Source organism: Hetaerina americana, unplaced genomic scaffold, assembly GCF_022747635.1.
Source record: "Hetaerina americana unplaced genomic scaffold, ioHetAmer1.1.p SCAF_4, whole genome shotgun sequence".
Classification (NCBI taxonomy): Eukaryota; Metazoa; Arthropoda; class Insecta; order Odonata; family Calopterygidae; genus Hetaerina; species Hetaerina americana.
In genome coordinates this window covers 35,546,320-36,595,678 of record NW_027286985.1, presented here as the reverse complement: position 1 = coordinate 36,595,678, position 1,049,359 = coordinate 35,546,320, and the positions used below count along the sequence as shown (strand labels likewise).

Sequence of the window (1,049,359 nt, the reverse complement as noted above, 5' to 3'; positions counted from 1 at the left end):
GAAGAACAGCTTATTGTAGTATGGGGTGTAAGGTTTTGTTTTTTAATAAAGGCTAAAAATATGTGTCCAGTCGTTGTCCATCGCCATCAACGGTGGTAAAGATAATAATAATAATAATAATACATATTAGACGTCCAGTGCTAGATCATTGATATGCTGCAACTGACGCCACTATTTAATGACCCAATTATTTAAATAATTGGAAATTGCTCTTTGTTTATTAAAACAATATTACTTACTATTTGAATTTTCCACCACCTCGAATCAATTTGTTGAAACCAATTAAACTATGGTGAGGTTATTAATTGCCTTTCATTCACATCTATTCCATTGACCAACGCGTATATACATACGTACTTAATATGTAATGTACAAGGAGGTATCAGGTATGCATACTGTATCGGTACTGGAATAGACCTATACATCCAATGGATATCGTGGGTAACTATTTGATAAACCTATATAGAATATAAGGTGAATGAAGTTGTGCTGTGTGAGTTACCACTAGCATTCGTCATATTTCCTAATTTATTACCAATGAAGTCATCAGTCGCCAGTCTCCGAGGCTTTCGCCGTTTTACACATGGCACGATGAATGCGAGGGGCTCGGGTCTCCCGTCGCCTGAGAAATGGATGCCCGTGCCCATTTCGGATGTGATCTTGACCGAGCCGAACGACCCCGTAATTATTTTCTCTTTATGCCCGTCTACTTAATTTTAGCTCGCCCCCGAACGACGCCCGTCCGTTTTAATTTCATCTCCTCGTGTCTTAATTAGGATACCGGAGCAGTATATCTCACTTTCTCTCGCACACACCCCCCTAAATGGACGCAAAGCCGAACTGCGCCGTGTGCTCTGCTGTCGGTGGATTCCGGTGGTGGTGGGGGAGTGGAGTAGGGAAAGGGAGGCACTCTTGCCTTCGCCGGGGAGGGCACGCCCCCTCGAACCGACCGTCGGGAAGGAAGGAGAAGAAGAGGGAGAGATGCCAAGGATGGATGGGTACGGGCTCCATTCATTCGGCCACCCGCCCGCCCCCGACCTCCCCCCGCCCCAACTCCCGCCGAATCCTCTCATCATCCTCGGCCATCCTCCTCTGACCCTCAACACCGATACCGTGCGATATTGCGGCGCTGGACCGTGACGAGCGATGCTCTTGCGATATCGAATTGAAGTAATTGCGTCCTGGGGAGCATCGACTCTACTTAGCAAATGTCGACACCTCTCGACCTCCACGGCCGATGACATCGAGGCTTAGCAACCGTTCAACGGAATCACAGACGAAGTCGGCCTCAGCGTGAAGGCACAAATATTCGTCCGACATCCGTTTTGTAACTTAAGGTTTGAAGACGATGGTTGGCTGGTTGGCTGGTTTTTTAGGATACCAATTGTGTGTGCATTCAATGGAATATTGTTTACCATGAGTAATGATTTGAAGACATAGGGAGAAAGACATGATTAGAAAGGTATATTGAAAAATAAAATTTTTCGTGTGAGCTCTCCTCGATTTTTGTCCACAATGATTAATGAAACACCTCTCTTCTTCATTCACATTCAAAAATTTGATGGATGGAGTAATTTTATTTGAACGGAGTAATTTACCCTTAGGTATTGCTTCAATATAAATATTTAAATCGGAAAACGCCGAAAATGCTGTTATCACTGCCACCTGAATCTCGCTAATACAAAAGCAAATGATGTGGGGTGGTTGGGCGTGCGCAGCACATTATCATGTGCTGTAAAACACTGTGGAGATGTCACTCCGTAATGTTTAGAGCCATCCCGCTAATTTACATTACGACGTCAGTGCACTACGACACTTCGTGGACGATATTCCATTTACATCGCACCGAAAATCCGAGCATCATACTGCCGTGCTCAAGCTCTCCCGCCCCTTCCTCTCACATTCTCACAGCCCCCCCCCCCCCGTTCCCCCTTTTATAGCGATGGTCTTCTCTCCTCCTTCTTTCCCTCCTTTATCACCCGACCTCCGCCTCACAACTACCTCTCACTGCCACCCCCCACTTCCGCTCGACCCCACCCCTCCGCCCCCCGTGCTCATAATTCACACTGGCGATCGAAGGCCGTGATTAGAGCCGCTATTCTCTCTCTCTCTCTCTTTCTCCTCTTGCCCATCCACCCTCGGAGGGTGAGGGCACACGGCCCCCGGGGGAAGGTTTAGGGGGAAGGGGGTGAAAGGAAGAAAAGGGAGAGAAAGAGCGAGGTGAGAGGTGGTGTTTTGTGTTGAGAGACGACGAGGGTTTCGCTCTCTTCACGCTGGCCGTCTTTTCTTCTTCTTCCCCTCGGTGATCATTCATCGACAGGCTTCGCTCGTTTCTTCCCTGACGACCACCCATCCATCCCCTTTCCACACACACAATCCCCCGCCCGATCCCCTTCACTTTCTCCCTCACACCGAGCCAATCCCCATCTCTGTATCTCTCCCCTCCGCCAGACGGGGATAAAACCACCCTTTAGTCGTTAATCCTCGCCTTTGCCCAAGGAGATCTTCACTACGTCACTTGCGGGGGTGGATGGGTAGGATAGGAAATGGGAGTGGGTGGGGAGAGAGACAAAAGGGAGAGGAAGGAAACCTTTCCCATTTCCTTAATACAGGCAGTCTGCGCCATTCGTCCGTCCGCTCTTACTTCTTTTTTCTTCTGCGCTCACATGAAAAGTTCCCCACAGAATGCGCCGTTGAATCCGCGCAGCTTCTCATTGTCCCACTGGCATAGCCCATCCCTTTGAAGCGCGATCAATTAAAACGTAATTGCAAACTGTCTCTCTATGGATAAAGGGAGGACTATTTAATGGTTATATTTTGCGATACGGTGATATTAGTTATTGTATACAGTCTATAATAATGCATCAGTAGTGTTGATAGATGAATATAAGTTGAATATTGATAGAGAATTGAAAAACTATCATCTTTTGTGGTAGTGAAACCGATGAATCCACCCAAAACCTTGTCTCTTCCTTTTCCCATTCTGTGTTATACAGTTTGAGATGCGCAGATGTTATCATCTCATTATTTTTTGTTTATATCCAAAAATAAATCACTGATATCAGAAAATTACGACCGAACAGTTCCATTTATAAGCCTACTTATATTTAATAACGTAGGCAATGCGAGACTTATGTATAATTTATGTAAGACATTGCAATTAGTACTAATTTATAGATTCGACAATAAGTTCTTATAAAATTGAAATACAAAAGGGGAGGGAAAACGTGCGAAATTAAATATGGAGGAAAGAATAATTTTTTTATATTTTAACCGCTTACTAATTTTTGTAGAATAATACTGTCGTGTACAGAAATTGTGAAATGTGGTGGACCTTAGTTTGCATTTTACTGCTTAATAATTTACAAATTAAAACACTGATACTTTCTGCTGTGTATATAATTTATCTCAATAAGAACAATGCTAGTTAATGTAATAATAAACTTGTCAATTATTTACAATGAGTTATATACACAAATGTTAAATTGTTATATACCCGGGAGCCGTGATATATTCTTATATGTATTTGCGCAAAGTGAATACCCTTGAGACTGGAAAGAACATCGAAACCATGATCAAACGTGGAACTGCAAAATTTGGAATATTTATCGGAAAAGTATAATTTCCCTTCAGGCAATCCAAATTCCTTTTGAATTATAATTAAAGGATCTCTGGGTGACAATAAATCATCTGGGTGCGTTCCAAGCTTGGATTTTGTTTTTGACAGTTATGACGATAAAACACGCAGACCTCGTTCATTTCCCGTCCTAAATAAAATATGGATTAAAAATAAATAAAAATGTATTCTATAAAAAAGAAGAAACAATAATATTCAGTATTATTGTACAGTTGTCAGTCAAATGAAGATTTTCGACTCATCAGCGGAGAACTCTGCTTTCTAATGACTGACAATATCGCTATGGTGTTAATACCAATTTGCGATTTCACGGAACTCTTGACTATAAAAAATGAAAGCATATTTTAACTATTAGTCAAAAGTGGAGGCTGTATGGTGACTAGCTATTCAGCGATGGAAGCTTAAGTAGCTATCACGAACTTATCAAAGTCACGAAATCAGCACTCTTTACCATACTCTTTTTGCCCCATTTTGCGTATATTTTTGTCAAAATTGAACATATACGACCTATTGTCCCCAGGTCATCATATCGCAACATCATCGCATAGGTGAGAAAAAGGTTTTAGAAAAATAGCGATATTATTTTAAATAGGTCAGAAAATGTTTACCTTAAGTAAGGAATATGTTGAGGACCGAACTTGATATGGAATTTCGGGTCTTCTGTAAGACGATCCATCAACGTATTAAAGCTCATAATTTGGCATTGTATCCCACTTTACGTAGGCTATCTATAATTACTTTGCCTGAACTACTTCAAAGTATTATTTCAAATACTTCCTAAAGGGGTAGTAAAAAGTAATTTTATTTGCATCGCACAGACGTATTTATTTGTATATTACTCTTGACTGTCGAGCGTTATATTTGATATTAAATATTAAGGAAGCGCTCATTTTTTGTCATTTTGAAAGCATAAAATTCCTCTGCATTCGAAATACAGGCGATGACGAGGTACCTGAATTAGGGTCCTGTACATGCCTTTCAGGAAGTATACCGTAACTGGCGGAGGCACTGGCATTTTTGTGTCGATACATAAGGGTGCTCTAGTAAAGAATTGTAGCAATTTTTACTTTGATCTGCGGTGAAATTTTTCTCCAGATTCATTCTTCTTATTTTTGGGACAGACTTTGCATGCGGCGGCGAAGGCAATTATTTGGTAAAGAGTCATGAATTAAAAAATCTGTCGATTACACCAACTGAGCTTGTATCTGGACTGCACGTTCTGATACACAACCCCCTCGGCTTAGTGCTCGGTAAATATTTCAAAGATGTATTAGTTGAAGAACGGAAATTTATAATTAATTCCGGAATGACCTTTCGGTTTGATTAAAAGAAACTTGTTTTACATTACCTCCTCGAGAATCAACCGACTCCGTGGGCAGCAACAACCATTACGCCATCAAAGGTCTTCGTTTCCGACTCAAGCGTGTCTCTCGTCGCCTAAGGCTTCGAGTATAATGAGAACAAATCCTCAGGCAATTAATAGAGAAAGGCCCACCGGCGCAGGTGGAATCAATGATGCGTCCGTTTGATCCCGCTGAGCTGGCCGTTAATGGCTTCGACTGTTAAACGGTGGCAATATTTCAACCATCCTTTGCCTCGGAGATGAGATGTGGGGGTTATTCCTTTGAGAGACGGGAAAGCTAGGGTCGTCTGAAAGCGAGTGTTTTGTATGTGTGTGTTTTGTGTGTGTTTTTGAGGGTGTGGGTAGGAGTAGGCCGAGATCTCCACAAATCCCCTTAGGGAGGAAAAAAAGGGTATCTCGCGAGGGACCCTAGTGCCTGCGCGGCCCCGCCCCTTAAGGGAAGTGAGCCACAACATATGATATATGTAGGTCATAAGCAGTGGTCCCGGTCATTTTTCCCTTGGCTCCAGCGACTACCTTGAGGCCATCCGAGTGGAATGCATAAATCGAGGCGAGCCAAAAGTGCGACGCACTTTTCTGCATATACTACCTTGATCAAAAGGTTCCCGGAATAACCACCGTGTGGCGCTCCCATCGTTCCGATTTGGGTTCTGTTTTTTTTGTTAAATTGGTACATCTGTTGTTGATATTCCCTTTAAATCTTAGTGTCATAACTTGACATTTGCAAAAGTTACGGTCGGTTTTCGGTATGTCCATCAGTGCTTCCTGCGATTTTTCCATTACTTCCTCTCGGCTGCTAAAACGCGTTCCCCGTAATGGTTTTTTAACTCGATTGAACAGAAAGAAGTCACAGGGAGCCAAATCAGGTGAATTCGGTGGCTGTTGGATGGTATTTGTTGCATTTTTCGTCAAAAAATTACGAATAATGATAGCACTGTGCGACGGTGCGTTATCATGGTGCAAAATCCACGAGTTTTCTGCCCACATTTCTGGTCTCTTTCGGCGAATTGCTTCACGCAAACGTCTCATAACGCCCAAATAATACTCTTTGTTTACTGTCTGGCCTTCTGGCAAAAATTCATGATGCACTACACCGTTGTAATCCATGAAAACCGTCAGCATTGCCTTCTTTTTTGACTGAAAACGACGTGGTTTTTTTGGTCTCGGCTCATTTGGTGAACGCCATTCACTTGCCTGATGTCTGGATTGCGTGTCGTACTCATAAACCCACGTCTCGTCTCCAGTAATGATCCTTTTGATGAATGTGGGATCGGATTCAGCCTCGCAAATCATGTCTTTTGCGACGTCAACACGGTCTCTTTTTTGCATGAAATTGAGGTCTTTCGGCACCAACTTTGCTGCTACACGACGGAAACCCAAATCATTAACCACAATGTCTTGGGCGGATCCATAGGCAATGTTCAAGTCCTCCGCTATTTCTCTGATGGTTAATTTGCGGTTATTGACCAACATTTCTTTTACTTTATCAATTTTTTCACCGACTTTCGATGTCGATGGTCTGCCACTGCGTTCATCATCTTCGATTGACTCACGACCACTTCTGAACCGCTCGTGCCACTGGTAAACGACCGTTTTTTTTAGAGAATCGTTGCCGAAACACTTTTCCAACATTTCCAACGTCCGTGCGCCACTAAATCCGTTTTTTACGCAAAATTTAATACAAGTTCGTTGTTGCAAATTTAAATCCATTTCTGAAATTGTAAAAAATCGCCAACACACACAGAGATAGATGTACTCTTGGCTACGTAACTTTTGCAAATGTCAAGTTATGACACTAAGATTTAAAGGGAATATCAACAACAGATGTACCAATTTAACAAAAAAAACAGAACTCAAATCGGAACGATGGGAGCGCCACACGGTGGTTATTCCGGGAACTTTTTGATCAAGGTAGTATTCCACGTGAGTAAAGCTCGAGAACGATGACAATTCGTAAGTCTCAAAAAGATTATTGCGCACTAGTGGTGTTCCTTATTAAATATTCAGGTTTTAAAATTCATTGCTCGTGTGGTACTAGTGGTTGATTCATTTATCTGCTCTTGAAATTGGTAAAAATGACTTGTAGTAAAGTGCTATTTCTTTACCATTACGGAAATTCAAATCGAGTTACTTTTTTTTTGAAAATATAATATTTATTCTAAAACATATATATGTACATATATATATATATATATATATATATATATATATATATATATATATATATATATATAGAAGAACTGTATAAAGAAGAACTATATATACGAGAACTGTATAGTAAAGAACTCAGACCAACAAAGTTAGACACTGAAAAAGAAAATGACGTAGAGGAAGACAGCTTAGGTCCAGGCATACTTGACAATGAGATAGAAAGGGCATTAATGACGATGAAACTAAATAAGGCCGTGGGAGTGGATAACATTCCCGTGGAACTTTTAAAATGCTTAGGAAAATGTGGGAGGGAGAGGCTATATGGGCTGATCCGTAGTATTTATGGAGAAGGAATCTGGCCGGAAGACTTTGTGAAATCAGTTTTAGTTCCTATTCCGAAAAAGGTAAAGGTCACGTCATGTGAGGACTATAGGACAATAAGTTTGATATCTCACGCGGCTAAAATTGTTCTCAGGATCATAAACAAAAGGATAGAGAGTAGGGCAAATGATTACTTAGGGGATCATCAGTTTGGGTTTAGGAAGGGGAGAGGTGCGCGTGATGACATTGCAGTAATGAGATTATTAATCGGGAGGAATGTAGAGCACAACCACGAGGTATTTGCCTGTTTCGTAGATTTCGGAAAAGCGTTTGATAGAGTGAATTGGGAAAAAATAATGAGTATATTGCAGAAGATAGGAATAGATTGGAGGGAAAGGAGGCTAATCCGCAACCTGTACATGTCTCAGACTGCTCAGGTGCGGGTGGGAAACGGGGAGTCAGGATGGGCAGTGTTAGGAAGGGGTGTAAGGCAGGGTTGCCCATTATCACCGTTGCTGTTCAACCTGTATGCAGAGGAAATGATCAAAGAGGCATGGGAAGAACTCGAGGTAGGAATGAAAGTGGGCGGGGAATTCGTAAAATCAGTTAGGTTTGCTGATGACCAAGCTTTAGTTTGTCAGTCAGCCAAGGGGCTGCAAGCATTGCTGAGTGAATTGGAAATTCAGTGCGACAGGTATGGGATGAGAATCAATATTAATAAAACAAAGTTTATGCGATTTTCTAGAAAGAAAAAGGCCAAGCTTAACATTAAAATAGGAGGGCAAAAACTAGAGCAGGTAGAACAGTTTACGTATCTCGGTAGTGTTTTGGATCAACACGGTCAAAGTAGTAGGGACGTAAGGAGAAGAATTGCACTAGGCAAAGAGGCTTACACAAGGAGGAGGGAGTTGATGACGGGGACGTTGAGTAAGGATGTTAAGAAAAGACTCGTGAAAACTTTGATATGGAGCATAGCTATGTACGGTGCGGAAACGTGATCATTGAAACAGGAGGATAGACGTTGATTGGAGGCTTTTGAAATGTGGGTGTGGAGAATAATGGAGAAGGTGAAATGGACAGAGAAGAAAACAAATGAGGAAATACTTGGTATGGTGGGCGAAGAGAGGGGTTTGTTGGGAGAAATCCTATGGGGGCAGGAAAAGTGGATGAAGGGGGTGTTGACCGGCAGTGGGATGTTGAAGACTGTGATAGAGGGTAGAATGTTGGGCAAAAGAGGAAAGGGAAGGAACAGCATAGGGATGTTGGACGGGATGAAGGGAGGAAGAAAGTACTCAGAGATGAAGAGGGACCTGATATAGAGTAGGATGATAGATTTTGTGTTTTGTTAGGAGTAATAAAATATTTGTTTGGTAGTTGTGTCCATCCAAAAACCTACCTTAATTGGTAGATTACCTTAAAAAAATAATATATATATATATATATATATATATATATATATATATATATATATATATATATATATATATATATATACATATATATATATATATGTACATGTAAATATATAACATTTGGACGGCATCATAGAACACAAAAATAAAACAAATAACACGTGAAAAGACAATCACATTTTAGAAAGTTTGAGCCTTCGGCTTTCTCTGAGGCCTTCTTCAGGTCAAATTGCAGTCTGACCTGAAGAAAGCCTAAAAAAAGACCGAAAGCTCAAAATTTGATTGTCTTTTAACGTGTTATCTATTTTATTCTTGTGTTCTATTGTCCCGTCTAAATGTTATATTGCTCTCGTGAGTACTTCTACATCATATAGTATTTATATACGTGGTCTGTGCAATAAAAGTGCTAACTAGTGCAATCTGACGGCCATGACGCGGACTATAGCCCCGCATACTAGTGGTACTAGTTAGTTGCCAGAGTCAATGAGCCGTCTGAGCTTGGCGGATCGTCGAGCTGTGCGTATGGCGCCAGTTAAGTTAGTTTCTGTTGTCCTTGTATTGTTCTGTTGTCCTTGGGCATGCCCTGAAGACGATGGACGACTCGGCCATCGAAACGTCGGCAAACCTACGAACGTGGACCCGGTGGGAGACCCGAATAATCTTGGAAAACACATGAAACAAGTCTGCATGATTGTAGTCTGGAGAGCTACTTCCAATCGATACTCAAATTGATGACCGGTGATAATGATAACCTTATACTAAATTTGGATTACCTTCTGTTAAGCTATACAATACAAATGCTTATGATATTGTGGCTCCACAATCCACAACCTAAGTCTCTACTATTAAAAATGTTTTTATTTTTTTGATTTAAAATCACGACAGTGAATTCGTTAAAGCTTGAAGGTTATCCATCAGTCTTGAAACCCGGGTGATATTGTATATATTCCCCATGTTGAAGTAAATTAGTTTTCGTGGCATCAAACTTATGAATCAATATAGTAGTTTGATGGCAAGCTCCCTGCTAGTGTTGCTGTCACTTGGCCATGGTTGGAGAACACTTTTTTCGGGTCCTTTGACATTAAATATAATGTTCCTCAGTTGTCAACGAGTCACTCTACCATCAGGTGAACGCTCTATTTTTGAACAAGCAAAAAACCTACGTCAAAAATATCATTCATTACTGCCATCTTATTCTCTTACGCCTTCTTTCCCTCTCATTTGCCAACCTCTTCCCTGAATCACCTCAAGATAACCCTCCTTTTCTCCTCCCAATTCCACCTTTTCTGAGTTATTCGGATTTCACTCCCTACTCTCTCCTCAATCAATTTGAACCCATCTTTTCTTGTCTTTATCTGCCCAACCCTATTTTTTCCCTTCCTACGAATCCAAATCTCCGCAAAGCTTCTAGAAAGAAGAGTTATTCCCCTTCCTTCACTTCCTTGGAGTCAACACTTTTTTTTGTTTACTTTTCACGTCAGTGTTGATTTCCTAAAATATTCTTTATTCGCTGCTCAGGACCCTTGATCAAACTCTTCTTTTCACAAATTGCATTTTTTGCATATTCCCTCACCATTTAAATAATTAATGGACATGGAAACATAAGAGAAAAATGTACACTCTACTACACTACTGGACTGTGTTCTCTATTCGAATTCATCTCTTCGATTACTTTGTAATGTAGTTCTTAACTGCTTCAACTCCTTTAGCATTTAAATTTATACCAGGGAGAGTTAAAATCGCTGAGCATTTCTCTTTTTAAGGGTGAACTTTTCGGGCGCCACTCTTTAGACTCATTCTAGTTTGAAAATCAAGATGACATTACTCAGTAAAATTTCCAGGTTGCGAATGAATCGCAACCTTTCGTTCGTGACCTGAAATCGCAAATCCGAACTCGCGAAAACTCATTGGTGTAATTAGAATGAGCAGACGCTCAACGATAAAACGCCATAATTTCGACACGGCCCACACTCGATGCCGGTATTGGGCGGCGTGTGCATGACCCGCGACGCCGAACCGAGAGCGCCTGCCTTATCTGGGGGATATAAAATACATGGGAATCCTTTAGCTTGCGGCCTCGGTCATTATTTCTTCTTCAAACGCCCTTCCCCTCGCTCCTCCTGGCAGACCGCCATGTGGATCCCTGTTCTCACCTACATCCCACCCCCCCCCCTTCCTTTTCCTTTTTTTTCCTTTTTTATCTCTTTCCCTCTCTTCCCCCACCTCGTCCATTCCGTCTCCTATCTTTACTTCGCGGGATCTCTTCCTTTTCACGCGTGTGGAACCTCCAGTACTCATGCGATACGCGCAATCGATACATAGGAAGACGACCCAAGTCCGTCCCCTTCTCCCCCCCCCTTCAAAATGTCTTCCATTTCCTTTCAGCTTCAAATGCACGCGCCACTCTTTCTCCAACCGGGGTCGACTCTCTCTCTATCTCTCCCCCTTTCCTTCTTCCCTTTCTACAGTACTTCTCCTCCGCCGCACCCGACCCACTCTCCTCTTCCTTCCCTTCCTTTCGTCTCCGTGGGCAGCACCACCACTGGCGGAGTCCCCACTGCCTCGCCCCGACCCCCCACCAGCCATTTCCCCCAAGTCTCCGCTCCGAATATTATGACAGCGGATGCGACGTGGAGGGAGGTGGAGACGAGAATTTATGTCCCCGCCCTTTATACTTGAGTCGTTCCGAAACACAGAGTTAGAGAGAGGGAGAGAAGGGTGCTCTCAGTCTTCTCTCCACCACGTCGGCTTCCCTCTTCCCCTCTCCCTTCCGCTTTACTTCGTACACTTATTTTTTTATCGTTAGGTATAATTTTTTAACTCAATTTTTTTTAGTTTCCTTTTGGAGATTGTTGCGCGCGTATATTCGGCTCACCGAAACCCGAGTCACCATTAAATCCATTATATTATTCCTATCAAACAAACGCTTTTAAGCCGGAGAAGAGTTTATTCCGAAGACTGGTCACGTCGGAACTAAGGCTCTGTCAACCAGGGTGCAATACATTTCAATATACCTTCGCAATTATTATTAATTCTTTCCGAGTTTAGCGCCTGAAAAATGCTTTGCCAAACTGAGGAACAGGAACGTCAGCGCACCATTATTCCTCACTCCGCACAAATTATTTTGCTCTTTCACGATACCTTCAGTTTAATTAGTACTAATTGATAAATTCGGTCGCAGTATGTAATGTGTTCTCATATTCTACTTATTCGCAAGTCATTTGAACTTCCCTCTCACGCTTTGGTTGTGAGCGCTCGATCCAAGCAATTAGTTTCAGAAATTCAGAGTTTTCCTTGATCTCCTATTCAATCTATGCATGTTTCTGATCCAAGAAATGCCAAATCTATACTCTGAGGATACGTCTTCACATCATTTGCAAACTGACAGTAGTAATTTTTCAATGAGCGTAATGGTGTAAAATGCAAGGCCCCAGTAAAAACCTACCCTAGTCCGGTAAATGACCGCTAATAATAGTAATTGACATGCAATACCGTGTATTATTGATATGATTAGACCGAACGACTGTGTTTTTTTATTCTTCACCATCTGTTTTGATCGTTTTAAAGAGTATTATTATGTGTGTTTTTCAGGAATTCAACATTGGTAGGTCCAGACTACAACATTATTGGAGTTGAGTCCTTATTTTCGGGCATAAATCACAATGAAGAGTAAGGCATAGAGACTTGTGGATATCCCATTGTATAATGGAGCAATGCTCCATGGCCCAGAGCAGCAGCTTTTATTGTGCAGGAAGAAACTTCTATAATAGCTCCGACATGATTTTCTGCACGCTGAATACCTACATTCCTAATGGGGGTGCGTTTTCCGTGGTTGTTTATTTTTTGCTATGATTCCATCACATGTATAGAAGGGGTTTACCTAATTCTGCTAAAATATGTCTTTTTCAACGGATCGGTTGAATTTAGAGATTTCCATATGAAATCTGAACTTCGTTTGCACCGCAGTCATTTGGTTTCGGGGTATGTGTTACCGAATAATAAGCCGAATGCTGAAATATTATCAAAACTGGAGTACGCGCCCTCTTCGCCCTAGTTTCCCGCATTTTTTGTGCGAATCCGAAGCGTCATTTTCCCCGTGAAATGTCATCGGGAAAGCTTTGTGCCTAATGGGGCGTAGGAAAAGGGTTCCTCAGATGGATAAGCATTCAGATCCTTTGCAGCGTTCTTTGACTGTGGACGTCATCCAACTTATTTGGAAGCGCCTTTGGGGATAACCGGAGTGGCAGATGAGGGGAGTTTGTTTGGAGGCTTCTTTGCGATGAATACATCCGGTTATCCCGGCCGAGATTAATCCCTCTCTGTGACTTCCCTTTTTGCTCGAGTGTGAATTCAAAAGAATTCCGGGTTGATGGAGGGTGAAGTGTGATGGTCCCTCGAAGCACTTCGGGCTTCTTAGTTCTGAGCGTGAGAAGCCCGAGAGATAGAAGAATTAAGGGTGAACCAAGGTTCCTTACTCTGCTTCCATCGAAGGAAATCAATTCGCTCTGAAAAATGGAGGTGTTCTATTAGACCTAGTTTCGCCTGCCAGCGATCAATGCTCGAGAGCACACGGTTCGTGGATGTGATTATTGATTACATTCCACATACAGAACGTAAGAGAAATCCTGATCCATGCAGTCAATGTCATGGTCAATATAATGCCCATTCAACAGATTGTCAGTGAAAATGGCTGATAATAATGAAAAAAATGATTAAGCTCAAACGGTGGTCTAACCCACTTATTTATAAAACCTAGACTGCTTCAAATCAATTTAAAACTATTCTATGGCGAGATGGTAGGCAATCACAGCATTTTAAAATTTATCGTTTGCAAAATGTAATCCGAAGTACAGCAGAGAAAAATAGATTTTCCGCAAATGATTTTAGATTCCCCATCGCAGCTCTTCCCATTGAATTTTGATGTGCGATGGGTTAGTTCATTCGTTTGCCAATTTTTTCAATTAGTCAAAGACGATTAGTTAACTCCGACCAGATGATTGGGGATTGAGGAAGAAATTCAGGAAGCAGGACTTAATGGCATTTATCTGGCAAAATATAGTAACTTGAGTTTAAGCAGCTTCTGCGATTGCTTAAATTCTCGTAAAAAATGAAGTCTTTTGTGGTTGTTAATATGAGATCGTCAATCGTAATTGAAATAATGGCAGAATTGGAATTTTTGGAATAATGACCTTTTTTTCTATTTTTATCACGTGTTTCAGTGCCTAAGTGTGTGGAAAATATTTCAAATTTTCCGTATATTAAATAAGTTGTGAATAAGTCTTTGATAGCGATATTTTTTTACTTGTCAAAAATATGAACTCATAAATGAAAAGTTTGTTCAATTAACTGTCGTATGATATACAAATCTGGTTTACCATATTTTGTAAATTATACCAAAGGACTTCGGTAAATTTTGTTTTTTCATTTTTTTTAATGGAGCACTCGAATGACCTCCCTCTCTTTTTGTTTGCCTATGCTCCTTTATTCACCTTTTTACAAACTCCTTTTTAAACTTAATGGTAATATAAATTATGCGATGGACAAGAACTTTTCACTAGTTGCGAAGAAATAACCTCCCATCAATCGTCAAACTTTATCATTGATAAATTAAATCCAGAAGGTTATAATTAAGTACTAAACTTTGAGTTTTGAAATGGAGTAACCCCATCAGGTTTTTCGGTGGTTATATCACGATATCTTAGAGGTAATTCATGCCTGGGTAGGCGACCGGATGCTGAGAACATTTGAGCTGTTTGAGATATGTAGTCCTTGCATGGATAAACAGGATGGAATGGAGTATGTTGTGTGCATTAGGCTACACTGAGCAAATTGAGGAGAGGGTCTCATTTAGCATTCCATCTAATGGGTGGATGGGTGGCTTGAGTACTCCCCGAACACGACGATATCAATCAAATATCCATTAATTACCTTTGGATTACGTTCTTCATTTTTGCCAGCACCATTCATAACTCATACTGATTCAGCCATAATTATCATCGATTCACAAACTCTTGTAATATGGACCATTAAACGGAAACTTTTGGAGCCTGAAATGTGTCAAATATTGTGCCCAACTAAAATAACCATTTGGTTATTCCTAAGGCTCAAAACGCAGTGCGCTTTTGTCGTGTTTTTGGCCTCTTTTTACCCGAAAGGAAAGAATATTTTATCTCTCTGATACCATATAACAAAAAAGATTTTCGCAGTCCATTGAATTCGCTAATTCTGCTTTTCACTTTTAAGGCTGTCCTGTTAGTTAACGAATGTTATTTTTAAGGGGTGCGGTATAATTTCTTCAAAGATATAACTGAATGTTAGCTAAAAATATCTGACTCGTCAGAATTTATTATTTAACTTTTCTAACGCCTTTTCTTGCTAACTCCTATTTTTGTTATGTACCCCAAGAACGAGCCGTTCAGCCATCAGCAGGGTTCCCCATGACCTACAGCATTTCCGGATAAGAAATCACCCAATCATTTTAGATCTCTCTCTTCCCATTTCCATCAGTTCCCTCCATTGGGATCCCTGAATTCGTTGGATCTCCATAAGGGCTCAATTGTGTTAAGGAAAGATTATCAGGTTCTGAATCTCCTTATACTCTCGTAAATGGTTGTTACGGATTTCATTGCGACCTATGTAAATTTGCTAGGCAAAACTTTAGGTAGTTTCGGAAGGGTTGGGAGTAAGGCAGCATCTATTTGCATCATTCTACTCGAAACAAATGGAGCGAAAGGGTCCGCAGTTAATCGCACCATCCAAAAGACGGAATACTACGCTTGTAGAGCTTTCCCGTTAACTTTCTAGGAAGATAATTTGATAGTTTGTTTATTTGACATGCGTCGCATGTAACACTGTCGTCCGCCCCTCACCAACCCATGGATCAATGATTACTCACCTTGGGTATCCAAATTGGTGAAATGGAAACAATAATAATTTTCTTCTCTCAAAAAAGGCAGTAATCTCAAAACATATGGCATTTAAATTTTAGATATTGACTTTGAATCACATGGCCACTGAAAAATTTGCCATTATTGAGATTCGATCCCTGTTATTGTAAAATTCGTGGTTGAAATATTGATTTTTTCATAAAGTTATTTCACCGTTCGTTACTACTTGCCCACAAATTCCGGAAAGAATACAGGAAATCAGGCATTTGTCCTTAATACACCCTCAGCGTGTGCAGTGGCATACTTTGCACTCCACACCAGTCTGACCACCTGTTCTAATTCTATATGTTATACATTAGGGGTTGCAATTTATAAGTGACTCACCACATAGAGTCAGATACTTAATGGGTGGGTGAGAAAAGCACTCCTTATAAAAAATTACAAAAAATTATATTTTCTTCCAGCTTTAAAATTTTTTCTTAATGACATCAGATATTGAATGCTCCACTTATTTCTTTGATTTACATTAGTCTTTAACGCCCAAGCGCTGACTTTACGTACAGGACAAATGAGCCTGGCTGTAAGGTTTTTTTGCTCTACACCTGAAGATTATGCTTTGGGGTTGAGTGAAATTTAATTATGTATAAGATAATGCTTGGTAGAATTAATGATCAATTAAGCTAACGACCTATTCTATCACGCCTCACCCTAGCAAGATTAAATTTATTTCACCCTAACTTCCCTCTTTCTTACAGATCCCATAAATTTTCACGACTTGAATTCATCTATGTTCGCGCCTTTTTAAGTATCTTCCCTGCTAAAATCTAAACTTTTAATCCGACTCTACTTTTCGCAAAATATGTCATTTTACATTTATTTTCTGCGGAGTTATTTATTTCATAAAAGTGGCAATTGCTTGAGCAGCCATTCACCCTTGTCAAATTACTCCATTATATTTTCTCTACCACGGCAGAACGTGAGGATTTGCTGTTGGATTTTTTTTTTAATTTTGGAGAAAGATAAAGAAAAATGTTTTAAAAATATAATCACGGGAGATCTTATTTTGGGGACACAACTACGAACAAAGAGTAACCGTCTTCCTACAAATATCGTGGGAAGAAATTTTTCATAAAAAACGAGTATTTTAAGTAAAAGAATTATTTTCTTTGACTAACTGTTTATTTTTAAACCAAAATTATACTTTTACATGTCCCTCCATTCTAGCATACCTTTTCCTAAGATGTGAGTAATATGACGAGACGTTATTCAGGTGATGGTGTTCACATAACCATCTTTTTCGACCCAATATTATGCACCAAATACGCCCATTAATACTCGCCTAACTAATTTGAACACATCCTAAAATACTGTCAAAATCTAAGTCAACTTGGAGAGGCAGGTGTCTTTTCTGTATATCCCTCCGCAGGCCTTCTTATCACTGCTGTACTCAAGGCTTAAAATTTACACTTTTCTATCAAGAACATCTAATAACCGTATTTATGGTGGTTAGGTACGTCGAAAAAGCAATCAAATCGCAATCTTATTACTACCAGCAAGATACGAGGATACTGTAAAACCGTCCAATCTTAGAAGAATCCGCGCTATCCTTGAGTCATTAAAAGTTTTCTATTTTGGACATTAATATTTTTCAATGTAAAATTAACACATGACATTTTGAACTAGATAAACTCTAGGTAGACGTGTTTTCGATGGTTAGTTATCGCGAAGTAGGGATAAACGAGGAGTGGGTTGAGGGAAAGGCAAGGATTAAAAAGGGACGTTGTAACTGACAGGTGTTTCATCGCTTCCTGGAGAACCCCTTGACGATGGGAACCTGTAGGAATAGGTAAATGCTGGTGACGATTACTTGTGGCATAACGAAAGGTAAGTCTAGATTGTGAGGGGCAAAGTTATTTAAGGAAGGGTCAAAGAAAAAGGGAAAGGAGAGAGAAAGAGTGGAAGTTGCAACGCCGTTTCGATGGCAAGGCCGTCTTCGTTAGGCACAGCATGGTTATGGATTATTAAATGGAACATTCGTATTTATTTAAATTCAATGATTTCTTTAAAAAAAAAATAAAATTAAGGAAGAGAAATAAGTATTTATTTTTAAATAAAGAGTCTCAAGATCGCAGAATATTAGAAAGTTTTCATTCCTTTTTGATGAGATTCTCGTGCAATTCATTTATAATAGATGTTCAGCGTTTAGCAATTCACCTCCGCGTCTCAGTTTTCGCCTTTCAGAGGACTTTACTTGAAAATGAAGTGATTTTTATGAATACATAATTTAAATAATATATTTTTTCAAAAGTTTACATCTTTGTTAAATTTCATAGCAATAAAAAGAATTTAATGTGTTTATTAAAAGGTTTACCTTAGTTTAGCGGCTAGTTTCACACTGTAGGGATTGTCGGGAATAACAGTTTTGAATAGAAAGAACATGGGTTTCGATTTTCACTGCTGGGAAATCTTAAAATTTTCACAATTTGCTACCCACTTGCACAATTGCAAGACCTGCTCCGATGATTTTCCACTTAGTTTACTGTCATTTCTCATTGACGGTTTCTCTGGGGGGCAGAAAAACCAAATAAAGTCCGCCTTTTTTAAATGTGCACCTTAGGGGAACGATGTGTCTAACTCTAGGGCCTAGGGTGGCGGTGACCCGATTGGTATCACTATCTGACCTTGTGTTTCCGACTCAGTTGGATCAAGCGGGATTCCCCGTCCAATTCCGTGCCCGGTCACCTCCGCAATTCATCCTATCGTTCGGCCTTCTCTCTCGTCCTGTTTCCTCCGACCCTAGGGATCGCTTTAGTCATTTTTCCTTTAGTCTCTTTGGATTTCCCCCACTCTGCCTAGGCTCGCACGCCTATAAATTTCTTCTTTGGATAAAAATCAATTTGCCTAGGCAATAAATACGAAGTGAAATAGAGCTCAGAAAAATGTTTGTTCTTTTCATTAATTTTTTAAGAAAAAAGTTAATCGATAGAATTAAAATTAATGTGAATAATATCAAATATTTTTTCTAAAATTTATTGTTTGAACAAAATAAATGGAAGGATTTCTTTATGCCATTTTTACATGCAGAAATTTCATCCAAGAATAACATACTGCTACAGAACCTCATAATTAAGGTTAATAGGAAAAAAATATTTTTACGCATTAGTAATTTCATGTATTATTCTGAAATTTCATTAACCATCGCCCAAAAAGCTTTAGTTTGTGTGCGTATTCCTAATCGTACTATTCGCTAATTTTCTCCCATACTGTTACTAAATAAGTTATTTTCTTTTTACTCAGTAAAAGTTTTGATTAGCGAAAATAATCTGATTTTAATGCCCATTTAACTAAAATAGCCGCGAGACAAAATATCCCTGTCGATAGTGCGGCGCACAAAAGAACCATCCCGATAAAACCATCACCAAAAGTCAACGTAAATACCTTAGTAAAAGGAATTCGATTATTTCGGTTAAAATGTTTTTTCCGACCAAAGACTGCCGTAACAAAATGCGATCATGAAATGTATTGCGAATAATATTGTACTTCATTGGTCGCTAGTGATAAATTAAACCAAAAATAATGAGTGATCTTTTATTACTGGCTTATTTAAAAGTACTTTACCTTCGTAAGCTCGTGTTCGTCAACTCAGTTATATTTTTTAAAATCGTTTTCAGACTCTAATTTATCCATAGGCATGAATATCGTCAAAGAGCATGATTTTGAAAGATACCTCATTCATGACATTAACCGAATCAAATTTACGAATCGAAAAACTATCATGTACGGCTTATTGAACACATTTAAACACCTGTATTCGATATTTAAGAAGAAAGGCGACAGCACTAAACTGCCTGCGATCTCTCACCTTTCGTAGTTGTTCCTCTTTACATGAGCGACTTTTGCTCTGTTTTCCTTTCTAATAAACAATGTAATAATATAATTACAGTTGGTTCTCTAAAAATGTAAGGGATGAACACGGAAGTGCTTGATGGTTCTCGCTGTAACCTGGGCTATTATAATACTCGCAGCCGCTGATCGTACTAAAGACCTTGTACATATATTTTTTGTCATTTTCAATCCGTCTCCGCAACTATAAAAGTCGGCAATTGCCCGTCCGTAACCACCTTTTTTGTTGTCATACGAGGAAAGGGTGAAACTGATCAGAGAAGTTTATATTTACGAGGAAAAACAACGGTTAGAGACAGATTAGGTTTTGAGCACGTTTACTTTGAGTGCTGCAAGGCGTGAGAAACCTATCATAGTTTTTTTCACCAACTCTGAAATGATTTTTCTGTGGTTTTATTTGAAGCATTAGCTTATCGATTAGATCCGGTAAAACACTTCGCGGGTCACTGCGGCTGTCGGCCCGTATGATGTAGCCGCCACGGCTCATTGGCCTGACTTGAATTTCGTAGAGCATTGATTCATTTATCCTCGAGCCCTTTTCTCACCCTCCAACCGAGAGACTCCATCAATCTCCCATTGCATCACAGGGTAATCCTTCAACTCGCCACCCTGAAAGAGACTGTGGGGAGGGAGACTTTGGATACTCTCTAGGTAGGTTTGACCTGATGCATTAGCGTACGCCATCGCACATCCCACCTCTCTTAGTTATCGCAATGAATTATTATCAGAGGACTCCCTTATGATTTCTGATGGCCCTTCTGGCACAGGATGTTTGTATGTAGTAAGATGACCCACAAACATGCTGTATACGCCACACCAAGTGCATTTATTTATATGTTTTCGAGGGGGGTTTGGTGGCTTTGTCACCAGGTGTCTCAAGGAACGCGAATAGTTTTTAATCCAATGATTTGATCCTGCTGGCCACTTCATATTCCTTTCAAGTTGGATCATGGTGAGTGCGGTGAATTAATCATTGATAACTATCTGGCACTTGCGCCATAAGTATGTACGTGTTGAAGGGCCTGTGCGAGTCACTTACATTTTTTCCCATGGCTTATCCTTATCTCCACTGCGTGAAAACCCACTCGCCGGTTTTTCAACCCTTTTGACCCTCTCTGCATACATGTGTGTAGTGTACATTATATTAGTAGAGGTAGTATACATTAAAGTAGTATAGAGTATAGTAAGTAAGAAGTGGCATGCATTTAAGGTATCAAAACCTCTCTACTCATCATTTAGAAGGCTTAGACTTAACAGGTGAGCCCTCATTAATAGCCCGGAAACTTTTCAGACCACCCTCGTATTTTGCTATGAGAATAATGTGTTATCATCTAGCGGAAATCCCATTGCAGAGTGCTATCGTTACAAGTGATTTGATAAACGCTAGATTACAAATCTCCTTTTATCTCAAAATGTCCTCATTTTTGCTCTCCCTTTAATTTTTCTCTGTGACTTGTGAATCATCAAATTAGAGCTCAGATGACCTACGTTTACAAGTACATGGTACCCCGCCTGCCACCGCTCTTTTGTATAGTCGGTAGTGGGTTTTACACCATAAATGCTATATTTAAGTTACATTATCATTAAGAGATTCGGCATACACTACGGAGATATGTAATTCAAGCGATAAATATAATCATGAAAACCACCTTCAAGTTCATATCAGTATCTAAGGAGCAAGTACCTCTCTGTGGGCAAGTATGTTAAAATTGACGGATGGTATGTTTGTGCGCCGGCTTAGGGATCAAAGATATCTTAGACGTACAATTAGCCAACATGATGACTTTACCAGTTTATTCACTTTCGTAAACTTTAATGGTTGACTAATGATAAAATTTTTCATCCCATTTTCCAAATATCTTTCTCATCAATTAAGCGCAAGCGAAGATATTGGCATCTTTAATGGCGAAGACTTAGAAATTCCCTCCTGTACGCATACTTTGCAAATTCCTCCACCTCAAACACAACCGACAGGCATTCTGGTCATTTAGAGGAGTATTTTATTTCGGCTTCGGGGAGCGCTCCCCATGAGAACTCTATCGGAGCCATTCATCTTCCGTCTGACTGGGACAGGGTGGAAGCAATTGAGTTTGGCGATGCATCAACATGCAGGACAAAACCTTTCCGAAAACTTGAATTTATATAGCTGCCGAAAAAACCTCGTGCAGCTACGCTGCAAAAGATTCCGGAACTTTGACTTCGGAACTTTCGAAATGGGGGAGGAAGGTAGTCTAGCATGGATTTGCCTGTTTGGGAAGCCCTCCTAGCTGCTGCCAAGTTAAGTGCTTCGAGAATTGGTGTGCACATAATTCATCCTTAACCGGAGGACGGTATTCAATAAACTGAATGATAAGGAGACTAATCCGCAAAAGTTAGCCAAAAATTACCAAGAATGTGCTGTAACTTCTACGCATCAGTATCATGCATGGTCTTCTTTTTTGCAAATTATTTTGATTTCCCTGTATTTCTTGTGTTTGGTAGCATGCCTAGTGAAATGATCCTTCCCTTTGGTTTTTTTTAAGGCTTCCTGCTATTCCAGTGACCACAAAGAGCGACTGATTTTTCTTTGCAGTCCGCAGATTGTGGCTTAGTGCTCTATAGAAGCGTGAAAGGACCTGGAATAATATATGTCCATTCCTTAAAATCTGTGCTCCCCTTTAATATCTCTGGGGAAATCTCCGACTTCCTCCGCTCTATTTCGATCGATTCTTATGCCGTTAGACCACATAACATATCTAAGATTTTTCGCTGTTTATAGCATTATTTCGTCATGTGTTACTGATATATTCGTCTGACTAACGATTAAATTTACTCAAATCGGATCTTCACGTAATTTCTTAATATTTTCACGCAATGTTTCAAAACTATCTCAAGTAACATGATATGCCATTCAAATAATAAACGAAGGAACGACCGATTTCATCCCTTGGAATATAATCCCATATTAACGAAACAGGATTTTTCTCTCCTACTTCTTATATTCTAAAACGTAACTTTTCCTATTTACAAAGTCTAAAAGGTGTCATGGATGCCTTAGCTATGTTGGTATCCATCAACAAAGAAATCTAGTGATAAATCGCGATATGATCCAGAGCAGTGTAATATCTAAGCGCTATTCTGCATTTACTACCATGGATAATAGGAAAGCATAAATGATTTATTTCTGCCAACCTCATTATAATCCGCTACCGATCATGATTTACGATTCTTACTGAAGATGAGGAAAGCAGGACTTCTATGATGTAGATTTTGAGAGCCACTTATTTCATTAACTCTAATACTCTCTTAGGGAGGAAATACAAAAACCAAAATTTTATGGGGTAAAATGAAGTTTTAAAATAAAAATAAGAGTACAAAAATAAATTAGAGCGCGGAGTAATTATGGGCCAACTGTGGTATTACTTTGTATTTCCCTTGGCAATCAATGTAGCGGTTTAGTTTTTTTTAATGATTATGTAAATGATTGGCTTTATTAATTATCACTTTCGTTATTGTTCTGTGAAAAATAATTTGCGATTCTAGGGATTTAAATGCCACCTAACGACTACATTCAGATATTTAATTAATAATAATAGAAAGTTAATGATCGAAAAATAGATAAATTAAAGAAATATCGTAAAGTAGCGGCTTCAGTTAAATAACTACGTTTTATACCTTATATCACTAATGTCAATTTCTAATAGCTTAGATGGAGTGCGTTGACATGGATGTGAAGTCAATGGTAGCGATTCTTTCAGAATCATATTCCCATGAGGTACGTTCTTTTCGATTTTTGACGCAAGCGAATGCGCCTTCGAACTCCTCCATTATATTTCATAACCTAACCATTTACTGCGGAAAAAGTGTTTCAGGCCAGATGATATCGCACTTGATGGTATCGCACCTTCCTTAAATTCCATAGGGCTCTCAATTAATATTGACGGTTGTGAACCTGGCCCGAATCAAAATAATTGAGTTAAATTCACGAAATTCGCGATCGCATCAATTTCCTACATTTAATAAGCTCACAAACCTACCAAGGAGATTTGGAAACAGTGACATGAGATTAACTTGTCTTGGAGAAGAGTTTTCACGAAGTGCTATCTTTTTTGCGAATATTTTAACGCGAATCGGTATCTTTTTCCTTACGCATACCCCGTCGCATTTGGAACCATATTCGCACTCCTGATCGACTTCCGATATATGTATGTACTCACCCGTGGACATGGCGGCGTCTCTCATAACCATTCTGCCACGCATGAGTGGTAGAATCTAGAGCCATTGATTAAATATCTTCATTGATGGCGTGAAATCGAAATTTAGTTCACCGGGGCGGGAAATCAAGGCCAGAGCCCTCATCTCATCTCCCGCGACACCCCCCGAGAACCTATTGTCTCGCGGGTCTCTTATTTTCCGAGAACGATCGGCGATGTGTATCACTTTCCCGTGCCGCCAACTCCGAGCGTATAAACCGTGGGTGAAGAATTTACTTGCCATGTTGGCGGGGTTACCTTCACGAAATAATCCTTCTTCCTCTATATCCGCGAGAACGGCATCCACCATCACTAACAGCGGGGACAGTCCAGTGTACTCTCTTGACAAACGACTCCTGGCTCCCACCCCCCCCGATCCCATTCAAGAAACTATCCGAAGGTTGGAGACGGAGTTGCCAAATTCCACAGATAGTCCTAGCTCATACTGCTTCCCTCGACTGCATCTCCGTCTCCCACTATTTTCCTGCGAGCCGCGCCTTAATTCACTTCAAAAGATTTACGTACTCTCCAATGCTCTCCATTTTCCTTTGGGTGCGGTTCACAATGCCTCATTTTAATCTAAAAAACCATAAAAAAGGAAGCGAGAGTTGGTTGGAATGCTACTCGAAAGGAGGTGAATTCATTAAATTCAGTGGCTCCTTCCTCCCCTTCTCTCTGCCTACCGGAACTTTGTGGACTAATTTCATCGGGATCGTGGCGTCTAGTTTGGAATGCTCTATAAATTCTCCGAAAAGGCCTTCTCGCGTTTTCCCCCACTCGCCTCAGCTGAAAATGATTTCCCACCGGAGCGTCACTTCTACTGCGCTTCCTGCCCCATAACCTGCGACGCTTCCGTCGATTCTTCTCGCCAATGCTGTTGTGTTCCCACCGTTCCATAACGAACGCTTGTGTTTCGCCGTCGTTTTTCCGTCATATTCGAGTCTCTTCTCAAACTAAGCCATAGGCGCGGATCTCTTGTGTCGGATCTATTTTAAAGTGTTGACTCATCTCGCGTCCGGAAGTAGGTCTCCCGTATAAGCGATCCATACGAGACCAACGTCACAAAGCCATGCTCTGCTACCGTCTGAACGACCAGAGCAGGCGTGGGCTAAAATAAAGAATTTTGCGCATGCATTGAAAGAAACTCCACATTAGTTTAGTATTTATCGTCTACGCTCCCCTTTTCTTTGGATTTCATAGGAGTAGCGATTGCTAGGGTAATAAGGTTGGTCAGGAATGATTGAGTGGACGGCTGCTGTTTGAGCTATCTCAAAGGATGTTGAAGACGTTCCCCTTCGTACTTTGCCGTTTCACATCCCGCAATTGCCCTCTACCTGGAGGATATGAAAATGAAAATTCCCCATACCCCTTCACTCCAAAGAATTCAAGTCTATCTATTTGAGAAGGATGTGCTGGGCGTGGGGAGATGAGAATGGTAGTGTCTACAGTAACGCCACCTACTTACCCTCTCTTACCGAGTATACGTTTTAATCACTAACCAAGGACCCTCACAAAGTAGTTTAGGGGGAAATAATTATCCTTGAAGACTTCCAGTTTCATATGATCTGTAGTAATGTGATTTGTATTGCTCATGGATTATTTCAACGTGTGATAATCTCTACCTTTTGAGCATATAAAATCAGCATGAACACTAAGAAATCGAGATATTTTGAAACCACGTATGAATTTTCACGACTGCGATGGGACACAGAGGTTCTGTGCCATTCATTTATTCGATATAACTATGCAATTATAATTATAATTGTTTAGCAAAATCATTACTCATCTATTAAACTCTTAACTCCTGTCATACAGTGCATGTTTTCCGCAAATACTACATAAAAATTAGCGTGGAAATTCCGCAAAAGATCACTTGCGTGCATGTCTGTGATCAATTTCTGGAAACATTCCGAGAGGGGCTTTAAAACAAACCAGAAACTTTAAAAAAAATAAGCCAAAGAGTGAAGTGGAAAGGGCGGTTGCGGCAGTATTTCAGTGCAACGTGACTTTAAAACGGAATGGAGCTCACACCGAAACAGTCGTAAAAAAGGGTTGAAAAAATATGAAAAATGACAACGCAGGACGTTGCACGAGATCCTTCTCAATTAATATTGCTCCCTCCCTTTTTCAGTCCGAATTTTTGCCCTATCTTCTTCGATCGATGGAAATTATAATTCGAGATGGAGCTTTTTGAGTCACTAGAGATTCGTCCCGCGAACTCTTTGCGAGAGGTGGGTACAGGAGCGGAACGCGACGCGGAGAATCGCAACGTCCTTCGAATAATTACGCGAAAGGAATTCCCCCACCGCGGCGTTGAAGTGACGCTAAGATTTACTGCCCCTTCCCCTAGCTATCTTCGACGAGGACGGTATCTTTGAGCACTTGCAATAATACCGCATGCTCTCTCTGTCTCTCCTTCTCCCTCCCTCTTCCCCTCCTCTCACCCACATTGCAACACAATCCCATAAGCTTCAATTTCTGAAGAACTATAAGTTAGGATTCAATAACTCGAACATATTAGGAAAGAGATTATTAATGCACCGAAGCCCAACCGAAGTTGCACGAATGGTGAAGCCGGAAAAAGTCCTCGGAGAAAGAAGTCAACTTCTCAATATAAGCTTCGGCTTGTATTGTCGCTCCAATTCGGCTCTCCAAAAGACTCAGTGGAAAAATTTCCATGGGGATCACGTCCTCTTGTTTTCCCAATTATGAAAGAAGAGCAGAATTTTGCGTGCCACATAGACTACTACTAAAAGTGGGACGTGCCGCGGAGAGCGCGGAGTATCGGAAATTTCAAGTTTTCGCTGGCGTCATCCGAGGCATTACGTGCAATCACTGCGCCGTAGGACATATGCGACCCTCATTTTTGTCGTCCTTTCATGCATACACAGCGAGAGGGGAAAGCAGTGCTCTCTTCACCAATTGAAAATGAATATAGAGCGGAAATTGGTCGATCTACTGAGTTCTGATTGGTGCGTCGACGATGTGAGTTTGCCATGTTTCTTCAATCACGCCCATTCTTTGGAGGTTATCAGTCTTGAAACGAATACACTCTATATGAATACACACGCTTCATCTTATATACAATTTCATCTAATTTCGTCGTTTTTTTCATGTTGTAATCATATTCTGGTATTAAAAAAATAGAACGATGCATCTAGTTGAGCTGTTTTCTGTGGTGAATGTGTCACTTAAGAATGAAAGTAAAATTTACGCGAAGTAAATAAATCCCATCCGTAACCAATGCACGAAAATTTTAAATGTAGAAAATGGTACATCAATTTTAAATGCTGCAAAATATTATAAAATTCACAAAAATATTTGGAAATTTTAAAATATTGAAATAATAGTAGGGCTAAATTATAAGTTATGCTCAAAATAGATCAAATAAAACCATTTAGAAAGCGCAACTTTTTGCGGTCACTGACATTCACACTTTACACTTTGAAATGACTCCGTTAAAAGTTACTGTTGCAGTATCTCCCGCAGTTTCTTTGGAATTTTTTTACACTTTGAACTCAGTCAGTAAGATATCACTCTATGGAATAATCAAAGATTGCTACGACAATGGACTTCGAGGAAAGTACGAGTATAATGATTGCAATACTGAAGAAACCGAAAACGGATAAATGCGAAGAACACAGAAAATTGAGAACTAGAAAACTAAAACCTTTTTGTGTGGAATAGAGGAGCTGAATGCAGATATCCCAATTCGAGGGGTGAAACTAGAGCAAGTGGAATCTTCATCTACCTGGGCAGCAGCATAACATGGATGCAAGAAGTTCGACCGACATTAAGCGAAGAATAGCCTAAGCTAAGAACGCGTTCATGAAGAAGAGACAATTGCTATGTTCAAAGAACTTAAGGCTGGAAACAAGGGAGCGATTCGTCTAGACTTTCGTGTGTAGCATGGCGCTCTATGGTTCCGAGGCCTGGAACATTGGTAAAGTGGACCAGCGAAGAATAGAAACCTTTGAAACATGGTGCTGGAGGATAATGCTGAAGATTAAATGGATAGACAAAGTAATGAACGTGGAAGTGTATAGAAGAGCAGAAGAGGATAGGACTCCTTGGAGAACTCCATGGGAAATAAGAAATAAATGGATTGGACGCATACTGAGGCATAATGGATTGATTAGGAATATAATAAAAGAAAACAAAGAAGGGAGGATTGCACGAAGATGACCAAGAAACATGTACTTACGAAAAATTTAGGACGTAAAACAGAGAAAGTATCAAAGATTGAGGGAATTGACATTAAATAGAGTAGAATGGAGGGCTGCAGTAAACTAATCCTAGGATTGAAATACTGATGATGATTATGCTTTATGAGTAATTTTTTTCCCTGAATAAAACCATGATTGACTCATGTTTTACTGGCGCAAATATCAATTTTTTTTCCAAAATTTACTTGTCTCTAAAAAAATTCCACTTTATGTAGCGTCACAATTTGCGAATTATGCCTTTGGCGATAAATATGGGAAACGTGTCCCCAGGGCTAAACGAGGGTTTATCGCGTTTGCTAAAGCGTTCGCGAAACTCATAGAGATTGTCTCCGGGCGCCATATGTTCAGGCCTATGCGTGACGCGCGTAACCGTGTCCTGATATCGCTCCCTGCGTTGATTGCCTGGGAGGAAGGAGCAAGTTTGTAGCACTTGGGGCTCGCGTGACGTAATTTTAATAATTATTTGGCTTTACTCCGAGTGAATTTCTTCGTCGTCCCCAGAGTGGGGAATTTGGCATGAACGCGTATGCGTAATGGAGAGGATCTCGATGATTCTACTGAGCAAGCGTCAAATTAACCGTGGTGGGGCACTTTCACTTGAGAGAGGGTATCTTCCTTTCAAATTACACTCATCAACGTTGGTATGCCGCTTCCCCAATTTCAGAGACACGCTCAAGCCGTTTTCCATTTATTTCATCATTCTTCCATTATATAAACATGCTGGGCTTTTAAAGGATAATGCGGCGGTAAATTCCTCAAAGATCATTGCGCGCAGATATGAGCACTGGTGCCATTTCATTCACTAGAAGTTGAAATAATTTGTCGTGAAAATGTCATTCGAAATGACCTGAATTGAAATTCCAAGTACGGAACATTTGACCCACACGTTTCACAAGAATGGGCTTCCATTTGTTGGCAAATTTGCTATCTCATTTCTCTTATCTCAAAAAGCAGAATTCACTTCTCAGTACCAGCCCAAAAATCATGATGATATCCAAAAAATGTCCCATCCAAAATACAACCGTCATTTAAGTGCAAACTGAAAAGTCTAATTTAAATAATCCTGGTTTAAAAAACACCGAAATCTTAACAATAGCAAAAAAACGCTAAAGGCTGTTCCCAATAAGTAGTAATGGTTCAGATATAAACACAAAATAATTTCATGGGCAGCCGGTGACAGTTTGCGTCAAAATGAATGCTCCTGTGTTTTTTAGTTTGGTTTGCTGATTAAAGATAACTCTTCAACTAATTTGAGCCTTAAATTACTTTTCAATTGCATGTAAAAGCACTCACACGCATCATACATACATTTTTTTCTTGTACCACTACCCTCTGTTCTTCCTGATAGGCTAAACAACGAGGAAATAAGTTCCTTAGTGCGCGGAACTAATTTTATAACCCAAATTGTGTTTAATCTGAATATTTTTGAGTCGAATTGGAATTCAATCGATTTGTAATGCATAATTCCTCATTTAGCAAACGTTTAATCTATCTCGTTCAATTCCATGGCTAATAGGGAGAAAAGGGAATTGAAACCAAAGGAGGGAACGGATCACGTGTTGCCGTCTCTCTAAAGTGTTTCAGTGCATGTAAACTCGAATTTCAATTTATGTTAAATGCAGAAAATGGTGCAATTAAAAAAAATAAATTTCAGATTGAGTAAAGAAGAAGAAAGTGGTATTCCTTCTGCTTTAATCAAGAGGTCAAACGTGTTTTGAATTCATTACATCGAATTAATACATCATAACTTTACTCCTTGTCACCGTAGTTGCTTATTCTGGAATAAAATTTGGATATTTTTTGTGTCTATAAAAAAGTTAACTACTTCAGAGATGTATGCCATTAATTTATGATGCAAAATGTACCTTATCGGAATAAATATTTGCACTTACTCGAATGAGAAACGTATCAAATCGATATAGCACCAGGTGGAATTGCCCAATAAAAAACAAATGTTAAAGTTGTTAATACATTTTCGAAGTTAATAATTGTATGAGGTTTTGATACAAGGAGCTTTGTTTCATATGCAATTAAAAACCTATGATCACACTCCCGTGTGCAGAATAAACAATTCTGATATTAGTGTCGTGTCGTCGGAATCGACGTTTCCTGGAAGTTTGCGAAGGATGAATTGATATTCATCGAAGTTTGCTCAAGCGTCACTTTCTACTAAGTTCATCTCTTTCACGGGAAAAACTTCGGAATTTGATGAAGGTGAAAATACAGAAGTAATGTATTACGCTAAGACAAGAGCTAGAGAATATGTTATACCGCAATTTCCATCATTAAAAAACACAAAAAACATCATTAAAATGTGAGAAAATGGATTAAAATAAACTGGAACTCTTCATACAGGCACGGGGGAAAATATATTCTTCTTCGGTGCGAGTGGATTAAATCAAATTATTTTTTCACTTTACTAATGATTTTCCCCGTGAATATAGTCATGGATGTGGTATGAGAGTGCGTTCGTACTTACAGGTTTAAATGTACCGTGCAAAAATCCTGATATTCATGTGTGTATTAGCCCAGGAGCGAAGAAGTAGGAGGAAGCTGAGAACGAGAATTGGGTCACTATAGGGAGAGCAAAAGGGATGAAGCATAAATCCACTCGGTTCCGAATGTTTGAAAAAAGAGTGATTAGAACCGAAATAGAGTAAAAAATAATCGCGTTTCAGAATATTGAAAGAAGAAAGAGTGGGGATCCGCACTGCAATTCGTTTCTTTGTGAAACAGAAAACAGTCGAACGAAGCCCTGTGTCAACGTGAGTTTCTAATGGAGGTTTTCGGTATTTGTTTTTCTCCTTTTGTTTTAAAGGGCGGTATTATTTGCTTGGGTCGTAATAATTTTTCAAATTCATATGCTTCTTTTTTTCCATTCTCATTGGGGAATGCTGCTTCGTTTCCCGAGGTTTGAGTTTATGACCTTATGTTTAAATTTTAGATGAGTCACTGAAGGCCAATGGAATTTTTTACAGTCGAATGACCGACTAGCATTCTTTGGTGTGTGGAAGACTATTTTATACGGAAATAATAAGGGCGTGTTCAAATTTTTTGAAAGACAATCTACCATGACTTGGAAATGTGAAAGAAGAATTGATGTTGACGATCGAAAAAAAAATAAAACTTTCGAGCTCGAAGACTTTCTGGTTTGAAAATGTTGGCTGACCTGATTGCTGGGACTGACTTTTTCTTATTTCTATATTGTAATATTCTATTTAGACACCTAACTTCGATGCACATCTACGAGGGTCATCCGGAAAGTAGTACCCGTTCGTGCCGCATGAAGTGCTGACGACGCGAGTAGCCGCTGGACGAGGTCAGATAGCTTCAGTGGCTTGTCTGCCTTCTCTGAGCCAAGTTGCGTGACGCTAGCATTGCCTGTGTTGTTTCTGTGATTGTTTACAATGTTTAAAAAAATTGAGAACGCCGCCAGTTGTGAAGTGAGGGCAGTGATTAAATTCCTCAATGCAAGAAACGTTCGCCCATGTGATATTCATCGCCAATTAAAGGAGGTGTATGGAGACAATGTAATGGACGAGTCGTCTGTTCGGCGGTGGTGTCGCAACTTCAACATGGGGAGGGGGAACACACACGACGATGAGCGTTCGGGGAGACCGTCTGTCATTACAGACCAACTGGTGAGCTCAGTTGACGAATTCGTGAGGAACGATCGGCGCGTCACAATTGATGACATCTGTGAGCATTTTCCCAATGTTTCTCGAACAATTGTTCATGAAATTGTTAAACACCATCTGCATTATGCAAAAATTTGTGCAAGATGGGTCCCTCGCGTATCTCAATGAGCTGGCGGCGAAGGACTATGCAGCAGGAATACAGAAACTTGTCACACTTTATGACAAATGCCTTAATTTGCTTGGAGATTATGTTGAGAAGTAGTTTAAAGTATCCTCTTTCAAATAAAATTTTTTATGTTTGTTAATATTTACTTTTGTGTCTTTATTTCACGAACGGGTACTACTTTCCGGATGACCCTCTTATATTTTCGCCGAAGACCCGGCTACGCGAAATCATTTACCAGTAAAGTGTATGTAAAAGATAGGGCACCATGTAAGGAGTGTCATCAATTGCGTTACGTTCTGAGTAAAATTTTTTATAATACTTGCGTCAACTCATTGAACGTACAACATCTGTTGGAATTCCATACTTACTTATGGAATTGTTTAATAGATGCGGTCTACAGAAAGGCTTACTACGCCGGCTTGCTTTATTCCGAGCCTCAACGCGGAAGGTGCCTGTAGTTCTTATCTCAGATTTTGAGTAGAAGTTGCTGAATACATCTGTGTTACACTAAATCAGATTCATTATGTTCCTGGTGATACATGATAAATATAGTACCTTTTTGTCAGGAGCACTCAGTCATTCATTTAACATAAGATCTGATTACACTATTCGCCCGGAATGTAGTTCTTCTCTTTTCAGGGAAATGGACGTGGCGAATGGGGCGAAGGGTGTGTAATCGCCGAGGAAGAATTATCATCGAATGCAATATTAATTTATTTGCTTTGAGTAGATTCAGCGCATTATCTCAACCCTACGAAAAAGAAATCAGCTGTCCGGAATTGTTTTTTAATACAAAAATTCAATCATATTATAATGCATTTCGGCACATAAACTACAACGAATGAGAGACGCAATTCTTAGAGTGTTGTCTTTTGCGACTCACTTTAAAGTTTACTCTTTTGCCAAAGCCCAGGAGAATTTAGTCCATCTGACTCGACCTCATTCCCGTTCGCTTCCAAATGCTTGTACTTTTAAGTGAGAGGATTCGCGGTGGTGAAATTTGTATTAAAAGCAGTAATAACAGGAGATGCGGACATATCAAACGTAAGTGATTGTAGGAATTCCTTGAAATTGTTTCGCAATCATTATAATGTTTTCTTTATTCCACATCGGATTCCATTTATTTGCAAAATGATATCTTGAATTGTTCTAAATCTGACATTTAAATTGGAAATTTTTTTTACGTCTTTGGGACGTTCTCCCATAAACTCCCCGCCCTCGTCGCGAGGTGTCACAACTTCTGCAAGACTATTTTAATCGAAAACGAGAACGCTGCTGGGAAATTATTCGAATACCTCCGACAGTTCACATTTCAGTGACAGTCGTGCGTGATGTATTGAAATCAGAACTGGCAGAACGTGCCGTGAACACTAAATATAAAGCGATCCGCAGATGGAACTGGGGGATGAATTTCCACGTTTCGGAGAAGTTGAACGCCGAGCGTCGAGAGCCATTGTCGAGGTGGGCGCGCAGCTGCACTCCTGCGTTCCCCGAGAAGTGGGAGTGCTCTTTAATCTTGTAGAAGGGCCCTTTAAAACTTTATGCGGTATTTCATACTCAAGGACTCGTGAGGGGAGGCGCAAAGGAAGAGCGAGAGAGAGAGAGAACTTCATCTTCTCGGTTATATTATTCCCCTTTGAGAAATGAAAAAAAAACTAATGACTTCCATTAAAGAATTCATTATATAGCATGAACTCGTTAGTGTTAACTGTGAGAAGCGGAAATATTCTTTTTCTTGTTTACCCAATTTTCTTAATAACATTACTTCACCCGATTTAGTTTGCGTTGCCAAATTTCATGCGCTGTTTAAATATAGAATTGAATGAGACACTGCGCGAAGTGTTTCATTCCTCAAGCGCCTTATTTTTCGTATGGAAGCGAAATTATCTCTTTTTCAAATGAAAATCAAGACAATAATCCCTCAGATTGCTATTCATGGTAAACGCGTAGCTCTGGTGGTAACCTACGGTATATGGCATGATCCAGGTTGCGTTTGCTGTTAGCCTTCCTAATAATTGGCTTTTTTAGATAAGATATACCTGTATCAGGACTTCAGCTAAGGCGAGATTGTTCTCGCCCTATGGTGATGACTTTTTCATTCCTATTAAACGAGTTTTTTTTGGGGTAATGACACAGAAACTTCGAACTTTTCGAAGTATTTCCAGATATTCAATTATGGCAGTTGTTTTAACACAATCATATATTTCGAAAATAATAACGTGATATGTGCTTAATTATTTATGATTTGATCGCTAATACCATTCATATTACACTTGCAGGAAAAGCTAAGCCCGAATATTAAAATTATATTTTATGACTCATAACTATGGCCAGTGAACAATGGCATGGCGGTGCATAAGTGGCACTCGAAAACTACTTCCCCTTCTCTCACCCAATTAATTGCTGTAACCTTCCTAGTCGTTTGTTTGCGTTAATGGGTGACGTTTTCACACCAGTGACCTGCGGTGACCACTGGTGAAATAGCACCCGGAATCGAGATGCGCGCGCGCGTGATCGATTCCCATTGGAGGAAGGAGTTGGAAGAGGACAGACGATACCTCCGACACAAGAGAACCGTAAGTGTTACGAACGTGTGGGGGTCCCCTATCCGCGTTCGACTCAGGGAATAGAGAGTGGGTGGCGGAGTCCCATTTCCCTTCCGATGTAGTCTGGGGTCGCGCTTGTGAAATGAGGATTTGTAGAGGAGAGGTCCAACTCTCCCCTCTCTATCTCCCCCTTTGCTCCAGTCTCTCTATCTCTCTTCCTCTGCCTCTCTTTCTGCAGATTGGTCCAATTTCGCACGTCTCTCGGATGAAGGGAAAGAGGGTGAGGAAAGAGGAGGAGTTCGCGACGCTCCCCTTTTAGTAAAAAGGCGACGACTACCACGACGCCGCCGAGACGTCGCTTCATTTTTTTTATCGCCCCTCGGGACCGTTAACGAGCGCACGGGCGAGTATCAGAGTGTGGGGCGTGCCCATCTCTCATTCCGCCCGCCTCTCCCTTTCTCTCTCTCTTTCTCACTCCCCTTTGTATTCAACTTCAGCTAGGAAAACGCCGGTGGCTGCCGACTCCTTACGTAACGCGCTTAGATACCAAGACTCAGGACCCACACATTCACCCGAGCGTCGGGCACTCACTTAAAGATATCCAGTTGAAAATGAAGTCGCGAGAGATAATTTTTGGAGGAAATTTTTTAAACGCATACGTTATGAGCTCTCCACGGCAGCACAAGATGCTGGAGAGATGAGAAGATATCCCCTCCCTCATGATCCTGCCTCCTCCGTGAAGGATCAAGTTCCTAGAGCCGAAAGAACCGTTGAAGCATTTCATTTTCTTTCACGGCATAAACCACTCCCGTCTTTTTCTAAGCCATGTTTTTCCAACTTTGCCGTTTTAGAATGACTATTTCCTCCACGAGGGTGGCGCGTGTGATCAAAACTCAAATTCTTCCCCCATAAATTATAAAGTTCAAGATTATCGCCTGAGACAATGGCGCAAATATGTAACGGCATGCTATTTACTATCAATACATTGTTTAACAAGTCTTTCCTGTAGTTTACATTACCACCAAATATTACAGTAATCAACTCGAAGGTTGGTTTTTACAGGGGAGACTCACCGCGAATCAAACCTTAAACCGTGCACATTGAAGATTTTTATTTTGTATCAGTCAGAATAGTTAAAGAAAATTGATTGTCTCTGCTGCGTTTGTTGACTTTGTTGATTTGTTGGCAAATAATCCCTGTAAATTTTCGTTTCTGCTCTAGTTGTTGAAAATGACCTCTGGTTCTGGCCAATATTTTTCCATGTAAAGTGAGCTCAAAGAAAAAGCCCTTTGGGTCAACTTTGACATTATAAATATTGACAATTGAAATCTCTTCAAAATAATATTCTCATTTCTTTAAAGTCATAGGCCCATTTCTAATGGCTTTTACGTCATCTGACTTTAACGAATTCCCTAAACTGCACAAACGGATTGCTAGCATCTCAGGAGATATACCTGTATGTTTTTTAAAGAATTGCCTCAGGTAATATCTTATCCCTAAGTTTATTGATAAAGCCCCCTTTGTAAAGAAATGCTCACCTGGTCTACACCGAACAGCTAAATGGAAATTAATATAAGCCCATGCAAATTTTCTTTTTTCCAAATGCATTACCCTTGAATTAGGAGCTTATCATGTCCACTTGAAACTTATTAATGCCCTGTCTAAGGTACGAAGAGTTTACCATATGGGTAGAGTAGAAACAGAAAGTCATTTTAGTCATTTCATAAAAAAACATTTGCCATTGAAATCCTTGCGAAATTAATATTCTGTTCGACTGTAATTAAATGTTTACATAACGAAAAAAAATAATTCAAAAATTATTATAAAAAATTCTAAATATTATATGCTGACATAAAATATCGCGAGTGATATTTGAAAACAAATATCTAACTTAATTTTTTTCGCATATAATTGTTTGGGGGAATCAATTCTTTAGTTCAAAACTTAAACCCTCTCCAATAAATGAAAGCATGGCGAACATTCATCTCACTGCGAGTGCAATCGTCTCCTCTAAGCTTTCAGCAGGTGTATTTTCTTTTTCCTTCACAGTTCCTGACGTTAACATCTTTGATTGTCAACTTCTCGAAATTCATCCACGAACTTCCTCTTTATTTTTTCTCCTCAGTGTGCTTCTTGAATCTTTCAGTAAACTATCGTGCCTCAGGATGTGGCCAATCACTTTAGCAAGACTCTTCCTCTTGCATCTTCAATAGGACTACACCCTTTCTTGGAAGTAGTTCTTTCTTTGTTTCCTTATGCAAAGGCAGAAGGTCATTCAGGCATACTGCATACATACTCAGACAGAGTGTAGACTCTTTCTCTTTTAACTTCAATAGTCTTCTTTCTCCCTTTCAGAAGCAGTACTAATCCTTTCTCTTTTTTTATCTTTACCTTGACGTTCTTCAATGCCTTCTTGCATTCTTGCTTACGAGTATTAAATGTCATATGGAATGACGAACAACCCTATTTTAGTCCTTTATTAATGTCTTCTTTCTCTCTTTGTTTTAAATTCTTCTAATATCGTCCGTTTGCTCTCGATTTAGAATTTTCATTAATCTATAGACACTGTTGTTCAATCACCATTATTTTAGGATGCGTGGTGATCCAGTCCACGTTATCAAAAGCTTTTTTCACATCCTTGAAAAAATAAAGGTCGTTCGGTATACTTTTAGATTCTTCACTACGCTAATTCTGGGCGTGCAAATAGCTCCTATGCCTTGAAGTTAAAGTTTTTCCTCATTTGAGAGCTATTTTGTTTTTCAAAAAATGATTAGCCAAGATTATACTTGTTATTGTTGGCTGTCAGCCAATTGAGTGACATTTTCATATTTCCTCTCATCATCTAATTTTGGTATTTGGTAGAGGTTGAGGACAGTTGCTTACTTCTTAGAGCCCATCGGCAACTTTCCACCTATTAGTTTGTTAAGTGGTGTCTTATTTCCTGATATTATTTCTTATGGACAAGGATAAATCATCGATTGATAGTGCATTTCTTGCATATAAACACTTCTTCGGATTTCCGAAACACCCTTTAAAAATCTGTTCCAGTCCGATCATAGTACCTTATTTTTCCACTAACTTTGTGCATAATGTCTTTTTGTAGAGAAATATGCTCCAGATAAACATGCGTTAGTAAAAAACATCTCCATGAATATGATTTTTTATTTTTGAACATTCCTATCGTCCACCTCTCTTAGACAGTCATGACAGGTGTTGTACTGTGGCTGCCGTTTTCAGCATTGGGTCGTATTTTTCGAGCTTCGATGTGCTGCGGAGTTTTTCTTGGCAAAAGGGAGCTTCGTACGAGAAGTTAGGGGTGGGATTCGGAATAGGAGATCGAAGAGGCAGGGCGGGAGGGTGGGGCATGGGTAAGACGGGAGAGTTGGGAAAAGGAAAATGGGGATGGAGAGGAGAAATTATGGTGGCAGGTTGTTGGGATAGTGAATAGCGTGAATACAATGGAAAACAGAGGAAAAGGAAGAAGAGGGTGGGAGAGTTGGCGCGCGAGAAAGAAGAAGGTGAGGATGATGGAAGCGCAGAATACATTTCGCTATCCCTTTGTCTCGGAATGAACAAGGGAAGCTGGGGAAAAGGTCTCAGCTATTCCAGAAGAAAGATTTGTTTCGTGAAGAAATACCCTCAACGTTCCGCCGTTGGCTCCAGTTACATCCTACTTGAAATACATTAAAGAAGCGCTTTATGTAGTCGCCATTCCTCCACCGTCTGGCTATTAACCCTCGTGACCTCGCTATCGTTTGTCTTTTTTCTCTCGGAGACATTTCATAAAATTAAATTTTTATCTATTCTACATTCACCTAATATTGATGAATGAGCCCTTATCCCTGCTATTCGCACTTACTACTCACAATTCATTGGTTCTATTAGTTTTTGGTCAAGTTTATTATTTAGCTATCTATGCAATTCATAAATATCCTCCCCATTTCGCTCTCAAGTTTCCTCCTGTTTATTCTGCCATTCATTTTAGTCGATGAGTAGGAAATGAGGAAATCGCCAGATAACGCCTGCTGATTTTCACTAATTACATACGTAAATGTTGGTGGAAAATTGATCAAATCCAACTTCACGGTATAATTTTGGTAGCACAACGAGATTATGAAAAACACGCGTAAGAACACCACGCACAACATGTAGAACGGAATCGGTATCAGTTCGTTTGCCGTAGAATATATATTTAATTCAATTATGGCAGAAATATATTTTTAACAGGTTCTCATTGATAAAATCATGTTATCTTTAATCTGATGTTATTAAATATTTAAGTAAAGACTCTAGAACAAGTCTTTATGAATTCCTCCATTTTTTATTCATATTCCTCTAGTTTTTATTTGCGTGTATGCGGCTCGGATTTTGATCTATTTAGCCATTTCCAAAGTTCAAGATGAGAGAAAATATTTACGGGACGGGATTTATTCACGGAAATAAATATTTACAGTGGATAGTGTTATTCTTAGCCTGTATTATGGAAATACTCCACAATGTGCTTCAGTTCTAGAAACTCCACGGTGCTCATGACTTAGTTCGTTTCACTAGGTATTTATTAAGCTTGTATTTGTGTAAAGTAATTTAAGTTAAACGCTTGAGTACATTGTTACCCACAGCCAGTGGTGACTTCAGTGTTAGAGGGAGTTAAGAAAGATGAGTTAAGGTAGTTACATTAGCTTTCAAATGCCAATTATATATGCAGTAGCGCACATAATGATACAATTATCTCTAGAACTTAAAATTAACCGGCAGTTTTCTTAACTTTTTATGGCATTCCCTATCTCTGAAACTGTTCCATATCCTTGGCATTGACCTTTCCACCACATTTCCTTTGTTCTATAAGGTTCTCGCCCAAGTTCACTATTCAACTCACGTTTGATTCTTTTGGTCATTCTTCTCCCCATTTCTTTGTCGCTTCCTTCCATTTTCTTCCTTCATTCATCCCTTAATAATCTCTCCCATGTTCCATGGCTTCTTAATTCTCTTATCCTCTACCATTACTATGCTACTATTTCTATCCCATTCTCAAGTTCTACCCACCATTCCCCAACCGTTTTCATTGCCCTTTCCCCATTCAAATTTTTATTTAGTTTTTTAACTTTATTTCCTTTTTACTACCGTTAACCTTCAAGTTTACCACTTTCCTACCCACCTTCCTAATTTGAATCTAAAATTGCACTTCACACCAACTAATTATGATATTGCCCCGCATCCGCTCCCGGGAAGCTATGTGAGTTGATGACGCTCTTCCTAAATCCACGTCTAACCCCTGTTATAAACTGAATAGTGTTTTTCTGTCTCTCGAGGGATTTCCATTAAGTGCCCACGTCTAGACGCTAATAGAGTTATTAGCAATGGTCCGATAACCGCGTACATGTGCATTGAGCAATCACAATAGCTGGTAAGTAACTAAGGTTGTTCACTTCCAATAATATTTATGAAGAATCATAACGAAGAGGGAAATATTCCTACAGTGGTAAGTTAATTCAGTTAGGATCAAGTGTCATGAGTGGAAGAAAAGAGATTAGTCTCGAGGTGATTGTGTTTCCAAATTTTAAATTTTACCACTATTATTACTACGATTATTAGAAGTCATTACAGGGTACACTAACTGCAAACGGTGAACTCATGGCTTCCGATTAACGGGGTTAACAGTGAAAATGCAAATATGGAAGAAAATACGAATTTAGGAATTATTGACTTTGTCATGAGCTATTCCTGAACTGTGCCACGGACGATTAATGGTTAATATCCCCACCCGATGGACCTAGGGCTCAACTTGGAATGCTCTTCTCATGTCCGGCATATATTTGAACTACCAGAAAAGTCCAGCTGCTTCCGTGAGTCAAGCCTGGATCCTCCCTACGTGGGAGCTCCGTACGTGAATGACTGGACCTATTTTACCTCATCTTATTTTTTTACTTGACTGAGTCGAGAGCAAACAAGTAGGATTGAGTAGGCCCTGCGTGAGTTGGAAATTCATGGAGTTATATAAGACCAGAAGGATTGGAGTACCTTGGTGAGGGCGGAATTGGAGGTGGGCATAGGGTGGGCAGGAATAGACTGGAGGCGGAGGATACGGTCGTGGGACTCGAAGTGTGGGCGGTTTGTTTATTCATCGGAGACTGGAGACCAAAGATTGGTCGGAGACAGGAGGGCGGATGGGGAGGGGAGAGGTTCCCGAGTCGGGTGCTCAGGCGGAGTCGGTTAGGGCGTGGGTAGTGATGACGGCGGCGGAGTTCGAGAGGGGTACCGAGGGTGGATGGGTGGGCTGTGAGCCCCCAACCTTCTCCTTTTCGCGCCAGGAGGGGATGAGTGGGGGAGGGGGTTCGATGGAGAGGGAAACGTGGTCGTAGAGGTGTGTTGGAATAAGGTGGCAGGGGATGGAGAGGTGACTGCGAGGCTGGAAAATCTGGAATAACCCGAAAAAATCAGGGAAATTACATTTTAATAAATGAACTGCCCCGGGAGAGGTATGGTTGAACTGGGGTATCGTGCTCATAAGAACCTTGTTAACTGTTCATGGTGAGGACTTGACTTTGGCGCCGTGTGCTTTGGTGCTATTGCGTCATTTTCATCAAAACATTCCTTATAAGAAAGGCGCTGAGGCGTCGAATCACGCTGCGCACGACTAAATTTTCAACCGTTTTGAACAATCGCAATGTTTTTATTTAACGACGAATAAAATATAATTCCGGTCGTAACTCTAAAAGATTGGGGAAATGGAGTGATTCTGGGAAGGAGGACCTCAAAATGGAAAACATCATCCCAATGCATTATTTGCTTCAGTAGTTAATTATTTCAGCAGCGTTCAGCCATGCATGATACGACACACGTCCGTGATTCGACTGAGCCGCAAACGTGCTAATGATTCTTTCCAATATGCTAATTAGGGCCTTTCAGCTTCCAAAATTTCCGCTCTATTTGAGCCGTCCTCATAGAAATTTATTTATGGAAAAATCGATTGTTTTTGTTCCCCGGAATCGTGGAAAAAGGTCGAGAAAACTTATGGACCTAGGGCTAAACTTCAGCGGCAAACCTGATAGAGGAGTCCAAGGGGCTTTTCCCTTCGACGTGCCGAGGTGGAGAGGGAAGAAATCCCCGGGTGGAAGAGAGAAAGCAGGGGGTTGCGGAGGAGTGGGAGCGGAGTGTGGGGAGTGGAGGAGCGAGTTTGGGATCCGAATTAGGTATTTGTCGAGTGGGCGGTTTTGGGTGCTCCGTTTCTGCTGCCTGTTGAATTAAAAGGGGCGGTTCGGTGGGTGGGTGGGAGAAGAGCGATGGGAGGGGCGTCGAGGGAGACTCTCTCAAGTTGGAGAGGGAGAAGAAGAAGCGGGGGGGGGGAGTTGCAGGAGGCGAAGACAGTGTGGCGGGAGGGTGTCTGCAGAACGTGGGTCCCACGTGGGGGATGGATTGGTGGTGCGAAGGGCAAGCAGGCAGTGATTGAAACGGAGGAGGGTGGAAGCAAGCAAAGGGTCGGGGTGAAAGAAGGAGAGAGGAGAAGGGACAGAGCGGGAGAGGAAGAGTGGCCCTGGTAGGGGTAAGGTTTCAGCTCCGTTCATTCACGATCCACGAGTAAAGCGATACGTCAGAGGGTGGGGAAGAGTTTTCGTCGTGAGGAGGAAGGGAGGGAGAGGACGGGGATGTTTGCTCTGCTTGAGTGAGTGGGGGCCCTCGGTAGGGGAGGAAGGAATGAGAAAAATAAAAGAGAGAGGAAGGAAGGAGGGGTTGAGTTCGACTTTGAAAGGGGAGATTCTAGAACAAAAGAGCGTCAGAGAGTAGGGAGAGCCGGGGAAGTGGCACAGTGTACAGATCCTCTATCTACGTATTACCATGCAAGCCATACAGGGGTATTGCGAAGAATGTACACCATTCAATAAGGGTAGAGGGAACTTACAAGAGCTGGGGGTCGTTTCTCAAAGCTGTAAGTCTATTTAGAGGGCCTCTGAAAAGTCTATTCTTAAATGAAATGTAAACCTTTCAAATTTGCATACCGTGTACTGCCGTCATTTAATAAGCTGCCGCATTTATATCCTTCAGAATACGCTGTGTGTGAAAATAAATCGACTTGTAAACTATCATTTAGCTTTCAGAATAGTCCTTGATCATGTAACTTAGAAGATAAGCAGTTGTCTGGGTAGCGAATAGTATTTCCCAAGGAGAAGATTTAACCAGTGTGTTCGATTGTCGAATATGGATTGATCATAGTAAAAGAATTCTTTAAAACTATTGGTTAAATATTAATCTGAGAGTGCTTTTTATATTATTTTTTCCTCTATATGCCCCCTCGCAAATATTTTAAGAACTAGAATCTTCAGCATAAAGCGTGGAGTAAGGTACTCGTATATTTACCACCCTGTTGTATGATAACCTTAGGAAAGGGTTGGCATTGGAGTAACCACGAACATGGTTCGGCCCAAAAAACTAGAATACACCTGAGAAAAAAGTTGATTGCAGATCAATGTACAAATTCTTAAAAATACCACCCTTGTGCATCGGTACACCGAAATCAGCGCCTCTGCCAGTCCCGGTACGCTTCCTGGATGGCGTCGACGACAACCTCGTTCAGGCGCCTCGTCACGGCCTCTTTGATGTTATCTAGCGTCCCAAAATGGTTTCCTTTCAAGCAACGTTTTATTCTTGGGAACAAAAAGAATTCCGGCAGTGCCGTATCGGGGATATAGAGCGGTCGTGGTGCAGCCTCCAGTTGAAAAAGATCACTCTGCTGACACGTGCTTTTTTTCCGCAGGTGTGGCGCTTTATGCCTAGGGCAACTTATTACCGATATTCGTTGACCACGAAATACCTAGATCTAGCAGGATATTCAAACTGACTAGCAAAACTTTTCGCTGAGATTCTTGTAGATTGTATTCATTTTCCTTGTCCCTTTTTGAGAATTTGCAGCTAACTGTCAGTACCATACTATGAAATCGAAGGTGTACTAAGGTATCAGAACCATGAATATCACGGGACGGACAGCATTCTTACTGTGTCCATTAGTCTCTATACATGACTGGGTATTTCTTGCACTGTTTTAATATCCAACATTAGAAACCAGGGTATGCCAAATTAGTCTTTCGTTTCGTGATAATCTGCAAGACAAATCACTTTTACTTCAACGATTTCCAAGTTTTACTTGCTTCTCTATGTTTTCCTTTTATCAAATGGAGAGTACATTTATCTAATTTAATTCAACCGTATTTCCCTCTCCGAAATGAGAACCTTACGAGAATTTCTTACTGCCTGTAGTTCGTTTAAGGTTTCCTTGTGAAACTTTAACACCTCCGCCCACTTATCTGAGCTCCAGGTTAATATCTCTCTTGGACCCTCCTGGTCACTCTCTTTTCAGTACCTACTATTATACAACACATAATTCACATTAAATACTATCAAATCTAATTGTCGGTGGAAAATAAGACCTAATGATGAGGTTCAACGTCGAAACCTGGGTCGTGTTTTAAATAAAGTATGTGAAATTACAAATTTAATAATTTCATTTCATTTCAATATCCTGTATATATTCCTTTAGACATAAGTTTCGGTTTTTATTTGCGTTTAAATTATTTTACCTAATATGGATTTACATAAACCGGAACTCTATATTTAAGAGGGCCCTCGTGCACATGTATAGTGTATACTAAAATCCCCTTTCAAGCTTAACTCCTTACAAAACATTAAGGACACCGCACCGGATTTTGGGTGTTATTTACTGTAGTTTTGCTAGGAGTTATTCTCAAAATAAGAGTATTTTACTTAAGGCCAAATTATATTGCAAAATGAACCGGCTATCTCGTTGCATAGGTTCTTGAATGCAAAGAACTAGTTCTTTATCGCTATTTTCTAAAAATGAGGAGAGTGAGAGAGAAAGTTCTAACTTGATGCTGGACGACTTGAACTTAAGGTTTCATTTGAGCATAATTATTTGATAGTTAAAGCTATTTTTGTGTGCGTAGGAAATATCAAACAGCAATAAAGTCGGTTGGATTATAATCATATGAAAAATGGGGTTGCTTAGTTAATGGCATGAAAGCTGTCAGCTCTTTTCCCTAGGAATCACGGTGTGAGATTTCTTTTACAAAAGTCATCTTAATTGCTGGGACTTTAATATGCTAATAATTCACTAACCTACATTTACCTCTTCCTTTCATTTATTTGAGCCTAGCAAATAGTATTTGTTTTCCTGAATGCACGACTCTCCTAGTTTTTGTGACCTCTCTGAAACTAAAAATCATCGAAAGTTTTCTTACCTACTATTTTCTTTCATTTTCATGGGGTGGAATACGGAGTAAATCCTATTCCCCACCGCAGGTGAGCCACCCTGCTATCAAGAGCCTCTACATGGGAGATGCTCCTTTTAGACGATATTCTTAAATTGCCTTTTTTGATGTCAATCCGTCGAATAATCAAAAACATTTGAAAAAAGCCGGTTTTCGTAAATTAACCTGAGACTCCGAAACAAACGAAAAAAACGATCACAAACTGTAGCTTTCAAATTAAACAACTCTTGAGTTTTCTTTAGACGACATTTTAATTAATTTTTGTTTATTCGGTATACGTTCAGTCCTTTCCATCATAATACTTCTATTTTTGTGTTTTCAGACTGCTAGAGCTATATCGTGCAGTATTCTTCTCATTTAGAAAGTACATGCAGAAGATTCTTTAATTCCATGCTACAAAACTCATTAATTAGCTCTGCACCTCCTACCTCCTTTAATTACATTCAGAATACCTATTATTTTCCTACCTTTGCCCTGCTTGTCCAACATTCTCCTTTCTACTATCACCTTTTGCATCTCATTGCCTCTCAATATCACCTGCAGTCCCCTTTTCTGCCTTTGAATGCCTCCCAACACTCGCTTCTCATTTCCTACGATTCCTATATATTGTTTTCTTTACTTTCCTTCCTTTTTATTTTTCCATTCTTCTCCACAGCCAAATCTCAAAGGCTTCTAATTCACGCTCATCTACCTGCCTCAACGACGAACTCTCCGGAACGTATCACACTACAATCTTAATTAAAGTTTTCATTAGTCTTTTCTTTACATCGCTACATAAAAAATGAATATGTATGAATACGAACCCTTAATTTTAATGCCCTTCCAAACTGATACGTAATGTGGGTGAACTCATGCTCCGTTCAATCTCTTGGGGTGGATGGGAGTGGCACCGTAAATGACTTTTGGAGTGCGTTATACCTGAGTGCCACCCAGAAAATCGACCTGGCATCAGTAAATTCCCAAAAAATACTAGACATTGCTGATAGATTTGTTACACTATTTTAACTCGAGTTTGTGTTTCTTTGGCATAGTTACATGCAGTAATGCAATTAGTTGCTCGTTCATTTTATAAAATGTGTGCATGTGTTTTTAGGGGTTTTAATCAAAAACAGTATTTATTCAATGTAACGTATTTTCAAATGTTTGCATTTTCCTCGTAAGTGGGCTGGATATTTTTAAGTGTCCCACATCACTTCGGTATGCACCTATGAAAAGGTCTTAAATATTTTGGGACGTCCCATCCCACCCATCTATGCGTGCAATGAACGTAAATATTTGTTTCCCAAATTTTAACCTTCACTCTAAATTTTCATTCCAACGGATGTTTAAGAAGCGCATTAAAACTTGTAAAATCTGGAACGTCCTTCTGCATATTGATATATTCTTCTGCTACTATAGAAGTGTTTATGGAATATCTGTTGGTATTCCCATGGCAAATTTTAAACTTGTTGATATTGATTGTTTTGAATGGTTTAATTAAGAAAATATTAATGTTTTAAAAGTGGAATCATGTCTCTAATTAGTCTTGAGAGCTGAAAGCAGAATACTGTTTTCATAATACTATTATACTTTGTTCTCCTCTTTTGTTTGGGAGAGGCCATGTATTTCCATTTAGCACATGCGTAGTTGTATATGATAATAGTTAGTACATTTTACAATTGTTGTATACTAAAAATGATATGTAATGGCAACATTTTTCATGCTTCTGCAAATTATGTTAACATTGCGTCAGAGAATTTTTCTTTAGTTGCACTTTACCGTCACATTGATGTGATACCATCATTATTGATGCTTTGTATTTCATGCAAAAAACCTTTCGATGAAACACTAACTTTAACTGAATTGTTAATTTATCACATACTCAATCGGAACAGGAGATCCAATTAGATTTTCAATACATCCTTTTAGTTTTCAATGTCTCTGGTATTATGATGATGTTATCATGGTGTTGTCTTGGGGGTTTTCAGAACAATAGTCAGCAAGGATCTCCAACGAGTGCATTCCTTCGCTTGGACTTCTATACAGAGCAATTATTTTTAACCATTTGCTACTTTCTGCGTCTCGTGTCCTTACACACATCATCTCACAGTTACTTTGTTGCCAATCTAAAAAGCTTATTATGTTGCTACAAACACAAATGAATACTCCTCCGCAATATTACAGTCTCAAATTCCCTAGATTTGTTGAGGATACTTCTACAGTTTACCTGGAGGATATTTAAGCCCTTACCTTCAATTTTACCGTCTATACCGTGCACACTCTCGGGTCTGCTTGTAGAGCTACTGGGCAACACTCTGCTCGCCACACATCCCGTCGTTCCTCGCCATTCCCCTTACTATACCCCTATATATATCAGCCATTCTTCTTAACAGTCATTTGCAACATCCTAGGATCAAGCATCCTAGCATCAACAACCGAAGATGCCTTATTTAATACATATTCGGTTGTTGATGCTAGGGAATTTCACTGTACGTATTTGCTTTATAATAATATGCCTCTCTCTTGTACAGTCGCTGTCAAAAAAGAGTTTTATTTCATCAGTTTGAATAGGTTCCGGATGAAATCGGTTAATACACTCGATCAACAATTGAGAGGATCTGAAGTTCGGTTCACAGTAAAACTAAAATATCTTTGGGAAAAATCCCCACAGTGGATTATTACCTCTATCTCGTGTGCCTCACTGCGTACTATGTTCTGTTGCAGCATTATAAGGAGTTGTATTGTATCAAATTTCGGTACTTCTTTTATGAATATATTAGTTAGCAATTATTTACAATGTTGTATGCATTGGATTGATGATGAAATAAACCCTACAGGAGTATGGATGACGTATAACCTACGCTAAGTATCATCAATCTTTGCTTTCTTCAAAGAAACCTAAAGCCGATTATAGGTGGGTATCACTTGGTTATATTCCCTGGAAACTTGGAGTGCTATGCACACACGGCGGCCATAGAAGGTCTCCGAAAAGAACGTTGTTCTTTGGAATCCATTTTCAGGGCAGAAGCGTAATCAATTCTAAAAATGTGAGCCGTGTAACGTGACGCATATTCTCCCCAATAAACTAAAGTGTGTGGGAAAAGCGGTCGCAATTCGTCTGTAAGCGCCTAAATGCTAAGTTATGCCTTTTAGTTTCACAGGAAACGAGGCCAGTATGCAAATTTGATGGGAATATTCAATATTGGATATTTAAATCAAATGAACTACCAAGTAGCATCGAGGTCTGAGTGTACAGCTGCATGCCATCCACACGAGAGTGGCAGGTGATGCAAGTGTCTATTCAAACGGGAGTGATGAATGATAAATGTATTTAGATGATTAGATTATCGCTGAAAAGCTTAATATTTCTACCCTCACACATAATATTTGCATCATTGCTGTTCAAATAAAAATAATTTCTTGATAAATTTAGTTTTTTCATAAAATCTCGATGCATATATTTATAGTCCGATCGTGAGGTGTCAGTGGGATTATAAATAAATCACTGTGCTTCAAATACGAACCCATCTGGCATAATATTTTCTTATATGAATTAATAATATTTTATTAATCATATACAATAGAACATTTCAGTACAAAATACATCCATAGACAATCTTCATCGTGTATAATAGTAGTATAAATTGAGAGAGGTACAAATTGATACTCATTCTCGTCCTGTTAAGCCAGTCAGCTCAGCTACCTTTTAGATAACCCTCACGTGTGTGTGTATGTAAATAAGTGTATATATACATACATATAATTCCTCAGAATTATGACACCCTTTACCTATAGAATGATACCCACCTATGTTAACCCCGTAATATAATATAAAAGTAATCCGGACAATATATATAATATATATATTTTTGAATATATATAAAAATTAAATATGTACTATATATATAATATGGAATGTATATACATTTTTGAAGGCTAAGTTAAATATAGAATTAGGAGGGAAAAAACTTGAGCAGGGGGGGACAGTTTACGTATCTCGGATGTGTTTTGGACCAAGGTAGTCAAAGTGGTAGGGACGTAAGGAGAAGAATTGCGTTAGAAAATAAGCTTTCACAAGGAGGAGGGAATTGATGACAGGGACTTTGAGTAAGGATGTTAAGAAAAGGCTCTTATAACTTTGATATGGAGTGCTCGTATTATGTACGGCGCAGAAATATGGTCATTGCAGGAGGATGATAGGCGTAGATTGGAGGCTTTTGAAATACGGGCGTGGAGAAGGATGCAGAAGGTGAAGTGGGCAGAGAGTAAAACAAATAAGGAAGTACTAGGTATTGTGGGGACGGAAAGGAGATTGATGGGAGAAATCGTGCATGTAAAGAAGCAGGAAAAATGGATGCAAACCATTTTGATTGGTTGCGGGATGTCTAAGACAAGAATATGATAGGGCAAGAATGTGATAAGGATATTGGACGGGATTAAGGGAGGAATGAAGTATATAAAAATGAAGAAAGGCTTTGTCGTAGAGTAGGATGTTGGGTTGTGTTTTGTTAAAAGAGTTAAGAGAATTATTTGGTAGTTTCTGCTCATCAGGAGACTACCATAACCGGTAGATTACCTATAATGATAAATGCATACATGTATATACTTACTTGTATGTATGTATCTTGTAAGAAAGTCTCACAGATGTGAATCACAATTTAAAGGAAGGAGCGAGATATCACTAGTCAACAAAAGTATAGAAAAACACATACAGATGACACTAATACGTATGCGAAATACGTATAGTTGAATATATATTAGAGGTGTTTTTGAGCGATGCGATTTGCGATTCCTTTTTGAGCTCGTTGCATATACGTGAGTAATAAAAATGCAATAATAAATCAAATTATATCAATAAATTTTCCGATCCGTCAAAACTCACCCTCTGAGTCGGATGTGAAGCCGCATTTCATTCCAGAGAACATGTCAGCGCGTCGTTAGTTTTCCGCCGCAAGTCAAAAAATGTTCACCCCATTCTATGCTGAAAGAAATCTTTCCATATTTCTGTAATGACAAGTAGAGACTGCTCCCGGGAGGGAAAGAGAGGCACCGGGGAAGTTTCGTTTTCAACCCGTGCGGTCTTTCCTGAACCGTCTCTCCAACTTGGTGCAGAAGTGATTTTGAAGTGGAAACGCAATGGGATAAGTCAATTAAGGAGTTTCGGAGCGCAGGGGATAAATTGGTTTTGATTGGGAGATACAGCAATCTCGTGAACCATTCTTGGAGGGGCGGACCACCTTGTCGAGTGAGCACGAAGCTTCGGGATGGGGCCCTCATAACTGAGTCGGGAGATCCGAACCAATGGATCCTCACTTTGCTCACCCGCGATTGCGCTTTGAAATCGTCCATTTTCCTCTCAGTCACTGTCGTGGAGTTTTTCTATGCATTTTGAACTTCAAAAGCTGTATTGGTTTTTCTTTGTCATCCTCCCATCCGTCATTTCTCGTTCAACGTATCTGACATGCCGTATGGTATGACAGCTGGGATAGGATTGGTTCGGTAGTTTGTGTTCTGGCTATCCATCTCGAGTGCACGAGTTCGAATCCAGACAGGGACAGAATTTTTCAGGAGTATCCAGAATCTTACTCGGGTATCATGTGGGGAGAAAATAGGATGGAGTAGGCCGTCCGTAGGATGGAACTTTAAAATTGTGTTACCTACCCCCCGGCATCTTACACTTGGCAAGCAGATTATTGCCGACGCTGACTTTCTCTCCACCCATCATTTCTGCTCATTCTACTTCTACCAAATAAACTCACTTATACCCAATGACGCAAATGGTTTGTTGTCGGTTGCCTCTCTAAATAATTGCCAATATCACTAACATTAAGGACTGAAATTTGTTCGCGTGGATGAAATGTTTTTGGTTGAACTCGTTCGTAGATCAAACTGCTCACTATCATACACGACCACATGAATTCTACCATTGATGTCTGTACACATTAGAAAGGATCACATAAAAGAGGGATATTAGAAGAAAACCATAAATACAGTAATCAACCCGAAGGTCGGTTTGGTATGTGATTGTAGAGTTCACTCAGTACTAAGGCCGATTGCGTGTAAAATTCACACATCAGGGTAGGGGGGCCAGTGCCTTTCCCTGCGCCGGGTATGGTTTCCCAGGAAGATCTGGTACCCGAAAAAATCAAAAAACTATTGTAGTCCCTTCCTCTATTTAACCCAACGTCAAATACATTCAATGAAAATATAATTGCATTTGAGTACTAAATAATATAAAAAAGAACTAGATAATGACAATCGATTTACAATGAATATGGATAAATACAAATAGTGTAGAAAGATATACAAAATTATGGGAAAAACCTAAGAAATAAGACTTTTACCCTTGACGAAAAAACCCACGGCAGTAAAATATCCATACATGGAAAGTGAAAAACCTGCGAAAACCTACAGATATATAATACTGTTGTAACATACTAAATTTAAGAAAAAAATAATAATAAATAAAAATAAATCAATGCATGATAAATGAGAGAAGAAACAAAAAGATAACTGATGTACGTACCTATATAAAAGGAATGGATGAAGGACAGTAGTAAATCAGTCTTCAGACTGCAATACTGTTTTATCTTTTACGTCTTGGTCACATTTAGGACGTCATCATGCCGGACGCGTTGACCATTATGCGAGAAATATTGAGACTATAAAATTAAAAGGAATATTCTCGTGGAAATTTTGACCAGACAGAGTAGGGAAGAAGGTGATTCTAACCCATCCCAATGACGATGACGTCAGGCTTGTCGGTCATTCACTCAAATAGATGTAATCACCTCCCTTCCCATATGAATTTCACCAACTTGCCACCAGCCATATTAATCTCTCTGCACCAGAGCTCGCTTCATTTACACCTTAATTACTGGATCATCTCCCGGCGCGGTGAAACATATTCATTCGCACGTTTTAATCACGATCGTTCTCACCGCTCATTTTGCAATTTGATGCGTCCAGATAGAAAGTTAAAAAAACTATGTTTTTCCGAAAATAATTCAAAAGTATTTCGGAGTTTAATTAGTAAGAGTTTGACTGTCACGCCATCCATATACCTTGGTATAATTGTTCTATGAAGCTTCTACTCTTTTCTTTTAGCATGGGAAAAACTTCCGCTTTATCAAAATATTTTCCTTGTGTCCTTAACGAAATTTAGTCCGTAAACGAAATAATATTTGCAATGGCAATGAAAGCAACACAACTCGCTTCGGTCATTTATTTACTTATTGAGACTCTGTGTATCCTTAAATAAAAAAGCGTTTTTCTTAGGATCATTGATACAATTTAACACATGTAAACAAATAGATATAGGAGATTAAGTAACATTTTTTAGGTTTAGCCATAAATTAAATTAGGACTGTTTGTACAAGCAATTTCCTTTTAACTTTTATAGTTGGCATTTTCTAATTAAATATTTATAATCAGAATAAATGCACAGCAGGGGACAGGTGGTTAATAGAAAAAAAGAGAAATTAGAAAGAAGAGAAACCTAGGGAAGTTTTTTTCACTGTCACAATCTTGAAAATGATATTATGGCTGTTGAAGCTTAAATTGTAAATATGTAAGTGTTACAATGGATCTTTTAAAATCGTAGAAATTAAAGATTTATTTAGGGAAGCAAGAGATGGAGTACCTGGATACTTTTCTTGGCGTTGTCAAGTGAATTTGATATTTATGTTATTCAAGGTATTTGCAGATAAAAATGTGAAAATAGCAGAGTATTAAACTGTGTTTGAAGAGTGAAATACATTTTAATGAATTTAGTAGTTGGAGTAGTAATGTGGTTTAACGTGTTTCACTAAATTGAAGCACTTGCCCATATTTGATGGAAACGAATAAGTACTCAAATTATTCATTTTTATACTTCTTTAAAATCACTTGCAAGGGCAGTTCATTTTTCCTGTATCCAGGTTTGTACGCCGTGATATGAATTTTTTTTTAATTGTTGATTCGTGAAATGTGTTTTTTTTAGTAATTTCGTGGTGTGAAATGCTTCAGGTGTTGAAATATATTGTCTATTCAAGTCTCACTGATGGCGTGCGCCTCAGATGTCGAACGGTTTCAACCGTGCGTGTCAACCGCATGCTTTGTTAATGGCTTTCGAAAATTCATTTGCTCGTCAAAAAGTGCAGAATTTTCTGACGCTCCGGAGATAGGAGGAATGAAGGAGAAGTCGATATAATGCCTCGATGTTTAATTGAAACGATGGTTTAATTAAACGCCTGAGAATGAAAAGGCCGACGCATGTGCACGGACGGCTATGAAAGAATTTTAATGGCGGAATCAGTGTTTCAATGTATCGGTGAGCGGGCGCTAATCCACATCTGCGGTGTACGAGCGTCGGACAAAAATCTAAACATTTTGGGGCGATTTTGGATGGATACTACGATCTTTTTTTATTTTTGGTGTGTTGGGTGGAACTCCACCCACCCTTCTCAGGCATTCAGTGGGTCCGGACAGGCGCGAATGTTTTATCAGCTGTATAACAGTGAGGTACGGATGTTGATTGGGATATCCGCACGTTATTTTCAATTGTTGATTCAAGATCTAGAGAACATTTTACTATCGGTGAATTAATGGTATATTATTCTGGGGAATGAGGCAGAAAAACAAAACGCGAATGTTATCCCAGGTGTATTACGTAACGTACGTACCAGGAAATAGAAATTGGAGTGTATCTTTGTTGCAATGAATATTAAATAATTTTATAACCTATGACTCACTGATAATCATACTTAATAAAATAACGCATCTTCCGCTTTGATCTTTAAGTCCATGAACATTTTTCTAAGATGAATTTTGTCAGGAATGATTTTATTGTGTCATTGATACTTACAAGTATCAAAAATTGTTCATATAATAATTTTTTTTTGAGGATAACCTTAGTCATTAATTTTTAACGTAATATATTTTCATTATCACCATAAATATGGACTAGGACCTAAAATAAGGAGAACACCTCTCAGAAAAATTTTATTTCATACTCAAACTGTTTGATTGTGGCTTATTTCCTGTATCCGAAGAATAAAAAATCAGTGTATATAATGGGTGGTGCTCTCGCTACGAAAATGTTTAAAACTTCTTTGATTTTACAGAATTTAAAATGTTTCAAGTCAAGCGGCCTTAAAGAGGTGTGTGAATAACCTACAATATCAGAGGCATAGATTAAATCTCTATCATTAATTATTCAGGTTGTGGCCCATGACCGAAGGTATTGAGTTACAATCTTTCGGCGGTTCTTAATTCAAAGTAATATTATCTTAGTTTCTGAAATTATAAGCGGGGCCATTTTATCAGAAATTATTTGCACCTACTATTTCATTATTTATTTTCTGTTAAGCTATCAACTATTAGGGTGTCGAAATATCGACTTACCATCAGCATAATATTTTAATGACTTTGCGACCTGTATGCACGCATTGTTTACTTCATTTACGAGAAATAGTTAAGAATGGACCACCATTTTATTATATTCCACCTATTCTCGTGAGAGGATATCCATTAATGATAAATTAATAAACATGAAACTTATTCAAATAAAAGTCGTATTATACAGGGTTCGTCCGGAAAATAAGTGTACTGACTCCTGGGCTGGGCGCGCCGCCCCAGGCGCGCCCAGCACCGCTCTGACGGGCTGCGATTGGAGGGGGGTATGTTGGCAAGCGACGCTGAAAAAGGCAGTCGGCTCTGAGCTGTGGTGTAGTGAGGAGCTCTGTTAACGCGAACCTCCACGCTCGACCCACGTCACGGAACGCGATGCCGAAGTTTTTGGAGCAGCGTTATTCCATCAAATTTGCGGTAAAGCTTGGGAAATCGTCTACCGAAACTGTCGGTATGATTAACCAGGCTTACGGGGAGTCAGCCATGTCCAGAAACATGATCTTTCGGTGGCACAAGATGTTCGTGGAGGGCAGAGAAGAGGTCGACGACGAGTATTCGAGAGGTTCCCGATGATGCCTTCGCAGGAGCGTTCCAGGAATGGGAACGCCGCTGGAACAAGTGTATCGACTCACAAGGGTCCTATTTTGAGGAATATTAGCTTAAGATATGTAAAAGTGTAATAATTTTTTTTTCCTGAGCTCAGTACACTTATTTTCCGGACGAACCCTTTAACTCTTAGCTGGTATTTTTCAAGTCAATAAAAGCATTTAATCACCCGTAAAAAATAAAATAATTGATACCTATAAAGAGAAATTAGATTCAATAGAATTGGAAGAGATTTCTACAAAATTTTCACCTTAAAACCAACCGTAAATTGTTGAAAACAAAATTTTACGACTGACAGAGAAATTGGCCAAATCGCATCATTTTAGAGTATAGGATTTTCTGGAACTATATTTGAAAACTATATTGTTTTATTTTACGTGTGTAGCTAACGCTATTATTTTTTATTCAATTTTTTAAATTTTCCGTGGGAATTCTCTAATCTTTTGTTCCTTCACAGTTAGATATTTAACTCGACTGGCCATTTATTTTTGTGCCAGCATGCCAATCCATATTAATTTTCTTAGCATCAATTGACATGACTTTATTCTATCTCACTTAAGAGAAGTAGAATCAGTTTGATGTCAATTCCTGAGGCAGCATTCATAGATGAGAGGCCTCCGAAGGATGAAAGCGGTGAAATAAAACTATTATCAAGAAAATATAAAATCAATTACGTGAATCTGTGACTTCAATGAACGCTTTCCACCTCTCGTAAGACTTAAACTCATGACAATTAAAGACGGTTCATATTAAGATTATGGCAGCAGTTCATAAATCTAGGCTACTCAGTTTAATGTTCATTAAATTACCCTCTCAATTTTATGCTCGAAGACCTGTTTTGTCACCTAGTTGCACGCTCATGAACTTACGGACTAAATTCTCAGTGTTTAATTCTGTTTTTAATGGCACTCTTAAGCAAAGTTTGGATTATATTTTATGCATCTATCATTTTTCCGTCGAAATTACAAGTCATTAAGAGAACACTTGTTGAATCACTTAGGTCGCTCCCTCATTTCTATTTCAAGACGCTTAGCTCTGTGATTATCCTTTTCAGACGGCTTGCATAACTTGAATGATCTTATCCACATCCTTGATCATCACGAAAGGGAATTAAGTTCCACACTGAACTTAACTCTCGCAATTTACTCCAAGCTACTGAACGTAGATGGATGTATACATAAAATATATCTGTGTACGTATAGACCCGCAGAAATTTTAAATATACATATACATATATATATATATATATATATATATATATATATATATATATATATATATATACAACCGACTGTTGGTCATAGCCGTAGACCCATGACTCATCTCCAGTTATGATCATCGTTTGCAGCTTGGAGCACGTCCCCTGCAACTGCAGCACGCAATTCTTTACGTTGATGAGATAATGGAGAATGCGACGAGACAGCTGATGGCCTTTCCAAAAAAAGACTTTGCCGATTGTTTTGAAAAGTATGTGGAGGAAACACTGGGATATGTGAGTGAGCTTCCAAGGGGAGTACCTCGAAGGCCTCATTGTTCTAGGTAGGTTATTTTTATCAAAATATTGCATGGCTGGATCCTAGAAGTAGTAGTATTTAGGGGAAGCGACCGATAGCTCCGGACAGACCTCTTATTTATTTGTATATAATATTGACGTGTGCGTGTGTGTTTATATGTAATAAAATAAAATAAAGGTGCGTGTATATATATATATATATATATATATATATATATATATATATATACACACACACACACACAAACAGAGCATAAATACGATTCACGTTTTCAAACTATATCGGTGGCCATCTTCGTCGGTGTGAGTCACTCCTATTTCACTAAAGTAAATGGTAGAGAAATATTTTTTAGAAGAGAATTTTTATTTTGGGACTCTTTTTTTGTGTCTAATTCGTTTGGTGCGCCCCATTATTGTGATGATGAACGTTCTGCACCGCCACATTGGAGAAATCCCATTGGAGAAATTTCTCCATTACAAATATGCATTATTTTATGCATTAGTAAAATGTTATTTCTATACCAACACACAAATACACACACATGTACATTCGCCGGGTATGGTACAGAGGGCTAAGAAATGAGCTCTAAAAGAAAAAGAATATACAGGTGTTCCGATGCCTAAAGGCCGTCTTTAACACTATAAGCCATCGTTATCGGCATGCATAAATAAATACACTATTCCCATTAGCTTTAAGTAATACACACGCACATACAAACCCACGCGGCAGGGTACTTGCCTCTAAAAAAGGGAAATACCTCTCGGCTCTTGAATGAGTAAATAGACATTTAAGGTATTGCCGCGTTAGCCCAAATGTGGGATTAAAACAGAAAAAAACCTGCTTCTCGGATAACGGAGGCCGTGAAGAGGGGCGGTTTCTTTCTTCTCTGGCGGTAACACGCACTCACCCACTTAAGAGAGGATGGGATGAGGGTCACCGCAGTCAAAGGGGGGAGTGTTCCTGCTGGCGACGGAGGTTGGAGAGGCTAATGCATGGCGGTGGTAAAAGAGCACGGTTGACGGGACTGCTAGCATAAGACCGCGAGGTCGGATTCGAAATAAAAGTATAACTTTGTAGCTTCGGGGAGAATGCGCAAAAATATATGCCAGCGACAAGAAAGGCGGAAGAACACTTGAGAATCATTTCCACTTTGAAAATACTTACATGATTCTGTCTTTAGTTGACGATGTATTTCCCTGTTTCTCCTGTATTCCTAAGTAAACACGCGTATATGATTTTCTTCTGATGGAACGAGAGACGATTGCGAAGGATTTTTCTCCTCCTGTTGACTATTTTCTTGGGGTCTTTGACGGTTCATGGGTTCGTTCTTAGTTACCATATGAAATTGCGTCAATTAGATCATAATTGAGAACAGCTCTTTTGCCCAGAAAGAAACATACGTACTCAAGAAACATTCGTACATTATTCCAGGCTAATTCATTCGACGACCTGGTTTTTCAGCTCTTAATTTCAGTCATAATGCTTGATTTGGAGCAATATATTTAATATGAAGAAGGAAATCTTTTGGGATAGATTTACTGCGCCACTTTTTAATATATAAGGAGTGATTTTCAGGGCCCTATGTTTCGGAATCCATTGCATTATCATTAGTTTCTATAATGTACTATCTGTATTAATGTCCGTCCATGTATATAATTTAATAATAATGTATGCAGATAAGGTACTCAAAATTATTATTTGGATTTCTCAATGGCTTCTCTAATTTTGCCTCTCTTCAAATTAGATGAGATAAAGAGAGTATAAGATTATTTGGATGAAAGTACAGATTCATTTGTTAGTAAATACAATGAAAATGGAAAATAGACATTCTCGTATTTATATACCTGTAGGAATATATATTTATATAAATATATACAGTGTGTTTATATACCTCCTCTCACAGGAGGAGCGCCACAGTTATTTATAGCGAGAAGGAATACAGGTAACCAAAAAAATACAATCAGAAGTAAGAGATCTTGGATATAGTTTCTACCGAAAACTAATAGGGTTCTTTTATACGAAAAGAAAAAACTCAAATGCTAGTATTTTGGCCAATACGTGGCCATCATCAGCAACAACGTCAATTTTAACAATTTACTTGTTTGTACGACTTTAAACATCAACTTGTACATCGTATAAAAAACATTTTTGATAAATATTAATTGATTAATTAATTAAGTAATTACCAAAATTTAGCTTTGAAATCTTTGCGTCATATTTACGAAAGGATTATTTTCAAAGTAAATTCTGTTTTCACCACACGCGAACAATTTGCATCACTACCGAAGATATTCACCTGTTGTAAAAAAAGCTAAATTTTTATTGTTTATTATAGCACATCTTATTAGATATGGGTTTTCTTCTTAGTTGGTAACGAGAAACAGAGCAGACAAGGATACCCCTCGTGACTCTGAAGTTGGTTCAGTAGTAAAACTGATGAGTGGAGTGCTCGTAACGAAGAGGTCAAGGGAAGAGGTGCTGGAGGATGGCGGGAGGAGATACGTTGTGGATAAGCAGCGGAGATTCTGGACTGCCTTGGGATTTTCAAGAGGCTCACCTTTTACGAGGGCTTAAGAAGCAAACGGCCCTCGTCGTTAGCCTCGATTGAAATTACGTGTGCGTTAACATTGAATGAGTACCGTAAGCAACAAAACTGTGTCCCAATATTGCTAGGCTTAGGCCCAGAGTGAGACGAGCTGTGAGGAGGCCTATAAATGGACATCGAGGCACCAGGGTGATGAAATCAAATCCATGTGATGAATTGAGTCTCCTGCTGCTCCTCTGCAGCCATCTATTGCTGTTTTCAAACGTATTTTATTCCGTGTGGCGCTAAATTTTAGGATATAAAATAGGAGTTTAGTAAAACGGATGAATTCAGAGTTTTTATTCAAGTATATTTTTCCTTCATATTTTGAATTATGAATTGAATTATGCAAGTTCATTGGGTTTACCTAATTCATTTAGTGGAAGGACAGTGTTTTATTAACCTTTTCATGATTTTTTATATGATGGCTTTTATTTAGAGCTATTCTTCGTTTTGTATTATATTAAGTGTAGCCTTCCACATATTTGAGAAATATTAGCCAAATAACTATTAATTAAAATCAGACCGCTATATTATCTTCGGCGGACTGTTTTAAGTAATTACAGGAGGAATTTTTTTACAGCATAGGAGAAGAAGTTTTGAATGAGATTTTTAAGATGATGCGAGCAAAAAGGGATTTTAATGAGGATTTCCTCCCAAGTGTGTCGCATCATTATCAATCGGCACGCCTAGCAATCATTTTCTTGAATTTTATTGCACTTAATTTTTTTCTAATTTATTTTTACTGGCAGGATTGCACGTGATACATCGTTTGCAACCATCCATTCGATCCACGTATCGAAAATGTACACAGTAGGCTCATAAGTCTAATTGGCTCGTGTAAGATCTGAAATCTGCAAAGTTAACGAATTGGATATGTAGAGCCAGAGACATGGAATCAAAAAAATCGTTTATATTTTCTCGGGGAAGTCGAAAGATACTAGCAGTAATTATAAAAATGATCTAACATTATAATGGCGTCGTTTCACAAGACGAAATACGAAAGAAATATCACACTTCATTCAAGCATAATGCTGCAGTTACATCAAATTAAAACATAATGCTACTGCGAAATCATCAGCAAGAGTAATCCCCACTTTGCTATATTAAATATTTTCATCTGGTAACAGAATAATAAGCGCGTATTAAGCCTGTGAATTATTATTCAATGTCATACACCTTAAAAATTTAATTAATTAGCGATTAAATTGTCAACGCTACTTCTGAAACGTCAACCAGTCCGTCGAGGGAGGAAATCCCGCCCGGCATCCTTTGCAATCGGTCCGCTCTTTCTCGCTTCGAATGGGTCGCTTTATCCTGGACGTTGTCTCTCGGTGAACACCATTTCCTCGCTGGGTTTGTCGCCGAAGAGAGTCGGTCGATTGATTGCTGTCACCGTCTGTGGCGGAAAAAAAAGGAGAACGAACAGGTACGGGCGTCGATGAACACGGGGTGAATGAGTAGATGCGGAAAAAATGATGACTCGATGGAGGATGAACTCAAAAGAAAAGTATTCAGGGAAGCGTCTGCCGAATGAAGTATTGATGGAAAACGTAGGTACGCTGCAATTACGGTATAAAAATGGGAGCCTTAAGTATGTGGGTGAATTGCAATATGAAATTTCGTTTCGGATTTCATGCTTGCAATTTTTGACCAAATTTTTTAATATACCTGATCCATCGGTACAGATGTTTTCGTTGTTCATTGTTTTAAACATGTCCGTATAAAGTCGGATTTTGAAAATCAAATGTTTAGCTGAAGATTACTGCTATTGTGCTACAAGTGCGAGCCAGACGTTGTACACTCCCTTATTTGTAGCGGACGGGTTCGCACAAGATCGTATCTGAAATCCATTCAGCCTCACGTAGAAGGCATTAGGCGAGTCCTAAAACGGTCCAAGCAGCTTATTATCACTCCCATATGCCGACATGTGGCTTACTGCTGCCTAAATGTTTTCCGTGTCGCAAAAAATATTATGTGTGTCAATACAGTGGGAAACATGCGGAGGGGATACCGCATTTACCACTCCCTGAGGCCATGGGAAGTCGATTTCCCGCGGAGGCGGAGATGAATGATGTAGCAGCCGGCCTCCATCCCTCGCTACGATAATGCTTGCGTCCTAAGGGGGAGATGGTGGCAATCAACAGGCAGCACTTATTCCGAGAGATTGATTGGAGTAGGGCGGGGGTGGGAGGGGAGTGCTCGTCATTCCGGAGAACGGGAGAGGAAAGAGGGCGAGGGAAGAAATGATTTGGAGGTTGGAGGAGGCAGTTTGGACCAGGGATCCCTCCCTTGGGAGTGATGCACACTCGGGGAAGAGGAGGAAGAACGCCTTGGATCACTTTGTCGCCATCGTAGGATTGTAAAGGGAGTGTGGATTGTGCGATGGGGCGTTAATGTACTAGAAGAGGTGAAGAGCGATTGGACGTCCCTTTGCTTTTTTTCGGTTTCTGACGATCCCATAGGGAAACTATTAATGGAGACGGCTTCGGCATTAGGATCGATGAGACACCTTTCTAGTAACCCAAATTTCATGGGTTCAAATCCCGATCGGGGGGAGAATGCTGCGTTTTCCCCGAGTATCAATCAATACAATATATTCTCATCACTGTGGTGTCTAAAAGTGACACCTAATACTACTACAGCAATTAAATGTCTCATAATACCAAGCTTCATGATGTGCAAAATTAACGCATCAGGGTGGAGTGGGCTCACTTCCTTTCCATGTACCGCCTGTGATTTTTCAGAAAGAAACTGTTATCCGAAAGATCACACAGGTTGAGTAAATCAACAACAGCAGGAACTGACAAATGAATCAAGCTAATTGTTATGCACGCATTATCTCTAATTATTATATTTACTTATTCCCGGCAACAGGCATTATAGAAGTAGAATTTCTGATCGTTTTGACCGATCAACTTTAGACTGATTACGCTCATTTCGGGCTGTTTTGCACGTGTAAACTGTAATTTAACTGCATGAATAATTCAAGGATACATTGGGATTTAATGCAATTATGCTCTCTTTATGCAATAAAATATACGAGGGATCATCTAGATAAGGATAAATTAGGCTAAAATATGTTCAATAAAATAAATTACATAATTCGCTTAAAATGGTAACATGAGATCTCATAGTTATTTTTTACGACAGACAGTTGCCTCACTAAACACAATCTGATTATATTTTATCCGACGACCGATGTATAGTGTGGCCAATTATACCTGAAAAATAAAATTGGAGTGTGCTAATTGGAAATTACTAATAAAAATATAGAAAAAAACATCAGGGAAATATGGAAATGTTTTATTCAAAAATTAATAGCAAGTTTCAAATTGTATTTGATAAATCATGCAGGATATTGTAGTGGATGGCGACACACGGAAAATTAGGAAACTCTTTCATCGTTTTGGTTATAGTTTAATACACTTTCCCCAACATTTGATGCCATAATATATATATATATATATATATATATATATATATATATATATATATATATATATATATATATATATATATATATAAGTCGTTACGTCACGTTTCTTATTTTTGTCGGCGAACTATGTTTGATAAGGTTGAAAAGCTTCAGTTCAAAAAATTAAAATTCAACTGAAGGAATAGTGGTCTTTTGAATTCCTCCTTTAATTTTTTACATCGCAATCAAAGACACTGCAAAAAATGTTCATGTTATTTTATTTGAGGATGCGTTTGGCATTTCAGAACATATGTTCTAACTTAATTTAAAACAGGGATATTGAAAAAAATATTGTATAGCTCGGTAGAGAAATTTTCGGATTGGAAAACATACCGTCCCTCTGCTCTCAACTTTGAATTAGGTATTTCAATCCCAATTAATTACATTGCATGTGCACTTGAGATAGTTTTGCACTTTTTTTACCCAGGCAATGTGTAATGTTTCCGACGTCGTAAAACCGTTAAAAAAATCAATTTAATTTCGGTCAAGTGAAATCTCTTATGAGTGTAAACTTGATGAAATTACCGTCCGTTGACAATTGAAGGAAGTTTATATGGGCATGTTCAGCGACGTATATTTCTCTTCGGAAATCAGCGGAGAAAAGGATAGTCACGAGAAAATTCGAGGAAAGGTTCAACTAAAGGATCCCCATTATAATTATTAGCAGGTACATAAGCCTAATATTTGAAGTTATGCTTTATGCTATTTTTATGCTCTCCCAAAATGTGTAAATGAAATAATTACAGCAATAATTTTCCATGATGAACGAATATTGAAATACAGTATTTTAACACGGTTATGTGCATTACCGAGCAGATGGATAGTTGTATCTGACTCTACAGTCCAGCAAGTATCCCACTTTAGATCACAATTCTGAAGTAACATCTGTTTGCACCTAGCGAATAATTTATTTTCACCTGCAATGTAGCGAAATAAGACATACAGTAACCGTTTTATGGCACCAAACATTCGTTTCTTGGAGACAATTATCAAATAATATACTAATCATTTGATTTTTAGAAGAAAATATCAGGAGACAAAAAATATTCTAAAGAATGGAGGAAATATTCTGCCCATACAGTTTGATCCTCCCTGAAATAGCTCCACGGTTCCGGTCAGATGATTCTTTGAAAAATTTCGAAACACTATTTATTCCCTGGGTGTTTTCTAACCACTCTCACATTAAGAAGTAACCATCCAAAATTTCATAGTTTTTTAATGTTTACGTGCTATGTGGAGTGTACCATGGAGTGCACTTTACCACACATGGCTAGAATTTGGGAGTGCTCTAGTTAAGCTATTCCTATTAGTTTTTGCTAATTGATCAACAACCTTTAGTTTAGTTCAAATTCTTTTAATAAAGAGTGAAAATTAGGTAACGAACTCCCCAGTCTATTGCGGCATCATCATTGTTCAATTCTGGTTCCCTCCGAGGTTCCGTCCCTGAAGCCTTTTGTAAACTTTTCATTTATTTTATTTCCGTTGGCCTGATTTAGATATTTTTTAATTACATTCTGTCGGTTATTTCCCTCTGGCCACCTTATTTCATACCAAATTTCAGAACCATAGCTCACCGGCGAGTGTCTCAAAATGGCAAGATTTTTGGACGGTCATTGATGAAAAATTTTCAAATTTAGATTAATATGCACCTCAAACACTGAACGATCATCATAGACAGAAGTCTAGCCGATGGCCATTAAAGAGTCCAAAGTAGGAAACACTATTAGATAAATTAGAAATATCTCATTCTGCAAATTATGAAAGATATATTGTCATTAGCTACTGGATTAAATCGGAAATAATTCATTCACTAATTACGTTCATTGAAGGAATTGATTTGATATAGCATTTTAAGGTTTAGAAATTAACTTCTTGTATCTAATGAAATGCGGTAATATATGTATATTTATTGAATTCCATGCGGTCGTTTTAGAATGAATTTAGGCAGCTTTGTGCTTTGTACTTTTTTAAAACTAGTTTTTAGAAAAACGCCACTTTAAAGCCAGTCACTGGTTTTCGATTATTTTCTAAGAAATTGTTCATTGTTTAACTCACACAAGTACAGTTGGCATTCAAATCCCCAACGACGGAATAATTAATGAAACTTTTTTGGGATAATATTCACCGGAAATAATGCTGCGACTCATTTGATTTCGACTTAATATCCCATGAAGGATATTCACTTACCCTATTTTCTTTCACGTTAAATTTAACCTTCGGCTCCACCCTAAACGCCTTAGAACGGGGCAGTAGAAGGTTTTTAATTGTTTCCATTTTTCTCATAAAAACTTTGGATGAATGGGGTCTTGTAGAGTGGTGAATACAATAGAATATTTGACGTCTGAACCACCGATGCATTTTTTCTGTACGTTTTAATGCAAGTCGCTGTGGAGTCGTTAAATGCGGCTCCTGCGTGCTTGCAATTGAACTTGTTATCGAGGGGGTGGAGAGAGAGAAGTTTTCCAAGGAGGGGGAAAAGAAAGAAGCGCACGAGGTGGGGTAGAAATCCCCCCTTGTGAAGGGGGAGCCATCCCTCTAAGGGTTACGAGGGACGAGACGGGGAGGAGAATTGAGGGAGTACAGGGGAGGTTTGGAAGGGGGTGAGTTGGGGCGGAGACGGACGGGAGCTGCCGCCATGCCCGTGAGTGGAGGGCGCGCCCAAAAGGGGTGGCGGCGGCCTATAAGAAGATCGCCTCGCCCCCTTCCGTGGACCCTCAAGACCCTGACTCCCTCCCACGCCCCCTTCCCACGGGCTCCCAGTCCCTCCTTCTTCTTCCTTCCCTCTCTCTGGATCATCTGCTGCGCTTCTCGCTGGCTGACGGGAGTCGACTCGAAAACCTCTCTCCTTGGTCCTCGCGGATACTCAACAGGTGAGGCCGATATTGCTTCTCTTTTAGGTGTTCCTCTCCTCCTGCTTCCTTCCTTCCTTCCTCTCGAGTGCTTCAGACGCGATGTTATGATCTTCATTAGCGCTCGTTTTTTTGTTGGCCCGGGGCAAGGGTTCTTTCTCTTTTCATCTCGGAACGTTTGCGGTTTTTATTTTAATTGGCCGCCCCGCGGCACCTTGGAGGCGTTTTCATACTTGGGTGCGCCGTTGCGTCCGGGAGAAGTTTTCGTTTCTTTGGGACCACGAGGAAAATATTTCGATGTACCTTTTTTTGGCACAGCGAAAAAGCAGGAATGTCCACCCTCAAAAGATTCTGCCCAACCTTTGGATTCGGCCAGAGTCAGTGTGTTGTCTATTTATATTTCCTCTCCCCGTTCAATTCAAGAATACCCAGTAAATCTCGTATTTTATCATAAAATATTGAGGAAATAAAATGATCTTATCTTTAAAATTCCGACTTTTTCCGTTGATATTCAAACTCATTGTAACTAATAAGAAAAGTCTAAATGTTATGCTCATTAGTTGAATCGGACACCATTGTGCATGCGTGTGCTTGCTGCCAGGGAACCTTTTTTCACTCTGACATTTGAGAGATGTTTTCAATGCGAGTTCTTTATTGGTGCCTGAGAGGTAATGCTAGTGTATCATATCAGTCGGAGAAAAGAAGCAAAGAAGTGCTTTACGGAGGTTTCTGTTTGAACGTATTGTTTAGAGACTCCATAAAACGTTATTTTTCATCCTATGTTTAAAATGTGTGCTTAACTTCTCAGTGCAGTTACTTAAGTAGTGAATCATATCTCATTTGACAGTGGATTCAATTCAAAAAGTGAAAAAACGGAATACTCTTAGTTTCAGGAAATTAGGTTTCAGTTGAGTGTCTTCCAAAAGCCTGACATTCCATCTATCGCTGTTCGTAAGCGCATTGCAAAAATAAAATTACTCCAAAAATGAAGAAAGAGGGTCATAAATGGCTGGGCTAGGCACGTATTGGTGATGGCATTATATAGATAGCATGATTGTAGGAAAATAGGGTTTTTCCCTTATTGCGTAAAGGACTTAAAACTTAGTACTGCTAAGAACATTTTAAAGCATTGAAATGTATTCCTTTCTTTATTTTACTTTTTTATTGACTTCAAATGAGATATAATGTAGCTATGGACGGGAAACTTTACCACTTTGCGATCTCCTAAAAGTAAAACTAAAATATAGAACACTTCATGCCCTAATCACCAGAAAATATTTGTATGAATGAATAATTTTCATCCTTGAAAAACAGGACAACGCATTGTAATACCTAATTCTTGATTTTTCTGAATTTTTGTAAATGTTGAAGTCCAAATGCGATTGATAGAAAAAATACCGTACTACTCTATCCTGTCATCAATTGGAGGGTTTAGCATGGCGCTGTAGAACTCCATGCAGCATTTTAAAAATTAGTAAGTGAAATATGGATGGTAGTTGAATAGGAACATAATGTGAATATTGAGTATCTCTAAACTTTAAAGATATTGTATCTAAAGAACACAAAAACGTGGTATCACTTTCAATTCGATAATCTTTCAAAATATTTATCCTAAGTTCTTTGACTTATTTGATACACTTTTTTAGATTGATCGAAATCTATGTCTGCTTCAGTCAATTTGAATCTCAGCTGCGGGCGTACTTTTGATTTAATTGCTGGTTAGTTTCGAAATTCCGAAGCTGATGAAAGCCACAAATGTAAGTGATATAAAGTAACATTGGACGATTTAAGTTTTTAAATAAATATATTTCTTTATACCTTAGCCTTTACTGGTGCCTAATACTATTTATAATACTAAAAAAAATCGTTTGGATCGAGGGAATTGTTAACTTTATTTTTTATCAATGCTCAATAAATAGCGATGAGAATCGTGGAATAATTTTATTAGAAGTTCAATTCATTAGTGTGCTCCAGTTGCGTTTAGGATAATTTTACTTAAGAGCTTAAGTAAGAATAAATAAGAAAATGGGAATTAATTTTAAATTACTGCGTTTTTAATGTGGCGAAAAATATGTGCGCGTTAAATTAAATCAGTTTTGATTTTATCAGGTAGATGAATTTTATTCAATTTGAGCTGTTTTCCGTTTTTTATTTTACACAAGTCTCTTCTCCATGAAGCGATAATTTAAACTTAATATTCCAGAACGGCTATATTTAATCATGCTCATATTTGTATTATCAAGATGTATTAAAGATTATATGGTCAACAGATCAAATACGCTTCTGAATGCAGGAAATTTAAGTTGTAGTGACATCACTCCAAAATTTTGTTTGAAGACACATCACATTTAGATGTAATCAGGTAATAGGTATTGCTTTGCCTACAGGAATTAGGAAGAAGGTGAATTTTCTCATCCTTGATTCATTTTATGATATCTTAAGGCATCATTTAGTGTTCCGTCGCGTTTTCAACATTCCAGAGGATAATTATTCGCCCAACAGGATTGTGTACTGTTATTTTTGAAATATTATTGTTTCATCAAATATGCATATACGTTGGATTTCCTACAATACGTGGGACTTAATTAAGTAAGTGTGTTTGCATTAACCATTAGATTTTCTTTATTAGATCGTGAAATTATTTCTTTCAAAACAAATTAAGTCACCTATTTTATTTTTTAAGGTTCTTAGTAAGTGATCGTTCTTAAGTCAATTTAAAAAATGGCAACGTCGCGATGAGTAATTTCATTCAGGATAAATTGAGTAAAAAATAGCTCGCGTTGTAATTTTGTTCTGAGTAAAGGACTGGGTTTTTTCAATTTGACCGGTTAATTGAAATTATTTTTTCTCCGGGTGGCGAAGTCTTCAGAAACAAACGTTCTCTAAAATACTTGCAGAGATGAATGTTTTGATCTGGTCGTTTATTTATAAAATTTTACCTTTATGTCTGAAGTGAGTGAATGGGACCTAAGGGCATTGGTTTTGAATAAATAATAGTGTGAAACAAGGATGCATAGTGCAATGGGCATTGAATTGCCAGCATTGGTAATTGGATGAGAGAAGGATCCATGAATACAGTAGTGTTGAGATTGGAGATGTGATTTCACGCGTTATTCCATGGGAAGATGATGCAATATTCCTGGCCGAGAGCCTAAAATATTCACATGCAGCACATGCAATAAACTGTGCTTGTTAAGAGCAAAGGAGAGATCGTAAATGAACAAGGGGATATTTTTGCTTTTCTTGGCAAACTATTTGCATAATATAGATAGATGAAGGAAGTAAAAAGCGTGCGAGTGCTGACAGAAAAAATTCTGGTGGTATGTGGCTTACATGAAAAACCCTTTACAAATGTTTTATGAAATTGTATCCGTCCCTACATCCGTGTATGGAACTGTGGATTGCGTATGCCAGGAATTGCAGTAATGCCAACTAAATGCAGTGATTATCTGAACTTAAAACATATGAGGGGTGTCCAATAAATAACGTGAATTTGAGTAATTTGGAAACGACTTTATTTGTACGTATATATCAATCCCCTTCGAATTATTCCCCATTAGATATTATACACGCTTATGCCAGCGCTTTTTCCAATCCTTAAAACATCTCTGAAGCTTGATATTTTTTATTACTTTTATCTCTCTCCGAAATTTGTTTTTAATCTCATTCATGCTTGTGAAACGACGGTCCTTTAAGGTTCTATTCATTTTTTGGGTACAGAAAAAATCACACGGGCCATTCCTGGCGAATATGGAGGCTGGGACGTCATAACAGTGCCCTTTATGGCTGAAAATTCAGGAATAAGTAGCGAAGTGAAGAGAAGAAGCATTATCATGGTGAAAAAGCCATGAATTGATTCACTACAAATACAGGCGTTTTTTCGTATTGCTTCTCGTAAACAGCGTAGAACTTTTAAGTAGTTCTCTTCTTTGATCGTTTGACCTTGTCACAAGAATACTCATGGTGCACTCTGCCCAATTCAAAATCACAAGTTTTGCGTACCTATTTAATCACACCTTGTATTTGTGGTAAAAAAAGAAGAGATCGAGTGAGAAATGAGTGGATTATAAATGCACGTGGAATGGAAGAAATGTTAACACTATATTAACAGCTCTTCTATTTCACATCCTTCAGCTACTCTGGCTTTATCATATTAAGAGCATAGATTAGAGTATAATCACTAAAATCAAATTAGTTCTGTTAGTAGCTATAGATTCAGTGGTTTACCTAAAATCTAGCTGTATTTGAATCCCAGTTGAACCACCACTTTCTCTCGCACAGAAAAGTGACTAAGCTGTTGCGTTAACGAGTTTATTTCAGGAATATATTCCATTCCACGAATTCTGTTCACCAAGAGTCAATTAGAAATCCTTCATAAATAGTTCGCAATATACTTATAAATTGGATTCATGATTAAGAAAAATGAGAGATTCGATTATTCCTCCCAGTTATTGTTTAAGACATATCAATTTATCCTACTCCTCTCCTTTTGAATCGACCCATCCAAAGAACTCTTGCACGGAAAATAAAACTTTCCACGGCCTTTGTGAATTTTAAATGGAAGAAAAAATAAGCAATGCACCACCCGATTCGTGCACAACGATTTTTTTACAAATGAAATCTGTTTGCGATGCTAGCCATGAAATCTTTCTTTTTCCAAAATAATACTTGGTTATTAAAATCTTGATGGGTAGTGCCAAAAACTCCCATTAAAGGTAATTTTTTCTTTAGTCCCGTTCATAACTTTAAATTTACTGTAGAATTTCCCACAGTTAAAGTTATGTTCGCTTTGCTATTGTTTCCTTCATTTCTACAATTTTTCATACTGCAGCGAAATGAAAAAAATATTTTTTTTTCTTTTTTTTCTATTATATTTTACCACAATTTTAACCATTGACTGCAGCAGTGTACTTCGTATTGATTGACATTCCATTGTCAATAGACCAATTGGCACGTACAATTTTATGTCTTAAATATCTCCCGTGTTTTTTCCAGAGTGATGTTCAGCGTTTATTTGTCCCGTGGAACGGTTCTCTGAATTGTCCGTAATGGTTTCGCGAAAAAGGCGATAGCTCCAGATGGGCCAGTTAATTGGAATTATAAATGAACTTTGAATTGGATTTTATGATGCCTCTTCCTGGTCTATGTCTCTTTTCTTTCTCTAGGGAAATCAAGTAGTGGCCGCCTAGTGAGGCTATTCAATAGCCGCACTCTCTATTCGCTATTGAAAAAGTGAAAAAATCGTATTAGGTTCGCATTTTCTGCCACAGAACCTTCTCATTGTACTGATGATATGTGTCACCGCGGAACTTCTGAAAGTAGACCCTGAAAATAATATTCTTCCTCATGGTAGTACCTGTCCTATTAAAGCTGTCTCAATGACTTGAAATTAAATGACTAATCCTACAGAACAAGTCTGAATAAATTTGTTTGGCCCTTGTATATTTCATGCAATACCTATGTTGGTAAGTACAAATAAATAGTAATGAAACCCCATTTTTATGTATAACTCGTGCATAGTGTACCTCCCAAAAGATGTGGTTTACTCTCCAAAATGCTACTTGTATTTCATAATTATAAACATTCCTGTTTCAATTTGTAGTACTAAGCTCAGGTCTAACAGTAAACCGGAGTTCCATCAGATATTTGAAGGGGATGAAAGATTTACTTGGGCGTTACAACTGATTTTGAATAACAATAGATTAACATGCATATAGACGCATTGGCTTGTTCATTAGTTGTTCCTGTGCAGTGGGTCTTGGTGACTTCGGCTACTACTACCATGGTTAAAAATTTAGTGTACCAACATTGCGATGTTAAGCATGCTATAAGGGTAGTTAAATAGCCTAATTTTCAGTTGGGTTTTGGATCAGTCCATTCTCTATGTTTATTCGGATTTGTTATTATTGACGCTAGATTTACTGTAAGAATGAGAACTGTAATTTCTGCCATAGGATCATAGTCATAGCATACATTGTAATGGTGACTCCACATTTTTCAAAGAGTTCCTCTGATTAAACTCTTATTGTGGAAAAATAAATACAATGCTTAAAAAACCCAAGATATTTAATCTACAACTTTGTCTATTTTTATCTTCTACAGCTTCCATCTATAATTGCTCCTACCTATGTCCTATTGATAGTGATTGGGACATAATTTGAGGTGGGTCCTACTCAGTCTTACTTAATTGTATATGTATATTAAAGCAAGCAAAATGTTCGCTATACCCAAGTGTTCAAATAATCTCATTTAGTTAACACTCTGAAACTGATTGTTCATATTTTTTTAGATACCTCAAGTCCTATACATTGAACTTCGCGATACAGAAGTTCATTTTATTCAATTAAATCATCAAAAGTGTTATTTTAAACCAAATAATCCTTCACAGGCGGAATCCTTGACGTGTTCATTATCAACTTTTGTGATAATTGAAGAACATTTTATAAAATTGATTGCTGTTATTTAGTTCATTTGTCAACCAAATATATAAGCGATCAACTTAAGTTCACTGAACAGCATTTTTAAGCGTCTAAAAGTTTATAGCCACTTACGCTGTATAATAAAATATGGGATTTGTGTAGAAATGAAGTATTGAATGTCTTGACACTACTGAAATGAAGGTCCCTCAAAATTCTGTTTATTCCAGGTTTCCTAACCCCTACTGTGGGAGTCTGTCAATTTTACTAATATCTTATCATTAAATTCTATAATTCAGCTTTCTTCAGAAACCTATATCTTTAGATTAAAACATGGTCTCATAGCTCAAATACGCTCAAATAGTGTACTTATTCTTAATTCTCATACACATGTCTATTGTACAAAAATTTCCACTAATGTACCTTTCAACACCTTACTCTCAGCAGGGTACGGCGTTAAAACCATTTGAAACCAGTTAATAAATACTTGTAATGTGTTTTATTAAATGAAGCGGTATATTTATCCTTTTTTCTTTCGTCATAACTTTGCATAAGCAAATTTTCTAAAATATTAGCTTATATTTTTTATCATAAACAGTTGGATTACTCTATTTGATCTTATAACTTACTCTATTCCTCTGTGAGCTGCAGCCTTCTTGAAAAATATGGTACAAAATATGATATATTATATATATATATATATATATATATATATATATATATTGTATTTTATCAAAGCGTATTATTGTATAAAACAAAAAAAGTACTTATAAAGAAATTCGGTGATAAATTATAAATATTAATTTTGCAAAGAAAGAAGGATGTCAAATATATTTTATCTCCCGTATGTAAGGAACATTAATCGTAATAGAGTCTTCAAAGATTCAGTCCGTCAAATACCAAACATTTGGTCCTTTCCAGAGAGTTGCACCTCCAGCCTGACATCCAGCGCCCACCAACATAATCCACGATGAGCGGTAAGGGTTTGATTGGCCTGTGGCTGTATCGCATGGGCGAGGAGTGGACGCTTAACGAAGGACTGACCACACCCGTGGCGACCGCGGCCACTTCCCACACGAGGCCCCCTGCGCTCGCCCAACTCGGGCATGCGGTGAGTTTCGCTTTTTCCTCCATCCAAAATGGGCGATGGCAAAACGATTATTTACAGTAAATCAATTAACTCCTTAGGACAAAGTACCACTATTTTTATTGATAATTATGTCGATCGTATCTTGTTGACTAATAACAGACATTACTATTAATAACCTCGAGAATAAATACCAGAACTCCCTATGATTACCATGTGTCAGCTATGCCAGCCGATATCACTTAAATGCAAATCCCTATTCATCGCATAATTTATTAATAACTCGAATTACGGTCTCTATCTCAGTTTATGATGAGTGGAAGGACATAGGATTTTGACATAAAGCATAATGACCTCTCAGAAGGAAACATCTGCTTGTGGAAATAGATAATATCTGTGCAGATTTCTATGAACATTCAATCGACCGCTCAACTTTCCTTGGGTCCGATGATATTTTCTTGCTATTAATCCACTGACTGAACTAATAGATATTTTTCCTGCTAGTAGCAAGTCGGTGACCTACCTAAACATTTTCTTTGAAAATCTGCCCATGAGCCCTTAGGACGCCCAGATACAATACCAGTATTCCCATTATTATTAGCGCGCATATTATTATTCCGAATACTCTAAGTTCTAAATATGAAATTGTTTGATAAATATATTAACTTGTATGCTTATTTACAATTTTTCTCATTCAATGGTGGAGAATGGTGACTTCGATCTACTTGTCATCGAGAAACAATACTAATATGTTTTTTTTGTTTTTATGCCGTCCGTATACTCATAATTGAAGTTTTCCGCTAGGCTTTAATTATAAAATAACATACTCGCATATTTCCCCGTGCAAATCCTGATGTAATATCATTGAATGTCTACGGTTTACATTTAAAAGTAGCATCATTAGTAATTAGGATAGCCAGGATATCATACGAGAAAAATAGCTCTCGGTATTTCTCCACTCCTTGTTCTCATATTGATTGGTCCGCAAAGAGGCATGAGGAATTTGTATTTTAACTGCTTGCCTTCGTCAAAACGATAAGACGATGAGTGTGCTAAATACTATATTTCCTGTTCTGATTTGGTTGATAGTATATCGTGAACGCGGCGAGAGGCACTGATATACCCGGTTTTCATCCTAAAGGTTAGGTATTCCGCGATACATTTTATCATGCAAATTGTCTACATTCGCGGCGTTACCTCTGTGCACTGGATTGAAAAAAGTCGAAATTCCAGTTCGATTTATGCATATGCCTTCAGTCGTTGACGGTGGATGTCACTTTTTATATGAAAAGGAATTCAGTCTGTTGTGGATGTAAGAGGATTAAAAAAATTTGATGGGCTTTGGTGCTCGGAGATTTAAGTAATTTTTATATTTTGTGCAGGATTTGGCGGATCAAATTAAAATAAAGACACCGTCTTCATTACCATGTCGGAGCTAAAATAAAAAATATTTATAGAAGTCGATCATTGATTTTTATCCATATTCTTAACCATTTTGGTGTCAAAAGTGCCTCATATTGAGAATTTACATTAGTATTTATTTATTTAAAATATTTCGGCATCCTGCTCAGCAAGTATTTCTCATAAATAGAAGCGCATTGCGGTGAGCGGTATACTGGCTCTCAAGATAATCCCCTCAGAAGTTATAATAACTTGTTTTGAAGAGTGAAAGCGGGGCTTTGGTACCAGTAAGGCTTTGGTTTCGCACGTGGATCAATTGAAAAAATATGCTAAAAATGACAGTGTCGTTCCCATTAGCACTGATTGCTGTCCGTAACAAGGGTACTGTGAAGGTTGATAACCATGCATCTACTACCTATGATCCTTTAATTATCAATGAAAAGTCTTGTGACATAAATGGACGGCTGAAATCATGTACGATCGGCCCAGCAAAAAGTGTCCCTGGAATAAGAGATATTTGCATGAAAAAGAACAAGAGTTGGTTAATGAAATTACTAAGGGAGGGTTGGATGTCTTGTGTGCATGTGAAATAGAGTGCGATAGACGTGATGAAGAAATTAATGGAAGCAGTGCAGAGAAGAGTATGAGAAGTAGTATAGGTATCATGGTCAGGAATTAATAACGGAATCCATGGTAGCCGAACTAGAGTCTTGATTTTATGGATAATGATATTTACAGTGCATGTAAAGGCATTCAAGTTCGCTTAGATGCACTGGATTAATGTAAAAGTTGGACACATTCGAAAAGTTGTGATTAAAGTTTGGCATAAACCAGCATTTGGAAACCTGATAGCGTGAAGAATGTATTCTGGGATAGAAACCTGGATGAAATTGAGAGAAATCTTCATGGGCCGCTGCATAGCTTCTCATTGTACTATAATGATGTAGACGTGTTGAGTTATGTGAGTATGAAGATTGAATACATGGTAAAAACGTAAACCTATCATTTGTGTACAAAAGTGGTTCTAATAGTATTTAATGATGTCTTATAATGCGACATAAAGATGTTTTGAGAAGGATACTAGGCTAGTGAGTAATTGTGAGTTGAACAGATCACTCTTTGGTGACATACAACCAGATCCGGGGAGAAAGTGAATGGTTAAACATGAAAACACAGTAATCAATCCGAAGGTCGGGTTAGTAGGTGATGGTAGAGTTCACCCAGTACTAAGCCCGACGGCTTGTGAAATTCACACTTCAGGGTAGTAGGGCCAGTTGCTTTCGTTCTGCTGGTTACGGTTTCCCAGGAAGATCTGTTACCCGAAAAATCAAACCCGATCCCTCCGGTCAGCAGTCAAAACCCGGGACTACTGCGACTAATATGGTTAAAAAAGTAGATAAAAATATATTGAAAAACATAGAAAGCACAGTAAAAATAAAAAGGCTGCAATTTATAAATTTAAGCATGCGAAATGAATTGTCATGCTCGAGGATATGTGTACTTTGATGAGACGGAACGGAACAAACAGATGGAAGTGTGTATGATGCTTGGGAAACTTTGAAAGAAGTGATTGCTGGAATTACTAATAGTAATTATGTGTAAAATTTGTGCTCGAGAATGATAGTTCGTGTCAAGTGGACTGGAAAAGCGGAATATTCTCGGGGCACAAAAGAAAGAATACATAGATGTAGTCGAAGACATATAAAAAAACTCAAAAAGCAGGAGTAGGAAACATCCTAAATGACTTTAAAAGAAAATGAAAATAGGTGTAGGTTGAATGGAAGAAAAAATTAGAGTTAGCTATCTTTCCTAGCTTCATTTCAGGCTTTTCTTGACTGCAACCAAAAGAGAACATCTTGCTTATTTTCGTTACACGCTTATACGCTTGATTATTAGCTTTTACATATATGAAAAGTATGCGAGTAAAAAATATTCATAAATAATATTCAAATTTTTCTCTCATCAAACGGAATTCTTGTCTTACTTTTTGCATGAAAAATATTCTTCACCGACCTAATATTTAATATACGTAATCTGTTTGTTTCGAAGCATTAGTGTATTTAAAATTGAGCGGTGGGGAAAATTTAACTAAATGATCAAATTTTTGTACCACGCCTTTTCCTCTATAAAAACTGTTTTAACCATATTTGGCTCTAACATATTTCATTAAAGTGAGTGGGTGGGCTATAATGTATTTCTCTTTTATGAGTCAATTTTGTTACGTGGGATATAACATTTTTTATTAGTATGAGTAAATTTTCTGAAAAAGGTGGCCTAATGTATGCGATTCCGAGTGACATTTGAAAGAACAGACGGTTAAATTATCATCATACCTCACTCTAAAAAACAAGAGAGTCATGTGCTTTCATAAATAATAAGGCTAGACTCTAGAAAGTAAATTATTCATACCCTACGAATATTTAACTCAGACGATCCGCATATATTTTGAGGATTACAAAATTGAATGTCAAATGTGAATTTCATTAAATTCTTCACCATTTTTTTATTGTGTGGCTTTAAACCTATGCTTCTGGATAAAATTTATCCGTAGGCTGCAATATATATTTGCCATTCCAACGTCATCGAAGAAAATTTGTCATCTATGTAAATGCACTTTGACAATCTCAATGTTTCATCCCATTTATATGCGGATAACAAGCATTTCGCAAAACTGGAGTGCACTGATATTGTGTAGAGTTTGTAATACTTTCCTTGATAACCGTTTTTGATGCCAAAATAAATCGGTCAATTTTGTTCAAAAGCAGCCACAATTTTCTTATCTCTTCTAACAAAATGCAACTTGATCCACCATTACAATAAGCTTAAGCGATTCAAGCTTGATCATTCGGAATAACATGAATAAAAATTGTGTTCTATGTTTCTTTCTGCGTGCATTAGTGACCTCATTACTACTGTGGTGCCACACGTACCTCTTCCATTCCCTACCTGAACCCAAACTGATCATCCGCTATTAATGATTGGTCCTCCTCTCTATCCTCTTATCCTCTAAGTACATCTTTATCTGCGTGAAAACAAACTTACTGTTCTGTAGTCCTTATATATGGCTGCCTTTCCTTTTTGGGTTGGAAGTAACACTGATCAGATGAAATCTTCCTGCAAAATGTATCCCTCAAAAATGGAAGCCTCCCTCCTTCCTAATACAAATTTATCAATAAAAACGCTTTCTTTCACATTTTCTTAATTCTTCAATTAATATCACTTGAATCTTATCCATCCCAATGTCTTTATTTAATTTCAATTCCCTTCATGCCTTTATAATTCGTCATTAGGTATGCTTCGACCTAAGCATTCCTTATGTACATCATGTTCTGTTAACATATCTCACTAAACATTCTGACCTAATATATTTACCACTTTTTCCTGCGTATTGTAACCATTTCTCTTGGATCTTTTGATAATCCGTTGTGCTAACCACTGAACACCAAAAGGTATTAATATTTTTGCTTGAAGTTTCCACCACGCTTCTTTTGCCCTATTATTTCCCCATCCTAGTTTCTAATTCAGCCCTTTGTACTTCTTTGTATTCAACCTTTGTCTTCTGTCTGACTCTGTATGTACATTCTCCCATTTCCTTCTCTCGTCTATCTTCCTAATCAACTGGTTTATAATCAATTACTCCATTGTCCTTTCCCGTGTATATAGTTCTTTTACATATTGAAGGATATGCGATGTAGATGTAGAAACATTTTGGAATGAGTGCAGGTAAATAAAAACATTTATTCGTTTTACATTCGTATAACGGTAGATTTTACAATTTTTTCACTTTAATCGAATGGAATTAACTTATGATGAAATCTCGGAACGTTGCAATCCTGAGTCGCATGTTGTTGAGACATATCCGAGTGTTAGGAAAACAACACGCAATTGAAACTGGCGAATCCATGTTTCATGTGCCTAACTGCTCTATCGTATTTATTTCTCTTTTTATTTTCTCGTTCTCGTTTTTATAAAAAGTCTTTAAGTATTTTCAGAAGGTTTTATCCCTATGCACAATCTCTCGATGAGTTCCTTCCATATTCATTCAATGTATTCGATGTAATTTATTCTTCTTTTCACAATGTAGTATGATATAGTATTTTTCATCCGTAATATGTTTTATTTTGGTTTTTCTCTCTCCGCATTGACTTGTTACTAGTTTCTTTGCTGCTTCATCATGTTTCTTCCTTATTTTCTAGTTGTCCCTCGAGTCATTCTTTCCTGAGCTTGGGCATTGAATGCCTTAACTCCATTAACTCATCTCTCTCCCCTCCATCACTCAAGTTCTTGTATGTGTTTAAATGTTATTTCATTAACTCTCCTTTTTGCTTCATTGTCCACCTACGCATAGCGACAGCTCTTTTACTTCTTGTAGTAGTTGCTCATCTACAACTTCTGCAATTACTTTTATCAGCTTAAATGTTCCGTCGATGATTTTCTTTCCACTTTATGGTCAATGGCATCAGCGAATCCGTGTTTGGTATTTCTTTCATGTGTGACTTCCTGTTCTTTCTTGAATCAAGCTTCACCATCTTTTGTCTTGTTGTTTCGTTTCGAGAAAGGGGTAGGAAAAGTATAGGCACATGGAACGAAATGAAGGGGGATGGAAGTATACGGACTTGAAGAGGTGTTAATTCTAGATGGGTGTATCAAGTTATCTCACGTTAAGTGAAGCCTAGCTATGCAGCGATGGCTGGTCTTTGTGTCCATCCAAACCGTTAGACTACCATCAATGATAAAATTCTTTCTTATGCATAAAGATTAAAGATTTTAATACGGAGCATAGTACTTCATTGATCTAAAACTTGGTCTTTGAGGCAAGATTGGAGGCTTTTGTGTCGCGGAGAATGGATGGAATAAGTTGCGTCGAGAGGATAGCTATCAACCGAAGTTTGGTGGGTGGGTGAAGAGAGGACGTTTCTGAGAGAATTAAAAAAGGCAAAGAAATTGGATGAAATAAATAGTGAAAGGTAGTGGTAAAGGCTTTGATAAAAGGGATGACTTTGAGTAAGCTTGGATACGATGGGAGATAGAGTGGGCTTTTTTAGACATGAAGGCAGACAGACGTTACGTAGAAATGCGGAAATAAATAGTGTCAAGAGGAAGTTCTCGTGAAACATAATAGTAAAAAGTCGTTAGGGGTCATTCTAAATTTATCTTTAAATAGGTCGAATACCTTGAATCTAATAAGTGTAAGGAGTACATATTTTACAGTGAAATATAATTAGCTGAATTCCTTATTCAATTCACAAAACAAATTAAACAATTGAGTGGCACAGTACCCTAAAAGATAGGACCCTTTTGAATTACAGAAAAAAGGCAGAGCGAGGGGACTTCGAATAACTGGGGAATTCATGTCGGGCACTCTTCGCGTGACTCAGTCAACCAGCTGGGTTTCGTGTTTCGCTAAGCGTGAGGGTTATTGCCTCTCAACCCCTGATTTTTGCATAGTTCTATAGCTTAAGATTTCAAAGAAGAATGATATTGTGAAGCGTTGATAAATTATGCTACCTTTTTCCTTCATACCAGGGCTCAGTATCTCAGTGATATATCATAAAACGCATCTCCATAGTGTCTATACCAGTGCTGTCTTTCGTCCGGAAGTGCAATGGTTTTGCCCTGAAGTCGTTGCTCATTAAAGTCAGTTTATGAAGAAGATTTTAGGTTAGGATTTATAGAGTGGTTACCTTGAAAGGGTGGCGATTGCGTTCCAAAATTACTGAAACCGAATTTTCTTCCTGTACATCTGTGAAGTGCGAGCGCGTTATATGTAAGTATCACGGGCAAAAAAATGACATTTGAGGGAGCATCTTTTCCAGCGATCCAACCACCTATATTAATGTTCTTTGAAATAACGGCCCCCTATTAGTATGTTTGATTCATTTCGTTACGTTAAATAAAAGATTTTTAAATGTAATTCTTCTGTTCTTGAATAAAAATCCAAAAAGAAAAAAAAAGTCAATCCAGGATAACTCTCAATATTTTATGCATTGATTTATTTTTAAATAAATAATTTACTATGCGTAAATAATCTTCATTTATTGATTTTTTCTGCAAATATTATAAAAAATTACATAATTGCATTGGAAAATGTTTAAAAATCATTAATTATTAAGCATGCAAAACTTTTGTGGTGGTCATAAAAAAATCTTTTCGTTTGAATTAGGGCCAGTCCTCACTCCAAGTCCTTACTCCAACTCTTCATGTCTATGTGAACAGAGGTCAAACAGTCTCGGTTTTGAAACTCAGCCCCGACCATATGACTAAACTTTAATCAATTATATTAAATGTAAATATGTGACGTCAATACATGTAAAATAAATACATAAATTAGCTCTCTTCGGCAACTATTTTTTCATTATTCTTGCATTACAAACAGTAGTGATTTAATTGTGATATTTGTTTATTAAATTTAATATTAATAAAATAACGAAATTTAAACTCCTCCGTCCTAATTATGTGCAACATGTCAATTTCTGATCAATATTCATATTACTCCTGTAACGTTTTGAATAGTACGTATCGTTATTTTTGTAGCGACAATTTCTTTGTACTATTTGCAACTGTCCTAGTTACCCATTGAAGTTTGATGAAAATCTTTTTAGCTGTTTATTATTGAGCCTTTTGAAAAATAAAAAAATTCACTATCATAATAATGGAACAAGAATTATGAGTTGGGAGATAATGGCATCTACGCGAAGCCTGTATGGACGGAATTGGCAATAAAATAAATAAGCGAGTTTTTTCCACGATCCATATTCTTTTTGCTTTCGAAAATATCGAGATAATATATACAGACGGTAGGGATTTGGATACAATATAAAAAGAAAAAAAACAAATAAACTGTGGGGTAGTAGTTTGTGTGGCTTAGTAATTATGAAGAGCTAAAAATATGGCGTAATGGATTCTCACTCACCTATACGCAATTATTACTATCCGTAGTCTACTGAGTTAGAGTAGGTTTTAGATGGACCAAGGTTTGACACACTACTACACTCCTAATTCCTGACAACTATGAGTCAGAATATCCATAAAACCCATAATAAATATGACAATAACTCGTTTTTTAGCGCTACATAATTTCTAACTCCCTTAATTCCATCCAAAATGTCTATTATTTCCCCCCCTCTACTTTACTTTCCCAGTATTCTTCCCCCTATATCAGTCTTCAGCTACATATTGCCTCCCAGTATTTCCTCAATCCACATGTCCTCCCGTCATCCCATAATATATATTTAAATTACAAGAAAAAAGCAAATACATTTGCAAAATTTTATTTCCATGGCCCAATTCCGCACTACTTAGATTTTCCTATTCTGCGCACTCTTAGGCTTTTCCAAATCCATCCAATTTACAGAAGCAAGCCATAAAAGTAAAACGTAAATAACTTCATTAATAATAGCCACTGAGGTATATCCTAGATTCTAATGTCGTTGAGGATCGTTCAAGTTATCTCTCACCCTGCCTGCTTAAACCACTGAAGACATTTTTAAAATTTAAAACAAAACAGAATCGCTGTAATTCGGGAAGAGTTTCTCTTTTTGACTCAACTCGCACCTGGAGCACGTCATGTAATGCGATGAGTGCCATGCTCCCTCCAAGTACGGCTGCTGCATTGGAGTTTCTGAAAACCTCAAAAATTTTTTTTTCAAATTTCCTCATGTTGTTTAGTTGAATTATCGTGGTTGCACTGCTTCTCGCGCGTCTTCCGTTTCATTCCAGAGAGTTGGAGGAAATGTAGTGGGGAAGGGTAGGCGGAGTCATCTCGGGGAATTGAAAACAACACGTAGCGTAAATCCAACGCGTCACGGGCTTAGAGAAACCTGCGACCGAACCAAAATCCCTCCCTTCTACCTCTCTCCCCCAATCCACCCATCTCCCCATCTCATTCAGCCATCTCCCCCCTCATTCACCCATCGTTGCTTCCCTCTCGTCAAAGTTGGCATGGTTGTGTTTTAAGCAACCGAGTAACCTCGAATGCCTTGGCCGGGCTTTTTATTCGGATCGCTGCTTCCACCCCCACAGCCCTCGGCTGAATAATTCATGCTTCCTCCTCTCTCTCCCTCCCTCCCCTTTCTCTTTCCTCTCCCTTACACTCTCCTACAACTGCGCCCCTCTCACCTTTCCTCCTACCCACCTCCACCCCCCCCCCCCTCGACGAGATGGGCCCAACCGAGGCTTTCTCTTAAATCGCAATCTGCCTTTTTTTCTCTAGCTCCCTATAACACCCCGCACCCGCCCCCTTTTCCAACCTATTTTTCTTCGTTTTCCTCTAGTCTGAGATTACAATAACGTTCATATAAAAACTCGGATCTATAAACTTCCCTTAATAAAATGTGCCTCAAAATCATCATGGTTTGAAATGCCTACTAAGCATTCTAGGCCACTCTATATTAATTCGCCCTCGTCCTCATATCCTCGAGACCGTACGAGTGTATTTATTTTTAATTTTTCCTTTTAAGAACAGGAATTTCCCAATGAACATTTGCTTCGCTAATGTGTGCTTCTTTTTTTTCAAGGTTTCACACCTCTTTCGCTTTTGGTTCTATTTTTCATGTGGGGCACGATTGTTGCCTTTATATCACTTATATTTCCAGATAAATTGTTTTTGCTCATAATGGTGTGTATTTTGGCGCGTTGGGCCAGTTTTTCAGCACCGTAATCATTAATGTATATGCACGCTTGGCAACTTAGCAAATTCAACGTCATATCAGAGCTCCAGCAAAGTTGGTGACATAGGGGGCTCAAATATGCAAAGGCATGATGCAGAAATTGGACGTAATGAGGTCGCGTAGCATTCTGTTCGAAAGGTTTTTCACGGATATTGGTGCATGCTAAATGAAAGTACCAATTTGTACTAATGTTTACTTTAGGAGACAAGCTGGACACCAATCTTCGGATTGATGCCTGTGATGATTTAATTAATTCACAATAAAATATTTTCTTTGTATCGATCGAAGGAAAATATGTATTTTTCTATTGGTCCAGTTTTTATTTTGTTTGATATACTACTTAGCCCCTGTTAAGTTATTCGGTGCACAATTATTATAAAAGCAAATTTAAAAGCCTACAAAGTATTTAATAGGAATAATGATTTTTCATACTAAGTTATCTTAATGTTGTTACACATTACATTGTTGACCAATAAGCGTCTAAATAAATGATCACCTTTACTGCAGGTGCGACACAAAACGGAATTTTCTATTAACCCTCCGACCTAAATTACGAATGTCTGCTTGCCTCGCGACCTATTTAGTACCGAAACTAGCCTAAGTGTCCCACATCTGTCTTCGTGACACGTCGAGAATTCCTCAAGGACCCGGACTACTAGAACGATGGGTTAGACGTAATGAGGGGCTAAAATTTCTCGTTACTGTTTCTTCAAACGCGCATTAGACATATAATGGAGCATATTCTTAGAGTTAGTAGTGATCCTGTTTTGAGCTAATACAAATAATTTCCAAGGGGAAAATATTTTACAAGATAAAATTTTTGAAGCCATGTTCTGAGGTACGTCATTTGAGAATGAAATTTTAGTTTCAGATAATGTTTAAAACACAGCCATACGTTTTAGTCCTAATAAATTTACTTCCACAGAGCCGCAGAATAGACAAAAAAATGACAACCATTTCATTCCTTTAAAACCATTGGGTCTTCATTAAATATTATAGCAATACCTAATTTGTCTTTAGAATTATACTCTAATCTATATATATAAAGGAGAGTGTTTGTTTGTATGTATGTAATTTGTTTACTTTTTTGCTGTCATAGAAACAGCATTTTTCCAACTATGCCAGCAGGATACTTTTGCAAGAACACTATTGTATTCAGAATTGCCGAGATATTATACGTGGAATACATCAAGGAAAGTCTTTTGTAGAAGAAAAATGGGCAACTTTGATCCTGAGAATAATATTTATTCATGTGACGCATTTGGCCGAGTCTACACAGTCCATCCTAACAACGCCGAATGTTATTTTTTAAGAATGCTTCTACATACCATTGGAGGACCTCGCTCATTTGCAGAATTAAGAACGGTAAACGGAGAAATATGTGAGAGATTCAGAGAAGCTTGCCAGAATTTAGGGTTGCTAGAAGGAGATCAACACTGGGATGACTCATTGCGAGAGGCCAGTTTGATTTCTCTTCCAGGACAAATCCGAATTTTGTTTGCCATCATAATAACCTCCTGTAATCCATCTAACCAAAAACAATATGGGAAAAATATAAATAATCAATGAGTGAGGATATACTGGCTAAAGTTCGAAGTGAAAATCCTACATTGGATATTACGTTTAACTCCGACATTTTTAATAAAACTTTGATTATTTTGGAGGAAAAGTGTATCACCATGGTTAACAAGACTTTAGTGGAACTCGGTCTTTTTGCACCTGTACAAGATCAACAGGGTGTATTTTATCCAGATTATATACGTGAAACTAGCTACAATGTCTTAGACTTAGAAGCATACATCGCGGATAAAAAGCAACTCCTTAATGAAGATCAGAAATTCGCGTACGAAACAATAATGGATCAAGTAGATAAACAAGAAGGAGGTATCATTTTTCTTGATGCTGCTGGTGGCACGGGAAAAACATTTTTAATTAAATTAGTTCTCGCTGAAATCAGGGTTCATGGAGAAATTGCTCTAGCCGTTGCATCTTCAGGTATTGCAGCGACATTAATGGAAGGAGGAAGAACAGCCCACTCTGCCCTTAAGTTGCCACTTAATATTTCCCGACAAGAAAATCCCACATGTCATATAAATAAAACAAGCGGCCAGGCACAAGTTCTTATAGAATGTAAATTGATAGTATGGGATGAGTGTACGATGGCTCATAAAAAATCTCTTGAGGCCCTCAACGCAACCCTTCAAGATCTTAGAGGAAACTGCAGTTTAATGGGAGGAGCTCTGGTACTCCTGTGTGGAGACTTCCGTCAAACTCTGCCTGTCATTCCAAAATCGACTCCAGCTGATGAAATTTATGCCTGTTTAAAACATTCTGTTCTATGGAATCATGTCCAAGAAATTAGCCTTAAACAAAACATGCGAATCCTCTTAAGAGATGGGAATGCTCAAAATTTTGCAAATAAACTTTTGGAGATTGGAGAAGATAGATTAGTCATTGAAGCATCTGGTATGATAAAATTGTCATCAGATGTATGTGTATCGGTGAAAATTGTCCGCGATATGATACAAGCAGTCTATCCCAACGTTAATCAAAATTATAAAAAATTGGAATGGTTGCGAGAAAGAGCCATTCTTGCTCCTAAGAACGATGATGTTAATGAAATTAACAAGGAGATACTAGCCATGCTGCCAGGAGACGTGATTGAATATAAATCGGTTGATACCGTAGTGGATGCTGACGAAGCCGTAAATTATCCAACGGAATTCCTAAATTCACTTGATCCAGCTGGATTGCCACAACATCGCCTTGTACTTAAAGTAGGATCTCCAATCATTTTATTACGAAATTTAGATCCACCAAAACTCTGCAACGGGACGCGATTGTGTGTGACAAAATTAATGAAAAATATAATCCAGGCAGTCATTTTAACGCGAAAAGGAAAAGGTGAAATAATTTTTATTCCACGGATACCTCTAATCCCAACTGATCTTCCCTTCAACTTTAAAAGATTACAGTTTCCAGTCCGGGTAGCTTTTTCAATTACCATTAATAAATCACAGGGACAGTCTTTAAAGTTTTGTGGTGTTGATCTAAGATCGCCAAGTTTTAGCCACGGGCAACTTTATGTTGCTTGCTCCAGAGTAGGTTCGCCTAAAAATTTATATGTTATTTCTCCTGGATATGAAACAAAAAATGTAGTTTATAAACAGGTGTTAAATAAAAAAGATTCTTAAATTTGTATGAAGTAGTGTATTATTGTACTTTATAATTTGTTTTATTTATTTATGTAGTATATTTATATTACTATTTCTCCCTAACCCGTGCAAAGCCGGGTATTCAGCTAGTATTATATAATATCTGACTTTTGATCTCTGTATAATTCTTCAATTAGAATCACCATCGGTCATTCTGGATTTTAAAAGTGACTCATTGGGAGGGATTTTTCGTTTTTGATCTTCAACCCTTTGAGTGCCATGCGTAATTGCTAATGCCGTGGAAAAATTGTCAGGATATTTGAAAGAGTTATATATATATATATATATATATATATATATATATATATATATATATATATATATATATATAATGAAAAATATCTGTAAAAACATTTTTATATATAAGAATATGCCAAACTTCAATAAAACTTATATGATGCGGTGCTAAAAAAGAGAAGGAAGAGTAATTTAAAAAATAATTCAATTGTTATTTACCTTAATATCCACCGAGAAAATAATCATATATGGCGACATTGGCCTTTTGGGAAAATTTGTTAGCATCGCTCACAGTGGCTTTGACACCTTAAGGGTTACCATTCCTCTTGTTGACATGGGATGTTACTCTTCTGCTAAGCATTTCCTCCCTCTTGGCACCATGTTTCACCGTATTCAATTATCTTTCCCCTCCGGTTGTAAAATACTAATGAACAAATAGTACACTTGGCGGTATCCATCTTTATTTTACATATTCAATCATTAAAAAAGGATGAAATCGGCTGTGTATGTATAATACCATACTAGAGTGAAGGTTAACTCAGTAAAATCGCAGGATTTTAGCACCTTAGCACTATTTAGCATCTCTTACTTAGATACTCGGTAACTCATGAGGGGACTAACCACGTGGAAACGCAATTCTTAATAGCTCTGATTTTAGACAGCCAATAAGGTAATGTGTATTCAATGTTTTCATCAAATACTTTCAAAGAACGAGCACTTGACCTGATTAAAATATAAGGGTGTTATTTACCTAAGTACTTTCTTAGTAATTTAACATACTGTTCATCACAGCTATGTTGACGTAAATGGTATCAAAGATGTAAACGTATCCGTGCATCGTAAAAGTTTTAGCGACGGTATTTTGTATTTATTTAATAAGTAGAAAATTTTCAGGTCTTTCGCATCAAAGAAATTTGCGCACGGATGCATTTTAATCAGCTTTCGCAAGCTTGATAGCTTTTGTAATGAATTTTTTATCAAAATGACATTATTTTGCGGTTAAACATCCGACACCTCACTGCTCTAGAATTTAAGAGGTCATAAAGCCGACACCTTAGGCAACGGAGAAACTAATCCACCCCAACTCACGACGCGGCCCTCTGAATCCAATCGTTCTCAAGTCCCTTTCTTATCTTCCTCTAACCCCCTCTTCAGCCCCATCTTCCACCCCCCGAACCTCTAAAACCCCCGAAACTCCCTTCCTTTGAAAGCGGCTATTTTCCCCAACGTGCGATATTACCATTTTCCACTGGCTTATTTGGCCTCTTCCAAGTTTAGTATTTATTACTCTCCCTCTTTGTCTACTGGCTTCCCATCTCCCTTCTTCTCCGCTTCACACACGTGTTTCCGCGTTATTCACTTCTCGCCTCTTCTCCCATTTCCCTTACGAGTGGCTCCCTATTTTTTTCCCCCTTTTCTGAAGTGGACACCTACCCCGCACATTTGCGTTTCCCACGAACTCATTATCTCCCGCCTGCCTCTTTTTATTTTGAGAATGTATTCCCTCTCTCACCTTTTGTTTTACCATTCCCCGCAAGTTTCATTCTACCTCGTTGATATCCATCTTGCCCCCGCATTCATTTTTTTTCCAGTTCACCCGCTCATCCTTCAACCCTCGAGTTTTTTTTTTAATTCGTCGCTGGCCATATTTTCTGGAAGGGTAAACGCACAGTGTATTTTTTCTAATCGTGATCCAAGAAGAATTTTATGTTTAGCTTGATTTGAAGTTGCGTCTCGCATCGCCCCATGATGCGGTGGGGATCCCTCGCATTTAGAACCGTTCCACTATGCGTTACATTTGTGCTTGTTGGTGGAAATATATGAACCGTTGATCGAATCTGTATCCGAAGGTCTAGGCACAAGTTGTTTCGATTGCAGAGTATCCATAAACTTACAAAGTTCGAATAGCATATGCTTTAAGCTTGAAAGCTTTCTTATACTTACAATACCTACAGGACGGTGACGTGCTACATGCAGTTTTGGCAATTTTATTCAAATTCTAGACACAAATATACGCAATTATCATTTAAATTATTCACAAAATAATTTATGAGCTCGTGATGTACGCACCGGAGAGCATTAAGCAATCCATCTGTTAGGGAAAAGTGTGGCAAAAGAACATTAAGTAACATACGTATGGTATTAGCAATCATATTATGGCTATAGGAAATGAAGCACAGAAGGAGGAATTATAATTTTAATTTGTAATCTGAATACGGATTTTGTAATATCATACGAATTCCGTGTTTAGCGGCTTCCTGAATCCCTTATTTATTTTAGTTTTACGCCTCTCTCCTTTCCTTACCCCTTTTTTTTATTTCGTCATTCCCCACCATCCATCTCATTATGCCGCGCCTGATTATTTATCCCTTCTACCTTCCAGCATTCTTGATCAAAATGTTAATTTTGCTTAATTTGTCGGCGTTCTCTCTCTCTCTACATTAACGCGCAAATATTTCACTCAGTTCTAGAAAAAATTTTCCGGGTAACTTGGGCTATAGAGTTTGTTAGTTCTTGCATTTCCAACTGTTAATCTTAACTAACCACCGTATTCACCTAAAAATAGTTTCTCCTCGTTCGACGAGAAATTGTTTGATCGAAAGAGAAATATTGATAAACGTTTTTTTAAGTTAACTATTGAGACGTTTTCATGCACTTGAAAGTTCATGGTAATCTAAATCAGTGGATGAAATGGGTAACAAATATATCTAAAAATATTCTAAGAGGACGAGATGATAATAGATAATTCCTGAATGTACTTGCGTCTTAAAAGGAAAAAATATAAGGTTCTAAGGCAGTGGCGTATCCAGAAATTGTACCGGATGAGGGTCATTCCTCTCGAGACGTTTTCATATCTAAAAGGGATTTCAAAGAGTATAATCTGCAACAATGGGCTAATCTTTCCATTCAAATTCATCTCCTCGTAATCTTCATTCACTTCATTCAAGTTATTAAAACTATTTGAAGCTATCTTTTGCACCGTTCCAAAGGACTTTTTAATTCTTAGTTTTGTGATAATATCCTCTTTATTCGCTCTAAATTATTTCTTTCTTCATTTCTTCGTAACTTTTGAATATTTTCATGGTGCCTACTCTTATGCTGCCTTATTTTACTTCCTCTGCGCCACTTAACCTACGTTCTTCCCTCTATCACGGCCTTTAGCATACCAGCACCTCAAAACATTTTCTCTACCCAATTGCACTGCATTTTCATAATTTCCCCCTGTACATTAATCTCGTCGCCCAATTTAAAACCTAGGCGTTTATCTTCATCTCTGCTCAACTTATTTCTCCATTCTCCGCCACGCCCTCATCTAAAAAGCCTCCAATCTACGCCTTTATTCTTGCTCCTAAGACCAGATTTCAAATCCGTAAAGCACTACACTCCATAGGAAAGGCTTTATAATTGTTTTCGCATCTTTAATCAATGTAGCCGTCATCAATTCTCTTTCCGTAAATGCCTCTTTTGCTAACACAATTTTCTCCTTATTCCAATACCACTATTGCCCTTTTCCTCTAAAATACTGCCCAAATTCATGACTGCTCCACCTTCTCTAGCTTATTCCTTTCTACTTCAATGATCAACTTAGCTTTCCTTCTTAAACAGAATCTTATTTCTTTTATTTTCCCTCGCAATCTTAATCAATCTATAATGTCCTCCCGGAAGGACAGGCTTATCAAATCAACGCAACGGGGTTAATTTTTGAGCTAATATTTACCCGTCGTTTGGACGCAATCGATAGAGGATATAATGAATTTAAACCTGCTGTAATTGGTCTGATGACCAAATATTCTTTTAGTCATATAACAGTGCTTTTTCAAAACTTTTTTTGGGCACCATCAAGGATAATACCTTTATTCATTGCAATATGCATAAGATAAATCAGTTGGATCTACATACGTTGATTCATCTGTAGAAAGTAAGTGGCTTATAGAGGTACAGAATGAGATGGGTGACCAGTTTTCTTGCCTACACCACTGAAATAAGGATATTTATTCACTCTTATTTTTCGCTCGGCATTCACTATATATTACTCTCATCAAACTATCTCTCTTAGCATCTTGTCAATTTTAACACATTGTATAAGAGTTTCTACGGTGAAAAGTGCTTGTGCAAATGTTCATTATTAGCTTATGTTGCAGTGCTGCTTCAGAAGTTAAAAATACATCATTTTCCGAGAAGGGCGGAGATGAGGAACCTAATACTTTTCAATTTTCATAAAAGATTTTGCTAAAATGTTAATCATACGCCTAGAGGCCAGAAATGTAGGCGCCGAAAAATATACTTTTCAATTTTCAGTAAAGGTTTTGCTAAATTTTTAATCCCAAGTGCGTAGAGAGGTCAAAAGTTTTAAGCGTCGCGCGAAGGGCATTGAAATCCTTTGCGTTCTTCTGCGACGATGGCGAGAACAAAAGTGGAGATTCATTCACCTGCACGTGTGTTGTCCGCGACAAGAGGTGGATTCCCATTCCGGCCCTCGGAAGTGCCTAATTGTCTGTTGTCGTTTCGCTCTCGAGTCTGCCACCGTTGACCTTCCTGGGCGCAAGAGGCCTCGGAGAGTAAATCGTTGACTCGATTATTTTTTGCAGTGAGATTCCGCCGTGACATTCCGCTCGCTTGCCTCGAACGACCTCGCAACTTTTCGAAGTGTGTACTTGCATTGTGCTCACGAGTCTGCACACTTCTGCTACGAATAACGCCTGAAAACGCCGAACTGCCCTGAAAAATCGGCATGTTTCATTTTTTCCGAAAAAATGGCTCTTTGTTCCGAGTCCTAATTTAGGATATTCGTAGAACTAATGCGAAGGTCGCAAAAACACAAATAGATTAACACTTTCCCCATTTATCAATGTTTTCCCTTCACATTTGAGTGAAAACATTTTTCATCCAGTTGACGTTGCCAGCCATCTGTAGGATTAAGCAAATTAACGAAGCTTTGAATGGCTGTTTGGATAATGATATGGAATTTTCGTAATTAACTTAGGAACCCAAGGAAATGTTTTGGGATTTTAGTAAAACTTTCAAATTTATTTCGTTTAATGATGTGAATCAGGGTGATTAACAATTCTCAAATGTTACTATAGCTATCCTCTATTTATTGTAATTTATTATTCAATAATGAATGCTGCTGAAATATTACTTCCTTTAAATTAATAAAAATGTATATCGCGCTCTTAAATTACTTAATTTTAGCTGCCTATATTTCATTGCCCTCATCAAGTCGATGTCCACTGAAATGTTTTCGTGAATTTTTGATATTTGATAGCGATTATTATTCCCAAGTCTCGATTAAAAAGTGAACAATTTTGTCTCGTAAATCTTTTTAGTTGAGTGTCACATAGATTGTATTTTTCGGATGTAATAGGCGCATTTAATGTAATTTTAATTATTGCATAGCTATCAGCTTGATGAATTCAACCTATTTTTTTTAACGCTTCTCAATATTTCATCTTTCTGATATATAATTCCAATATTCTTGGATTATTTATAAGGTAAGGCACAACATAGCACATAGCACAAAATATTTGTCAATAATGTCTTTTAATTTAATCTAACGGTTTCATTGGCTCTGAAAGGTGTGGAAGAGCTCCTATCTGTCAGCATTAAAGTAGAATAAATGCTGATGGGGTGCTTTACTCTCATATGTTTTGTAAACGCTGTAATTATATGGATTTTCACTTATCATTACAGCACACAGAAGGAGACAAATCCAGTAGCCGCACGTCAGTGATATTTTCTTTGAAGAACCAAGTTGGTGGTCTAGCGAGGGCATTGCAAGTATTCCAGGTAAATGTGAGAGTAATTAATATTAAATATCATGTTTTATGGAAGTTTTATGCCATTTTTGCTACCTTCAGCTCTTTATTCCTTGTCATCGACCAACCTTATCAATTCACTCCTTTTCAACGCGTGAGCTTCACTCATAAATATTCCCACTCTCGTTTTGTCTTCATTCATTTTCCACTATTTGAAATTCACAAGCTCATATTCCTCGTTTCCTTGTTACAATCCCATTCAATACTATGTCGCATTGATGACAGTAGAAATTTCCACTAGGGTTATGTTGCATTGATTTCCTGTTTGATAAAAGTGACTCTCTATGGTAAAAGCTCCTTCGAGATATTTCAGAGAAAAGAGTGAATTTTTGTGCCAGGATAAAAAAAAAGCAAAAGAGCCAAATTTTAAGTTTTTGCTCATCACAATTACAATTCTCTGTACGTTATAGAAGTATAGTATCATGTTTATGCAATAACGTAGTAAACATGCCTTTAAGAGAATACGCGTAAAACCACTATCTTGAGCGTACTGCCAAATGAATGCAAGCCCTCGCGTAAATACTGCCCTCTTCGCATATGTGTTATGGTTATCATAATTGCGTCTATAACAAGAAATTAACAATGTACAAAGGACTAATACGCTTCAATTTCCAGCTCAACGTCAATGATGAAATGGGCATTTGAGTCGACGGATGGGTTATTTTATCTCCCACTCCCGATGCCAAGTTTTATTATTATAATTAGTCGTAGATTATCTCGTAAAGATAGGTTGTTAGTCGGTACCTGAAAGATAATTGGCATTGGGGACTCTTGGCAGTATTTAGAACTCATGAAAACAGCATTTTCCTATTCACTTTTATCTACGAGAGATTTCTTGCTCAATTTATATTTCCTTCTTCAGGTACTCGTATTTTAAATTTCCATATCCTATATACCAAAAGTACTCATTTTTCATCCCTCCCTATTTATAGCTTACTCACAGATCCCCCTTTTTGCAGCATTCAATATCCCGCCACACCGCTATTTCCTTTCTATTTACTCTTTTTTCCCTTCTTCGTATTTCCCCGCGAAAGTTTTCTCTTCCTGCGCCATGTCCAGTTCATTTTCGTTTGACTTTCTTCTCTCCGATATAGTCTCCATTCTTCCTATACCCATATCTCGAAAGCCTCTCATGTATGCCCGTTGTTTGCCTTAAAAACAAGTTATTGATCCATACAAAGTTGTACATCCCATGGGAAAGTCTTGACTTATATTTTATTGAGTGTTTTTTTTCAGATTTTTTTCAAGTAGTAGTAGTAGTTTTCAGAAAATCTAATAAGGCCATGTGGGTAGACAACATTTCTGTGGAACTATTGAAATGTTTAGGAAAATGTGGGATGTAGAGGCTTTTTGGGCTGATTCGTAGTATCTATGAGGAAGTAATCTGGCCGGAAGACTTTGTGAGATCAGTTTTAGTTCCTATTCCGAAAAAGGTAAAGGCTATATCATGTTAGGACTACAGGACAATAAGTTTGATATCCCACGCAGATAAGGTTGTTCTCAGGATCATAAACAAAAGGATAGAGAGTAGGGCAAATGTTTACTTAGGGGATGATCAGTTTGGGTTTAGGAAGGGGAGAGGTACGCGTGATGCCATTGCAGTAATGAGATTATTAATCGAGAGGAATATAGAACACAACCAGGAGGTATTTGCCTGTTTCGTAGATTTCGAAAAAGCGTTTGATAGAGTAAATTGGGAAAAACTAATGAGTATATTGCAGAAAATAGGAATAGATTGGAGGGACAGGAGGCCTATCCGCAACCTGTACATGTCTCAGACTGCTCAGGGGAAACGGGGAGTCAGGATGGGCAGTTTTAGGAAGGGGTGGTGTAAAGCAGGGTTGACAATTATCACCGGTGCTGTTCAACGTATATGTGGAGGATGATTAAAGAGGCATGGGGAGAGTTGAATATAGGAATGAAAGTCGGTGGGGAATTCGTAAAATCAGTTAGGTTGGCAAATATTGGCTTGATGACCAAGCTCTAGTTTGTCAGTCAGCCAAGGGGTTGCAAGCATTGATGAGTGAATTGGCAATTCAATGTGATAGATATGGGATGAGAATCAATATTAATAAAACAAAGGTCGGTTTTCCTGTAGAGAAAGCCTAATCTTAACATTAAAATAGGAGGGCAAAAACTAGAGTAGGTGGAACAGTTTACGTATCTTGGAAGTGTTTCGGACCGAAATGGTCAAAGTAAAATGGCCGAAATGGTCAAAGGAAAATTGCACTGGGCAAAGAGGCTTTCAAAAGTAGAAGGGAATGCATCACAGGGACTTTGAGTCAGGAAGTTAAGAAAAGGCTTTCTAAAACTTTGATATGGAGTGTTTTCATGAATGGTGTGGAAACGTGATCACTGAAGCAGGATGATAGGCGTACATTGGAGGCTGCGGTGTATATGGAGATGGATTGAGACAGTGTAGTGGAGAGAAAGGCAAACAAACGAGGAGGTACTGGCTATTGTGGGGGAAGAGAGAGGATTATTAGGAGAAATTATAAGGAGACAGGAAAAATGGATGAAAAGCATATTTATCGTAGGGGGGTGTTGAAGACTCATAGAGGGGAGAGTAATAGGCAAACGAGGAAAGGGTAGGAATAGGATAGGGATGCTGGAAGGGTTGAAGGGAGAAAGGAAGTATACAGTGATAGAGAGTGGCTTGTTGTAGAGTATAATTTCGGGTTATCTTTTGTTAAGAGTAACTAAATATTAATTTAATAGTTGTGTCCATCCAAAACTGGTTAATTACGTAATAAATAAGTAGTAGTTTTAGCGGAGGCGACCGACAGCGAGATCATTTGTGCAATTAGGGATGGATGAGAAAGGAAGAAGTGTGGAGAGATACCCGGCGTCAAACCCAGGCCCTCTGTGTGGGATGCCAGTGAGTTAGCCACTGCACTATCCCGATCCCCTTTTTTTCAAAGTACTTCAAGGAGTGTAGAACATAGTCCTTTTATCCTGTCTTTCTAGCAAAGACACTAGGCACTGGGCTTTAATGTACTGAGGCGGCTAATGGCATAATGCACGGTAAACTCAACTCATTCAAATGCATTTAGCGGCATCCATTTGGAGGAGAGTTTCAAAACCCTCGGTTTGCGGGCTAATCGGTGGGCATTTAGCAACATATATGTGTATCTTACACTGCAAACCGGAAAATAAGTTTATTCTGGGGAAATTAGAACAAGTCTTTTACAGCTTTATTGCGCATGTTGTGAATTTGTTTCAAAATATTTTTGTAAAATGCATTAGCACTATATTACAAATGACTTGAAACTCATTTTATGTCGTTTGGCATGGAATGTTAAAAACGAGTATTATCTTCTGCCGGCGCAGAGCCTACTTCTTGTATTTTTCCTGTAATCTTATCTTCCGCCAGAGCGTGGGGTCTCATGTACGTCCATTGTGTCATAAGTTAACTCAAATTTATTGTAACTTTCAAAGTACTATTTCTGGTGCTCTCTTCACAAATGAAGAGTCATTTTCGTTTCTCTATATTTCCTGTTAACACTCATATTGCAATGAATGAATAAACCTGTGCTGTAAAATTTGTTTGCATAGGTTTTTTGCTTCGATGTTTTCCTTAAAAATTCTAGCAATTCAAATATATAAATACTGTCCTTTTAATTATCACTTTCCGCAATTGAAATAAAATATTTCATAGCATCCCCTATGGCTAATCTTAAATGACGCATCGCGAAACTTTTTTCATTATATCCCTTATCACTCGTGTAATTATATCAAGTAACGTTTTGATGGATTCATATGATTTTGAGGTTTTTTAGCATTTTAGTTTTAAGTATTGAGTATTCAATATTCAAACGTCAACATTAAAATTGGGTCCGCAGCTACAACTAATTCACTCGGGAGATATTGTGCTTACAATAAGACTCATGAGCTCTCACGATTAGACACAACAATAGCATTGCAGAGGACAAGCTTATGTTCTACTCGTTAATTAACTCTTGGCGTTGATTGATTATAAGGGGGGGGGGAGAAGAGCCTTCGAGAGATTCCCCGAGCACTAAGGCTACTTGGTCCATTGTGCCAACCAATGTTTAACCTGCCTGCTGCGTGCAGAGAGGGAACAAGAGCACCAAGGTAATGCTATGGAGGTCACCATCCAACCTCCGTCCGAGCCCAACATTGTTTACCTTCAGTGACATAACGGGCACCGGTGTGTCAATGTGGCTAGGCGCTTGCTCGCGTCGCGTCGCTCGCTCGAGGATAGTAGGGTTTTCATCGACAAGTGCTGTCTTCAGTTTTAGTGTGTACAAAGCCAACTCGCTCCCTATATTAACAGTTTCTCAATCCTCAACTCATAAACACGTATTCTGACCACCAAGTTGTCATCGTTACGAGGAACACTAGTCATTCACCTATTTATATACTTAATATAAAAACGTGAGTAGGCTGGTCTGAGAGAATACAAATAAGGTTCACCAAATTAAAGGGACATTCTCTAAGCTCATTGGATCTTGTGACCAAGGGACTGGGGTAAATATTATTGCTGCATATGTTGATAAAACAGATAATTAATTTCCATGATGTTTAGATTCAACTTATCAGAAATTCATAAAAAAGTAATCTTTAGAGATCAATCATTGTTATAATTAATCAATTAAATTAAAGCAAGACCAAATGGATCCCCTTTCAGTTATAATAATCCTATGATATACTTGAAAATAATTCCATAAAAATTATTACAGTTTTAAAAAATAAATGGCCAAATACACTTTACTGAAAATATTATTTATTTTGTTGACTTTTCATTCTTTCATAGCGTACTTGGGGATCTGGATAAAATTGAAAATGTAGGCTGGAAGACATTGGTTATTATCTAAAGGATATAGGAATGAGTGTAATAAAATCAGAAGAATTATTGACATTAGGAAAAAAAGCTGAGTTGGCTGTCATCAAAAATAGAACTAGCAGTCTATACAATCGACACTCTCGGACATCGACGCCCTTTTTTCCTCATATCAAGCAATACATTTTGACATATATTTCGTACAATATTACCAAAGAAATTTTAAAATAAGTCTCTAAATTAAAATATTTTTAAAAATATCACACATCTGAAACAAAGTCAATGTATAAGAAATGCCGAAACCTCCTTTTAGTATTTTAGCCACACTGTATAAGAAGATATGTGAATTAAACATCTCTTTTGTTCTGCCCAACCAAAGATACAGAAAAATACTGGATGTAACTGAATTTTAACTAATTTAAATCAGCAAGTATGGATGGTAAATGAAGTATGGATCATGTAGATGGAAAGAAAAACTCCTAGCAGAGCCAAATCCATAGTGAAATATAAATAAACAGGAAAATAAAATGCGAACGTATTAAAAACTGAAGGCTATATAGATCGAACTTCAAAGATGGGCATATTAAGACCAACTCATTAATCAGTACTGGTCTGATTTAATAACTTTCAGTTATTACAAAATGACTCGCGAAAAGGTGAAAAGTAGGCAAAGAAATGTTGACAATGAATCGCGAAATTACAGTAGATGATTTTCATTCGTTGAAAAATACACCCAACAACCTACCGAACCCAGCCAACAGTATAGGGTGCGGCAGCATAACTTTCTTTTTTCAAACGAAGAACGCATTCAAAAAAAGAAGTAATGTTACTGCACCTTGTATTTTATTTTGAAAACTCTAATAGCTGGTCAAAATTGGCATGAACCCATAATACAAGTCAGCCTTGAACTCTTTGAATCAAATTCAGCCTCAACTTGACTCCTCATTTTCCATTTTCTTTTCCTTCAACCCTTTCTTCATCCACCCTTTCCAGGAAAACTCATTTCCCATTACTTCATTAATTTCAGTGTCCTCACCAAAAAACCTCTCCCTGATTCAAATTACCTGCATTACCCCAGTTATTCCTCGCACGCGCGATGACTGCTTGGTTGTCGGAACACGTGCTTACGACTTGAGGGAAGGGAAAGTCCTGTTTTCGCACGTTTGTGTGTGTGGTGTGGCCGAACGTTGCAGGCAAGGCAAAAAAACGTTTTTATCTCCCAGTGGGAGAGAAGGCAATTGACCCCTCTGCGGCGCGGAGATTTTGTGTGATTATTAACGAGTTATATCCTGCCGCAATGAAAAATAAGCGTAGTTTTGTAAAGGTTGTGCATCGACGTATTAGCATTTGACCCACCTTCTTCCTCCTTGGGTTCCTCATGGAAGTATAGAGCTGAGACCGATTCCTTTAAGGTCCAGGTTGATAGTCCTTTCTCAACCCACGGGGTCTCTGAGGTTTTTCAAAATTTTCAATGTGATTTTTGGTGTGAGAGACTTGCCAATTGAAAAATTTCGATGCGGGAGACCTCCAATAGGCTCCCAGGGTTAGGAGACGCCTCTTAACGTGGGGGCAAGTGTACACTTTACATGTCTTGACCGAGTAGCTCAATTCAAAAGCGTCCATTTCATGTGCACGTGACCGAACCGGATGTCCTGGGTCAGGATCTCGGAGTGAACGTGATCCACATCGAGTCGCGCCCCGCCGTGTCCAACCGCCGCCGCGCTCCCCGGGACAACGGCAACGCCATAGTCGGAGGCGGCGGCGAAGGTGCCCAGTACGAGATCCTCGTGGACGTGGAATGCGAGGGACCGCAGATGGAGCGGCTTGTGAGCCGCCTCCGCCACGAGGTCGCTGCCATTAACCTGTCCGAGTTCCAGGAGAGCGGCGAGCTTCCGCCGCCCACACCTCTGTCCAGCTGCAGCAGCTTCGGTGAGTCCCTTTTCTCATTCCCCACAACTTCATCCTAGAGAACGATCCGGGATTACATTTGTCCGGATTCAATAGCCGGTTTTTTGACTAGCTTTAAGGATGCTTGTAATGCATTCGGCGAACCATTAGGCTCAATGCACTACATGGAATAGGGATGAAACAGCAATGCTCCTTTTTGGAACACTCTAAAGGTTATGGAAATCACTGAAGAAACAAGTGGCTGAAAACCTTTTTTTGTTAATTAACGGCAGAAATACGATTAAAGATGGTAATAAAAAATATTTCCGTGTTTTAGGTGAAGTTCATTCAAAGTCTTAAATCTGTAACCCTATCCGTATTATTTGTATACATTTGTATATCAGATCGTGCTAATGTTTAAATGTAGGACTAGCTGGAAAACCTGTCACTTTTATTTGCACAGTTTATTTCAAGAAACTAAAATTCTTACTTTTATTATTTTTTCAAAGTACATTGCCCTTAATTTTTTGCTTTGTAGTGGAAACAATATGCCAACTTCTCGTGTTATATCCTAATTTATCCATGAAAAACTATTCTTTATATTTATAGTACTCAACCTTGAAATAATCTAAACACTTAGCTTTTAAATTAGATAGTTATGTCAAATTTTGCGTGGTTACCTCCTATAAGCACCAAGTAATTCTTCACTCAAGGTCAAGATCTAGAGGACGTAGAACTGAATAAAGAACTAGCAGAAGAAAAACATTTGGTATTTCATCCGTAAAATAAGATCTTTCCCGTGATATTAAGTTAATATTTAGATATTTTATATCCAAACCAATAAAAATACGTTGCCTTCTGGGATTCTCCGTAGAATTTCTCATGCACCCTTTTGGGAATAATCTTTTCTTAGCCCCAGGGAACGTAAGACGTGGAATTCCACAGTGTCTCTGTCAAATTTGGCATAAAAGCTGTCAGTGCGCTAATTGTCAACTTCCTGGGTCTTCTATAAGTAGACTAAACATTTTTGGCTCACGTACATGAAAATGCTCGTCTTTAATTCATGGAAGGATAAACTACTCCTTGTGGCCACGGCGTCTTCTTCTTACCCGCCAAATATCCTAAGTAAAAACCTTCGTTTTATGTTCTGAACTTAAAAGCCGTCCGAACATTTAATGCGTTTGTAAAGCGTTTAATGGTTCAGACACCTGGTCTTCGATAAAGGAAAAGCAGCATAGTTTGGCGAATTTTTCGTGCTTGTATGAAGAGGGGTAGAAATAATATTCTGGACAGAGAAGGAGAAAATCAACTAAAAATTGTAAGATGGAGGGAAAGGTAGGAAAAGTTGGTTAAGTGGGCGGCGAAGATATTGTAAGGTTGCGAGATGATAAAGGTTGCGATATAAAGGAGAATGTCGGGTAAGCATTAAAGAGGGAAGAAGAGAACACGAATTTTAGATAGAATCAATGGCAGTTGAAAAGCGGCGAGCTAAATATAGAAATGGAGCAGGTAAAAAGTTGTATGTAATTTTTTACCAAGTTCACAAGTGTGTGGGGTGGTTTTTGAGAACAGCTTATTTAAAATTACTATTTAGCTAGAAAACTCACCTACAGAAGATATTAAACGTATGTCATAATCGTTACACCTTTGATATTTTCAATCAAGCTGGACTTTCCGGCGTAAGTTAAGCTTTTCGGATTCAATTGTTTTTTGTTACAAGTATTTCTGATTGAAGAGTTAAACCAATTGGTAACGTCGAAAGGCAGTCTAAAGTGCTAAGTTTGAAAGCGTTTCAAGAACTTCGTATTCGCGGTTAGCATTTTTATTCCTCGTTGGATCTATGGGTATAAATATTTAAAGGTACAAATAGTATATGTGCTATTTCTTTTCGAGACAAATATATATTTGGAAATTAGAATGTTCAAATTCGATTCCGGAGACTCGTTCATTCCAATGTGACAATCTTCACAGCGTGGTGGTAATCGATATTCGATGACGCGTGGTTTCAAGATTTTGCTGAACAGTTCGGTGAACCGTAAATATCATGATGGATCGTGGTGTGACAGGTTTCGGATGGAAATCTTGATTCCTGTTATGTTAATCTTGGCTAATTTTATCGTTATAAGTAACAGTAGATCCAGGTAGTGGAATAAGATACAGTGGAAGGCACACCTTTTGCTGAACAGTTCGGTGAACCGTAAATATCATGATGGATCGTGGTGTGACAGGTTTCGGATGGAAATCTTGATTCCTGTTATGTTAATCTTGGCTAATTTTATCGTTATAAGTAACAGTAGATCCAGGTAGTGGAATAAGATACAGTGGAAGGAAGGTCATCATGAAGAATGATAAGTTATCTGTAAATATGAGCGCATATAATTATAACTCCTCATTGACAACGAAAATTCTCTTTAAGCTAAATCATTCAAACCAACCGAAACCAACAAAAGTCTTCTCTCTGCGCAAATATGATTTATTATAATGGATTTTGTATGTTGCTCGATGTCCCACCGTAGAGGGAAATAATTTGTTTAAACTAATGCTTTTTGTTGTTCCGAAGGAGGTTTTATCCCAAGAGTGATTTTGGAAGACGATCACCTTGTGGAGTCGGTAGTGTTCTTTTATACCCGCTTTTTGTTTTACGACGTATATTTCACCGGTAAATGATTTTCAAACGATGTTTTTTCTTTCCGAGTTCCCTTATGTACTGTTATTTCCTGCCCCCACTAAAAAAGAAGCAAATAAACATAATTACGTAAAATGCATGAAGGAGTACAACAAATTATTTGGATAATTAGTAAATAACAAATTCATCTTCTTTATTTTTCTCATGTAAACTCGACCACCATTGTTGAATTATATGCATGCAGGTACGTTGCCATGTAATTTCATGAAATCGTCCAAATTGCAGCTCACGTGGTGATATAGGGAAAGGGGAAGGACGTGGTGTTTGAGTTTTCTCCAGTGTAACGTATTTCGAAATGGCCTTCTGCGTACCTTAATAATTATTGATATTCGTCCACTGCGTTATGCCGAAATTTCTGGAGTTATTGCATGAATGCGTTATCTCATGGAATCAATCCCAGCCACAGACTTTGTGATGAATGCATCCACTTGACAAATACATTTGCTCATTAGTCACGCAGGGGAATCCACTGCCCTCGAAATTTCTCCGAACGAATAATGCCGACGGTGTCATACCGCTTGAAGCCCTTTTTAAAAATGCAAGAATTGAAGTTTTCCTCGCGTAATGAGTGACTAGGAGAAAGCGGCGAAAAAATTTTAGATGTGTTTTCATTGAATCAGGTCTCGGGCCTGCGTTTTGGAATGTCAGTACGTTAAATCGTCCTTCTGCCCCATTCTTGGAATGTCGGTGATATTATGGCGAGTCTGGTTGAAAGAATTGCATCTTGTGATAACGCAAGCCTCAAACCATCAACCCAATACACTCCCCTCCCCAAACCAAACCGCCCAAAATGCCCTAATCTTATCACCACTTTCTTCCCCGGAACACACAAAATTAAACATCTAATCCGTGACCTCTTCCCAATTATCAATAACACTCAGTCCACATCACTTTTATTCCCACATTGTCCCTCTGTTTCGTTTAAACGTCCGTCGAACTTGCGAGACATCTTCAAGTCTACAAATCCAACTTCAAGCACCCCCGTCTCTCCCCCGCCCCTATCCGCACCATGCAACCGCCCACGCTGCAAATGCTGTCATCTTTTAAGACCCCCCCCCTCACTCAGTACCAACTCCCAACCAGTCGCCACCTGTACCTCAAAAAATATTATATATCGCCTCTCCTGCAACTTCTGCCCTGCCTTCTACGTGGGCGAATGCACGACCGCACTTTCCCTCCGCATGAATAACCACCGATATTCCACCAAATCTCCCACCTTTCTTAATTATCCCATCCCTACTCACACCGCTTCCCACAATCAATCTTTTGACGACTGCTTCTCCGTTTCGGTGATTGAAATCCTTCCCAAATCTGCGAGTATAATAGAGGTGAGAACCCGCGAGATGGCGCATATCTGGGTGGCCCAATCATTCAAACCGCCCGGGCTGAACCAAGCCCACTGAATGCATCAATTGGATGCATACATATCCTCCCCATCCCCTTGTTCATTTCCTATTGGTCCCTTTACCTCTCCTTCCCCCACCTCTCCCCCGCACATCCTCTCCGCTCTTCCCCGAGAACGCCATTCTGAAGACGACAGCCGTGCTGTCGAAACGTCAAATAACAAATTGTGAGTGTCCTTTCTTTGTGTCTCTATATTCTAAAAATCTACATCTGTGTTTTTGTTATATATATATATATATATATATATATATATATATATACACACACACACACACACACACACACACACACATACGAGGGTCATCCGGAAAGTAGTACCCGTTCGTGCCGCATGAAGTGCTGACGACGCGAGTAGCCGCTGGACGAGGTCAGATAGCTTCAGTGGCTTGTCTGCCTTCTCTGAGCCAAGTTGCGTGACGCTAGCATTGCCTGTGTTGTTTCTGTGATTGTTTACAATGTTTAAAAAAATTGAGAACGCCGCCAGTTGTGAAGTGAGGGCAGTGATTAAATTCCTCAATGCAAGAAACGTTCGCCCATGTGATATTCATCGCCAATTAAAGGAGGTGTATGGAGACAATGTAATGGACGAGTCGTCTGTTCGGCGGTGGTGTCGCAACTTCAACATGGGGAGGGGGAACACACACGACGATGAGCGTTCGGGGAGACCGTCTGTCATTACAGACCAACTGGTGAGCTCAGTTGACGAATTCGTGAGGAACGATCGGCGCGTCACAATTGATGACATCTGTGAGCATTTTCCCAATGTTTCTCGAACAATTGTTCATGAAATTGTTAAACACCATCTGCATTATGCAAAACTTTGTGCAAGATGGGTCCCTCGCGTATCTCAATGAGCTGGCGGCGAAGGACTATGCAGCAGGAATACAGAAACTTGTCACACGTTATGACAAATGCCTTAATTTGCTTGGAGATTATGTTGAGAAGTAGTTTAAAGTATCCTCTTTCAAATAAATTTTTTTATGTTTGTTAATATTTACTTTTGTGTCTTTATTTCACGAACGGGTACTACTTTCCGGATGACCCTCGTATATATATGCGTCAAAAACTACTTATGTGAGTGTCCTTTCTTTGTGTTTCTATGTTTTAAAAATCTACTTCTGTGTTTATATATATATAATTTTGGTATCTTGAGTAAAAAATGTTATTTGAAATGTGACAAAATACTCCATTTTCTTTAAAAAATTTAAGTAGATTATTGCTAATACTAGCAAGTTATCAAATTACTCGTCGCGACGGGGAAGATGGCACCTTGACTTAACTGTGTATAGTAACTTTATATGCATTTCTCACTTCATATTTAAAGTGATATTTTTTAAATTGATTTTCAAATAACCAATTTTTATATCATATAGATATGTAAGGTAAAATTTACAACTTTTACGACTAACTCTAAACCATTATATTACATTTCCAAGTAAATAAATGCCATTTATTAGTAGTTGTACCATTAGTACGCTTCGTCAATAATATTAAAAGAAACCATCTATTATTAATATTAGATTTCGTTAAAAGATTACTTGACTTTCATTTGTAACAAGAATTAATATTCCTTTCTGTGATGAACTAAACGCTTTACGTAGTAATGATTAGTCCAGTTTTGCAATGGACTATCATTTTGGAGGCATTTTATAAATTATGGTTTTACACTATTACTTATATATCAATGTAAAACTGTGCTTTCTCGTTTAAAATGGTTCGTAATTAAACTAAAGGAAGAAATTTAATTAAAGAGAAAGAAATGGAGGCATTTTTATGTGAGGCATTAACTGTTTTATGAAATTTAATAATTTTGTTATGGAGTTTGCATCCTCTGACAATATATCCCCAACATTTTATTTTTTATCTTCACGGGAACTATGTTAAAATAAACAATATTCAATCAAATGTTTAATCACCGCCTGATAATTATTTCATTACTGGTGACAGGTGAATTATGAGCATTTAAGGAGTTGTAAATTTGACACAATAAGCTGTATTACAGGATTCCAAAAGCTTTGGACGTGACCAATTCTGGCTGGGGAGGTTGAGAATGTTAGAAAATGACCCTCGTCACGACACGTGTCACCGCTGCCCTCTCTTAAGTGACAAGTTTTGATGGAGAGTCCAGGGATACACGAAGGGAGAATACAAAACGAATATCCCCGCGGTCGCAGAATTTCACGCGGGCGAAGGGGCTCGGCGTTAATTGCACCGGGATGTATCCTGTATGAGAGACATGCCACTGAAAAATCACACGGACATGTTAATTGACATTCGGGGAACACGGGATGTCATTAATGTGCTGTGAGTGATGTAAGGTTAGGTCGGTAGGCTTAGTCCATGAATTATACTGTCCAACTCCATTTTAAAGGAGAAGAGCGTCGTGGAAAGTTCAAAAGGACCAAATCCTCATAATTCAAGCCTAATCGCCCAGCCTCTTATCTTAGTGTTCAAGTGGGAGTTTTTTAATTTGTTTGCCTAAATTCTTTGTTCTTATTCTAATCTCACGGGTATACCCTTAGAAAGACTTTTATTTTCGGTGATTAAAGCCATATTTTGCCTTTGTATGTAAGTAAACCAGCCCCTCTACTAAATCTAACACTCGCTACTATCGATTATTCTCTGAAATAGATTGCTGAGATAGCTGCATCGTTGAGATCCATGCGACAGTTTTTGAGTTTTCAATAGATTCATCCTCTAAATTTGTTCCGCCTCGTGGCTCCGGATGAAAAGTATCCAGTCGTCGCTTCATCTCCGGCAGTATTTACATGTATATTTTGTTTTATCCTGAATTCTTTATATCTGGTGAAACTCATTCCGAATATTACCTTTTCATGCCAGAGAAATTTATCCCCTGGTGTACATCTTTAGTGCTCGCCCAAATGATATGGTAGGATCAATGACCGCACTGATAAAGATTTTACCATATTTACAACATTCAGATGAACCAGTACCGTATATTTTTGGAGTCGAAATGACGTCAGTATATGGCATTGCATTAGACTTGGCCTCAGTTATCTGGTACTGTGTAATGTTGGAAATGTATTATTACCCCCATCGTACTACGGTAGGACAGATCATATGGATAAAATTAGAGAGATTAAGTGTAAACCAGATAGATTTAAGATATAATTCTTCCCATGGACGATAAGGGATCAGAATAACATTTTCCAACCGCGAAAGGGTCGTATTCAGGTCAAAATTGGTCAGGTGTTATTCATTCCCTGCCATACATCCTAGCATTGACTCGCAGGATGCTAAAATATCTAAATCTAAGAATAAAAGAGTTATCGGAAATGTATTTTTGACTATTGTGTATTATGTCATTTTTATGTAATACATAAAAAAAGTTATTCGTACGATTAAAAATCAGTCTTCTTTATCAAAAATACTTGAGTGGTTTTAATTAATATTTCAAAGCGCTACTTACAACGTCAGCAAAATCCATTGCATTTAATAGCATAACGAGTTGATAACAGCTTCCAGTTGTTTATAATCGAAGTGATGTATAAGTTTTTATTGGACATCTATACAGAAAATATTTCAAATGGCCAGACTTGCTATGCTCAACCGGGAATAGGCAGTCTACGGCCCTCGAGCCGGCTCCGGCCGGGCCGCGGTCAAAATTGGGCGATACCCCTTATCGTGCAACGCCGTTGAACTTAGGAACTATCCCTCCAAGGCCTTGACCGACCGGTTGGAGTCTAAAAAAGTGATTATTCTCGGACGCACAAAAAGTGCCAGGTGGGTATGTTAAGATAACTTACAGCAGAAACGTTGTCTTCGTCAATTATTCATGCAGTTAATTTGAAAATTAAACATTGTCTCCCGTTGTATCAATGTCCACGGACTCAGAATTTTTCACCAATATACTGGAGACGTATTCATTAACTATGATGTCTGAAAAATCGCTGTCATTTTGTTTTACTGTTGATTATGATTCCTCTTGTACCACTGAATATACTTTATCCGATATGATTCAAAATAGTTGTACTGGAAAGTAACTACCAGGCTTATTTTACCATTTCATTTGTCCACCATTAATTACCCACAGACACCAGCGCGTCATCGCTCGGGATGAATAAATTTAAACACAGCTTCAAAGTTTTTTTGGCCGAGTTATTTAATCCAGGGCTCATTTCTTTGTTCTGTTCACTGAGTCAAAAGCAATTAGTGTGGGTGGGTGTTTTGGGAAATTCAGAAGAAAGGGGTGGAGAGGAAGGGCGAATGGAATTCCTGAGTCAGCGTATTGGAATCCATGTATTAGCCCAACGGACCGTATAGTCTAAAGAGAACTTTCCCCGCACTCGCATTTTGAGACTAAAATGCCATTGGAAAATCCCGACATCCGGAGAAATAAGGCCCGACCCCTTGGCGCGGGATGACGGTACGAGTATGCAAAACATATAAACTTTCTTTAACCTTTTGATAATCTCGTTTAAAATTTAAATCATTAGAACTGAGAAAATTGATCTCAGACACTCAATATTGGCCATATTGTTCAGAGCCCCACTCAACAAGCAGTAATAAAATACGTATAAGTTGTCCATTTTTATTCAATACTAACTTGAGAATATGGTTGAAAAGTTTGATAATTTTAAAATCAGGGTATTGGATTAAAATTGTTTGATACGTGTAAAACAACCGCCATACCCATGAGCAGATAAACAAGCAAACAAAATCCTTAAGGTCTTGTTCAAAAGCGATCTTCAGAAGGTCTGATTACCGTAATGTTCAAAAGCGCTTTAGTGAAATAGTTTTTTTTCCTTGTAGTCCTAGTTGACAGAGCCCCATTTTAAATAAAAAATATAAAGTTAATTTTTAAATTAATTGCATAGTAGTGTGCACAGAGGAAGGTGTCGCTGTTCCACAGAATGTTTCCCTTCACCTTCTCTTGAAGATGATACTCCCTATGTAAGTTATGGTCGCAAATTTAACTGTTTTCTTGGTAGAATATATTTTTTTCTAATTTTCAAGGTTAAATATTGCAAAATTTCTATTTTCTAATCATATAATTTTATTTGAAATTGTACAGAGTACATCAGGAGTAGTACAGAAAAACAAAGGTGGGTTGTAACATGCATGGTATATCCTTTAACCACGTCATTTATAATTCCCAGAGGAAATTAGAAAAATAATTATGAGCAAACAATTATTTTGTTAATAGCACAATTATATAATGGTTTTGCTGTCTATAGGCTAATGTTTCCCCCAATAGTACCTCAGACTGACTATGTGGCATTGCTTCAGTACTCAATGACGGTTCTTAGAGTACCTTGATGATTATCTCTAGAAGAGACATTTAATTTTAAGCTTAAATGTTTCCCTACGCTAACTTTTACTAGTCACTTCTGCTCGCCGACAATGTCTGAAAACACTGTGATAATTCTGCCTTTAAACGTTGTTGGTCGGCAGATCAGTAATTATAGCGCATACTACTTTTGATTGATCGGAAAACACTTGATATGTGCCATTCACTAAGCCACATAGTCGTTTTCCACTAGTTTTTCCTGGATATTGATGATCGGGCATATTCCTTTGCAGATTTCGGTGAAATGCCTTGGTTCCCGCGCAAGATTGATGACATCGATTTGGCCCAAAGAGTGCTTATGTACGGTTCTGATTTGGATGCAGACCATCCGGTGAGTAACTAAGCAAATTCAAATAAAATATAGTTCTGTGCATATGCTAATGGCTATTTTTGTTAGTAAAAAGGAGTATATTCATTCCATTATGTTTATTGGAAAGTTGAGGTGGTTACCTCATTCTGTAATTGTGAAAACTCAGATAAGTAGCTATTTATGTTCTCCCAATGCTTTTTTTATAATATGCTATAACCGTTGTCTAAATTTTTCCACATTTTTATCAGTAGCGTTTCTGGGTAGCCTTCGAGGTTACTCGATTTCTTGTTTCATTGCGTATGAGTTAGCTTGCATTGTAATTATTTAAGAAAATAATAATTACTTAGTACTGTAAGTTAATCTTATAATTGTTTTACAATAGTATATAACAATTATATAATATTTATATTATTTTTTTAGATACATTAGAAATAAGGGATAGCTTTCAATATTACCCCAATTGGAAATTCATTCTAAATACACAGACCCTATCCCATGCTTTGCTTTCCATGATAGTCAGACATCTACGAAAACCCTTTTGCTTTTCTACCCTTCAAAATTCCAGGTAGCTTTAGACGTTACATAAATTACCATGAAAATATTTTTTCCCTATACCCTTTTACTTGCTTTCTCTTTCTATTTAGTACATCGTTTTAATAAATTACTTCTCATACTCTTTCACAATACCATTCATTTCATTTATCACAGCGTGTTCCTATCGAGCCATGTGTTTTACTCAAATAATACCCATACTCCACGGACATTCATTTTTAGCATTAACATGTCGGTCATGACTGGTAGCTCTGAAGGTCACCCTTACCTCTGTTCGGAACTACTCCATTATGGTGATACATATCGTCATTTTTGTAAATGGATTCATTGAAAGTACTTCATGATAGTAGTTAAATATTATATTGGAGTAAATCTGCTGATTGACCCAGTTCATGAAATCCAGAGAGAAACGATTGTATCTTACGGTGAAAAATTTCTTACAATGTTTACAAGTTTTTTTTCGGGTGAAGAGACCCAGGTTAGATAAAAATTTAATGTATACATTTGACGTGTGTATATATGTATATATATACACACGTATATATGCATCAAATCCTATATATAAAAAATTTATATATAGGTTTTGTTTGTTAAAAAAATGGAACTAAGCAATCATCTCTGCTATTCTTCGTGAAAAATAATTATGTTTTCAATTTACTTGAGCATTCAACTTACTTTTAACTTCTCTCCATCCAATCCGTGATCACCATCTAGATAATTGTACAGGCCGAGCGGCATTTACAAAAACGGTGAAAATAAATCACTTATTAACCTTTGGTTACGTCACCCCTTCTGTAATATTCTAACAGTGCCCCTCGTACCTATAACCATACAGTATACTGGGCAGGTCACAGTTCATTCGTGGGGAACAATTTACTCGTAATACTATACGGAATTCTTAATTATTGGAATTCCTACAAAACTTTTGAGAGAAAATATTTCCACATTCCGTCATATCCTTCTAAGACTGTATTATTTCACCGTGAAATTTTTCGATATTGACGAAAAAAAGTTAATAATTTAGCCGTTGCACTCGTATAATTGGCTTGCGGAGATTTATTTGAGCAAATTCATTTGAAACCACCCTTACAGCGCTAAATCAAATCTAAAATTTGATTCAGTGCGGATAATGGGAAAGCAATGTTGGACATGGGTTTTGAAAACAGTTTCATTTTTGTACCCAATTAATAAACCTACAATTAGTGTTGATATATTCTATTCTTTAATACTATTTGCCATAAAAAATCTATTGGGGCCGGGGCTGTTTTATAGTTCTGCAAATATGACTTACAGAATGGAAGGGTTATTTTTTCTCCAGGGCTTCAAAGATCCTGTTTACAGAAAAAGAAGAGAACACTTCGCAGACATAGCTAACTCTTACAAATAGTAAGTAATCCTTTACATCTTTTGGTGTAATCTTTTTATGTAGATGCATGCAAAACTGACATGAAACTAGATATTTTTGCCTTATATCATAGAATGGCTAACTCCCTCTCTCTCTCTAAAACTCTCAGCCTTTTCTATAATAACCAAAATGCCGCTATTTTCATTACATTTTTTCCCTTTTGAGAACTAATTTGTTAAATAGTTCAGAATTTTCAGCTTTTTTGTCAGTTATCACTAACTCATGATTTTATAGAACCAACTCTTCGGTGTTTCTTATTATAATACGTGGAAGGGATATTTAAATTGAATACATTGAATTGAATGTGTTTAAGTAACATATTTCTGATACCCCCGATAATGTGCAATTTTTTTTAAATTCCAGGGAGATGCATAATGTTTATGAATGAGTATGGAAGTATTAAATTCAGATACTTCCAGATAGATACTAATATTTTGCCAAAAGGGCTTCTATCGCCTTGGTCATAATGAAGTGTTTGTGAGCGATTGTATCAAGTATTACTACTTTTAGTACTACTCTTTGTTAAAATCAAGACATAATTTCATTTGTTACTTTATTTTATGTGCATTTATGATCATTCACATGTCAGGAAAATTATTTCCCCACAAATGATTACAAATAGCTTCTTATATTTAATTTCGTCACCTGAAGGATAAGACCACCCTAGAGTTGAACCTTTAGTCGTACTTGATTTATAAATCATTGGTAAATTTCGGGCAAAAAATATGCCTCGCCTTAACTGGAAATATCTAGTATAAAAATATGTTCCATTATTTCATTTTACTCAGACTTGTTTTACGCTTTCGAGCTGATTTTGAAAAACTTGTGCGTTTAAAATCCCAAATATATCTCACGGCCGCTTAAGCCTGCTCAACACCCGCTATAGTACAATCTTGTTATATCCACGCATTGATGTCATTTAATGCGAAGGATAGCTCTACGGCCCCGTGGTTAATACAGGTATGCCCGCTTTTGTAGTCGCATGTGTGTTGTTCCATACCTTTTGAACGCAAACGTTGTTAACTGGTATTGTTCTCGACAGCGGGCAGGCCATCCCGAAAGTGCAGTACACCCCCGAGGAGATTCGCACTTGGTGAGTATACTTTCAAAGTTCCCTAAAAGCCATTCCATAATGGAGTGGTTTTTCATTTATGGGGTCAACATCGAGCTCCACAAAACTGAATTTCACGATACCATTAGTGGGCATCTTTGATTTTCCATTTGTGAATTTCTTTTTGAATTTGTAACTATAATAATTGAGTTGACGAATTTTATCATAGAAATCGTTCCTTTTGGTGAATGCTCATGGAGGTATCAGTATGGAAGTACCTTCCATACGACGGTACTTCGTTATTGTATTAATCATTCTTATACTCAATGTGTGCCCTCGAGATAAATCAAAGAATTCAATCGGTTCTCATTGAATAATCTTCAGTTTCTTTCAATTAATATTCTTCTCTTCTTTAGGATGATAAATTTTATATTTTTTTTAAATATTGCTGCTAATCTTTTTACTTACTTATTTTATTACTGTATTCTATAACTTGTACTTATATAACCATCTTGCCTACATTTTGTCCAAACGATATAACATGGTGTTTTCAATGTTTATTTTGTGGTCTTACAACACCGTGATGTGTTACGTGATTGGTTACTATTTTTATCCCCTTAAGTTATTCACACTGAGTGCTTCGTTATTCATGCTGCAGTAAAGAACAATCCTTCAAAAATTAAGGATATTCGCCTTTATGTAGCCACAATGTCTGTAACTTGGAGAGACTGAAATGGTCGAAAGAGTCCATCATTGAAATTCCCGATGCACCTATCCTTCAAAATGGCGCTGTCCTTTCAGATCAGCGGCGGTCGCAGGCTATGGACACAGAAGATATTTAGAACTTAAAGACTAGTCCCAATTTGTAGTATAGGCATGAAATTCATCTCACTGCAGTTAAAAATGACTTCTTGTCTCGTATGTAGCACTTTATATTTCTTCTAAAGATTAACCTTACGCGAAGAAATTACAAATTTGCACAGTTTTCAAGAAAAATGCATTTAAAATTGAAAAAGACAACTCATAACTTTTTAGACCATTAAGGCGGAGATATGTTCGGAGAGGAAAAACAAAGACTTCGAACATAAATTAGGAAACATTTTCTTCACACACAGTGCTCTACTGATTATATCTTTGATGAGGATCTCCCATGGTATTCAAGTCTCTTTAAAATAGAGGTGATAGGTTGTGACATGAATACTTAAATCAGATATGATGGTTGAGATGCGTTTAGTGACGTTTTTGAAAAAGGAAAAGGACCCAAACTCAACTTTAGGGAGAGATTGAATTGTAAATTTTACAGCAATTTGTGATTGGAGGTTAACTTTCCAAGTGAGATTGAAACTCTACCATGTGCCCCTTACCATATTTGAATGTGCAAGATTTTTAAATCCCATTTTATGCCAAAGTTTTTAAGCATGTATTATCCACAGTAGTGCAGTCATTCATTTGCCTCTGTTAAGATTAACCACTGCATTCGTACGCATCGGAACGCGGACACATTTCCCGTGTAAAACGCTGACAGTAATAATATTGATTCATCCCGCCTCCACATTTACATGAAGGGTGGAGTAATTCAAAGGGTACATATGTATGTATATGCTTATATAATTTTAAAAAAAGCGTGGCAAATTATTAAAAGCATTGATTGCTAATAAATAAACCTGCTTGAGAAATAACCTCTACGTTAGTCAACTGCCACAATTTGCACCTTCTGTCAAGAAACTTTCCGTATCTTTTTTCGACTCCAGACATGTGGCCTATCATTATGCATTGATGAACACATCACTATAGACATTTTAATGACGTAATCGATCTCTCGGGGCAAGTGCTTCATCTGAATGGCCGCCTTCCAGCCAGGTCAAGCACCGGGACGGGGCCGATTTTGTTTTCACGTGTGACGGAGGTTGGACCACTTTCAACTCCGACAATTTCCAGCCGCGACGCCAGCAAAACCAAATGAATTCTTTCCCATGACAAGTGGAACGCATCTCACCGTACTATCGTGAAAAATGCCTTTAAACCTCAGTCAACTACGAGAGAAAGGCTGTGCCTGCCAGCTGCTCAAAATGAATCTCTTACCCTGATTGACCGAGTTCCCTTCATGCCACAAACATACGTGAATAATTTTCTCATTTTCATATATTCTTATATTATATATATACATATATTTAAATATACACACACACACACACACACACACACATATATATATATATATATATATATATATATATATATATATATATATATATATATATATATATATATATAGTCGGCTTTAATTTCATATTCATATCTACGATTGCCACATGACGAAAAGTTTGACTTTAAGGATGGTAGCGTTTTATGTAAATTGTCATCAAGGTATCAAATGATTCTCTCAGTAAAAAAAATAGAGAGCGCTGGATCAAATTTATTTTATGCTTCACATAAATGCCTGCTTAAGCATGACCCCATTTCTCTCCTACCGAAAGCATCAACTGGGCACTAATGAAAAACGCATCACTATCTCTTTTCTTTTCAAATATTATTCAATACCGTAGTATCTGTATTGTTCAAATTGAGCCTCGGGGTTTTTCACGGCTTTGGTGAGTGGCAATAGTTTTCTGATTCCTCACCGTGATCATGTTCTAGTGCCTTCGTCAAAGTTGTGAGCGCGACAAAAAACTTGAGCTGAGAGCCATGCCTTCAAGTTGCGTTTATTTCATTTTTTCATCCCTTACTGTGACAATAATCGTTTTCTCTACGTTGGTCGCCAAATAACCCCCTAAAAATTCCAAAAGATGGTACTCATAGCACTGGAAAGGTTTGCTATTAGTAAGCCTCATCTCTAACTAGATTTCTGTTAAAGTTTCAGCTATATTCATCGTGCGGTTTCATTTTTATAATCGACAAAAGCAAAAAACGTTTGTGTATTTAGAGATATGGAGAAAAATAAGTTTCATGCAGTGATTAAACACTTCTACTTCAAAGGCCTAGCACCGAGAGAGATTAAAGCTAAGTCGGATGAATTCCATGGCACATCTGCTCCTGTATTTGCGGCTGCTTACAATTGGGTTAATGAGTGAGGTTAAACGTGCTCGTGCATCCACAAATGATGAACATCATTCGTGACGTTCAATGGAAGTGACTTCCTCCGAAATTATTGACAACTCCACGATGTGCTTATGAGTGATCGACTAATTTAAAGTTCGCGAAAGAAATGCCACAAATATATCTCAATGTACCTTCAGGCATACCACTAGATGTGTTTTATAGTTAAAATGAGAAATGTGATGTGAAAAGAATCTCGGGAAGAAGGGTGCTGTGTTTCCTCTCAGTAGAGAATAAAGGTAATCGTGTACAAGTCTTTTCGGAGGCTGGTTTGGCACTTTCTGATGCAATTCTGATGAGTTTCTGCTTCGATAAATAACTGTGGACAAAATAAGCATGTAATAAAACAAAAAATATGCATACAATGCTACACTTCAGAGACAAAGAAAAAGTCGTAACGGTAACAATTGGCTTCTAAATGTGATCCAGCTCTGAAGAAGGCGAACACGGTGAAATCTCCTGACAGTGTGGTGGCCATTTTTTTTTTAGAAGTAGGCGGAGTCATCTACATCGGCTACTTGCAAAAAGGACAAACGTTAAATGGAGAGTATTACGATTTATTTACTCGTATTTATTTACTCGTATTACTCGTATTTATGCGTCGTCATCGCACCACTGAAGCAAAGAAAAAAGTCCTCATTTGGCAAAGAAAAAATGATCTTCCATCAAAAAAATACACGGGTTTACACCGGTGGAGTTTCTGTGGCGAAAATTATAGAATATAAGTTCCAATTTTCATATCCACTGTATCCACCAGTGTTGCCCCCTCCTATTTTTTTGTATTTCCAAACTTGAAAAATGCCTCAGCAGAAAACAATTTACGTCGCACGAGGTGGACAAAACAAACACAAATGCCTATTTTGAGAACTTTCTGAAATCCTACTTTTTGGACAGCTTAAAAAGTTTGGAGAAATGCTGGGAAGTGTATCGAGTTAAAATGAAATTATGTTGAAAATAAAAATCTGCCGAAATAATGTATGTCTTACTTTTCCTCTGGACTTATTGAACGGCCCCCGTAAGACTCCAGGCATCATCATCCCCACTCGCCCATGCCGTCGGGCAGGGTCCCCGCCAAATACGGGCACATCCTGTGGACCCTATTGCCGGTATAGGAAAAGGGTACTAGGGTACATCGAGAGCCTCCACTGCCTCGCCCTTCTGCTAATTTGACGAAGAATACAAAAGAGCCAATGTAAATATTCATCAATCGTTCGTTTACACAATGTCGGGTCCTCTGTTCCAAGCTCAGTCGTTTTGAATTAAATTTTCCATCCTTCGGGGTAAAAAGGAAATATATCATCAGTGAATTGCTTGTCTTGATCCGACTATCTTATAAGATCGCTATGATGAAGGCAAGCAAATCTTCGTTGAATTAAGTATTCCACGGGAGAGTTGAAGCTGTCGACTAGGGATTTAGATGTATTCCAAAAAAATGTGTTATGCCATGTGAATTTATGTATTACATAGTTATCAAATAAATATCACATAAATATATTTTCTTTTAAAGTGTATTCCTGCTTTATTTCGCATGGTTACTTTCATATGCCTGCCTTAAAAATCTCCTCTTACTATTTGCTTAACGCACTGACAAACATATACACAGTGTAGGGAAAGGATTAGTACAAAAATTCATGAAAAACGTAATGTAAACTTTTAGCATTATTTCCTATGCGCATAGAGTAATGATAAACATAATCACTTACCCTCGGCACCAAGGCGGCTTTACTAGTTTCATTCGATGGTATGAATTTAACGAACATTACTAGAAATGTATGTTGCTTGTATCCAAGGGGCAACGACTGTCCGCGTTATATCCTTGGTCGATATGCTGAATAGGCAGTCTGCATAGCAGCAGTGGCTTTTTCAGAATACTCGGCACCTGAGCCGAGAAATTATATTTAAAATGTTATATTTAGAATATTTATTACTTAAATGCACGTCGATCGCAATATTGCGTTTGCGTTAAGTAAATCAAGAGAACGATTTCTAATGCCAAGTTCACTCAGAACCACTTTACGTGACATTCAAACTGTATTGTTAAAATAGAAAACTATTCAAGATTGAGGAAAATAGTTTGTTGCCTTCGCCTGAAATCTCAGGAGCAACTATTGTAATTTTCACAAAAACAAATAACTAAACATTTACCTGATTTCGTTGTGTAACTCTAAACCGACGAAAATAAAACCAAGTAATAATATGATATGTTAGGAAATAATGCAATACTCTCTTTGGGCAACGAAAAATTTGTAGCCTTTATAAACTCTTTTGGAAGTCCGAATGTACTTAAAGCCTTCGCCAATATAAGCGGAAACAGTATTAACAATTTCGTGTTATGTGCAATATTCCTTCAAAATAATCCCATAACAAGTGTGACGTGGCGTAATCTCTTAATCAGTTGCAGATTTATGGGAAGCAGGATTCAGAGGAGATGAAACAGGTGTAAAATTTTTTCTTTAGTTTGGTCTGCAGAACGAAATGCTGCTTTTATTTAGCAAAACTTCGCCTTTAACCATTTCATTTGCATAATTTCCCTCTTCGTTTCCATGACCATATTCCCCCTATAATTTAGTTTGTCGTGGCATGAAAAACCTTCAGGCAAGGTCATTTTCTTTTGGGTTATCCGTCGTACAACTCTTTTTCCTTTGCCTCTTTGGGATTTATAATGTTTGCTGTTGTGTTCCAGTCAGGAAATGAGTCACAGCAGTTGTACATCTGCAGCAATAAAAACTGGCATCACCCAACAACAACTTTCTTCGCTAACCTTGGGAATAAACTTATGATGCTAAATACAAAGGTTATCTCGTATACATACTCTCTTTTTTTATCTCTACATTATGGATAACATTTTAATGGAAGATGATTATCTCTTTTGCATGAAATAATGCTTATGCCATAAAATCACCCTAATTCGAACAGTGGCTCTTTCCTGCTGCTCTATCTCACCATACTGATCCAAATAAGCCATGGAAGGCATGATAGCTCATTAATGAGAAGCAATATTTATTCCATATCTCTTCTACTCTGCCAGAGCTGACATTGTAAATTTAATGTTTTTCATAAATTTGCCTGTGCCCTGCAATATAAGGCTTTATAACTAACTAATAAAATCTAGTCAACAAAGGTATGTGCTGAAAATATATCTTTGTATATCCTCTCAGTGCCTAACTGTATTGAGTGAGAACTTTTATTTCTCCTCTACATCCTTTATGTATAAGTAATGATAGAATATTATTGGTCTTATTAATTAAGGTAATATTATTTATTTTTATCACTAATGTTTTCCTGATGCACATGGGTTACCATTTAAAATATGAGGTTTGTGGTAGACTGCCTGCAAAATACCTACATTTTGAATGAATAATCCTCTGCGTTATCCAGTTTCTATTGATTGATAATAAAACTCTGGCAATATTTAAAATCCAAATCTTTTTACTATACGTCCCCACTTGCTCTTACAATTCTGTTAACAACAGTTTTGTTAGCACAAATGATAATCCCACAAGACTTCTACTTATTATCAAACACTTTCAATGTAAGTAGCAACAACAATGACATTTGAACTGGCAGATAATAGATAAAAATGAAAGATTACAAAAATGATCTGTATGTTCTATTTAATTTAGTAGAAGATGTAGTATTTAAAGAATTTATCTCTTATTGTGAGCTGATGTTTAGTGTGTTTTGAGAGGAAATATGACCTCAGTAGTGGCATAGAGTGAGTATGGATTCATTTGAGAAAAGTGAGTAGCACATTAATTTATATGTGTCACTGTAAGTTGGCAATCTAGCAATATGTGTACAACTTGATAATTAAAATAAGTAAAAGGTAAAAGAATAATATTCAGGGATTAAAAAATAATTTTCACATTGGATAAGGAGATTTCAGCAACTAGTGTTTACTACATTATTATACTTAAGTTTACACTTCAATAGGGATTCCTTTGAATCAAAGTAGTATGTCCCATTGGTAAATATTTTTTCTATTTAAGGGAAATATAGGTAAAGTTATTAATAGAACTAACTTTAACTAATGTCGCGTTGATTTTAGGATTTTGAGTGTCATTTTTTCTGAAGTTTGCATATTGAGTATGATGTACATGCATCTAGAAAAACTGTATCATTCCATCATTAATTTAGTGCCATTATCAGAGATTATAATATTTTCTAATGATCTCATCACAGGGGAACTGTGTTCCATGAACTTCAAAAACTGTATGCAGTCCATGCTTGTGAGGAATATTTGGAGAATTGGCCACAGCTTGTCAAGTACTGTGGGTACAGGTGTGTGTAAAAGCTAAGGAAAGATTTCTCAAAAATTAATAGAATTTTTCTGATTGTCTTTAATGAAAAATTTGTTCTTTCCAGGGTAGATAATATTCCCCAATTAGAAGATGTGAACACCTTTCTCAAAAGTAAGGAAATTCTAGATTAAATACTCATTTTAATTGTTTTTCTTGCTGAAAATTTTCAATTTACCTTGACATTAAATGAATTTAATCTATACTGTGATTATTTTGAATGTAATTTCAGGGAAGACAGGCTTTCAGCTGCGTCCAGTCGCCGGATATCTTTCACCCAGGGATTTTCTCTCGGGTCTAGCATTCAGAGTTTTCCATTGCACACAATACATAAGGCATTCTTCGGATCCATTTTACACCCCAGAACCGTATGTCTTATTATAATATTGAGCATTGTTTTCAAGAAGAGTTTTCAACCCACATATCAAAGTCATTCTGATAAATAAAACAGTTTCTGGCGTCACTTGGTGGAAAATCTTCATATTTAAATTGAAACTAAACAACTCGGCTTTTCCACTTAGAAATTTATTTTATTTACTACCTAAGTTTCGTTATGGTATAACATCATCAGGTAAAAATACAGGTCAAACACATTATATACCACTGAATGGAGGGGAAGAGGAGGAGGGAGAAAAGTAAGGATTGGTTGAGGTAGGAAGAGGGGGCGGAGGAGGAGGATTGGTAATTAATAAATTAGCCAGCTGGGAAGGGGGATTACTACAATGTTGAAAAAGGCTTGCTTGGCATCAGGTTAGTTGGCAGAGGAGTGGGGGAATGAGTAATGTGAACGGGGAGAATGGCATAGGGTAATTACTCAGGTGAATAAGTAGCAGGCTAGGAGGGGTTACTACAATATTGAAAAGGTTTGCTTGGTGTCATTTTAGTTGGCAGATGGGTGAGGAAAATACAATAATGGGGAACAAAAAGGGTAAAGAAAATCGTTGGTCAAAACATCTTCTCCAAAATCCATGTGCTGAAGGATTTCTAATTGCTCCAGCTCATCGAGGCGGTGGCCTTTCTTCTCAATGTGAAGGATTTCAGGGATGAAATCACTGCTGTGGCCCCAATCACTCAGGTGTTTGGTGAAGAGTGATGTGGAGATGTTGTTTCTAAAGCATGCTCGGTGCTCCTTTACTCTCCTTTCTAATCTCCTTCCTGTCTGGCCTATGTATATCCGGTTGCAGTCTTTTCAGAGGAGTTTGTACACCCCACTCTTGTGTAAGGGTTTAACTTGGTCCTTCGTGTGGCATAACAGATTGCTTAAATTTGCTTTATTGTAGAAGGCCGGCCTCACCTTTTCTTTTGGGAGAATTCTTTGCACTTTTAATGACAAGTGGCCAAGAAAAGCAAATCTCTGCCAATGTGGCTGGTTTTCTGCAGCCGTGGGAGAATTATACAAGACTAACTTGGCTAAACGGGATAGTATTGTGTTGTAAAGTTTATCAATTAACACTTCTATACATCCATTGTTCACTGCATTCTGTTTTATGATGCTGAGTTCTTTAAGAGTGCTCTCTTTAAACATGCTCTAGATAGCATGGCGTGGAAGGCCTATAATTTTTTATAGCATCAGTGCCAAGAATTATGGTTATCCCTCAACTTTCTAGACTTAACTATTACAATTAAAAATAATAGGTCTGATTTTTCCATTTTTAGGAAACAGTGTTACAGTGACCAAGTCATTCACCATAGTTCTAGGCACTACTTCTCTCAAAAATTATCGGCCTGGGTTTATAGGTTTGCAGGTAGTTCATGGTCTACAATATTACCTGTATAATAATTTGATTTTAGAAAAATGATATTCTAACTGAATGAATACTTTTACTATCGCAACATGTTAAGCACAGTAAATAAAGCAACATAAAATATTTTACAATCTCAATATTTGAAAAATATATCATTGAATAACAATTGGCATATAAAAGCTGACTGCATATCTCATAGATATGCTTTGGAAATGTCTTAATTTTTGCTTTTCAACCTCCATCATTGCCAAATATTCTCGAAGCAAATCATCAAAGGTACTTAGCAATATTTTAACTAATTTTTATTTAATCCATGGCATCCATTTGCTTTAAATGGGTGATGGGCATGAAAAGAGGACAGAATTAGGGGAGGGAGAGAAGAGAAGGGAAGATGGGGAGTTCTGGGGTTCAAGCAGAAGAAGTGGGAGTTGCAGGGAAGTGGGAGACACCCTTAGTGGGAAAGAAACAAGGCAAGGTCGGAGCACCCTCAGAGTGAGAGATTGAAATATAAAGAAGTGGCATGATACAAGACAAAAATTACATTTTGTCATGTCATAGAGGTTTTCACATTTACAGAATGATATGAAAGAATATATTTGCAGAATAACAAAAATATAGTATATTCAATGTTCATTTAATTGCATGGTGCTTAGTGACATAGCAGGGTCTATATAAAGCTTAAGGATGAGCATACAAACCTGAACTATAGTCTTCTAAATATGTAGCCATATTTTAATTAATTGTCATTATGCTGATTATTTAAATAGACTGGTTGACCATAGATTCATTGGCAAAAAGCAGAGGTGAGTAAGGAGCATGCTCTGAAAAATTGAAAGAGAGGAGTGAAGGCAAGAGAGAAAGAAAAGTTAAGGATAGTGTATATGTTAAATGGTGGATAGCAAAGGATCACATTGTATGGAAGGAATTTGGTATTGTGTTCTCAGCTTCCACAGTCAAAGCAGTGAGCATTTTGGAGAGCCAATTCCCCACCACTGAACTTAGTGATGAATTTGTTGTCTTAATATTTGAATTGCCCTTGTCACTTCCATGACCTAAGAACTAAGATCAAACAGATGAGATGTATGTGATGCTGTTCATTTTGTTGAGAAGATTTACTATTCCATTGTGCATTAACCTAAGCATGAATGTGCAAAATGTGATGTTTTTGCATTTTTTGGTGTTGACACATTTTTTCATGGAACATTGTACTAAAGACACTTAGTTTTGTGCAAATAATGCAAAAAAATTATCTCTGTAAGAAATATTGACATTTTGTTGTACTTTTGGAATCATATATTTGTGTGATTTTACACAATTTGAATACTTATGTTCATACTGAAAACTTTTCTCAGTAAATACTTTTTCAAATGTGCTCCTCTTGTACATCCTAACAGGAGGAGCTCAAAACTCTTCATCATGAAACACAATGAAAAATAAGCACAAGTAAATCTAGCATCACATGTGTGTTGAATAATCAGGTTTTCATTGAATATGCTTGAGAAAAGAAAAAGTAATGGTTACACTCAACTGCCAATTTGCGGCATTATAATGAGTTGAGATTTTGGCTTAATTATTTATGTACACATCTAAAACCAAAACAATATTTTCCAGCTTTTGAATGATTGCACTTCATATTTTTCAGGGATTGTTGTCATGAACTTCTTGGTCATATGCCTCTGTTAGCTAATCCAAGCTTTGCTCAGTTTTCCCAAGAACTTGGACTGGCAACTTTGGGAGCTTCTGATGAAGATGTTGAAAAACTGGCCACTGTAAGAAAATTTGAAATTTTTAAGCATATTCTTTCTTTATTTTGTTTTAAAAAAGGGAGTGTTCTTATCTTGCTGGGGAAACTTATAACAGGAAGGAATCTTTATGCTTTTGTCTTGTTTTCTTATCTATCAGGACCCATTTCCCCACTTTTTTTAGCATAGGTACCTGAGACATACTGACATTGGTTGCTATTTTTCAGTCATCAATGACCAAAATTATTTGATGAAATTTGTATATCAATTTAACTTAAATTTTTGTAGCAATATCAAAAGCAAATCCTGACACGATAAGGATACAAGCATCAGTGAGAACTAAATTGAATGTTGGTCATTGAAAAATCACAACTAAGAATGTATCATAATATTATTTATTATTGTTACATTCAGATTATATGTATAATTGGTATTTATGGAGGTGAATGTACTATTTCCTTGCATATTTCTTTATTACTTAATCTAATTAAAACATTTTAGCTCATTATACAAATTGAAATATCTTGGCCATAAAATGAATCTAGTTCAAAATATCTCAAGTTGAACTGTTGTAAGATTTCAAAGATACAATTACTTCGATGCAATACTTGTTAGTTGAAGACCAACATAAACCGTTAATGTTTAATATATTTTGAAGTATTCTCAAGGAGTGCCAATTATTCAAATCTCCATAATTAAATGGGCAGATCATCCATTGGTGACCATCAGAGGCATACCCATACCCATACCAAGCACATCTGCACTAATGAACAAGGGTAATTTGGAAAGTTCTTGGAATGGAATGGAAATAAATGATTTACTTCAGTGAAACTTTTAATTTTTCAATGCAGTCTCCCTATACATTAATGCACTTGGTCCAGTGATGTGCCAAAGTCTTGATCTCATCTCGGATATTAGATTCCTCCAGGCCTGCAAAATACCCATCGAATCTGACTGTTTGTTCTTTGTTTGAAGAGAATCTCCATCCATCACGGAAAATTTTGAGCTTGGGGAAGAGATGAAAATCTGATGGAGCCAAATCAGGCAAATAGGTTACGTGTGGCAACAATTCTTTTCTTACTTTATATATTTTTGTCATGGAAAAGACACTTGTGTGTGGTCATGCATTGTCTGGATGAAACATGACTTTATTCCCTCCCAAACCTGGCCTTTTTTTGTGTACCATTTGCTGCAGTTGGTCTAAGAGGTTGGCATAGTATTGTCCAATTATTGTTTGACCATTGGGAAGATAATCCAGCAGTAGAATCCCTTTCACATCCCAGAAAACTGAGGTCATCATCTTTCCGGGCTACCATATTGCCTTTGCTTTCATTGGGGGTGGTGAATCAACATGTTTCCGGTTCTTTTCCTACTGTTTTGTCTCTGGGGTATAATAGAGGACCCAAGTTTCATCTGTGGTCACAAACAGGTACAGAAATACTTGCTGGTTGCTCTTAAACCGGTCAAACATTGTCCAAAAATTTCCATTCTGACACATTTGTGATCCTGTGTCAAGAGTCACCGCCAATCTAGCATATAATTTTCTCATATCCAATTCCACTGTTAAAATATGATATGCCCATTCAGATGATATGGGTACAGCTACAGCAATTTCTTACACTTTCAGTCGGCGATCCTCTATGACCATTTGATGCACTATTGCAATAATTTCTGGAGTAATTGCACATTCTGGCCAACCACTATGCAGATCACCATCTAAGCTGCCCCAACCAAACTTAAACTTATTTTTCCCCTTGACAAACAAAAAAAGAGAGATGGCCGCTGCGCAGATATCTTCCCAGAGCACTGATGCGTTACCTGTTTACTCTTAAAGGGTTACCTATTACTAAGCGGGAAACTCATTTTGCTATTGCAGATCTTTGGTGTTGATTCCAAGAATCTTTCAAACTACTCTTGTATTTACTTTTAATTGATTTTAATCACAGTTCTCACAGAATGTATACCAATACGTATTCATATAGGATTCATAAAAATAATCTAGAAGAAATAATGCAATTGTTATTTACATAAATATTTTATACACTAATAATCTGAACATGAGTGCCACATGGAGACTGCATAATTCAGGACTACTCTAAATAAAGGGCAGATTCTCAATTTTTCTGAGCAAATATTAATGATGTCAAATTTTAATACTTCAGCTGTATTTCTTCACTGTGGAGTTTGGATTATGCAAACAGCAAGGGAAGATGAGAGTTTATGGAGCTGGCCTATTATCATCAGTTGCTGAGTTACGCCATGCTGTGTCACTTACACCATGCCCTGAAGATGGTACAACTGATAATGGAAATCCAAAAACAAAATTAAGAAGATTTGACCCAGAAATAACCTGTAAAGAAGAGTGTGTAATTACCGCTTTTCAAAATGCATATTATTACACAGATTCATTTGAAGAGGCCAAAGAAAAGATGAGGTTTGTAATTTTATTAACTTTAATGCATTCAGATTTTTTTCAGATAATGTGAAATTTTCAGAGAACTAGTTCAAGGATGTATTTTGAATCATAAAGCAGGTATCAATCAGAATAATACATTATACAAACCTATTACTTCTTGGGGAGTTATGCATTAATAAGTTGCAGTTTCGGCAAAAATTTAGGTTTTTTATAAGTCATTCACTATAGCACAGTTCCTAAATTTTTGTGTAACTTTTTGACTTAACTGTATGAGTTAAAAAATAAAATTTGACATCAGTCATTTAAATTCATGCAAAAAGATATTTCTAATTTGGAAAAGTACAAATTACTTGTGAAACTTCTAGGCATAGTCCCTGGAAATATCATTTTCTTGTAATTATGGTTCACTGCTCTTAGCCCTGAGATTATATCCATTAAAAGCAATGTATTCATTTCTCCCTAATATCATTTCTCACATTATGAGGAATCATTCAAAAAACTAATTCTTGCACTTTAATCTCCTCTCATAAATCATTTTCAAAAAAATATAGGCTCGATGATTGCTATCAGTTTTGGTACATTGGTGTTAATGTCCAAAGTTCTTTAGATTGTTTTTTGTGGACTTTCAGAATTTTCATAAGGGAATGATGAAATCCTGTAGTTGCTGAGTAACTTTCTCCATTCCTTGCTTACAATGGTAAATAAATTGCCTTTTCTCCACTAATATTAATTTTGGCATTACCTATATAAGTCCCCAAGATGACGGAGTTGAATAACAAATGCACACACTATTCATTACAATCTGGTGATAAATATCAGTTTTTGGAAATTAGTTAAAAATTTCCAAAAGTGTAAATTCTTAGGCAATGGTCCTAATTTTGTTTGTATGGCCAATCTATTATCCAACTTCTATTGTTGGGATCTCTCCCACCCATACCATGAATATATTGACTCAATTTATAAGTTTAAGGTGATAATAGTAACCTGACTGAAAACCCTCTTGGAATTCTTCACGTGGCCCAAGCAATGAAATAAGTTTGTATTTATGAAAGAATGACTGCACACTAAGAGGGAGAGAAGACAACCTCATTAGGGAGTAGATCTGACTAAAGTTTGAATAGTTATAGTAGCATATGTATGAGGGTGGTCCGAAAAGTTTCCAACCTAACAAAGATATAGGACATTTTTTCTAAAATTTTCTGATATTTTCTGAGGTCGGAAACTTTTCAGACCACCCTGGTATATGGGGATTTTATATTAACAAGATAGGGAAACAATGAGAAATGGTGCACTCAACATAAATGCACACTTCAAGGTGTTTATATTAGGTCTTGAGTAAATGAACAATAGATGTGAGAAAATAATTTAGAAAGAAATGATCAATTCAGGCTTTACTGTATTGGATTAGCTAATTAATTCACATATTCAATGCTAGTGAAGCAGTAAAAAGAAGTTTTTCGTCATTCAACTATTCTCACTTTTTTAATACACATACTCTTACGGCCAGTCCCAGAACAAGTAGGTATGCACATAAACAATGAGACCTTGGTATTCATTTTAACAATTCACCACAACTAATGATACTCCTACATCTCTTGACTCACAATGACAATATAGATACCATTTTTGTGTAGTATCTTAGAAGTACAAATATTTTAAATGGATATTTCCATTCCATCTTGGCAGCGATGCAATAATAATGTAGAGTATTAACTGCCAAGATTAACTAATGCATATGCCATTTTATTTAAAATCATAATTTTTATGAGGGCTAATATGCATTAAAATTTCAAAAAGTACAAGTCATTCGCCTTAACTGGGATCTGAACCCAGATCCCTCTATGACCCACTGTGTGCTTTCAACTGCATGTTCCACTGAGTGCCATTCACCACATTCGGTATGCTCGGCCGAGTGCTTTTGTCAGTCAAGCTACCAAGGTATCCCTCAGTGAAAAGGGATGCTTCAGTAGCTTAACTGGCTAGTGGCTAAAGCACTCAGTGGAACATTAAGGCATCAGGCAAATGATTTTGACACTTTGAATTTGAATGCATTTTAGCAGATAACTCTGTCAAAAGTTACAGTCACGGCATCTTCTGTAGTTCTTTGAATTGAGGAAGACATTTTAATAAGAAAGATCAGACATGCATTCATCACATACAATTTATTGATCAACATTTTAATTAAACGTTTTATTGTTACCTTAAATTGCAATACATATGTGGCCAAAGTTTAATATATTCGACTACAGTATTGTGTATTATGATAAATGTGAGCTATCAACTGCTTACGAGGGTGGTCCCATAAGTACCTTGCCTGATCTAGAGATGGCGGTAGTTGTTTGAAAAATATCACTGTATTAGAAAGTTTGCAATCTATAAAGCATATGTTTCAAGTTTGAACACACCACGTTGTTTAATATTTGTTTGGCAGCCATCAATAGTGATCATTTTCAGTGAATTTGTGAAAATGGAGAAAATTGGTCACCGTTATGTGATACAATACTTTTATTTGAAAGGACTCAGCCCAACCAATGTAAAAGCTGAACTGGATTCTACTTTGGGTGAGTCTGCACCTTTGTTTACAACAGTAAAATACTAGGTAGCATAGTTAAAACCAGGCCGCACAAGCGGTCAAGACAAACATCGCATTGGTCGACCAAATGAGATGACAACTCAAGAAACGGTGAAGAAAATCCACGAAGTGATACTGGATGATCATTGACTGAAAGTGCGTGAGCTAGCAGACATAGTAGGTATTTCAAAAAGTGTGGTACATCGCATATAAACTGAAAATTTGGACATGAGAAAGCTGTCTGCAAGATGGGTGCCGTGTTTGTTCACACTCGAGCAAAACCAGTGTCGTGAAGATGTTTCAATTGAGTGTTTAGCAAAGTTTCACAGCAACAAAGCAGAATTTTTGCACCATTTCATAACCATGGATGATACATGGGTTTCACACCCCACTCCACACCCGAAACAAAAGAACAATTAAATTAATGAATTCAAAAGGGAAAACTGGCTCAAAAGAAGATGAAGACCATTTCATCAGCAGGCAAGGTCATGGCATCAGTTTTTTGGGATACACGTGGGATAATTTTCATTGACTATCTTAAAAAGGAAAAACTATCAATGGTGAGTATTATGCAGACTTATTGCAATGTTTGAGCAAAGAAATCAAGGAATAGCATTTGGCTTAGAAGAAAGTGTTGTTTCATCAAGACAATGCACCAACTAACAAATCCATTATTGCAATGGCCAAAATTCATGAATTAAAGTTTTAATTGCTATCTCATACACTCTATTAATCCGATTAAGCCTCCTCTGATTATTTTCTGTTTGCAAACTTAAAAAAATGGCTCGGTGGTCAAATATTTTCCAACAGTGATGTTGGCAGTAATGGCTATTTTGAGGAGCAAGACAGTTTTTATTATAAGGGTATCAGATATATTGAACATCGCTGGAAAAAGTGTATAGAGCTGAAAGGAGGTTATGTTGAAAATTAAATACATTTTTTTCCAAAATATTTGGGTTTTCTTTGCTGGGTCAGATACTTCTGAGACCACCCTCATATGTACATAGGTTATTCAATAATTCCATTTGAAAACATAGCAAAACAAATTTTATGGTAATTTTTTTTCAACATAATTTCCTTTTTAACTCAATTCACTTTTCTCATTGTTTTTCTAACTTTTTTAAGCTATCCAAAAAGTAGGATTTAGAAAGGTCCTCAAAGTAGGAATTTGTGTTGCTGATGACCACCCTTAATCCAAACTGATCATTCCCTAAGTATTAGTCCACTCTTCTCTCCATTTTTTTAATGATCATCCTGGGTATCACCTCAGCTGCGTGCAAAATCAAACTTATTGCTGTATACAACTCACATAAGACTTCTTTTCCCTTTTTTGGATGGGGTCTACTGCTGATTTTTTGAAGTCTTATGGCCACATTCCTCCTGCATGTATTTTATGAACCAACCCGTAAAGACTCCTCTTTCTACTTCTTCTCAAGTCTTTAAGATGTTCTACAAGGAAGTCATCTATCCCCATAGCCTCATTTCATTTCCTTTATTGCCTTTTCTATCTCCCAATTTAATAATATTGAACCTGTACTATCCTCACAGGTATAGAACCTAAGTATAATATACATATTATGCGTTATTTTTTTAATTTCTAAAGTCAATAAAATAATCTAACTTATAAATAACAAGTTTCCAATAGAGGAAAAGCAAAAAGGCAAAGATACAATTAGTTCTGTACTTATTCCCAGGTCATCATTTTTAATGTCTGGTCGTGGTAATTGGATCTTTACATAATACAGTATTCCAAGAAATCTTTGTTTTGGCTCATATTTCCATTATTGATTTAAGTACATCATTAATGCCCTATATTTATTTGAAAATGTCTATTGGCCTCACTTGTTCATCCTATGTATTCTGTATATCTAATCCCCATAATAATTTTTTCTAGGGCATTTGCTTCAACAATAAAGAGGCCTTTTGGTGTACGCTACAATCCTTACACACAAAGTGTTGAAGTGCTAAGCAGTGCTCAGAAAGTAGCAGCTCTGGTATCTGAATTGAGAGGTGATCTTTGCATTGTAAGCAATGCATTGGCCAAGATAAGGGAACAAGATGAGACAGTCGACATTGACAAGCTGGCAACAATGCTTCACCAAGGAATTGCAATTGAGCCAGGGCCAAATCAAGACGATGAGAGGAAGGTGGAGGAAATGCTCCAGAATTGCAAATGAATTCAGTGGATTCAGATTCAATTCAGAACCTTACTTTCTTCTCAATGTACAAATTGCCAATCTTTGTCAATAGCTTTAATTAATTTTAGAAGGATGCTTCCATTAAATAGAACTAAGCACCTAACTACCCATGGAAATATATGCATTAATTTATATTATTAATTACTGATTGTGGAACTATGTACGTCAGGTGGCTGTACAATTACTGAAAATTAGGATCTGCTATACCAAACAAACAGAGTAGTTTTTCGTTGCAATAATCGACATGTTAGATAGTATCTTTTATATTATTCATACATTTCTCTATGCCTGCCATTCCTATGACCCTGCTTAAACTTAATCAGTATTATTTTCTTTTGTTGTAGTAGTCACTGTCAGTAAATGAAATAGGAATGGTTATGGAACTTGATGGAATATAAATCTCAAAATGTTTATTTCACCAACTGATGTAATCAATAAAATACACTGCATATAATTTCCCATGTCATATTCTTCCATAGATATACAACCCTGAAATCTATCCATATAGGAGAGATATGGATGATATGGCATGATTAAAGGCCTGGATTATTCAGATTTGGATTGTCTCATCAAATGTAATCTGAAGTCACCTAAGTTTTATCTTAAGTGACCCACGAATTACAAGTCCTTATAACTCGCACATATGAGACATTTTGATGGTAGCAAGTGGTCCAACACTTCTTACTAACTATATTACACTGTTGAAAGTTTTAAGAGTGCTTCCAGAGGGCTTCCCATGAATATAGGACACAGAGGCTTCAGTATCATTTTAGAGAATGTCTGATTTTGACACAAGTATTCCTGGAGGATATTTAAATAAAACCATCAACAACTGCCAAAAGTGGAGATGGATGAAAATACTTCGCTGGGTTTAAATCAAGATTTAGACAGCAAAAAGGTCAAGATGTCCATTGAGATAATACCAGAAAAACTCTAAATGAATACGGTCATCATCCAAAAATTAGTCTCAGCTGTCGAAAAATGTAATTATTGCCGCAAAACAGGGCACAGCTGTCATACCCAGGGTCAGCTGTGAAAATTCATGGTATCCAGTTATTTTTCCTGATACTCAAGAGCCCTCTGCCTTGATACAGCCATATGTCATGATACAGAAATATAAGTGCCACGTTATAGGAATCTGTGCATAATTAACGCCAAATTCAATCGGGAATTGGGCTCTGCAGGTGTCAGAGGTGTCCCCTTAATACGAACTCGAGCCCACCAATCAGTTGATCTTGAACCATTAACGCCACGCCACTGATTAGAATAAACCTCAGTCAACAAATATGTCTTGGGAATTTACGCAAAGGCTTAATTAACTTGTTATCGCAGCGTACTTGATCATGTATCCTCACAAATGACCATTCTATTGTGGATAATTTTATATTTTAAGCTTGGCATAACTTTTCATTGAGCCATCTACAGGTTTCATCAGGCTGCAACAACGTAAATACGACAGTCTACTGTTTTAGCACGTTATTGAAATTGGCTCCAAAGAAGTGTTATTTATGTCGTTAGTGAAACTTTTAAGAGTGTGTTTTTTGAAAGCAGTTTTGATGTGTGCTAAGAAGTGGACTCTGCATAGCTGTTAATAAATGGTATGGATGATGACTTTCATATTATTGTTTTTGAAAAAAGTAGGTGTGAAGGATCCAGAGGAGCAACAGGTCTTCACGATTTATTTAGGAAAGACATAGAAGGTGGGCAAAAAGAGTTAAAGCATTTTCATTTATTTGGCCTACACTCGGTCTAGTAATTCTCAGGAAGATTATTTACACTATGAGATATTTTAATCAATATTGTCGTGTTCGTTTAGTAAAATCAAATTACTGGGCTAGCTCTCCGTGGGCCAAGTTCAGATTAGTTTACTAATTGACAATTCTGTTCTGGCAAGGTTCAAATGACATTGTGGGCGAAATGTTATTGCTAACAGTTTTTTTAAATATATACTAACATCGTTAATTCAATAGATTTTAATGACTTCATATTATTTTGAAACACGATAACGTTGTGGTAAAATATTTTCTTGATAATTCACTGTCCTAGAACTAGGTTCACCCGATCCCGATTGGTTTTTCAAGGAACCAAATGATGTCTATTCAGTAATCACTGACAATGTGAAGAAAATTCCGAGATGTGATGAATTGTCGTCGCACAGCAGTTCAACGACTGACGAAGATGGTATCTCCTCATCCGTGAGAAATCTTATTAAGCTGATTAGTAAGAAGTCATCCGCTCATTCCTCCCGGAGGACCTCATGTGATGATGAGAATGGCTTTGAATCATCCAATGATGACGATAAAACATTTGAGGCTGATGAATCGTGGTCCAGTTCAATGGCAACGCCTTCGAAAAATCATTCCATATTGACCGAAGTTAATTATTCACCTGCTATTAATTTAAATCTAGAAACGAGTGAATTGCAGAATGTAAACACGAATTCTGAACGTGGCTCACCCGTTGGAAGATTACTATGTGATGACGAAGATGAAGAGAGCACTGAAACAGGATTTGTTTTCTATGGATTTCAGGATCCGGTGGCAGGTTCCCAAAGGAATTACCATAATTTAGAACAAGGTCAAAGTGTTTATTCCAGTAATCACGTATCATTCCCTAAATGTGTTGATGTGGATGAATCAGCATGTGTGCTTAACTTTCTAATAGCCACCATGAATGCATCAGCAGAGTTTAAACTTGACATGCCTGTTGGTGAACTTTCAGAAAGGCTATCCTTTGCGTTGCCTGCCTTTCTTAGTGATGATAGAGACGGAGGGCTTTCTAATTCAACAACAACTGAGTGTTCCAGTGATAAGAATATTGTGTCGTTAAATAGCAAGAAAATAGGAGTTTCCTGCTCAATAAAAGGCAAAGATTGTGTGAATGTATTACAGTTAAAAACTGAACAGTTAATTTCTCAGCCTAAATTCAGTGAACTGCCATCCGTGACGGAAAATATTGGAAATACGGATGAGACTAAAATAAGTGATACCTGTGCTGTAGTCAGTTCCGTCACATTGAAACAATCGGCAACTTGTACAACTTCATCGGGCATTGATATTCTCGGTGTAAACAAAATGGAAGGGTCTAAAGTAGTTGGTGATGCAATATTGAATGAAGATGAGTCCAGTGTTGTATTGCTTAGGCAATCAAAGAAGATTTCAGATGCTGAATGCAACTCTGCAAAAAGTACTGATGCTAGTGAGGATAAGTCAAATGCAGATTTTGATAGAACTAGAAAATGCAAGGAAGAGCCTGAATATGTGACTCAAATATTGAATCTGTTGTGCTCTCCGGTTAATTCATCTGATTCTAAGAGTAGAAAAAGAAAGAGGATAGATAATGAAGAATCAGAAGTTAATAAAATGTCTATGAAAAAAGAAGCTGAGTGTATAGTTGGAGAATTAATGGATGGACTGTGGGAAAAAATACAATGTAAGTTGGAAGAAATAGAAATTAACTCCTTAGTTTTGAGCAATATTGTTGTTGATGTAGATCAAGATGCTAAAGAATCCGTTAAATATTGTGTAAATAACCCCAATGATAGAGAATATCAAAATGTGATTAGTGCTTTTGTGGGGAAAAATTTAGAAGAAAGCAGTTGTTTAAGCTTGGATAAGAACTTAGTGGCAAATTCAAATGTAGACATTTATTTTCAGTCAGAAAAGGAACAGTTGGTTAATGTTTGCAGTAGTATTGAGCCTCTGGAAGAGAGATCACTCAGCCAACCACTCATGAATAGCAACTCTGATGAACAAACCACTGCCATGGGAGCTTCTGATGAAGTGATGTCTAATGCAGCAGTGTTGAGCTCCCAGAAACATACAGTGTCTCGAACTGATGCCACACCAGTTAGGATTAGTCTGTTAATATCTCCAGAGGGTGGAAACCCTGTGTTGGATTCATCATGCTCTAAACTTAAAGGGATATCATCTGATCCTCAGCCCCTTATTGGAAGAAGTGCTGAAATAAAAATAGAACCAGAAAACGAGATGGAGTCAGACCTTAACTACTTGGGGACTCAGGATTTTCTTTCATGCTCAATGCTTGAAGAAGTTTGTCAGGCATCAGAAGCATTGGCTTACATTGGAAAAGTGAAAAATGATTGCCTAATGGGTCAGGAGCATAAAAGTGAATTAAAATCTCCTGTTGGTTGTTCCATTGTGTCGGGGGAGAAAACTAAACAAGAAAATAGCTGTATGTCTACTGGATATAACATGGGAAGGAAAAATGTGAGCCAAGAAGAGGCGATTGTTAATGCCTGGACCAATGAGCCACCTATTCCAAGGAGCTCAATGTCACCTTATGATGAGGGGAAGGGCGATTTTGGCAGTCCAATTAAAATTGGACGGTTAAATCCAGATGCCAAGGGGTATCGTTCGCACGAGGAGGAGAATAGCTCTATAAAGTCAGTCAAAAAGAAAATTATGTTTTCAGTACCAGGATGCAGTGAGCTAAATGAAAATGAACTCGGCATTAGTGATGAGGTGTATAATGAAGTAGTGATGGAATCTTATGCACATTGTGAAAGCCTTCCATTGAAATCTTCAAGTTGTAAGCAGAAAAATATAGTGTCTATTAGTCATGAAGGTTTGAATCGATTTGTATATCCTAAACAGACAAGTCAAAAGAAAATCTTGATTCCAACAGGAGTTTTGCCTGAAGATTTAATGAGCATGGCTTCACAACTTGAGAAGCACAGCAGTTTAATTTCCAATAATGGTAAATCCAACCTAATGAAATTAAAGACAGGGTCCTTGATGAGTTTTAGCAGTCTGCAACCTACAGAATGTGATCTCCCTATTGGCATGGACAGTAAGACGAAAAGCATGTCTTCAGAAAGTCAGCCTTTCCTCAAAAACAAAAAACCTATGCAAGTGGTTCAAATTGACAAAACACATAGAGAGGTTGAAGATAATACTTTTGTATTCAATGACATAGAAAGAGATGCAGATATGGTACACATAGGTAAATCAACACAGCTGGAGAAGAATGTGGGACTTGTTCAAAGAGCCTTTACCTCTGAGATGATGGCAGAGCTGGACTCAATTGATGGAAATCTGTTGGAGGGCTGGGAACCATTAGCCAAAGTTGATGATTGTAAAAGAGGTGTTGAAAATCTGGAGTGTGAACAAAATGCAAACATTGGTTCAAGAGATAACATATGTACAAGCCCAATTCTGTTTAAAAAACTTAGGAGAAAAAAGCCATTTAGGAGGAGAAAGCCCAATACATTGACACCAATTGCAAAGAAAACATTGATAGAGGTAATAAAGGGTAAAACATCAAAAACAATGGGTGGAGAGAAAGACAGTTGTACACAGAGTGTAAAATTAAATACATGTGTAAATGATGAGAGTAACTCATGTAATGTAACTGCTGAAGATAAAAATGTAAATGATGCATCTGAACCAGGAAAAATAGTTGATGGTAACATTGGCTGTCTAAAAGAAACCTTAACAGATTTATTTGTTGATGTAGGTAATAGTGAAGATATTGAGCATATTAAGAAAAATCCTCATATAAAGGAAGTATTGATCATAAAAAACACTTCAAAATCAGGGGTTGATTCAGAGATATTACCTAGATGTGAAGAGGAGGTAGAAATATCACCTGGGCCAAACAGAAATGACAATTTGCCTTTATCTGACAAATCAACTCCTGTGACATCAGAGGGTGCTACATTTTCTACAGCCAGTGGTAGATTAGTGGCTATTTCAGAGGCTTCCTTGAATAAGGCAAAGAAACTATTTGCTGAAGATGGTGATTCATTGGGAGACGTTGGTGATTTAGGTATCTCAGCTGCTAGTGGTGAGACAGCAAATGATCCAGTGAAATCATATTTGAAGGGAATAGTGCCATCTTGTGAAGATGAAACACCTGGAAAGGGAGATTTCCCTGGATTTTCATCAGCCAGTGGTAAAAAGGTTTCCATTTCCGAAAAATCATTGGCTCGTGCAAAGAAATTGTTTGCTGAAGAAGACATGGTATTGGGAGAAAGTGGTGATCTCCATCTGCTGAAAACCAGTGGAAAGAACGCTGATGGCCTAGGAAAGCTTCTACCAAAATCCAAAATATCCCTTTCAAATGAAGCGACCCCGCTGAGGTCTAAAGGTTGTGGATTTGCGACAGCCAGTGGTAGAAAAGTGGCTGTTTCAGAGGCTTCCTTGAATAAGGCAAAGAAACTATTTGCTGAAGATGGTGATTCATTGGGAGACGTAGGTGATTTAGGTATTTCGGCTGCCAGTGGAGAAGCAGCAAATCATCCAGTAAAATCATATTTGAAGGGAGTTGTGCCATCTTGTGAAGATGAAACACCTGGAAAGGGAGATTTCCCTGGATTTGCATCAGCCAGTGGTAAAAAGGTTTCAATTTCCGAAAAATCATTGGCTCGTGCAAAGAAATTGTTTGCTGAAGAAGACAAGGTATTGGGAGAAATTGGTGATCTCCATCTACTGAAAACCAGTGGAAAGAAGGCTGATGGCTTAGGAAAGCTATTACCAAAATCCAAAATATCCCTTTCAAATGAATCGACCCCACTGAGGGCTGAAGGTTGTGGATTTGCGACAGCCAGTGGTAGAAAAGTGGCTGTTTCAGAGGCTTCCTTGAATAAGGCAAAGAAACTATTTGCTGAAGATGGTGATTCATTGGGAGACGTAGGTGATTTAGGTATTTCGGCTGCCAGTGGAGAAGCAGCAAATCATCCAGTAAAATCATATTTGAAGGGAGTTGTGCCATCTTGTGAAGATGAAACACCTGGAAAGGGAGATTTCCCTGGATTTGCATCAGCCAGTGGTAAAAAGGTTTCAATTTCCGAAAAATCATTGGCTCGTGCAAAGAAATTGTTTGCTGAAGAAGGCAAGGTATTGGGAGAAAGTGGTGATCTCCATCTGCTGAAAACCAGTGGAAAGAACGCTGATGGCTTAGGAAAGCTACTACCAAAATCCAAAATATCCCTTTCAAATGAATCGACCCCACTGAGGGCTGAAGGTTGTGGATTTGCGACAGCCAGTGGTAGTAAAGTGTCTGTTTCAGAGGCTTCCTTGAATAAGGCAAAGAAACTATTTGCTGAAGATGGTGATTCATTGGGAGACGTTGGTGAATTAGGTATTTCGGCTGCCAGTGGAGAAGCAGCAAATGATCCAGTAAAATCATATTTGAAGGGAATTGTGCCATCTTGTGAAGATGAAACACCTGGAAAGGGAGATTTCCCTGGATTTGCATCAGCCAGTGGTAAAAAGGTTTCAATTTCCGAAAAATCATTGGCTCGTGCAAAGAAATTGTTTGCTGAAGAAGGCAAGGTATTGGGAGAAAGTGGTGATCTCCATCTGCTGAAAACCAGTGGAAAGAACGCTGATGGCTTAGGAAAGCTACTACCAAAATCCAAAATATCCCTTTCAAATGAATCGACCCCACTGAGGGCTGAAGGTTGTGGATTTGCGACAGCCAGTGGTAGTAAAGTGTCTGTTTCAGAGGCTTCCTTGAATAAGGCAAAGAAACTATTTGCTGAAGATGGTGATTCATTGGGAGACGTTGGTGAATTAGGTATTTCGGCTGCCAGTGGAGAAGCAGCAAATGATCCAGTAAAATCATATTTGAAGGGAATTGTGCCATCTTGTGAAGATGAAACACCTGGAAAGGGAGATTTCCCTGGATTTGCATCAGCCAGTGGTAAAAAGGTTTCAATTTCCGAAAAATCATTGGCTCGTGCAAAGAAATTGTTTGCTGAAGAAGACAAGGTATTGGGAGAAATTGGTGATCTCCATCTACTGAAAACCAGTGGAAAGAAGGCTGATGGCTTAGGAAAGCTATTACCAAAATCCAAAATATCCCTTTCAAATGAATCGACCCCACTGAGGGCTGAAGGTTGTGGATTTGCGACAGCCAGTGGTAGAAAAGTGGCTGTTTCAGAGGCTTCCTTGAATAAGGCAAAGAAACTATTTGCTGAAGATGGTGATTCATTGGGAGACGTAGGTGATTTAGGTATTTCGGCTGCCAGTGGAGAAGCAGCAAATCATCCAGTAAAATCATATTTGAAGGGAGTTGTGCCATCTTGTGAAGATGAAACACCTGGAAAGGGAGATTTCCCTGGATTTGCATCAGCCAGTGGTAAAAAGGTTTCAATTTCCGAAAAATCATTGGCTCGTGCAAAGAAATTGTTTGCTGAAGAAGGCAAGGTATTGGGAGAAAGTGGTGATCTCCATCTGCTGAAAACCAGTGGAAAGAACGCTGATGGCTTAGGAAAGCTACTACCAAAATCCAAAATATCCCTTTCAAATGAATCGACCCCACTGAGGGCTGAAGGTTGTGGATTTGCGACAGCCAGTGGTAGAAAAGTGGCTGTTTCAGAGGCTTCCTTGAATAAGGCAAAGAAACTATTTGCTGAAGATGGTGATTCATTGGGAGACGTTGGTGAATTAGGTATTTCGGCTGCCAGTGGAGAAGCAGAAAATGATCCAGTAAAATCATATTTGAAGGGAATTGTGCCATCTTGTGAAGATGAAACACCTGAGAAGGGAGATTTCCCTGGATTTGCATCAGCCAGTGGTAAAAAGGTTTCAATTTCCGAAAAATCATTGGCTCGTGCAAAGAAATTGTTTGCTGAAGAAGACAAGGTATTGGGAGAAAGTGGTGATCTCCATCTGCTGAAAACCAGTGGAAAGAAGGCTGATGGCTTAGGAAAGCTACTACCAAAATCCAAAATATCCCTTTCAAATGAATCGACCCCACTGAGGTCTGAAGGATGTGGATTTGCGACAGCCAGTGGTAGTGAAGTGTCTGTTTCAGAGGCTTCCTTGAATAAGGCAAAGAAACTTTTTGCTGAAGATGGTGATTTGTTTCGAGACGCTTGTGATTTAGGTATCTCATCTGCCAGTGGAGAAGCAGCAAATGATCCAGTAAAATCACATTTGAAGGGAATGGTGCCATCTTGTGAAGAGGAAACACCTGGGAAGGGAGATTTCTCTGTATTCTCATCAGCCAGTAGTAAAAAGGTTTCCATGTCTGAGAAATCATTGATCCCTCTGAAGAAAGGCTTTTCTGAAGATTTAACAATAAATGAAAATACCTCCAGTGTTCATCCATTTGATTCTGCTGTGGAAATGAATCTAGTGTATCAATGCCCACTGCAAAAACCTGAGGAATCATATTTGCCCAACAATTTTGCGTATTGTGATTCGCCCAACCAGGTGGCCATTAATTCTCAATTATCATCAAATAATGGTTCTGGTACCCTACCAATAAATAAAATAGAAGTGGTTTCTTGCATTGGTCGTATGAACTATGTAGGATCCCCTGAGTCAAATCATTTTTGCAAAGATGAACAGGCCAGTGATCCTGGATCACAAGTTTCTCCTTGTAAGAGTGAACCTGTTTTGTTTATACCTAATGAACAGAATGTGAAGCTGGGCCATAGTAAACATGTTGAGGCCATCCAAGAAAGGTGCATTACTCCAAATCAGGATGTTTTCTTTGCTGAAAGCCAGGGTGATGACTACATTAAGGCAGTTGATGTGGCAGTATTAAATTCACCAAGTATTCCCTTAATGAATCAAAATCCACCAAGCCCAGTGTTCAAGACAATGAGGAAAAGAAGGTTAAAAATGAAAAGAACTGCCATGAAGAGGAAAGCCCCAGTTGTACTAGGGACTCAGAGAAAATTAGACTCCTGCGCAAGCCCTCAGGATGAATTGAGGAATCCTTTAATTGTTGATGGTGGTTTATCGAAATCCTCCCATTCCTCAAATCAGACCCCTGACCTTGGGTGTTGTGGCGAGGGAAAAGATTCAGACCTGTGGGGTGGAGATGTTGCAGATGAATCATGGTTGAGCAAACAGTTGGAGCTTGCAGAGGAGTCTAACTTTGAGGTGAAGCTGGGTGAAAATGTTGATCATTGGGCTGAAGGCAGGAAAGCTCAAGAAGAACTTATCTCTTCCAAAGCAAATGTCAGACCCTTAATTGGTCATTGTTTACAAGTAAGGAGAGAAATGGGACAGCAATGCAGAAGTTTGCGAGATTTTGTCAAGGGAAAGAGGCCAGGGCGATACACAAAAGACCAGGTGGGTTTTCACACTTTAAAATCTTTTATTTTAATGTGCTTATTTATTTTTTTAATTTCTAATTTGTGAAATATGATATGTCCCGAGACTTAAAAAAAAATTTTCCTTGGTCAATGGTAATCAAAAAGAATATTCTCAATCTCAGGTAATCATGTTCCAAATTCATATATGATATAATTTTCGAAAATTATTCAAAAGGACCTTCTGGAATCGACTTAATAAGGAACCTTCAAGTCATGGAAAAGCTGCTGGCAAAAGTGTATTGATGCTCAAGGGATGTACTTTGAGGAATTTTGAGGCATTGATGCAATATCTGTAATAATATGTTTTTTCCTAAACTTTTCCCGATACTTTTTATACAAACCTTGTGTGGTTATTTTCATTGTAAATATGTACTCACGTGTATTAATATCTTATGAAAATTGAATCAATTTTGCTAAATGGAAGTTTAACTAAAGATGGGACCTACTTATTCATTTTCTCACAATTCAAACAAAGGAAAGTATAGGGAAGATTGGTGGATTAAAGTCTTTTCATCACTCAAAATGATAGTTTTAAGAAATTAAATTAAATTATGAGATATTTGCTGCTTTAAATGTCTAAAAGATCTGTATCGCAAATTTTTATGGATAGGTGTTTAAATGTTTGTTTTGATATGTTTGAATGAAGATGAATGCCCATGCAAAGTTCCTGATTTGCCTTCCCATGCAGCATTTGCATGTTTTGTTGATTTTCTGTTGTAATATCAGAATATGACAATTCAGTTTAAGCAGTTGATTCTTCGAAATACAGGTGCTTAGAGCTCATTGGAGTTTTCTTTTTGCATCTGATAGATTTCTAATGAATGAATCCACTGTATATTTTCAAGATCTGATGGAACTGCTTTCTTTCCAAATTTCTCTTCGTAAATTTAATAATTTTAGGTCTTGAGATTCTAATTTTCGCTTTTTAAAATTATAAAAATTGAATTAAAATAAAGAAAAAATACATTTATTGGGATCAAGACATTTTTGAAGACATACACTGCATTGTCTCCTGATTCAGATTCATGTTTAATTGTACACCTGGAAATCTTGATAATTATCCAAAAAATCTGAAACCATAAGTAGTCTGTTAACAAAATGACTCAATGTTCCCAAAATATATTTGTTGATTATGTATACTTATGGGCATGATGTTGTAAAATTTCTTTTTGTGTGTTTCTACCTGTTATTTCTACTTAAAATATTGATGATTCTACTCATTAGTAGTATTTTTTTATGCTGAATAAAAAGTAATATCAACCTAGGGCTTCTGAAACACTTCATTACACACAAAACTCTGGTCTTACATACTTATATTCTTCTTATTCTCTTTTTGCTCCAAATACGTTCTAGGCTCTTAGCATTCCAATTAATGTCAGCTGGGTTAGCTTGGTTGCTGGGTGTTGACCAAACTCAAAAGACCATGGTTTTGAGTTCCACCTTGGGCATGCTTTTTTTATAAAATCATTATAAGCAGTTCAAAGTAAGAGAGAACCTCTTGGCCCTAATCTTGCCATTTATAAAAAAAGTCTATTATTCTTTGCATTTTCCAAAATTTATTGTTGTAATATCTACCCCATCTACTTTTTCTGCCTCTTCAGAATTTCTTCTTATTAGTTCCCTACTGTCATACCTCACATTCCTTAATTTTTCTTCTCTGCACTTAATTTTTTATCCATTTTTCTCCTTGAACACATCTCAGAAGTCCCTGTCCTGTTTTTCTTCTTTATTCTTCAACTATAGGATGCTGTGCTCCTTATGAAGTTCCCAACCAATTTTTCTCATGCATCTTTACTCAAGAGTCATAGTCATCAATTCCGTGTATAATTCTATATTCTTGATTTCTAATTCTCATGCTGGATTGCACCACATTTTATGATCTTTATTAATTATTTGATCTTCTTCATACTGTGATCTCATCTAAATGTTTTTTTGCCTTTCCCTTTTTATTAACCTACATATAGCTAAGGAAGTATGGCATTTTGGAAGAAACATTGAGTGTAACCTCAGAAAATGCAGTTAACTTCCAATTTAAACTTCAAGATTATTCTGAGTAAGTTGATAATATTTTTTTATTTGCTCAAAGATAAAAATAATAGCATGTGCAGTATGACTAAAATGTTTTGAATTTTCATAGACAAATAGTTAACAAACAATTTGCTTTGTTTTATGCAGTAGGATAGAAACTTAGTTTTTTGGAGAATGCAAAATGAACACTTACGGACATTTCAAGTTGTGTAGATAATCTGTTTAATATGGAAAATGTGTTCATTTTGCTATTCTTAACAAAATTATTGTATATCTTTCAAAAATATCCAAATTGTGTTCATAGTTTAATGATAATTTGATATAAAGGTCATGGGTATCAAGAATGTTGTGGGGGAATATTGGCCCGATTAACTTCATCTGTGAAATGAAATGAAATAAGGACAGTTTGCACTTTTCCACAGTTTATTTAACGTACGACGCGTTTCAACTCACAGAGTCATCATCAGGTACAAGACCCGATGACTGTGAGTTGAAACGCGTCGTACGTTAAATAAACTGTGGAAAAGTGCAAACTGTCCTTATTTCATTATGATGAACTTCCACGACCTCAAGCCTGAATCTGTTGAACTTATTCATCTGTGAAACAGTAAACTGTAGATAATGGAGTCTGCATAAATTAGTCTTAGTAATCAGTTATTGAATATGTGAGTTCAGAACCGCATTTTGTGTCACTATTTCGTACTAAATGATTGGATTAGGCTATGTCAATTGCCATATCAAATTTGTTGGAATGTAAAATTACTATGCATAGTAAACTCCTGAATAATGGGACGTTCATATGATCAGGTGATGTTAGAATTTATAATTTTAATGAGCTACTTGATTTTTGATTCATTATTTTTTATGTTTTTGGAACGGAGAAAGGTTGATCATTCATCTAAGAATTTACAATTTATCGAATGCACTTCATGTATGCCTTTCAGGGAGTTTAAAAGCACTGAGGGATTATTGGTGAAAGATGGATTTAGGCTGATACCCGACAAAAAGGGAATGTTTGGTGTACGTGAGGCACAATCAGCTTTGCTAGCAGGCCCAGGTGTGGATCCTAATTTATTACCAGTTGGTAACTGGTGTGACAACCATTATCGCTGGATTGTTTGGAAGTTAGCCTCATATGAGAAGTCTTTCCCCCAGGAATTTGGTGGCAGGTAAGAAAATCATTTGTATGTCCTCATCTTCTCCTACATTCAAGTAATAATTTGGGTTACCTGTTGCGGTAGAAGGTTAAAATGAGCCACTTCGTGAAACTTAAATCAGAAATAGTGAAATTACATTGTATGTTTTCTTCTTAACATCTAAGTCTTACTTTTTAACATCAAAGACAATTGTTATTTTATCGACACTGTAAGTGCAATGAGTGTGCAAGAAAATCAACAATGTTATGACTCATTTTGAAGCACTAAGATGCCACCCAGATTTGACAATGTAGTATTTATTTTCATTGGCATGACCTTGTACAGTTTTATTTTCATGTGTAAGTATTCCTCCCATAGACAATGGCCTTGACATGGTAGAAGGGCTGGTGCATTCCATACATGTATATCTCCAGAGCTGTACTGGTGGAGGCAGCAATAATTGCTCCTGGAAGGGTGACCCATTTCAGCTAGATTGGTGGGTTAGAGCTGGACGGAAGGCAGTCCATATAACATATTTTCCTCGGTGAAATGGCTGCAAAAGGCATCTGATTGCATTGGGGAGTGATGGGCATTTCAGTGATGACTTAATTAAAAAAAAAACAATTTGAGGAAGGAAATGGGAAACAATCTCAATCATCTTTCCTATGATAAATATGGATGAAAACAACGAAAGAATGAATCTTGGTAAATACAGAACTCAGCTTACTGGGCTGGGTGTCTTCTTCCAGCAGCAGGGCATCATCTGCATTCATCATCACATAAAACCCTTGCATGACCAAGCTAAAGGCAGAGGAAAAGAAGATCCAGAAGAAGATCACAACAGATAGATCATGATGATGAGGTCAGGGAACCCAGAATACAGTAAAAGAGGATTGTAGATAAAAGAGTATTAATATGTTAGTTTTGTGTGAGGTGAGATGGGGAGAGATTGGAGATAATCTGGAGTGATAGTTAAAGAGCACTATAGGGAGAAGAGTCCATGTGGTGTGGCCATAGTAGTGAATGGAAAACTGGAAAAGGGTAGTGTTAATATGGAGCAAGTGAGTAATGGAATTAGATGGTACGATGATAGAATGAGATGGTCGTATTGGTAGAGATAAAAGCTAACCCTACCAATATTGTAGTTTTCCTACTCTATATACTCTTGCCGGCCCACTGGCTACGGGGTAGCATCCTTATTTGCCAATCCAAGGGTCGTGGGTTCGATTTCTGCCTGGGTAGGTTTTCCTCCACTTCTGGCTTGGGTGTTTCTAATCCTCTCCATTGCTTTCACTGCAAGATCCGATGTAAAGCCAAAAAGTGCTGTTTTCAGACTAAGGCGAAATAAATAAAAAAATAAACTATGAGCTGACAAGTAGTCAGTGGGAGTAAGACAGGCAGTTTTAATGATCAATTAGAAACAATACTTGGGAATGTGCAAGAAATGGGGGACAGGAGTAGTGGAGTGGAGTAGCACAGAGGTATGTAAAGGGAGGGATGGGAGAAAGGTGGTGAAGTGCAGTTAAGGAATTAGAAGTGATTGTGGAGGGAAAGCAATAGAACTCTACAGAAGAAGGGGTTTGATAATAACTGACACCTGTTTCAAACAACATCACAAGTGTAAATAAACATGGAAGATGCTGGTAGAAACAGGATTACTTCATGGTCCTATTAGTAAAGAGCAGAAATTTCTAAATAATTGGAGTTTTAGGCTAAATTGACTACCAATGGTCGAATTCAGCCTACAATGGACTCCACCCTGCCAAGTTTTAGATATTATAATTTTGAATTTGCAATAAGTATCTGACCAGTTAAAATTTCAGAACTTGAAAGTTCAGTCAAAAACAGAGAAAGATTGCTGGCCTTCATATATGTCCATCAAAATTACAGTAACGACATTAGAATAGCAGCATGAGGATAACAGCATTAGGATGTTAGACTTATGCCATAGATTATTAAATATATTATTTTTCTGCTTTTAACTGTTGTGATAAGTTTTTTGTATTGGGGACAATAAATAATTTTCTTAATTACATAATTTAATGTCTAATTGTGTAAATTGCCATTGTACTGGGACCCAAATTCACTGGGACACCTAATGAAAATTTATTGTTAATTTATTTTAAGATTTTGTTTCTGCATTATACATGTTCTGTTATTGGCTATGAGGAGCAAACATAGATTGATTAATACTGCCCTCATTATAAAGGATAAAATATTGATTTAAAGTCACATAAAATACTGGATTGGGACCATAAAATTAGGTATAAGTTAGGGAGGCATGTTAGATCAATAGAAATGGTTTAATATAAAAATTTTAAAGGTAATGAAAAGTGCATTAAGTCAAGGAGTACAAAACTCAATCAAAGTTTCACTGTAAAAGCACTGGCCATTGAAATTTAAAACAACAATTTATGGTTTTTTCTGTATTTATTTATTGAAGTTCTTTGGAAATTATTAATTTTCTGTAGAACTCAACAAATATGTATAAGGGAAAGATAAATATAGCTTCTTACTGCCTCTTTTTAGACTGAGTATATTAAATAATATTTTCTTAAGCCTTAAATGGTTGAACCTTTTACGGCTTAAGGAAGAATATTTAAATATAATCAGTCTAAGTATGTATAAGTAAAAGCTACAATAATATGTATGTACAACATATACGTATAGGTAATCCTGAAGCCCTTTCTGCAGGAGGAAATATAAAACCCTTAAAGCCTCCATGTCTAAACTCTTTCCCCATGCAGTATGTGTATACATAATTTTCCGACCATCTTGAAATATGGTGACCAACCCTTTCCCATCAAATTTATACATTTATTTCATCTGTTGCCCATTTGAAGCATACTCCATGGAATCTAACCCTATGCCTAGATCCAAGTATGCCAATGCAATAGCCATACATACTCTCAGAAAATCTTCCATCGGTAAAGGAGACAGTTCAATAAGATATTTGCACCATTAAAATGAAATGAGCATTGATTTTTTTGATGCCCTTTTTTTTTAAATCTTCAGATGCTTGACTCCTGAAAATCTAATGTGCCAACTGAAGTATAGATGGGATAGAGAAATTGATCGAGGTGAACGATCAGCTATTCGAAAAATTTTGGAAAAAGATGATACAGCTTCAAAGAGAATGATCCTGTGTGTGTCTGATATTAAAAAACCAGCAATGCCTGCTTCCAGTAAAAAGATGGTATGTAATTTTATTGAGGACAGCATTCTGGTTGGACATAAGCATACCTTTAGATATTAGAGAATTGGGGTAAAAAAAAAGTAAAAATGGCCATCTGATGCCCCTGTGATAACTTTTGGGCTTACAGAAAAATTAACCAGGTTTCCTTTTATTCATGTATTATTACAAGATCATGGAGGAAACAAAATTCAGAAACTATGGGCTAATTTCATCTATCAAAATTTCATAAATGGTATAATTACGAATATGTAGTTACTTAAAAAGATAGCATATATTCACCAGAATTATATTTCACTCAGTAATGATACAGTTTTGCTATTTTATTCTCAAGGGTACAGTGTACATAGGTATTAAAAATATACAGGGTCCATACAATAAGTATCAGGACTGGTTCCAAAAATGAAAATTTATTGCAGTTATCATTAAAATTACTTAATAATCTTCAAAGTACATTCCTCCTGCATCGATACACTTAGTTCGGTGCATCTGCCACTCGTCAAAAGATTGCTCGAAGTTGGTTTCCGGAATACTGTTGAGAACCTTTGTCATCGCTGCTTGAACAGCCTCGATGTAGTCAAACTGATATCCTTTGAGCTCCTTTTGAGCTATCCTTTGAGGCAATAACATTGTCAAGAAAATCTACATCTTCCTGGATGCAGTCCAAAATTTCCACCCGCGACAGTTTTTGTTCCTCGCTGAAGACTTTTGGCACCAGCTTCGCACACACTTTCCTCATCGCAAGATCCTCTGTTACAATGGTGTGGACGGTTGCGACTGAAAGGCCGGTCTCCTCTCTGATAAGGGCGATGGTTGAACGCCTGTCAGAGTCCAAAACTTTTTTCACTTTGGCCACCTGAGCATCAGTTTGAGCGGTCGTCGGGCATCTGACGCAGTGCTCATCTTCGACGAGCTCCTGGACTTCCTTAAACATTTTGTGCCACTCAAAAACTCTTGTGCAGCTTAAGGCATCATCCTCATAAGCCTGTTCAATGAGTTCAAGGGTCTCGGACATGGATATCCTGAGTTAAACGCAAAACTTCACAGCGTGGCATTGCTCGACGGTGCACTCCATGCTGGTGCGATGACACCACAAACAATCATTCATCACAAAAATCAGCCTCCTGTGTCGACGCATGCCCGGAGGCAACTGAACTTAAGTGCGCCTGAGTGGGGGGGGAACCCTCTATCGGTCAGACCCCCCATCCACCACTCTGTTGAGGCTACAGCGAACCAGTCACGATACTTTTTGTATTGATCCTGTATGTATTTAATTGTGGGCTAATATTTATAAAGCCAGGATGTTAAGTCAAAATGTTAATGGATGAAAAGTTGAAATTAGTTTACCAGCCTAGTGTGATTCTATGTTGTGCAATGATTAGCACTAAGGTTTTTAGCCTGTGTCATGATTTTACCAACTGCAAGCTATCAAACAATTTTTCCGTTATGGTTGCTTTGGGCATTTTATTCATAATGTTTTTACTGATCTTTAATTTCATTAAATAGGATTAAAAGCATCATTTAGGTTATTGTCGGTATTTGTTTTATTATATGAGAATTAGTATATCCTCATCTGAATAATTTTGCTAATAAGTTTTTATTACCCCTCAGGAGCTTGATCTTATCGCAAGCTCTTCTGTGCTTGAGCTGACTGATGGATGGTACTGCATCAATGGAATGGTGGACTTTGAATTGGCACATTTAATACAAAGTGGGAGGTTAACCATAGGATCCAAAATTATTACCAGTGGAGGTGAACTGATAAACGGTCCTCCCAATGGATGCTCTCCACTTGAGGTAAAATTTGTATCTAATTTTATGAATCAAAAGGAATGAGTTTGGCACAAGTTTTGTATCGTCAGTGAGCTGAGTGACTTTTGAATAGCTGTTTCACTTAGTTTACTGGGTCATGTCTTTCTATATGCTTTATGGGCTAACTATTTCTATGAGTCTCCAGAAATGTCAGCATTAAGAAAAGTTAGTGTGATATTGAGACTATGAACATTGGAAGGACTGTCTTTCATATCTGAAATAAAAATTTAGTCAGATAAATCTTCAGATTATTCAATAAAATCAAAACCTGAAACTGCAATTTCAAATCCATACTAAAAAGAAAGACTCGTACTTTTCCACAGATTTTATTATACGGTACAACACGTTTCACCGACTTGCGGCATCATCAGGTACAAATTTGCAAAATAGACAGAGCAAGAATATATACCCTCAGGACAGAGTAGGGGCGGGGAGGGTTGGAAGGATCTGAGAGGGGTGGGGGCTCTCAGGTGCATTGATGGGTTGTTTTGACCATTTCCAGGCTAGTTTCTCAGAGAGGAGTGGGGAGGGGTATGGGAACAATTGCTCATTACAAAGTGTCGTGTTGGGGTTTACCAAGTGCCTTCTTATCTCTAATTGCTCGAGAGTGTCCATTTTTAATCCTTTTGGGAGTGTGTAATATCTCTTGGACAAAGTCACTGCTGTGGTTGAATTCTAGTAAATGCTTGGCGAAGAGAGAGTTGTTATTCTGATTTTTGTGACACCTTGTGTGTTCCTTGACTCGTAACTTGATATTCCTGCCGGTCTGACCGACATAAACGCTGTTGCAATCCTCGCATTTCAGTTTATAAATGCCTGATTTGAGAAGGCTATCCTGGGTGTCTTTTCCATTGGCTAGAAGTTTGGAGAGGGTTATGGGTGGGTAGAAGGCTGCTTTGAGTGAGGTGGGTAGGCAGTTGGAAATCCTATACGGAAGATCTCCCAGAAATGGGATCGAGCACCACTTAAAATCTTTAGATGCTGCAGGCTGTGATACTAAAATGCTTTTTATGGCCATTGCTTTTTGTTTTTTCTGTAGTAATGTGTCAACTAGTTTGGGGTTGTAAGCATTGTTGGTAGCTATATTAGTGATATTCATGAGTTCAATGTTGAAGTTTTTGGGGGAAAGGGGGATGTGTAGGAGGCGGTGGATCATGGAGTGGAGGGCTGCGTGTTTGTGAGAAAAGTGGTGTGCGGAATCATTAGAAATTATGTGGTCTGTATAAGTGGGTTTCCTATAAATTGCAAATTTGTGTCTATTATCCCTAATTGTGATTGTCAAGTCGAGGAAGTTGATGGTGCCGTTGACGTCTTTTTCCATGGAGAAGGGGATATTCCGATGAAGAGTGTTTAGGAAATTAAGGAAGGAGTCTAACTGTTGGTTGGATCCGGTCCATAGGCATAGTATATCGTCAACGTAACGAAACCAATAGCCCACGTTTTTGTTATGCTGATTGTCAGCATTAAAAAGATGTTCTTCTACAGAATTGAGGAAGACTTCGGCTAGGAAGGGGGACAGTGGGGAACCCATAGCTAACCCATCTGTTTGGCTGTAAAGAGTGGCTGCAATTTCAAAGCTAATTTTTTAAGGTTCTGTCATGAAGGTCAAGCTTCTGCACATTTCATGTGCAACTTTCTGAAGGCATCCATTTACATCATGCAACTCAGAAAAAAAATCCCGTACAGCAACTCAGAAGGCCTTATTCTAACTGTTCTTATATGATGGTAAGGGGAAAAGTTCTCGACCTGACAATGAAAGCCTGCAATTCTCAGGTAAAAATAATTTTATTTTTCTACATAATCTCCCACAACTTCAACACACTTGGTCCAGCGTTTCTCCAACATTAGTATTCCAACCGGTAGTGAGAGCCTGGATGGTTGAGAAAATATCTATGGCCTTCTCAACTTCCTCATTGGACGCAAAGCGCTTCCTGGAAATAAATTTCTTCAAGTTTGGGATCAGATGAAAGTATGAGGGTACTAAATCAGGAGAATAGGAGGGATGGCCGAGCAAATTGTTCCCCAAATCCTGTAGTTTTCCCATCGCCAATGCACCTTTATGAGCAGGGGGGTTGTCCTGGTGAAAGATGATATTTTCTTCTTCAAGCCAAGCCTCTTCTAGCAAATTTTGGCATCCAGCTGGCCAAGAAGGTTTGAGTAATATTTGTGTGTAATTTTTCTGCCTTATTCAAGTTAATTAATTAACAGATTCCCTTTTGCATCCCAAAACAGATGGGCCATGACCTTTCCAGCAGATGCAATCCTCTTCACTTTCTTTGGCACTAAACCACCAACTTCCACCCACTTCTTTGACTGCTGTTTCATTTCAGGCATATAATGGTGGACACATGTCTCATCCATGGTCAGAAATCATTGCACAAAATCAGTTGGTTCCCTCTTGAATCGATTCAATAATTGCTGTGAAAATCGTTTGTGCATATGCTGTTGAATGGATTCAGCACCCACCTTGCACAGAGCTTTTGCATCCCTAATTCTTTGTGCAAGATGTTTTGCACCCGTTTTCTGATATCCCCACAGCCTTAGCTATCTCACTCACCTTCACTTGCCAATTCTCCGACATGATATCTTGCACCTTTTCAATGGTTTCTGATGTGGTTGCAGTTTTTGGACATCCTTTACCCAGGTCATCTTCGAGGAATGTGTGACCCCTTTATAATTCAGATGCCCACTTATTAACAGTGAATATTGTAGAAGCTGTCCCCGTACACTTTTGTCAACTTGGGATGAATTTCTTAAGGGGTTAATCAATCCAAAACGAAGAATTTTATTACCACACAAAATTCAAGTTTTTTCATTAAAGAAAAAACACAAAAGACAACTTATGCCACAACACATGTAAAAAAACTACTCAAAAGAACAAATTGAAACGTGTCTTACAAACTAATGATGCCTGCACCCAGGCAGGAATCATAAATTTCCGCTGATTGGAATGCCATCCTTGTGTTAGGCAGAGAAATTTACACCTTACCATCGTATTTGCTGTTGTGAAGTTCAGGCTACTTTAATGGTCAGATGATGCACTGGCAATTCATCTGTTTTTTTTTCATGCACATTATCAACTGTTAGAAACATTTTATTCCCCACAGCTCTGCCAAAGCCTAGAAGTCAAAGGCAGCTAAGATATCAGAATAACTTAAATCATGCTAATGAGGAAAGCTTACTCGATTCTTTTCTGTTTAGACAACTGATTTCAGTGTTTCATTACCTTTTGGTTGATTTTTAAGAGAATATTTGGTCGTTATTTCTTAATTTTCAGCATTCAGACCAATCTCACAAGCATCCATGACTTGATATTTTTGATGAGATGGAAAGACTCTTGGCCTATCCAAATCAAGCAAATTCTCAGAGTGGCTGAGTGAACTTTCCCTGGTAAGAGTGAGGTCTCTTACTAATTTAATAATAGCAGGATTCTATATGATTCAACCAATCCAATTATCTGTGCTGGCTGATATGGTTCTAGTAATAATTCATAATATTGAGTTGAGTTTTTGTTTTTTATTCAGCCGCCAGCATCTACGGCACGGATTCGCCTGAGTGCAAATTCTACCAGACGAGCGAGATGGGATGCAAAGCTGGGATATTTTTGCCGCCATCCGGGTCCATTGCCTGTGTCATTGCACTCATTGCTTCCACAGGGAGGTGCAGTTGGCGCACTGAGTAATGTCCTTTTGGCTCGAGTTTACCCATTACTCAGCATAGAGAAAACGTTGGATGGAAGAAAGGGTGAGATTCCATTTTATAGCATTTTAATTGAATGAAAAAAGCAAAGCATGATCATTTATACTTCATGAATGATAGTAAAATGATTATGTTTTAGGGTTAATAAAATTGTTTATGTAGTTGGGTTAGGGATATGTACTCTTAGTTTAATTTAAATTTGAGTACTGAAAATCCTTTTTTTAATTCAATTATTGGAGTGATATTTATAGAGTAAAATACAGAATACAGTAGTAAGGAAGAGGGCCAGCGAGAAGCAGCAATTATGTTGAATAAAAAGGTTTGAAGAAGCATAGTAAGCATAGAGCGAATGACTTATAGAATATTATTAGTAGAAGTTTAGCTGTTCCAACGAACTTAGTCATAGTTAACTTATGCATACCATCAAGCAATCATAAAGAGGAATAAGTTGATTGTGTTACAATGAGTTAGAGGATATAATAAGGTGTGTTCTTGCGGGAAAACATTTGATAGTGATAGGGCATTGGAATGTGATGGTAGGCAAAGGAAGAGATGGTAATGAAGTTTGGGGTTATGGTTTAGGTACTAGGAAATGAGTTATGTAGGAGACCATTTAATCATCGCCAAGACTTGGTTTAGACACCACAAAAGGCATAGGTGTGCATAGAAAATGCTAAATCACTCAAGAAGGTATCAGTTAGACCATATTATGGTTAGACACAGATTTAGGAACACCATGATCAATTCCAACAGTTTCCCAGGATAGTGTGCGGACTCATCATAATTTATTAATTTTGAAGTTTACGGAGGAAGGGTAAAACTAGTGTGTAATACAAGAAGGTTAAAACAATATCAGGAAGTAAGAAGGGAAAATCTGTTTTGACAATTTGAGATGAATTGAGGAAATAACTAGTTGAACCGCCGGAGATCCAAGAGAGATGGAAGAAATGTATAGAAAAACTGTATGGTAAAGAGCATAGGCCAATAAGGTTAGACATAGAAAGAGAATATGACGTTGATGAAAGTAACTTAGATCCAGGCATAAGTGACCATGAGATAGAAAAAATACCAAGGGAAATGAAATTAAATTAGGCCATGGGGGTAGACAACATTCTTGCAGAAATATTTAAGGTTCAGGAAAAGGTGGGAGAAAGAGTTTTCATTACCTAATTTGTTGCATTTGTCAGTGAAGAATTTTGCCAGGAAACTTCATCATATTGATGTTAGTCCCTATTCCAAAAAAGGGAAAGGCAGCCATATGTGAGGACTACAGAAAAATTAGTTTGATTTCACATGCAGCTGAAGTGGTTCTCAGGATCATCAATGAGAGGGTGGAGAACAGGGCAAAAGATTATGTAGGGGGGATGTTTGGCTTCAGGAAGGGGAGAGGCAGATGTGATGACGTTGCAATAATGAGATAACTGCTTGAAAGGAACATAGAATACAATCAGGATATATTTATCTGTTTCAAAGATTTGAAAAAAGCATTTGTTGCAGTGATTTGGTGGAATTAATGGATTTATTGTGGAAAATAGGTGTAGAAGAGGGGTAAAAGTCTCAGACTGCTCAGGTGCAAGTGGCAGATGGAGAGCCTGGATGTGCAGTGTTAGGGAAAGCAATAAGACGGGGATATCCATCATCACTTGGGCTTTTCAACATATATGTATATGGTAGTAATGGCTAAAAAGGCATGGTAAAATTGGAGATAAGAATGAAAATCGATGGGGGTATTCATAAAATCAGTTAGATTTGTAGATTATGAAGCTCTAGTTTTTCAGTCATTCAAGAGGTGGCACAACAGTAGTCAGTACATTGGAAAGTCAATGCAGTAGGCATTGGTATAAGAATAAAAGTAATCAAAATAAAAATAAGTTTATGATATGGTGGGGGAGGGTAAGGCATTATTCAGAGAAATCCAAAGTAGGAAGGAAAAATGAATGCAAGGCTTGTTGATTGGCAATGGGACATTGAAGGCTGTTGGGAGAAATCATAAGGAGGCAGGAAAAATGGATAAAAAGCATATTGAACAGCGGTGGAATGTTGAATGGAAGAATGATGGGCAACCAAGGAAAGGGCAGGAATAGCGTAGGGATGTTGGAAGTGATGAAGGGAGGAAGGAAGTACTCAGAGATGAAGAGGGACCTGATGTAGATTAGGATGCTGGAATTTAGGTTTTGTTAGGAGTAATAAAATATTTATTTGGTAGTTGTGTCCATCCAAAAACCTGCCTTAACTGGTAGATGACCTAAAAAAATCGTGTCATATATTCCACACACTGTGAGTACTCTAAGAAAACCTAGTGAATGCATAAAAATATGTAGCTGGAATATTTTGGAATGCCATTGAGCAGGGTAATTGTATCACTGGCACTTGATGATGCTGCTCCATAAGGAAAATTTGACCTACTTAATTTAAATTGTGGATTTTTATTTGGGGTCAACTGGGTATGAGAAAAATGTCAACTAGCCAACATGAAGAAGAGGTTCATCACTGGCAGCTAAAGTTGATTCCATTTATAATAACTCTCACATCTACCTCAGGAATCACTTTTTTTGCTATACGGCAAATGCATCTATCTAATATGCATGTGCATCAGTTAGAAATGAATGCGTTTAAAGGATTGTCATGTTTGGATGGGAATATGTCTCCTTACTGCAGCTAATTAAATGGCATAACTTATGTTTGTACCATTTATATCACCCTGTCATCACCAGTGCGACAATATGTATACCTGCTTTGGTTTCATATTGGAGCTGTTATGTTGAATTGAGCGTTAGCATATATTGATTGAGTTATGGAATTTAACATTTGTATTGTTTTGATCTGTCAAAAAGGAGGCAATAAGATGGGCATGACATATAAACTCACCATTAATACCTGGAGAAAAAATGTCTATCTACTCATGCAGAATTGTGTCATTACCAAACAGTGATCCACACAGAACCTAAGTATGTATGCACCTTAACTAGTACAGAGTTTGTTTAACTGTTGGAATTGATGAAGAGGAAAATGCTGTTTAAGATAATAGAATCGCAAAAGATCAGAATATGACTCGCATAGATGACAAGGGAACCAAGAACTGTACAATTAGATCATGAAAAAGATCTCAGACACCATCAGAAAATCAGCTTTACTTTCTGGACATACCTACTAAAGGGACCAGTGAAACCAAATCAATGAAATATTGAAATCTTACAAAAGAAATACCAAGGTAAGCTGTTTCCATGAGGTGCAAAGAGATGTGCTGGAAATGGAAGTGTAGGAAATGGAGACATGCGATAGAAAAGCCTTCAAAATCCAGAATTGAGACCACAAAGGGTTTTAAAGACAGAATGAAATCCAGCACTTGAACCCCATGGACAGGAGATTAGGGACAGGGCAATTAGTGAGAGAATGAAGTGTAGTGGGACAAAGATCAAGGCTGGAAAACACTCATGCCAATTAATGTGGTTCATAGTAGGCTATGGCAAAAACAAGTGTTGTTTTGTGATATATTTTTACATTTCCCATTATTTTCAGTGGTTCGAGGTAAAAGGGCTGAAGCAAGAGCAGCGGCTAAGTATGAGTTTGAGAGGCAGGCTTGGCTTGAGTCAGTTTATGCCGAAGTAAGCGCTGAAATGCAGAGGGAACAGGAGGAAGACGCCAGGAGGCAGAAGGGAAAAAGATCTGCACCAGATGGTGGTGGTAATGTAAGGAGTTTCAAACGTCCCAAGAAGTCCCAGTCCCATTCAGAATATGTTGGCAGGGTTAAGGACAGCATCTTGTCTCACTGTGGACAAACAGTCGAGGTGGAAGAGCTCTCTAGGCTTGTTGATGAGTCAGGAGATCCATCAGAAGTACAGGTGAGAAGTTGCATCTCTGCATATATCCCTCCAACAGTTGATGTAACAATTTAATTGGGAAGAGGCAGCTATGCACTACTATTGCACTACAAAATTTGTTCACCTAGCTTTGAAATGATTATATAGCCCAAGATTTAGTGTACTATTTTTAAATTATTGTTAACATTTAAAGTGGATGGATTCACTACCAAAGTGATAACAGTTATTTGTCGCCACATATATGTATTGACCTTTCAGACCATAAATATAAATTAAGAATAATGAATAGTAAATCTAATCTTTCTTTTCCTTTCAGATCCCCATTCCTATTCATTCATGCTCAAGTTACCCTTATTAATGTGCTTTAGCCATAGATGTTTCTTGATACCATGCATAATCCATAATTTGTACTCAATTTTATTAATGCTTAATGTCTCATTAAGAGTAGAATTCTATTCATAATCAAAATGCAGTGTATATTTCTTCATTGCATTGCCACCAGCTCAAACAAGATCAAGAAGGCCTTACAAAATTCCAATTAAATTTTTCAGAAATTGCTGACGACTTCACAGGTAGACATGATTAGTGCTTATAGACAAGAGTCTCTTGAAAGATTTCAAAAAGAATTGGAGGATCGAGTCAGGCAGAGAATAAAACAAGAGGAAGAGAATCTGATGTCCTCTGATAAGAATAAGGACGCAGCATGTTCCTTGGCAGGCAGAAAAAATCGAGATGTTGTCACACTATTGAAGGTAGGTGTCATCATTCCTATTGGTTTTTCCATGTGTGTGAATTTTTTGAAAGCAAGTGTAGTGAAAGTACCTAATGAAAGTGTAACCTAAAGTGCCTTTAGGTTACACTCCTCAGTGTTAAAAATAAATCTTTGGTGAGCTGAATTTGTTTTTGAAGTTAGTTCGTTTATGAATTAGAGTCTTATTTTCAATCAAAGCGATGGAAGAGAGAGATCATTCAGGACACGATGAAACTTGTTGCCATTGATGATTAATGTGATTTTAGTTGGCCTGATTGAAAGTTTTTGTCATCCTGGAGAAAGAGGATTTATTTCATTAGGATTTTCTTTCACTGTTTTCAAAAATCATTTCTTTGCACCATTACCTGTCACTACATTTAAATCTACAAAATGGAATCTTATGGAGTAGTACTGGTGGCATATAGTTAATCCTTGCTAAATAGAGATTGACAGCCTGCAATAAGGTACCTGGTTATATTTGCTGAGAGTGTAATGTAAGAAATATACCCATATAGAAGGGAAGTTTAATTCTAATAAATTAGTGATTTAAGAGATTGACAATGTGGTTGTGGAGCACCAGTGGAAATGCTAGTAGGAGTGTTATCAGTATCATTTGAGTAATTTTCTTCTTAAGGTTTCACAGTATAAAAAGAAGGTTGCCTAATATATCATAATTTATGTTATCCATCCTTTTTGAGATCTCTGTTGGACTAATGGGATGAGAAATTGTTCACGAAACAAGGTAATTAGGCTTCCAAGAAATAGGAAGTTTAAGCCGAGCAATTTTGTTTACAAAGAGGAAAAAATTATAGGGCATGAACTAGAGCAGAGAGACATTTTTAATTATCTGGGAATTGTTTTGAACAAAGGTGGTCAAAGTAACTGCGACATAAGAAGAAGACTTGCATTAGGCAAAGAAGCTTTTACAAAGAGGGAGTTTATGATCAAGACCTTGAGGATTTTAAGAAAAGATTATTGGAAACTTTGATATGGAGCATATTCTAGGGATGTAAAAATTGGCTGTTTAGGCAAAATGATTGGTGTTAAATGGAAACTTTTGAGATTTGGGTTTTGGGTTCTTGCCCACAATAATCTGTCCCATTCAATGTTATCAAAAATCATCTAATGTCACTATAATCATCTGCAGTAGAAATTAACTGTTGAACATCTTTCCATCTTCTCATAAAACATCACCAACAAGAAATCCTTATCTGAATAACTTTGCCTGTGAGGAAATAAATGTAATTGCACTTAAGAAATATTTTATATAGCCTATCCACACCATTCACTCCTCTTAATTACTAAATTGAGGTGAAATTACGAATAACATTTGAATGGATGAAATTCTCAAATTGTTATTTAAATTTCTGAATTCTTTTCTCTATGCATATAGGGCCTGTATATATGAGTGATGTCTAGGAAGCAACCTCCATTATGCTATAAAAAAATACACTGGAATAGATACCAAAAGTTAATTATTTTCATTTCAAAACTACATATCACTACTATTTCATACATATTCACCATACAGATTTAAAGATTTGTCAAATCACTGAACTAATTTTCAAATTCCTTCAGCATAAAATTCTGCTGCCTGAAATCACAGCCAACCAATGACGGCATCTTGTAGTTCCTCATTGAGATGAGCATGAAGCATGTAGTTGCCTTACTTTTCAGTCACGTTTTCATGCAACAGAATTGTAGAAATTTGTGGAAAACTTTCCAAAGATTTCAGATATCGTAAAATGCCAGTTTTCATGCTCTTTTCATCAATTTTCAGGTGTAGTCCAGTGTTGACCACAATGAAACAACTGGGCCACCACTTCTGTCATCATCATGGACATTTATGTTCACTCTTAAACGAACTACAACACTGATGCACAACTCTTCTCATTCATCACATTTGGTCCATACAGGGCACAAATTTCTTGATGAATGTCAGCAGCTTTGAAGTTTTTTATCAGTAAAAATCTTATCATTGAACAAACTTCACATTTGACTGGTACTTCAATTGTATTGGTCATTTTGACTTGCTATGGTAAACAAACGACAAGGGATGCAATCCTCCAACCACTGCAGCTCAAAACTTATTGACCTACTGCGTACGTTATTACAGTGACGTCCACTAATTCTCGCTCTACACAAAAGCAGAGGTTTCTTTCTAGATAGCCTCATTTAAAATGTATGCTATTCAAAATTTTCCGGGAATGTAAATATGTTGCATTGGTTTTATAGGTGCGCCTAGTTGATGCTGATCAACCAGTAATTGCCAAATCTGCTGTCTTGACTGTTTGGCGGCCTTCAGAGGATGTCATCAGCTTGCTTGGCAAAGAAGGAACTATTTTAAATATTTATGGGCTGACTGCAAATGGAGTGAGGTATTGTAGCAAGGAAAAATTAGAAGGAATTAATAAATTCAATGTTGTGCATGATTTAATGTGTTCAAATTGAATTATTGTCTCTTAAAAAAGTTAATGTAAATAAATAATGAATTAATGCTAATTGCTAGACATGAAAACTATTTTTTTATCTTCAGAGACAGCCACTGAGTTTCTTTCTCATTGTGGATGGACATCTGGAATCTTTTTCACATTTGGTGATGAAAGCTGTCATATAGTGTGGACCTTAGCTTTGCAATATTAATGGGCTCCATGGGATCAATGCCATTGTAAAAATATCTCTCTGTGATCATAATAATCTTTTAATATCTTTTACTAAATTCATTATGAGGGATTTTAATTAGTAGTAAATGTATAATGCTTGTTGCATACATACAGGTATGAGCTGATGATTTGTTCTGATGAAAGTAAAATTTCAATGTAGAATTGCTTGTTACCTCCATGACATCTAAACTGAACATTATTCAACTTTCAATGACTTCCGCAGATTTAATACTGGAGTGAAATCAATGAGATGTATACCTTGAATATATTACACATTAGGCTTAAGCTGTTGTAAATTAATCTTAAGGATTCCCTGACATCTTTCTGATGGATGTTCCATGCTGCTTGTGAGAATTACTGTCATTCCCCACCCCCTCCTGCTCAGAACGTATATATGTGTATACCAAGTTGGCTTCTGTTAGGACCACCTAATAATGACGTTCAACATTGAAACCTGGGTTATGTTTTAAATAGTGTGTGGAATTTCAGTCCATTTCATTTCACTACTTGATTTTCTTTGGTTAAGGACAGCGTCCTGAAACTTAACATTATTAGATATATTTGTTGGAATATTATCAATTATAATTAGAATAAGATATACTAGGGTGGTGGGTCCAGGGGGTAGAGCATTGAACTACTGACCTGAGGGTCCCGGGTTCGATTCCCGGGTAAGGCACCCTGGGCAGCTGCAGCTCCTCTCAAGCTATGTGATTTTTCGGGTACCAGGTCTTCCTGGGAAACCATAACCGGCACAGGGAAAGGAACTGGCCCCCCTACCCTGATGTGTGAATTTCACACGCCATCGGGCTTAGTACTGGGTGAACTCTACCATCACCTACCAAACCGACCTTCGGGTTGATTATTGTGTTTGTGGTTTTTTTATACACGGGGGGTCTGAAAAGTTTCTGACCTAACAAAGATACAAGACATTTTTTCTGAAATTTTCTGTGAGGGAAACTTTTCAGACCACCCATGTATTTATAATTTAATTGCATTTGTGATGAATTAAGGCATACTTTGGGTAATCCAGGTCACTGGTGTTTTTGTAATAAATTCTATACATATTTGCATGCAATATTACATCATTTTGGTTAAATTAGAAAAAAGAATTTGCCTGATGAAATTTTTCTGTGGCTGAGGTAAAGATCAACATAAATTTTTTGGTAAATTTCTTAATCGGACTAATTGTCTAAATTTAGTGCCCCATTTAATCCTACAATATTGATAGAAAAGATTGGAATAGTTTTATTCTTGCACAGAAATATAATGCCACAATTTCAAAGTGTAAAAATCATTCACCTTAACCAGGAGTTGAACCTGGATCCCTCAATTTCCAGCCAGGTACTTTAGCCAGTTAGGCTACCAAGGTGTCCTTTTACACTCCGAAATATTGGCACATTAATGGATGACTCCATTTAAAGTTATTCTTTTGGCATTTCCTGCATTTTCTTTTAATTTGTCAAAGGTAAAACCCTTAAATTAGCATTCATGGGTTCCATGGATTCAGATATTACACTATAGTTGAATTGATACATTGCAATGTAATAGCATCGTAATTTCATTTCAGATCAAATTTTATCCAGCTGAGCAGTGGAAAGCACACAAGGTATAAATTGAAGAAATCTCAAGCATATACTGCTCATTTAATGGAGTCAACTTATTCAATTCTAAGAAGAGAAATCCTGAGTCAGGGATTTGAAGACTATAAGTTCAATTTAGGGCCAGGATCTAAAACTTCTCTCCCACCTTTTGGAGAAATAGATTTAGTTGCCATTGTGATAAAGGTGGGAGCAGAACCTGGTAAAGCTAAGGGTCAAGGCTTTCAGTATTTGTATGTGGCTGGATCAGACGCTAGTTTGCTCAGCATTGCTTTCTGGGGTGGAATTCAGGTAGGTGTTCACTTAATTATCAAGCTCCTATATAAATATATATATATATATATATTACACTCTTGGGTTATTCTGTATCCTTGTGGAATGATTTTTATATACCACTTACTTCATGTATTCTGTTGAAAGCTTAGATCATAAGAGAAATGCTGACAATAGTCATAGCCAATTTATGAAGTAGCATGAAAGTCTGAAAATGGATTAAATTGACAAAAATTTCAGCTACCATGCAAAACTGCACCTTGTTGGACCAGATTATGAAACTAGTCAACATTGCTTCTTACTGAAGCTACTCTTTGAAGGATTGAATATTAAGTTGTTTTTATGTCATCAATGTACCCAAAAATGTCCAAAACAATGAAGAAATCATAAATAGTGTATTATTCCATACTGTATTTCCTCAGTGATCAAAATGCTTCAAAAATATTTCTTTTGTTGCCTAAAGCCAAAACTGTTCATTGAAACTGGTTTAATTCTCTGCCAACATTAAGAGTCATGCTCATCAAAATTTGCTGCTGTAAGCCAGCAGTAAATGTTGAGCATTAAGTCATGTCCACAACTTAAGTCAGAATCGCAATGGATGTGATTGTAGTAATCTAAATCACAAGTGCTAAAGATTGGATATTTCAACTATAGCATTCATTACAATATCGTGAACATAGGCTGGTAGCACCAGATGGAATATTAAATCTGTTGTCATACTTTAAGTCCAGGTATTCCGATTTCTTGCCCTGTTGGGATATTTTTTGGACCTTACATCCCACAAATGGGAGTATTCTACATAAATAAACTGAGTCAAAATTTCACTGGAAAATGAAATGATGAGCTGCCAGATGTCACCCAAATTTATTTTAATTCCCATTTCCAGCTGAAACACAAGAACAGAGGATTGTGTATTACCTATTACATACTTGGTCACTATCAAACATTACTGTCCCCCAAAGTTTTGATTAACTATTGAAATCTTACGATTAATATTACTAATCTTATCATTGAAAATAATCACTGAAATACAGTCATTTTCTGCATCTGATACCCTTCTTGGCTCCAGGAATGTTTGTAACTCTAAGTTGAATTTATTCTTGTCCATCAGAAAATGTTTATACAAATTGAAGCGGATCGGGGTACAATGTATCAGAAATTTCGCATTGCCTTATATGGAGAGAGGTGTAAGAAAGTAGTTTTTGTAAATCCCTTTGCATAATATTTGATTGGTCCCTTTTTGAATAAAATTATGCTACATTTGAAAACTAATGTAAAAATAGAAATGGATGACTCTGAAAACATACCCTGATTTCATATTTGTAAATGCTCACATCACATCATGAGTTTTGTTTATAACATTATTCAGAAATGTTTTACTTTATTAATAATAATTCTGTGAGAGCATTATATTTTGATCCCTAATAATCCTACTTGGCAAAATAAAGTTGTGAAGGGTTTTTTAGAAACAAATTTTGTGGTTGATACTTAGTATTATACCTATGTATTTAAATAATATTTCATTTTTACATTTGCTATATAGGCCTGTCATCAGACTTTGTTAACTTTATTGTGCCAGGAAAGTAAAACATACATTTGATGACCTAATATTTGAAGAAAGATTTTATATGGAATGTTTGACTTCTTATAATTCCTTTTGGCAAACCTCCATGCCTCCTCTCGACAGCAGAACATTGAAATCCCATCCTAACATTTATAATCACATTAGCACTGTCCCATTAACAACAGTTTTTTAACAGAATGGATTATTGTAATTTAAAAATAATTGGCACATCAAGGGGAGTAATTGCGGAGAGACAGTCAGTCGACCATTAATCATTTGGTTCACACTGATATCTACATACAGGAAACTTTTCTCATGAAATTACAACTCAGTCATCTTTTTCAATATTGGAAAGGCATACATAAGAGTTTGGCTCAGTAAAGTTTTCAGCATGTTACAAAAGTGGAGCTTTCAGGAAAATTGAACTATATTTATTCAAAAATTTTTGACATACTGCTTTCTTAGATTTAGGATAGACAAATACTTGCCTCAAATTTATGCCCATGATAACAGAGTTCTGCTTGGCTGTATTTTAGATAGAACTTTGTTCGCTATAGCAATCAATGATGTGTTCATCCAAACAATGGTGATGTGTCCCTTGTTTGTAGATGACCTGGCAAATTTTCACCATTAGTCTAAACTCAGAAATTTACCTTGACAAATCCAGTTGACTTTGAGCAGTTTGGAAGAGTGGTCTAAATGCAATAGCTTTAAGTTCTCTGCTGAGAAAAGAAAACACATGAATTTTGACTGGGTGCAAAGAAATTCCCAGCTGTGTTACATCTGTGTCGTCAAAAGCTTCCCTTTGCAGAAAGTATTTGTTTCTTTCGATTGGTGCTAGACTACTAAATTCATTTTTTGACCATGCTCAGTTTTTAAGAGATAGGTGTTTTGAAACTTCAAATTATTTATGCTTCTTGAGCAATCCATTGTGAAGTTTGGCCCATGCGACAGTACTTACCCAGACACAACTCTCATATGTTTGAAATTCGACATTGGCTCATTAATTTCCTCATCTGACTAAGAATGAGCTATACCTGAAACTGTAAATGACAGTATAGAATGTGGATCTGTGGTTAATGATGGGAGCTTTTAGAACCAATCTGGTTCTGATCGTATATTTGGATTGGAGGCAACCACTCAGGAGCAAGCCCTTGAAGGAATATCTTCATATGCAACTGCATTACAAGATGTTATCAATGGCCCATGTTTTAATGTTATTTTCAATCTATTTAAAATATTTTTAACAGATTGGCAAAGGGGATGAGACCCCGTAGTACGAGGGTGGTCCCAGTAGTAACCGACCCAACAAAGAAAACAAAAATATTGGAAGAAAATGTATTTGTTTTTCAGCATAATCTCCTTTCAGCTCTATGCACTTTTCCCAGCGATGTTCAATGAGTTCAATACCCTTTTTATAGTAAGAACTGTCTTGCTCCTCAAAATAGCCATTAACTGTCGACATCACTTCTTCACGGTTGGAAAATCTTTGACCACTGAGCCATTTTTTCAAGCTGGCAAACAGAAAATAATTCAAGGGGGCAAAATCTGGTGAACAGGGTGCATGGGGTTGCAATTCAAACTTTAATTCTTGAATTTTGGCCATTGCAATCGCAGATTTGTGAGCTGGTGCATTGTCTTGATGAAACAACACTTTCTTCTTAGCCAAATGTGGCTGCTTTTTCTTGATTTTTCGCTCAAACGTTGCAATAAGTTTGCACAATACTCGCCATTGATAGTTTTTCCTTTTTCAAGAGAGTCAATGAAAATTATCCCATGTGCATCCCAAAAAACGGACGCCATGACCTTGCCTACAAATGAAATGAACTTCACCTTCTTCTGGAGCCGGTGCTCCCTTTTGAATCCATTGTTTGAATTGTTCTTTTGTCTCGGGTGTGAATTGAAGTGCGAAACCCATGTTTCATCCTTGGTTATGAAACGGCCCAAAAATTCTGCTTTGTTGCTGTGAAACTTTGCTAAACACTCCATTGAAACATCTTCACAACACTAGTTTTGCTTGAGTGTGAGCAAACACAGCAGCCATCTGGCACACGGCTTTCTCATGTCCAAACTTTTAGTTAATATGCAATGTACCGCACTTTTTGAAATGCCTACTATGTCTGCTAGCTTGGCCACTTTCAGTGGATGATCATCCAGTATCACTTTGTGGAGTTTCTTCACCATTTCTGGAGTCGTTACCTCATTTGTTCAACCAATGCGATGCTCGTCTTGACAGCTCGTACGGCCTCCTTTAAACTCAGCTACCCAATATTTTACTGTTGTAAACAAAGGAGCAGACTAGTCCAGAGTGGAATCCCATTCAGCTTTTATATTGGTTGGGCTGAGTCCTTTCAAATAAAAGTATTGTATCGCATTATAGTGACCAATTTTCTCCATTTTCACAAATTCATGGAAAACGTTCACTATTGATGGCTGCCAAACAAATATTAAACAACGAGGCGTGTTCAAATTTGAAACATATGCTTTATAGATGTATATATGGTGGGATACTCAGACTATCTCTCTCGGAAGATTTCACAGCAAGAGTGCCAGACTGCTGCAACCATGAAATCCTTTCCGTGAGTACTGGATGTAGTTCAGGGAAACTGAATTGCCATTTTAACTTCATCTACGGATGGCTCTAAGTAGGGTTGAGTCTGTACTGTGATATCCTCCCATCATGGACCATTAAGGTGAACCTCTATGCTGAGCTATTCACCATCAAGATAGCTCTCCATGGAATCAAGTGCATTAACCACCCTTTTCTAATGTGTTCTGACTTGATGAGTGTGCTGCAATGGATTTCCAGTTTTTCTCCATTTCACTTATTGCCCAGGAAAATCATTTATCCATCTTCACCAACCATCCATTCTTGTTTTGTTTGACTTAAAATAATGTTAATCATATCAACATCCATTATAATAGAAGATGATTTCTAATGAATGGAGAAAGAGTGGGATTTCGAAAAGGCACTTGAAAATGCTTAATACAGGTTTCTAACCTTACGGAGTTTTAAGAATGAATCTCATTTATATGCTTCACATATTGTTTCTTAAATATAAGTGTGGATGTCTCCACTAACGGAAGTAATATAGTTTTTTTGCTGAGGAGATTGCATATGTAGAGCGCATAGGCAATATGTATTCAGGTTTTTATTTGTCCTCCCTCTTCTCAAAACAAGCCATCTGAGCTGTGTGTAGTGCTCTCTTGCATCTAAAAACTCCTCATCATAGTAGTTCCAAGCATTATCATCCAAGCCTGTCACTTTTAAATAGGATTCATGATATGTGAACCCAATGTTTGAAAATGGAAATTGAATGTCTCCTTAATATTCTGGAAACAGGTCAATGACTCACAGAAGAAGAAATGAGATAGACAGCTTGAAGTGTCCTGCTGAAATGAGGAATGGACTCACGCTTACCAAGAATGGCCTCATTGAGAGAAAATTCATGACCATTTAATTTCATTCAGGAATTCATTTGTTATAGTTCATAACAAGAGACTAATTAAGGAGCCTATCCTGGCTCAAAATGTTGCAGAAATGATTCCTGATTTAAGGCTTAAAAAAGATTAAAGCTGTATTTCAAATATTGTAATGGATCTTGGTTCTATTTATCAATATATTAATGAGGAGAGTAACTCCAAGATGCATTTTTGTCAACAAAGTAAAAACTTTTTTGAACGAGAAAGAATCTGCAATCACTTTAGTGATAACCCAAAGAGATATGTACCTATGCCCTGAAAGCTCACCAGCTTGTAGCTCTATGCATGAAGTAAATTATATGCCTGTGTATTTCTTTTATTAAATAATTTGCATGTAGTTTTTTCAGAACATGATAGTATGCATGTTCGAAGTCATAAAAAATCTTTGTCAGAGTTAATAATAATAAGCTAAGATAGCAGGGTATGCCCTGATATAATGTAGTGTCAACTCGTTAGTTTGATTTTGCTCTAAATTTATAAAATTTTGGAGGCAAAAATGTTTCTTAAAGTATCAATCTGTTTCACTTTTGTATGTCTCTCAAAGGTGGATTAACTTCTTTGATTTTCCATCTCTAAGGGCATAATATTGGATACTTCGTACATATCAATCTTGCTGAACTTTGCAAATGAGGCTCCACTGTATTAGTGAACCTATTTCAGGTGTTTATAACCTTGGAAACTAAATAATTGCTCCATTATTTTACAGGAATTTGCTGTGGAAGATTTTCTTCATCCAGGCTCTGTGGTGGCAGTATTGAATTTACAGTGGCGACGTCTCCATGGTCTCCATAAAATTGCTACTCTGCAAGCTGTTGAAACATCTACTTTCACATTAAACCCAGTGGAGGAAAGATTGAAAAAGGTTATGAAGGATTTCATGATTGAAATTAAAACAGAAAAACAATTTCAGGTACACAATGATTTTTTTCCTGTCTTTATTTTATTTATTATGCATACATTATTTATTATATTTATATTCATTTTATGTCATTTTCAATAGAAGGATTCTATATCCCTTGCATCCTGAAATATCTATGGATAGAATGCTTTAACATTCTTCATACATTGCTGTACTCAAGAAGTATATGAAGGATAGTCCAATGAAAAGAGCAGAGCTCTCATAGAAGAGCATGATTTTGTCTGAATCAAGCAGCTCATCAAAGATTCAAGGGTTTCTTTTTGGCATTGTACTTTAATCATGTGTTTTCATTCTACTATTCACAAGAAGTGAAATAATTGGCTCATAAGATTTTTTCAATATAAATTTCCATGAAAAAGATTATAAGTTTATGCTGAAAATGTTAAACTTACAAATATTTTGGTTGAATTGAACTTATAAGGTTTAATTTTGCATTATGAGTGCATTAAAGACATCTCAGTTATGGTATAAATTAAAGTTGGTAGCATTGACAGATCCTCACACGGTCAACTCAATTTCATCCAGGAAGTCATTATTTAAGGTTATTTAAATGAACTATATGGCTGTTAAGATTCATCTTGTGATTGTTATTCAAACCTTGTATATCTGTAGAGAATTCCCATATAAGTGAACATTATAAGTTGCAGTCATTTTTAAATCAAAATATTTAATATGAGGAATGCTTCAAATTCAGAAATCAATTCTTAAAAAAGTATGTTTTTAACACTATTTGTACTTGTTTTACATGTAGTGATATGTATAACTAAAATGCCACCCAAGTTTGTGTGGTGTACTTTGATGTTAAGGTTTTTATATAGAATATAAAATTTGATGATTCATTGTGTGTTTGTCTCACCCTTTTCTTGTCTACTTTCAACAGTCAAATGTTGCTGAATTTATCAAATCCTGTGAACAGAAGTTGGATGCAGTTCTAGGGGCTGATTTCAAAGAAGTGAGCAGTTCTTCCAATAAAGGAAGTATGTCAGCAGAATCAAAACTTTCACCTGTCAGTACTCTATCAGTGGCTAATTCAGTGGAAAATATCAGCCCTATAACACCATCAGTGGCTGCCAGAATGAAGAAACTACAGATGTATGAAGGATTCATGGAAATTCCTCTTCCAACCTACCATCTAAGAAAGTCAGCTTCTGTTGAAAAGGCCTTCCATCCCCCTAAGAAGGGTCTAACACCATCTACAACTTCTAGTCATGAGATCAAGGTGGTTGAGACAGTACCTGAGAGGTGCCAGTCTCCTCGGTTATTTAATTCAAAAGAAAAAATTGTAAATTTTTCTCTTTCTGAAAATAAAAATGTTCAATCCTCTGATGCAGATAGTCCTCCGATGAGTCTTGATTCAGACCCTCAAGAGTAGCAGATATACCTGTACTATTTTAAATCATAATAATTTCACTGTTGAAATGCTATAGTTCATATGGAATAGAGTAACAACTGATTTCAATAGTATTTACTTCTGTATATAAGAATTATATTTTAGCTGTACATACTCTATAGCAAATTGACCCTGAGACCTGAATTATTTTAATGGGATTAATAAAGAAGTGTTTGAATTGAAATTGCCTATAACTCAGAAAAATATAATAAATCGTGGGTGTGTGCCATGGAAGACTAAGGAAGTGTGCCATTCCCATACTTAAGTGTGATTATATTGTTAAACTGCAGTTGGTGCTAGTTAAAAGTCTGTTATGCAATAAACTTCTGCCAGTGCATGGAGGCAGTTCAAGGAAAGTTTCTTGGTGTGTGTAGCCTTTGAAGTTATTATCTTTGATTAATTGGAAAGTGCATTAAACTGTAAGAATTAAAATATTTACATTTTAAAAGTGTTTGTCTAATTAAGACAATTATTTTTGTTATATATGTACATACTCAGATTTTGTATTGTCTTATAAGGTTAAGAATAAACTTGAAGAATATTTCATGCATTAAGATTTTTTTTCCTGGTCCATGCCAAATATCATTCATCAATTCATGTGATTTCCATATGTATTTGTATGCAATGCATGTGTATTCAAATTGCTAACTTACTATTATACACCTCAAATCAACTTGAAGCTTTGTTTCCCCTACTTAGTCTTTACTTATTATTATTATTACTTTTTATTTGCCCAGAGATCACAATACAAAAATACCAGGTGGGTGGTGTATGTACATGATATAAGGCACGTCAAAGAGGAGCAAAGACACAGGCTCAGTTAAGATACATAAAAGAAATGATGCTCATAGTGACATAAATGTTTGGTACAAACCCATGAACATTGGCTGTAACATGCACATGCAGTATCAAATTCAGAAAAATCATAAACATGAATCAGACCATGACCATTGCTAGAAACTAAAAGTATGAACTTACTGGTTGGGAATATTGTTGAAATATTCATCAACGGAGTAAAACATATTGCGCTGTAGATATCTTTTTAATTTATGCCTGAATGCAGCTGTTCCCTTTGTATCCTTGATACTTGTGGGTAGTTTGTTATATAATCTGATGCCCATTTCATTGGGTCCTAATTTCAATGCTTTAGTTCTTATATTCCCATAATGGAAGTCATTCCTGCCTCTGGTGTAATGATGATGACAGGCAGAGTTAAGAGAATAGTTGCCGATGTTATTTTTTATATATAGAATTAAAAACATAATGTAGATGCATGGGAGTGGTAGCAAATTTAATTCACGGGAAATAGGCCTTGATGGAGCATTGTGAGGTTTCCCGGTGATGATTCTAATAGCTTTCTTTTGCATATTAAAGATGGTTTGAGAAATAGCAGCTGATCCCCATAATTGTAGGCTATATTTGAATAAATTTCCCCATAGTACAAATTGAGTAGTACAGTTTTACTTGTAGTTTCATGCAGGTGTCTTAATAAGTAGCAAGTTGAACTGAGCTTGTGTTGAAGGGCTTTTACATGAGTATCCCAAGAAATATTTGCACATAGAGAAATAGCTAGAAATTTGCATTCTGTCACATGCTCAATTGATTGGTCATTGATTTTTACCAGCAGATCATCTGACACGTTCTTATTGCGTGTAAAGTATACTATTTTACTTTTCTTTTCATTTAAGTCTAGAAGGTTGTCTGCACACCACTTGTTTATTGCAAGTGTGACAGACTTAGATTTTTCCACATGGCTGGGATATGTTTGTGTTGATATTATAACACTAGTGTCGCCAGCGTACAACACTGGTATTATTCCATCATTATTTGGTAAGCAGTTAGGTAGGTCATTGATGTAAATCAGAAAGAGGAGTGGCCCAAGGGTTGAGCCTTGTGGAACACCTTTGTTAACTTGGTATGCTGCTGATGAATATTTTGACCCATCAACTGATAACACTACTCACTACTTCCTGAGTGTGATTATGAATATAGGACTTCATCCAGTTTTAAGGAATCCCTCTAATTCCTATTCTATTGAGTTTAATTAGTAGTCTATTTTGGTTTACATTATCAAAAGCCTTTGACAAGTCAAAAAATATTCCAAGAGTTTTGCGTTTAGCATCTAATGAATTAAGTATGCTGTCGATTGCCAGACATATGGCAGTTATGGTAGACTTTTCAGATCTAAATCCATGCTGAGAATTTGAAAGTAGGAAGTTTTTTTCGAGATAAGATGCTATTTGCATATACATGGCTTTTTTGAATATTTTAGCAAATGTATTTTGGACGGCTATTGGTCTGTAGTTGTTCAAATCATTTACACAGCCATGGTTTTTATAAATGGGCACTACTTTTGATTCTTTTAATTGGGATGGGAAAATCCCTTGTATCAAAGATTCATTAATTAAAAATAAATGCTAGAACATACTACAAATGTGGAATTCATTAATGAAGGTAGGGTGGCCAATTTATTTCCCTGTGCAGCTGACAGTTTTCCAGCAAGATCTGGTCCCTGGAAAGCTCTCAGCTTGGGTGAAGTTGAAGTTGATGAACTGGATTTGTACCCTGGCATCCTTATCAATAGCTGAGCTCTACCCACTTGGCTGATATTCTCCTTTTCCTCACTATGCTTCTGGACAGATTCAGTCAGTAATATTTGATGGCTTAAGTTGATAGTGAGCTGCAAGTTACACATATATATTAGTGTCATTCTACCTCTTCTGATAGATGCTGCTGAGAGAGATAATCAGTCCTGGTAATAAACTGCAGGTGTTGTTTTGAAATCTGATAGCATATAACAGTGAGTTTAATTGTGACAAAGCAAGTTGTGATTATAGGTATTGTTTATATGCTAGAGTCATAGATTTAAGAGGTAGTATGGGTTATTTTTTTGTGAGGGTGAGTGCAAGGATTATATATTTGGAAGCATCAGTAAACAGTGAGAGCATACAGGAAAGAGCACATTCATAAAGCACTGTGCTCCAAATTAAAGTCTCTTGATTATCTTTTCTTTGCATCTTTACTCAGTGTACCCATCATCAATGTTCTTGTAAATACCTCTTTTACTAATGCAAGTCTTCTCCTAATGTCCCTATTACCATGCCTCTTTCTGCTAAAATACTATACATAGGTAATATCCTCATGAAATTACTAGAGCTGGCAGGGGAATAAAATGAAGGAAATATTGAACTTAAATACAGTATTTTCAAGAAAGGAAAGTGATTAAAAGATTTCTTTGGTCAGTTTTGATCTAGATCCTGAAAAAGTCTACAGCAGCTGTATGTTAGGACTATACGATGATGAGTTCACATGTAGCAAAGGTAGTTCTAATAATCATAAACAGAAGGTTACAAAGTATTACTGACAACTACCTAGGTGAAGATCATCTTAGGTTTAGAATTGAAGAAATGTGATGCCTGAGATCATTAGTAGGAAAGAATCTAGAGATAATCAGGATATCTTTGAGTACTTGTTGGATTTTGGAAAGGCATTCAACTGTTTAGAGCAGACAAGGTCGATGGAGATATTGCAAAATATGAGAGTGGACTAGAGGGATGGGTGACTTATTTGAATTGATTGTTACTTTCTCTGAAAGCTGCAAGCCTAAGGTAGATTCTAAGACAATATCAATGATTTGAATCAATTTTGATTCATAATACAAAGCCAGTGAAATGTGTGCAGAATCCAGCATTTTTTAGAAAGATGTATTATTCGTTGGCAATCGTTTAGACATAATCATGAGTCCTGAGGGCAGTGATGGGAAAACTTTCAGAAAAAACTGAAGACAGCATAATGGTGACCAAAAAGAGTTTAAAAATATTAGTGCAGTTTTCCATGGTGGATAGTGAAAAGGTAGACTACCGCAGTCTCCAATCCAATGGGCTGGTGCCTGGGATCAGTATCCTAACTCTCCACATTGTATCTTTCTGATAAGGTACAAGACCTTGAAGTATTAACTTTAATAGAAAAACCGGTCGTAATTTCCTGTTATGAGTATTGGATAAGTGAACTGGATGTCACAACTCTTGGGTAATTGATAGGGGACTATTTTTGTTGTAAACTGAAATGCCATAGTGGAGTGGTGCTTTATGTAAAAAACACTATTGTGCATGAAAATCTGAAGATAAATGTGCAGTCCTTGAACATTGAACAGATATTTAAATGTTCAGTGGTAAAACTTATGGCCAATGAGCAAATTTTTGAAATGTATTTATCTTCCATAGGTTCCGTAAGTGACTTCGTAGAAAAATTGTACATATTGCCCCATAATCTAACAAATGATTCCAGGAGGCCTGCAATAACCCTTTCACTGATGGCAATAATCAAAGAGAATTGCTGTCTTAATTAGTCTCCTATGACATAAAACACCTGGTAAATAACCCCACAAATGTCACAGCTAGTTTGAAAAACCCTTTTGGACAGCATCTACACATTATCCAGGATTCCAAGTTAAAACTGTTGTTTTTGACCCAGCTCTGTCGGGTTCCCTGTGCAGTTCCATCTGTTTTCAATGTGTCTGAGAATAGCAAATATCCTGTGGCACCTACCTAAAATGGTAGGTGCACCACCTCTTTAAAATAAAAGGATCTCCAGTGACTATTTTACAAATGTGGTTTAATGGGCAGTAGAGGCAGGAGTGGTTGAGAACATATCTCGAAAATCATCAAAAAAGGGTAGCAGTACAGAAGAATGGGAATATCTTCCTCTCTTCATCATTAGGTATTGATAAAGGCACTCCCCAGGGATCAATGATGGGTCAAATCCTCTCTCATTAAAATAATCTACCTAGAAAATTACATGTAAATCCTCTCAGTAACTGTGTCTTTTTTATAGATGGTGTGAGCATTGTGCTGTATCAGAAATATTTTCAAGATCTGATGTCTTTGAAGGAAGCCATTATTCGTGACGTGGGCATGTGGTGCTATGGGAATGGCCTTATTCTTAATGAATATAAAACTCATGCCATGGTATTCTCCACAAAAACCTGTGATTTTGATAGAGTACTTCTCATCCTAAGACATGTAGCTTTATTAGCAGGGTAGAGTTATTAATGATGAACAATTTTTGAGAATACATTTGGATAAATACCAGAAATGGGACCTGAAGACCTTACATCTCAGTAAAAAATTAAATTATACGATCTTCTTTCAATTCTGAAGTGTAATGTTAGTACGTAAAAAACACTACTATGGTCTATTTTATTCTCATGAACCATATGGTGTCATAATCTGGAGAAGTGGGTCCTCAGCTAAGTTAACTGAAATACTTATTATTAAAAAGTAATCGCCTAAGTCCATGTGCAATAAACCCTACAGAACCCTCTGCAGGCCACTTTTAAAGCCTTGCCATGTTAACAGACCTCTATGTGTTTATTTATTCTTCAATAATTTTTATAAAAAAGAACATGGCTCTATTCCCATCAAATAATGGCACTCACAACTATGAGACTAGGATAGAAAATAATCTGTGTACATCTAGTATCTGCTGGAATGACATTTATGTCCAAGGGACCTCATTCTCTGTACATCGGAATGTACAACAACCTTCCCATAAATTCAAAAAATGAGAAACCATTCTCCATTTAAAAAAATAAATAGTTTATGTACTAAAATGAAAAATGCTTTATAGTGTGAAAGACTTCATCAATTCCGGGTAATTTTGAATTTTATATTGTGTACAAAATTGTGCACGGTGTAATTTAATATTTTTTTGCTAATAACTACTAAATGACTGTACTTTTTGAGGTACCTAATACAATAACATAATGAGTGATATTCTGTACCATACAATGTATTTGTCAATTAACGGAAATAAATTTTTATTATTTGAAACTTATACATATATAAATCTGATGTCCCAGGTAAGGATAGCAAAGGAAGATTAGGGAAGGATAATGATGTTCAAGAACCTGGTGGGTGGAAAATCCATGGCAATAATCTGTGTTCTAAACTGCACACTGTGATGTATACCATTCCCTTTCTGCATAACCAAGTGTCTCTAGAGGAATTAAAACTCTTGTATTATCTATTTTTCTCCAGGGAATAGTATTCTGGGGATCATCCATGTGCTTGTCGCATAAAGTTGTCTTAATTCAAAAAAGTTAAAAACCAGGTAGGCTGTTATTGAAAAGAATTAAATGCTCTTAATATTACATCTTGTATATATATGCCAAGTTAGTCTCCATCAAAAATAATATATATCCCTTTCACCCAAATAGTGATAGTCACTCTTATTCAACTAGAAATCATCGCAATATCCACACAAGTTACAAAAAATCAGCAATTTCATTTAAAAGCCCAAAGACAATGGGCGCAAGAATATTTGACAAATCGCCAAACTTATTGAAAATAAGTGACTTATTATGTCATTTCAAAATTGAAACTCCTTCTAATAAAGTGTTACTATTCAATAAATGAATTTTTGAATGAGAAGCAGTTGCATATGGTGTTTCTATTACCCACTTTAATGTATATGCTCTTTTCATCGTGTCAAAATGTACCTGTTCATAGTGTCAAAATGTACCAGTTCATAGTGCCAACATGTATCTGTATTTTGTGCTTTTCTTTGTATTTATGGGATCACCGTACATTTAAAATGGTTTGTTGCAGTCACATGTTTACAAATTGATAAAAAAATTATAATCGACTATTCAATTTTTACAACGAGTTATATTTTAAAACCATTTTGCACACAGGCTTTCGCTATTTTTCATTTGGCATACGCCAATGATCTATGTCCACGATTATTTTCATGTTCAAACAGCGTTCCGTCCACACAAATATTTAATTCCATGTAATTTCAGAGCAGCACCATTTATGATTGCACTATTGTCTAAGGTGTGGTATTCACACATTTTAAATCGATTTGCTTCGCACTGTACTTGGTATAACCATCAGTACCACCCAGTGATAACTCAACTTTCAATATTCTCCATTAACACATAAAACGGAATCGACAGCGCAACCAAAGAAATGTAGTTATTTACGAAATAATATTCTGTTAACAGAGAGGTCATAAAAACGAATTCAGTTGAGAAAATTGTATTTTAAACTACGTGGGGAGTAAGTTTGTTGATATACAATCTTAACTCAAGCCATGGCGGCGGCTTAAAGAGTAAGATGGAAATTATAGTGTTTGAAAGCCTCGTAAGAATTAGCGACTACGGGATTTAGGGTCAAATTTACTTTCATATTTTTAAAAATATCAAGCAAGTAGACATAACGCTTTCATTAGCTTAAATGCTACCGCGGAGTGATACTAGCGCTGTATATGGAATCTTACGAAACTTATACTTTGAGAGAAAAATGATTCTGATTGGCTGATTTTGAACTTGCCCGTTGAGAGCAAGGAGGCGGAATTCATGGTGGCGGGTTCCATGGAAGGTTTAGTGACAAGTTGTTATTGTTTAGGTGCCTAAGAAAGTTGTATTTAATGTGAGAACTTTGAAAGAATATGCTGGTTATATACTGGTGGAGGACGGAACCAGGCGTGTTTGTTAGTTGGATTTAGGAGTGCATTAATTATAATTTTATAGTGATAACCATAGCAACTTTTAATTGCTGCTATCTTATAACTTTTTGTTAACCACTGCGTAGTTATTGAGCATATACAATGGCCGAGGACGGTTTATCACTGGGAGCATTGTATGATGACATAACAAGACTTCAAGGGATTTTGGTTGATGGATGTGAACAAGGTAGGTATTCACGTTTGACGAGGAATTTAGGCTCTAATTTATTTTGGCATCTTGGGAGGCAGATGACTCACCTAAATTCATTTTTTATTGTATCGCCGTGAAAATATGTTGTGATGTACAAAATATGTGAATGAAACTAAATTTCAATGGTATCATTTTGGCTTCCAGAATTTATACGCTTTGCTCTCAACCAAGAGGAGTGCAGACTACAGTGGTTTTCAGCCGTTGAAGAATGTTCGCGGTTACAGGGAGCACTCGTCAACTCACAGAAGGAATTGTCTGTGTCAGAAAATAAACTTCAGTGTGCAAGAAAGATGTTAGATCAAGAAAGGAAACGAAGCAGGCGGATCGAGTTGGAGAGGCAGGCATCGGTATGGAAATCTTTCATAGATTTAGTTGAGTTGTTTTGGTTGAGTTGTCTCTAAGACCTTGAATTCTCTTTGCAGGAAAGGCAAATAGCATTGATTAGGGACTTGCTAGTTCCACAGCAGAGCAAACTAAACGACGAAACAAAGGAAAAGTTGGCGTTTTTGAATTCGACTTTAAGAAGTGGAAGAAACAGTCGCGTAGGCGTCGATGAAGACCGACTGAGAACTATCACTGAACTTGATAGTACGGGTAAGATGTAAATTTTGATTACTTTCCGTTTGCGGTTGATCTTTAGAAATTTAATATATTACCCCAACTATTGCAGAAGCACACCATCTTTTGACGTTAACTTTTTTCGTATGCGGGAATTGTTATTTCTTCTGATATTTTCTTTCAGGTCTTGTATCATAATCGGGCATTTAATATTGTAAATATTGGAGCTTTTAAACCGAAATCTGGCCACAGATTTAAGATCATTATGTATGTAATTTCTACCTCAGATTTTACTGATGAATGCTACTGTTATTCTCAAATTGCCATTGATGCCATTTTTAAGCGGTTTCAGTTATTCATTTGCATATTTTTACTTCTCCCAAGATGTCCAAATTATTGGATGGAAATTTAACTGATCCTCTTCTCAGAGTGTTCCCAAAATCACCACAGCTAAGTGGGTTTGTGTATGAAGTAGGTAATTGGTGAACTGACATTGACCACAATTCCACAAAGAAGACATTTGTAAATTCACGTGGTTATTTAAATAATACAGTGTGAAATCTACCTACAAGACTTGTGTGTGATTCCGTCATCTGAATTAAAAATCAATAGAGCCGAGTGGGATAATCAACAATTGATCTTTTCAATGGTAACGGTAGTTTAGGAAAATTGGCCATTTTGTTACTCTTCGACCAAAAGTTGCAATTTCTTCAGTTTCTGAAGGTCCTTCAATTCTTCAGGTATTAGACATTTTAGAAGCATTTGATCAGAGTTGCTTCAAGTGGAAAGTGACAATTTTTTAACGGTACATTATAATAACGTTTGTAATAAGCGTTGTGGATACTTAATGGTGCTGTTGAATTAATCATATGAATGATGAATAGCACCAGCATTGATAAGTTTTCATTTTATTACACACAATTTCCTTGAACATTTTGGAAAAAGTTGTAATTTGCAGGAGACCTGGCTTAGCATTTGGTGGATTATGGTCCTTAGTGAATGCAGTTGCAATCTTTATTCAGTAAAACATTTATCTACTGAAGATGTGTATTTCTTGCTAGTCATTCTCACATTCACTCAACACGTTCCATGTAATCCAAGCATGGAAGATCTGATATCTGAACTAAGACTCTATTGCAGTTAAAAATCCCCATTATTTCTCCGTATGCCCATTGAAGTGTGAATTCTGTTTAGGAAATTTCATCTTTTGTGTTGGAAGTTTTGGTAATTACTGCCTTGACTTTTGATAAAAGTGAATTTGAGAGAAGAAACTTAATGTGCTATTGTTATAAATTCCATTTAACTTGCCTTTTACTTCTTTCCTCCAGTATGTGTGGAATTTGTTGGAGTGAAATGAGATTGCATTTTGTGGTTACAGTTCTTATCAGTTTTAATAAACTGAGAAAACATTCTTTATTCTTCTGCATGTTTTTCTTGAAATATATACTCTCTGAACTGGGTGTATGTGCATGTGGAAATATAAATGTTGATGTTTTTGGAGGATAACTAGAGTGAAACTATTTTGCAGGTTCAATTCTATCCGACTTGAGCTTTTCACGATCCGAAGATGACCTTGACAACTCCTACTTGCGATCTGGGAAAAAATGGAAGGCTAGACCCTCACTTGATGGTGGCGATTCACAGGCTGCTAAGCGTAGAAAATCATCTAGCAACTCCAGCGTAAGTGCTTTTTGTTGTTATTAGCTTCAAAATTGTGATTGGGTCTGGAAAAATTGGAAAATGGAGAGCCTTCATCATTCTGAATTTGAGAATTTTCTGAGTTACAATGCTGATTTCATGCACCAAAAAATCTTTCATAGGTGTTACTATGACAAGTTATCCATTATCAACACTTTAATTGTAAGTACTTATAGCAATATTGATTTGCTGAATAAAACTTTAACAGTAATTAAATATAGCAACATTTATCAATTATTTAATAACAATCAGTACTGTTTGTAAATTAGTTTCCAATTGTAAGCTTGAAAACTTCAACCGAGGGAATGGCATTAAAAGGATAGTGGAAATCACTAATTCCTCTACCTTATTAATAAAATTAGAAATATTTTTATCTGCATAATTTGTCCTGGGATGTGTTGAAAATATTACTTTTTGCATGTTTTATGTCCAGGTCTGAAAATATTAGCAATGGTGAACCATGTGACATTAGAAATTGATTTTTGATTACACTAAAAAAATTGGCTATCTGGTGCTGTTTCTTCCTATACCACTTTCAATCATTAAATGCTGGATTCGGGATGATCATTTATCGCTGTGGTAAAAATACCATGTGTTTTTCCTCTAAATTTTTTATTTGGTACAACCAGTTTTGTTGCATTGGCATCATCCTCTGGTACCTGCAGATGATGCCAATGCGTGGAAACTAGTTGTACCAAATAAAAAATTTAGTGGAAAGATACATTGGTATATTTTACTTCAATGCTATTGGATTTCCACAAAGTTAAGCATGGAAACATTGAATTGATCAGTTATATTAATAGTTATAATTTATATTTTAATATAAAGTAATAATTTATAGTTTAATTTTATAAGTTATTATTAATTATTTGATTTCTGAGTGCAGGAATGTGGAAATCGTTGAGCTTCACTAACTGCTTTATAATTTTACTGACTAAATAGTGGACATAGGCTTTCGAATTTCCTTTTGTCATATTCTTTCCTACAAAGGGCCTCATTAAATAATTTTGTATTCCAGTTTCATTTTCCATGACAGTAATATAGAATTATAACAATAGTATGCATTAATTAAAATTGCTGAAAGCGGTGACATTCATTTAAACACCTAAGAAAAGAAATATTTGGTCCTTGAACATCAGGGAAAGAATCTGTAATCATGATTTACTTTGTCCTTGCCTAGTATGTACCAGATTATGCTTTCATCCCATCCTAAGTGACACATATTTTTACTAACTGTATAAATAATCAATGATGATTAGTTACTGAATTTAGATGCTTGTTGATTTATTTAACAAAAGAATGGTTCAAATTAATGTAGTGCATGGGAATGTAAAAGTGGTTTAGGGAAGAATACCTTCTGAAAAACAAAAAGCATTGGGGAAAAGTTTTTTTTTATTTGTACACAAATCAAGCCTACAATAAGTGAGCATCTTGCTGGCTGTCCTGTTTCTGTCCATCTCAGATTTCTGTAGGCAGACTACATGACTGCTCACTGCACTTTCTGTAATGAATAATTTTTCCAATCCATGTATATCCACCTGGTGCATATTCCTACTGCTGTTTCATGCTCAATAGTTCCATACCTAATGACATTCAAAAATTGAAAAGTGACTTTTCTCTGAAATTAAAAAAATATGAAAGTTGAATGAATTGTGATTTTTTCCTAATGCTCATGTTTTTTTAGATTAAACTTTTATGAAATCATTCTACTATAAATTTTAATGCTAAAAATGTATCCATCCATATTATCCATAAAATTACACATCATATGATATGCTTATAATCCAAATTATATAATTTGCATTAACTTTACAGAAGAGTCGCAAAATTGAAACTTCATCAGGGGATCACTTGATTGCAACCACAACAGTTCGTGTTTCAAGAGAAGGCCCTGTGAATGCCACTTGCAAAATTGAAACGGGGGGTAACAAAGAAAATGTGAGGGCAGTTCCTCTCCCACCAAACCCCCAGGTTCATAAGACACAGCCAACAGCTCCTTCATTGAATGGTAAGTGTGATGCTACATTTATTTTTGTTATTTGATTTTGCTATATGCATATAAAATCGAAAAATCCAGTATGGCTAACTGATTGCAAGGTTTTCAGTAATGATTGGAATTTTTCCTGATCCTGATAAATGAATTATTGATTTTAGGATCACTTGTATATTGAATCCTTGTGCAACCCTTCTTCTGCCATGAAGAAAGGAACTAATTTTATTTGATTTTTATCTTCTTGTTTTGTAATAAAAAATCAATTCTTCAAGGCATTGTAAAATGCTAATATGCTAAATTATGTGCATAGCTCTATTTATGGCTTTACAAGATTAGGCTTAAAGTATATGCCAAGAAATTTGAAGGACAGCGTTATGCATTGATTGTAAAATTTGAATGTAATTTACAGTGGTAAAATTTATTCAGGGCCTGCTAACTATAATTTTTCTACATCCAGTTGAGGATAAAAATGTATAATTAGTTATTTGCACTGTATTGTTCTTATGTTTAGCATACTCCTATTCTTCCTGGTATTAATTTAATACTGCTGTTAACTTGTATTTGCAATTCTCTTAAAGTGTGCACATGATTTCTTTGAGCATTCCATAACCTTTGTTATTTATTACATTTTGATCAGCTGAGCTGGCAGTAGTTCTACTGTATCTCTTCACGTTTGTTAATTTTGCCATCTTATATTGCCTGGTTTGTTTATTCTTTCTTATACTGAAAAAACTTTAGTTTTTTCGGGGGTATTAAATTTTTCTTCCCATTGAATGCTTGCCTTGTGCTATTGTTAGCTGTGGACTTCTATTTTCCATCATCAATTATCTTGCTTCCCTAAAATATACTCTGTAATCTCCTTACTTCCCCTTATGATTTCTCAAATTTATGTTTGTGTTGCTCTTTGTTTTTCTGACAGAGATCCTAATCTTAGTTTTCACACTCAGGGTAGATGATTCTATGAAATTAAAGAATGGCTTTTTCACTTTGTTGTTCGGTGACTATACTCCTGATTCCAAATTATTACATAAAATTGCAAGCTTGATTGGGATATACCTTGAGAGTCAACACTATCTATTAAGGGCAACAAATTATAGTATTTGGATGTTTTTTAATGCTAAAGGTAGGATCTTATGAATGGTATGTGTGGTGAATAGTATGATCTTATGAGGTTTGTGTGTTAAATAACCCCAACTAAGTGCAAATGTTACATCCAGAACCAGTGTTTACCATTTTGTGTTGGGTTTAGTCTCAAGAGCTGGTTGGAAGCAAAGAAATAAACCAATCCACAGCTATTATTAACAGAAAAGTTAAGGGGAAGCATTCCTGTTGTAAGTTAGGTGCATTGGAACCTCGCTTAATTACCACCTTGCCTAGCGAGTAGTTCACCTTATGAACTAAAGTGTTGGTCCTGAGAATCACTTGCCTAAGGAGTGAGTTTTTGCATAACAAGCCATGAGGGATGGGCAATTCGGAAAATCTTTGCCTTCCTGCTACTTCATTTTGTGTTAAGTGCTCATTCCACAAGTATCTTAGTGTCGCTAGTGATCTCAGATTTTTCCCAACTTGTGTTCAGGTTTAGTATTAGTGATTCTTTGATACAAAGTGAAATAATATTTTTTTCATAGTTTTAAAAATGACTAAAAGAAAAATATGTGAGAGGCAAGCCAAAAAACAATAAAAATAACTTTAAAAATGAAAAGTAATGCCTTTGAAGATTGGAAGCAAAGTTTGAGTGTGGCTGATCAAGTACGCACGTAAACAATTATTCAACATCAGCAATTTTCATTTCTTCATGAACAAGGTCAAAATTAAGGAGATAGATGCTTCAAAGAGAGTGACAAGAATATCTTCGTACGGTCATGTATTCTCAACGATGTTGCAAGGTTGCTTCTCGTATGGATGAAGGTAAAGCAATTGCAATTCCACACTATTGACAAAAATATCATTTGTGAGAAGGGGGAAGTGATATTGTTGACCTCGTTAATGTCAGGATCATCAATTGCTGTAGATTTTATTAGGGGAGCTGTGCTCGGTTTAAGAAGTCAACAGGAAGAACCGGCATCCACGGCAATATTTTGAGGAATGTTGAAGCAGCAAGCTCTTGGCAAAGGCAGCAGAGAGTCAAAGTCAAAGCGTCAGCAGAGAGTCAAAGTTGAAGCAGCAAGCAAGTCAAAGGCAGCAGAGAACTTCTTCGGTGACTGCCAGAAACACTTAGATTCTGAGGGTTAGCAGTTTGAAAATGTTTTTAATTGTGATGAGACTGTTCTCTTGTGGAAAAAGATGCCAAAGTGAACCTCTGTTTTACATGCAACATTAGAGGAGAATGCATTGCTTGTCCACAAGCCAAGTAAAGGATTTTGGATCTGCTATTTTGTGCAAATGCAAGTGGCAAATTGGAAACTAAACCACTGCTTGTTTACGATTCAGAAACTCCACGAGCCTTCTAAAAGTGTCCAAAGCAGCAAGTTAAATGTGATGAGGAGATCATGGGTATATTGGATCATGGGTACTGCATTGTACCATGCGTACAAGGGATTGCCCTAATAAGGCAGTGGCAATGCATGCCAGTAATTGATATAATGATTATTCCAAATAATTTTTTATAAAATTTTGAAGTGTTGGCCAAAATAAATGTCTCTAGACAGCTTTCTAGTAAAAAAAGTCATTAGGTACATATCATAAATAATAAACCCTTTATTTCGATTATTTTTTATTTTTAAAAATCGAGTCTTGCTTTTCCTGGTTGCTTCATTCCACTAAAGAAGGAAAGATGAACATGATCCATGATCCTAAACAATTTATGCATTTTGTAATTTTAATAAACCTTGCTCATAATTTATTTTTTTTGGCATGGAACAGATTTTTGTATTAATTAATGTGCAAAAAGTTGCTTCACTATACGAGTGTTCTGCTGTATGAGAAAGATCACAGAATGAATTATACTCATCGTGAGATTCTACTGTATATGAGATTTCCGCTATACCATCAGAACGAGGGCTTTTCTCTTTGGAATGTACAAAACAAAAATTTCTAATTTGCAATTTCTTAAAAACTCTTTTGTATTGGGACACAGTGGCTGAGATCTTGTAGTAACCATGCTCATGATAGATGAGTTTGACTAAACATATATTTCCCAAGTGTGTCATTTTTGCTGTTTTTCACCTTTTGACTTTAACATCTTTTCTTCTAACATTTTCTGGTCTGGACTACACATTTCATCTCACAAATGGAAGTTGCACTGTAATGAATTTTTCTCACTCATTAAAACTCACAAATGTTGTGCACCTTCTGACATAATCTCTTGTATTAGGTCTCTCTCTATGGTTTCTTCTGGGTGGTGTCAGTGTCATCATTCAATCTTACTCTGAGACTGGTGAAGTTGCTCAATGTTCATGTGTTTCTCCATTATTGTGTTTCCGTCGGTGGATATCCAGAGATCCTCTCTAAGGAGAACCAAAATGGCAGCACAGGCCATGCAATGCCTCCACCTCCAATAATGGTGCAGAGCTACCATCGACCCCCTCTTCCACCACACAATATCAATCAACATGGAAACACAGGTTTGCATCATATTGAGGTCTAATTTTGGAAGGTATTGGTTAAGGTATTTTTCACCTGCTAAAATTTTAGCATGTGTACCGAACTAACCACATAAAAACTTAAAAAATGCATTCTCAGCCTGCTAGTGCATGCATTCTCCTAAGTATGGATCCAGAAATTGTGTGAAATATATCATTTCAGATGTTGTCATTTAATGAGACAGGTATAATTTTATCCTGGAAACTACAGATTTTGACTACCATTTAGGTATGCTTATCAACATAAATCAGGATGTATTTGCCTGTTTCGTAGATTTCAAAAAGGCATTTGATAGAGTGAATTGGGAAAAACTAATGAATATATTGCAGAAAATAGGAATAGATTGGAGGGATAGGAGGCTAATCTGTAACCTGCACTTTTCTAACTTCTTGGGCGCGTGTGGGAGATTGAGAGTCCGTAATGGCAGTGCTAGGAAGAGTAAGGTAGGGTTGTCCATATAACCATTGCTGTTCAACATATATGTGAAGGAAATGATTAAAGAGGTATGGGAAGAACTGGAGATAGAAATGAAAGTCTGTGGGGAATATGTGAAATCAGTTAGGTTTGCTGATGATGAAGCTTAGTTTGTCAGTCTGCAAAGGGGTTGCAAACATTGCTGAGTAATTTGTAATTTAGTGGGATAAGTATGGGATGAGAAACAATATAAATAAAACAAAGGTCATGTGGTTTTCTAGAAAGAGAAAGCATAAGCTAAACATTAAAATAGGAGGTTAAAATCCGGAGCAGATAAAACAGTTTATATATCTCTGAAGGGTTTTGGACCAAAATGGTCAAAGTAGTAGGGACATAAGGAGAAGAATTGCACTAGACAAAGAAGCTTTCACAAGGAGAAAAGTGATGACAGACGTTGAGTAAGAATGTCAAGAAAGGGCTCATTAAACTTTGATATGCAAAGTAGTTACATATGGTTCCGAAGCATTGTTGTAGAAGCAAGATGATAGGTGTGGTTTGGTGGCTTTTGAAATGTGGGTGTGGAGAAGAATGGAGGAGGTGAAGCGGACAATATTGAAAGCAAATGTACTAGATATGATGCTGGAGGAATGGAGAATGCATAGAGAAATCCTGAGGAGACAGAAAAATGGATGCAAAGCATATTGATTGGCAATGGGATGTTCAAAAACAAGGAGGGGGCAGAAATAGAATGGATGTTGGATGGAATGGAGGGAGGAAGGAAATGTACAGAGATTAACATGGGCTTTTTTTAGAGCAGGAAGTTGGGTTGTTTTGTTTGGAGAGACTTAGGAGAGAGAGAGAGAGATTTATTTGGTAGTTGTGTCCATCCAAAACCTACCTTAGCCAGTAGATTACCTAATAAAAAATAATCAACCTAAAGTGTCACAGAGGAAAACATATACTAACTGATGCATGGCCTTGTTTTGTTAATTTTAACTGGGTCACAGGGAGAAAGGTATAACTACCTGATGATATCTAATAACATGCCTTGCAAGATGGGCTAGTTTTTGTTTACATGCTTACTTCCCTCCATAATTTTGTAAAGGTATAAGAGGATTCTTATAATGAAATTCTTTATTGGTTTTGCTTAATTTAACTCTTTCATATTATGTAATTTTTGTGATATACCTGTAATTTTAACTTTGTTGAGACGTCTTTATCAGTTACATATTTGATAATTTTTAGGTATGTTGATGTTCTAGGATATTGCTTTGACATTTTTTATTGGTTTTGACCGTCCTATGGTCGATTAACATCACTCGTTCAAAATTTTAAGTTCTATTTATAGCCGTGTAGTCGCGTTTTTGTTGATGAGAAATGCATGCGCAGTGTGTGAGGGTAAAAAATTAGCTTTGCGGAATTTGATGTGGTCACATGGAATGAAAAGTGTTTTTAACTAATTTCAAGTTAGAAATAAACAACAAAATGTTTGGTCAGCATATACTACATTCAAGTTTTTGACTTTACATGATTTTTTCAAGTAAGCTAAAGTTTTGGTAATACCATGCATGGCATTGAACGTGAACTATTGTTGTGCAATTAAGTTTGGAATGGGCATAGATGGGGTAAGCATTTGCCTTTAAATTTGGTTACCTGTGTACAGGAATTCAGTGAAATCCCATGACGAAGGAACTTGTTAATGTCTTTAGCCTGGGGTAGATTGATGAACTAGGTCTAATAAGGGAATTCATTTAAATTTCTATTTCAATATCCTTCAATACCGCAAAAGAGTGAAGTAACAGACAAAAATAAATCTTAGGAGGGTGCCCTCCAGAATTTTACTTTTTTATACCAATTCCTCTTTCAATCTACCTCGTCGGGTAGTCAAGGCAGTTTTGGATGTTTACTGTGCCTATTTTATACCCATGCCTATTCTACCCATCGAGTAGCTTGTAGAAGCTTGATGTGGTGAAAGGAATGCACATACTTTTTGGCATTCCTGGTTGGTTAATTCCACGATATAGGAACGGATGAAGGCTATAATGCTCTGTTGCATAGTGTATTGAGAAGCATTACCCTATTAAGACTGGCTATCCATGCTAAAAATTTAGGAAATGTCATGCTGTATTTTCAAAAAAATATTGTAGTCTGTAAAAACAAGTATTTCACGACAGGTTTCTCATAGAAATATCATAAATAATAGACAAATTATTTTGAATGCTTTTTGTATTCTAAGAATGGAATCCGTATTCCCAGTGGTTTCATTCCACGATTGAAGTAAAGGTGGACGTTAACCGCAATTCTAAATATTGTCTATATTTTTATGTTTGATTAAACCTTGCACAAAATGTATTTTTTTTTGGCATGGAGCGCATTATCATATTTTACATTACTTTAAATGGAAAAAAATGATTCACTTTATGAGAGTTTTGTTTTACAAGAAAGGTTGCTGAATGGATCATCCTCGTATTACAAGGTTCCACTCTATATACATTACAACTCTTAGAGCTCTAGATACAAGCTATTTCCTCCTCTTTGCTCAACATTATTTCCTTTTTCAGCCACTGTATTCTTTATTTCATGTTATCTAACTAGCCAATTCTCATCTGTATTCTGCTTCTCTAATATTCTCCATTCAATCATGATATTCAACATACCTCTACGTTTCAGCTTTTCCTCCACCTACATTTTCCGCTTTCTTTGTGTTTACTTAAGGATCTTCCTTTCCTCTCCCACCATTTAAAAAAATTCCTTATTTGTGTTCCATCCTGCATTTTTCTTATTACCCACATCTCGATACCTTCTAGACTCATCCTCTTGCCTCAAAGACAAAGTTTCAGATCTATACTCCATTTAAAATTCGTAACTGATATTTTCTTTACTTAGCATCTATATTTAAAAATCATCTACAATTTTACTATGGGAATTAATGTAAAGCTTGTTCTTTTGGTTGTACATTTTGATAATATTTAATGGTAATGGCAACTATTGTTAATTTTTTAACAGCATAGCATTTGGCTATTTCAGATAAGCATGAAAAAACAAGAAAATATCTGAATTGTGAAATAATTTCATTGCCTCATACTTTGATGTCTTCTAAAAAATTATGTAAAATATTTTTCTGTTAAGATTCAGATGAATGGTCTGGTAGTCAGAAAACAAGGGGAAGGCAGTCAGGTGGTGGTTGGCTTGCTCCAGATATTGGGATGGCTTTCGAAGCAGTGAAAAGAATAAACAGCAGACAACATTGTTTTGCAGAGAAGACTATTATTAAGTCAGAAGAATGCACTCCTTGTGGGAAAAGGTCAGTTTCACTCCTACTTTAAAAATTTTTCCAAAAACTCACAAATGTTATTTGACATTACTGGTGTATTTTTATAAATCGTTTATGTATGAAGGAGCATTTTATACCTTTGTGGTTACGGCAATTTTCCACCATTTGGCATTTCTTTTACAGTATTGTTTTATATGTAGTAACTTTTGCATGGAAATGATTATTTTGCTTTTTAAGAATCAATTGTGTTCTATATTTTCTTGAGTTCTTATAAGCTGGCCAATTCGTCAAAATATTCATAATGGAAAACTGTCACTGTATAGTTAAAGGATGTGGAACCTGAACTTGAGAAAAAATTGGGGAAAATGTGAGAATGGAAGTAAAATAATAGAATAAAGATTCACATGATTCATATAAGTAAATGGGCTCAACAAAAGTGAAATGGCGCAACATCAGAAAAATTTAAAATCAGGGTGTATGAAATTGAATATTTTGTATTTATGAAATAAGTATGTACTTGTTTCATATCATATGTTCAGCTCCAATGTTCTTCAGCCAATTTTGAAGTCTAGCCTTAAAATACAAGGTGTGTTCAAGTTTTAACATCTCCTTAATTTTCTGGCAATCAATTTTGGTAGAGATGGGATACCCCAAAGGATGAAAAAATGGAGTTATGTGTTGAGTTTCTGAAGGGAGCGATGTAATGATGGATGATGGTAATAAAGAAATGATTCAGTTGGTGGAGTAATTCTATAGTAGTTGCACAGGCGGTTAACCAGTTTGATGAAGAGTACTCTAGAATGGGGAGTACACAAGAGGATCATGAAAATCAGTGTGACAGTAAAGCAGACTTGACAATGGTCTACTTTACCACCATACTGATGGGACTATTTCCATTTGCAAAAGTGATTTGTTTTTATTGAGCTATCTGTCAAGTGTGAAAGCGACTGATTTGTGTAATGAAAAATTGACATTCTTCGTAATATGATTTCACCATCTTCCAGCCTTTTAAACCTAATCTATTTAGAGCTAATACTTAACTTTTATTTTCATCAGTTGCCTTAGCCTCTTTATTTTTTATAATTTATCATCTTGTTATTAGTCTTTGAATTTTCCATGGCCTTAGTTCTTGAGAAACAGCCAGTCCCTCTCAAATTTCCCAGCCTTTTCTCTTTTTACAGTGTTCCATTCTTACCTTCCAAGCACCTGGTTCGCTTAATTCCTATCCTCAGAATTGATGACAGAACAGGAAATTAGCATAATTACGTGCACATGTTCACCTTTTCCTTGTTATTCATGTATTCCGCCCTAATTTTTAGTGAGAAACTAATCAGAAACATACTACCTGTTGAAATGTTTTTTCTGCACAGTTTCTAAAATTTAAAGCTGGGCAGAATACTTATGTTTACCTTGAGGTTTAATGTGACTTTGGATCAGTCTAAGAACACAATTTCATCGAAGACAAGAATAAACAACTAAAATTGCAAGTTACGAGACTTTGGCCATTTGCAAACTTCGACTAAAATGTAAATACATACTTATATTATATTGCCTATATTTTGTATCAATAGTGGATCCGAAGAATAGGTTTTATGATTATTAATGGTCCTTGGAAAATTTTTGGAAAGCAATATTTTTTTATTGTGAATACTAATGGGCTTAAAAAATATTTGAAATGGAATCATGATTGTTAGCAATCTGTTTTGCCTAAATAAAGATGAATATCTTAAGTTAAATTGAACATACTCTTGAATTTGGGAAGTATTATGTTTAAATATCTGTTTTTTAAATGGTACTTTTTATAGTTTGTAGCCTGTAAAAAATTTGGGGTGTGAAAAAGTGTACCGGTATATTTATCACTAGTGATAATGAAATAGAAATCACTTTTTAACTAATTTTAGCTTACTTAATGGATTAAAATGATTTTATTGCGTTTATTTATTTTCTCCAAAGGATAGGTAGTGGGTACAACTTGATATGAGAGAATTTGGCCAAATAAATGATATTTGGATCAGTATTTTATATTTTGATTGGCATCATTAGCCTGGTTATTATTGAAATGAAGTTGCATTACAGTTGTAGATTAAGAATTAAGACATACAGACTTAACTAATGGTCCTGGTGAGCTCTTTGTAATATGACCAATTGCTAAACAGTGATATTTGTATTTTTATATTGTGTATGTGTCTTCTTGCAGAATTAATTTTGGAAAAATGGCATTGAAATGCAGTGATTGCAAAGTTGTCAGCCACCCTGAGTGCAAAGAAGAAGTGCCATTGCCTTGTGTTCCTAGTGGAAGCACTCCAACAATCAAAAAGGGTCAAAAGGTAAGTTTTTCTAGATTATTCTTATATCAGAATTTGGGTGCACTTTCCCCTTTGACTCTGATATTATCAGGGTGCCTTTGGTGTCAAGTAAATTTAGGAATATTTCCTGAAGTTGAACATTCTTTGAATATATCATGTATATTGAAGTTTATTCTTATGAACTCAAAATTAAGACTGAGAAAACATTTTCTTCTTTTGTGTTTTCATAATTAGGCTTCGATTGCTGATTATGCCCCAATGAGTGTTCCAATGGTGCCATCCATTGTTATCCACTGTATTAATGAGGTTGAATCCAGGGGTCTCAATGAAGTTGGAATATACAGAATACCAGGATCAGATAAAGAAGTTAAAAGTCTGAAGGTAAGATCAGTCAGAAAAAGAGTACTGCATCCATTTCATAGGTCATGCCATATGATCATAACCTACCTTCCAACAACATGGCATTTGCTTCCTAGATATCATAATAATTTTCTTGATTATGTTGCATATTTTCACACTATGCTCTTGTTTCATTATATTATTTTTTAAATAATTAATAACACTAAAGGGTATATATTGCACAACTTAGTGGTATTTGCTTTCCTCATGGGGCTACTTTAGCCCCTCTTGATTGCTTACCTGATGCCTTCTCCTTTATCCTTAGAATTTTCGTAAGCCTAGGGATATCTTTTAGGCATGCATATGCTGATGCTTCTATTAATTTCATCCATGGTCATTGGTAATTGATTATCAGTGGTCAATATATTTGATCATATCAAAATGGGAGCAGGTGATTGATGGTGATGTACCTGTACAAGTATAGATAAAAAAATCATCTCTTATATTGATGTTAAGTATAATAATTAGGAATTCACTGCATTTTCTGCTCATTCTGAACTTTAATCTGTTCGCTAGTTCCATCTTAGAGGGACAGCAAAATGGAACTATTCCTCTACACATTTGTGAAGGCTCAACATATTTGAACTTAATGTTGTAAATTTAGTGTTTAAAACCCTCATGTTTCATTCTCTTGTAAACAGGAGAAATTTCTACGTGGGAAAGGTGCCCCCAATCTCCATGGATATGATATTCATGTGGTGTGTGGCGTCTTGAAAGACTTCCTCCGCAACCTGAGTGAGCCCTTGATAACACGTGCCTTGTGGCATGACTTTGCTAGAGCGGCAGAAGTGAATGACCCTGGAGACTCAATTGCTTTGCTGTATCAGGCCATATCAGAGTTGCCAAAACCAAACCGGGATACTTTGGCATATCTCACTCTTCATTTACAGAAGTAAGTCTTGTAGAAGTTAGTGTTGGGTGTTGAGTTTCTTCTTTTTTATTGGATGGTTTTTGTGAGTTTTAAGGATAGAGTTTGACTTCCCTACATTGTGCCCACATAACAAGGAAATGTGGAAATTTAGGAAATCTTAGGGGGTTTCAAAACTCTTGAAAAGTAGGTGAGATCTCAGGGAAATTTGTGATAATCAGGGTATTCCATGGAAAAGACTCACGCCAGGAATTCTAGTAAAACAATATTTTTGTTTAAATCGCTGCCACATTTGGTAGAATGTTAAAGGTGCTTTATCTGTCAGTATTTTTTATTGAAGGCCATATAATTAGTATCAATACAATACTCTTATCTTTATGGATGTGCTAATGATGCTGAACATGGCAATGTCATGGGCATAGTTTAACTCATGACACTCGAATATATATTTAAATGGATCATTGCATGTTACAAACTATTGTTATGAAATAAAAGAATGTATTGCTTTTATTTTTTCAATTCACTCAATATAAGTGCTTTCATATTTTTTAGCTTTCTACCCATACTTATTATTCTTCAAAAGTACCTTTGCCTCGAAACTGAGCATAGTTTTAGAAAGTGTGAAAACAATAAAGAACTAATGGTACAAGCTGCAAATCCTCTGGGGAATAAAAAAAACCTAGAAAATAGAGAATCAAACTCCTCAGTTTCTATGACCACTATGTCATGGTCTTCAACTTTTTCAGACCTCTAAGCCGGTAGAGATAAAGCGGTAGATGGGTGAAGATTTTTCATTAATTGCATAAGGCATATTCCCTATCCCAGTGATCAAATGCACTTGCATTGTATTTTTATAATTTTTGCTCAACCTTCCATGTTTCATTGTCTAAAATTCTTTTAAGAATTACTTGTGTATTGGGTCTGCATGTCAACATGCATTTTTATTTTGATACAAAATATTTCTTCATGTGCAGGTGTCGTATAGAAAAAATGTGTATGTAAAGCTCACGGCCATGATGTGCTGTTCTATTTATGCATTAAGGCGCATATTCTTTTTTATTAATTTTAAATATTTAAATAAAAATTTTTGGTTGGTCACACTATGGAGTGATAATAGAATAACATATTTACTGCAGATTTCATAGTGTATGTAGTATATTATATGAAAACATCTTTGATTCTTACAAGGTCATCAAGACAATTCCTATCATCTTAATGATTACTTATTGTGCAGTATATACTACCTTGATCAAAAAGTTCCCGGAATAACCACCGTGTGGCGCTCCCATCGTTCCGATTTGAGTTCTGTTTTTTTTGTTAAATTGGTACATCTGTTGTTGATATTCCCTTTAAATCTTAGTGTCATAACTTGACATTTGCAAAAGTTACGTAGCCAAGAGTACATCTATCTCTGTGTGTGTTGGCGATTTTTTACAATTTCAGAAATGGATTTAAATTTGCAACAACGAACTTGTATTAAATTTTGCGTAAAAAATGGATTTAGTGGCGCACGGACGTTGGAAATGTTGGAGAAGTGTTTCGGCAACGATTCTCTAAAAAAAACGGTCGTTTACCAGTGGCACGAGCGGTTCAGAAGTGGTCGTGAGTCAATCGAAGATGATGAACGCAGTGGCAGACCATCGACATCGAAAGTCGGTGAAAAAATTGATAAAGTAAAAGAAATGTTGGTCAATAACCGCAAATTAACCATCAGAGAAATAGCGGAGGACTTGAACATTGCCTATGGATCCGCCCAAGACATTGTGGTTAATGATTTGGGTTTCCGTCGTGTAGCAGCAAAAAACCTCAATTTCATGCAAAAAAGAGACCGTGTTGACGTCGCAAAAGACATGATTTGCGAGGCTGAATCCGATCCCACATTCATCAAAAGGATCATTACTGGAGACGAGACGTGGGTTTATGAGTACGACACGCAATCCAGACATCAGGCAAGTGAATGGCGTTCACCAAATGAGCCGAGACCAAAAAAACCACGTCATTTTCAGTCAAAAAAGAAGGCAATGCTGACGGTTTTCATGGATTACAACGGTGTAGTGCATCATGAATTTTTGCCAGAAGGCCAGACAGTAAACAAAGAGTATTATTTGGGCGTTATGAGACGTTTGCGTGAAGCAATTCGCCGAAAGAGACCAGAAATGTGGGCAGAAAACTCGTGGATTTTGCACCATGATAACGCACCGTCGCACAGTGCTATCATTATTCGTAATTTTTTGACGAAAAATGCAACAAATACCATCCAACAGCCACCGAATTCACCTGATTTGGCTCCCTGTGACTTCTTTCTGTTCAATCGAGTTAAAAAACCATTACGGGGAACGCGTTTTAGCAGCCGAGAGGAAGTAATGGAAAAATCGCAGGAAGCACTGATGGACATACCGAAAACCGAATATAAAAAATGTTTCGAGGATTGGATCAAGCGCTGGCATAAGTGTGTTGCAGTCGATGGGGATTACTTTGAAGGGGACAATATAGATTTAGATGAATAAACTTGTATTTTTAATTTTCTGAATAAATTCCGGGAAATTTTTGATCAAGGTAGTATGCTATCAAATGGACTGGTCACCTAATAATAATGTCACAACCTTCTTCCCTTTTTATTTAATACTAATCTGGGAATTTGTTTTAGCATTTTACATGAATATTAACCTAAAATAATATTGTAGATTATAAACATGAAATAACAAGTACCAACACTGATACCCAAGCTATGTAAAGGGAAACTCACTTGCCAGGGATAGAAATCTGCACTCTGCAAATACTGTCAAACCCTTTTTTTATACTTTTAATATGTGCCTAGGGTAAAATGTGCATTTTGGTCTCAGTAAAGAAGTTAAATATTTTACCTATTCTTTTCAAGTAAGGGTGAAATAGGAACCGGGCTATCAGAGTAAATATAAAGAGCATAACAGAGTGCGGCAACATAATTTCCATTTTTCAAATGCAAAACGCTTAAAAAAAAAGAAGTAATGTTGCCGCACCCCATATGTTACTCTTTTACCTTATCTAGCACCTTAATGGAAATTCCTTTTTTTACCTTACTTTTGAATTGCAATGTGGAATCAATTTCATATACACAAGTCAATTAGGTTAATTTTCTTAATCCTTATACTGTCACTTATACTGTCAGTCCATTTCGGGTGGGATGTGTGAAGATTGCCCCGGCTATTTTGCAAGATTCCAGATTTTGAATTATTTCTATTACTAAATTTTATTTCATACATCTTTTTTTTACCCAATGCTGAAGATATTTTTGGGGCTTAGAGTCGTGGAAGAATTACAGGGGTTGACTTAAATTTTTGGAAAGGAAAGAATAAAAAAATTAATTACAAAAAAGCTGGAATATTGGAAATAAAGTTATGTACATACCAGATTTTACTTAAGAGGGTCATCCGGAAAGTAGTACCCGTTCGTGAAATAAAGACACAAAAGTAAATATTAACAAACATAAAAAATTTTATTTGAAAGAGGATACTTTAAACTACTTCTCAGCATAATCTCCAAGCAAATTAAGGCATTTGTCATAACGTGTGACAAGTTTCTGTATTCCTGCTGCATAGTCCTTCGCCGCCAGCTCATTGAGATACGCGAGGGACCCATCTTGCACAAATTTTTGCATAATGCAGATGGTGTTTAACAATTTCATGAACAATTGTTCGAGAAACATTGGGAAAATGCTCACAGATGTCATCAATTGTGACGCGCCGATCGTTCCTCACGAATTCGTCAACTGAGCTCACCAGTTGGTCTGTAATGACAGACGGTCTCCCCGAACGCTCATCGTCGTGTGTGTTCCCCCTCCCCATGTTGAAGTTGCGACACCACCGCCGAACAGACGACTCGTCCATTACCTTTCTCCATACACCTCCTTTAATTGGCGATGAATATCACATGGGCGAACGTTTCTTGCATTGAGGAATTTAATCACTGCCCTCACTTCACAACTGGCGGCGTTCTCAATTTTTTTAAACATTGTAAACAATCACAGAAACAACACAGGCAATGCTAGCATCACGCAACTTGGCTCAGAGAAGGCAGACAAGCCACTGAAGCTATCTGACCTCGTCCAGCGGCTACTCGCGTCGTCAGCACTTCATGCGGCACGAACGGGTACTACTTTCCGGATGACCCTCGTAGTTACCTGGGAAGTAGAGGCTGATTACATTCCCTTTATTTGTTTCGATTTGAGTGACTTTGGTGAACTGAAAGTCTTTTCTTGAAAGACTTTCCGGATGACCCTCGTATTTTGATATGCTATTTAATTTGATAGGTCCCATAAAAAAATTAAATAGCCAGAAAATGTAAAACCTGCAAATTGAAGTAAGGGATTTTACTAAATGAATATTTATTAATCTCCGAGTTGAGTCATTGCTTTGTTACCATACTTTCTAATAGAGGTTGTAAGTTTAATACTAGTAATGCTAACACTTGAGGCTGCACTACACTACATAATTATGCCAAAATCAGTTAAATAAGATTTGAATGTGGTATAATACAGGGTATGGCGCTTAAATCTGGGCAAATGAAACGTATTTGAAAGCAAATTTATTATAAAAAAAGAAACAAAAATGAAGATCCTTTTACATACAGGTAGTGAGTGGTATCTGTCAAGAGTAACATTACTCAATATAACCCCTTCAGATCCAATGACCGCCTCCAATCTTGTTCTGAATCGATCGCATGCACTCTTTAAAACAGTGCTGTTCATATTCGCGAATGCTGCTACGATAGCAATGTGTAAAGATACAACATTAAGGTGCCTCATCTTTTTGGTAACTCTTTTGACTAGGCAGCAAACATAATAGTCAAGGGGGTTCAAGTCCGGGCTCCTTAGACTTTTGTCAGGACTCCTTTGACTAGAATATGTTAATGTTATCTGAGAGCCAGTTTTGGACTAAATGACTCGTATGAGCTGGTGCACCATCCTGTTGAAAGATATTTGTCTCCCCGAGGCCACAGTCACCATCCATGGTTTCATGACATTCTTCAAAATTTGTAGATAGACTTATTTTGTGGTAGTTTGTCCCTTTTCAAAGAATTGTATTGGCATGATATCACCCTAACTTGACACAATAGCTAGGATGTGAACACTTGCTGGAAACTTTGTTCAAGCAACAATCAGAATGTCCTTGGGGTCATGGGCGAGCCAGCGATCATTTCCCCGGTTGATCTTCGCAGCAACGGTGAAAATCTTTTCATCAGAAAAGAATCTGATTCGCCCTGCAGCTTCATTTTTTATAGAACGCAATACCAGGTTGCAGCAAGCAATCCGCTTTGTTCTGGGAGCCTCAGACAGAATGTGTGGCACCTTTATTGTGTATGACTTGTATCATAGGTCCTCTGCCATCCGATGAATTGTTCACTCGCTAACATTCAATTCTGATAAATTCCAAAGAAACTGCGGGAGATGCCGCAACAGTAACTTTTAACGGAGTCATCCGCTAATGTGCATTTCAATGCAACAATTTCAGAGTGTAAAAATCATTCGCCTTGACTGGGATTCGAACCCAGATCCCTCAATATCCAGTCGAGTGCTTTAGCCACTTAAGCTACTGAAAATTGTTGCATTCAATTCTGATGCCAAGTTCCTCAGCGATTGCACTGGATCCTCAGAAATCAGCACCTGAGCCTTCTCAACAACTGCCACTGTTTGCGATACGCATTTCCTCGATTGAGGTTTCCTAGCTGGGTTAGCGAAACCTTCTCCAGACTTCTCTGAAGCATTATACTTAGCCATAATATCTTAGACAGTTGATCTGGGGTACCCAAAGAATTGAAATATTTCACTGGGCGAATACTTTCGATAATAGCGGCTCTTTGATTGTACTCAGCACTTGTACGCAACATCTCGGACATTTTGAGGTTATGACTGTTTACTAGATGCCTATACATTTCAAGAACGCCATCAAGAGCTCCAGTGGAGCTATGATATGGTTGGAAATTCAAATTGAAATTTGTCTGGAGATGACTGCCGCACCCTGTACATCTAGGCAGCAATATGGTCTTGATAATCTTCATATTAGTTTTGCGGTTTACCTCAAATCTTTTTCATGTTGTGCAATGATTGTGTGTCATGATACTATTTCTAGGGACTTATCACACCTGCACAAGTTCATGCCTCACCTACTAGTTTTGCCATCTTCATAATTTGTCACCTCATTACAAAGTGAAGCCACTCATAATTACATACTTTAAAAGTTTCCCTTTACAGACATCCCCCTGTGTTTTTTATAATCCTAACATCCTTTGCCACTATGTCCTGATGATGTATTTTGCTTTTTAGATGTAACCTATTGATACCCTATTGCCTAGTGTCTCAATCTAACTCATTGATCCCAGTGATCAGGGACATCTTTGTTAGTGACAAATTTTAATCACTATTCAAAACTATATTTACAGGGTTGCATCATGCCAGGATTGCAAGATGCCTGTGGCAAATATTGCCAAGGTGTTTGGACCTACTGTTTCTGGATACTCTTGCATTGATGTCTCTCCTGCAGCAATGTATAAGGAAACAAGGACGCAGCACCAGGTACATTTCCATTACGTTCATAAATATGTGTGGAAGATGAACAAGAATAATATTAAGTGTTTCAGAACAACACTTGTTGTTCTGAAACACTGGATATTATTCTTAAGGTCAGAGTGACATGATGCTGATTTGTGTAAAATATTGTAGATATTCTCATTATGAATAATATTGTAATATTTAATTTCTGGGAAAGACTTAAATCATATACTCATCTATTTGACATGAAATTTAACGTAATCAAGAAGCACATATTATATTCGATTTTTTTTTGTCTTAACATTGTGGAAATCCATTATCACCGAAGTAAAATACCCATGTGTCTTTCCACTCAAATTTATTCGGTACCTGAGGATGATGCTGATGCGTCAAAACTAGTACCAAATAAAATGGAGAGGAAAGATCCATTGGTATTTTACTTCAGTGAAACAAAGAGTAGTTTGTTAACATTTTCCATCTCCCATACATCCTGGCCTAATTGTAGATTTTATGAAAACTGGATGTGAAATGGAATTACAATGGTCAGCAAAGCATAAAAATGTAAATAATCATGAATGATTTATTGAAAGGTTTAATCCACTTACACAAACATATTGAATGTTGAATTCAATATGTTTTTGTAAGTGGATAAAACCTTTTTTTTTGTCAATAAGCATAAAAGTATATGTAGTATTATCTAATTTATCTGGACCAAGTCCCTGTTAAAATTTATAATAAATTGTGTTTTAGCTTTATTAATAGGTAATGTCCTTTTAGTCTTGCTTTAGTTTGAGGTATACATTTAAATTCTTCTTTGCTTGAGAAATTGGTATTGTTTCTTTTTTCAGATAATTGAGGCTCTTATGAGGATACCATCAGAGTATTGGTCATCCTTCATAAATCCAGAAGATGATGCTCTCTTCACACCTCAGTCAAAGGGCCTCATAGGGACTCCATCAACTGATAATCTAAGAACTCCTCTGACTGTAAAAGAAAACAAGACGCTAAACCGAGGGAGCTCACGAAGATTTTTCTCAGTAGCTAATACACCGAATGTTACTCCCCGTTCAAACAGGTATGTAATAAAGGTTTTGTCTTTTACTCTAATCTAACCTGGCTGATTTACTTGAGTATGCATTGTAAACTTGACTCTAATGATCAAATGCCATCATAAATTCAGGAATAAGTTGATATTAGCTTACATTATTCATTTTGACCAAAAAATGCTACCATTTGCTAATTTTCCTCATATTTATAATCTTTATCACATTTTTTGTAATTTCTTCAATGTAACAATAGCAGTTTAATGATAAAATGTAAAAAAAAATTATTACTTTTGTCTCTAAAAATCAAAATAATGTTGCAAACAAATATTTTCCAAATTCATATTGTAACTTTGAAATAAATATATACATTTTTCTGGTGATGCAATGCAACAGAGTGGTCATTAAACAATTCAATAAATATTTAATTAAAAAGACTATATCGGTATCTCAAACTATAACTGCAGAATATTATTCATCCTAAGATGATACATTTTACTAAAATACCTCCTAGTGCATTTATCACTTGTACCACTCGTGTAATTTGACTCCAAAAGGGTTAAGGGTAAGTTTTGCATATATTGTGATTTAGCAACAGGTGACCTCAATGTGTGAACTCACAATCTTTATTGGAGAGTGGAAAGAGAAAGCATTTTGCTCTTAGGATGGGAAAAGTCTTATGCCGAGCCTTCATTGGCATAGGGGTGTATCACATTGCCAGCATTTGACTAATGATGTGGCCTTTCAAGTGAATTTATACTTGAATAAGGATGAGAACTAACGTCATGTATACATTTTCTGCTAACAACACTGTTGAGTTATCAGTTTAAATTGTTTAATGAACTAGATAAATCTCAAATTTGTTTGGATTTGGGAGCAATGCATTGGGAAAAAGAAAGCTATAACCCATTAAATACAGGGTTCGTCCGGAAAATAAGTGTCCTGATTTTTTCCCGCCGCTCCAGGCGCGCCCAGCACCGCTCTGACGGGCTGCGATTGGAGGGGGGTATGTTGGCAAGCGACGCTGAAAAAGGCAGTCGGCTCTGAGCTGTGGTGTAGTGAGGAGCTCTGTTAACGCGAACCTCCACGCTCGACCCACGTCACGGAACGCGATGCCGAAGTTTTTGGAGCAGCGTTATTCCATCAAATTTGCGGTAAAGCTTGGGAAATCGTCTACCGAAACTGTCGGTATGATTAACCAGGCTTACGGGGAGTCAGCCATGTCCAGAAACATGACCTTTCGGTGGCACAAGATGTTCATGGAGGGCAGAGAAGAGGTCGACGACGAACCACGGCCTGGACGCCCATTAACGACACTCGCCGACGAAAATGTGCGAAAAGTTCGCGATGTACTGAACTCTGATCGTCGTCTTAGTGTTCGGATGATAGCAGAGCAGTGTAATGTGCCAAAAACAATAGTGCACGAGATTATTAGGGAGCAATTACAGATGCGAAAAATTTGTGCAAAGTTGGTGTCGAAAGTGCTCAGTGATGATCAAAGACTCAATCGTTTGGAAATCGCGACACAACTTGCGGATCACTGCAAAAATGATCCACATTTTTTAGAGAACGTTGTTTCGGGTGACGAGACGTGGATCTTTGAGTACGACCCGGAGTCGAAGAGACAAAGTGCGGAGTGGCACACCCCATCATCACCCCGTCAAAAGAAAGCTCGCATGAGCAAATCTCGGATCAAGGCGATGCTCATTGTCTTTTTTGACAAAAGGGGAGTCGTCCACTACGAATTTGTACCTGAACGACAAACTGTAAATGCTGCATTTTACGTCCCAGTGCTCGATAGGCTTCGAAAACGAGTCGCCCGCGTCCGGCCAGCGATCAAAAACATCTGGCGGCTGCATCACGACAATGCGCCGTCTCACACCGCGCTTGTCGTGTCGGACTTCTTGGCCAAGCCCGGCGTGGCAACAATGCCGCACCCGCCCTACAGCCCGGACTTGGCACCACCGGACTTCTTTCTGTTCCCGAAGATAAAGAGGAGCTTGAAAGGACCGCGATACGGGACTTTGGACGCCGTCAAAGAGGCCGTGACGACGTGTCTTCGAGAGGTTCCCGATGATGCCTTCGTGGGAGCGTTCCAGGAATGGGAACGCCGCTGGAACAAGTGTATCGACTCACAAGGGTCCTATTTTGAGGAATATTAGCTTAAGATATGTAAAAGTGTAATAATTTTTTTTTCCTGAGCTCAGTACACTTATTTTCCGGACGAACCCTGTATGTGTTTTATACTATTGTATTTGTGATACTTGCATACTGCGTTCCAATTTATCTTTTTACGTTTTGAAGATTATCTTCTGTGGTCTGTTTTAATACTTTTTGGGTTCATTCTACCATACTAAAGATTCAGCACAAAATACAGTTACCATAATAAATGGGACCCATGTATCTCACTTTTAAAGATGCTATTATATACATGTTAATCTTTTATCTTTTCAGGTGGAAAGGAAAGAAATTTTTCGACACACCGACATGAAGAAATGCGTCAATTTCAATTTCATTCCATTTCCCTTGTGTTCAAGGAAGTGCCTGATGTCTGGTGGTTTTTTATTATTAATATGTACTATATTTTGGCTTTTTATGTGAGTTTATATGCTTTTAATAAAATTTTTAGTATCCAATGAATTTGCTTCTTGGTTCAGGTTATGATTTTTATTTCATTTTCAATATCAAAATCTGGTTTAAGAGCAAAAGTGTATAATTGCTCTATTTTAACTTTTGATATTTGTAATTTATTGGCCATTTGTTTTTTTTTTTTGGCTGAGCATTTTGTATCTTTGAGTAAATTATTATAATTTCTTTTTTTTAGTATTTTTATGTACAAAATATATGATTATATTGGCATGATTAAGAATTTTGAATCTCGTTGAATTCTGTCATCAGTTTATGATAATTATTTGCATAAATATTAGTGTTTCTTTGACAAGATCAATGTAGAAGAGACTTCAAAATCAGCTGTGTGGTGATAATGTCATTGGTTTGACTCGGGTTCAAATCTTTCCAAAATAAAAAAATTCTTTTTTCAAAATATAAAAAGTAGATGTGATAAGTGCTGGAATATGGATATTTATATCTGAAGGTTCTGAATTAGTACATTATTTGGACTTGTAAATTGACTTGTAGGTTTGAGGAGCTTCATTTGGTGTCCAAAATTATTTGCCTAATTACTTGCCAATTTTAATCCCTTGATCCTGTATTCAGTGTAACTATTATTTGGTGGTGAAATGCCTAAGTAATTCAAATTCTTAAATGCAAATTTACTTTTACTATGGCATCCTCTCATCTCCCTTGTTTAATAATGTGTTAGCAATTTCCTTTAAGTACCTTCAGTGATGTTATAAAATTGTATTGAGCTGGTAAAACTTCATTAATAGGACATGGGTAACCTTAGTTATTGCAATTCAAACCATCGAGCTTTGAATAAATGTTTCAGCACTGAAAACTTCTCAGTAAATGCTCAAAACTGACTGCAAACAATATCAAAAAAGGAGTACTTCATTTAGAGCTCTGAATGAAAGGACAGCCTATTGAAAGCATCCAGTGAAAAGTTCTCGTGTCTAATGGTAGTCAAGTCCTCAAAGTGGGAAGCTCATAATGAGGATTTGTGCTCCTTTAGTGTAAAGTGAGTATATTTTGAGAAATATTGTAAAGTGACTTACTAATGCTGAAAATTGTGACTATTCTAATGTACAAGCTCTGGCTTCATTTTCTGGGGATCATCTCCTGGGTTTCAAAAAATATTTGTCAAGGAAGAAAGGTGTTAAGTATGTAAATATTTGACAAAAAGGCTGGTATGTGATTTTACTATCCATCTTTTAGCAGTTAAAATTTTGTACAACCTTTTGACATTTTATTTGTCTATATGTTAAAAGTAATTGGAACCAACTTAACAAAAATATTAAAATGTGTACTGTACAGTGTAGATGTACATTTTGTCATTTGACTGCTATATATAATGTTAATGGGTGCCTTTGCGCATCCATTAACTTTCTTAACAATTTGCCATCTATAATAAAAGTGCTCTTCAAAATAATGTTAAGCATTACTCATTAAGACAAATACTATTACTGCATTGATGACTTCACTGAAATCTTCTGAACAGTGATGTATGACTTGTTATATATTTTTATTGACTTGTTCTGTATTCAACAAATTATGCTATAGAGTCTGTTCCATATGCAAGAGTGGGTTTTAGATATCCTCTTATATTCATAAGTAAATTGACTATTTGGGTTCTTCTCATCATTACTTATTGCAGTTTACTTCAGAAATAGTTCCTGAGTGATATCATTTTCTAGTAGGCCCAAAAATGAAATGGTGAATGAGACAATCAGTCGTTAATGAAATGTACTGGGAAGTCTTAATCCTGGACTCCAGTCAGAGGAACTATCTTATTAAGAAAGTTGTCTTTTCAAAATCTGAGACCCTAAGGTATTAACAAAGAATGCTGGAAAAACTTAGAATACCTGCTCATGAGATATTACTTTTATGTACTTAACATTTCAGTATCATTCCCACACACATGTACCAGGCATTATGAGCACATTCTATGAATTGTCCCTTCTGGTAGCACTGCTTATTGGGGAGGGGGGGAGTCTACATAATTTTCCTTTTATGAGCAAACATTTTGGATATTTTTGGTATTTTTCCTTCCTCCTTTACACTAATGGGCACCTCTATTTCATAGGCCACAAGTGTCCTTGCATATACGTTTTGTGTCGGACTGCAAGAAACTATGAAATGAAGTAATATGTGCCAATAAAGCTATGATATTGTCCATTCACCCATAAGTTTACCTTTATTACACAAAAGGAGAAAGGAACCTCTTGTGAGGGGTGCAGCACATGCCCAACCCCAGCCCTGTTGGCACACCATTGTCTCCAGCTCGTGGAGATAAGATAAAATGGAATACTTGAAGATTAGCCCTCTTAAATGGAATTTGCATGTATAATGACAGAAACTCGGACAACTCCAGGGTGGGTTGCCCCTGGGGACGCATCCCTCATGGAGGTTTGAGCTTGCACTGACTGGCAGTAATATACCAAAAAATTCTCGAAATGCATGAAAACAGGAAGCTGGAACCCCTGAACATTTTTCTGCCAAAGATCTCGGATAAATTCTCTTGAAGGTGGCGGAATCAGAGGCGCACCTCGTAAGGAAGGTCACCGACATCCAAGTCTGCCTGTTAGACCGTCACAAGTGCCCTTGGGAGGGAAGGAGGGGGGTCGCCCGAAGGGGCGACCCCCTTCCTTCCCTCCCAAGAGGACCTGCTATCATCACTGCCCTCGTCACCTCCACATGTCATCTTCGCGGATTAGCGACCGCCTCTTAGCCACTCGCGAGCTACGTCACCGCTTCGCGAGTCAAGCTGTCACCGCTCTCCGTCATAGGTGAAAGGATGACGTCATGGATACATACCCAACGGCGTTGTCCACGCGATCCACTACACAGACCTATGGACGCACGTGAGCCTTTTTGGACAACACAGGGACGGTGGAAACTGCCGAGTGTAAGCCAATCCTACTCTGTCAGGTTAAGTTAATACCCATATTTCCAGTAAGTTTAAGTTAATTGCATACATTTCAAATCTAAGATACTAGCAAGAAAGATCAGTCAACAGACACATAAAATCTAGAGGCAGCCTGTTGGAAAACCAATTTGGAATCTTTAGAACAGAGATATGAGTGAGGCTATACTTATTCTGAAGGTTATTCGATAGGTTTTGTTACAGTTATTTCTTGTTTCAACAAACCGACATTTACCGTGATTACTCAGTGCTGTTGATTATTTTAATGAAAAGGGTTTAATTTTTTTTTTAGATATTTCTCTTGAACGTCGATCGTTCAAAACACTGGCAATGATTGTAATATTTCACTAAGCACAGGCTTTTAATATATGCTCCAATAAGTGCCCCGAATTTTTGGCCAAGAGATGGCGTTAGGGAGCTGTTTCACCTACCAAAGGAGAAATAGACAAGACACAAAGAGGAAAGATTAGTAGTAAAGGAATCATACAACATCATAAAGGATAAGAACAGTGCGTATCGTGGCACGCATAGCCAGAAGAAGAGACGAGCCACATTGGCCTAATACACATTCGAACACGAAATCCCGCCAATCGGCGAACAGATTTATATAGAAACAGATATAAGGAAAAGGGATAGGAACACACATAAAGGACGAACACAGGAGAGGTGGGGAAGGCGGAATCCAGCAGATCGCGAATGTAAAAATATTTCCTAGATGGTTGCATAAAGCATCGCAGATCTCAGTTTAAGTTATGTTTCCTGCACAGCTCAAGTGGTTAAGAGCCTCCGCCCGGCAAGAGGAAAGATCCGGAGTTCAAATCCCGGTCTAGGAAATATTTTTGTATTCGTGATCTGCTTGATTCCGCCTTCCCCACCTTTCCTGTGTTCGTCCTTTGCGTGTGTTCCTTTTCCTTATATATGTTTCTATATAAATGAGTATATATATGTATATATATATATATATATATATATATATATATATATATATATATATATATATATATCTTCTGAGAAATCTGGTATCGGGAATTATATATTTGTATAAATATTGGCTAGCAATTACAGTCCATGAAGCGATATAAATTTCGAAGATACTGATACACTACTCATATGTTATCGTTGTTATACGTATGATTTATATATAATAATTTCGCGGGTGTATTAATACTCTGCCTTATGACACAATGCTGGAAGCCTGCTTATCGATTTTTTCTAGTTTTGCTCTCCATTAAAAATTGCCGGAGGTAACCGTAGGAAGTAAACCTGACAATGGCAAAAAAAAACTCGGCTTAGAAAAGGAATAGGGTAAAATGTGGAGACGAGATCGCATATCAGAGATCCCCGATTCAGGGATTGAGGGTGCAGGGCGGGAGACGAAAAATTGTCTTCCGGAAACGGAAAGAGAAGGCAATCCACGTGATATGAATCGTGAGAGGGTCGAAAAAGGGTGTTGAGTTAAGGTGAGGGAGAAGAGAAGAGGCGAGGGTTAGATAAAGAGAAAGATGGGATCAGAAATGGAGAGAGGTTGAGCGAAAAGGATCGTCGCGTATTCCCAAAACCTTACCTTTGACCAAAGGCGGCCGTGGCGAGAGAACATTTTTGAAAGTACTCATGAGTCTTCTTCATGGTCCGTTGAATTGCATTTACAGAGGAACGAATCTCCTCAGCGTCATTTTAAGCAAGTTCATGGATTATTTTCCCTATATTATTAATAATATATCTCGCGCTCCGAGAGCTGTCAGCCGTTAATCTAGTTCATATCATGCAAGCATCCACGTGTCTAAAAAAGGAATACATCATTTAAAATTTTTCAATAATTTTAAAATATCTCTTTGCCTATTTCGTGCCACCGGGTTATTCACACAGTTTATTTTACTACAAAAAATATATTCAACGCGTTACATTTTCGCCGATGATATTAATAAAGCGACTCTCTGAGAGCATAATGAATAATTTACTTCTTTCTCTTTCTCTCAACTTTAATAACATGAAATTAAGAGTTGATGATGTATTATTGTCATTACTCGCGAAAAGTAATTACTCATTGGGAATTATATATGTAAATATATATAATATACATAATATATAATAATATATATAATTATATATATTATATATAAATATATATAATATGCAAAATATATAATTATATATATATATATATGTATATATTATAATTATCTTTATATAAATTTACCCCGATGATTCCTGTACCCATTTAAATTATTTAATCATAGAATAACCGCTTACGGGTGAGTTTCTGGCAAATACAAAATATCGTACTAATTCAAAACACTTTGCGAGGAATACCTTTTATTTTTACCCTATTTCCTTCTTCTGCTACTCATAATTTTGGCCACCACTCACACCGTCGAAAATGCTTTACTCCATCTTCTCCCCTTATCTAAGAATCCCAATTCGATGAGAGTTTTCAGCATCCCGTTATCCTTCAATGATACTTTCAACCACATTCTACCCTCTCTTGATTTCCCCTCGAACTTCATATGCCCATGCCTAACCCCATACTACTCAGTTTTTCTTTATTTCTGTCCGTCTTCCATCCTTACCCATTTTAAAAGCCTATAATTCTCGCTTATCCACAAAGATCAAGTTTCTGATTTGCTACATACCACGATGAAATATTTACATCTCTAAACGAAATTAAGATAATCAGATCTCTGTATATCATGCATGCTTTTTTAAATTGAAAATTACTTTTTAAAGGCGTATTATACGATTCCCTTTGCTAAAGGCGGCCAAAATATGTGAGGTGCTCAAAATGTTCTAATTTATGTCCTCTTCATTTATTTCTTAACTCTTGTCTTGATTCAGGATTATAACATTAATATGCACATATGCTAACTTGAATGCCCCTATGTTAACTTGAATAACACTCTTAAAATGTTGTTATAATCTTCAAGTGCCATTAACTATGATAAATTAAATAAGTTTGCAATTGTCTCCTCCAAATTAATGTTAAGACATAGAGAATTCATATTTGTGATATTTGAGACCTTGAAAACCACATTTTGGAAAAGTGCTATGCCATAAGAACAACTACTAACTTATTCTGTGGTGGCTACATAAGTTGAGCCCTTTATACCTTCTTCAGCGCATGCCTATTTTCTCGGTGGGTCTAACTGGGATGAATGAGATGCGAATGAAGGCTCTTTCTTCCTTCTTGTTCGTTTTGTAAATGAAAATATTCTATTCAATTTTTCCCGACGCAAATACCGTGGGGAAAATTTAAGTGTGCGACATCGCGGTGTCTCCAAATTTTTATTGGGATATACTTCTTCTCAGAAGAGATATTATTACCTTTACTCTTCTGATGAACTCTCTTCAGACTGTCGAGGAGTTAAGAAAGTTAGTCCTCTTCTCTGTGTTCCTTATTTGCTTTTATATAATTTTTGGTACCAGATCTTCCTGGGAAACTATGACCGGCACAGGGTAAGAAAATGGTCACCCTACCCTGATATATGAATTTCACTCGCTGTATAGGCTTAGTACTGGGTGAACTCTACAATCACCTACCAAACCGACCCTCGGGTTGATTTTTGTGTCTACGGTTTTTTATGTGTGTGTGTATGTGAGTGCGCATATGTGCGTGTGTGTGTATAAATAATATTATTATTGGTATTATGCCATGGTAGGTAGGCTTTTGATGAACACAGACCGAACAACGATACATTTTCTTCTAAAAAACATAGCATGACAATGGAAAATGCAATGAACTCTTTACTCCGCATAATCCCTTTCTCTCTTCTTTCCGTTCAACGTGCATGTTTCCCTTCCTCTCCTTCCGTACAGTTTACCCCTTCCTCTCTCATTTAACGTTCAACCACTCTACCATGGAAAAGTGTCTTCAACATACAATCGCCAATAAAAAGACTCGGCATCCATCAAACCTGCCTCCTTCCTCTGGATTTCTCCCAACAATTATCGCTCCTTCCCGACCATGGCTAGCATTTCCTCGATTGCTTCCCATTCTGTCCATTTCACCTTTTCCATCCCTCTCCACACCCACACATCAAAAGCACTAATCCATGCTCTTGCACTAAGCACTAGGCACGAATCTTGTTTCAACAACAGGGTATCCGCGCCGCGCAGTACCAAGCCCAATATCAAAGTTTAACAAGTCTTTCCTTTAAAATCCTAACTAAATATCACTGTCATGAATTATGTCCTTCTTGTAAAAGGTTCTTTGTCTAACGCATTTTTTCTTCAAATGCCCCAACTATTTTTACCAACTCGGTTCAAAACATTGCAAAACAGTAAACTATTCCACCTGCTCTTATTTTTGGTCTCCCTTTTTAATATTTAACTTGGCTTTCCTCTCTCTCGAAAACGGTTTAACATTTTTCCTGTCTACATGCAACCTAATCCCATATCTATCGCACTTACTTTCCAAAACGCTCAGCAACGTTTGCAAATCCTTGGCTGACTGGCAAATTAAATCTTAAAGATCATCTGAGGACTGATTTTATGAATTCTCCGAATCCGCCGAATACGTACTTTGGGTGACGAAAGATTTCAACCACAATTATTTACTGAATTTTGTTCAGAACGAATGCAGTTACTATCTAAAAAAATACCATAAAAAACTATAGATTTCGTCTTCATTTATCTCCAATAGTAGTCATGTCAGCATGGAACTAAAAGGGGCATCACCAATGCGTAAATTATCATATGATATTATGTCTTTGTCGAATAAGATTGCAGGAAAAATTGTTCATCTCGTCGAAATCGAGCACAATGAGTAGGGAACGAGGGCGAGTATCTCTTTGCGATTTCCATCGCTCGGGATTGCGTGCGTTTTGTAAAGGTGCGTTTATTTCCCTTGTTCTTTCTCTCCTTCGTGCAGGCGCGGTTGGTTGTGGCGCGCTAATTTTCCTGAAGGGGTAAATGGATCAGAATACGACCAGGGGAGAAATGGGACGTGCCTATCCAATCGGAGGATTTGTGGGAGTTTCTGATGCGCGCGGATGTGTCGTGTGTGTGTATGTGTATACGCGAGGAAGTGGGGTATGATTGGGAGTTACGGTAGGGTTGGAGTGGTCTGAGGGAGGAAGAGGGGAAGGGATTGGGAGTAGCGACTCGACTGGGCGTAATGACCTTCGCGAAATTACACCGGAAGCGGTTCCGCCGCCGTCGGGGGGCCGCTCTCCCTAATTTGAGGCAGATAGCGAAGTTTCCGTGCTCGGCCACATTTTGGGCGTGAACGGTGTGTTAATAAACGAGCGGCGGCAAGGGAATGGGGGGGAGAGGGGGGAGAATGAAGAGGAGTAGTGCAGGGACGGCCCGCACGCTTGCCCCGTTAAGTCTAGCCTAGAATACATTCATCCCCTCACCAAAAATTGACTACCATTTCACCCCCTCCTTAGCCCCCTTTGGCATCCAAGCGGATACACCTTCACGTGCATCATCGGTTTTTCGCAGGTCGTGATTCCTTCGGAGGTCAGGGGGCGGGGTGGAGGTTTGAGCTGGAAAGGACTGGGTCGGGGACGAGAGATTGGACGCATGGATTTTTGGGTAGGACGGAGGGAGGTTTTCGAGTGGGATGAGAGGGAGGGGGAGTTTCGGGAGCTGGATCGGGTAGTTGGGGTTGATTCATCGTGTTTGCCATCTCGAACGGCAAGCAAGCAGGAGCATACGCGCGGGCTCCAGAGTCTGATGTGTGCTTGCTCGTGTTTCATCCTCTCGGCTTAATTTGCATTCCCCATGGGAGTTTCTCCTTTCACAAACAGCTCAAACTGAACCCGCACCGATTTGGCACAAGGTAAAAAGTTGGGGAAAAAATCACCGTCATAAATAACTTCATGGACGTTGATTATCGTTAATCCCCCCTCGTTCAATACCCCTCCCCCCCGCGACGTCGACTTTTTCCACGTTTCTTTCTTTAATGCGTGGCACAAACCGACCTACGACACACCCCAAATCAAGAAGGTTGGTGAAGGTTCCGATATGTGCAGGGACGGTGCATTGGTTCATGTTCTATTTCTGTTACTAATGTGCACCTAGGGTTACTAATCTTCCTTCAGCGCATTTTAGGTGCTTTTTAGGCGTTTTCTCGCTTTTTTTAAGCCGACCCCGAAAGCAGTTTGTGGCAAATAATTGCAAAATTAGCTCCATTTCGGAGTTCAAAGACTTCGAAACACTTTATAGGATAATCCATGAGATGTCTGCCAGAGTTTGATGGTGTACACAGTTAAAAATTTGGACAAATATTTACAATTATTTGGATGGGGAAAAAATACAACAGTGGAAAGTTGCATTCGTACTAATCTTCATAACCGAAATGTAAGTGAAAAATTGAGGATTTAGGAAAGTTGGAGAAATAAGAGGGAAAGCAAGCACCATTGTAAACTGATTATCTTCACTATCCGAAGTGCTATTTGACGTCCTATTCAAGGATGTAATGAATTGCACGAATTTGAAGATTGGTATATGCTCCATGGCCCTCGTCATTATAAACAAGCTATTGTGTGATCAACGGGATGTGTAAAGATTTATTGCTGCCTTTTCTCATTATGAAATGCACCGATGACAACCGCCACTTTGGGGTAGCGTCATGGTGGGGTGAAAACACGCTTGATACAATTTACGGACAGCCGGGGTGAGGGAATGGCGTTTGGGTGCGGGCGAAGGTCACTAACAAGGAGGGAATGAGATGCCAACCCGCTTTCATCGCGAAAGATAAGCAGCGATTGCTGCTCGTGTTGGGTTTGCTGAGAGTATGCTTAAGAATAATCCCTCTTATGCAGAGTAATTGTTTTTAATCTTCATTTCTTACTAATAACTAGTATCAATGACTATATTGCGACATTAATTCAAGTTAATATTTTAACGGCAATCGATACCGACGACCGTTAATTGTTGACTTAAATTAATTTGTGGACTACAATCCTGGATTATTTCGAATTTAAACTTTTAATTCGCCTGTATGACGACCACATAAACTGGAAATACTATGGTTTTAGCACAAAACGAAAGTAATCAAAGAGTTGGAGAAACCTTGAAAGGCAAAAATCAGTTTCGCGTAATTTAAAGATTCTAATCATGCGAACTCGCGAACTGAGTACTAAGGTAGCATGCTAGCGTGAGAATAATGGAATGCACAATCATGATAGTTTTAGTTCAATTGTCCTTATTGAGGTCTGTAAATACTGATAATATTCTATTAAGTTCAAGAGAACATCCATCGAATTTAACCACCTGATTCATAAATGTCTCGAATCGGCTGAAGATCATGAGATGTATTTTTCATTCTGTAAATGAGGATTCAAATTTTATTTCTCTAAGTACACGGCTTGTTTTGTACCGAAACTTCATGAAAATGTTTCTTCGTATTGGGCCGTAGGTAACAGAAGTCGGTTCTACCGAGGCATGGAAATGCGGATTGTTTTACTCAAGTTTTCGTGGTTACGTAATTTCTCAAGAAAAAGCATACTTTTTCGGCATTTTTCAGCTTAAAGAGGGACGAGAAAGTGTGAGTCACAGATTTACGACAATATTACGCTCATCAATTGTAAGGAAATATAATAATGGTGTAATTTTATGAACCACTAATATTATTAGGACTCCACTGTTGAATGAGTTTTCATCGAATATGAACTCTGTATTTCCCACCCATACCTTTTGAAATTCATTTCCGTAGTGTATTTCATTTCAAAATCGTTTTTCAATAAAGGCGAGTGGGGAAACTTATAACCTGGTAAATAACAAGACTGTTTCCAGACGCTCATCACCACCGGATGCCCGGATGCTAGATGCTCGTTAGTTCAAATATTTATATTCGAATGTGTGACGAATTAGTCAGATTTTAGTACTAAGTGTCAAATTTGGAATTTGTGTTTAGAATGTACATGTAAATATGTATATATATATATACTATGTATATATATCTATGCACATATATACTATGTACATATAAATATTTGTATACATACATATATAGATATACATATATATATACACATATATAAATATATATTCATTCACATGGAAATAAAGGAAAAGGAATAGGAACACAAATGAAGGACAAACGTAGGAGAGTTGGGGAAGGCGGATTCGAGCTAATCACAAGCGCAAAAATATTTCCTTGACCGGGACACCGGATCTTTCCACTCCCGGGCCTATGCTCTAACAATTTAAGCTATCACACATCATTTACACAAATCTGCTGGGGGTTAATGCAATCAAGTGCCCCGTTTCTTTGGCGAGGAGAAGGCGCCAGGGAGGTGTTTCACCCACCAAAAGAGAAATGGACGACACAAGAGGAAAGCATAGTAGGTAAAGCAACCATGACCATCAGCCCAGGCATGAGCATGCCCAGAGAGGCTTGCCCGGGAATCAAACCTGGGCCCCTCCGGTCAGTAGTCCAATAATCAGTAATCCTGGACTACCGCGACCTCTGTTTCTATCCTATCTCTCTCTAAACATTTATATATATATATATGTATACATAAATATATGTATCAAATGTATATATATATGTATTTATGTATGTAAACATATATATATATATATATATATATATATATAGTAACCAACCCGAAGGTCGGTTTAGTAGGTGATGGTAGAGTTCACCCAATACTAAGCCCTATTCGGCGTGTGAAATTCACACATCAGGGTAGGGGGGCCAGTTCCTTTCCCTGTGCCGGTTATGGTTTCCCAGGAAGACCTGGTACCCGAAAAATCACTTAAGCCTGGGTGGAGCTGCAGGCGCCCAGAATGCCTTGCCCGGGAATCGAACCCGGGACCCTCCGGTCAGCAGTCCAACGCTCTACCCACTGGACTACCACGACCCACATATATATATATAATATATATATATATATATATATATATATATATATATATATTTACACACACACACATACACACATACATACACACCCACCAATGCGGCAAACTCACGGACGGTGGGCGTTTCCGGAAACGCCCATCGGCTTTGAATTTCACAAAAAAAATCTCTCTTTTAATTGTTTAAGCGTCTGTTTAACTAATACATAATATTTGAACGCATTATACATATTCAAAAACTAAAGCCACCAACGGGCGAAAACATTCATACAGATATAAGTATAGGGAAAAGAGATAGAGAGGACGTGGGGAAGGGCAGTGGGGGAAGGTTGAAGTTTGCGATTCCAGGCAGGAAAAAGTTTCCTTGACCAGAACCTGAACGATTTCCCTGGAATTGGGTTCAAATGGCTCCCTAGTGTCATCTCTTGCCCGAAGAATCGAGGATATTGGGAGAATGTATAAAATGGTTGTTTGAGGCGTGACTTTATGGAATAGATTTATTTTTATAATGAAAAAAGTGTTCCCTATGGGAGTGCTTCCCCGGATTTCTACCCTTCCCTTCAGTAGGCAATCCCTCACTGACCCACCTTCAAACGATGACTCCACCCTCCCTTCCATACCCAAGTTACCAACCTTTCCCCTACCAACTATAACAGATGGATGTCTGTAAAAGTTAGTACCTAAATATAGTATAGCGTTGGATGTCGAAACCCGGGTCGTGTCTAAGTAAAATTCTATGGAATTACAAATAATGCGTAAAGCATAGAAATTCCACTACTTTTTACTTATGCCCTGGATGAAAAAATGCACTAACCTTTTTTTAAATACTTTTAATAAACCTGAACGTGGGTTCCTGTCTTTTAAAAATCGTGGTGGAATACTATTAAGTTTGTTTTTTATCACTTATTAATGTTTGAAACCAAGCCACCAAGCCAACCGTAAACTTGAAGCTACTTTAATGATCGGGAATTGAGATAGAGGGCGTGCTTATGAACCTGATCTTAAAAAAGGAGGTTTCATAGAGGGGAGGGATGAGAGAGAAGTTAGATCGAAGAGCGATAGGTCACAGGATGAAATGGAGAGGGACCCTACAACTTTGTCGAGCTATATAAGAAAATAATTCACAGCATGAAATGGGTTTCATTTTTAAAAGCACTATCAGGTGTTTACGGCTGAATGCATTCATATCGCTTCCCGAATCTATCTTTTCTATTTATAGCACTGCCATGACTCTAGGTGTTGCTCCCAGAAACGCAGCACGTGCCGTGAAATTAGCGAATTAGAACCATCGAGAGTTTGAATAGAAATATGGATCTACATGAATGCGCTCATTTAGGCATCATTTAAGGTAAACAGATTCTTATGTGTCCGATAATTTGTTTTTCTACCCGTTACAATGTCGTAAATTTTCAATATATGCTATACTGCATTAATTCAGAAGATGTTGAAAGGTAGGAATGAACGTCAGAAGCGTAATTTGACTCCATAAGATGTAGATGTTGTCTTCCCCGAAAGGAAAATTTGAGATGTGGGTACATGACAAGTCCGCTGGACATATTTTTTTCAATTTGAGGTCCATTGCTAGAGAGTCCGGAGGTTAAATAACTGTGGACAATGACATACACAAATAGACTATTGCAGTTAGCTAATTATTAATTTAATTCAAGTAATGTAGGCATAAACACCTCCTAAAGGAAGCAAGTTATATAAATTGATTATTTCATTTAAATGCATATTTACTGAGCATGGGAAGTAAAATCTCTTATATTACTTTTGAAGGGCGTATTTTAAAATAAAAATATAAAAAATAATCATACAAGGTGCAATAAATGTAGTCCAAATTGTTTGATAACAAATTTGAGAACGCGAGTAAAATGCGAGAAATTTTACCTATTGGTAGTGTAAAAATGCTTTTCGAATCTTAGCGATACCTTTCGTTGCGATGTTATCTAAAACTCCCTCCGATAATGTAAGCGTACCAATTGAGGATTTCTTTACGTTTTTACATTTTATAAATGTTAAATCGAGTGTATTCGAACAGTTACACTTTATAAACCAAAGCAATGGGTGCACAACAATTCATTTAAGATAGAATTAATAATTTATACTAGAATACCGACGGGAAAACAGAGTTTATGCACAACATGGGGAGCGAGCTATTTCCCTCACGTAAACCTTGAATTGTACATTTACACAAACGATATCGTGGAAATATACCAGACGCACCGCACCGTTCATTTTCTATTTACTTTTTTCCAAGGGTTTCCATCAACGCTTTGTCTCACGCCCTCGCCGAACACGCCAACGGAATCAACCCGAAATCGCATTTGTTCTCGCTTCCTGACGCACCCCTGACGCCTCCAGGAGGACAGAACGGCATGGTACTCTTTTAATACGTTAGGAAGAGGGGGGCGGTGGGTCTAAAACCTCCCTTCGCACCGCAGACGAAGAGAGGAAGAGGAAAAGAAGGAAGCAGAACGACGGAAGGAGGATGGCATACGCAGAGGGAGAGAGAGAGATATGGGAGGCAAGCCCTTAAATGCAGCGTAAAGTCCGAATGGGGTTTCTGAAATATTTAGGGGCGCCGGGCGAACTCGGGAGCTCAGTAAGAGGTGGGGGAGCGGGAGAGTTGGTGGAGTGGGAGCGCATGAGAGAATGGGAGGAGTTTTGAAGGAAGATCGGAGGTACAATGGGAAGAGGGGTTCTACTTTTTATGGGAACGGCCAAGGACGTGTGGGGGCGGGGGAGGGGGAGTGGGGCAAAAGTAAGGCTACCGTCGTCGGAGTTGCTGGTGGAAAACCTTAGGTGGAGGGGAGGAAAGTGTGAGGTACCCTGTCCTCGTTGGAAGGAGGCGCCTCTCTTATGCCTCATCTTCGGACAAAGAGCGGACGTACACCCGCTTGGAATCCGGAATGCAGCCGCGGGACTCCTGACGAGGGATGACGGCGTGGATGATTAAGATTAAGGGGGTCGCGGAAACTTGTGTGGCCTCGTTATTCAAAAGACGTGGGGGGCGCATTAAGAAAACCCCGGGTGCGGGTGGTCTGCGGCGGAGTCGGTTAGCTGTTGCTTCCTCGGGGGCGAGGGATCCAGAGGTCGATTGATGGATTCGGCACGGAAATGGAGGAGAGTCAGGGTGTGTGGGTGAGTAGGGGGTGAGTCAGGCGATTAGCTTACCGCCCTCATTCCTGGGCACGCACGAGAGTTCTCTTCGGGGATTCCGCAGTCGTTAAGGAACATATTTTTCTTTCCCCGACCGGATAATCAGTGGAGTGGTGCACTTGTTCCGACTAACCCGACAAGGTTTATCGTGGGGTCGAATTCCATCCCGGGTACGAATGCTACTTCACCACGAAATGAATCTCTCTCTCTCTTCGGTTCGCTGTTAGCCACTACTTAAGAAACCTTTCTTAGAGAACTATCAAAAACTCAATTACCTGCTACTGTCTAGAGATATTTTCTGGGACCGGGAATGGAGTGTTCCACCTAGGTCGAGAGAAATTGTAACGGCTCGATCTGAGCGAATATCACGTAACAGCCGAGAATGGGATTGGTGGCTCGTTACTTCGCATACTGTGAACTTTTGCCCTGCGGTCGTTTCTAAGTAGCGTAATAAGACGGCTAGCTAGTATAGTTGACCTCACCTTCCGTGGGGTGCCTTTCTTGAAGATACACGTCGAATTATAAGTCCTCCGAAACCAACCATAAATCTAGCACAAAACTTCTTAACTCACATAATCTGAAATGCAGAAGAGATTGCTCTCGGATTCGCCGTGAGTAATCCACAAGGACTTACTAATTGAGTTTGTGACTATGAGAGGAGGGTGGATTGTGGGTTCTGAGGTTTGAAATGTCATTCAAAACGTTAATATTATGAGCAGTGGATTGAAAGTGAATAAGAATTAGTGGATGAAATATTTTGTATTTGTAAGAGTTACAAGAAGAAAAATATGACGCTAGGAGTTTTATAAAGCACCATCACTAATTAGCATTATTACCGGAGGTCAACTGCGATGACCTAAAATATTCATTTAAAGATAATTTCACCAAATTCATAACATAAAGCCTCCCTTAACTTCCATCGCTGACCGGTTTGTTTTATACTGCTGTCATGGAAGCTGTTTAATTTTAATTTCGCTCTGCAACCAAATGCCAAATGTTTCTATTGTTCTATATTTTTCGATGATTTCGTCATTGAACGGGGAGATTCATCAATATTTTAAATTACTTCTGTGACTTCCTTGTGGAATTAGAAATATAAATGTATTTTAATTCTCACCGGAATTAAATCAAATAATTTCATCATGATAAAAGATAGTGAGTTGTAAGTGATGGTGAAAGGAAATTTAAATTGACATTAGGAAATTAATTCCGATAGAATGCAGCAAATTTGACGGCTTGCCTATCGAAAGATACGGCAATGTATCTCTAACAAGACCATGTAACTGGCGAAATATGCTAATCCTTCAGGTAAAGATAGCTGACTATAAAATTGAACATTCACTTAAGAAAGAGAAAGACCTACCTACATCATGCCGCTTACTCGCAGACGTGAACTTAGGGTGGACTTGAAAAAGGTTTTGTGAAAAATTAAGACGCTTCTCGTATAAAATGTAAGGCTTTCTTAGATAAGGCAGATATGGATCAAAGGCTTGAAAGTTCTACCGTAGATATCCACAATCTTCCAAAGTAAAAGGAACCTTTTGCACTTTCAACTACGAGGTAAGGTTTCATTACTCGATTAGGAGTCCTAGTTTCAAAGTTCTGCGCGTTTATTTCCCGACTCCCTTAATTGGAGTGGAGAAATTATTGATACCGCAATAAAATATTGATTCTCAACGGAAACCATTAGAGATATCTTAGATCGCCCTTAGATTACTTATCAAAATTCTGATTGAATGTGATGATTAGCTAATAAATACGTAATAATACACGTAGTACCATGTGAATTGTATCATCTCAGAGAAAGAGATGGTACCATGAAAAAACACTATGCATTTGAGTAAAGGCGTAGTGAAATGATATCATATTATTTACTATTGATACACCATCAGGACTTCGTTTTGATTTTATGCGTCTTTTGATAATATACTTTTACATTAAGCCTTCATTTAGTCTAATTGTAGTTAATATTCAGAGTAACATGACAACTGACTCCTAATAATTTGAAGGTTTTTTCAATGCACGCAAATGTTGAAATATTTCTTCTTACCTGAGTTCCCTTTGCTCCCTTAGTCAATTGTAGTAAAATGCCATTGCCAAGTTGTAACTTAACCTTCCTCCACAATCAAAATCCTATCTCGTCATAATTATCTCCCCATCCTGATTGCCACGGATGACCATGGCTTTCGCGTGCTTCGCGTAGTGAATTACGTCACACCTGTGCATTGACGATCCCGTCCTACCTAAGATATCTAATATTTTTTGAGGAATTAATATAAATAATTGATTCAAAGCCATCTACATAACTAGTGGAGTGGATAAATAGCTCCAAGAGAGCTGTGAATTAAAAGGCAGTTTTTATTCGGTATTTATATTCTTCAATAATACCCCAGCCGTAAGTTTCCCCATGTGTTCAATGGCACTAGCTTTCGGCAGCTTATGTAACCGGTCCCACCCAGGCGCCTCGAATCAAATGTGCGAAAAAGCATTGGACCTGCGTGTTGATCCTTCCCATAGCAGTTCCCCCTGCCCATATTGAGTGAAGTCGTGAAAGAAATAAAAAAAACATGGGAGTGAAAGGCGCACTCACTACTACCACGTTGAGAAGGAAAGAGAGAGAGCACACAAAATAAATTTGTGTGCTCTTTTGCGAACTATTTAATCAAGGGAAGTCGACGGCCCGTCGGGTCGCCGATGGCCCTGTGTGCGGAAGCGGCTTTTGGGGGGAGGTAGGGAGGATGAGGGGAGTGGAGAGAGAGACAGAAAGAGAGAGGGGAACGGAAAACTCGCGAAAGAGGATCTTTTTCCTCGAAACACATACATATGTACATATAGAAAGATATATATTTCTTTTTTCTTCCCTCAGCTCGTGCCGACTTCGCAGCTCAAAAGGTCGTATCCCTTCTTCATCCATTTTCGAGACGATCCCTGTCTCTCTCCCCTCATCTTTTCCCACCTTCCCCCGTCTCCTCCCCTTCCCACACCCCCGTCGTCACTGACGCCACGTTGGATTCGCGACTCCTTCTCCTCTCCCCTCCCCTCCTAACCCTTCCCACCGCAACTCCCAACCGCCCCGCCTCATGACCCCGACTCCCCTTTTTAATATCAACTCTTGTGCCTCATATCCCCTGTCCCATTCTTTCCCTCTCCTCCAGGAATCCCTTTCACATCCTCGAGAAACTTGTGGACCCCGGAGTGGAAAGAGGACGGCCATCCACTCACACGGGCAGCACAACTTACACATATGCCCCTCCCCTCCCCAAGCACATCTCCCTTAAACCTTTCGCGAGAGTCGTAGTACACGTTTTCCCGTCTCCGCGCTCTCACGCCCTTTCTTAAAACGCATTCCGGTCTCCCCCCACTCTTCCTCCTCTTCGCCCTCTCCCCCCTTACCCTTTTCACCCTCGACGTTGACCCTTTCTCCATCTCTCTCCTCTATCTTTCCTTCCTTCCTTCCTGCTTCCCTTCTGGGAGCACTTCTCCTCGCTCACTTTTTTTAAAGCTCGGGAACCTTCTTATTTAATGGAAATGCCACCAACAACGCTGCCCTCCTATCGTGCTATGGTAAAAAGTTCTTTACCTGGCGGAGTTCACTTTCCGAGACATAGAACAATCGTTTCCTCTAAGTCTTCCGCCGCAGTGGCCCCACATCTTTGAAACTCCCTCTCCGCCTCTCCGGAAATGCATATCTTTAGCCAAATTTAATTAACGCTTTGACACTTCTTCACCATTTAGTTCATGGAAGTAGTATTTAGGGGAGGGGTGACCAACAGATAAGGTTATTTGCGTCATGAGGGATGCGCAGGAAAGGATGAAGGGTGAGCGAAAACCGACGTCGGCATTAGCCTACTGTTAACCAAAGGCGTCCGCAGCTCAATGTCCAATCCGATGTACTCGCTCAAAGTGCCCTCCAAAAAGCACCTCAAATCGGGATCGAGATACCACTAAAAAATATTCAACGCCGCCGGGTTCCGAACCCGGGCCACTACGATAGCCACTGCACCATCTCGATCCCCATCTAGTTCATTAACGGCCAAAATATTTCTGTGCCACTTGCAAGTGGAATGTTTTCTCTTTTCGGGTGCGATGTATACTTTTTTATGCTGCTGTCCATGTTGTCGTGTCCATTCATGGTGTGGTGGCCCATTCATAGAGATTGTGTAGATGAATAAATAAAGCAGCCGTTATTACTATGCTTTATGACTATAAGGTTTTGGCATAAAATTTCTGCTATTCATTTTATTTTTTTTTTGGAATTGACCCAAGGAAATTTTGATCCCCAGGCATAATTATCTATTCATTCATTTATTTTTAATCCACTTTCTCCCTTTCTTCCCACCTTTATCTTCTCTCTCTCTCTCTCCTTGCTCCCCATTCCAATTCCATTGCTACATACACCTCCGCCCCATCTCCTTCCCGCACGAACCCCATCCTCCTTCCTCCTCCCCAACCTCCGACGACGCCTCACCCACCAGCCCTCCCCCAACTTCCCTTTCCCTACGAGACCTTTCAATAGGGTTTTGATTTCCTACCGTCTCCTAAACCCCTTCTCCCAGAGAATCCCCCTATCTCTCCCCCTTTCGAGGCCGTGTGCGCCGGGACAGGGTTAGGGGGATAAAACCCTGCGTTTCGGTGCGAGGGTGGGAAGGGATATAAGGAGATATAGGGAGGGGAGGATAACTTCCACGAACTTCCTTACCAAAAGCGAGCACGAACACGAGCGCCAAATCGGGCGGACGCTGAGGTTCTTGGGAGAGTTAAAAGTAAAAAAAAATAAAAGAATGGAATTTTTTTTCTCCTCTCTCCTTTCCGATATATATATATATATATATATATATATATATATATATATATATATATATATATATATATATATATATATATATATATATATATATATATATATATATATATATATATATATCCGTCTCCATCTCTCTCTCACTTCGCTGAGGGATTCCATTTCTCCCATCACTCCTCGTCTTTCCTTCCTCACCCATCCCTCTCCTCCCAGGATGCCTTCTACCACCCTCCCACTTACTCTCCTTCCTCCCACATCTTCCCAATTTCCTTCCTGCGGGAAGAGGCTTACACGAAAGAGGTTCTGACACCGCCTGCTCCCGGATTACTGCGCACATCCGTGGACCGCACCGGCGCAGCGGTGGTCGGCGGACGGGAAAGAGGATGAGCACCACAGGGAGATGACTGCGCGAAAGGTTTTAAACTTTTGCCGGGCGGTTTTTTTTTTTAACTTATAATCCAGAATGACGTAATAAACCCACGTGTCCGGAATCATTCCTTTGGAGCGGGAAGAAGAAGGGGAGGAGGGAGAGATCATAGAGCCGTGGAATCAACTTAAGAATATCCGAGGTCCAGAATGGTACTTTATTTCCGGGGTGGATCTTGATAGAACAGCACTGAGAAAAATCCGGTAAATTCTGTTCCGGATTGACCTGAGTAAAAAAAATAGCAGAAAATGAGAAGAGAGAACGACTGCCCATCCTAGGAAGGATGTACGATTTTAATTGGTTAGTTAGGTTCGCATCGATAGTCTTCTCTAATCTCTGGGCGTACTTCAGTAATCTTCTGCATCAAAGTTTCCGCGTGAGATTTTGGCGAAAGATATACGTTTTAGTTGGAAAGCGAATAGTTAATAGGACCTATAAAAAGGCTAATTAAGTATATAGATAAATAGTTATAGGATATGATATTTCATTTGCAAATAAACTAGTTGCATGAAAATCATGGTAAGATTTTCCATGGAATAAAGCCTCGGGGCTGCAAAAATCATGGGTGGGCGACGTATAAGCGCGCGGTGAGCAAGATAACTTCTTACAGTACAGTACATCACACTGGTTCGCACTGATGAAAACCACCATTTCATTAGTAAAATGCAACGAGAAGGATTTTTATTCTCCGATTAACCTTTTTTTTATCAGAAAGAAAATGATACCACCGAAATTTAACACCAAATTGATGCAAATACAACCCTTTGTAAGAGGCACGATTTCTCCCTGGAGAATCATAATAGTGTGAAGGTTACGTTCCGCCCCCTAGTTACTTTGCGAATGTTGCATGGCATCTGAAATTCTCTTCGCTCCGTTGCATAAAAGTACTTTACGCGTCAATTCTACCCAATCATAAGCCGAAGGCTAGAGTCACCTGGAAGAAATAAAATACAACCATTTTTACTGTAAGCATTACACCAGTAATTAAAAGTTAAAACGTTGCGAACGAGCTCATCATCACTAGAAAATATTTCTGTGGGTTATTCATTATGTGAACTATAATCAGCAACATATACTACAAATCCAACTGTCCATATGTGTGAACTAAATAAGACAAGGCAAGGAGGTGGATATCCATGGATGCCGTTGAGGATTTCATTCTTCCCTCTTGTTAAAACGAAATTTGGAAATCATTGATGTAGTTACATACATTCACATTTCTCTCAGACTTCCTTTAAATAAATGTATTGATTGTAAAGTTACTTTGGTGCAAAATGGGAGCTATTAAGCATTACAAAAGTATCTCTGAAAGCTGAACATCAATTGAAGCCAATCCTAATGTGACCATCAATCTAATTAGCACAGTTTTTCATACAGATCACATAAGATGAGCGAACATTGGGTACATTTGATTTAAAACTAAGCTTCTAAGACAGAAAGATATTATATTCAGAATAATTTATTGTTCATGTCGACAGGTTGAAAGGAAATACATAAACACTATATAGTGAACAGTATATTCTTGGTAGACAAAGGTGTTCTCACAAAGATATATTCACGTGGTCCGATAATTCCACATGATTTAGATTGCGAGGCTGAGAACAAAATAGCATAACAACCCAAAGCATGAAGTTTTATTCACGCCAAAGCAATGATAATCACACGGGAGAGCGAAAGGCCCATCACATTTGGGGGAGGGGGAGGATGGTGGGGGGGGGGATTAAGCACTGCTATTTCAAGATGGCGTGACACGCTCCCGTGCAACAATGCCGCCACGCCCTGGGGGCTCACAGGGCGTGGCGAATGAGTGCCTCTGCGCTGCCTCGCCATCTTGGGGTCACTGCAAACACTGGAAGAAGCCGTGAAAGCGTCATGAATGTGCTTATTTTTTGGGAGTAGAGTTAAAAGGTGGTCCGTCCGATGGCGTTTATGGGAATATAGGTTTCATTTCCGGGAATTGAAAAAATACACCGATCAGAAGTAGTGTTTATCTGATGTTTACTGAAAAAAGACATGTTTTGAGGGGCAAAAGCAATGTAATATAGAGAAAAGATTTATTCGTATCCGTGTGCACTGTTACGGTGATTTCTTAATAAATAAAATAGAATATTTTCTGTAGTTAGGTTAAAAATTCAAGGGAGCTACATTCTTTGCATCACAATCATTGATTAGAGCTAAATACATTTCGGCTGCGAATATTTAATTTTTCCAAGCACCTCTGTTTTTGATGGACATTACATTTTGATGCATCTACTTTTACTGAAAGATATTAGTAAACAGTTCCCATTATTTAGGAAGTAAATTCAGGGTAGTTGAATAACCCGGTTTATAAAAGTTGTCATTTTAAATATTCAAATAACCACTGATACTTTGAAAAATGGAATGAAGAAAGGTGTCGCCGATTCCATATGGTGATTCATCCTAAGTGAGACTAATTACTTGATTTTACACAATTGCCTAGCCGTAGTCACAGTAAATAACACACCGATAATATGTTGACGCTAAAATTTAAAATCATAAACTTTTAGACATAAAAGAAGAAATCACTGGACAGGTTAGAGACCTAATGTCATATTTTGTTATTTCACTACACAACACGCCAGCTAATGTCTCCTCTCCATTTGGGATTAAAACCGTTTCTAAAATAAAGAGAGGTTAAACCGATTTAAAGTGAAATGAATGGATTAAATAGGTCTCAGTATTAATTCGTTGTTAACACTAAAAATATATGAGATAATGAGAAAACCCAGGATTATTTATGCTCTGACTGAATTGTAGATAACTAGCTATTTGTTTTTCAATGAGTGGCTGAGTTTAAGAGGGCCAATGTGGGATGAAACGACCAATCAGGAGCCGCCATCTTCTGGTACCAATTTCTCGTGGAAGGAAATCTTAAATATCACCGGAGAAGGAAGAGTCTTAACAGTCATTTGTTCTTCCAGTAAGGTTTATCTTTCACTCATCATGCACAAACAAATTATTCTTCTTTTATACTTTTTCCCAGACGCAATCCTACAAGAGACAGGATTACACACACACAAACACTAAAAACCGAGAGCAAGTTTACTATGTCTACTGCAAAACCAGTTTTCATAAGTATATACATATATATTTGGAATTATAAAATCCCACACGAATTCTGTATTAACAAATTACAGCATATTTTTACTTTGCAAACACGACAGATATATGATGATGCATTCACCAAAAGGTATTAACACTGCCATTGGTATTACAAGAAACAATCAAATGAAATATGAAAAAAACTACTCAAGATAGCTAAAAAAGTTACCAGAGTTTGATATTTCTTCAATAAAACACTTAGCTGTCGCTTTCTACGTTCTAAACCATCGACCATTGAATGCGAGTTAAAAAAACATCTGAAATTTAAAAAGTTCCATTCACACTGCTATGTCTCTGAATTTATCCATTCGGCAATCGAAGGCTTTCCAGGTTCAGTTTCAACATCTTATATCTTACTAAAAGTAAGTGTTGCTACTTTCCCATATGATAAAAGTTCTGTGAAACATTTGTTTGAATATTTTTCATTAAAAACATTATTACATAATTTTACATAATTACAATATTTTCTGCTTGTAAACATTGACCTATCTCCATCTCCATCCCTCTATCAGTATCATGAAAAACTCTCTTATCTTAAAATACACAAAACGTCGTGTTTGACCGCACGCGTTCCGGGAAGATCAATTGTTTCAAACCAGAAAATAACCCGTTTCGAAGTATTTGTTTAAACTCTTTATCAATCATGCAAGAGCTTTCGTTATATGCCGATTGAGTTCGACAAGGTAATGCATAGACTGTCTCAAATATACCCCCGCCTGTCGTGGCGTCCAGCGCCAAGGCGTTCCAAACGATTAAAATAAAAATAAAGAGAAAAGAAAGGAAGTTTGCGTTGAGAGTCGCAAAGATTGTCCTGGTCCGTCACCATCTTACTTTCCTCAGTTCCTGCCGCCGCGTGTTGTCGCCTCACGTGGCGCTACAATCAACTTCCGGTGGGCGACCACGTGCTATCCTAACGAAACGCGGCAGGCGGCGTCTCCTCGGCCTCCCCGCCGGCACCTCCTCCTCCGCCAAGGGACGGAGGGCCGCGCCGAAGGAGACCGCCGCTGCCGCCGCCGATCGTCACTGCAGGTACCTGACGCCGAAGTGCCTCCTCCGGACGCTCCTCCTCCCGCAGAGAATCCTCTTGAAGGCGTGCCGGAACTCCGGGCTGAAGATCGTGTATATGACGGGATTGAGGGTGGAATTGAAGTACCCCAGCCATAGGAAGAAGGACATCATGTATTGGTTAAAGTTGCACGTGCTACAGACTGGATACACGATCGCCAGGATGAAAAAGGGTAGCCAACAGAAGACGAAGGCCCCCGTGATGATAGCCAGCGTCTTGGCCGCCTTCCTCTCCCGTTTCGTATCAGCCGTGTCCTTGTTTCGCCTCGGCTTATGGTGGTGGTGATGTTGGTGGGAGCCTCTGACTTGCGGGGACACGTCGCCGAAGTCTGTCTGGGTCGGCGGGTCCGCCTGCAGCCCGTTGGCGAAAGACGTCTTCTCCGGGCTCGTGTTGGCTGACGATACGTTCGTGAAGGCCGTGGTCGTGGTGGTAGTCGTCGCCTCGGATATTGTGGGCAAAGGACGACCGACGACCACGAGGGCCGCCGCGGCCGCCGCCCCCGCTCCCACCCCAGCACTGGGGCCCATGGACATCCCCGCCACCAGTCCGCCGATGCCGGTTCCCATGCTGCCAGGGGGCCCGGGCCCCGTACCGACGGCCCCTCCCCCTTTGGGGTTGCCTCCGACCTTCCTCCTTTTCCGAATCCTCTTGCGAGCCGTCTGGAATATCCTCCAGTAGAGCAGGAGGATAACCAGGAGTGGGACATAGAAGGAGGAGCAGGTGGCGAATATCTGGTAGGCCACATCCTGACTGACGAGGCAGGTTTTGTCGTTGATGATCCTGGTCTCCCACTCCGGGTCCTTCCAGCCGAAGAAGGGGGCGATGCTGACCAAAAAGGCCGCGCTCCAAACGGTCAGGATCATCACCCCGATGCGCCGTGCCGTCCGCTGATGGATGTAGTCAATGTTAGTTACAGCCCAGTACCTGTGACGTGAGAGAGATTGAAGACAATGAAGTTGGAGGGAGACAGGGAGTCAAACTAAAAATTCAATAATAATTTAATTGGATAGATAACTTTAGCACTGTGCGTAGAAAACGTAAATAATCAATATTGATTATTAAATTACTGATTATTTAGCTATCGATTTTAAGTTTGTTGTGTGAAAAAATAACAAGTTTATTTATTTAGTAATTAATCTTGAGTTTCCACTTTTTCTTGTTCACTAAATTTGCACAAACATTCAGACACATTTTCTTTTTCACTGAAGCTTATAACTCATTAAATATTAGAATGCTTGAGCGTCCTGTCCTTTCAATCATGACGCTAATTGGATGCAATCTCACTAGAATCAATCGTATTATTTAGGATAAACAGTCGTCTGAGCCTTCCCAAATATTACTAGAGGTTTTCCTCGCACGGAAAAATTCCACAGTGAAACAAAAATTCCATTGCGATTGGACCGGATATGTTGTACATTCATGGGCCTTTAGATACACTTTTGATTGTAAATCGCCGTCAGTAAAACAATGAGAATATATTTATTCTGAAAAAAGGACTTGGCAATATTGTCCTTTATTATGAATGAGGGTTGAATACACATTTCACTCCATGCGAAGATAACACTGATATTATGCGAAATGAATTCGTTTTCACTTATTGGTTGACACAAAAGTATAAGAAAGTATTACACTGTTGTACTCTCGAAACATTTTAAATACTGTATAGTTATTAAATCAAGCAAGGAACATGTGAGTTCTTAAAAAATAGTAAAATATTGAACTTTTTGGATCAAGTCAATATGAATTACAATTATTCTACAGATACAGCTATTCTATACATGTGCAAGTATTCTGTAGGTATTACGGAGTGGTAAAAGTTCAGGAATTCTACTTTCGGAGTCACCACATCGCGGGCTGACTTTTGAAGAAAGCAATTTCGACAAATGTTTCTTATGTGAAACTGCTGTCACGAATATTAAACTCATAGTCCAATCTTGGACTAATGTTTTCCATTTTGTTGCAATGTAACTTTTCCTTCCCTATACATTTGTCTTTTCTGTTATCAAAGTTTTCTTTAGCACGATTTTTATGAAGTAAAATTTTGAATGCAATTTTGATGAATAAAGTTTACTCGCAGATGTAAGATTGAAATGCTATGGCCTTATGGGGATCAGAGGCATGGATCAATGAAAAAAGCCTGAGAAATGGGAGCTTTTAAAAGCTGGTGCTGTAGGCGAAAATCAAAGATAGAAAGGAAAGATTTAGTGAGACGCGAGGAAGTGTTTCACTCTATCTTGCAATTTTTGAGCACTATTAGAAAACGGATTGAATATGACTAGAGATGTGATAGATACATTAGGAATAAAGGGGAATACAGGTGGGCAGGCCCCATGCGTGTGGCCAAGGATAACTGACGTACAACACAAATATAGAGAAGATGCAAGAGCTATTGAAGAGCAAGGGAGTTGGGAAGGAGAGGGTGGAGGGCTACAAAAAGTCAACGTTCGGGCTTAAAAATTGATTTATCATTCAACTTCGTTATTTTTTACAGCAAAGTGGAGCAAATATGCGAACGATGCATGAATGCCTAACATAGGATGAGATCCACATTCTGCGAAATATTTTATTTCATCATTTATTTTTCTCGATAAATAAAAAATACCAAAACGAAAACAATAAAAAAGGAACTAAATGTTCACCGAGAATCAACGATGCTTGAATTTAAGAGTGACCGGATATTAGAGAGACTATCTCGAATTCATTAGGCCAATGGAATATCAATAAAATCCTCAATCTCTTGACGAAACATTTTAAGACTAATTGGGCTGTTTTAAGAATTTGGTTCGTATCTTGTTTTGTTTGAAGGAAATCAGTTTCGGCCCCGGAAAATTATTTTATATTGCAATAATTATTCAAAGGAATTCGCTTGTTACGAGGTCGTTATTGTGGTGTCTTTGGATAAAATGTGGGGAATATATATTCTTGAACGATTGGGCGATGTTGATGTGATCTTTGCAGCAAATTATTTAAAACATCTCTATTTACTAGCCAAAACTACAAAAAATTGAAATTTCTGAGACGTCGACCAGGTAATTAGGGCCGTCCTTAATTACACAAGATCATTTTAGGTTTTTTTACCTCCCTCACCCCTAATGAGGGTCTATAAGATATAAGCCCCGCTCCTTCTTGGATAATAATCAGTGGTTGTATTAGTTTCAAACAATTATCTTTTTCAAAAACAAAAAAAGAGTGCTTTAAGGTTGAATAATGGCGTTCTTCACTACCATTTTTATTGATCACTTCAATGTTTGACTGAAAAAATTCCCTGCAACGAACGACAACTTTTTAAATTTTAAGTGTATCAAATTACATGCAGTTAAGTCAAAGATAAAATTTGAAACTAATTTAACTGATTGATGAATGCTTAAATAATAATTATAATCACTTCAACATCGTATATATAAGTAATCCATACATTAATATGAGGTCTGTTAAAAAAGTATCGCGAATTTTGAATTTCCGCGGAATTCGTATATTTGATTTTCGATTTTTTTGTGGTGTTATGTTGGTACTTATGCCTCTCGCTTATCCCGAAAAGTTCGGCCATTTTGAATGTTCAATTAATTGTTGACAGCTGTTTTGCTTGGACGTGTTTTGGCTTGTCTTGTTTAGAAGCGTCGTTTATATTTCAAAATAAATAAATGTTTTAATTGAAGCAACCGTAGTTGAAATAAAAGAAGGAAGAAGTTTTCAAAATGGTTCTTTTAAAATTAGCTCTAATTATTCTTTTCCAGAAGGGAAAGTTTCATTAGTGAGCTTATGAACCAGTCCCTTTATCGATCAGGGAGAATTAAAACTGTTTCTTCTCTAACAATTGTTAAAATTATCCAATAAAAAACCTTTCGCAAAATATTCCACTTAAACCCTTCCTCATCTCCCGTAAGAAAATGTAATGAAATCGCACAATCCCTCCTCCTCCAAAAGCCGAACGCCAATTTGAGGACACCCTCTGAGAGGAAGTTTATTTTTAAAAACAACAGCAATGTAATTGGAAATTTAAGGCGACGAGATTCATAGTTACTATTCTTCTTATTTATATCATTTAATAGTGCATAATTTTTATCAATTAATTATTAATATCGAACAAGGAAACAAAGACATTATGGAGACATTCGGATTTCACTGTTGCAGTCGCATCTTTTCCCCTGAAAAATATTCAGAGATAAGGTATTAAATAAACACTAAAGAGTCATTAAAAATTAATTTCAATTGAATAACTTTGATTCAATTATAAAAATAAATGAACAAAACAGTAAAACAGTTTACAGATTACTAAAAACAGAAATATAATAAAAAAATAAAGAAGCAGACTGTTTAATGAATAGCTCATCGAATACCTATCTTTGCACAGTTTCAAATTTAATCATTCACAGTAAGGAGTTTAATTCCTTTATCTGTGAAATCTTCCATTTTATTGCTTTTGTCACGAAATATTTACGTATCACCAAGAGATTCACAAAGCTTTGAGGTTAGCTAGGCTCATAGCCGTGCACCTACGAGTATACTGCCAACTAGGCTATCACGACGCCACCCTTGTGAATCAGAAAATTTCTTATGAATATTATCCCAAAGAAAGTAAAACTAATCAACAGTTCAAAGTAACCCTTTTATTCTTTTCGTTAAAGTCGCCTAAGGTTTTCCTTTCACTCAATATAAATAACGCAGGGAAGAAAAGAAACAGTCCAGGATATAAAGATAAACGTATTGCGTTCCCCATATGCAGTTGGAGATGTTGGTTGTACCGACTGATGTAAATTGGCCGTTTCAAGGAACTTTAAAAAAAATTTATGACCGGAAATATTTCTTTGGAGCAAGCGTACAGTGTGCAGTATGGCGAATGTATGTTGAATAGGAATGCGTCATGAGCATAATCATCTTGCCCCTCACCCCTCGGACACTGTCAACTGTTGATCAGATCGACGGAACGCGCCTTAAAGACGATTGCGACTGCGAGAGAGGTACCGCGAAAAATGCCCTGTTAAAACGTCTCGCGGAGCGAAGAGAAAGTTGAAGTGAAGAACCAACTGGCCGTCGAGGTTGAGAGTTTCTTTTCCGATTCCCAAAGGAAAGATGTACGCAAAACCGCTCCATTAGTTATCGGGCGTTATTCAAACGTGTCCTTTGTAGAGGTTCAAAAGGAATCCCGCTGATCGAAGGGAGAGGAGAAAAAGTTTCCCTTCTTCCTGTACAATGCGTTTCCAGCTTGAGTTTTTTTTTCAATTCCACCAAATGGGTGCCTTTCAACTATTCCACCTCCCTTTGAGCTCTGAAAAACAGGATAAGGCGAGGGAGGCACCTTCCTCGGAAACGGCGCTTACAAGCGTCCACTTACTTCCATACCTTGCATCCCCTTTGTGAAATCTCATAGTTGTCTAGGGAAAGGCGGATGGCCCCTTTGACGATTACTACTTAAGGCTTAAACATACCATTCTCTTGCTCCCCGGCGAGAAACGTCATTTTTCTTTCTCTACCTGAGGTTCTCAGTTCTGCCTTCAAAAACAACTCTCGATTTTTGCAATAGAAAAACCCTATACGCGAACACATGTTAGCTAAAATTTTAAATCAGTCAATCCCTTGGACCATAGTTAAATGTCTTAAATATGCATGGACCCCCGGAAAAAATAGTTTTTTTAATGGCAAGTATTACATTTATATGTACTTGTACACATATAAATAATTACGAGATATATATGCATATAAACCATAAACCCAGTAATCAACCCGAAGGTCGGTTTGGTAGGCAATGGTAAAGTTCACCCAGTACTAAGCCCGACGGCGTGTGAAATTCACACATCAGGGTAGGGGGGCCAGTTTCTTTCCCTGTGCCGGTTATGGTTTCCCAGAAAGATCTGAAATCCGAAAAATAACATAGCTTGACTATATATATATATATACATATATATATATACATATATATACATATATATATATATATATATATATATATATATATATATATATATATATATATATATATATATATATATATATATATATATATATACTCTTTGATGCATCAAATAAATGCAAAGACCCCGAGAAGGAGAAGTAAGGCACATTTTAACTGGTGGCAATTCCCAAGGAATATATATATATATATATATATATATATATATATATATATATATATAGGTCTTGGCATTTATTTGATGCATCAAAGAGTTGACTTTCTGTCTCTTTTTCACACATATTGATCCCGAGGGCATGAAGTTTTCGACCCTCAGTCACGTCCGATTTATTTTGAGAGCGCCCCATGTCAAAAATGGAATTTCGTGTCCTTAGCCAGGAGGGGTATTATCTCTGCCGAAGAATTACAGTAAATAATGCTTTGTGCATACTCGGGGGCGTAGGGTGGGGGTGAGAGTTAAAATTTCCAAAACATTGAAAGGAGAAACACTCTCTCAATTTTACCCTCCTTGCGATCACCCCCCTTTTTTCGTATCTGCTATGTTGCACACATGAGGAAATTGTTGCAACCTTTCATAGTTTCTAATTATTAGGCGTTCTAGCAACTTAAAAATCTCACGAAACCAAAGCTAGGGATAAGGGTGCAAATAATCTGTGAGAGAAATTAGCATGGAGGAGAAATTGTTGCGTATGCCTTTGAATCCCCATCACATTCCCTTTAGTCTAAACTTAAATGGTGTGTTACTCATGAATAAAATGAGTTCTGCTTGCTTTTCGCTGACGTGTCGAGGAAATTTTGTCTCGATTGGAGAGCACAACTTCCAAATAAAGGTTGACCCCAAACGATTTTATAAGGGCTGGTTGATTTTTGAGAATTCTAATACATTCAGAATTTGCTGTTATCTCCTCATTATGCCCTGTTAAATACTTGAATGAAACAGACAACTGATTAGTAATTTAAATTAATTTACAACTGGAATTATGTTCTTCAACTAATCCTCCAAACACTGGTGGAATTAAAATGAAAACAAGTACCTAGGAGATTGAAGTATTTTTCTTGCGGATAATGGGTAAAATTAGTTTTAAGAATAGTTTGCAGTTACAAAGTGTTTCCAGTACCCAAGAAAGATGATTCTAAGGGCCATAAACTATATAAAGGAGAGGAAGGATAATGGATACTCAAGGTAATATCAACTTGGATTAGAACGGGGAGACGTCCTCGTGACACCATGATATAAATGGGGTACATGATGAAAAGGAATTTAGAATATGATCGGTATGCATTTAGTTTCCACGTGAATTTCGGGGAGAATATAAACAGAGTAGAAGAAACAAAGTAAATTAAGACATTGCGAAAAATAGAAATAATGGAAACATTGGAAGTTATTGCGGTTGTAAATGAAGTATATTTTAAAGTGGATAAAGTCGGGGCAAAGTGTCTCAAGTGAAGATATAAGGAAAATACTAGTAAAGATTCTGTACCTACATATGTCTTTTAAGCAAGGGGATAAGCATAGTTTGCAAGCTTTTGAGATATGGTTGTGTAGAAAAATTGGATAAATAAAATGTATTTATTTAAGAAGAATTACGTTGAAATTAGGCGATTTTCCTGGTGTCAACGGTCAAAATAAACTGGAAGAAAAACAGACAAGTGGATGCATGTGATTTTGGAAATAAAGCGTCTTTCAAAGGGGGGGTGATGTTGGGTAATCGAGGAAGAGATTAAAAACGGCACGAAGGAAGATATGATATATATGTTGCGCTCATTGTAATGTGGTGTCTTAATTAGTGTTGTGTTTGACAGAGCTCTGAAGCGTAACAGGGCTTAGCGCTCGAGTTCATCAAAAACCCACCTTCATCGGTTAACTAATGCTAATAAAATTCCTTTCATTACAGGTATTTTTCCTACAGGAGCTTTCACTACAAGTCATAATTATTAGAATTGTTGAGAGCTTATTGCCTATCCATCCTCTGTTTTATCTCATCAGGGCTAGATTAACTGGGCAAATTTTAAATCCTATCGTTCAAGTTTCGCGTCCCATCGAAGGCAATAGTGATGAGTATATGCAGTATTATACGATTAAAGGGAAAATAAAGCTTCACGCCTCTTTTTACGACCGTGGAATAATTATGAAATGCATGAATTCTCCCTTCCTAACCTCATTTTACGCATGAGCCATTGAGGAGAACATTTGGCATAAGCGAATGCCCAGCTATTGCACCAAGAATGAAAATTCTATTGTAATGAGGCAAACACTTATTTTTGAGGAACATGGCGATCATTTTGCAAAATCTTGGATTACCTACATGAAATATGTCTTTTTGGCATCATACAAATAATATTGACTAAAATTTGACAAAGTTGCATTAAATTTAAAAACTAAATTTACATTTGAGTTAATGGTCAAGTTAACGCTTCAGGAGCGGAACGAGTCGGACTTCAAATTCGATCACGATCAGTGAAAGTCCCGGATTCTATCGGTCCCGATTCATTTTCCTCCGCTCTTGGGTCTGTTGAAGTGTCCACCGAAGCGTTGAGACACCCTTCCACTGTTCAAATATTGCTCCTTCTCGCCGTTAAGCACCTTCCCTTCATCCAATAAGGACCAAGCAGATTGAAAACCACAAATTGATAGCTTTTGATCTGGTTTCTCCCCAATTTTTCACCCAGCGTCCTGGACCCTTCCATTCTCAATGGCCATCGATGCACGACCTCCCTACCTCTTCGTCGGCTCTTTAAATTCATTTCTTCTCTTCGTTTCCTCCGCAAATACTTTCACTTTTTTGTATCCCACACATATTAGGGTTACGTTTGAGGAGACAAATTGGGGTTTCATGCGGGGTCTTTTGCGTTTCCGGTATGTTCTCTCGAAACCCATTGCACTCCAGGGGATGGAAGGTGGAAGTATATCGATTGTGTCGAAATATTCGAATGCTCTCACTAGCAAAGTCGGAAAGGAGTTTTGCAATGCAGAACACCGGCGCGCATTGAATTGATACTCTATGGCAGCCATGTTTAACCTTTTTATCTCACGGCACACATAACCTTAAGTAGTTAGTTTCTACGCCACACACACATATACTTATCATATTTTTCTGTTTACCTGCCACGGGGTCGCGTTATTTATTTATTTTTATTTTATTTATTTTATTTTTATTTACACAATTACGTTGGAATTAGGCAAATTTCCTGGAGTCAACGGTCAAGTTAGGTCAAGATAACTCTTACAACGAAAATTACATACGAACATATAAAAACAGATAAGAGACAAAATATTTTTACATACAATGACACTTCCACATCACATACAAAATGCCGTCCTCATCACATACAAACAATATTTTCATAACTACAATGAAGTTTATTATTATTAAAAATACACATGTGCTGATAGACATTGTCAGGTGGCACACAAGTCCCAAATAATTACGTTGAATATGCTTATTATTTTTATTTACGTTGCAGATTTATATCAATTCTGTTGATCAGAGATATTGCGATGAAAGGAAGACTTTAATTATATTTGGATTAAAAAATCGTCCGACTCAACTGTGAACCCCTATTTGCACATTAATGTGCCATGGCATGTCGGTTGAAATTCGTGGCTTATAACTGGTAAAAATATAACACTCCGCCCGCATAGTATTTCTTTGATTTGTTTGACAGAATGTCCGGAGGCTCATTTCACTCTGGCAGAGAGATCATGAAGATCAATTATTACGATGGAATTGCATCATCGCCAGTCAGATAAGAACTAAATCAGAGGAGAAAACTGCCCAGGTTTTGAGCAGCTGTGAGGAAGATAGATAGGCTGTCGGATCCGAAAGCTATATTCCACGGTAATATATCTAGATTAAAAAACATTTCTTAAATTACTTTGAAACTAACGTTAAAACTTGATGATATATTTTATCCTCTTGGTGACACATTCCAAGCTCCTGATTGGTGAAATTATTGATGGAAGTGACCATTGAAAATCGTCCAAACAAGCTCAAATCCAGAAGAACTATTTACAGAATATACGAGTAGTAAATTATCCTGTCTTAAGTTGTAGATATATCACATAATGACTAGAAAATATTTGAAGGTGCCCTTTCACAACTTATTTATATGTCTCATTTCAATGCTATTTCCATGTAAAAATGGAATAATAATCTTTTCAGTAAATGAATGTTTAAGCATGTAGAGGCTGTTATGAATTACGAGGGGATATCGTTTTTAAGTAATTATTACTAGGAAATAACCGATATACCTGAATGTAATGTATCCTACATATTAATTGACCCCTATGTACATAATTTTGTAAATTACAGGTATCAACGTTGACTTTTTTTTGGTTAAGGAGGGCGTATATTGAGGTAACTTGAGGTATGTAAAAGACAAGAGCCTCGCATTGCGATATGTTCCTTCATTTGAAAGGTTAAAGCGCCCGGAAAATCCAAAATGAAATGATGTCTGTTTCATCATCATCTTCTAAAGGAACCTTGTCGTTCTAGCCATTACTCTCTCCATTGCCGTTATTTTCAGTTCCTTGTGTGTTGCTACTCTCATACTACTTTTTATATCATCGATAAAGTTCTTTTTTCGCCTTCCTCTTCCTTTTTTTTCCTATTATATTCCCCCATTATATTTTCCAAGAAGTTGTCATGTTTTAGAACATATCCAACAAATTAAATTTTCCTTTGCTCAATTTCTTTTATTAGACTCCTTTCCTCTTTAATTTCTCTCAATTCTTCAATGTTGCTTCCTTGCCTGCCCATATTTTCCTTGTTATCCATATCCAAATCCATATTTCCATTGCTTCCAACAGTCTATTCCCTCTTTCCCCAGTCCAAGTTTCACATCAAAATAATAATGTCTTCCAAATCAACGTTTTTGCAAAGGATTTTCTTATTTTCAATGCTATGTATTTGTTTCCTAAGAGATTCTATTTATTTTCATAGCCCTTTTTCGCCAAGGCTATACTTCTTTTCACTGCAGAGGTGCACTTGCTGTCTCTCATAGTTACACTATCAAGGTAATAGAGCTCCTCTGCTTGGCTATAATTAAATGTACTGGAAATCTGCTCTGTTTATAGAAACTACCATAGCTTTGGCTTTTTCTACATTTATTTTCAGTTTCTATTTGTCCAAAGCTGTATACATGGTTTTCAGAATTCTATTAATATCTTTGGCTGATTCTGGAAGGGTTACAATATCATCTGCAAACCGAATACTGTTGCCTTTCTTTCATTTATCTTTATACCATTTGTCATCTACTTCAATGCCACTATAGCCTCTTCAGTATATTCGTTAAAGAGATACGCCGAAAGTGGATACTTGTCTTACTCTTTTTAAAATATTTGGTTCTTTCTCACATCCCTTTACTTTAATAAAAGTGCTTTCGACATCGACAAAAATACCCTGCGATCCACCCAAAAGGTGTGTGGCAGGGGGTACAAGCACAATATGGGAAGGTTAAGTGATAATGGAAGATATGGGAGAGGAAGGGAAAAAGGAAAAATACTCAATAAAAACTATCAAATAGCATTCATGGATGCTGGTGGAGGACTAAATTCAAAACAAGGGTTAGTTCATCTAATAATTTAGTTATTTGTTATGCGAAAAAAAGGAATAAAAATGAGCCAAAACCATTTATACGACAGGCTTCCTTCGTATCAAGACAGGCCATGCGGAATTTAAAGGTGAGAAGGAGAAATTCTACTGTTACATGGGCATACAACTCATGGTCTCCACCCCTAAAGTCGCAGTTAGGGAATGTGACACACCGCCGTAAGTAGCGGACGGCAGGAGGCATCCCCCATAGAGAGAGACGAGGGATGGAAGGAGAAGCTTGAAAACAACAAGGCTGGGTAAGAATATTATTGAGAGAACTACATTCATTAAATGGCAGCCACAAATGGTCATGCCGGGAGAGACTTGAGAACAAAAGCACGAGATTAGTGAAAAGCATGCATTTGAGTAAAAACTAATAATTCCCAAGACGCTGTGTTTGTCGAGTGGGATTTTTGCTATCTCCAACCCTACATTTACTATCTCTTATTTTGTGGGAAGAAGGAGTCCTTGAGTCTGCTCTGGTTCTGGTAAGGCTGAAATATTAGCTCCCTGTCTTTAAAGTCTATTTATTTTGTCATCAGGATTTCAAACATTTCCAATCTACAGTATCGAAAGCTTTTCCCATTTCAGTGAAGGTAAGGAAAACTTTTCTGTTCATTTCTATGGCTGTTTATGGAAATAAAAGTTCTTCATATGGTACCACTGTGAAGTGGAAAAGGAATTTTCAAACTGGCCACAAATTTCTCACTGACGATCCAAGAAGTAGAAGACCATCACTCATGGACGATGCTGCCACAGCGAAGAAATTGCAGGACTTTATACTATTAGACCGAAGAGCAACCATCCAAATGAGCATGAATGAGACTTATCTTATTTAAGGAAGTGAGTGAAAAATTATTCACAAAAGACTGCACACATCAAAGGTTTCAGCGCGGTGGGTTCCACGACCACTGACTCCTTTCAGGAGCAAACACCTGCCATCACGATCACGACGCAATCAGCAATCAAAGCTATGTGCTATTAAAATTTTGCAACATTCGCCCTATGCTCCCGATCTTGCCTCGAAAGACTTTTTCATATTCCCAGAAATAAAAAAAAACAATGGTGAGGTTGGAGATTTGGCAACACATATGACGTCATTCAAGAGGTGGAACAATTGTTTACGACGCAACCTGCCGAGTTCTACAATAATGGCCTTCGAAGAGTTAAGAAACGCTGTGAGAAATGACTAAATCTTGATGGTGACTATCCAGTGAAGTCTTAAGAATAGGAAATAAAAATTAATTTTCCCTCTCGATAATCTTTTAGTGATATTTAAAAGTTAAAAGTTAGCGATACCTCCTCGTATTATTAACGAAAAGTGGCATACATGTTTTCTGTCATTACAAGTTAGACACGGCAAAGAGTATAATTCAGGGTCATTCCAATGGAATTCATTTGCCATGCAGTTCAGTTTAGTAGCCTTTGCCAGAGTTTGTCTTTTGCTCCTATAAACTATAAGCTATTTAGCTTCTGTTATCGAACCGAGGTCAATTTTATATGATCCTCTTGGAATCTCTGCTTCGTTAAATTTCTGTCCAAGTATACGCCGAGAACGGACAAATAAAATAGTCCGCCACGATCAGTAAAACTTCAGAGACACCCAAAACACAAAACCATTAGAAAGAATTTTTGCTCGGAAAATTCCACTAGCAACCCGGAATCCTTCCGACAAGAGCCCAAATTTCTCTGTGCGGTTGAAATGAAGTCGTGGACACACAAACTCACATACTAACACGCACAAACACACAGGAGCACACATCAGAAGGATATTACTCCGCTGCCGTCCATCACATTCGCCACCTGAGATACCCCCGACTCCCCCTCCCTACTCCCCACAGCCGCGATCGCTAATGGAGCTTTGTTTATTTTCGTGGGAGGGGAAAAGAGAGAGAGAAAAACGAGAGTGCACCATTAGTTGCGCGTGACGTCACCCAAGCCACTCACCTCGCATTGGGGTCACGTACGCACCACAACGACGCCTCTCGAATGGTTGTTATTTTACGCCGCTGCGGAACGTTTAAGGGAGGAGGTACAGCACGTCGGCGCGGAAGAGAGTGGTGGACGGGTGGGAGGAAAGACGAAGAAGGCGGGAGGCGAAGGACCGGGGAAGGTGGTCGGAAGGGTAGAGAAGGGAGTAACGATGGATGGCGACGGAAGAGGAGGAGTTTTGACGACTCGAGGTGAAGGGTCGCAGGGAGGAGAGAGGAAGGATGGGGAAGGAGGAGTGCGGGAAGGTTCCCAAAGAGGCGGACGACAGTAGAGGGGGAGGATGTGTGTGTGTGTGTGGTGGGGGGGAGGGGTCGGGGTGCTGAGAAAGAAGAAGTGTGCGGGCGGCTCGGGAAAGTGAGAGACGCTCACTCCTCCACGAGCGCGCCCAAATTCATAAACACTACCAACCGGCCTCTCCTCCCTCCCCCCTTGCCAGGCCGATCTCCGCCTGTCGCGGGTCTTGTATGCACGAGGGAGGAAGAGGATCCTCGCGGAGGAGATGCGAGTGTAGAGCGACGAGGATGGAGCCGAAACATGCTCCCACCATCGCCAGGCTCCCACCATGGCCGATTTGTCCCGAAGGAGGGGGGGAAGGGAGGAAAAGGAGGGGAGAAGGGGGAGGAGGACTCCATTCCCCCAAATCACCCGAGCCAACCCTTCTCTCCTTCGTCCCTTCTCTCTTACCTACACACATCCCTCCCTTTTACCACATCTCTTGTTCCAGTCGATGCCCTACTCCTCTCCCATCCTTGCGGCTTCTCTCTATTTCCCTCCTCACAAACCAACGACGCCACCGGCGTCTTTCGCTCCTCGCCGCTTCACACACACGCTTCAAATTCGAGAAAAAAATATCCACCCTAATACAGATAGAATGTGTGCGTGTATAGTACACGAGTGACATATATAGTGACACATATATAGCATATATAGCACATGAGTGATCTATATAGTGTCATATACATAGTATACGAGGTGTGGCTATTAAATAACGAGACTGAGGCTGCTACAGAAGTACGATTGCCCTAAACGTCAGTGACCGTCAGATGTTTAGCCTGAATCCTTCTCTTTGGAATGCAGTACCTCTTGTTTCTGTTAATAAATCCGTACAACTCGTATATGAGTGATTCATCGAACCCTGATGAAGGAGGGGCCAATTCGATTTCCTTTTCCTTGTATATATATATATATATATATATATATATATATATATATATATATATATATATATGTAATTATATATATGTATATATATACATGAGTGTGTGTGTATATATAAAAGAAAAAGGGATAGTAACACATACTTTTGGTGGGTTTTCGCGTTTGAATGCGTATTTGGCTAATATGGCTCGTTTACTTCTTCTGGTTATGCATGTCACGAAACGCACTGTTCCTATCTTTTATGACATCGTACCATTGCATTTCCGACTGTCCTTTCCTATTGTGTCCTCGTCCATGTCTCCTTTGGTGGGAGAAATGGCTTCCGAACGCCATCTCCTGGCCAAACAATCGGGACAGTTGGTAATTAACCTACTGCAGATTTTAGAGTAATTTACGTTTCTCCGATAACTCAAGTGGTTAAGAGCATCGGCCTCACAAGTTAAAAGATCCATGGTTAAAGTCCCGGTCAACGAAATTTTTTTTCGGTTATGACCTGCTCAATTCTACTTCCTCACTATTCCTGTGTTTGTAAACATAAAACGAACGTACCTACGGCCGTGAAACCATGAAAAACGAAATAGCCAAGGCCGCAAAGTTTACGGCCTTGGCTATTTCGTTTCTCCATCCTCCGGTGTTTGTCTTTTATATGTGTTCCTATCCCTATATCATTATCCATTTGTTTGAATATGTGTCCTTGGGGGAGGAGACCATTGTATGCTGCATGTCCATGTGTAATTTAACCTTATATATGTATATATATATATATATATATACATATATATATATATATATATATATATATATATATACATACACACAACACACACGCACGCACACACACACGCTGATAGACACAGATGAGCATATTTTTTTCAGTATCTGGTTGGGCGAGTCAATGTTTTACGGTCGATTAGTCGCTCAGAGATCAAATTGAAACTTTGGTGTGCTGATGTGCAAAAAAAGGATACCGACATTTGAGACTGCCTGAGTGGCTCGCGAGTGAGGTTGGATGAAAATTTTGCGTAGTTCTTTGTCCGTGTATGAATAATTATGGAATATTTGCGAATAATTTGTCACGAATTCGTATTGTTCAGTTTTTTATTTATTAATTCGACAATTACTGCAATTATAGTTGTGAAAAAATTGAGCGGCACTCACAAAATGTGTGTGAGCGATTCCGATGCTTTATTATGTGGTCGATGCTGATGTAGCCGTTCCTCCGCTGCACGACTTGCGCCTTCGCAATCTCTGTTTTTATTTCTTATACTAATAGCTTAATCCAAATGCTATTTTAATGGAAGCGGGACATTCTATTTGCCGGAAATAGACCACTAATAGTGCATTTTTTCAAACTTTTATCAATTTGATTGCTACGGATGTAACTCATGGTACTTTAATTGAAACTGTTTACTGAGAACGTGAGCAAATCAAGTCACAACGAGGAGTAAATTAAATATTTGGCTGATAGTTTGTGCTCGAGCATTGAAGGTAGTGTCGAATGTAGTTGAGTGAAGTACATTGTCTGCTGACTAGTACTGAAGATTATCACTAAATGCGCTGTAAATCTAAGGAACTATAGGTACATCTACACAATACCCTACAAGCCTCCGCAAGGGCGTGTGCTGGGGGTGTTAGGTCACCAACCGTAAAATAGAATAAAACCACATGCAAAACCAAATCATTTTATCTCTGCACCAATATTAGTTTATTTATACGCTCGACAAACCTTGATCATACGAAAGAAAGCACTCACATGCAAAAATATTCAATAATATGATACATACATTCAAATCATACTGTAGAACTATTTAAAAAATGGTTCCAATTAAATAAAAATAAAAACATGCAGGCTATCGACAAATATATAAAATACTAATTCTAACTATTTCCTACACGATAGCTGTGATACCTATTTTGACCTCTAATGGTACAGGAAAACACGACATTTTAAATCTATCTGTTCCACAATAAATCTCCCTGATTTTACGTTGGTGATCTGATCTACTATTGTACAGGTAAGTGTGGGCCTATATTATATCTTTAACATCCTCAGATATGTAACCTGCCTCAAATTTACGAAGTAAATTTAAACTATATTCAAGTCTACGGTCAGGTAGTGGCTCCCATGATAATTATTCCAATAGTGTCCTGACAATGCTACCTTGATCATAAAAACTTTTCAAGAAGTACTCCCTTTTTTACGCACAAATTAGTGAAAAAATAAAAAAAAATTAACCCAAACTAAAAATAGTTAGCAAATTGTTTTTTTGAAGACTTGTAACCTAAATTATGGTATTTAAAAGCAAGACTCAGGTATACCATATGTCTGTCTTGAAGTGATAATTTAGCCTTTGGAAAGCAAAAAAAATGACAGGATGGAGAATGAATCATAGGCAAGGTAATGAAAGGGTAATAGTGATCCAGGAATTCAGCCCGAATGATCTCCCCCCGATATGAGCAAGGTCCTACATTTTCGTTATCACATTAGATTGGAATAAATGCGGAAAAGGTCAACGTAGCACATGTGACAATATTGCGAAGCCTGCAGGAATCGAAATAATACCGGTATAACGCGTAATTATGCATTGGATTGGATGGAAACATCGCCAATAATTTGTCCACTGAAAATGTTGAATTGGGCTAATTGGATTGAATTGAGGAAATTGACAATTTTCCTCACACTTCATCGAGTATATATATATTTTATCGAGAACTATATTATATGGAAATATTTTATTTAGACCAATATACACGTATATGCATGTCTACCGAATTTCCACGAAAATTATGATTGAATTGTTTCCACGAAAACAACGACGTATACTATGACCCCTCACCCGCGTGATTTAATGATAATAAATTACGAATAAGCCATTTATATTTTATTACCTCATTATATATTTACACTTCCTCGCAGTTTTCGAGGATAGAAAAATAGGAATCGCTCTTTGCGAGAATGTTTTATCGAGTCCCTTGGAGACGGATCTAATGTCCGTGCCCTCTTGAGGCCTTGTGACGCAACTTTTCATAAGGGAGAGAGAAGATTCTTTTTTTTTAAACCCTCCGAAAAGGGCTTTCTAGCTAACGTTTTATTTTCGCCTTCCCTTTATTTTGTGCCCACGCAAGCATACATACGACCAAATGTTTTTCCTCTCCCTCGCTCTCTCTCTCTTCATCTCCCCCTCTCTCCCACGAGTGGATTATTTACAGGGTTGGCCACACTGAAGTCAGTCCCCTTACTATCCTCTTCATCCTCGTTACTCTAACCCACGCCCTCCTGCATTGTTAATTTTCTTTCCTCCTCAAATCGTTTACGTTATCCTGTGTCAAACTCCCTCCCCACCTCCCATCGTCCATTATTAACGACTCTTCAAAATGTGGAAGAGGGACGAACACGAGGTCTCAATTTCACCCCCGGAGCCAGAGGTGTGTAGTTTTTTTGCTTTTTCTTATTTCTCTTAAGGAGTCATTCCGCTTGGTTTGCTTGACTTTTCTTTTGCGTCTCATTGTTTCTGGACGCCGTTACCCTGTTTGATTTCGTGAAATTACCTTTACCCCCCCCCCTCTCTCTCTTTACGTTTTTTGATGCCGAAAAAGCCGCTGTGCGATATTGCGATGAGATCGTATGGGAGACAAATGAGATGCTTCGTTTTAGAAGTGGGCTGTACTAATTGCATCTCCATTTTCATTCTTCAATACAAAACATATCGAAGCCAAGAGATTATAAAACGGATTTATCGACGAAATTCCGTCTGATGCATAAATTTAGGCAATTGAATAGTCGGGAGGACTCGAATCTATGAACAAAATGTAAAACTATCGAAATATCGTAAAAAATTGAAACATACTACCTTGATCAAAAAGTTCCCGGAATAACCACCGTGTGGCGCTCCCATCGTTCCGATTTGAGTTCTGTTTTTTTTGTTAAATTGGTACATCTGTTGTTGATATTCCCTTTAAATCTTAGTGTCATAACTTGACATTTGCAAAAGTTACGTAGCCAAGAGTACATCTATCTCTGTGTGTGTTGGCGATTTTTTACAATTGCAGAAATGGATTTAAATTTGCGACAACGAACTTGTATTAAATTTTGCGTAAAAAACGGATTTAGTGGCGCACGGACGTTGGAAATGTTGGAAAAGTGTTTCGGCAACGATTCTCTAAAAAATACGGTCGTTTACCAGTGGCACGAGCGGTTCAGAAGTGGTCGTGAGTCAATCGAAGATGATGAACGCAGTGGCAGACCATCGACATCGAAAGTCGGTGAAAAAATTGATAAAGTAAAATAAATGTTGGTCAATAACCGCAAATTAACCATCAGAGAAATAGCGGAGGACTTGAACATTGCCTATGGATCCGCCCAAGACATTGTGGTTAATGATTTGGGTTTCCGTCGTGTAGCAGCAAAGTTGGTGCCAAAAGACCTCAATTTCATGCAAAAAAGAGACCGTGTTGACGTCGCAAAAGACATGATTTGCGTGGCTGAATCCGATCCCACATTCATCAAAAGGATCATTACTGGAGACGAGACGTGGGTTTATGAGTACGACACGCAATCCAGACATCAGGCAAGTGAATGGCGTTCACCAAATGAGCCGAGACCAAAAAAACCACGTCGTTTTCAGTCAAAAAAGAAGGCAATGCTGACGGTTCTCATGGATTACAACGGTGTAGTGCATCATGAATTTTTGCCAGAAGGCCAGACAGTAAACAAAGAGTATTATTTGGGCGTTATGAGACGTTTGCATGAAGCAATTCGCCGAAAGAGACCAGAAATGTGGGCAGAAAACTCGTGGATTTTGCACCATGATAACGCACCGTCGCACAGTGCTATCATTATTCGTAATTTTTTGACGAAAAATGCAACAAATACCATCCAACAGCCACCGAATTCACCTGATTTGGCTCCCTGTGACTTCTTTCTGTTCAATCGAGTTAAAAAACCATTACGGGGAACGCGTTTTAGCAGCCGAGAGGAAGTAATGGAAAAATCGCAGGAAGCACTGATGGACATACCGAAAACCGAATATAAAAAATGTTTCGAGGATTGGATCAAGCGCTGGCATAAGTGTGTTGCAGTCGATGGGGATTACTTTGAAGGGGACAATATAGATTTAGATGAATAAACTTGTATTTTTAATTTTCTGAATAAATTCCGGGAAATATTTGATCAAGGTAGTATATAATATCATTTGGACGTCAAGACCATGTTGCGACCAATGCAGGAATAAAGCATACTTATAAAGCATAAAGTTAAATAAATTACTGCTTTTTCACCAAACATTTCAAACAAATCACGGGCACTTTTGTGGCATTCGAGTTGCGTGGAACAGCGCCGTTCCTTTTTTATCAAAGTCCTATGCACTACGAGTACTTTTTTTGAGGGTTAACCGAGAACTCGATAGAATGGCTTTCCTCGTAATTCCGATGAACTCCATGCGCTTCCTCCCCTCAGGACTTAAGTTGACTTCCTGAATTTCACCGCGCAATTCGGTTTAATTAATTTTCTTAACGACGTTGCAATTCCGTTGCAGCTAAACCTCACGATTTTCTTCACCAATAGCACTGGCTGCTCGCTTACTTCTCCAACTTTCTTTGAAAAAGTAGAAAATCGGCGGTACTGGCACAAACGGCGATAGAAAATAGTGGTTAGGGATCATACAATAATACGAATTGGAAAGCACTGGTAATCAGGTATAGTTTCAATACGAATAATCACTTTGACATTTCAGAAGATGAAGATTTTATTTAGTTTCGGGTTGTCACATTTTATAAAGATGATATGGTGATTGTCCTAAGAAAAGCCAATCAAACCTGAGAGATCGACGAATGGTGGCCAGAGTATAGTTTATCTATCGAGAGATCGTTCCTTAGGGACCTTAGGGGACAAATGAAACATAGTAACACGTGAAATCACCATAATTATTTTTGCGGAAAACATGGCGAACGGAAACTATGGAACGAATATATTTGGGAAGAGTTCCAGAAGTGTTAAGGATTTAGGGTATTTTTCAGGGGGCGTTCAAAAGAGATTATTAAAAAGTTATTATCAAAGACATAGGATGCCTTTGATGATAATTTTTTAATGATTATTTAAATTATAATTTAATGAGTATCAGCTGAAGAACTGCATAATTGAAATATTGGAACATTAAGCTGGAATTTCCCTTCTGAGTTCATCACCTATTTGACCAAGGTCAAATTGGTTTGGTTTGTGTAAGGCAGGGGTGTAAGCAAGAGGTGTAAGGTAGGGTTGTCCGTTATCACCCGTGCTGCTCAATGTATATGTGGAGGAAATGATTAAAGAGGCATGAGAAGAATTGGAGGTAGGAATGAAAGTGGGGGGAATTCGTAAAATCAGTTAGGTTTGCTGATGACCAAGCTTTAGTTTGTCAGTCAGCCAAAGGGTTGCAAGCATTGCTGAGTGAATTGGAGATTCAGTGCGACAGGTATGGGATGAGAATCAATATTAATAAAACAAAGGTTATGCGATTTTCTAGAAAGAAAAAGGCTAAGATAAACATTAAAATGGGAGGGCAAAAACTAGAGCAGGTAGAACAGTTTACGTATCTCGGTAGTGTTTTGGACCAACACGGCCAAAGTAGTAGGGACGTAAGGAGAAGAATTGCGCTAGGCAAAGAGGCTTTCTCAAGGAGGGGGGAGTTGATGACAGGGACGTTGAGTAAGGACATTAAGAAAAGACTTGTAAAAACTTTGATATGGAGCGTAGCTATGTACGGCGCGGATACGTGGTCATTGAAGCAGGAGGATAGACGTAGACTGGAGGCTTTTGAAATGTGGGTGTGGAGAAGAATGGAGAATGTGAAATGGACAGAAAAGAAAACAAATGAGGAAGTACTTGGTATGGTGGGCGAAGAGAGGGGTTTGTTGGGAGAAATCCTATGGAGGCAGGAAAAGTGAATGAAGGGGGTATTGACCGGCAGTAGGATGTTAAAGACTGTAATAGAGGGGAGAATGTTAGGCAAATGAGGAAAGGGCCGAAACAAGGTTGGGATGTAGGACGGAATGAAGGGAGGAAGGAAGTATTCTGAGATGAAGAGGGACCTGATATAGAGTAGGATGATGGATTTTGTGTTTTGTTAGGAGTCACAAAATATTTATTTGATAATTATGCCCATCCAAAACCTACCTAAACTGGTAGATTACTTAAAAAAATCTCGAGAAATGATAGTGTATCATTCACTACGTCAGTGAAATTGTTAATTAACATCAAACATTTGTTAAAATATTCCAATACTCCATGCCTAATCCATGCAAACCATCTGCGACTTTCTGGGGCCATTTCAATTTCTTGATCACGGCGTAAAATTCTTGAAATAAATCTAGTTGTGGGAATCATAAATATCTGTTAAATATTTTCAAAGCTTCAGAGTGGATGCTAGGTTGTCAAATTAGAAAAATGCTGGCAGAATGCCGTCTTCTACTTGCACCTGACTTGCAACACGACAAAAGAAACTTCTTCGTTAATTTCATGCACTTCGCTGGTATGACCGAAAAAAGAACCCATTTATCGGATTCGACATGATCAAGCGAACCCTAAGGAGTCGACGGGAGAATACAAAATAAATGTTCACTAAACGAGAATTCTTGTGGGGTGGTTGAGAAACACTCAGCAAAGAATAAAATAATAGAATTTTCACTAAGTAGGCACTAGTGGCGTGAACGATGGGATATGTGATGTCGTGTCATAACGTTTTAATTGTGCTTAGTAAATGAAGTGTTTTCTCATTAACATATTTAAGGATATGCCTGCCACCGCAATCAACCTAATGACCGAAAGTTTCTGACTACCTCCCGTTTTTATGACCTCAGGGAACATAATCATTTTGAATGCCGGTCGATGAAACGGTAAAAGTTTAATACATTATTCTTTGACGTCCCTATAATGCCCGCGCATGCGCATAATGGTGCGACTCATCTTTAAGATCATAAATAATTTAAGTCATTAATAATGATCAAACCTAAGGAAATGCGAAAGTTAAACTAAGGTTAAACCATATATTTGTAAATTCTAACTTTAAAATATATTATTGGAAGTAACTAGTCTTCTTTAACAAAATTGGTGGTCATATCGGGAAAGAGAAGGAAAGGATACGCGTAATTAAAGTTGAAGTGGAGTAATAAAAGAGAAATCTTCAGTTCCCCTGCTGTTTTTTTTTGCATGTAATTCCATACTAAACTTGAGGCCTATATTTCTTACATGAAACATTTATCTTCTGGTAATTTAATCCCCTTTTTTGTGTCCACTGTGTTAACTTCTTCTTCCTCGCAGCCAAGCCTCTCATGTCACGTTTCGGGACGTAATCGGAATCTGTGCACATGACGTGAATGAAAATTTTTTGAGGTGAAATGTGATTCGTAGCCGAAAGGAAGACGTGTTCTTGGGGAGTGAGGAGAGGGGAAGAGAGGGTATTGTGCCTACGCTGTTGTATCCCATCCCTTCTCCCGTTACTCCACTCCATCTCATTCCTCATTATCCTTCTATTTCCACCTCAAAAACCACCCTGGATCCGCAGATCTCCCCTCCCATCTTTCCGCCCTCCTTTGCCGTCTCTCCTCATGCCTTACTCTCCCTTTCTCTCTTAACCACCATCTCAGTCCCCCCCTGCCTTAACCCTCCCGAGGGAGGAGCCCCCCTCTTCTTTCGGCCTCGACCCAAGTCTCCTTCCCCCTCCAACCATCCGCCTCCCCCCGCTCTATCCCCCAAGTTCGTTTCGGAACAATCGGCACAAAAGGGGCGCTGCAATCACGATGACGTCGCACCTTTAAGCTCTTCCACTCCGTCCCTCCCTCGCCGCCTCCTTTCTGCTCCGAAAAGGCCCTTCACTTCCTTCCTCTCCCTCCATCCCACCAGCGCACCATCCACGACCTTACCAGCACACATCACGACGTCACTCCCTTCCCGTCAACTCCTCCTTTCCCCTCCCATTTTATCATCCCCTTCCCACCACCGTCTTCCTCCTCCACCCCATTCACTCTCGTTCCGAATCGTAAAAGGCAATGATGCTCTAAATCCACCGCTTTGATGGCGAAGAGTTTGGGCGCCATTTTTGATTTCGCGAGATGAAAGAAAGGTCCTTATAGCAGTCGGGCGGTGGGTGAGAGGAGTGCTGGCCGGTCAACGAGTCCTCTATAGATGGGCATATATATTTTTTCCCTTCCAACGAAGAGATGATGAAAGTGAGTGAAAAGATAGGAGTATTGGGATATTAAGAGTGAAGTGACGAACTCTTTTGCAAAATACAAGGGGAGATTTGAGGAATCGAAATAACTGTAAATGATGAGGATGACATTAAAATTTAAAAATACAACAAATTTACTTCGCTTGTTCCCTTTGATGGCTCCTATTATGAATGAAGTCGGACTGAGGACATCCAAAATAAAAACAAAAGGATTATGAGGATATTCACATTGCCGTGTGACACCATTTCACTTTTTATCTTGTCGCTCTACCTGCACGGGAACTGGGCTCCGCGAACTCAAGTTTTGTGAGATGCGTCTAAGAGTATTAAAGCTCTGAGGTCTGCATTAAATGTGTACTTGGTTCTCCCGCTATTTTCACGAAAATTACACAGTCATGCATATGATATCAACGGAATTTATTGGCGTCAGACGTCACTATAAAATCAGTACTATGGTAATGTAATAATTATACACGCTGTTGGATTCGCCGCTCGGGACAGGATTGCATTAAAAGGACGTTTCATCTCACATTAAAGCCCAATAGTTTATTATAAATTGCCTGCAACGCATATTTTGTCGTTGTTGTTATAAATAGTGATATGTAATACAAGCTTCAAAACTAATCTATCAAACAAATGAGTAGATCACATCAGGAAATTTAATTGATTTTTCAAAGTTTCACAATCGGCTTCAAAAAGATTCAAAATGAGATATTATCGAAGAGAGCTATAAAAATATGTCACATTTATTGCAGTATATTAATATGTTTTGAATTGATGATATTAACCGTAGTCAAGAGGAAAAGGTAGATTTTTAATTAAAACAAGAAGAATGACCACCACTGCTACAATTCCAATCCACGCCTAGTACAAAAACAAACACCGTAACGCCCTTCACTACAGTGGAAAAATTCTTCAACTCTGTACTTTTGAACGATTATTTTCTTTTCAGGCTCCTGAGTTTCATATTCAGCACGTTTTTCGAATACTGGATGGGCTTCCACAAACGGAATTAAACACATGACGTGGAGATGTTTCCCGCCTCCATTCAATCTTTCCAACGTCCCTAATCTTTTCCTTCATCCACCTAGCTTACACACGAACATTTAAACAACCCTTAACGTGCATCGCTCTGCATTTTCCCCTTGAAACCTGCCTCTATATCATAATTTTTGTTTCACGATGAACCTAAATGTGAGGGAAAATCTATTGAAAAATCAAGTATTTTCTTTTCAGGCTCCTGAGTTTCATATTCAGCACGTTTTTCGAATACTGGATGTGCTTCCGCAAACGGAATTAAACACATGACGTGGAGATGATTCCCGCTGTCGGAAAAAAAGAGCGTACGAGGAGCAGATGAATGCGGCGGCCAGGCCATCGCAAAAAAGGCAGGCGAGATAAGAGGGATCCCCGGGAAATACGGCGAGAGGGAGGGTGGGTCGGCAAACCTAAGTAAGAGAGTGATGGTGCGGGACTGAGGAATGAGGGGCGGGAATGGAAGAAAGGGATGAGAGAGAGAGAGAAGGAATCGCCGCTTCGATGATCAGAGCGAGATTTCGGGCGAGGCCGTAAAAATGAGGCTGTGGGGGAGAGAGAGAGAGAGGATTTAGCGCGATGGTTCGGTCGGTCGGTGTCTGCCGGCAACTGATTCTTCTTTTTTTTTGCCGTTTCCCGCTCTTTGTTTTATTTAATCTTCTCAAGTGCGCAGCGCCCCACAATTTCACTTCGGCTAATTGATTGGCCATCGGAACTTGCCCAATCACCTCATGTAACTACAATCCTCACCGTTGCACTATGTAGTTACGTGCTCTTGAATAATCGAGCGACGTGAATGGGGACGAGTTCGTCTCCGGCCGATGGGATTCTCTGGGTCGGGAGGTGTCTGCCTCCCTTCACTCGCCGACGACCAAATAACTTCCCCAACGCGGTATTGCTCAATGGTTAAAGGGAAATTGCCTTAACTAGACCATAAGGCCTGTGGATAGGATGCGGCGCCAGCGATTAGATCGATCTAATTTGCAATTAGACGGCGACTCGAGACAAGCTGGAGACTATCGGACGACAACCGTGACCACTTTCAAACAGTCTGTGCCCCATGAGTCAAGATTTTTCAAGAATTTAAGATGACATCATTGCCTGTAGGTTTCAAACCACGTTTCTCAAATGTTTATCGAAAGATTGGTCTTATGATTATGTAAATTTTACGAGGACGGGATCGAAAATAATGGCTGATGGGTGGACATCGGCCATTATTTGTGTAGTTCTTAAGATATGTGTTTTATGAAAAGTTTGCATGGAAAAGGGAGAGTTTAGTGCAAAGGATGCCAAATTTCAAAGTGGACAGAACATCTAAAGAGAAATGTTTAATCTAAATAACATTGTGATTGTTAATTGCATGAATAAAAGAATTTTCAATTGAATTCTCTTACTAAATCTCGGTGGTCTGATTAGTTTCGCGTAATGTGATATTCCCTGCGGCATTAAACTCTTTTGCCATAAATGTTTTTAGAACTGTAATCAACTAAAGTTATGTTTCATAAACATGTAGTTTTATTGAAGTTGGAATAATAATTCAAATTTAGACCCCTAAATGTCTCGAAGCACTTTGCATTGTTGACAAGCGATGATAAAGCATTACATCACGATATCATTGCTTGAGGCGAGTATTAAAGTGACAGCCTCTGGGTTCATCGGTGAGCGCATTCCACAAAATTATTAACAATTCCTGAGTGAAATCTATGGCATTAAGTAAAAAATAGATGCAGTAGAGACAGGGGAAGTATGTTGCTCTCGGAATTGAGTCGGGGCAATGAGGAAATTTAATTATATTTTTTTCTCATTAGTTTCATATGATGCAGAATTCCTCCATTTTAATTTTTCAAATCGGTTCCAGAGTACAATTCCCATGGTGATGGGACGATATTGTAAATAAAGATAAACTAGGGTACTTCTCATTTTCCTATCTTGGGAATTTGTCTCTCAACGTTTAAAAATCATAATTTCATGAAAGAAAAATTTGAATTAATTAAAGGAAAGGAATTACGTTGAAATTAATGTAAGTAAACGATAAAATATGTTTTTTTCAGTAGGTATTTGTTAATAAAATTCAGTCATGTCAGATGTAAAAGGGACCATAGTGAATTCACTCAAAGCGTCAAAAATTCAAAGAGACCAATAGTGGAAACATTTTACCACTTATATTTAGCGCATGCCTTTATATTATCAAGTTTAAAAATGGTCAAGTTCAAAAAATATATCGTCATGGCCAAAAAAGGAAAGAAATGATGAAAGAAAGAATGAAAAATAATAGATTCGAGGAATGATAAAATACTGGTACCAATTTCATCTAGTTTGATAGATCAAGAGATTTCTTTTCTCTTCTTAAGCACTAAAAATTTGTTGGTGGTGAACTCATAAAAAGGACTACTTCCCAGCAAGACCAAGCAATGATTCTTCTTGAATGCAAATATTTGCGGAAAAAGAAACTCTTTCTCTTGATATTGTATTTTTGAGCTGGTTTTTCTTAATTTCAGGAAAGAAAAGTTTATTTCTACCGAAAAAATCAAGAAGGGAGTAGTTAAAGCTGACGAAAATAACTTTGCAGACTCCACCGTCAATACATCCTTATCATCATAAAAGAATTGGCCAAGGGGAATATCTACGATGCCAAGCATATTTTAATGGAAGTATTTTATCCAGTAAAATACCTAAACAACGTAAAATAGACGACAAATCTGTTTCCTCAGGATTGAATCGGTCTTTGTGTTGCATAGGTTTTTATTCACTTCAACAATGACCATCGGAGTAGCTTCATAGGTTTATTTTAAAATTTTATTATTATTTACACTTCAATATACTACCCAAGAAGCTTATTAAATGTACAGAGGCTTCCTAAGAAAATTTACATTGCTGACATCAAGAAATTAATTTTTAAAGGCAACGTTAGCTAACCTTATAATATATAGTTTGGCCTTCTAAGCTAAACTAAAAATGCGAAAGGCTTCTTATGGGATTCCTTTGCAGTACATTTCGCATGATATTGAAAATTAAAAAAATTGTTTTTATGATACATTATTTTTTACATTCATTTAAAAGTTGTCTCTTCATCAATCATCTTTTATCATAAACAAAATTTTTACCGTTAATTTGTTACAATTTTATACCCAGGATTTTCCTTCGGCTGCGGATAAAACTAGCTGGTTAACCTTCTTGCTTTAAGGATGGAGCCGTTGCCACACAAATTTTCCTTACAAATGGCCCAAATACGTTATTTCTTCTTATCATCATGAGATACAGTTGCGTAGACAGTTGTGAAATTTTGTTTAATTTTGTTATTATCTTCTCCAATACTAATTAAAATACAGGCTGCAGAAGCTCTTTACTCTCTTTACTTGTCAATGATTGAATTTTAATTCGTTATTCAACATCGGGAAAAAACACTCAGTGCTCGCAGGATTTAAGAATACTTTCTAAATTTTTGTGTAAAAGTGTAAAAAACAACAAAAAAGATCCTGACCATAAAAAATATACGTATACTAGTAGTGCTCATAACGCCAAGGAAGTATCCTATAGAAGAGAACATTGTACTCCATTGTGCTCAACGATTAGTTAAATTTGCAACTTGACAGCAAACTATTGTCCTTTATTGCTTCATATACCACACTGAAGAGGAGAGAGGATTGTCTGGAGAAATCTCAAGGAGACAGAAAAAATGGATGCCAAGCATATTGATTGGCAGTGGAATGTTGCGGACTGTGATAGAGGGGAGAGCATTAGGCAAGTGAGGATGGGCCTAAATATGAAAGGTATATTGGAAGACATGAAGGGAGGAAGGAATTATACGGAGATGATTAGGGACCTGTTGTAAAGTGAGATGTTGGGTTGTGTTTCATTAGGATAAACAAAATTTCATTCGGTTGTTTTGTCCATCCAAAACCTAACTTAACCGGTAGATTCCCTAATTAATCAATCTTACACTGAGCGAGTGTTTAAAGAGTATTTTTACCACCACTTGATTTTCTTCCCTTTCCATTAATAATTCTTTAGTATGTGATTTTCTGATTTTTACCTGCGCAAAATGTTTTTAAAAAATCGTAGCATACACATTACTACGTTGTGAAACAATGTTCTCCACTGGCAAATCAACCGGTACTAGAGTGTCCCAGAGATCAAAAGAGGACGTTCATATCTCCGCCTTTCACATCAATTTTATATTTGACGTTGTAAAAACAATCACAATTCTGTCAACGGATATGGAATAAATGAACCAATCCATCTCCTCCCGTCATGTCATTCTCCCTCGACGAAGTCGACACTTGGTATCTCGCAAAAGAGACCCTTTCCTCGGCTTGTCAGGGATATGGGTTCACTTTCCATCTATTGTTCTTGTGGCCCAGTTCTCGGAGACATTTCGTGTTGCTCATCAGAAGAGGGATTTAAATGCCTCTAAATACGCACACTCAAAAGCTAGAAGCACTCAGTCAAGGGAAGAGGACAAGGTGGAGCTCAAAAGAATTCGAATTGGAGGTGAGAGAGAGATGAAATCAGGCCACTCTAAAAGGCGTTAAAAACAATGGCAGGGACCTAGCGTACAAGAGATCATACAGCCCGGAACAATCGTTTCACCCTGATATTAACTTTCAAGGCAATTCCGGCAGTGTGGGCTTATGCGGGTACGATGAGCAAGCCAAATGCAACAGGTCCCTCAGGGGATTTTTTAGGTGCATTAGTTTCGAGCGTGCTGAAAAATTGGGACTTAAGCCCTTGGGTTATCATAAGGTGCTTGAAAGCCAAAAAAAATCTGTTTTAGAGAGGTAATTCACTATGAAAAGGTTTACAATGAAGAAATAAGATTATAAATAACGAGAAATGGGAGGTAAGAACAGTTTTCATGGCAGTTTCTCCGAGGCAAATACGCCAGGAGATAGAGGTGCAAGGTCTCTCTAACACAAAGTATACTTTATTTGAAATGCTCTACAATAGAGACCGAGTTGATGATAATGATAAAAATAATCCAACATCAACAATCAAACTCATTCCCTCCGAGTGATGAGATCACCACACTAAGCACTGTTAACACATTTTTACCATACTGATAATCGATTTTAAGATTTTTGCAGCGATTGCTTTACTTATAGTTGAAAAGTTATACTTATGATTTACAACAGCCAAACAGCCGAAAATGGTACGTTTTCTGAATATTTCGAATAGACAGTAGTGGATCCATAATTTCAGAACTGAAAGTATACCCTTCCACTAGATTGGGAGACGAATCGCAACCGTGTTGAAGCCTGTATGACGTGGCGGATTAAATGGAAGCACATTGAATTTTGATAGTAACGACCCACTTTTCTCCCGTGAAATCCGCCAATGCGGGGACTCAAAATTATTTAGCTCTTGGCCCGAGAACGATGTTCTTCGGCAGATACCCTGCAGTATCATGCAAAATTCACGAAAGTAGTTTTCTTCGGAGCTGAAGAAGCCCAATGAAAAATGTATAATGCATAGAATGCTCGCCTCCCGGATAGCCGCTGAATTTTAGGAGGGGCCAGAACTTCATGAAAGCCTGGAGGAAAAAGTAAGCTGAGAACGGTACCCTTTTTCTTTCCTGTCGAGAACTATTCTCGCCGTTCTTCTCTCTCATGGCACCATTCTTATATGCGCTCCGGGGACTTCAATTGTTTCCACGCCACTAGGCTCGACACACCTACGTTTATTCATGAGAAACGCTGTTTTACAATGTTAATGCTTCCTTCATGATGGCGCTGGAAGGGAGATCTTTCCAGCAGGGGATCTCAGGAGAAAGAGCTTTTTCCCGTAGCCTCTGGCCAGCAACAGAAATTTTCCCTTTTGCGTTAAATACAATCCTATTTCAGATGAATTTATTTTGAATTTAAAATCTGCATTTATCAGCCAAAATATATAAATTTTTATTTTAGCGAATGTCTTCTGACTGTATGTATTCCAGATGTCGTTGAACCCACTCAGCAGGGTGTTGTCGGAAAAATAATGGAAAAATTAGGAAAAAATCTTTAAAATGTTTTCCTTACGTTGGTTTATTTCGATACACTAAGTTCAAGGTAAACGATTTCCAAGTTCCATTGGAACCGTAATCTCTTGAATTCGCAACAAGCAAGGGAAGAACCAGTAGCCCTCGAAGGGATGCTTAATGAAGATGCTTAAAGAAAAGAATATCTGCTTCTTTTGCCAGGATTTATATTTGATTTCATTAAGACAATAACATAATAATGCTGTTGTCTTATTTTGTATGCACCACAGTCCAATGAGTGAATTTTAAAGGTACCTTAGTTTAATTCACTCAATATAATTACTAATTCGCCCATCTAATGCACCATTAATCCGCACACTGATATGTGATAAATGAGTCCTGCGTTCAACTTTGCATTTGATGATTTTTTCGATAAAAATCTAGGCACTTTAACTTATCCATATGAAATGTCTCCAAAAATTGCCCCAACAATTTCACCAAGCTGTTGATAATCTTTCGGAGGTCATATTGGAAATAAATTTACAAACGGATGAAAATGGGTGGATGCGTTTTATTCACAGAGAAAAATTTCACTATTACGGTTGAGGAAAAGATTGACTACTCCATCATGAAATGTTCCCCAGCGTTGTGGTCTCTGTACGATGATGTCCAATAGAATTTCATTCTGGTAATTTTATTTTTTTCAATTTTTAAAGGATTTCATTTCATATTGTATTTCCTTTTTCATTCGATGATGTTCAAACCAGTGACTGATCAAACGTTCAATGTCAGACAGGCATTAAGTTCGCCTCATTCCGCCACCATTCGCATACGCATTACTTGATTTGGATTTCACGTATTCATGACCCAAAAAGCTTATGTCATACGTTTGCCGGTTAAAAATTTCATCTCATGATGATGCTGAGAGGGAAGGCTTCGACATTTGGGATGAAATTGTCAAGATGAAACTGCAGAGTGAGTGAGAGAGAGAAAGAGATGTATGCCAAGCGATTGGTAACTCGTCACGTGCGGGATCATTCGTCAGCGTGGAAACGTTAAAGGCTTGCCGTGCTCTTTAATCGACTTCTGAACTAACCTGATAACATGGAAACGGTTCCTCCTTGGAGGCAGGGGATCGCTGGAGGAAACCTCATCTACCAAACGTCCTTAGCAAGTTTACACAGGCCGCGTGTGCGGTGCGATCTACCTAACTGCCTAGAGCGGAGTGATATCTAGCAACAAACGTAAACAGAGGACGTTTCGTGTTCATTGCATGCTTTTACCAATGATTTTGCGCGAGAATAAGAGTAATTCTCATGCGACTGTTTGAACGGCGAAACACGTTTAGTCGCAGTAACTACATAGTCTCAATATGTCGTTTTGCGCAGATCTCTTGTACGAAATTACAGAATGTAGTTGAAAGATACCAGATTCTGATGTTTGAGATAAAGGAAAAAAAGGATTAACGGAACATAGATGAATCGGAGAAGCTTTGGAAAGAAATATCACACACAATTCGAATCCAAAGAGAGCATAAGTAAGAATACTAAATTTCAGAACTTAGCGATTAAACAAACCACGAGTACTTTCTTAAACTACTCTCAGAGACACCAAAACTAAAAAAAGCGTTGCATAGATGTTAGGTATGCATTGTAATATAGAATGTTTTACACACACTGTCCTCGTAGTTTTGGTAGATCATTAGCTGTGGTTACGTTTGTGTGACTATATGAAAGTACTATACTTGAAAGTATGATTGCAGCAGTGATATTCCCATTGATATTTTACTTTTGACACATCATTTCAATAATGAATGAAATCACATTAAAGCTATATTAGAAAGGTGCTGAAAAATCGAGCACCAGTGAAAACTGAGTCCGGAGTTGCTACAAATCTTCCCGGTTTCCTTGAAAAGAAAAAAATGTTTAATTTCAGATGGTCAAATTAAGTCTAAAGAAATTAGTGGCAATTATTTCATCTCTCATGAAGAGGAAGTCGGTCGTTATGAGTCAGTGGGACGCTGGGACATCAAAGATCACATCCAAGACCACTGAAAAGGTACAGTCTCTTCCACATAGAAGCACTTCAATGAGAAAATGGAAGAGAGATGAGCAAATGGAACGAATGAAAGAAATTCATCATTCATTCATCCTCACTTTTATTTAATCATCCGATATTCTCCTTGAAGACGAAGGTAAAGGGGACAGATGGAAAGGTTTTCTTCAGACCAACTTTAAGAGGGAAAGAAAACCATGAGATCATTCTGGAAAAGGAAGATGCTGCAAATAATGATGAAGGGGGATGGAAAATTTTGAGGCGTGAATTGGAAGATCTACGGAAGAATATAGGAAGATGAAAAAGACGCTGGGGATCGATGACATCCTCAGAAACAATAAAAATATTGGAGAAAAAGTAAATTTTTCCCATGTGAAAAGTAATGTTTCCATGTGACGACTATTGAAAATGTCTACCATTATTCAATTGAAGATTATTACAGTAAAAAGCTCGCAGGGAATGGAGAGGAATGAGGAGGAGTATTTTAGCGAGGATTAATTCGGACTAAGATGAAGTGGAGGAAAAAGACAAGCCCTCTTGCTCTTAATCTCATTGAAGAGAAGAGGCTGGAACGAGGTTAACGACCTTTTTGCAATCGTTGATGTGGAGAAAGCTTTTGACTAAGTGGACAGGAATATGATATCAGATATTCTAAAAAAAAATGGAATAAACTTAAAAGATGGATACAAACTCAATAAAGATAGTTGTTATCAGGTATAACTATGTTGAAACAGAGACGCTAAGATGAAGTAAGAAGTAGGGGCAAAGGCAAGGTTTCTCACTATCATCCCTGATGTACAATGGTTATCTTGAAATACTCAATGGTACAAGTGGAAGAGTTTTTACACAGAAGTAGACAGGGAGATACTGGAAATAAAAAAACGAGGAAGCTTGAGATTGCAAGAGTGCAATTCATGTTCTTCAACCTCATCATCGAATGTTTCAAGCCTCAATTCAGCATTCTTTAGATTCTCTTCTTCAAAATTACTGGTCTTCTTTTAAATTGATGCATACGTTAAAAAACTCTGATTGCTATTTGCAATGCATTGCGTGTATTCAATCCATTCCTTTTGACATTTACATCTAACGAGTATTAGGACAATTAATTTAAAGAATCAACAAAATATTTACTGTTGATATTACCACCTTGCGTGGGTTAAATCGAAGCCAGGTCAGGTCACTCCAGTATCAATGGATACGCATTAATACGGACAATCACTTTGTTGGCAGTCATTTTCTTACCAACAATAAGTGCTTGTCATTGTTGACTATTTGTACATTTGGCGGTAGAGAAGAATTGATTATGTTCACATTATTTACGTTTTCGGTAATCACTGTGAATACGGATAATTATTTTCAGCTGACTTGCTCTCTTTACTTTACTTCATTATGGTATTAAGAAAAAAATCCCTGAGAAGTGTCCGGTGAATATTAAAAAAAATAATAATTTGGCCTGTCATTTTGTGACGCTTACACCTTAGTTGAGAATATAGATGCAACTACACAAAGGCAAAATAGAATGCATAGGAATACGAAATATATGCAATCGCGTGCCACGAGAACATTAGATTCTCCAAAAAAATTGAATATTATGTCCTTTTTAGGCTTCAAATTTCTAAATCCGTCGCTATATCCAGTTTTGTTTTACACTACTTTTGGACTGTCAAAGAAAATGATGTCTCACGTGGAGTGAAAAAGAGAAAAGCAAACCTCATGAATCTAAATGAATACATTAAAAGTTAAATAGCTTTTTTATTTCCAATTCAAAAACGTCACATTCTGGCGGTGCCACGACTCAAATGACAGTCGACACGCGATATTCTCTTAGCGCGATACTCACGTTAGTTAAGTGGCCGAGATAGAAATGAAATAAGGAAAAGCCTTTCATGACTCCATCCAACCAAATAAGCAGTTAATACGCTACTTATGAATTAGTAGCCCCATCGTGAGCAAAAAAATATTTTTTCGTATTCATTTTTATCAAGCCGACTCAAAAATTCCAGCCAAAGGGTTGAATTTAAATTTTTAATGTTTTAATTAGCGTCGACGTGAAAAGGGGAAGTGGAGAGATGGGGGTGGAGTGTGAACGAGGCCGGCATCGGGAGGGCCACCTCTACCTCCCGGGGCGAAGCCTCTCTACCCGGCCGACGTCGAACCCCTCACATTGGGACTCGAAAGGAGCTTGCCTCCAGAAATCCGAGGGGCACATAAACACTTTTAAATTAACCATAAGCGCTTTTTCACATCCGCTTAATCCAAAACTCTGAATACCATGAGAAACGCATCCTTTCCATGAGTTCCGTCGACAACCTTTTTATTTTCATAAAAAAATATTTCCGAACGAAATTGAAGGCTTAGAGGCACTAGGTAATTCTCTCTGGAGGATTCCCGAGCCTTCGGAGCGCTGGGGAGTGTGACCACCGTCCACGGGAAGAGGCATTGTGTACTTCTTCTATCTTTAAGGTTCACATTATTTAGGTCACGGAGTTATGCGTGCTCACGTACTCCGGTAGTAGGAGGGGTTAAGGGGGAAGGGCGTCGAATTTGCTTTCTGCCGGAAGCCCCGGAACTCCCTCTCCCCTGCCCAACGCTCTCCCTCCCTCGCTCTATTTAATGCAGATCCAAACGTCCGAGAAACGCCGTGGACGGAGACAGATAATCGCAGACCATAGTCTCATTCCCCCCCTCTCCATCTTCCACCAACCCCGATTATTTTGCATGCAAATTTCGTCGTTCAAGCTCGCAACGGATTTTTATCGAATTTCCGCAGGCCGTAGAGACTTTTATCGAGATCATGCAATGCGTGAGTAATTGATATACTCCTATCATTTTATAATCGGAAAAAATCTGTGCCTTTTCAACAGACCTCCGGAAACTTACAATAAAGCACTTAACCGTCAAATATTTCTCGACAGGAACAACAAAAGTGAAGATTTTTAATGACAATAATAGAATTCGTGAAAATGCGATTTTTTCGTTAAAACCAAGTTTTCAAACTTGAACAGTTTTGGGATTGAAGAGGAGTTAAAATAAAAATAAAAATGAATGTGTTATTTTACAGCAATGAAGCCATATTCCTCGAACGTATACTCGAAGCATTGCTTTATCGTCGATATATATATATATATATATATATATATATATATATATATATATATATATATATATATACATATATACATTCAAACACGAAATCCCGCCAAACGGCGAATATACATAAACATATACAGAAACAGATATAAGGAAAAGGGATAGGAACACATATAAAGGACGAACACAATAAAGGTGGGGAAGGCGGAATCGAACGGATCACAAGAGTAAAAATATTTCCCTGACCGGGACTCGAACCTCGGATCTTTCCACTTGCCGGGCGGATGCTCTTAACCCAACGCCATCTCTTGGCTAAAGAATCGGGGCGCTTGGCGACATATTAGACCCACGGATCTCAGGGTAAATTACGTTTCCTCGATAGCTGCCTTGACAGCAGGACGTGCCTGTGTTCACTGAGTGTCTAAAATCGCCGGCGTCCGAGGCTTCGGCCGCCGGGGTTTGGAGAGCGGCACTGCCGGACTCTCTCGGAAATCGAGGTTCCGATCGTGTTTTGTTTCGAGCGGCGGTTGACCGCCTAGTTCATCAAGAAGCGTGCAGTTTGACTCTCGACTTCTTCCGCCGGGAAGGCCGTACTTTTGTTTTGTTTAGTGGATCAAGACTGACCTTGACTCCTGGTGTAGAGCTTAGGCTCCTTTTGTTTGCTACCGCCGGGTGCGTGTGGCGGGGAGGGAGCGTTCGTGAGTGTTTTATTTCCCTTTAGAGTGCTCGTTTTTTTTGTTGCGCTTTCCTTCTTCATGCTAGTGTGCTGAATTTGATTTCGTCAAATGGCTGTGCGCCGCTTAAACACGCTCGCCTTGCAAGTTGACGAGAAGGCGAAGCCCCCTACCCCGTTGGAGGTCCACCTCTTCACGTTAGAGTCGCTGGGCCTCACACCCGAAGATAGTGGCGATCCAATTTGGATACAATCGCCATTTGATATTCCTGAAGTTGGCAACCGAAGGTACAATGACAAGGATTTTAGACAATAATCCGCGGAAACTACCGTTTCCGTCTTTAAGTGACCAGAGGACGACAATAACAATTGACGAGACTTCCGGCAGCCCGTGTAATGTCAGGGATCTTTGTCTCCCCGTGGAGACCCCATTGGAAGACATAACAGGCGAGCTCCAACGCTTTGGTAAAATCCATCGCTCGTGGGAGAACAGGTGGGAGGGAGACAAGATGGCGCGGGTGCTTACTGGCACCAGGGTTGTGCGGATGACGGTCGAGAGAAATATCCCCTCGTACCTCCACATCGGCGGCAACCGGGCCATCATCATCTATGAGGGTCAGCGCCGCACTTGCGCCCGCTGTAACCAAGAAGGCCACGAGCGCAAGACCTGCCCTCGGAACCAGGGAGGTAAGAGCTATGTGGAGGCAATGACGATGCCCTCCAACCCTAACGCCGCCGTGGAGATGGACGAGCCCGAAGTGGCTGTGGAGGAGAGAGCGCGGTCGCTTCTACTCATCGAGGGTGCGGCCCCGGCTGCTCCCGTCGGTCCCCCGCATCTCCCTTCAATTGGAGGGAAATGTCAGCGGGAGCGAAAATCGTCAACGGAGGAAAGGGAACCGAAAAAGAAGAGGACAGACAAACCCAAGCTCCTGGTCCCGAATACCGTTCTACAAATGGCTCACGTACCTACCACCTCGCCAAATATCACACGACCTCCAGCCCCCGTCTCCGTGAGCTCGTCAAATGAGGAGGGATGGTCTTTCGCCCCCCCTCCCCCCGCTCACGCCATCGACGCTCTCGCTACGCAATCCTTGCATCACGGGTCTCAAACACCCCGAGAACCTCTGGTGACAGGTGAGGAGGATGCATCTGATTGCGATGTTTTCCCGTCCCCAACAGCTCATCCCTCGACCCCTTTATCATTGACTGTAAAGGAAGCGTCACCGACCCCGGAAGTCGACCCGCATACAAGTTTCCCAAAGTCAAAAATCCCACATACCCCATCTTCTTTCCCCATTAAGGACAGCCAAGGTGTCGACGATCTTCCCAGCGCTTCTCAAGATACGGACCACAAGCAACTATCGCCCCTGATTTTTCCCGACCACAACCCTTCCGCAGATGAGCCCCAGCCTGCCACTCCGACCCTCCCCGAGGGTACCTCCTGCCCCTTGGCGGCCCCCAGCGGTGCTCCTTCGAAGAAGGCCCCTTGTGGAACGCTGCCGAGTTACCCGGTCTTCGTGGGGACCACGGCTGGCTCTTCCTCTTCGGACGAAGCCGGGGGGGAGGGATGTGGCGAAATGCCGCGTCCTCGCTCGTCGACCCGTTGGACGAGGCGTCCCGGGAAACGGCGAAGCACTCGTCGCCCGGGGTCGAGTCGCGACCGGAGCGACGCTAGCCACGATCAGAACTCTGGGAAGTGATGTCCGGTAGCCACCCGGTGCCGGACACATTTCGTCCATCGTTGAAGAGTTTTTTTTTTCTGAATGACTAATTGAATCGATAATTTCAACCCTGCCATTGATAATTTCTTACAATACATAATTTTCCATTGCTAGCTAAAATCTCCCTCCTAATATCTGTGGACCTTGTCTTCCTTTCTTTTTTCTTTCTAAATGTTAATGGTCAAATGTACGAGTATGCGTCTGTATGCATATGCTTATGTATGTGCGTGTGGATGTGCATGTGTGCGTATGTATGTACAAGTGGACATGTATGTGGGGTATATGTATCATGTATGTATCCATGTATCCACTTATACTAAAGAAAAACATGATGTACCCATAATCTGTGACCTGATATTATGCATAATGCTAACAAACTCTGTAATATTCTGAGCCGAATAAAATAATTTATATCATAGCTCAAGTGGTTAAGAGCATCCGCCCGGCAAGTGGAAAGATCCGAGGTTCGAGTCCCGGTCAAGGAAATATTTTTACTCTTGTGATCCGTTCGATTCCGCCTTCCCCACCTTTATTGTGTTCGTCCTTTATATGTGTTCCTATCCCTTTTCCTTATATCTGTTTCTGTATATATGAGTATATACATATATATATATATATATATAATAGACAATGTACACAAATATATATATATTTTTTTGTGTCTGTGTAATTAAAACCGTAGATGAAGTCAAACACCTAAACAGATTATGGTACGCAATTTTAATGACTAATTTTAAATGATACCAACTGATTGAATAAAAATAATAACTTTTCACTCTAGCTTCCATTTCTAGGACAGAATCATAAGCTCAAAGGCGATGAACAGTGATCGTAAAGGAATATAAAAGTAAGAAAGCGCGTGTACAGGCGTACATTAACTCGATTTCTCACTGTTTGCTCGATTTGTTATCACTCGATTCTCTGTTCGCAAAAACTTCTTTCTTTCCCTTGCTGTTGCAAATTCAAATTTCGGTGTTGACTGTGGCGAAATGCATTTCCCTTTTGGTTGGACCGTCGCCGTTTGGTCGCCTCGTCAAACTCACTTAAGGACCTAAATCAAATCGCCCTTGTCACGATGAAGGTCCAAGACACCTTTCAGCAGATTACACATCATACTCTGATTCATTTGCAATTCGGATATGTAGGTTGATCGAAGAGGAACCCTTCGACTTCATCCAAACTTGCATGCATAAACAAATCACAACACCGTAAATCCTCTTGCAAATAAAACGCCTGGACTGAGAGAATTAATGTCACGAAGTATGATGGCTCCATTAACGTTGTAACTTACCTCTATCGCCATAATGTTTTTTTAAGGAGTGATTTCAAAAAAAAGTCCCATTTTCAAATTTTTTGTTGTTCTTGAAACTATCAATATTGTATTGAAATCAACAGTTTATTGATTTACTAATTTAAAAAAAAACAGTAGTACGAGAAATAAAATAGTTGATCCTGAAAATATTTTGAATATTTATATTAATTTCGTTATTTCCTGAAGTTTTCAAAAGTTGATTTTAGAGTTTATATTGAAGAGCGCTAAACGTATTCTCTGGGTAAACGCAATGAATTTAAATCAATGCGCTGAGATTATACACTACGGGACGACGTGGCCCTGAATTGAATTTATTCAGTACGCTTAAGAATTGAATTAGAAAACTTTTAATTTTATATCCTGAGTATCCGACGTTTTGAAACAATATTTGAATAGGTCTATGCATAAACATTTGTGGTCACTATTTATTAAAAATATTGTTTTATTAAAACCTGTATTTGATAAAAAATTGTTTTAATTATTTGAAATTAAAAAAAAATAAAATGCACGTCGCATTCTATTGTCATCTCAACAACTATTTATAATACGTTTGTGAGCAACCCAAAGACATGATGTTGTCCTAGTGGTACACTAAATTTCTGTATTTCACTGTATTTCTGCTTCTAGAGCAATCTAGTTTCTCCTAACGAAATCGGCTAGTACGGATTCTCTCTCACTCTGAGAGGCCAGCCTTGTAACGCTCCATATAGACTGGATTCATTAAAGACCAGCAGATCAGCATCGATATTTGTAGGTATATCGTTATAAAACGATAGTGACTGCTGTCTGATAGTAATTATTGATACAAATCTCACACACATTTTCACCCATCGCATTGAAGACAATCAATCCTCCTTGCATGAGGGTCGGTAATGAGCTCAATGTTGAAATCAAGATACGTAAAGTATTACTGTGGAAAGCATATTATTCATTTTGACTCTGAAGATAGATTCAATTTTTAGTTATTAATGAAAATGGAATCAATACTCCATTTATTTTTTGCACTTGTATAAAAGTTATTAATTAGAGACAAGCTGTAACAGTATGAACAGTATTTTTCCTGCAGCGTTGGCTCACATTCCCTACCTGTGTCCTTGGGGAGTAGAGCGTTTTATGTTGCAAGTTCATGTGATGGTGGAGTTTCGCATTTTTGATTTTCATATTCTGGCTTGCGTGTTGTCGTCCATGATGCATCCTGGGGTGCGATTGTTTGTTGGATGATGGTGTACGTGTTTGCATGCGTGTTGGATGAAAGGATTTTTGCATGAGTGCTTGCGTCACTGTGGGTATAGTTTTGCATGTAGGAGTTGGTTTTGCAAGTGGGATTGTTCCTTTTTACGGGTGGTGACCTAACACCCCCCGCCACACGCTCTTGCGGCCGCTGCGGGGTATTATGTAGATGTATGAATAATATTGATAATTTGCCTTTAGTAAACTACGATCCGCTAATCGGTTAAATTGATTAAGTGATCTTTTTAATTTTACTAGTCACACCTACAAAAACTGTTGGCATCTATTTCATAATTACGTGTACATAAGAACGGTAGTAGTGTAGCATTTAAGCAATGATAAGGATGTTTAATATTTTTATGAAAAAAATCGATCAATTACAATACGCATTTAATCATGGTGAAAATAATGAAATATGCATTATTAAAATAATATAGACGCGTACGTACATACTAATCCTACGTCAATAACTATTTCATCGTTAATTTAATCGTAATTAAGCTAAGATCTCAAATCTACGTTTTTTAAGCGATGCTATATATTCATAAGGGTGTAACTATAATTTCAAAATGCCTACGCACATATTTGGCTTGGCCGTGATTCTATTGGTATTATCTTGTCAAGGAGTTCAAACCAACAAGGACAAAGTATGAAAACAGTTACGTTAAGATACAGCAGTAACGTGACTATATAATTTGGTCAAAGGAGCAATTTTCATTTGCCTGCTAAATTTATTTGCAGACAGCATTAGCAATTTTAAAGCAAAGTTAAGTAATAGAATGATAGTTGAAGAAAAACGAAGTACATACGAATAGAATAAGGTCAAGAAGCATTTTGGAGGATTAAGTCAGTCTTCAATAAAAGCGAAATATTTTATGATTCACTCCAAATTACTCCGTCATTTGAATGTGAGTTCATTAAGAAGTTAATTTCCGACTTGAAATTTCTTACCTTAGCGTTTGTTAACAAGTTTTACTTCCTGGAAAAAGAGTTTTATTTCCCCACGTGTGCCTTTCAAGCTCCTGTAATGTCTTTAGATGACAATTTCAACACATGATATGTGCTGTGTGGTGTTATTATTTAACGCAGAGGTGAATAAACTACGTGGTAGAACTAACTCATCTCCTGGGTGGGAATGGAATTCGATGCAAAATAATGAAGCTAAAACTCTTATGAATAAACACAAATGAAAGAGAAAACGCCGGAGTCATGCGTGGAAAATGTGGGAACGCTTTCTACCGGCCGTCTGACACCGCTACTTTGCTCTAAAGACTTTCATCGATCAACGTGGAGTTATAAATGGCGCTCAGTGCAGTTCAATAATGGGCTAACATTTCGATACTACCGATAAAATGTAATGCCCGAAGGATGCTGGAGAATAGTACGCCAAACCAAGAAGAAAAATCTACTTTCAGCACAAAAAATATCTAAAATAAAGACACCCGCTATTTAGAAACAGAAACGGTAAATAATGTTCGTTGGCAGTGATAAATGTATCCAGGTGGAAGGGAAGAAAGTATTTTAGAATGATAGAATGTAGAAAGATAAAAATAAAATGAAGCCTGTCGGCCAACCGAGCTCTACAGAGCAGTTCACTGTAAAGTGCAATCAATAGATTTCAGACCCGATGCATTGAAAAGGCAGAGAATGCGGAAAACTATGAACATAGAGACGTTGGCAATTAGGAGAGACGAGCAGAGGGCTACACCCAATCAATCCATGGGCTGATGAATATTGACAATGACGAATCAACAATAAAATCTTTTTCTCGTGAATGATCGGAATCGACTTTCACCCGACGATGAAATCCCTCAGAATTGAATAAGCTCTGGAATTGATCACGTTTGACATTATTTGCGATTCAAACTAAATTTATATCAGAAGAAACAGTAATAATTTGTAATTATAATGACTGGAATTCGTTGGTTCTATATTTGAGCTAATTCGAGTTTTAAAATGATATTTCGCAGAACGTAGACGCAACTTCGCGATTCTTGTTTCATGATTTGCACGTCAGGACATCATTAAAAATTGATTTCGTGAGGTGCGGGGAAAAACCAATTAGAGGAGCCAAATTAAAGAGTCCTTCCTATCCACTCTTAGTGAAAACAAGATAAGTCGAGCCTCTGGAAATCTGAGTTAGGAATAAAATTATTCCCTACCCCTCAGAAGGGAAATGCCGAAATGAACCATTAAAAATTCTTCCTCACACATATATCATTAGAATTTATAAAACGAGGGAGATGTAAGAAATTATGAAGATTACTCTCGACGGGGTGCTAATGACTGAATGGAACAAGAATAATTATGACAGTCATATCGCTCGAAATCCATAAGATCATCTTTAGTGGCAGCTGAAGTCGGTTCAGGCGCAGACAATGAAAGGCAACGAGGCCTCAAGTTAATTAGACCTGACGGCCAAGTTGATGTTCGACGCCAGCTTATCCTTTACCGTGACCCTCACGAGTATTGACACCACGCTGAGCTCACACGCCAGCGACAATTATCAACGGCTTCGATGTGCCTGATAATTAAAATGGCCGCTTAATACGCAATGTTTGCTCTGGAAAGTGTATGACGGGGCAATAACAGTGGTGCTTGAATTTTTGAAATGAATGGGTGCGAAAATTTAAGACGGGAAAAAACTTGTTAAAAACTTGTCATTCGTTGTTAAATTTAATTGCTGCGCCCCGCCGCTCACTTGCTAGGGGGAAACCGCATTCATTTACCCTCGCATGTACCCTCGTTTCTGGACTGATGGACCATGGAAAGCAAGAAATTCAATAAAACTACATGAATGTTGATGATTTCTTTTCCGTTTGCCATTCCACTATTATTACATAGCCATACTGTACTAATGCTTAAATTGATATTAATTCGCAAGGTTTTCTTGTCCATAATGTCAGATAGAATTGATTTATTATGCACATGCATACTACGCCATGCAGAAAATTCTCAGGACACTCTTAACTTTATCAAAAACCAAAAAAGTAAAACAAAAACAAAACAAAAAAAAATTCACTTTCATGCCATATTGTACGAGTATCGCAATTTTTTACGTAATAATGTTCATAAAAATGAGATTCAATCTAAAATGTGTGCTAAAATTGTATTTAATCCCAAATTTACTTGTGATTTGAATTCATTTTGGGCCAAAAGCCATTGAAAACATATCATTTTCGTTAGTAGTGTCCTAAAAATAAATATAAAAGAGAGTATCTCAGAATCCAATCATTGTATAGATATTAATTCTTTCTAATGAGTGCATACCACAAACAATTTCCCACTAAGCATAAAAAGGTATTTTTTATAATATCTTGAAATGAGGTATTAAGACAATGATATTGAAGCATTATGAATTCTCTTAACTACTACCTAATTATTTTTGTGCATGAACGCAGTTGCAAAAACCCAAACTAGGAAAAAAACAAATTTCGGAGCTTTTTTAAATGGCACAGTTGAGTGAAATAAAATCGTCTACACAGAAAAAGCACACCATTACGGAGAGAGTATCGCTATCTCAAAAATGAATCATTCCGGTAAGGATGAAATTAAAAGATTGAATAAATAGATAAATTTCAAAAGAAAAAATAATTGGTCGGAGAAAGATTTCTAAATTAGGGTCATAGGCGTCTGAGAGACCTTAGAGGTAAGGTTCACAGTCGACTTTCCCCGTGGAGATTTTCAGACTTTTTCCAAGGGGGTAAATATCGAAAAAAGGAATATTTGCTCTAAAGATCTAAGAATGTTTAAACTTACTTTCATAATTTATACTGCCCTATGTATCATTCACTGGAGCAAGATGAACATCCATCGTGTACGCGGTATAAATACAATCCACGCATGCCCATCGAAAGCATAAAATGGGAAAGAAAACATTTCCCCATCGCTACACTAATTTATTTCACTTCTCCACCAGTGTGAGTAGTACCGATTCCTCCACCCCATTCTCACTCTCCAAAAGTCGCGAGGTACATGGAGTGGGAGGAGGAAGGGTAGATGGAGGGGCGAAGATCATGGGACGGTTCTGATGAGGGGGGCACCCAGTGCTAAAGCAGCAGCTATCGATAACCATAACTAAACGAGTGGTTCTGCGTTAACTCGATCAATTTACGTAGCTGTATAAGTCATTATTTAGTGGATCAATTAACGTGTTTGGATAAGCTAGTACGGGGAAGCGGGTAGAGGGAGAGGGAGGATTGGGGGGAACAGGGCGTGAGGTCAAGGTCGTAAGGCGATCAAACCCACGCCGACGTGCATTGCAACATGTCAGGAGCCGGAGGTTGGTGGGTGTGGAGGGTGGGATTCCAAAGTTTTTACGGCCGTCAAATGCATTTAGCTTCGCATGTTCCCGGATCAAGGTGGCGCGCTGCGCTAGTGCAAATAATAGGAGGTTCGACGCCCTGGGCGATGGGTGGTAGGGAAATTAGTGAGGGTGAGAGAGAGGCGAAGAAACATTCATCGGACAGCGGGGGAATGGGACCTTTCGGGGGTGGAGAAGGGGTTAGAAACGTAAGCATGGAAAATGAGTTCCGTCAGATACAGGTCGGGAATACATGAGAAGAAAAGAATATCTCATAAAATTGGTGTTTTTACCCGTTCGAGTCTTTTATATTGGTGGAAACCACGGTGTTTTCTGCGATCTACTTCCACATGGAATTCACACACTGCCACTCTCTGTATTCCATCTGATGGACGTGAATTAGTGAGCTCTAGGCTGTCAAGTGATTTCATAAAATCGAATTAAGTAAACGAAGGGAATTTTTAATTAATTAAAATATTCACGAGAGGAAAGTGCACTTAACTTCAATGCCCCATATTTCGCAAATTTTGGACGGCTCAAATCTCTGGTTTTGTTGAGATGAGAATTTTCAATAAATAGCACGATATTCTACTTACGATGTCCCTTAAGCCCGTCACTATTACTCGGCTCATTCAATGATTTATCGATAAACTTATCAAGTGTGATAGTAATTTTAGAATAACTGGATTGCGGTACATATCATAGTTAAGTATTGAATAAGAACAATCGTTCCTTAGTTTAGAGATTTAGGATTACAAAAATTAAGAGCGTGCCTTAATTACAGACAGCATGAATCCTCTTCAGTCACCATCAAAGCTGAGGGAAAACCTGCGCACCTGTAACGAACGTATGAGCCTCAGTATTTGTTTTAGCGATGCTGCTGCTTTTGAGGTAATTTCGCAATATAAGTATCCTGGAAGAGAGAACATCCCTTTAAAAAATCACGTCTGAAACCGAGGTAGACTTATTTTCCCAGATACGGAGGTTACATAATGCTACCTAGTTTTTAAAAGAACATGGCTAGTACTAAATCTATGATTGTTATCGAACTAGGTGAGAAATACTTGATAAAATAAAGAAAGGGTGAAAAATAACAGAACAAAAGTAAACATAAAAAAGGATGATACAAAGCAGTGGACGAAGAAACGGATATTTCGTAAAATTTTGTGTCTAGAGATATTTCGAAGAGGTTGCAAAAACAACCAGCCAACCAGCCAGCAAGGCAACAAACCAAATGGGGAAATAATTGAGTATACATTTAATTATATTTTAACACTCTATTATTCATTTCAGATAACAGATTGCCTATTATAAATTGCCACTTTACCAGCGCGCTTGTTTCATTATACAGCTTTGCGGAGTAATTTTTTCATTTAAGACAAATCAACTCCTACCAAAACCACTCTGCTTCTCCCGCGGAATTGAAGGGCTAATCAGTATTTAGAACTATGAAAGACCTAAAAGATTCTGTCCAAAAAGTGATGAAGTGCCCTATCTCGCACCTCTAAGACATCCCTCTTTTTATAAATTCTTACATTAATGACCTCACTAATATATGCCCATGTACGATCTTAGCCTTATATCAGTATTCTTATATTCTTTTCGTAAAAGAAAGTTTATTTTATTTTTATAAGTTTGCACTGCAAGTGCTTTCTTTCACGACTATGACTAGCACGGTTTTGTATTTGGTAGAACATTAAAATGTAGTTAATGAAAGAATTGGCATCGCTAACCTTTGAGGGTAGACAAGGGAAATAGGGAAAAGAATTTCGTATTTAATATGAAAAGAGAAGGGTGTAAGGTTCTAGACTTAAATTTTTTAAATAGTGTGCCTTACTCTGCTCATTGGACCAAGACGTTAACGTAGCTATAGCTTTATATATACTGTGAATCTTAAAGCGAATTGTGAAGCTTAAATAAGTTATAAAATTGCTTTCCTTTGCTATTAAACCGGTTTTTTGCCTCTGCCATTAAACAGTCATCATATTTAATTTTCCACAATCGCACATCCGTAAATTTAAATTTATGGGAAAGTTAACTTCAAAGGAAAAAGATTTTCACATGCTTAAAAAATAATTTTTCTTATAGTAATAATCGTGATTAAACTTATAAGAAAAATTGACCCAAGTTAGACTAAAAACTCATGGAAACTAAAGTTAAATTATCTCGGCCAACCTTCGGCCGATGAACACGACGACAAAAATCCCAGGTCCGAGGAGCGACCCTGGAAACGACGGAGAAACTTTTGAGCTCGGCAGGCGGCACATGAGAGAGAGCGCGCATCGTGTTACCACATACCCTGCTGAAGGCAGAAAATTGCCGTGGATTGCGGGTGTGACAAAGTATATGAGGAAGGTTTCCCGTGGGAGGGAGGGATGCAAATTCTCCCATCGCATCGCGGGGAAAGAGGAAATGACGGAAGGGGGTTGTAATTTTTTTTGGGTTGGATGGGTGAAGTGAAGGGGTAGTGAAAGGGATAAGGGAAAAGGGATTGAGGGTGTACGTGGACATTTTATTACAGGGGGGTACGAGGGGGAGGAGGACTAGGCCTGGCGTTGGATAATGGCAATGACGGGGAAGGAAATGTGTGACGGCGGCGCTATTACGCCAGAGGAGCAAGTGAGAGGGCCTCTCCGTTTTTCCACCGTGCTAAATTCATTTAGGTGCCAGCGCATACAATGCACTCGTTCTCCTTGACATCGTACAAGAGAGGTGCGACTGTTAATTGCTTGTGTCCGGTAAATTACTGGTCCAACCAACTTCTTTCCAGCCACCAGCCTGATATACAAGGCATTTTATACTACGTTTGTGCTTATGTCAAGTTGTTTAATGATATGCGTCAGCCACTCCTGCCTTGTCGATTTTCATTAGCGGACGTCGAAGATTGACATGTCAAAGGGAACGTGAGGTCAAAAGGATGGGCAGACAGAGCTTGAATGGACATGAATTAAAACAAAATAGGAGAGACACGCGAATTTCAACCCAGAGTATGCTTGATTCGTGCACAGGTTATTGAGCTAGTTTTGACAAAATAGGATATGTAAGTGAAACGTATCAACCTCAAATAATGAACCATTACCGCTTTAAGCATTATAATGATAAGATTCAACACAAAAGTATTAATTTATTTCCGATTTTAGATTAAAATTTCAAAGAAACCTATTCCAAAAATAAAGTTGATGTTCCTAACAAATAAATCGATATCCATCTTTTTATTTTATTGTATTAGATACTTATCTTAATGTTTCAATTTTCCAGCATTAAATTCTTGTAATTTTCTAGCATAAATTATTTAAGGGACGAAAACCATGGTGACAACCCCGACAAAGACGATTAAAACGCAGGACAAAGAGTAATGATTCAAGCAGTGAGAGCATAATTTATGCTCAGTTCTCTATGAGTAAATTATCAGCCAATTTTTACGTTCTTGAGCGTATATGTCTTCGTTAATGACTCTTTCACTCCTCCGGCCTCGCGTTTCCATCCCTGCGCTAATCCCATAAGCGTCCGTTGCGTTTATTACTGCTCTTTTGTCTCCTCTGCGAGTAATACAATTAACTGGGAGTTCCGATTGAACTCCCAGCAGCCGTCGCCCCAACTCTCTCCGCCATGTTTCTTTTCCCGACTTGGTGGGCTTTATGACCCCTTCCTATTGTCCCTCTTCCTTAATTTCCGAAAAATTGAAAACCGGCGACCTTCTTTTTTCCACCCCCCTCTCTCTCTCTCTCTCCTACTCCTGTTTTCGCCGCTCACTCCTTTCTATTCCTTCGGCTTAATAACTCACAGAGGTTTTTGTGTCCCATGGAAACAGTCATTTTCGACGACGGATCCGAAAATTACCGCGTTGGGTCTCACAGGTCTAACGCGCATTACCGTTGCTTGTTGCTGGGGAAAAAACTTATTCCCTGAGCTCGAGGGAATGTTACTTGCTGAAAATGATGATATAGAGATATCGTGAATGGTCGAGGATTCTTATCACGTCGAAAATGAAGAGCTTAACACGTTGAAAGAGAGGCTAGCGTCAAAATTGTCTCTTTTTTGTCACATTATGAGGTTTTTTCTCTCCTAAATATAATTGCCGAATCATCCTGCCTTTTTTCAAGTTTGAATACCTTTTTTTAATTTCAAATTTAAATTCTCGGCCAACGGGGATCAAGAGAATAAGAAAGTTGTGGCATAGTATTGTGAATAACGACGAATGCGGAATCCGTTATTTTAATTCTTGCTTAGCCGATGAAGGCGCGCTATTGGCAGTAAATTATAGAATATATGTAAGTAAGTATAAATGCAATAAAAGTTCTTACGCCATGGTATTTCGGTCACCAGGTGGTAATTTTCATGTGGAAGATTTCTCACATAAGATCATATAATAATCATAAACCACCGTAGTCTTCATTGCCTTCAAGTAATATTGATTATATTGATTTAAGTACTGTTGACTTATGGAATGAAAAAACTGAAGAAACGACAGATTTTAAAAGTTTCAGTCTAATAGTGATCTCTTAATCAAAATATCATGCAAATTGTATTGGTGTCAAATATTTTGAGAGACATTTAAAGAAACAGCGGTTGTTACAAACATAAAATTATTGTAATAAGGAGAAAGTGACTAACTGGATTAGGGACTTCTGATAAAACTGCAAGCAAAAAGTAATCATGGACAGATTGAGTTTATTAGAGCCAGACGTGATTCCAGGATTGCCGTAGGGAACTGCAGTAGGACCCCTATTCTTCTTGTTATGCTTTAAAAAATCTGAGCTCCCACGCTATCAGCAATCTTGGATCATTTGTAGATGACACAGCGTTTTGCAAGGACACCGGCAAACAGCGTTCTACTCCCTAATGTTCAGACTAGATATCGGAGTGGTATAAAGAATGGGGGTAAGATTTAAATATCAGATAATGTTTTGGTTTCGTACTTTTAGAAAGCTTCAGGACACGCAGAAGGAATTCTTATGGCATTGAATTATAATAGCAAATTCGAGACAACCGGGGTATTATAAAAGGTATATACAATTCACAGATAGATTCAATTACTCGTTCTTTCATCGCACGGCATGCGAAATTTAAATGAAATTGACTTCCTAAAATCGATGAATTGGTTCACCGCATAAATTATTGCATGAAGTATACTCGTGCAGGCTTGTATGGGCACGAGAGATGTTTAATATTTGTTTTTCACTTATAGTTCTTATTTGATAACATTATTTTATTGGCTCACTTTAGATTGACGATTCACTGACATCATAAGCCTTTTTTCATTTAAGATAGATTTTAATACTCACCACTGCATAGAATTTTGATCTCTGTGAAGAGCCGAACGAAATCATTATGATTATTGCTGTCATAATATATATACTTTTAAATCTCTCTCCCTCCGATCCAGTTATTCTGGAGGAAGGGTGCTTTTTAGAAACCAAACAAGACAGAAGGGAGGCAGTGGGCACGCCATTAATCATCCTTCCTTTTGTGCTAATCTCTAAGCTTTCGTGCCTCGGCATTGAAAAAGGGCGGTAAGTGGAGGCGTCGGAAGGGGCGTGGAAGGCTAGGGGGGGAGGAGACGCGGGGAAGGGAGGGAGGGGGGGGCGTTCGGTCCGTGTTGATAGGAGAAAAAGGGAGGAACGGGATGGTTTAGGGGAGTGGGAGGGAAAGGGGCGCGGATGGAAGGGAAAAGCGGCGTAAGACTCCACGAACGCCACCGTTACCACGACGCCAAAGATTTTTACGCCATTGGTTTTCCTTATTTGGTCTCCTCACCCGCAACCCTCCATCCGCCCTCCCCCATGTTAAACTTTTTAGGAACAATTGAAACTTATGTTTTTCGGATTATCCCGCCCGTTCGCCCCCGCACTTTTTTTCCCCTTTCCATACGCACCGTCCGACGTCGGAAACCGTTAAGAAGCCGCTCTTGTTTCGGGGGGGGGGGGAGAGATGGGACTTGTTTTGAGCAGTCCCCAAGTCACAGAAAATCATGGTCGATGGGGTTTTGCAAAACTTCTTCCCCGGAGGATTAAGCCTATCCCCATTCCATTCTCTCCCCCATCTCCTGCCCCTCCGCCTCTTCGTGCCCCTACCCTCTCCTCCCCGTCCTCTCGCATCCCCGGCTCGTGTAATTTTGCACTCCCTCCGGGACCTTCCACCTCATCACCCCCGTCCTCCGTTTCCTACGGCGCTGCCCCTTTCCCGTCCTTTTCATCAATCCCACGGATTCCTTTAATGAAGGTGCAGGGATCTTGAAATTAACTCCGATCTTTACCCCAGTTCCCTTATTTTAAGAACCAAACCCTGCTTGTACATGTCGTGCATATGATAAGATTGCTTGCAAAATATTTGTCTAAGTTATTTGGCATATTTTAGTTTTACAGAATTTCAGCTCAAGGAGATAACGGAGATCCATTATTTTTGGCCTGTGGCTTTGAATCTCAAGAATGCCAAAATCGTTATCGAATTTTTTTAGAAATTCAGAATTTTAATATATTTTTGTTTAGTAGGGTTTTTTGTGGAGGTTTGCAATGAGAAATCTACCGGTCGAAATAGCTGTCAGCAAATACGTCCTCAATACTGGTATTGCTCTATGACCTTTCAATATTATAGACCCTCCCTATATTCACATAATTTAATGGGAATGGATATTACATGTACTCGTATGTTTCCTGCGCATTAACCGTTGTGCGTTTTTAGAGTCCATAATTAACTCTTTTAACTTCATACCCACTCGGTATCAAAAGCTTCATCGTTAATTACGGTAAGCAAATAAATTTGCTCAGCTTAAATAAAGGAAGGAAGTTATTTGTCTTACAAATTACGTTTTGAAATTTTAAATTGTTATTTACTAAGATAAAGATGATGATGGTAATTATGTTGCAATAGAATAATGGGCTAAAAAGTTAATTTATATTTGGTAAATATGCAATTGGCAAATATATTAAACAAAGATAGAGAAAACTGGATACGTGCAAAAATATGCACGAATTTCTAAGGAGAATGACAAATGCCTTTAAGAAAAAATGCTTACAAATTTAGGGAAAAAATGAAAAAATCATTTTTTAATTAATAATTTTCACATTTAGAGTATTTGAAGTCATTCAATGTAAATTCCTTTCCTAGCTGTTAAATTTGACTTTTCTACAAGCATGCCAAAAATACATTGAAATATACGAGTAAGTTATATATGTTTACCAAAACCGAATGCCTCGTTTGAAATGCGGGAGTAAGTCTCCCAGAACTGTAAGTCAAAGGAAGTATTAGTACAATACAAAAAACTTAGAGTGAGACAATCAACGGAATAGCAAAGGCAAAGTAGGCTTTGATGTCAAAAGAAACTCACGGCATATAACGTCAGCATAAACAGAGAAGTGGTTCATAAAAACTTGGGCATGGGCTTCACTTTAATACAACAATGAGACATGGACATTAGCAGCTGCGGGGGCAAAAAAAATCCAATCAATGAAAATGCGGTGCAATGTAAGGCTGATGAAAATAAAATGCACAGACCGGGCAACTAATTAAGTCCTTCAAAAGGTGGTCGGGGAATAAGTCCAAAGAAGATCCTGACTGAAGAATAAGAACACTAATTGAAAGACTTCAAAAACTTAGTGATTTACTGAAAAACATAATGGAAGAGAGCGTAAACTGGAAAACCTATAAAGGAAGTCCAAGGATGAATAACGATGGTCAGACAGTGAGAGATTCCAGTACGAGGTACTTCGGATGAGGGAAAAGGATTGGAGAAGATGATTGGCATGGAACAGAACAGCTTGGAGAGTTCCCACAAAATAATCTTTGAATCGGTAACACATGCAAACGATGCAGATTGAAGCAATGTACATGAAATGAGGACATTTCTTTACTTTCAAGGTCTTTTTCATAAGTAGAGAAATCTCAGAGGAAGGAATGACCGTTGCAAATTATCAACAAAAATCTAGTACTCACTTGGCGACGGTTATTCGTGGTATTGATCCTGCGTTGGGTATTGGGAAAACGACTAAGCTGATTAATCACGTTTTCCTGAGGAAAGTTTTGGGATTTGTCACTGAACTCTATCATTTAAAATAGGAATACGAGGAATTTGGGGAAATGAAAATGCTGGTGTAATCATATTTTTATATGTTACCGCTATCGAACGCAAGAGGAAGCGGAAGTAACTCTGAACGATGGCATATGCAACGTCGGAACTCAATAGCATTTATATGGCATCGCATTTTCTCAAATAAATTAATACGCTATGGACATAAAAATTCACCACTTTCTTATACTCAGATTCCCAGCTATTCCCCTGATATAGAAACTTAATATGTAGCACACCTGCCAAAATCAAACCTAACGTCTACCAAAAAGAATGAAAATGCGATCGTTTTATTACAGAATATGTAGTTTGTGCCACGTCATGAGTTATTTAGAAATAGAGTCTATGTACTTAAAAGATAATTTCAGGAAAATGATCCAATAAAGTCCATGAAATCCTAGTAAGTTCGTTTCCCGAAACACACTGCATAAATCTCTTGGAATTTCCACGCATTTCAAATTTTGGTATTTTACAGTTGGTTACTTGTAGTGCCGAGAATAAATCAAGTTTTCCGTTCCCAGTTTACATTGAATTTTTATGTTTTCACTTTTGAATTCATCAGTGCTGTCGGAATTATAAATTTAATTTTAAACATTTTTTCAAACGTAAAGTAATATAATCTCCTGAAGAAATCAATCGTGAAGGAATCAAGAAATCACAACAGAAAAATTTGTCTTTAATGCACTCTAAAAGACAAATTAAGCATAAAAATTCATGGCCGTTCGAAGGATTTTAAGTTTAAATGGATAGAGCTCTGAGCTATTGAATGGTCAGAGTTAGATTCCCGGGGACGCCTCAGGGCACACTCAGATTCATCAAAGTTTTTTGATTATTCGGTTACTTGAGTACTCGAGTATTCGAGCACTTGAGTTGTTTTCTAAATCATCATTGGAAACCACAAGGGGCACCGGGCAAGGAACTGGCCCCCTACTCTATGAATTTCACACGCCCTTGGGCTTAGTACGAGATGAGCTCTACCCTCACGAATAAAACCAACATTCGGATTGATGATTGCTTTGATTAGGGAGGAGCACATCACAGCAAAATAAATGATAAATATTCTAGTTACCTCGTTGTGAATCATAAATGAGCAATTGTAACTATGAGCATGGTTAAAAAATGGTGATATACATATACAAATTATAATATACATATTATATATATATATATACATATATATATATATATATATATATATATATATATATATATATATATATATATATATATATATATATATATATATATGAGAGCAACTTTAGCTGCGTGAGATATATATATATATATATATATATATATATATATATCTCACGCATATATATATATATATAATATGTTCTCATATATATATATATATGAGAACAACTTTAGCTGCGTGGGATATATGTATATATATATATATATATATAACAAACTTGAACAGCAACAAACAATATAAGAACACATAAAAAGATCACTCCCACGTTATTTCTTGATCATTTCGACGGAATTCAGCTCCGTCTTCATCGGAAGAAATAGAAGTAATCATATATATATATCGTATACTAGTATGTGTATATAGTATGTGTATATAGTATGTATGATATAATATGTGCATATGTAAAATATCTGTGTATAAATACATATATTTAATGAGCTTCATCAAAAAGCCTCCCCATAGAATATAAAACATGGGGGATGTAAGGTCATGCGCGACCCAAGGACTACACGGGGCCACGAAGATTGTTAAAAAACCTATTGAAGGCGTAAAAAGACAATAAGGTATAAAACAAATGGACTTTAAATCGTATTAAGGTGGGTGGTGGAAAACCTACCTATTCCATTATCTCTCAATGTGCACATAATGAGGACAATATAAGAATGTATACTTGTTAATACACGATCCAACCCACTGAGCAGGGGGAGGTACGTGGTACTTTACCCCGCTTTTGGGTGAAAAGACCACCGTGGTCGTCATTATCTGATCCTTGCTAAGCCGAGTAAGCAGAAGCAGGCAAGAAGGAAAAAAAGAATACATGCTAGAACAGGGGCATGGAATTTCACGACGCTGAGGACCGTATTAAAAAAATTAAAAAGGTGAAGAAAAGGTAGTGTTAAAAATGCTGGATTTATATGAACTCAGAAGAAAAGAAAGTCGGAACTACTGGAGTGATAATTACTGAGTAAATAACATAAAAAGATAGGAGTCACCATGTGAGAGCCGTTGCACTGGATAAAATATTTTGGAGGAAAATTCAGATGTGTTTGAAAATCTTACCAACTGAGATAGAAGTAGATTCAAACAAATTTAGTTAAACCCAAGTACACACAGAGAGGAAGGAAAGGACAGTGTCTTCCATTAACCAGATGAAATAATTTTAATATTCTCAGAAGAAAACACTTAGTATTGATGGGGTATTGAAACACCACGGTGGTCAAATAGCGAGAGTGCTTACATTTAGTTAAGTTGGGAATGTCTTTTAGGGTCATAGAATGACTAATGTGAGGAAAGAAATTTAGTTGACAGGGTTTAAAATTACTACCAGGTTCAAGCAACTTCAGAAGCCTGCGTGTACAGGGAAAATTTTGAACAATGTAGAAAAACAACGAGGGCCAGCCTCATTAATTCGCACTTCTTTCTGGGCAGAGCAGCAGCTTAAGAACGACATTTCATGCCTTTGAAAATGTGCCCCAAAATTCAGGATAATTAAAGGGAAAACGGGACTAAAAAGTGAAGTTGTGAGCATTTAGCTAGCTCACAAAGAAGGATATCAGAAATTAACCGACAAAATCCTAAGTGAGGAAAAACTGATGGGATAGTAGAGTAAGAAAGATCATAGCAAAAGGGTTAATGAGAACTGCGACGGAAATAAAACGGAAAGGATCAAGAGGTGGTGGATTCCAAGAACTACGGAAGAGATGATTAAAAAGATGGAAGGGAGGGAAGTAATTGGAGAACGTGGAAACGGAGCTGGGGAGAAGGATGTGGAAATAATTGAATAATAAACTTAGGCGAGAAAGTAATGGAGCCAGAGAAGTGTGGTGGGGAGAATAATGGAGAAATTTCAATCTTACTCGGAGCTACTACACGAATCAGATGGCACAGGACGAGGGACTGCATGGAGGACTATGATTGGCAGTGACAGTCAGGGGAGTCATTCCGGGTTGCCAGTTATCACCCATGTTATATAAATTAACGAAGAGGAAATGCGAAAAGAAATGAAATGAGATGGAGGCAAGAATGAAGGTAGACCCCGCAGCTGATTAAGTCAATTGTATTAGTACAGAAAGAATATAAAACACTTGTGAGGCAGCAAGCCCAGATGTTACTGTAATTGTTGAGCGCATGAAAGAATAATTATAAAATCAATGAGACAAGTGAGAAACGGAGATGAGCATCAATTAGCAAAAAAATAGGTAGATTTTCAAGTAGTAGAGGCTATGAATTAGAGTAGGGGGTATAGGTTAAGCACGTGGACATGGTACTGACTACAATGGGTGTGATACTACGAGCATATATCTAATGATATAATAAGAATAAAATTATAAATTTGAGTAATGTGAAAATTATAGGGTATTAATTGAGGAAAGGAACTCGCATAAGTAAATACGTAGAACAACAAACTGCTAGAAGGAAAAGAAATGTACAAGGAAAAATCTTGGGGAAAAAGAACGATATTAACTTGTTGTATCAAGAAATTATGATACTTAAAAAAAGAAATGATTTTGGGATGCACGCGTTTAACCTCTTGTAAAATCTATTCAGAGGGCCTCTAGTGAGTAGAGCTTTGTAATAAGATCGGAGAGCACGGGTTTGATTCCGGGTGACGTCTCTAGGCACCCTCTGCTTCACCCAAGCGGTGCCATCGAATGACAACTAAATATTCCAGGAGAAATACTTAAGAATTAAGGAAAAAGATGAAGAAAGAATTTTTCGAGGCACAATTGTGACGTTTATAGTGAGGAATTTGGCTGGAAGACTTTGCTATATCAGTGTTGATGCCTACTCTAAAAGAGGAATAAATAGAAATATCTAGAGACTAGAAGGCTAATTTTACATGTGGCAAAGGTATTGCAATACTTAAGATCATTAACAAAATGAGGGAAAGGAGAGAAAATGAGTACTTGAGCGAAGTGCAAATTAGTGCGAAGATCAGTCTTAATGTAGAAAGAGGATGGGTAGGGGTGACGCAATATCAAAAATGAAATTATTAGAAGAAAGGAACATAGATTACTGCAAGGTGTATTTGCGTACTTCCAGATTTTGAAAATTTGTTAGAAAGAGTAAAATGGGCAAAAATATACGAAATGATCATATCGCAGAATATAGAAGCAGACTAAAGAGGTGGACGAATTTTCAGGAACCTTTCAATGTCTCATACAGGATATGTTCGGGTAGCGAATGGTGAGCAGTGCTAGGCAGATGAGAAACACTGGGATATCTATTGCCATCATTTATTTTAAAAACATATGCGAGACATGGCAAGTCTGGAAGCTTGAGTGAAGGCTGGTTGGCTCTTAAAATTAGTTAGATTTACTGATGATCAAACATTAGTAAGCCATTCAGTAAAAGGGATATAACTTAACGCATAGTAGAAACAGTGTGATTGCCATTTGATAGGAATTAATAGTAAGAAACGAAATTAATGTGGTTCTCAAGAGATAATAAAGGCTCAGGTAAATAATTACAAAACTTGGTCGTTGAGTTAAGAGGTACTGAAAGCGTACTGTAAAAGCTTTCAAGATTAGGGTGTGGAAAAGAATAAAAATAAAATGATATGGGCAGAAAGGAAAAAACGATGGAGTCCTAAGCATGATGGGAGAAGAGACGTGAACGTTGGGAGAAGGTAGAACTAGTGAATTCAGGAGATAATGGGAGGTAAGGCTCTCTGAAAGCGGTGATAGAGGGGAGAATGAAGGAAATACGAGGTAGAGGGAGGAAAGAAATAGGCATTTTGGATGGTAATAATTGAGGTAGAAAATATATAGAGCCCAGGAATGTTATTTGAATTAGCGGAATGGGGTTTTAGAATTTTCTTGCGTCATGTTAGTTGAAGCTTACTATTACAGTACTCTGTACTGCCAGGACCAATCAAAACTTACCCTGAGCAAATAGAATGCTGCTAATAATCGATTTTCATGGGAAACGACAGGTGACATAGTGAAAGGAGCTGGACCGCCACCCCTGATGTGTGAATTTCACACGCCGTTGATAATAGTTAGATGAGCTCACTATCCTCACCCATCAAATCAACTTTCACGTTCGTTACTTTGAGTTTATTTCTTTCTACACGTATTATGTTTTTCTTCTGAAACAATATTTAATGACGGTCCCTAAGGTTTCAGTGGTTAAATTCACAGTCCACGTGTAATCAAAATTCAGGCGAAGGAAGGAAAAAAGGATTTCTCTGTTTATATGCGAGTGGATTCATATTTAAAAAAAAGGCATCCAACCTAAAGTGAGTCTAATGACTTTTTACCCTCCAACTGTAAACTTAATTGATGGATATTAAAGCAATTTATTTGGTTATTTCAGGAAAATTAGTACCATTAACAATTTTTTATTCATGAAAAGATAATAATACCATTTTTAGAGAGGATGGTAATCATTTTGTGGAAGAACATGAAGTCAAAATTACATAATGAAAGAAAAAAGCTATGTAAAAGTAAGCTCTGACGCTTACTGTCAAGTAGGTTTCCACTTAAATGCTTTTAGTTAAGGTTTTACTTTTTTCTATCACCTATTTTTATTAATTAAATCATTTCATATATCAAATAAATGAGTTAGTCTTTTTTGCAATATCTTCGTTTAGGCTGATTCGAGTGGAAAGAATATTCTTCAATTCAGTCGAATCGGGACCAAACCCATTGAGTAGGCGTTTTCAGAGTGGAGACTCGGTTCGAGGATCACAGATGGGAGTGGGCCTGACGAGGGGAGAAACAACTTAAGCAGGGGCGTGGCTTTGGGATCCCTTGGGTAAATAAGCGTCGACTTTCGACGCGCGAGGGCGAGCTGACCGAATTAATTGGTAACACCGGGACACTGAGCACGTCGGCGAAGAGTTTACTCGTTAATTTACTGCGAGTTTATACAAATGGCAAGCACCAGTAATGATGGCAAAGGAGCGAAGTTCAGGTGGAAGACAGTATTCGGGGACATTGCAGGGTCTTTTCCTTCCTTTGCCCTCTTGCGCATAAATGGCAACTAGGAAACGCTTGAATAGGGTTCATCTACTTCATCTACTTAATACCCCGCAAGCCGCCGCAAGGGCGTGTGGCGGGGGGTGCTAGGACACCACCCGTAATTTAGAAAAGAAAAAGAAAAAAAAACCGCATGCAATAACCACAAAATCATATATCCAAAAAAAAAAACTTGGCATAAATTCATGCATGAACACTTACACCCCACACACATGCAAACACTCAAACTACCAACTAACATACACATGCACCTGAAAGTATACCTAAGATCTCTATAGTGTTTAATTTTGTTCCGACTTGTAAATTCAACGTTTTTAATATTTCTAAAGTGACTTCGGTTTCTTGCTATTATGATTACTGATTGTTCGGGGAAAGAATGAGTATTTGTACCTATCTGTCTTGGAATCTATCTCCCTTAGTTTATCTTTGTGGTCTGATCTACCTAAGTAGTGTGGGGCCATTATAATTCCTTCAGTGTCATATTTAAACTCGTTTGTTCTGAACCTTTCTAAAAGTCTAAGCCTCGCTTGTTCTCTCCGCACTTCAAGTGGTTCCCAGCCTAAATCCCCTAAGAGACCTGTCACACTTGTGTTTTTATCATAACAATTTTTAACGAATCTAGCGGATTTTCTCTGGACTTTATCTAATTCTTTTTGCCAAATTTTCTCCCACGGATCCCAAATACTTGCGGCATATTCCAAATGAGGTCTAACTAGAGCAAAATAACACCTCTCTTTAACTTTTTCATTACATTTCCCCACCACCCGTTTTATGAAGCCAAGTTTCTTTAAAGCTGATCCGCATATTGTCCTGATATGTGCTCCCCATGAAAGGCGTGGTGTTAGAACAACCCCCAAATATTTAACTTGATTTGCCGTAGTCAATACTGAACCCTCTATTTTGTAGTTTATCTCCTGTTCCTCGCTTCCTTTATTCCAAAATTTCAAAACTGCACATTTATCTATATTAAGTGTTAATCCCCATTTATTGCACCATTCCGAGATATTGTCTAAGTCTCTAGAGAGTAGCTCGCGATCTAGTTGGCTCCTTATTTCCCTGTATATCACCGTGTCGTCAGCAAATAACCTTAGATAGCTACTAACGTGTGTGCTTAAGTCATTTATGTATATTAAGAACAGAAGAGGCCCTATTACACTTCCCTGGGGGACGCCCGAAGTAACATCTCTCTCCGTTGAGCACAACCCATCTATGACTACTATTTGTTTGCGGTTTGACAAGAAGTCTCTAATCCAATTAATTATTTTCTCATTGATCCCATAGTATTTAAGTTTATGTAACAATTTATTGTGTGGGACTTTGTCGAAGGCTTTTTTGAAATCCAGGAATACTGCATCGACTTGGGTGTTGTTTTCTCCCGATCTAAGTATATCGTGAATGAAGAGACCAAGTTGTGTTTCGCAAGATCTGCTTTTCCTAAATCCGTGCTGGTTGTGGATTAGTATTTTCCTACTATCAAGAAATCTCATAATGTTAGTGACAATAATGTGTTTCAATATTTTACAAGAGATCGATGTTAAAGAAATGGGTCGGTAATTGGTTGGTTTATCCCTATCGCCGCCTTTATAGATGGGAGTTATATGGGCTAGCTTCCAGTCGCGAGGCACTGAGCCTTCTTCTATCGATTTTAGAAAAACAATATGTAAAAATGGGGCAATGTCGTCAGCTAATTCCTTTAATATTCTAGCAGGTATTTCTTCCGGACCAGGTGCCTTGTGTGCTTTGATACTACGAAGCAGATGTACTATTCCCTCCTTGGTCAGTGTAAGATCGCTCATGTGTTCCCCGGGTGGGCGTGGAGGATCGTTTGGTGCTTTTGTGTTTTTGTTGTAGACGCTCTGGAAAAAATGGTTTAAAATATTTGCCTTTTTCACGCTATCTGTAATGATTTCTCCATTTTCCGTCTTCAAAGAGTGAACAGTGGGACGTTTACCCTGTATTTCCCTAACATAGGACCAGAATGACTTTTGATTTTCCTCAAGATATTCGCTTAGCATTTTAGATTTAAAAGAGTGTAGTGCTGTGCGCATAATACTTTTCGTCTTACTACGACATTCTTTTAGTAGCTGTTTGGTTGTATTCACATAAATTATATCGTCACTTTTTAAACTCTTTTTGAAATTTGACTGTAGCTTTCTTTGCCTTCTTAATGCCGATCTGACTTCCCTAGAAGAATCTGGGTTCCATAGAAGTTGTGCCATGAAGCACGAATAGACTCGACAATATTTAAAACTACATTTTCAAGACATACGATTTGATAATTATTTCATCTCTGTTATTGTCAATTTAATGTACATTATCATATATCCCGCAGGGTTATCATAGAATTTTTTGTATTTATACCATAGTTTGTCTTGTATTTTTTTAAGTCATGCAAGTTTATTAATTTAATTCTTGTAAGTGGACTATTTTATGTTTATCACTGTTCGAGTGTTTTAGTCGTTGTATGATTTCTACGACGTCTTTCTCATTTATAATTATTCAATCTAAGATGGTTATGTACATCATCTAATGATAAGTAAAGGATTTATTTAATGAATGCATTTAATTTCGTCAAAACCGCATGACCTTTGCAATATATCAAGCAAAAGTGTCTAAGCAAAAGAGTTGTCATTTTACCCTGTTAGGTCGCGACGTTCGCTCAGGATATACAGAAGAACAGAATTTTTAATGATTAAAATTTATTACATTCATTCTTAAAAGTAACCGAGTCCATCGGTTTTTAAGACTTTATTTAACTTTTCAAATTGAAAATCGGGTGAAGGCTTGATGGATCACGAATGAAAATGGTAAGTTGCAAATAATTTATACTCATTACACATTTATGTACCCATTAAAACAGTATTAATAGCATGCTGATAATATTTAATTATATAGAGACCAGCAGCGATTTAAAATAAAAGGAAGGATAAGTATAGAAAAACGATTTTTGATATGAATGAGGTTAACTGACAACATGATGGTACTAAACGACGGCACTGCGACACTTCAAATAATAATGACAATGTTAAAAAGAGAAATAATATAATTCATTCATAGTTGATGGATTGGGATGAATGCAAATGTTGTGAAATGAAAACTGATGAAAGTAAATGGTGGAGGAGGTGTAAAAGGAGGAGGGATAGGGAAACTTCATTTGGACACACACATGTGTTAGGAGAATGTTAGTGAAGAACTGGATGAATGAGTTAGAGGTTAAAATCATTGAAAAAAGAAGGTATTAATAAGAGGAAAAGCTTAAAATTGTAAATGAGGTACAAGGTTTCCAAATATGCGTGGAGCAATCTATTGTTCAGTCACGAAGCATGGACCTCAGTAAAGAGAGGAAGGTCTTTTGTATGTGTGCAGGATGTTGAAGACAATGTAATGAGTGAACAGAGTGAGAAGTTGATAAAAATGGATAGTAAGAATATAACTCAAATTAAAACAACAAGATAAGAAAACTGGAACGGCCATGTGCTTGGAAAGAATGCGATTTTGAGAATGGGTGGGTTTTGGTAGAAATCAATAAGTTCAAACGAGAAGAGTAAAAAAGAAACTGGAAATGTTGGATAGCGTAAAGAAAGGACAGGTACAAAAAGACCAATCACTGGAATAAGGGAGAAGCAGACGCACAACACGGCTGTTTACAGAAAGTACACGTTAGTTTTAATAAACTTCATGATAAATATTATCAATTCATGTACGCGAAAATAATTTTGAATACCTGCTGTCTTCTGAGTACATAAATTTCTACCATAGTATGTGTTGTGGACTTATGGTGGCTAGTTTGGAACATAAACAATAATTTCAACTTTATTTGTAGAAAAAACAAAATTTAGAAAAGACAAAATGATATCTCAGAAAAATAAATTCACATATCCCTGGACTCTCGACCCCATTACCCAAGTATTTTTCATGAATACGTGCGTCAACATTGCCATCACATCTAAGTAGTTCAAGCACTGAACCAGTTTTATTCCCAAACAATTATCTGTATCAAACATTAAAAGTTTATTTTAACTAATATTGAATAAACGGCATGTGTCCTTAGTTACTCCCCCTATCTCCTGTTTATGGAACAAGTAGTAAGGAATTTATTTGTTAAAGAACCCAACGTGGTAAGAGGAAACGAAAGAGGATGAGGGAGCAAATTTAATTTAGCCCTGACACAATAGCTTCAAAATAAAATAATACAATAGCTTCAATATTTTCAAAATGTTAATACCAGATTCTCCGTTTTAACCTTCTCCCGCTATCGACGTGGGATATATTTCTATCCTTATCTATCTACTCTTCAATGTCGTCTTCCTCGGTATTTCTGTTGGGCTTTCATTCATTGGTTTGGCTCGGGTCAGGGATGAGAAATTTTTGAGAGAAAGGTATGCTTGAACATGATGATATCAAAAACTTTTTATTTTATATTAACTTTAAAAAAAAGATTGAAATTTATAATCTCGGAAATACTCTTGATCCTTCTAAATCCTAAGTAATCTACAATGAGGGACAAATGTAATAAACTAGTAAATGCCTCCGAACCAATTTACTATTGTTTAATTATTAACTTAGGAAAGGTAATGCGCGAATGGATAATATAAATTTCTCACGTATTTAGTTTTTATCGAGCAAACTAGGCTGGTTTAATTCAGTAAATAGAGGAGTTGGCAGATATCCTTCCATTTTATCTGCAAGGAAAGCAGCAAAATCATTGAATTTATCAAACAAAAGTTACAAATTCTTAATCAAGTCCTTTTAAACTTTAAGGATCATGTTTCTGGAAAATATTTCCCCATAAATCACAGTTTTGTTGCCTTAGTTTCAATTAACCGTTCGCAGAATCACCGAACGGCTATGAGTTTGCTTCTCGACAAGAAATTTGCACGAATTTGACTATTAGCGAGGAATAACTCCTTAAGCAGGGTACAAATAAAACAATAATTACAAAAGCAACAATGATTTAGAAATTTAAACAGACAGAGGGATCAACAAATCATGATTATGATCACGTTTTAATTTTTAACGGATGCCCAATACTTACCTCAAATTTAATCTCCTTCAACTCTTGCTTTTAACTTTTTAAGATGCATTAAAAATACGGAATGTGCCTCTAGAGAAAATGCTATGTAGAACTAAATCGGTTATGTTGAAATATCTTCACCAATCAATTTATTAAACTGTGCCATAAACCAGATATATTAATATAAATATACCTAAAATAATCGTACAATACTGGAGTCCAATCAATGGAACTAGTGGCCAAAATCATTACTCTTTGATTGAAAAACAAATAGACGAAAATAACGCAACATTAAAGTTTATCATAGTAAAGTTTTTCTGCCAAAATATTTTATATTCACAATTTATTAAATAGGCTTCGTATTAAACTATGATAAAAATGTTTAAAATTTTTAGACTTGAACGCAAGAGAATGAGACAGTAACAGAGGAAACTAAATATAAATTTATCATTTTTTCATTATCTAGCCGTTTTCAAGCCATACTATATCATGTTGTGGCCTCCAGGCCCGAAAAGCTTCGGGATTTTTACGTTTATCTTTCATATTTACATTATTCACACAAGCCTTCATGCGTATAAATAACGATTTCGGTTCTTTATAAATCATACAACATGTACATATATACTTGCTATAAAATTAGCTTCTGTCACTATATTCGCACTACATGATATTCAATCCCATTCTTATTTAATCTCTAAAATCAATCAACAGGATAACTGATCAATGTTCTGGGAAACGTTAGCACTAGATTTGAAACAGAGAAAGCGACATTTTTCCTTTGGTCGAATTCATTATTCCTTCTAGTGCAATTGAATTATGCAGCAAGGCCAATAAGAGTCGAAAATGGCCACTGATTATTTTGTGGAATATTTCAAACGTAAGATATTCAATTACATTGAAAATATTCGGTTCCAAGCTCCCGATTTACTCAGTTAAAGTACACATGGCAATAAATGATCTTATATTACACCTTATTATTTATATAGTAAGGATATCCATGATTTAAAAATGAATTCATAAATTTAGATAGATATTTCTGTTCAATGGCATATTTAATATTATCTTCACTCAACGGTCCGAGTGTAAATTTTATTAGGTTCTTGTTTGATTATTCCACCTACTTAACACTTGGTGTAGGTTATAAATCACAATCTACTTTCTCATATGAAACCACATGAAAATTGACCCCGATTTCATGTTCATTCGTTTTAAGTAAAGTATATTAAAGAAAGTACATGTAAATAAATAAATTTATATATATATATATATATATATATATATATATATATATATATATATATACAAATGATGTAGAAGCACTCACGAGAGCAGTATAATACTTGAACAGCACAATAAAACACAAAATAAAATAGATAACGTATAAAAGGGCACTCACACTGTAGATTGTTTGAGCTTTCGGCCTTCTCTGAGGCCTTCTCCAGGTCGGACCTTTATATATAAGTATATATATATATATAAAGGTCTGACCTGGAGTAGGCCTCAGAGAAGGCCGAAATCTCAAACAATCTACAGTGTGAGTGCCCTTTTATGTGTCATCTATTTTATTTTGTAAAAGGATTGTTATACATAAATATACAAAAAAATAATGGTATAAGGCAATTATAATTATCTCGTCACTTAAACACCTGTTCTTACCGCTCTAATAACACTAATTTTTTTCGAAGTTTATTAGGTTCCAGATACGTATCAATCAATTAAATTAAAATATAGGTAGCTTCAACGGCAATTAAAACTATACAAATAAATTTTCACAATAATGAATAATGTTTACAAATTGGTACAACAGAACTCGGGGTCGGTTATATTTGAAAAGGTCTCCGAAAACCTTATTTTCGTTAACACTCCAAAATAGCGGATTGATTTAACAAACATGTTTAAGAAAATACATCAAAAAGTCTTCAATTATTGACATCTTTAAAAATCTATAAATAAAATGTAACCTTGGAGTTGCGTGTAACATAGGTGAAACTTTAAGCTCCGTGAAATACCGATGAGGAGAGTTTCGTCAACCACGACGGTGGCTTTAATATTTTACTTTTAATGTTTCTATTTTTGTGAGATGAAATTCTCTCAGTGGACGTGGAAACATTGAAATTCATTTTTGTTCTTTGGAAAATGGGAACTCATATGAAATATCCTCCCTTTCTTTGCAAATGACGATTTTCCCTAAAAGAAACTCTTCAGGGGGGTAGACCTCGCAGGGCTTTTTCCTTATGATTATAATTTGCCTCCCAGGGAAATTCGAACTGCCCCCGTAAAGAAAATAAATATCGCGCAATATAAAACTCAACAAAGAGTGAGTCCATAATGTTTACACGACTCTGGTCCATCCCACCTCCGGAGATTTCCCGAGAATACGACGCACGGAGGGATCCACCGTTGCCGTGATGGGGATGCGTTACCAAGACTACGATGCCATTACCGTATGGCTACAAAATGAGACGACAGTTACCACATTTTTGCTCTCGAACAATATAGCTCAGCTCATGAGAAATAGGGTCATGACCCGGGACCCAGGAAGCCTTCTTCGCCTGCAAGGAAGCTTAAGGCTCTCCGTGGACTATGATACATCGATGCTCCGTTAAAAAAATTCATTCTGGGAATATTAGTTTTCGGCAAGAGGAGTAGGTGCAACTACGACGAAGACGGGAAGTGCCATCCTCCGCTTAACAACGTCGAGGAAGGAAAACCCGTCCTTCCTTATTACTCTCTTATCGCTCACGACGCATGCCAGTCATTTGTCTTCTCATCAGGGAATCGCGCAGAAATTGCGGGAGGCATCCCTGCTCTCCCCATCACCCCAAGAATGGATGCCCCTGCCGCACCTTTTGCTCTCGTTGAAAAAAAGAGAACGTACCCTTCCATTCAGGTTCTTTCTCTTTCACTCTCTGGCATTCTTTTAAAATATTTTTGGCTTGTAAATATATGTTACCCCACTAGGTGATCGTCCCGATGTTCCAATACGCTTACCCACTTTCCCGTTTTTCTCTCGAAGCCGAAATTTTCGCCGGGTCTGATGTCGCGAGGGCTTTGGACCAAGGACAGGGGATGGGGTGAAAGAACCTCAATGTTTTTAGGCACCAGTGTAGGGCAAGGATTCAATTCTTTGGCCGCTCTCGTGCTGCCTGACCGTCCGTTTACGGGTTCGTTGAGTCGTGACGTTCCCAGGGCGGCCTTCTCCCACAGGTGGCGTGAACCTAATGCCCGCCCACCTCACCGTCCCGTCGGGATCGCCATTGTTGTTCGGGCAATTGATACAGCCGAGTGGACGTGGACACGAAGGGGAGGGAGCCCGATTCTCAGTATATTGGGAAAAGGGAAATGTATTGGACGGGGTCCTTGTAATAATTTTCGCATCAATGGACGCGCCTTTGCAGAGCCTTCAGTTCCTCTCACTCGACCACGCTGTCTCGTGCTCATCGTAAGTGTCCATTTTCGGGAATCTGCTCTGCTGAGGCAGACTGGAAAACAAATGAACGCCCCGAATTTGGCGACCCATGTTTGCATTCTTTAGTTTACCACATTTTATTATTTTTCAACCGCGTTCTAGTGATAGAATAGGGCTTTATGAAAGACGGATGGCTTTTTAATTATTAGAAAGGATTTGAAGGCAAATCGGCTAATGTGGAAAAGTGTTTTAGGAAAGGGGTGGAATTGAACTAGTTTCAGATTAACTTCTAGAGCGCTTCGTGTTAAAACCGTTACAATGTTGTTTGATTTACTGAACTCTACCTCCAAATCATTTTTTACCTCACTCGGAGATTAGAAGTCAACTGTTTAGAAAAATGACGGTCATTGATGTAGATTAATTTTTTAGAAAACGATTTACAAGAAAATGGTGGATAGGTAGATATGTAAGGATTTGGAATAATTAATCTAAAGAACAACTAAACAATGCGATTTAAGGCAAGCCTACTAATTAGAGTACTGCGTTGGGATGAAAGTTATGAACAATTTTAGCAAAATTTTAAGGCAATTGGTTCAAGGGAAAGGTATGAAATTTTACCACCTGAGATTGAATGCAACGTCATAAAATGCATCTTAACCCAGAAGCGAGTGCATACATTCATGTTCAATTGCACTTCTCATAAATGAAGTGTACTTTATCTTTTCTTAAAATAAGTCAGAATTTAGTTAACATATTTTTACAGAACCTTAAAAATGCTTATTTTTTAACGTGTGTTTGTAGAATTTTTGTAAATTACTGTAATATTTTTACATAATTTTACACCATATTCCGTGTTGTATACCAATATCCATGGGAATGGAACATTTGTGTTTAATGTGAAAAATAGCCATTTAAACAGTAATTTTCCAAGTGAGAGATACGGCTGACAAGGAAAGAGTGCAAATATTTCGGGGGGCAATTATAAAATGTGGTTGCGTCTTCATCAAAGTCGTAATAAAATTAATTACTGTCAGTAAAATTCAATTTAATTGCATGCCAGCCAAATTAAAATGGTTTCACCTCTTACTTTGTCATTTGAGGTTCTTATTTTTATTATGATTTTGTAAAATTTTGGCTATTACACTAGGAAAAGTAGAAAGCGTTAAATTGGATGAGTTGCATTTGAGGATTATCCGAAAATGTTTTAGAAACACTTCTGTGTTCTGAGAATACAGAATTATTTGTGAAACATCTGATAGTAATGTGAATCAATTTTAGAAGCTTAGGTATAAAAATAACATTTTTGTTGCCTTCGAGGGACATCATAAAGATTTTCCTCAATTATGACTATAGCTTATTTTAAATCATATATTCGGATGGACCTCAAGAGGAATTGCCAACTTTGGGTTCCAAAAGGGAACCATTTCCGTAAATTAATGTTTATAATTGATTCCATGGACGGGCCCTTTGGTTTAAATGACGGAAGAATTGATTGAATCAAGCAAAAATTCACAATTTTGAAACCATTGGATTGGAACCATAATTTACGGTAGATTTAAAATCTGTCTCAGAATTCTTTTGTAACTTTACAATATCTGAAGTCCGGAGCCACTTGCGTTTCCGGGGTGTAAAGATTATTTTGACTCTCAGAGAAAGAAAATGCGCCGAGTTGGATGCATGCAAAGGGTTTGTAACTTTTCAAAGACAAATCTTTGGAGAATTACAATTTTTTTGTAATATGGTCAATATATACCATCTTCACATTCAGTACTTTTATTTTCAACGATAAATAAATTGTTTTTTTAGGACTGTGTCTATTTATACATAGTTACAAAACACCCGAAATTGTACACCACAATTAAAAACTGAGCAATGTAAATTTCTTTGCAAATGAAAGACTAACACTCGTAGTATTTAGTCATCAAGTAATTAAGTAACTCAAGTAAGACCCTCTCATTGTGTTTGTAAATATATGCCTCGTATGCAGACGTGGGGACAATTACATAAAAAATTAAGTGCTATCAAATTATAATAGTAATATAATGTTATGTGCTACCAAATTCGGTAGGCAGAAAGTACGCATGAACAAAAATTTGGAGGTCATATTAAAACACAAATCACGACTCTTGTTTTAATTAATGCTATTCTTCTTATAAGTACTGATACGGGTTGAATTTTTGCGGATTGGGATAAAGACGGAGATCAAATAAAATATTTGGTGGAATTCTGAAGCACTTGAGAAAATAAATATCGATATTCAATCATAAAAAAACAAAAGTAATGAGATCCTTATGTAAGAAAAAGGCTAAGATACAAATTACAGTTATAGAATACATACTAAGAATAAGTTGAGGATTTAAATATTTAGGAGGTGTTTTAAAAGGAGATGAGCAAAATATTAAGGATATTAAAAGAAGAATTTCGCTAGGTAAAGAAGCTTCTATTAAGAGATGGTAGTTGATGTCAGGTGCTAAAAGTAAGTAACCAAAGATGAGACCAGAGAAATATTTAGCCTGTAGCGTTGTATATTATGGCTTGGAAACTTAGTTGTTGAGGCAAGAGGCCTCGGAGGCATATCGGAAGGTTTCAAAATGTGGGCGTGGAGATGGACGAAGAAAACAAAATTGACGGAAAGGAACACAAACAATGAAGTTGATAACATGGCAGGGGAAGTGAGATGACCGTTGAGAGAATATAATTATACATGTACACACACTTGGAAATTAATTAATTCATCATTAAAGCCACCTATTCCGGTCTTAAAGGGACAGGTAGCCGTCTGCAATAACCGAGACAATCGTGGGTTTCACGTTTGTCTTTTTCCTCCACTTTTGCGTAGGATATTATTTAAATGAGTTTCTTTGTAAATATAATCAGTTAAAACAGGTTATTAACGTAGGTGTGCTATAACACTTTTAATTGAAGTTAATAGAGATTATAGGTAACTGACATTAACGAAGGAGTTGTCGCTTGTGATATAGTTATAACTGACGACTTCATTATAAAAGATTTTAAGGATTAAGATGTCTTACTTTACGCCACGGGGAGCAAATAGACAGACACCAAGATAAAACCATGGAATTGAGACAATTATAAATATGAATATCTTGCAACTTTTAATATTGCATCAAAATTTAATATTAAAAAATTCTAACGATAGTGGCTAAAAGGTTCCCTATATTTCGTGCCTATAGTACTCTCAGAAGTAATATCTACCCCCACCCATTTACCGATACTTTTCAAACAAACTTATCTCATCACATTAACCCTACCACAACGGCATTCAGCTCAATTCTTGCTCTGGTAATATTCTGAATTAAGCTCACTTTGATTCTCATCAGCAAATGACTTCAATGATAATTGTCCCCAGGTGACCCAGTTCCTACTGTTTGATTCTACTTCGGGATTGTCCTTAGATTATCTTCTATAGATTTTAAACAGCTTACTTTAAGAAGTACTCAAATTTCATCATAATTACTTCGTCAAAGTGGATGCAATACGTTCAATAAACAACCCTCTTCTCGAATAATGACGACTTATGTTAATATAGTTGTAAATTTCAATGTTTAGACTATTTAAAAATTCGTCACGGGGTAATAAATTGTTTTATGTTTATTAATGTATTCATATACCCACGCCTGATTGACGACTGATATAATGGCGGAATCTCTCTGTCATCTCTTACTAATTTACAATGAACTGTTTTTTTGTCAGTTCATATGAGAAGGTAGATGTCAGTTCATAAGGAGATATATATATATATATATATATATATATATATATATATATATATATATATACATATATATATATATATGTAGATTATTTTAATACTGCAATTCACACTAAGTACTCAGGATTTAGGAGTGTAAGAACTCTTACGGTTACTTAAGGTTAGAAAATTAACTTTTCAATAACTCAACTCATTTATAGAAGAAAGAGTTAAAAAAAAGTTACACAGCGAAACAAATTGTGTACTTTTTATTCGTCTTCGTTACATCTTTTGAAAATGCGTTGGACCCTAAATGTATTTTGAATTTGTCGTCATTATTACAGACCGCGAGCTAAAGTTGTCCGCAGTGTGATTTTTTTAAGACCATCGTGATCCCAAAGTCCGATCGACGGACGATCCTAGGCATCATGTTTGTCATGGGGGCGCTGGAAGGAGTGAAGAGAATCGCTCCGACACCGCCTGCAACTATCATGAGCGCATCTCGCGGCGGCTGTTACCGCGGGAAACCACCGCTGCATCGTCCGCCGCCGGAAACCCTGTGGAAAAGGGGATACTGGGCGTAATCCGCGGAGTCATTAGTGAATTGCGTAAGGGCGGGAATGTTCTGTTCGTACCAAAACCCACCGGGCCAGCCGGTCGTTGCCCAAGCGCCACAGAAGACAGAGCACGCAGTACTAATATGGAGAAATGACCAAATGGAAAAAAAAACTTTCGAGCATGCAAAGTAGGTTTTCCCTGTCTCTTCTCCGTACTCTCTACCGTTCTACGTTTTCTACTCATATTCGTATATCAATAAATAGCCGATTCTAAGAACTCAAATCATTCCTTATGCATGTTCATAATAGAGTTTATATTTAATGTTTAAAGTGGGGTATTTTCACGAATAATACTATAAACGGTGGCTACAAAACCGGATTTTAATGGAAAAATGAGATTAGATGTAGATAATGTATTAACAAATACAAAGCTAGTGGGGAAAGAAGATTTTAAAGCGATTTACAGCAGAAAAGAAGTTTTCTGAACGTTTTCTGATCCGGGTTCGGACCGAGTACTTTTGCCAGTTAAGCTACCGAAGCGCCATGTTGCTTCAAAATTTTGCGGGCTTCAAAGGCACTACAAGTTATGACGAAATACCGCATACACATGTGTACAATGTAATTGGTATTCGTCACCTCGCGTATAGCGCCACAGTCCACGAGGTTAATTCCAAAGTTTAAACGTTTCTCTGTAGATATTTCAGTTGGAAACAAGAGTATGAGTGCAATGGAATTAAAAAAATACCAACAATCTCACAGTTTCTATAGAATAGTAGACTTACACATTGTCAATGTGCTCGATTTTTTTACGACAAAGTAAAAACATTATTCCTTTTGAAATGTTAAATATTACTTAATCCACAACCATCTGGAAAATGTTGGAATGAGGGACGTGAATAGGCCACGTACGTATTCTCTCTTTACTGGAAAAAAGGAAATATGTCTCCGCATCTCTCCCACAACGTTTCATCCACACGGTAGAGTGATGGAGGAAAAATGACTTTCGATTTCAATCGGTATCCCACCCATAGCCACGCCCGGTTCTCTCTCGCATCCCACTCTTCCGCAAGAGGGAGATCCTCGAGTGAGAGGGGGAGTAAGAGAGAGTCTAAGCTCCCACTCCTCCTTAAGAATTTAGATATTTCCTGTCGACTTCATCTTAAATTTCGCCGAGGCATCTCGTCGTTCCATTTCACTCCCCTCCCTCTCGCTCCCTTGGACCTGGAGCGGACGACATGCAATCAATTTCCAGCGAGGACCTCTCTCTCTCACTCTCCCGATGGGCGAGGGTGTGTGTCTGTGGGGAGGGGACGAGGTGTGAGGGAAACGTCACCAGCTGGAGTTTTCCGAGGAAAGTGGATTCGGAGGCATTGACTTGGGGGCAAAATGGTTCAGCAAACCTTCCAAAGCTGGACGTGGGATACACTGCCACCATCCATCCTCATCCCCGCAGTCATTTCGTCGACCTGGATGATATTTGAACGCGCGTCGGGAGCCATGATCCGCATTCGTTCCCTTATACGGTGATGGAAAAGGGTTTTCTTCGTTATTTTTTCCAAAGCTAGTCTAGCCTGGGAAGACGTCTATGGAATACTAATTTTGGAATTGAAGACATTCGTATATCTCAAGGAAAGGTGTTTAGATACCGAAAAGGAGGTATTAGAGTTTATTGCGTGTGACGTCCAATCAATGTCCACTTTTAATTACGAATTTGAAAAAACGTTCGAATAATTTTCAACGATGATAATCAAAATATTTTCTGAAACCAGCATTATTTAATCGATGAAATATGGACAAATTCCTTTTACCCAATACCTTTTATCCATTGCTTACTTTGAGAATAGTAATCTAATGCCATTGCCAATCGATTTGACCAATCTTTTTGAATTTAAGAATCTTTTATTAGAATAATAAGGGAAATGTAACTTTGCAAATTGAGAAATGCTGATGACAATATCAACTATAGCGAAACGTAGAAAGAAACTTTGCCAATGAATGAAGGGAAAACCTTATTGTGCACATTAAAAGTACTTACGATTTTAATGTCAATTAAAGAAATTGCAATTCGAATCAGTGGTATTTGACAATTTCTCAAGATATTATTCTAAATAAATGTACCAAATGAATAAAAAGATAAAACAGTAAATTTAGTATCACAAGATATTTTGAAATGGGTAAAATAGTTAATGTAATATAAAACTAAAATCCTTTTGTGTGTTGAAAAGAGATGCTGAAAGTAGATTTCACAATTCGAGAAGTAAAACTAGGGCAGGCGTTATGCTTCATCTACCTTAGTAGCAGTAAATCTTGGGATAGAAGAAGTTCGACCGACATCAAGCAAAGAATAGCCCAAGCTAAGAAGGTGTTAGTGAACAACAGGAAAATACTACTTTCAAAGAACCTTAAATTGTAAAAAAGCAGGCAGTTCTTCAAAACGTTTGTTTTGGCACTCTACAGATCAGAGACGTAGCATTCGAAAAGTTGACCATGCGAAAAATAAATGTCTTCGAAAGATTGTGCCATAGGAGAGTTCTGAAGATTAAATGGACAGACTAAGTGAAGAACGAGGAAGCATATAGAAGAGCAGATGAGGAAAGGACAATATGAAGAACTACATGGTAAAGGAGAATTTGATGGACTGGACACACCTTGAGGCACAAAGGATTAGCGAAAAATATTTTATAAGGGATAATTGAAGCAAGGGTTCAGCGATGAATAAAAGAAGCACATGCATAAAACAATTTGAGATGGACGTAAAACAGAGACGCTGTCTGGGGGTGAGGGAATTGACACCCAATAAAGAAGAATAAAGGGCTGTAGTAAACCAATTTTAAGATTTAAACACTGATGATGGTACACCAATCATATCTCATCCCTACGAAAAAGATGACGATATCCTTAACAGCTATTTTTCTTCTGCGCGAGAGTCAACTACACCTCGGAGGTAATGGATGAAATGGGGATGGAGGCAGAGGGAAATAAGAGGAGGGACGAAGGGAGCAAATTTCAGGTTTTGCAAATCCCTAGATTTACGGCCTTCCCTAGGATAACGTGGAGAATTAACTTGAGCGATGAAAAAAGAGAATTGGGCGGGGTTTCGGCGGATGGAGGGAGCATGGAACTCTGGGGCGGCGGATGTCCTGGGGAACTCGTGTAGCGCTCACGCGTGCGTGTGCCCTTGCATGTGCGTGAGGCGACCTACCGGCGATCACCTCCCTCTGGTCGCTCCCTCACCTCGAAACCCGGGGTCCCTCCCCTTAACTCCCTCCCCCCACGAATGCTACGCCAAACTCCCCTCCCTCCAATCCCACGCCCGGGAGCCAACCTCATTCCCCCACCCGCCCCCCCTTTCCGCCATCCCCACGCACTCTCTCCCGTTATTCCCATCTGAATCCCAGCATGATAAACGTAATTGTGCGACTTCCGCACGACCCCTCGGCCAAACGGAATTCCTGGCGACAAATGACCAAGCATCCCTAATGGGTTGTAAATGCAAGAAGGGATCAGATGACCTCGGTTTTGCTGCGGAATAAAAGACCTCGTTTCTCGCAACCCCGAGCCTTCTCCGTTACCCTTCTCTCGCATCCTCCCCCCCTACCTTAACCCACCTCCCCGGTCACATTCTCTCCGGCATCCCCTTAACCCCCACTTTCCACTTCACACCCCCGCGTAGCGTATCCCTCTCACGTCGACGCCTCCCGCCTCCCCCACCGGAATCCGTCGCAGAAACTTTCAGTCGCTCATTTCGAACAAAAGCACTAATTCCAAGAGACTTCCCCCGCGTGGAAGTACTGTGCGTCACTCTCTCAGTCTCTCTCTTTCTCTCTCTTTCCTCCCCCCTTCCTCTCACCTGCCTGCGCTGAATGTTTTAAAATAACTTGACAATTAACTGATGAATCTCGATCAATATCTCCTGGAATTCCACCGTTTCGCCTGGGACAGAATCTCGCTACGTGTTCGAGTCCAAAGCCTGAAAAGTATTCTTGTTTTTTAACACTAATTAAATTCAATAAAAAACGTCTCTTTTGGTTTTTCTTGAAAACAAAAAATAATGCGGAAAGAGAAATAAATGATCAAACCTGAAACAATCATTCATATTTTAAAGGAAATGCTGCGCCTAAACGCGTTTCTTTAATTGGCTTGAATCCCATCGTAACTCAACTCAATGAAACTCCAAGCGTCACCTTTAGGCTGAAAAATAACTACAGTCGCAACAGATTCATAGAGAACGAAAGATAATTTTGAAAATATTGAAATATAATAGAAGTGATATGGATGGTGGGCTTATCATAATTCAAGAAAAATATTGGTGACAATGAAATAATGATTTCTTTCTGATGAACAGATTGTTTTTATGTGAATTCACAGTATCCATTTGGCGTACATATTCTTCGTTACATTTATCTATATCAAAAGCCTCTCAAACTACAAAAAGCAATAAAGAAACGATTAATGAGTAAAGGATAAGTAAAAAATGGAAAAAATATGGTGGAGGATTCAATAAAGAACACGCCAAGTAAATAAATGAACAGGAAGATGTAACTGAGAGTACACTATGAACAAATAAGGACTCTAACCCAGACAAAAGCGGAGTGAACAGTTGCAGCAAATATGCCTAGCTCTTACCACCTTTTATTTGTTATAATTTTTCCGTTTGCTACTTCGGGATTGATGAATATGACGTGAGAATTTAAGTTTTTAACAATCATTCAAAATATCCAGTGAAGTATAAGTGAACGTGTTTTTCTGTACACTTGTATACTGTGAATAAATTTTTAAATAGGGCCCAAATCCGAAAAAATCCAAATCTTATAAGAAAGCAAAAAATCAAAACACGTCGGAATGTTTAAAAAAGTGATTTTTGTCATTTTTGCGCTAGAATAATCCGTAAAAAGTGATTTTCTATGTGTAAACTTTAACAAATTTCATAAACATGTAGCTTAAATAGTTCATAGAATTCACTTAATTTCTCCGTGATATTCATACCTAGGATATTATTTCCACTTATTATTTGTATAAAATTTATTACGTGTTTTGGAGTATGTGAACCTTATTTCTGACTAAATATATAGATAATGCTATCTTTCCATTTAGTAAGCATATAAATTTTTTTCCTCGCAGTGTCCGGAAAATATAAAATTCCTCGATGATTAAACCATCGTATCTGCACGAGAAGTAAATCTAAATTTGCAGAAGTCCATGAACAAAATTAGTTTGAAATAACCCAACTTCTTAAGGAAACAAAATGGGTTTTATTTAAGACTTTAATTTTATATTATATTGGTCCCTGGTCTATTGTTAGTATAATTAAAAAGTAAAAATATAATGGTAACCATAATTTCTGATATAAATTCTTTACATACTTTTTAAAGTATGCTCTATGCAAAGTATGCTTTTTAAAGCACGTATTTTAAAGTATTTGCGCCTTGAGTAGCTTTAGCAAAGAATACCTTTATTCTATTGTTCATTGCTGGGATTGAATTTATTAAGATCTTCGGAAATGAAGGTTTTAAAATTCGATTCGTCCATTTCCTATTCCACGATAAATCGCTTGGCTTCTGGTTTTTCATTTACATCATTCTTCCTATTATGGTATCAAGGTAATTGAAAACTAAAAGTATTTTTTATCAAAAATTGTTACAAGAAAGTAACTGTAAAGATTAAAATATGTAGAATTAATGTATTCAATTGTTCCAGGTTCAACTTAGTGGAAGTTTATGCTAATTAAATGAAGAAAACAATGTACAAATATTTCCACTGTTCAACATTGTAGCGTAGAACAGTGGAAATATACATTGTGTACTTCGTTATTCATATAGGATTTTTTTCACTGTGAAATAAGTTTTCTTTCTTCTATCTAAAATATCTAATATACATTTCCTCTGTTACGTATTTATGTAGATGTGATTGTTATATTTTTAACGGCTGCATTTTCCGAGATCTCACAGCTGAGAAATTAAAAAAAAAAAGATTTAGGAGTTTCAACTAGCTTTCTGTTGATCACATTACCCACAAAGCAATAATTGACTACTTTTTAATCACAAGGAAACTTATTTAATTCCCCAAACATACTCGCGTTACGCGATTTCCGTGTGTTGAGAAGGAACATTGTTAGGGCAAAAGTTGCGTGTTAAAGTTTAGTTGTGTTTATTATTAATTTTATTTTCTGTGTATTGTTACGTTTTCCCAAACAAATTAGTTCGATAAATGTGCCTTGCTGAAAGGTTTACCACAACTATTTTAAAAACATTATAATTGAAAGAAGAATCTAAAAAATACCGCAAACAACGGTCCATGCTTGAAATTTCATGGCTAGAAAGGAAGCACTGAGAAGAATGAAAATTATCGTTGGACTTAACCACAATAAATAGCGCAACCGAAAGGAGAAGCACAAAAATAGTATGTTCTTTCTACAACGAAATAATGTCATACATGTCGAAACTTAAGTGACGCGACGTAAACTGAAACGACGCGACAGAATAAACATAGAGTCGCATAGGAAATAAGAACACACCTTTTTCTTATCTGCTCCCACTTTACCTATTGTCGATCCTTCCCCTCCCCCTTTACTCTGTCCTCCAACTCGTCCCTCATGACCCTGAACGAGAATTTATCCCAAGCCATCCTCATCCTTATATCCCTGTCGTGATCCCTTCTTACTGCTCCCAGCCCCCTCCCTATATCCTGCCTTCACATCTTTCCTTCTCTCGCGCGTGTGTATTGGTTTTTTGACTTTCCTCAAGATCGAAAGCCCAAAGGGAAGAAGGAAGCAAAGTATCCAATTTATAGAATAATGGGAAAGCATAATGCCATGGACTTAACGTTTGATTCGAAATAAAAGTATTGAGCTGGATTTTATTTTTTATTGTATAAGGTTTTAGGAGTTCGGTATTTCTTTCACTTAGAGGGAAAAATAATTTCCGTACATTAATTTCTGTATGTATTGCTAGATAGAATGATCTTAAAGTAAACCTGACCATGAAATGAAATTATTTTTCTTGAACGCTTTGTGCTGTTTGGTCATTTTCTCACACATAAATTCAGTTTTTTAATAATGTAAAAGTCGTTTACGCCTTTTAGTGAATATTATCATAGACTCAGGAGTGATATCGAAAACGAAGAAATTATATTATTAGAAGAGAGTAGATATAGACAAACAGAATGATTATTATATGACTTCAACTAATTTGACGTCAATTTAAATAATAAATCACTCATATGGTTGGATTTAGAGGGAAACAGAAATGTTTAATATGAAAATATGTATACATCGTAATATAAGTTCCTTTTTCATTTCCACAAGATTGAGAAAAGAAAAAGCAATAAAATGGAGCATTAGACAAGGTGAATATAACCGAAACATATGTGAAATAAGAATGAATCCTCAACATGAGAGTGTTATTTTCCCCTGTAATCTAATAGTTAAAATTCACTTGCCAAGCGGAAATATACACCTTGAGACCTAAATTAGATTGAAAAGTGACATTTTAAATTTGAAGGGACGTACATTCACTTGATTTTAACTGTAGATGATTGAATAGCAATTGGGTTTCTCATATTAACTGGCGTTTATTCAGAATGCATAAAATTATACTTTTTGAGAAATTTGTTGGTTTTTCACTTGCATATATCACTCCATAGGAAAGAAAATAATTTTTATAACACCTGGAAAATGTTTGTAGAGAATAAATCAGACAAAATCAAACAAAATATATTTTCAACTCATAATACAAACATTTCAGCCGATTATTTATTCATGAGTATGCATTACTTCTATTAAATGGCTTAATTGATTATAACTGATGCCGTTTTGCATCACTTAATATGTACTATATATAGAAAAGTAGCGGTATGCTACGTTTTGAAACAATAAATTAACTGGAAAACGTTTGATGAGAAACGCTAGGGTAATGAACATATACCGTGGTCTAACCGAGAGACGCGGATGATGCACTTAAGTCTCATACAAAAACTTAACAATTCAGTCAGCGAAGTAGGAACTTATAATCCTGATGAACAGATATTTAAAAAATTATTTTTAAATGCCGTCAGTGTCTCCGTTCTATTTTGAAATTTTTATCATTTTAATTTTTTTTCATATCTAACATGCTATAATACAAAGATCGTACGGGTCAAATCACCCTAAATTAAGCTTTCATATCAAGGAAAACTAATAAATACTGCTGCTGGCTGCACGAAAATTAGCTCTAATTTAGACTACTCCTTAAATAACACATTGCGGAAACGTCTTAGAGCGTCCATGCTTATGCAATAGAGTTACTCCAAGAGTAGCTGCGTCACTCAACCGGTAGAAAACTCTGCGTTATTAGATATGCATTATATTTATCGCCGGTATCGACCACATCATAAAGAATTTGACACAGCAGAGAATATTGGAAATTTTTCCTTTAAAAAAATATTTAAAGGCAATTTTACTTAACCTTTATTTAATTTTAGCCTCGGAGAAATATAGGAAATATGAGAAATGTATATTTGGGAAAACTCTCAGAGTATATATACTATATAACCTTTGCGTTATCGTCATGGCTACTGTTAAGGGAAGAGCTGTATCCTTATGAGAATTTGACAATTGTTTAAACTAAAAATGATTTTATCAGGTAAAACAGAGTTGCAATTAATTCATTCAAGTCACAATATTTTATATAATAAATATTTCACACGGGTCTAATTCAACGTGGCTTATATTATCCTGCAGAGTATGCTATTTTGTATGCATGAAAGCTAAGCGGATAGCAAGGTATCACGGCGTTAAAATCAGAAAGTTATGCAATAGCGTATACACTAAAGTACCTTACTAAAGCATAACGTTCAGGATAAACCCACACAGGACAAATGCTACCTAAATTCCATAGTGACCCATGCATTCTTATTCCATTTATTGTTGTTGTACTGTATGTTTTTTTTTAAACCCCATATGATTATTACAGATTATTGGATAACATTGGCAAATAGTTTTCATGCATTAGGAATGTAATAGGATTATTGCCATGTTTCTCTATTACTAAAAACTGTCCATTACTTCGCTAATTTAGATGAAATAACGGTACAAATTAAGTCATGATTTATTTCGGTATTTGACATGTCCAACATGACCACATATCAATTAATGACACCTTCTGTTAGCCGTAATTTCCTCTACCACATACTCTTATGGAAGGTTGTAGCTTCAGATAGAAATTATTTATTTCTTCACCTTCTGCGTATAATAACAAAAAATGTCAATATTTATAAGAATGAATAATGAAACAAAAACGGAATAGATTAGTAAGTGGAGACTTTTTAAAGTCTTATTGAACTATCGAAACAATGTTTCATGAGTGCATAATAAATAAATTTATAAAAATAAATTTACTGCCCGTAGTACTCTACAAACTTCCAAATTGTTTGGGGTTTGTAGCCAGCAAATAAAATGGGCGTGATACTATCTCATATTTGAATGATAATAATGAAGTTTTTCTTTCAAAAGAAAAATATGATACACGTTTAAGTCACAGACAATTCCATCATGGCCTCCGTTTACTCAGCGACGAAAGTCGTGAAGATCGTCCAAAATCAGTGGTTGTGCCAGAAAACATTGATGTTGTTACAAGAAATGGTAAAGGAAGATCATATGTCTTATCGTGATATTAAGGCATCGTTGTGGATTAGCTGACGAGCATCAATAAGATATTGCATGAACATTAAGCTGTGAAAAAATTTGTACGCGTTAGATCCCACATAATCTTACTAAATCTCAAAAAGATGCTCGTGTCAATTAGGGCAATGAAATGCTTAAGAAATTCAATCGCGGTGATCAAAAGTTGTGTATATCGTATACACAGTTGAAAAATCTTGGATCTATGCGTATGATCACGAACCAAAACAGCAATCCACTGCATGGGTCATCCAAGACGAGCCAAATCTGACAAAAAACATTCGTACAAGAAGCACATCGAAGCAAATGATCGCCTGTTTCTTTGGAATAACTGGACACGGCAACCGTACTATCATTAGAGCAACGTGGAACCATGAATTCTGAATGGGACACGATTATTTTTTGCCACGAAAGCTAGGTCAAATACGGAAAAAGAAGCAAAAACGAAGGATCGTTCTTCATCATGGCAATACAAACGGATCGCCAGAAAGTATCTATTTGACTGGCCAAAACGTGGAATTGATGGGTCATCCTCCGTATAGGCCTGATTTAGCACCAAGTGACTTCTTTGTATTCATGTTTATCAAGAAACAATTGCTTAGCCAACGTTTTTCGGCGCCAGAAAAAGCTGTTGATGCATTCAAAAACCATGTTTTGGTGGTATTTCAATTTATATATATATATATATATATATATATATATATATATATATATATATATATATATATATATATATATATATATATATATATATATATATATAAAGATTTTGCGGTGGCTATCGTACTGGCTTCCCACCCGGGTTCAAATCCCGGCGACGTTGAATATTTTTCAGTGGTATCTCGATCCATACATGAGGTACTTTTTTCAGGGCACTTTTAGTGAGTAAGCCGTCCGTCGGATGGGACGTTAAGCTTCGGACCCCTTGGTACCTTTCGTAAAGAGGTAGGCTAATGCCGATGCCGGGTTTCTCTCCACCCTTCATCCTTTCCTGTCCATCCCTAATGGCGGAAATTACCTCAGCTGTCGGTCGCCTCCCCTAATTATGAATAATTACTTACGCACACATGAGGGCCGCTACTTATATTTTCAGCTTAGTGATAAAAAGACAGTAATTTATTGTTGAAAATGGCTTCATTGCTCTTTGAAGTAAAAATTGCATATAGTTTTTAGAATTCTTATATGCCATAGTCGTTGGATTCCGAGTCATTAAACGCATGTACGCAACGCATTCGGAGATTTAATAAGAGTATGCAATGCAACTCGGGGACCATTAAGCTAGCTCTCTTTGCTCAGTTTATATTTTTTGGAAATATTTTTAGGTATGTGTACAGAGGTGGCCTAAATTCAAGTACAATTGATAAATTTCTGTCAGTGAATTTAATAAATGAATAACTTATTGGATATCGATTACATGGAATTCAGTGGTGTGTACGTTTTCGAAAGCTATTTTTATGACTTCACGTTTTTTGCATTCACTGATTAAATGCAATTGCTACCACATGGAAATTGATATGTTGCACTGTAGGATGAAATGATATAACTGACCATAAATCAAATGTGTTTTTTTGGGTCCCAATGTTAAAAAATCACATTATCACTATCCAAAAAACGATGCACGTGGTATCATATAACGTTTAACGTGATTGTTACCCGTTGAACATTTGCAACGTTCCCGAGTAGACCAATTTTTAATATTGAAAGCGACCGCGCATTATTTATCTGAAATCCAGATCTATGCGTATATTTTTGTGTAATTGGAACGCCCATTGTTCTAAATTGATACTGGTTTGAACAATCATATCACCATAGGCTATAAACTAACAGGCCAATATTTTTATTGTTAGTATAGTGCATGCACTTCATGCTCCTAAATTCTCCGCCCCTGCGCAGAAAAATTATCATACAACGCCTGTCGCGAAAAACTTCGTCATTATGACCGATGATTTTACCCGTAAAATAAATTCAATTTTTACGCATCAAGAAAATTTGGGATTAAATTGAACATCACATGTAATCTTTAATTTTTCCATTGACCATGTTAGAAACATTATATTAGAAACTTGATCACTCATTTATGAAATTAAATATCCGAATCTATAGTTAGTGTGTTAAATACGTGTTCTTTTATGTCATCTGACGCACGTATCTAATGTTGGCAGCTTTAACTTTTCATATAATCTCATTGCTTAGCAAAGTCTTTGAAAATCGTGGCACTAGAAGGGGTTTCAAAAATCTACTCCCTGAAAGACGTCTTCTAATTATAAAATTAATTCAAGCTTCCTTGAACTAATTTTCTTGCAGATGCTGTGGTTGGGCAGGTTAAATTTTTGTTTATTCAATCATCTGATTGGTACACCCCTGTCTCAACATTAATGATTTTAGGTACACTTGAAATATATTTAGAGATTCCCACCTTTTTAGTCTTGAGCTGACTTAGCCTCTAATATCCACTCAAATTTCTCGTCAACTACAATATTGAATTCTATTATTGGTAATAATTTTGCACTAAATATTTCATGGAAATATATTGATATAATATATATTATGTTCATACTAGGGTCTAATGTCGCGTTGTAGATACTAATATACGGAAAATCAAAATTTAAAGCGAGTTGTAATGCAAAAAGTATGAGTTCACTTTCAAATTAATAAATGATTATCTCAGTACCTTACTTAGTATAAAATATTCAACAGTTTTAACAATGATGTAAAGGAAAATAATTGACAATCTTATCCAATGAAATTTCTTTCTATATGCTCATTTACCCGTTGAAATCAGAGATATCATAAGGTTGAGTGAAAGACTATGTTAAGACACGGGCAATGAAAATATATTAGAAATATTGTGCAATTTGGTCTGTATTCATTCCTTAGTTTCCTCATTCTTAGTGTTGTGGTATTATACTGAGCGAGGGAGAAATATGTCTTTGACTCTGCTGTAGTCGACTAATTACTCGATACCGCAGGTAAATTCTCACGCTTGGTAACATTGTAATTAGATGTTTTGCTCTACGGACGTATATTGTGACCCGTCGGCCTTAGGGATCCTAATAAGCCTGTCCTGAACTGTATTAGGCTTCCCAGGGGCATCGGACTTAACACAACATCCGCTCCCAAGGCGGGACTCAAACTCCAGACATTTGGATAAGAGGATGAGCGCATCACCCACCTGAGTGACTCAGCCGGCAAGTTTAATCTAGCATTGAATCCGGAGAACCTCATTCCCCAGGTTAGGTATTTATGGTGAAACGCTCGGTGTCCAATTACGGCCAATTTTTCAAAAATATGATTACGACCAAGAAAACTGTAAATGGTCAAGCAAACAATAACCCAGCCAAATCTAACATTAATTATTCAGTTTAGAAGATTATAGAACCAGTTGAAAATAAAATATTCTATTAAAACTGTTATATTTAAAGAAGCGATAAGTGCTTTAGTACCTTAATTATTATTAGAAGGTACTGTTTGGTCATATGACAATGTTTTTAAATCAACTAATAGTTTGGAGACACTAGACCGACGCTTTCGTGGCAGTTAACTGGGTGATTGTAATGAAATAAAAGAAAGCAGTTTTGATTTTCATATTTTCCTGAGAAATTCCATGCTTTTTCTATCCTCTAAAACTCGACGGTTTGTTTGACTGTAGGCTCACTCAGCACAGGATTGTGGTATTGCACAATTAGAAAACTATATTTTTGACCCAAATGATTACCTAAAAGAAGAGGAAAATAATAAAAATTGAATATAGATGAATTGGTTCCATAATCGGAGAATAAATTTAATATAGAAGAATTTAGTTAATAATTTAAAAAAAAATTGCATTTGACGGAACAGATTTTGTCCCCTAAATATTTCTAGCACAAGGATACACATGGAGAAATATACAAACGCGACTCCTTCAAACTCAAGACCTTCACATGTCCCATGCTTTCTCCTATGCCCTATCCTTCCCCAGGGGAGTCTCATCTCCCATCCGCCCAGCCAGTATCCTTCCTTCTCCCTCCCCCACCGTCCCCTCCCACCCGACCACTGCCGCCGCCCACTCTCCCTCCACTCGCCCACCGCACGCCGAGGACGCCGAATCCCCGGCCTTTCTTCCATCATCGCCTGCCGACACCGCCTCGTCCCTTCTCCCCCACCATCCCCTCGCCGTAAAACCCCTCCAGACAACCCCTTCCCCACGGGCCGCCCCCGCATCTGGTCCCAAATTGCATTACGGAACTGCCGACGTAACTCTTGTCCTGCCAAACCATGACATCCATTGTGGCCCCTTGGCGAGGTGGTGTGAGGGGAGGGGGGGATTCAGGCCGGGTAGGGCAGTCGGGGTCGGGAGGGGGGATGAAGGGGAGATAGGGAGGACTTATGGTATGAGGAGGAGTTTGCGAGTCTTATTTAGTATTGGAGTGGGGAAGTTGGTGGATAGTGGGGTGGGGGATGTAAAGCCATAGCCCAGGCTGAACGTTAATAGGCGCGGGCGTCGGGCTCTCGAAGATAAGCCGTTTTCCGAAAGGGGTGGGGGTCGACAGGGATCGGAGGGGGGTTTGGTGTGACCCCCAGCTCTTGTTGATCACCAAAAGAGGGCGAGAGGAGGAGAAGGAGGCCTTTACCTATTTCTTGTTGCCACTGTGGTCATGAAAATGCATGCACGAAAGTAAATATTTTTCGCGAATCTTGAGTTCAGCGATTTTGAATATGCAAGTAGTCCAGACTTGAAAAACTTTCCCCCGGAATACTCTCACATATAAAGGGTATATGGCCAAATATTTTGGAATCAATGGGGCCGGGTTCGCAGAATTCAACAGCTTTTCATACGACCTGGTTTGCGAGATTTAATGGCTAGCGCTGGCGACGAGCCTCTATTTCGTACCCTGACGACGCGTGCGCATTCAGAACCTTGATGGGTGACACTTGACGACAATATTGCCTTTCTTCTCAAAGCACTTAACTCGAAAAGTTTTGTAATATAGGACAGTGGACCTACCTTCATTGTAGAGGCGCATTTTCTTTATGCCGATCCAAATCTCTACCTAAGCGGAATTGAAGGTTTGCGTTCGCCAATCAGGGTGTCACCTTTCACAGAGTTGTTTGGGAAAAGTGAGATAACCACACCCCATTTGGGACTGGTTCTTGACAGGAAGACCTAAGCTTACCCGTGGGATCCGGTATTGGAAGGTGCCGAACGAAAGTTTACTCAAGTAGAGCGTAAAAATACTAGCAATTAATCTCCGAGTGCGCTACAGATTGAATAATATCACATAAATAACTACAATTTTATGAAAATTCAACGGGTAAGATAATAATACCACAATATGACCTCCTCAGAAAATGAGATGAAATTCATCTATTAGGCGGAATTTGAACCCGGTGGTATATTTCCTGATTTAAGGACGACTTGCAATTGATTGAAACAAAGCAGGCAATGAAGGGAGTTCACTTTGCTTATCAATTCAATTACGTATAAAGTATACCTGTATATAAGTATATTTCTGCACGGCTGTCGTCTTCAGAATAATGATTCTGAAGACGACAGCCGTGCTGTCGAAACGTAAAATAACAAATTGTGAGTGTCCTTTCTTTGTGTCTCTGTATTCTAAAAATCTACATCTGTGTTTTTATATATTTGTATATATATATATATATATATATATATATATATATATATATATATATATATATATATATACATATACATATACACACACACACACACATTCACATATATATTAGGGGGCAGTAATGATAGATGCAGAGTACTTTGAATGGCTATGACATGTCAAAGACTGTGATAGAGGGTAGAGAGAACCTTCGGCAAGTGAGGAAGAGGTAGGAAAAGGATAGACATTTTGGAAATTATGACGTGATGAAGGAAATACGCGGGATCGAAGGAGGCTTAATTATAGCATCGGATGTCAGGTGTAATATTGATATAAGGGAAAGGAAATCTAGCACGTTGCCTTCGTATAGGCTATGCCCATTTAAAATCTATCTGTCCGGTAGAAAACCAAATTATTAATTCATGTATTCAGTTTCGACAATAAATGCCTGCCTGCCAACTAAATAGCGTTGAAAATTTTTCTAACTTAATTGAGAAGATGGTGATGCAACTGTTTTAGTGCAACAATTGCCCTTAATAAGCCAAAGGTTCTCTTGCAAACCATAAATAATGATGACGATTCTTACCCGTGCAAGCATGAAAAAAAGATTCCAAGCAATGCAGCTTGTTGCATCATGTGTATAATGTATTCAACTGCACATAAAATATTGCGATAAAGAATACAAAACAGTTTAAAAGCGGAAACAGGAAGCGTAGTCTTATGGAAAAGTTCTTGAAGGTAAATCGGACAAATTAAACCAACAATAGACATATGGGGAAAAAGGTGAATCGGGCGTTGGCAAAAAATCCTCCGAACAAGACCCAAACTTTTTGGAGAGTTTGACTTATTGGGACTTACCGGAGAATCTTATTTTAAAAATGAATATAGAAATAAAATGACGAGTGTATGGAAAACGGAGCGAGGCCAACAATGATACACGCTAATCGAAAGCCGAAAACGAAAGTCGAAAATGACAGACCGCGACACACTTCAAAGGAACATAAATAAAATGGCGGATTGTGTGACAAATAATGGGATGGATATTAATGTTAGCAAATGCAAACCCATCACTTTTAGTAACAAGGTAAATGGAAACAATAGGGAATATAAATTCTCAGAAAATTTCATTCCTAGAAGTGATACTTGCAAATACTTAGGTGTATATTTAACTAAGGATTTAGGATGGGGGCTAAATGTGGAGTACATCTTTAAGAAAGCTTTCAAAACTCTTCATTGGGTGATGAGAAACCTCAAAGGGAGGGTTCGAGCTGCTAAGAAGAAGGCGTATCAGTCCCTGGTAAGACCAATTTTAAAGTACGCATCTCTAGTATGGGACCCTCATGAAGAAGGACAAATCAAAAAAACTGGAAAAGGTACTAAGAAAGGCTGATCGATATGTACTGGGGAAGCTTAGGAGGATGGAGAGTGTGTCTGACATGCTAAAAGCGCTTGGCTGGGAACCTCTACAAACTGGAAGGAAAGTAATCGGACTTTGTGGAATGTTCCGCATTCTGAAGGGGGAGAAAGCTTGGGCAGATCATAGGAAAGAGGCGGGGAACCCAAATTTTATCGGAAGAAATGACCACAAATTTAAGGTACAATGCCGGGCACAGAGAATAAATAAAAAAATTTCCTTTTCTAAATAAAACAATTGTTGATTGGAACACCTTACCTGCAAATATATTCTAGCCCTTTCCCAATAGAGTGTATACTTTTAAGAAAATATACAAGGAATATATGTAATAATTTGATTGATGTATGGTGTATTGTATTATATGTAATAGTTTAATTTTTTTAATTTATCTTTTTTTCTTGCTAATTGATGGATGTAAATGAGATGTCGATTCGCTTGTATTGTTAAAGAGGTTTGCGTTTTGAAGTTTCCTTTAAGTGCACTTTTGTTTTATTGACTGATTTTATCTATTATCTTTTGTGATTACTTGGGACTTGTGTGCCACCTGACCCTGTCTATTAGCACATGTGTATTTTCAATAATTATAATATTTACGTGTTTCATCATAATCTGTAAATGATATATGTTAAGGTAAAAAGCTGATAAGAAATTACATACGATCGGAGAAGAGAGAGAATAGGCGAAGAAAATCTACTCTCCAGTATGTGGGTAGTGATAAATGTAGATGAGATGCTTGATTCTTCTGAAGTTTTTGTGCACCTAGGCATTTAAGGAACAAGTGTCATATTCTTTTAGCGTAAGTTCAGCAAGAACTCTTCATATTTTTATTATTTTCGGAGAGAAGCAAGTTTGGCTCCAGAGAAAAGTCGGAAAGCTTAGGGGGAAGGCGTATGCGTGTGAGGAGAAAGGTCTTGACTCACTTCACTTGTTCCGCAACATAGACGGGCCGATACTCAGGGACGCCCGAAATGCGCTTCGGTGGAGGTGGTTAATCGAATAGTCGCCAAGCAACGTAATTACGTCCCGTAGTGCACTCTCATAGCCCTCCCGAAAGACGAAGGGAGGGATCTCTCTCCTTCCTTCAGCTCCCGGTGAGCGTGGTAGCTAATGGAATCAGAGTCTTAAGGCGTCAGTTCTATCAGCGTATACACGCATGCCATCTTAATGCTCCTAAATGCAAGTCGGTGAGCCGGTCGCTAATCGAGTTAGCTGTTTTGGAGGTATCGAAGTAGGGCGTTTCAATGTACGTACCTACATATTTTTGCGCTTAGCCGGCGAGACCGGGAGACTCGTCCTTTGTCGCATATTTGATCAGCGTCCACGTCGAGTGTAACGTAAGTTGATCGCTAATCGATTGTGGTCCCTGGCCAATGGCAAGGACCTTACAACCGCCAGTCCCAGGTGAAGTTCGTAAAGTTTTGCAAACGTATTGGATGCTCATCGGGTAAGTGCAGACACTCTTTGCTGGGAGGATGGGAAAGTATTTAAAGTGTTTCTTATGTATGGGATTCAAAAGGTTTCTCATCACGCTAATGCGTCCTACAGATTGATTCCTAGGGATGAGGAGGAAGTTTTAACCAATTTTAACAGCTTATGAAATGAGAATATTCCGTCATGACTAAGCCAAGAGAAATCTTATATCAAATAAAAGCGTAGTTGAACGGGATAAGAATAGATATGAATGGGTTCTTGAGTAGACCTCTATACGGAGTGACATCAATTGTGCCCGGTCGAGCGGAATATGGGATTGGAATGGATTGAAAAATGGCAGAAAAATGCGTGAGAAAATTTTTATATGCAATAGAGTGGTATATTTAATTTTTTAATCATACTTTTTATTTTCTATTTACTTTCCTCCGGTCACAAAGCAATAGGAACTCACCCCAAGGGAGATATATTTATACCGTCCCGATCCATTGCACTGGAACGTGTGCATTTTTTTTTCTCAAAGCACTACTCCCTAACGACAAATAAGCTTTTGCGAAAGCATGGAGATGAATTCGATCCTCGACAAGGACAGGAATATAAAGAAGGGCGATAGAAAAAAAATCCTCGGAGTCCAATGGGAAGGGAATTGCGAAGATGGGATAAGGTGCTTGGGTGATGAAAGCATTACGGGGAATGGAGCGTATAAAAAGGCCTCTCCATCAAGTAAGTGAACTGGCTTTCAGAAAACGCGGTAGGGGGAGTCAAGGAGAAGCAGCCGGGGTTGACAAGGGCGACGGAAAAGGTAGAATGAAGGATACGAAATATATTTATCATTATCAGTGACTCTTCAGTATGAATACTCGCGAATTCCATTAACTCTTTCTCTATATCTCTTTCAATCTTTATATTTGTCAATGATAAAAGACTAGAAAAAAACTCAAATAACGTTACACATAAAATAAAAGCGGGTCTGTCCTTTTTTGTCCGTTATTTTAGCCTTTTTACATGTTTCTTATCACTTTCCTCATACTATATCATTGAAAATGTTTTCACCGCAGTCCAATCTTAAGGATATAGAATAAAGGAAAGGAATTTGGAACATATTAATGGCAAATACAAAGTTAGTGGGGAAGGTGGAAGGAAACAGATTTCATATAGAATTAAAATCTCAAAGTAAGGATTAATCCATGGGTCCAGTGATCTGGGCATTGGACCGGAAAACCGAATGTCCGTCGTTCAATTCCTGGTTCAGGAAATTTTTCCGTTCGTAATTCTCTTCCTTCTTCATTCCGCACAAATATTTACTTTATCCTTTTATGTGTTCCCTAGCCTTTTTCTTATATTATTGCTACTACTAAGTGGGTAACTTTTTAAGAAGGGTTTTGGAAGTACACTGACAGGACACCTCTACATTTTTTAGTCTCATTTGACCAGACAACAAACCTGACAACGTTACACCTCACGCTCCAACAAATACTTTTTTGATTCTCAATTTCTTTAACCTCACTTTATTTCATCCAACATGCCTGCAATTTTCCCCCCTACATCACTTGCTTAATATCTCCCCTCTATTATAATCTTCGACATGCCATTGCTGATGAAAATTATTTGCATCCACCATTCCTGCATCCATTCGATCACTCCAAAACACCGTATATTGTCACCCTTACTGCCTTGTACTTCGACATTTGTTTCCTCTCCGCCCATTTTACCATTTCCACTCTCATTGTCATCATGCCTCACCCGAATCTCTCCCCTTCCTGAACCAAAACCGATTATCGTCTATATATATATGAATATGAATGTCTACGTCTACATATATTCATTTATATATTATATATATGTGTGTGTATATATATATATATATATATATATATATATATATATATATATATATTTATAAATGAAATAAATTAAATCAAAGTCAGCCCACACAAATACATATAAAAATATCTGTGAATTCGAGTGCGTAGATATAACTAGGTATGTTTGCGTGTGAGTGAGTGCAATCATCCGTACTCATCCTCGTTCTACAGAAAGCCGCGAGGTTTCTTTGACCCGGGTCCCTTTGCCTCTCCGCAAATGCACTTAGTCCACCGCACGGTCATCATTCTCTCTCGCAGTCGACCTCTAGCGCGCAAACCCATTCATCTCCATGCTCTGTTTGCATTATGAGGTGGGTTGGTGGTGGGGAGGGATAAGGAAAGAAGAGAGGCGGGGATCGGGAGGTACAAGGTTGGTACAGAATGACGTCGGAGAATGAGCGGGTTACTTCACCGGCCGAGTCCCTCCGAGGAGAAATAATAACTAGCCGTATATCTTGCGCGGAATGTGCAACTGCAGCTATCCCACGACGCCCTTAAGTATTTTTTTCGTTATGACGCCACATTTCTCTCCCTCCTCCTCTTCCTTCATCCTTCTCCTGTGTAATATTTCTCTCTCTCTTTCTACTAACTTGCTGAAGAATTGAGAGGTACACCGACTTCCACTCTACTCTTCTACATGGAAAATAATGTGCCCATTTAATAAATTCCTTCCTCCACCTACTTCCACCTAGCCAGTCCCACTTGACTCATTAAACACGACTCTTTCCTCTGGATTTTTTCCAGAGTTCCGTTGTCTTCATATGCGAGTTTCGTAAGTTGCCCTAACACCTGATCTCACGTCCTGGGTTCGATTGGAAAAACTCCCCTTTATAGCGTTACTTCCCAGATGGGGTGTTTTACTGCGGTCGCTCGACAATTTGCGAATGGGTAATAGCGAACTCGAGCATCTTTTTTCAATACTTTTCTTTCCAAATATATTCTTGCTCGTCTTAATTTGTCAGCGTCTCTTTTGAAAAAATATTTGAATCCGTGCGGATTTTGATTTCCTTTTTACAAGTCCTACAATAAAAATCTGCGTCAATTTGTTTCAAAACTCAGCAGTACCTATTGGTCAGTCCTGTAACAATAAAAGTTTATATTTATTTTTTTTTCACTGAAATTTTAGTGGAGCATATTAATGGCCGTTTTTTTGAATAAAAAATATTTAAGTCATGTATCTTCCCTAAAAGTTAGGCTGAAAATTTAATTTCTGGATGTAATTATTTTAACGAAAAGTTCAAGCAAACTCCATTAAAACTTGTTCAATACCTATATTTATATATTTTACTGTAGCTGGCGATGTGTACTTTGGCAAGCATATACCCACGATACAGACAAATATTAGAATTAGAGTATATAGGCATATGATCATGAAAAAATGATTCAGAAAATTGATTGTAAATATTCTCCAAAAAGTTTCCTTGTGGAGCATTATGACAAGGAGAAAATAGGCGGCTGCCGAGTTTTTATTTTTGCGAAAAATGCCTGGCCTTTTGTCAATCTCTAGCACCTGATTACTATAAATTTCATGGATTTTCCTCAAATGAATGGTTGATTTATTTTTTCCAAAACCATCGCTATCAATGTCTATAGTTTCAAGTATCAATTCAGTGATTTGATGGAACCCAACTCCAATTCAATACCTACCTTAAACGGTGTGACATAAAATTATAATTATAATATTTCTGAATAGAAGAAATGCAAAATATAATCTGCAAAAAAGTAACATGGTAAGTGTTTTCCTTCACACTGCTACTATAATGGTAATCGATATTGATAACGTCTCAGTTTTCGGAAAAATATTGCCTTGTTTCATGTATCATGTACTATTTTCTTCCTTCCATATTCTATTTGCAATTTTGTAAACGCATGGCATCAAGTTCAATATCCACATATGTCTAACATGAAACCAGATTAGCAGGTAATTTAAAAGTGCTGGGCTAACCTGGTTTGCAAGCATTTAAAATTTAACAGAAATACGCTAGAAAATATTCTAGACACTCGAAAGTTCTAAAATTTCATTATTTTTAGTGTACCGTTCAACTACCTGCAGCTTTTCTATGATTAGGCATCTGTAAAAGTTATTACGAATTAACTACGACAAAGCACGATATTTTTTATCATTAAAGCAATTAGACCGAAAAATTGGTCTAAAAAATATGAAACCTCACTCTCGAGCCAAGGTAAACTAACAAAGGTAAGCCATCTAGAGCTTATTTGGTTCCAAATTGAAGCAGGTAAGATATTTCCATAAGAGATACAGAATAAGATATTATAATGATCGATAAGTGAAATATGCTGTGATATTTAATATATGTATGACGAAAGGTCAGTTAATGAATCGGTTTGCACTACTGAAATTCTAGAATTTGAAAACGATATATGGACTGCTTACATGGGCGACACATAAAATCCAAAATATCAGCCTAAGAATATTAAAATGCTCAGTGTTGATTGATTCTTAGGCCAGATAGGAATCTGTTTTCACTGTAATCAATAAGCTACATCCATTATACTCGTTGAACCCGTTTTGTATATTTATTAACTGTTTAACGGCGTATTTAACCCTCCGAATTTTTCTGGTTTGAGCATGGTAAAAGATGCCTTGTATTAATTGAAATATGCGGAAGTAAAGTGAGTAGACTGATGAATAGGGATACCCTTCACCATGCATGTGTTATGACTTCAAAGGAGAGGATCTATAGGTACGGGAAAGAAATACTATATTAGTCAAAATAACAAAGAACAATCTGAAAAATGCTCTGTGTGGAACATAAGAATTATTTGAGCTCCCCTCCGCAGCGCAACCCCGATTAAAGATGCAGTTGAGGAAGAAAATGAAAAAAAACAGAGCGTAGTAAAAGCCTTTCCAGAAGAAAATGGACAAAATCATGGAATAAAATTAGACAAGGATATCCATAAAATCATATAAATAGATAAATACGAATATATATATATATATATATATATATATATATATATATATATATATATATATATATATATATATACATATATATATATATATCAACTGACCATAGAATCGGGGCGCTTGGTTGTATAAACCCCCCGCATATTTCAGTATAAATTACATATCCTCGATAGCTCAAGTGGCTAGAGTACCGGCCCGGCAAGTTGAAAGATTCGTTGTTCAAGCCTCGGTCTAGGAAATATTTTTGCACTTGTGATCTGATCGATTCCGCCTTTCCCATCTCTGCTGTGCTCGTCATTTATACGAGGGCTGCTATTTATACTTCCAGCCTAATAATGAAGAGACATTATTTTACTGTTGAAAATGGCTTTATTGTTTTTTAAGTATTCTACATAATAATCAATACAATTTTGTATGTGGTCGAAACCATTTCCGTAACACTTTTTTCACTCCGATTGAAGTACTTCCAAAATATGGTTTTTGAATGCATCAACGGCTTCTTCAGGCGCCGAAAAACGTTGGCCACGCAATGTTTTCTTGATAAACGGGAATAAGAAGAAGTCATTTGGTGCTAAATCAGAACTGTACGTAGGATGACCCATCAATTCGGCATTTTGGCCAGTCAAACAGGTAGTTGTTATAGCCTATCTGTGAGAGCTTGTATTGCCATTATAAAGAATAATCCTTCGTTTCTGCTTCTTTTTCCGTAGTTCACCAATCACTTTTGGCAAACAAATGCTCGTGTATCATTCAGAATTTACGGTTCTACGTAGCTTTAACGGTACGGTGGCTTGCTTCTCCGATGAAAGAGGTGATCATTTGCTTCGATGTGCTTCGTACACGAAACACTTTTTGTCGGATTTGGCTCGTCTTTGAAGGCCCATACAGTGGATTTCTGTTTTTTTTTCGGACTCATACGCATAGATCCAAAATAAGTACCCTGTGTGGATGTTATATACAGCTTTTGATCGCATTTGTTCAGCATTTCTTTGCACCAATCGACACGAGCATCTTTTGGAGCTTTTGTCAAATCATGCGGGATCCAACACGAACAAATTTTGTTCACATCTAAATGTTCATGCAATATCTTATTGATGCTCATCATACTAATCTCCAAGGATGCCTCAATCTCACGATAATTCACATGACGATCTTCCTTCAGATCGTCATGTGAATGATACACTAGAGAGACCATGAAATTTGTTATGATTTTTTATATTGACCACTAAATTATGTAAATTCTAACATACTATGCTTTCACTCTTTTTTCATTTCAACCGTGCAACGAAATATTTTGACCGCAGTTCAATAAAATGATGTATAGAAAAATATAGTTTCTTTTAAAAATTGATTTCTTGTCAGTGCTTACATTAAGTGATATTATGAAAAACTAGCTGCAAATATGCCGTAGAAATTATCGCTGAACAATATTTCATTTGGCGAAATCTTTTTCAATGAAAACGATGTGCTTCATATGCAACTTTTGAAATCAACTGTTTATTAGAAAATTTGGACGATGCGATGGATTAGGTTCAAAATGCATTTAAAAAATCATTCATCTAAGCCATCGACTTTTCTTTAATCTATTGCGTTCACTCCGCTCCATTAGACAAGTTCAGACAAAGTCAGGTTGGAAACACGCATCAAAGGTAGAGCATCTCCCTTCAATTTAAGCGCGTCCGTATTCCCAAGTATGCATCTCGTGGAAATAGCGAGGATTCCCACGGTGGTACAGAGGTGGAGCGCAGCACCAAAGTCCACTCTCGAGAGGAATCCCAGCGGGTGGGCTAGCATTCCAAGCTGCGGGTCCCCTATCTCAGCTTGCCACAGGTTGTCAGCGCCTCATTAAGGAAGGTGTGAGAACTATTCCTTGGCGGAACCGGAATAATTCCACCAATGCATTTTATTGTGACGTGCCTACAGCTACTGCAGCTGAAATCCTGACAGCGGGATTCTCAGAAATTTCTCACCCAAAGGAAAGGATTTTTATTCAGTTTAAGAGAGAAAAAATAAAACGTGTAGGACATGTTCGCCTATTTAGGAAGATTCTGGAGGAGAAGGGTTAGAGTATTAGGGGTATTAAAACAAAAATTGAGCTAGAGAAAGCAGCGTTTACCTAGAGGAAGGAGTAATAAAGAAAAGTATAGTGAAATATTTAATATTGAGGGTAGTTTTGCCTGGTTCGGAATCTTGTTTGTTGAGACAAGAGGATGAGAATAGATTTAATACTTGCATTATATGGGCAATCTATCAAAATGGCGTTAATAAAATGAGCGAAAGGAAAATAAAAGAAGTTATAGCTATGGTAGAGACAGAGAGATGGCTGTTGGTTGGAATACGAAAAACACAAAAAAAAAAGAATGCAGAAGATGATAAGAAGGAAAAAATTATGGTCAATTAAGGTAGAGGAGGGAAAAGAATAGGAATTTTGGATTGAATTATTCGTTGAAGAAAGTATACACAGCTTAGGAAAGAGTTATTTTAATATTCAGTGTAGTATTATTTGTAGAGCATCCTGCGGCGTCAAAGTTTCCCATAATCCGAACTAAATTTGTAGACTAATGCGGAGAACAGTTACTTCTCAAACAGAGAAAGGTTTTTTTATCGAGTACAATTGCAGGTACTGTATTGCGTAGCGCTCTCTGGTAAATTTATTACAAACCTATTTAAGAGATAAATACCAAATAATTTAAGTGAATCGTAATGCCGATTTATTGCTACATTGTTCTGTTACCGCAATCAGCCAGATCGCTCTCAAAATATAAGTAGTTTATTAATATTTAATTTAAATGTGTAAAGTGTACATATATGGAACACTTTTACCTTGTATTACATCAATAATTACTTCCTTGGGTTACAATTATATTTCATGTAATTGAGCATATTGGGTAGTAGTAAGATGATAGGAAAGAGAGGGGAAAAGTCGACATAGGATTGTGAAATACAAAGTTTGAAACATGTTAAAACAGAACAAAAAGTCCCTGAGGTGCACTTGGTACCTGAACATGATGTAATACATCGAGACTCGGTCGCATGATAAATCTTATCCCGTGGAAAATTGCTAAAATCCGTTATTTATTACACCGAATTTGTTGAAGTGAAAATCTTTAATTACTGGTAAAAATATCACTGCAATTCACCAAGGAGAGAAGAATTCAAAAAGTTATTTCATTTAAGCCAACTTTGCTTCAATCCTCTAGACATTTCTGCGTTAACTATATTAATTTAAATATTAATGACCTCTCAAAAATTATGAAATGACCTTCAAAATACCGTGGATAATAACACTAAAACTTGAATAAACATAGTCAAGATGTAGAAGCGGAAAATTAAACAGCAGTATTTTTGGATATCACTCGTTTTATTATACGAGAGCTCATCAATATTGATCGTAATCCCAACTTTTCTGAGATCGCGTACGCCAGCAAATGCGGAAAGCAACCTTACAGCGGTGCGAATAGCTTCTTCTTCCCCTTCAACTTGTCTGAAGCCTTTTGTTTGACACGAAGCCAGGAGCCAGGCGCCCTTGAGAGTCCATTCTCCGAGGTTGTAAAATGGTATAGGAGCAGCTCAAGTTTCTCGCGGTTTCATTTAACAAAGCCCACGCCGTCCTCGAAGGCAAAGCTTACGAGACTCAACGCTTTGCCGCGCGTTTGAAATGTAATTCCATATTTTAAGATAATTTTTGTTGAGATTCCGAACTCAAAGGTCAACAGCGGTGACCTCTGACCTTCAGAGGTGTACAGCAAATGTTTTTGCGTCTGCTGTTGAGTTTCAAGCCATACAAATACATTCATTAAGGTAAGATTGATTATAACTGGATTCACAGAAACGGGAAAAAAATACAAAATCTTAGCATAATTGGAAATCAGGAAGTTAAGTACATCCATCCAAATTAATGTCTGAAAATCCCAAGCTTATGTTAAATAAAACGAATTTACTAGAAAAAATTAACGAATTATGGATCCTTTGCTAGTTATTAATGCTTATCGGAGTTTCCTGCTCATATATATGTGAGAAGAAACAGCTGCCTCTCTTATATTTATGAAGATAAAATATTGGAATCTGAAAAATATTTTTATTTTTATTTTGGACAATTTTAACATAATCATTTATTTTTACGTTACTTAGGCCAATGATAAAATGCAATTCTGATACCTCTACTTCACTACCACAGAAAAATTGACGTTATACTGTGAAAATATTAGCAACTTTTTATAAATATTACTTCAGTAAAAACTATACTTGTTTAGCTATACAGTCGAAAATACTGAGGTATTTTATAGATTATTTAATGATTTTTATAAGCTAATGCACCATTGAAATCAAGCATCCAAAGTTTTTGGATAAAAATAGACGCCTTCTATTAACCATTTTATTATTATTTCAATTATTTAACTTACTACCTCACTTTTTCCGTCTTCCGTTCGTTTTTCTTATCAGAACTGCATATTTGGCCACCATCAATACAAAAAAATACAACATGAATCCTTAATAGTGTCATCGCTCATGATGATTTCTACCTAAAGAGGTATCTCTTCACTTTTTCATAAGATTCTTTTGTATTAACCATTCATAATCGCCACTTAAAAAGAAAAATAAAGTGCTTTTCATGATAATTTAATGGAAAAACGAATTTATAGCAAAGCCCTCTTTCAGGTTATAGCATAAAAATAAAAATTTATATTTTATAATAAACAATATTCACTGATATCACTGGGATTATTTTTTGGCATTAATGTATTTAGTTATTTAGCCTTTGACGTATTATTTTGCTTTTAATGCTCTCTGTTCACCGGTAGTTGAAATCATATGCCATACCTGTATATTTACTTGTATAATAACAAATTATATTGAATATGGCTAATATGATCTTGTGGGTTAATATATGTATACTATTTCTTACAATTGATATAAATAAAAATACATATATATATGATTAGTACCATTTACTTTCATTAGCACTGGTGATATACTCTTATCTATTACAATCCTTAGCTGTGACAAAAACGAAGAATACACTAAACGTTTTTTTCCTCCGTCGAGACTTACATTTCAACCGCCGAGTATTTCAATTCATTTAATTCTTATGTGTACTTGATGAGATGGCCAATGTTAGCTTTGAGAAACCTTATTCGTGATTTTACTCAGTTAATATTTTTTGTATCTCATACTTTATTTACTATGGAGTGAGTCATTTCAATGAAAGGAAAAAAGTTACCGTTGATGGCGATTACGTATATTGCAACAGACGAACAGGTACATGGCAAGATAAATGAACATGTACACGTATATGAGAAGAAATTTTGAGGAAATATTATCGGTAAAGGATTTAGTGTTATTTTATAAAACGATTACTTTAAAGAAAAATCATTCAACTAATCTGCAGAGGAAGTCAATTAAAAGAAACTCATCTCCACTCCCGAAAACAGAAAAATAAAACCAATACTCTCCTGTTATTGCATTTTAGTAAATATACTGCTTTGCTTACCTATACATTCAAAAGTCTTCTATATAATCTATAAATCACGTAATATTATCGCATCGTCAATGCAGGACCATTGGGCAGAGCCGCTTATCATAGTATTCACATTCGCTATTGAGTAATAATTAATTATTACTAGAGTTTAAATGTAGAAGTCAAGTTGGTTAATAAAGTGTTATGTAATCCCGGAGTAACTCGAAGTTCGTGGGCTCAAATCACACCTCAGCGTAGTTGATACTCATACGTTTACTTCTGCTCACACCAAAATTTAGTATATAAGCTAATCCCATCGGTGACGGAATAAAGAGAAAATATAGGCGATAAAATGCTAACGTGAAGTAATCGGAAAACATTTTACGCCCTTTTTGCAGGTAAAATACAATTTGGCGGCCTAGGCAGTCAATCTATCGGTATTAATTTGTTCGTGATAAAATAATCCAGACAAGTTTTACCGGCGGCACCATTCCCTTGACCAACATCGTCCTTCAGGGTAACAGGCCTGAGCGTGAGCTACGCCAAACGAGGTCCTAAGTCTTAAACCACAATTCAGTCGCTCAAATAAATGGGATCGATAATTCCAATGGACAAAGCTCAATTATTCCCTTTTAATTCACGGGATCACACTCATCATTCAAGTGCGTCCCGGGGGTCGGTGGCAATCGTAACCCGCAAACTCAACACGCTGTCCTTCAATCGAAGAATTAGCCCAGAGGGATTTTTTTTCTCCCTCCTCACTTCTTGGTTTTTTTACGAACAGAATAATTTAGCACTTAACCCTCGGACCAACCACAAAGGGAGGGGTTCAAGGAGTTGTTGGAATTGAACCGGAGAACGGCGGGGGTAGACCGGAGGGTAGGGATGGTAGGGGGATGATGGAGGGGGAGAAGGAAGAGGGGACATGAGGGCGGATGAGAAGGACGAGAGGGAAGGAAAAAAGGTAGTCGACGGAGGCAGGAAGGGGGGTGGGAGGGGAAGAGGGCACCAGTGGGTTTCCATTCCCTTCCCCGTCAGGTGAAGGGTTTCGGAGAGCGCACAAAGCAAGGCAAAAGCAGGAGGGGCGATCGAGTGGCCATTAGACGAATCCAATAGACTGGACTCAGCGGCCCGACACCCCAATGCTCTCATCGCTTTTGCCCGGTAAGTCCCCTGTCCATCCCTCACAATGTCATCAACTCTTCTCTCAAACATAAGTGCGTAAGTATAGATACGTGCAGGCATGCTCGACCAAAGCCCACCCTTTTCACTACACCCTCTCTTGTTTCTCTCCTACACGGGGTTGCGGTCAGTGTGCAACTCACCCATCTCACCCCTTTTCCATTAGGCCGGCATTCGTTTGGAGGGTATGGGTTGGGGAGATGGGTGAGGGGTGACGGTCCGAGGGCCCTCGACGATTGCGGCCGAAGTGAAAATCAACATTTCTCAACACTCTTCGAATGAGATAGAGTCCCGGGCATAAAAGGGTGAGAGAATGATGGGGAAGAGAGTGGGAATTTCATCTCCTCCGGGATTTCACGGGGGTAGAAGGGGGGGGGGGACGGCTCTCACTGAGCTTCGTCCTCACTTGGCACTTTGCGTTTTATTATCACTCCATCTCTCTCTCTCTCCAAGTATTTCTCTCTCTAGACGTGACGTGTATCTCTAAATGTGCGTATGTTATGAAGAAATGTGTAATGTGCATGTGTTTGTGCGTATATATATATATATATGTATATATATATATATATATATATATATATATTTATATGTATATATATACACACATATACATATATATGAACATATAAATATATATAGTATTTCCACTCATATGTATATAATATATGTATTATATGTGTGTGTGTGTATATATATATATATATATATATATATATATATATATATATATATATATATATATATTACACTATTCTTCCTCAAGTTTACAGCCCTGATGTACATGAAAGTATGTAGTTCGTATGCGTCTATCTTGCTCTCCATGACACAGATAGTCTTACACTCCAAGAGTGTATGAATGCACTATGCGTTGCGTGCAAGCGTTGGATTGGTGACACTTTGCGTTATTAATGTGTCGCGACGTAATATTAATAAAATAGGGAATTGTAAGTGAACACGAACTAGATGGTAGAAAATGTACCGTAGAGCCAACTAAATTCGACGCTTGCAGTCGGAGAACAAAGGAGGAAAACGTGTGACAATAATTCAAATCTCAGTTCAGATGAATCGTATTTTACTTCATGATTACTTTCATTGACGACTTTAGGGAGTCAGCGTTCATGTATGGATCGTTGTGAAGCGAGGGTTTATGAAAGAAGGAAGCTTATTATATTCTCATACCTAAATCAGCCCTAAATGAAATCAGTCCATTCAGTTCCATTTTGTTATTTCTCTAAAAGTGTTGGGCCGTAATGAGATTTTTCTTCTCTTACCCAACAATGCTCTACGCGGTGAGTTGGCGGACACAGTTTCATTACAAATCGCTTCCTCTTGTTTTTTATTTCAAAACAAGCAGAAAGGTAAGACTAAACTTTGCTTTAAAAGTTCACGGAAGTTTTTCTCCCTTGCTAATGCAAACTTGAGAAGGTGTCAGAAGAGAAAGAGGAGTTGGTCTGTGTACATATTTTATGATTCAGGTTTTACGGTAGACTAATTTACCATATGCAAAACTTTTATAATCTGAAATGAAAAAGAAAGAACTTCAGAAATGAAAGAAAGACTAATCCAGAAAAGAAGCAAGCGTCATGAGAGTCTGGTTTAAAGCCAACCTCTAATGACGCTGTTTAATGCGGTAACGTGGAAGTGTTCCAACCGTCGGGTATGATAAGCACCACGAACGAAAAATATGACTTAATTTTGGTTCAGCTTAGATTTGCTGTTTGGCAGATTTTCCCATTAATAACACATCCATGCGGAAAATTTTTACGAAGCTTTATGACACAGTGATATACTTCAAAGTCTCTAAGGTTTGAAATTAAAAATATTAATTATTTATTGCCATTGATATTCATCCATAAACTTATCCTCAACTGACTTGAGATACTTCAATGGCAGGAACCTTCTTACTATTTGAAATAGTCACCACAGTCTTTTTGGAGTCCATCGTTTCTAATTATACTTTTCTTTCACAAAAAGTTGTTGAGGTATGAAAATTACGGCCTTTTCCCTCGTAATTTTAAAAATTCCAACAAAACACACAGTTTTAAAACCTTCTCCAAAAATACTTTATTTTCCTGAATCAATACCAAAACTTTCTCCTAACTGCCAGAAATTAACCATTCAAACAGTTTTCTTTGAATGTAGAACTCGTAACACCATATTTTTCTAAACACGTACCTTTAAAACATCAGCACTCGTTAGTTTGAATGAAAAAATAATCAAAGACTTATAGATAATTTTGGAGCTAGAAAATTTGTTCTAGCGGCAATATTTGCACTGATTCCATTTTGTCTTCATTCCTCAATTGTAATATTCCCAACCGCTAGTAAAAAAAATACTTCAAATTCATTTATAACACTAAAAACTCAGTCGTCAAAAGCCATCATCCGTTTTCTCTGATCAATTTGAGAGGACTATCTCGACCTATCCGTAACCACAACCCCGTAACCAACTTAATCTACATACTATACGGCCATTCATAGATTATCCCTGGCTAAACACTCGCTTTTCTTCCACCTCTCCTCTTTTCTCAATACCCTTTCTGACTCCAGTGACTTTTTTCCTTATCCTGGAGCACCTTTACTTTTAATATCCCTTGTCCTATCTCATCTTAAACTAAAATAATAAGAGGATTACAATAAATAACTTTAATCTTCCATTTCACAGATTAATACTTTTTTACCATTTTTAGATCATATTTAGTATCATACGTCTCTTATTTTATGTTTTGTTATATGTTTATAATTATTTTTAATGTTTGTTATTAGTAGTAATAAAGTTTATTAGTTGAATCATTTGAGAATCTATTCCGGTAGTTAATCTAATTTCTGTTAAGTATAAAGAGAATATTTGTTATGTACGATGAAGTTACACCTATATAAATTTTCTTGATTGATTATAAGTATGAAATTAATATTTTAAATTATCTACTCGGGCATCGATACATTTTATTTGAAAAAATCTTTCTAATATATTTGAGAACTAAATGGAGCCACCATACCATACCATTTTTTTCAACATTTGGATCTCAGAAACAATTAAGTCTTCAAAATATATCTTCTGGGACTAAAACCTCGGTATCCCAAAAAAGAATTCATCCGAAATATTATTTCACCCTTAATTTTTGCTTGGAAAAGTTATTACAATTTCTCTCCCTTAATAAAAGTCGATGACCCTCATAATATAAAAGCCACTCAACTTCTCAAAATCGGATGGCTAATATCAGAACCCAACTCCATTGCAAGTCCAAGGTTGCCGAACATCCGATAAGCCTTTCGCTTGCGCTGTCCATGTACATAATTCACTGAGCATGTACTCAAGTTTAAATGGGCTACTTCGACTCACTCGCCAATTAAGATGGATGCTACACTTTACATCGCCGGGGAACACCCCTTCTTGTAATCCCCGGCGATTCTCAAAGGACCCAAAATTAATAGGCGCCTAGATCCTTGGGAGTGTTCCCTTCCGGAAAATCGCAAATTGGCAAATATTCTTTCGGGGAACCACTCAAGTCTACAATATTAACGAGGCCTATGGTTTATTTACTTCCTCCACGTCGAAAAAGTTTCAAGTCGATAGCCAATCAAGCGGAGCAGATGCCCTTTGTGCGTGGTTGCGCCTGTGTGCGTGTGTTTTCTTTACAGCGACGGCCAGACTTTCAAACGCGCGTTTCTGAGCAGGCATTTGAGAGGGGAGTAGGCAGGATAGTGGGGAACCCCTTTGAGGAGGCGCCTCACGCTCACAACCGGTTCTTTCTGCCGAGCGCTGCTCACACACAAAAACGCGAGAGATAGATAGAGAGAGAGAGGGAACTTAAAACAGGCTGCATAATTTACGACCACCGAAACGAAACTCTCCGATAAGCCTCAAATCCCCTTCCCTTAACCCCGCAACCCCTCCCTCGAGTGTGTACCATCTCCCCCATGCCCTGCCTCCTTCGGTATCTCCACCTCCCTCTCGCTTCCACCCACCCCCTGCGTGCCGCCTCAGGCCTCGACGAATGCCGCCGCGACATGGAGAAGGGCGTCCGTCCCCTACTGTCTCTTCCCATCCCGCGCCTTGTTCATTTTATGCTTGCTCTTCAAAAAAAATATACTTATGTAACATTCATGATCATATAGAATTCTTTAATGGCTTAAAAATTTCATTTCTCTTCTGTTACGTGTTTTTCCCGGAGATCACGAGCGATGGCAGAAACAGGATACTCTTAGCAGAATAGGAATGGCGAAGAAAGTATTCTACCAAAAAAAGAAATATTCACTAACGAATAATACTACTAGCATAGGCAAAAGGAAGCAATTCATAAAAGTTTATACTTGGAGTCTAATTTTTTTTTAATATAGAACGTGAACTTAAGGAACAGCCGAGAAAAAAAATAGATTGGGTGCGTTGAAAATGTGGTGCTGAACGCTGAAAAATGCTCAATCATGAAAAAAACGGATTTGAATAGAGACAAAGAAAGACATATTTTGAACATCGGGTGAAGAGCGTTAGTAGTCTATAGAGGAAGCTACAAGAAGAAGGGGATGGATTTGGCATATACTGAGAAAGGGAAATTTCTTGAAGGTAATACAGAGGATCAATTTTAAAGGAAGTCCAAGTATGAGCAAGAGAAACGCAATGGAAAATTTTGGTGCAAGGAGCTATGATAACTTAAAGAAAGCGGCGGGAAACAGACTATTTTTAGGAGCTGCTACAAGCTAATCCTCAGATTGATGACTCGTAATGATTATAATCATTAGAATGTCAGTTTATCAAATTACTTTTCCACACCCTGATCTATCTAGCTTTGCTGTTAGTTTTATACATTATATGTAAACATTATTTTTAAGCAACTAAAATTTCTAATGAGTTCGGAAATTGCCAATTTTTAATAAACCATGATATTAATATCCCCCATATCACGCCTGAAATGTCTCTTTTTATTCTTATGTGTTCCTTCAATTACTTAAGTACCAGTACCACTTAAATTTGAAAACCAAATTTCAGCTGTTAAGAGAAAGGATAGTTTTTTTTTATTATTTGGCATACAATAATCACAAGATATTTAGCAATATCTTAGGTCTAAGTATCAGAGGATACGATAAATGTATAGCAACGAGAGAGGGTAGGTACTTGAATATATAATTGAGAAATATTATTTCTCCCTCCCTCTCCTTGCACCTTTCCTCTCATTCTCCCTCCACCGGATTGGCCTCAACCCAACCGCGTCCGCCAATGATTGCAAAACGGCTAAACCTACTCACGTACACATTTCGCTGAATAATGGGGGGAAGTCACTCTCTTCGGTCTCCAATGAGAGAGGGTGCGGGAGTCATTCCCGATAAATGTGGAGTGGGGTTAAGCGTCGTCGGGGAGGATTGGAGCAGTGGGAACATGAAGCTGAAACCACGCCGCTGAACATTCAAACTAATGAAAACTCTTGGGCAGCTGCGGAGGACACATGACGCGCCTGGAAAACCTCATTCGTCTTTGGCACCTACCGAGACATGGCAAATTAATGAATGAAGTTTAACAAGTCCGTTGTTTGTATCGAGAGTAGATGCATCAAGATTAGTGTCTAGTTTATATCTGACTTAATCGGTCCCTAGCGGAGTTTTGGAGGCATATTTGTTTGAAAAACATATTATTCTCCCCTGCCAAAAAGAAAATGTTTCAACCTTATCACTAGTCGCAGTAACAATGGCGACATTATGTTCAAACTCTGTAGCTAAAAATTTTAAAACATTTCTTTTCAGAATGAGAGAATGGAAGAATAGGAATTCTAGGCAAACAAGAAAGAATTCTCAGCGCGTTACGGCTTTTAAAGTTTCCAGGGGCAAATGGGGCCAGATGTATACGAGCAGGTGGAAGAGGCGCGCCCTCCTGGCTTCAGGCTAACATAACAGAGTTCACCGAACAATTCCGAACGCTTCCCCAGTGCTCAAGCTCACAAACCCCTCGGCGTCGAGTTTAGCGAGAAGTCCCGCCTCGCCGCAGTCCTTTCACGCGCCATTCCGGGACATATTCGCGCGCGAACTGTGTTACGCGGTTCGGGAAAGAGTCATGGAAGGAGGGGATATGCACATCGGGTGGAGATAGTTCTCTCGTGACAAATGTCGGGGGCGTCTGCAAATATATAAGTTTCGGGAACGCGAACTGCTCGAACGAACGAACCCCTGGGGGAGGGTAGAGAGAAGGGTGAGAGAGAGAGAGAGAGAGAGAGAGAGAGAGAGAGAGAGAGAGAGAGAGAGAGAGAGAGAGAGAGAGAGGGGGGGGAATTTGAGAGTGAGAGCATGGCTGTGGAGGGTGGGAAAGGGTTAAAAGCCCTGGAACCTTAGGCAAGATGGGGGTGAGGTGGGCGGGCGAACGAAGGGGGGAAAGAGGTATAGAGTTAGAGAGACGGAGAGAGAGTAGGGGATTGTGGGAAGAGCAGGAAGGATAGGATGGGAAGGAATAGAGAGCCGTCCCGGTAGTGGGAAACTACTTTTCGGTGAGATGCTTCATTGGCTGCGTGACGCCCCGCTTCATTGAGCAGCTTCCCTGTCAGAAAGGCACGCCAAGTGGAGCATTGGCCGCATGCGCCAATGCCCGCGTTTCCCTTTCTCTCTCCCTCCCGCCAAAATTCCTCTTCCTTAGAGGAGAGAAAAACCACACGGATTCGCACTCGAGTCAAATGCGCCACCGCCTAAAGCCACGCAATAAAAGGGGTCTGGAAATAAATAGGGAGTCTTTACGAGAGGTGGTAGGAGGGAAAAAAGGATAAATGACCGGGAGGATGGGGAGAAATAAGGAGGCTTGGTTATTTCACAATTCGAGGGAGGAAGACCTGTGTGAATCGTCATAAATCATAAAAAGAGTTAGAGATAGCGACATACGTTGTCACTCTGTTAGTTGAATAATGGTCCAAAACAAAACAGCGAAGGGAATGCGAAGCTTATTAGTCTAACCGAGAAACATTTCTCTATTGTACCACTCTGAATGTTACTGCGTATAATACAATTCCAGGTCAAGTATGTGTGGTACAAGTTTCAAAAAGTAATAGTTTATATCAAGTAAAAATGTAGGTTTAAAATTTAGGGTAATACATTTGGGCGAAAAGATTTTCGACTTATTTCCCCAGTATTTTCCCATTTATCTAGTATATCTTGTAGAAGAATCCAAAAATTCAAAGATAGCAAAAGTATATCCTTTAATAAAACTGCGTCTAATTTTTCAAACATACTTTAACAGGTTAAAATATCCCTTACACGATTATTTTTATGCATGTGTCATAAAGGGCATTCCCATAATATAGTAAAATCTCATCATATTTTAAATAATATGACACAATTGAAAGTAACGTAGTATGGTAGTAGAAATTTCAAGCTAGATTATGTACTATACATTGTACATAATTTAGCAACACAATATAAGAATACTTGCTTAGGGTCATTACTTCATTTTAATATTAATGGTTTTAGTTTGCTTGCGCACAATTATCCCTAAAATAAAGAATTTAAAGAGCAACTGTTTAAGGTCTTTTAAAGTGCGGTTATTTTTTAAATAGTCGTCATTACTTACAGTTTTTGAAAATCCTTTCCAGACAGCATGCAGTTAAACTTATCTTGCCCCGTAAATTACTACCTCCTCCCGTATTCATTTTTAAGCAATAGTATTTACCCTTGCATGTAATTACGAACCAAAAGAGATTACGCCATGTAGAAGCCTCATCTGGAGTACAGGCAAAGGGACAGTGACAAATTACGAACATTATCAAATAAATTACGGCAAAATCTTTGCACTTTCCAAGAACACAAAAGGAAGAAAAATGATGAACGGCACTCATACAGTGCACCTGGTACCTAAGACTTATCCTAGGATGTAACCTATGAGTGATATAGACGATTCTATTTAAAACTTCCGCGTTCAGAGGTGAAGAAGAGAAGTCTTATTGATAGGCACGACACTTGAATACTATTGCTGAGAAGCCAAATGAAAATTTTAAAATGTAAAATATGATTTCTCTTTCTTTGTACAATTGTTTCCTTTTTTCGGTTCTCCTCTCTATTACTGGAATGAGAAATTTAAGAAAGATGGCTTTTGGAAACAAAATATGCAATATTTTTAACAGACTGGAAGAGAATTCCACCTTTCTTTTATAATCAAATTTAGAACCCTTACTACACTGCTGTTATTACATCTCTCTACCATGATGATGGGTATAAAATTATATGCCAGAAGAAGCTCGCATAAAATACTATTGCTGGTCTTTTTTCGGACATAAGTGTATGAGTAAATTCACTCGGATGATAAATAATGTATTTTTATGCTCTTGAACAATATTGGACTAAAATATACACAAAATAATTTCCTATTAATTACAATAATATATTTAAAATTATATATAATGTCTGAGCATACGATTAATGCCCTAACCAACTAACGTAAAGATCGTGGTTTTGAATCTCGCCTAGGAAATGAATTTTTTCCATCGCATTACCAACCCAGAAAATCCTTTTACTGAATTCATCTACACTCAAATTAGAAAATTTTTCTCCGGCAGAAGGAAACTAGCCTCTCATTCCACGTGCACTTGCATGGATTACTTACTCGGACTAAAACCTCAAAGAGAGGAATCAACCGAGTGTTCATGAGAGACCGGGAGGACCCCTTGACGCATTTGTGTTGTCGTATACCATGGGATCTTTTCAAGGTAAGGCAGGAGCCATTACCTAAGAGGCAAGAGCTTTCTGGATCGTTTATCAGAAGGGGGTAGGCATTGACACGCTGCTGCGGATCTTTCGAGTTCCGCGGAGACGCTGTGCTAATGAAAAGTCGGAAAATTGCTCCTTCAAGGCAACCAAGCCGCCGAAACTTTGGGGACTCCCTTTCGATTCTCTTAGAGAGGAACAAAAGTCTTTCACGACGAAACCGGGCTCCCTCATTCTTTCTTGTCGGTGAGAGAGAGGGAGGGAGAGAGTGAGAGAGAGTGAGAGAGAGGGAGAGAGCGAGAGAGAGGGAGAGAAGTAGAAAGGATGGAGGAGAAGCGAGACGACTTCGTCAGCTGCGTCTTTCCTGCGAAAGGCATCTTGTTCTCCACACCCAAATGAAATGTATTCACCACTTGTCAGATTGGGGTGGAAAAGCCGTGGAGTTCTTGGCACGTGAAGTGCACTCCACGTCGCCGCATTAATCCTGTACCGAACTAGCGGAAAAAAAATTACGCTGGTTTGTGGGGTCTGTAAAACCCCACTTGAAAGATAACGATACTTCTAAATAGTTTTCAAATAGTTTTATGAACATATGTTGTAAATAAGATGTTATTTCTTATTTCGGAAATAAGATTCAGGTAAAGGTTTTATATTCTTCTGAAATATACAAAACACGAGGAATAAACGCATGAAAAATTTAGTAAAATTGAAAATACATCGAAACAGAACGATAAGCTACTGATTTATCTACATAAACATCGAAGTTTACCCAAATTTTAAGCATGAAACCATTCCGTGTTCAATTTTTTACATAATTGCTAAGAGGTTTGAAGGTACTTCGAAAGTACTTTGAAGGTACTCCGATATTAGCTCACTTGGCGCCAAACTGAAACTTATTCTGGGCATTTTTGAGGTTGTGGAGAATTTTTTTTCCAACGGTCAAGTGCCATTTCTGTGGCTGTATTAAAATTCTTAGGAAGACAGCGCATTGCCAAGAAAAAATATATTTGCTCCTATTCAGACATAAGTTGATGGATTGACTTTTTCAGTACATACCTAAAGCGCTAACTCCGTGAAAAATGTTTCATCGCTTTCCAAATTTAGTAGTGTTATGTCGCGATATTTGCTTTTGAGAAATTTAAGAAGTTACCACGTTCTTCCATCTCTTTATCGTCGAACCATGACCGAACTTTTTCTCAAAAACCATATGGATTAATACATCCCACGGCGAGGTATGGGAAAATGATATGGCTAAAATTGAATTCTTCTACCTTACATCACACATTTATAATTTCAGTCATCGAAATCTTTTTGTGGCGAGAAAAGGAATATTAAATATTAACCAGTCACTGTCAACTTTTATTCCCGGAATATTAACATCCAATTTTTTAAGCGAAAACTTAACACTCCTATTCTCCATGACCTAATTATGAGTTCAAACATCACTTTTATTTTAACTGAGCAATTTAGCATCTCTAATTATGTGATGCATACTACAGTGAACACCAAAAGCTATTTCCTATTGAAAACCCTCGCAAAAAAGGACTTCACCGCATGTAATATAGGTAAGCGTCATATGAATTAATTTGCTGATGCTTCAGTCATGTCATTATGACGCAATAATACAACAAGTTCAATCATTTTTAATTTACCCAATTAATGAGCCATAACCTTTATTTCCACATGAGTGTAATGAAGGTTGAATGTTTAATAGTGCAGTTTGGGATAAATTTAATGATGTTGAGTCAATATTTAATCCTATCATTAAAACTATGAGAAGAGAAGTATTTTTCACAAATTTAAGGGTACGTATTTTAAATTAACGATTTAGGAGAATGTACTTATATTCATTATGAGGATCAACCCTTTAAAAATAAAAAAAATGAGTACATAATGGTAACGGAAAATTAACTTGTCCTGAAAATGTCAAAGATAGACTAAATTTTTGACATATAGAAGTTAATTTTTTTCGTAAATATTAGAAAACTATGCGAGAATATTCTAGAGAATGGAGAATTCTAGAGAGGGAGATTTTTTACAAATTGATATCAATAAATCATGGCTAATACAATAGCATTCGTCCGTAGCATAAATACATCCAAGTCAGTATTTAAGATGTAAAGTGGATCATCAGTTATTTAACATCTTCTGTGTTGTTTACATTATACCTGTAGACAGAGAGATAATTTAAAGTATTAATATAGGAGTTAAAATACTTTCAGAGAAGCTGAAATAACATAATGAGTTTAAATTAGTTTATTTTTGTCCACTCTCAATCCAGCCCTTGAAATTCCTCCGGATTTAAAAGGAGCTCTGATTCCTCACGAGTAATGAGTAAAGAAATGTTTCTTTTTTAACCGGGGGTGAAAAAACAGCCTCTCTCTGAATATCGATTTGCAGCGACGAGGACTTGCCATGGAAACTCCTTGGTTCTTCAGAAATTTTGCCTTTGCTGAAAAACAACTTTGATGATTTCTTGATAATTTAATGATTTCTTCGTAGTTTATAATTGAACTCTTTAGGCGAAAATTTCTTTTTGTGAAATGGATGGAGGAGAAACAATTACAAGGACAGCACCTTCAATTTAAGTTTACGAACGGATTCCGTTTCAAAATGCTAACAGTGAAACTGTATTTGCCATTTGATTTCATGCACATACCATCATCAATTCTATTTGTCCGTCATCCAGGAAATTATTTAAGCAATATTTTCTTTGCCAATGAAAGAACTTATTTTGGAAAGCTTTCAACAAGGTCGAAAATTTAAAAAATATCCTAGGGATATAAGGTAAAGTATTTCTCGAAAAAAAAAAATATTTACCATTTGGAGTTTGGTCACGAAGAAAGTTTTTCTCTTTGTAACTATATGAACTATGTGACTAGTATTTCCATCGTTGTGCTCGTATCACTTGTGCTCGTTGAAAAAATCATTACTTATCCTTAATATATCTAGGGTAATGAATAAAATATTATAAGTTGTGACTTGTTAGTCGCCATATTGCCGATATAAACTTTTATAAATCACAGATATCTTCCAGCTTATATGAAATATCTAAAGGCCCTCTGACAGCAGTGAGATAGAGCAAGAAAGGATTATCATGAAATATGAAAAATAACACGAAGGGCATTAGAATAATCAAACGCTGAACGATGAAGAATGTTGTCTCCCAATAAAAAACAATTTTGCAAATGCTTTTTCGTACAAAATATTAGACACACCCTTCAAGTATTTTGTTTTCATAGAAGTACCTCGGTGAAATCAAAACATGACCCATTTCTTTATATCATTTTTACACTATGGTAGACAGTCTCACACTTACCCGTAAAAATATAGCATACCCTAAGGTATAAATTATATAAAATCGATAATTAACCATTTCTCAATCTTCCCATTAACGGAGGCACGTTTCATGTTTAACTTTGGTTCAAAATGGAAATAAATACGAACTATCTTGCTTCAAAAAAGTTTAAATCATCCATTTTTTGCTGTGGATTATGTTATGTGGATAATTTAAGCAGCAGAATTGACACAAGATGTGCAGTTAGAGGAGTATACATGGAAGGAAGTCAGAAAGAGCGAGAAGAGAAAAGAAATTAGGCGCGAACAATCATACGAAGTAAAGTAGAAATAGCGAACGTAGTTTATTGAAAGTGGAAGGATATTTAAACATTTCATTGGATTGGACCCAGATGAGAGTGAAGAGGATATATGTAAGATTCTTTACTGCGTTTAGGAGCTTGAAATTATCAGAAACGGAATAGCAATTAATTGTAAGAGTATTGGTTTTTTCATCAGCTAAAATTACTCTACGCATTAACTCGGAGAAATTGTGGTTTTTTTAAATATTATAACGAAAACTATTGGCTTAAAGAAAATAGTTTCATCATCTGCACCATCTCATTTGCTATTTTTCGTATAAGGAGAACAGCTCATTTCCCTAGATGTGTCCAAAATCTATCTACTGCCCCAAGTCAGGAAATGCAATTAGGTATAATTTTAGTGCAACAATAAAATTAACTGAATTTGTGATTGATATCCCTGAGTTTTGTCAGTAATAGATGTTCCTAAAAATTCAGGGGATTAAGAAGAATTAAACATCGATTTTGCGTTTTTAGAAATTTTCATCCCTCACTAGTACAATAAAACACCCATCAATATGAAAAAATAGCTTATGTAGACATGTATAAAGGATTACGTTAAGAAAAGCAAATAAATTTATAATACTTGTATTTTTCAGTTTCCAATTGTCATTAATTTAATATTTAATTCTTCAAAAGCAGTAAGTCATTGAGCCATTCACCAATTCGAGTCATGAACTAGATGCATGACGTTTAAGTGCCATTACGTGATTGCTATTTTCTTGTGATGTATAATATAAACATATTTACATATTCCATATGCATGAGGCTTTTGAGAAGGAACATCATCCATTTTTTCGCCTTTTATGAGGAGATAATCTTATTAGGATATATGCAAAGGAGAAGGGGAATTTTTGCATAGGGATTTCGTGAAATCTACTTTTTTTATAACCTACATCGCCATTAACGTAAGATTTTCCATTAAATCTGCGCAAAAAATGCTAACCAAGCATTAACTCCCACAAAAATGAAGCTTATTATTTGGATCTAGCTTTCAGCTTAAATGATTCATTCACTCATTGAAAATACTTCGTCACTTGAGTACCAATATGTCCATAAGAGCACTCAAGATAGAAATTATTCTGTATCAATAATCTTATTTGGAAAATAGGACACCGATAACGATGAAAAATTTATTCGTCCCAAAGCCCAAGAAGAAGAATTAGCCTAGCTAGAAAATAATTAGTTTTCACCACGCCTAAACTAAAATAGAGTACATGGCGATTATTGACTAAAGCATAAAAATGAAAGAATTTAAGGAAGAGCAAGTTGGCATTGGCATTAGGAGAGTGAAAGACACAAATGAAGGCATTAAATGCATGAGAATTTACAAATTGAAAAGAAAAAGTAAAAGAGACTAGTCAGCCTTCATTACCGTCATTAAATTGCAGAAGCGAAAACGATGGCTAATAGAAATTTGAATATTGTTCTGAAAAGACGTCATTGGTACAATTTGCTGGCCAAATAAAGAAAATTTTACCGCAGCAACTACATTAAGGAATTGACATGAATTAGTCGAAAATATTATTTTTGGCAGATATTTTTTTCCTTGACAGCGGGCTCACCAACGAAAGAAGAAATGAGAAAGAATGAAATGAATATACCAAGAATTGAGTGGTGCCACCGGACTTTAATCTAGTGACAACTAGAAGCACCAGTTAGAAAGTAGGAAACTACTTCATTCAAACATGGAATCCAAGAAGAATAGAGGAAAAAGGAAATTATACTACAACCAGATAATGGGACATGTCAATTAAAGACGTCATGAAATTGACAGGTTGACTGATAGGAAGACGTTAGCGGAGATACGCATGATTCACATATTCGGAGGGTTTACTTCATAAATGCAATTAATATTATCAAAGACTTCGAGCATAATTCGTGTAAACAACTACGGAAGCCCGTAATTAAAGCTTAAGAATCGAATATAATCTCATTTATTAGAGATAGAGAGATGTCACATCATATCCTTCAAGCCACCACTAGGGTGCGTAGCGGAGGGATGAGGCATCACCAGGCTTAGACAACAAAATTATTTTTTTTTCTAAATATTTATTTTTCTAAATATTTATTTTTCTAAATATTTAAACAATGTTGTGCAAAATAATTGTTGTAGATCTAGATAACCGCAGGTTCGTACATAAAGGTATTCAAGCGAGATTTTAAATTTTAAGCAGACAAGAGAAAAAGCTAACAACAAGAAGGAAAATAACTAATCTTACATTCAATAATGACAACCTACTAAGCTGATTAGAATGTAAAAGACAAATAATTTTTTCGCCCATAACGCGATTTATTAAATTTATTATAACGCCTTATCTTTCGTGGGAAAATCACATCTTAAATCTATCTATTCAACAATTGATTTCTTCATTCGTATTGTCTTACCGCGATAAAATAAGGCTAATAAAACGGAGCTAAAATATTACAAAATTTATTGAATTATACATCTATGAATTATTCACACTCCATTTCATTTACATTACTTGTCATCAAGCCTATAACTAAATCGAACGTGATTTGGATCACATATTTGCTTTGGAAAAGATTTAATAATCCAGCTACAGTAAACAAAAGACAAATTTATCAGATTTATGTCAACAACCAAAATGACGAAACAAAGCAACCGTATTGCTTTGTTTCTTCATCCGGACGTATTTGCATTCAATGTTCTCTCTCCAAGCGAAAATGGAACGATTTTTGTGTACGTGCACGTTTACCAAACTCGAGCTAACAGATTCTAGATAATGCTTCAGTGGGCGCAAAACCAGCATGACTAACAAAAGGAATCAAGTTTTTACATATTTAACTCGACTATAATGTGGTGTATTTCCCGCCCGTGTAAAGAAAAGGCTTAGGTACAGTAAATGCATTTGGCAATCTCGCATGCACAATGAATGGAAAGAAGACCGCCATTTCATTTTCCGCCGCCAATCAAAGAATCATTGAAATGAATATCAGAACATGGAGAAAAGCATCCTAATGAAGCTTGTTAAGCTAGTGAAAAAATTATTCTCGAGCATTAAGAGCTCCCTGGGAAAATGCAATAAGTAATTCGTGAACGCGTAGTATGAGTGCGATTTCAGTTCTCGTGTGGCAATTTGGCAGCGTTGTGTTCATTTTAAGCTGCTAACACTTTTAGTCAGCTTGGTGCATTATTCATGACTAGGGCTACCTGGTTTTTTTCTGAATAAAGGAATTAAGACTTAATGGAAATATTAGATATGAGTAGAAAAACTTTCCGGAAAGAGCCTTCCACATTATGCCTACGAGGTTACTCACGCATATAAGAGCAAAAATACGTTCATTTATGTTTTTCATTACTCAGAGAGATTCAAAGAATGATCAAAATTATACCCAGCTGGCAGAAGATGCTCTTAAAAAGAGGACATGTCTGGGAAAAACCCGACGACTGGAAACCCTACTCTTGACTGAAATGAAACTAATTAGCAAAAATAATGCTTCGTCCTTGAAGATAATCATGGATGGATGCTCATTTAATTCTACTGTTGTCAATTTTTTATTCTACGAGTTTTAATTGACATAGAAAAATATATCAGAATATATCTTGCAAGTTTGAATCCTCGGATTTTATCTCTCCTCGACAATCGCTCTCCACAAAATTTCTTTTAGCAGCGCGAAACCTGCTGAACGTTAGAGATACGCCGTCGAGCACATGTTGAACGATTCTTGGAAAATGCCTTGGCTACATCAGGGTATCAAACTCCTTTCCTTGCTTCTTGGATTTTAATCCACTAGAATAAATCACCTCAGCTAAAATGAAATATGCACGCTATATCAACTAGGTCCTCATTGATTTTCTCAAAGAAGGTTAGCAGACGTTCGATAAAGCTAATGGAAAAGATTTTGAAAATAAATAAGTTGGACAAATTACTTCTAGAATTTAATAAATAAAATGCCTGTTAACTCCTGAATACATAACGACGCGGCATTTTTATTTGTTTAATTTATTTCCAACAACCAGAAATATTTTGAAAGCAAAATTCCTTTACAGTAAACTGCATTGCTAAGATAAATGTGCTACTTTTAATCAATTAAAAAATTTCCATTCGCATGAATTTGATTAAAATCTTAGGCTCACCTTTCTCTCACACATTCACTAAAGGATACCAGCAAATAGTGAAGCATGTTTATCGCATTTGTAATTTTGTTTTTTGCCATTAGGGGAAACATTAGAAATTTTCATTTAATCACTGAAATTCAAAATGACTCATTCAATACGTTTATATTTAATTCAATTGAAATTTGAAACTTCTGTCAAGAACAAAAAATTCAATGACTGATATTGAGTGTAGCATTACCGTTTTTTCAAAATTTATTTGAGTAACTAATTAATTAAAATAACTGTAACAGTGGTGAAAGATATAAAAATGAAAATATTAAAAAAGGCAAAAAAGCCCCAAAAGCGTGTTTACCTGTCCACAGCAATGGCAACGAGGTGTAAAATGGATGCGGTGCAGCAGAGGACGTCGCTGGACGTCCACATGTCGCACAGCTCAGGTCCCAGGGTCCACTGTTTGCTGACCTCATACACGGCTCCAAGGGGCATGACCAAGCAAGCGACCAAGAGGTCAGCTACTGCCAGAGACAGGATAAGGTAATTGGCCACGTTCTGAAGGTTGCGCTCTAATAATATGGCTGCTATCACGAACACGTTCCCTGCGAAGAAATAAAAAATTGTTTGACTTGCAGGTACTATTTCAACGAGGAGCACTTTTGTACGCGTGTATTGTAAATTAAAAATCAATAAAATCAAACGATTGATATCACTCTACAAATAGCGTAATGTGATTGAGTAACTAACAAATTTTTATCCTAGATTATGATCAAATAAAAGAAATATGATATGCTGTTTTTAGATTATAGTAATTATACATGATAAAGGATCCCTCGGCGCGATAAAAAATATCATAATTCCGTTTATTATTCCAAACTCTACACTATAAGTAATAAATCATCTATTTTAATATGAAATTCATTTTAAATTTCCATAATCATCCGTTCATATATCTCATCTCTTTTAACCTAACTAAGTTTAATGGGAATGATGACTTGACGAATTCAATTATTAATGCATACTAGAAGCTAAAATTTTTATTGAAAAATAATGGGTAACTTCATTAATTTGCTTAGCATTTCTAGAGCAAAATTACGTTAAGGTTGTATCTAAGCAGCCGAATTTGTGGAGAAATATTTTTCATATGTTTTGAATTTTTCATCGATGGTGACGATAAAGTCTTCTTTTTCGATTAAGGTCATTTCTACGAGCAATTGATTATTTTTATAATTTCTGCTAAAATATATCTTCAAAGGGCATTATTATTTTATTAAAGTGTTCTGTTATTCATTTATAAAATTATCAGGCGAGTGTAATTATGTAATATTATGGTTTGAAAACGTTTCATGAAGCATCTCACTATTCATATTCATAACTTTGACATTCTCCTTGACCGAGTTTCAAAGCAGCTTCGTATGTCTCAAGTGAGCAAAGATTGATCAAGAGAAGCTCATTTGTATGCACTAATTAAACAAACATTTAAGTACTGGAAACCCAAATCCTCGGTTCTTTTAATGAGCAAGGTTGGCGATATAAATAATTCAATGCACATGCTATACATGAGTGTTTGGCTATACTGACACCTTGAACTGACGTTAAATTTGAAAATGTATCTGGATAATCATTAGCAATGCCAAAGTTTCAAATTGACCTTCATCAATAGCACAAAGCTTGTTCTATGTCTAATTAAGGTATAATTGCCTTAAAACTACTATGCATCAATATTTACAATGACTTCATTCAAAGCTGCGTCAAATCGTAAAGTATTAGGGTGTTAAAGCTTTAAATGTCCATAAAATAGTAGATTTTATATGCTGATTCTTTGAGTAGGGCCATTGGAGTAGCTGACTTTAAAGTCAAGGCCTAGAGATATTAGATACGTTAACTATTTTCATTCACATAATAATCCCAATAATCTAGTTTCTCTACGTGGGTCAGTGGGAGTTTAGGTCATGGATTGAGTTAAAAGATAATAAAATGGGTGAATGTTTATAGTCAAGCGTTGCTCAATAAGGTCTAGAAAATATATATATATATATCCACTAAAGCAAAATTTTAATGCGTCTCTCATAAATTTCTTCGGAGAACTGAAAACTTTGGCTGAAGTTCTTCAAAGACCTTGAATGATAACATTGATCCTTTTCACAGCGTCAGATGCTTTCGCCCTGCTTTTCTTGTAGCCTTTGCCTTTAACCTTCCAAGGAGGCAAGGACTCAGAACTTCTCGTCTTTCTAGATTTATCTCTTAGAGCATAGAGCATGCTAACTTCATTAATTAGAGCTCCATGTCTTTCCTGTTGTTTAGGTTTTACATCTAGAAAGGCGATCATCATCGCAGGAGAAACTCATTCTACACATGGAAAATACTCCTCTGTGTCAGATGATTCTTCAAATCATGCTTTCCATCTCTTTTTCTAGAAAAATTAAGCTTCTAAGGAGTTTTTAGAAACATTGTTTAAGAAATTGTTCACATTCTGCCGTGATAAAAGGCCTGTGGATTTCATCTCATATCTCGGAAGAGAGAAGACTAATTAGGATACTAGCAATTAAAACTGATTGAAAGACATTACGCTTTAAGAAAACTGAAAGGACGGAAGTAGACGTCACTAGCGCTTTTGTTCATCACTGAGCGCATTGCAAAACCAGTTTGAGAAGTTCGAATGCAATCATGAGAATATAAAAGTAACAAGATTAACAGTAACGCTCAGGAAAATGTAATAAATGAAAATATGAACAAAATTTTGGACAACCAAGAATGGTACAAAAATTAGGAGAGGAACACGTTAGCATTGTTTTAACACAAGACTAGGGAATTGGGAGAATCATTGCGTTAGAAATAGAAAAAGGCACATAGATGAAAAAAGGTAACAGACACTCCAGGTAAAAAATGACAAAAAGAGATGGTACTTTGGTAGTAAGAATGTCTCCGAAACTTAAACTTTGAAGGAAAAGAATGAATGTAGATTCGAGGCTTTTAAGATTCTTGAATTTAGAGTGATGGATGAAAATAAGAAATACGCACAGAAAGGTAAAAAATATCAGACATTGTAGGGAAGGGAGGAAAGCATTGTGAGTTATTTGAAGGAAGCCGATAAAGTGAATATAAAAAGGTAATGGGATGCTGAAGGTATAATGGGATGATAGAAGGGAAAATGTCAGGTAATCACCGCAAAAGGAAAGAAGAAGCATTTCAAAGTAACGAAGCAGAAAAAGAGTATGAATGGAGGGCAGCTTTGCATGCAAGACTTAAGAAGTTTAAGCTCTACTGTTGACAATGATAAAGTAAGGTTTTCTTGATTCAGCAAAATCTACTACTAATTGGTGGTATACATTTTAAAAGGAACATTATTCAGTGAAATTTCGATGGAAAAAAAGATAACTTTTCAATATATTAGTCAATTTTCAATTCAAATTCAATTAATTTTGTTAATATTTTATGTCGAGAAATAAAAATAAGTAAATTAGTTATAATACTTCGAAATAAAATGCTATTATTCCTTGTGACCAAGACAGAAGGTAGAAATCCCTGACGAGAAAGTTTAAATGTCTTGTCAAAACTATTGCGTGTAGCTCTGAATCTGCGACCGAAAATAGTCACAATTAAACAATATATTATTCTCTTAAAAATTTGAATGGTCCCAATTTTTTCAATTTATATTGAGGCAATAATTTTCCTGGAAGCATTGTATAGCTATATCCATCAAAGCAAAAAATAAGTAACTCGTGTAATAACTGGTGTGTATATTAATGCTCTTAAAATATCAAATCCTTCATATTTGTCAATTTCCACTGCATTAAATACTTAAAACGCAGCATAAGACAAAGTCCCTCATGACCTGTTTGTTCGAGTCAATTTAGCGCATGTACAGTTTGTGGGCAACGGGTTGCCCCACTTGACCTAGAGGACTGAAAACGTTTTTGGCTACCTTCCAGGAGCATTTTCTCTGGGGTCATAAGTGAAGGTAAAACTGGCCGATATTGAGGAGAAAAAGGCCAACGGTCATTGCTGTGAAACTTCGTATCAAGTAAATCAGGCGACTGTGGGATCGATATAAGAAAACACAATCCACTTCCAAGAATGGAACTCCATGAGAATGGATTTGGACCACTTTCGCGACGCTTCCTACCACTTGCATCTCCGACCAGGCGTTCCCTTTGTGCTTGTCTATTTAACTTGATTCTTTTCGTTTGTTTTTTTATCGAACGAGTCCGATTTGGGACGAACGTGAAGAGAATGTGGGAGAACCAAAAATGAAAGCGAAAGGCGACGAGCGTCAGCCAACTCCATTCAATAGAATGGAGGTGGCTTGAGGAGGAAGAGGAAGTGAGAGAGAGAGGGAGAGAGAGAGAGACGGAAGCGGTGGGCAAAAGGAGAGGAGAGAGGAAGCCAATTAGAGGACGGCTATGTGAGAAAACTTCCCGAGGGAATTTGGGGATGACAAACACGAGGCAAAACAAAGTGGAGGATTCTTGAAAAGGTTCTCTTTTAAAAATGGCTGGCAATGGAAGGGAAAACCAAGGCCTCAATCAGGCAGACGAAATTCAATAGGTCGGAAGTCTTCCGAAGCAATAAGAAGTAAAAACTTCAATTCGTTTCTTCGACTAGCGCATACAAAGAAGGAATGCGTAGTTTATACGTAATAGCGTATCATGCTTGACTGATTTCTTGATTCGATTTCAGCATTAGTAATCAATTGGTAAAGCGCTCTGATCTCATTGATAGGCTTATTGTCCGAACCGTCATGAAAAATTAGGAATTATTATGCAACCCAAATAATAGGATCTGGAAATGAGACAAAAAGATACAGCTGAAACTACATACTATGACACTCATATGAGTAAATATGCCACAAGGGCACATATATTTTCGCATTTTCGGGATGCTGACTAATTTTACATGAAGCATTAAGATTCCAAAAAATATTTTTTAAATTATTTTTACACTTTTGGTAATTAAAATGTCTAGATAAGGTATAATTCGTCCGATATTCGATCCAAGTGGTAAATGTCTGCCAAAAAGGAAAATTTTTACGAAAATTTCAGTACAATTCATGCATAAATTGTCACTAATAATATACTAAGCAGACAAAAAAGTGTAAAAATTCTGAAATGAAATGTGGTTTAAGCCTCTATTAAGATTTTTTCAAGCACTATTTATTCCAAACTAAGTGTTTGGATAACGATCATTGTGCATATTTTACCTATAAGAATAATCACATTGCGTTAGTATTTAGTCCAATTTACATCATTCCTACACGCAGCTATGAAGCAAAATCAGAGAAGGGTTACTTAGATCACTAAACAATGAGAGCAGATCTCTTTTTGGAAATAACCCAGCCGCGATCCTTGAAAAGCTTTTTAAGTACTAGCTCACTACTTGATGCAGGTAGTATCAAGGATATTAAGAAACCACGGAATTGAGTGTAGTTGTAAAAGTATATCTACATATAAATAACACCTCAAAAGCTGCCGAAGGGCGTGTGGCGGGGGGTATTAGGTCACCAATATGCATGCACAATCCGAATTATGTCATCTCTACACAAATATTAGTTTGATCAAGCACTCGAAAAATGTTAATCACTCAAAAGAAAGTACTAAAATGCAACAATATTCTATAAAAGGATACGTATATGGAAACATGCTCGAAAATTGTTATAAAAATGGGCCTTTTAAATACAAAAATAGGATGCAGAAGATAACATACAGGGTATGTAATAAAGGAACATACAAGGACGATATAAATAAACTGCCTATTCTACTTATCTCTTGCGCGATTGCTGTAATAATTATGTTGATATCTAATATTACGAGGAAAAAATTAAATTTTAAATCAATCCATTCTACAATCTATCTCCCTGACTTTATGCTCGTGATCTGATCTACCATAGTAAGTCGGGGCATGTAATATGTCCTTAACATCCTCAGATAAGCAACCTACCTCAAATTTAACGTGTACTTCAACCTATGGCCAACTAGTGTTCCCAATTCTATTTATTTCAATAGTGTCGTGGCACTGCTACCTTGCTCATCACAACGTTTCACAAACATAGCTGCTCTACTACGTTGCACTCAATCTAGTTTCAAAACTGAGCCTACCTCGCGAGGATGTAATTACCCGCAGCATACACTAGATGGGGCCTAACTAACATGAAATAACAAAGCTCTTTGACCCTTTCGTTACAACGCTCAAATATCTTTTTCATGAATCTCAACTTTTTTATTTACTGTGCCGCAAATTTCGCGAAATAATTTCCCCAGGTCATATCCTAAGTTATCGTTAAGCCGACGTATTTTACCGATTCTGTTAAGTTGGTTCTCTGAATGATGTTAGTGTTTTCGGGTTAAACACTTTTCTTCCAAAAGTTATTGAAGAAATTTATCCAAATTTAATTCTTTCTCCCAAGGCTCGCATTACTTTTCGGTTGCATTTAGGCCTTTAGTTAATAATACATTTTCTTCATGACTGGATATTTCCCAATATATCACTGAAACATTAGAAAGCAAACGAAGTTAACTGGAAATCTGAGACCCGATGTCATTAATGCATAAAAGGAACAATAGCGGACCAACAACACTTCCTTGTGGGATACTTCCCCGATGACAGGTATCTTGTAAATATTCTTTTCCTTGAGACATGCTTCTCATATTTTAGATACATGGATAGAGATGGTGGCCTATGGTGATAAGATTACACATAAAAATCATCTGAGTCTTTTTGACCATTTCACGTCTCTGGGAAATCGTACAGACGCCAGGAAAATTTCAATTTTTTCGTCATTTACTAAACCCCAGTATTAGGAAATTGGCACAAAACGTCATTAGTTTGATATGAACGCTGAAAATCTGTAATATGATGCATGAAATCATTTCGTAAACGATCCATAAGACCAAATTTTGTATTTCTATCCTGGATTTGAATAGTGATTTTCAGTGTAACTGAACCACTGCCATACTTTATTTAAATTTTGAAATTAATATTTAATTGGTAATCGTAACTGTTCGACATATGGAAAAACTTGCATTACTTACTTAAAAAAATATTTCTTTGGGTGAGTACTGACATTATTTGCTCTGAAAGTTATCACGAACGATCCATCCGGAAATAAATCTAGCTGGGAGGATATCATAAGTAGAATTTGTACTCGATTAAATTAATTCATCGTACTACACGAAAAACACCAATTGTCAAGAGTAAATAGTTTGGCCAGAACAGTGAATTCCTTTTCTGCCGACCCCTCTTTAGTAATTTCATTTCACCAGCCGTTAAATATCTTTATTTTCATTGCTTTCTTGCTGTATCACGTTATGATAGTTGTGTATAGCTGTGGGTATCATTGTGCATGAAATTTATGAGAACATATCTAACAAGAGAGATCCTTTTCATTTAAATTGAAAATTATTATCTCATATTTGATAAGCATTTTCCGCATAATTAATAACCCACAAATGATCAACTTGATCTCGGATATTTATGCGAATAAGTTGTTTCAGTAGAACATTTTATTCGTTTGATTAATAATTAATATCTTATCTTTCAATAATAATAATGAAATCTTTCAATTCCTGACAAAAATATTTGGAACATTGAGCACATTAGAAATTCCTCATCACATCCAAAAATGTATGCAATTCGTGGCATCCACCTGTTACATATTTCTCTAAAGTTTTAGTTTGACAACAACGTAGAACAATGAAATGCTTTAAATATGAGTATACGCAGAGGTTTCCTATTAATATTTTAAAATTTTGGATAAAAGGAAAGTGACAATAATTTCAGGTCTAATGGAAAGAATGTGACAGTGAATCGGGAATTTGTAGTATAATATTTTTCTTTGTTAAAATAAAAAACTTTTTTTAAGCCTAATAAAATATTTCACACTCTAGGTTATTTATTGTGTATTTTTTGCCTTTTTAATTGCTCAGGAGAACATTTACAGATTAACTCTATCTTAGAGTCAAATTATTTACCTATAATCGGGGAAACCAAACAATTTCTTCTCCTAATGAGCGTTTGTTTTTGCCTATTATTAATATTGCAAAATAAATTCCAGTAAAATTTATTAAAAGTCGCAGCAGACATCTCATCGAGTTTTCTTATTGTTGTAAGTTTGTATTGTAGACTTATGACTATAAAATGTTTTAGCTATATGAGATCCGATTGCTTGATGCATTATTCATATAAATCTGTTGTTTTTCGACCATACTGGTGGTCATTTGAAGATTTCTCTTTCCCCAAAGTATGGCATATAAATTATTATCAGTTTATTTAAGATGAGAAACTTTAATATAACTAATTGCGTGAAAAAATTCCTTCTATTGTTATTTCATGAGTTTCTCGTAATTCTTTTGGTGGCGCCGCAATGGTATTCACCGACCATCAGTTGTGTATGTACATGTATGTGTGATAATATGTTTGTTATCTTTTCAACAAGACTGGTGACTGTTCCTTGCTTGCATGTTCTTGCATGTTCCTTGCATGTTACTATTCCTTGCATATTTTGTACCGCAAATTTTCAAAAATATTCAAATTCTGCTATGACCTTATAATGATTAAAAGTAAATATTTGTAATTACCAAATGTAAAACAGCAATGGAACGTCAATTCATATACGTACATGCCTTATCGTGAATACCCTAAACAATAAGCAACACGTGTAACGCTCGGGAAAAGGGCAAGTAGGGAGGCGAGGGGAGCACGTCGGGGTTGGTATTGATGGGGATCTATGTCCCTCAGTTCGTAGTGTATTCTGTACGGAGACAGCAATCAACTAACGTGATGCGCGTGAAGGCCGTCTGCTAAGCTGTGAACATTTTTTGACATTATGTGTAACGACACTTGTGCACGCTCTCCTAACGGGAACATCTTGTATAAGAAAACACTTGGAAACACTTGAACAACACCGTTTAATCTTCAGAAACGTACGGGCAGGGATTCGGTGCGTGATGAATTTACAACTTGGATACCTCGCAGTATCTCTCCACACATCGCGCGTTTGTATCTGCCGATGACAAAAGATAAGAAAAACAGTCGAGTCTTGCATCGAGGCGCGCGCATAAAAGAAAGACTCTTCAGTCAACACCCGGCCCAACCCGCCTCCCCACCCGGCTCATCGCTCTCTCATCCTTTCTATCGTCATTGGAGAGATATGGAGGGGAGAGATGTGGAAAAAGTATCAATCATCGGGATTGGGGGATGGGGGGTGAGAGTAAGAAAGGGGAGAAAAAAATTAGGCAACGCTCCTTTGAAGCTTTATCGCCACCCGACGCGAAAATAAGATGGAAGGGAGATACTACGGAGAGAAAAAAAATGAAGAAGAGAAAAAAATTAAAAGGAAATGGGGCAGAAGAACAGAAAAGTATTAAAAAAACAAAAATCGACGCTTCCCGCCCGAAAAATGTCTAGCTGGATGAAAAAGAGGGGGGTAGAAATCCCTTAACCAAATTTAACAATCCGTATCGCTGGAAGAAGAAAGTCCCGGGAGAGTTTTCTTTGGAGCAGCGGCTTGTGAGGGAGGTGGGAGGGAAGGAGTGGAGTTAGCGAATGGGGGTGAGGGCGATAAAGGAAGGGGGACAAGCGAGGAGCAGGTAGGAAGAGGAAGAGAGGTTTTAGAGAAGGGTACGGGGTGATGTATATTTTCCGCGTTTTTTTCCTGCTTTCAGGGCGAGAGCTCTAACTTTCAAATCGGATTTTCTTCGCGCGGAGCGAAAGGAAGAGGCGGGGAGGCAGACGGAGAGAAAGGCGGGAAGAGCGACTACACACACACGAACGCCGGCAAAACACACACAAACGCAGGCTCGAATAAGAGAAGAGTGTTCGGAGGGAGAGTGAGAGAGACGGGTTAAGAGTGTGAAACGACGGGGATAAAGTTTTCCTAGAAAGGTAGGGGAGGAAGATGGGAGAAGAAGGTGGAGGTGCAGACCATTGGTAGTCGAAGAGGCGGAGGGAAGAAGGATGGTTGGAGATAGAGCGTGGGGTGAGGAACTGCGCGAGGGGTGAACAATTTTGTGGGGTTGCGACGAAACGAAGTGAGATCCGAGAGGTAGACTGCCTGGGAGAAGAGAAGAGATTGAAGAGAGATGTAGTATTGAGAGGGTTTGGAGAGGACAAATGTGGGAGCGAGCGAAGGGGCTGAGGGGGGAGGGAAGAGGATCCAGGGGTTGGTGGTAAGAAATCGGAGCGAGTAAGAAAGCTTTGGGGTTATGAGGGCAGGGGCCGCCCTCCTCAGGGGTACATCCCTGTGCCCCCCCAAATTCTACATGCGCTCACACTCACATCCCATCACACTCAGTCAGGAGTATTCCTAGCACACCACAAATCTGGGACGCTCGGAATTTCGGGTGCATCAGTGGAAACGGTGCCCGAAAAACCTACACCTAAAACTGTACTCTACTTGAAAACACACATTTCGATCTTTGCCTTCAATTAAGAAATGATATTGTTTCTACCGTCATTTGGTGGGGGCGATTATTCATGACTTGAAAATACTTGGAATCTAAATTTGAGATATTTCCACAATACATTTTTGTTCACTACTAATTGTAAGAGTTTGACGTTTGACTCCATCTCTAGGACTCAACGCCATCTTCAGAATTTCGAGATGATGCCACACGCTGAAAACTAGGTCGCGAATCAAAAAAAGAATATGAACGTAGAAATGAAACGACAATTATTTCATGCTCTTTAAAATTTTCACGTGTCAAAGTCTGCGATATACCACAATGAATGTATTGATAAAGGAAAATATAACAAAAGGAACACTTCAGAATAGGCGGAATCAACTTAATTCTACGGAGAAGTTATTTCAGTATTGCTGTATATTTAGAGTTTTCAATGCGTCATACTATGAAATCCCTTTTGGGTTTATTAAGTTTCCCAAGAACATGTAATAAGATACTATTGTGCCAAGCATGACTATAACTCCAGAATTATTGAAAGAGATTTTCATTATGGTCCGAAAAAAATGCTGAACATTATCATTTTTTTTGGATCGTTCATTCGATTTTACTTTGTCCAAATTTTAAGCTTCATAATCAAATACCGTTGAAGACTCACTAAAGAGTATACATCGACTCTATATATGCAAGAACTTAAATCTAAGCATATGAGAGCTCATCAATACTAAATCGGTGAAATACTTAGAATTCGAACTCTAGTTTAGGCTTTCAAACACGTACTATGGGTTAAAAAGAAGACGCGACCATTAGGTCTCATTTCCGCCCAAATAAAGACCTCTATCTTTCTATCTATCTAACACTGTAAATAATAAGGGGAACTATGCCAGAAAGGTTAAAAGAGAATGATCTATTAATTTTAGGCCAAACCACGCATCCGTTTAAACGGTGATTTTACATAACATCGTTCAAGTTCGTCAATATAATTCGGTATACTCGTATAGTCCTTTTAACCTTGGGAGGATGGTTGCCTTTTTATAAGGCTGTAACTCATCCGCGTGGACTTGTAAAATGACTCTCTTCATCCCTAATTTCTTGCGTTACCTTTCTTTTTGACCTTTCCCCCTCTTAATGACAAATTATTTCTTTAGTAAAAAAACTAGCTCTTCTTATTTTATAGAATTTAATAGTTTGCGAAATATGCATATATCTTTTTGTATTTTCTTTCGCTTAAGCAAATGTAGCATTTATCTTGAGGCAATAAATGAAAAAAGTGCAAATAGTTTTCTTCACAGATTGTGTGAACAAAGCAAAATTTTTTAAAAATCTTTTTGAAATTTTTTAAAAAGATTACCTATTGGCTAAATTAATTAAACCCGCTGTACACAATTCATCGCCAAGATTATTTATGGTTTTATGACGAATATCTCTTCCATCATTAAATTTCCTTCTGCTCGTATCAGAAATGTTGTTCCTTGGATGAGATCCTTGCTTTTGAGCGTCTCTAAAATTTCCATCAAAGCCAATTTTACCATCTTGATCCGTTCTTTTTGATGACCAATACCGCATGATAAGACCAAATCACTATGATCTTCCAAAGAATTTCTTTCTGGCTTCCTAGCTATTCTTGACCGATGTCCGAGAAGAAGTTCAAACTGTACGAAAGCAGGCAAATTGATGAAAATTCCAAATTTCCTCTTCGCAGACGTTTCCTCTCGAACTCTCCGCTTGACTTATTACTCTCATTGTGCCCTTTTAACTTTTTCACTAGGAATTTCGCCTTCCGATTTCCACTTCCGCGACTTGATCTTGGGCTATCGATTTTTCTTTCCATCAAAGGTACATATTCATCTTTAGGAATTTATATATAAAAGGGATGAGAACCAATGAGGCCTCCCATCGAAACCCGTCCCAAAATTCCTCGAAAATAGATTTGTTCTCTGGTACGGAGTTCGATGGTGCCTGGAGGGTAAAGTGTAAAAGGTACGAGATCTCTTCGATACTTAGGTTGACGATTATCTGTGAGGAACTTTGCTCGGGTTTAGTTCGTGTGCATAGCACGAAGCAACCATCCAATACTCAATGGCTCCCTTTTCCTCTCCGTCTCTCCTCCTCTTCTCCCTCATCTCACTCCCCATACCATTTCGCAAATCCTTCCCTTCTCCCATCCACCTCCAGCCAACCTGCCCACCCACCTTCCTCTGTCGCGGATCCCACGTAGTCGCACTCCGGGGGAAAGAGGTTCAGCCATCCGTAAACCGCTTCATCCCTCAGGGTCGGGACGAGAAGGAGGGACGGTGACGTTTTCCGGTCCTGGATATTACGTACTATCCCACTAACTCAACCATTCAGATTGCGGCTGAAAGCGAGAGTACCTATTCCGCGGAGGGGAGAATTCTCCCTCGTCGGCTCCGAGGACCTTGGCTGGGGTGAATGCTGATTCAGTGCCCGTTTTCCAGTAACTTGGGACTAAGTTTTTCCTTCCGAAGCGTGCCTCACGTCCCTCATACCATTTAACGTATGCATGGGAAACACATTTTCGAGTCCCAGCCTGGTGTTAACAATTCAATAACGTCCATATGCTGAGTTGAAACTCGCGAAATCCGCAAATCCTAATCGATTTTGCGAGAATGACATTGAGCTGAAGCGATGATAACTGACCCCACTTTGGACAAGCTGGATGCAAATAAATTCTCTCTTCCACTAGAACAAACGTGAAGCAGAAATTTTGCGCAAATAGACTATCCAAATTAGGCAAGACAAAATTTCTAACTATAAGCGAAAAGACCAACATTAAAACAAAGAAAATCTGAGCTCTACCAAAGATAACGGCTTGGAGGAAAATCAGGAATTTGGCCATTGGGTATTCGCAGTGTGTCGGTTTTATTTATCATAGGGCGAAAAAAAACCATCTACTAGTAGAAAATATGAACTCAAAATGGGGGGCATTAAAACTCTTGGGAAATTAATGAGCTATTGCTAACGATAGGTTATTGGCATAAGAGTATAGGGAGAAAACTGGATGAACATAAAATAAAAGAAATGGGAGAGCCACTGTCATTAATTTTTAACGTGGTGTCATTGATTTAATCACAAAATAAAAGTGAATATTAATGTTCACATTAGGCCAATATTGTAGTTCTACGATGCACGAATGACTTCCTAGAACAGTAAATTATATTCGTTTAGTTGTCGCGCCGAAGAGAACCAATTACCTTGTAACTTTGAAAGAGCACATTAACTGCGATATGAATTGGTCACATGCCCAATTTGAATGCTAATTGCGACAGCTCATAACTCATCACCGCTAAATACCCTGGATTAAATTTTAATGGGTTTACGTTTATTGGGGATACAATTTCGAGGATATACATAAATGGCCATCACGGTTTGTTGGAGAGGTGAGCAGGGGGACTGCAACCCACGACGAGGTTCGAAAGCCGGAATTATCAGTTACGCCGTTTTATGTCGAAAATACTTAGTTCTCCCAAATACCAATCGATGTGGAATACCTCATTGTCCCTTGATCAAAATTTTCTTTAAGCTTCTTTTTTGGGGAATCGGTTCGAAGGTTTTCTCTCCTTATCCTATTCGGAAAAGAATTGCGTCCTGATCGAGTAGTGCAAGCTAATGACACTCCTCAAAATTGTCGGTAGTAATATTTTTATGCATCAATCGTGTATTTTATATACCTAACCTAATATCTAAAGACATTCACTGTATTCAGTTATCATTTTATTTCGCGTTCCTTCGAGATAAATCAGCTTGATATCGGTACTTTATAAAAATATCCTGTATTTGAATGGATTTGAAATCGATTTTTTTTGACGTTTCAAGTCGTTTTAAATCGATTTACTAGTAGTTTATCATTAAGGGCGAATATTTTTTAGTTAAAATTTTCAAATAGCAACAAGTTCGAATGACAAATCGACATGGAAGGTTGCAAAAAGTTATATACATAATACTTGTATTAGATATTGAAGGAGGAATTATTTTAAGGCAAATGGAATTTTTACGGGAAGTGCTCAGATATCAGGGTTCATTTAAACAACCCATCCAAAACAAGGCTGTAATCAACAGATTAAAAATGATGCTGATCTATAATTTCACTATTTTCAACAAGAACAAACGAGATCAAATATAGAACTACTTCCTATCAAAGCATATAATAAGAACTGCAAATAGCTGAATGAAAGCAAGATTTCAATTATGATCCAATTAAATCTCGGTCTCAAGTACAAGATATATGCATGATTTTGATTATTTTACATGGAAAATAATTTCATCATACAATTGTAAAGATATTTTCGAATGCTAAATTCGGTAATAATTCAGTAACGTCGTTCTTGATTTCGTAGCACACCCGACGGGCGAGGGTATTTTTTAAGTCGAGACACACATTTATCGATATCTGTCGGACATTTTCGAGGTCGGCAGTTGAACAGCTGAGATTGTTCTTTTTTCTCTTACTCCTCTTCAATGCCTCTCTCGCGCAAAAACAAAACTCGGGAACGAGGTCATTCCCTGGCCTCCGGGGTAGGAATGCACCCCGAACGATGGGGTCCCCTTCATACGGTCGCCTTTGCGGCCCATTCTGTGGCCACGCACGCAGGTACACACAGGTGCTCACCTGCCAAAGCACGTACAAGCACGTGATTCTCGTGTCATATGTGCGCCGCACCCTACATCCCCTTCACCAATCCCCCATCACCGAATCGAGAGGGAGAGTCCACGCCGATGAATGAATGGGACTCGCGCCATCGCCCTTGGCACTTTCAGTCAAGAGGGTCGATTGTCTCCCCCCGCTGCTGTGTGACTATTCAAACTTCTACGTCCATCCTCAAGGGGCAGTGACGCCTGCCATTCACCCATAGGGAGCAGGGACGGAACATCGTAAGCTGTGCATCAAAGTACCTTCGCTGTTTTAGCATTGATGAGGAAAAACCATCTGCCTTCAAACATCGACGCTCTGATACATCGATGACCAGTATAAGAGTGTTTTCTTTTGTTTTACTGCTTAATTTAAATTTAATGCATCTATTTTTTTTAAGGTTATCTACCGGTTAAGGTAGGTTATTGGATGAACACCACTATCAAATAAACACAAAATCCAGCAACCTACTCTACATCACGTCCCACTTCATCTCTGGGTACTTCCTTCCTCCCTTCATCCCGACTAACATCCCTATCCTGTTCCTTCCCTTTCCTCTTTTGCCCAACATCCTACCCTCAATCACAGTCTTCAACAGCCCACTGCCAGTCAACACCCCCTTCATCCACTTTTCCTCCCTCCATAGGATTGCTCCCAACAAACCCCTCTCTTCGCCCACCATACCAAGTACTTCCTCATTTGTTTTCTTCTCGGTCCATTTCACCTTCTCCATTCTCCTCCAAACCCACATTTCAAAAGCCTCCAGTCTACGTCTATCCTCCTGCTTCAATGACCACGTTTCCGCACCGTACATAGCTACGCTCCATATCAAAGTTTTTACCAGTCTTTTCTTAATATCCTTTCTGAACGTCCCTTTCATCAACTCCCTCCTCCATGTGAAGGCCTCTTTGCCTAGCGCAATTCTTCTCCTTACGTCCCTACTACTTGGGCCGTGTTGGTCCAAAACACTACCGAGATACGTAAACTGTTCTACCTGCTCCCTCGTTTTTGCCCTCCTATTCTAATGTTTAGCTTAGCCTTTTTCTTTCAAGAGAATCGCATTACCTTTGTTTTATTAATATTGATTCTCATCCCATACCTGTCGCACTGAATTTCCAATTCACTCAGCAATGCTTGTAACCCCTTGGTTGACTGACTAACTAAAGCTTGGTCATCAGCAAACCTAACTGATTTTACGAATTCCCCGCCCACTTTCATTCCTACCTCGAGTTCTTCCCATGCCTCTTTGAACATTTCCTCTGCATACAGGTTGAACAGCAACGGTGATAATGGGCAACCCTGCCTTACACCTCTTCCTAACACTGCCAAACGGGACTCCCTGTTCCCTACTCGCACCTGAGCAGTCTGAGACATGTACAGGTTGCGGATTAGCCTCCTTTCTCTCCAATCTATTCCTAAAAGCATTAACATGATGGACTTGGACATGATTAAAATGATGGACTATACAGAGGATGCATCTATATTCTCTTGAAAATAAATACATTTTACAGCAAATGTCCTGGCTGTCAATTGATTAAATATAATCAAGAAATTGACCTAAGGGAAAGAATAACTGTTCAATAGTACACTTCTCAATATGAAATGGAACCAACATAAGTGTACTGCAAGGTATTGCGGACAGTTTTATTACAAAAAAACAGAGTCGTAACTATTATGTTGAGCTCATTCAATATAATTACCTCCAATTAAACAGAATTCCTAAGGGTTACTTAGTTAAAATTCAAAATGAGGAAATATGTGCTTTCGCAACCGTATTATTGTATTGAATATAAATTGCGTAAAAGTGTGTAAGATGTATAACAATTTAAGATCATAAAATGAATATGTAATTATAAAAATATAAGATTTATAACAACGAATTGAAGTCGATGAGAGAAACTGATTTTTAATAATTGAGTTGAAAATGTGTTCCACTTTATGTACTGTATATGCGTATATAATTTATTAAAAACTAGCCAGCAAAAAGACAGAGAAGCACATAGGACGCTCACCCGTATTTAAAATTTTCGGTGGCCTAACCATCTTTTTAATCTACCCAAATTACTACCTCCGGAGAAAGAGGACGTTCCTTCTTTACCCACAGGTAATAAGTTCGGTTATTCTACTCAAGGAATTGCTTTTTATGATAGTAGTTTCTTGCATTATTGATATAATATATTTTACTTTCTTGTCTAGCAGTTTAAGAGGAAAAATTCAATTCCATTGATTTCAATATTTTAATATTTATCAAAATATAAAATTTTTATTAACTTTAATAATAATGACTATATGGCAGGAAAGCATTCAAACATGGAAAAAAATACCCGTAAACGATCATATTACGCATCCATAATTAACAATTAAAAACTGAAATTATTTCGAAAAATTCAAACTTCAAAGCATCTGACGATTAAATTTAGCCGAATTTTAACTATGATGGACAATGCAATGTTCCCTCGTTGTTACTGGGTTCTGCATATATCAGAAAACAGTTATAGACAATCTCTTGCCCACCTACGAATTCTTTTGGGTGGATGAATGATACAGAATATCATTAGCATGTCTGACAACCCGAATCGGTATTCATATCTCTACCATTCATGCTTCACTGCTATCAATCAACTGTCACCGTATGGTTAGAGCCCTAGAGACGTTCGCTGACAGAATCGCGTCCTAGAGTTACTTTTTGCATTGAAGGAGGGTGCACGGACCCTTCACCTCGTCCACTCACGAGCCTCTCTCGGATTGCACACGTGCCAGAGGATTGAGGGCAGACAGCCAGGGGAAGCTGTGCGCTACTGCACTGCCTCCATTCAGAGAGGTTGCACTCCCGATATTCTCCCTTAACTCACAACACACGCTCAGTGTCACTCAAAATTTCGTTTTTTTATACACCCATGTGGGAAGGAGATGGGCTCTTCAAAAGGGCGATATTTGCCACCCTCCGCGCAATTTCCCGAGCCGGGTACCGCCCTCGCGCCCGATTCCTAACTCATTCTCCCTTTAGTCCCACAACCCGGTTGCGGTGGATAATGATCCACTCATCGTTGGGACAAGCACCGGCACCTCACCTGCCTTCTCTCGCCATTCAGCCGACACACTCGCGCCCGGTCCCCACCCCCGTCTCCTCTCCCGACCGCCATTAGGTCCACCTTCCCCCCTCCAACACCATTCCTTTGCTTTTCATTCTCTCATTCCCCTCCCCCACCTCATCTTTCTTATTATTTCATGTTTTTAATAAATATATATGTTTATTTAAACATATATATGTGTATATGTATATACATAAAAAGTAAATTTATTCTTATATATAAAAAAGTTCATTGTTATGAATATATATATATTCTTAAGAATGTATATATGTATACATATACATAAGACTATATATACATATATATATATATATATATATATATATATATATATATATATATATATATATATATATATATATATATATATATATATCCGGAAAGTCAAAATATTCCCTGTCACGTTCACAGTTTGTCTCATTTTTTTTGTTTCTACATAAACATAGTTTGGTAAAGACAGCATTTATACGACGATATCCATATTTCATCAAGGATGGATAGCGAGACAAAAATACCGAGAGAAATGAAACAAGTCAAGGCGGAGAAACTTTGGGTGACATTAACTCGCCTTCTTGGCCCCTACAGGGGTATCTCACTCACTGAAATTCTCCACAATGGAAGGAGGGTTAATCGCACGAAAAATTGTTTGTTTTTCTTTTCTACTAGGGTTATCAATCCTCAAGATTGAAAAAATAATAAAAATTCTCAGGTACCTTCGGAGGATTTACGGCTCCACCACATTAGCTTATATAGGAGAAAATTTTATCTATGACTCATTTGGAAGAAATTTCTATTTACATCATTAAATGACTGTTTTTTGTATAAATAACAAGTAGTTTTAGAAATGATGGATTTAGCTATTTATTTACAGTAAGATATAAGCCAATGGCCTTATTGGAAGCAAATAATCCTTTGCTTCATTACAAAAACAATCAGAAATTTCCACACGAGTTATTTTTAGCGTTTTTTGTTTCCAAGTTTTAAGTTGCTTTGATATGTTTGCGTTATTCACTCTGCGTTCCATTGTGCCGCAAAACACTTTCGTAACGCACTATCAAGCATCGAAACCTGCGCGAGCTAACACGATTCGTGTTAGTTCTACTGGGCGAGAGAACTGATTCAATGAATATTAATTGAATAAATGAACTTACGTACGCCTATAAATGTTTGTTCAATACGGCTTTCAAACCCTTAGGGTTTCAGGGTATTTTAAAAATCCTCCCCAATATTTTTATATCTTGAAATGAAAAATTAAATATCATACGCATGGGGGAGATATTTAGAATTTATTTGTCTTCAATCCATGCGAGATATATTTTCATGGCAGGAGATGTCAAAAGACCTATAATATACCCTATATTAGTTTTATAATTGCTTCTTTTTCAAGCTCATTATTTCTAATTATTTTTTAAAATTTCCCGCATTAGTTTAACTGAACCGCGAGGAAAAGAAAAATAAACTGAAATATGACAAATATTTGTTTATTAGCTTTTTCTCTACTCCTTATATTGCAGAAATAGTGATACGGCAAGCTACAGCGTCATCTTTTAGTCAGGATTTTATTTTTTATAAGTAGGTACAATTTTAATTCATTAACTCACTTGACACCATATTGTCTTTTTGAATTATGGCATTCATGGAGGACAAGTCGCGTCACTCGCACCTTTGAGGCATTTATTCGTTAGCATTCATCACTAGGGTAACACGGAAAATTTTCAACTCGTTGAGCCTAAAGAGTGAGCAGTTCAGATTGCGTCAATATTTAACATATTCGACTCGGGACACTTCCACTAGAGATTTAGGCGGACAAATACGCCAATTTGGTTTTCGTGACGATGAGCTGCACCAACATTTATTTGTATTTCCCCAAGCGATAAATTTCAATCCTCACTTTAAGAAAGTACCCGGATAATAAAGGTGGTGGGGCATTAGACCCGTCAACATTGAAGGGTTCACCCAGGTGAACTTCATATTCATTGTTAGCGTAGGTGATTATAATATGTGAAAAGGTAAACCTCGAGGTACGAACAAATAGCTGACGCTAAATTTACCGATTGATTCTGATCACATTCCATATATTACTGCGAGTGAATTCGGCGGGATTACACCAGTATCACAACTTCTAAACCAATGACCGCATTCTAAAATTATATTATCCCACGCATAGCCATATGAGTATATATTTTCTTACTCTTAGATCTTCGTTCTAGCAGTTTTATAAAACAAATGGGAGCTTAATATACTATGAATGGGATATGAATTATTAAAATGACGCATTTTTTATGATAGCTATAATTGATTACTTTTCCAGGAGTCAACTTAAGTGTCAGAAAAGAATTTTAATGTTAAATTCATAAAAGTTTTCGTTCTGGGATGTACTTTATTCAATAAATCCAGTTTTTCTGCGTTTCATTACATCTGTCCTCAATTGCAAACAATGAAGTAATCGCAGATACGAGCAACGCTTTTCTTAGCGACATATATTTCTTAGTTGAAATTTTCCTTTTTATTAAAATTTTTAATTTAAGTTTTAGGCAAATATTAAAGGAAAAATACCGGTCATCCCAACTTCGTCAATACTCTTCTCATTATTTGAACCGAGGGATAATTTTCGTAAAACTACATATGATATTTTGACAATGGACCCTTGGCTGAACCGAATTGAACCAAGTTCTTGTTCAATTTTATACTGGTCGAAGAAGTGACTGAATCATTTTCTACAATAGTGACAGCTGGAAGTAGGTTGAAAAAAAGAGAATTCCACTAATATAGTTTATCATTTAAGGTTTGAGCTCGCGTGTACGAAGACCTAAATTGTATGAAATTCAATAGCCAGGGGAAACCAGAGCCTCTTATCTTGGATGCCTGCGCTCTCTCAGAAAAGTATTACACTCAAAGAGTTTGCTCGCAATTGCAGGTAATGTGGGACATCAAATGCGTTTGAGACTAGCGATACGGTATGTTGAATCCTCAAATGAGTTGAATAAATTCCATCCTTTATTTTTCAGAACTGAAATTCGAATTTTTTTTAGCTAGGAGAAAAATGTTATTAGGAATTTAAGCATAACTTATGGTAAACGATTTTAAGTAAGTATACACTAACACCTATTAAAATGCAAAACTTTCTGAGTAAATTGATAGTTCTTGACTTGGACTAGAACCTCTAATTTCCGATCAAGTGCTTCCACAAATGAAGCTACCGTTGCATCCTCTTACAATGTGAACTTCTAAGGGCCTTAAAGGATCAAGAAATTATGGATTGCCATTCATTCAACATCAAGGGTAATTCTGGGCGTATTCATTGTGCCACAGTCCACCAGACTAAAGCCAACTTTAGACACAAAGGTGTTGTCCTTTGACTGACAAAATTGGCTAAAGCACTCGGCGGGGAATTGAGTGGATTTATGTACGGGGGAATTTTGTGGCTTTATGAACGAGTACCAGTCAAAGCGAATGATTATTACACCGAGAAATTTCCGCATTTCAATATCCATCAGCGGATGGTCCAATAAAACTGCCACAGTTTCTTGTACAATTTATTTAATACATTGGTTTGATTGAAAATTACTCCCAAAAATGTTCAATGAAACTAAATTAGATACAAAATGCGAGTGGGTTGAGTGAGAGTAAATTTGCGCAAGACAAGTATTCACACACGTATGCGTACGATAAGAACATATTTCTAAGACCGACGCCTAACTGTGACATTTAAATCGTTGCTGACGCTTCAATGACATGTTTACCTCGTGATGCCGGATTCAAAACTTTCTCTTGAGAAAAAAAAATGCTTTCGCGCCTTTGTGAATTACACACCCAAGCCCGCGTAAACGACTCTCACTGTCGCTCGAATAAGTTTGAGGGAATCTTTGATCTCGGAGGAAAGCTCTGCCAGCATAGGCATTCGAAGCAAAGAGGTGCTGTTGACTGCTGCCACACGGGTCGCTGACGTGACAACAGCAGTCCCTCGTACGCACTCGAAGCGAACTCCCTGAAATATGCAGAGGGCTAGAAGGAGACATCCAGAATTCCGTGCACCGCCTGTCGCTACATGGCATTGGTTGAACTTTCTCCAGTCGGATCCCCATGCAAGGAAACGACTCGAGGTCAAGGAAGGCTACATCCCTAAGTTACGTTGTCGACCTATCCGAGAATACTTAATGCGGTAAGTTGAACGCAGTTTCCGAATAGCTCCGTTATGCCGATGACCTGATCCACATCTTCTCCACATGACACTCGGTTGTAGGTATCACCCTGTTACTTGTATGAAGACTCGGACAGTATCGAACAATACCGAAGAGAACCCTGGCATATATCTATCCATATAATCATAAATATATTTCTGGAATAAGGGTTTTTGGCAGCCAAGTAAAGTAGAAATATGAATGAAGAAGAAAGTGAATGTTGTAAATATTCACCATTTTTTAGAATACTTAATATTTTTGATTAAGCACCCGATATTCATTTATTAAAGTTTTGTGAGTATTGTTACAGTTTATACCAAGAAAATTATGGCATATTATAAAAGTATTCCTTCATTTTTAATTAAGGAATCCATTAATTCATAAGTCCCAGCACAACTAACTTAGGACCTTTTGATACAGCATCGCACGATACGAGTTCATAATGCCCTTGATATGTGAGCCAAACTGTCATGGATATTGAATCATTCGAACTTCCCAAAACTGTCAGAAAATGTATCTACTAAAAATACATCTATTGGCAAAATTGTGGACAAGTTAACATCGGTATAGATAATTTGTAAATTTTATTTCCGATTCTAGAAATATTCTAATATTCTATAATTTTTTGTTTGCCGTACTATTATGATAACGCAAAAGTGCAAAAAATCATTTCACGTCAATTTTATTTTTTATCCTCTTTTTTCGAGTAATATTCATTTAGCCTAAAATAGCTTTGTAATTTATTCTTCAAATTTTGATGGGTCGGAAATGTCATGCTGAAATGTTTGCTGCAGAGTAATTAATGCACACTAATAAATCTTCACGATACCCCGCAAGCCGTCGCAAGAGCATGCACAAATGTTGGTTTATTCACGCATTTGAATACATATTTGTCATATACGCATAAACAAACACGATCTGATGTGGCAAAGAGCATAGTAAAAATATGCTATATGCGTATTAAGGCCTTATTTTTTTTCAAAATTCTTAGCTCTGTTTTTCATATTGTCATGCTTCATTTACCAATCATAAACCTTGAGAGAAATTGGGATCGCTCTTGCACTAAAAAAAGTAAATATTTTGGTGGGGTCTCTTTTCTATATCGATAACTGTAATCCTTTTAAGACTTGAGTTATGCACAAAAAATAATAATTATGAAAGGTATCTGTGCTATTGTTTCCGTATAATTACAAAATATTTGTTACAGATATTGATAGGGTGTATGTTTTACGCAAATAGTTTTCAGCAAAATATATGACATATGTGAATAAATTATTTATAATCTTTTCAGGACCAGTTTCAGTGGGTAAAACATGAAATCATAAAATTAATACCACTTTATGGGTGCATTTATGTTTTATACTACTCTGGAAATGGATTGCTAGGATACATTTGGCCATCGAATTTGAATCACTACGCGATTGTTTTGTGATCTAATATGGAAAAAAATTCGCCGTTACTTCTCAAACTTCCGTAACCGAAATTGATTTTCCGAATCCGCAAGCTCTCTGCGTAGCCCAAACCCAACAGCTGAAACAACTCTCTTGGGTTAAAAAAACAGCCAGCCTCGGGGATTTCAGGATCTCGTAAATGTTCAAAACTAAGTAGAAACAAATGGATATCAGCAAATTCTCTAAACAAAACAGAGTATTCGATTTCCCTGTCGTTAGCAGATAAGCTCTAGATCCTAATTTCGCGTAGCCGATACTGGAAAGAGCGGCCCTGTAGCATTTAGTGACGTAGACGAGGAGAAGAGTCAGGGGGATGGAGATTACGAAGGAGTGAAGGGGAGCGAGTAAATATATTTGGGGAAGCGCGAGTAGGGGTGAAAAGAGGGAGAGAGAGAGGACGCATGGGAATAAGTGGTGTCGAGGAGAGGAAGGGAAATAAGGGACTACAATTAGGGAGACTGCGACTTTAAATCCCTTTTCGCGCGACGAAATGTTTCACCACATTCCGTTCAAGAGGTGTTACACGTAATACTTGAGCGTCAATGACGTCAAACTCACGGATATGCGTCAGTTGAATCGACATGGAAGGTCATTTTCATCTAGGAACTTTTCTTCCAGAAAATGCCCGAACACTTCTTCGGTATGATTTCATTGAATGAAATTGTAAATCATATCTCTTTCTTTGTGAAAAGTTTTACAGCGATTGGGCAGCAATATATCTGTAATAACTGCAACTGACATAATAAAATATCAATTTTGTTAAATGGATACAATGCAAATCGTCATTAATTATTGTTAAAAACTTATTATGGTTACCCTTTGGCCTTTGGCCATAATGGCCAAAGTGCCCACTATTCTCATCAAAAATTCTGTGACCATGAAAAAATTTCGTCAAGCTCCTGAAATTTGGATAACATGGAACTTAAACTACCACTCTAGACACTTTTTCAACTATTCATTTCATTTAGTCGAGTAAAGGAGGCTGACAAAAATGTATATCTTGAACGGAAGAGGAAAATGGAGATGAGCCCATTCATGGCTTAGGAATAGCTCCTCTTGTGGAAGTAGGAACGAGCATGTCAATATGAATTAATTTCCTTCTTTGAGACAATACTTCAGAATTGAGCATACTCCACTTGCCTCGCAAAGGTTCTACCCTTTAATGAGCCCACTAAATTCGAGGAACTCTGTAGTGTCATGCAATGCACGAGGAGTAATGACCGTGTAAGGGTTTGACAAAATAATTTTTAATGAATTATGACAGGTCTTATATTGACGATTTCCTTGGTACAAAAATACTCTTGAATACACATTTAAAAATATTCTTCGAGATGGCTCTGAAAATATATGTTTTGTTTGTTGTTTCACTGAGCGATATAGATATTAGGATAATGTGAAATTATTGGTTCTGTATTGAATTATCGACATTAGAAATACATGTAATTAGCAATATCTTGCGATGTTTGTGAAGTTATTCATGATTATATTGCGAATACAACATTCAATACATTTGAAACGCGAGATTTATTACGAGCCTTTTTTTTTAAATTTCGTTTCTAGATTTTTCCACTCAGCCTTCTGAGTTTTTTTCCTCCATCAAGTCCTATTATTCGCCTAAGTTCTGCAAGTGCAAGTGAGTACAAAATGATTAAACAGTGCACTAGTTTATCTCAATGCTAGTAAAACCAGCTTGTAAGATTAGTTAGTACCTCGGTACACAATTAGGTAACCTATCTCAGGAGATTCTCACACCTAGAAAAAGATAATCACCTCCGTTTGTTGAACAGTTACTATAAATATATTTATTTCCTCATAGGAAACAGGTCAGGTTTGTCCACTACAGAGATACCCAGATATACTCAAATGCAGCTACTACAAATTTTTCTTTATGTTTCCAGGACCGTTTTCTCATCTTCCACCACTGAGAAGATGAAATTTCTCCATTCAAAATGGTGACATTTTATTTGGTGGGAGCTTATTTCCTTTGCCGTGAATCTTGAAGTATCTTTACATTTGCATGGGATGCGGGTTTAAATCTCGGGGTACTATAACCTTTGAATCTGCAAATATTTCCATTCCATCAATTTCAACGTGTGCATGTTAAAGTCCTATCTCCGATTGGATCTCGTAGCGCATTGTATAAATAATTTAAGATACGGAAATCGCGATTGAGCCTAACACGTTATCATTTATAATTCACCTCTTCCCAAGATGACTAGTAACCAAAAATGATTTAGATTATGAAAATGAGTTAGAAAATGTCTAATGTCTCCATTTCAGTTCATAACAAACATTTATTACCGTATTTTAATCTTAAGTAAGCTATCTTCAAGTCGATAGGATGTAAGTGCTGATCCAATAACTTGTCCAAAAGCTCATTGGAAGCGTGTTTACAGGAATATGAATCACTTGTTGACATATGACCTTACCTACTTTTTTTTGGGGATTGATGATTGCAAATTTCCTCCATCTCACAGTGAAATTTACTTTGGGGTAAGTATTGGACATGTCGGATATCGATATCTGTGACAGACGAATTGGATTAACCGGGATAGGACGAAAAAAGTAAAAAAAATACGTTATTTAGATTTGTTAAAACCATCGTGTAGGCATATTATTCGAGAAATGGATTGTAAACTATGCAGTTGCGTAATGCAACATCTACATCCCTAATCGGGAGTCAACAGAGCCTTTATTATTTAGAGTTCCAGAGACTTGAGATTTATTGTTAAAAGATGGAATAAAAAATACTGGTAATTCACAATGAAAAATTTCCAAGACTAATTCATTCCCAGCGACTATGGCACACCTAAACCAAGCTCAAAATTACGTAAAGGCTCAATTGATAAAAAAGGAAATCAGGAAATATTCAATTGCTTGGTAACATCCCAGAAATCGATTCGCTAAAACCTAGGGAATGCTTTATGAATAACCATTTATTTTTCAGTATTTGCATTTGCTGTGCACGTTATAAACATTCAGAATTTATTATAAAGCATGTCTTCTATACCAAATAAACTCTTCAAACTACAGCTTCATTGAACACTGAAAAAACCATTCCCAACGTCTCCGTACCCGATTTTCCCAGTCCAACACAATATTTGACGGCGTATCGCCGTTCAGTCGTTCGCTCCATTTTGCACTTGCACCGAATTACTTGACAGGGGTCCATCAAAAACTAGATCTAGCCTAAACGAATGCTTGCAGGTGATTGGGGCTTGACGCGTGTTGAAAGTCAGATTCTCCACGACCAAGCCTGCGCTGCGACGCACAGTCACGCCAGGAAAAAATTATTCCCAATATTTGTTTCCGAACCATTTAGACATACCTAAGGATACACGCAGGATTATTTTTGCATGCAAGCGATTATTCATGCATGCGGTTAGAATGATGCACATGTATTCTAAAGACAGCATTATTCATGTGGTTTATGTAGTTACTAAGAGACTACCGGAATACAAACACATTGGCTGCCAAATGTGTAGCCATGCATCTCATATGACTGGAAAATATAAACTATCCAATTATCTTGTTTTGACCCTCAAAACACAAAGGTATTCAGCAAAGCGGTTAAAACTTCGCGTTTTCTTCCACTCCACCTACGAAGGAAACTCATGCCGCCTTGATTCACCTTTGTGCCATTTCCATAACCGTCTATAGTCAAGTACCCACCGATGTAATATTTCTCCTCAAGGTATAGTATTCTTCATTATGCCTGGAGGAAAACATGCATCCACCCGTATATCGATTAGAACTTGCCGTGGCTGCTAGAATTTCCGTCAATATTTCCTCATATTAAAGGACGCACGCCTTGTAACTTGCCGCTGGTGCCATAGCTAGTTCAATCTAAATACCTATTATCTTTGCGAGGTCTTTGGAATGGAATAAATGTTTTCCAAATGTTTCGTGGCTAAGGTAGGAGATTTCACGAACTGGAAACCTCACCAACGTACCGGAATGTGTTTTAAGTTAAATTTTAATTAAAACTCCCAAGTAAAATAAATTATGATTTCAAAAATGTAACACTACAGTACAGTGATCGAGGATGATAAGTTCAAAATTTCAAAAGGTCAATGACGCCATTTATATAGAACTCCATAATAACTCAAAGAAGGATGTTTAGTACACAATACTAAATAATTCACGACAACAAACACCAAGTATACCCTGAATGAAATATTTCATTTAATGAATAAATAAATAAATTATATATATAAATAAATTATACATATATACATTATATATATATAAATTATATATATATATATATATATATATATATATATATACACACATAATTATTTATTTAGTTTAAGCACAAAAAAGTATAATAATAAAAGCTACAGATAGCTCTCGAAGTCATTCCTGAGTTACGAATGCCTTACAATTACCCATGCATAACAGCCCTCAGAATGTCTAAAATAAATCATAACTAATACGCTAGAGAACTCAAAGAGATAACAAGTCCTCTACACAAACGTTATGCAATAGTCGTAGGAAATGATCTTTCTATGAAATAAAGAAACCATTATATTCCCATGACATTCTTTTTTAGTGAGAAGAGTAATTTTTAAAATTCTTATGTAATACTTTATATTTATGAGAGGAAAGATGGAAATTATTGCTGTCGCCTGATGCAGTCAAACTTACCCTAATTCATATATTCATCAGAAATTAGTCTTCCCTCGCATCCCTTTTATTTATTTCTGAGAAATAAGGTAAGCTAGGGTGCGACGTATTAAGTTTGTTTTCAAATAAATCATTATTTTTGGTTTCATAGAACTCGTTTGTTTAAAAATTTTAATAGTTAATTTTTCATTTTTTATTAATACATTTCGTTTTAATTATCAATACGACTGAAACATTTAAGTATCGTAATTGAATAAAACCAGTGCACATCCAAATGATGTTTCAGCACCTGGATAATTTTACGATGAATGAACTAGAAAATATTAAATTCTGGAGACTTTCGTGAGACATCTTTAAAGAATTTACACCAATGCTTCCCCTTCCAGGAGTACGTTTATTTTTCTACTGAGAATTTTCATGTTCTAAAGACTTAATTTCTTTTTGATGCACTAATACCACCAACAAGTTGACACTTCTGTTAGGTCTTAATTTATCCTTTTTTAGGCGTCCATATTTTTACAACGTCGATGCTATAATTCCATACCAATCGGGAACGGGAAAACAAGCTGGTCCGTGGTAGCGTAGCATTGAATTTGTTATCACACCACATTCGGCCTTATTTGAACTGCCTCGCTCAACATCATTCACATCCATAACAACATCAGTGCATAACTCACTCAGCTGATGATTTATTTCAATGGAATTTGGTTTTTCAATACACGTGAGGAAAAGCGATAATCACGCCGTTCAGAAACAGTAAAATCTCCATTTGTAGACCTGAAAACACTTTTCCCTGAAAGGGTTGCTATTCAAAACACTATATACTTCAAAATAAAACCATTGAAAAAGATCGTTAGTGTATTTAAAATTAAACTACATATTTCTATATGCTCAAATCTCGATTAAGAAAACTGAGTTACCTCAAAACTTTATCCTGCGAGTAAAACACGAAAGTATGGGTTCTTCTTTTTTTTTAAAAAGAACACTGCATCATTATTTTGGTTTTCTGGTATTGATAGATAGAAATAAATAATTCACGGTGGAAGTGAGCTCCTGAACGAGTATAGTCATCACGATGCTATGATTTAATCCACATGACCATTCCTCTCGTTTTACTCCCCTCTCCTCATTCTTTCATTCATTTCTATGGGAGCGCACCTATCACGGTGCACTACCAAGAAGGATTCAAAGCCTCGAGATTACCCTGATACTCTATCCTCGGACATTCAAAGATTAGACCAGCAAAGAGTTGGGAGACGATCCGGTCGCCGGTCCTAACGATGGAGCACTAAATGGGAGAGGTATTCATGGATACAGATGCATGGATACCTTCTCCGTGGTTTGAAAGCCACGCCAAATGACACATATATAGATATAGAATCCGTGCCAAGATCAAGGCTTTACTCATCAAACTAGTTCAATTAATTTATTTTACTCAGAGTCGGCAGTCGACACATTATTGGATAGCAAAGACATATCGTACTATGTGCTGTATTGCCATCACCACCACTATTGTCCGTTATTAGGTAGCGTGAATTCATACATTAGCTTTAACGCTAACTTGTTGTTTCTAATTTAAATTTCAAGCAGGCCTCTTCCAACAATTTAATAATTAACACGCTTAAGAAAATAACATAAATTGAATCTTGTATATCCCCTTGGCAATTTGATATGAAAGTGGATGATTTCTAAGCTGCCGCTGGAATTATTTGTGGTAAAGTTTAGCTCAAAAAAACAGAGAGAAATGCTAAAGATTAATTTTGAAATGCATGAGAAATTGAATCTTACGATATTTTATTGTTTCCCATTCATTTGATGTGAAGGCTAGTTGTAAAGTGAATTTATTATTGAGATATAATTCAACAAATTATATAAATGAACACAGATAAATATTTGAGCAAAATGTTTAAATTTATATGAATTTAGCCAATTACCAAACGGTCTTACTTCTTCGTGCTAAAATGCAATTAGATAATTTTCTCGTGGTCATAGTATGTGTCAATTGCGGATGAGTTTACCTACTCTTGCCCAACGGTATAATCCTAAGTGAACTAGAATATAAGAAAATTCTATTGGAAGAAAACTATATGTTAAGTTATTTACTGCCTGTTCTTCTTTAATATAACTTGAACCCATTGAGCATAATTTCTCACAAATCTTTGGGGGCGGCCTTTTGGGGGCAACTTTATTAATTGATTTTGTTTTCTATCATTTTTTCCCATTCTTATCTGGAAATTTATTCGGAATGATATGGCCTCTTCTGGTGAAACCTTTATCTCTTTGAATGACAAGAGATAAGATATTTTACGTTCAAGATGCATGTTTTGTTTCCCGATATCAGGCGTTGCGTCAATTTTTTGGAAGAACAACTAATTCCGCCCTACTGCAGATTTCAGTGCGATCGGCCTCCGGGAAAACCTCTTTTATTCATATCGCTGAACACACTGGGATGCTATTAGATTACAAAATTTGGCAATATTAGAATTTCAATCTTTGTAAAACTTTTTAATTTAAAATTTTCCATATTTGTGCAGGAGTAACATGTATGCCTTTTATATTTTTCCTTTTAATTAGAATTACTCGAATGCCATAGTAAGTATTTGAATATTTTTTTGCATTAAAATCTTTAAATTGGAAAATATTGATAAAACTATATTTTTATTTTTATTTAAAATTAATGATAACATAATTTTTCCGGTAGAAAAAAATAAGTCCATCGGCCAAATGCGGTAGGTACAGTATTTTAATTTTAATTCCAGACGAAGAAAAAAATGCTCAAATGAAGAAAGGCTTACCCCCTTCGGTGAATCTTATCACGAGGCCAAATAATATTAAGGAGAGATTACTACAAAATAAAAGATACCCAAACAGCCACAAAAATATTCTCTCGGTGTTTCATAGTTATGTTATCAATTAGCTTAAGAATGCATTAAAAATCAGGTTAAAAAAGTTACTTAGTTTTCTTGAATAAATGGAATAAAGTAGGTACACCATTCCAGTTTAGCTTTTTCCCTCAGTCTAATAATTTGTTCTGCCTAAGTCAACAAGGAACCCCTTTTAAAAGAGGCGACAGTTATTCTAGAAAACATTTCTGTTATTTATAAAGTTATCAAACGTGAGGTGCTAAATTTCTCCTACTACATGTTGTACATTGGTCTTGGAGTACAGTATTGTAGTTTTACGAGTTATAAATTTCAACGTGGGTTAGTAATGTTACCCAGTATAGGAATTTCTGGCAAATAGTCCCAGTCTGAAATTCTTAGAAATCACTGAGCGGTAGAAAGCAAATAATTTCATTTGCGACAGTGAAACAGGACGCCATCGGCTAAAAATAGTGGCATTTTTACTAAATTATGATTGAGGTTCACATTTTTGTTTTCCTTAATAACAATTTAATTTAAAAGGCAAGCATTTACAATATATAAGTTACGACAACTGTAGTCGGATTTATTTTCTTCCCAATTTTATGTAAATAGGTAGGTTTACACTATATGGTAGGTCGCACACCAGTAGAAGGTTTACAGTAGATGAACATTTATTAAAAGTGAAAGAAAGAGAGCAAAACTGAAATGGTACTCTAAGATAGAAAATAGGAATTTCGGTGAATATTAAATACAAGTACGACTAGATAAATATAGATATTTAAATATCATTTATTTCAGTCGTATTTATTAGACACAGAAACGTTCAGATAAATTAATAAGTAATATAAATATAAAAATATAGACATTATGGAGCAAATATTTACAGTAACTTCTGTAGTGAGGTGACTTATACGTATATGTAGATCAAAGATAGAATTTGCTAATCTTCGACTCTCTCATTTTTATCAAATTTTTTACCTTGATTCATCTTATGAATAACATGTTTTAAAATCGGGACGATGGACTTGAAAATTACGGATTCTACGGAGAATATTTGGTAGAAAACTTTGCTATGCTCAGCCGCATAAAAACATCGCTAAATTCTGGAATCAATGAAATTAGGTTGAAAAAAACAAAATTACTTCCTTTTCATTATTAAAATCAGCCCTGTAGAAATTTAGATTCAATCAATCTTTAGGGATGTTTTACAGCGGAAAACATTTTTATTCAAGGTATTTTTATTAATTTTGAGGTTTCAATCGGATAGGCCGACGAAAAAATAAACTGGTACTTCATGAGAAGCCACATTTGGAGCCTCAGTTGAAGTCTAAATATAAATAGAACTTTTACTCCTCATTAAATATTAATTAAAACATTGCCGTTGTTTATATCAATAGTTCTAGAATCAATGTGCTGTCCAAAGTTAAATCATACACACACCATCACAAAAATGTACAGAAACAAGTCCGTATAACGGTCAATTTTTTCAAATTTCAAACAAAAAGTATAAAATAATCCTGTGCATATTTCAATTTTTTAACGCTTGCAGCACTTAAAACTGCAGAGTACTTAGAACTTTGTGCTTACCTGTACTATGTACACGATATAATATTCATTGAAAATATAAAAAAAAATAAATTTATTTACGTAAAAAAATGGCTTGATATGTATTTTAATTGCCTGCCAAATAAGAGCGTTTTCTATTGACTTACTGTAAATATTTATATTACCTGTTTCAAAACCAATGTACCTATTTTATGTTTTTCTACCATTTTAATATTCAGTTCGTAAAAAACTTAGCCGTGCTACTATTGCTATTTCAGGCAATGTTGATATCAATTCCGAGTCATACCAAATACACGTCACTCTATTGGCTCTTCCATTTCATGCCTCCTCCGTATTCCGTTCGATTAGCCTCTTTCTTTCTGCCAGGAATTTTTCAAGGTTTACTTTCGCACTGGAATGGCTGATTTTCTTCAGCGACCTTCGTCGACCAGGTCGCATCGCTACCAAGCGGAAGGGGACGTAAGCGAAGGGATTCAAACCACGGAGCATTCACACGTACCCCCTCCCAGGCAGCTCAACGGTGAACGATACCGAGTTGCGTGCACGCACCCCTGGGGTCCATTGGGAGGAGGCTGGAGTGAGGGGGTGGCGTGACACGAGTGAGATGGACGTGCAGTGAGGGATCCCCGATGATCTATTCCGTTGCCCTTTGGTCTTCCCGATGCCCTTCACTCCGAACCTATCCGTCCGACTTAGCCCCTGAAACCCTCGCTCCTACCAACCCTCCATCCCACCCCACTCCCTCACGCCCTTGTACGCACCGCGCCGTCTCCCCATCCATCCATCTACCCCTTCCTTCCTCAATTGTGCGCCCCTCCCCTCCTCCCTCTCTATCTCCTCTTCTCTCATACCGCCGGGAAACGCTTCTCCTACCCGATAGGGTAACCATGGTAACGGGCGTCCTCAAAACCTCCAAACCCCTTCCCCCAGGATCATGATTCCATCGTATCGCTGTCCTTTCCACCACCCCTTCACATAACCCCCCCAGACAACCCTTCCGCGACCCTCTGTCCCAACCTCTAGGGCAGCGCTCGATACCTGCATCGGCGGACTCGTAAACAAAGCAAGGCAAAGACAAGAGAAGACTTGCAATGGAGGGAGAGTTACGAGAGGTGGAAACGAGGTGGGACAAGATGGACTGTACACAGTGTTTTAGTGTGTGTGTGCGTACGTGTGTGCGCGTTCATGTATTGTGTATGGATTCATGAGAGAATCCTCACTGTTCTCCCTCCTCTGGACCCCCTCACTGCCCTCGACCATCCGGAGGGATAAAGAAAAGTCCCCGTTCTTGGAGCAGCCAGGAGTCGAGGGGGATTATCGGCCGAAAGTCCGATAGCCTTCGGGGCGGGCGAGGCGGTGGCCATCGTGCGCCACACCAGGTGCGATCGCCTCCGGCTGGGGAAATGTGACTTACCGAGGAACGATACGGGTTGGCCCCGGGGGTCATTGGCGTCAGTTACCCCTCCTTCTTCTTCCCTGGGGATCCTTCGCCCATTCCACCCGGGGGGGCCTTGTCCCTCTATCTCTAAGTCTTATCCTCCCAATGTGGTCTCGTTTCCAAGTACGCCCCACAAGACGGCGACGGCGTCTCCATTGCTATTTCAGTCATCAAAATCCGGCAAAATGGTAAATTATTTTTCCAACGCAACTGAGTTTAATTCTTTGAAAATTTGATTGATGATACAATTTGTTCAATCTGATTTTGAATGAACAACTAAGTTTTTAGATTTCTCGGATTTTTAATCAGAACTGAAAACGACTGATTTCTTAGAACTGGAAAAAAACCTGATGATGTGGTTGTGGTTAAATTTATGAAATCTACATAAACATATATTCTTCATCTACATAATACTCCAAAAGCCGCCGCAAGGGTGTGTGGAGGGGGGTGTTAGGTCACCATCCGTACATGAGAATAAAATCACATGCAAAACCAACAATTTCATGCCAATCAACTTCCACAGAGATGTTTATATTAATGCAAAAACTTTTCACACACACGCATGGAAATACATATAATATCCACTAAAATGCACATGGTTATGCACCTAAGAATATACGTTACCTTACCTACGTTACCCTCGTAACTTATGTCTACGCAGATTTTAATCTTGTCCTGACTGGTACATTGAATGTCTATACTATTTCTGTAATGACTTTGATTTCTTACTATTATGATTACTGATTGCCCGTGGAAAGAACAAATGTCTGCCTGACTGCCAACAATTTGTATCCATCTGTCTTACTCCCTTACCTTATCTTTGTGATCTAACCTACCTTAATAGTGTGAGGCCATAGTAATTCCTCCAGTGTCATTATTAAATATGTTTCTTCCTAGCCTTGCTAAAATTCTGTCTCTCCTGTTCTCTTCACGTCTCGGGCGGCTCACAGCCTTACCTCTATAAGGCCCACTAATGGGTTGGTTACTGACCGTTGGGTCCCTGATTCGATTACCTGATGATGTCCATTCAAAATCAAAGAGGTCATGTTTTCCGACTGCTATAACTGGCGAGAAACCGTATGCAGGCACAGAAAAAGAAACAAACCGTTCTACCCTGAATGCTTTTATCAACACGTGAGACATAGCTACGTTTGCAGCAATACGTTTCCCTCCTAAGGGCTCCAGCCGTCCACCAAACGCCCTTCTCTTTGGTGAAAAAACTCCCTCCCCTTAGCTCTCAGCAGCCCGATGCCGCAAATTCATTGAAAAGAGTTGTCAATTCCGAATCTGCTGGAATGGTGCAATGATGGCTGAAACGTAGTGTTCCTTGGCGTGTCATCGCCAATGGGATAGAGAGGGTGTCACCCTCTAAATCATTTCCTCACGAATACGTCCTCTTTTTCTTCTTAGCATATCTTCTTATAAGGTAATAATTGTCTCTCGGTGATAAATATGATCTTATCTTGAGCCATTTTTCAGTTGCCAGCACATCCTTAAATGATATTTGAGAGGTCCCATTTTCGTGGCCCATTTAATACAAAACTAGATTATTATTCATATCGTAATTTTGCAAAGGCATTATGGAGACGGATATCTTGAATATTTATGTATATATATTGTGCATATATATATATATATATATATATACATATATGCACAGTATGATATGTACCAATGATATGTAACTAACCTCACTCGCTGTCGTTATTTGGTCAAGGGCCACCCTAAGTTGATCGAGAAGCTCTTGCTAAACCATAAAAAAATACCCTTTCTTACTTTATTTCGCATAACCTAATATGTGGAAAAAGTATAACATATAGGCATATTGCTAGCAGCCTCGTATTTTTATACTTACGGCAAAAATACAAGTTCCGGGAATTTAATGCAACGCGAAGTATTTAATTGATAACACCACCCTTAGGTATACATGTTTTATTTTTACGATTCAATATTTGTTTGTAGCTCTGGCTCTTTCACAAACTTGATGCTTAAATTTTGTTCGGTGTAATCAGTCCTTAAATCCTTTCTCCCCTTCGAATAAAATAACTGTATATTTCGGACAATTTTGGATTTATATACCGTAGAACTCCCGTTGTGAAGTAATTCATTTTGAATTTACAGAATTATACAAAACTCTACTTTTCATAGTAAATTATTTAAAAAAGTAAACGATATGAGTTATTTCTGCCTGCTAATTCTCGTGTATTAAGTCTAACCGTTGATTACACTTTCCCGCATTCCTGTCGCAATTGTTTTTATGAAATACACGTGGAATGCTTGCAAAGCGAATTTCCACCAGTTAACCTACTCTCAAACCTACCAAATATCATTATGCTGAACTCTCTTCGCTCTGCTCCCTGCATTTTTCTAATGTGTTTAGTCCTCTGAAGGAGGTAGGATGCGAGTGGAGAAATGCGCACTGCACCCATCCAAGTAGTGGTCCTCCCACTCCACCTCCTTTGCATTTCGATAAGCTCCGCCGGTCGTATGTTACAGTGCGCTCACATGGAAAAGAAGCCTTATCACGACGAGAATTCTACTTTTTCCACGGTTCTTGGGCATCAGTGGCGACCCCGATAACGCGGCAGCGCACACAAGGGGCACGCGCGAATGCAACGGCTCGGCCAGATGCGCTTTTCCCGTAAAGCGATATCAAGGGCGGCCATAAAACGAGATGTCGCATCAGAGATCTTTTATGGAAATGCTTCACTTTCTGCTAATGCGTTTTCGAAAATTCCTCGAGCGCTTCACTCGCTTCTATGAGTAAAGAAGGAACATTTTTCCCTTAGAAGCAGATAAAATATTATTTTCCACCTTGCAATTGCGGGCACTGAAAAGACGTTTTTTCATGAATTTCTTTTATAGGCCACTCGACCAAAATTTCGAATGACTGAGACAAGTTTATTTTTTCTCTGACCGCTAAATTACGCCAACACCCTTATGATGTTTCAGGCGTAATTATACTAGTTCCAAAAATGGAAATGACCCAGCCGCTAATGTTTCACAATGAATACGAGACTTGTTTAAGTTACAAGTGCATGCGCCATATGATGTATTATTATGGGAAAAAATAAGAAGTACAATATTTATTTAAAATAACCCAGATCAATAATACTAGCCTATATTTTGCTTGGGAACAATCAAAATGTAGCACATTGATTCCTTAATGATTACACTAAAGCTAGTTTCTAAACGTTCTCGCAAAATTGAAGGTCAAAACTTATTTTTTTAGCCTAGTTTTATGACAAGTAGTGGAATTCAAAACCGATCATTAAAATACTTAATGCTGACATAACGTTTTATTACGGTATTATGTTCAAATTATTAAAAACGCAAGCTTGGTTGTTAACACAATCGGATTTCTCGCGTTAAGTTAACGTTCACAATATTTAACGATAAGATTTAACGAGAGGAGGGACATTTAATATTGTATAAATATTAAAAACATATATATATATACATATATATACCCACACATTTATATATTAGAGACAAATCCCAACCATTATACCAGAAATAATAAATTAATAAAGTACTTTAACAAAAATTTTAGGTCCCTGGAATAATTTGAATATAAATTAAAATTTTACGACCAAACACATTCAGCATGAGTTTGACACAGCATATATATATCATAAAAAAATAACGATTTTGAAGAAGAATATAAAATTTAACATTCTAAATGGATGCAACATTCCTATTACCAACTCTATGGATGAAGAATCTGACTCCTCTTTTATCCTTACTTTTCTCAAAACGATCTTCACTGATTTCAAACACTTGGCATTTAACCCTTAATCATTGCGATCGTACAACATTAGCCACGAAAACGGAATCGGGAAACCACCTCACCCACGCCAAAACGCAGTACAAAATGCGGATGAAATGTTTTAAACTGGTATTAGCAATTAGGGGAGGCAAACGACAGCTAAGTTCATTTGCGTCATTGAGGATACCTGGGTGATTTGGTAGGGGTAGGATTTTCAGGAAACGGAGGAGCAGTGGAGAGAAACCCGGCGTCGACATAAAACTTTTGCTCTTTATCGGCAGGTACCAAAGGGTCCACAGTTTAACATCCCTACAAAGGATGGTATTCGCACTCTCTCAGAGTCAACTCCACAATGTACCAGAAAAAGGGATCGGGATAACGCTGAATTATCCTGGCCCCTCCGGGATTTAAACCCAGGCCTGGGAGCTGGGAAACCAGTATATTTGAAACGGCACTATCCTGATCCTCTGTTATGAAGAATAAAAAAACAACAGTAAAATTTACGAAGTCATATTGAGGAAGAGTAGAGCTAAAGGGTGACATCGAACGTGAGTGGAGATTCGGACAGCTCGGAAGCAAACGGAGGTCGGCTGCGAGAGGTGATTTGTTATCACCACAATGGCGAATTGGATACGGAAGACGGGAAGGATGGCCGATGGGAGAGGCGGAGGGGAGTCAGAGTATGAGGGAGAGGTAAAGGGCATGAGGGACGCAGAGGGCGGGGAGGGGAGAGAATGAGATTGGGGAGAGAGAAGGAGAGAGGGGGAGGAGTGAAACCCAGCTTCCGGGCAGCTACCGCATTCGATGTATGGATTATGACGTCATTCGACGGAGAGGCTCGAGGACGTTTAATCGATCCTCGCAACGTTTTACGAAAAAATAACAACGATGATGATAGAGGAAACGCTTGAAGCGGAATTTTTCATTCTTTATCACATCATACTCTCTCGGCTGAAATGACCACAAAGCCTTAGACGCGGATTTTCGAAGATATTAAAAACTATATATGTAATCCTAGTGGCTTTGCCAATCCATCCGTACTGCTGTAACTGGCTTTAATTAGTATTGTATGTCTTTTTATCTACGTGTGTAATGCGGTGATAGAGTGTACCACGATATAAATAATTCTAAATAAAAAATTTCCTTTATTAATATATACAACGTAACCCTGAAATACTGCTTTGGTAACAAGCATTAAGATATGTAATTTCATCATTATTGCGGTACGGTTTTGCACAAAACATTCATAGTTTTGTCATTTTTCTTTAAATTTTGCGTTTAAAAATAATTCGAGACTATCTACTTAGCAGCAATTGTTTACAATGCCTGAAGCGTCTTCCTAGCTGTTGGCATAAATCATAAAGTACCTTTATAAATGATAAAATAACTACAGAAAAAATACCAAGATAGCATTATGCCTCCTCTATCAAGTGAATGGATACTAATCTAAAATTTCAGTCAAGAATGTGGCTACCATCTGCGTATGGAAACAATTTTAACCGAAAAACAGATTTTTTTCGATCTCAACATTTTCTGTAAAATATATACAAATCGAGCATAACCTATGCTATTTGGGTATTTTTACCCTATTAGTGCAAAAGGTCTGAGCCTCTCACGGAGTACCGTCTTATCGTGATGCATCCCCAAACAAACAAACAAATGTATCTTCGGATTTATACATAAATAAGATTAAGATATTTATACCTGCTCTCACTGCCCCACGTATTTTTTTAAAATGGTCTTACCATTAATGACAGAGTAAGAACCAGTGTCATTGTCGAAATTCAGGCCATCCCTGATTTTTACTCACGTGCCATTCTCATTCCATTTTATCCCGTTTATTTAAGCACGCGATGTTTCTTCAAGAGGAGCTCTGTATAGAGGCAGCCCTCATGTATCACCCTTGTCTCTATTCGCTACAGTCACAGAGCTGTTTCATGGTTTCTTTATACCCTCATCTAACAATTTCAGTCTCCTTCCTCTTTTCTTTTCGCCCTCAATGGCCGTTGTTAGTCCCTTTCCCTTTCAACGCAAGGCCACTCCAATATCATTTCCTCTAGTGGATTGTGTTTAGAGACGTTCCATCCCCCTAACCTATTTTAGAACCTTCTTACTTTCCTTTATCAGTCTACCATTTGAATCTAAACAACATCCTCCATGTCTACATCTCAAAAACCTCAAGCCTTCCGTTTTCTCTCTATCGTAAAGGTCAATGTTTCGCAACCCTATATCAGCACGCTCCGAACATATTATTTGTCCAGTATCTTCCTCATCTCTTGTTGGAGCCTGCTCTATAATAAGCCTTTCCTCGAATTTAAGGCTTCACTCACGGCCTTAAACGATCTGAAAAGTTTTGAACGGAAACCTTTCGATCCAGGGTTTGTTTTAGAAACGAACACATCCCAGTATGGTTTGGAATCTATTTCACACAGGTGCGTGACCATTCTTATTGTATCTTCTGGTCCTTAGTGACTGACGCAATTATGGACATATTAGACTATTTCGTAAATATTAAAATAATAACTCTTATTCTGTCTCTAGTGATAATTAATAATGAATAAGAGTGAAGAGTATGACTTACTCTTATTTGTTCTTTTTAACAGCAGAACCCATATAATACGTACTTAGAGCATATCTGCCGTTCATACAGGTTCCTGTACACGTTCATAGCATCCAAGCATTCCAGCCACCACATCTCACAACTGAGACTAGCCTTACAATATAAAAAAGAGTTACGAAAATCACGATAGCACATGCATGATACAGTGTTACGTATCTTAATTGTCGCATTCAAATAACTGATGATAAAATGTTCTTAACCGTTTATTTTAAAATAACACTATGTTTTTTGAATAAAAATTTTGTCTTACTTTTTGTGAACAGCTAACATTTGTCGTAGCGTAGTCTAGTCATAAGATTAAGGTTTTGAACGACCCCAGAAGTTATGACATATCCTACAAAATTACCTAGCTCCAGTTTAAATTCTTATTTCACGCATAATTTTTTATTCCAGCGTTCATTTTTTCTGCAAAAGTAGCCTTCATGGAGGTTTGAAAGCGGCTTCTCCTGCTTTCACTTTCTCGGGTTTTTTTAAAAATTCCCATCTATTAAGGGCTTCACCTCCCCTCTGCCTCTCAACATCTCCTCCATCCACCTTTCTCGTATATCGCCAGTCATGTTTCTCTCCCGTTCCGACTTATTTATATCTTTATCTCTAATGTTACTCTCTTTAACCTTATCCATACTAAAAACACTTAGTACTTTTTGTAGCATGGATATTAAGTACTTCCACAAAAAGAAGCCTGAAACAGTGGAATATACTTTTTAAACTTATTTATCTACATCAATACCCTGCGAGCCACCAAAAAGGTGTGTGGCAGGGGGTGCAGCACCAGAAGGAAAGGGCAAGGGATGAGGGGGTTGGGGTTTTTCAAATGGATGGGGAAAGGTGGGGGGAACCTGCAAAAAAAATTATAAATATACTAGTATAACCATGAGCAGTCGCTACCTTGTAGGTTAATACTTATGACTCACTAGCAATTGTAACAGCTTGTATAATACGAAAAAATACAAATTTATAGAATCACTTGTCATTCCTGTGCCATAAAATTCTCAACCTTCAAATGTCAGTCATTCCTTGCAGTCTCCACTCGGTATGCAACAGCGATTAACTACCATAGCGCTATACATTTAATTACCCGGGTTGATTTTTCTCGACCTGACTAAGTTTGGAAATGTTTTGAAAGGCACGGTATGCCAACATTTTTTAAATGCCGCGTCCACTCCGTTTTAGGGTCTCGCCTAACCCCTTCGCACGCCCACGCTCTTAAAGGTCACGCCGGAACAATGCGAACGCTTCTAAAACGACCTGCGGTCTTTCCGCATCTCCCTCCTTCCACTTCTTTTTTTTGCGCAGAGCACCGCAAGCCTTCATCTCACGCGATAAAAAAAATTCTCCTCCGGTATAATATTGATGGCATTTCCAAAATTCCGTTTTAATTAATTTTTTTTGTGAAATATGAAGGACTGTTGGATAAAGAGAAGTTCAGGGTGTAATTATTCATGTCCGTCGCCGCTAACAGGAAGCTACGCAACAGTTAAAAATTGTTGTCATAAACCGAAATTATAACACACGAAAAGTCCCTGGGGATTAATTCGAGTCTCCAAATTTCTACTACCTACGGTGATATATCGGGGTCTTTTCCATACTCACACGGATGCAGTATGTGAGATCTAACCCATATTCTTGGGGTGCAATCATCTAATTTCAGCAATACATTCTCTGTGAATTCTATACCTTACCTAGAGATAATATGCAATCGTATCGCAATGCACAAAATGATGGCATGGAATGAAAACTCTTACTTGAAATAGGCTCAGCACAGAAATGAAAATCGTGGTAAAGCTTCGTGATGCCATTTGGCATTACATTTTCTATGGCTCCCTCAATGGAAAAGTAATGCATTTAAAAGGTTAAATGGAATTCATTTACTTCGATTATAATGCTGTGATGAATTCAAGGGGGTAGATGATAGCATTATACTCTTGTACTATATCGATACACGTCCCATTACCTAACTACGCGTGGAAAATTGTCTAATTCAATGACAACATCGTTAAAAATTTTACTTCTCTTTCAACTAACGTTGTCATGTATCCATTTAATATATTAAATATGTTTGTAAAATTATTTTATTGTTGATTTTGATAAGTTAACCTTATTGAAGCCAGGAACGCTTGATTATATCCTATTCCATCCATTTCAACGCCTGGGTGCAGTTCAAAAATAATTCAATGTCAACTGAGTTGTACTAGTGCACTCATCAGTGGTACAAAATTGAGTTTAGACTCGTTTAGAATTAACTAAAAGTGTCTTTTGGAATTTGATGGAACTTTATAAGCTCTCCGTAACCATGAATAACGTGGCGAAAATAATGCGTCATCATTCCCCCATTCGATTTTATATACTCGACGGGGCACCTCAGCGATCAGAAAAAATTCTAGCCGCCTCAATGAGATAAAACGGAATGTTGAAAGTCAATATTGAAGGCAAAATATCAGCTAAGAACCAGAGTGGAAGAAAAAGAATAGATAATAAAGCCTCAGAGGGGAAACTACGAGAAGTTGAAGAAGAGGTAGCACAGGAAAGAAAGGTGTAGTGCTTACATTGTGGGTAAGCACTCATGAAATCCACCGCTATGCCTAAAGGTGTCCAGAGATTGCCCTAAACCAACATCGCTCTTTTAGAATACCGATATCGATCGAATTCAGATTAAAATATTCCCAGAAAAATGGCTGGTAGCGAACTAGTTTACCCATTGGTCGGTCCGGGTTCAAATTTAAAAGTCAAATAATTTTTAATGACACACTTACCTATTCGTGTATTAAAGAGGAAGTTTGTTGGCTGAACTGCATTATGAATGAAGTAGGTTGGCTAGGCACTGTTACAAGCTTTGGATGCACAGGGGTTCTAGTTTGTGAAGGTGTAAGTTATTAGTCGGTAGGGAAAGGAACGGTAGGGAAGCTCCCGAACATGGGCAGGGAAATTGGGGAATGAGGGAGTGAGTGCATTTTCATTGAGCTGCGCTCGGCTCATTGTGATTCAAGGCGGGAGAGAGCGAGGGGCGTTGCGGAAGAACGGGAGTGCGGACGTCGGCGAACCGGATGACCTCTCCCACGTGACGACGGAAAGCGTCCGCGCTTGTTTCTGGATACACCAGCAGGGATTGCCAGCTCTCGCTCTCCCCCACACCTTGTCGTTTAACCTCCAGTCTCGTGTTCTCGTTCGGGGTCGACCCGAGAGTGAGGACTGCGGACGTTCGCCGAGTTAACCACGGCGTTGAATCTCCAAGTGCCGAGGTGTATTTAACAGGTCACGGATGTGCTGTGTTAATATCCTGATAAAGATATCCGATCTAAAATACGCACATATCGAGGAGGCGACGATATACTGACGTGGTAAGATATTTTTTCAGCGGTAAATCTAGAATTATTGATAATATCGGCCCATCGTCAATTGACGTGTTGATACACCACAAGGATAGAATTTCTATTCCTATGGCGGAGGTCTCCAACCCGTTGGTCTTGACTGATTGGGGTCGCTGAGAAAGTTCAATGGTCCGCGATAGAGAGTGACCTAAACATAATACTTTCATTTTATCGCTTTGGTATTTTTGGTGCTTCAGTAAGTAGCAATTCTATTATTACCTTGTTCATCATTAAATTATTATTGATGTATCATTACTTATTCGTGATTACTTATATTAGTTATTACGAAGTAATACTACCTAGTAAATGGTGACACTCCTTTGCGATCTGTTTGTGGACCCTAAAAAGTCACAAGTTAGGAGATAGAGCGCAATAAAGGTATGATACAATGAACAATCAGAGCAGTTAATCGACACCACAATATGACTGGCTTTGCATACACAGTTCATAACATCACTACAGTGAATAACGAGTATCGACTCTATCGTATATATCGTCAAGTCCAGGCGAAACTGTCAAAAACATCCAAAGGTAAGGAAAATTACTGTAAAATATTCCGAGCCCAGGTTGTCAATGTCGGCATGGTACGTCTTCGAATGGTGCAATCATAATGGCGAAGTGTGTTCGTGACTCTGGAGGCGGTAAGAGGAAAAGGAAGGAAGATGGAAAGTGGGGGAAAAGGTGATGGCGGGAAGGGGACGTGTCGGGTCCGGGGACACCGCGGAACGGCCATCGTCCGTTTACTTCCCGGGCGAAGAACCGTCGCCGCACCGGGGAGCGCAGGGTGGGAGGTGGAAGAAGTTTCCACCGGAGGATTATGCAAACGCATTTCCCGTGTTCGGCGCGTGGGAAATAAACCCTGGGCGGATCTCCCTCGGAATCCTTTCCACAACCCTGTACCCTCCCTCACCACTTTCCACTTCTCTTGCGACACAGTTCTCCGCCTTTATCCCGAAAATCAACGTTGACCTGGGATACAATTGTTTTTTATTTGTAAATGCACATCCATGTTAAAGCCTGCAATCTGCCAAGTGGGTGGGTGACATGGACTGCTAAGACTAGACCTTCCTTTAGTGAATAAATTCAGACGATTGTTGTGCGTCTGCTATAGAAGAATCAAATGTACTTGATACCTAACGTAATTAGAAAATGAATTTTATTGATAATGATTGAATACAAATATTATGTGCACGAAGTACAGTATTTCAAGATCCGAGCAATACCAAGGCTATATGATGCAATAAATTCGGACATACATCTGCTATTAAATTATTACCAGTTATTTTTACAGCATAAAAATCAACAGGAAGAAGAGTGGCAGGGGGTGTGGTGAAATTATCCTTTATCTTTCTATTTGTGGGAAATATGTTTGGTTAGTAATTGTGACATCGGTTTATAGTATGGTTTTCTAATCAAAGTCGTTAGCTTTCTTATCTATGGTTTAACTGTGAGCATGAATCGTGCGTGGCAAAGAATATTATCTACATCTACCCACTTTGGTTTTTATATCTCTTTTTGCATATGGGAGGTCAGACCTATCGAAATTAAATGACACATTTATAATTCCCTTGGCACCACAAGAGTACAAAATTGTGAGCAAAAGTGTGTGTCCTTCTAATAGTCTTGAATAAGGTGGATTGAGGAGTGGGATAGTTCCAGAGGGACCCTTAGAATAGAAGAGTTCACCTCTCCCCTACCGAAACCTAAGCATTCCGCATTTTCATTCCGTTTTATTTTCGGAACCTATGAATAAAAGATGTCATAATAATGCACCATATTCATAAATTCATGGAAGAAATGCCTAAAATGGGAGCTTCGGACTTGATAGTGCGCCACCTCCAATTTAACAAAATTCACTTCAAAAATATAGCTCATCCAATTGATGAGGTCATGAAAAGATTATAACGGGAGTGCATGAAGACTGTGACAGCCACCAACTCCATATTCACAACAAAATGGCAGTCACATCACATTATTATCCACTCCACGTCCACGTCAGCAACATTAATACCTCATACGAAATACAATCATTATTATGTGAAATAAACTCTCCCAATCTTGAACTGATTTCATATATCGTTTTCAGCAACAAGTATGTAATTAAAATAAAAGTCTGTCAATGCAGAAGTGTGCCAAAATGATTTCCTTGACCTAAAATACTTGTTATAATTTTATAAGTGACTTTATAATGATAAAAACGATTTTGCGCCCGGAATAAAACCAAAACCAAAATAAAGAAAATTAAGCGATTGCAAATTTTGATTTGATTAAATCCCTGATATTCATTACATATTTTCTCGTTTGAAAATATTTCAACAGTTATATCGAGAGTGAAATTCGGAGGCCATCTTTTAACTCTTTTCTTTACTCTTGAATGAGTCGTTGATATGACACATCCATTCAGAAAATAAATCTTTTCATCTCAATTTTCCGCTACTGAGCATGGTGCTAAACAGTTGAACACATACCTACAGATTAGGCGATGCGTGAATGATTGAACTGTGAGGCAATTTCTCTAAACGATTCTACCCTGATATTTTAGTCAGGAGAAAGTTTTTTTAAATTGGATTTCTTTGTGTAGTTTCCGATGCTGCCAATTTTAAAGTGCCGATGTTTACAACGTTAAGGGCCTGAAACCACTCAATAAACCTTAGGAAATTTATTCAGTCAACACGAAATCAGAGAGATTGACGTAAGTACAAGTTTTCGTTATATGTAATATGAATTATAAATGCTCAGAAGTAGATGAATTAAGATCGTGCTTCCATTAAAAGCGAAGGGAAAGAATTCAATTTATTTGAGCGACGGAAATTTAAAGGCTGATGGATCAAAAAAGGTGATTTTTTTAGATGAATTATATGTAGTAATATTTAAATTATAATTTCAATAAGAACACTCCAGTTCCATTACGAATAACATTAAGATATCCATTTTATTTTTTCCAGCTCCATTAGTTAATGATATTTTAACGCTAATTCTTATGAAGGAGGGTTAGAAAATTTCAATTGACATTTGAAGTAACATCCCGAGGGAATGGCTCAAATTAAAAGATACACAACAGTTTACATTGAATGAAAAAGAGTTCCTTTTAATTGCTTTGAGTCAATAGCAGCTCATTTCTCTTTCCATTGAGTTCCATTTCAGGTGGTGATGTCTTTCAATTTGGAAAGTAACTGCATTATTTTCCGTTCGGAAATGTGTATCAATTCGTTTAAATTAACTAGACGTGGATTTAAAAATGAAGGCAATGATTTCACGCGCTACGGCGTAGAACTATATTATGTTAAATATTAAATATTTACTTAGTGATTTTAAACTAACATGATTGATTTATGATATTTTATTATTTAAAAAGGCCAAATAAAGCTGTTGTGAAAGGCCCTTAGCAGTGATAAGACAGTTATTTGCCAATTTGATGGATTCATTAATACTCAGATAATTAAAGACGTATTAAAAGGGACTAAAAATCATATTTTTCTTAGTTTCGATGTGATTCGATGCTTGTCGTTCTCACTGCCCCTCTTATTGAAGAGGGTCAGTGGAAAGTTATGGAAGTCATAGTCGAGATACTTCCAAACAAAACGTCATTACGGCGGGTGTCGTATGTTGCTGGGTAAGCGACTATGGGGCATTGTGACCCAGTAAGAGATAAAATCTTGCCTGTTGTGTCCAAAGACTACGCTTATGGCGGCTGTGTTGCTTCGTAATTGCGTTTTTCATTCACGCAGGCTTAAATTCAAGCGGGGACAAGAAGGTCTCCATTTCGGACCGAAAATAAACTCGTTATTGCGGGTCTGTCTGTCTCACCCTCCTCCTTCCCCGATGAACTCGACCTTCCCCTGGAAGGGAGAGGGGAGAGCCCTCTCCCCTCCCGCACTTTGCCCTCGACCGCCGCTGCTTCTCTCTCATCGTTACGCGCTCGCTCCACCCTCTGCCACCCTTTCCTTCTTCTCTCGGCCTCAACCATTTCACCCAGCCCCACCCTTTACCCCTCGACCCCGTGGCCCACTTAGTTCCACCCTCACCTATTTCATCCCGCCAGCCCTAGTTCACTTTTCGCTCCAATCCTCACTTCCTCCCCCCTCCCTCACTTGCGTCTCCACGCAGTCACTCTCCCAATTTTTTATTCCATTTTCCTTCCTCGTTTTCGCCTTTCTGATTCAATCTCCCTCTCCTCACCCCATTACCATTCGCGCACCCTTTCCACTACTTGTTCCCCCACCTTTTCCTTCCCTTACCCTCTACCCGGACTCCTCCTCTCGTCCCCCTACACTCCCTCCCTTCTCGAAAATTCCCAATTCCATGCCTCGAAGACAACTTCGTCCACCCTTCCCCCCCTACCCGACCTCCTCCCAAACCAACAAGGATAACCCAGCGATGTTTGCCCTGAACCAGTGCACTCCTCGATGTCACCCGAGTGTGCCGCGGGAGGTGCGGGGGCGCGAAGCGATTCTGGGTAAATCGAAACGATGGGGCGCACGCGTGCTGCGAAGTAAACAATTAGCGCTCAAACTTCGATGACAACCGTGGGCAACGCGATTCATGTCCCGCCTTCAATGACAGTGTGGGCATTCTCCCCAGGTCGTATTCCTCTGCTTTTGTTTACATTTGAGTGCGGAACGAAGTCTGAGGAATTTAAATCACATAAAAAGAAGATATATACCAGTGCAAATCAATTACTAAATCAGGAAGGAAAGGAGAGAGAAAAATAGGTCAATAGAAAGAAAGAATGGAAGGAAAACGTTTTCTCTAATTTAGAATGTTGATTAAAATGATAAACTATCAAAGCAGTTCAGCTAAAGCTGCCAACTGGAAATTAATACTGGAAAGAGGAATGTAATCAAGTCAATCTAATTAATTTCGCCTGCTAAGACGAAATTATTTTAGTTCGCTTACATCATTTACTCCAATGCTGTCGTTTAGAATGCCAGGGAAAAATATCATATTATAGTTTTAGTATTATTGTCTATGATAGTATTTCATCTACACTTACACGATTTCGTGTAGCGGGTAGGTAGGGCAGCAGGCATATATGCACAATTATTATCGCAGTTCATACAAGTATTTGAATATACATGTGTGTGCGTATTATATATACATATATATATATATATATATATATATATATATATATATATATATATATATATATATATATATATATATAATATACATACATTCAAACACGAAATCCCGCCATATGGAGAACGAATATTCATTCACATGGAAATAATAAGGACAAGGGATAGATATGTTCCTATCCCTGTTCCTTATATCTATTTTTATGTGAAAGAATATATATATATATATATATATATATATATATATATATATATGCATATATAATATTTATATATATAACCTAATGAACAAAATCACCTAACATATACACTCTTACATGCTTACATACAAGTATACTACATGCTATAAATGCTTTGCTTGAATAATTCAATACACTCTAGTCTCTATGCTAATACAGGGTGTGACAGCATAAATTGCTGATTTGAAAGGAATTTGAATTGAAAACATCAAATTAAGCTGCTGCACCCTGTATTTTCGGACACTTGGAAACAATTTCATTATTAATGTATAACGTGCGAGAACAAAACCAGTAGGTACTTCAATCTGACAGCTTCTCTCATATTTAATCTCATTTGTTGATCCTACCAATATAAACTGGTTCCACATGTCATATAGTTCTCTCAGAGTCAAGCGCCGTATTTTTTTGTTAAAATTTTCAATAAATATGGCTGACTTAATCTGAAAGTTTTTCAAAACCTGAATTAACGTTTTCTCTGGTCGATGACAAAATATGCCGCGTACAAATATTCCTAATGTAGCCTAATTAAAGCACGTATTAAAACCTCATGCTGAAGTATTTCACTTGTTCTGAAATGTTTAATGAGGCTTCACCCATTTTATGATTCACGAATTGTTTTTCTTTCTTAATTCCAAAATTTGAGCGTTGTAAATTTTCTGATATTTAATTCTTACACGCATTTCTTACCCCCCTCGAGTAGTTTAAATCACCACAGAATTGCCCGAAATTTGACGGTTGCCTAACTTCTCTGTATATCACTGCGTTTTCTGTAAAAGTACTTCACTGCGTGGCTACCTGAACTTTTTAATCTGAGAAAAGAGAACAAGCATCAAGGTCAAGGTTATTATCCGGAAATAAATTCAATCGTTCGCTTTATGAAGTGAATTTACGCGATTACTATTTTGTAAGCAGTTTAAATTTTTCACACACCCCTTTTTTAATCGACAAAACAACCTTCCAGGTCATTTACTAATGCTATGTTTTTTATCGATTTCCTTATAAATATAGTTAGTTTAGAAATATAGGTAGTTTATATATTAAAAAAAAATTATTTATCGCTAACATTACACTGACAGCTATGTAATAATTCTGTTGAGCTAGCTCAATTACTCGAAGTGCGTTTAATTAAAGTACATTCCGAGTTTAATGATATAGGCTACGTATACCCTTGAGGGCGGCCAAGAGATGCCTACGGATTTTAAGGCTTCGGAACCATATTATCCAACTGCTTGCATGCCCTTAAAAAGTTAAACAGTTCTGTAAGTCACCAGTTTGTGTCATTTCTCTACAAGACCGATAAGATGGGAGTGGTGAGAGCCTCCCTAGGCATGCGAAATAGTGGAGGATAATGCTACAGAAACAGGAGAACAGGGTTGGTCCTCCTTGTTTTAGCCTAGGCGTCTCAGATACGAAATTACTAATTAGAATATTCCACATTCGTCCAAGTCTAAAGGATTCGGTACAATTAAAACGGACTCTGCGTGGTCAATTTTCGCATATTCCGGAATGGTCACTTAGGGAGACGCAAGTTTAATAGCATGAAGCGCATGGTGTGAGGATACAATCATATTAAATTACAAGGGTAGCGCGGAAACTCGAGCTGAATATACGTGCAGAATTCGTCCGGTCTCAGCGGCTACGGTGCAAGGAGTGCTCGAACAAGCGGGCATCTGACCTCAACTGTTAAATTGCATGCCTCTGAGTATGCATACTAATGCCCTAACATAAAAACAAACCATACAGAGTAATTTTTGATTTGATTTTTGAGTTGGCATTTTGATAACTGAATTTTTATTATAAATGGTACATGTTTTACGTGGGCGTTCGCAAACACTTGTGGAGAAATATATGCTGAACTTTTTTTTATTCTTACGTGAACGGTGCAGGCAACGGATGATGCTGGAATTACATATACAATGTATTATCTTATTTTCATCACTATGTCTTTTTATATCAAATTTTAATCACAAGCATGATATCCTTGATCCTCCTATAATTTTTGGTTATCATTTTCTGTAAATATTAATCCACATCAATGGTATCAAACTTCATGCCGTACAGCGAAAGACTAGTTAAGCGCGGGAGTTAAAAAATATGCCTTTTCGAATTCTCAAAACTTTGATATGGCAGACACATGTGTTGTTATAGTACGAGCGTCAATATTTTGGCACCTTGGTGAAATATCCTTTACAGGAGAATAAAAATTAGGTACTCTTTAGTTAGCTTATCTTTGAATAATGATAGAAAAGTATGCGTAAGTGGTTTAATGTGATAAACATAGTTATTCACGTAAAATATCTTGCGTGACTTAAAATAATAGAAGAATTTCAATGCTTTGTCATTGCCTTAGGCTGTCGATACGGGACCAACGACAACGTTTCACCATGGGAACAAACACAGTCGGTGGTCAATCGCCCGAGCATCGTTGCCCCCGGCATCGATGTATGACACCGCCTCCTCCTCTTCCACGCATTCGTCTTTCCTCTCCCATTTCCCATCCCTCTCCCTTCCCTGTCCACACATTTCACTTCCCTCTCATCTCTTCCTCCCGTCCCTCCTTCACTTTATATCTTTCCCATATCATCTCACACTCAAGTACCGAAGGCCCTACAATACTTGACACCTTTCACCCCCATTCCCCACGACTCCCCCCCTCACCCACCCGCATCTTTCCCCAACAAATTCGCAGGTCCCCTTTGCGCCCTGTGTCAGGATCCGACCGTCCTGTCCCCTTTTTTTCCCCCTCTTTTCCAGTCCCCTACATAACACCACACCCTCATTTTTTTATTCCTCTCTCAACCGTCGTACTTCCTTCTTCCCTTCCCGCAACCTCCCGACGGGGGTGTAGGAACACGACGGATGGGGTGGGAAAGAGGGCAGAAGGGCGGACGGGAGAGTGGAAGGGGGAGAAGAGAGGGCATCTCTCGGTCCGCTATCGATTGTTACTGAATCGCGTGCGAACGGTATAACTGCCCACTTTGGAGACTACCCCGCTGGGTGACGTTAGGCGGGGATTGCGTCGCCCCTGGATCCATCCTCCCCGCCCGTCGCTGTTTCATCCCGCCCCTGCAACTCGATCCCTCCTCTCCTCGCCGCCCCCTTCCCAGCGCCTTTCCTCCCATTGCACTCTGTATCACTCCCTCCCCATCCACCGCTTCATATCACTTCTTCTCCGTGCTGTTGACGCCCTCCACCCCCTTATCTAACCTTTGCCCCTCCTGCCTGTCAATCCCCACCCTCCCCTCTCAACCCACCGCCTTCTCCTCGCCTGCCAATCTAGCAGTCCGCAAACGACTTCACGGGATCTATTCTTTTCGTAGGATACCCTTTGGACCCACGTCTAGTACATGCATTGTCCATTTACGGAGGAGACACCACTCTTGAATAAAGGAAGCATAAGTCTCCACCCACCATCTCTCTCTTTACCGGTCTTGCTTTAGTGCACGCCATCGCTGACCATAGGTTGCGCAAAGAATTTTACTATTGGCAACCGGTATACGAACAAAATGATAAAAATGAAACGCGGATGACGTATAAGGGTAAGATATGAGAGCGATACGTCTTTGCAATAATTTCATTCATAATGATAGAATTCACAGTATAATTTATTAGATTTATCTCCAAATATCAGGAGAGGGTATAATTCTCCCGTGGAAAGAATGAACGAAGGCCGGTGGGATAAATCATTTGCTGGATGGGATGAGCCTGAGTTCCATTACTTCCATTGCCTTATGTCTACGCAGATGAATATGACTGTCATTTCTACCATAATAGCGTAACAAATGTAACGACGAAGTGCTGTCAATTGGACGGAATATCATGGAATAGGGGAGAAATGGAGGGCTGTCTTTAGGGTGTAAGTGAGAAGAATGAAAAAATCGAAATGGGTGATATCCACGTTTCAGATTTGAAAACTAAAACGTGGACACTGATCTGATAGTAAAGAGAAATTCTATTAAAGTTCAAACATAAAACTTTCCTTTACGTCGATTTAAATCTTATGCAGCCTTGGAAAGTAGTATTTTACGTACGAATGTAGTGTCAACTGACTTTAATTAATTGCTTTCAAATATTTTATTCCCTTGATATTTGAAAACAAAATTATTTTCAAAGTGTGGGCATGATCCTAAAACACGTGGGAGGTCACGGGTTTAATCGTACATTGATTCCGTAAATATGCTTTGATAAAATGTCGGGCGGTTTGCTACCTACCCCAGACTAAGTGAAATGGTTTTTTCTCGTTAATTTCCAAGTTTAAGGCATTTATTATCTCACTAGTAGTGCATAGCCAAAACATTATATTGATACTTATTATATACGTACGAAAACTGTTCCCAACGGATTCTCCTCACATTCGGATCACTCGTTTAATCTTACCCACATAAATGAGGAATGTAAATCCTAACGGAAAGGTATTAATATTCGAGTCATTGCTTCTCCGTAAAATGGCGATAAAAATTGTCCATTTGATGTTTGTAACCCACAACAACCTTAATAAAAAGGTAAAGAGTTATTTTGATATTTATCTTGGCAAGATCTCTGCTGCATAAAGATAAATTAAGTTATTATTCCATTCATACTGTTCAAAAGCGAACAGGAGAAAAGAGCCGCTCTGGAGAAAACAAATTGGTAGGCTGGGGGAACGTGGGCTCGATGGCAAGCAAAACCGTGACTAATCAACAACACGCATCTCTTCTACACCATCGAAACGGCATGGTACCAGGTCATGGCTTCCGGTTATCCCCTCGATGAAGATACTTTGAGCTATCGACGTTTCGATATAATAGTAGAGTTCTTCTTCAGGGGGTGATTCCGTTTTTAACGTAAATTCGGTAATACAAGCGCAGCCGTATGGTCGGAACGTCAGGATTCTCACTTCTTCTCCATGGAACGATATCTGGAAGCTATTTTTAACGACTTAGGATCTTCAAAAACGGAAATACGTCTGCCTAACTCAGGCAGAGGCTCACAAACAACCCTCTCTAAAACTTAATTAAACGTCCGAAAATGAAATGAGCCATCCTAAACCCTCCGCGTATTTACCGTGGACTAGAAATTAACAGACTAACAATACGATATGGCATTGAGAAGTAAGTTCTCATCGTTTAAAATATTATAGCCTTTTATAAATTGAAATAAATGGATATAGACATAAAATGAACATAAGAATTTTGATTTTATGTGCAATATTGCAATCAAAAACTAAGTTTTGCATATATTTTACCAATATTTTTCATTTGATATATTTGGGTAAGTTCGTCTGCTCTTGATGTAAAATACGTACATATGGATACATAGTTTCACAAAACAACAGTCTTGCCAGTTACCTGTTTAAACCTGTCATTCAATTTCAACGCAGTCCGGTGAACGAGACACTGCAAGGAAAAACATTCAGAATACATCGTTCAACTTTTAGAGAGGAGCTTCTGCTTTAGAATCCAGCCTCTCCCATCCTAGGGGAAAATATCTGAAAAATAGAAATCTTTAGTCACTGTGATCTCTCACTATTGAAACCGAGTAAACCTGGTGCAATACTTCAGCGTGCGTTTCACGGCAGAATCTGAGCCAACACATTTTTATCAAAAACCCTTAATATATTTCTTCTTCCTGATAGCCTTATTTTATATAATATAATTGAGAAACCCTAGTTTTCGTTGAGAGAGAGAGAGAGAGTTGGGAGGCAACATTAAGGTAAATGTAAATTACAGAACATTAACCTACGTCAATTTATGTTAAATTCATACCCGTTTTCGGAAACTGCAAGCACTCGAGTATGTAGAATATCACCCATTATTGTAATCCTTGTGAATAAAAAGATTTATGCATGTAAAATATAGGATGGAAAATATGATATCATCTACATATTAAATGGAAACAGCGAAGGTATACCAAATGACATGAACTCTATCATCTGGCCTTTCATTTGCAACACATCGAGAAGAATAATACCTCTTAGGAAAAATCTAAATCGGATAATTAGTAAATATCAACTGGTCGGGGAATATAAAAGCTAAGGCAGAGACCCTACTTAACACGTCCCGCTAACCTATTGATATTCGTTGCTTGCATTTTTTTTTAACTGAGTAGATGCTAATTAATGAAGGATATATCGACACTTAGAAATTCTTTGAATTTTTCAAAGATTATTTTCACATAACGAGAAATATTTGAAAAACAAGGGTGAGAGAACTCCGACGAAATAAACAGGGAAAAGGAAAACCTTTCAGTGAAAAATTATCGAGCTACATTATAACCGCAACCAAATGCATCGTTTTCGTGACTTAATATTTATAATTTCTCACCAAGTTCACATCAAATTAATAACTGATTGGTTTCCAAAAAAGCTATTAATTATCCTTTTTTACGACCCAAATAGTATCATTGTTGTTAAATAATTACGAAATACCTCTCAAAGAAACGATGCTACACCTTTGACAACTTTTGTACATGTTGTTCTTTATTGTATGTACTATATAATCATTTTTTCCAGAGGAAATTACTCATAATATAACATTCGACTGATTAAAATCGTAAAAGTGGAAAAAATTTGCCAAAGTAAAGGCAATATTGCAAAATTGAAAATTTGTTAATCCTAAAATTGAAAAAAATTACAAATCCAAACTTAATAAATTAAACATTATTCTAAAAATTTCTCACTTAAGAATGGTAATTACAATTCAGAAGAAACTGGGGCTTGAAGCAAAACTTGACATAATATATGTAGTTGTATAATTGAAACATTTTATAGCTATCTTTTTTTGGTGATGTGGCACCTGTAATCAAACTAGAACTGACTGTCTTAGTAGAACCAGAATAGGTATTCAAATCTATATTACTACTGTTTATCATGAAGATTGTTCGTAAATGCCTTTTGCATTGAAATGTTCAATCGTATATGATGAATAAAAAACATTATTTAACGAAAAAATTCTTAAGAATTACGAATAGCTTGGAAATAAATACAGCTAGGAAACAATACTGCCAACAGAATGCGCCACAATACTCCCGATCACTTCTGTAGTAAATTACATCCATTATTAAATTGTTTCCGACCTGAAACCATTCGCGAAAATTAGAAAGTGGTATTTTCTTCAACTTAGTGATATTTCCTGATATTCCTGAATATACATGGACATAACATACATGGACACACACGTGAGAACACATTTCAGTATCATAAAAAAAGGTGCGAAAAGTTTAATAAAGTTTTCATGCCCCATATTGCAGAATTTCAACAAGGAAATTTTAGTAAATGGAAAAGAGAATTAATTTGACAAGTGGCTTCCATATACCGAAGGGTTTACTCACAATTAGACGTGGCAAAAGTGCTAGTAATGAAATATTTGAGAGCACCCTTCAATTTTACACAGCAGGATGTGCGGTGAATAGAAGCATTTACTAATCGAAAAGCTTAACAGTATCAGAATCAACACACATTTCGTAGCTGAGAATTTATGCCTCATCACATCTAATGAAATTAAAGGTGGTGTCATGGTTGACAAGTATAACGCCGTTATTTTGATTTTACTCGTCTTATGAATATTTTATCGATTGGTGGATTAAACTAGACTTTGGCGATGCTTCAATTCCAAGACAGCTCAAACAAAAGGCAATTTTTTCTAGAAAAAACTGAGCTAGCATCGAAAAAAATCATTTAAAAATTAGCTATGGTATCTACCTCAAAACTTCAGCCATTTCATACGCATTTCCAATGATGAATGGGAAAGACTAACACATTTTATTCATGATACGTGCCTCGCTGTTGAATTGCAGGGTACGGAGCATTTATTGATGAATTATCGACACGCGCAACGAGTTATGATAGATAAGGTTGTCATTATAAAAAAGGTACACATCATCCATACTTCAAAACTCAAGCTTCTTCGTCATATGTCATCATAGTTACGAGTAATAAATAATCATTTCTCAATTTCAGCACTGTTCTCTTAAACATTTATGTCACAGCACGGAACAATACAACTATTAAAGAAAATAAGAAGAACATTTTTAAAATTGGATGGAACTAGAAAGGGTATTTTTGACACAAATGAATTTCTTTCTCTTATAAAATGGTGTAGTATCGTCTTCCAATCCACATGCAATATAAAGAGGTCTTATATAGCTTAGATTTGATATTTTAATCTAATTTGGTAATGAATTTTATAATGACTCTACTTTCCTTTATTAAATTTGGCAAACTTGGGAGTAGCTTAAATTTATATAAATTAATTGCCTTGAGAAAGAGAAAAGTCAAGCCAAGTTTAAAAAATTGAAAGTTCTAACATATTTCCATCAGGTAGATAATGATTGCTAAAGAAGAGTGGTAATTAACACAGAATTCGAGAATAGAGCGTCGAGCTAACTTCCACAGATATAATATAAATAAAAAAATAAACATGGTATACATAAAAGAATAAAAAAATCTCCGGATTTCATACAGATGAAAATATACCACTTTTTTAGAGTTGCGTCCTTCGCAAAATCCTATTCATTAGTGGAGCGGCGGAAAAAAAGTTCTTGAAAATAAGAATGGGAGAAAATATCTTGTTCATCAACCTTTAAAGCGTATTTATGCAAATCAGAGCCATAAATTCTCACTTCTCAAATCAGATCGGACTTTCTCATTAAAGCCCATGGACTTCCTCACGATTTACATGCTAATAAAATATGGCCCATGCTCCAATTCCAACTTTCAGTAGCCATTCCAACGAAGTGAGAGGCACCACTTCGCCCCCCCCTCCACATCTCACCCCTGTTCCTTGAGCGGTGGAATTTGAGGTGAAAATTTGATCGAACAAGGGGATTCCAAAAAGAGAGGCTGAAAAAAAAAGTATTTTCTACTCGGTTGCCCACGCCTCCCAACCAAGTTTTTGAATCGTTATCCGAAATTTTATTCCCTCGAACTCTGGCCTCGTTCTATATTTTTTGTTTCGATTCCGCTCTCTTGAAAGGGAATCCGATATAATCACGGAATTAGATGCAGGGGACGAAAACGGAAACGACAGGAAAGTAGAGAGACAGCGGAAATTTTAGAGAAAGTCAATGGATTGAACGTAATCATCGTTTTCCCCATTGTCAGGGAATAACGTGTTTCATTCGGGAAACTTTTAATGAGGTTCAAGGTGGATGAGAACTGATGGTAGGCCAGCATCCGCAGCAGCAAACTGTGTCACTCGTACTGGGATTTAATACACCTATGTGAAGTGTAAACGCCGTCAACGGAGTGAGAACTTGAACACGTACACACGTCATTTTGGGCCAAAGGAATTTCCGTTGTTTTCAATTATTCTTCGCTCGCGACTCCAATATCAGCTGGTACAAGTTTGTTGAAAATAAAACTATAAATCCGTTCATTTTGGATCAAACAAACTTCGTGCTGTCTTTTCCTCTAAACAAAATATTCCATATCTTAACACGTTCCACCACACCTAGCCCGAAACGGTTTAAGTTAAATAAAACTATGTGTATATGAGTTGAACGCGATTGCAAGAGTTTATTTTTTACACCGTGATCTCATTACACAACATGTCATTGCATGTTCATCAGAGTTTGTTCGAGTAAAATTGGAGCTACCATAATAATTAACAAAAAGAAATCTACGCACGTCTTACTTACAGCAAAGTATCATGAAATGACATTTGGACACGAACTCGAGACGCATTTTTTGGATTTTACCTCTTGTTTTTTCCATTACTTTTTTACAATAATATTAATCTTGATGTTCGGAGTATATGTAAATTAATAGTTAAAAACCTTGTTGCATGAATATCCTAATATGTTTGGGCTCTTATGCAACTAATCCTTTGTATTGTAGTACACAACTTTGTAGCGAATGAATCAGGAATGCTAAACGCAATCTGAGAACGATAATAATTTATTGAAATTCTGGTAGCCAAGGGGACATTCGAGTGAAATTTACAATTCAAATGTATTTCATTTAGCTTATGCAATTTCTGAGTTTTGCTTGCCATTTGTACACGTAAAACTTGATATAATTCCTTTTTATCAGATCATCACCCAGGCAAACACTCCAAAATTGTGTCCAAAACTGTCAGAGTTATGTCAAATCTTGGAGAACCACGAATTTTGTGGCAAAAGATGGGATGGGGTATTAAATGATTTAATAAGACCATTTGTCGTTAGCAGTGACAATTTGAAGGTTTTTTCTTCCTCAACACGTGTACTAGTTGCCTTAGGTTTAGAGTTATGTTTGCTGAATGCTTTCACTCAGCTAAACAATGTATTCATTAAGTAAGATGTAAACAATAGTGACTAAAAGGATTGTGACGAGTAAAATTGAAAGAATGGAGGGCAGAAGGAGAAAGAAGGAAAATATCCGATTGAGTTAAGACCTGTGCACTGCCACTTATACCGCCTTTATTTGCGTGCTGCGCACATTTCACACCCTAATTTAATTTCCCATCATAATAACGCAGGAAACAAAATTTCACGGTCATAACTCGAATCTTCGTTGCTGAATCTGTTAAGGTTGTTTACTTCCAAGATAACTGCGGTCGGCATTTGCTCTGCTTTGCGAAAGGGCTATCCTTTGGGAAAACTGACGGCGTGTGACAATACGATGAAGAGGTAAATGAGGGAGTGAATGCTGTGGGTGCGGTCCGCAAATGTTTCTTCTCCATCAATATCCGGACGATCCCGGTTTCCCGGTCGATTGAGGTAGTGCTAAAAACCTGAATGTAAATGGTTTGAATTTTCCCTAGGGGACGAGAGTTCCTTTGAGTGGAGTAATTTTCGCATTAGCGTTTATGGTTCGATGAGAATTTAGTTGTAGTAGTTGCTTAGAAATGAATTAAATGCATGATAAAGGATATTAATATAAGTTTGTATACGGCCAATTATAATCCGTGTATGCTAAACACTTATATACAAACCATAATACATATATATATATATCTATATATATACATATATATGTTTATATTTATATTTTATTAACATGAATATATTTATTTATTTATCACTTATAAATACAAGGGTGGTCTGTAACGTTTCCGACCTAACAAAGACACAAGATATTTTTTCTGAAATTTTTGAGGCCGGAAACTTTTTAGACCAGCCATGTATGTATATATATATATATATATATATATATATATATATATATATATATATATATATATACACATATATTTATACACACATATATTTATATATACACACACACACACATATATATATATAGGTACACAGGTACAGGTACACACATCAAAGCCAAACAAAGATGAGGAAGGTGGAATTGAGCGGATCACAAGCGTAAAAATTTCCTTATCTGGGACTTGAACTACGGATCTTTCTACTTGTCGGGCGGATGCTCTGTGATGAAAGAATGGAGAAGTCGAAACCATGAAAACTTTAAGGCAACCCAAAAATTCGTTTACTGCATTTTCCCGTGTGTAAAATGATCCTTATCAATTTGATATTGAATTGCCACGTAAATTAAAGAAAAAAGCTGGACAAAAACTAGGAGAATCAGGCAGGTACATGAGTGGACGAACTTAAGTAAATCCAAGCCAACTAAATCCCTAACAACGGTTCAATTACCTGCAGTCAAGAGCGTAAATAATTTTAACATGTTCAAACAGCAATTTCCAGTACGCACGACAGTAATAAAATGAGTGGTTACTGATCATGTTCTCAACTCCTTTGTTTCGATTCATATAAAAATCTAGATAAATTGAACGAGCTTTTGCTTTTCTGCGGGATTCACCAAGTATTTTAGTGAGTCTGAATGAACAAAATGAGGAAACTCTTGGCTAGGAAATATAAATATTGCAATCGATATGAACATGGTTTTGATTATTAAAAAAAATAATGAAATGAAATAATGAAATCCATCTGCCACGTTTGAGTGAAAAATATCAAATATTTTGATTTTACGACTGTTTACACAATGGCGATTGGAATCGCGTGGTACACTGAAGGTACATCCTAATCGGGTGGAATGATTTAATCTTCGGGCTTCTCTATAAATCTCTCCATAACAGCAAAAGTTTGGCAAAGAATACCGTTATGAAATTTATAGTTTATTAGGTAAAGATGACTTATCCTAAGAGCCGATATTGAAATTCGTACATGTGACATCGTCTGGCATAAATTAATTCAATATCATTTTAAATGGTAATTTTACGCTTTAAATCGACCAACCCATAACTTAATGGCTTTGTTATGATGACCTTTGACGTCTAGTCATTTCCCTGATGCACTTGACGTTTACGTGAAGCTTTTCCACCCTAGTTCAGACAAGGCATTAGACTTGACAACTGACATGCGTCGCTGGTGATCGCACCGGGAGAACAGTGTACGATCTGCATGATATAGGAACGGGGTATTACGATACACATCTCCTGGGTTGGCACAACCGACCGAGAAGAGCGAAGGGGAAAGGCAGGGGTGATGTTGAAGGATAGAAGATGATGGAGGCGATGGGAAATGTGTAGGTGGTTGGGGGAGGGGAGGTGAGGGTTGAAGGAGGAGAGGTCGAGAGGTGATGTGAGGGGGTGATGTGTGTGGCTCCGAGGAGAGAGGAAAGCGGGTTTAGGAAAACAAAATTGGCTCCGAATGGAAGCATTCGGTCGGAATAATTGGGGAGGTAGGAGACATGGGGGTGGGAGAGGGAAAAAAATAAAGAGAGAGCCTGGCGGGTGTATCTGGGGGAGGGGAATAGGGAAGGCGAGGAATTAAGATAAAGTGAGCAAAAGGGTAGACTGGAAGATGGATGGATTAAGGGAGAAAAGGCACTAAGGATGGAGCCTAAGACGAACCGTCCACGGAACGAAAGACGAATGACTCATCGAAGGCGAAATTGAAAACTTTGTTTCTCCTCTGGCAACTGATTCCAATATCTTTTTTCGTGGAATTAAATCTGAATTGAGAGGTTTGGAGTTGTTCTCTAAGAGCCATCTCTCCAATATTATCTGCACAGAAAAAATTATGTTTTCCTTGATAATTCCATTTACTTTTTTAAAACTTATCTGAAAGGTTTGCGAGAAATATTTAAAAAATAACATTGAAAGCCATTGCTTGTTATTTTTGTCAGTTTTAAATCTAAAACCCCAAAGTTTTTAATATGAAAAATATTTTTTTGTAGCATCAAAAATAAAATACCGCTATTCAGAACTTTGTTTCTTCTGGTGCCGAGTGTCCATAACCATTTGTATGTAAAACTTAACTTTTCATGAACCAATCTATTGATGTCTAACGTATCATCTTGTATTTTTAAGACGCTAACCGTGTGATAAAAAAATCTACGATTTTTTCTGAATCTTTTTTCTGTTCTGGCGCTGATTATTGAGCCCATCTTTCAAAATACTCATCGTTTGTATGTGTGTACATATTATTATTACTAAAACCCACATGTGCAGATAAACAGTATCAGGTGGCACAAAAGTCCCAAGTATTACAATTAAACCTGCCTTGGAAAAATAACATGACATCTCAAATCAAATCAATATCACAAAAGATAATAAATACAATCAGTCAGAAAAAAACAGTACACTTAAAGAAAACATCCAAACACCAATCTCTAGCACAAAAAAAATCCCCATCTCATCAGCATTAGTTTCCCAATCAACCAGAAAAAAAATCAAAACTAAGATATCAAATACAACTCAACACAATACATGAATCAAATTTGTATATAAATTGTTTATATCTTTTCTTAAATGTATTTATCCTGTTAGTAAAGGGCTCGAATAGTTTTGTAGGTAAACTGTTTCAATCAAAAATTGTTTTATTAAGAAATTAATTTTTTAAATTTATTCTTTGTTCTCGGCATTTTACCTTGAATTTGTGATCATTCCTCCCTATAAAATTTGGATATCCCGCCCCTTTCCTTAGTTCTGCCCAAGATTTCTCTCCCTTCAGGATGCGGAACATTTCACAAAGTCTGCTTATTTTTCTTCTACTTTGTAAAGGTTTCCAGCCTAGCGTTTTTAACGTTTCAGTCACACTTTCCATCCTCCCATGCTTCCCCAGTATATATCTGGAAGCTTTTCTCCGTACCTTCTCCAGTTTTGTAAATGCCCTTCTTCGTGAGGGTGCCATGCAGGTGATGAACACTCTAAAATTTGTATTTGTCTTACCAGGGTCTTATGTGCCTTCTCCTTAGTTGCTCTAATACTCCTTTTGAGGTTTCTCATCACCCAATTAAGAGTTTTGAAAGCTTTCATAAATGTATTCCACATTGAAATCTAGTGAAATAATTGACTTTGTAATTCCACACACTTTATTTTAAAAACACGACCCAGGTTTCGACGTTGAACGTCATCATCAGGTGACGATGACGTTCAACATTAAAACCTGGGTCGTGTTTATAAAATAAAGTGTGTGTAATTACAAAGTCAATTATTTCATTACATTTCAATGTGCTATGCAAATTCCATAAAGTTACGCCTGAGACAACAAAAATGTATTCCACGTCAGCCCCCACTCTAAATCCTTGGTTTACCTAATTATTAAGTAAGTATTACTAAGTATTAAGTATTATTAAGGTAATACACCTAAGTCTTCACAGCAATCCCGTCTAGGAATGACATTTTCTGAGAATTTGTGGTCCCTATTGGTTCCATTTACCTTGTTACTATAAGTGATGGATTTGCATTTGCTAACAATAATGTACATCCCATTATTTGTCCCCTAATCCACAAATCCTATACGGTAGAGAAAAAATAGGCATTGGAACATATACGGAAGAACACTAAAAAGCAAGTAAATTTCCGAGGAAAAATATTGGTTCATCCGAGTTCTGAAACCATATGAATCCCTAATTTAATTAGCACTCGCGTGCGTCCGAGTATTTTTCATTAGCCTATAACCATCGTGTTCTTAAAAAATCAGATATTACAGCAACTTATACGTGTAAACCGAATGCATGGATCGCAAGTCGGTCCTACTTAAGGAATAGTAGAAATAGAAAATCTTGAAAAATCTATATTTTACCGGAGTTTTTTTCCAAACAGACTATATAATATATTTTGGGGTTATTTTGGCCACCGGCTATGCTTGGCTTGCAAGCTTGGATGGGATGTTTAATCATGGACCGCGTGAAGGCCTCACGTAAAGCTAGTTCAGAAACCTGTCCATCACTAGCTCTCTCTTCCTCTGCCTAGAATTATTCGCACATCCATTCTCATCATTGCGGCAAGAGACTTCAGCCTTTTGTGCCTCTAACTTAATTACGACGATTAAGGAGAGGGAAGAGGCAACAAAATAACTAAGGTGAAACCCTAGGATAATCCCGAGAGGGCCGTTGTAGTAATAAGGAAATTAAAGGCCCTTAAATACAATTGCTTGATGAACATCATCCGAAAGTCGTGGACTAGAAATGTCTGTTGGAGGAATATACACCGCGAGATACAAAGCCGTTCGCAATAAATTTTAGAGCGTGAATAGGATTATAAGGTGGGATTACAGATGACGACGCGGGATCAAGAACTGATAGGTTTGCAAATAAAATTCATGAATTTGATTAAAAATTATTTAGTTATATCTAATATAACATCCAAAATCCCAAATATTTCTCATGCTGAAACAATTCAACGGATGTATTTCGGACGCTAGATGAAAGTATGACAACTTCCAAATGAATCAAACACATTATAGTAAATATTATAACAGCCACTTATAATAGGTAATTTTTTTCATCGAGAAGTTTGGCGTAGGCAATAGACTTGTTTAGTGGATGTGGTGATTAACAATATTGTTTTTAATGTTTTGTATATTATTTTGCGATCATGGATTCTGCAAGGGAAAATAATTTTGATCGTTCAACATTCAACTTCCCTTAATGAAATTCATCTCACCAGTGAAATGTGAGATAGGAATTTCTTCATCTTCATTAATTTTCAACATTGGAAAAAGATGAATGACGCAAACCAGCAATAAACTGTGCGTATAAATGCGAATGGGAGGTTGAATAGAGAATCAAGGATGGAGAAATGTGAGCGATAGTACGAGGAATGGCTTATGTTAAAAAAAATTAAAGGAGTGAAAATTATTTGGTGTGTAAAATGCTAGGAAATATTGAACGCGGGTAGTGAAGGTGTCCCTCAGAGAAAAAACAAATAAATATGCATAAAGATACTAAACCGGATTTATGCTTGCGCGGGGAAACTTGGGGGAATGGAAGAGGGAGAAGGGAACGGAGTGGATGAATGGGTCCAAAGAGAGAAGAGAGGCAGGGGCGAGCCCGGGAAATCTGATGAGACTTCCAACGTAGCAGCCAGCAGCGCATTTAAAGAAAGCGAGAGAGCGAAACAAATACGAAATTGCGGGCATTGACGTCAATATGCAATTTAGATGATGGAATAATTTAGAGGGTCACACGAAGGGGAGGGGGAGTGGCGGGGAAAAAAGGAAGGTCGAATGAATCAGGCAGTCGGGAAGCTGGGAGTTGGTAAGCCGTGGTTGGGGGTGGGGCAAGGCGTGGTAGCTTAGTGGGAGGGTGGGGTGAGGAGATTGGGTGGCGAAGCAGACAAAATTATGAGGGTTTTCCGTACGTGGGGGAATGGGGGAGACTTTCAGGGAGCGAGGGGATGAGAATTTGCCAAGAAAAGGGGAAATGTGAAAGTAGACGTTTCTTAATAAAAGGGACAGTTTCGGGTGTTAATCCGTGGAATTGAAGGGAATGTGGACGACTGTCTCTTTCCTGTTTCAATTTCGTTGGAGCCGAAGTATCAAAGCGAATGGTAATCCACTGGGAGTTAAATTCGAGTGAGGGATCAATACTTTATGCAGTCGAAAGTGGTTTTTTTTCAGTTTGGAAGACCGCCAAGCAAGGCAATGCATTTGCTAGGTTGGGAGAATTACCCCCGCCCGCATTATACATTCCCAAATCGATCAATTTTCTCTTGGTCCGTTTACTTGGGCACAAAGAAGAGCTGGAAATAAAGCGGGTCGTCACGTCAATTTTTGATTAAATTTACGGAACGTAGAATGGCTATTTGGTATTTACTCGGAGGGATTGCCTAGTCTGTCACACGGCGTCGTGAGGATCTGCCGCGAAAATTCGATGGTATGTCAGTGAAATAAGAAATGGTAGACAGGAAGGACTAAAGTTGTTTCGAATAATCTCGATAATAACAATTGTTTATTTCCATCTGGTAATCGTTATGTAGCACGCCTCATGAAAATGTTCTTAGGTTCTGCTTTAAAATTACGTCATTATAGGTTGATAAGATATTGTCTCATTTCAAAAGGAAATCAACATAATCAGGCGTGACTTCATGGAAATGTTTGATGTGAGTTATGAAAAGGAACTGCGAATGAATTTATTGAGTAGCGGCGTGACGCGTTTAGTTACCCGAATTCATGAGCCATTTGACAAACATTCACCCGATTTATTTAGTAAATAATGAAGGAAAAGGAAACTTCAGGCTTCTTCACAACATACCTCTATCCCCCCACCTTACCACTTCGAAATGAGTATGCTATAGCACGTCGTGCCACCACTAAAAAAAAGACTGGGCAATTGGAGTCTCTCTTACTTATGAATGACTTTAAAATGAACGCGCAGTGATATTAAGTTGCATTGAGCATTTAAATTGCGGTCAAAATTTAGCCTATGGTATCTGAATTCCATCTGGCTAGGTTAAGCTCTACGCTATTTACGCATCCAAAGTGTAGAGGGTGTGATATCGCGATAATTATGATAACGGTGGCAGATTTACAATTAAGAAATGAAGGAGATTCAGCAGTGTGAAGAAAGCAGCGATGACTGACCAGGGAATTAGAAACCTACCTCGAAGGATAACGCTACCAACTTAAGCCTAGGGCCTCATGAAATCAGATTTTAGCTTCTTGTATCTTATTTAAAGCGGAATTTGAACCGCGGAAAAATAATTTGTCTCTTGGTATTCTGTCAGACTTATAAACGTCGAGATGTGAGATGTTTCTAAAAGTTCAAACGCTGATGGAAATATTTTCCGCGCTATCTAGATTTTTGAGGAAAGAAGATGGCCCGCCACTCAAGGCGTGACGGCTTAATTCAAGTTAAGTAGTGAATACTTTGAAGAATATCTGATTCCCGTCACCATTACCTTTTAATCCGCCGGAGAAAATGCCTTCTGCTCGTGTGGAGCGACTATCCTAGCAAAGACAGCCCCGTAGGAGTTTCGGCGTCACGTAGGAGTAGCATGGCATGAAAATGAAACACCTGACTTATACCATTAATCTATCCTTTTGTTTTCCCTCGTGATTTCAAGCGTCGGATTGGAATCGCGTTCATTTGACTTGGTTTGGATAACTATGTAGTACGAGTCCCTGACGCAGGTTTCTAGGGAACCAATTTCCATTATTAATTTGACCCTCTCCATCAATGATGCTGGGACTTCGTCTACGTTTACATTTGCTCCAGTTCAAGGAACATTCCCTTCCAAGATAATTTAAATGAAGAGCTTTGTACCAACGTATTATCTAAAATCGATTTTGCAGAAATAAATGGACTAAAAAATTCGGTGTAGTCTATAATACCTCTGTATTTATGCGCTGTACTTCAGAAACAAGAAAATTAATTGAAAAAGTACTTCATGGTACTCTGTGTAAATGCTTCTGGGTGAATATCATTTTCAGGTACATATATTTTGCTTCCCTCAGGAATGCGTTTCATGGTAATACTGAAGCACAAAAACTATGGCTCCCCTTAGACGAGGACCTAGATTTCTGAACAAATGCCTTCCTCACAATATAAAATTTATGTTTCATACATTAGTCAGAAAATTTAAACGGGAGTAAATTCTTTGGAAAATGGAAAAAATCATTTCAATTTTAGAATTAGTTATTATAATGGTATTGTTCTGTTTTCACCTTGAGACATAAAACGGTCAAATAAAAAAGAAATTACAGAGCTCGAATCTTAAATATATCAGTGTAACTCTTTCCTCAGGGCGGTAAAAAATACAATGAAACTGCAGAAGAAGGGTAAAGTGACGAAAAAGCTTTATCTTTTAATTGGACATGGCATTGCGATTGCTTGGCTAAATGCAAAAATCAATGAAATGGTTCTTCATGTTAGCTATTATATTAAGTTATGAATGTGTAATTGGCACGGCAATGAACTATTACCATATAATGGGAGGATTTATCAGCGCAGCCAGGGACGATCAATCGGTGTATGCTAAGTCGAAAATGCAATCCCTTTATCCGTTCGGGGAGCTGCCAGGAATTATTTCCCTTGATGAGAAAACCAACCCTGTTTGTGACCCACCAATCCAACGGTGCTTGTACCAACACTGTTGGATTGAAACTAAACCCTTCTTCTCTTCCCCCAATGAGACATCCCGAAAAATAAAAGATATCAAATTTTGTGGACCTCTGACAGAGAAAAGCAATGCTATTCTTTCAATTTACATAAAGTCAATTAAGTGGTATCAGACTCTCAGCCTTGTAGGTATTTTGATCACAGTTCAATGTAAGAAACATTTTGTAATTCAAATTAAAAACAAAACCTAACACGAAAAAGCTTTATTGCTTCAGCGTTTATACAAAAGCGTTCCCAAGAGAGAAAAATAAAACAGTTTCGCTCCTCCAGGAGATGCCTCAGAGCAAATATTATGTTCAGGACAAGTACCTAAGACTTTTGAATTCAAGAAACTATTTATAAGCACGGAGAATAATTTTTATCCGAAATTCGATCATTTTATCATCTATTTTGGAGAAATAATTGCGCCAAGGAGTGCAAGTTACGGTCTGTAATATACTACGGGACTATGTACGAAGAAATAGATGTATAGATGAAATAGACGCATACTGAAAGTTATTTTAAATTCTAATCAGTCTGGTTAAATATATATTTTGTGATCACATAAAAATATTTCAAAGGATGAAATAACTTTTTTCCTCGGGGGAAGGTAAAATATAAAATAAACAGAAGAGCTCGTCAGCTTAGCGACCTTTTAATATTAATCAGAAATTATAACGAAGGAAATCTAGAAAACATTTCCAGAATAACTTTTTGGAAATCCAAAAAAAATCATAAAATTAAACAGCCTCTCTCACTTTTAATTTAGAACAAGACCTTTTCGAAAAGATGTGCCCCTATCATTAAATATTGGTAGAAGGACACACCGTAGAAGGATACTTCAATATATGATTTGCCCCTAAAAAAACCAGAAGCCTCCCAAATTTGAGCTCTTCAGTCAACCCTAGCCACAGACGAACTCTACACAATTCTGTCACCCAGTCGTTTACCCAATCGTATATATTTTCTGGGACTGTCGAGAGATATTTATGTTCGAACAGAATTCGTAAAACCACTCTCACATTCATATTTATACATGAGCTTTAGGCGCATTAAATTTCCACGGCAATGGAGAGAGCGACGTGGGTTCTGGCTCCCCAATACTATTTTGTGCAACCTTCAATAGGAAAAAATAAACACACAACCCCCAATGTGCGCTCATGTGTTGGTAAAGAATATATATAAAAAAAATAGAAGAGGAGATATCTCAATGGCAGATGGTTGCGTACTCTCTAACCGATGGATAATAGTACCGGAAAGTTTCCCTCCGCAAATAATCGCACTGGCTTCGGAAGAGGGAGAGCATTTCTTGGCTTCTTCGCGATTCGTTCCTCAAGCCGGCAGGGGCTCTGTATTCCTTGCGTGAGGCGAAGCGGGAGAGTGGACGTGAAGAGCCATGGATGAGAATGGATGGGGGCTGTGGAGACGCCATGGGGTGGGGGAGGGAGAGAAGTGAAGCGGGGGTGATGCGAGAGGGAAGTTATATTGAGGCAGGGAGGGAAGTGAGTGGCGGAAGTTATAAAGGAAAGAAGGAGGAAAGAGACGCAAGATGAAGGTAGGGGAGGTGGCAAGGGTGAGGGGTAGGAAAGAGAAGGGAGAGAGAGAGAAACGATTTATTTATAGGCCTAGACAATTCGCTCCTCGAGTCCAGGAGCATGAAATTTGGGTGGGTTACCTTACCCGGAAATGATGTGCCCGAACAATGAAAATGAAGGTTTAGGGACTGGAGGGAAAAAAATACTTGCTCACCCACGTTTATCTTTAAATATTTTTCGTTATAATTAATAATACATCGGGCTGCAACTCACCATCCATCTTATTTCTCGCTCGTTTTTCCCTTTCATCCTTCTCAAACAACTGTTCCTTAGTTCAGCACTAATGACGTCTCCAATATTACTGATTTCCACAACCCCACCCTTCACTGCGGAATACAATGCGATACTCGCAAAAATAGTAAGCAACATTGTTACGAGCAGTTGACCTACAATTTAATTTTTCTTCTTCGTATCCTCTTTCAATGCTATTGCTAGAATGTCTGCATTCTTCTGGAGCAAAAGACAAATTATTCCGCAAAACCTCAAACATAATCATCTAAAAAATTTTTGTTCTATCAACAAAAAGGTCACAATAATGCCATATAACCTAAAATTATTTTTATAATTTCAATGCATGCATTTGCGGGAAGAGACCATATGTAACAAGAATAATCATGTCATCTTCATAAATGCATCAATTGTTTCTCAAGGAAACAAAATGTAGTTTGAAATCACAGTGTGGGTAAGAAAATATTAATCGTGATAAAGTTATTAGAGCAATAATGATTGCGTAGTTCTCTACATAACCTAATAGTAATACATAATCAGCGTATACATAAACAAGATGCCCTTCAAGACACCCCCGTGCAGTACAAGGTTGTGTGGCTGGGGGTTATTCCATACCAGACATGCAACATCAAAATTAAGGAATAACTGATCGAAGCACTTTTCCACTTGATAAGATTTTTTATTTTACGACCGGGTTTCGATGTATTATATCATCATCAGGTCACCTGATAGGAAAAGAGGAAAAGTGCTTCGATCAGTTATTCATTATGGTTGACTTCCACCAAATCACGCCTGAAGCTACTCAATTTGATCAAAATTAAGCTTCACATACGCGTCAGTCACCACTAAAAATGCTAAATATTTCAAATGATAGTGGTTATGTTTACTATAGATACAAGCACTACGGCATCTAAGAGTGATATACTTCTCTCAGTATGTAGTAATAAGGACATTGAAATAAAGGTTATATTAAATAATGATAACATACCAGGCATCTTACAATTATATAGAAACTATTTTATTCCTCTTAGTGCAGTTGTTTACAATTATTCTAATCCCTTATCGTTCGTGGGAAACTTTACATCTTAAACCTGTCGGTTCTGCACATTACCGTTCTAATCTTATGTTCATGATTTCTCCTAACGTAAGTATGATCGAGCTAATAATACATTTTCAACATAATTGCCGTTGGGACCCGGTCCAAATTTAACCAATGGCCGGTCTACTTTTATGGCAGGAAAATGGGCATAGGTCTAAAAAAGATAGGCAAACATCAATTTATTGCTTCATAAGATGTTATTTTGGAAGTAGGGTGACATTTTTAGTGTAGTGTGGCATTTCGATGGTAGTTATTTTGGAAGTAGTGTGTCGGGATTTAAATTTCCACTACGCAGCCGTGTTAATGGACTTTTTTTGGAATTTAGTATGGAAATAAAGTAGAAAGCTCACGTTAATATGTGAACCTTGGACCGCTTTTCGATAAATGAATGTGAGTTAATTTCCATTCTGCACGTAACGGAAAGTTGAAGCTACAACACTCCTCGCGATTTTTGTTACATACTACCTAAACGATCAAAACGAGTTATCAAAATTCGTAATTCTATAGAACAAGCATGATTCGTGACAATGTAAATCGGGAAAACCCAAAAGCGTAACTGTTGAAAGATTGTTCCATTAGACGCGATATTATTGACAAATAAATCCAAGTTTGGATTCCCGCAGCGTTGATAATATCTAATTGAGGATATCTGATGCTTCGCTGAGTGGAAATTTACCCTACCTTTAGCACATCCATCTCTATCATTCACTTTGCATAATTTATCAGAAGTATCCGATGCTGTGCGCTGAATTTATCTTAGGTTTGCCCTCGGCCCCAAAATTGCTTCCCCGCCATTTAGAGGTAGTTTGACACTCGAAATTTTAAAAATGCTGCTGTGAACACCATTCGTTCCAGGAACGTAGTGGTAAAACAAAGCGAAAAATTCCGAATCCACTGATTTCATCGTATATTCAAGAGAACATGAAAAATGGAAAAATGAAAAAGGTGACGCATTGAAAAAACCTATGAAGAACTATATGTCATCGCATATGTGAGCCAAACCCAACACCTTATTTTTATCGATCTTTTTCAGGCTATGTACTCCCACCTCTACTTCTGGTTGCTATTACCCTCCATCTTTCTTTCTCAGGCGGAGGAAAATAGACCCACATTGTTATGAACGTGGTAGGATCCCACAGTGACGATTAGCAAGGACAAGCGATTTAGTCGTCAAATACCTCCTGGTGTTGTGATTTTTGTGCCGAGTAAAGTTTTTTCAGCGTATCTACTATCATGAAACTAGTGCGTAAATCGGCGTTCGGCTTTTCTTTCCTCCAATTACAACAGGGATGAGCGGAAGAGAAAAATATACCCACCGAACGAAAAATGAGGGTAGTGGTTTATTTTTTTAGCGGAGGGAGAGAAAAGGGATTGGTTACTCGTTTCGAGGAGAATTTGGAAGGCCTGGGAAGATGGAACATTGGTTTTCGGCGTCCCCTCCTTCCCTGGTGCTCCGCAGGAACTTTTTAGGACTGGGAGAGAGAGAGCGTAGAATGAGGCTGCTGGAAGGACGAGCGATCTGACCTCCCCCACCGCTACCCTGCCTACGTCACTACCTCCCATTCCCCTGCCCCTCAAGCTTCCTCCTACCCCCCTTCTCCCGACCGTCAATCCCTTTTCGCTCCTTTCTCTCTCTGCACCACGCTACCTAAGGCTCAGGGACTCTCTCACGCCATGCTGTTTTCCTATACGAGCAGCTTTGTGGCCTACTGAAGCTTACTTGGTCTTTCGCTCCACCCCCCTCCACTTACCACCCTTCTTTATCCCTCTTGTCTCTCCCCCACACGACTCGCCCTGTCAAACCTCCCTCATTCGCAGGTCGCCAGCAAAGAATTACAGCTCCTGGGGATGGTTTTGTTGCCGGGGAGTGATAAGGGGAGGAGTGTTCTTGAGGGGAAGTGAGGTCGAAGAAAAAAAATTGGAGGAAAACCACCATTACTTTGAGTGAGGGGAGACCTCACGACGGCGTTTCATTCCACCCGACCCCTCGAAATTCACCCTCGAAAGACTATCGATTTTCGAGCATCGGATGCTCTTCACGTTCGAGGGAGGACGAAATGAAAATGTGTTCCTTAAAGGAACCGGAGAGGGGGAAGGGCGACGAAATTGTGGAGGTAAGTTTTAAGAGAGTCACACAAAGAGCCATATTCAGTATTTCGTCAACGATCGTGCCTCCTCCTCTGTCACGTTAACGCTACATCGATGGGAATGGCAGAAATATTCGGCGAAGAAAAATTCCTGGATTGCTTCCGAGGGCTGAATCATTTATATTGTCTCTGGTCGACGTCTCGGAAGGGAGTGATCGCAATAGATAGATCCTCAGTCCGTGATCCTCTCTCCTTATTTCTTTCCCAGGCTTGTCTTCAAGTGATCGAGTACTTCTCCAAAAGGAAAGCTGCAAAAAAGTTTCATTAATCGTCCTTTTGCCGTCTATGCCGAATGAGGCTTACTTTTCTTTCATATCCTCACCACTTGAGTCGAAAAGATTTTCCAGGCCGCAAGATTCTACACCCGTGCCCTATTTAGTGAATTGAATTTATTAAATTAAGAATAGGCGGATGCGAACATCGTTTTTCGCCTTGACTCTTCATCTATTCCCAAATTCCCGTTTTTAACTGATTTTTGCTGAGAGTCAGCTAAATAAGACATTGATATTCGAGTCGTCCATGAAATTTCTAATACTTCCACGCTAAAGCCCCAGGAAACCACTTTTTGAAAAATTTGGTCAATATTTCAGCCAAATTTCATTCCCTCAATTTTTGTTACTAACCGAAACGCCCGGATATACTCGGAGAAGTGAAAGAAAAGTCTCGTGACTTTTGCAGAATGTATAGACCTTTCATCAGTTTTTATGAGGAGATTAAACATTGAGGAAGCGTTTAAATAACATTGAGTCTTGCGTGAATTCGATAGAAAATGCATGAAAATACAATAATATGTATTAAAATTATTTGGTGGCATGAAGAAAGAGTTGCTTCACTGTTACTTAAAGTTATATTCTGGGTTCATCAATCAGAGTTTTAGATGAATAGCAAGACAATGATTATATGCATCCTACCATTATGACGGTTCATCTACATCTACATCTACATAATACCCCGCAAGCCGCCGCAAGGGCGTGTGGCGGGGGGTGTTAGGTCACCAACCGAAAAAACGACGGTTTATGAAGAAACGTGAATAAGGAAAATAAATTTCTTTATTAATAATATGTTTATTAATAATATGATATTTAATGATCCAACTTTAATTTAACTTACAAAGTTCAAAATAATTTTCACAAAATAGTGAAATATTCAGTAAATACATGAAAGAATGTTCAGGATAAACAGTCAGAGAAAATATATGATAAGAACGATAAAACATAGGTTTCAGACGATTACAATAGTGCAAACGAAACCGAAGATATTTGATAATATAAATGATACAACCATCAAAAGAGAAACATTCAACACGCTCTAGGAAGACCATAATGATAAATAATAAGTATATAGATATTCAGGAAGTTCATCGCCTCATTGGTCGCTCTATCCAGTTAATGTCTTGTACTCGATTACCTTCCTAATTACTTTTCTAAAAATTTCATTACCATTATGCCGTGATAAATAAAACAACTTTAGAAGCGGCAAGGGTAATTTAGACGCTATGGAAAATGAAAATAATAATTATATTCCTCTTTTAGCCCAAAACACCTTGGAGAAGACAACGCGAGAGTTTCACAAATTTGAACTTCAACGTAACCTTAAACTCTAGAATTACTTTGTAAACCATAATGAAGAATAGTACTTTATTTTACAAAAGAATGCATGGTTCACTTCTTTTATCAACTTAAGAGGTATTTTTAACTTGTTGAGTTTTTCTGAGAAATGAAATCCAATAAAAGTAGCTAAATGAACATAAAAGACGAATCAACTCATTTTAGTTCGTCAATCAATCGTTATGGAAATAAACATTTGCATGACAGAGAAAAGTATGCAACGGATTCGCTAAATGGAGTAAATGAATTTCTCGTTTATAATTTTTAAAAATATTAGGCCCGAAAAAAGGCATATGCGCATGAACGCATCAACTAACGGGTGAAATCTCACCATCTATGTTGTAGTAAGCCCACTCCAGGTTGCAATTCGAGTAGCTATCGTGGAAGTTTGCAGACTATTGTATCCGATATTACATAGGAGGATTGGGGGATGAAGGGTAAGACGACCCTTTTCGTGGAGCGCAGAAAATATACAGTTACGATTTCACGCACAAATGCAATCCGCCTTTCGCTTATTTGCCTCCTCTAATTTATAATTCATGGGAGTAAGACAACTGACTAATGTTGATTTCCCTTGCCTGTAGCAAATTGCCTCCGGAGCGTCACCTCATTGGCCCACATTGTTGAATCACTAATTTGATTTTAAATATTTACATAGATTTCTGGATTAGCAAAATTCCCCAAAGTCTACGCTTGCTTCAATATTTTGTGAATATTAATGACATTTACTGGGATTAAAGATTTCATTTGCTTAATGTCTGAAGTCAAGAATTTCAAAGGGAATATGGACATCGGAAGAATGCGTTCATCGTGTTTAATTTCGTCATGTGTTATCCCATTGCGTATTATTTCTTTTCAACAGAGAAAATAAGCTTCTAGATAGGAAAAATTTTGAAGGAGACATTTTGGATGGTTATTCATGCTACATATATAATCTCTAAATAAAATATTACATTTAAATTTGTTTTTCCAAAAAGACATGAATCAGCGAAGCGATTTCCACAGTAACGGAAATACATTATTGCGACACATTTGATTGATCACTCAAGTATTTATTGCCAATACGCTACTGAAACTGTAATCAGGAATAGGTTTGATAAAAAATTATGTCATTTAACGACAAATTTCAGAAGTGCTTCTGCATCCACTGAATATATCAAATGCCTCTAGCAGTAAAATTCGTGTATAAAATTGAATACAAACAACGTGTAACAGGCTATCCAATTATTGCACACAAATGCATTGAAGTTGAATTAGTAACACATGCATAGAAATAAATAAGGAAAATTAAATGAAGTAATGTTTATATCAGATTGGTAAAACGATTTGTACTATTTTTTAAACGCATTAATGTCACTTTCTCCCACAATCACCCCTTCTTATCTAAGCACATCTTTATTGCGTGCATGCGTAAAGTAACCTGAAAACATTAAAGCAAGCGATTCAGGAGTATGACTGTAACTATTAATTTTTTTCAAAAATATCTACACGTTGTATCAGTCAAGAGGTACCTTTCCCAAAAATTAGGACCATAAACTATTGGGTTTACAATTTTTATTCACGGGCTTTATTTTATAGCCCCTTCAACAATTAATTCTCCCCGTTCCATTCCCATTTCCAAAACTGGAAACAATCACTTTTGATTCCGTTCCGTGGTATTCTCTTGTGTTCCTAGTTTGCCTCACAGTTGAAAAACTTGCTCTCTCGAGATTTTGTCCTCGACAAAGGATACGAAATGACTTTGCCGAGAGGGTGGAAGTGTGCCGCTGAATTTTGTAACGCAACGTTCAACGGTGCATGCGCCTGGCCTTCCCAAAAGCGAAATGGGCGGTCCAGGTAGGATATCAAGGTCCATCCGCAATAGTTGATTTCAAGAGGCGGCTTTCCCACTATCCGGCACGGGTCGTTTTCAGGCAAGAGGTGGGGATTACCCACCTATTCTCCACCGGTCTCTACGCCGAGAGCATCCCAAAAAATATGATGTCCCTCACGTCACGCGCTCAACAGTTGTTTCCGCCCCCATGACATGGCGAGGTGAGCGGGTGTCGCTCACCTCTTTCCTGTAGTCGTCAACCGTCAAAAGTGCCACTGACTCCCCAACCCCCACCCCGTTGAGTTGACACGAAAATCGTCATATCTGCCAAAAGAGGGCCTCACAATACTGCCAATGCGTCATCGTCCATGATTTCTAGACGAAAGAATGGTGCCTTTGAGACTGCTTCTCTAACTGCACGTTGAAGGATAGGGGCAATGCGTCAACAGGTAGCCTTACGGTGATGGCTTCAGTGAGAAATATTTGTAAAAATATTTCCTTGACTGGGAATTAAACCACGAATCTTTCGACTTGCCGGGCTGATACTATAACCATTTGAGCTATCGAGGAAACGTAACGTACACTGAAATCTGCGGGGGATTCATACAAGTGCCGAGATTCTTTGGCCAAGAGATGGTGTTAGAGAGCTGTTTCACCCACCATAGGAGAAATAGATGACACACAAGAGGAAAGGTTAGTAGGAAAGTAATCACACAATTTAATACACTTTTTATCTGCTCGATTCCGTCTTCCCCACCTCTCCTGTATTCATCCTTTATATGTCTTCCTATCCCTTTTCCTTATATCTATTTCCATGTGAATGAATATTTGTTCACAATATGGCGGGTTGTCGTGTTTGAATGTGTACTTGACCAATGTGGCTCGTCTCCTTCTTCTGGCTATGCGTGCCACGAAACACACTGTTCCTATCCTTTATGACGCTGTAAAAGTTGGAAGTAGGTTGTAGAACGATGATGTTGAATTTGTATTATTAGCTCAAATAGCGAGGATAGATCATAAAATTAAGAATAGAGAGATTATGTGTAAAACCTACAGATTAAAACGTAATATTCCCGTGCAAACAATGAATTAGAATGATTACATTGGACCACGGTAGTAGGAATAGCATTTTTTTAAATTATAAGTAACCTAGAAGACGTCTTGAAGGTTGACTTTGAATGGTGAGTGTAGAGCTCACTATAAAACAACTCTGATATCATAATACCTTAAAGTGCGTGCTTTATATATATATATATACATATATATATATATATATATATATATATATATATATATATATTAAAATAACGACGTATTTCCAAGAATTACGAATACAGACAAAATTACACCACTTGGCTATTTAAATGTAGAATGTCTAAGGGACTGGGAATTTGAAGTCGAGACTCTTTGATCGGTAGTCTGACGCCTATCCACTAGGTTACCGCTCCACCCTTTTAGTACAAATAATGAATAGATCAAATTATACGCTAATAATGCAAATGGATCACTCGGCAAATCATACACTCTAATATTGAATTCAAAGAAAGAACATCCGAAACATTAGGTTAATGATACTAATCAAATGTTGCAATCAAATTGTAAACACCATGAAATAAAATTTAAACCTATCAATTTTATGAACTATAGGGCCTATTTCTCAATTGGTTAGCGTTTAGTATTGCCACGACTTCCTCAAATCAATATGACATTCATTACTTGGATGCCACCCATGCAACACAATAATAATCCTATATTGGGATTCAATGTGACAAATATGCGAGTACCAATATTTTCTCATGATTTAGCATTTTTTTAAAACGTTGAGACGCGTTAAATACTAAATATTAGGCACCTAACTACGTTCACGACTGCACGATTGAATTTTATTAGCAATATTATATTTTCCAGATATTTTTCAATTCACATGTTTATACGAGATGGTTGTATGTGTACATGGTTATAGAAGATTTCAATCTCTTTCTATGTTGAAATCCTTCTTCAGCAATAGACTATAAAGCTTTAAAGCTCTCACAACAACAAAGGGATCCACTCGACACACCGGTTACAGCTGCCAAACCAATTTTCCCCATCTTTCGACGAGCTGTCATTATGAATGGGTTCGTGAACTTTTGACCTTATGCGACTCGCGATTTCATCTCGCTTTTTGCACCTCCTTCTCTTGTATAAAATGTCTCTGCCGTAAGTGAGAACTCAATATTCTCTCCTATTTACTTTATCGCGAGAGTGAATTCTTTGATTTTCATGGAAGTACTTGACCTTTTGGCAAATGCTGAGACCAGTAAAAAACTTACGGGAAATTTCAAGAAAAATATTACTCCATACCACCTAATGCAAAAAGAAGTTGCTTAAGAGGCTATTCTGAAAATAATCTCAACCAAAATAATGAAGTGATTAATTAATTCGATTGGCTCAAGTTTCCATTACACTTAGGAGTCGTATCGCGTCGTTACTCGAAGCGTTCCAGAGAAAGGGTGAATAACCAGTTAGGTAAGTTTCTGCAGGAGTATTAATGGGATACATAAGAGCCGGGAAGCTTGCTATCATAGTGTAAGTGCAGTTATCAGTTTACTAATTTATTTGTATGGGGCATTTTTGGGATTGACATAATTCTCGTGAGTTTGTACAATAAAATGTGGAGCTTATTTCTACTGCTTAGGCGTGCAAAAACGATAGAGAGACTTTGTCATAAATATGGACTATAAGTAACGTTGAGTCCGTTGATAATTTTTTATTTGAAAAAAATATGAATTTCGAAGCTCGTACATTGAGTTAAAAACCATAAACACAGAAATCAACCCGAAGATCGGTTTGGTAGGTGATGGTAGATTTCGCCCAGTTATAAGCCCGACGGCACGGCGTGTGAAATTCACATTTACATAATACCCCGCAAGCCGCCGCAGGGACGTGTGGTGGAGGGTGTTAGGTCACCACCCGTATGAGAGAAAAAAACCACATGCAAAATCAACACATTCATGTAAACCTACACCCAAAGTGGCGTATACCTTCATGCAAAACCCTTTCGACATTACTAGTAAGTAAATACATATAATATCAAGTAACAAACAATTACACCTCAGAATGTAATTAAAATGTATCAATTACTAATAAGCTAGAATTTGAAAAGTAAGAAGGCGAAATTCCACCACCAAATGGACATGCAACATAAAACGGTCTCCTCCCCCAAGAACACAGGCAGGAAATGTGACCGAACGCTGTAGGTAGCGAGATGATCCCCCCCGAAGAGAGAACGAGGGATGGAAGGGGAATTTTTAAAACAGACATATCAGAGCAAGTAATTTTGCAACAAGCAATACATTATTTAATGATATTCTAATGCGGTCAAGCAGGAAGGGGTTTGACTGCAAAACACACGAGGTCAGTGATAGTGCATGCAATTGAGTAGAACTAGTCATTCCCTAGACGATGAGGGTGGCAAGAGGAATTTGTGATATCTGTACCCGTTTTACTATCTATAACTCGATATTTATTAAAACGTTATTCTCAGTAATTTTCTTCATGGTATTAAGTGGTCTAAATAAGACCAAACTTCATCGTGCTACATCTACAAAAGGAGGATCAAGAAAGATATTACCAATGGGATTATTATTATGACTGTAAAAACTATGTAAAAGCAAAACCGGGAAAATTAAAATTATAATACTAATAACATTTCTTTTAATGGGTTAGACAGTAGCACTAATCCAATCACCGGCCATTTTGCGACGGAGCCTTTGGTTTGAGGATGGCATGTCAACCTATCGGTATACATTTGAACTTTATAAAAAGAGAGGATATTCGACAAACGGGCAGTTATGGACAATAAGCGGCGGAACCCGCAGGACGTCGTAGTCCATCTATCACTTAAATGGGTTAAATATTCAACTTTAAATTTAACTGTTATTTGGAAAATGGCTGCGACTTATCAATAGAACGTCAACAACCTACATGAGCGAGAAAAAACCTACTTCAATTGAGTGAAGAGGACTGTAATAAACGGTAAATCCAATTCTCATATCATTGCAGGAGAGGTAAAATTTATTTCAAGATGCTCCGTGGAGTGTTTAAGTAAGCCAACTAATTGTTTCCGTGTAACGCAACGGTCCACTTTAATCCTTTTTCCTCTCTTATTGCTTTAGTCGGAGACGCAATGATCCCTCTATAAAAATATTCCGGAGGAACCCAAGTGACAAATTTGGATCAAGATTAATTCAGGCAGTAATTGTGCATGGAAGCGTGGAAGGGTTCTAAAATGTGGGTTAAATTTTCCTCCGACAAAATGAAAAAATCCTCATGTTGAAATATCAACGAAGGGTATGGTCCACGTAGACGTGAAATAAGTTTAAGATTCGGGAGACCACGGTAATAGCGATGCAAAATGTATCAAAGAAGTAATAAAAATGTAAGAGTGAGAAACGTAGTAATTCGGAGAGACTGGAATGCAACCTTCACAGGATATCTAACAAGAAAACAATTGAAAGAAACGAGCACGGGAAATAATCGAAAACGGAGAATGCTTATTGGATTTCTCCAAACAATACAAATTGGCTGTGGAAAATATGCTCTTTCCAAACAACTTATGAAAAAGATACGCATGAAATATGCCTGGGGGACATAAAAAGATGCCAAATTGATAAAAAAACATGGCAGAAATTTCGGAATAAATAAAAGGAATGACAAAGTCATCTGAAGGTACACATTGACGGAGCCCACAATTCAACGGTAATGAATTTCCAACTTACATTCTAGAAGCCCATAAAAACAACAAAGGAGCAAAGATAGGTAGAAATATAGTGGGAAATCAGCCAAAGGTGGCATTCCAGGGGGAACTAGAGAAAGAAATGGAAAGTCCCTCCAACATGGGATTCGTCAAAGAAAGATGACAAGATATGAAGATATTCATATGAAAATTCGAGAAAACACACGCGGGTGCGGTGAGAAACAGAAAAGGAAACTGTAGATCATATTCGATTTGGAAAAAATTCTAATATAAAATATGGGAACATTAAAAGAATAGTGTAGGGACGAAATTGTCAAAAGTTATAAGTAATCCAAGCATTTGAAAAGCAGAAAATCTACAAAAGAACGGATAAAAAAGTAGTATGAATAATTTTAACATACGAACATTTGTTCTTACATTAGTAGAAGCGGATATCAAAACTTGACCAATCACTTTTGCTAAGAGAAAACGCCAACGCCCTTTGATGATGACAAAGAGGAAATTAGTACATGGAGTACTTTGTGTCAGAGGAGAGGGGGTGGCTATTTATTTTTTTATTTATCGACTTAATTGGGCGAGGTTGAGGCCAATAGTCCTTTCTTCCACCTAACCCTAACATTACAGATACTACATTGAAGACATTCACATACAACCAAGCCCTAGATGGAGGAAAATCCACAGAAGCGGGAATCGAACCGCGGGTTGGTAGGCGAGGACGTTACCCCGCCGCCACCGGGGCTATGTGGGAGGAGGAGGGAGGGTGGAATGTTGAAGGTGGGCATTGGGATTTTCCGGGTAAGGAAAGGCGGTGTTTCTTTGGTAATGAGGTGGTATAGGCATCTGTCAGGGGCATGAAAGGGATAGGGGTAAACGGGTATGTTGAACTTTTGGATTTGTTTTACCTCAAGGTCAGTTTCTCGGAAATCGTGCAAAATTACAAACTCATGTTAATTGGGCATAGGGCATTGAAGTCTATCCTGGCGCAGCGTTGCGGACAAGGTTAAGTAGCGACCCCACACTTGTCTATCTCATAATCATGACCCATTCCAGAACTAACGTCAACAAACGCGACTGAGGCATACACCGCACTGGTGGCCTGGAGAGGCCCAATTGAACTACTGAGTGATTAAAACATGTGTAATGTTAATATTTTCATGCACCATACCTTGATAACTCCACAAGCCATGTACTCTCTGAAAAGGGGATTGGGACACATTTTCTATTGTGATGAAAATTTGATTGATATGTATACATCTATTCTTATTTAAGTACAGCAGTCATATACAGTAACCCGGCGATACTTGCAGACCGACTTCAATATGGCCAACAAGCTGCGTCTCCTTAAACCAAATATTCTACGCCAGCCATATGGTCGGTCCACCGCATAAAAGGGGACTGTAAGCTTACTTGCCCCGAACAGGATCTCCTCCTAAAATAGGGATTCCGGATCGTTGTAATGTTATATGGTTTATGCCCCTGTCTTTGTTAGATATATTGATGGCGATTGTGGAATAAATACCTTTGCACCTGAAATTTGACTTGGAGACATAGGAGTTGGTAGTAGGCCCCTGCATTGGAAAGGGATCGTTACGTGTCGCCAGGAGCAGATATCTAGGCTTAAGTTAAAGAAATCGATGGGAGATAGGCGAATCGTAGTAATTCCTGTACCACAAACGAAAAATCGAATATAAAAACGTTCGTGCAATAAGCCTGACAACTCATGCATCAATCTTAATGGCAGAAATAACTTACAATATTATCAAGAGGGTGAACAGGTGAATTTATACCGTCAGAAAGTAGAAATTGGAAGAAAAAGAAGGATAACAGAAGCTGCTCTTTCTAAAACACCATTACGGATCGTTCTTACCTCACATGATACGGAACTGTAACCGAATCGTGCCAAATCTCCCGATTATGTATACTTTAAGAATAAAATGTATTGATTTAAGGAAACATACCGATTACTGAATGATTTTTATGCTAATGTATGTGTGTATGTACTCGAGTTTTTTGTATATTAGCGAAAATATACCCAAATACATTTATTAACTAATATTTCTGTGTTTATGGCCAGTGCTGTAACATCCCCACCACACAAACTTAGGGCGTATTTAGGGGTATTGGGTAGATGTAGATGTATGGTGTTTTATAGGGAAGAGCTTCTAGAGCGACCATTTACAATGCATTCATGATGAAAATGAGGAATGTTTTGACATGTAGACTGAAATATGATGCTAAAAATATTGAAGTATACTGATATGATCTTCAAATACTGACGACTAATCCACGGTCTATACAGAAAAAAATACGCCAATGATCATAAACGGTGAATGGCAGAGGAACGTAAAATAAAACAGGATTAAGGCTGGTTGTTGCCAACAGATAGTAATCAGAGGAAAGTAAGGCTACCCTTATTTGTTAATATGCACCTCAAGTTAGCACAATAAAGATCAAGGAAATGATAAAAGGAAGTGTGCGGAGTCAAGGAGAAGAGATATGCACACTGCGGTTTTGGGACTATAATGCGAAAAACAATAATGGAGAAAAGGATGTGTACTAGTATCACGGAACTATTAAACTTCTATGCTTCGAGACAAGAGTTATTTATTGCTGTAAGATAATGCTCACACAAATCTCTGGGTTAGAGGAGCATAACAATCATAAGGAATGCATGACATAAATGAAAATGAAATGAATTTTATCAATATTAATCCATGGAAAAAAATCAGTAATAGACACTTTGACAGAGATATTATTTCCAATACTTTCAAAGCTAGTAAAGATTTATATTCATAACAAGAAAGATAATTTCCAAACTATGCTTGGAATAGAATCATTTAGGAAAATGGAGAAATTTTGCTATTTTGGTACCAAGATACCAGCGAAGGAAGAAGTAAAAATAAAAATAGATATATCAAAAAGGAGGAAAAATATCAAGTAGAATAATGCAAGCAAATGGCTTTTAAACAGATGAACGCATTCAGACAATTGCTCCGACACAAGGATACTGCTCCTAAAAATGTATGCTTGAAATTTACTTCTCCTAAGGCTTTGGGAACTGGGCACCAGTAGTGGTACAAAACAAATAAGAAACTATGTTAATGTAGTGTTGGTGAAAAATGAACAAAACAAAATGAATTGTCTGAGGACAAAATAAAGTACTCGTGTGAGTGAAGAGAAGATTATTGAAGACACTCATAAACAAAAAGGGGAAAATAATTAGTCATGCTATGTGGCATTATTATATTGCCACATATCACGTAAGTTAATTTTGTGAAAAGTTGCAGTAGAGTTGAAATAAATAATCCTTGGATTAGGAGTACGACTTTAGTGGCAACGATGCTGACGCTGAAGCTTCATTGGTGTTTAAAGAAAAAAAATCCAATTACTTTAGTGGCCTCAATTTTACATAATCTCTTATCTGTTGTCCCGAAAATGTTATCTTTTTTGCAAAATTCAACGTAAGTAGATCTATTAAAAATGAAAGTTTTATACATTTCCAATCAAACGAACAGAATTTCAATTATTTTTTATAATACAATAGATTTCCTCATGACTGGAACTGAAAAAATGGCAACCTTGCATTGACGTCCTCAAATGGAGGGGAGGTAGGCTTATTTTATATGATAGAGAGATTGTTCTTCAGTTGGTTTTAGGCATGATATAATCAGAGATAGTTGCCACATTTAAAATGAATGTAGAACAAAAAACAAGCCTCGAACTTTACTATTTCAAGAGTTCAAACCATTCACGAATGCATTATCCCTACTTAAGTTACTTTATACCCTATGTTCGTTTCCACATGATCATGTTTCCCTCTATAATTCCAATTATTTTCAGAATAACAAATGAGCCAAGAAAAATATATTAAAGTTTCTCTGTGAACATAAATGAGTCTGCTTCGGTTGCCGTATTTCATTATACATTTCACGCTTCATCCGCCAATTTGTAACCTTTAGTCTTGACGAGGAGCGTTAACAGGTCGCGTGCCGTCACTCTAAGGCAAGGATTTCAAAGCAACGTCCACTCCTTTAACGTGATTATTTTCGCGCAACAACTTTCATTTCACAATTTCATGGCAAATTAAAAAATGACAATTAATTTAATCGCATCATCCACGCCTCCTCTTCGATTTCCGACCCCTCCCATGACATCTTCGCCCTGGAGGGGAGGAGGTACGAGAAAGAAAAGGAACGGGGACATTACGAGGGAAGGAAAAGCTCCTTCTTGAGGAGGAGTCGTGAACGAGGAAGTCCACTTTCACCACGTCCTATTACGCCCCAGAATCGGCCAAAGTAAAGAAAATGGTTATCTGTTTTTTTTTATTTTCACCCAAGGCGATCGACGATTGCCTTTTTTTACCCCTGCACACGTCCTCCCACTCCATTTCCTCCCTCTCCCTGCCTTATCGTCTCGGGAACTCCCGCGGTCGTTCGTGAGTTTGTTTTTCATTTTTTCTCTTCATTATTAACCATTTTTCTTGTCCTTTGAACTTTCCAGAAGTCGGAAGGATGTGAAAGTATTCGGAGACAAGAGGGGGAAGGGTGTGAGTCGGTGAAGATGTAGGATACGGAGTGCATCGAGAATGTCCTCGGGCTCATTCCTCCAACCATCCCTCAGTATTCCCTACCTCTTGTGTATTGTCATTTTTCCTCTCGTTATGCGAGCATGGAGTTTAATGAGGTCCATGTTTTCCTGTGATAAGCCGCTTAAACCACGCCCCCTCACTTCCCTAAACTTCCAATCGACTGGCGAGTGTGTCGTGGTTTTTTCTTTCCGCTTAGGGATGAATGACGGGGTGCTCGCTCTTTCTTCATAAATTGTTCACCATTCAATTCTTGATAATGCAATGCGGGGCGGCAGGATTCCAAAGTTACTGCGCTTTATCGGGAAAAATTAAAATAATAAGTACGTACTCGGCAAATATTATCTGACTGCTGCTGCTACGTAAACCTTTTTCTCTTGAAGTAAAATTTTGGCTTATACGAAACAAAAAAACCTTGATGGAAAATTTTACGGCAAAATAAATTCCTTAAAATCGTTAAACGCATTTTTGAATGAAAAGTTGTGTAAGCGTCTGAGCTGTTGCCCACCCTGTTGAGTTACCCTGAAATTCCATGATCAGCTAAGTTGGTGTTGGTGAGGAGATGGTTTAGGATACCGGTCAGGAAGGGATATTAGACGATTTATTTATTCCAATGAAAGCTTAAAAAATAGCTTTTTTAATAATGATTAAAAAAATTGTTCCTATTATTTGCTCATGCTGGACTTGAGAGTTAAGTGTGGTAAGAAATTCCTTGAATAGGGTTCCTTCAACTGTCTATTTTGCTTAACTTCATCATCAAAAATAAAAATCATACTTTTTCGCCCAAAAGAGCGATTTAGGAAATAAATACACACAGTGTTGGCGGTAAAAATGTTCCATATTTTGATTTTTTCATTAGGTTTATACTTGTTTACTTATAGTTTACTTGGGTTTTCCATGTATCCGTGAGTTTTCCATATTACCGAGAAACATCACATCATGTATGTACCAAGCTCAAAAGGAATGTAAAACAAGAGTCATTCAACTTTTTCTTCCAAGCGTTGTCACTACAATTTAGGTTTTCTCTGTATCTTTCAGTGACTTTGAAATATTCTTTACCATTAATGTGAAAATAAATAAATAAATAAATAAATAAATAAATAAATAAATAAATAAATAAATAAATAAATAAATAAATAAATAAATAAATAAATAAATAAATAAATAAATAAATAAATAAATAAATAAATAAATAAATAAATAAATAAATAAATAAATAAATAAATAAATAAATAAATAAATAAATAAATAAATAAATAAATAAATAAATAAATAAATAAATAAATAAATAAATAAATAAATAAATAAATAAATAAATAAATAAATAAATAAATAAATAAATAAATAAATAAATAAATAAATAAATAAATAAATAAATAAATAAATAAATAAATAAATAAATAAATAAATAAATAAATAAATAAATAAATAAATAAATAAATAAATAAATAAATAAATAAATAAATAAAATATACATATTTCTATGAGATATTGGTTTTTACATTGCAACGAATCTTTATAGTTTGTTCTCCGTTAGCTGAATATTCGTGATTTAACAGTATAATTCATCGAGACAAAGAATATGACTAACTAAGACGATGTTTCCTTTGCACGCGACCTTTCTTGACCCATTAATTTAAATCTCTTCCCCAAAAGTTGACGAGTAATATCTTCAATTTCATACAAGGTACGGCTTTTACTGAAATACAGCAAACATTGCGAATCACTTTGTCACTGTATACATGAATTGTTTGTGATAATAACAATTATTTATTCCAAATTTCTGCTGTTGAATTCATGCTGAAAGCTTTTGCTAGAATCACGAGTCGGAACCCTGGTAACCGACATGAAATATTACATTTAAATTCAATATATCTAACGTTTAAGTATCGTAACTTTCGAAACTCGTGTGGAGTTACTTTTTTGCTCGAAAGGTCGGTCAAAATAGCAACGATAGATATAATAACTCCACTCCATACTCCTTTTTCTCCAAAGACAAATGTTAGCAGTTCCACTTGAAACTCGAGCTGATGATAAAAAAGAATATTAAACAGAATATATATAAATAAATAAATAAATTTATATGAAAGGAAAATATATATATATATATGCCTATATATATGCCTACACCCAAATGCTAATTATCCGTCTACTCTAAAATAAAAGTATGCCTCAAAGAATTTGCATTTCTCAACCAAGGTCATATTCATGCCATCTTCCTCTGTGAGCATTCCTTTGACGTATTGAATGATGTTTTACATAATTCTAATTGAATTGCACAGTGTATAACTCCTTGACTTCGGTTGAAAAGAGGCTAAAGGTAAATATCAGCTTCCACTCAGTGAAAATTTAACGAGAGCAAGCATTAAGCTTATCCTATTTCGTTTCTTGCCCCAGTAATTTCAAGTCATGTGCGGCCTCTGTTTTTATCCTCCATCAATATGATTAACATAGTATATCCCCTCCTGAAAGCTTAATTGTGCCCCTTGTTTACATTTATTGGCGTAAACACGGCGTTTTCAGAAGTCCCATAAAACGAACAAGATATATGGACATTCTGTAGTGAATTAATAACTCAATTGAGGAAAACGAATTTTCTCTGCGGGAATGTAAACTTACCTTTTAATGAAGACAAATATTCATGCTGAATTTTAACCGCTAATACTGTGAAATAGAATGAAATCAACTTTGAAAATAACTTCTTACGTGATATAAATTCTAGCTATTTCTGTTAAAGCTTGAAAATGACGCCAATATTCCTTTGAAATTCTAAAAGGTAATGAACTTGTGAGGAATGAATTGGGAGGTGATTAATAATTCTCTTCCGGAAGATTTAGCAGAACATTCTCCATATTAATCTGATGCTTTAATGTCACGCTCCCATTCGTAGCATTTTGAAATCACCATTGGAAGTGCCAAAAGGAACTGCTGACGACCACTAAAATATTTTTTCGAGAAACACTAGGCGTGAACGTATAATAAAGTACAAATAGAAATATACTGACACGGTTAGCTTTGGGAACAAAGTGCTCATTTTGAACTACACCAAGTGCTGGAGGGGGATCGAGATGGTTCGGGGGCTTACGTTCTGGCTTCCCACTCTGAGGGCGCGGGTTCATATCCCGGCGGCGTTGAATATTTTTCAGAGGTATCTCGATCCCTACTTGAGGTGTTTGTGGAGGGCACTTTGAGTGAGTGCGCCGTCCGTCGGATGGGACGTTAAGCTGCGGACCCCTTGCCGCCTTTCGTAAAGAGTAGGCTAATGCCGACGCCGGGTTTCTCTCCACCCTTCATCCTTTCCTGTCCATCCCCTTTGGCGCAAATGACCTTAGCTGTCGGTCACCTCCCCAAAAAAAAACTACTACTACCAAGTGCTGGATTTCAATCACCTCGGCCGTATACACCTTATTGAACATATAGGTTTTTCTAGAGTAAACGATTATGTATGATCTAAACCGTCTTAGCAGTTAATGTTGAATTATTAGCGCAACTGATTCTCATGGTGAAGTATTACTTAAATAGAGTTACAAATAATTAAATTGCTCCGGGAGGTATATCAAAACTATCCAAGGTTCGATTACAGGTAGCTCTCGTTCTTTGAGCGGTGTAGCTGCGTATGCCGAGGGATGTTAGGGTTCCAGCACCCATGCAGAAATAGTAGTTTAGAAACTACATTGAAATGAATATGCTCGCTGACACACAAAAATACTCGGGCGCGTAAAATAACAAGTGATAATACTATCCATATTAAATGAGTTTGTAAAATTTCACATACTCATTTAATATGGGCATCAAGCAATTCCACGAAGCGAATCCTGAAAGTGTAATGTATATTTGAAATAACGGCTAATTTTGAAGAATGCATAAAATTTGGCTGTTTCAGTTAATTAAAGTTTTTCGAGATCTTGGGAGTTGTTATTGCTTATCATACTAGGGAAGAGCGCGTACTTGTAGCAGTAGTAACCTGTCTGTGCGCTGTCTATTTCTCTTAATTTATCCCAGTGGTCGAACCTACCAATACATTTTGGTGGCATAAGAAGTCCCTTGCTGTTTCAAGGCAAATCGTTTGTCCTGAATCTTTCTTAAAGACTAAATATTTTCTGTAACTTATTCAGGTCGAATAATATATTTTATCTCAAAATATACTGGTCGTCCTCCCAGGCACACAAGGTAGTCGGTCCTCAGTACCAGGGCGCAACACGCACGGGATACTCAGGAAAAAGCAAATATCACTGGCCTCAACGCAGCCATAAATTTGTCTAAGAAAAACGACAACAATACGGCTGCCGTGACCCGGAGACGTAATCATCTCGTGAACACCCGCAGGACACGTCGGTCGCCCGTTCTGACCGCAAAGCTGTCGCTGATCCCACCCTTGCTCACCGTGGCATCTGAAGCGTGACTCGCAGCGTTTGCATGGTCAGCCGAAGTCGGCCATGCCGCGCCGCTTAGCGACACGTAAATACGTGCGACCGTGGACAAGGTTAGGGCGGGGGAGAGTGCAAATTTACGAAAGGTGTTCTTATTTTCTGTCATGCCTGCAGGGGAGTATTGTTGTTTTCAGAACTTTGTAAACGAGCACGCCGAAACCTATCGTTCCGCACTCGCGCGCAAATTTCGTCTGCCGACTGGAAAGTGATGGTCATGGTACAGTAATCGGAGAATGAATCTTTTCACAGTCGACGGTTTGGTGGACACCAGCCAAGCTTTTGTAAACTGCACGGAAGCAAGTCCACCCCTAAAAACGCAGACTGATGTCACTCATCCCATGACATAAGTTTACGATATTCCCTGTTGGAGCGGGATTGTTGAAAGGGTAGTCATGAGAGACGGAACTTGCTTCAGTTAATGGACATTTTTCTAAACAAGAGGAATCTGCTTCAGACTTCTTTGAAAAAACTTCACCCTACAGTCAGCTGTTATCAGTAATTATGAAGTAACATGAATATTATATATTTATATATATACATATATGGATATAAGTATATATATATGCATTTATATATGTATATATATGTATATGTATATATATATATATATATATACTCATATATACAGAAACAGATATAAGGAAAAGGGATAGGAACACACATAAAGGACGAACACAATAAAGGTGGGGAAGGCGGAATCGAACGGATCACAAGAGTAAAAATATTTCCTTGACCGGGACTCGAACCTCGGATCTTTCCACTTGCCGGGCGGATGCTCTTAACCACTTGAGCTATCGAGGAAACGTAATTTACCCTGAGATCCGTGGGTCTAATATTTGTAAGGCACCATACAACACAAAATAAATTAGATAACACGTAAAAGGACACTCACATTTTAGATTGTTTAATCTTTCGGCCTTCTGTGATACCTTCATCAGGTCAGACTGAAAGGTATTGGATGTGGACCATGAAGTCTGGGGGGCGGATTCAGGGTATGCTGAGTAGGGAATTAAAGATGGCGGTTAAAGGGTGGGAATTTTAAAAGATCGGAAAACTAGTATATATGCAGATTCGCGAATTCTCACCCCTATATTGGTGGCTGAAACGGTAAGGGATTCTCGGATGGTTAGGGAGAAGCACTGGTTGAATAAAAGGTTGCGGGAATTTGCGTGTGAATGGATAGGAAGAGAAGAGATTGAGGCAGACTTACAGGAGTGATGGTGATTGTTAATTCGAATGGATTAGGGAGTAATGCATTCGCCTATGTAAAATGAAGTACATTGTTTGCATAAAAAAAGGTAGATAATATTTTTCGAGAGGTAATTAGTGTGGGAAGGAGGTGAGGGGGCAGTGAGAGGATGTGGGGAGAGGGGATCAGATCTGATAAGGAGAAATACAGGTATTTTACATCGGGGGCGGTTGCAAGTAGGGGATATATCAGGAAATTCGTCAGGGGGGACCAAAGGGTTGGTGGATATCAGAAGGTTTTTGAGATTGGCGGGTCTTCTGTATGAGAGAAAAGGACATTGGGGCAGTAAGGATGAGGTAGCGTCATTGTGATATCACATAGGAAACAGTTCTCTAAGAAAGGCAAGAAGAATTAGTCGGTGAATTCGGGTAAATAGGTGATGCAAAGGTTGAGTCCTGCGTCAGATGTGGGGCTGTTTTTCTGTGGTGCGTGAGTTCGGGTGGAGTGGTGGATTTTAATTTATAGGAGCTTTTCTAGGTAACCGCGTTTGTGGAGTGCATGGTATAGACTGTGGAGATATTTGTTGAGGGTAGCTGTGGTGTTGCAAATCCGGTGTCTGCGGATAGAGAGTTAGGAATAGAGTATTTGATGTAAGAAGGGTGACAGCTAGTGAAGTGTAGGTATTCCTGATAGTTATTGGCTTTGATATGTACTGAAGTGGTGAAATTTCTATCGTGAAGTGAAAAGTCTGTGCCAAGAAAGGTGATGGTGGAGTCTGAAAAGGAAGAATAAATTTAACTGTGTTAGAATAATTTAAGACCGATGGGATATTATTGAGGGACTCAGAGTCGTGTTTCCAGAGAAAAAAAGTCGTTTACGTAGCGGACCTAGGAAAGAGGTTGGAGGGGTTGCTGTGAAAGGATAGTCTTTTCAAGGAGGCCCATGAAGAGATTGCCGTATGGTGGCGCCATCTTCCTTCTCATTGCTGTGCTTTTGGTTTTAAATAGAAAAAAAATTAGCAACTAAAATGCATTTTTTGTCAGGACGATGTTTTTTCCTAAAAATGCTAGTAAAATGTTTTTCAACGATAGTAACAGTGAAACTAGTAACGACGTTACTTATATTTTCAGCTAATATTTAAAGATTTTCTGGTTTAATGGTTTACCTCAATTCAATAGTAATGTTAAAGACAAAAAGATACGGCACCAGGCATTACATATTCTTTCCTAAAGGTATTGGGAGCGCATTAATGCCATCTGGATATCATGAATAAAATGCGCATACCAACTCAAAAGACTCGATGAAACTTTAGGCGTAGTAGAGGAACAGGGATAAATTTTGGAACAAATCTGAAGAATGCAGGAGAAGTAGATGCATAGTAATAGGAGTCAATGTTATACTGAAGACGATAATAGTGAGAAGAATGCAAGGAAAGCAAGATAGAGGGAAAAAAATAATAAGCATATTGGATGAGCTAAAAATATTTATTGTGATATGTATTATGAGATTAAAGGGTAATTTGTGCCATGGTAAACAGTCCCAGGGTCGCTGTTAAATAGCGCAGTAGTGTGTACTCCCAGGGTTTATCAAAAACCTACCCTTGCCCGGGGACCACCACTAATAACCAATATTATCTAAGGGTAATAAGCACATCCTAGTCCAAAGTATCTTCCACGCCTGCATCGTGATCCCGATTTCAGTTCTAAAATTCGAATTTTCATTTTCATTTTCATTGTTTACTGTCTGATTTAAAATCCCTACATGAACACAAAAGCTGACTAATTAATATTTAGACATTATGCAATAGTATTCGAAATCAATCTAACATGGAAGGCATGTCGTGTTAAAACGTTTAAAATTGTTTTGATCATTGCTGGTAGCAGGCCAGAAATCAGTTAAGACAATTTCAAAGGTCAAATATTTTACCAATAAATATTAATTTTCAAAAGGTTTATTAATAATTAATTAATGCGTCATGCCTGAAGCAAAAATAAAAACATTTTGCTGATGACGCTTACAGCTAGTATGATTTGAATTACAGATAGTCGTATCCACTCGGATGGCTATTGGGACGGCGCCGACTCCATCCAAATGTCCAACTCGCCAGCGTTCGATAGTAAGCGCGCATATAGTATGAGTGAACATGAGACACATATTCAACTCCTCAATGTAATCTCTGTTCTACTTCATTAAAATGTAACTCGTCCAAGCGAGAACACAATTCGAAAAATAAAACATCGCGAGGAGGACAAAACGCGCGGAGGCGTGGAGAGAGAATGGAACGAGTGACCATCCCGACCATGCAATTTTTGCTTGTAAGGATTGATTGGGGATTTGGTACAAATGTACTGCATCGGACGGTGATACGCCATCTGCAGATACTGAGTACACTCGCCGATGAGTTAGGCCCAGGCATACCGGATGGACCACTGGCCAAAGGAAGTTGGATCCGAGATAAAAGTTGTCAAGAGACAGATAACATGAGCACGAACGCGCGCGTACATATACGCAAACGGAATTCCGATAAATCAGAACACGAACTGAAGCGTGGCTACAGTCACTAACAGTCACGACATCATTTATAAAAAGTGTCTACCTCTAAGCAGTACACCATCCAGACAATTCATTTCGGGTTTCAGTTATTTCAACAAGATAAATTAAGGTACTAAAGTGTCGTGGGCATGCTTTGCGGGAGTCAGGTTTAAATATACATTAATCGTGCGTGACAAACACAAAAACAAGTGGTAACAAGGCCGAAAAAATAATAATTATATTATTTTTTAATTTAAATTTGGTACTTTAAATACAGATGGGTTCGTTCTGACTATGTCAACTAGGCAAAAATGAAAAAAAATGTATGCTCATCATTGAAAAATAGTTTTTTTCCTGAAGTAAGCAGAGTTTGAAGTTATTTTACTGCCATTTCATGAATCGGGGACGCAGGAATCGAGGAGGAGGAAAGGAGTGACAGTAAAGGGCGAAGACGTATAAATTGACCTCACATATTTTACAAAAGAAGAAAGGAAAAAAGAAGAATTTAAGCATCAACTAATGCTAAATAATACGGTATTCTTGCGATATTTGCGTGTCACAATCCCTTCCTGCGTCTATGGGGGCGGAGGCCATGAGTTTCATGTTCATGTGATAGTAGGATTTCCCCTTCTTACTTTCCAATTCAAATTTTCACGCTATTGGATAGATTTTTCCTACATTCGAAGGTGCATGTGCATGTGAACGGTAGTTGATAGTGTATGTATTTGCATGCGTGTAATTTGTAAATGTTTCTGCATGTACATATATGCCTCAGTGGGTGTAGATTTACATGAATTTGTCGCTTTTGCATGTGGGGCTGTTCTCTTAAAGGATGCTGACCTAACACCCCCCGCCACATGCCCATGCGGTGGCTTGCGGGGTATTATGTAGATATAGGTTCATGCATACTATTACTAAACGCGAGGCAGACAGAATACGGACAATGTAATATGACATATAAGCGTGCTGAGTGTCCCCATGGAAATGATAATACATTACAAAACAACCAACAGAGATGGCATCCAGTAATATCAATTAATTTTAGAGCCATGTATATTCAACAAATTCAGCCGAGACGTAGTCGAAGTTCGTCATTATGAGAAAAACAAAATTTGCACTTTTTCCATAGATTTCTTTCTCCTCCGACCTCTTTTAATTTTTCTGTCTTTATTCGTCCTCTCAAATAATGACCACATGTGCTTATCTCCCCCCTCTTTTTACCACTCCATTTCTTCAGTTTCCCTGTTTCCTCGGATTTTCCGCATTTCCCCTCTTTGACCCCGTCTACCTTACTCCTCAATCTTTTCTCCCCCCCACTTCCTCAAACAGGTATAAATATGATGGATCACATGTTGAATCTTGTCTTGTACCTGAAGATAGTTCGATGAACTGAAACGCGTTGTAAGTAACAAATAAATCAGTGGAAAAGTGCAAATTTTGTTTTTATCATAATTTGAGAGCTTTGGAATGTCAAACGTACATTTTGACTTCTTGACGAATTTTGCGATTAGCAATGCATATAAACTCAACCGCTAGTAATCTGAGCCACAATACTTACAAAAAATATTAACTTGTATTCAAAAACAAAATAAATGATGGTAGCTTGTTTGTTTGAGCTAACTCACGTGGAAAAGTTAAATTATCGTTTAAACAAAACTCAGACTTGGAGGCTATCCCCAAACTTCTCACCGAGATCAGTTTTCAAACTCAGAATGCTTGTTTCCTTCCTTGTAGGAAGTTCGAGTTTTTACAGTGTAAGCGATAATGCCAAATTGAAAATTCAAAGGAATTTTACCCATCGGGCTACTGCCATGCAATTACTTAAGTACAGGGTAAGAGGAGTCATGCCCTTGTGTTACCCGGTGACACATATGTGTAATACAAATGTCATTGGCGTTCCACCTTTCATAAATTGAAAGAAGAAAACATAGAAAGGAAAACAAATTACTCTAAAATACATTCAAAAAAGTAGAAAACTGTGAACTCATCCATACATTCAATTACAAAAAGTACTGAACAATGCCAATGAAGGAATCATATAAAGGAAACATTTTTATTGATTAACACTGAGGCTTATTCAGAACTTCAAAAACCCTGGCATCGTAAACTTTACTATCCCCTATGGTCAACAGCCAGGTGATTATACTCTTCGCGCTGGAACATTGTATTGTTATTCGGGAATGCAAAATTTAAATTATGAAGAAATTATAATTAAATTAGATATTAGCTATTTTTATTGATAATGAATTGTTTTATTTGTTTAATTTTTAAGATTCTTTCTACATCTTTTTAATTACGTTCGAGTGCTGACAAAGTAATGAAGACGTACGTGTAATTATAGCTACAAAAAACCCGACAGATTAATATTACCATGAGATCTCACTGTAACCTAGAAGTGTAGCGAATTTAAATCCAAAACTTAATGCTATTTTAACCTGATCGTCGAGGATGATTAAACATATGGCACCTTTACAATTATCAACCCGAAGGTTGGTTTGATAGTTAAGGGCTCAGCTCAAGTAGTACTAAGCCCAACGGAGTGCCATACTCGCGCATTAGGGAAGGGAGGCCAATTCCTCTCCTTGTGTTTCCCATGGTTTCTCAGGAAAATCTGGTACTCAAAATACCTCACAGCTTATGTGAAGTTGAGGGTGCCAAGAGGTGTCCCTGGTATCAAAAATGGACCCTCGGGTTATTAGCCCAGCGTTCTAGCCACTGAACATCGAAGAATAAGCATACATCGAAGAATAAATCGCGCTAAAACCACTTAGCAGTGCATTTAGCTCAAATATTTCTCACATAAACTGAGTACGGCTGAGTGATTCTACTACAGTAATGCAAAATTTATTTTCATAAAAATATGACATGCAATGTGTATTGTTTAGCAGAAATATTGTGAATCTGGGCACACATTCAGCTTAAAATAAGTTTTGAATCACGTTATGTCTCGATGCAGACTTACCGCCAGATTCAACAATATACGCAAATTATAATCACGACGAATCGTCAGAAATTTTAACAAATGTAGGGAATATCAAATACTCAATTATGAAGTATATACCATTGTAAAAATTTAGAATGAGAATATTTGGCGAGAATTAGAAAAAAATAGATATATTTGGAAAAACAGACAACGGGGTGAAACCAAGCTCATCTATCAATCTGAAGGTTGGCTTGATAGGTAAGGGTAGGGCTCACCTAGCACCAAGTCCAACGGCGTGTGAAATTCCCCCGTCAGGGTTTGAAAGTCTGACCAAGGTTTCTCAGGAATGTCTGATAAGCTAAGGGTACCCAGAGGCGTCATCCAGAATCGAACCTGGACCATCCGGTCAGAATCCCGCGCTCAACTTACTGGACTACCATATCCCCTAAACGGGGTAAGCAGAAGAAAACTTTTTAAAAACACTGATCATCTCATCCACACGTATGAAGCATATTAGCAGTTACTGCATGTTCAAATAACGATGAATAAAAAGTACCAATTGCCTGAATAAATGCAGACTTTTGATGAGATTTGAAAAAAAAAGATAAAATGTGAAATAAGGATGTTGAAAACTCGAATTACTAATGATCATCCATTTTGTCCATGGATGATTAAAAAATTGATCATTATGCACATGTTATCTACATCTACATCAATACCCTGCAAGCCACCAAAAAGGTTTGTGGCAGGGGGTGCAGCACCATGATTGGGGTTGATAAATGGGGTTATGATTGGGGTTGTAAATAACCCCGTTCTTCTGCATACCAAGAGCCAAAATATGCTTCTGCATATCAAAAGATGCTTCAACGTTGTCTGTGTAAACCCAAAATATCTTAGTACAAGGAAAGTTAGATAGCTTTATTGGGGCAACAAAGTGAGTGAAATTAAGGGAAAAGCATCTAAAAAGAAAGTAAGTGTTTGACCCAGAGGATACGAAGAACGAATGTCTAGTAGGGAAAGAAGGCGAAATAGTTGAACAAGAGGATGATGTTCAATATCTTGACGGACTAAATGTCAAAAATGGTAGAGAATCAAAGGACGTGCGAATACCTGGAGGTTGCTTTCTGTCAGCATATGATTCCTAACCCAAAGTGAAAGTGTAACAATAACCCGGGAAAAGAATCAAGGCGTAAAATGAACTCATTTCCACTTGAACCTTTGTAAATGTAACCCATGTATGCTCTCAGGAGCGCAAATGTTGACTGACAGCGGTGGGTACCCATCGGGTATTTGAGGAGCGTCAATGATAAAAATTTGAGAGAAAACAAATGATCGGGGAATAGTGCGGTGGCTACTCCGCTGGCTTCCCAACTCGCAAAGGCCCTGGTTAGAATCCAACATGGGGCAGCTTATTTTTCAGTGGTAACATCCATCCCTCCTTGTGGTGTTATACGCAGAGAATTTCAAGAGGAGCACGCCGTCCGTCGTGCTAACCTCTTGGAGCCTTTGATTGAGAATAGGCAAATGCCAACGTCCGCTTTCTCCCCACCCTTCTTTCATTCCATTTTTATTCTACCACTGCCAAATTACCCACCTATCCCTAATGGCGTAAATAAACTTACTTGTCCATCGCCTCTCCTAATAATGTCTAAAAGATTCTACGATGTAGGAAAGAAACTCGGGTTTATCGATTACTCACGGTTCGAATCGGGTGCCGCAAGCGAAGCGCCATGAGTTTAGTTTTGCCTCCAAAAGAATGACAATCAACGGAACGCAATTATTATCTAAGGGCATAAAATAGGGAAAATTATCTTGAAGCCAAAAAGGGGGACATTATTACTCGTATTTTTATCGGTACTCTACCGCTTGAGGTTGGTTTGGGAGGAGCACGGACAATAAAATAGTACAATGACGATTCTTTTGCCTCTCCTATAAGAACACAACCGGGAAACCGACAATACAATACACCCTTCTTCAATTCCACATGCTTCATGCTTCTCTTCATTCCATTCAACACACCTATCCTATTCCTGCATTTTCCTCGCTTGTCTAACGTCCTCCCCTCTATCACAGTCTTCAACATCCCATCACCGATTAACTTTTTCTGCATCCACCTTCACAGCCTCTTTTGGATTTTTGCCATTCGTCCCATTTACTGAAATATTGCCAAATCTTGGAGCGCTGACGTAAATGTGACGTGGGATATCGGAGCTGATGTGACTCTAACTTTTATTCCCTTCTCAGTTAGGGAAGCGTGAGATCCTTCACTAGTTGATTATTTTGGTAATGATTTGAATCATACTTTCATCCGACGTGAAAATTTTGAATTCTCCGAAAGTAAAAATATGCATTCGAATTGAATGTCATGGGTGGGGTCGGGAGTGATTTCCACGCGATTAAACACTCTCGAAATATATCTATGGGGGAAAATATGAAGGGAAAAAGAGTTGCCAGAAATAAAATTTTGGATGAGGAGTGCTTCTGCCGCTTGAATGGTCTACTTTTTCAAAACAACGGTAAATGAGCAGGGCAGCTGCGAGAGAGCTTCGAGGGTCGAGGTGTAGGGAGAGGGAGGAATGGAGGGGGGAGAGAGAGGGGGGGAGGGAGGGAGGGCAGGAAGGGTTTTATGGTCGGACAAAAGGTAGAAAAGAGAGAGTGGCTGTGGGAAGTGAGAATGAAAGGTGAAGGGGGCGAGGATATCTGGTGCGATGCCACCCCTTTTCACACGGCCCACGCCGCCCCGGGCTAAGGCATAAGAATGGTTGGGAACAGAGGGTTCGTGTGGGGGCGGATGGGGAAGCGGGGAAGGGTAGATGAGCCAAGGAAACGACGGAACAATTGACCCGGCCGCACCCTCCTTAAGGGGTGCGGAAGCATAGAGAGCGAGAGAGAGGGAGGGAGGATAGATGGGTTGTGCACCAGGGCCGGCAGGCCTACACACCCTTGCCAAGAGTTCGATCCCTGAGAGGAGAGAGAGAGGTTTGGAGGGAGGGGGTTGTGTGTAGGGGTACGATAAAAGGCGTTCGGAGATGCGCATGGGTTCCCCTTCCCCCCCATAGTGGTGGGGGTTAGGCAATGAAATGGGATAAGGGAGGAAAGGGGCCATTCCAATAAGATAGCCTGCGTGCGGCTCTTGGGCCGAGGGCCGCGCCGCGCCTTACTTCCACACCCGAGAGGACAATGAGGACACAGAAGGAGGAAAGGGAATAACGCTTCGGTGCCCGTGAAAGAATTGGCACCACTTTCAAAGGAGATAAGGAGAGGTGCGGCACATATAAAATCCTCACCTTCTTACTCCGGTTTTTTCATCGCCTTTCATTTATTTGCCTGTTCATCGCAATATCTGATCACTATCGTGCGCATTTCACGCCGAGTCGCTTCCTTAGCTTCTATCGTGAAACGGGTTAGATATTCCTTTCGATCCATCCAAGCCGTATGAAAAGAGGTGCATATATTTCTAGCGCGTCTTGCAAATTTGGCTTCGCGGATAGTATTCAAGCATTCTTTAAGGAAATAGAGAGATAAGACAGCCGACGAATTCTCCAAACGCTTCACGCTGACTCGGCTAGAACTTAGAAATTGTGACTTCCTAGGCGTTCCTCTTGCTCAATAAATCGACCAACGATTAAGGGTGGATGTAAAAATACTTGTAAATTGAGTAAAAGGAAATACTATGAGAAAGTGTCTTTGTTCGGGTCATTGAATAAACATTTTACGAGCCGAAATTCTCAGATTCTGAAATTCGCAAAATTTCACGATTTGGGCCAGAGCGTAAGCGTACCTTTTGCTGCGTCATAGAATTCGTCATAGACTTCTAAGCGGAAAAAATAATTTTCCGAAAAACATGCAAAAAAATGCTGAAAGTTAAAATATAACTTAAGAGTGCAAATAATAAAAATATTATTACCTTACTTGGAAAATATTTTCCAAGCCTTATCTGGAGAATAAACGAAAGACCTGGGAGTATAGAAGCTAAGAAAGGAGGATGCTAGATGGACTATATATAAGCCCTTTGAGAGCCCATAATGACAGCCCATTTGAACTAAGATTTGGCCACGGATACGAATACTGTAAGGACCAGAACTATCATTTCACTGCCAGGAAACCCAGTATAAACTCCAAAAGTGAAACCTCTCCTATCAGCGCTTATCATCAAACTGTTATCGGGAGATGTGGAACGGTTCAGACGGATTTATGTACATGACGAGTGACCAGCAGTTAGTGAACTTCGGTAATAGAAACATCACTATGGTCAAGAAAAAATAACCATTGTATATTTAACGACTGGGTTTTAATTGGAGTTCTATTTTGTCAGGAGTTTTATTCATAAACTAAACGATCACTTGAGTGAGCCGTTCTAAATAAGTAACGCATAACAATAAACTTAAACAATAAACAAACGGGAAACCTATTTTTAAGACAAAAGATGAAATACGGGTACTATGATCTACAATAATGCGGCAGTCAACGAAGCCTTTACATTTCTGAGCGATAGCGACGGACATGGAAATATATAAAAGCGATCATTTGAGGAGAAAACACTGCTCAGAAAATTGCAGAAATGAAATCAAAGTTATTGGAACAGAATTACTATCTCAAAAAGAACTAAATATTTGGACAAATTTATTATGTAGGTTTCTATATAATGAGGTACACTTGCATTGACGATAATTTGGTGTAACTTGTCTGAAGAAGGGGTACGTCATTGGGCACCCACTTCTTGTAATGAAAATTATTCAATGTAATGCTTTAGTCATCCCTATGTTCCTACCTCCCACCACTTGAACGTAAAATACAGAAAACACCTGGGAGGGAAAATGATAATTGAGTCACGGAGAATTAGAAGTTAAATTCTTTTGCTTCGAGGCGTAAAGAATGATCATTTGATGACTTGTATTAATTTTATCATCAATGGACTAGCGTGTTCGTTTATTTTCAGAAGACATGACCTGAGAGATAGCTAGTACAACACAAAAACACAGTAAATACCTTTTGCTAAAAACAGAATGCAGAATTTTCAGGATTTATGCTGCATATACGGTTAAAACCCACCAGTTAGGAGAATAATTTTACGCTGGGTGTAAAATAAATCAAGAACACATTCAAAACGATAGTGTGAGAATTTTGCGTGCGCAAAATAATGGTAAATAGTTTTTACTTTCCTCCTCTTTCGACGCTGTCTTTGCCATGGGAAAGGACATGACATCGAGTTAAGAGTAAAATAGATCTGGAAATAAATTGATGAAAATGTGTTCGCATTCGTGCCAGCAATGGATTGCGGCTTTTCGATAGCCGGGGTAAAAACTCAGCCATCAAATATTTAACTGAATTTTTATTGTTATTCCAAGAAGTCCATACTAATTCTGGTGACACTCAAGCTCACACAATATGATAAAAATAAAAAATATAAAATTATCTTATTCGTTTCAATTCCGAGCTTCGTATTTAAATATTAGCTCTAACTTTTATTAATTATGAAGGAGAGATACCATTTATAGTAACAACGACCTTGGTCGTCGATACACCCAAAGCTTAAACAAACCAAATAATAGATCAATTCTCGTACTAAAACACGAGAATGAAAATATTAATGCATGGCAAAATGTCTATAATGCCCATGAACTCAGGCCACTCCGGTTTTGACGTGAAAAAGTTCAATAGATATAATTTATCGAAGTGAGAAAGCTGAATTTATTCTTCATACATGGAAAAACCCATAAGCTTATAGGGTTCAAACCAATGCATTATTTCATGGAAACTCTTTCACACTTGACAAAATGAAACGTCATAATGAATTATTATATGCCATATAAATGCGCTAAAAACTAGATTTTAAACATAAATACGTCAATTTATAATATCCAAATGAAATAGGCTGCTGAATACAATATATAGGAGATACGAAACGGGAGCGGGGTGAGGGAGGGAAAGAACAGTAATATTGGGACGAGTTGAGGGAGATAAAGAGTAAGTTGGGTTAAGAATGAGCTATTAGTATGTATATGTATGATGGGATTTTAGGATATTTTGTGTAATATTAGCCACGCCTTAGGGGCACAGGTGTGTGTAATGCTAAGGTCCTTCAGAAACCTTCCTCGACCCAGGTAGACTATGTCTTAAAGAAAAACAGAATTAAGCACGTAAAACTAAGATATGGGTAGACACTCTTTCTAATTTAAAGTCTTATTTATCGAATAAATAGTTTTTCATTTGCAGTTCAGAATGGATAAAAATGGATATTATGATAGGAATTATAATACAATACATACTTATAACGAACCGATGATGAAGCTTACATGCGTCTTAGATATTATCATATTGATTGAGAGACTGAAAAAAATTATTATCCTTAGATTTCATAAGCTCTGATGGGCGATGAACCTCATGGTAAGACGAAATCTCTATTTTTAGCATCGATTTCATCCATCCTTTAACAGCCTGGCTGCGTCACTGTATAACGTAAAATCCTCTCGTTTCCAGCAGCATCGGTATCTTCCGAAATTCAAATTCTATCGCTTAGTGTAGGGTTCAATTTAATATTGAAGAAAAATATTCGGAGATTAAATACGGCACAGTCCAACGTGATGACCATGCCTGTGGTGTCGAGTGTAACCGAGAACCTTGGATCTTGAGACAGCATCGCCATCTCTGAGCTTCGATGAACGTGTATGGTTATCATGATCGTTATACCGTGGAGTAGAATGAAATCCTAAGTAAACAACTGATTCATCAGTCTGAAAGAAATGCTAACGGCTTGGTGGAAAGGAGATTATTTATTTTTTAAGGATTACAATTTCGCACGAAAAAGTTTTTTATAGTGCTGCCACCGACGGGTATACTGGACGAAGAGGACCCATCACCCAAACGACGTTCACCGAAGATTCGTAAAAATAGCCTGAATAGCGTTCCTTTCATCGCGCTTATCTTAGTCGTCCACTCGGAGAGCGTCCCTCTCCCCGAGTGGGAAGACGAGGCTGGATTATGGAGATTGATGCGATCCCGTCGCCGCGTGATGAATAAACGCCACTGTGAATCCCGGCGCAGGTTTAACGCTTTCGGAAAATTCCCCAGAAGCCTCTCACTCCAACCCCCACGCGGAAATAAAGATGCGATCGGTGCCCACTCGACCAATCCGATGCGCTCAAATTCGAACGCCGCACGCATTTGGGGCGCGCCTGGTAGGGCGTGCGCTGACGTCGGATTACGGATGTGGCGTTTCGCTCCTTCCAGCTCTCTTTTATTTGGGGGAAGGCGGATTCCTAGTCATTCATTCGCGACTAACGCCGCCGCGCCTGGAGGGAAGTAGGTATACCTTTTTCGCTCAAACTGCAAACAGTAAGCTGTATCCTTGCGCAGCTTTTCTCTTTGTTTGCGGTTAGCCGTCGAAGACGTCTATTGAGGAGGGGGGCAGGTAAGGGGTGGCGAGCCAAATTCTGAAGCTGTCGTCTTCTCTGGTCTTAATCCCGGTGTGGTCGAAGATTCTTTAAGCTCGAATACCCATTTCCTGATTTCTTTAAGGCATGCGGCAGAGAGAAAAATTATGCATGAAAATCCAAGCAACCAAAGTAGCGAGGATCTTGAGTCAGGTAAAGAAGCATTTACAAAGAGGCGTGAGTTGATGCCAGACACTTAAATAAAGATATAAAGAAAACACTAGTTAGAGCTTTAATATGGAACGCAGTGTTGTATAAATCGGAAACTTAGTCGTTGAGGCAAGAGGACGAGAGTAGTTTGCACATTTTTGAATTATGGGTGTACGTAAGAATGGTATAGTAAAATAGACAAAAAGAAAACGAATTTAGAAGCACTAGGCATTGTTATAGGATATATATATATATATATATATATATATATATATATATATATATATATATATATATATATATATATATATATATATATATATATATATATATATATAGCTTTTAATAGAAATTCGAAGAAGGAAGAGTAAGTAGATGAAAAATGTATTGATAGGCAATGTACTGCTGAAGTCAATGATATAGGTAGGTGCTGGGAAAGCAAGTTAGAAGAATGAAAGAACATACGTTTTGGACAGAAATTAGGGAGGTAAGAAATATGCCGAGGCAAAGAATGAGTCCTTGTAATATACACGCGTAGTATGAATTTGGGGATATTTTGTGCCATATTAGTTAGAGCTTACGCAAAAAGTAGCTTTCAGTGCTAAGATCCATCAGAAACTGCTCTAATCCGCAAGCCTTTGGCATAAAATCTAAACCATATGAACTCACAATGCAGAGGTAACAGTCCTGCCAGAAACCACCAAAGGCGCACATCAAGAAGATCGATTCCGTATCCACCACTTGCGGCTATGGTCCAATGTGGAGTTCATGGAATACATGCATCAGTGCCTTGAAGTGGAACGCAGCCGGAAATTGCCACATTTGTCTCCATAGAACGCTTGTACTCTCAAATATATAGCCAGCATATATTCCTTGCGGTAGAGTATTCCACCATTTGAATCTCCGGTAGGGGAATACTGAGAGAATAAAATCAATCAGGGTAGAAAAAATGTGTAAAAACATGTGACCTTCAGAAGTGAAAGGGAACCCGAAAAATGCGAAGAGAATGACAATCGTGCAGCGGATATAAGTCTCTTGAATAAGCGTACTAAAACTGATCGCAGTGGATGCCATTTTTCGATACTCTGCATGTTTTTTTATACAACACCACCATATTTTTAACACTTCTCTCGTATGATTTTAATACTGCTATTGAATACTCTTTCATGCATACACCATATTCCGTGTGATTTACTTTGCTCGATTGCATGATCAAACTAATATTGGTGCAAAAGTTTCATGGTTGGCGCGTGTATGCATGGCTGGTGACCTCACAACTCCTGATAAACGCCCTTGCAGTGGCTTGCGGGGTATAATGCAAATGTAAATCTACACAATACCCCGCAAGCTACCGCGAGAGCATGAAGCGGGTGCTGTTTGGGCACCAGCTATTTCCATACAAATATGAGTTCACAAATGCATATGAATTACAATTGCTCATTTACAAAAGCACACGTGCACGTACACATAATTTACCTATCTTTGTCATTCGATGATGGATGATAGACAAGATTATGTAGAACGTGCATGTAAAAAATCAAAGGAGGAGGAAGTTAAAATTTTCCGTTTCCCAGATGGCTTGGAAGGTAAAGAAGATATTCGATAAGACCTACGCATAGCCTTGGGCTAAATAAATCTAATACTTCAAGCATGAACCATGGATATCGATTGGGGATAAATGAAATTCCTAGCAGATAGAGCATAAACACCGGCGGCAAACGTCGAGCTACAAGAAGGAAAATCAGAAAAGTGGAATTTTCAACTATCTCGGCAGAAGCATACCTTGAAGTTAACGGAGTGCGACGTACACCAAGTGAATAACAGCTCAGACTAACGGGTGTTGATAACAAAGAAGCAAACACTATACTCAAAAGGCGAAAATATTTGTTTGGAGGGAAACCTTGCATATGAACTCTTGGAAAAGCATGTCTTGGAAGAATAGGAACCTCTAATATGACCCGACACGAGGATAAGGGAGAATATCGGGCATTAAAATAAAAGCTACGAAAATAGATCACTGAACCAAGAACGTAAAAGACATTTTGAGATTTATTTTTTTTTAAACGTTGGGTTGTACCGAAAAATAATAAAGAGAAGAACGTAATTGATTGCACAAGAAAGAATAGAAGAGAGAAAAGTACATGATATTAAATGTAATGTTTGAAACATAAATCAAAGAGTACGATCTTAGTTGTATATAATTCATAGTAGCGGGCAACATTCAATCAAATTTCGAATTAGTATACTTATGAACTATATTTTCCAATGCAGCGTTCATTATATTGACATAAATGATTTTAACTTAAAAGCATTTAAAGTAGAGCATGAAATTTTGCTAACTCAACTTGTTCTGCATCAAACGATAGTTTAAAATTGTCAACACATTTTTAAATAGGTAGAAATATTTTCTTAAATAACTTCAAAGTGAATTTTAAGAAACCCTAATTAGCTGTATGAACATGAATTGAAATTGAATACACAAAATTTGACGAGGAATTATAAATGAAAACAATTTCTTTTGACTAATACGCGTTAGTTTCAAGAGCCATGTTCACTTTAAGGAAAATTAGGTTAGTAGTTATAAAAAGAATCTAGAAGAGAGTCATCGGCCTTTAATTTCTGGATAGCACATGAAATGTTGGCTTATCTCATTAACGCATTGGACTAAAACTAATTGCTTTTTGAAGCAATTTGATGCCAATTGAGGGTTAAGACTTCTTTTTAATTGAAAAAGCGAATGAGCTTTGACCCGTCAAAATCACATTGGGGCCGATATTACAGCGCAAATATCTTTCAACGCCTGAGCGAAATCATCGAAGTGAAAGCATCGCCACCTTGATTATCCATTTCCATTGAGTTCAAGAGGGCTATATATTCCTTATAATCTGATTCTTCGTTACGATCTTTGATAAACTCAGCTAACACGAGAGGAAAACCGCCTATAAAAAGGTGCTTTGATACAACCCCAATAAAGCAACAGGTGATGGCTTCATCGAACGCCGTCGCTATTAAAAATCATGCTGTTTCCACACAATTTATCAGCTCCTTTGCGGTTTGCGTGATGCTAATTGACAGCGAGGAAATTATCACATAATTAGCAAATGCTGTCTTGAATCAAAGTCCCAAATAGTTTTGAGCATGCAAATCCTAATAGAAATGACGAGTCACTCGTATTTTCAAGAAGAAATCGTTAAAATGAGGGAAAATCCAACAGACTCGATTTATTACCTGAAAACCTCTGCTATTCTGAATCTGCCTCATTATCCATATTTGTGTCTCGTAAATCACTATCCGTAACTAAAATTGATTGCCATATCATTTTTTCAAGACTAAGTAATTTCGAGACTTGACTCTTGTAAAAAAAAGGCATGGGAAATGTTGAAAAAAAACGTGTTGAAAATTCAACAAAGACACCTTCTAAAGCTTTTGATTCATGAATTCAAAATGAAAAGGTTTTGCTGAACAATGATTCCAAAATTAGGTATGTAAAATTACATACGAATGACATCGAACGAATTTTTCTAAATAACGCGGATGTTTGAGCATTTATTACTTAAAATCTAATGACTATGTACCAGGATAACTAGAAATAAATATCACGAGAGAAATACCGATAATGTGGTATTTGATAAACACTTCACCTTTCATTCAATTATTTCCTTTCACTCAATTGTATTCAAATTGAAGATTATAAAAATTCAGGACCCATATATAGTCACCGTCCTTCACGTGTATTACTACAGATCAAAGCCAGTCCACGTCAATCACGGAATCATTTGCGATGCAGTGAAAATAGAATACGTTCGTATTTCCATGAGTTAAAAGGCTACTCCCATATCTCCCATGTTAAAACTTTTACCGTACACTGTTGGTAATGCAAGCTATGTGATGAGAGAATTTGGATGATTCGGGATAGTTTATCTGAGAAACGATGTTGTGAATAGGAAGTTACATACATTTGTACTGAACCAAAGTAAATTCATTTTGGTAAGATAACGAAAATATTGATGGCATGATAGTAAAAACCGGCGTAATATTTTAATAAATTTAGAGAATTTTCCCCGAATATTTGTGTTTTTGAAATGTGGTAGAAAATTTACGAGTATTGGGAGAAAGACTAATGATAGTTCGAAAAGTCCATAGTAACATTTCCCCGCCACACGCCCTTGCGGCGGCTAGCGGGGTATTTTGTAGATGAACATTTATTTTTGCTTAAGAAAGCAAAGCTTACAGTGCGTAGAAGTGTATCTCCCTCCACCTCACTGCATGGAAGTGAAACTTGAGTATTCTAGGATGAGCAAACATTTCAACGAAATTAGGTGGATGTGGAATGCACAGATGCCCGGCTAGCAAAGTTGGTAGAGATGAGACTTCTAATCTCAGGGTCTTGAATTCTAACCTCACGATAGTTGATTTTTATTCTCTCTCTTGAATTGATGATGAAATCTTTCCCTAGTCCTCTCGCACTAGAGTAGAAGTAGAGATAAGTACAATAATATTAGAGAGATCAAATAAAGAAGAGAGCGAAGAGGGTGGTCTGAAAAGTTTCCCACCTCAAAAATTTCAGGAAAAATGTCTTGTATCTTTGTTAGGTCGGAAACTTTTCAGACCACCCATATATAAGGGATCAGATTACCTCTAATCCAACGCGCTGGAGGAAAAAGTATTTTTCAATTTTCATGCTAAGCAGCCTAGAAATGCTGTCATAATTTCAACAAACATTATTTCTTTGTCCTTGTTCCTAGCAGGTTGTCAATCATTCGTGGAGAAGTATTTTACACTTGGATACCTTAACTCATGTCCCTAAAGCTGTCATTATCTACGTCACTTGAATTATTTTTCCAATTTATGGTAATTAAGGATGAAGAAACACTTAATTGATGATGATTGCCCTGTGTTGAATCACCCTAGCTAGGGGAGTACTATTTGGAAGAATACTAGAGGATTTTTAGTGAAAACGTTATGCGAGATTGCGAAGATTAGGTGGGTTATGAATGAATAGAGAATGCATGAATAAAGACCACACCGAGAGTGAGGTTGAAGAGACTTTTAAGACAGAGATCTTTAGTGGTCTCAGGGTTTAAAAGGTCATGTGTGAAACAATTCAAAGCCATGATGAGGCAAACGTGAAGAAAAATGTAAGGATATGAAATTAAGGAAAGAATTAGTGAAACTGCTTTGCCGCAGTTTGCCCTAATTCTTAGTGTTATTATCAAAGTTATCGTGTCGGAACTGGGACACAAAATAATCTTTGATAAGTTTAATTTTTGGGCCAACTATAGTCAGTTCTCTCACCAATTACCAAACATTTGGCCTTTTTTTAATTCTTGCATTTCCATGCGTGTCAGGGGATGATGTTGTAGCAGTTAATATTACTGCATCCCTTTCAGTTCTTTGCATTGGTCGTTTTGATCGAGTCTTTCCCAAAAATTAAGCCTGCGAATTAACTTAGAAACGCAAAAAAATAAACATACGTGCATTATATTACATACAGGTCTATCTCAATATAAAGTTTTCCAACATTTGCAAATGACCGTATACTGTTAGTGAGGTATGAAAAGTATTAAATACCTATTCTCAGGTATTGCTGCGAATTTAAATATTTCTCCAACGGTAAATCTTTACAATGCAACAATGTCAGAGTGTAACAATCATTCGCCCGGACCAGGATTGATGATGAATGATTTTTTAACTCTTATTATGTAGCATTTTAATTCATATCAGTGGATGACTCCGTCAAAAGTTAATGCTGCGGCATCTCCACCAGTTCCTTGGAGCGAAAAAATCTTTAGTTTTCATTGTGACCAAAAATCTTTCAAGATCCACAACGGAATTGAGTGCTGATATTATCTACTATACCATTCAGTGCCTAACATTCAATGATTTTTTTCTTGATTCAATCTCTATTACACTCTTTTAAAATGAAAAATATTAATTTTTTCCAAATAAAATTAATTGCAATTACGAATGAGGTAATTGTGTTGAAGCAATTTGTGGAATTATTTGTGTTATTTAAGAGGTTCAAAGTGTTTGTATCCGACGACCGAAAATGAAAGAAAGCGATAAAAATAATACCTCTTCAACAAGGCGAATGAAATATGTTTTAAAATTTACAGGAATGATTGCAACATGGTTACCAAATTAACAATAGTAAAACCTATATTGATTACTCCTTGATTGAATGCCTCCCGCGGAAAGTTACTAAGAGTCATCTTACTACGACAGAAAATCGGGATTCCGTCAAAAAAAGAATGCGCATTATTCAAGCTGAAGAAAAAGCACACACATCGGAGCACATGCCTAAGGATGCCCTAATTCGCCAGTTTCCCGACAGCGACATGTTTCTAAAGTAATTTCGCCACAATATGCCTTCTTTGAACGCACTGGCTGCGTGAAACAGTTTTACCCGTCTCTCAAGGTTTAATTGTAAATGGGGGATGAGTGGAGAGAGGGGATTAGAGGGGCGTTGGAAGAAGAGACGAAAGCTGAAGATAATGAGTCTGTCTTCTCCCTCTCATCTTGGTGCTTAAGCGAAAGAGAGAACTGTGCGTGAGACGCGCAGGTCGACTAATTCTCTTTCAAAAGACCCTCCACACACTCACTTAACAAACTACGACAAAGAGGAGAGAGGGGCCACGTAGTAGTTTATTGTAAGAGTTGCTGGGCAAAAAGGACTTGACAATGAAAATCGTGTTTTGACCAAGGCGATGGGGAACATTTTCAGAATAAACGGCGAAGGTATGCAAGGAACGAATGGGCAACATATGCGCCCATTATGTACGTACCAAGTAGTGAAAAATCAAAAATAACGTTGGATTACAACTAATAACAATTAAAACACCTCACTTCAGGATAAAAACTCCGATTGTTTTATGGCAATTTTCTTGATATTAATCCACAAAAAGCTTAGCAATGAATGGCTTCGAAATGCCAACTATTTCAGCTGGCCTTGAACTAATATATTGAATAATCTGCAATGAATTTAAAATTAATTGTCATCTTCGTCCATTTATTTTATCTCCGCTACTACCTTGTGAACTCCCCATTAGCCCATTTTTTTATCATTCCCCAACCGATCCAGTAAACACATGTTTTCCCAAATCTCCTCTATCTTCTTTCTCCCAAGCTTTCTCCTTGAACTATTTTTTTTCTCTCTATCTCAATCCTTCTGAGTTTTAGCCGGCACTATATCATCACTAGCCTATGGTTATTGTTCATATCATCCTCTGGGTAACGTTGGAAGTGCTGTACCTGGTTCTTGTATCTTTGGTTTACTATGATGCAGTCAAATCTTTGATCTCCTTTTTCGTTTAGAATTTCCAAAATAAGTCTCTGATGGAAGTTACTTAACCTTGAGAGATTAATTAATTTTTCTTACATAATTCCACTAACCATTCTCGGCTTTTATTTCTCGACTTCAATCAATATTTTATAAAGGTTTATTCATTCATAACGAGAACCTTTCAGTGCTACTTTGAAGTATTCACAAGTAAGTGGACCACAATAATGAAAATTCTTAATTTATGAAATGAAAAATTTTATTTTAAAGATGTACCTACTTTAAAGCGTTGAGTTTCGTGCCATATATTTGAAATTCCATTTAAATGGTGTAATTCGGGTTTGATTTATAACGAACAAAGCAAGTACTTAAATTATCACAAGTCGCTTAAACGGCGTCAAAAAACACGAAATTAAGATCGAGAATAAGCCGACATATATTAATTTACTTATATAATATGTTATAATTAATCATTTTTGGGTCTTTGAATGATTGCATTTTTTGGAATGATTGACTCTTTTATTTCGCTCGAAATATGAGCAGTTCACACTCTCATCTATATATCCATAAAATGAGGAACTGAAATTTGAATTACAACTGCTGCATATTGTGAGTAATGAACATTATTCTAAATTATATGCTAGTTAGAGGATTTAAGATAATCCTTATTAAATATAAAGATGTCTTGTTTTAGACATATTTATATCAAGGAGAAAATTCTTACTCATAATATCCATTTGTCACGAGTTTAAGCTTAATTTTTGTTAAGTCTTTCAGCCACATGGTATAAAAACAGTCCTATGACTGAAACTATCAGTCATAAGGCTCATGATGAACGTCAAACTGTTCACCTCTCAATTCACAAAATTTCGACGTATTTGACGTTATTTGGAAGCTATATTTCACATCCTTACTTTGCTCTCCCATTCCTGGCATTCGGATTCGGAATTTTTCTACAAAAGCAAGGCTCGAAAATTACGTTCACTCATTTCCTTGCAATTTAGTAGAAAAGGCCCCGCCGGGAAATTGAAAAACGAATAAATTAAGGATGTATCGCACGTACCCGCTATTGCTAGAAAAATCGACGCTCTATTTTAACATTCCTAGCTTTCCCGTCCCCTCCAGCTGCATACTAAGATCAAGGTCTTAATTCTATTTTGTAAGTTGAGAGGACGGCCCCATTTCCTCTGCCCCAAGCTCCTTCGGTCTCCTCGACACGCTTCCGTTGCACCACTTTGCCCCGTTTTCGCTTTCCCGGCACCCGCATTGTGTGCCACTTCCGCCTCCTTGGCCAATTGGTTCAAATACTGTAGACAAACGCAGTTGATACTTAGGGTCGAATACGCTGAAACAGGAAAGTCTATGAGTCAAAAATGGATGCCCACAAATACTCCTATGAATAGGTATAGTATGAGCAGCAAATTTATGGCCCTTGAGCCCCTAAAGGTTGGTCAAAGGGAACCTATCAACTTGAATCACTTGGAAAATATTATTCATTAACCTTGTGTGCTTCTATTATCATCATAATGACCTCATTAACTATGACAATTATGAGCAAGCCATACATATGAATTTTTTTAACCATGATGAATTGCATTCAGACATTACACTTGTTTTACGAGGTTTCTATTAAGTGATTGCAATCCTCTTCTTGAATGAATGTTTCAGTATTGGCTAGCATGTCGTACGTACTGCGCTACCGTTCCATAATGGTTTCTAAAACCGAAAAAGCACTTCACATCACAAAATAGCTGGCTCTTTTTCTATGAATTGTACCCAATAGACGATGATATTTCATTTAATGCCCATCTACTTGGGTAGCCTAAAGGTTACAGTTACTGATATCGTTAAACTAATTCCCTTGGATTAATGAAGTTGACTGCGACCAATCAATCGGCAAGTATAAGAATTATGATAATTATAATTCTTTAGTTGTTATTTTTATTTTCAGAGGATTAAAATGTTAAGCTCATTTTGGGTGACAGCAAGAGTTAATAGCTTAGATTTCAATGCGGCCATTTTCTGTCCATCTTCGGCGGAAGAGAGGCTAAAAACAAGGTAAAGGGTAGCGATAAAGTGACCTTCCTTTGTTGTAAAATATATAAAAGTGCTTCTTTAATAATTCCAGAATCACATTCACATGCAGAAAATGCAACTTTGAATAAAGTCATCTGCTAATTCGCATTAAAACGCAATAATTTCAGAGTTTGAAAATCATTCACCTGGTATTTAATTGTTCCAGGCGCAATTTTGTGGAAGTTCATGATCATAAAATGTAGAAAACCATGTACATTTATACCTAAATAAAGAACAGTGGAAATATACATTATTTCTTCATTTTATGATCATTAACCTTGACTGGGATTCGAGGACGCCTCGCTAGCTTGACTGGCCAAAGCATTTGGCCGGACATAAAGGAATCAAATCCGGATCAGAGTGACTGAAGTTTTAGCCTCACAATTGTTTCATACATGGTTCGTACAAAAAGTATCAAGAAAAGTTTCAGAAAAATAGATTTATTTTGGATATTCCTAGAATTCTTCAAAGTATATCCCTTGAGCGTCGGTACACTTTTGCCGGCGGCTTTTCCACAACTAGAAGACTACCTGGTGGGCGGATTCCGGAAGGTCCATAAGGGTACGTGTGCAAGCTTATTTGACGGCCCATAGGGTTCCATGGTGGTGTCCTTTGAGGGAGGATTTCACTTTTGGGAATGGAACATAGTCTGCTGGGGCCAGATCCGGACTGTAAGGGGGTAGGGGAACCATCGCGATTTCGATGCAGAAGGTTTGCAAGTAGACACCCGGCTCTGCTCTTAGTCACCCGTCAATACCTTCGAGGCGAGTTTACCGCAGATCTTTCGCATCGCCAAATTTTCAGTGATAATGGTGCGCACTGTCATCTTATGAATACTAAAACGATTTGCGATCATGCGCACACTAAACTGACGCTCTGAATTCAGCACGTTGCGCAAATGTCCGATAGAAATTGTTACCGATGCTTTTATGGAAACCTTCTATTTGTTGTAAATGTTTCCCTATTACATATATTATAATTTAGCCAATATTCTACCTACCACTAACCCTAATCTACATACATAGTTTAATGGAATATTAAAAGAGGTTGTACGTGGTATAATGTTAAGAGCTTGCTGTCCAATTCCATACATATTCTCCCAGAATATATGCTTTTTTTTTTAATGGTAATGTCTTAAATTATTCATATATGCGGGCATTCATTTCGTTTTAAGGGTTGTATTATTTTTTTTGTTTTCAGAATGTTTAATGCTGCTTAGTTGTTAGAGATTTCAGAGATTTCAATAACGTGCATGTGGAAACTGTTTTGAGGTACTTCCGAGACTCTAAATTATTTTACTAATAGATGTAGTCCTAAAAATCGGACCTACCTGCCGATATGTAAATCTTGATGCATTAAAACTGGTATGGTTGAAATTCATTTCAACTTTTTACACAAATAAAGTGTCTAGAAAGGCAATATGGCAATTGATTACGATGCCTCAATTTAAATGCACATTTTAATAAGCCGATTGTTATATCTTTCCATACACAGATGAACAAAAAATCTTTATGACTTTATTTCATTTCAACTTCCAAATCCAGTGAAACTCTACTATTTACGCAAACATTTTGCTGCCTGGAAGCTGAAGATAAACGTACTAAGCTGCCCTCACTCCTTTCCCATGTCCTTCTTTAACCCTCGGTCTTTTTCTGTCTGGGGACACGGGTATTTCAGTTCACGACTACGTGGATTTGTTATTCTTCTATGATATTTTCAGGAATCAGAAAACAAAATATTTCCATGTTCTTTAAACTAGAGGCAATTTAAATATACTAAAAGCTGAAAATATCTCCAAAAGGACTAAAGAAAATCAAATTAAAAATTGCAGCCTTCCGGATTCGGCTGGATGTTCAATTTTTCCAATTCGGCTTCGGCTTGAAGTTATTATTATTATCAAAAAATTATTTTTATCCCAAATCCTCCATTAACGAATTTTTAGTTTCTGTATTGATGGTGGAACTAAGTTACTTCTATGATTTATTACGCGACTTTAAATTTATGAATGAGTCGAATGCTTAAAAAAACCACGAGAGCATAAGTAGAAGGGCGAGAGAAGGAGGGTAGAAAATAAATCCGGCATCAGCATTAGCTGGTTCGCAATCAAAGATGGCTTAAGGGGGAACCGTGGCTTAAGTACGTATAAGTTCGTCTCATTTAGAGGACTGTGTTTGGCATTTAGAGTGCTGAACTGTTCCTCTTAATGGTTTCGAATCGAAAAGTTTCCATTTCTGAGGTTGGCCTGGAGGTCCGTACCATTTTTTTCAGAAGTGGTTAAAAGAATAAAAAAGAAAGAGAGAGAAAGAACGAGAAGGGAATATCAGGATGAGGTGGGAAATTAAAAACCAATATTTGGGTATGTTATTGAACGTTGCTCCTGTGTGCCTCCAAACCCTTCCCCTTCCCTTTCACACTTCTCCCCTCCTGTTCCTCCTTCCCTCTCCGTCGCTCCCCCTCTCGCCCTTCTCGTAAATCGATACTTCTACCCCTTCCCGGTGAGTATGGCTCACCGACGCAGAGACACAAACTGAGGGATTTCCTCGCACCAGATCCGTTTTCGATTCTCGTGAAGCGCACTGGAATTTCTCGGAATTGCTGTAGATTTTGACCTCTCTGAACATCAAAATATCTCCTCGGTAATCCATGGAATAGAGAAAGCATTAGGAAAGTTTCTATTCGTTTATCTAAGCCCAATATTCCCGTATTCAAGAGGGGATTTTGTTTCTTGGTCTCCAGTCTTTGGCTTAACTTTCAGATGCTTAAAAATCAAAATTGCCAATCTTGTTTCTTAAAAACATTGAGACTCCGCAGATTTTCATTCAAAAATGCGAAATGGTAATAATCATGAATATAAATGAAAATAATTAATAATAAATACAATAAATGTTTTGTCTCTGTAGGCCATTTTGTGTTAAAATTATATTCACATCTACTATCCTCTATATCAGACCCCATACCCTGCAAGCTGCTGCAAGGGCGTGCGGCGAGGGGTGCCAGAACACCAGCCATACATGCACACCAATAAATTCAATCACATATTTGAATAAAAATTGGCCCATCTAAATGAAAAATCGTACACATGTCGAAATAAATCTTCATTTAGAAAATCATTAAGTGCCTGTCTTTGAGCAAATGAATTCATGTGGTTGGGGTCACTTTGATTATTATTGCATATCGTGCAAAGGAAGAAAGAATACTAGAATCTGTACATGACGGAGTCCATTTCTCTAATTTTATCTCGGTGATTGAATCTATCAACATTATTTGGTGCCATAACAATTAATTCGGAGTGGCTAGAAAGCTAAGGAGTCCTGCACCGTTCGAAAAGTCTGAAGCCCCGCCTGTTCTCCTCGCAAAGCAAGTAGCTCCCAACACATGCGAATCAAGTGGATTCCTCCAACACACATTCATTCTCTTTTCATAGCACTTTTTAACAAGCCTAGAGAATCTTCTCTAAACCTTTTCCGGTTCCATGAATAGCAATTATCTTTTTCTCCAACGGATGTCGAATACTTGCCTGGCTTAAATATGATGTAATACAAGGGTAAATTAAAAGTTCTCGACCTCACACAAATATTACGTTTCAATCAGCGACAATTCATAATTCCTGTCAGAGAACACGTATCATTAGTTTGTAAGGCACGTTTCAACTTGTTATCTCAAGTAGGGTGTTTACACTTGTTGCGGTAGACGTCTTTCGTGTTTTTCGTTAAAATGGAAAAACATGAATCTCGTGCGGTCAATAAATTCTTCGTTTTGGATAAATTAACCCCTGAGAAAATTCATCAAAGGTTGGAAAAAGTGTACGGGGACTCTGCTCCTTCAATATCAACCATTAAAAAGTGGGAAGATGAATTTAAACGTGGTCGTACATCCTTCGAAGATTACCCACGTGATGCAAGACCAAAAACCGCAACTACAACGAAAGCCATCGAAAAGGTACACGATATCGTATTGGACGATAGGGGATTGAAGGTGGGTAAGATAGCAAAGGCCATGGGGATATCGGCGGAACATCTTACACAAAGAAATAGGGATGCGAAAGCTCTGCGCAATTTGGGTGCCGCATTTGCTGAATGCCGATTACAAGCAAACGCGCAAACGACTTATGCAGCAATATTTGGACCGATTCAAGAGGGAACCGACCGATTTTGTGCGGCAATTTATCACTATGGATGAGACATGGGTCCACTACTTCACTCTAGAAGCGAAACAGCAGTCGAATCAGTGGATGGAAGCCGGTGGTTCAGCGCAAAAGAAAGAGAAGTCGATCCCATCTGCCAGAGGGGTCATGGAGAGTTTGTTTTGGAATGCGAAAGGGATCCTGCTAATCGATTACCTTAGAAAAGGCAGAAAATAACAGACAAATGTCACTTCTACTTTCTTAACCAGCTGGATGCCAAAATTCGCGAGAAGCGGCCTGGCTTGACGAAGAAATAAATCATCTTTCACTAGGACCAACTGCTGTCAACTGCTCACAAAGGTGCGTTGGCGATGGGAAAATTACGGTATTTAGGGTGCAATTTGCTCGGCCATTCCCCCTTTTTTCCTAATTTAGCACCCTCACACTTCCTTCTGTTCCCAAAGTTGACAAAATTTGTCTACAGGAAGCGCTTTGCGTCCAATGAAGAAGTTGAGAGGGCCGTAAATGAATATTTTCACAGCCTTCTAGACTCACTTTTGGGTAGGAATAGCGAGTGATGCTAGAGAATCGCTGTACCAAGTGTGTTGAAGTCAATGGAGAGTATATAGAAAAATAAAACCATTTTTTACGGAAAATCGCTGTCTTTCATTGCCAGACCGAGAACTTTTCACCTTGCCCTCGTACCTTATCAATTAATACACATTTGATGTTCTTTATCGTTTATTTGGGTAATATAACGTTCTGCCGCTATTAGCATATTTTTTAACTACACATTATTTTGTTGTGATTTAATGTAGACAGGGTTCTTTTCAAAGTCAAGGATGAACGCATGTTCTTCAATTTTATCATGTACAGTATGAACCATACATATTTTCGTCTATCACCTATGTGAATCCTTGGATATGAGTGAAGGTAGAGTCCTTTAAATACAATAATATTGATATGTAACCAACATGATGACGTATGGGTAGGTGAAAATATTGCAATATATACCCGCGACTTTGTCTGGGCGCTTATTTTATTAGTGTCGTACATTAGAGAGTAATGTCCTACATCCAAGTGATAGCCTTAAAAAATAGACGTTTTTTAACTAAGGACGTTCTGATCTCATATTTTCTACGGATGAGTTTGAGTGTATAAGCCTGTTTGTTCATGATTACGGTTCATAATAGAGTGAATACAAGAATTATTTATGCGTAGATTTCACTCTACGCAGGATTGGATATCAAATGAGCTCTGTGATAACCCACTAAACCAACCTTAGTGGTGACAATTTATATTTTTATCTAGCATAAAATGGAACTCATTAAAGTAAAGTAATGGATGGGGTTATGTTTTCTAGAATCGCCCCCAATATCAATGGGTTATCAAAATAAAAGCCAACAGCAATAGTGGTCAACTAAAAAAAGGATATTTGGCAATGCTACCTGTATTCGCAATTTTATTCAGTACATTTTACCCAGTTAAAGGTCGGTTTTGGACGGTTCCTAATGACACTCCTTCCTCTATTTACATATTACTGCAGCAATGACTTGATTTTATAATGCCACATCACGTCTTTCTTTATTTATATGTAACTTCCACTTGCCTTCACGCTGTCTAAAAAGTCTACCTTTTCCTTCCTTCCTCCAACACAATCACCCAACGTTCTCCCTTCTATCACGGAATTTAACATGCTGCTAACTTCTAATTATTCCTCCATCCACAATCTCTACTTTTTTCTGATTTTACTAAACAACTTAGTCTCTTCACCAACCCCAAAAAAACCTCAGCGTTTGCCTTCCACATCGTCCAACTTATTTTTCCCATTCTCCGCCACATTCACCTCTGAATATATTCCAATATGCGCTCATTCTCTTGCCTCAAGGATTGCGTCCCAGAGTCATGTAGCGCTGCCCTCAATATTGAAGGGTATGCTAACATTTTCATTCCACATTTACTCATTCTACCTTTAATTGATATTCTTCTGCTAGTAAATACTTCCTTCTCCATTGCATTTCTCCTGCTAAAGTCCCTTATACTGCTCCCCTTTATCTCTAAAATATTATCCAAACACATAAACTGTTTCACTTGCTCCAGCTTATTTGTTTCTATTACAATTTTTAAATTAGCTTCCCTACTTCAGGAGACTCTTATATTATGCGCTTTCCTCAATTTATCATACCTCTCGCATTTTACCACACTCAATATTAACTCCAAATTCTTGGTTACCTGACTCAATATTACTTGATGATCTGTAAACCAAACTGACAGAATCATCTCATCTTCCTTTGTTATTCTCAACGCATTCTCTTACTATTCTATCCTTAACATAAACTCGCCACATATGTAGAATGAAAATAGTGACGAAAAGCTAACCTCTGTCATTGCTCTGCCAATTGGTGCCCATTTTGATTCTCCCTCTTCTATTTTTACCAGGGTTGTCAAATTCAAATAAAAGCTTGAAGTAAGTCACCTATTCCTCTTTGTTCAAATATTTTGCATCGTTTTCATTAAATTAACGAATCCAGAGGTCAAATTTCTTATCAAAGTCTATGGAACACAAGCAAATATTCTGACTAAATCTGATGTTCCTCTCTTTTAAAATTCTTATCATTGCAATGGCGTATCTATCTATGTAGATATTTGCTCTATTTATTAACCTTATAATGATGATTCTTGGAACCAACTTTGATGCCAATGAAATTAAATATATCATCGACTATTTCTAACATACAGCTACAACAACCTTTTTCGGGATCAGGATCAATATGGAAAATTGTGGAAACCTTCTGACTATCTTCCTTCCTCATTAAAACTGCGTATATGTTCAAATAATCCCTTCTTCCATATTATCCCAGAAACCTTTAGTATTTGTGCGGGAATACTACCTATTCCTATTGCTTCGTTTAACTTCATCTCAAATTTTGCCTTTTCTGGTTTGCTATTTAGCACCTCTGGACCCAGGCTATTCTCGTTTACGTTGCATTTCATATCTATTTCTAAACTGATCGGAATATTACGTTTAACATAAAGCTAGTGGGGGTAGTTTTCCTCAGATTTAATCCTGGTATATCTCTCGTCTTCTTATACAGCGTTTCTACTATTCCTTTTATTCTCAATTACTCCATATCATTTCGCCGATCGTACGACATCAATTCCTTGGTCGTATTATTTTCTAACCAAATTTTATGATTTAGCTCTCTGCGAATTCTCAATCCCCATTGCCGTGTTTAGGTTCTTCCATTCCCTTCTCACATTTTTTCATCAATCCATTCTCTAATATTCCTGTTGCTACCTTTACGGATCCTTCAATCCTATTCTTATGCTACCCCAATAATACCCCATGAGTTTTCATTCCCCTATCTCTATTCAGATATTTAAAAAGTTTTCCGCGGCATTTCCTTTGCATTTGGTTCATTTTTAATCCGTTTAAACTTTCAAGATTCCATTTTGGCAATCTCCTATCCCTTCTAATCCTTTTGAATATTAAATTGAGTTCCCTGGCGAATAATTTATCATACGATATTCATAATTAAATGAATTCTTTTGGATTTCATAGTATGGAGATATTTTATTGGCATTGACCCATTAAAAATACAAAATGTGAAAAGAAATTGAATTGGTAAGCTTCATGCTGAAAATTTCCATCACTTACTAATTTTATTGGGAGTGATGTAACACAAAACAAATACTTATAATCGGATAAACATATCAGAGCCGTCTGGTTCTCAGGCTTAAAAAAATTAAAAATTCAAGATTGGAATTTGTAAAAATAAGAAGATTTAGAACTCGCTCATAATTTTAAAAATAACAGTTTACTGCTTTCGATGGAAATAATTATTTTCCAAAATTAAAGTTAACTTTAGATGCAAAGTCTTCGGTCGTATGTACATTGCATAACTATGTGCAAATATTTGCATGGCAATCAAATAGTTGAGTTTTTTTGAGTTATCGGGGAGCTATGCAAATAAGAGACATGCTGAGTTTATTGTATATTTTAATAATAAAATTCGAGGAATATGGAACTGAAGTTGGTATTATTCAGAAAAATTAATGCAATGGGGGTTCTTATTTGAAACAATTGCTAATTTTGTAGCGGTATACATTAAACAAAAATTAAAAAATGATCGGTAAGGATTTTTAGCCAATTAATAACATCTCTAAAGAACTAGCTTGTTTTTTCCTCATCGATTCTCAAAAACTTTATCCTTTGAAATCTCAGTCTATGACTAATGTATAAAAATGTACTCCAGGTTTTCTTAGCATAATTTCCTTGACTCTCATATGACTGCAGAGTTTCAGTGTTATCCCGATAATTTTTTCTCTAACTCCCTTTCTAGTCCGCTTTTAACTCTATTTTCACATTAATCAAGAGTTAATAGTTAATTTTATTAACCAAAAAATTGTTAAGTATTCACAGTCACAATGTAGTTTGAACACGGACGACAGCAGCGTTTAGAATTTGTCTTCCTCGTTAATGGTCTTTCATTCTTAACAAACCAGAATGCATAAAGAAAACAGTAATGAAATTTTGGATATGATTTTGATCAATTATAACGGCTGAAGGCGCATGAAAAGAATGAAGTTGAAATTATGTAGAAAACGCGGTGACAATCAGTTACACTATACGAGTGTAATTTTTAACATGTTATTGTATCTACTGAAAGGTGTGTCTGCAACACTTGGCTGTCCCCTCGTTACTCGCCAGGGCGACACTATTGAAAAAAAATATCACACCGCAGGAAGTACATTTTTGATATTTGTCCGTGCTTATAAATCCTCCCAAATATCCATCACGGGTTCTCTGCTCTCCAGAGACATCTCCCATAAGCCTTCAAGACGATTGAGACTCGATTCAGCCTCACATTAACTTTTTCCTTTAAATAAGTAGACTTTTTTTAGAATTCAGCGTAACCTTCGTGGCATCGACGGACGGAGAACTGTACGAGCTATCATAATCTCATGACAAATGTTCCTATTGTAGCTATATTTCGATAAAATAGAAAAGGAAATTACAGCCAAGGGACTAACTTTAAATTTAAATTTAATGGATTTTGAATTTAACGAATTAATATTGATCGAAACGGCATCGATGGCACATACGCGTAAAGTGAAGATGAATATGCAAGCCAGAGGCAAGAGGAATTAACACATAAATTGCATCGCCTAAAGCGTAGTATGTGTATGCATGAGTAAGTTTTGGAATTTGAAAAAACCGTAAAATATATCGCAAAGGTTGACAGGGATACACTCAGACGATACAAGCATTTTCCTTAAACGCTCGCGGTGAATTTCTGCGATCGGCTAAATAAAAAGACATTTTTTTACTTCATTTCACCCAGTGTGTTAGTTAATGTTAACAATATTTTGGGAGGAATAGCAATATTAATATGGCTAATCCCTCAAATGTAATATCCACGGAGAATACGCTTTAAATAACTGCGGTAACGCAGACCATAATTCATACAAGCGATTGGATTACTATCTCCAGTTTCTCGGCGTTGTACGTATTGTTTTAAAAATTATTGTAGATCGCGTCGAAATAACGGGGCGGCTCTTAGGTTACCATCAATTTATTACGTTAGAAGCAACTTCGTTCAATGCAGCTATATGAAAAAAAAGGTTTCATATACTTTAACATCCTGGATTTTGAAAGGTAATTTATTGCCAGGGGCGCGATAAATCTTCAAAAATGTAGAAGTGCGTACAAAGACTGGCCTACTGTATGATGATAAAGCACATTAAATCCTCGTTAAAAGGTAGGCAGCGTTAGGAGCCGTAAAGAAGTAACTCGTTTGAGAAACATAAAATGTTTTCTGGGAGATGAAACCTTCAATTTTTCATAGAAGCAAAAGAACTCAAACCAAAGTCCATATTCTTTAAGGTGGAAGCAAAAATGATCGATTTCATTATAATTTATAATGCCTGGTTAACGTAAAGGGAAATGTAATTTGTTAATTTAAAAAGAGCCTATCATTAGTAGAAAACACATTTAAAAGCCTAAATACAATATGAATTAGTTGATGCTAATGGTTTATTTGATAATATCAATTATCGCACGAAAACTTTTACATTTTCGAGGGTCTAGACTATTGGAATAGCGAAATTAATTGATTGAAGCACTGTGAATCAATGTTATAGGATGCATCTCAGTAATTGACAACCAGATAATCTAATGTTTTTCAAATTGAAAACACCAAAGCCTTATTCTCGTTTCAATTATATTTTTACCTAAATCACAATTTGCATCGTTTCATTTGCAAAATTATTCCCATTTTTCAATTTAATATTTGTTTTTTGAAATATTTGGACCACAGTTATTATTTTAGATATTCATTAATATTAATAATTACTTTTAAGAAAAAGAAATAATTACTTTTTCAGTGAGTACAACAAATGGGATGTTGAAAATATTCGACAGAAATCGCTACGACTACATAAAAAATCGATGAAAGATTGCGATATTACGCGTTTAATCTGTTTTTGATATTTTTCCATCAATTTTATGAACATATTACCCCATGTCGGTTTATATAATATTAATATATACATATTGTTATCGAATCATATTAATAATGAAAAGTAAATAACAATACCCCAAGAGGTTAGTGGAATTCATTGCAGAAATTTTAATTCGCGTATGGTAACGTTAATTAAAATTCCGGTATCAAGTGATATCAGCGTTGCCCACAATTACAGGTATTTTAGGGATAAAATATCGCTCAATTTAATTCAGTTATGACCATCAACTGCAGGAATCACTACAGGGATTTACGAAATTTAATTAACGAGGCATTTGAGATTGAACACCATTTGCTATGTCTAGTATGGTTTTATCATTTAATTTCCTCAATGCATAAATATTGTTAATGGGAATTTTTTGAATTCTCTACTGTAGTATCTTAAATGATATATTAAATTAAGCCTTCTCTAAGGTTGTGGATAATTAAATATCCCACCAAATTTACTTGAATTTTGAGAGATAATGGATCCCATTTCGGTGCAAACGATATACATCATATCAAAAAGGTAATTTAATGAAGATATAAGTGAAACAAATTAAAATTTACAATTCATAAATTGCTTTTAATCGTTTAAGCATTTTTAATTTATACGAAAAGCCTATTTTTCTTAACGTGAGAAGTTAAAAAGTCCTCATATAGAACCCCGTTTATTTTATTTGCAAATGAAAAACTCAAGTTTGATTGTGTTAATAAATCTGCCGCTAGAATTTCATTGCATTACCATGTCTCTCGGCTATTCATTACAAATTTAAGTAGTGTGCGTGGAATCAATTTGTATTTTTAGAAAAATATCATTTATTAGTCGTTCATTAATTTGAAACAATTTAATGTTAATAAATTTATGAATACATTTGCAATACGTTACATTTAATGCATAAAATGTACAACAGGCAACTATATGTGGCATTCGTGGACTCGGAGAAGACCTTCGACAATGTGAAGTGGGACAAGATGTTTGGACAGTTGGAAGAACTCGGAATAAGTATGTGGATAGCGACGACAGAAGAATAATCTATCAGCTATACAAGCAGTGAGTAGTCACTATACGAATGAGAGATGGAAGCCATAGAGAGGCTAAAATTAACAAAGGAAATAGACAAGGATGCAACCTCTCACCTGCATTGTTCAACATTTACCTGGAGGAGGCAATAAGAGAAGCACAAGGCATCGGATTAAACGAAATTAGAATCAATGTAGAAAAGATAAACATGCTACGCTTCGCCGTAGGTATTGCAATGGTAGTAGTAAACCAGGAGGATCTTCTAAGGTCAATTAACGTATTGGATCAAGTCCTACAAAGATACAACATGAACATATAAAAGACGAAGACTAAAATATGGTAAAGACTAAAATATGGTAAGACTAAAAAGGAGACTAAGAAGACTAAAATATGGTAAGACTAAAATATTCCTAGTATGTGAAATAGGGGAACGGAATACAGTAGTCACCCTGGAAGGACAACAATTAGAGCAAGTGGATTCCTTCACCTACCTCGGAAGTGCCATTACATGGGACGGCAGAAGTACTGCAGGCATCAATTGAAGAATAGGTTAAGCTAAGATAGCATTCACAATGAAAAGACAGCTGCTGTGTTCAAAGAAGATAGAACAACAGACGAGGAAACAATACGTGAAAACATTCGTATAGAGCGTAGCACTTTATGGATCAAAAGCATGGACCATCGGAAAAGTAGATCAGAAAAGACTAGAAGCCTTCGAAACCTGGTGCTAGAGGAGGATACTTAAGATCAAATGGACGAATAAAATAAGAAATGAAAATTAGAAATGAAGATCTACACGGAAGAGTAGACGAGGAACGGATCATATGGAACGCCATAGAGACAAGAAGGACCGGATGGATTGACCACACCCTGAGGCAGACACGTGTGAATAAAAATGTGGTAGCCATGTCAAATAATTGCAAGAAATGCTGGAAGAGTAAGGTGAGGTGGGAAAAATATATTTTATTGCAAAACGGGAAATTTAGCCGTAAAATTGCTCATTAATTTTTAATCACATCGCGCTTTAAAGCTTTCAGTACTCGTGGATGGTGAAGGTAGAAAGTCGATACAGTTTCCATACCGCAAACATATATGCTTCAATTGAAACCGCAGATAAATTAACTAAAGCAATTAGAGAGTGTCCAAAAATAATAAATTGCATAAAAATACAATCAATAAATGCCGTTTTCGGAAAAGCAGGCTTAGGAAATTAAACGCAATTTCCGTGTTCCACGCAGTTTGGATTATGCCCTAATGGTACGCTCGTGCTTCGCCCGAGAAGAGATAGAGAGCAGGTGGTGAATTTGTTGAATTGACAGTTAAATAGGAAAAGAGGAAAGTTAAATTTTGTTTTCCTTCCAAAAGGACGTCGTAATTTTATTGTAAAAATCTATGTCAACTTCATAAAACAATGATTTGAAAAAATCTTCGAGCACAATCAAAAATATTTTTTCACGAAAAATGTAATTCTTAGAACAGTCTGTTACGTTGACCTCTCAGTTGCTTTATCAGTTAAAATAGCTTTAGACACATTCCATCACCACCGGCAATCCACAATAATTAATTAACGAAAGAACATAGACACGTAAAAGCTGGACTGTTTCTCATGCGACAAGATTGGATTTTCCGACTCCGGTAGAAGGCGAAAAGTCAATAACTTTTAGCACCCCAATGCATTGTATGAAGTCCAAACCTATCTCAATTAAATCGCTCAGCGGGATGAATTCCAGGTATTCTAATATTTTATTCCAAAATATCAAAATTATTTTTTGAATATAAAATACAGCAAAATGGCTTAAAATTTGTTCACATTATTTAGATATGCTTTTAACGCAATGATTGCATGGATTGGGGCATATTTCAGCCGTATTGCCAACATTTAGCTATAAACCTGCAAGTTAATAACATACTTATAGGCAATTGCATCAATTTCTATTAATTATTTATCATTGATTCTCCTAACATTTTCTGAAAAGTAAACTAGATTACTATTTTGTTGTCAATTAAGATGGTATGACACAAGACAACATGCAAATATTTTTATAGAAACATATTAATGAATTAGAGCATTTTAAAACCTTAGGCTTACTTGATGAAATATTTTTATATATTTTCCTCAGATTAGTAAAATAATATTTTTTTAACCTGGAGAAAAAATGATCCACTAGATGTCACATACAATGATGAAAATCTTACTTCCCCTTTGAGGTACGAATTGGAGAACAGAAAGGATCATAATTATTTAGTAATTAGCCATATAATTATTAAGGATCATAATTATTTAGTAATTAGCCATATACTTTAAGCCAACCAATCGCGTATAATAACTCTGTGGCTAGCCAGCAACCAATCAGTTAATTTAGTTGATTAGACAAACTCGCAAGAGAAAAAACTGATGATCTACAAACTCTGAGAGTTTTACAAAAACATTTGCCTTAAAAATGTTGAAGTCAATGTAGTAAATTCTGATTTATTTAAAAAATAAATGCACCACGTCTTCCCCCAAAACGTTTTACAACTCTGAGCAGTAAAATTTGAGCAAATAAACAATAAAAAAGAATTAAACCTATTCACTAATTGACATGTTGGCGTTTGACCTTCCAAAAACTGAGCCCGTACACTTATTTCCAAATAATTGGTCCTTCACTGAAAAACCGCGATCATTACTTCCATTGCGATCAAATTACTTCGATAACTCGACTTACGCCCAAAACCATAGATCGTTTTGAACCAACGGATGCTAACTTGCCCTGCCGCGTGTATATCCCTAGGAAAAAATATCCCCATGACACATTATTTTGTACCACTATTCCAATTACTGGCTTGAAACATTCACTCGAGTAAAAGGATGGGGTAAAGAAACCCGAAATCTTTAGGAGCCAAAGCCAATCTCCGAGATACCGAAGCAAAAATTAAAGGTTGATGAATATTTACAAAGAGCTGGTGAGGGGCAAAGAGCGGGAATGGGAGGGTGCGAGAAGCAAGAGTTTTGGCGATGGGTGTGGAGCGGGGGAGATCTTGAAGTGTGCGGAAGGATGGGGAGGGTGAGAGAAAAGGAGGGGTGCAAAAGGAGAGGATTGGACCCGACCCGGTAGCCGGTAGAATGGGAATGGGCGCAGGACGGGGGACAAGGACGGAAAAAAAGCTTTTGAAGCGAGAGGAAAGGGAGATGGAAAGGCTAACGCGGAGAAGGGTCGAGGATGAGGGCGAAAGAGATTTCCTCTCCTTCTCTCACCCACCCCCTAACCCGTATCTCTCTCTCTCCACGTCTCCCGCTAGAGCTGACTAACTGGCAGGGATGTGGAAATGGGAGACGGGAGGTGAGGGGGATATGAGAACGACCACGGATAAAACGGGGAGCAGGTGTCATCGCTAGGTATATTTTCTGATTCGGTTACATCCGAAATCCATCAAGAGGCAGAAAGAGGGGAGTGCGCCCCGGATCTCAGCCCTCTCTCTCTTTCCTCATCCATGTCTATCTGCTGCTACTTCTTCCTTCCATTACGTCTCTCGTTCTTGCTTACTTCACCCTATTCCTTGTTACCTTGAGCCATTTAATGCGGATTTGATTTTTGAGATCATCTTTATCACCGCCCGTCTTTTACGTGTACGCGCATCAGTAGTCGGACCATTCCGTCCGTGAGCTCGAGAGTTTTATTTTCGCTCCACAACTGATACGCCGGTGTGTGTCCTTTATAGCATATCTCATAACCACAACGGAGGTTGCCTAAGCTAGATTTAACTCCCCATACTCCATATAGCATCCTACATGACTAAGGGTATGCCATTTGGAGATGCAGTGACTACATCTCCACAGATTCCTAGCAAAAAACTACAACAATGCCGGCATACAACTCTCACTAATAGGATATTCAACTTGCAGTAGGACGCAATCGATCAACTCATGTGAATCTTAAATCTTGCCCCTTCGTAGCATAACTCACTTAAATTGTATCGGGCTATTTTCCAATTTGAGTATGATTCACGGGGACGCACGCATGGAGTGTCGAAAGACAACTACGAGAGAAGTGGAAAATATAGAAGTGTGCATTTTTTATCACAATAACCGATATTGTGGGGATATTTTCCGAATTGAGGTCATGCTTGGCGTGCACTCTTGGTAAGAAGAGTGAGTTATGATGCAAGAGTATATCTTAACAAATGTGCTAACATGGATATCAGAAAATATTCAGTTTCTTAAGGGAGATGCGAATCGTAAATGTTCAAGAATCGTAAGACTAGATTGTATGTTAAATGAATGATATTCTGATATGTCATATTAATATATCTTGCGAGTAAAAAATAAAAGAATACACATTTAAATAATTTGCACATGCATTTTTTTATCTTCCAATATTTTTTAAAATACTAATAGTAGAGAGATGACGTGGTTGAGCTTAAAATAAATGGATAATCTTGAAACATACAAAACAAAAACGGTGGAAACGAACATTGTATATGGTTTGCATAACTTCCAATCGCGTGAGAAGCGTTTTAAATAGTTAAAATGGCATTGTTTAGTGTGCAAGAACAGCATTATGATCAGTTACCCAACCTGCGATAGTTAATACTCATCGCGATTAATCATCAATCGATTGAGAACTGTGGTGGTTGGTGTTGCGAATATGAAAAATGTATGTTCGCGGGTGCGGCAGTTCAAAGAGGGCCCATAGTTGTGAGACGGCAAGTATTTGGCCATGCACAAGGTGTGCGCCAAGATGGTGCCAAAAATTCTGAGTGTCGACCGACAGCTCCTGGCCAAATACGGCGTTGCCACGTTGCCGCACCCACCCTATTCTCCCGATATGGCACCGCCGGACTTCTTCTTCTTCTCCCTGATGAAAAGAAAGCTCAAGGGACGACGTTTTGACTCGATAAAGGCCGTTCAAGAGGCTCGACGAGGGTCATCAACGGCATCCCCAAAGAAAATTTCCAGCGGGCATATGGGGAATGGGAGTAACGTTATACTAAGTGTGTAGCAGCTCAAGGAGCATACTTTGAAGATTATTAAGTTGATGTAAGTCTATAGTCAATAAAATTCTTGTAAAAAAATCAGTCCTACCACTTTTGGGTGCGACCCTGTATACCTGCGAAGGTGCAATGAATGGTACTTTATTTTCACCTGTTGAGACAATTCATAGGACGTGAATACCGCTTTGCAATCCCGAAACGAAAGGGCAGTCTGCGTGATAGAATCACGCCTACTCTCCGCAACCGAAGGAATTGCAGGTTACCGCCATTGCTGAGAAACTAATGATGGTGACAAAGTTTTGAAACAGCATAGGCGCCATTCTCACTCATTTTGTCTCAAAAGGTGCCATGGTGACGGCTGCATACTAAATACCTACTTTGAGGAAAAATCTCTTTCAAGCAATGCAAGAAAAATAACCGGAAAGGGCAGCAAGTGTGTATTTCCATCGAGACAACAATCCTTCTCACAGAGCGATATAAACTCGGGAACTTTTTCATAACAAAAGTTTTCAAGCTTCGTCTCACCCTCCTTACTCCCCAGACATTGCTCCTAACGATTTTTGGCTTTTGTCAACCAAGAAGAACAGTCGTTGGCCACACATTTTCAAGTTGAGTATCTATCTCTTGCATCGGAAACTTTCCAGTGGACAAAAGGGAGCTCTGCAGAACCGTTCTTGACAGCCACGAAATTGTGACAACGACGTTGTGAAAAATACATACGATTACAGAGAGATGATGTCGGGAAAAACTTTCTAGTGTAAGCATTTTGTAAGAAAAAACTTTGGAGATGTTAGAAATTGAACGAACCTCGTAGTTTCTACCATTGTCTTTTCTTGAAAGAAACAGTCTAATAATGAATTGGAGGAAACAGCTACTTCGAACCATGACTCTTTGTATTTATTTGTGATTGTATTCAATTTTCAGGGACAGAGGAATGATTATGGTTCCGAATTGTATTGATGGATCCAACCATCGAGATAAAATTAGAGAGATAGAAACCGTCACAGGCAGGTTCAAGCACTCGTCCTTCACTCGCACTATACGCAGTCAAGACAAAATCCAACCCAAGCGTTCATAAAAATAAATTATCTGAAATACGAAAATTCATTGAATGACTAAAATACAGCAATAACTTCTTTATGCATAAAAGTATTTATTTGTGCATGTTCACGGGCGTTTTTGCGCAGGAGCCAAAATACGTTCAAATGAATAATGAATCGTCATACGCCATCGCGGCGGTTTCCAAGAAATTGTGTGGATGTAGATTGAGATTTATCCTTCTAAATTAACCAGTAGGTAAAATATGTAAAATATTTTGCAAAAAATATCATGCCCTAATGACGAATGAAAACTTTAATTCTCTCCCTGGCTTTGATTTCTAATTTTGAAGGTCCGTGAGAAAAATTTATTTTCTTTAATTACCGAAAAATAACCTTTTTCTCCAACAATTGCCATTTTCCATGCACAGAAGGATAAACACACTATTATGCACCAACTTGATATTTTATTTGGATATTATTTTTGGAAGGCATGTTATTAATGAAACGAGATAAAGTTCGCGAATATCTGAGCAAATGAAATATGTGGAATTGATCACGAGATGCTTATACTTGACGAGACAAGTTTTCATGCTGAGGTAGGGATGATAAAACTCTAATCCCTTAAGAATTATAACAACAAAAAGATCAAATTGATAGGATCACTTTGTAAAAACTTTGTCGATCCCAAAATGCGTCTTTAGTTTGCACAGCAAGTAAAACCGCTGAATACCATACAACTGAAACACCCTATTATAATTTTTAAATTGCACTTTAGAGAGGAAAATCATTTAGAATTTGTATTTTTCTCATTGTGCACAGCCCTGTAAAATAAAAGTGGACTATTTTTTACTCGATTTCAGTGTTAATACTTCGTTCTCTTGCACTAAAAAGTATGCGATCAATATACAATAATAGCAATAGATTGGAGGGACAATAGGCCAATCCGCAATTTGTGCATGCCTCAGACAGCTCAGGTGCGAGTGGTGAACGGAGAGGCTAGATGGGCACTGTAAGGGAGAGGTGTAAGGCAGGGTTGGCCATTATCACCGTAGCTGTTCAACCTGTATGCAGAGGAAATGATTAAAGAGGCGTGGGAAGAACTGGAGGTAGGAATGAAAGTGGGCGGGGAATTCGTAAAATCAGTTAGATTTGCTGATGACCAAGCTCTAGTTTGCCAGTCATTTAAGGGGTATCAAGCATTGATGAGTGAATTGGAAATTCAGTGCGATACATAAGGAATGAGAATCAATTTAATGAAACAAAGTTAATTCAGTTTTCCAGAAAGATATAGGCTTACCTCAAAGTTAAAAGAGGAGGGCAAGCAGTAGAGCAGGTAGACCATTTAACCTATCTCTAAAGTGTTTTGGACCAGCATTTAGTTAGGAGTAGTTAGGACGTAAGGAGAAGAATTGCACTGGGCAAAGAGGCATTCACAAGGAGGAGGGAATTGGTGACTGGGCCTTTGAGTAAGGATGCTACGAAAAAATCGTCAAAACTTTGATACGGTGCGTAGTTATGTACGGCGCGGAAACATGGTCTCCGAAGCAGGATTATATATAGTTATAGTTATGTCCATCCAAAACCTAACTAAACCGGTGCGTTACCAAATGAAGAATGCGCAATTGTTTTCCAAAAAAGGAAAGTGCCGCAAAGCAGCATAGTTTGATGGTGTATGTCTTACGTGGGATAACGCTTTACCACAAACCCTAGTCGTGGCTTGCAGGGTTCTATGTGAATGTAGAGCTTAAGAACTGGTAGCCTCAAGTTGGTATTGGACGCTCCTGATGAGATTTGAATGAATCAATTGATTTTATCTGTGATCACCCGAAATAAATTCGAGGAATGTAAACGACTCCTGCTCAATACTCTTACAATAAAAACTTATGTCCAATAATATTCTAAGTTCCTCATAGTTACAACTCCTTTGATGTTGTTCAAAATCCCTAACCATTTTTTTTCTCCTCCGCTCACACAAAAGTTTCCTTCCACCTCAGCCTTCAACATCCCGTTACCTCTCAATATCCCCTTCCCTCTATCTGCCTTCTTCCAATTCCCCTCCCCGAACATCCTTTTTTCCTCAAGCATTTCTCACCAATCTTCCTTTGCCTTTTTTCTTTTCCATTCGTCCCTTTCCCACATCTCAAAAGCCTCCAATCTAATCTCAACTTCTTCCCTCAAAGGCCAAGTTTGAATCATACAACGCTATACGCCCCATTTAAAATTCATGACTAATCTTTCCACGGCGTTTCTACTCTGAATCCCAATCATCAATTTTCTCCTTTGTAATATATGCTCTCACAACTCATATGCAAGAAATCTACAAAGTACAACTGTCCGGGCAGATACCTATTACATTGCACTTGGTATTACCCGGTAAGGTATGGAGCTCAATTATTACTGTCAAAGTATCTAAGTCTATAATTATATTTTGGAGTATTTTACACCCTGAATAACTATCATGAAATCTGAGAGAGAATTACGTTTTTAAATTAAATGGAATAAAATTAATGACGTTGATACAAACTGCATACAACTCAGTAACTTTTTATTTATTTTCTCTATCATTAGATGATTGCAATTTTTTCTTTATTTTTATGGTCATCGGTTCAGTATTATGCGCATAATAGTATTATGAGACATCATTAAATGCAAAATAATACCACTCCAAAGAGAATGATGACGCTTACTGAGTAGTATTTACATTTATGGTGTTCTCAAGAAAAATTACGTAGCAACAAATGCTCTTATCTTATTTACCCTTTTCCTTCTCAACGTACGCGGCTCTGTATAAGTAAGTATACCATATTTCGAAGGATCAAGTACACAAGGGAGCGGAGGACGCTATCAAACCCTTTTACAAAATGCTACCCGCGTTTCTCCTCTTGAAAGGACCACTCCTCTCCACCAGGAGCCCCCAGGAAGCAGGTGTCCGAGGGTAAACTATGGCCCATAGAGAGGTCATCCCCGGATAAGGGGGACCCTCGGCGTGGAAAGTTTCTTGAGCATAGATAGGTCCATTAGCACGAGTGGAGGTGGGTGGGGTTTTTCGACCGAGGGGTGGTTCACGCGGGCGTGACTCCGCACCCGTTCCGAGCCACGCGCGGAGGAAGCCGCTCTCTCCGTCGTCCCGTCGAGGCCAAGGCGGGCTGAGGGGGAGAGGACGAGCGGGGCATAAAAATTTGCGCCAGCGCGTGGTCCTGGGGAACCAAGCGGTGAAGGGGAGCAAGCGATCGCACGTAGGAGCGCAAGGGAGGGTAGTTCTCCGGGTGCAGTAGATTAAGGTGGTGAACAACGAGGAGCCGGGTGGGTGGGGGTTGTGAGCCCGAGGAGGGGGGAGAGATAATGGATGGGTAGGCGTGGCTAGGGCGATAGGCGGTTAGGACGAGAGAGAAATGGGAGGTCGTGGGGGGGTGACGGGGGAATGGAGGGAGGCGAGTGGGGGATGTTTAGTTATGGTGCCCCTGGATCCCCCCATGCCAGGCACCCCCTGCGGCGACCTTTACGGTGGTCCGAGCAGGTATAAATTTCAGTCGTGCTCGGGACACATAATAATAGTTAATAGCTCCCGCAAGTGGACAAGAATGATGACGCTAAAAGATAAAGGCAAACTTCTAATAAAACCTGGTCATATTTATATCCACCTCCCCTCATTCCTCCTCCGAGAGTGAAACTCTCAAGGAAAAAGATCCCTTGAAAAAAAACTCGGAGAATCGATTGTTAGTACGGATGATTTCCAATAAGAAGTAGTTCAACTGCCTCCAGAGGAATAATGCGTGCATCAAAAATACAAATGAGAGATTCCTTTCAAATGAAAGAGAAAGTTAAAGTCTCTGCGTGTCTAGTTCGAGCTAAGTCCAGCGATTTATTGTCACGCGACAATAGGGGTCTCCAAGATATTGTTTGGTCGCTAGAGCTAGCAGTCATCAGTCGTAATTTTTAGATGTATTCCCTATGAAGTAAAACTTGCTTGTAGTTCTATCTCTGCAAAAAGAAAATTTATTTAATTCAGGCCCTAAAGATAACAGCGCGAGAAGAATAAGCAAGGTAAAGTATTTGCGGTCTCAAGCGGCGTATTTTGCCATCCTGGTAGCTCTTACAGGGCGCGAATATGGGCTGGTACACAGGTTTGCTGCCGGTCGCCTTCATTCGCCTTGTAAGTAGTATCTGGCATCATTACCTTAAATAGAGGGGCACCGGATATGTGGTCTGGATTCCCCATATCGTTTTCTCGTATTCCTTCATCGCACACACGAAATGGCAAGAACAGGGGCCTAAATGTTGAAAAATGATAAGCTACAATTGGATATTAAATTATGATATAAAAGATAGTAGGCAATAATCCCGCGGGTTGGGTCATAAAATAAAAGTCACCCAACCTTGAAGACGGTAAATTCCAGCCCGGGATTAAATTACAATAATGGATATCGGGTACATTCAGGGATTCGGATAAAAATCGGTTTCCCTTGCTGCTTCTTCCGTACGTTGCCCACAAGCGAGAAAAAAATAAACTTACGACTCCGCAGGGGACGCTAGGCGAAAGAGGAGGGCGGGAGTGAGGAGTTGGGTGAGTTGTTATGAGTGAACTCCACAGAGACTATGAAGGGAGGAAATATAGAGAGAAGGTGAATTTTACGGGAAGGGCTGTATGGAAAAAAGAGAGTGTATGACTCTTTCCTCCAGGGATGAGCGACGTTGGCAAATTGATGAGGTATATTGTATCGATGCACAAAATTGATACTTTAAGCTGTTTCAAAGTATGCACTTCATATGTCGCAGAGCATTTAACTCTTCTGTTACCATCATGCCAGACGTTAATTTTAGCGACGTCTAGAATGCATAAATTGAAACTCCCCTTCTCGCTTCTTACAATTAGTGTAGGATACATACATTTTTGTAGAATCAAGTTTAGCAGCGATGAGTTTCAATGTTCGACATGAATGACTTGACTTGACGTGACTTACGTGAAATGTGCGGCGCGATATTATGCTGGAGGATTTAGGCATGGTAGTATCTGAGTATCGTAGAAAGAAGGCAAGACAGATTTTTAGAAAGGTATAGGTCACCCGAATTTTTTCGTGACAAGGAGGTAATTAAGTAGATACGTAATTACGGATACGAATACACAATCAAAGGCAAATTCAAATATTTCTCTTTCCCCTGTACAATATACAATAATTACTAAACAACCTCAAACGCCGGAAAACTCAATTAACTTGAATATTGGATAAAATGAATCGGTCGAACGGAAGAAAAGAATTTATGAAGAACATAGGCATGTATACGAGAGTTAATATGAGCTAGCATGTATTCAAGTGTAGGACTAGACTAAAAATTCTGCATACATGGCTGGTGCTCTAATACCCTCCCAATGCCATACGCCCTTGCGGTGACTTATGGGGTGTTACGTAGATGTAGGGAGTTGTGAAGGAATAGACGAGGTAATCAGGTGAGGAATACATCGTCCACCATGAGCAATGTTATCATTTAAGTGAAAATAAGGTTGCTTGTCTCCTAACCGAAATGCAGAAATGCACCGATTCGGCCATTTTTGTTGAGTGACTAGAGGCATCCTCGCTTAACCACCTGTGTGAGAGATTCGAAATCTCTAATGAACGTCATGCCGTTCGCTGGAACAATTAACACCCGAGCACTGTGAGAGAGTAGCGGAATGGCCTCGATCGTCGAAGATTCCGAAAAAGAACATCCCTGGATTCTGATAACAAAAACACTCTCGCACGAAAATTGATTCGTTTCCCAAAATACGTGCATACTTAGTGCTTCTGGAACTCGAGCGAGTTTTCACCTGACCTGAATTACCTCGAACCTTTGCGGTGGATGGGCCAGAAAAAGTCAGGTATAATGACGCATCCCACACCGCTATTCCTCATTTGTTAAATTTCCTGCGGGAAGGGGAGAGGAAGGACAAGAGGAAGAGATTCCTCCTATAAGGAATCCCCCTTCCTCAGTCTCCTCCCTCCCCGTCTCGCCCCTCTAACTTCCCGAGTCCCAGCAGTCTCTCCTGTCACTCCAATGATTACGAAGGTCTGAGGGCGGAAGAAGTAAAGGAGATAGTAAAAGAAGTGGGAGAGAGAGAGACAGACAGACAGATAGGATGAGAAGATATCCCCTCCTTGACGACGACTTTTGGAGTCGAAAAAGATGAAGGGAGAGAGGAGAAAAGAGGGAAGGAGATGGAGGGAGGGAGGCTTCCTTTCTTCTCCTCTGTTGCCTGGCTAGCTGACTGAGAGGGGTGGTGGGAGAGAGGTCGGCGCAGGAAAAGAGATGTGATGTCGGGTGCGGCAGCTGTAAAAGTACCTCCAAGGGGAAGAGAAGAGTGGGGATGAGGAGAGGGTGTCGCAAAAGGGGGAGAGAGGAGAGAGGGGGATGGGACGAGAGGTTTGGGAGGAGTAGAAGGACTCCGTGGCGGGGAGAAAGAACGGGAGAAGTGGCGTGGGTTCGAACCCGGGAGAAGCGGAGAAGGAAGGGGTAAATTGAGGGAGGGAACATTTTATTTCCAGGAGGGGAATGCGATATCCAGAAACCAGCAGATCTCCTAACCCCCCCCCCTTCCTCCCCCCGAACCTCCCCCCTTATCCTCCAACTAGTGCAGGAAATTAATTTTTCTCCGCTCGGGTAAACCGGCCCGCTTCGGATGCTCCTCCCTCCTCTCTCTCTCTCCTCCACCCCACCTCCAGGGGTAATTGTGCCTTATAAATCTTCGTGCGCTATCCTAAAGGAGGAGGAGAAGACGGAGAAGGGGACGACCAAGCGAAAAATCACCCAAGAGTGGATTAATAATGTGCCGTCATTTTTATGATTAAATTTTGTGTTGCGGCAGGGAAGGAAGAGCTCGGTTTTCGTCATCCCGACCCCCTCCAAACCTTCCCACCCCACCGTTTTTAATCACCACCCGGCACTGCGCAAATACTGGACTTTGGATGGGTAATTATCCACCTAGAATTACATGAATTACCAACCGCAGGAAAATCGCGAGTGACTTGGGAGGAGGGTGGAAACATTTACGGAAAAAAGAATGTTTTGAACGGCAAGAAAACATCTAATTGAGCGGGCGATGCTTCCATTTTTTTCAATTGTCCGATGCCACACGTGAGTGGTACGTGAAAATCCAGAAAACAAATTTCTAGGGGATCTTCAAAACTTTTGACCCGAGGCAGCGGTATTTACTCTTCCACCTAACAATAAGGTCTCGATTTGAATTTCATAGAAGTATGCGCTCACACAGAAGCTCTGGCTTAGCTGTCCGGAAGGCCGGGCAAAAACTTAAATTTATCGCGCTATTAAGCCTCAGTCCGCTGCGCTGCTATGGAGTTCATGAATGTTTCATGCTTGCGGGACGAAGTTGTGAAATATGCAAATGTACTAAAATATCATGTTACTTCGTATATTATGTAAAAAAACTGTAAAATTAAAAATAAATATACAACTTGAGGTGGACTACTACATTATGAGTCGGAGGTCTAATTTATTTAGTTGGTAGTGAAGTATTTTGGTTTCCATTGCCAAAACAGATATTTTACAAAATCGATTAATATACGATATTGTATGAGCTTATTTTGTTTTTTAAATTCATCGGGTAACAACCATTATGGGTATCGGGTGACTAACATTATGCCACCAATCACATTCAAAATATTATGCTCCGGCTTTATTGGCGGATAATTTAGGAAGAGAATTTACTGATCATCCCCAAATTTTTTGATTCTTGACATTTGCATGTGTGTCATTACAAATGTGAGTCATCATGAACTTTCGAAAATCGGTCATGGGATATAATCATTTTATATAATGAACTTTATGCAAAAATTAATAATGAAAAGTTCTCCTCCCAAAATTTAATAGAAATAAAGTAATGAGTGCCGTCTACGTAGGGCTTTGTTCCAGTAAATGTTTTTTATATTTTCCTACAAGGCACAATTAGCTCAAAATGCAACAAAATTGGGAAAAAATGAAAGTTGAAGGATAAAGTAGAAGAGCATGAATACGTGAAAGAGGAAAATAATTGAGAATTACCAATTAAGGACTGAATTCTGACGTAGAAATAACTCTTTGATCCATTAAAACTACCGATCAAAAGATTTTTTAACTTTGTTCGAAGGGGATTCTTCTAAATTCTCAAATTCAATCTGTATCAACTTCTCAACAAATCATCTTGCAAAAAGATGCAATGGTCAGACGAGGCTATTCAAAACCTATTGGCAATGCTTGCGCACAGAGTAACCGAATTAGCTCGGATGAGGGCTTAACCTCAAATGACTAGAGCCGAATTGCGGGATACAAAGGCAATTTCCTGTATTTCCCCCAGGATATCGCGGAGGGGTCGCATCTTGCCTTGTTACATGGCTTCTCCATAAACCTTTGTCCCTCCTCAATTTCTCCCCCCCCTTAACAAATCAACAGAAATATTAAATCATGACATCACGTTCGCTATGGATGACCACCATCCCGACGGCATATGTATTTCCAAATACCTTTCCAAGATGATTTGAAATGTCGTCAAAATATTTGGGGAAAAATACCTAAGTGTAACGAACCTAAAAAGAAACGTTATCGAATAGATAACCAATATTTTTTCAATTAACTCTAGTGATTTTATAATTAGTTCTACACCTTTATTTATATGTTCAAAGACTTAGTATTAGAAAGTTATGCGTTTCTGCGTATACAAATTAGGTCTACTGGCATTTTGTATGAAATTAACAGCATGGAACTAATGCTTTCAATTTACTAAATATTGTCAGCTAATATTATGATGGATATTTATAAAAGCACAATATAATGAGATCAGAAAAAATAGTAAAACATAAATATTGATTAAGCACTTACAACCTGTGTGTTTCAGGATACATATTCACTTTTCGGTTAAGTTTCCAATTTACGTCATCAAATGGGTTTTCCATAATGTCCATCCTCATCTCATATAAATTTTACTCACTTCTCTGTTAACTCATAGGCATAACATCTTTCACAAGGTAAAAAAATTAGAAGAATACGCGGGAAAGCTCGAAGAAGTTAAGTTTCTTTAGATGGGTTGTAGGGAAATCCCATGAATAGGTGAGAGAGAGAGAGATGCTATTTCAAGCTTTAATTAGGTCATATTTGGAACACGCGGCAAGCATTTGGAATTGGCGGGAGAAAATGTTAATTCAGGAATTGGAAAAATTCCTAGGAAAATTCGCCAGGTTCGTTAAATATTGCTACGAGAAGGAAGTCAGCGAGACGTGTATGCCGGAGCAATTAGGTTGGGAGCCCCTTGGTTCACGAGTAGAACAAGAAAGACAGACTTTTTGAAAGGTATAGGACACTTGAGTTTCCTTACCGCACCGAGGGAATTATTATGTGACCAAATTATAAAAGTAGATTCGACCATAGGGATAACATAAGAGAAATAGGTACTGCCACAAATATGTACTCTTTCTACTCTATCACGATAAGCAATCATAACAAAAATCGATTCGGAGGATGCGTATGTATAGCTAACCCAAAGACTAAAATTTCAAGAATAAATCAAACCCATCAATTATTGCATAAAATACACAAGTATACAAGCGTGTATATTAATTCCCCGTAACGTGCCTTTCCGGAGGTTTGCGAGGTATTGTACAGAGAAAAATAAATTTAGTTACCTTGGATAGCTACTCTTAGGCCTGATCGGTTTATGGAAATGAGAACTTTTCTATGTCATTAAGAGACGAACTGAACATTTTTATGAGTTTGAAGAGTAGAAATGATTGTTGACCCATCGCAATGTGGACAATGTACCCTAGAGCTTAACGTGGGTGCGCGCAAACCAAACCGTGTGAACGCGAGGGAACATGGGAGGAACAAGACTTCGGAATTAAAATACTCGTAACGAAGGCCGCCGTCGGTTTGCATTGGTTTACGGCCACACCAACGGACATGGCAAGGTAGTTCAATCGTTCTCGTAAAACGCTTAAAGTATTAACTATAGTTGGTGGTAAACATTCCTTGACCGGGATCACTAAGGAAATTTCAGGCGGGATGGGTAATGAAATCTCACCGCTGGGACCGAGATGGCGTTCAAACCTTGGCGGCAAATAATTAATCAAAACCATGCCGAGAAAAATTTTTAAAACGAACATGATATTTTTTATTCCAATCATCAATTTTAAGAAATATTCTCGGATTGGCAGTTCAACTTTTAAACACGCGATAAGGAAGCAGCAAGCCGCCGCAAGGGCGTAAGGTGGGGGGTGTTAGGTCATCAACCGTAATTAAGAATAAAACCGCATGCAAAACCCACCATTTCTACTCGCACAAAATCGTACATAGTCATGCAAAAACCTTCACAACTCACACACATGGAGGTACATATATTATCAACTCAAACACATACACCTTATGTCTTCGCAACTTTTAATATCACCCTGACTTGTAAATTAAGTGTCTTTAATATTTCTAAAGTGACTTAAGTTTCTTATTATTGTGATTCCTGAATTTATAGAGAACGAATGAGTACTCGCATCTCTCTGTACTATAATCTATCTCCCTTGTCTTATTTTTTTGTTTTGATGAACCTAAGTAGTGTGGGGCTATAATAATTCCTTTAGTGTCAATGCTAAACTCGTTTTTTCTGAACCTTTCTAAAAGCCTCACTCTGGAATGTTCTCTTTATATCTCAAGTGACTCCGGGCCTAATTCCTACAAAACTCCTGTCACACTCGTCTTCTTATTATAACAGTTTTAACGGATATTTTAGTCATCACCAACAAATGCAAATTAAACGGACCATCTTAATGGGCGCATCTTAATTTTTAAATCAGGTGTAATAAGAGAGGTTTATTTTATTTTATAACATTTCCTAACAATATGGTATGAAACAAACTGCTATTGCATAAGTTTTGAACATATTTGAGGATTAACCTCTAGTTCGTAGCGCTGACACTCGTAGACTTAACAAAAAAGTTCATATAAAAGGTTTTTTCCACTTAATTATTGAAGGTTAAAAAAATATTCATTGCTATATTTATATCTTATCATTATTTCAGGATTATAGCAATTAAATTGGTTTTTGCGACTAGAAATTAAAGCTTAATGATGTCGTTATGAATATCTTTTCATTTCGTCATCTGTTCAATTTCCTATTTAATTAAATTCTTTATGCTCATGGAATTTTGGTATAAAATCATTCTGAGATCCATACTATTTATTTCATCTGCTCCAGTAATTCGAGAAAGAATACAACATAAAGACTAATGTAATTATTACACTATAATGTTACAACAGGGAACGCGGTGCAATGAATTTATAGTACTTTATTTACTTGACTGCTGCTTTTTAGAAAAGGTAAGCTTTTAGTATTATTACAAGAAGTTTATTTCTGTGTGTCGATAGTACTGCGAGGAGTAATCACTTTCTATGATTTTTTACATCTTGCATAACATGCATTAAACCAAATTTAGCAAACTTTTAAAGTATAAAGTTACAGTAAAAATCCAATATTGCATAAATAATTCTACTTTCTCAGGGAGGTAATTTGGCTAAACACACTCAATGTGATTCAATTATGCACCGTGAATCGGTCGGGCAATATAATCAAACCCCAATTCAAAACCACACCTTTATTCAGAGAGGAAAGCGTTATACTTTCGGCAAGTGAGGTGATTTAACCGCTTTCCCCGCCTGACTTCAATATTCCTGCACCATTCCTGATAGCGTATCGTATTGCTCCATTGCACATCCAATGCGTAAATTGTCTGCCACCGGGAGGTGGAGATAATAGACGCTTTCGATACGCATTTGCATCATTATCGCACGGCCCACTCGGGAAAAGCTTCACTATAAGTTAACTTTGGTGTGACTAAGAGAAATTATGAGGGATACCAACAACGTCGTAGTCTGGGAATGTAATGCTCACGATGAGTTCCCCCGTGATGATCGATACGCTTCATAAGTTTTCCAGGAGTGTTTTTTTTATTAAGCTCACGCGCTGTCGGCCGCTCCTTCACCCGAAGCTCTAGCGGAAAGGACTTTTTTCCAACCCCGGAAGATAACAGCGAATCTCCAGCGGTAGTGTGCGAGGGTACAAGATGTTTTTCTCCCCCGGGTGGAAGGAAATGGCTCGTTCTACAGCAGATAGAGAGGGAGGCATTAGTTATAGCCAGAAAGATACATCACACAAATTATGCGTAAAACAAAATATAAAATCCAAACTTGATGCTGGTCGTTAACGACAACACAATAGTCTCACCACGATTCTATATGCCCTTGCACGTACGTATCCCTTAAGCGCATTACTATTTTGAGATATCCGAGTCATCGTTCCTTTATCATTCAATTTTGTGATACTCTATTGATACAAATACAACCAAAATTTTGAGCAGCAAACAAGTCGTAAATATGAATAGCCCATGAATAATGGATACCCTTTCAAAGTACGTATATAGGCTCAAAAAATGCTAGATCGTATTTTTTGAGGGAAATATCCGCAACGATTAAAATTGATAATTCTTAAGTCTTGAAATTGAGTTGTTCGAAAGACGTTAATACTTCAATGGCCTTCACATCATGAGCTAAATCTCTTACCAAACGTGTTTTTTGCTTTTCATAGCTTACTACGCGACAAATGAAATGTCCCTCCATTTGGCTCGGCAGATGGGCATATCTTTGATCACAGCAGTAGCTGTATATGTCATGGTATCGAAATTTTAATAAACATTTAATTTATTTTATGCACGGTTAAACATTTTCATCTGCAATTCGGAAAAAATGGATACATATATAACTCAAAATATTACGCCACTATATTTATTAGCTGTTTATGATTAGTTGAATAATGGACATGAAAATGTGTATGGTTTATCTACCAGAATTGCAGTATACTAAATTGTGGTGGAAAATGCTCGATCAAAATCAAACGAAGGATAACTCAAGGTAGGAAGGCGTTCATGAAGAAGAGTTAACGGCAATGTTCAAAGATCCTGAGGTTGCAAATAGGGAAGCAGTTTGTAAACAAAATCGTATGGATCATGGCACTCTACGGATCAGAGACATGGAATATTATAAAAGTGGACCAGCCAAGTATAGCAGCCTTTGGACCATAGTGCTGGAGGTGAATGTTTAAGATTAAATGAAGAGACAGAGCGAGCAACAAAGAGTACATGTATATTGACGAGCAGAAGAGAAAACGACAATACGGAGAACTCTACAGAAAAGAAGATCAAGATAGATTGGGCACACCTTGAGGAACGATGGATCAGTTAGAAATATAGTAGAAGAGAAAATTGATGGGACCATCCCGCGAGGAACACCACATAGAAAAGGACACACGACAGAAAAGCTATCAGGAGATCAGGGAATTAACTCTGAATATAGAAGAATGGGACACTTGAGTAAATCAGTCTTAGGATTGAAATTCTGATGATGATAATACAATTATTACTTGTTAGTCTTCCGTTTAACGTAGGTTTTGTAAATGCATGGACTGAATAACTTAATTTCTTAGTCCGGCATTACAAGATACAATATGACATACCACACTGCAATAAACTGTTCACTAATTCCACATTTATACCATCACTTTTCATCGTGTCCTTATCTATGAAATTATAACATACGTGTATAATTATCTTTTTCCTCCCCCTACAGCGATTGCCTAACGTTCGCCTCTCTATCAAAGTCTATTCCATCATTTATGAAAACTTTCAGCATTCATCCTCATACCTACTTTATTTCTCTAAACAACCCTCTCTCTTCCCCATTATGCTTAGTACGTCTTCGCTGGTGTTCAATCTATTCCCAGCATCTTTTTTTTCAAAACCAAGTGTCTGATCCGTACAACATCATGCTCCATATCAAAGTTTTAACTACTCCTCTCTTAACACCCTTACTCAACAACCCCGTCATCAGTCTCTCCTTATGAAAGCTCCTTTGCCTAACGCAATTATTCTCCAGATGACCACAATGATTTGGCAATCTTGGTCCAAAACACTTCCAATGTACGTTAACTATTCTACCTGCTATAGTTTTGGCCACCATTTTTAAAATTAAAATGAGCCTTCCATTCAACGTCTACAGGTATATCTACATGATACCCCACAATGGCGAGTGGCGGGGGTGTTAGGTCACCACCATCACGTTCTATTACCCCTTAATTACGTAGCAAATGTTTCTTCATAGGGACAACGGTAATTATTTAATCTTAATGGATGGTATACCCTTGGTCTTCTTACTCCCTATGAATGCTCGGTGGTATGTAGACCTCAGCAGTGTCGATGTTTGTTGGTTCAGCTTTTACTTCTACTAATAATATTTGATCACTCGCTTGCCTTTTGCTTAATACGATTCTTTACACCTTTTTTCCTCAATACTATTGTTCCTTCTCGCTGGCTATCCTCCAGTTCGATGTATATTACACCATATTTATCGCTCCAATAAACTCCGGAGTTCTTTCCTCTCACATCGTAGAGCCTTAAAATATCTGTATTTTTACTCTTCATCTCATGCTTTGAATTTTTTTATATCCCAGTCTTCTACATCAGCCTAGCATTCAAAATGGTGCGGACCACCTCTATGTCTTCTACTTTACTGTTGCTGTCGATTCAGCATTCACCATGTTGGAAACATACGCGTATATATTGCAGACCAGGCCAGACCGTGTTTATCACTCTTCTGCAAATAATACAAAGTTCTTTCACCAACTCTCCTCTAAATTTATCACTTTGGAATAATTCACAGCGTGCATTCCATCCACCGCTTCTTGCGGAGAATAGAAAGAGCATGACTGTAAATGCGATCTCTACGCCCATATTCATACTCGTTAGTATATAATCTACATATGTTTGCGAGTTGATTTGGAGGGTATATTCTGGAAAGAGAACGGATTAAATTTTCATGAGACGATCCTAAATTTTGTCTGAATACATTTTAGCATTTCGGTATACGTAATTTATTGCTAAAGCACTCAGTTTTACATCTTTGTGCAAAATGATAATGCATTTTTGTTGTGTTTTCTTTTTCATCTCAACCAAAAATTAGATTAAATAGGAAAAACATGTAAATGAATTTCAATCAAATCTTCTACAACTAGTAGATTCGTTGACTGGTTTTCTTTATAGTTCAATGAGATATTAACCAGCAATATCGTGGAATATACTATATATAATTGACAGAAGTAATTGATATCATACTTCCAGGGTGGCTAATGTCGAACTAATAATTATATATTGATCAAAACGAATGGCATATTGAACGACTTGTAAGTAATACGTTAGGTAAACTATAATGTCAAAAACTTTCATTAGCCGGGATCGCTTTTATCTGTTTAATCGCTTTTTCTATCTACGATGTCGCACCTCTTGAAATCCTTTCACTCCTTTATCATTACCGAAGAGACAGATATATTTACTTATTCCCTGAAGTGAAAACGCGCGCCGAGACTCCAGTAACTCGCCTCTATCTCGGCTGTCAGCCAAACTGAATCCCGCTGGGCAAATAAGGGACTAATTTCACCTCATAGTTCTCCTTTTATTTTCGTGAAAATATGAAAGAGATAGCGGTCTCGCGACCCGGTGCATTTCGAATTCCGTTAAATATTCGAATGGGTCTGCTTGGAAAATCCGATTCGGTGGTGGCAAATTTCAAGCGGATTCACTGGTGGGAAGAATCTCCGGTCGCACGAAACGCTTGTTTCGCATTGTATCGCTTCATTTTATTCCCCCCATATACGGTAGATGCCAGTCGTCCCCGCTGCAGCGTACTTCAGCATTAAACGTGCTTGAAACTCAATCAAAGTTGGAGGAGGGAAGGTGGATTGTGTCTTAATTAAAAACCGTGGAAGTATAACATCGTCCGAGGAATTTCCTCCCATCCCCGCGGAGGATATATCTTCCTTCCCTGCGGATCCCCCTTTAGTTTCCCGCTCCCCCTCAGAGGAACGTCCCGCACTATTAAGTAAAGAATTGAGGGGTGATGAGTACGTCTCCGCAAAACTCCACCCTCCTCCACTCGACCCCTCCTCCTTATTTCCCTCCCTCTTCGCATCTTTAGGAGTGGATCAGATAAAAGATCCGAATTACGGGGGGATGATGACGTTTGGTGGATTTTCAAGAACGAAATTACGTCGTCCGAAGGGGATATCCAACTTGGGTGTTATTGACGGCGCAGAGCCGAAAAAAAGGGGAATTTTAGGGAGTGGGGATTGGAGGTGCGGTGGGAGGGTACGGATGAGAGGGAAACGGGGGCGAAAACGTTTCTTAAGGGAGATAAAGAGATGAGATGGACTTGACGATTGGGCGGATTTAGTGTACGTCTCACTCCTCTCCTCGCGTTCTCTCGGAGTAAAATATTCCACGAATACTGCGACACCTCAGACCCCCTCAAACCCATCTTTTGCTTCTATCCCTTTCCTTCTACGCCCCCCAATTCTAACGGAAACGAACAAATGAGATCGCCGTCATCCCCAAGACGCATTAAAAAATTGCATTCATCTTAATATTTTTGAGTTTTGAGATGCTTTTGATTGCGCTCTTTAACAAGTATGCTGCTAATTGATTATAAAAAAACTTTTAATGACTTGAAGTGCGAGTATAGTGCAAATCCACGCAAATAATATAGTGTGTCCTTGCATGTGCGATGCATGCATGTTTTCTGCTTTAATGTAAGCTCTTCAGTTGTGAATAGGAATCTGTCAAGAGGAAATTAAATTCGAAGTATTTCCAAGGGCGACTTAGAGAAAATCGTACATATTGAAAATTTTAAATCAAAAATATTTTTACAACAAAGCTTTTCCACACTTAAAATATAAGTTCCACGACACAGGTTGATAAAATTAATTTTCAATGTGGAGCAAATGTTTAGTGCGTTTTTCATGGACTGTTTATTACTAAACAGTTGCTATGTACCAGAGAATATAGTTCAATGTAAGATTAGCGATAGGAGGAAAGTATGAGAGATTGTGTGGGATTTTTTTTCTTTTGTGGAGTGAATAAAAGGAATGCGCCTATCTTTGCGCGCGAAAAATGGATATAGTTTTAAACTTTAGTTTTTTTACCAAGAGAACGATAGCTTAACCCATGCAAAAAGTTAATCAAGCATCTGTAAAAGGCCTTAAGAAACTTTCTTCACCGATTAACTTTTTATTCATCAAATAAAAATTACAAATAAAAATCGAGAGAACTTGGATTTTCAATTGGATATGCATCCATTGCCTACTATTTCTAAAAAAAAACGAAGATAATGAGATTCTCAAGAAAGAAGATGGCTTGATTAAACTTTGCAGTTGAGGTACAAAAACTGAAAGAAGTAAAACAGTTCAACTATTCAATAATTACTTGATAGGGTGGGTTAAGCACTAAGAACATTTAAAGATTGCGTTAGACAAAGTACCTTTAGGAAAGGTATAGGAATTGATGACCGAAAAATTAAGTAAATAAGAGGCGTACTTTTGTATTACTCGGAAACATGGTCATTGAAACAAGAAAATATGAGTATATTGGAGGCTATCGAGATAAGGGTGTTGAGAAAAATGGTAAAACACAGGATACGGAAATTAAAACAAATCATGTAGTTCTAGGCATGATAGGGGACGTGAGACGACTTTGAGAAGAATTCGAGGAAGGGGAGAACAAATGGGCATAAAAGACATTGATCGCAATTGGATCCTGAAGACGTAATATGGAGGGATGGATACTAGAAAAGTGAGATAGAGGGAGGAAAATAGGCGTTTTGAATGGAATTCAGAGAGATAGAAAGTACATACAAAAAAATAATAATTTATTGTAATATGTAGTATTGGGTTAGTCAGTTATGTCAGTTTAGTAATGTCAATTAGTTTTCCTTACATCTATGCCATGGTCCATTGAAAAACTATTCTAATCCTGTGAACTGCCGTTAATCATAACAATTTCCAAGTAGTCTCTTCGTGGGTCGTTTCTGTTTACCTATTGGTGTATAGCCTAGATTGATTTCTAACCATAACGCCTATGCTCAACGTCACAGCGTCCATTGCTAAAGAAGCCTGCATGATAGATTCCGATCACAGAAGACAGTATGAATACACACATTAATGAAGAGATACATGAACTACTTAACTGTTTGGCTTAAAATATTTCCAGAATAGAAATAATAAAAACTACTTTTCCAAAAAAATTACAGTAACCTTATTCACTCTGTATTTCTGGTATTAAAACATTAGAATCACACCATTATTATTACTATCAATTCTTGAATGAATTTGGCATTGCAAAAGATAACCATGGATTATTTAATTCGTGAAAAGTTACCTGTTCAATTATTCTAAGGTGAAGTAATAAAAAACATTGCACGGTTGATGAAGCAAATGGACTGATATATTAAACGCTGACCCATAGAAGTTCTACTTCAATATTGCTTCGCTATACTTTCTAAACGACACGTTCTCTTTCTTCGTCATTTAGCATATAACTCCCTTTCAGAATCGAACTCAAATAGTTCGCCTTTCATAAACTTTCATTTGTTTAAGAAACATAAACTTCCTCGCATTCGAAATTCACGTCGATAACTTCCTCTGCCTTAATTTACCTTAATTCTTCTCTTCATTCAAAGCCTACCTCCACTCTATTGTGAATCGTTCAGCGAAAGATCATTTCACATGAACTTTTCATAATTGTTTTCCTGTCTTCCCCAATCTCAAGAGTCAATTCGGCCTCCTGCCTTCCTCCTTTAATGACTTTCACAGAAATTTATTAATCTCATCTCTCTCTCTTCTCGATTTCTCTGTGGGAAAAACAAACTAGCTTTTGTGTACATATCATGTTAAGCATTTCCTCACTATATATATTTGAAAATAAATTTTTTGTTAAACATGCTTTGAGATTTAATGAAATTCCCACTTTGGTTGAGTGTGGTAGAGCATAATTTCTCAGAAGATTAATTAATATAGAATTTTCGCATAAACATTATTTAACAAAAATAAAAAACCTTATTTAGAGGTTTAAAATAACATAAAGCCAAAATGGGTATTTTGAAATACGTGAATTTTATAAAAGTACGTTATTACTGACGGAAATAATTTATCAAATATTCATTAAAGTGTTTATTGGCGCAGAGATAATTGGAAAGTTTCTGTTTTAAAATGACATAATGATAAAAACTATGCCAAAATAAAACGGAAAGCAGCAGTATAATTAATATTGCAAAATAATTATAATCAAAATGAAATGTATTTCAATGCTGATTATCGACTGAGTATATTATTATCGATACACACATATGCTGATATTAAAGCAGCGATAAGTATCTTAACTCTTTTTCATTCATGTATGGCATTCACCTATCATTATATTAAAACGACCACATATTCACCACAATGCACACTATACTTTTATGCCACTTCATATTTCCATAAAAACCTGGTTTCGTTTGTCTTTTTTATAATCCCCTTTTTGTACGTTAATTTCCTAAAGCTATCGTAGCCAAGCTAATGGTTGCTGCCACTTAAAGAACAGCATTTGGTGCAATTTCAAAGGAACGTAAATATACATTCCAACAAATAATTAGCATAAAAGGCGAATTTTAACGTTTGCACGCCGTCTTTAGGAACATCTTCAGAAGAAAGTATAACTACCGAACAAGGTTATGAAATTAATGCCGCACATTGCAAGCCTTATACTAAAGCGAGGAAAGGCCATTTTGACATTTTGTTAACAAAATAAAAATGATTTTCTTGCTTAAGAAAATTATATTCTCAACCTTAACCTTCCACATTTAATTCTTAGTCACGCTTGATCAAATGTATTCTCAAAACACGAGCGATAATAATGACCAAATAATAGCCCTTTTACAATAAATGAAAATGTATTACCGACCAGGTTTAGATGTACACGGACCTTTAGGTGATGAAGGATTTGAAAATGATTTAGTGCAAAGAAACCTGGTTGGTAATAACTGATTCACAAGTGGAAAAAAGCAACTATTTGGTCATAAATATGTTCCAATTCCGCTATATTAAGTCAAGGTACGCAATTAATAAGATGTGATACTTCAAATGTTTATTTCGTTGTCAAATTTTCATCCATTGAAATAGGCTTTCAAATTCCCACCTCTATTAATGTTGACATTTTTTGTTGAACTCGCTCATCGGGAATTTAATCCATTCGAGATTGTATGGCCCCAAGTTTCATCTGTATCGATACAGATTTTACAAAGTAATAACCGGTGGAGGCATACTCGTGTGCATACATTGCACGAAGTCGTGTAATCCGTATTTGCTTTACAGAGGCAGTGTCGTATTTCTTGTCACAGTATCTAGGAAGTGAGTACCAACTGACGAAATCTCTAGGCTAATCCCTAGGGACGCATACTTTGATCGCTAGGCAGAATCTAATCAGGGAATTTCGGCTCAATCCTTCATTCGTTGAAAATCAAGAAGAATTGGATTAATATATCGAATAATTCAACTAAAAAGGTTATATTTTTTTCATTGAAAATTTTCCGCAGCTTCCTCACACATTTTTGATGCCAGTATTCCACTTTCATGATGATGAAAATTATAACGGAAATACAGAAGGCATGTGGTCCCTCGAATTAAGTCGTTTGTCAACCGGCTGTCAGCTGCTTTCATCCTTGATCTCCACTCCACACTCACCCGACCTCTCGTTATTCTCGCTCCACATCTTCCCCAGCAAAACCTCTCTCCATCTCCCTTCCTCCCCAGCCTACCTCCCGACTGAACGCCTCCCCATAATGCTACGTTCCATATCGCCCGCCCCTTACGTTACCCCACCCTCCGTCGCTCCTCTCCCGGTCCCACTCTACAAACATCTCTCACCTTCACAATTCCCACTCTCACGCCTTTTACTCCTTCCGTTCCATTCCTCTCCCGCCACGCCAATCCTACCCAATGCCCCTCCACCGCAGTTGTACCCGATATCCCTTCTCCTCCACTCCAAACTCCCCATCTCCTCACACCACCTCTCCGCCCTTCCCATCCACGTGACCCGTCAGTTATTCGCAACCGGGACTCAAGCCGGAACTGCTTCTCCCGCACCTACCCGCTGTAAACCCACTATTTTACTCCAAACTCCGTTGCGCTTAATGTCATGAGTGCTCCATTTGCTACAAATTGGCTACGGCGGTTACCGAGTACAAATGTCTCGCGGATAAGAAGAAGACATGATGACAGGGGAATCTTTGCAGATATTTTATATTTGGCTGATATAGCCGATCAACTTTTTGTTCGCCTTCATCGTGTCGTCTGTTCCTGTTTGTCTGCCGTCGCATCGTCGCCGTGAGTGTTCTGTTCTCTTTCCTTCACCACTGTTTCTTTCCTTTTTTCTTAACTCCTTACCATTTCCTGCCTTCCCAATGAATTACCCTAACCAATTTCTACTTTGGCTGCGCCAATTCCGCATAAATGCATATAAAGTAGCCCAATATGCTAGCCATTCCGAGTTCCTCACCTCATGTTTATCTCTAGGCATCATACCCAATGGTCTCGTCATCAAAATACCTCTTTCTGGTATCCCACCTAGCCTTCACCCACACTTACACACCGTCATATTTCAACAATCACGTGATCTCACGCGTGATGTTCTATCGCACTACCTCTCTCTTTTCAGTAAACATCGGTCCAACCTTCTGTCTCTAGCCAAAATTATATCCAATTCAGCCCCTCATTTAATTCCATCACTTAATCATATACTTTCCTCGGCACTTCGAAATCTCACTCGAAGACGTGAGGGCCTCCTGAAAAAGCTCTCTACCCTCACCCAGTCTTTCTTCCGCGTGGGACTTTCCCTGCCGCTTAAACAATCGCCGCCCCCACCCGCACCTCCACCCCTTTTTCTTTCAAAACCGGATCTAGCAACCCTTTACAACCTGCCATATCCTCCGTGCAAAGCACCCGTTTTCCCCAGGCGTCAACCGAAAGAGTCCCCGACCCAGCACCCGACACCCGAAAACGGAAACAAAGTAGTGAACCTTTCGTCCGTGACCCTCGACAATAGCGAGCTTTCGCTACTAAGTAAAGGCCTCTCCTTCTCCCCCACCCCGAGAACCAACCACGTTAACATCATCACCGACACATTAAATTTCTGCCGAAATTTACGGTGGCATGCTCATTGGAAATCCCAGCCTTTCCCTTCGAACTCCCCCACCATTAACCCAGCACTTACCCGATTCCGCCCAGCCTCAGAAAACGAACCCAAACCACTCCCATCAAACCACCCAATTGAAATCTTTATCAATCTCCTTCTGACAAAGATTTCCGACAAAAAATTCATAGATTCCCTTAAACCACCAGACAACCTTTCCCCCTCTGAGAGACAAGCTCTCAGACGTTTAACGTCAAATAAAGATATTATAATCACGACGGCGGACAAAGGGTCATCCGTTGTCGTGCTAAACAAAGTAGACTATAACGCCGAGGCATTGCGCCAATTAAATGACATTTCCTGCTATGCCCCCCTGCCCCAAGACCCAAACCCTTCTTATCAAAAGGATATTCTCTCTTTTCTTTCCGATTTCGGTCCCAAAGAAGGTCTCTCCCCCACAGACATATCCATTCTTTCACCACCTAATCCTAAGACTCCCCATTTCTATTTGCTACCCAAAATACACAAAACCAATAACCCCGGACGCCCTATTGTCTCCAGCATCAACTCACCCACAGAACGAATCTCCGCATTAATAGACCACCACCTTCAACCGATAGCCACTTCACTCCCTTCTTACATTAAAGACTCGCACCACTTTCTGGAACGTCTACACTCAATCCCAATTCCGCACAACACAACCATTCTCATGGCCACGATAGACGTCACATCTCTGTACACCTCCATTCCCCACAAAGAAGGCTTAGAAGCCATGAAACATTACCTCTCCCTACGATCCACACCACACACCCCATCCACAGATTTCCTCCTCGAATTAAGCCAAATCGTTCTTACCAAAAATGCTTTTCAATTCAATGACAAAATATATTTACAAATAAAAGGCACTGCAATGGGCACGCGTATGGCTCCTGCATACGCCAATCTTTTTATGGGTAAACTAGAACACGACTTTCTGCAACAACAAACCCTAAAACCACTTTTCTGGGCCCGCTATATCGATGATATTTTCCTCCTTTGGTCCCCCGGACGCGAAACTTTATCCTCTTTCATATCCTCTCTCAACTCCTCCTCCTCAGTATCATTCACTTCTTCTATATCCGACTCGAATATTACCTTCCTAGATATCGATATTCACCTCCAAAACAATACGTTTCACACTTCAGTCCACATTAAACCAACCAATAAGCAACAATATCTTCATTTCGACAGCTGCCATCCTCCTCACACAAAGCGCTCCATCCCATTCTCACTCTCTATCCGTGGCTTCCGTCTCTGCAATAACACCCCCTCCCAACAGAAATACTTGGACCAGCTGCATGAATCCCTCAGAAAATGTGGGTACCCCGAAAAATTGCTAAGCAGTAAAATCCTCAAACCGTCAACACAATACACTCCCCTCCCCAAACCAAACTGCCCAAAATGCCCTAATCTTATCACCACTTTCTTCCCCGGAACACACAAAATTAAACATCTAATCCGTGACCTCTTCCCAATTATCAATAACACTCAGTCCACATCACTTTTGTTCCCACACTGTCCCTCTGTTTCATTTAAACGCCCGTCGAACCTGCGAGACATCTTTAAGTCCACAAATCCAACGTCAAGCACCCCCGTCTCTCCCCCGCCCCTATCCGCACCATGCAACCGCCCACGCTGCAAATGCTGTCATCTTTTAAGACCCTCCCCCTCACTCAGTACCAACTCCCAACCACTCGCCACCTGTACCTCAAAAAATATTATATATCGCCTCTCCTGTAACTTCTGCCCTGCCTTCTACGTGGGCGAATGCACGACCGCACTTTCCCTCCGCATGAATAACCACCGATATTCCACCAAATCTCCCACCTTTCTTAATTACCCCATCCCTACTCACACCACTTCCCACAACCAATCTTTTGACGACTGCTTCTCTGTTTCGGTTATTGAAATCCTTCCCAAATCTGCGAGTATAATAGAAGTGAGAACCCGCGAGATGGCGCATATCTGGGTGGCCCAATCATTCAAACCGCCCGGGCTGAACCAAGCCCACTGAATGCATCAATTGGCTGCCTACATATCCCCCCCGCCCCCTTGTTCATTTCCTATTGGTCCCTTTACCTCTCCTTCCCCCACCTCTCCCCCGCACATCCTCTCCGCTCTTCCCCGAGAACGCCATTCTGAAGACGACAGCCGTGCTGTCGAAACGTAAAATAACAAATTGTGAGTGTCCTTTCTTTGTGTCTCTATATTCTAAAAATCTACATCTGTGTTTTTTTATATATTTGTGTGTCGCCGAAGAGCGTTCCATTTCGAAGATATTTTATATATATATATATATATATATATATATATATATATATATATATATATATATATATATATATATATATATATATATATATATATTTATATATATATATATATATATATATATATATACATATATATAGAAAAATATATATATATTTCTATTTATATAATATATGCTATATATATAAACATGTGTTTTTTTACATGTATATATAAACATACAGGTTTATATATAATAAAAATAAATTCCATGCAATACTGCAATCGGGGGTTTGAAAAAGGACTAAACTTTTAAAATTGAAAAGATTAGTATAAAACAGCTTATTGACAGCCCCACACGCATGTACAAATAAACAATTAGTAGGGCCAAACACATCAAAAGCTTACATATTCCGTGGGATATATCGCCATGCTAACTTTTTTCAGGAGCCTAACTGGTTAAAGCACTCGGCCGTACTTCGAGGAATCTGGGTTCCAACCTCGGTGATGGTGAATTATTTTTACTCTCTAAAATTGTTGCATTGTAAATTTTACATGATGAGACTTATAAACTATTATACATACAAGCACATATCACTTAAATCAAACCTATGGTACCATACATGAGATGCGAGTAGCATTCATGAGGAAAACTCATGGGTAAAGGAAATAAAAATAATGGATTGGGTTTGAAGCAATGGGAATTAGATTGTATTGCTTCTCTATTCATGTTCATTCAATATTCAAAATACTAGGACCACACAGTAATGCCACCCATTAAAGTGAATTTAAATTTGCTATGAAATAAATTTAAAAAGAGTAAACTGCATTCGTAAACCGCAGTCTCTGTGGAAAATATGGTCACACCCTCAAGTTATATTCTATAAGTTTTAGCTTTAATGCGTTTTTTTTTAATTTTTTTATTTTTCGATCAAAAAAGGAAGTCTAAATTTTTAACAGTGAAAATTGAACGTGATGATTGAAGTTGATGTGCTCGTTTCCCAAATTCCTAATCCTGTGACTATGTAGGCGTGGTTCGGCAGCGCCCATTGCACAACAGCAATTTGTGGGAGAATCCCATCCATGCTCCTTTTACGAATTTTTAGCCACATTTTCAGCGTAAAAAGCACTTCCCAGATGTGTGCAATTCGCACGAAGTGGATGGAATAAAGTTATCGCCATGTTTTGTATGTTAAACCGGTCGGCACCTAGTTTCCTACTACCTATAATTGTTAAAAAGCAGGTACTTTTAAGAGGTTAGGCCTGCAGATCTGCAGGACACGGAAAGATAGGAATTTGTAAACAAACATGGTACGATGGGTGAATTTATGTCACATACTTTTTCCGTGTGAGACAGAAATGTTATCGACAAACTAAATAAGACAATAAGCAAGCTGCAGCGCAAAATGAATGCATTCTTTTCTAAAATAAACGGTGATCTCTTAGAAGGGAGAAGATAATTCAATATGCTATCTATTTTTAAATCCTTTCTTCCGTATTTTAATATCTTTTGCGATGCCCTAATATCCTTTTGCCATTTATGTGGATTAGGAATTAATGTCTACCAATTGGAGACAAAGGATGGGTTTGCAGGAACAGAAAAGAAAAATATCTAAAACATAACTGCACGAAATATATACCACGTTCTTCTTGATGATAGTCTTGTCAAAGAGATATTTTTATCATTTTTCTAGTCCTAAAATTTTATTAAAATGAATCATCAGAAGTTATGGCTTGAAAAGAGTTTTCATTTACGTGACGGTTGCTCGACACGAAAATTGTTGATAAATTTAATATCTCTTATCCGGAGAGCTCTCAATGATATCCAGAAATTTTGTTATAAATATTACATTTCTTCTATGAATCAAAGAAATTCCTGATCACTCCGGTAGAGCAAAAAAATCTCCTATGTTAAAAAAAGGGCACCTTAGAAAAACAGCTGTAAACGTGAATTTAAAAGATAAATTGTAATTTCCAATACCTTCTCTCTCATAATCTCTCGAGTAGTGCTTTCGGAATCCACTAGTAACCGACGATAGCCATGAAAATACCATTATATCATATCTAACAATAGCAGGAACTGAAAATCGTGCTCGGATGATCTTGATTTCATTTGGAAATACATATACTGTACACTGAATTCATAGAGCGACCGTTGGTACACTAAACTGTGCACAGTAATTACGCTCAAGAGGAATATCAATGTACATTTCTCTGCGGGAATTTGCAAATGGCTGACATAATTCTCAGTTGTGGCAGTTTAACATAACGTCTTCATGCACAATTACGGAAACCGAATTTAACTTCGTAGTTACCTCTATATATGCATCACGAAGGCTAACATGAAGGTAAACAAAATTAATTCATAAAACGGTATGATAGTACTGAAATTAACACAGAACTGTTAACGCACTTTAATTATCCAGAATGCTGCCAATTAGGGCGCCTCAGAGAATAAATAGGCGTACATATTTTTGTCAATCATTTTATGGATTAAATCAACTGTTTCCAGGTGCGGAAAGTAAAAACAATATCAAATCCTGTAACCTAATTTTTTCCATTAAAATCACCATTTTCCATTAAAATAAATACATCTGAAGGTGGAAAGGAAGGATGATACATGACACATTTATAGGATGATGCTATAAATAGAAGAAATCAAGGAAAGGTTCGAAGGATATGTTGATCCTGGTAATTTAAGGAGACTTGTATTAGGAGTGAAGGATCTCAGGTTTTCCCGGCGTATGGTATTCAAAAAGTTCTCTCCGGTTTCGGTCAGGTTGCACTACACCGACGTTTCGATGGCTGACTTTGCCATCGTCTTCAGGGTGAAGACGATGGCAAAGTCAGCCAAATAAATATATTGGGACACCTAACCAAATACGATCCAGCAAATCACTCTACATCAAGTCCCTCTTCATCTCTGTGTACTTCCTTCCTCTTTTTATCCCGTCCAACATCTCTATCCTATTTATGCCCTTTCCTCTTTTGCCTAATATTCTCCCCTCTATTACAGTCTTCAACATCCTACTACCGATCAATACGCCCTTCATCCATTTTTCCTCCCTCCTTAGGATTTCTCCCAGCAAAACCCTCTCCTCTCCTACCGTACCTAGTACTTCCTCATTTGTTTTCCATTCGGTCCATTTCCCATTTTCCACATCCATATTTCAAAAGCCTCCTATCTACGTCATTATCCTGCTTTAGTGACCGCGTTTTCGCGCCGTACATAACTACGCTCCATATCAAAGTTTTGACGAGTTTTTTCTTAACATCCTTGCTCAGCGTTCCTGTCATCAACTCCCTTCTCACTGTGAAAGCCTCTGCCCTGGCGTAGTTCTTCTACTTAAGTCCCTACTACTTTGACCCCGACAGGGGTCAGACGTCTTTGCAGCCGCCTCACTGAGCAATAGACGCTGCGTGGACTACCTTTCGTCTGGCTCCTGACCTGCGACCTATCTCGCATATGTGCCCCTACCAGGAGAAATTATCATTGCTCCCGCCAGCACAGCTCTAGGGGTCCTCGGAAAGCACGAGCGCTTCCTCCACGTCAAGGTTGTAGTCCATGGGATGGGATATATACATAAATATACTCACACATATATATATATATATATATATATATATATATATATATATATATATATATATGATGTCGTCGACGTAACACGTAAGTGTTGAATATTAAATTGGACAGCAACAAACAATATAGAAACACATAAAAAGATCACTCACACATTATTTCTTGATCATTTCGACGGAATTCTGCTCCGTCTTCATCGGAAGATATAGAAGTAATCACTTCTTATATATATAAGATCGGAAGATCTAGAAGTGATAACTTCTATATCTTCCGATGAAGACGGAGCAGAATTCCGTCAAAATGATCAAGAAATAACGTGTGAGTAATCTTTTTATGTTTTCCTGTATATTTTGTTGCTGTTCGATTTGTTATATATATATATATATATATATATATATAATATATATTGTGCTTACAGTCATATATATTTTTTTCACTATAGAGACAGTAATCAACCTGAAGGTCGGCTTGGTAGGTGATGGTAAAGTTCACCCAGCTCGACGGCGTGTGAAATTCATGCATCAGGGTAGGGGGACAGTTCCTTTCCCTGCGCCGGTTATGGTCCCCAGCAAAAACCTAGTATCACAAAGAATAACCAAATAGCTTAGGTGGAGCTGCAGATTCCCGGAGAGGCTTGCCCGGGATTCGAACCTGGGCCCTCCGTTCAGTAGTCGAATGCTCTACCCATGTAATACCGCGACCCTAATATAAATATAAATGTATATATGTTTATATATATATATATATAAATATAAACATATATAAATGTATATATATATATATATATATATATATATATATATATATATATATATATATATAACTTGACGGCACAATGGAACAAAAAAATATTCAAGATAGCATGTAAAAGGACACATTTTAAAGTTTTCAAGCTTTCGGCCTTTTATGAGACCTTCTTCGGGTCCTACTTTAACCCAAAAATATACTAAGTTTAAAAGGTAAATGGTAACTGAAAAGTCAACGTACCTTGAGAAAAAAATAATATCAGCATGCCTCAAGCTCCCAGTTAACAGAAAATTAATGTATCTGTCTTGAACGCAGATTGAAGGCGGTTGATAAGATGGAGACAGGTAACGGAACCACGAGAACTTACCTGAGGAGAGAGAAAACAATAGTTATATAAGCTGAAAAGTAAATTAGTGTATATATGCAAATTTTTTTTCAGGAAGTTTTCTCGGGTCCTCCACTCGGTCAGGGGTTCCATATGAAACCCCTGATCCGGTGAATGACTCGAGAAAACTGCATGAAGCAAATACGCCGGGAAAGTACCAGATCTTTTATACATACATGCATAAATATATATATATATATATATATATATATATATATATATATATATATATATATATATATATATATGTAGATTTCGTCGAAGTAACACGGATGTGTTGAATAACAAACTTGGACAGCAATAAAAAATATAAGAACACATAAAAAGATCGGAGTGATCTTTTTATGTGTTCTTATATTATATATAAATATATGTATATATATATATATGTATATATATATGTATATATATATGTATATATATATGTATATATATATGTATATATATATGTATATATATATGTATATATATATGTATATATATATGTATATATATATGTATATATATATGTATATATATATATAGTATGTGTGTGTATATATCTATATATATATAGATATATATATAAATACATAAATGATATTATAAAAATAATAATGATAGCATATACATAATCTTATAAAAAGAAAGATTATAGAATAAATAATATACATAGTAGTATGAAGGAAGAAATTTATTACCGAAGCTTCTTCATTAATAAATAATTATGGTAATGCGGATTATTTTGGAGGAGATGCAATGAGTCCCACGGCAAATTCTTCTGCACCTCACGAATTGCAATAATATCCTTGAAAAGGCGGCCTCATTTAATCTGCCACTTCCCAGCCTTGCAGTGTTCCCTGTCAGTCATTCTGACTTTATGCCCGAAATTAGTTCTGCAGTCGAACCTCTTTCTCATCTCGCCCGGTGATCCTGCGTCTCCATTTCTCTTCGTCGCATCTATAACACATATATAATACATATAAACACATGAATCCCGTTTCTCAAAATGTCCCCATGCCTTTAACCTCCTGGAAAAAATTCTTGAAAACATATCGGCTTCGTCTCTTGGATAAACCATGGTGGATCCGGAACTAACAAAGTGGGCGAAAGAGAAAGGAGAGGGAGAGAGAGTATCGTGGTTCTCGGGTGGGTGAACGGGCGCCATACATTTCTCGGATAGGGATGATATTTTGGTGGGGCGAAAGTCAGGGAAGAGACTTGGCATCGAGACCGAAGTGAAAAGAAGAGATGGGTTGAGAGAAGTGAGGCATCATAAAAGGGTGAATGAGGAAGGTTATTTACCGCGGAAAGTGCCACCTTGTGTTCTCTGCTTGGGTGGAGGAGGTAATCAGTGAAACTGCTTGACTTTGATTTGGATCGAATGAGGAAAGAGCAACCGAGAGTCGTACACGCGGCACGTTTGGTGCCGATCCCGAACTTGTTTCTTCAGCCCTTAATGTTGACGGAGCCCAAGGAAATAGATTAATCAAAAGTGCTAAGAAAACCCCCCACAACGTTTATTAATCGATGATAAATGCATTTACGGATAATAATTATCCCATATAAATAGAAAATTTTTGTCGAAACTCGTACAATCATTTGTAAATGCTGAGGGGAGTTTTATGTATTCAGCAGCTAGTTTAAATAAAAGATTTTTACAAATATTCAGACAAGTAATAACGATTTTGCAATGCAAAGAGTGGAACAACAGTGAAAATTCATAACGCGAATAGGATCGTGTAAAAAATACCCGCAGAATTTATATTTAAGTGGCATATATCAAATGAGGTATGGCTCTTTAACGAAGACTTTTGCGACGGTGAACTAATGATACCACGATAATCGGGTTGCTCCCGCAATTGACCATTTGCTTGGGTGACGGTTTTGCTGGCGTTGCTGCCAGCATTTTAGGTCTAATGCCGTTCAGCCAAATGAATCCAAGCGGGAGCAACCTAAAAAACTTGTCATACATTAAAAGTGCAGTTAAATTATGACGCTGTTGATCTTTAATAAAATATTATCGCAAGACTACTGGGAATCCATGAATCGAAAATAAATTTAGATGCCATTCGATAAGAGAGGTTAGAATTATATATTCTGTATCAATGCATAAAAGTTTTGTATCGAACATGGAAAAATGCATTATTTCGCATGAATCACCAATCATCAATAGGGACAGGAAAAAATAGAGCATTTAATTCCTCTTTGCGCATCATTTTTATGCAAAAATCTGATAAAAAAACAATTTCTTAACAAAGAGGATCCACAATAAAAGGGCTTTTTAAAAATCCCCCGAGAAAAGAAATTATTCGGAGAATCCAAATTTCAATCCAAATGGTAAACACGAAAATATTTTTTCTTCAATGCATCATCCATAATTGGGTTCTTTTATCATGCTTCATCCATCTCAAGGAATCTGTCTCCTCGTAAGTGACGAAAAATATTTTCCAGAAAAAGATCTGGGTTATATTCCATCCAAAGTCGATGATTAACCGACAGTTTTCCCCCGCATTCCGTTAAAGAATCCGAAGTTAGCCGAGGATTTATTTACCAGATGTCATCTATCTGATTCGTGGTGGTAATTAAAATCGAGAGATTATCGCGTCTGTTACCCAACGCCCTTTCACGTACCTACGAGCAGTCTACTGTAATTAGTTCGTCGCTAAATTCGCCGACACTTTATCGCCTTTTAAATATCCTATTAAATCTCTAAATTCTTTAGGTAGCGCCTGCGTTTCCCCTTCCTCTTTTCACGGGAGTCGCTCTCGCCCATTAGTGCGCCGCGCCCAGGCTAAACCTCCTCTCTACATCACTCCCCCTCCCGCTCCATCCATCTCCACTCTCCCACTCCCTTTTATACATCCCTTCCCAGTTCTTCCTCTTTATCATTCACGCACCCGTTCCCTTTAACGGCGGAACAAAAGAGGTTGAAAGAGCGAATTTTAATCGCCTTTGCGTCTCATTACCTTCCTCTTCCTGTCTTCTTCTCCCGCTTCTCCGTCTCTCCTTCACATTTTAATTTTCCTTCACCCTTTCTTTCCTTAATCCATTCCAAACCTATACCACCACCGACCCGGGGTTTCAACTGAAGAGACGTCAAGGAGGAGGAAGGAATTGAGCCAAACAGACACACATGCATACGTTTCCACGAACAACATACACTTTCGCACAGGCGCAAAAGGTCACACACATATATGCACTCTCAACCCACACTATATCATAACCTATTCAATGCTATTGCACGCACCCAAACAAAAAGGCACACAATGGCTCCGCGACATAAAGGCCCCCGGTTCTGTGAACTTTCGGATCCTCAGGGTAAGATTCGAACAGGCGGAATAGAATAGATTTTTTTTCCTCCAATGCTCCTCGTCGTCTTTTATCATGGAGGCACCATAATGCGCTGTGATTTGGCGCGGGAGTTATGATTAAGCGGGGAGATCTTCCGTTTGTGAGATTGAAAAGTAAACTGGTTTAATTCACTCCCTAATTATAGATCGGGTGATCTAAACGTTCCTTAAAACCTCGAACGCCTTCCTCATCCACTTACCAGAGTAAAGGATAACGATGAAAAAACAGGATTCATCGAGAAATGCTCGAAAGATACCTAAATAACGCATACATATAAAATACGTGAAATTCAAGTTTAACATCTGATATATTATTTTATTTGGTTTTTATATATTTACTTCTCCTAGAGCTCAGGCATAATGTGTGCCGGCAGGAACCAAGGCCTTTCCTCAAAGAGCATGATTAACCAACTGGAATTTTTCTCATACTAAATAATTTTGATACACAGGCTCTGTTTTAACATATCGAATTATTTACCGAAAATACGGTTTAAAGGCAAGAGGTGCATTCTGAATAATAATTCCTTTTTAAAATTGTACGCTGAGCGAGTGTACAAATGCATAGTATAAAACAGAATTAGAATTACTGAGAAAATATACTGATTTGTAGCATGAGGTTTTGCGTGTACTTATGCCTTAAGATGCTTTTGATAGGTTTTTTAAGATAACAGGTTTAGGAAACTACCACTGAGGAAAACACACTAATTTTGAGCTGTTGCCTGATGTGCTCACTTAAGTTATGGAATCTCCTTAAAAAATAAAATAAATTCGTCAATAGTTTTAGCTTGAATTTTAATGATCTATAGGTTTTATTATTCATTTAACGAATTACAGGTACTCAGTACTACTGTTTCTTCCGAGGAGGCCGGAGGTAATTTCCATCGAAATTATTAAGAAATAACGTGTGAGTGTTCTTTTAATGTGTTCTTAAACAGTTTGTTGCTCATACATATATATGTATGGATATATATTTTGTGTGTATGATTGTATAATAAATAAATAAATATATATATATTAAATATATTCTTACATATTCAAACATGAAAACCCGCTCTCTGGCGAACAAATATTCATTCAAATGGAAATAGATATAAAGAAATGGTATATGAACACGTAAAGGACGAACACAGGAGAGGTGGTGAAGGAGGAATCGAGTAGATCACAAGTGCAAAAATATTTCCTTGACCGGGACAAGGTTCCTGTTTTTCGCCCTTAAGTGTTCCTATCCCATTTCCTTACATCTCTTTCCAGGTGAATGAATATATATATATATATATATATATATATATATATATATATATATATATATATATATATATATATATATATGTATATATATATATATTTTTTTTAAGGTAATCTACCGGTTAAGGTAGGTTTTTGGATGGACACAACTACCAAACAAACATTTTATTATTCCTAACAAACAAAAAATCCATCATCCTACTCTATATCAGATCCCTCTTCATCTCTGAGTACTTTCTTCCTCCCTTCATCCCGTCCAACATCCCTATCTCCTGTTCCTTCCCTTTCCTCGTTTGCCCTACATTCTCCCCTCTATCACAGTCTTCAACATCCCACTGCCGGTCAACACCCCCTTCATCCACTTTTCCTGCCTCCATAGGATTTCTCCCAACAAACCCCTCTCTTCGCCCACCATACCAAGTACTTCCTCATTTGTTTTCTTCTCTGTCCATTTCACCTTCTCCATTCTTCTCCACACCCACATTTCAAAAGCCTCCAATCTACGTCTATCCTCCTGCTTCAATGACCACGTTTCCTCACCGTACATAGCTACGCTCCATATCAAAGTTTTTACGAGTCTTTTCTTAACATCCTTACTCAACGTCCCTGTCATGAACTCCCTCCTCCTTGTGAAAGCCCCTTTGCCTAGCGCAATTCTTCGCCTTACGTCCCTACTACTTTGACCGTGTTGGTCCAAAACACTACCGAGATACGTAAACTGTTCTACCTGCTCTAGTTTTTGCCCTCCTACTTTAATGTTAAGCTTAGCCTTTTACTTTCTAGAAAATCGCATAACCTTTGTTTTATTAATATTGATTCTCATCCCATACCTGTCGCACTGAATTTCCAATTCACTCAGCAATGCTTGCAGCCCCTTGGCTGACTGATAAACTAAAGCTTGGTCATCAGCAAACCTAACTGATTTTACGAATTCCCCGCCCACTTTCATTCCTACCTCGAGTTCTTCCCATGCCTCTATAATCATTTCCTCTGCATACAGGTTGAACAGCAACGGTGATAATGGGCAACCCTGCCTTACACCCCTTCCTAACAATGCCCATCCTGACTCTCCGTTTCCCACCCGCACCTGAGCAGTCTGAGACATGTACAGGTTGCGGATTAGCCTCCTTTCCCTCCAATCTATTCCTATTTTCTGCAATATACTCATTAGTTTTTCCAATTCACTCTATCAAACGCTTTTTCGAAATCTACGAAACAGGCAAATACCTCCTGGTTGTGTTCTATATTCCTCTCGATTAATAATCTCATTACTGCAATGGCATCACGCGTACCTCTCCCCTTCCTAAACCCAAACTGATCATCCCCTAAGTAATCATTTTCCCTACTCTCTATCCTTTTTTTTATGATCCTAAGAACAACTTTAGCTGCGTGAGATATGAAACTTATTGTCCTGTAGTCCTCACATGACGTGGCCTTTACCTTTTTCGGAATAGGAACTAAAACTGATCTCACAAAGTCTTCCGGCCAGATTCCCTCCTCATAAATACTACGGATCAGCTCATATAGCCTCTTCCTCCCACACTTTCCTAAGCATTTGAAAAGTTCCGCGGGAATGATATCCAACCCCACAGCCTTATTTAGTTTCATCTCCCTTAATGCCCTTTCTATCTCATTGTCTAGTATGCCTGGACCTAATCTGTCTTCCTCTATGTCATTTTCTTTTTCAATGTCTAACTTTGTTGGTCTGAGTTCTTTACTATACAGTTCTTCTATATACTCCTTCCATTTCTCTTGGATCTTTCCTGCGTCAACTATTACCTTACCCGGCTTATCTCTAACTGTTAGCATAGCTCTTCATTTCTTACTTCCCGATAACGATTTAACTTTGCTGTACAGCGCACCGATTTCACCCTTCCTCTGCAGACTTTCCGCATCCTCGCAATGCGTCTTCCACCATGCTTCTTTTGCTTTATTTTTTGCCCGCCTCAATTTATTGTTTAACTCTTTGTACTTCATTTTGCCTGATTCTGTATTGACATTCTTCCATTTTCGCCGCTCATTCATCTTTGTAATCATCTCATTCGTGAATTCGTGATCCAAATATATATATATGCATATATATATATATACGAGTATATATATATATATATATATATATATATATATGTATATATATGTATATATATGTATATATATGTATATATATGTATATATATGTATATATATTTATATGTATATATATGTATATATATTTATATGTATATATATATATATATATATATATATATACATACACATTCAAACACGAAATCCCGCCAAACGGCGAATAAATACTCATATATACAGAAACAGATATAAGGAAAAGGGATAGGAACACACATAAAGGACGAACACAATAGAGGTGGGGAAGGCGGAATCGAACGGATCACAAGAGTAAATATATATATATATATATATGTGTGTGTATATATATATATATATATATATATATATATATATATATATATATATATATATATATATATATATATATATATATATATATACACACACGAGGGTCATCCGGAAAGTAGTACCCGTTCGTGCCGCATGAAGTGCTGACGACGCGAGTAGCCGCTGGACGAGGTCAGATAGCTTCAGTGGCTTGTCTGCCTTCTCTGAGCCAAGTTGCGTGACGCTAGCATTGCCTGTTGTTTCTGTGATTGTTTACAATGTTTAAAAAAATTGAGAACGCCGCCAGTTGTGAAGTGAGAGCAGTGATTAAATTCCTCAATGCAAGAAACGTTCGCCCATGTGATATTCATCGCCAATTAAAGGAGGTGTATGGAGACAATGTAATGGACGAGTCGTCTGTTCGGCGGTGGTGTCGCAACTTCAACATGGGGAGGGGGAACACACACGACGATGAGCGCTCGGGGAGACCGTCTGTCATTACAGACCAACTGGTGAGCTCAGTTGACGAATTTGTGAGGAACGATCGGCGCGTCACAATTGATGACATCTGTGAGCATTTTCCCAATATTTCTCGAACAATTGTTCATGAAATTGTTAAACACCATCTGCATTATGCAAAAATTTGTGCAAGATGGGTCCCTCGCGTATCTCAATGAGCTGGCGGCGAAGGACTATGCAGCAGGAATACAGAAACTTGTCACACGTTATGACAAATGCCTTAATTTGCTTGGAGATTATGTTGAGAAGTAGTTTAAAGTATCCTCTTTCAAATAAAATTTTTTATGTTTGTTAATATTTACTTTTGTGTCTTTATTTCACGAACGGGTACTACTTTCCGGATGACCCTCGTATATGTATATATATATATGTATATATATATATACACACACACTTTTATGCAAACCATTTGTATGTATGCATGTGTGTGTGTATATATATATATATATATATATATATATATATATATATATATATATATATATATATATATACACACACATGCATACATACAAATGGTTTGCATAAAAGTATCGTATAAAGTTTCGGAAAATAAATTTTTTAAAGATATTTCTGCAAAGCCTCAAATTTCTTCGGTGTACATCCCTTTAGTGCAACCGCACTATTGCCACGGGCTTTCCAACAACGTGAAGGTTCCCTAGTAGCCGCAAGGTCCTCAAGAATACACGTGGAAGCTTCTTTGACGGCACTTAGGGTCCCATGGTGGTATCCTTTGAGGGAGGATTTAACTTTTGGGAATAGGAAATAGTCCTCTGGTGCCAAGTTGCGACTGTCCAAAAAGTCCTGGGCCTTCGTCAACGCACTGCAGGTCTTCGCAAGCAGGCACTTGACTCTCCTTTTCGTCACCAGTCAAAACGTACGAGACGAGCTTTGCGGAAATCTTTCGCATTTTCCTATTTTCAGTGATAATTGTGTGCACTGCCATCTTATCAATGCCAATACGATCTGCGATCATGCGCACACTTAACCGACAGTCTGAATTCAGCACTTCACGCAAATGCCAGGAAAAATTTGTTATCGATACTTTTTATGCAAACATTTTATATGTGTGCAGAAGTATAAAATTGTTTCCCTCCATCATTTTCTTTTTTTAATTGATACACCTTCTTAATATATAGATTATTGATGGCTGATAACTTTTGCCTAAAGCTTCGGCAAAATATTGAGGTAGATTTTTGGTTTGTTACCGACTGGTTAGGATAAATTAGGAAAATTGAATGCACGTATCTCAGATAGTCCACTTGTCCGCTGTCATTTTTCCAAACTGCTTTGGTGGATATAGAGGTAACAAGAGAAAGTGATAGAATGAGAGGTCAGACAGGGGTGTCCCTTATCACTCGTGCTTTTCAAAATATATATGGAGGAAATGGTAAATAAGGAATGGGAATAACTGGGGATATAAATGATGGTCGGAGATCTGCGGATCACAATCATTGATGACCAAATTACAAAATCAATGAAATAGGTACAGCATAAGAAAAAATGGTTATAAAAATAAAGTTTATGCAGTTCTCTAAAGGTAAGAAGGATAATTTAAACGTTAAAATAGGAGGGCATTCTTCAGATAAGGTGAACCAGTTTTCGTATCTTGAAAGTTTAATGGACCAAGATGAACAAGTTTGCAGGTATACAAGAAGAAATGCGTTAGACCAGAAAGCTTTCACAAGGAGAAGGAACCGATTACAGGGGCGTTGAGTAAGGAGTTTAAGATAAAGACTCGTTAAAACTTTGACACCGGGCGTGGATTTGTCCGACGTGGAACCATGGTCATTGAAGCAAGATAATGTTCGTAGTTGAGAATCATAAGATGTGGGTTAGGAGTTAAAGGGAAAAGGTAAACTGGACGAAAAGGGAAACATGGGAAGTATTAAGCATGGCGGAGGGTAGGTGAGAGTAAAAAGGATAAGCATATTGGACGGAATGACAGGAAAAAGAATCAACACGTGCCTGGAGAACATTAATTGTTTTTTGGAGTCACCGGCCGTGCCTTGTTAATTAAAGTTAAGGTTATTAGCGGTGTAAATTCATCCACAATCTGCCTAAAACGGTAGACTAACAAATACCAACGGGCCTATTAGCATGCGGCTAAGTACGGCAAGCAATGACCCATCCCTGGATTCATGAAAGAAACCTACCTGCAAAAATCCTCACTCGTATTCTCAAAAAAATAAAAAAATAATAATAATAATAAATCGTCCCCTTGTGCAACAATAAACATTCCATTACTCGAGTGAACTAAATAATCTTTACAAATTTAAACTACAATAGTGAATAAATATTGGACACTTCTACAACAGAGTAGTTATATGGTACGTTTGCATGTATTTGAAGTAAATGACATATTTACTAAATATTGCAGAGAATACAATATCTGGTAAGACTACTATAAATCAGATCAAGTATAATTTTGATTTTGTGCTACATTAAATCTTGCTCAGTTCGAATTGAAAATATGGAAATCATGCGTCCGCATCAACTTCAAAATGATATAATTGAAGTCCATCAATAAAGAGTAAATAAAGAAAAGCCAAATATGAAAATGTGATAAGGGTTACGAATCAAAACATGCGATACTCAAGATACATTATTGGCGTTTATTACGTGAGAGGAAAATATTTTGTATCTGGACCAGATAATCCGTTGTGACGACTCGTGAAACGAGAATGATGGAAAGAAATAAAATAAACGGGGTTTTCCATCAAAGAAGATCCCTTGGGGAGGAGATTCAAGCAAAGTGGAATTAACTGAATGAAAATGAAACAAAAGCATTTGATGAAAAGAGGAAATTTTAAAGCAACACTTGACTAAAGCCTGACGCTTCTGCCTCGAACATATTCGCAGACATATCGGTGAGAATGCGTTTTAAAAAAAGAATAGCTCAAGTAAAAAATTAAAATTACAAATAGCGGCATGAATTTTGATATGGGGAGGGAATTAGAGGGAGAGAGAGAGAGAGAGCGAAAAGAGGAAATGAGATTGAGAGAGAAAGAGAGAGGAAGAGAGAAAGATAAAGATCCACAGAAAGACAGATAGATTGAAATAGGAAGAGAGCGATTTGGAGAACAAGAGAGGCATAAAGTCAGTAAGTGAGATGGGGGTTTCAAAAGGGATATTCGAAGTCAGGGTGTGCCAATGTAAACCTTGAAATACCGACAAAGCCACAACGGGCACGCGGGAATTAACGATCGTTTACGACCACGTTTGGAACTTCAATTATCGGCGCAGTAAGCATAGCAACTATTTGCTAAGAATTGACAAAAGTATTCGCTGGTATGATTGTGGTTAAGTAAGAGCAATATTACGAAGCGTTTTTATCAGTTAGGCTCTTGGATTAATTTTTATGATGGTATGATTTACATCGGAACTTCACGGGAGGCTACGCCTGCGGTCAGCCTTAGCGACTATTTGGCCTGAATTGAACGCATACTCTTTTACAGTAACCCGCTGGTACTCTCCTGAATTATCCTAAGCCACGCGAACAGGTATTTCCAAAAATTCACTTTCTAGGCCTTCATCCGTTTGAACTAGAATGCGATATTGAGCTACAAACCAAAATTGGACTTCACTGACCAGGAAGAGAAAGGCCGTAGAACGATATTAGGGCGACTACTGGTGGAATTTAGTTGGCGCAATTAATCTATTTAAAAATTTTTAATCTCATGAGCTGCTGATTTTCCACATGATATGTGACATGTGTGAATAATATAAATCTATGTGCTAATAAGAGAAATAAAAAAAATTATCCTTCAAATTTCATCGTATATATTTTAAAATATGAAATGACGATTTCTTTTAAATTTTTGATTTCTGGCGGGGGTTACCGAAAATGAAAATGAAGGTGAGTAAGGAGAAGTGCAGCATCTACTTTTCAGAGTAAAAACTTAAAATGATGATAATACCTATGGTAAAATGTGATTTTATCCTTGTCAACACAAGAAAATAGAAGCAGATAGGGCCTAAAATATATGATAAATAGTAAGAAATAAGTTAGTGTATGTCAATATGTTTGACCGTTTTCACGCCTTCGTGTTTTTCATTTAATTTCATTATTACCAGCTGCATGGGTACAAGTTTGGTAGTATAATATGACCATCGGTATAATTTTAGGATAAATTGATAAAAGTGTTGATAATACATTTGAAATGCAATGTAAATGCCTAATATCATTGGCACAATTACTCTTGAAAGCCAAAAGATATCCAAAACATGTTAGTCAGTGACGGCACCGAAGCCACTGTCAAGGCATTTTCTAACTTTTTTTATTTTTAGATTTATTTATCCAGTTTGTATTTGAAAATGAATGAATAACAGTGGAAACCGATAATAGTAATGGGGCATTTGCGGAACATTATTTTCAGGAAAACTGCTGGTTTGAATGACTATAAAAATAAGAATATTGGTTACAGATGTGAACGCTGATGCGCTTTTTAGCGACAACAATTAAAAAAACTAGCCCAATAAGACCAACTGTCGGAAATGAATACTCATATTGGTCTGAGCGTATCACCGCTTCTGTAACAATCCATTATTTTCATAGCTCGAAGGAACGGAGAACTATGGTGCATAGAAATTCTGTAAGAGGAAGATGTTAAAGGGAGCGTTCCGTTGTTTTCCCGTTCAATACATCTCTTCGAAATAGAGTGGGTCATATCGCCTCGGCTTCATTCTATTGTGGCAATAGAAATACTGTGTTCTTAAAATGATATTGGATTCCTGCACGTGAATCAGCATAGGACAGTTCTCCTATATCAACGAAAAATTTGTCTTCCCAATCCAGCAGATACAAATGCGATAATTATAAATCAGTTTGAAAAAATATATCGTCAAAATTTTAACTTCGCACTTATCCTAAATTGTGAAAATCCCCATTGGTTTATTTTTTTTTGAAAAAATATCCATACAATAATCCTTTAAACTGCACAAGGAATCGAAAAATCCATCCTATCGATATGTTTTACCTGACAAAAGACGATCTCATTGAAGATCTGTCAGAAATCAGAAATCATTCCCTTCATGATTGGATTACACATTGAGTCATCTCTCTGAATAGTAAATTAATCATTTATAGTAAAATAATTTAAAAAAAAATAATGAGATATATTGGACACTTTATGCTAAATATTGGCAGTATACCTATGACTTACCATATCTTAGCATATCTTGCGACAATATTTTCTCCTGCTTTTCTCCATTTGTTACAACGAAGACTACGACACTTATTTTATGACTAATGGATCTCCGTGAATCACATTGAAAACTTATCCGTTCAGTATTACGATAGGATCTCCTCGGTGTATGCACGATAAGCTCGATGGTATTGCATCTCCTGCGAAAATACAAGCCTCCACGGCCATAATTCTAAGGTTGAAACGGGAGTCGAAATGCTGAAGCCACATTATGGATACGCTCCCATCGTGATTCTAATATGTGACCGATAAAAAACTAACTTTAAACAATTTGATTATCAGTAGATTTTCATTTGATTTAGCGAATTCCCACTCATATTTGCAGTAAAATGTTGGTGAAATAACTTTGAATAATTTATAGTAAAAATCATACGACTGAATTTAATGGCTTTTAGGCTATCAGGGCATTTACAGCCACGGTAAGGCCAGAGAAGGAATAATTCGCAGGAAATGGCAATTGAAACTGCACGATTAGCGATGATTCTTAGATGACTCGTGAATTTTAGGAGACTTTTCAGGGCCATGTTTGATTTTTTTCAAAAAAAATTTGATATTAATCACCAAGACAAGGGAATATTATATACTCAAAGAACTTCATCTACAACTCTTTTAAAGTCCAGGTTGCCCTATCTGTATAAATACGGACCAGAACTGGAATACTGGAATATGAATGGAAAGACAAGGTAACACACACTCAACTATCGTTTTCAGTTTCTACATAGACGGAAAAATTTGAAAAATCAAACTGAAGGTCACCAAGGGTTAAATCCAAGGATAAAAATCAAGAGAAGGCAATGAAATTTAAGTTTTGCCGGCCAATTGTCTTCCGTGTCCGATAGACGAAGTCTAAGGAAAACGCTTTTGTAAATTAGGTGAATGAGGTTTACAATCTAAATAAATACAACAAGAAAACAAAGTTTATGCTTCCTGGCATAAAAGTAGAAGGAAATATAAAAAGTAACCGAGAGAATCAAAATGCCAAAAAATGTGTAAGAGTTTTATTTGTAATACTCGTCGAAAATGAGTATAATTAGTTGCATTACTCAAGAGATGTTCTTTCAAAATAAAGTTTACCACAAGCCAGCTACAAAAGCGTGCGAGGTTAGGATACCCGTCATTGAAACATTTACCTGGATTATTCTACTCTATTATATTGAGGCGTGGGTGATAACGGCAGCAGGAAAGAGAAAATTGGAAGAATTGGAAATATGATTCCACTTGAGAATGATGAAGGTTGAGTGGACGGATCGAACAACTGACGATTATGGGGAGAGGAAAGAAGTCGAATGACAACTCTGAAAATAAGAAGGGATGACCTTATCGGACACATTTAGAGTCGGCCCTCGAGCAAAAATTCAACGGGAAGAACTGCGAAGGAAGACCCGAAATGGGTTAGATGAAATAAATAATGACAGATGCCAAAGGAAAGAAATGGGGTTTAGCCGGTAAAGGAGTTAAATGGAAAGTTATGTCAAAGCAATTTTACAACCGATGACAAGCAATGATGCTATAAGTCGATAGAAATATTGTTGAGCTGTGAGTGAAACGCATGGTTTAACATAACATGCATGATGAAAAAAAACCTCGACTATTAAGCTTCAGTAATCTCGACTGTTTATCAAAAGGATAGGTGGCGTCGATATCAAAGGAGCTATTTGGCAACAAAATATTTGTATGAAAAATATCATCGGGAATTAGAGAAATAATGGCACAGGTGAAATGAATAACCATGAAGGCTGCCTCACCACCGACGTTTTTAAAAAGATTTTGAAATAAATCACTCATTTGGAGATTTATAATCCCTCGATCTCAAAATGACACTTGGAATTGTAGTTTACATTAAATGATTCTTCTGAAACCTAGATCTACATAAATGCCCTCGAGTATAAAGGATCTAAATATCAAAAGAATCTGCCAAGGAAATGCATGCATTTCATTCAGATGGACCGTATGAGAGAAAACATAAAATCAGTTATCCTCTTAACAGTGACAGGCAGATTCAAAACGTCAATTTCGCTCCATTGAACTTGTGTAAGCGTACATTTTTCAAGAACATTATCGATGGGAAGATAAATCTTCCGTTAACACCTGATTTGTGTTTATTCACCCCTTTGACTTAAACTTATATTGATGCATAAACATTTTTACTGTCCCCATAATGGCACCCTGACCTGCAAGATAACATTGTACACGTTTCCGTCATCCCTCACACCACCGAAAATACCATTCTCCTCCCTGGTAGCCATCAATATAAAAATATTTTTCAATGTCTATCCCCTTCTATTATACGCGGTTTTTTTCTACTAAGAAATTGCTTCTCCATAATTATTAACGCGGAGAGAAGAGATATTTATGACACGAGAGGGATAACTAGAAAAAAGTGGGAGGGAGGCAGTGGGTGGGAAAAATAAGAAAGGCAAGATTATCCTTCCTTCGCTGGCAATAAATTCAGGATGAAAAGTCCTCCCTCCCTCTCTTCTCAATCTTTTTCCCTCTCTCCAACCCTCCCTCTCTTTCTCTCTCCCTCGTTGGGTTCTAAATAGAGGGAGAGAGAGATACCATTTGCTTGCTCTTACCCTCTCTTCCCAGCCCACTCTACAACCCGTACTCTATTCGCCCTCCCCCGCGGAGCGACCTCTACCGTCACTCCATCCCTGAAAAGCTTCTGGCCTCTCCTCCCCAACACACAGCCGTGCCACACCGATCCCTTAGATCCTCACTCGCCCTTTCCCTCACCCCTCTCTCTGTCTCCACCAAGTCCCCAACGCTTCGCCACCACCCTTTCCTCCCTCGCCCTGAGACAGGGACCCGAGAGAGATGGAGAGTGGAGAAGGGAGAGAATGGAAGAGAGGGAGAGAGAGGGAGCTGGGCTACAGGGGGCGCAGAATTAGAAAGCAATTAAGGGAGGTGGGGGAGGCGCAGGGGGGAGGGGAGAGGTCTGAGGGGGCGAGGGTTCGGAATGGGGGGTTGTGTGCGCCGGGGCTCAATGACGTCATCGTCGGTGGCCACCTTCATGAGAACTCGTGGAAAGGGGGAGGAGAGGAAAGGAGGGGGGGGGGTAGGTGTGAAAGAGGAGAGGGGATGGGTGCGGGTGGGTTTCCGGCGAGGAGGGGGGAAGAGGCTAGGGGGATGTATATACGACCGCCGCCGCTCAAGCGGCAAATGGCGGAAGGCAGGGAAGCCTACAGGACGGCGGCCAAAATGCTTCTTCCTTCGTGCTGAAATAATTAACTTGACGCCAAAGATCAGCGACGTAATCTGGGAAAAAGGCCCTCGGTCGCACACAATGCCGTTAATACACATTCTAACATAAATATATTTATTATTTATATAAAAGACGCGAGGATTCATGCATGTGTGTGTATATATATATATATATATATATATATATATATATATATATATATATATATATATATATATATATATATATACACACACACACACATATATATATATATATATGTGTGTGTGTGTGTGTGTGTGTGTGTGTGTGTGTGTGTGCACAACATATACATTGTCCTATTTGTGTACACGAGAAATCGTTCATTTTAACGAATTAAGTATCCACCATGCCTGAGGTTTTGGGGAAGTAGGTTTCGTTTGAGGGAATATGATAGGAAGTGCTATCTAGACAACGAATTTGAGGTGGAAGAGAAATTGACTTAGATTCAATGTCGAAGAGAATAACAAAAAAGATCCATTGGGGTGATATTTCACCCGCCTCGCGCCACACCTTCCATTTGAAATATTTATGATGGCCATTAGCAATATTACCATTCCCTAGTTGGCATCCAAAAAAGAAAAAAACTATTTACATTTCACAAGTGCACTTTAACGTGGGGGAAATAGAGACCGAATCGTTTAAAAATCGACAATATCGTCTCCGACAACATGCTGCAATACGATCGAATATTGAACACTACCGATAGTCGTACCTAATAAACAAACTCATCAAAAAAATAAATGTCAATCATAAAGAAACCTTTATGCTTCATAAATTTATAAATTGACAGATTTTTTCTTTTTAACTATGGCAAAGAGGTTCAAATTTAATAACATAGGAATGTGATGGCTAGAATAAAATTCGCAAAAACGCACAACTATATCACCTCTCAAGCTAATAAAGGTGAGTAATTGAGGCTTCTTGATTCCAAAAAGGATTTTCATTACTGCCTCTTCTTGGTTGTTTAATAATAAAAACACCACACCAAAAAGTAATATCTATGCTCATTACCGGGGCCACGGAATTACACCCGACCATCCTGTCTGGGAGGTAACCTTCAGAGAATTGCAATGGAAAAAGGGAAGTATGTAGCTTAAAAAAAGAAACTGTGTACGAATTAGGTATATCTACAGCGGGGTGTAGTTACCAAAAACTCAATCTTATGCCCAGGGGTTTTGAATAAAAGCCTGATGCTAATTCTCATGGAATGAAAACCTGTGATTCATTGAAAGCCCACTTTTAATACAGGTGTTCACATCGTTCTCCGGTAACCCTCGCAGTACGCTTGATACAATAAAAATACAATCGACACCGTGTGTAATGACTATCAAATCTGCCAAAGAATTAATTTGGTCTGATTTTAAACTTACAAGTTTAAAAGGAACGAAAAAGAATTGCAAATATTTTCATTAAAATTTATTTTAATTTGAGGGAGCGGCATAAAGTTCATAATAACCTTATTAAAAAGAAAAGTAATTTTCGGCTAGCTGCTGGAATTTCTTTTATGTTCATTAACTTTTGGAGTTTTCTTTTTCTTTGCAGAGAAATATTAATGTGTGAGGCTAACTTGAACAGAAATCCATGATGATGTCTCAATCAACAAAGATGTGAGCAAAGATATATATATATATATATATATATATATATATATAAAATATATATATATATATATATATATATATATATATATATATATCTATATAGATATATATATTGTCGTGGAATTGGTACTAAAAAGTATATATATATATAAACTATATATATACATATATATATGTGTATATATATATATATATATATATATATATATATATATATATATATATATATATATATATATATATATATATATATATATATATATATATATATATATATATATATACATATATATATTCAAACACGAAATCCCGCCAAACGGCGAATAAATACTCATTTATATAGAAACAGATATAAGGAAAAGGAACACACATAAAGGACGAACACAATAAAGGTGGGGAAGACGGAATCGAACGGATCACAAGAGTAAAAATATTTCCTTGACCGGGATTCGAACACCGGATCTTTCCACTTGCCGGGCGGATGCTCTTAACCACTTGAGCTATGGTTCAATTTAATTTTATTCGGTCTAGTATGTTACACTGCTAGTGTTTACATTGTACACATTGTCAGCTTACAGATTATGGTTACAGAGTATTTTTTTCCTACTATGGTTACACACTTACATAGACATAAATTCATATACATTGCATGAAACAATTGTGACCATGAACAATACTGTTGAAGGAAATAATAAAGGCAGGGTTCACAAAATATAGAAGGAAATATTTGGATTAGCAACGGAACATTAGATTTGGTTGGGATTATTGATAGCTTTGAAGCACAGTTATTCAGAAAAACAACTTTTTAACCACGGACGAAGTGTGTCCGGTACCGGGGGCAGCCACATCCGTTCCACCAATGCTTGCATGCCTTTAGCGGAATGTTTATTCGCGGTTCTCATCTGTGTGAATTCCACGATTAGGGTGGTCATTATGAAGGATTTAAAGCTCGGAAAGAGCCGAAAGTTCAAGGTGATCAGATTCATGTCGGTAATGGCACCCCCACCGAACACGTCGCAGGTTTTATAGATCTTTTTTAGAGCTTCGCATTCTCTGATTTTATCGTTGCATCCAAGGATGAGATGCGCGACGTTGTCTATTCGACCGCATGACGGACAAAGGGGCGAATCGGCTAGCCGAAGGTGGTGCCTCACTTCCCTCGTCATGACTGTGTTCGCGATTAGGTTAAACATTCCACTACGTGCCTCATCGTTCGCCCTGCTGGTCGCCCAGTTTTTCCAAGAAATCGTTCTTTTCGATATATTTTGTTGCTGCTCGGTAAGCGCTCTGACATACAGGGTCTTCACTCGAATTGCTTCTCCATCTCGCAGGAGAGAAGCGACTTTTTTCGTTTCATCAAATGCCCTCCGGTGGCATACGTCGCGCGCGAGTTCCTGCCACGCGTCCTTGAGGAGTGCCTTGCGCCACGCGTCGTCACCGCCGAGGATGCGCAGGCTAAGCTTCGCATAGACCACCTTCGCCTTTAGAGCTGTATCGGTTAAATTGAGACCACCCTGCTCAAACGGGCCATAGAGCTGGTTTCGGGACACTTTCTTTATGTAGCCATTCCAGATCATTTGGTTGGACACTCTAATAAAGTATGCGTTGTATTTAGTGGGTAAGGGCCATAGATGGGTCACATACCATATCCTTGGGAAGACAATCTGGTTGAGGAGGCGGACGCGGGTCACGATCGGGAGGGAAGGGAGTGAAAGCTTTCCAACACTCCATTTTACATGATGGTCAATAATTCCCCAGTTTCGCTCAATCGTGGGAGCCAACTCCCTCTCCCACCAGAACCCCAAGATTTTGAGCGATGGCGCTTCTGACCAACCGATGGAGGTCGAGGGCCGGTCGCCCTTCAGCAGCAAAAACCCGGATTTCCGGTTATTGAGGAAGATACCACCCTGCTCATATGACGTTAATATGTCGTGGGCTAGGGCCATGTGGGACGGGTCGTCTACGAAGAGCGTTATGTCGTCAGCGTATGCGACGCCCAGGCAGACGGCGCCGTGACGACGTACCCCGATTCCACTGCTCTGTAGTCGTCTGAGTATGGGGTCTAAGGCAAGGGCGAACAGCAGCATTGACAGTGGGCAGCCCTGCCGAACGGAGTTACTGACGGGGATGGGCGGCGATGTGGCATTGTTTATCCTAATTATAGAGTATGTTCCGTTATACATCGTTGATACGGCACGAATGAAGTACTCGGGGAAGGCCATCTTCTTGAGCACGGTGAGAATCCATTCGATCCGGACCAGGTCAAATACTTTCTCAAGATCGATAGCCACCAGTGATAAAAAACGATCGCCATAATACACACGACACAAGAGGAAAGGACAGTGGGTTGGTTAGAATTCATACAACATCATACAGGAAAGGAACAGTGCGTTTCGTGGCACGCATAGCCAGAAGAAAGAGATGAGCCACATTGGCCAAATACACATTCAAACACGAAATCCCGTCAAACGGCGAATAAATACTCATTTATATAGAAACAGATATAAGGAAAAGGAACACACATAAAGGACGAACACAATAAAGGAGGGGAAGGCGGAAAAGGAAATACTTTTACTCTTGTGATCCGTTCGATTCCGCCTTCCCCACCTATCACAAGAGTAAAAGTATTTCCTTTTCCGCCTTCCCCTCCTTTATTGTGTTCGTCCTTTATGTGTGTTCCTTTTCCTTATATCTGTTTCTATATAAATGAGTATATATATATATATATATATATATATATATATATATATATATATATATATATATATATATATATAAAATATCTTCGAAATGGAACGCTCATCGGCGACACACAAATATATAAAAACACAGATGTAGATTTTTAGAATATAGAGACACAAAGAAAGGACACTCACAATTTGTTATTTTACGTTTCGACAGCACGGCTGTCGTCTTCAGAATGGCGTTCTCGGGGAAGAGCGGAGAGGATGTGCGGGGGAGAGGTGGGGGAAGGAGAGGTAAAGGGACCAATAGGCAATGAACAAGGGGGTGGGGGGGATATGTAGAGTGTGATATATTGTGAGTGTCCTTTCTTTGTGTCTCTATATTCTAAAAATCTACATCTGTGTTTATATATATATATATATATATACATATATATGTGTGTGTGTGTGTATTGCATAACTTTCAACACATAGAGAAATTAATTCTACAATACGATCAATTAGCAATAAATATCTATATAAGTTACCCAAAAATAAATTTGAAACATTGCCCCCGAACTTTAAATGGGTGCATTAAACACCATAAATTTAGAGCAACCTTCAAAATAATTGAAAAAAGGGGAAATAATATTAAATTTTTCTAAAACCATTGTCTTTAACTCAAGCGATAAATACTTTTATGAAAAATTAACATCGCTAAAAGCTTGATATCACCTAAGGATTTGACCTAAAGTTCACTCTAATCGATGAGTACTTGAACCAGCTTTTTTCCCTCATCCTGAATATGGTTGCTCAATAGATACCCTTTTCCCAACTTCTTCTCACAACCCTTCCCCTTAATGACGGCGCACATAAGATGGATGTCGATTGTATGCCTCACATGAATGATGATGATCCCATGGCAATGAAACCTGCGCTTGTAGCTTCTCTTGTGGTAATCAATAAGTTAACGAAAAAGAGATTATTCCCATCTACAATTGTTTCCAGGATGATATAAACACTTCCTCTTAGGTCATTATATTATCCTTTAATCATTGTTGAAAAAATATAAAGGCAAATTAAAACAAAAAATCAGCCTGACTGGATATTCTTTAAATGAGTATTTTAATACATGATATCCTTTAAACTTTCGAGAAATTTAGTATAAAGTAAATATTTGTTTGGAAAAATGTAATAACATGGAACAAGGTTGTATTAAACATTATGTCAAGTTTAATAATTATGCGTAATATTATTTCGAATTTACGTTTAAATAGAGTGATAAATCTGTTCCAGCACGAGAGATTTTAAAGTAAAGTACTAAAATCAAAGGAGGAGTGGTAAGTCAAAAAAGACAATTATAGGTAAAAGGAGTTACCAGCCAAAAAACCTCACACAAAAACTTTAACAAAATAAATCTCCAGAAGGATTAGAAATCATTAATTATCTTCAAAGCACAAGTAGGTGAATTTGACGCTTATTCTAGTGATTTCTGGGAGAGTAGGGGCATAAAAATACCAAGGTTATGTCGGATCTCGCAATATTCGAAATATTCAAATTGGGATTACATTTTTAAACAGCAAAACTAAACTGATATAATATCTCAGTGGTTTATATTATATGCTCACGTTTTGAGTAGAGTTGCATGGAGAGGAAGACGTTCGAAGTTTTAAACATAATGGTTGAAGAGAGGAAAGTAAAGAAGGGAGAATGTTGGGCACCTTGGAAATGAGAAGGATAGGCTTTTATAAGGCCATGACGGTAGATGGATCGCATGAAGAACTGAATAAGAAAATAAGGATAGGACGAACGGAAATTTAATCTGGGAGAATTCCATGCAATATATGATATAATATTTAGTATTGTTCAACATCTAATTCTAATTGAGAGACTACACAAGAGAAACACCGCGACGATATGCCGCGACGATATGCATTTATCAATTATAATAATTGAGTTAAACTGGCAAGGATATTCAAAGCAAGAAATAGAGATACAAGAAATAGAGATGAGAGTAGCGTTAATATAAATGATTAATGATATGAAGTCCTTTGCACTCTCCTGCGCTATGAATTCTTTTTCCTAATTTTGATCTTCTTTTGAGTAAATATTATTGAAATGATTATGTATTCTCCATTAAATACGCGTCTATAAACAATTTAGAGAAGCTTTTTAGATACTCAATCATATCACCCAGGGAATCCTTAAAGGTTTCCATAGCACTGAGATTTCTTATGCCGGACGCGACGCTTACGGCATACACAGGATTTTGTTCTAATCATTTCATTTAAGGTTAGGGGTTAAGAGAATTTGAGAAATGGACCGGCTAAGGATACTTCACCCGAAGACTTACGGTGTTTGCAATATTGTAGGTGACGAAGATATATTAAAATTCAGAGAGGGTGTTTTTCCTTTAAGTTTCGGCTGTATTACGCGTTTGGATGACATTCACAATTCACACAAACTTCAACAGTCGCTCAAACCTGAAATTAAAAAAATGCAATTCGCACAACATTATTATTATTAAGAAATTTCCGCTAAGGTTTTCTGCATACTAAAAAAAGTCAGGACTAAGTGTGCGTCGAAAATTTATCCAGCTTGTCCCCTAAAGAGGGGAAAACACGGTATGTTTGAAAGACTTTCTTCAAACTCATGAAATATTTCTTTCAAAAGTGTGTCCACTAAGTTTCACGAAAGAAGATTTTTATACTCCTGGAGAAGCGCAAGAAATTTACTAAACGTCTAAATGCAAGAAGTGCGAGAACAATGAAATGCATGAAATTATTTTCAGTGAAACAAGGTGATCAAATGATTTTGCGTAATTGAATCATATGCAGTGATGGATCATTCCCAAAATAAATCTGTTCATTAAAAATGAAAAACGGGCAAATAATATCTTTCAAATCAGATCGTTAATGAAACATCGGGTTGAGTAGAGACAATTATATTTCTCAATGAAATCGATTATTTCTTCAAAATAAATATACAATAGTAGCCATTAAAAGTAGTATCATCAATCAATTGTCCATTCTTGGTACAACACAAGACGCAGCGTATAATAAGATATACGTAACTATTCTGTGCAAGCGAAAAACTCAAAATTTGAAAATGACAGAATTTCAATCAATATTTTTGGCAAAATACTGGATATTAAGTTTTTTAGCAATGCCAATATGCCAGGAGATTTGTATTAAAACCTGAGCGTTTGAGAACAAATTTAGATGTCAAGACTGTATCGACTGGCTCAGGAAGGAAGTTACTACAAATCCGATGGATCAAATTGCTCTTATTAGATGAAGAGAACTTCCCATATTTTCTCTGATACACCCCCCTGAAGCCATTCATAGAGAGACGCGATCAACATTTTCCCTTAATATTCAATTACTTTCATTTACACACGAAAATCTCCAAAACCTACCTGATAAATCAGGAAAACGTGAAAGAGCTAATAATGAAATTGTTAAACTGAACTTGGAAAAGGCTCCCAACTTAAAAATATACGTATTACTAACCCCAATGTCATTCTGCGTGATGTACCCCAATGACACGCTTTAAAAACAAAGACTTTAAGCACAAGTCCAGGGGTCGGAAGCACGAGATGGGAGATGATTTATGCCGTACCCGCCACGCCCATCCAACCGTAAAAGTGCATTTCCGTATGACCGGTGTTTAACGAGAGGTTGGCCGTGAGTGGCTGGGTTCTCTGCCTCACTGCAGTAGTCAGAAAAGTCTAAGACACCGATGGTAAGGGGTTCACGAAGGGGAAGGAGGAGCGAATTGCGTTAGCATCCTTTTTTTCGCTCGAAGTCGGCCGTAAAACGCTTCGAGAGAATATTAAATCACGACCCTCTCCCGTCCTCCTCCGTCATGGCCTCGCCTTCAGGTATTCAACGCCCTCATTTCCGTTGCCGGTGAAATGGGGGTACGGAGGGAGAGAGGCTGGACGGGAGGGAATGGGACGGCGAATCAGGAGTGAGAGAGGGTCGGGCTATTTGAAGGGGTGGGGAAAGAGGAACCTTTGATTTAGAGAGAGAGAGAGAGAGGGAAGGAGCAAAGTTGTGATCCGCCCTCCCTCACAACCCCACACCCCAGCGTTCGTTCCTTTAAGAATCCCATTTTCCAGTCGCATTGATACGTCTGTTACGGCAGTACGACCCTGGGAAGACTCACAGAGAGATGCAGAGAGAGAGAGAGCGAGGTAAGGGTAAGGAAGTGAGGGTAAATCCACTTGCCTTTTTCGCGCTACCACCCCTCCCCGGCACAAGGTCCACACTCCTCCCATCTTGACCTTTAATTTTAAGAGTATATCTTTCCCTTTTTTTGCATTTTTTCTTGATTCACTTTGCTACCCACCTACGTTCGTTCCTTGCGTTCAATCTCACCGTCTGTAACCCACGATGAATCTTCTTTTAAAAAAATAAGAGAGTAAGAAAGGGAGAAGGAAGAGGAGAGGTGGGTTCGCCGGGTGTGTGTGTGGGGGGGGGGGGGGGGGAATGGCCTCTTTAATCTAATTCCGTTTTCTCCGCCCAAAGCTGAATTCCATTTGGCCCCCGGGCGTCCCCTCCCGGAAAAATCCCTTTGGCTGTTCACGCGATTAATTCGAATTATTCTTTCTGAATCGACGGATAATCTTGTAAGCATTTCGTCCACAATACCTTAAATAAGGAGGAAAAAATATATCATCTTAGCTCCTAAGGGTTAGAGGCGCTGAGGAGGGGGATCTGATAATGCCGTCAAAATTTGCGAGAGGGATTCTTATCACCGTGAAATTGCGCGCCCAAAAAATAATATCCTTCGTCCCTTGCGGGTGCATTGAAATTCCAACAAGGGAAGCTTCAGCGAGGAAATATGGATTATGGTCGTACTGCAAGCGAAGAGACAAAATATAAAACAATAACATGCCATAGTAAGCGATTTTTCGAGCTTTCTTTGAGGAAAACCCTTTCGATTATGCACGCTCCTTCTGGCGAAAATCTTTTCTAAGATAAGAAACCATTCAACAATAGTGATTTAATCGCTATATTCAGTCCACTTTTGGACGGATTTTAATTTTTTCTTCTTCCTGTTTTTTTCGATTTCATTGTTCACTGTTGAAAACATTTACCTAATACTAATAACTCAAATAAATTGAGGTGTATTCATAATAATTGGAAAACGATTAAAGAAAATAAAGTGTATACACCAGTATTCTTCATTCTGCCCGTCGTCTAAAGAGAGATTAAACATTGAAAGAAAAGGTTTTTATTTCAGGTTCATCTCGCGTACAGTGTATTTCAACTCTTGATCAGCACCTAATTTTTAGTTTTCCGAATCACGAAATCAATTAGTACCTAAGCTTAATGTAATTTTTATTTCATGCTCAAGGTTACAGATTTTAGCAAAAGCGTTTAGCGTAAATTACTAGACAGCTCTACCAATAGCATTATATGGTAAATCATTTACTGGAATCTCTTTGCAATTAGAGATCAAATTTTTGATAAAATTTTTAAAATTGAAAATAAATGCTTGCCAGTCTATAAAATTGGGCAATAATTACGATTCCTTATTGAAATGAAGATATCTTAGAATAAAAATATTGATATTTTCCAATTTGAGCAACATATTCGTATAGAATTTGACGACCTGTGACATCACAGATCTCGGAGTTATATAAAGATATATTTGCATAGTTTACCCTTATTATATTTTATGCTATTTAAACCCGTATATTGAAGTTTTTAATGTGTGGGGAAACAGCACTGTAACTCCACTCGAATCCTAGTGGCATTTAATTTATTCCTAGTTCACTCTAAAAACCTAAATGGCAACCCATCCCGAGTTCGAATTATGGCAGTTGTAAGATATTTCTATGGTATCCCGATCCCTATTTGGGATGCTATCTGGAGAGTGGAGTATACGCCGTCCATCTTTGGGCCGATTGGGACGGTAATCTGAGAACCCCTAGGCAACTTTCGCTAACAGTAGGCTAATGCCGTAGATTAGGTAGCCCTTTCTCCATTCACAGAACTTTTGACTTCCACAAAGTTATTCAACCAACGCTAACAGCACAAGTGACCTCATCTTCCGGCGCCTTCTATATTAACTATTACAAGTAGAATTAAGAATGATAAATTCAATGTTTCAAATTTGATTAAACGCCTATGCAAAAATTTTCTATTGTGATTGGAAGACTTAAATCGCATCTATAAATATACAAATGGACTTGACCCGATTTCCAACGAACATACCGTATAAGAAATGAATGTATTGAATCATCTATTTGAAGATATCACATGTACCTTTGGTTCGATAGCAAAGTAGTTGCCTGAGTGCAATGACTGGGATTTCTTAGGTATATGAGACTCTTCTCTCGGGAAAACTTACCGTCAGTAAGACGCCGCCGTCCAGAGAAGCAACCATATTCCCCGCCACTTGTGGAACGCGCGAATTCCCTGACTTCCCTTTATATCGGATTTACCGAGAACCACTCACATTTTTGACGAAGACGTAGGTTTCTTATCCCTTCCATTTCCTCTGGATGACAGGCACACGAGATCCCAGACATGTGGGAATGCGGAGCCCAACGGCTCAGCAGCGGAGCCGTCTGTCTTAAGCCGAAGAAAGCAGAGAAACATTTCGCATCAAATTTCCCAAAACATCCATTATAATGACAAATGGAGGGCTCTCGCCATTTCTTGAACTGGAAATATTTCGATTTGCGTCGACCTATTCCAGAATTCAATGTGAACTTAATGAATGTCGTCAGAGGTTCGATAATACTTTCCATCTTGATGAAAAATCCATCAATTGGTTTATTCACCAACCGAAGTTCCGTATAAATTGTCAGCTGAAATAATGTATTTCTCTTCAAGCATGACCTGAATTAGTAGATGAGTAATGTTATGTTTGGAATACAAATGGATTAAATTAAATAAAAAAATATGAAACTTACATGCAACCATTAAGGTAAAACCCTTTCCAGCAGTTATTTTTTTAAGGGAAGAATATTTTAACATTTTTTTCCGAATGTAACTTTGGAAAACTTGAAAAGGGATAGGTACACATTTTAATTCTTCTCATGGTGTGTTAAGTCAACTATATCGTACTAATTATTGTCGTCAGTGTCATTCAAAATGCCTCTTCACATGGGTGCTAAACATAGGCTAAAAAACAAGCCCATGATAAATTACGAGTTACGGAAGTCAGTCCCAAGTCCTTGAAAAGATTTAGCGAGCCATAATACTGTCATGAATGCTTCATTCACCTCGGCTATAAATAATTTTCTCTGAAATAAATCTGTCAACCAGAGTTTGGAAATACTTTGCGGTGAAATATTATAGCCATTTAGTATTTCAGCATCCACTCAGTATTAAATTTAACCAATACCGAGAATTGTTAGCGAAACTTGACGGGGTCCTAAATGTGTTCCTTCGTTTAATTTAGAAAAGACTCATCAGTCGCACTACGGTCGTCGCAATTACAAAAGACATCGTCCTAAGTACGTGCAAATTGACTGAACTAAATTCATTTTTCACTTTCACACAATGATCCGATGGGTTTAGGTTGGATACGACTCCGATTGGATGTAATTTATCGCGGTTTGACCAAATAGTAGACTATTTTGCCACGATGCTCTTCTGGCGTGTGAGTACATCATGCGGAGAGGCATTACGGTTTACCGACCCAAGAACTTGGGCTATAAATCCATCTTAACCCGTTCCATTAGCTTATGTATATTGCGAGCTCATTTCAAGCCTTGCTGGGATTCGCTGAAGGAGATAACTAGTTCGGAGCTATACAAGTGGAAACCCACTCCGTCCTGATGAATTCACATATGAAATGATCTCATTAAACAAAGAAATCAATTGCAAGGGCGAACATTTCAAGAACTTTGGAATTTTTTTCTCGATTGTCGAATAAACAGGGAGAGACGGGTTTCTTTTAATTTCCAGAGCTGTAGAGGAAAGTTTTAAGGGGTTAAAATAAATGGCTTCATTCTGAACAAAAGTTTTCACATATTTTCTTCTTAATGGCAGCTAAGATAAAATCCTTAATGGCGTACAAAATAGTTTCCTTCCAAACAGCTATGAAAATTGAAAAAAACCTGGTTTCGTCGTTAATTCAAATTATTTATCAAAAGCTTTACCAATGGTGGACGGTCGTTAGAAACACACTGTATTCAAAAAAACTTCTTTTCAAGTACGGTACACTGGAATGTTCAGCAGAAGCTATGGTGAATGTGAACTTCTTGCATATCTGAAGTGTGTTTTCTCCCAAAATATAGCCGAAATATATCTGGAGCCAAATTTCTACTTGAAAAATGGGTGTGGCTATCACAGCGGATGACTGAAAAGGAAATGGAAACGGCCAACATTTCTCTTTCCACGGAATTTAACGAGTCCACTCGAGAGAACAGTTGCCCAGGATTAATTCAATGAAAAACGATGGAAATATTTCTCTAACTTTGCAGTGAAATTACATAGAGAGCAAAACTTAAGAGAGGCCGTTTATTCGGTAGTTTTGAGGTTTTACATTGATATTCCTATTTGGTCTTTAAAATTTAGTCAGTATTTTCCATTGATAAATGCTCATCGCATGACCTTTCTTTCAACGTACAGTGAGCGATGCTTACCTGCTTCATATGCGAAACGCACATACATACATATATGTGTATATATATATATATATATATATATATATATATATATATATATATAAATATAGATATATATATGAATATTGAGAACGCTAGGAACATCCACCGTACATTCCCGACTTAGCTCCCAGTTATTTCTGTTCTGTCTGTTCGAACCCCTAAAAAGTCATTCGGTCGGCCAACGTAATTAAAATGATGATACCATAGTCCAAGAGGTTACTTGTTGACGGTGAAGGCAAACAAAATACTTCTTCGCTGGCGGCTATTACGGATTTATAAAGAGATGGGATAAGTGTCTGAATGTGCAAGGTAAATGTAGATAAGTGAAATAAATTTTAGGGAGATACTTTGATTACTATTACCTACGAGGGTCATCCGGAAAGTAGTACCCGTTCGTGAAATAAAGACACAAAAGTAAGTATTAACAAACATAAAAAATTTTATTTGAAAGAGGATACTTTAAACTACTTCTCAACATAATCTCCAAGCAAATTAAGGCATTTGTCATAACGTGTGACAAGTTTCTGTATTCCTGCTGCATAGTCCTTCGCCGCCAGCTCATTGAGATACGCGAGGGACCCATCTTGCACAAATTTTTGCATAATGCAGATGGTGTTTAACAATTTCATGAACAATTGTTCGAGAAACATTGGGAAAATGCTCACAGATGTCATCAATTGTGACGCGCCGATCGTTCCTCACGAATTCGTCAACTGAGCTCACCAGTTGGTCTGTAATGACAGACGGTCTCCCCGAACACTCATCGTCGTGTGTGTTCCCCCTCCCCATGTTGAAGTTGCGACACCACCGCCGAACAGACGACTCGTCCATTACATTGTCTCCATACACCTCCTTTAATTGGCGATGAATATCACATGGGCGAACGTTTCTTGCATTGAGGAATTTAATCACTGCCCTCACTTCACAACTGGCGGCGTTCTCAATTTTTTTAAACATTGTAAACAATCACAGAAACAACACAGGCAATGCTAGCGTCACGCAACTTGGCTCAGAGAAGGCAGACAAGCCACTGAAGCTATCTGACCTCGTCCAGCGGCTACTCGCGTCGTCAGCACTTCATGCGGCACGAACGGGTACTACTTCCGGATGACCCTCGTATTTCCACTTTCGCGAGTTATTTATTGACTTACCCTCCTTTATGTATGTATATATATATATATATAAATATAATCATGTATACATACATATACACACACGTATACACACAAATGCATATACTTAGATATGCATGTAGAGATATATATGTACGAGCAAGTATGCATGTATGTAAGTATGCATGTATAGCTATTTGGTGTTTCGTCATTCGCGTCCATAAATGTAATCATAAAAGAGTAAATGGCTCGCTAGGAGTAGCTAGATATAAATAGAGACATTAGCTATAAAGCTAATTTAATATTTTTAAGAAACTCATTTTAATAAAAATTTAAAAGTTTTATTTTAAGAATAAAAAGACTGAATTAAATATTTAAAAATACACGTATACATATCAATCTGCCTCGCATACACACATCGACTTCTATTCCTGATCTATTTTATGAATCATTTCATCATCATCAATCATATATATCTACATGGATAGGAATTTGCTAAAAGAACCTAAATTGAATTAGGAATAATGACAATTGTTGCCTATTGGAAGAAACGCAAGTAAAAATATATTTTATCAGTAATATATGATAGAAATCACGCATGAGTTATTATTAGCGAAGCGAAGCGTGGTTTTTCCATTTTTTCTGCGCCGGTGTGTGAAATTTTGAAAAAAGTAGATTAAATGGATAAAATACTCGTCCTGGTGCATCAATCATCACGGTGTATCAAATATACTCTAAACGTATCGACATAAAATATTGACCATTCAATAAAGATCGCACCAATTGTGATTATCCTAAAAGACCACTGCTGAAAAGGCAGTAGATAAATTTTTAATCAATTTTTCGTTGTAGGAACTCATCATAACTATTCAAAGTAATTTTAAATCGATGTGATGAATATAATCATGACAGATAACACTTTTACCATGATGTATTATGATCTCCAAACCGATCGCGTCAGAGCATTCATAGCTTTAAGCTGAATAAAGTAATGTCAAAAGATAAACGTACGCACTCGTTAATTCCTCTTGCTAAAATCAATCAAAATATATTTTGAAGCTGCAAAAAAATAGCCTAAATATGAAGCTTTTATTTTACCCTTTTTTCAAAAGTAAATCAAATTAATATACTTTCACCAGCTTGGAATGATTTAGAGCCCATTCGAGTGCTATTCAAGTCTCTATGCACGATACAATTAAGATAAGTCTTTAATGTCAGCCTATACACGAACACATTTGCTGACAAATAGATTGACAATTTCAATTCAACAACCTCGATCAAAATTTTCGTTTTAATAAAATAAACTTAAACTAATAAGTATAGGCTGAAGTATGACACTCAAGTGTTTCGTAATGAAAAACGTTGGTATTGATTGGAAGAGGTTTCAAGATAGCCATCCATCTCCTGCAGAAATTTTAATGAGTGAATACAATAAATATTCTACACCTGTAAAAAGCTTTGCTATATGTCACCACCGTGTTAAAACCGAAAAAAATCTTACATGATAGTGCTATCTGTTGAAAAACTTTGGACTTCAAGTTCATATTCAACCCCCTGGTATTTATCGACTCAGTCGAAGGAGAAGACGGAAATACGACAAAGACCTACCATTAACCTTTTAAATGTTAGGGAATTATATAGATGTCAGTGAGGACGAAATGAAGTTACTGAATGAACTAATTTCTACAGCTTGGACAAGCCATATAATAGGTTCCAAATTCCTTATAAATATATACCAGCAGAAGTATGGCCTCTTTAGACAGCATACTAATAGACTTGGAAAACCTATAAAAAAAGTAAGTACCCTATTGAAATTCCACAGCAATTGATTAATTCGAAGAATAACGACAGCTACCATTATATTCAATACCGATAACGACTTATCATTACAATATGAGTATCTACGTATTCGTCACTTATCAATTTATGGCAAAATATTTGGAGATACTACGATAGCAGTAGAATGAGAACATTATTTCAAATCGTCCGCTACCTGAAGATAAATCGAACCTAATTACCGATAGAAAAGAGTCACAAATTAACCCGATACAACACAAGAAAAAAAGGTAATTCAAGTCGTATTAATTCGTTGAAGTTAAAATAGCGCACCCCCAGGGTGACTCGATTGCTATGGCAGTCATAAAGCTCCCCAAATATACCTAGATTAGTGGTCCAATTCGGTTAATGGTATGATTGCAATTTTTATTAAACAGTTTTAGCATTCAAATTCACATTTGATACTGGTGCTCCATGATACGATAAAATGAACATCGGATAAAATGTTTGCTTACATTTGAAGTAAATTCAAAGCAATATTCGCACTATTCCTCCCTACAGAGGGTTGACGGTATTCTTTCTTATTCTTATCATTTTCACTTTTACCCACAATACCATTTCATTTTTATCCATATCTTAACCGCAAATTTTTTCATACACCACATCCCTTGTACTGGAAAGTGAAACTTTCACAACAGCAAAATGTAATTTCTAATTTAAATTTCTACCATTATATGAAATCACGTACATAAATAAGCTCTAGGACACTGAACGCCTTTAGGGTTATTTTCGATACGGAACACTTTTATTTCTTAACTAATTCCAAATGCAGAAGTATTCATCTATCGAATGGAGACTTCAATATTCTATTTTCCTTGTGAATAATAATCGCTTTCAGAAAATACCGAAAAAAATGCCCACAGTAAAAAGGTTTTTGAAGGTAGTTTTTCTAATATCATGAGCCTTCTCGTAATGCCTTCCGGAAAGATTTACGCTTCACACTTCAAAAGTATAATATCATGATATTTTACCAACTGGCTCACTTTTAAAATAGCGATATTAAAATGAACTCAAAGAAAAAGGAAATGGAAAAGGATAATGAAATAAGAGAATGAGAGATAAAAAATCCTGATTTTTAGCAATCTTGTAAAGATTTAGCACGAATGCATTGAGGAAATGAATTCATTTTGATATAGCTTTGAGGGCTAAGAGAAAAAACTCCTCTGATGTTTAAGTGTATTAAGTTCCATCAGACCAGAAAACTATTAGTTTTATAATAATTGAATTCAAAAAAAATTTGATGAACACCCACATGGAGAGCAGTTATACATGACTCGCAATCTTGGCCATAGAGAAAAAAATAGCTTAGTCTGGAGACATCTGAGATGTGGGTGTGGAAAAGAATGAAGAGAAATGAAATCAAACCAAACGAAAACAGACAAGGAAGTTCTGGAAATGATAGGGGAAGAGGGTTTTGTTATGAAAACTTAAAAGCTTAAAACTTGGACGCAATGAAGGGAGAGAGAAAGTATGTGGAGTGAAAGATATGATCATTATACTGGTAGGGTTAAGGCTTTACAGTGTTTAGTGACGTCTTAAACCAAGTTTAGAGACGCAGCAATGATTGGTCTTCGTGTTAAAATCCAGTTTAAACGGTAGTCATTAAATAATAGTAATGCCTATATGCATACTATCAACGACAAAACCAATCCGAGGACGTGGGCTGCGCGTTAGCAAGTGTATTATTTAAGCTCGTTTTTCATCGTGCAAGTGGTTCGAGCGCAAATGGGGAGGTGGCTTGGGAGTCGAGAGGGGCGAAGGAAGAGAATTGATGAGTGGGATGTTGGGAGAGCGAGCAGTCCGCTGGAGTCGTAAAACTGAAGAGTTGCAGTGGCAAAATAAGATTTCATGACTCCTTGTTCACCGGGTGCGTGTGTGTGAGTGTACACCAAGACGGGGAGATCATCGGAGCTATAGCGGTTAAGGCGGACAGGTAATGAGAGTGAAAAGGTACTACACGGCCGCCGTCGTAAGAAGAGCCGATGGAAGAAAGAAACGGAGTAAGAGAAGGAAAGGAAGTGAAAGGGTAAGGCCAACCGCATTGACCGGGAGACGGAAGAAACCTTTTATCGCTCCAAATGGCTAGTTTGCGGCATGTATTTTTTCTCCACCTCGGTTTATGCGAGCGCAGCTCTTTTCCGAGCCTTCACGAATCGCATTTTAACACTTTTCGCACGCAATCCTTCGCGGATTTCCACATTACCTTCTTTTAAGTGCCAAATAAACCTCGAAAGTCATAAACCTGCCTATAAACTATAATGGTTCTTAATATAATCAAGATGAGCAGTTTATGATACCAATAATAAATGTGTCTTACCCGACCATCAAAAGTACCACTATGTTGAACCCATTGTAATTCCTTTAATGACACTTTAGGTTAGTCATTTAAGCAATAAATCCTTTGAAAAAGGTTTCATGATCATCAAATAAAATAATGATAATACACCGTAGCTTTTTATAGCTATTTACTATGCGTTTGAGCAGTAGATGCGGCGTTCAATAAATGATCACCTGTGTTTTTTTTACACAACCGGAACCACTCGACGCTATGTAATTAGACGATATTTTCTATTAACTTTTGCACAATACAAACCAAAGGTTTCCACAGAAATTCCTTCCTAGTATTTTAATTGTTAATTTTATTCCAAACTGCAGGTGTTTGCACGAAATGCAGTACTGAAGCAGGGGGCAATTCCAGCAAAATGAATGCGAAACAGCGAAAATGTAAAATAGGGTGATATTTGCTCGTGAACCGCCATGAATCTTAATTCAATTATAAAGATGACTGTATTAGCATACTTGGCGTTGTTTTTGGTTATGATTATGAATTAGGCAAAGGAGATATGAGTGTTTAAATGTATCACTTGCTAATTATTTTTTCACATAAAATATTTTGGTGAAAACTACCGCCGAAATATTTGATATATTAAAAACTTGTATGCATATACGACTAATTTTACCCAAAAGAATATCCCTTGCTCTCCATTGACTGCGTGGCGAAGGTAAAGAAAACTGTCCACATAGGAAGTTAAGGCGTGCTACAGGTCTTCAAAAGATCGCATTACCTGCTTTGCTACGGTTGGTGGAGAACTTCTGCTAAGAGCATTCACACACACATCCACCATCTAGGAGCCCCTGTTCCGCGGCATCCAGGATTCCTTCAAAAGTTTGAGGTGCCAAAGTTGCCATCCCAGATTTTATTCACCCGAGGGGGAACTTTCGTTCTCGTGTTATTCACTCCCATTGTACAACCCATACCGAAACTTATAATCAATAACGTCCATCACTCGTGCGTAGAACGCCTAAGTAATTCCTTTTATCCTGTTAAGAACCCGAAATATATAGTATGTAGGAATCGGCTTGGCTGGTAGCAACTTGGAAAATTCCTTTTATCACACCCAGTCGCTCGGAAGAGCTCCCATACACTCGCGTCAGCCCCGGGTTTCACCCCCTCTCCCCCGCGTCCCGTCGTCTCTTGCTCGCTCCGCGGAAACTTTCCAAATCCAACGAAATTAGTTTGTGAAATACACGTAAGAGCCTAGGGGAGGTACCAAAATAATTGCTGGTTAAAACTTTGACTCAAGGGATCAATTTTTTTCATCGCATCAGAGGATTTCCGAGTGGCAAGGGGTAAACCGCAAACGCTGGTAGCCACAAGGAAAATGTCTCAATTGGTAGTATCCAAGATCTTTTCCGCTCAATCATTGTAGGAAATGACGTAGAGAGATTTAAAGCTAAGATATGGTCAATTGGAATCCTCCCGTGCATTAAGCATGGGCCATTAATACCAATTTGTGAAGTACAGTATCAAAATTTAATTGAACTCTTTTGGAAGAAGAATATGCATGACATCAAAAATGAAAACTTTGAGCAAATTAAAAGTTTGATCGAAAAACCGTCAAACTTTAGACCTGAATGCCATTGATAGCAATAAAATACAGCATTGTATATTATATATATATTGTATATTGAATACATATAATGTATATATGTGTGTATGAATATATATAATGTATATATATATACATACATTATATAATTATATATATATATATATATATATATATATATATATATATATAACAGACAAACACACACAAAAACACACAAAAAAGAGACTATATATATATATATATATATATATATATATGTTGTGTGTTTCTATATAAATATACGAGTATATATATATATATAATATGCATACGAACTCTCCTATATCTTCCGTTCTTTCTCCATTCTTCATTATATTCACTTTAGTCTAACCGAATCTTCTTGAGTCAAATTTATTTTTGTGTTATATTTACCATTGGTTTATATTATTTGTCTAGAGGGATCTTTATTTACATCAGTGACTGAAATATCATGTAAAAAGTACATATCATACATGCATAAACTATTTCTCTATGTGCAATAATTTTTCCAGGAGTTCATTTGTTGGTTCATTTAAAGAATTATATTATAGATATAGGAGTACATACAAAAAAATGAAAGTAGATGATTGTACTGATATACTATATTATGCCTAGTCAAGATCTTAAGTCGCTGAAAGCATCCTGATAAAAGTTATATGATCAAATTTCCACCTCCCGACCCATGGTGGCTTCACAAAAACTCCTTGAAGTTTTCAAGGCTGTTTTAACCGGAAGGGATAAAAGATACGACTTTTGAGTTCGCTCGATAAAAAAAGACTAAGCCAATATCCGATCAATTGAGCACGCTCGATTAATTTTGATTTTTCTCATCTGGCAGCAACATCTTTCCATGGAGCTCTTAGCCACCGAATACCTGAATCATTATCTTATAGTTCAAAATCTCAATTCATTTTGTTGCACACTATTTGATGGAAAATGAATCAACCACATCCACGTTTTTACTGCCACCGCAAAGAAGAATGAAAAAAAATTCAAAATACGCCAGAAAGTACAAAAAATGCTTCAAAATGCTAGAACTAAATGCTTTTTTTTAATACTCCCTTTGCCATGTTTACCATTAACATGGCAACATGGAAGTCATCAAAATATGATTCTTATTAAATACAGTTTCAAAGCGTAGCGGCTGAAAGAAAATGGACTTCCATGGTCGATATAAAGGAAGGTCACTTTCTTCTGAGTTTTGGCATACCCATCTCGGATGTAACTCGCAATTTCCCTTCAAGCTTTGGGGTTATAAAAATATAGGGAGATACAAGAATAACTGCGGTCTCCATTAACTCTTATTCATGAAAAGAAACAAAATGAAAAATCCCCGCTCTGCAGACGTTTCCTAACTCGAGGATCAATATCTCGAGTGAAAGCCCTAAAAAGTACAGAATTTCGAGATACGTTCGCTGTTTTTAACATTCATCTCCGAACAATTCCTTTTTTTTGACACCATTGCTAAGGAGACGGAATATGAAGAGTTTTTTCCACTTCACATGTACCAAAGTAACCTTCGTAGAGTTGGATTGGGAAATATCTCCTAAGAATTGTAGGAATTTAACCCCTTTTTGGAAAGTTTCTTATTTCAAGCTGTAATCAGAGAAGATAATGTTTTGAGGAGGAGAGAAGGACGGAATTAAATTTAAACTTTGGAATAAATAGCGAATGAAAGTAAGAGTACATTTATTTTATGTTTTTTTTTGGGTTTATTTGAACTTAAAAGTAAATATAAATTCCGTCAATTTATCAAAATTTATGGCCAAATGTCCACGAGAATTTCTTTAGCTAGTACCATTGCAAGGTTTTTCACATGCATGCGCGTAAGTTCTGTAGCTTCAAATATCAAGAAAAGGAATGGCCATTATTATACAAGAGCCTCGAATATTTTATGCACATAATCATTGAGAAATAAAAGTCAGCTCTTCTTATCAACCTTATGTCATGCCATATAATATAGTACCACATAGAAACGGACGAATGCGTACAGTTGAGAAATGTGTTAATGGTTATCCTATGCTTTAGACGAAGTCTGATATATATTGATACAGGAGTACATATATATAGCCACCGTGATATTCTAGTGCCTTTATGCACACCCTTTTACGTTTCTCTGCTCACCTCTCCAGCTCGCTCCCCATGCTTTAAACGTATGTACTTTTATTTTAGTTTGAAACTTCATTCTTTCTAAAAGTCTCATTTTTTCATATTTTATGATTTATCTTCAATAAAAAACTCACAGTAATTTAAAATACGAGGGAAAGTGTTTGCAATCTCTTGGAAGACCGACCAGCTATAATTTTGTCAACTGTAACCTGATGTTATCTGAACCCTGCCTACTCTCATTCCTACTCCATGCTCTTCCCATGCATCAGCATTTTCTTGCCGTTTAAGTAAAGGGACAGGAGAAAATGAAATACCATGATTTACCCTCGCATATATATGCACTGTCAATTTTATTTCTCCGCATGTTACTCTCACTTGGAAGGTCTAAAATTAGTTCAGATTTCAAATAAAGCACCATTCTATCTTCTCCAATCTTCTTCAGTATTTTCATTAATTCTTCCCAGTTCGCTGTTGGACGCCTCCTTGAAATAATCACCCTATGCTCCATATATTTCATTTAATCATGATGTCATCATCACTCATACTACTCCAAATGTTTATAAATCTAAGGTGATCTTCGCCTGTGTAATTTTCTGACCTTGGGAATGTTTGGCAGATGATCAGTTTTTCTCTTGCAAAATTCAAACTATTATATACTCGTATTTCATACAGTAATCCGTTTCTGTACCTCTTCAAGGGAAGACGAGATTTATTTATACTAGGAAATCAAATTACTTTCTGGTAAGTGCTAAGCCCAAAAAGTATTCCATTCTTTGGGCTAATAAATCCAAAAAAGTATGCCATTCATATACCTTTATCGTTGACTTCTATAGGTATTCTAAATTCTTCCAAGTAGTTAGCTCGAATTCCAAAGAAACTGCGGGATATGCCTCAACAGTATCTTTTAACGGAGTCATCCACTAGTGGTGTGCAATTCAATGCAACAATTTCAGAGTGTAAAAATCATTCGCTATCCCAGTCAAGGCGAATGATTTTTACATTCTGAAATTGTTGCATATTTAGCTCGAGTTCATATTATGTAGTTCTTCTTCAATTTAATATCAATGCTTTTGGTGTCAAGCTGCCCTCTTCCATAATACATACTTTCTCTGCGATCAAATATAATGGGCGGAATATCTTTAGTGAAACGCTCTCCCACGTATTATTTACCCCTTCTCTTGATATTTCGATGCCATTTATTCCTGTCTTTTCCTTAAATATCATATCCTCTTTATTTTTTATTAGACAGTTATTTCTTTCAACTTCCAGTTTTGTTCTTTTCTTTCTACATCTTGGGTATCTGAATATTTGAGCATTATCACACCTCTCCAAAGGGTATCAAAACGTTAGGCAAAGGTGTTGAAATATTCCTATACATGGTTATTGAAAAAACAATGGTTATGGTGTAGCTTTATCTCTGTGAAGCGTATGTGTCAGAAAAATCTAATAAAAAACGGGAACAATCTAAAATCTATTGAGGGAGACTATTGAATATAAAAGCAAGAGAAAAAGTAATACGAGTACTGACCACAAAAATATTTTTTCGTCAAAGACTTACGCTGCGCCGACATATGAAATAAATCTATTCCCATTATTAATGACTTACTATTTTCAATGTTTGAAATCACTCGCTAGGATTGGCTAAATTACAAACAATTAAAAAGGTATTCCGTGATATGGCACATCAAAAAAAATTAAATTGCAAACATCGGAAAGTATAAGGAAATATATGCTAACTTTCCAAATATTACGCGCTTTTGGCTAAGTAGAAGGATGCTTTTGTCATTTGAAAGAAAGCAACACGTAGTTGTCTCTTGTTTTTGACCACCCTTTCTTTGACCTATTTCTCCCCATATATCACTATTTACTGGTCTTTCTTCCTATTGCTTTTGTATCCCACCAATCCCTTATGGGAAGCCTTTACCCACAATATGAAAACACAAGAGACAAACGCTAGGACACCTTATTCTTGGTCTCGTTGGTTATTTAAATTAAAGAGAAATACATTTGATTCGCAATTCATTAATTGTGTTTTTAATTCTTATTCCTTCTCTTGTAAAAATAATTTTGAGTTACACGCGAAAGAAATAAAAAAAGGAAGGCTTTTAATGTCTTTATTTATATTTTACGAAAATTGTTGATAGATGAATATGTAAAAACTCTGCTATTTAGAAGTCCATTAAATCCACATAAAAGAGTAATTATATCATATACTTATATAATTGCATATTTATGCCAGTAAGTGCAAAATTTCAATTTTTATGAAAGCGCACATGCCAATAAAAATAATTATACGCGCAGATTTCAGAAGTCATTTGAGAAGACATAACTTCACCGTAAGTTAATAGTAGTCGTCGACGTTTAGTTGTAATAATTCCTTCTATATTTGGGATAAGTCATTGAAAACAGACATTTTATGTGATAGTGCGTGCAATTGGATGTAAATATGCATCTGCAAAACAAATAAACTTTTTCCACTGAATACTAAATTAAAATTGTGCGTCAATATTTTTCATACACATGCTCTAGCCTTGAATATTAAGCAACTTGAAAACATAAAGGAATATTTGTCAACATTAGCATATTAATGCCCCCGATGAAAACCGTAATCCATTTAGCAGGCTTCAACTGTCCACACATTTATAATGCATAAACAACTATCGATTTTCTGGTCATCCAAGCCATCTAATAGACCTTTTGATATAAAAGTACCCCTCACAAATTCCCCTAATTCGACATACAGCGTGAAGGAAGTTAATTAATTCCCGCGGCTGGAGTAGAATAAAATGTACAATCGAAATTAATTTTTCCCAACATCCGAAAAGGCACAAAATTATTTTTCGTTTTCTCGAGTAAGGGAAGCGGAGAACAGTTGAAGGCACACAATCCGGATGAAAAAAAGAAGCTTTTTCACACAGCAATGACGTCAGCAGTCTTCCGGGGCGAAACCCGGAGATTCGTAGTAGATTGGGCTCCATACATTTTGCCAAATCGCTTGGGAGCAGGAACAGTGGCTTAGAATGACCTTTCAGATGGTCACTCTTTCCCCCACTATCTCTCTCTCTCCCTCTCTCTCTCTCGCCCTCTCACGACCGGGTGAAAGTTCATTAGTTCGGATAGCTTCCTTTAAACGTATACTCCCGAGGCGAAGGATCCAACCGAATCACAAGGAATTCTTCTCTTTTCAGATGACTCATCGAGAGTGAAACGTTTTCAATTCCAACGATGGGTCTCAAAATTTTTTTTCCAGGATCCTCCGCGGAAGAATGCGCCGTCGTGAAACTCGTTGCTGAGATGTGCATTTTCTGAGAGATCGTAATTGAGGCGGGGAGATTAATGGAAACCTCAAACTCCTGGGTCTTTCTGCAACACCAGCGAATGGTATCGTAGCGAATTAAAATAAAGCTTGAACCAGACAATGTGCTACGAATACCGGCCATTATGCTGAGGGAACTACATTCTTCAGACAATCATCATCATTAAAACATTAAGTACCAACTTGAGAGAAATATCTCATTAGAGAAAACCGTTTTATCATTTATTTAATAATATAAATCGCTTCATAAACTTAAAGTTATTGAGTGATCACCATTTAAGATTGGAAATTTAGATGATTTCATACTCTTTGCAAAAACTATAGCATACCTTATACTTACTTGATCATATCACTTTTCGTTTAATCGGTATTCACGGCATATTTTTTGCATCGGAGGAAATTAGAACTTTTCTACCTGAAAAATATTGATGTGGGTTTTACTATCTTGAGTTGTGAGAAAGTATTCATTGAAGTGTGCCCTTTTTGAAATGAAATCAAGTCATAAAATTTTCATAATTAATCATGCCAAACCAATGAGAATCAGCATGGTACTGGACGCAATTTGCACACCTCGTCTCACATTGCTTTGAGTTAAGTTTTTGCTAACCTGGCATCAACCCATTTAAAGTAACTGTGTGATTTGAAGAAAATAGTGAAGGATAAATTGAAGCGTCTCGAGTTTAAAATTTAGCACGAACATGACCTTATGTTTATGTCAATGAAGATATTAGTTTTAAATCACCGAAAATTTTCGTTCATATTAAAATTCGACAAAATGTTTCTTATATAGCTTAAGCATAAATCAGATGTTGTCGAAAATATATTTCTGAAATTTTTCTTCACCCAGCTCTGAGAACCCTTTGCCGAAGCCTCCTTCCTCCCTTGGGCGATGCAGCTAATGACATGGCGACATCAAAGAACAATCAAGGGTATTATAATTTACGATCCTCGTGAGCATTTTAAATGCTGAAAAGTGCTATATTCAGAATGAAATAGTAAAGCTACCTAACTACACAGCCAAAAGAACACTGCAGTCATTATTTATCCCGCGTTCCATTAATCCCACTAAATTTTATTATCATGCATAAAAGTAATTTGTGAGCTATTATATATATCACACATTGTAGGTATACTTTAGTATTCTGAAATTCAGGTTCTTAGTCAACTAAGTAAGGTGGACTTCCTATTTGTCTCTGATTACCGAAAAAAACTAAGGCAGGAGTTTCAGTTTAAAATTTATGATTACAAAATTACTCCTCGGTAGCTTTACAATCAAAGTCACTCATCCGGCTTAGGGAATCCGGGTTCAATTTCTATCAGCATCATTTATCTTGAAATCTGCTTATAAATGCTGTGAATTGATAAAGAGCTCTCGATCCGAAAACGATGGTATATTTTTCTGTATTTAAATCATGGGATAATTTTAACCGTTTAACAAATTCCCATGACGCATGAAATTGCAATTGTAAAATTAAAATAATTTTTTCATTAGCATTTTAATTCTCACTTTATTTCGCGTGATATAGAGAAAGGGCGTAGGAGAGGTTATTACCCGCATGTTAGGCTGAAGCCAACGAAAATCTTTACTAGCACACTTGCGTTAAATTACGCTTTGATGGCACATCCAGTGATAGACGTATCCCTCATTAAATACGAAATTATTGGTCTCCCAATTACTGCCACGCAATCATCCGTCCCCTGCGCCTAATCCACCGTTTTCAACGATTCCGCTACCCACTCCACGCAATCCTATTGCCAAATGACGACCTAAATTACGTTTCTCGAACCATCATGCACAGGGTCCCAATGGTTTCAGGCCTCAACTTTCCAAACCAAAACTTTCGCGCGGGATATTTTATTCGCACACTTCCCCTTTAATTTTGCCAGAATTTTCCTCGCTCATTTTCCAATACCTCTGTCTCACAATTCATTTGAAACTGAATAAACCTGGCCGCGGTTAGCCTGGATTGAAGGGAAAAATTACGCATTATAGCGGAAAGAAAAAAAGAGGCATTCATCTCCTCCCGACGTTCTCTCGACGGTTGAGGGAGAAATAGGGGAGGAAAGCGATCTCCGAAAGCCGGATGAGAGATAACCGGATCTATTGAGGAACGCTCAGGAGAATTCCACGCAATCAAAGCGCAAAATAAAGGTTCCAGCCGATCCGGTGAGCCACAGAGGAAGGTATTTGGGTGATGTAGTCTCACTCACTCTCACAGCATATCCGAACACTTAAATTTATAAATAATACTTTAGTATTTAGCTCTTTCAACCAATGATAAACCAGATGGTTCGAGAGTAGAAAGGGGGGGAGTAGGTCCATGAAATAATTTACGCCAGAGCGTGAGGAGAAACTGGAGGCCAAGTTTAACCGCTCTGGCTTTTCAGTAACATGATTAACAATTCCCTCCTCATCCACCCTCTCAGGGCCCTTTATTCTCACCCTCGGCATGCTCTCAGGGTTCCTTACCCATCCGCTATCCACTCCCGCAAAATCATCCCCTCTCTCTCCCAATCCCGAGGATGGGGTGAAGAGCGGAAGAGGAGGATAGCCGGGGGGAAAGAGGAAAGGAAAGTGTGTGGCGGGCCCTTGAAGGGCTCCTCTCGGACCCTTCACCAGACCTCCCCCACAACACGCGGGCCCCTAGCCCACTCCTCCTCCGAAAGGCCTGCAAACCTCCTCTCTCTCCTCACCCTTCTTTCCTCTACTTTCCCTTCATCCTCACTCAAACTCTATATAACCTTTGAACTCATTCCCGGGGTGCCTCAACTTACGAGGGGAGGTGGCAGGAGAAGCCGGAGGGCCCGGAGGAGTGAGTGACGGAGCGCGGCGGTGGTGGGAGAGAGAGAGAACTGTGCGGTGGGAGGGAGGTGGCGAGAAGGGACGGAAGGTGGACCCCTAGGGTTGTGGGAGGGGTTAAGGGGGAGAAGCAGGGAGCAAGAGGGATGGAGTGGTAGCGGGGGTGGAGGATATGAAGTGAAAGAGACGGAGGGGGACAACTGGAGCTAAATGTTTTCGTTCCGTGACTTTTCCCTTGAAAGCCTTTTTACCGACCCTTTCAGCTACCATCTTCCCTGAGAGGCCTCATTCTTTTTCTTTTTATTCTTTGCCCTTCTCCTACTTCTTCCAGGGAACCAGCCGACTCCCCCAACTCTTCTCTCTCCTCCGTCACCTTCCTCATCCCTCTCATCTTCCCCCTCCCCTATCCCAACCCACAAGCAAACCTCCCGGACTTCTCACGGGGGCGCGGAGCCTCGCAAAATTTAAATCTCACGCTCCTTCTCATTTTCTCCTCCCACCCTCTGTCTATCTGGATAAAACGTACGTGGAGCCAAAAACGGCTTGTGGGAAGGGAAGGGAGTGAGGAGTCTGGGAGAGGAAGGGATGCCTCATCCTCTTCCTTTGTGCTACGCCAGAGGAGGAAGAACGGGGTGGGAGAGAGTATCCCTCTTCCCTACGGTTGGAGCGGAGTTCCATCAGCCCCCTTGAGGAAGAAAACATGTCTGGAGGAAAGAGAGAGAGAGGGACATCTACTACCACTTCTACTACCGCCACTGCCACTACCATTAGCAATGGCCACTCCTTTCATTCTCCCTGAAAATTGCGAATTTCTCCAGGGAAGGCGATGGGAGATTGGGGGAGGGGAGAGGCTCGATGGCGGTTCCCTTTAGGCGCTTTGAGAGACGTAGATGGAGAAAGAGGCGGATCGAATGCCGCGAGAGCTAGAGCGTCTTGTGACTCAATAGCCTCCTCCCTCTCACCAAACCTCCCGCCGCTGCCTGGAAACAATATTCGCGAAGTCTCGGAAGAGGGGCGTTTGTGATAAGGTCTGCAACTCCGCCGCCGCCTGCGTGTCTTCCCAGCCGGCAGGCGACCCCAACCCCTTTCACTCCCGTCCCACGAGAGAGCGCCCTCGCCACACCCGCCTTCCGCTCGCGCACACATCCGCCGCCGCGGATGTGAGTGGCATGGCGTGAGCGCGAGGGGGAGGAAACACTCCGGCCACGAAAATAGTGAAATATATCCCCTCTACCCCACTCACCCATCTGCTCTTTCCCCCTCCTCTCTCTTTCTCTCCCTCGCCCCTCGACACCTCCCACAAGACCCACAGATCTAAGAGTAAGATCAAGCTTCCATTCCGATCACGTGGTGCTCCTCTCCGTGACTGCTACAACCTCCCCTGAATCAATATTGCACCCCCAACTATCAGTTTCCATTATTCTTTGAGTCCCATTTCACATCCTTTAAATCCCGCCTCATATCATACGGATGAAACCTTATTTATGACATTTCTCTTTGTCTATAGAAGGCAATGGAAATTCCTTTTTAAAGGCTATTCAAACACGTAATCCATGGTGAGCCACACGGGCGTAAAACATGCCGCGACGCTCATGGTGCCTAGAGTAAAGGGTGGTGGTCATATCTAAAATGGTGATATTTTCAAGGTTAAGGAATCTAGAATCTTACAAGTACACGACAAATACGAATCAATATTAACGTTTCGGGAAAATAAAAACTTCCTTTTCATGTGTTCGATATCTAGTACCGAATTTCTATTGCAATTATTTGCGCACCTGATAGCCTTGGACATTCATGATTTGTCCCACAAGTAGTAGGACTTAGTCGATTAAAAAAATGTGATGCCGAAATTGATACATTTACTCAAAAGTCTTCCAATTAGCACCCATGTGCTTCCAAACAACACTGCTGGAGGTTTTCCACGCTTCGTAAGCCTTCTAGAAGGCGGCGCCGGCAACGGTGCTAAGCTGCCTCGTCACGGCCTATTGTAACGCTTCCAACGAGCCGCGGTGACGATCTTCTAGCTGAAAAGCTTTCAAAAGCGGAGGGAGAGGATAGGATCTAATGGGGCATGGTTTAAAAAATTTTGATTCTCACTCACATGGTCGAGTAGCTCTTGGCCAATCCGCGTTCGAGTTTCCTTACGTTCGTCCGAGAGCACTAGCGGGATCAACTTCGCACACACCTATTTCATGCCAACTCTTTCGGTCACAAGTAGATACACATCGCTTTTAGGGATGTAAACACTTAATCTATGATCTCTGTCCAATAAAGTCTTCACTCATGCAAGATATTCATCACTTTGGAGGCCAAAGGGCGTCCTGAACGCTTGGCGCCTTCAAACATTTTCTCTACCCTATCAAAACAACTGGTGCCCATGTCATGAGCCTCTTTCCTGGTTTTGCCCAGTTACACGCAAAATTTGATGGCGCAGCGCTGTTCTCGCTACATATATATATATATATATATATATATATATATATATATATATATATATATATATATATATATATAATGGGCTGACACAATATAACACAAATAGAATAGAATAGCAACATTTAAAAGGACACTCACACAGTTAAGAGGGACCTCTTTTGAAGAAGGCCTCTGAGAGGGCCGAAAGCTCGAACAATTTACCGTGTGAGTGTCCTTTTAAATGTTGCTATTCTATTCTATTTGTGTTATATTGGGTCAGCCCATTATTGTGCCGCTCGTGTGAGTTTTTCCGTGCAATCGTTTTATATATATATATATATATATATATATATATATATATATATATATATATATATATATATATATATATATATATATCTTCGAAATGGAACGCTCTTCGGCGACGCACAAATATATAAAAACACAGATGTAGAATTTAAGAATATAGAGACACAAAGAAAGGACACACAATTTATGTGTATAGTGAGAGAGAGAGTGCACAAACACAGAATTGAGGTTCTTGTCAATTTCGTCAAAATAAAAACTCGATGTTCCAATTTAACTATAGGTAATTTCTTACATAGATCCGCCTACCATCAGAATCGCTGTTGCATGTGGCAGGAAAATAGGTATTAACCTCATTTTTGCAATCAATATTAATTACTATGTGAAATAGTTTGCTATCATTTTTTATGCCACGCACCTGAGCAGAGAATAGCAACAGAACAAGCGTCAGTATTTCACTTTTAAACATGAAGATTACCTGAAACAAATGGAAACGACTGAAACAAAATCCAGTCTATCAAAATATCTACAAAGAGTTTAAATGTCTTGATAATTAAATATTTGCAAGTTATATATATATATATATATATATATATATATATATATATATATATATATATATATTTGTAGCAATATTTAGCGATAGCATGGGTGAAGAGCTATGATCACTTCATTCTGTTTTCTGTCCATCAAGATAAGCAAATATTTGGCTACCGAACGACCACCCGAAACTTGGGTTATCTCGGGTTATCAAGCGAACGCGCCAACCAACTGTACCAGCAGATATCCGTAGAAATCAGGCCAGAATCGCGAGAACATAATTCAAAAACTTGGAAATATATACCAAAGTAAAGACAATATTTTCCCATAAGGTTCACGCACGCAGATTCACAGTTTCATTAGCGTTGAGTTAGCGATTATTTGAATGCCTTATATTTGAATGACTACTTAAAATATTCGACCTGCTAACAGAGCATATTTTACCGAACCGCTCAATTCGTGCCTCTTAATGCCATAAAATACGATACAGCATGAGAAATTACCCATGAATCATTTCATTTTGCCGCAGCCCTGGCAGAGACCTCCGTATGAGCCATAGCTCCCCCTGGAAAACTATAAATCTCCAAAAAGGTGGGCGTGCCTTTACCACACAATTTTTAAAGTTGCACTCTTCATTCCACTTCCGCAAAAACTTTCGAGGGTTACGGAGGACGGTTTCGGCCCATTAGCATCAGGGTAAACAGCGATTAAAACAGTATTTGTGGGAGTAACCTCTGGCTAGAGGGAATAGTGTATTATCTGAGGAGAAAACAGAAAAGTGGTGACAAAGGCCGGGGACGAAGGAAAACAGGCTCATAAATAAAAAGTCCCGAAAGTTTGAGGATTAAGGCGGACGAAGTGAAACAGGAGATGAATAGAAAATGCAGGAATCGAAGAACCATAACGGTCGGTCGACTGAGGAACACTTTAAAACCGAAATTAAAGCAGAATATATCTATAGGCATGATTTTTGTTGGTTGATTTAAATCGTATACAAAGCTTGTATTCACTCATAGGAAGGTGCCAAGGGCTCCCAAACATTCTGGAATTGCAATCGCAAACAATTAAAATTTCAAAAGTTTTTCGCAGTCACTCAGCAGTGGGCCTTGACCCACTGTTTGAGACATTGTCAGAATTCCAGAATCTGAAGAATCCGTAAAGTGTGCATTGCGTAATTGTGACTGCGGAAAGTCATCAGAAGCAATCCCGAAAAATTTTTTTTTGCAATCAATTCACACGCTGAATGTACTGAATCCCTACCATTGTCTGCTTATGAAATCAAAATTGAAACGTATGTATTTAAATATCTTATCTCTACTGGATGTCATCCAAATATTTCATAATTATACCTGGAGCAAATACTTCATTTTAACTTTCGAAGAGAGAGTTGATAGCTTCAGAGTGATCCTGTGAAAGGATAAGGGTTTACAATGGTGTGATAGAGAGGTGAGAGCGAAGTTAAGGAGACAAAGAAAGATTCACTTAAGAACAGTTTTAAAAGTATGATACAAATCTAATGAAGATGTAAGAAAATGTTATTCGCAGAAGCTCAAGGAAAACCGAAAAATATCACGCACTAAGACTCATGTACCTTTAAGAACAGGATTTTATGCAAATATTTGATCGAATAGACCAAAATCCGTTTGATCTTACTTACAATGAAAACGTCCAACTGTACGCTCTTGAAAGACAGAAAATGGCGATAATACTATACAAACCTTACGAAAGACTTATGTTTACCCTAAAATATTTCTTTCGGAAAGTTTATCCAAAATATTAGCGCCTAAGCAAAGTCCTCCATACACTTGAAGGGGTCTTGAGCGACATATTATTGCCTCAGGAAGGAAATGGAAATCAGTCTCAATATATAGAACCAAACAAAGGCACAGGTATGTAATAAATTACTGCTAGAATACGGAAGAATTTTGCGGAAGACCTATTGAAAAGCGTATTTGAAAACTGTTTTTTACAAGTCGATAGAATAAGAATCAATGCTTCAAGACTAAAAGCTAGCCTACATGACCCTCTATAAAGGCGACGAAAGGAAGGATTAGCGGGGGTAGTCACACCGACCAAATTCTTAAGCATTAATATCTTTTAAAATGGACTTTTTCGACAGTAGGAACATACCTTGCCGTAACTAGGATAGTTTAGGGAATGCAGGTCATGCGAAACATAATTGGGTTTTGTTATATATGATACCTGAAATCAAAGGAAGATAATTCATGAGTGGTTGCCGTATTTTCATATTTCAAGAAAACCTCCGTCAAGGTCCCTCACGAGAAACAGATACATGCCCTAAGATATTATAGTATTTATAAGGAAGTGAAAAAAACTAGATTAGCAACTTCTGTAAAAATAAGTGATCATCGATGGACTGAGTTCATTAGAGACGGATTAACTTTAGGAGTTCAGCAAGGAAAAGCTCTTGGGCCCCTACTCTTCTTGTTATACTTTAAATACCATAAGTCCTACGTTCGCAGCAATATTATATTATTTACAGACGACAGTGATTTACAGGAAAAAAATACAGAATGAGTACCACTCTCCAACTTTGTAGACCAGATATTAGAGCGATGGAAAGAACGGAAATCAGAACTATATATCAGAAAATGTACAGCACTAAAGTTTTGGAATATTTGACGAATAAAAAGTATGCTAATTATAAAAAAGGTGGGATTGAGTTGAAAATTTCAGAACAGATCAAATACTTTAGTATTACTTTGAACATCAAGGTTAAACAAGGAGAATTTTCGGCTCAGTCATAAAACAACTAGGATTCATTAGACGGGTTTTAGGAAAATGTAAAGAAAAATTAAGTGAGAGATGTTGCTTCGCTTTCGTTAGACCACATTTAGAATTCACGATAAGGAAAATTCTGCCATTCATGGGAGAAAATGTAAATTGAAGAATACAGAGGATTCAGAGAAAATCGCTAAATTTAAAAAAAAAAAGCATCGCTACGAGAAGAAAGTAAGCTTGACGGGTATGTTGGAGGAATGAAGTAGGAAACCCCTTGATTCAGCAAGAGAGTAAGCAAGACAGACTTTTCGTAAGGTTCATGTAGAAGGATATTGGATATAGACCAGGTGAGTGATGGGATATCATTTGTGGAGATAAAGCAGACCAGACCAATCAATTGGTAATCTAGGTTTATATGCCGACAAGTGGTCACCGGTAGGAAGAATTAGACAGCTTGTACGATCAGTTAATGAAATAATTGGTAAAATTCCGGAAAGAAGGTGTGAGTAAAAATGAAAAATCCACGAGAAACAAATAGATTGCAGTTTAATTATATTGTGGTTAGATACAGATTTAGGAATAGCATCAGCAATCCACAGTTTCCCAGTAGCCAATGTAGATTCGCGTCCCAGAATGGTTACTATGAAATGAGCTTTAAAGTTCAATTTTAAGGAAGTAAATGGAAAAGAAGGTACAAAAGTATTAAGAAAAACATAATAAAACAAAACTCTACGTTTATATTTACACAGTTCCCCAAATAGTCCAATTTTATTGAGCTATTCTTCAGCTATTGAATAGGCATGGGAATAGGATGTTGAACGGGCACTCATGGCATCTAAAAATCAATGCATACTTAATTCCAGTGGACGAAACGTAATTTATTTAGTATTATCCCGAATTCAGTTCATTGTAAAAAGAATTTGAGTTAGGCCTGAGTTTGTTTTAACTTTAATTTTTACCTAAGTCTTAAATTCAAATTTACCATGATAATGTTACCATGCCAAATATAATAACGGATAGGAAAACTTTTCAGAGGAATTTTTATAAAAGTAGATGGAATATTATAGACATAAAATAGAAAATGAAACTTGATAAAAAATAGTAGCATCGACAAAGTACTTATTTGGTGTCTGACGAATGATTCTAGTTTCCTCTATCCATGGACGCTAGCTGTGAGGGAGAGGCTTACTTTGACCATCTTAAACGAGGAAATGGAAGGCTAAACTCAGCAGTGAAGTCAATAACAGCCCGTCGACTCGAAGGTCGTAAGGTCTAGGGAAAAAATTGAGGCCTGCAACCGACAAGACCCGGCATGAAAAATAACAAGTGGCTTGCGGAAGAAAAAACATACTTTCTCTGTCGGACGCTTAATCTTAACCGCAGAATCAGTAAAACTGTATTAAGACGGAAGGCAAAAAATCATCCTTGTACTTCACTGGAAATTACCCAGGATATAAGATGGCGGACACATATACATTCATATGGATACAAATACAAGGGAAATGGATAGGAACACACATAAAAGACGTACACAGGAATGGTGGAGAAGGTGGAGAAGGTGAAATCGAGGTGATCATAAGCGTAAAAAAGTTTACCTGACCGAGACTCGAACCACGGATCATCGAATTGACGGGCATATAAAGGCATATGTATGTATACAAAGGTCGACGGATTGATGGGCAGTTCATGAAAGAAGGCATTACTGCTTCCGACGCCCTCTGTTTACTTTGATATATTTTGAGCTCATCAGACATATTTGGATATAAATTTCTGGAGGTGCCGTCAAAATTTTTTCTTCAATTTTATAAAAAGCGGAATACGCGTGATTTTAGAACACAATTTTTTCTGACCTACTTAGTATATAACTCAAATTCCTAGATACGGAGATGGAATTATCTGTGTTCGCATGAGTGGAGATGTAGAAGGAACGGTCAGATGCGTCACCGGCGAGACGCAACGTCCCCAAAGCTTTGAAGCGGACTCATAAAAAAGAGTCATGGGATTGAGCGGAGGCATTTTCGAATACGTCGTAAAAAATCACATCAAAAGGCCAGCAAAAAGGTTTCTCTAATATGGATTATGTACGGAATGATTGCAATTTAGCTCATGTAGGCTAAAAACACGATTTGCTATAAAATGTAATGGCCAAAACATTCTTGGGGAAATTTTCACATTTGACTTATAGCTGAGGAGGAAATCCAACTTAAAATTTTAAATTGATGGAATATCCAAATTTGAAATATCCAGAGTTAAAAAGGTTTTGCGTTAAAATAATGTGTGGGTTAGCCTTCAGGGAGGTTTCGTCTTGAGCCAACGACGTGGTAGACTTACTATGGTGATAATATGGCAGGAATGTGTTAAAATAAATATTTATTCCATCGGCAGACTAATTATTCAGAACATTGCAAAATAACGAAGCAGAAAAATGAAGAGTAAAATGCAACAAACATTACGAAGCTTGATGATAAATATTGCTTAAATTGAGATAAAAAATCAAAATAAATAAGTAGCAAAGAGTATATAATGCGTAGGCAGTAGTGCACACGAACTAAGTCGTAAGAGTTTGGGCAATAAGAGTGTGAAGAAATGAATATACTTGTAGTCTCAGAATCTTAACAGTTAAGCTTTCGCTACGAAAAAGAGTCAAGCATACTTTTGACGAAGGATATTACCCTTCCCTTTTACTTTGAATCTCAAAGAGAAATTAATTTACGGATATATGGGAGAATGCTATATTAATTTGTCCATTAAGATGAAGATACGTAATACAAAGAAGATTTCTAGGGCTTCAGTAAATTAATGCACGACAGCTATATGCTTAGCAGGTTAGCTAACCAACTACACATAGAGAGGTGCATTCGTTCCTTTAGACCAGTATCAACTTTTAGTTAGGATAAAATATTAACTACCCAAGTAAATGCTTCACAAGTTTCCCATAACCACAAAGCACACGTCAAGCTTCACTGTCTTCATTTCCTTTTACTTGAAAAAATTATTCAAAAAATACACGTTATTTGTTATAACTTAATGTTGCTACAATATATAAGTTTGGCTGTATGATACTCTGATGCGTTTAATTTCGGGAAAATGATAAAAATTGAAGGTAAAAAATACGTAGCTGTTTTTTAATCTACCACCAATATGTGGCTCAACTCAACCCCATAAAAGCTTGAAATTTCCCATGGAATGCAATGAAAGGTGAAATCCATACTGGCAGGAAAGATTTTTGGTATTCTTGTGGTGAAAACTTGCGATAATAAATCACCGGAATCAGGAATAAATACGTACGTTTTCAAGAATGAGAAAATATGAGGAGATACTTCCTGCGCGTTATTCCGTGCTTTCTCGTGCAGCGGTTTGAATGAGCTTCATTGGCCACTAAGACAGAAACCGCCGAGTAGAAATTTTGTGATAAAGTGTAAAAGAAAGGAATTTTCTTCATTAAGATTTAATTTCATCACTGTGAACTTTTTGTGAAGTCCGTCGTCTACGTTTATTTCTGCATTCCATCCTTTGCTTGTCGAGTGTCACCATTTCTTCCACTGCAATTGCATCTCGAATCAGAGAAAAGTGGATATAAAGGATACTATCCGTAAAATGGCATTTGAATTTAATTAGCATATACCTTTTTTCGACGCTGAGTCCGTCCTTCATAATGAATTTACCGCGAGATGAGATTCAGAACGACTCGGAATTTAATAATCATAAAAGTTGAATACTACGCCACTTTTATTATTTCACTGAATTTTATTGATGAGTGAGCACATCTCGGCCAGTAAAAATACATATAAGTGGAAACACATTTCCCTCTCTGCTTTAAATCAGTCTGCCTTCCCCTAAAACAAACCATAACCACAAATAATATAGGCAAATAGTTTTACATTTACATATTTGTACGTACTCGTATTATTTGTGCTTTATCAATGCGCCACCTTTTCCTTAGTGATAATTGTGGCCGTGAATTAGGAATAATTAGCATGAAGATTATTAAATAACCAGAAATAAAGGTTGTTAGAAGCATGTGAAAATTTTAAAAAAAGCACAACTTCTACAAAAAATCTTATAACGTTAAATTACAGTGTCACTGCAAATAAATTATTACAACCTACGTCCTTAAATGCAAACAAATGTTTAACATTTTGTAGGGAAACCACATTTTTTGATAAAAGAAGCCGTCAAAAATAGCTGTACTCAGTTAAAACTAGAATGATTGCTTCATTTCAACTAATCAAGTGTGGAGGTTAATATTTTATCATATCAAAATTATTAGACTTTTACCCTCGATTAGAGTTTGACAAAATCGTTCAAGTATAAATATAATTGCCTTAATTCCATTCAGGTAAAATCTGTTGAGTTGTTTCAGCCTCTGAATTATATAATAAAGTTTTCCATCGCTATGCGATTCTTTTGCTTCAATTAGATAAATTTTATGCAGAGCTGGAGTTCCCTTGAAAGTCCAATGGCACTGAGTTAATCGAAAAATTCAATTGAATCCGAGAAAAGACTTTGTGGTTTTGTTATTTTTTATCCAAACCAAATTTAATGTCCATATTAAAACCAATTAATTGATTAACTGCTTAGTTAGCCTTAAAAATATTGTGTCTAAGGCCATTCAAAATAAAATTTAACCATCCCGGTCAAGAAAAAATATGTTTACAACCTTAAATTATTGCATTCCAATGCACATTTAGCGGATGACTCAGCTAAAGGTTACTTTCGCGGCATCTCCCGCAGTTTCTTGAAATTTTTCTTTACTAAAACAAAAATATCAACTAAATTAACTTCCAATATCGCCCCATTCCTTATGCTTGTATTAGTTTGGTATAGCTCACTACTAGAGCCCACTCTCACCTCCAAGCTGTTCAATAATTCAAATTTGTTTGCTTTAACGTTTTCAAATATTTATTTTACACCTCCTTTGTATTTCTCCACGTTCCCTTTTCATACAGCAATTGCCGATGGAAAGCAATTGCGCTCAGTGCACGCGCTATTTGTTTATTCTCCCATGAATTTTCCCATCCAGTATTTTTGTTACAGATTGCCTTAATTAATCAAACTTAAACATCAATTCGCACATTTTGATCTTCATTGTTCTACAGTAACATCGCATTTCCATTAATTTCAATATTATCTTCTCCATCCACGTCGTCACGTTTGTGTGGTAAAGCGGTAACGAGTTTTATTATTTCGATACTTACTTTATGTGCTATTATTCGACTTTTTTGTCCTCGAAAAAATACTAAATAATTTGCCTCTATTTTCCCATCTAAATCTATAGTGTTTTTCGTCGCTGATAATCTTTAGTCTAAGTAAAAGAACTTTTACTTATTATAGATTTTGATTCCTCAAAATTATTATTGTTCCCTAACTATTCTGTTGCCGGCCCTGGGGTTCACACTCAACCGCACTTTTCTCATATTTTTCTCTCTTATATTTCGTTTGTTATTTAATTTTCTGATTAAAAATTCTTTTAATTTATATTTACCCCACTTTCATTCTGAAAATAGTGCATTCCTCGCTATTTTAGTGTTAATTGCATCAGATAATCGATCCGTAATTTAGATAGCAACTACAAACTTTAACACGCTCTTTTCTTCTCCGTGTAGCACTTTATTGATTCCTACAATACATTTAAAATGCCATGAATCGTTATCTTGATATGATAGTTTACATATTTGTCTCACTTCTCTAGTTATTCGTGTTTTTTTCGCATGTTTCCTCGATCAATTACAGCCATGTGGTCTTAATGACAAGTACAACTCATTCTTTTAACATACTGTAAAACATTGAGTAATATTGCATAGGAGGTATCTTCTGCCATTCAAAATTATTACATGATTTTGAATGGAAGAAGTATTTAACTATTATAATACATTTCGTGAGTGCGTGTTAAGCAATTCACATATAGCCGGGTTGCAAATGTTTATGTTTGCCATTATTTCATCCAACCTTAGATTACTGTCTCTCTTGTTACTAACAGCTTGCCTCCTATGCGAGGAGAGTTATTTCTCGCTTAGATACCGCATTGCATACATGTACCTGTTGTTATCATTATCTACAATACTTGAGTTACTGTATATATTTATTGTAACAAACTGTTAAGAAAATAGTTTTTGAAAAAACCACGAAAAAACAAGTTTGCGCATAGTTACCGTAGTAAATGTGCATTTATTTATCGAAATATATATTCATTATTTGAATGAATATAAACATTTATTGCAGACACAATTACGAAATACGTTGTTTGCCTGGTGTTGAATCATCCCCTCCTGTATACACTAACTTTGGCTCGCGGGGTATCACGTAGATGTAGATGTACATAAAACAGGTCTAAAATATCCAGTTGGTTGTCTCATAACTGCAGAGAAAATTTTGCACGTCAAGGAAAGACTAATAGGGTTTTTTCAGACAAAAATGCTTTCGATGGTGGATACTTTAGATTACATGAAACATTTCGATCCATGACGACACAATTCATGCAACGTGATGAATGGGAACTATCAAATTCATCACTGGAAATGTAATAAATGGCATTGACCCATTATTGCAAATAAAAATTCGATAAGAAAGTGGAATAAAAAGTAAAGTATTGCCACGAACTTCCTTTTTTATAGCCAATTACTAGCTCCGTACAAAAACAAAAGTTTTATTAGTTCACCTTCTGCATTTACTGTGCAGTGGAATTTTCCAGGATGGATGTAAGCCCACCAAAGCCAGTTCACCATCCTGATCTAAATAACCCCTTTCCGTGGAGAAGGTCATGCCCTTATCTCCTCTCAGTATGAAAACCAGAAAATTTAGGATGGAGCGGTGTGTGTTGTGGTATTTTAGAGGAAGGGAGATGAAAGGCTTTCCGAGGGATGTCGAACTCTCTGGAGGGGATTAAAGACTTCATTCAGGAAGGATAGATTACAAAGGAAATCATCGATACGAAATTGATTGCGTAAGATAAGAAGAGTAGCTCGTGAGCTATAAAGAGTATGCTCTTTTACATGGAGGTCGCATATAAAGGTCGCAAGAAGAAAGTTAAGTCAACTAGTGGAAAAGGCTCAGTAATGACTGTTACAGACTACTGAAGGTTTTGCAGTTAAAAGCTAAAGGTTAATTCTTAAATATCCAGCCAGTAGATCTATAATAAAATACAGTTGGCTCTATAGTAGCATTGTAGTTGTAGTTGGACCCGATTATATCTTGCTAATTCATTTCTAAAACGGCTCAACTCTAAGGAAAATCAATAAATTAGAAAATCTGGCTGAATTGCGGAGAGAAAAAATAGTGGAAAACAACAAAACCTACCGGTTGACGCCAACAAAACCAGTTTCTCAAAATGGTATACATGGAATCCATTCCTCGACTTAGGAATCATTCAAGTAGCGGCCGAATGCAGCAACTAAACTTCAGTATGCTTGAAGGCAGCATGGGAAAACGGGTATCTACCCTTGAGAGTCATTTTGCCATTATGACAGTGAATCAAATTTTTAACGTTTCACTGATAACTGATAATTTAAGGGACTCTCGTTGCACAGGGAGATTTTGTAACTATCCAAATGGAGTTTATAAAATCTTAAAATGACATGTTGGATTTATAGAGAGGAAGTTGGGTGCAAAAACTAAGTTGAACTTAAGTATATATCATTCATGGAAATGCCATATTGAATTTTAAAAATTTGATGCTATGGCAAGAAAAAACGTTCACAAGGTAAAATGCGTCAATTATCATGAAAATAGATCCATGAGACACGGGAAAATGTTGTATGCAAACATCGTGCTAATCTTAATAAACCCTCGATACGGAGGGGAACGACTTTTACTGAGAGACGACTGAAAATGCGCCACGTCACGTCGAGCGATCAAGTCGATCTCTCCTAGAGAGAGAAAGAGAGAGAGAGAGAAATAGAGAGAGACCTCGCACCTCTGAAGGGAGCAGAGGTCCCGGAAGGAACTCATTACTTGCCCGGATCTTCTCCGAGTGGTATCACACGTTACCCCCATGTGTCGCACCACCGAAGCTTCGGTAGCCTCACCTCCCTGACCCCTCCAACGAAGACACCTTGGGGTCAACCAAACCCCTCCCAGGCCACTCCTACCTCCTCCTAACACGGTTCGCGGCAACTCTCTCAATGGGAGAGGGAAGGGGATTGCCGTATGGGGAGCGAACCCTTTCGAACCTTTTCCCAAGCGAAAGGACCCATCACACGCCGGAAGCTGAGACCCCTCCTCTACTCCCCTTGCGCCTCACTCGACCAGCCTCCACTTAGCCAGCGGAAAATGCCTCAAACTAACCATAAACATTCACTGCGGCATCCCTCGAGAGCAGGGCTGGGAGATATTAATTTAACACAATTGGAAGCCATCGATATATAAATTACATATCGAAGATGAGAAAATATATTGAAAAACATCGAAAATATCGTTAATATAAGCAATATATTAACTTTTTCATATGCAATGTAATGTTGGCAATAATAACCATATTATCATGGCAAAAAAACCTATACATATATATATATATATATATATATATATATATATATATATATATATATATATATATATATATATCAATATTCGATGCCCTTGCAATTCAAAAGTATCACCTTGAATCTGGTCGAATAAAAAATCGATTTTCCTGCGATACATCGCCATATCCCACAACCCTAATGCAGAACCTCTTTGGGTGTGCGGGGCGAGGTGGTGGCGGAGAGAGAGATGGGATAAGGGAAGTTCGTTTGGTTCCAACGGGTCAACCAATAGGAGAGGGGGATACCGGGAGAGAGGCCAACAGATTTTCATGGCGTCACCCAGCCATGTGGCTCGACTCCGGAGGCTTCACAAGATGGACGGAGAACAAACCAAATGGGGCCGCCCCATGAGTTTAATCGGAAAAGAGATTAATGACGGAGATACCGGCGGGCTAAAAGGAAGAGAGGGAGGACGGATAAAGGCCGGGGTCGGGTCCCTGCTTGCTGAATGGGTGGGAAATGTCACCAGGGGAAAGGAGGTAGGATTTTGGGGATGAGAGGAGAAAAGGAATGGAGGGAGGGGAAAAACCGGAGGGAAAATTGAATGGAACTGTGAAAGGACCGGAGAAGGAACGTATGTACTCGCACACATAACACATGCGTGTTGGTAACGTGGAATAAGGGTGCAAGGAAGGGTCTGAGAGTGAGTGAATGGAGTGGGATGAGAGGGGACGGAGTTGGAGCGCTTTCAATCCCGTCCAAAGTGAGCTTTTGAGGAAAATTAACGGGTTTCGTTCCGCATCCATCCCGATCGCATCCTCGTGCAAACCAGCAGGAGAAAATTGAAAACCAAAAAATGCGACGCCGTTGGCGCAAGCATATATGGCAGTGTACATAAATGCTTAAATAAGAACTTTTTCTCCAATTTTCCCCAGAAACCTTAAAAAATTACTTGCCAGTTTCCTTATAACTCATTTTTTAGGATTTCATCATTTGTCCGACTTTCATTAATGAGGGAAACGGAGTTGGCAAATGAAGAGAAAAGAAACATTTATATATTAAGAACCATCGAAGCGGAGTGTTTTTCATCCCTATCAAAGTGACCACAATTCACGATTTATGCAACAGAGATGCCAAAAAATACCTTACTTCAATCAGCTAGTGTAATGGACCGCGTTTCAATCTCAAAGTTGACCCATTTGTTGAAATTTTTTGTTAAAATAAAAAAATAGGATTAAATTAGCAAAGTGGATTAAATTTGTGATACTGCAAGAAGGAGATTAGAAATTGCAAAATAAGTTGTGATTCATTATACGCTAACGGTTCATTACCCTCTGATGGAATAATGGACTTTCCTGAATGATGTGATCAGACTTAAAATATTAAATTCTACTCGTTAGTATTCCTTAATGTTGGACATGCCTTTTCACGTTTTCAAATTTTCATATCCCCCATAAAGGAAAACAAGGGGTGGCGAAATACAAACTACAACCCCTCTCAAGTCGTATGAGAACTAATCTCCGGAAACTGAAAATAATGCAGTAGGAATCACAAGGCAAACCATTCAAACAGCTCGAAAATAGGTATGGTGATGGATCGTCTTTGAATTTTGAATTCGGAGCCGGATCTTGAACTACTGGACGGATTTGCGTGCGGGCCCTTAACACCCAACATCTCTTGCAGCACACCGGAAACACTGCCGATATCGAGTTTCGGGCCATAGACTAACGGCAGTTTGCAAATGATGATACGTAGACCCTCGGAGGTAACGAGACTGGACTTCAACGAATGAGCGGAAGGCTAATCCGCCGAGCGGATGACGTGAGTTTTGCTTCTCGAAAGAGTCATGTTATTCCTCAAACGGACGCCATTGTTCGGGGCGTCCATCCTAGGAGCCGGCCAAAAGCACTACTGATCCAGGATTATGCACTCCACCTTGACAATTTCCGATTACTCTCGTGAGAATGCGTTACTCCTCAGGAAGAGTCCCGCGCGTATTCTTTTAGCCTTTGAATATCTTTCCAAGGACGAGACCCGCCACTAAACTTACGTCACAGAGCGTCATATCGACCAAGCTCGAAATTTATCAGCATTCATCATTCGAAGGGAGGGGGTCTCTCTCTCTCTCTCCGAAATGTGTATACTCCGTGAAATTTAATGAAATGAGTCTATTTATTACCCGTTAATTTTATAGTCTTACAATAACGCTGCGCAAATACGTTTGTTATCGTCCCCGAGAGTGGTGAGCTTGGGTCGGCGCGGAAGAGTATTATATTTCACCGGTTGAGGAGATAGAGACAAAAGTGCGTTCCAACATAAAAACACTTTGAAGCTTAAGTGCTTTACAACTCTCGATACTGGAAACTCGGTCAGGCCGTGATGTATTGTTACCGATAGAGTAAGTGGTAGGCATCAGTCATCACTCTATAGATAGAAACATATTCCAATTTTAACGGATACAGCATGGCTGAGAAAATACATTTGAAATATTATTTGGATAACATATTTTTTTGAATTTAAACATAAGTTATTTTTTTATATGTTAAAAATAGGCTGTTGACCTTTGATCACATTACCCCAGGATGCCTCAATCTACCTCCTTTGTTGAGAAATATGAGTTAATCAACCAGTCTGATTAGCATAGTATGGAGAAACCTGTAATCTCATTCGTGACTTGAATAGGAGGTATGAGGTGCTCGATGGATTGAATAATTATGGAGAGAAGCTTGTACCTCTTAAAGTAATGCTTTATGCGAAAACCCTGCCTTAGTAAAATCCCCATAAAGGAAATTTAAACTTGATGCACAAAAGAATCGGCTGATTACTAAGGAAGGCTGCTGAAAGTATAATTTAGCTGGATTGGTTTACTGAATCGATTTCGTTAGCCACTACTCCTCAAAAAGAAGACCCCACCGGCTGACCTCCACAATGCCAGCCAGAATCATAAACATGCCATGGAAGCCGGAGTACGCATTCCTACAATTTGCATGGGAGAAAAAGAAAACCGTGGGCACAAAAACAGCGAAAGCTAACCAGCACAAAGACGGAAACAAACAAAATCAATCCATATGTGCTCGAGTATTTCCCATTTTCTAGAGGATTTGCTGCCCCATCACCTCAAAGAAACCGCAGTTTCGAAACTCCCTCTGACCAGGGAGGAAAAACATACACACACAAACAGATTCCTTTCTAAAAAAGGAAACGGATTAGCCACATACATAATTAGGGATCGTTTCCTTGGAACGATCGAGAAATTCTCCGTGGGAGTGTGTTGAAGGCAGAGCAAAAAAGGCAGACGCAAGACTTGCTAGTAATGCTAGTGCCACACGGGAGATGGGAATAACGCAGAGAGAAAATTGAGAGAAGGGGGAAATGCGGTGGAAGGTCGGGACGGGGTCTTAGGAGTGACTTGAGACGGAAACGTGGGTCGGAGAAGTAAGAGATCTGGACGAAAGAGATAGAGAGACTCGTTAAGGGAATGAAGATGGGAGGAGAGGGGTGAGTAAAGTCGCGTGGTAAGGAAAGAGCCCATGCATTCAGAAGATACGTTTTTTGGGGCAAGCGGCTTGGAGGAAAAGCTGAATGGAGAAGGGAAAGGTTGAGGAAAAGGGTTTGAAGTGCAGAGTATATGAAAGGCAGAAAGGGAGAGGGAGCGTTTGTGAAGGAGACGGCAATTGCAAAAGAGAAGTTCGTTCGAGCGTAATGGAATTCCGCACGAGCAGAGCAGACAGAGAGAATTTATCATGATAAAACTGCTAAGAAATATTAATCTTAAGATAAGATTCATAATAAGAAGCCGCACCCTCTGATGGGCTACTTAATTAGTGACTACTTTTATATCACCTCAGGGGTCCTCAATCTATTAGTTCAAAACACTTCCAGGGCCACAAAGTATATTCCAAACTGTTCTCTCAAGTCAATGGTTTACCATATATTTAGATTGAAATAAAATGAGAATACTATGGCTAAATAGAAAAATAAAAGCGCATGAATTTCTCAAAATATAACACATGTTCCAGATGCTGGTCTGACACCCTTAAACCGATTGAAATATCTCTAATTAGTCTTGGTTTCAATAGTTCCGTCGACTATAAAACGTTACAGACTCGTTAAAATTTCATAAAATTTAAATAATTCTAGTAAAGGTTTTATGTGATGCATGGGAACTCTCAATTATTACCCACAGTCATAAAGCATGATACCGTAGGCTGAAACCAAAAATTAATGAATGAGAGGAATTGTCTGGAAAGTCTAGCAGGCTTCAACCAGTACCCTAGGAGTTCACCATTAGCAGTAGTCATACCCCCTGGTAAATATATTCCAGTTGTTTGAATCTTGGACAGGTTGGAGATTAGTGCACACCTCGAAAACAGTTGCACTATAATATATCTCCTCATACACAACGCGCCCCGAGAAAGTAAGGGATGAGGAAGAGAACGATTTTTCTCGTTCGACGTTATTTTAGTGAGATCGGGAGCGTTGGTGGGTGGAGTGGAGAGGGAGTTTGGAAAGCAGGACATGTGAGAAGGGCAGAGCCGATAAAGATAAGGACCTGGCCAAAGTAGGGAAAATCCGTGGCAAGAAAAGGCTTCCCAAAGGCGGATAAGATGAGAAAGAAGGATGAGGAGGTGAAGAAGGAGAGAGGGGGAGGAGAAGTGTGAGGAGATGAGAGAGGGGAGGGTGAGAGTAGAGGGAAAGGGGTTAAATGAAAGGTCCGGAGTGAGTAGGGAGAATTCTAAAAAGGGATCGATCAGAACAGGGAACGCGAGAGGCAAGAGGGGCAAGTGAGAGAGAGGGGAGGGGGAACGAGTGGCGGATAATGGCTGAATCACCGCAGGAATGCCCTTCGCCCCCTCTCCTAAAAGGTGTACTTGCAACCCGCGTAACCCCTGCTCCCCTTCGTGTGTGACACGGCGTTATTTTCCGGGGAATTGGCTGGGGCGCGGAATCGGGAGAGGAAGGGAAGGTGGATGGTCTACGAGAATCACCGGTGGAGGAAAGTCTGCCTTTCGCTATAAACCCCTCCATCCTCCCACCCGTCAACCCCTCCCTTCTCCCCAAATAACTTCCCGCATACGTTTCCCTCGAGCGCCCTTCCCGAGCGGTGGTGGTACCCTGGGCGGCGAGGGGTTTCGGGGCCCGGCAGCACGCGTATCTCACTCGAGGAGGCCCTTGCACCGGGCACAAGGGCGACGAGTTCTGAATCCAAATTAGGTCGGCACGGGCTGATGGGATGGAAAGGGGTGGGGAGCGTGGAAACCGGAGGGGGGAGGGATCGGGAGAGAAAGTGGGGATGAGGGAGGTGAAAGGGTTGGAGAATGGGAGAGAGATGGGAGGAAAGGAAGAGGGGGGATGGATGGGCGAAAGACTCATGGCAAGCGGGTGTGGTGTGGTGGAAGTTTCTTAAGCTCGCCACCCCTGGGAACGTCCGTCCACTCGGATGAGAGCCGGGGAGAGGAGCGGACATTTTTAATCGGTACTTGAACCCGTCTCATATAGGCTGGCATATTCCTTTCACTCCCCGTAGATGGAGATCTGAACGGTGAGATATCTATTGTACCCTCTCCTTACCGTGCCGAAAACTAGAGGTCGCGTCGCAAGGCCTGCAAATTTTTTTTCGCTCGGTTTCCTTTCTCCCATCTGTGCCTTAACTGGAAATCATATCGCAGCTGCATGGGCTGAATAAGGAGTGAAAAAACACTCTCAGACGAAAGGGGCGTTAACGTCTTGGCGCATGGTAAAATTTGTCCAAGAAGGGGCATGAAGTCAATTAGTTACAGTTGTCAGTCACGTTTTGTTCATATTTGCAGTCGGAGTGCGCTCGTGCATTTCAAAAATAACAAATGTAATTACACTTCCGTTTTCCGTCTCTTATTTGGATATAGCGCACATGTATCAGATTTTGGATTGAAAACGTAATTAACCTCCCAAGAAATTCACGTTTACTCACTTCTTCAAACATATAAACAAATGTACCATTGCAGTGGTATATAATCAATTGCCAATTGACGAGTTTCCATAGTGATGTAAAAGAAATGACGTCCAATGGACCAAATTAAAAGTTTTAATTGCCCGGTAATACTGACAGTCAGCTTCCTTTGTGATAAGCAAAAATTTTATTAGTAAATAGTAAAGTATCAGTTGAAATAAAAAAGATAACAAAGAATGAAATTTACAAAAGGGTATGCTTCTGAAGCAGGGCCTCCTTAGAAAATAGTAGATGTGTTTCTATGCATAAGCATATGACCTTCTCATCTCCACATAGGGTTTTCGTAAATTATACTCTATAATTTAGCATACGTGATTACTCTTTGAACTTTTGATGCAATTCTCTTTCAGATTTACGGTAAATGTTCCCGGGAGAGCGGAATTAGTAGTTTACTCACGTTTCATCAGCATTCATGTATTTCGCTCACGTTCTGTTCTCAAAAGGAACAACCATTTGTACATTCCATTCCAAAGTAACCTTTTCCTTATCTTCCACTTAATATCACGCCAACTCTTCCAATAAATTCTCTGGAAAACACCTTCCACGACGTTTAAGACGACATCCAAACTCTCAAACTGAATCAGCCTGTCTTTGGTCCTCGTTCATCCTTTACGAGACCTTTATTTATTTCCTTTTCTGTTCATTGAATGATACGGCTGAAGTTACGATCATGCTGGTAATTGCCGTCGCAGTCTGCTATCATCGCATCCTTTCTCACGTCAACGCCACCATGTTTTTCAGTGGCTTCGGATGACATCGAGAGAACAAAGCGTACTTTTGACCGATCTGTCGGTTATTCATGAAGGCACCAACAGATTACCATATTGGAATACTTTGCGCCTCAACGATGACACCCATTTAGCTGCATATCCGACAAAGCCGTGAATGGGTTGCCTGGTGACCTCAAAAGCTCTGGTAATCAAATCACCATAATTTTATATATATATATATATATATATGACCCTCAAGGACTAAAGCCGACAGCCCATAAAATCCTTGACAGGTAACACAAATGAAATAAGGTAACTTGAGAGTGTATTTCAAAAAAGCATGGTGTGAAAATTAGCCTATATACGTACCCATATAACGGGAGGGATATGACAATACGCAGAGAGATATCTAAAAACCGTAAATTATATTTGGCTAAGTACATTAATAGCGGGTTCAAAAATATATTAAATAATTAGTATGATAAATAAGTAACATAGCTATGGATATAAAAGAGGAGGCAAACTTATTTGAGTATCTTCGTGGCTGGAAAGATATAACTAACTATTTAATTTATATCTCACACAAATATACATTTCCGATAAAAGGAAAATTACATGTAGGATGCTATTGCAATATAATGGATCTGTTAAACACACACACGTATAAAGAATACATGGATGAACTCCACCATCATTATTACCGGTGGTTTAACAAATAGCAAAATTAGTTTGATGTAGCTCCCCACTCAATTCTTTTACCGACTGATATCTTTATGCTCATGCTTCTCTTTGACATGTGTCGTCAGTAATACTCCATAAAGGCATGAAATATTGAGTAAATATTTCGAAAAATTTTAGAATTTTGATCGATTTCATCTATTTGATGAGTTGGTAGTGATGCACATACTGATATTAACAAGTATAGTAATATAATATATTTATATTATAATTTCGTAAGTATAATTTATATGATATAATAATAATAATGAGATGATTTTTCATGATTCAAATGCATGACTCAAACAAAAGATTTTCCTTGAAACCTCAAGTTTTTTTCTCGATTAGGTTGAAATTTTGAGAGAATTATCTTACGTCGCATCCACGTCCCTTAAACTGATTGGGTTTAATTTCTTTGGCTACTTAATCGTTTTCAGCGCATTACTTTTTATTTTGAAACTGTAGTTTTTAATGAAATACGATTTATTAGCTATGAAAGGGTCAGGAGTATTTGAAGAGAATATTTCATGTCGATTTCAGTGCCAGCGTATTATTCAAGGAAATAATCAAAAGTTTTAAGTCTCCAATGCCTCTCCAAAGAATACAGAAACGTTTACTTCGTGGGCAGGAAAACGAATTCAAATATTAACGACTTATTTTTAACTTTGTAAAAACTGAAGGAGGTTGGATCACGGAGAAAAAATAACGCTCTAATAACACTGTTTGAATTATGAACATATGATCTCGATACTCTTACCTCGTACTGTCAAGAACTTAATGAAAAAAAATCTTTCTCTCAAAAGACTACGTGCTTTCCTTTAGATGTTCTCCACAAGCATTGACATTTCCAGGAATTCCCTCACAATGTGTACTTTAAGCATATCTTATCGCTGCCATGCCCTCTTTAAAGCTGATGCTGGTAAAAATTTATCATTTTTCACTTCAGTCATTCTAATCAAAGAGAGCCATTGCAAGCACGGTCAGTTTCATCAAAAATATTTCAAAACCAATATTTGTGACCGCACATTCAAACATTTTAAATCAGTATTGTTCCGGGTGCGAGTGGCGTCGACGGAAACGATATCGTTCATCAACGCACAAAATTGTGCTGCGCGTAGTCGACAAATTATTTGCCTGAAATATTGAAATTAATCAATCACAAACCCTCTCTCTTTCCGTCTTCCATAAATTATTTCCCTGGAAACCTATGTCTTTCTTTTTTTAGTGTTGCTCCTCGCATTGTTTCTCATCATGTTGGAAATATATCGATGCATTTTATCCCCGAAAGTGTGCTCACATGACACCGTGACTAAGTGTAAGAAAAAGGACACACCATCGTTCCTCTTTCATTTGAAATAATGCCCATCTCCCCTCATACCCTCATCCACCATCCCGCTCTCTCTCTCTCTCACTCGCAATCCTCCCGGCTGGACCAGGATCGCCCGGGCATCCAACGCCCCTCGACATATTGCCGAAACTGCAACGAATATACCCTGGCACAATGGACAGGGGAGACGGAAGCGCGGTGGGACGCCGTGCGTTCCAATCCCGTTCCAAACCCGTCGAGGGGTATAGGAAAAATGAAATACGAACGCGCTCTGGAATAAGAGAGGTCGGAATTGAAATATGATGCATTGGTTATTTTTTACCTCCCCTTTCACTCTGCTCCTGAAGCTATTTAATAATTCAAGATGAATATTTTTTTCTGAAACAGTTGCGAGATTAAAGGAAGGGAAAAGTAAAAATAAACAGGAATACGAGACAGGAGGGGACGGGCATCAAATACTCAATTATATTGACGTTTGTGCACATGGATGTGTGTATTTATTTGTATGCGTAAGCGAGTGTATGTATGTGCCCACACGCACATTCATACACACTTATTCATGCATGCACACATAAAAACGGTCAAATAACCGCGCAAAAAAAACTGTTTAACGCTTCAGTGATATAAATGATAGTAATTTCAGATTTCGCGTGGAGGGGCTTAGAGGCATGTGGAGAGGCTTAGAACCATTCGGTGAAAGAGCTAGTTCTCACCCACTGAGTGTGTAGATGAGGGAGTAGAGAAACAGATATGTAGTTTTGAGGGGTCTTAAGGGTTAAGGGTCGGAAGCCAGTAGGAGCCACTGGATTTTTCCGTCTCCTACAGAAGATTGGGAGGGAAGGTGGAGGAAAAAGTAAGATATTTTTTTTGCCAGAACGGCATAAAGGAGGAAGGGTGTGGGAGAAAGATTGAGGTGGGCCGAGTCCTGCAAACAAGTGAAACTTTCATCGCGAAAGCGAGCTGACTAATTGAATATCTTGTTGACGTCTCCCGGCGGAGGGAGCGAGGAGGGGTAAGAGAGAGAGAGAGACCTTGGGGAAATCGACGCAGCGCACATAAAACGAGAAAACGAAGCCGAGCACTCCGAACCGTTATTTCCTACGGTCAGCCGTGTTTCCAATGGTAAGGAGCAACAAATGTAAGAGTGCAGTGGAACTCCTCTATTGTTCGATGCGATGCTTTAAACTTTACAACAAGCTAAGAAAGATGTGAAAGTATTCAATGAATTAAACCTTTCCAAAATTGAAATTGATTAGGAAACGTGAAGTTTTTAGCTCGTTAAAACCCTTAAGCCTCCGCAATCCCGAGGTTTGTGGTGCAATAAAATCTGCCGAGTTTATTTGAGTTTTAAGGTTTTTTCAGCAGATGAAACCAAATATTATTGTGATATCTTTATTCTTTGCCGCATATCTTTAGTAATTCAGAGAAATATTGAAAAATACTTTATTAAAAGTGAGTCTTACATTATAGGTATCTACGTTGACTGCAATTATTTTTCCGAAATCGATATGCAGAATACCATTTATTAACCGAGTTTTGAAATCGATCCCTTAATCACTTCCTTGTATTGAGAGTTATTCACCAAATTGAATTGATATTGTTTGTATTACATGAGGCACTTATTTCTATTCACGATTTGCTTAAGTAATGCTTAGGTTAAAGTGGGTAGCGTTTAACTGACAGGTTGCAACTTTTGGTAGCTTTGAACACACTCAGTTCAGTCAATTACTAGGGTTGGCTGAAAACTAATGCACACATGCTTGTAGACCACATACAAAATGACCGTCAGAAGCACTTCTGGTGGCTTGTGGAAGTCACGTTCCCCCTCAACATTCATGTGCAGGTTTGAGATCGTTTCATTCATCCAGTGTATTTCGAGAAGTGGAAGTATGGAGACGTTTTCTGGTGCTATGTCAACGCGAGTTATACAGCGTGCTGTTATTGAATTTTTAACTGCTGAAAATGTGACTCCTACTGAGATTCATCGTCGTTTAAAGGCTGTTTATGGTGACGATGCTGTTGATAGATGTACTGTAAATCCATGGTTAGTAAAATTTTGTGGTTGCGAGCCTGGAAAAACCATAATTGTTGATGAAACACGCGGCGGACGTTCGATCACTACTATAGACGGTAAACATCGCCAACTCGTCAAAGATTTGATTCAAAATGGCCGGCGAATCACTCAAAAGCGTATCGCAAATCATATTGGAATATCCAAGGAAGGAGTTTGTCGTGTTAAAGGCAGCTTGGCGCCAATAATCTTGCAACATGACAACGCTCGTCCACACACCTCGCGCGCAACTAGAGAGGCTCTGCAAAACCTGAAATTTGAACCGATTTCGCATACTCCTAATTCCCCCGTTTTTTTCCTCCACTCAAGAGATTACTCAAGGGTAATCATTACACCTCGGACGATCAGGTGAAGGCAGCTGTCAAGGCCTGGATTCGAGAAAAGTCGGAAGAGTTTTTCAGTGACGGAATGAAAAAACTTGTTACACGTTGGGAGAAATGTGTTAGTATTAACAGTGACTAAGTTGAAAAAGAAATACATTATTTTGAAACTTAAGAATTCTACTTAAAAGAACTTTTTACCCGATCTTACTTTTTGTTTTTGTCCGCGCTCTACAAGCATGAGTGGATTACTTTTCAGCCTACCCTCGTATCCTGAATTTTCGAGTTCCAGATCTTTGTAGAAAGGTCGTGTGGCGCATCGAAAGAAACGTGTGAAGCACACACGTTTAGTACCCTCGATCACATATCAAACAAGCCTTTGGGTTGGTTTTAAAGTAAAATTTGAAGAACTATTTGCCAGAATTTGTGAGAAATATTATGCACCGTGTGAAGGCGCTTGGGGTTTGATTTTATAGAAGTTTCTTTTAAGGTATCCCTCCACGTTAGTGCATATAGCTAGGGCAACAGTTTTAACGCAGGAGAAATCTGCGCGGAGGAATACATTAAAAGACACGGATATTGAACATTACTATTTAATGAAAAAAATCTTCTGAAATAATTTAACTTTCAAATAAAATTCTAACCGATGATGCAAGTTATACGCGAATATTCGCCGGACTGGGAAAGATTTTTTCAATCGACATCAAAGTAAATTAAAGTTAGGTAAACTATGCTTTTCTCTTCGCGATAGCAAAATTTAAAATAAGGTGCGCGCGAACTAACTTTTCATTGACATCCGTTTCGTCTCACTACGATTGATAGGAAAGAGCATTGAAATAGCTGTGTGATAAATAATATGATACGTAGTCCGTCTCTCGGGTGCGCTCTGTCTTTATGCTGGCTCCATGCTGAGTGGACGGGGAATAAAGGTGCTATTATTTGGATGGAAGTCAACACATCATTGAGAATGGCGTTTGCAGGGCCCAGTGGTGCAAGGTCAGCAGAAATTGGTCTGATCGGGTCAGAGGTCAGGACACTCCAGCTCATATAATATTCAGAAGATAATTGAATGGCTGCGGAAGCGGTCGCTGGTAACAAACAAAGTAATTTTTCTTTCTGTCCGTCTAGGCATAGACTTCGGTTAATTTTATCAGCAATCACTCAGCGAGTTGGGTTGTCTGCTTAGGAGAACACGTCATGAAAGGAAAATCTTCGAGAAAATTCTGAATTTTTTTCCTTAAATCAATAGTTCGACATTGTGTAGCACATCGGCTTCAGCTAAATCTTATCAATTCCCTATAAAAACATTTGCTCCGATGGAGCATTTTTGTAATTTTATTAACTCAGGATACGCATCATATAATCGATTACAAAAATCGAAATAATGCGCCCAAGAGCAATTTCCATTGGCAGATACGAAGGACTGGCAGTTTGACATTGAAAAGCTACATCGAGTGAGAATATTGACGGTGCCGCCATAAAACGTTATGGTCGTATTAGGTACAAGTTAGGTAAACGCTAGTGTTAATATAAAAACATTTCTTTCCAATTATTTCTGTATTCTAAGCCCACTAACTTCGGGTTCAAATGATTACTTCTCATTACACTGTATAACATATGTTATAGAGGATATCGTACAGGTAACACGGGCGATGCCCAAAAAGGAGCTTTTTCCTACAAATGCTGAAGAGTGCTAAAAAAAACTTTCTGGAGTTTCTATATGATTGCCCAGCAGAAATTTTCATCCATTATTTGGAAAACAATAATGTGAATTTCGTATATTAAATTATTTCATTTAGCAAATGTTTTTTAAGGAATGAATTTTGATAAATCCCTAATGTCTAAGTGAACGAGTAAGAAAAAGAGAGGTTCCACAGCGAAAAAGGTGCAGATCAGAACTCAATGACATTTAGTTTTATCAAAGTCTTACTGCAACATCCAACCTCCTGTGTTTGCTACTTAGAAAAATTATTATTATTCAGTAATCTACCGGTGTAGGTAGGTTTTGGATGGACAAAACTACCAAATGTCACCCATTTCACCCTTCTTCTGCGAGATTTTCATATCCTGGCACTGCGTCTTCCACTTAGAAAAATATATACTACGATAAATGTAGGCCTTGAAAGTGAAAATATTCTTCTTGGACAAACACAAAATATTAATACCCTAAAATGAAACTATTTCATTCCATGTAGGGTGCTCTATAGTGGAAAAATTAATATGCTCTGAAAAACTAATGGGCATGCCAAAAATTTAAGATTTTATTACATAGTTATTATATCTACTGAAATCACTTCATGATTCATCTCTGCGGTACGGACCCATCATCATCAAAACCTTGACGGAATTTGATTCCGCGTTTTATTGCAATGATCCAACGAGCTATTCTTTTAAGCTTTAGTTCCATCTTTTTAGATTTATGATGGATATGCAATAATAAACGCCCTGACTTTGAAAGCGAGTTCACAATTCTAAAACCTCCGCGGAACAAATTTCCTCTTTTATAATAACCAATATATAAGCCTATGCAATAACAGATTCTTCATTTTTTTTAGTAATGATTAGCGTTGCATTATTTTTTCAACGCTGGAAGAATACTTAGCAGTAGACTTAAAAGAGTGTCAAAAAATATAAATCTTAATATCCAAAAAAAATCTGCGGATGACAACGCAAATCCAACTAGTCCCAAACATTTTCTAAATTCCTTGTGAAGTTTTCACTAAGATGTTTACGTTTGCACTATCGCCTAGTTAAATCACGTTATCCTTTGTAAATTTGAAATCGATTATTTGAAAATAGATTATTATAGATAGATTATTGTAGAAAAATGTTAATAATGTTCACTTTGCTGGGAGGTAATTAATGGCTGCCACATACAGCAGTTCTTTGAAGATAGAGCACAATTCAAAGAACACCTACGAAGAGCTTTTAACCTTTCCTTTGAACAGTGATATTTAGAAACAGGCAGAGTGGCTATTGCATACACTGCCGACATTTTATCACCAATGTTGCAGCAAATCGTGGTTACGTAAGGCCAGAGTATGTAAAACAGACCAGCCGCACCCAACGTGCATCAATCATTTCTCCCTTTCAACAGCAGCGCAGACGGAGGATATAACAGCCTGCCTGTCCTTGGGCGAAAATCATTAACAGAATGCACCTCTAAACCTCTCCAAAGCAAAACAACTATCTCTGTGGCTTCTATGAAGGTCAAGGCTTTCGTTATCAAAGGTCAATACTTTTATCTGGATTAATCTGTTTTCCACCTATATAAAGGTTCATATGTTTGAATTCCGTAAGCTCCATTGAATATAGTGTCCGATTAGATTTTTTCACTTTCATACTTTTCTCTTTCAAACAGCGTTTCGAAATGATATGGTCCACCAAAAGAAGCAATCGCATATCAACAGAATTTCGTCCGCTATTTCACAGCTTTGCGTTCTTTATAACGTTAAAGAAAATTAGAAATATTTTTTCTTTTCCATTTTCGTACTGCTCATTCAGAGAGCGCAGTTAAACTTTCTCTTTTCCCAGATGATTTTTACCCTCTTTCTCCCAAAAGCGCTTCATGACTTTGATTTTTTGTTTCTTGCGTAATTCTTATCATTTTCTCTCACTATTTTTTTAGTTTTTATAAAAATGTGTTTGGTTACTTTGGACTATCTTAAATAGTCTTTTAGAGACTCTGTTATTGTCAAATTTATAGGTGTCCATAAATTTTCAAGACCCGTTACCGTATTATATCAATGAAGCCGTCTGCGACAGGTTTGCAGTTTTCCTCTGGATCTAAATTTGATTTTCTTAAGTGAGGTCTTGTATTTTCCCTTGAGTTTTCCGGTCTTACTTTTCAATCTGTGCAGTTTTAGAGTGACACCCATGGATATTGTTTCTGATGCGCATAAAGCTTCTGTCGTCATCATTTCGTATTACGCAATATCAATTTTTTGCTGTAGTAAATACACGTGTTCGCCTGCTTCCATTATGGAGCCTGGTGGCTCATATCAAATTGACCTCTCCCTTCCTGATGGTAATGTGATTTCTTCCTAGGTATTAGAAGGACAATGCCTCTGAAATCGCTCTATATCCCATCTCTAGTAGAGCTAGCTTATTTGGACGTAGATTTTCATTAAATGAGCCTAATTGTTCAATATCTGGACGTCTGGCTATGAAATATTCGAAATATTGTATTACTCACAGCAAATCTTCGGTATATTCTATTAGTAGTTTCCTTTCAATGAAGTTTCGAAATGAGAACATTTAAGATATCGAAAGAGAATATCTCAGGATATTTAGGATGACCCTATTAAAAGCCAATTACTTATTTTTCTGCTAATTACCATCTTTTATTCCAATGTACGCTAATATTAACCAGTAATTTTAAGTGTGATTGTTCTTCGGTCACTCTAAAACATCCGACTGATTTAGATAAATTCTACTAATCTCTATATCCCATATTTTATCGCAAAATACGGAACATTACAGATGCTCGGTTTTATCACAGACTAAGTATTTGCCGTTTTATGGGTTGTTTAAAACATTTTTCCTAAGAAAATATATTATTGTGTTTTATATAAAATTTTTTCGCTTAATTAAGAAGTTGAAATCATTTTTTCAAGTACCCCTAATTGCTGCTGAAATGTGTTGTGACTCCATAATTTGTGTATATGCTTGATATTTTGTTACCTTAACGTTGCAGGTATTTGCCTTAACCCAAGTCGCTTCACTTTGTCAACACAGAAGAGTCAGTCTAATGATTAACGTGGCTGAAAGACACGAGTTGGAAAATGGTCCCTGGGAATGAGTTTTTTATATATGTACTCCGGTAATGGTTCGGCCTCTGGGAAACCTGATGAGAGGCAATACATGGCTTAAGGTGAATACAAGATAGCAAAACGGAGATGTAAACTGGCCACCAGACGTGTCCAGTAGGGAAAGATACGGTTTTCATTACAGTGACCACAGGAAGACACTTTTCTCCTTATCAATAAAGGCCTTACTATTTACATATCCTGCAAGTTGGTAATTCTTTCATTTTAAGCGATATTCCGTTGATTGATAGGATCGTGTGATTCTTATAAAATTCTTATCGTGTGGTTATTATAAAAATTACGGCCTTAGCAAAGTTTGATTTTTTTAGCGTTAACACAAAATGGATATTTATCATTGTAGCACAAGAAATCAGGCCATCTACCATACCATTAAAAAATGATTTCAGACTACCACTTTTCTAGATATTTTTACATGTTTCAAAGGAGCTTTTTCTAAAAATGAAAATGAAATTACTATTTCATGCAAGCATTGCACATAAAATTTTCCAAAAAAGATAACAATGATGGATCAGAATTGATCCCCACCACATATGATAGAAAATGTAATTTACTGGCTCAATAGCATTGTGAGAAAATTATGAAAGTACCGGCATAGGTTCAGAGCCAAGGAGAGATATTATCTTGAAGGGTGTTACATGATAACGTCAAGTTATCTATGAACCACTTTCACTCATTATCGTATGATTTATAGTCATCCTTATCAACCAGATGACTGGTTTATGATTGAGGGTAGAACTCACCAAACTCCGACGATATAAGAAACGACACACCTCTCTTTCCGTCTTATTACATTTATTCTTTACTATTTTTTTGACAGAGCCCCTAACGATTTTCCAGAAGGGTCTGTTATGCAAAAACATTTCACAGACCAAGAGTATCTGAACATTTATCGGAGCACTAAATTTTAACAAGGGATTCAACGCTTAGTTGACCAACACCTGATTCACCATTCCTCAGCTTATATGTCACCTTCAGCAGACGTCGGGACGCACACATACTCTTCTTGGCTTGGGTACAATTGAGTGGACTTACTAACTTCGGACTTCACGAGTTTAGAAGGAAATATTCTGTAAATCAGGAATTTCTACGAAATTATTTAAGTTGCTTTTGAAAAAAATAGAAAAGCATACTCTCTGTTTAACACCAGCGGCTATTGTTATGTTTACAGCTCATAACATTTGTTTCCCGGTCAGAGAGACTCTTGAATCCTCAATATGTATTATCAATGGTACGACCTTTCAACCACTGCAGCTCAATATACACTGATCTACGGTATGGGTCAATGCAGCGACCATTCGGCTCTCTCCACTAATTCTCACGCTACACGAAAACGAAGGTTTTTTGGCATATAAACTTGCGCTCTTATTCTTCTGCTATCCTATTGTAGGTATGAACATACCATTAATGTGTTTCCTTCCCTTTCAATCACTATGGTAGGCATCACCCAAAAAAAAGAAAGGGTATGGCATTTCATCTTCACAACAACCCCGCATCCGCCGCAAGATAGTGGATATGTGAGTGTAAGGGCACCAACAATTTCCGCAGGAATATTTGTTCACCCATATATTTGAATATATATTATTTTTAAAAACATATTGCACCAATACTTGCACGCCTACATGCACCATGCAAAAACTGGTGCGCATCACTTAGTAATCATACTTAAGTCTTTAAATTAATACATTTGGGTACTTCAGCTCGATTTTGTAATGATTGCCTATCGTGCAGGGAAAGGACGCGTATTTGACTGTCTGCAACGATATTTATCTTCCTGTTTTCATCTCTGTGGTCAAAACTAACTATAAACTATGATGCCATATTCTCTCGATGTCACAAGAAATGATCAGGTATCCTTTACCTTTCTGTCAGCCTTGCATAAGTTACGATGTAACGTGAAATACCTAAATGCTACATTACCATAAAATTATACTTTCTGGTGGAGAAAAGGAGAGGATAAGCAGTGGACTATATATATATATATATATATATATATATATATATATATATATATATATATATATAATACTCATTTATATAGAAACATATATAAGGAAAAAGGATAGGAACACACATAAAGGACGAACACAGGAGAGGTGGGGAAGGCGGAATCCAGCAGATCACGAATGCAAAAATATATCCTAGACTGGAAATATTTTTGCATTCGTGATCTACTGGATTCCGCCTTCCCCACTTCTCCTGTTTGGCCATATAAATGAGTATTTGTTCGCCGTTTGGCGGGATTTCGTGTTTGAATGTGTACATATATTTATATATATATACTGTAGAAACGTCTTGCTTTATGACTCGAAATTATAATAGGCACCTTAAACTAGGTATACGGTGCATTAGGGCCTTACACCTTGTTCATCCGGGGCCACAGTGTGAGAAGATCTCGAGTGAAAGAAAATGGAGGTCAGGCCGACGTTGTTAGTCAAGGAGTGACTTGTGGTAACTGCCGGTTTATTACCGAGGTGTCTTTATGCATGAAGAGGCGATAGTTTTAGAACATTTTTGCCCTCGACCCAATATTCAAATTTTCCTTCAGTTCACCACTCAAGCCCAAGGGTGACAATATTTTAGTCAGATGCCTGCCGAAACCCATTTGAAGTGTATAACAAGCGAATTATGGGGTAGGTCCCCTAATTTTAAGTAAGAAAACATACAGAAAATTTAGAGGTTGCACATGAGAAAATATCGACCCCCTTATAGCATTAATTCAAGGCAGAAATCACCTGGTTCTAATCAAAACATTTTTATCCTCCTCTGCGAGGAAAAGGCTAGGACGGTAAACTCATGTTCAAGTTGAGCATCGTGTTTGCTCCCGACCGTGAACCTTTCTCGATATGAACGAATTGCTTTCCTCTGGTAGCAATATCATAGCTCCAAGTTTCCTCCCGCTCATGAGGTGCTTCTGAACTTCGCCTGTTCGCTGACGATGCGGAAAAATGACGCGAGCCGTCATCACATTCAATGGAAGGCACGCGGAGAGAGAAAAAAACGAATCATCAATTAAACTTCCATGAACACCGAGTAGAAGGAATGGCGCGAATTATCGTAATACTCATAATGGAACACTAGCATAGTTAACTGAAACTAAAGAAATCACTTGAATGGATTTGATGCCATTATAGTTGAGGATCCTTAGTAGTCAAGTCACGTTCAAAATGCTTGCTAGGATATTAATAATGGCGTTAAGTTAGAGGATGGAGCTATGAGATATAGGTAATTAAAAAATAACCTTAGTAAGAGTCAAGTGTTTTTAAATCGTTTTATCATAGTATCGTTCGATCACAGTTAACTTGTAAACCACTGCTAAGTTGCAACTTTGGGTAACCACTTTGACCTAAATCACTGAAATGAATGGCATCGTAATAATATTACCTTACTACTTACCTACTTTAGAAACTTGATTTGGCAGATGATGAATCAAGGGTTACAACTTACCATGTTTATAAACAACTTTTAAAGCGCATTGTAGGAAACTGGACTGTTTGCTACTAGCTACTTATTTATTTTTCCATTTGGCTGATGTAGCAAGCACTTCATTTTGCTCTTCAGTTGTTCAAAATATCTTTTTGAAGAGTCTTCCCCTTTAGAGCCGTAATAATTTTACGATATACCAGTATCTATTTCATAGTCCCCATATATCTGTAACTTGCTATCCGGTATGCTACAAATAAACATTCTATCTGTAGGCTATTCCATGCTTACTATCTCCATCCAAAGTCAAGGTAAAGTATTATATGAGAATATGCACAAGAATATCACGAACGGAATTCGTATTACACGGAAAAAAACACAGATTAAGGTGTCATTAGTTTTCACAGCTTTCTTGATTCAATTTTCAATACACATTAATGTAATTTGAATTTGGTAATAACAATCAATACAAATGTATTAATCTTACCAATTCAAAATGTATAAAATATTTTTAATCAAAGTGGACATTATGGCAATCGGCTTATCAGAAGAATCATCTCATATCGTCTAGTTAGTTTCTAAAAAATTTGCATCGATGATCAATTTCAGATTTTCATCCAAGATCACACTAATCAACCTGAAGGTTGGTTCGATAGTTGAGGGTAGAGCTCATCTCTTACTAGAATCTAAGCGGGGTGCGAAATTCACAAATTCAGGGTAGGCGGTCTAGTTCCTTTTCCTTTGCCACTAGGATTTAAAAGAAAGATCTGATTTTCAAGCAAAAAATCTCACTGTTAGGGTAAAGCTCAGGTCGGAATCGAACCCTGGCACATCAATCAGATGTCTAAACGCTCTATCCATACTACTACGCCCCACGAAATCTGGATACACCGCAATTTTAAACATGACCTTTTCCATTGTGCGTTTTACTGTAACCTAAGTCGATCAGGAATTATTTTCGTTTATTCGACTCGAGATAGATAGATAGTCTTTATTTTGGGACAAGACTGAGACTATGGAGTCGTTTCTACCACCTAACCCCTATGAAGTATCTCCTAAAGTTTCCAATTGAGTGAAATATGTTTAATAAAAAATATAAATCCATTCGGTATTTATTCCATCCACCTTTACCTCAACTGAACGTGACATGTGTTAAGTCATAAGCCGAATTGGATTTTTCAAGAAACAAAATCAATGAAAGCTATATAATAAATACTTTTTACTTTGTTTTATCCAGAAACAACCTTTTCACTGTAGTTTTTAAATGATGTAGATCCCCTTACAAACAATGGTAGCACATAGAAAACTGATTTAAACCACCATTAGATTATTTCCAGGCGACACCGTAATTTACAGAGAAATTAGGACACGGGCAGGTAGCGGCCTACTCTACAGCGATTTAACGAGATATCGGAGTATTGCACGGGATAGGGGTTAGAACTTAATATCAAAAAATGTAATGCACATATATTTTCGAATAAAGGAAAAGATAAATAAGACGTAAGTTTTTAAATAGGTCGGGATGAATTAAGCACTCCAAAATAGGTCAAATACTGTGGTTTTACGAGATAAATTATTAAAGATATACACCGTCACCGACAGATTCACGCATTCGGTCATTCCTCGCATGATAGGAATTCATTACAAAATTGAAGCCAAACACCCGAATATATTTACATAAATATGAATATGTATTTGGTTCAACAAACTAAAATTTAATTTATATATGAAGGCATGCGTGTGTACGGTTGTTTTTTAATATAATTAAATGCACATTCAAGAGTATGTAGGAGCGTATGAGCTAGTATTTGTGCAAGTATGGATGGTACCTAACACCTTCTGCCGCACGTCCTTCCAACAGCATGCGGAGTATTATATAAACACGGAAGTATTAGAATGAAAAATTTCAATTAGTATAAGGTAAAATGGATATTTCGTTGATTTCCCAGACATTGCGGAATGAGAAAAACACTGTGGACGATATTACAGAGGTCTTCAGCCAGAGGAAAATTAAATTGTTAAAAAAGTCAATGCATTTCATGGCTTGTGCAGAATGTTAAGGAAAATAATAATTATTTTTCGCACTTGTTTTCATTAAAGAAGGCAACACGTTCATGTCAATTGGTAAATGATTAAGTACTAAGAGTTATTTGGCAATGTTCTCCCAAGTATGGTTATTATAAATGTATAGAAGCTTTAAATGAACTAATTATAGTATGAGGATAAATTGCCAAAGTCTTCGTTCTTTGCCCATTGAGTTGATTGGAGAAATGAGAGAAAGAAAGTATCTCTACAAGCGTTGGATCTAATTATATTATGATGGAAATGAAACACCTATTTTTAAGTTGGGAGAAATTAGAAAAACTAATTTGCGTAGGTGGTAACGCTGCCTGAATAGATGTCTGCCTACCCGAATCGATTCCACGTCTAGCATACATTCATTTAAATAAAATCAATGACGAAATGATTTTTAGTCGTACAGATATTTCAGATATAAAAAATGAATGACGAATATAATGAATTGAAATATTGAACTGTTCATCTCCTCATGAACCCAAGCAGTCTTTTGAGTCAGTACTGTAGACCTTTATCTCTTGTCCTACTTAAGGCAGTAATGAAATAGTTAGCACCGGGACTGAGGTTATAAATCGTAAGAACAGAGTCCATATTGACAATAATTGCGATTTAAATGATATAATGTAAATTTAAATACAATTGGTAAGTAATAATTTACTTCCACATTTAAAATTAATCTTAGGTTATTCATTATTATATTAGCATTAAATAATTTTAAAAATGTAAAATTTTAATATTCAATGCTATAAATATATTATGTAATATTACATACATTTTTAATGCTTTATTGGGATATTCTGAATCAATAAAGCTATTATCCTCAAATAATGTATTCTTAAACTCATTTCGGGAGAGGATTAAATTTTTCGCCTCGGGGTACTTTCGGCTTGACTGTGTAACAAGACCGAAATGAACACGGTAAGAAAATTTTAAAATAATTACTTAGCCTTTTCTTGAGCAAAAATTCATCTTTTAAATAGAAGTGAAGAATGAAGTATAAACGAAGAAATCCTATCGTGCGAAAATTTTCCTAGGAGTTTAATGTTCCGAATATAAAAAGATTCAAGTAACCTACGAAATGGCACCTACCAGTTTCTTTCAGCAGTAAGTAATTCCTATAACATCACGGTAATATGCATATTTATTAGCTAGAGCCTTTACGAGTATTAACAAAAAAAATAATTTCAGCTTAAGCACGTGACTCGTAGACCATGAAAAAAGTATGTGTAAAATTATGAGAGGAAGCATTCAGTTGCACTAACTGTTATAAAGCAAAGTAAAATATAAAGTGAAAGAAACCTTTAACTCATCACTGAAATTACAATTATTATAATTATATAAATAATAATTATAGCTACATTAATTTTCCATTATGATTTTGACGGACCCAGTATTTAACTCCGTGAATTTATAAATTTAAATAATTCACGAATACAAAATTTGTCATTATAACCATAAAATCTCACGCTCATTTCTCCTGAATTCCGCATGGAGACACCATGAGACAGGGTGTAACTGCGTGAGCTTGTCAAGGTGTCCTTTGGATTAAAGAAAACTGGTTTCTTTTACTCATTAAAACACATTACATAAATGAAATCAAACGAATTAGCGAATCACTTGAAATATACTCATTATTTCCAGTTTCAAATATTTGGCTACCATTTAGCATACACCACAGAGGCATGAAAAAGATGATGTTTGTACACACACAGCTCCTTAGAATTAAATATAAGAATGTATGCACCAACAAGGTATTTGAACAAATTTGAAATGGTAATTTTGTTTAAAGTGTAATGATAAAAGAGGATAATAAAAAGTTTTATGAGCATTAAAAATTCATTAAATTTGTTTCCAGGTAGCTACCTCAATTATGTACAGTTTATCCTCTCGTTTTCTCCACCAGAATGTATATAAAATATGATAATGCAGAAAAATTTATATTTACATTGAATTAAAATAATCTAAATGTATACCGTTCCCTTCACCCTACCCAGTGGGTGTGTAGCAAGGGGTGTTTTGTCGCCAGACTTCAAAAACTATATGGATAAGTGCTTTGCAGCTAAGGCTAGTATTTTGCGGTTCCAGTCTGCCGTTTTTCGTTGTTTAACTTTATTTTGTTGAAATTGAAAATCGTACGAGGAAAGAATGGGTCCTTTTATTTATTGGTGCTGCAGTCTATCCTCCTTATTTTATGTAATTGTCCAATCTGTCGATGAAAATAGAGGCGTTAATAATTTCTTCGGAGTTGTGAGCAAAATCGAGTGTTCCATACCCTTCTACTAGCATTAGACTCACATTCATCCTAGTTCTCCTTTAACCACGTTACGTTCGCTTTTTTTATCGTACTATGTCTCTCTTCTTGTATGCTGCGCGGCTACACGTGGGCTGAAGAGCATTGTCATTTTCCTTTTAAGCTAATCCTTCTCCCCTTTGCATTTATATAAACCTATTTCCTCTCTGCACTCTATGAAGTAACCTCTCATCTTTTCTCCATCAACTCTTTGATTGACTGGGACAGGTTCCTACTTCCACCTGAACTACCACCACGCAAACTCTTGAGTGACGTGAAAGAACACGTCAGATGCGGTACAACATGCCAAAACGTGTGCCTTCATGCCATGAAATATGCCTTAAAGTAATACCACTCTTATATCTTTTATCCAGGCGATTATTATAGTTTATTTAAATTAGGCACGTCTTCAATTGTTTTTCGGTCTATAGTCCTAGTCGCGTAATATTCCAATAGTTAAGCCAGCGACTCGTAATCATTTCAAAGATCCAAACCTGAAAAAATTTATGAAAAGGTATTAGAGACGGGATTACAGGAAAAACAAGAATTATACTTACACCAAACGAGAAGGCAAAAACTAAGGCTTTTGATATTACTAAAAACAGGCTCTTTGCCAGAGTTTAGTTTAGCGTTTACTTGAATCTAGAGTTAAAGAGTTTACTAGTGAAACCGAGAGCATTATTTGCAAACCCACATAATATCCACAGATCAGACCACTGGAATACGATAAGAAAAATGGATTTCGAAAAGAATTTATATCGCCTTTCTTCTACTGCAAAATTCGCAAATACAGAAAAACCAAGCTTACGTACTGGAGCAATTTATGATCAAAAAAATAACCGTAGCCTCCTCATTACGAATACTTTACATTAATACAGATAAAAATAACGGATGACATCACCTTTCTTAATGCCACGTATCACAATGGCGGTTATTAGGATATGCATAAAGTAAAAGTACAATTTAAACGCTTTCATCATATCGCCATAGCGTTGCACTGACATGATATAACGTGAGATTTTTAATTCATCTTTCTATATTGATGATCCAATTTTTTTTTCATTAATGGTGCGCTATTTCGGTAAACTGCTTGACACGAATGCTCTAGTTAATCACTCATATGTTTGTGGTGTCTTTAAAAAAATCACGAGGAATATAATAGCCATAGACTTAGATAAAAAATTGCTTACAGAGATATGGGGCATTAACTCAAGCTCGTTATACGAGTACATGTACGCGTATTTTCGAACCTATACATGTATGTGGAGCAATCATGAGAAGCATAGTTCAGCAAAGTATAAAATCTTAAACTATTTTTAAAACTGAAATACATGTCAGCACATATTTATTGCCTGCTAGAAGCTCTCCATGAAACGGTAAAATTTATCACATAAATTGAAACATTTTGTGCTCCGAAATCTCCATGTTTCCAATTCCTCTACAAAAGTTACCAAATCCATCCTTAGATTTTATGAAGATTCATTTCCAGAATACTTTGGATTCGGTACACTTGGAAATCAAGTTTACGGATATATAGACACAATGCACGTATGCTCGCGGACGTCTCTCTTTTGTACCATCTTGTTATATTCATTCTGAACGCCTTGGAAAGCCTGACCCATCCTGCGTGTTACCCGGGAGCGTCTTGTTGGGACGGACTCGGACGAGTGCGTCCATAAAATTCGCACATTTGTACCCCTTGTGTGTGTTGCAGGGTGAAGGAGAAATAAGGAGAGAGAGAGAGAGCGGGGCTGGCTGGTGGTGGAAAGAGGAAGGAGGGGAAGGGGGCGACGAGGAAAAGAGCGAGGGACTACGTGAGTGCTTCGCCAGGGGATTTCTCCGAGAGATTATTCGTCGTCCGTCCTGGCCTCTTTCCTTCCTCCTCTACACTTTCCCGAACGGACGATTCCCCTAGAGGTGGCTGGCGGGGGCGCTGAATTCCTGGAAGAGTGGGCGAAAAGGGCAAGAGTGCAGAGTACAAGGCTGGTGGATTAAGAATGGGGAAGGGAACGGACGGGAGTGAGTTGGCCATGGTAAAGGGGAGGAGATGGATAGAGAGATGAGTGGGAGGGAAGCAGGGGAGGACGGAGAAAATTTGGTCTGGTAGCGGCACGAGACGATCTCTGGATGGAGAGGGGGTAGTTGAGTTGGCGAGACGGCTGGGGGGTGGGGGGTTGGGCAGGAGGGTGTCCGGAGGGCACTTGTAGAGCCCTACATTAATGGGAATATCCTACACTGGGAGAGTTTTCGCATTTGCCGTGATGGAAAATTATATTTTTTCCAAGTGCAATCAAGCAGGAATAATAACTCTAAAGCCTGGAGATGGCTGATGTTTGCCACTCATAAATGACGTGCATATTGAGAGGAGAGATGATGTTGAGCGGCGTAAAAGAGGGTGAATGTTGGTCGGAAAAGGGGGGGGGGAAGCAAGGATGGGGGGAACAGCCTTTCAGGACGGCATTAAATCAGGCGTGTAAAACTGAATAAGGAAATAATATAGGGCCAACGGGGAGGGATGTGATGGGGGAGGGACTTGCGGAAAGTGATAAGTAATTTTTATTAGGAACCTTCAAAAATTCTGCATGAAATATGTCACTGGTCACCATCCACTCGTTGATGCTTCGCAGAGAGTCATAAAAGCACGGCACAAAGAGTATGTACACATTATAAGAAACAACTCATTCATCTTAAATTTCATATTTCAAAACTCTGATTTCAAAGAAATGTTCAGAATCAAACCTAACTGATCTAATGCTTTTTTTAAATTGAATTTTAAAATAATAATATATGTATAAAGTGGGTCACGGTGGACTACCGACCGTGGGGCCCGGGTTTGATTCCCGGGCAAGACTCACTGGGCACCGGCAGCTCCACCCAAGCTATATGATTTTTCGGGTACCAGGTCTTCCTGGGAAGCCATAACGGGAACAGGGAAAGGAACTGGCCCCCCTACCCTGATGTGTGAATTTCACACGCCGTCAGGCTTAGTACTGGGTGAACTCTACCATCACCTACCAAACCGACCTTCGGGTTGATTACTGTGTTTATGGTTTTTTATATGCATAAAGTAATCATATGTATAAATTAATTGTATACATGTAAAAAAATAATTATTTAATAATTACATGTTGGAACATTTTAATGTTAATTATAATCCAATTTAATATGAAGTAAAATATATTAAAATTCCATTTAAAAATAATTTTACGACTTCAGAGAGCTTTGAGCTGATATGCAACGGTTTCAAAAAAAGAAAATTCATCCGTCTTGATCGAAATTCGAAACTCAGATCCCTCGATGTCTAGTAAAGTACTTAAGCCAGTTAAGCTACCGAGGTGTTCTCTTACGAGCTCCGAAATTTTAGGAGCTTTAAAAGACCAAGACGTAACGAAATACCGGTAATGTTGTAATACAGTTACACAAATCATCGAGAAATATTTGGAAGAAAACGTCAAGCTTTTGAACAAAACTTAACTACGCCCACGTGGTTCTCCTTCTACACAAAATACTCGAACCAAGGAGTTTTCATGGGAATGGAAACCTACGGTGGATCATGGGCTCACGTGAACCATTTCGAGGTCCACTTCCGTGTAACAGTGGTGCATTTCACAGAGTACGCTTTAGGTGCTTCTGTCTTGTAGAGTGACTTTGCAACTTCATACACCGACGTAAAGGTTACGTTTTTCTGTTGGAAATGGGCTGGGATAGGCCTAGGCTTTCTAACGTAGCGTAGATATATTTTGAGTGGAATACTTGTTAAGGTACGATGGTTGAATTTTTTATACCGGCACAAGTAAGCGAGCAATGAAGGGGGGCAGGCTCAAAATTCACTCACGTCTCGCAGGACAGGAATGGCTGGGACGATCGAGGATATACGGACGGAGGAGGTCTGATTTTCCGCCGTTGCGAGTGGTGAGGGAGCGTCCAGCAAAAGCAAAGCTTCGGCGCGGGACAGGCGGAGGTGTGATTTAGGGGCGTTTGTAGGATGGGGGAAATTAGTGGAGTGGAGAGGACCTTTTTCCCTCGGACGCAGATTAAAGGGCGTGGGAGTGAACGCCATTATTAGGGTACGGAGAGAGAGGGAGAGGGACAACTTATTTATCCTGACCCTTCCGGTAGCGGTAGGGCGCGAAGGGGTAAGGGAGGAGGGAGGTAAGAGCAGTGGGGAAAAAGGAGATACGATCTCGATAAATCTCCATTAACGAAATCGTGCATCAAGTTCGAAGGGAAGGGGAAATCCGGAAAAAGAACTGTGGGAAAAATTTTTACCCCAAGGAATGAGAAGAGAGCGAGAAAGAATTGCATCCTCGGCAGGCTGGAAGACATCACTCACACTTGCAAATCGAACGGAGGATGAAGATCACGTGAGACGGCCTCAGGGATAACGGGGAGGACTGGCTTAAACGAATCATTTTTCTCCCGATAGGTCGGCTGCCTTCGTGAAATTTGAAAAAAAAAGTTTATTAGGAGCCCATTCAAAAAAAAAAAATATTCTCTTTCTGATGAAAAATTCGGTCTGTCTACTGCAAAAAGTTCTTTTGCATCGCGAGCAAAGAGAGAACCCTCAACTGGGATTGAGTTTTGTTCGGTAACTTTGCTCGTGGATAAGGGATAGTCGGGAAAATTTTCAGCGGAATGTCATTACGGAAAAGAATATAAATATTCAACGCACAGCCTATCCTTGCTCCAAAAAAAATATATCGCCGTGATTTTTGCCATTCTGCGAGAATTCATCGCAGCGGACTCTTTTGCGGACTGAAATGTATTTCACCGCACTCTTGGAATTGATAGCCACTGTTTCATTCTGACTGCGCACATTTAACTTCGGATAAACTTTCCCTGCGATGGCTTTTAAATTCAGATGTTTCTGAAATGTTTCCCCCGTCATTAAAAAAGTTTCAGCTGAAAAATCGGGAGCCATTTCGGTGGGTGGGGGGATGGGGGATGGAGAAGTTCGACCTTGGATTGTCGGTGAACGTCACGCGGACAGAAGAAGGGCAATTTATGTTCCCTTTCCTTTTTTCCTCGACCCGGAATGAATTTGAATCTCTCCGGTAGTCCACCCTCCCAGACGGGCCCGCAGTACTTTTGCTTTCCTATCATTTATCTTACTTTCCGGTCACTTTTCGCTGTGAGGAGGTGAAACCGACGCCGCTGCACTGACCCTTACGGGAATCCGCCGAGAGGGTCAAACTATTTAAAGTGCTTCTTGGAAAGGGGGGAACGGAATGGTTCTCATTTGTTCCCTTCCCCCCCCCCTCGCAACAAGTAGATAGATGGAGCACGGAGGTGGGTCCAGAACCGTAAGTTCTGGGGTGAATAAAACACAGGCACTTGCCCACCCCCTCCCACCCCCCACTCTCTTCGCGGTGAAAGGCCAAACAAGCTGCAATTTGACCTCTCTTTCCACCGCAGGTAAGTCCCTTCGGAATGGGAATTGATGCGAACGAATCTCTAGAATTTTAAAGTGTCTTCAACAAATACACATTCTAATTGAATTCGCCCTCTTTTTTCGATGCTTCAACGCAGGAGGGTGTAAATTCGGGCAAGTGGAACAATACGCGCGCCTGGGAATACCGTACGTAGTGTTAGAGGTAAAGAATTTTGAATGCTTATATTGAAAAGTAATTTTTTCCACACACCATTGCAGACCAAAATATTTACCATTAATATAGTAAACAGATGATTCGTTAGCCATACTTGTGCATGGCTCTTTTTAAAGAATGCTACTACTAGAAGATGTCTTGCTGAAATCAAGCATTAATTCATACAAGTATTATGTACTTGGTGTTGAACTGTTAATATAGTCATTTAATCGTATTAGTAATCACTTCACATTACACTACGCCTCTAATGATTCCTAGCTTTCTTGCATTATATTTTGCGAATAATGCACTCTCGTGTAAAACAAAATGCTGCCAAGTTCATTAGCGGTGGCTTGCAAGTCAATCTGCAGATTTTGATTCACTAAATTTTACCGTGTCTCAAAATTTAACTGACTTTTCAATTGGAGAAGTCCTTAACATTTCTGGGAGTTCTTTTAATCCCTATTACAATTTTCTCTCGTGAAACATGTAAATGTAAGGTGGATTATAGTCCGACCTTCTCGTGAAATGTAGCGCTCTTATGGCACCGTAGAACTGTCATGGGGATTGGGTGAGCCTAATCACAGGCCTCGATTTTGATTCTTCCTAGGGAAACATCAATCCTTGAATAATTTACCAAACAATAAATAATAAAATTTTTGTAAAGTTCCCGATAAAACACTTCATCAGTCTCATTTAAAATTTCATGCAAGCCTCTAGCGAAAGGTAAACATAACTCCACAATTCTCCAACAGCCTTTCGCGGTCTGGATTAAGGAATCTGAAGGGTCCAACTGAGTCTGAGGCCCGTTGTTTAGGCACCATTGATTTAGAGAGGAAAGTAAGCCATTTCAAAGCGCGGCATCGGTTCACTGTAGGAATAGAGGCTTTCGTGGTATGACAAACAAGTGTGGGGTTCGCCGCAGTGCTCGACTCCGACAAGTTGACATCAGGACTGCGAAAGATGTGAGAGGCACTTGTCCCGCCCTGAAGTGATCACGTTTCTGACCCAGCGCGCATTCTAGTAGCGGCATTGAAACCAACGGATGTGGAGGAAACAGCCTACCTCCTCCACGTTGATTAAATAATACTACTAAATTGAAATTCCATACTGTTCCATGTAGAGTTACTTACCAAAAACATCCGAGCCGACTCGTATGCAATGTTCCATGTAGCCTTCTCACATAGCGCACAAATTCATTAAAAACAGTCGATGGCTTTGAGGGTTTAAAAACTTTCTGTTACACTCTATGTTATTTTAAAGTGAGGGATGTATCTCTACTGCTTAAGGTTTGAAATTTCCGTCGCGTTGTTATTCCAGCTCCTATTTAGAGCACTTTGCATTGAGTTGACAATAAAAGGCCAATACTACTGTATGACATTGGCAACCATTGTCACCTAACTACCATTTCACGCAGCAGCGCCTCTTTATTTTTAATAATAACAGCTTCAAATTACTCGCCTTCGACTGGCAGTTTCACCAAACTTAAAGGGGAAAATGGAGTTTGCCTAAAAAATGTTTATACAACCTCTCGAGCGATTCTCATAATATTTCGATACGTTTCCGTTTTCGATACAAATGAGCCACTATTTGGAGCGAATCGCATGATAAATTAGCCCATGACATTGCCTTTATCTTACGCCATCTACATCTGAGGTAGCATATGAAATTCGGGCTACTCCCACCATGCATCGAGCGAAACGACCGGACAGCAAATCTTCTTGCACGCAAGGTGCGGACCACGCAACAACGCCCAAGATTCGTTTGTAAATCAATTCATCTTCTGACCAACCCCAAAAATTAACCTTCTCTCACCATCCAGGGCAATACAATGGCGTTCAATCAACGCAGATCTCCCAAGCCACTCGGGAGGCGTGTAGCAGGGCATATTAGGTCACCAGCCTAAATAAACTAGTGTTGGAGGTTGGTGGTCCGCAGCTAGGTTCATCGGCCCGAGTGTTTTCGTCATTGAACAACTTGTTCTCCGAAAGGTCAAAAATTCTTACAGCGTATTGGAAGTGCAGCCTCACCTCGTCCTTACCTTACCATTTCATTTTCCTACAATTCGTCGAATAAACTCAAATTTCGTAAAGGCGGCCCCATGAATCTTCCTAACGTACTTGTCCCATGATACATTTTTATAAGGGTGTCGCTCAAGTACTTTACTTGTTCCAAATATTATATTTCGACCTAATAAATTGTGTACTAGTTTTTTTGTGTACGTACTTGTTGGTTTTGAGTTTCCCGTTATTTTTTATCACAATGTCTTCATGTACATTTAAAAAATTTGAATGAAGTGTTTGGACATTTAGTTTTACCGTATGAATTCAAGAGAATGTGCCGATATTAGATAATAATTTCGTTATTTAACCATTTCTGGAATAGTTCTTAATACTTTTAAATTGTGATCACAAATTGAGTGAGGCATGAAGCGTATTTAAATCAGTCCGTATTGGTGTCTCATTTTGTTTGAGTGATCAAATCGTTCGATATAATTTGATCATCATCACAGATGGCTGATGAGATTATTTTCCCCTCCCTTCTACCTTCACTCTATTCTCTAAAACGCTCATATTCGGCCGCACGCGGTGAAAGTTGTTGGGAGCATCCGATGGACGAACCTATCCCGGCGGTGCGGCACTGCAAATCCGTGTCCGTCGCCACGCGCAGCAGCATCGAGTTTCGTGGCCCATTAAACCCGGCGCGACCGGCAGAATGAAAACGCCGCTCCGGCTGACGACGCTTCGCCCTCCCGGAAGGATTTTCCGTAATTCGGCATCGCTCGTTTATTAGGGCGTCCCTACGAGGTGAGCGAGGGAATCATCCAACCCCACCTCGGTGAAGCGAGTCCGCGCGGATGGATGAGTTCATTTCCTGTTCTCGGGACACACGTATCAAACGCGGCATATGGCATGCATGTGCGCCCGCTTGACAGCACCCAAACACGGTAACTGCGCCCATAAAGCGATGAAGTCAGATTTCCAAATAGACGCCCGGCGACGACGCGCTGCCCGCTATGAAATGCTATTTTTCGCCCTCACAGAATCTCCTCCCCCCCCCCCCCCTCTTCCTGCCCTCAAGCTTAAGCGAGAACTTCTTGACCCAGTTGCGTTTCTTCCACTTGAAGTGTTTTACTACACTCGAACGTTAGAATGGATTGTTTAAAATGGAATTAGACATCCCGATCTGTCTCGGGGTGGTTGTAAAAAAAATGCATCATATTGCGACGGGAGACAAGGGGGATATTATTTCCGACATTTTGGACGCAGACCCCATAAAAAGTTTTGTGCCACAAAAAGCTCTTTTAAATCAAGTTCGAAGCTCTCTCCAGAAAACAAATAAAAGTCAGATAGAATGGTAGGTCTTTATGCTACAGAGAGCCATAAGAATGAAGTAGTCTACTTACGGGATCTGGAAGACTTCTGGAAAAACATGAGTGTGGCCGTGGAAAGAAATAGGTGAGAAGAATTACCTGAAAAGAGAAGAGAAAATGTGGTATTTAGCATTCCGATAACCATGACGTCAATTCTCAAAAAAAATGTGCAGGAAGAATTCATGGCAAATATCATATCAATTACATCTTCAACTGAAATTACTGTAGCATATTATTTCAAGGGGGTACATGTATGGCGTGAGAAATTTTGACCAAAATAGACAGGGGCGTAGTTCTTGAAAGTATTAAGGACAAACAAAGTACGTCATATAAAATAAAATAATTTATGTTATAGAATGAAAATACAGAATCGATGGATTAAAAAATGTAATTTTTCCCATAAACGATAAGGAATCAAGATAACCATAGGCGACAGCGATAAGAGAAAAAGTATTTTTGTCTCTCTATTCCATGCAGCCTAGAATGTTGTCAAGTATTTCATCTAACCTCATTGTCCTTCTAGCACCTGACAGCTAATCCCTTATGCGTAGAGAGAGAATATCACAGTCAAATACCCTAGTTCATGTACCTGAAGTTATTCTAATCGACATTAATTGAATCTTTTTACATTTTTATTGCAACTAAACATTTAGATTCAATTAAAAGTCAATTTTTGATGTTGCATACCTGGTGCTGAATCATTCCCTATCACAAACTCTACCGCTTAATTTTAGGGTACAATTTAATTGCACAAAATTCTACAAATAGTCAAAGAAAAGTATATGCTAACGTTATGATACATGAGCGCATGAATGCTTTGGATTTGGTAACATTTTAAAATAAATAACATTACACGTATGCTTCAAAGTACCGTTCAAGCGGAAGGGCAGAAATAGCGTTATTTCGTATTATAGGCGAAACAGATGACTGGATTCACTCATTTTCCCCAGTGAAATCGTTATGAGGTCACAGTTATATTAGGTGAGCCATGGGTACTGTTACCATAATACACAAATATAACGTATCATTTCCTTGACTTGATACCAAGTGGTGAATTATGGTCACCCACGTGCATGACTCACAGGAAGCTTTCAACAGAAAAACCAAGAAATATTTCTATACATTTTCAGCGTTATTTTCATTCAATTGAATTTCGCTGTGAGTCACAAGACTGTCCCATCAAAAATGATTTCAGTCAGAATATTTGCTCACTGCAGCATCCTCAATTCTTTCCTATCTAATAGAAGTTTGTTTTTCTGACTGAACCATAAAAGCATAAATGAGAGTCATTAACAGATTTTAATGTTTATTCGTTGCCTTCTCCTGTAATTTTCATTATGTAATAACACTGAAAACTCTCGAAAGCTCGACGAAAACTTCTTCAGGAAATGTATAAGAGTCGGTATTCAACTAAAAGGTGGGCTAGATAGGTAAGGATAAAAGACAACGAAGGCAAACCACGCATTGAATTCACTTATTCAAGAAAAGCGGGTCGACTCCTTTCCCTTCCATCTGCGTTTTTTAGAAACCTCTAGTACCCATAAAGTCACACAACTTGAGTGTTTTAGCTGGGCGTATCCATAGAAAAGACCCAAATCGTGTACCAAATCCAGCAGCCGAACGCTTTCTGTTATTGTGCCATAAATGTTCGTAAGATCTACTATTTTTATGGCTCTAAAGTAATGTCATGCTTTTTCTTATAAATTATGAGGTAGCTGGTATAAAATCCGCTATATCTTTTTAAATACGTACCAAAAGCCACGTTACACCAAAAAGTTAGCTTATCAGCATCGGAGCTTCGAGTTGATTTCACTTCGACTGTTTCATTGCGAATATGGAAGAAATAACTGGAAAAATCAATTATTTACTGGAAATAAATGATGGCAGTTTTTAAAGGAGCGTAAATTTGGTAAAAATACGGGGGTCTATGTTTTAGTTTCCAGAGTACGTATTACATAGATGTATTATGTCTTTAATATGAATGCGAACTTATTTGCTGGGTATGATGTATATTGTTGAATGCATTTTTCTCAGTAAGTATTGTATCATATTTCTATTCAACTTCTTTTTGAATTTATGAAATTTGATTTTATTAACTTCACCGATGAATATACCAACTGCCCGCGCTCAATGCATTCAATCATAGAGTGCGTTTATTTTTCATCACTATTGTGACAAAGTGTATACACAATTAAATACTTTGTAACTCTCAGTTTTTCAATTTTCTGATAAAGATTAATATTGATTTCTGTCTCATGGACCCGTTGATTACGCAGATAAATAGAATAATAATTATAATTCAAGGGGATTCCTAATGTATCGTTACGAATAAAACTCAAGTAATATTTATAATGACGATTATCGCGTCCATGCGTTTTAAGATATTCATACTAATTTTTTCATGATTGATAATATATTTTCACTTGCTTCTTCTCTATCTTTTCTTACTTGATCAAGAAATTTTCTCATTCCAATCAACCTATCAGAACATTGGAAGCAAGGCATTACTTGCATAGAATATTTTCCATCAAATGCGCTACGAGTACTTATACAAGAAGAGTTTCAGTGATGTAAAACGGAGAAGAGAATGCAATAATACAACTTTGACCGTCATATCCGCGCGTCATCCAAGCATATGGGACCCATCACGACCAAACAAAAACAAACCATTGAGATTAAGCCGTGAACCATGGTTTTAATCCTTGAAATCAAAAATTTCAGCTTCAAACAACACGCTCCCCTAAACATGATTTATAGCATACAAGTGGTGCCCTCCGAGGTTGCTCATGGCGGCTATAAACCATCCGAACCTGCCGTAAATCAGGAACAAATTCACATAAAATGTTTTTTTTTAAACCGAAAACATTGCGAATAGCGAAGAACTTTTAACTATCGCGCCAACTTGATAATGCCCAGTTAAATTCACAATTACTTGTAAAATAGTTCTCCCAACCAGTCTAGTAAAGATGGCGGGGTCAAAAATTGCGAATACAAAAAGAATTATGAACCAAAAGTGTTTCATTATTTTCAGCCGACAAAAAGCGGAAAAGAGGAAAATATGCGTAACGTTTTTTTAACTATCAACCCCACACTGTCAAACAGAATGAAGGTACTTAAAAAAACATAAATCGACGCTCATTCGAGGAATGGAAGATTCGTTCATGAGTTGCAGGGAGGCAGGTGTACTGCACCAGTTTTCATCGGTTATTATTAGCCTGACCCGCTCTCCTTAATAGATTCCAACTCGGAAAACATCCTCATCAAAGTTTGGGGAGAAAGCTTTGAGGGGAAAACCTCTGAAGGAGAATCTTGTGAAATTCTCACGTTTGAGTGAATGTTCCCGAGGACAAACTTCAGCACTAATTGATCTATAACAGGGAAAATTGGTATATGGACCCAGCCATTCAAGGCAACCTAGAGTCCACGCTTTATTCCAGTCTCCACGGGGCCATGGTGACGAGACCCTTATCAAATTGGATATTAACATTCGAAACTTCGCTTTTTACACTCGAACAAAAAAATTGATGACATTTAGGAACAAATAATGCTTTCTTGTTTTTTTACAATTTTCAAATTGAGATTTTTCGTTCGTGCTGATTGAAGATTGGGCAAAAAATATGAAGCAATTACTCCAAGGGATAAATACTGCACCAAATAGAAATAATCGACTAATGAAGTAAGAGAGGTACTAAATTTATGAACTGGAAAATATACGAAAAAATGTATCTGCCCGTTTGTTTATAACCATTACAAAAAACAAAATGCCTCACACGCTTATTGGAAAGCCTTGATGAGACCCCCTCTGCATACAAGATTAAATGGGCGACTACTGAATACGCAGAAATCATATGAAATTAATGATGACACGTGTAAAATAATTCTAGCACCGCTCTATAATATGAAATGATGACAGCTCATCTTTCATAATGATGATTGTCTTGGTTCCTACTACTCACATTTTATCACTTTTGATAACTAAAGCTAGACAAACTGTTATGTAATAATAAGCTAAGGAAGGCTTATTGTTATATAATAACTTTGCGTTATACTTCTATTAGAAGTCAAGACAAGAAACAAAATTAAAATGAGAGTTTTCTTCTTCGAAAATAATTTTTAGGAAAGACGAAAAATTGATTAATTGAGAATCTTAAAAAAGAAAAATATCATAAAGACGCTCAAAATGAAAAATTTAGTGCATCTCTTGGGACTCTGAGTAGGAAAACGTAGGGGAATATTAGCTAGAACAACGGCATGAAATTTTATGCCACACGAAAAGGCAAAATGGGCGTACAGAAATAAAAAAGTTGGTACAATGTCTGGCTATGGTTTTTGAAGAAGGGAGAGGGAATCGAAAAATAGGTGGGCTTAGAAATGTTGTCTTCATGAAATTGGGTTTCGAAAGAGGAAGTGCCACGTTGACAGAAGAAAACAAACTTGCTAAACGTGAAAAAGTTGCTCGAAATTCCGATAAAATATAGGGAGTAGTTGAGTGAAATTCCGATAAAATATGGGAAGTAGTTGAGTGAAATTTCTAAAAGGCTGATTCAGTGTTTAGTATTGCCGAATCAGATAAATATTTTTCTGAATCAGATTGCGTGAATCATGGAGCAGATAGGATTGTAAAACTCAGTAGCGTAAAAAAAATTATTCATGGAGCTAGGTTGGGAATCAATCACGGAGGGAAGATTAAAATTAAACAAGTTAAATACAAATTAAATCTCTTATTATACAAATTAACTCTCTTGCATAAATTAGAAGGGAGTATCTTCAGCAATGATGTTGAAAATGTATTAGTAGCTCCATCGTACTACGATAGGAGATATCATGTAGACAAAATTAGATAGATTAAGGGTAAAACATACAGATTTAAGATGCAATATTACCCACGGACGTTAAAGGGACCATAATAACGTTGCCCGGCCGCACCAAGGCGGAAAAGCAAATTGGGTCAAAAATAGTCTGATTTGTAATCACCACCTGCCACACATCCATGCGGTGGCTTGCAGAGAACTACTTAATGTAATGTATTAGTAATTGAAATGCAAAGGCATGTTTGAGACCTCCAGAGAAATAAAGAAGTTCGATGACACCATTTAATTCAAAGCAGCATGTACTTTATTCCATAAATTTTATACGACTCGAAGAGAATAATGCGTAAAGATGTTTTCAATGATGTTCGCCTTTCAGAAAGCACAATGGCGTCTCGTGGATATCAGTCGGTGATCTTTTATTTAAAAAAATCCTCTGGAAGAGAGCGCCGGTTCAATACCTAGCAAACTAGATTCAAAAAAACTTTCGCAATGGTTTTTTTTCCACTTGTCCCACCCCTCTTTTCCATGGCTCCGAGTCGGCGAACATGAGTGGGGTCAAGGGGCCAGGTGCCCCGGGGAGGTCTATCCCATTAAATGACTTGAGCCCCTAGGCAAATAGAAGGAGGGCTCGCAACAGGCGATCCTCTCGTAAAAGGAGGTTCCCTCTGCAATGAAGGGGTTTCGTAATTCAGGGATCTTCTTTTGTTCCAGTGATTAAAACCACGTACCAGAACGTCAATTTAAGCTCATGTCAGCCACAAAATAAGAACCGCAGATTTTATTTAGACCGATAGAAAGCAGCATTTTCTCGCCAATATATTCGTGAAATTCACGAAAATTAAAGCTTTAACGAAGGAGTTTATCTTAAATTTTAGAATTAAAATATATTTTATTTTGAGACGTGATTTATCCATCTTAATGTGCAGGTCACAGAATGATTTTCGAAGTGATTACTACAAACCGTATGGTTTTAATAATGTTCTCAGATACTTAAAACCTAAGGAATGATACCTTTAAAGATCAAATAGATTTATTGGCAAGCATTGGAGAAAGAGTGATATTCGCCTCAGGTATTTATGGCTCTTCAGGAAAACAGTGCAAACATTTATAAATTATTAAAGCGTCAGAATTCTTTTTATTTAAACTTATTTTTAAATTTTTATATATATATATATATATATATATATATATATATATATATATATATATATATATATATATATAGACAGATTAAAAGAGATAAAGTATAGCAATGACAGATTTAAGATATCTTTTTTACACGAACACAAAGGGATCAGGATGAACTTAATCGACCGCGCTAGGGGGAAAAAAGTTTTATCTTTTAAAGTGCTCCAGTATATAGTCATTATTTCATCTAACATTAGTTTATTGTACTTGTTACTTACAGCTCGTCTCTTCTACGCAGATAAGTATATCACGTATTGACACCCCAACGAATTTTTTTAGCTATCATTATCTAAATCATTTGAATTATTTTACGCGTTTACTTATACAAAAGATTAAGAAAAATTGAAGAACTGACGTTGCATGCTTAAGACTTCATTACCTCTTGTCCGCACTATATCAATGGCCTGTCGCGTACAATGGAGACGTAAATGCTTATCTTTACTAATTCCCTTAGAATATATACTAATGTTGATGGGGATATAAATCAACAGTCAAACCAAATTCACCAGACTACTTTATTAGCATATGTAATTCTTTTTTAAAATTAAAAATAATAAGGAAGAGAAATTTGAAACGGCACTTCCTGGCAGAGGGAGGCACGATGCATGAAAACCTTGTTGTATGTTTCGGATAGAATGGAACGGGAGAGAAATTTGAGGTTTTGGGGAGAAGGATGGGTTGGGAGGGTGAGGAAGACAGACGACGATCAAAAGCACTTCCACCGCGAACGTTTAAATCCCTTTCCGATAACTCCCACAATGCATCTGGGGACACGCACACTTAAAAAAAAGGTTCCCAGCCAGTCTTTTCGCACGATCCTAATTCCTGCCGGAAAACCTCCCCACCCAAGTGCCATTGCAGTCCGCCACATCGCCCTCCTTGGCAGGGATCCAGTTATCAGCAAGGGAAAGGGAGGGACTCCATAGGTATTCTCGCGTCATGACGCCAGTTTCTTGAGACAAAAAAGAAATAAATCCTGGAGCGAGCTAACAAAGATGGTTTCCTTTAAAAATAGGCTGCAATATTTCCATCTGCAAACTGTTTTAGCAGGCACGGAAGGTTTTTTTTTAAAAATAAGCTTTCCGCATGAATATTTCGGTCATGAATAATACCAAAAATATCCTCGGCACAGTGGCATGTCATTTATAACTTTTTTAAACCCGGTGTATTCGGAAATTCAAACTAGACATATCGAAATAAGGTAGCATCTCTACCGGATCTCACAAGCCCCGAACGACGATAACAATACTTTGTGTTATGAAAAGGCAACTGGATTTTCCAGAAGCCTGTTTTTACCCATATTTTTTCCGCTAACTAAGTTACGACGTTTGCCTTCATCGTATTATGATTTTTCAAGTGTTCCTTAAGAATAGAAACGCAACTTTTACTGAGAAAAATGACTGTTACTAGAAAGGAACTAATTAATCTGCATAAGTTATACAAATCGATTACAAATTTATTTTTTCATTATATCTTAATGCTCAAGAGTTAACTGGATATGACGGGAAAACTGAAAAAAAATTAATAAGCTCTCGAAGCAACCTCGTTTGAGGAAGGTTTACCTCATTATTTTTAACAAGACAAAAATTCTTTCATCAAACGCAGTCGTGATAATTGACGGACGCACGAAAAGTCTCCTTAAAGTTTCATTTATTAGAGCCCTGCCCCAGTCAATGAGGTGAAATATATTTATCCAATTCGATGACTATATCCCATAAACCAGACGAGAGGAAGGATTCCCTCCAACCGAGGGATTTGGTCCGCTCGCCCAGGGATTGAAACGTGAGCGATGACAACACTCACGTCAGCGGCATCCGGTGCAATCCGTCGAATCAATAATTAATGAGACCTCGAAATGGCGGTGGTCGGAAGAAATCGATCGATAGACAGAGAGAGAGAGAGAGATAGAAGGGTGTGACAGCAATTTTGGCGAGCCATAGAGGATATCGGTCGCGGAAAATACTCTCTCTCCGTTAGTTACCCCGGGGCCTCGCGATATCCTCACTCCCCATCTACCGTTTTGCCATGGAGTCGCGACAAAAGTGGCGTCGGTCGTTAGCGAAGGACTCCGGGCAGCCAACGGGACTTTGAACAGGGTCCTTCATAGGATAAGAAAAAATGCGGTGGATGGGTTGCCTCTTTGGCCTTCCATCCCTCGCCCCTTCCTTTTACCTCAATATGAAAACCTAAAAAATCTTTAAATATTAGACGCGTCAGCAAACAGTACTTGATGCAACGATAGTGAGACGAGATTGATGAGACGTACTGAGGTTACATGATCGACCAATCGAAAAAGAAACAAAAGAAATCTCTTTACTGCCAGCCGAAGATTGATCTCTTGTTTACGGGCGCCTTTGGAAAACATTTACCCTCAAAATATTCCCTCTAAAAACTTATCCATTAGCATTCTGTTTGATCATTACTCTGGAATTAACGGAACCATTAAGGGGTTTTTATTAGCCTCGATATGCTCACAAGAATTGCGAGCAGCCTTCTTTGCGTCAGCGACGAATTTACAAATTGCCGATGATAACCTAACTCGTAGTGCGACTTTCATAAATTAGCAACAATGATCCATGCAGATCAACGAACGTTGGCAAAAAAACCTTCGTCTAAGTCGACCAAAAATAAGAAACGCACCCCTGAATTGATTTCATAGAAAATAAATTATCATATTAATGGACACCCTCCATTTATAGAACCATATGATGGTTTTAACGGCAAATGGTCATTTAATATGAAATCTACCCCATCCACTAAGAACGATCCACTATTGACGTCAGCCACACCCTGGAAGGTATTGGGGTCATTAGGCAATTATTAACAATTACGCCAACAGACTGTGAAATCCTAAGTCTATTGCATCAACTTTAAGGTGAAGTTAACGACCATTCTGGATAATATTTATAATAAATTTAAAGGGTACAATATGCAATATATTTCCACGGAAATCTCTGAAAAATCTCGACGACAGGAGGTTAAATTTTACAACCATATTCCATGTAACATGAGAGACGGCTGTCATCCGTAAAAATTCTTCTCTTCGTATTAAAATTTTAAAAAATGTAGAAAATTTGTAGTCGCTGCACGCATTCGAAGCGGAGTACAGGGACTGCTAGGTAATATTTATGGCGACGTCAGTTTTAATATGATGGTCGGAGGCGACAAACAGTGGCACTGGTGAACATATAGTGACATCGTATGCTACCGTTTGATATGTACGGAAGCAATTCCTCGGATGATGGTATATTTAAATAAAAGACTCTGGCATACTCCTAAGTTCCATAAATTCTAAGGCATTCCAAATGATAATTTAATAGGCTTTATAATACCCTAATGAGGATTTTTGAGATAATTTATGGAGAAGGGTATCCCTATAGTATGAATTATTAATTGTTTCAGAGCAATATTTCCTAAGGTAAACCTAGAAATATCTTCACCCATTTACGCTGCTGAGCAAGTCCTTGGTATTATTTCCAAAGTTGTTTTTCTGGTAATTATTTCAATTATTTAAGCAACACATAATTTGGGCAGATAAAAACTCAAATCATTACCATGTCATTAATCTAAAACATTTAACCATAAAACCAATGAAACAAACTTAATGAAATAAGGACAATTTGCACTTTTCCACAGTTTATTGCAAATTGTCCTTATTTCATTATGATGAACTTCCACGACCTCAAGCCTGAATCTGTTGAACTGAAACAAACTTACTTCCATTTTTCTCATCGATGAATCCATATTTTGGCTCTTTTTTCCTATAGCAGTATCGGTATTTAAATGTAGCTTCTCACATCTATAGCCTTCGCATATTACTCACTTTTGGTCATTTTTGCTATTGCGATGATATTTCTTAGCCTTTTGGCACTCTGATGATCTTACCATATTTTTGTTAGTTGTTTGATTATTAAAATGTAATTTTTCCCTCCCTCTCTTCGTAGTGCATAACATTGCATTCTTCCTCTTTGATTTTCTATCTATATTATTATTGCCACAGGCCTATCTTTTTTCTATTCGTGTAATATACTCTGAAAGGAAAATGCCAACACATGTTAAATTATACATAATATACTTTTTGTTCCTGTAGAGTTCCTCCCAGAGCATAATTTAAGGTAAAGAGTAACTGTAAATGTGTATATAGGATGAATAGGGCGCATCTGGGAAAAAAACTGTGTAGATATTTTAGATTTCGACGTGGCGTCTGCTTGTGCCGATACGAGAGAAACGCCTGCTAGCAAACTTTGCACCGACACGGACCGATTTTTATGGAACATGATATGAGGCTTGTGCCGCCAAACAACGCCCCCGGCCCATATTTCATTCGGCGGGGAATGAACATTTTGCGTTCGATCTCAGTATCGTCCCTCTACCTCTTCCTCTCTCCTCTCCTTCTCCCTCTATTCCTCCGTTTGATTTACATTGAGTGACTGAGATGAAGGTAGCAGAGAATATTTCCAGTTGGAAAATTATATCCCTCCAGGATAGATGAGCTTTCCGAGTGGAGTTTGCGAAAAGAGACTTGTTTCTGGCTATAAAATGGGAATGCGACACAGTTTCTATTTTTTTATCGCGCATTGCCGAATCTCAATTCAGGTTCCCAATAAAATTGAACGCGGAAAAGTTGGGTATCCAGCAAAGTTTCACCTCTCAGTTTGAGAGAGTCGTAGTACTAACCCAGTCAAAGGGGTTGGGTGGCCTATAATGAGGAGCTTTCGGCTACTAACCGGAGAATCCAATTTTGATTCGCAGTGACTCTGAACAAATATTTTCTCCCAGCTTCGTCAAAGCTGCATGATTTTTCAGGAACCAGAACTTCCTGAGAAACCTAAGGTGGCGCAGGGAAAGATGTACTTTTAGCAAGCCATCAGACTTAGTGCAAATCATCCAAACTCACCTGCCAAGACAATATTCGGGTTGAGCTCTGAGGAGTCATATTCACAGAATATGGGTGACGAATAAATCTGGTGCATATAAAATCACCTGAAGTAAATTACAGGGACGAATAGGCATATTTATGGCCCCATTAGAGTTTCATCACCCTCTACATCGATCGACCCCTGCAAGTCGCCAGGTAGGCATTACACAGAGGACATAAGGTCACCAGCCTCAAGTATATAAATTTACAATTGTCGATGTTAATGGCTAGCAGCTATGTTCATCTGACCTAATTATTTCGTCGTTTATCTTTATATTTGTTGTGACCGCGAATCATATGTGGAAAGAAACAGTCTCTGAAAGTATTGGTGCTCCAGTCTATATTTCTTATTTCAATCAAATTTCCGATATTATAAGGGCCCTTTGTGAGTTTTCCGATTTCATTAACTACGCAACTTGAGAGTTCTATAACTTTCTGACAGCCTTAGTGTCGCCTTCTCCCTCCGTACTTGGAGGGAAGCCCATCCCAATTTCGCCATCACTGTAATACGCTCGTTTCTAATAAACTTTTCTTTAAAAACTAACATTTCACTTCTTTTGCACATTACCGTAATCACCGTAATCAACTTCTTCTCGGATGTGTATCAAATACTTGCCGGGGACTCCAAGCGCGACCTCACCTGTGCAGAGTAACATCTCTCCCTTATTTTCAAATTGGCCTACGATTCGTTGATTGAACCCAAGTCTCTTCGATGTGGCTTCAAAAATCTTCCTACCGAGCTCATTCCATAATAACATTTTTGTGAGGGTGACGCTCAAAGTACTTGCTCCGTACATTATATAACGACCTGGTGAATTTTGTCGCAGGTGTTACTTTCCCATTTATTTTTCCTAAAAATGTCATTACATACGTTTTTTAAAGTTTTAATTCTAATTCCTGTCACAAATTTGAAATATTTTCTAAATTTCGAGGCAGTGTATCTTTTAAAACTGATAATTATATATGTCTAGAGTTTCAAAACTATGGAAATTATGCATGGTATACAGGCTGTAAATGCAGGCTCTATTTAACGTCTTCGCACTCGATGTAATTGGCAACATTGATAAACACAAGGAATGTCTGTAAATGTAAATGAAAGCAAAACATAGAGCTAAAACAACTCTTTCTCATGGAAACTCAATTTTTTGCCTATCCGGAAAAAAATTCTAGAGCCATGTTCAGCTAAATACAGCCGTTAAATCAGTAAAAACCTTATTCATAATGATTTCTGAGAATAAATTAAATGATCAATTGCTCATCCAAAAGATTATGTAGTCTTACATGAAGGAAACTTAATTTAAAAATCTTAATAAAAGAATTTAATTAAATTAGCATGAGTGGATATCAGTGACGTCATCGTTAAATTCTTGAGGATGTTGGAATGAACCTAGTGCGTTTCTGCCTCCACTGATATTTTGACCATGAAATGATGAAATTCAATATTGGACCATTACCTAGCAAAGTTTTAGTCAAATGCTACTGGAACTTCAACGTGATTTGGTCACACCTACAAGCAACTACTAGACTTATATGGTTTCATATACTTTAAAATACTAGAATAAATTTATTCAATTTCTTTTTTGGGAAAAATATCATCGTATCCTCTAACTATATTCGTATGTCGGACTCTCCTACGCAAATCGCTTGTTTCTTTTACTGATCGAAATGGTTTAATACATCCTTGAATGATTGCCCAGGTGGAATATCTAAAACAAAACTTAACCTACCCTATTCTTCAACCATTACTTGGAAGGGCATTGACCAAGGATACTTTTATTTTGTCTTTTCACCCATTCTCTGGGTCAAACAGTCCGACAGGAGACAATGAGATACAAAGAATAATTAAGAAGAAACGGTTGAGGTAAAAAACGAATCATGACGTCTTTATCAAAACTAATAATTTATTTTTAATGCATCAACGCGCAGAGTTGCCACCTCCTGAAAAAAAAGGGGCTGGACACCTAGGAAATGCAGTCATGGTTCTTTTGATGAACCAGATTTGAATGGATGAAATTTCAATGGGAACCTGCCGATGGCACGCACGTGTATGTCTGACAGTGACGTCAGTGTGAATGAACAAAAAGAAGGTTTTAAAGTTGTGGGATCATTTCAATGAAGGTCAGTTTTGCAATTCAAATTTAAATTGATGACAATCAATTAATTCTTCTACGCGATGAACTCCATTCGCGCATTCATTTAAGCACGAAACAAAGTGCAGCTGTCGTAAATGTCTAAAACACAACGAAACCAAAATAACCAGGTGAACCTCATCAATTTACTCAGGTAGCCATGGTATTAATGCAAGCACAAGGTTTTATTTTCAGAAACCAAATGTTCCATTTTCAAATTCACGATTAAGGTTCTTGCGATTATTTTTTCCACAATAGACGAATATTGAACTCCATAATTTTACAATTTTCATGAATCTCATCGTCATTACTGAGGTTTTAGGCCTTAAAAAAATACGATTTCCGTTGAAGACACAATTAAAGTTAACGTTTTTACGGAAATTGTGTTTTCTAAAGATTTCTTAGTCTTCAACATTCCAAGCCACCAAAAACTGATACTTATTTGAATAAAATATTCGTTTATTCAGAAAATATTTTTCTCAAGACTCTAGAAGATATTCTTAGACTCTTTCTTGAAATGAAATGTATACCAGCATTTCGAAAAACAAAAAAGTGGATATTTTGCAATGAGTACACGAATGAAAAAACAATTGAGTACGCATAATTCACAATACCCATTCCTAAATTGGCGTCATTCCATTTGAAATGCAATGCTTTTAACTTGACGAAGAGGATTCCTGATCCTTGATAAAAATTAACTGATTCGTTCATCGAAGGTCCACCACCGGATACCTGAATAATCGATCGCTGATTAGTCGAATACTGTTCATGAGTTTGAATTTCAATGATTTGAGTCAATTCAAGGCTGATCAACGAATTAATTAAAAAATTAAATTTGAAACATTTTCTCCTGCCAATCTTCTCCAAGGGAAAAAATTTAATTATCCGCTAATAACTCCTGTTCTAATTGAATATAAAAGATACTGATGGGAAAAGCGTTAGAAAGAGGATTGCAAACATTTTATCATCGATCTCTGACAACCAGATGAAGTAATAGTTAAAATTTTAATTAGGAATGACCAAAGGTTTGACTTATGGTTATATGGACTATAGACAATATCAAAGCAGAACATTCAATTTAAACAATCAAATTATGATATTAATCATTAAAAATTATTATTATTTCCTGTGAAATATTGTTTAAAAATATGCTATTCAATATCGGTTTTCACCGAAACCTGTATAATATGGTCCTCATATAACATGCACGGGTAATTTATGATCCATTGCTGACTAGATATATTTAACGGTTTTCACATTTTCTGCCATACTTGTAAGCCGACCAGAAGATGCCAAGAAAGATAAATAGAGGACTTTTTCTACTGAGATTTAGAACATGATTGGGGTTAGTGCTTAGTGAGCTATACATGTAAGAGGTGGACATGTATCTACCGGCTGACGTAAACCTTTACGTTAAAAAAAAGCGAAACCAGTACCCCATATTTACAAGGGTGATGCAAATTTCCAAAGAAACTGCGGGAGATACCGCAGCAGTAACTTGTAACGGAGTCATCCGCTTATGTGCATTTCAATACAACATTGTTAAAGCATTAGATCTGCGCTACAATTTCAAAACATCGTCCCAGTGCCAATTTTTATTTCCCATATTGATAGCGATGATTTGATGAGTGGCCTACAACTGGCAGCATGATACTAGAACGCAACAACACGGCGCAACAATGGTGCAAAACACAGCCGCTCCACTTTCAGCATGCACAACAAAGAAACATCCATGTCTCATTCGTTTATTAAGTTTAATGGGGGTGAAGCATATCTAATGTCATCGACGAATAATAGTTCAGAATGGCAGTACACATGTTTCACTTCGGCAATGAGGTCTGGAGTAGAGTTCCTAAACTATGTCATTTCCTTATCGGACTCCCTCGATCAGGTCAAGGACACTGTTGTTACGGCAGAGGCTGTTAGAGTAGTTAAAACTACGGTATCTCTTGAGGTATTGGTGAGCTTTATAAGCACTAAAAGAGCAGTAACCATTTAAGTAGTACGCCAAAAGGACTATATATGAAAATTGAATGAGTGAGAACCAAATAAATTAAGGAATAAAAATTATTTATATTTTAAGGCTTCCACTTGACTCACCCTCGTACTGATAAGTGAGTTAGAACTCTTATACCTACTAGACATTAAGACCAATTCAAGTATAATTTATTCTTTAATACAACTAGGAAGAGAAGCAAATACAAAGGTTCAAAAAGATAAGTGAATACCCAAGAGATGAATTTGCTACCTGGGATAGTTTTCATCTTGAATATTGCATCAGAATAACTTCGAAATATATTTTCTCTGGCGTTATTTTGTAGCACAAAGTTAATGAAGATTTAGGAATTGCGCAGTAAGAATGAAAATTATCTGTGCCAACTGGGAAATAAATACTGCATCGTCGCGATATTGGATTGGAAATACAAGCCAAGAGAAATTAGCTAACCAGTATACACTCATTAGATTGAAAACTTTGTCTAAAACGCTCGCAAGATTGCCAGATTACAACAGGGAATTTAAAATGGCAGAGCGGTAATTAGAAGAATGATTGCCAAGAAAACTTAGACTCGTTCGGGGCCTAGGAAATCTTGGTAAATGTTACGTCCCAAGTTCCCAGGGATAAGTGAAATGCGTTCCTTCCCACCAAACTACTAATGGGGTGAAATTGTAGATGAGGTAGAAGATATTTGGTCAAACGCGACCAAGTTTGAATAGGTATGTAGGAAGCATTGCGAAAGGAATGTATGGTGGGAAGTGAGAGAGTTTAGCAAAGGGATTTGGATGGATGGAGGGATCAGGGTTATATTTACGATGCTCAGCTCCTCTCGCGGGAAACATAAGTGGGAACTTCCATAAATCCGTGCCTCACATTCGTAAGAAGGTCCATACATTCGCGGGAAGTGCCCCTGGAAGAGCTGAATGAGGGAAGAAGATACGGGGAGAAGTGGGCAATGTGACTGTCAGTGGGAAGGGGCGTGCGTGAGAGCGTCCGTAACAATTAATCCGAGGGTGACGTCATTAGGGCCAGGTTTATGTGGTTGGCAAACTCGGCGAAAATTTAACGGGGAAGTTTCTTCTCACAATGCGAGAACCAATGTGCAAAACCCTAGTTCTGCTAACTTGTAGTGGGATCTGTAAGATGCTCTAAATATGTTGGTGTCTTTCAAACATCGGTAATTTGATGGATGGACTGAGGAAAATTTCAAAGGAAATTAACGATGAGAGATCGCGTCGCATTATCTTGGCGTTTCATTATGGTTTCCGAACGTAAACTCGTAATAAATATCCATTTTTAGTTCAGGCAGATATGGAGGGTGAATTTTTTTTCTCGATATCGCTACTAAGACGCATATTTTGATGAAATTACGTCTTCGATTGTTTAAGCAAGGCAAAAAGTATGACACTTATTATAATAAATAATGACTAAGGGTCTTAAGCTGAAAATAAGATGAAAGGCGTTTCCATGAACCGCGAATCCATCAAACTTGAAATACGAAGAGAACAAGCGAAACTTTTAGAAAGGTTGAGAACAAATGAGTTTGACGATGAGACTAAAGGAATTATAATGGCTCCACACTACTTTGGTAGATCAAACCACAAAGATAAAATAAGGGAGATAGATTCCAGTACAGATAGATAAAAATACTCATTCTTTCCCCGAGAAATCAGAAATCTTAATCGTTAGAAACTAAAGTCACTTAAGAAATATTAAAAACATTCAATTTACAAGTCGGAACAAAATTACACATTGCAAAGATATCAAGTGTATTTGTAGGTGCATTTGTATATTAGTTGGTGTTTTGTGTGTTTGCATGTGTTTAGGGTGTAACGGTTATTGCATGAATGTATACCATGTTTTTTTTTGTGGGCTGTATAAATTCATGGCTTTAGCAAGCGGCTTTATTTTCTTAATTACAGGTGGTGCCCTAATACCCTCCGTCACTTGCCCTTGCGGCGTCTTGCGGGGTATTAAGTAGATGTAGAGATAGAAGAAACATTTTTGTGACGAACATCATTAAATTGAATTGTAAATCACATTGTACCAAAACTCAATCAAGACTAAATATAAGGAGAAGATAACATAGTGAATCGTTTAAGAATATTAACTTCTAAAATTACTGTCTTCTACAAAACGCTATATTGCTCCTTTTCACCTACCATTACAACAACAATGGTCCCTCTACCTTCCTTTCTCAACATTAATCCATCAACAACAACAGCTACATAAGAAAATTGAAAAAAACAAAGGAAGGCTTAAAATACATCTGAATGCAAGCAAAAAATACTGAAACTAGATTTTTGGCTATATGATAAGCCTAAACTGCTTCAAAGAATTCAACTAAAATCATATTTTAGGAAAGAATAGGAGAGTTTCCATATTTACGAGCTACTATCTATGCATTTAATTAGTCAATCAACCCCGCTTAACAAATAAGGGAGGAATGCGTCTTATTCAACCCTGTGATTCAAAACATGTTACACTGAGCAGAAGGACTCTCTACGCTGTTTTTACACTCTACGCTTTAGTTCCTAAAAGTTCTAATCCAGGTAAAATAATCACATTGGATATTTTCAGCCGAGGATAACCATAGTCGTCAACCAATAATACTTCCCGCATCGATTTGTGACCAAAGATAAAATATGGGTTCATTGCTGTACCCCAGAGACAAAACAGCAGACAAAGCGCTGAAAATATGTTGAATGACCACCACCAAAGAAAGTAGAGGCAATACGGTCGGCCGGAAAGGTGATGGCTTCAGTTTTACGGGATACGAAAGGGACTCTGCCAATAAGATTATCTTCCCTCTGATTAAACAATTACTGGGCAATACTACGCTAACATCCTGGACCAACGCGAAAAACGTCCAGGTTGGGCAAGGAAGAAAGTCATCTTTCATCAAGACAAAGCACGCCCACAAACAAGTGTCGTTGTCATGGAAAAATACGTGAACTAACATACGAATTTGTTTTCATACCCCCCTTATTCCCTGAATCGACCCCATCACATTTCCATCCCTTCCCCTAGCTCAAAATTTTCCTCGGTGGACGGAGATTCTCTCCAGACAAAGAACTAACGGCCGAAGTAGACTGGAATTTTACAGGTCTGAAGGAATCTAATTTTCGAGATTTTGGAGTCAAGATATTGGAGCATTGCTGGACCAAGCGCATTATTGTACAGAGACTACATTGAAAAATTTAAAAAAATTAGTGAGGTAAATCGTTTATTTCCATCCCATTCTGAAAACTTTTCAAAATACCCTCGTATCACCCCACTTTGGTCTGCAGGTTCAACATTTTAGGTTTTCCTTAGGGCCAAATCCAACGTTTATCACATATGCCAATTGAATGGTTTATTATGCCACGCTTAGATACCGTAGTGAATTCAGCTGTGGCTATCATTATCTAGGTCACTCAAATAATTTTAATTAGCAATTAAAAAACTTAAAATTTGATTTGATTTGAATGCCTGGTCCTGATCATCCCCAACTACACTTCCTAGCAGTGGTTTTCAGTATACCATGTAAATGTAGATGGATGAAGTTGTAAATATTTTTTTCATCCAGCGAACCTGGAATGATAGCGGTTAAGCGATAAAAAGATACCAACCCGTCATATTAGGAAATTCAAAGAAAAACATTCTTTTGTGAAATTCATGACGTTTTTCCAAATGCCATTTACAAAAACCGGACAGAGGAAACTCTAAGTGAAACGGATGAGAACGCCACACCTCCACATGCGATTAACGGAGAGAAATTCACAAAGTTGCGGATTCCCCGTTTCAGCTCCCTTCCAAAAGATAGGCTATCTGAGTATCAGGAGTGAATGGATGAAAAAGAAAATGATCCCGTGCCAATTAAGAACACGTCAATTTTGGCAGCAGCGGGCGCGAACTACGACACAAAAAAAGGACGACGAGGTTCAAACCCGAAATAAAAGAAAATACTTAACCGAAGAAAAGTTTCGAAGCGAAAGCGGTCGAGAAATGGATACCAGAAAAAGAGGCAAAGGGCGATAGAGGGGGTACGTGGGAACGGGATAAAAAAGAGGTAAAATGGGAATTATTTAATCCTGGAAATTTCGACCGGAAACAAAAGCGAGCTCGATGATACAAATCCAGTTAACTCGCAGCAACAGACGGGGTGGTTTTGATGCGAGTGGGAGGGAGGGATACTCATGACGGGGTGGAACGGTAGCGGGGGGCGGCGGGTAGGAAGGGGGATGAAATTATATCGAGGCCGCGGGGCTATGAATCACGGGGGAGAGAGAGAGTGGTGGTGGGCAACACACGGTCGCGTCATCGGCAGGAAAGAGCGCGAGCGACTGGAAAGGGAGCAGGAAGAAAAGGGGGAGCGGTGGAGAGGTTCAGCTGGAGGAGTAGTGAAAGGGGGACGTGGAGCGGGGGGATGGAGGTTTGAGGGGCTTGAGAGAAAGGCACGACGAGATAGAGAGAGAGTGAGTCGGCATATCGACCGTGTCCACTGGATTTGGAGGAGGATAAGAAGAGGAAAGGGTGAGTGGGCGATGGAAAGGACAGCATCAGGAACCGGAGAGAGTGTGTGTGTGTGTGTGTGTAAGAGAGAGAGAGAGGTAGGGAGAGAAGAGTCCTCTCTCACCCCTACAGCCAACACAACCTCTCCCACTTCTTTTTCATTTCCTACCACCGCCTTCCTTCGGAAGGACCTGGAGAAGTGGACTGCGGTAGGATTTCGGGAGCAGGGGAAGAGGGTGGGAATTTAGGAGAGGAGATCTGGGGTGAACAGAAGCCTGGGAGGATAGGGATACGTGATAGAGAAAGTGGGGGATGGGAGAGGATGTGGGGAGATTGAGTGGGATGAGAAAGACGGATGAACGGATATATCTCGCTCTCTTCACTGTTTTAGGTGGGCAAAAGACAAAATCAGTCCCTTTTTTTCAATAACCCAGGGACCTCTCTATTTCTCTCCCTCATCGTATCGTGACCCTGCGGCTTTTTTCTCCCTCCAAGTTTGGACATGTGTGACTGAGCGATTCGGGAAACCCAGTGCAAGGGGTTGTAGGGCTCTAAATTCGCCGTTGCGTCCAGTGGGCGCCCCTGCCCCGCTTGGCGCCGAGGGACGTCTGCTCCGGGGAACCTCAATGAGTGTGGGAGCCAGGGAATCCTCACCGAGCCCACACCCCCGGAAGGAATTCCCGGGAAACGGGATGGTTGTTGTTGTTAATCCTAGTCCTCAGGGATTTGAAATAGGACCCTTTAATTGGGAAAGGCGGCGATGCGAGAGTAAACCGCCTTCTCGACAAAAACCTTTTGAGAGCGGGCGAAGTGTGGAAGGGAGTTGGAGGATCAACATAGGGAAGGAAGGCAGAGCGTAGCCAAATACGCAGTAAATTCATTGGCGCTCCACCGGGCTTTGATAACGGACACCGGCGGTTGCGGTCGGGTCGGGGAATAAAACCTCGGCACGCATCTAAATCAAGGCGGGGGATGAGATAGAACGTTTGGTCAGCGACTGAATGGGAGGAAAAAAAAGGGAACGTGTGGTTTTATAAAAAGAAGTTGACTGCTCTCAAGAGAACCTTTCCGAAACCGCAATCACAAAAATTAACTAGGAGATGCCAGTTTAAATTACTCACTTGCTAAGTACTGATTACTTATCGCGAATAAGGGGATACTTTATCACGGCCGTGATGCAATCGTTGCTCATGAGAGCCGCACCCATTCACTGTGAAAGACGTGCTCCCTCAAATTGATTTTTAATATTTCTTATTTGAGTGATTTTTCACATTTTCCTTATACCAAGTTGACCTTCACCGAAATAACGGAAGCACTTTTTATCAAACAGAACAGTGCACATACATCTCAATGTATTCCTTTTCACTGCACAGTATGCATTGAACTTGCAATTCGAAATGAATAACCAAGAACTAATTTGCAAGAAAAATACAAATTAAAACAAAAAATCTCTAAAAACAATCGTAGCGTTTAAGAAAGGTTATATTACACTGTACTAACACTCAAATGAGACTTGGTAGACGAAAATGCAAAAATATATTGGTTAAACATTAATAAATAACTCACCAATACGTAGGTAGCAATGAGTCCATAGTAAACTAAAAACAATGTATTTCCTGCTTAAAGCCTCCATGATACTAAGATATCTATTCTTTCTTTTATCATAATTGGCAATCAAATATAGATTAAAGATTCAGGTGTGATGTGGTGGAACCTTTCCATAATAACACACACAAAAACTATGGAATATTGCAATAGTCTTTGTCTCTGTTATTATAGTTACAATCCCCAAAGGAATGAGAAAATTAATACTAGCAAGAGATAATTGCCAGTACAAACTGGTTTCCGGTATTTGGAATGAAATGGTCCACTCAAATTTAAATTATCCTTGATATTAATTATTTCAAAACCTTTATATTTCTGGAGATAATTTGAATTCGAATTTCATCTCTTCATTTACGATGTTTTAACTGAATATTAATGAAAATTTAAATTGAAAACATTTTAAAAAAGAAGAGAAGATGAAGATTTTAATTACAATTCCTTGCCGCACATAATGCGTCGCATTTTCGTATGAGAAGGATTTTCTTCTTCTAGTACTTTTCCGAGTCAGAGATTTGGGTAATTTTATCAAATGAACGGATTATTTTTAATCTTCACCCACAGTTTCATCCATATGCTCATTCTCATTACAACTGGAGCGAACGAGGAAGTCGTACTTCTGATGGAAAAAAATTCTGATCGTGTGAATGGCATTCAAGGGCCGGAATAGACGAGGGTGTGGAAGAAGGGCTTTGTTTGCTCAGAATTGGCGCTTGGGAAGAAACGAGCGGGGCATATAAATATTAAAACGTCATAGGACGCAGGGCTCTGATGAAAACGAGTGTCGATTCGTTCTTTCGCTGGAGTGTCACGGAGATTTTCGGCGGAAAATTCCGACGATGTTAGGCCCGGAAACTACGCACGCAGGTGTCCAGAATGAGAAATAAAGTAACAGCTAACTCTGCGGTGCCCATGGACGGATTATGAAGCGAATGGACCATCTGCTCCACTCGAGGGCTCCCGACGTCTACTACAGACCAGAAAATATTTCCAAAACCCCCGAGGACACATTTTTCAAATTAATCCGATAGAAGTCCGTCTACAAAAACGCGAGGAATTCTCTGTTTTGTTCACGCCGAAAAAATGAAAGCGATAAATGCACGTGAAGATAGGTTAGAATACTTAATCAATTAAGTTCATCTCCGATGGCAAAATTTCTCATTAAATATATTAACATTTTAAATAAATTAGAAGCTTCGCTGACCTACCCAAAGTTTGAACTGCAGCTAACTGATTTTTCCGTATATTAAGACAAAAGCAGAACAAGTACCTTTTCAAAATGGCCATGCCTAAATCAAACTCGTTGTTATGAGTGAAGTTGTGCTATGCAAGTCGTAACAATACTTTCACAGTCAATTCATGGGAAGGTACTTTGAAAATTTTCCCATCATTCCCCTGCAAGCCTGCATATTTAACTACAAATGCGTCATCAAATTTCTTTATTTTATCTGTACAATTAAGTAATAAGTGATTAATAATTAAGATAAATGAAATTCAAGACCCATCAACGTTTTCATAGAGAAATACATCTGAGTAAAATGCATTTTAATATCATTTCTTGTTGAGGATATTTAAAAAAGTTATTTAATTCCATCTTGTATTATTCTATATGAACCGAAATCAAATAAAAATTCATAAAAATACAAAATTCTTGGATACATCTCCTGGGAAAAACCTCAATTACCAAGCATAAACTTGATAATGCTGTGTCTAAATACAACAAGTTCATTTGCCGTTTGAATGAATGTCGTTTTGTGATATCCTATTGCCGTCGTTGCGACAAACTTTTATTCGTTGCTCTTTATGCATTTGTTTATATGGTACAGCGTCACTACGCTTGACCTAATCTAATATTAAAGCGTTCTTAGAATATTTGCGATATATTTATGAAATTTTATCAATGCACTATACTTAGTTTCACTTACTTTCGATTTTAATGCGTCCTATGTTCTAAGTAAGTATAGTACCTATGATATTTTTATTAGACGAATTTTTTATACTTTAATTGTTCCCTCCATAACAGCTCTGGCTAAACAGATTGTTTTTGATGGAAAATATTAAAAAAACAACAAGTAAAGATGTTTATAAAAAAGGCAGAAATAGACAGTAGTTTCGAATATTTATTAGCAAAGTTTTGTGTACTTTAGTAACGGACGAAATTTCTTTATAATTTTCCGGAAGCAATCGATGCACGATGCGAATAAATTACAAAAAAAATCCTTTGATCCCCTTCGAATCCATATAATCGCTCACCCTAAACCTCGAACGGTATTACTTTTCTCTTTTAAAGTCCTATATTGTAGCATTAGATTCCGACAAGTTTTGATAACGAGAAGCAAACATTCCGGCCATTTAACAGTTCAGGAATTTCAATTCATTTTCTGTATTTTTTTTTATTTTCGCAGTTTTGAAATTTCCTTGGCCTTGCGAGAATGTTTTTAATGAAAACCCAACGTTCACTTATTTCCAGGATAACACCTACCGTAAGCGGGAGATTTTTAATTAAACGCACGAGGGAGTAATTTTTGATACGGACGGAAACAGAAAAGGTTCACCAGCGAGCGCTCAAATTCAAGGTATTTAGGTAGGACTTAAGCGTTCTCGCAAAAGGAAAAATAATAAATCTTTTAGCTTCCACTACAAATTAATTTATCCCTTAAATACTTTCCAGCCCCTAGGTGGATATGAGTGGACTCAATAGCTTTATTCCTTCAAAGGGAGCTCTTCCCTCGAAAATGCGACTTGGCAGACTTCATTCGTATCGACCTCCAGGGTGGTAACATCCCCCCTCCGGGGCAGGCTGGAGGTGTCGCCGTTGGAGCACACCAAGGAACCAGTGAAAAGAAAGAGAGGGACGAGCGGAAGATAGGGGCAAAAGGGGATAAGGGGAACCGAGAGCGGACCGTTTAATGTGCTCGAGGAAAAGGTAAGAGTGAAGATGGCTCTACGCTGACCGACCTTCCGAAGCCTTCACGATAATCGCCCCTGGGGAACGGAGACACTTGCCTTAATTGCTGCTACATCCTGGGCAAAATTCCAGCGCTAATAGTTCGGAATGTTTCCCGTTAGGCAGAGTGTCTGGGGTGGCGGGTGAGGATAGAGGGAAGGGTGAGGAAGAGATTGGAACCAACACGAGAAGGGCGAAGCGAGCAGAAGAAAAGGTAGTGACGATGAGAATACTGCGAATATAAAAAGGGGTGAAGTAAGATCTATGAGAAAAAAGTAATGGAAAATGGTAATGACGCGTAACTTAGCGATAAAGATCAGCGGAGGTCAGATTTCGAAGGAAGGGAAATGAGAATCAAGCGAGGTGTCGGTTGCAGTTAGAGGTTGTAGCGTGGTTGCCCAAGGGGGGGTGGGAATGCAAGACGCAGCACGAAAGTGGAGAGCGGGGGAGGGGAGGGAAGAATTTCGGGGAGATGAATGCCTATGGAAGGGCGGGAGGAGTTATCGAAAAGGGGACAGAAAAAATGAAAGGAGATTAACAGTGGGATCGAGGTCAGGACGGCGTAAGACGCGAGGGAACGGTCCAAGTGAGGTCCAAGAAATGGAAGTGAGTAATGAAGGAGATGATTAAAGGCAACGAGTATTATGAAGAAAAAAAGAAAGAGAGCTGGCTTAGAACTCATAGTGGAACTAGGAACTCGTCTGCTAAACGTGTAACATCGTAAACCTTAGAGATAGTTTTTCCTAGAATATACGAAACGTTCTCTGAAGTCGTAAGAGGAAAATAGCCTCTTTCTTGAATTCTTTCTATCCAGAACCTTTTATTTTTTCCCGAACGGCAATATCCGTGGCTTTTGTGCCCACCAGGATACCCACAAGCACTGGATTGGCCTGGATTTCCCTATGTCGTTAGCCACCAACGCGGCATCTTTCACATATTCTCCATGCAAGGTGCAACGATTTTGCTAATGGACCAATGATTTAGCGACGGCTTTCATTCGTGCGGTTACGTTAATGATAATTAAAGATTATTATTTACGGTTGTACAACCAAACCAGTAACTAATTAATAAACTAAAGGCAATCAATAGGATAGAAAGCCTGCCGTAGCCACTTTACCCCACAAAGAATGAAAATACATTTACAATATCAAACTTTCCGAGAAATTAATAATAGCACGTAGAACGAGAGTAGATACTATTAAGAAAACGCTATCCCATCTCTTTCAATTATATTTATCTAAATTATTTCTCTCCTTCATATGTCAAGCGCACACGGTAGACAGTTGTCACCTTACACTAGAGGTAGGCGAGTGATTATACCTATCTTATTTATGATTACTGCCACTATGATTGGATCATTATGTACTATTAAATGGGTTAAAAGTAATTAGGTAATATTTTTGAAAATAGTTGCATTAAATATTCGATATTTGCCCAAAATCTTCCTTCAGAAACGTAACTTATTCAATGGCGGGGATAACATACAGACATAGGACGAGTAATGTTGAACAATTCTGTCAACCTCCGGGCTAATAAATACTTCTTTCTTCCCACATTATGGCCATCGAGTGTGCAGATGTTTTCAGAGAAGGAATTCAACGCGAATAAAAAAAATATCAAGCCCTCTTGAAAGAAACTACAAGAAAGATCAGAAGTACAAATAATGCGGTTTCATTACGCTTGGTTCAGGAAAACGAGTTTCAATTCTCATCCCATACCGTGGTTAATTAAACCAAAAAAATAATATATTCTGTTGGGGTGTGTAAATTATGATGGGGCTGGCCGTGAAACGATCCAACGGTTTTTTTTTCACAAACACGAAGCAATTAATTTTCACCGTCAGAAAAATGTAGTCCGCTGGAATAATTTATAGCACGTGGGAGGAACTTCCATTTTGCAAGCCAGACGGCATAAATATTAAAATGAATCCTATATTCTAGAAAATAGTAAATTATTGGAGGGTCTATAAGAAATGGTGTACTGATTGGCTGAATTCCAACATATGCGAGGGGCGACTTCGTCTTGATGTGCCACGAGCGGTGCACCTAACATGAAGGGTCATCACACGGCGAAGCCTTAATACCCTTATGGGCCTCCCTTGAATTCGACCACTATTAAAGAGCTCAAGGCTCCGAAAAGTCCTCTCCTTTTAATTTTAACTTTACGGCCGAACATCGAAAGGGATTCTCTTCCCTTACCATCCCCTGGGGTTTCAAAGGCCGCAAAGCCCTCGTATAAACTACGGCGTTGTCGGGCAAAATAGTGAGACTCTCGTACCATACTGTGCAGGGGATAAGGCCAAGAGTGCCACTAGATGCCAGGCACACGCGCAACTACACAGGGACGACCAATTTGCAAGAATGTTTATTTCCCGGCGGGAATCAAAAGCGTGGAAGGAATGGAGTACAATATCGCCGCACTCCAGAGGTGCCGTAAAGCTCGAAGATGCGGATGAGACGTTTGAGCGGCCATTTCCTAACGGATTTGTGAGGATTGGATCCGTGATCTGTGTTCGTATTATTCCTTATATCAATGTAAATCACTACAGAAGTACTCTTTTGAAATAAAATGAGATGAAAATAGAAATTTCGTGCCCAGAATTTGTCACAGCTTTTGCTAATCAGCCGATAAACTTGTTTCAGTCTTTTCTCCGATGGAATTGCATTGCAATACGTCAACATAAACTTTACTTGTACATGTGAATGAGTGATGAAAAATTTAATTTTAAAATCGCATCAAATCCAGGGTCATAAAATGAACTTCTTGTGGAAAGGACTATATCTGGAAATTCAGATGCCCTCGCACGCTTGATATAGATGTGGGATTCATAAAGGAAGGAGAAATTCATTCTAAAATGCCAAGGAGATGGAAGAGACTTAAATTACAAATTTTAAAAGAAGAGTGTATCCTATTTAAGATTAATATATGCCAAAAGCTGTATAATAGTTAAAAATACGGACAAAACTTGAGTAATTTTACTTATTAGATTCGATAATTGTGATTATATACCTAAGAAACTTAAATAGACTCTATGGAAAGAGTATTAATCTTACTACACCATAGATGAATCTTTGAAATTTGTAAAATTGTATGCATTTATAAATTTGAAGGAGGATGATTACTTTGGAAATTTCGATCGATTTTTAATCAATCATGAGCCATCTTTTTAAGTACAGTGCAATCATAAATTGTAAACGGTTGAGTTTTAATAAAAGTGGAATTAAGTTTCGTAAACAATGGTAAAACAGCTGAACATTCAGATACCAAGTCATAAGGACACGTTGTGAGCATTGCCTCAGTAACAATAATATTTCAAGAGAAAGCATTGGGTTACGGAATTAGTGCTGAAACTGAAGGAGAATAATACACAAGAACCCGAGAACTTAAAGCACAAAGATGCAAGAAAGACTGAGGAGTAATGGATGAAGAATTGGTGCCAGAGCGTGCGAAACTATTATTCGGGGAAAGGTTGAAGCACTTTGATGGGGTACAGTCCAAGAGGCGTCATGCATACTGATGTGCTAAAGGAGAGGATAAGTGTGAAATTTTAATTAAAGGAGTGGAGAAAAGGAATTGGTTGAAACACTACTAGACCAAATTTTAATTTATAAGAATAACTCAGCAATGAACTAATAAAAATGAATTCGTCATGGTAGAAGATGCAAAATACGGCAGATCTCAATCGATAATATATTTAAAGACTTGCATGTGAACAAAACCGCACGAATTAATTGTCGCTTCAGTCTTTACTTGAATAATCACTTCTCTGACGGAAAATGACCATAAATTTAGACAGATTTACGCTATATTTACACGCTAACCCCCATAATTCTTTGGAGTTAGCTTCGGGACTCATGAAAATGTGAGGAAAAAATCGTAAACAAACTGTTAAAACCAATGATCAACATATTTTTCCATCTTATAGCTGATCAAATTAAAACAAAAATAATGGTTAAATTAAAATCATAAATTGGGCTGAATATATATAAATGGATAAACAGAAAGGCACGAGGATGAGCACATGGATAAGGTAAACGCTTTGCGCAAAGGAAGTAGATCATCAAGCCCAAGGAGCTGAGGAAATGAATAAAATCAGTAAGCTCTAGACATTGGGTGATATAGGTGTGTGAACATGAAGGAGGCGAGGGAGAATTGGAATGATAAAGGACAAAAAAATATTGTTTAATGATTTTCAAATGGGTAAAAATTCTTGTCGATCAGTGCTAATTAATTTCATCCTGCTCCGATGCTAAATGTACAAGAGCAAGGATGGTGCCAGGTGTTGTCCTTGCTTAAGGTAGCAAAAAAATATCTAAAATTACTATTTATCCTTACTCCATTATTTATGGCCGCGCATAAAAGCAGCTAATGCAGAAAATCCAACTTAAGAAACTCAAGAACAATTACATGATTTTAAGCGGAGCCACCTGCGCTCATACAAACACCATCTACGAGGGTCATCCGGAAAGTAGTACCCGTTCGTGCCGCATGAAGTGCTGACGACGCGAGTAGCCGCTGGACGAGGTCAGATAGCTTCAGTGGCTTGTCTGCCTTCTCTGAGCCAAGTTGCGTGACGCTAGCATTGCCTGTGTTGTTTCTGTGATTGTTTACTATGTTTAAAAAAATTGAGAACGCCGCCAGTTGTGAAGTGAGGGCAGTGATTAAATTCCTCAATGCAAGAAACGTTCGCCCATGTGATATTCATCGCCAATTAAAGGAGGTGTATGGAGACAATGTAATGGACGAGTCGTCTGTTCGGCGGTGGTGTCGCAACTTCAACATGGGGAGGGGGAACACACACGACGATGAGCGTTCGGGGAGACCGTCAGTCATTACAGACCAACTGGTGAGCTCAGTTGACGAATTCGTGAGGAACGATCGGCGCGTCACAATTGATGACATCTGTGAGCATTTTCCCAATGTTTCTCGAACAATTGTTCATGAAATTGTTAAACACCATCTGCATTATGCAAAAATTTGTGCAAGATGGGTCCCTCGCGTATCTCAATGAGCTGGCGGCGAAGGACTATGCAGCAGGAATACAGAAACTTGTCACACGTTATGACAAATGCCTTAATTTGCTTGGAGATTATGTTGAGAAGTAGTTTAAAGTATCCTCTTTCAAATAAAATTTTTTATGTTTGTTAATATTTACTTTTGTGTCTTTATTTCATGAACGGGTACTACTTTCCGGATGACCCTCGTACTTAGTATTGTTCGCGATTTTCCATTTTAGGTTAATTTCCGCTCTCCAAACTTAAAGCACTTATTTTATTGTTTACCTTAAATATGCTATTTTGTTAAGGACAAATCTTATTCAATGGAAGAAACTGCTAATGGCAAAGGAGAATTTCCTTCAATTATTAATTGTTTTGGCAACCTTAATCAGTCCTCATTTCCTAGCTGCTTCAAATGCGAATTATGTTACAAAGAACAAGTGAATATTTCAAGTGAGGTCCCCAGCTTCACCTCCTTTAGGAACACTGTAAATATAAATTGCAATAACATTTCCCAACTACTGAGAAAATATTTTATGCAGATTAATTTAGTGAGCACCTTATTTCAATTTAATATTCTCGGAATGGTGCACTGTTCCCCTACTGGCGGAAAAAAGGGACTACGTTGATATATTCCACGTTTTTGTAAAACTTGCGCATTTATATCTCATCATTTTGTTGGGTATTTCAGGCCTTCTTACTGGGCTAGCTGATGACGGATTCATTTTCTAAAAATATCACTATTTCACATCACGGGTATGAGGCAAGCCACTAAATTAGCTTCAGTATAAAGGAAATCTTTGATGGAAGATAATTATTAAAAAATAAACAGTATTCAGATACGATTTAATTTAACTTTCTAATAACAACTCATGACTTCCTCTATTGAATATTATAAAAAATAAATTGTTTATTTCGAGTATAAATTAAACTACACCTCTCTATGCAATTACCGGGTATCGTAATGTTAACGTATTTTAAAATTCAATGTTTGTATTACACGGTAACAAAACTTAAAAAGTTTAATCATTAATTATTGCACATAGTTTACCTTAAGGTAAATAATAAGTCAATGATCAACTATACTAGCCTAATTTAAATAAAAGTTATGATTTTGAATTTATTCCAATCTCGTTAACTGATGGATCAAATAAGATACAAATTTACATAATAAGTTTCAATTGAACCTAAGCAACGATCGATAAACATAGACTAGAGAACGCATAACTCCAGTATGTAAAAACAAAGCAATTACACGTCGAAAACATTATGACAAGACATCAACTCTTAACAATATTAACATGATTGTATCAGAGATTTTCATAAATCTCAACCAACCATCGAATAGAAAGAGGAACAATTACGTAATTACGAGCCTCGAAAAAATATTTGGCAGCCCCAAAAAAAAAAGTAAAATAGTACTCATATAGTATTCAAATTAAATATTCTAATGAATGCAACTCCTCCATCATATTTTTCAAAGCAATGAGTTACAAAAACCTATTTTCTTTAATTCTTATGAGTACTGGCAAAAGGGTTCATCTGAAAAGCAAAATATCCTTGACACATTCCAGTTTTTACAATGAAAAATAACGAGCCAAAGTGAGAATTTTAACTGTGAGGTAGAAAAAATCAAAAACATTAGGTCTCAAGAATTAAATACGCGCGATTTTTACCCATTTTCTTTACGTACTCAGTGTCACCAACAATACTGCAATTATTTTCCGAGTTTTACGTAGAGTCCAGAGCATTTGTCCTGAAGCGACCAAGATGTTTCTCTAGCCATTATTTTGCTTAAACTGACCTGGATAAGTTGTACCTCAAATAATTCGACTGGGGCGTATTTTACTAGATTTAAAAATTAAGAATACCATTCTTGTTTGTGCACATGCAAGCATGTAAGGTTTTGGTAACTAACTTTATGTATGACACTTGAATAGATTTATAATATTAAAATTATGAATAGAATGCAACTAAGAGCAGTGACGAAGTGATGTGAGTTATTGTTTATAAGAGATATAAAATTTTGAGCAGGTATTTCGAAAGCCTAGGCATTTTTTTCTTTTTTACTTATTACTTCTCGTTGCAACATCTGAAGTATTTATGTCATGAATTAAAGACAATTATCTGAGAACATGGAGTACTATCCAAAAATTTGTACTTCACAGAATGTTATGAGTTTTTGTGAACTATGAATTAGCGTAACTGAGTAGGAATGAAATATATTTACACATTAAACCTACCATTTTACTCAATTGGAATGGAATAATAATTAAAAATCGAGATAATTTCATCACTCATAATTTCATCTCCATCAAAATACTTAAAATAGCAGTTATAATCTCTATGCAATGATGATTAGATTGTCATTAAGAAAAAAATACCTCAAATTGGTATTAAGCCAAGTGTCTTCGGCTTACCTGATATGTCATAATTGGCAAGTGTTTGATTTTCAATCACAGGCTTTTTCTGAAATACATTCTCGATGGCTCGAAGAACATGTTTTTAAATTTCTTTAAATCTGCCATCAAAGTTAAAATTCCATAGTTTCACTTACGTTTTATCCGTCAATGTGTATAGGTATATGTATTTTTTTAATGCACTAAAGCTATTCTACATTTAGTCAAAAGAGCAACGAAAAAATCTCTGCCGGCATAAATATATAGAAATAGTACACGTTTTCAATACTTTTTAAAGAAAAAGTAACCATTTTCCAATTTTTTTTGTACGTAGGTCCTAGATTGCGCGAATATATTACTGCACCTGAGAAAAGCATAAGAAATGGTACACGATTCCTGAAATGTGTCCAAGACTAATTCTTCAAGTATGGCAGTATGAAACAATCATTCATGTAAATGCGCTAGTAGCAATGTACTAAATTCTCCTAGTTAAATAACTGCATTTTAGAATAATCATTATTCACCTTCAAAGTACTCTAAGAACTTTAGAATTTAAGCTTATCATTGAAAATTAATTATTATTTTGAAAATAAATTTAATTAAATCTTCGATTCATAAAATTAACTCACATCGTAATTCGAACGTATTTTTAAAGGCACGGTTAGGATCGATGTTTGAAAAACCTTAACATTTAAGTATTAAAAATTGTACGGACAATATGATCTTTTTTTATAGTCCGCATATCATACAAGTATGTTATGACTGAGGAAGTAGATGCTGAATTAACTACCATACGATGTTTGTTTGAATGTGGTTTGCAACTCTCGGTTGTGCCTAGGGGACCGGGATGTTGATACAATCTAGATTTTCATGTTTCTTATAATAATACCAACAAATATAAACATTAATTATTTACAATTGCAGTGATGAAATGACCCGAGTTAGAATTGATTCGGGGTTCATTAAAACCGAGATAACTCTAACCCACACGGGTCTTGGTATTTGTATTCTCGTCGGAATACTGCTGTCAACGGGGAAGGTGGGGTACGGCGGTAACTCGGTGGAGGGTAGGTTTGAAAATCGTGAGTTGCAAGACATCCGAGAGTAGGAAACTCGGGTATTTTAAAATCTGTACCCCCTGGTTTCGCAGCATCTGAGCTTCGACAAGGTTATTTCAAACTATATATATATATATATATATATATATATATATATATATACTCATATATACAGAAACATATATAAGGAAAAGGGATAGGAACACGTATAAAGGACGAACACAATAGAGGTGGGGAAGGCGGAATCGAACGGATCACAAGAGTAAAAATTACTGGTAAAAATATCTGGCTGTCAACGGGGAAGGTGGGGTACGGCGGTAACTCGGTGGAGGGTAGGTTTGAAAATCGTGAGTTGCAAGACATCCGAGAGTAGGAAACCCGGGTATTTTAAAATCTGTACCCCCTGGTTTCGCAGCATCTGAGCTTGGACAAGGTTATTTCAAACTATATATATATATATATATATATATATATATATATATATATATTTTCCCCTTGTGTGTGTTGTACTTCTCCTTTGGTGGGTGAAACAGCCCCCTGACGCCATCTCTTGGCTAAAGAATCGGGGCGCTTGGCGACATATTAGACCCACGGATCTCAGGGTAAAGTACGTTTCCTCGATAGCTCAAGTGGTTAAGAGCATCCGCCCGGCAAGTGGAAAGATCCGGTGTTCGAATCCCGGTCAAGGAAATATTTTTACTCTTGTGATCCGTTCGATTCCGCCTTCCCCACCTCTATTGTGTTCGTCCTTTATGTGTGTTCCTATCCCTTTTCCTTATATCTGTTTCTGTATATATGTATATATATATATATATATATATATATATATATATATATATACATATATACAGAAACATATATAAGGAAAAGGGATAGGAACACGTATAAAGGACGAACACACTAGAGGTGGGGAAGGCGGAATCGAACGGATCACAAGAGTAAAAATATCTCCTCAACCGGGACTTGAACACCGGATCTTTCCACTTGCCGGGCGGATGCTCTTAACCACTTGAGCTATCGAGGATATGTAATTTACCCTGAGATCCGTGGGCCTGTATGATGTTGTATGAATTCTAACCACTTACCTTTCCTCTTGTGTATTGTCTATTTCTCCTTTGGTGGGTGAAACAGCCCCCTGACGCCATCTCTTGGCTAAAGAATCGGGGCGCTTGGCGACATATAAGACCCACGGATCTCAGGGTAAATTACATATCCTCGATAGCTCAAGTGGTTAAGAGCATCCGCCCGGCAAGTGGAAAGATCCGGTGTTCGAGTCCCGGTTGAGGAAATATTTTTACTCTTGTGATCCGTTCGATTCCGCCTTCCCCACCTCTATTGTGTTCGTCCTTTATACGTGTTCCTATCCCTTTTCCTTATATATGTTTCTGTATATATGAGTATTTATTCGCCGTTTGGCGGGATTTCGTGTTTGAATGTGTGTATATATATATATATATATATATATATATATATATATATATATATATATACACATTCAAACATATATATATATATATATATATATATATATATATATATATCTGAAACCTCAAATTTAATCCATAACTTTTTAAATAATGGCGTTGACCGCATAAAATAAATATTTTACATTAAGAATGACATTAATTACTATTTTTGTGCGTTCCTCAATTCATAAAGCTCATCAATCAATCAATATGTACTACCTTATTTCATTGAGAACCTAGAGGATAAAATAAATAAGCTACAACAGACAAAGGGACGAAGTTCGTAAATTTATTAAGCAGCTGGACGATCTAAATTTGTGAAAGCTCAGTAAACCACCTCACTGAATCGCCAATTACAGCCCAAACTCAAAGAAATCTGCTCTCAAAATGACGTTTGTGGCCCTATCAGAGTAAATATTAGTACTTAAATCATACACGTGATCCTACGGGGACATACCCAGCATGAACGAATTGGAAAAAATATTCCATTACGAAATTTACAATCCGATTTGATTCAAGTCTAGGAGTTCTTAATATATGGACAATTTCAGCGATCACCGTCTTACTAGATTATTAACGTCGGCCATTTCCACTAATTAAAGTTTTTCTACCTTGAGTCAATCCTCCAATTTATGTTGCCGTGGGAGTTGAATGAATAAAAGAATACCTTCCCCCTTTCATTAACGTCATGAACACTCTTTTTGGCCGGCTGAGATTCGCTTCCTTTCCTCTAGAAGGCAGCCGGAGGATGAGGAAAAGGCGTAAAACGACGACCGGGTGGGGAAGGGATGATGGTATTCGCGAGGCGGTGTGATGGAGGGAGGCTCTGGGAGAGCGAGTGAGAAACAATTCAGTTCCCTGGATCCAGGCAGAGGGGGGAACAAGAATTTTGAGCGTGGGACAAGGGAGGGGGGAGGGGAGGGGCGTGGAGGGAGACGGATGGATGAATGTAAGGGTGGTGGATGGAAACTTTCTCGGGGGCTGCTGGATGCTTGTGTGTGAATTAGCGAGTGTGTGTGTGTGTGCTTGCGTGCGTTCCTCTGTATGAGCGCGTTTGAGCGCGCAAGTAGTCTCCGGATATACTCATTTTACGCCAAAACCCTACCTTTTCCCACCCACTCTAATTTAGAGATTTCTGAGCCCCCAGCGAAACATTGTACCGCTCCATTTCTCGCGTATCCTGAAGTCAGCAAACTACGGAAGATTAAATGAAAAGAATTATGATGGAGGAATGTGGGGAAGGAATGGGTCTGGAAAGCATAACTCACGCAGGCACATATTCGTCCTGAAGCACGGTGGTTTGTTGACTTATTACGGTTCCTACCCATGGTCCCTCCCAACTGATTCACTTCGTGCCCTCTCCCACACGCGTACATACACGCGGAAACACACACACCCCTTTCCCTCTAATTCTCACTTTTCCCTTCCATCTCCTCCACCCATTCTCTTGATTTCAATTTCCTTCCTATCTTTCTCTCTCTCTCCCGTGAAGCGCACCTCTCTTCATCCCTCTCCTCCTACTCCCTCCTTTCCTCCTGAGAAACACTCCACCCCTCCCCCGAACAAATCCCCGTGACTTTAATAGTTTTCTTATTTCCTTCTCCCACCCACCCCCTCTCTCCTTCTCTCTCTCTCTCCACTCTCGCATCTCTTCCTTCCGCCTCTGAATGAATGAACCCGCTAGCTTTTTTCGTCGAATCTCACGTCATTAGGGGAGAAGGGCCTTATCCTCCGACGTCATTAAAAGTCGAGCAGCTTGGATGCGGCGGTAAAACTAATAAATGTCCCGGCCAAGTTTCGGGACACCAAAGGCGTTTTACTTCTGTGTGCGAAGACACCATTGGCGCAGATGGTTATGGAGTGGCAAGAGGTAGAAAACCAATCTTCATAACAGATTAACCAATCTTAACCGAACGATTGAGATGGATATTGTCAGAGCTCAATTAAAAAATCAGAATCTCTAGATGAGATCTGCTCGGAAATTAAGCCGGGGGAAAAACTTTCGTGGATGGTGTGGTTTGATGCTAAAATGGTATACTTTGAGTAGTAAAGAGTCCTAAAAATATTATCTAGGATGACTCAAAAGCTAAGCTCTATATTGATAATATGAATTCCGACATGGGAGGAAGTATGGCTCTATCTCAAAAGGATACCTAAGGCTTGAATTTCCGGGATGATATTGAGACAGCTATTGAAGAACTTAATTCAATTAATGGTACAACTTCTTAAATACCTTAACTACTGCTGTGAAACTTTCGGAACGGCTATTAACCTCACGATTATAGTAGACGTGGGAAAATGATATACACCATTAAGGGTTTATATGTCGTTAAATGGATGCTTAAAATGAAAAAGTCGTGAGGAGAAATTAAATCTCAAAATTATATTAAAACGTCACGCTTACTAACTTGTTTCCGAATGAACTGCAAAGTGCAGCGTTTCATTTACTTCTCAATACAAAAAAGGTGATAATAGAAATAACGATTTTGGAGGTGTCTGCCTCATTATATTTGTTTTTCACTAACACGTGACATTGCAACTATTACTCCTAAGGTATACCAACCGTAGTTTTTTAAGAAGTTTTACAAGATCCACATACTGAATTATGTCTTTGGTTCTAGCCATAAGTGTTCCATTGATCCATAGGAATTGATCCATAGGAAATTTATATGGAATAAAATATGTTTCATTAGAAGCAAATATGGCACAATATTCAGTTTAATGCATAAATATATATATATATATATATTTATATATATATATATAGATATATATATATATATTTATATATATATATATATATATATATATATATATATATATACTTATATATATATACACACACACATATATATACATACATTTATATTTATGTTTTTGTTATATAAATGTAAATATACAATGCAATATCTTGATGAAACTTTAACAAAATAAATAACATTAACATTTCATCTGAATATATTCTTTCAAAGTAATCATCATTAGGTGTTTTACTATGCCAAAAATTAACATTTTCATTTCACTTTCAGAGTTTTTATTTAGTTTTATACTGTTAAATAAAGCTTGAAATGACCCAGACATGACGCTATTCTAAAGGCTAGTACCTTTATCTAGATTAATTTCCTTAAGATAATATTTTATTCCTTAGAAGAATTTTTGATGCCTTCCAACATTGATTTTTCTTTGTTAATTTGTGACTTAGCGATTGTTTGTCAATTTTCAATTATATCCCTAGCAATGGCGTAATGCTAAGGGTAATCCAATAGGGGGATGAAATATTAATTACCTGTTGTAACGTAGAGAACATAGGTAATTTACATAATGAACATTCAAAAGACATGAAAGGTATGCCGAGTAAAAACTATTACAACTAGATAAATATATGCTTTTAATGTTCTTTTTAATGTTAAATAAAATTACTAGTTCTTACTTTGTAAGTAGCTAACTACGCGGGTTTGATGCGGACTGTTTCACGTGAATACGTGAATACATACCCTGTACAATGAAGGGTGTGTTCCAATAGTAAAGCAATTCGCCAACCTAAGTGACATTACACACATGGCAAATAAATACCACTTATATAAAAGTCTCACGAATGTGAAGATGATACAAAAGATTTACAACAGAGGTTTACAATTACTGACGTCCAACCTCTTTTACACTTTGGAGAGCACTGAGACCGGTTGCTCGGCAAAGCTTAGCGTTCCCCCACCAACTCCAAGTGGTTTGATTCGGCTACAACCAATAGGAGCGGCGCGGGAAATTTAATTATTACTGTTGGAACTCACCCTGTAGAAGTACTTGACACCATGATTCTACGGTGGCTAATCTTGAACTGATTATTGTATATAGAAAAAAACGAATAGCATATTGAACGACGTGTAAGTAATACGCTAGGTAATCTATATTGCCAACAACTTTAATTAGCCGGGATAGCTTTTATTTGTTTGTTCCCTTTTTCTATCACCGGCGATGTACCTCTTGAAATCCCTTGAATACTCCAAGTGGTTCGATCCCCCTCCTTCCAATAAGAGAGGCACGGGAAATTGAAATGCATTACTTTTGGAACGTACCCTGTATAACAACAATTACAGTCATCCACCTGTGTAAAGCACGTCCTTATTTTAGGTAAAAAACAATTTTGATAGTGAAAAATAAGTTCGGAGGTGACATTTTGGGTTAAAGTTCATGTGACTTGGTAGGAGAAGGGGCAAAAACTGTTATTTTGCTAACCTAAACATATTAATATTCTGAGTGAATGTCACAACGTGGCATTATAACGGGGTTACTGGTCGATTTTAGTCTAAGTCCTATGGTACAGAAAAATTGTTTTTTGCTAGAAAACGCCGCTGGCATCACCATGATAACAATAAGCACGGTGGTTGAAAGAGCATAAAACTTTCAACTAAACCCCACATCCCTGAAACTGTCATTGAAAGTATACTTATGAGGACCAGAGGAATTTTCATCGGGATTTTTTCAGGAATTGGGGAGCTAGAATACGATTTTTGAGAAAGTTAACGAACATCATGAGCGAAAGAGAGAGAAAGCAGGAGTAAATGGGGGACTGAAATGAGCTTTTGTTATCGCGGACGTCCGTGAAAACAAGGTAAGGCCGTTGCTCCAATGAGGTACAACGATACGTTTCGCGGTCAAGTCCGCCAAATGGGCAATCTCCCGCTCCTCGCTTCCGGCGCAGAACGGGGGTAAAAAAAACAGGCGGACGAACAAAGGAACAGTGGACACGTTTGAAACATTTTCCGATGGCTCATTTCAAGGGGTGAAGGCACCGAAGGAAAAATCTCTTCCCATTTACCTCTTCCCTCTCCCTCCTCTTTCCCCTCCAGCCCCCCCCCCTCCGCGCCTTAGGCGTGGCTGCCCCAACCCCATAAGCGCCATCCTACGTCCTCATTTTTCTCGAATCGAATCGAGATGATGGAGCTCTACTATTTGAATAATAAAAGACCTTCGTGGTACGGCTGTTGGTAGACTACGGTCCCCAGCGAGAGCTTACAGTGGTGGTAAGGTCTTCCCATCTCCGCCCTTCCCCCAAAAGGTAATGCTCCCCAGTGGCCGGTTGTATTACCAACTGCAAGTGAAGGATCGTTAGAGGTCGCCGTTAGAGGGCCCCTCATGGAGAGACCGTTAAAAACTGAGGTAATCAGATCACCGTAGCACCTGAATATTTATTTCCGTCGCCGTTGATTTTTTACAAATACCAACCTAACCAGTTACACTTAAACTTGAATAAGTGCCCTAAGGGCACAGGAAAATTAAATTCACTATTCAGTGGTTTAACGATAAAAAATACTGTTATTCCTTGTTTATCTACAATTTTCCATCGCAAAAAGTGGTTTTCTGCTACAACTTAATTTATCCCCGTCAATGATACTGGTCTAAAGGTGCAGTTACGATACGACGAAAACTGCATTTGCTTTAATCATCCAACATCTTAAGTGAAAGTAGGGACTCGCCCTTGCTGACATTTTATATTCTCCTATTTTTAATAGCGCTCATTGAACGGAAAGCTGTTGCATCACACACTACACGTCTCAATTCACCGCAACACGGTCTTAGGTCTGTGAATGAAAGAAGTAGGATGTGTGCCGTTCATGAAACAGAAAATCCTTCAAAAGTTCTATGAAAGACATTAATCTCAAGAGTAAACAATAACTGATGGATTTTTTTGAAAATGGGCAGCTTCGGCGCGGTATTGCACATAAATTGAAGTCCCCAACTCCAAAAGTTCGAGCCATCGTTTTATAAAAAGAAACAAATAAGAAGTTCAACTGCATCCTCCACGGTTACATCTACGAAACACTCGTGTTCGTGTCAGGCACAACCAGAAGAATTGAAAAATCTCACATGTGTTGACCTCAAGGGGATTAATGATAAATTTCTCTTACGCGGTCATTACAGCCAAAATCAGACATTAAAAAACTTAAGCCTGAGCGTAGTTATTTATGTATTTATTATAATTACATTGCCTTTGAAGATAATGGTTATAATAGGTAAATAGTAATACGAAAATACATTTACAGAACTTCAAATAATAATGCAAGTAAAGCCATTTTACACGTACTTAATGGCTATGGACGAACACATACACTCCAACATCGTCTTTAAAGCTATAATGTTAATCCGTCCCCTCTCCGTCAATTTACAAAGGTTTCAATTTATATCTCCCGATTTATAAATGAATACTTCCTATTCCAGGTGAGCATTTAAACGGAGGATTATCTCACCAAGAAATGGAGAAGCAATGTTATCAATAATTTTGAGTACTTCACAAAATAGGACTCCCACTCAATGTTATTGTGGTTTAGATTTCATAGCATGTATTTCTCACTTAAATCTTCGCATACTTGATTTTAAACCACAAATCAGCATTACAAACATTTCTGTGTATCCAATGAGGAGGCAAATGTGTGAGCCCCAAAAACGCGAATTCTTTGGCATAATTTTAAAGTAGGTTGCACTCGCTCTGTTTTCATTAGGCAAACATAGGCAATGGTACGCTGGGCTAATTTCAATACAACCAGGTAGGTTTTTCGACAATCATTTATGTTCTGACATCGTTAGGATTTCGACTGAAATCTCGAATAAAGTAATGAACCAAAAAAATAAACTGGAAAGATAAAGCTCTATTCTCACCAGGAACAACAATGCTGGAAAAGATACTGGGTTTTCGAACATCAAAAACAAATGAAGAATTTGATCACATAACTTTGACGAAAAAATTTGCTGATCGCTGGATTAATTAAATTATTATTACTTTCTCCATTTTTATAAACTGCGGCGTAAAAATTAGCGTAGTTTTTTCCCCAGTGACGCTAGCCGTAAAAAGGCTGATAGAAATCAGTCTCCAAGTACTCGAGAATAAATCAGGCAAAACTAGAGCCTCGAGATTTAGGACATGTGGTATATCCGCATAAAGGTGGAAGTGGATCCGTATTGGTCTTTCTTGTCAAATTTCGAAAATCTCTGTCGTTTCCTCTGACACACCCTCAGGAGGCAAATTTTACATCGAGACTTTCATGGAACGTTCTGTCATCGTAGGTAGAGAATAATATTGCCATAAAAATATAACAACATCCATCTCATTCACAAGCAAGTAACTTGCTGCGGCAATTGTATCTTGAAAGAGCCGGTGATGGAAATTCGTCCTTACATTAAAAGCTTCGTATTTCGTATACGTCGTTTTGTAAACATTACTTGGATAGCATTAAGAGTCTATTGAAATATATTTTGTTCTTATGTTACAGCTGGATTCTCTTTATCCCCAATCGATCTGAGTGAATTAAGTACGAGTGGAAGTCAATAAATACTCGCAAAACTGGATAGAAGCAATACCAATCAAAGTAACTTCCTGAAATGTATTTCACTGTTCTACAGGTACATATTCACCCTGTACATTCAGGCACTTATTCTTTCTCTTAAAAGTAGCCAGCAGCAAAGAAGTCTTTTGTTTGCCGTCACAACTAACGAGTAACCTGTACGGCCTACGGCATCATCGTTTTCAAAACGTCAGCTACCCAAATGATTTTTTATGGGCCCGAACAGATGAAAATTACTGGAGGCTAAGTCGCGACTCTACGGTGGGTATTCAAAGCATTCCCAATGAAATTTTTAAAATAGTTCCTGCGCTTGTATTCCTGATATAATTAACTTACCCTTGTAAAAGGATCCAGATACCTAACCTTTCTCCTCCTAACCATATACACTTTAAGTGTGAAAACTATGATCACGCAGTGAAAGGAAAATCTGATGATATAGTTATTCCTACATTTTAAATTTATTTTTCGGGAACTGCAATAAATTCTATAGCATCACCCTAGAAAATGCTCCGATGGGATTGTTTATTATACTATTTTATTTTATAGGTAACTAAGCAGTAAGAATTTAGTTTTTGCGAAGTAAAAAAAAGATAATTAGACAAATTTTTAATTTATAAGGGAGTGATTATACATTTTTGTGTCCTAAACCAGGGAATAAATGGGGTCCACACGATATATTCTTTATTAATTTTGCGTCACTTCAATTCAAGATTCTCAACCACTACTGAGCGATCTGAAAGTTATTCGTACTTTTGTGCGCAAACTCCCAACAAAACTTATTCCAGAGCATTTACTATTAATCTTATACCTTTAAAATGCTTATTCCACTTTTCATTAGTCTATTCACTTTTTTATTAATATTAACATTCCCTTCTTTTTTGCCCGAAGGATTAATCAATGCGTATAATAGCCAGAATGAATCCGCGTATCTTACAACTTTAAATTAGTTTAGACTCTTAATATGTAAAGGCTTCATCTTTCAGAAAGATTGGTTGATGGCTATCTGTACGAACGTTGACCTCGAACGCCTGCCTAATTAATAATGCCATCATGTGCAAGGTTAACAAAATAATATATATATTTATTTTTCCTCGTCACATTAGACTCCTAAAAAATCATCTTTTTTCTTGCTATTAGCAACCTTCCTTTTTTCAATATTGAAACTGAGAAACTATTCGCAAAACTCGTAACCGTCGGTTAAATATACTTTTTTCGTCGAAATCGTTGTGTTAAAATTCGTATACGATAACTCCAAAACTCACCGCAGTCTCAATTTTTCGTTCATCAATTTTTTTCCACTACTGCCATTGCCGTATTTGCTTGTTTAACTGAATATGCTTTAACTTTAGTTTTAAATAGCTTTCCGTGACGCATTTCATAAAAAGATATTCAGGAAAATAACTTTTTATGATGAACCCAAAACGGTTTGGGAGATACTCACATCCTCTTTAGCGACCCTCCAATTGTTTAACGAATTCGAAAATATAGCAGCATACATTTTCATGACCTTGAACGAATTTTCCTGTAATTTGATTATCCATTTCTCTTCATCTGCATCTCGCAAAAGTATTTAACTCCCTGTGCCCCGGTAATTCCGGTGGCTTTCCCGCCCCGCTCCTCATCGATTCATCCCCTTACCTACCTCTCCCATCACCCCATACCCTCTAAAATCCCTCACCATTCCACATCAACCCCATCCTTTGTGCCCTAAAAGGCTCACCATTGTGCCCAGCAGCGTGTTTGATTTCCTCCATTTCAATCTAACGTGCGCCGATATTACACATGTTACCCTCGATCGTGCGTTTCGTCAACACAGCGGACGGATTCCTGGGACGGCTGAAGTTGACGGATTCATGGCGCGTTAAATTCGCTCCCTAATCCCAGAGAAGGGCGATACTTAAGAGGAGTTGGCTGTATTCATCTAGACCAGCGTATGATGCGGTGGCCGTCCTATTATGCACGGGTTAACTTGGCTAGCTGGCGCAGATTATTTTTTTCATCATTTTAAGGCTATTCATCGACTTAAATCGCAAATTCATCCAATTACTCAAAAGTTATTTACAACTGGGATTTAGGGCATATGTATTTCGAAAATACGGGTTGATATTAAAGTTATAACAAATTACTTATATATCCAGAAACTTCATACGTGGGGATCGAGATGGTGCGGGGGCTAACGTACTGGCTTCCCCTCCAGAGGGCGCGGGTTCGAATCCCGGCGGTGTTGAATATTTTTCAGAGGTATCTCGATCCCTACTTGAGGTGCTTTATGGAGGGCACTTTGAGTGAGTACGCCGTCCGTCGGATGGGACGTTTAGCTGCGGACCCCTTGGCGCCTTTCGTAAAGAGTAGGCTAATGCCGACGCCGGGTTTCTCTCCACCCTTCATCCTTTCCTTTCCATCCCCTATGGCGCAAATGACCATAGCTGTCGGTCGCCTCCCCTAAAAACTACTACTACATACAAGTTACCAGTACAATTAAGGTCACTATATTTAGAACCAATTTTTCATAAACCACTTTATATGGGAATCATCCCGTGGAGGAACATTGGCCTTTAATCATATTATTTGAACGGCAATTTGTTAATTTTATTTTAGAATATTGCACATTGTCTTTTGTTTTCCACTAATTAAATGGCAAATCGTGAATGATGAAAAAGATTCCGTTGATTGTGAAGACCTACTTTTTCGCTTAACTTGTGATTGTAGCCTCACCCATTTCAAGTAAATTGGGGTTTTAAATAATCATCAATATTATACTAATACGATTCGCGATTTCCACGAAGATTAGGCTTTGCATTTCATCTTCGACTTCAACTTTTGCGGATCCCATCTTATGTTTACCAACAAGCATATGGCATTCTGTTCCTTCACAATAATTTTTAATCTTTCACATAATAGGTATATAATTGGTTTTTTATACCATCATCTATGAGATATATATTTTCAAAGTAAGGTAGAAATATTTAGTTTTAATGTTTATGCACAATCAATCTCGTTTAGGATTGTAAAATATTCATATAGGAATAATGAGTAGTGATGTTTAAAAACAGGAGAGAATTTAAAATCAACTCTATTAAACATTCCAAATTGAACTAATTTATAAGGTTTCTCATCTCAAATCTACAATGTGCTGATTACATCATGAGGTACGCACGAATTTGGACTCAGTACAAAATATCCTGTCTCGTATAAGGAAAAATTCTTACATATGTGTGTGAGTAACAATGGGTTGCCTGCAATATTTCATCTTCATATTTGCTGAGGAAGAAAGACATATGTAGAGCAAAATTGTCCGTAGTTATTACTTATGCATTAGAACGATGCCTTATGATGATTTCATATTAAATTTTGCGTTTTTGCTGTGATGTATAAATCAAAAACGCAAGTAACCTGCCTATTCCTCAAAGTTGGGGAACATGAATGTTCGGACTGCGCAAAATAAAAACTTCATAAATGTCGGAAAAAATTAAATATGATCCTAAATCATCAGAGGCAGACAATATTCTGGTAAATGCAAGCTCAATTTGGTGAACAAACAATTAAATGGCACATCGAATACTGCTGAATCGAAATCCAAAAATACTGAATAAACGTTGACGTATTCACTGATTTGCCTATTTAAAGAGACCTGCGATCACGTAAATGAGATTTGACACATGCTAAAAAAATATAACCTGCAACATTAAAATGTATCCGATACATTTTAAAAGCATTTTGGCGAATTTTATTTCTTTCCCTGTCTTCCGAATAGTGGCACTCCATTCCACAATCAACTTGATTAAATCAAGATTTCCACATCGCGAAAGGCAGGGAGCTTATAAAGGTCGTTCGATCGAGGCCAAAATGACGGAGATAACAAGAGAAATAAGCATTGTCACATTTTCACCCATTCCATACCCCCGGCGACGGCGTTGTGTCAATGAAAATTACCGATGACTGTCCAAAAAAATCCGAAGGGGACTGCAATGAGGTTGCCTTTTCAGATCGAAAACCTGTTCGAGGCGATTGAACAAAGAGGTCCACTGTGGAATAGCAACGAGGGAATATCGTCCAGAGACCAGGCGAGCGCACCTACCGCAAGCTAATTAGGAGAAGGGGTATTACTTCTGGATTCAATACATATGACTAAACTACCAAGCCGGAAAACAAGGAAACATAACTAGTCTCGGAAGTCTATCCAACAGCACTAGAAGCCAAATAAATAGTACCAGCTGATAACTATTTTCAGACCGGAGTACGTATAAAGCTCCTCTTAATCATTACCGCGTCGATTCAGTTTGACGTGAAAAGACTAACGCGCAATCACTCGAAATTGACGCTTCGTCGAGCAAACGAAGCCATCCAGTGCACTCACGAATCGTCGTTACGGGCATTTGACCTCCTGACAAATAAATTGATCACCCATCATTATTGCTTTCTGATGCGATTATTTTATATCTTTCGCATTGTGTTTAATCCGATTGCTTCTATATAAGGTGTACGTGGTGCTATGTGATTGCTGCGGTTGCGGAATAAAAAATCTGTCAGCAAATGACCCAGAATCAAGAGTTAGCCATTTTTAAAAGTCATTTTATATTCTCATTTATTTCATTATTTTACAAAGTTTTATGATTGGCAGTGCAAGTCATTGAGGTTTTTCACATGAATACAGATAATAATGAGGGTAAACTGAATCGCCAGACGGTATATGGAGATATAGTGCATGCTCATTCCTTTAGACCAACTCTAAGTAATTTCCTCGCGAACTGACTTTCCTATTATAGTACACGGATAACTCAGAAATATCTTCGACAGCTACTGCGCCAGGCGAATAAACTGAAGGTCTTAGGATCGAATTGACGCACAGAGTACAACTTGGAATGGAATTGATTCAAATACCTGATCTTACCACGTGAATTTTACGTCGCCTTTGCTGTCGTAGCAGCTTAAATACAAATTTCTAATGCTCTTGACATTTCTTTTCACACCGTAAACATCAGGCAAATGGCCAAACCCCTTCAAACCAGTATTCCTCTATTTCCAATCGCCGGTTGCCTAACATTTATTAATATGACCTAGGAATAAGTAACTTACCTGATTGAGTAAACTTATCACAACTCTACATTTTTCAGCGATTACAGAATAATGTTATATCTTCCCCTATTTCACGAGCCATAATTCAAAAACTGTAAGCAACATGGTGATGAAGTAATATGAATAGAGGTAGTTTTATGGGCAAAAAAGAGCTATAATTTCTCACTGGTGGCCTGACACAATTCTGGAAAGAGGAAAATGTTGTGTTCTGACATTAAAGTCAAACATATACCTATTTTTCAGGTTGAGAATTAGTTCAGGTAATGACGGAAAAATTAAGCTGAGTTAGGTTAAATACCTCCAAATTTAGGGGGCTTATGCTGCTAAAGAAACTGTTTCATCCTTTCATGGTCGCTAGGGTTTCATCGTAATCATTTTAACCGCAGTATTTTCTTGACTATGCTTCTGTAAGGTGTGACATGGATTAGTATCGGTCAGAGTGTATACGCGATGAGTATGATTTTGGCTTTCAATAAAAATGGTGTGTTTCTGCTGAGTAATGTACGTGAACCCCATCAGTTATTTACGTCACCTTCAGGAAATATTTTCTGCCAATCGGAATCCGAAGTTAAATATCTATGCGTGATGATCCCCTCCCAAAAAAAATCAACTCTTCCGAGCATTGAAGAAGTCATGAAGTCGGGTCAATCTCCGTTCCCCCGTTTTCTCGATAAAGTCCCAAAAAAATTCTGAGCGAGGCATACGTGCATGCATAAGCTTTAACGAGGGCTTGTGCATTCATTCAAAAGAGGCTCATTGCGTAGGGCTTCTCGGGGGAGGGGGATATTAATCAGCAGAATGACTCGAAACCACGACCGGGCCAGAAAAACACCCGGGAGAGAAAAAGGAAGGGATATAAAAAAAAGGCGTGGTGCAGGAATTGGAAAGGACTGGAAATGAGAACGAGAAGAAAGGGCGTGTGAGCAAAAGCTGTGGCGGGAGGGGAAAGGGGGAGAAGAGGGGATAAGAGGAGGGAAGGAGGGCCATCCTAAAGCTTCCCCGTGAAGACGAATCTTTCGGTCGGACTCACCAAATTTATCACCCGCCCGAAACCTAATCCGGACCACTTTCTCAGTCTCTGCACCATGTACTCCCAAGCCACCAAACAACTGAAAACACATATTTCAACCCCCCCCCCCCAACCAATTCGCCCCGCTTGGCAAGATTGAAGAAAAAAAATAGAAATAATAATAATAATTACCACCAAAATGCCTACCAAATGCGGCTCATTTTCACGACTGATCAAACATGAAGCAGCACGAATGCATATCTGCAAGGGATGACGACAAATAAAAGCGCGGCGGCGCTGGCTATGATACGCTCGAACCCTCCAACCCCCCCCCGGCGACACAAAGGGGTCCTTCAACAGGCAGCAAACGACGCCATGAAACCCTACGACTCTGCCCGTACCCTGGCGAAACACACACACATATACACATCCTCCCGGCATCAAACGACCGAAAGCATACGTTTCACCCCTGTTCATTTCGCCTCGCGAGATGGAAAAATTAGAAAGAAAAGAGGAACCCAGAAATGATTACCATGCCCACATACACATGCCTGCCGATTACGTGTCATATTCGCGAAGCATCAAACGTTAGCCGCACGAATGTACCTCGAAAGGATCATGACGAGGAGAGAGAAGTGGGGCGATTCGTGGTTTAGTGGCATGGGGGGAGAGAATAGCTTCACCACGGCAGGCGACGAAGTGAATGCCTCCTCAGACTCCCAGCCGCCCTTAATGCCCCAGTTTTCCTCGCTGGCACCTTCTCCTCCGTGGCGCCCGAAAAACGCAATCATGACCTTCGTTCCGCTCCCCCCGTAGCACCTCCCTACTACCGTCGCCCTCTACCCCAATCCCTCTCATCGCCAGAATCGCAATCGATTTATATGAGACGTCCTGACCTCCAAAAACCCCTCCCGTCCATTTCCGAATCCTCGGCGTAATCCTCACCATTATGACTGTCGAGGTCGGTAAATCCTGTAAATTGCGAGTTCGCCTTCGTATTTTTTTTCTCTCTCTCTCTCCCCCTTCTCGGGGCTGACTCCCACGGTAAGTAAATTGTAAGCAAGAGTTCGACTTCAGTAATTCCGAAAAGAACAAATACGATCCGAAATCCTTTTGTCACACACGTGCGTTTGAGAGAAAAATTAAATGCTCAAATTGTTCCAACTTTGGGATATATATATATATATTTATATATATTATATATGTATGTATATATATATATAATTATATATATATTATATATATTATATATATATATATATATATATATATATATTATATGTGTATATATATAATATATGTATATACACACACACACATGCATAAGCGAGGTTTTTGATCGTACTATATCCCCTCCCCAACCGTATAAATTGCGAACTAAGTAACAGCGTGGGATCTCATTCCACCATTTGATTTATAACCCCGAAGCTGATCTGGAGCCAAAAAAAAATACGCATACGTTTGCCAAATCGCCTTTGGGAAATATACTGAGCGGCCTTATTTATGGAGACTAGAGCTCACAGACGCTTAGCTGGAATGTTAACCGGAGTGGTTACTCCTCTTGATAGCCTCCGGTACTGTTCTATTGGATTTTTGTAATAAGCACAGCAGAGCTTGAGATAGGAATGTGTTTCATCTTTAGAGTACTTGTGGAAAGAGAGCTATTCACGTAAAAATAAATAGATAAAGTTCCCCAAAAATGTTTTACAAGAGTATGGCAATGTACATTGTTACTATTAAGAGTAGTCTATCATGTATGGACGATTTGTATGCATCCAGGGATTAGGCATTGCTGCCTTTCCAACAAGACGCCAAACAATGTAAAACTGTGCATTTAAAATGAATCATTTTTCAACTTCACATACCTTCTTCATGTTTAAAAACTCCCCTAACTTTTTCATCACGAAAACATTTTTCACAAACAACTTATTGGAGAGCGTCTCCTTCAAAGTAGTATCTTCCCGAATGGATACACTTATGCCAATGGTGTTTACACCATTTGAAACAGTCCTGAAACGTTTCCACGGGAATTCTAATAAGTTCCGTCGAATTTATTCTCCATCCCTGGATGGTGGCAAATCTCTTACCTTTAAGGAGGGTTTTTAGCTTGGAGAAGAGAAAAAATGGGGCCATTTCTGGTGAGTAGGCTGGGTGGGAAGGAACAATGACCCTGTTTTTGGCTAAAAATTCACGAGTTCTGAGAGACAAATGAGTCGGCGCGTCGTCGTGGTGGAAAAACCAATCGCCGCTCCTCAAAGGTTCGGGTCGTTTTCGCCTGATTCCCTCTCTTATGCGTTTCATAACCCCAAGGCAGTACTCCGTGTTGACTATTTGGACTTAAGTTAGGTATTCGTGATGCACAACTCCCTTAGCATGAAAAAAAGTCAGACTCAAGCCCATGACTCATCACCTGTTATGATCCTGCCAAAGAGGGCTTCGTCCTCTTCATATCTATGAAAACGTTCCTGACAGACTTGAACTTGATGCTTACTCTGATCTGCTATCATCAGGCGAGGCACAAATTAGGCGGTGACTCGATACATCCTCAATTTTTCAGTCAGGATTTCATAACACGAACCAATCGAGACACCAAACCCCTCTGCAAGTTCCCTGACAGTCAAACGCGTATTTACACGAACGAGATCGTACACTTCCGCAAGGTGGGAGTCATCCAGTCGACGCTGATGGTTTTCGGAACGCTCGTCGTCGTTGTCGTCGTCTGATTGCCGCCCCTTTTTGAACCGGAAAAAGCACTCATAAGACGCAGTACGTTCCATAGCATCTTCAATATAAAGCCTTGGTAATCAACTCGAAAGTTTTCGTGAAGGATTTGCAGAGTTTCTCGTAGAATTTTACAGAACAACTATGCTCCTACAAATAGCTCATTTCCGCGGATTCGATTTTTTCGCCGCACTCCATGAACACCCATTCACATTAACGGCCGTAACTAATCGATTAAATAAGATACCAAGAAAGCGATTAAAGGTTTTAGGATGTTTCCACGAACACAGCGCCTTCCAATGGATTAAGAAAAAACAGTTGGAAGCGCGCTATTTAAAAAGTTCGGGAAGCTCTTGAACATACCTCTTATTCCGTCCAACATCCCTACACTTTCCCTTTCTCTGCTTACATAGGAGACATAAGTAATCATATTTTGTCTCTTTAAAATTAATATTCATGAGCAAATGGTGCCGGGAAATGAAATGTATTCTATAGAACTTTTCGATATTCATTTTGCAATGTAGGCCGTCGATTTATCTGAAATAAATATAGAGGTTACATTGTCGAAATTATTTTTGATATTGAGAGCTATATTTTCATCGTGGCGATTATTTGAGAGCTATACAGTCCACATCAGGTATTTCAAGTAACATCGACAACATGTGTACATTTAACAAGTGATACTGACTATATAAATTATGTCGCCGTATCGGCTGTATCGCCCCTCGAGTAAAATCAATATTATCTTTTATATTGACCACATTAACGATATCGCCCACAAGGATGATATCGTCATGTCTTTGATAATTATCGACCCTCGATACAGCAGTTCCTTAACATTATCTATATCGACGTGGTGGCTATCAAAGTAATATTGCTATAGTTTAGATATATCGTCATAGCACTCATTCATGGTGTAACTAAAGCTCCATTTTTCTCGTGATCGTAAATCACCAGATTTGATTGGTAGTTTTTGAATTTTTGCCGAGAAATAGGCAGCAAGTGCATCTAATGTATCGTGGGAAGTATATATTTCTGGAAACCGCGAAACCCCGCCTGAGGGATCATTAATTTAACTCCTCCAAGAGCGGCCTATAGCGGGTGAGACGCATTTTATGTTTCTGTATATCTTACCTATAATGATGATAGAAGAAAGAATGATGTATTTAACACTTTGATGGGAAAAAACGGCGGTCGGGTTAATTTTTTGCCAATTGTCTTCGGGTAAAAACTTCTTTCCTCTCAAAAAAATTCCATTTCCAACTCAACGAGTTTAAGCCTCCCCACCATCTGCACGCAGCCTTCGAACTCTGGCAGTAATCCATCATCGCCATACTTCATCTAAACTCTCACCCTACCTTTATTTACAGCGCACCTCGACTTTTTGAGCCTGCGAACCCGCACGCAAACTCCAATTCAAATTTTCAAGTGAATTTGTACTCGTTAAAATATCAGTTGCGGAATAGCTTCGCCTATCTCCATCCGATAGTGAAAAAAAGCATCACCGAGCGCCTCTTTTTTCCCCTTGACGAGGAAAACATCTCTGGAGACTGCTCGACCCTGATATTTCAAGGTGTCTCTACTGAAAAGGACGTTTTTCATTGGAGGAAATTTTAATAATTCACGACGCTAATAACTGAATCCGCAATTCGCCCAGTCACAGTACCTGAAAACGGATGCCGTCGCAGGTATGTCATTATATGAGATCGCTTTCGTATTTAAAATCCGTTAAAAATGATGCTTTCCACGGCATGAGAAATATTTCCAAGAGCAGATAGACACTCGTTTACAAGGGGCTCATCAAAATGTGAAAATTTCACGCGCCCAATCCATCCACGTGAGCATGTTCCATTTCCATTCTTACTCAGCGACTGCAACGCTCAAATATCCCTCTCTTGCTCTTCGTCTGAATCCTACGCCAAGAGCTCAATTTTATTTTATTCTAAAGCAGTGACGGCTAAATAAAAGCTTGTTCGCGGTGCTCAAATATTGCTTTGAGCTCAACAGCTGCTTTTTGCGATTGCTGCACACGATCCATCCAGTGAGGCGGAAAAAAATGAAAGAGAATACGTCAAAAATAACCTTGGGCAACTTCTTTCCCCGGGTTCCGAAGCATTTCCAGAGGCTCTATAAGAATGTTCCCAGAGCGGCAGGGAATATAAAAATTTTCCGCTCGACGCAAGATTATTATGGTTATTATATTTCTGGGCAAACACACCTGATGTCTTCTCTGAGAGAACCGATCCACCACTTTCACTTCACATGAAAGAATCACTTACAGAAATGATCCTGTATTCCCGTAAAATAAAGCAACATGCGTATGCACAAACATTTCATTTTCCATTGAAAATGAAAAGCTTTACGAAATAATCAAATTTATAAAAAACTTTACAAACGCCGACACATATTGCACCAACCAATTCTTGTTCAGATGGCTCTTTGATTTAACTGAAAAGTTGCTGCTTTCTCCGTCCTTCGGCATGTTTGTTGTTCAGATTAGTGCTAGTGCAGTGGATTTGGGTGCCATGAGTGAACTCGCCTGATGGTATGAAATGCGAGATGACAACGCAAAGTTGCTTCCGAATAATTCTGAAGGAGTTCATGTCTCTTGGTTTTCTGGGATATAATCCAAATAAAATGAAGTTATTGGTTTGATAATGAATTGAGGTACTGAATTAGATCAAAACCAGTATATTTTGAGAGTGTAAATGAATTATTTTGGAACCGTCTACTTAATTCATGGATTCAGATAATTAATTAGATGTTTTGAGAATTTTTAAGGGGATCGCAGGTGGAAAAGCCTCTATAAAAACTACGGTGTCCGTGCCTCTTATGTTGAAAATGTAGAATTCGATCTTAACGAAAGTCTGATTAATTTAAGGTGAAAACTAATGAGTTTGAGGAGAGTCTATTTTTTGAGGCTTCTGTGGCTACTCTCTGGCCCGTTATATTAAGGGAGCTGGTGTTAATGAATCCAGAAAAAAAGATGGAGAAAATACTACTAATGACAATTTATGTAATTAAATAAATAATTGGCGAAGCAAAGTTAGAAATACATGAGTCTATTTCTAATAGGATATAATGAATCTAAAGAGCCTCTAAGAATCTAAACTCTTAAAATCCGACATTTGACTTCTAATCGATTGAAAATGCACTTTTCTCAAATATACCTCTTATTTTTTACCCAAATAAAGTCCTAATTGTTCAGGCTTTCAAGAGAATAGACTCCTACTAATTAAGTAAGAAAATCAAAGATTCTAGGATTATTATTCCCGGCCCGATCGTACGAATATTTTTGTCTGTCTGGTGTTAATTCAGATTAAAGGAATTTCTAAAACGAAACCTTTTCATTGCATAGGAGTACTTTCATTGAGTAAAAAAGCGATTTCTGACGATGGTGAGCAAAACGGATTCATTCATGGAATAAACGTTCTGATGAAATGGTATATATTTAATGGAAAGTATTGCAGAAAATAAAATGAAGTATAATGATAATAACAATATAAATAAATCGACACCTCACCCTTATACGCGTTGATTATAAGGAATGGAAAACTGTCTATATTTGTCATATAGTAAACGCATTTGTGAGTGTAACTTAAAGAGTCAATCATTTTCTCTGGCATATACTTTCAACTCAGAATCTGCATGAGGCTATGAAAGTTTAAACGAAGGAAAGGGCACGGTCTACAAAGAACTCATATTGAAATCATGTTGGTACTTAGAGCTCGCCACTTTACAATTTGAAAGCGTGAATAATACTTAATAATGATTACAGCTATTGATGGAGGAGGATAGGGGATTGTTAGGAGGCATCTAAAGTAGGTAGGAAAGGTGAATGCAGGATATAGTATTTCTGCAATGTATTGGCGATGAAATGTTGAAAACTGTGAACGAGGGGGAACTTTAGCAAAGCGAGGAAAGGGTAAGAAAAATATAAAAATATTGGACAGGATGAAGGAAGGAAGTATGCAACATTAAAGTAGGGTTTATTGTAGCGTTGAATGTCTGATTGTGTTTTACTAGGTGAGGCAAAGAAATGAATCGCTTCTAGGGTACGTCTATCATAAATTTACCTTCTATGGGAAACTACCTTATCATAATTATATATTCTTGAAAATGTAAATAAATCAACACCTAGGTCGACCTCAATGCTATTGTTTCTAGGTTAAAGCGCATCGATTACGTTCTCCGCTTTGAATATACTTGTATGAATGATATGAGAAAATACAGTAGCATGCCTGCTTGAATTCCTGAGGTACCTTTCTATGTATGTTCTTTGCGAGTGCGCTTAATCGATGCTAGTATTTATGAGACGGAGTAGGAATATTCTATCTCTATTCCTCCTTCAGGTTTCTCGATGCAAAAGCCAACATAACGCGATTCCTGGAGCGGACGATAAATATTGTAGCTGGGTCGCAAGATTCGTTATCGCAAACTGTGTCACACGGTGGAGAATTGCTTCAGCGATAACGATAACATGAAAAAATATCCATTATCGCTCACTTTATATCTTAACTCGAATACCCATTACACACATGTACCCCGAGTTCAACAATCTGCACAACTTGCTGGTGAGTGTCATAGGGCGAAATTTTCATGATCTTCCACCCAACATACGACGGTAACCGTTGGTTTCCTCCGCCTTGTGCAAGAAAGACGGCAAGACAGGTGAGCAGGAATAAGTCGAGTATGTTTAAAACTATATTTTCGAAAAAATCAAAAACTACCTTAAATTCTCTTCAACCCTTCGGCAGAAGAAGTGAAATACTATACTTTGGATCTGTAACATAAGAATATGGTCAGAATTGAAATATTTATTTTATTTGCACAATTACGTTGCAATTAGGCGAATTTCCTGGTGGCAACGGTCAAGTTAGGTCAAAGATAACTCTTACAATGAAAATTAAATACGAACACATATAAAAACAGATAAGAGACAAAATAGAGAAACAGATAAGAGACGAAATATGTGAAGAGACTTCAAGCGACCTTCCGTTTTCTTTTTAATTTCCTTGTCTACTTACAGAATTGCATAGAGAATTACGTCATGATATCGATCCCAAACGGAATTAAGGTAACAAATATATATCCTGTTGAAAATACATGTTAACACTTTCAATTTGTTGCTGAAAGCCTTTGTGCATAATTGAAAAGGATATGAAATATTCAGATTAGTAAATACATATTCAATTTTTATAAGTATGTGGAATTAAATTCCATTGCCAAACAATTTTAAAACGCAAATGAGGACGACTTGATAGCAATGCCGTGTAATAAATTCACTTACCAAACGAAAATGCCGAAGGGAAAAGCTTTGATCTTCTAACTTCCACTAATCAATTTTATCCTTCAAATTTTTCGGGTTTTGTTAGATTACTTGATTAAAAATTATTTGTTTAAATTAAATTTCACTACGAATCTACCTTATATTCACAGAAAGCTTTATTCTATATTTCTAGACTTAATAAATTTATAATTAATACGGTGGCATTATGGATTAAGGTATTCTATTTATTTACAAGGCAAGAGTTGCGTCACATGGACTTTTCCAAAAAGGCATTGCCATTTCAATTACAATCTACACTACGAATAAGGCAGTAATTACAGTCAATGTCTAAAAATTACCCACAAATCATTTAGTTATTCTCATAACACACCATCGTAGCAATCCTAGATTTATTTTAAACTTTGGTGGTGGTAGTAGCAGTAAATATTTTGTACAGTCAAACAAACGATTTCAGAGGTGAGGCAGGAACTTCTGCTTTGGAATAAATTAAAAACTCAATTGCTAAATATTTTTGGAGATGTGCGCTTTGTAAATGCTAATGCTAAGATAAAAAAATTGCATCGCGAGAAATCTATTGAACCGAAAGTCCGCTATGCCAATCAAGGCCATAAAAATACCTAAATAATCACTTGAGAATCATGAAAGCGTATTTTTGTATGCCCCGGGAATCAATGAGTGGGCATTACCGGCGGAATAAATCCTTCCAACGCTATTAAAAAAGCACTTATCCATCCTAGGTTTATGGAGTCGCATCACATTTTTCTGGTGCAATCTCCATATGCGATTCCTGACCTCTTTTTTGTCGCACCTGCGCCAGGCGTCGTGTTGGAAAAAATGTATTTCAGCATAAAATCCCTCATATATCCTGGATGCTAGTGCCTCCAGGAGAGTGGGTGGGGTTTGATAACAAAGTGATGGCAAAGAATATTCTTCACTATTCTCAATCATACGCTTGATTCTGCCAAGACCGAGGAAATTTACCGGAAGAGTGGGTGCTTCTCCACATCCCTAGGGATGAACGCAATATCCATTTACTTGAATTGTATATTTTCAAAATATATGAGTACTTTTCTCTCCCAATGGAAGCACACATCATCGTTTCCCCACGGGGAGTGGAAAAAATATCGAGGTAAGCGAGACATTAGTGGGTAAACCAATAGTATATGAGTCTAAGTTTGTATATTTTTATGGATATCAACGATCTGGGGCAAAAGGTTTTGGGATTAACACATAACATGAATAAAAAGAGACGTTTCAGGCGTGATATGGTGGAATATCATGATTAATTAAAAATAGCAATTTTCCACAAAAATAAAATTTAATGCGACCGGTTTCAATGTTACTACATCATCATCAGGTGATAGTTAAACCTCAGAGTCCAGTATATATATGATTAAAGGCAAGTAAGGGGAGGGTGGAGGAAAAGAGGGGAAGAGGGGGGAAGGTGGAAGGCAGAATGGGTGACTATGTGAGTGGGGGGGGGAAGAGGGTTGGGGAAGACAAGGTGCAAAGACCCTAGGAGTCCGGAGAGCGCGTTGTGGCCGAATGGAAGGGGGTGTCTCGTTGAGGGTGTCCCACGGTGCGCCGCAAAGCTCTTCGGGCCGCGGAGGAAGAGGACGGGATCCCAATCTTTACCCTTCAACTCAGTGCTTATTTGTGTATTGATACCTTGTTCCCAGACCACGACCATAGGGAAAAAACCCCCGATCCCGTCCTCTTCCTCCGCGGCCCGAAGAGCTTTGCGGCGCACCGTGGGACACCCTCAACGAGACACCCCCTTCCATTCGGCCACGACGCGCTCTCCGGACTCCTAGGGTCTTTGCACCTTGTCTTCCCCAACCCTCTTCCCCCCCCACTCACATAGTCACCCATTCTGCCTTCCACCTTCCCCCCTCTTCCCCTCTTTTCCTCCACCCTCCCCTTACTTGCCTTTAATCATATATATACTGGACTCTGAGGTTTAACTATCACCTGATGATGATGTAGTAACATTGAAACCGGTCGCATTAAATTTTATTTTTGTGGAAAATTGCTATTTTTAATTAAACATAACATGAAGGGAACGTGAAATTACTAGTCCGTAACTTATATTTGTGCCCGGATTGTAAGTTGCGATGTGATGACATATGACCCCCATCGTTGGTGAAACCCAAAAACACACTCGTTAGAGCTAAAACGTTTCATTTAATTGAAATTCTTACTAGTGCTTCACTCGTTCATTCAAGGTAAAGGTCAATTTTGGACGACCCCTCAATATTATCGTATTCATGGATGCCCTCTCTTTTAGCCCATATTATTTTTATTTGCTTATTTGCTTCCCTCCTCAATTCCGCTTCCCTTCTATCACGGCTCTTAACCTATTTTTCATAATTCCTCCTCTCACATTTTCTCCCTTATTCGAATCCCTTCAAGCAACTTCCACCCCACGCTCACTATATTCAAAACTTTTTATTTTGACTTCCTCCGTGTTTTCTCTCTTATACTTAATACCCACATCAAAAAAGTCTCCAATCTACTTTCATACCCTTGCCTCACGGACTAGTTTCAGGTCTATAAAGACCTATGCTTCATATAATAGTGATTATAAATCTTTTCCTTAAATATTTACTCAGCGTACGAGGCCAATGGTTAGATTATTAAAAAATTGAAAGTTTTAGCAATTATAATTTCATTTTATTATTAACCAAAGTAAATATAAGCAATATGTAATAAGTAGTGCATTTTAATTGTGATCCAATTTTAACCAGGATATGGTAATGACTTTTTAGTCGCTTTTCAGAAAAGTTAGCTTCATTATGAAAAAGTTTGGCTTTTAACTGACACAAATATATATGCATTACTATTTATTATTACCATTTATTATTTTAATATTGATCTTATTTTCACTCAGATGCGTTCATACCTTTTGAGTCGTGTATTCAAAATATTGACTGCCTTAGCGAATACAAAATCTTTCAATTAATAAGATCAAATCAGCAGAAATCCATACGAAACTCTCTGGGGTTATTTAATGCGCAATTAAAAGCAATGTGAACATTTTAATTCCTAGGAAACAAGCAGCATAACTATTAATTTCCTCAAATACTTTATTATTCTAGAACCATTTTTTTACTTTAATCCAGAGATTATATTAAAACAAAGAACACAAATTGTAGTAATGAAAAATCGATTATACAAACGGAGTTCACCTTCCTCAAGCATGTGTGACCAAAACTTACTTGGTAGCCCATTCAAATGTCAGTGGAATTTTTTTTAGAGGTTCCAATTAATTAATACAATCCAATATAACAGTTTCAACCGATTATTAAAATGTAATATAATCAGGAAACATCATATTCTGTGAAACAAAAACATTTCAGATGCATAATTCAACAGTATGTATTCATGGACTTGCAGCTTGGGACCAGGTCCATAGAGCATGTTTATCGGCGGCAGACCAATTTTCAAGCCTGTGGCTGCGGGATAGTCGGCGCGGGCTGATAATCTGGGTCAAGAGTCTTGCTGGGACTTAAAAGTTTCATTTTTGTGTTAATGGAACATATATTTCATTATTGATTTCAATGGAAAAAATACCTTCTCAGCATTTTTCTTGAACTATAATTTAATGAGCTCAATCAAATGATCAATTAAGGTTTAATGAAGTATTAAACAAATAAGGCAAACCAGCAAAAAAAAGGTTCTGTAGGTATATAGGGCAAAATATGTAACCCATGTTTCGGAATTTAATGGAACATCATTGCTCGAGCGGTAAAATTCCTAAAATTGCGGTTAAATGTTTTTCTAAATATTACCAGCACACTTGCAAACTCCTGTTCGCAATACAAAATAATAACACTGCTAGCCAAACTTTGTTTAATTTCTAAGCCACCAGATAAATCTACATCTTGTTCTGTATTTTGAGGGTGCCCTAGTCAACGGAGAAACGGTGTTAGGCCGCACTGACGGGAATAACCCACCAAAAGGACATAATCATGACACTGTGTCAATATTCTTACCACTGCTGTCCTAGTTTTGCAGTGGCGGGTATTTGAGTGGTACCCTTGGGAGCCGAGTGGGATCCCTTCCAATTTAAGTGATCGACGCGCTGGGTTTTCTTCCTACCTTGTTCCACTCCGTGGAATACCGCCAATTTACCCAACCACGTACAAAGACACAAACGACCTCATCTGTCGGTCGCGAACTCCGGTAACCACAGCTACCTAACTCACTGCTGTGCTGAGTCTATTCGGTTGCCTGCCAAAGCGGCTGTGTCTCAATCTCTGTTCATCCACATGACCCCGGTAATTTTATTTTTGCTTGTGGGGAAATGTAAAAGGCGCAAGGTTTTGGCAATAGAAGCAGCGGAAAAAAGATAAGCATTGGAAAAGTGATTTTATGGTTGAATGATGAAAATAAAATAGGTCAAACGATGAAGAAAGACCTCGAGGAATGGGTGGAACATGAGAAAAGAAGAATAAGAATGAAAATAATTAAACAAGTTCCAGGAAAAAATAGTTCACCGTAGACTCCAACTGAAGAAACTATAATATATATAGTATGTACACTTCACTCAAAAAACTGTGATCTAGCGAAATTTATGCAATTCCGGATAACACACTTTTATTGCATCATGGATACATCCGCCTGATAAGCAAATGATGTTTTCGTAATTGTGTTTCTCTCTTTTCCTCTTTTAACAGACGAGATATTCATATACAATTGAGATCCTATCTGTTCGTTTCCCTTCTAATCCTCAGGCATGGTCGTATTTTTCTGGTTATTCTTTTTTTCATCTTCTAGTGGAAAATACGCAGTAGCATCTTCGGGGAGTCATTAGACGTCTTCCAAATCTACATCGCTATATAGCTTCAAACTTTTTGGGTACTCTAACATGCGGGAATGCACCGTTACTACATTCATTTCGATCCGTTGTGTGAGGGGTTACAATATAGCTGGAGACAGCGCAAAATTTACATTACAGAAACATCGCATTCATTCTAGAGTGCGCATCATGTAGCCCTCTTTCTCCGTTCACTTCGCATCATTTTCCCAGAATCAACGTTAGATGCAAGAGATCCCAGCCACCTGAATGTTTTTATTGAAAACTTTAGAAATACCTGAAATACTTACCCTTAAATTGGTTTGACTCTATTGTGCAGGGTCTCTACGGATGACGTTTTTATCTATTCTGTTCGATTTAAAACCTTTTCATTGCGAACCTGGTCCACAAATAACTTCCCCCGTCGTTATTTTAACAAAGCGAATATTATGATGGACTGAAATGAGAAAAATAAACGTAAAGTTTCCGTATTTATCAATGATTACACTTAATTAGGCATAAACCCAAAGAATAATGCTTGCAAACGCTCTCCAGGAGGGGTCGTCTATTGCTTCTTTAAGGTGTTCAGTTGTTACGTTAATTTTCCCCCAAAACACGATTCACAGAAAACTCATTTCCAAATTCACATTTACATAAATGTGATTTTAATGTAAGCGTTCCTTTCCCTTCTTTGTTGCGGCTGAGGAAGTGCTGTCCTCGGAAGAAATGCAATGAGAGACTGCAACAGCAGCAAAGAAGGCAAATATATCAAACTATTACCAGTTCACGCCAATTTTTATATGGTCAGATCGAGTTGAAAGAAAACCGATGAATCGCGGCAATACGACCCAATTCATATATCATGGTTTGCAATCGTATCAATGTCTTTTTTACTACTATAAGTAATTTGTCGTGCAAAAGTAGACCTTGGAAGAAGAGGAAAAACGTATTTATTTTCGTAGGTTGTAACTTTTAGAAGACTTTTCCACAGTGTGAATACCGATATTTAATCATTCAACAATTAGTCTTTTTTCTCATTGTTTAATATCTCCTCCTTACTGTTCATAATGCCACTTGTCTCCATTGCCTAACTCGATTTTTCCATTCATTCATAGCCTTAACCATCCCCCGCTTCTTCACTATACCTGCTTCATCCAATTTTATCTACTTTGAATTTTCTCCACAAATATCAACTCTTCCCCCATCCTATAAAACACATATTTGTTTGCCTTCCTCTCTACAGCACTTACACTATCACCCTTTACCATACCACCAACTTCTAATCTACTCTATCATCTTTCATCAAGGCCAGGAGCTCTTGGCGGATTTTTTCAATGGATAGGCAGATGTGTGAGTGGCTTACATTGTTGCCGCCTATCTATTGTCTCGTACATAGAGTGACCTCCTACACGAGTTAAATACTATAAATTTCCTCAACAATACAATGCCTTGTCTATTTAAGTTCCAGCTTATCTTTTCATTGAGTATCTACTTGAAATTGCAGTCAAAGAATTGTCCCTTTTATTGTAAATCTTCATTATATTGTCATTTTGGCGGTAGTTTCAGATAATTTTGTAGATATATTTAATATGTAACGTTAAATTAAGTCATGGATAAATCCTGAACCATCGAGCTACCTCAACAATATATTGTACATAATTAACGTTACCACCGTTATTCCCACTCATAATAAATTTGTCCTTAATGGTGATACTTTATCAATTGGAACCTATGATCTTAACAGTCACAAACTTGGCACAGTAAATTTCATATTTCAATTGAAAAAAACGCATGGTAAATTTCAATTTTTAGATGCATAAGGCAAATGGGCATGACGGTCTAGGGCACCACGCCGAGTGTTAGTGTGTGGGCTCTTCCTAGCCATCCACCAATCTATAATTCCCCTCTCCAACCACTTCTTCGATCCGAATACCTTCCTCGAGGATCTACCCGCTTGCCTTCGGCCTAATTTCCATAGGGATGTTTTTCAGACTTTTCTTTTTTTTGAAAGTCAACTTCGTGGCATTGATTCCTTTCGTTGAAACTGCCCATCCTCAAACTCCTATCTCTCCCACTCAACGGTAGAATGTCTGCCCTCCCTGTTAGTCGGCGTCGCTGTCTGGGCTCGATGGGGAAAGAGTTCTCGGAAGTTTGGTGGATCGTCAAATTCGAAAACTGGGTCTCCGGGAGTTAGTGGGTGGGTAAAGGAAGCGAGGGAAGAGAGAGATTAGGTCAACCAATTATGCTCCCGGGAAAAAAGAGGAGTAGAGTGTGCGTCACAGCCACACCGAGCAGAGAGAGAGAGAGAGAGAGAGCTCCGTGGTGCACTTCGTAAATTAATCCATCAAAAAAAATCATCATCACCCATTTCAAATGAACGCAGATGCTCCGAATTAGATGGCAAGAAATTATTTTTTCCGAATCAAACCATAACAGTAGTTAGAGAACCTAAAAATATATGCTCATCAGCATTACGTTCTGGCACATTGCAGAACACGATTCGAATTTAAGAAATATGCTAGTCGGTTTAACTGTTAATTACTCCGAATGACGAAAAACGAGTTTTTTTACTGACTCCAGCGCAAATTTATTAGCTCTGGGTATTGGATAAATCTTAAGAGACTAGTGAAATATTTCAATACGCAATCAATATTGAGTAGTTTTTCACCATACTTTAATACATAAATCACTTATTTTTTTTAAATCGCCGAATCAGAGCCAAATCCCATTCGGCGAAGGAATTATTTCATACGCTTCTATTTCATGAGGGGGCAGAATCCTGGATTAGAAAAAAAATTTCCAGATCAGGGTACTTGCGAATAAAAGAATAAGGGTTAATCTGTGGATCATATTGAAACATCAAGTTCAATCCCATTCGCAAATAACCGAAGGGAACATTCACTCATAACTCTTCCTTAGGATAGTTCAAACCCGGTCAATATCCCTAAATATATGCACCATCGCAAATAGGACGGTCAAATCGATGTAAACAAAAATTAAATTTCCATTCACAATGCCAATTCAGAATGTACAACTGGGCGTATGTGTAACTAAATCAAAGTAAGGGTTTAAGTTAATATAGCCTCCTGAGTGCACACATGCATACGTGTGCACGAGATCTGTCCTGAAAGGATCCAGCCATGCAATATTTTGATAAAGATAGCCTACGTATAACAATAAGGCGTTAGTCTCTTTCGAAGTACTGCCCTTGGGACCTCACATACTTATCCCAGTCTACACTACTTCCCGAAACAATCGGCATAGTCCTTTTCCGAAAAGGTCATCAGCTGCCTCGTCCAATTCTCTTTTATCTCATCAATGTCAAGAACGTCGTTTTGAAGTTACAAAAAACTTGCTCCAAGCCGCAAACATTGACCCAGGTTTTTTTTTAAATAAAGATCATAACTGGAGATGAGCCATGGGTCTACGGCAATGACCCTGAAACAAAAACCCAGTTTTCCCAACAATGGGTCTTCGAGATGAAGGAGAATGCAACGAGACGCAGATGACCATTCCGATCAATAATTATATTATATATATATATATATATATATATATATATATATATATATATATATATATATATATAATATAAACCATAAACACAGTAATCAACCCGAAGGTCGGTTTGGTAGGTGATGGTAGAGTTCACCCAGTACTAAGCCCTATACGGCGTGTGAATATTCATATATCAGGTTAGGGGGGTCAGTTCCTTTCCCTGTGCCGGTTATGGTTTTCCAAGAAGACCTGGTACCCGAAATATCACATAGCTTGGGTGGAGCTGCAGGTGCCCAGAGTGCCTTGCCCGGGAATCGGACCCTCCGGTCAGCAGGCCAACGCTCTACCCCCTGGACTACCGCGACCCACACACACACACACACACACACACACACACACACACACACACATATATATATATATATATATATATATATATATATATATATATATATATATATATACATATATGCTTTCGTAGATGTAACACGGAAGTGCCGAATGGTACATTACACAGTAGCAAACAATATAGAAACACAAAAAAAGGAACACTCACACGTAACGTGTAAGTGTTCCTTTTTTTGTGTTTTGTTTATATATTGTTTGTTACTGTGTAATATATATATATATATATATATATACACATATATATATATATATATATATATATATATATATATATATATATATATATATATATATAGCGAAGGAAACTCGCATTGTAGATTTTTTGAACTTCCGGCTTTCTCGGAGGCCAACTTCAGGTCATGTCTGACCTGAAGATGGCCTCAGAGAAGGCCGCATTATTATGGATTATATGCACGTTTATAAGTACCTATATTGCTATGAATGTAATACGCATGATTTTATTGGGGCGCGACTTTCCATGACAGCGCGGTAAAACCCGTCAGGAAATGTGGTGGTGCGTCTGCCCTTCCTACGCAGCTAGTTGTCAGTTTGCTCCGAACAGTCTGTACGAAAAACGTGCTTCCGCGTGATGTATTTTGTTCGACTTTGTAACACGGCGTGATGGAGCGTTCGCTTGGACACCGATACGCCATCAAGTTTTGCGTGCAGCTTGAAAATAATGCAACCGAAAATTTTCAAATGCTTCAAGAGGCCTTCATGTACGACTGCATTTCAAGGTCACAGTCGGGGATATGTCACAAGGTGTTACAGAAGGGCCGGGAGGAGGTTGGCGACGAACCCCATTCTGGTTGCCCTAATCATGGCCAGAACCGACGAAAACGTAAATCAAGTGCGCAAAGTTTTGCGTTCCGACCGTTGATTGAGCATCCAGTAAATTGCTGACACCCTGCACGTGCCCCAATTTGGGATATATGGGATAATGACTGAGGATCTGGAAATGCGCAAGGTCTGCGCGAAGCTTGAGCCGAAGGTGTTGACGGAAGACCAGAAAGAACTTCGAGTTCCACGCTGGCAAGAATTGTTGGATTTGATTGAAAATGAGCCGGACTTTCTTAACCCCGTCGTTACCGGAGACAAATCCTGGATGTTCGCGTACTACCCAGAATCGAAAAGGCAGAGCAGCGAGAGGCACATAAAATCAACCCAGCGACCCAAGAAAACTCGAATGAACAAGTCTTACATCAAAACGATGTTCATTTTCTTCTTTGACGTCCAAGGAATCATCCATTCTGAGCTTGTACCGCAAGGAAAAACTGTAAACTCGGTCTTTTACCTGGAGGTGCTCAAGAGATTCAAATGCCAGGTCACGCGTGTGAGGGCAGACATCAAAGACACGATTAAGCTCCACTATGAAAATGCCCCCAGCCACACATAATGCATCGTCACAAACTTCCTGGCCGGGCTCCTTCTAGGCCTGCCGTAATCAGAGGGTACAAAATGAAATATACTGGGGCGACGTCAGGACTATAGGGGGTGGGACAGCGTTGGCAGTTGGTGTTTGGCCAGGAACTCGCGAACTCGTAGCGCGTTGTGGCAAAGCGCGTTGTCGTAATGGAGTTGTCAGGCAGCGGAGATGTCTTTTCTCGTCCTGATGACCCTTTTCCGGAGTCTTTCCAGTACATCCACGTAGTAGGAAGCGTTAAATGTCTGTCCTTGAGGAACAAACTCCTTCTGGACCACTCCTTTTGGGTCGAGAAAGAAAGAGGACATTGTTTTCACTTTTGAGTAGCTCATTCTTGCCTTTTTGGGGTTGGAGGACTGGTCGGTGTGCCACTCAGAGCTTTGGCGTTTTGTTTCTGGATCGTATTAAGAAACCCAGGTTTCATCACCTGTGATGACGTTGTCCAAATAATCAGGTTCATTTTTAATACGTTGCAAACGTTCACTTGAAATCTCCGCTCGGTTGGTCTTTCGTGACACGGACGCGCGCAGAGGTTTACAATAACTGACATCCTGACGCTTACACAGCTTGGAGAGTACTGAGACGAAATTCTCGGCAAAGCTTAGCGTCCCCCTACTTACTACAAGTGGTTCAATTCCACGGCGACCAATAGGAGCGGCGCGGGAAATGGAATTGCATTACTTACGGAACTCACCATGTTCGATTACCAATGTTGATATACATACAAACATTGGTTAATACATTTAATAACAGAAACACAAAGAAAGGACGCTCAAATAAGTAGTTTTGACATTTCTACGACACGATATACACAACGACGACGTTCTAGGCGATCAGACTAAAGCGTGAGGTAAATAAAATTGACGTGGGAAACGTATGGATGGATATATACGAGGGTTAAGTAAATCTTCACAGTAAAAGATTACCTATTCGTGATTTGACCCGAGCCTATCACATTTTGGGGTGAGTACTCCATCGACTGAGGTAGTACGAGTACGTAGCGTACAATTTTCTGGGTCTACACTTAGGATGTACTCGGCAGCACCGATGTTGATGGCAGACTCGCTCCAAGGCTGCTCTGAAACATTTTCAAGAAATGGTTCATAGGTAGATAGATAGATAGAGGTCTTTATTTGGGCAAAATTGAAACTTAATGGTCCCTTCATAGGAAGAAAAAGGAAAGCGATAAACGTAAAAGAATGCCACGCACTCCCACCAAGAAACACACACACCTAAGAGCAACGCGGCATGATTTAAAAATGCATGTGAAGCCGAGTATTTATGGAATCCAAATTTGTTGGAGCCATGGAACATTTTTAAACGTAATTTTTTCCGTATTTATTTCGGTATTTCGTATTTGGCATATCGTATCCTTGTGACGAATAACAATGCACATCGCCGCATTTATGAACCATTTTTTTCAGCATATGGTTGCAATAAGTTTGTGAGCACACACTATTTACGTCTCCCAGAGATGATAACGTACCCCTTTGAGAGGAGTCCTCTTGCCTGCATCCCCTATAACTCCAATAAACATCGACCCACCCTCCTTTCAATTCCCCCATCCCCTCACCGCATCCCAGGTCGATCCATCCGCCCCCTCTCTCTCTCTCTCTGCCTCATTGAGGGCCCCTAAACTTATTTCCGTTTCCTTTCTCCCCTCTCTCTTTCCCCTCTGCACTCCACACTTTTCGTTGCCACCATGCTTCTCAGAGCTCTGCGGAGACGGAATTTCATTAGTAGTATGTTTGGAAGGATGCCTGGTGGATGTCTACCTTCTGGATTTGCAAACACTCAATGAAACTACAATATTTTCTCTAGCGTTACATGGCTGCTTTGAGTTCATGTCTCGATATTTTAACATGGATTGCTATTTTTTTATTTTTAAAATCGAGCAGGAAATACGGGGAAAATCTGTATGGCACCTATCCTGTTGCGCTGTATGTTACATGATACCCATGTTGCATATTCATCGCCTCAACCTCAACTGAAAGCCATTGCAAGCAAGCAGATTCAGGAAATCAACAGGTGGACGGGTGATCATGTAGCTGGATTCAACAAGTTTAATTAGCAAAAGTTAGTGATTCTTCCACAATCTATTTCTTCCACATGATTACCATTTGATTGAATGCATTTCATCGATCCCTATCTCTTCCGTTTCTCTCTCTTCAATTAAGAGTCATAGGTTCAAAATTCTAAAATGACGATTACTTCCCGTTAATGCTGTTTGAATAAATATGAGAATTACAGTTACAGGGGATATCCTCTCCGAGAGTAAAATATTTATGTCTATAATAAGGGCTCACACAGTGACTCTATTTTAAAACTTCTGACGTTCTCACTTATAAATGGGTCTTTAGAATGCTTTACAGTTAAAAGGTCATAACTTTTTCTTAAATCCGCTCCCTGCCCTGCAAGCTGCCCAGGAAACGTGTCGCAGGGGGTGTAAAGTCACCAGTCTCAAATCACTAAATGGATAAGTATTCGAGGGCATTGATTTGCAGGTGGCTGGACCGAACGTAGTTTTTTTGTTGTGCAGCTTTGTTTTTGTTGTGATCGTTAATCATACCGGAAAAGATTCAGTCCCTGACTCTACTCGTTCTACAAATTATTTTTCTTATATCATCCGAATGATTCATTATGTTGGTAAAAGGAGTTGGTTTAATACCAAGTTTGATGTGATAAACTAAATAGAATGTCCTATACATTTTTAGTAGCCTCAGTCTTCTTCTTCCTTCGTGATTTGAAGCACTGCCATCCTAGTTTCTCTATAAAGCGCGTTACGCTCTCTTTCTTATTCATATATATTTTCACAAACCTAGGTGTTTTTATTTTCACCGTAAATATCTTCTAAATCAAATCCTTTTCAGACAGCCCCTAATACTTGCCACATGTACCAAGTCCGACTTCACTAGTGTACAGTAACACATACCCCTTACTTTCTCATTGCAATTTCCTGCATCTATTGGCTGAATACGAGTGTCTTCATCGCGATTCCCAAATATTCCTAAACTGATCGTTCCATAATGTTCCGTCTTTTATGAGAGTAACACTCGAGCACCTTTTGATTATTTTTATTATACTTGTATATCAAATGAATCTTTGGACTAATACTTTTGTAAGATTTATTTAACTAACTACATTCATGAGTATGTCAAAGACCCTAACAGGTTGAGCAAATAATGCAGTGGGATACAGTGTCATACTTCTAAAGTAATGGATCTGAGCCGGAGTTGACAAAACCATTTCAACTGGGTAAACCGTCACAGTAGTTTTTTGGTAATATTAACTGGAGGGGCCCTATCTCTCTTCGGATAACGTTATCTTTAACGGTGTCGTTTCGACTAACAATAAATTCACGAACCTCATCACTGTAATTTAATCAATTAGTTTACTTCACATACTGTTTAACTCCCATGCTGTAGACGGGATTTCATCCCAAGCAACTATCACAAAATGGATTACAAGTTATCAGAATTAACCCCAATAATAGCCAATATTTCTGCTGTTTGGAAAATTCTAGCCTAACTATTTTCATCAAATCAATTATAAATGTATGGAATGGTGAGTGAAAATAACTTTTCTTCCCCGATAGCTAGCTTATTTACCTGAACTTAAAGCTGGGTAGGAGTACCAAAAAGCATTACAAGAAACAATAAAACCTATGGTGTTAAAAATACACAGGTACATCAGAGTCCTGAATGTTTAGTCCTTGCCTCAAACGGTTTGATATTTTTAGATCTAATCCTTTCGTTATTAAATGATTGCACACTATCAAGAAGAAAAATTGACCTTTCCAGAGAAAAAAAATCACATTTTACATCCATTTCAAACATGAGAGAGTTAGAAAATAAGAATTTCCTAAAAATGAGATGTCGTAAAAATAGCTGGGGTGGAATCAGAATTCCGAGCGGGTACCGGGATCGGACAACAACGAAGGCAGTGGTAGCCTGGATGGGGATGAGGGAATGGAAGAGACGGGTAAAAAATGCGAACATTTCATTTGGGAAAAATTGAGATCGTGAACCTTTCCGTAGCCCGTCGGATATATCAGATGCCCTTCGCCATTTCCAAGCCATCGCATCCTTAGATTTTCCCAAGCTCTTAGCAAACATTGGATTGGATCATCGGGGCTGATGTGTTACATGGTTCTAAAATTTGGTCCAGAAAATGGCTACAGTTGAGGAGAAAATTATACGGCCGATATCTACTAGCCTGCCGTAGGCCAAACGTTTCATGTACGAGTTTGAGGGCACTGAAATGCGAACCAATATGAGACACTTCAAGCCACTTAGTATGTATGTGGGAGGATGAGTGAATGAAAGAGCAATATTTAAAAGAATCTTTCATGAAATGATTTAAAATACCATCATCCCTCTCGTAATTTTTCCTTTCTTTCAATATGCTACTACGAGTTGAATTTGAAGCAAAGTAAATATACCCGGGCTATCTATAAACCACTGTAGCTACTAGCGGGTTTAGGATTAAAGAAACATTTTTAAGGATAGAATATGAATTCACCGAAAGAAAAGGAATGCCTAGCCATTAAATTTTGAATGGTTTTATCCTCCAATGCATATTCAACTCTTACATTTTATACCCGAAAATGGCTCCAAATTGCCATGGGATTCCGTTCAAAACTTGTCAGAGGGTTCATTCGCCTCCTCAGCTACAACCCAAAAAGGGTTTCCCTCTCGTAGGAGTATGAATACCGTGTATTACGTAAATTACTATGTGAAAGTCAAAGCCATATTAAAATGAAACAATATCGTACTATTTAAACAAAAACATTCTTTGAAGGGGCAATATTAAAGCATCAGCAAAATAGCACGTATGCAACAGGGCAGAACAGGGTAGTATGGAAGAAATTAAGGAAAAATTGGAAGATATTTGTTGAAATAATCTGAAACCAGGCTTTTCTGATTTTATATGCCTGAAAAGGGAGGTTGTAAATGCAAACTAATAATTCCAATTTCGAAAAGTATTATTATCCAGGTATAAATTCTCTATTCAAAATATTTTATTATTCACTTATAAATTCAATAAGGTTAACATATTGCCGCTGATTATAATTTTCGATCTGACTCCGAGTTGAGTATTTCATTATTTGCATGGTCTCTCGAATTTTATAGTCGCTGAATCCGAACGGTGTATATCTTTTTTTGTGGTCCTACCGTTGTACAAATGAGTTTTGAGAACCGAATCCTAGCCCTCTGAATAATAAAGGTCTAATAACATCATATGACCTACGTTCATGTAAAATCCCATATGAAAAGTATCTGTAGCATTCCGCTCGGATGTGTACTCATTTCCCATGCGTTCAAGGCAGCATTTTATTTTACTGTCATTTTTTGTTAGTTAACCCTGGTTTTTACTGACAAATTTTAGCCCGGACATGAATGAGTACATTTGGCCAATGGAGTTATAAAAGAAGAAAAAGATAATAAAAACTTCGTCAGAAAGGAATTTTATTCTTGGAAGGTAGTACACAAATGCTAACGTTTAATCAGAGAATTTTCTTCTTCAAATGCTGTTTAACCAACGAATTTCGCTTATGTTTAATTAAACTATATGTTTTAACAATTGTAATCATGATCTGTGTGCCATTATTTGGCAGCGTGGCGGGCTGTTCTGGACGAATACCAAGGAAGGGACTTAAAGGGTATTGTTTGGGGCCTGTTTTGTTGACAAAAGAAAATCCAAATACTAATAAATCTCCCATTCGATGTTTTAACTTGAATAGAATGTATAATAAAATGCAGAAGTCCACCTTCTTTTAGACGAAGCAAACGAATTTATACACTACATTGAGACGGGACTTATGAAATAAATTTTCTAGTGCAATTTCACAATACGTCAGGACACGGAATAATGTGTTACCTTGAGATATTTGGAAAGTACATTCCCCACCTCGCGAAAAGTCAAACTTGTGAACCAGGATTTATATATCATCAGAGTCCAATCTGAGCAAAGTTCTCCGATTCCAGGAGTTTAAAATCCCCACGGACAATCACACCAAGATATGAATCGAGGAAGGTCGACTGCATACAAATGAAAATGAATGCGAATCATCTTTTAAATAATTCGCCAATCTTAAAAGGATTAACTTTTAATTGAAAACCTTGTAAATTTCTTGGGCCACCTCTAAACGTATTCGAATCTCCCTCTCACGCAACAACAGGATACATATTTTTGATAAGACAATTACCATAATTACTGCAAGTTAATGGAGCGTGTTTTCTAAATTTTCCATGAACATGAGGCTCAAAAGAGTTCAGCAATAATTTACACAATCAATATAAATGCATTTGATGACATTCTACAGTACTGTCTCCCGGTGTTGAAAATTCGATGCTCATGAATATAAATGATGGAAAGTAAGTGTACGATAATTAACAGATCGTGGTTAAATGGTACACATTTTCAAAATCATTAATATTAATTTCCAATTAGAGGGATTAAAATTACAATTCATTCAACATACTATCGATTATAATTTTTTCTCAAAACATTCATGCAAGCATACAATCATTTTACGTTTTTATGATTGCATAATGTGGCTTCAAAACATTTTTCTTACAATTCTAACGCATCCAAATTGAGAAATAAAAAACATAGCCGTTAGAAAATTATAGAACTGCTACACGAATGAATAAAACGGATGGAATGGAATCAATCTAAAGGGCGACAACTATCAAGGAAAAAGCTAACCACAACAGGAAAATGGCAGGATGTTTTCAAGGGAATCGTAATTGTTATAGTAATTTGCAAGTTTGCTCGCAAAGGAAACTCGATGGCCGTAATAAGTCCTAGTTTGGTATTTTTGTGTTCGTCCTATTTTAAAACAAATAATCCCTAGTAATTCGCGGCCTCTTAGAAAATGGATTACAATGTGTCTTTCTTTTTCATTGAGTTGGATGATATAGCAGATACACTTTTAATTTTATCCAAAACAAATATTTATCTTGTCTTGTCCGAGCCAACTAAAACTAAATATGTTTTTCATTTAACCACTTATAGAACCAGGTGTTCTTAAAATAGTGGAAGAGCATTTATTCCCCAAAGTTCAATATGATTTTATCAAAAAAATAATAAAACAGAATTTCTGTGACGCTAATGTGAGTGATCACGTGCGATTTATCTATTTCAGTAGCTCTAATGTTGATTTTCGTTATAAAAGGCAACATGGATATAAATCGAGCACCTACTATTAAATTAAAAGGATGCTCCTTAATGTTACACCCCTAGGTATATGGTCATCAGTCAATTAATATCAAAAATAGTCTAATAAAAACAGGTGTGCCTAGTATATAAATTAATTAAGAGTGCATGGCATTTAAACTCCGTATGGATAGTTAAATCTAAAAGATTTCAATCAGGTTTTCTAGGCCCATGTACCTTGACAGTTCTTTGATCAAAACTAAATTTCATAGTGTATTTTCAATCACTCGTAAAATCCTCTAACGATAAAAGCAACCCTAGGACTATGCATATATGTTCATTATAAATGCATGCGATGTTCTAGATTTCGACCATCTAATAGAGAGGAATAGAAATTTAAAGTCCCGTGCAGCAAATAAACCAATTCATTTCCATCAACTGAAATATGCAATACTTGTTTCCAACTTAAGGTTTTAAAATCCGATCTCAGTTAAACAAAAATAGGGAAAGTTAAAAAATTACATAATATATCCCCGTTCCCTTCTCTTTCAAGCTCCTTTCACTAAAATTTTCTTATTTTTGAAATGTAGTCGTTTCAACTGGGAGAAAATGCTGAAAAATTGAAAGTTACTGCGATGAAAAAGTGAAAGGAATAATCACAGCCAACCCTGTAAATCCTAAAGGGTCTTCTGCATCTTCGGTTGACTATTGGAAAATGTGAAAATCCAGAAAAATTATAAGGGAATTCGCCTCCTTAAAAGGACAAAAAGAATAATTTCTCTTACTTCGGCGAATAATTATATCTACAGAAGGCTATTCCGCAACCTGTGAATGTCTCAGACTGCTCCGGTGCGAGTGGGGGAATGGGAAGTCCGGATGGGCAGTGTTAGGAAGAGGTGTAAGGCAGGGTTGCCCATTATCAACGTTCAACATTTATGTGGAGGCAATGATTAAATATGCAAGGGGAAGACTGGAGATTGGAATGAAAGTTGGTGCGGAATTCGTAAAATCATTTAAGTTTTCTGATGACCAAGCTTTAGTTTGTCAATCAGCCAAGGGGTTGCAAGCATTGCTGAGTGAATTGTAAATTCCTTGCGACAGATATGAGATGACAATCAATATTGATTAAACAAAGGTTATGCGATTTTCTAGAAATTCTTTTAATGTTAAGCTTGGTCTTTTTCTTTCTAGAAAATCGCATAACCTTTGTTTTATTAATATTGATTCTCATCCCATACCTGTCGCACTGAATTTCCAATTCACTCAGCACTGCTTGCAGCCCCTTGGCTGACTGACAAACTAAAGCTTGGTCATCAGCAAACCTAACTGATTTTACGGATTCCCCGCCCACTTTCATTCCTACCTCGAGTTCTTCCCATGCCTCTTTGATCATTTCCTCTGCATTCAGGTTGAACAGCAACGGTGATAATGGGCAACCCTGCCTTACACCCCTTCCTAACACTGCCCATCCTGACTCCCCGTTTCCCACCCGCACCTGAGCAGTCTGAGACATGTACAGGTTGCGGATTAGCCTCCTTTCCCTCCAATCTATTCCCAGAATACTCATTAGTTTTTCCCAATTCACTCTATCAAACGCTTTTTCGAAATCTATGAAACAGGCCAATACCTCCTGGTTGTGTTCTATATTCCTCTCGATTAATAATCTCATTACTGCAATGGCATCACGCGTACCTCTCCCCTTCCTAAACCCAAACTGATCATGCCCTAAGTAATCATTTGCCCTGCTCTCTATCCTTTTGTTTATGATCCTGAGAACAACTTTAGCTGCGTGGGATATCAAACTAATTGTTACAAAAACGTGACATTAGAAGAATTCGTCAGGCAAAGAAGTTTTAAAAAGAATGAGGGAAAAGGGAATTGATGACAGTGACGTTGGGCAAGAATGTTAAGGAAAGGCTCGTTACAACTTTGACATGGAATGTCGTAATGTACGACGAGGAAACAAGGTCTTTGAAGCAAGAAAATAGGCGTAGTTTGGAGAATTTGGAAAGGTGGGTGTGGAGAAGGATGGAAAATGTGAACTGGACAGAAAGGAAAACAAACGAGGAAGTGCTGGGGATGGTGGGCAAAGAGAGGCCAATGATAGTAGAAATCAAAAGGAGGCAGGAGAGATAGATGCATATCAATGTGATTGGTATTGGGATGTTGAAGATGTGATAGAGGGAAATATTTGCGGAAAAACGAGAAATGTGTAGAAATAGGGTAGGCTTGTCGGGCGGAATGAAAGGAGGATGAAGTATACGAAATTGAATAAGGGCTTATTGCAGTGCCGGCTGTCAACTCTCTTTTGGATGAGAGGCTAGGAAATCTATCGCCTGACTGTTGCATGGTCTATTTCCACCCAAAACCTACCTTAAACGGTAATGATAAAAATAACTACCAAACTACTTACTATATAAAAAGTTACCAACGATATGTAACTATAAATTATTTAATATTATATATGTATACATGCATACATATTCAATTATTTAATAAATACCAAATTAAGGGCTAACAGCGGAACCCGAGAAATTGATAACTGTCGGGTGCGAAGCCGGATAATATAACGGACGAAATGTTTTTTAGCCTTGAGCAGGGAAAATTTATATTCGCGACACGGAAGTCTCCCTCCCCTTGAAATGGTAGTCCGCCATTTTGATCATTAAGAATTTTACGTCCCCTCTACATGCGACCGGCGCCCCATACTCCCAGGAAGCCTTTATTCATATTTTCGAAGTTCTCACGTCGATTTTATTTCCCAAGTCGAAGTAAACTCAAAGATAAAACTTCCGTGGGCGGACGCTTAACGCGCCCTTTGAATTGAATTGAGTCAACTGGTTCACATTTCGCCTCCATCGATTTTTCAGGATCGGTGAACAAGTTATCCCAAGTTTTTTTTTGACAGTTTGGGATTTGACTACGTCATATTTTGAAAATGATTATAAGAAAGATAAAAGCCAGAGCGCCAAATTTCGCCAGAGCGCTTCGAAAACGAAATTCTAAAATATTTGACTACTTATTTTCATCCAATTTTATTTTTGCGGGGTTTTAGATCATGCATTCGGGAATTATTAAACACCGGATTGGCCATGAACGAAGGTAGTATATAGACATCAGTATGAGATTATCCTTCTACCTTTAGAAGTTTTGCTCACAAATTAAAATTAGCTTAAGATCTGAAAGGTATTAAGTGCATTGAATGGAGGTAAATTTTCAAAATTAAGTATAGTAAATTTCATTAGCATCTCAATAGGTAAATTTTCAAAATTAAGTTTAGTAAATTTCACTAGCATCTCAATAGGGAGATTTTCAAAATTATTATTCTTAAAGGCATTCATTACTTATCAATAAATGACTATGTTAGGACTAGCAAATGAGAAAAACTAAAATATAAAATTAAAAACGGACGTAGGACTCCTTAATCACAGCCTCTTTTAGAGCTAAATCTTCCGAGAGACTAATTGTTGAACAATAATAATTTCCCCGAAACTGTTCCATGGGTAAATGCTGGATATAAAAAATAGAATATAGTGCCGCAACTGATTTTTAACAAAGAAACAGACCCCGATTTTCATTTGTAGCCGTGCAGCACGCAAAAATGTCCTCTGCTGAGATTTAAGAATTTTGGCACGCAACCCGAAAAATAAAAGCCTCTCATTTTTCCCTAAACCCTTGAGCCTGGGCAGTTCCTCGGAGCATGAGGGATTATCAGCATTAGTCAAATGATATAGTTTCATTATTAATAAACTCCGGTGCTAAATTTTCCAGCCACAAAGTTAACGGCCTTAGTATCGCACCAGCATTTAAGGCGTCCATAAAAAAATTTATCTACCTTGCTCAGGTTTCTGAATGTAAGCCCAGCTGAGATAATGTTAACCCTCGTGAATAAAAAATTAATTTTAGAAGGGGGGGGGAAATAAGTCCGTTGCTGTCCTTTTCTTTTGTTATCCATCTTTATTTACGTTTTTTGGTTTCTTTTTGGCCTTTTTCATTAATTCATGGCATTTTAAAGAGTGTAATTTTCGCCGTATCATCTTTTGTTTCTATGCAAATGAAATTCAGCTGAACGGACGATTAATCAAAGAGAGTATGGATCGTGTAAAAGGTGATATCCAAATAAATATTATAAAAGTTGAAAATTAAAAGTTACATTATATTTAAGTTTAATATTTAAACAAAATAAAATCATAATAAACCTCGATATGCATAGGCAAACAGATAGACGTCATTAACTCAAAAAATTCTTGAATGGTGTCAATAGAAAATTAGCCTTGCGATACAAAAAGGAAGAAAAAACTTAATTATAATATATCTCATCATTACAATCTAAAATAATGCTCCTAGATCATAGGCGCATGGAGATCGATTATGGCTGAGCATGCGATTTTTATTCAAATTACCTAAACGACCTAGTGCACTTGGGAGAGAAAGTGAAAGAATCTAACCATAGATTCATGCATGGGAGTCGAATTTATTTCGAAGAACAATTTACTTATCCTGTTAGTCAGGCAAATGAAAGAAACCAGAGTAAGACCGAAAGATCCGTGGGCTCAATTTAATTACGTTACTCATGCCCTATTTTGTTTTACTTTATTTTAAATGAGCCATTATTTTATCATGTATTTACATATATACGTGTATATATATATATATATATATATATATATATATATATATATATATATATATATATATATATATACATATAACACTTTATGAAAGCCTCACGGACGTGAATAATAATGTATAACACTTAGCACTAGTGGACACAGACAAAAACACAGAAACACACAAAAAAGACTCAGAGCAGTGTTCTGTCCCTCTCTTCCTTGATAAAGGTGGTCACGACCACCGAAAATTCGAAAAATAGTAAGTCTCTTTTTTGTGTGTTTCTGTGTTTTTGTCTGTGCCCACTAGTGCTAAGTGTTATACATTATATATATATATATATATATATATATATATATATATATATATATATATATATATATATATATATATATATATATGTATATATTTATATATATAAACATCGATGATATAGGAACACTCATACGGGCAGTATAACATTTGGACGGCACAATAGAACACAAATAAAATAGACAACACTTAAAGGACACTCGCATTGTCGATTATTTGAGCTTTCGGCCTCCTACGAGGCCTTCTTCAGGTCAAATGTGATATATTCAGAAACACTCAATAAATAATTTTGAAATTGTAAAGAAAGGAAAATAAACGACTAGGCATGGTGGGGAGGATGAGAGGATTGTTGAGAGAAATCCAAAGGAGGCTGGAGAGTTGAATTAAGAGCGTTTTGACTAGCGATGAGATGTTAGAGATATCATTATGTTAAAAACACGATGTTAGAAAAGATGTTATACATTTCGACATATGAACAAAAATATGTTAAAGATACAAGGGGAGGAAAATGATAGGAACGTTGAAAAGAATGAAGGGAGGAAAAAAGTATTCGTAATTGAGGAAAGGCTTAATATAGTGTGTCAGGTTTTGTTTCGTTAGAAGATGGAAGGAAATGTATCGTTGTACCATAGTATAATTTGTATCCAGCCAAAAAAACACCTTAAATAATTAAAATCATAATAGAAATTTGCTTCTCCATAAATTCAATGCATGAACATGAGCCCTTCCATACAAATGTCCTTCCGGAAGTCCTTTTAACATACGGAGACAATCTAACGCAATGAAATTCGACTGTCGTTCAAGATACTTTGCTGTATCAAACTGCCTACTTGCCCGTGGAATTTGGCGACCGCGATCCCAGGCCTTGCCTAGGCCCCGTGGGGGTTCCGTGCGACAAGCATTTCTGACCAGCGCATTTCGCCTCTGAGCCTCGCAACAAGTGGACGTAACCGCCCGCATATTTTATGCTCCATTTTAGCAAACCCTCACGACAGCTGCAGCAACTCTCGCCCTGATGGTCTGGGGACTGTGGGGTTGTGAGATAAAAATGAGGAATATAAAATTCTTTCCGGACGAAAGGGAACCACACCGCGCAGACGAGGTGACATCCAAACCCCTCTAAGAAAAGATAAAATCGTGGGATATCCATTCTCGTGGTGGAGTTTCGTCGGGGCTGCGCGTCCCGAGATACACCGCGGGTCAAGTGCGTAGCCTGCCACCGCTACCTATCTGCGTGGGACAATTATCCGCGGCTGAGAAGGAGCTGGGATCAGGGGAGAACGATGAAGTCTGTGAGAAGAGGGGTGACGGTGGGCGGGGTCTTTTAGGGGGCTGAAATGTTACGGTAGACTGCCGGTCGTGGGAGCGCTCGAAGATTTTCCCCGCGCTTTCGAAATAGGTCTCCCGCCACCCTCGCCGTCCTTTACCGCCACCCCTTTCAAAACAGTTTCCTCCCCCCCAAGTGAGGCTGTCTCCAGGGAGTTTTCCCTCGTCCCTCAACCTTCCGCCCTCCAAAATGTTCACCTCAAAACCTTAGCCTTTAACGCACTCCACCGCACACCTCTCCCTGAATTCCCTCCGCTCCACCCCAAAAACTACTCTCGGAGAAATTCCCTCGCCCCTTCTCCTATCCTCCCCTTCATTCCTCCTCCGCCGTTTACACAGCCGTTGTCTCCATCCACCTCCTACCCTACTCCTCACACCTTTCATCAATTCGTCACCCTGCGCTTTAAAGACAAACAGGCCTCCCTCGTACAATCCCGAATCCTCCACCTCACTGCTCTTCCTTACCTGCATTTACATCTTCGTCACACTCCACAAGTCACCACGAGGGAGAGAGTGGATGGGAGGGTCAGCACTCTAGAATTCATTATGTAAGTAAAATTAATTTCAGATTAAAATCACAGTTTTTGGGGTACTTTAGTTTGATCTGTCAATCACGAATTGTGTGATGGAATAAGGAGTATTCAAATCCGTCGGCGTAGGGCGTTATTTCTTTTATTTCATCCGAGTGATCTCTTCTGCCGATGCGGTGTGGAGATTCCTCAGTTTCACGAGCAAACTCGAGCCGTCCCGCTATATTTCTAAAAGTTCATGCTCCCTTCGTGTTTGGAGGGACTCCAGTTCTACTTACTCCAGCAACATCTTATCACCCCTCAGACGACCGAGACCCACCTTACTTACCCCACCATAACTCCTACTCCTCCTCCTTAGCTCCATCCCTCTCGCCTTCTCTTCGACACTGGAAATTTGCATCCCTCACTACGGATTGAAAGAGACGCCCGGTTGCCATGACTACGGGGAGGCTTGTCCCCCTCGGGAAACCTCCTCCGTGGAGATAGGGGAGGAGGTGTCTTAGAGTGTAGGGGAGAGAGGGACACGGAGATGGAGAAGGAAAATGAAGGAGGCGGAGGAAAGGAGAATGCGAGAGGTACGGAGGGGGAGGGCCAGAGGGATGAAGGAGGTAATTTATGGCGCGCCCGAATAAAACGTCAACTTCATCCGCATCTACAACCCGCCGCAAGATTGCCTCCAGACACCATTGGCCTCATCTGAGTCTGCGTAGTTACACCGTCCCCTTGTCGTCCTCTTATCCCGCAAACAATTCGCTCCACCCCTTCCCAGACGAAGCGACCCAACTCAAGGGTGAGAGACATGCTGCGATTTGCCAATCCGATGCAGCATTGACAATCAAAGATAAAATTAGCGTTGTCGTCTACCCTGAGAAATAGAGAATTCTTTTCTAAGTTGGGAGCATGAAATATAAACCTTTTTTTCCGATTCAGCCTTGGACAGGAAGAAATTGTTTACTACAATTTGCCCTTCTTTCTTAAGGGTTTTCTAAGGCTTACAAAAAAATGCAATGAAATTACAACCATAATACTTAATACGAGACATTTAAAATGATAAAGAGAATGAGGGTGGTGAAATAAAGTATGAGGTTACTCGTACGCGTTTCCTGCATCGACTCGATAGCATTGAATAATTAATATAAATAAGTGATTTCGTTTAGAATTCCGGTTGTAAAAGCAATATGAGTTTGATGAATTAAAAATTAACTAAACATCAAGTATTATAATATATTAATGTCATGCACACTGCCTATTTTCGAAATTTTAAGCGAGAAACGATCAACTAAAATTACCTCTCATCAGTGTTCTCTCGGAAGATTTTTAATCGGAAAAACCTCGGAAGTTAACACTTAATGATCGATAAACCAATTATTATCCACCTAATTAAAATTATATGTGTGTAAGGTGCACTATTCAACTCAATCTAGGAGAGGTAAGAGAGACAGCTGAGGACAGGAGTAAGACAATCAAATGACAGATTAATATTTACACTGCTGTAAATTACACTTAGTGGTGGCATAGCATGAAATATTCCGCAGTTACCTCAGAATACGCTTCATGAAAAAGATATGAAAGACCACCAAGTACAAAAATCGTGCGCGTCAGAGATCGTCGATGCGCTCTTATAAGTTGGCTGCGGAGGGAGGATGAGAGGGAGAGGAAGAGAGGAAAGGAGTCTGGGGAGCGGCGAACTGAGAACGAGGAGCGGCGGGCAAGTGACAAAGGCGTGAGCGGACGAGGGTGGCGGGAGGGTTGGAAAGAGGAATGGAAGACGTTTGAAACGAGCACGGGGGAATGGGGATAAAAACGCGAATGGATGCTGTTGGTGGGGAGAGACTGAGGGCAGATCTTTGTTGCAGTCGATATTGTGCGGCTATAAATCCTCCTCACCCACCACCCCTCCCCGCAAACCCTGTCTAACCCAGTGCCGTAAAAAAAATGTACGGCCGTATCAAAAACAACTTTTGAAAAAAATGAAAAAGGAGAATAGAAGAACGAGAGGGTAGTGAGTGGAGGGGATAAGGATGAAAAAAATAAAATTTGGTTACGTAAATTTCGAGGGTGGTGAGAAAAAGAGAGGTGGGAGAGGGAATGTAAAGAGGGAAGTCAGGGCAGATTAGTACGGGCACGCCTTCCTTGCTCAGCGATTTTAATGGCAGAGGAGCGGGGATAGAGAGAAGGTGGGCACACTCTGGAGGTCATAAGGATGCTCGTAAAGAAATATGCAAGGGAGAAAGATGTATTCTTACGCTTTTCATTGTAAAATATGTAGTTTGGTAACGCAGTTTTGCCTCGAACCCTTCTCGTCAGGACGTTACGTTTCACGGTATGAGTTGCTTCCGCGACGGAATGATCGTTCGTTTCAATTACTATGTATAATTGTCCCGAGGCATTTTAGAGCGTGACTCGCTCATCGGAGATAAATTATAAAATACATATACCTACGAAATCAACCTATACAATCAGCATCAAAATTCTTATTCTGACGAAAGGGATTGGCCCTTGTAAGTCAAGAGAAGCACAGCGTAAGCCATATTTCTTATTATTCAAAATTTGTCCTTCCTGCTATTCGATAAATAAGCTGACGTTTAAAAAATATAACTTTTTATTTTCCAATTAAAAATTTACTACGGAAACAAAATTCACAAACTTGGAAAACATTTTAAAAATTGTAAAAATAAAAACTTTGTAAGTTCCGCGGTTTTTTTATTTAAAACGAACGATTTTGTCGAACAGTCGACGTCATCAGGTGGAACTGATATTCTCGACTGTTCGTCGAAACGATCGTTTCAAATAAAATTCAGTGGAACCTGGAAAGTGTTTCGGTCTTTCAATTCTTCAAGGAGTTCCATAAAGTTGAGCAGAATACCATAAAATCCTAATTAATCTCATAAGGTTCATAAATAACTTTTACAGATTGCATTCGAAATATTTCTGAGATTGAGAATCAGTATTTTAATATCAATTACTACAGTTTTTAACTTCTAGTAAGTGTACTGATGCCTATCTGACTGATGCTCGAAATTTGGAAAATATGGAAAAGAACATAACAAAATTTCTCCAACGATCCCATTAACCAGACATATTTAGAAAAATATCAGTTTAGCAAAGGAAAAATAGATAAAACTCACCAAATTACTCAAAAGACATAAGCAAAATATAGCCATCATTTTATTATATTTTCAAAACATATATATTTATTTTTGATATTTTTCTGGGCATAGTTCATACCAAGAATTTGCACGCCCTTGCGGCGGCTTGCGGGGCATTGTGTCGATGTAGATTTAGATGTATTGCACATCCCTCGCGCATACGAACCGTTAAAAAGGTGCCCTGACGCTCCATTCCACCCCCCGAAAAGGAAGCTGGACGGACAGAGCATAGGTAAATTTAAAGCACACCAACTGACTTCGGTCGCCGGGCTTCGGCGATTAAAAACGCTCGTTTCATCGATTTTTTTCTGTCCATGCATAAAGATGTACCTATTCTCGAGTAATATGAAGGTTTCAAAGGGAGATCAGAAACTGAGGAGAAGGTATAGTTCCCAAAGTTACCTTAAAAATGCCCTGCTAAGCAAAATTCTTTTAGATACGTATCTAAGAATGGGAACTTTATCTGAAAGCGATCTAAGAAAGGTTCCTCAGGGATTAAAAAAAAGTCCATTGTGGGAACGAGGGCATTTCCCATCGTGCTATGAAAAAGGGTCATGCATTGAAAATAAAAATAAGAAGAGTGAATCCGAGCACCCCTCCCGAGTCGTTATTGCGAGATAGAAAAGCCATTCCTTCGGTACGAGCTTCCCTAGTGCTCAAAGAGGGGAAGAATGGCAATCTCATGCAGCGATTATCCATATTTCTCCCCCTCTGAAGGGAGTAAAGTGTGCCGTTATCTCCACCGCCTCCCTCATTATCGCTTCGGACAAAGGTCGCGCTGTCACATCAGCTTGCAGTGTGGGACACGTTCTCTCTCTTTCTCCTTCCTTCCCTCCCTCTTTAAGCCAGAAGGGAATACTTCTCGTGTGACGCGGGTGTGATTTGGAGCTCCTCCCATTCCCGAGGATGGATTCCAGAGGTCGTTCAGGCCATTTGTTGAGACGTGTCTACTTTTGGCTTTTGGTTGACGTCCACTGCCATCGGTAATAATGCCTTGTATCTAGAAAGTGTGCGAAAGGGTGCCATTTGTCATAAAGACTTTGTATCGCGAAGTTTAGGAGGTAATGAACGTCCAGAAGAGACACATTTCATCAATAATTGATGCGGGTAATATAGGAAGACCTTATCTTAGAAAATTGTCCATCAATAAATATGTGTGAGATGAAAACTGGATTGAAGACGGTGTATTGAAACATGGATAAAAGAATTTGAGATGGACCATCAAAAGTAAATAATGCGGCGAAATACTTTACCTTGTTACGACGATAAAACTGTATTCGTCAATTCTATGAATTTAAATTGTCACTCAGATGCATCACTGTATTTCACATGACCCATATGGCTTCTTCAAATTCTTTCTTTCCGCGCTTTCTGAAAATCACCTTGAGATTGGGGCCAAGTTAATAAAATTTGGGATTAAAGAGAGCATTACGAGTATAAGAAAATATCGAAGGGATAAAATATCCTTGAAAAAAGTTGTAATCGTTCTTTAAACTATACATGAGTCCTGTCAATGAGTTATTTCAATGTCTTTAAAAAGCATACGTGGATCAATACATCGACATGCACATATATGATACCTTTACCATGCATACCTGAATATCACCACCAAATGTGGAGCTCATATATTTTATTCTTGCGAGTTTACGTTAACTTTTACTATCGTTGATGAGAATCAATTTTGATAATTGAGAAAACATCGTAAATACTCGGTCTAGAAAATCGCACCTCTTTTCCTCTGCATTCATAGTCAATAAAAAACCAAATTATCACTGCCTCTCTTTATAGTTCTACTGTATAAAACATGACGGCACCGTGAGTTCTATTTAAAATTTGAGCATGACAGGAATTTTCACCTCACATCAATCCTCATTTGGATTCTCAACTCCTTTCCTCCTTCCTTTAATTTTCTCCTGATCTAAGTGACAACTTATATCAGAGGATTAAAAATCATCCCACCAATTTAAAGCTTCCAACTGATTACGATAAAGGAATTTTTTCACCCCACTAAATTGAAATTCATAAACTACGTTTAAAATATCATTTCGCTCTTTTAGTGTGTCATTTCAATGTCCCATTAGTAACACATTCGAAATGAAAAAGAAATAAAAGCTGATATATTTTATAACTTCTATGAATTTTGTGGAAATGAACAAAACTTAGACTGCCAATAATTTTTATGCTGGCCTTTAGACTGTCTCAAAGGATAGAGGCGTAGAATGTAGTGCATTTTTTAGATTACGTGAGCATATCATAAATAATAATTTAGTGTGTGTGCGTGTAATACACGAATGAATGATGTATATTTTTGTATGTATGCATATATATATATATATATATATATATATATATATATATATATATATGTATGTATGTATATATATACATACATATATGTATATATACTATATATATATATATATATATACATATGTATAATTCAAACGAAGGAGTGTGATGGCGTCAATCAACAAAAATATAGAAAAACAAATAAAAAGGGACATTGACAAGATGGCGAAATTTTTGGCGGCAAGACCACTTTACTCTGCGGAAAGAAGAAACTGAGACACGTTTTCTCATTCCGCAGAGGATGATGGCCTTGCCATTGAAAATTTCGGAATATGTGCGAGTGCCCATTTTATGTTTTTTTTCTATATTTTTGCTGGTTGACGCCATTTCGTTCCTTCTTTCCCCACAGGAAGGTGGTTTGGCCACCGAAAATTTGGAGTGCGTGAATGCCCTTTTGTGTGTGTTTCTCTGTATTTTTGTTGGCTAGCGCTATTTCGCTCATTCGTTTAAATTATTAGTTATAATTCACCCTCTTCTTCACCCGAGTTCTGCGAATTTTCGGGTACCAGAACTAATTGAGAAATCAAAGGCGGCATAGGGATTTCAAACCCCGTGGGGCCGAGGATTAGGGAAACGCCCGCATCACCTACCAAACCCACCTTCGAGTTGATTACTGTGTTTTTGGAACACATACAAATGAAACTCACATTCATTCCGAATTTTCGGTTACCACCTTATCTTCCTCTGGGGAAATAATGAATTGAGGAGAAAGTTGCAAGATGAGAGGGCAAGGACTCTGAATTGAAGGGAAGGTGGGGAAAGGTTTGGGAGGGGTAGAGTTGGGATGGGAAGGTTTGGAGGTGTGGGATTGATATAGGTCTTTTTGGGAGCGGAGAGAGGATGAATATATCTAGATATTGAAGTAATTGTCTTATATTGAACCCTGGCTCAGTCCAAGAATCGAGGAGCCAGATATATAGTATGCCTGTTCTGTTGTTTCGAGTTTGAATGGAGGTTAAAAGGATGGGAGGAATGCTAGAATAGAGACAATTTAGAGCGAGATATTTATAAAAAGGATTGTTATACTCGGAGGCCTGCTTTGGGATTGGGAGCCTCCCAAGCAGGGATGAATTCTTTTTGCATAAGGCACGGTGGTTATTCATCCTAATATTTAGAGGTATAGTAAATTGTCCAATATAGAAGGCAGTCATACTTGGCAATTCAGAATGTAAACTACATTACAGGAGGTGCATGAGGAGTGGGGAATTGGTGGGATATAGTTAAAAAGCGGGTGGGAGAGAGATGGTATTCAGGTTTTGAAAATAGGACATTTTTTAGATCTTGGTTTAATACAGGTTATGAGAGAGAAAGAGAGGCACTTCATTTCCAGTGTAACCAAAGGTTGTAGAGGATGATCTTTTTGGTGTCACATCATTTCCTTGAAGAGATCATCGGGGAATTCATAGCTCGGAAGTTATACTTCGTAAGTCAAGGCACCTCCTCCTGATCGACGTTGGTCACATGCAAGCTGATAACAAGAATAATATTGAGGTGCTTTATGAAACTTGAAAATGTATTTAATGCGTCCTATTTCTAACATTTTTTATAAGCAAAGAATAATTTAAGTTAGAAGTGTAGCTGATGAAAACGTTGAACCAGTTAAAAATTCCCATTTTATTGACAATTAATGAACCATCTAATTTCGTGTTTCAGAGAACTCATATAACGTCAGAGACATTGACTCATTAGAAATCATAAGTCATTTTTTAAGCTACTTAATATATACAAATTACGCACAGGCAATTTACTGTAATTGTGTATCATGTATACGAGCAGTAGTTAACAAGGCTCTTAGTTATAAATTGTGGTTTCTCTCTTTATCTTTTGTGACTTCGGATTGAGACATCCTGAAGTCACAAAGATATACCACTCAGCAATAGAACACCGTCACCGTTCGATTAACACAATCGCTGTGTTTTTCAAGGTAATTTAAAATATAAGTTGAGGTGTATAAGTTTAATACTGATGATCCATGGATAGCAAAATAATGATATATTTACTCGCGGGGCTAGTTTTATGAACTGGTGACCACAAATGAGGTTCACCAGGCCAAGAATGTTCTATTTATGTGCATATGCACAAAAGCTTCATATTAGCATTGGCCCTTCAAAATTCATTCCCTTTGCTCCTTTCAAGGAAAAACATATTATTCGCAATACCACTCGAGACTACCCAGATCCATAACTCCAAACCCTTTTAATTTTGTCTGCAGCTTCTCGTTGGTGTGCATCTTTCTTCTTTCGGCTGTTCATTCGCTTATTTATTCTTTGCGAGCAATCTTTGTTTCCTCTTGTAGATCCCGCTTGACAATATAAAGGGTCGACTGAAAATTTGTTCGGGGACCGAAGACAATGTGGATTCATAAAGGTGAGCGTCAAAGAGGCAATTCCACTCAAACTTTCCTCTTCCACGCCGAAGAAACGCCTCAGATAATAAAATGGAAGGTGAAGGCCGTCAAATTCGCCGGGATTATAATTTAATCCCCCTCACAGTTGAAGATTGAGTTATCTTTCTCGTGAATTAAATCCGCAAGAGATTCCAAGTGCGAATGATAAGAGTCAGGAGACTCAGAATGAACTCAAATAAAACTGAACACCTTATGTCTACGACAAAAAAATTCTTTCCCTAATAGCGAAAAGTTGAAAGAAGTTCATAGCTGATGTCATTGTGGTAAAATAGAAGAAATATCTGTGATAAAACAAAAGAAATATCTCTTTCGAAGCGAGCGGAAGAGATATACAGTTTCGGGTAACCTAGTTTTACGACAAAGAGGACTTCGCAACTTTATTACGAGGGATTTATATTCAATCTACTGAAATTTATGACGCAAAATTCCAGGCCGTATTGAAAAAGAACAACACCGCAACAAAATATCCATAAATAACAGAGGGCATAAACATTACCACATTCGATTTAATGAGAAAAAGAGATACCATTAAAAATGAAATGACTACCTGCTGCTGGGGTTTAATAATGATTCTTACAAAGGAACTAATTCAGATACTACATTACAGGTACATTAAATGCTTAACAAAGGGTTGATTGAACTTTATTAAACTCGTCTTTTGGCAATGGTGCTTTGCACATTCTATGTAAGCGTGAGAAAGCTCGAGTTGTGTGCTTAAATTGGATGCAAAATTGCATTTAACATTGAAATGTTCGAGAGAACACAGGTAAAGCAAATTGAAAATTTGTTTTAGGTGTTTTCTCTCGGAAGAATTACTACAAAGATCTGTTCCTCAATCCTGCCAGTACGCTAGTCATCCATAGACACTTATTAAAATAATTTTAAAAAACCATGAACGCAGAAATCGACCCGAAGGTCGGTTTAATAAACTTTTCCAAATCATATTTTTAATTTAGACCGGAGCTGGTTATCTTAACACATTTTTGCCATTATTTAACTTTGTTTAAGCAAATTCCAATGATTTGTGCGCTTAGCTATATCTTCGAGAATGAGTTCGACGTGACGGTAAAATCGTAACATTGACGTCAAGGAAACAAAGTTAAAACGATGCGAGTCAATTCACACCTATTTTACTCTAAGTACTCAGTTATTATTTGTTTTAGCAATTTCATTGTGCACCGTCGGCATTTCCGATGGACGTTGCCTTTTCGACAGGAAAATATTTAATACACTTCTTACGTGCGAGAAAATAGAGAGCAGAGTTTATTTTATGCTGTCAGGTTTGCTCCTAAAACTAATCACATCTAGATCTAAATATTTAATTCAACTACTTCAATACTCGAATTAATTCAGAACTCATGTTTTATACATTTTAGGCTAATTTACAACGATAATTCCCGCTGAAATAAAACAAGGAAATTTGGCCACTACAGCGTTGATCCAGAATAATGATTATCATGGAAAAAAACTTTCTGTGGATAAATTAACAATGTCACTTTTATTTTCAACTTTAAGCTTCGTTCATGGAAAAGTGTTCTTTTCTCCCTTTGGGCTAACGGGCCGAAGGGGTCCCGAATAATCTATGGCCCTGAGGTTGTATTGATCCGGGGAATCCGTACGCATACGCTGCACATGAATACATCTGCCGGTGCTAGAGACTCAGCTTAGGCGGATACACGGAAAAGGGATAAGCAAAAAGTCACCATACAAGAGAGACACACATCCGCGCACACAACCTTCCCCAATAAGACCTCTCCTTTCTGAAGGGAGACGGAGGAAAAAAAAAAGTATTTCCCTCGAATACCGAGCGCAAATTTTCCCGTGGGAATTTTTTTTGTTTCGTTTTTTTTTATAACTCCTCCCCGCGCTGACAGACGAAAGAGAAACAGATAAATCGATTCTTGTCAATCCAGGGGCGCGCTGTTCTCCGAAATTAGCCGCCATGTCGCCAAAAAGTGGATGTTTTCACTCGGAGGCTGTGAGGGCGAGAGAGAAGGAGAGAGAGAAGAGAAGGGGAGGGCAGAGGATGAGGGAGTGCGCCAACGCAATAGGGGAACGGCATTAGAGCGTGTGTTACGCAAAACCGCCGATTCCTGCACTGACAAGAGAGAGCGCGGGGAGGGAGATAGTGGAATCGAGGTCTGCAATCCAAGTAGTGAAACTGGGCGTAATTTTCTGGCTCGATCGATCTCGCAATCAGGGGGAACAATAAAGAAAGAAGCAAGGTGATATGGGAAGAAAGAAAGTGTGCAGTTCTTCAAACAAATCTGAAGAAAAAAAAATGGATGAAGAGGAATATGAAATAACGTTCCTCTATGCTCATGCAACCAGCCGCTTAGGGATAACCCCCGGAGGAAATACGCAAACCAGCAGACAGGCGAACGGCATCGGACTGAGCTCTGAAATGGAAGATCAAAAGAAACGTATCCGTGTGTCACGCTGTGCATGTGCGCTATCCTTCTTTTCCGGATTTGAAAACTTTGGGGGTGAAGAGGAGACTCGGAATAATTCACTGTGGAAGAGGATATTCTGTTTATTCATGGCCTTGTTTAATTGCTCTTGTCAAGGCCAAAACATTTTTAAATGTGTTTTTTTTCTGAATATCGGTGTGGATCCTCCTGGGTCATTTCCTTTCTACCCGCGTGCTAACGCATGAGATAACCAAAATGTTTCTGAAACAATGATCGATTTTCCCCAGTCGTCGTGAAAAGATAAACGAAAGAAAGCCACTGAAAGGGTGTGTTACTGTTTACCTTATATAGTATACTATATATATATATATATAGTATAGTACTATATATATATATATATATATATATATATATATATATATATATATATATAGTATACACGTACGTAAAATTGTATAGTGCACCTAAAGATGATGCATGCGCATTAAAATGCGTAGTATGTACTAAATTCTGTGGAAATTGCAAAAACCTTTTATAATTGTCATGACATGTTCAAAGCTAGAGTTGGCCTCAAATATTACTTTATTAATATAAGAGTATACTCGGTTCAAAAGACATAACTTATTTAAAAAAGATCTATCGAGGAATCAAAAAATTCTAAAAAAAACGATAATATATGTGTTGGAAGCGAGGCAGAAAACAACATCGGACAATTTAAGCTTATTATATAGTGCATTCAAGACTAAACTAAAAGCTGTTGGAAGTCAATCAATCCATAATCACAAAAATAAGTGCTTTAATAGTATCATATGCCCAATACTCGATGCAACTTTAAATTCTTATAAATCCGCTCCTCAAAAGATATGTATCCTCCTCGTGATTGTAAATATGGCATCAAACTGGGGATAATTGCTTTGCATGTAAAAAAAACATGCCTATGACATGGGACAGAAATAAAAGTGTATATCTTTTGCATGTGCGGCATCGTGTGAGAAAGGATTGTAAGGAAGGACATGTGCAAAAGAAGATAATTTTTTGAAATAATCGCGTGAGTGGAAGTCGTTTTTCCCACTGTTCGCTGTGTCTGTTTTCAATCACTTCCCTTCCCCAGTTGTCAACATTTCAAATTGTGACGATTATAAAATGGAGTCTTTTGATTTTAACCGACGACACTATCTTATACCTCCTTTAATATAGAAGAAAGCAGATTTGCACCTCCCTGTAATAATGATCAGACATAGGAATTGAAATTAAAATATATGCGTTTGTTTTTCATCCAATAAACGAGTATATTAGCTATTCAATGTTTTTTACACCTACCCCAAAAATAATCCACGTCGCTAAAAATATAACGATGCTGATAATATTAAATCACACAGTGACATCGGGATCACATAAATAATAAATAAAATGTTGGAATCGAGGTATTGTCTGTGAATAAGAGCTCAATACTTATGTGCCAACATGTTTACCATTTCAGTTGCGTCAGTTAATATATGAATTACCATCGAATCGACTTGACTCAAATCCTTCTTCAAGGGTGATACTGATCGAAAACTGAAATTCGCCGCATGGAATACATCGTTCAGCATAAAATAGATATTTAATAAGCAAACCCTTCCCACAGTTAAAAGTTACCTCAAAGTGAAGCATTTTAGTACAGAAATAAGTAACACATCAGGTGTAAAGAAACCTCAACCATCAAGAAGGCCTTTCTGAAAAAATTCAGTTTATCTACCTACTCCAAAGAGTCTGTAAAATCTCTCAGAAAAGAATAAAACCACTTATTAAAATCAGGCGCGTTAATTCACCCTTGTTTGCGATAGACCGTGGGTTTCGAATCCTCAACTCGACGCACTCCCTGCTTTTGATTACCATCACCACTACTACTCCCCTTAGTCGAGGTGGGCTCAAATTAATTTGCCAAGTGAAAAGAGATTTTAGGAGGAAGGTCTTTCAGGGAGGAAGGGTGTTAAGAATAGAAAGGAAGGAAGGATGTGAAGGGCTGGAATTCTCCGGATTGAAATCCTGACGGTGATCGTCTAATGTTATTTGGACAATGTTTGTCCGCATTTAAGGTTGGTGCAAATATGAAAACTGATAATTATGATCTAGTTGTTTTAAAATATACATCCATTCGTCTCGGGTCCTCACACTGGAATGAAGCCAGAGAAAAAAATTCCGTAAATAACATTCAGACCCGCGAAGTCAGTGAAGAGAGCCCGCGGGATATGTAACCCAAGAACGCCTTGACCCACTCCTCATACACACCAACCGCATTAATGAGTGTCGAGGTGTTTTTAACGCCTTCTCTGATGGCTTTGGCGAAGGAGGAAGAGGATGGGTGTTGGAAGTGGTTCGACGGGAGAGGAGAGAAGAAGACAGTCGCGGGTTGACAGGGCAGAAGATGGGGGGAAAGAAAGTTAGGAGTTGTAAAAAGGCGTCATGAGAAGGTAGAAGCGGAGAGATTAAGTCTGGAGATACGAGCTTAGATACCAAAATGATACTGTAAGGGAGAGAAAGGCGTAGGGTGAGGTGAGTTCGGCGGGGTACGAGAAGGAGAAGAAAGGTTGAGGAGAGAGACAGAGGAAAGAGAAACGCCTGCGGGAGAGAGATAAGGGGAAGGTTGACTGCACAAATAAGGTGTGGTGTAGCGCGGCGGACGGGAGGGGCTGGGACGGGGCGGGAGGCGCGAGGGTTTGGGGACAGGGAAAGGGGAATGGGTCTTCAGAAGACGGTGAAGGGGATGGAACTGGCGAGGACAAGATGGATAGGGTGAGGAGAGAGAGCTCTTAAGCGGGAGGAAGTGTGTGGAGGCGGAGAGTCTTTCCCTCGCATATCTGCATAACCCCCGTTACATAGCACCACAGAAAGAGTCGGCGGGAACCCGAAGCGAGTCAAACCCTGCCACATTACGTCTACATCTACGCGTGGGACCCCCGCAAGGCATCTCGGCTGGTTGGGAGAATTCCCGGCAGAGAGAGATTCGAGATGGGTGGGTGGTGAGGAGATCGAATGAAGGAGAGAGGTGTGCGATCAACGACGCGATCCTTTAAGAGGTTATGTTTTGGCGGCGACAGTTGAAAAGAGGGGTTCGAGTCGCCGAAAGGTTATGGACCCCTTACCCTTTGCATCCTCGGGGGTAATCGTGAGAGAGGGAAGATGGAAAAATATACATCCTCCTCCGGGAAGACCCAATCCCTTTGAGAAATGCAGCGAGGAGTAGAGAGAGAGAGAGAGTGAAATAAGGCGAACGAGCGATAAATTTCCATGCATATTTCGCCACGCACGGAGCCATAGCGAGCGAAAAAATCTCTAGAGGGCAATGTAATAATATTTACGAAAGTAATTTTCAAGACGTTTCATATTGATGCGGTGGATTTGATACAGGACCGTGAGGTATATGGTTTTACAAACCCAGTACCATAGGGTCAAAGCCCTGCAGTAGCGAATGTTTCAGTTTTATTCCAACCCTTACAGGGTTGTTGAGTGGCGAGTTTTCACATTTAGCCCTTTAGTTACCAAGATGTCAATAGTACATACAGGACCCTCTGCCACGTTTACTAACAGAAAATAGCTGTCAAGCATTGGATTTCTTTCCGTCTCTCACAGTAGAAGCATACTAATAATCTATCTATTCTTTTACCAACTGACACGGATTCAAATGTTTCGTAATAAGTGTTTTTACAGTTTTGGCGGTATGACTCTGTTTCATCGGAAGTTTTTCGGGACATAATAAAATATTAATGACAGACGAATAAATAGCTTCTTCAGCAAATTATCGTTTTCCATCCCAAAATATTTTGTGTTACAGCAGTCTCATTTCATCTTTGAGAAAATCGAAAATTAACTGCATACTATGATCTAATATGTACGTTATTCTACGTACTAATTTCCTAATAGTGTCCGTTCCTGGGTGTTGGCCCCATCTCCTTCACTCTTTAATCGATTCGATCACCTCAATATTTTCATCTGAGCAAAACTAAAATTGGTATGCATATTAAGAGTGAAAAATATGAGTTGATAATAGCTAAAACCGCCTGAAATAATGCGTCATTGCTGGCCATTCTAGTTTCACTATTTTTCCACGTATAACTTTGAAGTTTAAGATAATATTTTTAATATTATAGACGGTGATTTTATCATTCGTTCGTATTTCTATAAATAAAAATTCTCATATCCTCAAAGTCAGTGACGTTTGTGAATAGTAATTCTGTATTGTTTTGAACCGAATATCTCTACAACCTTGGTCTAACAAAAAAGTGGTAAAACCTGATGACAGAAAATTCAGTTGTGTTAATTTTAATGATATCTAAAACTAAGTTAACAAGCGTCGCGATATTTACCGCTGGAAATAGCCTTCGTGAAGAAGTATAACGAGAATTTGTCTGCCTAGCCACTGACACCAAGTCGGACATCCGAGGAAGCAATGTGAGAAAGTCGACAAGCTGAATCTCCTCTGCCATCAAGAAATGAATCCTCCTTTCCTTTCAAGCAACCTCCATCAAGAGTAATAAAATATATTTAACATCGTAATTATAATGCAAATAGAAAATAACAGAAATAGACTCCTTTCATTATAGGCCTTTTTTTATCTATAAAATGAGTGTTTCTAAAGGTATGTAACAAATCCTATGTACTATGTGTCCTAATAAAGCCCTCTTGTTTACCCTACATTATTTTTTATTCGTTGATTCTGCCGGGTTCACTCATTAGTATTTATTATGTCGACGTCTCCCTCTTTATCAAATTTAGTTCTCAATTATTATCCATACCCACACATAAAACATTCTCCATTATCCTCTATGCTTCTTTTCTTAGACGAACAGGCTTCGGATCCATACACAGTTTAACTCCACACAAAATTCCTGACAAATATATTCTCCACGTCTTCACTCAGCCGGCATAAGTATATCAATTTCCTTTTTCTTGAACTTATTTCACCATCGTAAAATTCTTATCCTAATATTCCGAAAAAATTTCCTATTTTCTTACTAAAATAATGTCCAAATTTTTTACTGACCCAACTGCTTCAGTTTATTCACTCCTAATCAATTGTTTTTCTTGGCCTACATTATTATTCGGAATGATTTTTTCAACCAAATCAAAATAATTAATGCAAGTTTTATCTAAAGACCATGCTAAGGACAACTACTTACATATGTACGTATTTACAGCCCGTGGTACACACAATGAAACCTAAATCCATGCATACACGGAATTTCTCAAAATTAAGCGACCAAAGCTGCCGCCGAGAGAAGCTACATGCTCTCCACAGACGAGGGCGTGTAAGGATCCATGCCTCCGCCATGGTGACTCCGAATAACCTCGAACATGGCCCTTCCGTTCGAGATTGAATTAAGGATCCTTGCCCCCTGTTACGGTCATAAATTTCAAGTTTACTTTGCCAGCAAGACAAATAAAAGTCTTTGCATTGAAGGCGATATAAAAATAGGGAGAATGACTACTAAATTTTAAGAAGCAGGGGCCTAATGTTCCAGATTGTTAGAGAAAAGTTTCAACCACCACGTTCTATGTTTGTGGCAGGGAAATCATCGAAATGAAAATTGAAACGTTTTGCAAAGAATTTGGAAACAAATTTAGCAAACGGGAGGAAGTACGTTTTACTTGTATAATCTTTTTTTTTAATTCGAAGAAAAAATAGCGATTTCTTATAATGTTACTAAATAATATAAACAATTCATCAAGATGATCCGACTGATTTGATTTTAACAATGATGAAATTTATACAAATGATTTTTTTACTACTCAAGCAATGGTTATCTGACATTCTTTTATGATATTTAATCAAATTAAATGTATATAATCTGATTACGTCCATTAACCCTTCAAGTCGGATGCATTTACTCGAAAACACATTGAAATTGGAGTGCAATTAATAATTAATTTAGATTTAAAAAACCTTTCTGGTAATTATTCGTGCTTTATCGTTTCGCACCCTATAAGTATCATTGGGTATTTAAATTACTCAATGCATGGAGAGAGGGAAGTTTAAATTTCCCTTTTTTTCATTTTTAGGTGAGAAAATATTGCACATTCATTTATACGAGGGTCATCCGGAAAGTAGTACCCGTTCGTGAAATAAAGACACAAAAGTAAATATTAACAAACATAAAAAATTTTATTTGAAAGAGGATACTTTAAACTACTTCTCAACATAATCTCCAAGCAAATTAAGGCATTTGTCATAACGTGTGACAAGTTTCTGTATTCCTGCTGCATAGTCCTTCGCCGCCAGCTCATTGAGATACGCGAGGGACCCATCTTGCACAAATTTTTGCATAATGCAGATGGTGTTTAACAATTTCATGAACAATTGTTCGAGAAACATTGGGAAAATGCTCACAGATGTCATCAATTGTGACGCGCCGATCGTTCCTCACGAATTCGTCAACTGAGCTCACCAGTTGGTCTGTAATGACAGACGGTCTCTCCGAACGCTCATCGTCGTGTGTGTTCCCCCTCCCCATGTTGAAGTTGCGACACCACCGCCGAACAGACGACTCGTCCATTACATTGTCTCCATACACCTCCTTTAATTGGCGATGAATATCACATGGGCGAACGTTTCTTGCATTGAGGAATTTAATCACTGCCCTCACTTCACAACTGGCGGCGTTCTCAATTTTTTTAAACATTGTAAACAATCACAGAAACAACACAGGCAATGCTAGCGTCACGCAACTTGGCTCAGAGAAGGCAGACAAGCCACTGAAGCTATCTGACCTCGTCCAGCGGCTACTCGCGTCGTCAGCACTTCATGCGGCACGAACGGGTACTAATTTCCGGATGACCCTCGTATATGAAAACAATGTATATCAATATAAATCATTATCACATATCATTATAAATTACCTTGCGCTTAAAAAATTATTTCACCCTCATTTAGAAACTACTTAAATGTTATTACAATCATATATTCATATCTTTGAATGAAAATGTTATCAAAATTCAATCTGTAAACCTATACAGAAATTCCTATACATAATACAAATTTTTTGATTGCACTTTTCGCATTTTACCTTTGAAAAACTCACGCATTCATCGTTATCCCCATCTATACTTAGGTCTAAGAACTTTCATCTAAATAGCATGTATCAGAAGCTTTTGTCAGATCTTCTAAACACACAACAGTAATTGCTGTGTGTTTGTATGTTGCAAATAACGGCACTCAAGAAAATAATATCCATTGAAAATAGTAAATTCAAAATGGTCGGAAATCGGGAATCACACCCCACTATGCCGGCATGGAATCATATGTATCCACTTAGGCACCTTAATCAATATATATATATATATATATATATATATATATATATATATATATATATATATATATATATATATGTATACATATATAGAGAGAGATAACGTGTATATATATATATATATATATATATATATATATATATATATATATATAATGCGCAGTGAATGTACTGCCAATACTTTTGATGGACGAGGGGAACCTCCAACTGAATTTAAAGAAGTGTATCCGAAATATTATCATGAAGAAGAGGAAACCTGCCCACCTCGCATGTAATAATTCACATAAGTATTACTCACTGGAATCATCAATGTATTAAAGTTTAGCAAATAGCCCGATAAGAGTCAGAGGATAAATTGTTTTTCACGTTTTTCTAACACATTCAATGACATCCTCCTTCAAGTAGCTTTTTTCAATGTGAAGCAAAATTAAGAGTAAAATTCCATTCATCCACTAAAAAAATTGGAATTTCGCGGAAGTAAACAATTTTTCGGCCGTTTTTTCCAGTATTGCGGATCGGAGAAAATATTAGAAAAATTATAGAAAATAAAGGAATTCTTTTCATGGAAAATTCATAACATGAAGACCACTCAAATTTTCCTAGGCAGGTGGTCGAATGTACTGGCCGTGAGCGTTGCCTGCCTCCATAAATTTATTAAAACTACTCCGGCATTGGTGGATAAGAATATTGGATATTTCATCAAGAGATTTTGGCCCAAAAATTTAGGAGAATAAAGGTATCTTTTGTGCATAGCAGATTCACGTTAACTAGAGGCTCCATTCCCGTACGCTGTTTCCGGGCAATATCAACGAATTTCTTTAAAAAATCTTAAATTTAGCCATATAGCTCGCAGGATTTCTGTATTTCCGTAACTATTTACATGGATGATAATTAAATCATTTGGTGGGATTTGCCCTGGAATTTCAACCTGGAAAATTGACGCTTTTAAGCAAATGCAATTATCTTTTTAGAAATAATTGCATATTGATTATCATCATACTACTTAATGACTTTTTAAAACAGGGATACGAAAAAAGAAAGTAACGCTTTAGATACACCAGATAATATTAATCATTACAATGACATTCAATAAGTAGTCTTAATCGACAACATTGATTACTATCAATATTTACATATATTTTTCTTGAAAATCAAATAAAATATTACCATCATTTTAGAAATGAAATATTTTAAAATTAGGAAACTGAGAAGATATTTTTAGCTGCCATTTTCCACAATATCTAAAATCATCTCCAAATGACTAATGAATTCCAATCAAGATGTTTTTTGGTGCAATAATATGCTCATATTTTACATGTTTATCTATTTCACCATTCATATTCCCATTCGTATGCGATAAAATACAGTGCAGGCTTAATTCAAAGAGTGAAAACGGTTCGAATTGTTTGAATCCATCCATAGGTCGCGGGAGTTCTTCCAAGCTCTTCAAATATACTCGAAGATTTTGATCAGAAGTCAAGTTGCATATGGTCCCATTCCATAAAATATTTCAATTACAGCTCCAAGATAACGATCGCGACATTGGTCGACGCTGAAGGATTACTGCGAGGGTTAATTAGGTCTCCTAAAAAATAATGCCCCGAGCCATGATAATCAAGCTGCTTGTGTATGCCCGGGGTGTGCGTTCGATGGCTGGCGATGTGATTTCGCTCGGGCGGTGGTAGCGGCTGTGCTGGGAATTAAACCCGGAACCTGGTCGAAGGAAAGAGGCAAGATGAAAGTGCTCCCGAGACCCATCTCCAACTTCCACGCACCAGGTCCACTCCTAATCCGAGAGAAAGAGTTGAGTGAAATATGAGACTGCGGAAAAAATTTATAGCATTCCCAAGGGGAATAAGGCGAAAAGGTGTACGCGTACGTGATGAGACTGATGGCGGTGGGCCTCACCTGAAACCTCAGATCTCCTAACGCCTCTCCCCTTATCACCCCCCCCCCCGATCTCCCTCTCTCTCTCTCTCTCTCTCTCTCTCTCTCTCTCTCTCTCTCTCTCTCTCTACACATTACATTTATTTTCTCTATGGCACGGGGAGCGTCAGAAAGTGGGCACTAATTAAAAAATGCCATTCATTCCCGTCTCCTTTTTCACTTTCGGGGCGTTTTTCTGGGGAGTAGGATAGGGTGTGGAGTAAAAGAGTTTTCCGGGAGAGCAAGGGACTGGCTGGTGGTGGGAACACGTACCGACTGCGCCGAGCAGTTGGAGCGGTTTGCCACGGGGAAAACACCGTTCTTCTCGGCCAACTGCGTGTAGTGGGTGGGTAAATGTAATTGGGGTAAGACTTGCGAGGCCGAGACTTAATTTATGCCAACTCCCTACGCTCAACTCACTGCGGAACTGCTACAGCAAGGCTGCGTTCTGACTGCTGACGTCACGTAGGATGCCTAATGATTGACGACCGAGTATGCATATTCACATGGCTGGCTTTTAAGAGGAGGAAAACTAATATTCTGACAAGATAAGCTACCTTTCATGTTCCTAAATATATCAAACGGATGTTTATAGATGGTGCGGACAAGTATGATCCTGATTGGCCGACCGATGTTGAATCTTTCCACCCACGGCGGAGGGGATTCATCCGCGGGTTTGACCCACCCACCCAACAATCGTCGGCGCTGTCCGACCTCTATAAATATTGCATGGCTATCCTCGCGATGCTTAAAATAAAATAGTCATCATGGACTATGCTGAACTTACCTTTAATAGGTGGAGGACCTTGGAATGAATGAATGTGTATATCTGGAGTACTAATAAATTCGCAGGCCTTTGATCAATAATTTTATCACATAATAAGCTTTACTCAAAATTCACAGAGAAATATGCCTACGTTTTAAGGGCACTACTCGCGTAAATACATCAATTTTATTACAGTTCACTACTACCGTAGAATTATAATAATAGTCATTCAAAACCGTTTCTTCACCACAAATGGCCAACCATCGCTAGTTTGGGGGTTTACCCTAGTCTGATACGCTGATACGACCTGAGATAATATAAATTTGCTGAAAAGAGCTATAATATTAACTTATGCCATCATCTCATTCATATTATTTCTTGTTCACCTTTTTCCATCTTCACGAATACACCTCGCTGAATTAACGCAAATTTTATATTTAATACCCGCGGCAGCCAATGAAAAACGGATGCGAATTTTTGGATGAGAATTCGTGGAACCAAGATATTAAAAACGCGGACTAATTTCTAAGGGAGTTAGGAATGGCATTTTTTTCCCTAAATCTCGTGAAATGCAAACCATGCCGACGTTTTTCAGATAAATTTGCGGCATAACGGCGAAACATTCCTTAGGTCACCATTGCATGAAACACCACCATCGATGAAGAATCTATTGCTGTTTATGCCGCTGCAAGGAAAGAAGTACGTATTTCCATCTTTCTACAGGAAACACGCTCAGCATATATTTATCAATCGCAGTTAGCCGAACTAAACATATAAATATCTTCGAAATGGAACGCTCTTCGGCGACGCACAAATATATAAAAACACAGATGTGGATTTTTAAACCATAGAAACACAGAAAAAGGACACTCACATATGTTGTTTTGACGCTTAGACGGCACGGTCGTCGTCATCAGAAGCGTAATAAATTGTGATGAGGACGGCCGTGCCGTCGAAATCAGAATAGATTCTGATGACGATATGTGAGTGTCATTTCTTTGTTTCTATGGTTTAAAAATTTACATCTATAAATATATATATACATATATATATATACACACATATATATTGATATATAATTTTTATAAGCTTTGGAATTACATATAGACCTTTTTCCCGCCCGTCAATTTCCTGGGGACTCTTCCTTGGCGTAACTCTTGGATTTGGTGCAGTCACTACAGAAAGCTTTCACGCCCACGTTCCCGGAGTGTATTCGAGAACAATGGAGTACTTCTCCCGGCCGGTATATATTTTACGCCAAAATCTCTTTCCATTTCCTCGTAACCCGTCCGAACACCTTGACCCCTGCAATGGTTTGAACATTTATTTGTGTTTTCGAGCGTGTTACCCACTCGCCGGCTCCTCGCAGTAGGGTGAAAACGTGATCAATACTTTAAAGAGAGAGACAGGATCCCAGTCGGTATGAGTGAATGACGAACCAAAAACGATTACGGTGTTTTTTTTTATGGACTTCAGGTCAACGAAAAGAAAATACTACGGGAAGTTGATTGCAGTAAAGATGAATACGGGCAAAATTCAATGAATAGCATTAGGGTGAATCCTTTTTCAGCAGGCTAAGGGTAAATTGGATCAAAAGCGTTGATCACTTGGTGATTAAGAAGCTCGACATTTCAGGTAATTTGTGTGACTTCACTATTGGATCCAACAAATATGTCACAGAGAGAAATTAATCCCACCAGCCTCGGCTCTTTTGGAGGGAAATTTTAGGATCCAAATACTACAGACAATGCGTTGTGATATTCTCCTCGTAGGAATCAGGCTACTAACTAATATGGATGCTCCATTCAAGCGATTCCAGCCACGAGTGAATAGAATTTGTCCCGATAACCTTAAATATTTCGCCTCGTGAATGAAGACCAGTATACGATACTATCACAACCAATCAAATTCCTGGGGAACTCGCAAAAATTTTGTTTTCTAAGCCTCTTTTTTTTCAAGATTTTTCTCGACAAGATATTTCTTAGGAGAGCCGACTTATAAATTATAAAAAGTAGTTAAAAAGCGCTGTGGCTTTGATTCTATGCCAAGATAATGACTGGGTAAGACGCGCACTTTAATTTCCCAAAATATGTTGTATGACGTAGAAAACGAAGATACATTTCCCTTAGCAATGACATAATTACTATATATTTGCAAAATTAAGCAATTAGTAATGAACTTGAAGGTTAGTTTGATAAGTGACGATAGCCTTCACCTCGTTCTAACCACTGTATAATTTGGCCGGTGGAATTCATACATCAGGGAAGGGGAGTGGGCAGCTACTTTTCTGGTGCGGCCTGTCCTTTCCTAGAAATATCTGGTATCCTAAAAATCAAACAGCTTGGGTGAAGCTGTGAAATAAGCACATCTAATGACTAAAATCGTACAATTTCTCCATTGGGAGATTTTTAATTTTCATTTCGTACATTGATAATTTCTATTGCGGATCAGGGACCGTACGATATACAATCTTACGAAAACTGGCAAGCCATTCAAGTATTAACCAAACCAACAAGGTGTCATATAGTAGATCTCCAGGATTGTGTCACCAGGGTTGACTACTTCCTCATCAATCATTCGGCCTCATTTAAGCTACTAAATAAATTTAAGAGAATGTTCTGTTGTCTGAAACTAATTAAAAGCGTCGTCCTTCACTTTTACATCTTCGATTGACATTTTGCACTTAACTTTGATGATCTACTCGCTAGTTACTGGTCAAAACTTGCAAAGGCGAATTCAAAACGGATGAGAGATACTCCGAAGAAGAAAAACGTAAGTAATTACATGGAATGAAAGCTAGCGGGTATACCATTTTATAGCGCATACAACCAGCGCGAACAGCAAGGAAAAAAGTTTTTTTTCGATGGATGAATAGGAAAAACTCCTCATGCAACAACCTAACGGGCTTTACCCCGGGGAAAAGGTCCACTAGTTTTGTTACACATTCACGGTACATTTTGATGGTCAGGACGGCAAGGTATGCTTGGTTGGGGATTTAGTAGAAAGGGACTCCCCGAGTGGAATGGGAGAGCATTGAGGACAGTTGTGGAAGGAGCATAAGGGAGGAAAAGGGTGGAGAGGATTAACGAAAAGGGAGGGGAGAGTGAAGGGCTGTAGATATAATGCGAAGAATGAACCAAGCACAGATGGGAATGGAGATGAAGAAAATTTTTTTTCCTCCCTTCAGCGGGAGTGAGTGGGAGAGAGGAGAGCAAGACGGTGGACGTCACCCGCGAGGAGGGTGGATGGATTGGGGAGTCTGGCGAGGGATGCGGGAAAATGCGGAGAAAAGAGGAAAGAAAAACGGGACGAGTGGGTGTCCGTGGGCGGGGAATGGAGAAGATCTTCGGAGCGGAGACTGGAACATCTCCAAGAATATCCAATTCTAATCTCCATTCGCGCATTATTTTCGCCCAATGCCTCACCCATCCCTCCCCCCCTTCCCTCATCCTCCTCTGTTATTCTCTCCGGGTAAACGCGACCGCCACGGATTCGGCCAGAATATCTTATTTCATTATCCTGTTTCGGTTAGAAAAAAGAAGCCAAGCGAAAGCACAAGTTTCCGCGAAATAAGCATGCAATATTTGCCTTCCAACTCTCTCTTTCCATTTCTCGCCTTCTTTTTCATTCAATCAGCCTTTCATCCGTCCACAAACTTCCCAAGGCCACACACACATCCAGCTCTTTAGGCGTTCAATCAGATTCGACGCCTAACCGCTTCGAAGTGTCGCCTTATTCACTCCGCACTTCTTCGTTCAACGGTGTCATTCATCATGGGATAAAAGCTTCAAGGAATTACAAAAATGTACCTTTTTTGTTAGGGCACCCGCTGTGGAATCCTTCACATACAAGTGAAAGGAGGTAATTCTCACGAGTGGCTACTCTTAAAAACATGATGATATAAAGGTTCTAATTTAATGAGTAGGTACTCCTTTCAATGAGCAGATTCAAAGGCTCACACTTAACACCATGAGCCATAAGACCAGGGATCCCTCTTTTCAAGTTACGAGTCAATTTACGATTCCTCTAAATACGATCATTAAAAAAGTGTAAAACACTCGAAAGCAAATGCCGTATGATGCCGCATGCTTGATAGATAATTTAGCGGATTAACTGCCATTCCGTGAGTCCTATAACCAAACTACAAGGATGTAAAGGAAGAGAGAATACAGGGAAAGGCTGAGAAAGGAGGAAAGAAAAACGGGACGAACGGACGAATAAATGCGTATTATCAGTATTAAAGATTAGAGGAAAGATCCCAAGTCTGGAGTTAGGAAAGTGCAAACATTTTGTAAGGAAAAAAATCAATACCTCAAGACTCTTTCTTCGGTTTCTGGAGAAGCCATTAGCGGTATAATGTTCACAATTACTTTTGTAAACCTCTGGTCGTCGAAAAATCCCCGGTTTTTTATTTCGCCATTCTCAGGACCTGAACAAATGACCCTATGACAGCTTAATTTTAGATAAGATGGTCGGGGCCTCTTTCAAAGGTCAACCTCGCTAGAAAATTGAGTTTATCGTCATTGGGTAATGGACTCAAAACAAAATACCAACCGTAATGGCTTCAATCCTTTCATGCGATTCGTTAATGACTAAGGATAATGGTATAGAGAATGAATCCTAGCCGATATAGACGCGATTCTTTTTAGTTACTGTATGGGTTTTTCAATGCCAATTCTATGAATGTAAAATATAAGCATAATCGCGAGGCGTATACTTTTAAGCTCTAAATTCGACTTTTGATGTAATAACTGCATCCTACACCAAAATGATTGCAATACAAGGTAAATTAAAGGCAAACCGCATCGTTTATGAAGTTCTAAACTAAAGAAGTAATATTCAAGTACTTCGTGCTTCTTACAACAAATGAACTCATACCATATGTACAATGATGTTTCGGATTTTCAAATTGATAATTTTTTGCAATATGTAATATCTGTTTTTGATTTCAAACTTTATTCACTCGAGTGCAGCCTAAGGCACTGTCTCAAAGAAATTCTTTACGGGAAGACATAAATTATTTGAGACATAATTCATTTTAATTAATTTATGTAGTTACTTTTGTGCCACTCCATTATCAGAAACTTAATTAGAGCGACCACGTCAGTGACAATTTTCACAAAAAGAGAATAATCCTAGTGGGTGTACCAACTGGTAACAACGAAGGAAGATGTCCTTCGATGACCATGTCTTTAGCCGTGAGTTTTTGTGGCGTGAGCCTCCTCTTCGCCCTCAAGGGAAAAATACCCGAGCTTTGTACTTCTCCAATTTTCTCTAGGCTCTGTATTTATATACAGTTGTGCAGTAAAAAAATAACTGAGACCACGAAGAAAAACTTTTTTTTATGACCATGTCGGTAAGTTGGTCGTCGAATGCAATCCCCCTACCTAACTTCATATCATCTTTAAGTCATCACGGTCGCACTACCTTCTGATGAAACTTTAACCGTAAAATAAAACTCTTATTTCCGTTGAATTATAAAGTCCTTTCATGTCACCTCCGTCGTGTATTCAAGCAAGGGAAGGTATATCGCCCTCAAAAAAACGTTTGCTAGAGAGTTTATTTTTTCAACAACAAGCTGCAGTGCCCCATCTCCGTAAAAAGTTTCCCATGGGATAACATCAGGTGTCCTCAATTGTATCATTTTTTAATCGGTGATATTCATTCCCCGTACTCCTTTAAAGAACCTAGCATTTATAATGGGATGACTAGGATATATGGATAGTTTTCAAGGTATTCAAATCAACTTTCTCGGGAAAACTCTCAGTAAATTCTTAAAAAAAATGATAAGTAAAGAGCGGCGCCATGCAACCACTGATAATGGGCCTATTTTTCAAAGATTCAATTTTTTAGAGCTCTAATTCGGTGAAATCATGATGAAAAATGAATCCTTCATAGGAAATCGAACAAATGAAGCTATAATAAATATCAATACAAATTGAAATTAAATTTAAAGCACTTCGCTTTTCCACATAACATTTTATGTGGAAAAGCGAAGTGTTTTAAATTTAATTTCAATATGAAGAATTTCCACCAAGTGACGCCAGAAACTGTTTTATTTATCAATACAAATATTTATGTCAATCAAATATACGAGAATGTTTAATAATGAGTGATCAAACAATTTTTATTCGCATTAAATACTGTGCAGCAATTTCATTTCATATTATATTGCGTCTCCAGTAGGTATTATTAATTAAATATGTCCAGTTACTCTAGAGCTATGATTCAGGTAACACACCGCGCTGCATTAAAATTTAGCTATCACAAGAACAAATCCTCAGCTCAGGCCCATTCAACCCAACAAGAGGGTTATGAAGAGATTCAGCTTGCCTACAGGACGGGTAGAAGATGGTTTCAACGATTAAAGAAGGAATATGAATCAATTTCATCTACATCTACATCTACATAATACCCCGCAAGCCGCCGCAAGGGCGTGTGGCGGGGGGTGTTAGGTCACCAACCGCAAAAAGGAAAAACACCACATGCAAAAAAACAACACGGAAAACCACACCCACAGCAGCGCACACACTCATGCAAAAATCCCTCCATCCAATACTGCAAAACAACTAAAAAAAAAAACTGCACCCCATGATGCAGCACGAAAGCCATCCTACAACACGGAAGCCAGGACACAACAAGCAAGAAATTGAAACACCACATGAAAATGCACCACGAAACACTCTACCCCCAAAGAGTCTGTAAAAGGCAGGGAATGCGACCCAACGTTGCAGGTAGCAGGAATTTGCCCCCACGGAGAGGGACGAGGGATTGAAAGGGAGACTTAAAAACAGATGAACAGAACACGAATGAGGTCATTCGGAAAGAATGGGTTATTATAGCAAAACACATAAGGTTAGTGGAAGAGCATGCATTTAAATACAATTAATTATTTTTTAGACGCTGAGGGTGGCAAGTGGAATTTTTGCTATCTATAACCCTGCAGTTGCTATCCCGTATTGTCCGTGGGAAGAAGGAGTCCTTGAGTCGGCTAGTTCTGGCATCTATTTCCCGAATTTTATATGCATGATCCAAGCGACTAATGTATGTAGGAGTACGAATAATTTGCGAGACCTCAGTGCTGAAACATGCGGATCTAAATTTATTTAATAATTTCAATCTTGCATTGAATCGTCTCTCAGCCAATGATTCCCACCCCAAATCCATGAGCATTTCGGTGACGCTTTGCGTTTTATCGTAGGAATTTTTTACAAAACGGGCTGCCCGGCGTTGAACCTTCTCAATTTCCCGAATGAGACCTTTTTCACTCGGATCCCACACGCTGCATGCGTATTCTAAATGAGGCCTTACAAGAGCGTGGTAACAACGTTCCTTGACCTTCGAGTCACTTTTGCCGATAATGCGTCTAATGAATCCCAATTTTTTATATGCTTGACCGCAGACTTTACGTATGTGAGTCCCCCAAGTTAAGTCTTTTGTGAATGTGACACCTAGGTATTTTACCGTATCAACTACTGCTAGGTCACCTCCAACTAATTTGTAAGCAAATCCCGTTGATCTTTTAAAGAAATTTACCACCGAACATTTATTATAATTTAGAGTCAATCCCCAGTTAGAACACCATTTAGTAATGCAATCTAAATCCTGCTCTAGAATAAAACGATCCTCATCCCCAGATATCTCCCGATAGATCACCGTGTCATCCGCGAACATCCTAATTTTACTTTTCACTTCGCGGTTCAAATCGTTAACAAAGATCAAGAAAAGCAACGGCCCGATCACACTTCCCTGAGGTACCCCCGACGTGACTCGAACGCTGTCGGAACTAGCGCCATCAAGGACTACCCTCTGTTCCCGCTCTGAAAGAAAATCTTTAACCAACTTATGGCGCCCTTGTTTATACCCGCGACCTTTAATTTATGAATGAGTTTACCATGTGGGACCTTATCAAATGCCTTTTGAAAATCTAAGAAGATGGCATCCACTTGCCTACCTCTCTCACCCGATAAAAGTAAATCATGTGTAAATAATCCTAATTGGGTCTCGCAGGAGCGGGTTTTCCTGAATCCGTGTTGATTGTCACTTAAAAAGTTAATATTGTCAAGGTGTCTCATTATTGAACTGACAATTATGTGCTCTAAGATTTTGCAACAGATAGAAGTGAGAGATTATAGGTCTGTAATTACTGGGATCCTCCCTGTCACCACTTTTAAAAATAGGCGTTATTTGCGCGGTTTTCCAAATCTTAGGTACTTTGCACTCTGTGAGGGATTTGTTAAATATAAATTCAAGATACGGGGCAATGTTTGGAGCTAAATGTTTTATCACCCTAGCTGGTATATTTTCGGGACCCGGGGATTTGTTGGGTTTAATCTCATTAAGCAATTTTAGAATTCCTTGTTGGTCCACTGTTATTTTTTCCATGGGTGGAGTATGTATTGTTTCTTGGAGATATGCGGTGGCAACATCATTCGAGAAAACGCTTTGGAAGAATGAATTTAGGATGTTAGCTTTACCCTCGCTGTCTGTATGAATTATATTGCTACAATCCCTTAAGCAAGCCACGGTTTGTTTACTCCCATTTACTTCCCTAACATATGACCAGAAAGCTTTGGGGTCAGTGTCCAAGTGCTCGCAAAGTACTTTGCGTTTAAAGTCCAGTAAAGCGCTACGTAATTGTGTTTTGGTTTCAATTTTAGAGGATCTATATGTGTCCCATAAATTTCAAACGAAGGTGGTTCCGGAGGTACAGTCACTGCTCTTAAGGAAAAAAACAGTACCGCAGCTGCTGTTGTGAGAGCATAGTGTTAAGAAAAATATTAAAAATTCATTGAGTACCACTCATACATTGACAGTAAAAAAATTACGCATTGGGCGTGTTTGCACGTACTTTAGGTTGGTTCTACGAAACTCATCGCGAATAAAGATTATCTCGCTTAAATCAGTGTGAAGTGTGTCCCTCTTCCTCTTTTTAGTCCTATCATAATCACTGATGACCTTTGCCTGTTCTCCATTAAAGCAACAACTTCGTGGAAAGAATTTTCCAGCATCCTAGGCAGGAGCAGCGAACCAAACATCGGTCAAACTGAACATGGTTACCGCTGTCGCAATCTTGGAGCCAATTTAATGAGAATTACTCATCGTATAGATTATATATTAAGCTAGAAATGTGATTTAAATCATTGTTTTGCATGATAAATTATTCGAATAACAAAATTTATGATTATTCATTATTTAAAAGCAATGGTAGATTTTTTCCAAGTAACATATTTTTCATTCTTGATAATCTGTTCATCATAAAAGCGACCCAGTTTTTATAACAAATATTCTTGCCGCATTAAAAATAATATCATCAAATTTGATTTATTTTCTCATTTGGCTCATTTTCTTACTCAATTAGTAATGCTATGTAATCACTAAATAGGACGACAGATTGAACTCTCTTATTTCAAACGGGGACGTTGAACCAAACATTCTAGATACTGATCCGATTACACAATTACGTTCATGAAAATCAACGGAAAATCTCTCTTTGGTCCTCGATTTCCATTTCAAGTCATTCACGCTAAATGAACCGAATGACTGGGGTACGTCGCTTCCCTTTTTAATGTGTAAAAATATATAAAATGTCGGAAGGGGGCAAGGGGGAGCAAGTTGAGCTTTATGGTCGGTTAAAAACAAGAAAGAAAAATTTCCGAAATATCTTCCCTTCATGTTCGAAGTAGAAAAAAAATAATTTCGGGAAAAAACGATGGGAGTTCAGGGGATATAAGCACCTGACAAAGAGCCATTGTAGCAAAAATGACAGAGCACCCTTTCAACACTTATTACTCAAAGATTTCCTCAAACTGGTACGAGAATTTTGTGATTGTAGCTAATCCCGCGTTCCAGACGAAGTCATAGCGAGTGAAGTCATGAGAAAAAGTGAACTAAATAAACAGGACAAAAAAGAACTGGGGCTCATTTGAATAAGGAAGTTCTTCATCCCACCATGAAAAGGAAAAGACGCTCCGACGAATTTTTTTTATCGTTTTTCCCTTCTCTATATTTTTGTGCGATAAAAAACACTTAGTAGCCACGGGGATTATTGAAATATGTTTCAAAATTGCCGAGCTACGGCGAAAGGGAGATTGTGACGTCCAAGGCTCAAAAGATCACGATTTTTGTGTACATGAAGTTGGTATTTTTCGACTTGGTGAAGTAAAAACTTTCTGCTTGTTAAACTTCGATAATATCGAGGCCTTCCTGCATAAACCTTCATGATTATTTTTCAGTAAGCTCGGGAATAATTATATGAGAATTTATAAGTTAAATATAAGGAGAGCGCAATTCCATCTCTCAACACTTTTTTATAACTTTCAAGTCATATTAGTATGACGTCCATGAATGAGTTTAAAAGCTCTCTTTATAGGTGTCCAAATACGAGCACTACGTGATCTTAAGAGAGTATAGGCTGATTTTTGTCACATAAATTAAAAACCTGCGTGAATATCATTCTGAATTAAACTTGTACTCGCATATGAATTTAACTAATGAATAATTTTCAGGCAAATATGGAGGGAAAATAGAAAATTTATATCAAACAAATCGTTTCAAAAGCTGAGACCGGCCAAACTCAGCCTCCCAATTTTTTGTCATCCAAAATATTCTGTAGGCCTACATGAGTATTCTTTTAATTTATAAAGTACTGACGTTATGTTGTCATTATTTACACTGGTTTTGGATATTCCCATGCTACTATCAGGTATTTTCATAAATATCAAGAACATATTCTGCTAAAATTTTTATTCAACTACCGTCACTTCAGACTATCAACTGAAACGATTATCTTCTTCACATACTGAAAGACTATTATTGAATTAAATAAATTTTACGGTTTTCATGCAAATGAGAAGTTCCAGAAAAAGTGATTTAAGCCATTTAAAGTATTTAGAGTTATAATCATAAACGTATTGTTGAAGTTTTCTGCCCATACTAACCATAAACTCCATTGTAGTTATCTCAATAATTCAGACGTAAAAGCAAAAATTATTTGTATTTTCACATAGGGAGATTTTTTTTCTTAGTTCCTCGAGGTTTCCCTGCGTCATTCGTTCTATTGTAGAAAACGCAATTGCTTTTCACCATGTGGCACTTGGCCTCTGACTCTCTGTTTACTTGGTAGAACATTCACCAACCAACCACATGCTTTGATATTCAAATCCCTTTTAATCAACCTCCTCTCTTTCTTCTACCTATTTCAAATTTCTCCGCTTCCCTTCCAATTATTCCTGCTAATTTTATCTTGCCATTTCTGTACTCACATCTAACATCAAAGAATACAGCCTAAGTTCATCCCCATTCTTCACAGGTTAAAACGCCTACATAGAACAGTGGGTTCAATACTAAACGCTACCATAATATAATTTTCTAATAAACTAAAAGAGTTACAACCGTTAATTCTCTCATATTTATAAATTCATATTTCCTTCAAATCGCATGGGCCCTCTGTTAATGCAACCATTTCTTCAACAATATTACTTAAAATATAGTCAAAATAATAATAGTGCATGCTACTCTCAATTCTAATTCAGCAGACAAAAGGTGTAATACGGCATAATGAGCTATAATCTATGTACGCAAAGAATGGTTAACCTTGAAACCTAAGAGGAAAAACTTCCACGTGCGAAAAAAATCAAATAAAACTGGAACGTGAAAAACCCCTTTATTTTATAATTTGATTATTAGGATAATCTTAACAGAACTGTTGCGCACAAAACCTAATAAATACTTTTTAGTGCAATAAAAAATTAGTTCCATTACTGAACAAATATTTCAATTTCCACAACTTCACACGGTGACTGCATTACAAGCTCTCGCCTGAAAAAGGGTGCGCATTTCATTAGCCACATCCGCGGACGATAACAAATTCAAAAACATTCTCTAACAAAAGCTGGGAGAGGATTAAATAACTCCGTAATATGAATATTTTTTCAATTCAAACGAGCGAACAGACTTTCATGATTAAAAGTACGCATGATGCCCAACAACGTTCTTGATACAAATTTTTTTTGATTGGGCGGGGGTGTCTGAGAAGAAGGGTTAGGGGCAAGAAATCTCCCCTCCCCTCCTAAGAGCCTCTCTCTCCCTCTGCAAAATTCGTTTGGATGTCCCTCCAAAGGAATAATAGCGGAATATGAGGGGAAGCGGGGGGAGAGGAAGGGGGAATTGTAGGGTAGGTGAGTAAAACGGGAAAGGATGAGTGGGGGAGAAAAATCGAGGGGGTAGAACGCGTGGGAGAGGATGGGAGGGATAGAGTGGGCAACCACCACCCACCCCTGACCCGCACTTAGATGAAACAAAGGAAATTACCATCTGAGGAGCCCCCTCCCCCTATATCTACCCACCCCGCCCCACCCTCCCTCCCCCCCCGCCCACCTTTTTGTGTGTTTTTTTATTTATTTGTAATTTTTTTATTTCACTTCCCTCTCCCCTCCCCCATTGAGCACTTTAACCCCAACGAGATATCGCGGGGAAGTATGAAAGGCGGTGAAAGTGGGCGAGGGCCACTTTGGCAGGGAGCGGAGGGGAGAGAGGGATGGTCGGAGGGAGAGAGAGAGAGAGAGAGGTGGAGGGCGTGGAGGATGAGGAAAGGATTCTCTGAGGGTGGATTCGGGTCGGAAAGGGGTGGGGAGTAGGTGAAGGAAGGGGTGGGGCAAGGGTAAGAGAAAAGATAATGGAGAAGGTATGAGATGAAAAGATGGCGGAGGGGAAGGGGAGAGGGGAAAAGGGATCTAAAGGAGCTCCTTCCCAAGGTGCTGTTTTGTATTATTATATTTTTTTTCTCTCCCATTTCTCCTGCCCAGGGTACACCACTGAAAGGGATACCTCACGTGACAACTGGAAGTGGATTTGTAGTAAGAATGGGGGTGGGCGGTCTATATGGGGCATCGAGCGGAATGACGGTGCGACGGGAAAGGGTTATGGAAGGGAGATAGGGATGGATTGTTGAAATTCGACTCTCGGGATTGCAGAGTGTACCCTTTTCTCTCGTTGATCTCTCTTCCTTCCTTCCGCTCAGGTGAGGAGGCTGGAGAGATGAACGATTTTTCTCTACCCTCGGGTGAGTCCAGCATGCGTTTTTATATCGATGCAAATTTATCTTGGGTGTAACCGTCACGGAAATGGTCCCTTTTTTCTAATGAAATTAGAAAGAAAAATAAAGAAGATAATTCTAATTTTTTTGAGTTATTATTTTATATAAAAATTATCTAACGGGGTACATTTCGTATATTCCAGACTCGTTTAATTCGTCATGGAAGATTTGTTATCTTAAATATCCGAGGATAGTTGACCATAGCGAAAGGTAGTACAGATGCAATGTTGAGCTGTTCGGAAAATCGGTGGCCATCGCTATCAAACAGCAAAATATGTTTAAAATATTTATAGATATATTAGGTTGCAGTAATTCTAAAACATCTCAATCGATAAGCTTCAACTAAAAACCATTATTTTGTGAGTAAATTTTACACTGGAGTCCACGTACAAGGTGTACTTGTAAGTGCATCATGTCCAAGCGTACGGGAGTTCACTATCGATTTTTTTGAGGAGATGCTTCGTCGTCGCCATAGTGGGCGCCATCCCAGTATACGTTTAAGCGAGTTCGATTATTTCGAACGATTTGGCCGGCAGAAGAAGAGCATTTCCCAATATTCATCTTTATTCTTTCAGCTCTTTGACCGTAGTCGAAAAATTACTGTACTGGAGTACTGAATATTCTTTGGTTAGCCGAAAATGACCTGCTTGAAATTTTAGTAGCGATTCGCATTCTAAGTGGATTCGGCCTGGTATTTATTTCGACCAGAATCGATCAGTGACGAATCCTCCGAGTCCTTAATGTCATTATAATTACAGCAATGGACGGCCGCCCAACCGGCTAAAATTCAGGCAAAGTTTGTATTCCGTTCACGCATGATGTTATGCGTAGATGCGATGATTTAAGCCCGTAGAAGCGTACATACTAACATATAATTTTCAGTCAGAGTGGAGTTGGGACTATCAAACGGGCTCACGTTGTTCGTACATTTTATTTATTTGGTAGTATACCGTTTAAGGAAGGCTTTGGATGGAAAGAAATGAAAACATGCTGCATTTCTAAGTCTAAATTAACAAAACACAACCAGGAAGCCTAAACTATAATAAACCCTTCTTCAACTAAGCTTTTACTTACCCTCATTCCGTTGAATATCCTAACCTTATGACTAACACATGTTAATTGGCAGTCTACCATTTAAGATAGGTATTTAGATACCAATTAAAAAAGTCACATAATGTATACTTGAACTTTTAAACACTCAGCTACTCTTTGTAAACGTGAGCTGACTCTTTTTATTGTAATTTCAAAATAATCAACATGAAGTAATCTATCATAACGTCTATCCCAGGGGCAAGCTAGCAAAAATGTCGTGTACTGGCTTCTCGTCCCTCTTTATAATTAATACATATTTTTCTGCTAAAAAAACAATAAATTTCATTGAAATCTTCGATGCTTAAAATAGGTTTTACAAAAGCAGTGGACTGGGATACGCAGATGATTGGTTGAACGAAAAAGTCAATTAATTTCCCATTCCACGCAATTTCTACTTTGATTAATATGCATGCAGCACGCATCGCTTGCGACGCCTGAATAAGCGTCTGATGGGTAACATTTGGCCCTTCTATGAATAATGGTCCCCCGCCTCCTCTCCAAACAGTTCTCGGGGAATGCAGGCCGCGACCGGCTCTGGGCCCAGCAAAGGAATGGAACGCGGCCTGAACGCCTACCGTTCGAAATGACAGCCGTGCGAAACTGCTCTCGAATTTTCGCCCGTAAATTATAAGGTACAATACGCAAGGATGTGTCGCCAACTAGAGCCGGGTCACATTGTCGCATTAACGCATAGGCACTCATAAATCCAGCTTGAATTCATTCCTTGCATAGGTATTCACGCGCCAAAATAGTCAAGGTACCTAGTGCCTTAGACCCATGCCTACAGAGGTTGCTACAGGTAATTTTTTAATATAACTTATTAAATCCTAAGTCTGACATCACATGACAATTTTCCACTGTGTAATTCACGAAATGGGGAGGGCGTAGTTCGATCAAAATTCTTAAAGGGAGAGATGAGTTACGCATTAAGAATACTGAAATTACGCCAGGAAGTTCGTACTCCAATTTTCATATCGATAAGAATATGATCTTTTACGCATTTTCTAATATTTCCGCGTTCAGCGATCTCCATTGCAGAAAGTCATTCTAATGAGATAATTATCGCCATATTTTTAATAGCATAGAATTCGATCCTAATATTGGAACACTTTTCCCAATTTCATATCTTCTTGTTTTCATATTAATTTTTTAAATACCATCCACATTTGTTCCCCTTTGACTTGCAATATTATTTCTAAACTAAGAAGTTGTTTCACTGGGCACATTTTGAATGGTATCCCTTTTCCCCCTCTTTGACGAGAAAAAATAATGTTTTTTGTCTCTAAGGTTCCCCTTCGATGGATTTTTTCTGAACAGAGAACGGCAATGAAAAAGATGCATCTCATCCAAGAGTGATCTAGGACAAAGAAATGTAGACTTAACTTTAAAACACCTTTATCATACGCTATATGAAAGGCACGAATTACCTTGGGGCAGAATTTGATTTCAATTTATTTTACTTTAAATGCAGACCTGTTGAGAGCACTCTCGAAAATAGTCGAGAGTTAACTCCAGGAGCGATTATTTAGGCCTGTAGAGACTAACAGGTTGGACGTTGATGCAAATAAATTCCAATTTCCAAAATGCCTTTGTTTTGTATTTTTACGAGTTGAACATATGTTACAATGTAGCCTCCGCCGTGAGAGAAAATCAAGTTTCCAATTATGGGCGAGTCAAAAACTCCCCATTCCTTAATTACGCGAGAGGTAGTATAGCTGCTACGGATCAAGGAAAAAATAAAGGTAGGTCCATGATTGCATTGAGTCGTAAGGCAAAAACTCTTTAGTTAAATTTTGATATTTAGTTATTAACACAGGTTAAACATTCATATTTACAAGATTAATGTTTTGATAAGAATTTTAAATCACATAATGCCTCTTAGGAAGTATTGATTTATATTTTTGTTTAAATGTACACCAAAGGCAATGTCACAAAGGTTATTGGTTCTTAATGCCCCAAAAAGAATTTGAAACCATTGAACAAAAAAATCCTCAATTGGCCATATTTTATTTAAGTAGCCTATTGATTCGCAGAAATACATATTAATTTTACTTAAAAAGGAAACGTGGAGTGTGATAACGGTAAGCTTATGGGTATATCCGATAAACTGAATTTTCCAACGAAAAATGCCTAAACGAGCTTTTTTTTTGCAATCAATGGGATTCAGTTTCGTTTAGGAGAATGCGGAGAGGATCCCCAGTGTAGTGCAACAATGCTATGTACTAATACAATGTAAAAATTAATTCTGTAATTCGGTAATTTTTGTAAAAGGTTACCACAGGGTTTGAAGTAGCTGTTCGCTCCGAAGACCAACTCTAGAATCACACGCCCCCTAAGCTAAAACTCATTCCTTAATTTCATAAGAGGTATTAACATTATCTTATAAAGTCATAGTGCCACTAAATTTAAAATTATGTTATCAATTAATTTATAGTATTAGTCATGATCACACACGTTTTGAATCCAAATAATTCATAAATAAAATATTTATGCCATTAGCCGAAACGCCCAAATAGCAGAACTTAGTAAATAACACTATCCCAAATACGTACAGAGTTATATTAAGCTACGTTACTTAAATTAGATTAATGTGACATAAAACCACCAGGTTCAAATGACGTTTTACATTTGACATAAATACGCGTAAACATTTAAATCATTATTTATAATGAAGCAATAACTCTACTACAAAAGTGGCAAGAATATGACATATATAGTCAACATGTAAAATCATATATATGTACATTGAATAACGTAAAAATTAAAGATACTAATATTCTAATATTATTGGAAAACTTTGCCTGGGAAACTATAATTTTTATATTTTGCGTATCCTTTTGCCTTGTAACGTAATATCCGTGTAACGAGTGGATTTAATCCTTCGCTTTCTCTAATTAAGGGGGACACCATCTAGATATTTCCCTATAATTTCTCTTGGAAATCATCCGCCTATACGATGAAATATTTTCTTAAGGGAAAAGTCACTTAACCTTTTTATACTCGTAAACATGAAATCAAAGAAAGGTTTTGAACTCTATACTCTAATAGATTGGTTTACGAAAGAAAAAGATTGAAAAAATATTCAACCTTACTATTTCTCAAACAGATGTATTAACAAATACTATATTACACTCATCTCCTAATGAGAAAGGATATATAATTACTTAAACCCTAAATCTGAAGTTAAACAAAATTTTTAATCGGTGCACTCTCCTATGGAGATTTCGCAAGACTTCTTAGCTGAAGAAAGCGGCGTGACTGCCGAAAGTGTCCTTTTTCGTGTGTTTTATGATTAATCAAATTAGAAATTTTTATTTTATTGAGCAAATACATAAACGTGAAAATTTATTTGAGTATACACGCATATATTTGAGTGTTGTTTGCATAAATTGATACTACCTGGCTTAATTACATGCAATTTGGAATTGCTGATTTGAAGAGCGTTATGCGGAGAGAATGATTACAATTTCTTTTGAAATTCAAAAGCCTAATACTGAATTAGTAAATGAGACGATAATATTTATTTCGCCACGAAGAAGCAGCTATAGTGGTTAACCTAAAAACCAGAGAAAATACCTCTGTAGGTATGCACCTCGATGTGAAACGCGATGTTCCATGACCTAGTACTGATGTTGACGGTTCGTAAAAAATGCACTCATAAGAGAAGCACAATTCATGAACTTTTGATGTATGAAGTCTCTCCACTCCAGTTAAGAATTACATAAAAAATGAGTTTTCCTCAGGAATTTTCGATTTCCCATAATTTCTTAATTAAATGGTAGGTATATATAGCCGAAACCGTGGTGAGACTCAAAAAAAGCATATAAAACATTTAAAATAATTAGTTCTTCAATATGGTAAACCGTGGAATATTTTAATTAGGAATTTCCCGCAGATTAAAATGGCATGGCGACCACACAGGTAAGTATAAACACATAAGAAAAGTACGCAAAGTGCCCATTGAAAAATAGAACAGAAGGTTTATCTATTGATATACACTAGACGCAAAATTATGTACCAAGTAAATTTATTATTTACAAAATACTTCTCACCCAACCTTAACTGAACGTCTTTGAACCTAAAGAAAGAGAAGGGGAAATACGTAGAGGGTTAAGATAGGACTCTTTTTTTTAAGATCTCAAGGAGAGCTTTTGAAGGAGGTCATGGCATAACTCCCTTGCGGAGACAACAGTTCAAGACTTTCAAAGTGCGGGGCCTGCGATAGATGGGAACTGTGCAATAAGTCAGAACAGAAGTTAGCACCCCCTGGTCGCCAATTCACCTTCACTTTACAAAAAATGAAAGACCGGCTCTTCTTTTGTTACACTTGAGGATTCATGAGCCATCCAAAAAGAGCGTCAAAAAATCTGACCAAGTTTCTTACCCGTGGAATAGGAATGGAGAGTTTCTCTGTGCCCTTTAAATTATTCTAATCTCTAATAGATACGAATAATACACCGCAAAACATCGCATGGACCTACGACAGTGGTTTCAAGACCTCATGAATATGAAGATGAAAAGTAAAGTGTTTGTAAAAAGAAGATTTTTTAACGATTTTTGTGTCGCACTCTGATTTCGCGAGAGCAAAGAATCAATGAATCTACTCTGAGTTTACTCTCTACAGTATATATCTCCAATTTTGACACTGCTGCCTCACCAGCCAAAGCAGTCTTGACCTTGATATGATTCATTGATGTACTACTATATATGTAATCAATGATTCACAGAAAAAAGTTTTTCAAGGCTGGATCTCAAGTGCTCGCTGTGTGGCATGCTAAAGAGAAAAGGCACGGTTCCTTATTTTTCGTGCTGTTTTTCAGTTGATAGTTTCAAAAATGTTGGCTTCTTTTGGGAATAACCACCAAAAAAAGTGTCTCCTCGCCGTACGTTTTGCCCGATAGTATTTGACACGCATAAGTTTTACGTGATCAGAAAATAATATTTCTCACCCTGAGTGTTTTATGTAGGTTCTCTCTTCTGCTCCTATTTCTATATCATGTTTTCACTGTAAATTTTAATTCTCTAATTCGAATGAAATAATTTTTATCACATTTGAGACGGAATGACCCCTATCAAGAATGAAAATTGCGCCGATCTTGCGAGCTGATCTGCGTCGAGCTGATCTTACGTCTGTTTTATTTAAAAAAAACAACAATGAATTGAGACCGCTTATTTTAATCGGCTGGTTGGCGATGGTTTGAGATTTAGAGAGAAAGACATTACAGTCGAGAAAGTCAATCCACTTTTAAGGTTCTTGAAACTATTTTCAGAATCGTCAAATCTCAGAGAATTGTTTTTGAAATTTAACTGAGCTTGAACTGAAGTGTGATATTTTTTGTCCATGTGGCTCACTTCTGAAGCCCTCCCCCTATACTCTTTTCCTCTCTAATTGATAGACCCCCCGGTTAGGATGTAACCAGAAGCCATTTTACCCTCAAGCGGAGGATTTTTCCCACCAGGTTGGAGCACATCCTAGGATAGACGCTGCCTGGCGGCTACCCTTCCACTGACCATTAACGTCCGACGCGGACTCGGTGATTAACAGTTCCGCTTCCTATGTAGGAGCCACTCGACCGCTCGCACTTAAGGACCGGACACACCGACCCCTTCTTCCTCTGCACTCTTTCACTAAGGAGGGAATGCGACTCCTTCTCGACCACACCCCTGGGCAGCCAACCCAATCCGACGTTTGTCGGACCTCTGGGCATCAGCTCTTTTTTTTGGAGCGAAGTGGGGGCTGAGGGGAGAGAAGACAGGTAAAGGGAAGTGACCTGGCCTGCTTCCATTAAGGGGCTCTCACTGGCGTTGCACTATTGACCTACCTACCTCCATTCTGCACTCTTCGTGAGTACGCGGAGGTGTACAATGGGGTCAACCATCACACACACTTAATCTGAACAGAAAACAATTACCAACTAACAAAGTAATCGCAGAGTATAATATTAGATCCAAATATTTTCAGGTTTGTACCACTTCCGGGTATTGTAACAGCGAGGAATCATATTTCAACTACATGGGAATAATTTGGAATTTAAGGAAATCAGTCGTGGTAAGTCGACCCTGGATACAAAATTCACGTTAAATATAATAGAATACACGTTCTAAATAATGAAAAAATAAGCATTCTTGAGGAATGTGGGTCATTGTCACGGACCCTCCGCATTGTTGTACTTTTTGTAGAAACACCGACGGAGAAAGAAGTCAAACTGTGCAAAGTTAAAAAAAAGCTACGTCGATTGGGTCACCTGGATACAACAGAACGAGCTTAGAATTGCAATACAGGCATACGGTAGGAGAGTAAATATTTTTGCCGGAAGGGTGAACCGAAAAAGTCATTTATATTCAATCCGGTCGAAGTGACTCTCAAAATGAGGGATATTAAAAGTGTCAGTAGAAATTTGTAAATGGGAGTCAATATAATGAAGTAATTAAATGCAAATATTTTTTACTTTTATACTCCTAAAAGAGAGCAATATCAAATGTATAGCATGTAAAAAAATTATTTTAGTACGCGGACTCTTGAAATATTTTATCTCCATGCGGTTTTTTTTCAATTGATATGTACATTTTTTTATTGTGTTTCAAATTAGATTATTACTTTTTCATGCAGCATCGTTTGCTCAATGACATTATGTTTCTATTTCAAACCCTCATTAAAAAGGGTATCGACAGATATTTTTCCCTTCCAGCATTGATTTAAAAGACGTGAAATGCATATAAAATTGCGCTTTGATTGGATAATTGAATTGGTTCGTTGCAACACACAATTTCGAATTAAAGGCGAAAACACAATTGCCGTTTCAAAATTTACATTCAAACCGAGTTCTTAATTGACCTTCATAACTCAATATAAAAAGCAATATGTCGGGTCAATTTGAAATATGATTTTCGCTCAGATAGAAGATAACAAACTAAACATTTGTAATGAGCTATGTGATGCGTAGGCAAGTATTTATTGTAAAAACGCAAATGAATAAGTTCTGTCTCTATATTTCATTCAGTTATTTTAAATTAAAAAAAATAAAAGTATAAAAGTGTGCTAACTTTAAAATGAAAATGTACCTTATATCTCTCCCTCGATCAGCTATATACCGGCTTTGTCAGAGTTAAGCAAGTTCTTCATACTGACTTGGAAACTGTACTTTCCAAATACCCTCAATTTTAAGGGTTAGAATTATTTTTCTGTACAGTATGTCGAGGAAAGGTATCGTTAACTATGTATGGGCATAAGATACCTATTTTTCGCCGTCCAATAGGCCTAACTACATTCCGTAGCCATCTTTCTAAGATTCGCTCAAGGAGAAATCAAATGAATTGAACTAAAAACTTGCTCCACCACCTTACAAGGCTGCAATGGCTTATTAAATTATGGTAGAGTCTGCTCCATATTAAGCTGTCACAATTCACACATTCAAAGTGCGGGAGATAGTCATTCCTCTCCAGGACACTGGATAGTACTGGCAAACAGGTAATCACACATCTTGGGTTTGCAGACAACAGCTTAGCAGGTAACAGAAGTAAGCAAATCGTGTCTTCCAATTTATAAGAAATCATTTAAATTCCTACTAGTTCGTCCGAGGCCAAGCGACATGCCTCATTTTCTCCATTTAAAGACGATACCTAGTCCATTTTTAGTTCAATTATTCCTATGCACACTGCTCCTGTGTTGTTTCATAATTAGACTGTTAGCATGACTTAATGTGAAGCTCTCGACTTCTTAAACTTCGTTTCACTCTCAAAGGTCCTTGTAGATATCAAATACCCGTTTTTTATCGATTCATTATGAAAGCATAATTAATTTCTATTAGTTATTCCCTTCTATTTCAAGAAATGATAAATGAGCCGCCGTGTTTTTCTTTCTATTTCGTTTAATATCAATTTCGTACTTCCGAATATCCACGTCGGCTAAATTCAAACTTTAAAAAATTGAACTACTTTTACGAACAAACGGCTTAATAAAGTAAAGCCTCACCTATCTCTGAAATTAATAACTTGAGGCCGACAATGTGCGTCCCCAACTGCACGTCGCTCAGTAATATTTTATCGCAATATTTCTTTACTTTACAATTTTACGACTGCATCTCTCTGAAAGAGCAATCTGATATGACCAATACTCTGTTTTCTATTTATAATTTGGCTTAATCAATACTTTTACGGCATGTCCATTTGGTTAGACATTTATCGATAATCATGTTCATAGGCTCTCCTGAAAATTTCAAAGCTAACAGTGTGGATAGGTATAGATATTCTTTCATATCCATTTCTCGGAATTGATGTTACATTTATAATTTTACAGCAACCCTTCAATTTAAAGGAAAGAGGTTCGGGAATGAAACGGTTCTCCGAAAATGAAAATGTTGGCATGAACAAACCTACGGTGTATCATGTTAAGCGGGAAAAATCGCTGAGCGAAGATATGAATTCCGGAGCCGGAGGATTCTTTTAGCAAATTGAAAATGAAGATAAAACGATATACACTGAAAACCGATAACTATCGAATCGAAGCGAATGAGGAAGTTTGAATCCCTATCTCGATCAAACCCTAATCTCCTCGTGTGACAGTAACTCCAGGGCGTCCTCTGCTCTCCCCTTGAAGCTGACCCCGCGACCCCCTACGCCTGTTTCTCCTTCCCGGGAGCCCGTCCGAAGACCCTCTCGCACTCGCAACATGATGGTTCCTTTACGAGGTAGGTAATCAAGGAATTTGCGAATATTAATGCATATATTTTCGGAAGAAGCACGCCGCCTCTTGCCCCAAGAAAAGAGATCTGCCTTAACGACTTGGTTTTTCAGCCGGTAGGGAATGAAATCTCCGCTTAATGTGTTTACCGACCACCCAGGCCATAAAATTGTGTCACATGAGGAAAAGAGCTCAAACTTTAATCTCCAATTAAGTACTGCATTTTTAAATTTATTTATAACAACCGAACTTTAGGTACTCGAACTCAAGGATAATGTTCTCTAGGATTTTGTCGTCAGCGATATCGCACCATTTTGGCATTCCTCTTTTCTTTGGCATTCTTCCATCATAAAAAGTGCCTATTCGGTAAATTTAAATGAACATTTCTACTTGGATTGCTTTCGGTAAGAAGGTGGGAGTCCGGAGTATTGATATTACTCAGGGCCTCGTCAAGCAGAGAATGTACGAGTATATATTCTGCATCTCGGAGCATAGCTTCTTAGGCATAGATAGATTTAAGGGGGAGAGTTAATTTTCCTATATCGCCTTGGGATTCTGTCAAAATTAAAATAATATTGGAAAAAAGAAAACGTTTGAATTTAGATGGGGTTAACTTGCACCATGATAAAAAATCTTTAACCATCCCCTTTATCATATCTCCATCATTCTTTGAGATTTGAGAAAATGTCTACGATCTGATACCGTTTATTCTTATGCATCAAAGTCCACGGATGGTTTTACAATTTAATTTTCGAAATACTGTCCTCCTGCTCATTTTATATCCATATGCTAGGATAAGCCAATAAATAACTCGCAAAACTAGACAGAGGCAAAAATAATAAAAGTAACTTCCTGAAATTTATTTCACTTTCATACATAAGACACTTATCCCATCTCTTTACAAGTAATTGATGTCCAGCAGCAAAGAATCTTCAAAGCTTTCGCAGCCAATGAGTAACCTCTTGGATTACGGCATCACATATTTGAAAACGTCGGCAACCCAAATGATTTCCTAAGGGCCCGAAGGGATAAAATCACTGGGAACTATACGATGGATGTTTAAAGCGTTCTCAATGAAATTTCATAATAGCTCCCATGCTTCACTTGCTGACTTTTATGACTTATTTATTGACTTAACCTCGTGCAATGAATTTGAATATGGAAAACGTGAACCAGCATCAGAACCTGACCCCGATTGAGAATATTCAAAAGTTGAATTAATTATATTTTGCCCGACTTGACGCGAAACACAAAATGCGACTCACCATTATGCTCCCGGCCACCAGGAAGCAATGCATGTGTTGAGTGAACTCAGGCCCCTCTCGTTTGTCCGTAAAGCAATAGTATCTCGAGGACCCATCTCAGTCTGACTGGTACCGCCTTTGGAAAAAAATTGCAACCAGCCCGGAAACCACTCCTCGCGTCTCGAATCTTCCGAATTCGGATAGAAAAAAATAGCTGGAGCCCTCCTTTCTCCCTACACCTTCCGCTCCGAGCCACGACTTAGTCTTCCGGATATTTCTCAGAGGGCAAATACCCCAACTTCATTTTTTTCCCCTACCCCAAGGCTTGAACCGAAAGGTTTTGGGAGGAGGGGTGGTGTGACCTAGCACCCCGACGGCTAAAAGGGTTTTCCGTCGGCGATCCGATCGGTCGGCATCACGGACGGGGAAGAGGAAAAGGGAGCACCATGGGGGAGGAGTATCGATTATTGTCGCTCGAAGAGAAAAAGAGGGACGGTGGAGGGATATGTCGGTGGTGGGGCTGGGGGAGGAGGGACGGCCGCCACGGCCGCAAACAATTTACGTCCCCCTTGCTTTATCGGACGATCCGACGGCATTCATAAGGAGGGATAGGGACCAATCCCTACCGACTTCCTCCTACCCTAGAGATATATCCCAGTACCGCCGACCAAGGACGAGTCCATCCAATTAGTCTCAAGTTTCGCATGTCTCCCCTTTCGTCATTCCCTCTTACCTTTCATCTACTCCCCCACCCGTTTGCCACTGCCTCGCCTTCTCTCTCTCTCTCCTCATCCACGTCTCCGTCTCGTTCTCCATCCCCATACTTGTGGCCCTCTCCCTCCCTAACAGCCACCTAACGGACCAATAATCCGGAACGCACTCACTCATAAATGACCCGTGATGACACTTTCCCATTATTGATTAGTTCTTTCTTCCAAGAATGTTTGGTCCAGGGATGGACCTTGATGGTGTTAAGGTATCACATTTTAAAATATGAGATTCTATCACCAAAACATAAAATTTCTAGTCTGTGGCGGTGGACTTAGCAGCCCACGCTCGTGTGCTCTTCCGTAAAATTAGCCTTTTGAACCGCGTCCAACGACCTTCAGAGCACGCTAATTGACCGATCACCTGCCACGCTCACGCAAAATCAGCGGAAAGATATACGTAATGGGAGTGAAGTAGGTGTCAATGATGCGTAACCCTCTTTGAAGGGGGTCCGGACGTAAATTTGATTGACGAATTGATTATTAATTGGAAGTTTTTGTGCAAGTAGGCACAATCCGCGGAATGGATCCTCAAATCCCGAAAGAAAATAACGGATTGACTTATGAGATTCCTTCTCGCATTTTTCCGCGTCTCCGACTACCTCTCGCGCTCCATTTTCCACGAAATGTGCGTCAAAGTCATGGCCGTCGTTATGCGCACAATCTCTACTTAAAAATGAGACCCGAAACTCAACACCGAATAATCATGCACTCGAAAATCGCATGCTTCGTGAACCCAACGCCCTTTTGGGGCCTAAGGTGAAGTGTGGTTCCGAAGGGTGGAGTGATGCCGAGACAGTTTAAAGCAAACATTTGCTAACGAAAGGGTCCTCATGATCCGGAATTATGGGGCCGTCGGCAAACCGTGCACGAGTTACTCGGAATGAATTTAAGCACTCAAAATTTAAAAGTTAAATTTTACGTGGATACGTTTCGAAGTTGGGGGAGAAGCGAGTTATTTTTTTCAATATACCTCTCGATTTATTTGCCAAAATTCTTTGTTTTATTTCCGAATATTGTCTCCGCAAAATAAATTTTAATGGTTCCATGAATTGAGCCATGATTAATGCCATAACCGAAAAAAACCTCGAGGCCAGATGCTTACTGAATTATTCTACGAAAAACACTGCTCAAATTGGAAAAAAACTTAGGTTACCGAAATAAATTTGTATGTAAAAATGTGAACAGTACTTTTACGAATAAATTCATGAATATATATGATACTACGGGCACCAACTGACATAGTCGTTAATTGTAAAATTGTTTTTTACTGACAAAGTCGTACATTGGTTCAAATAATCATGCAAATTTTATAACTATAGACGCAAAAAGCGTGGAAATTTATCTCAGCCAGAATTCCATCTAAACGACATTCGAATTTCAGATGTCATTTGGAATTATTCATCCAATTTTGAATCTCTTCCAAAACATTTTGATTCGCAAATTGGTAGACTATTATATCGGTAGACATTACCACCATTAAGCTTTCATAAAGCCACAAGCTTAACTATTAGCGATTATAGAACTAAAAGAAGTTAATTCGAAGGTTTAAACAATAAGGAAATCTATACGGCATTTTACAAAACATTTCTTGGTGAATATAAATGTCATTAGGAAGGCACTAGTTAATTTTAATGCATCAATTTCAGGAAAAGATATAGCTGCCACAGCGAGTGGGTTGAGTGACAAGAATGGTTTTTGCGCCGACTACTTTGTAAGTGATGCAAATCGCGACAATTTCTGTTCTCAAAACTAATGTTCGATTCCGTTTACGTCGTACTTTCAAACGTTAAACGCATTCTATATATGTATGTATATAAATATATATCTTTATTCATACACGTATAGAATGCGCTTAATTGCGTCTGCGAAATATCCTAAAAAAACTCTACCCTATCCTCAAAAACCATAATTCCATTCCCAACCTCTTTCCCAAATATACCTCAGTTATTTTCAAACGCCCCGCCAATATATCAGATCTTCTCAAATCAACCAATCCACTCCTTAAATCCCCGCCCCGTCCAAAAACCAATCCCATGCCCTGCAATAAACCCAGATGTCCCATTTTCAAAACCAGAATTCCATCCCTCTCACAACCGCTTTTTAACTCTCTTCCGCCAATTCCATACTCCTCATGCACCACCAGTAAAGTAGTTTACCTTCTGAACTTCCAACTTTGCCCTACCTTTTATATAGGGCAGCGTACCAAACGGCTTATTTTAGAATCAATAACCACCGGGCCTTATGCAAGAATTCTTCCCGTCTGAGTATGCTCCCAAACCCCAAACACGCCTCCGAACAAAACACTCCCTATGGTAAATGCTATAGTGTATCCATCTTAGCATCTCTTCCACCCTCTGACCCTCCACTGAAAATCAAAACAATGGAGCAGGCCTTTATCTGGCTCCTGGAATCCTGGAATTCCCCAGGTATTAATATTAGACATTAATTATCCCGATCTACACACATTTTCATCCTCCCTCCGCCCCTAACACTTCTATATTATCCCCAAACCTCAAAAAATGTCCCTCCTAATTCTTTACCTCCCAACTCGTCCCCTACAAACCTTTCCCCACCTTCCCCTTCGATCCGGCGTTTCCAGCCCTGTCTATTCCTTCCTTCTCTCCCTTGAGAATTGTGGTGTAAACCATCAAAAATTCGAAACATAGTGAGTTTCTTCCTTTGTTTGTGTGTTTCTGTGTTTTTGTCTTTGTCCACAAGTGCTAACTTCATATTCCTATAGAGGAAGAGGTCGATAGCATACACGATCAATGAGAGGACATAATCGCGAGTGTTCCTGCAGGGACCAATTTGATAGTGATGGGGGATTGGAATGCGACGGTAGGCAAAGGAAGAGATGGTAACGGTTTAGGCACGAGGAATGACCGCGGGGAGAAAGCAGTTGAGTTCTGCAGGAGACGGGGGTTAGTCATCACCAACACTTGGTTTAGACACCACAAAAGACGCAGGTATACATGGAAAATGCCAGGTGACTCAGAGAGGTATCAGCTAGATTATATTCTGATTAGACACAGGTTTAGGAACAGTGTGATAATTTCGCACAGCATCCCGGGAGCGGATGCGGGCTCTGACCACAATTTAGTTGTTGTGAAATGTAGCGTCCGTTTCAAAAAGATAAGGCAGGGTCGGCGGGTTAGAAAATGGAACGTAGAAGCATTAAATGGATTAAAAAGGAAGGAGTACCAACAGGCTGTAGAGTAAATTATGGAGGATGGTAAATGGCTAAAAAATATCAATGAAAAATGGGAAAGTATCAAGAAAGGGCTGTCTAAAGCCGCAAAAGACACTTTTGAAACCGTTAACGCGAAAAGAACTAGGAAACCTTGGATCACGGATGAGATGATTACAAAGATGAGCGGATAGAATGGAAGGATGTAAATATAGAAATAGGCAAAATGAAGTACAAAGAGTTAAACAATAAATTGAGGCGGGCAACAAAGAAAGCAAAAGAAGCATGGTGGAAGACGCAGTGCGAGGATATGGAAAATCTGCAGAGGAAGGGTGAAATTTGTGCGCTGGACAGCAAAGTTAAATCTTTATCGGGAAATAAAAAAGGAAGATCTATGCTAACAGTTAGAGATAAGGCGGGTAAGATAATAGTTGATACAGGATAGATCCAAGAGAGATGGAAGGAATATATAGAAGAAGTGTATGGTAAAGAACTTAGACCAACAAAGTTAGACATTATAAAAGGAACATGACGAAGAGAAAGATAGCTTAGGTCCAGGCATACTCGATGAGGAGATAGAAAGGTCATTAAGGACTAACCATGCACATTCCAGCAACAAGACCTACATCAGGTCCCTCTTCATCTCTGAGTACTTCCTTTCTTCCTTCATCCCGTCCAACATCCCTTTCCTCTTCCTGCCCTTTCCTCGTTTGCCTAACATTCTCTCCTCTATTACAGTCTTCAACGTCCCACTGCCGATCAATACGCTCTCAATCTATTTTTCCTGCCTCCATAGGATTTCTCCCAACAAACGCCTCTCTTCGCCCACCATACGTAGTACTTCCTCATTTGTTTTCCTTTCGATTCATTTGACCTTCTCCATTCTTCTCCAAACCCACTTTTCAAAAGCCTCCATTCTACCTCTATCCTCCTGCTTCAATGACCATGTTTCCGCGCCGTGTATATATATATATATATATATATATATATATATATATATATATATTTATTTATTTATTTATACGAACCGTACGATCCTTGAAAAATGCGTCCGGTTAATGCACTTCCACTACTCTAATTCGGCAAGCAAATATTTTTTTAAAATAGGGAATCATACCTGAAAGCCGTGGAATGGCTACAGGAAATAACAAAGGATATCGAATTCCATTTCATGAAAAGGGGCACTCCTTCTGCACTTCCACCCGGGATCATATTAGTCTGGGTCGGATGCATAACTCCGGTGGAATATATAAAAATTATAAAAACGCTCGCCCGTACATTCTCGCTTCACTAAATTCGTCACAGAAGACTCGATGAAATTTGGTGCCTCTCAATAATTTCAAACTTTATTTAAACAGTCGTGTTCCATATTCAGACGAATCAAAGCAAATTTAAAGAAATTTAAGTACAGCGGCATTTCTCGCGACACAAATTATTTTCGGACAACATGAGCACTTTTATTCGAAATCGGAGTCAAAATAAAATAATCTTAGACTGATTTTAATTGTAATCTGATTTGAAAAAAATTGGAAATGCAATTAAAATTATTGCATGCAATTATTACTTTCTTATTATTTATGGTTACAGGACAAATAATATTGGATATTACCGGCTACTACATTCTTAGAGGATGCGAAGTTTTACATAAATGGGTAACAAATAACTGTTTGACCGATTACTTCGAATAAATAGGCAATCTTAAAATATATTTTCAATTTCATCAAAATTGAAATTATTTTGAGATAATTATTGTGAGATATTTTTGAGATTATTATTTTGAGATATTATCTTCATTTATATACTACCTGTATAACTCATAATGCCTATATAGTAACACCTTTTTCAACCTTTCAAACGCAAATGGGTTCAGAGATGCCATTTTTCAATATTTCAGCAAATATAAACATAGCCTCGCTCGACATTTCATTGGTATTTCTTGATTTATTATTAATAGAGTAAAATTGTTTCAATAGCTGCGCGTAAAAATAAGATTCATTCAAAAATCTGTTACCATGAATGTACACATGAGTTTATAGTTACAATATGCAACTTCTGTGAGTAATTAACATTTCTGAAAAGATTCTACCCTTTAAAATAATGGTGCAAAATTCGTTAGAGGCCCACCACGTTATTCCACTGGTTTTAAATACCATAAGAAGCCTAATTTTAAAACCTAAGGCCTTAAACTAGTGAATCACACCTATTTCTAAACATCATTTTACTTCAAAAAAACGTTTATGGCTCCAATGAACAGATACATATTGCTTCTGGGATGGGTTGTATGGGATGAGTAAGATGCACGACTGCATGGTAATTTTACCAGAATCTAAATTAATAGCAAAGCCGATGACCTCATAAAACCTGCTAACCGCCCATTAGTCTACTATCAATTAATTTCCACCTAGAATACGAAATCTTAATGACGGAAGATATGCGGACATTCTGATGAAGACCTAAGAACAACAGTGAACATATTTGCCAAACTCAACCTCATCGCAGCACAATTATATCCAAAGAAAAAGAGAGAGTGTTTCCCCCCCTTAGGAAATAAGCTGAGGGATCGCGACTGCAGTGATAGGATGTCAATTAAAAGAGGTAATTGGAAACAAAGGAAAGAGGAGGAACCATAGGACGACGCCGTTCGTTCTCCAAAGGCTACTAAGCTGTCGCCAAGGACACCGCAATTCCTTTGCCCCTTCGCCGAGAGTAGAAAACAAAAAACTGTCCGCTCCTCCTGAGGGAGTTCTTAATTATTCTACTCCCCTCTGTCCATATTCCATTCCTCCCAATTCTCGTGGTCAAACACGCCCAACCCACGATTGGAAAAAGAGCTAAGCATACGGACGGAAAGGTTGTCAAAAAGCGAATCGACCGGATTAAAATATGCACAGCTGTTAAGATATTACGAAGAATGAGTGAATTTTAAGCGATGCTAACGATGTTGCAGGCTTTACTTTCGAAGGAAACGAATAATAATCACAAAATGTTTCTTGAATTTAATTTTTAGTTCAAAATTCTCAATTCGATCGTCGACAGAAATGCAGCGGGTAGCTTGGCAATGAATTTTCCACGGTCAACACAAATACTCGTATTCATTCATGAGGGATTATTCAGACAGTATCGCGACGGTATTAAATCAATATGTTTTTGCTAGTTGCATACACACATGAACTCGCCGTACTCCATTCCTTCATCGGATCACCCGTGTAAATAAGCGTGAGTCATGTCAAGAATTCTGAAAACGATATCATCTTTCTTCCAGTGAAGGTGTGTCTCGTTGGCAACATTCACATGACGGAATTCTATAAAGTTCAGAAGGATGTGTTAAAGAAAGGTACAGTGATTCGACATCACGGGAAGATAATATACATCTCAATTTCCGGCGTAAAATGCACGTTCCTCCTTCTCCACACGACAGGAATCAGGGTGATGGCGTGAACAACCGAAGACACCCGAAGAGTAGCCGGGTAGACAAGAAATACGATGATGCCAGTTCAGTCTTGTGTTTTTGGTCTGTGTTGTTACTTTGCCTGGCTGTCCTTGATTGTCATCAAACGCCGTCATAATGAGGCAAAATTAAAATGCTCAACAAACCGACATGTTCACTCAATGTTTTAACGCTGAAAGGCACTTAATGTTAACTATAGGATTGAATTTCAATACACCAACAGATAAAAACATATTCCTTTAAGGTGATCGTGATTAAGATAAGACAAATAGAATGGCTTCAAAATCATTAAAAAAATTATTTTCCAATACAAATAATATGTAACGGTGGGATATTGTCTCGATGTTGAAAATAAAATTGCTCCATTTCATTCATTTGTAACAAAAGCGAAATTACTTAGTAAAAATATACACCCAAGGCATTTAAATACCCCGCGACTTCTCGATTCTCTTCAACCCCCCCTTTAGTCAACGTGCATTGTATTCGTCAACTTTCTCTATTTTCCAGCCCTATCAAGTACTTGGATAAGATTTCATTTATTACTTCTTATTCCGTCATCCTTTACCATTCCCACCTTAAACCAAATGAACGACAAATCAATACTCATCCTATTTCCTCAAATGTCAGATGCTCCCTTAGCAAAGCTTTCCTTAATCTTTTGTTTATTTAAAACTCGTTCTAGTCACCTAGTTCTCTTTTTACTATACACTTACCTCCTTTTAAAATACGAGTGCTCATTGAACCAGTTTAATCAATTATTGTTTCACAAAAACACCATAAGGTGAGGTACGCATTCACCCAAGGGACATAAAATAAATGAAATATATCTAATTCTAGGTCTCACACTTATTTGCATGAAGAGAAGTGTTACGATTTTCTACAAATATGCTGTTTTGACACATATCTATATCGATTAGAAGCTAGAAGTTGGAATAAATCAAAATATGTCTGAAGCAATTATTTTCTGGAGAAGGCCGCTAAACAAAATGCGTGAAATCACAGTTTATAACCAAAAATTATATAAATTCAACTTGAATGCTTTACTCATGGAAAATCGAGGAAATAGTACATATATGACCTGCAATAGAGTTCAACTTCCGGTACGTTAATAATGGGCCAAAATCTAAGTAATTCTTTATATTCATAAAAATAACAATATTAAATATTAAATTACTTGGGTTTATTCTTACGCTATCACATTTAATTGCTTATACGTACTCAAAGACTCTCCAGTTACCTGTCAAAAGCGCAAAAGTTAGGACTAAAATGTTGAACTCTGTAATAGCTACGTAGACTTGTAACCTAGATCGTTAAAAATATCTCAAAATGTCTATGTTAAACTTATCAATTGCTGCGTTTAGGTTTCACAAAGGAAGTCTTACATATATTTATACAGACGCATTCCAAGTGAATCTCATTTTCTGCAAACCAGTATTGCATAAACTCTTAAAAAATCAATAAAAGCGAAATTATCTACAACTTACAAGAAAACAATAAACCTTCGGGGCTTTAGGTAAAATAAAAACTAAAATTTAGCCTCGGAAAATAAGCCATCCGTGATGAGGATGGAAGTAAAACTTTGATAGAAATGCTTAAAATCCAAGGGTTTAACACATGATATCCAAATTTAAATTTAAAAATATTTTTTTTTGCAATAGCATGAAAAATCAAGTTTACGGTTCAATCTGGTAAATCAGCTTGAAAACATGAGGAATTATAAAATGGGCGCGAAGCAACTTGAAAGAGTAATTTTTTTCTGTTTCCCCTACATTTTGAGTAATGAGGCCATAACAAGCAGCAAAAAATGACAGCAAAAAGCGGAGGGAACGGCTACGTATACGGGTCCGTTTCATCATTGCCCTCCCATGACCTTGGCATCAATCAATTCGAAGGAACCCACGGAACACCATACAAACGACGCGGCGGAAACAGAACAACGGACAACTAAGGAGCCATTATCGCAGGGGAGCGACGGAAAACGCAATAAAGTTCTTCGGGATTTTTGGGGTTGGCCGGAGAACGCAGCACGAAAGGCTAACGCCGTAGCACTAACCAGACCTAGCTAACATAATTAATGATAACAGCGGGAAAGAGGCACAAAAAGGTTGGAAATTTTCGAAGAGGCCATCTGTGCTGGAGACCATTAACGAAAAATCTCATTTTTTCCATTCCCTGCAGTCGATTCCTCTCCACTCGATTCGGGCTCGGGATGCGTCACGAAGCTGAGAATGAAAAGAGAGGAGAGATGCGCGCGTTTCGGCATGTTTTTAGAGTATCAATGGTTTACAACACGTGTTTTATGAAGCGCCCAACAAAAGTATTCTCCAGTTTTCCTCGTAAAGCACCACATCTCAACGTGCTTAATCGACGTGTGACTGACATTTCGTTCTCGGCTATTTGGAGGACATATTTTCCAAATGACAAAAACAGAGAAACTAAATTTGCAATTTTCCACTTTATAAAGTAGAAAATTTTTTTGCACTGTGACTGTCATTATGAAACGATTCCATCACATCACACCTGAATCTTTGCTGCACATATTTTCAATTTCATATAACCCTTTAAAATGTTTACTCGAAATCTAATAGAACAAAACTAATTTAACAGATTCTGAAGAGGTGCAAAAACTGAGTTCAGCATTGAAAGGGAGGCTATGAAACAGAAAATATAAAACGACTCACGTATCTGATATATATTGGACGAATTTTGAGTATATTAGTATATGGAATAAGAAGAAAAAAGCTGAGTTGCGTCAACAAAAGTTTTTGAAGAAGAAGATTAGTGAAGATTTCAATAAGGAGCATGCGGTTCAGGAGTTCGGTTTTTGAAAATTGAGGACGAGCTTGGATTGAAGCCTTTTCAGATGCTGGGATAAAACAGGATGGAGAAAATATACAGGAGAGAGGAAGATAAATGAAGAAGTTTTGGGTAGGGTTGGGGAAGAGAGTAAGTTGATGGACCAAATTCAAAGTAGACAAAAAGTGGTCTGAGATATTGAGTGGTAGCGGGATGCTGAAAGCTGTGACTGAAGGGAAAATGCTGCGCAAGAGAAGAAGAAAAGGTAAGAGGACAGGTATTTTTGGCGACATGAATGGTGGCTGATGATTTGGACGAAAAAGTTTAGGTCAGCAAGTATTTCGATTATGCAGAAGGGCTTTAGAAGTCTAAATGATCTATAATGGTTTTTTCGAGACCTTCCTAAACCAAACCATACAATTTAACCTCCGCCTAATTATAGGTGCTCGTAACTTGTTTTTGGGTGTATTGATAAATATTCTAGTATTTAAGAACGTGGATATCACGTTTTGTTGCACTAAAATACCATATGGTTGCTTGAAATTCGTCCGTAGCCTTATCCTATGCTTCATATCTCACAACTACGCAGGAATCAATCACTGCACTCTATCTTAAATTTTAAAATAGTATGCAATTAACGGCCTCTATTTAGAACGCTTCCATAAAAAAATAATTGGCGCGCACTGTCAAAAGACAGTAGCCGAAAAAATTAACTGGAATAACAAAGATGCCTGCAATTGTAACTAGGTGACTCCTAGTCCCATTAGGAAGCACTAGTTTCCTCCATTAATTGGCTTACCCAGAACTCATCTAATTAATGAGTACACTGTCGGCATAGTTTCCCTATATAGCCTCAGCAGGTGCATATCCTTCGTGATGTCTTTCATTCAGTAGTGTAGCTCCTAAAGTACTAAGTATTCAATCACCATCAGCCGCCATCCTCAGGCACAGGTGGTGCCACGACTTTGAGCAACGAGCCTTCACACGTGTTAGTCATTTTAAAACCCATATGACCTGGTTTCTTGAAAGTAAATTGTTAGGCGCATGCATGAGCTGTTTGAATAATATAATGCGCTGAAAAATTTCACATGATCACTAATTTATTTATGACATTTTAATTATATAACTACATGCGGAGCATAAGGGTTTAATATAAGATATTGTGACTTTTTGTACCACATAACATTATAAATAAAATAACGCCAAAATATTTCTAAAGAATCCACCATAACCGATGACACCGATAACACTCAATATTCTACATTAGCGCCCTAAACAAAATGATACTTCTAAGACCTAAATTGTAAAAAATTGTAATGAAGAGGATAATGAAATGCAAGCCTAATAACGACCTGTAAATGCGAAGAGGATAATTACGGGAGGAATATTTTGGATCAAAAGTCCCAAATTGAAACCATATATCAATAATAATTAAAATTTGAAAGTATTTCCTATGTAAATTTACACCTTGCCTACGAAAGTAGAGATCAGTAATTACCAATACGAAGGTAGAAAAATGGTTGTTGCAATAAAAAATAAGTTCATATTTTTATCGGAGGACTGTGTGGTCACAAAAAGGAACGTATATTTTTGCTCGATATAAATATGAATTTCCATCAAAATGTATTTTGCGGCTCCCACATCACATCTAAGAGCTGCTAGGATCTCAAGTCGTCTTTATGAAACAAGCTTGCTTGAAGTCACTCCAAGTACTCACTATCTAAAGTCAATCCTCACTTCGCATCGAATAAAAACTGACTTCATAAGTAACGAAATAAGCAACGAAAGGCGCATTTGCATGGCCAATTCGCAGAGCATTTTCATTACTAAGCAGATTAAAATTCAAATTTTCATGGCGAAGACCACGGGAAAGTTTATTAGAAATCAAGTGACGGGAAGTAGATGTCACATTCACAATTCAACAATGTTAAATTTCATGGAGTCCGTTGTGCACTTTGAACCAAAGCTATTCGCTAGCATTTCTTATTCCCATTGAGTAACTCGGGGACGCCGCTGGGAATGACGTTTGGCAGAAGATCAAACCATAAGGGTAAGTCCTCTCCCCTTACTCTGCTCCCTCTGAAAAATATACGCTGATGGAAAAAATGTCATGCAGAAAATTATTCTCATGATTTTCCCTTTTTGGAAAGTTATATCAAAATTTCATATTTCGAATACCAAAATATTCCGGCAGGCAGGCTTTCCCATCCACTCTCGGATTGATGGCGGGTGTACGATAAATCAAATTTGAAAAGCGTAATGCGGAAATTTCAAGACTTGTTACGAAATCAACACGCTGCCACTCAGGTAAAAATAGCAAACGCACAATGTGGCGTAACTGTATACCGTGTTCATTTAGAGGAAGATGGGTTTGGCACGGAATTTTAGGGACATTTTTACATATTTTCAGCCATATACACTTATTAGTGACAGCATAATGGATCGAAAAGATATTCTGCTGGGAAGAGGATGTCGTCACCTGAATCAGCAAACAAGAATCTGATTCAAAGTCAATTTAACATCATAATAAACTTCAAGTTCTTTGTATGATATACTTCATTGTATTTACTCCTCAATTTGCAGATATATCTATGAGTTACCATAAAGATCTAACGCCATCCGACTTTCTTCTCGGAACTGGGAGTACGCGTATAAAAATACGTGGAAACCTCAAAAATACAAGGAGGAGATGATCGCCTCGTACAGTGAACAGGGTTTGTAGTCGCTGGAGTGGAAATTATTTTCAATTCTTAAAATTGCATCTTTAGAGCACAAGAACAGCGTGTGGTCATCCATTTTCATCGTCAATTGGGCGATGCATGAGGTGATGGCATAAAAGGTGTGAAAAATGCTCGTTCGTGGATGTGGCAATCCAAAGAAGGCTGAATGCCGTTGACTCAGAACTCAAGATGTCTTGCGACACGGGCCTTTAAGCAATATTCCAATGGGCGAAAGGGATCACTACAGAAACGTTATCGGCGACCAGAAAATCATGGTGTCGACTTTGTGAAAAAAATTTGTACGTCTAATAGGAGATGATAGTCGCAACAGGAGTTACAACTTTCTGGTATTAGTAGCCAGTGAGAACAAAAATTAGGCTTTATAACCTCGGTACAACGCGTACATTACTACGGAAAAATTATTACTGCTTTAATATATGAGTGAGGAGGAAGGAAATAATAATACTTAAAAACGCCTGCCAACCTTAAATCTCAGTAATATTGGAATACATACGAATCACCACTGGACGTCTATAATAACAGTGAATTAGGACAATGCACATGCAACAAATATTATACAATTGTTAATTTCATCTCAAATACAACAGACTTGAGCAACAAATATTTGACATAATTATCTGTCTGTGCATAAGTAATATATACACGACAAAACTGGAAGGAGAGAATATATTTATATCACTATATTGTAAGATGTAGACAGAGTCTTTTAATTTAGCTGTTCACTCATCATATATTCACCGCAAAAAAATATAAGACCCTGATTTGTTAAATAAAGTAGACACCATGGCATGGCGAAAGGAAATAATTCTGCCCGCCTTAAGACGAAAGCTTGGATCAAATCCGGGAACTTAGACAGCTGCAGAGGAATTCAGATCTTATTCGCTTCCGATCGACAACAGAAAATCATTGGAGGGTGAGCATTCGCTTCCGTCGGCAACGATTCTACTCTCGATTAGATAAGGTGAAAGAAAATATACCTTCAGCGAAGAAATTTATAAGATGCATCTATTATTAGTCTTGTAAGGTGTAGCTTATAGATGTTAATGTGAAAATCCTATCAACTAACACAGCTGGTGGCCGAGATTTTCTTCATGCTTACGCAATACAGTGGGATATGATAGAGCTGTGGGCAGGGTGCTGGACTACCTATTGGAAGTTCCGGAGTCTATTCCAAATCAACCCCTGGGCGCAGCTTTTACTAAGCCGTGCCAAAATTTTAGGTTACCATGTCTTCCTAAGAATTGCATGCGGTCAATGAAAGTAATTGGCTTTCATACCCCGATTTATGATTTCACCTACCGCAAAGAGGTTAGTATTAGTTGAAACCTTCCCTCGCCTATCAAAACTACCCCTCGCATTGATGACTGTGGCTTTGTAATTGTATAATAAACAGTAAACATTTTATAATCACGCTTTCCCGAACTGCAGTACTATGTTTTTATTCAAAATTGAAAATACAGGTGCAAAAGTTTAACTCCCCACTTCACCAAATAGAGTGGAAAAATTCTGCAAGGGAAGAAATTGAATAAACAGATTGCGGTGTCTGGAGGACCAACGCTAGAGGTGATTGCAATGGGACGATAAGAGGAAGAAAGCACCGAAAGGAAATACACCATTTATATGGTAATTATAAACGAGGCGCATAACTGAAAGATGCGGGGGTGAGATTTACTTTCGATGAGCTAAAATCTCTAGATATCACAGTGTCGAGAGAGGAACGGGGTTTTGAATTTGCACTTTTTCGTAAAAACACCACCACAGGCTACATCATCCCCTTACGACTCCCGCCATTACAAATCTCAAAAGTTATCCACTTTTCATTCCTGCTAAATAGACTAATGATCATACCTCTCTCTAAAAGTAATTTTGTTTAAGAACTAAAGACGCTAAAAGATATTGCAGTGAAAAATGGATACAAAGAAGATTCATTAGAAATAATACTATACAGAAACCGTTCCCTTATACCAAACAATCTTTTGTTTAAACCAGTTAGCATGGATGTAAAAGATTACAAATTGTTTACACTCCCTGATTATGGATTGATTTTACATAAGATAGCCAACACCTTCCCTAGATAACAAATTTGGATTGCTTTTTACAATGTGAAAACCTAAAATCATTCATGAATACTACGAAAGACAAAGTGGAAAAACAAAATAAAAGTGGCATTTATATGTTAACTTGTAAGGACGGAAGTTCTAGCAACATAGGCTAAACGAGGAGACCATTAAAAACGAGCGGAGGAACATAAACGCTATTTTAGGAAATGTGACCTCCTGCAATCTCACTTCGCCAAGCATCTGTGGGGAGAAAATCATGCGAGCGATTTCAACCCGGAACTGATACACCAAATGGACAAAGGAAGGAAGATTCATAAGTGGTAAGACCTGGAAATCAGAAATAATTTGAAAAAAAGGATCAATTGGTCAACAATTTATTGTTTAAATACCTATCCCCAGTCCTTTGAAGCATCCCTTTTTCCTTCACAGAAAGAGCTAACTACCCTTCCCCCCACACTGTGAACCCCACTAATCGCCTTTCCTGACGCTTAACACTCCTCTTCTCCTTCCCATCAACGCCGATCAAAACCCCTCCTCTTTCATGCCCTCTCCTTCCTACCCTTCCCCCTCTCTCACCCACCCCTTCCCCCACAATTAATCGTATATAAATGGACCGCAACGTAACTAATGTGAACCCGACGAGGACGCCTAAGCGTTGAAACTAGTATTACCAAAATAAAGAACAGTGGAAAAAAATTGTGTTCTTCACTTAATGGGATATTGTCTACCGAGGAAATTCTCAATTAACTCCATCCACAAATATCTTTATTTGTAAATGCGTTTAAAAGAGACTTGAATATTAAAAGAGTACCATTTTCCTATCCAAACATGTCCCAGGAGTGACATTATCATTTGACCAAAATTCGTGGTTTTTAACTTAATGGGTCCATGGTGATAACCTAATTGGTTAACAATATTTCAGGAGGAATATTTATGTGTTTTCATCAATGCATTTAAAATTACATTTAAGAGGTGTTTAACTAGTTAATTAATTATTATGAATTAATCCAAAAAACATCCTTCTGGACTAATTGCATCCATTTTTGCCTTTACATTATCAATGATAACAATGATCACATTTACAAACACCCACGCTCTAGGTGGAGGGAAACCCACCCGGTTGGGAATCGAACCCGCGACCCTTAGAATGGCAGACGAGGACGTTACCCCACGTCGACTTTCGATGATAAAATTCGGAAAATAATACAGGAGAAGGAAAATTACAATAAATAAGATCATTGAGAAAAATGTTGTCTGCTGGAAAATGTGTCTTGTGGCAATGGTATCAACTGTTATCAATATCTCTTCCTTATCAAGTCATTCGATACATGGATGAGGAATGCTTAAACTGCATAAGCGGATTATGATGGATTATTATCAAATGCGTAAATCTCAATGTGGTTACTGCATGTGTACACACGAAGATAAACATTTTCACGTATGCATTCTCTTATACCTGTGAGGCCATTACACAACATAACACACACCAAAATAACGACTTCCTCTAGAATATACGTCGGTGAATTCCAAGTTAGACAATTAAACAATCAATTAGAAAAATAAAGTTTGCGAATTTAACTAGGTTGTCCTATTCATTCCTATGCAATTTAGGTTGGTAAAACGTAGTCCAGAGCTGAATAAGAAAATCAATTTTACTCGTACAGTGAAACGGGAGGAAGCAAGAGCAATGAGAAAACATTATCGCGCTGAACTAAGCGTTGAGGTGACCGAAACCGCTTCAACAAGTGAAGAAGTTCTAGAGTGACAGAGCTGGGACCAATTACGTAAAGAGAAGTACTTGAGTAAGTACTTCATTTAATTCAAGTTTTGAAACTTTCCGGGACATTTCAGCTTAAGAATTCATCCGTGTTTGTGAGGTTTTTCAAGTTTGGAAGGAAGATTTATCCATCCAATCCAATCAATTTTCATATTACTTATTAAAACCAAAGCCATATACGAAATGACTATTCGATGACTACGGAGGTGTTCTGCACTAAGGGGAATACTATCCATTATCCGAATTTAATTTCCTCTTGGCAGAATCTCGCTTCGTTCCAGTCCCGTTCCGCCCGCAAAACCATTCCTACCCCCTGCCTCCCCCCCTTCCAACTCTCTCTCTCCTCCATTCCAATTCAGCCAATGGTGCTTATCAGTCCCCACACTAAACCTCCTCCCTCCCATTTACAGTGCCCACATTTTCCCCTTGACTCGTCTCCGGTCTCGATTCCTTCCCATCTCAAAAATGACCGTGGTCCTGGCTCGCTAATGCATCGCGCGTTGGCAATTGAAACAAGCCCACTAAAATTAATCTTCCGTTTACCAACGCCGATTTTTCTCTGCTCCACCCTCATTCAGCCAGGAATTAGCTTCCGGCGAGCAGCAGAAACTATTTCCTCCCATATTATTCCAAACGGAACGATGTCTCGATGGAATCTTCTCGCGAAAGCACAGCCTCAGGCTTCATTCAGACAGCAGCCAATTTGTAAGCACAAGGAGAGAGACGTAATCCTTCTTGACACGCAAGCGTCATCACCTTCCGCATTCATCCTGCTCGATAAATTGTTGTAGCATGCGACTAATGGCGCGCAGTAAGCTGTTAAGCTACAGAGCAGGTGTTATCCAACGTAAGCATGAAAGAATTTTATAATGCAAGTCCGTATTACGTCCGCTACTTATGAATTAAGTGTCGCATGGCGCAACGTTCCTCCTTCCTCGATTAAGTGCCTCCTTTGACGTCGAAAAGAAATTGAAATTCACAAATTCGGTAGTTACTGAGACTAAAAACTGGAGTTAAGGGGAAAAAATGAAGAAGCAGCTGTGACCGACACGTGGCCCATGTTGCTCCCCTTCTAAACGCCTCCAGAATGAATTGCAGTTTGTGCGCGTCGGAATATTCTGCCAAAATCCTTGAAAAACCGTTGTGCTCAAACTTTTTCATGTCGTGAAACCCTCATATTATGCTAAATTTTTCAAAAGGAGCAAAGCTTTTTTTGCCTTACGCACCTTCCTCAAGCCCTTGCTGAAATATACGCCTGCAAAACCCGTTTAAGAGAGGGGGAGGTGTCAAAAAGGTATGATTTCATGATCGTTTAAACTATTTAAATTTGTTCAAAATGAAAATTTGCCTGAGCCTGAAATCCGCACCTCATTCTTTATGGTTCGTCTTGGTCTACCTAATCCTCGAACTACCAGAGAATCTCTAAACTGAAAATCTACAATCGAAAACGTTTGTTTTGTAAAATATTTTGTTTGGCATTGCATTTGACGCGGTTTGACATATGCGCTATACAAGTACGCAGGTATATGCCTGCTGCACTTGAATATAAACAAACATATGTGCCTGTGGGTGCTTATGCAAGGCTCTACTTGGTGACAAAACTCGGCGGGTAGAATCGGACATTAGTTTAATAAAAGAGTTATAGCTTTAACACGCGAGTCTCAGCAAGGGCGTGATGCAAGGGGTCCAAGGACAAATAAATTTTGCCAGTCACTCACTTCATTCAAAAACAGATACACTAAAATGATTCTACATGACGAAAACACTTCTCTATAAATCTACTCTTATGCAGGCATACGAGTACATGATCTCAATTCCTCTTCACCTGCACCATTTCTGACCATCAACTACACCTTGCTTTAGCACATAATACCTCATTTTACTTTATTATGTATGTCTGTAAAGTCATATACATTTATGGTAGTGTAATCAATTGTATATCATATTTTTTGTGTATTATCACATTGTTTTATACTGTACCTCATACTGTTATATTAGGAGACGAGCATCTAAAATATGTGTATATGAAGTAGCCGCAATGTTTTGATCTGGGATGCTGGCGGTAAGTCGACTCCTAGAACGTATTTGCAGAACTTAATATTTTATCAAATCCACCACCATTTTTTAATCTTTGACGCAGTGCACAGGTCTTGAATTATTTTCATTTACTTCAAACTTTGATTACATATTACACGACTTAGAGCCTTCGCAATAAGTTCAATCTGACGTTGACTCCAGTAACTCCCGTTCCAGATTATTCAGTGTTTTTACGTGTTTCCTACCAATGACAGTTTTTCACAAACGTGGGCAGATTTCGATAATGCACTGTTTCAGATTTAGATAATCACGAATCAATGTTTAAGATGCTGAGATAAAGTTTAGAACAAATATAATCTACTTACGAGTTCTGGGAGTCTTCTGTAAAAACCGTGAGATTGGCAGTGGTAAGAAAGAGGTGGCTTACCTGAAAAGAGATGGGAAAATGAGGTTAGGTCAATGCTAAATAAATATATACATGAATAATATACATCATATAGTAATGTATCAATGGCATATTCAACTGAAGTTATTACAGCATATTATTTCAAAGAGATACATAAATACGAGGGTCATCCGGAAAGTAGTACCCGTTCGTGCCGCATGAAGTGCTGACGACGCGAGTAGCCGCTGGACGAGGTCAGATAGCTTCAGTGGCTTGTCTGCCTTCTCTGAGCCAAGTTGCGTGACGCTAGCATTGCCTGTGTTGTTTCTGTGATTGTTTACAATGTTTAAAAAAATTGAGAACGCCGCCAGTTGTGAAGTGAGGGCAGTGATTAAATTCCTCAATGCAAGAAACGTTCGCCCATGTGATATTCATCGCCAATTAAAGGAGGTGTATGGAGACAATGTAATGGACGAGTCGTCTGTTCGGCGGTGGTGTCGCAACTTCAACATGGGGAGGGGGAACACACACGACGATGAGCGTTCGGAGAGACCGTCTGTCATTACAGACCAACTGGTGAGCTCAGTTGACGAATTCGTGAGGAACGATCGGCGCGTCACAATTGATGACATCTGTGAGCATTTTCCCAATGTTTCTCGAACAATTGTTCATGAAATTGTTAAACACCATCTGCATTATGCAAAAATTTGTGCAAGATGGGTCCCTCGCGTATCTCAATGAGCTGGCGGCGAAGGACTATGCAGCAGGAATACAGAAACTTGTCACACGTTATGACAAATGCCTTAATTTGCTTGGAGATTATGTTGAGAAGTAGTTTAAAGTATCCTCTTTCAAATAAAATTTTTTATATTTGTTAATATTTACTTTTGTGTATTTATTTCACGAACGGGTACTACTTTCCGGATGACCCTCGTATATGGAGGGCGAAATTTTGACCAGGATAGGAAAGGCTGTAATCCTTTAAATTGAAATGGAAAAATGAGACCAAAGCCAAATACTACGTACGCATTATTATATAACATTTAATAGTCTATATTAGAGGAATCAATTACGCAACCGATAGATTAATGATTTCATTTTTCCAATAAACGATAAGAGAACAGGATGACTACATCCGATCGAGCTAGAGAAGGAAAAATATTTAACTCTTTTCAATCTAAGTACCTTAATATGTTGCCATCATCTCATTTAACCTTATTATTTTCCTTCTTTCCGCTGAGAGTTTCTCTCATATGCGTAGAGAAGTATTTTTCACTTGGATACTGGATTCATATAAGTACTTGTAGTTTTCACGATCTGCATTAATTGAATTGCTTTACATACATGTTTTGACTAAAAATTTAGCTCTATTCAAGAACTAAATTTTTGGTATTACATGCCTGGTGCTGAATCATCCCCTGCCATACACCCTAGTGGTGGATTGCAGGGTACAATGTAGAAATACATTTTTTCAATGATTGAGTCCCAAAATGATTAATGTGTGTTCTGGATAATGAGAAATTAAATGTTTCCTTCACTTTGTAAAGCTATATTTTCAAACTATAATGTTTAAAAAACGTAAATTCATTGCAAATATTTTGGACAAGATATTTTTAGTGAAACAAGGGATCTTAAGAAACATTAATAAGTTTGTAAATGCATAAGGATTTTTGGAAATGGTGTAGTTTTATTTTTGTGCGTATTGCTTACGTTTGGCTTTCTATTCTAGACTAATTCTTTGGTATTTTTTGGCTTGTTTTTTTGTACTTGGTGATGTAACTCGGAGGGTTGTATCGAATTAAATTTAATTAAATCATTTATATCTTAAAAATTGAGCCTAAGCAAGGGCGTGATGTAGGAGATGATAGGACACAACCCTCGAAAATACGTTTACATGAAGTCGTCACAATGTTTGGTCGTGGGTACTGGCGGGAAAATCGTATCCGTGAATTTATTAGCTGAACTTAATATTTTATCAATTCTGTCACCATTGTTCAATCTTTCAACGCAGTTTATAGTTCTTTGATAATTTCATTTACTTCAAACTTCGATTTCAAATAACACGATTTGGTACCTACACACAAAGTTCAATCTGACGTTGAGCCCTCGATTCTCCAAGAACTCCCGTTCCAGGTCATTTCGTTTTTGTGTACGAGGTCTGTTCAAAAATTTGCGTGACTTTTGTGTTTTTTCAAAAATTGTTTATTTATAATGAATATCTATTTTATCCCCTTCAAAGTAATCCCCATTAGATATTGTACACTTGTGCAAACGTTTTTTCCAATCCTCGAAGCACTTCAAAAAATCATTTTTTGTGATCTTTTTCAGCTCCTCCTTTGATGCAGTCTTTATCTCATCAATCGTAGCGTCGTCCTTTCATGGGCCTCTTCAGTTTCGGGAACAAGAAAAAGTCACTGGGACCAGATATGAGGAATACGGTGGCTGCGGCATCATTAGTGTGTTGTTTTTGGCCACACAAGTAACGATGTGTGAGCAGGGGCGTTGTCATGGTCCAAAGCCATTTTTTTTCTTCCACAAATCCGGGCGTTTGTGGCGGATTGCGCATAACTTGCAGGTAATATTCCTTATGCACCGTTCTACCCTGTGGCAAGAAATTATGATGCATCACGCCCCTGCAATCAAAGAAAACTGTAAGCAAAACTTTCACATTCGACCGAACTTGGCGCGCTCTTTTCGGTCTTGGCTCGTGCTGCAGCTTCCATTGGGATGATTGAGCTTTAGTTTCCAAGTCATAACCATAAATCCATGATCCGTCACCAGTTATGACCCTCTGGAGCAAATTTGGGTCGTCGATGACAGAGTCCAACCCCACATTACCAATGTTAATGCGTTGCTGTTTTTCGTCGAAATTGAGCAATTTAGGTACGAATTCCGCGGCGACCCGTGTCATACCCAAATCATCGGTAAAAATCGACTGTCACGAACCAATCGATATGTTTAGGTCCTCAGCAACTTCTCTAACGGTCATTCGACGATTGGCCAATACTATTTTCTTCACTTCATCAATGTTTTCGTCTGTTGTTGACGTGTTCGGGCATCTGGCACGCTCTTCGTCGTTTACATCTTCTCGGCCCTCTGAGAACATTTTGTACCACCAAAAAACGTTGCTTTGGTCCAAGGTAGCTTATCCATATGCCACAGTCAATATTCGGAATTTGTCCGCGCACTTAATTTAGTTTTTCACACAAAATTTGATACAGATTCTTTGATCCATTTTTTGAAACAGGCAAAAATCGAAAACAAGCCAAAGCACGTCCAAGAAAAACAGTTGTCAACAATTAACTGAACTTTCAAAATGGCCGGACCTTTCGGCATAAATGAGAGACATTGATACCAACATAACACCACAAAAAAAATCGAAAATGAAATATATGTAACCCGCGAAAATTCCAAATTCGCGATAATTTTTGAACAGACCTCGTATTTGTCCTCCCAATTTTATTTAAGGGTATGCTACAAATAGTATCTCTGAGTGACCTCGCGAGCACTCCAGGTAAAATGTACCAACCTAAATTTGGGAGACAACATGCTTTCCAGAGAAGGACCTTATAAAAATCTCAGCTCTTGAGGAAAATATGCAACGGACACTCAGATTTTAATATCTCTTGAGGATGGTTGGTAGCCCTCAACAACTCTCAGTGGATGGTTTGAGGCATTACAGGGATTGACAAACCAGCTGTTGATTTACTGCACTCATACATATGCATCTTTCACCTGCATCGACAATTGCCTCGAGGTCTTAAAATGCATAAATTACAAACGCAACCGCTTCAATTTGAAAAACATTTAATTCCAAGTTTCATTAATGTTTAAACAGCGCTACTCTTTTACGTGCTGATTAACTAAAACATGAAACCACAAATTCAAATGTTTGCCAATTAAAACCGCCGCGGCGGCGGCGGTGCAACTTGATACAACTGACCGGAACAAAAACTCAAGAGAGAATTGAATGAGCAAATAGCTCGAAATTAAAAATAGGCGCCTGCCATGGTAGTCAGGTTTATAATGATGTGACCTAGCAACCCACAGCTCACCGATTTGGGTCTCGTCTGGCCTTGGGTTTAGCAGCCGTGTTTTTAACAGCAGCACTTTGGGACTACCTAATTACACTAGGACTAGGTGTCGCTTAGGGTATCCGTTGAATCTCTTGCAACCGAATGCTGATGAATTAAAAATAAGATACTTTCAATAAAAAGTACGGTATTGACCAGATGCAATTTGTTGGACTTTCTTTGGCAAGACACACTGTTCAAAATAAGCTGTGGTAATGGTTTCACATTTTTTATTTAATGGTTACGAAATCGATCAACTTAAAAAAATTATAATTAGGAGGTGACCTTTCATATTATTAAATCGCTATTTGTTGAGTTGACCTAAAATAATTGTAAAATTGAAATTAACCTTTTGTGACATCATTGTTTTAAAATACATTTTCAAAATGGTGTGGATCTAAGTTACCTGAGCAGAGTTTCCGCCGGTTTTCAGGACCGCCTTGTTATATATTTATGAAATACATAAACATACCCTAAACGAGATGAATCCGCTTTGTATTCACATGACACACATGTCGCTAACCACACAAAAAAGCATAAACTCCTAAAGGTCAGGTTGTCATGAGTTAAAATAAAATCTGGGGCAAGAGTTTTATTCAGGTAACACCAAAACTTTATGTAGACACTTTTCAATCAAGTGATATAGATGAAACGACCATTGCTACCGAAAATCGATAGGAAGTCTAAATTAAAAATAGCAAGTACAATTGCAATCAGCCTTTACCAGAAATCTATAGGTGTATCCACACAATTTACAGGATGTAGTCGGCCGTGCAGAGGTTCCAGAGTTTTAGACCCGCAATGCACCGTGATTTCAATTAGTATCGGTGCAGTATCCTGCAATTATATCACTAAGGACTACCTCGAACCAAATGTCATCAGCCACGATGCGTACAAATCGCTGGGTTAACAAGAGCATGGAGCGAAAAAATAACACATTCCTCGCAATCTGATAGCGCCTTCCGTCAAAACGAAGGGATGGGAAATTTCGCCGTGGAGGGTGGGGCGTATCCTGAGGGGACCAATCAGGTAAACCTGAGGAGAGGGTGAGGAGGGGGTGGTGGTGGACGGAATGGAGGGGATAGTAGGGAGGGGGAGGGGGTGAGGGAGTGAATACGCCGCTTTCCCATCAGTCATTTCACCCGAGTGGATTGTCGAGCTTCTATCCCATTCGGTGGAATTTAATTTTCCCCATCGTTGAATAATGTGATTGGTCGTGGATCGAAAAACGGAGATGGTAGTCAGGTGATATCTCTTTCCCCCCTTTTCTATTCTCCTCCGTGTATTTCCCACCCCTCTACATTCTCTCTCTCCTCACCACGCCACGCTAAACGGAAACTCGCATCCAAGGTAGCGAGTCACTGCAGGAATAGATCGACAGTCGTGGTAATTTTGGCTCATTAGGACAAGGGGATTGATTTATTTCCAGGCAAGGTTGTAGCGGCAGGAAGAACGATGAAGGATAGGTAAACCGTCAAAAGCGCTTGGCCAACCTAAACAAAAGCTTAACGTAACAATTCACGATCCCCACGTTGAAATTTCGTCATATCCGTATAATGTTGATTCCGCGATGCTGCCAATAAATCTGGCCGACCTCCAGGGAATCTTATACGGAAGCCTCACCAAAACTGCGACGTAGGTAGTTACGTCTGGAACATATCCCATAACCGTGACGCATTCTGTATTACTCTTGCGATGAGAAATAGATGCACAGCAGCTGATGTTGAATCATTTGAGTTGATGAACCAAGGGAACCACGTAAAGAAGCGCGCTACAACCGATCCTCTAACGACGCAGGAAAGATGATTTAAAAATGCAATCCAATCAAATAATTAGCACAAAAAACCTTCTCTTCGAGAAATGCGTGCGCAAACCACATGTCGATGATCTTAATACGCAAGAGTCATTGATTGTGTACGTGAGTATGAGAGACTAACATTTATTCGCGATTAATTTCAAATATTTTTCTCATTTCTTTGCTGGCGTCATGGTCGCGTCGTAAATATATTCCTGAAGATGGTTGAACGCATGAATTAGCTCACCACAGTGCGTAGACCCTCGTGGTAGTATCGATCGCCATATTCCATGTGATGGAATGAACACCAGGAGAACGGATAACAAATGGCTGAGTAAAATGAAAAAATATGAGCAGCTATTGTTTTCTTTAACTTTTGAAAATTGGCGTGAAGGATTTTAAATGGGAGTGGAAGGTGTTTTGTTCAGTTTAATTTCAATTAGCGAGTCTTACTAATCTTAATGTGAGCGGATAGTCTAAATGATTAACCGTTATCTTTCCAGAGTTTCAGCTGAAAAAAATGAAATGACCACTTAAATGATTCATGAATCATAAAATTTTTTAAACGCAACACAACTCCCACTTTTTCAAGCATTTGATATTTCATGCAGACCAAAATCTTTACATGCACGTTAAATGAAATGGAACGAAGACCAAACCTCGTCATCCAATACAAATAAATGATTTTTTACGTAAAAATTGCGCAAGAATCATCATTAAAATTAAATTAAGAATGCCCTGGGCAAGCTGAACGCATAGTTAAATTAATGAGCAATAGGTAAGCTCAGAAGCAGTTAGGGAGATAATCGTACTTATTTATCGCCAACGTGCATGACTTCACACAAGTGGGGCCGTATATTTCAAGCATCCACTACAGCGGCATTTATTAACGCATCCCTTAATGTACCAGAAAACATCTTCGCTAAGAATTTTGGTCATCAGATGCTCATAACAATAGTTCTGATAACACCCGTTTTCCCCAAAAAAACGACTTCAGCAAGGGTATGCCATAACTTGGATGACCTAAGGGGTTCCTAAAGGGACACACAGGGATAATACCACAATTCTACATCCTGCGAAACCTAATAAAAACTTTACACGGCCGTAGCTCCGTAAAAAAATATTCTAATCTTACATATCCCTACCATGAATATTTGATCAAATAGCAACATGGCGCGTTACCCTAAAGTGACCATTGCGCAGTTTTCCATTAACTAAACGCCAAATATTCAGCTGAAGCCAAAAATAAAATCTGTCAGCAGCGCATCATTTAATCAGCAGCATCTGAAAGACGCACTCCAAAAACCTTGGCAACTTAAGTTCAATCTGCTGATAGTGAATCATAAAAACTTTTAAAGTAATAAAAATATTTCTTGTCAAATAACAAAATGAAATAGAAAAATCGCTGTAATATACAGTGTCTTGCATAAATGTGTCGTCTGCTAGTCTCAGAAACCAAATTCAGATCGAATCCTAGCCGCGGGCATTAATGAGATTTGCTAAGAGAGGTGACGACTGAAATTCATTAACAAGATTACATGTAACCAAACAGTTGGGTGATTCTCTTCTCTTTTATTTTGATGAACATACGTGGTTTTGGTCAAAAGATAACGCTTCCGGGTCATTTTAAACCTGCTAATTCTAGTTGCTAATCCTCCATTCTATGGGATGTGCGTTAAAATACCAAATGCAGATTATTTTTATTGTTTACACTTTGAATTACTCATGATATAGGGCTTAAATCATTCCAAAATTACTAGGGCATTCTCTTCCTCGGTTGAAAATGTTTTAAAGCAAAGCGGTTCGATGAGTTCTGCTACATTTTTTCGCCAAATTTCATATATGTTCACAACTCCAATACTAGTGATAAGGACTTGAAACACGAACAATTAAAATCAAATCGCATGAGATATGCTATCCCACGATTTCTCTGTCATTCAGCTTATATAGCGTTCACGTGGATCTGAGGGTATCCAAAATCCGTGCGGTTAAAGCGACGTATATTTGCAAATGACAGATGCATAAAAGAAATGATTCATAATCCAACGGATGATAAAAACCATTCTACAAATATTTTTCAATACTTCCGCACGACACCAATGAAGGTTTAGATTCACAGGATATCAAGATTTCCACTGAATCATTACCATTATTCAAAAATGAAATTTCATTTTATTTGAGCCAATTGAGCTTACGACAGGGAACAAAATAATTTTTTAAACAATTCCCCGCGCACTCAAATTATCCTTAAAAACTAAAAATGGAAAAAAATAGATATTTCAAATACTCTGCCGAAGATATTAATGCTACTTAGTGCCCAGAGTGCCTTTCCCGGGAATCGAATTGCCTCTCCGGTCAGCAGTCCAACGCTCTACCCCCTGGACTACCGCAACCCACTGTGCACGTACCATATTTCTACTCATGTGAATGTTTATGCACACACACACACACACACGCACACACGCACACACGCACACACGCACACACGCACACACGCACACACGCACACACGCACACACGCACACACGCGCGTGCGCGCGTGCGTGCGCGTGTGCGTGTGCGTGTGTGTGTGTGTGCATTCTCGCAAAATTGGAACAATAGAGAGATTCAGTTAAATTAACGGCAAATTAATTATTCAGGAAAGGAAAAAGTAACTAGATTATTTAATGCTTATGAAATAGGCTATTTTAAATCGTTTCACGAAACCATGACACAAAGAGTACATTAAAATCTGTCTGTAAGAAATATTTAAGCACCAAAAAATAAAATGGATGCATCGGCGCCATTAAAAACTCTTTCATAATAATGTTCATCGCCGATATGGATTAATCTTCGGACCAACTATTAAAAAAAGCGTTTTTAATTCTCACGGAGGTTCTAACGAAGGCTAATATTTGAGGCAGATGTTTTTTTTTTGGCTAACCAACAGGTAGTTCAGGAACCACCACGAGCAAAGGACCCCTGATTTATGAGCGAAGGAGGATCGGAAACGAATTTTGGAATGTACCCCTCTGATAAAAGGATAACCAATCACCAATAAATACCTGTGGATCCGAGGATTAATACGAAATAAACCGAAGCGAGGCACTTGTGCCAACATTTCCTATCCGGGCTTTCTTCCACTGTTGCTCCCCCATTCCCGCATGTGTGAGCACTGCACACCGGCCATCGTAGAGGAAAAGTTCCTTCCGACGTGAACAAAAGCATGCCGCACCACCGAATAAGCGGGTGACACAGAGTAAATCCCCATTTCCAATTACATGTGAGACTGGAAGATGATAAATTATAAATTTATATATGTAAAGAAAGCTTATTTATCTGCCTCCAGCTTAGAGCATCTGTGTGTGTATCTTTTATTTCTCGGTACAATTTAGTCATTACTTGTGTTTGCCCATATTTCTCTTTATCCTCTACTCTATACATACAGTGTATATATATATATATATATATATATATATATATATATATATATATATATATATATATATATATATATATATATACATATACAGGGTCGCACCCAAAAGTGGTAGGACTGATTTTTTTACAAGAATTTTATTGACGATATACTTACATCGACTTAATAATCTTCAAAGTGTGCTCCTTTAGCTGCTACACACTTAGTATAACGTTGCTCCCATTCCCCGTTCGCCCGCTGGAAATTTTCTTTGGGGATGGCGTTGATGACCCTCGTCGAAGCCTCTTGAACGGCCTTTATCGAGTCAAAACGTCGTCCCTTGAGCTGTCTTTTCATCAGCGGGAAGAAGAAGAAGTCCGGTGGTGCCAGATCGGGAGAATAGGGTGGGTGCGGCAACGTGGCAATGCCGTATTTGGCCAGGAGCTGTCTGACGACGAGCGCGCCATGGCACGGCGCTTTGTCATGATGAAGAACCCAGCAGTTTGCGATGGCCGGTCGGACTCTTTTCACGCGTTCTTGGAGGCGGGTGAGCACCTACAAGAGTTTGTAAAATTTTGCATTCACAGTCTCCCCTGGTGGGACAAACTCCTTGTGAACCACTCCATGATGGTTGAAAAATACAATCAACATGCCGTCGACAGCTGTCCGGAGCGATGGTCTTCTTCAATGAGCTCCCTACCCTCTTTAAACAACTTGTGCTACTCAAATACTGTGGAACGGCTTAAGGCAGTGTCCCCACAAGCCTGCTTGATCATATCGAGGGTCTCAGTTGCCGTCTTCCCGAGTTTCGCACGAAACTTCACGGAATAACGTTGCTCTAAATTCAGATTCATTTTGTTTTTCGACACGGACAAAAAACTTGCTTCACTAAAAACGGTGTCCTCACTCAACGACAGTCCGCAGGTGACTGAGGTTGGTGTCGGTCTGTTGCTAAGAGCCCCCTCCACCTTACCCTGCCAGGCAGACCCCCCTCCACCACTCCGTTCGGGCCAGAGAAAATCAGTCCTAACACTTTTGGGTGCGACCCAGTGTATATATACATATATATATATATATATATATATATATATATATATATATATATACATATATATATAAACCCAGTATTCAACCCGAAGGTCGTTTAGTAGGTGTAGGAGTTCACCCAGCACTAAGCCCCATACGGCGTGTGAAAATTCACACATGAGGGTACGGGGGCCACTTCCTTTCCATGTGCCGGTTATGGTTTCCCAGGAAGACCTGGTCCCCGAAAAATCACTTTAGCTTGGGTGGAGCTGCAGGTGCCCAGAGTGTCTTGCCCGGGAATCGAAACTGGACTACCGCGACCCACATATATATATATATATATATATATATATATATATATATATATATATATATATATATGTATATATATATATATTAATTTAATACATATTCCCTCCCCTGGACTACAACCTTGACGTTGTGGAAGGTCTTGTGCGTTCCGATGACCCCTAGCTGTGCTGGCGGGAGTAATAATGATTGCTCCTGGTAGAGTCACCCATACCAGATAGGTCGAAGGTTAGGAGTCAGAAGAAAGGTAGTCCACGCGTCGTCTGTTCCTCAGTGAGGCGACTGCAATGACGTCTGACCCAGTGGGGCGGCCAGATAGTGATGGTGTCAGGTTAAAAACACTATTGAGGAAGGCAACCGGAAACCCCCTCAATTATCATTCCCAAGATTAACATGATGGACTATACAGATATTTTGAGTCCTGGCAACTACGGGGCTCGGCCCAATCGGCCGTGGGTCGTGCCCAGCAGCGGGGGAGGCAAGGCTTCCGCGGTCGTCATCCCATGAAACCCTTGTAAGGGAAAACCAGCAGCAGCAGGACAGAAGACGTAGGAGAAGAAGACCAAATTAATTAGAATAGGAACGTGGAATGTTAGGACAATGATGAGGACAGGGAAATTGGAGAACGTTAAGCGAGAGATGGGAAGGGGAAATATAGATATTTTAGCGTCCGTTTCAAAAAGATAGGCAGGGGCGGCGGGTTAGAAAATGGAACGTAGAAGCATTAAATGGATTAAAAAGGAAGGAGTACCAACAGGCTGTAGAGGAATTTATTGAGGATGGTAAATGGCTAAAAAATATCAATAAAAAATGGGAAAGTACCAAGAAAGGGTTGTCTACAGCCGCAAAAGACACTATTGAAACCGTTAACGCGAAAAGAACTAGGAAACCTTGGATCACGGATGAGATTATTACAAAGATGAGCGGAGAAAATGGAACGATGTTAATATAGAGATAGGCAAAATAAAGTACAAACAGTTAAACAATAAATTGAGGCGGGCAACAAATAAAGCAAAAGAAGCATGTTGAAAGATGCAGAGTGAGGATCTGGAAAGTTTGCAGAGGAAGAGTGAAATTGGTGCGCTGTACAGTAAAGTTAAAACTTTATCGGGAAGTAAGAAAGGAAGATCTATGCTAAAAGTTAGAGATAAGGCGGGTAAGTTAATAGTTGGCTCAGAAAAGATCCAAGAGAGATGGAAGGAATGTATAGAAGAACCTTATAGAAAAGAACTTCGACCAACAAAGTTAGACATAGAAAAGGAACATGACGTAGAGGACGATAGCTTGGGTCCAGGCATACTCGATGATGAGATAGACGGGGTAGTAAGGGAGATGAAACTAAATAAGGCCGTGGGGGTGGACAATATTCCTGCGGAACTATTGAAAGGTTTGGGAAAATGTGGGAGGAAGAGGCTATATGGACTCATTCGTAGTATCGACGAGGAAGGAATCTGGCCGGAAGACTTTTGTGAGATCAGTTTTAGTTCCTATTACGAAAAAGGTAAACGCTACATCATGTGAGGACAATAATTTTGATATCCCACGTAGCTAAAGTTTTTCTCAGGATAATAAACAAATAGATAGAGAGCACGGTAAATGATTACTTAGGGGATGATCAGTTTGGGTTTAGGAAGGGGAGAGGTACGCGTGATGCCATTGCAGTAATGAGATTATTAATCGAGAGGAATATAGAACGCAACCAGGAGGTATTTGCCTGTTTCGTAGATTTCGAAAAAGCGTTTGATAGAGTGAATTGGGAAAAACTGAGTATATTGCAGAAAATAAAAATAGATTGGAGGGAAAGGAGGCTAATCCGCAACCTGTGCATGTCTCAGGCTGCTCAGGTGCGAGTGGGGAGCGGGGAGTCCAGTTGGGCAGTGTTAGGAAGAGGTGTAAGGCAGGGTTGCCCATTATCACTGTTGCTGGTCAACCTGTATGCAGAGGAAATGATTAAAGAGGCATGGGAAGAACTCGAGGTAGGAATGAAAGTTGGCGGGGAATTCGTAAAATCAGTTAGGTTCGCTGATGACCAAGCTTTAGTTTGTCAGTCAGTCAAGGGGCTGCAAGCATTGCTTAGTGAATTGGAAATTCAGTGCGACAGGTATGGGATGAGAATCAATATTAATAAAACAAAGGTTATGCGATTTTCTAGAAAGAAAAAGGCCAAGCTTAACATTAAAATAGGAGGGCAAAAGGATATTAGAAAAAGGCTCGTAAAAACTTTGATATGGAGTGTAGCTATGTACGGCGCGGAAACGTGGTCATTGAAGCAGGAGGATAGACGTAGACTGGAGGCTTTTGAAATTTGGGTGTGGAGAAGAATGGAGAAGGTGAAATGGACAGAGAAGAAAACAAATGAGGAAGTACTTGTTATGGTGGGCGAGGAAAGGGGTTTTTTGGGAGAAATCCTATGGAGGCAGGCAAAATGGATAAAGGGGGTATTGACCGGCAGTGGGACGAAGACTGTAACCCGAAGGTCGGTTTGGTTGGTGATGTTAGAGTTCACCCTGTACTAAGCCCAACGGCGTGTGAAATTCACACATCAGGGAAGGGGGGCAGTTGCTTTCCTTGTGCAGGTTATGGTTTCCCAGGAAGATCTAGTCCCCGAAAAATCATATAGCTTAAGTGTAGCTGCAGGTGCCCTGAGACATGCCCGGGAATCGAACCCGGGACCCTCCGGTCAGTCCAACGCTCTACCCCCTGGACTACTGCGAATCGCACCCACACACACACATATATGTATATATATATATATATATATATATATATATATATATATATATATATATATATATTTGTGTGTGAATATACATATAAATACATATACACACATACACATACATCCACATATAATGATTTTCGTTGGTATTTTGGCCATAAAAATACTATATATCCTTCCTCTTCCCGAATACACCGCGGAGGATATAATTGGATTTGAACGATTTTATTTTTTCCGGGCGACAAAACAACTGGGATATTTTCTTTACGCCCGAGGGATTTCGGCACTTTTCACGGGGTACTAAGGTCTCGTGGTGGCCCTGGACAATGGGAAGCGCAGTGTCGCTCGGACACCCCCTACTGGGCCGTCCATAAAATCGTTGGCGCTCTCACACCATCACCGACCTCCGCTTTTAAGATGGTAGGTTTTTTTAAGGCCGAGGCATTCGGAATTTATGCGGCTGACGGGATGGGGCGATAAACCGGACCCATACCTATTCTCCTGTCTCCTCTTTTTTCCCCAATCCTGTCCCCGTGTGTTTCCCTTAAAATAGTTCGCACTCACAGAAAGGGGCAAGCCCCACATGTCTTGTCCCTCTACCTAGGCCTTTTAATATGTCCCCACTTTTGTTTACCTCCGCATTTTGTTAGAACCAAGTGCCGAAATAACCTGGTACAAGCTCGAAAAGCTGTTTCCCTTCCACCCTAACCCCTTGTCGGCATCCCAACCTTGTCCTACGTATAACGAGTACGACGTCGGAATTTGCGAGAAACCTCCGCTACACGACGTTCAACGCTATCACTTTTGACGTCCCCTCCTCGTTCTGTTATCTTCTGACGGAATCCGGAAGAGTTTTCTCACAAGTCCTCAGATTGGGCATGATTTCCAAAATTGAGAAAATATATTTTATGAGCATGAAGAGATGCATTGGAGAAAACTAGACTTAACGAAGCAAATGCTATATGAAAACATTCGAGGAAAAACTAATGATAGTAGGTGATTTCCACATTTTTCGGGCTGCGTCCGCGTATGTCGTTTAAATGTACAACAGTTTCGCCAGCTATCCTGCTGGCGTCCTCAGGTCAAGGTTCCTTGACCTGAGGACGCCAGCAGGATAGCTGGCGAAACTGTTGTACATTTAAACGACATACGCGGACGCAGCCCGAAAAATGTGGAAATCACCTACTCATCGCCGCGGAAACCTTCGAACGAACACTAATGATAGTAATTGTTATATCGCTTAGATCTATATTGAAAAGGACAAGAGTGTTTTACGCGGCGCAGATATGATAGTTTTGTAAGCTAAAATCCAAAGGAAATTCGTCCAATTTGTTTAAAAATTTTCCCATGAATATATGGCGAAGAGAAGTGAGAAATAAAATCGTGATTGGGTGATTCATAGCTCAATATTACTGGTCCGGGTTTTTTATGGAAATGCGAGCACAAACATCTCCCAATAGGAGGACATTTGGGAAAATCCTAGACTAAATTATCAATCGGCAGTCTAATACAAGATACAGAGAACGGGACTTCGGTTAAATGGCCACCACTCCGCCCTTTGGTGTAACGTCGAGGGACCCAAGGTTTCCCAAGAACAAGGATTTTCCTGAACCACTTCAGGGAATTACCTGTCCCCAATCGCTAAGTAGCTTGCCCGTTTCCTCGGAGTGCCACTTGCGGCACTCGTGTCACAGGTCATCCTCCACCCACCCACTCCCACGACGGGCGGACCCGGGACGAAAATAAATCCTATTTTCCTCGACAATGGCACACGACCGCACCAGGATTTTCAACCTAAAAGTCTTCCCAGGCTGAATCTCGAAATCGGTCGACGGGAGTCCATCGCGTCATCTCCCTCAAAGGGGATTTCCGACGGATTTTACACGGTGGACATAAAAAAAAATTCGCACGGCGGTAAAAGGACGAACTGGACAGAGTCTCCTTTATTTTTTCACGGCTTGATGTGGGAGGATACGGCAGGGGTGGAAAAGTCACGAACTCCAAATGTATAGCAAAAGAGTGCGGTGCGGTGGGCTCAAGGGAAAGTGGCTAAGGGAAAAGCGGATAAAGTTGAGAGTGGAGAGAGGACGAGATGACGGCCTGGAAACTCAAATAAGGCAACGAACTGTTGAACTGGAGTGACAAGCATCCGTAATCGCGCACCATGACTTCGACGTGTAACCCCCAGGTGGTGTCGTGTGATCAAGCAGAAAGGGTCTCAGTTTAGCATGGTAAGATCCACCATTTCTATCATATTTGAATACAGATGGGAAACTATTAATTATTTCAGACAAATTAAACTACATAAAACTATTTAATTTTCATTTACATCTGCAATAATAATGATTAAACTCAAATTAGAATCTTTCATGAGAGTTGCTCCGCGTCAATTTTTACTTACGACTCTTTTCTAAATATTGGTGGCGAAAAATCTTAATTAAGCTGTTAAAGTTATAAATGCAAATTTAATTGTATCAATGGATTTCACCTTCCCCCCCCCCCCCAAGCTTTCAGAAATGTAGTCTCAATTGACTAGTGCCTAGGATATACAGGTTCAAAAGAAGGGGACATTTTGGAATCATCGTGTTTCCTGCATGATCAAGGTAAACATTCAGAGGATCGATTAGTCCATTACGATCGACGCAGAGCCTTATTCTGGCATAAGACAAAACGTCTAACTGTCGGGTTGCCTTGGGTCAAGTCCATCCAAGTCATCTTATCACGCGGTGATTGATACTTTGGTTACTCGATTCACACATAAAATCGTATTTGGTGCAAAAAAAGGGAGCTGTCTAAAGTACCTTAGGTACCTAATTTACACAACTAAAGAGTTGTGCAATTCTTAAAAGTTATGCGGGTGATCGATGCACATTTGAATTAATGTCACCACCTCATTGGCATCTTAACTGCAACATTCACATTTTAGCATTCACAATGAAAGAATATGGTAAGAAAAATCAAACGATGTAAATCTGTAACGTAGCGAAGTCCTTTCGAGACAGGAAGGCAGGAAGTAGAGAAGAGAGTCCAAAATATATTTTTGTCTCATCATTTTATCATTCACAGCATACTACATCATCTACCCGCAATATACTTGTTTTTCACGGCTTAAATACAAATGTAAAAGAGTTATCCCTGAATCACCTACAAAGTTTATGAGAATGTTGAGGGCACGATATGAGGTTTACGGCGCCGAGAATACGATGGCCAAAAGTACACCTTTACCATGTTTTTGTCACTTATGTGTCCTTTATCTAGTGGTATTATAAGCTTGGCCAACCCTTCACATTTGAGTGTTATTACAAGGTAGAAAAAATATAGGAAAGAATTTTGTTTGATTTGAACATTTCATCTTCTCACTAGAAAAAAATCAATGCCTCTGATCCGGAGACCAATATTTTCATAGGCCCTTTATAAATAATTATAATTTATGATGTTAATTATGGAAAAATTGCCAAGTTATTCTAAATACAGACGTAAAACCACCTTGTGCTTTTTCTTATTATACTTACAATAAGTTTTAACAATTTTCAAGTTACTCTAAAAAAGTTTGAAAGGAGCTCTAGTAATTTTTATCACCATATGCATTAATTTCTATCTAATAGCATCCAACATTATCTGAAATCAACTTTTTAAATCAGTGATTAATTTTAAATTTACACTTGTGCAGAGCTTAATATATCTACTATTCGAATATCGTCGAGTAACCTACACGATTTATTTCAAATATAAAGCCAATAAAATCAATGCATTAATTCCGAGAATTGACAAATAGTATCACTTGATACAGTTAATTAACTTTCTATAACATGAGAAACGTGATATAGAAATGTCAACTACGTACATAAAAACTTCAAACTCTAAATATCTGTATAAAATAGTTTAACATTCCTAAATAATTTACGTGAGAAATTCAGCGAAGTTAGTGAACAAGTTCACGGTTTATAATAATTAATCTAGGGTCCTGAATATGAAACGGCCGCTTCAATTGATCATCATCCGCTTTCAATGATGACGCGTTAGTTTCGAAACTGATCCCGGCAATAAACCCTCTAGGTTAATTTTCCATCTGACGGGTACAGGGGTATCACATAGTTTAATCCCTTATGCCGGTGAACGTTTAAGCCTAATTTCAAGATGCGGAAAACCAATTACAAGCTCAGAAGTGGCTACTGACTCCATTGTATTTTTTTATGCGCGACATTCACGGTTTAAAATAAGTCCTCGGTCGTGGAAGAACCTAATGTAAGTCCCGGAGTAGACAAACAATAACTGGTGCAGACAGAGAGTATTTACTCTATGATGGGGTCCGGAGGATAAACCTTACGCGGAGAAAAGGGAAGCAGTGGAGCGAGGAAGCCGGGCGCATGGACTGGATACCCTAGGAGTCCGGTGACCCGTGAAGACGCTTTGGCAATCATCGGAGAGTACCGGCTGTCTTACTTCTCTTCCGCCCGAACAAATGAGCCTTGTCCAAGCCGCTTGGGACGACGTGTCGCTTCGGATGACCCTTCCGGTGGGGAAGGATGGAGAGAGAGGCGAGTCTAGAGGACGAATGGTGGAGGGCGGACGGCTATGACACACGCGGAGAGGAGGGGTGGAATCGTCCGGAAAACCCTCCTCTGGCCACTTACGCATAGGCGAGAGACGGGGAGGGTTATGGGGGAGGAATAGGGACGAGAAGAGAGACGGGGGTTTCTTCTTCCCAGCATCTTGCAAAATCGGAGAAAGTAGCCGCCCTCCGGACGGTAACTCTACGATATTTGTTTTTTTCCCTATCTCCTACGACGCCCTCTGGCAGCTCTTCAGGTCGGGAGTGGTCGTGCATAAGGGGGTGAAAGCTCTTCGGAGAGAAAATTGGCACTGTATGAGCGAGTGCGTCCTCGCACCGATGCGAAATGTGCGACAGCCGTGGCGCATGCTTGTTCAATTCTCCGACACGGAGATTTTTACCTCGCGCCCCCTTCCCCCCACACTTGAACGATTTTCCTTTTGAAAAAAAATAGGGAATACAAACCATAACCTCACGTCCATACTCCGATGAATAATGCACTCGTTCGATGGCCGCGGATTCTAATTCCGCTTCAAACATGAACATTTTGAAATACATGCAAAAACATATATATATATATATACTATCTGAATGCCCGGCTTTGCACGGGTTAGGGAGAAACAATAATATAAATATACTACATAAATGAAAACAACAAATTATAAAGTACAATAATACACTACTTAATACAAATTTAAGAATCTTTTTTATTTAACACCTGTTTATAAACTACATTTTTTGTTTCATATCCAGGAGAAAGAGTATATAAATTTTTAGGCGAACCTACTCTGGAGCAAGCAACATAAAGTTGCCCGTGCCTAAAACATGGCGATCTTAGATCAACACCACAAAACTTTAAAGACTGTCCCTGTGATTTATTAATGGTAATTGAAAAAGCTAGCCGGACTGGAAACTGTAATCTTTTAAAGTTGAAGGGAAGATCAGTTGGGATTAGAGGTATCCGTGGAATAAAAATTATTTCACCTTTTCCAGTTAAAATGACTGCCTGGATTATATTTTTCATTAATTTTTTCCCACACAATCGTGTCCCATTGCAGAGTTTTGGTGGATCTAAATTTCGCAATAAAATGATTGGAGATCCTACTTTAAGTATAAGGCGATGTTGTGGCAATCCAGCTGGATCGAGTGAATTTAGGAATTCCGTTGGATAATTTACGGCTTCGTCAGCATCCACTACGGTATCAACCGATTTATATTCAATCACGTCTCCTGGCAGCATGGCTAGTATCTCCTTGTTAATTTCATTAACATCATCGTTCTTAGGAGCAAGAATGGCTCTTTCTCGCAACCATTCTAAATTTTTATAATTTTGATTAACGTTAGGATAGACTGCTTGTATCATATCGCGGACAGTTTTCACCGATACACATAAAGCTGATGACAATTTTATCATACCAGATGCTTCAATAACTAATCTATCTTCTCCAATCTCCAAAAGTTTATTTGCAAAATTTTGAGCATTCCCATCTCTTAAGAGGATTCGCATGTTTTGTTTAAGGCTAATTTCTTGGACATGATTCCATAGAACAGAATGTTTTAAACAGGCATAAATTTCATCAGCTGGAGTCGATTTTGGAATGACAGGCAGAGTTTGACGGAAGTCTCCACACAGGAGTACCAGAGCTCCTCCCATTAAACTGCAGTTTCCTCTAAGATCTTGAAGGGTTGCGTTGAGGGCCTCAAGAGATTTTTTATGAGCCATCGTACACTCATCCCATACTATCAATTTACATTCTATAAGAACTTGTGCCTGGCCGCTTGTTTTATTTATATGACATGTGGGATTTTCTTGTCGGGAAATATTAAGTGGCAACTTAAGGGCAGAGTGGGCTGTTCTTCCTCCTTCCATTAATGTCGCTGCAATACCTGAAGATGCAACGGCTAGAGCAATTTCTCCATGAACCCTGATTTTAGCGAGAATTAAATTAATTAAAAATGTTTTTCCCGTGCCACCAGCAGCATCAAGAAAAATGATACCTCCTTCTTGTTTATCTACTTGATCCATTATTGTTTCGTACGCGAATTTCTGATCTTCATTAAGAAGTGGCTTTTTATCCGCGATGTATGCTTCTAAGTCTAAGACATTGTAGCTAGTTTCACGTATATAATCTGGATAAAATACACCCTGTTGATCTTGTTCAGGTGCAAAAAGACCGAGTTCCACTAAAGTCTTGTTAACCATGGTGATACACTTTTCCTCCAAAATAATCAAAGTTTTATTAAAAATGTCGGAGTTAAACGTAATATCCAATGTAGGATTTTCACTTCGAACTTTAGCCAGTATATCCTCACTCATTGATTCTTTATATTTTTCCCATATTGTTTTTGGGTTAGATGGATTACAGGAGGTTATTATGATGGCAAACAAAATTCGGATTTGTCATGGAAGAGAAATCAAACTGGCCTCTCGCAGTGAGTCATCCCAGTGTTGATCTCCTTCTAGCAACCCTAAATTCTGGCAAGCTTCTCTGAATGTCTAACATATTTCTCCGTTTACCGTTCTTAATTTGGCAAATGAGCGAGGTCATCTAATGGTATGTAGAAGCATTCTTAAAAAATAACATTCGGCGTTGTTAGGATGGACTGTGTAGACTCGGCCCAATGCGTCACATGAATAAATATTATTCTCAGGATCAAAGTTGCCCATTTTTCTTCTACAAAAGACTTTCCTTGATGTATTCCACGTATAATATCTTGGCAATTCTGAATACAATAGTGTTCTTGCAAAAGTATCCTGCTGGCATAGTTGGAAAAATGCTGTATCTATGACAGCAAAAAGTAAGCAAATTACATACATACAAACAAACACTCTCCTTTATATATATATATATATATATATATATATATATATATATATATATATATATATATGTATATGTATATTATATATATGTATATATGTATGTGTGTGTGTGTGGGTCGCGGGAGTCCAGTGGGTAGAGCGTTGGACTGCTGACCGGAGAGTCCCGGGTTACATTCCCGGGCAAGGCACTCTGGGTACCTGCAGCTCCACCTGATTTTTCGGGTACCAGGTCTTCCTGGGAAACCATAACCGCCACAGGGAAAGGAACTGGCCCCCGTACCCTGATGTGTGAATATTCACACGCCGTATAGGGCTTAGTACTGGGTGAACTCTACCATCACCTACCAAACCGACCGAGTTGATTACTGCGTTTATGGTTTATATATATATATAAATATATATATATATATGTATATATATATATATATTTATATATTTATATATTTATATATTTATATATTTATATATTTATATATTTATATATTTATATATTTATATATTTATATATTTATATATTTATATATTTATATATTTATATATTTATATATTTATATATTTATATATTTATATATTTATATATTTATATATTTATATATTTATATATTTATATATTTATATATTTATATATATTTATATATATATATATAACGTTTTGTTGAGTTTCCTTTTGTGTAACAACCTCAAGGATTGGAACGATTTTAGAAACAATTACTTCTATTGATCGAATGCTACTAATAGTTATAATATTCGAATTTTCGGATCCAAGTTTTGGTTTCATTATGAAAATTTCAACAAAAATGTCATTTCGCATTAAATGAAATCAATATAGGAGTGATGACTTCAATTCAGGGTATTCTCAGTCTCTTAAAAATTATTTAAATAAATAATAAAAATGATTAAAAAAACATTCTTGCATTTATCCAGTATCCTTCAGTCTTTTCTCATTTTTAGCAAAGCTCGTCGACTTGGATTAATTTTCTTCATCACTTAAAGTTTGATACGAAACAAATAATTATTGAAGCAAAATATCATTTCATGCATATTTCAAATTTAATATTCTACGCTCGGTTTATTTCAGTAGGATTCACAATTCCAAAATATTTATCATTTATTAATGTTTTTCATTAATGGTGTCTCAGCTTTCACCAATGAACGCAATATTTACCCGAACGAGAAAATATGATTCATTTTAACGTGATTCTTGTGTAATACTGTCTTTATTCAGGTACATTCTTGGTAAAAATCTGTGACAGATAAATCTTTTTCAATAATTGAGGAACTAATTTTAATAGCGAAATAAAATGGTAAAATAAAACTTGGTAAACATTTAAAAAAATGTATCGAAGGAAATCAATAACAAACGTTTATAAATCACGGAACTGTGCTCCAAATTTGGATTTGACTTTTTGTTACTTGAGAGACCAAAAATCGACAATAAATCCTTTATAAATATACAATGTATCACTTTACCTAATAATTAACTGCAACTTCAATGCTTTTTAAGTAATGTAAACTAAGCTCAAAATTGTCGATCCATTTTAACGTGGCTTAAATCTAAGTTTCCTTACTTATTCAGGTGAGTATAGACAGGGATAGAACGCTTGCTCCTAAATTAGTTCTCCCTGAAAGACGTCTAGATGCGTCACGCTGTTTGACGTACGGGCAAGTCTCCTAAGTTCAGTAATTTCCGCGATCACCTCACCCTCCTCCTCTGACCCCTCCACCCGCAGTTCCCTTTGCAACATCCCAGCCCTTCGCCCCAGTGCATCACCAGGGCAGAAACATGCGCGATGGTAATTTCCGTCTCCTGCGCCAGTGGAAGCCCCATATACTCGCCGCAGGGGTTGAGGAGGCGGGGGGGGGGGTAAAGGAGAGGGGAAGACGGGTGAGTAGGCAGTAGGACAACCCCGCCCACGCGCTTCGGTGCACCACTCCTGCTTCAAAAAGATCGAAAATTTTCGGAGCCTAGCGGAAGAGGAAACTTCCCGTACCACACCTCTCCCTTCCTCTCTCTCCTCCGCCCTCTGCCATTCCCTCCCCGTCACCGCAAGAGCATTCATTGACGGATGGGGCGGAAGGGATGGCGTGCGGGGAAATGTGTGCATCACAGGATATTCCCATAAAGGGGGGAGGGGTGTGTTAGGAGGGGGAGGGGGAGAAATTTGAAAGAAATTTTCGTGAGCGGACCCCAGAGATGAAATCTCTGTTAGTTCCTTCTCACCCCACCGCCTCCACCCCACATCCACGCTCGACATCTCTATCTTTTATGAATCGATTCCCCGGAACTTTTACTTGGTGGCTTGATTCTTGGGGATATGAGGACGTGGGAGCGGTTCTTCGCCTCCGCTGCATGTCAAAACTTCGGGAAGGCCTCTCTCTCCCAAACGCTCCTCTATTAACTCTCGCTTTCCTCCCCGCCGAAGAAGTCTTTCGTTGGGGACTTTCCATTATTTGTCAAATGAGCCAGTGAGCGGCGTCTCATAATGAGACTCAGCGCATCTATTCCCGATTCCAGACTCGTCTTCCGGCGCCGAGGATATTAAAGTTTTCAATTCGCAGGAAGTCCTTGATTCGGGTCCCTTTACTGTAAATTTTCACATGAAATGCACCCAACGGGCATAATGTCACCTTTCGAACGATTTGATTTCAAAGAAAATTTAAACAATCGGGAGCATACCCCGGCGAACAGGGTCGTTTGGAAGTAGGCCATTAATATGCTAAAACAACATTAAGGAAACAGCAGTAACCGTTGAATTTCATGCAGTGTGACGAAAGATCATTTTTCATCGTTATACGAGAGAAAACATGACGCCGAAACACAAAACCGAGTTGTCGTTATGGAGGATGCGCACAAGAACTTGAATTCGTAGGGATGAAAGAAGGCAGAGATACAAAGGAAATAAATGGTGGGGTATACTAAAATAACGCTGGTTGTATAATAGCTTCTCTGGTCAAAAGAGACATACATACATACAAATGACGTCACGGACCCGAACGGAAACGCTAGTTCCAAAGAAATGCCTATCTAACGATATGCCAAGTGGTACGCGTTTCACTTACTGTATTAATATTATGAAAATTAAATGCATATATCATTTCAAATAGCAAAATATTTTCAAAGAACTTTTTTACACTAATTCTCTTGTGACAAAGAACCTGGCGCAATCAATACTAATACAGGGTCGCACCCAAAAGTGGTATGACTGATTTTTTAACAAGAATTTAATTGACGATATACTTACATCGACTTAATAATCTTCAAAGTATGCTCCTTGAGCTGCTACACACTTAGTATAACGTTGCTCCCATTCCCCGTACGCCCGCTGGAAATTTTCTTTGGGGATGCCGTTGATGACCCTCGTCGAAGCCTCTTGAACGGCCTTTATCGTGTCAAAACGTCGTCCCTTGAGCTGTCTTTTCAACAGGGGGAAGAAGAAGTCCGGTGGTGCCAGATCGGGAGAATATCACTGAGGTTCCCACCGACTGATCCAGTCGTTCTCGTAATTTTTAACATACCCATAGTTTCTACTTATGCAGTGATTCTCCGAGTAATTTAGCACATACACTGCTAAATCTCGGTGGTCATGGTACTTTATCAAGCAAATAGGTGCGTTTTAGACGGATTATGTGGATTGCATGTCCAAAAATAATTCAAAACCATGCAAGCATTTCGACCGTAAAATTTTTCATCGTCATTCAAATAAACTAAAATCCCTCCACCTGACACACCAATCTATTTCCAGTTTTTAGTTACAGAGTTTCACCCTCTATTAATTTTACACGCGCAAAAGAAGCGGAAAATTGTTTAAAGATTCTACAGAATTTTGCAGATGCATTTCATGAATTTAATACGAAGTAGGTATACTTAAAAAGTTGTTAGCAAAAAGATACAAATTTAGAATAAGATCATGTCAGAAATTATTATTAAATTTTATCATGGCATTTTATACTCTTCCTAAGTATAATAAGGTTAAAATTCTTGCATGTTACGCGTTTTTAGTACAGGGAGATCAAAATAGATATGGAAAATAAAAAATTTATTTTTATTTATAACCATTCAAACTGAATACCGAAGCCAATTGATGTCAATTTAAATTTGGAGAAAAATGAAACGAAAAGTCTTTATTTACATGTAACAGTATGGGGCAAGAAAATAAGTCATTTACGCTATATTTGTGAACTCAAAGTTGACAAAGATGTTTCAATGGCGCCAGAAACTTGAAATGGGTAACACTGACACATAAATAAGGCACGAACTTCATAATAATTAATTCGCTAGATGGGAAATAAATGTGAGGAAGAAGGAAGAAATTAATATGCAAAAATAATTAGAGATGTTATACAAGGAAGCAGCCAATTCTCAGCAGTTTCCAACGCAATGTTATGAAACAGCAAGAGAAGCGCCAACCAGGGCATTAATATCACAAAGAGATGAAGGGCATGCATTTAAATGTTATTTTGTATACATGGCATTGCGGTTTCTGCCACGATTTCATACCATTTACAGGTATAATTGAAAGTAATGCATCTAGTAGTTTAAGGATATTACCTGAAAGGCAACAGTAAGAAAATTGTTACTATGTGAAGAACCAGGTGTTTCTTTTTTAAAAAAGTTAAAAGCAAGCGCAATCATGCTCCGACCAAGATATCAACTAAAGAAAAGTTCGTAGAAGTTCAACGGAAATCAAGTTGGGAATATCTCAAGTTAAAATGTTGCAAATGATGAAGAGGCAACGGCTATATTCCAACAAATCAGTCAAAGAAAAAAGCAGAAACTGAAGACCTTCGTGTGGAGCGTAAAACTGTACGGATAAGAGATACGGAAAATGGAAAATCAGACCAGAGACGTATTGGAGCTTTCAAAACTCAATAGCTTGAGGTGAATGCGGAAAATGGAATGAAACGAGGAAGTAACGAACAGAAGCGTGAAAGAGACAAAGGTCATGGGGTACACTTCACGCAAAATGAATCTGAAGCACCTCTGGAGGCGGAGAAGATTTTTTGGAGCATATGAGGTGGAAAATAGACAGGAAACGCTTTGACGGAAGGAAGCGGTTATATATGTAGGTGAAATAATTAGTTATCCACGAATGGAAATGCTTTAGAGCATATTAATATTATTACTAATATAATAGGTAATATACCGGTGAAAGTAGGTTTTGGATTAATACAAGCTGCCAAACGCCAAGCTAAGCACTAAAAATCTATATTTTCCCTCGCGTCGGTGGTTCAATAATATTGCTTTCGAGAGGAAGGTTTGCAATACTGCGGTCATTTCCTCAGAAATTTAAACTGGGAATGGCACCAGGGATACTAGTACGTCCGTGAGCAGACTGCGTTTAGTGGAAAACATTTAGTGTAATTATTTAATACTCAAAATTTCAGAAAAGAAATAAGATAATTTTGAACTTTAAATGCAATTACTTTGATCGTTAAAAGATAAGAGAGTCGGTCTAAAAATTTGGAATACCAAAGGAAAAAATTGAAAAGAGTTTAAAGTGAAATAAATTAATGAGTAATAGCTCAAAAACTCAAGTCTCTTAGTAATCATTTCTTATGAAAATGATTAGAAACGAGAATAGCCTATAAGCTGTGCAATATCAACGCAGATTTCCTATGAATAGGTACAATGACAGCTGCATATTCCAAAATTATATACCAAGGTAAAATGGTATCAAAAGGACATTAGTAGGGTGTCGTTTAAAATCTCTGAACTTCTCTTATAATTCCAGTATAATTGATTGGTTTCTTCAATTCCCTGACTTTACAAAGAATTCCGATCGCGCCAGGGGACCTTGAAGAAAAAGTCAATGTGATGGCATCATAAGCCAGCTAAGGCTAAAATTATACCTACGGCCCTCAATTGCTTTGGTGTCTCTCCATTAATAACTCCTTTACTAAAAGTCAATGATTTCCCATCCATTTCGGTGGTAAAAATTACAAACGTATTATTAAATTGTCTAATGGGCAACAATCCTTCTCAAAAGGAAGTTTACCAAACTTCATACTGAACTCAATTTTAAATTACTCGTTAATCGGATATTAAAACCTTTGCAATCTACGACAAAACGAATAGTGCAAAAATGAGGCAATTCGGTTATAAAGCACATTATTACATACTTGTATATCATAAGCAGAATGAAAAACGAAACATCAAAGTCGTTTCCTGATTAAATTATAAACATGAAAATGTAGCAATTGAATGATTTATTTAAAGTAAGGTTATTTTTGTATTAAATCTGTTATTCCTGACTTATCTTTAGGAAACTTGTAATGTTGTAAATTTGTTTATTTTACTTAATGTTTTAAACTTAAGACCCGGGTTCCAATAACTGTTAGCATCGTCAGGTATCATCTTCACCTGAAGTTAACGTTTATATACATTGAAACACGGGTCGTAGAATTAAAATGGAATTAACTAATTTGCAGTTTTTCGTTCCGTATGGTTACTTCAGTTACACGCTATGAATTTGTGTCAATTTTTAAAATTGTAATTTTGCCACAATGTTATGTGCGCATTACTTACAAGTATCTTATCATGGTAATTTTAAATTATAATTAATTTGTTATTTATCATTGATAAATTTACAGGGTAGGGTAGATTTTGGATGGAAACACCCCAGACAACGGCAAAACGATATCCTAGTATCTCAATTTCTCTCCATACAAAACAAAACCGAACATCCGAACCTATAATAAAACTTTGTTTTCAATTTCGCTTAGTTGCTTCTTCTCTTTATTACGTCAACTTGCATATTTTTCTCGCTTACGTAGCGTTCTCTCCTATCTCTCAGCCTTCGATAAGATTTAGATGAATTTTTCCTAATTACTTTTCTATTCTGGATGGCTTGTATTGTTATGTTGGAAGCCTGCCGTATAAATGGTTGTGGTTTATTTATTTTCGCAAAACAAATAACTGATTTATTAAGTAAAATAACCCTTGTTTAGAATCAAGTCTTCCTCCGGCATGGATACAAATTTGCACGTAATTTGATAGATTATTACCATATTTGTGGGTGTATGTGCATGTGTATGCTAGTTGATAGTACATGTATTTTCATGCGTGTGAGTTAAATAGGTTTTCGCATGAATATATACGCCTCTGCAAGTGTAGATTTATATGAATTTGTTGGTTTTGCATGTGGTTTTACCTTCTTTTACGAGTAGTGACCTAAAACCCCCCGCCTGACGCCCCTGCGGTGGCTTGCAAGGTATGATGTAGATTTACATTACCAATCAAAACGCTGTGTAGCCATCGTTCCCCACTCCACCATCACCATTTCGAACAATCCCTCGTTTGTTTTCCGTTTTTGTCCATTTTATCTTTTACATTTCTACGTGCATACTCTAAATGTCAAAAGACTCCGATCTACGCCTATCATCTTGATTCGACAACCAAGTTTCTGTTCTGTACAAGGCCACGCTCCATATCAAAATTTTGATGAGCCGTTTCTTAACATCTTTACTGAACGTCCATCTCATCAACTTCCGCCTTCTTGTGAAAGTTTCTTTGTCCTTCTTATGTCTCAACTATTTGATCATTGTGGTTTATAACACTTCCGAGATATGTAAACTGTTCTACTTGCTCTATTTTATGAACTCGTATTTTAATATTTAAATTAGCTTTCCTCTTTCTCGAAAATCGCATAACATTTGCTTATTTACATTGACTCTCATTCCATACTTGTCGCACTGACTTTTCAACGCACTCAGCAATGTTTGCAACCTCTTGGTTGACTGGGAAACTAAAACTGGATCATCCTAAAACCTAGCTGATTTTATAAATTCCCAACTGACTTTCATTCGTATCTCTAGTTGTAACCTATACCTCTTTAATCATATCCTCTACAGAGACGTTGAACAGAATGGGTGAAAATAGACCCAAGTGTTACTCCTCATCTAAACACTACCCATTTGGTCCCTCGATCCGCCACTCACATCTGTGCTGTGACATTTATAGGCTGCGGATAAGTATCATATCCCGCCGATCTACTCCTATTTTTTGCAATAAATTAATTAATTCCTCTCAATTCACTATATTAACCGCCTTGTCGAAATCTAGGAAACAAATAATTAGATTATCATTGTATGCTATTTTGGGGTAGATGTAGTTACTAGGGGAGATGACCGACATATGAGGTCATTTGTGCCATTAGGGATGACAGGTGGATGATAACATAGGAATAGGATTTTCAGGAAATGGAGGTAGAGTGAAGAGAAATCCGGCGTTGGTATTACCCTGCGCCCAATGAAAGGCGCCAAGAGGTCCGCAACGCCTCTTGTAATTCTCTCATTTTATTCCTCCGTGTCTCCCATCACATAAGCAAACTCGTTTTCCCTATTATTTTTAGTGTATAAATACGATTAGCGTCACTCCTGCGCTTAAGTAAACCCCTTGAAAACGACGCGTAGGCGTTGAAACCGGTTGAGATACATTAAAAGTAAAGTGTAAAAATTAGTAAACAATTTTACTTTATAACATTCACGTGCATAACAAAATTAATATCATTATCAAATTGTTTCGGTCAAGTAGAAAATTGAATCTTAGTAGGGAGAATATAAATAACTATTACTATTAATAAACATTCAATATGATAAATCTTAGACAAATTATCAACTTAAATCTTCTAATGGCTAACCTCTTCCTGTTTACATATTTTTTCTCTTTATTATCTAATGCCTCTTTTTCTGGATCATCATCCGGTTTTTTCTCATTAGCATATTTCTGTATTAACAGAAATTGAGAATAAAAATCTAATTTACTCAACAATGGAAAACCTTTTTATGATCCGTGCTAATAATATGACGAGCCCTTGTAAAGAGACCGGTCTGACAATCTGGTGAAACTTCCAAGTTTCATGATCATTTCTTTATTTATATATTATAATCACTTCAGATGGGCTTACAACCAGGTGGAAGATTCAAATGTTATTTGAAAATACTTTAAGGGTTTTAAACTATTGCACCTCCTAATTCTATTTTTTTAAAAGGCTGACAATGATAGACACGGGATCTCCAGGCCATGGGTTCCAATCTGCTTTGCCTTTATTAACAAAGGAATAAATTACTGCGTTTTTAATTTGGCTTCTCATTTAAATTTGATATGCAAGAACATTTCTTCATATGAAGATAGGGTTTTCTACTCTCGCTTCAAGGTCTTTCCATGCGTTATACCCCATTTATTTTAAATAATGTTTATTAATATACTAGTGCTTCCTCTTCTTTCGCTTAGTGATTTTCATCCCCAGAAGATAAATATTTCATGATATACTCTCCTCCCGACCATATCTGCTCATCACAAATCGAGCTATCATCCTTTGCACTTCCTCTTGAAAATGGCTAACTTATCATATGGGAATGTTGAATTGCAAAATAATCACAATCCATGTTAAGTGATTTTCTATTTAGGAGACTTTGGAATTATATTCTATGCTAAGATCCCGTGATATTAATCGTGATATGTTCATGTCTACCACTATCTCAGAGATGTTCTCTTACAATACATTTCAGTTTGTATTTGCATAAATTTAAGATTTAAATTTGACTTAGGGGATCAATTAAAATTCTAATGATAGAACTTACTGGACACTGCACTTTAATATAGTTCTTTCAATGATGCATCTCATTAAAATAAAAAATGTTCTTAAAAAACTTAGAACGTTCTCGTATTCTACTTCCTTCAGTCGCAAAGGTGAAAATATATTATCTATCTTTCCTGCTAAACCTTTTACACATTTATGGAATACGCGTTCTCTAATACGTGTTCAGCATTCAAGCCTCACTTTTCTTGAAATATTACGAGAACTCCTTGCGAAAGGGTCAACGGGAAAGATAGCATACGAAGTTGAAATGGCCATTATTTGTCTCAAAGTTGAACTTCACCGACACGCATAAGCGTGACTCTTGGCTTATGGATTTGCTGAATAAAAACCCTTATGTACAGGCCCAGAAGAACTCTGACTGAGAAAGGAAAACTCCTGGATGTCACATCTTTTCATTTTATTTGAAATGGAATCTCAGATCAAAATATAAATGTTTCAAAAGATCTGAGCACGATTGGTCTTCCAATCACTTGGAATTGGAGTTTTGCATAAGGAGAATCCTGACCACTTTCCAAACTTTTACGTTTTCTTTTCTTCTTCGTTAACTTTTCTTCTTTTCCCATGTTCTTTGGCATAACTTCGTGGATGTGATAAAACTCAATAATGCGATGAAATTCCCATCACTGCCAACGAAACGCTTGATCAACGGTAAAGAGTGACTCAAATACTAACTCATGATTTGGCGAAATTTTTAGGGTATATTTTCTATATTAATTCGCATGGCGTGGTCTATTAAGGTTAGGATAATCTAAAATTTAATACACTTTTTCGTCTATCTTGAAAAATTTATTTCAAATGATGGGCATGTTTTGATGCGCAGTAAACACAATTAATCGTCATTGATTCATCAAAAACGAATTTGAACGAAAAGCAAAATATTTTAGGCCAAAATGAAAAACAGAAATAGCCGCACAGGAAATCTACGGAGATATAAGCCCAACTAAGATCATCTCAAGAAACTTGGTCCACAACATTCAAAAAAGTGAATTTTTAATATTAATCAAATGTTAAGTCCTCGTTAATTGTCACTTTCCGTGATCATAAAGCAATGGCAAATGTAAAATGCATTTTACAAAAAGCTGAACGCAAGTATCAATAATGTACCTACTTCTTATGATTTAGTTAAAGTTAAATTTTGAGGATATTTGCATATTTTTACTCTAACAAAACATGTAAGAATAAACTAAACAATGCCCAAAACTGAATCAAATACAAGCAATAATCTTACCTGAAGTTTTTATATCATTGTCTACGTTGAAAAGAGATCCGTGAAATTAATGAACATAAGAAAACTCAGAAAGATTATCGTAACTTAAAAATACTAACAAAAACGTAAAGCATTTAAATTGACTAGTAAAAAAATTGAAATTAAGAGTTCAACTTCAGAACAAGTTAAATTTACGTTTTAAATGTATCCGGTGGCCGTAAAATAAAACCTGAAAGCATTTAGGTATCGTACGTTCCCTTAAAACGGAAACTCGCAAACTCGTCAAAGTTTTGCACTTGGGAAGTGCGTAGTGATAAAAAAAAGAGAGAATCCCATGACTAGAAAATCGTTATCAAGCCCGGGATATTCTTTACGGAGTATCGCTCAAACAATCTCTGGGCCAAAAAACTTTTGCGGAGGAGCATTAGACGAATCGCAACTTCTTCGGCGATCTTCCTTCCCTTCCCTCCTTCAACTTACTCCCGCGCCCTTACCAACCTCTCCTTTTACTTCCAAAAGACCTACCCGTGCCACGGTAAGCAATAAAAAAACCGAATCGTAAAACGTCCCTTTGATTTACGGAATACGTGCTTTTTTGCTTCGGAGTAAATTTTCAGGGACTCCCCGGAATGAAATCGAACGTGCCCGGCGTTAGACGTTGGAGGGAATGCTGATTCGCATTCGGAAAGCCGCCTTCGTCATTTCGCATTGCATGCAGGGAGACTTGGAGAAGAAGAAATGTACAGATGAAAGGGCATTAGGATTGATGAGAGAGGGAGGAAAAAATGGGGGAAAGGTGGGACTTGCACCCTCCTCCCGTCCGCGAAAGAGAGAGAAGGGAGCGCAAACGATCGCTAGGATGGTCAGCGGATAGTTTTTAGGGCCAGGCACACTCTTGACACTAGGCGGAACCCTTCACGCCCCAATGCCGGCCACTCGTTTCACTCCCACCTGTCCCCACTACTCCTTCGGTGGTGGAATTTGAATCCCCCAGAACTTGTCAGGATGAGGGTTTCATCATATCTTTTGCTACATCGACATAAATACCCCGCGATCCACCAACGTGTATTGCAGGTAGTGCAAGCACTAGGTGGTAGGGTTGGTGATAGGGGAAGATATGGAGGAGGAAGGAGAAAGGAAAACATATTTAGAAAAAAATCCATCAAATAACGCGCAATTTTCTTTATATCTTGGAGGAAGACTCGATTTAAAGAATGGGTTAATTCACCTAATAAATTAGTAATTTGTTATATGAAAAGAGGGGATAAAAACGAACCACAACCATACAAAAGGCCTCCACCATAACGAGACAAGAGTCTTTTGATTAAGTCTCAACCATTCAAGTTTCCGTTGAGAACTAATGGTATAAACTCGCGAATGTATTTTTTTGGGTAAAGATATCGTTGGTAGGTGAATTGAATAGATAGAGGTCTTTATTTGGGCGAAATTGAGACATCATGGTCCCTTCTTACATCTAACCCATCGTCGTATTCATATTATATTAGACATTAAATTTATAGTTACATTCACATGTACACATAAATACATAGACAGACATGAATTCATTTTGCACAGATTTTCACATCGAAAAGAAAAAAAAGTGTATATATAAGAATAAGGAATAGCCTAAAGGGGAATCCCAAAGCCTCATAGATAACGTATTAGGCACAGTCTCCAGCGATATCTTATTGCACCTTTTAACAAATAACGGTAAAATTTACCTTTAAGTAGCTTTTTTGTTACTCGCGCATTTCATTTACTTAGCCAATATATTCGAGCGCCATGGAAACAATGTGATTCGGCCTACTTCAATGCAAAATTTATTTGCAAATTTTTCCAAAAATGTACTGATCCTCAAGAGCATTAAATCTGCGTCCCATTTTAATTCCATATTGGTAGATAACGTGATTTTTGCTTTTGTATTCCAAAAGGTATCTCTATTGTCCAGCGTCTAATATTACCATTTTTAAAGGGAGAAATATGCGATTATTTCAGGGTAAAATAAGCCTTGCCATTCTATGCGAGGACTATCTGCACTTGAACTACAATTTTATTGTCCAACATAAAACAAGGAAAGTTCTCCTACATACACATAAAACACACTTGGAGAACTAAAACGCAAACCGAGGATGATATATCTTTACACTTAGCCATCTTGGTCACGGCTTCACAACCAAACAGTCGTACTTTACACACTTCTACTCTGACTTATTCATCGATGCGGTAAAACTCTCCTGCTTTGTACCTACCACATTCTCTCCTTCGGTTCAGAAAACTTCCTTGGATTTATGAATCTAGCGCAAGACATTTCAGCTGTTAGCAGTAAAATATTTTGAGTTATTTAACGAAGAAGAAGCTGTAAAAATTGTTAGGTAAAGAAAATAATGACCATATTAAAGTAAATGAATGAATTAGCAGTGCAGATATTCCGACCCGGACATTTTTGAATGACTGAAAACCTCTGGGTGTTATCATGAACTCTTTCCTCTTCTCCTTTCTTTTCCTCACATTCCTCACCAAGTACAATAAAAAAGTTAAAATCAATCAAGAAAATCTTAATATATTCTAATTACCACGCAATGAACTGTTTAATCTCGTTTCCATCGTCCAGGCACCCGTCTATGTCTACTTTTACGTATTACTCCATCGTGAGCAAAAGGGCATCAATCGTGTATTACGCAATAACATTTCTTAGGTTGTTGGTAAGGAATGAATGTATTTACGACTGTTTTGTCCACACGCCCGCGTTGAAAGGTAATATATCTTTTTTTATTCTCGAAGGGCAACATCCTCCGAGTATTTCCGAACGTTTTGCATAGATATACGGTTGCGTATTCTCGTAAAGAATTCGAATGCGCGAATTTCTCCTCTCGGTTACGGATATTTTCGGGCGACACCCTTGAAAACGCTTCCGCGAACTACATATTTCGCGAGCCATCGCATTTTTGGTCGGGTAAGTAAATTTTTATGCTTATTTATGTGTGCGCATGTGGATGCAGTTGTATATTCGGTTTCATCTCTAAATAAACAATTTAATGTAATTATATATACATGCTTACATTATATATATATATATATCTATATATATATATATATATATATATATATATACCCACACACGCACACACAGGTACACACAAAACCTCTACCCCTTCACCACCTCCACAACACTTCCTCCCCATCCGTGGTCCTCACAACCAACCCGGCCGGGATCGATATTGCCCCGCCACACCAGCTGCCCCTCCCGCCACGTCCACCCACCCTCCCCGCCTCGCCCGCACCCTTTTCCGGCCGACACTGGAAGCGTAATAGTACGAGAGAAGATGGGAGGTCCGGGGTGGAGTAGAGTGTAAGGGAGGGAGTGGGGTGGGTGGGCGGAGGAACAGAGGTTGGGAAATGGAGAGAGAGAACGAAAGGAGGAGAGAAGGGCGGGAGGCGTGGACCGAGGAGGAGATACCAGGTGGAGATGAGGAGTACACGGACGGCAGTGGGGGGAGAATGGTGGGATTGAGAGGAAGGGGTGTGGGTTTACGCCCCTGCGTGAGTGCTTTGGGCCCGGGGGAGGAGAAGTGGGGAAGAGGTGGGTGAGAGGGTTACAATGGGAAGTGGCGGAGGAAGGGAGGACGCAGCGGGGAGATGAGTTGTGGAAGTTGAGACAGGGAGCGGTATGGAGAGGGAAAAGGGATAAAAGGATGTCTTCTAGGAGGAGAATAAGAAGAGTGAGAAGGGGAATGGGATGGGGCTCTGCAAGTGGGCGATAGGATAGAGGTTTTCTATATATGTTAAGTGTTCTCTTTCTTCCGTTCATGTACTGTTGGTATTTATATAATATTTACACATCTCTATGTGCGTGAGCATGTATATGTACATATATTTATTTATATACATATATACACATATACAAAACATATAAGAAAGCGCTGGCAAGCGGCGATGCACAATAAATAACGTCAGTTTACAAATATTTAAACACAGAAAACATAAAAAGGACTCTCACATGAGGGCTTAAAACGCTAAAGCGCTCCGTGTGCCTTCGTCTGGATGTCGAAACTTCCGCTGACGAAGGCTTATGGAGCGACGAAAAGCTTGAACCCCCGTGTGAGTTTTCTTTTTGTGTTTTCGGGGTTTGAATATTAGACGATACTACAAGCCAATATATACAGCCAAATCTTAGGTTGAAGGTGTTTGTGCCACCGACATTATCAAATGCAAAAATGGTGCCTTCTCTCCATAAGTTCTGTCCACCGTCACTACCGCGGCCCTATTTATATTCACCTTCCAAAATATATATATATATATATATATATATATATATATATATATATATATATATATATATATATATATATGCGCGCACACATTTACAGCAGGAGGACGAGAAAAGATGTGGAGGAAACTGGAAAGAGATCCTGGAGTCGGTAACCGCTGGAGAATGTGCAGAGACGAGCCCGCGGGTCATTATTTGCACGAGCACGGTAGCTAGGTGCAAAAGGGTGGTTGGCCAAATGCAGTAGAGCTAGGGGAAACCCGGCGCTGCGAAGTAAGAAGATATGGAACGACTTCCCTCAGGTTAAGAAGGGAGTTGAAGCCCTCTCACACCGCACTCCCCTGTCGTCGGCAGCCGGCTCTCTCTTCTGAGATTTTACCGCAACTTTTTATTATATTCTCCCAGAGACTTTCCGTGTCGTTGCGCTCCCTCTCGCTACCGCCCTTCAAGCTGTGTGCCCTCAGTTACAGGGAGCGATGCAACGATCGTCTGCCGCGTCCGCCTCAAACTAGATGATTTACTTTCTTACAAATCCTATTGTTTCCTTCCATAAAATGCGGTATCCCCTTCAGTCTATATACGAGGGTTTTTCAATGACGAGTGATTATAAACCTTTTTATAACTTATTATACAAAAATATCATATCATGTTATATTCTCAGCTTAATATGGGATACATACGTGGTCCAAGTATAATTGATTTGACCTTAGGGTTCAGTATCCGCCGCAATCGTGAACTTTTTCAGTCCACCTATGCCTTCTTTTGACGATGAAATCAGCTCCTCTCTATGATGTTTCTTCGCATTGGGGAACAAGTAAAGGTTATATGAAGCTAAGTTCGTACTAGGGTGGATGATGGTGGACACACTTCACCTTGATTTTTGGGAGAAAATCATGATTTTGCGATGAGTTTCGCGGAGCCTACCGCGCACAAAGACGTATCATGCTGAAATTGCTCAGTTACCAAAGCGTAAATGATACCCGATGAAATTTTCGAAATTTCTGATAGTGCTCTTAACATTATTCGGCAATCTTCTCTCACAGTGGCATAAGTGAAGTTAATTTACTGCAGTAAGTGCAGTGACCAGAACTTCTGGTCCATCTTCCTTCGTAAATTGATTCAGTCCCCCGCTTTGAACAATTTAAACCATTAACCATCTTCTAGCAATACTATAGGGAAGCGTTATTGATTCAATATTTACATTTCGAAATCTTTAAAGAAATTTAAAAAACCGGGGATCCCCCAAATATTTATATACACCTTGAAGTTTGGGCATACTTCAAACTTTTTTAAGCATGCATTTCCTAAAACTACCACGAATGATGTTTTTTTACGTTTTCTCTCAACTATTTTCGTATACTCCTGTTTTGGATCACATGCATCCGCCCCTCCAGAGAACGTTCGGCTATTGACCGGAGAGTCCAGTTTCCAATATAATGTAGATGATACACATGAACACCTCCAGCTTCACCTGATCTATTTGATCTTTTAGCTGCATGGTTTTCTCGGGAAACCGCAGACGTCAAATAGAAAGGACCAGGTCCCCACTCACCCTCTCGTAAGAATGTCACAGGCCGCGTAACGTGAATTCCATTTGATTCTCTATTCTATCCAATTCAATTTATTTGTCATCATTTTAATTCTATTCATATTCTGTTTGGTGAGATATGGTGCGAGTATATAAATATTACGAGATAAGCTTAGCCTTTACCGATTAAAAAAAACCTTCTACTTGATTGCTGACATGATATAACTTTATTATATTTTTAGTCTAACCTTTCATATTCACGAGCCATAAAACCCATATTTTAATCCCTAAAGTTGGCATACTTCGAATGCATCGCTCTACGCATAACGGAGAGGCATTAAAACGAAACTTACTGAGCTCCTCCCGACTTATCTGGAAACTAACCTAGGGATCCCCAGCATGCGCATATGACGGTTCGCACCCTGAACACAGCCACCCTCTCTTGTGAAAGAAAGGGCTTTTGAAATGGAGGCAGGTCGCGAAGGCTAAGTACCGGCGGGAGTGAGAGTCCGTGGGGATGGTTGGAGAATGAAGTGGATTTGGGGTGGAAAGGGGGCGCGAGGAAGCATCGGGCGGGGAAATCGAGGTGAATTGATTGATAGCTTATTGTATGGGAGCGGTGCGTATGGGGCGGAGAGGTACGGGGAGAATAGAATCGGTCTCTGTCCCTCCTTTATTGGAAAGTAGTTTTTTTCACCTTTGTGCAGTGTTTACTCACATGTCATTTGGGCAAAAAGGTATAAAATCAGACAGAGTCGCAAGAAGAATAAACCCACTAGGGACACGAGCGAATTCGACTCTCTTCCCGTTTTGCACCACCCCTCGATTCATCCCTGAGGGCACACAAAAAAATTCCGGAGCTTCACTCGACTACTTGAGGAGACACTGTGAGCCACGACGGAGGCGGACGACACCTTCCCTATTTCCGCTCGAAGCTTTTTCTACAACTAACCGTACGGTGACGGGTGTCTTTTTTTCTACCGCGCTGCAAACCACCATTGGGTCGTACCATGAAAGGTTTTAAGTCACCAGCCGTTTGCAAAACTTGGGATTCGATCATGAAATTTATAGCACAAGTAAGTAAGAATTCAATCCTGAGCAGATTTTTATTATTTTAATACGTTTTTATCACGATATGTGCGAGAAATAAAGCACTCTCTACATCAGTTTTGCATTATAGTCTGCTTATATCACTCTCTCAATTGCGTTCACGACCACAAATATAATGTTGAACAGCGTAATTTATTCATTCGCTGTCAGCATCGAAGTTTTACAAGGTTAGAATATTTTTCAGTTCGTTACGCTGTAGATTTGATGTTCGTTCCCAATCAATGACCGGGTTTCAAACACTATACATTCTAAAAACATATGATATTGGAAAATTGTTCATAAAAATATCGATCAGCTTTTCTTTGCAGTTTGTTCAATTCAGAATTTAAATCTTTCTCAGTTGTACCAAAAATTCCTAGGTACATTTAATATGTCGTCTAGGGAATGCCAAAAAATAAATCACCTTTCGTTTTTCAATCTGATATTCAGATTTAATTTCATTTTACTGCTAAGGTGAATGATTTACAGATTCCATTGGCATCAGCAAATACAGGCAACTACGACTTATAGATTCCTGACGGTAAAGTCCGACATGTTGAGAAGGATTTATTTTAGCTGATGATCGATGAAAAAGCTCATCAACGCCCATGAATGGCCGACATATATTTTAGTAGTACCCTGCAAGTCACCGCTAGAGTGTGTGGTTCAACACCAGACATGAAACATCAAAAATTAAGTTTTCTAAAACACTAGTTACCTGTGAATATATAAAATAATGCAAGTTATGGAGATTTTGTGAACTACAGCTATTTGAACTACGGCTCTTGCCGTAGTTCAAATAGCTGTTCCTGTTGGCTCACCTGATGATGATACAGTGTATTGAAACCATGGTCGGAAATAAAGTTTTAACTGTGGAAAATTGCAACGAAGTTCTTATTATTTCGTTCGTTCGAGTTTCATTCTTTTCTTTTACTATATCATTCACTAGCTCTTTAAAAATTACATTATCCCTACACTTCCAGCACGTATATGTTACAATGATTACAGTTGAAATTAAACTGAAATCATTAGTTTCCCGCGCTTGAGTTTGAAAGAAATAAAGGAGGCTCAAATGAATACGAAAGAATATGAGGGTAAGCTGAAAATACAATGGAAATAACGAATTTCTCCGATTTTTTAAGAAAATAAGCACGATTTACGTGACAGTCGATGCAAAAGCTACTGATAATCAAGGTTTCAAGATTCATTTCTCAAAGCTATAAGACGATTTACAAGTCCTCTGAAAACAGTCTTAAATGTTTGTCAAACTTTCAAATTTCCATACGGTGTTGCTAGGTAACTGGGAGTGCCCCATCTATTATCATCTAAAGACTTGATGTGAGTAAATTACGAGGAAATGAAAACTTGTTTGCTAGATAAATCAATGAAGAAATATTAAAAACAAAACAACAATTGCAGAGTGTAAAAGTTATTCTCCTTTACTGGGATTTTTACACTCTGTAATTATTTAATTGTAATCCATATTAGTGGATGACTCCGTCAAAAAGTTACTATTATGGATCTCCCGCAGTTTCTTGTCATTAAAAACAATTTTTAGGAATTTTTCTTTTGCAGAAAATAAGCACTTAGCTAAACTCTCTCATGCGGAAAACATGCTTTCGACATATTTCCCAAGAATAATTTAGGCCTAATTGAGAAAAAAGGTAAACTAACGCCATAAGTGGATTACAGAATTTAAATTTCCGCTTTGTGTTTTTCCCCTGTATACTTACCTAACTGCTATCAAATATTATTCTAAAGATGGGTTGGACTCTTACAAGAAAATCCTTCTTTTCTCAAAATCTTTATGGAAATGATAGCCAAATGAGAGCCAAATCCTACGCGATTTGCGTGACGAGTAATTTGAATAATTTGCGTCGAAAGTGGGATTTGGCGTCTAGAGGTCGAGCCAAAGAGCTGAAGAGCAGACGTCTGCCGTTTCCGTGACCGTGGTGGGTGTACTCGTTAGCTAGAAAGCTCTCCTCTGAAATATTACGGATACTGGGCTACAGACAAATCAGACAAATTTTAGCACCCACCTATCCCATCTAATGGCCGGCAAATAGGGCGAAAATCTAAATAAGCATTTAGAAAAAGTGGAATTCCACATGATGGCATTCTTAAAATTTTCGGAAGATTATGATTAGGAATTCATGGCCTCATTTTTTGGAAGCCCGGCGTTTAAGGATTCTGAGCCTTGGTTTTTTTCAAGAGACAGGTATGCGTCACGCTCTCGCCACATCGAATAAAGCTGAATTGTGTAAATTCGACTTCGCGCTAATGTTTGAATGGGAATAATTTAAATTCAGAGCTTCCTAATCAGGATTCTTTAAAGGTCTAACAAGAATCTCGGAGTTAATATCCACTGGAGGAGTAATTTATTGTTGCACTTATACTCCAAGGAGGGAATTTCCAATGTTTAGAAAAAGTTCATAATCACTTGATGCATATATACGCGTATGTCGACCATACGCATAGCAATATGATATACATAACACGTCCACACTCTCCAAAGTTTATGATTTTCCTTAAGCTCCATCTCGTCACTCTTCCCTGATGGACGAAACTGTTACTAACCCGTTTCCACTCGATGTCTTAACACAAACCAGACTCACCCCCCACCTAAAAGATCACTTCCCAAAATCGTGTTCGGTGGCTGATGGGCTCCAAGATTACTGCGGAGATTAGGACGGTGATGAATGAGGTTTAGCTCAACTGGGCCACATGGGTTTACCATGCACACCGAAGTGCACTTTTGCCCGTTACGAAAGACAATGGCACAGAAATTTCGCCCTAGTTGCAATGTCTATCTGTACATTGATAATTTATCGTATTTCCAAATGTTATTATGCAAGATTCAGCATCTCTTGCCCGTCAAAATCTTTCTCGTTTACAATCTGCTTCCGCTGTTTGACTAACTGAAAAAGCGACAGCTTCCATAAATATTATTTCAGCATCAACTTACAACGATGAATCTAAAGTCAGCATTTAACAACCCGAGTTTTCTTTGATGAAAGTGCTTTTTATAACTTTAAAATTATTTCACAAGCATTTACTTTACATTAGAGTTACCGAGATGAGTTTAACAGCTAAGTATTTTCCTACGCATTCAATAATATTTGCACAAATATCATTGAAAAACCTACAGTTGGCATAAAATGTTACACCAGCTGAATAAACCTGTATCTGTCAAATTGTTCAAAGTATGCCTTCCAACACCAGCTTCAAATTCCTCTCGGGTTCTCTCTTTTGAAATCATAACTTTGTCAAATGGACTGAATATTTCCTGACCAGCTAAAGGTCAAAGTGAACGCAAAAAGGCAAAAATGCCTATTCGTCTATCTCTTTTTCACTCGCTCCTTTCGCCAAGCTGCATTAGTATACATTAGTGTACATTGTTACTGAAAGCTCACCAAATCCCAACAGCTGTTTCCCCTAAGAAAAAAAGGGAGCGAGACAAATATGTTTCCTCTCTTTATTGATACAAAAAATTTTGTTGCGAAACGACATATCTGAAAATAGTGAAAGGCATGTTTTTAAAAATTGGCCGTCCGCCGTATGCTGTATTTTGGGTACACAAAACCCGAACCATCATCTTTTGCCTATACTAAATTAGCACTATTTCAATCGCAGGTGACTTCGTAACATACTTGCAGCGTGTTTTTTCCTAACCAGCGCAGCAGAAGATTTCCAATTTTCAGAGTGGTTTCGTCCGCATTTCAATCTGAAATTTTATTTGTAATTGGTTTGATTCATGCGCCGGCCCAGAATTGATTCCACTCTGCGGCTTTTTCGACGCGCAGGTTGTACCTGTCTATATGGTTAGATAGGACTATTTAATGGAAATTGCCATATTTTCCACGTATTCTGTGGAAGTAGTCTAATAGTTAGCTGAGGCTATGCTATAGCCTTTTAAGAATAAAGGTAGCTATTTCATAAATTCAAATGAAATCAATGAATAAATGTAAATTTAGCTGAATCCGATAATTAATCTTTATGTGCGGACAAAATGACCGGATTTCCATTGCAAGAATGATTGCCCATTAATTGAGATAGTGCATCAATATAAAAGATCAATAAGCCATTATATCTTAAAGTAATAAAATGGATTACTATCATAAAATAAATTCTGATAGATTAAATACACGTAACAAATAGTTATAACCGTATTGAAATCAACGATTCAATCGATCTCATCGTCAAAATCATAGTTTAAAAACCTAAGTCTTTCAAATAAGAGTATCAAAAACAGAATTTAATTTCTTTTTGTTTTCGTTGATTTTCCTAACGGTGGTAGTACGTGGTATCACCTGTTAGACAGGCAAGTCACACGAGAAGTGCACGATCCAGCTAATTCATAGAGCGATAGTCCTAACTGTGATAACCTCACCAATAAAATCAATCGTAAACAAAAATATATGGTGTAATTTAAAAGTAATTAAAGTATCTTAATGTATTCAACAATGACAATACTTGTTTTTAAACAAAATTTTGAGTACATAAGGAACAATACTAAAATATTTTTTATTTACATGAAGATTAAGTGATCAATTTCAAATAAAATAAGTGCAGCTGTCAACAACGTAATTTCTAATTCCTGACACCGCTTTTTATTCTGCATTTCATGATATCTGAGGGCACGAATTAGAGCGCATTACAATTGGCAGAGTGGATATTGTATCCGATCCCTAACCCAAAGTTTGCGGACTTGAGCACCACCTCAGTCTTTTTTTACTACCTAAACTCTTGAATCCTCGACCCTAGAGAAAGGAGCCTGACAACAAACCAAAATAGGCTTACCAAGATCGCAATGGACATAGTAAGCACCACGAGAAGTGTCCAGCAAAATAAAAACTTAAACGTCTAAATAGATTCGATGAATCTAAGTAGTTTAATACTACCCCCCCTCAATCTATCCACGTTGCTGTTTTTCCTCACTACAAGGGATTACCCACGAAAAGAGACTGGAGTTCTGGGAAAAGGACCGATGTGCTACACATGGAACGCTGCACGAGCAACTCCACTTGCGGCCTGCTGTGGTCTCATGATCCCGAGGCCTTGTGACTTGCTACGCGGTTCTCGCCTCGAGGAAATTCGCATACGTCGCCCTTTGACAAATGGCACGCATCCTTTGGTATTAAATTCAACGAAGGGAATCGAAGACCTTAGAAAAGGTTTCAAGCAACCTTAATGCCAGACGTGCTCAGTCACGAGAATCATTGCGTTTCTGGGGTAATCGATAATTTTTATTCTCCCCTCCACCCTTAACACGTGCTGTCGATTACTCCAGCGCCAATCGAACGTCAAGGTTACTGGTGGGTGTCCCAACACGACTTTACTCTTCAAAGACCGAGGAAACCCCTGGGGGATGTGGCGAAAGACTCCACAAAGAAGATTCTTCCAAAGCACACATAGAGATGATCGATGATGTTTCAAAACGAGTCGAAAGTTGCTTGGTCCGTCCGTTTGAAACAAAGGTCGACGCACTTTGACCCGAACGAACATTCTCTAGAGTACTATATCTAAAACTTTGAATATATAGGTCATTTTGGCAGTTAATTCATCATGTCGAAGAGTGTATGTCGTTCAATAGATATGTGGGGAATGGGAGTTTTTTCAAGTTGTCAGATAAGTTAGTGTGATAAATATACGAAAATGGACGGAGCACAGGGTACCAAGAAATGTCTTTGTTATGATACTATTGGGGATGTGAAGGGAAATTATCTCTTTCCTTTAAGGATTATGAGATTTATGCTCATTTTCATCCATCATAGTGTTTAAATTCAAAATTTAAAGTAATAAACTAAAGATTCTTCCGCAGTTTCTTGGAATTTTTTTAAATATAATGGTCCTGCAGTAGGGGAGGAGGAAGTAGTTAGTGACGTTACTCGTACTTTTTCCTATGAGAAAATGGAACTTTCCAATTTCCCGAGATAGTCAGAGAAACTCCAGACTTTCATTCGCTACCTGTGATACAATCTTTAATCTCATCTCATTTCTACACAAGAGAGTGTTCCGCACCGTTCGTGTAGTAACCGCACCATATTAATGGTAATTGTACGGTTCACCACAGGAAATTTTTTCATCTTTTCTCCAGTTTGAAAATTAAAGAATAAAATAATGCTATAACAATGTTTTTTTCGCATTCAGGAATTATGCATAAAGTTGGAAGCATGTCACGCATTCACATTCGAAATAAAATATTAATATTTGTGGGGATGATTTGGGAGGCATTTACCTTTGTAGAGAATTTTTATTCGACGTATCCAAAGCACGGAATTGTGGTAGCTACGGAATTTTAATCGATTCTTTCTTATTAATAATAGTTTATTCTTTTCATTCTATTATCTTTCAGATTTATGTGCGGTGTTTTGGGTCAAGGGTAGTCTGGTGAATGATCACCCTCTGCCACACGCCTTAGTGATGGCTCGCATAGTACTAAATAAAAGATATTAAACATCTTTTCATCTTTCCTCTCATTTTTTTCGAATACAACTTAGAAAAAAGCCTAAGCAGTTTATCACCGCAAACAGAATTAAATATTCCTTTACATTAGTCATCTTATTGCAGGAAGTGATCTCATTGTATCATCTCAAAATACGTCGTTTGAGTATAATTCTCATTTCGCACCACAAGCGTCTAGACATTAATATATCCTTATGAAACACAGATGTTAAATGAAAATACCCATAGGCCATATTTTATTCAAAAAACATTCAATTCGTTTAGAACTAACTTTTACCTTTACTTATTATCATCCTCTCTCATGGACACCATGGTAAACATGGAAATATAAATAATTTCATAAGAAATAAGTAAAACTTCAAAAAAAGTTCCAAATTCAAAGAAATACCAAATGAAAAATCAATAAAATAATAAATTTAACTATAATATAATAAAGATATAATTGCTGCTATGAGCCAAACTATTAGGTGGTACGAAATTTATGACACAATTTTTAAATTTATAACACAATCTTTCATCACTTACGTGAAATAAAATGCTACATGACAAATATACTATGTAACGTTACATGAGAGATATAAATCCGATTGCAATTAAACAATCATAATAATTATGCTGGGATATTATATATATCTGAATTTCAATTTTAAAATATTCTCCTATAAAATTATTTTGCTCCAGATTTGAGCGAGTACTTTTCACTTCAAACATTATAAATAGAATAAAAATTTTGGACTATACTACAGCAAAGTGTTCTCTTTAGCATATTCAACGATTTGGTTCGATTATCTCTGGGTTTATCTTGTTTCGTTTCACAAAACCCTTTGCAAGAGTGATTTTGATAGCAGAAATGAAACCGCCAGTGAATTTATTGTTAATCACTCAGCAACATCCTAAAAAATAATTTCGATAAGCGGGATTAATCAACAATGACAAATTGATGCATCCAAGCTGCTAAATACGCCAATAAATAATTTTTATCAACACTTTAATCAAATAAAATTGACACTTTAAAATAATGGTTGGTAAATTGTAACTGACAAAGCCATTGAGGAATAGTTAGCCCAAAAACCGTTGTCGTGTGCAATCAAGATTGGCTCCAAATGGCATTATTTATTCCTACTAGTAAAGTGTCTAGGTGTTCCTCGTGAAGCAGTGAGTAAATACTTCCGATGAGAGAATGCATCACAATCATTTATTTCACATAGCACGAACGCATCCATCCCAGCGGAGAGAGAGAAGCGAGAGTCGATGGAATCGCATAGATTCTACCCGGGGCAAAGTAGGTCGAACGCTTTAGGCTGGTCTCCCGGAGTACTTCACGTTTTTTATTTCCCGCAGTCTCACAGGTAGTGTTTTAGAGGCACACATACAAGTTCGACAAAGAAAGATCCTTCCTCCACTTCCTCCGTCCCACGTTTCCCATAGATACGAAGGATCTGGTAAAAAATACGGGGGTAAAACCTAAACCCGACAGGATTCACCCTTTGTTATCTTCCGCCCGCCGCATTTTAAAAAGATTCTCGCTTGGCCTCGTTCCCCCCAGCGTTACTTTGTACGTTTCCAAGCGAAACATTAACAGCTAACGAGCCAATTATTTTCAAGGTATCGTACTCGGCAGCAAAAACATAATTGAAGTGGGTGGGGAGGGGAGTGAGTATGATCTCACGAAAAATGAGAACACAACGCCTGCATTCTTACCCCTAGGGAAGTATCCGTTGTATTTACCAAAATGTTGCCGTCCTAAAGGCGCTTAATTAACTACATATATTTGAAGGGTAATCCTTTCCGAATCACAACCTGCTCCGTGGGCACGAGGAGAAATGTTCTATTGGGGTTTGTAAGGTGAAGAATACATTCATAAAGGGAATTCAACAACTTTTCAACCCCGTTTTTGTGTAAAAGTGAGCATTCACTCAAGACATTTTTTCATGATTGGATTTTGAGGCTACCAAGAGATCAGTTCAAATTGTGCGTACCATAAATTTCTGCTATGCGGTACGCCAAGTTCCTCTCTCCGTCAAGCTTCAATCTGCGGCCGGACACATTAACATTAATTATTACTAATCAATACATAATAATTACATATCCAATAAATAATTATTATCATGATTATATAGTTAAATACCGTTTCAATGATTTTACGTAACCACTTTTTATTATGTAGCCGAATGAATCCTATTTAATGAGAAAAAAAATTTAATGAACATTCAATTTTTGATTATTTTCATCTAATGTGCTACTTAACACGCATCGGATTCTTTTCTAAGTTGAAATCCCAGTTACTCATTGAGTAGCTAGATTAACAGTATCGATTCCTAAACCTATATGCAAATATTCTATTGTTTCAGGCTTCACTTCGTGGAAGTAATTGATATCCATTATTGAAATAGAAAGAAAGACTCGTACTTTTCCACAGATTTTATTATACGGCACGACGCGTTTCACCGACTTGCGGCATCAATACGAGTCAAGGAACACGCTAGGTGTCACAAAAATCAGAATAACAACTCTCTCTTCGCCAAGCATTTACTAGAATTCAACCACAGCAGTGACTTTGTCCCAGAGATATTACACACACTCCCAAAAGGATTAAAAATGGACGCTCTCGAGCAATTAGAGATTAGAAGGCACTTGGTGAACCCCAACACGACACTTTGTAATGAGCAATTATTCCCATACCCCTCCCCACTCCTCTCCGAGAAATTAGCCTGGAAATGGTCAAAACAATCCATCAACGCACCTGCGAGCCCCCACCCCCCTCAAATCCTTCCAACCCTCCCCGCCCCCACTCTGTCCTGAGGGTATATATGCTTGCTATATGCAAATGTTCATGTTCCTTTAAAAAGTAATAAATAATACGTAAAACAACTCAAACGACTTCTCCAAAAATACCAACCAATGATCTAGTATCCTTATTCACATTAAAATACATATTTTTGTCTTTACAAAGTCATCCACGATCGATCTAAAAGGGACTTTTATATTGGCCACGACCCTATGGAAATATGCCCCACTTTGGGATAAAAACGGTTAATAACTTCCCTATCAACACTGGACTCTTTAAGTTCCTTTCATCCTGTGCAGGACACGTCTCTTGTTTCCTGACATGCGATAGAATCCCGACCACCTTCGGCCCTGCTGGGCGTCGATGGGAGGAGGGGGTTGGGGTTTCGGCGTTTGGAGGGGTTATAGAGGAGCTGCCAAGGGTACTGCAGAGGGGTCGTGCTTCAGCTGCGGGGGACGTGCCGACCATTTCGTCCGCCACCGCGGGTGGCTGGTCGGGTCCATCACTGGACCCCTCGCGTGCGCATGAAGCCTCTATCGCCGTGGTCTTCTCCCACCCTTTCCTCTTCCCACCCCTCGCTCCCTCACTCCCTCGCGGCTACCCAAATTCAGCTTCGCCCTTAAGGTCATGGACGTCCTGCTTCCACGTGGCGACAGGTCAAAGGTGACTTATCCGCCCCCCTACCCCATTGGCTGTGACGCCGTCTAACCCAAACCACCCCAAAGGTTTCAAAATGAAAAACTCACACGCGCAGTGACTCCTGTACTTGGGAGCCCTTTGTCTACTTGATCTCGCCAAATTAAATACTATCACTCAACCCTCATAATGAAGACGTTCGAGTAGAAAAGGGGGATCGGGAAAACAATTATCAAGAGTAAATGGCACCAGCCTAAAGGTAAGGAAGTGGTCGATCAAAACTCACTAATGCATTGAGTCTACTTTTCTCCAGCTAATCATGGTCATGAGACACAGACAATTGCGCCTCTATTAAAAGTAATAAATTAAAAAATTGTGATTCTACAGAAAAGTGATGAAAGTAAAAGGAATTTTTAGACGAAATGTTCATCGAGGAGTGAGAGATAAGCGGCACTTACGAGCAGAAGATTGAAACTATTTAGGCATAACTTAGGATAGGATTGGATGAATTACGAGAGGAAGGTCATGGAGAAAGTCTCCGCACGGAACTATGAAGAGGCTAGCAAATAAAAAGACTTATTGGGGAGCTACCATAAACCAATTCTGGGATCACTTACCCACGTTCATAATGAACGGTGCCTAACCTCAGTTAGATGGATAATATGGCTTCCGATAACACTTCGTGATCATACAGACTGAAAAAAATGAAGGGCGGGAAAGAATTGTTTCAGACATTTGATCCCACTCTTAAAAAGACTTATGGGAACTCGGGTAGAATAAATGAAGTGGGATTTTTCCGTTAAGTACAAAAATAAGGAAATACATATTATGATTAATCATTCCTATGCAAAAAATCTGGAACCCCAGGTTAAATGTAACTGCCATACTTTTGTTGTGATATATTCCCTATAGAAGTGAAAAAAGTTACCCCGTAATTGCATATAGTAAACAGACTGCCACCACATAAAGGTACTAAAAGAGTGGAACACTTGGTTTGCGTGCGTAAGGCTCATTTCCTTAGTATTTTATCAACTCGACCAAAATTTTGCCCGAGCCCGGCAGTCCGACCAAAATTTTGTCCGAGAAAAACATATCACAGACTACTGAAAATGTTCTCATTTTAGGGAATGGTATGAACGATCATGAAATGCAAAAAAAATCATTCTTCATACTACTCTAAAAGGTTTTCTTTCAAATCAGTTTCATGACACCCTATTACTACCAGATTTCAAAAATAAGAAGTCTAGACCAGATTTTTACAACAAATGCCCCGAAAAACACCAATTGTAATCTGTGACAAAAATATAAGACGTAGAATATCCCAAAAACTTTGCCAAATTTTTATTGAAAATTAAAAATGGGGAAATCTTTTTTTTTTAGAATGTGCAAATTATATGGAGTAATTTTCATGGCGAAAAAATCGGTGGACTACACTAGTTAAAGATTAAGTTTCAACGGAGTGAGTTTTGATCCGCATTAATGAGCACGATTTCTGAAATATCATTATACTCCCTCCACCACAATTGACGCTAACAATGGGCGTCCATCACTTTGACAAAACATGACGCAATAGATCTTTGAGTGCTTCCACAAAGGACACAAACATCACCGCTCGGATGCACATTCGTCCTATTCTCAATCCCTGGGTCCTCGCGGAACAGCGTCGTCTGGAACACCCACTGGGGGCCGCCCGTCTTTAACGTGAATCAATGACAACTACGCCACAATGCACGGTCCTTTGGAACAGCCACAATGGAGGTTAGAAGGGGGTGCTTCCGTGTACTAACTGAATTGATTTCAACCCTATGCTTTGCATCCAATACAGTGCGTCAGCCGTTAAATAGGTTCATGGTTTGTAATCTTGAATCATACACAAATTTTATGATGAAAATGCGCTCCATAACTCAAACCACTAACTTCGAAGAAAACGAATATCAATGGATGAAGTTTAATTTATCTAAGTCACTCTATCAATTTAAAAGTAGGTATTAGATGGTCCATATTTATAAAGTACCACTAGATTTTCGTCTTTTTGCCCAATATTATTTCTTTCATTCGTAACTTCTGCCTGCATTCACGCTGTACGAAAAGCTTACTCTCTTCCTTCCTCCACCCCACTTACCAGAACTTCTCCCTTAAATCACACCTTTCGACATCCGACTAGCTTTCATTATTTCCTTTACCAAATCTTCCTGCCTTCTTCGGATTTCACCCTGCAACCATCTATTTAAAAAATCGGTGTTCATCTTTCTTTACATCCAGATTATTTTTTCACCCTTCGCCACAGCCACATTGAAAAAGTCTCCAATCTACACTCACCCTCTTGCCTCAATGACCAGGAGGGTAATCATCCAATTTATAATTTCTAAACACAAAGGGGATTCTAATGATTAATTCCAAAGAGATTCAGATGCTGGACGAAATAAAGAGAATAAGGAAGTGTGCCGAATTTAAAAGGGAGGGAGGCTAGTGTCTGATGAAAGGTTGTGTGTTGTCAGCAAGGTAAGTAAAAACGCCAGTGTATTAACCGACGAGACCTCATGTTGGAATTTACATATACTTGCGGGGATGTACATGAATGGATGCAGAAATAGAATGTTATAGTGACTGGTTACATATTGTTACCAACGGTATCATTCGTTCAACTTATAATTGTATAGATGTTGAAAAGTTTAGTTCCTTTGGTTACTGGGATCATAGAAAACGTATTAGATTTTTAGAATGCTCTTATTTTAATCTTTATATTTTCTCTACTATTGAAAATTATGAATAAAAAATGAAAGAGTCACTCGTCTCATTTTTCTTTCGTAAATTTCTCCAAAGCCTTGATAGAGACTTGTGTTCCGTATTCATGATGCCATATACAGTATAAATTATTCATATGCAGGTTAAATTACTAACTGAATGACCATAGATATTGTCTTACTAGAGAAATATATATTTTTAAACGATTATGTGTATTGTTTCGCCTAACATTGGGGACAATGGGACTTCATTCCAAATGGAATAGATTCTTCAACTAACATTTTTTAATGTATCATAATTACAGCTTTTAACCTAAGTAATCAATTTACTTATGCATCAACCTACTATTTTATGGAGCACCTAGGGATAACAACAGCAATTTCAATTATCATTCATGTGACACACGAAATATATATTGGATAGGAATTACTAACATTATTCTCACAACTAGTCCTATTATAGAAAAATGAAGGGAATAGTTCAAGTTCATGATTAACTGATAAGTTATGTTAGCAAAAGATAAAATTATCACAATATCGCATTTAAAAATATAAATCGTTTAATTTCAATGGTTTTCTAGGATTATACATGTTTAAAAGTACACTCAATCATAGACTATAAATTATCAATTGTCATTTTACTTTAATTCCCATCAGAAAAAATCAACCCCTTATAACATTAAACTTTAATTTTCAACAAAATTATCCTATCTGCCCAGTAAAACTTCTCCAGCCTATTCTACAAATCCTTTTAGTTTTGCGTATATTTCAGTTGGTGATAGCATGGGCATTTTTCTGTTGTCGATGATAAAATTCACAGCTATAGACTCGAAGGTTGGTTTGATTGGAGAGGGTAGATTTACAGCTTACTTAATACTAAGCCCAACGGTCGAGTAAAGGCGAGTGAAATTCACACATGAACAGGCGAGGGGGGCAGTTCCTTTTCCTGTGCCCTGTCCCAGGAAGATCTGGTAGTCGACATATCACATAGCTTGATTTAAGTTGAAGGTACCCGTGGCGTCACCCGGAACCGAACCCGGACCCCACCGTCAGTACCCCAACGCTCTAATTACTCGACTACCACGCCTCAAGTTCAATTATATCAATGAAAATTTCTAGATGTTTGTACAAGGATATTACAAATAAGACTTGGTCCAAGATGACCCTACTAAGACGATATTAAAGAACAATTTCAAGGCGAAGCGAAGTTTGAGAGAAATATATAACATTTATACCCACTATACTATACCAACAAACATGAATTTTATGAGCCGGATATCCACGAGTGGGCAATGACTTAATATCATCTCTCATTCATATCGGCCATGGAAGGTTTTCTAATAATTTTATGGGCCACCATTCCTTGAAAGAGGAAGATTAATACTCGGTGCAAAGTTACTTCGAGGAAGAAGAAGAAAAAAAAACAAAAAATAACGCCCGGTCCGAATACGTATTCACAGGCCGGAAAGGAGAAAGAAGGAACTTCCTACCCCATCCAAGACCTCAAAAGACTTAGGATCTGAAGAGGAAGGTCGGGGAAGAGAGTACGAGTGGAGGGTACGTATTCAAAAAACGAAGTCTTTTCAGAGCCCCCGTTTCATCAATGCATTGGCACGGAGGGGCAGGAGTAGTAGTAGTAACCCCGTCGACAGCAGGCGTTCTAAATACGCTCTCGTCGGCTCTTGAGCAGGAAGCGGAACTAGGTCGAGAAATCCGCGTTAGGTCAACCCTGGCCGTTAAGATGGCGGAAAACTGTCACCGAAAACCTCCAATAGATGAGAGCAGCAAAGCCTCCACTCAGTGAGCAAGGGTAGCAGGGTGTTATAAGTGCACCTTCGTTCTTCGCGATAAAAATACACGCGGAAGTAACTAATCATTCAATTTTAAAATCCAGCTAAAAACCGACGGTCATTGTTGTTCGACCCGAAAATATTTTCCAAGCTATGAAAAAACACAACCAAAAAATGATCACTCAAAGACAGCAACCTAGTTAATTTTCAATTAAAACTAGAAAATTCATAATAAATGAGTTGATATATAGAGATTATTTATTCATTAACTCATACATGGAGATACATCATAAAAAATCATAATTTTTCCTTGGGATACGAACAACAAATATACTGACAGCAAGCGGGGTGTGTTTAACAGTGGCAACAGTAAGCCATCCTTTTTCAAAGCTAAGCAACCGATGGGGTTATTACAGGTAAATATTCCCTATTGGAGTAATACTCCTGATTACCATAGGTTTAGAGTAAATGGTACATATAAGCACCTATTCTGAGAACTGCGGGAGAGATTCCACGATAGTAACTATAAACGGAGTCATCCGCTCATATGCATTAAAAGGCAACAATTTCAAAGTGTAAAAATCATTCACCTTGACCATGATGCAGGTCAAATTGAATGATTTTTACTCTTTGAAATTGTTGCAATATATTAATACCTAATTAGACGGTGAGTTTCACACACATCCCCACTGAAAGTACAGGTGGACTTGACTTATCTTGCTCCTGCACTAGCAGTTCTCTCTTTCCTCAGAGGAAGGTGGCCCTGCCACCGAAAGTTTGGAATACGTGTGAGCGTCCTTTTTCTGTATCTGACGCTCATCACGCTCCTTCAACTGAGTAATATATATATATATATATATATTATATATATATATATATATATATATATATATATATATATATATATATATATATATATATATATTTTTTTTTTTTTTATGGTAATCTACCGGTTAAGGTAGGTTTTAGGATGGACACAACTACCAAACAAATATTTTATTACTCCTAACAAAACACAAAATCCATCATCCTACTCTATATCAGGTCCCTCTTCATCTCTGAGTACTTTCTTCCTCCCTTCATCCCGTCCAACATCCCTATCCTGTTCCTTCCCTTTCCTCTTTTGCCCAACATTCTACCCTCTATCACAGTCTTCAACATCCCACTGCCGGTCAATACCCCCTTCATCCACTTTTCCTGCCTCCATAGAATTGCTCCCAACAAACCCCTCTCTTCGCCCACCATACCAAGTACTTCCTCATTTGTTTTCTTCTCTGTCCATTTCACCTTCTCCATTCTTCTCCACACCCACATTTCAAAAGCCTCCAATCTACGTCTATCCTCCTGCTTCAATGACCACGTTTCGCACCGTACATAGCTACGCTCCATATCAAAGTTTTTACGAGTCTTTTCTTAACATCCTTACTCAAAGTCCCCGTCATCAACTCCCTCCTCCTTCTGAAAGCCTCTTTGCCTAGCGCAATTCTTCTCCTTACGTCCTTACTACTTTGACCGTGTTGGTCCAAAACACTCCCGAGATACGTGAACTCTTCTACCTGCTCTAGTTTTTGCCCTCCTATTTTAATGTTAAGCTTGGCCTTTTTCTTTCTAGAAAATCGCATAACCTTTGTTTTCTTAATATTGATTCTCATCCCATACCTGTCGCACTGAATTTCCAATTCACTCAGCAATGCTTGCAGCCCCTTGGCTGACTGATAAACTAAAGCTTGGTCATCAGCAAACCTAACTGATTTTACGAATTCCCCGCCCACTTTCATTCCTACCTCGAGTTCTTCCCATGCCTCTTTAATCATTTCCTCTGCATACAGGTTGAACAGCAATGGTGATAATGGGCAACCCTGCCTTACACTTCTTCCTAACACTGCCCATCCTGACTCCCCGTTTCCCACCCGCACCTGAGCAGTCTGAGACATGTACAGGTTGCGGATTAGCCTCCTTTCCCTCCAATCTATTCCTATTTTCTGTAATATACTCATTAGTTTTTCCCAATTCACTCTATCAAACGCTTTTTCGAAATCTACGAAACAGGCAAATACCTCCTGGTTGTGTTCTATATTCCTCTCGATTAATAATCTCATTACTGCAATGGCATCACGCGTACCTCTCCCCTTCCTAAACCCAAACTGATCATCCCCTAAGTAATCATTTGCCCTACTCTCTATCCTTTTGTTTATGATCCTGAGAACAACTTTAGCTGCGTGGGATATCAAACTAATTGTCCTATAGTCCTCACATGACGTGGCCTTTACCTTTTTCGGAATAGGAACTAAAACTGATCTCACAAAGTCTTCCGGCCAGATTCCCTCCTCATAAATACTACGGATCAGCCCATATAGCCTCTTCCTCCCACATTTTCCTAAGCATTTTAAAAGTTCCACGGGAATGTTATCTACCCCCACGGCCTTATTTAGTTTCATCTCCCTTAATGCCATTTCTATCTCATTGTCTAGTATGCCTGGACCTAAGCTGTCTTCCTCTACGTCATTTTCTTTTTCAATGTCTAACTTTGTTGGTCTGAGTTCTTTACTATACAGTTCTTCACCTCCCACTTCTACACTTCACCTCCCAAGACATATCCCTACTTTCACCCCCAAACCCCAGAACACCCCAGTTTTATCTCCTCCCAAAAATACACAAACCCAACATCCCCTGTCGTCCTATAGTTTCCAGTTACAATTCTCCCACCGAAAGAATCTCCGCATTCCTTGACCACCACCTACAACCACTTGTACTCTCCTTGCCCTCCTTCACGAAAGACACGTACCACTTCCTCGACCGTCTAAATTCCGTCTCTATTCCCTCCACACCCAACCTACTTACGGCCACCATCGACGTTACCTCACTTTACACTTCTATTCCCCATGCAGAAGGTTTATCCTTCCTCCGGCATTATCTTTCTCTGCGCCCCCTACCCCAGCGCCCCTCAACGGAATTTATCCTCAATCTTGCCACTTTCGTCCTAACAAAAAATGCATTCATTTTCCAAAATTGTTTTTACCTACAGACAAAAGGCACAGCGATGGGAACGATGGCACCATCATACGCCAATCTCTTCATGGGCCATCTCGAAGAGACCTTCCTGTCACAGCAACCCCTTCAACCTCTTTTCTGGGTCCGCTACATAGACGATATTTTTATTCTCTGGACACATGGCTCTGACTCTCTCAACAACTTCTTATCCGCCTTAAATTCATCTTTCACGGTTAAATTCACCTCTTCCATTTCAGACTCCACCATCACCTTTCTTGACACAACATCTCACTTCAAAACAACAAATTCACTACTTCAGTACACATCAAAGCCACTAACCATCAGCAATACCTACACCACACAAGCTGTCATCCTCAACACACGAAACGCTCGATTCCTAACTCTCTCTCTATCCGCGGACACCGAATTTGTAACACCACAGCCACTCTCAACAAATACCTTGCCAATCTACACCTTGCACTCCTCAAACGCGGTTACCCAGAAAAGTTGCTACGAAATAAAATCCACCGTTCCACCCGACCACACACACCACACAATAACAAGCCCACATCTGACGCAGGACTCAACCTTTGCACCACCTATTACCCCGGATCACACAGACTGAAAACCCTCCTTAAAGAACTGTTTCCAATTTTACATGACAATGACGCGACCTCATCCTTACTACCCCAATGCCCATCTATCGCATACAGACGACCCACCAATCTCAAAAACCTTCTGAGATCCACCAACCCTTTGGCGCCCCCCCGTGACAAATTTCCCAATATTTCCCCAACTTGCAACCGCCCCCGATGTAAAACCTGTCCTCTTATTATGCCTACTCCCCTCTCCCTACATCCCCTCATAGCCCCCCCACCTCGTTCCCACGCTAATTGCCTCTCAAAAAATATTATTTATCTTTTATCATGCAAACATTGCACTTCCTTCTACATAGGTGAATGCATTACCCCCTTATCCATCCGAATGAATAATCACCGGTACTCCTGTAATTCTGCCTCACTCTCTTCTCTTCCTATCCCTTCACACGCCAATTCCCACAACCTTTCATTCGACCAGTGTTTTTCCTTCAGCATCCTAGAATCCCTACCTGATTCAGCTACCAACATAGAGGTGAGAACTCGTGAATCCGCCTACATACTATCCTTCCGTTCCTTTAAAATTCCCACCCTTAACCGCCATATTTAATTTCCCTCCCAGCATTCCCTCCACACCTCCCCTCCACACCTCCCCTCCACGCCCATAACTCTTTCCCCTCTCCTGATCCATAGCATATTTTCAGTCTCTCTTGAAGAAGGCCCCTGAGAGGGCCGAAAGCTCGAACAATTTACCGTGTAAGTGTTCTTTTATATGTGTCTATTCAGTTCTATTTGTGTTATGTTGTGTCAGCCCACTATTGTGCCGCTCGTATGAGTTTTTCCGTACAATCGTTATATATATATATATATATATATATATATATATATATATATATATATATATATATATATATATATATATATATTTTGTGACTCCTAACAAAACAAAATCCTGCAACCTACTTTACATCAGGTCCCTCTTCTTCTCTGAGTACTTTCTTCCTCCCTTCATCCCGTCCAACCTGTCCCTACCCTTTCCTCGTTTGCCTAACATTCTCCTTTCTATTACAGTCTTCAACATCCGACTACCGATCAATACACCATTCATCCATTTTCCCTACCTCTATAGGATTTCTCCCAACAAACCCCTCTCTTCGCCCATCGTACCAATTACTTCCTCAATTGTTTCCTTCTCGGACCATTTCACCTTCTCCATTCTTCTCCACACTCATATTTCAAAAGCCTCCAATCAACATCTATCCACCTGCTTCAATAACCACGTTTCCGCGCCGAACATAGCTACGCTCCATATCAAAGTTTTTACGAATCTTTTCTTAATATCCTTACCTTCCTCATTAGAATTTCCATATCCTCGCACTGCGTCTTCCACCATACTTCTTTTGCTTTCCTTCAGCCTAACACTGTGTTTATATATCTTTTAATAAAATCTAATTGGTATATATCTAATAAAGAAATTAAAATACAAATGACTTCCTTTTAAAATATTTCCTTATTCAGATCAATCGGGATATCTTTTATTAACTAATATTTAATTATAACAACGTATATTTATAAGAATAAACAAAATATATTATTTATAGGATTAATCAATAATTAGCACGGCTGTTCATATGCATAATTTTGAGTGAAACGAGAAGGGCCCAGGTAATTCTCTTCGTAGTATTTCATTACATTAGCAAGATACAAATGCTTTATGCGTAGTTCATCTTCTAGATCATTCAACTCTCTGGTGCGCAATGCCTTAATTTCCCTCACATATCTTCTAGTCTCATACAATTTCAGCATTCCCTTCTCAATTAAATCTAAAAGGTACACATTTCGTCGCTCCAGTTCATCCAGTTTATTCAAAAGTGCGTTGACATTTCTTAACAATGCCCTCTCCTTCTCTTCCATTGCCTGTTCCCGTGCCCCCATAGCCATTTCATATGACCACCGCGTCCTTTGGTAATTCGTATGAGCCCGGTTCAATTCTTGCTTAACATTCTCTCTCATATAGGCCTGTTTCTGATTGAACTCGTAATTAGAATCAACCTGAAGTTTTTCCTTTGTACGTTCAATAATTTCTCGAACATGTCTAGACTATACAAGGAGGAATTCGATGATTAGAAATGGTCCTTCTTTAACATTAAATTATCAATGGCAATAGAAATGAAAAGGTAAATTTGAAGAGGTTATTGTATTAAAAGCTGATTATTACCCACCATAATGTTATTCTCGTGAATATTGAATGTTGATCTTGGATATAAATGGCATGAACTTCATGATGAAGTACATGATAAATTCGCGTACAGTGAAAAAATTGTCGAGGAGAAAACAATGGGTGTTAAAACGCATAAAATGGCAATATGCGGAGCATTTGCAAACTGTATATTCGTCAACATTTAAGATACTATACCTCAGTGGATTGGCCTCTTCTCGTGCCTTGAAGTGCGGTAGTGGGAATGCATTCATGTTGTCTAGCTTCAGCCCTTGCTTGTTGCCAGTGGATTGGGTACTGTTCACCGCGGCAAGACTCTCGACCCGTCGCATTTCTCCTCGCGTCATCTCCATTTCTTTCTTGAATTATCGGGGGACGCTCTCTTTGCATGTCGACACCGGCACCACTTGACATGCTCACGAAGCCGTAAGCACCCGGCCGCCCAGGGAGAGCTCTTGTGGCAACATAGAGCCGCCCATCTTTGGAGGTTTGACTCACTTGGGGGTTCTTTGGATGGTCTGCAGGCGATGGCTCGCTTTCTTCAATCAATCTCGTCACCCAGTTAGGAATCGGGAAGGCACATTCCTCTGTGGGTTGACTTTCTTCAACTGGCTGCTCCTCCAAGTTAAAGCGGGTAACGGTCGGTGCTGGGGGGAGCGGCTCGTGCGCTTTCGGAGGGCTACTGAGGTATATAGTATTCCCCTCAGAGTCCCGAGAGACATATCCAGAAGTAAGTTGACGAAGTGCGTGTTCCGGATCCTCATCTCCTTTACGCTGCGGGGTTTTGTTCTGATTAAACACTTGATCCATGCCCCCGCTTGTTTACGCAAGTGTTTAGGAAGCGTCTTGAGACACCATTGTGCGTGCGTCAAACAAAAGAAATAATCTTGCAGAACTCTTTCATCTCCAGAACACTGCTTTCCGTAGAGAGCATCACTTCTATTGCACGACGCCATTATAGCGATTACACTTTTAATGCACTAAATATTATATCAAGTTATAAAGCGAACCGAAAAGTTGATTGCTCTTCACAACTTCGCCAGTAAACGTTTTTTGAGTATCGGTAACTACAAACATGTTCTCGGCAGCATTGTTGCGATATCACCTAGGTTCCCATTGTTATAATTTCCGCAAATAAAAATAAATGAATGCGTAAAAATACATAGATAAAATATATATTATTTAGTTTAATGTCAAACATTGAAATCCCGCATCCGACATTGGAGAAATAATTATACCCCCTATTTACATTGGCAGGGCTGGCAAATACCACAAAATTATAGAGTTAGACTGTCGAACTGATAGATTCAACTTATCGTTTTCCCCGTGCACTATTCGTGACAGCAATAAAAGGGGAGCACATAAGAGAGTAATAGGTACACGCTGTCGAAATATAGGTATACCGGATTAAAATCCCACTAAAACACACTATCCAAGTCAGGCGTCCTAACGCCCCCCGCCCCACGCCCTTGTGCCGGGTGGGGTTTAGGCGAATGTATATTAAGTCTATTTGTATTTGTGAATTGGCCATCTGGAATATGTGGAATAGTAACCGGAAATAAGTGTTTGTAATTCATGTGTGCCTGCCCTCTTTATGTATGCATAGGAATAGCTGCTAACCATGTAATACTCATATATAGGCATGTTGCATGATTGCTGTTCGGTCGCCCCCTTTCCACGCGGTTTTAGCTGGATCGCGGAGTGCCAGGTGTATGAGGAAGTAGAGGGAATATATGTATAACGTCTGGGGCCTAACACCCCTTGCCACACGCCCATGCGACGGCCTGATGGATATTGCGTAGAGAGATCTTTTAAATTATCTCATCCTTGATTCATGATTTCCTCGTCATTTTCCCATTAACAGTTCGTATAGCTTCTTTTGCAGCTTTCGATATCCCTTTTTTGATGTATTCCAATTTTTTCTCAATAGTTCACAGCTTTTTTCCCTCATCCATGATTTTCTCTACAGCCTGCTGATACTTCTTCCTTCTCAATCCATTTAATGCTTCTACATTCCATTTTCTAACCCGCCGCCCCTACCTTATCTTTTTGAAACGGACGCTACATTTCATAACAACTAGATTGTGGTCAGAGTCCGCATCCGCTCCCGGGAAGCTGAGCGAAGTTATCACACTGTCCCTAAACCTGTGCCTAACCAGGATATAATCTATCTGATACCTTTCTGAGTCACCTGGCATTTTTATGTGTACCTACGCCTTTAGTGGTGTCTAAACCAGGTGTTGGTGATGACTAACCCCTATCTCCAAAAGAACTCAATTGCTTTCTCCCCGTGGTCATTCCTCGTAGTCCCTACTATTTAAACCGTAGTCCCCCAACTCATCACCATCTCTTCCTTCGCCTACGGTCACATTCCAACACCCCATCAAGATAAAATGTTTCCCTGCAGGAACACAGTCGATTATGTCATGTAACTGATCGTATATCCTATTGTTTTCTTCCTCCTTATGATAGATCTAGTATCATCTCTTCTTATGCGCAAGTTTGATTACTGTGATAAAGTATACCAAGACCTTTCAGGCGAACTGAAAACCAAACTCCAGATGTCCCATAATTCCTGTGTGTGGTTCATATGTGATCTTAGAAAATAAGAACATATTTCTCACCCATTTACAAGAATATCCTGGTTAAAGCTAGAAGGTCGCAGGTCTTTCTTTTTTCTCGTCGCAGATCTTTCAAAATTCCCACCCTTAACCGCCATCTTTAATTTCCCTCCCGGCATTCCCAGCACCCTACCTCCCCTCCCCGCCCATACCCCTTAACCCTCTCCAGCATATTTTCAGTCTTACTTGAAGAAGGCCTCGGAGAAGGCCGAAAGCTCAAACACTTTACCGTGTGAGTGTCATTTTAAATGTTACTCTTTTATTTGTGTTCTATTTTGCCGTCCCAATATTATATATATATATCCACATCCATCTGAGTAATTGAGTTAAGTGAACGCATGAGATCGTAGTACGCTAAGGAATAATTCATAGAAAAATCAAAAGACCTCAAAGCTAAACATAGATTATTATTATTAGAGGATTAAAACAGTTAATGTCTCAGCAAGTCCTCAACACTGATGTACAGGTATTTCAAGGATTTCACTTATTCAAACATTTTCTGAGTGCCATAAAATATTGATAGAAGCCCTGCCCTAGTAATAGAGGCCTCAAAGATAAGATAAATGGGAACACAATCATCACGCACATCATAGAAGAGTGTGAGTTTTCATAATATGGTAAATAGAAAGTTTTATGAACATCTTGAAGTGTCGTAGCAGAATTCTAAATTGACTAGGGTATTCTAAAGATCACTTAATAGTCTGCCAACATGCAGTTCAAATATCTCAGCAGGGAATTGAATGAAACATTTTGATTGTAACAATTCATTTCCAGCATCCTTTCTTAATTTCATTTCATATTTTGGAGGAAATAACGAATTGTATCCATCGAGTTTTGAAATTAAATTTCTGACTTTAATACCAATTTGAATTCGAGATCGCTCAAGAAAGCTCTATAAGCGTGTTTGCGGGAACAAGTCAAATTTTTAGTACAGGTAAGAGGGATAACTAAGGAGCCCACACAAAAGGAAATCATTTAATGGGGGAAGGGTAAGGAAATCTGAGACTTAAATGGTTGTTTTCACTTGTGGAATTCTGAAGCAGGCTTTGAGAGAGAACCTCATCTCCTCGATGATATTTGGAAACTTCCTGCGATTGTTTTCACTCAAGGAGCGTTTGAAGCACCTATAGTGGGGAATTGGCGGTATGATATACTTGTAATCTCTTCCTGCTTCAGCTGAACTGTTTTTTTCACCAGTAATAAAACCTTTATTGAATCGTTTACAGTTTCTCCCTGCTTTACCCAATGGTAACAATATAAACTGTTATAGAAGTACAAGAAAACAAAAAGGCGTGTTTCAGGAACGGTATTTTTTCTACTCTTGACTCATAATTGAGGGAAAATGTAACTTAAGAGATTGGAGTGTGTCAATGGCCTTGAATTCAAAAGACCTTTCAGATGCAAAATGTATCCATCATGCTAACCAGAATATGAATTTGAATATGTTGACTTCAAGCTCACATCCTTACTACACATAGCAAATTAGGATGTACGAATTAATTGAAAAACCAATGTAATATTACTAAAGTCGGATCTGCCAAAGAATAATTCACTGTCAATTGATTTTGAGTGATTTTTAGGAGGTTTTGTAAACTGTATTCACAGTTCATCGATTCAAATTTTCATAAATGTTATTTATTAAGTTTAAACATAAACAACTGTGTTTGTAAAGTCTGATATGAAAAGTAGAATCCTTATCTTTCTTGTCCGAATTAAAACAATTTCCTATTTTCAATTTTCATGCCTTTATTATTCATGGTATTATGCCTATGTGCTCATTAATTATATTTCATGATAAATTGTAATAATTGATCATATTGGTGTACATTTCTTAGAAACTTGCGTTTCACTAATTTCATTTTTTTCGATACTCAAAAACAAACGCTCTAGTAGTATTCCGATCGTAATAACGATTGAAGTATTTTTTAGTTTTTAGGAGTAAATATATACATGATGAAAATACAAGCTAATCTAATACTACTGGAAAGCAATTAGACCCTCAAAGAGCCAACTAGCTTTGATATTTGATCATAAAAACCAGTTTACATTATACTTTAATTTTGGAAATCCGGGTCGATTATAACGCGAATAACGATTGAAAATTAAACTAGTCTGAGGAGCGTGGAAGGAGCTAATTAAAACGCAAGAAATCACCATCTCTCGCGAAGTCTCTCAATTAATCACCAGTAAATATTTTAATTTTCACTTTACCAGAGTTCATTCATTGATTGAGCCTGAGAAAACGGTGTTTCTGCACTTACAAAACGCTGCGGTGGCACAAAGATGCTAAGGAGGCAAACGCGAAGGGCCGAACACGGTGACTGAAAATACATAATAAGCAAGCGAGGGCACCGGGACTAACAAGGGGGACAAGAACACCATTATTTCCCGGGGCCCAAGAAGCTTTAATTAGGTAGAGAGTCGAAGTTGAACCGAATTCCTCCTCGCGCAGTTTCAGTTTCACTCCGGACTTTTAAACGAAGACTCGAGGGTGTATCGTGGCTGAGGAACTTGTGCTCTAAGACCCTGCATAACAGAACGTTGGGCGCCGCCGTCGTGAATGATCAAACGCCTTGTGCGTCTTTGAGTCTGACACTCCACGAACACCGGGAGCACCTCTAGGAACTTGCGATGAGGTTATCTCTCTCCCCCTCTTACTCTCTCTCTCCGCACACTTCTCCCGGGTGGGAGGAAGTCCCAGTCTTGCAAGGCGGCCCCAAATATATGCGATCCAACGCAAAGCTCTGCATTCGAGGGTCATTGAATGCAGCCGTTCCGACGAAGGATTAAGCAATGAAAGAGACCTGGATTTACACGCGTGTGGATGGAATGAAACAGTTTTCGCGCGAGAATCATCAACATCGTGCAGTGTGCTGGCGTGTGTGTGTGTGTACATATATAATGTATACAAAGTTAGCATTAGCGGACCAAAACAAAGACACACAAAAAAGAAAAGAAATTCACACGTTTTCGAATTTTTGGTGGTCAAGCTACCTTTCTCAAGGAAGAGAAGGAAGCAACTGAGGAAAAGGTTATAACAGAAGGGCTGAAAACGCTGGATAGAAGGGGAAGGTGGGGAAACTTTTGCGAGGAGAAGAGTTGGGATTATTTCAGGGCATGGAAGTGGCTTCAAGACGGGGCGGGGATTAAAAGAGTGGATTTTTTTATTTGAGGAGACTGGATAAGTTGGTGTGGCGTTTGAAAGTAACGGAGGGGCATGAAAAAAAAGGTTGGTTGTGGAATTATGATTTTTGAGGATAGGTTAGAGGTCTTTTAGGATTGATCTCAGAGACTAAGGGCCAGGGAAGTATATGGTACAAATTGGAAGAGGGTGGGTTTCTGTGGTGGAGGAAGGTTTGTAAGCGTAAGCATATGTTCGGATTCTTGTATTTTGGAGGGGTTCAGAATAACCTCGTTGGAGAAGGGAATGGTGTAGATCTGAGAGGAATCTATCAAGGGAGTCGGGATGATTGCCGGTTCTGTGTCTTCTTATGGATAGGGAATAAGGAATTGGGCGTTTGAAGTGATTTGGGAGGCAACTATTATAATGTAATTATTGAGTTATATATACGAGGATGGTCTGAAAAGTTTCCGACCTCAGAAAATTAAATGTCTTGTATCTTTGTTAGGTCGGAAACGTTTCAGAACACCCTCGTATATGTATCTCAATATATATATATATATATATATATATATATATATATATATATATATATATATATATATATATATATATATATATATATATATATATTAATATGTAGTAATATCGATGCCCGGGATCGATTCCCGGGCAAGTCTCTATGAGCACCTGCAGCTCCACCCGAGCAATGTGATGACGACTGTACCGTCGAAATGTTAAAACTACATATATGAGTGTCCTTTCTTTGCGTTTCTGTGTTTAAATGTCTAAATCAATTTTTTTTATATATTTGTACGACATCCCTTTTCCTTAAATCTATTCCCATGTTAATGAATATTTGTTCGCCTTATGGTGGGATTTCGTGTTGGAATGTGTGTGTGCATATATTTATTTATTTATTTCTTTCTTTATTTATTTATATAAATAAATATATATATATATTTTATATATATATATTTTTTATTAGGTAATCTACCGGTTAAGGTAGGTTTTTGGATGGACATACTTACTAATTAAATAATTTGTGAGCCCTAGCAAAACACAACATTCTACTCTACATCAGGTCCCTCTTCAGCTCTGAGTACTTTCTTCCTCCCTACATCCCGTTATATATATATATATATATATATATATATATATATATATATATATATATATATATATATATATTATATACATATATTTATATATATATACACATATACATATATATATATATACCTATATTTATTGAAAAATACATATGTATATATATGTGGGTCGCGGTAGTCCAGTGGGTAGAGCGTTGGACTGCTCACCAGAAGGTCCCGGGTTCGATTCCTGGACAAGGCACTTTGGGCACCTGCAGCAATACCCAAGCTAAAGTGATTTTTTGGGTACCAGATCTTCCTGGGAAACCATAACCGGCACGGCGAAAGGAACTGGCCCCCCTACCCTGATGTGTGAATTTTCACACGCCGTGTAGGGCATAGTACTGGGTGATCTCTACCATCACCTACTAAACCGACCCTCGGGTTGATTATTGTGTTTATGGTTTTTGTATAAATTATATGTATAAATTTTTTTGATAGGAAACCAAGAACGTAAATTAAATCAAAACTACCAGCATTGTATGTGATCTATGTATACGAGCAGTATTGTGGTGTGTGTGATATGATCTATTGCAGTAATCGGAAGATATGAGAGCTAAGTTTAAATTATGTGACACTACTCAACTTAGCTGTTTACTTATCGTTCATCCTCAGAATATAGTATCTGCGGCTAAAGTAATCTTTGAGTTGTTTGAATTCAAAAATTAAAATTTCCATATTAAATGTTCTGGAGTTCGCTAAATTTTTACACTTTCTAGTAAACGGCCCTAAATTTGTACAAATGCCGGATTCTAGTTTCGAGTTTTTTGAGTTGGTTATAAACTTTCTCCCGTCATGCAAAAAACTCTACCATACACAAGAATGTCTGCCGGAACTATTTCAGTCCCTAGGTTTTCATTTAACTCCAGCCTTTCGATTAACTCATTATTATGCTAATATTCAAGCGCATGTATCAATTTTCACAGTGCCATTACTAATTGAACTTCCAGTGATAATGTAATGGAATAGTTAAACACTTAAATTATTACTTTCGTCGAAAGCGAAAATACTGAGAGGAAAAGGAGAGGAAGGAGAATTTTGAAAAACACGAAAAATGGATTCGCTGGCGTGATAAAAAAGAAGTGAAAGCCATGGCTTCCTTTTTTATATATATTTCAATTTCAGCGAACGAGTTCTTCATTGAAACTTCAAAGTCATCCGAGGCTGATTAAAAAATTACTTGAAACCCCTGCCTCCCACTCAAGATTCACTCCGAATGAGGATATCCATTTTCTCCTGGAAATAAGAGGGGGCCTACCCTCAGGGCCCACCCCCCTTTAATCTTCCTCCAACCCACCACGCACACCACATGCCTTTTAAAAGGCCGTGTCTTTAAGAACGCCCCGCCGTGCGTAAACGCTCGTCCCTGATTGAAGCAGTAACAGTTGCCACTGGAGGTGGCCGACTGACGTCCTTTACGCCATTAGGGAAAAGAGCGTAATTAGCAGCAGGCAGGACTTTATGGAGCAATTGGAAGGTAGAGAGAGGTTCAGTCATCATCTCACTCCATAACACATGGGCAGAGGAGTCGAATCGACCCTTCCAGAGAGCAACTCTGAGGGCTCTCCACACGCCACTCTGGAAGGGTACTGAGTGAGACAGAAAAAACATCGACCAGTCCCTAACCAGACCCTTCTGGAATCCGTGGAATCAGCCACCGTGACGGCCACCAACCCCTTCGGAATGAATTTGTGGCACGCGTATCGAACTAATCTGAATGCCTCCACGCAATATCCAAGGAATACATAACCATGCGTTCAGTGGCCGGCTTGGGACATGCGGAACGTATAAAGTGAGGCCGCATATTTTCGGAGAACGTACCACCCAAACCAAACCGCCACCCCTTCCACCATCCAACAAACGATCCCCCGTCACCGACCCCATCGGAGTGGGTAGACGTCGGTGAGAGGGGGGTGGTCGCGCAAGGGTGGGCAGTGGAAGAGAGAAAGGTAGAGCAGAGTGGACGACGGAGATGATGAGAGAGGAATGACGGGAGAGGGAAGGGAGAAGGGGAGCAGTGAGAAAAGGGTGAAAGGGAGAATGTTGAGGGTGCTAAAACTCAGAGCGTGGCAAGAGAATGGAATAACAGTCACGACGACAGAGAGTGTGCCGTGCCGAGAGAGGGAAATTCCGAAAGGTAGAAGGAGTCGAGAGCGTTGTGGAAGGGATGGATAAGGGGGTGAGGAGACAGCGGAGGTAATGGTCAGGGGGACAGGGAGTGGAAGCGGAACGTACGACGGGTGGGACCGAGGGGGATGGAAGGGTGGTATGGTGAGAAGAAAACGGTGTGGAAGGGAGATAAAGGAGGGCGAAAAAAGGGACAACATTTCCGTTTTATGTGACTCCTCACTGAATTTGAGAGTGGAAAAGAGAGGAGAAGGAATAGTCATCTAACATTATGGTTTCATTATGGGGGCGTTAATCAACGGCGCTGTTAAAAGCGTGTTCCTGACAAAACGTGCGTATACTTTGTCTGTAATTGTGTAGGTGCACGAAAGTGTGTGTGTGTGTGTATATATATATATATATATATATATATATATATATATATATATATATATATTTATATTTATATTTATACATAAAATATCTTCGAAATGGAACGCTCTTCGGCGACGCACAAATATATAAAAACACAGATGTAGATTTTTAGAATATAGAGACACAAAGAAAGGACACTCACAATTTGTTATTTGACGTTTCGACAGACTTCTGAAGACGACAGCCGAGCTGTCGAAACGTCAAATAACAAATTGTGAGTGTCCTTTCTTTGTGTCTCTATATTCTAAGAATCTACATCTGTGTTTATATATATATATATATATATATATATATATATATGTACATATATATCTATACATATACACATATATTTATGTATTATATATATATAGTATATATACACACAGGGTAAAACTGGCCCCCCTACCCTGATGTGTGAATTTCACACGCCGTCGGGCTTAGTACTGGGTGAACGCTACCATCACTTATCACACCGACCTTCGGGTTGATTACTGTGTTTATGGTTATATATAAATATATATAAATTTATATATATATATTATTACCACGCTCTTGTAAGGCCTCATTTAGAATACGCATGCAGCGTGTGGGACCCGAGTGAAAAAGGTCTCATTCGGGAAATTGAGAAGGTTCAACGCCGGGCAGCCCGTTTTGTAAAAAATTCCTACGATAAAACGCAAAGCGTTACCGAAATGCTCATGGATTTGGGGTGGGAATCATTAGAAGAGAGACGATTCAATGCAAGACTGAAATTATTAAATAAATTCAGATCCGCATGTTTCAGCACCGAGGTCTCGCAGATCATTCGTACTCCTACATACATTGGTCGCTTGGATCATGCATATAAAATTCGGGAAATAGATGCCAGGACTAGCCGACTCAAGGACTCCTTCTTCCCACGGACAATACGGGATAGCAACTGTAGGATTATAGATAGTAAAAATTCCACTTGCCACCCTTCAGTGTCTAAAAAATAATTAGTTCTACTTAAATGCATGCTCCTCCACTAACCTTATGTGTTTTGTTATAATAACCCATTCTTTCCGAATGACCTCATTCGTGTTCTGTTCATCTGTTTTTAAGTTTCCCTTTCAATCCCTCGTCCCTCTCCGCGGGGGGAAATTCCTGCTACCTGCAACGTTGGGTCGAATTCCCTTCCTTTTACTGTCTCTTTGGGGGGTTGAGTGTTTTGTGGTGCATTTTCATGTGGTAGTGATGTTCCACATTCTTGCTTGTTGTGTCCTGGCTTGCGTGTTTTAGGATGGCTTTCGTGCTGTATCCTGGGGTGCAGTTTTTTGTTGTTTGGCGGTTTATGTGTTTGCATGAGTATTGGATGGAGGGAGTTTTGCATGAGTGTGTGCGCTGCTGGGGTGTAATTTTCCGTGTTGTTTTTTGCATGTGGTATTTTTCGTTTTTACGGTTGGTGACCTAACACCCCCCGCCACACGCCCTTGCGGCGGCTTGCGGGGTATTATGTAGATGTACACAGAGATGTATATAAAATTAATGTGAAAGTTCTACAGATGTAAATAAAAATGTACATCAAGATTGCACTACCGAACAAAAACACAGAAACACCCATAAAAAACTCACACGTACTCGTATTCAGTATTTTCGGTGGCTATGATCATCACTGATTTGCAGTTTTCCTACAGTTAATAGCAATATTTCAAACAAGATTGAAATACAACTGAGTCTTTTGTATCCGCGAGCACATATTTTTGCATGGAGTTCAAATTAAAAGACAGGAAAGTGTATTAAATATCACATACTAGACTACGAGTAAACCTTAGTTCTGATTCGCACAAGTTGATGAAAGAAGATTTCCAAAAAACAAACGAAACCAATAACAACACGTCAACCCTGCTTATTTTATGATGTTTACTCATTACATAACAGTAAACATAATTATCGTTGAATTTGTTTTTCGACAAATTTTTCGATGAACTCTGGATAATGTAATAATTCGTTAATTCTGGTTGTTGACCTCGGGGATTCCTGATGAAAAGCCAACAGTTTCTCTCCAAAATCCCAGAGGCTCAAGGGTCAACTGAGATGCTCAAAAGCAAAGGAAACAAAAATATCATATTAATATAATTATCTAAAATTGAATAAATTAAATTTTATACCTTGAATGGAACAGTTGGCGTTTAGGTCACAAAATCAAATTATTCTATTGACCACAGTTACATTTGACGCTACCAGACTTCTTCTTTATCCATTCCTATTTACTTCAATATCCATCATATAGTTTCCGATATTACAAATATCATGGCACCATACTTAAATGTAGCTACCTAGGTATTTAATTTATCTCAGAATTTATTTAATTTCTTAGAATTTATCTTTAGAATCTATCTCATAATTTATTTAATTTATCTCGAATTCAGAAAAATTTTCTAGCGCATTTCTCTCTCTCTCTCTTCTCATTCCTTGCTTTTTCCACTCAAGAAGAATCACGGTATAGGTGCAATTTGACAAATCGTAACGCATAGGCCTTTTTTATTAAATTTTAAAACTTAATAGTAAAAAAAATAAGTTAACATGTTGAATTTTAATGGTAAATACTTTCAGTCATCAATTAAAATTAGTCCCCCCATATTTTCTTTGTAGTCAAGCCTAACGCTCCCCTCAGGTGATAACATAACAAAAAATTCAATTGCCATCCTAGATCATCCTCCTTATTCGCCATATATCGCCCCCCTGAGACTTTTTCCTGTTCCCAAAATGCAAAAACGTGATGAGGGGGACATCACTGGGAAGATGTGGACACAATAAAGCAAGGAACGACGAGAAACATAAAAAGCCTAACTGCCGAGGACTTCCTAGGATGCTTTAAACATTGAAAAAGAAGATACAATAAGTGCATAGCAACGAATGGAGACTAATCTGAAGGGGACAAAATCGATGTAGACTAAATTTTCCAAAATTAAGTTTATATGGCCTCAGTTTGCGTATTTATTGGACAGACCTCGTATTATATCATGTTGTCGATTTCACTAGTATTATATATTAAGTCATACAGATAGATCAAAATGAAATCCCATTTGGAGATATAATTTTGAATATTTAACTAAGAGACCGAAAAAATATTAGCATAAATCCGATTCCAAACTCACGCTATTCAACTGCAACTGCTTTCATGAATGAGCCAGTACCGATTTCGTCAGATTTCATTGACTGCGTAACAATAAACTGAGGTAGGACAAGTGTAGTTTTAGGCCCTCATTAATATGTCTTGTCCTCCTAGATGAGTGAGGACTCTCCTAAAGAAATATTTTTGACGCAGGGGACTCTTCTCCCAGGTCTAAGAATGGGTGATGCTCAAATTTCTTGGGTAGAAATCTTCGTTATTGATATTGATGAATAAAAACCCAAAAAATTATCATAGCAACGTATCAGTAAACTCGATTTCGTAATAGGAATAAAGCAAAACGATATCGAGGTAGCTTCCCAGCAAAAGAAGTAATTTTACAGCATTACAAGAGCTGAATCAAAGGTTCATCACACAGGCTTAATACTTATGAAATTCAGTACACTCTGAGCGGTGTAACGACCAAAATTTATAATATATTCCTTAATACTTCATTGTATCTTATTTATAGTGGGAAATATTTACTTACGCATGATATTTTGTTCTTCAAAGCAGCAAGCGTACCCGTTGAAGAAGTAGGACACGAGGACGAAGAAATCATCGTTTCAGAATATATAAAATGGTTAGGCATAACCCTTACGTCAATCACTGAAGGGTAACACATGGAGAATATAAGATGAAATTTAAAGGCGCCATTATTTTTCAATCTTCTCATCGAAATATAAATGATGAAAAAGTGAAAAGACAACAAGTTAGAGCTAAAATAGATTACGACCCTTTAGTAATTTATCATAGTTACAGAAAGTTTTAGGTGTGGGAGACAATACATGAAGATTACAAGTAAAATTAAGAATGTGTCATGATGATGGCATACCCTTTAAATGGGCCAATAGAATAATTAATTTATTAAGTAAAGCATTAGCATTCTTCAAGTTAAAAATTTTGTGCAACAATAGTAAAATTATCTACTCGTCGTCTCGACGCGATAAAACATAAATTATTAGTTTGACAAAAAATAATTATGTTGCAAAGGCAATAAAATTCAATGTTTAACTGTTATAAGTAATTTTTATTGCAAATAGGTACGAACTCACTTGTCTTCCTTAATCCATCTTCAAGTTTACCAAATTATATTTTTTTAGTTTCGTTCGATGTTAATCGTCTTATGAATTAGAAATATTTCATATTACGGAAGGTGCAAATTCTGATATTTTTAGTAGCATGGTGATATATCATATGACTTAAAATAACTCTACAAAAAGAAGACCTTAAAATAGCCAAATGATACTTTTTTAAGGTGAAACCAGTTCAAATTGATGACAAATAATATTATAGAACTGTAGAAATTCTTTTTATTCAAGTTCTATGGATATCGTAAAATTCAGAGATTTGCCACTTCTTGCCATACAGTAATCAAATGGAATTGAAAAATCTCATTCAGGATACAACGGTGTCCAAAATACCGAATTTCGAATCTTATTTGATTGCACGTATCAATCCAAAAGAAATGGATAAATCACAAATTTTACCTTGCCTGAAATATCTCCTCACATATATTTTATAGGTTTTCCAATCTATTTCCGCCCTCAAGTTTATACACATTTATTTACACATACATATATATGTGTGTACGTGTGTGTGTGTCCTTATATACAGGTATGTACACACATGCATGCATGCATACAGACACACACAAACAAATAAATTTTAGTGCTTCGGCGGTGAGACAGCCTTCGTGGAATGAAATGCTAGTTGTCAGTTTGACGAAGGTAGCCTGACCACCGAAACGTTAAAATATATATGTGAGAGTCATTTTTATTTGTATCTCCTTGTCATTGCATTGTTAACTATACATAGTTATGCATTTTTAAATTCATATAACAAATTGAACGATGTGAAACTCATAGACGGTGGGTTTTTTGCGTACTAAAGCAACCGGACACAGTTGACACAGTTGTTTAAGGCAATTGTTGATTCCTGGTGGATAGAACAATTTTAATAACTTTATTGACATATTCAAATTTTATATCTGTGCATTCACCGAAGCCTAAGGGGAGGAGATAAACGGTAACGCAACTGTTAAATGATAAATGGTAGGAGATGGCACGTTTTGGGACTAAAAAGTTCCAGGAAGATGCTCTGTGGTTGATATGCGGATTGAAATGGGGATGTATACACACATGTATAAACTAAACGTCCATTGGTGACAATCAGTATTGATTTTGTCTGGATACACTTTCAAAATAATCTCATTCGCCTTTCTGTGGAAAATGACTATCCAATTCGACATGTGGATTAACTTCACTTTTAATAATTCGTAATAAAACCTCAAATAATTTTAGAAATATAGAAATGAATGTCCCCTTAACCACTTTCCCTTAAAGGGTGGAAACGTCGACAAAGGCAGATTTTAGCTTACGTACAGCTGGAAACTAACCTACTCCTTTTTATTGATTTCTAACATATACGAGGGTAGGCTGAAAACTAATGCACACATGCTTGTAGACTTCAGACAAAATGACCTTGAGAAGCACTCCTCAAGGCATGAGGAAATATTCCCCCTCAACATGCATATGCAGGTTTAAGGTCGTTTCATTCGTCCAGCGTATTTCGAGAAGCGGAAGTATGGAGACATGTTCTGGTGCTATGTAAACACGAGTTAAACAGCGTGCTGTTATAGAACTGTTAACTGCTGAATAAGTGACTTCGGCTGAGATTCATCGTAATTTAAAGGCTGTTTATGGTAACGATACTGTTGATAGATCTACTGTAAATCGATGGGTAGTAAAATTTTGTGGTTGCAAGACTGGAAAAACCATGATTGTTGATTAAACACGCAGCGGACGTCCGATCATTGACACAGACGGTAAACATCGCAAACTCGTCAAAGATTTGATCCAAAATGGCCGAAATCACTCAAACGCGTATCGCAAACCATATTGGAATATCCAAGGAAGAAGTTTGTCGTGTTAAAGGCAGCCTGTAACTAATAATCTTCCATGGCAACGCTCGTCCACAAATCTCGCGCACAACTGGAGAGGCTCTGTGAAACCTGAAATTTGAACCGATTACACACCCTCCTTATCCCCCCGATCTTGCGTCTTGCGGTTTTTATTTTTTTCCTCATTTCAAGAGACACCTCAAGGGTAATCCTTACACCTCGGACTATGAGGTGAAGCCAGCTGTCAAGTCCTGGATTCGAGAAAAGTCGTTCAGTGGCGAAAACGTTTTTCAGTGGCGGAATGAAAAACTTGTTACGCGTTGGGAGAAATGTGTTTGCCTTAACGGTGACTATGTTGAAATGTAAACATATTATTTTCAAACTTAAGAATATTCCTTACATTTGTTTTCGTCCGATCTTGCTATTTGCTTTTGTTCGCGCTCTACAAGCATGTGTTGCATTATTTTTCGGCCTACTCTCGTATTGTTTGCCTCCGTCACATTCAAACACTGTTTTGTACATGCTGTTCTATTTCAATGCTTGTAGTATTTACTTTGAAAGCCTCTTCAACCACATTTAACCCCAGCATTCTCTTTCTACAAATCCATCTCAAACTATTTCTTTAAAGTTTCCCTCGTTCATAATTGAGCAGCAATAAACGCTTTTCAATGCACCCATTTACGTAAAATCACGAGTGGCTGCACCGTTAATAATTATTTTCACTTAAATTACACCTAATTGCATGTTTGATCACGTTAAATGTCATCCACTTAGGAGCATTGAACTCGATATGCCAACTGATTTGCCGTTGGGAGACTGGTAGTCGTAGCTTTGATGATTTGGCTGTACCATGGAGGACGTAATGACAGATGACGTAGCCCATCCGTTTCCTTCACATCACTCAAAAGCCAGGATATCCTGGGGCTATTTACCATTATAAATGTCACTGACTGTTCATCGTGAGTTCAAATCAATTTTTGCACAGATACGCTCAAATAATTGTGGGTGGGGACATTTCAATTGGCAGGCAACTTTGTCGATAAATGCTCGAAACGCACCCATCGATCATGTAATTATCGATCAACCCTGAGGGCCCGTGCGTGGTCAAGGGATTCATCAAGTAGAGAAGTGCTAAACAGTGCTAGGAGAATGATTTCGTTGAGGCATTGAGATTGGATGATACTATCACCTCAGGGAACTAAGGCGAAAGTTGGCACCCTATTATTTCTACCCTTTATGCGGAAAGTGCCCCCACATAACAATTACAAGGATATTTGGAATGGTGTTGTAAATACACGTATCAGATTTTATTTTTACGCACGCTTTCTTTCGTGTTAACTATGCATCATGTATACCTGACTAAGTATAATGACTGAATAGTCCCTTCGAAGAATATATAGAGAAAAATCAACGGAGAACATTGATAGTTTCATTGAACACCGAAGGAATGGACGATAAAAAAATTTCAGAGAAAACGGTATACATGAAAAACGATATATAACCACGTACCAACTTTTTTGGCAAGAGAGCGGATTGATGCAAAAATTATTAATGAGGAAAATATATTTCCGGGGAACAGAAAAAATCAATATATAATTTGTAAAAATAATTTGTGAATTGTTTTTCACCAATGATAATGACCGAGGCGATAATTAGGACGTCGGGCGAGACATGCTTTTCCTCGCGGCTAATGAACTCCACGGTGAAATCGGAAATAAAGCAAAAAAAAAAAAATCTTTTGGTGCACTCACTCGCCCGGCGGCGGTCTCGGAAACGTCGAACATGCGTCCGAGGCGAAATGTTCCAGATGAATGCCCTGATTTACAGATGACACGAGGTCTTGCATCACGTCATTTTTTAGGCGAGGCCTATTCCGCAGAGAGGGATCGATAGCGGCAGTTGGCGAAGAGACGGAGAGGGGGTGGAAGGAAGGAGCGAGAACGAATGAGAGAGAGAGAGAATCTCCCAGATTATAATTCGGGACGATTATAAGTTACAAGACGATCGGATAGGATAAGGGTGGAAGGATGGAGAAAGACAGAGGGAGAGAGCAAGTAAGGGATAGAGGTATATCCCAGATTACGATTCTGGGCGCTTATAAGATACCAGGCGAGCGTACGAATCGAGTGGGTGGTTCAAAGGGCGGGGAGGGGGAGCGAGTAGTACCCCGGGGTTATAGGAAGGTAAAAATGGCCACCACCCTGATGGGTACACCCTATCCTCCTCCGCCCCAGTAATTCGAGAGCTCTGATACTTCCAACAGTTCTTGACGAGGACTCTCGTGAACTTTGGTTTGGCAACACCGGTGAAGGGAAGGCGAGCGTGAGAGAGTAGTAGTAGTTTTAGGGGAGGCGATCGACAGTCGAGGTCATTTGCGCCCTTAGGGATGGATGGGAAAGGAAGGTTGGATAGAAACCCGACGTCGGTATTAGCCTACTCTTATCGGAAGGCGCCAAGGGGTCCGTAGTTTAACGTCCCATCCGACGGACGTCGGACCCACTCAGAGTGCTCTCCAAAAAACACCTCATGTAGGGATGAAAAATATCTCCAGGATTCGAACCTGAGCCCTCACGGTGGGAAGCCAGTACATCAGCCACCACACCATCCCGATACCCGGGCGTGAGAGAGGAAGGAATCGGTGCATGACATCGGGGGTGCGGGGATCTTGGATAAGAGACAAAGAGGAACGGAGAGAACATAGGCGGAAGAAGGAAAATGACCCAGAAGGGAAGCGGAGACGGCACTTTTGCTCCGTCGGAGGGAGAAAAGGGGGCAGTGGAATTGAAAATGAGACGAGCGCGCTGTAGGAAGGTTCATGTCCTGGAGGGAGAGGAGAAAGAGAGGAATTAGATGTCATCCCGCAGAAAAACTCACTTCTTCAAGGATTCCGAGTTGTGATGGAGAAAAAATAATTGGCGAAGAAAAAGAAATAGGTTTTACATAAATGCATATATGTATTCACAAAAATTATCTATCCAAGAGGGATGAATGAGGTTACACGCGGCATCCCATTGTTTGCCAATGACATAGATGTAAGAGTGTGTGTGTGTGTGTTAGAGAGAGAGAGAGAGCACTTTCGTTCGTAATTACGAGAGAAGAAAGAAAATAGAAGCAGGAAGATAAAAAGGATCGCAGTTGCAACCGGAAATGGGAAAAAGGAAACATGTTTTCCATTGGATTTAAAGGAGGAGCAGAAAGATGAAAGAGGAGGAGAGTAGTTGAGAGAGGACCAAAAAGTTGTGATGAAAAAATACGGTGAGTCATCTAGGTTTTCGGGGAGGAGTGTTTCAACAGAAAACGGTTAAACAAGTTACAGACCTCTATACATTATATCTTCCAATTTTGGAATTTTAACAAAAAAGTATTCATGTGGTAAAATAACAAGAAAAGCTTACATCAATAACTAAACTGTTTCGCTCCTTAAGAAAAAGTCAAGGATATAGTTCCAAACATATAATCATTCTATGAATTTGAATATTAAAAAGATTAATTGAATAGTAATTGCTAAACAAACATATTAAAATCATCTTAACCGTTATAAATAATTTTAAACATAACGGAACTTTAAACTTAACCTTTCTTTTGGATCTCTCATCTTCGGAAACGCGAGCGACTAATAACTTTACCCTACACTGTGCTAACAGTGGCAAACGTGCTATAGAAATTTCAACTATCACCCCGCCAAAACCACTCGTTTCTATTTTATGAGCCCACTGTGGACTTTGAAATTTCGTATGACTAAAACATAGAAATCAGGTCGTATTTATATACACTAAGTCATATTTTAATCAATCTACGGTAGCTATCGAATGGATTAATACCCTATTTTACATAATAAGATGACAACCAAAGAGAAAACGTACTAAATATTTTAAGGTTAATTTAATGAAAACTTTCCATCCCTACTTCCCGAATTAAACTAGATTTTATATTTACATTATGTGAAACGCATCAAAGAAATTTTTTCAGAATGTTTTTTTTAGATCTACAGAAGTTCAAATTTGGTGTTCTTCATCGGCAAATAATAAAACGTTTTTAAGCGCTACCTCCGCTTCATCCTCATCTATATTCATAATGAAAAGCTTTATTAATTTTTCACAACTTTTTTAGCAGCGCCGAGGAAGTTTTACTATTCTACGGCACGTTTACACCTGAGCGTGCTACAGGGTACTGAAAAGTCCCATGCCGTAAATCAACATAATTATGGAAATTTTTTTGAGATCCTTTCCATTATGCATAACAAAAACTCAAACGAAGTCAAACCTAATGCTGTTTACTCATTAATATATAATCTTTTGCCTTTTACACCGCGTAAGACCCAGAAATGGGACAGCCCTTCGGCTGAAGGCAGCTAGTTTTACGTACTCTGGAGATCCGCGCACCCTCTTTTAGATCCCCCAAGAGCAATCCAAAGAAAAAATACGTTTGAGAAGTACAATAACATTGAGATGAATCTGTACGCTTTCCCAAATTTACAACCGAGATTCTTAGAAATCGTCTTGCAGACGGTTCGGAGTGAAACCAGAGGCGAGGCCCGGATGTCCTTTTAGTTGAGAGGGACCGTGCACTCGAGTGGAGAATTATTACGGCTTTAGGGGACACAGCATGCGGTCCTTCGGAGGGAGGTCCCAAAGATTCACTTATAAGGCTTTACTCAAAACCGGTGCTAGTGGCCGAGTCTGTTTCTGAAAGCCGTCAAGATCCGCGAAAGTTGGAAATCCAACGGCGTGTCCCGTGCATTTCCCCGCCTTCCCACCCACCCACCCACTCTCTCATCGCCTCACCTCGGGGCTTGATGCAGCGACAATGGCGGATCTGTCTTCTTTCATCCACTACCGTTCGTCCAGAACTTTTGTTATAAAAGCTTATTTTTTAAGCAGGGGAATAAAGTCCGCCCTCGAGACTCATTCAGCTAGTTTCAGGAAGAGAGTAATTTGCACAGCCAGCTGGCACCATTTGTTTCCATAATGGCGAACAAGATTATACTTGAGAGTTCGTTTCAAAATATTTTTTTAACTGCGACTGCTATTGTATGAGGTTAGCTGTTATTTTATGGGGATGAAATATACATTTTTTCATGGCATGTATTAATTGTCGTACCAAGAAGTCGGTTGAGTTATTATTCCTTAGCAAAGTCTTCTCTTCTCTGAATGGTATTTGCGTCTTTTCATTACACAAGTTACGGATAAGAAATCTTACAAGGATCAAGATGAAATTCAATTTGAATCCAAGTTATGTCGCGAAAAGTGTAATCCTCCTTACTTAACGCGAGTAAATTCATTTTTTATTTGCCTCTTAAAGTTATAATGACCGTTTCTTTTCAGCATTCGTAGCATGATTATTGTGAGAAAATTATTTCACGTTTTCTTTCACGTCATTTTACGGGTCAAATGGGACTTGAAACTCCTGAGTTCGAAGAGGAGTTAGAGGAATTTCCTAAAAATTACTGCCCTTCGTGTTAGTAAGTTGCATGGTTAATTGGCTTCAAGACAGAGCGACACTTACTCTAATAGGTTCATTGGCAATTAATTCGCGAACAAAACACTGAAATTATCCAAAATACGACTGAAACTTTCCCAAAGCGCGTTATTAAGAATTTCAAAACTTATTTCGCGCAAAGCAATGCCATGCAAATAAATTACTGAATTTCTTCTCTTCCGCCGTTGATTTAAGGAACTAATGGGGACCTTCAAGAGAATTTTGTCATCAAGATTCAGTCCGTCGAGTGCCTTTAGCCCCCTTGCTGCTGGCCACTCGTCAACGGGACGATTCAGGACACGGGGACGAGTAAAGGAGAAGGGGGAGGGGAGGTTGAGAGGCTGGTGGAAGTGGCATAGAGAGAGAGAGAGGATGGGTTTGTAATTTGCAAACTTGAGATCATTGAAACAGTGGCAGTGGCCACTCCATTTCCTCCACTGCCGTGCCCTAGTCTTAAATCTTCGTGTCATCTCGCCCACTCGTCCCTCTTCCTCCTTTCACGAATTACGACCACCACCCCCCTTCCTTCCCTCCCTCCGTTCAAGGCATCATGCTCTTTGATCTCCACACGAATCCTTCCTTCCACCATGATTTTACCCGATCTCATGCCCACTGCGTCTCTGCCACTCCCTTCCCCCCACAATCCCTCCTTTCGCGCAGAGGTCCATTAGCATGGTCCAAAATCAGTTCCTCCCCATTGCAGGAGGCAGTCGCTCTTAGCCCCCAGTAAACTCGCACGCCTCCGTCGACATCATCCCGCCCCATCATTTCTTGAAAACGTAAATTACTTCATTTGCACCCCTCCTGAGTATTTGGATCAGGGTCCCACCCTTCCCCCCCCCCATCTTTCGCTCTTCCTCTCTCTCTATATCCATCTCCACCATTCATTTCCGATCTTTCTTAAAGCTCCTTCCTCCCTTGAGAAATCTCATTTCAGCCACTCCTTCTGTCATCGTCCAATGTATACTCTCTCACCATCTCACACTCTCCCCTGCATCCTCCCCCGCCAATACCCACCCAACACACCCCTCTCTTCACCCCATGATCCCCCGAGAAACGTCGCTGCCTTTGCCCACGGCTCGCGAAAAATAACTCCCATTCCCCTTGACTCCCTTCCTCCATGTTTCCATGAATTTCCTGCGGCGTCGTAAATAACGACATTTTGTGTGTCGCCTGTTCCGATGATTTGAGTCTCGAAATTTAAAATATGCCCGAAAACAAAACGGAGTAGCTTTAAGGAGATTCCGAGAAAGTATAGTTGAGGAAAGGAAAATGGAACAAGGAACGGAGGGCCGATGGGGAAGTAAATTCACGGGACCAATGAAGAGCGTCGGGAAGAAGAGCCGCAAGGGCTTCCATGGGAAACGACACAGAATGGGGAACAGAATGGATGGCTGTTCTCCGTATTATGAGCGAAAATCAATGCCGACGCTCAATTTCATACCCACAAAAGAATCCTAGTAAAATTAGTCTGCCCGTCGGTCCGCTTAGACCTCCTTTGGTACCTAGACATACAGAGCCTCAGGGTCGGGTTGGAAAGTCGCCTGTTTTCTATCAAAGAGAATGGGGCCGTGGCTTGGCGTGGTGGTCACCGAGAGAACAGTGTGGTAGTTTTATTGAGTGGGCCTTCATTTTCGTGATACTTACCGACTCCTTATATATACACATTTTTCGCGATTTCTACTGACCAAATAACTGAGAGAGAGTACATTACCCGTAAAAAAATAAGAGTGTGCAGTGAACATCCACCAAAGGCAAGTGAAACAACAGAGCGTTATCGGAATCGGTTAATCTACCATAGACGGGCCTCTGTACGCTTAAAGAAGCACCTCAAACAGTAAACTTAGAACGACAGAAAGCAGGCTAAAACAAAAGTATAAGTACGGATGCAACAGTGGTCATTGTTACAGCGTAGCCGAGCTGCGAAATGAGGGCGAGGAGGAAACGTAATGTGGTACTGACACTAAGCTTGAAAGAAGACATTCGCAAGAGCTCCAACATTCCCCATGGAAACTATTTTTCATGTGTGAAGCTCAAGAAATAGCGTGAATTAAAAGGAAAGAAGCAGGAAAACAATTTCGAACTCGTAATAACCATGAAGGTCTTTGAAAGAGTATGTGATGTGAACAAGATCAGCACGAAATTTGCAGGTCACAAATGGGCAAAAGTCAATCAAGAAAGAGAAGTAAACAGTGTTCAAAGAGAGAGAACGTCAGAAATTGACGACATAGAGGGTAAGGCGAATAACGATTGTAATGAAAAGAAACTGAATGAGTGTATTTGACGTCAAAGTTTATCGAAGCTATAACTTTGACGAACACAGAGGGCGAAAGACGAGTGTTTATGCCAAGGATCACGCTCATCAGTCACGATTCGAGCTCGCCAGTTCATCCGCCACAAGTTTTTTGTGAGGATCTTTTTCGTAATGGAAATTCATAAAGCGCAAGGTCATTTTGTCTACCACCTGCGAGTCCATTTGCTAAGTTCTATTTTTGCACGGTCAACTGAATTCAGAAATATCGCAAGTGACTCCATAGATCCAACATCCAGGTTATGCTCAATGGTAATGAATCTGAAGGGTAGAAGGATGTAATACACAATTTAATAAAAGGCTGACAAAATTATAAAAAACAAAATTCACATCGTAATATTATTTTTATACAGGATGTTATTAATAAAATATTTTTATAGTTTTTTAGTTGAAATATGGTTTCATGGTTTCCAGGAAGCGGTTATTTTACGTAAGAGTTTTCATGGAAAATGAAGTTACCGAGTAATAAATTTATTTGTGCCTGCCATTATATAAACGAGTATAGTTCTCGCTATGGTTAGGACTTAATAAAATATTACTTGTGTTATACAATGAGAGGTAAAGGTATCATACGTAAGGTAATCAATTAAGGACAAGGTAAGGCTACTTCCTCACATTGAGTCCACGATAGGATGAATTTTTAATCGGTCAATTACAGATGGACACTAAAGAGATTATATCCGCTCTGAGACACCACAGCAGTATTTTACTACATAAATACTCAGAAACGATGAGGTAACATATTTCTATACGAGGGACGTCCTTTACATTCAGGACAACCAGAAGATATCCCAGGAACATATGCAAAAATGTATGAATCCAAATTTTATTGAACCGAAGGCCACCTAAGTGAAGTAGCATATGGGTGGAACAGTACCAGCACCGCCCTAAAACCGAACTATTTATTTTCTTCTGAATATGGTGATAGCCTCCCCGAGAACAAAAATAAGGAGGAGTGCAGGAGGAAGAGACAAAAGATATTCCTCGTAATCTACAAAATCCTCGGCCGTCTCCGTCTAAAGCACCTGTGCATCTCCTTTTTATCTTCTCCTCGGATCAGACCGCTATGGGAGGTCCAGACGGGAGGGAGGGAGGATTGTAGGAAAGGTGGGGAGGAACAAGGTTCAGAGGGAAGGGAGAAAATAGAAGAAGAACTGGAGAGAGAAAGAGGAAAACAGCAAAGGAGAGAGAGAAAATAAAATATGTCACATCCATCCATCTCCAGCTGACGTGTCTATAAAAGCCAGGAGAGGAGAGCAAGAGAGAGAGAGTTAAAGAGAAGTAGAGAAGAGGAGATGGAGAAATAAATCTCAAAGATTTCTTGGGAAGAGATGGGGCTTGAAAAACCGGATAACGGGAATGGCGAACGGAGAACCTGGGAGGGAGAATTGAGGCGGAGGGGTGAAGGGGAGTATAAAATAAAGTTTCTTGAGGAACGAAGCGAGGAATGGGGATAAAAATATATGCCGAGAAAAAAGCGGGGATGGGAGGATATTTCAGAGGAGTAGGAGAGGTTATGGCCGATGAATGATCTCTCTCAAGGAGCGCGAGGAGTCGTTATGGGAACAAGAAGATTAGTTGAAGAGTTCGGGCGTAAGAGTAGGAGGAGGAGGTGCGAGATACCTTTCCTCACCCGCCTCTTCCCATTTTGATTTAAGAATCCCAATACCAATGGTGCAGGAGTGACGGGGGAAGAGAATACTCGACTTTTATTCCGTGCCTTTCGATGACGGGTGGTTGATCGAGTTGGTACGGAGAGGGCTAAAAAAAAACGACGCAGGTCAACAAGAAAGGGAGGTAACCGACCACTCGGTGACAGATATTGGGTTCAGCTACGAACTAGGCCGCAAGCGGGCAGATTTATATCAACATATTTTTAATTAAACTTTCCGTTAGAAACTCATTAATCCTGCGATGAAGATAGCCGAGCATGGCCCAATTTTTATGTCGACAGTTAAAAGACAAAATTAGATGAGTCCCAAACTGATTTATGCAATTTACTCGCAAAATCCGTAGAGACTTTTAGTGACACAGCCTTCCAAATATCGAGGCAGGCGTATTGCAGTGAGTATCGGCCAGCAGTCGAAGACTAGTAAATCGTTCGTGAAATGAGAACACAAACACGGCCTCACGTATTCTAACGCATAAAGGTGATTCCGAAATATTCTTTGTCATTATTTCTTCTTAACATATCCACACTTAAATATACATACTATATATACATAAATGTGTAGAAACGTATATATAGATGTACACACAAAAAAAAATATATATATATATATATATATATATATATATATATATATATATATATATATATATATATATATATATATATATATATATATTAGATTGCCTGCCACCCAGGATACACTACAAGTAAGATTCTCATGTTGCATAATACTCAGGATACGTTTGTTGGTTGCATTTTGCTAATTCAATTGCCGCATTCCATTTTAGTCATTCTACAAATTATAGGTAGAATTTGGATGGTCCTTGAAAACTCTTCATACTCCCTAAAAAGGTCTTTAACATTGTCACGAAAAAGCCCCCGTTATCAATGAATCATATTTGTGAATTCAATTATTTCTCTTTATATCCTCGTTACCATATAGATTAGTCTCCTACAATAATACCGGATACGGGAACTCTTCCACCAGATCCACCTACTGCCTCTTATTTGAATCTTTAACTCGGGCTTGATTCCACATAAAATCCACTTCTTTTATTCCATGATTTGTACCCTTCCTACACTAATCGAATTGATATTGTAATGCCCTCAGTAATTATTACTTACTTAGTGCGCAGGCTAACTATGGCTCTATCATCAGAAAGGCCAATTGACTTTACCAATTATCGGTCTAATTTTATTCCTAATTGTATCTATTTAAATTGTTCTTCTGTCGCTTTCTCGGCATAAAGGTAGGCGCGCACGAGCAGTAATAGAAAACCGGTCATACTAACCTCCTGAACAACTCGTAATTTCCTATGTACTACCATTACTTATGAAGCCAAGTTCATATGGTTTTCGAAATAGATGTATATCTATTCATTCTACTCTTATCATTAGCAAAACTTTCGTTAGCATACCCCATTATAGTTGAAGTCCAGTTCTCCGATTCGTTTAAATGATATTTGATTTAGTAATAAAATTATAAAAAATAAAATTCAAAATGACAAATCCTTAGAGACAAAATAATTCTGATTAACAATGTTTCTTTTATTGTCCTAGAGTGTCCTCATTGTAAAAAAACATAAAGAACGACAAATAATATTATGTCGCAAACACAGAATAAACTCAAACACTGAGTTATTTTTACACAAAGGAACCTGAAACAAACTTACACTTCGAGTATGTATGCATGTATTTACGGTAAGTAAAGTCTACGACCCCAAATATTTTCCTTCGAGAAATACATTTGTTCCAATAGTTAATTGATTCGTGAATATTATATATATATATATATATATATATATATATATATATATATATATATATATATTGACGTGGTGGAAGGGCTTGTGCGTTCCGATGACCCCTAGAGCTGTGCTGGCGGGAGTAATAATAATTGCTCCTGGTAGGGTCACCCATGCCAGATAGGTCGAAGGTTAGGAGCCAGACGAAAGGTAGTCCACGCAGCGTCTGTTCCTCAGTGAGGCGGCTGCAATGGCGTCTGACCCCAGTGGGGCGGCCAGTAAGTGATGGTGTCACGTTAAAAACACTATTGAGGAAGGCAACGGGAAACCACCTCAATTATCATTCCCTAGAAAAATATGATGGACAATAGAGATATTTTGAGTCCTGGCAACCACGGGGCTCGGCCCAATCGGCCGTGTGTCGTGCCCGGCAGCGGGGGAGGCAAGGCTTCCGCGGTCGTCATCCCACGAAACCCTTGCAAGGGAAAACCAGCAGCAGCAGGACAGAAGACGCAGGAGAAGAAGACGAAATTAGTTAGAATAGGAACGTGGAATGTTAGGACAATGATGAGGACAGGGAAATTGGAGAATGTTAAGCGAGAGATGGAAAGGGGAAATATAGATATTTTAGGACTATGCGAGGTGAGATGGAAAGATAGCGGGGATTATTGGAGTGATAAGTATAGAATAATATACAGCGGCGGGGACGAGAGCCAACGAGGGGTTGCCATTGTATTAAATGAAGAGGTAGGGAGAAGCGTAGTCAACATAGAGCAGGTAACGGATAGAATACTACTAGTGGAGATAAAAGCAGAACCGACGAACTTAGTTATTATTCAGGTATACATGCCACCGAGCAGCCATAAGGAAGAAGAGGTCGATAGGATATACGATCAGTTAGAGGACATGATCGCGTGTGTTCCTGCAGGGAAACATTTGATAGTGATGGGGGATTGGAATGCGACGGGAGGCGAAGGAAGAGATGGTGATGAGGTGGGGGACTACGGTTTAGGCACGAGGAATGACCGCGGGGAGAAAGCAGTTGAGTTCTGCAGGAGACAGGGGTTAGACATCACCAACACTTGGTTTAGACACCACAAAAGACGCAGGTATACATGGAAAATGCCAGGTGACTCAGGAAGATATCAGCTAGATTATATCCTGGTTAGACACAGGTTTAGGAATAGTGTGATAAATTCCCACAGCTTCCCGGGAGCGGATGCGGACTCAGACCACAATTTAGTTGTTATGAAATGTAGCGTACGTTTCAAAAAGATAAGGCAGGGGCGGCGAGTTAGAAAATGGAATGTAGAAGCGTTAAATGGGTTGAAAAGGAAGGAATACAAACAGGCGGTAGAGAAAATCATGGAGGATGGTAAAGGGCTTAGTACTATCGAAGAAAAATGGGAAATCATCAAGAAGGGGTTGTCTAAAGCCGCAAAAGACACTATTGGAACCGTTAACGCTAAAAGGACTAGGAAACCATGGATCACGGATGAGATGATTACAAAGATGGATGAGAAGCGAAAATGGAAGAATATGAATACAGAATTAGGCAAAATGAAGTACAAAGAATTGAACAATAAATTGAGGCGGGCAACAAATAAAGCAAAAGAAGCCTGGTGGAATACGCAGTGCGAGGATATGGAAAGTCTGCAGAGGAAGGGTGAAATCGGTGCGCTGTACAGCAAAGTTAAATCGTTATCGGGAAGTAAGAAAGGAAGAGCTATGCTAACAGTTAGAGATAAGGCGGGTAAGGTAATAGTTGACGCAGGAAAGATCCAAGAGAGATGGAAGGAGTACATAGAAGAACTGTATGGTAAAGAACTCAGACCAACAAAGTTAGACATTGAAAAAGAAAATGACGTAGAGGAGGACAGCTTAGGTCCAGGCATACTAGACCATGAGATAGAAACGGCATTAAGGGAGATGAAACTAAATAAGGCCGTGGGGGTAGATAACATTCCCGTGGAACTTTTAAAATGCTTAGGAAAATGTGGGAGGAAGAGGCTATATGGGCTGATCCGTAGTATTTATGAGGAGGGAATCTGGCCGGAAGACTTTGTGAGATCAGTTTTAGTTCCTATTCCGAAAAAGGTAAAGGCCACGTCATGTGAGGACTATAGGACAATTAGTTTGATATCCCACGCAGCTAAAGTTGTTCTCAGGATCATAAACAAAAGGATAGAGAGTAGGGCAAATGATTACTTAGGGGATGATCAGTTTGGGTTTAGGAAGGGGAGAGGTACGCGTGATGCCATTGCAGTAATGAGATTATTAATCGAGAGGAATATAGAACACAACCAGGAGGTATTTGCCTGTTTCGTAGATTTCGAAAAAGCGTTTGATAGAGTGAATTGGGAAAAACTAATGAGTATATTGCAGAAAATAGGAATAGATTGGAGGGAAAGGAGGTTAATCCGCAACCTGTACATGTCTCAGACTGCTCAGGTGCGGGTGGGAAACGGGGAGTCAGGATGGGCAGTGTTAGGAAGGGGTGTAAGGCAGGGTTGCACATTATCACCGTTGCTGTTCAACCTGTATGCAGAGGAAATGATTAAAGAGGCATGGGAAGAACTCGAGGTAGGAATGAAAGTGGGCGGGGAGTTCGTAAAATCAGTTAGGTTTGCTGATGACCAAGCCTTAGTTTGTCAGTCAGCCAAGGGGCTGCAAGCATTGCTGAGTGAATTGGAAATTCAGTGCGACAGGTATGGGATGAGAATCAATATTAAGAAAACAAAGGTTATGCGATTTTCTAGAAAGAAAAAGGCCAAGCTTAACATTAAAATAGGAGGGCAAAAACTAGAGCAGGTAGAAGAGTTCACGTATCTCGGGAGTGTTTTGGACCAACACGGTCAAAGTAGTAAGGACGTAAGGAGAAGAATTGCGCTAGGCAAAGAGGCTTTCAGAAGGGGGAGGGAGTTGATGACGGGGACTCTGAGTAAGGATGTTAAGAAAAGACTCGTAAAAACTTTGATATGGAGCGTAGCTATGTACGGTGCGGAAACGTGGTCATTGAAGCAGGAGGATAGACGTAGATTGGAGGCTTTTGAAATGTGGGTGTGGAGAAGAATGGAGAAGGTGAAATGGACAGAGAAGAAAACAAATGAGGAAGTACTTGGTATGGTGGGCGAAGAGAGGGGTTTGTTGGGAGAAATCCTGTGGAGGCAGGAAAAGTGGATGAAGGGGGTATTGACCGGCAGTGGGATGTTGAAGACTGTGATAGAGGGTAGAATGTTGGGCAAAAGAGGAAAGGGAAGGAACAGGATAGGGATGTTGGACGGGATGAAGGGAGGAAGGAAGTACTCAGAGATGAAGAGGGACCTGATATAGAGTAGGATGATGGATTTTGTGTTTTGTTAGGAGCAATAAAATATTTGTTTGGTAGTTGTGTCCATCCAAAAACCTACCTTAACCGGTAGATTACCTTAAATATATATATATATATATATATATATATATATATATATATATATATATATATATATATATATATATATCACAAGTTAATAGAAAATGGAAATCAAACGTCGAAGACGGAAGGTATATTATAATGTTTCTTTCGGCATTCATCTTTAGTACACACAGTCATAAACTTACGCATTAGTATTTTATCATCCAGGATTGATTTTATTCTTAATAACTACATCAATAGCTATTTAAACCACCTCTGAATTGAGATTCTGATAATAAGCATTGTTCTCTTTCATTTCTAGGGAGCTTTGTACCAAATATGGGGTCTTAAGTAGTAATAAGCAGTTATATTAAGACAAAAATTGGGAAGTAGGCTTAACTGCTACTAAGTTCTATCTTTTAACATATTTAATAAAGATAAACGTGGGAAAAGGTTTCTTATAGGGTTGTGAAAAACCTAGTTTTACCATAATTTAACTGTCTGTGAAACCGATATTTTTCACGCTGTCCTCGAAATATCAGGAATGCTTTGTTCTCAAAACAAAAAAGCATGAAATCACAGGTACCCAAGCAATATTTAGAAAAATCGCAGAATTACTGGGTAAATTCCCGCTCCAATTTCATTACAGCCATATGGCCAAGGCCATTTTTGATGATTTCCTTCAAATCTTAATTTAAATATTTCACTGAATTTTAATCCACAAAAAACTGCGTCATTTTAACAGTGGAGTCCGTCAAGGCAGACAAATCAACACGTACCCCTCTGCGTTTACCACACACAAAATGAATACATGAATATGAATGGAAAATACGAAAACAATAGAGCGCTGATTTTTAGAGAAAAAAACTGGTATGCTCGGAAATCAAATAAACTGTGTTTGATGTTTTCCAGAATAAACGGAAAAGTAAATTCATGGTTATAAAATTCGTCCAAGATAACAGAGAATGCATTTAAGGGCTTTGAGAAATTTCAATGTGATGAAAAAATCATTTTATTAACTGTTTCTGTTCATGTTCCCTTTGCTTTTCCGTAAATTGTTTATTTTTTAATGAAGAAAGAAAGACATCCATTCCTGTTGTAACAAAAAAACCAATTATAACACTATTTTACAACAAAACAATAGTATTCAACGTATACTATCTCACAAAGAAGCGTAAGGGATAACAAATAAAGGATAATCATACTTTTAAAAACATTTGAAGAGGGTGAAGCGAAAAAAAAATCAGTGCTAAAATACGATACATTCTCAATACTCGTGCGTTGCAGGCTCTTTTTACTTCCTTTCTACCGAAGATACAATTCTTCATCTCCTTCTACACATGGTATTGAGCTTGGTATCCACACCCTTTGCACATATTAACAATCAGAATTGTTTAGCTTCCTCGAGTAGGAATAACCTCGTAAAAGCCTGAAATGTAATTGGCTCAAAACGGTTACTAAATGTTAAATAATGGCGTAGGCTGTTAGATCAAGTAGGGCGTAACAAGGTGATATACAAATTGTGCTATTGTGTATTAAAATGACCAAGTAGAGATTTAAGGGTTTACAATTTTCTAAAAAAACTAACAAGTACAAAAAAGTAAAAAATGAATTAATTGTTTCCAACCCTTTTAATGAAGTCTCCGGTGCTCAGCAAGGAGGTATGATCAGCACCCTTCCTTTTTTCATTTTTACCAATGACTCATTGTCAAGTAGCAAGAAAACTTCGATCATTTGATTGGTCATCAATCGAGATATAACTTGGAAGGTTCCTTTTGGTGATGTTGACAAAATCAGTGATTGGAGTCAGGGGAGGAGCATCCAATTAAATGGGAAAGAATGTTCTGTCATTTATTTCTGGGAAAAAAGAATCCTCATAATTTAACACCCCGTAACGCCGAATAATAGACATTAGAATAACACACCAAGTAAAATATCAAGGAGTCACACTATTATCGCACCCAACATGGGGAAAGCACCTCAGTGGAAAACACTAGACTACATTACTGAAATTATGGTTCATCAAACGAATGTTGTGGAAACGTGCTGATGCTCAATTTAATAAGATGTAAAAAGAGACGTTTCAGGCGTGATATGGTGGAATATCATGATTAATTAAAAATAGCAATTTTCCACAAAAATAAAATTTAATGCGACCGGTTTCAATGTTACTACATCATCATCAGGTGATAGTTAAACCTCAGAGTCCAGTATATATATGATTAAAGGCAAGTAAGGGGAGGGTGGAGGAAAAGAGGGGAAGAGGGGGGAAGGTGGAAGGCAGAATGGGTGACTATGTGAGTGGGGTGGGGGGAAGAGGGTTGGGGAAGACAAGGTGCAAAGACCCTAGGAGACCCTAGGAGAGGAAAAAACTTAAGAAACAGACCCTGAAATTAAACATCTCCCTTGCAGTCACTACAGTCTCTGAGCGCAAATGGTGCAAACTTCCATTCCATAACTCTGTGTCATATAAAATCGCGAACAGGTTTCCCAAAGACAAATTCCGCATTTCTTTTTATACCCCCAATACTGTATATAAAGCCCTATGCTCAAACAAAGATCCTATAGACTGCAACACCAAAAGTGGTGTATATGAAATTCGGTGTGATTGTGGGGCCATTTACATTGGTCAGACTGGCAGGAGTTTTTCGACACGTATCGGGGAACATAGGAAAGGCTACATAACAGGTCATACCAACTCTTTATTTGCCAAACATCTTCTCGATTCTAACCATTTCAGCAATTTCGAATTCAAAGTGCTTCACAATTTGGAAAAAGGAAGGAAGCTGGATGCCATGGAACAGCTGGAAATCTTACATCGCAAGGACTTGGAGCTGATCAACGAAGTCCAATTTTTATCTTCACCCTCCCCCCTCCTCTCCATCACCTTCCCAAGACGTACATGTGACCAGTGATCCCTTGCCCCTTCTCATTGGATATTTCCTTCCTTTCCCCCCCCCCCTCTGCAGACGGAGACCATGCTTTCCCGGACAAGTGGGAAACCCCGAGTCCCCACCCCTTTCCTCACGGACGAGGAGGGAAGGTTCACCGCTGCGGGACAATCCAACCCCCCCCCTATTCGGCATGTGCTAGTGATAACATTCCCTCCTACACCCTTTCCCTAAAACCTCGCTAGGGCGCCCCCTTAAAATTATACAGTGATCCCAATCTTTACCCTTCAACTCAGTGCTTATTTGTGTATTGATACCTTGTTCCCAGACCACGACCATAGGGAAAAACCCCCGATCCCGTCCTCTTCCCCCGCGGCCCGAAGAGCTTTGCGGCGCACCGTGGGACACCCTCAACGAGACACCCCCCTCCATTCGGCCACGACGCGCTCTCCGGACTCCTAGGGTCTTTGCACCTTGTCTTCCCCAACCCTCTTCCCCCCACCCCACTCACATAGTCACCCATTCTGCCTTCCACCTTCCCCCCTCTTCCCCTCTTTTCCTCCACCCTCCCCTTACTTGCCTTTAATCATATATATACTGGACTCTGAGGTTTAACTATCACCTGATGATGATGTAGTAACATTGAAACCGGTCGCATTAAATTTTATTTTTGTGGAAAATTGCTATTTTTAATTAATCATGATATTCCACCATATCACGCCTGAAACGTCTCTTTTTATTCGTAATGCTAGCATGGCAATCCAGGCAAAGTTATTTCTCAAATTGTCCGTTCAGTGCCGAATAGCGTCCTTAAACATTTACTTTAATAGCAAGTGCATCGAATACGGAGTAACCCCTAAGTACATATCCATCAAGGCTATCTCATCTTCTACAGCAGCTCAACGCGCAGTCTCCATTGCGGAAAAGGTGTGGATCCGGACGGAGCTAAAAACGTGGTACAGGAAACGGGATTCCTTGTATTACTATTTGTACCACCTCCATGCAGAACTCAGCCACAAACTGCATCCCGTCGAATTTAGTGTCCTCGATGATCGTGTGAGGTCCCTCGCAGTGGCAGTTGCTGATAAAAAACGTGCAGTGATTAACCATAAGCTCCTTCGGCTCACTAGTGTTAGCCAAGAGTCTTCCGTCAGTGATCCATCCCCCCAAATTCATTGTGAACACCAATTCGCCACGAGAGTTGTAAATCTATCCAAGTGTGAAATTTCCCCTGACGTTCTTTCACTCCTTAATAAGGGACTGAAATTTGCACCGGCCATCCCGATTTCTTCCAAAGGTTATAAAAACTTGGCAACGGACTGCGAAGTTGCTCTATCCAATCAACCCCGTGGTATCAAGCATCTGGTCGCCGATACCATAATAACAGACATAAAGAACCACTCCATCCCTGCCCGAAGATCATCCGAAGGTGTGATCTTAAAGTCACTCCGAGATTTGAAGGCAGAAAACCAACTAGTGCTCAGTAAAGCTGACAAGGGAAACTGCACTGTCATCCTAGATAGGGACGATTATACCAGTAAGTGCCTAAAGTTCATATCCGCCAACGCCTTTGATGTACTCCCGAAAGATCCCACTCCCAATTATCAAAAGCGTGTCAAAGAGGCCATCGCTTCCTGCGTCCACATATTCAACGATAAAGAAAAATTCTTCTTAACCACCATGAACCCTTTACCCCCAAGACTTTATGGTCTACCTAAACTACATAAAAAAGACGTGCCCATTAGACCAGTCGTATCTAGTGTCAGTGCTCCAGTGCAAAAATTAGCAGCAAAATTAAACTCGATCTATCGACAACTCTCAGGCTTCAAACCCAGATTCTCAATAGAAAACTCCATTTCCTTAACTGAACGTCTTCTGCCCTTCACCTTACCACCCAACGCTAAGCTAGTATCGTTTGACGTGTGTAGTCTCTTTACTTCCATTCCGACGCATGAAACTTTAATTTACGCTGAAAATATATTAATCAACGCTAATGTGAACTAACACCACATTAATGAATTAAGTTCACTTCTCAAAATTTGTGTAGACCAAAATTATTTTTTATTCTGTGGCACCTACTATAAACAAAAGGATGGTCTGGCTATGGGGTCACCCCTTTCCCCTCTCCTCGCAGAAGTTTTTATGGATAATTTAGAGGACAAGATCCTAAGTGAAAATAGATTCAAGAATAACATTTTATACTGGTTTAGATATGTGGACGATATCTTATGCTGCTGGACAGGCAGTGATAGACAGTTAGACCTTTTCTTACATTTCATAAACTCCATCCACCCATCTATAACTTTCACCATGGAATCGGCAGTGGACCATAAAATCAATTTCCTGGATCTCACTATTGAAATAAAAAGAAGCACATATCATTTTTCAATATTTCGGAAACCCACGTATACAGACCAAGTGATACCCTCAGACTCCTGCCATCCCTTCACCCACAAACTAGCCAGCTTCAATTCCATGATCCACAGATTAATCAGTATCCCCTTGTCCAAATCCAACTTCGAACGAGAGCTCAATACGATCAAGCACATAGCCTTTAAGAACGGTTACCATGTCCGCATAATTGATAATATACTGAAGAAAAAACTTAAGAAACAGACCCTGAAATTAAACATCTCCCTTGCAGTCACTACAGTCTCTGAGCGCAAATGGTGCAAACTTCCATTCCATAACTCTGTGTCATATAAAATCGCGAACAGGTTTCCCAAAGACAAATTCCGCATTTCTTTTTATACCCCCAATACTCTATATAAAGCCCTATGCTCAAACAAAGATCCTATAGACTGCAACACCAAAAGTGGTGTATATGAAATTCGGTGTGATTGTGGGGCCATTTACATTGGTCAGACTGGCAGGAGTTTTTCGACACGTATCGGGGAACATAGGAAAGGCTACATAACAGGTCATACCAACTCTTTATTTGCCAAACATCTTCTCGATTCTAACCATTTCAGCAATTTCGAATTCAAAGTGCTTCACAATTTGGAAAAAGGAAGGAAGCTGGATGCCATGGAACAGCTGGAAATCTTACATCGCAAGGACTTGGAGCTGATCAACGAAGTCCAATTTTTATCTTCACCCTCCCCCCTCCTCTCCATCACCTTCCCAAGACGTACATGTGACCAGTGATCCCTTGCCCCTTCTCATTGGATATTTCCTTCCTTTCCCCCCCCCCCTCTGCAGACGGAGACCATGCTTTCCCGGACAAGTGGGAAACCCCGAGTCCCCACCCCTTTCCTCACGGACGAGGAGGGAAGGTTCACCGCTGCGGGACAATCCAACCCCCCCCCTATTCGGCATGTGCTAGTGATAACATTCCCTCCTACACCCTTTCCCTAAAACCTCGCTAGGGCGCCCCCTTAAAATTATACAGTGATCCCAATCTTTACCCTTCAACTCAGTGCTTATTTGTGTATTGATACCTTGTTCCCAGACCACGACCATAGGGAAAAACCCCCGATCCCGTCCTCTTCCCCCGCGGCCCGAAGAGCTTTGCGGCGCACCGTGGGACACCCTCAACGAGACACCCCCCTCCATTCGGCCACGACGCGCTCTCCGGACTCCTAGGGTCTTTGCACCTTGTCTTCCCCAACCCTCTTCCCCCCACCCCACTCACAAAGTCACCCATTCTGCCTTCCACCTTCCCCCCTCTTCCCCTCTTTTCCTCCACCCTCCCCTTACTTGCCTTTAATCATATATATACTGGACTCTGAGGTTTAACTATCACCTGATGATGATGTAGTAACATTGAAACCGGTCGCATTAAATTTTATTTTTGTGGAAAATTGCTATTTTTAATTAATTAATAAGATGTATCACATTACGTTGGTATGATCTCATCTTGAATACACGTCGAGTGTTTCAAAACGTTCGTATAAGGTCTCGATTTTGAATTTAAACAGGACAAAGATTAATTTGACCGTTTATAAAATAATAATTATGAATGAACAGAAAACTCCACATTGTATAACCTGAGTTATGAGACAGTAAAATCACGAATATTATATGAAGGAATTAAGTATTAGAAGAATACAAACACTCAGATAGAAGGAAATATTTCGAGAACCGCTTTGAATTGTTACGCGAAAGACGCCATTACGAAGTTAAAGAAAATAAACTGCCGAACCATTTGATAAAAAGCATTATTTTGCACTAAAAAAATTCGGGACTAAAATTGTGCCAAAATATGCTTCTGTTGCCTTATTTGTTTTATTTTTGATCATGCCAATTGCATTAATATGGTAGCAGTGAAAAAATTGTAAGCTCATTTATAATTCATAACAGTAATATCCGTCCTTTTTAAAAATTTGCGGGAGGACATGCTTTCCTAATGCAATTAAAGCCACAGATTTAGCCACGCTCTATGTTTTTATAGCTTACGTTCGTTCGTTACCTTATTTCTTTTTCTCACTCTTGCAATCTGAGAGAAATTATTCCATTCTTATTCCTGAAGGCGTTTCAAAACTTATCAAAAGCCCATTAAATAAATTATATCTAAACCAAATAGCGTGATATACTTGTATTAGCTAAGATATTTTTGAGAATACCTCGGGAGAAGTCAATATTTCTTAAAACGAATTGCTCAGGAGAGGGACAGTGAAAAGTGCTCGTTCATTGGGAATGAGCCCCAGTTTTTATTGTGTTAACTTATTACACTTTCAATGAGAAGAATAATATAGCCGCAACAACTAAATATCATTTTTAAGCGCTTATTATCAAAAGTGGATGGATCCGTCATTGAATAGAAGATAAGGAATTTAGTTTAACTTCTTCGTATTCTTTTTGTATTTTAAAACCAGGGAAATTACTATTTCAAAATTCAAACTGCGCAAATTTATTTTGATACTTAGCTTATGCCAACGTGATTACAAAAAAATCTAAAATTCAAAATTATTTGCGGCATTTTAAAACGGAATTATTTACCAAAATACTGAGTTTTACACAATAAAGAGTGCATCCTGTACCATAATTAATGTGGCAATACTTGTCCTAGATAGGCAATCGTCTTTTAAATAGTACAATAAGAAGTCTGAACTTCTTAAGGATTTTTCTTCTTATAAGTTCTCCGATATGTGGTCTTGCAAATAGATGGCAAATTACATTTCTTCATTATTTTGGTCATATACCTAAGCGGCAACACCATTCATTGGGGCCATTGACGGTCGTTTCCGCGCGTGATATTGTCCGAACGAGACTAGAGGCTGCATGGTATTTAATTCAATCCTATTTTATAAATAAACTATTCATTAGCTGAAACTTCAGTACGGGAATTTGGCGTCTTAAAAGTTTGTAAAAATACTTGTGTTCACCCTGGGTTACTATCACTAAGGAACAGCTGGTACTTTGCCTGGGAATGTGTGTTCATGGAACAGTTTTAAGGTTTAAAGGGTGAAGACGTTTCCATTTTTACGATCGAAATGTTTGTATTTTATCGATTCTGACTGATTTGGAAATTCAACTATTTTAACTTAAGCGTCTACATATGTTTGTTACAATTTTCCATCAAATAAAAAAGATATTTTGCTTGGGCAAAAACACAGGAAAAAACGCTAAATTAACAAGAATCAAAAGATCAAGACATCCAAGGCATTTGGTTTTTAGATACAGGAGAAAATTTTATTGGAGCAAGCCAGGCGCAATAGTACATTCATTCAAGCTGATAGGATTATAGTATCTGGACAAAGAAGAGACTATAAGGTGAGTAAGAAACCGTTTCATTTGTTCGATAAGAGGTTGGAAAGTCTCTTGACCTACATTGGCAAACAATCGAAATAAATGAAAAATAAAAAAATCAATAAGAACTTGAGTCTTTTGGATCATGCGAAATCAAATACAATATAGTAATTGCCAAGCTGTGTTGCGCTATATCATAATTTATTACGCATATCTCCATGAAACGTTCATACTATCTTCAATATTTTTGTAATTTGATGTAATACTTCAAAATCATATAATATTATAACTTAAGTGTAATACGGCATTTTGATAATATTTATTGATTTAATATATTATTATGAAATAATACATGAATATTCAACTTATAATGGCCAATACTAAAATAATTCACCCTTCTCATAAACTCGTGGTATTCATGATAGGAATCACCGACTATTTTAACCTAGTTCATCTGTTTTCTGAAAAGTTTCGTCCTCGCCTGCTGATTTTACAACCGGCGAGCGGGCCTGCCTTGACTAAACTTGACCGAAGATACTCCAGCTGCACATGCATCTGGCGTGCATTGGAAACCACTGCATGTTCATTATCATGGATTGGTTGGAACCAATCCCTCAAGTTTCAACACATGTTCATCAGCGTGAAAAAACTCCCCTACCATTAATCTTTCATGAACGCCTTGATGATGATGCCGGTTGTTGATTGCCATGCCAATAAATTGCGTCGCGGCACAAAACCGTTTCTCTTTTGGCCACAAAGTCTGCCACGGTTGATTTTTCAATCGAGAATGGTGCAATTAACGACCACTGATTTTATCGCTGAATGGCAAGCGATGAATTATGGAATAAACATCGTGGCAGCATCGAGTGCACCGCTCTCCGCACGTGCCAGCGATAAAGTCGGGGGGGGGGGGAAGTAAGAGAGAGAGGGAGACTGGGAGCGCCAGTCGTCGTAATAATGATTAACCACCCCGCGGCGCTCCAGGAACTTGGGCTTTTCCGAGGATATCCATCACCGGGAAATATTATCGACTCCATCTATTGTGAAGCCGGAGAGCCCGGGTGCAGCATATCACGACGCTCCCATGGGATGCAGCGCGGGCATAAAATATCTTACACCGACAGAGGGATTTTCCATTATTTTTGATAGTTCGGGCTGCGAGTATGACTTCGGAAAAAGTTCCCGGAGAGGGAGAGAGGAAGATATAAGAGAGATATCGGCGGCAGTTGCTTGAACAAAAGAAGTGAATTCCTAAAATAGGGAGATAATACCGCGCGACAGATCTGGAGGAATGGGTAGGATATATTTTTTTGAGAGAACGATGAGAAGGAGGCAAAAGTCCCTCCATCCTTTATACAAAGAGTTTTGGCAAGCTTCATCGCCTTCCGCTGGCGACGGTAACCTAATTAGAGCCACTTCACCAATCCACATACATCAAGGGAACGATTGTCATAATCTTTGCGTGAAAATCGCTGGACGAAATTTAGTGTGCTGATCCTACTCCTCCGAAATTGCGAAAACAAATTGGCGATGATTGATTTCGATTTAGAGGGAAGAATTGACGGCACTCACTTGGCCCTAAAGCCGTATCTTTGGGAGAGTCTGTGATGAAGATAATATTAACTATTTCCAGTTTTGAATAACTAAGAACCAGCGTTCAAGGATGCAGGTTCTAGAAGCGCCACACTGCCTAAATGGCATATCGAAATCTAATATGTTATTAAAAAAGATAATAAACGGCTGTGGTATTCAATTGCTTCGCAAACTCGAACAGGTTCCTTCACTGGTTGTGCAAAAGTTTCAGGTGCCCCATGTACCATAATTTTACTTAACTCGCTGATCACCGGTTAGTTGACGTCTTATCGTCAGTAATAAATTATTAAGCGCATTTTCGTGAGTATTTCATAAAATTTAGTTCAACATTTCTGCACGGGCTTCATACCATGTCTTATTAGCATTTAACTCCTAATCGTTTAATCAGAAGTGTTTTTTACTGGCAACCGATGACGACCGAACAGCAGGAAACAAAGACCAAATAAAGTAAGAGAGAAACAAATAAATGGTAGGATATGATTGTTAGAGATTGCTGTTGTGATTAAATTACGATAAAAATAGATTAACAAGAAGAACTGAGAGAAACGTTTTGCGTAATATACCCTCCTAAGCCACCGGGAGTATTGGGTAATGCATAAAATTTCCATTTTAGGCAGTGCCATTACGTTCTCAACGGTCGAGGTGAAAACAGTTTATGTGCCTAGTAAATAACACCGTTGATCCAGTTGCTCTTCCGATGGAGATCAATTTCATTTAAAAATTAGAGTTTCCCAGTAATATAGAGATAATTGTTATTCATTTAGTTCTACAACTGTGCTAAAAGGTATATTTTCCCAGCTAGGGCGAGCAGAAGAAATGTGGAATGAACAAACTCATCGTTGTAAGGGACCTAAGTCCGACAGTGGAAGGAGGAAAATTTGGGTCAGAAAGGAGAATATGTATCCAGGTTTATTGCAAGTAGTCCGCTGCCTCCTGAAAACTCGAAAAACTCCTCCAACGGTCATGACACATTTATGGACAGTGCAAAAGCACTTTGACCTACCAAACTAAAGCGTCGTTTTAACTGAATGCATGTTTTAAATGTTAGGCTTTTAATAGCGCCCTTTGAACCTTCTGCAATCAGAAGCAATCCTCTTTAGTACTAAAGGTGGGCTTGGATCACATTTTCGCTGGTGGCTGCGGAGCGTGCGACACAATGGGCTTGAGGCGGAGTTGGAATGCGGTGAACTCTTTTACTGTAGCATTAGCTGTAATACCCTTCGTTCCAAATTTCATTGGCAGTCTAAATTTCCGTAGTGTCTTTATTTCATCATTATCTGCATTTAGTTAAGTTTTTGTTGCGTTTGGTATGCAGCGGTACATTTTTAATTTACCATAAACGTTATTAATTATAATGAAAGTTATACACAATCGCGTTTCCCAAGTGTTCATATTAAATAGTAAGACAAATTGGGAAAAAAGATAATTTATCTTTTTCGAGAAAAGTTCAGTGCGATAAGGCGGCATGCAAATATAGTTACCAGACCAGGACTATTCCCAGAACTTTCGATATTACCTTTTTTGACTCAATCAATTAGGTTAGATGCTTACCAATCGAAATTACAAAATATTCATTCTGCCCTCCATATGCATTCACGTAATTCGAATCAACGACGAAGTAAAAAGTAATTGCATTTTCAATGAGAGGGAATTAATCTATTCTCCGTTTCTCGTCTAGCATAGCAATGAATTTTGACGCAAAGAGACGGACAATTTTCTGCAATAGGAATAGAACAAACAATTTAAAAAATTACCACTAGATATGATAATTATTTTACGCTACTGGATTCGCTATAAAAGGATCTAATCATTGCTTCAAAAAGTTGCTGTTGAGAATTATAATATAAGCAAATATATGTTCATTCGAAGTCTCAGAATGTAAATCGTAACGTAGACGGTATTTTCTGCAAAATTCTCCCTTCAGTAATAATTACTAAGATGACGCTATTAAAAGAAATATGAAAAAGTCCAGTTCTTGAATTGATTGCAACGTGTTCAAGACAATGAAGTTATAGGAATATATTCGAATATATTTAGATATAATTATTGATGAAATATGAGTAAATAATGAAGTGCGTCTTAAAAATGCTTGTAACTTTTAAAAAGTTAGAGACATCGATAAAATAAAATTCGGGCACTGGAAAACAAAACAAGCCGACAGTGGCAAAGAGGTCAGAGCACAAGATAAGGCCAATGACAGCGACACACTGGTCAGATAACAGTGAAAGTAATTGCTTCCCAGATCATTCATCGCAGGTTTCTCCTACACCGTATTTAATGAGAAATGATTGGCTGGAGAAATTATCACACCTACTTATACATAGTGGAATACATAGATCATAATGTTTTTATTGCATTTACTATTAAGCTAAGAGAACTTGCTATTTCTCCTAGCTTAGGAAAAAAGGATCCCTGAATACATCTTGTCTAGTGCATTTTTTGACTTCCCATGGATCCCGGAATTTTAATTCGAAAGAGACTGGATTTTTCAACCAGTGTTCCGCTCCCTATTCTGATGATATGCGATGACTAATTATGAATGAGGCGCTCGTAGGACGACTAACGGTGGGCCCCTTTAACCTCCCTTCCTGGGCCAACCTGCGCCAACGCAAGATTTTCTCCCGCTCCTGTTTTCCTTAATTATTCCAAGTCCTATTTACCCACCTAACTAAATAAACACAAAACAGGAACGGAGACAGATACAGTGGGTGAAGCGGCCCTCCTGAAGCAAGGAAGGAAAAAGTGTTATGCAAAAGTTGAAAAAATGTCTTTAAATTGTCCCATTGAACATTTGTATATTTAAATGTTTATTTTTATGAGTAATATTTGTACTGATAATGAAGCTAAGTAATCTTAGGAAGTAAGTTAGTACATTTCGATGAAATTACTTTATTACTACGGACATGTCCTTTCATTCACGTATTTTAACTGGTTATACAGAATAAGTCATACATTTTTTAACGACTACGTTTATGATGTTTCCTTGGGTATTATTTACCTTTCCCTTAATTTCTAATATTAATTTTATTAATTAGAAGTATTTAAAAAAAGAAAGCAATTAGATGACATTGACAAGAAACATTAGATGACATATGATTCAACATTTTAATAGATCGCGTATTTTTGGTGTCAATCCGTCGTAACGAATATAATATTTGCCCTAATACGCAAAAAATTTTTATCCGTTCCTAGTTCAAAATGATACTAACATGATTACCACCGTTAATGACCAATCCTAGCCATCTGTCTTTAAAACGAACATTATTATAATTCCCACCCATGCATGACTTCGATAACTTAATCAGACGTGGGGTGGGTTGAATGAGCTCAATCCTCTTCGTCACTTCCCTTTCACAACCAAGATTAAACGCGGATAGGAAGCTCCTCTTTTGTTCTTAGCCATTTGTTCCGCGTTACCTTTGTTTATTTACCTTCCATATCTTCCCTCATTACTCACAAACACGCTCCGCACATATCGGTGAATACCTACGACGCCTCTCCGTTAAGGCGGAAAGCACGTCTGAGTTCGCACATTTACAGGCGTGAGTGAATTACGATGCCGCGGCATAACCCGCCACCATGCTGGGCCCACCGAATGTGTTTGCCGCGCGCTGTTGCCACTCCCCACTTGCCTCCACGAAAGCTACACACATTGAACCTCTCCAGTATACTTCGATGCGTGAACGCCTTGGTCAATTTGATTCCTTCTTTCGTCATTCTTCATTTTCAGATCTTTCTTATTCCCAACATTAAGTAAATAATACTCAATAACATAATGTAACTATCATACGGACAATATACTAACAGAAAGGGTCAAAGGATCGCTCTCAATTACATTATAAAGGGAAAAACGGTCACGTACCACCTTTAAAAGCAAATGAAATATGAGATGAGCCATTTGAGCTACACATTTCTTGTCTCCATAATAATTATTTAAGTCATAAACAAACTTTTATCTTATGAGGACCAGACCGTGCCAACGATTTGATATTTTATTTCAGGAATGTATGTCGTATGATATACCTTTGGTTAATTTAAATTATTCATTTCTGTTTAAAACAAGAGGCTTTTATTAAATAGATTTGCTATATTTTTTTAAAATGTAAATAATTTATTTTTTTAATTTATTACGCAAGCTAATTATTGGTGGCAAAATATATGGTTAGCCTCGAGATATTCGCGAATCAGTGAAAGAAAATGCATGTTCATGACAGGAATTTGGTATATTTCATATGTATATTCTATTAATACCCAGGGTGTCAACAGTGAATATAGAAAAATGTAGTTTTCGAGAGGTCCGTGTCAGACAACCCTCAAAAATTTAATTTAAAACAGGGTGTACTGGATTAGCTATTGAAAATTCCGAAGACCCTTTTTTTCTAGAATGATATTGGTACAATATAAAAAAAGACGCTGAAAAACACCAAAGGTGAATAACTGAATTCGCGATGACTCACCATCTATTCGTCAAATCTCATATGAATATCAACCGAAATAGAAGAAGACTTTCTTTAATCCATTAATACCTCTTATTCACCTAAACATTTTAACGCAAAATGTAAATAAATGGTACTTGTACACTGACTTTTCATGATATATTTGCAGCTGTCTAATTTTCACCAACTCACTCCAACAAGAACAATCGATTAAAGAAAGAGAGTAAAGGAAATTTACTTTAAAATTAAAATGAACTCAATGTGTAAATAAGTAATTCATGCGTGTATTTTTGTTTATTAGGCGCGAAATGGCCACTATATGTCATGCACCAAAAACCGAGGCATGAGCCCTTGAGATGTCAAATATTTCATACTTACATGTTATTTTACACAGTTATAGAGGAGCATGCTGCAGAATTCCAGCACCCGCTTACTAGTATTCCACACAATACGTGGTTTTTATAAAAAGTATCGGAAAAAAAGATTTATTTCAGATATTACTAAAAATGCCTCAAAATTCTTCCATGCACATCCCTTAAACGTCGACACACTTTTGCCAGCAGGTTTTCCACGACTCGAAGACTACCTGTAGGCGGATTCCGGAAGGTCCTTAAGGTTACTCATACAAGCTTTTTTGACGGCACTCCCATGGTGGTGTCCTTTGAGGTAGGATTTCCCTTTTAGAAATGGGAAATAGTCTGCTGATGCCATGCCAGGATTGTGAGGGGGTTTGGGAATCATTGCCATTATTTAAAATTGACATAATTGACATCATTGACATCATTGACATAATTTAAAATTTATCTGGAGACAGGAAAGTGGGGCATATGGGGAAAAAATAAGATACTTAAAAAGATATACTAAAATATCGTTCATTTGTTTGGGATGGGACACCATTATCTCCATCGTTAAATACGTTAAGTATCCCAGAAGCACTTGCATCGGTCCACAATGGGCGGCTGTGAAAAATGTGACAGGATATATGGGTCCTCGATATATACACACATATATATATATACGAATGTATGTATGTTTATATTCATATAAATAAATATATATACATATATACACGTATACACGTATACATATATATATATATATATATATATATATATATATATATATATATATATATATATATACACACACACATTCAAATACGAAATCCCACCATATGGCGAAGAAATATTCATTCACATGGAAATATATATAAGGAAAAGGGGATAGGAAACTATATTTAATTTTCCTTATATCTATTTCCATGTGAATGAATATATATATATATATATATATATATATATATATATATATATCAGACCAACAAAGTTAGACATTGAAAAAGAAAATGACGTAGAGGAAGACAGCTTAGGTCCAGGCATACTAGACCATGAGATAGAAACGGCATTAAGGGAGATGAAACTAAATAAGGCCGTGGGGGTAGATAACATTCCTGTGGAACTTTTAAAATGCTTAGGAAAATGTGGGAGGAAGAGGCTATATGGGCTGATCCGTAGTATTTATGAGGAGGGAATCTGGCCGGAAGACTTTGTGAGATCAGTTTTAGTTCCTATTCCGAAAAAGGTAAAGGCCACGTCATGTGAGGACTATAGGACAATTAGTTTGATATCCCACGCAGCTAAAGTTGTTCTCAGGATCATAAACAATAGGATAGAGAGTAGGGCAAATGATTACTTAGGGGATGATCAGTTTGGGTTTAGGACGGGGAGAGGTACGCGTGATGCCATTGCAGTAATGAGATTATTAATCGAGAGGAATATAGAACACAACCAGGAGGTATTTGCCTGTTTCGTAGATTTCGAAAAAGCGTTTGATAGAGTGAATTGGGAAAAACTAATGAGTATTCTGCAGAAGATAGGAATAGATTGGAGGGAAAGGAGGCTAATCCGCAACCTGTACATGTCTCAGACTGCTCAGGTGCGAGTGGGGAACGGGGAGTCCGGTTGGGCAGTGTTAGGAAGAGGTGTAAGGCAGGGTTGCCCATTATCACCGTTGCTGTACAACCTGTATGCAGAGGAAATGATTAAAGAGGCATGGGAAGAACTCGAGGTAGGAATGAAGGTGGGCGGTGAATTCATAAAATCAGTCAGGTTTGCTGATGACCAAGCTTTAGTTTGTCAGTCAGCCAAGGGGCTGCAAGCATTGCTGAGTGAATTGGAAATTCAGTGCGACAGGTATGGGATGAGAATCAATATTAATAAAACAAAGGTTATGCGATTTTCTAGAAAGAAAAAGGCCAAGCTTAACATTAAAATAGGAGGGCAAAAACTAGAGCAGGTAAAACAGTTTACGTATCTCGGTAGTGTTTTGGACCGACACGGTCAAAGTAGTAGGGACGTAAGGAGAAGAATTGCGCTAGGCAAAGAGGCTTTCACAAGGAGGAGGGAGTTGATGACGGGGACTTTGAGTAAGGATGTTAAGAAAAGACTCGTAAAAACTTTGATATGGAGCGTAGCTATGTACGGTGCGGAAACGTGGTCATTGAAGCAGGAGGATAGACGTAGATTGGAGGCTTTTGAAATGTGGGTGTGGAGAAGAATGGAGAAGGTGAAATGGACAGAGAAGAAAACAAATGAGGAAGTACTTGGTATGGTGGGCGAAGAGAGGGGTTTGTTGGGAGCAATCCTATGGAGGCAGGAAAAGTGGATGAAGGGGGTGTTGACCGGCAGTGGGATGTTGAAGACTGTGATAGAGGGTAGAATGTTGGGCAAACGAGGAAAGGGAAGGAACAGGATAGGGATGTTGGACGGGATGAAGGGAGGAAGGAAGTACTCAGAGATGAAGAGGGACGTGCTATAGAGTAGGATGATGGATTTTGTGTTTTGTTAGGAGCAATAAAATATTTGTTTGGTAGTTGTGTCCATCCAAAAACCTACCTTAACCGGTAGATTACCTTAAAAAAAATACATATATATATATATATATATATATATATATATATATATATATATATATATATATATATATATATATATATAGAAACATATATAAGGAAAAGGGATAGGAACACAGTTAGGAGTTAATCTAGGGTAAACAAGGGGAGACCTTCGCGATAGGTGAAAGCAAGTCTTCGGTGGCTCTCCAAAACCTACCTTTATTAGACAGAATGCCTGCATTGAACTTGTCGTTATTTTAATTTGGTGGCCCGGTTGGTTATTGGGCCAGATAATACCATTCTGCTACCTATTGGAGTTCAGTTTCGGTTCACCATCCCACGCGATGACTTTGGACCACCTGATATTTAATTCAAGCGGTGATATGTTCTTTCTTCTAACAATCCGTGGAAAACTGAATGGTAGTGAAGCTGTCCCATACTCGGTGGAACATATGTATTGCTGAATACGTTACCTTTAAATGGCTCCACTGTGTCATGTTAAACGTCTATGGAAGTAACAGGCCAATGAAATAAATGATTAACGTCAGTATTGTAAGCCCTGTGGTTGAATATACCGCCACAATATACAAGTATAGCCCTCATTACATAGAGTTAATAAAAAGATTGAAAAGTTACAGGGAAAGGCTTCCAGGTATGAGTTACGTCGACGTTGGAGAAAGGATAGTGTAAATGAGATGTTCAAAGTATAGTAAGGAGAGTATATTCACCGGAGACTGGAGGGACATTTGTAGAAAAAAGTAGAAGAAAGGCCCGGTATTAAAGATTATCACAGAAGAGAAAGGCTGTAAGGAATGTCAATGAAGGAGTAAAATAACCAAGTTGTATAGGTAGTAATGATGATAGTAACCTTTAAAAATATAATTAAGATCACAAAACCTGTTAAATGTTAATTTTAAAATAAGAGTATCAAAAGTTAGAACCATTTCCCCAATGGACCTTTAGAGTCCTTTCCTAAACTTCAAAAATCATCCAGGAGTAAATGTTTCACATACATCAGATAAAAAGAAATTTTCAAGGTCATTCTGGCGTGAATTTTAACAAATCCTATTCCATTTATTGTATGATTGTGATACCTTTTCTTGCCATAACGGATTTTGTCCAATCGTAATGAAAATCACAAAATAAATGAAGTAGCTTTACCCGTTGGTATTTTTCTAACTTCCCTGTTAGTTCTCTAGTAATTTGCACTTAAAAGGGTATGCTAGCCATTGGTTCTTATGATACTGGTATATTCAGTTAAAGGGGTCATTATTATAAGTATAAAGAACAAAAAGTAATATTTAATTAGTAATAAATGATAAAAAATTAATAAGTAATAAAAAAGGAATGCTATTTAATTGATTATCATATTTTTGTTTTTACTTGAAAAGTACGCCTTTTCATTCGTTTCCTCACCATTTGATGTGAGATTTTGTTATTTATGTTTACAGTTCCAATATTTTCAAATATCTCGCCGTGAAGTAGAAATCAAAGCCTTGAAACATGCATTTGGCAGAATATTATAACTTTCTCAAATTAAAGTTAAAGCGAACTGTCAATCAATAGATACCAAAGACCCAATATGCATGTAAGGGAAAGAGTTCACAGCTTTCAGGACTCTCCTTTCATTGAACAACGTATGCACGGTTTGCGTACGAAGTATCGCGAAAATTTTCGTAAAAATAGATTCATTTCAGATATTGCTTTAATTCTTCAAAATTCTTCAAATTACATCCCTTGAGCATTGACACACTTTCCTAGTGGCTTTCCACGACTGGAAGGCTCCTTGTTAGGCAAATTCCGGAAGGTCCTTAAGGACATGCGTGCAAGGTTCTTTGACGGCACTTATGGTCCCATGTTGGGGTCCTTTGAGGGAGGATTTAACTTTTGGGAAAAGGAAATCCTCGCGACGCGTTGTAGGCCTTCGCAAGCAGACAATCGACTCAACTTTTGGTCATTCCTCAAGACCTTTGGGACGAGTTTAGCGCATATCTTTTGCATCACCAAATTTTTAGTGATAATTGTGAGCAGTATCATTTTATCAATGCCAATACTGTCTGCGATTATGCGCACACTTAACTGACGGTCTGGATTCAGCACTTCACGCACACGTCAGGAGAAAATTGTTACGGATACTTTTTGTACAAACTTTGTAGAAGACTGGAGACTTTTGAGATGTAAGCCTGAAGGCGAATGAAAAAAGTGGAATGGATGCGAAGAAAAAAAACAAAGCTCTCGACATAGTGAGAGAAGGGAGAAGATTTTTGGGAGATATTCAAAGAAGGCTGGACAAATAGGTAGGTAATATGGAGTGGCAATGGGCTATTGAAGACTGGTAGCGAGTAGAATATGAGGGAAAAGAAAGGATAGGAATTTCCCTTGGAATGAAGCGAGGTAGGAAATGAGTGATTTGAGAAATGTCCCATTGCAATACAGGTTTTAGAGTATTTATTTAGTGCTATGTTTGGTTGGATTTCGAAATGTAGCACAGCTTAGGATTTAATAAAAATCTATCTTGACTGTTAGATTACCCGTAATAACAATTTTAAAAAATATTTTGTTATCATTTACACCAATGGCGAACATTATTTTTATTTCCAAACGCATAAATCTACCATAGCAGCGGAGGGCTAGGTTTCACAACACTCCCGTGCATATTATCGTATATTATAAATTATCTTTCAGAACTATATATATAATATATATATATATGTATATAATATATATATGTATATTATATATATATATATATATATATATATATATATATATATATATATATATATATATATATATATATATATATATATATATATATATATATATATATATATATAGAAACATATATAAGGAAAAGGGATAGGAACACATACGAGGGTCATCCGGAAAGTAGTACCCGTTCGTGAAATAAAGACACAAAAGTAAATATTAACAAACATAAAAAATTTTATTTGAAAGAGGATACTTTAAACTACTTCTCAACATAATCTCCAAGCAAATTAAGGCATTTGTCATAACGTGTGACAAGTTTCTGTATTCCTGCTGCATAGTCCTTCGCCGCCAGCTCATTGAGATACGCGAGGGACCCATCTTGCACAAATTTTTGCATAATGCAGATGGTGTTTAACAATTTCATGAACAATTGTTCGAGAAACATTGGGAAAATGCTCACAGATGTCATCAATTGTGACGCGCCGATCGTTCCTCACGAATTCGTCAACTGAGCTCACCAGTTGGTCTGTAATGACAGACGGTCTCTCCGAACGCTCATCGTCGTGTGTGTTCCCCCTCCCCATGTTGAAGTTGCGACACCACCGCCGAACAGACGACTCGTCCATTACATTGTCTCCATACACCTCCTTTAATTGGCGATGAATATCACATGGGCGAACGTTTCTTGCATTGAGGAATTTAATCACTGCCCTCACTTCACAACTGGCGGCGTTCTCAATTTTTTTAAACATTGTAAACAATCACAGAAACAACACAGGCAATGCTAGCGTCACGCAACTTGGCTCAGAGAAGGCAGACAAGCCACTGAAGCTATCTGACCTCGTCCAGCGGCTACTCGCGTCGTCAGCACTTCATGCGGCATGAACGGGTACTACTTTCCGGATGACCCTCGTATAAAGGGCGAACACACGAAACGCACTGTTCCTTTCCTGTATGATGTTGTATGAATTCTAACCCACTGTCCTTTCCTCTTGTGTATTGTCTATTTCTCCTTTGGTGGGTGAAACAGTCAGTCCCCTGACGCCATCTCTTGGCTAAAGAATCGGGGCGCTTGGCGACATATTAGACCCACGGATCTCAGGGTAAATTACGTTTCCTCGATAGCTCAAGTGGTCAAGAGCATCCGCCCGGCAAGTGGAAAGATCCGAGGTTCGAGTCCCGGTCAAGGAAATATTTTTACTCTTGTGATCCGTTCGATTCCGCCTTCCCCACCTTTATTTTGTTCGTCCTTTATATGTGTTCCTATCCCTTTTCCTTATATCTGTTTCTGTATATATGAGTATTTATTCGCCGTTTGGCGGGATTTCGTGTTTGAATATGTTTTGTATATATATATATATATATATATATATATATACACATATATACTTTTATACATTTACACAGGCTGCCATATATTTGCTTGGCTCCTATTATTCAAGTCAGTCTCTGCGTCATGAGCTAATGACATTACGTAAATGAGCTAATCGCAATTAGAAATTTTTTCTCTACAAGGAATCACAGCATTGAATTGCCCTCTCCGTAAAATGCTTATTTAATAGTCAGTTCGATACTACTTTTTCGAAGCAAACAATGTTATCATCTTGCCCGCGACAGTAATACAAGTATAACATCCAACCAACACGTTACATATACCCACGATGAAAAATAAATAAAATTATAGAACATTGATCAGTCAGTTTGAACTATGTCAAATGTAGCTTTTACGGCCCATTCAAGCCCACTCACTCTTTTAAAGTTTATTAGCCAAAAATAAGAGAGTATTCGGCAAATATCATGTAGAACATCTAATAAAAACGCTATTAATGATATAAATGTACTAAATTGAGTTTTCATTCACATTTTTTCTCTTGTATTTCATTTGAATAGTCTAAAATCTCTTTAGAGTTTGAAGAGAGTTTGAGCATTCACAGAACATTAAATGCATTTCATAGAACGACATTAGGATTAAAAATTATAAATTGAAGGCTCTTTTAGTTTCACTGCCTTTATGCAAATGTTGATCTGGAATACTGAAATCAGTTTAGCGACCACTCCAAAAAAAGCATGCAAGAAATTCATCAACTAACTTTTAAATGAAACTAGCTGTAGAACTTCTCTGCTAAACTCCATGAAACTTACTCAATGGCGAGCTTGATGAGGTGATAATTAATCGTCTTTTCCCATGTTACCAACGCTCAAAATTAAATAATGGTCCTCGACTTCATTCAGTTATTAAATGGCTTGACACTCATCCATTAATGGAGCATGGCGAATAAGAAATAGATTTTCCGAGTGCGCTCATTTTTTCATGCATTCATATGATAATCCTATCAGATATATTACATTAAATGGTTATCGATTAATACTGGCAGAGATTCGGCAACACTTAAAAGATTTCGATAACATTTTTATAATATTTGCACTTTGGCTCTAGCGTAACCACTGTAAGCAGCTATCATAAAACCAAGAGAAAATGGGTTCACCTTACGAAAACCAATTAAATAAATTTCCTGCAGTCGCCTTCTACATTCATAAATTAGTTGTCACTAACAATTATTATTAATGGAATTCTATTATTTAAGGTTTCGGATTGACACATGCTATACAATGGCACTAGGATATATTTCTATTCTCTCCAAACAAAACACAACCTCTCATCTAACACCGGAATAAACCCTTCGTCAAACCCTCATACTTCCTTTCTCCCTTCATAATGTCAAACATGCCTATCTTATCCTTAACCTTTCCTCGTTGGTCGAACGTTCCCTCATATATCACGGTCCTCATGATCCATTTTTTACCTACATTTTAATATTTAACATAGTCTTCCTCTAACTGGAAAACCTTCACTTTGATTACATTCATTCTCATGCCATACATATTTCATTGATTTTTCAATACACTCAGCAATCATTAACACTTTCACTTACTCGCAAACTAAAGTTTGATAGTCCGCAAGACTGATTTTGTGGATTCTGCACCTGCCTTTATTCCTTTCACCAATTTTTCTCATGTCCTCTACATCTACCCTGAAAAATACAGGTGATAATGGACACCCTTGTCTAACCCCTGTTTTTAACACTACACATCCGGGCGAGTCGCTTTATTCCTCCAATGTGCAGCTATTTTCTGCATTATATTCATTAATCCTACCCAATTATCTCCATCAAACGCCTTTTCAAAATACCTGTATATGAAGTAAACTAATACATCCTGATTGCATTTTTATTCCTTTCTATTACTGAATTCATAACTGCTATGCCTCCCCCCCTTCTGACCTCAAATTGATCATCCCCTAAGTAATCATTTGCCCTTCTCTCTATCTTCTTATTGATGATTCGGAGAACTACTTTATCTGCCTGCGAAATCAAACTTCTGGTTCTACCGCCCTCACACATGGATGCCTTTCTCTTTTTTTGTGATGGGCATTAACACTGATCTGACGAAATCTTTCCGCCAAATTTCTCCCTCATAAATGCTACGGATTAGTCCATAGAAACATTTTCTCCCACGTACTCCTTAATCTTTGTAAGTAGTTATATATTTACGAGAATATCATCTACTCCTACAATCTTATTTGATTTTAATTTACTCAATGCCCTTTCTCTCTCACCATAGAGTATGCCCGGGCCTAAGCTATCCTCATCTACGTCGTACTCTCTTTCTATGTCTACACTTTCTGACCTTTAAAATATGGCACCTCTAATTATTATTTTCATCTCTCTTGAATCTTTTCTGGTTCAATTAATAAATGTCGTGACTTATCTTTGATTGTGTGCGCCGATTTTCCCTTCTTACTTTCTGACAGTGCTTTCATCTTCCTGTATCGGGCACCAATTTTCATTCTTCCCCAGTAAACTTTCCATACAATCGTACTACGTCATGCATCACGCTTCTTTTGCTAGATTAGCTTCCCGCTTCAGCTATTGATTCAATGGCAAACAGCAAGAAAACAAAACATAGCGAAAACTATGTAGAAGGACACAGAAATAATACTTCGATCTAGCAAAGCGGATGGTACGAACATCAACTCCAAACGCTTAAGTGAACTCGAGGACTGACAACATCCTTTGGAAACAGTTGAGTTTCCCGGCGAGTAAACAATGAAGGGATATGGATAACTAAAAACGTAATCGTAATCGATCCTGTTCCGGTGGGCAATGTCGAAAAGGGGTGAAAATGCAGCGTGAGTCTCAAGAGATATACCGCGCCCTTTAGAGCATGAATACCTAATCTATCTGAATGAAATGTGAAGTGCAAATCAATTCACGTAACTGCTACGAAAATTATCTTCCGATAGAAAAACTTTCCCACTGCAAATTTAAAGATTATTGATAAAAATAATTGAGGAGGAAAATGTTTTTGGTGTGAGAAAATTTTTCAGCGGTGGTTTTACCCTGGGTTAAAGTTACGTTGGACTCCTCAGCGAAAGTTTGAACGCAGTGGCATATGTACCGATGATTAAACATGGTGCTTCAGTGATGCGTGAGACTTGATCGATGTACGCAGGGAGCAACATGCAATATAACAATGCATTCTATTCAGTTGATTTAAAAATATATAGTTGAATACCATCGAGCTTAGTAGTGGACACGAATTGATGGACTGTATCTAGAATGTTATACGCTCAAACATGAACATTTTGGATCCATTATAGGTAAACTACACATTGAGTGCCTCATGAAAACGTTTTTACGATTGATTGTTTGTTTACGGGATTTTTTCACGCTGAAAACAATATGATACTTTTTTTAATACCGGGCAACCACTTTCAGGATTGAAAGCCGTAATCTGTAAAGTCCATACTATGACTAACTTTAAAATTCTCCCCTCCTTATTCATTTTCGTAAAGATAGCACAATTTGACGTACGATTCCGAATTATTCGATTTCTTTCGGAAGGTTGAATCGCACGAAAGCGCTGTATCCATTCGCTCCTCCCCAATTAAAAAGAGCGCCGCAGAAATATTTGCGCAAACGGATTCTGCAATCGTGGAGTTTCCGAGCCTTGGACGACTTGGCCCATCAAACCTTAGGGAAGAGGAAAGATGGTTTAAGACGAACATAACCGTATTCCTCTGGCTGCAATCCAAAAGGAGCGGGATGGGCTCTCCACATTTATTTATTTACCCGCTGCCCCTCCAATATCTCGCGCGCGAAGTGCAGCGTGGGAGAGGGTGTGGCAGGGTGGGGATTTTGAAAGGGGACGCTGGGGAGCGGCAGGCAAGGGTAGGGGTTTGGGAGATGAGTGGAGGGGGATGAGGGAAATAAGAAGGCCGCGGCTCCTGGCCCAAATCCAAGACAAGCGCCATCTATCAATTCATCCGCGGGCCTCTCATCTCTTTTCGCACGAGAAATTAACGTGGGGGAGGGTGTGAAGATAGGGGTTTAGGGACTGATAGGGAAAAGGGGGGAGGTGGTCAGGGATGCTCACGGAAGGATGCTTGCAAGCCATCTCCACTACCGCGGACCCAGTTAACGAAGCGCTTCCAGACTCCCTTCCTCCACGGGGAGAGATATTTTTGGAACGCGAGGCGGGAAGAAATAGGGAGACGGAGGGAGGACCGGACGTCGCGGAGTTGGATGGATACGCGGGCCCGAGAAAAGGAGGAAGAGGGATCCCCATCCATTCATTTCCGCGCTAGGTGGGGGTGAAAAATAGTGACAATGATACTTCCCGCAGTCACACCCAGGAAGAAGAGAAGGGGGGACGGAAAAAAAGAAAGTTCTAGCAGCGAAATAAAAAGCGTTTGAGAGTTTCCGCTCCGGCGAGGTTTCGCGCTTTATATTTAGTGCTTCGTCGGGTTATTTCTTCTTTTATGTTTCAAGATTCCCTCGAAACGAGACGAAACGGGCGCCCTTAAGACTAATTATCCGAAGACGAAGAGTAAACATTGGTGGCGGGAGTGATTTGGAGAAGGTCGGCTTCGGACGAAAGGCGGCATTTGAAGGCAGATATCTTCTGGAAGGCTAGGAATACGGCTGGTTCCCTACTGCGAGACCTTCTGAGAAGTCAAATTTCTTAAATTACCCTCAGTCTCTTCCTTTTCAGTGAATACATGTGGTTCATGTTGAGGTTTGCTTCATACCAATGCTTTATTGAACAAAATAGGGGGAATAAAAAATATTTAAAAAATCAGATATGCACAAAATAAAAAGTAATGTTAAAAATCTGTTTATCTGTGATTTTCACACATAGTAAATCCTTAACTCTGCACAGTTATGGTTCAATGTTGACAACTTTACATTTGAGGTACATACCTGGGCATTTTATTCAAAATATTTGTAAAAATAGGTGTTTAAATAAGCTTTTTTATGAAACTGAAAAGAATATACTCAAAGGAAGGGTAATTTTCAAATATTCAGTTAGCACACGTGACGCGACTCAATTTTTAAAATGAACATATATATATATATATATATATATATATATATATATATATATATATATATATATATATATATATATTTGTGTGAAACTGACTGCATTAACACCAAAGTCGTGATGCAAATTATGTGCAACGTGTCGTCGGCAATATGAAATAATTATTCGCGGAAATAGCGAAACACTATGAACTAGACTCTTGAAATCAAAGAAAGAACACAAATATTATGCTAAGATAATAGTAGTGTTAATATACTGCATTCCAATAATGATGCATTCTAAGGGAATGCCGCCTTATTGTGAGATTGGTTGCAGCCAGCTATGACCACAGGAACTATGTATACTGTTGGGTGAGAAATCTCCACACAGTGCCCTCCCAAAATCCAGACAGGTCGATGGGCATGAGGCAGACAAAATACAGCACACCAGTCCTCCAGGTAGGGAGACAGGCGTGAGGCTAACAACCTCACCCAATTGAAAAATCAATAAATAAAGCAATTGGGCGAATAGAAAATATGTCCGGAGAGATACATCTAACCCTAAGAGAGACATTACAACTGTCAAATGAATAAAAAAGACAATAATGTAATCTGGGAAGAGGAACAAGGTATTGCATGATCGGAATATAATAAAGGTGAAGGGAAATAATAAGAAGCTTGAGTTTAAAAAAGTATGTCCATTGATTTTACATAGATTAGGCACACCTAGAGCCATATCAATGAGAATAATCATTATAATGTACGGTGATAATAAAATGTTGGATGATAGTTGGGCATGGAGTTGTTTATAGCCACAACTGTACTTGTTTATTAGCAGACAATCAAAAATTGACGTAAAGACAAGTTTACAATTACGCCAATGGTTTTTTGTTGGCTTTGAAATGCATTGTCAGAGACTTAATGCTACATCTGAAACCCTCAAACGCTGAGATAACAGTTAAGTAAACGGTATCAAATTAACGATCCACCTACAGCTTCGACTTAAGGCTGCACTTTCACCAATTCATGACTTAAAACTCATCATACATCTTTTAAGTCAAAATTTCAAGTCCTAATATGTATTACCTATTTCTTGTTTTATAAGCGTACTTCTGATCTCTTAATTTTTTTTCTAAAAGACGAATGATAAATATCAAGTATGCATTCCCACATGATAACGCAAGTGAGGCACGTTGTTACGAAATCATTGCTGAGATAAATATATTTTCTTTAGAATTAATAGAAAAATAAGTGATTCGTAGCTCACAAAATTCTTAATAAATTCAATAACTGTCTAAATTCAAGGGGTTACATTAAAGATAGCTGACCCGATATCTCACTCCGGGCTTTACGTTATCCTTCGGGGCGGTTATACAATTAATTTAACTCGTGATTTAAACGAAGAACAACGGCAAACGTAGGGGAAAAAATAGTTGATACCGGGTAAAGGTATCAATAAACCTTGGCACGGTTTGTTTTCTATTTTAAATGTATATCATAGGGATCAGAGAACCAGCTTTTTTAGCTAGATTATCCTTGTTTAGTTAGGTTTCCTTAATTCTAGCTAAGTTCCCAACTATGAGCACTCCTTTATTTGCCCTGCACTGGAGATGAATAGGCAGTGATATTACCTTATTTAATCAGTCATAAACATGACATTTTATTATCTTAACTGTTTAAATCGTTCATCATCCAAATTAGGAATGTATTACGTTGGTCTTTAAGGATATATTATGTAGCTGGAATGAATAACAGAGGGGAAGGGAGGGATGAACAGTCTTTTGAGCAAATCTAAGCCTTCCTGGCACTATGTTAGCTGATCATGTATGTCCATGAGCCTTATTGAAAATGAACAGGTTAGAGTAAAGCTTATTGGAATTATTATATGCTCAAAATAAAAAACAAATGTGGAAAATTAGTCATTTATTTATTTAACCCTTTTAGATAGCTGCTGTGTTCACAAATTCCAAGGTACTCCCTGATTAGCTAGGTTTATAAATGTCTTGCCCCCACCAGGATATAAGTGTGCGACATTTCGATTTGATGGCTCTCAGCTGAGAGTTTGGCTTTGGCAGAGTGCTTCCGGCTCTCAACTCATCCTCCTCCCCACTCCTCTACGATTCTCCTAATGGCGTGCGTTGAGAGTATACTAGGTAAGCTGCGCTTGTCGACGTTATGCTAAAAGAATACTTTTTTACACCAGCAAAGATAATACAAAATTTTGTTTTTTTTTTTTAAGCGATGATCTGATCACGCACTTCAAATATCACTCAATGGAATGCAGTGCGTCAGCCCATTGAGTGTTTCGGAAGTATTTCCAAACCCACTGACGAGTAGGTAATCTCAATCTCTTCAGTCTGAAATTTATTACGCTCTCTCTCTCTTTGCATCTCGCTCTCAATTGCAATGACAACGCAACGGATATTGAGTACGCAGAGGTTTGCAACACGAGAGTCAGTAACTACCGAATGCCCTTGCACGAAGAATGCCGAGTGGAAGGCTACGGAATTCCAGCTCATATGAAACTCAAATCAAAACACAGCTGCTACATGACCATAATAAAGCACTTACTTAGGAAATGAGACGCGTATTGAATTGTAGCCGGCTCACGGTTTCCAATAAGAAGTACCAAATTAATTTATAAACTTTAAAAGCATTGCAGTTTTGACAAATTATTATCTTTCGTTTCATAATCTTGGGTAATTACATAATAATCTATGCAATAGACCCTTGTAAAAAAATTGTCGCAGTGAAAAATGTAACAACGTTATGCTATGGAATCTGACAGCTGAGGAAATTGTGTAGCATGCGATCTATGAATTTTAATTCATTTTTACCATTGACTCAATGATAATAAACTTTGGATTCATTTATTTCTAACACTCTGGAGTAGTAGTAGTAGAGAGTTACATACATAATAATATTCTTAAAAGATATGCATCATCCTAAATGTAAAATTCTTAAGAAAAAAGATCATCTACTAACTAGCTTTTTTGATCTCATGTTCATCAGTTTTAACATCTAAAAGAGCCCAGCCTCAGTTTATTTATTTGTAGTGTTAAGTTAATAGTACTACTGAATAATACTATTACACCTTCCTCTATAGTAACGCATATTTATCATTCATAATTTTACTGGCAAAAGACATAAGCTCACAATATTGATAGTTGTGTACAAATTAAATAATGGTAAATCAAGACAAATAAATAATAACTAATGAACTAACATATGAAACATTCTAAAACAGGGTGAAAATTGTGGGTTTGAAGCTTTTTCTATCATCCCGTTAACATCTTGATAAAACTATTTAATAGCCAAGTACAATTCTGATTTTGATGTTTAGGAAATAGTAGTACTGGGGAGAGTCCGAAAGAGGCGATGGACGTGGGCGCAGATAGGGGTCACAGTCGTGAGTTTGGCTAAATTTGGCTAACTCGCTTGTATTGCAGGCGAGAGTACGCATCCTTTCAGCTTTCTGTTCTTTACGACGAGGAGAGAATTTCGACGTGATTTTCGCGAAAAGAGTCTTTGACTATCGTTTTAAGTCTTTGTGTTGCGTCTTCTTTAGGAAGCCCAGCAATTCTTGTCACAGATTTACTGACCGTAAAGGTTAAAAAAAAGTTAAAACATAAGCCCTAGGGTAGATTAATTTATTGTATCGGATAAATCAGTTCATTTTTTGCATTAAGGAACTGTGGGTCATCCGATGACTGCGATAGTGCGCGATAGAGGATCTTCATGAAACAATTTATGGCTCTTAAGTACGTGCATACGAGGGCAAAAGAAAAAATCCAATCCGGTAGATTCTAACATGAAATTTCTAGTTTAAAATGCAAGATTCCGAAATATTTGTCAACGTAAATGGAAAAATCATTTGACTTTTAGGTAGCTCACCTCTAGGGAAACTGCATTTGGCCATGCTAAACGACTGATATCTTTGAAACCGATCAAATAATGTGGGATTACGACTCTAAATTCAGTCTAACAGACTCGATATCGGTGTAATATTATTTTTACGCATAAAATATCGAAGAGCTCTCAACTCACATTTTATGGCAAAGCGTGCATTGACGCAGATCTTGATTGCGAGTTTCGCGCAAATATAGAGCGGCATAACGAAATGGCGACCGAAGACGAAGAGATCGATCGGCCCAGCATGTCGTTTGGCCAGAAAAGAGTTTTTATTCCAGAGCGTAATTAGACTAAGGAAAATAAAATCAATGAGGGAAATTACATTGCAAATTTTATTTGCGTCATTAAAAAAAGAAAATCTTGGACTAAATACTCTAAACAACAAAAAACTATATCGCTCTTCCCAAGCTAAATAGCTAATGCTACACAGGTGAAGGCTTCGTTGATTCTCGCATTCTTCTTCTTACATAGCCACTTCTTCGATCATTATTATCAACAACACTTCCAAGATAGGCAAACAATTTCACCTGCTCTGGTTTTTCCTCGACTTTTAACGCAAAATCTGGGGCTGATAGAAAAAATTACCTATCTCGGATGTGTTTTTGACCAAGAAGGTCAACGCAGTAGGGATAAAAGAAGATTAATTGCGTTTGGAAAAGAAATTTTCATAAGAAGGAGGGAATTGATGACAGGGACTTGAGTAAGGATAGAAAAGGCTCATAAAATCTTGAATATGAAGAGCGGTTTTAAATTGCGCGGAAATATGGTCATTAAAGCAAGGCGACACGACGAGGCTTTTAAGATGCGGGAGTGAAGAAAAATGGAAATGGTAAAATAAACGATAAGAAAGTCATACGAAGCTCTAGGAACGGTAGGAAAGGAGAAAGGGTTGTTGAAAGAAATCCAAAGACGGTAGAAAAGATGGATGCTGAGCGTTTTGAGTAGTGATAGAATACTGTAGATTGTGATATAGAGGAGAAGGTTGGGCAAGCTAGATAGGAAGAGGAAAAGAATGTACATTATGGACGGAATGAAGGAAGATAGAATGTATGCGGAATTGAAGAAAGGTTTACTGTTGTGTGGAGTTCCAGCTTTTGTCTTTTTAAATGAAGCCTAGAAATGTAGAAGTGCTCACTCCCGAGTCCATCCGAAATCTAACTTTAACTAACAAATAATAACAAAACTATTGTACAAAAAATTACTAGGTGACTCGATTTTCACTTTCAGTATTTTACGGGCAGTGATCACTAAGTTTCCGTGCCGTGCCAAACCATGCACAAAACTTTTTAATTTTTTAATTGAATAAGTCAAAAAAACAAATGTAAATATATGTTAAATTTATAACTGAGATAAACTTTGAGAAAATTTCTTCAGAATCGTTTAGCCTGGTAGATAAGGGCGCCAGTACATCCTAACGAATTACTATCATCAGTCGTCCCTCGAGAATGATATAATTATGAATTCGTACGGCATCCAGTTCAAAACAGCTTTCATAATAGATACAAGTGCATCCAATTTGAATGTTTGATATTAGCAGTTCCAAATATCAATTTCAATTTCCTTATTATTGATCGATAGGGCTGTGCAGGATTCATTAAAGTTTTAGGTGACCTGAGTTGATGCAAAATACCACCGCAAGTTGATGAATCCTCCAATATTGTTTTGACCGTCTACAGCCAAGTTTTTGGCCAGTATCTCCAACATAGAGTAGTATCAATGAAAAGTGTGACAAGTTACTCGGTTAACTCCTAGAATCTTCAGAATTGATTACTGTGGTTGCTTCCTACTCGATTACATAAGAGGTGAATTTTTACCCCCCTTAAATTCGCTCGAAAAACCAATTATTTTTTGCTGAGGTGGATAAACAAAGAGATCCAAAACGAAGATAAATCTATAAGGCATACACTGAGCCCTCAAAGAAAGGAGATTCTTTTCCTTTTGTCAATAAAGCCGCCCATAAATTACCTCGAGCGAGGAGAAAGAAAGGTAGAAGAATAGAAATTTCTTTGTGACCTGTGATACATTGGGCAGGTGGGTACGACAAGGGCTTTTATAGTCATCGCTCCAGCTCAAAAGAATGGGGTTCATTACGAAGTTGACAAAAAATACGGGCGATGGTGTTGATACGTTTGAACAAGGAAGTTTTGCAAATATGAATTAAAATACTGATTGCTTCTATATGTTCGGGGAACATTAACGCCTTCCCGAGGAGTATGCTGCGTATACATAATTAATTCAGATTACGTGGAATACGTGCATGGAAACTTCATGAGTAATCAAAGCAATCTTTTAGGCATGTACACATGAAATGCAGTAACTTGGGACTTAAATACAGGGTGCACTCAAAAAAATCTTATTCTTTCATTATCACGGTGGTAGACGGTACTGTCATTTTTGCGCTGAAAATAATATTTATAGGGCCGACAAATTTATCCATTTCGAGAAACCTTGTGAAATGCACTCCAGTTTCGCAGGACCTGATTTCTCATGAAAGAATTTTTTTCGCGTGGGCATGAATCATGCAGTAGACCCAACCCATTCGATCTCGATTTAACCGTCCGACGCTACAAACCCGCCTCGATTTCTCTAGAGAATGGATCATACAAATCACATAAGCAGTCCCTGTTTGGTGCTTGTTTCCAAGGAGGCTAAAAATCCTCAGTTGAACAAGATTCTAGGAAACATATATTGACGAAAGGAAGGCTTTAACTGTCTTATTTCAATAAAAAAAAAAGATCGGCAAGATGATGAATGCTTTGGTCAAGCCTTGAGTTGTTTTTTCTCTGGAATAATATTAAGCGGATTTGTCGTGATGCATAACAGTAGCGCTTTTGGCTTCCGATTTAACACTGAAGCCGGGAGGACCGAATGATTTCATGACACCGTATTAAAAACTATCTAATAAATTAAGTTTGGTTTCTCTTTGGTTGACACTTTCCCTATATTTTGTTCGATAAAGAGCTCTTTACTTTGAATGTGTTCGTCGAATTAACAGGACATTCAAATAATATCTTCAGGCTTAACTTTGCAGAATAGCATGGTACCTATTGTTGGTCAATAAAAATATAATTTTCCTCACGTCTAAAACTCTAGTTACCAGCAACAGAAACCGACTATCTGCTTATATTTTCCCAGGGTTCAGTCTACCACCGGCAAAAAAAAGATAAAATGTTTTATATTTCTTTCCACGTTCTACTATGTTCTATAATTTCTTTCCAAGTGGCATCGAGTGTATACACCTTTCGAAAAACTCATTGAACTGTCATGTGTACCTGCAGTTTCATATTATGCGCATTTTAATCTAGGGCTTATGTCTTACGTAAGGGAACCTGTAATGCTATTCCCTCTAGGTCTAGGTCTCCGTTCTTGTTCTCTCACGCTCTCAACATTTCAGCTGAGAACCTGACAGCATGGCCAATCAAGTACATTCTGCGAAGAAAATTCCCCAGGTAAAATGGTAAATTGTGATTTACCTAACGGCAGCGCTATCGCAATAAGTACGAGGACAACTTGTCGTGGTTTTGATGACGTAGGAAGAGATGGCACGAAACCAATCCTCGAGGACTAGTTCGAGCAGCGGAATTCTATGGCTTCCGAGACGAGGTTTCTTACGGTTATTGCATATAGGTATCATCGCGCGTCGTCTTGCTTGAAGGGAGTTTGGACCCCATCATTTCTACCTCCATCATAGCCGTCTCACTCAGCTCACACTACATTCAATTAGCGCCCCGTAGTCAGTCCACCAACTTCCGTCAATCGACTCGCGCACTCTCCCGTGGTGTTATGCCAACTTCTTCGGAAAAGCAAAGACCGTGAACCTCAGTCAACGTAAAGTTGTTTGCGATGTTATGTTTTTTTTTGTCTCTCTCTTCGGGAGGGACGAAAAAAAATTGTCCGCTCAAATGACGACGCACCCTCACAGTTTTCAACTTCCGATAACGGATGGCATCACCCTCACGGCGCACTCCGAGGACGACGGAGTTGACACGCGAGGGAAGCAAATGAATCCCTTCCGAAGCTCCTCAAGTTCATAACTCTGGGAGGCAAGGCGGCTGAGAAGACCTGACGCCAAGATGTCAATCAATTTTCAAATATTGCGGCAATAAATCATCGCCTGGAAGGATATGGATATACATCCTGCGCTTATTCTGCGACATCACGCGATGCACACCCTTGGGATTCAGTGACATAACATCGACGATAAATGCACAGTTTCCGACAAGTAAGGCAAAATGCAAGCATTGGAACGAAATGAAGGAAATTACATATCAGGAACGTCTACCAATTTTCGAATTCTATTCAGGGTTATTTATAGCAATAAATGAGGAAGTTGATCTATTATAATACGAGGGTAATTTTTGGAGCAGCTTAAGAGCTAAGCAAGCTTAAGTTAGTTTTACCATTAAAGGGTCACCTTAAAGTAATACTCTCCTTTGGCTGATATTTTTACTCAGGGTCAGAGAAAATCTTAATGAAAAGAAAAGGAATGACCATTACTATTTAATTGTAAATTTAACCTAACAGATATTTACAGAGCTATTTTAAACTGATTGTAAAATAAGTACCTTCCAGATAAGAAGAGACTAATTTATGCGCACAAAATCAAAGATAACGTTCAATGAAATGCCGTCGGCCGGCGGGAGGAAAGAACCGGGAGGGGATACGTAGCAGTTAAAAGCAACAGCCTTTACGCAGACAAAAGGTTAATCAACTCCAATTTAATGGCAATATTTAAAATTATGATTAATGATAGCTCGTTTGTTGTTTTAACATAGGAAAATGAAACCATGCCACCGAATATATTAGCAAAAATTGAATTTCAAGCACTCCCTCCACCTATTAAATTACGTTTCAGGAATGGACGGAATACTTTTAACGCCAAAAGCAGGGTAATAATTCAATTTTCACCTTAGTGACCTCAATTAATTCCCAAAGAGTACAATATTGTACGTAACATATGCGTAGCTAGCAGCTCGTTAATTCCTACACGCGAGTGATGCATGATTTTCGGAATAACCCAAATGAGTTCGTGGAAGCAGAACCTAATTTTCCGCAGCCTGGAAAACTGGTTTCCCTTACTGTAAAATAACGGCGCCCCCGTTTCAATCGGTAATCATAACATATGACTTTGAGGGGGGATGGAGGGAGGCATGTGGGTGCGTTTGTACGTATATGTATGCATACATGTATATGTATACGCACATACACAATTTTTTATATACATACATTTTAAAAAATATATCTATATATATTTATTTATATAAGTCTGTATACATATATATATATATATATATATATATATATATATATATATATATATATATATGTGGGTCGTGGTAGAGTGTACCAGGGGGTAGAGTGTTGGACTACTGACCAGAGGGTCCCGGGTTCGATTCCCGGATATATATAGAATATATATATATATATATATATATATATATATATATATATATATATAAATATATATTAATGGATGATGGAGAAGGACTCACGAAAGAAATATATCATTTGAACGACACAATAGCACACAAAATTATAAATAGAGTACTCATAAAAGGGCACTCACCATACTATAATGACGCTACCTCATCTCTACAGCCCCAATGCCCCTCTCACGCATACAGGCGACCCGCAAACGTAAGAGACATTCTGAGATCCACCAACCTTGTGGCGCCCCCCCCCCCCCGAAAAATTTCCTCATCTTTCCCCTCCTTGCAACCACCTCCAATGTAAAACATACCAGTTATCAAAGCTGCTCCCCTCTCCCCACATCCCCCCATTTCCTACTCACTTCGTTCCCACATTAAGTGCCCCTCCAAAAATGTTATCTAATGATGCTTCAGACAGAAAAACAATGCTCTTCATTTTACACAGGTGAATGCATTACGCCCTTGCTTATTCGAATGAACAAATACCGTTTCTCCGTAATTCTGCCTCACTCTCTCCTCTTCCTATCCCTTCACACGCTAATTCCCACAACCTTTCCATCGACCAGTGTTTCTCCCTAACCATTCTAGAATTCCTACCCCCGATTATACCATCAATATAGAGATGAGAACTCGCGAATCCGCGTACATATTAGCATTCCGATCTTTTGAAATTCCCGAGCTCAACCGTCACCACTACATCCTCTGCCCAGCACAACCTGCGCTCCCCGACCCAGCCCTTCCATTCCCTCCGCCCGAAGCCGTCCAGTGTGACCTGAAGAAGGCCTCAGAGAAGGCCGAAAGCTTAAACTTGTTGAAATGCTAGTGTCTTTTTAGGTGTTCTCTATTTATATTTTTGTGTTCCATTGTGCCGTTCATATGTTATATATATATATATATATATATATATATATATATATATATATATATATATATATATATATATATATACATAGTGTGTGTATATTATGTATTGTTCTCTCGAGGGGAGCGGGCCACCTATATCCAGAGAGCATTAATTGCTTAGTCAATGATCAGACCCCTCGTGAAAATAATTTAAAATTTGTTTTCAAAAAAACATAATGAATGGCTGGAATGGCTGATGACACATGCAAATTAAAGACTTCCAATAATTCTTTCCTCAGCTATCATGCATACAGAGGAGAGAACAGCTCACGGACAATAGCCCCTCAATAGAGTAAAATAGAAGATTTTTGCCCTCTTTCTCTAAACAACTCGCAAAGGTATTAACTCCTAATGTAAATGGAGATAGGAATAGATAATTTCAAATATGTATAAATTTAATACAATAATTTAATGCAGCATAACTTCTGTTACTCGTATCGCTCTACCATGGCACTAATTCTGTGCGCAGACAAATGGAATTGTATACGCCCACTCCCCTACGTCGTTGCCGCAATCTAAAATGAATAAAAAAATACTTATGGGCAGCAGAGTTCTCCCTGCCACCAAACCAAAGGCAACTATCCATGAAAATGAAAATCCCTTATCAACTGAATACAAAAACGCCTGCACATACCACGCGTGAAATCACTCGACATCTCATTTCACAGTAAAATGATGCTGTTTAGGGAAGAGGAGAACCTTACAATCACAGCCGTATTGAGAAGTAACTCTTTATTGTTCTGAATAACTAAATTGGAGGCTAGAAATTATATTTTCCTAATAATTATGCGTCCATTCGCAGTAACATATTTACATACGTTGTACTTTGCCATAGTTAATACGTTTACGGTCTCCTGCACCGATCCGATTTGATCCACTCTCTTCTACATTGCACGTATTTTTTACCCCATTATTTTAGATATCCTTGTGAATTAATCTGCTCACCGCCGAAAATATGATGTAAAAGCACACCCACGCCTTATTTTCAAATTCGCCCGTTTCGTACTACGAAGAAGCACGTCCCATCTACATATTTAAGTCGCCTCGTAAGACACTTAGCAACAGCTGGGAAACTCTGCAGACGGCGTCTTAACGTTATGAAGCCTATGGTCGCCCCACATGTGAGAGAACCCACGACTAAAAGAGCGTGAAATAATTATCCGTCATAAAACCCCGCTAACTGGTTCGTCGATGCTCATGGCAATTTGCTTTCGCTGGTAGGAGAGCACTCCCTCCCCTTAGTCCCTGACCTTCCACTATTGGCGTTTCCATCAACTTGAAAATGTGGGTCGTTTTCATAAGCTACCGCGGGTGCTACCGCTCACGGGGTTAACGGATCGGGTTGAATGAAATGTTTTTCAGCTCTCCCGTCTTGAGTTTTAAAAGTGGTAATATGGCGGAAAGGAGAAGAAAGGTGAGGTAGCGTAATGGAAGTAGAAAGCGCGGTAATCCGATGCGCTCGAGTCAAAATCGAAAAGTATGCCTGTAATGGTGCGTGCGGTCTTACAAACCACTGCCATGGATTATAGCATGTTTTGAGGTGAAATTATAATGTTTACAATTCTATTATACAGTTAATGCGATACTTGCCCCAAACGATAGGACTAAATTACAGCAGAAATATCGTTACTTGACGCATACGGGTAGGGAATAACAGTAACGATACTTAAAGCACTGAGGAACTACATTGCTGGTTCAGAAACCATACGAAAATTAATTACGTCCATTAACCAAGTTTTGGACGAAGTGCGTTAAAAACTGCAGTTAATTACGGATAAAATTTCATAATTTAAAATTTCAAGGCACGGTTGTAAGTTCTTCAAAAATATGAAATGTAATATTTTTTATGGAAAAAACAAAATCTGCTTATCTTAATGAAAGCAACTCGACAGCCGTGCCATGATGTTTTGGGCAGCTTATTTTTACCTTGATGAGTGAGCACAGACGTAATATACACATGGAAGTGACGCAAGCCTGTGCAGCGGCATTTACCTTTCACGTTATCGGTTATAAGCAGCAGATGCGTTGGCGTAAATGAAAAACAGGTTTTGATGTGAGTTGCATGCTTGAAGGGCAACTGCAAGAGGTTTTTACGAAGGAGTGTTTACGAAATAAACACGAAACGTATTTGTGCAGCTCATTAGCATAGAAAAAAAACTCTCATAAGCGCCACCTCGCATCAACTGCTCCTGTGCGATAGAGACTAGATTTGAAACGGAACCGCGCCCACTTTCATCGTCTTTTTTGATGAAATTTCAAAGCTTTAATCAAGGAAATAATTTCGTCTTGGTGGATGTAAGCCTTGGGGGCCGGCATGGAGAGGCAAAGAAGATCGCCCTCTCCCCTCCTCTACATTTCCGTTGCCTTCGTAAATTTCAGTTTCACTACGATTTATTTTGAACTCCAGGCATACTGCACCAAGAACTAGTGCTAGAAGAAATAATATCCCTGAAAAGGGAATGTGGGGAGATAATGTATATGAGGGAGCTTCTTTTTATCATTCCTCCTCAAATTCAACTTGGCAACGATGATGTGAATGTGAATATTCCATTTGTAATCATCCAGGAGGCATATGAAAACGCAGTAAATATGTACAGGTGTTGTACTGTATGTGTTGACGATTTCGGTATTACCAAAGTCCATTATGGCGTATATTTATCACGAGAGTTTTACGAGATTTCATTATTACTTTCATAATTATATACGTATAATTTACATAATTCCCAAATTAATTATTTCACGCAATGATTTGGCTCGAAGAATGGAGTTTTTTGCTTCTCTTATGACAAGAAATTCTTAAATAAGACATTCGGGAATACCTGAAAATCGATCTTTGAAAGCTAATGATCGAATTAGCATGTTATTCTTGCTCTAGTCATTAAGGTTCGTTATAAATAAAAGTTTCGTTTATGCCACAATACATGCTGCCTAAAGAACTACTGCTCTAGAATCAAAATGTATTTGGAATCTTTGAATATTGTTCCATATGAGAAGAAATTTTCCCCTTTTAGGGATGTCTTGTTTTTTTCCAGAAGTAAGATCCATCGGTTGAAGAATTTGATCACACTGAAACTGTTCCCTATCAAAATACCAATGCTGGCAATTTGTATGCGTTAACAACTAAGGACTTTTGATAAGCATTTTACAGTGGAAAGGGAATCTTCCAGTCTTTCATCATATAAATCATTAAGACAAAGCTAAATTCACCAGCAACCGACATTTTTATTTCTCTCCTGTTTAAGAACAATTAAAATTAGGATTGTCAAAGCCAAATCCCATTAAGGTTTCCTCGTTTTAGAACATTTGATGATACTTGATTTGATACTTGATACATTTGATACTTGATACATTTGATATTGAACATTTAATTTCAACGTACTTAGCATATTAAAAACCACTGGAGTATTAAGAAAGGATATTCACTTACATATACATATATTTCAAGCCACCGTAAGGCCGCAAGGCAGGGGGTGATTACGCACCATGCTACTTTAGAAGCAAAATACTTTCCCCCGCTAGCGTGGTCGGATAACGTTATTCTGATCCCTTATCGTTTGCAGGAAAAATTGCATCTTAAATCTACATGGTCCAGACTTAATCTCTTTAATTTTTTTTTGACATGATCTCTCCTATCGTAGTACAATGGGTGATGCGTCAAGCTTATTCACTTCCGCATAAATAACAGTTTGCATGTAGTTATTCCTAATCCATCTAGTTTGGCAAGGAACGAATTTCTAGTAACTAAACAACATCGTAAATTGAAATATATCTCATTATAACTCTTTGAAATACGACGGTTGGGCCTAATAGAACAAAAAAGAAATCATTCCAGCTTCCCAAAATTAAAAACAAGAAAGAAAAGTATCAAGCGTACCCAATACCAAGTATCGGTAAAGCGTTGCTATTTTAGAGTTGAATTTGGCTCCAAAAACAAAAAATATGCAAATTTCATTGCCTCATACTTCGCTGTGGGAGTTTTCAGTACTGCCTCGTGGTTCGATCCGTAGCCAAAAATACCATGGAAACTTCGAGTCAGTCAACCGAAGGCACGTCCGTTTCGCGTTCAAAGCGTCACCCTATTAACAACCGAAGTGGCGTCCCGGTGTTTCAGAGTTCACCCATTCCCCGTCGCCACGCCCTGAAATGTGTCGAGTCGCCGGCGGCGTCCCGTCTCGCCAAAACGCTCGACCGAGCCAACCGTCGGCTCACGTGTGTGTGCGGATGTATGTCCCCTTTTCTCTGTTTGTGTTTGAACATTGCAGCTCGCCAAACAATCGGCAAAGCAGCGGGCGATTGCGCTCTTTTTCCCAAGGTCTCGGTGGGCATACGTGCGGGGGATCGGCTTGGCGCCAGGCTGTGAACCGCGGATGTGGTGGTGTAGAGGGGGAGATGGGTTTCGATCAAGGGTTAATTTCATTCATTAATTCCGCGGTGTTGAACCCGTGCGCCGCCTTCGTGCGGGTCTAAGCGTACGGTCAATCACTAGACTGGGTGGGCGAATCGGCTCTTTTAGTATTTTTCATTTTGGCCAAAATCCGAGACAAACAAAAAAAAACGTCACGTGGTATGCGGGATGCTATGCCCATGATAAAATAAAGTGACGGTTTATACGAACGTTGATTAAGGACGAACATAGGTGACGTATTTATTTGATAACTTATATCTAAAGCATATTAAGCAATATTCCCACCCAAATTAACGACCATGCGAAAACTCGTTCGTGAGTAATGGATGGAGAATCAACTTTTATACGCATGTGAGTACGTATTTAAATGATATGAAACTTGGTAGAAACGGAAAACGGTGTTACAATTTGGCCAGCGAAACTACTAGACAGAGTAGGAATAAAGGATGCAAATTCAAACAGACATTTTATTAATCCACTATTCCTTCGTCATCTTCAGGTGTAACACAATTATTGAAGCACGTGTAGAAGCTAAGTGTATAGTCTAGCTAAAGGCCGTAATGTAGGAAAAGAGTTCACAATTAACTGATGTTTTTAACACACCTACCCCCAGTTTCTGAACTTTCTTTGGATCTTGAACAAAAACGCACTATCTCTCTCAGTAGTAGGATGGTATTTTAAATTAAATATCTTCTTTTCTGAGAACAATCAAATTATTTTTCTCTCCTCTGGTTAATGTTCGGATCTCAAACTCAGTATTTTCGTTGCAATAATATTGAGTCCGCAAAAACCAAAAATAAAATACTGCCATGGTTTTGCTAACCACAAAAATATTAGGTTACCAGTTCTTACCGAGTCATCCACATCGTTTTAAGTAAGTGGTGAAATGGTGAGAAAAAAACGGCATTAACTTCAACCAGCATAATAAACTCGATAAGTACATTACTTGCAGAGGTAAAGACTTATTTAACCAGCGAAATGAAATCTATCTCTGCTAAAGCAAATTCCCTAGTTTAGAATTAAAGCATCTTGTGTTGCTCCAGTTTTTATATTCTAATGTTATTCAAGTCAACTTAAAAAAGAGTACCTGGAAATTTTGCCCACCCAATAGAGCGTATACTAAATTGAACTGAACTCGACCGAATATTGAAGTAAATAGCATGCACAATCGAATAAAATCAAGAATAGTTTCACAGCATGCATGTAACTGCTCATCAAGAATACGAATGACAATATATACAATAGCAAAAACATTTCTCAATAGCTACCGAGCGCTCGGTGATATCTCCTTAAAACCTCCAGGAAAACACAGCTCACTTTTAAAATAAGAGAAAACTAACCGTAGCATGGAATAAAAAAATATACGACATTATCAAACCAAAGTGCTGCCGGTGGCTGATCCGCAGCACAGTTATCCAGGCAGTGGGGGCAACAGTCATCGGTCAAACTACTAAAACACGCGACCGTCGGACCACGAAGTTTCCTCCCCGCCCACCCTCCTGACCGACAACCCTCCGGATGTTCCCCGTACCCTCCGCCCCCATCCCCCCCGCACAGCCCCACTACACCGGGAGACGAAGAGCGAGGGTAAACAAGGCGGTGGCCGAATCTCGGATATCAATTGCGCATGCGCAGCTGGGGGAGGGGGGAGTCACAGAAAATAAAATGGATAAATAAAAAGATCCGAATTTTATGCCTTGTGCGTCAAAATGTTTTACGTCCCCGCCTCCAGAAATTTCCACCGGGGAGGAGTGTCAGTGTGTACGCATGAGAGAGAGGGTACGGGGGAGTTGGCGCCCTTTTTTATTAATTATTTTCAAACAAAAATAAACAAAATAATGAAAATAGGGAGCGGCAATCACTCATTCCGAGAAAGAAAGGTGCTGGTGACAGTAGCACTGGAGTCTCCATCAAGTCGTCCAGTTTTCATCCCCAGGACGATGACGAAGCACGCGGCTGACTGGGAAATAGAGGGAGGGGTGAGGCAGGACTCTTGAGGAGTGGAATACGAAACCCGCAAATCGTTAATATATTTTTGTACTGGGACCCACGCTCAACTCTCTCCACCTCCCCTCAAAATCAACATTGCGGTGATTAGTTGCCTCGGACTGACGGGATCGTCTCACCAAAGGTAAAGAACTAATGGAATAATGAGATAACATTGTTTTAAATGCTTCGTTTAGCATGGTTACATCGTCGACCGGCCGTTCTGCTTGCAAAGATCCTAGGAGATTTGAAGGGGGAGGGTCTCGTTATTAACTCTGCAAGAAAGTATGGCGGGAAATGACTTTCAAAAGAAAAATGTATTCGAGCAGGCAGGTTGAACGAGTGATGAAAATGTAGGGTGTCCACGTCACATGAGAGAACCTTGGTCGGAAACGACCCAAAAGACATTTATTGAAAAAATCGCTTGATCCACTGGGTTTAGGAGTCACTGGGATTGACGGCTACTTAAAATTCTACCAGCAGCAGTCACGAAAGGGAAGAAGTCAAAGTTAATTAAGACATAGACACACAGATGATACCTGAGTATTATTCTCATAATCCATTTCAATAGTGTTAGACTTCTCAAAGATCAGCAGTTGAAGAAGGCTAATAAACAATTCTTTGAACTTCAAAATATGTGAGATTAAAGTTACTCCAGTCAGTTGGCATTAAATGATGCAATATGCTAATTTCATGCTGTTTACAAGAAATAAGTAAAATATATGTGTGCGAGTGCATACACACACATATATATATATATATATATATATATATATATATATATATATATATATACACACGCAGATATACATATATAAAAACCATAAACACAGTAATCAACCCGAAGGTCGGTTTAGTAGGTGATGGTAGAGTTCACCCAGTACTATGCCCTATACGGCGTGTGAAAATTCACATATCAGGGTAGGGGGGCCAGTTCCTTTCCCTGGGCCGGTTATGGTTTCCCAGGAAGACCTGGTACCCGAAAAATCACTTTAGCTTGGGTGCAGCTGCAGGTGCCCAGAGTGCCTTTCCCGGGAATCGAACCCAGGACCCTCTGGTCAGCAGTTCAACGCTCTACCCACTAGATAACCGCGACCCATATATACATATATGCAGGTAAAAATATATAATTATAGATATATTTATATATACATATATATATATATATATATATATATATATATATATATATATATACATATATATATCTATATATATATATGGAGTGTCCTTTATTCGTGTTTCTATGTTTTAGAAATCTATATATACAGGTATATACAAATATATATTTAAATGTATAAAACATATATATAAACACACATATATACATACATATGTATAACTTCCACTTTGATTAACTTGCGCACATTAAACAACCCTATCTCTGATATAACCATTTTGGCATTAATAACTGCCAAAACTTGTTAAAATCACATACTTAGTTATGTATGAACTTCAAATTTTGACCATCATTAAATTATTTAATGCGAATTCAGTGGAAAATCTGATCGGATCAATTAAGTCGCAAGCCTTTTGCATTCCATTCGTGCTTTCAGTATTTTTAGGGAAACATCCGCAGGGAAGTTTGTGGTACGAATTTTTAAATAGACGAAAGGCAATGTCAAAAGTAATTGGAGTTTGAAAGAACCATATACGGGCGAAGAACCCTCAGGTATCATAAAAATGAGTAATATTACTGACCATAAAAATTCGAGAGATATAGTAGAAGGCAGCCGATTACTCTAAGCCTAAAGTGGCACTTGGAATTAACGATCCAGTCATAACTTCTCTTTCCCCAAGGTCAATTAGGGCTCCCCCGTAATATTGATTCGTTCCTTTAATTACTAGGAGCTTAGTATGCGCCCAGGCATGTTATGTATTCGAAACCTATTCAATACCTAGGCAACGTTTTCGTCGCTGACATTACCGTCGAAGATAAATGCCTAGTAAAGACGGGATCATATACATGGATGTGCCTCGTAAATTTAAAACTACAACATTGGACATGAAAATTTTACATGGCACTGTGATAAAATGAAATACATTATAAAATACGTAAAATTTACACCTTCACTGTTATTGAAAGTTATAAATACAAATAAAGAAAATTGAACGATTAAAGTGTATGGAACCTTCACAAGCAAGTATGATCCCATTCCTAACGTGATCAACAATACCTACTAAAGATTTGTTTTATATATTAGAATTATGGGAGCAGACATTACCAACCCCCGTACTTAAATATCGGTTATTTTCAGCTCCTGCTCAAAGTCTTTGAAAACTGGCCCTCTATTTTCCCAGGAATTGTTAAATGAAAGAATTTATTAGCATCGTTTTCATCAATTAGTTGCTGGTTTTGGATCTAACAGAGTTATATCATGACCTGGAATATCGTCGGCAAGGGAAACTACCATTACGCATCTTGAAGGTTTTAAATTGTGAATCTTTACTTCCCGTGCATTATTTGAATTATTTTGCAATAAAGCGTTCGATCCAATAAAAATCCAAAAAAAATTCAGAGAGAATAAAATAAGACCGAAGTTTTTGCGATGAGAGAAATATCTTTGAAGTTCTTTCCTGAGAATTTCAAACATGATTTTTATTTTAAAAGTGCCAAGCAATATTCGTCAATATATTCGTTCCATAACTATCGATTGCTAACAGTTTCTACTACACTGAACCTATGACTGAGAATCTATCAGTGGTGACAGATATTTCCCATTATACATCGCCATGTCTGGAGATTCAAACCAGTGACGGAGAGTAATTTTCCATAGTTTTGATTACAATAAATAGAGAAGTTACACCTTAATAACGCCATTTCCGTCAAAAACGAAGTCAACTTCAAGGCCAGAATATGTCTTATGACCGAAATTAGTATAAGTTTTCAAATGAAAGCTACGTGCAAGAATTCTGTCAGTCACGTCTTGGAATTTACATGTACATTACTTCCACCAAGTTCCGCCTGAAATTAATGAGTTCGTTTTGAGAATCAGGAACAGAATTACGAAGGGGACGTTAAGCTCCCCAGGTGATCTAACTAGGCTTCCCAGTAGGCATGTGCGATTTCACGAGTAATTTTCAAGGCAAAATCTGCAAAACAAGTCAAAGGAATAAATAATTTGTCCAGTTTTTTAATGTTTGGCATCTAAAGTAATTAGGCCTAGTTTGAATGAAGGTGAAGTAATTTGCTTCTGAAACTAAGCAAACCTTCATGGTGTTGAAATATATACCTAAATGTACCTCGATACCTCCTCATTTTGGTTAATATTTCCTCTTTACACCAGCCACAATTTTGGCGGCCTATTTTCTTCAATATCCCATCCATTATCATTGTTTTCCGCATATTTCTCGAATGAACATCTCGTATTTTATGTTCAAAGCAGAATTCTGACCCGTGAATTATTAACATTGACAAGGCATTATATTTCTTCCCGTTTAAACTGGGTAGTTTTAACATGGACTGATTTGAGTTAGTGGTTTTATGTTTCCTTAATGTACACCATGAATTGTGAAAAGAAGATTTACGGATGAAAATCTGTATTATTAAGTTCCAAGATGGTCGACCATCGATACTCGTCCACAGAGGTAAATTGAGAGTGCTAGGCACCGTCGCAGAGATACTATATTATAGAGCGTTACGCAGTCATACAAAATCAAACCCAAGCCCCCGAATGTATTTCCTTAAAGAAAAAAATTTACCAATCAAGTCAAATGTACGAATTATTTCTTTCGTATATAGATAGATGTATGTGCACGAGTGTTTGTGTCTTAGAGCAAATAATTATTCAAATCCAAAAACAAGCTCATGTTCGTGCATGAATGATTAATACCCTACCACTCCTCGTCATAATCACTCGCTGAGGCCTGCGGGACACTGCGCAGCTTTAGATGTTAGATTTAGATATACAAAATCAAATTTTTGCCTAGATGTCCACTTTTATCGTTACCTGCAATCAATTTACATAATAATGTAAATCGTGAACACAATACAGGTAAACAGCATGCAATAACGGTAGGCATAATCTTAGAGCACCGGGAGGCCTCATCAGATATTAACTCGCCAGTGAATCAACAAACCCCCACAAACCTCCGATAAGGATATGTTCTCTATTTGAAAAGTTTAATATAGTTCTTTAAATAATTACATCGAAACATGGGTCATGATATTAAAAGTATCGGGTGGAAACACAATTATTGTTTGCAGTAGTAGCAGTTTAGGGTAAATTTTCAATGGACTTAAGCAAAACACATTACTGTGCTCCTTAACCTTGACTAGCATATCGCAAAATGTCCTCAAACCCCAAACTGCATATTAAAATAACTCTTTCGTTAATTCTGCATACTTTCTACCTCCCTTTAATTCTATCCAAAATAGTCATACTTTTCCCCTCTCTTCCTAAATTTCCTAGCAATCTACCCTCTATTACTATTTTCAGCATCCCATTGTTGCTCAGTATCTCCTGAATCCACCTCTGCATATGTATCCTTCGAATGTCTTCCAACAACCTCCTCTTCGTCGTTTTCACAATAGGCACATTTCAATGGCCTTCAGCATATGTTCAACCTCTAGTCTCAACGACCAAAATTCTCAAACCATACAAACCTTTTCTCCATGGAGTTATAATAGATATACGAATTTAATGGCCGAAAAATGAGTTTGTGGATCGTAAAAAAACAAGTCTGAAAACTAAGTAATTATTGACATTTTAGTTTTGATCATAAAAAATTGACGTGAAAATAGGTTTGTAATAGTTGCAAGAAGTGATTTCCTCCAAAGACATTGAGTAATTTATTGCATGGATTACCCTCATAACATTTCACAAGAATCTTTAAACATTGTATGGGTTTCAAGGGATACGCAAAATTTGCCTTCATCAGAAAATCAGTCTCATTAGTTCACCCTATACATATTACGAAAGTCTCAATATTAAAATAATGATATTATCAATTTGTATTTACGATAAAAATGCTCAGAATAGCATATTTCATCCATTATTGAAGCCAGTGATAATCAGTAATTGAAAAATAAAACAGTTTCTGGCGTCATTTGGTGGAAAATCTTCATATTGAAATTGAAATTAAGCCACTTGGCTTTTCCAAACAGAAAAAAATTATTTACTACCTAGGATTCGTTATGGTGTGGCATCATCAGGTCCTGTAGGTAGTAAATAATTTTTTTCTACGTGGAAAAGCCAAGTGGTTTAATTTCAATCAGTAATTGAGTTTTTTGAAGCGTGCAAATTGCATTTGGAAAACGTAGTCTGAATATTTTTAATCAATATTTACTAGAAGAGGTCATGTAATCACTTAAGGCATTTAATTTCACCAAACTGGAAGTGACATTTGCGGAAGCATTACGCACAGATAACGGTTGCGCAAACATAAGAAGTAAAATCAACCAGCAGAGATAGGTACTGTAGATATTAGCTGGACACGTTAATTTTGCATAAGGAATGCTATTTTGCGATTGATTTGTTTTATCGAAAGAACGATGAACTTTACATTCGGAATTCACTTTAATGTTACTTTATCTCTCTTCCACGAATATCAAGCTACAATGCCGGAGAGAAAAACTGAATCGTGAAATTCTTACAAATAATACGAATGTACCTCGACAAACCTCTACCACACGATATCCATCACTGCCCAAACTCCACTTTCGACTGTTTTCAAACACCTAAACGACTGTTGCGGATGTTCTTTTATCTTCGAATACGTCGCACACGGTGCAAAACGTCGAAGCCCAGGCTCCCATGTGATTTTCCAGATCCGGGGACGTTCCCATGGTGACAACCTCCCCAACTCCATTCAAATTTTTTCCTCCCATTTTTTTTCAGTTGAATTCAGAAGAGACGAGCTGATTCCAGACAGAAACGAATTTGTTGGAGATCCAACTGCTGCCAAATGGGGGCAGGACCAGGTCAATGAATAACGGTTTCGCGATTACGTGTGCAGACGGGGTTTTTCACATCATATCACAGAACTTAAAATGCCGACATCTATCTGAACCTCTTCTTGATGACACTCACTTTTTGTTATCCACGCAAACTTTACGTTTTTTTCATTCAACTTAAGGTTTTCTCAAATTTCACTGTCGCTTTCTAATCATCAAGATATATCTTAAATAATAAAATGTTATGGGAAACGAAAGGTAACCTTTCTGCCCAAGGAAGTACAAAAAATAGGAAAACGAATTAACTGTGCTTTATAGAATATGCTAACAGTAAGAAAATTTGACATGTGGACAATTTTTTTTTAAACGACCGATTATAATAATCTGTTCCTTTTAGAGGAACGGAAACGTTGGCATATGGAATAAATGGAAGCATTATGAGCTATAGAAAAATCTTTAGGAGCTTTAAAAAAGCCTGATAGTGATAGTGAGGTTGGAGCCAGCGGAGACGAGGATTGCGAGAATTGTTTATCCGTTAAAAACTAACAACGTATGAGGAAGTGTGCCTGCAGCCCTGTTTCTACATGTATCCGATAACATATATTATTCCCCAGGCATGAATAAATTTAAAAAAAAAACATCGGTAGTAGTCGGAGTAATCAATTTCTGTGCATTTTACCTCACAATAGCCTTTTTACATTTTAAAATGTCATTGAATTTCATTTAAACTACATATTATGAGTCCAGAAGAAAGACCTGCTCCCACCTTTAACTTCAAACTTACTTAGACGTAATGAACGCCCAAGAAATAAAATTAATCATAAGCAACAGCTATGAAAATTCGCAAAGATTTACTAGGATTACCCACTCCCTCTATAGAAGCTGCATGAGGATTTTTACGGGAAGGATATTTTATTTTCGACTGATTTCAATATTAAAAATGATTAATGGAACAGATTTGAGGCACATTGGTCCACTGCGTGACTCACCCTTGATTTGAGTGGCACAGATTCCTGATTATTTGCCAGTAACCAAATAAGGGACCTTTAAAAGCGTGAAAAAATCAATATTTCCACCCAAAAAGGGTTACTAGGGTGGCTGTGGAGGCAAGGATTTCCCGTATAGTTTTCATTACTGATATTGTGGATCTGATTCATCTTCTGCAGAAGGTCAAACTTGGGCAAACTTTACCAGGTTACCAGCTCAAACCGAGTGGCATAGAAGGTGATGGTGGTGAACGATGGCTATCCATCCATCCTTTCCAATCTCTCTTCCTCCCCTTCTTCCAATCCCTCTCTCTCCTCCTATTCTCCTCCCCCATCCCCTCACCCAGGCCATATCTTCCTTTTTCTCTGTCTTCCCTCTCGGACCAAAGATTTCCCTCCCTTACACACCCAAATTTGTCAATCTCTTCCATCCCTCCATCTACTTTCACCACCGGCCCTCCCTTTACAAATCCCGATTTCATTCATCTCTCTAACACCTCCTCTTATTCACCCTCCTCTTCTTCCTCCCCGCCTCAGAGCGAAACAACATCAACAGTTGCAAAATCTATCCTCGGCTCTGTGAGTCACTCAATATTCCTATCCCTTTTCCTTATATCTGTTTCTATATAAATGAGTATTTGTTCGCCGTTTGGCGAGATTCCGTGTTTGAATGCGTATATATATATATATATATATATATATATATATATATATATATATATATATATATACACATACATACATACATACATACATACATATATATACATATATACATAAATATATATTTATACATATATATATATACATATCTATACATATATATCCATTTTATATATTAATACAATTCGTCTGAATTTAAAATGCGTATGTAAAATTGGAAAAACGGTAGTCGCCTTCAAGTAGTAATTTAATACCCATTACGATGACACGATTAATCCTATTACTTATCATCTATTTTGACTAAATTTAGTGCAGTAATATACTATTTCCTATGCACGAAAGAGTTTAAGGTCGTTTCAAACTTTCCTGAGATTGTTTCAATCCTCTGCGAAGCACGTGGCATTTGATTACGATCCCCTACTATGGATGAGGTAACACCTCACTTTTAACGGAGTGATTAAACATGATAGTTTCGGACGTACTGTAAAGGTAGCGGATATGGAATGCAGTAAAAGATGGCATTTCCCGGCAGTTTTTCTGGGTTAAAATTTGCAACCTATTTTACCTTCATAGTAAAACGCAAGGCAATGCCTTATTAAAGTGAACCCGGACACTAAGTTTGCTAAAGAGAACTTTGAAAAGTAACGCGCATATTTCTAATGCGGAAAAATAGAGGTGGCACCATTTACAGAAAATAATTAGGTCATAAAATTATTAATTTATTTTTAAATTATTGGCGATCTCGTCATTCTCATTATGACCTCGCCATTATGGGGAGTACTGTTCGTTCGGAGGGAAAGGATACGGGAATTACAAACCGTTTTACCTTCCCTTAATGCCTCCTTTTCGCTCTCTAACGGTTGCCAAGTCTAAATTTTTTTCCTTGGCAATATTTGACGTATTTACAAAGAGATAAAGAAAGAAATATTTGCACTGCATTTCTTTGTGATGATGATTCCTTTTCTCACTGTAGCATAATAGGAAGTGGAACATGTTTGCTGCTTTTGGTCCCAAACTGCCAACCCCTCTTCCAGTCATTGCTATCCTTTGATGCCTCCACTTGAGGGACTTTGGAGCTCGCGGAAAAATTATTGAAATACTAAAAAAAGTCTTAAAGACGAGCATCGTAGAGAATTCGACTGCCTCTAATGGAGGTACGACTGCTAAGCTGTGAAAGAGATTAACTGAAAAGCAGTACAAAGCAGATACCCAATTAGAAAAATATTCAACAGAAAAATTGGACATAATGGTAAATAGCTATCAACCGTCTCATCAGCTTTGAGCACTCAAACTTTCGAGAGATCGGGTCACTTTGCCCATGAAAGTAAGGTGTAACTTATGTGTTTCAGCCTCTGAAAATGGCATGTCGATGATAATATTTATATTAATAATAATAAAATATTTTAATTCTGTTGATACTAAACAGTCCCTTGATGATAGGTACAATGGTGGCTTATCGGTATCCCAAACAGGTGAGCACAGGTTAATGGAGAGAGTTTCAATAAAGTAAAATAAATCATGATATTATAATCAGGATCATACAAAATATAAATGCTATACCGTTCTTAAATGCTTCAAATTCATTCAAAATATATGTACAGATGTGGCAACTGCCCAGTCACTTGGCACACTGGTTCCCATTACATCACTGAAGTTTAGCAATATTAATATTATTGTTTAAGATACACAATAGTCGAGCCCGGGTGAAGGTAGGATGAGTGACCTTCATAGCTTTACCATGATGCTCTTGTCTGCACGTGGAAGGCAAAATAAACATGGGTAAGCAGAGTGTAACAAGAGGTCTAAGTACTCGTAGTTTCAGTCGAAGGCCTCTCCAAACCAGCCACGGTAATTTATATAGACACTAGGGCATGGATACTTGCATTGTAGAAGCGTTCCTCACACTCATTATCAAAGTACAATTGTCAAAATTGAGAGACAATGCAGGGATTGTATTTTGCTCCTCGGAAAAATAAAAAATATGCACCTAAAAAACTAATCCATGTATCTATTTGATTCCACTTTGATAAGCTTCTTTATCTCAATTATATTCATTTACCATGCAATTTATAAGTAATCCATTGGCCAAAATTTGACGGAAAAAAATCTAATAACACATACGAGGTACTAGGTGTCCCACGAAACATGCGCCAAACTTCAGATTGTGATTCTTAATACAAAACCTAGTAAAAAGGTTTACATAAACGTATGCTAAAATGCTATATTGCCAGCATTAAAACCAGAGCTACAAGCATTCGAAAAGCAAGCCCCGATCTTTTTCTTACAACTTCAGCATTTTTCATTTAAAGTTCATTATTTGATTCTAATGACACAGAGCAAATTTAAATGACCCTATTTGTTCATGAAATTGAAAATCCGGTGGCTAAACCGAAGAAAAAGAGTCTGCATGAACAAACGACATTTTTTAGTCTAGCCATATTTGTAAACATGGAAATGTTTGCTATTGGTGAATATTCGTAGGCCCACGGCCACATCGTTTGCCGAGTTTGCGAGAAGTTGGTTTAGTAGGTAGGTGGTTTGGCAAGTTTGGACACCAAATTACCTTTCAAGCAAATGATTCCCGTATAGTCAGCTTTGGCGTCGCATTTATTCGGCCGTCAATATGTACCTAAAATAAACATATTACAACCGTAACCTATTGTTAGAAATACTACTTGAACTAACTGTATTTTCATAGTTGACCTCTTTACAAATACATTCGGCAGGAATCCGAGTCACGGTGGTTAGTAGTAATTTTGGTCTGGTGCAAGGGAGCATGATTTCCAGCAAGAGTACGACAAAAACAAGGTCAAGAACAACTAGGACGGCTACCAACCAGCGCTAGAGGGATAAATAATTTCTTTCCGAATTTAATCAGATGGAGATAAAAAGAACTTAAGAAATTTCTAACGCCAAAGCCGAGACACCGCGGGGTGAGTCGTACTATTCGCTTGGGGTTTGCTAAGTGAAAACTAAAAAAGTCGTTATAACTACGGAATTATCATAGCTTACGTTATCCTCCAAATCAGAAGGCATTCGTTTATTGTAAACATCTTCATGTTTGAGCCGACGAGAGTCAAGGCGTCATATTTCGAGAGTGATCTGAGCGGAACACCAATAATTAATCGAAAGATAATAGTAAATGATCAATTTCAATATGGGGGTGAGTATTAGATATTACTTTCACGTTTCCGGTCAGCTCGATCCAGGCTCCGAGGTCACTCAGTAATGTACACTAAATCCTATTTGGCCAAGGGGATTGGTGACATGGGGTTTTAGGTCAACATCCATTAGGTTAATTAGTGATTATTGGCGTTTGGTACCATTTTATTTTCGAGAGACTTGAATTATCGTACGTAGTTTTCTAATGTCTGTGCCCAGGAATAATTATTCTTTACATCGACATGTCCGGCAGAGAATTTCGTTAACTTCACACTGGCCTCGCTAACAAATTTAATTATTTGTAAGCGAGACCAGTGTGAAGGCAACCTATCATTTAATGCAGGCTTTGGATGAACGTAGACTGAACACCGCTACATTTCTGAGCCTTGCCGAAAAAAACACAACGTGAAACCAAGGCTTTTTCAATCCCGAATACATCTCCATTCCGTCCAGCTTCAAAATTCTGCCACAAATCAAAATACTCATTATCCCTCTTTCCTGTCTTCTTCAGATTTCTCTCGTCGCGTCTGTCTTCTCAACTATCATTAAATATGCGCTTCTCCATTTACTTCCCTTTCGATCAAGTTTACTTTTCCTATTCCTTCGCCACATGCACACTTCAAAAGCCACCGATCTTCAACTTTAATCTTGCTTCAACAACTAAGTTTCCGCGCGGCAAAAAGAACCACGCTCCATATCAAGTCTTTCACTAATCATTTCTAAACGGCCGTACTTAATGACCCTGTTATAAAATCCTTGTAGAGGTTTCTTTTTTAAACGCAATTCAACTCATTACTTGGACAATCTTGGTCCAATAATGGAGTAATTGAATTCTGAGATAAAAGTACTCCCTCAAGTACTTCCAAAAGAACTGTGTCAGGGTATCCGACAGTAACGTGACAATTTCTGTATTGATAATGATTTTTCAAGAAATGAGCAGGTTTTTTTCAGTATCATTTACAATTCCAAAATTACACGGTCATTGATGTTAGGCGAGTACTCAAGGTGAGGTCCAACCAACTCGAAAAACATTCCTCTTGAAAATTTTTTCCTCAAATATTTCACCCCACTCTTCCGTTTGGTGAAACTAAGTTACTTTAGGGTCTTCGTGGGTTCCGCGTTGTAATTTAAGAATCATCTGAACCCATTATTCTCAATTGTTATCGAATAAAGAAAGAAAAATAAGGCAAAATTACTCACTGGCTATAGCCAGCAAAAAAATCGCTGGGAAACGAATCCCGCGTACCCGGTGCGTGAAAAGCCGGCAGACACGCCCTCGAAATCCTGGTGCCTGGTGAAATGCCTGGTGGAGGGTGGCGGAAGACTAGACGTCCCCCGCAAGCGACGCTGAAGCCTTGAGGAAGCAAGACAAATAGGTGGATTGATGGGATCACCCTTCCGGAACCCCAAAACCCCCAGGGGGTGGGGGAAGGGGCTAGGCCTCCTGAGAGGATGCCGTTAGACCGGACTGCCGCCACAGAGGAGAAGTCATTACGAGAGAAGGTAGCAAATGGGTCCCCGCTGAGGGTCGCACTGAGAAAATACGGCCGTGATCCTAAGGAGAGAGAGAGAGCAAATACCGAGACGGAATAGAGAGAAGGAGAGACCATGTTCTACTCACTCAATTTATACCTAAAGGAGGGGAGGGTGACGACGAGACAAGGGCACCAAAAGCACTGGCGGAGAGCCTTAGGGAAGGAAGTGTAGGTAGCCAATGACTTGCCTTCGTATCTCATTTCAGTTTTAGTGCATCGTGAGGGAATGTGCGCACCAATTTTAATGACGATTTACGGAAAGCCCCTTGAGTATACGCAAAAGTTTCACTTCACGGAATAGGTAATCCAGTTCCACTGGGGCGTGGCCAGAGCGAATAGCTGAGGTTGGAAGCAAGACCAACCAAGGCAAGAGTTGCCTATGAAACCCTTAAGATAATTCTGCATCCTCACCCCGCCATCCAGATCGCCAAAGCATTCACTCCGAACGTTGGTTTTGATTGGCGATGGGAAGAGAACTCCGTGTTCTAGGGCTTGCGGCGTACCTTCGGTAGATTACAAGACCATTAAACGTGGATAAATTTTGAATGGTAAAAGCAATCTAATTATCTCAGAGAGTTTCCAGCGTTTTGAAGAATCAAAGTGCTCTCTACTGAGAAGAGATCAATGCTCTTCAGAACTTCGAGTAAATTTACCTGGACGCCAGAAGGCAAATATAGTCCGAACAATGGCAAACTTGGAACTGACGTATCAACTCTGGCATCACTCATAATCACGTGGATTTTATTATTAATGCTGTGAAGTTTACATAAAAAACAAAAACGTATCCGAAATTATTTTATTTAAACTTTGGGGGCTACTTTAAGGGAACATTCTCCACGGCGAGTCCTGCGAAAATCAAAATTCCTGGTTGTTATACGTTTAGCTATCCTGGGGCCAAATACAAAATCAAAAACAGCCCTTAAATTTTCGTTGGAATGTCCGAAGGCCATAACAATTCTATTTCTCCTCTTTCAATCCTAGGGTCAGTAGTTGGATGCTCTACCAATAAAATTGCCTGCCAATCCTCCCATTATTGATTTCACGACGAAAACGATAACGATGTGATGACGCGAAATTTCAGCATGGCGACTAAATCGGAAGCAATATTGACGACGTCTATTATATCACGGAGTGACAAACGACTATTGAAGTTTTCAAAAAGCGCTCCTTGATAAGCTTTTTTCACAGACAAAAATATGGCTCAAGACTTTCCACGCGCTACAACCGGAGTTGCTCTATAAAATGAACGCAGTAAAATCTAAGGAATACAGCCCAGGTAATATATTGTGTGAATATATTGACATATTAAATAAAAGAAATTCGCAACAAAGTCAGGAGAAACCTAGTCTTCCTTTAGAAAATTCGCGGTGAAATTTTTGAGAAAATTAAAGAAATATATTAAATTGTTCGATATGGTCTCAACTTGAATACGATTCTAATACAAGTACAGAATTCGCATTTTAGGGATTGCATCCGCAAAACGTCGAATATACGTAGAAAAATGAACAACGGCAAATCTCTGAGCCAAAATCAGAATTAATATAAAATTTTAACAATAGGATCATGGAGTCCATAGTCGGTTACATTTATTACAGAATATAACGTCCATGATTTAAATATCACGGAAAAAACATTCTCCAAAAGCCTAGTTACATAAATTGCACACATCAAAGTGGGAAATAATAAACAGGTAAATATTATTGTGCAAAATATATAGTTACAACCTATTTATGTCAGATCATAAGCATATGAAATGCTATACATAAAATTTCAATGCCTCATAACGCAAAATATATTCCTATTAATTAACAGAATTTAATTTTTTTAAATAATAAATGCTATTCCCGCTGGTATCAAAGAAACCCGCACAATTAGAGAAAACGTTTGGATTTTTGAAAAGTTTGGGGATGCATGGGTCGGAAAAATGAAAATTTTTTTACACATGACAATGTAAAATACTGTTTTCATTATGCACAGATACTTCTGCAAATATATTATGTTATTATTACGAAATATCTCTCAAAATAAATTATAGCATAAATAATCATTAGCCTTGTGCACCAGTGTACAAATGATAAATGTCAGTCAAATTAGAGAACGAAAAATTATCATTTGATCGTTTACCGTAAACAGTTTAAAAGTCACACAACGGCGGAATGACGACCCAGCAAGATGTTCCCACCTCTAACTTTGTTGAAAATCTTCCCCCATTTTTAGAAAAAAAATGCCTCAGCCGACAGTAGATGGAAGCTAGCCGGTAAAAAGTTATTAGTTCCACGACCAAACTACGATTTAGTTTTTAAAAAACGGATTTCATAATTTATTTATCAATGAATAAATATCTTATGCTCAGAAAGTTTCACCACAGTGTTAAAGTTTCCTTGTATTTTTTCAACGCATTTGCTTCAATGAATTCCAAGAATGCAATTTTCATTGGAAATATCAAAGGTTTTGTAGAAATAGGTTTAGATTTTCACCCTTGAAAAATGACGTCATCACAACCAGTGTTAAGTATCGAACTTTTCTCCGGATTACTACTACCTGGCGACAAGCTTATGTGCTGGATGATATAAGAGAACCTGTTGATCTACTCGAAACGTTCACTCACGTAATATTAAAGTTGATCGGCTATGCGATCTCTGAATAAAATCATTAAATGTAAAAACATTATCGTTTATTCTCACTTTGCCGTGAAAGCAACGACGCAGAAAAGCATGATGGCAAGTGGACCGCCATGAAATCAATCTCCCATGAGTCCCGGAAAATAACGGTAGAGAAACTACAGTGAAATAAAAATATTTAGAGAAATGAATTCTTCAAGAACTGAATGGGTACATAGTCCGGTGGTATGGAAATGACGACCGGTTAGTCGCCATTGGCATGCATTTGTTAAATATTTATCTGAGTTTATAGACCTTATCAACGACTATGCATAAATCAAACATGAAAAAATGCATTACCTTAAGGTCTTAGCAGCATAAAAAATGCCTCACGGAAACGTAATAATATTCTTGGCGCGTAATACGCTGCAGTTCATGCATGTATGCTGAATGATTTGATCATTTACCACATCCAGCTATAAGAGATAAAAATATAAAGGTATAATACAGCTGCCAGATGAGTAAGCAAAACATCGATGCTTCCAGCTATGTGGAAATCCCTAAAATTTCGTGGAGTTCAAAGGGAGTATTTTTAAGACGAGATGGATCAAAATTCGGTATTCTGGATAATTCATTGACATTTCATATCTTGGCAGATATTTTAAACGTAGTGCAGCGCGTTGAGGCTAAGTCAGTCGTGCTTGTTCAAGCCGCACTAGAAAACAAATCACTTTTTTCGCCAAACCAAAAGATAAGGAGAGTCTGCCTTGTTTCTAGCGATGAATCTGATCACGTATTTTATACGTTACTCAGGAGAACGTGGTGCGCCGGGGCATTCAGAGATTCGGAAGTCTTGCCAAAGCCTTGGTCGTAAGTTATCCCTGCGATTTTAGATCCCTTATATTCTCTCCTTTGCTCTCCGTCCCGATTCCTTGGTTATGGTCGTCGTGGGCTGGGCTTGGCCAAGCGAGCGCCGAATAACGCCGTATTCCACACACCGTGAAATGTCGAACTGTAACGCTATGCCTACGAGTGCTTCGGAATGGGAAAATCCAGGTACAGACTCTGCATAAGAATCAATTATCACGCTCGTTGGATACAAAAACATATACGTGTCACATACCGCAGATTCGTAATTGCACTGATAGTTGACGCTGAAAAAATAATTTGACAGTTGCATACACGTACCGAAGATATACCACAACCCTCCAACTAATTGGGCAAAATAGTCACTGCAAAGGTTGTTGCTTTGGGTACGCGAGGATAGAGCTCACACCTGAATACTTGCAGTGAGAAGCCTTGACGTGCTTCGGCCTTCACAATGACGAACATATAGCTAAATAATCTTATCATTGACTTTGTAGCCATCAAATTAAAATCAATTCATCGTTACTAAAATCACAATGATGCACTCATAATATTAATAATTAACGACATTATATATATATATATATATATATATATATATATAATATACATATATATATTATATACATATATATATATATATTATATATATAGTTCTGAAAGATAATTTATAATATACGATAATATGCACGGGAGTGTTGTGAAACCTAGCCCTCCGCTGCTATGGTAGATTTATGCGTTTGGAAATAAAAATAATGTTCGCCATTGGTGTAAATGATAACAAAATATTTTTTAAAATTGTTATTACGGGTAATCTAACAGTCAAGATAGATTTTTATTAAATCCTAAGCTGTGCTACATTTCGAAATCCAACCAAACATAGCACTAAATAAATACTCTAAAACCTGTATTGCAATGGGACATTTCTCAAATCACTCATTTCCTACCTCGCTTCATTCCAAGGGAAATTCCTATCCTTTCTTTTCCCTCATATTCTACTCGCTACCAGTCTTCAATAGCCCATTGCCACTCCATATTACCTACCTATTTGTCCAGCCTTCTTTGAATATCTCCCAAAAATCTTCTCCCTTCTCTCACTATGTCGAGAGCTTTGTTTTTTTTCTTCGCATCCATTCCACTTTTTTCATTCGCCTTCAGGCTTACATCTCAAAAGTCTCCAGTCTTCTACAAAGTTTGTACAAAAAGTATCCGTAACAATTTTCTCCTGACGTGTGCGTGAAGTGCTGAATCCAGACCGTCAGTTAAGTGTGCGCATAATCGCAGACAGTATTGGCATTGATAAAATGATACTGCTCACAATTATCACTAAAAATTTGGTGATGCAAAAGATATGCGCTAAACTCGTCCCAAAGGTCTTGAGGAATGACCAAAAGTTGAGTCGATTGTCTGCTTGCGAAGGCCTACAACGCGTCGCGAGGATTTCCTTTTCCCAAAAGTTAAATCCTCCCTCAAAGGACCCCAACATGGGACCATAAGTGCCGTCAAAGAACCTTGCACGCATGTCCTTAAGGACCTTCCGGAATTTGCCTAACAAGGAGCCTTCCAGTCGTGGAAAGCCACTAGGAAAGTGTGTCAATGCTCAAGGGATGTAATTTGAAGAATTTTGAAGAATTAAAGCAATATCTGAAATGAATCTATTTTTACGAAAATTTTCGCGATACTTCGTACGCAAACCGTGCATACGTTGTTCAATGAAAGGAGAGTCCTGAAAGCTGTGAACTCTTTCCCTTACATGCATATTGGGTCTTTGGTATCTATTGATTGACAGTTCGCTTTAACTTTAATTTGAGAAAGTTATAATATTCTGCCAAATGCATGTTTCAAGGCTTTGATTTCTACTTCACGGCGAGATATTTGAAAATATTGGAACTGTAAACATAAATAACAAAATCTCACATCAAATGGTGAGGAAACGAATGAAAAGGCGTACTTTTCAAGTAAAAACAAAAATATGATAATCAATTAAATAGCATTCCTTTTTTATTACTTATTAATTTTTTATCATTTATTACTAATTAAATATTACTTTTTGTTCTTTATACTTATAATAATGACCCCTTTAACTGAATATACCAGTATCATAAGAACCAATGGCTAGCATACCCTTTTAAGTGCAAATTACTAGAGAACTAACAGGGAAGTTAGAAAAATACCAACGGGTAAAGCTACTTCATTTATTTTGTGATTTTCATTACGATTGGACAAAATCCGTTATGGCAAGAAAAGGTATCACAATCATACAATAAATGGAATAGGATTTGTTAAAATTCACGCCAGAATGACCTTGAAAATTTCTTTTTATCTGATGTATGTGAAACATTTACTCCTGGATGATTTTTGAAGTTTAGGAAAGGACTCTAAAGGTCCATTGGGGAAATGGTTCTAACTTTTGATACTCTTATTTTAAAATTAACATTTAACAGGTTTTGTGATCTTAATTATATTTTTAAAGGTTACTATCATCATTACTACCTATACAACTTGGTTATTTTACTCCTTCATTGACATTCCTTACAGCCTTTCTCTTCTGTGATAATCTTTAATACCGGGCCTTTCTTCTACTTTTTTCTACAAATGTCCCTCCAGTCTCCGGTGAATATACTCTCCTTACTATACTTTGAACATCTCATTTACACTATCCTTTCTCCAACGTCGACGTAACTCATACCTGGAAGCCTTTCCCTGTAACTTTTCAATCTTTTTATTAACTCTATGTAATGAGGGCTATACTTGTATATTGTGGCGGTATATTCAACCACAGGGCTTACAATACTGACGTTAATCATTTATTTCATTGGCCTGTTACTTCCATAGACGTTTAACATGACACAGTGGAGCCATTTAAAGGTAACGTATTCAGCAATACATATGTTCCACCGAGTATGGGACAGCTTCACTACCATTCAGTTTTCCACGGATTGTTAGAAGAAAGAACATATCACCGCTTGAATTAAATATCAGGTGGTCCAAAGTCATCGCGTGGGATGGTGAACCGAAACTGAACTCCAATAGGTAGCAGAATGGTATTATCTGGCCCAATAACCAACCGGGCCACCAAATTAAAATAACGACAAGTTCAATGCAGGCATTCTGTCTAATAAAGGTAGGTTTTGGAGAGCCACCGAAGACTTGCTTTCACCTATCGCGAAGGTCTCCCCTTGTTTACCCTAGATTAACTCTTCTTTCATTTCTACGTAACTTCTACGTACCTTTATTAAAAGTATTCTACTTAATATGGATACCAAAATTCTCTATATTATTTCTTTCTTCATTTATTTGTAACTTCTGCCTGCCTTCGAGTTGTCTAAAAGCTCTACTCCCTTCCTCTCTCCACCCCGCTTACCCAATGTTCTCCCTTCTACCAAGCCCTCCAGATCACACCACCGTTCAATATTTCCTCAACCCACTTTATTTGCATTTTTCATATTTCACTCAGCAACTTCCTCTCTTCTCTCATTCTATTTAAAACTTCAGGTTTTATCTTCCTTTCCTTTCAATTTATTTGCTCCATTATTCGCCACAACCTCATCTCAAAAGCATCCGAACTTCGCTCATCCTCTTGCCTAAAAGACCAGCTTTCACGAATGTTATTTTATTCACTCTTAGGCAGGCCATAAATCGTGAAAACCCAAACTGCAGTCACGCCAGTGGGAACTATGCATGAACTTAGTAATACAGTTGAGTTCACTGCATTGGATTTATGTCGGAATCAATTTTGGCAACCTGAGCTTCCCCTAAACTTTAAGTCGAAGTCCTTGCAATCTGCAAATACGGAGTCTGCTGTTGGTTTAGAAATCGTGCAGAACTTGTCACTTGCCTACATTACACGGTACGCAAATATTTCGGTTTCATACTGTATTTCTGTATTTTGCGTCGTCTTCAAAAGACTTGTGAACTTGGGAGGGGATGAAGGGTGACCAAGCGCGTTACTGCGAGCTAAAAAGCTTTTTTGCTTCGCTTTTTGCACTCATTTGCTTCTTTCACCGGGTGAGCGTTATTTGTGGATATTTGTCATAAGGTGCTATCAGGATGTCGAAGACCATTTTGCGAAAACCTCCGTCTATTCCCGTATTAAGAACGTACCCTCATTAAGTGGGCGAGTGAGTCGTTAACTTTCGTTTTTATTTGGTCAGAACTTTAAATTTATCGATGAGTCTGAATCAGACGGTGGAGTGAAGTGAATATGCGTCGCGGAAGGAAAACACAAGGAGAAACTTTTATTGATTTCATTAGATGTGCGAAGGTGCGAAGAAAAATTTGATATTTATTCCTGTCAACGCTATAGGAAAGTTCCTTGCTAAGAGTAAAAATAAAATGACTAAAAATCGTGAACACTTTCTGCACGTTTCTTTCCCAATTTGAGAGAAAAATTCTTTGGCCTGCTAGAATTCACACTCTAAATAAGCTCCATTTTCGACCGTACCTCCTCTGTACACGCGATCAGAGGGTGTGTAACGAAGTGGTTCAAAACATAAATAGTAATCTAATGATACTCTGAAGCCTGAGAAGTCGGAGATTCACATTTGCTCTTCCGCTCACTTCGCATATTCCAGTAATACGCACATCGAGGCAGATCCTCATTTCCCCTTTCGCCCGCGACTAGAGCAGCACGAATGAAATGGTTACCAAAGCAGGGCAAATCTGGATAATTTCAACCGAGGACGGAGAGATGTTCCGTAGTCACCCACTGTTTTATCGACAAGCCATAAATTGTCAGTGTCCGGCGAGATGCATGCCATTCTGCTTCGCAAGGGCTTACCTGAGGCTAAATATCACCGCAAGCGTATTTTTGTACCTACGCTTTAAAACGATGCCACATCGCAAATTTTTCTTCCCTTTTTACATTAAGTATTTTTTTAAAGTGCAGTAGTTTATTAAAAAATGAAGTTAGTTCATCATAGAAAATCGTTTAATACAAGTGCACTCTAATAAAAATAAAAAAATTTCACATTCCTATTTGTATATGAAACGTTACAGAGAGGAATCAGACATCCTTAGACATCTCTTTCCATTTGTGATCGTTTAAATCACCAAAAAAAGGTCATTTTCTTCATTCATTTCGCTCTTGATATTATTAGAAGAGTCGGTTGAAAAGATTTTTTTTAATCCTCCGAAATAATTTTTCATTGTTTCAACGCTCCCTGAACTTTATTAAATCCTTATATGTTGCTTCGAAGGCTTTTTCAGATAATAAGCCAATCGACAAAACTGCAGCCTTCGTAATAGTCTCCATGCTCCACCACCCACCAGATGTTTACACCTGGTGAGTGGTGACTGGCATGAAATACAGCATCTAAAGTTTCAGTTAAGGGTGGGAGATAGAGGTTACTTTTTTTGAGTTTATCAACTCCCCTCGGATTTCAATAAAAATTAATGAATGTGTCAAATCTCTACAGATGTTTTTCCTTCGTGATAAACTAATTTAAATTCAAAACAACGTCAAATTGAAACGATCTATGAAAACTTGTACCTGCTTTATTATTCTAACAATAGTTGTAAATTAGTGAATCACTCGACTGCTCAGGGGACAATATTTCCCGTCTTACTTAAACAAAGGCTTGGGAAAAATACCTCTAAACCTGACTGACTGGCTTTACTCCGCTACATTAAGAAGGCAGACCTGCAAAAAGATATGCTTAAACACGTGCATAATTGTGCACTAGATTTCACAAAAAAAATTGGAAATCATTATTCACGGGATATTTTGACTGAGGTGCTGGTCAGCTGGTAGCCGCGGTGGTCCTTGAAAACATGCAGAATGGGAGAGAGGACGGTTTTGTTACGGTCCAGTTTTTTTGCACACGTATAACAGAGCGCTAGTATAGTAAATGAACGGTAAAGCTAAAAATGGAGAGGAGTTTATCTAAAATTATAAAAATCGATTCCGTAAGCCGACTGATACAAACACTTCATACATGAATATTTGATACCAGTAAACACGAGATGTTTCAAGTGAAATATTAAATTTTTCTAGTGATATGTAACCTTCGGCACAGAGGTCCCAAATTTCCAGCTTAAGTGGAAAGATTTGCATTGTTATGATTTATAGGGATTCATTTTTTTCATTTCATATATTTTGGTTAAATCATAAAACTACCATCGGGAAGCGATTATATCTGTTCACATGAAATCAACCTTTAGGTGAATACCATATTTTTTAAGTGTTTCATTTCCAAAAGTGAAATTTTTAGCTCATTCCAGCGAGAAAAAACGTCAGAGATTTCCGTAAATTTAGAGAAAGAACTTCCTCCTCCCCTACGCATATTTATATAGCGTGTCCGTATTAGTAGGGAGTCGTAGTAGCAGTAGTCGCTTTAGGGGAGGTGACCAACAGCTGAGGTAATTTGCGCCATTAGGGATGGATAGGAAAGGAGGAAGGGTGGAGAGAAACCCGGCATCGGCATTAGCCTACTCTTAACCAAAGCTTAACGTCCCATCCGACGGACGGCGTACTCACCCTAATTACTCTCCACAAAGTACCTCAAGCATCTGCCGCCTCCAGGATTCGAACCCAGGCTCTCTGGGTGGGAATCCAGTACATTAGCCACCGCGACATCCTGATCTCCAAAGGGAGTCATGCTAGGGCAGTATTTTTCTCTTTCAGAGTGTAGTAAACTTCGTTCTGCGTGAAATAAACACCTCAGCGGAGTACCGTTGTCGCTCTTTAACTTATTCTCTACATTGAAAACTGAGCAAAAACGACTCAAGAATTAAATTTTTTTCTAATCATTCAACATAAAGCCAATCATAATAATCAACCTGAAGTTTTGTCTGGCGGTTGAGTTGGGTGAGCTCACCTGATATGTGGTGTGACATTCAAAATCAAGGTATGGGGACCTCTTCCTTACCCTGTGCCGACCAATTCATTATCCCGTGCCACCTTTCGTTTTAGATAAAGATCTTAATTCGAAAATTCACCGGTTAAGTGTAGCCGAGGGTGTCCAGAAGTGTCTTCCGATATCAAACCCGGTACTTCCAGCTCGTACCTCAGCGCTCAACTCACTGGACTACGACACTCCGATTTTAGCACATCACGCAAAAACAGAAACCAAACAACATATTCCATTGGGTTCTTTTTTGCAATCTCCATCTCAATAAAAAGTAAAAAGCAAAGTTGGACGCTTTACAAGAAAGAATTGTATGACATTTTTACCGAGAAATACGAGCTTTGAAGGATTTTTACTCATTCAGTGGACTCAGTCGGATTTTGCTGTTCACAGGAAGGTGCCAAGAGTTAAAAAAAAGTTTACTTATCTTTCAATCCTCACACTATATCCATTACCGTATTTCGAATCAAAAAATGTAAATCTTGGATTTTGGCCAGCCTCTCCCGATTTCAGCCCACTCTGCGTGGCAGGACTCATGAGAGGCTGTAGAGGGGCTTATGGATAATACGGCCTAAAAATAACACGAAATCCTATGAGAATTCCGTGACTTGGCCTCCGTAGCTCCCTTCTCTCACATGCGTGAAGGCGGAGGCCGCAGATGTCGGTTGAACATCTTTTTTCACAATTAGCGTGGTAAGAATTACTCTTACAGATGCAATACTGGTAAACCAAGGAGAAACAACCACTTTATTTCGTTGAAGTACATCGATTCACCATCGAAGAGTGCGATAAGGGAGAAGCGTTGGAAAGACACGAGCATAGGAAATCTGATACAATCTGAGGCATAATACGAAAGCCAGTAATAGAAGGTACAAGTGAAGAGTGGGAAGGAAGACTTTATCGCGATAACTATGTAGGAATAAAGATTGCTAAAGAATATTCACATATTACCCTGTTAAGAAGAGATTGCCTGTCATCCATGACGCCATTGCCAAAATCGCCATCATATTTGGCGATTTTGTCATTGAGGTACGTACGTATGATAACATTTTATTTTACATCACTTCAAGTAGGTATATGAGATGTTTTCCAATTATTTTATCACAACCTCTGCGAGAGAAATCGTCCCTAATATTGCTATGTCTGTTTCCTGAGTCACTTTCACTTAATTTATCGATATTATGGAGTATGATGGCTCGGAGAACTTCCGATTCCAGGGATGATAAACATAACGATTATTATGATAGACCAATAACACTACAGTAACCGACCCGAAGGTTTGTTTCAGCGGGTAGGCTACATTACTCCTCGAATCGGCCCAATGCGTGTGAATTCACACTTTCAGTTTAATGGGGGAAAATAATTTTGTCTACCCTCCCTTCCATTACAATTTCCCTCGAAACTCTAAAAGTGCAGAAAATAGAATCAATTAGTTTTTAGAAGGAGATTTCCAAAGCTATGGAAAGGAACTGATCCCGGTCAGTAGCCGGAAATGCTGCTGACTATTTTGGATACGCTGTCATGATTAACCTTACGGAAAAACATTCTCAGGTTTTAAAATTTAAATCATAAAACAGTTTTAAATCGTAAAAGCATTTTAACTGAGCCTAATGAAGCGCAAAATAATACGCTTTACTCAGTGAAAACTCCTTGATTGGACAGGGAAAAAAGTAAAAAACTCGTTATTCCTCGAAATATTTTATTTCTCACGAGTAAGGTTTAAAATAACAGTTTATTCAGAAAAGTTGCCGAAGACAGAAAGTGCCGAAACCTTGGATGTGAGAATTAAAATATTTGATGGAATCACAAGTTTTTTCTCTCTGAGAGGGACAGGAAAATAGCCTACTTGTGGGAATTTAGAAAAAAACATTTCCGAATGAAGTGAAATCAATTAATCACAGTCAAAATTTTTATATCTATTGTAAAATTAAATTTCAACTTTACTTGAGTGTAGTTAACCTACACAGACTCATATCTGACCGTAAATTTTATGTTCTGCGTATTGTTAGACAAAGAGGTGCCTGAGTTACCACAGTAGGGAGCCCCTCTATTTGCGAACCTTGAGTAGCTGAAAGATTTCAAGTTCAACGAACTCAATCCAAGCCGTTTACATTCTTTACAATCCCACCTCCCTATCAATTGCTATTTGCACTCCCTGCCACGCACCATCGAGTAACACGCACGATATACTTAACGGCTTCAGAATTGCGGACAAAAGATAGCTTTTACAGCGACCTGTACTCTTGAGCTCCAAAAACCCGTGTTCAATACCGTTCCTGTCCGCTACAAGTGCGATTGAAATGAACGCCTCGACAATCGATAATTTCAGGGGGTCTCCATGCGTTGTTTTTTTCCCTGGTGCTCTAACCAGCCAAAGTAAAATGGAGTTTCGACAATCCCGAAGGGGTCAACGGCGAAGACCCTGCCTCTCCCGAAAAGGCGGGAAAGGAAACTCTATATCACACGCAAGAAGAGAGAGTTTCTCTCTCTCTCTCTCTCTCTCTCTCTCTCTCTCTCTCTCTCTCTCTCTCTCTCTCTCCTGTGGCTTACTCTGTGAAAACAACAAGACAAAGTTTACGAGCACACTCCTGCCCTCTCTCCCGCCATAGGAGAGTTGTGGGAAGGAGACGCATTAAACCAGCGTGTCTCATGATCCCCGTATCGAAAACTTTCATCGCCATCTTGCCGTCACATTGTTGCTTGGATCTCAAGAGCTGATATATTTGCAACTATGAGCCCTGCTTATATTATAATACTCCACCCGTTTTTCGCCTCTTCTGAACACACTATCCCGGTGCGCCGTAAAAATTCAACCCCATCCCCGTAAAATTATGCCAAACATTCTGCCCTGTTGCCACCTGGTGTGCCTCAAAGATGAATCCACATCATCAACTGCAACTGTGAAAAAGTATGGGTAATTCGACTCTCTGAAGTGCATTATTATAATAACTCATTTCGTGTTCATCACGCAAAATTCAGATGATATCCGTGTGACGCCAAAATTTATGTAATTTCCTCCCTCCCCGTTCTTCACTTTGCAGTAGGTCTCCCCGTTTGTGAGTGACGCAACATCGGAAGCGCCCACCGGTTCTTTTCACCTTTTCTTCCCATGAAGGATAACGAAAGACACTTTACAGAAAGATAAAGAGAGAAAAGAATGAAAAAAGAAAAACATTCCACCCGTTGATCTTCATTTTTTCCGGCATGGGCTTTTCGATTACTCGTTCATCTTCAAGGTTACTGGAAACGGCTCTACATGGAAACTCAAGTCGGAAAAATAACGATACATGAATTGACTACAGAATTCCTTCTTAATTATTCTGCATCACTAAACTCTACAGCATGTAGGCAGAGAAATTTATTCTTACTCCCTTTCAATACTGTGCTGTAGTCCTGTAACACCCCTGACTTGCGGAGGCTTATTAGGTATTTTTTTAATTATACTATCTAATTAACTATACTATCTCCTATTTTCTAGGACTAATACGAATGGGGCGTGGTTACTATAAGATGATGATATGCCATGTGATTACAGCGTCATAAAAAATATAGGATTTCGCGTTCAAATATTGAGATGCGGTAAGTTAGATTTTGAAAGCACTATATCACTGTCATATTTTGAATGAAATATCAGAGTTTTATACTGTTTGGAAACGCACGACTTTTTGGAGTTTTGCAATACCATGGAATACCAAATAATTTTTTTCTCCAGTCAATTCCAACCAACCTCTGGAACGAGGGTCATGTTAACCTTGGCAGAAGATATATGCGATTTTGAAATTTGCATTTTTTTTAACTAATGCCATTGGAGTTTCAACGAAGGTATGTGGTAATATTGCCATCATCATCCCAAGGAACTAATAAGAGCTCTCCAAGCCATCCTGTCTCCCGTCAATTCCTTCATATTTCCCAGCGCTGTCATCATCCATCACCAGCTCTCATAATACATCCTTTCCCTTCCCAATTCAACCCCTCTACGATTCCTTCAGGTATCATCTTCGGTAAACTATCGTGCCTCATGAGAAACTAAAATAGTTTTCATGTAAACGTCCGCTGTGAAATACAGAATATTATGAATAGGAAATTTGCTAAACATCCCGCAACCGCCTTTGCAATACATGCACTGGTTTAATTCATTTGGTAGTTAGTCAATGCTAAAGGCAAATAACAAATATGTTCTTACGAAAAGAATAATTAACAAGATATGGATAGAGGGTATGAAAGATTCAGGTATTTTTTCCATCACTTAGACAACGCTAATCCAAATAATTATATGTTCAATAAATATATAAATTACTGTAAATTTCACGTGGGACAAATAGTAAAGACCTGTTCAAAGTACATCTTCAAGATGTATTCACCTTTAACTATAGCATCATACCATTGAACATTACACACTGTTACTAAAGCAGCTTTATAGGCTGTACCGAAAATATAATCGCAAAGTTACTCCGTGCAAAGGTACTGATCGAATAGCATTGCAAATTACGATCGAGATCATCGTTAATCGATGATGCAGGAACGTGGAAAAGTGCCCCTGAGTAGGGCACGTGGGAAACTTCCCCCCTCCCAAACCCCTGGAACATGAGCCGACGGGAACGGAGGATGGAAACATGGCGCTCTGTCGTGACGTCGACGAAAAAGGAGTGGGGAAAGAGAGAAGGTGGAGGCAGGGGTACAGGACTCCGGCGCCCGCACTACTAGTCCAAGGGAACGAATGGGAAAGATAACAACTGGAGTCGCCAATGATTCGGGGAGAGGAGGCAATTTGGACGGGGTGAGGAGGGCGTCGCCGGTGGGCGTCGCCGGTGGGCGTCGCCCCATAGTCCGGGCACTTTGCTGGCAATCAACTATCCCATCGGACTTCGATGAACGTTAAGCCACTCGCGTCATTGATACGCAAAGGATCTCCTACTCGCAGCTGATCGATCTTTATCGAATCGATTCCACCTGGAAGGAGGCATGCGGCCATTGGGGTAAGAACCTACGCTGACTCGCCAGGTCCGAATCCGGGTGACTTCCCGCTCTAGATACCCCAATCTTTTTCTAAATTTGTGGTGAAACTAGAGTCACTTCAAACAATGAGTAAAAAATACGCTCGGTCGACTAACCCGATCCGGACGATTTTGTCTGACGAATGCAAGATGGTCGCCGCATTAACCACTGAAATCAGTTCGAAAACCGACACATTACCTTTAAACTACGAAAAAAATAAAAGCAATAAATGATCAAATCACGGAAACCACCTCATTATCGAACCCAGGCAATCGCTCAAATAAAAAAAAATATTGACAACACAATAGCTATCGACTGAATCGATCATAACCGAACGCTATACCAACCTAATCATCAATCGAAATTCGATCAGTTGGACCGTCGAACATCTTCATCACGGGGGTAGCGAAAAAGTCAACGGCCGGAATGACACTCCGAAGACCCAAAGAGAGAAACTTCAAGCGCCGGCCAGCTTCCTGAGTCAACGCCCTATCGGCGGCGGAAGGCGAGGGGATCTTTCAGCCATCCCCACCCCGCTCCCTACCTCTACCCCCTCCAATGCCCTTTCGAAGTCCAATTGTCACACGAGACGAAATTACAGAACGAAGTAAATTGCATTAAAAGGCTCCAGGCGATATATCTCGTCCGTATGGGATTCCATCGAAATGAGGAGTGCATCCCGCCATACTCTCTCTCTCTCTCTCAGCGAATAACTGAAGGACATTCCGGCAACGAAGTACGCAATATGGCCGTCCATCGTCCATTCCTTGGATGCAGGTCACATAAACTACACCCACGAGGAGTGCGCTTCAAATTATGGAGGCGCTGACTGCGTTGTGACGCAAGTGACGCGATCGAATTGCATACGGGCCATGACGACAACATCCATGAATATTTTATAACGCCAAACGTTTGAAGAGGGTTGCGAGGAGAATTGAATGCTTTAGGTGTGATGAAATGAAGAAATTGGGTCGGTTACAGATCGCAATAATAGAATAAATTTTGGGTATGTTGCTGGAGTTAAGAGGCTTTCGACTTTCAGTACGTAGACTCAGAGGTGTTTCTACTATTTTTATGCTGATTATATACGTCTAATGCTATCCATTCTAGGCGTTAAACCGTTGGGCATGGAGGAGAATAATAAGGAGATAATAAAAATCATTGTAATCAGCATTGAGGAGATGATAAACCGCGATTTAAAAAATACTATGCTAGTAGATGGTGCGTACGAGGATATTAATACATACCATCACCACGGTAATCAACCAGGAGGTTAGTTTAATAGATTAACGTATAGACTACTACTTGGCCCTATACAAGTAAGACATGAGATGTTCACTGATAAACAGCGTAGGCCGTTACTTCCACTGCATCCCCTCTAATTTCACAGAAAGATCTGGTACCCTAAAATCACTGTTTGGGTGAAGCTAAATGAGACCCAGAAGCGTCACCCGGGATGTAACCTAAGTCCTACGGTCAGAAGTCCACTGTTCTGCTCAAGAAATAGCGTACTAGACCGCTTCATGACAAAAGTAAATTATACGAAATAACAAATAGAAATTTGAAAATATTACAAATCGATGCTTGATATCGTTTTGGGTTGAATTATAACCAAGTGTTATTACGTTATTAACGATAGAAAACAGCAGATTAAGTAAAGAACGGTTATTGACGTTCTTCGCATAGGAAATTTACAACTTCGCCCTAATTAAGCAAGTTATTAATTTTACTTGGCAAAACATTTCCACGAGCCCAATCAAGTTGAGAGAGATTTAATTGTGCAAAAAAATTTGAAAAAGTATAATGATGAAAAGGTGGAAGTTACAGGTGAAATTGCACACAAGACAAAACTGAAAAACTTAAGAAGTGATTCATGGAAGGCAAATTACGAAACTCTGGACGAATATAAGAAAATGAGGGAGATAAAATGGAATTGAAGTTAAACGAAGCTGTAACATCATCCTAGGAGCCCTACTTGGAACGGATTAAGCAAAGCCTGAGCATCTAGACATTATATTTATGATAAAATAGCCGTTAAATTAATAACATATCACGTTACTTGGTTAAGCTATAATTTATTTAATGGGGTTTTGATCAATATTGTAAACGCCTTCAGAAATAATAATTAAATTATTTTTTTCGGATTAAAAAAGTGAGGAAAAGAAATGACGTAACGAACGGACGTAGGTTGTAAAAAACATATGTAGAACGTGGCTAGAAATGACTCTGTCGCTTCCATTACATTAAGAAAGCATGTCCTCCCACAAATCTCTTAAATGGACGGATATTACTGCTATGAATTATAAATGAGCTTACAATTTTTGCACCTCTGACATAGTAATACGATTGGCATGATCAAAAATAAAACAAATACGGCGACAGCAGCATATTTTGGCACAATGCGCAGACACCAATCATGCGGGATGAGCCAAAGGAGACGCTTCAATCAGACTAACAGATACACCTCATTAATTCGAGTGTCTCCAATTCCCCTAATGTCGGCAATGGAAGAGCATTTATAAAAACTTATAAAAACTGAAAAAAAACGGTACATTCAATGAGAGACGTATTGCTTTGAGATTGGGCCGGTCGAAGTTGACTTTTCTCGAGATTTTTAGAGGTAATTTCTACCGGAAGAGAATCTTATAATTTCATTTAAAACTTCCATATTCCCTTGCGAAATAACATTAACCCGAGTAACAGCGCTCATTTTATTAATGCTGTGATTTTGTTAATGCAAGCTAGTACGACATATATGTGCAGTTAACGCCTTTTCGGATCCGTACTAATAAAACGTGTCCTCTTCCACCTATTCGCTAGAACTCCTCCGTCATTGTCTTCATAATAGTCGTTTCTGAACCAGAACCTTTTCCATTAAAGCCAGATGGGAATTGGAGCACAAGAGACACAGATTACCTCAAGCGTCACGTCACTGAAGCTCGACATTCTCCTTGCCCAAGCTAGCCACGCTAATAGTCTTTCGCCTTGCGGTAAGTATGGATGAATTGGTTGGCCAAATAAGGAATGAGGGAGAGGGTAAGAGAGAGGCGTAGAGAACCGAGTTGTTCGTTTCGACCAACCACCGACGTGCAAAGGACTGCTCAAAGGTGTCCTTTGTAAACGGCGACGCACCGCACTTGACATTTTCCTCGGAAAACGTAGAAAATTGGGACCAGGGCGCCCAATGCGAAACTTTTCTATCTAAACGTATCTAGTGAAAAGGAGTCCATTGTGGGAGCATTTCGCCCTTCAGAACTTTCGGCTCGAAGAGAAAATCGGGGTTCACGGTAGAAATGCGACGACAATGGGCAGGCGCCATCCCACTCCCCACCAATCGTCTGAAAAGTTCCGTAATAGATACTTAGGCATAAAACCCAGTTCCAAAGACATTCTGACGGGTAAAGTGTCGAAAACCAGAACGTGATCCAATCAGACTTCGCCTTAGGCACATCAGAGGCGTCATTTTACTAGGAAAGAAATCCTGATTCAGCATTGAAGTTCAATAAGAGTAAATTTAACCCACTAGGGAACATATCACCAAATAAAATACATAATGCTTTCTCCAAAACTTCTGGTATTTCTGTGTAAAACAGTTCGCCAACTGTTTGAAACTGCTCTTCCTCTTTTAAAGATTTATTATTATTATTATTATATAATAGACTAACATTCAATACTTTGCCTACTCATTTAAAAATGCTCAGTGAATCAAAGATAACAAAATCTACTCATTTTCGCTCATGAAAATGGTTAACAGAGAGATAATTTACAGAAAGTTGTTTCTCTATTAATAATATAGTAGCTATCAAGCTTATTCCTGCGTGAATCGTCTCTAGTACAGCAAAAAAATTGATCCTTCTACAACTTGAACACTGACACCATACAACACTGAGCACAACACCAGCAATGAAGGTTTGCTAGAGAATATACGAGAAAATACGTGTACCAGAAAATTGTGAGAGAAAATATGCATGCTCAGAGAAAATATATGACGAATAAAAAAGTGAGAAGGGAGGGCTCATGTAAATGAGTGAACAGAACCATCCTTCACGATCAGTCTCACGAAGAAGATGCAATGTACATAAGACGGAGGTGGAAGAGACGGGGTGGCAAAAAATGTCAACCTTGATTTTTATGTAATACTCACGTCATAATTAAGAGCAGTTTCCTCAGAATGATGCGCGAGGCTATTATATAGACTGATTTACAGCGTGTCGTCGTAATTCTTGATGTCGAAAGGTACAGAGAAAGGTACATACTTCTGTATTATAAGCTGTATTCCTGATGTTATATTTTTAAATTTATTCCTAAACTTTAAATTTAATTTTAAAATTTATTAATAGGCAAACCAACTCAAAATGAAATAAACTAAAGATGTACCACTCCTGGTTAATAAGAAGAAATAACGTTTGGTATGCCTCAAAAGAGAGAAACGTGAAAATGAAGCAAGACATTTCTGCGGAGTACATAAAACCCAAAACGGTCATGCGCGAAATACAGATGAAAAATCTTTTAATGCACCTAAAGCCGTATAACTAGGAATCAATCATATTGGAAGAAAGACATTTATTTTTCAAGTTCAAAGCCGGGATTAAATCATATAAATTGGGACCACCAGATAAAACATAAAAAGTAAAGAAGAATCAATAGCAGGTTGAAAAGCTCAACAAAACAAAACCCAGATTTCCCTTCAGATTTCAACAGAAACCATTCAAAGCTGTAAGGAGATGAAAATGTCAGGGGGATACCAGAAGATAAGGGGCCAATAATGAAAAACGGAATAACGAAACACTCGAAGAGTAGAAAGTGCGAAAAGGAGGGTGATTAAGAAGTCACGGATCATAGGAGAACTGGATTTATATATGGAAGGATGAAAATACAACTACCGATGATGGGTAGCAGAGAAACATTAGCGGGCTTATATAAAGAAAAGCCAAAGAAGAAAGGAAGAAAAACTTAAGGAAAGAATATCAAGGCAACTTATAACTGGGAAAAGTTGAAGCAGCCCATAAAGCTATAAAGTCACTTCAAAGAACACCACACAAAAGGTAATGCATTTGGGAATGAAAAGGGCGAAATTCTCATAGAAAACGAAAAAACTGAGGTGTTGGATGGAAAAGCCGGAAGAAACTTTATTATGGGGAAGAAAATATACGAAATATACTGAATAAGGAACCTATACATGAAGAATGAAAATGGGAGCGTCGATGTTGCTGCTCCATTAACGATATTTGGTAGGATTAGACCTAAACAATTAACAGATTCTCCTTGTCCCCTCCAGCGTTTAAGAAAACCCCCGGGTGAGAATAATCTGAGATGGGTATTTGAGTTGACATGCAATACAAGTATAATGCAAAAAGAAAATTCCTACAACAAAACAGAACAGTATTATCCTATCCCTCTATATGCAAGAATACGGCAGAAAAATACAACAATTTTAACACATTTGCAAATGCTTTGAACGCTTTGGAAAATGTTGACATGAATAAGGAAACTCAAATAACCCGTGGGAAATTGCGTAACCGTAACCTTTAATGGAGTCATCCTCCAAAGCGCATTACAATACAGCGTGTACTTTCAGACTTTACAAATCCTCCCGGTCAATGCGAATGATTTTTGCACTTTGAAAATCGTTGCATTTAAATGAATAATTAATATACAGATAAATGGAATAAAATGTGGTAGGTCGATTTTACTTGAGGCAGAGCAGTCACGAAAGAAATTGCTAGAGTAACACGGAAGGAGACTTAACAGGGACGTGAAAACAAACAGAATTTCGTCTGTTCCGAAAAATCTTTTGATGATATGTCCTCAAGGAAATATGTATGAGCTGGAAATAAAATGGAACAGAGTTGTCAGTCACAGAGTAAGACTCTAGTAATGAAAAAACTTGAGTAAAGAAATGGGTAGGATACGATGTCTTTTTCTATTCACTTTTCCATATTCAACTTTGTCGAACGATCTCTGCTATGAGGTCAGAGTGAATTGTTTATAAAACAAAAATGTAGTGCGCTGCTCATTTAGAATCCCATTCCATATTTAAAATTAATATCAGTAACCTGTAATTAATTACGGAAAATAATAATTTGTACATGTATTTTCCCGCCATTTAATAATGCCGTTAGTACTATCACAGTCACAAACATACCTACATAGATATCAAAAGGCGCAGTTACTTTTACATGGTTGATAATAAAATAGATGCGGGTTGTTATGAACCGAAGCATAATTTCCATAGAGGCCCTTGAAAGGCATATTTGCACGATACCTTACCTACTGAAAGGATCGAGTTGCTTAAGTGTGTTGGGGAACAAACAAATATAGTCACTACTCTTGCAATGTGTGATCTGCTTCGTTCCAATACGTGCTCTAATTCTCGTAACCCCCTAGCGGAGAACTAGAGAACAGTGTTTGGTGTTCATGTGACTCTACCTAGATGTTTACAAAAATAAGTAAGCATTGAAATGGTTAACCCTAAGTTTAGCCACGCAGAATTTGCGAGGAAAATTATGTGGCGATTAAATGTCAGTAGATTACCTACATGAATGTAATTTGTTGAAAGATCATGAACATTCTGTGATAAATGTACTAAGTGCTGCGTAAAGTAAAATATAGACAAATTTCTTCAGCTTGTTAATGCATAAGAAATTTTATTTCATTCAATCAATTAAATATAACATTCCGAGGAGTATGAAGTACAATATTTTAATCGCTGCACATTATTTTGGTAAATATTGTATTTCCTTAACTTTGCGAATAAATAACACGTAGCCCTTCAGACTATTTGATTTAGCAATGCAACTCATAATATGATATATTATTGTCAGGTAGGAGTAAATAAAATCGTGGAGATTGACCACTTAACGGCCGGTATTGCTGATATTTATGAGGGTGTCAAAGAATCCTATAGAAATGATAAATATGATTTCAATCCTTCACACGAATGAATAATTGAAATATAAAGGTTTGATTATGATATTTGCTCTGAAAGAAAACAGGCTTGAAGTAATTTAGTTCTGCATGGAAGATATGTAATAACTTTGAATATAAAATGTAAATTAAACCAAAATAATGGACGGTTGAAGAATGTAAGGCCATCATCTTATGGCTATGGCAGAAAAATCTGTCGCGAGTATAATGAAATTTTGTAAACAAAGACAAGGAGACCATAGAAAATCAATTTGAGACGTTGACTATAGAAATCGGTTTGATACGAAGAGTTCACCTAATAATACACACCGGTTGATTCAATTCACACACCAGGATGGTGGCACAGTTTTCTTTCCCTATGCCGCCTGCAGATCTCTAGGAAGATAGAATAACAGAAAAATATTCAACATGTTTGGTGAAGCAGGGCAGGTGGTAAGCTACGAAATTGACGCAGCGTTCGGCAACAGATCGGAGGGCCTGCATTCGGTTATCGCCGGTTTTAGATATCACATTTTCATCTAAGTGGCGGAAAAACGAGAAGTAAATAGCGGCATATGCGCGATAAAAAAGGTATCCCTCCTGAACGTAATTCTATTTAAAACTGTATTTAAAAGAAGAAACGAAACGCTCCATTTAGATATGTATTTATCATATTCCATTGCATTGAGATGAGAGTATATCGAAGAGGTAATGGATGGAGCAGATGAATATCAAAGATAAAACGGAGCGTGTTACTAATGAAGAAGTCCAGAGGAGAGAATTGGCAGAGAAAACAAGTTAGCTGAAAACAAACTTGTTGGACACATTATCAGGCACAACTGGAACATGGAAAAAACTGGAAAATAATTATGAAATATTGAACGTACTAAAAGACCTAGAAGAAGGTAGCCAACACAGTGGAATACACCGAACAAGAGGTTGCAAATGCAAAAATTAACGAAAAAATTAAGTCCAAACAGAGAATAAAAAGCGGTGGAGGGCTACAGCAATCATTACTGTTGCCACTGATAAAAATAAACAGCGATCATCCTCAAAAATGGCATCAGTTCCAAAATATGCAGCATGAGTATGTATTATTTTTTCATATTAATCTCGTGAAGGCTTGAATTGCTGACTCCAGTTTCACGAATGCATAAAATCTTTCAGCAAACCATGTGGAAAATAGCGTATTGCTGTTAAACCGAAGGATTTTAAGGGACTCAAAGCCATTTGAAATTTATACGCTCACCATTAGCTCTCGTACATAGACACATTCAAAATCCTAATTGGCTTCGATTTGTGCATAAATTAAACAGAGGATTTATGAGTACGCGCATAAACTCATTTGCTCGCACTCGTAAATGCGCGGATGTAGCAACACTCGCAACACGAGTTCAGGGCAAATAAAACGATGCTTCATCAGCCTTGCACGAGAACTCAAGAGTCTCGGCTGGAAAGAATTATAAAAGCTAAAATAGTTTTTTATATTGTTTTTTTAGGTGTAACTACTTGTGTATTTGAACTTCACTACCATGGCCCGTAAATAAACTATATATATATATATATATATATATATATATATATATATATATATATATATATAGTTTATATATATATATGACTTTGTCATATTTAACGCATCCCTTTTATTCTCGATAAGTAAGCCTTTCATTTACACTATTGGATTAGATCTCACTAAATAGTTTTAGACCCCATGAATCTTTAAAAACGGGCAGCATAAAAGCAAATATTTTATGCGATCGTTACGTATTTGATTTCATATACATATTGGAATCTTTCACAAAATGAATAAATATCATTTCGAATACGCCTAAGCTTGTGACATTCTCTTTCTCTTGTAAAAAATAAGATGAAAGGTCTCAAGGCCCATGATGCACTTTAATATGGAAAAATTATTGTTTAGGTCATCCTATTTTAATTTTACTTAGCAATTACGAGTTCGGCACCAGGAGGGTTTATTTGTTTTACAGAGAAAGGAAATTCAGAAATCTAGTCTCAAATAAATGTGGAGTTGGGAGATAACGCTATATTTACACTACACCCTTCAAGCAGCCTCGAGTGAGTACGGTATTGGAGTTGGGGGACCGTCCATGATAGAAATACTATCAAATCTGCGTGAAGAGAGGGGAAATTTTTAACAGAGTCGCGGTGAAGCTAGTGAATCTAGCTATCTCCCTTTTTTCCGCATTCGCGAATGAAGATATTAAAAAAATTAATCATTGAAGAATTATCTTAAGTGCCTATGTAGAGCAGTATTTCACTGATTTCAACAAATGACGCTGCACAAGGGGTAGATTAAATCGTAAACCTTTGAGATTATGTTAAATCCAAAATTTAGTCTTCAAGAGGCTCCAATCCTAAATTAAACAACTCATGTATGAAATTATGTGTTCCTGATAACATTTCCCCACCAACTTACGGATATTTCATTGAATTTTGCTCTGCTCCTGAATCAATTTTTCCCGAGACACCTTCCAAATGCTTCAAGTATATTCCAAGTGTGGATACGCGTGGCGTCGAATCGTTGGTACCTTTGCCCAATATACTTTCGACAAATCCTAAAGCTCCTCCTGGCAGGGCCGATTATACCTCGCATATTCTCCATATTGCGCCCACGGCGAATTTTATGCCTAATTATAATAGCAAAACAATATCCTCCGGGAATTACGATGAAGGCAAGGAGGTGGAAGAAAAGCAACATTCGCAGAGGGCATTTCAATGTCACTACCTCTAGAAAATAGGTAATTCACGGTGACAATGACGGTAGGAATACCGAAAACTTCATTTACATATTCTTCTGCTTATTTTTATGCATCTATCAATGTTTCAGTTAAATCCTGAAAAAAATGTGACTTCCGCTGAGAGCATTTTATATATTATTATGATATCACTCCAAAAAATTCGGCATTATTTTGTGGAATCTATTCATAATGAATCAAAACATCATTACTTTTTTTTCCCAACAGTATTTTTCTGGATACGACCCGGGTTTCCATGTAAAACGCCATAATCAGGTGACCAAACGAGGACTTGTATATGTATATCATCAGAAAAAGGGGGGAGAAATGTATTGGAATGTGGGGGGAGCGTCATTCCCCCACCACCTGATCCTTATTTTTGAGGACACACACATATATATATGTATATATATATATATATATATATATATATATATATATATATATATATATATATATATATATATATATTGTACATTTTGCAAGTCTTCTTTTGTTCACCAGATGATGACGTTTCACGGCGAAAACCGGGACTAATTCAAATAAATATTAAGAGAAGCCACTACTATTTATTTGGGTTTTAGTAGAATATCACACACACTATGGACACTTGAAACTAGCAACAACATTTCATTGATGAGTAAATTTACTCATTTACGAGGGAACCATTTCCTAGAAGAATGTAGATAAAATTACAAATAACCTACAACAAATTTAATGAAATTCCACATTGCAAAGTTCACGAGGAAAATAATTCGTTGATAGTCCAAAATATCTATTTCCCAGAATTTTTTTAATTATCAGAGAAATTTTTACTTTAATTAGTGGCCAAATAAAGGTATAACCATTTTAACTCCAATATAATCAGTTCGAAATTAATGGAAAATTGATTTTCGGTTTGTTTTAGAATGCTAAATAATTGGGCAAACATATTAACATGATAACTATTAAAGATAGACTCAAATAATTCTGAAAATATCGCCACGGCTTCATTCTCAATTCGCTGTCCCTAAATGTCTTCGTATTCATAGTTCCCTTTCGCACTGAGTTTGGAAACCTGGCACCGCTGTAGACACTAGGTGTTATACCTTCATGATTCAATATACAATACATAATAGTAACGGCAGTTGAATGATTTCAAATCTCCAATGCCAAACGAATCGTCTAGGACAGGTTATACGCGTTTTAAACATATTCAGCGCCTCATTTATTGTGATATACAATTAAAATAAGCTGGGCATCATCTGAATGAATAAGGCTCTTGACATATAGGGCTAGGATGATTATTTCAGCAGCGGATGCGATATTTATGTCAGGGGTGAGCACGGTAAGACCTACTCCCTTAGTACGCTAGAAAGTATTTTTTCAAAAAGTTAACAAAATTCACCCTGTGCAATTCCCTAAATCATAATAATACGTTTCGAATTAATACTTAAATTTTGTTGCAGGAAGCTCTTGAAGCTGGAAATTTGGAAATACTGAATACACGAAAGTCGAGGTCGTTTCACCATTATACGTGGGCACCAGATATTATCTGACACAAAAAGCTCCACGTTTACCGTGCTCGTCAGCTCATCTAACGTCGTGGGATTATCATCCCGATTTATGCATTACTACCGCGTGCACAATAAAAAAATCTCCAGATCAACTTAAAACTATTTCTAATTCTTAATCTGCAATGATCATACATTTGGGGAAACCCTAAAGACAATAATAAACCGCTGGAGAGGACAAATGTTTCGTTGATTGAAATTTCCGGAGGCCTACCAACTTTGTCAGTAAAGAAATTCGCATAACACAATACCCGTTTGTGCACATAATACATAAATAGCTGCAAGACTGTCTGTATATCACCCAAAAAAGTTTTTAATCCTTCCAGAAATGAGCATAAACATTATGATCGGGGCACCCATCTCCCATAACTGGTGCGATTCATGACTATACCTGACAAAATATGCACTCGGGGTGTTTTGGAAATTTCTTCGCATTCACAAGAGATACCAGCATAGAAAATGTTTAGGAAAAACTTACATACCAGACATGGAAAGGAAAAAGTAAGCTTATAGACAAAAATATTAAGTACGTAAAAAATACAAAAGGCTGGCTCGCTTTTACTTGCTCGAAAGCACGTAACATTTGGCTCAATTTTTTAATCGAATTGCACCCTTTTTCAAAACATGAACCGTAAGGAGAAAAGTCATTGGCTGCATCTAATTAAACGGCTGTTCTACCTTTGTTCCCTATGTTTGCAATTTTCCTTACAAATTGGGCGAGAATTTTATTAAAAATATAAAGCAACGAAAGAAAAAATGTTGTCAAGGGTATGGATATAATCGCAGATAATTGATGCAAATCGCGATAAAAACCGAGAAAATCAAAGTGGCAAACATCTTAAACTGATGTTATCTCATGAATAATTGCATCCACAACATAACCAGGCATCATATTCCATTTATGATTGAGGAAAATCGTACCCCACCCTCATGCCGTGTCCATCAGAAGGAAATCCTGTGGAGAGGAAAGCAGAATTAAAATTTTATTGTTACTAACCTATGACCGTTGCTAAGATGAGCAGTCCAAGGATGAGGGCTGTCGCTACCATGGCCACCAACTGCACACCGCTGTCCTCCGCACCTTCCTCCTCTCCTACGGCGCCTCCCGCGCCGCCAGCGGTCCCGTTGACCGCCCCCGCTGCCGCTCCGCCGCCACCTCCAGGGTCCCCGCCCCCGGCCGTCCCGTTCTGCGGCCCACCCTCCGTCGCGTTGTCACCGCCCATCTCCAGCACGCTGCCCCAGTCACTACGGTTGCCCACGAGGAAGAGGCGCCAGGGAGCGACGCCACCGTCCCCGACGCTCCCCCGGACGCCAACGCCACCGACGCCTCCGGGGACGGCGACGGGCGAGTCGGACGCCGTCCCCACCCCCTCCTCCGACAGGTCGTCCGCGTCGAGGTGGGTGTCGTTCGCCGAGGAGGACTCCACGTCCACCACACCCCCTCCCGCAGCGGCCGCCGCCGTCGCCGCCGCCACGGCCGGCCAGAGGGCGGCTGCCGCTGCGGCCGGAAAGATGCCGAGCCTCGCGGCAGCGGTGGCCGCGGCGGCTGCGGCAGCGGCCGCGGACGGCGCAGGCCCGAAGGCCACGGCCGCTGTCGGGATCGACATGAGGAACCTCTCCATGGTGGTCTCGGGAGATCACGTCGCTTCTTGCCGGGCCGGCGATATGCGTGCGACGGCGGGAGTCGCCCTCATGGTGGGATCACGTCCTCACCCCACAGAGACGGTCCCAGAAGTCCCTCGGACCTCCCAGACGTTCTTTCGCGATGATAACCCACCCTCCCCGTATCACAGTTCTTCCAATTCTGTGGGCTTCCCAGGAAAATTTCACCCGCTGATTTCCACGTCCACAATTTCTCTCTTTCCTCTTGCGAAAAACTACGCTAAGTGATTTTCATTGAAATATCCACCGACCGGAAGGAAGAAGGGTCCGTACAACACGGTAGCGTGTTGGGATGGCACGATTCAAAAGGGGAGGAGATATTTTGGTCGTTTTTGTCTATACCACTCCGATGCAGAGGGTGATGTTTTTTTCCCCGAGTCCATTGTCCCAATATTTTGGCTTCGTTTTCCGAATCCCAAATCGTCCCGCAGCTTGTTATCACGTGCGGATATTTCGAAACCGAAAGCTTAACCTTTCAGAAAATTTTGGAAAAAGTGATCACAACAGTTCTTAGTCTCTGCGCGCCATGGCGCGCGTATCGGGATGTGTTACGAATTCCTAAAATAAATTAAGCAGTACTCCAATTCTAAAACCTTTACGATTTTTTAGATGAAATCAAGTTTCTTCTCTCTTAGATGAAGAGCCTTCAGGTCTTCGCTTCCATTTACACAGTGTCAGAGTCAATAATATCGTCACTTCAAATTACACTATTACCAATCAATAAAATCTGGATTTGATTATCAAACAACACTGTTAACTACGATGTGCGATTTACTCTAAGTTTTCGTCGTGATTTTTTTCGCTATCTAATACCCGTAATCGACAAAATAATACCATCTCCTCACCCACTGCCCTAAGCAGTCCTCAACTCGAATTCGGAGGGAGTAAATAAATTGAACTAGAAGAGTCTTAGAGAAACTAAGCAAGTTCTCACTACGTAAGCGACCGGAATGCGATGGTGGCAAGGCGTTCCGGCACGTTTCTCAACAAGTCTCATGCCCTTGAGTCTAACTCTGTCACCGAAAGCGTGGACGACTTCTTGGAGCCTTCATGAGACAAACACCTCTCTCGCTTTCCGCGGTTGAAATCCAAAGCTTGGATCCCCCATTACCCATGACAGCAGTTCGCCCGGCAGTCGTTTGGCTGACAGCTTTTGGGAGAGTGATACGAACTGGTGGTTTCAATAGCACGTGGCGAACCCATACCTCGGAGGTCAGAAACCAATATGGACGACCACGGGAAAGGGGCGACAACACTTTCACTTCAATAAAATAATGGATACCCTCTCAACTCCCTCCTCATCGTCCCAGCGCCAATATCTCCCACCCGCGGAAGGAAATAATGAGGAAAAGAGTTGATAGGGCCACACTGGCCACTTGATGATGAATCGCCTCTGCAACACCTCCCCTTCTGCTGAACCTACCCTGCTTGAATCGGAGGGGCTTAAACTCTCAGGAGACCTTAAGATCCCCCGGGTGACGTCCAGCAAACCCCCCCACCCTGCGTCACACACGTCTAATTGAAGAAGAAGACGCGTCACACAAGACGACAGCCCCCGGCGCGTCACGGTACACGCGAGGCCCACCACGTGCCTCAGGCAACCGAATGCCCTCACTCACCCCCTAGCGGGCGAGACTCACACCCGGCCCGGCGAAGTGGGCGTCCGGTTCGCCTCCTCCTGCTGCGAGGAACGGAGGGAACACGGCTTCGAACCCGCGGCCGTCCGGCAGAAGGGGCGCGGCCCATTCGAACGGCCCCTCGACGCGATGGGGGTCGCAGGAGAGATTTCGGGGGAAAGGGGGAGGATCGAGAGTACCCCGACACCCGGGGAAGGGGAGGGAGAAGTCTCCAACGTGGCCAATCCCACGGCGCGCGCCGCAAAGCCCTCACGTCACCATTCGACGACGACACCGGGTGCGGAGAGAGAGGGCAGCTGGAAGTGAAGGAGAGGGGGGCGGTGTGAGAGGCAGGGTTAATGGGGAGGGTGAGCGGGAGGAGGAAAGGGGGTTTAAGTCCGGGAAAACTCCTTCTCTCCCTAAATATCTCTCGCGGAGATGAACCCCCTACGTAAAAGACGACTCCCGAGGTACGTCCGACCCTTCCAGGGACCCCAACCGGAGGGAAAAGAGGAAATGTAAGCGTGGGGAGGCGTAGATAACTAGTCCTCAACGCGTGTCCCAATCTCTCGGGAGAATATTTTTTCCCCGCCCGGCGAGGTGGTGATGACGGCGCGACTATCGGTCGTAGTGAAATGTTCGGACGGTGGGGTTTCCCGAAGTCTCCCCTAAAACCCCCCGCTCGCAAAACGCGAGTACGACGCTGCCCTGCCTGTGGATCAGGAGCAACTGAAAGTTTCGGAGCTCGGGAACCGGGGAGAAGGAACGGAGTGGAGGGGCGGTGGAGATGGACGGGTAGGGGAGGGCGGAGACGAGTCAGCGGGTGGAGAGGGGGTTACAGCGGGGGAGGCGAGAAGATGGGAAGGGGTATGCGTGCGCCGGGGTCTTTGGCGAAGGGGTTATCCCGCGCGGTATCGCATGAGCGCCCCCCCCCCCCTCCGCCCCTCTGAAGGAGAAAACTACTACGCCACCTTCCTACTCCACAACTCTTATGTCTCCCTCAACTTCTCTCTCTTTTCTCCTTCTCTTCATCTCACCCCTCCTACCGCCCTGTATTGTCCTTTTCCCGCGGATCAAGTTCCACATGCAGTAACGACTTGCACGTTACCACGGTTAACACCTTCGCTCGCATCGTCGATGCGGTTGAATCACATCCGTTAACGTCAAATGATGACAAAGAAAAACCTCAATTTTTCCTACTCCTTGCCTTTCTTGATTTAGACTAAGCCTGTTAAAAATCAATCGAATTTAACTGTAAATCATTCGACAGCCTATTTAAGAGAATTGAGTGAAACGGATTAAATGAGAAAATAAGGCTTTAGCAATATTAGATTAAAACGTTCTTTTCGAATCTCGTGCTCTCGCACAAGATGCAGTCGCAACGAAACCAAGGTTAAGCAGACCCATGCATATTTCAACTTGCAACGGCTGCCGCTGATGCAATGACGGGGTCAAATTATTACTATTAAGTAATCTACCGGTTAAAGTAGACTTTGGATGGACACAACTGTGAAATAAATATTTTGTCCTCTTTACAAAACACAACCCAATATCGTACTCTATGACAAGCCCTTCTGCATGTCTATGTACTTCCTCCCTTCATCCCATCCAACATCCCTATCCTGCTCCTGCCTTTTCCTCGTTTGTCTAACATTCTCCTTTCTATTACAATCTTCAAAAACCCACTGCCGATCAATACGACCTTCATCCATTCATCTGACTCCCTAAGATTTCTCCCAACAAACCACTTTCCTCGCCAACCATACGTATCACTTTCTCATTTGTTTTCCTTTCTGTCCATTTCATCTTCTCTATCCTTCTCCACACCCACGTTTCAAAAGCCTCTAATCTCCGTCAGCACAGCTACGCTTCATATCAAATTTGTTTCGAATCTTTTCTTTATAACCTTACCCAACATCCCTGTCATCAACTCCGGCCTCCTTGTAAAATCCTCTTTGCCTAGCGCAATTCTTCTCCTTGCGTCCCTCTTACTTTGAACATTTTTGGTCCAAACACTTCTAAGATATGTAAACTGTTCAACCAGCTCTAGTTTTTGCCCTCCGATTTTTATGTTATGCTTAACCTTTCTCTTTCTGTAAAATCACATAATATTTGTTTTATTTATATTGATTTTCATCCCATATCTATCGCACTGAATTCCCAATTCACTCAGCAATGTTTGCAACCCCTTGGACTTGAAACTTGATAATCAGCACTCCAAACAGGCTTTACAAATTCCCAACCGACTTTTATTCCTACCTCCAGTTCTTCCCATGCCTCCTTAATCATTTCTTCCACATACTATACAAGTTGAACAGCACCGGTGATAATGGACAACCCTGCATTACACCTCTTCCTAACACTGCCCATCCAGACTCTCCGTTCCCCGCTCGCACCTGAGCAGTCTGAGACATGTACAGGTTGCGGATTAGCCTCCAATCTATTCCTATTGGCTGCAATATACTCATTAGTTTTCCCAATTCACTATATCAAACACCTTTTCTAAATCTACGAAACAGGTAAATACATCTTGATTGTATTCTGTATTCCTCTTGATTAATGCGCTCACTATAACAATGGCATTGTGCGTGCCTCTTCCCTTCCTTAACCCAAACTGATCACCCCCCAAGTAATCATTTGCCCTACTCTCTATCATTTTGTTTATGATCCTGAGAACCACTTTACCTGCGTGGGATATCAAACTAATTGTCCTGTAGTCCTCACATGATGTAGCCTTTACCTTTTACGGAATAGGAACTAAAACTGATTTCAAGAAGTCTTCTGGCAAGATTACTTCCTCATACATCATACGAATCAGTTCATATCATGTAGACTCCTTCTCCCACATTTTCCTAAACCTTTTATTAGTTCGGCGGGAATTTTGTCAACCTCCACGGCCTTTTTTCATTTCATCTCCCTTAATGCTCTTTCTATCTCGGAGTCGTTTAAGTCTGCGCGTAAGCTATCTTCCTCTATGTCATGTTCCATTTCTGTCTAAGCTTGATGGCCTAATTTCTTTACCATACAGTTCTTCTATATATTCCTTCCAACTCTCTTGGATCTATCCTGTATCAACTATTATCTTACCCGCCTTATCTCTAACTGTTAGCATAGATCTTCCTTTTTTATTTCCCGATAATGTTTTAACCTTCTTGTATAGCGCACCAATTTTACCCTTCCTCTGCAAACTTACGATATCCTCGCACTGCGTCTTCCATCATGCTTCTTTTGCTATAATTGTTGCCTATTCAATTATTACTTGACTCTTTGTACATCCTTTTGCCTAACTCTGTTTTTATATTTTTCCATTTTCTTTTCTCATCTATCTTTGTCATCATCTCCATGAGTGACCCTACCAGGAGCAATTATCATTGCTCCCGCCAGCATAGCTCTAGGAGTCATCGGAACGATCAAGCCCTTTTCCAACGTCAAGGCGTAGTCCATGGGAGGGGATCTTTTATCATATGCTTAAAAAGTTAAGCTTAGAATATCCAAAAAATTAACTTTCTGTGCAACTTATTATGTGAATAAAATGTACCATCACTCTTTATGGAAAAACTCTCGTTAAAGGGACTAGTGACTTTTAGAGTACCTTAGTGAGGAAGCGGTGATCAAATTTGGATGTGAATCTAACTAAACTTTAAAATTAGGTGGCAACGAGATAATAAAATGTCCTAATCAAACCAGATTGGTTTTTTTTTATATATTTAAAATCACTTAAGAGAAAATCTCCGTGTAAGATTCACGGCATCCTATGTATTATCACTAATAGCCAAAAATTCAATTCGTACACAAATGATTACAGATCTTTTACAATACCTTCAAATTATTCATAATTTTTGTTTGATGCTATCAGGGTCAACGTTGAAAGTTAAAGGATATTCTAGTGTCGATTTCTCCTGAAACATATCTTTAATACAAGATAGTCTATCAAGTATTAGAAAAAATTAATCGTCTGGTAATCATTATCATCTTTTTTTGAACAACTGTCCTCGTCTCACTTTATGTGCATTCCATGCCGAAGAAACTACAGGTTATACACTTGTCAGGATAATACTTAAAAGTTTTAATATTCCGAGATAATTATTGTGAGAAATGTAATACTATTAACATATATTCAGGGTAAATATAGCATATTTGGCGTACAAAAAATCCTAAAACCTAGCATTAAGCCAAAAGCCAAAAATTGTGACGACTATAAACTTAAAACAGAGATGCTCGGGCGGGGCAGTTGCATGGGGTGGGCAAAAGTTTTGGGTTGATTACACTCATGGGACCAAGAACCTGGCGCACCTTAAAATTCCCATACTTACCCGGAAAAATTCAGTATTTGACACCTTTTGCGAAATAAAAATGTTTTCAACTCCCTCCATCCTATCATGCGTGCTTAATAAACTATCACACATAACCGTGACCCAATTATACGAGGTCTGTACAAAAAGTATTGCGAATTTTGAAATTTCACAGGTTAATATTTGATTTTTGATTTTTTTGTGGCGTTATGTTGGTACTTATGTCCCTCACGTTTGCCAAAACGTTCGGCCATTTTAAATGTGTTGAGTTAATTATTGACAGCTGTTTAGCCTGGACGTGTTTTGGCTTGTCTTCGATTTTTGCCTGTTCCAAAAAATGAACAAAGAATTCGTATCAAATTTTGAGTAAAAAACGAAATTAAGTTTGCTGACGCATTCCAAATGTTAACTATGGAATATGGAGAAGCTACCTTGGGCCGAAGCAACGTTTATCGGTGGTACAAAATGTTCTCAGATGGCCGAGAAGATGTGAACGACGAAGAGTGTGCCAAACGCCCGAGCACGTCAACAACAGACGAAAACATTGATGAAGTGAAGAAAATAGTATTGGCCAATCGTCGAATCACCGTTGGAGAAGTTGCTGAGAACCTAAACATCGATTGGCTCGTTCCATTCGATTGTTACCAATAATTTGGGCATGACACGGGTCGCCGCGAAATTCGTACCAAAATCGCTAAATTTCGACCAAAAACAGCAACGCATTAACATTGCTAATGACTCTGTTCGCGACGACCCAAATTTGCTCCAGAGAAGTATAAATGGTGACGAATCATGGGTTTATGGTTATAACGTGGAAACTAACCTTTCCTTTTTCCCGAAATTGAAGAGGTGCATAAAAAGAAGACGCTACGCTACGATTGACGAGATAAAGACTGCATCGAAGGAGGACCTGAACAAGATCACAAAAAATGATTTTTTGAAGTGCTTCGAGGATTGGAAAGAACGTTTGCATAAGTGTATAGTATCCTATGGGGATTACTTTGAAGGGGACAAAATAGATATTCATGAATAAATAAATAATTTTTGAAAAAACACAAAAGTCGTGATACTTTGTGAACAGACCACGTATGACGGCTTTACGTTAGAAACTCACCTTACAGGCTACATCTTAAAATGTAACGTATTCTATCCATATTGCAAATGGACCGCACTTCCATCACAACCTCAGAATTCCACCATATCGAACTCCCACAGTATAGTGTGCCCCCAACGTTAACCCGGCCGTGCCGAAAACAAGTTGGAGCCACGGGCTACTCGCCGGCCAACGAAGCCAACCCAAAGCTAAAGGGTATTGCTGAAAGAACTGCTTAAGCGTACCATCTCAGCAAACGAGATCGCTAAAGCACACCTGATGAAAGAACAACGATTTTATTAAAGACATCCATGTGAAGTAAAACATCCTTTCCACGATATCTGAACCCAATTCGCCACCCTCATGGTGATTAGTTGGCGGATTTTCCGCCAAACGGCGACGGTGATTGTAACATCTCTCCCAGAGGGACTGGGACTCTTGAAGTATTGAACTAAGAGGTCATATCTAGGTCCCACAACCTAAACTTGAAACGGGAGGACATAAAGGAACTCAAGACACTCCAGGAAAAGGCCATTATCTCCTTAATACAATCCCAAACGATCAGCCTTTTACGAGGAGCTTGGCTTATGCCTCACCGGATTAAGCAAGCGTGTTACCATGTCTGGCGTGAACTAGCTCCAAAATCTTCACGTCACTGAGGGTAGGCTTAATTAAATGGAGCATTATATATAGATGACCACGATTAAAGCACTCTGTTGTAAAACTGAACCGCTGCAATTATTTCCACGAGGTGATAAAAAGATGAAATTTTTAATTTTCTTCCTCTCACAATCGCTATTTTTCGCATCCAAAAACTTCTTGTCCTTTTGTTTGCACAATTTATTTTGTTAATTTAATCATACTTTGTCAGTAATGCAATCAGCCTTCATATACACATTGAGCTTTTGTTATTCCCTTAGTATCCAAAACGAACCACTGGGATACATGAACTCCTATTAAAGATCCCCAAGCATCAAATGGTTCTTAGAATTATGCAGATGCAAATAAAAATCTCAACATTTATTTTAAATATTTGGTTAACGTATTTAGCTCTTCAGATACTCTTAAATTATTGCATCATTGTTATCATACATGTATTTATAAATTGTCTTCTCTAGACTTTCATCTAGCTATCTCTGGCGTAAATAAAAATAATAATTTAAACGGTTTTTTAATTATTTAAAATTATAGAATCAGTTATTTTTTTTAATTTATCAGTTTTTCTAAGAGGAGAGCGTGAAACTGCATGTGGTACGAATAATAGGCTGTTTACTGACCTGTTATGAATGCACTGATTCCCTACATTTAACAGTGAAGAGGAAATTAATTTTTTACCTCCTTTGGAAATCTCTCCTGATAAAGATGATCAACCTAAACTAAGTAAAATGTTTCTACCATTCGGTGAGCAATATCATAACTGATTATCATTATTAAATTTCGTTGCAATGAGGCGATTGTTCGGGTGACACAGTCAAGTCTGGTCAACGGTCACTCTTATAATGAACATACATAGGTACACAAGAACAGATATGTACAATATATTTTATTGCATTGCCGGATATGATGATGAACACAAAAATCTAATAAATACGCGCGTCAAGACACTGATATGTCTAAATTGGCTTCCACTGCTCGTTTTATCTTCGCCATTTCTTTCTTAACTTTCGGAGATATCCCACATTATTTTGCCATACATGAATATGAGTTTTTTTATGGCAAGTTTCAAATGTTCCTAGACCATTCAATGAGGGTCTGCATTATTTGTTTCATTTCAATCTAAAATATTTCACTTCGACTGAGGTACGAAATGGATCCTTTTTTGTTTTCCCAACATCGACATGAGCTCGACGGCTCCCGGTCAACATCGCCACCAAACCTCTGAGATGACAGAAGAAAATTCACGAACGCGAAACGCAACTCGAACTATAAAAGAGCGAATATGTTGTACTTCCAAAATAACAGATTGGATCTTCTTTTTTTTCATCACCCTTACCATATCCCGCTTCATCATTTTATTTGACAAAAAAATAAATTTTTAATGAGACCCGAGCGTTACAGAAGGTATAACGCGATACTTTTTGCTAAGTGGATTTTGTTTCAACTCATACACAATGCACACGCAAATGATCAATGCTATTTTACAGCGACAAATTCGCAGCGGTGGAATTAGTCTCAAAAATTACCTCCGTTCCGTGAGTTAAGTTGTGTTAACATGAATTATTACACGACGCAGAGGATGATGCATGGAGAGATGTGCTTTATGAAGGCTTACTGGGACTTAGAGAGAGACCAAGCTTACAGAGGTTTTAGTGGGCTAAGGCCTATTATGAGAGGGACTCTGAAAATTGTGGCGTGGGAAGGGGGGGTGGGGAAACAATGATCACAAATTGCGTGGCGTAATTAATGGATGACCCCCGAGTTTTGTAAAGGTTAATAGCGCCTCCATTTCGCTCCACCTGCCATTTCACATCGCTGAGAGTATGCATTTCGTTTGATGTCATTATTTGTGGTGTCCTTGTTCTTTGCTTCGGGTTCATCCGGCGTACTTCCCGCGGAGGGGACCAGCCGAAAACCCGAGGCTCAGCTTCATGACAACCCTCTAAAGGGCACAAGGGTGTCCCTGTTGACGCTGCCATTTGTTATGGGAAGGGGAGAGAGAGCCCCCTGTCATCAGAACTGGTCCTTGTCGTAGGAGACCCTGGTAGACACCTCATTTGGGTGAATCATCATTTTTCATTAATTATTGGCAGCTCGTCGAAATTGAAATGTTTTGCGTGTTTGAAAATATTTTTCTTTCGAATTGAAATTAGCACGTTGCGAAACTTTTTTCCGCGAAATTTTAATGGAGAAACCTACACCATTGCGTACACACGCTCGCTACTCTACTGCGGGTAAACCTATTTGAATATAAGGATTGTTTTCTTCCATTTTACTGCCGTACTGACTCGTTCTCTTGTATGATTTCTATTAATAAATCATTTCAATAAGGCGAGCATGCGCTCATTTACTCTGCTAAGGGAATTCTCGCGTCAAAACGATGAACTTGCATTTCAATTCAAAAAAAAACATTTTTTTTCACGTTTCGGCTTCGCTCAAGTGTTCGTTCTATTATACTTATGAAGGAAGGCCAGGAAGTCGAGCCAGAAACAGTTCTTTGTGAATGAAATGGCTGAACGAAAAACTAAATATATCCGTTTCGTGAGCTTCGTGGCACATTTTTGCCCTCGGGTCCAGTTTCAAGGAACGCCTATACAGTGTTGTTCTGCCGCCAAAGAAGTGCACTCGCAAGGTACAGCCTTTGAACTCACGAACCAGCTTGATTCACCGAAAACCGTGTATTTTAATAATAGGGAACGGAAAGGAGACTTACCAGGTCTGCCCCAATAATAAGTATCGCCATACTCATCTCAAGAGGCGTTATCCACAAAGATTGTGTGCCTCAGGGACCGAGAGTGAACATTTTTACGTGGAAGTCTCCGAAAGTCTGCCAAAACAGTGCAACGCGTCAGGAAGTTCTTTGCCAACTGCGGGTTCCAAGGATGAGCCGTCTCACACCGCCTCTATCGTGACCAAGCACAAGGTGGCAATGGTGCCTCAGCCGCTCTACACTCCCGATGTGACACCGCCGGACTTCTCTTTCCCCCTCATAATAAAAAGGAGCTTGAAAGGCAGCCAATTTGGAAAGCTGGATTACGTCAAAGAAGCCGTGACGAAGTGCCTCAAAAAGGTTCCTGTCTACGCCTTCCAGGAAGCGTATTACGACCGGCAGAGGCGCTGGCATTGATGTGCCGATGCAAAAGGGTGCTATTTTGAAGAATTTTTACTTTGATTTGCGATGCATTGTTTCCCAGATTTATTGTACTTATTTTTCGGACAGGCCAGATAAGAGTTATGGATTGATTCTGGCACATCGACGTGGCGCGCTCTATGTAAAATACATCGTGTCAGCACGAGAGAGTTGAAAAAAAGTTTACTCAAAAATTAGCTCATACAAATAAAATGTCCGTTCGCAAGCTTTGAATGGGTGGCATTAACCGATTATTTCAATAAATACATTTTTTACAGACAAACTTCAATCTCAAATAGTTTTAAAACTATGAGGCATGAGAGTGTAGTCTTTTTCGTTGAATTTGCTTACAAAAGCAGATACCATGAGGAAGTTTATTGAGGTAAAACACTAAAAGGCATAGATATCATTGTAAAGCATTCTGGAAACGATAACAATATCAAATTTCTCGTCAAACATGAAAAAATTTAAGAGCTATCTAGAACTATGATCTGCAAGCGGTAAATGTCAAACTCGTAAATAAATATAAAGAGCTGACAATATTCATACACACTCATTTTTACCGAGGTTATTACTGAGTTTGTCTGCATTGAGACGACTAAAAAATAGATGGGAATTTTCGAACCAGAATAAATCCATACATTCAAGGCTGTCCACCTCGGTAGGTACTAACATACCGACTTAATAGTGACCCCTGCAAGGATACTAAAAATGTATGTAGGATATCGTTAAGGAAACCGTTGTTCTAATCAGCGAAATAAGCAACTCATATTCCTTCACTCACAGCGAGGAATTCGTAGTCAATGTTATAATACCAGAAGTTTTTCTTTTAGCTTCCTCGTGTATTCATATGAATTCATTTATTGTAAACAAGAGCATCCAGCTTAAGATAAGATCAACTTATTCCTTAAAGAATCATACACAGAGCAGTGTTGCTCGAAAAGTGGGTCATAAATGAAGCTTAGCTTAGCTGTCTGCATTTTTCCGGAAGAAATTCTCACCCGAAAGTGAGTCAAATTAACAGTAGGTAGGCACTAGGATTATTATTATTATATAAATCTCGTTGCAATTAGGCAATTGTCCTAGTGGCAACGGTCAAGTCTGGTCAACGGTCACTTTTACAATGTACATACATACACACACAAGAAGAACAGATATGAGACAAAATGCTCTCATATACAATGACCCTTTAAGATTACCAACCGCACCTTTACCATCACACAAGGGCTAGGTTCACACCAAACCTACAACGCCCCGTCCTTCGCCGCACTCCGTCTATAATCACGCACTTTTCAATTTCATATATAGTTCAAAATCACGCACCGTTAAGACATTATTTACTTTTGAAATACAATTTCTAAAGTTGTCCACATCACATAAAAACAATATTTTAAAAAGTACAATAGTATAATAATCACTGATCAATGAAGTTTATCACCCAGTGGCTGCTTTACATTTATACTTCAAACTTCTAAAATTGGATGGAAAGGGCTCAAACAAACCTCAATGCAGCTGGTTCCATTCAACAATAGTTCTATTTTAAAAAGAGTATTTTTTCTTATTTGTTTTTGCGTTCTTATTTTTATTGTAAAACTGTGGTCGTTTTTTCCCTTAAAGTTTGGTTTTTCTATATCTTTCCATAAATCTTCCCGCACTTCGTAATGCAATAAATATATCTTGAAAGAGAGAAGAAGCAGAGGCAAAAAAATTCCAATCGTAGGTATTTTTGAATTATCAAGGTACGGTTTCAGCGTGGAACCACGGTAATATTCTGATATGCTAGATTTTTTCACTTTGAATTTATATTTACAACACATTGAAGAAGCAGACCATTCAGTGATTGAAAGAAGAGGGAATTGTTTAGACTTATTCCGAGAAGAACGGAAACGAAGACGCATAAAAGAAGCCATACGTCAACGTAAAAATCAATTTCCATAATAAAACTTTTTCCTGGAATGGCCGCTCTAATTAAAGGAATTGAAAGCTCTAGGAGTTTCTCTAAAGATTTTTTCAATTTTCATTTCCATCCATGATGATCGAAAGAAGTTTTAGCACGCTGGTAGTTACTCATACCTTACGAAGGAACAGTTTAAAAACTGATAAGGCATTGAAGCACACTTTCAATAAGCACAAAATGCTGGAAAAAATATTGCCGTGAGGGTGGTTGAGGGTGAGGATATAGGGTGGAGATTTTTTCACTTTTGGCTGTATAGAAGGGAGATTATTTCGTTCCTTTCTTTCAATGGGGAATCCGATTTTAATACCGATCTGCAAGAATTCCATCATTTCTTTAGAAAAGGAAAATCTGAAAAAAAACAGAATATTAATAAAAGATCGATTCTTAAATTTTGGCGCAGGAAACACTGATATTATTGCTCTTACACTTCCTATGAAATATATTTATACATATTTTTGTGGCATAAGCGATACGTAGACCTTAATTACTTTTTGTGAAATATCATTTTGTACAATTGTCCAGTTGAATGCGACGAAAGATAAAAATATCCAAAATTATATAATAATGCTATATTCCACATGGTATTTTTTCTGTATATTCTAGTTTCTTTCAGAACAATATACATATACTTTCCATAATTTTTTGACAATTTTAATAACTAACGTGTTCATTTGATTCCCCATTACACGTGTACCTAAAAATTATTCCCTCAAAAGAAAACAATCACATTAAAATATCACATAATCAAAATTAAATCACGTCAACGTATTTGAATGAAACTCTGCTTGTATTGCTGATAGGTGGATTAAGTAGCTTATCTACAATGCTGCCGGTCCGAAGCCCGGCAAAAAAGAGGACTGAAGGGTCAGATCAACAATCTGACCTCTGCAAAACAAGCAACCAGCTCCGAGTAACGGTAAAAACACGCCAGGAACTGGAACTGAATGCAAAGTCTCATTGATATTTTTGCTGTGAGCTTTAAGTCGTGCCAAAAATATCGGAATTTTTAAAGATGATTTCATATTTTAGATGCAAAAGAGGTGAGTTTTCAGAATTGTACGTCCATGAATGAATACATGTTAAGTAGAGTATATTATTACATTCGTTTATCAATTAACCGGAAAATATTACAGTTAATCGCAGTTAAAATAGATTTCAATGGAACCTATTTATGAAGTGTATGCTTCACAATTACTTGCATATGAAAATAATTCTTAGATATTTATAGTGTCACGCTTCACACTATTACATTTATTTATTGCATTTAATTTGGTGAAGTAGTTGGATAGAGAGGAAAACAAACACTAAAATACGGTGAGCGAATAGGAGAAGATACTGAGGGAAATCTGGAAAAGGCAGAGAAAGGGGGTGGAGCAAATAATCATGGGTAATCTATTGGTTGAGGTTGGTTTTGGATGGACACAACTACCAAATAAATATCTTGTTTCTCCTATCAAAATACAACTCAGCATCCTACTCAACAAAAAGCCTCTCTTCATCTCTGTATACTTCCTTCCCTTCATCCCGCCCTACATCCCTATCCTATTCCTGCCCCTTCCTCGTTTGTCCAACATTTTCCCCTCTATCATAGTCTTCAACATCCCACTGCCGATCGATATGCCCTTCATCCATTTTTCCTGTCTCTTTACGATTTTTCCCAATAATTCCCTCTCCTCCCCTTCCATGCCCAGTACTTCCTCATTTGTTTTCCTATATGTCCACTTCATCTTCTGCATTCTTCTACATACCCACATTTCAAATACCTCCAATCTAAATATATCATGTTGCTCCATTGACCATGTTTCCGCGCCGCACTATGCTCGTACGTACGTACTACGCCCAGTATTAAAGTTTTGACGAGCCTTCCCTTAACATTCTTGCTCAACGTCCCTGTCATCAATTCCCTCCTCTTTGTGAAAATCTCTTTGCCTAGTTCAATTGCTTCTCATTAAGTCCCTACTTGTTAGACCATTTCGGTCCAAAACACTACCGAGATACTTAAACTGTTCCACCTACTCTAGTTGTTGCCCTCCTATTTTAATGTTGAGGTAAGCCTTTCTCTTTCTGGAAAACCGAATAACCTTTGTTTTATTTATATTGATTTTCATCCCATTACTATCTCACTGAATTTCCAATTCCCTCAGGAATGCTTGCAACCCCTTGCCAGACTGACAAACTAGCGCTTGATCATCAGCAAGCCTAACTGATTTCACGCATTCCCATTCCCACCCACCCATCCGGACTTTCATTCCTATCTCTAGTTATTCCCATGCCTCTCTAATCATTTCCTCCACATATAAGTTGAATAGCACTAGTGATAACGGACAGTAATCTTCAACGTGTATATGAAGGAAATGATTAAAAAGGCATGGGAATAACTGGAGTAGGAATGAAAGTCGGCGGGTAATTCATGAAAATCAGGTTTGCTAATTACAGATGGGAGTTTGGTAAGCCCGATAGAGACAGGAAGAGACTATAAATTTTAGACTGCGTGAAGTCCGGCAGAAATAACGAATAAATAAAAACGGAAATAATGCAAAGAAAACAAAAAAGTTTTCGTGATTCGCAAAAGATTAATAAGTCTTCTACGAACCGACCAAAACCTTATCTTCAATAAGTGGAATAACTTGAATAAGATGCACTGTGATTACTTGTCCCTAAATTTGAAAACATGCTATACGGAAAACATAATATGATGTAACTAACCATAGCCAATACGATGGATCCAGCTGCAAATAACAATCTTTTTCCCATTGCCACGAATATACGTGTACAAGTACTTGTATTCGTCGGAACATGAAGATGCTTTAGATTCCGTAGACCCGAGCACATTAATGAAATTGTTTATCTTTGTTCAATTCCTTTCACTCTTTTTCTTAGAGCACTAAGCAATCTTCGTAATTCTTTAGTTAATTAAATAATTTTTCACAATAAATATTGAGCTTTCAGTTCTCTTATTTCTTTCTGGCTCACTTTCACTTATCCCAAGCGCTGGTTTTCTCACTGTGTATTCTTTCCCTCACTTAATAGCTTCAGAAAGGGGAAGAGTGTCTCCGCTTTCACCCATATCTCACGGGAAATTCCAGAAAACATCCCTGCTAAATCGTGTCATTTACTTTCTTCGATTTGAATCCTTGGTTACGAGGGTCGAACCCCATTTAACCCTCGGGGCGACCCTTTTGATTCAATTTCTCTCCCAAATTCAAAAGTTTTTGTCATCCTTCACCGAGCTCGCTCACTTCCCTTCACTCGTATAAACTGCGACTCCTTCGGCTCACAATTAGGGAAGCCTCGAGTTAATTGGCATGCGCGTTTATCGCAGTACCGCTCGGGGAAAGGAGGTGAAAAAAGGACAAATAATTCTTTAACGGAGGACATTTCTCCCGGGGTTCAACGGCGGGCGGGAAGATTGCCTTTTGTTTTCCGCTGTGAGAGAAGGAATTTTCGACTGCCATTCCGATGAAATCACTTAATTAGCTTTTCCAACCGGAAATCTTCAGCGCACTCTGAGAAAATGCCTTTTTACTATTCAACGGTAGCAGCAGAGTGATGCGATGACGTTTTAATGGAAGACCTCCTCCAGCGAGTTTTCACGGTCGAAGACGTGTATCCATAAGGAAAAAATGGACGAAAAAAATATATTAATACGTTAGTCAAAAATACGTCTTCGTCCGTGAAGATCATGACCCGAATTTCGTTCTGGCAAACTTGATACCGTGATTCGAATTAGTTTCATCGAACGATCCATAGAGAAGATGAACCACGCCTTTCAAGATCATTTTTAATCCAATCTTCTCTCTTTTTCTTAGAGAATTCTCCAAAGAAAACTAAAGGATCATTGCTGCATTTAACACCAATCCAACTGACGAAAAGGCAAATAATATTGATGCTTCCTTTTATCTTTACATTTGGAAGAGTAGTAGACCTGACTTGAAAGTAGTGAAACGAAATGAAAAAAATTGAATCATGAAATAATTTTTATAATAATGTAGTAAATACGTGAGGTGACGAAGTAATCTACTAGGTAGATCCCTCATTCATTGATCGGAGGGCCTCGGCTCGATTTTGTGCGACATCACTCGGTACTCTTATGTCACACTATGTTTTCATAATACATAAGACCTTCCTTTAAAATGCAGACGGCATAGCATAGCAACTAGCCCAACAGTGTCAATTACACACACCGCTGGTCCTCAAGGGAAAACTCTACCAGACTCGCCCGACAGACCCTGATGATGATCTTCGTGTCAATTATTGTGGCTTTGGATATCAAAACAACTGTACTTTTCAATTACCGATTTCACTTATCAGAAATAAACGGCGATGTAATATCAGGGAAATGTTCATCCATAGTACCCAAATATCATTGATATTTCACATAAGTATTTTACAGAAAGATACCGAAATAATATTTGCGAATTTCCCCATCTACACGTGTTTCGTTCTGCTTGCGTGAGCCCAGTGATATTCAAATACATGATAATTTAATACACGTATTTTTAATGAAACAATCATAGTTTAAAGCAAAAATAAGTTTATAATGCACATATCACCGCAGTTCCATCCTGAAGATTTCTTGGATGCAATTAGATCTTAGACACGCGTTCTGTTTTTGCGCAGGAGAGAGATTTAATGCGGAGATGATTGTTTCAAGGATAGAGATCTACGTATTCCGCAATATCTCTCTTCCCTCGGATGGCTTTTCGGTTAAGTTACAATCCTTCGCCGCATTCCACGTCGATGCACGGCTGTTACGCTCCGTTCAAATGCAAAGGGAATTGACTATTCACGTCAAGACGTGGAAATGGAGACCTTGAGGTATCAGATAGCCACCACCACGCTCTCAACGGCCCACGCGTCATTCCCTTTGTCCACGCACCGATGAGATGCGAGCAAGCGGAGATCAGGGCGACGATATGATTACGAAGCCTCCTCATCTGTTTGGGCTAATCTCCGATACTGATGAACCCCTTCAAACTTGAGGTCCGAGAGCGCACAGGGATAAGTGAAGGCTACAGAATATAAGTCATCAAAGTAACTCCTTAGGAGTTCAAGGCAAAAAAAAGTCCAAGTAAGACTTCCTAATCACCCAGCGATTAATGGCCAGTTTCAGATGCTCAAGGAATAAATTCACTAGCGCGGAGACTCATGAGTCGTGGCAATCAAACAATAAGTGTTGCATAAACGTGTAATGTTGTTATGGGTTCCATGACTGGCATTATAACAATTGGATCTGATTAGTGGTGTAAGCTGCTAATGATTTTCATAACTATCTAATATAGATTATGCGCGTTATCAGCAGTTTGCGAGGAGTTAATATGACAGGTGTTTTAAAATGCCTCCTACCCAGGTTCTATCGACTGCATAGCATGCCAATTCGAATAAGCAGTTTCCAGCCTTGATCTTCGTCCATTACTCCTTTAATCTCTCACTATTTCCTCTCCTGTTTCTGCGATGTAGGTATCCTCTATTACGTTTTATTTCGGTTCATAAATCAATACTATGTTGTTCATAATTATTGATACTTTCACCGTCATTAGTTTTTATAGCCCACGTGGGCAGCGGTTTACCATTTCCTCAAATGACCGCTTGCACCATCCGTTGATGGTATCATATATACGAGTATTTTCTCTCCAACTTGAGATTCCGAGGGAAATATGATCATGTAAGGAGCTCCATTTGATAAGGTGACATTATTTATATCAAAAACTTGAAAAACTTTGTGCTCGATAAGTTGTACCATAAGTACCCAAAGCAGTCACAACTAGATTTTGTCTTTCTACATATCTTTCGATCCAGAGAAATTATTACCTGGCGTCCCTATTTCCATCGACCTTGATAACATAGTTCACTGGCTAAGGGGCAAATATCTGGCTCCGGTTATTATTGATGGAGACATCAACCTCACTAAACTTTGCATGGGCACAACATATTTCCAATTTAACTAAAAATATTATAAACACACACAATGTGCGATGGGCAATCCCTCATCATGCTTCGTCAACAACATTTTAGTCCACTATTTTGAAAAAGAATGAAGGAACATTCGATTATTTCTCCAGGGCATGGGTCATAAATGTGGATGATATATTGTCATTTGTGACACGAGCAAGTGCGACATCCAAAAATTAATCGAGAAATCGAATAACAAACACATCAATTACATTCACTCACGAAGTGGAACATGACCACGCACTGGTATTTATAGATATACCTGTTGTAATAAACGGCGGGATAGTCGAATGTGACCTTTACAGGAAAGATACGCACACCGAAAGCAACATTAAAGCTGACTCACATCACTCTTATCAACAAAATATGGTAGATTTCAATTGTTTATTGAGCCATCTGTTCACTGTCCCTCTCACAAAACAACGGTACTACAAAGAATGAAACATATAACACACAGCCGTAGTAAATGGATGAGGGCCAAATAAAATTGAGACATTGACCACCAACCAAAGGAAGAAAACTCGCAAATAATCACACAATACAAAACTCACACCATTGAATAATACCCCAAAGAAAAAAATCCCATTCCGTTTCAACTCAAACTTACCAAAGGCCTCCATCATATCTTCAAAAAAATAGGCACGAACATCAGTTCCAGAAACCAGAACATCTGACGAAACATACTCGGTAATCCACAACACAAATCGCCCTCATTACAAAACTTCGGGATTTACGAGGTGAAGTGCAGCACTTATTAACATCATGCATCGGACAGACAACACGCAATGGCAATATGTGGTTTGAGGACACTTAGTACACTTTAAAAACAGCCGTTTTAAAAAATCAGTCATCGCTAAGCACATTTACGAAACTTCCCATCCTATTAATTACAGATTTATTCCTAATTAGGCACACCCAAAAGTCGTCGCCACCAAGAGATTGCACATTCACTTGCACAGAGACAAAATCATGAACAACGAATTGGGAATCGTCAACAATCCCTTATTTAACTTGGTTCCCGAGTTTAAAAGTACACAGACAACGCAATAAAATAGAATACACATCTCCCCCACTTAATTCAACCTCCCCACTCCAATTCTTGACTCCCCCAACACCAAGAATCTGGTCCTCCGCTATCTCCCCCGCCGCCTTCCACTTGACCTCGGGCAATACTTCACTACTGTTGTCTTCCCCGCTGTCAAAATCTAACTCCCGTTGATGGTCACCCAGTTGACCGAAATACCTATGTGTGTAGAGTTCTTAAAATTCAATATTGGCTATAGAACTGACATCTGACTAATAAATGGATTGTATTATAATAAGATTACTAATGTTTATCTTAAGTTACCTGCAGTCTCGTTCTTTAGTGTTTTCCTTTTTCATTGCCAGTTCTCACAGATTTTTTCAATATTTCTGTCGGTTGCAAAGGATATTAACTATCTTCGGAAATGGTTGAAGTGAAAAGGGTCTCTTTTCTAAATGAACAACCACGTTTCCTCTCGGTAAAGTATAATTAAATATTTTATTGCCTAAAGCCATATAGAAGAGTACCACAACAATATTGTTGGCTTGGAAAGTTTCAGTCTCATGGGTAAATACTCAAAATTTGTACTTATTAGTATTTTCTACAAATTGTAACAATTTCAGCATTCATCTCCTTTCCAATGGGATCACGCCTCTGAAATGGTCCCATACATTTTCGCGAATCCAAATATTTCAGGGAATATTAATACTGTAAGAGTCGTGGTAATCCAGAGGTAAAGCGGAGGACCCGGGAGCGATTCCCGGGTAAGCTTCTCTGGGTACCCTCAGCTCCACCCAAACTTTGTGATTTTTCGGGTACCAGATCTCCTTGGGAAACCATCCCGCCCGGCACAGGGAATGGAACTGGCCCCCCTACCCTGATGTGTGAATTTCACACACCATCGGCCTTAGTACTGGGTAAATTCTACCATCACTTACCAAACCGATCTTAGGGTTGATTACTGTGCTTTTTTATTCATAATGTAAGACCAAGTTGAGCGTTTAAATAGAGCAGTTGTAACAGTTTATCTACGTTAGAAGTGTTTTGGACCAATATGGTCAAAGTAGTCGGGCCAAGAAGAATTGCGTTAGGCCAAGCTTTTGCAAGGAGGGAGTTAATGAAAGGGACGTTGAGTATATAGTATATGAAAACTTACTTTGGGCGTGGTTAGGTAGAACGCGGAAAAATGGTCGTTGAAACAAGATGATACGGATAGCTTAGAGGCCTATGAAACGTAAGCTAGGAGAAGGATAGATAAATTGAAATCAACATAAAAGAATACAGACTTAAGTATTAGCACTTTGGGATGAGTAATAAGCACGAAGGGAGAGAAGAGATGATTGTTGGCAGAGATCCACACGAAACGTATATACGGAGAATTTTCATTAGTGATGGGTTTTTGATGGACTGTAGATGCGTGGACGTTGGACTGTGATAATGCTACCAAATTCTTCTATAAGCAGTATCGAAAGATTTCATTCATGTCTCAGGTCGCAGCAATGAGGAATTACGGAAACCAAGGAAGCATTTAAGTGAACAATATTCATTATAATGCTCCTCGCCACTCTCCGATGAATGAGAGCTTGAGAGAAGACTTCCTCCAACGAACTTCTCTGAGATACCGAATATCGATGGAGAGAGACAGCGAGATGCAAGGAAGTCCACAGTACTGGCCTATAATCCAGTATGTAAGTGAATCATACCATCAAAGCCGTTTCAAGGCCCTATCTTCGAGCACATAAAATATATTGAGTATACGCTCGGAGCTAAACATGGAATAATAATTCATTATTCCATGCCTGCTGCTCACATGTACTATATTTACGCGCATGGCAGTAGGGAGTCCCATTAACTCACATCTAGTACGCAAAGAGACCTACATACATCGTTTTTTGCAAGAAATAAGAAACTTTAATGAAACTCATGGTTACATGACAGATCCGTGGGAATTAGTGGTTTGGGTAAGGGTGCGTCGACAGCTAAGGCCATTTTGCACCAATGGCATTTCGCTTAAAAACTCAAACACCTTTAAATAAATTAATAAATACATAAATTTTAACTTAAATGCTTAAGCTTAAAAGAAAATACCACTGTTATATGTTTCTCAATAGGCCAGATCCTCTCCCTTCGCTCATTCGCATTTAAAAATGAGATGCTATAATTGTCATTTCCGTCGGTGTCAACAAGCAGCTGGGAAACTATCTCGCTAATTTCTACATATAAAACCACCACCTTACCACCTGCAACTAGAGGTGGGGCTTGAGTGTTTGGTATACAATACATGTGTTTCGACCAGGAGATTTTCTTCAGTGTGTTCCACACCTGTGCAATGGGGCTTCGATGATTGACATTGGAGAAAGTCAAACCAGGAAGATCTCTAGGCCTGCTTCACAACCTCTGAGCTCCCACATGCAGCTGTCTAAAAGCAGCCAGATTAGTGGCTAGAATTTTGTAAAAATACGCAGAACCCTTTTTCTCATCCGGGTCGCTTTGCTGCATTTCTCGTTTCACCATGGGACCGGTGCACGATTAAATTTTCCAGATGACCGAGGTACTCTTGCCGTAGCTGCTGCAATAATGGATATATATCTACACAATACTCCGAAAGGGTGTGTGGCGGGGGGTGTTTGGTCACCACCCGTTAAGATATTGTAAACAACATATCGCGAATTAAATTTTTTCCTGTTTTCCAAAATTGCCATAAAAACACGAAACAATGACTCGCATGGCTCCTTGTCCTTGGAAAAGGGCACTCCTGGATGGCACCTCAATGTTGTGAAAAGGGGCAGAGGCATCGTGTTTAAAAGAGAACTCTCGCTTTTAGCTTCCAATTGACACGATAGATGAGCCAGTTTTCTAGGTCGTTAAAAACAGATATTTTCTCCTTTGACTAGAATTATAGGGAAATGATCACTCCTACAAAGATCGTCTGTGACTGACGTTTCCATTTTTATACTTAGGCTGTTCGAACGCATTACGAGATCTATAACTCAGAACTCGCAATTAAAAAGGTTTTTTTCTCCATAATTGAATAAAAGCAGGTTTAAATCTTTGATAAAATATGATAAAATCGGTCCCCTTCAATTGCTCTGGGGCCTAGAGCTTACCCGTTGGGAGTCATGCACATTAAAACCACCCAATAGAAGGAAAGCGCAGGTAGCTGGCGGACATGAGCACCAGATTGAGCCTGGTGACCGATTAATCCTCCTCTAAATAAATATTACATAGTTATTTTTTCTAGAGCATAAACGGTAGCAGCCACAGCTTGTAAAGGTGTTGTGAGTTGCATGTTGGTGGGCCTCCCTAACAGCAACTACCACCCTACCTTGGGCGCGTTGCCCACGGGTGTCAATTCAAAGTTTTGGCTAAGCACCTAATTTCCGCAGGTCTAGTGGATAAGCAGCAAAGGTGCATGGAGAATGGCTCCATTGAAAACACATCTATCCTAGGTGTATTGTTGAATGATGCGTACCTCTGTAAACTGCAACACACCCCCCTACACATGGCACAAGTCTAAGACTACGTCAGTCTTATCTAAGCCATCAGCCGCTACCAAATGACTTAACTAAAACTGGGGCCACCATCCAACTTTGTGCATGTAAGCTTCTTTGATGGCACTTAGCTGGTCCCATGGTGGTGGCCTTTGAGGGAAGATTTCACTTTTGGGAATACAAAATAGCCTACTGGTGCCAACTTAGGATGGCAAGGGGGTCAGGGAATCATCGCATCGCATTGCAGATCTTCACAAGCAGACACTTGACTCTGCTTCACAAGTCAAAAGACGACTCTTGCTCTTCCATGAAGACCTTTGGGATGTGTTTAGCCCAGATCTTTCACATCGCCGAATTGTCAGTGACAATGGTGCGCACTGTCATCTTATCAGTGCTAGTGAGATCAGTGATCACGTGTACACTTAACAGATGGTCTGAATTCAGCACTTCACAAACACATTGCATGTTGTCATAGATTCTTAACATCAATGGCCGTCCAGCCCAGGGCTCATCCTCGACACTCTCTAAGCCATCGTTGAAGAGCTTGTGTCACTGAAAAACTGCAGTTTGTGACAATCTTTCATCCTTGAACACTTAGCTAATCATGCTCAATGTCTCTGTATCTGATTCACCCAGTCAAACACAAATTTTGATGGCGTACCACTGTTCCATCATTTGCTGCTTTCTGTACTTGCACTGAGTAACTTGACAGGGGTCCACTAAAATACGATCTAGCCTGAATGAATGCTCGTGGGCAATTGGCGCATGTTGAAGGTCAGACCCCCATCACCGAGCTTTCACAGTGCAAGCACAGTGCGACATACAGACACATGACAAAAAAATTGTTCCATATACTTTTTAAGCAAATCTTTCAGAGTTGGTTGAAATCAAAACCTTCAATATTTGTCACTCTCAATGTCAGCTGTTTTAACCTAAAAACATACTATTTTTCCCCTAATGTACAAAATATCCAAAAATATGCAACAATGTAGATGATATCACAGAAGGAAGAACAGATTATGCTGTATCAGCCTAATACTATATCAAAAAGTTTTTGTATTATGAAGTAAAAATTTGAAATGTGAACACCTCAGTAATTCATTAATAATTATATATTTGTATTTGTATAATACAAATTTAAGATGATGAAACAGGATGCTAATATTGAAGAGTTTTTGCTGTGACAGCATACTTTGATCAGCATTTTCTCCCCAAGGTAAGAGTTCTTTGTTGCTTCTCACGGAAATCGATGTTAATGGGATAAATGCTGATGTGTAGAACACATAACAGATCAGTTAAGACTTCATAAGTAAGTACAACATTTCATACTCTAAAACTAAGCATCAATCGCTGTGTGTACCTTGTTTCAATTTGAGATCAGGTTTATTTCAACTAATTATTGCACATTAATAGCATTTAAGTGCCCAATGACCAGCAAAAGCAATAATAATATTATTTTATTATCAAATAAATATAAAATTAATCATATCAAATAAAAAGGAATATAATTATGCACAGTTACAACATGTCTGAGGATTATAAATAGATAAAAAGTCACCTTCGAGAAGATAAAGACAAAATAGAATTATAATCCCTCTTAAATAGGGCTGTGCAACATTTCAACGCGTCAAGTGAGAATCAATAATAACTTAAATGTCTACATTTTAACAATAGCTTATGGTGTCATCAACATATCATGGGTGATATTAATGGCAAGGTTAATACTGATGTTGAGGATTATATTAATGTCACATTGATACTGATGTCAAGGTTGTAACTGATGTTGTCATTCATATGCACATAGGCAGATGTTACGAAACATTCCATACATGCAAGAAAGAAACAATACCTGCCATATTCTCCAAACATACATTTTGGATTTAAAAGCCACATTTGCTACAAAGTTTATTTATCACACCTAAGGATTAAGGGATTCTATGTGCATTTATATTTATCTGTAACGCACATTAAATGAAATCTTAGAAAAATGGTCTGTAATAGGTTTTATAGCATATTCCTATCCATCAGATCTCACCCTGTGGACATCGTTTTGGAATGTGTTCTGACACACATACTATTTGAAATTAAATCTTTGTCATGGTTTAACCGGCCCATTTAACAGATGAGATGATACCGTAAAAAAAGCAGATATCGCACAGCCCTACTTTCAGACAGGTAAGGTCACTTTTGATAAATACAGGATATGAAATTTTATTTAAATCGTACCTATATATATATATATATATGTACAGTATAAATTTCAAAACATAGTATAAAAAATACAAAATATATTCTTCACAGGATATAAAATTACATTCTAATATTCCCTTTTACACCTCAACAATGCATAACTTGACTTATGCAGCCTTATTATTCCACATTGCCTTCACATTTTATCATATTTCTCTTGTGTGTGTGATTGGAGAAGAATGGAAGTATTCTTGAATTATTATTACTATTGGTATAGGCACTTCCATTACAAAGAAAAAAGGGTTTTCAGGTCAAAAAATTGAAGCACCCTAAGCCCTTTTAAGGTGGGGATGGTAGGCATGTCAAGATCCCTGTCGATAATAGTGATAGATTTATTTTGGTGTGCCGACCACTATGATCATTTATCACCTAACACAACCCATTATGTTCATAAGAAAGATATTTTAAGCTTCATGGACACACATTTTCAGTCTCCTATAAAATCCAAAGGTCATAGATTAACTTTCTCCAACATTATGAATTATCCAATACAAAAAGGAGACAGGTCTCAGGACACTCACGCCATCTCTATTATTAATAAATACAATGCTATTGACCTTCGGTGTAAAAATGGGAAACATGAAATTACATAAAATAAATATCAAAAAACATGGATGACAACAGGTGCTTAATCACTTCAACTCCAATCTTTAATGTGGAGTACACATTATAACAACATCTGAATGGCCCTTAACAAAATATGGCTTACTTGGATGGATGTTATGTAAATTTTTAAAAAGAAGGAAAATAGATATTTTACTTAAAACCAAAATTATTTCAGGCCAATGAGAGACATAAATTTAAAAAATAAAATTCACTAGGGAGACCCACAACACACATCAAAAATTGATATGATAGGAAAGAATCTTTTTAAATTGTTTGGAACTTACAATGGAAGCCCCTGTGGTCTCTAAGTCAGCAAGCAACATTAATATTTGAAGGAAGCATAAATACACTCAATTTCCATTAGAAATGAGCATAATTAAATAATCACCAGCATTAAATCAGGGCATTATATAATTAATATCAATTTAAAAAGATTGCTAAGCTCATAGAACTAAATATGCCGTCATTATATCAATCGCAATGAATCCTCTGATTAGCATCAAAAATAGGTGCATTTACAGTTTAAGGTGGGAATGAAACAAATTTGTTGCAATTGAAAAATAAAACTCATCAAATCATGTCCACATGATTCTTTTTTTATAAAATTAAAAAAAAATTTTTAGTTTTTAGCTCAATTAAATGGAATCATACCTTCATAATCAAGTTAAATGGAAGTCTAATCCTCTCAGACTACCAATAAGGTAGTCTAATGCTAGTAATGTAAATGTACAAAATACTGAAGAGTAAAAGGGCGGATGTAAATGGATATCACTGTTTTCTTTCACAGCACAAAATCCCTAAAACGGTAAAACAGCAACTGGGACTAAACTTATGATCCCAAAAATTTCTCAAAATATTTGTTTCTCACTTTCATCAAATTTCATTTTCAGGAAGCATTTTAGGAAGAGACATCACCAAAATTTCATAATAAAATTCTTTTGTTATAATCATGCAATTAAATCAAATGTGGCTTTTGATAGACAAATATAGGGCTGATTTCATAAATAGCCCCATGTGTGCCATTCATACATCAACGTTAGAGGAATAGTTCCTCTTCCTGTGCCACCTGTGGTTGCCCATTAAGTACTGGCATTGGGAAAATCATCCCACTTGCAATTTTCTGAAGATGTGTATCTTCTGGGTTTGAACTTAGGGCCTATCCTTCAGCAGCTGAATGCTCTATCCAACAGTATGAAAATATACTTTCAATGTAGAACACCATTAAGTAAGATTTCAACAGGCTTGAGATGAAACCTTCACCAGCAAAGCTGCTTATCATGGGTAAACAACTGAAGGGTGCTCTTGGTAAGAACCCTGCAAACAAGAGGCACATTTTTAATGTATAGCACTTCAACAGCCCTACGACACTATGAAATTATTCAAAAAGTGGAATACATTTCAAATGAATGATTCATGATTTACTTTTCTGGGTATATTGATATATCACTACAGTCATAAGTAAAATTACAGTGACACAATAGAATATCAATATCATTAAGTTCCATAATTAGGCCAGGTTTATAATGTCTCATTAAACTGAAGGTTAACTTTAACCTCCAATTAAGGCCGAAACTCTATTTCATAACTGCTAGCTGAGTATGAAACATTTCAAAACAAACAAGTTACATAATCTCCAAGTTAAGCTAATGTCCACATTAACAAACAATTAGACTTAAATAGACATTATAAAACAGATCCTTAAAATTGTAGAAAAAAAGAATTTTTTTCTAATCATGCTTTAAATATATAAAGAACATGTTCCTACATAAAACTCACTAAACTTGTATTTTTATCAACTTCATGTAGGCAATTTGGCAGCACAAGAAGGCAAAGACCAAAGTAAAATTCCTTTGAATGACCAGCAAACATTTTTGACTCTTTACCTTTAAGTAACTTTAAACATCTGATTACAAGCCTACGTACATTTGCAGCTACCCTATGATTACACATAGCTAAACAGGAAAGGTGAAAATAAAAACTAATTCTTGCACCATTTAACTTCATCATCTGTAATTACATCGATGGACCCACTCAAATCATTTATTAAAGATACTAGAGCATAATCTTAAAAAAAAAACTATTTCAATTGTAATCTTCATTTCTAAAAGGATATGATTCAAAAAAATGGTAGAAATTTTTATTTTACACTTAAGACAGAACAATCTGAAATTGCTACTTCAGATGTAGATGCTGGAGCATGTTTGGGAACAAAAAAGGCTTTTGGGTTTTTTATGAAAGTTTTATACTGGGTGATACAAACTAGTAATATCGACTCCCTACCCTTATTCTAGTCATTCTGTTTTGTTTAAAACTCAAGTGTATTTCAATATGAATTGAAAGACCTTTCACATGCAGCTGTTTACACTATAGCCAAAATCTAAAAAACTTTGAAAGAACATCAATTGAATGGAATGAATAAGAAAGGACTGACATTTGTAGAATAACAGAACTCATTCCACCATACAATGGGGGTTAAGTAATTTACTGACGCCCAAAGAAATATCCCTTGCTGAATAATATTCCTGTCTGCTTTGTCAGGATCGCATGTCCATCAGGACCAAGTTTATTTCTTAAGTCTGAATATTACAACACCCACCGTAAAACTGAAAATGAAAGTGTAAATACGGGGTTCCATTTTTGCTAAGAAACCGGGACATTTCATGGGATATTGTAAAAATGTGGTAAATTACAGTAAAACAATAATTCCGATAATGCAAATATGGGGTTTGACTATAATTGGAGCGCACATTTGGTAATGAAATTATTCCACTAATTTTTGTATGATTTAGTAAACAGCTGCTATGAGGTTATATTTTCCCAATAGGAGTAATCATTACGATGTATCACAAAATTTCAGAGGAAATGGTAACCTCTTAATCACGGTCTATGCTGGATGGTTATGGCAGAGGCAGTGATACAGACTACCAGAAGAGGGAATGATATTATTACTTTAAAGCCCAAGAATTCAATTATACTCATTCATTTCCAGAAGCTAAGGTGCCTCAAAATCTTATGTTAAATCAGGTGTCTAGCATTTCAGGCAACTATGAAACCATCTTACTTTGGAAAATAACAGTTGCATGGAGGTGCACACTGGAATTTAAGTGGTGCCTAAATCAATATCAAATGAAAATCTTTTACACCGACATTAATTGGTGACCACTGATGAGACCTCTCCAGGAAAATTCTGAGGCATAACACAGGCATCTAGATAAGTTAGAAATGGATGGAGTTCGTGTGTGGAAGAAGGACAGTAAGGTAACATGGTAAGAAGAGCATGGGGGCTGGCAGGGGATACGAAGTTAGCCAGTTGAAAGGAACATGGAGGTCTGTAACAGCACTAAAATTGGGTTGATCAGGATTGGAATAGCTGAAGCACCATGAAATATCTCTTATGATATGAAGGAACATCTGTCAATTTTGGCCAAAAATAATCAGTACTTTAAATATCAACATTCAAGTTTTTTGTAATTGACAAAGACACTTTGGAACACACAAATATGCATGTCATCTATTACATATTAAGAAGGATAAACATAAAGCATGGATTGGTCCCAGTTTACATATAAAACCTATGCAAAGGTTACTCTAACTATACTGGCAACAATCCAAGGGACTTCTGTTATCTCTTGGATGCCTAGATCACTGTTCATAACGATACTAAGGCAAAATTGTGGGACTTATTAAAAACAGTATGGTAAGTCTAGGAAATATATAGCAACAGTTCTGGTTAGTTACAATTTTTTAACAATTACTGATACAAAAAATTGCTGTTAAGGAAAAACATTACCAAGTAGTAATTGCTAGAAAGGTGATTGATTGATTAGTGCTACTTGTTTAAGTTATTGAATCACATTAACGTTCCCACAGCAATCAATACCAATATCCCTCCAATTACTCTTCCTGGTAAATACAACAAAGTTTTAAACAAAGCATAACTAATCCAATCAATAAATAATTTACCACTTAAAATATTCTACATTATGAATTACATACAACATACCTCATTGTGTGAGTAGGCACTGCAGCTGAATACAGGACAAAAATTTGATTGGAGCTTTGGATTAAAGCATGGCACTTGTGATATTCAGAACTCCAGTATGACTCTTTCGCTTGTGATGGACTTTCTCTGACTGATTTACTTTTTGGCAGCTCTTCATCTGCTAGAGGGAAACACGTGTCACCAAGGTACTCAAAAAATTTCAACATACATCTGACAAACTCAAATTGAGAATTAACTACACTTTTTGGAAATGTGCACCATTTTCAATTCGAGATAGCAACTCCTATAAACTATAAGCCCACTATCATACTATCAAGAAGTTGCCGGAGTTTTCCAGGGAATATGATCAGTTTTTGATGAAATTGTACATACCTAAACATTGAAAAATATGGATATATGGTAATATTATTCACTGAAAGGGTGAGAAATGACCAGAAACCGTTGGCAGACTAAATTGATAGGCAAGTAATATTGAGCCCTGCTATGCCCTTAGCAGAAGTAAAAGTAAATATATAAAGAATATTGACTAAATACACCATCCTGATCAGTAATGCCTGAGTAATACTGTTCTTGACCATGGGTCTTCCTAACAAGAACATGAATTTCCTGAAATATGAAACCAAAATTCTGAAAACAATATTTAGATATGCTTCATGAAAATGGTACACCTGAACAAGATCGTCAACAGAGATGAGGTCAGTACCTTTTCAGTAACTAACATTTTATTTTCTCAGCAATTAACAGGAAGTTAGAGAATCTTTACATCCATGAGAAAATCATTTCTTCACAAATTGAGGCATGAGGAACAATATGAAAAATTTTCTGAGTCACAAAATTCACTAATATAACCATCAAGGTAAACATGAACAAAATTAACAAGAACATAAAAATACTCAGAGAAAATAATTTCTTATCTTCACGTGAATGAACCACCAAATTAAATTAAACAATCTAAATGCTGTCTTTCAATGGTGGGTCAGGTAGTGAAACAGCTTCACCACTGCACTGAGATACGATGGCATGAATAAGTAGCAAATCTCTAAATGGCAGGTGAGGGACTTAACGTTAAATGCATCAAATGCATTTTTTTCCAGAGCATCTATCAAATTCTGATTAATCTGAACAGTGACTTCCTGGCTTTATAGATGTTCACAATTTTCCAGTTGTGCAGACATACCAATACAATTATGAAAAATTTAATAAACATTTACCTGAAAATTTGAATTATGCTAAGAGTCTAACAGCATGAAAAAATGGAATACCAAGTTTTTTTCCCAATTTTTCCACACACACACACCTTCATTTGGTGAAATCTAACTCACTTGAATTACTTTTCTGCATAAATGTGGATACTATTTGCTTGTAAAATGTTCTCAGGAGTGTTTTCCTATGTGCTTCACTGATGCTGTGTGAAGGGAGGCCTTCGTGTAAACAAGCATCTCCAAGTACATTCACAGATAACAGGAATTTCTGCAGCTCATCATCAAGGAGTAAAAACCTGAGGACACAAGATGGATAAAATTAATGGAAGAAACTACTAATGAAAAAAGTTAAACACATCTAAAATCACAACCGTAAGCTGGGTCATCATAACCAACACCACAGTCCAGGGTTGTTTCTTTTCCTGTGCCACCTATGGCTTTCCAAGATCATCTGGAACCCAAGAAATCAAAGAGTTTGGGTGAAGCAGAGGGTGACCACAGGCATCCCCAAGAATTGAACCTGGGCCCTGTGGTCAGTAACCCAACACACCCACACATGGTTTACAACACCTCTTAGGAGAAAATAGAAAATTATTTGGAACTACAGCGTACCACTTTTTGTCAAAATGTACAAAACATTAGGGAGGGTAGCTTTATTCAAGTGAGTAATTAATGAAAAAATAATATATTAAAAATGATTTGCAAAGAAACCTGATCATTTAAGATTCAATTAATAATGCCTTCAGTTATTAAAAGTTATGCTCATGAAGTAAGGGAAAATGTTAAAGGCAAAATACAAAGTTTGTATTAAAAGTATCAGGAACAATTTTTCCTGACGTGACTGTACATTGCACCACACACAAAGAGGTCTGACCTTCCAACATACGCCGAATGCCAATTGCCAGCGAGCGTTCGTTCAGGATAGCTCATGTTTTTAGCGGAGGTTCAAGTTCATTTCAATACTAAGGACACAGTTGTGATACTTCAATAGCATGTACTTTCATTCGAGAAAAGTTGCTCAACATATCTTGAAGGGAAGTAAAACTGGCTGTCGGAAATGGGATTATTCTTTTTGTCATGATCACAATGATTGTACTGAACACACATATAACTCATGCAGATTGAAAATAATAGAGCCTTAAGTAAAACAAGTTGATTTAAACCCTTTAAGAGTACCAGGAAGGGTGATCATGCTCCAACCACTCATTAAAAATTCCAGGATTTCAATAATGCTCCAGGCACTTTTTTAAACTTAAGTATTATACTTACTTTCTTCAACAAATGGTATTTTGTAACAAAAAAGTCATCAAATAGCATGTCAAAGATGAAACAACATGCAATAAACCTTACTTTGAATTTTTTCATGAATAACTTATGAGTGTTACATAATTTTTCCCTAAATTAAAGCAATATCTGCAAAATCTTTTGGGCATTTTCAGCACACTTCCTAGGTAATTGCTTGGCACTGAAAAACTTTTACAATACTAATTTCATTGTGATTGCCGTCTAGCAAATAACAAGACATAGCACAATGCCTTTCTTATTATTTACTAATAATAAAAAAACCATCACACCAATAGCATCACACAAATAAAAAAGGAAAACTAATGACACCGTTAAAAAACTTAACAGATAAGAAATAACAGCACCACATAAAAAGTGAAGTCCAGTATACACGCAGGAGGGAGACAAAATGGGTAGTGAAGAAGGAGGTCAGATGAAACTAGAAGGGAGAAAGAATGAAGCAGGAATGGATAGCATGAGGAGTATGGAATGAGTAAAAGACAGGGAGGTGTTCCATCATTACAATGCAGGTTGATGGAAGTCTAAAAAATAAAGAATTTTTTAGAGGCAAGGGATGACACAATGAAAGAGGTCATACAACTGTATTGTGCATGAAGGCATGTTATTTGGTGGTAATCTGTGGAAAGTTTTAATTCCTTCAATGCAAGAATTGGTACTGACAGAGCTTTGTGGAAAAGATTTCCTGTTCTCTCTCCCTTTAATTTTCTGAATGCTGCCAACACGTTCTGATGAGGCAATTCTCTTGGATTTTCGTCCACATTGATCCATCAGGTTTGATGTCAAATCTCGCAAGCATTCCAGCCGCATCTTTGAGTCAGGATTTTTCACCTGAAAAAGGTTGCTAGAATGCCTCCAAAACTGTTTGTACACCAGATGGACCAATGAGAAAGAAAACCTGAGAATTTCCCCAGTAAAATCCTCTAACAAGTACTGTGAAATAAATCTTGGGATCACCAAGACATTCCGTGGAATCAGTATGGCAAAATCCTTGCTAGGTCCCCTAGCAAGTTAAGCTAAGTTCCCTAGCACAGTGAAGTACTTCTTTCTACACCTCTTGTAATAGCATCATATCCCCTTTATTATGCACACACTCCTAATTCAAGTACAGTTCACAAGTGATACTGTGCATTAGCTAGAAGTCAAGGAAGTTGCTTTTTACTGAATGTCTCCAGCAAAGGATTTAAGGGTAAAGCCATCAAATAAATACCCAAGTACTCCTGGATCCAGGTTGACAGATGATGGGATGTTGCGAGGGCTAGGACAATGAGTGTTTGCAGCTCGCAGAGTTTCAGCAGCCAACTGCCACATTTGGTTCGCAACCCTTTCAATTGCATCCAAAGGAGGCTCTGGACCACAAAGAACAAGTACTTCGGCCCATGGAAGTAAACGGCATGTAACCAATCGAAATGGGACCTAAGTCAGGGCAAAATGAAGAAAATATTTTAACAATTAGATACATTCTGAAACATAAAAGGAGGGGCATATGCATATTCTTTTAGTTCCCTCTTTTCTATCATAGGAATTTAGACTTCATAAACAAGCATCCTTCACCTTGGAACATTTATTTTAGTATAATACATATAAAAATGAATAGAATTTCAACATGGAAAAATCATTTCATCCAACCCTGATAAGAACCATGATCATGTTACTCAGTTACAGCAACTGCATGCACGTGACTTAAATTTTCATGGGGTCATAATATTGAAATGTTTCCACCTAATTATCCTGATGATTTTAAAATACTTTCGAGGAAAACTTGAAATTTCACACAAAGGCACAGCAATTAACTCAGTCAAATTGGCACCACTTACTTGAAACTTACCTTCTACTGCAAATAAGATTTCTTTTGTGTATTACACACACTTGATGAAAGTGATCATAATTACTTACTTACGAGGGGGGTTAAATTTTATACTTTTAATCGCTCCGTCAGTACGTCCTAAATTTTTTAGTTGGAGAGTAAAAGCAATTCAAAAATTGAAAGTCGCAAAATCATAAACGTTCCTTGGCAGTAGCAGATTTAGGGGAGACGAATGACAGCTGAGGTCATTTGCACCATTAGGGATGGACAGGTAAGGATGAAGGGTGGAAAGAAACTTGGCATCGGCATTAGCCTACTCTATACAAAAGGTGCCAAGGGGTCCACAGCTTAACATCCCATCCAACAGATGGTGCAATCACTCAAAGTGCCTTCCACGATGCAGCTCAAGTAGGGATCGGGATGCTACTGAAAAATATCTGCTGCTGCTGGGACTTGAACCCAAGCCCTCTGGATGAAAAGCCAGTGCGTTAGCCACCGCACCATAACATAGTAAACAATAACATGCTTTACTGTTTCCATTACCATTTAGATTACAATGTTGAAACACTATGTGCATTTAGTACATGCACATCTTCAATGAATTGTTGCTCTTTATAGAGTATGGCCTACATTTTTTTAGAAAGGACCTGAAATTATTAAAAATTCTTTGATCAAGAATGATTTTTCCATTATACCTTTTTAAATTTTAGAGATACAAAAAGGTACTTCATACAAATTGGAAATTTAATTTCCTCAAGACAGTTAAATTTCCTTTCCAATAATACCAGTGTTGTTATTGTGACATGAATTGCACACAAAAAAATAAATCTTCACTACTAAGGATTTCTATTCGAGCAAACCATTCTAGTTCTAAAAGTATCCTCTGGTGGACCAAACTCCATACACAGAGAAGGCAACGTTTCATTGAAGAAGTCCATTCACTTATAGGATATAAAAAGATTCAAACATTTAATCTTAATATTTATGGAAACAAGCATCTTCATGGTTAAACGGAATGTCTTCGATATAATGCATTGCATATTTGCATTGCCATGACTCCATAGCGAAGGAATTTAGGACAAAACACCAAGAGAGAAAAAATACTAAATAAGCAAAATCTCCATCTCTCATCGTACTTCTAATCATTTTCTCACACACTTGATACATTGTATTTAAATATGAAGATGATCTATTTGCTATATAAAAAACTAGTCACTTACCTTAGGGCTCTTATGAGGTAAAAATATAGGAATATCCCTAAGAGTTGTGAGATTTTCCACAGAAACAAGAAGAGATAGCAAAGATCTTTCTACGCCTGTCAATGACCACCATCCTGATGTAGCCACAGCAACCCTACCATGAATCTGAAGGCATGCATACATGGAATCAACAGCTTCCGCATATGTATCCAGCATGCCCTGAAAAATGTTTCCAGAATTATCTTGACAATAAAAATAAAGAAACACATGACTAAAATTAGTGAAAAAACATTAAAATGTGATGACAATATGACATAAGTTAATGAGGTTATAAATGGACAAAGATTATACTGAACTATAAAAGAAAGGACATTTCATGACAGAAGGTATTGAGAGAAGTGCAAGGAGCTATGCACAAATGAAATATTTAGCTAAAAATAGAGATTTTCCAGGAATTTCTAGCTTCCTTAAAAATGTTTGCATGATTTAACAAATGCTAACTTCATCACTATGTTAGGTAGGAACTTAGTGGTCCACCAGCTATTTCCTCATCGACTTCCTCTCCAAAAATGAAAAAAAAATTACTTCAAAAGACACACTCAGAAGTATTTAAAAGAAAGCATTTAAAAGAGACACAATGTGAGATGAACATTATGGATAACAAACATGTAATTAGAGAGGCAAATATGCTGAAAAATAATTTACTTCCTTCGGCAAAACTGGAAGGATATTTGTAATCATGTAGTTTCCTCTTATTTTTGCTCAAGTTCACTGGATTTTTGGTAGGTATGCACTTTATATTCATAACAGTTTCAGGTTTAACTTTGTTTAATTCCTTTATACTGACATCTGGTAGTGATCCCGAGAACCTTTCAAACTACTATTGAATTATCTCAGGCATAACCAAAGCTCTGCATGGGACTTTCAATGTTTAACTGCTTGTAGAGGGAAACAGTCATTGAAAACAATCAATCAAACAATCAATCAAACAATCAATCAAACAATCAATCAAATCAGCCTGGTTTGGTTGCCAAAGTTGTTATTCGCTGCCAACCAAATAGTAACACAAATGAAGAAAATAATGCATTAATGTTATCAGCTACAAATTTATTTGTTGCTTGGCGTATTTATGTATCTGCTCAACACTAAAACTCGCTATACCAACAATCAATAGCAGGACAGTAAGTAGAACCTTACCTGTAATGTGTGATTTTCATGGCATAACACCACTTCGGTGAGACCTACTAGTCCACTAACTGAAGCCGCTTTGTCTTCTGGTTTAACAGATTCCAGTAATTTATCAATCAATGGATAGCATACCTATTCAAAGAGAGGAAATTAATCGTATTAGCAATTGAGGTAATACCAACAGGCAAACAACTGCTGCTGCTTATAGAGGAACTAATGCCCAAAAAATCATAATATAGTTGATTCCCAGGGCATATTTGGGCCAATGGTAAAATTAGGAGTCATATTTTCAGGTTATATCTTTAGAACACAAATATTAATTAAGAAATAGTTTCTGAGTATCATAGAATTAACTAAGTTTTTCTGAATCAATTGGAAGAGCATGGGATTCATTTAAAACAGGCAACTGCAGTCAATACTCTAGAACAATCCCGTATATTAAATTTTTCAAATGCATTACCAAAGCAAACCAAGTCAAAAGAAAGCCACAAGTACAATTGGATTGATTTCTCTGAAAGTGAATAATAAATGTTGAAAAGTGTGAGCACTTTTACGCACATTAAATGTTTAAGTACAGATTACATAGACTTCTCTAAAATATTGTGCATTTCACCTTAGTGAAATTACAAGAGATTATTAATTCGATTTTCATACAAGTAGACTTTAAAAGGAGAGGAGTGTAATTTCAACCACAGGAAACATAAGTAAATTTATAAATAAACTTTATGCATAAAATATTTAGCTATCATTTTTGTGCAATAAATATGAATTTAAATAAACACTTCGTTACTCTATGATATTTTGTCCCATATGATTTTAAATCTGCAAATACCATATACAATAAAACCTCTTATTTGCACTTTTCTAGGGACATCGTAAAAATTGTAAAATGCGTGAAAATGCAAAATGAAGGAAAAAGGAGAATTTTTGCAGTTGACCATTTTCTTTTTTCACCTCATCTTCCCATAATCAAGAAGGATAATCTTTACGCTTCCGAGTAATCAAGGAAAATGTAACACATTAGAATCTCCTCAGAATTCCATTATTCATCATCAAAACCACACCATTTGACTAGCACAAACAGTTGCCAAACTTCAAATGTTTTGAAGAAAATAAAATCCATTTTAATTCAGAGTATTCTTCGTGTGATAAAATAAGTTTCAATACTTTTTCTTATTCAGTACCCTAACGCTGTTGTATATGTTGCATCAAGGCAGTACAAATAATTCCAGTAGTCAGTCACTAGTTCTTGCACTTTTCATGTAACATCATATTTAGGTCAAAGTCATTTTCATTCCCCATAAACCAAACTTAATGCATGAAATAAATAGCCTCCCTCAGACATTCTTATAATAATGTCAACTCCATAGCTAACTCATAGTCATACAATGAATTCATTTCATTGCACGAATCTTTTCCTGGAAAGCTGAGATTATGAGTTTAAGTAGTTCACATATCTGTTACTAGTGGCACTCTATACTGCCCCATTGTATTTAAATTCTTCCCTATCACTGTTCACATTACTGCTCCCTCATCTTTTTTTGATTTATTTATATGAAAAGAAGTGAAAAAGGTTTTTATGTGAAGGCTGATGCACTTGAGTAACTTTTAAAATGTGATTTTTATTAATCCATCACAGTAATGCAAGTAGCAGGAACAGTGAAAATGAAATCGTGTAAACACAAGGTTCCAAATAATTTGGAAAAAGGGAAATTTAATGGGATATGATAAAAATGTTGTAAACTGTGGGAAAACATAAATTCCTACCACACAAATATTAGTTTTGACTGTATATACATTTGCATATGACAATTCATAGCTGGGGCAACCACTTAATTGGCCCCTTAAGTTCCCAGCTGATGCCATTATAAATCACCATAGTCCACGGTAAAGTAAAAATACGAAAGGTTCTATTTAGTTCAATGATTAAAAATCAATCAAAAAGCTAACTCACACTTGAATTACTTTGTAGGGGCAACCAGTTATCAGGCTAATTTCCCTCATAAGCGGAATGGTAGAGAGAAACCCAGAATCAAAAGTAAATACCATATTTTCCAGCCCATTAGACGCACCTCGATTTTTCAGGTTAGAATTAATGAAAAATACTTGGATCAGACAGAATAGGACCAAAGTATTTTGATTTGAACATTCAATAGGAAGAAAATTGAATTGTTACATTAAAAAATAAACAGCTATACATATTTCAACATTTGTTCATTGTAGAATCACAGAAATTCCACATAACCCAGCCAAAATGCCCTTCAGCTATCTTGTTTCCATACTTTGAAGCAACACTCATTCTAGTTTAGACGCAATATTGCATGATGATCTTCTCTCTTAAGATTTCATGAGGTAATTATCACTTAACTTTTTATGTGATGTTTACATTCGTGTTTAGTACAAGTTCCACTAGCATTGTAGTGTTGCTAGTGATCGGACATTAGTCCAAACCTTTGTTCAGGCATGTTATTTGTGAATTTTCATGCCCACTTTAACAATATTTTATGAATACATGAATATTATTAAAAATGTCTCCAAAGAAAAAGCAGCAAGAAGACAGTTAAAACTAACAGCAGGACCATAGAGGATGCAGAAGAAGAAGGATGAATTAGTCATAATAGGAACTTGAAATGCAAGGACAATGTTGAGGCCAGGTAAATTAAAGAATATAAAGCGAGAGATTGAAAGTGGAAATAGATATTTTAGGTCACAGAGAGGTGAGATGAAAGGATAGCGGGGATCACTGTAGAGATAGTTATAGAATAATTTCAACAACAGAGGGGACAAGAGCCAGCAAGAGATTGCCATAATGTTGAATAAAAAGCATGGTCAACATTTAGCAACCAATGCATAGAATATTACTATAAGAGGTAAAAGCAGAACCAACGAACTTTTTAATTGTTCAGGTATACATGCCACTGAGCAATCATAAGGAGGAAGAAGTTGAAAAAGTATAAGATCAATTAGAGGACATAATCATGTGTGTACATAAGAGGAGAAAATAGAAGAATGTAAATACTGAGTTAGGCAGAAGGAAGTACAAAGAGTTGAAAAATAAATTGCAACAGTAACAAGTAGAGCACAAGAAGCATAGTGAAAGACAGTGCAAGGAGATGGAAAGTTTGCAGAGGAAGGGTATAATTAATGCACTCTACAAGAATGTTAAAAGAATATCAGGAAGTAAGAAGAGAAGATCTGAGTAAACAGAAATAAGTCAGGTAAGATAATATTTGAAACAGAAAAGATACAAGAAAGATGGAAGGAATATATAGAAGAACTGTACGGTTAAGAACATAGGCAAACAAACTTAGACATAGAAAGAGAATATGACATAGATGAGGATAGCTTACGCACAGGCTTACGCGACTCAGAGATAGAAAGAGCATTAAGGGAGATGTAATCAAATAAGGACATGGGGGTTGACAACATTCCCGCTGAACTACTGAAAGGTTTAGGAAAATGAGGGAGAAAGAGTGTACATGAGGAAGAACTGACTCATACGATGTACGAGGAAGGAACCTGGCCGGAAGACCTTGAGATCACTGCTAGTTCCTATTCTGAAAAAGGTAAAGGCTACATCATGTGAGGACAACAGAACATTCAGTTTGATTTCCAATGCATCATAAGTGGTTCTCAGGATCATCAACAAAAGGATGGAAAGCAGGGGAATCTGAAATCTGGGGAATATCACCCTCATTAAATGAAGTATTTTTACTTCACAAAAAAATAGTAAGACTCTTACGTAATTAACCTTATTGTACGCATTGTCAATCTCTTTTTAAATACCTGTAAATATCAACTGTACCTAGTGTATATTCTAGCATGCATTGACTTCTGTTTCGAAAAACAAGAGTGACCTTACCATGAATAACAGTTATCATTGTCACAATACCGAGAATGTAAATGTGAAAACATCACACCTGTCTATGGTAGCTAAAAGACCAACATCAATGTGCATAAAACTGTTTAACAATCTGCCTAATCATTTAAAAAATTAGACAAGAATTTCACCATTCAAGAAGACTTATCAACACATCATGTTGACGAGGGAATTATAGTGCAAATGAATATTTATGTTTAACTTAAAAGCGTACAATAGTTTCCAGTCATAACTGTATTTGTATTACTATTTGGGAATAATGTGATTTATATCCCAGTGAAGTATCTTATTCAAATGTCATCTATTCTCAACAATGTACACTGTGTCTGCTGGACAATTAACATAAAATAAACAAAAAATAAGAGTACCCGCAGATTCCTTTTCAAACGATCTAAACTGCGTATTTCCCTTAGTTCCTCTACACCAACCATCAGCACCATAACATTGAAAACATTTTCCAGTAGTGAATCAATAAATATTTCAGGCATTCCACTTGTTATTCCTATCAGAGTCAAGCTGAAAAAAGAAACATACAATCAGTTATGCTTGAAGAACAAATGAACCAACAAATACCAAAAATATTTTTGTTTTACTAGGGGCAGTCAAATGAAAACCGAACACCGGCCATAACACAGTCTGCTAAAAGCTAGCTTTTTACATATCGATATTGCTATCGCTGTGGTAGGAGAACTGCATTGTGAAAACTCACAGGTGCACGCAGCTGTTGGGTTATGCCCTAGTTGGTGCAAGGTCTGGTGATTGCAGCAGGTGTTTGGTTTTCGTTTGAATGCCCCTCGCACAACAAATCTCATTTCTGAATCTACTCCATATAGCCCAGTATATAGAGAATCTACTCCATATATCCACAATTTGATAGAAATGAAGCATAAATGCTGGCTATCCACACATTTAATCAATTTAGCATTATTTTAATCAGATATTCTAATTAGACTATTGCCACAAATCATCAAATAGAAGGGAGTACTAATCAGCAGATAATGAATACTTAACCTTGACTCAAAATCTCTCCATACAATTGTTGACTCTTTTGTTTCTGTGCTCAACAACGAAGCCGACTGAGATTTGGTGAACATATGTACTCCATTTAAAGAGGCCACAACAGCAAATGACAACTGAAAGGCAATATGATGTGCAAATCAAATGTTTATCATAATTCATTCTTTTAATTATATTTACAAACTGATTCCTTTTCAATAATAAACAGATACAGGAAAAGCCTAATAGGGCAAAAGAAGCAAGGTGGCAAACACAGTATGAGCCTATGGAAAGTTTACGAAGGAAGGGTGAAGTTGGTGTGGTGTACAGATGTGTAAAAGCAGTGTTGAGAAGTAAGAAGGAAAAATAGGGGTGCAGACTATCAAAGGTAGCAAATGTATTAATGGAACCAGGAAAAATTAATGAGAGGTAGAATGAATAAATAGAGAATCTATATAGTAAAGATACTGGGTCAGCAAGTTTGCAAAAAGAAAGCGATGTCTTCCATGGGGATAGCTTAGATCTAGGCATACTTAAACGAGAGATAGTAAGGGCATAAAAATTGAAATTAAATGTGGCTATAAGCATATACAAGCAACCTCATGGAATTACTTAGAGGTTCAGGAAAATGTGGAAGAAAGTCTTCATGGGTTAATTTATAGCATTTATTACAGAGAAATTAGGCCAGAAGATTTAGTCAAATCAGTATTAATTCCCATTGTAAAAAACAAAAGCCAGCAGCATGAGAACATTAGAACAACTAATTTGATCTCGCATGCAGCTAAGGTGGCACTCATGGACTACGATATACATATGGAGAGGAGGGTAAATGATTACTTATGGTATGATCAGTTTGGTTTCAGGAAGGGGAGAAGCATAGATAGCAGTTATGAGGAACATAAAATACTATCAGAATGCATTTGTTTGTTTCAAAGATTTCAAGGTGTTTGATGGAGTGAATAGGATTTAATGAAACAATAAAAGAAAATAGCAGTGAATTCAGAGAGGCAACTCATCCACAGCATGAACAAGTGTATGACTTCTCAAGGGCAAATTGCAGATGGAGCCAGATTGGATAAAATTAGGAAGAAGGGTAAGACAGGGGGGTCCATTATCACTTGTGCTTTTCAATATTTTCACGGAGTAAATGGTTAAAGAGGCATGAGAGGACCTGGAGATAGGAACAAAAGTCAATTGACAGGGAATTTTCGGGAGAAACACAAAAGAGACAGGAACTATGGATGCAGCCCATTCTGGTTGGAGATGATATGCTGATAGAGGGAGAGCTTAGGCTAGCAAAGGAGGGGCAGGAAAAGGATAGGAATGAAAGGCAGGTTGAAGGGAGGAAGGAGAAATGCAAATTGAGGAAGGGTTTACAATAGTGTGATATATCAGGTTGTTTTAAAGGAGAGGCAGAGAAGTGTATCAATGTAATATATCCTATCTTGATCCAAAAACGGTAGTCACCAATACTAACATTATTTAACATCTCTTGAAGCTGATACTACCAAGAACTTTTCCTTAGCATCTCATTCAACACAATTTAAGTATTAATTATAAACATAACAATATACTCCTTGACTTCGCGTTTGTGATAATAGCACATGTACAATGATACTGCGGTTAATATTATCCAAGCATCCAATTTGTTCATTACTTCCTTACATTTCCACATTAGTTCACGTTTTTGTAATGTTCTGTGGTAGCATTTCCAAAAGGATCTTTGCATCGTTTCAACTACACTTAATCCGTCCATGATTCGCACCATTAACATATGTTTATTTTTCCAAGGTTACTACGGCGTTATGGAGAGGGTGTTGGGTGATCCCAATCCTCCATGTAAATCACAACAACTTTTCATGACCACATAAACGTTAGTGTCATGATGATAGCACACATATATTCCCCATTGGCATTAATAGCGAAAAAACAATTGCTTATCATTTGATAACAGGGCATATGCCTAGTATAAAATTAATATTTTTTATTTTAATACAAATTTCATTTTGATTCCATCGCAGTCGAGTGTTCAATGAAGCAACGATGTTTACGTCAGACTTGAACCATTTGGTTTCTCATGCTGATTCCAAATTTTCAAACTGAAAGTTAATTTTAATTAAAAAATTAGGTGATTTCACGAGACTCGTGTTGTCAACAGGAACACCTTCAATACATTGATATGAATGGATTATCGCCTCTGAAATCACACAACCTCCTGCATAAAACACAATTTGCAGGCTCATATGCTAATTCATACTCAACGCTTCTGTACTTAGACGTGCTCTTTTTACTTTGTTCAAGAACACAGGTTACACCATGAACTTGCAGTAACTCCACATTACCAACAGTGATACTCACATTTTCACATTGTCCCATCTCTCTTGTGAAAACTGGTAAACCACCACACAAAGTAACGCATATTATTCTTGAACCCATCGCAATACCCAAGAAAATATTCCATTACTACCACATAGACTGACGCGTGAGATATCTTATCTCATTTAATGTTGTTGTACGTATTCATTGCACATACGAGTATTAGCGACAATGGCTATGTACCCACTCAGCATAGATAAATCCTACGTTTTAAAAGAGCAACGAGTGATTTCGATGCTGTCAACAGTATATAATATGTAGAATGCTCTCACTGTCATGACCTCATATTTATCAAGCAATACTGGAGCTTTGTTCGTGGATGCAATTGTGATTATTGTTTCAATCACATCAGCCAACCGCCATTGCCCTTTTCAGAATAGCGCCACGATACATCTATCGCAACTTGAATGTGTTCGAGAAGGGCGGGAAGAGTTTATTACGCCATGGTAAATTTATAAGAGGTTTTACTGGTTAAATGTTTTCATTTTTTGCTGTTTCATGTAATTTTTCAATATCCACAATGAACACTCTCTGGAACAGGTCCCGAGGTTTAAAATTTGCAGTGGTGATATTTGGAAGAATTGCAAGTAGGGAACAGTGTCACAATGTGCTCTAATCGTTGCCATATAAGTTCACGTCAGATATTTACAGTGTATCATCAGGTAATAATGAATTACTGTCTTTGTTGATATCAATGCTGAAAAATTTAGTAGTCTATTCCGTGATTTCAGTAATCGATGGACTCGATCTACACAATCGATATATCGCTCCAACTACTGTAGCCGCTCTAGGCTGGTCGCTAGGTTGTCGGTCCGGCGGTTTCTTAGAGAAAGAAAGCATGTCGAATTAGGGTGGGCTTCATGAGCTAAACTGACAGTAGAATTTTCTGAGATTGGCTCTTATTCGCGGACAAATTCTTGACGAGAGAATGCCCGGAAAAAGCTGTTTCTGGTTTCCTTAACCTTTCTCGTGTGAAGAATGACCGCTGAGAGAAACTTCACACTAATCTTACCCGGCAGGAGGGAATTGGGATTGCATGCTGGAATGCGTATTTGCTCTATGTGCAAAGGTTACATGGACTAACATGACTTATCGCATTCAAGTGTTGTAGGTAACACATCCCCATATATACTTCTAACAGGGTTATTTTTTTAATGGTTACTCCTCAATGGCACAGTTGCCGAACCCTTTGCGTTTTTGTTGTTGTTATAATTAATAACGCTCGGGTTTATTGGGACTATAAATATCATGTTCGATTGTTGGCTTCACGCTTTGTAGGGAATTTGATAAAAATAAAATCGCAAAAAAGTTTTAGCTGAATATGTTTTATTATTTCAACTGAACCCCTCTATAAGACCATGCTCTAAATTTGCACACTTCCAAGCTATGTAATCTACTACGAATGTGTCGTCACTTGCTTCCCCTCCTATCCCTCACTCCCTTCTTTTCTCTTGCTCTAAGAGAATACAAACCAGTCTCGCCTTGCATGCTCTCTATGTTCGCATCTACTTCCTGTCGCTGTGGAGCACCCAAGAGAATATATATATATTTAAATTTCTTGTGAAAAATACTAGTCAAATTCAGTTGATTACGATGGAAGATTTTGTTCTGTGTGAAACTCGTTGCGTGTATTACCATTCATGATACTTAGCCGACCTCGAGATAACAGGTGCATCTCCGCCATGCAATTCACAATCATCAAACCAGAGTAAGACCCTCAACAGTACAATTGGATTCCGCTGTCCGTAATCCTCTGAAAACCTTTTCGGTGAGTGAAAGGGGGTTGCATACAGGCATAGTTCCTATTTTGATCAGATAAAATATTCATTGATTGATATAATTCACAATTCTTTGGAAAATACAGCCCTAAAAACCTAAAACTTGGTAGAGGCAAAATTCCAGAAAGATGAAGAGCAGGAGTGAAGTTTTAAAAAGAAAAATTTTCGGATTTTACAGGTGGAATATGTGGGTCAAATTTGGGAAGGATTATTCTCGAAGATTTTGAAAGAACAATCTGAAAGGTTTTGGATGGTCTCTTGCTGAAATCTTAAGGGTTAGAACTGAGAATTAATCGATATTCATCTCTGATAGTGTCATCTGTAATCGAGCTTCCTCTAAAAATAAAGCGTACACGTTGTGCAGTAAATGTCCAAAACTGACGATTGTTGCTTTAAATATTCCATTCCATATTCCACTCGTTTGGTGCTTGAAGAGATGACTCCTTTTCAATACTGTGTGGTTTTCGGCGGAAGAGACCATAACAGACCATTTGGTGCTCACTGACAATTTCATTCAGGAAGCCCTCCTAATATGTCAACACATCGTTGCTGTTTTCCTTGACCTTAAGAAGGCTTATGATAGACTGGCAACAAAAAATTTCAAACGCGTTGTATGAGTGAGGATTAAGAGGCAACATGACCCTTTTTGTTAGAAATTTTTTAACAAGCTGTGTTTTTAAAGATGGGCAAGAATTTATCCCAATCCTTTATACAGGAGAGCAAAGGACCTCAGGGATCAGTGCTGAGCATGACATTATTTGCCATCTCAATCAACGATGTGACATTGCATTAGTGGACCAGTGATGGGGACACTTTTGTGAATTACCTAGTCATATTTTGCTGGTCAACACGATTCATAAATGCCTCCAGCAAGTGCAGGTGACCCTCAATTAATTGAAAGACTGGTTGGAAAAGAACAGCTTCCGTTTTTTCCACAGAAAATGAAATACGTGATTTCCACATTTTTGTGGATACCATGTTCCTCCAACTTAAAGTGTGGATGGCAGGAATCTCCCATTTCTGAAATCTGACCGTTTCCTAGGAATGATCCTTGACCTCAAACGAAACTGGCCGGAGCATATCCACATATTATGGGAAAGGTGTCGTCAAACCCTAAATACGTTAAGATTTTGAAGTCATTCTATGTGGGGAGTGGTTAGCATTACTATGCTTTTCCTGTAAAATGCCTTGGTCTGTTAAGAATTGGTCTATAGTTCTATAATATATTCTTCGGGAAGAGTCTTATTTGAGATCTTTTACAGGTGTTCACAATGCTGGGCTTTGGGTGGCCACTAGGGTATTTAGGACCAGCCCAGTCCCAAGCCTATATGCTGATGCAGGGGAGCCTCTGTTGGCAACCTGCGAGAGCTTTCTGATGGGCAATTATGCTTGTTAAGATTTATCCGTGACTAACCACCCATGTTTTAACATTCTTTCTAATCCACTATTTTTAGACTTATTTAACTGCCAGAGTAGGGTCACAAAGCCTCTAGCCGTTCATTTCAATGATTTTATCCATGCACCCAATTTACCTTTCCCGAAGTGTACCGTGTTTAATGAAATTAAGAATACAAAGTAACTTTCCACTGTCCTTTATTAGCGTACAACCAGTTTCAACGCTCAAGCGTCATCATCAGTTTAAATCTCCACCTTGGTTAACACAAAAGCCTGATGTGAAGACCATGTCAAACATGCACCCTACAGCATTCACCACTGAGTCTTAATACCAGTGACTCTTAAATGCCTTCCTCAAATTACACTCCAATTTTGTCCCAGTCTACACTGATGAATTGAAGTTGGAATCTGCATGTGCCTGTGCATAGGTCTGGCACAACCATGGAGTCCTGAGGGAAAAAATGAGTAGGTTTTGCAGGGTTTTTACAGCTGAGCTGTTAGCAATCACCATAGCTTTAAGCAAAATAAAGGCTCTTTTCTAATCTACTCTAACTCCATGAGTGCATTAAAATTGATATCGGTGTTTTCATCAATGAACCCGACAGTTCAGGAGATCTATTCCCTCCTTGCTTTCCCTTCATAAAAAAGAGAAGAGAGTATCCTTCATGTTGACTCTTGGCCATGTAGGAATTAAATGGCAATGAGACAGCTGACATAGTAGTAAAGGAAGCCCTGGAGAAGCTGGAGACCAATTCCACATTGGTACCTGTGGAAGACCTTGAGGCAGCCTTATGGAACTTGGTTTTAAAACAGTGGAAGGAAGCTTGGTGGTCCGTGGTTAATAACAAACTGAGATGCAATGAATGCTTTCTCCTATTATGCTCCCAACTCTTTGAATGCATGAAAGTCCATTTCCGATTTCTCCCCGGTGCGTCCGAAAGTACAGTAGTTATATTCTTACCTAGTATCCCTTCATTATTGGCATTACAATTAATCTTTTTCATAGATCCCTGGACGCATAGAATTGTCAGAAATGAAAAAGCGGACAACGGCAAAAGAGGCCCTGAACAAGCACAAGACTAACTCTATGCTGATGTGCATCAGTAATGTAAAGGTATCAATGCGCAATCAATTCATGGCCGAAGGTCACTAATAATTAATGCCAAGGGGTAAGGTCAGTGACATCAGCATGGCCCTCATCCACAAGGAAGAGCCAGAGGGAAGAGTTGTCAATCACATGCCTGAGGAAAAGGCATTGTGCCCTAACTCACTCATGACTCTTCACATAAGAGAAACAACCAACTCACTATAATGAATGTGACCTGCCTCTGACGGTGAATAAAATTTTGACCCATTGGGACAAATAACAGAGGGCCCAAAATATTTTTAAAATAAGGAGAGATTTAGGTAATTGGTATTTTAGAGAGTAACCCTGACCCTATAAACCAAATTTAAAATTTGTTAAAGGAAACTGGCTTGATGAGAAAACTATAGCAGTGGTATCTTGTTTTTAGGCTGTTGGTTTAAAGTTCTTATATATGTGACGGTGCAAAATAACCTTAGCTGTCGACACACCCTAAATATAAAAACTACTACTACTTAAAACTCTTACGTATATTCTGTTTTTTTACCATATTAAAACATAGAGATTGAAGCAGGACGATAGATGTAGATTGGAGGCTTTTGAAATGTGGGTGTGGAGAAGGTGAAATGGACAGAAAGGGAAACAAATGAGGAGTGGGGATTGTTGGGAGAAATTGAACGGAGGCAGGAAAGATGGATGCATTGCTTATTGATTGGCCATGGGGTGTTGAAGATGGATACAGGAGAGACTGATAGGTCAGCAGGGAATGGGCACGACTAAGATGGGGATATTGGATGGAATGAGGGAGGAAGGTAGCATTCAGAGATAAATAGGAGCTTACCATAGAGTAAGATGTTGGGCTGTGTTTTGTTAGGAGAGGCAAGGAAGTTGTCATTCTATCATTTGGTAGCGGTAGGATGTAAGCACATATGCAGAATTGAAGTGCTTGTTGTAGTGTAGGATTCCTAAATGTCTCATTAGGTGAGAAATGGTTAGTAAGGGGTAAGAAATTTAGCAGTAATCTAGTATCCATCCAAAGCCTACCCTGAACAGTAGGCTTTAAGTAACAATCTTCACCCTTTTTCATCTACATAATAGGTTATTATTTGCAATAAAATATTACTGAAAGATGAAGTAAGTATAAGTAAGACAGGAAAGCTATTCTATCAGTTTTCTCCATAATTCTTCTTAGAGGCACGTTGAAAAGGAGAGTGTATTTAGTAACAAAAACAGCACTTCTACTAAAATATTCACTTTGTACATTTATTCTTTGTTATGAATACCTTCTACTCCTATATACATTACAGTAAAAATTTCATTAAAAATATATTCAAAACAATTAATGGACTACATATTACTCTTTATTAATCAACATGTAAAAAGTGTAGAGATAAATTTTAGGCCAAAACATCAACAAGTTAAAATATCATTTTGGCATATAATTTACTTCATCAATAAATGCATTAAATACACTCCATACACTTCACTCAACAAAAAATGATTACATATCATACAATGAATGCATGAAAAGTTATCATATAACTGTGGGCCAATATGATTTTATAAACCCCATTGGAAAACTGTTATATTGCTATAGGAACTTCATGGACTGGATTCACCAGTACATGCTTCGCGAAGTTGTGTGTCCAAATATTTTCATAATTTCACGTTGCCCAGCTTGCTGTGACAACTTGCAGGATGTAATTCCATCACTGTTGGGCAAGTTTGGGTCAGCACCAGCCAATATGAGTTGCTTGGCTACTTGTGTGTGACCAAAGAGTACAGCAGCATGTAATGCACTCTCACCATTCTGAAAGTCAAGAAGACCGGTTTTCAGCACTGTAAATATAATATAAAAATCATAAGGAGAAGACGTGTTCAACACGCGTGAACAATAATTGCGTGTTCTGGTCTAAAATATTTAGCTTGGAACCCAGATAATTTGATAAATTTATTGTCATATAGCATTTCTCTTGAGTTCAATGAATGTGTTCAGTGGGCTATTCATGTTTCAGAATGGCTATTTTTCGCAAGCCCAGGTTTTGATGTTGATGGCTAAATTATTTCCTACTTGCATAGATATGGCATACAGCGATGAAGTTGTGGAAGGGTTTGTGTATTCTGATGACCCCAAGAGCTTTGCTGGCTGGAGCAATGATATTTGCTCCTGGTAGGTTCACTTATGCCAGATAAAAGGTAGTCCGCCCAGCATGTATTTCTTAGTGAGCCTTCAAAGGCCCCTAAGGGGCAGTCCTTGAATGATGGTGCCACATTGAAAACATTATTGAGGAAAGCAATGGGACACCACCTGAATTACTTATTCCAAGGTTTTTATGATAGGCACTATAGATAAAATGAGTGCTAGCACTACAGGACTTGTATGTCATGCCTGGCAGTAGGAGAGACCAGAGTCTCACAATGAAGCAGGATGATGGCATAGATTGGGGGCTTTTGTAATGTGGGTGTGGAGAAGAATGGAAGGTGGAAGTTTTACATACTAATTACATTAAAAACAAAGTATATTTACGAGGGTCATCCGGAAAGTAGTACCCGTTCGTGAAATAAAGACACAAAAGTAAATATTAACAAACATAAAAAAATTTATTTGAAAGAGGATACTTTAAACTACTTCTCAACATAATCTCCAAGCAAATTAAGGCATTTGTCATAACGTGTGACAAGTTTCTGTATTCCTGCTGCATAGTCCTTCGCCGCCAGCTCATTGAGATACGCGAGGGACCCATCTTGCACAAATTTTTGCATAATGCAGATGGTGTTTAACAATTTCATGAACAATTGTTCGAGAAACATTGGGAAAATGCTCACAGATGTCATCAATTGTGACGCGCCGATCGTTCCTCACGAATTCGTCAACTGAGCTCACCAGTTGGTCTGTAATGACAGACGGTCTCCCCGAACGCTCATCGTCGTGTGTGTTCCCCCTCCCCATGTTGAAGTTGCGACACCACCGCGATTTAATTGGCGATGAATATCACATGGGCGACCGTTTCTTGCATTGAGGAATTTAATCACTGCCCTCACTTCACAACTGGTGGCGTTCTCAATTTTTTTAAACATTGTAAACAATCACAGAAACAACACAGGCAATGCTAGCGTCACGCAACTTGGCTCAGAGAAGGCAGACAAGCCACTGAAGCTATCTGACCTCGTCCAGCGGCTACTCGCGTCGTCAGCACTTCATGCGGCACGAACGGGTACTACTTTCCGGATGACCCTCGTATGATCAAAAAATAGACATGTCAAATATTGGGAATAGTCACTTTTCCATCAGAATTCTATCCCACCTTAACAAAATAATGATACCTATACTTTTACAATCCTATTTGTATCTTAAGATGGATAAACTATCTTTAAATTTGAAAACAGTTGGTTTTATTGTGAGTTGTGGGTACACTTAGCACCACATTAGCAAGTTAAAATATTTCTATGCCATTTTTATTTATTAATTAATCATAATATTCCACCATATCATGCCTGAGACGTCTCTTTTTATTTCAGGGCCATGTTGTTTTCTTAATTCCTAGTATTTTAACATTATTGACTGTGGCAAGGCTATTAATCCTCTTGCTGTTATAAAATGTGTGCAAGAGGCTTTAAACATCTTCTGCCTAACTTAAAGCTTCTCCGAGCTATCCTCTGTCCTCCCGCTCTGTGTGAACAAATTTCTAAAGCCTCCATTATACATCTATCACCTTACTTCAGTGACCAAGTTTCTGTGCTACACTAAACCAAGCTTCACATAAGAATACCAGTTAACACTAATCTTTTCTTATCCTTACTCAACACCTCTGTTAACTCACTCCTAATTCGACTATCTTGGTCCAAAATATTCACAAAATAGGTGAATGTTCCACCTGCTCTTGTTAATCCCTCCAATTTAAATGTTTTACTTAAGTCAAAGGTTTTGGAGAATGAAGAAGGCGTTTTTACAAATAGTTCTGCCCCATACCTGTTAAACTTGTTTTCTAATACACTCAGTAATGGTTGTACTCCTTAAGCTGATTGGCCAACTTATGTTAGATCATCAGTAAATCTGACTGATTTTATGTAGTCTCCAGGTGATAAAGGATACCCTTGTCTCAACCCTCTTTCTCACACTGCCCAACCTGAATCTAAACCTCCACACTCACTAGAGCAGTCTGAAACATGAACAGGATGCTAATACTATTTACCCCTCCAATCTAATAACACCTGCTATGGTGAATTTATTAATGCTACCCACTTTAATCTATAAAATGCCTTATCAAATAGTAAGGGAAACCAATAAAAATATCATAATATTATTTACTTACTGGAAGAATACCCAGGTTCGGTTTGTATTTGAGAAGTTCCTCAACCACATCCAAGTGACCCTTGTGTGCTGCTTTGAAGAGAGGAGTTGCTCCATCCTATTACAAACAAATTTCATTAGAACATTGAATATTTGCATGATATATTGTTGTTATTTTTAATCTGAGTTAATCAATTTAAGTGTAATATTTTTTATTTCTCAAAGAAAAATAAGAATCATCTAAGAATCCAACAAATGGTTACATTTCCTGGAGTAAGTGAGGAATAAGTGAGTACCACAATGAAGCCTTAGTATTCCTTTTGGAGAGAGATAATGAGGAGACTTCTCATTAGAATCAATCTAAAAGTACTCTTTAGAGGATACCCTTTCATCAGCTCTTTCACCCTTGGATCACACTTTACTTTCTAAGAGAATAGAAAAATACAACTCCCATGATTGAGAAGTTCAGTGAGATCTATGAAAATAAGGGAAGACAGTATATCAAACAGACTTCTCTTCGGAACAAAAACTAATGAGGTGAAAGGACTATCTAAAGAAAAACCAAGGGGAACAAGTATGGGGTTCTCAGATAAAGAATCAGTTAGAGAATGAAATAATGTTGGAAAAAGAGGAAAAACCTCAGTAAGTTGTGCAAGCACAGCCCTTAGATGGCTCAACCAACCAAAATGATATCTTCTACAATTCAACTCTAATTTTACATTTACAGTTAGACATCTAAAATCATACCAGTAAGAATTAATCTTTGAGGAGAATTACATTCAATTTGATTTTTTTAATTTCAGAAATTGCCATTATATGCATGGTAAATGATACATTTATTTATTAAACTTTTCAATGAAAATCTTTGCTTTTTGAAATTTCTATTGTGTAAATATTATTGTTTTGATGTAACATTTCAAGTACCAATAGAAATAATACTTATAATCCTTCTGTGGACTATATTTTCTCACTCTTGTACCGTAAACTTGTTATTACAGATGAATGATAGGTAGCACTGAAGCAAATTCTTGGTATGTTTATTTCAAGTGAGCAGATGACTGGACATAACATGTGAGTCACCTTTATGAATAAGCACCTTACAGATGAGTATATGGAAAACTGCCTCTTTCACCAACCTGCCGAGTTGCATCTACTTGTGCATTTCCAGCAGCAAGAAGCACTTTTACCACATTTGCATGGCCCATCTGTGAGGCTATCCAAAGTGGCGATGCTCCATCCAGCCTCCTTATATTACTCTCCGCTCCTTTGCTTAGCAAATGAAGGAGAATTCTTACGTGGCCATTCTGGGATGTAATGAAGAGAGGAGTTGCCCCATCCTGCATAAAGAAATATAACCAATGTACTCTTAATTTATCAATCAGTAAGGTTACTACAAATATACATTGACACTCTTATCATACATATGCCATGGAAAAGGCATGTCAGGCAATTCTCAAGTGATATTAACAAGACTAGGAAACTGTTGATTTGAATCGAGACAAAGAACATGGGTTCTGGGTTAAAAAATTTAAAGAAATAAAGCTGTGCAGAAAGTAGCCTCCATTATGCTTTAAAAAATACACTGGAATAGATACAGAACATTTAATAATTCCAACTAAAAACTACATTTCTCTCCTATTTTATTAAAATTCTTCAAGCAAATTTAAAGCTAAATAACAAAACATCTCTGAATTCATTTTTAAATTCCCTCTGCGTAAAATTCTACCTCCTGAGATTGCAGCCAACCAATGGGCACCTTGAAATCCTTTGGCAAGACAAGCACAAAACATTCGGTAACCTAGCTTTTCAGTCGTGTTTCCATGCAACAAGAGTATTTGGTAAACTTTCTAAAGATTTCAGATATTGCAAAATGCTGGTCTACATGAACTTTTTGTCAATTTCAAGGAGCAGTTCATTGTTCACCACAGATGGGCAACCACTTCCGTTATCACCATGAATAGTTCCATTCACTCTCAAACAAACGATAACACTGAAGCACAACCCTTGTCACTCATCACATTTGGTCAATACAGAGCACAAATATTCCTAATTTCAACAGCTTTGAAGTTTTTTATCAGTAAAAACCTAATCACTGAACAAACTACACATTGCCGAAAATTTCAACTGTATTGTTTTACAATTGACAAGCAGTGCATCCTTCCAGCCACTTCAGCTCAAGGCGTACTAACCTACTGTGTTCATTTATAACAGTGACCATTCAACCCTTTTCTGGGCTGCCATTGTATGTTTCATTCATTATTCTTCCCAAGCACTTTGAAAGTTCAGCTTGAGTAGAGTTGGCAGCTAATATATATTCACCAAGAATTCAGATTTTCATAAGGTGTATAAATATGTTAAAATTTGGTATATAATATTGAACTCTTGAAGAAAAATCTACATAGTCCTAAACTTGGAAATGCTAATTCATCATCAAAATTCAAACACAAACCAATTATTTCCTTTCAATTAGAGATATTTTCTTGGAATCATCGGAATTTAAGCATTCACTGGCAATACACACAGTAAGAAGAAGTAAATCCCAGCTGATTTTCACTTCCACAGAAATTTAGTATATTAAACATTTTCCAAATCCAGGAAAACCATTCTTATGTGGAAGTTACAAATGAATCCCTAGGCTTATCAGCGCATACTCAATTCATAACACCAATATGTAACATTTTTTTACAAAGCAATTCATATGGAATATTCATTTTACTTTGACCTTGATGAAAAATGTTACTTACCCATTAAGTTCATTCATTGCATAATGGTTTGATGATGATTCAGGAAAAGAATGAAAAAATACTTCTTTTCGTATGATATTGATTACACTAATTACACTATTAGCTGACGCTAATATTTACCTTCATTCGAGAATTTAACTTGGCACCCCTCTCAACAAGCTCCATAACAATTTCAAGGTGGCCACATTGGCAGGCAACAAATAATGGAGTGCCTCCATCCTGAAAAGCCAATAACAAAATAATTTTTAGATGCATGATTTTACAAATATGTTTGATACCTAACCAATAAAAATAAAATAGCATAGATTAGCATACATTAATATTTTTAATTTCCCTTTGATTTTCTTTTTGCATATTCATATGCATAGCATATTGAACAATCCTTTTTGACAAAAGGTTTGTTTAGCTAGCCTTAAATAAAATGTTCATGACTCCCAATATATATATTCAGTCATATTCATTTGCCCTGTAATTAGTCAACTACAGTTGGCAGAAGGTAATTTTTCTGCAGATGGATAACATAGCTATATTTTTATTAGCCCTGCTCAATTCTAGATCAATAATTCACTGAGAAATATTTCTCTTTTCTGATTATAAAATAGGTACTAACAACAAGTGAGAGAAAACTATACATTCACCATGAAACCATAGAGGACAGAGAGAAACTAGATGTATGCATGCCATTAAAACATATGCCAAAAAATGGCATAGCTCTTGTTTTAAGTTTCCATGATGACTTGTTATGGAGTAGTTCTACCTAAAGTACATAATTAAGAACAGATGTTATACTTTTTATAATTGATGGTAAAGTTCTTTTTTCGCGAGCTGTTTTTCATTTTATTAAGTTAACTTCCTCCACTTTTTTCAGGCATGATAACTCACTCCTTAATTTTCATCTTACAAAAATTAAGTGAATCAACTCTAGTTTCATTTTTCTTTAATTTATGTCACTTTCATGGCAAGTGGTACCCATTACCAGAGCCAACTCATACATAAACCCCAAGGAATGACATGGAACTTAATTTATTACGTGCTGTTTATTACAAGGAGGTACCGTAAAGTTTTAATTATTAATAAGAAATAATAGATATCTGGATGAAATTACCTCTGCACATCAATTAATTCTTAAGCACATAACACTCTAAATTACTGCCATTAATTTTGATTTTTTTTCATTTCAGGGACCCATTGAAGTAACTTGCAGTATGGAGAAGATAGAGGCTTGCAGTGTGATTAAGTTCCTTCTTTTGAAAGGTTACCGTGCCCAGCAAAAAATTAATCCATTAATGCAAGCAAGAAAACAGCTTTGGGGAAATAATTCCAATTATGAATTTAGTAAGAAATACAATGACTAAAAAAGTGATGTATGTTGCAAATCCATGCATTGTCTACTAATTTTTAATTTAAAAAAATTGGTGTCCACAAATGATAATGCCAAGCACTACCATGGCAACTTTCGAACAGCCACTTTCCAATAAAGGTTTGACAAAACTTTAACAGGGCCATGCTGCCTTCTTATGGCATACAGATAATTTTTATAATTTTTCTAAATTTTCTAAAAAATTGTTTGCAGTGCTCAACTCGGGATTTGTACCACTTCTTAATTATTTACTGCACTTAGGATTTGTATATCTGATGTAACCTTGGGATTTGCTCGTATGGAATTCTAGTTGATTCAATTTTTCGAATCAAGGGATATAGTGTACTGGAAATTAAGTTGAACCAGGCTGTAAGAATAGTTAATATCCTCATAAAACCACTGAAGAATGTAGGAAAAATGGAAGAACACGATTTTTTAGATGACCATACAGAAAATATAAGTAATTAATCTGAACAGATTCCATTAGATGATTTTGAACAGATTTTTGCAGCATTGGTGACTGGTATTGAGGGCTTTTAGAAGTTTTTGCATAATCGAAAGCCTTTTCATACAAGATTTTCTGCATTAATTTCAGGCCGCATCGTCATGGAAAGTGAATGGTGCTGCAATTTAAGTCAAGAATTGTTTGACAAATCTTACTAAATATACATAATACATATCCTATTAGACCCATAAAGTAGCCTGCAATGGACAAGAAAATATTTGATTGGACATAACCCCAAAAAAGAAACAAATAGTAGTATAGCTTTAAATTAGTGGTATAGCTTAAATTATTACTTTATAGTAGGATTACAAAGTAATAATTCAAATTTCATACACAGTAAAGGTAGTATTGACTATCATCAATAGAAAATTGTATATTATTGTCAACAAGTAATTAGGCAGATAGATATAAGTCTGAATTAAGAATAAGAAGTGGAAAGCATGATGCTGGTGTAATGAAAGCAAGACAGGACTATAGAATGCAACAAGGATGTTTTTGTGTGTTTCATGGATTGTGAAAAGTCCTTTGACTACCTATGCAGAGTGAGCATATTAAATGGAAGTATTGCAGAATATAGGAGTAAATGAGCAGCTTATCCAAAACCTGTACATAAACCAGATTTCACAGGTAAGGTTAGCAACAGGAGAAATGGGATAGGTAGCAATATGTAGAGGAGTAAGACAGAGGTGTCCATTATCACCACTTCTTATAAACTTTCATTTGGAGGGGATGCCAGGAATTTCATGCTAAGTGCTTGAGCTGGGAATAAGTGAAGCCAATAGATGATCATGGACGATGTTTGGGCATGTAGATGATTAAGGATGAGCCAATCAGAGACAGAAGAGACTGGAGTTATTGTTAAAACCTTTACAGCACCACAATGAGAAGTATGGGATGAATATTAAATCAAAAAACGACCATAGGAATAGGCAGGTCTCAAAATGCTACACATGTAAGTTAGGTGCATTCAAGTGGGAGGGAATAAATGAGAAAGGCCAAGTATTTCATGTCTTCCCAAAGCATTTTGGAGGAATATGGGTGTTGCAGTGAGGATATTAGGAGAAGAATACCATCCACAAAAAGTATTAACAAGAGGAAGGAATAGATATCATATATCATCAGTAGAGAAATAAAGAAAAGAGTAGTGAAACAAAAACATACTATGAGCTTAGTACTATGTATATGGATCTGCAACCTCATCTTTTAGGCAAGAGGGTGAGCATAGATTAGAAGGTTTTGAAATGTAGTTATGGAGAAGAAATGAAGAACTTTGACAGATAGGAAGACCAAAAATGAAGTTTTAAATATAGCAGGAGAAGACAGTTGCTATGCAAAGTCAAAAGCAGGCAGAAAAAGTGTGTGGAGAATTCCTCAACCCCAGTTATTTCCCTTCTGATAGAAATTGGAAGAAAACAGATGTTTTAAAGATAGCATTAAGGCAGAAAATAATAATAACAAGATAGAAATAATGAAGAGCAAACATTAGGAGGTGAATGCTCCATTGATAAACTTCAGGTAGACATACAGTGTATTAACGAATCTAGGATAAGGCATACTGTAACTATTCTAGTAAGTACACATGGTTTATTGTCGACATTGAATGATAGAGAAGATACAGCTCTTTCATACATCAACTTAAATGGAGATACTACGCTTACATTTATACTAAAATGATACAGTCCATACTTAACAATATTATTTACGGACCATCCAAAACCTAACTTGAGGTAGGTCCCTCATGATGGTAATATGCTTCCAGGTTTTAGATTAAAATGCCCTAATTTTGCTAACAAAAGGTTACTAGCAACAATGATGCAGATATTACTTTTCCACCATCAAATTAACAAAATGTATCCATGCAGTGAATGAAGTTGAAGTAGAAAATATAGATGCTGACTGCTCGTATGAGTTATATGACTTTCTGTGTACGCCAAATATATGAGTACATTTACACTTATATTATGATGGGACAATAATAGACTCCTAAAACCATGGAGAACATATGTAAATGTGCTCCTATGACATTACTGTGGTCAGCTGTTTCACATTTTATGATAAAAAAGGTTCGCTTAAAATCATATTTTCCTCGATGTAAAAAAAACAATATCTTCGAGGCTAATTAAACTGAATAAAAAATTACCAAGCTCTGAGAGTCAACAGAAGCTCCAGCGTCCATCAGATCTCGGGCAATGTCCAGGAATCCCCCTTGGGCGGCAAAGAAAAGGGCAGTCGTTCCAGTCTGCAAAAAATCATAGAAAAATGAGTCATGATACTTTTAATGAGACAAGATACGTTTCCATTTTTAACTACCTCTAAGACAATTTTTTTCGAGGACTAAACCTGCACTCGGCAACTATTCAGGTATACTAGTTAAAGCTAGGAAAGAGCAATCAACAGTTTGGATAATCGGCAGCTTTGTTTGTGAATAGTCGATCGTCTGCCGTCAAAATCCCAGTCAGGAAAGTTGGGTCGGGAGGTACTTGTATTCTCCAACAAACTTAACAAACAGATATGGAAATGCCACTGAAAGACACCCACCACCCCGGAAATTGAACCCGGTCCCTATACGAGGCAAGCAAGTAATTATATAACACCATTCTCTTTTATTACAGATTTCCCATAAATTTCGTTCCTCATTCCCGCAATAAAAACGCTAAACGGCAAATTAATTGATACAAGTGATAACTTATACCAAATTTAAAAAATTCCGAAGAGATCAGAAACTATTTCATTATTCATAAAAAATGTAACATGCATAACAACCGTTGTTGTGTAAATGGGGGCGATATACCATTTGTAGAATGGAGCAAACCATACTGAACTGAATAGATCAGTTTCTTTGAAGAAAGAAATTATTCTGCTGACAATCACGGCCATCCCATAGAACGTATTCTGGAGTAGCCAGTTGTGCACATTGTTATCTGGTCAGCGTAGGTAATGCATGCATGAGTCATTAAATCTTAATCAGCCGCGTTTAATTTATTCATTGATCTGGCGACTTAAGAAACAAGGATTCTGCAGGTGCTAATACGGTAAAGTGTCCTGGTGAGAGCATTTGGTATTTTAGAAATTAAATTCTTCCTCAATATCTGGTGAATCCATGGCAATATGTCGTCGCATACCTGCAGTACCCGATTTGCCTTATTTAAAAGATTTGTCCATTCCCGAAAGAGTTTCCTGACATTAAAGACTCAAGATTTCAATGACCATTCCCTGTTAGACTGTTCACAGATCAAGAATAATATAAAAATTTTAGAAGTACCACAGAGAATCGGACTTTAATACACGAAAAGCTACTCAATTGAATTGAAATCATTACTTGCCCAGGCCGAAATACGAACCCGGATCCCTCGTGGACTAGCGCAACGCGTAAGACTACGATAATTTCGTGACGATCTTCACATGGCAATTTGACAGATTATCTTGTTCCTTTAAATCCCTAAAACATTCTTGATGTAAGAGGAGACCTGAGAATCTTAACTAGCTGAATAACTCGGCCGAAAATCGTGCTAAGTGAAATTCTACCATTTTTTAATCGTTTGTTTACGCGGGCGCGTTGATTACATATAGGCGCGATTATTATACTTCATCGTCCGAAAGACGGTACCCGTTGCATTTTAAATCACCCGAATGGGCGATGTAAAAATTTCGTTAATACGGCAAAAAAATACTGTCCACTCATATGAAAAAGTACAAAAATATGGAATATACTGATTTTTACTCGATTAATTTTCATTACAATCAATAATACGTTCGACATCGAGTTATTGCATTGAAGATAATTTTGATTCATCAATTGAACAAATTTATCGCTGCCCCAGCACCCAGTGAAGGGTAACCAAGACGCGAAAACATATTTTCTGATTCGCAATCGATTTTTATCCGATCGTTGAATTCTATTCCGATACTAAACCGGATCTACTTATTGTTTATCTACATCGGGAAAAATATTTGCTTAAGTGAGTCGATTCGCTATACGATCGATTCACGCATCGATTATTTCCTTTGAATTTCCATATCAATTATCGATGATGAGTCATTCTACAAGAAGGTCAATCCAGATAGATTAAGTTGAATAGGCGGCGTATTGAGATTAATCGTCTAATGCTTGCTTTGACTCAAGTTTGAGGTACTCATCGATACACATTTTGATATTTGTGAGTAAAATAGATATTGCAAATAGTATTTGTAATATGATAAGTAAATTTGTCGAAATTATTAAATTAAAACCTTCCGGAAGGTTTGAGTTAGTTCAGAGGTCCCGTTAAAGCTATAAAAGAGGGCAAAAACACCGGACGATCTGGGCATGCGTTGTGAATCATTCTCCGTTTGAAAAAGTCATGTATTCCTAATGGACTAACAGGAGGGTTTTCAAATTTCTGCCCGGATTTCATGAGACTCAACGTAGAACAGAATACAAAAAGTTGGCAAGGCATGTTTCACAGGAAAAAATATAATCAATGCGGGGAAGCACCGAATTACGTAACCGAAAACCCCCGCTAACAATAGAATTCCATTCGATGCCTTGGAAATGCTGTTCACGAAATTGCCAAGAAGTGCTAACGGGAAATATTCTGAGTTCTCTTGTAACACTCCTCTGAAAACCGAAACAAAAAATTGCTGCCTGCAGTCTTAGCGGTGTACAAGAAATGAGAGCGCATAAGTTCACTTCTAAAACGGAGGAAATTATAGTTATTATTGCTAAGATATTATTATTATTAAGATTATCTCTATATTTAACATATGCACAAAGCTGCACCTGGCATAAAACCGGAGCGGGAGATGCCAAAAATCACACCCGGTTGCCAAAATTAAGTGCGAGCAGCCATAATTTAGGCTTCGATGCCAAAAATAAGGGTAAATTCTAAGGTTCTATTTTACGCTGGGAATAGAGATTACAAAATAAGGGTAACTGACTCCCATGATAATTAATAGTTTCGACTATTACTTGTCACAGCAAATCGCGTTCGCACCAATTCATCGTTAAACACAAATTTTGTCATAAAGACCATTGGAAAGCTCTTTCCCACCAGATAAAAAATTATTACCGACTAGATTTCGATATACTACATCTTTAGCATATCCACCCGAAGAAGATGTTGTACAGCGAAGCCAAGTCGGCAATACATTTTTATCTAGTAGCTAAGTGCTATAACTTGGGTCATTTTGTTCCAATTTCACCATATCACGCCTAAAACTACACACTTCCATACAAATCTTGTCCTATGACAATCCTTTGACGAACACGTCATAAAACGAAGTAGGCACTCACTATAGTTTTATCACTGAAAGCTACTCCCCTGACAACTGGAACACGTTCATGCAGTGAGTGGCTCAAAGTATACGATGTTGAAAAAAATAATACGCTCTAATTTAACGATATCTCTATTTGTTAAGTAGTTTTCCTCCCTGTAGTTTCGTTATTACACAAATGAAAGGGATATTCCCATACTGGAGCAAATGGGTGCATATATTGGAATTTCACATTTGGTATTCTCTTGGGGTCGCTATTTTTCACGTCAAAATCCACGCATATTCCCTCCAGATAACCGACCGTAAATTTTCCAGTGCAGAAAAACTTTAAAGAATTCGTTCGCAGATATACGATAACAAAAAACTTGAAAGCAAAAGTGAGAACTAGAGCGTATATATTGACTTTATGGCAGAATGGGGAATGGATAACAAAAAGCAGGTTTTCACAGAGAGGTCCGAGGCACGATTATGTAGCGTTATAATTATTTTCAATGAAACAACCGTCTGTTACCATTGTGTACGAACCGGGTTGCTGCATTTATGACTACCTCCGATGACGACACAGATGTAGCTCAAGCGAGAAAGTTTCAAACGTCCGGAACAGTGCCACAATAGAGGAAAAATCCGTAGCGAATATGCCGGACGAATGAAGGGCGCGCTAGTCAGTCATTCACGCAATAGATAGACCTTTGATGTATATTATTACTGACCTTTGGATTGCACACAATGCATCGTTTACTCTCTGTTCCCGACCGCGGTCGACCGAAATATCTCCCAAAATGGCTCACATGGTTAGGAGACAAGACCGCTCGCGGTCTTATTAATATCAATTGAAAATTAAAACACAATTCCATTCTGTCCCAGCAGAAGCGGCAGGTTCTCTATTTAAAGGACAAGAAACATTCGGCCCACAACCTTATCTGCGAAAACCAGTCTCAAAGGAAATTCAGCGTAACAAAGTGTACCTGTTTGCAGTTCTTGATGAGAATTGTGGCGTTTATACGGGACTGAGGATGATTCCCGGCAGCTTGAAACTCGCAGCCCTTAAGATGATCGTCCCACTGAGCCAACTATCCGTTAAAATTACCTCTTTGACTGCCGAGTCTCGGTTGCGCCCTCAATACTCGTTTAAATAATGATTCAGTGTTTTCCCCGGATTCAGGGAGCTTAAAAAACCGTGAACACGATTATCAACCAGAAGGTCGGTTTTATAATTGTGTTAACCCCGGAGTTTTCCATATTGCTTTTCGCCTTTTTCCAGGTTATTTAATAACAAAAATGCGATCGAATATTTGGTAAACATCAAACCAAAATGCATTTTCGTAAACGATGCGTAATGGATGCGAGGATTATGAAGTCACACGTCTAACTTTTAGGGGTTTAGCAACAGATAACATTCTCAAATTCAAGGGACATTGTTTACAGCAATAAGTAAACGAAAACTTATTACCCACTAAAATGGGTTCTTTCTTGAAAACAAAATCAAAATAGTAAAAATAAAACTAAGAGGTGCTTTAAAGGTATAATATACTCAATATTTTATCTGGACTGGGTGTAGACGGAATGATGTGGTTGGAAGCTTAAAATACGCGGGCACTCTTTGCAAGTACAAGGCATAGATGGCTGCGATGTACGTATGTTCCACAGGATTGGTATAGCCTCCGCTAGTGTGAGAGGTGTTTTAAATTCTTTAAATGGCACCGTTTAGCGTTAAATAACAGCATGTAGTTAGTTTTATCTTGCCTGTTTTAATATCAGTCGGAATGCACTGACAATTGAGTGATCCATGCAGTGATTGATGTGCTAAATGAGCGTTATTGCAAGCGACAGTTCAGAGTATGCCGAGTATCGTAACGTGACGGCGATCCCAGGAAGCCTTGGCCATAGACCACCAGCAATTTTGCAGTTGGCAAAAGGGACCCTTGCAGAAGCGTTCTTAGCGACCATGAAACCATAGAGTCCAATTGTAAAAAAATATCTTGGTCGACAGGGAGATTATTTTACAAACAATAGAAGTTTCAATTTATTGGTGTTAATGGTTTTCCAGAAAAAGTAATGAGACCTCAGAAATTGGGAGGCACATGGTAAAATATAGAAAAAAACTGGGCACTTTTTCATGGAAAGGAACTAGAAATCACTACGAGGTACAGTGAATCCGCGATTGATATCGTGTAATATCACTACATGAACGCAATGAAGAGAATTTAAACTCTCTCAACACAACCAAAACAAATACTACATCATCACAATCACCAAGTTATCGATAGCGAGAAATTTTTTAAACCTTTTGGTTGGCAACTCTCTCACCTACACACAGCCTCTCACATTTTTCATTTATGATCTTTTAAAGAATCCATAGCAAACTTTGGTTTTTAAGAACTTCCTTTTACCTCACATATTTATTCCAGAAACTATGACATATACTTAACCCCACCAGTCACTGTCATAACATCATAAATAGTATACATGCCAGCCAGAGGGACATCATCAAGGTTATAGTCCAAACACATCGCCCAAAACATTTTTTCAACCAAAAATGTTATAATTCCTAAACTTTTAAGTCAGACAGCATTCCCCAATTTTCACGGTTTTCTCGGTTTGACAACTCCCTGGACACCTAGACATTCCTTGCACAACATGCCCTGCCGCCATGGTGCGTCAATACTGTCTTTCCTTCACATTTTTACGTATTCAGGTATTTATTACTTAGCCACTCAAAACATAAAAATGGCTAGAACCAGCAAGCGTATTAATGTGTTCTAATAAAAATAATATGATGCGTTATCATATCCGTGACCAGAAATGATCTGCATAATAGTAATCGGCTAAAAATTACATTCGCGGATTTTTTTGGTGTCAGGAATGCATAGATGATTTTTTTCTAGTGCGTCCAAACAATCCATCAGTACTGTCTCCACAGCACACACGATTGAAAAATTATCTCTATTCCATTTAAAAATTAACAAAATGTAATAAACTACAGTGAAACCAAGTCACAAAAAAGGTCCCTCCGTGGAGCAAAACTAAGCCAAACTCACTCCGTAGGAAATTTGCCTCCTTGAACATATTTTTATCGCTGTCCGTTTGAATCTTTGTATAATATTTCTACAGTCCAAAATATTATTACATTCCGTGGGGATGTCAAGGGACAAAATCCTCCACGATGAACGCATTCTGGGACATCCTACAGATGGTACATAGAAGACGAAAATTCTTCAATGTTTTACTGAAGCTCCGGACGGCAATTCAATCGGAGTAGAGGGCAATCTGACTGACGTGCACTGGCTTGCCAACATTCCCTCTAATTGGCCGAAGTCATCGCCCTTGATTTACACACAAGTACCTGAAGGGGCAAAACGGCAGCAGTTTCTTGACCTAAATTTTTAGGCAGGTAGTGTACGATATGTACTTTCTAACGTTTATTTTCGTCGTCAACGCTTAAGCTTCTACGGAATAGAGCAATCACAACGGGCCGCAAGAAACGCCATGCGTTTAACTAACTGAAGGATATCTCTCTATATTAGTCTTTCTAGGACTGGGGGCATTTCTTAAGCTGCTGGTAGAATTTTGGAGGTCATGCTAAAACCTAAACCACGACGAAAGCACCAACTGATCAAGGTGTACTGCACGGCCAGTCAGTGCTTCTCCTTCACGACAGTGGTACACTACTGTCCCTAATCAAATATTGTCGCGAATATTTCGTGAAGGGGAGGGTTGGAACATTTAGCGGTGCCATTTCCTCCAACGAGAAGAGATTTTTGCAAGCATAGGGCATACGATTTTTTGAGGAGTCATAGATGCAGAAAAACTATGCTCCAGTACATGTTCTTCCATAGTGAAAAGTGGGTAAACTACACGTAATCATCGAAGCATGTATCAGCCCACAAGATTTAAGGATGTCGTTGCTAAACAAACCGACCTGGTCTAAAGCGGAAATGACAGTTCTACGTCTCAAACTTTTACACATAAATATTCGGATATATTCTATTGTTTCAGGCTTCACTTCGTGGAAGTATTTAATATCCATACTAAAAAGAAAGACTCGTACTTTTCCACAGATTTTATTATACGGTACAACGTGTTTCACCGTATAATAAAATCTGTGGAAAAGTACGAGTATTTCTTTTTAGTATGGATATAAATATTCGGTGTAAAACCAGCAAAGAGCGATCCATTTACGAAACTATTACATTCTGTTTCCTGATTACATTTTAACCGGGAAAAGTTTTCCGGGCAGGACTTGTAAAAGCATAACAGTCGGGTTCAAAACTGAGGTGCTCGGCAGAGTGGGAGCAAAGCATTGAAATTGTGAGGAATAAACGTGCGATATTTTCCCACGGCTCTTTTTCCTTATTTCCTTTGCAGATGGACATGGAGGGCCTTCGAAAAATCACAATGATGGCTGAGAGCAGTTTTTATCGTCGCCGACATCAAACTCACGCAGGAGAAGACAAAGAAGGTGACGCCATTGCCGCTTACACCTGAAGACAGCAGCGAAAGATCTTTTGCTTGCTATTTTTTGTATAGCGCGTTATACGCTGATTTAGAGTTTTACATATTGGTCAGAGTACTTCACCGCTTCGTATCGTATTCCCTTCGTCTATTAAACAAAGGTGAGGCAAATGACTATCCCCGACTATTGGTGTCTCCAGAGTTTAAGATAAGAGGGGGGGGAGATCAACGGTCACGTTTTTGGGATTGAAAACTGTCACTCTAATGTACAAGTCGAATTTAAGCACACATATCAAGCAATATTGTGTTGGTACAATGATAAACTTGTTAGAACAGGATGAATAAATGACAGATGTCGCCTAGCAGCCGCGCATAGGACGCAGGTCGAATCCAAGAACTTCGTGACCGTCGGGAAACGCGTTTAATGTTATCCTGTCCGGGACGGAATGACAATACTTACAAGAAAATAAGATTTCATCGGTTACAAGGAGAGCCTCAAACAATAGAGGAAGCCATATTAAAATTATCGGAGCTTATTGCAGCGTGAATTACGTAATTTATATTTGTATGTCGGATAACTACATAGTCATCGGATCCTTAAAAAATTACCTTTGTCGGTAGACTGCTCTTATCATAAAATGATGAGAGTAACTACGTACTAAACAATTGTCATGCTTCTATTCGAGTAAAATGGGGAATTCACATTCTCATGGAAAGTAAACTACGCATTTCAGTTTATAAGCTGCTAATATTGATTAGTTTATTTCCACTGAAATCCAAATAACTAAAATGGATTCATGGAGTTAAAATCATAAAACTAGTCATGAAATAAAACTAATATTCTCCTTGCTCTGTGTTGATTTTCTAATCTGTTCCATTGATGTTTTCCTCGGCCATGTAATCCTTTCCCAGTAGGAGGTTCCGTAACGATTAATGAATTCGTTTTTTGGTAAAGAAGATGCGACAAAACATGGAACGTGGTATTCAGGAATAACGGTGAACTCGTGAAATGTAAGCTTGTGAAAAGCTGGGTAGACTCATTCATATGTGAGGTTTTGTCTCCTCCACAACTCTCCGAGTTCTATATTAGGCTCTCACTTTTGGAAGAAAGCCAAAATGTCTCTCGCGACCTTACACATTCACCCGTAGTTTTCTCTTTCCCTTTCGGCGTTCCAAAAAAAAGCAATCTCGTTTCATAATCGTAAATAAATACCCCTTGCATGCTACTCGTTCCCAATTAAGATGAAAAGAAATAAGTGAATGACGGTGTACGCATTCATTGAGACTTCAGGTCTTACAGATGGCATTGCTACAACAAATGAGAAAAAACGAGTTCGCTACGATGAAGGAGAGTATCTGATGTTTAAAAAGTACAAGGCTAACTGTTGTCGAATTTCTGGAACCCATTAGCGGCGCAGTTTTGAATCAAAGAATGATGCTCTTCGCAGTAATGATCTCAATATCCGAACAATTCAATTTTTTTCCTTGGCAAATGAGAGCACTGCACAGTCAAACTAACGAATGAATAAAAAGTGCCCGTGGCTCTTTCAATTTCGTTAATATTAGAAATACAAATAATTTTCACTTTTCTTCTCCATCTTTGTTTTTCTTCGTTTAAAATGCATGCATCCCAGCTTATATTTTACTCGAAAAGTGCGAGATATGTGCGAGTACAAATCTGAACTATTGGAATAAACCTCTGGACTTTACGTAACACATTTTTGTTGAACTTAGCACTCACATGACGACAGAATTGTGGTTAATGGTTTCATGAGCTAGCTGTAGAGACCATTGTGGGATGAGCTACACCATTCGGCTTAGCAAATAAGCATTGAGGTAGCCTGAAAGGAATTCAGCAACCGTTCCGAAGCGCGCCTGCCCGGGTCACCTATCTTAAACATCAGAATAACGGGAGACATTTGACTTGCATAAAGAAACCCAAGAAACGCTTTGCGCCGGGTATACCTGCATAATATTTTGAATATCTCATACAGGATTCACAACTCATGCAACATAAATCGTACAGTACCAACAAAGATCTTGTACGGCGTGAGTGAGGCTCATTTTGCCATTTCACTCTTCTATTAAAAATACTTTTCGGAACTTGGAATCCTATATACCTCCCACTCGATGAGGATAACATGTCTGTCCTGTAAATAGCTTGCCAGTTGCTATTAGTTATGAGCTATCATAGCTTAAGATCACGTCGCACCATTGCCTCTCCTCCACTAGAAAACTTCCAATTATTATTACGAGATGCATGGCTCGGGCACAATTGCTAGCAATACATCATCCTGTAATTGCACTACCGACGTCGGTCACCAATCAAGTTTGGTTATTGCACCGAGGATGTACGAGAGATATACGATATACTCATATTCATGGAGAGTTATTCATATCCGAAAGATTAAGGGACTTGATAGAAAGTAAATCATGATGACAGGAAAATTAACTGAAAAGCGGTGATCAATTTTGTGGTTTAAAGGAAAACAGAAAATACGATTTATTCCGCGCAGCACGAAAGGAAAGCTTCCACGTCCGAGAATATCCCTTATTTTTTATTTTTTTTTTATCTAAAATGAGGCCTGGAAACTGTTAAAAAACTCAGGACAAGCCGAAGTATATTGCTGAGGTATGCTGGTATTTCTATTGGATCTATATTATTTGTCAACTATTCTCACAACTCCCTAATGACAAACAATCAAATACAAAAAGTTTGATATCCCACGCAGCTAAAGTTGTTCTCAGGATCATCACCAAAAGGATGGAGAGTAGGGCAAATGATTACTTAGTGGAGGGGATCGAGATGGTGCGGGGGCTAACGTACTGGCTTCCCACCCCGAGGGCGCGGGTTCAAATCCCGGCGGTGTTGAATATTTTTCAGAGGTATCTCGATCCCTACTTGAGGTGCTTTGTGGAGGGTACTTTGAGTGAGTACGCCGTCCGTCGGATGGGACGTTAAGCCGCGGACCCCTTGGCGCCTTTCGTAAAGAGTAGGCTAATGCCGACGCCGGGTTTCTCTCCACCCTTCATCCTTTCCTGTCCTTCCCCTATGGCGCAAATGACCTTAGCTGTCGGTCGCCTCCCCTCAAAACTACTACTTACTTAGTGGATGATCAGTTTGGGTTTAGGAAGGGGAGAGGTACGCGCAATGCCATTGCAGTCATGCAATCACTAATCGAGAGCAATATAGAATACAATCAGGACGTATTTGCTTGTTTCGTAGATTTCTAAAAGGCGTTTGATCGGGTGAATTAAAAAAATCCAATGAGTATATTGCAGAAAATAGGAATAGACTGGAGGGACAGGAGGATAATCCGCAGCCTGCACATGTCTCAGACTGCTCAGGTGGGAGTGGGGGGATGGAGAGCCTGGATGGGTGGTGTTGGGAAGGGGTGTACGGCAGGTTTGTCCATTATCAACGGTGCTTTTCAACTAGGACTGGGTCAACCCTACCATCACCTACCAAACCGACCTTCGGGTTGATTACTGTGCTTATGGTTTCTTATATCAATATTTATTCTCTCCCTTTATTATCAGAATATTAAAAGTTCTTTCATAATTCACTGCTTCTTTAACAGAGCGATTTTTTGTTTTAAATCGTTTTAGAATATTCCCGATGTAAAATTTTTTACGGCAAAGGCCCCTGAAACTGCGAATGACTCGTGAATTTTACCTAAATCTACCATACACTGTATCCCATGGCTCTAACCATGTACCCCTTTTCCTCCTCAGGGCACTACTAACTTAGTTCATGACGACTTCGAGAGTTTAGAAATCCTAGTGGCATGAAACATCAGGTATTTTTCTAATATGACGCCTAAATTAAGTTAACAGTTGCATTTAAAATACACCGGTAGCCTATACCTTGTTCATGCAAACTGAAATTAGTGCTGGTAGGCTGGAGCGCGGGGAAGATTAGTTCAGTGACGAAAATAGCAGGGTTTCCGCTCTCCATGTTCTTAGCAACACCAGAAGCCACCAGATTAAAATTGAAAAGGGATAGAAAATAGGAAACGGTGTTATGAACTGAACGGTAAAAAATTAAGTACCAAACCCTGCTTTCTTTTCACTACTTCATTTTGATTGCTCTGTTTCGCCCAGGTGTAGTCCAACGTCCAAGTATAGTCAAGAGAGTTTCCAAGAGAGTCGTTCCATTTCTGTGCATATTAATTCCTTCCAGGCGATTAAGTGCTCCAATTATGTATCTTTTGATTAATAATACCAATGCGACCTGTCAAAATGGTACGTAGGTCAGGCAAAGCGATACTTTTGGTCGAGGTTTGCAAATCTCCGACTTAAATGTGACGTGGGAATGGTATAGGAGGGGGTCCGAAATATTCATAAAAAGTTAGAATTACTCCATGGATACATTATATATATATATATATATGTATATATATATATATATATAATATATAATAGGATAGGACCCAAGCATTTTAAAATCCTGCGTCGTGTACCTAACAGGTAGTGCGACGGATAGGAGTGCGTCGAGATTTCTGCATTGGCTCTCGGTGAACCTCCACTCTCTCCCTTCAAGCGCGGCCGACGAAGACCACAGATTCATTCCGAAGTGAACGCGACCGGAGACTCTTCGTCTCCTTCCCCCCTTTATGCATCGCGTCTCCAACCGCCGTTCGATCCTTCCCCCCCCCCCACACTACTCACCCCCAAGAACCCTGTACGATCCACCCCAACCCCACAGGCAAAGGAACCGGTTTAAAATCAGTAGCAGCGGCACACAAGTATCCCCTTTTCATTTTAGGTCCACCGCCGTCTGTGGCATCAATTCCAAACCGTGACAATCGAGAGAATACGATTGATCAAATTTCAGTCACAACATCCTTGCCCGAAGCGAGATTCGAACCTCCGGGCTTCCGGTCGGATGGCAATCGCGCTGACGTTTACGAAGATCGATCCTTGAACCCATTCGAAGACATCTTCGAGAAATCCACTGGCTGTTCGTATTATGTTATATAGGTACACACATCGATGCACTTGTGGGGATTCAAGGGGGGGAGAATCGAAATGGGATGTTAGAGAATCGATAGCACGAGAAAAACCTCATAACGCTATTGAACTAAGATTGAGCAACATAACAGTCTCAGGTTTAACTTTGTGGAATTCCATCATTATGAGGGTAAAAAGAAACTTGACATTTCCACAACAAAGATTTAATATTTCACGAAACCATGGTCGCGAAATATTAAATCTTTATTGTGGAAATGTTAAGTTTCTTTTTACCCTCATAAGATTGAGCAAAATGAAAAAGAAAATTGTATACACATGTACTATGTGAAAAGCAGGGGCTAAAGGAGCAACAACTTCCGTCGTTAAATGGCACATTGACCACTGTAATATTAATTCTTTTTATCATTGTTAAGTATTTTATATCGATCAGAAACACCGAAAAACTACAAATTATGCAGGAAATTTCCATCAACACCGCAGGATAAAATAAACGTGCATATCATAAGGAAGTAATCGATGATGTGTGCATAAGAAATTTTTAACATTTGTATTTAACTGAATGCCTCGCCACGCCTTATCCGGAGATTCCTGGTCATTTCAAAGGCAATTGGGATACCACTACTGGAATTGCGGTGGCTCTAAGCCAAATTTATCGCGACACTAAGTAGTCCGTGAAAAACTCATTGGTATATGTTATAGGAGAATTTATTTTTCCTTATTCAGTCCATCGAAAAACTAACTTGATCCACCGTTATTAAAAGACAAGGAAAGCAAAATTTTAGGTCAAAGTTTTTTTTCAGAAAGGTGGCAAGTTTACATGATTTAAATTGTAATTGTACAAAAAAAATAACTCAGATTTCCCGAATCGATCACCTTTACGATAACTTCAATTCACTAATTCTCACTGGAATCGACACTTTTTATACTTTAAAGACTGTGTTTCTTTCTGTCCCTTTATATATTTTCTATTTTAATCCAAAGGAGTGAAAATGAAATTTTCATTTCGGGCGATCAAAGCAGCCTCGACCGACCCATGAACTTTTCCCCGCTGAAGCCAGTCGGAATCTCACTTGCCTTACAACTTTCTATCTCTAGAAGGTTAAGACATTGAAGGATTCAGCGTTCTATCCGCAGCGGACCAGTTACCGAGGATGTACGTAAACATACACGACTAAAGAAAGGTCGCGTGAAAAAAGTAAAAAGCCGTCAAAAGTAGACTTTTGGCACAATCGAATTTTGTACATTTACAACTGTCACTGAGCTATTTTGAGAAAGTATCAGGCCCATTTAAAGTAATGAATAAAGGAAGGTCTCCTCAATACCGTGGAACGCACAGGAATACCTACACTATTGCATGAATATACTTGCAAATCTAAAATAAAATGAAATTTCGATTCTTAATATGCTAAATGAGCTGACCCACTTTTTGAATGTTTCCATTTTTAAACCGTCTTATATTTAGTCGGAAACCCTGAAATAAAAGCTATTCATTACGATACAAATAAATTCTTTTAGTTAAGTTCTAATGAATTTTGTGCATCGTGATCAGAGATATATCCAAATTTAAAGTCAATTTCCTCATATCCTTTCAGTACTTAAGCTGTTCGCTTTATTGAAAAGAATAAATTCTAGATGACTTATTTGACTTTATCCTACCTAAATAGCAGTAGCTCTTTACTCTAACAAAATATTTACGATACCCAAGAGTTGCATGAAATGTGCCGTTACTGAAGGAACCAAGAAATGTTCCCGCAGATACAGCCAATGCACACGCGGCACACACCCTCCCAGATGTCTCGGTTGCTACGAGTACTCTTCATACCTAGCTCACGCGAAGCAACTTTTACGCGCAGTTACTTCCTCCAAGTTCTGAAAATCAAACCACGACGCTCTATGGACTACTCCATTGGAATCCTTCCAAAATTAACCCCTTCAGTCACTTAAAATGGTCTGGATGCCATTTAACAAAAACGCTATCATATTGACATGTTGTTGAGTTTTTCAACTAAAAATGCTTGACGGTGAGACTCTTAACCTATTTTTTGCATTGCGTTTCGTTCATTTCATTTGTCCGCAATGTCTACGATCTCAATTTCAATTCGTCGGATGACGCACGTCGAACGGTTTTCGATCTGTTTGAAGCTTGCCTTCTCACTTTTCCTCCTCGAGGAGATATTGTATATTCGTAACGCGTCCGAGGCAAACGTTTGGTGACATGAGCACATATATAGTGCCTAATCTTCACATGTCCACGCCCGAGTCGCGCTCTGGAGGGTGCGGTGGATTAGAAAAGGTGGCGGTTTCCTGGGCGGCGGCCGACGGAGGTCCCCGCTTGGGAGAGATGAAGGGAGACGAAGGAGGGGGGGGGAGGAGATTGGAAGGGAGGTCGAGGGTTCGAGGGAAGTCGACCACGTCGAATCGGGCTAAATGTCTCCGGAGCGGAGGGAGGGAAGGTAGCTCCTTGCGGTGTGCGTCGCGGTGGCTCTCTTTATGGAGGGGGAGGGCAACGGACTAACCAGAAGAAGACATGGGGTTTGAACTTTCTCGCGGGGATCGATCTCAGGCCACGAAAGGGCGACGGACGGCATTTCCTCCTCCGGCGCCATCAGATGGGGACGACAGACATGCGAGAAGCAATGGGGTGGGGGAACGGTCCGCCATGGAGGGAGTTGTTTGTCCTATGGGGGTCCTTATCCCTACGTGGGACGCCATTTGAAAACGTGCATATTGACGCGCATATATGTAGTCACCCACCGTCCGTCGAACAGCAAACCTCTAATTTTCACACTAACCAGCGACCATAAGCAATAACAAAATTTGAGCGCAAACTGTGAATTTCCATGAAGTGCTACATATCGTCTCATCCATCCGTTTTAAATCCAAACGTTTCAATCATCATTTGTAATACATTGCACTAACAGAACTATTTCTTCTCATTGCAACTTCTGTCCGCCACATCATCTATCACTGTCATTCCATGCTGATCATTGCAAATTCTCCAGCTGAAATAAAGACAATACTGCATTCAAATCACTAATGTCAACTAAAACCTGATGGCAGAAAAGTTTATTCCGGACATTGGTAGTAATAATTTAACTTGCGCTCATCTAGCCGCAGGAAATTATTTTTAAGGCACTAGGAATATTTTCAAGAAGTGTGAAGCCGAAGTAAAACATTAAAGCAGGAAGAACTCAATTAGAGCAGGTGGAACAGTTCACATACCAGGGCAATATTTTGGAGGACAGTGGGCATGGTAGAAAGTACTATCGGAGGAAAATCGCACTGATGGCAAATAATCTAAGGAAATATGTACATAAAATATTGGTAAAATATTAACATGGACCGTAGCGTTGTATGAATAATATGAGACTAGACGATAAGTACGACCGATTTTTAGATGCGGGTATCGCGAAGATATGAGGAAATAAGTTGGAGACGCGAGCTTAAGTCGAAGTTTTAAATGCGGAAGAGGAAGAGAGGAATGTGCACGGTGAGATCTGAAAAAGAAAATTTTGGGAGGAAATATTGCTAGTTACTGAGGTGTTGAAAGAAATCCTTAAGAGAGGGGAGATCTCAGGAACGCAAAGTAGAGGAAAGAGGTAAGAGATGTTTTAGACTGCATGAAAGCTGATAGGAAGTACGAAGTACTGAATTGAAGTAAATAATGTAAGAAAGCCAAGAAGAAGTTAATATACCTATTAGCTATAGTGCAACAGTAACGCATGCGACCATTAACAACTATTATTTACAGCGGGCATAAATCCATTTCTGCGCAGATTACCTTTGACGATAACTGAACTTGGAATGAATTTGAATATAAATTACATTCACTTTTATTCGGATAATACAAGAAAATTGGCAATATGATATTGTATTTTACATTTTTTCCCTCATATCAACATTGTTTTCTCGCTATGACACAAGCCTCGTGATTAAGCCGGGTTCGGTCATCCATTTTCACAAAGATTAGTAATGAGGCTTAAGTGGCGTTAAGGATAATCAAACTGAAAATGAGTTTCTTAAAAATGAAATGACTGCTTCCCTACGTTTATTTATGACCGAAGCCATTTTTGACCACCTCAAGGAAATATAAAAATGCCAATTCCACCCTTGGGATTAATAATCTCAAGAAAGAAGATCCTAAGGCCAATAAAAATAATTAAGAAGAAACTCCTATACCGGTATTTCGGTCACACAGGTGACCATCAACGGGGAGAAAATCAAATAGGGCACTTGAACTAAGAAGAGAAATGTGCACAGGCACCGTCCAAAGTCCACTTGACTTTGGACGGTGCCTGTGCACATTCCTCTTCTTAGTTCAAGTGCCCTATTTGATTTTCTCCCCGTTGATGGTCACCTGTGTGACCGAAATACCGGTATAGGAGTTTCTTCTTAATTATTTTTATTGGCCTTAGGATCTTCTTTCTTGAGATTATTACTTTAACAGCCAATAGCTCCACATCTTCCACCCTTGGGATTGTTCGCAAAACTTATGTGTTGTCCGTGGAACGCCTTTATTAAAAGACTCATGGGTGAACGGGCGTCGCGGCAAATGTGATTTTATTTTAAACGTCAATTAAAATAATAATGTTTAAGTGCTGATAGAGTCATCATTCGTAGCCTCTCATTAGAAAGCGTAACATGCTATTCCATATCAATGATTCGCCGAGTTTTCACTTTAATCTCGCATACCGAGGAAAGTCTAGCCCGCCAAGGAAAAACTATGTAGACATCGCAGATTTACAGTAAATATGCTATATAAAAATTAGCCTCCAAAGAAGTCAAAGGTAACATATATTTTTATCAACTAATTCCAAGTGGATCGGATTGGTGCAGTGATCAGTGCACTATTTTCCCACCTAGAGGGCATGAGTTCTATTCACCATGGTTGAACGATTTTTCAGAGGTAACCCGATTCCTACTTGGGGTGCTATGTGGAGAGCACTTAAGACTTCGCCGTTTGTCGGATGGGTTGTTAAATTATGTGCAACCCCTTGGCGCCTTCCGTTAAGAGTACGCCAATGCCGACGCCTGGTTTCTCTCCAACCTTCCCCATTCCCCGAAAATCCTACGTATACCAAAACACCCACATATCTCTGATGATGCAAATAACTTTGGCCGCTGGTCGCCTGCCCTGATTACTACAACTAGAACAATCAAAATTCCGATAGAAATAACTCACACATGTTAAGCAAATAGAACTTCGTGTTTCCCAAAGTTTTCCACGTCAGGTTTCGCATTTTCAAGGAAATATTCCGTGGACTCATGACTAGGATATATTCCGTGGACTCATGACTAAAAATCCAAGGTGATTGCAGATTTTTCTAGGTTGCAGATTTCCCCGTAATAGAGAAGATTATGAGGAAATCATACGTCTAAATTTCAGTTTTCATGCAAACATAAAATCTCGAACGCCAGAATCAAATTTTATCGCAGTTATTATATCTCATCAAGATTCTCGGTGACAAAATTGAATATAATAAAAGTCGATCAAATATATGGAAAAACTGGGTGCAGACGTATTTCTGGCAAGGAACTGGAAATGAAAACACGCTCAAGTGAATGCGGAATCTAATACGCTGCAACGTCAACATTAGAACACGTTTAAAATGTTTTCAATTCTCTCAACACATGAAAAGACAACAAAATCATCAGCACCCATTCTCACTGACAGGATTTTTTTAATGACTGAACCTCTTAATGAAATTGAACACCTTCTCTTTACATGCTTTTGAAAAGTTACTCTTACGCTTGACTTGTAGTCTTCTCACTTTCAAAGCAGCCTCTCTTTTCTTTCATTCATTAAGACCTTCTCAGCAACTTTCTTCGCTGCCAAGGGTTTCCTTATACCTGGCATACGCAGTCTGGAAGCTGCAATCAACTACTTATCGACTTAACCCCGCCAACCACTTCCATATCATCGCTAAACCGGTCTAAATATTTTTCCAGGTGCTTGCTAAAAACAACTGAAATGTTCAGAGTACTTCAGCTTTCCCGATTTACGCTCAGTATGAGAGAAGTCTTCTAAAATTAAATTGTAATCCTAGATTTAATATTAAAATAAATTAGAACACCTGATTAGATTTCTTTCGGTACCGAGCCCTAAGCTAACAAGAAATGCTATAAACGACTCGCGAATGAAGCAGTTTCAGCTAATTTTATTTGACATATTCGTTTCATGGGACAAAATCCGAAACTTGATCGCTTCGGATGACATAATGTCACCCCGTTTTGCCTCATCGCTTTCCATCTGGAACTCACCTTCTTTGTTCAGTTAAAAACATTCGCCAAAAAAGCCATTCATGTCCAAACAATATTATTTGTTTCAAATTGATTTTTTCTTTCGTCATTATTAGCGTTTCGGTCAAATAAAACCCATTTGTATCTTCTTTAACAATTTTTCTAATCACGCGCTAAAATTGCCAAGCTCGTTTATCAAATGGAAACGTGGTCAAATGTGTGGTTTTCAGTTAACAAAATATATTAAATATAATATATAGGTATAAATATAAGAATGGTGGCATAGCACAAAAAACGTACAACTCTTCTGCAGCAAATTCTCCTAAATTATCCTCATAATAGCCATTTAATTCTAAAGACAATAACACCAAAAAACATTTGCTGAATCAATTATATTTCAGCATTAAAATCCATTACTTGGGAAATAGTAATTTTTTGAAATAATGTCACTGCAATCTATCAAAAAGATTTGAATGGACCACATCGCTTGAATTTGCATTCCATGTCCCTAGAGACTCCCTCAACTGCAAACTTGTTTTTTTATATTTACCACCATTGGCATATGTCCGACTTAGACCTGAAGACACTTCGGTTGATGGGAAAAACTCCGATGTTAACTAACATCCACCAAAAGCAACAAACACAACCGACCATCAAACTAGAAACTGAATGGCATTAATTTATTTAATTATAGTTTTAAATTTTACCATTGAATTGGAAAGAGCAAATAATACGAATGTACTCGTACGGTGGATTTATAATGTCGAACTAGTTTGCGTTTCAATTCACCAGAACCTCCTCCTACTTGTAAAATTTTGGGAACTCTATCTCGGTATTCCTACCCCTGCGGAACACTACAAGAGATGTCGACGACGACCGCGTTACCTCTGTAAGGAGTTAAACCGTTAATTATTTAAAAAATACATGAAAGTGTTCCTTCGGCTACGATCGTTTTCCCTTGCAGTTCAACGATTCGGGGAAACCATTCCCTGGGGATCAAACACGAGTCATGGAATTCATTGAAAATTCTCGTCGGGGTTGTAATCTCCCGTGTCGGAGGATGGGAGTTCCCTCACGAGGGGGTGAGGGTCTCTCCCGGCGCGGTGAAAGTCGTCAACACCGTGCGCACGTGGATGTGGACTTCTTACTCCGCATTTTGCCTTACATGTTTTGCTCGCAGGGCTTGGGGTGTTCCCACGCCGGTTTCCTGGTTGGCGGGAACGACGGCGATAAGACAATGACATGATAAAACGAACAGCCTCGCGGGCCGTTTCGAAACGATTCTTCCGAAGGCTCTTCCACATGCTTTTCGAAATCATGCCAGAGTCACGAAATCATTACTCAAGAATGACTCGAGACGAATCTTCTAGTCGGAAAGAAAAATTGCAAGCTCCACTCCGATGATTGACTGTGGTAACTGCGGAAGTAATTGAATATCACGGGATTTAAACACATAATTTCAGTAAAAACATCGCCATCCACACGTCCAGAGAAATTGGATCACATACGAGTACGTCGCTGAACGTACGCGTATATTCCTTCATTCGGAAATCGCATATAATGAACAAGACATTTTCGAAAATCGTATGAAGGCTAAGGGGCTGTCCTTTCATTATGGGAATGACATTTCATTGCCTTTTACTGTGGGGGTGGGGGAGTTCAGGAGAAATCTTACCAAAGGGATATTATTGAATTATTTCCGCCACTACTCAAATTTGTGGGGTGACTAACAGTCAATAGGGAGATTATAATTCTGCTTGAGAATGTTTAATATGCACGCATTGAAGTGCCTACCTGACTCAGGCCCCGTGCAGGGATTCCAGATGGGTGGGGCACTTGAGTCGCCGAGAGAACTCACTCGAGTCGCCCAAAATTGCAGATATTCGTGAGCTCCATTCATTCGCCTGTAACCTCGATTCATGCGTAAAAACCGACAAAGTCTAGGCATTGAAAACCGATGAGAAATACACGTTAACTCGCTATTTAATTAATGAGAGCATTTTTTACCCCTAATTATATATGAAATAGGAATTCCAGTTCGGTAAAAGTTAGAATAAATTCAAATCATTACAAAGATAAAAACAAAATTCAACAACGATTGCTTCTTTTCAGACAACGAACAAATAAACAAAACAAATAAAGTCAACGACTGGAATGCCTCTGATATAAAAAATATAAAAATAATATCACGTTGGATAGTATCGATTCTGTTCATCTGGTATTCACATGTATTTTAAAGGGGTAACAAGTGTAGTTTCATTACTTAAGAACAAACAGACTCACCCATAAACTTCATCCATTACGAAAAAATCACAATTTCTCATAAATCAAAAAAATGTTATGCATATCCTGTATATCCATAAAAAGGGTGGAAGGAGTAAAAAAAATTGCTTCAGGTAGTTAAAGGAAGCCCTTTATCTACTCCCAAATGAGTTCCGAATAAATTTGGCGCCATCCGAAAGCCATGCTGTGCGTTTCTCCGCGAGGTAGCTAACAAGGCGAGAGCATTCACCGAAGGTGAAGTCAGTTGTTTCGAGAAATTCGTCCCACACAGTCGTGATTTCACGGTGTGGTTCCAAGGGGAGGTTTTGAATCGCGAATTAAGAGAGAGCTAATTAAAATTTGCCTACTGATTTGCGTCCACTATAGAGGAAGAGAAATTCTATTCATTACATCTATCGAAAAGCAGCTACATTATCAATATGGAGTCTCCATTTATCGGCCCACTATCCATCGGTCCCGAATAGTTAATCAGAATAACTTAGAGAGACTCACAGCTAGATGGAGATAGTATAGGCGATATGTTTGGAACGTAAAATGGAAAGGTAAAAGCAACGGGCACTAACCATAATTACCTAGGAACAGGGGCGTATTTACCAGTACGCCAACTACGCCATGGCGTAGGGCGGCAGCTCCCAGGGGGCGGCACAAGTCCCGGAATTTTTATTTCATCAGTTTTTTCAATTTTTTTAAATGCGAAAATATTGATTCAAAATCCCGCGCGTTTTCCTTTTTAGAAAAAAGGTTCCACCATAGGCCGCCAGGAGCGCAAATCCTGTGTTTACAGCAGTCATTGTCTTGCGAATGATCACGCTACTCCTTTTTCCGCTAGTTCCTGTTGTTAGGCGCGAGGACCTTGTGGACACATTGAATTTGGTTCGCATTATTTAAACAAAAGCTCTGAATTGTGAAAAGATTTGAATTGGGCGTCTTTGTGAGCGGGTCAAGTTTTTTTTGCTTGATTTTTGTGAATATGGCTTATCGACGTGAGAGACTGAGTGGAGCTCAATATGAGAAGGCACACCAAGCGATAGAACATGCTCAGAAGAAAGTTCTCGAAAGAATTGTGAAATTAGATTCTTGGGTTCAAAAAAAACAAGATATACAATAACTAACATTCGAATGAAAACAATAAATGGATATATTCTTTTTATTAATGTGAAAATGTAGAAAATTAATTCATTAAGGGGGCGGCAGACATTGACTATAGCGTAGGGCGGCAAATGGGGTTAATACGCCCCTGCCTAGGAATCCTACGGACATTAATACTAAATACTTTCTAGATGGTGAGTGATTAAGCGTTGATCAGCTTGACCCAAATGACACAGGAGGAGGAAATGCCGGAACACCGTACGGCAGAGCAACATTGCTTTCGGTGGACGCCCAGCTAAATGGGCGTTCTAAAGCAGAGATATCCAAAGTAGCGTTTTCAAGGCGATAGAATAGGACACTGGATTAAATTACTAATGCTTGTCAATATTTATTGTTGATTTCAAATATGGGAGGTATTGAATTAAGCATGCTCAAATGCCAAAGTGGAGTTTTAAGTCATATTTCGGTCGCATTAGGCAATCAAGCAGGTCCGATCATCAAGTTATGGGTAGAAACCACGAGGGCGCGTGGTACTCGACCAGAAATAAGAGGATGAAGGCGTGACAAAAAGCGCCCAGGTACCACTGAGCTAAAGCAAACAACACTCCGAGAGGTTAAAACGACGTGAGACCTGTTGTCTCCCGCGCGACAATACCTCGGGCGCGTAAGCTTAAAAACGTTCGTTCCCAATTGGCTACCATCCACCCAGTTCCATCATTCAGAGTTATTTTAAAGATCCATACTTCGACGTAAAAAAACTGGTGAAACAAACAACGCACAAAAAAAGCTCAGGAGAATCAATATTTGGGCACGCAGCGTCCCGGATCTCCGATCTGCTCCGGGTCGGTGCGTGGGTGTCGAACGAAAATTCTCCTCTCCCCCTCCCCCCGGATGGGGAGAATGGGCCGGAGGAGGGGTTGGGCAGCGTTGCAATCACACGCAAAGACACAGCGAGCGCAACATTGCCCGATCCACGACGACTCTTCAATGAACGCGATTAAAGACCAAGTGCCGCTAAGTGAAAGGTATGAACCACCACCGAAACCGAACGAAAATCGTTTTTTCCCACTACCACGCCCAACTTATGTTTGATGATGGAAACCTTCAATTTATGCCAGGTAAGGATGATCGTCAGAGTAAAATAAAGGGTCATGTAAGTAGGTAAACGTAATATTCATAAGCGACTCCTGTCAAAAACTTAAAGCGCAATAGAATTAATACACATCATGTCAATTCAATCCTACTCCCTTTGTAAATATACACTAAGTTAAATTTCGAAGGCTGAACCTTCACATGCTTATCGCTGATTGCTTTAAATTGTATCCAAATCAATGCAATATTTTGCACTACAATATTTAAAAAATATTAAATACATACTAAACAAATGAAAACTATTTTCGCGCAGGAAAAAATAATATTTTACGGCTATCTTATAACGTGAATACAGCCGCATTTCCGCAAACACCAATAAGTCGATCTGTCTATAAATCATCATATAGTCAATGAGCTGGGAAAATTACATTAAACGCAATTCCTTCTAGTGTTTTCTGATTGACAGAAGGAATGAGTGGACGTAAAGGCTGTTTTTGACAAGGTTAGAACCATATTTTCTACCAAAATCCAAATCAATTCGACAAAAAATGACGAGTGTCGTTCAAAGATATTTTGGGAGAGATGATATGGTATTTGAAGGTTTTATTGTCCTATCTTCGGTTTCTTTCATCAAACAAATCACTTTCCGAATAGCATCGTCTCCGTTCATACACTCCCTTCAAATCAATATCCTATCTTATCTACAAATTTTCTTGCAGGCTGCGCAAATATATATTAGAAATCAGTTACTACCTTAAAGAGATAGAATATCTGTAATGGTCTAGAAACACGCAATTTTACAGGAAACGATGGGAAATGTCAAGGCTATTGTTTGTTCCACAGCATTAGACATTGGTAATTTTTCGAGAGCTATACGAGTGATGACATTATTAAAATAATTAAGTCATGTGCAAATAACTTATAAGACAATTTCTCATATTGAAATTGTAAAAATTAAAATGAAGAGTCACCAGACAAGACATCATCAAAGGTAATCTACCGAATGACGGTAGGTTTTGAACAGTCCTTAACAATTATTATATATCACTTATCGCTTGACCAACTTCTTGACTTCCTATGTTATTTCTTCATTTTATTAGTCATTTTTATCTACATAATGCCATCTACGAAAATAGCTTATTCTATTCCTTCCTCAACCCCGCTTACATAACATTATACCTTCTGTTACGGCCTTCAACATCCGACTACCTCTACGATAGATATTTCCTCCGCCCGCTTTTTCTCTCTTCTTCAGATTTCACGCAGTATTTACCCTTCTCCCGTCACATTTAAAATATACCGTTAGTTTTCTGAGTCAGTTTCTGAGTTCATCTCCATAACCACGCCTCAAAAGCTTCCATCCACGCTCCTCTCCCTCCCTCCATTTTCATCACACGATTGACAGCTAACTAATCTTCATTTACCCAATATATATTACATTTTTTACAATTCTAATGTTGCTGTAAATTATATAATGACTTGTGAATCTGGAATTACAAATTTTGAATAGCAAAAAGAGGTCTCCTACAATACTGCGTATCTTAAATAAACTGTTAATGTTTTGACTGAGGGCATGACATTTGGGAAGATCTCAGATTCAGAGAGTACAAAATATATGAATAATATTCTTTCTATATCAATTCCTTACTAATATTTTTACGCCATTATCATTCAATAAATTCCCTTCCCATTGCAATAACTTCTTTCACAAAGGCTATTCTTCACCTAATATTCAAAACCACTACACCCATTTTCTTACAATGGTGAAGGTGAAGACTTTCGAAAGGTGTGAAATACTCCAACTACGACTCCTCTCGTTTCTTCTCTCTTACTTTAATGTTTAAACTTAGCCTTTCTACCTCTTGTAGGATTCTCTACTTAATCTTATCTCGTTTCTGTGATTTTTTACGTTAGTTTCTATCCCATACTTCTCGTATTGGTCCAGTAAAGCACTCAACACTAACTGCAGTCCCTTGGTCTTCTGACTGATTACTGCGATCTGCAAACCTAAGACACTTGCTTAATCATTCTGGTACTCTCATTTATTCCCAGATCTAGTACTTACTTCCAATAAAAGCCTTATTATTTCGTCCACACATAAAGTAATAAGCACAAGCGACACTAGTCACCCCTCACTACTCACCCCTGCGTATGGCGGACGATCCTGATTCTCCCTTCCCTAATTGTCCCTGTGATATCTGGATCATTCACGTACACGTTTTGCGTAATCCACATGTCCTACTGCTAGTACTAAGGCACCATATCTTTAATGGCCTTCCCCAATTGGGATCAGCAGCCCCTCGCAATAGTCTCACCGAGGAACAGACGCTACGTGGACTACCTTTTGCGCTACGCTCTCGTCCCCGCATATGTGGAGACGAGAGCGTAGCGCAAAAAAAATATTTTTTCTAGTACAGCGCCTCCGTCCCGCGGTATCCCTGAGCCAAAGTTTGAGAGTAAGTAGACTTCGCAATATGGAGCATCAATATAAAATAAACCATAATTAAATTAAACACAATACGTGGGCGCATGTGTGGTGCAGATGAAGGATGCCAAGAACCAACAAGGTTAATCAACTTCGTAACAAAAATCCTAAATTGAAAAAAGTATAAAAACCAGTAATGAATCCATAACTTCACTTGCCGACTGGTATTTTCAATTTCGAGAATCAGTCAACAATACCACAACTAATATGGTTCCGACAATACAAGTTCAACGGAGGAAAAAAGAACTAATACACACTGATATGCCATTTTCACTTGGATGGATTTTCCATTGGTCGAGAATTAGAAATATGTAAGGATTTAAATTTTAATATCGAACTCGAGAGTTTTGCAGTCTCCAAAACAATATTATTAAAATGGCCCGCAATTCTATAAATAAAATAAAATGGGAGTTTCAACACGGATAGCTGCGTAAGAATTAATGGGTAAGAAACGATTACGTAACTTAACTCAGCGGAATTTTGACAGGGCAGTTGAGAACGTAATCTTCCACCCTTCCTAATGTTTCCCCTTAACCGGTTTCAATATTTACGCGCCTTTTATCATGAGAGCTTCAGCCCTCAAGATAACGCGTTGAGCGTTGAAACCAGTTGAGGTGAATTATTATAAGTGTGGAACATTTAGAAGTGAATAATTTAAATTTACAAGAAACGTTACCATTGCAATCATTTTGGCATTGGTAGCAAGGAATAATTTGCAGGGTATTTTTTCTTCAGTTCATTGTGTAGATTCAATTTTACAATATTGGTAGTTTTAACCACATTTATATATGCATATATACATGCATATATATACATATATATATCTATATATATGCATGCATATATATCCAAATTTTCCGTTGCCAAACCACTTTTCTCAAGGGACCAAACCAACTTTCGTAATTTCTTCTCTCTTCAGAAAGGTCGTTAGGCCACCGAAAATTCGGAATACGCGAGTATTTCTGTTTTTGTTCGCTAGCGCTATCTCTCTTCTTCGTTTAAATTTTTATTCATTTCCGTAAGACGTTCCTTTCCAAAATATATACATACGATATATTTGCACACACTGATAAATTCCATGTTTGAGTATTTTATATTATTAAGGTATCTCCAACTTTACAATTTCTTCGATTTTTAACTCATATCCATACATCAGGCAGTCGTAAATCATGTTCAACACTTGGGTATCCTCGTCACAAACTTCTCCGACTCTACTTATTCTGTGTTATCTCGTGATACACACATTCGCCCCTCGCAGCCGAGAGTGACCTACAGTCGCAAAACTTTAAAGCGAATTGGGTTGGGGTGCCCATTAAGGGGGAGGCGCGCGATGGCCTCGGAGGGGTCGAGCTGTTAACCACGATATAAATAGCGACAATGCCTTCTCCGTGGTACTCCAGTCTAAGGAAAAACCGTTTGAGAAAAGCAAAGCCCCGTCCCGAGACAGGGCAGGTCGATGAACGAAAACGCTGTAGAGCTCTTTCTCACCGATGACAGAATGAATATTCAAAACCTTCCGAAAAAACGCTTCCTGAAAATATCAAAGCCTCCGATCGAATGTTCTCACGAGGCGCGAATACTACATCGGCGGACAAACAAGGCCCCGATTTAATCGAGGCTAAGAGAGAGAAACAAATATGAAGAGGCCGAGTTTTCGAGTCACACGTCCCAAGAGATAGGGAGTATATCGTATGATCAAGTTTTGACAGAAGTGGGAGGAAAGGGAACGGCTTAGAGATGGGCAAATCACTGTTATTTTCGTTTTAGGAAAATTTCCAGAATGAATGACGGTAATTTTTTAACATAACGATAATTTTCCTGTAATATTCATTTAGAAGCTGAAAACACTTCACAAGGGTGTAAAGTAGAAAGCCAATGGCAAAAGTGAGGAAGTAGCAGTCCAGAAAACTCCAGAACTACTGCACAATAATCAAAAATATTTTTAGCGCGAAAATCAAACATTACATGGCGCTAATCGGCCTCATTTTGTCTCAGTGTGAGAAAATTTAAGAAAAAATTAATAAAAATGTTGAGCGGTGAACGTGGCAGAAATATAACAACCTAATACCATACGTTTACCTACTTTCATAGCTCATACCTACCAATAACATAATAAACCTTCAGCTCAATGGAAATACTTTCTGCCCAGATCTTTACAAATAAGTTACATGGATTCATTTCAATGTCAATGCAGTACTTGTTTACACGAACCATTATTAATAATTGAGTTTTGTCGATTACATATATAATTAAGTGGAAAAGACGTCAAGAGAAATAAAAATGGGAGATATAGTAGGTTCGGGTACCGACTCTCCCTTGCCGTCAGGCATTTCAGTCAAATTTACCATCAAATAATTTTAATTAATTCTTCATGAAAAATTTCTCATCGATTTCTCTCATACATGTGCGTTTTCATCTGCGCAAGTACGCACTTCATTTCTGTTGATCGTGAACACAAAAATTATAGTATTGATTATCGTCCCTAAGTAACATCCCCTTCAACATAAAACACCATTTGTTTTTCTGTGAAGATCATAGATGAGGAATTCACAAATATTTATTTTATTATCGAAAATTGCCTCGAAATAAGTCACTACATACCCAGACCTTTAAAGGATAGCATTGTAAACATATTCCAAAATATATTTGCCATAAAAATAACATACGCAGTCTCCGAATGTAATTTGAATATTACTGTTTTATATTTTGTACGGGTACATCCTCCATGATACTACATCAAAGTACGTTAATAATTGAAGATGCAGAAAATTATTAAAATCGCCTGGTTAATTTCCAGATCGATTCCTTTCTAGAAGGGTTATAGGCAGTCATATGATCATACGTTCATATTTCTTCGGACACAAACGCACAACGAACTGATGATACGGGCGTTAGTGAAGGCGAGGATAATCAAAGAAATGATATTAAATCATTTCCCCGTTCCATGACATTGAAACCAAATTAACCTTCGCAAAATGAGCCCTTAGGTTTCGTGGTTTTGGGAAATTTGCGATCAGCTTCAACTTCAACTTGGGGACACTCCTCCCTTGGGTTAAATTTTTCATTCCAGCCCTCTTGAACCAGTCTTCAGCATGAGTGATGGAGGACGAGTAAACGCGGACTGGAGCTCCGGACGGAGAACATTCACGGGACCGGTTCGTCAGGTAACCGATGTGCTCTTCCGGACTGAGCGAATATTGCCTGAGAAATGGATGTCACACAATGGTATAGAGGTCTTCTTAAGCAGAATTTCTATTATCTAGTTCGCACAAGCGTCATTACAACCTAACAACTTAATTTCCTCTGCGAGTATATGTAAGAAATATGAATCATACAGCTTAAAGTTTTCTTTTTTCATCAGCGTTTGCTATTAAATCATAAATAAAATAAATTTGTAGGATCATCCCTTCTATGCCAGTCCCATAGTTTTAACACGGGAAGCCCCCAAACCCAACTCACGATTAAGAGCTGAAAGTTTGGGAGTCAAAATATTCAGAAACCATAGTTACAAGATGCTGTATGGCCTTGAACACAGCGAGGCACTATTTTAATTTAGGAATATGGTTAACGACCAGTGAGATTTCTCGCTTTTTTTACCACGCTGAATTTTTAGTGTGGGAAGTACAATTCTAGAGATAATTTACTCTAATGCCCGCTAACGCCGCGAGATTAAACTAAATATCTCAAAAAAGATAACAAGATGACTTCGGAGATTTCCCATTCCGTCGTTTCCAAACACCGGCAGCCGACGATAGTCGATAACAAGGCTATTATCTAGCAGAGAATAGTGCTTTTGGAGTTTCGAATACAGAGGTAATTTAGGCACTAAAATTTCACTGAGGGTATTTTCAAAACTAAGCGAAACATTCTATACTCCTAAAGAGATACCCTATAGCGGTGACCTGTGATTTTTTTATCGTGTACCCTGAAGACAAAATGTCCTATCAAGTTATATAATACCATTAAATTTCATTTTTACGGAAACATGCAAGTTAACAACTGTTATATATCTAATTAATTCTAATTATTGTCGTCACTTGGCGTTGACATATCCAACTCTGGACACGACTACCCTATAGGTTGGCGATGAGCTAGCCATCGAAAGAAATTTAGGTTGGAAGTACCCGGGAGACCCAAGAATAAAATAGTTAACGATTGTTCAATGATACGTACCTGTCTATTATTGTTACGCTAACTACAATGATTCCGGAGAGTTAATTCTCCTGGCATTAACCGATGCAATAAAGAAGTGCTCTAGAAGTCTTCGTTTAAAACCTAATACAACATATTCTTTAGATGGTCGGCGGATAAATTCGAATTTAGATTGGGAAAGACGCGTGAACAGTGACGTGTGCCGAAAAGAGCATTTAGAGATATTACGTAAATCGGGCTGCTTCCCATTCGAAATGGTATTACATGTTAGGCTAGCAAAGCTAATATTTAGATACATAAAATCGGTGCATTATCTTCAGCTAAATCTTGCTTTCATTGCAAAACTACTTTATCATGACAAATCACTTATTCTCCCTATAAAATGTCACAGATGTCATCCAACGCACGCCAATAAATTGATTTATTTCGAAGATAGAGTGGAACTTGGTACCACTGGCCAAATAAATTGCATTTGTTTTTCTGGTAGGAATTAAGATGCATAGTAATTTGACAAAGTATTAAAATTTAGTAGTCGAGCGAATAGTAAGCCAAAACTTGTTTAAAAAAAATACTTTGATGCGCATTAAAATTCTACACTTTACACAAAAAGGTTAGGAGAAATAATAAATATCCTTCCGATACACATATTATTGATTTATTAAGCAGCGTGCAGCTTAGAAAACCACAATTATAAATATACGGGAGAGATGTAAATTTACCGATTAATAATGATACGTTTTCCTCACTCTAGATTTCTTTCAACAAAATCATCTTCCCTTTTCCATGAGGAACACGCATCAAATTTCATTTTATTTTCATGCATGCACTTACTTGGATCAGCGCACACCGAAGCAAGGCTTGAGGAACTCAAACAGCTGTGGCCCACTTTCTCAATAAAGATTTAATTTAGCCCTTTCCGTGATCATTTCCCTCCACGCCAGTGTGCCCCAGGGCATTCAAATGCCCATTCGTTGAAATCTCATTTCTAGCGCTCCGCGAGGACCGCAAACAGTGCGGCCTGGATTAATAATAGTCTCTCAACAGACTCATAAGTCGGGAAGTCTATTGCGTCAAAATATCGTATAAGAATTCATGACTTGGGAGAATCCTGAGAGTCGACTATTATTAATGCAAGCATAAGTCTATTCTGAGGGAAACCTTCCTCCAGTGGAGTGAAATCCTCACGAAGCAGCGGCCTGTAGCCTTAGCGGTAGTTTACGTATGGCACAACGAAACTCTTCTCCCTGCTTCCGTGAAGAGGATTTCTATTGGGTACCGATAATTTTGTACAACGATTCTTAAATGTGTATTTCGTTAAAAGCAATACCATTCCGCAGGTATCAAAAGCTAGTGATTTCGGAAAAAAGCATTTCTTAACCTGCCCCTCCAAAATAGATGGCGTTATTGCGCGAATCACCGTAAATTTGAAGTGGAAAGGATATGGGCTTGAACACTGGCCATACTGACATTAAAAATTGTCAATTTTAGCTCATTATTAACCTATTCCACCGTTCGATATCCGCACTAAATGCCTGATGATGAAGGCAAAGAGTCAAAGCGCACACAAAATATGAAGCCAACCCTGCGGTGGACCAAGCAAATCACGAATTATTTTATTTTTCACTCTCGGCAATCAGGTGGGAAAATTGCTAGCGGCAAACATTGCAAGTCCTGGGCTAAAATCCCGATCTGGGAACGTGTACAGCTCTCCAAACAGTGGAGAGGTAATAGTAACGTAATTTTAACGTAATAGTAGATGCGAAATGACAGCCATCATAAATCATAAGCCAGTCAAATCACGAGTTCTTCCATCTACTATCTACAAGTCTTCCATGTCTTGCGAACACTATTGACTTCCTCGAACTTTACGATTAAGAGAAAGAAATTGAGAAAGACGGCAAAAACGGAACGGCATTCAATCTACAGGAATAGATGAGAGAGACTGGTTTGAGGCAATCTTCGGGAAGGGAATTCGGAGCAACATCCAGCCCGGCCGCTGGGGAGGGAGGTGTTCAACAGATGGGTAGCGGAAGAAAACGAGCGCGGGACCGATTAGAATGCAGGCCACGGGTCAGCGGCAGAGCACGGCAGAATCGAAGAGGGCGGAGTCGTGGGGCAAGCCGCGAGAAGCCTGACAGCGGAGGAAATCCGGATTCTAAAAAGCACGGGATGGAACAGCAAACACTCCCAATTCTTCCCACGGTGGCAGCGACATCTTTTTTCTTGCCGCTGGCAACTCGCTATGTGTAACGAAACATCATATAGTAGGCCGCCAAGAAATTGTGAACTTTAGACAGTGTGAATGAAGACATATATTTAATTAACTAGTTACTGTCGTGGGTCGTCTATCCATGAATTAAGTAATATCCCAGCAATTATTATTAAAACACAGTCCGTAAATTCTAGAAAAGGAAAATAAAAGACAGCTTATTACCTAGAAGTGACTGGGGCTTGGAACAAAACTTGGCACAAAATATATCTAAAATTGCAACATTTTATAGGCATATTTCTATGTGGTTCCTGCTGTCACGCCAGAACTGACTGGCTTAGTAGAACTAGAATGAGTATTGTACCTCTCTCAATTTATACTACTATCATACATGAAGATTTTCCGTAAATGTCTTTTGTGTTGAAATGTTCTATTGTACATGATAAATAGGGTGTTATTATATCGTTGGCTGGAGATAAAATAACATAGTTTAAATTCAAAGTAAAGGAACATCCTTTGAAAATTCACTGAGTAACATTACAAAACGTTCATATTATAGAAATTTGAATGAATGAGAGGATATCAAAATTTTTGCTCATATTAGTCGAGGCAATGTTTTGGAAAACACGAAGACCGCTTTGTACGATAACTAGGCGCACGTATTTCAAGCCATTCATTGATACAAGAAAAAGAGTAAAATAAGAATGGGAAGAGTTAAAAGCCGGATTCGCTGGATTTAGGGCTATTGGTATTATATCTTGATCTAAATATTTTCGTATCTCATAGAGTGTTTAAGTCCAACTTATATCCATCGAGGCAACATTTAAGATTTTTATTAACCAAATGAAAATACATAATGGTACGCACTCGAATGCTCAAGAAAATGACTACTCAAATATTTTGTCTGACAGGGCATTTACAAAGTCCTAGCAAACTATCTTACGTTTGGGGAATCAAAATCTGACTGTGCGGGGTCGTTCGATGTAATTACGATGCATAACGTACCCAGCCCAACAAAAGAGACAGTACATATCTCAAAAGGGCGAATTGGCCAATTTTAGATCGTAAAAAACTTGCGCAACTCAATGTGTTTCAAATCGCTCGGGATGGGAAGCTAAATTTTACAAATCACTTGCTTTTTCTGCGCTAGTATACTTTGAACCAATTCCGAATGTTAAAATGATAGTAACTATGATAAAGTGTAAATAAAGCTATTGTTCTACTTTGCGAATAACCGACGGGCATCGATTAAATGGTGGTTTAATTATAAAATCCGTTATAATATTTTGGAAAAAAACCGTTGAGAACAGATAATTCACGTGATATGAATTCAAAGACACCACCTAAAAAAATCTAACGATGCTGCTATTAAGCTTCAAAATCTAAGCGTCTCCCACATTCTTATGTCTCACTAGAACAATAGATATTTTTTAAATTAAAACAAAAATCTTAAATATCTTATCATTACTTTAATTAAGTCTAAAAATTGTCTTAAGTTATCACCATGAGTTACATGCGTTACGTTTTAAAGGATCAATGAACAATAATTAATTAAACATGCTCATTACAGTAAGTACTTTGAAGGGACACATGGGCATACTGTCATAAATGAATGAATTTATTGCGCTCACATTTGATGAACAACTTGAACTTTTGCCTAATTTTGATGGATAACTGATATACACGACAATATCGAATGAATAAGTTAACTGCGCAATCTTCACTTCGGAGAAATGGTGGTCAAAACTCAAATCAGCTTGGTCTGGACAACGGAAGAGAGGAGATGAACCAAAAGATTTAAGAATGGAGAAAATTCATCTTTCCTTTGTGAAGCGGAAACAAGTGATCGCATTAATTATTGTCCCAGAACAGTTAGCGTTTACGATTTGACATGGGCTGAACGCGTGAGAGAGAGAGAATAATGACTGGGCAAGGATGTGAAATTAACGAGAAACTTTCTTTATTTAATGACGGGAAGAGGACGAAGTCACGATTCAAATGAATTTGAAGTGGGCCTCGATGCTCTTCATACCCGAACTCTCTATAAAAAAATGTTCCGCTCATTTGCCCGCGCATACTCTCTCCTAGATAGATGATGCATTCTAATGTTCAGGAAAGTGAGGAGGCGGGTTTATAATATCTAAAATAAGAAGTTTAGTTCAAGCGAAACGTTTTTACGGGACACGATTACGATGAAAGTTCGTCAGAGCAATCACTTCCACTAAGAATAATAGCATTTTGGCTTCAGAGCGTTTACGATTCTAAACTTTTGATCTGCACATACGAGTACATAGACTCTTTCTTCGGATCCCTTTCAACAAAAAAGACCACATGCACGAACATGCATTTAAATCTTATATTTTCGAACGATTGCTGAAGTGTCAAGAAAAAACATTATGACTTACCCACAACATTTCCATACTTTACGGATGTATTTTATGATGAACTTGCCCCTTTGAACGAATCGACAGATTATTTCCCCAAATAAAGCATAGAGCAAAGAGGAATGACAGTGGATTTGATCGCCGGCTGGAAACGTATTTTTGAATATTAGTCCATCGTTTTTTGGCCCATAATTACCTCCTACGAGGTGCGCTCAAGTTATCACAATTTTGTCTCGGAACTGGGAGAAGATAGAATAATATGGTTGAACTCAAAATACGCGGGTACTCAGTATGAATGCGAGTAGTACATGGCTGCATCGCACAACGTATAGGATTTCTAAACACCTATCTACTGCTATTGTTAGAAGCGTTTTCATCATTTAAAAAGGCATCGTTTTGTGTAGAATAAAATCATGAAATCGTTAGTTTTTTCCAATTGCGTCGTACACCAAATGTAATTAATCGTCAATTACGTGAGATACGCGGTGCTGTCATTATGGATACGATTAATGTACATTCGTTGGTTCGACAGTTCAAAGGATGCCGAACTTCGCAACGTAACAACGAACCAATGAAGTCTCGGCCAGGGACCATCACTACTTTCGAGTAAAATGGGCAAAGGGGATCGTGCCAATAAAATTAGAGTGATTAAGTGAGTTAAGTAAGTAAACAGAGAGATTTAAGGTGTCATTTTTTCACGAACGATAAGGGATCAGAATAACATTACCCGACCGCGGTAGGGTCATATTCAGGTCAAAATTAGTCTAGTGTGTATTCACCCCCTGCCACACACCCTAGCGCTGGTTTGCAGGGTACTAAAATAATAAATGAATAAAAACCCTAGATAAGCGTTCTAGGTGGACATAGAATCTTATAAAAAATGTGAAGTCTACAGAGAGATGATTTTGGGAAGTAACAGGCGTTTAACTTTTCTAGTGTCAGTAATTCGTCAGAAAATAATTAGGACTTACAGCTTAGATTCACTTCGTATTTCCATTTATTTTATTGATGGTTATGATAGATTTCGAAACAAAAACATTTTAATTCGCTATTAACATGCGCATTTTCTATGTTCACTTTACACAGTAAATTCCGCGGAGTTTCTAAATGCATCAAGGTTGGAATTCAACTTTTCCCGACCACTGTAAAACGCACTGAATATTGCTCAAGAAATGCTTCCTAGCCTCTTTTTTATTTTTGGTTCCGCTCCGTTTCCCGCCATGATCGCATCACATCCGTTTCCGAACATAAATTCTTTCTTTCGACATTTGCATTAAGAGTCTCCACCTTGAATTTTTGAGATAAAAAATGCGGTCGAGCAGGTCAAACGAAGGGAACAGGAGGACTCGATGGCGCCCAACGAGACGGACTGCCCCTTGGACTTGGGGCTCGGAAAACCGAGAAATTGAGCCCAGAATGCGAATGGACCGGGGAGCAGATGGCAAATCGCCATCGAGGTAAACCCATTAAACGAAACAGTTGCACTCACCACCCTCCTGGAGTCGGGATCCGCCCCTTGTTCCAGAAGCTCCGCGACACACTGGGCGTGGCCGTTGGCTGCAGACAGCATGAGAGGAGTCGTGCCATCCTGTCGCGAAAGAAAAATGATGGAAACATTATAAGAAATTCAGTTCCCACGCTGTTGATTTCACTCAATTCCCCTTGCTATTTGAGCTTCTATCGTAAGAATGCTGCGCGCTTTCTAATGCGGGCATACAATACAAAAGAAATCAACAGTACAACAAAAGTTAACAAATGAAAGCGGTACATGTGTAACACTACCTAAAATGTGTTGTATGTGTATCTACTAGTTTTTTTCGTAAATAAGAGTGGAAATATATTTTAAGTTGAGTGGAATACTATCAATTTTATTTGATAAATTAAAACATCGATTACTGGGAATTCTAAAATGGAAGGGATGCGCATCCCATGATCATTGATCGGCAAATGAATTTAAAATTCAAGCGAATGAAATCGATTTTAAATGAATAATGGAAAATTAATTAGGATTTACTAAAAGAAAAAACCGCGCTAATATACTGTTTTATTTGAAGAATTGCGACTTGGGGTTTCCGAGTTTATTTTATGCTAAGTTAACAAACTTCATTCATGATGCTCAAGCAAATAGCGGCCCCAATTTTCAAGAGCGAGTCCAAAGACCTCGCCCAGTTTCGATGTCGGAGCAGCACACCACGCCACTTGAAAGATAATGAACATGACTCCAGTATTAGGACGAAGCCTCATACCTACTAGCCCTACGGTGCTTGGGGTACTCTCATTCTGGGCGTGGGGAGACGGCGTCGCCGACTGTCAGTCACTGGAAAGTTCTGACACTCGGAAAACACACTACTATGCAGACCTCTTAGCTGCACGCATCCAAAAGCATCACGTAAATTTGTACCCAGAACTCTCCAGAAATATTTAGTATTATTATGCCTGTATTATTGAAATGTGGGTGTGGAGGAGAATGGAGAAGGTGAAATGGACAGAGAAGAAAACAAATGAGGAAGTACTTGGTATGGTGGGCGAGGACAGGGGTTTGTGGGGAGAAATCCTATTGACCGGCAGTGGGATGCTGAAGACTGTGATAGAGGGGAGAATGTTGGGCAAACGAGGAAAGGGAAGGAACAGGATAGGAATGTTGGACGGGATGAAGGGCGGAAGAAAGTACTCAGAGATGAAGAGGGGCCCGATGTAGAGTAGGATGCTAGATTTTGTGTTTTCTTAGGAGTCCCAAAATTTTTATTTGGTAGCTGTGTCCATCCAAAAACCTACCTTAACCGGTAGATTACCTAATAATAATTATCGTTGTCATGTAGCATAACTGACTCTTCCCACCAAGCAACCTACCGAGCTACCTGGTTACATTTGCGCATACGTGGACCTTGAGTCTATAAAAGTTACCAAAACCATAAATTTCGAACATTTTCGCGAAGCCTAAGATGGGCCTTTCGTACCTTATGCAGTGAATCTGGAAGCTTGAATTCAAGTTCTTTGCCAATAATTTAGCACATTTTCCCAGAAAACTGGGCTCGCAAAAAGGTAGTCACGTGAATGAACCCTAGCCGCTTGCACCCACTCATTTTGCTGAAAATTTTGGAGTCGCTACTTTTACATTTGCAATTCAGCTCCGCATATAGGGTTTGATATTTTTCTCGAACAGTCTGCCAGATAACAGAAAGTACTGCACGACAACAGTGCGATCGCGAGACATTATCTGGCGCCGCTTTTGCGATTTCACACGACCCGTCGGTCTCCTTGTCATGCGGTTTCCACGTCTCGTGGCTTCTGCCAGTTTCCTTTCTTCACTTTCCGGTATCATCGTCTTATATGAGAGAGAAGCCGCGCAATTTTATGCCTTTTCTCAAGGTTTCCTTACGCTCTTGAGCTGTTGCTAATATATTTCTCAGATATCCTGCTATTTGAATAGGCATCGTACGAGAGTAACTTAGCCTGGAGGGATTATACGACTCGCGGGGATACGTTATTAAGGGTAGAAACACTTTTTACCAATGCAAAATATAAAAATATACAAACACTATTCAAATTTTCTCTGAACCAATGACCTGTTGATCTGGTTAGCATGGCTAATTCGTCTCAATCGTTACATTATTCAATGAAATTCCCAATAGACGCTAACCACCATTTTTGTCCTAAGTTTGTCTGTTTTTTGAGCAAAAGTTCGACAACAATTTTCACTCTTTTACCCATGATCAGACTCTAAAATGATGTATATTTTACCTATTGGAGTAGATTACATATTACGACAATATATCTCCGTATTTTGGTCCATTTATTCGTATTCGGCTTAGCGACTAGACATCAAGCGCAGGGCTTTATTGACTGTGCCAATTATATGGATCGTAACACGAATTAATTTATGACTCAACGAAAGTTCAGTACTTTTGGTTGCAAAGGAATTTAATTTTCAAACAATTAAACAAATTATCAGCTCATTGCAATGCCTTTCAGGACCCAGTAAATAAGACAGGATTGAGAGAAGGTGGGTATCATTGATGGAATTGCCGAACACCTTTCTTTAGTTCTCTAATCCATTCTGAGCATGTTTCCATTAGTTTAATAATACACTAAGTATTTTAAATCAACGCCGGCAAAGCAATTTACTTTAAATCCAATAGGTTGTTAAGGGATTCATTCATAATTATTCGGTACCAAGCGTTCTACGCTTAAATGAAAGTACGGACCTGACGGGAGACGCTGTTGCCAAACGTACGTTCCTTACGGTCACCGCAAATATTATAGGCAACCGTGACTAATGTCGCGCTGCATTTGACTTTGTTTACTTGAAATTATTCAATTTGCACATAACCAGACAATCAACGGTATGCTTATATGAGACTTAATCGCTGATTAGGTTTTTTCCTTCGTTAGTACTTCATTTCTTTCTATGAAATAAATCTGAAGAATCAAAAATGGCTATTCCTGATGACGACTATCAGCCTCTATTTCCACACTTCATCAAGATGTGTATACGCCGCCAGCGAAGAAACATGATTTGGTAAACATTGGAAAAGTTGGAATTTCTTGTTCATTGCATCAAAATTTTCTGGGATAAAAATGTATCAAATTTATGAGTTTACTGAAATAAATTTTAATTACAAATGAGGAGATCACTCAAATAAGAACTGTGGCAAGTATTGACTATAGTTTTCTCTTTGGTTAAATTTTGAAATTAAGTTTTGAGTTTTTTTCTAATTGCTTTGTCCTTTAAATTTGAAAATATCTCACTAAACTGGCCGTTCTTTTCAACCTAAGTCCTCACAAAGTTTATTCTTAAACCACGGCTTCATGTTGTGGGATTTCTAGTCCAAAGGAGCCGCATTCAATTTCTAAAAAAAAACGGAATGTACGGACACAGTGAGGATAAATCAAGCATTTAGTGTATATTTCTTATTATTTTATGTACATTCCACGCTTGAATTATTCCTTCTAAGATAGGTATACAGTATTCGCCGTCAATCATAACTTTAATTTAACTCGGGGCATTTGTAGAAATGATTTTTAATTACCTTCGATCGAAAGGGAATCACGATTAAAAGGAGTCTTCAGAGGCCGATACAGTGTAAATGGCGCTAATTACAGCTGAACTTTTACGGTCAGGATCATACCCGCAGACAACACACATCTCCCACTGTGTCACGTTCACCTAGAAGTTCAAATATTCTTGCGAAATAATTGCAAATGAGAATTATTAAGTGTCCAATCCACTCTGTTTTATAATTGCGCAAGAGTTGGTCGGATGAGCTCAATCAAGCAAATCTGTGAATGCAAACTTGGCATTTTTCTGCTTTGGAAGTGCGAAGCCATGCAAAATGAACTCGTCGAAATGCACAATAACCCGACCGCAGACGGTAACCGGAGAAGACACCTTGAATTAGCCTAGTGTTACAGAACCTTAACCTTATGTTACAGAACCACTGGCTAAACAATAAATATTAATAGGGAATTACTTTTTCCTCAGTACTTTGATACCCTTCTGTTCCATCAGTACGCAAGTGAGCCTTTACTCTCCCGAATCCATTCTGAAGTTCTCGAAATTCCACTTCTTAAGTTCTCTGACCATTTTGAAAAAATATTCCCACTGAAAGCTGAAAATAAAAATCAATCGAGCACGGCACATTCGATAACTTACTCTATTTTCTTGATTTAAGGGCGATGTTTGTTGACTTCTAAATCTACGCCAAAAACTTACTTATGCTGACCTTATCTTTTCCGGTGCAACTTTCATGAAAATTGAATTTCACCCGATGGTCTTCATGTTCTACTGTGGCAGGTCTTCTTTTTGTTATCTTCAGAGTCAATCTTCTGTCTTAGGTAGGACTGAGGCTGGGTTTTCACGTACATAGCCAACGTGACTAGAGTTGAACAATTATTAAACCGACTCGCACGATCACGTTGTCTATTAGAACAATTGACTACTCTGAGACTGGTCCAACGGCCACGGTTTAATTCTGCTACATTACTGAAATGGGTTTTCTTTCATACATTTTTTTAAATGAAACAGTTTCTGGCGTCACTTGGTGGAAATTCTTCATATTGAAATTAAATTTAAAATACTCCGCCTTTCCACATAAATCACTTTTATTACTACCTAGGTTTCGTTATGGTATAACATCAGCAGGTCACTGATGATGTTATATCACAACGAAACCTAGGTAGTAATAAAAGTGATTTATATGGAAAGGCGGAGTATTTTAAATTTAATTTCAATACATTTTTTTCATTATTTTAAATAAAAATTAAGTAAAATCATGAATGAATTAATGAATGAAAATAATTGACATCCTGTTTCATTAATGCGAAAGAGCCACGATGGAGATACTACAATCGACGGGAATAAAAAGACAAAGATAGATAAGGAGAGGATTGTTATATATTTTACGTTTTTTTTTACTGAGTCAAGATTGAGGCTTAATATCCCTTCTTCCATCTAACCTCTATACGTACACGCCGTAAATTCAATTATAGACACCCAAGCCCTTGTTTGGGAGGTTGTTGGGAGAAATCCTAAAGATAGGGGGATGCAGAGCGCTTGAATAGGTGATGAAATTTTGAAGACGGATAAAAGGTAGAGCAATACATAGACACGCCAGGAGGGGATAGGAAAAGAAAAGCCAGGTCGGATGAAATGAAGGGAGGTAGAATGTATGTACGTGGAAATTAATGAGGATTCATTGTATTGTGGGTTCAGGTTGTCTTGACCCGAAGCTAGGGAATGTAGGGGCGTTAAGTTTGTGTGCATCCTTAAACGGAAGTCTACCAAATAATAATTTATAATAAAAATTATTTTAAAATTTATAATAGATAAAGTGAAAAAAATGTCGCATATAATCGATGCGAATCTTAATGAAGGTCACGTAAAATTTGCAAAATCTTTTCCATACTTCAAACATGATTTTAATCATGAAACAAAATAATTAAAAGAATAAAACATACTCTCTTTTTGAATCTCACACTTTCATCAAGATCAATTATCAAAAAAAATATTCCTTTACTTTCACCTCATCAGAAAACCAACTCTAATAATTTCCCGCGCTTAATATTCCTTAATGCGAATCTACAGTGTAAAGAAACGAGCATCAAGCTGTTGATTTCCGTTTCCTCCGGCCGTCCCGCTTTCAAGCTTAATTTAGGGATCATTAAATATGAGTAACCGCTTCCGCTATCCTACTTGTTGCTCACCCACTCCCGTTTTCCTTCCGTTGAGCCCCGTATGCAAAAACCACAAGTTCAAATCGATGCTCACGAGCAGTTACAGTGAAATCCGAATGCACTGTCATATTGGTGGCGTTGGTGTTCCAACTTAGCATAAAATTAACTAGAGCATTGGCACAGATTTATATCGACTTGGCAATCAGGGGCGAGCGATCTGAACGACTTGCAGAAGCTAGATGTTTCACCATTTTTTATGCTATTTAGGTCCACTGGTTTCGAAAAAACGCCTCCTCATGAGTGAATTCAATTACGCTCTAACGCCCCGATCTTTTCAGACGACATGGAAGCAGGTAGGAGGCGCAAAGAAAGGGAGAAGGAAATAATGTAGGGCAAACAAAAGGAAGTTACCGCGACACGTGGAGCATAACATCTTTAAGGGAAAGTCCAACACCTACCTTTAAGGGATAGATTGCCTTGTACGGTAACCTTGCGTGAACTTCACCCTAAACAACCTATCATGAACCCTTGTCTTTTGTCACCCACGAAAATTCTTGTCACAGAAATTCGTTCGGGCGCTGTATACATTGCTTAACGCTATTTAATTTTTTTTTAAATAAAAGTCTCCTATCTAATGGTGATGTAAACCCGTCAACATTTTGGAGGTCACTCCGGTCAGGAGCACAATAATCCCTCGACACACAAATAACTCACTTAGGAGGGGGTGACCGCACTCACACTTCACGAGTCCGCTCCCACGCCTCTCCCCTCTACTTTTACCCCTTCCCCCACCCCATTAACTGCCTTCCTCCCCTTCGCGCCCCCTTCCAGCCACAATCGAGCCATTCCCCCTTCTCACCTTGTCGCAGCAATCCACGTGAACCTTGCCACTGTCCAGCACTCTCGTCAGGGCGCGCACGTCTCCCCTCAGCGCCGCCAAGTGGAGCATAACATCCGATTTGGACTCCTTCTGCGGGAAAGAAAAAGGTAAGGGAAGCCGTCATGCATACGGAATCAGCGAACACAAACAAATGATGAAAAACATACACAGCCGGTTACATGGTTTCGCCTAGCTTCAGCCGATTTTACGACAGAATACAATGAGTGAATAAATCCATGATTATTTCTCGAGCTTCCAGCCCTATATATTTTTAGTATCCTTATTTATTTTTTTCTCTTTATCACAATCCCGAGGTGAGGGTGGTTCGTGGGACTGCCGTACATTACTCAAAATGACTTTGCGAGCCGATTGTCAACTTAACTCTATGAATTTTAAAAGCCAGATGATATGAAAACGATAAGAGGCAGGTGATTGAAAGGTTAATGACTTTGATTAAATATTCCGGGAAAACATTCAGATGTAAAATCTGATTAATTAACTTTTGAATCAACTGTAGCGCCACTGATTGGTGAAAAAGCGTGTTCAGACCTGCCGGAATCACAGATTGCATGCACTATTTCAGTGAATTTCCAATCATGTCTTTACTCGGCGAAGGTATGATTTCCACTTCAGTACGCGCCATAGGTACTACCATCTTACTTGGGAGACAGGACTTCGCTAAGAAATCCCAACCTCTTTCATAGTTAAGTAGAACAATCAATTTCATCCGATTAAGGGAGACCGTTTAAACATAACTTTAGTCAACTTATCTACTTAAAAATTTGAAATATTTCATTTTAATAATAAACCATAGCATTAAAATTTGAAATATTTTGCATCCATACTTTCTATAAATTAAATGTCAAATTTTAACCATAGCCATTTTAAATAATTACACTAGAACGATCAAGTTAGCTAAGTAAGCTCTTAAAAAACATATACTATATCTATTCGCTCTGGCGGTCCTATTTCAAAAATATCTGCAATGCATGGCTCATTTCCTTTCAAATTGTTTCAAATGAAATAAATATCTAAGCTAGTTTATTTTATTCAAGTTGCAGGGGTGCGAGTTTTATTGGTACTCACTTTTGATGAGAATAAGCATTGCCAATATCATCGATACATTTGTAAAATTCTATGTCTTCCACTACAAAATTTGAAACATATAGGAGTGATAATGATCTGAGTAAGTGAATCAGATAAGCAATACTATTTACTTAATTTTTGCGACATTAGTATTGCATTTTCCGAAAGAGGAAACTTAAAAATAAATTTCACTAAATAAACCCCGATATATTCACTATAAGACTGTACAAATTTGACAAAACCGAGAGGACGAGATTTCTTCGAGAAAACTTCGTTGAATCTAGGACATCTTCGCATGGAGTGACTCTTCCCTCAACCACATCTGACTGGGGTTATTGTAGGAGGAAACAGTGTGAGTTCAGTCGTGCACTAAAAATATCGAGAAAACACGTCAATTGGTGCTAAATCTCGCCCTCAGTCTCTTTTAAGTACAAATCCCACGCGATTTTTAACCTCTTTTTTTTGCAATTCAAAACGGAAAATAAAAATATCCGGAATAGAATATCCGTTCCTTTCATCCATTAATTTATGACACAAAAAAGGTCCTTTCTCAATTCAACACCGATTCTCAGACGTATTCTATATTACGCTCTGTAAAAAATTTTGTGTGTCAATTCCTTTCCGTCTGCATTCGCAGCTTAAATACGTTGAATCTAGTGAAGGAAAAAACTCATCTCTTGGCATACAACAAGCAAAAGCAGTTGAGTATGAGATCAGAAGTGAAAGATACTAAAAAAAAGCCATCCACAGCATCTCGTTGAAGTATGCCCCCACTCCTCCGTTTATTACCTTGCTTCTTTTCGAGATAATGCCTTGATTATTTCACTCACCGTGGCAACACGGGCAATAACCGGTACGCTCAGCACGAGCCATATAACGACTGTACAACGTTAGCGGAATGAAAACACACGGCTATTAATGGGATATGAGCGTGCCAATAAAGAGTCACATCAAATGAATGCTACTGAAGATAATTTACCGTTTAAAAGCAGCCGGAAAAAAAGGTAGAATTTTCTAAAGATGAAGTCACACCGAAAGCGTTTTGCTTGCTTCATACACAGGTATACGCATACTACTCCACGCGGGTACTATGAACAGTTCACTCCTGGATAACATCGAACGAACTCTATTACATCAGTCATCAACAGGGGATTGGTGAAGTGAAGAAGGGTGCTCCTTCACCATTTTTTTATTTCACCGCCCAAAGCTCTTAATCAATCAGTCGCGAGAGCGATCACCTTCAAACCAATCTCCACGCCTTTCCCGCCTCGACCACCCTAAGGCTAAAAATAACACCGATTCATCTCCCCTCGTTCAACGCCGAGAAAAGGTTTCTAGGTCGTGAAATAAATGCTGTCCGGAAAAGCCGACCGAAAAGGTGCCTTAAAAACCCTCAAAATAACAGTTTCATACCACGGGATTAATGTGGGTATTGGTTAACTGAGACAGAGGAGATGCGCGGGGGCTGGGGGGATAATTCACCCCTCCCAAACGCGGAGGGTTTGTCCAGGTTTTGGGTATCTCACCACACGAATAAAAAAGCCCGAGAAGAAAAAAATGTGGATGACGATGCATATTTTTTAAGCCTTGATGGACGTGGCTTAAGAATTGTCGTTGAAAACTTCCGCATGGAAAGTTTTTGGAATCCCATCGCTAACAAGGAACTTATAATCTGATAGTTGCGCTGCTAAATAGACTTAATTATCAATCACTGTCACTAGTCATTCAGACCAAGAATTGAATACTAGTTGGAACGGTCGTCTATCTCACATTACTCTAGGCGTTTCCAAGTTTTTCAACCACCCATCCACCACTTGTATGTACTTCGCATTTAATTATTATTCTACGCTTAGAGGTCATCTTCTAGTATTGAATACTTATATTGGGAAATGATATATCCGACGATTGCACCCGCATCTCTTTTAATATCATTAACAGTTTTTTTCTTCATTTTACTTGCATAAACTTCATTACCTATTCGTTTTGTCCAGGTCGTGTTCCGCTGAGCCACATGTAAGCTCTTGCTTCTGTTCGTTGTTATTGCTGCCATCGATGTCTCACTTACGTGAAAATATCGCAAACGTGTTTTTATTGGTTTAATGTTTCTATGATACCAATTCACAAACCCTGGGGTTTTTATTTTCGCGGTAATGCATTCCTTTACGAAGAAACGTTTCTCTTCTCGCGCTATATGGCTCTATGTTCCGACAAAATAATACTAAATGTAGTTACAATATTAAGGTTCGGTACATCGGCAGGTCTGTAATAATGAATACAATTAAATATGTAGAATCGACAGTTTAAAGTATTCGTTTTCCTCTCGCACAGTTTTCAACGTTTTTTAACTCACAGCAGATTTATTTGTTAGTGATTCACAAAGAGTTAATCACTAAAACCTTTCCATACACTTATGGCGGCTCACGAGGCACTTTGTAGATGCAAATTTAGATGCATACCTTAAATAGTTACTTATTCTATCGTAACTAATCTTCTTAACTATTTCACTTTACTCCTCTAACTTCCCTTGGGCAAAACATAAATCAGTGTATTGGTGACAGACCTTTCCCTTGTTTCAGCCTCTCCATCAACTAAACTATTACCGAGGCCATTATTTATACCATTGTACCAGGAGATTGTTACTTCCGAGGTCTGTATGATGGTAGCCATTCATTGAGACTGAAAAGTTTCCACTTATTAAATGTGTTTGTTTCCCAGTCAACGAAACTGACTATGACGACTTATAATATCGAGCAACCTACTCGTGCCTAAAGTCGCAAAAACTCGCGAAAACCTCATTGGATCAAGAGAGAGGCTGGTTTCTGCCGTTTCACCGATTTCTCACACGTACCGTAGTTCGCTCCTTTGAGCCGCCGTTTGTCCGGAAACGGTAACAGCCTATTTGTCTGAACTAATTACGTAAAATCACGTCATAGCCATCAGACTGTATGCTTTTCTCTATCCCTCAGGTCAAAAAGATACGACGCGCGTGCCACTGCTGATGCGGAAAGATCGTGACGAGGTTCAAACGGCTCGTAATAATGAGAAATCGATACGCAAGAAAATTTCCACACCCTTTCCACATTTTCTACAAGAGCAATAATATGCAATTCATCTCCTCCCGGGGAAAATATATCTTACGTCAACAGTATGGCATGGTCGTCGCTAAGCTGTGACGTAGATTCTCCTTGACATTACAGTGCCGGCCTTCTCACGTAAACACGGAACGCAAACAAATGGTAGCGTTCAGGAATTAACATCTGAATAACAAGTGGTGCCAAACAGGATTAATGTTTACTCCTTTTGATACAGATTTTGAAATGAATTTGCTGGTGATAATATCTATAAACGATCAAACGTTAAAAGTCACATCAGTAACATCATCTGCGCCAGTGCCCAATACGACGAAGTTCATGAAAACGATACTACACTGGCTAACCTAAACACTCGGTTTTAATTCCCAAGCAAATTATAACTTGCGAAAACGTATTTTTTTTATTTTTGGCGCTAAGCACAATTGATTCGAGCCCATTTGGGCGAAAAACTTTGCACACTTAAGGAACACGGCAAAGTTTAACGATGAACGATCGATTTCAACCGAGTCACATTCCGATATTTCACCCACATTGCAATCCAAATACGAGGGTCATCCGGAAAGTAGTACCCGTTCGTGAAATAAAGACACAAAAGTAAATATTAACAAACATAAAAAATTTTATTTGAAAGAGGATACTTTAAACTACTTCTCAACATAATCTCCAAGCAAATTAAGGCATTTGTCATAACGTGTGACAAGTTTCTGTATTCCTGCTGCATAGTCCTTCGCCGCCAGCTCATTGAGATACGCGAGGGACCCATCTTGCACAAATTTTTGCATAATGCAGATGGTGTTTAACAATTTCATGAACAATTGTTCGAGAAACATTGGGAAAATGCTCACAGATGTCATCAATTGTGACGCGCCGATCGTTCCTCACGAATTCGTCAACTGAGCTCACCAGTTGGTCTGTAATGACAGACGGTCTCCCCGAAAGCTCATCGTCGTGTGTGTTCCCCCTCCCCATGTTGAAGTTGCGACACCACCGCCGAACAGACGACTCGTCCATTACATTGTCTCCATACACCTCCTTTAATTGGCGATGAATATCACATGGGCGAACGTTTCTTGCATTGAGGAATTTAATCACTGCCCTCACTTCACAACTGGCGGCGTTCTCAATTTTTTTAAACATTGTAAACAATCACAGAAACAACACAGGCAATGCTAGCGTCACGCAACTTGGCTCAGAGAAGGCAGACAAGCCACTGAAGCTATCTGACCTCGTCCAGCGGCTACTCGCGTCGTCAGCACTTCATGCGGCACGAACGGGTACTACTTTCCGGATGACCCTCGTAAAAACAAATCTTCGAAACTATAAGTTCTGATATTGAGTTTTAAAATAAACGCACGGTGGAGATAAAATGCCGATAATATTGCAGAACTGCGTTTAATTTAGCACAATTTAGAATTTGTGAACAATTAGCATCTGTTACGAATGCGTGAAGTGGATAGACGCCTTCCTGCTCTTCGTACACTACCACGAATATCACTCTAAGAATTTAGGATCGAACTCGTTCCAAGCTTAACGACATTGTTGCAATCATCGAGCTTCGAACTGAGGAGATAACTTTCTCCAAGGTTTCGCCAGAGAATTTCGATTTCAAGGAAATCACGCGTCATGTTATTTGGCTGGTGGTGTCCAGATTAAGCAGCGGAAAAAGTTCTAACCCCAAGACAATACGCTTCTAACAGAAGACCAATTCAATTGGAGTACGTCAGCATCCTTGCCTTCCAAGGATCGCGACCGGACCACTTCGGAGAAAGAAGACGGTCCTGCTAATCAAAGAATATCTCAATCATAAAGCGATGTTTTTAAACCTACACTCAGGTATGGTTAGGCCGACGTGAAATCCCACAGATCCCAACAGAGCAGACCTAACTCCACTAAAGTCGTTCGCCTCTGGCGTAGAGCGAGACTTTCACCTTCACCTAATTGTGAGAATGGAAGCTCCAGCGAGGAAAGCCGTGTACAAACTGGGCCCCGGTTGAGGGTAAAGTACGCAAAAAGGTTTGGCAGAGAAACAAAGACAACACCCGGACAAACACACTCCCTCGCCCGCCCACACTATCGCTCGATTCCGCCCGCCCTTACCCCTCCCCCCGCCGATGCATCCTCCCACGCGCGCCCCCTCACTCCCACCATTCGCTCTTCCTTCCCGCCTCCTTCTCTCCACCCCCCTCTCCACTCAACTCCCTCTCACCTGCGGTGACATCACCTTACGAGAAGCTAGTTCTCCCGACCAGCCAAACGCGATCACACGCTGGGTGAAATGTCTCTGACCCGCCGACTGCGAGGAGAAGTCGGCCCATGGGAATAAAGCCCTTGTTATAAATAAGTCTCCCACCTCTGGGAGTTTCTTAGAATCCTCTCGTGCCCAACATTAAAAAGCGCAGAGGAGTTTCAAGGACTCTCACAGTAGAGTCGATTATTAATACGGGTCTTTGACTCTCATATCCACCACTAAGGGCTGAGCGACATCTGAATTTGGAGGTACAACGGGTCGAGAAATAATGTCAAAAAAGCGTCAATGCATCGATCCACATAGACGAAAAAAAAGCATCCTTCATGCCAGAGTCCGCTCCTCACCCCTCGTCTGCGCATACGAAGACACTACAGATACGTATTTCGGATATTTTGAGCATCTATGGACCTTATTTCTCCATGCGTTACCATAATATTGATGCTTTTATAACAGCAAGCGTTTCAGGCAAAGAAATAGCGCCGTTCAAATGTATGATGCATCGTTTACGAACGATTTACTTTTGCGAGCGATTATCGAACGATTTACTTTTGCGATATTTTGCAAATAATATCGAAGTCAATGTCAAAACCGCAAGGATTTAAATGACAGTTGCAGTGCGTATTTCGATAGACTGTACTGCGATTGTAATCGTCAAGATTTTGTTAAAGAACACGTCAATGACTGTTAAAACCTCGTCTACTATGACTAAATTTTTCGAAGCCAGTAATAAGACTGCAAAGAGAGCAAAGCGAATTTCTTAAGAGAGCAAAATGAATTTCATTTGGATACCAAAAACCAGAAATGTATTGCTTTTCTGGACATTACGGCAACGTACTTATGCATACGAATGTAGGCAAGCCTAGTCATCACTTTCGAGGAAAACCTCCGGTTGACGAAACACATAAATATAAAACCACTCTCCGACTATTTTCGCTAAAACATTTACTGACGCGGGGACCAAGGGGAGAATACACACATTTAGTGAAATCATGATGAAAAGGCGTATGAAAAAAGAAATAATAGCATTATTAGTAATGGACGGGGGAAACTGTACGGATGACGTCAACCAATTAACAAAGCAATACTAATCGAGCTATTGCCGCTACGGCTACTTCATTTAAAGCATTCTTGTGTTATAAAAAGTGAAACTGGCCGCCACAAACGACCGATTCCGGCGTTTATGCCGATTTAATCAATTGAGGAATTTTTCCAGTTTCTTCTTTAGATTAATACTTTAAAACGCAGCAAAGAAAATTCATTAACATATATTGTGTATCATATATCGATAATTTCCTACACCCACCTAAATTACACGGATCCATCCAAATTTCTTGTAAGCTCACAACTACACTAACATTTTTTCGCTGAGTTGTCATCTGTTTTGTAATTCATATTGAGCATTCATTGACGTTTACAGCCCTCAGTGCCCACTCGCTTTTCCATAGAAATGTATAGCAGAGGGAAAAATGTAAAAAACATCGCACCTTTATGACTAATCGGAGCAAATTTCCCATCTGCCTCTCGATTAGCTTGAGCATGATTCTCTGATGAGTCATAAAAATCACCTCAGTTTTGGAAATATATTAATTTAATGCACTTATGATCATGAGAACAAATCTTACGAATAACTATAAATAATGTTAGTTGCTGGATATTTGGTAGCGAACTATTTCAACAAAATATGAAATATAATTCAATTAATAAATCATTTACTTACATATTGAGTAGCTTCAGGCGTGATGTGGTGGAAGTCGAGCATAATGAATGAAGCATAATGAATGATCGAAGCACTTTTCCACTTGATAAAATCTTTATTTTACGACCGGGTTTCGATGTATTAAATCCTGACCTGATGATGATCTAATACATCGAAACCCGGTCGTAAAACAAAGATTTTGTCAAGTGGGAAAGTGCTTAGATCGGTTATTCATTTACTCACATGTATGAAATTCGTTAAAAATTAATTCAAATGATTGTATCAAATGCCACACCGAAAAAATGGGTCATTTTCACAACTTTTCTCAATGGAGAATTACCGCGCTAAATAATTTTTAATGCCTTCGCGTGTAATTAATCGAAAGTGCGAATAAAGGATGCTTTCTGAACAGGTAAACGGAAAGAAAATGGAACGGAACGGGCATACTGGTTCTAGTGTGAAAACGAGAGGAAGCAGCCTTCTGGAGAACTTCGTCGTGCGTGCTTTTTTCACAATTGAATCCAAATGTTCGGAGGACCATGGCAACCTCGAAACGTGTGTCACCGTTAAGTTTGGTGGCAATGAGGAAGGGTAGATTCGTCTCGCACCTGGCTCAACAGACGATTTGCTTTTTATCCTCGCTTCGCCATTCAAAATTTCAACTCCTACCCCTCTTAAACATGTACATTTGACCAATCCCGTTCCTTTGCTCTCTCTCCTTCTCTTATCAGCCGTAATTAACGCGAAGTCCGAAGGAAGCGAACGAAGCAAACTACAGTCTTGCTTCAGTAGTATCAAGGGTGCTAATGGTGTGTCGACTGTATGACAATGAACCACTTGAAACTCCTCGTAAAAAAGATGCTGAATACGAGTGTATATGTTGAGTGCTCGTTTAGCACTACATTACGATTATCAATTGATAATAAACTTAAGATGTATATATGTACATTTCTGAATTCTATGCCCCTCATAAATGCTCACTTTACTCACTCTTTTATTTCCCACCCATTTTACACTATTTAGAAATCGACCGAAAGGATATCAGGGCGCATCTCTGTGCGTCATAGAGACGGGCACGACTGGTTACCAGATTTATTTATTCAGCATGATTGACAGTGAGGCAAAATCTACACGATATTACCAAAAGGTTGACACCACTTGCTCTTGTATGTGCGCCTATCTTAAACGGTGGGTTATCACATCACAGAGCAGAAATTCACTGCATGCTCATTGCGAGCACATCTTATACACCCGTATTTTCATCATGACGTGACTCCCCAATGCCCCCCGCCACACTTCCCCGTGGGGAACGCAGAGTCCAATGTAAATTCGCATCTCTGACCGAGAGAAATAACCAAAACGATAACTTTGAGCACGCTTTGTTGCAAGCATTAGATTAACATTGATCGATGATGAATGGAGAGCACAATGGGAGAGTTAAAGAGAGAAATCGAACCTGTGAATCCTCTCACCCATGAAGAATACTCGGAATTTCTGAAACCTAGTTGGAAATGTCAAAGGGGAACAAAATTTAGCCCCGCCTTCCGAAATCCTGTACGCACAATGCTGGGGGAGGGGGCTATGGAGAGAATAACGATTTTGATGTTCATACAGGAGGGGAACCCGGGCGGTGCCGGGATTTCGGGAGATGTGCAAACCTTATCGAGATATGGTGGGGGGGGGGGGGAGAAGTGATGCTTTCATCGCGAGACAAAAGGAAACCTGCCCCTCCTCCCTTCAAGCACCGGATAATTTTAATTAATTCAGCCCATTCCCCACTCTACCTGGGGTGCGACCACTATTTACCATTCACCAACTGGAGGGGACCTTCGCAAATCCCGAGTAAAAGCAATAAAGGGACGAGGTTTTGGCCTTGAGCGTAGCGTATACCATAAAATGTTATCAATATTAAAAATTCCCCCCTCTTTAATTCCTCCGCTAGTGAAATGCCGGCTGTTTTGAGCGAGAGAAACTGGAGAATTGAAATAACCATCACAGAAATGCTTACGGGGAATATACCTGGAAAATGTTTTTACCAAAGGGATTCACGATCCATCTCGAACGATGAATAATTATAATGGATATTGGATTCCCTAAATCACCGGAAATATTCTTGGACGTCCTCCAGTCGAAACATCAAACAAAACTTAAACAAAAAATTCCTAATTTAAAATTCAATGCAATAAAATATTAGAATGGGTCACCTTGCCACCTTTAATACCATTACTTCATCTCCAAAATTAAGTAAAAGAAATCACATATGAATACCGTCGCATAACATCCATAGTTAGTATAAATCAAAATGAAATCGAAGTCAGACACCGGACATACGGGTTCGTCCGGAAAATAAGTGTACTGATTTTTTCCCGCCGCTCCAGGCGCGCCCAGCACCGCTCTGACGGGCTGTGATTGGAGGGGGGTATGTTGGCAAGCGACGCTGAAAAAGGCAGTCGGCTCTGAGCTGTGGTGTAGTGAGGAGCTCTGTTAACGCGAACCTCCACGCTCGACCCACGTCACGGAACCCGATGCCGAAGCAGCATTATTCCATCAAATTTGCGGTAAAGCTTGGGAAATCGTCTACCGAAACTGTCGGTATGATTAACCAGGCTTACGGGGAGTCAGCCATGTCCAGAAACATGATCTTTCGGTGGCACAAGATGTTCGTGGAGGGCAGAGAAGAGGTCGACGACGAGTCTTCGAGAGGTTCCCGATTATGCCTTCGCGGGAGCGTTCCAGGAATTGGAACGCCGCTGGAACAACTGTATCGACTCACAAGGGTCCTATTTTGAGGAATATTAGCTTAAGATATGTAAAAGTGTAATAAATTTTTTTTCCTGAGCTCAGTACACTTATTTTCCGGACGAACCCTGTAAGTAAAGAATTTTATCTTCGCGTAAAAATCTGATCCAAGAGTGATAATATCATGAAAATTATGATCTTACTCCTTGTGAAGTGTACATGAAGACATTTTTTCCGCTTGTAAATGAACGACCTCATTATGCCGCGGAATGACCGATTACTACCATGGTTCTAAAGCACACGAAAACAAGGGTGCAAGTCACACACGCACAGACACACTAATAAAACCACTACCCCAGAAGTTTCCCTCCGAGACGGCGAATAAAAACATGCCGCACAGACGATAAGCACTCGTTACGCCACGCGAGCGGTTCAGTTTAGCGCACGCCGAAAGACGAGCCTGAAGGTCGCCGCGCTTCCCGCCGATGACTGCGTGGAGGTGGGAGAGGAGCAAGCGGTCATATACGTACATGCATACACTGTGTTTACCCATCGACGGAACGGGGGCGGAAAGGGATGTGTGACGGACGAGGCTGGTTAATACAGAACCGTGCCGCCGCGGCTTCAAAACGATGATGCAAATGCGGAAAGCGTCAGAAACGACGTTGAATCCTGAAGTGGGGCACGGAATCGAGAAGGCAAAGGGTGAGAGGGCACGTAACAAAGAAAAACCATGAGGAGAAAGAGTAAGAGAAAGAAGTGGATAACCTTGACCTTTGTAGGTTAATCATTCAACGTCCCGAGCATAAAAATGGGAAAGAGGAGGGGGACGGCGGGTGGGATAGGGGTCGGTAAAGGGAAAAAGAGGAAAACGTTATGAAGAGCAGAGGCAGGTTCGTCTGTCTGCCCCGTACTGCACGCGGTTCACTTTCCGCATCTCCCGACATGGTCTTCGCTGTTGCCGGCGACGAAACAGCCGGGGAAGGGTCGGGAGGGGGGGAACTGGTTAGGGAGCGGATGAGGGGGGGGGGGAGACGGAGGGAACTCGCGTTAATATAGACAAATGAAGAACCGCGAAGAACACAGCACACGAAAGAGCCGTCGAAGCAAAACTCGCTCGTCGGAGGCCCCTCGGCGACGGGGGGCTAAACCATTTGCATCCGGATGTGGGTGGGTGGGAGCCTGGACCGAGTCATAAGGCGCTAACCAAGTTGATGTGCGGGGGTCGATACACATTTAAGCACACAGTGAGCAACACGCAGATTGACTGAAGCATAAAAAATTGTGATGATGACGGAGTCTATCGACTCCGTCATCCCCATCAACGCCTGTAATCACTGCTCAAGGACTTCAAAAACGGCGACAACGCCCTCATATTCGGAACCCGAGGAAGAAAGGAAGTTCGTTTTATTCTTATATCCGTCCCAACATTTTATCGGCCCCACGATTGGCAATTGCCTTACACAGATGAAGTACAACAGAATCGACAATATCCGATGATCCGATAGAGTAGTGTATATATTGTTTTAGTATAGTCGGGATGATAATTTGGCGTGGTTTAATACCACCTTTCGATACAAGTGCTATCTCAACTGATCCGAAAATTCTTCGGTGATGGAAATTCTTAAATTAAACGTAAAATCAGCGCCATGAGCGAATGGGAAATTTTCGAAAGGCACTCCGAAGGTTTTAGATGATAACTGCCATTAAGCGCAGTGCCATCTGAGCAAAAAACATGAAAAACGACTGTATGCAGCAACTATTCTTATGGAGTGCTCTACATTAAATATTTTTTTTAATCCGTGATAATGATAAGTTAAGATCCAACCAGGGCAAAGCCTAAGAGACAGCAGTCATAAGAATTTAAAATAAAGAGTACACTTCCGTTTCTCATTCTATCTTAAGCAAGCAGACCAACAATGACTATTGAGAGATAGGCGAAAAAAAAACAAAATTAAACCAACAAACGCCAAGCCAATCTTCATATTTAAATCAAGGGCGTCACGCTCTGTGACCACACAGGTCGGTCAAAATTCATGCAGGTAACAAAGAAACAAAAATTGAACGCAAGGCGGACAAAATGCACGGCACGTCTGCTCAAGTGCATTCATACTTATCCCCGAATCAACCCGGTGATCAACTGTTTTCCCAATTATTAAACGGAGTAAAATTTGTAATGATGTAATCCCCAATGTTTTAAATAAACTTATTCGGCGTTGTCCATCCATCCTAGGTGTCGTGTATACTATGCTGGTTGATGTCTAAAAGGAAGTGCTTTCAAATCATACTATGCTTTTTTGACAACATTTTGGAAACTATGAAAAGTACTTAAAGCAGCGTTTTTATTTCCACATTTTATGAAACAGCGCTTCCAAGAAGAGTCCTCGACAATTTAAGGGGTTCCTAATTATTCCACCCTGATTTTAGAGCCCCCCACATATTTCAGAGTCGAAGTCTCAATATGGTACAATAGCTTTCGGCATAATTCGGTCATCGGCACATTATATCCCCGAGCATCGCCAATATTTCAAGTCGCCATAATTAAAGATTACAAATGAAGTGAGAAACATTGGCGGTAACTTTCACAGGTTAACAACTATCGAATGAACGTGTTACTTGCATAATCAACGGGATCCCTTCTGAATGTATGCAAATGAATCTAACAGCAATCGAGTCACGTCTCTTACGTGACCACCAGCTTCGAATGCATGATTAAGTACCTTAATTTTGTTTACATTGAATGGAGAAGAAAATGCCCCACAGTGAAAAGGAGTAGCAGAATGCATAATATACGCAGCGCATTTGAGTAAATAATGTGTTGAGCGTTCGGATTTTGAACAGGGGTTTCGCCCAGTTCGAATCTGGGTGATGCCTGATCCCAAAATTTGTTAATTTCACTGTGAAACCTTATGAAATATAAATTTCGACGAAAAAGGGATATATTGCCGACAAATATCGAGCCGTTCCACTGGCCTTTGTCTCGCAGGAGCAAGCATCTTCGCGGTGGAAGGGCGACGGCATCGAATGCCATTTCTCTCGATACCCATTTATAGAAAAAAAATTCCTTAATCGGCACTCATAACTGGCTTCCTGTACCTGAAAGGAAACGATCCCCCCCACCCACTCCCCACCTCGAATGCGTTCATTCCATATGCCTTAGGGTTTAGTGCTTCCAGATGAGCTCAACCCTCGTCCATTAATTCTATAATGGTGTGATGCATCACGTCGCGTTCCTATCACAATGGTTCACGGTACTCTTTCACAGTGTGATAGACATAGGATGAGAATTATTTATGAGAAAAAGAAAGTAATACGATTCACGAGAAACGGGAAGCCTAAGATAAAACAGCTAGAAGTCTGACCACAAACATTCGGGGGGTCTAGTTTACGTCCCGCACATAAAGTTGGGGAACATAAACCAGAGCATTTTTTATTTAATAGAGGTTTTAGAAGAAGGTGGGCAAAGTGGGACATTGAAAGAAGAATTGTGTTAGGTAAAGAAGTTTTTACAAATAGGAAGAAGTCAATGAATGAATGTTTTGAATGGTCGGGTTTAAAGAGTGGTGATAGATGGAGTTACCTCAAATACAGGATAAATTACTTTAGGTGTTCCCCAGGGAAGTGTTATCGGACCTCTTTTATCCCTCCTTTACGTTAACGACATTGACTCCGTAGTTACTAGTACGATGCGTGCATTTATTTGCCGATAATGCAGTGGTTTACCGTAATATCCGTGAACCTGAGGATACAGCAGCTTTGTCAGATGACCTTAATGCTATACAACGCTGGTGCGACACTTGGCAATTAGAATTAAACCTAAAAAAGTGCGTAGTGATAAGTTTTTGGAAAAAGAACAATTCTCTCCCGAACGCCTACTTCATTGGGAACACCGAAATGGAATGTGTAGACTCAATTAAATACCTAGGCGTTACCCGAAAATTAGGATTTATTAGAAGGGTATTTGGTAAATGAGATGAAAAAGTCAAAGAGAAATGTTATCTGTGGCTGGTTAGGCTTCATTTAGAATATGCTGCAAGTATATGGGGTCCTCACGAAGTTGGATTAATTGCCCAATTGAATCGCGTGCAGTGTAGATGAGCTAGATTTGTAAAATGTTGTTATAATAAAATCAATAGCGTATCCAAAATATTAGAGCAGCTAGGCTGGGAATCACTCGCGGAGCGAAGGTTAAATTACAGATTGAAGCTCTTGCGTAAATTGGAAGGTCATCTCTTTGGCACTGAGGTTGAAAATGTTGCATTAACCAGAGATAATGCCATTAAAATTAGCGAAATTAAGTGCAGAACAGATAGATTTAAAATGTCATTTTTCCACAAAAGATAAGGGATCATACTAATAGCATTGCCCGACCGCGGTAGGGTCATGTTCGGATAAAAATTAGTCTTGTGTGTATTCATCTCCCGCCACACTCCCTCGCGGTGGCTTACAGGGTTTATAAATAGATAAATAAAAAATAAATTATACACCACATTCCTCTCCTCAGAATCCCGTTTCCACGGCAAACAGTGGAACTCCCTCTTTCCAACTCACTCCAACTTACGCGGATTGTCCCATCCACCCACTCCTTACCCTCCAGTCTTATTTTTGTGTCGAACGACCCTATTTCGCGATTTCCTCAACATATAAATTGGAAATTACAAGTGATAATGGACACCTCTGCCTAAAACTTCTCATCCAGACTCTCCATCCACCATTTGCACTTGAGCTGTTCGTGACATATACAGGTTTAGGATAAGTCTCCTATTCTGCCAATTTACTCATTTTCTGAAATACAGGTGCATTCATTAATTCCACCCAATTCACTCAATCGAATGTTTCCTCGAAATAAACGACACGGATAAATACATCCCGATGGTGTTTTATATTCTTCCCTATTAGTTACCCCATTTCTATGACATCAAGCGTGCCTCTCCCCTTCCTGAACCTTAAGTGATCATCCCGTTAGTATTAATTCAGAAACTTGGTCGTCGAGGCGAGAGGATATGCGTGGATAGGATTGAGTGCTAGGTATGGAGAAGAATGGAAAAAATAAAATTGACGAAAAGGAAAACAAAATTCTAAACTCGGTATGGGTAGAAAAGTACCTTTGAGATAAATTTGAAGGAAGGAAGGATATATTGATTCAAAAGATAATAAGAGGAAAAAAGATGCCGAAGACCGTAATAGAGGGGAGAATGCTGGGAAAGCGCGATAGAGGAAGGACATTGTTTTGGATGGAATTAAGAGTGGTAGAATGTATGCAAAACTAAAGAATGAGTTCTTGTAATATGCAGTCGGGGTTTAAGGATTTTGTTTGCCATGTTAATCAAGGCACGATAAAGCTGCGCCCCCATTCCCCTGGATCTAACTCTGGAGAAACCAAAGGAATAACTTAACGTGTCACCGTCGTGTGGAGACTATATAGCGGGGCTCTCCGCTGTAGAGGCGAGAAAAAATTCCAGCGGCTAAGATTCACTTCGATGACTGCGAGGAATATGGACCGGATTCCGGAAGATATCGTCACTATACGTATTTAAAATAGTGAGAGATCGCTCATAACTAGCGAGGTTCGTGCAGAATTACTGCAATTGCTCTGTGACAATCAGGGAAGTGTTTATGATGTATTTATCTTCGAATCGGTTTTGTTGATAATATTCAGATCGAATGCTAAGTAACCGTATTCAGTTGCCATTCGTTGAGAGCGTGCAAACCCAAAAAAAAACACTTCCGAACAGCTCTAATTCAGAGGCAACACTGCCCGCGTTACGTTTCTTACGATCGGTGGTTAAAATTGACACACCAAAGCCAGACTCTATAATGTCTACTCTATATAACTCTAACTGAAGGCTAACTTTAACAAATGGTCAAAACTCAAGCTTTATCACCGCTAGCTAAGTTCAAAACCAACTGATGTATAGCTCAATAAATAACCGACGCTGCTACTACGGTTACAATGCTCGCATTCACCAATGATGAATCTTACTTGTTTATACATGCAGAATCGAATTTATCGGTTACCTCGAAATTCAGTCAGCATTCCTATCAACTAACTATTGGATTTAACCAGACATTATACAACCGGGCCTAAGCTCGGTATGTTGATTTATAATGATCTTACGACAAAATATAGTACCAGAGCTCTCGCTATTTATTAAATTGCCAATTCTAAAATTCGTCAGTGACGCTATCCCATCTCCTTGTGATGAAAATAAAACTAACTTTAACCAAACCGGCGAGGGATACCCCACACTGCAAAAATCTGATTACTGAAATTTTGCCTAACTTGAACGATTAAGGGAAAATTATATGTTTAGATATGTGCAACTTCGTTCCTGTGACAATACTTTAACTTATGGAATGAACAGTGCACTTTTTCTTCATTTCACAATAAGACATTTGTTGATACGATATAAGACCATTTGCCTCAACGTGGTATTCATATTGATTCATAAAAATCAAGTTTCATAACACTTTAAGAATTCCAATCTCATGATATAAGAGGCACGTACGACGCACAAAATGACAACCATATAACCGGTATCAGACCTGGACCTGAGACCTTCCGAGAGAATCAGAGAACCATAACGAAACTTTGTTTTTTTTTAAAGAGCCCGAACTGGAGATTGGATAAAATGCATTATACGTCAGCGAAGCGTACATACTACCACTAGTATAATATAAAAAATGCATTCTTTATGTCAAGCAACGTAAACACTTGTTACCGAATAACAATCCACAGCACAATGCTACGACTGCATCACATCAGACGAGTCAAAAAGGATGTATCCCCTTATTCTTATGCTAAATAATTCTCTATTCACAGGAATATAGGACTGAATCGCAAATCATTCTCTGGGAAACTTGTTTTTTTTGGAGCCATACCGAATTATTTACATTTTACGAGGATGTCTTTATGTCAGCATGACGTTTCTGAGAAAGAATGGATATTTCAGTTCAATATTATAATATAGCGAATTTACATGAGAAATAATTCATACTAGCTCTTCCACCATCGCTTATTGAATAACAGCAGATTGTTAAACAAAGCTAAGGCCCAACCTCACCAAAGTAAATCTGCATAAATTTTTACTGCTCGTTATTGAAGCTTACTTAAGATTATAGCACGACGCATTAATAAGGTAATCAACAATTTTCTTTGTTATTTTTATCAAAATGCAATAGGTAATAAAGAATATCTAGCAGAACAATATTTCAGGGGTCACCCCAGGATTTGACGAAATCTGATTTCACGAAAGGTGACGTTTAATTAAATATCGATAGACTTTCAAATAGAATGATTTTTATTCCCTTTGAAACATTAATATATAGTAAACCTTAGTTAACCTCAAATTACCAACCAAAGACGTGTTTCATCTAAATGTAAAAATGTTTTACTGCTATCCGAAATAAATGAAGGTTACTCGAACTTAGTCAAAAAATCCAGAATTCGACATCACAAGCCTCTCTGGAGGCTTGGGATGTCGAATTCCGAGGAGTTCAAAGCCCGTATTCCTCCGTATTCCGAGGAGTTCAAAAGAAAATAAATATAAAAGAAAGAGAACCCTTAAAAGTATGCATTCTTTTGTATTCTCTCCTTTCTGACAGTTCACAGAAGCTCTTTCGTAATAAAGTTCTCTGACTCTTTTTTATAGGCTATCATTTTCATTATCTTTAATGACCAACCACTAAGTACTGCTTCTACGCTTGTGCAAGTGCCCCTGCAAATCCTTCAACACCGCATTGCAGTAAAAACACGTCCAGCAGAACACATCAAATGGCCACATCTGCCGCAGTTACAGGTGCATTACATGCGTTTTTATTTTGTACAGAGGGATGGGATCATATTAATGACCGTGTGGCCGTAGGGAAGTTTAAGATAGTGGTCTTTCCTCCGAGTGACTGTAGTGTGTGTGAGTGTGGGTGCGTGAATGAGAGACGCCTAATTAGGCCCGTGATTCGGTCTACAATGATGACGCGCCAGTTTCGAATTTGCACGAAATATAATGCCGAAAATTTGCGAGTTACTGCAAAAAAAAAGTAATCGCAGATTAACAAGTACTCGTAACTTCCAATACCTGTATATTTGATGCTCAATCACATGAGAAAAATGAGGTCTAAGGGGTTGTTTAGAAATAACAAAAAGAAAATCGGTGGGTGGGTTCACTTTCGGAAATGCAATAAATTATTCGCATCACAACTAATATTTTTCAACTGGACCACGATTGTTAAAAAAGGTAAAAGAGTAAATATGCCAAAGATAATACACACGAACTTCCATTTCCCAAGAATATTATGAGAAAGCAAGATCTCAAAAAGGTCCTCAATCCGAAAGCAATCCCTTTGATACAGATTCCATTCCCCAACCTTTCCTCTTTGGGCTCTTACCACTCTTGACTCACCGATGGGGTGGTTTCCTGAGAATTCTACTTCTACATAAAGCGTGGATGGGAATAGTGCAATAGCTAGCGCACCAGCATCCCACCTCGAGGTGCAGGGGTCGAATCCTGGACAACTTACAAACGGGTGTCATTTTGAGAGCATCTCAAGTGGGGCATACCGGTCCATTAGATGAGACGTTCAACCATGGACCTCATTGGCGCCTTCCGTTGATAGTATGCTAATACCTAAGACGGGTTTCCCTCCATCCTTCCCCCATTTCTCTACCGTCGAACTTCATTATTACTCTCTAATTACTACTACTCTCTAACCGACTTATCCCTCCCTAAATGAACTACCACATACAAACTTCGAAGCCACCACAGTTCTACCTCTAAGCTAGCTGATGTGGAAAATTCTCGTTTCCCTCAATCTCCATCGGCGGACTCGCTTGAAACTAACCACTTCGAAAACAACAGAGAAATCATGAATATATCATCCAGGCTAACCCGGACGTCGGAAACACGCCCTCGCCTTTTCCCCGGCTGCCCGTAGGTGGACGCCGGTGACTCCCCTGCGAGTGAAGATTCGGTTCGAGGGCACCCAAGAAAGCGATTGCCCCCCCCCCTCTCATCCGTTCCCACTCTCCACTCCCTGGTCCACCTCTTCGGAGCTGATCTTTGGAGGTATGTCGGCGCTGTGCCCCATGATCGATTTTATGGCGCGCTCGGCAAACTGACGCAAAACAGCGGTCGAGCCGTGACCTCTTCACAAAATGAATGCATTCCGGGGAGCCAGTGGAGTTTGTTATGAGTTATCCGATGACCTAGTGCCCGTCTCTTATGGCAACAAGAAAGATTGTTATTTGCTCATCTGGAGTCCACAGATGATACGCTAATGGGTGTAGGACCTTTTGCTTACCGACATTACACATTATCGGCGTTCGAGAGTATAATTTTCCTTTGATACTGTTTTCAAAGAATCTGTAGACGAACTTGTAGCTTCGAGAAACGGGCCCCGGATGATACATTTTCAAATCAAAATATGGGCCGTGAAATAAATTAATTTAATGAGAAAAGTCAATCGTTGAAATCCATTCGCAACACTACCATCGACTGAACACGACATGCGTTGGAGAAGAGACGATAGACGAATCACTACCGCAATAACAGACATGAAGTAAGAGACTATAGTCTGGTATATTATCACCCGCTGCCACATACCCAAGCAGTGGCTTGCAGAATCATGATGTGTGAATAAATGATTGAAGACTTTTAAACCATAATGTAAAGTACGCCAAGTAACCAAAGAAAAATTAAAATGCATACAGTCTCCTGTCTATACCTAATTTCAATAAAGACTATCTGTTTTTCGTGATCGTACTCCTGAATCCTTACACTCAATAATTATAGCTGGTAATCATATCAGAAATAATAATAATACTACTCGTGAACCTCTCAATATTTTAAGATGGTAACGGCAATTATTCACCGAATGCTTCAAAGCCCGTCTATGGATGCGCCACAAACATGGAATTCCATTAAACCGAATAAAAAGTATTTATCCGCAATATTAAATAGCGAAAACGGGGAAGAGCTGCGCGCCTGTCCGTCCTTCTTGAGAGAGTTAACTCAATTTCGCTCCACGGTAATGGGTAAATAACGTATACGGATGTTCTATTACGTCATAATGCAGGAGGGTCGCGGACTTATCCGCATGCATTTCTTTCGCAAACATGATTATCGTCCGGGACCTCGGCTCTCGGGAAGGGTATCGCTGCATACAGGGCTGTGTTACCTTTGGGAGCGCACTGTACCTCCAGGGCGACATCATACCCACAGTCCTCTCAGTCCGCCCGAGTGTACAGGGTTTGTCCGGAAAATAAGTGTACTGAGCTCAGGAAAAAAAATTTATTACACTTTTACATATCTTAAGCTAATATTCCTCAAAATAGGACCCTTGTGAGTCGATACACTTGTTCCAGCGGCGTTCCCATTCCTGGAACGCTCCCGCGAAGGCATCATCGGGAACTTCTCGAAGACACGTCGTCACGGCCTCTTTGACGGCGTCCAAAGTCCCGTATCGCGTTCCTTTCAAACTCCTCTTTATCTTCGGGAACAGAAAGAAGTCCGGTGGTGCCAAGTCCGGGCTGTAGGGCGGGTGCGGCAGCGTTGCCACGCCGTGCTTGGCCAAGAAGTCCGACACGACAAGCGCGGTGTGAGACGGCGCATTGTCGTGATGCAGCCGCCAGATGTTTTTGATCGCTGGCCGGACGCGGGCGACTCGTTTTCGAAGCCTGTCGAGCACTTGGACGTAAAATGCAGCATTTGCAGTTTGTCGTTCAGGTACAATTTCGTAGAGGACGACTCCCCTTTTGTCAAAAAAGACAATGAGCATCGCCTTGATCCGAGATTTGCTCATGCGAGCTTTCTTTTGATGGGGTGATGATGGGGTGTGCCACTCCGCACTTTGTCTCTTCGACTCCGGGTCGTACTCAAAGATCCACGTCTCGTCACCCGAAACAACGTTCTCTAAAAAATGTGGATCATTTTTGCAGTGATCCGCAAGTTGTGTCGCGATTTCCAAACGATTGAGTCTTTGATCATCACTGAGCACTTTCGGCACCAACTTTGCACAAATTTTTCGCATCTGTAATTGGTGCCTAATAATCTCGTGCACTATTGTTTTTGGCACATTACACTGCTCTGCTATCATCCGAACACTAAGACGACGACGATCAGAGTTCAGTACATCGCGAACTTTTCGCACATTTTCGTCGGTGAGTGTCGTTGATGGGCGTCCAGGCCGTGGTTCGTCGTCGACCTCTTCTCTGCCCTCCACGAACATCTTGTGCCACCGAAAGATCATGTTTCTGGACATGGCTGACTCCCCGTAAGCCTGGTTAATCATACCGACAGTTTTGGTAGACGATTTCCCAAGCTTTACCGCAAATTTGATGGAATAACGCTGCTCCAAAAACTTCGGCATCGCGTTCCGTGACGTGGGTCGAGCGTGGAGGTTCGCGTTAACAGAGCTCCTCACTACACCACAGCTCAGAGCCGACTGCCTTTTTCAGCGTCGCTTGCCAACATACCCCCCTCCAATCGCAGCCCGTCAGAGCGGTGCTGGGCGCGCCTGGAGCGGCGGGAAAAAATCAGTACACTTATTTTCCGGACGAACCCTGTATTTAGCGGGGGGTGCAAACAACAACGGCAAGGGGCTGGAAATGGTATTGAGGGATTATGTACAAGATACTTTTCAATCGTTGCTAAAGCAGATCATACAACGAAAAACGAAATCAGTAAATTTAATGCTAGCGTTATAGTTCTACTACTGCAACACATTTTTGTCCGATCGGATAATAAAATTAGTGATGCGAATAATCGATTTCAACAAAATGCACGACGAAGTAATATAGACACCGGAATATACGTGGGTGGATAGACATTAGGAGAGACCAAGCATACGTTCTAGGTGAAGACCTTGATCATATAATCGGAATAATAATGTTTATAAAAGAAATTGGCTGAAACTGTGCTATGCAATCAACACAATAATATGTTTACTTTTTAAACTTTACTGGCCATAATATTAGCAAAGGTTTAACAATTTTACTTGATAGGATGCAACAATGTTCAAAATGACCTCTGCCGTCGACACACCCACAAAATCTTAACAACCAAGAGTACTATTACGATGCCAAGATCAATCGTCTGCGCCTCAGATGCGAACCCACTCGCATCTCATTTTTTCACATAATCTCATGTCGCATTTCGTCTACATTGCTTCAAGTGAAACCGACGCCTGAAAGCATTTCATTACGCTTTTTGATAAAGTTTATCGAATCGGGCCGCACTGCCCCGAATGTCATCATCGTCACCGATATTCTGGCCCGGATTCCCTTTACGGGGATATCAAAGCATTTTATGTAATATCATTCACAAACCACGTCGCTTCTACCAACAGTAAAACTAAACATGACTCAATTTTAACATTATAATTATCGCAAAGTTAACGAATGTGATAGGTCCCAAGAAAAGTTGCTAGCAATGCTTGCGTCTGGACGTGAGCACCAACAATGTTTCAATGTAGACCCCTTAATTGTAACAGTTCCACATGTATCTTAATTATGACACGGCTACTTGGTGGGTGAGGTAGATTGTCATAGTTAAAGGACAGAAACATGGGAAAGCCAAAATTCGACAAATTTTTTCTCCCACCTGAGGGCCTCGAACCATGAAAAATTCACTAATGACCCACAGATCCACGCTGAAGTGTCATATATATATATATATATATATATATATATATATATATATATATATATATATATATAAAAGAATAGGTGCCCTATTGCTTTCGCTACAGAACGAAATCCCCAGTTTCATACCAAGTGCATAATCCCCACCTTGGGACAGTTTCAATATCCATTCCTAGAACAACAGGAGAAAATATGACGAGAAAAATCCAAGCTAGTCTTGTGCAGTGATGGCGATTCCAACGAGCCGCAAGTGCTTGTGAGACGAACGACGGAACGAAGCAAGGAAGGATTGTCATCTCCATGATGTCGCCACGCCAAGGCACATGCTTAAGCGAGAGTGCAGCAGGGCGAGAAATGCCTTCAGATTTTTTTTCAACGTCAGTACTACAACGTAATTACGACTTCGAAGGATAACCTACTTATCTTTGCATGAGATTATCGAGAATAGAATATTGAGAGCATCCAAGCTAGGTTCCAACTTAATGCCAAGAGACAAAACCAATCCTGAAAAAACTGTTTTCGTGAAGCTTCTCAAAACTTGATGTATTTCTTATTTCGCTTTTTAAAAACACTGTTTCGATGATAATTTTTTAAATGGAGGGTTTTTCCGTTTATTGCGATTCTTTTTGATGGGGCGAGTTGTCCCATAGTCGTGAGAGATCGAAATGGGTACAGGTGGGAGCAGAAAAATATCATACCATTATTCACGTTCATTTTGGATCTGAAAAATGTGATTAAAATGATTTGGATATCTGCATTTCCTCTAATTAAGCAAAATTAAGTTTAAAAACCGAAAAACCGGGTCTAACGGGGGGGGGGGGAGGTGGGAAACCCGTGGAAAGGCGGAGAAAATGCCGTGGAGCATCATATACGGTGGAGGATAGAAAAGCATATTTGAGTGATTACAGGGCGACTGTTCAGAGGGGACTTTGATTTTTTTTTAATGTTCAACGTGATACCGGTGATGATTGATCTATTTCTGCCATTAAACAAGCGCCTAAAAATTCCATGAAATTTGCTTGATTCCAAAGTGCCACCCTTGCAGGTCTAGCTAGTAATTATTGTTTTTTATTTTATTTACATAGAACCCTGCAAGCCACCGCCAAGGTGTGTGGTAGGTACACACCAGACTACTTATGACGCAAAATATTATCCCCTCCTAGCGCAGTCGGATAACGTCATTCTGATTCCATATCGAGCGAGGGAAACATGACATCTTACATATATCTGTTCTTCATGTATTCTCTCTAATTTTATTTATGTGGTCTCTAAAGGCTAATAATTAATTTTCAACATCATCACTAATGAGACATCCTTCCATTTTGTAATCTGTAATTTACCCTCTGCTCCATCTTCTATTGCCATCATAAAACATTTTACGCCACACACCCCCATGTGGCATCACAACACGCACAAAAATCTAAAAATTACCATGTAAATTTGAAAGTATTCAATAAGTTCTGTCAGATCTCCATTAATGGTGGCATTGATATGTGTGAATAATTACCCTGATATGGGGTCGGAATGGAATCGAACATTATCTAGATAAAAAGAAGCGACACAAACGTCGGGTTAAACTAAGATAAAAATTTAATAATATTCCGCCTCATTAATCACATAATTCTCGCACCAATATGTAGCGCAACCAGGGATCAATCTCATAGGCGAAGTATATATGTACTTCCTATATTTTTAATTGCTCCCTTGCCATTTATTGAACGGCGACAAAATGCTATATAGTTTCACTCTCCGCCAGAGAATTGTACTGTGCGCAGGGTACGATATATTGTTGTTATTTTCGGCAATGCCTGATGATCCTTCCAAATTACCAGAAACCAGGTCTCAAAGCTATTAATGTTTTTCGTTTGGAAACAATAGCAGTACAAAGGAGTCTCAAGAGTAACATGATCACTGAATATTCATTCTCAGAAACCTAATACAGAACAAGTTTCAATGAAGCATAACGAGGGGCGCAAAATACGAATATCACGAGCACGGTAGGGACGTCGCTCAAATTTCTCATTAATTCCACTTTACCAGCTTCATCGATCTGAATCCAGAATATAGCTAAACGACACTCTTAGGAAAACTATGGAATTGACAGTGCGGTATTACAATCATTTGGGTCCTGGAAGTAATGCATGTAATAAACGAGCTCCCAAACAAAAGGTTGAGCATAAAAAATAAACATCGATTTATGGATTGACAAGGCGGAATATAATGAGCAATTGTCGTTTTGATAATTACCATAAATCTTAAGTAGGCCTTGGCCACTAAGGGAAAATTTTCCAGCGGTCAGGGGATTCGCCCCGGCGATTAATGTAACTAGGACACCGGAAGGACTTTCGTCTTCACTACATCAGAAATCCTTTTCGCAAGATTTAATTTTTCATGCAATGTGCTCAGCACTTTTTGGATGGAGTTCGAAGAAATCCACAGTCGGAAGTGGTAAATTTAAAACCATAGAAAACAAATTCAATGCAGTTAAAGACAAACTCGAATAGGCAACATACGTACAAGCCGGTAGCAGTATGCGACGACAGTGTTGATATACTCGACCGCGCAGTCACACCCCCTATGTGCTCGGCCAATATTTCCAACTTGTTGAGTTCGTAGACGTAGTAGTTTTACTAACCACGAATACCTAATGTTCAGATGAGAAACACTGAACCACCACATGGGCAATGGACAGAGCCATGGTTTATATCTCCCGCAGGATTAATCCCAACCAAATATTTTTTTTCCAATGAAATATCTGTTTTTATTTTATTGAATTTACAAGTAAACACAACGGTTTCAGAATACTTCTCAGATTATAAATAATTCTCGTCTCCCATGGATTAAAATCCTGGATGTTCCATAATTCCTCTAAATTTCCAATCATATTTTGAGTGATTCATATGAAACTTTGTCAGTTACGCTCACGGAAACTAATTACGACATGTCCAACGAAGTTTAAATTCATGCGGGAAGATGGATTTGGGCACCCCTTTTTAATTGGTGATCAAAAACTCTAGTTGCGCTTTTCATTAACTAATGACGCTAATAAGGAGGGGCAGCGGACATCTATACATCCCAACTTCCAATTTTTACCAAATTTGAAGGCGCGCCATGCAGCTTGATACTAACTAGGAAATACAAAGTTATTACTGTTTCCCAAAAAATTGCGTTAAGAGAAGTTTTTAAGTCATGCTTTTGACAGCTTCTTCATAGTGCCCTTTTCTTAATCTCACACTGAGGAATACCGCACAGTGATCTCTAATTCAAAAAGATAAAGCACCAATTCAGGAGGAGCCTACTTCATGCCATTTAGTTTAAGTATTGATACCTTGATAATTTTTTTCCCAAAATAATAATATTCAACAAGCATCAATTTCAGAGCGGCACTCACCTTTAAGGACATTTTATCGACGGCAGAATTCCATTCATCCACTCGAAGTGTTCACCCGTAGATATTCTCGCTGCCGCTCCTCAGCAGAGTAAACCACCGGTCCTATTGAATGTGCGGGCAATTCATGAGGTCGTGCACACACGAGTGCTCTATTCCAAGCCTCACCACGGTCACTACGAACACGAGCGAGCCCAACTACAGACTGATTTCTTTTCTGCACATTGCCATAGAAGCTCGAAACCTGACATCTGCCGGCTAAAGCTCAAACTAAAAGTGGACAAGTGGCGCTGTTATTTACGGCAGTGGCCAATTTGGGCGGCAAACTGGTTGGATATGAATGGGCAAACTGTCTAAGCACACTGAAGTTCAAACATATGTTCACGAAAACTACATTTATGATTGTCAAATATTTCCGTGGACATATTTAAATAAGGCTTACTTAAGAAACCGAAACTCGGAGGAATAATATACTGAAATATATCTAGGTTTCTATTTTACAATAATATATTCTTACACAGTAAAATTTGCTTATGGAACAGCATATTGTAACTTTTGTTTTACTGTAGAAAAATTAATTGTTCAAAAATAAACATTAACCATGTAATGTAACATATTATTAACATATTTTGGGATAGGGTAAAATGACTTTTAAACTTATTATGTGGTAAAAAATTTATTAAAACTAAAACTCTCCAAATATTGATAAAGCACAAGCAGATGAGACGAAAATTAGACGTGTGGTAGATATTATTAACTTTAATCAAATAAACCATTTTTTATTATTGAATTGACAAGAATCGTCAAACCTATTATTTTTATTAATTTGGATTATTCCACAGGAAAACTCTGTAGGCAAATATTTGATATCGGTTGAAATCGAAATACAAAATGGTAAACAAATAATTTTCTAAAATTAGTTTTTATGGGGATGGAAATTGTTTCCAGAAAAAGAGAAGAATATATCGTAGTTGTTAATGGTAGCATTGAAGAGAAAAAAATTAATTTATGGCTTTTTCAAATAATAAATGAGGATCAACTCCGGGTGGTAAATTTTGTGCACACATAATTACTATTAATGGCTATCTATCAGTTGAGTTAAGTTTCTTATGGCACAGAAATAATGCCTGATAAACCTGCCAGCTTCAAAACAAACCTAAAGAGTATAACACAAAACAACAGAATAGACCATTCTTCAACTTTGCATTCCACACAAGAGTGTGAATGTTGAATGGAATTAGAAGTATCCCTTCATTCTGTCAAACATGCCTACTTTTGTCTCAGTGCACCTTACCCAACATTCTACCCATTATTACCATCTTCAAAATCCTTTGCCATCCATTAAACCCACGGCCACTTTACCTATCCTCTTCAAACTTCTCCCAATAACCCATACCAGTTCCAGAACTCCATTTGTTTCTCTACGCGAATTTTTAATCTTCACACTTCACCTCAAATCCTAATGATCACATCTCTGAGCCATTAAAGCTATAATCTAAATCAAAGTTTTCACTAATATTTTCTTCACCACTCTTCCAATGGTCTCTGTCATCAACCCTCTCTATAAAAAATTCTGCTCCTAACCTGATTTTTCTTTTGATTACATTACTATTTTTTCTATAATGATCTAAACCACTTCCAAAATCAGTTAATTGTTCTATATGCTATAGTTTATATCCTCCAGTTTTAATGCCTATTTTATCTTTCCTATTTCTTCAGAACCCCATTACCATTGTTTTTAATGAATGATACTTATTCCATAACCCCTGCAAAAATCATGTCATATGTTCAGCAATGATTGCAATCCCTTCACAGACTGGTTGGTTAAAGTGCAGTCATCCTCAAGTTTAACTGACTTGGTCTGTTTCCCATGGGGATCGGGATGATGTGGTGGCTAATGCACAGTCTTCTCACCAAGAGGGCGAGGAGGGTTCAAATCCTGGAGACAATGAATATTTTTCAGTGGTATCCCAATCCGTACTTGAGGTGCTTTGTGGAGAGCACTTTGAGTGAGTAGAACATCTGTCGAATGGGATGTTTAACTGTGAACTCCTTGCTGCCTTTTGATAAGAGCAGGCTAATGCCAGCACCTGGCTTCTTTCCACCCTTCCTTTCCCATCCATCCCTAATGGCGCAAATGACCTTAGCTGTAGGTCACCTCCTATAAAAACTACTACTCAGTCACCCATCTAATTTCATCAGTCTGCCATGCCTCTCTTACTATTCGTTCCATTCATGTTTTGAAATGCGAGTGCTAATGGAGGACCATCAGCTCAGCCGCCCTCCATCAAACAATCGCAACAGTGTAGACAGAAATAAGTTAAAGTTTTGTTTAAGTCTCTTAAACTTCTGCTTCTCGAAATACACTGGATGAATGTAACGACCTCAAACCTGCACATGCATGTTCAGGGGGATGTTACTTCCACATGCCACCAGGAGTGCTTCTGAAGGTCATTTTGTTTGTGGTCTACAAGCATGTGTGCATTAGTTTTCAGCCTATCTTCGTACAATCCTGGTGGCTCGAAGGGAGTATTAGAGCAACTGAGGAAAAGGCATATAAGACCCTGGTTAGACCAATTTTAGAGTACCCATCACCTATGGGACTGGCACACAGAAGGATATAGTACAAAACTGGAGATGGTCCAAAGAAAGGCTGCCAGATATGTACAAGGGAAGCATAGGAGAATGGAGAGTGTGACTGAAATGTTAAAAAATGCTGGGCTTGGAACCTTTACAAAGTAGAAGCAAAATAAGAAGACTTTGTGGAATGTTCCGCATTCTGAAGGGAGAGAAAGCTAGGGGATAACTAAGGAAAGAGGTGAGATATCCAAATTTTATAGGGAGGAATAATCATAAATTCAAGGTAAAATTCCAGGCAAAAAGAACAAATAAAAAAAATTTTCATTTCTTAATAAAACAATAGCTGATTGGAACAGTTTACCTGCAAAACTATTCAAGCCCTTTCCTAACAGGGTAAATGTAAACAATTTATATCATAATTTGATTGATGAGTTGTGTAAAATTGTATGTAACAACTTAGTTTTGATTTTTTTTCTGGTTGTTTAGGAAATTAATGCTAATGAGATTGGGATTTTTTTGAGTCAGAGATTGTGTTTGGATGTTTCCTTTAAGTGCATTGTCTTTTTCCACTGATTTTATTTATTATCTTTTGTGATATTGATTGGATTGGAGATGTCATGTTATTTTTCCAAGGCAAGTTTGATTGTAATACTTGGGACTTGTGTGCCACCTGACATTGTCTATCTGCAAGCATGCGTTTTAATAATATATGCATAGTCAGCTATTTTGATTGAAATTGTGGTCAAAAAAAGCACAATAACTGTGACCTTGATACCACCCATGATATGAAAACACATATTTCAAATGATACCACAGTAATCAACATGAAGGTTGATCTAGCTAGAGAGGGTAAAGCTCCTCTTGTACCTTTGTGGTACCATATGAGATTAACGTGCCTGGGTAGGGGATGCTGGTTTCTTTCCCTGAGGTAAATAAGGTTTTCGAGGAAGATCTGGTATTAGAAAAATCAGTTTGATTGAGGTTCCATGCCCAGATGCATTACATGTAACAAAGCCCGGGTCCTATGAGCCATATACTCTACTCATTGCACTGCCTAATAATAAATTAATAAAAGAATCTATGACCAGGATCATAATACTTATGCATTTGACAGTTGGAATAACAATCGTAAATCTCACACAAACACTGCTCAAAAACCTCCTTACTTTGAAGAAAGTCATAGTGATTTGGAGTAAATTAGTTATTAATCATAATATACTTGAATCAATTGATAAATGGTACGACCATATTAAATATTGCCAATATAGATTTTAATCAAGATATAAACATAACCTATTACATGTGATGAAGATCATCACAATAGAATTCATCAATTGAGTTAAGTGGGTTAGGAACTACGAGTAGCAAGCAAGCAAAGCATGTCCCCTGAAATAACTTAAAGAGCAGAGATTTCTGACAGTGGCCAACCCAAAAGGGAATGGCAATAATGTCTTTATGCACTGCTCTTTCATCCTCATTCATGTAGCACTCTCCTGTTGATTGGCACACCCTCCCTTGTCCATTTTCCATCTCAATCTCTTGGTATCTTAACTGCAACTTCAACCTATCAACACTTTGGCTCGGATCAATACTCCCATACCCTTTTAATCATTTACTCTACACTGTCAAGCAGGACAGAAGAATGTAACTGGTAGCTTAGTCTTTCACTATGCTAGCGGTATAAATGGTTTAGGAATGAAAACATCATATGAGAGCCTCCAATGGTATGCTATCACAGAAAATTGAATTCACCTATTACTAAATATTAAGATATAAAATTATAAATGGTAATGAGCCGGATGCTTTTTTTACATGCCTCAACTTATTTCCCATTAGAAATTTAAAAGCAATTCATATATAAATACATTCTTTCATTTTGCAAATGCATTAGATTAATCTTGATAAATTACTGTGTTGTGTATGTTCAAGCACTTTAGCAAGTTCAATTATTTCCTAAAAAGGTCACTTGTTTGACAGGACACAGACTAAGAATGATTCCTGCCTGTAAGAACAAATTATAACAATAAATATAATGAAAATTCAATTCTAACAAGGAACTAGAGTGAACCCCAAAGGCATCTTCTGAAAAAATAACCACCTTCATACAAAGCAATACTGTAAGTTAAAATGCTCTACTAATAGCTGCATAAAAAAGAGACAATATGCAAACAAAATGATAACAGAAAAATGCAAAAAATCTGATTAATTCCCAATTAGATTGCAGGAATAAAAATAATGGTTGTACATTTTAGGAAATAAGACTATCCCAATGCCATTGAAAATCTACCAAGAAAGGTTAATCACAATAACTCCACAGAACTGAACATATGTTAATATGATTGAAGCATACTTGCTTATTTTAAAAATTAACCAAATACATTTGGCCAATCATCAGGTTTTAATCCCTATTCCATTGGTATATCTCTATATTTTCCACCTTGCCTACAACTGCCTTAAGTGCTTGGCTTTTGTTGACATTTTAATGCAATGAAAGGTAGAGTATGCATACATATCAGCCTCTGCAGTACCTATTGAATTGAAATTGGCAAGAGACAATCCTTTAACAGCATAAAACCAGGATTTTCTTGGTAGTGCCTACCCCAAAAGTGAGCAATCAGAAGGATTTGATTATCGCTAAATTTAATTGCTAATAATAATTCAACCAATTTTATTACATGAGTGTGTACAATAGTTACATTTCATTTATCAATACAGTAAATTCCTTGGGAGACAACAGTTCAGTCATTAAATCAATATATTGTATACAACTTTTAAAGGAAGATACTGATTGACTAGGTACATCCTTAATTTAAATTAATCTATGTTTATATATATATATATATATATATATATATATATATATATATATATATATATATATATATATATATATATACGTATATAAAATAACTCCCTCAAAACTTGCAATGTATATTCCCTAAAAAATCTGTATTTATTTTACATTCATACATTCCATTGATAGATCGATTTTAGCTTTTTAAATCTTTCTCTGCACACTCAATATACTAATACAGGTGCCAAGTTAAGACTAGAAAACACCAGAAATCACATGGGAGTCAAAAGTAATTGTCTTACATGAAAATATATAAAAAGATGTTATACTCATAATGGGAACAAATCAATGGGTAGTCTTTAAATATATATGTAAAACTTAATCTTGCAATTACATATATTTTAGCAATACACCATTACCAATAACGTAAGAATGTCTGCATGTAGAACATGATTCTTGAAAAACTCATGAATGCAATAAATTTATATCTAGTTAATACAGTGATGTAAGCTTTCAATCAAGCTATATGATAAAAATTTAGTGTAATCTGGCTTTAAATTTTAAGTTGATTAAGAAAAATGCTGATTGCCATTAATTCCATCCGTTTAGCCATATAAATTGGCTGCTCACAAATACAATTTCAAGGACCACACTACAATTATATTTCTGATTATACCATTTTAAGTCTTCCTGACATTGATTGTAGGCCATGATTCAAAATTTTATGGAGAAGGATTGCATGGCATTTATTTTCCTTATTTTTCCCCCTTTGTAAAAAAACTATTAGAAGCATCGCACATTTAATCACTCAAAACTATATGCAAGGAGAAAGATATGGGTGTCCCACCTCACATGTTAAACTGACATTATGTATATCTATATACAATATTTACTTTTCAAATAAAATTTTTATCTTCACCTGAGCATAAAGGTTTATCTTGGCTGGAGAATATTATCTGTGCAGTAGGTAGTCAACAAAAGTAGACTTGGTGTGACAGAAATAGCACAAACCAATAAATAATGATCTTACATTGCTAAAATCAAGTAACTTATATTTGGTAAGAATGGAAATCTCCCAGAGTCTATGGCGCAGAAGTGCAGCAAGCACCCCTGATGAGAAAATACAGGTGACTTATACATCAACAAAAGGGGGGGAGAGAGAATGTGAAATGGAAAAGAATCCAAAATTTGGTGAAAAGCTAATGGCAGTGAAATGGAAGTTGACCTACTGGATAGGGAGAAATATAGGAAGCAAACTATGAAATACCTAGTGGAGGCACAACTGGTAGAAATGACAGTAATTTTATACATTCATTTAAAGAAAGAGGTCATCTGCCACTGCTTACACTGTGAAGTTCACACTCCTGTTTAAGTGCAAGAGGAATATTTTCAAAATAATCAATCCAGCAAATAATTTTTGAAAGTTTTCAATTAAAATTTTCCAAAATACTTTTTTATCTTTTTTTGTTCTTAGGTCAAGGAAAACAATATAAAACATTTTACAAACAATCTTAAATACAACATTATGCAATACAAAAATCAAAAGAGACCATTGGTTTGATTACTGTGATAAAGATCAACTAAAAATAACCTAATTTATAAACCTTAGAGTGCAAATTCCTCTGGAGATTATGAAAACTTGGACTTGAGATAAGAGATTACATCTCTTTTCAAAGGTTTACAGGTCTACCTGTTCGAACAATAAAATAAATTTTGTTTGTAACTGACAGGTTTTCATTCCAAAAAGAATGTACTCCAGGTCTGGATAAAACTGACATAAAAATTACAAAACATAAACCAACCTGGACTCCACCTTCAACATTATTAGCAAATAATTATGTGTATGATACAACATCTTTGTGAATGAAATTGTGTGAAATGTAATCCCTAAAATAGCAGAGGGTAGGAATATTTAACCTTTCATCAACCAGTCCAGAGTAAATAATTTCACAGTCTTATTTACGAAAACTTATTGTGTTCTATGTGATTGTCCTATAAGGGTATACAGAATTCATACAGTTAAAATAAGCACGAAGTGGATCATTTCCACCTTATGAAGGCTGGGACAACATATGCTCACTTTATGACATTATTTCCAGTTATAGTATCAGTACACAGAAAATTTATTGTTCCACCAAATTATTGAAGTGTTTTACGCTTGGAGCTACTGCATCTTAAGGGTGGGGAACACCTATGAAAATTTTGTAGCCAATTTTGATAATATCAATTAATTTCCTTTTTTCCCAAAAATAGGACAATTTTAATAGAACCAAAAGCCATGTGAGACTTTCAACAATAAAATATTTAATTTGGAAGAATACCTCCAATCAGGGCAGTTTCAGTCATTGTCTTCTATTTGAATAACACCAACAGCACACATAATCCCTTTCCAAAGTATTTTTTAGGCTTGAATTGTACTTATCGGTTGAAAACTTTGGTAACATAATTTAAGATATGGTTCTCTCTTGATCAACTTGAAAACATACTGGAACGTCATAGAGATTTTTTTTGCTCTGCTGATGTCTCTGGCTGTCAATGCACCCCTTGGGATCCTGATAAGCCTTTGAATAGTCATTGGGTTTCCCATGGGCTGATCAAACAGATATGGCACAGCACCTATGCCAAAGGCAGTCGATAAACTCATGACCATTGGGTACGAAAGTGACCTCTTTACCCACCTGACTAACCCAGCCAAGTAAGTATTTCATTCCGGTTAGCTCTTACTCGTGTCTTCCAACCTTTATTTAAATGAATAAAGTGTCTACGTTGCACTAAGCAAAAACATTTTCACTCCCCCATAGTTTTAGAAAACACCCTAAAATCTTTTCACCATAGTGCGCAGAGCTGGCATCTTTAAAACTTAACTGCAACCAGTACATGATTGCATGCACGAAATATTACAGTAGAAAAATGAAAACGCAAAAACTCTTTGGAAAAGTAAAGATTTAAATAAAATTTATCAGACCAAAGGGTCACTTTGGATAGAAAGAGAAAATGTAAGAATTTTGTCTGAGCATAGAGACAGAAGATGATGTCAATGGAGGTTAGATATATGATAAACTAAAGGAACCTATGGCGATTATATTTTTCATCTGCTCCTACAAAGTTTCTCATAAATACTGAAGTAGTACTATAGTGCAGAATAAAACCATGAATATGTATGAAGACCTTTGATTTCTACATAAAATTAATAATGGCCTTCACTGATTTGTAGTGATGCTGAACAGGGCCAGAAAACATGTTACTGTGGTCAGAGTAGAAAAGTTGTATTGACACTATAAATTGATGAATTTGTTGAAAGCTTTCTTAATCTTCCCATAATAATTCGAATTAGGCTGCTGTCCCAATCAATATCATTACAATCTTCCAAGAGTTCTCACTTGTTAAATTATCGAAAAATGGAACTAATTTAACGTACAGAAGGAAATTGTACTTGAAGGCTTCTAGAAAACCCAGACTGACAAGAGACTTCTCATTAGGTGAAAGAACCTTGGTCAAAGTTTGAAAAAATCTAATTTTAAGGGTTGAATATTATTTAATTAAAAATTCCAATGATCAACAATGCATTGAATTTTGAAAGTAACAAATTGATATATAGCTAAACATGATGCTGCTGTTAACTAAATTTCATGTGTTGTCACCATTAACAGATCACTCCTCAGTAGCCTCCTTCAATCATATCCAGTAATTTACAGTATCTCTTTCAACCTTTTTAATATTGGAGACATTTTTTTGTATATCCCCCGATTGATTACAAATTTTTGGTGGAATGAATGTGAATACACCCTATTTCATGCGTAACTCTTGACAATGATCATTTAATTATAATGTAATATTCTGAACAAAAAGAACATTATCACTGTATTGCTAAAAGTATAAGAATTAAATTACTGAGAGGATTTTCAAATTGGAAATAAAATTATCATAAAATTAAATCATTAATACAAGGTATCCAAGTGCAATCCATATTAGGATATCCAAATAGCGATTTTAAGCTTGTTTTTAAGAAGGAAGCATCAAATTTTCTCAATTCGGAAAGCATACAATTCACCAGTCCTAGATAAGATTTTTTTAAATCGCATTTTACAACAAAATTGATTTTATGCTATAAGGAATGGCAAATTCATGTATTGATGAGCTTAAGTTTACCACTAACTTTGGTTGCAGTCGGAGATTTTATGCAGCTTGCACTGCTATAAAAATACATGCATTAATATTAAACTTCTCCACCATAGTGACCTCAAAGTTTACTCTGATCACTAAAGAGTTACAATATAACTATATAGTTATCGAGGGCAATATCAAGTCACATTTAACATAATAGGTTAGCTCATATCATATT

At 38.2% G+C, this 1,049,359-nt stretch overlaps 6 protein-coding genes across 11 annotated transcripts in view; 3 read left to right on the top strand and 3 right to left on the bottom strand.

The window, feature by feature from the left end:
• Trhn (tryptophan hydroxylase) overlaps nucleotides 1-129,919 on the top strand; it is a 137,248-nt gene extending 7,329 nt beyond the window's left edge. Inside the window, exons 1-14 of one of the 5 annotated variants that reach the window (XM_071589914.1) lie at nucleotides 56,254-56,273; nucleotides 71,262-71,321; nucleotides 72,497-72,686; nucleotides 91,876-91,971; nucleotides 98,466-98,733; nucleotides 108,326-108,423; nucleotides 110,273-110,340; nucleotides 111,402-111,452; nucleotides 118,689-118,787; nucleotides 118,872-118,918; nucleotides 119,037-119,172; nucleotides 122,192-122,318; nucleotides 124,454-124,725; nucleotides 129,174-129,919. In XM_071589914.1, the coding sequence (XP_071446015.1) occupies nucleotides 72,546-72,686; nucleotides 91,876-91,971; nucleotides 98,466-98,733; nucleotides 108,326-108,423; nucleotides 110,273-110,340; nucleotides 111,402-111,452; nucleotides 118,689-118,787; nucleotides 118,872-118,918; nucleotides 119,037-119,172; nucleotides 122,192-122,318; nucleotides 124,454-124,725; nucleotides 129,174-129,456 (1,686 nt within the window). In that variant the 5' untranslated portion in view covers nucleotides 56,254-56,273; nucleotides 71,262-71,321; nucleotides 72,497-72,545 and the 3' untranslated portion in view covers nucleotides 129,457-129,919. Of the gene's footprint in view, nucleotides 1-56,253; nucleotides 56,274-65,056; nucleotides 65,181-71,261; nucleotides 71,322-72,496; nucleotides 72,687-91,875; nucleotides 91,972-98,465; nucleotides 98,734-108,325; nucleotides 108,424-110,272; nucleotides 110,341-111,401; nucleotides 111,453-118,688; nucleotides 118,788-118,871; nucleotides 118,919-119,036; nucleotides 119,173-122,191; nucleotides 122,319-124,453; nucleotides 124,726-129,173 lie in introns of those variants that run through there. The other 4 variants (XM_071589916.1, XM_071589912.1, XM_071589915.1 and 1 more) reach the window with 4 other exon arrangements.
• Nucleotides 129,920-151,159: 21,240 nt separating this feature from the next.
• On the top strand, nucleotides 151,160-170,492 carry LOC139692159 (breast cancer type 2 susceptibility protein homolog). The gene is made up of 9 exons (XM_071590221.1): nucleotides 151,160-151,204; nucleotides 151,249-151,468; nucleotides 154,943-155,265; nucleotides 155,796-155,996; nucleotides 158,231-158,373; nucleotides 160,226-160,547; nucleotides 166,283-166,486; nucleotides 167,376-167,726; nucleotides 170,370-170,492. The coding sequence occupies exons 1-9, from the start codon at nucleotides 151,160-151,162 to the stop codon at nucleotides 170,490-170,492; spliced, it is 1,932 nt and encodes a 643-aa protein (XP_071446322.1).
• A 4,838-nt stretch (nucleotides 170,493-175,330) lies between these two features.
• On the top strand, nucleotides 175,331-200,855 carry LOC139692277 (rac GTPase-activating protein 1-like). The gene is made up of 12 exons (XM_071590358.1): nucleotides 175,331-175,581; nucleotides 175,750-175,952; nucleotides 176,028-176,199; nucleotides 177,692-177,843; nucleotides 179,677-179,869; nucleotides 186,980-187,154; nucleotides 189,322-189,451; nucleotides 189,665-189,811; nucleotides 190,471-190,721; nucleotides 197,115-197,247; nucleotides 198,072-198,298; nucleotides 200,721-200,855. Exons 1-12 carry the CDS (start codon nucleotides 175,497-175,499, stop codon nucleotides 200,755-200,757), a joined length of 1,905 nt encoding a protein of 634 aa, XP_071446459.1. The 5' UTR covers nucleotides 175,331-175,496; the 3' UTR covers nucleotides 200,758-200,855.
• Nucleotides 200,856-222,456: 21,601 nt separating this feature from the next.
• LOC139692158 (5-hydroxytryptamine receptor-like) lies at nucleotides 222,457-910,873 on the bottom strand. Its single transcript, XM_071590220.1, has 3 exons — nucleotides 910,249-910,873; nucleotides 343,631-343,874; nucleotides 222,457-226,116 (listed from the first exon to the last, which is right to left on the bottom strand). Exons 1-3 carry the CDS (start codon nucleotides 910,871-910,873, stop codon nucleotides 225,147-225,149), a joined length of 1,839 nt encoding a protein of 612 aa, XP_071446321.1. The 3' UTR covers nucleotides 222,457-225,146.
• A 24,405-nt stretch (nucleotides 910,874-935,278) lies between these two features.
• fy (fuzzy planar cell polarity protein-like protein) lies at nucleotides 935,279-955,295 on the bottom strand. 2 transcript variants are annotated; one of them, XM_071589918.1, is made up of 9 exons: nucleotides 954,917-955,295; nucleotides 952,574-952,695; nucleotides 951,931-952,078; nucleotides 947,692-947,814; nucleotides 946,516-946,713; nucleotides 944,699-944,904; nucleotides 942,307-942,482; nucleotides 940,985-941,144; nucleotides 935,279-938,295 (listed from the first exon to the last, which is right to left on the bottom strand). In XM_071589918.1, exons 1-9 carry the CDS (start codon nucleotides 954,992-954,994, stop codon nucleotides 938,238-938,240), a joined length of 1,269 nt encoding a protein of 422 aa, XP_071446019.1. In that variant the 5' UTR covers nucleotides 954,995-955,295; the 3' UTR covers nucleotides 935,279-938,237. The 2 variants fall into 2 exon arrangements, with proteins under 2 accessions (XP_071446019.1, XP_071446020.1); XM_071589919.1 differs by having other exon boundaries at nucleotides 940,985-941,141.
• A 5,160-nt stretch (nucleotides 955,296-960,455) lies between these two features.
• On the bottom strand, nucleotides 960,456-1,039,833 carry LOC139691989 (ankyrin repeat domain-containing protein 29). Its single transcript, XM_071589982.1, has 8 exons — nucleotides 1,039,647-1,039,833; nucleotides 1,012,737-1,012,847; nucleotides 1,006,194-1,006,292; nucleotides 970,232-970,330; nucleotides 966,347-966,445; nucleotides 964,619-964,819; nucleotides 963,505-963,600; nucleotides 960,456-961,001 (listed from the first exon to the last, which is right to left on the bottom strand). The coding sequence occupies exons 1-8, from the start codon at nucleotides 1,039,656-1,039,658 to the stop codon at nucleotides 960,807-960,809; spliced, it is 912 nt and encodes a 303-aa protein (XP_071446083.1). The 5' UTR covers nucleotides 1,039,659-1,039,833; the 3' UTR covers nucleotides 960,456-960,806.
• Between the last annotated feature and the right edge of the window lie 9,526 nt (nucleotides 1,039,834-1,049,359).

Bases quoted from the DNA above. Each gene is read 5' to 3' on its own strand.
- LOC139692277 (XM_071590358.1), top strand. From the start codon at position 175,497: ATGGCCGAGGACGGTTTATCACTGGGAGCATTGTATGATGACATAACA. The intron at 177,844-179,676 runs GTAAGTGCTTTT...TTAACTTTACAG, and splicing joins AATCATCTAGCAACTCCAGC to AAGAGTCGCAAAATTGAAAC. The intron at 189,452-189,664 runs GTAAGTTTTTCT...TTTCATAATTAG, and splicing joins CAATCAAAAAGGGTCAAAAG to GCTTCGATTGCTGATTATGC.
- fy (XM_071589918.1), bottom strand. From the start codon at position 954,994: ATGGGTTCAAGAATAATATGCGTTACTTTGTGTGGTGGTTTACCAGTT. The intron at 952,696-954,916 runs GTGAGTATCACT...ATTGCCTTTCAG, and splicing joins AGATGGGACAATGTGAAAAT to TTGTCATTTGCTGTTGTGGC. The intron at 942,483-944,698 runs GTATTTATTTGA...TTGTGTCCTCAG, and splicing joins CTGGATCCAGGAGTACTTGG to GTTTTTACTCCTTGATGATG.
- LOC139692158 (XM_071590220.1), bottom strand. From the start codon at position 910,873: ATGGAGAGGTTCCTCATGTCGATCCCGACAGCGGCCGTGGCCTTCGGG. The intron at 343,875-910,248 runs GTTAGTAACAAT...ATTTCTTCGCAG, and splicing joins CATCTTAGCAACGGTCATAG to GGAACGTGTTCGTGATAGCA. The intron at 226,117-343,630 runs GTAAACACGCTT...CTCACGTCACAG, and splicing joins GTTGCCATTGCTGTGGACAG to GTACTGGGCTGTAACTAACA.
- LOC139692159 (XM_071590221.1), top strand. From the start codon at position 151,160: ATGATTCAACCAATCCAATTATCTGTGCTGGCTGATATGGTTCTA. The intron at 151,469-154,942 runs GTGAGATTCCAT...CATTATTTTCAG, and splicing joins AACGTTGGATGGAAGAAAGG to TGGTTCGAGGTAAAAGGGCT. The intron at 155,997-158,230 runs GTAGGTGTCATC...TTGGTTTTATAG, and splicing joins ATGTTGTCACACTATTGAAG to GTGCGCCTAGTTGATGCTGA.
- LOC139691989 (XM_071589982.1), bottom strand. The intron at 1,006,293-1,012,736 runs GTGAGAAGGGGG...CTTTCGCGACAG, and splicing joins ACGTGGATTGCTGCGACAAG to GATGGCACGACTCCTCTCAT. The intron at 961,002-963,504 runs GTAAGTAAATAA...CTTGACTTTCAG, and splicing joins CGAACCTGGGTATTCTTCCA to AATGGTGAGAGTGCATTACA.